We start from the raw sequence: 1,153,433 nt of genomic DNA, 5'->3' as shown, positions 1-1,153,433 counted from the left end.
GGGAAGTTAATTCTGAAGCATGGATGACTCTTCAGAAAAACTTGCCATACGGGATTATAATGTGGTCTTGATCACAGTTTTGCTTCAAACCATATGTCAAATGAACTTCTAAAACCAATCTGGCCTGACCAAATTTTCAGGAAAAAAATCATGAGTAAGTTCATTCATTAGAAGAGAAGAATATAACTCATAGCATAGAATTCTTTAACTATTCTGCCTGTATATTGAGAGACCATTATAGATTGCTAAGGAACTTTGGATATTGCTAATGAACCTGCCTTGGGAAAGTCCCAGGAAACTTCATGAATAAAAAGTTCACCTTGATAAAATTCTGAATTCTTTAGAATATGATTTAAGCAGCCTATTAATATTGGCTTGTTATATAAGAAATTATAGGATAAGGCACTGGCCCTGGATTCAGGATGACCTGAGTTCAAATCTGACCTCAGACACTTGATACTTACTAGCTGTGTGACCCTGGGCAAGTCACTTAACCCTCATTGCCCCACAAAAAAAAAAGAAAAGAAAAGAAAATATAAAGGATAAATCTCATCAATTTAGCAGCTTTCTAGAAGTTTTCAAGGCAGTTTTTGTGTAAGTATGTGGTAAAAATTATTTGTGGTATAGGCAGCTTTTGAAGGACCTCCCCTTTTGGGGGAGAAAAGATTGAATGCTACCTGAAGGGAGGTTAGAGGGCACTTCCAGAACGCTAGCTCTGGAGTCACTTCAGGAACACTAGTTCGCATTTGGTGTGGCGACTGCTGGCCTGGTGGTGCGTGGTGGTTCTTGGTCTGGCGGGCTATTCAGGTGTTTGGCGAGTTAATGATGGAAAACCCTAAATTCCTTTGAATTAGCTTAATAGAAAATGGTCTGAAGATTGCATAGGCTAAGTTTTAGAGTAAGAATATCTGTATTTCAATTTCCTATTTCCTTATCTTTTATTTTATTAGTTTCACCTTTGTTGGTTAATTAATCCCAAGGTGATACAATCTGATTCTTTTGTGAACTAAAGCTTAGAGGCTCCCTTTCTTATTGGCCTGGGAGAAATATCTATAAAGAGCAGTTCAGAGGGGAGGGTTTAAACCTAAAAGGTCCCTCATATTTCTGGGACCCCAATATTAAGACGAGTCACCCAAATAACACTCTGTGTATCAAATTTTGGCCATCACAAGTAGTTGCATGGATATTTGTAGGAAGAGAATATGAACAGGTTGCTACTTCCTGAAATTCTACTTAATAGGAAGTACTAACAAAACTTCTCTCAAACCACATTCAAGGAGTAGTTCAGTTCCCTTTGTGGTAATTTGGGGATTATAGTACTGTGTTTGATCAATAGCAGATCGATTCTTTAGGGTGTGCTGATATTTCCTGTCTTTGGGGGGCGGGGCAATATGAGGGTTAAGTGACTTGCCCAAGGTCACACAGCGTAGTAAGTGTTCAAGTGTCTGAGGCCATATTTGAACTCAGGGTCCTCTTGAATCCAAGGCCTGTCCTTTATCCACTGTGCCACCTATTTGCCTCTCCTTTTTTTTTAAATCATGGAATCACAGATTAAGTCTTGGAAAAACTCTTAGAAGTCTTCAAGTCTAACTTGCTCACTGTATAGATGAGGCACAGACGATGAACATGTTATGGCCATGGTTTCCAGTCAGCACCTGACTTCCAATTTGAGTGAATGTTTTCTGACTCCAAATCCAAGTGCCTTCTGGCCTACACCACACTGTTGCATATTAGAAGAAACATTCATCTACAAACAAGCAATTTTCCCCTCTTTGGGTACACAGATTTGGAGACCAGATCTGAAAACCTTAGCTGTACATGAGGCAGGCATGTTCTGACAGAGTTTCAAGCAAGTACAAACTCAGAGTGTTAGTCCTGCATAGCAACTTAATACTTTATTTTCATCTAGTCAGATACTCTCATTTTATATGTAAGGACGTACTCAAACTTAGGGAGCCTAAATGACTTAAAGAAACTTCATTGAAGATTCAGTGCTCTTTTTTATGGGGGGGGGAAGAGTATAATTGTGATTGATTATACACAGTATAAATGTTGCAGTTAAAGCCTCATCTGCCAAGGCGGAATTTGCTGCCACATCAAGGCGGACACTTGAAGAACTCTTTTGTTTTTGGTTTTCAAAAAAAACCAAAAAAACCAAAAAAGAACAAACAACAAGCAAACAAACAAAGTATAGTTTGGAATTTGGAGCGATGGAATCCCCTGACCATTTTCAATTACCTCATAAAATTTGGGTTCGAAAATGGCATTTGCAAGTTTTGTGAGGAAAGGTGATAGAACCTTTTGACCCCTTCTGCATCACTAGTAGAGGAGCGAAAATTACCTTTGAGAATTGCTACCAAGAAAAGTCCTTCATACATCATCAGCAGACATGCACCATCAGTTCCTGGTAGAATGTTTTTTTTTTTTTTTTCTATCATTGGGTCACATAACTTTCTAGAGAGAAAATATAGCTCCTTGAACAAATAAAAAATTTTGGCAGTAGCAGTATGAAGCATGAAAAGAACAAAGAATAAATGATAGATACTTTTGTAAAAAAGACAGTAGCACTATATAGACTTTTGTTTTTTTTGTTCCTCCTGTCCCTCTAGCAGATAACACTCATTGTAGGCCCTTTTGCTTTGAGTTTGAAGTTACAATTAGATTGCTGTCCTCTCTTTTCTTGGCTATCCCAAGTTTTCCTAACCTGTAAGGCCTTTCTCAAGTTCTAACTCTTCCATGGAATATCCTAAGAACTCAATCCCCCAAAGTTTTGATTTATTTCAAATTTTGGGTGAAGACTCTGCCTAGTTCTCACTTAAAGTGTGTCAGCAAAATCTATTAATAAGATCCTCATGAAAAAGTGACTTTTTTTCTTTACAAGTTTTTCCCCCTAAAGGGAAGTGTCTGCCTGCTAAATTAGCTTTATATCCTCAGCATAGACTGAAAATAACACTTTTTATTGAATTTACAGTAGTCACACTGATGTATTATCACTGTATCACTCCGTTTGGCGTTCCAAGAATAGTATGACTGAAGAAGGTAATTTTAACAGTTCAGTTAAAACTTAGAGGCTTCCATTTATGAGGCTCCTTAATATATCAAGACATTTATATAAATATTTGCAGTGGGGACTGGTGAGCCATTTCCCATTAACAGATTTTTTTTTACTTATTAGAATTATTGCATTAAGGGCAAATAATTTAATGAGGTTCTACTGCATTCTTATATTTCATTTTCCATAATTTCCCCCTAAACTTGATTTTAATACTCATCCTTGGATTAACAATGGGGTAGTTTATTTATCTACAAAACACTGTCAACACATTTAAAATATGATACTTTCTGGTACTTCTCTTCCCTAGTCTATAGGGTAATCTATAAGTATTCCTTAGCCATAGCAAGTACTGGCTATCATTTACAATTGATTTATCAAACTTGGCAGTAGCCAGTGTGCCAGCCTCTAACAGTAAGCACAGAAAATGCCTTAGAAGAAATTGCAGAAGAAATTTGGGGCAATAACCAAAGAATAAGTATACCGGGAACATTCAACAGTTCCTAGATATGGTCTTTGGAAGCCATGATGAAGGTAAAATGGGGGAGAGACGGACATAGTTCCAAAGCACTGAGGAAAGATCAGGTCACAACTATCAACTAATTAGCTAAGTGAGGTTCAAGAGTTATGGAAAATTCAAGGGCCAGGACAGAGACTATCATTGTGTGCGATTTACTCAAGACTATTGGGAACCAGCTGCTTTATGTGCTTAGTGTGAAGGATTGATGGATGTTAGCTGGTGCTGATAAAAGGGCTATTCGTTTGTTTCTGTTTATTTTGTTTTTTGTTTTTAACAAAATCCTCTGGGACCTGAGTTCAAATCAGGCCTCAGACACTTAACAATTACTAGCTGTGTGACCCTAGGCAAGTCACTTAACCCCAATTGCCTCACCAAAAAAAAAAAAAAAAAAATCTAATAATAATAAACAAAATCCCCTGGAATAAAGCCAACTCTTACTAATCTGAACCAATTTCTTAAAATTCTGTTAGAAGTTGAATTATTCTTATGTGTAATTTTTTTAGAATGAAAATTTCTATCTTGTCCATTCGTTATAAGCTATCTCAGTGGTATTGGATCTCTAAACACATAGCAATTACATATAGGAGTTCTTTAAGCCTAAATGTAGGAAATATTTCAACTCAGGAAAGCACATCCTTAGAAAGAAGTGATCCAAAAGAGTTTGCTCTACTCAGCATTTCTCATAAATTTTACCTATCGATTATTAGACCCTCGAATCTTACAAATTCCCAACTTGAGAATTCTCAGCTCTAGATTAGGGTTTCAATAAAGATCTCATCATTATTTTCTCCTGAATACTCCTCTTCTTCCACCTTTTCTACAGCTTAGAAGTCCAATGGTATTAATATCTTTGAAATGCAACAAATTTTGACCCCTACCCTGCCATGGTGGGGTAAGGGGAGGAGCAGGGGACAATCTTTTATTTCACTTTTATTTGCATATTAATGTCACATTTACTCCCGTGCCATAAGCTTTTGTTTCTTCAGTTTCTTTTGGGATATCTCTTTATTTTGAGCAACCTCCTCTTCTGGTTTAGGAACAATTTGTTCCTTTTCAGTCAGTATCATCTTAATATGGCAAGGGGAACTGATGTATGGGTTGATTCGACCATGAGCCCCATAAGTACACCATTTCATTTTGGGGGCCTTGTTAACCTTGATATGCTCAATGACAAGAGAATCCATATCCAAACCGTTCAGTTCAGCATTACTTTCTGCATATTTAAGCATATGCAGCAAGAACCCAGCACTCTTTTTGGACCAATGACCCTGTGTCCAACCCCTTTGCTTAGCCTGGGCATACATGCCAACTCCATCATTGTATTGACGGAAGGGAACACATTGTTTCTTCAATGTGACATCTTTCAAATACTTGGTAGCTTTTTGGATATTCATGTCCTTGATAGCTTGGGCTCTTTCATAGGTATTCTTGAAGTGGACCCAGAGATTTGAACCCCTTGACTTGCATGATTTTGTGGGGTTCTCTGGATCAAAAGAGTACCTCACCATTTTAAATGATTACTTAGGATGGCAAAAGGGAAGAGGAAGAACAATCATTTATTAAATGCCTGTTGTGTTCCAGGCACTGTGATAAATGCTTTAAAAACTTGTCTCATTAGATGAGATTCCATGGGAGGTACCATGGACTTTATGGTGTAATTGAAAGAGATCCAGCCTCAGAAGAAGAAATTATTCAATACACATTTATTATATGCATCAAGTGTTAAGTGACAGAGAGATCGAAAAAGCAAGAAGACACCTGGTGTCAAGTCCTGACTCTATCACATATTACATTTGTGACCTGGACAAATCAGTTATACCCTCTGTGGTCTGGTCAACAATCTAAATCACAGAGTCAATGCTGACTAGCATTTGCTAAAGGCAGTTATTCACTAAGACAATTACTTTCCAATGAAACCACAGGTGTATTACAAACAAATGCAAACCCACCTCTATTCTTATTCATATTTAGAATGTTATTGTAATTCATTTACTAAAGGGTTACTACTTTGTGACTTAATTGGACCCCTTCTAAAGTCAGAATAATGTATGTACAGTTCTCAAGGAGGCAACTTCATGATTAGAGCATATTTAATGAGCTCATTACTCATTCGCTCCAGGTTTTTAGGCAAGAATTTCCTTCCACATATCAACATGGTGAATGTTTCCATCTTGCTTGCCTTGTAGTCAGAAATGGCATCTTGTGCAAATGGCAGACAACAAGTGTACTGGATTGTCTCAGCTTTAAATCACTCATTGTCCAACAAGTAAGGCTCATCTCATTCTAGCTCTGCAGTGTTTCCAGGCAGACTTGTATGAACTATATGGTCCAATGATCATAATTTTGACTTTATCTTTTACTCTGTCTAATCCTTTCAATGGACAGAACTAAGGCTTTCTTCAATAGAACCATCTTGTTGCCTGGTATACAGGAATACAGACAAGTAGTATGGTATGCAGATATATAGTTATACACATAAGTCTTTCAGCCCAACTCCAGATTCGACATGTAGTCTATGTTTCATGGATGAGGGTCATTGGAGAGGTGAGATCATTTTGACATCCCTCACTGGTGTTGGTGGTGGTGGTGATTTATTTATAAAGCAGGTGTATCCCCCATGAAAGTAAGCAGCATTGGAGAGATAAAGTATTACTACTTCTATGATATTAAATAATAATCATAACAATCTTAAAGAGAAATCATAAAATTTCTCTGTAGGATCTCCTCTGGCCACCCAGCCCTGTATTGCTTTCTGTCATATCTCTGAAATTTTCTTTTTAAATCACAGAAGTAAAGAAAATTGTGTATATAGAGTCATCTGGTCAGGTATCAGATATTTGAATTATTCCCAATTCTAACTGGGTAGAAGTATCAAACCAAAAAGCTAGAAGTATAATTTCTTTGTAAAATATTACCTGCTATTATGAAGACACATTTATGACCCCACTTCTTTGCCTCACAATCAGCATGACATTTGGGGCAAAACAGACTTTCGATAATTTTTGTGTTATTAATTAAGAGATTAGAGGTAACATGGTGGTGTATACAGAGATATGAACTTAGATCTAGCAAGAAATGAGTTTAAGTCCTGCTACTGACTCATATTGACTTTGTGGTCCTAGGTAAATTGTCAGTCTCTTACTGTGCTAGGTAATACATTATAACTACAACTTGCAGATTGTCCATTGGCGGTAGGAATTTCTTTATGCATAAGTTCAAATTACAAATGATATTACAGGTCAAGCCCTATATCTATCCCTAATTACTAGATTTGCTTGCTATTTTAAATGGCTTGAGTTCTCTAATGATTTCACTTTTCACCTATTTCATCTATAATTTTCTTTCCTTCCAGTAAAGCCAGAATCAACTTGTCATAAAGTTATAGGAAGAAGCTCTTTGAAAGCTTCAGAATAGGATCTCTAACATTCAGGAGACTGATGATATAGAAAGAAGCAAAACCATCCAGCTCCTCTCACTTCTGTAATAAGGTTAGAAAAATGGCAGATGGAGTAGTGGTGAGGAAATGAAAGGAGAAACTATTTTGGGTCATCTTTCCAATCCAAAATAATAAATTTAACATGTAATCAAGAGACCAGGGCAGGCAGTATTGAACAGGAGTGGGTGTAGATCAAGGACTCAGCACCCAGAGCTTCAAACTAGGGTCAGCAGGTATAGAGATGCACAGACCAGATCTAAGATTCAGGGTATACACTCCCATCCACTCCCAGACAGCATCTCCTCAGAAGAAGAGACAACTCTAAAACTTATGTGAGAAAAGCTTCAAAGGAAAACACAGCTTAACCACAAGATCAACTGGAGTTTCTAGAAGAAATGAAACAAGATTTTAAAAGAAGTTAAAAATGATATATAAATGGAATGAATGTAATAGGTGAAAAATTAATGTTAGAGGAAATACTTGCAAAGAGAATTAATAGCTTGGTACAAAGTATAAAACCTTACCCTTGAAATATACTTCATGAAAACTAAGTTAACCTAACTCCATAAGACAATGAGAAATATTAAAACAAAGTCAAAATATTGAAAAAATTGAAGAAAATATAAAATATCTCATAGGAAAATAAATGCTCTTGAATAAAAAATGAGACGAAATAATTAAAGAATCATTGGATTTCTTGAAATTCAATACAAAAAGAAAAAGAAATTCCTAGATTTCATATTTGAAGAAACCATGAAAGAAAACTTCCCAGGTCTCTTAGAACCAGGAGTCACAATGTTCCAGAAGCAAGATAGGCTTACAATAAAAAAATAATAATAATAACTCACTCAGCAAAATGGTGCTGACTTGAAAGTCTCATGTTTAATAAAGGACTTCCAAGGATTCCTCAAGATAATCTGAACCTAAATATCAATTTTGAATTGAAACCATGAGTAAAGTAAATACATGCAAGTGATCAGGAAAGACTTTATAAGGGTGAAGATTTTTCATTTTAACAGATGTGGAGAGATAGGTATTATACTGTGATCAGGGGTCATACCAAAAGTAAAATAATGCAAAGGGTATTGGAGTAATGTTTCTTATGTTTTGATGATATTAAAAGAAGAATGGAAAGAGCAGTGGAAGAAGAAAACTGAAAAAAGGAAATGAGTTGGGAGACATTTATTATTTCACATAATAATATGACACAAACGGAAGCCTATTCAGTTAAAGAAAACCTTGTGGGGAGGCTGGTCATCACTTAAAATTTGCTTTCATCAGACCTGATCAAAGGAATATAGAACACATACAGCCACAAACTAACCCAATTACTTACACACATACGTACAGATTATGGTATAGAAATAATATTCAACATAAAATGGAAACCAGAGGAAACAGGGAGAGAAGAATAAGAGGGAAGGTACATCTAGGGTGATGTTAGTCATAAGCTTGTGTCCTCATAGATACTAGGGTGATAGAGAAGGAAGAAAAAAAGACAATATATTAGCTGCCCTAAAAGAGCTTATCATTTACTATATGCCTATTTAAGTTTGCTTCACTTTATGATTGATATCTTACAAAAATCACAGTGTAAATTAAAGCAATTTAAAATGCGATTTGTCATTATCTTAAGGAAATAAGTTAATTTTTACATAAAAGGAAAACAGTGATCTGGAAACTCAAATAATATTTGTTAAAATTTTATAAAATCAGCACTTAGGATTTTTTGAGGAAAAGACCAATGTGAATTAGTGGCATAAATGAATTTACCCACTACTTTAGTAATAGATTTTCATTTGCACATACATAAATATTTTGTCAAAGGTAAATAATTCTACTTTGAATATGTAGAACATTGAATAGTTTTAAAAATATACCATATGTGGGAGGTGTTAACTGTGTTACATTATGGGTGTTAATGTTCTTAATAAAGGTGTGTGTGTGTGTGTGTGTGTGTGTGTGTGTGTGTGTGTGTGTGAGAGAGAGTGAGATACACACATCTACTGCAGATATGAAAAAAGAGAAATGAACAAACACAAATAATATCTGGGTCTAATACATCAAAGAGGGGCAGCTAGATGGGGCAGAGGTCTCACATAGTTTACACAGTTTTTATGAAGAAGCCAAAAGTATCAATAAAATGTTAAAAGACAACTACCAGGTTCTCACTCCAAGTCCAACACATTTACCATTGTGCCATGATGCTTTAGAGTTCCTTGTACTAACTGTCCCTCCATTTGGCCCTCTTTCCATACTTTTTCATTTGGTGTGATTGTGGGACATTTTACCTCCATTTACATCCTTTTACGTTGTAATTTCTGTGAACTTGGTTTTCTCAACTAAAGGATACATTCCCTGAATAAGCCTGAAAACAGGAAGAATTATTTTCTCACCTTCAAAGCTGGCTTCAGACATTACCTCTGTGACCCTGGGCAAGTCGCTTAACCTGTTTGCCTCAATCCTTTATCTATAAAATGAACTGGAGAAGGAAATGGCAAACCATTATAGTATATTTGCCAAGAAAACCCCAAATGGGGTCACAAAGAGTTGGAAAGATTGGGACAACAACAACAAAAAAAGATAGAAAGACTTTTTGAAAGTATGACAAATACTAAATGTTAAATAACTATCTTTGCAGTAGTCACACAGTTGTCCAAGAATACTTATATTGTATGCTTTAGGGAAAAGAACATTTGATTTAGAATGGGAAAACCTGATTTCAAATCAGGCCTATACTGCTACTAATAGGTAGGTCACTCCATCTCCCAATGAATGACTGGAAAAGTATTTCTGAAAAGCTTACTATGAATTAAGCACTCTGCTGTATACTGGACATACTAATACAGAAATAAGGCAGTTCCCCAAACTAACCTTGTAGTAGTGGGAGAGGGTATATTTGGGGGTGTGGTGAAGAAGAAAGGGGGTTTTGCAGGCAAGAAAATCAATTGCCCCTCCTTTTTCAGAATCAGTAACAATGGGTTGTACTGAATACATTCCAAGATATCCTTAGTAAGCATCTGTATATGTCAGGCTTGACTTAGCGATCCAGAGCCAGGTGACTGTGGACTTCAGTTTCCTGATTTGCAAAACTGAATATTAGTTTTGATCTCTAAAAATCCTTTTAAATTTTAAATATCATGATTTTGGGGAGGGCTATAGTAGTCTTCTAGGTGCTCTGAAGAAAAAAAAATAAGAGAAAGAGCAGGCCTTAATGTTTAGGGAATGTATCCTTTAGCTGAGAATACCAAAGTAACTGAAATCACAGCTAAAGGGGATGTAAATGGAGCAGAAAATGTCAACAAGTGCACACAATGAAAAATCATGGAAAGTGAGCCAGCTGGAGGGACAGTTGGTACAACATATGGTAAAGCATCATGGCACAATAGTTTATGTGTTGGATTTGGAATAAGAGATCCTGGTATTATTAGTCTTTTAAACTTTTATTGACATTTTTGCTTTCTTCAGATAAATTGTGTAAAGCAGGTGAGAACATTTTGACAAGATTACTAAGCTTTTTTGGTTCCTTATGGACAGTTCAAGAAGACAACCACAAGGGAACGAACACCTGTATAATGCAGATAGTGTGCTGAGCCCTCTTAGGCTGACATTTCATAACTATGTTCTTTAAGCCACTGATGCTCCATCTAATGGGGACTAGGAAAATGTGAGGAAAAAATACTTTTTTTTTCCTTTTGGGCTACTGGATATGAAATTATGTATGTGTCGTCACTTTGGAGGCAACTATTAAGTACTCAGGATACTTGGGAATTTTGGGGGTGTAAGAAGAAGTTTAATTTTACTTTATTTCTTTCCAACATATCACCTGTCTTGGGGGCAGCTAGGTGGCGCAGTGGATAAAGCCACAGGACCTGAGTTTAAATCTGGACTCAGACACTTGACACTTACTAGAAGTGTGACCCTGGGTAAGTCACTTAACCCTCATTGCCCCACCAAAAAAAAAACAAAATGAAAACAACAACAACAATAACAACAACAACAACAACAACATATCACCTCTCTTTTCCCTATGGTCCTCTGAATCCTCAGATCCCAAACCAGCTATTGTAGGTCCCATTCATATAATCCAAGACCAAAAATATTCTATAGTTAAATTACTGGGAGAAATGGTGATTAAAGGACCATGAAAGAACAAAAGAGATATTGAAGACACAATCAATGTTATTGTTCTATAGCATCCTTTAGTCAAGCTTGGGAGACTAAAAAAATGCTCAGTTCTCCAATCTATAAATTGAAGAGGTTGGATTTACTGAGTGAGTTGTATGTATATATACATATGCAAACACATATACACATATCTGTATGTGTGCATGTGCATGTATGTGTGTGTGTGAGAGAGAAAGTACATCAAGGAGCAATATCAGTGTGCTAAACATTGAAGTGGGAAGAATGGCATAAGCAGTGACAGAGGTGGAAGAAGCAAGATTTGGGAGGCAAACACCATTTTTTACTTTTATCATAGACATGGCTTACCTGTCAAGAAGAGTTATTGGATTGGAATTGGGAGGACAGTCTCTTACATTCTATGTGACTTTGGGCAAGTCACTTAGTCTCTTTACTATTTTTTTTTTTATCAAATGGTAAATTTTTATCAAATTTTTCTATCAAATGGTAGATGGTCTAGAGAACATTTGGGGTACTTTCTATGTAATTCTAGATCTCTTACTGTATGAATATTAGGATGAGAAATGTGACTTGTTTGAGATCTGACATTAGATATACCTTATGGATCTCATAATTTGATCAATTTAGGAGGCTCTAGTTAGGAGAGGAAATATGAGGTGGAATAGAAGTTATTTCCTCTACCAAGTTCCCTGTTTTGGGGGTGCCACCCCCTATTTTGGAATGAAAATAATGCCATATTATATAAAATAACAATGGTTTAATAAAGAGCTTTGCATTAATCAGTTGCCAAGCATTTATTAATTACATGCAGAAAATTGTGCTAAATGCTGGGGATATTGGAAAGGCAAAAAAAAAATATCCCATAGTTTCTGTACTTAAGGAGCTTAAATAATTATCAGTTTGGGGCCTACTGTTATTGCCACGGCCTTTTGTACTTCTTAGTTATGCTACCTCTGTATACTCCCCATCTGTGACACTGTACTAAAATCTATTCAAAAGTTCAGTCTAATTTGAAATTAGGTTTTAGTTGTAGGTTGTCTACTTTTGAATATTATTTTTTTTTGTTGCTGTTCTTTTGCAGGGCAATGAGGTTTAAGTGACTTGCCCAGGATCACACAGCTAGTAAGTGTCAAGTGTCTGAGGCCAGATTTGAACTCAGGTCCTCCTGACTCCACGGCCGGTGCTTTATCCACTGAATATTATTTTAAGGAGAGAATAAAGTAAATGAACAAACTGTCTCTTGCAAATAGCATACTTCATTTTGCCATTTTTAAAATCCAAAACAAGAGATCTGAATTTAAATATTTTATGTTATCAATGGAGTCCTGAAACAGCCCTCAATTTATGTTGAAGAATGAAGAAAACAAACTATTAAGTGCCTATGAAATGCCAGATATGGTGCAAAGAGCTTTACAAACATTATCTCATTTGATCCTCACAATAATCCTGAGAACTTTATACTTGATGAAACCCAGAAAAAGGTAACGTCCATTGTCACATAGCTAGAGCCAGAGGCCAGATTTAAACTCAAGTTTCTCTGAGTTCTGGCAGCTATGTGGTGCAGCAGATAGCCTTGAGTCCTCAAGTCAGGAAGATTTATCTTCCTGAGTTCAAATCTGGCCTCAGACATTTACTAGTTCTGTGACCCCAGCAGGTCACTTAACTCCTTGCCTCCATTTCCTCATCTGTAAAATGAGCTGGAGAAGGAAATGGCACAACACTCTAGTATCTTTGCCAAGAAAACCCCAAATGGGATCATAAAGAGTCAGATACCACTGAAAAATGACTGCACAACAAAATTCCCCAAATCCATTTCGCAGCCTAGCTGTCTGATAACCACAAAGTCAACAACTTTTGCTCTGAAAGCAATTCCACACTTTTAAAATCTTCTTTGTTATCATTTTTAGGTGTCTTTGGATTTTTTGTTTTTTAGTTTCTAATTTCCTTCTTATTTGGTTAGCTATAACCTTAATTTAGTTAGTATGTGTGAACAGAAAATTCTGTCTGCGGCTAACTTTCTAATTAATTATGTAAGAAATTTACATTGGATCTGTAAATATCAAAACAATATTTATTCATTAAATGGTTCACCTGTAGGATGGTAATTTTAAACCTCTAAATTATGGGAAAACATAACTATGGCTCACTGCTACTGTGGACAAAGGGGCCATGTAATTATTGTGTCCCGGGAATAACAAATTTAGAATTCTATACTTAGAAAGAGACCCTCAGTTTCTTCAACTGCAAAGTGAGGGATTCAGAGTAGATAATCTCTAAGGTTTCTCCCAGATCTCCCAATTCCAGGCTTCGAGGACAACAGTATGATTTTTAGCAACAAACATTTATTTTATTTTCCATTTACATGTAAGGGTAGTTTTTAACATTCATTTTTATAAGATTTAGAGTTCCAAATTTTTCTCCCTCTCTCCCTCTCTTTCCTCCCCCCTCCACAAGATTGCAATCAGGTTATATATGTACAATCCACAAGTGTTCTTTTTATCAGTTCTTTCTATAGGGGTGCATAGTAAGCTTCCTTATTAGTTCCTTGGCATTGTCTTGGATCATTGCACTACTGAGAGTAGTTAAGTCATTCATAATTGCTCATTGAACAATATTGCTGTCACTATGCACAATGTTGTCCCAACTCTGCTCACTTCACTATACATCAATGTTCATTAGTCTTTCCAGGTTTTTCTGGGATCATCCTGTTTGTCATTTCCTACAGCACATGACCATTCCACTACAATCATATAACACAGCTTTTTCCATCATTCCTCAATTGATGGACATTCCCTCAATTCTCAATTCTTAGCCTCCACCAAGAGTTGCTATAAATATTTTTTGTACAATTCCTGCCCCCTTTTCTCTTTTTCATGATTACTATTGTTAACTGTTTCCCTTCTATCCTATTCCCTTCCCCATGATATTTATTCTATTATCCATCTTCTTTCATCCTATCACTCTTCAAAAGGGATTTGCTTCTGTCTGTCCCCTCCCCCATTCTGCCCTTCCTTCTTCTGCCCTGCTCTCTTTATCTCCTTCCCCTCCTATTTTCCTGCAGGGTTATAGAGATTACTCCACCCAATTGAGTGTGAACATTATTCCTTCCTTGAGCCAATTCTAATGAGATTGAGGTCTTTGAGCCAATTTTGATGAGTGTTCTGCTCATTTACTGCCCAGATTAAATAGATTATTCCACCCACTTGGATGTGTCTTTTAGTCCCTCCTTGAGGCAGCTCTGATGAGTTTAAGGTCTTTGAGCCTTTTCTGATGAGTGTAAAATTCATTTACTGCCCTGTTCCTCTCCAATCTCTTCCCCCACTCCATAAGCCTTTTCCTATTACTTTCATGTAGGATTTCACTTCTGCCCTTCCCCTCCCCCAGTGAATTCCCTTCATCCCTCAATTTAACCCTAAAGGTGTTATCATCTAGCTAAGTGACACAGTGGACAAATCATCACCCCTGAACCCAGGGGGATCCCAGCCAAAACCTGGCCTCAGACACAAGACAGTCACCCACTGTATGGCCCCAGGTATTTCCCCCAGCTCCAATTTTTTTTTTATGGTTCTCTAGGGTCTAGTATTTGAAATTCAAATTTGCCATTCAGTTCAGGTCTTTTCATCACAAATATCTGAAAGTCTTCTTTTTCATTAAAGTCCCATTTTTTCCGCTGAAAGATAATGCTGAGTTTTGCTGGGTAGGTGATTCTTGGTTGTAATCCCAATTCCTATGCCCTTTGGAATATCATATTCCATGCCCTCTAGTCCTTTAAACTGCTAGATTTTGTGCTATTCTGAATGGGGCTCCACAGTACTTGAATTCTTTCTTTTTGGCAGCTTGCAATATTTTCTCCTTGACCTGAGAGCTCTAGAATTTGGGTATAATATTCCTAGGAGTTTTCTTTTTGGGTTCTCTTTCTGGAGGTGATCGGTGGATTCTTTCAATTTCTATTTTAGCTTCTTCTAGAATTTCAGGGCAATTTTCCCTGAGAATATCTTGGAAGATGGTGTCTAAGCTCTTTCCTAGATCATGGTTTTCAGGTAGACCAATAATTTTCAAATGATCTCTCCTGGACCTATTTTCCAGGTCGGCAGTTTTTCCCAGAAGATATTTCACATTGCCCTCTATTTTTTTATTCATTTGGATTTGCTTTATTGTGTCTTGGTTTCTCATAAAGTCGCTGGCTTCCATTTGTTCAATCCTAATTCTCAGGCAATTATTTTCATCAGAGGGCTTTTGTACCTCCTTTTCCATTTGGCCAATTTGACTTTTCAAGCTGTTGAATGTTTCTCATGTCTTTCCTGCATCCTCCTCATTTCTCTTTCCATTTTTTCCTCTACCTCTCTAATTTTATCTTCAAAATCCTTTTGGAGAGTTTATTATTCCACACCTTTATGTTAATGGTTCCCATATTGACATGTTAGCCCTGGCCTTCCTCCTGAACTCTAGACTGGTTTCTCCAAATCTCTATAGGATATTTAATGGTCTTTCTGCTTGAACAACATCCCATCATAATTTTACACTTAATGTATCTTTTTTTTTTTTTTTTGCCATTTCAATGTTACAATGGTTCTTTATCCTCCATTGGATTAAATCCAAATGACCTGGCCACACAGTGACTGTCCAACCTTCTCTCTGAATATTTCCCAGTTCATCTGCTCTAGTCAGTCTGGTTTCATTATGGACCCTGTTATACCCTGTACTCATTTTTGTTTTCCTACCTCTTCTCATACCCTCTTCTACCCCAGCCCCCACATATTGGAATTCCCTTCCCTCTCTTCTTCCTCTTTCCATAGCCTAGCTAACATACTTCTTCCTCAGCATCATTTCTCCAGTTATTAATTTTGCCTAAACCCCATTTGCATTTATTTTTTATACCACAGAATTGGCATTTTATTTTGTGCTGTCTTAATTTCTAAATTTTATTCATGTCATTCTCAGCAGTTAGAATGTAAACTCTTTAGGGCAGGAACAATAGAGGTATAGAAACACAGAGACAGAAAGACAGTGAGACAGAGATAGAAATAATAAAGTGCTAGAAACTTCAGGACAGAAACTGGATCATATATATATATATATATATATATATATATATATATGTGTGTGTGTGTGTGCGCATATAAACATACACATCTAAAATGTGCATATTAAATGTATATTATAATGTGTACTAAATGTACATTATATGTGTATATGCATATATATATATGCATGTAGGCATAAGCCTGTGACACTGGTGTATGACCCTGGATAAATTAAAGACTCAAACTTCTAGGCAATTCTTTAAACATACAAGTCATAGTTGGTGCTGTCATTCAGTCATTTCAGTCATGTACAACCCTTCATGACCCCGTTTGGGGTTCTCTTGGCAAAGATGCTGGACTGATTTGCCATTTTTTCTCTGGCTCATTTACAGATAAGGTAACTGAGGCAAACAAAGTTAAGTGATGTTCCCAGGATCACAAACTAGTAAGTGTCTGAGACTAGATTGGAACTTATGAAGATAAGTCTTCCTTATTTCAGGCCCAGCACTCTATCCACTATGCCATCAAAGAAAACACTCATCCTTATTAGTTGAATTTCCTCACATAAGAGATCTCTCTACTATTTAAATCATAAGACTAGTCACAATACACACACAAGCAATGTTTTCATCGCAAGACTCATAGAAGATGCTTAGGAAACAAACTGATTGTGAATTCTATATAGGGCCAGGCCAAATAAGATCAGAAGCAAAGATAATCTTTCCACTTGGGGTGCCTAAAGTCCTCAATCTGACTGGCCATATTCTCTAGTAATTCCTCAGCACAAACAGAAAAAATGACCAATGATTTCTCTTTTGAGTTATAAAATCACTCAATACAGCAAGTCATATGCATAGCAATCTCAGACATAGACTTGTTACAGAAAAAAGCTAGATTTTTAATTAATCAATCAAGACATTGAAGTGCTAACAGTGCCTTGTTTTAAGCCCATGGCATACAAAGAAAGGCAAAATTAAACAAACAAAAGAACCTGTGTTCAAATGTTGCCTCTGCTTCTTATTACCTATATGAGCTTGGGCAAATTACATCACCTCTCTGGACCTTAGTTTCCTCTCTTGTAAAATAAAGGTTTTGGACTAGCTGACCTCAGACTTGCCTTCTAGCTCTAAATCTATGATCTTATGAACCCAACAATGTACATCAAACTTATTCTCTCAGAACAGTGTGCAAAAAGGGTGAAAATCGACATATTAATGAGGAGATGGAATTGTTAGTACTTTTGTCTCTTCAATTTAATTTCACTGCTTTTCTAATGAAAACCCAGGAAAAAAGTACCTTGCTAATTACCTAATCACTGAAGTGAAAACAATAAATATGAACAGTACGATTGAAATTTGCATTCATCCACAGAACTGCCTTATCATGAATTCTGCCCTAGAGTGGTTATAGTCAAGTCCCAGGTTTTTTTTTTTTTTACCCCTAGCAAGACAATTATCAGAATAAATCATTTGTCACCTCCCCTTCTAATCATATAATGGATACAAAATCCAACTGGAACAACTTTTGACTTATTTGCTGCTTATCTGTGAAAATATTAGGCTGGTCATTTTAGGGGATTTCATGTTGTACAGTAAAGATTCAGTAAAAATTCAACTGTCTCTAGTCAGAGTGCCTGGATCCAAATTGTGGCTCTGATACTAAGTGTATGACCTTACTTAAGTCAATTGATCTCTCTAGGTCTGTTTCTTAGTCTATAAAAGTGGGTTGGATTAAATAGCCTTGAGGTCTCTTCAAGCTCTTAGTCTAGGATCCTGTCATGTAGAGTTTCAGAGTGTTTGTACTAGACTGTAAGGAATCTGAAGGTGTCTCCCTTTCCCTAGTACTCAAAGAGAATCAAGAAAAAAACACACACACACATACATATAGACAGAGAGGGGGGAGAGAGAGAGGGGATAATGAGAAGGGAAGGCATGGGGGAGGGAGAGAGTGAGTCATGTTTAGCAGAAAGCTTAGGTTTGTCCCTGTAGTGGAGAAAGAGTCCAAAAGGCTGGAAGGCAATATCCCTTCCTGTGAGATCATTCATTATTCTTTGGTCTCATCCCCAAGATAATTTCTTAGATTCATTTGTCCAAAGACTTTCCAATCTGATAGGTGTCAGGGGTTACTTCAGAGTTGTTTTAATTTGCATTTCTCTAATCAATAGTGATTTAGAGCATTTTTTCATATGGCAATAGATAGCTTTGATTTCTTCATCAGAAAACTGCCTGTTCATATCCTTCCCACAGGGAAGAGAATACACCGACAAGTCCACACAAATTTTGTGTTATCCTTGGCAACTATATTTGTGGTCTTTATGTGACACTTTTTATCTAACTTATATATCTGTTTCACCACTGCTTCCGAAGCCTAGCTGATGGACCCAGCAATCAAAGGCAGAAGACGTATTTGCTATGGAAGCCAACTGCTAAAACCTGATCCTTATGAAGGTTATGCATTCCCATAGTAAGTAGAAAGCCTCAGTGCAACTGAGTAAAGCTCTCTGCTGTTTCTAAAACAGCAAAGCCAAAAATCTCTCTCAATAGTCAGCACAGAAGAAATAGATAATTATGTTTCCATACACAGATCTTCAATGGAAGAACTGACTTTCCTGATAAAGGAGACACCATGTTGTTAAGTAAAATTGCAATTTTTCCATTTACTCTCTAATCTGAAATTCACATTGACTGGGAGGGTGTCTCACAATTTTACTTTGGGTCAGTTACTCTCTTAGAGCTCTAGATAAATGTTTAAAACTCTATGTTGCAGAAAAGGTGCCAACCTGCACTGGTAGAAAGAGTTTTTTTCTTATAGGAAATCCTATATTAGTGATATCATAGCCCAGTCATAATCCCAGTCCTTAACACTGTTCTTAAGATGCAACAGCACTACAGAAATATCTGCTATGTACATTTTATCATAGATTAATAGGTTAGCAGTGTGACTCAGTCTTAAATCAGTCTTGAGTGTGTTTGTCTATTGTTAATCAGCTGCCCAAATGCTACTGACCCCTGAATAAATTGAATCTATCAACGTGAATAATAGGTTCTAGGCCTGTGGTAATGCCAACAAAGTGTAAGTAATTTGTGAGGGGTTGCCAGAACAATCAGCTGGCATCTTTTCCTTTGCCACATATTAAGTGAGACTATAATGATAAATACATATGCAAATACAATGGCTTTTAAAATCTGGTCAATGTTCCCCCTTCCTTAATTCCCCTTTCTCTCCTCAGAAAACAAGATAGGAGGTAAAAGAGCACATTCAAAAGAAAGATCCTAACGTATTTGTTTCTTACAGCCCCATCTACTACTCAACCTAATCAAGTCAAAATGCATTTATGAAGGTTCTACTATTACTGCTGTTCAAGTTAGATCACATGCTTTTAGGCATATTCATTCTTATTGTGATCAAAGGCTGATCCTTCCTAATTCTTCCTTCAAGTAAGAGTCATTAATTATTTTCTTCTACATTCCAAGCTTTCTAAGTTCTGATGGCCAAAGATGGTGATTATCTTTTCTGAGAGAAAAGTAAGTGTGAAATGGAGAACCTCCTGCCCTATTTTGAAAGAGAAAGCCCTCTCAATTCAATCTATATGATTCATTGAATTTGATGGAATTGAATTAATTGGGTTTTACTAAATTAACAAGCAATTCCACCCCCAATTCTTCAAAGCACTGGGAACTACTCTTTCCAATAGAAGTATTTGGAATACTCTCATATAGTCCCTGCTAGAGCACAGTGAGGGAAAGGTGTGACTATTACTCACCCCACCCCCAATTCCAAAGAGCTAGAAGGTAACTTTATGACAGCCTTCAGTAATAATATTAACAAAAATGGCTAAGCTTCACCACATGAGCTTCAGACCAAAGAAGTAATTATAAATTGCATATTCATGGTGTTCAGTCACAAAATTGAGAAAAATGGGAGTATGGCTTCTTTAGAATAGGAGAAACCCAAGCAGATTCAAAAGCTAGGGGGAAAAAACTTTAGAAAGAAGAATTGATGATTCTTAAGAAGAAAGAGGAAAAAAAAGATGATACAATGACATCTCTTTGTTTAGAAATGGAATCAATCATCATGGCAGGTATAGCAGGAACAGATCTTGGTATTGGGAAAATGGAGTTGAGAAAGTTCAACATGGTCAATATGAATTACAGATTAGAGAGTAAATGGAAAAATGGTGATTTTACCTGTTTAACAATATGTCATCTTCTTTATCATGAAAGTCATTTCTTCAGTTGAAGCAGCTTAGGGGCAGTATGGAGAAAGAAGAGAAGCAAGATCACTGAATTCTTTCTATATATTTCCTGCTATGAGGCAGGTGAGTAAACAAGGACTCTAAGTGTTGAACAGGATGAATGTAATTGCTCACTAGCTGGAGTGCAGCCCTTAATGACTAAATTTTATTTGGAGCATTTTAATAAAAATAAAAAGTAACCCATTCAATATTAATTAATTACTACTTACAGTAACAGCAGCATTTCAATGGAACATTAATGCATTAATGGAAATATATGCAGGATTCACACGAGCAGTATATTAATTCATTGATATGGGTGGTAACACCAGACAAATTCATAATGCTGCATATTTGAAATGAGTTGTTACCCAAGCATATTTTGTAAACATAAAATAATTTCCATCCTTTAAAAGTGCTTTGTTTTCACATATTAGCTGTCATACATTTAGCAAGAAAAAAATAAGATTAATGTGTTGGTTCTAAAACATTGGTCTGCTTCATAGCAAGCTACGTTATTTATTCAGAAACAGCTTAAAGTAACTTACTGTACATCAAATTGGATGATTTGCATAATGCTTATATATTACAATTCTCCCATTTCAAATATGATAAAACAGTAAAGATAAATTTATTTTTGGTCAAGTATTATACTGAACTTTTTCCACATAACTACAACGTGTTTCATACTTCATTTCTCTTGGTTCATTGCCAATTCTTTCCCACACCACTGAAGTTTTCATCTTTGCTTGGCAGGGGTTCTGACAACAAGTGAAACACAATGTAGATGATACTTTGGTATGAAAGTTTCTAGTCATTAGAAAGAAATTGAATATATGGAAAAAATAAAACTGACCAACACTATTCTTTACAAATATTTTTTATGAACAAAAATTTAGCCACAGTTAAAAATAATACAAATTATATTTAAGTTGAATATTTAGAAAGGGTTAATTTTTTAAAAAAAAAAAGAATACTAGTCAGTAATATTCCCAGCATAGTAACATACACCAAAGCCCTAGGTCACTAAATGGGTTCACTATTTTTTTTTATCCTTATCTTTATTTTTTAAAAATTTTCTGGTCCTTATCTTTATTTTTTTTAATTTGTAAAAAGGTATTTATTTATTTTAATTATTTTTCAAATTATATATAAAGATTTTTTTGAATTCCAGATTTTTCTCCCACCCTTCCTTCCCTCCCCCTTCCTGAGGACAGCAAGCAATTTGATGTAGGTTACACATTACAATCATGTTAAATGTATTTCTACATTAGTCATGTTGCAAGAGAAGAATCAGAACAAAAGGGAAAAAAAAACAAAAGAAATAATAAACATGAACAACAATAAAAATGTAACAACAAAAGTGAAAATAGTATGTTTCAATCTGCATTCAGACTCCATAATTCTTTTTCTTAATGTGGAGAGCATTTTTCACCATGTCTTTTGGCATTGTCTTGGATCATTGCATGACTGAGAAGATTAAGTCTATCACAGTTGATCACCACACAGTGTTGTTGGTACTATATATAATGTTCTCTTGGTTCTGCTCTTTTCACTCAACATCAATTCATGTAATTCCAGGTTTTTCTGAAATTCATCTGCTTAACATTTCTTACAGCACAATAGTATTCCATTACATTCATCTACCACAACTTGTTTAGCCATTCCTCAATTGATGGGCATCCCTTGAAATTCCAATTCTTTGCTATCACAGAGAAAGCAGATATAAATATTTTTTACATGTGGGTCCTTTCCCCTTTTGTATGATCTCTTTGGGATATAGACCTAGTAGTTGTTAGCATTGCTGGGTCAAAGAGTATACACAGTTTTATAGCCTTTTGGACATGGTTTTAAATTGCTCTCCAGAATGGTTGGATCAGTTCACAGCTCTAGAAGCAGTGCACTAGTGTTCCCGATTTTCCCATATCTTCTCCAACATTTATAATTTCCTTTTTTGTTATATAGCCAATTGGATAGGTGTGAGTTGGTACCTAAAGCCAGTTTTAATTTGCATTTCCCAAATCAGTAGTGGATTGAGACCATTTTTTCATATGATTGTAGAAAGTTTTAATTTTGTATCTGAAAACTTCCTGGTCATTTATTCTTATATATTTGATTCAGTTCTCTATATATTTTAGAAACGCTGTCTGCAAAAATTGTTTCCCATCTTTCTGCTTTCCTTCTAATCTTGTTTGCATTGGTTTTGTGCAAAAACTTTTAAACTAATATAGTCAAAATGATCCACTATGCATTTCAGAATATTCTCTATCTCATCTTTGGTATAAATTCTTCCCCTTTCCATAGATAATTAGACAATTAAATATCCTTCTTTTTTTAATTTGTCTATGGTATAACCCTTAAATGTTAGATATTATATCCATTTCACTTTACTTTGGTGTACTGTGTAAGATGTTTGTCTATGCATAGTTTCTGCCATATTATTTTCAAATTTTCCAGCAGTTTTTGTCAAATAGTGAGTTCTTATCCCTGGAGACTATAATCTTTGGGTTTATCGAACAGGAGATTGCTATATTATTTACTGCTGTGTTTTTGTGTGCCTAGCCCTATTCCACTGATCCTCCTCTCTATTTCTTAGTGAAGTAGCAAATAGTTTTGTTGATTACTGCTTTATAATATACTTTTTTTTTTTAAAAAGTGAGGCAATCAGGGGCGGGCTAGGTGGCGCAGGGAATAAAGCACCGGCCCTGGATCAGGAGTACCTGAGTTCAAATCGGCTCAGGACACTGACACTTACCAGCTGTGTGACCCTGGGCAAGTCATTTAACCCCCATTGCCCCGCAAAAAACAAACAAACAAACAAAAAAAAAAAAAAAAGTGAGGCAATTGGGGTTTAAGTGACTGCCCAGGGTCACACAGTTAGTAAGTGTTAAGTGTCTGAGGCCAGATTTGACTCAGGTACTCCTGACTCCAGGGCCGGTGCTCTATCCACTGAGTCACCTAGCTGCCCCCTATAATATACTTTTAAATCTGGTACAGCTAGGCTAACTTCCTTTGCATTTTTGCATTAATTCCCTGGATATTCTTGATCTTTAGTTCTTCCAGATGAATATTGTTATTATTTTTTCTACCTCTTTGAAATAATTTTTGGTAGTTTGATTGGTATGGCACTGAATAACTTAATTAATTTTGGTAGAAAATGTCATTTTTATTATATTAGCACAGCCTACCCCATGAGCAATTTATTTTTTTCCATTTGTTTTGATCTGATTTTATTTGTGTCAAAAACTGTTAGTAATTGTGTTCTGGATTTGCCTAATGGTTCTCTTTTTGCCAAAATGTATTATTGTAATTCAAAGAAAAGTGATAATCAATATAAGGGGACCATTATTTGTAGGAAGAAGTGACAATAAGTTTATCTAGTCCATCTATTAATTTTTAAGTAGGGAACACAGGTCAGTGTGTGATTAAATGTGTTACCCAACATCTCACAGTAGTCTGCAACAGTGTACTAAACCTATATTTTCCCCTTTGATGGAAAGAATGTGTATTTTGACTATGCATTTTTAAGGAATTAAGGATTACTGACCATTATGGGGCAGCTGAGTTCATAGATTGATAGAGAGCACTTGATGAAAATTATATTAGCCACCTCCTTTCCTGAATTGCTGCAGAATTTCTAAATTAGGATTATATTATTTAGTACTTGCTTACATACCACTTAGAACTTCTTCCTATTGCTTCATATATGTGTGTCATCTCTGACAAAGATGTAAGCCTCTTGATCAATGGACATGTTTCATACACTTTTTCATAGTCTCATAGATCTTTGTCCCTCTGAGCACCCAACAAGCTCTCAGTTCATACTAGTTGATTGAGTTAGAAATATCTATGAAAGTTGGAATTCATCTATACCATGACAATTGGCCTGGATCTCTCCTCCATGTAGGATGTCAGCCTGAATGTTGGAAATGAGATGATGGAAGGATTCCTGACATAGCATGTTTTCTTTGGATGAAAGGGATAAAGAATTTTCATTCATTTCTGTCCACATCCTTGAGCTATCTCTGCCTATGAACACTTCTGCTGTGTTTGTATTGAGCTTCAGACATTTCACTCTCTGCCCTAGTTCTCACTTCATCACACTCTGACAGATATGAAGCAAAGTAATCTAAGAAAGACAGGGGCCTATTGCTGCAGCACTCTGAGGCACCTTGGCTTATTGCCTCTCAGAGCCCACATCCCATGTACATTACCACGAGTAGTTATCTGAATTTCATTAGAAATCTTGCATCTAAATCATGATTCTTTTCTGTTCTGTGACTGAACAAACCACACAGTTGTGGGGGAGGGAGCTATTTGATTTGGGTTTTGGTCTAAAGCTGACAAGGAGGTTTGGAATTTCTCCTACCAGGCACATTCTAGCATTTGTTGATTGAACTAAAACTTGTGGATAATATTTGTACAAAAAGCTAGGATAAATTATGAGCTCCTTTCTCTAATTGTATTTCTTCTTTACCCCAAGGAAAAGTCATAGTTATTCAAATCAATCTTTACTCCCAAAATGGTTACTAGTGACACCCTGAAATTAGCATTGAACAGCCTCATAAATCCAAGACAACAAACAGAACTAGTGTCTTTATTGTACAATCACAAGTTAGTTTTAAATCCAAAGGGTATTTTCTTATTAATTTTCATGTATTTTTAGTTTTAAAGAAAGTCTTTTATTACCTTTGGTAAATAAGTTTATGTGACAGATTCCTATTATTAAACTCCAAGTTATACTTGGAACAGGTACAGTTTTGTATAAGCTTTAGAATAACTCATTGGCATAATTATAGAATTTTTTCAATGAATAATATCATAATATTTTCATATTTAATTTTTAGGATTTTTTGCATGGTGAGGGTCATGTTTCTTTGCATAGAAAACTTCACTGCAGAAATTTCACTATCTTAAAACTCCAACTCTTTAATACAAATATTCTCTTTGTGATATTGTAGGATATGAATTGGGAATACTATGATCCTAGAAGAATCATGATTATAGGCAAAACAAGAAGCAATGTTAGTATTTATAATTATTAAAATGAGAAACAAATCAAAGGGATGGAGAAAACTTCCCAGTAATTCAACCATTTTTCCTTCATCCCACCAAATTAGTTTACATTTATGCATTAATTTTGTATATATTATTACTATATATACATGACTGAAAGCTCCTTGATGGAAGATACTATTTCTTTCTGACAATCTTTCACTGTTTTCAAAGTGAGTTGGACACACTATTTCCTATACACTTACATATAAATATTATATATGTATATTATATACATATCATGTACATTTTAGATGATATTTTATATCCCTGGTATGTGTATGTATATATGTATGTGTACATGTCTCTCTGTGTGTATACACATGCACAATATAGGAAATAGCAAAAATGAAAGGCAGTCAATACATTCCCCAGTGGAAGGAGGACGATCAGAGCCTTACTACTTTGTTGTTACCATCAAGTGAGAAAAACAAAGCAGTTTTATTTGGTTCTGTGGTTAGCATGCCAGGGAAATTGGGTAAAGACAAAAACAAACACAGGAGAAGGGATGAGCCTGCTTGTTTTTCATTAACATTGAGGCTAATTTAACAATGGAGTTACTCATGTTGGGAGAAGAATGATAAAAGGCATCTTTTTGCCTCTACAATAAATACCTACTGGTTGATTCATTTTTTAATGCTGCTTGAAGCACCATGTGCCTTTTCATAACAGCAAAAACTTGCAGAGATAGTGGGTGGCCACTTATTGGGGAGTAGTTACATAAAATTGGTATAATAATAAAGTGGAATACTATTCTTCTTTATGAAGTGATTAATATGCAGAATTTAGGACAGCTTAGAAGGAGTACTATGGTCTCATTTAAAGTGAAATAAGAAGGAAAGGAAAACCATATACTCTATATAGTTGCAATAATTCAACAAATTAAAACCTAATGAAATAAAATTAAGAGACAGTATTGTTATAATAATCAATCTTGGCTCTGAAAATGAGATGAGGACATGCACCTGCCTCATTTAGCTGAGGAGGTGAGACATGAAGGATACAGAAAATTGCAAACATCATGTACTCTCAGATGTGGTCACTATGCCTTGTGATTTTGTTTAACAGTTCTTCCCTAGAAATACCTTCAACATCTCCCTCACCCTTCTCCCAGTGGACTACAGAATTTCTTCATTTGCTAAGAAGAGTAAAGGGTGACCCTATGTTTCCAAAGTTTCAATCATTTATCAATTTATCTTATCAGTCATTTCCCAATATGAACTTTCTACATATGCCATGTACGAGGTGGGCCAAAAGTCACAATGATTTAATTAATTTTTTAAAATTATTTTTTTACATTTTTTACCATTTACTTGATTTTACTTTTTACATGTAATGTAAAGTCATTTCCTATATATACTGTATATGATGCTATGGTATTATAAGTTAAAACAACAAAAAACGAGTTCATAAAGATTGAAGCCCCTTAATGACTTTTGGTCCACATTGGATATGCCTATCTCCATGCCTTTGCTCATATCATTTTCCCATCTTGAATTTTCTCATATATCTATTTCCTCTATAAAAACTTCTCTAACTATATTATTCCACAATGGTTTTTTTCCAGATTCTAAATCTTTATTAACTTATTACCTACATCACTGATGTGGCAATATGATATACTGCCCTTCTTATGTGTATTTATGAAACTTCTTTTAAAATAATTTTTTTATATCTTTTGTTTTTTATATCACCTACATTTCTCAATGTGTCTCTTCACTCACTTTTCCAAGAGCTATCCCATATAAAAATAATATAAGTGAAGAAAACAGTTAAGCCAAATTAACCAGAAATATTTTCTTGATTGATTTTCCCTGTACTTTTAAAAGATGACATTGTTCTTTTCAATTGACTTTAACATTCAGGAAGATGCTATGATAATTCAAGATGTTTCAAGTCACTCAATAGTATAGGGAAATAGGATTGGTTCCAGATCCATGTTCTCAAAATTGTATATGTCTATGTTTAAATTAAAAGTATTATGTAAGGCAAACAAAATGCATAGATAATCCTGGATAATGCATGAAAAATTAAAGTAAGCAATTCCTTATATTCCTATATATTTCTATGGTCACTCAGCATAAATATGGAGGCCATGGTAGAGTATCTTCTTTTTGTTGATAATCTCCAATTTACTTTGTACATGTCTCGTATGTTTCCAGTTGTTTGCATGTTGTCTTCCCCAGCAGATTATGCGCAACTTGAGAGCAAGGACTGTTGACTCTTATAGATCTCCCCAGCACTTAGGACAAACCTGGCACAAACTAGATCTTTAATAAATACTTGTAGACATTATAGTTACCTTATAGAGACTATGAAAACATCAAATTAGTTTAGTTGATAGAGAAGTTTAGCCAGAATTTAACCTTCTCCATTTATAAAATATTTTAGCTTGTCATTGATTTAAATGATAAAAAATGGTAATATATCAAGCTGTGGAAGTAATTTTGTTCATAGAGTAGTTGAACTAGAATTTAAACCTTTCTATGCACACAATATTTGAGTTTTTCAACCCATTTAAATGATAAAAAAGCTAAAAGGCTTTGGAACTAGTTTTATTGATAGAACAGTTCAAACAGAATGCAAATCTCTATACATAAACTATTTGTGTCCGCCATTGTCTTAAATGATTGAAAAAAAAAAGGTGAAATATCAGGCTTTAATTTCACTGAAAAGTGATCCTTCTTTCCCCAGTATTTCTTGGAAGAAAAGATATTCAAATTCTTATTATGGCACATAATAAGTACTTTATAAGTGCTTGTTCACTGATTTGGGATTACCTAATTTAACATGACAACAGATTTTTGTTCTCAACATCAACCTCACTTGGATGACAATGAGTCTTGATTTTTTTTTTCTTGCAGGTGGGGAGGGAGGGGGTGGATGAGGATTAAGTGACTTGCCCAAAGTCACACAGCTAGGAATTGTCAAGTGTCTGAGGTCACATTTAAACTCAGGACCTCCTGAATCCAGGGTTAGTGCTTTATCCACTGTGCCACATAGCTGCCCCCTGAATCTTGAAATTGTGCAGTTATAGTCACAGGATATATGACAAAATTCTTGCCTCTCTGCTTGGTATACTGAATTTACCTAGGATAACTTTTGACAAGGTAGGTGCCATAATTTTAAGCAGACCTCCCTTTGAAGAACCAAATGGATAGCATTACTCATGAAGTTACTTCTTTTGAAAGAGTTGAAAAATGAATCCTCCCTGGGTTGTCTTACAGAAGACTAACTATAGAGTGGGAGCTAAGAAGAATCCCCAAGAAGAAACCCCAACATCCTCATAATTACTTCTCATGTTCCTGTGCTTCCTTATTTTCTTAAGCCAAGGCATAAGAAGGGAAGATGAGCCAGGAGTTGGCAATTTGTTAAACCAGTAAGTTTTTTCCCCCTCCCAGCTATAGGATATTTGCCCTATACTCTCAAAATAAGACTCAAATTTTCTTAACTATTTCTATGTTTTATAACATGTATTATTAAATTAATTGGGACTTAAAGCAGCCAAACTCTGTGATGCAATCATTGTATGGAGTGTAAAAGTTATTTAAGGATAGTTTGGCCAATACTTAAAACAAATTATGTTATCTAAGGCTGCTTTTGACATTACATATAGAATATCCTTGGATAATTAGTTTGAATTACAAGTCAATACCCTCGATAAAAATACAGTGCTGTTAAGAACATTTTAAATAAACTTTAATAAGTACAAGTTTAAACTTTTGCTCTAATTCTCAGATTTCTAATAACAGAGTATTTGAACCTTATAAATCTTAGAAATCTAATTAGACAATGTTAAGTTCTTTCTAGTTGAAGCCACAGATGTTTCACACTGGGAAAATCAGCAAGCCCCAGGGTTTGTTTGGTCTAGAGTAGTGTCAAATTTTCATGGATAATTTAATAGCTAATAACTCTAATTCTTTCCCGTAAACCAAGAGATGATAAATAATGATTGCACTAAAACTGTAAAATTAACCCTCTAGGCTAATGAAATTTTTCAGGAACCATTGAGGAAATTAATTTCTGGTACTTAATGTTTCTTTATTGCCAATCTTCCTAGAGTTCTATTATATCTCATAATGTGACAGGAAATGTACATAAACACATTGAAATGATGCAATTCACAAATTATATGTCAAGGGAAGCTTCAAGGATTTTTTATCTGTCATGGTTACTGACTAATCTATAATGAAAAAACAAGAGGCATTCTTCAAATTAGGGCACACAGTTCTATATTTTATGATTATTCTTGATGTAGCTGCTATCAAATTATAAGGTTCCAAAAAGAAAAATTGGGCAATTTATAAATTCTGTAAAACTTGTCATTGGCAGGAAAAACATTTTTCTTATTTAGATACAATACCATCAGTTTTATGATGTATTTTAACATTGAATCAAATCATTCAGACAGAACTAATTTTTGAAGGTGCACTATATTCTGGTACCTTAAAACACACCAAGAAATGCTTATTAAATTGAATAAAATTACATTCCCCTCCCCTATTCATTATAGGCTTGCAAAAGCTCTCTCAAAGAGAGAAGGCATGTAGAAGTATCATAAAATCAAGCTTGCTTATAGACCACTGTTAGTTCTTCCTTTCAAAAATGATCAGAAAAAGATGCCCAAAGCAGGAATAGCCTGTGCCAAGTAGAAGGTGTTCAGAGGAGTGCTTTGTTCATACCTACAACATAGCATGGCCACAGATGTTTACATCCTATGGTTTAGTGTCAGTCTGACCTCAAATTGATCTTTCTGTTTCCAGCACAGAGAGACAAAAGCTATGCAATCCAAAAGGAACTAAGAAATAACAGACTTTTAAATCATGCATTAGCACTTAGCATCTGGAAATCCCTGTTGCAAACAGCAGAATTAAACTAAATCAGTACAGCATCTTTTATAGCTGAGTGCACATGAACCAAAGGGTAGATAAAGGCCCTTGGGTAAGTAGAGTATCATCCTAAGCCCCAACATTTCTCTCAATTAGCAGAGCACCTACAGCGCTCAATAGGTCTGTTTCCCACAATAAGATTTATAACTCGAAATTACCTCATTGAAAACTGGTCTGTAAATGGCAGAGAGTCTCCAGAGCCCTCACCTATTTGCCATGATCTGTAATAATTGAAGATATTTGAGAATTTCCTCTAGACACATATTTAAATTTAGTCTAGCTAAGTTCCTTTTATTGACATTTCAGGAAATTTGAGATAAAATATTTATCCATAAATTTAATATCATAGAATATCTATGTGTAGGGAGGCTAGGCTAGCTTGTAACTTGTTGGGAATGGAGAATGTTTGAGTAGTTGGACCTAATGGTTTAAATGAAGTATATTGGTAATATTTTGGAGTATGGATAAAGGAAAATGGAGTAGATGCCCTTCCTTCAGCATGTTTCCAACAGGATGGAAAAACAAAACCAGGGAATTCAGAAACACTGCCATATAAGAAACAAGTGATCAGTGGGAGATAATTTTTTAACTGAAATTAGCAATAATCACCCCCAGGAGGAAACAAGCAGACAATGAATTGATAGGAGTCTATGTATTTGTCCCTCTGGCAGAAACCAGTAGGTGTCCTCCTTTTGACTTCTTTCTTGTCAAAACAAGTTGTCTTAAAAACAAAAAACAAAAAAAAAAACATTATACTTCAGATACCTTGAGACTAATTATATTACAAAAAATATAGGCCCAAAACAGCCAATCCTTGAAGTTTCAGCTCAAGTACCATCACTTCATACAGCATTTCCCCATCTCTTCTCAAGCCCTCTAGCATATACTGATTGTGCTTCTCAGTTGGCATTTAGTGTATGTTGTTTTATATTATCTATATGGTTAAGCTCCTTCACCCACCTATAAGCCACAAAGGGTAAACATCATGTTCTTTTACTCAGATTTTCCTAGAGAAAAAAAATTAGAATAATTCTAGAATATAATTATTTCATACCAGACATATTTATATAATTATATAAAATGTATCTAATACAAGTACAATTACATTAAATTTTGCATGTAATATATATATATATATATATATATATATAAATGTATAATAAATATATGTTGTAATCACCCTACTTTATCTCCAGCTGAACCTTAAGTATAAGAACTGTGCCATTGAAGATTTGTATCCCAGATATCTAACATAATAATATAAAAAGTAGGTGTTTAACTATACGTACCCACACATATATGTTAAATAACTTTTGTATGTTTCATTGTATGCCTTAGTCATTTTTTTTAACAATCTCCTTTCTAAAAATATTGGACTAGTGTTTTTGTATCATTAGGTAACAAGTCAGGGAGGTTTAGCTCAACATAATAAGGGTCCACTTGCAATGTGCAATGTGACTACTGGTTGGAATTAAAATATAGTCAAGAGAATTTATCAGAATGTACCAAGATATTCAGGAGGATTGAGCTCAAGTAGTAGATTAAAGGAAGCCAACCATACAGACATCTGTTAGCTAGAAAGAGGTGGACAGAGAGTTTATGGAAGGCCCACTACATATCTACAAGTGAGCAGGAGGCTGGGAAAGGGTCCTGCAACAAGAATGACTGCTTGATCAGGGTTTTTCTCTAGTGAATAGAAAAGTGAAGGTAATTTCATGGGTGGTCAGATATCCAGAAATCCATCCCCCAGTGAACAGAAAGACAGAGGAGAGACAAAACTTATGATGGAAATGTTTCTTTAAATAAACAAAGAAACTTGGAAAACCACCCATTGGAGGCTAGAAGTGTACTGTCATTATAGGCTTAAAGCCAAGCATAATTCATTCCAAGAGTCAAATATTTAACACTTGCTGGCATAAAATAGAGTCCATTAAATATAAACAAGTACCTATGTGGGCTTAAATAAGTCATTTAATCTGAGTTTTATTTTCCTGATGTGTAAAATGGTAGAGGGGAGGGGAAAATGAATAATTATTCTCACTACTTGATAGAGTTTCAATAAAAATCAAACATGATATATAAAGTACTTTGTTTTTAAATATAAGTTCTTATTAAAAGGATAAATGTTTCTGAAATTTTGTAAAAGAAATACATTATTCTTGTCACTTTCTGAAGGGGATATAATTTGGTCTGAAGTATTGCTGAAATTTGAAAAGTGATATAAAACAGAATTTTTTACTATTTGTATTGAATTATATTTTCTAGAGTTCTATGCCACAAGGCATCTAGCATAATAAAATAATTAAGACATATATAAAAATAAATATTTCATCAAACAATGGAAAGATCAATGCACTTTTATTCGCATATTCATTTTTCACCTGGATGAACTATTTTGGGACTTCTTTGATTGACTTCTGCACTATGCCCCTGGAAGCTCATTGGGATAACCTCATTATCCTGTAAAATCTCATTGACCTTTGTATTCCAACTCTTCAATTCCCTATGCCTCTCTGACTGGAGAGTAGGGCTATGAACTCCAAACCTCTATTTAAGGAGGAAGCTCAAAACAGACATTTCATTTCTCACCCACCTGCACTATTTTAGGAACTTCTCTGAATGACTATTTCCTGGCTTCAAGTAGCTTGATTTCCTCCTTCTTCCCCCACTGCTTTCTATATTTCTATGTTTTATCTTCCCCCTTTAGACTGTAACCTCCTTGAGGGTAGAATCTCCCTTTCCCTTTTTTTCCGAATTTTATCCCCAGTACTTCGCCCATAGTAGGTAATTAATAAAATACTATAACATTTGCATAATGCAATTAATAGGTATAAATATTAAAATACTTATTATGTAAATACTTACATATTTTCAATATTATATTTTTAGTATTATATTTTTCAGTGGTTAATATACTATTAATTTATTTTAATATCAACAGTTGGGAATGTGACAGCGGGAAAGTATTTTACAAGTTAATATAGTCTAGGCCCCTCATTTTACAGATTCAGAAACTGATGTTTTTAAATGATGTCTTTAAGACTCACCCAAGATCAGGTCATGAATTACTGGCTAAGGTATGCCTTGAATCCCAGTTTTCTGGCTTAGGTCTAACCATTTTTTTGGTTTTTTTGTACATTCAATTATACTTGATTCCATGAGAGTATGCTTTTTTCATTCTTTGCATGTGTTTCCTCAATGCCTACATATTTTCTGGCACACAGTAGGTACTTAGGAAGTGCTCATTGACTTATTAACTAACATATTAATATTGTAAACCTTATAAATGCTAGATATATTTCTATATCTTGCTCCAGATATTTATTATTATATTATTAACATTGAGACACTTTACCAAAAAGTGTAATAAAAATTTCATTGTAAATATGAGAAATCTACACCTATGATCAATGATTAACTTTAAAGAAGAAATGAAGTATAGAGTACCATAGATAAATTGTGTGGCTCTAGGACAAGATGGTGACTGTAAAGGATGACAGGGGAGAGCCAGACTACTCAATTGATAATCAGATGACAGAATAAAGTGAGGAAGTTCTCTATACTCTGAGAGACTCCATGTATAGCATTTCAGGGGACATGAAGAACAGTGTCACAAATTAGACAGATTAGATAGATTTAAATCTGCCTCACTGGAAGGAACTCCAGTACTGATGAGATCACACATCCATTAAAGTATTCAAGGAAACCAAAAGTAAAACATTTAAAAATGCATATTCAATAGCTTAATTATGTTACATAACCACTTATCACCGCAGTGCTTAAGTCCAGAGCTAAAAGATGTCTAAGTGAAATTGTCTTCTTGCCTTTAACACAAGACTTCATATTTGTTTTTGCTTTAAACTCATCAAAGAGTAAAAACAATAGTATACATGTTTCACAAGGCACCAAAATCTTTAAGAAAATATATGGACAAACTGCAGCATTGCTAGAGAAGGGTGACTAAGGAAGCTTGAATATGTGATACATCAGAATCAGCTGAGGGAACTGGGTTTATACAGCCTAGAGAAGAGGAAAATTAGAGCCAGATATGATATTTGTATACATATCAGCACTCTGGACAGCACTGACTGGCAGGATGAGAACAATGAACCCTGTTTCAGAATATAGAGCTACCTTCTGTTGAGCTGTGCTGTGCTTGGCATTAAGAGCAAGCAAGGGACACATAATAAGAGTTACAGTGAGAAAGGAGAGCGCATCTCTTTGAGTATACTTGAGAGTCTAAGATGTAAATCTTCTAGAATTTGAAATCTTGTCATGTGTAAGAGAACTGAGACCTATTTTATTTGGTTTCAGAGAGAAGAAATAGAAATAATGGGGGCAGGGAGAGGGTTCAGAGGAGTATATTGTAGTTTTATGAGGAAAAGAAAAAAACATTTGCTAGTTATTTAAGACTTAACCAGTAATTTTTAAAAAAACAACTAATTTTAATAGAAAGTATTATATTATTATGCCTTATTAATAGTAATACAGGCACTATAATATAGATTTCTGTAAGTAAACTTTGGATGACCATCTCAGAGATGTTGTAAGGTAGCTTCTTATTTGTGTATGATTAGTATTAGGATAAACTCTGATATATTTTCTAACCATGATCTGGTTGAAATGATTTTCTGCATATTTAAATATTGGATATATCTCCAAAGGAGCTCTCAAACCTGTCCTACAACATGGTGTCCTGTAAAACACTGAAGAAATAAATGGAGTATGATGCCCAGAGAATATGATTGTGATGGGTATCAGTGACTGACCTGAACTATGATGATAGGCTTTGTTTTGTTTTTTAAGATAACTACAATTGACCTTTCAATTGCATGTGATGACACTTTCCTTGTTTTCTTTCCAGATCTTAGGCTTCCCTTTCTGTCTCCTTGAGAGGTCCCACTTCCTCCTTTTGTAACCTAAATGTGGTTGTGCACCTTATCACTTTGTCCTTGTGTTTCCCTCAGAAGTGTCTCCTTTCCTTGTAACTTTATCTATAACTTCTAAATCCCTCTTCACAGCCTTGCTGTCTCTGGAGAGGTTTAGACCCCACCTCCAACTGCTTTGTGGACATCTCAACATTATGTCATCATAAACTCTACATGTCTAAGACCATACTCATTATCTCCCTCCCCAACAGGTTCAGCCTGAAAACAATCCTAATTCTGTTACTGACCTCTAAGTCAGTGATGTTGAATTCAAATAAAAACTGGGACTATTAGACCCTATGTTAGGATTCCTGTGGGTTGGTTACACAAGACAATTTAAAAATGTAATGTTATCTCTATTGTCGTAAATTTTGATTTGTTAAGTATTCCCAATTATATTTAGTCTGGTTGTGGCCACCTTTGGAAGGGTTATAAATGCATGTATACATGAACTGTGAATTTGATTACCTCTGCTTCAAGTCATTCCTGAAATCTTAGGTATCTTCATATCTTCATCACCTTTCCTCATCCTCATTGAATCCATCTAAGATACTGTATATTTTTTTATTTTCCCTCATATCCATTGCTTATATTTTATACACATCATCCCAACTTAGTCAATCTTTTCATCTCATATTTAAGCTCTTGCAAATGTATTTTTTTGGTGGGGCAATGAGGGTTAAGTGACTTGCCCAGCGTCACACGGCTAGTAAGTGTCAAGTGTCTGAGACCAGATTTGAACTCAGGTCCTCCTGAATCCAGGGTCAGTGCTTTATCCACTGTACCACCCAGCTGCCCCTACAATTGTCTTGTCAGTTCTGCAGCCCTCCTCATTCCTTATCATATACTTTTCATCCCACACATCATTGAAAGTTTCATTTTCCTAAAATCAAACTTTCAATTTCTCACCATCATCCACAAAATAAATACTAACATTCTATATCATCTGACTTCTCACATCTCTACCATAAACTGTCACTATCTCCTTACATGAACCCTTCATTACAGTCTAAGTGATTTCCTCATTGTGCTCTCTGTATACCATGCACTCTCTGTGTGCTTTTTTTTTCAGCTATTCTTAGTTCCTATAATGCCCTTCTTGTCCCTTCTGACTATCCAAATATAACCTGTGTTCCAAGGTCCAGTTTGTGTTCCCTTCTTTATAGAACATCCCCCAACTCTTGTTGATTACTTCCTTCCTCTCATCTTTTTTTTTTAGCAAATATTGGTTGTGCTGCCAATTTAGCAGTTAATTTATCTTGTCTTCTATTATCTACATGATAGATAATACAAGCTTCTTCACCATATATAAGCCATAAAGGTCAAGAAATGCTTTTTTCTCACTCAATAGATTTCCCTAGAGAAATTTATTAGGTTATATCCAACAGGTATTATTTCATATAATATTTATCTCTATCAAGAACATGATATAACCCCTTTGCCATAACCTCAGTAAGGCTAAGAACTGTGTCATTAAAAAAAAAACACCTTTGTATTTCTGATACTTAGCACAATGATATAAAATTTTTCATTTTTATAATGGACATATGTTGAATACCTTTTGTGTCTCATTCCATCCTAAATCATCAGAATCATATGTTACACACAGTGAATCTTCAATAAAAATTGCTTTGAATAATGATTTTAATTTGATTTACATCTAGATTATTACAACTAATTTAAGGGGATACAAAGGTGAATGGCTCTTGTTCTTTAACCTGCAGGAGATTGAACTACCATACAGGAGAAAACTTTGCAGATAGTCATAATATATGAAATGTAATCATTCCATAAAGGAACTACAAGCCAATCAACAAACATTTGTTAAATGCCTCATGTCCCAGAAATTGTGCTAAAAGTTTAATAGCAGAAAGACAAAAATGTAATAGGCTTTGCCTGCAAAAATCTTACATCGAATTGTTATGCATAGGAATGAAAGATAATGCTTTTTTATGTGAGGCAATTGGGGTTAAGTAACTTGCCCAGGGTTACACAGCTAGTGAGTGTTAAGTGTCCGAGGCCAGATTTGAACTCAGGTACTCCTGACTCCAGGGCCAGTGCTCTATCCACTGCGCCACCTAGCTGCCCCCAAGATAATTTCTTACTAAAGGAAAAAGGGAAGGTTTCATGGAAAATTTTGTACTTCAATTGAATCATGAAGACTGTATAGATTTTCTGCAGGTAGAGAGGGAGTTATATGTGCTGTATGCCCAATTATGCTTTGGGTTAGAGGATTTGGGAGTAGAGGGCTTTTTTTCTTAGTGGTTGGGTACCTTGCATAAGACTTGGAAAAAAAGGCAAGCTTTTTACTTTGAGGTACACCTACTAGTGTAGATATTAATTGAATTGAAATCATCCTCATCCTCATCATCACGGTGTGGGAGCTTAAGCAGGTGTTGTAGGTATGCTTCAGTGAACCATTTAACAAGAAGATAAATGAACCCAATTGAACCATATGGGGATATTTTTGGTCTATTTCTTTACCTTCTGTGTAGACCAGGAAAATGGAGCAGGAAAAATATTTAAATCATATAACATATAGCTCAAAGTTCTTTAACATGCAGATACAGATTAAGCTATTGACCCCTTCACAGCCAAAATCTTAGGAAAAATGTCTGCACTCTTTGCCTTCTATTCTTTAAATTCTACTTACCTCTAAATATTTTGAAATTTGTTTTCAGAACCTCCTATTCTACTGAAATTGTTCTTCCAAGGACTATTTAATAATCTTCTTATTGCCAAAACTTATAGTCCTTTCTCAGTTTCTATCCTTCTTAAATCTATAGGTTTTGGCATTTAACCAGCACCCTCTACCCTGTCTCTTTTCCCTTGACCCTCAAAACTTTCTCATAAACTCTTAGATTAGGATCTTAAAATATAAAGATTAATTAGTTCAACCACCTTCATTTGCAGATCAGGAAAAAGGCACAAAGAAAGTGATTTGTCCAAAGTGTTCCTGAAACTACCATCTTCTTGTTTTCCTACGTGTATGAAAATTTCTTTTCAATCTCCTTTTTCTGGCTCATAATCCATGACACATCACCTAAATATAAGTGTCACCCAAGGTTCTTTCTCAGATCTTTGTCTTTCTCTACACTCTCCCTGTGGGTGATCTCATCAGCTCCATTAGATTCAATATTCACCTTTTTGCAGATGACTGCCAAATCTATGTCTATCTCTTATCTCTTTCCTGAGTTTCAGTTACAAATTGCCAACTTCCTGGAGAACTTGTGCTTGTTAATGCTCCATGAATGTATCAAACTCAATAGGTCTAAAATAGAAATCTTTCTCCTCCAGCCTCTCAAACTGTCCCTCCTCTGAAGTTAACCAAGTACTTATAAGGTCACTTCCTGGTTACCCAGTTTTGCCATTTCTGAATTATTTTTGACTCTTCCTCTCCATTATTCCATACTCCTTTATATACAATCCCTTACCCAGTACCAAGTCTTAATAATTTTTAATTCTACAACCAATTTTGCATCTTTTCTTCTCTTCCTTCAAAACCACTCCTCCCAGTTTAGTCCCTTAAAGCTTCTAGCCTTGACTATTAGAATAACTTTGCTTTCATTGTTTCATATCTACCATCCATCATTCACAGAGAGCTCAAAATGATCTCCCTAAAGCAAAGGTCTTACTATATGACTCCATGCTCAAGAATCTTGAGTGGCTCTTTTCTGTACAATAAAATAAAAGCTCGGGTTGGACATTTAAATCTCCAAACTAATCTTGGTTCTGGACTTATATCATACTTTTCTATCTCTTTGAAACATTCTTCATTCCACTTAAACTGTCTTAATGGATAGTTTCCAGAACCCACTGCTGTCCTTGCACACATTATCCTTCCTTCTGGGAATGGATATTTTCTCATTTTCTTTCTCTTTTACCTCACTCTGTCTCTGTCTTTTTTTCTGAATCCTCCTTACCCCTCTCTCTTTTCCCAACACTGTCTTATACCACCTCTCTGAATCCTCACCTTCTTTCTTGAGCCAGATACCTCAGGAAGTCTTGCCCAATTTTTCTTATTGATAATGCTTTCCTCTTCCTCCAGTTATGTAAAATTTATTGATTGGTTTGCATGTTGTTCCCCTCAATAGAATGTAAATTGCTTGAGGCCAGAAACTGACTTTTTGATCTTAGTATCTCAAATACCTAGTATATTTCTTTGTTAAATAGGTCTTTACAAAATAAATATAAAAGTGGTTTCTAGCAGCTAAGTGATATCACCTGAGCTAAGCCTTGACATGGCATTCAACTGACCTCTGATATTTTATTCCAGTTTTATGTCTAACCTTGTTAAAAAAAATCCATCATGATAAAAACTAATTTACTTTATCTATAACTCTCTAGGTTAAATGAAGTGGAAATTTAAGCAATTCTGTAGTACATTCAGTTTTTTTAAAAAATCCCACAACCCTGTTAATGAGAAAACAGCCTAAATATGCCATTGAGTATTTTCACTGGATAATTACTTTTCTCTTTCCTTGCCCTGGAACAAGCACATACATACTATTATTTTTTTCCATGATGGTAAGATATGGATATTATAACCTTTATATAGCTTATAGATTTTTCTCCTGTGCTATAAATATTGAGTATATATACAAACATATACTATGCATATGCATATAAATACATACATACACACATATATGACACATGTATATGACAACTTAAATTATCAGTTGATTCCTCAGAATCATAAGGTTAGAAGATGTTCTATTAAAAGATGCATTGGACTGTAAGAACTGGGAAAACAAAGGAAGTACTTTTAAAAATGCAATTGCTTTAATCAAAGAAGTCACATTCTAATGGTAGAGACATGTAAAATCTCCATACAAGATATACATTGTGAATATCTTGGTGCAGCTAAGTGGCGCAGTGGATAAAGTGAATATAGGCCTGGAGTCAGGGGGCGCTGAGTTCAAATTTGCCCTTAGAAACTTAGTACCTGTGTGACAGTGGGCAAGTCACTTAACCCCTACTCACCTCAGTTTCTTCACCTATAACATGGGTATAATAATAGCACCTACCACTCAGGGTTGTGAGGATCAAATAAGAAAATAATTATAAAGCACTTATGATAATACCTGGCTTATAATAAGTGCTAACTGTGTAAATCATAGTAGTAATTGTTGTTAGAAGTGTATATGTGTATTGCTGGGGAGGAAGAACAAAAAGAAAAGACTTCCTACGGAAGGTAGAATTTGAGATGAATCTACAAGGAAACCAGGCCCCAGGAGGTAGTGTTGAAGTAGGAGAATATTCAAAGTATGTGAGACCACTGAAAAGGTAGGGAGACAGAATGTATGCTGTTGTATGTGAGGAACAAAAAGATCAGTAGCAACAACACCTTGATATGTTCAGGGAAAACTTTAAAAAATACTGGAATAATAGGAAGGGTCAGGCCATTGAGTTAAACTGAAAACAGTATTTATATTTTATTCTGGAAATTATAGAGAGAGCCACTGGGGTTTATAAAGTAGGAAGATGATACAGTCATACAAGCATTTTAGGAAAATCACCTTGACAACTGAACGGAGGATGGATTGGAATGAGGGAGACTACAGCAGGGATATCAACCAGAAGAGAGAGCCTGCACAAAAATGACATCTGTGTGACTAGGGATATGGAAGATGTTATAAAGGTAGAAACTACAGGACTGGCCACTAGATTGGATATATGGGATGAGTAAGAGCAAAGATCCAAGAATGACACTGTGGCTTCAAGCATGGATGACTGGGAAGATGATAGTGTCCTTAGCATTAAAAGGAAAAAAAAATGTCTAGAAGGGAGGGCTGTTGGGGGAAGATAATGAGTTATTTTAGACATTACTAGTTGGAGAAATCTATGAGACAAAAGCTCGAAGATGTCCAAAAGCAGGTATTTGATTCAAAAAACTGGATCTCAGGAGAGAGGTCAGGGTTAGATAGAGCTGGAAATCATCTTCATAAGTATGATATGAAACTATGGGAATGATGATGATCACCAAATAAATAGTTCTAGACAGAGTTTTAAGGGCCCAAGACACAACTGCTGATTGTGGGTATAACTTAGATTAAGACCCAGCAGAGAAAAGAGTGTTCAGATGGAAGAGATCATTATCATGAAAATCTAGAGTAGAGAGTATCTAGGATAAAGGGTAATTGCCAGGGTCAAAGTCTTCAGAGAGGTTAAGAAAAATGTAGATTGTGAAAAGGCCATTAGTCTTGGCAATTAAGAGACCACTAAAAATTTTGTAGAGAGCAGTTTCAGCTGAATGATGAGGTCAGAAGCCACATAAGGGTTTAGAATCAAATCAGAGTAGAGGAAGTGGAGGCAATTTCTATAGATGTCTATCTCAAGGATTTTAGCCATAAACAGGAGATGAAATTTTAGACAATATTGAGTAGAAATGGTTGGGCCAAGTGAGCATTGTTGTGAAAACCTAGGGAACAGATAATATTCAGGAGAAGAATATTTATCAAGAAGTTGGGTCTTAGGATTCTAAAACAGTGTATGGTTTTAATATATGAATGACAGGGAACTAATTGCTTCTCAGGACAATATAATAAAGAATATACCTGTATTTACCACTGTACTACCTTCAGAGTGTTTAGGTAATTTAAATATACTTGGATTTTAACTTTATCATAGAGGATAATACAATTCATCTCTAATAAACACCTGGTTTAGAATTTTATTTTTCCCAAATTACACATAAACACAAATTTTGACATTGATTTTTTTTTTTTTAGTGAGGCAATTGGGGTTAAGTGACTTGCCCAGGGTCACACAGCTAGTAAGTGTCAAGTGTCTGAGGCCGGATTTGAACTCAGGTACTCCTGAATCCAGGGCCGGTGCTTTAACCACTGCGCCATCTAGCTGCCCCGACATTGATTTTTTATAAAAATTTTGTGTTCCAAATTCTCTTCTTCCCTCCACACCCCAAGAACTCAAGCAATTCAATCAAGCTACACATGAACAATCATGAACAACATCTAATAAACATTTGGACAATGACAAGAGAGAATAATAAAATCTTAGCACCATTTAAATTGTGCAAGTCTGAGAGCCTCAAACATAACTTTCACTTTGGATAACATTAGATATGATGTCATATTAGCAGACATAGGCCAGAGTTTCAACTTTGGTGCTATTGATTCAAAATAATTTAAGCTCATAAATAGTTATTATTCATGTTCTATTAATAAGTCTACATTTTAAAAATGAAAAGTAATTATCTCTTTTAAAAATTCAAAATGATCCTATATCAAAACAGAGTTCCCTGAAAGGAACAATGTGCTGACCCGGAAAATTTCTTTCCGTATAGATTTTTCAGAAGACATTCCTACAGAAGAGAATTTTAATAGATTTACTCACGTTACAAACCTAGCTCCATGTTTCAAACCTTGAAAGAATTCTATTATGTTCTCAGGAAAGATTTCATGAATTTTTTTTTTAACTGTCAGACTTAGTTGCTAGTTCTATCTTTGTCTTGATTTGTTTTTGGTCTTGCTCCTGTATGTCACATCCCATTTCTACCTGTAAATAAAATGCTCTTTTGTATCACAACTCATGCTCTTAGGAGATAATTCCCAACTCCTCATTTTGCTCTCTGTCAAATAAAAGGGCTACCCAGGTATCAGTGTCATCTTGTATTATAGAGCTATGATTTTATAATTTTTATAAATACATGAAGTATTAATAAGTACTAAAACTCTAAGCACTATAACATTCTTACTATTGACAAATCTTAAATTATCTACACAGTATTCCACATATCCCTTCAATAAAATTTTAATTATAGAAATTCATTTTCATGACAATGGGGGTAAAAGGATGATCATTTTGTTTTTGCCAAAGTTTTGTGCTTTTGCACTTGGAATTATGATATTAGCAAATAAAAATAAAGAAATTCCTTTTATGTTTTCCCAGGGTTAATCACTGAACTATCCTCTTCACATCATCAAATTAGCTTTGAGCACCAGGAAATACAGTTAGGAAAGTAATAGAAGTCTTCTTGAAAAAAATTTAAAAAATAAATAATACTGCAGATGACAGGAATGAACTAATGCCTCTATTCTTTTGAATCCATGTTAGTTTAATGATGAGATAGACAAAAATGGCTTATTAAATATTCATACAACACAATTTAGTGGAAGTTTAATGAGACACCTACAATTATTGCTAGAAATGGGCCTGGTAAAAAAATACCTTGAAATTACAAATGCATAGTTCATTTGTGGCATTATCATTTTAAAATAACATATGAATTATAAATTTGTCTAATTTATAATAATCCTTTTGAACTTCTACTGGATTGCCATGAAAGCTCTAAATCAACCATGGTTTGCACCCATTGGAACCTTTGTTTGATCCAAATGCCTGCCAACTATTACTGCTGGAGAATTCTATGAAGAGTTGGCCTATTATGAATTAATTCAGAAAATGTAAATTCAATGCTCATTCTGCCTGGTGATTTTGTTTCTATAATTGTCATTCACAAATTTTACCTTGTATTATCTCAATTCTATCTCCTTCTGTATCATAATCTCTCTGTAGATGACCGTGTTCCCTATTTTATAAAAAAGTATATGAATACTTCAAAGATTCTCACTCTATTCTTCCTTTGTCTTTCCCTCTACATTTCATTGATTTATTTTCCTTTTCTTCAGGTCTTAAGGAAAAAAGCTATCATGTCTTCTACCTCCAAAGTATACCTTTTATTGCATTATTAGTCACTTCCCTTTCTTCCTTCTAAGGGAATTTGGCAATCCTTCTACAATATTCATTTTCTGTCTCATGAGTCCCTCCTCTTTGTCATCAGTATGTAAGTTCTCCATCTTAAACAGAAAACACATGAGCCTTAATTCAATCTTTCATAACGTTGCCTCTTCTAGTTATTATTTATATTCTTTTTATGGCAGAGTCCATAGTTTAAAGTAGATAAAACCAGGAATGAAGATACAGTTTTTAGAAAAGCGAGGGCAAAGAGTTAGTGATGTCTAAAATGCATATAAAGATCATTAGCTGAGACTGCTATCATAGAACTGAAAATACATAAGTAGCAGTATTTTCCAGAGAAGAGACTATGTCCAAACCTTGAATAGAGTAGATACAGGGGATTTAGCTAAATGCAAGGCCTGGGATTCAAAACTCAAGGATATGGTGTTATGGGAATATAAGGATTGACTTCCACTTAGTTGACAGGATAACGATGAAAAGAAAGAAACTTAAAGAGTACTTATCATGTGAAAGTAAATATACTGTGTATTTCTTTAAAAACAAAAAGAATGTACTTACTGAAAGTTCACACATTCATACATAATCCTTTCTTAAATATTTAAAAATGTATTCATTTTGAACTTAAATAAAAAAAGAGGTGGGAAAAATAATATTTCCATGTATACAACAGACCATAAAGAGAAGATTCAATCTAAAGTCATTTTCCATTTCAGACTGTTTATTTTTTGAAAATACTAGATAATAAATACTACATATTACTTTCAAAACTACCCTGTTTTTCTGTGCTTCCTTCAAAGTTTTCTTTTGTTCTCTGCTGTGTACTTTTTATTTTTTTCCTTCACTCCACACATGTGTGTGTATATGTGTGTGTGCATGTGTGTGTATACACACACATTTGTAAAACCATAATGTAGATACTTCCATTTATAAGTTCTTTCTGTGGTCATGGAGAACGTCTTCCTTCATAGGTCTTTTCTAGTTAGTTTGAGTGTTTATGATACTCAAGATAAATTAGTCATTCAAAGTTGTGATTAGACCACTATTTCTGTTACTATTTACAAAATTCTCTTGGTACTGCTCATTTGATTTTTCAGTATTTAATGTCTTTACATGTTTTCCTAAAATCTACCAGCTTATCATTTCCTATAGAACAACAGTGTCCCATCACTTTCATATATCAAAACTTGCCTACCCATTCCCCAATTGAAGGGAATCTATCATTTTACCAAATCTGATAGATGTAAGATAATACCTCAAAGTTGCTTTAATTTTCATCTCTCCAAATCAATAACAATTTTAAGCATATTCATATTACTATATTTGTTTTTTATTTCCTTATCAAAAAACTGCCTTTCATATCCTTTGACCATTTATCAATATGGGAATGACTTGTATTCTTGTCTTCTATTCATTATATATCAAAATGTTTACATTTATTGATGAGAAAAAAGAAAAATCAAATTTGTCACATTCACCTCTATTTTTAGAGCAAAGTTTTGCACCCCCTGTATGAAGATCACACCTTCTGAAGAATTCAAAATGTAATGCAAAAGAAAATTTTCTTTATAGTATGAGAAAATAATTATTAATAGATTTCTGCGAGAAACCCAGGCAATAGTTTTACCTGCTCTCTCCCCCCAGAAACCAGCCTGGGATAAGCCTTTTGCTTAACAAAAGGAAGACAGATTGATCTTTCTGATTAAGTAGAGGAAGAAGCACATCTAGATGGTTGAAATTTGATCTCTAGAACACCCCTCCTCCCAAGTTATGTCAATCAATGGAGATGAATGATGCTAACCAATTAGCTTAGATCAATGTATGGTGGCCTGCCTCTACCAAAAAGAGGATAAAATGCCTGGGCACACCAGGGTTGCTCTCTTGGCTCTCTTCTTCCCTGTATTCTCTTTTATTCTCCACGTGCTCTCTCTTTGCTCTCTTGGCTCAATATACTGGGTATGTAATTGTTTAGACCTGTAAGCCTGGGACTAGTGGGGAAGTTAGGGAAATACACAGCCAATAATATGTGATATTAATTAATAATAAATGCTTACTTCCCCAAACTGGTGCAATAGCCATTGATATATAATTTAGTCATATTTTAGAAAACCAGGCCTAGCACCCCCCCCAATAATTTAAATAATTATATTGATAGAATGAAATTTCCTACTAAAGAATGAAGCAGGCAACATATCAAGACAAAGGTGATTTCCTTTTCCCTGAATAATCTCTAATAGCTTGCAATCAATGGTAGAGTCTTCCAACTGGAAGAGCCTAGATGAATTAAAAGTTATAAGAGAAAACAAGCATACTCTCATACTGGCATGCTAACATGAAATAATGCATTGATCATTATAAACAAAAACAATATATGAAAATCTCATAAGGGAGATGAGGGGAAAAAAGTCTTGTATAAAGACTCAGATGATAAAATGATTATTAATGGGAGAGGATCATAGGAGATGCCCTGCCATCAGTAGCCTTTGATTTGGGTTTTAAAGATGGACAAATAACTCAAATTAGGGTCAAGTGTGTGGAGGAGTATGTGTGAGAATTAAAGTTTATAGAGAATTGAATGAACAAAGTCATAGAAATAGAAAAACCTGGGAATTATATCAGGGATAGTAAGTAATTCAGTTTGAGTTAAGGCTAGTGTAGATGATCTTTTCTGGAGGCATGGGGTGGTAGCAATGATATAGTTTCATTGGATATAATTCAGTCATTCTAGGAGCTTGGCTGGGACAAAATTGCATTATTTCATTAAAAAAATAATACAAGAGAATTGAATGGTCATATTTATTGTTTATTTAAGTACTTTTAAATGGAAGACTCCTTTGAACTCTTTCAGATCTTGATGGAAAAATGGTACATAAAATTTAATAACTTTTTGGACATACTTACAAACTACTTTCTAAAATGACTAGATCAGTTTATGATTCTACCAATAGTGCATCAAAATGTCTGTTTTCCTAAAATCTTTCTAAATTTACCATTTTCTGTTACTGTCCATTCCCCATGCCTTCCCCCCCCCCATCTGATGGATCTGAGGTAGAATCCAAGAGTTGCTTTAATTTGTCTCTCTAATGACTAGTGATTTAGAACTATTTTAAAAAAATATGGCTATTGAAAGCTTGGATTTCTTTCTTTGACAATGGCCTGTTCATAACCTGTGACTCTTTGTCAATTGGGAAATAACTCTTATACCTATAAATTTAAATAATTTCCTTCTATGTCCTGAAAATGATATCTTATTAGAGAAAACTTCTGCAAAATTCTTCTCTCTTCAGTTAACTCGTTCCTTTCTAATCTTGGAATGGAAAGTATTTAATTGTTCAAAGTGTTCTTGAAATTTTGAGTGATCAAAATTTCTAGTTAATTTGCTATGCTTGTCTTTCTACATTTTTAAAATGAACTCTTTCCCATATATCTAAAAGGTGAAAACAAAACTACCACCATGTACAACAACAACAACAACTGGAACCCCTTAGCCAATGTGTACTTAAATGGGAATCAACAGAATATCTATCATTCTACTGGGAAGCAATAGAATCACAATTTTCATCATTATTATTATCAACAACAACCCCTACAAAAACATCTTTTTATAATCTCTTTAGAATTTTACAGGAGTTATTACATTCAGACCAGCTAATCTTTCATTTAAAAACATCCATATAAATTGTGATAGTTTACTCTCATCATTCATAGCAATAAGTTTTCTTGCATTATTGTATTAATGCACTTTAAATTTAATAAAGACATTCAATATCCTTTATAAACAATATGTCAAATACTGACAAGAATTTCTTGAGCCACTGCAAGATATTTTCAATTCTATCTTTCATATTCTTAGAGTTTAAAATGTCTAATTAATTTAAATTCCTTGCATTCAGCTGGCCTGGAACCAATCTTTAAAATAGTCGACCATAATACTGCTATATGATCAAACTGAAATTTCTCCTCAGTCTAAACAAGGTCATTAAATACATGAGTTGCTTAAATGACAAGATACGGTTTAAATTCAATCAATCACATTCTCACATTCTAAAGTTAAATTTTATCAAAGTTTTCATTAAACTATTAGGAAGTAAGGTTCAGAACTGCAACACATAAACATGTAGAATGACATGGATAAACAAAGTATTTTTTTTCCTTCCCATAAAGCTTCCTATTCTTTTCTTCTTCCCTAAAACATGCTGGTTATAAAACATCTTGACGTAGGAAGTCTATTCCTTTTTTTAAGACCACAGGTGAAATAGATAGGATGCCAGCATTGAGTTTAATCAGACATGGAAAAAGGCTAACAATGTAAAGAGGGAAATGTGACAGGAATTGTTCATATTCCGCTGTTTGTGTTTTTAAGTATACTTCTAGGGTTTTTCTTTTTGGCCTTTTTGCAAATGCTTTACATCTGGTATTTTGACTCCACTAGCTTTGTGTTCTATTCATTATTCTTCAAGAAATATTCCTTGCAAATTTCAGACTCAATTACAATTAATAAAGAATGAAAAATCCCCCCTATTATCTGAAGAAATTTCCAATCTTCATTATGTAGTACTTGAATAAATCTAAGTGTGCTAAAGAAACATTTCAACAAAGATAGACCCACTCCTTGCTTCTACTATTATTATAACTATTTTGTAAAAATGACCTATTCTTCCCTGACAACTTTTTTTTTTAATTCACTTTGTTCATTTTTTTTTCTCCCTTCACTTAGAATGACATAGTAACTTAGATATGAGTCTTATGTTTTTTACATAGAGGTTTCAGTTGATGGGAGCAGTAGACTAATTCTGTTAGCCACCAGAGACACTCTAAGTGAGTTTACTCCAGAAATGTAAATAGTATTTTCTAAGCACTTGAATAGGGTTTTACATCACAGAAAAGTTGAATGTAATCAAAGTAGCAGCATTATGATATTATCTTTGAGGCTATATACCTTATAAAGGATGGAGCCAATTCATGAAGGACTTTCTTCCAAATCTTTTTGCATTCAGTGTGTAGCAATTTTACCCTTCGGTTATCTAAATTATCACTTCTTCTTACTGCCCGACCCACCTACCTATTTTTCCCCCTCTATCAATTCTACACTCATGATCGGCCCATCTTCCCTCACCCCTTCACTGGAGTAGCTGGAAATATCTCATTCTCCCATTTTTTTTGCACTTATTGAATCTTTCATTCCTTCTGAAAAGCCTTCTCTGTATTCTTTTTGATATCTTCTTGACTAAATTATAAGCACTAAGAGGGCAGGAATTGAGGACAATCTTGTAGTAAGAAAAGAGTAAAATAGATGTACATTCCAAAAGTCAAAATAGTCCCTAAAATGTTGAAAGATCTTGAGGAAGGACCCCTCTTCTCCTTTTAAAGGAGCTGTTAGAGAATATCAACAATCTTTACACTAGAAATCATAAGTGTGTTACAATTTTCATGATTAGAAAGAAAAATCCCAAATTGGAGAGGCCATGACATTTTTGAAGTATGGAAGAAAGAAGGAATCATATCATTTTCATCTTTGTTATTCCCTTCATTACCTAGCACAATATCATCCTTAGGCTTGCACAAAATAGGCACATAACTGGAGACAATTCCTACTGTGCTACAGCAGCATTTTTAGTTATATCAAAGGTGTTTACCACCTAATACTCCACCAATAGCAATGTTCTAGGATGGTCACACTGACAATACATTACACTGTTAATCCTTCCGGTGTGTATTACCAATTCTTACTCACCCATAGAAACTGCCTTGCGCTGAACCACAGTGCTACCCTTTTGATTCAGAGCCAAATCTCTGTTGATTTTGTAAGGGGGAGGAGAAGTTGTTTTTCCCTCCATACACAGGGATATTGAATTCTGAGCTGTGCAAAGGACAATCAACTGGACCAATCCTCCTCACTCCTCAAGATATTCCTTTAGATACATTATCCAGAAATAATTTCAAACAATATAAAAAGTGTTATCAAACTGAAGGCATGAATGTGTCATTTCAACAAAGATATGTTAGTGTGATAACCACAAACCAAAAGATTAACTCTAGCATGTAGTTCACTAAAATAATTGCACAATCAATATATATGCCATAAAGAGAAGGAAAAGGAGAATGAATACCTAATAATCAATGAAATCTTTAAACTCGCTCTTAAAAACAAGGGAATAAAGAGAAAAGAAATAAAGCATAAAATATACTATTGATTCTTTCTCCTGTGGTTCTTAATTGCCATGATTTTTTAAGGTGAATAACTGAAGACAAGCTGGTCACATTCATGTATAAAATATTTTCTTTGCTCTGAATTATGACTGGACATGTGACCAAAATACGTATTGTTTTATACATGGAAGATGTCATGTTACCAGCCCCAGAGAATGTGATTTCCTAATTCAAAAGCAATTTACTGAAAATATACTAAACCATATCTGCAAATGGAAACTTTTGCAACACAAGTATCCCATTTTGTGGGGCAGAGCATATGTAGCTCTTATGTAAAACCCTCTACGTTTGCAGATCATCTGTTCATCTAAGTGGCTTAGTACAACTTTGGACAGTTACTCAGAGAATCATAGAATGCTCCCAGTTGGAAAGGACTTCAGATCACTAAGGCAACATCAACAAAATTTATTTAAAGTGGTCCCTATGTGAAGACTTCTAGTTTAATAATATAAACATTTTTAATATTTATATTTTTATCCTTTGTTTCATTTTTACTCCCATGAATTTTTTTGGATGAGTGCTACTTACTTACTCATTGTGATACAGCAATGATCTTGGGTTCTCAAAATCTGTGTCTGCAGATCGTACTCTCTGGCAGATGCTACTGAGCTGGAAAGACTCAGGGTACAGACCTAGTAAATTAGTATATTTCTACAGTCTGTGTATTATCCTTAGAGAGGTCACAAATTGTTTCAAACTACTGTATTATTTCTGAGTTTCCCATACCCCCAAAGCCAAAGATGCTCTGGCTTTATCATATCCTCTGTGTATATCATTCTAACCTATATAATTTTGTGGAAGGAAGTTGTCTCTTATAGATACATACATTCAGTTTTTTTGAGCACTGACATTTAGTGAATTGAAGCTACAGTAAATTACTTTTTCTGTCTCTGCCTTGATTATGGCTCCCTATGGGCCTACCTTCCTACCATGAAATATTAAGGAACTGGTTGAAAGACAAATAGTTCTGCTGTGTAATTTACAACTTTTGAAATGGAAAGCAGAAAATTAAAGTAAAATGCAAAATCACTTTCTGTCCATTTCCTAAAGCATCTTCAAAGACACATTTAAAATGTAATGTGGAAAAGGTAAATTTAGAATTCTGTTCTTTATGGACCATTTTGAAAAGCTCAAGGGACCAAAGGAACAGGCTGCAAGTGATTCTCATTTAAGTACCTCAGAAGGTCAAATGTATTTCCTGAAAGTGGAAAAGAAAAACAAATGACTTTAGCTTTCTTGAACAAGAGTTTTAAACATGGAACTTTGACTTAACGCTTTCTTAACTGCTACCTTTAAATAGCCTACATGTCTCCCAGAAGTTTATTAAGGCATTTCACTTATGAACTATTAATCTGTGGCTATATTAGAGTGCTTTGGAGGGACAATTGGTAGAAATGCAAAGTTAGATCCTTCAAATACAATGGAAAAGAAAAAAAAGGCTTTTAATATTATGCTTGCATTTCTTTTTCACAAAATGTATGGATTTTAAAATAATCTTACATTTGTAATAGTATTATTCATAATAGGGGCACATTTGGAGGGGGTAAACATGTTGCATGGCATATGCTGTATTGGAGTACTGCCACCACTAGAGTGGCTGTGGGGGTCTCCATCTTTGGCTTCATACTTAACACACCCAGTACATGGCGTGTTCCCAACACAACACATACACCCCATCGTGTCTACTGCTTAATTATGGCTCATATTCCCAACATATGTTACAATATTGTCAACAGAAGAAAAAAAGCATACTTAGATTTGAGCTGAATTTAGTGTCTTTAAAATATTCAAATATGTTGTTTTACAATAACATATGGTTGTGAAAAAATGTTTTCCCTTCCCCTCGCCCCCCCCCCCCAACAGTGGATCTCTTTTGGGATGAATCATGTATTCTACGAGTAAATTAAATGGACTCTCTTCTGCTGAAAAATTTAATTGTACTTTTGCTTGAAATTTTGCATCACTGCTATATATTCAAAAATCCAAATAAGCCTTTCATGAAATATAATTCTAATCTATATAACATTTAATTTTACTACATTAAGAATAGGCATCAAAGAAGAAGTTATTAATCACCTATTCTGTACCATAAACTGTGCCAGGTACTTGAACATTCAAAAATAAAAATGAGAGAGTCCAATGATTTCATAATAGAGAGGAACTGAGCCAGCCTTGATCCTTAGTACATAATGTTAAATTGCCCTATTAGACATAAGCTCTCGGATTAGAATTATTAATTGATGTGTGCTTTTAAGGCATCAGTGGAAACATAGACTTTCACTATTAATTGAAGAAAAACATACAAAAATTACAGTTATGGCCCTAATTTGCAAATCAGTACAACAAAAAATGTTAAGGGAGAACCCATTTAAATAGGAGTCCTGGCATTTGGGTCTAAGGCTTGACTTTTCCAATAATTCTTTTTCTTGACTTTGAAGAAGCCAGTCATCTTCTCTAGATTTCAAATTCCTTATTTCAATGAGATGTCCTGACATTGCTTGGTCTCATCATCTCACCCCTCAACTGTTATATTATCCTTCAGGTTGGACTCCTTGTCTCAAGTTGCTCCTCACTCCAGTCCACCTGCCATTCAGTTATTAAAGTCATCTTCCTAAAGCAGATGCATAACATGTTACCTCACTGCTCGCTAAAAATCCAATGGGTATTTTTTTACTGTTTTTTCTCACAACTAGCTAATATGGGAATTTTTCCATGACTACTCATGTATAACTTATTTTGAATTGCTTTTGTTCTTGTGAGTGGGGCATGGGAATGAAGGGAGGAAGAGAAGTTGAAACACAAACTTTTAAAAAATTGATGTTAAAATTTGTTTTTACATATATTTGGAAAAATAAAATTCTATTCAAAGCAAAAAAAAACAAAACAAAACAAAATTAAAAAAAACAAAACCAAAAAAAATCCAATGGCTACACATTACCTCCAGTATCAAATACAAAGTACTTTTTGATTTTAAAGCTTTTCATAACCTTTACCTTTTCCAAACATGCTATTATTCTTACTCATTATGTTTCTTTGCGTACTCTATGATTCAGTGAAACAGACTGCTCAAATAAGACACTCCATCTCCAAACTTGAGGCATTTCACTATCACTCCTATATTTAGAGAGATATTCCTCTTCATCTTTGCCTCCTGGTTTCTCTGACTTCCCTTATAATCTAGCTAAAATGCTACCTCCTGTAAGAAGCCTTTTCTATCTCCCTTAATATTAATGCCTTCCCTCTGACATTATCTTCAATTTATCCTGTATATATCTAGTATGTGCAGAATTGTTTGCATATTTTCTAATCTATTAGACTTTCAGGGTTTTTTGGGGTGGGCAGGGGTTATTTTTGTATATTTTGAATCCATAATACCTAATGTGGTTCCCAGCATAGAACAAGCTTAATAAATGCTTGCTAACTCACCCTGAGCCTAGATATAGATATAGATATAGATACAGATATAGATATAGATATATATTCATTTATTCATTCATTCATCTATCCCCCCTTAATAACTCAAGTAATTCAATATGTTATACATGTTCATTCATGCGAAACATAGGAGACAAAAAACTTTAGAAAAAGGAACCAACAACAACAATAAAAACAAAATATACTTCCATCTGTATTCAGATACCATCAGTTCTTTCTCTATAGATGGATTGCATTTTTATAAGTCCTTCAGAATTGTCTTGGATCATTACATTTCTGAAAATAACTGTCATTCACAGCAAATCATCTTGCTGTTATTTTGTATACAGTACATTTCACTTTGCATCAGCTCATGTAAGTCTTTCCAGGTTTTTCTGATAGCATCTGGCGCATCTTTTTTTTTTTTTTTATAGTAAACTACATTTATATAGTACTTTAAAGGGAGATTTTCTTGCAAAACGCCCATGAGGTTGATTATGGCAACAACAATTATAGTTAACATTTATATAGTAGCTTATACCTGACAAAGAATTTTCTTCACAATAGCCCAGCAGAGTAAGTACCAACATCATCCTCATCCTCATCGGACATTGTCATCCTCATCTTCCATTGATGAGCCCATATTTTTTAATTGACAAACAAACAAAAGGGATGAGAAAAATGTTAATTCAGGGTTTGGAACGGTAATCATGGGAGGGAAAAGCTGAATGAGGAAAGGATAAAGAGAATACACAAAAGAAACTATGTCACATGATTCTTGCCTTCTTGGCCCAAGAAAGCATGAGGAATACATTTCTGAAAGCATAGAAAAGACACTCTTTCTAGCCCACATGGACTTTAAATTTCATATTTCATAGTGTTTTAAATATTTTGGAAGTATTTTCATAAACATTATTTTACTTCATCCTCAACACAAATACCCTTATCCCTGACAGATAAGGACACACAAGTCAATCAAGCTGAAGTTACTTAGCCAAGGTCACGTGTTCTGTCAATCAGGTAAAGATCAATGTGCAAATTATTATCTACTGATTCTCACCTTGGTGATCCTTCTCCTGAACCATCCTGCCTTTTATTCAAACTTAGCTCTACCTACATTTCTGCCAAATATGATATTAGAAAAGTATTAGCAATGGAGTACAATAATGATTTACCCAAAGATAGATGAGGATATAAAGAAGAACATCAATTTCTAATGTACATACATTTCTTACAGACAGGTTATTTTTGTTTCAAATTTAATCCTTTGTGTTTAAATTGAACTGTCACTTTATATCACTGGAGGTAAAATCCCAGGACTGGAAAAGACCTTGTAAGGTCATCTTGTCCTTCCCCCTGCCTTCATTTCACCTGCCCTGCAAAAGATTAAGCTTGAAATGAAAATGTACATTCCCTTTCTATCTTTTTACAATCTTTGCTGCCCTGCATCCATCTCTAGTTATTTCTATTATATATCATTTTACAAAAATGATTAGCTATATCAGTTATATCCTCTATGATATCTTTGTGCCTGAGAGAGTTAAAATAGGCTTGCAGGTGCTTGACATTTATTGAATGAGGTAGACACCAGGAAGAATGGATCCTAGAAAGTTTTAATATAATTTGACAATTTTAAATACAAAATATTATGTGGGCACACATAAAATCTTCATTATTTGCTTGTTAATTTATTTGTTGAAAATGAAATTAATTACAACATTAATAAAATGAGTGGAGAACTAATTTCTAAATGTAATGTTTCTGAATGAGAGATTGATATATTTTATATAAAATGTAATTCAGACAATATTTCATCAACCTGATTATTTAAATACACATTGGCCTTTGTGTTACTAAAAAGTTGAAAAAGGGACACAATTAGCATAGCTTTACCAAGAAAATCATCATGTACCCACACAAAAAATATCCAATTTTCCATAAGCAAATACTAATATCAAGGATGCCACCTTGCTTCATAATCTTCCCCTTACTATCCAGTCCCTCTTTGATTACAAGTTGAACCTGAATGCTAGCTCTTAAGACAATCTTTTCCTTCTTACTATAATTCATTCCTCATAAGGCAATACTTTCCCTGCAAGACAGACAGCTCTACTTCATTCGGTTAACCCCATAAAAAGGCAAGTAGAAAAAAAAGTGACAGAGGAAGGCTGCAAAGAAGGAATTGCAGAATCCATTAAAGGTCTCATGTTCATTTTACAGAAAAGAATGCAGAAAAAAGAAAAGAATGCAGTAGAAGAACGGGAGGAAAATGCTGGTGCCCTTGATGCATCACATACAACAGGATATGGGCACTAATGTTGGAAAAATTATAGTGTTTGTGCATTTACAGGACATGAACAATGAATGCTTAGCCAATAATTGCCATATTTTTCAACTATTGTAGCCCTGAGGATGAACAATAGGTCGCATCATGAAGATGTTAAAACAATCCATTACCACATGGCTTCTGCTGACCCTGCTGCTTGTACTAACAGGGTAGCTTTTACATATTATACAATACATTCTATTCTAGAAGAAGTTTGAAAGGAATTAAGAGAATGTATACCGTGTTTCTGCAATATATGAAAGAGGATACAGCATAAAAGAAACAGGAATTGGTATCAGTGTATATAGTCTGGGGAAGGGGGGTCAGTAGGATTTTTGACTTCCTTAAGATCAAACCTCAGGAAATGAGACTTAAAAAATTAATTTAGCTATTTTATTTAAGTTGTTTTTTTAAAGAAAAAATGTATATGTGTATACATATATGTGCATGTATATACACAAGGTTTATATATGTACACATGTATACATACATAAGTGCATGCATATATACATGGATATATGGATATATTTAGATATCTGTATCAATATGCACATATCTAAATATATAAAAATACATGTGTATGTGTGTATATATTTGTATACATATATAAAACCCACCTCACCCCCTGGATCAGTTTCTGAATCCATTGTTATAGGGCAGTGGTGTCAAGCTCAAATAGAAATGAGGCCTCCAAACTGTACCTGAGCATCCCTAAAAGTGACGTACTGATTTGGAACACCACATATTAATATTGTCTCTATTTTATTGTATTTTTATTTACTAAATATTTCCCAATTACATTTTTATCTGGCTCTGATCATAGTTTGGAGGATATTGGATCAAATGTGGTTCACAGGCCTGTGTTTGACACTTCTGGTATAGGGAATTCCTACAAAGGAAAGTCCTTCTGCCAATAAAGCTTGGCAGCATTTGTACAATTTAAAGCTTGAGAGTGTTTTGCCTGGGGGCACAGAGAGTCTTAATATCTTTCTAAGGGTCTTCGTCATGAGTTGTTTTATGTTGTATCTCCCATTTGAGCCACCAAAGGGGTGAAATGAAGACACTAGGCAAGGAGTTAAGATCTGAGGTCAAATCTAACCTCAGACATTTCACAGCTGTGTGGTGATGTGACTGGTGTATCACTTAAGCTGTTATTTTCCTCAGTTTCCTCAACTGTAAATTCGGGAAAATCTTAGCATCTCCCTCCAGGGTTGTTGGGAAGATAATGAGATAATATTTGTAAATCACCTAACACAGTCCCTGGCACATAGTAGACCCATGCTTGTTTCTTTTCTTCCATTCAACTGTAACTTCCTTGAGAGAGGTGGCTGGGTTTTTTTGTTTGTTTGTTTTGTTTTGCCTTATTTTGGATCCCTAGCATTTAGCATAGTTCATGGTACATGTTAAATGAGGGTTGACTGACAGCCAGGACCTGTCAGAGGAAGATGAACACAGGTCTTTCTGACTCCTAGACTAGCTTTCTATCCACAAACCAAGTGATGTTTCCATTGTAAGAGGGAAAGAGATGGGGCTTATGATTTCATATACATAATTATGTGAAAATCAATTCCTCTGTTATGTTGATAGAATTCCTGCACCTTCGTTTTAGAGATTAATATGCAGCTACACTTTGTAATTACTTCTCAACAATTATTGGATTTTTAGGGCAAGAATAGTATTAGGTACTAATCATATGAGAGTGGTTACACTTTCTATACCAAAATATGTGGAAGAGGTGAATGGAATCCATTTGTACTAATTTACCAAAAAGGAAAGGCTGATGACCATGGCTGTAGGAACCTTCTTGAAATGGCTTGGAGTTTATTATGATGGTTAAATTTTCAGTGTAAATATTGACACTATGGAAAATTGGTAAATGCTATAAATCAGGGCTTGATTTATCATTTCATTTGTGATGGAGAAAATGTCAATAATGAAGTTAAACCAAAAAAAATATGTGTGACAGGTACATTTCCCTCCCCTCATTGCCAGAGAGATAGTTGTTAAAAATCTACCAGCATGCTCATGCCTTTAGTTGAAGAGTACAAATCAGTAAATCTTACACATACCTAAGAAGCCACTTTGTGTACCAGTTGAGAGGGAGGAGCTGTGAAACTCCCAACAACAGAACTGATAATGTGTTGACTGGGCCTCAGGCAGGTTGAACCAGTTGATTTCATCCTAAAAAAGTGATGATACTTACCTTAAGTAGTAATAGCTTTTGGCAGCAGTGGAAACCAGATGCAATATTGTTGCTTCAATGGATGACAGATACAGAGATAGAGGTCAGCTGTGACAGCTGAGTGCTGAGCTTCTAAGACTCCACAGGCATAGGTGTGAGGCACACCAGCAGCCTGAATGCCAAATGAATTTCTGAACCATGCCAAGAAGCTGCAGTAATCAGAGCCAAGGAGCAGAGAGCACATGCAGTTTCTAGAGACCCAAGTCTTTACGGACGAGGAAATCTCTAGCTGCAGAAAGCATTAAAATACAAAATCTCCCTTACGTTAGAGTAGGAATTCCTGGGGATTTACTCAGGGTGAAATCCAGGAATTAATTCTCTACCAGTATATGGGTCTATAGGAGATGGTATTCATTTTATTTTATTTTTTCATCCTGCCAATTTTAAATAGATTATTCTCCAGGACAAAAACTGGATTTCCAAGTAATGATAAAGTGCAATGTGGTTCATTATTCTCTCTCTGCCCACATTCAAGTATTCAAAATGCCCAGTAGTTTAAGTAATACTTATACACAGCCATTTGTAGACTTGGTTACAAATCTGAGTCCTTCAGGTTGTGGAAAGCTGTATGGAATGCTCTCTCTTTCGGTGTTTATAGCCAATCTCTTCAGTGGTGGGCCCAGAAGAAGCATGTCTGGATGTAGCTGCTCCAACACTTGGGAACCTATAAGGACTGCCTCCCGACAGGCCCCCTGCATTCTAGTACAGCTTAGTCATAATGGGCTTGCAAACATTCTTCAAACCTCTCTGCTGATAGGTCTTCTCAGCCAGCTGGCTCTTATCTGGATAGCTGACTATTTCATTACGTTTGTCAAGGATCTTTTGTTTGTCTTCATCACCATTCTTTCCTTGGAGTTTCTAATACTTTACTGTAGACTTCATGTTGAAAGAATAAGATTTAGGGGAGTTTTGGATAATACTTTCTCTCCCCATTCATCCTTTTATTTCTCAGGTTCCTGCTTAATAACTTCTTTGCTCAGATGATCTTTGTCTTTAGTGATGGTGATCTTATTTTCCTACCCTGTGCTTTAATCCACAGCAGACACATGGAAGGTGCCATTTGTATAGATGTCAGATGTTATTTCAATTTGAAAAACATCCTCCCCAGGGTGGGGATGCAGACTGAGATTCATTTGAGCGAAAATTTGTCAAACAGATTATCATCCTTCATCACTGCTCTCACCTTCATAAACCTGAATAAGAACATCAGGCTCGTTGTCTGAGTAGGTATTTTCTAGGGATGGTGGTATTGTGTTTGATCAAAAATGTTTTAACTCCACCAGAAGTTTCAGTGCCAAGCAAAAAAGGACTGAAATCTGAAAGAAGCAAGTCCTGAACATTCTCAGACTTATCTCTGGACAAGTTGGCAGCCTGGACAGCTACACCATAAATAACAGTTTCATCAAGATTAATGCCTTTGTCAGCTCCTAAGGGAGAAATCACGTAGAAGTTTCTGAATTTCAAGGATATGAGTAGAACCAAACACCAAAACAATGGGATAAATCTCTGATTTATGTAGTTAGGTAGGCATCATTAGGGTCTTTTCTACAGAGTCCATTGTATCACAAAACAAGTCTTTATTCAGCTCTTGAAAACAAGCACAGATGATAAAGGCACAGAAGTTGATATCCAATCTCAATGATGACCTGTGTAATGGAAGAAGGAGTGTGCTTTGTACATTCACAAGTGGTTTTCAGTTGTCAGCCCTCTTGTTCTCACTGATGTCCTTCTTGTGCTTTCACTTGAACAATTAAATGGTTGATCAGGCAGTTGTCAAAGTTCTCCCCACTCAAATTGGTATCCCCAGTTGTGGATTTGACTTCAAAGATGCTATCTTCAATGTAAGAATCGAGTCATTGAAAGTGCCACTTTCAAGGTAAAAAAAAAATAATACATTTCTTTTGGCACCATCCTTTTTGTCCAATGCCATAAGCAATAATAGCAGGAGTTGGCTTATTGATAATTCATAGCACACTGAGACCAATCATGGTTATAATATCTTTAGTGGTCTGGCATTGGGTATCAATGAAGTAGGTTGGTACTGTAACAACAGCATTTGTCACAGTTTTTCCTAAGTAAACTTCTGCAATTTCTCTCATCTTCATCAAGACCATAGAATATGATTCTTTTGGATAGAAACTTTTGGGATCTCCTTTGTACTTGACTTAGACTTTAGGCATGCCTACATGATTCACCACTATGAAACGCTAATGCTTTATGTCTGTTGTACAATCTCATCATCATATCTGTGACCAATCAAATGTTTGGCATCAGAGACTGTGTTGGTTGGGTTCATTCCAACCTGAATCTTTGGAGCTTTGCTAATTAAACATCAGGTGTCAATGAAGGAGAAATAGTTTGGGGTTGTCCTATTCCCTTGGCCATTACCAATGATCTCTACTTTCAAATGATATGCATTACCAATGATCTTTCACTTGGAAGACACCAGCAATGCCAATTGCAGGTCCTTTCAACATAGTTGGGAAGGGCATCTGGGTCAAGCTGAATGATATGGATTAAGAAAGTGTGAGAATTAGAATACCACCCTCTGCTGGAGAGATCCTGTAGGGAAGCCCTGCCATTACAAGAAGCCTAGTGATGACAAGTCAGGTGGTCTTCAACATTCGGAAGCTGGCATTTGTGGAGCCGCCTGTTCTGTCAATCAGGGCTGCCAGCCAATTAGCTTGGAGCTCTGTGTGTGTGGATGGCCCTGTTTCCTGTGGCAGAGGGGGCTTTTGGAAGAAAACCAGGGAGAAGAGAGTTCAGTCTGGGCTGCAAGGGAGAGGGAGAGAGAGGGATAGAGAGGCTGCACAGCTGGTTCTCTTTGAAACTGTGGATTCTGGGTGGTAGTGAGTTTGCGGGTCATATTTTTTTCCATTCCCTATTCCATTTTTCATTGTCCCAAGCTCTAATAACCTCACTTGTGTTTTAAATTTGTTCCCATTAATAAACCCTGTTTTGTTTATTGAAAAGAGGCTGTTAATCTCCTTTCTTACTCCAATATTATGGCGAGTTGCCCAATTAACACTCCCCCTACTAAATTTGACCCTTACAAAAGGTTACTCCTCTGCTGAATCATGCTACTCATTTTAATATGGGAACTGAGAATAATTCTACTGATTTTTATCTATTTACATTGCTATTGTCTCAAAGAAATACTTTTAAATATGATTTATCATCCCAATTTTCAGTTTTCCATTCCTATTTGCTAACAGGTTTATCATAAGCTGAATGTTTTACTATTATCTCATATTCAACATGATAAAAATAAGCTCATAATTTTTCCTCCTAAATCATCCCTTCTTCCTACTTCTGGCAATGGCGCCATCTGTACATTCTTTCTTCACTAATGTATCATTCTTCAGTAACTCAAATTCAAAGTCAAGCTTGAAACTCACACCATATTAAAATAGTAGGGTAATAGTGACCAGAGATTCCAATTTAACATCCCTTGTAAAGCTCAGGTATCCTAGAATAATTGTTCTAGGCAATTTTGATAGGAAATGGAAACTCTTGTTGATGTAACTAATCTCTGACACTTGAGGTCACTTCTTCAAAGCCAGTTTAACCATCCTGTCCATGTCTCTCCTCTTTAGCAATTAGTTGGCTTGCCCCAATTCCATTTTTCTATCTATTACATTTTGTTCTTTCAAACCCAGCATATTCTCTCATTGGAAAAAAAGAATATCTATCTATCTATATCTATATCTATATATCTATATCTATATATCTATATCTATCTATCTATCTATATCTATCTATCTATCTATATGTATATATGTATGTATATATATATATGTATATATATATATGTATATGTATATGTATATCTATATCTATCTATCTATCTATCTATCTATCTATCTCTATATATATATATATATATATATATTTGAGACTGGATCTTTCATATTTCTAGCTTGCCTGGCCTAGAAGTAAGCAGCCACTTGTATCTCTAATACTGATATCAGTCTGACAACTTTAACTAACCCATGTCCAAAATGGACCAGTTCAGCCCTACTGGTAAACCCTGCTTGATTTAGTGGGGACAAGTGTTCAGTTTAACCCATTCCAGCTCAAAACCCCTGAGCATAAGTCATCAATCCATCAGCCTCAGGCTCCCCAGTGGGAGGGACTACTACTGGCATGTGCATCAACATCTACCCCTCACTAACTTTCCAATCACCGTGTAATGGAAATAATTCTCCTTCATTTTACAAATAATGAAAAAGAGGTCCACATGGTTTAAATAACTTGCCTAAGGTTACATAGTTGGTAAAACACATAGTACAGTACTTTTCCATTAATATTTACACTAAAGAATCCAACAAAGAATATCCCTGAAAAGGGGAATTACACAAGCCTCAATCTGGAACATCATATTTCCCAATAATAGCAATAATATCAAATAAATTATAATACTCATTGCTTATATTGGCAAACACAGGGTCTGGTAAAAAAAAAAAGATGCAAACTTTGAAAACCTTTTTTTGTAAAACCTACTAAGTGTGAACCAGCTTAATCAAATGTTCCCCTCCAGTGCTACACATCCAGTGTAGTTGTCAAGGTTTATAAAGGCATCCTATTTGTTGTTAGTGTTTTCATGACAACAAGAAATCTGCAGGAGCACACAAATGCATGATGTGTCTGGATGAATACAAAGCCTATATTATATAAAGAAGGGCAGTCATGGTGGCATTGTAGATTTGTTCATCTGGGCATTAAGGTCCTTAGATACTTTCTTCTCCCATAACTTAATGCAGTTGGCATTTGCCTCAGAGTACAGAGAGGGGAAAGTGGTGTAGGATGGAGGCAGAATCGGGGAAAGAAGCCACCACCAGCTCCTAATCATTGAGGAGCTGATTTACTTGGGTCTGAAGAAATTGATCATTATTTCTGAATCTAATAGAAGCTGTTCTCTTCAGTGGCAAATATTAACAGACTTACAGAATTTTCCAAGAAAATGTCAATTTCTGGGCAAAATGTGCCAACACTGATATGGCAGGGGGCCTCTGGGGAAAGATAGGAAAATGTAAATTACACAGTCAAACACGTTAAATGTGGAAAGCTCAATATCTTTTTGTCAGTGTCCACCAATGTTTGCCGAAAATACTGAGTGGTCAAATAGATATTCATGTGCTTCATATTAGAGAAGGGGGGGGGCATCTGTGCCTTTGATTTGACCTGCACAAAATCAGCTAGTGGTGTAATGAACCAAATCACAGGATACCAGTTTAGCTTCCTAGAAGTCTGCTAATTCGTTAGACTGCAAATTTTCCACAAAGAGTTATTTACATCTCACTAACCACTAGGTTCACACCTGGGGTTGGCAACACCTGGCAGTATTCTTAATGAGTTCACTACTGTTTCCGTAGAAAGTGCTGACATCAATAATTGTAATGTTACATTTATTGCAAGAAAAGTACAAACATAACTGTAGTGGATTAGTAAAGGTCACTGAAATCTGTAACTCCTTTTGGTGCTAATGTTGCTTGACGACATTTGCTAGCTAGATGGGAGGGGGGGGGCAGTGATGGTGGAGGGAGGAGCATGAGCCCCTGTGATTGCTAGCTCTTTCAGGAAGTTGCCTAAACACATAAAGGCATATGCTGTGGAAACTTGAATTCAAAATGTCTCCTTTTTGACATATGGTGCTCAAGTTAGCATCACAACTTCATCGGTCTTTCACTAAACACCAATGGTCCTTCCTCTGTGGTGTTAGATCATAGAATTAAAGCTAGAGAAGACCTGTGAGGGCACTCAGTCCAATTCTCTGATTTTACTGATCAAAAACCTGAATCAATGTGAGATTAAGTGATTGGCTAATGGACACACTGCTATAAGTGTAGGAGGCAAGATTAAAATTCAATGCTAGACCCCAATTCCAGCATTCTGACCACTGTGCTGTTTGCCTCACATTTGGTTTTTCATTTCTCTAACCACAACTCTAGTCTGTAATCTAGCCATACTGAAAGGAGTGTAAAATCATTCATTCATGAATATTCATTCATTCATTCATTCATTCATTCATTCATTCATTCATTCATTCATTCATTCATTCATTCATGTCTAAGCTCCGTGGGATTAGCTATAGAACTTTGGGCAAGACATTTCACATCTTTGCACCTCAGTTTTTCCATCTCTAAAAAAGGGGATATTAATAACTGTATTTTCCTTATATATTCAGAACATCCTATGGGATTAATTATAGGAAATCCATTCGAAAACTGTGACACATACTAGAAATACAGTACCATTATCACGGTGCATAAACCATATGATGTAAAACTCATTAAAAGTATTGGTTCCCTAAAGAAGTATATGTTTTAATATTTCTAATTTACCCCAATTTCACTTCAATTTGGGCCTTAAAGTTTTGGAATCTTCATGCTATATGAGGTAAGAATTTCACAGAGAAAAGTAGGTAGTATAGTGGATCAGTCTCTTGCCAGCTATTTGACCTTGAGCAAATAATTTAACCTTTAAGGCTCTGCTGCATGAATTGCAAAATGGGTATAATAATAATACCTAACTCCCAGGGTTGCTGTGAGGATTACATGAGGTATGTATTTATTTTTTTATCATTTACTTATTTATTTATTTATTTGTTTATTTTTGCCAGGCAATGAGGTTTCAGTGATTTGCCCAGGGTTACACATCTAGTAAGTGTCAAGTGTCTGAGGCCGGATTTGAACTCAGGTCCTTCTGACTGCAGGGCTGGTGCTTTATCCACTGTTCCATCTGGCTGCTCTAGGAGGTATGCGTTTTAAAAATGCTTTTCATTTGGGGGCAGCTAGGTGGCTCAGTGGATTAAAGCACCGGCCCTGGATTCAGGAGGACCTGAGTTCGAATCCAGCCTCAGACACTTGACACTTACTAGCTGTGTGACCCTGGGCAAGTCACTTAACCCTCATTTCCCACACCAAAAAAAAAATGCTTTTCAAACCTTAAAAGTATTATATAAATAATACCTGCTGTTATTACTAGATATGTCATAAGAATTTGAACTATTTAGCAATTCAACTAGTTGCTGCCTATGTTATTGACTTCAGTGATTGAGTCATTCAGTCTTAGGCCCACCACGTACTAAGCAATCACCCCTTTCTCTCCCCCCAATCACCCCTTTTTCATTAGAGAGAATATAAACTAACAGAATCTTCTTATATCTACAGCCTGTTTCCCAGGTTAATAATCATGAGTCCATATTCACTTATCCCACAGCAAACCTTGGGTCCTACCATTTTGATTTGATTTACCACTTCCTTTACCTGAAATAATTGAAGCAGTGGGTGCAGGTGGGCTTAGGAGTATTTGACCAAATTCAAAACAAGTATTTACTGAGTACCTATTACACATAAGGCATTATATGGACCTCCCAACACCATAATTCAATTAAAAAAAATGAATAGATCACAAACAACCTGACACCTACCGAAGGACTGCCATTCAGTAATCCCCTTTCCATCAAACCTATAGCTCTTAATTTTTGTTAGACAGTTGCCCAGAATATGTATGTTCATGGCTAATGGTAGATAGCATTAACACATTTAGAAACACTTGGTTTATCGACTGCAATCAACAGTAACTATTTTATAAATTATTAAACAACTATCTTTAGTATGGAAAAGTAAAACTGTTATGGTGAATTCATTCTTTAAATCAGTGATTCCCCACCTCTGTCTCTAAAAGTGCTCCTTGGAATGGGGTGTATATACATGAATTAAAATGAATTGAAACTAATTTCAGGATACTCAAGTGGTGAATGGACAAATCAAGGAGGATCGATAATTTAGTTTATAAAACTAATGGTCAAGGGCTGTTTCTAACTGTGTTCTATACTGTGTATAGTAAATTGCTGGTACTGAATAAATATCATTAGCTATAATAATCCAACAATCCCTACAAACTACTTCAAGACTTACATATTTTGTCATAATTGGTTTACAGGATGTACATACCATCTTAATTCAGTCTTTTAATAACTTTTTTCAAACCATTATAGAATAACCATAACCACTATGCATTAATTTTTAACAAGATATCTATAGTCACCTATTTATCATTTATAACATGGATGGCAAAAGCATTATAAAACATTTATTAAGCATTTATAAATAATTTTATGCTACTACTAGCATGTGTTATAAATATATTATTAATTCTTTCTAAATTATTGATTCAAAATAGCTGAAACTGAATATGAGAGTAACTTTTATTATGTAAATGACATTTCATCACCCTTGAATTCCCCAACTGAGGCCGACCACATGTACACTAGTTGAAATCATAGACCTGCTATGGTCATATTGTGCTATGTTAGAAAAGATTTAGAGAACATCCGAGGAATTGTAGCCACCAAAAGCCTCGGTATATTTAATCTAGATTTCAGTGAAATATTTTCCCCTCTCAAAGATCGTTACTAAATAGAAATAGTTCCATTGTAATTAATTATTAAAAATAGTGTCAGAGTCACTGGGTTCAGTTCAAGCCTCTGGTCTCCTGGGGGATCCAGACAATTCTCTAAATCTACAAACTGCAAAGTAGCTGTTGATCTTCAATGTAGAGGAACTTTGTTCAGCAAAAATTCCCTATACAAATGAAATGACAGCTGTGACCTCATGTTACCAAGTGGTCAGATGATTTTGAAAATAGTCTAGTCAGATGATTAGAGTCAATCTCACTAAATGCAAACATTTCATTTAATTCAGTGAGATGTTAGAATACTCGTATGTGTATTTCATGTATGTATTTTATTTGAACCTGGGTTCTAGTCCATCAATTTATTTGACCTTGGGCAAGTTAGTTTCCCTTACTCTTTAATTCCATTAATATATACTGAAGATGTTCTAGGTCAGGGCTTCTTAAACTTGTTCCACTGGTGACCCCTTTATATCCAAGAGATTTTTGTACAACAGTGAGTATTACTATTGCCAAGTTTTTTGCAATCCCCACATTCAGTTATACAACCCTATAGGGAGTCATGACCCACAGCTTAAGAAGCTAGGTTCTAGGATATACTTACCTCAGGATGGTGCCCTAAGACGTTATATTTAATATTGGAATGAAATAAGACACTCATAGGTTACTCAACAGTTAATAAAAGGAGATTTATTTTGGCATAGTATAAGGATATTTGGTAAGGAAATACTCAGAGCCATTTCAGCTGAATGACTCTCCCTTGCCTGAGTTGCCTATTGTGGTCTACCAGCCAAGCATCTGAGAGTACCTGGAACTCCAAATGACTGCTTACTACTCAGGCAACTAGGAAATCATATTAACTGCCAGAAACTTTAGTCCACAGAACAAATCAAGTCTTGAGAATAGTTTCAACAACCTTAAAAGGAAAAAATAGCCTATCCCATATGTAGAAAGGGATTAGTCTATAGCTCTTACAACAGAGAGTTTTTTCCTATATGTCCACCATGATACATCTAAGCTATATGATCCAATTAATACAATAAAAAAATAACTTACATGTACATAGATACATTTTCTATATATGTGTATATTCATATACATATATACACCTATACACACATGCATACTATATAGAGAGTATGTATAAATGCATATCTACACATATATACATGCATATACAATATACATGCATGCAAATATACATATAGATATGTGTGCACATACATGTATATGTATATATGTGCATCGATGTATCTACATATCTATGGATCTATCTATGGATCTGTATGTTTCCATCCTCCATCTATCTATCTATCTAAAAATTTCCATTGACAGCCAGTGATTACTTTAAACACTCAAGGAATTGATTGAGTATTTCTTCAGCAAGTTGGAATAGGATAGGTCCATCAGAATCATATGGCCAAGTCTTACACCAGAAATGCTAATGACTGCAAGTTAACATCTAGTGAATGATCAGTGTTATGCAATTCCAGTTCTCCATTTTAAAATGAGAAAGCGACACAGACACCTTTAGCTGATAGTGCTGATTCCCATAGTATGCTCTGGGAGACTTTGACTTACTTGAGGTATTTTTGGGAGCACCAGCTCCTGTTATCACAAAACTGTAGATGGTTCTCCTGGGCTCTGGGTGGCAGAAGGACTCATCTCTACTCTTTGGAACAACTTATTTTTTAAAAATCAATTTAGGGGCAGCTAGGTGGCACAGTGGATAGAGCATTGGGCCTGGAGCCAAGAGGACCTGAGTTCAAATCTGGCCTCAGACACCTGACACTTACTAGCTGTGTGACCCTGGGCAAGTCACTTAACTCCAATTGCCTCACCAAAACAAAACAAAACAAAACAAAAAAACCCCAACCAAACAACCAAACAACCAAACAACCAAACAAAAAAACAACACCAAAACCCAATTTATATCACAGGAGAGAATAGTAAATATGATAGTAATTATGGTACAAGGGAGAGCCCCATGGAAGTTAGCCTTTTTTTTTTTTTGATAAAGCACGTGAACTCTTAGTTGATTCAAAGCACATATTTGAAGAAAGAACAAAAAAAGAATCTTACATGTCCTAAAAGAAAACAGTTTGTTCTGGATATATTTGTCTGTTGTAGTGTTTTTTCACCTTTTTTTCTTCAGTTTTTGATGTTTAAAGCAATACTTTATTTCATCATTCCATTGTAGAAAAGTTTTGATTTTCTACATTTTAAATTATTTTGAAATTCTTAGGAAGTGATGCTAGGGGTTATTTGAAAAAAAAATATACAGTTTTAAAAAGGTAATGTCTGAGAAAAGTCAGACATCTACTATCAAATCTAAGTAGAAGGCAAAATAGATATGTGTGCCTGTTTGTGTATCATAAAACCTGCCTCTCTTGCACACTCAGATTGTCTAATGCAGAGGCACCCCTAAAGGGGTTTACCTGTGCATGATGAGATCTTCTAAAATGGAGATCCTTGTTTTCATCTACCACATGGGTGGGTGTGGCCTCCTTTGATTGGCTGTGTAACAAGAACTGCCTATGTCTTTAAAATTGGTGAATGGGGAAAGTTGCTCTCTGTCTGTCTCTTGCTCTTTCTTGCTGCATATCCAGAGAATAAAGATCACACTTGATTCACGAACTGAACTGGTGAGGGGAGATGGCTTTCTTTTTGCTTTCCTTCTGTCTACTCCAGTTGGGAGAAATAGGTTTGGTATCTTTGCTTCTTAATTTCCCTTCTCAGTGCCAGCAATGGTTCTCATTAGAGTTAGGATTTTGAGCCATGGTGTCTTTGGAGCTAGTATATGAGGAAGTATGTTGCAATAAGCCAGTCGATTAAGGAAGCCCTGAGTAGATGTGGTGCCAAGGACTCAAGCCTAACAGGGGTTTGGATTTGGGGACTGGGGCTGTTTTTTTTAATAGAACTCAGCTAAAATATGAACCTAATCTCCTCCCCTTCTTCAGAGATTGAGGTGGTATGAAGAGCAGGGGGTGTATTATGCTTCCCATGTTTTGGGGGAGTAAATTTGTATATTCCTTTCTAAAAGCTAATTGGACTCCTAGTGACTAAATAAAAATGGAGAACAGGTGACAACCTCCTCCTTCCTCATGTTTGATGGAATACTACTTGTGGGGGCTGGAGACATTTGCAGAAAACCTCCTGACTTCCAATCCCCTTTATGGTTACAGAAGAACCTTAGGGTTCTTTTTAGTTCTTCAAGGCAGTGTGAGTCAAGGGAGTGCTACATCCACACATACATACATATTTATACAAATACATACTTATGTAAATATAAACATATGCATAAATTAACCCAATACCAAAATTCTTTGTTATAGTGCTCTCATCTCCTTTGTTTGTAGGATACAAAGATTGCAAAAAGGCCTATTTCCTTAACATGAAACTGACTTAAATAATCAAAATAAATATTAGTTAACTTATTGAATATTCCTCTATGTACAAATATGTATAGGGAATTATGGAAGATCTATGATTCGATATCAGCTTGGTAAAGGTGTTCTATTTAACTTTGTGATACTTATGATGGGCTCTAGTGGCACTGGTTGGCATCCAAAATGCCACCTTCAATCCTCTATCATTCATGCTTCAGAGCAATAATTAGAATTCATTTGTAAAACACAGGAAATAATTATGTCCTACCTTCCTAACAGTATGACTTACTGGGTGAGAGGGAAGACAAGGGAATAAGCATTTATACAATGCTTACTATGTGTCAGGCACTGTACTAAGCCCTTTAGAAATATCTCTTTTGGGGCAACTAGGTGGTGTAGTGGATAAAACACTGGCCTTGGATTCAGGAGAACCTGAGTTCAAATCCAGCCTCAAACACTTGACACTTACTAGCTGTGTGACCCTGGACAAGCCACTTAACCAACGTTGCTCACCCCACCCCCAAATGGTAGTGTAGAAATATCTCTTTTGATCCTCACAATAACCCTGTGAGGTAGGTTTTTGGTGAGTTTTCTTTTTCCCCACCGTTGAGGAAACCAAAGCAAAGTGGGGAGGTGACTTGCTGAGACACACAGCTAGTAAATTTCTGAGGGCATAATTAAATTCAGGTCTTCTTGACTCTGGGCCCAATACTCTACTTCTGCATCTAGCTGGCTTGGCTAGAAAGCACTTTGCAAATAAGTGTTATGTACTGTGGATTTCAAGTGTCAAATCCTCCTTCTGTTGTCCAAGTCTCATTGCAGTTTTAGGGAACGGTATGTACAGAAAACCATATGCAGTATGTGAGTCTGTGGAGAGAGAACATGGAGGAAACAATAGAAAGGCAGCCTCAGAATCAGGAAGACCATGGTTTAAATAATGTTTCTTCCACCTACTGATTTCATTATTTGGTCAAATCCCAACATCACAGTGGTAGAGGCAACTCTGGAAATCTAAAATTTGCAGAGAAGATGCCTAGACATTGATAGAGAAAGTTTCTCACTAGGAGCTCCAACCATAGATGAAATCACAGTTCACATCTAGAAAAAAAATATAAGTTGTTACAGAACTGCCTGATTACACAAGTAGCATTAAATAGCCTTGTAGTTCATAGATGAACTTCACAGATCATCTGGTTTACCCCATTCATCAGAGAGAAGGGGAAATTGAGGGCCATAAGCAGGTTGGCCAACATGGGGATATTCAGGCCAATGCTGGGCGATCACTTGTTAGGTATGTAAGAATGAGGATTGCTTTTTAGATTGGATTGGTGGCAGCTAAGGTAACTTCCAACTCTCCAGTTCTGCTACTCAAATTGTTAAGGCTTAACTAATAGGGTACCAGATTTAAAAGACGTGGAGTCTAGTAAAGAATCTATTAGAGTCTGCCTGTTTATTTGGGTATTTTTGTGCCTCTTATCAATTCTACATAATTCTAAACAGAGTGATGGACTTACCTTGGTAATTATTTGTTTGATGAATGAACACAAAGGATTGATATACTATTTGAAAGAATAATGCTATTTCTTAAAAAATTTATAAGTCTGCAATAGGAATTTCCTCCTTGCCATGACAAAGGAGAGAAATTGAAGCTGACAGTAAAGTGACTACTCCTTAATAGCCAATGATATGGACACAGAATGAAACTGATGGTTTTGTTGGCTCTCTTGAAAATTATTATTATTAATAATTAATAATAATAATAATAATAATAATAATGCATTCTAATTAAGAAGAGGTATACTTTCCTCCAGGTTTGGAGTTGATCAGTTTCCTTTCACCTAACCTTCTATTTCTTTCTTTGTTATTATTTCAGAATATATAAAATTTTGTTCATCATTAAGGCATGGGAAATTCTGTGGTAAATAGGGAATAAAGATGGTCTTATTATAAATAATATTTACTTCAATAGTTCGGAGGTATATAATTTAAATGATGAGATTCATCCCTTCAGGAGCTATATGATCCCAAACTCATAACAACTTTCTCTTTTGGAGTTATCAGGGCCAAAAAGACAATTCATTTACTTTGAGGTCAACTTGGATATGTGCCTTTCTCAAGGCATAATTTCTCTTTTGGGGCTATTGTCCTTGAACAACACACACACACACACACACACACACACACACATATATATACACCTATATATGTATATATAAGCACATTTTAGAATGTTACATATAGATTATCTAAATTTAAAACCATAAGATGTATATAATATATATAAACACATTTGTATATAATTACATACACAAAGGGGCATGGGCATATGCATACAATAAATATGAATATACACATAGTTATTTACATATCAATGTACATTCATATGTACATATGCACATATGACTCAGGTGATATATACTCATCTACATGTATACTTATAAATGTAGGTGTATATATACATATATGTGTATACATGTGTATATATGCTCACACATATATGTACAAGTAAATACTATCCAAATGAAGAAGTAATCCAATGTCACCTCCCCCCCAAAAAAAATCAAATAAATTATCTCTAGGTTTAAAAAAATTCTTGTTACATATTGGTCTCTCACCTCCTTCTTGGGTATCTGCATCTTCCCACTTAATTCATTCCCATCTTCCAGGGACCTTAGATATCTCTTTTGTCCTTGGCCACCCAAAGTCCCTCACCATATTCCCCAATTAGATCTTGAAATTCCTGGTAGAAAATATCCCTTATCTAAAGGTATTTGAACTACCCTTCCCCCTCAGTATAAATCTGTGGATTTTTTTTAATATACTTCCGATCCATCCACTTTTATGAATCAATGAATAACACAGTTTTAGAACCCTGCATAGGCTCCTGAGAAGTTAAATGACTTGCTCAATTTCACATATAGATTTTTGAAAAAGAGCCAACCTAGGAAGCAAACTGACCTGTTTTAAAGTCCTGTTTGTGATAAGTATTAAGTGTCTACCTCTAGGTAAATCATTTAACCCCTTAGTTTCCCAAGAAATTATCTAATACTTAGTGCCAGGAATTTTATTTAATTATAAAATCACATGTATGGACCAAAAATAATTCATATGTGTGTATATTTAATTTACTTTCATGTATGTTAGCATATTAGCCAATTTCTTTACACTTTACATTTGTTTCAAAAGTTGTTATGAAAAAAATCATAAGAGAACAACAAATTTATATTTTAGAATGTCTTCACAAAAACTGTTCACTAACCTGAGATTGTCCTTCCCAAGTCTGAAACAAACTAAGCCAGATATATTCATTTCCTTTGCATGGTCAAGACATATTATGTTTATTTCTATAGAGCCTCATCATGCCCATTTCCATAGCAAGTTTAGAGAAAATTCACCAAATTTAGTTCTGTGGCAGAAAAGAATTATAAAACCTGGAATATAGTCAGTACTTAATAAATGCATGTTTATGGACTAAGCTTGAAGGATAGTGAAGGAAATTAAAGGGGAAGTACAATAGACTATGCTGCTTCTTATAGGGTTCACCTTATGTGTGGCCTGCTTACTTTTCTTAATTCCTTACAATATTTACTGTTCTTGGCCTCTTCAAGTTAATCTTGTAATTATTTATCTTTTTCTATGTTTCTAACTTTGAGGCTTTTTTGCCATTTTTATATTTGTATTCACAGAACCTTGTTCAACCTTTTGCCAACAGCAAGTACTTAATAATTGCCTATTGAATTGAATCTAATTCAGGGAATGATATGAAAACATTTATTTCATGCTGGTCTACATTAAAGGGCAACTAGGTGCTACAGTAAATAGAGTGCTTTGCCTGCAAGTCAGGAAGACCCAAGTTCAAATGTGGCCTCAGACAGTTATTATCTGTGTGACCCTGGACAATTCACATAACCCCTCTGTTTCAATTTCCTCATCTGTAAAATGAGCTGTAGAGGGGCATAGCAAACACTCCAATATCTTTGCCAAGAAAACACCACATGGGGTCATGAAGAGTTGGATATGACTGAAACAACTCAACAATAAACAACAAAAGCCTACATTCAATTCTCATCTTGTGTGTGTGTGTGTGTGTGTGTGTGTGTGTGTGTGTGTGTGCGTGTGTGTGGTGGGGCAATGAGGGTTAAGTGACCTGCCCAGGGTCACACAGTTAGTAAGTGTCACGTGTCTGAAGCCAAATTTGAACTCAGGTTCTCCTGAATCCAGGGCTGTTGCTTTAGCCACTGTGCCACCTAGCTGCCCCAAATTCTCATCTTTAACATATTTTTTCTATCCAAACTGCTTTTACCTGATATAACTGAGTGAAAATTAATATTCTGGGTATTTTCAAGATAGTTGTATCTTACCTTGATAAAAACATATTAACATTTCTATCCCACAAAGTGAAAAATTTTTCTTATGTACTCAATCAAGGTTAACATTTATATATAATATCAAGAATAGTCCTGATGTAAGCCAAAGAGGTGAAAAAAATAAAGGCAGCACTATTCATAAATAGATGACAGGAGACCAATAATGATAATTGATTTGGGTAAGAATGCAGCCAGATTATACATACAAAAGAATTAAATCTTTTCAAGGATAACAAATAGATGGCAAAGGTCAGTCAATCAATGCAGATAAATAATGAAAGTCTTTAGAAAAAGCTAAAATGTGACAACTGAGAGGGTGGGTCTGTCATTCAATATTGGGAATTTAAATATTGAAAAGTCAATTGTTTGGACATTAAATTTGAATGACTAGAAGGATGAAATATATAGATGAAAGGAAATCTCAATAAATCTCTCTCTCTCTCTCTCTCTCTCTCTCTCTCTCTCTCTCTCTCTCTCTCTCCCCCATTCACTATCTCATGAGACAGATGTCCCCAAGATGAAAATTGATCTCCAGTGGTAATTTAGATACTTTGGTTAATGCATTTACCTTGTCATACTGCTAAAGGCCCATTTTCCAGGCCCAAATCTGGGCTGAAGAATGTGCATAAGAGTGAGAATGAATAAGAGAATCAAAGTATCCAGATGGCTCCCCACTTCAGCTACTTACCCTAACAACAGGGTAAGTTTGAGTTGCCAATACAATATGGGGTGCATGAAGTCTTGGGTCTTATTTGAATTGCTAATATTTGACAATAGAATTCTAGCACTGGAATGGGCAATAAGTACTATCTATCCTAACCAATTGATTTTACAGATGAGAAAGTGAAGTGTAGCTATGATACATGACTTAACTAAGGTTGCAGAGATAATTAAGAGAAGCATGGAAAACTCAAGCTGATTTTTATGTTCCTAGGCAAGACATTATGATTTAAACCTAAGTAAACTAAACATGAATAATAGCCTGTTTGCTATTGTTCAAATATAAGATGCTGGGACCTCTCCTTAGATTTGAAAAAGGTATTTCATTATGTAATTGGAACAGAGTTTTTCCATCGGCAAGATTTCTGGAATAGTGGATAAACCTGATGACCTCTTGCTGCTGGCGGACAGTTCTCTGAATTATTGTTCATACAATATCCCATGGATCATTATTATTGAAAGACACTCTTGATGCTCCTCTATTATTTCACTTACCTGATGCCTCATGCAGTGGTGAAATGTATTCAGATGTTTATCAACTCTTAGCTGAACTATCACTTTTTTTCAATCTACCTAAAATCTCTCCCTGATTAAAAATATTCTCCTCACAGTTGACAAAATATGTCCATGACACAGATTTGATCATTCCCCAACCTACCTCCAAAAACCGCCAATAGTTCTTTACTGTCTCTAGCAAAATGCAAACTTCTCCAAGTAGAATTAGGTTTTCACAATCTAACACCAACCCACTTTTTCGGGCTTATTTCACTTTACTCCCTTCAGACAATCTGCATTCTAGCCAAACTGTCTTTCTTACTGTTCCTCATAAGCAGTATTCTATTCCTCCTCCTGTTGCTTTTGCACAAGTTGTCCACTATGCTTGGAAATCATCATAATACCCATGTGAGAAAAGAAAAAAAAAAGGTTTGGGTGAAAGAAATGGAGCAGATGATTATTTATAATGGTTGAGGGAGAAGGGGAGTATCAGAAAGAATCTAGAGGTTATGAATCTATGTGGCTGCAATGATGGTGATACAATCGAAAAGTACAGAAAAATGCAGAGGATGGACAGGTTTTTGGTGAATAGTAATGATGTCCATTTTGGAAATAATAACCTTTAGATTCCTATTTGTTATTCAGGTAGGAATGTTCAGAAGACGTTGGGTGATATGGGTATAGAGTTTAGAATAAGGATGAGAACTAGAGCTATAGATTAGGGAGTCATTTGCTTAGAGAGATTGACCTCTACTTTGCTATATGAGGGTTTGAGCAGATGACCAAAAACAAAAAGGGTATTTAGAAAGAGGAGGACCTTGGACAGATCCTTGGGCGATACCCCGTTAGGGGGTAGGACATCCGTGATGATCCATCAAGGAATGCAAAGCATTGGGTTAGAAAAACAGAAGAAGAATCAGGACAGTGGGGTCTTATGGAAGTCAGAGGGATAGAGTTTATCTAGTTGGCAGCTGACAACAGTGCAAAAGCTTAACAACAGTGAAGAAAGGAAATGTGTAAAAGGAACACATGGGGTAGCTACGTGGTGCAGTGGATAGAGCACCGGCCCTGGAGTCAGGAGTACCTGAGTTTAAATCCGGCCTCAGACACTTAACACTTACTAGCTGTGTGACCCTGGACAAGTCATTTAATCGCAATTGCCTCACTAAAAAAAATTTTAAATTTTAAAAAAAGGAACACATACGACATGTTTTATTCACAAGTGCTAAGGCATATGTCTGCTCAAATATAGTGTGGAAAAGCAGAAAAGAGCATGTGATTCCAAGTCAAATGACCTGAGTATGAAGCCTGGCTTGGGTACAATGTGACCCTGGGAAACTAATGTACCTCTCTGGTTCTCAGTTTCTTCTGTAAAATCAGGGGGCCTAGATTATCTTTAATGTCCCTGTGACTCTGTGAAGAACACATGAAAGTCATTTTCAAGGTATATTCAAACTCTTATATGTTATATTTGGAATGCCCATTTGTCTGCCCTTATCTGACAAAAGTCTGGAACTATCCTTAAAAAATATTTTTTTTAGAAAGTTAAAAGAAAAAAAATGTCACTGAAGTATTGGGAAAACATTAGGAAAAGTTTTAAAAAGTTTCATGCGATATACAATATTTTTTTCTATATCAACCCATTTTTATCCATATCATAGCACCCAGAATCTTTACAAATCCACTGTTACCAACAAATGCCACAAAATTCCCAAACAAAACAAAAGGAAAATGAAAGCTAATTTGTACTGATCATTCAGCATATTAAAGAACACATGTTCCTGGTGTGCAGAGAAGAACAATATATAGTTTCCTACTACAGGACAGAAATTCTAACCCACTTGAGTAGTCTATGTAGCCTAATCCAGCCCCAAATCAATGATTTAGATAATAAAGCTGTATAAATATTGAATAAAAGAAAAAAGGGGGAATTATTGATTTACCATTTTAACCAATTTAATGGGCCAATATTTTAATATATTGTGTTGATACTTATTTAAAAAGCCTAAATTATATACAATAGAGTAGCATTAGGAAATTGATGGTATTTTTTCCTTCTCCTGAACTGCAGAAACAGAATTCTGCGTGTGAAGAAAGGCAATAGAGAAAACATTGAGAATAGAAGTCTGCCAAGTCTATTAGAAAAGGAATATTGTAAACATAAGTATCCAGGGAACTAGACAACTTGTTATAAAACTTGGATTTCACCAGAAAAGACAATAAAATAATCCATACAAATAATTGCAAAGTGTATCACAACCGTCAAGGAGCATAAAAATGCATGCTTCTAATAATTACTTCTGGTTACCCTAAGGAAATAAATTGTTTGAAATAAGTAATTCAATAATTAATTCAATGACATCACTGGTTATATCTCTATAGTACAATAATGAAAAATAGATTTGTCTTTTTTTACTCCTCATCAAGGAATAATAGTCAAGACCTGCTTTGTGTGATTTTAGAAGACATTCTTATCACTGCCATCTCTCACTGCCTTTAGAAGATAAGTTGTATTTCATGAAACAACTTCAGGTTGAGCATTCTGGGGTAAAAAAAAAATAAAGAACCAACATACTGTTTGAATTCCTATGTTTAAAGTTATTATTCAAACGTTTTCTTTGAAAAATAAAAGCAAAACAAGTGGAAATTTCTCAGAGTTTTGAGGTGTACAGGAAATCATTTAAGTACAGATACAGTTGTCCTTTGAATAAAGGAGACATGAAAATTAGGATGCATGCTGCACTTAGTAGCACAACATTGAAGCATGAAGCCTTCACAAAGTTAGGAAAGCAAACCAATAAATAAACCATATATGTGTGGTTACATTGCCACCTAGTGGTATGAATAATAAGCCACTTAATAAAGATGGATGACTTGCAAGGAATTCCTTTCAGTGTTATAAATAAAATAACACCTCCAAAGTTAAAAGAGTGGAAGGATTATTTTACACCAAAGGGGTGAAAAAGCCTAATAAAAAATAGTTATCTTTCTTTCCTTATGTTTTCTTTCTTCCAAAGCTGCATGAGTCCCATTGATGCAAACCTCAGGTGTTTTCAGAAAGAGTTTGTGGATTCAGCACCCCGGGCAGATATTGAGGAAAACAAGCTTGCAGGAAGAAAAAAAAAAGTCTTTGAAGAACAACAACAAAAAGTTATTTCTTGTTGCTTTAAAGCACTCTGTTTCTTGGTAGTGTAGCTAAAATTCAAATCCCTCTTTTCCTTTCCTTGTTGGAAACTGGCAAGGGGGAAATAAGCCCTTTGAGAAAGCTTCCACTTCAGCTAACTTGCCCTCAAATGCCAGCCTTCTAGAATTGAAACCCTCTGACTTGTGATCAATCCAGGATACAAACTCATGAAAGGAGTATAGTCTAATATTGACAACTCCATTACAGACAGCAATGATGTCAGATTGTTTCTAGAGATTAAGGTGCTTTTACCATGCCTAGGGAAACCATCAAATTCTTCCCTGTGAGAAGGTTAAAACAAACTATTGTGATTTTGTTGTTGTGAGCTTGCTTTTTGGAATGGTTATTATAGTAGGACCTAAACCTTTTCTGGGGGAGAAGGGATGCTGGAATAGTGGCCCAGAGGAAATTAAAAGTATAAAATGAAGAATAATCACCAGAATCCACAATATCCTATAGTAATTTTAATAGGCATGAATACATATGATTAAAGACTTTTTAAAAAGACAAAAGATAAATCTCAGTGTAGAAAAAATTATATAGATGTGAATTTTTATAAACTAGACAGATTTCTTTTTTTTTTTTTTTGCGGGGCAATGAGGGTTAAGTGAGTTGCCTAGGGTTACACAGCTACTAAGTGTCAAGTGTTTGAGGTCGGATTTGAACTCAGGTCCTCCTGAATCCAGAGCTGGTGCTTTATCCACTGTGACACCTAGCTGCCCACTAGACAGATATTTAAAAATCCAATTACATTAATGAATCAGAGAAGAGCTTTTAACATTTAGTTTATATAATGGCACATTAGTCACTTTTATCTCAAAATTATTATTTAAAAGCATTTATGACTTGGTATATATATTTTTATTGCTATGGATTTTTCATGTTCATGATGTATCTTATTTTAATAATTTGACAATTTACTATTTTATCATTAAGAGTTATGGTGGGGGGCAGCTAGGTGGCACAGTGGATAAAGCACTGGCCCTGGATTTAGGAGGACCTGCGTTCAAATCCAGTCTCAGATACTTGACACTTACTAACTGTGTGACCCTGGGATAGTCACTTAACCCTCATTGCCCTAAAAAAAAAGTTATGGTGGGAAAATAATACATCATTCTTTGGTTTTTCCAGTCCCCAAACTCTAAAATTCTGTCTGAATTTTGCTAAGGTGATCTTTAGACAATAAGCCCTATCACGAGAAGGCTTTACATCATAATATCCTTCTCCATTTATCATTTAAACGAAGAGATCTGACTGGCAGAAGCTGTAGAAGTTAATCTAGCTCCACCACCAAATTATACAGGCCCATGGTGATGCAGAGAGCTGTCAAATAGTCAGAAAGTTGGTTAGTGGAAGAATTATTTTTAGAACCCAAAGAAATGTCCTTTCCAGTCCTCTAGTACACAATATTACACCTCCAGAAAAAAAGACAATTAAACATATCACTTAGATTTAGGGGCAAATGGAATGTTTCCAGAGCCTGAAATTAAATTAGCCTATAAAATTACATTGAATTTTAAGGAAAAAAATAGGGTAGATGATTGGCATTCACTAATACAGTACACTTTTAATATGTCTCATATTAGCATGGTTTATTCACTTGAAAGTCATGACATCTACTAAACTAAAGGTTTTCACAGCAATGAGCAATTAGTTAAATATCACAAATGGAAGCAAAACCATTAGTTTGTGTGTGGCTGTCTGTTCTTTGGTGCCTTAATTACCTACATTGCAACTTGTTTCAGACCACTAAAGACAAGGCTATCTAAAAATCCCCAGGCAATTAAGGACAAAGCATGTTCAAACATGAGCAGCTCCTGAAGAAATAAATGAAATGAACAGGTTTTATCTATAATGTTATTAGGTAGATAAATCACAAGGAAGAATAAACCACTGAGAGAAAAAAAATAAAGGACAAACTGAGATTAGTCCTTTAAAACCTCCTTGGAGATTATGTGATTTTTCCCAAGAAATCAATATCCGTTCAATTGAAGATAAATTACAAGAGAAATCAGAAGAGGATACTTCATGAGCAAGTAATAATAGCATTGTTTCCTACAATATAGAAAAATCTCTATTCACAAAGCAGAGATGGGGGTGGCTCTTTTTATTTAGTAGCTATATTTCAGTTCAACTACACATGATTATTCTTTGCATAAATCCTTTTTTCATGAGGTCTTGCCGAAACCAAACACCAGCTCAATGTGTTCTTTAGGACAAGAGTGAGGCCAGCACACTTACAAAAAGAGAAATTTCACATTACAACATTTTCCTCTCCTACTTTAATTCGAATGTGTATATGTTTTTTAGTTTATATTGGACTTTTACAGGGACAAAGAAATTATGTAAGGATAAATCCAGAAGAGAAAATAAAGGCATACAGTCCTATTCCTGTTCACTAGGAACAGGAACAACAATAATAAATTAAAATTTCTGTACCTATTCACTAAAATCTGATAACAAAACTTTTAATATGAATGCAGACATCAAAATATCTGCACAATAAATTTACTATGCTCTAAAATAAATACCTTATGGACTAAATTTTAAGGGAACTAAAATCTAAGCTAAACATTTAAACTAAATTTTCTTCTGTATCTCCATTACATCAATCTTTTGTCCATAGTGGAGTGCAAGAGAAAAATTTGTGAGGAAAACAAGAGAAAGGAAACATGGGAAGATTTACTGTCAAAAGTTAACTATGTAAGTTGAAAAATTACAGACAGAAATGCCCATCAATTAGAGTTCAGTATCTTTATGTATTTGTAACTATAAAGAGGCTAGAGGTTCCTTAAAAACTAGACAGTTTAAATCTGAGATCAATGGACTTGAAATGACTGCACCACACCCAGCTAAACTATTGGTCAGGGGATAAAAAGGTGAGAACTAGGACCTCTACTCCAGTAAAAGGAAAACAAAATCCACAAGAGGCAGGAACATGGATTTTTTGGAAAATACTCTTGAAAAAGCTGCATAGCCCAAGCATGATTATATTAGAGGACAATCACACCACCACCTCTTTCTTCCCTCTGCTCCATATTGAACCAAGAGAGAGCACAAGGAAATCAAGAGGAAAAGAGCAGGGAAGGGGCCTTCTAGCTGACAAAATATGAGAGGAAATCAAAATATTAGACTCTTTTATTAATCTCTACTTGCCTAATCATGATAAATGTACTGTTCATGGGATTGAGCAAGATAAGTATCTAGAATAGTACTCAGGAGAAAGAGATGTTTTTATTATAAGAAGAATACCTAGATAAAAATGACCAAGAAAACTGAAACCAACAGAAAGAATAGCACATTCACATTTTCTATCCCAGTCTCACACATACATATACTCGTTGAGCACAATGGTAAATTGGATCATTAGCACTATTTAAATCTTTCTCTCTGCCTTGGTCTCTGTCTGTCTCTCTGTGTCTGTGTCTGTCTGTCTGTCTGTCTGTCTGACTCCGTCTGTCTGACTCTGTCTCTCTCTCTCAATGTTCATAATGAAATTGGACAAGTTAAATGTGCCTATGATGTGACTCTGCCATGCGCTTTTACTAAATGTTTATTGATTTGACTGTAACCTTTGATTCAGTGCAATTATAATAAAACAGTATTTTATCAAAGGATGACTAATGTCAATTGCAATGTAATTTCTTTCATAGGCACACCAAGATGAATTATGTTCTCCATTATAGGAAGATCAAGATATCCTAGTGAACATTTGCTTGTCTTATATAAAGATAGTAGACTAAAGTGTTCAAAGGACTGGTGCAACAATTTGTGAAGGAGCATTGGAAGCAATGGAAAGAGATAAGTTTCTCTGCCCCCACCTTCCCACATATTTTTGTTCAATTTTAAGCAACAAATATATAGTTTATGTGCGTGTGTCTATTTACGTATTCATTTTGCATTCATTTCTTACTATGCTATAAAGATGAACTCAAATGTTTTATTTCCTTGGAAACTTTCTTAGTAACATATCTCCCCTACCCCTATCCAAGACCTCAAATACTTTAATTTGAAATATTTTCATGAAATTGTCATATAACTCTTTTTATAGTTATCTCTGTGGCTTGTACTACTCACAGACCCTCTGCTCCATCAGGGTAACAAGTATGTCATCAAACCTTAGCCTCATTTCTAGTGCCTAGTCCAATGATGTAAATATAGTACAGTCTTAACTGATACTCCTTGAATGAATGAATGAAAAATAAATAGTAGTTTTGTGATCTTAATTAGACTGACAGGCACAACACATATATGAAAGCAAAAACAAAAAGAAAAGGAGTCACATGGGGAAATTGTATGGAGAAGATGAAGCAATGGTAGGAAATAATAGATATGTGAATATATTGTGCTTTTTAGATACTCAGTTTCTCATCAAGATACTCAACTATATTCTAGTAAACATAACACTTAAATAATACATATTCTTATATTTTAAATGCAAAGAAATGCAACCTTAAAGAATGATAGCAGAGAATACCGAGAATCCATATTTTGAAGAAAAAAACAAACAGCAAAACAGAAGTAGAAGGAAGAAAAGGCCATTGGAGAATAGAGGATTTTATGCAAAGAATTGGGACATATTTGTAAATACAATTTAAAAAGATGGTCTATCATAAAGAAAATTTTGAAGGGAGATTCCTAGTTTTAGGGTCTTGAAATTAATCATTAGAAGCCTGAACTTTTTTTAAAAAAACATTCAAATAGAGATACTGCATTGCTTTGGAAAATGGTACACCGCTACAACAAAAAGACTTGAAAGCACTTATTTCCAGTGTTAAAACTACAGATGCTTGAAAGGGGAAGGACTTTTTGAAGAAATTCGCAGCATCTATATCTATCCTTGTACAGATCCACAAATAGATCAATATTACTTTTCTAGATGAAATATATCATATCATGCAACTTTCTGAACTCTTCAAATGCATGTTGTTGCCATTAAGATAAATGAAATAAAAATCCACTGAAACCGTAAGTAGAATAGTAACTTTTGTCACTAGGTATTCTTTGTCAATGAATGTTAATAATGCAATCACAATCAATTGGATTTTTTTGTCACTATTAAAGGGATCACTCCTGGAAGAGAGGATGGAGGGTGTACAAGAAGGGATTGATTTCAGGAGCTTCCAAGAATTTAAGGAATTAGGAATGGACAGCTCGGAGACAAGATGATTTAGGGGAACATGATGACTGTCCTCTATCTTCAGGCTTGTTAAATGTAAGAGATTCATCTTGCTCTGTCTGACTTTTAAAAGGCAGCCACAAAAAGTGATAGAAGTTTCAGAGGGGGAATTTGGGATTAAGGGGAAAAAGCTTTCTACCAATTATAACTGTCCCAAAATGGAATATGTATTACCTTAGGCAGTAGTACATTTGTTGGAGGCTTTGGAGTGGATCCTTGAATGGCTACTTATGGGGATGTGGTCAAAGGGATGTTTGTTCTGGTGCATATTCAACCATCAATGTCCCTTCCAACTTTTATAATTGAATTTTGTTCAAAAATTCTGGAAACCACTCATCTAGAGTATGGTGATACCAGAAGCCTCCTTACAATTACTCATTATCTCATTACAATCTTCAAATCTCTAACAAAATCAAGAATCTATTCTTCTCCCTTCCTTTTTTTTTTTTATTGAGGCAATTGGGGTTAAGTGACTTGCCCAGGGTCACACAGCTAGTAAGTGTCAAGTTCTGAGGCCAGATTTGAACTCAGGTACTCCTGACTCCAGGGCCAGTGCTCTATCCACTGTGCCACCTAGTTGCCCCTAAGAATCTATTCTTAATAGTACAATCAATTCAATTCAGCAAGAATTTGTTAAATGATTACTGTGTTAGTCATTGTATTAAGAACTAGAGATAGGGGCAGCTAGATGGCGCAGTGGTAAAAGCACCGGCCCTGGATTCAGGAGTACCTGAGTTCAAATCTGGCTTCAGACACTTGACACTTACTAGCTGTGTGACCCTGGGCAAGTCACTTAACCCCAATTGCCTCACCCCCCCCCAAAAAAAGAACTAGAGATAAAAAGAAAAGCAAAACCAGCCCCTGTCCTCAACCTGCTTATAATCCACTAGAAGAAGATAAACTATAAACAAGTCTGTTCAAACAAGATACATACAGGACAAATGAGACATAATCTAAGAGGAAAGGTATTAATACTAAGGGAGGGGCATGTGAAATAAAGCATAAACTTCACTGTTAAATAACCTTAAAGAAACTCTTAAATTCTGTTTCTTATATCATGACTTGGAAATTTAATACTATTCATTAGCAGTGACAGCATATTTTTTGTAATAATGATTTGAAAACATAACCAGAATTTTCTGGCAATATTTGCTCAGTAAGAGACAAATGAATTAGTTGCTACAAAAATATTTCATGTTTTATTAAGATACTTGATAGAAGAATTGTTAGTACTATTATTAACATGAACATTATTTCTTATTCTTATATTTCACAACCTTATCATTTAATGCTACAGAATTCAACTTGTCTTCAAAGGGGCATTGTGTGAGTCAATACTGATTCAGTGATTCAGGGAACGTCATTATGTTTTCCACTCTTTAATGATAATTTAATTGTAAATAATGTTCCATTATTTAATTCCTATATTCATGTCATTCTTAATATTGATTGATTTATTTCTGTATTATCTCACCTTGTTCATTAGGGAAAATTTTCATAATTGTTAAGGTTAAGTGTAGCCTCATACATCTTGTGGTTGCTGCATTTTTTTTAACTGGAAGGAGACTAGAGTGAGAGACCTAGGAAAGAAGAAGCTATGATGTATTGTGAGGAACAATAGGACAAAGGTAACATCGTTTTCAGTCTTCTCTACCCAGCATAGTCACTGTAATTTGCCCAAACTGTACAACTAATAGTAGGAGATTAAAATTATTTCCTTACCAAAGATCACTCAACTCTACTTAAGGAAATAGAGTCCTGGGGAAATTTCTCTCAGTTAGGTGGTATTTATAAGACTTAACAACTAAAATGAGTTTCTGAACATGTTAAGTGACAATTTAACTGAAAGACTCACAAAGAGATAGTAGAAGAGAGGAGCTCAAAAGATAAGGGCAAATTGACAGGAGAGGAAAAAACAAAATAGAAGAGTTCAACAAATACATCTGATGCCATTCTTGGTATCAGTCTGGCTTACAAGATTAGATTCAGAGTCATTTTATCCTGAAAAAATAGAAGAAAGGTTCACAATAATTTAATGAAAATGCTGGCTGAACACTGTTATAGATCTCACAACCTGAAATCACTGAACCTCCAGTAACAGACTTTGGAGATAGCACTTTAACTGAGAACTATATAGGAGGCGTAGTAGGAGCCTGAAAGATCCGAATCCTTCCTTGCAGGGGGAGGCTTATTAATCACAACACTCCTGAGTAGACAGTGAAAGTAATCAAAAATATGTTGAACATATCAGCTAGAACAGAGATGGGACACCAGAAGGGAGCTACTGAGATGAAATTCCTGATTGAATTCAGTTAAAAGTAATGACTCATGTCTATCACTGAACATCACAGTATAATAAAATTATAAGAATGGAAGTTTTACAGCATTGTAGGACTAAGTTGCTCCTCATGCTTCTGTATACTTTGCTAGGATGTATGCCCTTGTCTTGGCCACAGGATCATGACATATGTATGGATGCCCCATGATTTTCATTCATGTTCATTCTTCCCATTAAAGTATGTATATGTTTCTTTGAGATGTAGACTGAACTGAAGGTTTATTAGGAACAGTCTTATTTAAAATTATCTATATCCTCTTGCTGACTTGGAAAGGTAAATTCTTAGGCATAGGTTCATGTGCTTTATATTAAAGGTATTATAAACAAATAATTACATGTAAACTGACATAACTAACAGGGTGACATAACTAATGGTGTGAGGGTGTTCATGTGTGTCTCTTGTATTATAGGTAAATTGTTACTTGCATATAGTTTTAAAATGTTTGATATTCTTTACCATGTTTCCCACTATTCTTATACCTTTGCTGTAAAGGAAGAAGGGGATCACACAGGCCTGTCAGCATTTAATTAGAAAAAAATTGGTTGTCATGAAAAAAGGGTTTGTGACTTAGTAGGCAGTCTACTCACTGTTGATAAGATTCTAGGAATTTAGCTATGTTGATTCTAAGAAAGCAGAAGCAACCTGCATGAAAATAATTATTCTATTAAAAAAACATTCAATAGGATTATTTTATATGTCTAGCAAGTAAAGTAGATGGGTGGTGGCCATTATGAAGCTATAAATGGGGGCGAGTTAAATTGGTTCTTTTCAGAAGTCTAAGAAAATTTATTATTCAACTTTAGCATATATTATTAGGATTACATGCCTCTAGAAGAAGGACTATCACATGGCTTATAAAGGTGTCTGGTCAAATGGAATCCAAAAGTCTGGGGAAGGGTGGAACTCAATCTCTCTTTTGCTATGATAAACAATATTTTATTTAGTTCCCATAGCCATGCAAAATACGGGCAAACAGTCATTGGTATAATTCACTCTTCACTATGCCTACAGAACTCTACTAGCTGCTAAAGGCAGGAAAGATGTGACTGGTTTGTGGAGAATTTAATGATGGTTTATATGTCTCCTTGAGAATAAAAAGACATGGTTCAACATCCTAAGTAAATAAAAATAATGTAATTCATACTCCAGGTTACAGGGGGGAGAATAAGATCTATTATGTACACATTAATTTATTATATGGATAAAACCTTGTGAAGAAAATTTATTTTGCTTACTCTTATGTTTTGATACTTACTTGTCTTTTCTAAATCTGAATCATTCCCATGAGTTACCATAGGTACTTTCCATTTTTCCTCTTTTTAAATTAAAGTTTCTTAATTTGTATTGGACTACTTGCTTTCTTAATTGGATTTGAGTACATAGGAATTATCCCAGTATATGCCTATCTGTATCCTTAAGTAAATAAGGCCAGTTTCACTGAACAGGGAGAAAGTTAAACGCAGTCAGGTCATATATCTTACTTTTCTTTATCCTTATCTCTAAGTGTATTCTTATCAATAAACTCTGTATTTGTTGTTAAATTGAAAGGAGGCTTTTTAATCTTGTTTCTTATCTGTCTGGGTCCAGCTATAGCTTTGCCAGTTATAGTTTTGCACCAGTTTATGAAAAGATATACCTACTTTTATAAGTATTCAACAAACATCTAAAATTTTGTCTAAAACAGTTAATTTCTTCAATTATCATGGGGGAGGTTGTGTGTATGTATATTTTTGTCTACTTTAACATATAAATTCATTTGTATAAAGAATTCCCAGTTTGGAAACTCCTTATGCCGATGTATATTAGAAAATTGTGTGTGGGAGGCAATGAGACTTGCTCCTACTTACGTGGCTAGAATAAGTCAGAAGCACCACTTAAATTCAGGTCCTCAAGACTTCAAAGCCTGCCCTCTAGTCACTCAACTCTTTCTCATTAATTGCTCTTACCAACTTATTAAATACTCCTGTTTTCAGGAAACAGAATCATTCACTTCTTCACATCCTCTCACTCTGCTTTCAGAAGAAATAGCTGAAAATCCTGGGGTCATCTCTGATTTTTTTCCTACAACTCAAATCCTTAATAAGTATGGCTTTAACATTCCTAACTATGGTTTATCCTTTCCCACAAAAATGCTGCTCAGATCCATTCCTTCCTTTTTTCATTGCTACCACATTAATTTCTTATCATCTAATATTAGATTACAGTTAGTTATCATCTCTTGGTTAGATTATCAATTATTAATGGGAGACAGCTAGGTGGCACAGTGGATAGAGCACCGGCCCTGGATTCAGGAGTACCTCAGTTCAAATCTGGCCTCAGACACTTAACACTTACTAGCTGTGTGACCTTGGGCAAGTCACTTAACCCCAATTGCCTCACCAAAAAACAAAAAAATTATTAATGGGACTCCTTGTTCCCAGTCTTTCCAACAATCCTCCATATACTGACAAATCATCTTACCATACCCTAGGACTTTGTAAGACACATCTTATTCTTCAAATTCTCCATGGTTGTGACCAGCCTATGTAGACAATCTCCTTCCTTGACACCTCTGATTAGTTTCATCTAATTATTATCTTCATATTATGCTAATATTTTCCTCTCATACTACTTTTTATCAGCCTGAATATCTGCTCATTCTCCCACTGATTCCTATTCATTCTTTAGTGGCCAATGCATGTCCCATTACCGTAAAATCTCCCTCAATTATCCTAAGCCCTCGTAATTACTCTCTTGGAGACTGAACTGATTGCTCCTCACATTCTGTTTCTCCAATTCCTAGACTGTTTTATTTCCCTGGATCCTAACCCCACAAGCCATTAACAGCTATTGTGCTGAGGATGCTAAGGGCAGACAGAGGTGTCCATGGTAGAATTTTTTTTTAATCATTTCACAGACTAATTAGATTCCAAAAACATTGACATCTACAACACCAAGTTCCTAAAGGGGTGGGATGTTTTCACATTGCTTTGAATCCCTAGTGCTTGACTCATAGTAAGAGCTTAATAAATGCTTGTTAATTGATTTACTACTCTCTCTAATTGTTCTGTGGACATTAGGCTTGTTTTCACAAATACATTGTAAACTCTTGAGAGCAAGGATTGTGTCTTAAGCTGTTCTTGTGACCCCTACCATTTTTGAGTTTAAATCTCTACTGACTTACTAAATGCTGGTAATTAAAAACTGAAACACTCTTATTGACCATTAATAATCTAAGAAAATATTCAACTGTGCAGCAATTTTCATGCATGTAATTATGATTAACAATATTGATGTTAGTTTTGATATAGGAAGATGATTTTATACTCCTAACAACATTGTGGATCACTTGGTGTAGTGTTAAGAAAACAAATCTAAGAATGCTCTACTATTTCATTGAGCAGTTGTGTGTTTTTTAAATCAAAAAATACTATAAAACGTGAGTTTATATTACTAACCCATATTCTTCGAGTCACTTTTTTCTAGTTGTGTTCATAGATTTATAGTGATCCTACATGTGCCTAAATCTCCTATTTCTCTCAACTTCCTCTTTCTGCCTCTTTGATTAACTCTTTTTCTTTCCCCAGTGTTCTTAATATGGCCCTAAAGCTATTTCTTTGTCTTTAATCTCTTTTTTATCTCTATCATCTGATTCTTTTTTCTTTTATTTCTCTCTGTTGCTGATTTCATTCACTCTCACACCTTTCATTTCTAACTTGATATGGATGAATCTCAGATTTACACATCCATAATGGACCACTACCCTAGGCTCAAGATCTATTTATTCATTAGAAGAACAACCATTCATTAAGTACTTACAAATGTGAAACACTCTGTTAGGAGAGAAGAGGGATGAATACTAGTTCACATTTTGATATAATTAATAACTGGGCATGGTGGTGGCATTCTGTAATCCGTGCTTCAAGGGGAGATTTATGTAGGCAGATCACTTGATTTTGTGAGTTCAGAGATACATTAAAGCTAAAGTCAGTCAAGTGATCACACAGTCTACCCTCAATATGCTGAGCCCTGGCGGGGGGGGGGGGGGGGGGGGGGGGAGGGAGGAGGGCACCAAGATGCCCAAAGAAGGGAAAACTAGCCCAGGTCAGAAACAGAATAGGTCAAAGTTTCTGTACTAATCAGTGGTCAGATTGGGTTCATGGGAAGCCACTGCTCTTAAAGTTTAGGTGAAATAGGGAGACATTATCTCAAATATAAATATAAACAAATAAATAAAGATATTAATGAATGAATGAATAAATAAATAAATAACATACACTATATATGTATAGTTATAAAACTATATATAAATTTTTATATATAACTATATAAAACTATACATGTATATATATATAGTTATATATATAATTATTTACTTTAAGGGAATGTACAGAGAATCAAGACCCTATCATACTAATTATTGGTTGACTTTTAAAACATTTGATTTAGTAGAGAAAATGCGAATTGTATATTCTAAAAGTACTATCCAATTAATATATTCTAGAAGTGAGAAAAAGACTAAGTAACACAATAAATCAGGTCATTTGACAAGAAATCATTGTTATTCACTCATAACCACCACCACTTAAATTTCATCCACTTCTAGAAAGATGAGACCAGGATTTCAATCCTGAGAATCTGTACTAATCCAAACAACAAAAACTAAAAACAAACAAAACAACTACAGGAAAACAAAACAAAACACCTAAAATGTTAAAACTGTACCTGCATGATCTTGGGCTTTTGAATAGTTTTCCTTTTTGACTAATGTTAAAGCATGAATTTTTCCACATATATATCCATACACACATATACATATACACATATATACAAACATATATATCCATACACACATATATATACACATATATACAAACATATATATCCATACACACACACACATACACCCTCATTGTTGTTTGTCCTTCATTTCTAAAGAAGATTATGACATTTGGGTGATGTCATGACTTGCAGTGAATTGGATTTAAGTGAGACAGGGCTGTGCAAAGTAACCAGTGGCAAGAGCTATCCAGTGGCAAGATACATATAAGGATGACTGGAGATGGCCCTGAATTTTTAAGTCAATTGGGGTTAAGTGACTTGGCTAGGGTCACACAACCAGTAACTATCTGAGGTGGCATTTGAACTCAGGTCCTCCCAACTTAAGGGCCAGTACTCAATCCACTGGGCCACCTAGCTGCTCCATACATAACCTATCTGAATATCCATGTATAAGTTAAATATGCATATTCCAAAGCTTTTCTACCTAGTTCTAACTCTTTTAATTGCTTTTTTGAATTATTATTATAATAACAAATTTGAATGTCAACAATGAACATAAACACATCCATAATCAAAGATAGAAAAGGGATCCTCTTTGACAAGACAGAACTTTGATATACAACCTGTTCTTTTTTTAAAGGATATATTAATTCTAACTTGGTAGAATTAAACTTGTCCTTGTCAGGGTCCCCTTCTGAATTCCCTTCTGCATTATTCTTTGTATTTAAAAATGATTTATTGTTATTCTTTTCTTCTTTATTTTTCATCATTATCACCATCCATTACTCTACAAATCTACCCTCACTTGAAATAATTTTCCTCCCTCATAACTAAACAGTAGTGTGAAGCAAAACAAAGTTGTTGGCTGCCCTCTTAAATACAAAGACAACCTCTACCAGTGTGCTGTATGTTGGACCATTATACCCGTTTGGATGCATTTTGCCATATCCATTCAATGATCTAAGGATTATTGCCCTCCATGCTATCTGATGTTGGGGCATTTTTACTCTACACTTTAAGACCCTACCACAGTAGAAAGCAAGCCAAATGAGCCAAAATATTTTACTAACTCCATGTGGCAGCAAGTTTCTTTGAAAATTATAGGCTGTATGGGATAGCTAAGTGGCACAATGGATAAAGCACCAGCCCTGGATTCAGGAGGCCCTGAGTTCAAATCTGTCCTCAAAAACTTGACACTTACTAGCTGTGTGACCCGCGGCAAGTCACTTAATTCTCACTGCCCCGTGGAGGAAAAATGTGTATATATGTATATATACATACACACCATATATATATATGTATATATATGTATATATACATATATATATATATACACACACACATATACACACATATATATATATATGTGTGTGTGTGTGTGTGTAGCCTGTAATTATTTTATACTTATTGAGAAAAGCAAGCTGTAGAGAACTTCAGTTTCACATACAAAATTTTTAAATAATGGGAATGTTCATTAGATTCAGGTTATTAAGTTTAGGATAAATATTTTAAATATTTTATGTTCTTTATAAAATCTAGGTTTCCTAACATATGTGAGAAATTTTCACCTTTGTCCTGAATTTTTTGTTCAAAAATCTCCTTGATCAGATTTACAAACTTCAAGTCTATCTATATCTCTGTTTAAAACTGTTTCCTGAAAATCCAAATCCAAATTTTATGTATATCTTCTTAATTATTTACTTTCCAAATCAGATTCATTTTTAAGAGTCTCCAGCTTAATGACCACAATGTTGAAAACACTCCCTGATTATTTCACTTCAATGTACATAACTTTATAATCCCTAGCAAGGCATTCAAGGTTCTCTCAGCTAATATGGCTTGTCCCTACAATAATCACTAGTGATGATTATCAGATTTGACTAGTCTTGGAAGACTCACAAGAAATATTCCCCAGGTAAAACAGCAGCCTGATTTTCTATCAATCTATCAATCTATCTATCTATCCGTTTATTCATTCATTCATTCATTTATTTGTTTTCTGTTTTTGTCTTTGCAGGGCAATGAGGATTAAGTGACTTGCCCAGGGTCACACAGCTAGTAAGTGTCAAGTGTCTGAGGCTGGATTTGAACTCAGGTGCTCCTGAATCCAGGGCCGGTGCTTTATCCACTGCACCTTATAGCTGCCCCTATTTATTTTCTCTATGCATCAAACATTTATCTTATTTTTTCCAGTTACATGTAAGGGTAGTTTTCAACATTTATTTTCATAAGATTTAGAGATCCAAATTTTTCTCCCCCGCCTCCCTCCCTTTCCTCCCCCTTCCAGAAGATCACAACCAGGTTAATATATGTACAATCCACAAGTTTTCTTTTTATCAGTTCTTTCTACAGGGGTGAATAGTAGGTATCCTCATTAGTCCCTTGGGATTGTCTTGCTGAGAATAGTTAAGTCATTCACAATTGCTCATTGAACAATACTGCTGTCACTATGCACAATGTCCTCCCAGCTCTGCTCACTTCACTATACATCAGTTCATGAGTCTTTCCAGGTTTGTCTGGGATCATCCTGTTTTTCATTTCCTATAGCAGAAGACCATTCCACCACAATCATATCATATAGCACAGCTGCTTCAGTCATTCCTCAATTGATGGACGTTCCCTTGATTCTCAATTCTTACCCACCACAAAGTTGACATATATATATATATATATATATAGATGAGGCAATTGGGGTTAAGTGAGTGATTTGGCCAGGGTCACACAGCTAGTATGTGTCAAGTGTCTGAGGCCAGATTTGAACTCAGGTCCTCCTGAAACCAGAGCCATTGCTTTATCCACTGTGCCACCTAGCTACCCCCTATAAATATTTTTTTTACAATTTCCCCCCTTTTCTCTTTTTCATGATTAGTATTGTTAACTGTTTCCCTTCCATCCTATTCTGTTCATCATGACATTTATTCTATTATCCATCTTCTTTCATCCTATTCCTCTTCAAAAGGGATTTGCTTCTGTCTGTCCCCTCCCCCACTCTGCCCTTCCTTCTTTTGCCCCTCTCTCTTTATCTGCTTCCCCTCCTATTTTCCTGCAAGGTTAGAGAGATGACTCCACCCAATTGAATGTGTACATTACTTCCTCCTTGAGCCAATTCTAATGAGATTGAGGTCTTTGAGACAATTCTGATGAGTTTTAGGCTCATTTACAGCCCAGATTAAATAGATTACTCCACCCAGTTGGGTGTGTGTGTGTGTCTTAGTCCCTCCTTGAGGCAACTCTGATGAGTTTAAGATTAATTTACTGCAGTGCTCCTCCCCCATCTCTTCCCCCACTCCATAAGGCTTTTCCTGTTTCTTTCATGTAGGATTTCACCTCTGCCCTTCCCCCTCCCCCAGTACATTCGCCTTACCCCTCAATTTAACCCTAAAGATGACATCTTGGGGCAGCTAGGTGACACAGTGGACAAAGCATCCACCCTGGACCCAGGGGGTTCCCCGCCAAACCCCCGCCTCAGAGCCAAGACAGTCACTCACTATATGACTCCAGGTATGTCCCCCAATTCCAATTTTTTATGGTTCTCTAGGGCCTTGTATTTGAAAGTCAAATTTGCCATTCAGTTCAGGCCTTTTCATCACGAATACCTGGAAGTCCTCTTTTTCATTGAAGTCCCACTTTTCCTATGAAAGATTATGATGAGTTTTGTTAGGTAGGTGATTCTTGGTTGTAATCCCAATTCCTTTGCCCTCTGGAATATCATATTCCAAGCCCTCCGGTCCTTTAATGTAGAAGCTGATAGATCTTGTGCTATCCTGAATGGGGCACCACAGTACTTGAATTCTTTCTTTTTGGCAACTTGCAATATTTTCTCCTTGACCTGTGAACTCTGGAATTTGGCTATCATTTTCCTAGGAGTTATCCTTTTGGGATCTTCTCAAGCCTACTTCCTGCTTCCCAGCATGGGTAAAAAACCCAAGTTCTTCCTCAGCACCAGCATAGACCCCCCTGCCAAGGGCTTAGCCCTCTCAGCAGACTGTGAGCTTAGTTCCAGACAACACTGGTGCTTCGGGATGATTCAGAGGCTCTGGGGGTCTTCTTCTCTAGTGAAGCCTTCCTGGGACTGGATCTGTGTCAGCATGACTGTAGGGTTGGGCTCCACTCCTGTCTCAGCACAGCAGCTCCCTCCTTCTGACATTCCAAGCTATTCTCAGTTAGAAAATGATTTAAGCACATTCTTCTGTGGGTTTTGCTGCTCCAGGCATTGTCCTATGGCATTATTTCAATGTTTTTTGGAGGCATCGTGTCATGAGTTTGTGTGCCTTTCCTCCACCATCTTGGCTCTGCCCTGGAAGTCTCTGCTGATTTACTATTAATGTCAAATCAACACATGGCCTTGGACCCTTTCAGTAGGGGGTCATCAACAACCACTAGTTAACTTATATCCTCTTCTGTTGGCTATTACTCAATAATGCCTCTACTGGTGGCACGTTCAGATCCACACACTCATCACTTATAATATTAGAAGATGATTTCTATTTCAAGGTCCTAATTTCCTCATATGTGGGAAAGAATCTCAAACCTCTTACTCTGTTCCATATCTTCAGTGATCGTTCTTATTTCTCTTCTTTATTTGTGTTACACTCTTCCACCCTCTGGCTACTTGACACAAGTTAGGAAACAAGCTGCATTGCCTCTTTACATTCTTTTTATCTTTTTTCTCCATCATTAAAATATGTCTTTGATGTTTAAAAATCCATTTCCCCTCTCTTTCATAACTTGGAGAGTATGGAGATATTCCTTCTGACTTTTTTTTTTTTTTTTTTTAGTGAGGCAATTGGGGTTAAGTGACTTGCCCATGGTCACACAGCTAGTAAGTGTTAAGTGTCTGAGGTCGGATTTGAACTCAGGTACTCCTGACTCCAGGGCTGGTGCTCTATCCACTGCGCCACCTAGCTGCCCCTCTTCTGACTTTTTGATACACTCCTAGATAGCTAGGAAATTAACCTGAAATTTGTGCATATTAATATTGTATTTCTCACAGGCAATGAGTACAAATGGAATACATGGCTCATTTGCTAGAAAATTCTTTCTCTCCTTCTTAATCAAAGAAATCAGAGGTTCAATCCCCTGGTTCTCTGCCAAGCTTGTTGGTAGGACCTGTACCCTCACTACCTTCAACATGTACTGGAGGGTCTACCATAGGATTTTCTTTTTTTTGGTGGGGCAATTGGGGTTAAGTGACTTGCCCAGGTTCACACAGCTAGTAAGTGTTAAGTGTCAGAGACTGAATTTGAACTCAGGTCCTCCCGACTCCAGGGCTGGTGCTCTATCCACTGTGCCAGCAACTGCCCCTCTATCACAGGATTTTTAAAGGGACTTCTCACTTTTTTTTTACAATATCAGCTACATTTCTTAAAACATTTCCGTGAAATCCAGTTCAAACAGAAAGAGCCCTTAGCTATCATTTGAAGGGGAGTCTCAAGTGGAAATCTAATTGGAAGTGACTTCATATGTCTTCCTACTTCCTGTTGCCTCTTCATGCTGAACTACTTAGGGTACACACAGCCCCTCAGCTTCTTACTTTCTTTGTGACAGAACCTTCTTATTTTGGCGAACATTGATACACTGGATGACAACAATTTAGTGCTTCATTTACCTATTCATTTTAATCCATTTTTCACCTTATCTGTACTCTTTACAGTTTCCTTATCTCATCATGCTTAATAAAACTTCTATTTTGGTGAAGTTTAAGTAACTAACAAGATGAATAACTTCTGTCCCTGCAAGTGCTATACCATGCCTTTTAAATATTAGCCTAACTTAATTACTTTAAGTACTATAAAATATATTGAAAGCAACCTAAATTTTTCTTCCCTAACTTCTCTAACTGAAAAATAGTGTTGTTAGCCATATGCTAAAGTAATCAACCGGGATTATTTATGAAACAAACCTATTAAAAATACCACATAGTTGGTAAATATTTACATACTATTTAACTGTTTATCATCAATGAAATATAAGGAAAATGTAATTATTAGCTATACTATAATTGAGCCTATAATGACTAATTGCTTAAAAGCTGTATTAAGTCTACTTAAGCAAATACCTCCTAAAATTATTTAAAATAATTTATTATGCTTGGTTATATGAATATGGAAACAAAAACCATAATGTACAACATTTTGAGGCTGCATTTGATTTAGAGGCATAGTTACTCTAAATCAAGGCATAAAGAAATCTCTATTTTTGTCCAGATTTTGTTTTTTATATAGTATAATTTGTTATCACTAGATTTACTGCAAAATTATGTTTTGGACCATTCTCTTCTTTGCTCTAGATGGAAGACAATATGTAAAATTTTATAAAAAAAGAAATGACCATGGTATAGGACTAAGTCCTGTCTACCTTTCACCATAACTCATCATTAGCTCCAACTAAATTGAAATTCTCTTGTGTTCACAAACTTCCATCTAGCTAGTTCACTCTTTATTTAATCCAATAAAAGAAGCCTAACTCCAGCAGTTTCCATAATTTGTTTGAAAAGGACTTTGCATAATAAATGAAAAGATTTTATTACTTGTGCTTCATTCAGTAGTGGCTGTGTTCAACTTAAATAATGCAATTAAAGGTGAGAAGAGAGTAATTTTCTGCAAACTCTCTCTGGTGACTTTCTCAATAGGAGTGTTAAACCTTTAAAAGCCTTCACAGTAGCAAATCCCAGCATTTATTGCTCACATGTTTCAAGGCAGCATTCTTTTACTTTAGTAATCATTACTACATAGGGCACACTCTTCTTGACATATAATATAGGCTTCTTGGTATTCTAAAGTTAGAAGTGATCCTGGATTTAAAATATACTTGTAAAAATAGTAAATATATTTGATATTTACCCACCAAACTTTGCTCCAATGAATACTTATATAGACTCAAGTTTGTGGAGTGGATAGAACACTAAACTTGGAAAATGGAAGAATCGGGTTGATGTCCTTTCTGATAGCTTTATCTGCTGTGTAGAAATTCACACCAACTCTCTGAGTCCCATTTTCTAATGTGAAAATTGGGATAACAAACATATTTTCTGCAAAGGACTTTATATGAAAAATAGTTTTGCAAACTTCAAAGTTGCCTATAAATGTCAACCATTCTTATCTCTAAATCAAAAGGAAGCAAGACCATGTTATATGACTAGTCAGACTCTAAGTCATCTTCATCAAAAGTACTATATAAATGCACAAAAACCATTATTGAAAATAGAGTTAAAAGTATAAGCGATACTAAATTCACAGATATACTTGTGAGTGTACCTGAAAAAAGAAATGTGATGTTTCATTCTAGTGAAACTTGTATATTTTCCAAATGGAAAGTCAATGATTCATGTGATTTATTTTAAAAAAGACAGAATGATGAATGGTAATGAAGATGCAACAGTACTAAAAAGTAGCATTCTGACTTCCTTAAGACTTTTTCTGTGATTTTATTTTCATTCATGCTCTCAGACTCATACAATGGATAAGACTCTATCAGACTACCAAATGCCATAAAATAACCATGTCTGATTAAAGGGAAATTGCTTCTAATCATATGTATGCTTATATTAACATGAACAATCTGAATAATACACAGCTTATCTTGACCAGCAGAAAAAGAAAAAGCTCCCCAGTGTATTCAGAGATGCTTTGGCAGTAGTAATTCTGGTAATTTGATGTGAAGAGAGAGAGGGAGAGAGGGAGAAGGGCGGAAGTGTCAGTCCTGAACAAATATCTCAAAACATGAAAATGCTGAAAGAATCTTTACTGTCAAGTAGGAAAGAAAATTGAGCCCATGTACCTTTCAAACAGTTGTGTCAGATCCAAGGAAAACAAAATCACAGCACTGGGAAATATAGATTATAAAGACTTTGGGAGTCTACACTTTTTGAGCCCACAGGTGATAATCCTAGGCTTCTTAAGTATATTTTTAATGAACAATACCTTGGTCTGCCAGTATTTGGCTAGTTCAGTAATACATTGTTTATAAAAAAGTGTATTAACTGATGGAAAACACAGACATGGTTTTTAAGAGTGCTTTCTTTGGAGCAGCTAAGTGGTACAGTAAATAGAGCACTGGCCCTTAAGCCTGGAGGAACTCAGTTCAATTTTGGACTCAGACACTTAATACTTACTCGCTTTGTAACCCTGGGCAAATCACTTAACCCCATTGCCTTGCAAAAACAAAAACAAAAACAAACAAAAAGAGTGCTTTGCTTGTCTCTGATTATTTAAAGAAGATATCTCCATAGCCCTTATTTCTTTCTTTCTTTTCTATTTCTCTTTAATTCAATTGTAGGAACAAGCAGTCTCAGATATCAACAGTAACATACAAATGAAAAACATATATTTGAGGTAATTGCTGAACCCATCTAATGAAAAAGCCACATTACAATCTCAATTTCATGCTAAAGAACCTTGGGTTGTGAATTATCTTCTTTATTGTACACTTTATGAATGTGAAAGTTATCTAAGCAATAGGTTAAGAAAATTAAATTGCCTTTAATTGTTTGGGTTTGAGACCTGGATGGTTGAGATAAAAGAGAGCTATTGTTTTTACACATGATTGATGATGATGATTATTTACAATAACATATTTCATTCATGTAGTTATTTGAAGATTTGAAATCATTTTATAAATATAAGCTATTTTCCAGAAGGATCGAAGCAATGTAAAACCTTGTATTATCCCTATTTTATAGATAAAGAAATCAGGGTAAACAAATATCAAGCACAAAGTGCATTTTTGGAATTAATTCCCTGCATGATTCATAGTTGTCCATCCAGCCTGAATTACTTGTATATGTCGGGTGAAAAGATTGGAGATATCTGAATTACTCAAATAATCTGAATTATTCAAATAATTTGAATTACTCAAATAATTTTCTCATATCACCACTTTACTATAAGTGCAAGACACAATGAAAATTAAACTCAGAATAAGGAAATGAGCTAAACCAACTTTTTTTTTCTATTTGGATATGTAATCAATATGAAGGAAGAATGGTTATAGTACATTTTGTGCCAGCTTCAAAATTGTACAAATCTTAGAGATATGAAAAGAAAAGGGGCTTCTCATTAGTTTCCCATTCAGTGATTAAATAACATTATGTGATTAGTAAAATTATATTATTGTAGGGTACAATGCAACTAACTAAATGTAGTAGTTTTTTGTTCCTGATTCCTATAACACCAGTGAGCCATGAGCTAATTTCCCATAATGGTGGCAGGGTGAAGGCATGCAAAACTGAGGAAAGTTGGCATTTAGATGAAGCTTCTAGCTAGCACAGGAAAATGAAGAAAAAGGAGATTTAGCCCTAAAAACTCACTAACATTACTTTGAATGTACTGAAGAATGAAGCAGAGCCAAGTTGGTGGAGAAAAGGTTGGGATTCACCTGAGCTCTCCCTAAAAAATCTTTTCAAATAACTTTGAATAATGCCTCAAAATAAATCTGGAATGGCAGATCCCAAAAAAGAATTAGGCAAAACAATTATGCAGCCTAATACAACTTAGAAAGTTGGCAGGCTAGGTCTATTGCAGTGGGGTGAAAGTGGAGCTCACTCTAGCACTGGACACACACAAGCAGTGTATCAGTAGACCTTGGGAACAATGAAATCAGTGGATATAGTGGCAGTTTCTGGACCTCTCAGCCCATAGACAGTAAAAGGGTCAGAAAATTAGGCAGAAGGAGATTACTGGTGTTCCTCTGCTGGCACTGGAAACAGGAACATAATGCATTCATTACCCATTCTCAGATCTGGATTGCAGACTTGTGTCTCAGTTCCAGGGTGAGGAGGTCTATTACCACACAAGAGTTTGTGACTTCAACAGAGCTAGGACCCTGGCCACAGTTCCAGGGCAAAAAAGAGTACTTGTGGTTACTCATAGACCAGAGTACAGGCTAGAAGAGGGATAAACATAATTATCCTTAGATCACACCACATTGGAAGAACCAAAAACTTAGAAGTCTTCAGAATTATCTCTAAAAATAGCTGCACCAAAATACATTAAGCTTAGGACATTGCCCCCCTCATTCCAGAAGCAGAGACCCACTTAAGCAAAAAGTTAAAAATTAAGGAATAGACTGGGAAAATGAGCACACAAAAGAGAAAGATCCATACTATGGAAAGGTACTATGGTGACAGGAAGATCAAAACACAGATTCTGAAGAAGACAACAAAGTAAAAATTGCTACATACAAAGTCTCAAAGAAAAATCTGAATTGGTCTTTGGAGCTCAAAAAGGATTTTTAAAAAAAATCAATAAGAGAGGTAGAGGAAAAATTTGGAAGAACAATGAGAGGGATGCAAGAAAATCATAAAAAGAGCCAATAGTTTAATAGAAGAGTCAGAAAAATACTGAAGAAAATAATATCTTAAAAAACAGAAGAGGCCAAATGGTAAAAGAGCAAAAACAAATCAATGAAGAGAATAATGCTTTGCAAAGTAGAACTGGCCATTCTGTACAGCCGTTTGGAACTTTGACCAAACAAGATTGCTACTAGGTCTGTATTCTAAAGGGATTTGAAAAAGTAAAAGGATCTGTATGTACAAACATTTATAGTAGCTTTTTTAATGGTGCCAAAGAACTGGAAATTGAGGGGATGTCCATAAATCAGGGAATTCCTGAAAAGTTGTTGCATAGAAATGATAAACAGGATACTCCCAGAAGAAAAATAATACATGGAAAGACATATGAACCTATGTTAAGTGAAATGAGCAGAACTAGGAGAACATTGTATACTTTAATAACAATACTTTATGATGATTAACTATGGATGGCTTAGCTATTCTCAGAAATATAATGATCCAAGACAATTCTGAAGGACATGATGAAAAATACTGTCCATCTACGGGGAAATGATGGAGTTTGAATGGAGATGGAAGAACACTTTTTCTTTACTTTCCTTATTTTTCTTAGGGTTTTTGTCTGTATTTTCTTTCACAAAAAGAATAATGTGGAAATATGTTTTGCATGTCTGCACACATATAACCTATATCAAATTGATTGCTGTTTCAATGAGGAGGGGAGAGGAAGGAGGGAGGGGGATATTTGTAATTCACAAATTTTAAATGTTTTCTTTCTTTGTAATTAGAGAAAACAAAATATTAAATTAAAAAAGAAAAAAGCTGGAGAAAATAATTGTCTTCTTACTATACAGTCATTAACTTGAATTAAAATAATGCATTTTTATTATTTAGTAAATAAAAGATGTTATAGATTATCTAATTCAATATATCCATTTTACAGATGAGAAAATTGAAACTTAGAAAGGAGAGCTGGTAAATGCAGCTAGTAATAGGCCTTAAATCCAAGCCTTCTTATGCTGTTTTGAGACTCTTTCCATTACACTGTGCTTTCAACATAATCTTAGTTTTATATATCAGACAGAGAGCTACCTACCATCTCAAAGGGACAGTTGGAGTAGATGCAGAGAACATATAGTATACTTCATGAAACAGATGACATAAGAGGATCAAATGTTAGTGTCTCTTTTCCATTTATCCCTACTAAACTCCCTGTTGAGAATCAATGGCCCAACACTTACCACTCCATATGTTATTCTGCCCTAGCAAAGAGACAAAAAGACAAAACATGGAAAGAGGCCCCAAATTCTAATAATTATGTATTCCCCCCCTTTCTCTTTCAGGTCCTTTTTTTTCCATTTATTCTGATCTCCTTGTTATCTACTTAGATGAATGTTGTCACCTCCATGTGAAGGCAAATTCCTCAAGGATAGGGATTATTTCTTTTTATTTGTATTCTCAGCATTTACTATAATGTATTGTATATGTTAAGTATTTAATAAATGTGCTTTGATCAATTTATTGAGTACGTATTTGCATGGCTGCAAATTAGAACATTAATTAGATTTTTAGTTGTTGCTTTTGTTGTTGTTGTTTTTCTGGGGCAATGGGGATTAAGTGACTTGCCCAGGGTCACACAGCTAGTAAGTGTCAAGTGTCTGAGGCCAGATTTGAACTCAGGTCCCCCTGAATCCAGGGCCAGTGCTTTATTATCCACTGTGCCACCTAGTGCCCTGCCACATTAATTAGATTTTTAAAAGAAGTTTGGAAAAAAAATAACACCTGGTGTTGTGGACTTGAGACAGAACATTTATATTCTCATCTGGTCAATGCAATTTGATTGCTATTTGATCCTTTTTCAAAATACATTCACTTATATGTTGGTCCATTTTTATACATAAAAATGGAGATAGTGCTAGTTTTCCTAAATCTCACTGATACTCGTTCTGGAAGTAGACTCAAGTATATGAAGCGAAACTAAAATGCTGCTTGTGCTTTCTTGAATTTCCTTCAGAAACAACATTAAATTAAGCTTTTCAACAGAATATGGAGCTGTTAAATGTGTAAAACATCCTGGAGTGAAACAATCATTTAACTTAAGATAACTTAGAAGATCTTCAGGAAAGTTTTGTTTTGTATGGGTAAAAGGGGAACACAGCTCTTTTTTTGTGCAAGACAGCAAAAGACTTAGTCACAGCACAGGTCACCAGCTAAGGACCCACGGTCCTAGCACAGCAAGCTAGTGACACTGCAGGTCAGTTGAGAGGCCTCGAACCCCAACACAGAAGGCAATCTGCAAGCTGGGGTATCAGCTATCCAACAGGCCCAACTAAGCTGGGCCACTCCAGTGCAGTAAGATGCCACAAGCTGCTGATACCTCAGAGCAGAAAGCTGGTGACTTGGCCCCTGACTCCCAGCAAAAGAAGCTCCAGACAGTGCATGCTGCTATACCCCAGAAGCAGAACTCAACTTTAGAAGGAACAAAAGAGGCTAAAATAAAAAGAAAAATATGAAGAAACAAAAAGAACCCTCACCAAAGACAGTTACTATGGATCAAATCAAGACAACAAGATAAAACTTCTACATATGAAGCCTTAAAAGGGAAGAAGAATTGGTCATGAGTCAAAAAGATCTCCTGGAAGAGCTCAGAAAAGATTTTATAAACCAAGTAAGAGAGGTAGAAGAAAAATTTGGAAAAGAAATGAGAGTTATGAAAGAGAAAGTCAATAGCTTCAAAAAAGAAAATAAATGCCTTAAAAATAAAATTAGAGGGGCAGCTAGGTAGCACAGTGGACAAAGCACTGGCCCTGGATTCAGGAGTACCTGAGTTCAAATCCAGCCTCAGACACTTGACACTTACTAGCTGTGTGACCTTAGACTAGTCACTTAACCCCCATTGCCCTGCAAAAAACAAAAACAAAAAACAAAAAAACCCAAAATAAAATAAAATAAAATTAGAAAAGTGAAAAAAGGAGAATGATTCCCTAAGAATTAGAATGAGCAGATGGAAGCTAATGACTCAATGAGACAACAGGAAGAAGTAAAGCAGAATCAAAAGAATATAAACATAGAATAAAATGTAAAATAACCCTTCAGAAAAACAACAGACATGGAAAATAGATCCAGAAGGGACAATATAAGAATAATCAGACTACCTGAGGACCATGTTAAACAAACAAGATTGGAAAGCATATTTCAAGACATTATCAAGGAGAACTGCCCCAGTGTCTTAAAACCAGAGGGAAAATTAGTCATTGAAAGAATCCACTGGTCACCTGCTAAAAGAGACCCCAAAAGGAAAATTCCAAGGAATATAGTAGCCAAATTCCAGAACTATCAAGTAAAGGAGAAAATACTGTAAGCAGCCAGAAAGAAATAATTTAAATATCAAGGAAAAACAATAGAAATTACAGAGGTCCTAAAGAATCAACTAAAAAAAAAAACTACTTGAAATAATAAACAACTTTAGTAAAGTTGAAGGATATAAAATAAACCCACATAAATAAAACATTTCTATACATGACCAACAAAATCCAGCAGCAAGAGACAGAAAGAGAAATTCTATTTAAAATGACTGTAGATAATATAAAATACTTGGGTGTCTACTTGCCAAGGAAAACCCAGGACCTACATTAACATAATTACAAAACAGTTTTAAACAGATCTAAACAAATGGAAAAATATAAATTGTTCATGAGTAGGCCATACTAATATAATAAAAATGACAATTCTACCCAAATTAATTTAGTCATTTAGTGCCATATCATTCAGACTAAATAAAATTATTTCATGGAGCTAGAAAAAACAATAACAACATTCATATGGAAGAACAAAAGATCAAGAATATCAAGGGAATTAATTTTTAAAAATGCAAAGGAAGGTGGCCTAGCTTTACCAGATCTAAAACTATATTGTAGAGCAGCAATCATCAAAACTGTTTGGTACTGGCTAAGAAATAGAGTGGCAGATCAGTGGAATAGTTTAGGCACACAAAGCACAGCAATAAGTGAATATAGCAATCTCCTGTTTGATAAACCCAAAGATTCTAGTATCCAGGAAAAGAACTCACAATTTGACAAAAACTTCTGGGAAATTTGGAAAATAGTGAGGCAAAAACTAGGCATAGGCTGACATTTTATACCATACACCAAAGTAAGGTATAAATATAAAGGGTGGTAGCATAGGCAAATCAGAAAAGGAAGGAATAATTTGTCAGATTTGTGGAGAGGGGAAAACTTTATAACCAAAGATGAGATAGAGAACATTATGTAATGCAGAGTGGATCACTGTGACTACATTAAATTTAAAAGGTTTTACACAAACAACATGAATGAAAACAAGATTAGAAGGAATTCAGAAATCTTGGGAACAATTTTACAGTGTTTCTGACAAATGCCTCATATCTAAAATATATAGAAAATTGAATCAGATATACAAGAATACAAGTCATTCCCCAATTGAGAAATCGTCAAAGGTTATGAACAGGCATTTTTCCGATGATGAAATTAAAGCTATCTATAGTCATATGAAAAAATGTTCTCAATCACTACTGATTAGAGAAATGGAAATTAAACTACTCTGGGGTACCACCTCACTCCTATCCAATTGGCTAATATGACAAAAAAGGAAAATGATAAATGTTGGAGAAAGATGTGGGAAAATTGGAACACTAATGTACTGTTGGTTTAGCTGTAAACTGATCAACATTCTGGAGAGGAATCTGGAACCAGAGCCAAAAGGCTTGACATACCCTTTGTCCCAGCAATATCACTACTAGGTCTATATCCCAAAGATATCATTAAAAAGGGGAAAGGCCACACATGTAAAAATATTTATAGCTGCTCTTTCTGTGGTTGCAAAGAATTGGAAATTCAGGGGATGCCAAATGATTTATGGTGGAAAATGCTTTCCACATTTAGAAAAAGAACTATGCAGTCTAAATGCAGACTGAAGTATACTATTTTCACTTTTGTTGCTGCTTCTTTGTTGTTGTTGTTGTTTTTACTTTCTTGTGTTTTTCCCCTTTTGTTATGATTAATGTAGAACTGCATTTAAGATGATAGTAATGAATAACCTATATCGAATTATTGATGGCCTCAGAATGGGGAGGAAAGGTAAGGTATGATAAAAATTTAGAGCTCAAAAATACCTTTACATGTAATTGAGAAAAAAATTAAAATTTAAATAAAATAAAAGCTCTTTGATTCTAAAGATGGAAAGAATTGCTTTGAAGTAATAATACTGTTTTGGAAAGTTTACTCGTTTTGTTTTTTTTTTTTATCTCTTTGCTATTCTCTGAGGCATACCTATGCCAGAGGCTGGAGGAAACGGAGAACAAAGTCCAATAAGAAATAAGAAGCTATTACCTAAAATATCATTAGACATTCCTAATTCAATTTATAATGCATTGAATGCTATGATATTGGAATATACAATGAAATGAAAATGGTCAAGGCCATCCACACTAATACAAATGCTAACAGTAAATTCTGCTAATTCTTTGGATTCCTTAGTGGTCAAAACAGAATAAGGAAAGCACAAAGGATGCTTTCTGGTGATTTATTAACCCAGGTGTTTACTTTCAAAAGGAGTAGAGTCAGCAGAAAAGAAAAAAAAAAGAGAAGGATTTTCATTCAGTTACATTAATATATACTGATTCAATAAAAAAGTTGCAAAATAATTTAAGATAACTAGGCTGCACATGCTCCTGAGGTCTGAGAACAAAAGTTAATCATGCACAGGTGTTTAGGAAGATTAACATGCATATTCATTTAAATGTATTTTTTGAACCATTTCTCCATGACAAGATAGATTTTTAAAAGTCAAGATAGCAAGTAGAGGCTAGTTTGCAGGCTTCCATTTTGAGGATCTACTGTTTTAAGGTTCTATGAGATCGATGTTTTAATTGAAAATGAAAATGAGCCTTCTTTTATGTATATATTTATATATGCATACATGTATACAAACTATGACTTCAACCTTAAAAATATAAGGCTCAGCTTTCTGTAATCCACATTTTCAAGAAGCAAAACTACTTCCTAACCTAACATCTGATGATTTTCAAAAGATTCTTAATGTCTAGAAGTTCTTTTGAGAATTACTGGAGTTAACTTTTATTTTAGATGAAACAAACACTGTTCAAGAATACTTGCAAGATAATGGATGGTTTGTAAGAAAACACTTAAATGCAACAGCGATCTCACCAATATGGTTATTCTGTCCATCAGTGTAAACCTCTGAAGTGAAACTTGTTTTCTATAAGACTAATTAATTATATAATTAAAGATATAAGGAAGAATAATATGGAGTCTGTGGTAAATACAAAATATTACAAATCATCATTTGCATAAAAGATATGTTATGTTATTCTAAATCATTCAAAAGTAACCTTTGTAAAATGCATGAAGAAAAAAAAAAAGATGAATGGAAAGCCCAAGTCTAATTAGCCTGATTAGAAAAAAATAAGTAACCCCCCTTTTTTTTTCTGGAATCAAGTAAAGGCTTGTATATCAGGGAAATGCTACAGTATCCAGTTGCAGATGAGAAATAATCATGTATATTTATGTAGAGCAAATCACTGATATTTGAGAATAAAGTAAAAAGGCTATTTCTTGGCAAAGACAAATAAGTGTGACTTCTTGTTTATAACTTAGAAGCTGTATATAATCTCAAAATAGATCATCAAATATATTCACTTTCCCCAAATAATAATAGCAACAATAACAATAGTTAATGATGTTGCCAACTTAAGGAAAATCTAAGTTTTTTTGAAACTACTTTTTTTTTTTATTTTTGGTAAGGCAATTGAGGTCAAGTGACTTGCCCAGGGTCACACAGCTAGTAAGTGTCAAGTGTCTGAGGACAGATTTGAACTCACGTCCTCCTGATTCCAGTGCCGGTGCTCTATCCACTGTGCCACCTAGCTGCCCCAAAGACTACTTTTTTGGTTGTGATGTAGAGATGTTTGGCAATTTAATTGACTCTGATTTAAGTTCTTTGGACAAACCATTCTGTGGACCAATGTATATTTACTTTTCAAAAAAATCATCCTAGCAGTTCATGGAATTTTAATATTTCTGATGGTTAAGGTAAATTTACCTCAAGTAAAGAGTTTCAGGTATTATAACTCATAAAAATTAAAATGGCTATAGTGTTTTTGAGTGGTATACTGTACAATGACACTCTAACTTGTATTTGATGTCTTATTTCCATATGAGAACTAATAGAGAATTATATGACCACTCCCTCCTCTTATGAAATACAGACCTAAACGGGATTCCTAATGAGTCAGATGTCAGTTTTTGCCTGTATTGACCAACTACTTCCATAATATGAATGGCAATAAACCTCTACTGAATTTTCATATGGAGAAAAGTTGCAGATGTTGCTGAAAGATTATAGACCTGGGGGTGATAGTGTCCTGAAATGTATTCAGCAGCATTTACTCATTTGAAAAATCTATCTAGCTATATTACAATTTTGCAGTAAAGAAGATAGATTTGGGAGGGAAAAATTCAAGATCATCAACAAAAACTAGGAGCAGGCAATTTTAATTAACTATGATTTCAAATGAATATAAATAAATAATTCAACTCTCCAACTTCTAATATGAGACAAAACCTATTCCAATCTATAAGAGAAGGAAAAATCCTTTTGTTTATCTTTATTGAACTAGACATAACATGTAACAGTTAATATAAATGACTTGGGGGTGGTAATGGACAGTTTTGTCTTCAATAGAAGAGCAGCTCTGTCTCTTGAATGAGAACAAAAACTCATATTCAAATATGTGTGAAATAATGGTAAAAATCTTCAGAATTACTCTGAATTCATCTTTGCCTGATTTTCCAGCACCCACTATACATAAAGGTCTATAACTGCACGCATGTGGGGCCTTCCCACATTATTAATTCAGATTGTGATACTTTCATAGTTTAATGGGCCTCTACTCCTTAGAGCCTTCATCTTGGCACAATAGGTGATGGTGAATTCTCAAAGCCTCTCCAAATGGAATACAAGCATATGAAGGTGTTACCAAATTGTACCATCTATACGTATAATTCAATCAATGGACTTCATATTTGTCATCTGAGGGAGGAGCAGCCTAGCTAAATGCAGAGGATCTTATCAATCAGGGGTTGGACAATAGCAAACAGTTATATTGACTATGAAAGGTCTAAGTACACCCAGAACTTAATAAGTAGATAAACCTGAGAAAGAAGTACCACAATCTTGGGCATAATGCCCACAAAAACAATAATATATGAGGCATTTAGCCATTGCATCCCTAGTTTTATATTGTTCTGTGCTCTGTGATGCTACTAACTTCTTCATGTTAGATTCCTAAAGTTATCTTTGGAACACATATGACAGTGTAGCACAAATACCTCTAAGGACAATGGCCAGTGGAAGACGTAAATGTGCCAGCAATTTTATAGGATGTGACAATTTTGATGAATAATGTACTTACCTTTGCCATCCAAATGAATTTTGTCCTTTAATGTAACCATCTGAGATATTTACATTTATTCCAGTGAAATTACCATGGTTGCAATTGTGTGTGTGTGTGTGTTCACGTATGTGAATGTGTATATGTGTGTGTGTGTGTGTGTGTGTGTGTGTGTTTAGGTGTAGTTAGTGCCTTCAAAGTTATGGCACAACAGAAAAGTGAGTCTTGTGAATTTACAAGCACACTTTATATAGTCTAATGCATATATACTTGTGGTCGCATAAAACCCGAAAACAATAATATGCCAGGACTTATCAGGAGCTTTCACTGGACAACAATGAAAATATATGAGGGACAGCTAGGTAGCACAGTGGATAAAGCACTGGTCCTGGATTCCGTAGGACCTGAGTTCAAATCCAGCCTCAGACACTTGCCACTTAATATCTGTGTGACCCTGGGCAAGTCACTTAACCCTCACTGCCCTGCAAAAAAAACAAAAAAAAACAAAAAAGGAAAGGAAGATCACTCTATCTTCGTGGTGGCACAGCTGCAGCCAAATTTCATTTCACTTCATTTAACTGGTAACAGTTAAAATGTAACACTTAAAAAAAAACTGGCAAAATGTATATGTAGAAGTTTGTGGTTAATTTAAGGATGATTTAAATTTCTAAAAAGCAGTATCACCATTTGAAATCAGAGCAATAAGTACCTTAAACGCTGGTAACTTTTCCCATCCTGTTGTAAAAATTAACAAGAATTATTTGCAGCTTCACATTCTTACCAATTGGTGGCATATATACCATATATTCCTTTAGAAAGTAACTCCTATAGATTTCAGTAACAAACAGCCCTTAGCAGCTGGAATGAGTTTTAAATTATTCTCCTCCATTCAGAAGTAGGTAAGAATTAAATTAGAAAACAGTTTTTAGTCCTGTAGGCATCCAAGTACAATATTTAATGATGTAATGTAGTTGCTATTGGCAATGTAGTTTTTAGGAGAGTCATTTGAATCTTGAGAAAACCAAAATATTTTGGCAGCAATTACATACAATAATGATAAGCTCTATTCATAAAAAGTTATGGATTTTTAAAGCCCATTTTGTATTTTCTCCTAATATAGAGCCTCTATCCCACAGCATACATATGTATATGTGTGCACATAGCCAAATATCCTACTCTGTTTAATGTTTTAGCCACAAATTGTTTTGATTCTTGATGGGGTACAATTTCCTGCATGTCATGGTAATGGTCAGCGTTCAAAGTTATTTTATGTACATAGATTGTCATTTTGTTCTCTCTGTGACTTCCATTGTTCTTAGGCAAATAGAAGCATGTATAGAACTTTTGCTTTCTGTACACTATGAAAAAGTACATCAAGCAAAACCGATCTTAAGTCTGTGGGCAAAGGCATCTAAGCAAGTTTTCTGAACATTTCTTATCCATAGCATCCCAAACTAAAGCATGGGATGTTAGTTGCCCTAGCCTAGTAGTACAGTGGTTTATTCCTTAAGTTTGGCAAACATTTCATGATCTCTTTAAATTCAGGAATATGTTTTCCTTTTAACTAACCACTCTGAGACCTTATCTTTTTCTTTTAAATTTTTAACTTTTAACTTTTGAAATAAAATAAGCATTTCCATAAAGGGAAATAATAATAAAAAGATGATTGTACAAGAAATTGCAAATCTATTATACTTAACTTGCTATTACTTTGAAATGTATTATAAAATTAACACGGAAATTTCTCCCCACCCCTTTTTTTTTCTTTCCCACCATAGAGATGGCTACCATTAGACACAAATAGGTGTATATGTAAATTTATTATATACATACTTCCATTTATTAGTTCTTTCTCTGGATGCAAATAGAGTCTTTCTTCATATGTCCTTTAAAGTTAATTTGAGTCCTTACCTTTTCAAATCTATTCAATGCTGGCTTTACCATTTTGTTCACAGAAAATTCCCTGGATATTTTAAGAATCTGATAAGACAAGAAAATCCCCAAATGACTGTGGCCCTTTGGATGTGGTTTGGAAATGTACAGGCAATAATTGGGAAATTGGCAGTTATTTTATACTGAGGAAAATGACAGATAGGCATACTGCTTCATTTCAATTGAATGTGCTTTTTATTTGTCATGTGCTCTTTCTGGGATTGCAAAGCTATTCTTAGATGCCAAGGTGCGGTATTATTAGATTGCATCTCATAGGATCATGGTGTCCATAGGGTCATTGATTTTGAGTAGGAAGAGACCTACTAGGAAAAGCATCAGATATGATACCTTCATTTTATAGATAAAAAAATCTGAGGTTCAAAAAGTAACTTTCTTAGAAGCATACAACTAGTTAGTGTCAGAATCAGAATTTGAAGCTAGGTCCTCTTGCTTCTGTGTCTAGTCCATGATCCAATCATTCTGCCTCTTAAGTAAAGAAAGTCAGTATGGTGCAGAGAAGAGCAACATAGTGGTCTTGCCTAGAGTACTATATTTGGTGGCAGGATGACCTGAGCTGATATCCTAGGTCTGGGATAGCTTGTAATGAGGCCAAAGATCTGAAGCATTCCTCCCTCATGAAGAAACACTGAAAGCTTTGTTCTTATACTACTCTTGTAGCTGCTTCTCTTTCTTTTATGGGTCTGGAGGTATTGGGTAAAAAATGCTATTTTATCTGCATAAAGAAAAATTATAAAACTAATTTTAAAATGAACATAAAAATTACAAAAAGAAATTTCTATGAAATGACCAGATGATAGATGTATATGTATTTTTTGAAACAAGTAATATTTTGTCTCTAAAATATTTAACTATCCATTGACTCAGCTTCAGACTAATCTGTTATATTTTAGTTAAACTCTTTTCCTTCACTTCCTTTCATATTTCTGGAAACTAAACGACTGTCATCATCAAGAGCATAGAACTATAAAAGTTCCATGTTATCAGCCTACTGGGCCATCTCTTGACCATTCTTAGGTATGTGAGTGTCTAGCTACAGAAAAGACAGAATAATCAGGAAAACTGTTAGTTTCAAAGAATAATGGAGGCAGCCATGAGCCTGGAGATTTTCTTGACAGGAAATGTTCATAAGTTAAGCTCTAAATGTTAGTGATTTTGTGACTCAGAATCCCTACATTACTCACTTGATCTTTAAGAGAATGGATATAGTGCTGTTTACTTGAGGCTAGAGTCTACTACAGTTAATTTAATTAATCCAAGGACATTTTATTACTTATTCTAATGTATTTTTTTAATCTCCATTGCATTCTGATGACCATCATGGCCCTATAATAAAATGATGAGAGACTGAACATAGTTTGAACATGGATGTACTTGTCGATCTTTTCCTATGGAAACTGCTATTGTAGCCACAATTCTGATGTGTGCCAATTTAAGTCAATTGTTTTGCAATCAAGTAATAGATTTTTCTAAAGTGGTGAGGCAGGAGGCCAGAGACACATAGGAATTCAGCCTGAACAGAGAGCAGGCTTATAGATTTAGATCTAGAAGGGAACTTTGGGGTCATCTAGTTGAATCCCTTCTTTTTCTAGAGGAGGAAACTGATGTTCAGGAAGGTTCAGTGACTTGCCCAAGATAACATAAATAGTAAGGGGTGGATCAGGTAATTGGACCTGGGTTCTTTCCTTTTTATCATGTTTCCTTCTAGAGAGACAGTAGGAAGAAAAATATATCTCTGGTTGGCAATTCCTTCCCCAGTGTCCTTTGTTCCTTTGATTACTATTTTCTTTTCATACCCCTGATTTCCTTTTTTTTCCCATTTATTTAGAATTTCATTTTCCCCAATTACATGTAAACACAATTTTAACATCATCTTTTAAAATGTGTTCCAAATTCTCTTCCTCCCTCCCTGCCCACCCCCTTAAGAACACAAGCAATCCAATATAATTTAAACATGTGTATTGACTAGTGGTTTCGACCACAAGGGTGGCATACTGAATAGAGCACCAGACCTGGGGTCAAGAAGAACTGAGTTTGAATCCTGACTTAAGCATTTACTAGCTTTGTCACTCTGAGCAAGTTATTAACCATTGCCTGCTTCAGTTTTTTTACCTGTAAAATGAAGATCATAATTGCACCTGTCTCCTAGGGTTGTTGTGTATATTAAATGAGATAACACAGGTACATCACTTTACAAACCTTAAAGGACTACATAAATACAAGCTTATTACTACATTACTATGACTATGACTACAACTACAACTACGACTACGGCTACCACTACCGCTACCGCTACCACTACCACTACCACTATGGTTACAGCTATGACTACCAGTACCACTACTACTAGTTTTTATTTTTTTCTCAGTCCTTTTCTAGGTTCAATCATGAAATTAACCTCATTTTTCTTGTTCTTCCTTTTCTTTTTCCTTTTAGTCCTAGCACATTAATATTTTATTAGACATGGCTGCAAGTATGTGTGTGCATATGGGCAAAAATGCTTGCCTCTGATCAATAGTGCTTTCTCTAAGGGCATTCCAAGTAACCATCAGAAGATTCCCAGTAACTGCAGGCAGCCTGGGTTTATACACTGCCAGAAGTCTCCAACAATTGAGTGGTAGAGAACAGCAAGTAGTGACGTGAAGACATCTTTTGTAGGACCTAAGCATATAGGTGTATCCCTGGGAGGATATGTACAAATGGAGCACCTTTGTAGCCTTCAGTGTTGCAAAGGATAGATGGGACAACATTGAGCACTTGCAAGGCCCCTGAGTCATGGAGCCTTTTTGCAAGAAATGCATTAGCTGCAGTCTACAGACTCAGAACTGCTGAATCAGACCATATATGTACAGTGTCCCTTTTTTACAGCCATAATAGTAATTTCTCATCCTTTAGGTCTCTTTTAGTACTGACAAATTCAAGGTCTTGCTTCCACTATATTTCTCTTTACTCTCTTCTAGATAGACTAATTTGCATTTTTCCAGTTAAAAAAGTCTGTTTCCTGGCTATTATGCTAACCTCTCTATATCTTAGCATAATTCCTCTGTCCTTGTTTTAAAACTTGAAAATCTGTCATTAGAGGATTTCATAAATGTCTGGTTTATTCTCTTTTCCATGCCATTAAGAAAGATATTAAATAAAACCTGACCCAATCCTAGTTTATTCACTCATTAGACAATCACCCTACAATTAGAATAGTGCTTATTTTCCCCTTCTGTCTTTATTACTTAGGAAATAGTTCCTTGCCCATAACAAGTGTTCATATTCAAGAAATATGAAATAACAGGAAAGTTACCAAATCACAAGTTTTTCTTTTCAAACATTTCTTTAATTCTAAAATTTCTTTAATTCTAAAATAAAGAGGAGGCATGACATAATGGATAAAGGGATGGCCTTGCACTTAAAAAATTCTTCAAGACCTGCTTGTAACAAACCACTTAAACTCAGTGGCCGGACTAAATTGTAAAGCTAAAAGCTGAAGGCAAGTCTTTAATATGTGTAGGTCGGGAAAGTTTCTACATCAGGAGGTCTGAACACTGTCAAAATTATGGGAATAGAGAAAGTTAGAAAGATGTAGAAGGAGGGTGGGGGAAAGATAGAGATGGGGAGCCCAGAGGAAGAGGAGGGAGAGGGAGGCAGAAAAGAGATGAGTGAATCAATTAACATTTGAAGCAGCATGACATAGTGGATAGGACAATAGATTTGAGAGTTGGCATCAACAAGATCTCAGTTCAAATCTTGCTTCAGACATTTACCAGGTAGGTGTGTGAGCCCAAACTCTGTGCTTTAGTATCCACATTTGTAAAATGTAAAATGACTTGATGGCCTCGGACCCGCCACCCATCAAATATTCAATTTGTGATCCCATGAAATAAATAAATGGTTATAAGATCATAGATCCAGGGGTGGAAGGAACATTGGAGGCCTTTTTCTCCTACTCCCTCATTTTACAGATCATGAAACAGAGGCAGGGTGGGTGTGACCTGCTCAAGGTCACACAGAGAAGTTACTTAAACAGATGATTATTTCTAAATGTGCTTTAGAAAACATGAAATCAGCATGATCTGAAACTTTATCTATGATCAGATGTTCTTTTTCAGCAGCCTGTGGAATGAAAGAAATTCTCTTGTTTAACCATTCTCCTCACAGGCATGAATTAGTGTACGATTGAATTTATCAATTCATTTTCTTACCATCTTCTTTATGTATATTCTTGGAGCCTGATTAAAGTACTGAAAACATTAACAGTTTTATCTTAATAATTTCTTCCATCAATTAAAAAAGTCCAATTAATTTTGTTCCTAAATCTATCCCATATCATAAAAACCCACCTTTGTAGCACAAACACAGAATTTCCCAGCTTCAGTTGGAAGTCAGATAATGTTCTCTCTTGACAAATTTTTGCAAGCTCCCTGTTAAGCTCCAGAGAACATTTTCCCCCCTAGAAGCTACCTTGTCTCTGTCTCTACATCATGCTATAAGTCAAGGGAAGCTTATCTATATATCACAAAACTCACTGAAAAGTAGCTTACTCAGGAATAAAGCCTTATCTGAATGTATTATGGTATAATTAATCACACAAAGCTCAAGAAGATAAAATAAAGGTCCCTTAGCAAATCAAAAATGTTAGATTGTCTGAGGAACTCAATAGCTTTGATAACAAAATATTGCTCAGTATGAAATTAGAGTTCCTATCATTGTCCTAAATAAAAAAGGTTTAGCCGACACCTGAAACAAATAAATACCTGATATGTATATACCACGTGACACAATGCTTTTATATAGAATTCTTCTTTTTGCTAAAATCCTGTGGGGTCTGTAAGGCGGATATTATCTCTGCTTTCCAGATGAGAAAACTGATGCTATGAGTGGTTATGTGGTTTGTCTGTGGTCAAAAAGCTATTATGATGCAAAGGCAGGATTTGGACCGATGTCCTACTTAATTCTTCATCAAAATTCTTACAATGGTGCAATGAACTTGAATCTTTCTAGGGTCTGGTAGAAAGTCAGAATGCTGTGTTTCGGTGGCCAAATGTATAGTGAAACTTGTCATTACTAGTCACTGAAAGTCACTGACATTACTGGAAAGAAAAAAACCAAATATTTCTTTCAGTGAACAAGCTCAATTTTTCTGGGGGTGTGAAGTCCAAAGCTATATTCCACTTATGAAAAAAGCATTTGCTTATGATATGGGGTGGGGAGTGGTGGTGGATAACTTTTCTCTTTTCCACTTTACCTCCCAAACCTAAGGAATGCATAATTTTTCCTAAGAAATAATAGCCATTCCTCTAAAGTAGTTTGGAAAATTGAGAATGGACAGATACCCTAGGAAGCTTTTAAAAGACCTCAATGTATGCTTCCTACTTTCCTTTATCCATGTCTCCACTCACACTGTTCCTTGGCCTGGATTGCTTGTTTCCCCTCCAACCCCACTTATCCACCAGTCTTGCAGACAGACTACTTCAAAGCTTATGTTGAAAGCAGTCTCCTCCAGTAAGTTTTTTCCCTACTCTTTCAAAACAGAAACCATTTTCCCCCTCTAGACCAAGGTAGCAATGCACCTCTTATAGCAATCCAGTCACAATCTACCTTGAATCTCAGGACTACCCTCTCTTATTCAATAAGTTCTTAATATACTATTACTTTTTTTTAAACTGAAAGCCTTCCCCACCCCCTCTTAATTCTAACATCTTCCCTCCATTAATCATTTCTTATTTGTTTTGTATATCATTTACTCTGTATATATTTGTTCACATGATGTTTCTTCCATTGGATTGTGAGCTCCTTAAAGGCAAAGACTGTCTCTTGACTCTTTCTGTATCTGCTGTATTAAGCACTGAATAAATGTTGGTTGATCGATTAGTAATTGACAAATATGTGATATTACAGATAAAAGGTTCAGAAGAAAGTAAGCCCTTTCATGAAAGAGTGTAAGCTGTATTGGAAAATACAGAACAAACAGCATTCAGAAAGAGGTAATACAAAGTGATTTCTGAAACTGGTGTATTTTTGAGCACTAACGACTGGGGGATTCAAGAAAGGCCTCAAGCAGGAAGTGGTCCTTAAGCTGAGCACTGATTGGAGTTCAGGATGCCAAGAATTAGAAGTAAGGAAGGCAATAATTCTATACTCATCATCTTTAAGTCATTTATTATGCATAAAATGTATGGGGAATGAAATAGATATAAAACAAAACAAAACAAAAAAACAAGAGAAAAACAAAAGCACAGGAGACTGATCCCCTTTTCCAATTAAATTTCTTTCTGCATTCTGATGTTGCCATTGCAATGAAACCTCAGGAAGCACTCTAATGTACCTCATGATAATGAATAACTTAATAGTGAATAAAATTGTGTATAAAAGTGAATGATTCATTAGTTAAGAAGTAAAAAACAAACAAACAAAAAAAAGCAAAGCAAAGTTAATTTGTTATGAAGTTGGAGTCAGGAGAACAGGATGCAAGTGAAAGATAATAGCTGTGTGATCCTGGAGAAGTCACTTAATTCCTCAATGTCTCTGGCAATGCTTGATTGCTAAATGAAACAGCAAATAATAATCTTATTTTATAGAAGGAGTTTCCTCTCTGGGTTTTCCATATTACTACTGAAGACACAGACTAGGACAAAACAAATAAAAATTATTATGGAGGTAATTTATGCTAATTCTTCTGATTATCTAGCAGTATTTAAGGAAGAGAAGATGGATGTGTGTCCTGCGCTTGGTAAAAATTTGATGGAATAATGAACTTACAAGATCAGGTCTATCTGGAAGAGTACTGTGAACACTGAACTTGACTCAAATATTAGAAGTACTGATCACTAGGAGCTTGCATTGTCTGGCCGCCCCTGCTGTGCCTCTGATCTGTGTTCCGATCCCAGAACACATGAACTGAGCAAGGAGCACAGTGTGCCACTGAAATAAGAGCATTGGTGTATATAGGTAGATAAGGACGGGCTCCTTTGATTTCTTCTCTGCCCACATGATTCCTGGAGAATGTGGAGATCAGAGGCACTGCATGATCACTGAATAGCAAGTATCCTACATTGAAGGGAAGTGAAAGCTTCTGAGAAGATGGATAACTGGGAAGGCAGGAAAAGAAGAGGATAGAGGCTAGGAATATCCCAAGACCAAAGTTTGTTTCATAGACGGGAAATGGGAACAGCAAAAATTTACAACTATATGACACTTGAAAATTTACAAACCATTTTACTTTTTTTTTTTTTTTTTGGTGAGGCTGTTGGAGTTAAATGACTTGCCCAGGGCCGCACAGCTAGTAAGTGTCAAGTGTCTGAGGCCGGATTTGAACTCAGGTCTTCCTGGATCCAGGGCTGGTCCTTTATCCCCTGTGCCACCTAGCTGGCCCCCGTTTTACTTATAATAATAATCATCCTGTCAGGTAGGCTGTATGTCATACCATTTTGCAGATGAGGGATCAATGAGATTAAGTGATTCATATATTTGTTTTGAGACATTTTAAAATTGACACTGTTGTAAGGAATTAATAAGAAAGCTGGAGAAGAAGGCAGAAAGAGATGGGAGTGGTGACATACATACACACCTGGCTGGCCAGTGCTGAAGTCCCCTGTGCTATTCTCCATCCCCTGGTTGTTGTCTTTATTTCACTAGTTAATCTGACGAATGAAACCATGTGGCTTCGTTGATAAAAGGGGGTTATAAAAATAAAGAGTTGAGGGAAGGAAGAAGGCTGAAATCATGGTAGAGGCAAGATGGAAGCTCTTGAAGAACAGACCCAGTGCTAAGAGAAGTTGAAAATAAAAAATGTTCCTTAACAAACATGGCAGTACCATGTACATCAAGGAATACTGCAAGAGTTCTCTCTCTACTCTTCTCTTTATTGATAAGCATTCTCTTTTCACTTTGGACATTCTCTCCCTGTTCACTTTCCCTGCCTCATCTTCTATTAAAATCCCTTCACTTATATAAAGACAAAATGCAAGTCTAACATTACGAAATAAATCCAAATATTCTCTGCCCTCATTTTTGGTCCAAGTGCTTTAATCTTTTTAATTAAGTCTACTAACATCTAGGAGTTTTACTTAATCTCACATTTGTTTATGTTTAACACAAATGAGATATGGGAGCTAAAGGCAACTCTTTGTTCATAACTGGCCACCTAGCACAATAATTTCCTCTTTTCCTAACTTTAAAAAAGAGTTATTTTCAAATGATGAAGTAAAACAACATAACTAAAATAGTTTTTTTTTTGAAGGTAGGTTAAATTTGTAACCTATTAACCTTGAGAAAAGTCCATGAAAAAGGCTGGCTGATGCCATGGTCATGAGAAAAGTTCACTTTAATTCAAGAGCAACTTTGTGATCCATTCATATTTTAAGAATCATAATACAAAACAAAGAAGGATGGGAAAAAATGAACAAACATGGTGACCTTGAATAACCTCAAATAAACTAAGAGCTATAAACTCTGATTTCTTTTTAATTTTGAGTACATTTTCTTTTTTGTTTGTTTTTAGTGAGGCAATTGGGGTTAAGTGACTTGCCCAGGGTCACACAGCTAGTAAATGTTAAGTGTCTGAGGCTGGATTTAAACTCAGGTACTCCTGACTCCAGGGCCGGTACTCTATCCACTGCGACACCTAGCTGCCCTTGAGTACATTTTCAATGTATAGGTTCTATTCTAAATAGAATACAAAAATATGCCATTATGCTTTTTAAGTGAGACTGAATCCTTCAACGAAAAAAGTTCAGTAATGTACCCAGACTAGTATTAATTACTAATTTTATTCAAAATGACATGCCAAATTAATTACTGATGAGCTATTTTAGTGGATATATTCCAAGATTCTGATTGTTTGTGGCAGAGTGGCTTGGTAATAAATATTTAACACACTGTGGGATATCCTGGTTGCACTGGTCAGTTGTTCATTTCTTTGATCCCTGGAAACTAATTTTTGTTCCAGTCAACTGTAACTGATTGCAGACAGCTTTTCTATGCAGGCTCCTAATGTACATTTCCCCACTTGATTTTCATCTGATTGAACTCATAACACAAAAAGCAGCAAAGTACAGTAAGTTCCTTTGTTTGATGCCAAGATCTGCCTGCTAATCATTTAATACATTAGATCAGAATCTGCACAATGGTTCTAAGCTTTTATTTTGTTTTGTTTTTTTAAAAGACCAGGTCTCCCTATCTTGCTCAGGCTGAATGTACAAGGGCTATTCCTGGATCTGTTCCCACTCTGATTCTTGGAGAGTGACTGGGCTCATTTTCTGACCTTGCCTTGTTTGTCTCTCCTCCCAAGGTAATGAGGTGACTCAACCACACCATTCTTGGAGTCCTGCCATATTGTTATTGAATGTGGTGAAGATAGACAACTGGCTTAGTCTACTAAATCTCAGAAAGCCTGAGCTCAAGAGACTTCTCAGCCTCAGGATCTCCAGTAGAAGGGATTACAGGTAAACTATTTAAAGAAAACTTTGCAAATCACTTTTAAACCATTTTTAAATCACTCTGGTACTATAATAATAATAATAATAATAATAATACCCAACACCTTCCCACTTGTTAAGGGCTAAAATTCTAGCTAAACTGTCTAAAATATCTAATGAGTGGTCACCAATAAACTATAAGCTTTAGCATTTATTTAGGGGAATAAGAATTTGGTGAAGAGAGAAAGAAAGGCCTACATTCATCTATTAAAGGGAGAGCGCATTTCTAGCTCTGCTCTCTGCCAGAGTCCACAGGAAAGAGAGCATGAGAGCGCCAGGCTCCCCCTTCTTCCTCCCACAAGCAAACGTCACTTCCTGATGCCAAAGAAAAGATTCATGGTCTTGCCCTCAGAGACCTTCACTTCATGGCAGAGCATTTCTACAGTAAGTCTCCAGCAGGTGGCGTCATTCAAAACATTACACACTATTAGCAACTATTGCTTAGTTCTAACATGGCATTTTATACATTCATAAGGTCCCTTTGTACTTCTTTTGTGGTCTTGGAAACTACTTTTGGGAAAACCACATGAAAGGATTGCATAGTTGTAGAGTATTCCCTACCTAAAATCTGGGATTGCTAAATAATCATTTGACCAGGATAAATTATGGATTTTAGTGTAAATCAGAGTTTATCAACATAATATACCATATTAATTATTCACAACATGCATCGTTATTTACCATTATTATTTCATCATGTTCATCATAGGCGGAATTTCTAAATAATGCAGTAAATTTAGTGAGATCATTTTTAAAATCAAATAGAAAATCACCTACGATAATTCTAAGGTTGTTTGAAGATAAGATTATGATTCTATCTTTAAAGGCATGATTATAGTATGTTTTGCTTTAAAAAGCAAATCAACAAGGTATACTTTAGATCTTATAACTTTCATTGAAAACTTTTATACAAAATACATGTGACTTCAATATTTTAGTGACTTCCTGATCTCATACATGTGGTTGCTCACACCAAGAGAGTAAATAGAAAACCACCTGTGACTTTTTTCTTTCTTTTCTTTTTTTTTGAGGGGAGGGTCCAGGGTCACACATCTAGTAAGTGTCAAGTCTCTGAAGCCAGATTTGAATTCAGGTCCTCCTGAATCCAGGGCCCATACTTTATCCACTGTGGCACACAGCATCCCCCTACTCTTTTGTTCCCCTATATATTTCTAACACATGCCTTCCCATAAATTCTCAAACAACCAATATGATTGCTAGATGTCTTCCTCTTGTTCTTGTTTTAATATTTACAAGTTAGATATTTCATTGATATCCCTTATGACCAGATCTTTCCTAATCATACATTTCCTCAACGATATCTTCCTTGGTAAAGTTTTCTCATTTGTACTATATATCTTTCCATTGTCCTTTAAGTCATATTAAATTAGGATTCTTCAGAATTCACACTTTTTCAGGATTTATAGATTTATGCCACTGTTGGGACAATATCGATGTTAATAACTTGAATTTTTTATTTCTAGAAGCAGCTTGGGATTACTGAAAATACTCCACAGATTTATTCCTAAATACAACATCTTATCCTTTGCAATTCTGGGCTCCATTCACTTTCTCAATTCAAGTTCACAATAAATGTAGATACATTAGAGACTAATACAATTGTCCACCCATTCCAATGCAATTACTGTTCTACAGAATAAGTATTTTTATCCATTTATCTTAAATTTAGGGTTTTATAACTTACAATCCCCTCATATAAAACATCTCATTTGAGCTTCTCATCAACCTTGTGACCCAGAGAATATATACATTTTATTAATGATTTCATCGAGTTTCAGCACCTTTATTTGAATCCAAGTCTCTTACTTTGCCTACTGCTCTTTTATTATACTAGGCTATTGAGTAGGGCAAGTAGATGACAAATAATCTTTATAAGCACTCCCCACATATTTATACATTAATATATGCATATTCATGTGTATAAAGACATGTTCACATACATTTGTATATATACATAGATACATATACTTATATGTATGCATGTGTATATTCACAGACACATAGACACATATATGTGCATATATACTTAGTCATATTTATATGTATAAATATCTGATTTAATTTTATTTTAAAAGTATTTTAATACTCAAATCAATATTAAATGAATGGCAACCTGATTTATAAATCTTGGAAGGATTTTTTTGCACACAGAAAACAGTTCTATCAATTTTGAATTATGTATTACAATACAAAATTTCTAGACATAGACTATGAGGTTTTTAGAGTTGTGAAATGAAGTAAACTCAAATGTTACACACACATGAAATTGAATATGCTCTAATGATGTAAGTAAGTGAAGATAATATTCTTATGAAGTAAAAAAAACCTTGCACTCATCAAAGGAATTACACTCTGACTTTGGTCTTCACCACCTTTTACATCATTATAGATTTGCTTATTTGAAGAGTCTTGATTTAAATGTCCCTTCTCCTAGACTTGTTCTTCCATTTCATTCAAGCTACACCATCACAAAAATTTAAGAAATAACAAAATGAATCAAACATTTTCCCAATATGTATGGATGTTAAACTAGCTACAATAATTGTCTTCTAATTTTTCCTAACATTTCAGCCTTGATATCTGATATCTATAGATCACCAAGTCGTATAGCATCCAAGTTTTCAGAGAATTTAAGTGAGGTACAGGAAGAAATAGACAGAAAATTCCACTAATGGGGGACCTCAAACTCCCCCTCTCAGAACCAAATAAATACAACCACAAAATAAATAAGAAGGAAGTTAAGGAGGTGAATAGAATTTTAGAAACAATAAACATGATAGGGTTCTGGAAAAAACTGAATGAGGATAGAAAGGAATATACATTTTTCAGTGGTATATGGCATCTATACAATAATTGATCATGTTTTAGGGCATAAAAACCTCACAGTAAAATGCAGAATGACAGAAATAATAAATGTATCCTTTTCATATCATGATGCAATAAAAATTATGTATAATAAAAAACCATATAAAGATAGAATAAAAATTAATTGGAAACCAAATAATCTCATCCTAAAGAATGAGTGTCAAATAACAAATCATAGAAGCAATTAATAATTTCATCAAAGAGAATGACAATAATAAGACAACCCTATTCAATCTCCAGTGACCTGATACTACCTACTATAATCTCTATATATCTCATATGTATCCAGTTTTTACTCTGTAGTCTATACTATTATAATATATGACTTTTGATTACAGTTTAAATTTTTTTCATTGAATATACAATGTTAAGCATCATGTTTCACATATAATAATCATTTAATAAATACTTATTGACTGAATAGAATCCCCTTTAAATTACACATAGGAAAAATAATAGTAAAATATTTCAGTTAAAAATGACCATTTTAAATGTATACCAATAGCAACTAAATCAAGCTGGTAAAATGTAACTTTTATTTTTGTGTTTTTCTATCTTTTGAATTAGTTTGTTTTTGGTACTGACTTGGAAAGATTAGCTTTACATGATTCCATAGTTTTTGTAGCTTCCCAATCAGTTCACTTCTAAAGCTTTGGCAAAATTAGAATGGAACATCTATTCTCCACTAAATGAGAATTATATTCAAAGGAAGGAACCTTATACTAATGCTAAAAATGGAAAATATTGGTGCTTAGCAATGTTTCCACTTAAACTATATTTTAATTAGAAGTACAATACATTTTAAAAACATAAATGTCACATTTTATTGTGGTAGCTATAAAATGGTGTCTGATTTATTGCTTATTTGACTTAGAGAAATTAAAACTGTCAACTTTATGACTTCTGCATACAAACTATGTACATTGCTATATAATATTAAAATAATTTAGTTATTCAAAGAGAATAATTTGTGTGTGAACAAATTACAGTTATACAGTATTGGAACTGACATGAGCCATGATGATGTAAACATATTTGGTGCATGTCTGCATTTAAAACTATATATGATTTATCTATAATGCAGGGGAACCAAAACAGTTTTTAGCATGTAATTGCTAGGTGTATACTATGTATCAACAAACTGTCTTTCATTGGATCAATTTGGACACTATTAAATGCTTTTTATAGTAAAAATCGTTTGTAACTATACTGTATATATTTGATATTTGATTTGACATATTTGTGTAATTATATAGTATTTACCTGTCAAGGACTTTTTGGTAACAAAAGGTTTTTATTTTCAGTATTTATAGACTTATTTACTTAATAGAATGGTATGAGTCAAAAGATCCAAGCACACATCTAGAAATCATGATTAGCTGCTATTTGGTAAAGGGGAAGGAAAGCAAATACAAAACAGCTTATGTCCTTTAGAAAGCTTGTGGCCAGAGTATTTGGTGATTATATCACCAATTTCTAGATAAAATTGAAGGTTTGTGGATCAGTGTTCTCTTCTAACTTTCTGAATAACTGTGAGCACCAGTATAATTCTTCTACACTCATTCCCTTTTTATCTGTCCAACATGGAGAGATGGGACTGATTATTCTCTAATGCCAATGGAGGTAGGAGGTAGGGGGATTAAAGGGATATATTTGCTGCCTGCATGATATATGGGGGGGGGGAGGAGACAAAGTTTGATAGTGGCATAGAGAGAGGGTCAAGAGTACTTATCTGACAAAGATCAGCAGTGAGACAGACTGCCACATTGTAGGGAACACAGGGGCTTACCTCCTCCAAAATAAGGCTATCTCGCTACTTCTCTACCTTTTCAGTTAGGTAAGCCTTGCCTATTCTCCCCACCTTGAATGATACTAAGAAAAGGGAGGAAAGAGAGAGAGGCAAGAGGAGGAGGAATTCAGGAAAGCAGGAGGACTGGGGAGAAGGAGACAAGAGGATCAGGGAAAGAGGGAAAAGATGGAGGGAGAGAAAGGAAAATTCAGAAGAGGGAGGAAAAGGAAAATTCAGAAGAGGTGGAGGAGAAAGGATAATGGGAAGAGGAGGAGTAAAGGAAAGAGGAAAAAGAAGATAAAGAGAGGTAGAAGAGAAGTGGGAAGAGGAGAAAGGGGAAAAGAAAGAATGGAAAGAAGTGTAAAATGAGAAGACAAAGGAAGAGGAGGTATTTAAATACTGAATATTGAATTCAGACATTTATACCTATTTCCTGCACAATTTCCTGGGGTAACATTAGATAGATATAGATATAGATATCGATATCGATATCGATATTGACATATTGACATCGATATCTATATAGGTATAATTCCTTCCATTATTCATATTCTATATCCTAAATGACCCTTTATGGAGATTCAAAGGAAGGTCACAGTTCTAATAATAAAAGCATTGGTGAATATAATTCATATCTTTCATAAATGTCTACATGTTGATTCTATTAGCTCTCAGACTTTCTCCAGAATTGAATTTTTAAAAATTGTTATGTACATGTATAGTAGCATTCTTTCACCCCATCCTTTCAGTCATTTTTGTTTCCCTCTATATCTTTCCCAGAGCCACTTTTTTGTTACTGCTGATGTTATTTATTTATTTTTTAAGTTGACTATGAGCAGATAAAACTATGTATGGCATAGGTATGTATATCCGACATAGGGATATATTTATAGTATTACAACATAATCACCGAGAAAAGACTGGGTCTGTTTAAAAACAATGGACATTGGTATAAAAAGCTCAATCAACTCATATAGTTTTATTTTATTGATAAAGAAGATATGTACATTATGATACATTTTTGGATTGTTTTCTTATAGTGATGTAACAATAAAACATATATGTGCTTATGTGTATACATGTATACATATACATTTGCAGGAATTACAAGTAGAGATGGGGAAGGGGGGTATTAGCATTTTATTTTAGAAACAAGGGGACAACTAGAGGAAAAAAGCATTAAGCAGCTACTTAGTCTGCTAGACTAGCCTCCAAAAGAATGTCCTGGTGTTTCTGCACAACAGATGATGTGACCCACTTTGTGTGGGTCACTTTTAGAGTGTTCTAAGTGTTATATTATAAATAGGGTCCTTCTGAATTGTGTATAATTTTATAATGCTGGGCCACCAATAGGTTCTCTTTTTTTTTTTTTTTTTTAGTGAGGCAATTGGGGTTAAGTGACCTGCCCAGGGTCACACAGCTAGTAAGTGTTAAGTGTCTGAGGCCGGATTTGAACTCAGGTCCTCCTGACTCCAGGGCCGGTGCTCTATCCACTGTGCCAGCTAGCTGCCCCTAATAGGTTCTCTTTTAAGCTCATATGGGGGGGGGGCAGCTAGGCGGCACAGTGGATAGAGCACTAGCCCTGAAGTCAGGAGAACCTGAGTTCAAATCCAACTTCAGACATTTGACACTTACTAGCTGTGTGATCTTGGGAAAGTCACTTAACCTTCATTACCCAACCAAAAAAAAAAATCATACATAGGGGTAACTATGGCATCTTAGATCTGAAAAATTAATATTGACATTAATATTAAAAGAAAAGTGGTCATCATCACTACACAGAGTTGGCAAAAAATGCCAATATTTCAATTCCTCAACAACTGTACACTATAACTTCTAAGCCAATACCTTTATTTTCTAATATCTGTTCTGAGAATGTGAAAACAGAGATGTGGACAACTTCAGCACCATAGAGAAATGTAATTTTCACTTGGCCTAATGCTTATATCCATAGCCAGCCTTGAGGAATATTAATTTTAAACTGCCAGCCTTGAAGAGTCACTGTAAGGGCTGAGAAAGGATATGCTGTATTCACTATACATTTAGAAATAATGACTCAGAGTTAAATGAAGGGAATGGTTCTGCACCTCTTTTATATTGTCAACCTTGTTGGAAGTCTGGGGAAGCCTATGGACCCTTTCTTAAACTAATGGGGTTTTGTTTGTTTGTTTTGTTTTGTTTTGTTTTGTTTTGGGGGGCAATTGGGGTTAAGTGAATTGCCCAGGGTCACACAGCTAGTAAGTGTCAAGTGTCTGAGGCTGGATTTGAACTCAGATACTCCTGAATCCAGGGCTGGTGCTTTATCCACTGTGTCACCTAGCTGCCCCAAACTAATGTTTTAAATGCATAAAAAAAATATAGAGATTGAAAGGGAAATCAGTTATGTTGAAACACAATTATCTATATATCAATTATATAAATAATATAAAAATAATTATATAATATATTATGTTTTTTATTTTAATATAATCAATATATTAATGTATCTTTATATTTCTATATTTATGGGCATACATTTGTATATAAGTATAGTTTTATATGTTTGGACAGCTAGGTAGTAGAGTGGATAAAGAACCAGGCTTGGAGTCAGGAATATCTAAATTCAAATCCAACTTAAGACACATACTAGCTGTGCGACCCTGAGCAAGTCGCTTAAGTCCTATATTTGTATTATTTCCTCATCTGTAAAATGGTGGCACAATGGAGAAGGAAAGTGCAAACTACTGCAGTATCTTTGCCAAGAAAGCCCCCTGGACAAAAGCACAAGGAGTTACATAGAGTCAGATGTGATTTAAGAACTGAATAACAACAAATATTTTGATAACTGTATTTCAATATAGTTGATTTTTTGGTAATGATATATATTTCATTTTATACATTTAAAATTATATACACATAACACTTATATATGTTTATATATATATATATATTTGGATAAATATATGTATATATACATGTGTTTGTGTGTATACATATTATATATATATATATTCATTTATTCACTCATTTATTTAATGGAACTCAGGATAAGAACATCTGATTTATGATAAAGATAAATGTCTCAATAAACTGTCTTGACTTCCATTTGATAGAAATATCTTATATTTTGTCTTGCATGACATTTAAACATAAGAATTAGTAGAGGATACTATTCCTAAGCATACAAAATGATAAATAAATTTTTAAGGAAACCACAAGTTATTGGCAAGAGTTTCTTCCAGATAAGCCAAATACCTTCTCTGAAATGTTTCATTAAAATATTTCTATAGGAGACACATCTCCATGGTACTCTCCCTGTGGTCATCAGTCTTTCAATAAAACTTGGGAAACTGAAAAATAAAATAAAATGTTTCTATAAAACCATTCTTCCACCAGAGGGAGATGAGCTCTTTCGTGTACATGTCATTATGCAGAGATTTAAACTTGTGAAGTGGGGCTCGAGATAATACCCCTACCTTTTCTTCTGCTGCTTTGGCTCTAAGGGTTCCCATAGAAAAGTAATGTTAGTGTTCTCCCATTGCAGGATGATAATAATAATTTATATTTCTTTAGGTCTTCAAAGGTTGCAAAGTGCTTTATATACATTTTCTAATTTGATCCTCCCAATAACCCTGTGAGATAATTAATAGAGATATTATTATCTCCATTTTAATGATGAGGAAAGGGAGATCGAAAGGAGTTAAGTGATTTGCCCTTGGAAATGGATTTGAATGGAGGTCTGACTAAGGGTCTAGCTTTCTTTATATTAAGTTGCTCTGACTCTAAAAAGTGGGAGGTTGAAAGCACTGCATCTGGGAGAGGTAATGAGATGTCCTGGTGAAAACCATTCAAACAAATAAAAAGGCAACATTTTCTTTTTATTGCAATATATACATATACACACACATATATTTTACACATTCAGACATAATTTAATAAGGTAGTAAAAATTTGAAATATTTTTTGAGATCTCATATATATCACATTGGGAATTTAGGGGAGGATGGATTGAAGTAAGGAGATGTATGAGGTAGAGAGAGTGATTAGGAAATTATTGCTTTAATCTAGGCAAAATGCAACTGAAGTTTTAAACTAGAATGATGGCTATGGAAGTTGAAAAGCTTGGGAATATTAGTAGATATCACAGAGATCAAAAGTAATTTTTGCAATTTATTAGATATGCAGAAGAGCTGAGGATGCATTTGAGGAAGGGTGATAAAAGAAGATGATTGTGCCCTATAGCAATGGTATCTAATTCAAGTATAATTTGGGGCACTAATTTTTGTAAGAATCTCTGCTGGGTGCATATTTACTTGAATTCAAAATGTAATTTTAACTATGTTTTATTGTATTTTTATTTCATTTTAAAAAATATTTTATAATTACATTTTAATTTATGTGTTGCATCCCAGAGTGGTTCAGGTGATTACACCTCTCTCCTTTTGTCTGCCTGATATCATACTAGTGATATCATACTAGGTAAAAAGGTAGGTTTATGGAGAAAGAGGGAAAACTACAGCTACAACAAGAGTGGGAACATGAGGGCAAGAGAGTTCTTCCATTCTTACAGATGGACTCTATAAAGTATTTCTATTCACAAGTTTAGAACTAGCTCATTTCTGACTACATTTGGAAAATTGAATAGATTCTACTTTTTAAATAACTCTCTCCTTCCTTTCAGCATACCCCCTCCCAATTTTCTGGAATATTAGGTTTGTAAAAATATTTCTTAGAGTCATGTAAATACAAGTAAATACTTTGAGAAGGAATTGGCTGACATAGGTAGACATGATTTGAGATTTACCCATTAAAACATTTGCTTCATCTTAACATATGTCTTCTTGTTGGGGGTGCAGTTTCTTTGCTATAAAAATAATCCTTATTTTCTTTCTATCAGTAAAATAACGACTGACATTTACAGAACTTTTCCATATAACATCATATATACTATATTACAACTACAAATCCGAACTATAACAATGTGCCAATCTGAATGGGCAAAGGGATTTGCCTCAATGGCTATTCTCTATTTTGATGGAAATAGAGCTGTAGTCCCCAAAACATTGCCAACATCTACATAGCACTTACTAAATACTCACAAGAACCCTGCACTCTAGTCCTATTATAATCTTAATGACTTATTCGGGGTCACCCAACTGAGTTAGGATTCAACCTCAGGCATTCCTGACTCCAAGCCTAACATTTTCTCTACTATATTAAAAATTTCCTTCTGCCTACTCATACACTCAATGCAAAGAGAAAATATAGTCAATTAATTCAGTACAGTCTGGGCACATTCATCTTGTGTTAACAAACTAAACAATAATGATGGCACATTACCCTGAATATTAAGCTAAAAAAGCAGATTTAATATTTAGTTGTTTTCAGCCTCAGTCGAACAACTGATTTGTTTTGACTGATTGGACTGCTACACATGGAAAAAGAACCTGGACATGTAAGGAAGGTTTTTTGCTTAATGCATAATGTCAGTTGGGCATATGATTCTAAGTAATTGTTGTCAGTATTCAGGATGGGGTGGGGGGGGTTGTTGATTCACCCATATTTTCTGTCTATCCAGTTCTTGCATGAGTATAGGTTTTGAATACAAAATAGAACTTAAAATCCATCCTTATCTCATTTCATTAATTTTTATCACTTCTTTCTTATTTTCTAGTCATGTGGCTACGTCAAAGCCATCACTTTTAAACAACATAAAACAAAAGGATTATCATGATACTTTATAAACATTTCCTTTCATTTGCATCAGATTACATTGGCTAAAATATGGTCATTATCATTGCAGTGAAGAAAAAAAAAACTACCTTCCTACAGAATGAAGTGACAGATTTTGTACTCAAACAATTTGAAGATAGATCTGAAAATGAAAAAAAAAAAGGAATACTAAATTTGCTTTCACCTGAGTTATTATTGTTGCTGTTCTGGTTTTGGAAATTCCAAGTTTACATTTATGTTGGAAAATAAGATATACATATGTTAAAATGTACTCTCTCTTTCTCTACATATGTATATATACAAACACACACACACACACACACATATATAGACTTTGTTTTCAATCTAATACTGTTTAAAAGTAAACCATATCTGTAATATCTCATACTGATTCCCCACTGGAAATGGTGAGGGTTTGGGGGGGGGTTACTCCTAAATTGTACATGCTTCTATCATACAAAATCAAAAGGGGGATTATAACAATCGGCAAAATTTGAAAATTTTTGCAGGAGTCAAGAGATCCTGGCTGAAAAAAATTACCCAGAGGTAGGTCCTGCGATTTTTCTGTCTCCTTTGTCCTGAAATCACTGATTATGGATACATCATAGTTAATGTATGAATCAATCATCTCATTAAGATTTCATATTGGGGAAGCTAGGTAGTGCAGTGGATAAAGCACCGGCCCTGGATTCAGGAGTACCTGAGTTCAAATCTGACCTCAGACACTTGACACTTACTAACTGTGTGACCCTGGGCAAGTCACTTAATCCCCATTGCCCCCCACACACACACAAAAAAAAAAGATTTCATATTATTCACTTAAAAAATTCATTTGTGTTGCATGGGGACAATGAATTATTTTAAGGGGAATTTTTTATTGCAACAAATAAGATAGCAAAGTGTGGGCTGTCTTTCTCATTCCTTTGCCAATAGGAATCTGACTTCAACTAAGCTCTGTTGCATATTGTCAATGCTTGGCAAAATGCATTACTGAATTGAGGGTGCAAATTCTTTAGACTCTGCTCTAGCTTGTTGCATGCTTTAGCCTCTGGCATTAGACTAGATGTATTTTTTCTCTTTTAAAATTCTTTCAATTCTTACTACCCCGAGGAACAAATAAACAAAATATTCTAATAAAACAAAGGACTTTGGGGAAAAGGGACAATGTCAAGTTAATCAGGGCCAAGTCAAGCTTTAGCTTACAAAATATGCATAATTAATATAAGAAATGAGAGGGAATTGCTTAAAATATGTGGTCATGTTAGACTTTATTGGCCAAGGACAGAATGAACTTTTACTTCACATACATTTATTTTTTTTGGTGAGGCAGTGAGGGTTAAGTGACTTGCCTGGGGTCACACAGCTAGTAAGTGTCAAGTGTCTGAGGCCGTATTTGAACTCAAGTACTCCTGAATCCAGGGCCAGTGCTTTATCCACTGTGCCACCTAGCCACCCCCCACATGCAGTTTTAATAATTATTTTTGGTGATTTAAAATATAAAATATTGGAAGGAACAAATAAAAAAACATTAGAAATATATATTATACCTCTAAAATTATTCTGGTAGACCAAAAATGGTTCAGTGACATTAGACAAATATTAAATGTGATATTAAAAATAACACTTCCATATAGTAAGGATTTCAGACAAACCAAAAATGAATTGTAATTTCATTCTATCCTAAATATATTTTATTCTAGATGAGTAGTGACTACCTCCACCTGTAGAAAATATGTCAGGATGTTGAGATAATTTTTATCAATATTTTAAAACAAAGGTAAATAAAGAAAAATGTCAATATTAATAATATATAATAATTCTTACAGTGCACATTTATCATCATGAAGGAATGTTCTTGAATTTCTACTTTTAGTTACTACTCACTTTGCAGTCAGATAACTTCTGGTTTGTCTTATCTCTGATGCTTACTATATGACATTAAGCAAGACATTCTACCCTTCAAGGTTTTGTCTTGATGTTGTATAAAATTAGTTTCCATGACCTTAGACTAGATGATCTCTGAGACTTCTACCTTTACACAGGGTGGGCCAAAAGTCATGAAGGGGTTTCAGTGTTTAATAACTCTGTTATTTTTGTTTTTAATTTATAATTCCATAGCATTATATACTATATATATATATATATAATTTACATACTTTAATTTATTAAAGTTATTATTAATGTTAATTTATAAGTAACATTTTAAGTTATTAAAAGAGGAGGTCCCTTTGTGACTTTTGGCCCACATTATATTTCTAAATATATGAAATAAAAACTCTACTAAAGCCCTTCCCAATGGAAAGAGGGGACCTTATTTCCTATCATTCCATGTTATCTCTTTGGGGCCCTGATCACAGAAAAGAAGTACCTCTCAGTTGTCAACAGCAATAAAATGGTTTTTGAGTGTCATAATAGTGATCCTGCTTAAATGGTAGGCTAAGAAGGGGAAAAAATTAACATGAAACATAGCTTCAAGCTTAGCTTGCCTTATTTTTTAGATATACTTTACTTCTGTGTCATTCATCATGCTAGGAATGAGCTTTTTTCTCCTTGTCTACCTTCCAGAAATCATCAGGACTTATGTCAGTTACAATCTTTTCCAAGAAGCCTTCCTTGATGCACCTAAGATTTAATCTTCTCTCCTCCCATCTATGTGTGTATACATGTTATATTCACCAGCAAAATGTAATTTAAAAATATATAGCTATATATCATATGTATGCAATTTCTGTAAAATTCCCTTTTTACTTAATTCTCCTCCTGCTTGCAATGCTTTTTATGTGTGTCCATCTGTGGTGGTTAATTTGTGGATTTTCTAAGGTATTTTTGAACATTTAGTGCAAGTTGTATTTGTTAGGAATCTGTTATTAAAATAGTTTTCAGAGATGTAAATTTTATATTGAGCACTACTTCATCTGTACAAAATATTCATATATATGTAAATAAATATAAATATATGTTTGCCTGTGTATTTAATATTTTTGTTTTCATTCCTTTAAAATTTCATATTGTTTCTATGCCTTATTCTTTGGTTACTTTTTCTTTTTCTTTTTTTTTTTTTTGGAGAGTAAGGTGATTGTCTTTATTTAATCCACATTTGAGTTGTCAACAAGCTGGTCGCTTCCTGGTATGCTGATTTCTTTTTAGTGTCCTAATAAGCAAAATATATTATCATTTATCTGTGAAGATAATGCACACTAGAAGTTGGGCATATGATTCTAAGTAATTTTTGCCAATATTCAGGATGGGGGGGGTTGCTGATTCAGCCATATTTTCTACCTATTCAGTTCTTGCAAGGGCATAGGTTAAGAATATAAACTACATCAAAGTTAGGATAAATTTTGTGAGAGTGAGAACTGATTGCTTTATTCTTGGTTTCAAAAGTGTTTTGCACATAATAGATGCTCAATTAATATTTGTGGAACTGAATGACTAAGAAGGTTTTTATTCCTTCTTAGTCTTTTTGCTCAACTATGAAAGGGCTATCAAAATAATTAGTTTCACAGGATCATAGAACTAGAACTGGAAGAGACTTCAAAGGTCATGTGGTCTTTTTTCCTCCATTTTACATATGAGGCATCTGGGGTCCGAGTTGTGATTTTTCAAATATCACACAAATTGTGTCAGAGGTGGGATTTGATGTTCTTTCCTAATATGATTTACACAGCCTATCCTTACTAACCACACTCTAAAGTTATTAGGAAAGTACTTTTTAAACCTCCACATCTGATGTAAAAGTGAGTTTTCATTATTCTGAATAATAAGCACAGCTACCACAACTACATCTTAATGTTCTTTTTTGGCCCAAAGGAGGCTCATCTCACAAATTAACTTGTTGGGGAGTTTATAGTTTAAAATCCCAAACTCGACATTGGAGTTAAAAAAAATTTCTACCAAAGTAAAATAAGCTAGAAACAATTTTACACAATGAAGTACATAACCTGATCCCTTAGAAAACTAACTCAAACACCTTTTCTTTTAGACTCTCAATTAATTTCTGCTAGTTTTCAATGTAAATTTTCTGTACCCTAAGTTTTGTGTCTTGTTCTCTTATTAAATTTGGTTACATTCAGTCGGTCAACTAGCATTTATTAAGCATCTATTATGTGTCGTGCATTGTGCTATAGTGTAGACATCAAACCAAAACATTAGTAGACATTTCCTAGTACTCATTAAAGTCAGAGCACACTGTAAGTCTCCCTTCACATACATAAACCCAAGTCCCTTAATTTGGAGAAAGAATATCTTTCTGCTGCAGGAGGAGATTCACTTTCCCAGTTTGTCTCTGATGACACTCCTCTGCCAATATCATTTGCTCACTACCATTCTTTGCATAATAAAAAGCATGTTGATCATAATGCTCTGATCCTTCAAGTGGAGTTAATAGCAACAACAGTGAGTAATAATTCACATCATAAGGTACTCAACAGTAGTGGCTCTGAAAAGGAGATCATCTTTGTTCTTGTTAAAATGGGAGTCTTTTCATGCAGAAATACATCAGCACTTAAAACCTGAAAAATTACTTCCTACAGTATTGCAAGAACTCTGAGAAAAGTTGCCCCGATTATTTAGTGTTTACTCAGACAAAACTACCATTGAAGTCCATGAGTGTTCTCCCTTTGTAAATATTGCAGAATTAGCTCATTTAATTTTCCTGCGATTGTTTATGGACTCATATACTAAAATAAAATACACATGCACAATAAAATTTGTTAAGAGTCAGCCAAGGGATTTGTTCTGATTTTTTTCTTTCTCCTTTGTAGAAATAAATACTTGAGGTAAAGATCTTTATTTTCTTCATATTTATTGCTATTTCATATCTTGACATAGGAACTTTTCTACAAGGGCTTTGATAAATAGAGTGAAACTAAACAACCATTCAGTTGGGCTTCAATAAATTTGCATCTGTGTCCCCCCTGACACTTCTGCATTTCCCAGCATTTCAGAATGGAAATGCCAAGTTCATTAATAGCTGGGAATTGAGGTTAGTGTGAGTCTACACAAGAGCTAGACCAATAGAAAAATGAGTTGAAAGGAAATGAAGTGATCTTTAATGAAGAAGGAACATGATTTGTCTAGCAGAGGAAGTCAATGAAGAGAAGACTGTACCAAGAAATTAAAATAAAAAAAGAATGAGGTGAAAAAGAACCTTCATTTTCTATCATTAGCACAGTGCTTGGCACATAGTTGACACTTAGAAATGTTCATTGACTGACTGACTCCAGAGTATTTTTTTTTCTCCTAATTCTGCTTAACCCAGAATTCTGAATTACACAGTTATATTTCCCCAGCTCTATCAAATCATCCTAGTCAGTTGTGGTTCTGAGAACATCCATTTCTCACCACCCAGTCACTGAGCTCCTATCCTTGTGCATCTAAGCTTGCTTCTACCTGTACTCTTTTCTTAAAACCTCAGTTTACCTTCTACTCACCAGAAAACATGGACTATATTCCAATTCTTATTCTTCTTACCCCTTTATTCCACATCTGGTAGTAGCAACTTTGTTCATCTTCTTAACCTCTCAATTTGCTCTCATTTCTTCAATATGGCTAATTGAGGCTAAATGATTCTAAGGTTCATTTCAACTTTTGATTCTAGAATTAGCCTCTTTCTGTGGGGTAAGTGGGGCTTTTCAGGGTAAAATGAGTGGAATCTGTTAAATTAGAGTTCTTGACCTGGGATCCATGAACTTGTTTTGTAAATATTATTATAACTACATTTAAATGTAACTGGTTTGGGGCAGCTAGATGGCACAGTGGATAGAGCACCAGCCCTGGAGTCAAAAGTACCTGAGTTCAAATCCACCTTCATACGCTTAACACTTACTAGCTATGTGACCCTAAGCAAGTCACTTAACCCCAATTGCCTCACTAAAAAAAAATGTAACTGGTTTTCTTTGTAATCCTATTTGTACTATGTTATGTTATGTATAAATGATTATTCTAAGAATGATTTTGTACAAAATTTAATAACCTTTGCTATGGAGCAGGGTCAGAAAAGTTGTCCAAAAAGCCAATCCAGCTCTCTAGTTCTTTTATACTTCCCATAAGTTAAGAATGGTTCCTGGCTCACCATCTGTTTTTGGGCCACCTGTGAGTTTAATTTATAGGCTGAAAAAAAAATGAACAATAAAATGAACAGGTGGTGGGTGAGATTTGGTCCACAAGATATAGTCCTGTCCCCTGCTCTAGAAATTTAACCTGATATAAAAAAAGAAAAAAAAAAACTTCTTAATTATTGGCACTTTCAAACATGGATAATCACAGAATAGACTTCCTTGTAATGTATGCAAAATGTTATACATTTATTATTCATCTAATAATAAATGTAAATGGGTTACCACATAAAGGTGTAGACAACCTTTTAATGATAGTCTTCTTTTCTTTTGGCAAGGCAATGAGGGTTAAGTGACTTGCCCAGGGTCATACAGCTAGTAAGTGTCAAGTGTCTGAGGCTGGATGGAGCCAGTGCCACTTAGCTGCCCCCAATGATAGTCTTTCAATATAAATATCCTACAGAAAGTATTCAAGATACATTGCTGCTTGCACCTGTGCTGTTCCATATAGATTATCTACAATTTCAATCTACTTTAAGAAAGGATTATTAGACAATCTGAAGATGACATAAAGCTAAGAGAGCTACCTAATATATTGGACAACTGAATTTTGATACAAATAATTTTTAAAAGTTTTGAAGATTAGGCTAAATTTGAAAGATTCAAGTCTATAGAGATGAATAAAATCCTACTTATGGGCTTGAAAAATCATTTGCAAAAGTAGAGAATGGGATAGCATGACAACATTTTGTGTGAGAAATCTGAGAATTATAGTGAACTACAATCTTAATATTTGTCAATATTATAATAATAGAGCAAATAAAAACCCTACTGTTATGTCTGATTCAATAAAGGATGCATATTACCCAACCCCATGAAGATGATACTGCAGAGACCCTCTTCTCTCATTGTGCTACATACTGAATAAGTGAACAGTGGTGTTTTGTTTTGTTTTGTTTTGTTTTCAGCTCCACTTTATTGGAATGTTAGTGTTAAATGAACTGTTTTCAAAAAGTTGACCAAGATGGCAAGAGACCTAAAAGGATTAATGGAAGTCCTTTTAGCAGGAAGAATAGAAAACTTAGGGAACATGGTCACCAACTCTACATATTTGAAAGATATATGATTTGTTCTTGACCTCAAAGAACACAAAAAGCCATAATTTTGCAGAAGTTAAAAGGAAAGAGATTTTTACCTCTACATGAGGAAAAAGTCATCCATGAGTAATATGGCTTACCTCCAGAGGTAGTAAACTCTATATCAATGAAAACTTTTTGAAAGACTGAGAAGTAATCATTTTTGAGTACTATTAGAAGAATATTTAAAGACTACCATTGAAAGGGAGTCTACTCCTTTATTTGACAACACATTTGGGATTTATATTTATTGCCTTATGTATAATAAATGCTTGAAAGCGCTAATTATTAGGAACTTTTTTCTTATATCATATCAAATTCTGTCTTTCTAGAGCAGGGATTAGAACTACATCCTGTGGGCCAAATCTATCTGACCACTTTTTTTTTTTTTTTATAGTCTCTTAACTAAAGTTTTAGGTGGTTTCTTTAAAAAGCATAATTGGGGGTCAGCTCAGTGGTGCAGTGCATAAAGCACTGGCCCTGGATTTAGGAGAACCTGAGTTCAAATCTGCTCCCAGACACTTGACACTTACTAGCTGTGTGACCCTGGGCAAGTCACCTAACCCTCATTCCCTCCCCCCCCCCCAAAAAAAGCATAATGGGCCAGACACCATTCTTTTTTTTCTTCTCAAAACATAGTAGACTTTTATTCTGGGTGAAGTAGAAGGGGGCAGAGATACATATATATCCATACACAGACTTTTTCCCTAGGGATTATAACAGCTACCTTAGGGTAAAAATACATCAGAGTTATATCTATTCACCCACTGTTCTTATAACAACAACAACAACAAAAAGTATAGTTCCTGAGAGTTGATTTTCCCAGCCTAGATAGACAGTTTCTGAAGGATCATGGCCTAGGCAAGTAGTCCTGTAAACTAGACTTCAAAAGGCTGTTTAAAGATTAAGCTTTCTATTTTTTTTTTAATTTTAGAAACCATTCTTAACTTATTAGCTGGATTTGTCCTGTTTGACTAAGATAAACCAAGGTATGGGGTATTACCCCCCCCAATTCTGTGATTCTGTCATTTTCATACCAGCTAATGGTTCTTAAATAATTATCAGTGTAAATTTAGTCAAATGCCATATTAATTTTCATAATACCTCCCATAAGAAAGTATCAAATTTAACAAAGGTATACTCATTCTTTTGGTGAAAAGTTTTGCTAATTGTGTCAGTGGTAAAAGGAAGCTCTAAATTCCAACTGTTCTAATTCCTCAGCTAAAGCTTTTTTTTCCCTCTCTCTACAAATATTTGACAAGTTTCTCATTAATTCATATCCTTATTTCTTAAAGAATTAGTTCATTCAAAGTCACAGATTCATCACCATCATGAAGTTAATCTCTTCCTTACTCCCAAATATTTATCTACATAATTGTCACCAACCTTGAAGTAAGTTTATTGACCCTTAGCCTACAAGAGCTGGATAGGAACTTGGAATTCCTCTAGTCCAAGACTCTCATGTTAAAGATAAGAAAACTGTCCCCTGAAAGGCAAAGAACATGTTCAAAGTCATTGCATCAAAACAACTGATTTGGGCAATAGAATGACATTTCATGTTTAATAGATAGGGTATATTATATGAAAGTCCTGCCAACAATACATATTTGAAATTTCCTTTAATTCTATGAATAGAATATTTTTTTTTCTGACATTGTCATTGGATCTTCAATCTTCACTTCTCTGACCACTATTTACAGGAGTTCACCACCCAGACATTGCTACTGCCAGCCACAGTGTACTCATGGGGAAGATCTTTCTGGTGAAAATTAATTTTCTAGATTTTTTTCATTCCACAAGAAGTAGGATTACAAAAGCATACATTTTCATTTGAAAGAGAAAAATATAAGAAAATATGGTATTGCAAAAATATTTTGAGTTTATTAATTCCTTCAGTGATATGAATTAATTACACACTATTGTGTTACTTAAATTATTTGTAGCCAGGATATGCTTTCTGAAATTATTTGCTACTTATACATTAATGACTATTTCATCAGTTTGGGAAGTAAGAATTTCTTATTAATATCACATATTATTAAAGTATTTACCACGTGTCTCCCTGACATCTCCACTAGCCACAAGCTTACAGGGAAGACAGAGAAAGGGAAAGGACAAGGGAGAGGGAGCAGGAGCGGGAGGAGAGGGAGAGGGAGAGGGCAAATGCAGAGTAAAAAAAGAGCCCAGTCCTGGTGTGTCCATGGGTTTTATTCCCCTTAGATAGAGGCAGGTCACAATACATTGATCTAAGCTAATTGGTTGTAGCATCATTTAGCTCCATTGATTAATATGAAATGAGGGGTGGTCATAAAGAGGGCAAATTAAAAAAGTTAAGGTGCTTCTTCTCCTAGGTAAATAAAAGAAACAATCTGCATTTCTTTTGTTCACCTGAGGGATCTCCATAAACAGAATTAAAACTTCTTCCTAAGAATTTAAATTTCTGAAGGGGTAAGGGGGGTGGAGAAAAGGGATCTGTGAATCCTCCCAAAATTCATTATTAATAATTATTTTCTGACACTATAAATATATCACACATATGCTTTACTATCTTATATTTTTGAAACTATTCTTTAGATTGTCACATGTAAGTGTGTTTATATAAGGTATGGATACATAGATAGATAGATAGATAGATAGATAGATAGATAGATAGATAGATAGATAGATAGATAGATAAAAATAGTTTCCCATTGAAACTGCAGATGCCAGGTGGTGAGTTATTAGAAAGAGGCCAGATCTTTGAGCTAGCTGAACTGGAAGCAAGTTTGGGGTTTGAGTCAGTCTTTGGTAGAGCTAGGGAGCTTATCTGTTTTTCTCTTCCCCTATTTCCTTGTCCCTGGCTTTATTAACTTCACCTTTGTTCTAAATTTTATTCCCATTAATAAAATCTGTTTTGTTTGTTTGTTTGTTTTTGGTTTTTTGTGGAAAAGAGGCTGTCAATCTCCATTCTTATTAGCCTGGGAGAAATAACTAAAAAGGCAGTTTGGAAGGGTGGAAAATTTGGACCTAGAGATCTCTTATTATTTTCTGAACCCAATATTATGGCCAGCCACCCAATTAACTCTCACCATAATAAATTTGGCCCCTACAGTTTGGGAAGCTAGCCAGGAGTTAACTAACCTGGTGAATTTCTTTACCCCACCCCCCACCCCGCTTATTTGGCCACAAGCCAACTAACCTGGTAGATCTCTTTAACCCTAACCCCACTGCCTCCCTTGCTCTTAAAAGCCTCTGAAAGCCTTAGTGTTTAACTTGCTGGTCAGAAAAAAAGCCACTCCATTTTAAACTGCACCATGATTGAATATTTTGCTTTCCCCTTGTGTATTCTCATTGGAATATTTGGGGAGAGCATAATGTCCGAAATTAAATCAACTAACTTACTCAATATTCCATCATAGCATAACTGGTTTCCTCCTCATTCACAAAGTAACAAGTTTTTGGAATAATGCATGTGAGAGCTGTCTTCCCCACTGAGCACATGTTTAATATTACTGGAAGAATTATATCTAAATTTAAACTCTACTAGGGTAGTATAATCATTGCTCAAATGACTATAAATTTTATTATTGCTATTATCTTTATTGTAATGTGGCATTTTCTCAAAAAAAAAAATGGAAAGAGAGGAAGGAGTGTGACCATAGTGGGCCACGTGTTCAGAGAGAAGCTAAGACAACTCCTTCTCCTGGGGCCCCACCTGATGGATTTAGTATTGTTTGAATTGGGTGAGAATGAGTTCAGAAACAGATCTTGACCAATCTTTAGAATCAGATCAGCAGAAACTGCTTCCCCTGTGGGATATTACAGAACATACCCATAAGGGAATAGCAGTGCAGCTTAGAAAATATACTGTTTAGCCCAAAAGATTTGAGTGCATGGAAGAAACTTATACCTAGGTTTGATCAGGATTTGAAGTCTGTAATTTTGCATTTAAGTACTATATTTAATATACATCAACCCATTTAGGCAGATGTCACTTGTCTTATGGAAATTATACTATCCCCGAGTAAGATTATAGATAATGTCACAGCAGGAAATTCCTTAGTAGCCTCAGGCAAAGCTGCAACAGAATGGCCTCACCAGGATCCAAATTGTAATTATAATGATGGACAACAATTCCAAGAATTAAAAGACACTAGAGAAACACTTCTAAAGGGGAGGGAATCTTGCTCTAAAAAATCCAAAAACTGGCAGAAAATTTTAAAAATCACTCAGGAGCCTAATGAACACACTAAAAGGTTTTATAATAGACTTTTTGAAGCTGATAGGCAATTTACAAGACTGGACCCACTAGATTCAAAGGACTCCTATACTGTGCTTAACACATTCGTCCTTCAATCCTTGCCAGAAATCTTCAAATATTTTATAACACAGTGTCCAGGCTGGAAAGATATGACTGCAGAAAAGATTAAAGAAACTGCCACCTATATCTTTGAGGCAAATGAGGAAAGTAGGGCTAAGCAGAGCATTCTGGCACCAGCGCTTTCAGGTCAGGCATTTAAAGATCAATACAAAATCCCTAAGTTATGCCAGTACTGTGAAAAATAAGGACACTCTTTGAGAGAATGTAGAATTAGAAAGCAAGAACTTAAGCAGGCAGTAACTGAGGGTCTTGAAGATTTATTCAGGGGAAATCTGTATAATTATGGAAACTTTTACCAGAGAGGAAACAACCAAGGTAATTATAGACCTTATTATAAGCAGAATCAAAATAGATATAGATCTTTTTCAGGGAGATACAGAGAGAATCAAAATAGATACTGATCTTTTAAGAGGGATACAGAAAGGTGGAGTCAAAACAGTTATAGGCCTTTTCAGAGAGATATAAAGGAGCAAAATGAGAACAGTCACAGACCCTCTCAAAGGGGTAGAGATCAGAGAGATATACAGAACTAATGGTGTAGAGAGGAGAAAGGACAGTAGGATCTGAAAACCTTAGCTTTCCAGATCCTGAGATTCATTGGAGTTGCTTGTGTGGCCTCTAGGGTTTGTGCCTATTGTTCTGTCTGTCAGTCTTACAATCAATATGCCTTCATGGCCAAAGCTTATGGAGGGCGTCCTTGAGCATCTACAAAATATCACAATGTCTATAGCGGGACATTATAAGTTTTGTCTTGTTATAGTTGATCAACTCACTGAGTGGGTGGAGGTGTTTCCCAGCCCCTGAGCCACAGCTACCTTTGTTGCCAAAACTCTCCTTAAAGAGATTGTTCTTCACTTTAGCCCACCAGTCTGCATTGATTCTGACAAAAGCACACTTGTTACTGATTCTGTTCTATCCCAAATCTACTCTTTCTTGGGAGTAACACCAAAATTTATCATGGGCACATTACTAAATTTGTCCTTGATCCAGCCACATGGTGGCAAAAAGTGTTATTGATTCCATAACTGCCTCAACTCTGTATTGCATATGGGTATAAGTATCCTCCAAAGGGGGAATGTAATATGCTGTATGTATCAAGTTTAAATTTGTTCTATATGAGTTATATTTTGAAGAACTCTCACTTTTAATTTGATCATTAACAATGCTATACCAAAGATTAGTGGAAATCTAGCAGTTAAACAGCTAAAGAAGTAAAAGTATCCAGAGACAACCAGAATCCTGAATCCAGTCTCCCTGATGGCATCTTAACACTCAATGAAGACAAGATTTCAAGGACTTTAAATGAACATTTTTGGTTTTTTTCCTTCTGTTACTATATACACCATCTTTAATTTGTATTTTCTACAGAGACCCTACCTCTGTAGACATCGTCAAAGCGTGAGTTCATGAGGGACTGCGCCTCTGGACAAAATTTTCCCTTTCTCAATTTCCTATATTGCTACTAGCATATTGTTTGTTAACATAGGTTATGGTATTCTGTTATTTTTTACTGTTTCATCAAGGAAACACCCTGTGTGTTTCTTGATGAAATAAAGAAGTGAATATGATAAAATAATGGAATTTGGCAGATGCACAGGGGCCCCACCTGATTGATTTAGTATTGTTTGAATTGGGTGAGAATGAGAAACCATCTAAGTACCTACTTGGGGATGATTAGATATAGGCCACATCTGGCCTGCCCTGAGTGACATGTTAGTGTACTACTGACATTACTAGGGGACTACTCTCACCCGAGCAACTTTAAGGACCTCCCTTTTGGGGGAGGGAGAGAAAAGTAGAAAAAGGGCATGCTTGCCCAGAGAAGCTCTTTTTCCTTTGAGTGAGCTTTGAGAGCAGACTGGAAAAGAGCTGCACAGCTGACTCCCACTGAAACTAAGAACCCCAGGTTGTGAGTTATTAGAAGGAGGCCAGCTCTTTGAGCTAGCTGAACTGGAAGAAAGTTTGGGGTTTGAGTCAGTCTTTGCTGGAGCTAGGGAGCTTATCTGTTTTTCTCTTCCCCTATTTCCTTGTTCCTGGCTTTATTAACTTCACCTTTGTTCTAAATTTTATTCCCATTAATAAAACCTGGTTTGTTTGTGGAAAAGAGGCTATCAATCTCCTTTCTTATTAGCCTGGGAGAAATAACAAAAAAGGAAGTTTGGAAGGGAGGAAACTTTGGACCTAAAGGTCTCTCATTATTTTCTGAACTGCAATATTATGGCAAGCCACCCAATTAACTCTCCCCATAATAAATTTGGCCCCTGATATATATATATATATATATATATATATATACACATATATATGTGTGTGTGTGTATGTGTATATATATATGCATATATATGTACATGTATATGTATAAATATGTATACATATGTATATGTGTGTAAATATGTGTATGGACACATACATATATCTGTACACATATGTACAGATCTATACATATGTGTGTACACACATACATTCATATATACACAAAAGTTTAACCATTAATCCAAGTTCCCACTTTAAAAGGAAGGAATTTGATCTTGACAACATTGGTATTGGGAGACTTTTTATTTTATTTTTTTAATCATAAAAGTATTTTATTATTTTCCAGTTACATTATAGTTTTCAGCATGTTTTCATAAGATTTTTAGTTCCAAATTTTTTCCCTCCCTCACTTCCCTCGCCTTTCACCAAGAAGAAAAGCAATATGATATAGGTTATATATGCACAATCATATTAAACGTATTTCTACATTAGTGATATTCTGAAAGAAGAATCAGAACAAAAGGAAGAAACCTCAAAAAAGCAAACCAAAACAAAAAAAGCAGAAAGGGTATGGTTCAATATGCATTCAGAATCCACAGTTCTTTTTTTCTGGATTTGGAGAACATCTTCCATCATAAGTTCTTTGGAACTGTCTTGGATAATTGCACTACTGAGAAAAGCTAAGTCCATCACAGTTGATTATCATACAATGTTGCTGTTAATGTTCTTCTTCTGCTTATTTCACTCAGCATCAATCCACTTAAGTCTTTCCAGGTTTTTCTGACATCTTCCTGCTCTTCATTTCTTAGAGCACAATAGTATTCCATTACATTTATATACTACAGCTTGTTCAGCCACTCCCCAATTGATGGGCATTCCCTCAATTTCCAATTATTTGCCACCACAAAGAGAGCTGCTATAAACATTTTTGTACATATGGGTCCTTTTTCCCCTTTTTAATGATCTCTTTGGGATACAGATCTAGCAGTGGTATTATTGGGGCAGAGTATGCAGCCCCATAGCCCTTTGGACATAATTCCAAATTGCTCTCCAGGATGTTTGGATCAGTATGAGAGGCTTTTAAAAAGCATAACTTGGGGGGGGTGATTTGGGGGACAACTTTATTTAACATGTTTCCAACTGTGTACCCCTTTCCTCTATTCACATTGTCTTGCACATACTAGGGGGAATATTAATAGATCTTCCTTGAAATTCAGTTACTTAATTGCTGGGAAATTATAATATAAAAACAAATATGTGAATGTAAATATATTAAAATATACTTCAATTCACTTATCAAAACAAGCTGACAGTAAAATTAACCAATATCACTAAGGATGCCTTGTAGCTACTAAAATTCTCATGTGACTCATCTATGTGATTTCACAGGTACCCAAAATAGCATACAGGTAGTAGTTGTGCCCTTTTGATTATTTTAAAAGAAAAACTCTATTGCAAAATTTATTTTTAAAATTTTAAATTATATGCATGAGAAATTAACTTGAAATTCAGTCCTTGAAATGTTTTTTTTTTTTTTTGCATTTCCTTGACAGAGTAAGTCAGATGTATGGCTTACATTTGTAACTTTACTATTTCTTCTTCTTTGCTTTCCTGAATGCACTTGGAGGTGGGTGGGGGCATGTCAACCCTTAAGTGCACTCAGAATGACTCAGTGTTGGCAAAATTCAAGAAAATCCATGAAGATGGAAAATGCCTAAACAGTGGGAGAAAGAATGAAAGGCTACCCAAATATACTGTCAGTACTGAAAATCAAGGTTATTAGGAAACAAGGACATAAACGTGAAAGTCCATTACCACCTAATCATAATGCATTGCTTTCTGCAAGTTCAACCAAGCTCCTTAAGAACAATAGTCAGATACCACAACTTCTAATACTTGCTTACCAATGACCTTAGACCAAAATGTTTTCTTTATAAAGGAAATTCACAAGCTGCACATCAATATCTCTATATTTTATGATTGAAACATACAGTTGAAGCATCATCGTGTCTTTTGAATATAGTTAATAGGTTCTATTCATAAGAAACACAATGCCAAACATCACATAAAACACTTAGGGAAAAAAAAAAGTAATATATTCTTTGTGTCTTTCTCCTGCTGGGCACACACACTCAGCCTCATCACAGTTTATGTATTTATATAGTTTATTTATTTCTATTTCCAACATTATCACATCTCTGGTGGCATTAGTAAATACATAAACATATAAATAAAATAAACTCTGCAGGGTAGGCTAGGGATACTTAAATGTGAAAACGCTGAAAACCTGAAAAGTATGTTAAATGACATTTTCCAAAAACAATCTCTCTCCTTGAGGTTTGAATTTAGAGAATGTCAAAGAGAAGGCTAAGTTGTTTATCATGATGTTAAAATGTGGTAAATGACAGTCACAAAGACAAACTTTACCTTTTTTGTGCATAATCTGTCTAATTAGTAGCGCAGATTAATATTAAAACATATGACTATCTATTTGGAAATTTGTGTATGAATTATTTAATATGAATGTACCTATCACATTTACCTTTTTCTTGATAACTAAATACATCTGGACTTGTGGAGAGGGATCTCTAATGTTCTATTCTGAGGCCCTGCCATGGGTGGAGGTGTACTTGGGTTCTCAAAACCTGTTTTGGATTAGTGTAAACTCTGGTAGGTGTTTCTAATCTGGAAATAATTCAGTGATCTTCTCAGCCCCAGATGAAATCTGCCTTCTAAGGGCATTTTTTTATCATTTTTTTTTTCTGTACGGATTGTTATTCTTGAATTCCATTTAGGTGTTACTCTTTTTTTTTTTTTAACATTTTGGGGCTTGCTTAATGAAACCAACACAATATTATCCCAAATAGGAACTTCTGGAGGAACCAATAATTAATATGAGATACCTCTTTCATTTAGACAATGTGTAAGATATTCTTTGTGGCAGTGGCAAATATCTTGATGGACATACATCTCCCTATTTGAGACCTTACTTAATGGTAATAAATGGAGTATAGCTGTGACTGCATTTATTTTGTATGACTGTAAAGCATGTCAGCAAAACTTCTTAGAAGAGAGTCTTTTTTGGGGGGGGGCAGAGGTGAGGCAATTGGGGTTAAGTGACTTGCCCAGGGTCACACAGCTAGTAAGTGTCAAGTGTCTGAGGCCACATTTGAACTCAGGTCCTCCTGAATTCAGGGCCAGTGCTCTATCCACTGCACCACCTAGCTGCCCCAGAAGAGAGTTTTTAAGACTGAGTTTTGCATGACTGAATCAGATTTTTTTTAAAGCTCTATGAATATGTTTAAATCTTGTATTCGTTTTACCTTTAACTAAATCATATGACTTCAAAAATATGATTGGCTGTTAAATGTTTTCTTTTTTTTGTCACAAACTAACTTATTCTTTTCTTACGGATTCATTAAGCATACCCTAGACAACTAGGTAAATATTTTTTCTTTTTTTTTATAAAGTCAAGAAAGTTGACTTATGGTTTGGCAATGATTAGTTTCTTGATCAAAATATCCATTTTCTCTCATTTTTCTGATATTTTCCTCTTAGATATCTTGAAAAATTACTTCTATATGCTTTGAAGATGGTTTTGGTTTCAAAACAGAATTCCTCAGTGTGTATTTCCCCTGGTGCCGTTACTCTCACCAATTTTGATTTTTTTTCCCTTGGGGGCAGGGTGGGGCAAACAGGGTTAAGTGACGTACCCTGGGTCACACAGCTAGTAAGTGTCAAGTGTCTGAGGCCGATTTTGATCTCAGGTCCTCCTGAATCCAGGGCCAGTGGTTTATCCACTGCACCGCCTAGCTGCCCCTCCCTAATTTCGTCTTCTTAAAGTGATATTTTGTCTTCTTAATAAATAGTACATTGGGGAAAATTGAGTCAAGTTCCTCATGTTGCAGTTCCTCTGTAATTAAGGGTAAAACTATACTGTTAAAGAACTGTATCACAAGATATATTGTTAATAAATGTGTTTACCTGTTTCAAGTATGAATTATTTTCGGATGACCGGTTTTATGTTTGCTTTCATACCTAATTTTTGTACATACATTTTTACTTCAACTATTTTTTTTCTGTTTTACTATGCGATGCTATGTATAAAGTTATATGTCTGCTCCATAGTATTTTACAAACGAGGTCATAATAGAAGTCAATTGACTGTGACTACAGTGGATTTGCATGCAGTGCTAAGGCTTTTCCATGAAATGGTAATTATAAAGGATAATCTAATTTAATTTCCCAGGTGTCATCTTTTCATCTTTAGTACTCAAAAAAAAAATCATCCAATTCATTTTGACCTCTGCCCTAACTAATCTGAAAATATAAACTGTTGATCTTTTTGTTGATGATTCCAGTATCATACCAGGCCAGTTATTTCCCAAATATTAAAATATCCTCTTCTTTTCTCATCTAATATGTTGTCCAGTATTTCTCATACTTTCCAATTTTCTTTTGGAAGATTTTAAAGTTCTATAGATGTGAGACTTCTCCCTCACTTTTCATTCTCAAATAGGAACCATGATTGCCAAGATGGGTTTTATATACATAATAAACTTTCTATGTCCCACTAGCACAGAAGGCACTTCATTAATTTTTTAATTCAATAACAATTAAAATATTACTTATGAATTAATGCTATTGATCCACATTCATGAGTTACTGAGAAACCTACGTGAATCATTACTGTCTGTGCTGTTTCCTTCAAATAAACAGCATAAACATTGTGACTTGACCTTCAATTGTCTGTATATTTGATTGATTTAGTTGAATTATGCAGATAAGTTATAATGACTTTAAGAATATAAAGGTGTCTCTATTCATCCTAAAGTTACTCTAATTTTCATGTCTCAAGTACTTACATGTAAGTTATAACCTGAAATACTCTGACACCTCCTAAGGAAGAGAATTAATATTACAATAACTTTTTCACTTTTATTGAATGCTTGCTTTCACACACTCCCCCCTCCCCCGCCAACTTTTGCATGTGTGTAATACCAATACCTGATTTATGCTTTTGTTCCTCTGGGGGGATCTACCCACCAGAACATATATCCTGTCTTTAATATATATTCTGTCCAAGATAAATCTTAGGGAATTACTTGAGATATAGAGAGGTTGAATGATTTGCTCAGAGCCATATATATAGCTATTAAGTATGAGGATTTATTTTAAAATGTCTCTGAAGTTCAGTATTTGATCCAATAATTCACACTAAAATTTCTACCAAATGATAGTTTTAAGCCAAATTATATCTCACAAAAACTGAGTATCACTATATGTTCTCCTTTTTTCCTTCATCAGGCTGTTGGTTTGCACCTTTTCTCACCTTCATGGATTCATATTAATAGAGGAGTTAAGTGTACTATTAAGTAAACAATTTAGCAAGCAAGGGTAATGGTCACAGACTAGCTATTTAGAACATGATAATTTACATGTCTTTTTAAATATAGAATACCATTCTTGGAGTACAGAAGTGGTGGGTTCATGTTTTACTTCTGATGCGTACTAGCATTATTGGATTTCTCTGTGTCACAGAGACTAAGTTGCAGAACTGACATCATTCTGCATCTGTGGAAACAGTTTCCACATTGATGGTTTTCCAAAACAATTAAAATCACAAATCTAGTTTAAATAAATAAATGATAAACATCCGTGAAGGAAATAATCTACTGGCCCCAGTGAATTTATAAAAAATGGAGATAAGTGTATTATCTCTGCATCTAGATACTAAAACTAAGATATCCAGTCACACATTTAAGTAGATGAAAGTAACTACAAATGTCTATCAACCCCGAATCTCTCTTTACTCTTTTTCTACAACTCCAACAATGTGCAAAGATAGCTACAGAGACTGGATATGCAATTTCACTGCTCTTGTGAATTCCCTGAGATGGAAAGCCCTTTTATCAATGCAAAGTGGCAACTTTTCTGCAACTTATTGACCCGGAGAGTTGCGTAGAGCAGTGTGTCAAACTCAAATAGAAAACCACAAATTAGCATTATCTATAGTGTACAATATTTTATTAATTTTATTTAATTTTAACTCAAAACATTTTCATCTGGTTTAAGGTCAGAACTCAGTAGTTTTGAAGCCTGCATGCAAGAAGGCAGGGAGTTTGTCACTGCTGGCACAGAGCACCAAGAAGTCAAGTGACTTGCCCAGGATCAGACAGTCAGTATATGACAAAAGCACTTCTTGAGCCCAAGTCTTCCTGCCCTTATCTAATAAGAAACACTAATTTGTAATACAACACATACACACCACAAAAAATAAGCATCTTTAAGAGAAAATTTAAATTCCAAAAATAGAATGACAAACAATGATAACATTGATCACTATGTTAATTGAATTTTATATACCCCTGTGTTATGGCTGCCAATGGATCAATAAAATCTCAAATTTGAGTACAATTTTAGTGTAATTAAAAACAAGTAAAATGCTAAATATTTGGACTCTAAAAGAATGAAAGCCCATCAGTTTCTCAATAGTAAAACATTTGCAAGTTACAGGTCAAAGAATTTAACCACTTCAACAATTTATTATTTTATGAAAATTATTGTCATTTACAGACAACATTTTGAAGTGAACAATCACAAGGTAGCAATGTTCATTGGTAGGGCTATCACTTAGCTTCTACTCAATTCACTTGCCATGAGTGATCAACAGAGAAAATGTAAAGCTTTTCAGGTGCCACTCTACTCAAGTCTCAGTAAAGGATATGAGGAATACCACTTGAGCAAATACTTGGATTTGTATGTCCAACATCTAAATATTGCAGGCAAATACCTCTGGGTGGATAAGAACATTATTCTTTAGAGTCCAAGAAGATTTTACCAGCTTTTTGTTGACGCTGCAAATCCAGAATTAACAATGGTAAGCAGAAGAATCAAATGGTCTCCTTTGGCCTCCTGACCTTTTTTAAAATGTTGCAGCACTGGAGCTGCTGATTTTAACAACAATCAGCAGGAATGTCCTATTGAAGAGACAAATAGTATTTTTCTGTCCATGATTCCTATGTCAAATTGCTTGATAATATCAAGAAAGAATGCTCGCTAAGTAATGGGCCTAAGAGGATGTATTTTTTTTCTTCCCAAATTGACCCAAATCTGAGAATCGGCTGGAAGACTGTTACTAGATGAGGTTAACATTCATCCCTCTTTTTAGCACAACAGAAGGGATAATTCAACTATTGTCCTAAAGTTATAATCAGACTAAAACAAATTAGAGTTAGAGTGAGGCAGACAGTTTGAATTCATGTGGTAGAAAGATTGCTGGATATGGTGTCTCAGAATCTGGGTTCAAATCCATTTTTCTGCTGCCTGTGTTACCTTGGCCAGGCCACAACATTTTTTAATCTCAGTTTCCCCATCTGCAAAATGAAGAGGTAGAATTATCTAGACTAATGTACTCAGAGATGGTTCTTCTAGCTCTAAAATCCATTTTTAGTTAGGATAGGAGACTCATGGATTATCCGAATATCATAATTACAGTATACCTACATTTTAGCAAAGTACTTGATTAAGTCTCATTATATCTGTGGGACAAGACTGAGAAGTATGGGTTGTAAAATAATATGGGTCAAAGAATTTGTAGTAGTTTGAATGGGCATACCCAAAGATTGTGGATCAATGATTGAGGTTAATCCAGAGAAAGCCTTCTAGTTGTATGTCACTAGAGATCAAACCTCACAACTGGAAGACACAAACAGATGGCAGTTGGAAGGGATTATTTTATTTAATTTTCATGACTGAAAAATAGGACAGTAAAGACCTGAGATGTTAAGAGACTTATCCAATGTTAGTCTACTTCAAGTAACCCATCAATAGTATCTAATAGGATTCATCTGGTCCTGAACTTGCATCCTAAGGCCCTCCATTTCTACAAGGCAATCCACGATTCATCCATTTTTTCCCAAAGAAGTTTGTTGAAATATTGTTGGGCAAATTCATGTGTCTGTTGCTCTTGAAAGGTATTTTGGTTCTGCTCTTGGATCTAAATACATTTAAACACTCCATCTGGATTTAAGCCACTTTTTTTAAAATTAAAAGACTTTTGATTATGATTGACAAGGTGCCTATCATATACATGCTATCCACCTTGACTATAGACTAGTAAAGTGATCTGTTTATTCTAAATGTATTTCTGTTAAGTTTTTCTTTTTAAACTATTTTATTATGTGCTCTAAGAATACTATCATTCCTCTTTTTCCTTTTTGTTCGGAAAGTTTTCATCTTTGTATAAATTTGATAAGGAGTTATGCCCTGTGTTTAATTTATACATAGGTACACATATATGTACATATACATATGTATATATAAGTATGTGTATATCTATAATTATATACATAAATATAGATATATAATATTAAAGAAATATGTGTACACAAGTGCATATAATATATGCAATATACATATGTATGAATGCATATATGTATATGCATATACTATACACAGTGTATATACACACATACATATACAGATATGTGTGTGTATACATATACATATATACAGTATGATCCATTTTACAATTCTAAAGTTGTACATTGATATTACTATTGTTCAGGTGTTAATTGCTTTAAATGTGGTCTTCCCATTAAGCTTTGACTTCAAAATGACAGTAAGTCATTTAAATTTTTTTTAGCCACAGGCTTCTTGACATGCTTGCCTAGAAGAGGTGGGGGTATTTATAGGTATACCCTTCATCCATTGATTCAATGAGACCACTAAAGTCAACTTAACAACCTTCAGTGTCTGTATTCCTTTGTCCTATATTAAGAATTGTATGCTTATTGAGTCCCAATACCATTTTAATACCATTGAAGAAAGATCCTTGGGAACAGCTATGTGGCACAGTTGATAAAGCAGTGGCCCTGGATTTGAGGAGGACCTGAGTTCAAATCTAGCCTCAGACACTTGACACTTACTAGTTGTGTGACCCTGGGCAAATCACTTAACCCTCATTTCCCAACAAAAAAAAAAAAAAAGAAAAAAAAAGAAAAAGATCCTATAAGACCAAGCAGTTGAATTTGTTTTTCAAAAGAAATATATAGTTCAATTTCTTCCATACACATCAAATGGTTAATAAGATGTTTTCATTTACCACTCTTAATTTAGAGGCCAGTCTCTGTTCCATTTAGAAGAGATGATAATGGATTTAAGGCAAGTAGACACTGTAATTGGCTTAAAATGTCTCCATAAAAAAACACTACTTAGTTACTATTTGTTCTTGCCAATATTTGTGTGAAATATCATAAGCATCATTTACATAAACACATAAAATTTCAAAATCTAATTTTTTTTATTAACACACTTTTCAAAATTTATAATAGCTCATAAAGCAAATGGTCAGCAAGAAGGAGGAAACAAACTATTAGTAGCATATGAATTTTATCTGTTTTTGTGAATTTTTCCATTCTATATTTAAAGGTAATTTTAAATCCACATTTGCATCTCATTTAATTTCTACATTCTTGCTACATGCCATGAACCATGGTTGAATACACTTAAGGAAAAGTAAACAAAAAATTTGGGAGGGAAGAAGGGTTATATTATCGAACACCTTAAAGCAGTATAGTTCAAATTTACACAGAGCATGAAGGATATCAATTCAGATATAAATGAAACTCTAATTAATACATTGTTAATTGTTTTCCCTGGCTGAATGGCATGATATCTGATTAGCTAAAATTAAAAAATATCCTAAGGTCCAATCAATGTAAGGTAAAGAGGCAGCCTAATGTTTATGAGAATAACCAAAATGCCAAGCTGGGATATGATTTACGATGTGTGGACATGCATAACACAGAAACACAGTGCACATCAATAGCAGAATGCAGATTAAACCACAATATATTTTGTTAAGAGGTAAATGTCTTGATGAGTGTTGCAAATGAAGGTTTGCTCAAAGCCTGGTTGCATTCTGTCATACATATACATTATCCATATGCATATATGCCCAGAACAACACATGCAAATTTGTAACATAAAATAAAGAAAGGAATATGGACCCGAAAAAAAAACAACAACATTGTCTTGTTATTTAATTATACTCGATTTGCTGTTACTCAGTTGTTTTCAGTCCTGTTTGATTCCTCATGACCTAATTTTTTGTGTGTTTTCTTGGAAAAGATACTGGAATGGTTTGCCATTTCCTTCTCCACTCATTTTACATGTCAGGAACAGAAGCAAAAAGGCTTGAGTGACTTACCTGGGGTCACACAGCTAGTCAGTATTTGAGGCCAGATTTGAACTCAGTTCTTCCCAACTCCAGGCCTTGCACTCTATCTACTTTGGCACCTAGCTTAAATTTTTCATTGATCAACCCATTTACATGGCATGCCAAAAGATCTTGGAGGACTAATGAAAACTATGGTGTCTCAGAACATGCACCTTAATTAGTTTCAAGGAGGTCCTTAAAATGATTTAAACAGGAAGAATTAGAGAAATTAGAAATTGATGGAAGTGAAAGGGGACTTCCTAACCAAGATTTTGATTGAAGCTCAGGATAGTACATCAACTAGCATAACTAAAGCACTTGTGATATATCAGGAAGTAGGATAAAATAAAGGGAAGCATATTCTCTGTTCTCAAAGTATTCACATTCTAATGAGAGAAACATGAAAATAACAGTGTAAAAACATGATGCATATAAGGAAAATTGGAGGTAACCTCAGGAATGACACAATTTAAGGTGGGAGAAAGACTGGAAAAAGCCACTTAAGCTTTCTGTCCTGGATCTAGGTAATAGGAAATGGAGTTGTCAAATGGCACCTACTCTTACTCTGAGCACTGGATCAGGGTCCCCAGTATCTCTTTCCATATAGGTATAGTCCCTCCTGTACTACCTTTGTTACCTCTGTGTTGTTCTACTGGCCAACCAATACTTCATTGTCCTCAGACATCTCTTTTTGTCTTCCTAAGCTGTGCTAGACTGGAAAAATGACTCCCTATCATTCCTTCTTAGCTTTCCCAATGAGAATTCAGTCTGGCACATTTTCTATGTTCTTGTGGAGAAGGTGTCTCAAGAACAATAGGTAAAAATGCTAAATCTCTCTTCACCATCTTGGCTCTCCTCCTTGTAGATAGAAGGATCATGGGATAGATTCATTTTTGCAGCTAATCAACACATTCATTTGTTAACACAGAGTAAAGTCCTCTTCCTATGAGGTCAAATTCAACCCAGCCAAAGACAGTGACTACATGTACTAGGGCTTTATAAATGAACCCTGCTGAGAAGCACTTAAACACTTGGGTTTTTTTCTGTTATATGTCTCCCTCTTACTGTGGCAGCTTCCTGAATGATTTTAACCTTGCTTATTGCTATTATTATATGCATACATCAACATCATAAACATAAACATCTTCATGGGCTGGAAAGAAATTAGATACAAGTATAAAATTCATCCTCCTGAAAATTAACAGAATACAATAGTATTTATTGAGCCTTCCAAGGATGCTACAAAGTCTTTTTGCAGTTTATAGAATGTAGAAAAATACAGCCCCTGACCTTAAGGACTGGCATAAATATAAAACTAAAATACTTAGCTGTGTTATGAAGCACAAAGTGGAGACAATTATCTACTTAATATGATTAATGTAGACTACTCAACTAGAAAATTTATAAACTCGTTAAGTCTGAATTTCGACCTAAGTAACTTGTTGAGGTAAATTTAAATCCCCAGCCTATAAGGCAGAAACAACAGAGGGCCATTTTTCTCCAATTACCTAGAACAAACCTATTCAGTTCCCATAGAACCATTCTAGCTATGCCACCCCCACTCACCCAACATCACTCATGCTTTCATTCTATTTACTGTCCATGTTTTTAATCATGTTTCTCTCCCTTTTCCAACTCTTTCTCATCCCTCAACATTCTTCTCCAAATCATTTCCCCATTTCTTCCTTTTTTTTTTTCCACAAATTGTCATTCTCCAGGCTATTTAAGTACAAACCTTGAAGTCACTTAGACAGTTACAGCTGGTTTACCTTTTATCTTGTGTGTCCTAATTATTGCCAGATGCAATCTAATTAAACCCACCAGGTGTCTCCCCTCAGGTTAGAGCACCTCGCAGAATCCCGGCTACAAATAAAACAAAGAACAACAGAATGCCAGATACATAATGAACTCTTCATAGAGAGGGGGTAGAGTTGGTTTGTTGGGATTTTTATGGCCATAATAGGAGGCATTGGGAGAGAATTACTGTCACACGTGTATAGATAGTGATGCTTAAAGTGACACTGACTTTCCACTCTAATATTTCTCTAAAACTGCACTTATCTAACTGAAAATTCTAATCACCAATTATGCCAAATGGAGTGGTAAAATTCAAATGGAAACTTTTTTTTGTTATAAAAATATATCACAAAACAATGACTTCTATTACTTAGGTAAATGTATTGATGATCAATAAATATAGGCAGATAAACAATAAACTGTATTAGACTTCTCCTTAAAACATTTTCCCACCCTAAAATATCATACAGTATTTACTAATGATGTTTTTTTAAATGTGTTCTTTGTTGGAAGAAAATACTTTTTAAATAATTCCAGCAATTTCATATGTTATGAAATGTTGGGAACAATAACCATTTGCATTTTGGTGAAGAGTTATATACTTGGAGAGTAGAGGGCTGGCCGTTATTGTAAGGGAAAGACAGGAATTTTGAGAATCCTTTCTTGGCAAAATGTACTCTTAAAATAATGGTATAACATGTTTCTAATGTGCAATGCTACTATTTCTGCATGTGTGGTTCAGATAATTATATTTTGTTGTAGTTTTAATAAGAAAACATAATTATAAAGAACTGAATATTGTTCAGTGTCTTATCTGTTAATTTATTTGATTAATTAAGGAGAAAATCTCATTTGAGATCACTGCTTTAGAAATGACAGCACTTATTGATATGGTTAAGGTATGATAATGCAATTCACTGTGATTTTCAAGGACTGTAAAAAAAGAGTTCTTGAGGAAGGGGGGTGTCCCCTCCCCAAGAGTTTCAAACTAATATGAATACTAAAATGAAAATAGCCCAATTTACTCTTTGGGTAATGCTGAAGTTGTGGTCAGGATGGCCTGGGTTCAAATTCTCACTGTGATATCATAGCCATGGGACCCTGCCGGAATCACTTAACTTGTCTGATCTTCAGTTTCCTGATTTGTAAGATGGAGACAAACACTAGCATCTATCTCATAGGTTTATTATGAAAATCAAATGAAAAAAGATGTATACAATGTACTTTGCAAATCTTGGACCCCTCTAGCAAGCAGAGAAGATGCTGAGGTACATTGGCATAGATGCTATGCTGAGAGTTGCCTATGCCAATGTAATCCCTCATTTCCAAGACCACTATGACAGTGTGGGAAGAAGCAGGGGCAAAACAGTAACAACTACTTGTGTACTGTGAATTTGGGGAAAACATCTTCATCCAGCCCAGGAACCTTAGAGACCAGAGAAATAAGACTTATGAGGATGTATAAAAAGAGAGACTCTAAGTCTAACGAGGACAGGGCTAGCTTGATTGATCCTGTCTTGAAAGGAAGTCTCCATCAGCTTGGAGATTTACTGCCCAAACAGGACATTCTAATAAGACTAATTCGACAGAGAAAACTTTATCTCGCAGGAACACACCTGTACTTGGGTAACTCAGACTCCAACATTAATACATTCTTCCCCAAACTGCCTAACATCATCTTGTCCTTATTAGCCAACATCCCAAAGAAGAAAAGTGGCGGAAGCCTGACAAGATTGGCTGATTGAAATTTTCTTTGCTGAGTAGTGTCTCCCTAAAATTATGTAAAACCCAGTATTTGTGTAACTTCCTTTCTTCTGTTGTTATAGATGTGACAACTGCTCATCCGCTGCTGCTAATTAACCTTTTTAAACTTCTAGCCTCCCCTCCTGATTCAGATTTACTCACTTCCAGTTAAACAAACCAGGGTGGGAGGGATTACTCTTCTGGAAGACCTATGCTTGGAAGATTTCCCTAGTAATGGGGAAACAGCTCAGGCATTTTCTCACCTCATTCCTCAGGCTTGAGCCAGCTCATTGATGATGTCGCCTTTCCTGCAGGTACCATGCTCCCTATCATCTGACACCCACGAACCTTGAATCATGATTGGATGAACTGTGTATGTTTCTGGATGGTGTGTGTCAATCAATTCTCCTAAGACCACACTTACCATCCCAGTAACTTTCTAGAACAGAGTGTCCTTCTCTGAATGCCTCTCCATTTTGTGTGTTATCTCTCCAGCAGCAAGTAAGCTCATTGAGATCAGGTACAATCTTTGCTTTTTAAAAAGTATTTGTAAGGGGGCAGCTAGGTGGCACAGTGGATAGAGCACTGGCCCTGGATTCAGGAGTACCTGAGTTCAAATCCAGCCTCAGACACTTAACACTTACTAGCTATGTGACCCTGGGCAAGTCACAACCTCAATTGCCTCACAAAAAAACCCGAAAAACGAAAAACAAAACAAAACAAAAAACCCAAAAGTATTTGTATCTCGAGCGTTTAGCCCCATGCTTGGCATACAATAGATGCTTAATGTGGTGATTAAAATGATGTGGGGTGCCCTATTTCTGTCCCAAGTTTTAGGGAAAGATAGTTGGGGTTTCTGATATATTGCTACTTAGAAATTAGAGGCTAAAGTACCAGTTTGGGGCACTAAGCATTTATTAAAACATATTAAATAATAGTAAAGATAGAGCACATGGCTCAGAAAGATCAGAAAGCCAATCTAGGATAGAGAGCTTGTAAAAGCACCTCTGCTCCCTCCAGCATTCCAGGGACAAGAGAGAGAGCCTGTGAGCATAAGCTTGCTGAGATCAGGAGAAGAACTGGAGCTTCCACACTGCTCAAAGCTAATTGGCTAGCATCATTCGAATCTATTGGTTTACTGGACTTGAGGGTGGCACAGTACATACTGAGATCAAAGTATAGACGACAGACCCTCTGAGGGAAAGGCTTTCAGGTAGATGTGGTTTTAAACTCTATTGTCTGTATTCAAAGGCCAAGGTCCAACTTTATTTACTCTGGGCTGGTCTTAAAAGTTCAGGGAAGAAGGGCAGCTAGGTGATGAAGTGGATAAAGCACTGGCCCTAGATTCAGGAGGAGCTGAGTTCAAGTCTGGCCTCAGGCACTTGACACTTACTAGCTGTGTGACCCTGGGCAAGTCACTTAACCCTCATTTCCCCACCCAAAAACAATGACAACAAAAATACTAAAAGTTCAGGGAAGGCTCTGTGGGTTAGGCCCTCAAGTGGGGGCTTCTGGAAATCCCAAAACCACATTATTTTCTCACATTAATAAATATTTTTTCACTGATTCAAATAACGGGTTTAATCCCTATCCCTTTATGAGTTCTTGTCATAATGATTATTACTGTTATTGTTTTTTGATGCAGTTTACAAATAATGCAAATTATTAGTACAAAGCAATAATAAAAATCTATGAGGAACAGAGTTAACTTAATTTTAAAATAATTTAATTTTAATATTAATTCCTAAATATGTTCATGTTGTCATCCCTTTCAGAAGGTAAAATACTTGTAGGTAGAGACTGCTTTCTCTCTTTTTAAAAAAAAAATATTTATTTGTGGGGCAATAAGGGTTAAGTGACTTGCCCAGGGTCACATAGCCAATGAGTGTCAAGTGTCTCAGACTGCATTTGAACTTGGGTCCTCCTGGATCCAGGGTCAGTGCTTTATCCACTGCACCATATAGGTGGCCCAATCTGCTTCCTCTTTGTATCCCCACTATCTGGCACAGGGCCTGACATACAGTAGGCATTTTTTTATTTTTAGTGAGGCAATTGTGGTTATGTGACTTGCCCAGGGTCACACAGCTAGTGATTGTTAAGTATCTGAGGCCAGATTTGAACTCAGGTACTCCTGACTCCAGGGCCAGTGCTCTATCCACTGAGCCATCTAGCTGCCCCCATACAGTAGGCATTTAATATTTGCTTGCTGATTGATAGCTCTATACACAATTCCATCTTAAATATGATTACTTAAATTCAATTAAATGACTATTTCTTTGATTTAAATTTGCTAGGTTTAATATAAACTATTGTAGTTTTATATCAATTATAGTGACACTAGCTTACCTTGTGTCAGTACTTGTTGACTAATCCACCACATAGTATAATAGGCATGGGGTATTAATACATTTATAGTTGAGCAAATGCTTTCCATAATTGAATTTGCTTTTAGCAAATTCTTTCATGTGTTTGGAGGTTCTCTCTTCCAAATTAAGCTTAATATAAAGCAATTTTATTTATTAGGCATGAAATTAGTTTTGTCTTTTTGTTTGTTTGTTTGGGGCAATTTTAAGTGAGTTCAAAGCTCAGCTCTCCTATTATGTGACCTTGGGAAAGTCACTTAAACTTTTCTGCCCCTTAGTTCCTTCATGTGTAAAATGAGTGATTTGGACTAAATGACACTCTACATACTCACAATACTATTTTGTTAAGTAATTAGAAAAATGTTTCCTTTTGCACTCAATTTAAGAATCCAACCAAACTCTGCCTTTCTTTAAAATAAAATAAATTAAAATGATGCAAGAACTGGCTCATACTGGATCAGGAAAGTGGATTGTTAATTTTTTAGCATGAGTATTTATATCTTAGACATCCACAAAGGCTACCAATTAGGGCTTGATTTATTGTTTTGCTGATTGTCTAGGAATAAAGTGATAGAGGGGACGTTAATAATGCACATCACAATTACAAGTATATCACATATTTTTTTTTCCAGAGAGCTAGTTGTTAAACATTTACCAGCACACTCTTGAACAGGACAAAATATTTCTCTTTTAGTTTCTATTAAATTCACATGAAAACATATCAGGAAAAGAAATATGAGTTCTGAATCAATTATTATTTCTACTGGCATCACAACTAACATTTTAAATATGATTCATTTTCTTCATGTACTTAACCTACTGGATTCTCTAAATGATGTACGATATTCTCTATATTCATATGATCAATGAGCAAAATATTCCCAGCCTGCTATTACCTTGTCAAAGTCCTATTAAAATGTGAACTCACATCATTGGTTATGTGTATATATACAAATAGGTATATACCCACATATAAGGACATATTCATGCAGATCTATATATCCATATATTTTTTCAAAATGACCTGTATGTGTTTGTGTTCCCACTTATTTTTTGGAGGGGGTGGTCTATAATGTCATTGGTTTGGGGAACTTGTGTGACATAAAACTTCCTCTACCTTCACTGATACATATCAGCAAACTTCTAATTTATTGTCTTAGACTTCTTTAGAAGAGTTGGAGTCTATGTGACTTAAGCATGGTTATAGAGGTGGCTAATATGTGTGAGAAATAAGATGTGATCCTAGGTCTTCCTAACTCTAAAGCTGCAACTAAACTATCTTGCCTCTCTGATGCTTTTGATTTTTTAATCAATTCCAACCCCGTAAAACAGATGTAAATTTTTTAAATCTTCGATTCCCTTTAACAAATATAAAAATCTACCAACATCTCCTCATCGTAAATCATGATTTTTTAAAATGGTGGCAATTTTTTAAAAAAAGGCTTTTTTTTTCTTCAGAATTCTCTGTAAATACAAAACATCTCAGTGCTCTGTCGACTAGCTATATTTACAACTAATCAAATCATCTCATTTAGATAACTCAGTTTTGATCTGGAACTATTATTTACATGACATGATGATATTTTAGGAGAAATTCTCAATCACAGAAGGCAAGATGACAAGTGATAGCTCCTCCCTGGCCCATATGACAATTCATTTTAGCTACTGATAGGTCTCTAATATAACAAATCACTGCTGTATAAATTGAACCAAATAAGGAAAATGAGTGCCTGGTTTCTGCTGTTCCTAGAAATCCTTAATGATCAGTCTCAGTCGTGCTTTTGACATTTCTACCCTCAACTTGCTAACGTGCACTTCAAGGCTGCAATAACTAGATTAAAGTAATAACACACCAAGTGTTGCTCCAGGCTCCCGTTTTCGCTGACACAAATCATCTTTCACTGGACACACTTTATAGTCTCTAACATAAAATGACTTTGCTAGAAAGCTGGTGTTTGCCAAGCTGAGGGTATATTCATAAACTCTCATAAATCTGCACAAGTTATTCAGACTTTGTGATAAGACCCAGCCAATAGTTAAAATATCTTAATTAAAATTACAAAATCACAAAGGCTTCAATCTAAGTGTCCTGAGATTAAATGTGAAGCTAATCTTATTTGTTATTCAGTCAGTGGCTGGCAGTTTGAGTCTGAAGGCCTTCTGAGTCCCATTGTTCATTGAAAGATGTCCATTTGTTATCCATGGGGGAAAAGAAGAAATAATGCACTCTTTGGAGTTCAAGAAGAAACAAACACTTAACATACCTAGTGGGGTTTATTGTTCAGCCCTGGCATAGAAACTATTAGCAACCTTAGAAATGTTTGCTGAACTGGAATGGAACTGAATCATCAGTAAAATACAAGGGAATAGTGGTGCAAAGCAAGCTAAAGGTAAGTCCTTTCCCATAAAGCTCTGTCTTTTGATTGATCTCTCCTTGGGCCCTCCATTTTACATGCAAATATAAAAAAAACAAAAACAAAACAAAACACAAACAAACAAACATTGATTTCCTTGGCAGAAGGAGCTCCTTTCATGGAAACTCCCTTTCTCAAGTAGTTTGCAAACCACCAATAACTTAAGTAAATTAAATTCTATGGAGTTTTCTGAGGCTCACATGTGTTCAAAGTCACCAACTAGCAAGTGTCAGTCAGTAGGAGAATTTGACCCCAGAACTTCCTGGCTCCATACCTTAGCACTCTGTCCATGACATGCTGGCTTCTTCACTGTATTTAATAAGCATTTCAAAACCTGAAAAGATAATGTTGCTACAGTCTACTTTACACACCTATAGAATAGCTTAGTAGTCATAGAGAAGAGATTTTTAAATTTGGGAGAGAAAATGTTATAGATCAGACATGATGGAAGTAACTGCTAATGATTTATACAGTCCTGGTTTTTGTTTTGTTGGTTCTACTAACCTTGTTTTTTTATGGAGTAATAACATCACGGATACATAATTCAGCATTAGTAAGAGACACAAATGCTAATAATGAGAGAGTTTTTTCTCTAGTTTGAAAGGGCCAGTAAGGTCAACCATGTGCAACTGAATGAGGTAAAGGTCCTACAAACACATGCAAAACACCACTGTGTTCCATTTAGTTTTCTTTGACCTATGTGCCTGAATTACTGTGCCTTTCCAAACACAAAAGAATACAATTCAATCGATTATGATTCCCAGAATTTTAGGGGACTAAAATACATTGTAATATACACTAGAAAAAAAGATTTATGTGAGGCAGTCTTATAGAATAGACACAACACTGGATTTGAAATTAGATGAATTAGTTTTACCCAATCTTTCCACTGACCAGTGATATGACGTGGTGCAGTGGATAGAGCACCAGCCCTGGAGCCAGGAGTACCTGAGTTCAAATCCGGCCTCAGACACTTAACACTTACTAGCTGAGTGACCCTGGGCAAGTCACTTAACCCCAATTGCCTCACTTTAAAAAAAAATAATTACACCCTCTTACACACAAAACCAATAGAATAAGATAGTAGTTTATTTAGGGTCTGGGGAAGGTAAACCAAGAGAGAAATCCTTGGACTTATTCTCATGGGGAGAAAGGCATGGCACAGAGCATGGCTCTGAGATACCAATCTCCTCGAGTAGGAGACAGGCAGATAATTTTACAGAGGTCTGAGGTGGTCTGATGAGGTGATCGTCTAACTTTGGAAAGTTCCCTTATTGAGGGAGGAACATCCTCCACTGGTGGTGGCTGGGGGAGTTGGGTGAGGGGTAGCTGTGAATCTCTCAAGCCATCTCTCTTCTCCCCAGGCCACAAAGACAGCAGCCACACCTAATCTTATCTCCCCAGGGGTGAGGGAGACTAGAATGAAGGGTGGATGTCCCAGGAGCTAGCTCTGCGGTGACAAATATGATAGTGAGAAATTTATCTTTAACCTATCTGTGCCACAAGGGTCTAACCAGTAAATTGAGGGGTAGGCTCCTAAGCTTCAAGCTCTCACTACAAAATCCTAAAATATTTTCTTATAGGATTGTGACAGGGATCAAATAAGATAATGAATGTAAAATAATTTGTTGTGAAGTTATATATATATATATATATATATATATATATATATATATATATATATATATATGAGAGCATTTATTAAGATATATTTTTAATTGTTTTCCCTTTTTGTGAATTTTGGGGAAGATTTCCTTGTTAATTGTTTTTTTAATGTCTTTTATAGTAGCATATAATAATCTGGGCTCACTAGAAAGAACACAAATATAATAAGACATATTAGAAACCCAATAATTTCGTATACTACACTGAGTAATATGTTCTTTTTAATTTATTTATTTATTTTTACCTAGAAATAGAGTGGACAGTTTTCCTAACAGAACCTATGTTAACAACTTAGCTACTTCTGTGTCTGATACACATTTATCTTCTATTCGTATAATCTGAATCCTTGTAGACTATCATGGTTTCTAATAGTCACAGAACTTTTGAGCTGAAAGAGATCTTGAGGACCAATTATTATTAAAAAATTTTTTAAAAGTGTTTTATTCATCTTTGTTACCCCAACTGTTATCAGTGTTCAATGACTTCTTTCCCTATCTCTAACTGAACCCTAAAGTACAATTAAGCAAAATACACCTACACACTGACCAGCAAGTTTCTATTCCTATGGATTCATTTTAAGGCTCAGGAAACTGAAGCACCAAAAAAAAAAAAATAGCACTATTATTAAGAACAAGGTCCAGAACTAGAAAACAAGCCCTTTGCTACCGTTTTCTCCAGTACACCACAGTTGCTTTTCAAGACATATTTAACATTTCCTCAAAATGAACATTTTTATTCAGTTACAATCATCTATAATGAATTATTGAACACTGGTAGCAGCCACTTCACCAAATTAAACAGCTATAGTTTTACTAGGATCTAAAGCATATAACTATTTAAATGAGTAGTTGTCATGATTCCCTGCTGGAATGGGGACATCTAGAGAAATACTTGCTTCATAAAATCATCACTGAAGCACTTAACACTTGTAAGAGATTTGCTCAGCCATCTATTACTTTGCAACTTTTCAAAACTAAGTTAATTTGAGCTTTTGGTATGTCACCAACACTAGCAGAAGAAGCATGCAAATGCAATATTTTACAATATATAATGGCAATGTTTTGATAACTCCTAATTATGTAAGGATCTGGACAGGGATTAAAGATCTTTTGGGTTTTTTTTTTCCAGAATGAGTTGAAATTTATATTTTATTTAACCAGAAAATGTTGCAAGATAGTATTTAAGGCACCTTATAAATGTAGTAGAAACTTCAGTAAGAAGCAAAAAAAATAGGATCACTAGTAATAGTTATAAATAATTTTAATAGAATCAAGTAGAAAGACTGAAAGGAATGAACGCTAAGGGAAAACTTCTCAGCAAAAAAGTGAAAGAAGGTGGTTAGCAAGGCACCATGTGTCCAGATATCTGGCTACAGTAGATTTTCGACTCAAAATTTTTCCCTTAGCCTGATGTTGAAATTGAAACACTATGGTATTTTAGTTGATCCTCAGATTTTCCTTTTTAATGAATTTGTATATGTCTAATTCATTGCAAGCTATTTAGGCTAACTACAAATTAATATAGATTATTTAACATGTGGGAGTACAGTTATAAAATTCAGGTAGCAAGGCAATTCAAACTTTGAGGCCAAGATTCCTTTAAAATGAAAGGCTACTTCTCTAGGTGCATTCAGGTTTTATTCACTTCCAGTTGATCTGCTTAGGTTCCTTCATTACCTCAATCATGTCTACTAATTTTTTTAAACTTACTTTCTATAGGTTTCTTGTATCAAATTTAAACTTTTCATTCTCATCTATCAGTTGTCTATATTCTTCTCCTCTTCCCACCCACCATGTTCCTGCTTACTTTCACCTGTTTATTTTATTCCTATATTGCAGTTCTTCCTTTTTCTAACCTATTTTTATTTGCATTTAAGGAAGAATATTTAAGTTTGCTTACTAATATCAACTTAGCAAGGTAATAAGTCAAATTTCATAAACAAGTAAAGTGATGTATCTTTCACTTAGACACTGCCTTTTTGCTTCAGATATGGGGGAAAGTACATGAATAAATAGGGATATTTGTAATCATTTTCTTAAGAAATGATATTAAAATAGTGAACTAAAATCTAAACATATTGCTTCCTGTTTGGGGAGGGGAGGAAGGGATATTTCCGTGTCATTCAAAGTCATTGATATAATGTGATGGCATTTTCCAGCTAGTAGATTTTCTAAGTTACATTTCACAAGTAAAGTAATATTGAATAACAAATACAGCAGCAATAAAATGGATTACCCAGTTATATTCCTTTTGCTTTTCCTGTACAGAAGTCTTAATCACATCATTATATAAACCCCTAAATGTCCAATAGCAAAACTGTTATTGTTTGGACATTCTCAAATGTCATCTTTCGGGCTATTCAGGACATATTGTTGTCTGCAGAAGGACAGAAATACCACCCTACCTAAAGAACCATAACTTAAAAAGTGAAAACAATGCTATCTAAATGAAGGGCAATATAACAGGATTGCAAGATTTCTAAAATTGATATCAAGTTTTATAATGCTATCTGGGTTCACAATGTAATTAAATGAAGATGAAATTGTCCAAAATGATGTACTATTTAATGATAATTTTCATGCTTTCAAGAAGATATCATGTTATAAAATCACCTACCCTTCTGCAGACTTGAGAGTTGTCTCTTTCCCACTTCCCTCTGTTAAACCAAATTCTATCTCGCCTAAAGGGGATAGTGTACTTATATGTGCAAGGGCTTCAATAATTCATATTTTTGACATCCAGACATTATATGACCCACTGAATATCCTTAATTAGTTGGGGAAGGAGGCATCTGTATGGATTCACAAATTATTTTAAACATGCTTTTAAATATTTTAAATTAGAGCTTCCAATTAAAATTGTACATGTCACATTGTCTCATTTAATTCTACTGTTCTTTTTAGGAGACACAGCCTCAGCTGAACAAGCTGCATTGATGTGAGCTGAGCTCAATTAGTTTCTGATGTTCTGCCAAATTGCCTCATTACCTGTCATACAAACACCACTGACACTTTTAAAGTCAACCTCCTTGCATCCATATTATTCTCTTTAGACCCAAAATAATTATTCTCATTAGACTAGTAAAAATAAGTAATTTGCTAATAAACAGTAAACCAATATGTTTTATAATATAAATAATATGAAAAAAGCAACAGTGGGATTTATAAATCAAGTCTGTGCACTGAATATAATTTCTGATGAATTTAAATTGCCGTGCATCCATGAAATCCTTGATGGTTGTAATGGCTATTGTTTATGTTTTTATTTGTATTAATATTATTATTTAGCATGTACCTGCCACTGGGTTTTCCAAATTGCATAAAACATTCCTTATTAGAGAAAAGAAATGTTTCCCCCCTTTTCGTACATATAAGATTTTAAAATGTAACTGATTCTGAAATTATGAAACATATGATTCAAGTATTCAGTAATATGCAAAGAGAACTCTAAATAAAAGGAAATATGTCCCATTGTAAATAGGAAGGATAAACCATAATATAAAGACATTTTTTCTAATAGATTCTTCATTAATGTTAGTTACAATTTATTAAAATATTAGAAGGAAGGAAATATACTCTTATTAAGCACCTACTATGTTCCAGGCAGTATTATCTCCTTTGATTCTCACAACCCTAGAGGTAGGTACTTTCACCACTTTACAGATAAACTTGAAATAAACAAAGGTTAAGGGATTTGCCCAGGGTCAGGGCTGGGATATGGTAGGGGCTAGATTTAAATTTGGGTCTGACTCCAGACACAGCACTTTATCTACAGTGCATCATAGCTACCAGATTGACCAATGGATAGTTATATGTTGGGTTTATAATTTTTTAAATTTTTTTGCCTTTAATGTATCTTCATTTTTTCTTTTTAAAATTGAAATAAAGTTTATATTTAAAAATTTGAGTTCTAAATTATATTCCTATCTCTTTTCCCTCTCCCTCCCACCCCGCCCTGATGCAGTAAGCAATCAGATATAGGTTATACATGTACAATTATGTAAAATGTTACCATATTAGTCATTTGTTTATTTATTTATTTATCCATCCATCTATCCATCCATTCATTCATTTATGTATTTATTCATTTATGTATTTATCTAGCTGTTCATTCATTCGTTTGTTTATTTAGGATTTTCCCCAATTTACATGTAAAAACAAATTTTAACATAGATTTTTAAAACTGTTCCAAATTTTCTTTCTCCCTCCCTCTCCACAACCTCCTTAAGAACTCAAGCAATTCAATATTAGTTATATATGTTCAGTCATGCAAAACATTTCCACAGTAGACTGTGAAAGAAAACAGACAAAAAAGAGGAAAGAAGAACAAAAATTATACTTCAATCTGTATTCAGATACAATCGGTTCTTTCTTTGTAGATGGATTACCTTTTTCATAAGTCCTTCTGATAGCATCCTGCTCATCATTTCTTACAGCACAATAGTGTTCCATCCTAATCTCATCCCACAATTTGTTCAGCCATTCCCCAGTTGATGGGCATCACCCCAGTTTTGAATTCAACTTTTTAAAAATCACTTTTAGGATACCAACCAAGTAGTGGTACTACTAGGATGAAGAGTATGCATGATTTGATAGACCTTTGGACATAGTTCCAAATTGCTCTACAGAATATTTGAATCAGTTTACAACTTTACCAAGAGTGTATTAGTGTCTCATTTCCCCTATATTCCCCACAACATTTGTAATTTTTCTCTGCTGTCCTATTATCCAATCCAAAAGGTATGAAGTAATAGCCAAAATTGTTTTGACCTGAATCTCTATAATCAATAGTGAGGCAAAGGATTTTTTTTCATATAACTATATGTGGCTTTAATTATTTCATCTGAACACTTCATGTCTTTTGATTATGTATCATTTGGGTAATGGGCTCTCTCTTTCTCCCACTTGTGGCTTGTTTTATTGATTTGGTGATGGAATTTATTTTTCCTGTCTTTTTTTTTAATGAAAAAATTACTTCAATTTGTATTCAAATAACATCAGTTCTTTTTCTGTAGATGGATTGCTTTTTTCATAAGTCCTTCTGATAGCATCCGGTTCATCACCTCTTTCTCAGTTACTATTGCTAACTGTATTACCCTCCATCCTATTCCCTTCCCTTGAGATTTACTCTATTTTCTATCTTCTTTCACCCTATCCCTCCTCAAAATTGTTTTGTTCTTTCTGCTCTCTCCCCCAATCTGCCCTCCCTTCCTTTCTCTCTAACCCTTTATCCCCTTCCTCTCCCACTTTCCCACAGGGCAAGATATATTACTGTGCCATATTGAGTGTGTATGTCATTCCCTCTGTGAACCAACTCTGATAAGAGTAAGGCTCACTCACTGCCCTGCTCCTTCCCCATCTTTCCCTCCACTCCATAAGCCTTTTCTTGCTTCTTTTATGTGAACTACTTTACACCATTCCACCTCTCCCTTTCCCTTTCCTCCAGTGCAATCCCCTCACCCCTTAATTTTATTTTAAAGATGTCATCATGGGGCAGCTAGGTGACACAGTGGACAAAGCACCAGCCCTGGACCCAGGAGGTCCTGAGCCCAAATCTGGCCCCAGACATAAACCACCCCACCCTGAATGTCCCACAAAAATGATGAAGAAAAAATAAATGCTTTAAAGATATAATCCTTTCATATTCAATGAACATCTGTGCCCTTTGTTTAAGTTGATTCCTTTCAGTTGCCCTAATACTGAGAAAGTTCTTATGAGTTAGAAGTATCATCTTCCCATGTAGTAATGTTAACAGTTTAACACTTTAACATCCCTCATGATTTCTTTTTCCTGTTTATGTTTTTATGCTTTTCTAGGTTCTTGTATTTGAAAGTCAAATTTTCTATTCAGTTCAGGTCTTTTCATCATGAATGCCTGAATGTCTTTTTCGTTGAAGTCCCATTTTTCCCCTGAAGTATTATACACAGTTTTGCTGGGTGGGTGATTCTTGGTTGTAATTCCAGTTCCTTTGCCCTCCAGAATACTATATTCCATGCCCTCCGGTCCTTTAATGTAGAAGCTGCTAGATCTTGTGTTATCCTGACTGTGGCTCCACAGTACTTGAATTGTTTCTTTCTGACAGCTTGCCACATTTCCTCCTTGACCTTGGAGCTCTGGAATTTGGCTATAATATTCCTGGGAGTGTTCATTTTGGTATTTCTTTCAGTAGGTGATTGGTTGATTCTTTCAATTTCTATTTTTAACTTCTGCTTGTAGAATATCAGGGCAATTTTTCCCCTGACTATTTCTTGGAGGATGATGTCTAAGCTCTTTTTCTGATCATGCCTTTCAGGTAGTACAATTATTTTCACATTATCTCTCCTGAATCTATTTTCTAGGTCAGTTGTTTTTTCAAGGAGATATTTCACATTGCCTTCTATTTTTTTTATTCTTTTGGTTTTGCTTTATTGTGTCTTGATTTCTCATAAAGTCATTAGCTTCCATTTGATCAATCCTAATTTTTAAGCAGTTATTTTCTTCAGAGAGCTTTTGTAACTCCTTTTTCATTTGGTGATTTTGGCTTTTCAAGCTGTTAACTTTCCCCCCCCCCCATGACTTTCCTGCATCTCTCTCATTTCTCTTTCCATTTTTCCCTCTACCTCTCTTTCTTCCTTTTCAAAGTCCTTTTGAGTGCTTCTATGGCCTGAGACCATTTGATATTTTTTTTCTAAGTTTTGGATGTAGTAGCTTTGACTTTATCTTCTTCTGAGGGTGTATTTTGATATTCCTCATCATCAAAGAAACTTTCTAGGGTCAGCATCTTTTTCTGTCTACTCATTTTACCTGCCTATTTCTTGACTTTTTACTCCTACTTAAAGTGGGGCACTGCTTCCAGGATAAACTGTCCCAAGTTTCAGGGGGTCCCAGGTGGTATGATTTAATAAGAGGTGTATTCTCCACTTCCTGTGCTCTGGTCTATAAGTAACCCCAGATCTGCTTGCTCTTTAACCGGGGAACAGAATCCTATTTCACTGTGGTTGCAAGCTTGGACATTCCTGTGTCATTCCACCACTTGTGCCACCACTCAAAACTGCAACCCAGATTTGAGCACAGGGAAAACACCAGAGTTTAACCTCAGTATCAGCAGAGACCTTTGTAATCTCCCCCTGGCCAACCACTTGATCCCATCCCAGGACCATGTGCTGAGTTTCAGTTAGCTGCTGCCACAGCTGATTTCAAAGCTCTAGAGGCCTGTTTTTCTGGGGCAGCCTGCCTAGGACTGGATCTGTGCTGGTGTATCCCAGGACAATACTCTACTCTCACCCTCATACAATGATCTTTCCTGCCAAATTTCTAAGCCATCTTTGGCTGGAAAATGATCTCACCCTGTCCTTTTGTGGGTTCTGCTCCTCCAGGAATTGTCTTATGTCATTATTTGAAGGTATTTGGAGTGATTGTGGGAAGAGCACCAGAAAGTCATTGCCTTTCCTCTACCATCTTGCCTCTGCCCCATATTAGTCATTTTGTATAAGAAGACTCAAGTAAAAGAAAAAAAAACAAAGAAAGTGAAAATAGCATGCTTCAGTCTATGTTCAATCAATATCAGTTCTTTCTTTGGAGGTGGATAGTATGCTTTATCATTAATTCTTTGGGATTGTCTTGGATCTTTGTATTACCTAGAATAGTTAAATCATTAATAGTTCTTCATAAACAATATTGTTGTCACTGTGTACAATGTTATCCTGGTTCTGCTCACTTCACTTTATCTTAGTTCATTTAAGTATTTTCAGGACTTTCTGAAATCATCCTTCTTGTCCTTTCTTTTTTTTTTTCCATTTTTGTTTTCATTTTTTATTTTGGTGAGGCAATTGGGGTTAAGTGACTTGCCCAGGGTCACACAGACTAGTAAGGGTTAAGTGTCTAATCCGGATTTGAACTCAGGTCCTCCTGACTCCAGGGCCGGTGCTCTATCCATTACACCACCTAGCTGCCCCCTTGTCCTTTCTTATAGGACATTAATATTCAATTACAATCATAGGCCACAATTTGTTTAGCCCTTTCCCAAATGATGGGCATCTCTCTGATATCCAATTCTTATTCAACACAAGAAGAACTTCTATAAATATTTTTGTACAAATGGGTCTTTTTTATCTTCTTTTGATGTCTTTTTGATATAAATTTAAGTGATATTGCTGAATCGAAGAGTATACACAGTTTTATATTCCTTTAGCCATACTTTCAACTTGCTCTACAGAATAGTTGGATCAGTTCACAACTCCAACAGTGGATCAACATCCCAGTCTTCCCTTACCTGCTCTAATATCTCACATATTCTCTCGTTTTTGTTGTTTGTTATGTTAGCTACTCTAATACATGTGAGGTGGTCCCTCAGAGTTGTTTAATTTCTATTTCTCTGATCAATAGTGATTTTGAGTATTTTTTTCATATGACTAGTGATAGGTTTGATTTATTTGTCTGAAAACTCCCTGTTCATAATCTTTGACCATTTATCAATTGGGCAACAACTTGTATTTTTATAAATTTGATTCAATTCTCTACACACTTGAGAAATGAGGCCATCAGAAATATTATTACAAAACATCTTTCCCAGTTTTCTGCTTTCCTTTTATACTTCTAAGATTTTTTTGAGTGTGTGTGAGGCAGTTGGAGTAAAGTGACTTTCCCAGAGTCACACAGCTAGTACGTGTCAAATGCCTGAGGAAATATTTGAACTAGGGTCCTCCTGAATCCAGGGCCATTGCTTTATTCACTGCCCCACCTAGCTGCCCCACCCCTGCTTTCCTTTTAATTTTGGTTGCATTGCTTTTGTCAGTGTGTAGGCTTTTTAATTTTATATAATCAAAATTATATATTGTGCATTTTGTAATGCTATCTATTTCTTTGGTCCTAAATTCTATCCCTGTCCATAAATATGAGAGAGAAACTATTCCATGCTTTCTTAATCTGCTTATGGTATCACTTTTTATGTGTAAATTTCATACCCATTTTGACCTTATTTTAGTATACAGTCTGGTATGTTGGTCTATACCTACTTTCTGCCAAGCCATTTTCTAGTTTTCATAGCAGTTTTTGTCAAATAATGATCTTTTGTTCTAGAAGCTTGAATCTTTGGGTTTATCATATACTAGATTACTACAGTCATTTATGAAAATATAATTCATACCTATTCTAGTCCATTGATGAACCAACCGCTCTATTTCTTAGTATGAGATTGTTTTGATAATTACCACTTTTTAATGCAGTTTGAGGTCTCCTATGGCCAGAGCACCTTCTTTCACTTTCTAAAAGTTGATTCCCTTGATATCATTAAGCTTTTGTTCTTCCAGAAGAATTTTGTTATTTTTTCTAGATATAAAAATAATTTTTGATAGTTTAATTGGTATTAAATAGATTAGGTATGATTGTCATTTTTACTATATTGACTCAGAATACCCACAATCAATTATATTTTTCCAATTGTTTAGATCTGACTTTATTTGTGTGAGATATGTTTTATAGTTGTGTTCATATAGTTACTTGGTTTATCTTGGCAGGTAGACTTCCAAGTATTTTATATTGTTTATAGCTATTTTAAGTGGAATTTCTCTTTCTACCTATTGCTGCTAGACTTTTTTTGGTAATATATAGAAATACTGATGATTTATGTGGGTTTATTTTGTATCCTACAACTGTGCTAAAGTTATTAATAATTTCACATAGTTTTTTCAGTTGATTCTCTAGGATTTTCTAATAACATTGTAAGGTCTAAAATTCTAGCTGTGATGTCTAAAATCTAATGAGTGGTCACCTTAAATTAGAAGCTTTAGCAATCATTTAGCCTTTTAAAAAAGTATTTATTAAAGTATATTAGAAGGTAGTGAAGAGAGTGAGAGAGAAAAACCCTAGTTTGAATCTATTCAGTATAGCCAGAGAGAAAAACTTGCCTTTCCTTAACAGCCCACATGAAGTTTTCCCTATTCTGCCTCCCCTGCCACCAAGCCAAAGTCTGGAAAGGAAAAAACCTACTTCTCAGCAGCTTCTCCCAGAAGCCCCCTCTGACACCCGAAGCCAGGCCATCCTCACATAGTTCCAAGCTAATTGGATGGTAGCACTGATTGACACAACTAACAGGCAGTAACTTCTGGACACCAGTCTGACCTTCCAGATGCTAAGTCACATGCTTTCTCCTCAGGGCAGAGCTGCCCTGGTTCCCACAATGTCTTTCTCAGCAGGGGTAGTGCTCCTATTCTTACAACAGCATATCATCTCCAAAGAGGGATAGTTTTGTTTCCCCATTGCCTATTCTAATTCCATTAATTTCTTTTCCTTATTGCTATAGCTAACATTTCTAGTACACTATTTTAAAGAAATTTTAATTAATTAATTATTTTTTTTAACATAAAAAGAGAAATTCCATTTTTTTTTTGGGGGGGGGGCAATGAAGGTTAAGTGACTTGCCCAGGGTCACATAGCTAGTAAGTGTCAAGTGTCGGAGGCTGGATTTGAACTCAGGTCCTTCTGACTCCATGGTTGGTGCTTTAACCACTGTGCCACCTAGTTGCCCCCTCTAGTTCAATATTAAATAATAGAGGTGATAATGCGCATTATTGCTTCGCTCCTGATTGTATTGGGAAGGCTTCTTGGTTATCCCCATTACAGATAATGCTTTCTGGTTCTTTTATATAAATATTACTTGTCATTTTAAGGTAAGTTCATTTATTCCTATGCTCTCTGGTGTTTTTAATAGGAAGGGGTGCTTTAAGTTATATGGCTTTTACCCATGGGTAGTTGGTTTTCTAAGTAACTTGTCTTTCTTATTTACTCTTTATACTTTTTTTTTTTAAAGAACAGGAAGGGCACATGAATATATAATTATATAATTACTTTCCAAGCTTGGTCTATATTGATTACAAGTTTTGAAGTGAAAGCAATGTTTCCCTCCCATCCTCTACCCCCAACCAAGTGGATAGCAGTGCTATCATTAATTTAAAAAACTTATATACCTTTAACATTTTCATGATTACATTAAAGAAATTAGTGATTGAAGTTAGTATTCATATTCCTGGAGTTTCAGTTGAATAGATAAATGCTAATTATGACAACCAAGAATATGTATATGACTTTTATTTGACCTATGAGTTACCATTTGGTTTAAAATAAAGTAAAAAGAATTTTACTAGGTAGCATTCTTGGTAAGCTTTAAGTACAGTATTTAAAAACCTCCATTTTATTGTTATATTGAGGTGTAATTGGAACATTGACTTAATAGCACATGACTGATTAAAACTTATTTTTTTGACACTGAGCATGCCAATAGCGCTAAGGAATTTTATTTTAGTGATTTTGTGGTGAAGATATTTTGGCATTAAAAACTTTAATAGGGGGCCAGCTAGGTAGTGCAGTAGATAAAGCACTGGCCCTAGATTCAGGAAGACCTGAGTTCAAAACCAGCCTCAGACACTTGACACTTAACTAGCTGTGTGACCCTGGGCAAGTCACTTAATCCTCATTGCCCTGGGGGGAAAAAAAACTTCAACAAAAATCACATCATCACCTTATAGGGGTCCCAATCATATTACTACAAAGCAAAGATATAGTTGATGAGTGGTTGAGAACTCTGTATACATGGAGACTGCTAGATTATTTAAATGAACCAAAGTTCTGGGATATTAGGTCAAGAAAAGTCTTATGAACTAGGAACAGGATAAGGGTCAATAGCTGGTTAGTAGAAAAGACCAGCTCCCATGGGAAAAAAAAAATTGTTTTTGTTTTTGTTTTATTTTTATTTTTTGTGGGGCAATGAGGGTTAAAGGACTTACCTAGGATCACACAGATAGTGAGTAGCAAATGTCTGATGCTGGATTTGAACTCAGGTCCTCCTGAATCCAGGGCTAGTGCTTTATCCACTGTGCTACCTAACTGCCCTGCCCATGGAAAATTTATCCAAATAATATTATCATGAAGTTGGGAGTTTTATAATCATTACCTGCCCTTCCCCAGTTTATTCCTTTATTCTTATTTTTCCAAATCTATATACTAACCTTTTTATTTTTCTTCCCTTCACACAGATTTATTAATTGCTCCTTGAACACTTTTTTGTTTGTTTGTTTGTTTGTTTCAGAGGCCTCCACTTAATCTAACTATTTAGAAGTATGTGTTTCTTAGTCAGACTCCTCTTGGATTTAGGATTAGAGGTGTAATGATTGGAATGATGCCACCTGCTGGAGAATTACTGTGGAAAAGCTCCATGATAAAGTGAAGGTCTTTGAGGGCAAGACCAGGAGTCTTTTCTTTGGCATCAGGAAGTGACATCTGCTTGTGGGAGGAAGAAGGGAAGAACCTGGTGCTCTGACTGGCTCTCTTTCCTTTGGACTCTGGTGGAAAGCGGAGCTAGAAATGTACTCTCCCTTTAAGAGACAGATGAATGTAGGCCTTTCTCTCTCTCTTTACCAAATTCTTATTCTCCTTAACAAATGCTTAAAAGCCTAACTCTTGCTAAAGCTTATAATTTATTGGTGACCACTCATTAGATATTTTAGACAGACTAGCTAGAATTTTAGCTTTATCAGAGGAATAATCATCCTCACATTTATCATCTTCATCCTTAACTCCAGCAATATCACATTGCCCATTAGAATCATCTAATTTACTGAAACCTAGTCCACAGTATCACTGATATCTTCCTAAACATTCCCTATCCTGTTCCAGCTAATACTGGGGCAACAGTTCCTGATTTAATTTCTTAATTCTTTGCCTATTTTGAATTCAGATGTTGGTCCATGGCCCCTAAAACAAGGTGGCCAGAACTTTCTGGATTCCATTTGACTTGAGAAGTTTTGTTTTATCCCATTAACCAGGCATGCTATCTCCTAATTGCTGAATTCAATATTATTTTAACCCTCTTCTTCCATTCACCCAACCTGAGAGTCATCCTTGATTATTCTATTCTCTTCAATCACCATATACAACTGATTGCCAAGTCTTGTCACTACGATTTCCATGTCATACCATTTAGCCTCACACACACCCGGACTCTACCCTTATTCAAATTTTCATCACCACTTGCTAAACTATTGTAATAGGCTCATGACTGGTGCTTTTGTTTCCATATTTGCAATTCTCTAACACAAGTTATACAGAGTAGCTAAAAAGATATTCCCAAAACACAGATCTAACCATGTTGTGGCCATGTCTGTCTCCATCTCTGCCTGTCTCCGTCTCTGCCTGTCTGACTGACTCTCTCTTTCACAGGTGTGCATGTGTGCACACACAGACACACACACACAAACACACCCTCAAATTCTTCACTATTTCCTTTTGTTTCATGGATCCCTTGACCTGTCATTTAAAGCCTTCACAATCTAAGTCTATCTTAAATAAAGGATATAATCCCTTTCCTGAATGCTGAACCTTCCATTTCAAACAATATCATAAAATATGTGTTCTCCATACATAGTATTTCCAACCTCTGTGCATTTTCTTTCTTTTTTTTTTGTTTTTTGGGTTTTGTTTTTTTGGTGAGGCAATTGGGGTTAATTGACTTGCCCAGGGTCACACAGCTAGTTAAGTGTCTGAGGCTGGATTTGAACTCAGGTACTCCTGACTCCAGGGCTAGTGCTCTATCCACTGCGCCACCTAGCTGCCCCTCTGTGCATTTTCTAAAGCAGTCATTTATGCCTGGATTGCAGTCCTCGCTCATCTACTCTTCAGAAATATTGGCTTCCTTCAAAATTCAGCAGTGGCCTACTACATGAAGTCTTTCCTAATCTTTCCAGTTGTTAGCATTCTTTCCCTCTTGAAATAACTCTACATTACTTTTCATAATGACATATATTCAGGTTTCAGCATCCTCCACCTAATTCCTAAAATGGAAAGTTCTTGGTGACCACTCATTAGTTATTTTAGACAGACTACCTAGAATTTTAGCCCCTTACACACACACACACAAACATATTTAATGTTTATATATATATATACACACACATACATATATATACATATATGTATACATACTTATCCGTATATAAAATACAAATTGAAGAAGTGATTATTTACATGTTTATGTAAAGAAATACACATGTATACTAATGTGTATGTGTATGTATATATCCACATAATGGGGATACTATGACTATAAGGGACATATATATGGACCCATATAATGTATATAATCCATGTATCTATATCCATATAATGGATATTCAATAATCCAATGATGTCCAATAATGAATATTAATATCATATATACCTCTCTGTATATATATGCCTCTCTCTATATATAATATATACCTATATCTCTATCTGTATTTATCTATATATTTATATCCATGGCAGCTAGGCTGTGCAGTGGATAGAGCACTGGCCCTGAAGTTGGGAGGAACTGAGTTAAAATCTCATCTCAGACACTTACTAGCTATGTGATCCTGGGAAAGTCACATCCAGGGTCATCTCCAGTTATTCTGATCTATGTCTTGCCACTTAACCCAGTTGGGTCTGGAGGAAAGAGTGAAGTTGGTTACTTTGCACAGCCCTCCTTCACTTAAATCCAATTTCATTGCAAGTCATGACATCATCCTTATGTCATGGCCCTCTTAAAAAACGAAGAGCAAAAACCAACAACATAAGCATACACACATATTTATACAAAGAAATAAAGAGATTGTTAGTGAAAGAGAGAGGATGTATAGTATCATATTTTCTCTCATCTAAGTTTTAAATACTTAGAATTAAAGGACAGCATCTTCCATAAATCATAAATTCTCATCAATATATAGTACGTCTCCTGATTTTTACCTAATCATCTAAAGCAGTGAATATTTACTAAAATCTTATTATATTCAAAGGACTATGTTCAGTAATCACAATATACATATTTATTTATTTTGTATATTATTAAAACAGATATCATGGTCAAATGATATGAGCAGGCAGTTTTCAGGGGGAAAATTTATTTTGTCATATTAAAATGCTTTAGATCACATGATTAGAGAAATTCAAATGAAAACAAATATGATGTATGAACTATTAGATTGGCTGATATGACAGAAAAGGAAAATGACATATGTTGGAGGGAATGTGGGAAAATTGGGACACTAATGCATTGTTAGTCTAGTTGTGAACCAATTCAACCATTTGGGAGAGCAATTTGGAACTTTTCCAAAAGGGCTATAAAACTGCATACTCTTTGACCCAGCAAAACCACTACTAGTTCTGTGTACCAGAGAGAAGAAAAAGGAAAAAATGACCAATATGTTCAGAAGTATTTAGAGCAGCTCTTTTTGTGTTGAACAATAATTGGAAATTGAGGAAATCCCATCACTGAGGAATGGCTGAACAAGTTCAGGTATTTGATTGTTTTTTGTTTTGTTTTGTTTTGTTTTGTTTCATTTTGTTTTTTGGTGAGGCAATTGGGGTTAAGAGACTTGCCCAGGGTCATACAGCTAGTAAGTGTCAAGTATCTGAGGCCAGATTTGAACTCAGGTCCTCCTGCCACCAGGGCTGGTGCTCTATCCACTGCGCCACCTAGCTGCCCCCGGTACATGATTGTTATAGAATACTACTGTGCTAAAAAAAATGATGAGGGGGCAGCTAGGTGGCACAGTGGATAAAGCACCAGCCCTGGTGGCAGGAAGACCTGAGTTCAAATCTGACCTCAAACACTTGACATGTTCTAGCTGTGTGATCCTGGGCAAGTCACTTAACCCTCATTGCACTGGACAAAACCAACAACAAAGAAATGAAAGAAATGATAAGAAAGAAATGATGAGCAGAATATTATCAGAAAAACCCAGAAAGACTTATATGAACTAATGCAAAGTGCAGCAATCACTCAGCAGTGTGTGTATTAGAGGTAGGATTTAGATCCTGGTCTTCATAACTCTCAGGTTAGCTCTCTAATAACTACTCTGAACCACTTTCCTCTTTGAGTAAAAGGAGATAGCTATACTTATACAAAGAAGAAATAATATGATTAGGAAGCAGACTATTACAGTGGAAATCTGAGTTTCTGGAATTTACTTCAGAAAATTACCATTCTTAGTACTTTGGGTGAATTACAACCTCATTGGTCCTCATTTTCCTCATTTTGAGGTTAGACCCGATGATCTGCATGGTCTCATTGAGCTCCAGCTCTTTTATCCTATAAACAGATATGAGAGTAAATTTCTTTCTGCTTACCAATGTGATAAAATAAACATTATATATGCTATCTATATAAAATACAGAAAGAACATAGATAATAATGATGTAAGGTAACATAGAGCCAAGGACCTTTGCTAACTACTTGACAATCATTATCTAATCTGCGTTCAACAACGACCCTGGTAGATAGATACTAATGTTATGCTCATTTTTAAAGATGTGGAAACTGAGTCAGGTAGATGTTAAGTGACTTCTACAGGGTGGCAAGGATTTTAACTCATGTCCTTTTTTTTTTTTAAAGCGAGGCAATTGGGGTTAAGTGACTTGCCCAGGGTCACACAGCTAGTAAGTGTTAAGTGTCTGAGGCTGGACTTGAACTCAGCTCCTCCTGAATCCAGGGCTGGTGCTCTCTCCACTGTGCCACCTAGATGCCCTGAACTCATATTCTTTTGACTCTAAGCCTATACTCTATCCACTGTGCCACCTAGTTTCCTACATAGAGTAGCTATATCTATATGTACATACATATTTATGTATATTTGTATGTGTGCATGTATATATACATACTTATAAACTTATATACATACATATGTACAAATATGTGTGCATGTGAATACTCTCCATACAAAGTACCATGAAAGTCTGTTTGCTTAACTTCTTAGAATGGGGGCCATCCAAATATGACAGAAAAATTTACATAGCTGATGTGGGGCAAAATCAATAATTTAATGACTTGGTGATACTTAATATAGGAGTAGTCAGAAAGGTGATGAAATTTAAAGTAAATTACTGCTATTATTCATTTACTAATAAATACATGGCACTTTAAAGTATTTTTTTACTCTTTTGTTCTTTGGTGTTATTAAGGCATAAAAATTCTTTTTCATTTTTATCACAAGACATTATATTTCCATTACAAGGGATCATGATAATTGCAGATTCTAAACCAACTCTCTGAGGCCCACAAAGTTTAGTGAGCTGCAAAATGTGACCCTGGTAATAAATAGCAGAGGTGAGATTTGAACCTATGTTTTTGGAACTTTAATTTATTATTTACACAACACTACTCTCCATCATCTGGGTCAGAATTGTTGGTATTAAACTCCAAGTTCTCTGAGCAAGGATACATCCAAGATGTTTACAAATCCCACTGCAATATCCTATACAAAAACAGTCAATAAATGAGATGATGATAATACATGAGTCATAATCATGAGAACTCTGATTAGTAACCATGACATACACAACAGGAGGTCAGGTGAGATTTTGATTTCCCAAATGCAAGGTATATATCTATTCAAAATGTTTGTTTAGATAGACCCTATGAATATTTCAGTTGACAAAGGGCCAGTAATAATAGAATTTCAATCTGTTTTATCATACCAATTGTCTTGAAACCATGATGTATTCTCAACATACCATAGAAGCAAAATGTGGAGAGATAAAATTAGAGACTATGTACAATTGTGGCCCATAAATAATCTGACTGGGACTAGATCAGTTACAAAATGGGTTTTACCATTTTCAATTCAGAGAACAATTATATTAAAACATAGATATTCAAATGTGGAAAGTATTCCAGAGGCCATCTATTTTCAAGTCCTTCATTTCCAAGAATAATGAATTTAAAGCCCAGAGAGTTAACTTATTAAATAGCCATGCAGCTAATTACAGAGTTGTGAGATCACAACTAATTTTTGTTATGCCACCTGAATTTCAGCATATAACAATAGATAATGGTCCCCTTACACTATCCACTAGTTCTTAAGAATGTACTATATAGTTTAGAATATATTTAAGTAAAGTAAAACAAAATTCATGGCACACATCAAAAATACAATCTGTGTCTGAAAAACTGATTCTCAGGAAACACAGGTTTTAGTACCCCGCAACAAAAACTTGTATTTACTTTTACGTGTGTGTGTGTGTGTGTGTGTGTGTGTGTGTGTGTGTGTGTGTCTGAGTGAGAGAGAGATATTTTGGGAGTAAAAACAAGGAGAGCTGCAAATGATTGCCCACAGATTAAATGTGACTTTGCAAATGCTTACTAATTCACATTCTGATGTTCTGTATTGCTACTAAAATATTCCCAAATGAAAACCATTGCTGTCTTCTCTTATTGGTATTCAAATGGGACTTAATTTTTGCTTTTTTGGGTAAGGGTGAATAATGATTAAATAATTAGAATAATGCAGTGGCTTTTGAACAAAGGCTTACATTAACATTTGAATCTTACAAGATATTTCAGTCCTTTTCTTTGGTCCCTCTCTAGCTTGTATGATCAACTTTAGAAGCTGATTATCCATTTATCAATTAACTGTGCCCATCTCCATGGTTTATCATCTTTCTATCCAAAAGTCATCTTGTTTCACATAAGCAGCATGTTCATTAGAACAAAATGGGGAAAAGTGAGAGGGTGAATCTCAGTTAAGTTAGTATTTTGATTTGAAAGAATGTCTTGTGGGATCTCATGGGATTTCACTTAGCACTCCATCTGTGGTAGCTATTCCTGTTATTCCAATAAGATCAACAATAATGCCACTTGGCCTGAAGTTTGCTTCAGCATGTTTTAGTGATACCACTCTTTCCATTTTTCCTAATATCACCTCAATTTACCATCACTGATTTTTAGATAATTTTTTACTTCCTTGCATATCAGCATAATCTTTTTAACCCTAGGGTGCTGAGCTAGCTTGATCCCAAACAGACAGCCTACCACTTACTAATGGAATTTATTCCAAGAGTTCACTAAAATTTGACACTCAGAATAAGCTTTTGTTTTCCTCCACACAAAATCTCAGGGAATATTTGTAGTGAAAAATATGAAATACCACTGTTGCAATACTAGTAATTACACAGAGGAAAAAATAAGAAGCAGCTTAGTATTTGCTTGTTATCCCTTTTCCTTGACTTCTGAAACATTGTATTATCTGTTTTTTCTCCTTCCTAATTGTTCTGTTTTCCTCTTTGTATTTCTTTAAAATACATATTCTCAAGCTTCCTTCTTGATCTGTAAAATGAAGGGGTTGTCAAAGATAGTGAGTTAAAGCAATAGGTATTTTGGATGGATTTACAACTTCCTAATAAACATGTGTATGTGTATGTGCATGTGTATATATGTGTGTACACCTATTATATATTTATATGTATTACATAAATATATACATATACATATTTATATGGATATTGGCATATATCTCTATATGAGGAAAGGAGGGAGAGATGTAGGGGGAGGGGAAGAGAGAGAGAGAGAGAGAGAGAGAGAGAGAGAGAGAGAGAGAGAGAGAGAATGAATGAATATGAGAATATGTTGGTAAATGGCTCTCTGTCTGCCTGTAGAGTTATAGTAGAGATCTTTCCTTAAATTGTTTCTCTTTATTGTGCTTTTTAATAATCAATTAAAAACCTAGAAATATTTCAGTCAAGTATTTGATCAAGTTTCTTATGCTATACTTATAAACAAGATAGGCAGTTTAAAGGAATATGATAGAACTCTTAGATGAATTGGAATGGTTTGAAGGACTATACTATAAGGGTAGAAATAACTGGGAAATTTCTAGAGTGTCAGAGACCACTGTGTGGCACTGCTGAGTTTGACATTTCAATTAGTGACTTGAATTCAAGTAGAAATGGCATTTGTTCAACTTTTACAAAAAACCAAATTGAGTAACTGATTAAGAGAATGACTGAGTCAGAATCAAGGACAGGAAAATGGGCTGAGTTTAAGATGAAAATTATTAGAAAAAATGCTCAAATAACATTCCCATCTCTGTTCCATTTTGTAGAATTCTTTGCTTCCTTTAACCCAGAAATTACACTGTCCATGGGGTGATATTTCCTCTTCTCCCCAGATCTTAGTGCTTTATACCTTTTCAAATTAACTTGTATTTGTTACATTCTTTTTCTTTTTCTTTTTTTTTCTTTTTTGGTGAGGCAATTGGGGTTAAGTGACTTGCCCAGGGTCACACAGCTAATAAGTGTTAAGTGTCTGAGGACAAATTTGAACTCGGGTCCTTCTGAATCCAGGGCCAGTGCTCTATCTACTGTGCCACCTAGCTGCCCCCCGTCTCACTCATTCTTAAAGTCTGTTTCTATATCATCAATACATTTCATAAATGAAAACCACATTTTACCTGGGGTTTTATTATTTTTCTTATTATACATCATATTTATTACTATCTTATATAACATGTATTATAATCACATTTTATCTTCTAGATAAGATTGTTACATTTATTATTTTCCTTGCCTTATTTCATCCTTGCATTCCCTTTTTAAATTCTACTTTTAACATTATAGATAATGGATAAATTTAATACTTTTGTATTTTCATGCTGATTTATAATCTCGCCATGCCCTAACATTTTATTATTACAAAGTATCATATAGTGCGAGAAACGTCATAATTTACTAAGTTCTACAACAAGCTGTTCAGATCCAAATTTTCCCTTTCATTTATCTTTCTGTTAGATTTCTATAGCTCTATAAGAGGGGAATTTGAGTCACCTATTATTGTTACTATTTATATCTTTTTATATTTGTTTCTTTTTTTATTTTATGAATCTTGATGCTCTGAATTTTAGTGCATTTCTATTTAATATACATCCTGGCTTCATGTTTATCATTCCTTTAAACATAATGCAATTCCCTATTTATTTCAATAATATTGTGACTTCATTTTTGCTTCATCTAACAGCATAACTGTATCTCTGACTTTTTTTTTATTCACCTGATAGGATGTAATTCCAACCTCTCATTTTGATTCTCTGTGTTTTTGCTTTTTAGACATACTTCTGGTACACAATTTTGCCATTATCTTTAATCTTACTTGATTATTCTGTTAAATTTAAAGTTATGAAAAGGTAGACTTTTTCATTTGATTTTTATTATACTTTATAATTGTATATTACTTTCTTTTAAGTCAGTATTTTGTCCTTGTGATTAGTTGTATTTAAATTACTTTGATGCAGTGCTATTTCCATAGGCTCTCTCTGTAAGGTCACTTTTTGGAGGCTGTACATAAATCATAAGGGTTTTCTTTTCTTTTTTTTTTCTTTATTTAAATATCTATTTCTTCCTGCCTTTTTCCTTCTCTTTCTCCCCCATTAAACTGGTAATTCAAAGTGGATCCTCATTTCCTTTTGTATTTGAGGTTTTTCTTAGAGCCAATTTCTTTGTCATTGCCTGCATAAATCTTTTGCTAGCATCATTTTTTTTTATTCCTGCTAGTTCTTAGAAACATCAATTAGTGAGATAAGCAATTCTGGACAGATAAAGGGTGACATGGTAGAAATTATCCCACGTCTCAAATCACAGGCTCTGGATCTTCCTTTTACCCTCTCCTTGATAATTTTCCTTCCAAAGCTTTCCTTCCTTTGAAATTCCCAATGAAAGTCACAAAACTCATTGTTCCTTTAGACCCAGAGTTTCCACTACATATGTGTGTGTGCGCCCTAGTAGTGGAAACTCTGGGTCTAAAGTCATACATATATGGACCTACCAGATTAAAAATGTTCATAGTTATTCCTTTTTTTTTGCAAAAAAAAATATTGAATTATTAAATATAACAATAAGTTTAATAGACTGTGGTACATGTCCGAACTGAGATATTATGTGCAAAGTTCATTGCAAACATTAAAACACTTTAAAATAAAAGCTATTTTAATTTATATGTAATATTTATTTAAAAATCATGAATATGAAACAGGAAAGAAAGCACAAAGGATTTATATTAAATTATGCCAAATTAAATTAGAAAAGCAAATATAAAAACATTGAATATAGCCATATAAACAAGTTGAAAAGAAAATTTTAAAGTTCCAAGATAGCAGAATTTCAAATGGACATGGATAGAGGAAAGCAATCTATTAATTTTTTATTGTTGCTGTTTATTCATTGCTTCACTTTAGTTCCACCTGCTCAAATGTTAAATAGTTTGTGTTTAATTGTATTTTTTTTATATTATTATTATTTATATTTGCTACTTTTAAAGAGAAAGCAATGAGCCTCTGACACTAGCTATGTGACCCTGGACAAGTCACTTAACCCCAATTGCTTCCCACACAAACAAGGCAGTGAAAAAAATGAACTGAAATTGTTCTAGCATCAATCAACTCGATAAACAATCCCCAACCAGAAGCTCAATTATTCTGTTCTCTGCACAGTTTCTATAAGTTGGGAGTAAAGAGGTAGATAAGATTCATAATTTCTTGGTCTGGGGAGACTAGGATCATAAAATAACCTCTGCATCTATCCATACCCTTAAATAAATACAGCAATGTTCTGATTAATAAAATTAAGGAATCCCTGGGAACTGGTCAAATGCATTAGAATTCAGAGAATTTTGAGTTATAAATATGCAAAACATAGTAATTGGTTGCATCAAGGGAAATAGATACTGTGAATCTGAACAATGTAAATACTTCAGGTAGAAATTCATTATTCAGTGTAACTGGAACCCACCTGTATTTAAAAAAAAAAAAGCTTTAAAAAATCTCAGTGTTTATGGTATATAATTTGCCACAGTAGGAACCCAACAAAAGCTACTTGCTACATTTGATAGAATTCAATTGCCTACAAGTTTATAAGTTTCACAAAAACTTTTAAATGTCAATTTTCAAGTTTTCTTTGGCTTTCTTTTCCCCCTTGATTTCTTTTGCATCTTTGTTTACTTGGAGGCATAACCAGCTTCTAATAAACCTCAGAAGAAAAAGGAGAACCTTCAACTTATGTCTCTAGACAATAATGACGAGTCCTCTCAACATGATTCCAGAAAGCAGTACTTACGTTGTTGCTAATGACAGATTGTAATTACCTTGTAAATTTGCCACGCAAGAATTTGAATTCATTTGTCTAAAACATAATATCTCCTACTTTGAAACTACACATTTTGGTGTTCACTTCTAACAAATCTCAAGAAGAACCTGACTTTGAAAAATGGATTGTAGATAGTAACATAATTCTTTATAAACTAGTCATTCTTCAAAAAGTAACACAATAAAATGTATGGCACAAAGAATGCTAAAAAACAAGTCTATTTAGAACCTAATTAGTTTCAAATTTCCTTGTAACCTTCAGCTAGTAACTCATGGACTGCCCTGAATTGTTTGAAAAAAAAATAACTGGAGTAAATATCCCAAATATTCTTTAATTAGTGTATACAATTCATTGACATAAGTCAGATTGATTGACTTAGAATTTAACATGCCTTTTACGAAACTTTCCATTGCTTAGGTAAAGCAGGAAAATGTTTGTAACTTAGTCTTAATGATTTTAGTAAGTTGCTTTCTTGAGCTCAGATATCTGGACCCTGAAATGCTTACCTACATGGATCACATGCAAGGAAACAAAAAACAAGTGGAAGTGCAGACAATGTTGAAATAAATAATTTATAGAGCAATGACTAGGGTCCAATTAAAAATGCCACACCCTGGGGTGGCTAGGTGGTGCAGTGAATAGAGCACTGGCCCTGGAGTCAGGAGTACCTGAGTTCAAATCCGACCTCAGACACTTAACACTTACTAGCTGTGTGACCCTGGGCAAGTCACTTAACCCCAATTGCCTCACAAAAAAACAAAAACAAAAACAAAAAAATTGCCATGCCCTACCCTGTAATTGTGAGCATTGCAAGTAAATTAATGACTCTTCTGTTATGATATATCAATCAATAAACATTAGATGCCTACTCTGTCCCAGGCACTCTATATGGCTATCTTACGGTTTGATGAGGCTAGCCAGAATTGAACATTCCAAAACCTAAACTGATTAAAATTAAATCCTCCTCAGCTCCAAAGGACATACTCTGTCTTCTGTTCACAGGTGCTGGAAGGATTCCTAGAATTTCAGCAATTAAGAGATTCAAAAAGCAGCCTCCTTCTAAAAAAATGAAACTGAAAGGTGTCATCTGAAATAAACTAAGAGGACCATTGTAGAGTTAGTCTTCCAAAAGGCAAAGGAGATCTTTACAAGCCTTGGGTGAAGACAGACTTTTAAAATGGAGATTGCAAAAGACTGTTTCCAGGTTCTTTACTGAAAATAAGAGGAATGGATAAAGTAGTAAAAGTAAGGAGCTGATTTTAAAGTAAGACTTTTAAATTAAAGAGTAAAATAAATGGGTTTAGAGTCCAAAAAAAAAAAGCTTAAGTGCCACATTAGTTATAATTTTTAGTGTGCTATAATGAGTTCTCAGGACTGAAGGTAAAGTTATCAGACATGAATGTGGATGTCAATTTGGATCATCGGTATATCATTTCCCTTTTTCTAATTCTCCTTACTCAGACAACCTTCCTTCTAATTTGTTTTAATACGTAAAATGATGGATGGAAATATCTGGGGAGAATAATTTCTCCCCACTTTTTTTCAATTATGGGCCCACCACATCTACAATGCAGCAAATCCATTCCAAGATTCTCTTATGACTAGCTTATTGTAGGATTCTTCTCATGTAACACTTCCCACCCCAGCAGCCACTTCCACAATTGGTCTCAAGGGAGACCAATTTTCTTCACAATAAAGAAATTATGGAAAGCTGTTGTCGTCAGGGCAAAAAAGTAGTCTTCAATAGTTTCATCCATTAAATAGGCTGAGGTCAAAGGAGAAACAGAAAGGAAGACAGGACCTTTTCATGTAAATTGCCATAGGAAGCCAAACTTCTGTATCCTATAGGCCCATACTCAAGTTCAGAATTGGAATTGACAAATTCAAAGTTTGAGGCATTTTTCCCAATATTAGTGAGATATTTGCCCTAATTTAGCCATACTTATCAGTCTATTATTCCTTATGTAATTTTTTCCTCTTAGTAGTGATAGATATGCATGGATTTATCCATACTGGTTTGTTCTTTCTTCTGTGTAGGCCATAACATGTGATTCTTCACAAAGACAACTGAGTTTGGATATCTGTGCACTGTCTCCATGGAAGAGAACAAATACATTTTGCTTAAAAAAAAAAAAAAGCAGAGGGAATCCAAACATATTCTTGCCAAGCTGAACTGTTCTTGCTTACAAAATGCAAAAGGGCAATTTTAGCAATGGGACAGATGAGGCTGCTTTACCCTCTACCCCTGGAGAACACATTCTCCGAGGCACAGAAGAAAGAACTGTGTGGAATTTTTAGTGTAGAATTATAAGATAAAGCACATGAAAATAATATACTTTTCAACTACACTTGAGTAAGCACTAAAGAAATGTAGTTGCATGAATATGTAAACACATTTTAGTACATATTCATTAGACTTTTTAGCATAATTCATTTCTGTGCACATTTAACATTATATTATACATGGAATAGTGCATTTAGAAAACATTTTTAAATGCCCTGTGTGTTTTCTTCCTATCATAGAGTCTTTTGAAGAACAAGAATTCATCCAGTGCCAAAGTGGGCTATTTTGCTGAAATGAAGCATCTAAGTTTAGTTTTTAAACTAAGATGGATAGGCAGAGATTCCACAAAACCCTTTAAATCATATTCAAAAAATCATGAGGGCTAAAAGAAAGGCAACTCAGCTTGAAAGTTTTACATTTGTATTGCCCATATTGGCCAGTTCTCCTTCTCCCTCTCCTTTTGAGATACTCAATATGAAATTAGCTTTAAAAAGCTTGGGTAGCTGCCAAGAAGCTATACTTCTATAGCTCCATTTGCATGCATGGATTTCCATGAAAGTAAAGTGAATCAGGATCTAAAAACTGAGTTATTTTGTTCTTAGTTAATAACCTTGGTGACCATAGAATTAGAGTACTTTGGGTTTACATGAGGTCATGCACTTCTCATGTGCTACCATGTTGGTTTTCCCTTCTCATTTAGAGAGAGCCATATCTGTCAACATAATGCATCACTCTCTACACTTAAAACAGTAGCTCACTCATATTCCCTTGTAGCTCACATGTCCATAAACTATGATTCAATAACTTTCATAGTTCATGGATATGCATGTGGCTAAAGAGCTTTTTGTGCCCAGTTTTCTATTATAATAGGAAAATTATAATTTATGTTTGTACAAACTCTCTTTTGGTCTATAGAGTATTTTTGTCCATGCTCTGGAGAATTTTCTTATTTCACTTTTACAGGTGAGAAAATTGATGAAACTTATACAAGAATGCATACATAGTAAGTGTGAGAATTATGGCCATGATGCCTTCTGTTCTGAGTAAGACCTTTCCCTCAGGGAAGGAAAAGAGATAAGAAAAAAAGAAATGGCTAGAAAGACTGTTGAGATCCGTAATACTACAGGAATTCTACCAATTCCTGTGGTTTTTATTTTCAAAAATCATGGTTTCTGTATTCAAAATTTCCAGGTCTGTCTTCTTTGGTGCATCTTTAAGATCCTTCTCTTCCCTTCTGTCCTTCTGGGTATAAAACATTACTGTTACTCATTGCTCAAGGCCACTCACATCTAAACTACATTGCTTGGAAGAGTTGGATGCATGAGTCTATTCCATGTACAGTTTCATGTTTAAAAAACTAGACCTGGGGACAGCTAGGTTTTCGCAGTGGATAGAGCACTGGCCCTGGATTCAGGAGGACCTCAAATCCAGCCTCAGACACTTGACACTTATCAGCTGTGTGACCCTGGGCAAGTCACTTAACCCTCATTGCCCCACAAAACAAAACAAAACACAAATTAAAACTAAAAAAATACTAACCAATTTCCATCTCAGTTTCCTCATTTGTATAATTTGGATAATAGTATTTATCTCACAAGCTTATTGTGAGGAACAAGGGAGAAAACATGTATACAACACTTTGCAAAACTTGAATATATAAATACTAGCTAATATTATGATCATCATTATGATGATATCAGTGCTTCAAGAATTCTTGATTTTATAAGGTTTGTTTTTTTTCTCCATATACTGAACACAACCCCCTCTCTAGGACATAACTCAGAACTGTGTTCAGACTAGAATGGAGCCTTGCCATATGTACTGAATGGTTACTATTTCAGAATTAACCTGTTATGTGATGAATTCCAAGAGTGGTAGGCTGTACCAGAGTTTGTGTCCCACTGACAAAGGCTTCAAAAACCCATGTTCTCTCCATGTCACATTAAAACATTTGAATTATTAACAGGATAGAATTGTATATCCTCCCCCCCCCCATAGCTCTAAATAAGATTGCTTGCAGCAGATGATGCTTTTGTCTCATGACTATATTTTCTTTAAAAAAGAAAGGTTTAAATGTATTAGGGTTCATTCCTGAAAGAATATCATTATTGTTTTTCTTTTTTATTCACACTAGCCTAGAGTTGCTTCACTTCTGTTCAAATATCTCCTTTTTAATTATTTTTAAACCGTCATTTATTCTAGTCAGCAGCAACAAAAGAGAAGTGTGTCTTTTTCTGATTGGCAAGTATTACTTCACTACTTTCCCTTCTGCTAACCTACCATGTGTTTTGAGATAGATGACATTAAATGTTTCTGAAAAACAACAGCAAGTTAAACCTATATATAGCACTGTGTACAGCTAAATAATTTAGTGCACCCAAATCATGAAACATGATAGCATAGCTCTGGGAATGTCTTTGTTAATCAATTATTGAAAAAAATGAAGAAAATATTCAAACTTAAATCTTAAAAATTTTAAATATTACAATATTTTTAAAGTTCTCAGAATTTTTTTTTGTTAAGATGATGAAGTATGAACTAAATATTACTTACGAATGGATTCTTTCTCAACTAGAGAGTAAGTTATCTAAAACTTTGAGTGATCACTTCATTGCTAGAGACACAATTTTGCAATTCCATACCTACAATCTTGGACTTCCATTTTAAATTCCTTCTACTATATTTGCTGTTTGACTTTATTTGTTTATTTTTCAATCCCTCTTTTAGAAATGCAAGTGATCAAAGTATTGCTAACATTGTAGAAAGGATTCCCACCTAAAATTTGAAAATAACTCAAAATGACATTCAACAAAGTCTCGGTATTGGCAGTATTTGAATCACATATCTCCATTTTCATTTCAATCTGCTGCACTCTGTTCTAAATAAATTGTATAATGTTTCCAGCATACATGGTGGAATTTCAGTCTTTAGGAAAGTCCTCAACTATTTTTGTAAGTAGTATGCAGAACATTGATGACCCAGGGATTTATAGAGTTTCCAGGTTTTATAGTGACCAGAGAATATAAGCATATTATAAGACATCGAATTTATTATTAAAAATCTTAAAGTTTGTCCTTATAATGAAGCAAAATGGAGCAATTAAAAACCAATCATTCCTGTGCTTCAAGCATCCAAAACAAAAACAACCAGAAATATTTCCAATATTTTTGACATTTCAATCCTCTATAGATGTGCATGTATGAAAGTAGATGTATTGGTTCTAAAAATTGAACACTTAAAATTAAATTTATTTAATAATATACAGATATGCAGCCAAAATTATAGCATTACCAAATTCAAATATATTTTGTTTTTATAAACTTAGAGTGCAAATAAAGATATTCTGTTCCTGATTTTTCCCCTTATCATTACTTAAGTTTTATTACTTTTGTTTGCTCAGTAGAAGCAGAGCTATAGTGTGCCCTTAGGTTTCATACAATCTAGATTTGGAAAGTGTGCCTCCCCATATCTTCTGTCCCACAAAAGAATTTGGTATATATTTAGAACAACATGTAATATGGTATGCAATTGTGCATGTGTACATTTTTCTCTGAATAGAATTTTATTTTCCAAAATATATATAAAAACAAATTTTGACATCAATTTTTAAAAACTTTGTGTTCCAACTTCTCTTCCTCCCTCCCTTCCCACCCCCACCCACAAGAACTCAAGCAATTCAAAATAAGTTTTACATGAGTTGTCATAAAAAACATTGCCACATTAGCTAGGTTGTGAGAGAAAACAGTCAAAAACAAAACTTCAAATTAAGGAATTGTCAAAAATTTTAAAAAATTAAAAATTTGTTTCCATCTGTTTTCAGATACTATCTGTTCTTTCTCTGTAGACAGATTGCAATTTTCATAAGTCCTTCAGGGTTATATTGGATCATTGACTTACTGAAAATAACCACATGCTTCCCAGCAGATCATCTTATACTATTACTGTTATTTTGTATACAGTATATTTCACTCTGCTTTGGTTCATGTAGGAATTTCCAGGTTTTTCTAATAATATCCTGTTCATCATCACCTGTATATAGTACCTTAAACTTGACAAATAATTTTCTTCATATTAGCCCAGCAAAGTAGGTACCATATGTTTTGCCATTATAATGTATGAGGTATTTTATTTTTTCCATTATGTTTTGCCATTATAATCAATCATCATAACTATTTCCCTCCATCCTATTCCTTTCCAATGATATTCTATTTTCTATCTTCCTTTAACCTATTCCTCCTCAAAAGTCTTTACTTCTGACTGTCCCCTCCCCTGCTCTGCACACCCTTTTTTCACCCTTCCCTCCTGATCTTCTTCCCCTCCTACTTTCCTGTGGGGTTAAATAGATTACTCCTTCCAATTGGGTGTGAATGATATTACCTCCTTGAACCCATTCTGATGAGATTAAGGTCTTTGAGCTAATTCTATGTTCTAAATTTTTCTTCCTCCCTCCTTCTTCAACCTTCCCTATGAAATCAAGCAATTCAATATGTCATACTTGTACAGTAATGCAGAACATCTTCAACTTAATCGAAAGTATTTTGCTTTTTACTGTTCCCTCTCCCAATCTGTCCTTCAATCCTTCTCCCCCACCCCTTATTTCCCTCTCCTCCCTCAGGGCAAAAATATATTACTATACCTACTTGAGTGTGTATGTTTTTCCCTCTTTAAGCTAATTGTGATGATATTAAGGTTCACTCAATCCCCTACTCCTTCCCCCTCTTCCCCTCCCCTCTATAAAGCTTTTTATTTGTTTCCTTCATGTGAACTACCTCTCCCCAGACTCTCTCTCCCCTTCCTCTTCCCCCAGTCTATTCCTCCTACACCTTAACCCTATTTTAAAGATGTCATTATGTTTTAGCTAGGTGGCACAGTGGACAAAGCACCAGCCCTGGACCCAGGAGGCCTTAAGTCCAAACCTGGTCCCAGACACAAGACACCCCATCCTGTTTGCCTCACAAAGAACAAAACATAAATGCTTTATAGATATCATCCCTTCATATTCAATTCAGACCTGTGTTTTCTGTAATTTCCTTACTGAGAAAGTTCTTATGAGTTAGAAGTATTATCTTCCCATGCAGGAATGTAAAGAGTTTGATCTTTTAATATCCTCCATGATTTCTTTTTCGTGTTTACCTTTTTATGCTTCTCCAGGGTCTTGTATTTGAAAGTCAAATTTTCTATTCAGTTCAGGTCTTTACATCACAAATGTCTGAAAGTCCTCTTTTTCATTGAAGTCCTACTTTTTCCTCTGAAAGAGTATAATCAGGTTTTCTGGGCACATGATTCTTGGCTGTAGGCCCAGTTCCTTTGCTCTTTGGAATATCATATTCCATGCCCTCTGGTCCTTTAATGTAGATGCTACTAGATTCTGTTTTAGCCTTATTGGAGCTCCACAGTATTTGAATTCCTTTTTTCTAGCTGCTTGCAGTATTTTCTCCTTGACCTGGGATCTCATGAATTTGGCTATGATATTCCTTGAGGTTTTCCTTTTGGGATCTCTTTCAGGAGGTGATCAGTGGATTCTTTCAATTTCTATTTTGCCTTCTTCTTCTAGAATATCAGGGCAATTTTCCCTAACAATCTCTTGGAGGATGGTTTTTAAGCTCTTATCTTTGTCATGGTTTTCAGGTAGTCCAATTATTTTCAAATTCTCTCTCATGGATCTGTTTTCCAGGTCAGCTCTTTTGCCAAGGAGATATTTCATATGGCTGTCTATGGTTTTTATTCAGTTGGAATTGCTTTACTGTATCTTGATTTCTCATAAGGTCACTAGCTTCCATTTGTTCAATCCTAATTCTTAGGCAATTATTTTCCTGAGAGAGTTTTTCTATTTCTTTTCCCATTTGGCTTTTCAAACTGTTGACTTTTTACTCATGATTCTCCTTCATTGTCCAAATTTCTCTTTCCAATCTTTCTTCCATATCTCTAAATCTTCTTTCTATCTCTCTTACTTTCTCTTAAAATTCCCTTTTGAGTGCTTCCATGGCCTGAGACCAATTCATATTTTTCTTGGAAGCTTTGAATGTTAGAGCTTTGAACCTGTTATTATCTTCTTCTTCTGAGGGTGTATTGTGGTCTACCTTTCCCCCAAAGAAGTTTTCAATGGTCTGCTGCTTTCTCTGCTTATTCATCTTGACTGGTTATTTCTTGGCTTTTAACTCCTCCTTAAAGTGTAGCACTGCTTCCAGGACACACTGCTAGAGCTACAGCATGGTCTAGGGGGTGATTGGGATTCTTCTCAGCCTGCCTGGCCTGTGTGTAACCACAGCTGCTTTCTCTTTGTCCTGGAAACAGAAGTCTGATTGAACTCTGATTCTATATGGTCAGAAGCTTGGTGTGCTTGTGCCCCTCTCCCACTGGGCCACTACCACTCAATTCATCCCACTGGTTCAGAACCAGGGTGCTTCACCCCAACTCCAGCAGAGATTGCTTCCACTTCACCCCAGCCTATCACTGAATCCCCTCACGAGTACATGATCAGAGCCTCAGAAGCTGCTGGCTCTGAAGACTCTGATGGACACGGGAAGCATTGTCTGTTCTTGGCTGTGTCCAGACTGTGTGCTGAGCTGTTCAGCCTGGTCAGTAGGTGATGACAATTGTCCTCTTTTGCAGAAAAATAGTTTCACTCTGTTCTTATGTGCATTACGCTGTTCTGGTTTGTTTGTTTGTTTACCACATTATTTGGGAGTGAGTAGACGGGTTTATCTGGAGCTTGTGGGAGTCACAGCCTCTCCTCTGCCATCTTGTATGTATGTATAATGTGTGTTTAAATGTAACTCGAGAATATTCTAGAATGGATTAGTCAACAGATGGTGAGTGAACACCCAAAACTCGAAGCCATGATTGCAAAGAAGATGACTTCATCAGGAACAAGTCAAGTCAGATTAACCTTTCTGTTTTTGAAGGATTTCTTAAGTAAAGGATGATATATTAGTCAAGTATTTTGCTAAACTAAAAGATATACTATTTATTATTTATTACATAACAAGAAAATAAATAGTATATAATAAATAAATAGTAAAACTTTTAGCTTAGCAAAGTACTTGACTACTAAATACCTTAGAATATTCTTATGCAGAGGGCGGCTAGGTGGTGCAGTAGATATAGCACCAGCCCTGGATTCAGGGGTACCTGAGTTCAAATCCGACCTCAGGCACTTGACACTTACTACCTGTGTGACCGTGGGCAAGTCACTTAACCCCCATTGCCCTACAAAAACAACAAAAAAAGAATATTCTTATGCAAATGATGGAAAATATAAGCATAATGATAAAGCAACACAACAGGAATTAAGTGGCTGAATTAATAGCATAGTTTTCAATGACAGTTATATACTATTTACTTATTACATAATAAGTAAATACTATATCTTTTAGTTTAGCAAAATGCTTGACTACTTAGTACTTTAGAATATTCTTATACAAATGATGGAAAAATATGAACATAAAGATAATGCAACACAACAGGGATTAAGTGGATGAATTAATAGCATAGTTTTAATGGTTCAATGTCATCTTTGCTGACATTCCTGATTGAGGAGCCATAAAAGTTTGTGCCAGACCCTGTACCTTTTAGCATTTTTATCAATGACTTGGAGAAAGGTATGGGCTGTCCATTCATCTAGTCAGTGGGTGACAGGAAAATGGGAGGAAAAGTTAATGCCATTTGGATTACAGAGTCAGAACCAAAAACATCTTGATCATTAGAACATAGGGCTGAATGTGAAAAATGTGAAATCCAATGGAGATAAATGCCATCTTACCTTTAAAATCATTTCTGAAATAGAAAATGTGGTAAGATGGAGAAAAAAGTTTGTTTGGTGGGGGGAAAGTTCTGGGGGTGTGAAATGGGAAGTGATGGACAGAAAAGGGAATGTAATCTTCAGTTTATGTGAAGAGAATTAGTTTCCAGAAATAGGCAAAGGACACCAATACAGTATTATGCTTATACAACATAGGCAGCATTTTGGTCACTTCAGGGTGGTAGAGGACCTGAATAACCTGGGGAGAGTCCAGAAGAGGGCAAAAAGGATGATTAAGGGACTATAACCCACAACTTATAAGGGTGAGCTGAAGAAACTGGATATTTATCCTAAAGAAGAGAATTCCTCAGAGACACATGGCAACCATCTCCAATTGTTTGAAAGTTTGTTATGAGTCATTTTCTTTAACTGCAGGGAGCAGAAACAAATGTAATAGGTGCAAACTGCAAAGAGGATCTATCTTTATATGTTTGATAGCAAGAAAAACTTCCTAACAATTAGACCAGGCCCCAAGCAGAATGGGATACTTTAGGAAGTGGAGAGACATAGTCCATGTTTGTGTAAGTATGTTAGGTAGGTGATAATGGGAATTTCTCTCCTGTATGAGTTTACGTGGTTGGGCTCTGAGGTCTTTTAAAATGTTATAATTTTATGATTCTGTATTTTCATAAGTGTGTGTAGATAATACAGATATAGAATATATGTAATCTCCATATACTATAGTTTATATTATATAATCTATGAAGTACAAAATAATATAGAAAATATAGATAATAATCGAGATAATAAATAAAGTACACTTGTAATCAACTCCAGCCTCAGATACATACTATCTATGTGAATTTAGCTTCCCTGTCTCAGTTTTCTTATTAATAAAACGGGGATAATAATAAAACCCAGATTTAAGGGTTGTTGTGAAGATCAAATCAGATAATACGTGTAAAGTATTTAGCCCAGCACCTGGCAAATAGTAGGCATTCTATACATTCTTGCTATTATGATCATGGGAAGCTAGGTGGCCCAGTGGATAAGGCACTGGGTTTGGAATGAAGAAGACCCATCTTCCTGAGTTTGAATCCATCCTCAGACACATACTGGCTGGGTGACCCTGGGCAAGTCACGTAACCCTGCTTGCCTTAGTTTCTTCTCTTTAAAAATGATTTGGAAAAGGAAATGGCAAACCACTCCTGTATCTTTCCAAGAGAACTCCAAATGGGGTCACAAAGAACTGGACATGATTGAACCACAACAACTCTTAAACAATATTCTAAGACTTTATCTAGCAAAAAAAAAATATATGTGCCAAGTAGCATTGGTGGAAAGTCTGAGACTTTCTTACATTAATAAACTCATAGGTCTAGTTCCTATCACTATTTTTGATGGTAGATCAGTAAGTCAATAGATAGAAAAACTTATATGCATAATCCCCATGACTTATACAGGAATATTTTTGTGTCACTTAATAAGGAAAAAGTGCTGATTCACTATGATTAAATCAATTCTTAATTTAAAGTTTAGCTCAACTGACATTCTTCCCAAAACTGATAAAGTTGCTCGTGCTTTCTGCCGCTTGTGGCTAAACATGGAAAATATGCATGTGTACATACCTACATACATACACACAGGACATTCTGAGTCTAAGGCAGATTTGCCACATATTTTATCTACTCACACACATACACACACTTATAAACACAGATCTGTGTTTATAGTTCAGTGAATGTTAAAGTTGAAAGTGATTCACAGTCACTGGATTTTACATATACAGGAGTTTTGGTGCCATCTTATTGGATATGAAAAGCCAATTAGCCAAGCTCAGGATATGGGGGATTCTGTTGTGATTTTCCTATAATGTTTGAGTCCATTTAAAATGAGAAGACTCAGGGGGGCAGCTAGGTGGCGCAGTGGATAGAGCACCGGCCCTGGATTCAGGAGGATCCGAGTTCAAATCCAACCATAGACATTTAACAGTTACTAGCTGTTTGACCTTGGGCAAGTCACTTAACCCCAATTGCCTCACCAGAAAAAAAAAAAATACTCTGAACTCAGAAGACTCACCTACTACTGCTGGCTCTGAAACTAACTAGCTACTTGACTGTGTGCTTGTCTTACAGTATCTCTGGACTTGAGCTTTCTCCTCAACTCTGGTGTCATCATCATAAATTGTAAATTTTCAGTATGGGAAAATGTTGCTTTATGAATTAATTCAGTATTTACAGAGGTGTACATGCGCAGAAACCAGGGAAATAGGGCTGAACATATCGGCTGAATCTATATCAAGCCTAAGACATGCCCTGGGATTTGTTTACAAATCTCTGACATGCACTTGTCCTGTTTCTTTTCCTTATGGTTGGTCTTTTTCTTAAAAGAGGAATGTAGGTTATTCTAGAATTGAAATTTCTACTGAAATTCCATTTAATAGTAGTGTTATTATATGGAAAATACCAATATGAGTTCAGGTCACAAATGGATCCCAAAATGGAATCCTCTTCTTTTTCCAAGGTTTTAAAATTTTGTTTTAATCTCTATTTTCTGCTACCCAGAACAATCAAATGTTGGTTCTTGAAGGAAATTTAGAGACCATCGAGCTAAACCAAGATAATTAAGATGAATTACCTTGATTTAGCCATTGAGCAAAATCAGAGGCACAACCACAAATAGAAGTCAGGTTTCCTGACTGTTCTCTCTGTTCTTTTTATTATACTATGTTGCACATATAATTAGTGGCAAAGTAATCCTTAGTTATAGTTAAATATGTGTTTATAAAACTATATGTATGTATATATATATATAAAAGTATATATCTGTGAAATAAAAACTATAATTATACACAAGTACTTATATATACACATATGAGTGGGTATATGTACACACAATGTACATATAAGTACATATATACATATATAAGCATATACAATCAATATCCACAATACACATACACATGGAGACAAATACATATGCACTTATATGTGTGTATACACATATATGCACATACAAACATATGACTGACCAAAAATGCAAATTCTAAAAAACTGATAAAATCTCTGGCTTTACCCACTCATTAGGGTTAAAGCATTTAATGTCCCTATTAAAATGCAGAGATGCTCTTTGGGAAGGGTAACAAAATTGTACAGTTTATAGTACATATAGGCACTAGACTTAGAATTTCATTAATACAGGTAACTTGCAGATGAGGAAATTTCACCTACCCATGTGAATTAATACTTTCATCTGCAACTTAGTCTTAGAGAGTAGCCTAGAGCACTGAGAGGTTAAGATTCATGCTGGGTCCCACAGCCAGTATGGGATAGAATCATGTCTTAAGTCCAGGTTTTCTTGACACAAAGACCACCTCTTCATTTACCATACCACACTGCCCCTCTTACCTATTAAACTTTAGCATAAATTATTTTATGCTAAGAGCAACTAGGAGACAAAATGGATAAAGCATTAGGTCTAGAATCAGGAAGACCTGAGTTAATTTCTAGTCTCAGATATTTACTAGCTGTATGACCTTGGCCAAGTCACTTAACTCTGTTCATCTCGGTTTCCTCATCTGTATACTGAGCTGGAAAACTAAATGACACACCATTCCAACATCTCTGTCAAAAAAACCCAACCCAATTGGGGTCAAAGAGTCAGATATGACTAAAAATATTGAACAACACACATGTATGTGGAGTTGTTCTGTCATTTGAGCATCCTGGTATAAAGTGATCTTAGACTTTACTGGAGCTTTATTAGGAGCTTTCAGAACAAATAAATAAAAATGCCAAACTTCAATTCTATATGTGAGAATAATAATGGGCATTAATGATGCAAGAAAAAAGAAAACTTTAAAGCATTTTGCATTTTAGTACCTACAGTTGATAGAGATAACAGAGATAGAGTTGAAAGAGATAGCTATAGGAATTAGGGATAGACTTAGGGATATATATATATATATATATATATATATATATATATATATATATATATATATATGTGTGTGTGTGTGTGTGTGTGTGTGTGTGTGTGTGTGTGTGTGTATGTATGTATGTATCTATAGATTGATAGATAAATATACAAACACAAGCCTATACACACACCACATGTGGCTACAAGTGTAGACTCATCTTCATTTCAAACCTAATCCTTTCTTCCATCTAATTTGGCTCTATTCTCAATGTGCACTATAATAATAAAGATGCTCTGAACCTCTTCAGAAAACACACAAAGTTGATTGGTCATTTAGAGAAGATAGACTAGAAAACTGTTGTAAGAAATTCCCTAGAGAACTGGTTAAAGATATTTTGGACCATGTATAACAATCGTCTTCTGTAACATTGCATTGTTTTGGTAGCTGTTAAAAAAAAAAAAAGTCTTATTTTCAGAAAGTGGAATGCTAGTTATTTCCTACTTTAATCCGCCTCCAAATACTAATGATAATTGAAGTGATAATACTTCCCCCAATAAAAGTACAAATGCTTTATCATCGATAATTAGATGACAGATCAAGGGTTTATGATAATAGTTCTAGATCTACAAACAGGTCATTTTATTAAGCTTTTTTACTTAAGTGAGGAGGAAGCTGAGGCCTAGGGAGTTTAAGTGACAAGCCAAGGTCATCACACGGAGAAATGGAATTTCAATTCACTTCCTGTGATTCCAATACCAGTGTTCTTTCTGTTTCTACTATAACATTCTGCCTTCTGAAATAAAAGTGATACATACATGCACAGATATGTACATACACAATTTGGTGGATGAAAAGCAAACAGAATTCTTAAAGGAAACCTATCTTCAAAATAGTTTACATAACAAGGATTATTAATAGATATGTATGATTAATGAGAAATGTTCAAATCTGCCCTGACACTTTCTAGCCATGTGACCCTGGACAAGGGCAATTAACCCTGTTTGCCTCAGTTTCTTCATCTGTAAAATGATCTGGAGAAGGAATTGGCAAACCCTCCAGCACCTTTGATAAGAAAACCCAAAATAGGGACATGAAGATTTAGACATGACTGAAACAAATGAACAACAAAGCATATAAACAGTTTATTCAGTTTGCAAGTAGGCTACGGTCAGAAAAAAAAATAGTATAGATCTAACTATAAGAATGGTTTCAAATTGTGAGGACATGAAAGCAATTGGGTCTTGGGTTTGTAGTAAGTTGACACAAGTTGTGCCCAATAGTTAGGTAACATTGTTATGGCCATATTCATATACAGCCCAAGTTCATAACACTACAGCACTAATTGGATATATTGGCAAACCCCTAAAGTGTAGTCATCATACCAAAGTAACTAGGAGGAGTTCTGAGGTAGTTAGCTGGTGGGTGAATAGGAGAACATTGATTTCATTAAGATGTGTGAATAATGAAGAAAACTGACTAGTACAACCACAAGGAAACTCCTAGGGACACGGAGAACAAGGGGAACTGAGAAGAGGAACTAAAGAATACACCAAAATTTATCTTTTGTTAAAATTTAAAAGGTACAAATAATGAATGGAATCCAAATTAGGAGGTGGGAGATAATAGGCACCACAGGAACCACGCAGAAAAGATAATTTTTGCCCTCAGATATGATTTTAAGAGATTTTAGAGGGTAAGTGGGTGAGGCTTGTCAAAACTGTTGGCTGAGGCTCATAAAGACAACATAAACAAAGAACTTCAAGGTTTTCTAGTTCTGACAAAGGCAACACCCAATAGATAGCAAATATGTATGTGTGATTGAATTCATCATGAAAGACAATTTTATATTGATATAAAAATCTGATTGGGGTGGCTAGGTGGCGCAGTGGATAAAGCACTGGCCCTGGATTCAAGACTACCTGCGTTCAAATCCAGCCTCAGACACTTAACACTTACTAGCTGTGTGACCCTAGGCAAGTCACTTAACCCCGATTTCCTCATCCAAAAAAAAAAAAAGTGATTTGCATCAATGTTGATGTCTCCAATATTACATAGATTTAACTTTATAGGAAATTCAAATATCACAGGCACAGACACATACATACATGCCTTAAAGATTGGACCACTGCTTCTGTCTCATTAAAAAAAGCATATGATATAGTCATTGTCAATGAGGGAGGGTCATGATGAACTAAACACAAAATGTATGGGTTGTTTGTTTTTTGTTGTTGCTTTTTTTTTTTTGGCAGAGCAATGAGGGTTAAATAACTTGCCCAGGGTCACACAGCTAGTAGGTATCAAGTGTCTGAGGCTGGATTTGAACTCAGGTCCTCCTGAATCCAGGGTCAGTGCTTTATCCACTGCACCACCTAGCTGCCCTAAAATGTATGTTTTAGGAGAAATTAGCAGACTATTTTTTTCTCTAAACAGCCACTATGTGGGTTGAGATCATTAGAACCAGAAATACAGTATAGCTCATGAGCCAATGACCACATGAATCTGTATTCATGTAATAAAAGATTTAAAAACTCAAATAAGTGGGGAATAATTACCATATTGTTAGAAGAGTACATGCACTGCATGAAAAAGATAGACAGAAGTAAAATGGATCCCTCTGAAATAATAGGAATTTACACAAATCAACCAGTTTCCTATTGCTTACTTGGAGTGAATATATGAAAATGCTTGAACATACATAAATTAGTGATGCATCCTGATTTGCCAAAATTAACCAGGGAGCATCATAACTTATACCAATAAAAATGGGGTTGGTGAATAAACATATCAAAATACATCAACATGGATTTACAATGTACTGAGATATATTTGAATAAAATATCTGGGATCATCAGAATCTTTAAAAAATGTTTTGGAAGGGACTTCCCTTCTACCCTTATTAGAAAATTTTAATGAGATTTATCTGCTCTTTAAAGAAAGGTAATATAACTGTCAACCAATTGAATTGGATTCTCCTCTTCCCAGGAAAGTTCTTTTTTTCCTGTCTCTTAAAATAAAATAATTATTATTTTGCTTATTTTCTAAACATTCCAAATTTCATATTTTCTAATATGTCAAATTTTTTTAGTGATCCATTTTGCATTCTAATGACATCAATAATTGTGCTAGTAGTCTATGCCCAGGATGATCTCAGCTGTCATTGATCTCCCATCATTTATCTTAACTGGCTTCATCTCTCAGTGACATCTTCACAGAATGGTTACCATAGAGATGGATAAAAGGTGCCAGGAGGAGGGCAAATGGTTTTCATCTCCTTGCAGTACTCTAGTAACATATCGGTGTCATTAGAAATGAATTAAATTAATTAGGCTGACCTAATAGCATATGACATTCTTTTGTCCAGTGGTAAGAGCTGATAATACATCTATGCTTATCAGTTTCCTAGAGGCTTGTGGTGATCAAGATGAAAGAAAAAAAGTCATTTTCTAAAAGCAAATGATTAAAATAGCTACTCTCTCTCTATATATTCTAAAACCTATTACCAAAAGCCACGTGATTATTGTGTAACCACTTTCCAAGTAGGTTATTCTATGGATACAATTAGTCAAACAACAATTATTTATAGAGAATATCTGTCTGGTTCATAGACCATTAAAGCTTGGGTATTAACCAGAATAAAGCTAAATATTGATTGTCCTTATCACTTCTTCTGGCTACCATTTTGATGTGCTGAAACAGTAAGCTATTAAGTGAAACCTTGCTGGCTCAGAATATTCATAGAGCTTCCAAAGTCACATATTCACTGGTAGGTTGTGGTACAACAATCACCCACTAATTCGAGACTAGTCAATTGCCCCTTAAATATGGGGAGATATGAAATGCTCCTGACTACTCTACAGAGTAGGAGTTAAGAAAGAAAAAAGTGACTCATTATAGTAGTTTTCTCTCTTGATATATATTTTGTGACAGATGTTCTAATTATTATTATTATTATGTTTTATTTTATTAACTTTTGAAAGTATTAGGAGATAGAGACTGGACCTGTGATTTCGTTGCTATATGGAACTTCATCATGAATCAGATCTCTCCACCGATATAGGTAGACACCTTCATTGCAAACAATGGATTTAGAAAGTAACTTAGAAGAGCTTAAGTGATTTGTCTAACGTCACCTAGCCACAATGTATCAGAGGGAAGACTTTAAGCCAGATCTTTTTCAGTTCTAAAGGTAATCATCTATTCCACACTGCAGGACCTTACAGTATATACAGTATATACAGTATATACAGTATATACAGTATATACGAAAGGAAGTGAAGAAAACAAAGAAAAGTCAAATCAATCATTCAACAAATAATCATTTATTGAGTATCTAGTATGGTCTAGGCACTGTGCTAAATGCTACAAATAAATAAAATTAAGCTATATGTTACAATACATGCCCTAGTTTAGGATTTCTAAAACTATAGTGAAGTCTGTGGATAGGCTTCAGGAGGTCAATTAATTTGCAAAAGAAAAATAAATGATATCTTTTTAAAAAAATATGAGTGCTATTAATACTTTGTAATCATAAGTATGTTTTGCATTGTAAAGCATTATTCTGAGGAGAGAAAAGGTTTTGCCATATTGCCAGTGGGGTTCATGACATGCAAAGCATGTTGAGATCTCTTTACTAGAATAAAATCTTTTTACAAGAAATGAACTTTTCTGTTTTCAGGAAAAATAATTTTCTTTTCATTACATCATTACATTTGTTTTGCAAGTATCATTTGGTTGTAAATATTGTAAATTACTGCTGTACAAAGTCCTAGTGTGACAATGTTTTTATGATGTGGAGGTGACCCCATGTTCTTGAAGGTTGCTTAAATGGAGCTCAAATTTTGGGAGGGCATAATTGGGTGAAATTACTTTGAATATGGTCTTGGGACTATTGTCTATGAACCATCCTTGCCAATCATTACCCAGAAGTTTGCCACTTGGCAATGAATAATTTGGCTGTGGCAATACTGGGAAATTATATTTTATCTGTGTATATAACTAATGGATTAAATTACATATGTATTAATATAGTATTTATATATTACCAATAGATTAAATAATGCAGGTATCATCAATGGATTAAGTAATAAATATTTCACCAATGGACTACATATATACACACATATTTATAGAGTCAATATACCCTTTCATTGCTTTTCTATAATAGTTAAACATTATTTATTTGAAAATCTAATTATGCTCTTATAATTCATTTCTATAATATTAATAAAATGGTATAAAATATGATGGCCATATTTTTGTAAGGCAACCATTTTTTTCTCATAATATTGGGTTGCCCACTCATAATCTGTATACTCACTGCCTTCTTTAGAATAATTCAAGGAGGGGCAGCTAGGTGGCGCAGTGGATAAGCACCGGCCCTGGATTCAGGAGTACCTGAGTTCAAATCCAGCCTCAGACACTTGACACTTACTAGCTGTGTGACCCTGGGCAAGTCACTTAATCCCCATTGCCCCGCAAAAAAAAAAAAAAAAAAAGAATAATTCAAGGACAATATGGAATATGAATCAAGTGTGAGAAGATTGAAAATAGTTGTCCTAGCATGCAGACTTTTTCAAATATCCTGTGTTCTGAATTTAATTCAATAGCCAATGTTTAAAATATGAAAAATATTATTCTTGAGCTAGAAAGATTTTTAAAGGTAGTACCTGCCCTTGAGAAGCTCATATTAGCCAGACTTTATTCTAAGCTTTATGGATATAAAGTAAAAAAAAAAAAAAGATGAGAAATATGGTCATATATTGTGATAGAGCATTTAATATGTAAATAACCACATAAATAGTATATACATTTATTACAGATATATACATAAATTTCATTTTATACATATACATATATGTGTAGATACATATATGTAGATGTTTTTTGTGTATATATATATATATATATGTATACACACACACACACACAAATGTTCTCATGAGAGTAAATTGGGAGTGTTTTTGTAGAGATCCTGGTATCTACACTAATTTTTCTGAATAGCAAGAATAGGGGATTGACTGTACAAATATGTCAGAGTAGGGAAAGTCAAGTTTGTGAAACAATGGTTCACACTGGCTGTAATGTAGACTAGGGGAAAGAGAATAGTGTGAAATAAGACAGGAAACAAAAATTAGAACCAAGTTTTAGAGGTCTTTAGATGTCAAGGGATGGGATATTTAATCTTAGAGGCAGTACAGAGTAACTTGATTTTTTTGTTTGCTTCTTCTATTAGGTGGAGTTTAACATGGTCAGACTTGCACATTAAGAAAATTATTTTGGCAGTTGCTGATAGATGGGCTGTAACTGTGAAGAATAGTTAGGAGGCCAGAAGGATGAGGGTTTGACAAGTGTTAATGGATTAGATTTCATGGGTAAGTGAGAGGGATGGGGTGAAGATAATTCTCGAAGTTGAAGACAAGATGACATGGGTGATCAACAGAAAAAAACGAAGTTTAAGAGGAGGGACATATTTAAGAATGAAGATCATGAGCACATTATTTGAACATAATAAGATCAAAGAACTCACAGGATATTCAGATAGTGACATGTCAAATGGAGTTGGCTATTTGGGAATGAAGTTCCAGAGAAAGACCAGGCCTGAAGATGTAGATTTGGAAATCATCTGAATAGAGCTGAGGTTTCACATAGAACTAGATAAAATCACTAAAAAAACAACAGGGTGTGATGAAGTAAAATATAAAAGGGTTCTAGGACTGAACCTCATACTCATGCTTAGGGAAGGATATGGTGAACCAAAGCAAAAGGGCATTCATACAAGTAGAACCAGGAGAATAATATCCATGGAGTCCAGCTTGGAGAAAATATATAGAAAGAAGAGTGGTCAATAGCACTGAATATTACAACCAAGGTCAAGGAGAATGAAAACTGGCAAAAGAGCATCTGATTCTGCAATAAAGAAATCACAGGTGATCTTTAAAAACAAATTCCTTGTCATAAACATATGCTAACAGAAAACTAAGAAGGAGGATTTCATTTTATATAAGCAATATGTAAGATAACCTATCACCATTTCTAGAAAGCTTGTATTCAAGTCAGGAAGATATGATTTCAAATCCTTTTGACATATACCAGCTGTGTGATGGTGAGTAAGTCACTTATCTTTTTAGCGCAAGGCATATTCTCTAAGACTTTATATTTTAAGTTTGTTTGGTCTATATCAATGGAAGAACTTTTTCCATTCCAATGAAATCCAAGTTGTAGCCAATGAACAATGAATTCCATATGACTGGCAAATGTAAGGGAGAGGGGCAAGGGCATAAACTGAATATGTTAGGTGATCTTTTATATGGCTATAGTCTGAAGTCACCAGTTACTCAGACATGTACATTTGGGGACAATGGTTAGAAAATGAAGCTGGTAAAGTTATTGTTATCATCCAGAGGACAGTTAACTGGATTGAGGCTGAAGGCAACAGAAGTGGGCAGCAAGACAGAATAAAAGGTAAGGGAAAGCAGATTAGATCAGTATTTAGTACAATATCTGTGGCTACTCCAAGAGGAGAAATTTTAAGAGTTCCCTCCCAAGGGCAAAGAGATGGCTTGTGGCTTTCTTTTATATCTTGACCCTGGGGATGAGTCCATCCCTCTCTTAATCAGTCCAGCCAAAAGGATGGGTTATACTTCCTCAGATCAGCCTTGCATCTTTCTCTATATATAATCCCTACACAGTCATTTCTGAGGGCAGTGCTCTATCATGTGGGCAGATGGGGGAGGGGGGAATGATATGAGGACCAGATGGAGGCTTATTTCCCTGAGTCCAATGATCCTAGCCATCCAAATTCTTCCCCTGGGGTCAGGGCTAGAATCCCAGCAGCTGGACTTTTTGCTAGGGTTGTGACAGTTAATTATTTGCTGGAATCCCCCAAAAGACATAAAAATGATATTTTTATTTACCAAATCATTTTAAAATTAAAAAAATACATACACATCAATGAAAATTTCCAGGACCCACTGTAACTGTCAGGGAATTCTTTTTCCTCCCCTCCCCAGCTAGTTAATTGTGTGTAATTATACTTTGGCCATAATAATGTCAAATTCTTTCTAGTATGTGCAAAGTAAACACTGCCAGTGATGGGGCTGCCACTTGTCACCCTAAATCACTGTGATGGAATCACCGCATTTGGCATCGATCAAATAAATACACTTTGTTTTTATTATTTGGGAGAGCAAGTTACATCTTTAAATGATGGAATGCTGTAGTTAAGGCACTAAGTTGTAGGCCTTGTCATTTACTCGAATGTTGCTTTTTGAGGGTTTTTTTAGGATTACTTGTAAATGCACGTTCGACTGATTGGATTACTTAGGAGCTACTATTGGATTAATTTAGCTGTAGAACTTAAGTCTTGTATTGATGTAAAGGTAAAATCCAGAAGATAGGTTTCTTTAATCATAAATTTTAAACTTAAAGGAAGGAAATAAATTTAAGGGATCATTAAGAGCTATAGCATAGCCTTTAGGGGACTATACTTTAAAGAAACAGGTTTGAACAATCTGAGAAATGACCATGGATGGCTGCACCTCATAGAGGGGATTGTAGCAGAAAAGCAGTTCAAAGAGGTAGTCTTTGAGAGGATATTGTTTTGGAAAGAGTGCTGAAAAACAGTCTTGGTCCCAGAAAAGATAACAGTAAATATACTTTGAGAAGGCAGAGTATAGAAGAATAAAGTTGCATGCCTGGTCCAAAGCAGTCAGTGTACTGGCTATTTTTTGTTGGGTTGGTTTTTGTTGTTCTTGTTGTTATTTTTTGATTGTTTGTTTGGGGGTGTTGTTAATTTCCTTAACTCAGTTCCCTTTTGGAAAGTTTAATGGTGTAGTGGATAGACCACAGGTTCTTTACTCAGGAAGACTTATCTTCCTGAATTCAAATCTGGCCTCAGATACTTATTAACTGCGTCACGGCAAGTCACAACCTAATTTGCCTCAGTTTCCTCATCTGTAAAATGAGCTGGAAAAGAAAATGGCAAACTGCTAGAGCCGTTTTGACAAGAAAACCCCAAAAGGGGTCTCAAAGAATCAAGTATTACTGAAATTATTAAACAATAATTTTTTCCTTTGTTTCAAGGGAGATTTCACTTCTGCTGTGGGAAAGAATGTATTTTAAAATGGATGTAATGGGGGACAAAAGAGAGATAAATACTAGAGACAGAATCAGGTAAAACCCAGGACTCATAACTCTAAGATGATTAGTGTCACCAAATCAAATTTTCAGCAAATTTATGTGAAAAATGATGATAATAATTCTTGTAAGTCCCCACCTGTCAAAGTTGTTTTAGGATTCAAATCAAATAGCATTATTATTGTCATAATGATGATGATAACAAAAAAGAATAACTTAAATATAGCTTTTAGAAATGGGGATTGACCTCTAATTTCATTAGTACATGGAAGTCTTAAAATTATCCCTAATTTTTCATTCTAATACAGAGGAAGTTAGGCCTAGATTTGTAGTAGTCTCTCAATATTTACAATCCTCATCTTTTCCAAAGATGCTGAGATGCTATATTATCTAAGCTAAATGCTTCTCTTCAGATAAACAGAACCTTTTACACTCCTCAACAAACATGCAAACATTATATATGTAAACAATTCTGGGACCAAATTAATCTCCCCACCTTTCTCAGTAGGTCCTTCTGGTCTATGGAGATGTACAACTGCTATATCATTCATTTGGCTATCTTATTTGTTGTATATGTAGAATTTAAATAAATATCCATAAGAACCAAATAGAAAGAGGACATTTATAACATTACATTATCATGGGAATGTAGGATGTATAAAAGATATTTAATTGGAAGATAAATGTAAGAGAAAGGGGACAAGTGAATACTGCTTTCATCTCTCTTCCATCCACTACTGTCTTTTTGAAGAACCATGATGAGAATGCTTTTCTCTGAAATAAAATTTCCTGGTTATAATTATATCTTGATTTTGTATGTTTAAGAAAAATATAATCATTTTTGAAAGGAAAGATGGTGACAGTATCTTTTAATATGTTCATTGTGCTAAGAAGCACTATTGGTAAAGATAAAAGACATTCAAAAAGCCACTAAAGTATCATATGGTCATGGACAGAACACCTAGGTGCAGTTAGGTGGTGCAGTGGATAAAGTACAGACCTGGATTCAGGAGGAACTGAGTTCAAATCTGGCCTCAGACACTTGACACTTACTGGCTGTGTGACCCTGGGAAAGTCACTTAATTCTCATTGCCCTGCCAAAAAAAACAAACAAAAAAACAAACAGAAGAAGAGGAAGAAGAAGAGGAAGAAGGAAGAAGAAGGAAGAAGGAAGAAGGAAGAAGAACAAAGAAAGAAAGAACACCTAAAAGTTCTTTGGATAATTCTAATATCTACTTTGGTAATAATAGTTCTTTGGGATGTTAAAGAAGCGATTCCTGTTACAGGAGAGGTGGGTTGTTGTTGTTATTGTTTTAAGTTTTAACTAGAGGGAATCAAGGAATGCAGTGGGGAGAGTGCTATATCCAGACTAAAAATATACCTGAATTCATATCCAGCCTTGGCCACATAGTAGTTGTGTGACTCTTGGCAAGTCACTTAACCTCTGTCTGCCTTATCTTTATGATTTATAAAGTGGTGATAATAGCACACTCTTTTAGAGGTTCTTGTGAGGTTTTAATGAGATTATATTTGTAAAGTGCTTTGCAAACTTTAAAGTCTTACATAAATGCGAGCCATTATTTTAATTAGGGCAGCTATGCAGCACAGTGGATAGAATGCCAAGACCGAAATCTAAAAGACATCTTCCTGAGTTCAAATCCAGCTTCAGAAACTACCTGTGTGATGCTGGCATAGTCACTTAACCATATTTACCTCAGTTTCCTTATCTGTAATAGGAGCTGGAGAAGGAAATGGCAAACCAGTCCTCTATCTTTGCCAAGAAAATCCCAAATAGGGTCATGAAGAATTGGACATGACCAAAAACCACTGACCAATAAAAAAAATGATAATTAGATAATCTCACATGTCCAGCCCATTACATATCCTATAATGATACGTCTTGTTTGGCAAGTCTCCTAGTTTTCTTGGTTGCTTTAAAACTGGGGTTCTTAATCTGGTTTCTACTAACTTGATGTTTTAAAAATAGTTTGATTGACTTTATTTCATTGTAATTGGTTTCTTTTGTAACACTATATATATATATTTTCATTTAAAATCATTATTTTGAAAAGGAGTTGATAGGCTTCTTCTGACTGTCCAAGGGATCCAGATACATTAAAAGTTTAAGAGACTCTCTTTTCGATAGTGTTCCATAAGACATATGTCTTGATTTAGGCTTCCTGATTTTCTCTAATCTCTAAATATTCTTCATTCTTATTTCTATTCTTCCTTTACTAACCTTGCAGTAGCCTGGAAGATTATAAGATGGATCATCCCAGGATGCTATGAACTAACTTTTTCTTACAGATTCAAATCCTTTATCTCTTAGTGAATTTTCAGTTATTGGCTTAAGTGTAGGGTAGAGGTGATGGAGAAATGCTGAGTTTTATGAGTGCTTTATGTGTCTGGAGGTCAAGTTATGAGCTCTAACTCCTTACGTGAGAATCTTTGAGAAGCCTCATTACTCTGATACCTAGTCTCATCTGGAAACATTTTTCTAGAATACTAATAGTTCCATTTTGTAATATCAAAATTATTTTAAGTATCTGGTAATTGCAACAGACAATCTTTGCCACTAAAAATTGCAATTTCCCCTACCATATCATCATTTCCTCCTTCCCCCCTCCCCCACAATCTCCAAGTATCCATCACTTCCAAATCTTCATACTAGTTCCTGCAAAGTGGTCAGAAACATGTCCTGGATGTTCTTTTAAAATACACATTAACTTTACTTAGCATCACAGAATTTAAGGTGGATGGTAATTTAGAAGTCATTTAATTCAACACCCTCCTTTAATGGCTGAGCAAACTAAGCCTTGGAGAGACTAGGTGAATTATTCTATATCACACAAGTCAGAAGTAGGATCTGACATCAGTTCCTCTGACCCCCCAAATCCAGTACTCTTCCCATTGGACCAGACAGCCCCCCACAGAACAAAATATTAAAAGCAGATTCAGTGTTTCACTCCATTTATCTTTGTCCTTCCCTTAAATGTATAAAATAATATTAAAAATAAAAGAAAATGAAGGGAGAAATATTTTTTTTAAAAAATGATGGCTGGCTGATTTCTTTTTCATTTTTTTAAAAAAATAGATATACAATATGAAACTAGGAGATAAGCTGTCTTGCTAGAAACAATGGGTGTTAGAAATGGAAAAGAAAAGGAAAAGGTGAACATTCAAAGATGAAAATAACTTAAATAGTACTGGAATGCAGAATAACGGGTCAGAATAGGAGTTGGGAAAGTGAAAATTCCATTAGATTGTAAAATGTCCAGTCATTTGGAAAGGAGAAAAGTTAATAAAGCAAAATCAATATGTATAAAACATCATATAAAATGGCCCACTATTCATCAAAAGTCTAAATTTTTTCACAGATCCATGATGATTCTGGAATATGGATAGTGTTGTTTTTTATTTAAATCATATAAAAACAACTTTATGAACTTATAATTATCAGCACATTTTCCTTATCGAAGGAAATTGACATTTATAGCTATTTAGTATTTGACATGTTAAGCTTGATTGAATAAATAGGTTTATATTCTCTTCCAACTACATGCCTGCCTTGTTGACAAATGAGTCCTCAAATATGTCCTGCAGATTTTTGTATCTTCCACAAATGTGTAGGAAAAAAGTCATAATTGAAATTCTCTTGTATATAATATTTATGCCTTTAGGGTAGAGAAAAATTGGCCAAGAGCCAGTTCATAAATAAATATTCATTGTTTCTCCCCTAAAGGCACTTCCATCATATTTTACTAATAAGGATGTTGCTTGGAAGCTACATCATAAAGGTCATTGACTGAAGAAATAGGACTTTTAATGTTGGATTCTCCTACAGAAAAGAAAACAAAATTAGGAATGTGCATTCATATGTCTAAATGAGTTGGTAGATTTCCCATTCATGTATAATAGCTTTATATATAAACAAATAAATAATTTTAATTAGTCTATGGTTGATTCATGAGAATGAATGTTGATGACCCCTTGGATTTTCTAGAGACAAATGTAATTATGAAGGGTAACAGTGTATTGAATCCATAATTTAACCTACGTGAAATACTTGCTTGAGATGCTGAGATCAGAGATGGTGTGGTTTTCTTTAAGATGTATATTCAAAATAATCACTAACTTTATTTTCAACTAATCTTCATTCTTATTTTTTTAACCTATGCAATATTTTGTTCTCTCCAGAGATGTGAATAAATAGATCAATCCTTTTCATTAAGTTTAAATGTAGTTCAGATGGTACATCTTCAGGGTTTCACACTTCAGGACAGGCTACCTCATATGATTCCTAAGCTTGCTGTAGTGGTAACTGGGAAGGAGGACACATTTTCCTTAGCTCCAAAAGGTAATATACAGACAACCATCAAGCTCCCCACAAAATGCCCTTTATCGCCACTATCAATGATAAAATACTAGGCTGTTTGGATAAAACATTAGACTGACCCTGTATGACATTTCTTATGTGCTTATTACAAAATGCAGAGGTTAAAGGGGGAAATCACTATTATGAAAAACTCTGTCTTTCATGGGAGAGACAGAATCATGTTATGTCAGAAAGAATGGTAAATTATATTCTGTCATCTTGCTTCTAAAAATAATTTTATTTAGATCAAAGATTATGGATTAAATAGCTAACAAAAATTTACTAGCTCCTTATTCAATGATAATAACACAACCATTGCTATTTATCTTTTTTTAAAAATGCATTTAATATGTGCAATCACATATATTTATAAATTTTATTTTTAGTGCAGAAAGACAGTTTGGTTTAGGATATAGAGAATTGGTCTCAAAGCTAGGAGGATCAGTGTTCAATTTATTGTGAAAAAATAATGGATTTGGGGATGCCCAGAGGCCCCCCACTGGAGGGGATTATATTAAGATTGATTACATTAACTTTGCTGATTGTCTCATTTGGAGTTAACTTGATTGGAACCACACCTACCTGAAGGCCTGGCACTCAGGGGGTGTTTTCTCTGAACTCTGATGACCTGCTCAAGGACCACCCTCAAGTCCAGTAAACTAATAGACTTGAATGATGCTAGCCAATGAGCTTTGAGCAGTGTGGAAGGGCCATCTCTCCTTCGGAACCCAGAGGAAGCATCCACTCTCAGGTAGGCTCTCAGCCTTGCTTGTGGAGGAGGACATGGAGAAAGAAGCAGGCCAGGCTATGCTCTAGGCTAGATAGACCATTTCTTCATTTTCTGAGTCAAGTGTTCTCTCTTTACTAATATTTGGTGTGCTTTAATAAATGCTTAATGCTCAAAACTGGTGCTAAAGCTTCTAATTTATGAGTAGCAATATATTAAAAACCCCAGCTAATGTTCCCTAAACTTGAGACAGAAATAAGGCAAACATATATAATTTTAAACACCACAATATGTAATGTCTGTGTTGTAAAGCTACTTAATGTGGATTTCAGAGAAACCTGGAAGGACTTACATGAACTGATGCTGAGTGAAGTGAGCAGAAACAGGGGAACATTGTACACAGTATCAAGAACATTATGTGCTGATCAACTGTGATGGACTTGACTCTTCTCAGCAACACAATGGTCTAAGATAGTTCCAAAGGACTCATGATGGAAAATGCTCTCCAAATCAAGAAAAGAAAGAAAAAACAAACTATGGAATCTAGATGCAGATTAAACCATACTAACTCTATTTTTTTGTTTTTCTTTTTTGAGGTTTTTCCTTTTTTGCTCTGATTCTTCTTGTACAGCATGTCTAATGCAGAAATATGTTTAATGTGATTGTACACATATAACCTATATCAGATTGCTAGCTGTCTTGGGGAGAGGGAAGGGAGGGGAGGGAGAAAAAATTGAAACTAGAAATCTTATAAAAACAAATGTTGCAAACTATCTCTACATGTAACTGGACAATAATACAATACTTTTATGGGGAAAAAGCTACTTAATATACCCAAGAAAGTCTCAAAGACTATGAATTGCAAGGAAGGTGCTAATCTTCATTAATAGAGCAAATCATTCACTGATGAAATCAGAAGTCTGGTCAGTCCATTCTGACTACTCCTTTTTGATAGATAGGAAGGTTGTTATTACTCCATTTTGCAGATTAAAAAATGACATAAAAGGATCCTAATTATATTGGCAATGGTCATGTAACTAGTTACTACAAGAGGCAAATATGTAGAATTTAGACCTCTACTGGAGAAAAAATCATAGAATAAAATAAAGAGGAGGTACTATAAGTGTTTTTTGTTTGTTTGTTTTTGGTTTGTTTTTGTTTAAGACAATGGAATATATGACAAATCCATTCAATACAGATTACCAGTTCAAAGGTTTACTCAAGGTAAACATTATACATTCAAACATTAGTTATCTGCTATGGAAACAAGAGCATGCTATGTAAAAAGGAAGTTTTTTAAAGCCCCTGATGTTGAGCAGCACAAATTCCCCCCCACCCCATTTAATTAGAAAAGAAGAATACAGATAGATGTTAACAAAGTTGGAAATGGAATAAATGCTTTTGTTAGATTTCTGTAGGGAAGGGGAAGCACTGAGCTGACCTCTCCCAACATTTCCATCCAAACAACTTCAAAATAATGCCTTAGATCAAATTCTACTATTACAGAGCTAAAAACAACATAAAAAGGTCAAAGTGAATCATTCTTCTAGCTCAAAACAAGAAGTTGAAAAGAAAGATCTGTGAGGCTGTGGCACAGGAATGGAGGTTGACACAGAGGCCTTATGGATGAAAAACCAGTGGTGGGATCAAGTGGTAGTCACAGAAGCAGCGGCTTTGGGGACTCTCAAAGTAAAAATAGTTAGGGGAACTGGCCTCTAGTCACAGATTACAGGGGGACCCTGTGCTAACACTGAGTTGTCTGACCAGATGCTGTTTGGAAAGTCCCTTCCCTAAACCTACTACTGGGGTATAGTTCAAGGGCAGAGAGGAGAACTTTTGTTCAAGAGGGAGCAAAATCCCTAAGAGTAATTGCCACTTTTGGTCACAAGGGATCAGAAATCTTGAGGAACAGTCTAATTTCTAGGCCCAAGAGATCAGGGGTCCTTCCTGGGTAAGAACCACAGGGCAGACCAGAAGTGCAGTGACTATGCCTCTCCCAAGATGATATCAACTTGGAAGCACTGAAAATTACAAACCCCAGAACTAGCTCTGAAAACAACAGTGTGAAAAAGCTGAATCTTGGGACACTACCCAACCTCCATTCCAGGAACTGAGCCTGATTTTACTGTATAGTTAAAAAAAAATTAGGCTTGGAAAAGGTGCAAAAAAACCCTCTGAAAATCTAACCATAAAAATCTTCTATGGTGTTAAGGCTAAGACAAAAACTTAGAAGACAATGAAGTCAAAACTACTAGCAGGAAAATCTCAAAGAAAAAATGTGAAGTGGACAAAAATCCAACAAGAATTACTATAAGATATTTTTTAAAAAAATGTTTTCAAAGTCAAATAAGAATGACAGAGAAAAAATTAGGCCAATGAATGAAATAAAAATGATGAAATTATAAAAAGACAACAGTTTGGTTAAAGAGGCACAAAAACAATGAAGAAATTCACATCTTCAAAACAGAATTGACTTCATTGAAAATAATAATCATTCACACCTAAATTGGTTCAAAGAGGGAATATACAGATAGATATATAAATATATATGCATGCACACATATATGTACACACAAAAATTAATTGGTAATAGAAATCTATCTTACCCAACAGGGAGGTAGGAGGTGAATAGAATAAGGAAAATGAGATGAGAAAAGGGAGGACAGGTTAAAGAAGTCAGTGGTTAGAAGCAAAATGTATGCTAGAAAAGGGACAGGATAAAAAGGTGAGAAGGAATGATAAATAGATGTAAATAAGATGGGAAGAAATGCATAGTCAGTAATCAAACAATGAACGTAAATTAGATAACATATCCATGATTTGAAACAGAAATACAGAAACAAAGTTAAAATAAAGGACACAAACAGAATGTATAATGTTTCTTCTGAAGTAAAGAAAAGCAAGGGAAGCACTCATGATCTCAAACAAAGCAAATGCAAAAATAGATGTAATTAGCAGGGATAAATAAGGGGAACTACATTTTGCTAAAAAGGACCATGTACAATGAAGTAATATCAATACTAAACCTATCAGCACCAAATGGAATAGTATCAAAATCCTAAAAGGAAATGTTAAGTGAATTACAGGAAGAAATAGACAAAAAAAAAACATACCAGTAAAAGACATCAACTTTCCCCCTCTCAGAGCTAGATATATCTAATGAAAAAAATAAACAACAAAGAATATAAGGAGATGAATACAATCTTTGAGAAATTAGAATTGATAGAGTTGTGGAGAAAAATGAATGGAAATAGAAAGGAATATACCTTTTACTGTGTAGTATATGGCACCTTCACAAAAAAGTGGTTGGTATTTAGTTATTTTCAATTGTGTCCAACATTTTGTGACTATTTTTGAGGGATTTCTTTGCATACTGGAGTGGTTTGCAATTTCCTTCTCCAGTTCATTTTACGAATGAGGAACTGTGGCAGTTTTAAGTCCCTTGCCCAGTATCACAAAGCTAATAAGTATCTGAGGTGGAATTTCAACTCATAAACACATGAAAATGATTATTTTTGATTCAAGTCCAGTGCTCTATTCACTGTGCCCCTTAGTGGGCTCTTATGAAAATTGAAAATTGTCCTAAAGCCTATAAACTTCACCATCACATGCAGAAAAGCAGAAATATTAAATGCACCCTTTCCAGATTACCCAAAGCAATAAGATAACATTTAATAAAAAGGGTCTTGTAAGCACAGATTAAAAATTAAGTGGAAATTAAATAGTCTAATTTTAAAGAATGAGTGGTTTAAATAATAAATCTTAAAAACAATCAATAATTTCATTACAGATAATGAAATAAATGGGACAATATTCCAAAATGTGTGGGATGTAGCCAAGCCAGTACTTAGGGGAAAATTATATCTCCAAACATTTACATCAATAAAACAGAGAAAGAACAAATCAATATATTGGATATACAATTTTTAAAAAACTAGAAAAAGAATACATTAAAAATCTCCAATTAAACACTAAACTCAAAATCTTGAAAATCAAAGGATTAATTAATAAAACTGAAGGATACATGCTAAACAAAACTAGGATTTGGTTTTATGAAAATATAGATTAAACCATTGTGGAATTTGATTAAAAATAGAATGAAGAAAGCCAAAATACTAGTATTAGACTTTTTTTAAAGTTAATGCACTAAAATGAAGATGAAATGAAAATATTTGTAGGAATTTTGCCCAATTATGTGCCACTAAAACTGGGAAAGTAAGTGAAATGGGTGAAGATTCACACAAAAAGTTTAAACTGTCTAGATTCACAAAGCAAATGCAATGCTAAAATGACTCTTTTTTTTTTTTTAGTGAGGCAATTGGGGTTAAGTGACTTGCCCAGGGTCACACAGCTAGTAAGTGTTAAGTGTCTGAGACCAGATTTGAACTCAGGTACTCCTGACTCCAGGGCCAGTGGTCTAGCCACTGTGCCATCTAGCTGCCCCTAAAATGACTCTTAGAAAAAGAAATTGAAGAAGCTATCAATGATTTTTCTAAGGGATACACACACACACACACACACACACACACACACACACACACACAACCAGATAGAAGCACAAGTGAATCTTACCATACATTTAAGGAAAAATTAATACAAATACTTTATAAAATATGTAAAGTTGAAAGTTGAAGAAGGAATACCACACATTTTTTTTTACAATGAATATACAAGTTTGATATTTAAACCAGGGAGATAAAAACATAAAAAGAATAATAGAGACTAATTTCCTTGATGGATATTTATGGGAAAAATAAAAAAATTACAACCAAGAAGCTGACAAGAATATATCAACTTAATTATATATTATAACCATGTTGAATTTATACAATACAGGGTTGGTTCAATAGTATGAGTACTATGAACATAATTAACTGTATCAATAACAAAAACAAGAAAAATAATATTTTAATAAATTCAGGAAAAACCTTTCAGAAGCAACACCCATTACTATTAAAAACATTAGAAAGCACAGGAATAAAGAGACCCTAATGTAAAATGATAAAACCAAGAGAAAGCATTAACTGTAACAAGGTTAAACTTGAAATCTTCCCAGTAAGATCTGGGGTTAAGCAAGTATATCCATTATCACCAACATTAAATATTGCAGTAAAAATGCTATCTAAATCAAGAAGACAAAAAAAGAGAAAGAAATTGAAGAAACAAAAATGAGCAATGAAGAAACAAAACCATACATCTTGAAAAGTACTATGATGGTATACTTAACAAGGAAATCTTTGAAAAATGAACTATTTTAAACTATTAACAACCTTAGCAATGTTGCAGGACATAAAAGAAACCCACATAAATCACCAGCATTTCTATACACTACAAACAAAACTCAGCAGCAAGAAATAGAAAGAGAACTTACATTTAAAATACGTTCAGGGGCAGCAAGGTGGTACAGTGGATGGAGCACCAGCCCTGGAGTCAGGAGGACCTGAGTTCAAATCTGGGCTCAGACACTTAACACTTACTAGCTGTGTGACCCTGAGCAAGTCACTTAACCCCAATTGCCACACACACACACACACACACACACACACACACACACACACACACACACACACACAAATAATAAATAAGTTCAGAAAATATAAAACACATGTGAGCCTACCTGCCATGACAAACCCAGGGATTATTAGAACAGAATTACCAAACACTTTTCATAGAAACAAAAATATCTGAACAATTGGAGAATTATTAATTGCTCATGGACAGGGATAATAATAATAATAATAATAATAATAATAATAATAATAATAATAATAATTCTATAGGAATTGATTTACTTATTCAGTGCCCTGTCAATCAAAATAACAATGAATTATTTGTAGAGCTAGAAAAATAAGAAAATTAATCTGGAGTAACAAAAGGTCAAGAATATCAAGGGAATCAATAAAAATGGGAAGGAAGGGGGCCTAGGGTACCAGATATAAAATTGTATTACAAAGTGGTTATCATCAAAGCAACCTTGTACTGACTATGTCTAAGGAAGAGAATTTGTTATAAAATACACAAGAATTTACCAAAGTGATCTACTGTTTGATAAACCCAAATATTTAAGCTTTCGAGGTAAGAACTCAACATGACAAACATTTTTGGGAAAACTGGAAAGCTGTTTGGCAGAAACTAGATATAGACAAATATCAAACACCATATACCAAAATAAGGTCAAAATGGGTAAATGATTTAAATATAAAAGGTGATATTGTAAGTAATTTAGGGAAGCATGGAAGAATGTACCTGCCAAATCTATAGATTAGGGAAGAGTTTATGACCAAAAAAGAGGAAGAGAGGATTATGTGAAATAAAATAGATTATTTTGCTTACGTGAAATTTAAAAAAAAAGTTTGTAGAAACAAAACTAATGCAGCCAAAATCAGAAGGAAAACAGGAAAGTGTGTGTGTGTGTGTATGTGTGTGTGTGTGTGTGTGTGTGTGTGTGTGTGTGTATGTGTGTGTGTGTGTGTGTGTGTGTGTGTGTGTGTGTGTAAACTTACTGCAAGTTTCCCTTCCCCAATATTTAGGGAACTTAGGCAAATGTATAGAAATAAATGTCATTCCCTAGTTGACAAATGGTCAAAGTTCATAAACCAGAAGTTTTCAGAATAAATCAAAATTATTGCCATACAAAAAATACTCTAAATCACTTCTGATTAGAGAAATGAAAATTACAAGTCTGAGGTACCACTTCACACCTATCAGATTGGATTATATGACAGAAAAGGAAAATGTCAAATGCTGAAGGGGATGGAAAAATGGAGACACCAATGAAATGTTGTTGGTGGAGTTGTGAACCAGTCCAACCATTCTGGAGAATAATTTGGAACTATGCTCAAAGACCTATAAAATTCTTCCTGCCCATTCACCCAGCAATACTACTATTAGTTTCCTTTCCCAAAGAGATTTTTTTTTTAAAGAAAAGAACCTATGTGTACAAAAAAGCAACTATGTATATAAGAAAAGCACTCATACATAAAAGGTCCAATGTGTACAAAAATTTATAACAGCTTTTTTTGTGGTGACAAAGTATTGGAAATCAAAGGGGATGACAATCAATTGGGAAATGATTAAACAAATTGTGGTATATGATTGTGATAGAATACTATTGTGCTATAAGAAATGATGAGTGGGATGCTTTCAGAGAAACCTGTGAAGTGACGCAAAGTAAAGTGAGCAGAACCAGAACACTGTCCACAGTAATAGTAATATAGTAACAATAATGACTATGAAAGACTTAAGTATTTTTATCAAGGCAATGATCCAAGGAACTTTTAAAGGACCTATCATTAAAGAAAATCCATCTATCTCCAGAGAGAGAGAACTACGAATTTAGAATGCAAATTGAAATACACTTTCTAAAACTTTTGTTTTTTTCCAATATTTTCTTTTGCAAAATGGTTAATATGGAAATATATTTTGCATGAGGTCATGTGTATATTCAATATTAAAATACTTTACTTCTCATGGGAGTGGGGGGAAGACTTCATGGAAGGGGAAAATTTGAAACAAAATTAAAAATAAATAATTTTACATGAAATTGAGAAATATGCAATGAAATAAATAAAGTATATTAATCATCCAAATGTAAGGTCATTACAATAGCTAACATTTATGTAGTGCTTTTGGATTTACATAGCCCTTTATAAAATTACCCAATTTAATTTTCATCACAACCCTATGAGAAAGGTACTGAAGGTATTACTATGGCCATATCACCATTGATAAAACAAGTTGATAGAAATAAAGTGATCTCATAGTTAGTAAGTGTCAGGGAAGCAGGATCTAAACTCACATCTCTTCTGATTCTAAATATAATGATATTGCCATAACAAAAACCTCCTTACAAAGTAACAAATTATTATATAATGATTGCCAAAGATATTCAGTGAAGTATAGGGAGGATTTTAATTACTTCAAAAGAAGAAACAGGGTTTTGAGAATGGCATTAATAACATCACAGATGTATGGAAACATCAATGTTCATTTGTAGGACACGAATGAAAATAACCTTGGATGAAATAAATAACTATATTGATAATTTTTGGTGGGGGCAGCTAGGTGGGACAATGGATAAAGCACCAGCCCTGGATTCAGGAAGACCTGAATTCAAATCTGGACTCAGACACTTGACACTTACTAGCTGTTTGACCCTGGGCAAGTTACTTAACCCTCATTGCCCTGCAGAAAAAGGGAAAAAAAGATAATTTTTTGGTGATAGCATTGGGAATAAAGTTTTTAAAAAGACTTGAATACTAAACAAAAACTTTGAACGTCATCACTAAGTTTTTTGTTGCTCTCTGAGAAGAAGCAATGACATGATTAAAGAAGTGTTTTAGAAAGATGTGGAATTGGGCAGCTAGGTGGCACAGTGGATAAAGCACTGGCCCTGGAGTCAGGAGTACCCGAGTTCAAATCTGGCCTCAGACACTTAACACTTACTAGCTGTGTGACCCTGGGCAAGTCACTTAACCCCAATTGCCTCACTAAAAAAAAAAAAAAAAAAAAAAAAAAAAAAAAAAAAGATGTGGAATCATGAAACCCTTGTGTAAAGTAAAAGGATCTACCTTCCATTCCCTCTAAAATCCTACCTACTATAGCCTTCTCTACTTCTGGTTTCTCTAACATCCAAAACTTCCTTTTTCGACTTTGCCTCTAATTACCACAATATTTCTGAAGTGGAAAGACTATAACAGTCTGTTCCACACATCTTCCATTATTCTCTGATATTATAGCATGTGGACATTTTAGGCAGTCAGCACCATGGATGAGGGTTAGTGGTGAAGAGCAATAAAGGAACTTGCTCAGTGCTACATTTATGAGAAATTGCTAAGCTGGCCCTGGCTAAAGTACCTTGAACTGCTGTTTATATGGCTGTATGCTTATGGTGGTAGAAGAAGAGTGTGTGTGTGTGTGTGTGTGTGTGTGTGTGTGTGTGTGTGTGTGTGTGTGTGTGCACATGCATGCAAGGGCATGCGTGCATGCACTAAGACCATATGTTGGGGGGCTTTAAGGAACTGAATGAGAGAGCTTATTGGTAAAGAATTTATTAGACTGCTTATAATTGTGGTACTTTTTGCCAAACTCATTTCTTTTACTAAGGATTCACAATCAGGTTCCCTATAGGGAAAAAAGAATGGCTACCTTGTTTGGGATTTGCAGACTTTACCAAGGTGGCTGTCCTTTTAGTGGTATGCTGGTATAATTGTAAGCAGGGAAACAATATCATGTGTCTGCAGTTTCCTTTCCCCAGAAGGCCTGCTTTAGTGAGCTGTACCTATACTTTCTACCTCCCCAGTGATTTGTGCTTAAGTTTATTAACTCTATGGTAGTTTACATAAAAGGAGAAACTGTTAGGTTTTCCTGCAATAGCTAAGGGTGCAACTAGCTTTTGGTATAATAGAGGCACTATGATCAAATGGAAAGAGTATTTATTGAATTTGAAGATGGAAGATCTGAGTACAAATGTCAGATCTATATTTACCATATGTGCAACCTTGAGGGGTTCACTTCATTTCTGTAGATATATAGTTCAACTTTTGTAAAATGAGGGGATTGGGCTATATAATGTCTAATATCCCTTCTATCACTAGACCTATGCCATGCCAGAGACTCTGACACATCAACCTTGAGTCCTATTTCAGAGCTCTAGATATAACTGGCATTTTAAGTGGAACAAAGCAGGTCAAGGGAATATATATTGACAGTATGCAAAATATAATAACAGATATAAAGGTAAGTGTCTCTAGTTGTAAAGAATATGATAGTTTAAGACTGGTTTACAATTCCAATTATATAACCCTCAGTCTTTCTACCCTCCTGTCTACTTACTTTCCTTTATCCTGGTCTTGATGATTTTAGATCCTTTCCTATGGATTTCACTATCCACCCTCCAAAATAATCTGTTTCTCTAAGCTCCAGTGTAAACTTGGGGATTAACCATGTCCTTTCCCTTAGTACAACATTCCACCACTCTCTCCTCAATTATTCTTAGGATACTATAATAGGGCCTCTTGCACATGGCTAAAAGTATTTTCTGCTCTTATTCCTCCTTGTCAAACTCTCCTGAGGAAGGACTCTTCCTTTATTTAGCCCAAAGCTATTTTTCAAGGCAAGGGAGTCTAAGATCTGAGCAAATACCCATCATTTACAGCTCCCAAAGTCAAGTTCTTCCATCAGTACCTTACCATGACTAAGGGGCCTAGGCAAAGCCTTTCCTACTTACCACATTGTAGCTTTCATCTAAATCCCCTCTCCCTAATTTCTTCTAAAACTATTTATTATTTCACATCATGATCTCTGTTATGTCTAACTTTGTCATTCTGTCTGTCTATAGGGAGAATAAAGAGAGCCCTGCCTCTCTGTCACTGTCTGAATCTATGTGCTTCTGTATCTCAGATTTATTCTATCTTTCCCCCTTCCTCCCCCTCTCCCTCTCACCCACACTCTCCTTTTTCTCCCACCACCTTTCCCCCTTCTTTCCCTTCCTACTTCCTCTATCTCTGACTCTCTCTCTCTGTCTGCCTATATATATATATGTATATATATATACATACATACATACATATATATGTGTATATATACATATGTGTGTATATGTATGTGTGTATATGTATGTGTGTGTATATATATATGTGTGTGTATATATGTGTGTGTGTATATATATATGTGTGTGTGTGTATATATATATGAGATTCCTTTTTTCGACTAGTCTGCTGAAACAAAACAGTTCAGCTCTACTAGACTCAAATTTGACTATGCATGGGACCTCAAGACAGGACAGCTGAAAAGCCAAGGACTCCTCAGGTTTGACACATGAATTGTTCTTTTCAACTTACCAATAATGAATTGGGAACAATTACGTCTATTCCTCTTTCCCCATTATTGACCGAGCTAAGCTGACATCCATGCCTTAAGACAAATAGAGACCGATTTTTTCTAATTCTCATACAGGGATCTAGTCATTCTCCACATAATGTTGAATCTCTGACCCTCCTTGGACTCTTTTCTGAAAGGATGGAAAAGTATGATCACATTTTAAAAGAATAATTTACAAACAAAATATTTATGGATATAAAGGAGCATCTACATATTCCATCTTCTCCATACAGGATCATTTAATCAAAAGTAACTAAGGTTGTCACACTGTGACAAATGAATCAAGCAGCTGGGAAGAGAGGTAAATATAGACAAGGGAGTTAAGGTTAAGAACTTTGGTTTGAGGTGCTAAGGGTCTGACCAGGTATAATAACAATGAGAATGTGAAGGTAAGGTTAAATAAAAGAACATAGTGTGGAATGGCAGAAAGAATACAAATCCTTAGGTAAGATATTTAATCTTCCAATATTCAGTTTTCTCAGATGCTTCTTATGGTCCCTTCTCCCATCATCATTATACTGATAATTCTGGGAAAAAAGGCAAATATGGAGCCTTAGAAGATAATTCACTTGAAAAAGTAAAGATAATTTGGTATTCACCATTTTCTATTTCCAAAACTATAAAGTTCTACCAAGCAATCTACCTCTGATGTCTCAGTATCTGACATGATGCTATCCTTATTTGCTCCATCTACATGACCACTTCCTGGCTAGACAATGAGAATAAATGTCCTGAATCCCTAAGTGAAAACAAATTTAGATATGGAGTAGCACCCCAAAACCTAGATTTTTTGATTGGTCAGTAGCTGCAATTTGAACTACCATGTTATAAAATCTAGACCCAGATCAGATCATGCCTCACATGAAATTCAGGTATCTACCCTGGCTATCTTGAATTCAGTGCTATAGCCAAATACATTCCCTTCCTTCCAAACTCTCCTCACTTTACTTTTTACCTCAAGCTAACCTCTGAAAAGAAATCAATATCTCCAATAAGATATTGTCATTAGTTCTAGGAAAAGCATGGGGATTGACTGTTCAATGCATCATCACTTTTACTTCCCAGAATCTGCTTTCCCTTGTTACCATCGCCATATATGTGCTGTTTTTCTGTCTATTTGAATGGAAGTCCCTAGAAAGCAGCAACTCACTCACTTTTGTATTTATGTCCACAGGACTTACCATACTTTGATAACAATATGTTTATATCTATATTTATTTATTTTATGCATGCATGTATACTTATATGCGTATATAATTGTTACTCAATATATAAAAATTACAAATTTTATATAGGATAATTTATTCACAATCAAATAGGACTTACTAAAACTGAGATTAAGGAATACTGGGAATGGGAATTCTATATTAGTAGAAAAATAAACGTGTCATTGACAGAAATAAATCAATTCAGAGGCTGAGATGTTTTGTTTTAAAAGTGACTAGTTAAGTGTTAGCTGATTTAGAGATGAGGCTAATTCATTTGGATATCTACAATGTGGAGGAAGGGTTAAGGTGGCAGAGTCAGAATTAGCAATTTTGTCTTAGGTCTTTTACCACCACCCCCACAATGACTGATGAACAATGCCAAACCAAATTCAAACAAGGAAAGTCAAGAAAAGGCTACAATGAGTCATTTTTCCAGCTAAGGTAGCTTAGGAAGACAGACAGTAGAGTCTGTAGCCACTGGAGTGGTGACTAACCAGGAGTACAATATGGTAGCAGCAGAGCCTCAAATGACAGAATTGACAGTGTGTTGTGGCAGCAGCAGTTGGTAACAGTCCAACACCTAAGGAAGGTAAGGGGACAGAATACCTGGGCAGAAAGAAATGCCAGAGGACTCCTCTACTAGCACCAGGAGCAGGAATGTATGTTATCTGATATTTCTGTTGCCTCGTACCCAGTTTCTGATCACAGCTACAGAGCAGAGACCCTACATGTGGAAAGAGCAAGGAAAAAGTCCCAGGAACACAGCTCTGTGCCCATGAACAAAGGAGGGTCTCAGTTTCAACCTTTAGTCCATCTCATGAGCCTGAAGTGGAATAAACAAGGATAGGAGACCAAAATTAAGGGTAAGACAGCAGTTCAGTCACTCTGAACCTGCAGAAACTCACAATAGGCTAGACATGAGAGCCTAAATCACTTTAGAAATACTGCAAAAGGTTTACTGGAAAAAGTTATATACTCCATAAGCTTTTCATATGGGTTGAGTTCTAGTAATTGGAAAGTTTATCAGGGTATTACTGTTGAAGGTAATGATAAGTACTTGGATATGATAAAGTCACAATTATACTATGGGAATGGAAAAAGATATCACATTCTGGCTATTTTATAGGCTTCTTTTTTGAAGTAGATGTGAAAAAAAAGTACAAAAAGGTAGTTTGAAGTATGAAAACACTACAATGAATTTACAATTCATTCTATAGAAAATAGAGAGATGCCGAAGCCCACTGGGCAGGAGACTGATGCGACCAGAGCTGTGCATTAGGAAGATGAATTTGGCAGATGTACACATATGAATTAGAAGATAGAGATTAAAAATAGGGAGAGTAATTAATAAGTGATGGAAATCATCCAGATAAGAAATAAGGAGGTCATGAACTAGAATGGTGACAGCAGAAAACTTTGAGATATATTTGAGGTAGACATGTAGAGGGGAAACATCAGGACATTAAGAACCATTAAAAATGAGGAGGAGGGGCAGCTAGGTGGTGTAGTGTGGATAGAGCACCGGCCCTGGAGTCAGGAGGACCTGAGTTCAAATCCGGTCTCAGACACTTAACACTTACTAGCTGTGTGACCCTGGGCAAGTCACTAAACCCCAATTGCCTCACTAAAAAAAAAAATGAGGAGAGCATGGCAATGGGAAAGGTTCAAGATGATGCCAAAGTTATAAGCATAGGTGTCTTACAGAATGATGTTTTCAACAGATAAAGACAAGTTTTATGGAGAAATAATTATGTCTGGATATAAAATGTTAATATATGGTATATAATTTCATATTTATTATATAATACATATTACTTTAATATTATATTTATGTTATATTTCATACATGTGCACATAATACATTCATATATATGCATGCATGTATGTTTCTATGCTTTGATATTGATATATATGTATGCAGCTGTGCATGTGTATATGCATGTATATGCATGCACATATATTAATATTAAGGGAAAGTGATGAATTTACTTTTTTAGATACATACATTTTGTGAGGTGCTAATCAAAAAGTGCATGGGGCCTTGATCACCAAGCAATTTGGAATGTGGATCTGGAGCTCACAACTACTGCCAGAATGAGAAATGAGGATTTGGGAACCTTGTAAGAAGACATAATAGGTAAAGTTTTGGAATCAAATTAGACCACCAAGGGAGGATATCTACATTAAGGGTTTAATATGAAGCTATTGAAAAAGACAGAGAAGGAATCTTCAAAGAAGTAGGAGAAATAAGATAACTCAGTGTCACAGAAGTCAAGGGAGATTTATCAATTAAAAGGCTGTAACATTAAAACTTAAATGATGTAAGGAGAAAAGGGAAGAACAAAATCCCTGCATATATAAATTAGGAGATAATGAGTGACTTTTGAGTGATTAAGTTTTAAAGAATTATGGAAATCTAAGCCAAGGAGCTACTAAACTGGTATTCATCCCAACACATTTGCTAGGAATCTATCACATGCTCACCCAGGGAGTGTCTAGCTTCTGCTAAGGAAGGGGAACCCCAAAACTCTCAAGCTATCTCAATTTAGGTCTGGACAGATGGATTTGCCTTACATCAAGTGTAAATTGGCATCTTTGAAACTTGCACCAGTTCCTTCTGGTTTGTTCTCTGGGGACAATCAAAAGAAGACAAATCACTCTATATTACAGCCTTTCAAATATCTGAAGTTGTCATATATCCTTTGATTTCATTGTTATGGGAAACTCCCAGCCAGGAAACTGCCTATACTAGTGCAGATCAGTAACTCTTTTGGAAAACCCACTTCCAAGTCTTTTCTCTAGTACATACTGGGTACACTAAGTGGTTTGAATAACTTGTCTAAGGTGAAATCCAGTATGTATTAGAAGTAAGATTTGAATGTAGGCCTTTTTGACTGAAACATGCTTATGCCATATTGCCTTTGGGAAGTTTGTTGAAAGGAAAAAAATAAATATGTAATAGCTATATGCATTGTAATCTAACATACTAGAACGTAAATGATCTATCACTTTCTATTATAATTTAGCTTCAATATAATATTTTTTTTTGAAATACTAAATACTTTGTAGAAATTATTTCTGTAAGAAAAAATACAAAATATCTTAGACTGATTTGAAAAGACTTTTCTCCTTGTTTCATACTATGATAATGAAAATATAGATTGAGATTTTTATGGTCATAAAATTAAGAAAAACAAATTAAATCAAGGGACTTTCCAAAAGAAATGAATGCAGGATTATTTCCCTAATTTGAACAGTACCTGAAACATAAGATTGTCATAAACAGGACTAAAAACCAGTTATTTATAATCTGTAATAATAATTTTAAAAATCCATCAAAAATTGAAAATGTCATCTCAATAAATATTATATATTTTCAAACATTTAATTATGATGTTGCTGGGATAACATTTAAAAGTCAGTGGAAGATTTCTTGAAGGATTATACTATAATTTCTTCCTTCTTATTTACCAGAGTTAATTGGTAATATCTGTTTGTAATGTCTAGAATGTGTCACACTTTCACATATTACGTTTTTTTGTGGGGCAATGAGGGTTAAGTGACTACACCAGGGTCATACAGCTAGTAAGTGTCATTTGTCTGAGGCCAGATTTGAACTCAGGTCCTCCAGAATCTAGGGCTGGTGCTTTATCTACTGCACCACCTAGCTGGCCCCACATATTACTTCTTACATACTACTTCTTTCAATGTCACATAAATAAGTCCCATAATTAAAAAAAAAGAGAATTCTCCGTCCTATGTAAGGGGGATACATACTTGTCATTTATCACTTACAAGTTAATACCCTCTTTCTTTTTTAAAAAAAATAAACTTCTAAAACAAACCCATATTTATTCCTCTGCTGAGAACTAAGACGACTTGTTAGAAAATAAATGGGCAGACTAAATAATAAAGTTTTGGAAATCATCTTGGCAAAAAATCAATAGATCATAAATGAGAACGGTAACAGTAAAAATGGAAGAGATTGATGTTAAAGAGTTGTTTGGGACAGCATCAACAAGACTTAAGGACTTATTAGATGTGAGGAGAACATTGCAATTGGATGAATCCGTGATGATTAGATATAGACTATAAAAATAGAACAGAGCATCATAGCTCTGGAGTGAGAAGGGGAATTAGACAGGGTATAGAGGAATATATTGAGGCTGAGGTTGAAGTGATTTTCCATAAAACTCATATAATCTTCCCAAAGTCTTATTGTTGTCTAGGCTTCTAATTTCATACCAAGTTCATACCAAGGAAACTGTCTACTGATAGCAACTGACAATTCTGAAAATTTGCAGCCTCAGAAAGAGTTTTCTGGGACACTGAGAGTTTAGGCAAGTGAGTAGACTCATTCAGCTGGTATATTTCAGAGCTAGACCTTGGCCTCTGTTCAATCCGCCTCCAATGAACACAGATTTCTATCTCTTCTAGAACAGTACCTCTCCTTTTTATTACTATGGATTTGAACATTCAAATTAATTAAGGGTAGAATAATAAAGAGGTTATATATGTAGCAATCTAGAAACAGGAGAGAAGTAGTTGATATGGTAGCATGAAAGGAAAGAGAATGTAAAGGGATAAGAATAGATTTGTAGGGATATTACTGTTCTAAATATATATATATATATATATTATTTATATATATACATATTATATATATGCGTGTATATATATATATTTATATATATATAAATATATATATAAATATATATATATATATATATATATATATATATAAAATTGGGATCAAAAAGAGTAAATGCAAACACAGTCAATCATTTTGACAGGTTTACATACCAGTTTTATATACTAACAATCAACAATAGAAATAAGCAACAGATTTTGAGAACCTATATGTACATATAGCTATAATCTAATAATTGGCTGATCTTGAATTATAGTTAGTCGATGACTAGCTATATGAAACAAAGATTATAGAACTAGAGTTGAAATAGACATCAAGGACCCCAGAAGCCCAACCTCTTATTTATCAACAGGGAAACTGAGACCCAGGCAGTTTAAGTGACTTGTCAAAGGTCATGAAGGATGTATCAGAGATGGAGTTCAAACTCAAGACTTCCGAATCTAGAGCCAGTTCTTTTTCCACTAAACCATACCACCTCCCTTAAGGTTGTGATCTAGGAGAAAACCTGGATTTCATCCAATCTAAGTCTGAATCCCAACTTTTCTGAATTGTGACCTTGGGAAATTTGCTGGTACTCTTTGGATCTCAGTGTCTTTTTGTACAAAAGAAGAGGATTGGACTAGGCCCCTTTAATTCTCTAAATGCAATGAGCTTTCAACCTTCATTTCTTTACCTATGAAATAAGGTAATAATAACACCTACCTCACAGGGATGGTATAAAGATCCAATGAATGCTAGCTATTATTATGACTGCTAATACTTTTATTTTCTCCAACTTCAACATAGGCTATTGGCTTAGATTAGGAATCTGCCCTTTACACAGCTAGGTCCTGAGTAGTGTAGTATCCCATAAAATGTCCCCATCATTCAAAATCTCACTATATATTTCCTTCAGGATGGAACTAATGAACTTTTTTATATAATTATAACTTCAAATAATATAAATTCAATTATTTGCAACTACTTTGTGGTATTAGCATTTACTTATTTTGCCTATTCAAAAAAATTAATTTAATATTTCATTAAAATGACTTATGGCATGTATAGTCATCAACCAAAGCTAAGATTGCTGAAAATATACTAAATTCTGATGTTACAACTGTTAACCAAACAAAACATACCAAAAAACCCAAAACAAAACAGTGAGCATACCATATCATCTCATCAAAGTAAACAAAGCTTAAAAGCAGTCCTGATATTTTCATCCACAGCATCATTTGATTTTTGCCATACAAGCTAATCAGTAGTTTCCCCTGAATGGATCCATGGGTGCCTTTCAGCTCCCACTCAACCCCCCTCCCCCAGGGAACAGAACATTTTATGCCAAGCGTGGAGTAAAGGACAATGACTTCATTTGTTTTACTACCTCCACAGCTCCTGTGAGCCCACCAAGCTGATAAAAGGAATTCGTAGGCTGGTCATTTCTTGGTACATAAAAGGATGCATAAAATACTTTGTTTAACCCATTGGAACACTTCAAAACCTTTTCAAAATTTCATTAGAAACAAAAATTATGCCACTGTGATGGCAATCAATGATTCAATTCATGGAAAGCATGGACACATTTAAGAAATGCAAAAAGTGTTCTAGAACAGAGGAATTACACTTTCAAGTCAGAGCATGAAGATGCAAAACATTCATCTTTCAGGTTGTCATTTTCTGAGGTTACAAAAGGCCTGCTTTTAGAATATAGGTTCATCAGGCAGCTAGGTAGCACAGTGGATAGAGCACTGGCTCTAGATTCAGAAGGATCTGAGTTCATGTCCGACCTCAGACACTTGACACTAGCTTTGTGACCCTGGGCAAGTCACTTAACACCAATTGCCACACCAAAAAACCCAAAAAAAACAAAAACCAGAATATAGGTTCACCTTCATATATTTCAAAGATCAGGGAAAAATTAGCAATACAAATTAAGAAAAAAATCATTCTTTGGAATACATTTTATTCTGAACTACCATCATCATGATCAGACAACATTGCACACTTTATATTTTACTTCTCTTCATCAGATAGTTTTGAAACCACCAAGTTAATTAGTTGTTCTCAGTCAAAAGAATAATGTGTCAGTTTGTCCTATGTATATTAATGTCAGCCCCATGAACATTAAGCTAGAACTCAAGGTAATTAAAGTGGCATATTGCTGGTTTTGAACAACAAAACTGTCAGCCTCCTTGGCTTTAACATTAATAGTCTTTTCAAAGCAATAAATCAAAAACCATGATAATTTTCAATATAATTTACTTTAAAATTTACTTACCTTGAAAAAGAATGTCACACTTCTAGCAGCAACTTGCCTGTTAAAAATAAAACAAACCATTTATGTATAATCTTTAAATAGCAAAAAAAAATTCAATATATTATGGTACTTAGTGGAATTTCAGGATATTTCTTTTCAAAAAAAACTTTTCCTAACTTTGTTAGTTTTAATGCCAAAATGAAAATAAGCTGTTTGATTGCAATAATTGAATGCTTCTCTCTTCACTGCATGTGCCTAGAAACCATGAAAGCTAATGAGTTTCATGACTGACAGCAAAAACAGATTTTCCAGGGCACCTTCACCAGGTCATGTGGACAGATGTGGGCACAATTCACTTACCCACTTGAATAAGAATCACATGGATAAAAGTTTCAGCAAGAAAATTTAAGGGTGAGGTGTCAGAGTAGATTTCTTTTCTAATGAAAAATGTAATGTCTCCAGGTGAAAGTTATTAATGTGAGATGTAGTCCATTCCAATAGAACATTATTTATAGTGCTGGTTGTATTCTTTCTCTGAACTACATTCAAGTCATCACTGAGGGCTTTTTATTTACAGTGTATCACAAATAGCACTGAGATACTATAGAGTGAAAGCATGATTTCCTATAACAGGCCCATAAATTTTAATTCCAACAAACTCTATTGCATCACTGCCATATTTTCTGCCTATCACCAACAAGGGTGATGGCATGAACAAGACTAGCTGCACAATCTCTCATGACCTCATCCACTTACAGTATCAATATAAGAAAGGTAAGTAAAAGAAAGTGACCACACATGTTTGTGATCTGAGTGGGATGATACATGTTCATTATGCAAATAACACTCATGTAGATCAGAAATGTTAACCTTCAGTTGACTGCATCTCATCAGACTTTATTGGCTCAACAACAAACCTTAGAAGATATATTACTGCACATTTGAAACAAGTGATGCTTAAGTCTGTCTTAAATGCATTGCATTTAGATATTAATCTGGAAATAGAAATGGGTCATGGTGTAAATTCACCCAAATTCATTGTGGTAATAAAATGTCAGGACTTAGAAAAATGGTAGCTTTGTATCTTGCTAACCTCCTTCATTCATTGATTCTCTTAGTTATCAACAGTTGTGGTATTGAAGGAGACATAAGGGTCAAAAGCAAGCTTTGTAAAATAATATTTTATTCCTCAAGATCTCCTCATTAATACTTTTCAACTGATGGTAATATCTTTTTTCATGATGTATTGGACTCATTTCAAAAGAACTTCCTGTACTTCTTTCTTTAGTTATTGTTCTATATTCTGGTACTTCCATAGATAGGATAATAGAATCAGACACAATGAGTTGGAGTGATTTGCCCAATGTCACACAGGGAATAAAGAACAAGGGCTGGAATTAAACCCAAATCTTCTGCCTCCACATTAAACACTCACATACCATGTTAATTTTCCTAAATGATATTAAAAACTATCTCATAAATTAATTTGTGGTAAGGCATTAATATCTCATAAAGCATTCCTATTTTATCCCCAATAGAGGTATGTATATATAGATTGGATTAATATTTCTTTGAAAATATAGATGCCTTTATTTTTTTATATCACCTTCATTTTCAAGGATAAATAATTTGTTCCTCCCTTCCCTGCCCAAAATCATACTTTGTAATGAAAGGAAGAGGAAGTAGGGTATGAGGAGAGAGGGAGACAGGAAGGGAGGAAAAGAAGGAAAGGAGAGAGAGAAGGAAGAATGAGGGAGAAAAAGAAATAAGGGATAAAAAGAAATAAGGGAGGGAAGAAGTAAGGAGTGAGAGAGAAGGAATATTTAGGAAAAAACTGTAAAAAAAGACAGGTTGAAGATTCATTGTTCTACTCTTTGAAGAAGCTATAACTTAATGAAATAAAGTGAAATCTCTAACTCAGAAATTTCATGTGCCAGTGGTCAGGGAACAACCCCTCTCCCCTCCAAAGATCTGTTCTGTCCTCCTTAAATCAAATACCATTTTATAAGTCCTAGCAAACTCAGGTGCTTTTAAATGGACACTAATTTAAGTAGTAAATGGGATATCTTTCTGAAGCTACCCTTCCAAATAGAACTAATAGTCAGTGATGAAAAGTGTTGGTCTAATTGAGTTTTGAAATGTTTTAAAGAAGCACAAGTTCAAAAAATGTAAGATATAGCCAGAGAGAGAGAAAGAGAGAGAGAGCGAGCGCCAATTCAGAGAGTGATTGGGACACTTTCTGATGGCTTGTGGGATAATTTGCATGTTTCTGGATTGAGTGGGGACAAAAAAATAAGCCCAAAAATGTCTACAAAGTGACCAGGTATCATGGACATATCCTCTATTAGTTTTTTTGCCTTTTTTTTTCCCTTCAGAATAGAGCCACACTGCTCACCTTTCATTTGATATGTATCATTTAGTGCTAGAGTCTGATTCTTCCCTTTCTTCATTTCCTATCCCAAAGATTAGTAGCTGAAATTTGAAAAGGACAAGAGAAATTAATCTTAAAAATGTGGAGACTAGGGGCAACTAGGTGGCACAGTGGATAGAGCACTGGCCCTGTATTCAGGAGGACCTGAGTTCAAATCTGGCCTCAGACCCTTGACACTTACTAGCTGTGTGACCCTGGGCAAGTCACTTAACCCCAACTGCCTCACCAAAAAAAAGTGTGGAGACTGAGGACTAATAAAGAATTATAATTTAATTCTAATTGCCAAGTATTGACTGAGGAAAAGACCCAATTTACAAAATTCATGGCAAAAAGAAATAAACTCTTTTATCCTGGCCTGATGATCTATCTCAAAAATGTAATTCTTAGTTGTTTGAGGTTTTTGTTGTTGTTGTAGTTTGTTTTTGTTTTTGTTTCACTTTGTGTTTTTAGGTAAAACATTTGGGAAAACTGAACTTGTCTTTGAATAATGGATTTTGTTCAAATTGTTCCATGAGATGCTCATAAAACCAGAGATTTAGAGCTGTAAGGAATGGTAGAGGTCATCTAGTGCAGAACCATCTCTTTTAGGTGAGGAAACAGGTTCAGAAAGCAAAAGTGATTTGCCCAAATCATATTGGTGATAAATGGCAGAGTTAAGAATTGGAAATCAAAGGATGCCCATCATTTGGGGAATGGCTACATAAACTGTGGCGTATGATTGTAATGGAATTTATTGTGCTGTAAGAAATGACAAATAAGAGAATTTCAGAAAAGCTTGGAAAGACTTATGTGAACTGATATTAGTGAAGAGAGCAGAACCAGGAAAATGTTGTGCACAGTAACAGCAATATTGTTTAATGAAGAACTATGAATAACTTAACTATTCTCAGCAATATAACGATCTAAGATATTCCCAAAGGACTAATGATAAAGCATACTATCCACCTCCGAAGAAAGAACTGATATTTAATGACTGCACCATGCCATTTTTCACTTTCTTTAATTTATTTTTATTCAAGTTTTCTTATATAAAATGACTAACATGGTAATGTTTTACATAATTGCACATGTATAACCTATATCTGATTGCTCCCTGTCTCATGGAGGGCAGAGAGGAAGGAAAATTTGGAACTCACAACTTTAAATAAAACTATTATTATTTAAAATTATAGAAGTTAATAATAAAAGACTCAGAAAAAAATGAAATAAATGGCAGACCAAAGATGTGAACTTAGGTTTCCTGGTTATAAATCTAGGGATCTTTGTACTGTATAAAGGACATTTAGGCATTTTTGATTTTTGGCTAGAAATGTTTCAACTGTGTTTTTTTTTTTACTTCTATGATTACTGTCTATATTTAGGAGTGACCATATTTGTGCACATTAACCCATGCATGAATTTTCTACCTTTATGAATAATTAAAACATCACATATTTAATAGATAGCACCTTACAGGCTATTTAGTCCAACCTCTTTATATTGGAGCTCGAGAAACTAAGGCCCAGAAAGGTTTGGTGACTTTTTCCGATGTCCCCGCAGTAGTAAGTAGCAAAGATAGAATTTGAATTTAGATCCTCTGTCTCACAATCCCTCGTTCTTCTGGATTGATCTATGACATCCAATTACTTAATTTTAAAACATCTCTATTTCCTCACATCTGCAAAATCATCTCATCACCCAACTTATATACTATCAAAATCAGATTTTATCAATAGTGTGTCTTTCAAACACCAAAGCCCTTCTAATACCAAGAAGTTCAGGTTTGTCATTGGAATAGGAGTAGCTTAGAAAATATCTCATCCACTCACCGCATTTAATTTATGATTAAACTGAGGTCTTGAGAAATGAAATGTTCTGTCCAAGGTCCAATGGCTAGTAAATGGCAGAAATGGCCCAGAGCACAGGGTTCCTGTTTCCCAGTATGCTATTCTATCTATTATACCATCTTGGCCTCTAATTATATTAAAACAACTGTCTTGTTGCATGGTATTATCAGGAAGGGCCTGTGCTTCTATCCCAATATTCTATATTGATTCCACTTAATTTGAGGATGAAAAACCATGTCTACTTCTACTGTGGTAGATGACACTGGATATGGAGCATGAACAGAGAACAGATGGCTCTTAAAGTGTAGTGGGTTACACAGTGAAACATTTGAAGCTGAATTGTTTTTTCATCTCTTTTGGTTCCAGTCAGGCCTCTAATGTTCTTTTAATGTAAATTTTTATTTGTGCATTTCATGGCAGTTATGTGAATCCATTGATACTGAATATATTGAATCTAAAGCCTTTGTTGAAAATTAACAAGGTTCTTTGAAGATCTAAATAACAAAACACATTTATTTTGATAAAAAGGGGAATATAAAGCTTTGCTTTCATGATTTCTATACCCTTAAATTGTGTACACTCTGTATTTGGATTGTTAATCACCACCAAAATTTAAAAGATTATCTGAGTTGAGAGCATGTCATATAATGTCGATTTTGCTCTTTCCTGGAAATGGGCCATGATTCTGCCAAAATAAATTGTTAGTGTAATTTATTTTCTAGGTTTCTATCTTTCCCCACTCTAGTATGTAGAGACATGTTAGTTTATTCATTTGAATGCTTGAATTTTAACAAGGGATGGAAATTAATTCATCATGCATCACAGAGAACAGAAACATTACTTATCAGTACATTTGGTGAAGGGAAGAGACATGTTTAATTGTGTATTGCATAAAACAATAAGTCGACTTACAGATTTTTTGTAAAGTTTCATTTAGATGGAAAAAGGTCACATTAATTTGTATATAGAAAAATCTTATAAAATTAATCAAGTATTTATTAAGTACATTTGGCCATGGAATTTATTCATCTCAGAGAAATGCTTTCCCTGTTTAATGATTTAATGATTATTAAATAATAAAAATTGTACTAATTTATGCGGATGGTAAGTACTGTAATATAGTTACACCTCACCAATATGGAACTCAGGTTATCTGGAAAATAGCTTTACCTATTCAGAAATTACATGAGAACAAGGAAATAAGCAAAACATGTCCCTGAGCTGCCAAAATGGCTGAGATTTTATCATAAACATAAATAGCATATTTGTCCTTTTACCTCTAAGCTGTCAACAGCAGATATTCTTAAACTCCTGGAGAAGGGGGGTTGTGACACCCTTGTAGACTTCATGAGGTCTCTACAGTACTTTTCTCATAAAGTTAACATTGGTTGAATGAATGAATCAATCAATATGTATGCTTCTATGTATGCTTCTATGCCAATCCTCACAAATTGAAACTAAGTAACAAAAGCAAAAACATAACAAAATCAACTTATAAAATATATGTTTCAAAGACTGTGTAATTTTTTCAAGGGAAATAGTGTCACCCTCAGGCTCAATGCATTAGAATTCTGTGTCAAATTAAGCAGGATAACTATAGTCTTAATGAAAGTGACAGGAATATTGGTAGCACCTGGTTACAAATATATAACAGATATATGGAAGTAGTAACAAGCAAGATTGCCTTAGCTAGGATACTTCTTATATTGTTTTCTGTTCAAGATAGTATTTGCTTCCCAAGAAGTCAGTCTAGGTCACACAGTTATATTTAAGGTGAGGGGTGGTCATTTTGAGCTGGACTGATTTGGAGGAGATGGTACTTTTTAGACATTGAATGAAGGGATGATTTTCTAGAGGTAAAGATGAGTTAAATGCTCATTCTAGTCATGGGGGGAAACATGAACAAATAGATAAGGGCAATAGAATGCCATATAAAATCAGAAAACAACTGTTAATACCATTTGGTTACAACTGGTCTTGGTATAGTCATTTTGAGTTCTGAAAAACACTTTTTAATATAATGTTGTGTGATCCTCACAATTGTGAAGTGTGGATGCTATTATCAATACATTCTTCAGATAAGAAAATTGGTACAGGGAGGCTATCATTTGACCATGGACACAGAAAACGGGAAGTGACAGATGCAGAATTTGAACCTGAGATTCCAATTCCAGCACCCTAGCTACTTCACCATGTTGTATTTCCTATGTAGGGGAAAAATAAAAAGAACAAAATGAAACAAACAACAACAATAACAACAACAACAACAACAAAACATGGAACATTAGATTGGAAGACTGATTATGGAAGACAATGAATGTCAAACTAAGGAGCTCACTGCTTGTCCCCCATAAGCCATGGAAACAACAACATATATATATTTTTAAATGGTAGTGAAATTGTCAGATCTACACATTAGCAAGAATATCTATCTATCTAGATACAGACATATATATATATATATACACACACACACACACATACATATATACCTATATATTATACATATATAGGCATATATACATACAGATATAGGCATATACATGTATATATCTATCTCCATCTATTTCTGTAAAAGTCATTGATGCAGTTTTGTTTGTACAAAACTTTTCTTTATACAAAGAGAGGCACTGGTCTGTGGTGTAATAAAAAACAACAACAATACTGTGGTAAAGCAGCTTTTGAAGGACCGCCCCTTTTGGGGAGGAGATCGTGACAAACAGCCATGTGCCTGCTGCTGCCCGGGAGAGCGTGGCCAAGCACATGATACTTCCGGATAAATTATAGTAAGCCTTTCACTCTCTTTGTGCATGAACAAAGAGGGGTGGCTTCTGGAGTTCTGACTCAATCACTGGGGCCTAACCAATGCCCCATATCCTACTATTCAACCCAACTGGACCCTGTAGCATCTGGGGCACCACCTTGCCTTAGGGCAGTGGCAGCCACAGCCCTTTTAGTAGAAAAAGCCTCTGATTTGGTCCTAGATAACCCTCTAACTGTACAATGCCCTCACGAAGTAGAGGCTCTCTTACTACATCACAGGACACAAGCCTTTTCAGATCAAAGGCTGGCTAAGTATGAAGTAACCCTGTTAGGCACTGAGAATATCACTCTAAAACGCTGCACAGTCCTTAACCCAGCAACACAACTCCCTAACTTACCACTCTCGGAGGAGCTATTACATGACTGTGCTTCTTTAGTTGAATTAGCTAGCATAGGATATTATTTTTGGCTATTTCATTGAGCAAACTCATTCCTTTTTCAAATGAAACAAAGGGGGGAATGTGTTAAAGCAGCTTTTGAAGGACTGCCCCTTTTGGGGAGGAGACTGTGATGAACAGCCTTGCGCCTGTTGCTGCCCCGGAGAGCGTGGCCAAGCACGTGATACTTCCGATAAATTATAGTAAGCCTTTCACTCTCTTTGTGCATGAACAAAAGGAGGTGGCTTCTGGAGTTTTGACTCAATCACTGGGGCCTAACCAATGCCCCATATCCTACTATTCAACCCAACTGGACCCTGTAGCATCTGGGGTGCTACCTTGCCTTAGGGCAGTGGTGGCCACAGCCCTTTTGGTAGAAAAAGCCTCTGATTTGGTCCTAGATAACCCTCTAACTGTTCAATGCCCTCACGAAGTAGAGGCTCTCTTACTATGTCACAGGACAAAAGCTTTTTCAGATCAAAGGCTGGCTAAGTATGAAGTAACCCTGTTAGGCAATGAGAATATCACTCTAAATCACCTGTTTGAGTCCCAAACAACAAAAGCTAATCCCTCTCTGATTAAAGCTCAGAGGCTTTTTTTCTTACTGGTCTGGGAGATATATAGGGGAAAAAATTAAAGGGGAAGTTTAATGCTCTTATATCCAATTTTAAATTTCACAACACTGAATTAAAAACAAGAGATGAAATGGCTCTAATTTGAAGTTGTAAAATATAAATGTAAAAGTAAGATATATCTATATAGATATAGATATAGATATAGATATAGATATAGATAGAAATCAAGCAGTATCTTCTTGGAGTCTTAGGGATTTTTTAATTTATAAAATGGCAATAACACTTGATTAACCATATTAAAATTTGTTTTGAGAATAAAAATATATAAAGCACTTTGGTAAAATTAGCTATTGTTCTAATTTGTTTTTTTTTTCCATTAAGTGAATTTTTAGTATTGTTAAAATGTACTGAAAAAACAAAATTGTAAAATGATAGGTTGTCTTGATACTGAGATTCCTACAAATTGGGGGCAGCTAGGTGGCACAGTGGATAAAACACCAGCCCTAGACACTTGACACTTACTAGCTGTGTGACCATGGGCACATTGCCCCGCCAAAAAAAAGGGGGGGGGGGTGATTCCTATAAATTAGTTAATTCTTTTTTTTTTTTTTTAGTGAGGGTTAAATGACTTGCCCAGGGTCACACAGCTAGTAAGTGTTAAGTGTCTGAGACCGGATTTGAACCCAGGTACTCCTGACTCCAGGGCCGGTGCTCTATCCACTGTGCCACCTAGCTGCTCCTCAATTAGTTAATTCTATGGACTACAATTAAAATATGAATTGTCTAAAAGTCCAGGGGAAATTAGTAGTATCTCCTAAAGTATGAGTGGGAACATGAAATGGAACAAGTTAAAAAAGATGGGACCTGAAAAATATATGTCTGGATGGGCACATAATCAAAGCTTAATCATCATAGACTTTGTGGGGGGAGTACATAATTCTGTCACATTCAGTTAACTTGTACGTAAAATGAAAAGGTTGGAGTATATCAGGGAGGAGTTCTCGATGATCAAGGAAGCCTATAGGACTATGAAATTTTTGCTAAACTTTCATCTTATTAAATAGCTCAACTATATGGCACAGTGGATAGAATGTTGGAGTCAGGAAGACCTGAGTTCAAATACTGACTAAGACATGGAAGGAATGGGAAGTGAAATAGGGAAAAAAGCAAACTTACCTTTGTGACACTGGGCAAGTCATTGGATATTTATTTGCCTCCATTTTCTTATATGTAAAATAGAGATTATAATAACACCCCCCCATGGTAATTTGCCAGGAAGGGGTATGATGAAAATACAAGAAAATGATGTATGAAATGCTTTGGAAAACTCAAAATGATATTTAAATATGATTGTTGTTGGTACTAAAAAATCTAAAGAAGCAAACCTTCAGTAGACTAAATATAATATGTCAGATGTATGTCTTTAAGGCTTAGAGTAGATGCAACATCCTGCATAATGCCTTTACAGAGTCCCCTAGTTCTCAATATCTCCCTCTCCCTCTCTCCCCCCCCCACCACACACACACACACACACACACACACACACACACACACTCACACCCCAAGGCTCATCCACATAAATGCTCTTCTCTTGTTCCCCTTCCTTAAACCCTCACTAAGAAGTAGGCTGTAAGGGTCCTTGAAAACAGGGACAGTTTCATTTTTAACTCATAATACCTAGAACCTTCCAATGACCTTAGCACTGAGAGGTATGAGATAGGGGATGCACCTTTGGTTTCATTATTATTGGCAAATAACAGGTAAGGAAACTCCCTCTAATAATCCATATCAGTACCTTCTCTCCAATTTATAATCTTAGAGTATTGTTAAATGTATCTAAGAGGTTCAGTGACTTTCCTGAGGCACAGGCTTTATGTATCTGAGTCAGGATTTAAATCCACATCTTAGCAGTCACATCTCTATCTACCAAATGTTACTGCTCCTTCACCACATAGAAGATATTTAACATATTTGTTTAATAAATGAATATGTGGTAAAAATTATTTGTGGGAAAGATTAATATCACAAGTTTTAGCTGAATTATTTGGGAGGGGCCACACCTGGCCCACCCTGAGATTGTATATGCTATTGAGGTCAGAAGGAGAACTCTCCATGGGCAGCTTTAGAAGGACCTCCCCTTTTGGGGGAAGAGAGACTGAAGGCAAGAAGGCACTTCCAGTAAGCTAAGCTCTTAGGGCACTTCCAGAATGTTGAATGCTCTCTCTCTGGAGGTTGACTGAGGTAGTGGTGGCCTGTGAGCAACTTTAGACTGGTGGGCTGTTCAGGTTGGTGAGTAACCTACTGAAAACCCTAAATTCCTTTGAACCAGCTTAGGCTAAATTTAGAGTTAAGAGCTTCTATCTGTATTTCTATTTTCCCATTTCCTTATCTTTGATTTTTATTAGTTTCACCTTTGTTGTTTAATCAATTCCTGAGTAATAAAATCTGATCCTTTTGTGAACTAAAGCTTAGAGGCTCCTTTCATATTGGCCTGGGAGAAATATCTAAAAAGAATAGTTCAGAGGGGAGATTAAACCAAAAAAGGTCCCTCATATTTCTGGGACCCCAATATTAAGGCGAGTCACCCAAATAACACTCAGTATATCTAATTTTGGCCCTCACAAATAGACATTAATTATTTTAAACAGGAGCAGATATCATTATGGTTAATGAAATGTAATTCATTAAGCTACTATTTGGGATTTCATTTTTTGATTAATGTTAAAAAGGTTTCCTTGTTCTCAAAAATATTGGGAAACCCTGAGATAGATGACTCTGAATTTTTCTTCTAGTTTCCTCTCCCATTATCCTATAATGAATACAACCTTATTCAACAAATTTCAATGTAGTAGGATAGCTGCTTCTATCCCCTCACCTCTGTTTAATAACTAGGCTTAGTAAACATAAGACAAATAAGGGAATATACATATAAATTTAAGACAAGTACACAAGAGGTAACATTGACAGGAAAAATAAAATGGAAATGGATTCACAGAAGGTTTTGATAAATTTATTAATTCCACAGCCAGAACACCAAATAGTACCCTCCAATGATATATTCAATGGGGTCTCTATTGGCAATAGAAAACTGTGATAGATAAATAATGTACCTGACCTGGGATGCCCATTTTTTGCCAGCATTTGCCTGGGAAAAGAATCTAATTTTTAATTTTCATTTTAATAGGTTCATGGGTATTTCAAAACCCACACTATGAGAACCATTTATTAAGTTGTTATTGCTGAAGGTATTTGAATGTGAAGGTTGTCTCGTCCACTTAGCATTGTGCCATCATAAAAAAGACTGAAAGAAATGCTTAGATCCTGATTTGTTTTTTCTTTGTTTTTTTTTTTGCAAAATTTCATAAATCTTGCTCAAATTTTGAATTGGATGGGCCTAATTGACAAGGAGTCAGTAGTAGCAATATGGAGAACTATTATCACTGCTATTTGTATTGTGTTCTGCATCTACACAATGATAATACTATTGTGTAGCTTTCTTCTTAGCTAGATGAATAAATTAAGTGGAATTGTGCAGCAAAATGAAAACCTAACCCTTTATGAGTAGCATCTGCTAGGGAGGCGGGCCAGAAGGGGGAATCATATAATTAAAATAGTGTTTTTACTCTCTTAGCATTATATTAATCTAAATTTAACAGAGATACAACCTTTTTAGAGGAAAAATAGTCAACTGTAAGCTTCACATTCTTGCACAGTCTGTGTGCTGTAACTTTTGTAGACCAACTTTTCAATATTTATTTGACTAAGACAAGTTGGCACCCAAAATATTTGGCAAGTGAGGAAATGCAAGGCTTTTAATATAAAAATCTCATTCTTTTCCCACTGTGAAACAGAAAAGGAATAAGAAGAATCTTAGTAAATAGGGAGAATTTTAGACTCAATCTGCCAAATTCTTGTAATTTATTTTAAAGGGGGTGGAAAAATGATTGGTAACTAATATAGCTAATGCATGATTGCCAAAAATCTCCTGCACTGACATGAGTGGTTCAGTGTCCATTTAATTAAAAGAGACATGCTGATAAAATGTAAATGATAGAAAATTCCACACTTTTGTTTTTCTCAATCCTTTGTTCTATATACAGCTTTCAATTATAATGGGTACTTTCATTGTTTGGCATACCTTTTAAGAGGTAGATTTATGAACTTCCTATTAAACTTAGGATTACTATCTCAGAAACTGAATTAAATGCTTTTACAAATAGCATTCCCAATGAATAATGCTGAAATCAGACATTTCTCTCTCTCTCTATTTCTTTTTCTTCATTAGTGTTTCAAGTATTTGGCTCCTTTCCCATCAGCTACTTTGTAACTGTGAATATGACAACATGATGAAGATTCACAGATGCCAAAAATAGGACAAATCTAGCAAATCTGTGTTCTAGACATAAGGGGAGGAAGAAATGATACTCTAGGCCTCAGGTGATTTCCATGAAAACACCTATGTCAATTGAAGCTCACTATCTATGCTGTGTAGCAATCAATCACAGTATCTTACCTGAGAGGAAGCAAATTTAGGTAAAAAAAAAATTAATAATGAACTTCCCAAGACTTTATTAGTCATATTTTAATCAGATTTTAAGTGATATGCTTTTCTCTTTTTTCTTTGTTTTTTGAGAGGCAATGGGGTTTACGTGACTTGCCCAGAGTCACACAGCTAGTAAGTGTTAAGTGTCTGAGGCCGGCTTTGAACTTGGGTCCTCCTGAATCCAGGGCCAGTGCTTTATCCACTGTGCCACCACCTAGTTGCCCTTGTGATATGCTTTTAAAAACAGAAGCTTCAAATATAGGAAAATATCTTTCTTTTGGACTGAATGCATATACTGATACCCTAGCTTTCTTCACTGGCCTAAACCATTGATAGCCTCAATCATTTAAAAAACTGGATCTAAAACAAAACTATTTTAATAATTGCCTCAACTATGGTATTTTGGACTATGATATCAGAATCAATATGACAGTATACAGTCAGATGGTCTTGAAGTCAAGAAAACTTTGCTTCAAATCCTTCTTATCACACATACTGGTAGTGTGACCCAGGAAAAGTTGCTTAAGTTCCTAGGGACCCAAGCAATTCTAAGATTACAAGTTGTATAATTGGCACCAATCTGCATTAATAGAGGAATTTTTTCAATGAGAGCTTCCTTCAACAATTAAATCACATGGGGCAGCTAGGTGGCACAGTGGATAGAGCACCAGCCCTGGAGTCAGGAGTACCTGAGTTCAAATCTGGCCTCAGACACTTAACACTTACTAGCTGTATGACCCTGGGCAAATCACTTAACCCCAATTACCTCACTAAAAAAAAAATCAAATCACAGATCCAATTTGGGAAGAAAAAAAAAAAGACCTTGTACCATGGTAAATGAATGTGTGCTCATTAAGAGTAACATTCTGTCTTTGCAAAAGATGATCAGTTGAGAATAGAGAAGTGATAGACAAAGTACAACCTTGGATAAGCCTATTGCTACCAATGAACCAAAGTATTCCTATTAAAGAACCATGGCATTCCTACAATCAAAGAAAGTGGTATTCTCTATTTGCAAAACAGAATCACAGTAGCACAAAGGAAATATGAGATGTACAAATCTAGAGACATCTCCATTCCAAATGTTCAAATGGACAATGCGTGCCTAAACTGTAGTAAAGTCTTCTGAGCTCATATTGGACTGATCAGGCATAGCTGAACAGTTTGACCCCAACATTTTGATATCATTTGGTCTTCTTTTAGTATAAAAAGATGAACAACAGCAATGAAATAACCACATCTTTCACTATGATATTTGTTTCTAGTTCAACAGGATCCATTAATGCATATTAATATCAACTCTGCAAGTCTTATAAGGAATTTTACTTTTGTAAATTGAGACCAAAAGTTAGACTTCTCCTGGCAAACCAAGGCCATATTTGTAAATCGTAGAGTATTACAGGAGAATAGTGTCATTGTTTTTATCAGGACAGTGTAAAACAAGTAATTTCTATTTGCTTAGTCCAAATAACTTCAAAATTACGGTTATAAATTGAAAGAAACAACAGTTTCTTATTTCTTATGACTTTGCTGTGTACACAGGATCAAAGAGTTGGAGCTAAAAAATACACTAGAGCTCATCTAGCCCAACTCTTTCACTTTACAGATAAAGCAACTAAGACCAACAGAAATAAGTGACTATCCTAAGGACACAGAGCTATTAAGTGGCAGAACAGAGATTCAGATGAATATCCTGTGACACCAAATCCAGAATTATTTTCAACATATCCCACTACACATAACACATTAATAACTATTCATATTCATGGCAACATTCTTCTAATAGAATGAAATATTTAAAATAATGAAGGCAGAGAATAAAAGGTCCACATCCTACTGTAAAAACAACAATAAGTTATATCATTTTTATGTTTACAAATCACCTTAAGATATTACTCATTTTAAACACATGGTAAGTCTGTGATTTAGGAAATAACCACCTTATCCTTTTAGAAAGAGGGAACTGACAGAAAGAGAAATGAGGTGGGTTCTAAGGATCACTCAGCCAGTAATTTAAAGTGCTGGTTTTAAGCACAAGTCTGACCCCACATGCAGTACCATATCCCTATGCAATGCATGCTGATGTAAGGCTCATGTGAACACAGATGCTTCCTACAGAAGTCAACCCTGCCTATAAAGCTGAATTGATGCTGCCTTCTATTAAAAGACCTCAAGTGTATCAATAGTAAGCTATCTACTTTATATGTTAAGAATAAAAGTGATCAAATAAATGCTCAAACAAGCTAAGGGACATCGTTTGAAATATTTATGGTTATTGTGATCTGTTTTGTCTCATAAATAAATGAACTCCTTAATATTAATATAACATTTTAATACTTTAATATTGTAAGGGGACATAATTTTTAAATAAGTCAACCCATTCATATTTAATATCCTAACGTGTTATTAAACCAAAGGGGCCCAAAGGAAAAATAAAAAGAGTTCAATTGTGGAATGAAGTGGAGAACTAGAAGGCCATTTATTTATTTATTTATTTTTGCGGGGCAAAAATGTAACATTAATTAGCAATGTGAAGAAATAAGAGATGTACAGTTAAAATGCTGCATGAAGATAGAGCAAGATGACTTAGACTTGCTCATGGTTACACAGCTAGTAAGTGTCAAGTGTCTGAGGCTGGATTTGAACTCAGGTCCTCCTGAATCCAGGGCCAGTGCTTTATCTACTGTGCCACCTAAATACCCAGAAGGCAATTTTTCAAAAGCATCTCTCATCTTATTTTCCTTTCAGGATTGTTACTTATTTAGCAAAGGGAAAAGGAAGCACATGATCACTTTTCCATGTCTAAGATATTTGGCCTAATATAGCTATTTAACAGAAACAGAATTTTAAGCAAATTTTAACTATAGGGTAAAGAGGAAGAAACATTTTCTAACATGAGGTAACAGATCAATAAAGTCTTAAGATTTTGAGCCAAAAAAAAAAACAAAACAAAACAAACAAAACCTTAGACATTACTTAGGCTAATCCCCTCAAATTATAGGAGTTTGAGAGAGCAAAAATGACTTGCCTAAAGTTGCAAATGTGCTTAGTCCATAGAATCCTAGAATAGTAACATATTATAGTTACTTATGGTGGATTTGCTTGTCATTTTTTTCTTTTGACATATCTACTATGTGAATTCTAGAATCTAAGTGTTGGGATGGATTCTGATTTCCCACAACACTGAGATCCTTGCTTCAAAATCTGATAAATGGACCTGTGATATTTGCTTGAATAATTACACTGTTTATGAGCTCACAATATCATGTGAAAACCTTCAACTATTGGCTTTCAGTTTATTTTCATATACTGCTAGAGTGTTATTTCTTAGCATTGAGCCGTAATGGAACTGATTTTAACCTATATAACCTTTGTAACCTAAGTATTAGACATAACTGTACCTTCTGGTGCAATAGGAACACATCTATTCCTTCTCACATAGAATAGCCCTCCAAATATATGAAGATTACCATTATGGACCCTACCACCAGTCATTTTTTTTCCTTATGCTAAATATCTCTAGATACATGTGACATACATGGCCTACTTCCAAAATCCATCATTCACTTTCCCGTCACCATATGTTTTAACAAATTAGTACATAAAATTGCAAACAATACTTCAGAATATGTCTGATCATTTTCAAGCATATTTAGATAGAGTGGTATATTTTATTAACGTTTTCATAATAAACATTTGACGCCTGTGGTTTCTGAACCTGACTCTTCTGATCAGCCCCCTGCTGTTGCTATTTTGTTTAATGATCTCCTTGGAAAAGAGATTAAAAACAATCTGTTCTTGTCATTTCTTTTTAAAATTTTCTGTTGACATTTAATTTAAGAAGTTTACAATCTAAATATTGGGAGGGATATTTTTTAACCTTAATTCATTATCTTGCTCGAAGAAAATGAGTCCAGAGAGCCACACAGCATTTCAACATCCAGGATAAATATAACAAATGTATGCCTTTTGATGGCATACTAAAGATGTAACACCAATAAACAGTCAAAACATTTTTTATGTTCTGCAATTTAAACAAATCATTTGCTCATTCCTGATCACCCCTTTGATTATCACATCAGGTTTTTAGGAAAAAGTGGATATATGGTTTTCCTACTTTACATTTGCATAAACTGGGACTGGGTTAAGTGAGCTGCCCAAGATCACAGAACTAGGAAAAACCAAGCTAAGACTTAAACCTAGCTATTTTGCCCATGAATCCATTGTTGTTTTTTTTCCAATACTCTGTGCTATCCCAAAATAAGATAAATAAAAATAATTCTCCATTAATATCGAAAAACTAATGTCATAAGTGTTTAAACTTAAATTTCCCTTATCTCCTCACAATTCACGTTTTTGCTTGGACCCTACATGATACTTAGATAATTTTCAAATCATATTTAACCTAATTGTTTCTTATTTTATCCATATGTTTAGAATTTTTTACATATTACATCATATTTCACACCAGTTTCTCATTCTTTTTTTTTTCCCTTAAGTCAGATGTGTCCCGATTTCTCTTTGTCAGACAGATTATCTGAAATTAAATGGAGTTTTTATTTGCCCAAGTAACAGTAATTAGTCATGTGAAGAAATAAGAGGTGTACAGTTAGAATGCTTCATGAAGATACAGAAAGATGTTCCATAAAGGAATTATGGAAGGACATAGTTAAGAATTTTCTGGGATAAGCATTGTGAGTTGCACTACAAAAGACGGACTAAAAACAGGAATTCACTGCTCTATTGAAGTGCAGAAATTACAAATTTTATCTTCTTTATCTCAGCCCCTTCTTAGAGGTTATAGAGTTGATTTTGAATCTTGAACCTATTGTTTGTCCTATTAACTTTCCCTTTCAGTACCACTGTCTTAAGCATGTCTTCTTTAACATTGATTTAAAAAAAATAATCTGAACAAAACAGACCAAGGACAACAGCATGAGACTCCAACAAAGATGTCTTTCTATGTTTATAGCAATGTAGTACTTATTGGGTATATTTAAGCATCTACAAATACTTCTAAATACATTATAACCACAGTTTACTACTGTATTGCTATTATGAATTAGCTGCACAGTATATTAATTGTTTATTTGGCTTAAAAAAAGTAGAAGAGCTCCAATGAGGCTCTCTGAAAATAACGTATCTGGGAAAGTAATATAAATTACATGTATGTTGTCAAATTAGGCACTATAATTATCATTCTACTTAATTATTTCAAGTTTTTTTTTTAACCTCAAAATGACTCATATGCTCTTTAAGGTCAGGGACCATGATATTTTTCATCTTTGTCTACATACTATGCAGCTCAATATATATCCTGTATGGATTTAATGAATGTTTGTTGAATTTTTGAAAGAAAAAATTGCTTGTCACATAAATATCTCTTTCAAAAGCAAGGGGCACATGGCCTTTTGAATTAAATTTGAGGTCTTAAGAGACATTTCAGTTTTTGCTTGTTTAAAACCAAAATGCATCCTAAAGGTGAGAACATATTGGAAAGAGATTGTCAGAATTCAGTGAAAACTTGCCCACTGAATTGAAAAATTAACCTCCGGTGAATTGCCTTCAGGCAGGTTGCATTTTCAGAAATTATATTCTGCCTTTGGTCATTTTTTACAAGAAGATATTTATCCCTTCCACTACCCTCCCCTTCCCTGGTAAATTTAAGTTCTAGGCAATTCTCAGACTTAAAAACTGATCAAGATATTCTCCAAGTAAAGTAACTAAGGAAAAGAAAAAAAAATGTTTTCACAAAAACAAAATTAACACCGCCCACTTCTTTAAACATTGATGCCAAGTTTTTAAACACTGACTAGTTCTTCAGGGTTCAAGATAAATGTGCTATAGACTAAGTTCATCATTATTCTTAGAAGATTTCTCCACATGTGTTGTTATGCCCATTATCTGACATCACTACCACCAAAAGCTGTTATTCTAACTGCCTCTATCAGCAGGAAAATGTAACAAAACCCAGGATTTATAAAACGCTTTAATCTTGGCAAAGTATTCTAAATACCTTATATACATTGTTTGAGCCCTACATCCCCTCCAGGTAAGGATTATAAGTATTACTAATTCTCTTTAATACATACAGATGTTGAAGCTCAGATAGTTTAATAAGCAGGCTAAAACAACTAATGTTAAAGGTGGGATTTACTTCTAAATCCACCCCATTATCCATTACAACAGAGTGATGAATAGAGTGCAATATTTCTGTAAATCGTTTCAATTTCTAGCTGCCTGACACATCCTAGACACTCAATAAGAGTTTGGTGATACCAAACCAAGGCAGTATAGAATTCAGGAAATATAGGTTTTAGTTTTTACAAATTCACTTAGGCTTATTGTGTTACTTAGTCCAATATGTCTGAGAGGGACAAAATTAAAGTATATTGTCCTGGCATGTATGACTGGCATTACCATTCCACTACACTATGTGATCATCCTTCAAAGCTCTGTCCCCTAAACTTTATTCTTCTCCAAACTCCCCTCTACACCAAAGAAATTATCAACCTTCATCATTAACCTTAGTATTATTTGGAAATTTGATAGATATTCCAGTTCTGTCTTCATCTAAGTTATTGACAAAATGTTGATAAAGAACAAGCCTCTGAAAGCTGCCCCAGAGATGTTCTTTTCTTCTAATATAGATAATTTACATGTATACATAAATTTAACATTTTAAAATTATATATACTCATGTGTGTATATGTACATGTATGCACATGCATGTACATAAACATACATGTGTATACATATCAATCAATAAACATTAATTAAGCTTCTACTATGTGCCAGACACTATGCTAAGCACAGGTAATACAAAACCAGAAAAAAAAGAGTCCCTTCCCTCAAGGAGCTTACAATCTAATGGGATAGACAACATGAAAAGAAATAGATACAAAGCAAGCTGTATGAAGGGTAAACAGGGAATAAGTCATAGGGTTGGCACTAGAATTAAGAAGGGTTGGAAAACTTTTCCTGTTCACAGTGACATTTTGGGGTAGACTTAAAGGAAGGTAGGCATGCCAGTGTGGAGATGAGGAGGGACAATCAATTTCATTTGACTGAAAATTGATTGACCTTGCATCAGTACTGAGTTAACTTTCATTTTCCCAATTTTACAGTTAGAAAAATGAACACAGAAAGAGTTTATGTAACTGGTTGAGGGTAAGGCATGTAATAGGTTTGTCAAGTAGGATTAGAATCTGGTCTTTCGGGGGCAGCTAGGTGGCACAATGGATAGAGCATGGGCCCTGGATTCAGGAGGACCTGAGTTCAAATCCAGCCTCAGACACTTGACACTTACTAGCTGTATGATCCTGGGAAAGTCATTTAACCCCAACTGCCTCACCAAAAAAAAAAAAAAAAAAAAACAGAGAGAGAAAGAAAGAATCTGGTCTTTCCTAAAACTGATTCCCTTGATCAAATAACTCAACTACTTACAAATCTCCTTAATTACAAGTATATAGCTTGCATTTCCTCATCTTATTCAGGTGAATTATTTGACAGGAATTTTCTTGCAAAAATTACTAAGGGAAAAATATTATTTTTGAAAATGACATTTTTAAACTCTGATTACAAGTTTTCAAACAATGTGTTACACATCAAACTAATCAATTTATAGTTTGGAAAATCCATCTTCAAACTTTTAGTTATCAGGATATTATCCTCACCTACTCACTAGAATTTTGGAAAGGTGAAGAGTAGCAGCAAAACAATACATCTCCTAATTCTTTTGTTGTGCTATTATAAAGTTCATCTAAACATAGTGGCATATTCTTTAAAGGCCATTCGGTGCTCATTTATCTTAGGTTTAAATCCCCTATTATCTATCTTAATTTATATTTTCCCATCTAAAATTCATTTTTTCAGTAGATAACAACCTCATCTGATACTGTGTGAATACTGATCATGGTTATGATGATTTGATGCATATATGAACTCCATGAGTGTATAAACAAAATGTATAATTAATAGATCTATAAAGCAGAAGAAAAAGAGTGCATGTCACAAATTAGAAATTACTTTATTGTAGACAACTGGAAATAAGATAGGATAGTGACTTAATGACTAGACTAATGTAAAGATCACAAAGTCTAAAGAGTAGTATTTCATAAATCGTAAATTTTTACATGGAATATCATATTTTGTTCTGTTTAATAATATTATTTTTATATTTATAAGATGGATCTTTGGTTACATTTATTTTGAAGATTATAGTTGAAAAAAGAGCAGATGGAAAATTCCCTAAGGAATTTATAAGCTTGTTTTAACTTTGGGGGATCTTAATTATTAAATGAAGAACCCTCGTCGGACTTTACCGTATTTAACTGTATCTGTTTTTTAGAACAATAGGAAACAAGCCACTTAATAAAGCTGGATTACACACACACACACACACACACACACACACACACACACACACACACACACACACATACACTCTGCCTTCCCATAAAAAAAGGAAGGATATAGCTTTCCATTCTTACAGTCTTTGGACTATGGATTTGGGTAAAAAGTACTTAAAATTCAATCAGTACCATCCTATAATTACACAGATAAGGAATTGAAGTCTAGAAAGGTTTTGTAGTAACCCAAGATCACCTGGATTTTAAATGACATAGGATTTGAATCCAAATCTTCTCCCTTTAAATCTAACATTCATTCTAGTACAACTGCATCCCCTCATAATAAAAACATTTATCCGCTTATATTAAGGAACTTAAGCTGATAAGTTTCTAACCTAGTTTTCCAAATAAATGAAGTGAAATAATTGTGTTTAATATCACCAGGTAGATAGTAGAAACACTATTTTTCACCATGATAATTTGCATTTATTGTCTTATTTTTTTTCATTTTTATCAGCTTACATTTTGGCAGTTATGTATTGTATTTTTTTTTCAGTTTAACTGCATCAGTTCATGCAAGTTGTATGACCATTCTGTTACTATTTCCTTTTCTAAATGCTTACAAACTTTCCCCTTTATATTATATTTGCCATGAGTTGGATCAACGTGTTCATGACAGAGCCTTAAGAATATGCTTAGGGGCAGTTGTCAGGATTATCAAACAATCTTCCCTAAATGAAGACATTAAAAAGCAATTATTGCTCACTGTTTTGACTCTGTCATCCATTCTGCTCTCTTGCCCCTATTTCTGTAATGGAAGTGAGACTTAAGAATTGTGACACTCTAGTATTTGTTATCAAGTTTTCCTTAAAGATATTCCAAAATAAGACAAACTCATTTGGGGCTGCTTTCAGATAGCATTTTAATAGGAGCTAGAAAATCAGTTAGCATGCAGTGCCATATGAAACATTTTTTTCCAGAGAAAAATATTCATACAGTTTGGTATCAGGTTCCACAATTGTGCTCATTAAGTATAATAACTACTAAGGAAGCAGTGTGGTATATAGCACAGGGGTCAGAGAACTTCTTGGGTCAAATCCACCCTGCCACCTGTTTTTGTATGGACTGTGATCTAAGGATTTTTTTTTAAAGTTTTCCATTTCCATTTGAAAACAAATCAAAAGAAGACTACTTCACAAAATATGACAATTATAAGAAAGTCAAATTTCAATGTCCAATCATGCTCATTCTTTTACAGACTCTCTGTCACTACAATAGCAAAATTGGGCAGGTGCAATAGAGACCACATATAATATTCTCAATGCTTTGTGGTGATGCTTGTTGCGCTATAAATCACAGGGACAGTTATAACTTGAAAGTGTTTTGACTGTCATGTGTAGTGCCATACCACAATTTTTCCCCTAGTGCACACCCATCATATTGAAACAAGTAGAGAAAAGTTCACTGCTGCCAGTATTTAACAGCACTTATCAGTAGGAATGCACATTTCCAAAGATGAAATAAATGAAATTTAATTACAGATCAGCCCTATCAGATAAACATTTGGAATCAATTTTGATGATGGGCCCACTTTAATGTTAAAGCTCAACTAAGTAAAATGATGCCCTCCCCAAATAATGCTATTATTCTCACTAGTGTATTTGTGTAACAAGTAATTATGCTTTATTATCATTATTCTACATATTCTATATTATACTATTTATTATTTTTATTGTCATTCAGTCATTTTCAGTCATGTCTGATTGTTTGTGACCCCAGGATTTTCTTGGAAAAAATACTGGAAGGTTTTGCCATTTTCTTTTCCATATTATTATTTAGGTTAGTATTGTTAGAATTTAGGGGCAGCTAGGTGGCACAGTGGATAGAGCACCAGCCCTGGAATCAGGAGTACCTGAGTTCAAATCTGGCCTCAGACACTTAACACTTTCTAGCTGTGTGACTCTGGGCAAGTCACTTAATCCCAATTGCCTCACCAAAAAAAAAAGTATTGTTAGAATTTTAATTCTAACAATAAAACATTTTTAGAAATTTGTTTTCTCTCTTTTTCTGTAACTAGCCACACAATATCCTTGTTTTTGCCTCTTGCATCACAATACCTTCAATATTAACTCTCTGGCCCTTTAAAGAAAAAAAAAAATAAAAAAAGTTACTCATCTCCTGGTACACCTTGGCCATAGGATCAGGAAAACACCAGTTCAGTTCTCTTTCTACCATATGCTGTGTAATCATTTGCAAGTTAACTAATACTTCAGTGTTCTAAGAAATATGTTCAGATGACAATTTGCAAACATGTGAGAGGTTAGAGGGTTTATAATCATGGTATATCTTACATCGATGAAATCAATTCTTTTTTTTTTTTTCCTTTTTTTTGTGAGGCAATTGCCCAGGGTCACACAGCTAGTAAGTGTCAAGCATCTGAGGTCAGGTTTGAACTCAGGTCCTCCTGACTCCAAGACTGGTGCTCTACCCACTGCCACACCTAGCTGCTGCAATGAAAGCAATTCTTAATCAAAAATAAAAATATCTACTAATGAATCAATGCTATCTAAGAGGAATATTTGAACAATTTATTTCCATGGCACTAGGCCATGGATCTTACCTGATTTTCCTACAGGAAAAAAAAATGTATGTGTGTGTGTGTATATATATATATATATATATATATATATATATATATATATACACACACACACATACTCTCTAGTTCAAGTAAATTTAAAGTTTCTGTCCAGCTTTAAGATTCTATGACTTTATTTCTTATTGCCTTTCATGGTACTTTATAAGTCTTCTTTTAATCGGCTGCCACAATTCAGGTGAGGAGATTGTGCCAAAGCTACTAATTATCATTAATTCATTGCACTTTACCCTAAAAACAGAGGCTCAAATTGGTGAGAAGAAAATGAGATTTACATTCCTACACAGCCTTCCTTTGCAGTACATTGAGAGATATGTCATGATACTAAGCATGAAACAAAATGGAAAATGCATCCATACAGTAAGGAAGGTTTGGCTGTTTCAGTGACAGCCTCTTAAATCATTTAGTGATAAAATGTTAAATGAATTAAAATCAAACCTACTGAAAATAAAAGAAATCATTCCAAAAAATCATTAAAAGATAAGAGTTTTAAATGATGGAGAAATCAAGAGATAAAAGCTGAACTGTCTGCAGGAGAACATTTCAGATGAAGAAAAAAAAAAAAAAGGAAAGTATGGCCTGCCTCTTTTAACTCAGCCTATAGTAAAAAATGTAACCTAATTGTGAGTATTTTCTCTATATACTTCTAAGTAAACTTTTAACCTATAAGCAAACAGGTGATTTGTATTCCTACCACAAGGACCAAGATGAAGTTTTAATTAAAAATAAGAAAATATTTTTAAAAAGGAATCATCCTGAGGATAGGCTGGACAGTTGATAATAATCTCAGAATAAAAGTCAAAAGACAGCATTTTATTTCTCATAAAGTAGCTCTGTATATATGAAGAAAATGGACAATGATATTTAGAGAGCTCATTTTTTTGTGATTCACATTCATTGTTTATATGACTCAAAAATAATAAAAAAGTAACAAAAAGAGTTTTATACTCATACTTGCTTCCATCATAAGAATGTGTCCAAGGAGGGTGATAAAGAGCAATATCACATAAGGTCAGAATTTTTCTTCAGAATTTAGTCAGACTGAGAGATCAAGAAAGTCAGAGATTTAAGCATGTGTTTTATTTACTATCACATGTCTTCCCTTTATATTCTACTCTTAATCATTTTGTTAATACTCAACAGAAATTTTAATTATAGAAACATTATCACAAGATTACAGATTGAATGCTAGAAGGGACCTTAGATGTCATCTAGTCCAACCCCTTGATTTTATTTTTATTTTTTCACTGAGGCAATTGGGGTTAAATGACTTGCCCAGGGTCACACAGCTAGTAAGTGTCAAGTGTCTAAGGCCGGATTTGAACTCAGGTCCTCCTGAATCCAGGGCTGGTGCTTTATCCACTGTGCCATCTAGCTTCCCCCAACACCTTGATTTTAAAAGAAAAACTAAACAAAACAGAGTACCTAAACATTTAAGTGAATTGCCCAAGATCAGACAGCTAGTAAATAGAAGAGTTGGAATTTGAAATCTAGTCCTCTCTCTCCAAGTCCTGCCTTCCAATTGTTCGGATGGCTTCCTCTACCAGATAGATCACAATACATCTGTACTGTCCCATTCTAGGTGATTCTCGCTCTAATCATACCATAGATTAACCAACACTGTGAAGGAATTTACTTGTACTTTAAATCTTTATATCTACTAATAGTTAATTATATAATTTTAGTTTCCATATAAACCTAATAATAGATATGTTAATGTAAGAATTTGTTGATTTGATTTTTCACATTAAAAAATGTATTTTTGTATACAATCAGTCCATAACAAGGGGTTAAAAGATATAAATAATTGATATCTGTATACTCCTTTAAGTTTGCCTATCCCCTTATTATGTACATTTTCACTTTTGATCTTCACAACATAGTCAGGTATTATCATTCTAATTCTATTCATGGGGGAAAAAAAAAAAAAAAGAAGTAACACTCCAAATAATTAAAAGAATTTACTCATGGCCATAGAGCTAGTAAGCACTAGAGCTAGGATTTGAACACATTTTGAACTCAGTTCAGGGTTATCTTCACTAAATAATGCTGCATTTCCAGAGAAGCATGAGAACATAAAATGGTGACAAATTCTCAAACTAAAGAATTTTAGAGTCAGATGAACATAGGTGACATGCTGATTAAATGAACTACTTGTTTTTTGTCAATGTTCTTTTCCTTTTATTCAACATACTTAAGGATCCACTTAGATCATCCATTTGTTTATTTTTATGTATTGTGATATGTCCCACCCATTGCTTCCACAAGTGAGCAAATAATAATGATTAATAATATACTTTAAAACCCCATTATAAATAATCAATATCAGCAAAGATCAATATCCACTTTGACCATGTCCTAAATCATTTATTTTTTAAAAAATAAATGTTGACATGACTAAAAATAGATTCATACTTAAAAAATATTTTTCAAGATTATAATAATTAGAAAATAACTTAAACGTGTATTTAAATGCCCAACTATTTGAACTACTGTATTTGGCATGGTTACCCCTTCAGTACTAATACTACCTTATTCATCACCTGTGTGCAACTGACAGACCCTCTCTATTGCATTACCAGCTGTCACTTCAGAGGCACTGGATTATTTTAGAGCATCTGGCTCTTCAAAACCAGCTGGTCCACCTCATAAACATTACCTCCTGTTGTCCAAGACTTCCAAAGTCAGCACGATGCTTGTAGAGAATTCAAGAAGATAGAGTTGGCACAAAATAAGCCATAGTTCACTATTCTACAGGGGTCCCAGTCATTGCTTTAATCAGGATAATCAATTTTCTTCTGTCACCATCAAAAAGTTGTAACAGCTACTGCCTAAACTATTTTCCTCAGACATAATGAAACATTTCCCTTTTCTTGGTTGAACCAGAGGTATCCCCAAAAGAAGAGAAAGTCTTCCTAAAGAAGAAGGAACATGATTCTTTTGATGAGATTCATTGCACTGAGAATATAATCTAAAGTAGTTATGCAATGTGGCTAAAATTCAGAACAGGTTGTTGACAAGAAATGCAAGTTAATTTTCCCATAAAACAAAAGAGTTGGAATCAGAGAGAAAGACAGAGAATGAACAAACATGTGTGATAGGACCAATATTTAGCCATGTTGCCCTGATGTAGCTTTTTTCACCCTATTCACAACATAGGGAGGCCCAGGGCCATGCTCTTTATTTAGTTAATCCTTATGGTTTAGCTTTCACTAAAAGGAGAGAAAGAGATCCCAATAACCTGATTTGCCCTGGCTTCCCCAAAACAGTGTAATGGTTTTCTAAAGGCATAAAACATCCCAGCAATAGGCAGTTGGAGACTTTTGGACATGGGTATTTCTGAAGATCATTCATTCTTCACCATATCCTGACCTGATAACCATATGTATTTCCATATGGAGAGGGGGAGAAGGGGCTACACACAGAAAAGCTAGATGCCATGGTATCCTTATTGTGTATCCTTGCTGTGTTAGAGCAAAATTAACATTGTTTTGTTAAGTATTCAATGACATTAGAGTACTTTATTTTGTCTGAATTACCTGAGCTGAAAGAATGCTGACCTTAAACAACATGAAGGGATACTGGCAATGGTCAGGATGAAAAGTGGGCTACTTCCGTGAAAGCTTTAAATAGGTAAGACCTGGAGAGAGGTAGAAAGTCTGTCAGTTACAGTCAATATTAGGGGGAGGAGGGTTCTTCCCTACCCAAACCGTCAATGTTGCTTTGAAACAGAGGTACCTTGGGGACCTAAACGCTTCCCTCTCAAAACTAGAAAAAAACTAATGACAAATAAACAAGAAAAAGTTTAGGAAGTAAATGGAATTTTAGAAAAGTTAAATATGACAGATCTCTGGAAAAAAATGAATGGCGATAGAAAGGAATATACCTTTTATTCAGTGGAACATGGAACCTACTAAAAAAACCCCATATATTCAAGGATAAAAAACACAAAATGAAATGTAGAAAGACAAAAATATTAAATATCTCCTTTTCAGATCATGATGCAATAAAATCATATTTAATAAAAGGCCATAGAAAGATAAATTAAATTAATTAGAAACTAAATAATCTAATTCTAAAGAATTAGTGGGTCAAAGAACAAATCATAGAAATGATCAATAATTTCATTAAAGAAAATGACAATAATAAGACAATATACCAAAATTTATAGGGTACAGCCAAAGCAGTAGAAGAAAATTTATATCTCTAAATGCTTACATTGATAAAATAGAGAAAGAGCAGATAAATGAATTTGTCATACAACTAAAATGCTAGGAATGGAGCAAATTAAAATTCCCCAATTAAACACCAAATTACAAATCCTAAAAACCAGAAAAAGAAATTGAAAAAGCCATCAATGAACTCCCTAAGAAAAAATCTTAGATGGGTTTACAAGTGAATTGTACAAAATATTTAAAGGGCAATTAATTCCAATCCTATACAAACTATTTGGAAACATAGATGAATAAGGAGTTTTACCAAATTCATTTTATGACACAAATATGGTGTTGATACCTAAACTAGGCAGTGGCAAAACTGAGAAAGAAAATTACAGACCAATTTCCCTAATGAATATCAATGCAAAAATCTTAAATAAGATATTAGCAAGCAGAATTACAGCAAGTGATCACCAGGATAATACACTATGACCAGGTGGGATTTATACCAGGAATACAGGCTGGTTCAACATTAGGAAAACTGTCAACATAATCAACCACATGAATAAGAAAACTAACCAAAAACATATGTTTCTCTCAATAGACACAAAGAAAGAATTTGACAAAATGTGACACTCAATCCTATTAAAACACTAAATAGTATAGAAATAGGTGGAGCTTTCCTTAAAATAATAAGCAGCATCTACCTAAAACCATTAGCAAACATTATATGTAACTGGGATAAGTTAGAAGCATTCCCAGTAAGGTAAGGGATGAAACAGGGATGTCCATTATCACCTCTATTATTTAATATTGTACTAGAAATGTTAGCTTTAGCAATATGAGAGAAAAAAAGGAATTAAAGGAATTAGAATTGTCAAGGAAGAAAGAAAACTCACTCTTTGCAGATGATATGATCGTATACTTAGAGAATTAACTAAAGAACTACTTGAAACAATTAACAACTTTAGCAAAGTGGCAGGATATAAAATAAATCCACATAAATCATCAGCTTTTCTATTCATGACCAACAAAACTAAACAGCAAGAGATAAAAAGAGAAATTCCATTTAAAGTAACTGTAGACAATATAAAATACTTGTAAGTCTACTTGCTAAGACAAACCCAGGAAGTCTATGATGACAATTACAAAACACTTTTCACACAAATAAAATCAGTTCTATATAATTGGAAAAATATCAATTGCTCTTGGATAGGCTGGGTAAATATAATATAAATGACAATTCTACCTAAATTAATTTACTTATTCGGTGTCATACAAATCAGACTACCTAAAATAATTTATAGACTTAGAAAAATTAATAACAAAAATCATCTGGAAGAGCAAAGAGTCAAGAATATCAAGGGAACTAATGAAAAATAATGCACAGGAAGGTGGGCAAGCTGTACCACATTTGAACCTACATTATAAAGTGGCAGTAATCAACACTATTTGGTACTGGCTAAGACAGAGAGTGGTGGATCAATGGAATACGTTAGGCACAGGAGACACAATAATAAATGACTAGAGTAACCTACTGTTTGATAAACCCAAAGACTCCAGCTTCTGGTATAGGAACTCAATATTTGACAAAAACTGCTGCGAAAACTGGAAAATAGTGTAGCAAAAACTAGGCATAAAAATCCCGAAAACCAAAGAAGAGATTAATAAAATGGAGAGTAAGAAAATCATTGAACTAATAAGTAAGACTAAATGCTAGTTTTATGAAAAAGAATAATAAAATAGATAAATATTTGGTAATTTTATTTGAAAAAAGAAAGAAGAAAGAAGAAAACCAAATTACCTTTATTAAAAATGAAAAGGAAATTAAAGCAATACCTAGGAGTTGTGTTTTTGTTGTTGTTGAATTGTATGCCAATAAATCTGACAAAGTGAAATGGATGACTGTCTATATCTATATCCATATCTATGTATATTTGTATATATGTATCTGTGTATAAATGCTTATGTATGTATGTATAACATAAATCCCAAATTATGGAAGAGGAAATAGAATACTTAAATAATTCAATCTTATTTATTTATGTTTTTATTTTATTTAAATTTTTTCCCATTACATGTAAAAATTTTTTTTGAGTACCAAATGTTTCTCTTTCCCTTCTCTACCCCCTCATGAGGCCAGCAAACAACCTGATATAGGTTATACATTACAATCCTGTTGTACATATTTCCACATTAGTCATGATGTAAGAGAAGAATCAGAACAAAAAGAAAAAAAATGTAAAAGAATAATAGACAAGAACAATAACAAAAAAGCAACAACAAAAGTGAAAATAGTATGCTTCAATCTGCATTGAGATTCTACAATGCTTTTTCTGGATATGAAAATAACTCTATTTTAGAAAAAGAAAACAAATAAACCTTCAATGAACTATCTAAGAAAAAATTCCAAGAACCAGACAGAATTAGAAGTGAAATCTACCAAACATTTAAAAAATAATTAATTCCAATAATATATAAGCTTTTTTGGGGAAAACGGAAACCTAAATATAACACTGATACATAAACCAGGAAAAATGTGTAAAGAAAGAAAACTATAGAGCCATTTTCATAATGAACATTGATGCAAATATTTTAAATAAAATATTAGCAAAGCCATTACAGCACAGATCACAAAGATAATACTCTATGACCAGGTGGGATTTATTCCAGTAATGCAGGCCTAGTTCAATACTAGGAAAACTATCAGCATAATTGACCACACCAATGAGAAAACCAACATAAGCCATACAGTTATTTCACAAGATGCACAAAAAGCATTTGACAAAATGCAGCTGAAAATCTGGAAAACAGTATGGCAGGAACTAGATATAGACCAGCATCTTATACTATATACCAATTTAAGATCAAAATGGGTACATGATTTATATATAAAGGCACATACAATAAGCAAATCAAGATATCAAGGAATAGTTTACCTGTCATGTTTATGGAGAAGGGAAGCATTTATGAACAAGCAAGAAGAGAGCATAATGAGATATAAATGGATAATTTTGATTATGTTAAATTAAATTAAAATGGTTTAATACAAAAAAAATGCAACCAATATTAGAAGGAATGCAGATAGCTAGGAAACAAATTTCATAACAAACATCCCTGATAAAAGCCTCATTTCTCAATGATATAGAGAACTGAGTCAAATTTATGTAAATACAAGGCAGAGGAATACAAAAATGCAATGGTTAAAGGATAGGGACAGGCAGTTTTAAAATTATGAAATTAAAGCTATCTATGGTCATATGAAAAAAATGCTCTATGTCACTATTGATTAAAGAAAAGTAAATTAAAGCAATTCTGAGATACCACCTCACACCAATTAGACCGGTTATTATGTGGGGCAGTGCCAAGATATTGGAGAAAAGGTAGTGATTTGCATGAGTTCTCCCTAAAACCCCTCCAAATACCTTCAAATAATGCCATAAGACAATTCCTGGAGCAGCAGAACCCACAAAAGGACAGGCCAAAATGATTTTCCAGCCAAAGATAGCTTAGAAGGTGAGCAGAAAAGGTCTGCTGTACCAGGGTGAGAGTGGATTATAGGCAGCAGCTGTGCCAGCACTGACCCGGTCCCAGCTGCATTGATCAAGACCTCTGGAGCCTTTGAATCAGCAGGTGATAGCAACTGCTTCTGGAACTCAGCCCACATATTGTAAGGGGTTGCACAGTTTGCCAGAAGGTGATTATAGGGGTCTCTTTGCCAGCACTGGAACAGGGCTCTGTTATTTTGCCCATACTTGGATTCAGGTCACAGTCTTGGGTGGCAGTCCAGGCAGGGGAGGAGCACAAGCACACATGAGCTTGCAGCCATAGTGGAGGAAGCCTCATAGCTCCAAGGCAGAAGAGTAGCTCTTTGAATCATAACACCTTGGAAGAACTAAGGACTTAAAAATTCCTAGAAGTATCTCAGATAACCGCTGCACAATCCCCCTGAAGCTCGGAACAATATGACCTCCACCCTGGAAACAGGGCCTGACTTTAACAAAGAGTTAAAAGTCAAGAAATAGGCTGGGAAAATGAGCAAACTGAAAACAATGATGACCGTAGAAAGTTTCTATGGTGACTAGGTGATCAAAATGCACCCTCAGAAGAAGATAACAAAGTCAAAGCTCCTATATCCAAATCTTCAAAGAAAAATATAAATTGGTTTCAGGCCACATAAGGAACTCAAAAAGGACTTTGAAAATAAAATAATACAGGTAGAGGAAAAAAAATGGAAAGAGAAATGAGAGTTATACAAGAAAATCTTCAAAAAAAGTTAACAGCTTGAAAAGCTGAATTGGCCAAATGGAAAAGGAGATACCAAGGCACTCTGAGAAAAATAACTCCTTAAAAATTAGGATTGAGCAAATGGAAGCTAATGACTTTATGAGGAATCAAGACACAATAAAGCAAATCCAAAAGAATGAAAAATAGAAGGCAATTTGAAATATCTCTTTGGAAAAAAAAAACTGATTTGGAAAATAAATCCAGGAAAGATAATTTGAAAATTACTGAACTACCTGAAAGCCATGATCAAAAAAGAGTACCAAATGTTTCTCTTTCCCTTCTCTACATCATCTTCCAAGAAATTGTCAGGGAAAATGACCTGTATTCTAGAAGCAGAAAGCAAAATAAAAATTGAAAGAATCCACCAAACACCTCCTGAAAGAGATTCTAAAATGAAAACTTCCAGGAATATTATAGCCAAATTCCAGAGCTCACAGGTCAAGGAAAAAATATTGCAAACAACCAGAAAGAATTCAAGTATTGTAGAGCCACAGTCAGGATAATACAAGATCTAGCAGCTTCAAATTTTTAAGGAATTGGAGGGCTTGTAATATGATATTCTGGAGGGTAAAGTAACTGGGATTGCAACCAAGAATCACCTACCCAGCAAAACTGTGTATAATTCCTCAGGGGGAACAAATGGGAATTCAATGAAAGAAAGAAGGCTTTCAGGCATTTGTGATGAAAAGACCTGAGCTGAATCAAAAATTTGACTTTCAAATACATGACCCTAGAGAAGGATAAAAAAGGTAAATAGGAAAAAGAAATTAAAAGGGGTATTAAAACGTTAAACTGTTTATATTCCTACATGGGAGGATGATACTTATAACTCATAAGAACTTTCTCATTATTAGGGCAGCTGGATGGAGTATATTTAGACAGAGGGCACAGGTGTGAGTTGAATTTGAAGCAATGATATCTTTTTTTTTTTTTGTGAGATAATTGGGGTTTAGTGACTTGCCCGGGGTCACACAGGATGACATCTTTAAAAAAAATTAAATAAAATTAAGGGGTGAGAGGAATGGACTGGGAAAAAGGGAGAGGTGGAATGGGGTGAAATATGTCATATAAAGAAAAGACTTACATGAGCCAATGCAAAATGAAATGTACTGTATACAAAATAACAGCAATATTGTAAGATGATCAGCTACAAATAGCTTAGCTGTATTCAGCAATAGAATGACAACTCTGAGGGACTTATAAAAAATGCAGTTCATCTCCAGAGAAAGATCTGATGGTATCTGAATAGTGATTAATGCAAAATTTTTTAAGTTCCTTTTTCTTAATTTTTTTTGTCTGCTTTCTTTCAAAAGCTAATGTAAAAATGTTTTGCATGACTACATATGTATAACTTAGGTTGAATTCCTTACAATCTTAACAGGGGTGTGGAGGGAGGGAGGAAGATAATTTGGAACAGAAAATTCTAAAAATTGATGTTGAAATTGTTTTTATATGTTATTTGGGGAAATAATTTTCTAAATAAAATTAGGACACAAAAAATTTTTAAAAAGAAAAAATTCGGATAAGGTGTGGGAAAATTGGGACACATGCATGATTGGTTGAATTGTGCACTGAATCAACCATGCTGGAAAGCAATTTGTGACTATGCCCAGAAGGTTATCAAACGTTGATCCAGCAATACCACTACTAGGTCTCTATCCCCAAAAGATCCTTAAAAGGGAAAATGATAAGTACAAAAATATTTATAACAACTCTTTTGGGGTGGCAAAGAACTGGAAATTGGGGAGATAGATGCCTATTAATTGGGGAATGGCTGAATAAGTTGTATATTAATGTAATGAAGCAGTATTGTGTTATAAGAAATGACAGGCAGATTAAAACACACACACACACACACACACACACACACACACACAACCTGGAAAGGCTTAAATGAACAGATGCAAAGTGAGCAGAACAAGGTGAATATTTTACAAAGTAATGAAAATATTGTAAGATTATCAACTGTGAAAGATCTCTCTCTTTCCAGCAATACAATGATCCAAGAAAATTAAAACAAACAAACAAAAACTCATGATGGAAAATGCTATCCACATCCAGAGAAAGAACTGATGGAGTCTGAATTCAGGTTGAAGCACACTATTTTAACTTTCTTTAGTTTTTTTTTCTTTTTAGTCTGTTTCTTCTTGCAAAAAGTGACTAATATGGAAATAACTTTTACACAGTAGAATATATGGAACCTATATTGCTTACCACATCTTAGGGAGGAAGTAGGAGAAAAGAGGGTGAAAACTTGGAATTAAAAATTTATTTAAAAAAAAATTAATGTTGAAGTAGAGTTACTCACTTAGTAGGAGAAGCCCCATAGAGCTAGTGAGCATCAGTCACTCAAAAGGAAAGCCTAGGCTGAAAAGTCATAAGAATGACTGGGAAGTTACAAATCTCAGAGCTGGAGCCTTAAGGGACAAAAACCAGGGAAGCTTTGACCAGTCCTGGCAACCTAAGTCATTGTCCTGTTCTCTATGTATTTTCTCCTCCTCTTGAAAGATTACAGGAATACACCAACTAAGAATTGCATCTGAGCTTCGAGCTAGAGGCTCTGTAAATTATCAGCCATGGGTAAGCCCAATTGATCTAGTAGAATGATCCAACAAGCAGAAATGTCATACCCTGTTAGGATTAAGCACATCCTTGTGATGGAAGAATCTTTCTGGCACCAACATTATACCATACTCAAAGAAATTCAGGAGTTTAAAGACCTAGAAGCCATACAGTAACAGATGTGTGAGTTGCATTGGCCAAAAGTATCACTTATGAGTCTATCTCACTAACAATATATTATAAATTTGCATGTCATCTTCCCATGGAATGTAGGTACATTTTGAGGAAGAGTGTGCCTCAACTTTTATGGGAGTACACTTTATTGATACTGTTCCTACCATTCCATTGCTTTCAACTAATTATGTCAACTGACTGATAACCATACCCCTAGGATACTTTGAGGTATCATTTTTGGATTGGCTACCCACAATGTACCCCCTATATTTCATGCTAGTAGATATCATCTGAGGATCAGAGGATGGCCTACTTTTTATATGTTTTATATTTAATTATAAACATAGTATTTCCTCTGGAATGCTGGACACTCCAGCAGATTTGGCAGGGGGAGTACATTGAGAAGACAATAATGGATATAGGTGGAGGGAATGGATCAGGAAAGGCCTCATGCAGAAAGTGACACTTGAGCTGAATTATGAATTGAGCTGAAGAATCTACAAAGGATATCTACAGGGAGTAGATCATAAAAATGGAGGATGCCTTGTGCAAATGTATGGCTACAGAAAACAAAAGAACGTTAAGAATGACAACCCGACCAGTTTCTCTGGATCACAGATGACATAAAGAGCAAAAATATCTGTGATGAATGTGGAAAGGTAGGCTGACACCAGATTGGGAAGGGTTTTAATCTTGGCACTTGCTAAATTTCATATTTTATTTGCATGCATAATTGTTGAAAAGAAGAAGAAAAATTTGAGCACCATATTCTAGAGTGACTGCCTTTTCTCTTCAGTATTTTATAGTATTTCCTCCCTAAAGGAGAGGAAACCTTAAATGACATTTGAGTGTGATTTTAACAATTCCAGGCATGGATGCCAGAGATATTTATAGATGTAACATTTTGTGTAAATCTCTCCTTTGCATTATATTTATCTACATAAATGTTATATGCTATGTCCCACCCCTATAGAAAAAAAAGTTCCTTGAAGGCAAGGAATTTAGATTTTTGACTAAAATCATGCTTTACATATAATAAATGATGTAAAATATATTTTTAATTAAATTGATTTGTAAGAAAACAAGGGTGCCTAGAGTTAGTCAAACTTATTTGCTTGGTATTTAAAGTCACTGTGAAGATCAGGATCACAGAAACAGGTAGATGAGATACACTGCCCTAGTTAAATGGAAATCTTCCAAGGAATAGGAGGGGGGGAGGAAATATTTTAAGAACAATGAGGTCTGTGCAATCTTTGAAGAGTAAGGGAATAGCCAGCTTTATTACACTAAAAGGCATATGCTCAATGAAGATGATGATGTAAGATAAATTATAACATTTAGAAAAATGCATTTCTAGAAGTTAGGTGTAAAAGGTGTAGTCAATCTATAATATATTTAACAAATATTAATTTATCCTTTTTGCCAAGATTCTTGGTGACAGTAAGAGACTGACAATAGAAAAGAATTTATGTGGGATCACATAGAAAATGGCATGATGGATGTCCCTGAGTCTTAATAGGTATTTATCCATGTAGTGCCAAGAAGTGCAAATATAAGCAATTCCTTAACTCTAGAGCAGATAAGTGATTTGACCAATTGTTTTGCTTGGTTAATCACTTTTCACTGTTTTCAATCAAAAGGAATTAGTATGAATTAATTCTTTTTTATAGGCATTAAATGGAGTTTCATTTTATTTCACAGAATTTGAATTATAAAACAGCTATCTGGTTCCATTTACATGTGTAGACTCTGATTCTTCAGATTAAACACAGGATTATAGATTGAAATCTGGAAAATGCCCTTGTCTTTGCTTTTGTTGCCGAGTTGTTTCAGTTGTGTCCAGCTCTTCATGACACCATATGGGTTTTGGGGGTTTGTTTGCTTTTTGTTTTTTATTTTTTCCAGAAAAATACTGGAGTGGCTTGCCATTTACTTCTGTGCATTTTACAGATAAGGAACTTAGGGAAGCAGAGTTAAATGACTTCCTTGGGGTGATAAAGATAGTAACTGAGTTCAGATTTTTGTGATTCCTAGCCCAAGGCTCTATGCACTGTGCTACCTGGTTGCCCTGGGGGAAAGACCTTAGAAGTTATTCATCCTCCAGCTGATCTTTTTTCTTTGTTTGTTTTAATTTATTTTTATTTAGTATTTTATTTCCACCAAATTACATGTAAAAACAAATTTTAACATCCATTTTTAAAACTGTGAGTTCCAAATTATCTCCCTCTCCCCCTTCCCCCCACCCCCAGTCTGAGAAGGCAAGCAATTCAATATTGGTTATATATGTGTAGTCATGTATAACGTTTCCATATTAGTCATGTTGTGAAAGGAAACAGACAAAAAACCTCAAGGAAAATAAAGTAAAAAACAATATGCTGGGGCGACTAGGTGGCGCAGTGGATAAAGCACCGGCCCTGGATTCAGGAGTACCTGAGTTCAAATCCGGCCTCAGACACTTAACACTTACTAGCTGTGTGACCCTGGGCAAGTCACTTAACCCCAATTGCCTCACTAAAAAAAAAAATTAAAAAAAAAAAAACAATATGCTTCAATCTGTACTCAGATACCATCAGTTCTTTCTCTGTGATTAGATAACATGTTTCATCATTAAGTCCTTCAGAGTTATCTAGGACCATTGTATTGCTGAGAATTATTAAGTCATTCACAGTTGATCATCTTACAATATTGCTGTTTCTTTGTACACAGTACATTTCACTTTTCATCAGCTCATATAAGTCTTTCCTGGCTTTTCTGAGAATATCCTGCTCATCATTTCTTGTAGCACAATAGTATTTTGTCATAATCACATAGCACAATTTTTTCAAACATTCCCCAATTGATGGGCATCCTCAATTTCTAATGCTTTGCCACCAGAAAAGAACTGCTATAAATATTTTTGTATCTATGGGTCCTTTTCCTTATTTTTTTAGTCTCTTTTTTGGATACACACCTATTTCCAAATTGCTGTTCAAAATGGTCAAGTCAGTTCACAACTCCAGCAACAGTACATTGTCTCATTTTTCCCACAACCCCTCCAATATTTATCATTTTCCTCTTTTGTTCTGTTAGCCAATCTAATAGGTATGAGGTAGTACCCCAGAATTGTTTTGATTTTCAGCTCTCCAATTAAGAGTAAGAGCAATTTTTCCCCAAATAGCTGTAGATAGATTTGATTACTTCATGTGAAAATGTTCATATCCTTTGACCATTAAAATTTTTCTTGGAGTCTTTTAAAGTAGGAGCTTTCACTTTGTTATCTTCTTCTGAGGTTATTTTTTGATCTTCCTTGTAACCATAGTAACTTTCTATGGTCAGATTTTTTTTCTATCATTTTCTCATTTTCCCAGCCTATTTCTTGACTTTTAACTCTCTGTTAAAGTAGGGCTCTGCTTCTAGGGTCAAGGGTGAAGTATCCTAAGTTCCAGGGGTTTTCTGAAGCTGTTTTCAGAAACACTTTAGGGACATGTAACTTTTTTAGTTCTTCCAAGATGGTATGATCTAAGGAGAGGTGTATTTGCTATTCTCCTGGCCTGTGCTATGGTCTGTGAGCAACCACAGTCTCTCTTTTCTGACTTGGAACTAAGACATTGGTCCCTGCTCCACTGTGGACTCTGCAAGCAGATTTTTCCTACTAATTGTCTTTGACTGGAAAATTATTTCACCCTGTCCTTTTGGGTTTTGCTGCTCCATGAATTGTCTTATGGTATTCTTCAAAGGGATTTGGGGGGAGAAGTCAGGTGAGTCACTGCTTTCCCTCTACCATGTTGGCTCTGCCCCCTGGGTTTTGACCCAATTGATCTTTTTTATAGAATTTTTTCCATTCCTCCCATTATTCTGGACATTGTTTATATACATACACACACACACTCATATATATATATACACACACACACACACACACATATATATGTGGGGGTATGTTGGGGTGTGGGTGTGGGTATGTGTGGGTGTGTGTGAGTATGTGGGTGTGTACACACACACTCACATTCCAGATTAACAAGTGCTTCCACAATTTGGCACTCAGAAGTAAACACCTGTCTGACATGGTCTGATCAGGGCAGTGTACAAGTGGGCTCCCCTAGTTTTTTGGTGAAGGAAGGGGTTACTCTATCCTTTCCAATTGCATTAGAATTTTGGGTTACCATGTCACCCTGTTGATTCCTATGGAACTGATAGTCATATTGCTAGGTGCTACAGTGGGTATAGCAATGCACCTGGAATCAGGAACACTTGCATTCAGCTTAAACCACAGACATAAATGTATGATGCATGTGACACTGAACAGTTAATTGCCTCAGTTTCCTCATCTATAAATATGAATAATAACCACATCTACTTCTGAGTGTCTCAAAAATGACACTTTCAAATTATGGTGCTAGAAGAGACTTGAGAGTCCCTTGGAAAGCAAGGAGATCAAATCAGTTAATTAAAGAAATTGAGATTACTCATTGAAGGACAAATAGCGTAGCCAAAATTAAATACTATGGCCACATAATAAGAAGATGGTATACATTAGAAAACATTCTGATATTGGGGAAGATTGAAGACAAAAAGAAAGAGAGGTCAAAGGATAAGGTAAATAAATAGTATCATGAAAGCAATGAACATGAGCTTCGACAGACTTTGGGAAACAGTGAAGGATAAAAGGGCATGGCATACTATGGTTCATGAGGTCATGAAGAGTTGGACAGGACTGAACAAATAAATAATGATAAAACAATTCCCAGACTTGTTTTGAGAATCAAAGGAGATATTTGTGAACCAACTGGAAAAACAAAGTGCTAAATAAGTGTTTAATAATAATAATAATAATAATATTTCTTACCCACAGATCTTCACAATAATTATTGCTTACCTATACCTAATACATTCTATAATTGTGAAGGTGATTATTTCTTATGTAATATATTAAATAGACAACCTTAAGAACGAGAATGCATTAGAGGCACTGAGAATAGATTGTTAAGCATATGATAGAGATATATAACAAAATAAAATAATTTGAAGGATGGCACTGATTCAACTATATATTTTTATACAGTTATACAATCTTCCTGATATTCATTTATAATGGAAAGAATGAGCTTTTCTTTTGAAATTATGTTTGTTGGAAAGAAAATCACAGAAGCAGAGAAGTGAGAAGGATATTTAAAAGTCTTTAAAACCAACTCTTCTCTTTTTTAGAGCTTGGAAAGTAAGGATCAGCATAATAAAGGAGCTTCCCCAAAGTCAAACACCTAGATAGTAGTAAATTCAGCAATAGATCTTGACTTCCAGCCCTAGATAGCATCTGTAGGGCTGAGCCTAGAACCAGGAATACCTGAGTTCAAATATGACCTTAGACATTTACCAATTGTGTGACCTCAGGCAAGTCTTGCCTTAGTTTCCTCATCAATAAATGTGGATAATATGGCTACTTTTGTTGTGAGACCTAATTGAAATAATTTTGTAAATAATTTAGTACTGTGTCTATCCCTTAATAAATGCCTTTTTCCTCCCTTCCCCCTCCCTCTTTTCATTGAAGCTTTTCTTTTTTCCTCCCACTGAATGGCATTAAAGGGAGAAATACCATCCTCCTGTTATTTTCTTTGAGGTTTATGGTTTTGAACTGTCTTTCTGGAACTTCCAATGAAGAGAGAAGAGAATATTTCTCTTCTCTGCCTCATTGCATCAATTAAGGCTATTTCATTGGCAGAAATTAAGTATAGATCAACAACTCATACTACATACCAAGATAAAGTCAAAATGGGTTTACAATTTAGACTCAAAGGGTGATACTATAAGCAAATTAGGGGAGCACTGGAGAGTTTGCTTGCCAGATCTATGACAAGAAGAATTTATGACCAAACAAGAGATAGAGATAATTATGGGATTTTAAATTTATAATTTTGACTACATTAAATTTAAAGGTTTTGCACAAACAAAAGCAATGCAACCAATAATAGAAGGTAAAAAGAAAGCTAAAGCGGGTATATATATATATATATATATATATATATATATATATATATATATATATATATATATATATATATATATATATATATATATATATATATATATATATGTGTGTGTGTGTGTGTGTGTATTTTTAGCGAGGCAATAAGGGTTAAGTGACTTGCCCAGGGTCACACAGCTAGTAAGTGTCAAGTGTCTGAGGCCAAATTTGAACTGAGGTCCTCCTGAATCCAGGGCCAGTGCTTTATCCACTGCACCACCTAGCTGCCCTTCTAAAGGGAATTTTTACAGCAAATGTCTCTGAAAAAGGCCTCTTCACTCAAGTATAGAAAACTGATTCCAATTTCTAAGAACTCAAGTCATTTTCCATTTGATAAATGGTAAAAAGGACATGAACAGTTTTCAGATGAAGAAAATGAAGCTATCTAAAGTCATATAAACAGATCTAAATCACTATTGATCAGAGAAATTAAAATTAAAATTAATCTCAAGCACCACCTCACACTTATGAGAGTGGCTAATATGGCAGAAAAGGAAAATGAAAAAATGTTGGAGGGAAAAATTAGGACACTCATGTATTATTGGTGGAGTTGTGAACTGAGCCAACCATTTTGGAAAGCAGCTTGCTTATGCCCCAATGGCTATAAAACTGTGCATATCCTTTGAGCCAGTAATAACACTACTAGGTCTGTTTCCCAAAGAGATTTTTTAAAAAGCAAAAATAATGTACATGTACAAAAGTATTTATAGCAACTCTTTTTGTGGTGGCAAAGGACTGGAAATTGAGGGGATGTCCTTCAATTGGGGAATGGCTGAACAAGTTGCTGTATATGATTGTGATAGAATACAATTGTGCTATTAGAAATAATGATGAGCAGTATAATTTCAGAAAAACCTGGAAAAGACTTGTCTGAACTGATGCAAAGTGAAGTGAACAGAACCAGGAGAATTCTGTCAACAGTAATTGCAATACTGTATGATGATCAACTGTGAATGACTTAGTTATTTTTAGCAATATGATTTGAATGATTTGAGCTGATTCTGAAGGACTCATGATGAAAAATGTATACACATTCCAAGAAAAAACCAATGGAGTCTGAATGCAGATTGAAGTAGACATGTTAGCTTTTTTATTATTCTTGTTTTTTGCCTGTTTTTTTCCTTCCACAAGGTGACTAATATTGAAATGTGTTTTGCATGACTGTTCATGTATAATGTATCTTATATTGCTTGCCTTCTTAGTGTGGAGGGATGGGAGAGAGAGAAAGAAGGAGTGAATTTGGAACTGAACATTTTAGAAAATTCATTTTTTTAGGTAATTGGAAAAAATAAAATGTTTAAAGTAGAAAAATTAAGACTACTGCTTTTACATGACAACAAGCGTATATGATCCTTAGGTAAGCCTTTGTCTGAGTCCTGAATCCTGGATTTCTCTTTTGCTTTATGCTTTGTTTCCTAAGCACAGATTTTTGAAAAGCAATCTTGAAATGATACTTTGTATTTGGGGATCTGATCTCCTGAACTGAAGAATCCAGGAGCTCTTAGACACTTCAGTCAATGCTGGTTGTGCTGTGGCCCCGTGCTTTGCAACAATTGCATTTCCCTTGAGTACATGACCAACAGAGGGGTGAGTTCAAACCCTCACCTATCTGGCTTTAAGACTTAGAACTGAGGGGCAGCTAGGTGGCAGAGTAGATAGAGCACAGGCCCTGGATTCAGTAGGACCTGAGTTCAAATGTGACCTCAGATACTTGACTGTTACTGTGTGACTCTGGACAAGTCACTTAACCCTCATTGCCCTGCCCCGCCCCCCCAAAAAAAAGAAAAAGAAAAAGAAAGAAAAGAAAGACTTAGAACTTTGGGAAGCTGTTCAAATTATCTATATCTAAGGGGGGATGTGTGAAAGACCTATTCAACAGTCCCAGAAATGTCCAATGACTGTCTTTATATTTTAAGGAGCAACCAAATGGGAATGTAATAGAAGTCAGCATATCATGCTATTAATATGTGTTTTTGAGCCTTTTGTGCAGTCCTTTGTTGTTTAGGAAATAAGTAACTCTACTATCCTTGATCTACATTTTACACTGAAAGCCTATCTTCTCCTCTTGGGAAGACTATAAATATTGTCAGAAATAAGCTATAAGTGATGGTTCCCAGTAAGGGGTTGGTGGGAGAGACTAGCTGAAGGGAGAAAGCATAAAAAAAAGAAGCCATGGGAAAAGTAACCTAAACACTATTTTTAGAGGCTGGGCTCCCACAGGTATGAATTTAGTCCATTCTATGGGCCTCTTAGTGGTTCATGGTAAGTGCTGTACATGGTTTGGGAGAAGCTAGTTTCTTGCTGCATCAAAATGAAGATGTACAGGGGCAACTAGGTTGCATAGTAGATAGAGCACCGACCCTGGAGTCAGGAGTACCTGAGTTCAAATCCGGCCTCAGACACTTGACACTTACTAGCTGTGTGACCCTGGGCAAGTCACTTAACCACAATTGCCTCACTAAAAATAAATAAATAAATAAAATAAAATAAAATAAAATAAAATAAAAATGAAGATATAGGTGCTCAACAGGAGCCAAATAGTTAGTGTATAAGGACAAGGTCTGGTGGCTCCTTGTCAAATCCAGCTCTTCTGACCAGACACTTCTGACCAGGCCTTTCTGAAATCTCAAATTTCTCTGCAAAATGTAGAATGTCACTATGCATCATAAAATAATATGATGCTTATTGTTTCTTCCAAGGGACTTTAGAGGAATGTTAAACCCACTATATCCCCCTATGGCTAGTGTACTTAATCCTTGTGTTGTTTATGTATTGATGGCAGAACAGATCTCATTGTATTATTTTAGATGAATTTGATTATAAATATAATGGTAATTAGCCAAATATTTATTGAGAAAAAAATCTTTCACTTAACCATGGATTTAACAGATACTGAAGATGTGCCTGTGACTTCATTGAAAGAACATAGCATTAAGTCAATAAGGCTTGGGTTAAGACCAAATGCAAAAATGTATAAAGTGTTTTACAAATCTTTTGTTTGTTTGTTTGTTTTTTTAGTTTTTTTAGTGAGGCAATTGGGGTTGTGACTTGCCCAGTGTCACACAGCTAGTAAGTGTTAAGTGTCTGAGGCTGGATTTGAACTCAGGTACTCCTGACTCCAGGGCCAGTGCTGTATCCACTGCGCCACCTAGCTGCCCCTGTTTTACAAATCTTAAAGATATATGTCCATAAGTGTGTATACGTGTGCATGTTATAATTATCTACTAGGTGCCAAGTGTGAGAAAATAATTATTAATATTGGATTTTGGGGAGACACCACCCCACCCCACCCAACCCCCACCACTGTAAGGTTTAGCTCCGGAATTTAACAGGTCTCTTTATGAGCCAGCCTAAAGGTACAATAGAAATCATACTAGCTCAGTCAAGTAGAGATTAAAACCACACCTATCTGAAAGTGCCTTTGCCCTCAGAGCGTCTGACTTTGCCCTGCCCTGCCATCCTCACAGAAGAGCTCATTTTAATATGGGCTATCCTGGGGTCACATCAACCAATGGAATTGAATAATTCTAGTCAATTAGCTTTGATCAGTGTGTAAGAGTTGCCTCTATTGAAGGAGGAAGGGGACTGAACCACAGGAGGCTTGCTCTCTTGCTCCTGGGATTCTCTTGAACTAGCCTCACACCCTCTCCTCTCCATTTTGGCAAAACGTGCTGTGTATGTAATTGTTTTAGACCTGTAATCCTGTGACTAGTGAAGACATTAGGAAAATGCTGCACAGTAAATGCTTTATTGAAATGAGATCATAATTAATAATAAATGCTTACTGCCCAAAATGGGTATAACAATTTATAAGTAGCAATATTTTAGAAACCGCAGTCTTGTTCCCCAATAATTTAGACAGAAACAGCATAGTCGCACAAAATTTTAAATAACACAGAAGTACCATACTAGACACAGTAGGGACAAGAAACAAGTATAAATGCCCTTGCCCTACCAAAGGTCCCAAGGTAATTAAAGAGACAAGGCATAAAAAAGAAGAACATTTTAATAAAAAATAATTATTTGTTCAATCCAAGGGATGTCACAAGATAAATGTAATTCATTTGGAAACCAAACATCTAAGAAGAGAATTTCTTTATGAGTTCAGAGAAGGGATTGATAAGGTCATTGGGAAGGCTTTATGTAGGATTTGGGCTTGAATTTGGTGTTAAGGAACAATACAGGATAAAGGTTCTGTTATTGTAGTGAAAACTGTCTTTTACTCTATGCATATAAAAATTCTGACATTATAAAACTGAAGTAAGAGGATTCTGGGAAATGTACTTTCTTGAGGAAAGAAGGAAGTGCATTTTAGTAATGTGATACAAGAGGACTTCAAAGAATAGATGGAGCTTGTAACCTAAGGGGAAAGGAACATGGCTTTGAAACAGGAAGAAAAAATAAATATATTGGAAGTCTTGTCACATAGGAATCAGTCAAAAAATATGGTACCTGCCACAGAGTTGCATGGGCAACTAGGAAATGAGCTAGTCCAATAGTAGCTTGTAGCAAGAGATAGAAAAGACAAATTTAACCTAAAGGGCAAAAACAACTTTCATAACTGCAATAGATTTGTTTTAGACAAACTTGTCAAGATAGAAGAACCAAAGACAAGACTTCCCCCTTAGAAAACAGAACTAATGAGATGTTCAATAAGGTCAAGAAACCTGCTAAAGTGTCAGTTCCTGAAACCCAGGGTCAAAATCATTAGGAGTCATATGGCAGGGGGCAGCTAGGTGGCGCAGTGGATAAAGCACCGGCCCTGGAATCAGGACCTGAGTTCAAATCCAGCCTCAGACACTTGACATTTACTAGCTGTGTGACCCTGGGCAAGTCACTTAACCCCCATTGCCCCACAAAACAAAACAAAGAAACAAAACAGAAGTCATATGGCAAAAATATTTGTGTCCAGTATGACCAGGTGAAAGGCAAAATTCCACTTGTCCTTAAGGTGCCAAGACCTTCAATAATAATAAAAACTCCTGGGGCAGGTAGGTGGCGCAGTGGATAAAGCACCAGCCCAGGATTCAGGATAAATTATTGTTTTATGTCTTTCTATTGCCAGCATAGAACTCACACATGGTAGGAACTTAATATTTACTGTGCTGAAATGAATGATGAGATTTTTCTGTGAGATTCTTGAATGATAGATCAAAAGCCTGCATAGAATTCTCTAGGGGGAAGGTATAAGACTTCCATCTACAAGCTAAGATCCCCACATGTCTCCAGTAAAGATTGACAAAAAGGTTCTACCAAAAAAAAAAAAAGTTTTAGTAGCTAAAACATAGTTGCTTTGCCTCAAGCCTAATACTTTGGCCAAACTGTACATACTCAAGAGCCTAGGAGCTTGGCCTAGCCTCCACCCCAGTTATTAGCTCTGCTTTATCTCCTAGTTCAGGCTGTGGCACAAATAACATGACCTGAAGATATAACTATCACCCAGGTTAGTTTGCACTTGGACCCAGAAAATGTAAATTAATGTTTCGATACAGCCTTCTTGAAAATCTCAAGCTCCTCTCCTAGATAGCATAGTTCTCTCTCATTTGTAATTATCCCAAAATCATGCAGTAAACTTACAGAATGTTCAGAAATGTTACAGAACATTCTTTGGACAACACAATATGCCCAAATAGGGGTGGCCTCTATTAGTATCCTAAATATATCTACAATGTTGAGCAAAGGCTAGCAATTCATTATTTAAGAGGTATAGAACATTTTTTATTTTGAATCTATTATTCCCAGGGAGGATGGAATGGGCAGTAGGGCACAGTAGCAATAAGGGTCACAGCAGAGAAAAGGTAAAGGAAATTATGAATCACTAATAACTACTGATGAATTTATTGGTCATACAAAATGAAACCTGAATGAGAAAGAGATTTTTTCACTACCAAAAATTAGAAAAAGTCAGGAAAAGAGGTCATTTCAAAAGGAAGCACCAGCCAAAAGTTATGTAGAAGTAATATTCTGAATATTGATCACTGTATGGTGAATTTCCTTCTAAATAGTGTACAGTGAAATATAAGCATTTCCACTGAAAAATCTCAAAATTAACATTTGTTTCAACAATCCTACCAGGTTCACATACCTATGTTTTCTGGACATATTCTCTGGCTCTAGAATGTCTAGTGTCTTGGCTCAAATCCCACCTATGGTATAGTTTAATCTGTGGGACTTTGGATATGTCACTTTGCTTGTGTGACATATGTTTCCTCACTTATAGAATGAGGGGAATTGGACTACATGGTTAAGTTCCTCTATATCCTCATTGCATATATTTGATATTCTAGAGCTAAGTAAGCCTCTTTTTGTTAACTACTGAATGACTTGCAAGTGCCTCATTTCATTTCCAAATCAGATCTCAATAAACAGATACATGACTGCCCTTAAAAGCAGGCAATTGTGGGTCAATGGTTCTGCCCATGGTGATGGCCCATTTCCAGTAGAGTTTATTAGGGGTGGGGGATTTTTCAAGGACATTTTTGGGATATATATGTGTAGAATGGGTATTATTATTATCATTATCCTCACATATGGTTGGGGTTCACTGAAATCCACATGGAACTCTAATAAAATAAAATGATTATCCTTCAAAGACATTCAGTGGACATAAAAATAATATCTTATGAATATTTGGTCTGCATTTATTTGTCAGTTCAAAAGAATACATTAGACCTAAAATGACTAATGAGGTTCTCAGTGTAAGAAATGAGGCTGTTTTTAAAGTTCACATCAAATATTCCTTTCCACCTGTTTATGAGAATGCCATTCTCCTCCTTTTCCCCAAGGGAAGAAAAAAAAAAAGAAATCAGGGCTCCATTTGCCTATCTAGTAAAATTGCCAGGTAAAGAACTAGTGATTAAATCAAGTTCAAGTGGTCCACTTTATTAAATTTGAAAATTTTCCAAGCATAAGCATGACCCAATAAAGAACAGCTTATTACATAAGGACTCAACTATTCCATTTTTCAGTAGCATTTGGACTAAGCAAAGCATTCAACTTTCTCATCCCTATTAACAACCCTCCAAACTTCATGTGAAACAAGATATTGAACTTGAAATAAGACTAACGGTCCAAAACAAAAGTTAAAAAGAGTTCTTGGCATCATTTAAATATTGCTCAGTCTATTTTTCATAATTGCCCAATCTCACATTTGGAAGGGACCTCAGCTGGCATTTACCATGATTCATACCTGAACAACATTCCGCCTTCATCATGTGCCCAACAAGTGATCAACCAGTGTTTGATTGAAGAATTCCAATTGAAGAGCATCTACTGAATCTAGAAGCAGCCTGGTTTTTTGTTTGTTCGTTTGTTTGTTTGCTTGTTTTTTGGACAGTTATTTCCTCACTTTTAAACTGGAGCTAAATGGGGCAGCTAGGTGGCACAGTGGATAGAGCACCGGCCCTGGAATCAGGAGTACCTGAGTTCAAATTCGGCCTCAGACACTTAACACTTACTAGCTGTGTGACCCTGGGCAAGTCGCTTAACCCCAATTGCCTCACTAAAAATAAAATAAAATAAAATAAAATAAAATAAAATAAAATAAAATAAAATAAAATAAAATAAAATAAACTGGAGCTAAATTTAGAAATATGTAAAGTCCTATCTTCCTGAGAAAAAGAGTGAAGAATTTTTGCAGTTGTAATAATTTAAAGTACCTTGCTGATTTCCATCAGCTGAGATGAACACAATTGTCAAATCCTCATTTTCCTTTTAATGCAGATGTCAGCATTGAGTTTTTTGCTCACACAGGACTTCTAATGGGACGAATTTTTGTCTTCTAGTTGTAAAATAACACATTAACACTTTTATATAAAATACAAGCTACATGAGTGTGTTCCCTATATGATTTTCCCTAGTAAAATTATTCAATCAAGCTCTGGTTTAATATGCTGTGGCAGACACAAAGACAGTTTTACACATAGTATCTATATTCAAAGCACTTATATTCATCAAGAGAGAACAATCCTTACCTGTATGGAAACTTAACAGTATAATTTAAAGAATAACAAAAGACAATACTATGAAATGCCACAAAACAAGAACAGTAGGAATTTACTAAGAATGGCAGTTTTGAGCTCAAAAACAGTCCTAATAGTTCTATTCAACAAATATATAATTAAGTAAATATTTAGCTACTTGTAATCCAGGCAGGGGAGGCAACTTTTGCAAAAGCTCATAGATAGGAAATCACTGAAAAGTTAGAAGAATAAATAATAGGTTGGCTTGGTTAGAATGGGGTGGGGTCCATAAAGGGAAGCTATAGGAATAAACCTGGGGTCCTAAGTGATTCCTATAGGATGCTGGGTTCTGGTTGCTTCATGAAATTGGAATTACGATAGAGTTGTAGATGAGGAAAATGGCCAAGGAAGATAATTATTGACTTAAGGTCAGCCAACTACAACAGTAAATGACTGGAACACAAAACCTAGGACCTGTAATGTCAAATGCTCTACTTTCTCCATTACATCATACTACAATGGTATCAGACAATTATAACACAATCTCAATCTCAATCTTTCTACCCTCCAAAAAGAATTTGTTATAAAAATGTGGATCATATATGTATGTATATACACACACAAATATGCATACAGACATGTACACATGTATGCATTCACATATATACATGTACAAGTATGTGTGTGTGTATATATATACATACCCACAGTGTTTTCTTATACAAACAAATAAGAGATTGTATCTCCAGTCAAATGCATAATTGACCTAAAGTTGTGCCTTGGAGAAAATACAAATTTTATGTATACATATACACTGCTACTTTTAGATCATTCACAAGTTGAAATGTATTTAGTTGTTCCTTAGAATTTTTATCAAAAGATAATTTTAGGACAAGTATTAAAAAGTTTAACTGGAGAATAAAAGCTTGATGAAGATAAAGTTTAAGATGTTCTTATAAAACATTGGATTTTTTTAAATATAAGCCCTGGGGGCAGCTAGGTGGCACAGTGGATAAAGCACTGGCCCTGGATTCAGGAAGACCTGAGTTCAAATCCAGCCTCAGACACTTGACACTTAACTAGCTGTGTGACCCTGGGCAAGTCACTTAACCCTCATTGCCCTGCAAAAAAAAAATCTAAGCCCTCTGCCCTTATACTTAATCCAATTTTACTTCTTTACCTCTGTGGTGATGTAAGTAAACAGAACTGTTTCAACAACCTTTGCCAGGTAAAGTCAGATATATCTGCCTTTCATTGAACATGCCATTTCCTTGGGACTCAACTGAATATTAAGGCTAATGTCCAATGAGGTCATATTATATTATTTTGAGCCCTACAACAGACTCGCTATTTAGATATTATATATATATATATATATACATATATATATATATATATATATACACACACATATATATATATATTGCAGGGCAGTGAGGGTTAAGTGATTTGCCCAGGGTCACACAGCTAATAAGAGTCAAGTGTCTGAGGCCGGATTTAAACACAGGTCCTCCTGAATCCAGGGCCAGTGCTTTATCTACTGCACCACCTAGCTGCCCTGGTTCTTTATATTTTTATTATAAATTCTACTTCACAGTTAAACTAAAGCATCACAAATGTAGTATTTCAAAGAAATTATGGTGATTTTAGATTAGTCACAGTCTTTCATCTTCCTGTATGGTCTACCTAGACAATGCAATCACAGAACAATGGTCACTGAGATTCGCTCCAAAATATAAAATTCTGCAGAATTCCTTGTAGATTACCTTTCTGCTATGCATTCCAAACACATCTCACACTTGCCCTTGGTTGTCCCTATTTGGATGTCCCATTTTCACCTCAGATTCAATGTCTGAAATCGATTGATCTTTCACAGGAAAACAGCTCCTCATTCCATGAAATGTATTCTGTTAATATTTATTATCACTCTGCTTTGTTCACTGTGTCACCTAGCTAGGTGATGACATCTTTAGGGTTAAATTGAGGGGTGAAGGGAATGCACTGGGGGAGGGGGAAGGGCAGAGGTGAAATCCTACATAAAAGTAACAGGAAAAGGCTTATGGAGTGGGGGAAGAGATGGGAGAGGAGCAGGGCAGTAAACGAATTTTACACTCATCAGAAAAGGCTCAAAGACCTTAAACTCATCAGAGCTGACTCAAGGAGGGACTAACAGACACACCCAACTGGGTGGAGTAATCTATTTAATCTGGGCAGTAAATAAGCCTAACACTCATCAAAATTGGCTCAAAGACCTCAATCTCATTAGAATTGGCTCAAGGAGGGAATAATGTACACACTCAATTGGGTGGAGTAATCTCTCTAAACCTGCAGGAAAATAGGAGGGGAAGGGGATAAAGAGAGAGGGGAAAAAGAAGGAAGGGCAGAGTGGGGGAGGGGACAGACAGAAGCAAATCCCTTTTGAAGGGTGTTAGGATGAAAGAAGATGGATAATAGAATAAATATCATGGGGAAGGGAATAGGATTGAAGGGAAACAGTTAACAATAGTAATCATGAAAATGAGAAAAGGGGGAAAATTTGTACAAAAAATATTTATAGCAACTCTTGGTGGAGGCTAAGAATTGGGAATCGAGGGAATGTCCATCAATTGAGGAATGATGGACAAAGCTGTGTTATATGATTGTAGTGGAATGGTCTTGTGCTACAGGAAATGACAAACAGGATGATCCCCAAAAAACCTTGAAAGACTAATAAACATCGATGTATAGTGAAGTGAGCAGAGCTGGGAGGACATTGTGTATAGTGACAGCAGTATTGTTCAACGAGCAATTGTGAATGACTTAACTACTCTCAGCAGTGCAATGATCCAAGACAATCCCAAGGAACTAATGAGGAAGCTTACTATGCACCCCCACAGAAAGAGCTGATAAAAAGAACACTTGTGGACTGTACATATATAACCTGGTTGCGATCTTGTGGAGGGGGGAGGAAAGGGAAGGAGGGAGGGAGAAAAATTTGGAACTCTAAGTCTTATGAAAATGAATGTTGAAATCTACCCTTACATGTAACTAGAAAAAATAAAATAAATGAAAAAAAAAATTATTATCACTCTCCCAGAAATCTTGGCTGGAAACCTGAAAGCACTACATACTTTCATTCTCATTGTGATCTTGTAGAAGCATAAGCATCTATATTTTACAGATCACAGTATGTGAATTTAGAGCAATAAGGGATATTGTTACTCTACTATCAGGATCAAAGTGATGATGAGGATGGCAGCCACTACTATTACTTCTACTACAATGTCTGTTGCTGCTGCTGCTGCTACACCTAATCCTACTGAATAGCATTTATGTAGCACTTTAATGTTTACAAAATGCTTTACAGGTTATTAGTGTTTCTAAACAAATAGAAATGGGAGCCATGAAACTATGCATAAGGATTATTGCAGGCTGACATTGACTTGAAAATCATATATTAACATTGTTTTACTATTTTTTTATTTTATATATTATATTATTTTATTATATATTTTCCAATTACATTTTAATCTGGTCCAATGGCACTTGGGAGTGTTTTTGGCCATTTGTGGACCTAGATACATGTTTGATAGTTCTAGTCTACCTTATTAAATCATTAACTGATAGGAGTTATTGAGTACAATCTTCTATATTAGAGATCAAAGAAATGAGATCCACATCAGTGAAGTATTCTGTCCAATAATAAAGACAGCAGAAATCCGAATTTGAAGCAAAGTCCTCAGACTCCACCATCAGTATTCTTTCCATTATGTCATGCTTTCTTCTGGATAAAATGGAATTTAATATTGAACCTCAGAGAGTTTAAATGAACATTTTTTTCTGAAAAATTCAGCAAGAAAATAATAAAAACTTTAACAAATCAAATTCTGAAAGAACAGAATCAATAAAAGGTCAGTACAAGATATTTTTTTAAAAAATTTATCCCAAGACAACTTAGTAGGTCAGCAACAGAGGTCTATAACTCATAAGGGACAGGTCAAAAGCAAATCCTGCAGTAGTACCAAAAGCAGGTCTTTTAGGTGCTTGTGAACGTGATTGCAGCTGCTTCTGAAACTCTCAAACCAGAGAGGGTAAGGAGGTCAGACAAGTGATCAGAAAGAGATCACAGGGAACCCTGACTTGGCACTGGGTACAGGACTCAGTTGCATTGCCCATAATACATTCCGGGTCACAGTCTCAGGATGGACAGGAACATGACTGTAGGGCTCTTGTAACAGATCCAGGGCTAGAGAAATGCTGACATTTCTGAGTGCATGGAATCAAGGGCACTTCATGGGTAAAGACTTAAATACAGAGCAGGAAAGCAGCAATCACACCTCTTCTTACTTTTCCCAACTCCTAAACACTGAACACTTACAAATCCCCAGAACTAGCTCACTGTGTGTGTATATATATAATATTTATATATGTATGTATGTTTGCATACACACGCAAACACATGCGAACACACATATGTATATGTGTGTTCATATATAAATATTTTATGAAATATCTATCAATATATCCATATATCATTTCACAAAATATAGAGTGAAGTTTGGGAGAGTTCCCTCCTCAAAAAAATCCAACTTTAATACAGTTAAAAAGTTAAAAGTCAAGGAATAGAATGTAAGAAATAAGCAAACATGGGGGAAAAAAGAACTAAAAAAGATACTTAAAGAAGAATATGAAGTCCAAATGGCTACAAGCAAAGTCCAAAGTAAAAATGTGAATTGGACACAAACCAAACAAGAATTCATGGAAGAATTTTTTTAAACTCTAAATTGAGTGGGAAAGGAAAAAAAATCATAAATAAATTTGAGGGAAGAAAATTATGAAAAGACAATTGGTTTGGGAAAAGAGGCACAAAAATACTGAATAAAATTAAAAATAAAATAAAATAACTGAATTGGCTAAGTAGTAAAAGAGGTAAAAAAAAGCTTACTAAAATTTCTTTAAAAAATATGATTGGGTAAGTAGAAGTTTATGACTCCATGTTATATCAATAAACAAAAAAAAATAAAGTCAAAAGAATAAAAAAACTGAATAAAGTGTGAAATATCTTATTGGAAAAGCAACTAACCTAAAATATAGATTGAGTAGAGATTATTTAAGAATTATTACAATATCCAAAAGCCATAATCAAAAGAAAAATATAGACCTAATATTTCAAGAAATTATAAAGGAAAACTGCCCCACTACCATAGAACCAGGGGGTTAAATAGAAATCTAAATAATTCACCAATCACCACCTGAAAGATCTCAAAATGAACACTCTTAAGAGTACTATGGTTAAATTCAAGAGCTCTTAGGTCAACAAGAAAATACTTTAAGCAGTCAAAAAGAAACAATTTAAATATTCTAACAATCATTCATTCATTAATTTATTCATTCACGTATTTATTTGAAAGTTCAAATGACTGGGAATTTGACACCTCTAATAGTAACCCATTTCACTTTGAACAGGCCCAATTATCTTTCTTTCCTTTATTTTTTTAAAAATTTGTTTGATTTTTTTTTGTTCGTTTTGGTGGGGCAATGAAGGTTAAGTGACTTCCCCAGGGTCAGACAGCTAGTAAGTGTCAAGTGTCTGAGATTGGATTTCAACTCAGGTCCTCCTGAATCCAGGGCCAGTGCTTTATCCACTGTGCCACCTAGCAGCCCCTCCCCCCATTCAAATATTTTAGAGCCACAGCCAAGCTGAATAAGATTTAGTAGCTACCACCTTAAATGTGTGAAGGGCGTAGACAATGATATCCTGGAAGGCATTAGAGCTAGGATTACAAATGAAAATAACTTATCCAGCTTTCCTGATGAATAGACAAGAGCTGAACAGGAAATTTGACATTCCAATGCAAGACTCAAGCACAAAAATGTAAACATGAAAGTGAAATCATAAGGGACTCAATAAAATTAAATTACTTGCATTTCTATATGGGAATATGATGCATATAACTTCTAATAACTTTATCATAATTGTGGCAATTAAGTGATTCTATACAAAGTTCAAGAAAGGGAACTGATTATTTTAGGATGATGAAAAAATGAAGGAGTGAGGAAAAGAAAAAGAAAGATTCCCTGGGAGGATGGGAAAAGAAAAGGCAGAATGAGAAAAATTACCTTACATAAAAGAGGTACATTAGAAAAAAGTTTTTATAGTGGAAGGGGAAAGGGGGAAAATAGCAAGTAATGATTAAACTTCACTCACCTTAAAATTGATTCAAAGGGGGAAGAATATATATGCATATATATTTTGTTTATATATGTGTATGCCTATATAGATAAGTATATATAACACATTCAGTTGGGCATATAATTTATCTTACCTAACAATGAAGAAGGATGAGAAGGGGATAAATTGGAAAGGGGTGATCAATGGGACTTAGTGGGTGAGAGCAAAAAAAAAAAAAAAGACTTTTGATGAAGAACAGGGTAAAAAAAGTAAAAGAGAAAGATAAATAAAAAAAATAGGATGAAGAGAAATACTTAGTAATCATAACTGTGAATGTTAATGGGATAAACTCATTGATAACATGGGAAGAACTAGCATAAAGGAATAGAAATTAGAATCCAGTGAAGTCGTTTATAAGAGATATACTTGAAAAAGGAAAGAAAAACAAACCAAAAAAGAGATGCCATCTGAATGGAGACTAAAAAGTTCTCGTTCTCTCTCTCTCTCTCTCTCTCTCTCTCTCTCTCTCTCTCTCTCTCTCTCTCTCTCTCTGCCCACCCCACAAAATAACTAATATCAAAATATGTTTTATATAAATGTACAGGTAAAACATGTAAGATTACTTACAGTCTCCTGGAGGAGAGGGAGAGAGAAATAAAATTTGGAACTCAAAACTTAAAAGTAAACAAATGTTTATTTTTTTTTCTACATGGAATTGGGGAAAATAAATTCTTATTTAAAAAGAAAGAAACAGAAAGACAAAGTCAGTAAAAATAAGGGCCTGGAGCACAACCTTTTATACATCTGCTGAAGTTTAAAAAAAAACCCCAAAACACAAATGTAATAATCATAATCTCAGACAAATCAAAACAAAACCAGACTTGATTAAAAGGGAAAATTAGGGAAGTTATATTTTGCTAAGATGGTATCATATAAAATGGAGTATTGTCAATATTAAACATATGTAGCAAATGGGAAAACATCCAAATTCTTCATTGAAAAATTAACTGAGTTATAGGAGGACATACACAGCAAAACTACAATAGTGGAGGATCTTAACTTCCCTCTCGAATAACTATATAAATCTAAACATAAATTAAATAAGAAAGTAAAGAAATGAAGAATTTTTTTTTTACATTTAGTTATGATAGACCTCTGGAGAAAATAGAATTGGAATAAAAGTTAATATACCTTTTTTTCAGCTCTATATAGAAACATTACCAAAACAAACAAACAATAAATCAGGGCATAACACCACAAAAACAAATAGAGAAAAGCAGAAATATCAAATGTACCCCTTTTTCTATAATGTAAGAAAAAATTTCATTAAATAAGGGGTCTTTGAAGTATAGATTAAAATTTCATTAGAAACTAAATAATCTAATTCTAAAAATGAGTGGTCCAAAGAACAAATCCCAGAAGCAATAATTTCACTGAAAAGGAGGACAATAGGGGCAGTGATTAAAGCATTGGCCCTGGATTCAGGAAGACCTGAGTTCAAATCTGATCTCAAACACTTGACACTAGCTATGTGAATCTGGGCAAATCACTTAAGCGTCATTGCCCTGCAAAAAGAAAAAAAAAAAAAGAAAGAAAGGAAAAAAAAAGGAAAAAAGAGCAAAGAATGACGAGACAATATTACAAAATATATGGGATGCAGGCAAAGTAATAATTAGAGGAAAAGTTTCAATATCTATATGCTACATCAATAGCATAGAAAAGGGCATATCAATGAATCAGTCAAGAAATTAAAAAAATAATAATAAAAATCCCTAATTAAACATTAAATTGGAAATTCTCAAACTCAACTCAAAGGAGAGAGAAATAAATTTAAATTTTTTTAAAAATCACATTTAACCAATAAATAAAAATCAAAACTGGTTTTATAAAAAACAATAAAACAAATGAACAATTGGTTGATTTTATTTTATTTTTTTGGTGGGGCAATAAGGGTTAAGTGACTTGCCCAGGGTCACACAGCTAGTAATGTCAAGTGTTTGAAGCCGTATTTGAACTCAGGTACTCCTGAATCCAGGGCCAGTGCTTTATACACTGTGCCACCTAGCTGCCCCCGTTGATTTGATTTTTAAAAGAAAGAAAATTAAATTACTAGTATCAAAAATAAAAAGGTTAAATTCATCAACAATGAAGAAATTAATTATTAGAAACTATTTTGCCCAGTTTTATGCCAATAAATTTTGCAATCTAAATGAAATAGAAAGATATTTACAAAGATATAAATTGCCCAGATTAACAAAAGAAGAAATAGAATGCTTAAATAATCCTGTCTTAGAAAAGAAAATTGAACAACTTATCAATGAGCTCCCTAAGAAAAAAATCCCCCAGACCAGATGCATTTATAAATGAATTGTTCCAAACATTTCAAGAGCAATTAATTCCAATACTATATGACCTATTTGGAAGAATAGGCAAAGAAGGAATCCTACAAAACTTCATTTATGACATAAATATTGTTTTGATATCTAAACCAAGAAGAACAAAAACAGAGAAAGAAATGTATAGGCCAATTTCATTGATGAATAATGATGCAGAAATTTAAATAAAAGATTAGTAAAGAGATTACAGCAATATATCACAAAGATCATACACTATGTTTCAATAGGATTTATGCCAGGAATGCAGAGCTGGTTTGATATTAGAAAAACTATATGCATAATTGCCTCTCTATATATAACCAAAACAACAAAAATCACATAATTATCTCAACAGATGCAGAAAAAAGCTTTGACAATATACAACACTCATTTCTATGAAAAACAGTAGAAAGCATATGAATAAATGGGAACTTTCCTTAAAATGATAAGTAGTGTTTATATAAAAAAGAGCAAGCATTATCTGTAATGAGTATAAACTACAAGCATTCCCAGTAACAACAAGAGTGAAACAAGGATCTCCATAATCCCCCCGATTATTTTTTTAAATTAAATTAAATTACATTTTATTTTTCATAAAAGTATTTTATTATTTTCCAGTTACATATAGAGATAGTTTTCAACAATTATTTTTATAAGCTTTCTAATTTCAAATTTTTCACTCCCCCCCCCCAAGACAGTAGGTAATCTGATAAAGGTTATGTATGTACAATAACATTAAACATATTTTTGCATTAGTCATGCTATAAGAGAAGAATCAGAGCAAAAAGGATAAATCTCAAAAAAGAAAAACAACAGCACCAAAAACAAAAGAAATAGTATGATCCAATCAGTATCCATATTCCACAGTTTTGTTGTTGTTTTGTTGTTGTTGTTTTTTTTCTGGATTTGGAGAACCTTTTCCATCATGAGTCCTTTGGAATGTTCTTTTACCATTGGATTGGTGAAAAGAATCTAATCTATCAAAGCTGATCAACACATAATGTTGATACTGTGTATAATGTTCTTCTGGTTCTGCTCATCTCACTTATCATCAGTTCATGCAAGTCCTTCCAGGTTTCTCTGAACTACTGCTAATCGTTTCTTACAGGACAATAGAATTCCATTACATTCATATACCACAATTTGTTCAGCCATTCCCCAGTGGATCGTCAACCCCTCAATTTCCAATTCCTTGCCACCCCCAAAAAAGCAGCTATAAATATTTTTGTAAATGTTGGTCCTTTTCCCTTTTTTATGATTTCTTTGGGGAAAAGACCCAAAAGTGGTATTGCTGGGTCAAAGGGTATGCACAGCTTTATAGCCCTTTGGGCATAGTTCCAAACTGCTCTCCAGAATGGTTGGATCACTTCACAGCTCCACCAACAATGCCTTAGTGTTTCACTTTTTTCCACAGCTTCTCCAACATTTATTATTTTCCTTTTTTGTCATATTAAACAGTCTGATAGGTGTCAGGTGTTACCTCAGAGTTGTTTTAATTTGCATCTCTCTAACCAATAGTGATTTAGAGCATTTTTTCATATGGCAATAGAGAGCTTTGATTTCTTCATCAGAAAACTGCCTGTTCATATCCTTTGACCATTTCTCAATTGGGGAATGATTTGAATTCTTATAAATTTGATATAGTTCCCAATATATTTTAAAATGAGGCCTTTATCAGAAGTACTGGCCATAAAAATTGTTTCTCAGCTTTCTGCCTCCCTTCTAATTTTGCATGCAATGCTTCTGTTTGTACAAAAACCTTTTAATTTAATCTAATCAAAATCATCCATTTTGCATTTCATAATATTCTCTATCTCTTGTTTGGTCATAAACTCTTCTCCTTTCCAAAGATCTGAAAGGTAAACTATTCCTTCCTCTCCTAATTTACCTATGGTATCACCTTTTATGTCTAAATCATGTACCCATTTTGACCTTATTTTAGTATAAGGTATAAGATGTTGGTCTGTGCCTAATTTCTGCCATACTATCTTCCAGTTTTCCCAGCATTTTTTGTCAAATACTGAGTTCCTATCCCAGAAGCTGGAGTTTCTCGGTTTATAAAACAGTATGTTACTAAAGTCATTTACTACTGTGTCTCCTGTGCCTAGCCTATTCCATTGATCCTCCACTCTTATTTCTTAGCCAGTACCAACTAGTTTTGATGACTGCTGCTTTATAGAAGAGCTTGAAATTTGGTATAGCTAACTCACCTTCCTGTGCATTTTTTTTATTATTTCCCTTGATATTCTTCGCCTTTTGTTTTTCCAGGTGAATTTTGTTATTATTTTTTCTAGCTCTATAAAATAATTTTTAGGTAGTATGATTTGTATGGCACTAAATAAGTAAATAAATTTAGGTAGAATTGTCATTTTTATTATATTAGATCGGCCTATCCATGAGCAATTGATATTTTTCAAATTATTTAGATCTGATTTGATTTGTTTGAAGAGTGTTTTGGAATTGTGTTCATAGAGTTCTTGGGTTTATCTTGAATCCCGACTCTTACTAAATATTGTATTAGAAATGTTAGAGCATTAAGACATGAAAAAGAAATTGAAGGGATAAGAATAGGCTATGTAGGGAAAAAACCAAACAAACCCTACAATCTTTGAAGATGATATGATAGCATATCATAGTTAAAGAACCCTACAGAATCAACAAAAACAACCTAGTTGAAATAAAAACTTTAACAAAGTTTCATGATATACAATAAACCCAGATAAAACATATAAATCTTTATATTACAAACAAATTCCATCAGGAAGATACAGAAAATTAAATTCCATTTAAAAACACTGGAGACAATGTAAAATACTTGAGAGGTTTCTACGGAGAAAAACCCAGGAACTATATACGCACAATTATAGATACCTTTTTACATAAATTAAGAAAGATTTTAATAGAGAAATTGTCACTGCCCATTACTACATTAATCTAGCCAATTTAATAAAAAAATGCCAATTCTACCTAAATTTATTAATTAATTAAGTGCCATACCGCTCAAATTACCAAAGAATTATTTTATGGAGCTAAAAAAATAATAAAAAATTAATTTGGAATAACAAAAATTTAAAATATCAAAAGAATTATTGAAAGTGTCTGTGAAGGAAGGCATCCTAGCAGGACCAGATATCAAATTATATTATAACATAGCAATCATGAAAAATAATCTGGTTCCGGTTACAAACTAGAGTGGTGGTTAAGTGGAAAAGATTAGATACAAGAGGGCAAGAACTCACTGTTTGATAAAAGTTCTGGGGAACACTAGAAATCTTGGCAGAAATTAGTTATAGACAAACATCTCACACTACTTTCAAAGATAAGATCAAAATCAGTATATGATTTTTGGTGATATCACAAGTAAATTTGAGGAGCATGAAAAAAATGTACCTGCCCCATCTATGGATAAGGGAAGAATTTATGACCAAACAAGACATAAAGAGGATAATGGGGAGTAACATGGATAGTTTTGATTACAGTTAATTAAAATAAAATTCCCAGAAACAGCAGCAATACAGCCTCGATTAGATGGAAAGCAGGAAATGAGGGGGAAATTATGGTAATTTTCTCTATAGCCTCATTTTTCAAAATCTATGTCAAATCTGTAAAACTATGAGCTGTTCCTCAATTGACAAATGGTCAAAGAATATGAACAAGTAGTTCCAGAAGAAGAAATCAAAACTACCTATACTCATGAAAAATGCTCTGTCAGTATTGATTGAAGAAATGAGAATTATCACCTCACCACTGTCAGATCAGCTACCATGATAGAAAAGAAAAATTATAAATACTGGAAGGGATGTGAAAAAATTGGGATACTAATGAACTGTTGCTGGAGTTCTGAAGTAATCCAGTTGATCAAGTGGTCAAGTAATCCAACCACTTTGGAAAGCAATTTGGACCTATGTCCAAAGACCTATCTATAAAGCCACATACCTTTTGATCTTGTAATAAGACTATTAGATCTATATCCCAAAGAAATCAGACAAAAAGGAAAAGGGCATTTTGGTATCAAAATACTTATAGCAGCTCTTTCTTTGCTGTCAAGGAGTTGGAAATCAAGGGGATGCCAATCAATTGGGGAAAGTTTACATATATTTTCATGTATGTGTGTGTGTGTGTGTGTGTGTGTGTATATGTGTATATATATATATATATATATATACACACACACACACACACAAATATATATACCTACAAATCTATGTATATATACATATATAATTTTTACTTTGTTTTTCTTGGTTTTTGGCAACATGGCTAATATAGAAATAGATTTTTCATGATTTCACATGTAAAATTGCTATTATATTGCTTGCCTTCTCAATGGATGGGGGTGAAATTAAAAGGAGAAAATTTAGAAATCATAATTTTTAAAATTAGTGTTAAAATTTACAAATACATATAAATTTATTTAAGAAAGAAGATTATTTTGCAAAACCAATATTCTCTCCAATAAATCACACTGCCTCTCTTTGACCCAGAGAGATAAGCATCTTTCCCCAAAGCTTTCCTTAGAGAGAGCTACATTAAGTTATGTTTAAGAACATTTCTCTCTTTTTTTTAAAGTGACTTGCCCAGGGTCATACAGCTAGTAAGTGTCAAGTGTCTGATGTTGGATTTGAACTCAGGTCCTCCTGAATCCAGGGCCCATGTTTTATCCACTGCACCACCTAGCTGCCTCAAGAACATTTCTCTTAATAATGATCTATCCTTTAAATAATTGTGTAAAGTTTTAAGTATGTTTACATCCTAAAAGAGTAAGGATCGAGAATTACACTAGTCACTTATAAGTAAACCTTTTTTGCATTGTTCAAAATCATTACTAATACATTGGAGTACACAACCAGGGTATAGAAGTTAAGGTGTCACTCATCTATTCAAGAAGACGCAGCAAGTTGTCACTATGGATGGAGTCTTTACCTTGTGTCATGAAAAGCAGCATTTACAACAGGTCCTCAGACACTTATTAGCTGCCTTACCCAGAGCAAGTCCCTTAACTTCGATCTCTTTCAGTTTTCTCATCTATTAAAAAAAAGGTAATAATATTACCTACCTTTCAAGGTTATGGTGAGGATAAAATAGTATAATATTTATAAAAGGTTTTACAAAATGAAATGCTATATGTGTGCATATAATTGTGCAGGCACCCATGTTTGTTTGTACACACAAATGTGTGCACACAATCACTAGTAATTATATTGTTTGTTTGTTTGTTTTTGTTTTTTTGGTGGGGCAATTGGGATTAAGTGACTCACCCAGGGTCACACAGCTAGTAAGTGTCAACTGTCTGAGACCGCACTAGTAATTATATTAAGGAGGAAAACCTTCAAAAATGGATTGGGTGTATGTGTGATAATGAATTCTATTGTCTTAAGAAAGGATTCATGATTTAGATTTTGAAAGAGTTAAATGATCTCTAAGCACCATATCAAACAAGGGAGACTGTTTTTATTTAGTATAATTGGAAAGCCTCTCTCATCAATCTCTTGAAAATAAATTAGAATGATTTGTTTTTAAAACAACACATCTAGATGTAATGGCCAAAAATGCTGAATCCCAGAAGAAATATCACGTGAAATAATGTCTAAGATGAAAATAAAATTTTGAAAAGTCTAACACTTCCTGTGTATATTAAAAAACACAACAACATTCTGATGAGAACTGGCAAAATTCAGCCTGTCATCCAGATATCTGAGTCATTGTAATATATCCAAATAAACAGATGTTTCCCAAAATCATGTAGACACAAAATCCAATTGAGGGATTAAATCTTTCCATTTTCATTCAGATGGTTGTCATTGTGTGGGCAGTCCAAATCCTCAACAGTTTTTCTAATGACTTGCCTTTCAAAAGAAAAGAAAGAAAACTTTGTTGGATGAGAGTCATCTTTTGAAGTTTGGAGGGCCAGTCAGGAATCTTCAAATGCCAAAAGTGGGTTGTTTTGCTTTTTGCTTGAGAGAAATGAGTAAGAGGCTGATACAGAACAATCCGTTATCCCAGTCTGTCTATTTATATGCCTTTACAGATCTTGGCAGAATGGGAGTTTGAGAGATACTGTACAGCAATTCTAAGAACACAGATCAAATCACATTCTTCCCCACTCAAAAGTCATTTCTAGCCTAACCATTCCAAGCTGTCTTTCCAGGCTGTCCAGGCTGGCATTAATATTTAGTATAAAAAAGTGTCATACCTCCAAGACCATATCCCCACTTTTTCATCCATATCAGACATTTCAAGAAAGCCATCAGCCCAAAGACAAATTTGACAAAAAATATTGTAAGGTACTTTAAAATCAACAATAATGAGGGTGCCAATTCCATGGAAAAAATTAAAAAATATATTTTCCTAGAAGCCTGTAAAACTAGAATATACTCATCTTCACTTGATTTAAATTTTGGTCTACTTAAAGTGGAGGTTGTACTAGGTGGAACTCTTAATATCCTTTTGCAGACCTCTGATTTTAATGTGAAATCAAAGTACTTGGAGAACAGGAGTGGGGCAAGATGCTAGGGTGTGTTTCTTTAAGAGAACACTGGGATATTATTTAAGCTGGCATTTTATGGACAGATTGGAGAATTGAGTAAGTGAAGGGGTTATGAATCAAATTTGCTTCAAATAGATTGGTGTCTGTTCATCTGCTATGCTGTCAACTCACTAGAAATTTTCTTTTATCAATCTTCACTAATGCTTATGCAGCCTTTATAGAAGTTGACCCAGAAATAGGAGCCTTGAATTCTCTTTTTAAGTTTATCTACTCACTTAAAAATGTGTCCTTAAAATGTCACTTGACCCACAAAATGGAAATATAGTATAGAATGGATTAAAAATAATAATCTGGAAATACATTGTTTTCAAGAAATACATTTAAAAATGAGAGATATACAGAGAATTAAAATAGAGGGCAAGTGTAGAATTTCAGCTGAAGTAAAAAAATAAACCATCATGATCTCAAAGTTAAAGCTAAAATAGATTTAATTAAAAAAATAAGAAACAAAACTACATTATGATAAAAAGTTACCATAGAAAATGAAGCAATATCAGTACTAAACCTATATGCACCAAATGTTATAGCATCTAAAATTTTTTAAAGAAAAAGTTAAATAAATTACAGGTTGAAATAGATGGTAATACTATAATAGTGGAAGACATTAATCTTCCCCTATCAGAATTAGATAAATCTAACAAGACAATAAATAAGAAAGAAGCTAAGGAAGTAAAGAGAATCTTAGATGAACTAGATATGATAGATATCTTTGGAGAATTGAATGTGAATGAAAAGGAATACACTATTTTCTTAGTGTTACATGGTATCTTTACAAATACCGACCATATATTAGGGCTTAAAAAAACAAAAGAAAATATTTGGAGAAAAAAATTTATAGACAGTTTCTCAGGTAAAGGTCTCATCTCAAATACATAAAGACATTTATCGAATGTATAAGAAAATGAGTCATTCTCCAATTGAAAAATGGTCAAAGGATATGCACAGGCAGTTTTTTAATGAATATATATATATATATACATATATACACACATATATATGCATTATATATATATACACACAGACATATACACATATGGAAAAATGTTCTAAATCACTATTGATTAGGAAAACGTCATTTAAAATAACTTATATATCCTCTTATACCTATCAGTTGGTTAAAATGACAGAAAGGGAAAGTGACAAGTGTTGGATGCGATATAAAAAATTTGGGACACTAATTAACTGTTGGTGGAATTGTGAACTGATCCAACCATTTTGGAGAGAAATCTGGAATTATGCCCAAAGAGTTAAAAAAACTGGGTATACCTTGTGACCCAACAATGGCGCTATTAGGTTTATTTTCCAAGATGATTTAGGGGAATTGAAAAAAAAAGATCTTATATGTTCTAAAATATGTATAGCAGCTCCCTTTGTAGTGACAAAGAACTGGAAATTGAGGGGATACCCATTATTTGTGGAATGGCTATACAAGTTGCGGTATATATTTGTGAATGAAATACTACTATGCTATAAGAAATGATGAGCTGGTTGATTTTAGAAAAACATGGAAAGGCTTAAATGAAATATTGAAGAGTGAAAGGAACAGAACCAAGAGAATGTTGTACACAGTAATAGCAATATTATTCTAAGAAAAACTTTGTATGACTGAGTTACTTTGAGTATTATAAATACTCAAATTCATTACAAAGGACCTATGAAGAAAGATGCCTTACAAATCCAGAGAGAGGACTGATAAATAGAAGTATGTAGAATATGGTTTTACATATACACATATATGTATCTAATGGTAGCCTTCTCTAGGGCAGGGTGGGGAGGGATGGAGGAAACAGGGTTAAGTGACCTGATAAGTATCACACAACTAGGAAGCATCTGAAGCTACATATGAACTCATGATGAGTCCCATTGACTCCAGGTCTAACACTGTCCACTGTAAGAACCTTACATAGCCTTCATCAACCCTGAGTTGGATACTATAAATATCTGCTGCTGAGACTCAGAGAGATTAAGTGGACTGCTGTAGCCACAAAGTTATTAAGAATTGGAGTTGAGGGGGCAGCTAGGTGGCACAGTGGATAGAGCACTGGCCCTGGAGTCAGGAGGACCTGAGTTCAAATCCGGCATCAGACGCTTAATACTTACTAGCTGTGTGACCCTGGGCAAGTCACTTAACCCCAATTGCCTAAAAAAAAAAAAAAGAATTGGAGATGAGATTTGAACCCCAGTTTTCTGACTCCTAATGTAATGCTCTTTCACAGTGCTATTATGATCTTCATACATTTACTAGACTAATTGAAGATATTACGGCACAAGTCTCGCACAAAATAACAGTATGAGAAATGCAGCGAAAGCCATAAGATGTAGCTTAATAGTCAAACCATTTTAGTGTAACACTTTTTAAGGTGAATATAGTGCCTCTTATGAAACTACATAGTCTAAAATATTAATAACGATTATTGGAAGTGCTTCACACATATAAAGTGCCATACAAACATATAATCATTGTGCAATTATAACTACAAAAGCTGTAGTTTGGAGAGCAATCATTTTTGCATACCACTTGAACACCAAGACCCTATGTCAGAAGAAATTTCAAATGCAAAGTTTGTGAAGTAGATTGCCATAATTACTAGTTGATTATTCACCTCTACCTGGCCACTGGCAAAGCAACAGAAGTCAAGATTGCCTACTGGTATACACAGAACATAGAACTTACCTAACACCATTTAGGATCTGAAAAAAAAAAAGCAAATCTAATTTTTTAATTACAGTCATTTCAAGAGCTATGAACCTTTATGCCAATTTTCAGAATGGAATGCATTTTCAGAGATAGCTGTAAACTTTGAAATCAAATTTAATGAAAGCCATACAGCTTTCCTTACTATAAAATATCCATTACCACAATTTGCTTAAAGAAGCAGTTTATAAAATGGAACTTTTTTCAATTTTGTATTTGTTTTTTTTTTTTTTTACTTTTTGGAGAATTATAGAACATTATAGCAGTTAGTGCTAATCGTTAACTCTGAGCCTGAAGCCCTTCACAGCACCTTATGGAGAGTAGATGCCCAATATGTGAGGCAAAAATAAATGAATAAGAAAGCTATTTCTAGGTTACATGACCTTGGGAAGGACACTTTATTTCCTAGGCCACATTTACCTTATTTATAAATGGAATAAAAATAGAATGAAATAGAATATTTATAAGTATAATATAATTTTATATTATAATATAGTATATAATAATAATAATAATAATAATAATAAATAGAATAGAATAAAAATCATTTATTAAATGCTGGCTTTTTATTAACCCCTCCTCTAAATGCTCAGTATACAAATATAAAATTTCAGAAAATCCTTGCCCTGAAGAAGCTTACCTTCTAATAGTGAGGCAATATATAGAGTGTTGTCTGGTAAGAAGATATTTTGCTTTTTAAAGTACAGAGTGGTAGATGGAGCCATACAAGAGTTTTCTAAAACCTTTTTAGGAAATGATGCCATTATTTTGATAATAGATTGAGAACTAGAAATAGGGTGAATAAGAAAACTAATAGACCAAAATGAGAGGTATGTCAAATGAGGCATGGCTGTATTAGAAAGTTGGGTTTTTCCAGGGATAGAATTATTAAGTTCCCCAGATCATAGTTTCTGTGTTAGCAAAAAAGTAGCTTTCAAGAAAATGGTCAGTGATAGAATTTAGCTGGCCAGGATGTAGCTAGGAAGAAAGAGATGGTCTCAGAGAAGGAATCTGTAATAGAATAGTTAAATGACTTGCCAAAGGTCATTCAGCTAATGAGGGACAAAACTAGACCTTGAACACAGGCCTCCTGATGTCAAGTCTGATATTTTCATTATGCTAAAAAATCAATTGAATGATAAGTACTTATTGAGAATCAGATATATGTCCATTATTATCTCAGGTTATAAAGTAAAAGAGATAATACATCCCTCTCCTGAAAGGAACCCATATAATTGAGGAGAAATAAAATATACTACTGAAAAATTGAACACAGTAATATGTTGTATCCATATTAGCTTCATATACTTTATCTTTTTTGATATTAGTACATATTAAATTTTTTTTAAAGCCCAATTTTGTTTTGGTCATAAGATTCCCATACTGATGACAAAAGTGAAATATAGCATATAATTCACATCAAATGCCAAGATAAGCTCCTAGTGTCCCAATTTTTTTTCAGTTTACTAAGACTGTCTAATTGTAAGAAAAAAAACTATTTTAACATATAGTACTTAGATAAAATTATTTGCATTTTGAAAATGTTAACCACTGATTAATTTCAAGTTACCTGTGGAATATTTTTTTTCAGATTTGATAACCTGTTCAGAAATTTTGATCTGAGCTTAATTATTATTTTTGCTGATAGATTATGTATAAAAATCAATTATTTTCTGTTTGACATAAAATTACCTTTTCAGCCTAAAGAATTAAACATATATATATATATATATATATATATATATATATATATATATATATATCTGCAGAGATAAAATGGTGGGCATTCTTATCTATCGATTAATCTATTAAGTGACTATATGTTGCCTGGACCAGTGCTAAAGATACAAATATATTTGACACTGACTTGGTTCCTAGGTAATATATAATCTATTATAGAAGGAAGGATGAGAAAAACACAAAAGATTATTACAGACAAAGCACTAGGAGAAATCTAATGAAAGAAAGTTGACTTTCACAAAGGGTTTGAGAAGGAAAGCTTTTGAAGGATCATGGAAGAAGTATCTCCTAAATTGGACCATGAAAGAGGGGAAGTGTAGAAATAGAGGAAGTTGGTAAGGGAAAAGGAAGGGGAATCCATTCCCACCATGGGAAATAGCTTTAACCAAGTCATAGGGGAAAAAAAAAAAGGGTAAACACCAGGGAGTTAAACTGAGATTCAATGGGATAAACTTGAGTCAGAAGGAATGGATTTGAATGCAGCCTCAGACACTAGTTGAATGATCATGGGTTTTAGTTATGCCTTTCAGTTTGTCATCTGTAAAATAGTGGTAATGATGTTTATAACTTGTCTAAAAGTATCATTGTAACAAAAGTTCTTTGAAAATTACTACATTCTACACACATGTGAGTTATAACACAAAATTTAGTACTATGTTTAAAGGGATTAAGGAACAAAGGGACAGAGAGCAAATGAAACAGTTTTGATGTTTTAAGATGGATATTGAAAGAAAGAGGGATAATGTGGTGGCTCAATAGGATGGACTTATGCACTAGCTATGTTTTCTAAAACTGGGGGCTCGGACTGTGTTTAAATGCAGAGGGGATGATTAGGAAGAGTGTAAAAGATTCTAGTTCTGTATTATTTTGTTTTCTGGACATTGGTCTTTCCTGATTCAGTTTTGGGTCTGGTTGGGCCTTTTTTTTTTGCTGAAAAATATCATCATGCTGTGTCCTTATGGGGTAAATCTCAACACTCTTAGACTCTTTGTTACCTCTCTTCCTCAGGTTCAACTATGACTTCCATTGAAATGACACCAACATATACGTATCAAACTAATTCAACTCTCCTGAACTTCAAGCATGTTTTCAAATTTCAGACATTTTCACCTTAATGTCACCATAACATCCCAAATCCAATGTACAAAATGAACTTCACTGTCTTTCCTTCTAAAGCCACTGTTCCTCCTGATGTGTGTGTATGGGTTTATTTCCCCATTTTGGGAAGTATGTATATATAGTATAAATCATTACCATATTATACATATTCCTTTTAATATCAATCTTAAGTCACTGAAATTGTATCTTTCTTTTAGTCCCTATCTACTCACTATTAAATTCCTTGCTATAGATTGCATTATTCTCTGTTATAATTAATATTTGCCTAGTGATTTTTCAACACACACAAATATAAGTTATACACACACATATATATATATGCATATATGTATATATTTGTGTGCACACATATTTATTTGGGCATATCTGTTTTCACATTTGTCTTTGCATCTATAATTTCTAGAAAAGTGCCTGACATATAGTCCTAAAATGTTTGTTGATTCATTGAAACACAAGAGAGAAAAGTAGTCATTGATTTATTTTAGTCTTGTAGGGCAAAAGAAGGAAATGGATCAGACCCACAGGTATTGAGGTTAAGTCTTTGGCAGAAAAAGAACCATACATATTTCCTTCAGAGAAAGGAAGGAAAGGGGAGAGAACAGTTAAAACCATGAGGGACTTTTTTAATTGAAGAGGTTCCCATTAGATGGAATTTATCTCACAAAATTAGGCCGTGAGAGCATAGACAATGGGGTTTCAAAAGGGAGGTTTGAAGAGGAAGATTCAGTGAAGAATTTGTTATCACTTAACATCAAAAACATCTGCAGACATTTGCAGAGTATGGATGCTAACAAATTACTCTGTTATCATAATGATAAGTATCATTATAATTAGTAACTGCTATAGTAAGAGTTGAATAAAAGAGTGTTAAGAAAAAAAAATTCCTAAATAATGTGAAGGAATAGCAGTGTTGAGACAATAGTAAACAAAACAACGTAGCTATTTATTCACAGCAAATGGGGACATTATATGGAATGCTGTGATCAGACATCTCTTTTCTCCTTGAGAACAAAACCATGGATGGGGGTCATGAATCAAAGTAGCAGAACTACATATAGTAGAGACAAATAGGCATGGTGTTTGGTTGCCGATCCATGGCATGCTATCTACCTGGAGAGACAAAACTAGTGTGGCTAATATGACCTCGCTCCTAGTCAAAAGGAAATTATAGATGAGGGGTGGGTTTGGGCAAAACTTGTTATATAAAGCAACCTGATTCTACTGTGACTGAGGGCCATGTGCTCCTGTTTGTCTCTTGCTTTCCAGCTTTTAGCCCTTCTCATCTTATCATTGATCTGTGCTGATTTGGGTTGCTTCTCATTAAGATTTGGCTCTAAGCTTTGGTATTTGGTTTCCACCTCTGAGTGCTCTCTTGGTTTTGAAATTTCTTGTCTCCTCCTATCACTGCATGTCACTCTTAGCTGGTTGTTCCTGGACTTATGCCCCGCCCCCTCCCCTCAAGACCCACTTTCTCTTTTGTCAAATGGGGATAGTAATAGCACCTGCTTGTCAGGATTATTTCATGATCAGATGAGATAATATATGTAGAGCATTCTGAAAATCTTAAAAGCACTATGAGTACTAGTTATATCTTCTACCACTAAGAGAGTAGGTCCTAACATCATGGACACTCTAACCATCAAGAAATGACAGCCATTGATTTACCACCTGGAAGAGCAGAGGGGTTTACATAGATTGCTCCTACAAAGAAAAAGTAGTTAAAATTGCCAGCATGTGGTCCTGGCAAAAAGTGTGTGAGTAACAGAATTGTCAACCACATTTTTATAGTTAGTAATGAACCTTGTCATCTCTGGCACCTTCAAATAAAAGGGAATACACACACATTGTCACATTTCATAAATACAACTCCCCAAAAATATTTCCAGAATTGTAAAAAAAGGAATGAATTACAAAATTATTTTCAGAATTTTAAAAAATGGATTATTTCCAGTGTGACCAGTCAAATCATTAACACTCTACCCCCACCCCAAGCTACAATGTCTATAGCTTTCAATTGAGTAGTTTTGAATAAATAGCTTCCAAAATCACTTCATGATCCTATAAAACTATGTGTGATTTACTTATAAAGCCAAAGAGATTTCTTTGCAGTTGAATAGCCCTCTAAGCCTTTATAATGCCATTGGATTTGATTTTCTTTGTTTTGTTTTGGTTTTGTTTTGTTGGGGCAATGAGGGTTAAGTGACTTGCCCAGGGTCACACGGCTAGGAAGTGTCAAGTGTCTGAGGCTGGATTTGAACTCAGGTACTCCTGAATCCAAGGTCAGTGCTTTATCCACTGCACCACCTAGCTGCCCTCTAGGCCTAGATTATCCATCATCTTTAATTCAAGGCTTTCCCCCAGGGGATGATATTCTGGGTTAGTTTATTAGCGAACTTTGGTCTGAACCCGATTACCAATATTTGACCTTGCTGGTCATATTTGCTGCTAGGTGAGGCTGGGGTTGGTCTAAAGGACTGGTCGAGTAGTCAAGTAGGGGCGAGGGGGAAAAATAATGAGTAGTACAGAGAAAGAGTAGGTTAGGAATGTCTTTCACTTCTGGACAATGGTCTTTCCGAAGCAAATATCACAAACATCACAGGGATGAGGTAAAATGTGCCAAGGGAGATGCTGCCTGTGAACATCAAATAAGTATCCAAAAGGGGAGATTTCGGTAATTTGGTAGAGTCAGGAAAACCCAAATAATTTATATGGAACTTGCATATTGACAGTTTGCTTGTTTGCTAGTGTACAGTTGGAAACTATTTGCTTTTCAAGTCCCCCTTTTTATGTATGTAGAGCTGATCCTGACAATGATAAGTTCTACTGACAATGACAATTTATGCTGTTTCTTCTATGACCAGTTTACTTGTTATTTGTGATTGTTTATTCATTTCATTCATTTATGACACTTCATGACCCTATATGACATTTCTTTGGCAAAAATGCTGGAGCGGTTTGCCATTTCCTTCTTCGGATCATTTTACAGATGACGAAACTGAGGCAAAGAGAATTAAATGACTCCCTTAGGGTCACAGAGATATATTAGGTCAAATTTGAACTCAGGTCTTCCTGACTCCAGGCCTCATGCTTTATCCTCTGTGCCACAAAGCTGTCCAGGCCTTACATTCCCTCTCAACCATAATGAGCTAAGGGTTGATATGATCTTACTCCCCTTACCTCAAAGCAGAAGTACAGTTAATTTGGCAGCTATTATAGCTATAACAGTGAATTTAGACTCAGGGAGACTTCAACTTGAATCATGTCTCAGACATGTAGTAGCTATGTTATACTGTGCAATACCTTAAGTGCTCTCAACCTTAGTTTTCCCATTTTTAAAATGGGCATAATAATAGTTCTTAATTCACTAGGTTGTTGTGGGGGCCAAATGAATTAATGTAGGAAAAGTACATTGCATACTTTAAAATGCCATATTAAATATCAGCAATTATGTATTAAAATACTTGTCAAATGTAATAAATAGCCATTATTGATATCCTAACTTTGTTTCTGGTCAAACACACACATACACATACACACACAAACACACAATGTTATGGAAAGAAGGCTGGATTTGAAGCTATAAGATGTGGATTTAAATGCTAGAAAAAAGACCATTTGAAAACTTCAGTACAGTGTTCTTATCCTCTTTACAATTAAAAAAATGAGAGATAATTACAATGTCATGAACAAGTGTCTTAAAATAAAAAAATACAAATAAGAGATAATTGCAATGTCATGAATGTGTCTTTCTCTTCTACTATGTATATGCAAATGACAATTCTATGTGTTGTTTATTAAGTTCAGAATAAAATAATAATAACAACAACTCTTTCCTATATGATAGAACCAACTTTGGAGCTTATGTAAATATTTTGGGGACAGGATAAAGCTTGAATTTTTAATGTCTTCAATGTTCATTTCATTAATTGTTTCAAAAAACAAAGCAAAACTACTGTTTACTAGTTATGTGACCCTGGATAACTCATTAATTTCTCAAAAGGATGGATAGATGGCCTGGTCCCCTCCAGTGTTAAACCTATAACCCTTTGAAATCAGATGGTTTCGGGTAAAACAGTCCCAATTACACCCCTGCCCTCATATTGACAAAAAAAGAGTTTTCATTTCCCCCTCTACCTATATCTAAATATTTACCAAATTTTCCACCTCAATGTTTTTTTTCTTCTTTTTATACTTCTACCGTTGACCCAACTCTGTGTGCTTCCATGTCCCTCCCACTGTAGAACTTAGGACTAATGTAGGTATGGAGCCATGTTATTGTTGAATGTCCCCACTGTTAGTACAAAAGATGAAGAAGAGACTTTATGATAAGCTCATGGACTTATTGAAGGAGCAAAGGCAGTGTTTGCAAAATAATGCATGAGATAGTAGTGAAATATATCACCAATATGTTGTGACACATACACAAAATATGTTTTCTAGTGTAACAATTGGAATAACGCCACCTGCTGGAGACTTACTGTAGAAGAGTTCCACCCATGAAGTGAAGGTCTTTGAGGGCAAGACCAGGAGTCTTTTCTTTGGCGTCAGGAAGTGACGCGGCTGGCTAGTGGGAGGAGGAAGGAAGAGACTGACTCTCGCTCTGAGGCTCTTTCCTTTGGACTCTGGTGGAGAGCGGAGCTAGAAATGTGCTCTCCCTTTAATAGATAGGAATCTAGGCCTTTCTCTCTCTCTTTACCAAATTCTTATTCTCCTTAATAAATGCTTAAAAGTCTAATTCTTGCTAAAGCTTATAATTTATTGGCGACCACTCATTAGATATTTTAGACAGTTTAGCTAGAATTTTAGCCCTTAACACTAGGACAAAAGAACTGTTAATCATCATCAGAGACTAGGGATGGGTTTGCAGAATAACACAGGTGAGATCATCCCTGAAGTAGTGGCTTCTCACATGCCATTATCTGTTAGTGTATGGGCTTAAACTGATATTTCTAAAAACTCCATAAACATTAATAATTTATTAGCCTGCCCAGCATAGACAGGTGATAAATGCTATTACGCCTATTTGATAAATAGTGCAAAGCAAGAAAAGATTAAATAGCTTGACCAGCGTGGCAAAATCAGGAATAGCTTTCATGTTTCAAGAGATACCATTCAGCACTCTGGCCTCTGGATCTCACAGGTTGCGCTTTAAAGCTTCCTCTGTCATGGAACAGAAAGAGAAGCCAAGATAACTTAGCCATATGTTTGATGAAATTACAGTAGACACAGGATGCTTGAGGGCAAGAAACTTGTGTTCTACTTTCCTTAAAGCTTCAGCAACGATGTAGTTTACACTGGACCTGTGCAATACTGCTAACTGATAAGAGAATATAGAAGTAACATGGTTTGAAGAGCCTTGGCTTTGGATTCATACAACAATGGGTTCCTATTCTCAGCTTTGTAACACTTGACAAATGAACTATATGCAAAATCTAATTGATGGACTGCTTGTAAGGAGAAAATCAATAAGTAAATACATAAATAAATAAATTTAGGTTCAGTGTTTTATCATTGATGTATATATTTATTATTAATGACAATAGAGAGTGGTGTTGTATCTAAAGAATGGTTCTTGGAGTTGGGGAAAAAGCTGGGTCTTAGTGCTGCTACTGACATATACTAAACTAGCTGTGTGACCCAGGGAAAATTGATCTAAAAGAATTTATTTGGTGCTCACTATATAATTGGAGGGCTGGTAAGGAGCTAGGCAGACTGATGCACTGTTACAAGGAATATTACTTGCTAGAACTATTCAGGAAATATTTTTGAATTGTGTTAAAAAAGGTACTAATCGGGGGGCAGCTAGGTGGCACAGTGGATAAAGCACCGGCCCTGAATTCAGGAGTTCCTGAGTTCAAATCGGGCCTCAGACACTTGACACTTACTGACTGTGTGACCTTGGGCAAGTCACTTAACCCCCATTGCCCCGCAAAAAAAAAAAAAGGTACTAATCATACCCATTAATATATATTTTATACATGCACAGACACACACACACATATATATATATATATATATATACACATATACCTTATATATACATATCTATGCACATGTGTATATGCATGTATATAGAGATATGTGTGTATGCATGTATATAGAGATATGTGTGCTATGCATATATACAGATCAATACCAAAGTGATCAAAGACAGAAAGAAAGTTTGCAATCGTATCAAATTGTTGACAGTTAAACAGAGAGAACTTACTATGTGCTAAAGAGTGTGCTAAGATATGCACAGGAAGGTGAAATGATTCCTTTTTGTTGCACCGAATTCAAAAGTTAAGGACTAGTTAGATGGATGTGATAAAATTTTATGCTACAAAAAGTGACAAGTGAGGAAAACAGAAAACTACAGGAAGACTTCAAGGAACTGATGCAAAGTGAAGAAAGCCAAACCAAGAAACTAATATGCCTAATGACTATAACACCATAAGTATAATCACTTATAATGAAGCTTCTTGTTGTCCAGTCATGTGAGATTCTTTGTGACCCCATTTGGTGTTTTCTTTACAAACATACTAAAGTATTTTAAAAAGATATTTAAGATTTATTTCTATTTCTTACTCCACATCATTTTATAGATGAAGAAACTGAGGAAAACAGGATTAAGTGACTTGCCCACGGTGACACAGGTAACAAATTACTGAGGCTAGATTTGAACTCAGGTTTTCCTGATTCCAGGCTCAGGGATTTATCCACTGAGCCAACGATATACCCCTCAAAAAATGAGGCGGGGTGGAATTTACTCCCATTAAATGCAGAGCTTCCCTATGCCAAAACAAACTTCTCTCCCTTTAGTAGAGACAAAGAGGAGCTTCGATATAGAATGGCACATTTATGGGAAGAAATAGGCATGAAGTAGGATAGTTTTCATAAATTATTTCTTTCTTATAAGAAAGAATTCAAGTTGGTGTGAGGAGAGGGAAGAGAAAGCAAAAAGTGACTATGAGGTTAACATGTCAATATCATGTATCTGTTTATTTACTTTGGGTCTGAAATGTTCATTTGAGAATAAGCAAGCATAGAATCGCTACACATAACATGCCTCATGAGAAATTTACTGTCCTGTTTGAGTCAGGGCAGAAGAAATTGATAGCAAGAAGCAATGGTTACGTTTAAGTAGGAGAAGTAGAATAGAAATGCACATTAATATTTAATTTATACCTCTGACCATTTACCTAATTATTCTGTTTGTTCTAATGAAGTGAATGCAATCTTGTTTCTACCTCCCATTCATTACAAGCATTACCCTTTCAAAACCCAATGGAATTCTACTGTCTTCTGTTCATAATGTTCCCATTGATAAATTTTATGGCTAAATTGAGGAATCAATAAACAACTTTTATGAAGGTCTATTTTAAACTTTCTGGGTATAGAAGAATAATTGCCCTCTAGTCTAAAAAAGGAGATTTTTTTTTAAATCACATTTTTCTAGTATTTTAATTTTTTTTCCTTACAAGACAGTATAAAGTAGAAGAGCAATCACACCAACAAGCATTTATTAACTGCTTACTATGTTGGAGCCACTGTACAAAGTGCAGGGGATATGAGATTTTTGCCTTCAAGAAGCTCAGATTTTAATAGCTTGGCAAATAACTATATGCATGCAAGACATTTACATTGTAAACAGAAAGTAATCTCAGAAGGAAGGCACTAACACTGAGGAGAATGGAGAGAAAGACAGAGAAAAAGTCTCCTGAAAAAGGTAGGGTTTGAATTGAGTCTTGAAGGAAGCCAGAAAGCCATGCTGAGAAGTTAACAGAAAACTACTTATGTGACATAATCCCATATAAACTATGGGGATTTGATTTTGAAAAATGAAACTATACTCAATGAAGTGTATATATGAATGTTGTTAATTGGCTACCCTGAAAAGACATTAGGTGAAACAAAATTTTAAGGGTCAGGGAATTCTAAAACAACAACAGTCATTGGGGATACAAAATCAGGACATTAAAATAAATTAACAAAATAAAACTTTAAAATGGTCCCTTCAAAGATAAAAATTTAATAGAGTATCCTACATAGTAGCTTTGCTGAGCTAGGCCAAGGAAGAAGGATAAGCCTGCTTATAGACACTCAATTCAAATCAACACTTACTTATTAAATGCCTATGATTTGTAAGACTTTGTGCTAAATACTAAGCATACAAAGTCAGAAAGGGAAACAATGTGTGCTCTCAATGAGACAAACCTGGGACCAGAACCCCTGAGACTTGAAATCCAGCTATCATCAGTGCGACTGCTAATATTTGGCTCTGATAGGCAGTCAGGCATAAAGCAAGAAGGTCGGGGTTAACATGTGTATTCACAGGAGGGCTGAGAGAAAAGACTAGAAACAAAAACACTTAAATGATGTGGAGATTCAGCACACCAAGGAGTTGGCTTCTCACGGCTTATCAAGGCCTTTGAAGAGAGTGCTTAAGGACGTGAAAGAATCTATCAACATCCTACAAGAAAGGGAGTGAGTGGGTAGAAGGGAGGTTAACTCTTTCTTCCTTTGGCATATCCCAATCTCTAAAAGAATCTTGAAAAGATACCATCAGATGAGTACATATCATTCAAAACAAACTTTGTTCAAAACTGTGAAACCTGTAAGCCTTATTCCAAAGGAAAAGAAAAATAAGGCAATTGCTGAGTTCCTGTGCTTGTGTGACTGTCAGTATGATTTTGCTGATGTCATCATGCTCATTTTGGGGATATGCAGTTGATTAAATGTAGAGTCCAAGATTTAGGAGCCTTTCTTCTCAAAAGACCACAGGAATAGGATAATTATCAAACTCATTTATTTTCTGCTTTTATTCCAGAAATTGTCTCACAGTGATTTCATATTTGCTTTAAATATCATGGTATATTGGAAAGAGTTGGACATGGATGCAAATCCTCTCTCTGATTTGTACTAATTACAAAACCCTGAGAAAATCAATTCACTTCCCAGGGCCCAATTGCTAAATGACTGGGTTAAAGTAGGTCTCTGATATTTGTTCCAATTTTAGATCTATGACACAGTGATCAGAATGACTTCATTCACAAGAAAAGAGGGAAAAACTATACATGTCATGCTAAATGTAGACCCTTGATTTTCCCCGATCTCTCTCTGAGTAATTTATTTTTTAATTTAGCATTCCTTTTGAAAGGTCTGTGTTTAATGATTTCACTATATTAGGACCGGTCCCACCAATGTATCAAATACTGCTACTAATAAATGCCAAGCTTCTCAATGAATGGTTTTTAAAATGGTTCTTCTGGGAATTCCTTACTACAATGCTTTGTTTCTGGAAGTATGATCAGGGTTTGTTTTTTTTAATTTGAAATTAATATTTCAGGATTCTTCTGAGATTGTTGTTGGCAAAATGTAAGCAGACTCTCCCAAAGTGAATTTGGAAGTATATCAAGATTCTTAATCGTAGCAAGTAAAATATAGACATTGGGCCCTAGTTATCCTGCCAGGATGTTTTATTCTTAACCCTGCCCCTAAAGATGAAGGAAGGATGTTAGTGTTAAGCTTAACTTGAGAGAAGGGGACAGAAGAAATTCACCTGCAGGCTGCAGAATAGGAAGATCATTAGGAACAGGAGTGATTAGGAAAGACTGTATGAGGAAGTAATACTTGAATTGGGCTCTAAAAGATATTTAAGATTTTTTTTTTGCTTTTTTGGGGTTTTTTTTTTTTGGTGGGGTAATTGGGGTTAAGTGACTTGCCCAGTATCACACAGCTAGTAAGTGTTAAGTGTCTGAGTCCGGATTTGAACTCAGGTCCTCCTGAATCCAGGGCCGGTGCTCTATCCACTGCGCCACCTAGCTGCCCCAATATTTAAGATTTAACAGGTAAGGAGAAGGAAATAGGATATACCATCAGAGGTGGAAGAACAAAGGGTATCATTAAGGAAAAGATAACAGCTTTTTTTTTTTTTTAAATAGAATAGACCAGGGAAATTACTCAAGTTGAAGCAATGTTACATAGATCAAATGCTAAAAAGATGGTTTTCCCCTGCTTCCTGGATCCTCATACCAGTATTTGAAGATGGGACCATGTAAACCCTTTCAAAGGGAGAGAGCTGAGCATGAGTCAATTCTCCAGATAAGTTGCAGCTGAAAAAGAAGCTCCTTCTCTCTACAGTGAGTCTGCAAAGACTACTAGGAATAAGGAAAATTGGGAGTTAATCTTCTAGCATCCAATACAGACAATATCTACCAAATTCCAACTAATCAAGAATCACAGGTTTTTGTCTTGTTCTAGTAGCCCCAGAACTGGGGTTTGGGGAATGAGCAGTTGGGGGGAGGGTGTAGGGGAGGGGAGTAGATTGCTTTAGCAAAGACATATTTACTATGTACCATAGTTATATTTGTTTGATAATTTCCCACACCTAATAGGATTATAAGTTCTATTAGTGCAAAACTGTTAAATGTTTCTATGTAATAGAATTTAAAATAACATGAAATGTTCTTTCAGGAATTCAGAAAATAATATCACACACTAAAGCAATTTAAAATCTTCATCTTATTCTAACACTTGCATCATATGTTATTTTTTTAAAGTAAACTCTTTCTTTAATAGTAATTATACAGTAATTCTAATATTGATATTTGTTTTCAATCAGGGGTTTCATACCAATTATATATATATTTATGTGTGTGTATATATATACATATATACACACATAATATAACAGTAAATATATAATTATAATAATAAAGTGTAAATTATATATAATATGTGTGTGCATGTGGGAGGGGGAGGGAGAGAGAAAGAGAGAGAGAGGGAGGGAGGGAGAGAGAGGGGGGAAGGGAGAGAGAGTGGGGGGAGGGAGAGAGTGGGGGGAGGGAGAGAGTGGGGGGAGGGGGAGAGAGAGAGAGAGAGAGAGAGAGAGAGAGAGCGCGAGAGCGAGAGCGAGCCCACTAGCACAAGAGCGCTCTCTTTTACAATTTAGTAGTCTAACTAGAAATATCTAGAAGCAAGTTATTTTCTTGCTTAGGGCATACAACCAATATGTGTTAGAGGTAGGATTGGAATTCAGGTCTTTTTTTGTCTTTGAAACTGGCTTTCTCTCAATGCTGGACTATTATCTTTTTATTAGTAAACAGTATTACTAAATTGAGAGAAGAATCATTCAGTTGCTACAGTAACAGTTGGCATAGGGTTATAAACTCAAAAGTTTGCAGAACTTAAAAATCCTTGTAACAGATGATAAGGAATTCTTAAATATTCAATCTGTTTTAGGCCTGTGCCCTCAGCCTTGTAGTCAGTTTTGACAATCACAAGGATTTATTGTTTATATCGTCTGCTTATTCTATTGGGGATCATATAATTCTGTTGTTTAGTTTTTATTAGTTGCATCTGACTTTTTATGACCCCAGTTGGGGTTTTCTTGGCAAGGATACGAGTAATTTGCCATTTCCTTCTCCAGCTCATTGTACAGATAAGGAAACTGAGGCAGAGTTAGGTGACTTGTCCAGGGTCACTCAGCATTTAAGTGTCTGAGGCTAGATTTGAAATCAGGAAGATGAGTCTTCCTGACACCAGTTCCAGCACTTTGTACCCTGTACCACATAGTGCCTATATTGTTCTTTTTATAAATCAAGATCTAGTGTTGATATTCAGAACTAAAATTTTCCTACTCTCATCAAGGTTATGATATTATAGTTTCACTTGCAATTTGGAGAGTTTAGAGAATGACACAACTTTTATATGATAGAAAATGGAACACCATCCCTCTTCAGTGTGATCACTTCTTTTAATCTGCTAGCTACTACTTATTTTATGGATATTAAATTTCTAGTGTCTATCTTCCAATAATTCCATTAAATCATTCCTGCCCTCTCAAGTTTTCTTGTCACTTTTTCAATCTGCAGTTCCTTGACCTCTTCCAAATGGTCTCTATCTATGTGCATGAAATAAAGAAGAGATGGAGACAGGCGAGAGCAAGGGTTTTTTTTGTTTATTTGTTTTAGTTTGTTTTTTTTACCATCCCCTTTCATATCATTGCTTTTATGATATTTGTGTTGGATCATCTAGTAGCTGTCACTGCACAGTCAGTTTTACAAAGATAGACAAGTATTTGTATTATAAATTCACTCAAACTATCATACTAGTATTATTTGCATACAAGGCTGTTTCAAAAACTAGTGTTCAGAAAGGAATTCTGGGTTATTTCATCAATTTCTAACAAACCTACATGCTCAAGTTCCACATATATAGATGGCAAAATGGCCTGAGAAGCACTAGATATCCTGTTTGTATGGATATGTATAGGAGTTAGATCCTTACTGTTATAACTGTTAGGTAGCTCTCTAAAGCTACTTGCACAAACCAGTGCATCTTGTTTCACTGCTTGAACCTATGTATTTTCTGTAAGCACCAAGTCATTTTGGCATCTTAATCAGGGTCAGCAAGCAACTTATCTTCATGTGGTTTCCACTGACTTCAAAGGGACCCTAGACCAGATCCACAGGGTGGGATGAAAGATGAGAAATGGGACCTCACTGATTATATAGACACACAGCTATTCTATACCTATGAAGAATGTCAACTTTACCTAGAAATTCTAAAATTAGACTTTTATTGTTAGCTGTGTTCTCTGAGGCATTATCTAGTCATAGGAGCATAGATAGACATCTGGAAGAGACCTCAAATGGCATCGAGTCCAACCCCCTTACATACAGATGAAGGAACTGAGATGCCTGGTCTTTAAGCAATGTGTCTAAGATCACACAAGAAATAAACATGGACAGAACTTGATACCTGATCCTCTGATCCCAGAACCAGGGTCCTGATATTTCTATCATTTGCCACTACTAAATAGATTGTTTTAAGAAATTTATGCTTTTCTAAATTAACTCAGTTCCCAAATATGAAATATGTGTGTGTGATCCACTAAGCAATTAAGCCAAAAACAAAGTGGTTCTCTTTTCCTAAATTAAATTTAACATACTATCTTTATTTTTAAAGTTTCATAAAATACATTCATGCACAGAAAATTTAATACATCAACCTTATGACCAAATTAACACATATGAATTTCACTGATGGGAAAAAAATGAAGTGAAGCTGTAAAAAAAAAATCTCACAACCTTTCAGTGCCAGAACTGGAACTCTTTCCTCTGCAAATACCAGGCAAGTTTATTGACTGAGTACCAACAATGGTGCTATTGAATATTCCATGGGGACTCATGTGAGGTTGACATCATAGACATGAATCAAGGAATGAAGGGAACATTAAAAAAAAAGCTTATGAAGAGAAAAAGCAAAAAAACCCAATATGACACTAATTCCTTGTATAACCAATGCATGATTGTTTATTACATGATACTATGAACAATGCATCATAGTGATTTCTGGAGGATATCTAAAAAGATCTCAACTCTAGGATGACTTCAGCCAATTCATAGCTGTATGACCTTAGGCAAGTGATTTTCCCTCCATGGTATTTGTTCCTTAAGTGTAAATGAGGACGCTGGATTAGATAAATTTTAAGATCCCTTTTAGCTCTCAAAATCCATGAACTATCATTAAATAGAAGTTATAATATATGTATATATATAAATATAATACAAATTAGATATGGTTAATGAATGAGTAGCACAAAGTTCTAAGCTATTAAATGAGGATGAGCCAACTATTAGCTACCCATTAGCTTTAGGCACTTTTCATTGCTTCTTACTTAGGCCACCAATGGCCTGCTACTGCTTTCTACTTCAGGAGTTGCCTTAAACAGCACATAACACTAAGTAAGGGCTATATCCCTGCCTTATCTTCCCTTCACTACCCCTCCCTCAATAATTTTATTCAGGTGAAAGCAGGCTAAGATAGCCTTGAAGAGAAGTATTTAAGTACAAAGAAGTCACCAAAACTGTTTCAGCACATGTGTGTTTAGGGTTGATGGGTAATTAATTTTTAAAAAAAATTTGCATTTATGGTAGGTGTGTATATTTTATAGGTAGATAATTGCTTGCATATTCTTTCCCACATTAGAATGTAAGCTCCTTGAAAGGCATTTGTATTCCCAAGGGTTAAACACAGTGCGTGTCATGTACAAAGACCATATTTTTTTTTTTAATCTGACAGGGGGGAAAGCATGAAATGACCCTGGGACCTTTTTAACGCAAACTTTCCCAAATTCCTCTCCTTCAACTGTGACCTCAAAGCAAAGGGATTGGAATAATGATCCTAATTTACCCTAAGCTAAGGGATTGATACCCTTAGCCCCCAAAAGGGTGTGAATCCTTCCCAATCGAGGGAAGCTTTAGTTCTATGTCAGCCTTTGACCCTCCTCTGTTTGAGGCTGGCCTCTCTGGGGATACTGGCCATCAGGAAGCAACTCAGATTTAAAGATATTGGTGGACCTGGGGCTTTTAAATATTGCGAATCTGTCATAAGCTTGGATGTAGGTTGTCTTATAGGAAAGGAATAGACTCAGTGATGTATAGTGATTCACACTGACATGCTATTGAGCATCTGTTTTCTTTTTTCCCGTTTTTTTAAATACATTTGTCAAAGACTGCATTTTTGGTTTTTTTTTACATTTTAGAAGTTACATAAAGATGATTTGTGCCAGTTAATGAGAATGACAGAAAGGCAACAATAAATCTTCTCCTCAGTAATAAAGGTTGTAAAATATGTCAGTAGATTTAATATGTTCAAATAGCAAATTATGTCTCCACATTTCATAATAATGCTGTATTTAGATCTATCTTTATCAAGGATCACTGACAGATCATGGAACATATATTTCCAAATTACTTATCTAAATTAGAAATGAAAAACCTTTGATTCTCACTGAGAAATAAATGACTAAGCATCCTTTATAACATATGTTGATGAGACAACTGATTATATTCTAGCACAGGCAATATGAATTGTTGAAATTGAACTCCTTGGAAGGTTTCAAGCACTTCATTAATGAGCCCATTGAATATATGCTGGGTAAAATCAAATTCAGGTAAATAAATCTCTGAATCAAGAGAAAATGAGAATTATTATCATCATCATCAATTACTTCTATTTTCATCAATTACTTTTGAGCATACAAAAAGTATACCACACTCCTTATAGCTCACACTTAAAATTATTGATCACTTGGGAGCTCTGCACTTATGAACCTCTCCCTTTCCCCCACCTCATCCCCATTTTATCCTAAAAAATAAGTCAAACTAAAATTTAGTTATTAGCTTAGCTGAGTAGACCATGATACTTTATTCACATGAAGAACATAAGATATATTCCAGAAACAGTTGCAGCTAAGTGTTTGATCTTTTATTTTTCCAATATATTCAAGTATCCTATTACCACCACCACCCCTCTCCCATTATAGTCATGGTCTTTCCATTTAAACTATCTTGTAAGGGAAGTTTGGTGGTGCAGCGGATAAAGCACTGACTTGGGATTCAGGAGGGCCCAAGTTCAAATTTGGCCTCAGACACTTGACACTTATAAGCTGTGTGATCCTGGGCAAGTCACTTAAACAAACAAACAAAAACTACCTTTTAAACTTTATTGTCATACAAAGGGGGGGAAAAACCCTAACAAACAACTAATGTATCAATAGCTGTTATCTATTTTTAATAATCAATGATGATGATGATGAATAAACTTCGTGCACATTTGATCTAATGTTTAGATTAAATGTTGTTCCCTTTTAAACTTTTTAAAAGTATTACTTTATCTAATTTCTACTTGATAAACCTTTAGTATGTCAGAAAGGTAGCATATTCAAGCTCTAAGTATTTAAAGAATTCTTATAGCAGTAAGATGTTCCTTAAAAGGGAAATTCTGCTGTCATTTTAATAAAGTCATTAGGAATACATCCAAATTCATCATTATTGGTAGCTAATGTCTAACAATTTCCTAATAGTATTGTACTCTGTTAAATTAGAAGGTACACTGCATTCTTATTACTCATCACATAATTGAAGTACTATCTGTATTTTAAAAACAAAACTAGCCATAACTTTAATTAAAATATCTGATTTATGTATGTACACTGTGATGTAACTTTCTTGTATTTTCCTGAAGGTGTAGATAAAATCCCCAAATCATAGGCAACTAGGTGGTGCAGTGAATAGAGCACTGGCCCTAGAGTCAGAAAGACCTGAGTTCAAATATAGCCTCAGGCACTTGACACTTACTAGCTATGTGATCCTGGGAAAGTCTCTTAACCCCACTTGCCTCACAATAGCAATAAGAATCCCAAAATCACACCTCTGTTTTTTAATCCAATCAGTACCAACAATTTGGCAGTTATTATTTTGAGAGGGGAAGAGAAGAAAGACAACAGAAAGAGGTTGTATATTCTTTAAATTAAGTCAGGAGAGGATAGCTAGGTGGCACAGTGGGTAGAACACTGGCCCTGGATTCAGGAGGACCTGAGTTCATATCTGGCCTCAGACACTTAACACTTACTAGCTGTGTGACCCTGGGCAAGTCACTTCATCCTCACTGCCCTGCCAAAAAAAAAAAAAAACTTAAGCCAGGAAGATGAACTTCCAATCTATATATGATTTCTAAGAAGAAATTCCCCTTATCTTTTTATTTGAATGGCTTTAATATTCACAATGAACTTCTGTCATCCTTCTACCATCAGTGGTAAGACAATGATATCTGTTCAAATCTCAGGCAAACCATTCAACATCACGGTAATCAAAGCCCATGTTCCAATCACAGATGCTGAAGTGGTCAAAGTTGATTAGTTCTATGAAAACCTACAGCATCTTCTAGAAATACCACACACAAAAAATATGTCATATTTATCATAGAGGGTTGAAATGCTAAAGTAGGGAATAAAAGATAATTAGAATAGCAGACAAGTTTGGCCTTGAAGTTGAAAAAGGAGAATAATGATACCAATAGAGTTTTGTCAAGATCACTTGCTAGTCATTGCAAAAACTCTTTTTCAACAACCTAAAGGGCAACTCAATACATGGACATCACCAGATGGTCAATGTGGAAACCAGATTGATTACATACTTTGCAGCCAAGGGTGGAGAAGCTCTATACTGTCACGTAAAATAAGAACTGGAGCTGACTATGGCTGAGATCATGAAATTCTTACTGCAAAATTAAAACTTAAATTGTAGAAAGCATTGAAAACAATCAAACCACAAAGGTCTGATAACCTATAAGGCACAACCTAAATAATATCCCTTATGAATATAAAGTGGAAGTGATGAGTTGATTTAAGCGATTAAATATGGTAGATAGAGTGCTTGAAGAACTATGGAGAGAAGTTTGCAATATTGTAAAGAAGTCAGCAACAAAAAATTCCAAATAAAAAGAAGAACAAGAAAGCAAAATGGCTGTCTGATGAGGCTTTACAAATAGCTGAGGAAAGAAAAAAAGTGGGAGGTAAAGTAGAAAGGGAGAGATATATCCAAATTACTGCAGAATTCCAGAAAATAGCAATGAGAGTTAGGTTTTCTTAAATGAGCAATGCAAAGAAGAAAACAATAGAATGAGAAAGGCAAGAGGTCTCTTCAAGAAAATTAGAGATATCAAGGAAACACTTCATGCAAAAATGGGCATGATAAAATACAAAGACAGTAGGAGCTTAAGAGAAACATAAGAGATTAAGAAGAGCTGGCAGGAATATGCAACAGCATTATGTAAGAAAGCTCTTAGCATCATCATTATCCATGGTGGTGTGTTTACTGATCTTGAGCCAGACATTCTAGAGAATTTGGTCAAGTGGGCCTTCGGAATCATCGCTAACAATAAATCCAGTGGAGGTGATGGAATTCCAGCTAAGCTATTTAAAACCTTATAAAGATGATGTTGTTAAAGTACTGCATTTGGGGCAGCTAGGTGGCTCAGTGGATAGAGCACTGGCCCTGGATTCATGAGGACCTGAGTTCAAATCCAGCCTCAGACACTTGACACTTACTAGCTGGGTGACCCTGGGCAAATCACTTAACCCCAATTGCCTCACACAGAAAAAAAAAAAAAAGTACTGCATTCAATCAGCCAGAAACTTTGGAAAAGTCAACAGTGGCACCTGAACCAGAAAAGATCACTTTATGTCCCAATCCTTAAGAAGGACAATGCCAAGGTATGTTCAAATTACTGAACAATTGTGTTCATTTCACACACCAGGAAGATCATGCTTAAGATGCTACATGCTAGGCTTCAGCAATATGTGAACCAAGAATTACCAGAAGAACAGGATGGATTTTGAAGAGGCAGAGGAAATAGAGACCAAATTTCCAATATTCACTGGATTATAGACAAAGCAAGGCAATTTCAGGAACAACAAACAAACCAGGAACACACACCTACTTCTGTCTCATTGACTACACTAAAGCCTTTGACTCTGTGGATCACAGGAAAATGTGGCAATTCCTCAATAAAATGGGAGTACTTTGTCATTTTACTTATCTCCTGTGGAACCTAACTCAGGCCAAGAAGCAATATTAAGAACTAAACATGGAACTGATTTGTTCAAGTTTCAAAAAGGAGTATGACAAGGCTGTATATTATCATTTCTTTAACTTACATGTAGGGTGCAATGTAAATGACAGCCTGGATGAATGTAAAGCTTGAATTAGGGTTGCCAGGAGAAATAACAACAATCTCAGATATTCAGACAATACCACTCTCATGGCAGAAAATGAAGAAGAATTAAGAAACCGTTCGATCAGTGTGAAAGAGAAGAATATAAATGTGTGCATATATAAATATATATATACACATATATATACACATATATACACACATATATACAATGTGTGTACATATATACATATATACAATGTGTGTACATGTATACATATATACAATGTATGTATGTATACATATATACAATGTGTATATATACATATATAAATATACATACATATCTATATATATTTAAACCAACAAAAATAAAAAGAACAAAAACACTAAAATCTTGGCAACTGGTATCATCCCTTCCTGTCAAGCATAGGGAGAAGAAATGGAAGCTGTCTCAGACTTTATATTCATGGGCTCATGGATCACTGCAGACAGGAACTATAGACAAAGAAGTAAAGGATGCTAGCTCCTTAGAAAGAAAGCTATGGTTATCCTGGAAAGTATACTACAAAGCAGAGACACCACCTTGCCAACCAAGGTCTATAGAGCCAAAGCTTTGGTTTTTGCAGTAATAATGAATGCCTGGGAGAGTTGAACTATTAGAAAATCTGAGTCCTGCAGAATAGGCACTTTTGAATTGTGGTTCTGGAGAAGATTTCTGAGAGTCTGTTGCACAGCAAGATCAAATCAGTCAATAATTAAAGAAATTAATTTTGGAAGGTCAAATACTGAAGCTGAAGCTAAAATGCTGTGGCCACATGATGAGTAGATGGTGCTCATTGGAAAAGACCCAGATGTTGGGAAAGACTGAAGGCAAAAGGAAAAGAGGATGGCAGAGGATAAGATGGATAGTGTCACAGAAACAATGAATATGAACCTGGACAGATTTCAAGAGATAGTGGAGAATAGAAAGGCTTGGCATGCTATATTATACTATACTATATTGAGACACGAAGAAGAGTCAGACACAAGTGAAAAACAGCAGCTACCATAAAGGGGAATTAAGAATATTGTTTTTGTTTTTGTGGGGGAAGGTTTAAGAGAAGTCAAAAGAACTCAAAGATATTTTACTTGAGAAAGGGATAAATATAATTTTAATGAAAATTACCGAGAATTTGGAGAGTTTGGGTTCTTTTTTAAATTAAATTTCAAGGGGGCAGCTAGGTGGTACAGTGGATAAAGCACCGACCCTAGATTCAGGAGGAACTGAGTTCAAATCCAACCTCAGGTACTTGATACTATGTGACCCTGGGCAAGTCAACCCACATTGGCCCCCCACAATAATAATAATGATGATGATAACAATAACAATAATAATAATAACATTAAATAACAATAACATTAGGGAGCCCCTGGAAGTTTGGGGGCAGTTAGGTGGCAGAGTAGATAAGGCACCAACTCTGGATTCAGGAAGACCAGAGTTCAAATCTGGCCTCAGACACTGTGGGACCCTGGGCAAGTCACTTAAACCTCATTGCCCTGGCCCACCCCCCCAACCCCCCAAAAATAAAATTCAACTAACCTCATCAGCAGAGTTAGAGTGGATTTTGTAAAAGAGGGTTAGCATGATTCTGTGATTCTCCAGGATACTACAAAGAGTTTTGGCACAGAAGTCAAGAAAATTTTATCCTATTCTTTGCTTTCCCATTAACTAGCTATGTGGTCTTAGCTTGTCTCTACAAAGAACTAGAAAAGAAACATTGAAAAATCTATATTCTCACACTCTACTTTCGATTAACATTCTTCTTAAATTTACCCATTTCCTTACTTCTTACCTTAACCTATTAGGAAAAGTCATTATTTTTTTCCCTGCACACCTAACCACTGATAATTTGGAAATAAATCCTAAATTCTTATCCATCCAAACCCCATGAAATCATGAACCCTAAAAGGCAGTCATATTCATAGTTCCTAAGGCAAAACAATAAATTAGAATATAAAATATTGAACAATTAAAGCAAGTATTTTTTTTTTTGTTCTTTTAGATAAAAATAAAGACTTAAAGCTAGAAAGTATCACAGAGGACATAGATTCTTACTTTATCTTATAGATGAGGATTCTTGAAACCCACGGAGGTCAACTGATTTGACCAAACTCACAACAGCACATAAACAACAAAGGAAGTATTTGAACACAGGTCATCTGACTTCAGAATAAGGGATCATTCCAAAGAAGAAAATCAAATAAGGCATTGTTGTTGTTTTTGTCATATTGGTTGTGTCCAACTCTTCACTACCCCTTTTGGGGTTTTCTTGGCAAAGATACTAGAGTGGTTGGCCATATATATAGAGAAGATTAGGCTTATGTGGAACATGGCACAAGAACATTCCACCACCTTCCTCAATTCCCTTCCACAAGTTATAAAGATGGAGAAAGTCCCTAAACTGTAGAATCTCAAAGCCAGAGGAGATGACAGAAGTAACATAGTACATCTTATACCTGGAGACAAATCCCCCTTGACACCTGACAGGAGGTCATTCACCCCTTACTGGGAGCTCTCCAATGAGAGAGAGTTCAATCTCTCCTGACGTAGCCCATTTCAATTTTGAACACCTCTAACTGTTAGGATATTTTTCCTGACACACAGCCAGGGTCTGTCTCTTTTGAAATACCACTGACTGTTCTAGGCTTCCCTCTGAAGCCAAGCAAACAACAGCCAAACCCTTTTCCTGAGCTTTAATGTGCTGGGTCTACCACTCATTACCCATGTGGACTGAGGTAAGTATTTAACCTGTTTTCCTCAATTATAAAATAAACACATAAGCCTAATTAATCTTTAAGTGACTCAAGTACAACAATTGGAACTGGCATCTAAGATTTGTCTTTTCTCAAGTAATAGCAAAAAAATTTTACAACAGTATATGCATATTTATCTTCATTCAAATACAGAAGGAGCTTTTGCAGGAGATAATATACAGAGACATTTGGTTTTACAATGTTGAAGCTAAAAAATTAACTCCGTCCTAGTGGAGGGGGAAGCTAGTAAGTATTTAAATACCTTCTCTCTGGGAAAAAGAAAAAGTGCCCTGTTGGATATACTTTTAAATTTAATCTTTATTATTACATTAGTATTAAATATATATATATATATATGTATACTATATATATTCATAATATATAAAATGTATATACTTGTTAATACATTGCTAACCTTAAATAATCAATAAAACAATAAATCAAGACCTGATTTATAGCATTCTCCGATTTCTGGGGTCTAACCTTATCAAAGACTTTGCTCTTTGGAGTTGGTTCCAGCTTGCACATGCTTGAACTACTGTCCCTCAACAATCTGTTCCAGTCAGTTGTTGCTACAATGTATTTTCCATTTCCATTTATTTTCCATCTCCGTGTATCGGTGTGGGGATCACCTGTGCCAAGAACAAACTACTTTCCAGCTTAGTTTCCACGTACTATGTGAAGCTTTCCTGTTCCCTCCCCTTCACTGTCTCCTTCCCCATATTTAAGAGAACACTTTGTCTCAATTCCCACTTTGCCTATTCAACGTTCAATAAAATTAGGAAAAATTCAGCAAAGATTCATTAGACATCCATTGCGCACAAAGCACTGTGCCAGACAATGGGGTAGATCAAACAAAGATGAAACATGTTTCTTGCCTTCACAAAATATATTACTTAATATAGGGATAAGCCTATATTCAGATAACTATAATATATGAGATCAAGTGCAGTGAGGTAAGTTAGTTCCTTAGGGGCATATCAGGGAGGGTTTCACGGAAAAAGTAGCATTTGATTCCTTTTCTAATAAGGTATGGTTTAGGTACAAATTGAGACACACTAGTACAATGGAAAGAATACTGGCTCTGCAATCAGAAGACCTGGTGATAATCTCACTTCTGACACTTCTGGGATTTGGGACAAACCATTGAAGCTCCCAGTCTTAAGTGCCTCATCTATCGAATGAGTTTGTTGGTTGAACTAGATAGCCTTTCAGATTTCTTTTAACTGAAGTTGATGATCCCATAATTTCCAAAGTGAAACCCCCCCTCCCCCTCCTTCCCCCTTTCCCTCTTCCTCCCTCTCTCCTCCCCCCCCCCCCTTTATGGCGGGATAATAAGGGTTAAGTGAGTTGCCCAGGGTCACACAGCTTGTAAGTGTTAGGTGTCTGAGGCTGGATTTGAACTCAGGTCCACCTGACTCCAGGGCCAGTGCTCTATCCACTGTGCCACCTAGCTGCCCCCCCTCTTTTTAATGTCATTTTCTAATCCCCTCCTTTACCCTTAGTACATTGTTTCATACTTATTTCTGTCTGACCTATCTTCATCCCACCCCATATTTGATTGTATATTCTTATAGGTCAGACTCTTTCATTTCACCTTTAACATTCCCATCTTCCCCTCTGCAATATTGCTGCTATTGTGTACATGTTTTCTTCTGCTTCTGCTAACATCACTGCATCAGTTCATACAGGTCTTCTCAGGTTTCTCTGCAATTATTATTTAAATCATTTCTTATAGCACAACAGTATAACATCACAATTACATACCATAATTTGTTCAGCCAAACCCCAAATGATGAAGAACTACTCAGTTTGAAGTTTTGCCACCTCAGAGAAAGCTGCTATAAATACTTTTGTACATATGAGTCCATCTCCACTATTTTATTTGCTCCTTTTTTAGCGTACAGACCTAATAATGCTATCCTTGGGTGAAAGGGATACACAGTTTAGTAATTTTAGGGGCAGATTCCCAATTGCCTTAGAGAGTAGATAGATCAGATCAAATTTCCATCAACAGTTCATTAATTTATGTCTTCCCAAAGCCTATCCAGCATTTATCATTTTCTTTCTTTCTTTCTTTGACAAATATTACAATCTCTTAGTTATAAGATAACTTGGCATTGATTAAATTTATATTTATCTAACTATTAATGATGCAAAGCATAGGATTTTTCTCTTATGGTTACTGATAACTTGGAGGAAAAGGAAAGTATATGGTATATTTCCTCTATAGAACTCAGAGATCATATATGTAAAGTATTACATAACACTTTATTATGATTTAGAATTTTCATAGAGATTAGTTATAGAAGAAATAACCATAAGATTAAGACTCCCGGATTTTACAACTAAAGAATGAAGACAAATGTTATTTGTTTAAAGTATATTTTTGATAGAAGGATATGCAGATAGAAAATGTAACTCCTCCTTAAAAAGAAAGGGAAACAATATGGGTCACTTGTTTTGGCGGGGGTGGGGGGGAGGCAATGGGGCTTAAGTGACTTGCCCAGGGTCACACAGCTAGTAAGTGTCAAGTGTCCAAGGTCAGATTTGAACTCAGGTCCTCCTGAATCCAGGGCCTGTACTTTATCCACTGTGCCACCTAGCTGCCCCAATATGGGTCACTTCTTATACTAAAGCTTGTGATCTTTAAAACCTAAGATATAAGACAAGAAAATAAGCTTGAAAGTAGTTTGTTATTAGTTGTAACTAATGTTCATCAAATCTCTGCCAGATAGATGCATAATAAGGCAAGCCCTTAACAGATGTTGAGGAAGTGAAGGAAGACTTTAAAAAAAGGAGCATATCCTATCACCTACATTTATTGATATTTTTTGAAAGGAAGTTTTTCTGAGAGCATTTTTCATTCCATTAAGCAAATCAAATTGGTTATGAAAAACATATCAATATCCTTCTTCTCTCCTGCCAAGCTCTATTTTCCATGTATATAAAACTAAAAAGAATGTGCAATTTATTCTCATTCTCACCTACATCTATTTTTCTTATTCAACCAATTATTAACATATTTAAGCTAGGTGATGGGGACACAACTGCAAAAATGAAATGATCCAAAAAATTAAACTCAAAGGAGTTCATGAGTCACTTGATATCTCCCTTTCTTTCTAAAATAACAAACATTTTTATTTAAAGTTTTGAGTTCCAAATTCTATCCCTCTTTCCCTCTCTCTTTTCTCCCCTGCCTGAGACCATAAACAATCAGATACAGGTTATACATGTGCAATTATGTAAAACATTACTATATTAATCATTTTTATAAGAAAATTTGAATACAATTTAAAAATGAAAGAAATAAAGTGAAAAATAGTTTGCTTTAGTCTGTGTTCAATCAACATCAGTTCTATCTTTGGAGGTGGAGAGAATGCTTCATCATTAGTCCTTTGGGATTACCTTGGATCATTGTATTGCTGAGAATAGTTGTAATTCACAGTTCTTCCTCTAACAATATTGCTGTCTCTGTGCACAACATTCTCTTGACTCTGCTCACTTCACTATACATCAATGCATAAAAGTCTTTCCAGGCCTTTCTGAAATTCGTCTGCTTCTCATTTCTTATAACACAATAATAATCATTCACCATCATATACCACAGCTTCTTTAGCCATTCTCCAACTGATGGGCATTACTTTTATGTCCAGTTCTTAGCTGTCACAAAAAGAGCTGCTGTAAATATTTTTATACAAATAGGTCTTTTTGTCTTTTGGGGGATATCTTTGGGATATAAACCCAGCAGTGGTATTAATGAATCAAAGGGTATGCACAGTTCTATAGCCCTTTGGGCATAGTTCCAAATTGCTCTCCAGAATAGTTGGATCAGTTCACAACTCCACCAACAGTGGATTAGCATGCCAACTTTCCCACATCCCCTCCAACATCCAATATTTTCATTTTTTGTTATATTTGCCACTTTATCTCTTTCTTTCTTAAAAAAGCATTTTGCTCATGCTATACTTAATATTTGCTTACCCCAAATTGCAGTTTATTCTCATGTCCTATAGTAGTACAGAATAAGCTAAAAGTAGAATCAGTGACATTTATATTCAGGTCTTATTTATACTGACACATCTACACATAAATTATATTAGTCAAGATATTTAGCAAATGAATTTAAGCAACCTTTTCTTTGAAGTTACATGAAGATTTGGGAATAAATTAGTTTGGGATTAGGATAGTTCATTTGATTTGCAGTAAAATGGATTACATTCCCTACTGATTTTCCTCGGTTTGAAAGCTCCAAACCAGCATTCTATCAACATGATATGCCTTTTGCTCATGACTGCTAAAGATAACTGTTTAAAAATTATGGAACATGTGTGCAGCCTATGATTTTTTTATAGTTCTGAGACACTAGGATGAAGGAATACTCTCCAATCTGTTACTATTTATGTGTTTAAATTAGCAAGTTGAAAATTACCCAACCCGTACTAACACCATTTAACAGAGGCTAAACTTCTGATTGCTAATAACATATAAAAACCCACTATCTGTAATTATTTTCTGGAAAGCAGTAATTTTGACAGAAACTTATGTACTCTCCCTTTTTCCTATTTAAGGAAGGAAACATTGGAGATTAGGGACTAAGAATAACCATAATTTAAAACAATAGTAACGGGGTAGTCTGGACATTTAGTTGAAACAATACCATGGGTTGTTAACTTTTGAAACTGCTCCAAGCCCAAATGTTCTTCTCTGTTCCAAGGCAGTGCCAGCTTCCTCTTTATAGTATTTTCATTCACCTGACATTTTCTTAGTTTCATATGATGTCTCATGCAAGATCTAAAGTGCAAGTATCAATTTTTAATGTCCAATGACCACACACACATGAATTTTCCCAAGATGAACTCGAGAAAACACTGCCAAAATATGATTGAATTCTGTTGCTAATTGTTTCTGTGCCGGTACCATGCCATTCTTAGTCCAGACAGTTTTGACAGAAGAGGTGTTATAACCATAATCAAGTTTGGCATGAAGAATGCTATGTCAGTAGGTGATGTGGACAACTATGGACCAGACACTTCATCCATAATGGATTATAAGAGGAATGCATTATTCCAAGATCCACATTTCTAGTCGCAGACCTTCCTATTAAACTGTTTTCTTGTTACTTTTTTTTATATCTTACCCATGAATGTCATAAATCAGCATTTTAAACAAACAAACAGAACCCCAAGATTTCCACAAAGAAATGAAATGGGAAAACATCTAGATGCTCTGGAGATATTTTTTTTTGGTACCATCAAATGTCATGAGAGTACATGAAAATTATCAATATTTTACTTTAGAATTTCTAGCATTCAGCAGATGATCCAAAATTCTCATATTATTTAACAGGAATTTTTTTGTCCTAACAAATCCATTTTCTCAAAAAAAAAAAAAAGAATACAAATAGATTTGCTTCCAAATACTATTAGTTCAGTAGGCTTAGCAGCATTTGAATTGTGAGAAATGTCAAATTGTTAAAAGAACATCCCTGATATAATTAGATAATATATGTAAAAGCACTTTACAAAAAAGACCATGCTCTGCAAATGTTAGTTAGCATCATCATTATCATCATCTGTATCATTACATTCTAGTAATAATTTATGTACTGCAGGGCACAAAGCAACATAGTCCTTGCTCTTCCAATTTAAGTAGTTGTTATAACATGGAAACAAGTTTGAGAGGTAAAATGTGATGGGGGCGAATGAGGGGAAATCAACACAGTTTTCTAGTAAAATTAGAAGAGAAAGAAATGACTTTTGAGAGAAGCTAACTTCAAGGTTGTGATAACTGAGCTGGCCTTGAGGGATTTCAACAGGAAAAATCACAGAATGTCAGCACCGGAAAAGATGTTAGCAATCCTCTAGTCTAACCCAAATTCCAAAAATAACCCCTTTTAGTAGAAATCTAACAAATGGCTATTTGGTCTTTCCTTGAGCATTTCTGCTGGGGGTAAGTAAGGTCCTATATCTTACAGTTACTCCAATTTTGGGTAGCTTGATGTAAGGAATTTTTTCCTTACATCAACACAAGTGAATTTTTTCAGAACTTTCCCCCCAGTGCTTCTAGTTATGCCCTCTGGGGAAAAATGTAAATCAAATTCCTCTTCAATATGATTATCATTATCTCCCCCTGCCCCCTCCTCACATATCTTCTGTTCCTTAGCCTAAGTATGCCCAGTTTCTTCCACCTAACTTAATATGACATAAAATCCAATCTCTTCAACCATAATGGTGGCTATCCTCTAGAGATCAACTAATATCAATACATCAGTGCTCTTCCTAAAATGTGGTTCCCTGAATTTAACACAATAATCCCAATGAGTTCACCTCCTTGTTTTGAAATGCAGTGATTCTCCTAACACAGTCTAAGTTCTGATCAGGGTTTTTATTTGGTTGTTTGTTTTTGGCTGCCAAATCACACAATCGATCCATATTGAACATGCATTCTACCCCAAAACGCAACGTTAAAAGAACAAACTCCTATCTAACCACCTTTCCCAATCTTATACTTGTAAAAGTGGTTAGAGTTTTTTTGAGTTAAGAAGATCTTTGCATTCATCTTCAATAAACTTTATTGTTGGGTATTCAGTCCAATTTCTGGCTTGTCAAGATTTTGATTTTGACCACTTTGGTATTACCCATTCAGTGTTAACTGTTCTTCCAAGCATGGTGCAAAGACATGAAAACTGTGCATATCCTTTGATCCAGCAATACCACTGCATGATCTATATCCCAAAGACATTTTTAAAGAGGAACGAACTCATGATGAAGCATACTATCTACCTCCAGAGAAAAGACTGATACTGTTTGAATACATACTGATGCACACTATTTTCTACTTTCTTTTTTCCATTCTTTTTCTTTTACTCATGTTTTCTTATACAAAATGATTAATATGTAAATGTTTTACATGACCGGACATTGATAACTTATATCTAATTGCTTTACATCTTGGAGAAGGTGAGAGAAGGGAAGGATGGAGGGATAGAATTTGGAACTCAAAACTTTAAAAAATATTGAAAAACATTTTAATGTAATTGAGAAAAATGAAATATTATATATATATAAATATATAAATAGTTCATTCTAGAAATGTGGACTGAGCTATGATGACTCAATGTGATAGAAAGATATAAGATGAGATTGGGAACATGTGGCATTGAAAAGCTGGATTGTAATGTGTGAAGGAGCATAGAATGAAAGGATCAATGACTGGATGTAGACTGAGATGGACTTTAAACACTAGGTTGAGGATTTTGCCTTTTAGCCTTTAGCCAACAAGAAGCACCATAGGTTTTTGCACAGTGGAGTGACATGCTTGGACTTGTGCATGAAGAATGCTAGTTTGGTAGCTGTGGGTTGTATCAAGGTGGGCATGGAGGCAGTGATAAATTTTCTTAGTCAAAGAAACTTAAGCAAGACAGTATTATAGTGCACAAAGGGCTTATGATCTGCATGGGCATACAAATTTCCTATATATATGGAGAGTTGGAGGTGTAATGGTAGCAGAGCCAACCTTGAAGTGAGGAATAGCTAGTATTTACTTAGAGCATTTTAAGTTTTACAAAGCTCTTTATATTTTATGTGATCTTCATGAAAATTATTTCCATTTTACAGATGAGAAAAGTGAAGATGAGAGAGGTTAAGTGACTTTACAATTATCCCATTATTAGTAAGTGTCTGAAGGGAAGACTTCCTGCCTAAAGAGACAACATGCTATGCGCTGGCTTGCATAGCTAACTAAGAAGACATGAATTCAAATTTTGCCTCCGACTCATACTGGCTGTGTGAGTCAAGGCAAGTCACTTAATGTCTCAGTGCCAAAGGCAATAGTTTAAGACAAATACATTTCAGAGAAAGTATCTATCTTCACCATCTTTATTAATCTAGGTCCTGCCTACCTTATATTTCATTACATAAAACCCTTAATCTCAGCAATGCTAATTTGATTCTCACTGTCCTATATAGGACAGTTATGTGGCACAGTGGATAGAGTGCAGGGCCTGGAGTCAGGAAGACCTGAGTTCAAATCCATTCTCTAGCTGTGTGACCCATAGCAAGTCACTTAACCCTGTTTGCCTCAGTTTCCTCACGAGTTTGCAAAGGAAGTGGCAAACTACTTTAGTATCTACAACAAGAAAACACCAAATGGGGTCATAAAGAGTCAGACTCAATTAAACAACAACAAGTTCCCTGACTCTTATTCTATTTCCAGCCCCTTGTCTTTGCTCATGCTATTCCTCCCAACTAGATATTGTCTTCTACACTTGACAATAAACTTCCCAAACTTGTTTCACCCACTTCGTGTTCTGCCTCTTTCCAGAAAGCCAATATTTGTGCAAATTATTCCATTAACAATGTCCTTCTCAAAAAAGCCCATATTTGCCCTAGGCTAAACCCAAGAACTCAATTCGACATTTAAGGCCCTTCACAATCTAACAGTAGCCTACACCCCACTTCATGCACCTGGTAGTCCAGGCAAATTGGCCTACTTGTGCAATACATATGAATGAATGAAGTTTGTCCAGTGACCTGCAGAGTATCCAGCCTTTTTGCATTTTTTTTATAAGAGGAGGTAGCATTACTGTGCTGCCATAGAAAATTCTACCTATAAACCTATGCACACAAAAGTTTCCTTAAACCATTTTCCTAGAGGTTTGTTTTGTACAAATCAGGGTTTTTCATAATCAATGACTCACCTTCTTCCTACCTTCATTGTCTCTTTTGCAAGGCTTAAAAAATAAATTGTTTTTCTAACAAAGGTATATTAAGGACCTTTATTTAAACAACACTATTGGACATCATGGAGAGTAGACTCATTACACTGGACTAAAACTTCATGGCCCTGAATGTTCTCTTCTGAGAAAGTGGAAATGCCATGAAAGAAAACAGAGACTGGAAAGGCCAGTTAGTTAAATCAAGTACACAGAGAAGAAATGTGTTAGAAGCAACACAATCCTCAGGGTGTTGAAAGACTTCTCAAAGAAACTGAAAGAAGGGAAGATGCCAATAGCACGGGGGAAAAAATTCAGAATCATGAGCCTAATTTCCTCATCTTTATAAAACAATTATGAGAATAACACATCCATGTATCAAAAATATCCTTGATGGAGGGCAGCTAGATGGCACAGTGGATAGAGCAGTAGCCCTGGAGTCAGGAGGACCTGAGTTCAAATCCGGCCTCAGACATTTAACACTCAATAGCTGTGTGACCCTGGGCAAGTCACTTAACCCCAATTGCCCCACCAAGAAAAAAAAAAAGAAAGAAAAAAAATATCTTTGATGAAAGACAGGCTTTCACCAACCATCCTCCAAAGTTGAACAACTCTTTACAATCACCAAGCAAACAGAAACCTGTATTACATAAAATATTGTACCATGCTATCCTCATTATATTAACAATAAAAGTAATGTGAATACAAAACAAGGGCTTTATGATTTCACTCCAATATGGTACTTTGCAAATGTATATCAGAATAGCAAAAGTTTTCTAAGATAAGAGAATAAAGATGATTGTTTCTTTTTTTTTCTTTTTTTTTTTTGGTGAGACAATTGAGGTTAAGTGACTTGCCCAAGGTCACACAGCTAGTAAGTGTCAAGTGTCTGAGGCTGGATCTGAACTCAGGTCCTCCTGAATCCTGGGCTGGTGCTTTATCCACTGCACCACCTATCTGCCCCCAGATGACTGTTTCTTAATCGTATGGTTATTTATATCAATTGAAGCAGAAAACATAGATGAGATACGCTTGCCAAAAATGCTACCATAATTATGGTCAATATCAGGCTCACAGTTCAAATGGAAAAGGGATTCCCTATAGGTGGTGAGATCCTCTAGAAGATGCTCTTGTTTACATATGACACTGTGCTTACTGCATCAATCCCAAGAATGCTGCCAAACCTTCTAGATAAGATTTCTAATCACTGGAAATGTTTCAGTGGCTCTGACAGCTAATGCAGAGAAAAGAGTGTAGAACCTGAGTTGAAATCCAGCTTGAGACAATTACTAGCTGTGTGACCTTGGGCAAGTCACTTAACTTCTGGTCACCTCTGTTTCCTCAACTGTAAAATGGGGGAGATAATAGCACCTACTTCACAGACCTTTCCTGAAGATCAAATGAGATTTGTAAATCATTTAGTAAAGTGCTGAAACATAGAAGGTAATATATAAATGCTTATTTCCTTCCTCTCCCTTATGTAAATGATAACTTTTATTATTGTTGTTGTCATTGTTATCTAACCCAGGAAACAAAAGTAGACAAAGAATATCTATTATCCAGACTGAACTATGCAAAAGTATGTACAACCTATAAAACTTGTACCTTTATTGCACCTATCTTGAATAAAGACTGCAAATGATCAGTCAATCTTCTGGAATTAAACAAAAGGAACAATTCAGCTAAGATTGTCTTTGGTAAATTAAGTGTCTATTTTCGAGAACATTGAGTTTCTCCCTGAAGCAAAGGCTTATCTTTGGAATACTGACACTCATCCAGTTGCTTTGAGTCTCAGAAAATTAATTTCCATGGATTTAAAATGGAGGTTCACCTAAAGTGAATGGTGAACAGAAATGGTATGTACTCTATTAAAGAACTAGAAATCATATGGCAGAAATGGTGTAATAGCTATGACCAAAAACAAAAATATGGCAGGAGAAAAAGGAACAATAGGTTGGATGTATTTCAAGCAAAAGGTATGAATCATGTACAACATGCAATATCCATCTGTAAACATTCAATATGAAAAACATGCAATGAATTTCTTCCCCTCTCCCTGAAGCATAGGAAAATGAAAAATAGGAATTCAGGGGCCAGAGGGTGGGCAAGCATGAAAATTTGGAGACCACTATCATGGGAGGAAATGCACTTATGGATGATATCCCCAATCAAAAGGATAGAGTATCAGAGGTATGGGTAGAAAGATCCCTTAAAGGGCAGCCATTCTCAATTGTGTTTTTTAACAGGATTTTGTGAAAAAGAAAGATAAACATAATTTTAAAAGCAACTAAAGAAATCAATTAATCAACCATGAAGTTGGAAGATATATGAAATTGTACACAATTTAAGTAACTTTCTTTGCAACTTTAAAAAAGTTGTGTGGGTTTCTTGCAATCTTTATTACTACTACTACTTTAATGTGTATAGATATTGCCTCCCCTCTCATCACCATTGTAATCTTTTATACTACTGCCATGAGGGGGCATGTAAGTGCATTTATTTATTAATATAAACGTGGAAAAGGTAAAAGTTGCCTGGGGGGAAACAGACCAGTAAGGTGTTCTACTCTAACTAGGTGGAGCAGGAATGAGTCAAGGAGACAGAGGAAGAGTGGGCAGAAAAAATCTAAAGCTGTAAATTATGAACAATTAATTCATAATTGAGAACAAAGAAAAGTCGCAGAACAGTACTCTGGGGACCTTGATCTAAATGGGCCATATAAGAGAGAAGCCATATCTCTAGAAGAATGATAAGTCAAGTTGTAGAGATAAAAGCAGGAAACAGTTGCCTTGAGGGCATTTAAAGATTAGTTGCTAGCTGGTGAATTGGAAAGAGGACACTTACTGTGTGACACTGGGCAAGTCACTTAACCCTGTTTGTCTCAGTTTCCTCATCTGTCAAATGATCTGGAGAAGGAAATGGCAAACTACTCCAGTATCTTTGCCAAGAATACCCCAAATGGGGTCACAAAGAGTCAGACATGACTGAAAAATCATTGAACAATAACAACTGAGTTAAGACACGAGTTAGCTGGATTATCAGTCACAAGAGAGCTATTGTAGGTTCTCAAGCTAGCTAGTTTCCTTTTTACCATACCTTTATAGTTCCCTATCTGTAAACAGACATATTGTTTCCTATGCATTTAAATATATATATATATATATATTATGTCTATAGATTTTATAGATATATACAAATATTGTATATACATATATACAATATACATATACTATACAAAGACATATATAGAGCTATACATTTAATTATATCTATATACTTCATTTTTATTTTAACATTTTTAAAGTTTTGAGTTCCAAATTGTATCCCTCCTTCCTTCCCTCCCTAAGCAAATATAGGTTCTACATGTACAATCACGTAAAATATTTCTATATTTAGTAATTTCGTACAAAAAGACTAAAAGAAAAGAAAAGAAAGAAAGTGAAAAATAGTGTGCTTCACTGTGTGTTCAATCAATATTAGTTCTTTCTTTGGAGGTGGATAGTATGCTTCATCATTAGTCCTTTGAGATTATCTTGGATTATTGTATTGCTCAGAATAGTTAAGTCATTTACAGTTCTACATTAAACAATATTGCTGTCACTGTGCACAATGTTCTCCTGGTTCTGCTCACTTCACTATACATTAGTTCATAGAAGTCTTTCCAGGGCTTTCTGAAATCTGCCTGCTTATCATTTCTCATATCACAATACTATTCCATCACTATCATGTACCAATTCTTTGCCATCACAAAAGGAGCTGCTATAAATATTTTTATACAAATAGGTTCTTTTGCCCTTTTTAGGATTATTTCAGGATATAGACATAGCGTGGTATTGCTCAATCAAAGGTTATGCACAGTTTTATGGCCTTTGGGACATAGTTCCAAATTGCTTTCCAGAATGGTTGGATCAATTCATAACTCCACCAATAGTGCATTAGTGTCTTGGCTTTCCCGAATCTCCTCCAACATCCAACATTTTCCTTTTTTGTTATATTAGTCAAACTGATAAGTGTGAGGTAACGCCTCAATGTTTTTTTTTTTAATTCTGTTTCTCTAATAGTGATCTAGAGCATTTTTTTCATAATAATATACATAGCTTTGATTTCTTTGTCTGAAAACTGCCTATTAAAATCCTTTGGCTTTTTATCAATTGGGGAATGACTTGGATTTTTATAAAATTGACTAAGTTCTCTATGTATTTGAGAAATGTCTACATACTTTAAATGAAATCACATTTGAATATGAAAAAGAAATCTCTACAGGTTAGTAAGGACATAGCCAAGACTGAGCCTTCAGGCACACAAGTAGAACAGTCCATCTATTAATCCACACGTGTTTAGTACATTATCAAACCATTTTTGAAATCTTTTATCTAATAATACCATTCAGTCTTAAATTCCCTGCCTTATCCATAAAGATAGCATGAAAAATATTGTTAACTGCTTTGCTAAAATCTTGATAGGCCAGAATTATTACACTTTACTGATCTAGCAGAACTATTGAAAAACATTGATTTGTCTCAGATTGAGAGTCAGAGACCATCACCTAGCATTTAGCTTATACCAGACTATATACAATATTCCCAAGAAAACTACTAGAAAGAAGGTGTTAATGGGGATTAATTCATGAAGAGATCTTTCAAAAAGATTTTCACTAGTACTTTAGAAATTGTATCTGCCCCAAAATTAACACTTCCAATACTGTGAAATTATTATCACAATGCAGACAGAAAAATGATAAAAATGGCATCCATATACAATCTTATATTTCTAAAGCTTAGAAACCTATCATAAATATTGCTTTTTAAATTACTTATTCTGTATTTCACTAAATATCAAATCATTTCTACTTTACAGATGAACGCATCTTTTTATAAACTGATTCAACTATTTTAGTTTGCTCAACTAAATTTTTTTTTCAGAAAATAATTTGTTAACATCCAATGACTATCTCATTCTTTTCTAAAGAGTGAGCAATCAATCCCAGATAGGTTTACAAGCCTACCATTTTATATCCTTAGCACATTGGAAAATAGCAATGTTTATAATGACAATCTATACTCATTTGTGATAGCACAAATAACTACTAGGGGTCCTTTCTTCCTCAGGGATGAGTTTTCCCTAAAAGGTGACTAAGCATTCTGAGAAACTTATTAGACCTTCTTTAGGGTGTTGTGAGGCTAAAATGAGATAATTCACTTAAAAGGATTTGGGCAATCTTAAAATGTTACATAACTACCACTGCTGATGGCGATGGGGATGCTGCTATGAACCTTGATGAGGATTAAGTCACCAGGCCTCCAGGATAGTGATGACTTCATTTCTCGAACATTCTACTTTACTGCTGCTGAGTTCAGGCATCGTTTATAGAGTCATACCAGGATGTGTTGGTACATATTTAAAAATTGAGATTTCCCGGAAAAAAAAAATATGCATACACATTTTTAAAGTTGAATATGTATCATTAACCTTTTATTAAGTCTAAATAATCAACACATTAAATCAAGCTCTGATTTTAGCAATTGCTGATTTCTAGATTGTAAATGCTCCCACTGAAAAATTAATAAAGGATTCTCAAAAGCAGGTTAGCACTATCTTTAGCACATGCTTGCACTTGCCTCCCATGATGCAGTTCATAGTTTCCTAAGGACATTAAAAAGTCCCATCTATGTGGAATCAGAGAATGCTTAAATTTAGAGGATGTCTGAAGACCAAATGAGTCATCATACCCTGTCTGGTTGACTAGAAAGTTTTCCATATAGAAAATTAGGTGGGGAAAGGGACTTTTTTGTAAAACCTATGTGCGACTATCCTTCCTGTATCTCAGAAACCTCTTTTTGTTAGTGATTCAGTGATTTCATTCTAAAACAGAAGCTGAACTAGTGTCAAACTCAGGCCCTTTTCTCTATCTTAGCTTTAGTTCTAAATTTAAAGTATGTTCTTTTAGCATATATACTTGAACAGTAGCGCCATAGTCAAATAGAAATGGTGCCTTTAATCTGTCCATAAGGATCCCTGCAGGTTGCCTACTGACTTAGGAAAACAAATATTAACATTAATTATTTTCTATTGTATTTTTATTTTTTTGTTAAATATTTTCCCAATAACATGTTTTTTGCAACAAACATTTGCTTTATTTTTTCCAGTTACATGTAAGAGTAGTTTTCAACATTCATTTTCATAAAATTTAGACTTCCAAATTTTCTCCCTCCCTCTCTTTCCTCCCCCCACAAGACAGCAACAAGGTTATATATGTACAATCCAAAACAGTTCTTTCTATGGAGGTAGACAGTATGCTTCAGCATCAGTTCATTGGGATTGTCTTGAATCATTGTATTGCTGAGAGTAGTTAAGTCATTCACAATTGCTCATAGAACAATACTGCTGTCACTATGCACAATGTACTCCCAGTTCTGCTCACTTCACTATACAACAGTTCATGAGTCTTTCCGGGTTTTTCTGGGATCGTTCTGTTTGTCATTTCCTATAGCATGATACCATTCCACTACAATCATATACCACAGCTTCTTCAGTCATTCCTCAATTTATGGACATTCCCTTGATTCTCAATTCTTAGCCACCATAAAGAGTTGCTATAAATATTTTTTGTATACTTTTCCTCCCTTTTCTCATTTTCATGATTACTATTGTTAAATGTTTCCCTTCCATCCTATTCCCTTCCCCATAATATTTATTCCATTATCCATCTTCTTTCATCCTATCCCTCTTCAAAAGGGATTTGCTTCTGTTTGTCCCCTCCCCCAATCTGCCCTTTCTTCTTTTGCCCCTCTCTCTTTATCCCCTTCCCCTCCTATTTTCCTACAGGGTTAGAAAGATTACTCCACCCAATTGAGTGTACATGTTATTCCCTCCTTGAGCCAATCCTGATAAGATTGAGGTCTTTGAGCCTTTTCTGATGAGTGTAAAATTTATTTACTGCCCTGCTCCTCCCCCATCTCTTCATCATGAATACCCGAAAGTCCTCTTTTTATTAAAGTTCCATTTTTTCTTCTGAAAAATTATGTTCAGTTTTGCTGGGTGATTCTTGGTTGTAATCCCAATTCCTTTGCCCTCTGGAATATCATATTCCATGCCCTCTGGTCCTTTAATGTAGAAGCTGATAGATCTTGTGCTATCCTGACTGGGACTCCACAGTACTTGAATTCTTTCTTTTTGGCAGCTTGCAATATTTTCTCCTTGACCTGAGAGCTTTGGAATTTGGCTATAATATTCTCAGGAGTTTTCTTTTGGGGATCTCTTTCTGGAGGTGATTCTTTCAATTTCTAGTTTACCTTCTGCTTCTAGAATATCAGGGCAATTTTCCCTGACAATTTCTTGGAAGATGATGTCTATGCTCTTTCCTTGGTCATGTTTTTCATGTAAACCAATAACTTTCAAATTATCTCTCCTGGACCTATTTTCCATGTCAGAAGTTTTTCCAAGAAAGTATTTCATATTGCCCTCTATTTTTTTTATTCATTTGAATTTGCTTTATCGTGTCTTAGTTTCTCATAAAGTCACTAACTTCCATTTGTTCAATACTAATTCTTAGGCAATTATTTTTATCAAAGAGCTTTTGACCTCCTTTTCCATTTGGCCAATTTGACTTTTCAAGCTGTTGACTTTTTTCTCATGTCTTTCCTGCATCACCTCATTTCTTTTTCCATGTTTTGCTCTACCTCTCTAACTTTATCTTCAAAGTCCTTTTTGAGTGTCTCTATGGCCTGAGACCAATTCATATTTTTCTTGGAAGCTTTAGATATAGGGACCCTGATGTTGACATCTTCCTCTGAAGGTGCACCTCGATCTTCCTTGTCACTGAAGAACCTTTCTATCATCATCACCTCTTTCTTCCTGCTCATCTTGCCTTTCTTTTACTTGACTTTTAGGTCCTTAAAGTGGGGCACTGTTCCCAGGCTGCAGTATCCCAAGCTTCAGAAGTCCAGGTGGTATGATTTAAGGAGGATTAGGTTCTTCACTCACCTAATTCCTGTTCCCTGGTTCTGTTTCCTGGTCTATAGATGACCCCAGACCAACTTGCTAATTAACCAGCTTTGTGTGTTGTGGTTGTCAGCGCTGACAAGCTTGTGCCCCTCCCCCACCTGGGCTGCTGCTACTCAAGCCTACCTCCTGGTTCTCAGCAGGGCTGAAAAACCCAAGTTCTGCCTCAGCACCAGCATAGACCCCTGTAGTCTCTCCACTGTCAAGGGCTCATTCCTCTCACCAGACTGTGAGCTTAGTTCCAGACAACACTGGCACTTCAGCTGATTCAGAGGATCTGGGGGTCTCCTTCTCTGGTGAGGCCTTTCTGGGACTGGATCTGTGTCTGGGTGAATGTAGGGTTGGGCTCTACTCCTGTCTCAGCACAGCAGCTCCCTCCTTCCCACCTTCCAAGCTGTTCTTGGTTAGAAGATGATTTTAGCACAGTCTTCTGTGGGTTTTACTGCTCAAGGCCTTGTCCTATGGCATTATTTGTATGTTTTTTGGAGCAATCATGTCATGAGTTTGAGAGCTCACTGCCTTTTCCCAATTACATTTTAATCTAGTTCAGGCTTGTGTACCTGATACATGTGCACTAAAGAAGCCATAAGCAATAAAAGCAAACAATTTTTCCAAATATTTTGAAAATCTGATTATCCTGCTAATTTCTATTTACGATCTTCCACTTAAACATCCAATAGGTATATTATTTCTTAAGTTTTTTTCCTCTCATGTGCCTATTAAGTAGTTTTAAAATTACATTACATTAGTCAGGTCTTATTTTTTTTTTCCAACAGAAATCAGGTTACCTTCGTTCCTCACTGTCCTTTAATTTTTTTTTTCTTAGTCTACTTTATACACACACACACACACACACACACACACACACAAGCACAAAATCTTTCATTACCAGGGTCTATTTAACCTGATTTTAATGTAGATAGCTGTTGGAGGTAAACTAATAAGTTCTGGATACCTTATTATAGTTATTGCAATATAAATTGATTAAATAATATTATTTATTAGACAGTGTGACAGGGTCATAATGGATAAAAAGCTAGCCTTGGAGTCAGAAAGACCTGGCTCCAAGGATTTCTTTGAACACCTAATAACAAATTGTGTGACCCTGGGAAAGTCACTTAAACTTTCAGTGTTCTATTCAATATTACATGATATTGTATTATTTATGCTCTACTATAAAAAGATGAAAAGGTTCAAGGGCAAGTCATACAAGAGATGAGAGGGAGGTCTTAATTCTCTGATATTTCCCTAAAGGTGACTATACAATGATACATCTATTCTTGGAAAAGCTAGAATTAAAGCCAGAATAAAAAGAAATGATCAATGCCATTTTTTCTGATTATTATTACTATCTTGGATAACTGTATAATGTTTTTCCCCTGAAATTAGAATAGAGGTATGAAAAAATTGAGTATTTTAGGATTAGTCAGGCACTATGTTACAATGGAAAGAATACCTGCTATGTAATCTGAGGACCTTAGTTCAGTTTCTAGCTATGACTTTTCCCACCAGTGTGGTGGAACAAGCAGAAAAGTCACACACTCCCTGGGCCTCAGTTTCTTTATCTGTAAAATAAAACAACTGGACTAGATACCCATGACAAGCATAGACTCAATTTTACATAAGCAACAGGAAGAGTTGACTAGACCTGGGAAGTTCTAATCAGACTTGATCAAGGAAAATACTGTTTATTATAAGAATGTTTAATATAAGAAAATAAGTTTATTAAAGAGCCCTTGTCTGTATTTTTATGCTATTAACGGAGTTTTATGGTAAGGAGCTATTGCATTAAATTATTTATGGACAAGGTAAAGTTTTACAAATTTAAGATAAAAGCATTCTGTTTTCCTCAGTACAACTGAATCAATTAATCTAGGACGTGTGTGCACGCGCATGCATGTGTGAGTGTGTGTGTGTGTGTGTGAGTGTGTGTGTGTGTGTGTGTGTGATGTTTGCGTTGGCATGTAATATATAAACAAATATTGGAAGAAGATTTTTTTCTGTGCAGTAATGTGAATTTTTACTAAATTGAAAAGTGCTGCATGATTTATGATGTGATAGACTGACTATCACGCCCTGCCCTGGGACTTGTTTTTTGTTTTTTTTCCCCCTTTGATTGATGTTGGCAAGCCGATTTTAAAAACCCAGACCACACAAAGGGAAGATCTTCGAGCATCTCTAAAGACCTAATGATGAGGTTCACTAGCAAAGTGCCTCAGTGTTGTGAATATCAATTCAAATCCCATAGACAGGCAGTGTTAGTGATGGAGATATCTGTGGAGTCAAGAAGACCTTGGTGCGAGCCTTGTATGGAAAATCTGGGCGATGTGATTAAGGTAAATCACTTAATCTCTTCACTTTCACTTCCTACCCCTCTGTAAATCTCTAAGACTAAGTCTCAGAGAGGGAAATGATCTGCATTGGGAGAGAGACTTTCCTCATCTGGAAGTACCAGATGCCAAATAAATTGCAGGTCCATTAACTCTCCTTATGCTGTATTAAGTACTCATGACCACAGCAATTCCATAGGTGTTAGAGGAGGGAATAAGCTTTTCTCTTGAGTAGAATTGGTAGCTAGAAGGCACAGTGGATCGTGTACTAGTTGAATCAAGAAGACCCAAGTTCAAATCCTTCCTCAGATGATTACTATCAGTGTGACTTTAGGAAAATCAGGGAAACTTATCTATAAAGCATTTTTGCTGTTTTGGTATTCTTTATTGGTATCATATCCCTGACTGCTATTATACATATGGAGCACCAAAATCAAGTAAAACATTTGAAAACATGAATGTTAAGGCACTATTGGTATTGGAACCAATACCAATTGGTATTGGCACAGTCTCTACTGTGGCCTATGGCACCATTTGGTAACACATTTATGGGATGCAGCAGAAGCCATACTAAGATATTCAAATGAAGTCATAGATTGTCAGAGCCAGAAGGATTCTTAGATATCATTTAATTCAAATGCCTAATTTAAAGATGAAGAAAATAACGTCAAATAGATGAAATGATACACAGCTAGTTTATAGAAGGACTGAGATTTGAATGCAGAGCCCCTGATTGCTAATGCTATTTTCAAATGCTGAGACTACTTGAAGTGGTATAGAATAAACAAAGGGATAGATTTATAGAGGCAACATGGAATTGTGATCAGAAAGCTAGCATTGGAAATAGGAAGCCCTGGATTTACGTCCCACCTCTGACAAATACTGATTGTGTAACTTTGGGGCATCTTAGTGCTCTCAGTGGTACCAAACTCAAATGGAAACAGATTGCTACAGGCACCATATTGACTGAGAAAATCTCAAATTAGCATTGTCTCTATTTTATTGTATTTTTATTTCTTTTATTAAGATTTTTCCAATTCCATTTTAGTCTATTTCACTCACTGGGGAGTTTTATGGGCCTCCAGTTTGATGCCTATGCTGTAAGCAGCTCTTTAAAACTATAAATTACATAGAAAGTGTTGGCCTGCATTAAAAAAAGGAAATTTGCTCAATCCAAATTTCCCCATACTAGTGAAAACAGCGAAACCACAGGTACTTTCCCTTTCTCTGTTAATAAATATTTTATACAACTATACAGCACTTACATATTTACACTTTTGTTTCCTTGTATATAAAACCTTAAGTAAAGTCCTACTCTTGGCCTCCTAGTGATATAGAGGTGATACTGGAATTTTATAGGCAGTGCCTAGAGGCTTTATGAAGCTTGAGAGGATTTGGTATGGGACTATTAAATGATTGCCTGTCAAATGAATCCAAGCCTCACTAAATGCTAGGAGATTAATATTTTCGGCTATAACAGTTGTTGAAGACATTCTACTAGGATTTTAGATGATAGGATCAAAGGTCTAGGGATAGAAGGGATCTTAGAGGTTATCTCATCCAATTCTCTCCCCTTAAGGATGAAGAAATTGAGGCCCAGGAAGGGATATCACTTGCCTCAAACTCTGTTAGACTGTGAGCTCCTTGAAGGCAGGGACTTTTCAAAACAAAAATATACAATTGTCCATCCTCAGCGCTTCTCACAGTGCCTGGCACATAGCTAGCTCATCTTGAATGCTTATTAGTGAATCGGTGAAATGCTATACATTAACAGATGAAATAGAGGAAGTAAATGGCAGATCCTAGATTTGAATTCAAGTCCTGTGGCTCCCTGCTCAGTATTCTTTGTAGAAGGATTATTATAACTATTTGGTAGAAGTGGCATATTGAAAATGAATCATTGCAATATTTTAAAACTGTGAATTTTATCATTATTTCTACCAATAATAATGCATTCATAGAGTGATTTAGTAAGTATAAAGTGGTTTACATGTATTATTTCAGTTGATCCTTATAACAAACATCTGAAATAGATGCAGATCAGGAAACTGAGGCTGAAATGTCACACAGCCAACATCTGAGGAAAGATTACAACTCATTTCATCCTCACTCAGTGACCAGAGTCCTATCTACTACTCAGCCTTGCTCAACTTTCTCAAAACCAAATACCCCTATTTCCATGACATAGGAAAGGAAGAAGGCTTCAAGTTCATTGCTGCCCCCTGCCCTTTCTTCTTTAAAAATTCAAGCCCCCCCCAGTCAAAGGTCTGCCTTGACACAAGCTAGGGAAGAGAGACCCAGCACTAGATGTAAAGTTTTATTTCTTCTGAGTTTTTCTCCTCTCATTTTGATGGGTTATTATCAATGTCACTGTTCATGTCACTGTTTCCAAAGCAGATTGTAGAAGTTTCCTGTCACTTTGTCCACACATAGGAAGTTTAGATAGAGAACCAATTCTGAGGCGCTATCCCACAGCATGATATTTGTCTAATCTTCCAAAGTAGTTATAGGTTATCTAGCACAAACAAACCAACTTTGGATGTGGTCTGACGTGAGCTATTTGAAAGGCAGTTTTAGTTTCCCCCCCCTCTTCCCAATGGACTTCCTAAATATGAATGCAGAGAAGAACAGCATCAGATTAAAAGAATCAAGTACTCAGACTGGAAATGTATTTGTCCACAGTAGACTGATAAGGTCAGAATTACATAGCTTCTCTTATTTATGACTATCAGTCTGTGGCCTCCAGGCACTTCCTAATGAAACTACTTGCAATTGGTAACCATTTTCAAGCTGTCAAAATGTGCCACTAAAAGAGGAATAAACTACAAGTATATTTAATGTACAGGCAAGACAGATGCGGTTCCAAATGTTATCAACATTTGCTATTTTTTTAAGGGGGGAAAGCTGAGAATATTAACTTATCTTTTAATGGTCTTCATTCAGTTTTAAGTAGAAACTAATTTCTGTTATTTCCTAAAAAGAGGGGCTTAAATTGTGTAGACTCATACACACTATATCTCTCAACCTGCAGAAGTCTGAAGGCTCCTACTGGGTCCAAAAAGTTCAGGATTCCTCACACCTTGTTATTTGCCTGTTTTCATGATATTTTCTAGGCAGTATTTTCTTAATACCTGGAGAAGAAGTTTCAAAAGCTTGCATGGTGAAAGCAAAGAAGCTAATCTAAATATGAGGGTAAATATTCTTTTGCTCAGTTTTCAGCTTTGCTATTGTTCACAGATGAATTTTGCATGAGGGTTCTTGCTCTAAATGTATAAACAAAGTAATGACCTCAAAGAAGTGTTTAAAAAGGGATTCAGTGACATTGACTCTTCTCTAAGTGATTCCACCAACAAAGTTAACATGTAAAAGCAATTTTTAGGTGAAATAATTTTATGCCACCAGAAACAGTATTTGCAATGAGGGCAAATGTTAAATTAACTCTATCAAATTAGTGCATGCCCATGAGATATTACCAAAATAATTGAAACAATATCAATGCAAATCCAAGGGGTATTGAGACCTATCCAAGATAGGATTAGGATAAAAATAGCCCTGGGGGCTTGGTATCTTGATCAGAAATAAACCTGATGCTATCCAGGAGAAATATGCAAGTCTCTGAAGGACATATATCCTAAGAGGAGGTAGCTAGTGAGATATTTCAACCATTTGAAAGGATTGCTATTTTTAGAACAATTCCTCAATGGAAGAATCCATGGTAAACTCTCACAGATTACTGGTCCATCAGTAGGGTAGTGGAAATATAACATTGCACTTAAACCATGTATACCAGAAAAGAAGGAATACAGAGTTTTTGTAGATAACAAAATTTGTTATCTCCCTTTCCATTCTTAAGAGTTGATAAAAAGTGGCCGAGTAAGTAGAGAATCAAGGAAAAGTAGAGCCACGGACCAGTGCTCAAAAATGGCATAGAATTATGTAACTATCAGTTGTAAGGGCAATCTTTTTTTTTTTTCAGTAGATTCAAGGAGGATAAAGAGTGAGAAAAGGACAATGATTCTCTTTAATCAAAATTTTAGTAAAGCATTCACGAATGCTTAAAGAACTAAAAGAGTTAATAAGTTTTAGGAAATGGAGGAAATGTCTTTTTTTCCCCAAAGATCATAGGATTTTAAAGTTGATAGGGTACTCAGAACTCAGATCATGCCCAAATTTAACCAGCTCAACTATACACTTTTATTTGCCCTTGAATTCTTTGTCTTATTGTCATATGGCCATTCATGTCCCACAAATTTGTAACCCTAAGTCATCCTCACTGTGACTTCTTTACACCTATGCTATAAAATGTTGCTGGAGGAAGTTGTGTTACCTTACCAACTGAGTCTCCTACAAATTTCTATTCTCTACTGGGCTCTCACTGCAGTACTTTTATTCCTCCCTTTTTGATCATCATCTTGGCAGCAGCTGCTGTTTCAAATGTTTTCTCTCTCTTATTCAAGACTCCAGTGTAATACCAACCTCCTCTCTCTCAGCATATGGGATGAACCTGTCTATGTTACTTACTAAATTGAGGATATTTATCACAAATTTCTTCATTGCCCCTATTCTCTATGTCAAAATTCCTCAAGATTAACTTGTCCTTTCTTGTTTTGCTCCATCCTAAAAGAAACAAGGCTCAGCCTCATAATTATGCTCTATCCCAGGGGTTCTTAAACGTTTTCCACTTGTAACTCCTTTTCACCCAAGAAATGTTTATGCAACCATGAGTATATAGGTATCTAAAGTAGGTATACATAATCTTTTACTGTTGTCAAAATTTTGGCAACCCCCAATTCAGTTACATGTCCCCATATGGGTTCATGACCCACAGTTTAAGAAGCTAGGCTCCATTCCATCTCCTGTCTTATTGGGAAGCTTGCCACACTGATTATCCTTCCTTCACTCACCCATCATGTCCTCAATGTCTACTTTCATGGTTCAATGGAAGGAAAAAAAAAATGACTCTGGAGTATAAAGACCTGGGTTCCAGCTCTAATATTCAATACCAGTGTCATCTTAAGAAAGTCATTTAACCTCCCCTAGTGTAAGTGGCCTCTTCTGTTAAATAGGGAGGTTGAACTATTGGTCTCCAACTAAATGATTCTAGTCCTCTCTCTCTAATCATATCATCTGTTCTTCCTATAAAGTTTTCCAGTTTTCCTCCTTATGGGGGAAAAAAAGTCCTTCACCTCATCTTTCTTAAGCTATCATTCTTTATCTCTCCTGCCCTCCACTGCCAACTATCTAGAGACATATATACTTTGCTTTTCTTCCTCACCACCCTCTTGCTTTGCCAACCATTATAATATCCCTTCTGACTCCTTCAAACTTCTTTCTGAATTTCAACTGTCAAATTTAATGATCTTTTTTCCAGTCCCCATCCTTGGATTCTCTCTGCAACCTTTGGCATCAATACCCATTCACTACTACTCCTTCCAGCTGTATATCTTTTCCTTCTCTGATTCCTTTGCTGGATTATGATCAATTTACTATCACCTAAATTATCCCTTATGATTCTGTCTTGAGCCCCTTTCTTTTCTTTACACTATATCCTTTGATAGTCTCTGCAACAGTCATGAGTTCAATTATCATCCCAAGCAGATGACTCAAAAATCTATATATTCACTCTTACAGCTGTACCTGTACACTGGAATCCTCTACCCATGTGTCATAACAATGTCAAATTCAAAATATCCCCCCAGAAATGTAGCTCATTAACTCCACCCCACTCCAGCGAAATCTACCTCTTCTCCAAATTTTTCTTTTTAAAATTTCTGCTGTGGATAGCCTCATTCTCTCAGGCACCAAAGACCACAATCCCTTTTATTTTCTCCAATCATATGTCTACACTGCCATTTTTTTACTCAACTTTCACCATGACTTGCTAAGTTCTTCCCTCAACTCGTAAAGTTACTCTCTTAGTTTAGATCCTCAATATTTCTGTGTTTTTAGAATTAAATGTTAATGACTTTTCTTTTCCCATCAATTTTGTTTCCTAATATATCCTTCTTCTTCTCCCAGAACCCCCTATTTTAATAAAAAGGGGAGAAAGCCAGACACACTAACCAACATGTTGAAAAATGTTGACACTGTATTTGTTACAAATATGACTCCCATTTCTAGCCTCAGAATTAGTTCATATAATCTTCATTTGCTGGATATAAGATTACAGCTCAGAGTTGTTTTGGTTTGCCTCACTTTTAGTATTAGAGAGTTGGAATATTTTTTATATGGTTGTTAGTAGTCTAATAATTTTGAGAAATGTTTATTCATTGGTCGTGATCTCTTATCTATTTGGAGAATGGCATTTGGTGTCATATATTTCTCATAGTTTTCTATATATCTTGGATATCAGAACCTTATCAGAGACAGTAGACATAAATATTTTTACAGTTGGCCACTCTCCTTATCTCAATTAGATTACTTTTGATCACTTAAATGCAACTTTTAAATATTATATAAATTTAAATTATATTTATCTCTAATTAACTACCATTGTTTAAGAATTCACCAATGCTATAACAAATCAAGTTTTATTTGTCTTCTAGTTTTATATGATCTTTAATATATAAATAACATCCATTTTGGATTTATTGTGATATATGGTATAAAATGTAGGTTAAAACCTAATTTTGGTACCCCACCATGAAATTCTTCTTCTTGTATGTAGTCTTTCCTATCTTTAATCAGTCCCCCATATACCTGGAAAGATTACCTTAATGTACAGGTCTGATTTTATCCCTTCCCTGGTCAAAAACCATAAATGGTTTCCTATTGTCTATCAAATGAAGCACCTCACATTCAAAGCGATCCAAGATTTATCATTATTCTGTATTACTCTATTTTAAGCATTCTATGTTCCAGCCAAACTATTTCCTGAATTTGCTAACTCACTGAATTCTTTGCCTTAAGTTTTACTGAGAAAGCTATGATGGACATCCCAACTTTCAAACCATCTCCTGACATGAATGAATTAGAAGTAATAGATCAAATACTAGCCAAGACTCCATACACACTAAAGTGAACTGATGAAAACCACATGTCATCCGCCTGATAATTTAGAAGGCACTCAGGGATGAAATTGGAAAAGTGTTTGCTAAAATATGTAACCTAATGTTAAAGCTGGCTACCATGACAAGGACTGGCAGATTACAAATGTGACTCCTAAACATAGGAAGGGGTCCAGAGGAGAGCACTGTAAATGTAAACTGATGAGTCCCACGTTTGTACTAGGGAAACTAATGGAGTTTTTTATAAAGGGTATAATCACTGAATGCTTAAACAAAAAAAATATTGGGGTATATTAAAGCAATGTGGTTTCCTCTAAAGTCATGCCTGATTCACTCCACAAACATTTATCAAGACTCTATGTGTCAGACAATGAAAATAAAAGGTCAATAATGTAATAGTCCCTTATCTCAAGGAACTTACCAAAGTAGATGACATGTACACATAAGTATATACAAAATAAATACAAGGTAATTTTGGGACAGGGGAGGAACGCCAAAAACATAGGAGGCAATATGTCAACTGAGCTTTGAAGGACAACAGAGGTTCTAAGACACAGTCCTAAAGAGGGAATACATTCCAGACATAAAAATAGACTACACAAAGATATAAAGATAGGCCCTGTGTATGAACAGCAACAAGACTAATATGGACAGGTCACAGTGTATGTGAAGGGGAGTAACAAATAATGAGGCTGAAAAGGTGGGGAAGAGGATTGAATAATCACAATTTGTTCCTACTCAAACTCCAGGGCACTCTATTACCTTTCAGATCAAAATCTAAACTTCTCTATTTGACAATGAAAGGCCTTCACCTGGTCATAACCTCCCTTTCTAGGTCTCTTAAACATTTCACCCATGCTGTAGTGCAACCAAACTGGCCTTGCTCATAGATATTGCTGCACCTTGTTTTTCTTTGTATTGACTGTCTTCCCGCCCCCCCCCCCCCCCCCGCCACCCCAGCTTCATCCCCATCCCTGGCCTAGAATCCACTGATTCCTTCTCTCCACCTCTTGGTATCCCAGGCTTCTCTTAATACTTGATTTAAATACAACTTTCTTTTTTTTTTTCTTTTTTTTCTTTTTCTTTTTCTTTTTTTTTTTTATGGGGCAATGGGGGTTAAGTGACTTGCCCAAGGTCACACAGCTAGTAAGTGTCAAGTGTCTGAGGCCGGATTTGAACTCAGGTACTCCTGAATCCAGGGCCGGTGCTTTATCCACTGCGCCACCTAGCTGCCCCCCTAAATACAACTTTCAACAGTCATTTTTTTTCTTTCTTTTTTTTTAGTGAGGTAATTGGGGTTAAGTGACTTGCGCAGGGTCACACAGCTAGTAAGTGTTAAGTGTCTGAGGCCGGATTTGAACTCAGGTACTCCTGACTCCAGGGCCAGTGGTCTATTCACTGCGCCATCTAGCTGCCCCCTCAACAATCATTTTTGATCCTTGACAGCTACTATTGCTTTTCTCCCCAAATTGCCTTGTATTTATTTCAATTGTCTGTACATAGCTGCATAGGCACATATTGCCTCATCCATTAGAATGTGAGCTCCTTGAGGCAGAGATTAATTTTCACTTTTGCCTTTGTATCCCATTGTTAATAGTATTAAACTTGGATGACTCCCAAGGCTCTGTCCTGGGCTCTCTCCTTTTTTTCTTCTTTGATCCTACTTGGTTTCAATTTGTATCATTATTGCAATGATTCCGTGGTCTGTAAATCTATCTCTTGTCTCTATAATGAACTATAATTCTGCATCACCAATAGTATTTTAACATCTCAAAAGGAATATTTAGTATTTTGCACAGTGCCTGGCACATAGTAGGAACTAAAATACTTTTCAACCAACTGATGGATGTCCCACCAGCATCTCAATTCAATGTGACCAGCACAAAATTTTGAAATGATTTCCATCCTCACCTCTACCTCTTAGAATCTGTAATATCCTTCCAAGGACAGCTTAGGGATAGCCTTCTATAAGGATCTCTCCAGATCCTCAGTACCCTCCTGATAACCATCTCTTGTCTCAAATTTATTTTATAACTGCATAGATTTGGTAATTACTTAGTTATGTACCTATCTTTATCTTCCCTGCCACCCAGGAAAATATGAGAACCATGAAGGAAATCATGTACTATTTCCCCTTTCTCTTTTGTCTTTCCATCTTCAGTACCAATCACAATGGCTTCCACTTACTAGGCTCTCAATAAATGTAGAATTTCTGTATTGAGTGTGATTTGTCACACTCAATTTTCATTTTCCTGCCCTGAGACGGTTGACTTAAGGCACTCACTATAGTAAGCATGTGAATAAATTTGGCTTAGTTTAGTTTCAGCTGCATTGTATCACTTTATGAACCCGGCATCTGTTCCAGCTGTTAAAAAATGCTTGGTTCATTTCTGTCTGCTAACACGAGAATAATAAAATTGAATATCCAAATAATACTGCTAGGAGTGAAGCAAGGATTTCCTACTGATTTTTTTATGTACTGATATCATTCTTTTTTGTTTACAGTAGAAAACTTAAAATATGGGCTGTGTTCACATTAAGAAACTGTCATAATATAAACTCAAATAGAAGCAGGGAATAGATTAATATTTGGGGCATTATTTGAAACTTCATCAAATCATAATGCTGTAAAAACCTGACATTTCTCATATCTCTGAGTACAGATCCTCAATCTCTTAACAAGCATCCATGCAGAATGCAACCAGTGTAAAACAGGCTGGATCAGTAGGGTTGCTAGAAAATTATGCCCATGCTTGCTGGTTTAGGGAAGGAGCAGGACTATATATATAGGCAAGATCCCTGCTTTGAAGACTTATAAAATATGTGTAAATAATTACCCACTTTATAAGTCTTATGAGGGGAAAATAAAGAACCCAAGTAGGGGCTACCTGCTAGAATGGAAATCACTTTGATCCTGAAAATGCAAGACTTAAGTTGACACTCAATGGCAGAGACCCACACAGTTGAATCCAGGTCTGAAAAACTTGATTTTTTTAATGTTTATTTCTCCAACCTGGTTCAAGGTTTTTAAAAATGCTAGAATTTAAGAGATGTTCTTATTGGATTTCTCTATTTTACAGATGAGAAAAGTGAGACCCAGATAGGTTGAGTGATTTGCTTATGTTCATGTAGCTGGTAAGTCAGAAGTAAGCACTGGAACTCAAAGCTTCTTTCTACCACCTATCCAGGAAAGCACTGTTCTCTGGCAATGAAGTTGGCTTCCCCCTTTCACCCTTTTTCATGCTTGTGATTTCTGCCTCCTTCCTTGTGTAATTGGCCTTTTGGCCTGCTTTCCCTTGCCTCACATGCTTCAATCCTCCCAGTTCTTTTAGACAGTCCTTGTTTCTTCCCTGCACCTTGAATGTTGCTGATACCACGAAAGCCTTCTTCCCTAATTCAATATTCCATCTCCCCCCACCATGACTTTGCACAAATTTTCCTCCATCCCTAGCTAGAATCAACTTCCTACTCCTCTCCAACATTCAGAATCCCTAGCTTCTTTTCAGAATCAGCCTATGTGCCACCTAATATAAGAATTCCTGATTTGCTCTGGTTTAGTGATCTTTCTTCCTCCTCAAAGTAACTCCACTTACTTATTTGTTTATTTGCTGGTAACATCCAGAAGAATGTTTTTCACTTCTCTCTTTGTGTCCCTCCTGGCTAGCACAGTGTCTTGTACAGAAGACGCAAATGTTTGTTGAAATGATTTAAATGGAACTCAATATGTTGTCACCTCAAATGTACTAACTTTTCAAGAATTTCAGCATCCCCTTTCTGACCATGTTCCATTGATTTTTCATCTCTCCCTGTCTTCTTTCATAAGACCCCATTCTTTCTCCACAACATGATCTCCAAACCCTTGACTCCTCAATTTTTCCCCAAGCCAGCTTCTCCATTCTAGCCAATCTCCCTTCTTTTCCCTATCTTGTCCCTATAGTGAATTGATTCAACTCTATGGTGTCCTCTCTTGAAACCCAAGCCCTATTATATTGACAATTATGCACAGCCAAACCTCAGCCTTGGATCACTCCCACCATTTGCCACCTTTGCTCCTATACATGTGATGCTGAACAAAGATGAAAGAAATCTTGCAATGGTTCTGAGTGAATGCACTATAAATTTACGTTACACAACCTCAACACTGTCCTCAACACTGCTAGGAAATCCTACTAAGAGCTCCCTTAACTCATTATTCCACTTTCCAAAGCTTTTTCATCCCTTCTCTATCTGTTCACGGCACCCTATCCTGTAACTCTCTTAGATAAGAACCCTGCCTTATATTTTACAGGGCAAAAAAAAAAAAATTGAGACTACTCACTGTGACTGCCCTTTCTTCTGTCTTCTTCATTTCCTACCACTCAGATGCTTTCTACCACTCATCTCTTCCTCTCTCTCATATCACAGAATGGAGTAGCCTTACTCCTTACAAAAACTATGACCACTCTATTTGTTCAATTGATTCCATTCCAACTTGCCTCCTCCTTCAGATTACTCCCTCTGTTATCCCCATTCTTTCTCTTCTGGTTCATCCCCTACTGCCTACAAACATACGTATATCTTTCCCATTCTGAAAATATCTTCATTTCATTTTATATCTCCTGTTTCCTTTGTAGGTAAATTCCTAAAAGGCAACTTATACTAGGTACTTCCACTTTTTCTCCTCTGATTATCTTTGTTTAAATATATATATCCTCTTTTTCCTCCATCTTGGAGCGTCGGAGGCCTCCTGGAAACAGGACTTCTAGAACAGCAAAATGTCTGGAAGACTGTGGTCCAAGGCCATTTTTGCTGGCTACAAGCGAGGCCTGCGCAACCAGAGGGAACATACAGCTCTTTTGAAAATTGAAGGAGTCTATGCTTGGGATGAAACTGAATTCTATTTGGGCAAGAGATGCGCTTATGTATACAAGGCAAAAAATAACACAGTGACTCCTGGTGGGAAACCCAACAGAACAAGAGTGATCTGGGGGAAAGTTACTCGGGCTCATGGTAATAGTGGAATGGTTCGGGCCAAGTTCAGAAGCAATCTTCCTGCCAAGGCCATTGGACACAGGATCCGAGTGATGCTGTATCCCTCAAGGATATAGAATATGAAAACTGATTGAATAAAATTACACATTTTTTGCAAATGTATATGTTTTGAATGCCTTTTCCCTATTCAAGATCTATTTGTTGGTGGTTTTTTAAAATAAATTTTACTTCTCTCTTGCTTCCCCCCCCCCCAAAAAAAAATATATATATATATATCCTTACTCTCTTAAAAATCCAGATTTTGTCCTTATTATTCCACAAAAACTGCTCTCTCCAAAGCTGTTAATGATCTTAGTCACAAAATCCAATGGCTTTTTCTCAATCTTCATTCTCCTTGACCCATCTGCAGCCTTTGACATTGATCATCATTCTTTCTTAATACACTTTTCTCAAATCCCAACCCCCCCATCTCCTACCCATCTGGCAACTCCTCTGTTTCCTTTGCTGGATCTCCTTCCAAATCACACTAAAGCTGTTCCTGAGGTTTAGTCCCCTTATTGTCTCCCTTCACACTACTTCACTTGATGACTTTATGAATTCAGATGGATTTAATGACCATATCTGTGCTGATACTTCTCAAATCTCCCCATCTTGTTACAAACTGTCTGCTGAACTCCAATTGTGGATCTCTACCTGCCTTTCAGATAACTCAAAATGGATGTTCAGTATATATTTTCAACTCAACATGTCCAAAACAGAACTCATTTCTCCCACCTTCCCTATTGCTATAGAGGGCAACCTCACCCTCTCAATCCCTTAGGCTTGTTACTATCTCAGCTGGTTACTATCTCTCATCACCCATATCCAATCTGTTGGCAACATCTGTAAATTTCACCTTTGCAACATATCTTGATTTTCTATCTCCTCTCCTGCAGCATTGCCACCACTCTAGTGTAGACCCTCATCATCTCACACCTTGATTATTAGTGGATCTGTCTGCCTCAACTCTCTCCTTACTCCAATCCATCCTCCATTTGGCCACCATAGTGATATCCCTGGAACACAGTTCTGATCATGTCATCTCCCTACTTGATAAACTCAAGGGGCCCCCTATTATATACAGGATCAAATACATAATGTTTTGTTTGGGTTTGAGGTGGAGACAAGATGGAAGAGAGTGACCAGGAAATTGCCTGAGCTCTCTCTAGGATCCATTAAAAACAACATTAAATCAAGACTCTAAATGGATTCTAGTGTAACAGAACCCACAAAAAGGTGGTGTGAAACAATTTTCCAGGTCACAATAACTCTGGAGGAACTTCAAGAAAGGTCTGTCTCACTTGTGAGGAAGGGGAACACAGCCCAGCATAAGGAGTACATGGCCTAACTTATCCAGGGCACTTAGCCACAATGCAGATGAACAACTGAGACTGCTTTGCCCTGCCTCATCAGGATAGTGGCACAGCAAGCCAGGTGGAAGTCCTCCAGCCACAGCAGAGAAGGCAAATTGCCAGCCCAGGAACCAGGCTGGTATAGCATCCAAAATTTTAAAGAAGAAATTAAGTGAGATACAGGAAGAACAGTTGGTGGTGCAGTGAATAAAAAAATCAGCCCTGGATTTAGGAGAAACTGAGTTCAGACACTAGAAACTTACTAGCTGTGTGATCCCGAGTGATTCATTTAACCCTCATTGTACCACCAAAAAAATAAATAAAGTAAAAACAAACAAAAACCACCAAAAAATTATACTACTGAGGGACCACAACATTCCCCTTTCAGAACCAGATAAATATAAAATATTTATAAAAATAAATAGGGGGGCAGCTAGGTGGCGCAGTGGATAGAGCACCGGCCCTGGAGTCAGGAGTACCCGAGTTCAAATCTGGCCTCAGACATTTAACAATTACTAGCTGTGTGACCCTGGACAAGTCACTTAACCCCAATTACCTCACGAAAAATAAATAAATAAACAAACAAATAAATAAATAAATAAATAGGAAAGATTTAAGGAGGTGAATGGAATTTTAGAAAAATTAAGTATGATATACCCCGGGGGGGGGAAACCTGAATGGGAATAGAAAGGAATATACCTTTTGCTCAGTGGCACGTGGCACCTACACAAAAATTGACCATATATTAGGGCACAAAATACCCACAGTCAAAAGCAGAAAGGCAAAAATAGTAAATATGTCCTTTTCAGATCATGATACAATAAAAAACTACATGGGCCATGGAAAGATAAGTTAAAGTTAATTAAAATTAAATAATCTAATTCTCAAGAATGAGTAGGTCAAACAATAAATCATGGAAAAAATAAGTTATTTCATCAAAGAGGATGACAATGATGACACAACATACCAAAATATATAGGATGCAGCCAAAGCAGTACTTAGTGGAAATTTCATATCTCTAAGTGCTTATATAAATAAAATAAAGAAAGAACAGATCAATGAATCGGACATGTAATTTTAAAAAGTTAGAAAAGAACAAGTTAAAAATTCCCAATTAAAAACAGATCAGAAAAATATGAAAAGCAAAGGAGAGATTAATAAAAATGAAAATAAGAAAACTATTCAAATAATAAATAAAACTAAGAGCTGATTTTATGAAAAAAACACAATAAAATAGATAAACTTTTGTTTAATTTGATTTCAAAAAAGAAATAACAAAACACAATTACCAGTATCAAAAATTCACCACCAATGAAGAGGAAATTAAAGTTATAATCAGGAGCTATTTTGCCCTACTGTTTGCCAATAAATTTGATAATCTAAATGAAATGAATATTTATAAAAATGTAAACTGCCCAGATTAAGAGAAGAGGAAAAATATATACTCAAATAATCCCATTTAAAAATCTATATTGAAAAAATTATTAATGAACTGCCTACGAAAAAATCTCCAGGGCCAGATGAATTTAAAAGTGAATTCTACCAAACATTTAAAGAACAATTAGTTCCAATACTATATATTTAGGAAAAAAGTTGAATTAATCCTACCAAATTCCTTTTTTTTTTTAAAGTGAGGCAGTTGGGGTTAAGTGACTAGCCCAGGGTCACACAGCTAGTAAGTGTTAAGTGTTTGAGGTCAGATTTGAACTCAGATGCTCCTGACTCCAGGGCTAGTGCTCTATGAACTGAGCCACCTAGCTGCCCCCAAATTCCTTTTATGAGACAAATATGGTGCTGATACCTAAACCAGGCAGAGCTAAAAAAGATAAAGATCATTACAGACCAATTTCATTAATGAATATTTATGCAAAAAAATTTAAAGAAAATATTAGCAAAGAGATTACAGTGATTTGTCACCATGATAATATACTATGACCAGTTGAGATTTATACTAGGAATGCAGGGCTGGTTCAATATGCTAATAATATTCCTAATAGTGGATAAAGTACCAGCCCTGGATTCAGGAGGACCTGAGTTCAAATCCAGCCTTAGACACTTGATGCTTACTAGCTGTGTGACCCTGGGCAAGTCACTTAACTCTCATTGACCTGCAAAAATTTTTTTTTAATTTAAAAAATAATAATATTCCTAATAATTTACCACATGAACAACAAAACTAACAGAATTCATATGATTATCTCAATAGATGCAGAGGAATATTTTGACAAAATTAAGCACCCATTCCTATTAAAAACACTAGAGAATATAAGAATAAATGGAATTTTTCTTAAAATGATAAGTAGTTTTATCAAAAGACTATCAGCTAGTATTATATGCAATGGGGATAAGCTGGAAGCTTTCCTAATGACATCAGGGGTGAAACAGGGATGTATATTATCACTACTATTATTCAATAGTGGACTAAAAATGTTACCTTTAGCAATAAGAAAAAATAAATTTAAGTAATTAGATAGGCAATGAAGAAACAAAACTATCACTCTCTGCTGAGTTATGATGGTATACTTAGACAACCCTAGGAGAATACACTAAAAACTACTTGTTTTCACTACTTTAGCAAAGTTACAGGATATAAAACCACATAAATCATCAGCATTATTGTATATTTCCAACAAAGCCCAGCAGCAAAAAATAGAAAAAAAGAAATTCCATTTAAAATAAATGTAAACCATATAAAATATTGGGGCGTCTACCTGCCAAGACAAACCCAGGAATTATATGAATACAATTACAAAAAATCACACAAATAATATCAGATCTAAACAAATGGTAAAATTTCAATTGCTCATAGGTAGCCCAAGCTAATATAATAAAAATTATAATTCTACCTAAATAAATTTACTTATTCAGTGCCATAGCACACTAGCAAAAAGTTATTTTATAGAGATATAAAAAAAATATAACACAATTCATCTGGAAGAGCAAAAGTTCAAGAATATCAAGGGAATTAATGAAAAAAATGCACAGGAAGGTGGCCTAGCCATAACAGATCTGACACTCTATTATAAAACAGCAATCATCAAAAATATTTGGTACTGGCTAAGAAAGAGAGGTAGATCAGTGGAATAGGTTAGGTACAGAAGATAGTAGTAAATGACTATAGCAATCTACTTTTGATAAACCAAAAGACTCCACTTTCTGGAATAAGAACTCACTCACTGACAAAAACTGCTGGAGAAACTGGAAAATAGTATGGCAGAAACTAGGCATAGACCAATATTTCACACAGTGTACAAAGATAAGGTCAAAATGGGTACATGATTTAGACATAAAGGGTAAAACCATAATCAAATTAGGAGAGCATGGAATAGTTTACCAATCAGACCTATAGAGAAGGAAGATTTTCTGACCAAAGAAGAGATAGAGAACATTATGAAATGAGAAATGGATAATTTTGATTATATTAAATTAAGAAATTTTTTGCACAGCCAAAACCTATGCAACCAAGATTAGAAAGGAAATCAGAGGGGCAGCTAGGTGGTGCAGTGGATCAAGCACCAGCCCTTAAATCAGGAGTACCTGAGTTCAAATCCAGCCTCAGACACTTGACACTTATTAGCTGTATGACCTGGGCAAGTCACTTTAACCCCAATTGCCTCAAAAAAAAAAGAAAAAGAAAGAAAGAAAGAAAGAAAGAAAGAAAGAAAGAAAGAAAGAAAGAAAGAAAGAAAGAAAAGGAAAAGAAAGAAAAGAAAGGAAAGCAGAATGCTGGGAAACAATTTTACAGCCAGTATTTCTGATAAAGGCATAATTTCTCAGATACATAGAAAATAGATTCAAATTTATAAGAATACAAGTCATTCCCTGAAAATTAAGCTATCCATTGTCACATGAAAGAATGCTCTTAATCACTATTAAAGAAACGAAAATCAAAACAGCTCTGAGGTATCACTTCACACGTATTAGAGTGGCTAACATGACAGAAAAGGAAAGTGATAAACATTGCAGAACATGTGAAAATTGGAACACTAATACATTGTTGGAGGGGTTGTAAAATTACCCAACCATTCTGGGGAGTGATTTTGAATTATACCCAAAAGGCTATAAAACTGTACATACCCTTTGTCCCAACAATACTATTACTAGGTCTATATCAACCCCCCAACAAAAATAACATAAAAAAGGGAAAAGGACCCAAATGTGAAAAATTTTGATAGCAGCTCTTTTTGTTGTAGCAAAGAATTGGAAATTGAGTGGATGCCTATCAATTGGGGAATGACTGAACAAGTTGTGTATATGAATGTAATGGAATACTATCTTATTGTAAGAAATGATGTGCAGGCGGATTTCAGAAAAACCTGTGAAGACTTATATGAACTGATGCCGAGTGAATTGAGCAGAACAAGAAGAAAATGGTACAAAATAACAGAAATACTGTACAATGATAAACTTTGAGGCAGTTAGCTCTTCTCAACAATTTAATGATCCAAGACAATTCCAAAAGACTCGTGATGGAAAATGTTCTCTACATCCAGGAAAAGAACTATGGATTCTAAATACAGATCAAAACATACTATTTTTCCCCTTTTTTCCAACTTTCTTTTGTTTTGTTCCCTTTTGTTCTGATTCTTCTTTCACAACATGACTAATGGGGAAATATGTTTAACAAGATTGTCCTGTATAACCTATGTTCATTTACTTATTTGTCTTAGGAAGGGAGGGAAAAAGTTGGAATTCAAAATCTTACAAAAATCAATGTTGAAATCTATATGTATGTGTAATTGGAAAAAAAATAGGACCAATTTGTGGGAAAAAAAAACCAAAATCCTTTAACATTCAAAACTCTAAAACCTAATCTCTCCAATCTTCTTACATTTTACTCCCTACATGTAATCCTTGATCCAGTAATTTCTTGATATTCCTAGAACAAGAGACACCATCTCTCAGCTCTAACATTTTTTTTTCTGACTGTGCACCATTCCTGGAATGCTCTTTCACCTCTACTTTACCTATTCTGTAACTTCCTTTAAGTCCCAACTAAGATACAAACCTTGCCAATAAGCCTCCCCCAGCTCCCCTTAATTCTAGTTCCTTAACCATTAACCATTTCTTATTTATCCTGTATACAGCTTATTTTCTCTGTGTTTATGTCTGTTTGCATGCTGTCTCCCCCATTAGAATGTAAACTCCTTGAGGGCAAGGACCATTATTTGCTTCTGTTTGTATCCTCAGTACACAATGCCTGACAATTAAGTAGGCAGTTAATACATGTTTATTGATTGATCTTCAATTCATGTCTGTAGAAGAGAACACTTCCTAACTTCAGACCTACTTATCTAGCCTGAATCTCAAATTCTGGCATATCCTTATGGCTCCTCTTCTCTGTTGCTCATGCTGTCCTTGTGTTCTGTTATGATAAATGTACTGATAACCTTTTAAAACTTGTCAACATATCCATGATAAACCCATTTACTGCCTTAGGACAAACTTTATGAAAAAACATGGGAAATTACACTGGCTGATGCTCCATAGATCTATAAATTTAATTTCTTGCCCCATCTCCCTAAAACATTTCTCTATGTTCATTTATTATGATGTAATTTTCTCAGATATGGTGCTTTATCCAATTACCATGATCATTGCTCAAACAGTTGCCCCTGGTTGCTCTGTCAAAAATTGCAAAGATTAAATACCAAAATACTTATGAGGCCAGAATTTAAAGTAAATCACTCTCCCAAATTCTGCTCTTCCCTTTTCACTTTTCTGGGTCTCTCACTACCTTCAAAGCTAACAGAAATTACGTTTTCTCTAAGAGACCTCTCTCCAGTTCTCCTTTTTTAGTATTCTGATCAGCATATTTAAAAAATGTACTTTTGTATAGGCACTTATCTGTATCCATGTTGTATTCTTCAAGTACAATGTAAGTTACTTGAGGACAAGGACTATTTTATTTTATTTTATATCTTTGTACCCTCAGTTACTAATAGTGTCACTGAGAGTACTACTCATAGCAGTTATTTAATGTAGATTTAATTGAATTGACATACCAGATGAGACCTCACTTTTTCACTTACAGGGAAAAAATCCATTTGAATATGGACCAGTTTAAAATAAGGTGACTTAAGGGACTGTATTTTCAAGTTGTATAGAAATCATTTCTATTTTTTGATTAATGGTCCTGATATGACAGTGCTTAATTCTCTGTGCATCAATGGATTTGATTACATAATCACTCAGAATGTGTGCTTTCAAAAATGTTAATAAATATCATAGTTAATCTCCTTAAGAAAAAATAACTTCTTGTTACAAACTTCTGTTCTAGCTTACAAGTGTTTTTAGTGTATTTCTACATTGTGTGCCAGAGGAAGAGAAGTGTTGTTATGAGAGTGGTAGCGATGAAAACGTATGGCAAGTACATTTTAAACAAGTAAGTTTAGGACAAAGTAAAAGAACTACAAGTTTACACAACAGATAATAAATTTCTGGAACACATTAAGATGGAAAAAGGGTACTACTGTCAAATACAAAAGTATCATTTGACCTACAATGTCATCTTCTAATTGTAGCCTGTCTTTCCAGACAAAATAGTTGAAAGTTCATTGTATTTGGTGTAAGAGGAATAGTTTGTTTAAATCTGACTCTTCTGTTTATTCCCTGTGTACTACCTGCTACTTACTAACTCTGACATTTGGATCATTATTAAGTCTCTCTGGGCCTCAATTCTATTACCTCTCACCCTCTTGATTTGAGTGAACCTGGCCTAATTGCTGTTCCCCATACAAGACCTCACATCTTGTCTATGCACCTTTCTTTGCATCATCTATGCCCCCCCCACTGACTTAGAATATTTTCCTTGATTAGATCTGCCTCTTAAAATTCTTAGCTCTTTTCAAGTTTCAACTCAAGATCAGTTCTTAAATAAAACCTTTTCTAACATGTCTGGGTATTATTTTTTTCATCCACCCAACAAATATAATGACAAAATATATATATATATATATATATATATATGTATATTTGTTATATATAGTATTATATTTACTTATATATTATATATTCTTTTCTGTATACATATTTCCCTTCATTAGGATATAATATCCTTGAAGGGAGATTATGTTTCATATTTATTTTCAAGTCCCCCAGGGCCAACCAATATAGTGGCTGGCAAAATAAAGCACTTAATACCTGTTCAATTGAACTAATTCAAATAATTTTATTATACATTTATAAATATCAGAGCCTAAAGGGACTCTAAAAACAAGCTAGACTATATCTCACTTTTATATTTTGTATCACAGAACTATAGACAAAGTTAGAAGGGCCAATCCATTATTTCATCAGGAAATTCATTCTACGGTGTCAATCAATGGAAATATATTAAACAAATACTATATCTTAGATTTTGTACTAAGTGTTCGAAGTGTGAAGCCCAGAAGAGAAAACAGTCATTAATCTCAAGAACTATCACTCTCCATATGAAGACTTACACATAAGGTGAACCCACCACCTTCCTGGGCCAGCCACTTCACCTGGGGAAAGCTCTCATAACTGCATTGTTTTCTATTTAAATTGTTATGATTGTAAAGCCACTTTTCAGTCATGCCCAACTCTTTGTGACACCATTTGGGGGTTTTATTGGCAAAGATACTGGAGAGGTTTGCCATTTCCTTCTCCAGTTCATTTTACAGATGAGGAAATAAGGTAAACAGGGTTGTGACTTGCCCAAGGTCACACAGCTAGTAAATGCCTGAGGCTGGATTTGAACTCATGTAGATGAATCTTCCTGGTTCTAAGTTCAGTGCTCTATCCACTGCTTCTATTCCTTGTCTCTCATTAATTTCTGTTCACTGCTTCTAGTCCTACCCTCTGTAGTCAAGAAGAGCTTGTCAAACCCCTCTTCCATATGACAAACCTTCATTTAGTTTAAAATGACTATCTACTTTACCCAAACATCTTTTCTTCAAGATAAAATATCCTTTCCCAACTCATCATTATATGGCATGATTCCTAGTTCTTTGCCGTACTAGTTACTATCTTGTGGATGAGATCCTATTTGATAATGCACTTCCTAAAATGTGGTATTTAGAAATGAACATAATAATATGCTAGATGTGGCAAGAACAGGGTGTGACTATCATCCCCCTCATCATGGATGATTAATCATCTCCCTTAATAAAGCTGAAGATCCCATCATTTTGTTTTGTTTTGTTTTGCTTTTGCCTGTCACATCACACTGTTGACTCACACTGAGCTTACAGTTCATTAAAAACCCCTGCTGTAAAACTTAGAGGAGGGAAATACTGAGTTCAAAAGCAATTTAAGATCATTAGAATATAGATACAATGCAATGGAGCACATTGCTTTTATCACAAATAACCTCATTTGCTTGACATGTTTTTCCTTTTACCTCATTCAAGCAATTTCTCATATTACATAATCAATTGAATTCTCCAAATGAGCTCTACTGTATATTGTCCTACTTTCCCACAAATACATGGTAAATATGGCAAACTTACCACACAACTAAATAAGCTCCATTAGCAGATATCAATTTGGTAGTTAATAAGGCTTAATACCCACCATTAGAAGTGTTGATCTGTGCTACAGGAATCCCACAGTACTTCAGATGTACTTCATTAGATTTTAATGAACCCCCACCACACTACTTGGAAGGAGTTACAATCACCTGGTCCTTGATCTAATATTTCCTTAGATGAGACTCAGAGCATAGAAAAATTATTTCCAGCCATATATAAATGATAAAGGCAGGAATGCTGGGTAGAAGAGTAGAAAACAAACACTTTTCTCTCTTAGGTTGACTTTTTAAATTTCATTAAAAGTGAGGGATTCAGAGAATTTTAGGGGATGAGGGAGAATTTTGCTGTTTCAGATTCTCATATTCCCCTTGGTATTTCTTAGTATGCACTACCCTGAAATAGCCTGATTGGGAATGAAAGTGTATATTACAATCTGACTAGTTAAATTTGACCTCCTGACCCTAAATCAAATAGTGGATTTTGTTAGCGCCAGCAGGAGAAAGTGAAATTTCCCATTTACACTATTAAAAAAAACCCCAACGACAACAAAAAATTACTTCATTAAATTCCGCAAACTACTTATATCTTTTGACTCATTAGTAAAAGGAAAACCTTTGGTGCTATTTAGGTATGGTTTTGTATTGAAGTCCCAAAACTAGGGTAGCTAGCTGACTTGCAACATCTCCTCTAACATCAGCAGCCCCCAGAAAAGTCATCCCACCTTCAAAATATGTTAGAGGTACTTCTTATTCTAAACGAATTAAACAGACAAGAGTCCATTAACAAACTGTTACTAAACCAATCCTGTACTAATTAATAATAGTGATGAAAGGCTTCTGATAATCTGACTTTTGACAAAGATCAGTAGGTGGCCAATGAAGTTCCCTAAGGGTTTGTTATTCAGTGTATGAAGTGCATATTAGTGTTATTTATTCAATACCTATATTGATGCTCTGGACTTGGAAGACCCCCTAGGAGTTCTTAATTTTGTGTTCATGAATCACACACAATCACCACCACCACCTCTTTCAAGGATTCATTAATTTAGATAAGAAAAAAAATTATTATTTCCATTGGTTTCCTTCATTTTTTCAAATTGTACTTTATGTGCACTTAAAAATTATTCTGAGGAGTCCATAAATTTTACAGAGTGCCAGCCAGACCCCTGAAGACAATATCTGGGAGAATAACTTTTGTGCGGATTGGACCTGTCAACTGCCTCTGCAGATACCACAGTTCTTACCTTCCCATGCAGTCCAAGATACTGAAAAACCAGAAAACAAAGTTATCACCAAAGTCTTTTCCAAATGCCTCAATATTAGAAAACATATGAGTTTTAATGATGGAAACTTCACTAAATAAAACACTTTACTATCTGCTTTGCCCCTTCATACTAATGATCACAGATTTTTGTTTCCATCTCGTGGATTAAAATCTATACCATCTCTTCCTACTAGAATGACAAGCAACTTGAGGACTGTCTTGCTTTTTCTATTTTTACTCTCATCATTCAGCACAGAATTTGGCAACTAGTAAGTGTTAAATAAATGATTTTTTCATCCATTCATTATTTATAATTATCAATATGCCTGTAGGAAAAGTAATAACCTATCATTCTTAAGTGCTGTCCCATTTAACTTATCTATTGTTGGGACCTCTTCCCAGTTGGGAAATCAGCTAGTGTCTATCAGCTGCGCTCCCTTCCCATTTTGCATACTCCAGCTGAGGCAAAGGAAACTCTCACATCAGGTTCTCAGAGATGTACACAACATCATCATGGATAACTCTCCAAAGCCATCTTTTTGGTCTAGGGGGACAACTCCCTTCATCCCCACAGGCACAAGGACAAGTGGATATTCCCTCAATTTTACTCTTTCCTAAACTATAAGTCTCACTTAGTACCAAATCCCCAGAGGAGAAAATCGAAGAAGTCACATCAAAGTTACAAGGGAATGGAATAAAACAAAGTATAAATGAAAGCATTCTCTCACCTTTTTAATCCTCAAATGTTAATGGTATCTACAAGAGTTCTGACCCGCTAGAACATAAAACTGATCTTCACCTAATCACTTGCAAATGTAAATTGCAAGGCAGTTTGGCAGTCCCTCGTGGAGGAGAGCTGTTTGTCACGGGCTGATTTGGATGGACTACCTTCACCTGTGCTCTGCAGTTCCATGGCTAAATCCCCATAGCTGTAGGAGGTGTCTGCCTTCGGAGCAAAGAGTCTATTTGTTTATGCTCAGTCACTAATTTCCTTAGCAGGTGAAATGCCAGGCTTTGTTTGCTTATGTTTGCTTCCCTAATCCCCTTTAACAAGGTCCTCTTAACAGCTCTGGGAGTCTCCTGCAAACAGGCTTTGCTTTACTTTGTAACTGCTGTTCACATTCTCCGTTGCCTCTGTAAAACGAGGGACCTAGATTAGATAATCCCTAAAGCCCCTTCTAGATATAAATGCTATGACTCAAGAACTAGATGATTTCTAAGAATTTTTGCAATTCCAAAAAGTTGGCCTTTCTAGGTTCAGTATTTTACATTTTGTTTATATCAGAGAAAAATATGGTGATCTGAAAACTAGGTGAATTCTAAGAATGCTTAAATTCAAAAAGTCTGTAGTTCTCAGGATATTCTCTTACACTTAGTCACTTACATATTATTAGTACCTTGGTGTTGGATTATCATCTAATAAATATTGTCATTCTGGTTTGTTTCCTAACTCACAGAGTCTCCCATGCCATCAGTTGGAATGGTCAAAGCAATAGTGAATGCCCTTGCATACAATCATTCAGACCCTTACCTCACTAAGGACTGTGGAGGGTCAGAGGGACTACTGAGCAGGCTCTGTTCATTAAGGTGCAAACACTTGGCTAAGAGTTTTCCAGAGACCAAATGCATGCATTAAACATAGACTGTGAATACAGACCATAATTAGCTTCAGGCAGGGACTGTCAGTCTTAATAATTACCTAAACAACTAACATCTATATTAGTATTTTATATCTGTAGCAAGAAAGAGAATGACAAGGCACATATATTTCATATAGAATTTCCACTGCTTATTTATTTATAGTTTACTATATACATATGTGAAGTCCTAGGCTATATTCCACTTAACATTTTTGGGTGTGTTGGACGACAAAGAAAGTTAATTTGGAAAATTGAGCTATTGTTTTTTAACATTGGCATCTGTTCCACATAGTTGTTTTTGTGTCGTTTTCAGTCATGTCCATCTCTTTGTGACCAATTTTGGTTGTTTTTGTTTTGTTTTTTTTTGACAAAGATACTGGAGTAGTTTGCCATTTCCTTCTCCAGCTCATTTTACAGATGAGGAAACTGAGGCAAACAAGGTTAACTGACTTGGCCAAGGTCACACAGCTAGTATGTATCAGAGGCTGAGTTCATGTTCATGTGCTTGTGACATACTTTTGAGTGAGGTCTTAATAAGATTAAAATGTAATTTGGAAATATTTGACAAAATTAAAATTTAAGATACAAGAGAATAGATGATGTTACCTTTTAATACTAAGTCAATATGCAACTGTCAAGGATCCTTATGTATGGTATTAGAATTTGGCATCACTAGTAGAGTGGAAGGTAATAGGCAGGTCTAGGTTGAAACTTTGGAGTCAGAAAGACTTATTACTTGTTATATAATAACTTTTTGCACCTCTACATCACAGCCTCTCAGTTCCCAAGTTAATTCTCCATTCTCCAGAACTAATAGTGGCAGGTGGCATGTGGGCATTTGGACATAGTGTCCTCATTATGATCATTGTTCACCATTTAAATTATAGGATTAATATAAATAGATAATATTTTATTTGTTTTTAAATTTTATTTTGTTAAATATTTCCCAATGACATTTTAAACTGGTTTGGACCTCATTTGGAGTGAGGGACCTCACTCAGTGGGCACTTCCTGAAATTATTTATGCCCAAAAGACATCACCCATACCATTTTACTATCCTAAACTAATGGAATCAGTTATAGATCCTGTCTGCCTGCATATACATACATATAAACACACGTTTTTATGTATACACGTATGTGCATGTATATGCATATATATACCATATGTACATGTGTATAGGCACACATTCATATATGTGCAAAAGTATATTCGTGTGTTGGTATATAACCTTGTATATATAGGTATTTATATACCTACTACATATACATAGCCTTTAGCAATATGCATTGGTAGCTTCTGTATAACTTATAGACTTAGAGAATTGTTTAAACCATAGCAAGTTTAAGTGAATTACTTAAGGTCACACAGTGTGTATCAGAGATGGGATTTGAACCCATGTTTTCTTGACTTCAACAACAGATATCAATATATTAAAACATTTTACCTATGCCATCTCCACTGACTAATTTAGAAACAACAACAAAACCAATATAAAACAAAAAAAAGAACAGCATTAACCATGGCAGATTTTTCAATAAATTCCTTTTACTGATTCTCAAGAGAATCAACTGAATTATCTGTTTATAATATAGCAAGAGGGAACATAAAAATATACAAATACTATCTAGTTGTCCTCAAATGTGAAACAAAAACAAATTTGAGACTATTATTTTATCAGTCAATAGGAACTAATCAACTCCTTCTACAAAGAATCCCATAACATGTCATCACATAAAATGAGGGCATATAGGTACCAATCACAAATGAAAACAGAGATAGCAGTTAAGTGCAATTTAGAGAAAAGGACATAGCTAGAACAATAACTCCTAGAGGTTATAGGTAGCATGGAATAAAGAGTAAAAAAGTATAAAATTTAAATGTTATTATCCAATTTGACAACAAAATCGTAACATTTCTCCCCCCCCCCACCAGGGGCAATGAGGGTTAAGTGACTTGCCCAGGGTCACACAGCTAGTAAGTGTCAAGTGTCTGAGGCCGGATTTGAACTCAGGTCCTCCTGAATCCAGGGCTGGTACTTTATCCATTGTGCCACCCTGGAATTATAACATTTCTAAAATGAAAGTGAGAAATTTTATAATTTAAAATTATTTAAAATTTTAACTCAGTGTCAGTTTCTACATTTAGTTTGCACATGACAATGATTTTTTTTTCATTTTTATAAAACAATTAGAATTTTGCTATTCAGAGAAACATGTAATTCCATGTGTCTTTTTTACCAGCACTGAAAATATATTGCAATCTCATTATATTCTGATCATGTTTATAAGACTGAAATTAAAGGACCACAAAGCGGAGAGGGATATAAGAGAGGGAGACCCAAATTATTTCTCCAATTCTGTCATTAACATGCTGAGGGACCTTGGATCAGTCCTTTCCTTTTCTCTACAACTCAGTCTATTTGTCTATATAATGAAGAGATCGGACCAAATGAGCTCCAAATTCCCATACTGCCCTAAAGTTGTATAACTACAGTTAATGGAGAATTTCTTCTATTTCATATAAAGCCTCAGTATTGTTTATTTAACTTTTTTGTAATTGTCAGATCATATATCACATTTCATCATAATCATATAGAATTTCACCAAGAGTAACCTCATGTACGAACAAAATGTAGCAGGCCTAAGCTTTAGGAGTTGGTAGTCATTTCTATGGTAGGGCTATGGGGAGGGAAGAAAAAAGGAAAAAAAAACATTTCTGATAAATTTATTATATATTTAAAATGACTAGCATACATAATAGCACATCATAGATTTTCAGCTTTATGTACAATCACCTTTTTATTATACAAAGTTATGGAAATGTTTGCTTTATTATATATATATATATATATATATGTAAAGTAACGGGCAGTTTTTTACATAAAGTGATTTCAGGTTGTGAAGATGTCAGGATAGACAACAATTTGTTTTCCATATTGTCTTTAATTTCATATGGATTTATTGGGGTCAAAATTCAAGAATTCATTGGCACTAATCCCACAGAATACTATTTTCCTTACAGGTACCTGGCTGTTATTTGTTACATTAATGGAATAGAATTGTTTATTGGTGGAAAGAAATGGAAAAGGATGGATGAGGAGTGATTTTTATGTCATATGACACTTGAAATGAAGGTATATTGGTTTGGGTTACCATAGTGTTCTGCTTTGGGAAACACAGAACATTATGAGGAACCTTGGGGAGAGAGAAGAATGGTTTGCAAAAGATAAAATATATAATGTGATATAGGAGAAAGTTCTAGACTTGCAATCATAAGATTTGTTGTTGAAGTCATGACTCTGCTACTTTCTAAGAAGCCAATTATTTTGGGGCAACTACATGGTGCAGTGGATAAAACACTGGCCCTGGATTCAGGAGGACCTGAGTTCAAATCCGGCCTCAGACACTTGTCACTTACTAACTGTGTGACACTGGGCAAGTCACTTAATCTTCATTGCCCTGCCCCCCCCCCAAAAAAGTCAATTATTTTGTTGTTGTTTTTCTCATTCCTAAACTGGGGGAGATGATATTTGTGCTACCAACTTCATAAAGTTGTTATGGGGAAAGTTCTAGGTAAGATCTAAAATGTAAATGTGAGGTTTTAGTAAAGTATGCAGAAACGAGAAGGGAAAGCAAGATACAACTTCACTTGCAAGGGAATTTTGCCTCTGAGCATTCTCTTACAATAGCACGTCCAAAAAGGGTTTAAATGGAAAACAGAAAAAAAAAAAAAAGCATTTCACTGTCTCCATGTTAAACAAATGCAAGTCTGAAATGTTACTTTCAATGCCTACCCTGTATCTCAAGATATTTGATTGGTTTTTTGATCTCCACTCACTTTTCCCCATTCTCCAGTTGGCTAGTTTTTCTTCCTTTACTTTGCAGAGCATTGAAGTCATAAATTTAATTCAGAAAGAAAACGTGGTGGAAAGGGGATGATTATCTAAATGATGCCAAAGAGCTTCTAATGCTTGAACATATGAATAATACTTCCACTAGGTTTTACCTTTACAGACATTTTACACCATGTCTAATGGCCGAAGAGATCCAAGATAATAATGGAGTGTCATAAAATTGACTAGGATTGTTTATATTTATTTAAGACATAAATAACCGTGACATGTTAATAATATATTATTTTTTTCTAAATGCTGGTACAGAGTTTGTATAAGACAAGAGTAATCATCTGTAATTCCTTAAGGGAAGACTTATTATCAAAGAAGCTAGATCTCTAGTTCATTATATGTGCCTGGTATACAATGAACTTAGAGGTAACATAGCCTGAGCCCATTACTTTATAATTCTGTTACATTAGGTAAATTGTTACAACTCTAAACCTCTGTTTCCTTATCTACAACATGGTGCTAATAACCCTTTCACTGCTTATGTTATCTAGTTGTTATGAACACTAAATTATATGTGAATGGATTTGTATTTTGTAAATAAAGAGTGCTATATTATTGTAGGTTATTATTATTATTGATGCAAATTAAAGTATATTTCATGTAAGTGATGGATGAATTCTATTCATCCTTTCAGATCCTTGTCATTTTCTCAAAATTATAAAATTTCCACTGAATATTTTCCAAGTTTAGAAAATAATATCTTCTTTATTGTCTACTCTGTATGCTCTTCATTATCCTGAATAATTCAGAAGTCACGATAATTCAGAAGGTAGAATAATATGCAATCAAAAATATTCATATTTAAAAATATAGAAGAGAGATGATTCAATAGGGCATCAAGAAATAAGAACTGCAATTAAGACCATGATTCAAGTTTTGAAAGGGAAGTTACACGGTGGGAATGGTTTAACAATTCTAGCCAAATTTTGACTAGCCTCCTACGTCGGTGTAATATATATGACACCCCAAGAGACAAAAATGTTCTCTAAGTTTGTGAATTCAGGACCCATATGGGTTTCTAAGTTAAAAAAATAAATAACTAAAATGAATTTGGATTACTTTTCCTTCTTTTTTTTAATATTTTTAGTATCTGCAATGTCATTGGTATAACTGTTCTTTCTACTAGTGCAGTTCATAGAAATCAACGATCTGTCTTTAGACACTATGTCTTTTGTCACTATGAAGTTCATCCCTCAAAGCAGGGAAATCTAGCTATGGATCCTTCAGTACTAAGACAGGCTAGATACATGATTTCTCCTATTACTCTATAAAAAACTACTCCAGATGGTAGAACCTGCCAAATCTGGTGAGCTGAAGCATAGCTTTCTACATCCTTGGGGCCTTCTCCCAAGATGTCTCAAATAAGTTGTTTCTAAGCTCAGCTTCCTTTTATTACCTTTAAATGTGAAAACGTGTCAAATAAAGTAAACGCACACACATATAACAAAAGAGGTGAAAAAGAAGAGATCATAAAAAGAAAATGTCCACAGAAAACTATTAGATAGACTGAAAAAAAATAAACTTTAAAAAATCTTTATATCACAAAGAAAAATAATGAGGGAATAATCATGCAAGGAGAAATCAGCACAAGTACGGAACATTATTCAATATCTGCACCCATAGGCTACCATAACACTCCACAAAGAATGGAAGAATATTGTTATTTACAACTAAGTTCCTTTAAAAGACAATGTTAAACAATGTTAAAGACAATTTAAAACAATGTTAAAAACTCAATAGTGGATGAACACTTTAATATAAACAATTAAAGGAAGTAAGATAAAGAAAGACAGTTGCGTTCTTAAAGAATTTGACAAAAATACAGAACAGTAGGAAGAGTTCAAACCCTAACTGCCAAGACCAAGATAAAAAACACTTTATTTTATTGCCCTCATGGGCAGAATAATAATTTATTATCACCAGTTTAGCTTTCTCCTACCAAAATTGGTTACACAAAAAGCCTTCATGAAAAGGCTATGTGTACTTGGTCAAACTTCCTCATCCGTTAAATAAAGGTGCTAAAATGCACAATTTGAAAGGCTCCTTCTTGCTCTACATCGTTGCACTGACTGCCCTTCTTGCTTCTCCCCATGTCTGGAGTATGCTCTTTCAACAACTTTTGCTTAAAATCCCTCGGTTTCTTTAAATCTTGTTTAAAGTACCAAAAATACTGAATGGAAGGTATTTTTAATTAATCCATTTACCTAGGGTCCCTTCTTGCTAAATTGCCTTGTATTTATTTATATGTACACATACTTTCTCCCTTCAAAGAATAAATTCTCCTTAAGGACTACATTCCTCCCTGTGAGTATGGAGTTCCTAGCATATTTCCTGTCCTATAATTTAGGGATTCAGTTATGACTTATTGACTGACAGGTATACCATGAGAGTATCATCATCATTTTACAGGCAAGGGAACTAAAGTTCAGAGATATCAAATGACTTGACACAGATAGTTAGTTACTGGGAAGTTTTATTGTTAAGCAGTAGGGATTATTTGAACTATGAAAACGATAATATGACAGAAATGGAGAATGTTTTTCAAGCATTCCAATGATTAGATCAATGAAACATTATCTCCTAAGTATCCATAAACCGGATAAAAACAAATATGAGTGACTGCTCTTGTATAATGCCTGTACCCATGGGAGTTGGACAGTGTTTCCTGTGGGACAGTAATGTGACACTGCATGCATTATCAGAGACAGACATCACTTCTGATTTTCTGAGAGAATGATGTTTTTTTGAGGCTATATACCTATGTAGAGAGAGAAGGTACTTCTTCAGATGGCTGGATGAGTTTGAGAAAAGCAGGCCCAAGAGAGAAGAACAAACTTTCAAATTGCTACTAGGATCCCTCAGAGCCCCATATATATGGGAGTCTGGTTCCCAGTATATCATTGGATTGGTGGCACATACAACCCTAGATAATGTTAACAGGTGACTTGCCCTCAATGAGACTGTTCTGTGTACTCCTTTGAGATGAAATGTTTTATCAACCCCAGGTGAAGTCAATTCAATCATGTATTTTTTCATCTATTCTAATCTGTTTAATTTACCTGATTTTTTATGTATCATTTGATTTGCTGAAGAGCTTCACTACCTTTTCATGAAGGCTTTTTGTGTAACCAGTTTTGGTAGGAGAAAGCTAAACTGGTGATAATAAATTATTATTCTGCCCATGAGGGCAATAAAATAAAGTGTTTTTTATCTTGGTCTTATAATACCACTCTGCTCCATTCCTGATACACATGCAAGGAAAACAAATTCATCTTGGTTCATGAGAGTTTCTGACATTCTCTTCATCTATTTAGTTATATACCCATTCCATTGCTAAGCATCTACAGAATGAAATGTGTACATCAACTGAGCCTTGAAATACTCTATTAGAACAAAATGATGTGCAATAACAGATGACTAAAACGTGAATTTCTATATTCTACTTATATAGGATCATAGTTTTAGCACATAGGTTAGCACAGGTCATCAAGGTCTCTTAAATAAAAGTCAATCCCTTCATTTAACCAAACCAAACCAAACAACCAAAAAAACCCCCCACACATACAAAACCCAATAAAAAACACAAAAAAGGAAACTGAAGGTCAGAGAGATAAGTCATTTGCCAAGGGTAATAAAATGAATGTCTGACCTAGGTCTTACTGACTCCAAGCATAGCACTGAGTTTGCTATGATTTCTAGCTGTCTGATACATTTTTCCATTTCCTGAATCTTCTACACCAGGTTTCCTTATCTATTTCTGACAATTACAGGGATTTCAATTTTATTCAACAAACTTTTCTTAAGGGCTTACTATTTGAAAGGAATTGCATTATGCAGTCCTTTTTTCTCATGAACCTTGCTTTCAGCAAATTTACAAAATATAAACAGAAAAATAAAAACAGATTATTTGAGTAAGGAGAGAGTACCAACAACCAGGATGATTGGGAAAAGTCCTAATGTAGAAGGTGGCAACAGAATGAGCTTTGAAGGAATCAAATTATGTGTAATGATAGTTAAGGAGGGAATGTTTCCTAGGAATTGGGTACAACAAAATGTTTACTACCTAAGGCACAAGGAGACTAATACTCAGTGTACTTTAGTTGCACATAGATAAATATGCACCTTTTCACTGAATTAAAAAAACAAAAACTACCATCAAGTCCAGAAGTTAACCTTTTTGTGTAATGGACCCCTCTGGAACCCGATGAAGTTTAGCCATACCTTCTCAGATTAATAGTTTTAAAAGCAAACACATAGGCCTATGAAGGAAAAGAACATAAATATTTCTCTTCTATTCAAGTACAAGGTCCCTCTGAAATCTGCACAGGGGTCCCAAGTTAAGAAAGTCTGCTCTAAACAAACAAATGAGGGCTAGTCAGAGGAGTAATGACTTCCTGCAGGGCAAGGAAAATCAGGACATTTGGGGAAACATATGAATAGTTCTGAAAGTATGGAAAGTATATGCTTTCAAATGACTTTTAAAAATTTTTCTCTTTGACCTAATCCAAGTAATGAACAAATCGAAGCATTCTGATATATCATCATCATCAAAATAGCTCTGAAAATAAGGAAAACATATGCTTTCTAATAAATTTTTTCATCCACTTTCTCACTCTCTGAACTTATCCTAGTACTGACCTAAGCATTCTGGTATGTTATCATCATCACCACCACCACCACCACCACCACCATCAATAAGTAACATTGTACTTTAGTGTTTTCAAAGCATTTTACTCATATCATCTCTCACTCAGGCTGAGAAAAAGAAAGACACTATTCTCAGATTAGTTCATTCAAGCAACCTTCTTCCCTGTGGGCTGAGAGAAATGGAGTGGATCCCTGGAGGGAAAAATATACTGGTGTACCTATTTAAAAGCTTATGTTATGGGCAGTTTAAGTTGAAAATCGTTTCAACTTTCTAGGTCTTTTAATGGAAATGAACAACAAGTTCAGAAGCAGGTGGAGAAATTGTAAAATGCAAATGTCTGAATATAGAGAAAAGTAGAATAGTGTAATTGGTATCATGGCAATAGGAGAAAACTCAATTTCTCATCAGGAAAACAAAGGCATGGGGTTTCTTTAAGAAAGCAGGGAGGAAACAGCTGTCACTTTGCTCTATCTATTCTGTCCTGATTTAGAAAAAGGAAACACTGAGGGATAGGGAGAGACACTGAAAGTGAGACAGCTGTCCCTGGGCTTTGCTGGACTGAAGCAGGAGTCAATTCCCTATTGGAGTGGTAGCTAAGATATTAGGGTAAGTAACTGAAAAGAGAGCATGTCTTGAAGGTGCAGACAATAATGCAGGGCATCTCCCCCAAGTTGTGACAAGAACGGAATTGCAGGCTCAACCAAAGGTGTACTTAAAAATGTGATGAACCTAACTAACAAAGAATTGCACCATTTTCATCTTTTTTTTTTCTTATATTATGAGGATAGGATCAATGTAGTTGAAAGTGATTTGAAAACTAAAAATATGGTATAAATGGAGTAACTAATACAGGCATTATATTTTTAATGTTAACTTAACTTGGAGTTTTATCTTTTATACTATTTCTCCAAAGAATACTTCATTGATAGTTATCTTGGTATTTTATCAGTGTTCTGTTTATCAAAGCCAGAATTAGATGTGGAGTGGCTATCTTAAAATTTGTTAGCAATTAAGTAGTTGTAAGAATTTTTCATGGCAGTTACACTATCAAATAGGAAAGAGTGTAATCTCCTCAAAATACATTTTACTTACTTATCTGTTCTTCCAACTGTCAGTTTAGAGCTGGTTGGTGTCATCTAATCCAACTCTTATTTTTCAAATGGGAAAACTGAACCTAGAGAAGTGAAGAGTCCAAGGTCACACAAATTAGCAAGGGTACAAAAGAGCATGAAACTCAGGTCCTTGACTTCTAAACCTAATGCTCCCTGTGACGATTGGAATGATGCCACCTGCTGGAGACTTACTGTAGAAAAGCTCCGCCATGAAGTGAAGGTCTTTGAGGGCAAGACCAGGAGTCTTTTCTTTGGCATCAGGAAGTGACGTCTGCTTGTGGGAGGAAGAAGGGGAGAGCCTGGCACTCTGATTGGGGCTTTTTCCTGAGGACTCTGGTGGAGAAGGGAGCTAGAAATGTGCTCTCCCTTTAATAGATAGATGAATGTAGGCCATTCTCTCTCTCTTTACCAAATTCTTATTCTCCTTAATAAATGCTTAAAAGCCTAACTCTTGATAAAGCTTATAATTAATTGGTGACCACTCATTAGATATTTTAGACAGACTAGCTAGAATTTTAACCTTTAACATCCCACAAGCCACTGGAGGCCAACTATTGTCTCATTTTCACCTTTGTATACTCAAGGACCTGCACATAATAAATTGTATGTTATATTGAATTGAATCGGACTTTCTCGGTTCAAAATATCCTATCAGTTTAAAATGAGGAGCACCCTCTAAAAACCTCAAATCTGGGGAAGTGATTGACTCCTAGGGTGCTGAAATGTTGTTTACAACCTTTGGAGGTAGCTGATAGAGGTAGATATATAGGTATAGATAAGAGGTAGGATATAAAGAGTCTACCAGGAAGGAACATAATTGGATGTCACCCTACTGGGCTGAAGTCATGAGAAAGATATGAGATGAATACGCAAAGGACTTCTTTTCTCTGTTTCATCCTTTTCCTTTTTCTGGTCTGATGGGCAGAAAAACACACAAATGAAGGTCTTCATCTTCTACATGGGTCCAGTCCAGAGGCCAATATTCCTCCCTCCCTCCCTCCCTCCTTCCCTTCCTTCCTTCCTTCCTTCCTTCCTTCCTTCCTTCCTTCCTTCCTTCCTTCCTTCCTTCCTTCCTTCCTTCCTTCCTTTCTTCTCTCTCTCTCTTTCTGTGTCTCTGTTTCTCGCTCTGTCTCTATCTGTCTGTCTGTCTGTTTCTCTCAACTGGTTTTTGTTTATTTTGTTTTGTCCTGGTTGGCAAGGTATCACCTAGTACAAGGAGAGGGAACCTAATTTCATCCTGTATATGAAGCAATTCTTATTTTGTCTGTACCATTAGCTAGGACTATTGTTAAGAATTATATCTTTATTCTCTAGAAGGTATTTCTTTTGTGTATACATTATTTTATTGAACTAAAAGTTCACATATTTCGATTTTTTTCCTTTTGTGTCATGCTTGTGATTTAATTAGCATTGGATCTCCAGGTAAAGAAACTCTGAACAGATCTGAATGTGATAGTTGTAAAAGTGGTGGATTGTAGGTAAAGTTTTACAGAATTGTCTCTGTACACTGAAGAATCTAGGATCTCATACCCTGTATCTGTTTGGTCAGAACTTGAAACTGCCTTCTTAATTCTATGAATGTCCCTATCTAGTGTTCTATGTTGCTTTTTTCATACTTCTATATCTTCAATATCAGCTAGGTGTCACAGTAGATAAAGCACTGGCCCTGGATTCTGGAGGCCCTGAGTTAAAATCTGGCCTCAGGTACTTAACACTTACTAGAAGTATGACCTTGGACAAGTCCTTTAACCCTCATTGCCCTGCCTCCCCAAAAAGTTCTATTTCCTCTCAAATAGTGTTCAAAGTATAAGTTTGTACCTTTATTGAGAGAAATTCAGACCAATCTATCAATGGCCATTTGCTGAAATATCCCTTGAGTCACCAACTGGGGCAAGGAGTCAGTTGTGCCCATAAATCCCTTCCCAGAACTTCATTCTACCAGGAAGTTTGTTTATGTGTTTCAACAACAAATTTTCAAAGCCAGCTGATTCTTCTTTTTTTCTTTAGATAAACATAGATATTGTTTATTACTTTATACTACTTTACAAACTGTTTATGACAGATGTCTAAAAGAGGAGTAGATCTATCAATTGGCCAGATAAGGCCATGATTGTCCCAAAGAGCTTCCTGTCTTCTGTGTATAGCATACTTATGGTATCTTTATACATACTATTATAAAATGGAAAATATATACATTGAATTAGTATAAAAAAAAGGACAAGACACCCAAATATAGAAGATCCTTCCACTGCACTATGGTAATTTGACACATTTTCCATATTAAAATACAATAGCTATATTCTAATTTCAGGAGAGAATAATTGAGACTGAAAACTGGTTCCTTATTTCCAATGCACAGCACAACAGAACTCAAGAAATGTGCTGCTGCCTAGTTACAGGGCTCCATGTGCTTTAGGAAACAAAGTGATCTTCCCCACGTTGCTATAGCTACAGTTGTGTACCTTTAAATGTACTGCAAAAATGAACACCATTATATTGGAGAACAAAACACAAGAGACATTTGACTTGACAGCGAATTTTAACTATACATTCTCGAAGAATATGTGTAGCATTTAGTCATTTTGCAGGTGATGACCTATTATTGTATTTACCTTATTTATTATACCTGCACAGTTGACAGATTGTGGCTATTTGCATAGTGAAGAAAGGAAAATATTTATGCCCTGTACAAATAATGAGATGCCCATTTTTTTATGTTGTTGAATTTAGGGTAAAGACATTTATTCTTAATAGACAAATTTTTGTAATATGATGTATATAGCATTCCTATAATTATATATATATGTCTATATAAATTATGGATATGTATGTATCTGTGTGTGCATATTCACACACAAGTGTATATATATGTGTATTATGTAAGTATGTATATATGCATATATACATAGATAAATGATAGATGATGGTAGGTAGGTAGATAGATAGATAGATAGATAGATAGATAGATAGATAGATAGATAGATAGTTTGTTCTGCAGAATCAGTATAGAAAACAGCAAAGCAAAATTCTACCTTCTACATGTCAATTGTATTCTTAGATTTGAGAGTCATTAGGCACATGGTTTAAAGTGATAGGATACCTTTGAAAATTTTTACTTTAGTGGAAACAACTCAGGTTATTGGAAATAATCATGTTGGAAATAAAAAAAAACACTAAATTTTTTAATTATAATGAAAGGGGCAAAGGGTTAATGCGGAGTCCCCTGTTCAATTTGATAAATTTCCCAGGCTAGTTGTCTTAGTGTGGGACTTTTAGGATAATCAATCACAGGGATTCTCCCGCTCAACAAATGGAGTTTACAGGACTTTGAAAACCTCTCCCTATAGAAAAGGTGTTTTCTACCTTTCTCATATCATTGGTTCTGCAAAACAATAGACAATATACATATATTGAGTATGAGAGTACGATGTTCCGGTATTTTAGGATTTTACTCATATAGAAATTTAAAGGAACAAGAATTTAGCTCATTATAAGAAGGACCATTTTAACAATTAGATGGTCATATCTATATATTCTCTCTCTCTCTCTCTCTCTCTCTCTCTCTCTCTCTCTTTCTCTCTCTCTCTCTCTCTCCATATATATAGACATACACATGAATGTATGTATATCAACACATTTTTCACAAGTTAGAGCGCTTCCCATTACTGGAATTTTTCATGAGAGTTGGTCAGTGACATTATAAAAGAGATTCTCCTGTTAGATGAGCACTTGAGTAAGGTGACCTCCAGGATCTCTTGCACTTCTAAGATACTATAATGTAATCTGTTCCCTAGGAGACTATGAAGATACAATTCATTACCTGAAAAACAAGCTACATTTTCTAGGTGAGGGAAAAGAGAATCAATATGATCAATTTAGATGAAAGGTTTGTACTCCTCCTTGAAGAATGTTGAATACTTAGGATTATTTGTGACTGACCAGAATTTGCTACTCTTTTGGCACTTTATCCTTCAGTTGACTATTTTCTCCCAGAAGGTAATAGTAGAAGGAAAAATCAGAGTCATATTTGCCTCTATTTTATTATACTCTTTAAATAGTTGGTGTAATATAGGGTTTCCAGGAGAACTAACACCAGTTATTTTTTTAAAAAATGTCAAGTAGGGGACACAAATAAAGAAAAATTAAAAGAAAAAAATCACCATTGTTTAAATATTTACTTTGCATCATGTTACTAGAGAGCCAATGGTTTACATCGCACTGTAAATTATGAGTGGAGATACCCATGAGTCTGGAAAGAGCTGCTAGAGCATGTAGGGGTTCTTGGATTTTATGCTTGTTCAGGTGTGAAGGGATGCAGTTATCTACCCATAGGGGTTAGAGTTGTCAGCCCAAGCTGGGGAGGGAGAAAATTGAAAATATTACTGTTTGATAATGATGGGAGAGAATTGTCAAAGACTATCATCCTATAGGTTGATGGGGGGAAATGTTATGCTGAGAGGATCCTATATGATAACATTTTTATTTGTTCTGTAAGAATTTAGTTTTCAAAATAAATTTATCATCTGTTAAGGCCTGCTATATGTTAAGAATAGTGATAGATGGGGAAGCTAGGTGGCACAATGGATAGAGCACTGGCCCTGTGGTCAGGAGGACCTGAGTTCAAATTCAACCTCAGACACTTAACACTTCCTACCTGTGTGACCCTGGGCAAGTCACTTGACAACAATTGCCTCACCCCCCCCCCAAAAAAAAAAGAAAAAGTAGTGCTAGATGGAAGGAACACAGATACAAAAAAAGTTAAACAATTCCTGCCCTTAATGAGCTTACATTCTGCTGTGGGACACAACATGTGTATGTATGCATGTACATATTTATATTGAATGAATACAAATTAAGAACGAGGTAGTTAAATACAAGTGACCTAGGGAGGGATCAAGCAATAGGTGGGAAACTAATATTTTATTGGCCTTTCCCTGAATTCCAACTCTATTAATTATTAATTATACAGAATGTACAGATTATTTAGAATATTTTGTACATGTCTAATTTAGCTTAATTGTAGGTTCCTTTACATTTCTATATGAGTAAAATTCTAAAATACTGGCAGACAGTACTCCTTTACCACATTTCTCTATTCTTTTGCAGAACCAATAGAGTTCTATAGGAAATTTCTTGAGATTATTATATTGCTTGCTTATTTATTTTTACATATTTAAGCATTACATAGAAATAGTTTTTTGTTTGTTTGTTTTTTTGTTTTTTAGTGAGGCAATATCGGGTTAAGTGACTTGCCAAGGGTCACACAGCTAGTAAGCGTTAAGTGTCTGAGGCCAGATTTGAACTCAGGTACTCCTGACTCCAGGGCCGGTGCTCTATCCACTGCGCCACCTAGCTGCCCCAGAAATAGGTTTTATTCAATTATAAATTGGCTTTTCAAGGTTGTACCATGAAACACACAATTCAAGCTTCAGTTAGTACAAAATAATGACAAACTAGCAAATTTGGGTAGGTATTCTTTCCAGTATTTTTCATAAATTACAATATACCCTGACAGACTTGAAAATACTTGAATGTAATTCCTGCTAGAAATTATTCTATTAAGAGACTTATGGGGGGGTCAGCTAGGTGGCACAGTGGATAAAGCATTGGCCCTGGATTCAGGAGGATCTGAGTTCAAATCCGGCCTCAGACACTTGACATTTACTATCTGTGTGATTCTGGGCAAGTCACTTAACCCCCATTGCACCCCCCCCAAAAAAAAAGGGGGGAAAAGAGACTTATGTTAAGGTTCTAAATCCACTTCTAATTTGTATCCAAGAAGTTCCAAAACAACCAATTAAAAACTTAAGTTTACCATTGCATTGGTGCCTTGGTGTTAAAGAGGGAAAGAAAAAAAAGCAATTTATGGAAATTAGCTTTTACAAACTGAATGACCCTTAATTTACTTCAAATGGTTTTTATACATCCAGCCATATAACAAGTATCAAGTGAGAAGAGAATAGCCTGTCAGAATCAATGATGTAAAGTCACCTACTTTGGTCAAAATTTGAAAAACAAAATGGTTCTTTTGGCCATTTTTTCCACATTTCCTGTTTATTTTTCACTTCACTAATCTAAGATTAAGTATATAGGAGGAATGCAATGAAATAGAAAGTCAATTATCCAATTTGGTTCAAGGAAAAACAAAAGCAAATTTTAAAACCCATAAAATAGTTAAACTCCCTCCAATCAAGAAGCTATATACATTAACTGAATTTCCTTTATTTCAATTTTTATGTGGCTTTAAATTTTATATCAGTTATAATATTTTTATTTGCAAGAAGAAACCAAACCAGAGAGAGTAGAAGGCTCCTGAACTCTTGCCCTCAGAAATATATTAAATAATTTATTCTTATTGTTGAAAGTAATGTCAACAACATACTCTAATTATAGAATTTATATTGGCATAATTTATATTTAATATTTATATTTGTAATTTATATTTTTAAAAATACATTAAGAGCATGATCCCTAAATTTGAGGCGTTCACTCTTAATTAATGGGTGTAATCTTTTATTTTCTTTTGAAATTTAGGAATACAGTTATATGCATCTATGCTTATGTCTATGTATGCACATATCAAATGCTCAAAGTTAGCTTTGTTTTAATTTTCCATCATAATGTATTTTTGCCAACTCAAATTTTTTCCTTTCATAATGAGTTCAGAAGTTTCAGTTTCCATATAATATAGCTTAGATAACATTAGATAACTGAAAAACCTACATTAAAGAAATTTAAGTTCTACCATCTGGAATATATCCTTTTGTTTGTTTGTTTGTTTTTTGTTTTGTTTTTGCAGGCAATGGGGGTTAAGTGACTTGCCCAGGGTCACACAGCTAGTAAGCATTAAGTGTCTGAGGCTGGATTTGAACTCAGGTACTCCTGAATCCAGGGCCGGTGCTTTAACCACTGTGCCATCTAGCTGCCCCTGGAATATATCCTTTTGAATTTAAGGTGCAATAAAGGTGCTAAAACTCAACTGTGTGATGCTTTGTTATCTAGTCAAAACATAGAGTTAGGTCTGTTTATTGTATTTTATTTTTCAGTAAATATGCATTACCATAAAATACTTCTCACATTAGCTTTTTTTCTTCATTTCATTACCCCCTTTATTTAGGTATAATTTATCATTTCCTTTAGGGTCAGTAAATTATGGCTAATGCATTATTAAAATATGAATTTATAATTTAGTTTTTCACAACAACATTATAGTGAAAATGTTGAAATATTACTCTCCAAACTATTGGCTTCATACTGATAGAATATATAATGATTAGAAAGCCAGTAGTGAGTATTTCAGAATATTTTTGTTTACTCTAGATATTCCTTAAGTTTAATGTTTGTGTTTGTTTAGATCTGGACCTGTGGTTTAATTGGTATAATAAACTCCTCTTAAAGAAACTTCCTCTACTATTACAGACTGGCATTTTTTCCAATTTATTGTCTTCAAGAGTTACATAAAGGGGCAGCTAGGTAGAACATTGGATAGAACACCAGCCCTGGATTCAGGAAGATCTGAGTTCAAATCCAGCATCAGACACTTGACACTTACTAGCTGTGTGAACCTGGGCAAATCACTTAACCCCAATTGCCTCACCAAAAAAAAAAAAAAAAAAAAAAAAGAGTTACATGGAGACATGGAGACATGGAGTAACTTCTTCACAGTCACCCAGACAGTGTCTTATAGAGGCAGCACTTAAAGAAAGGTATTTTTTATTGCAAAGTTACTTCTCAATCCACTGTACCCCATTTCTTCTTAAATTTAATTTTAGAGGATTAAAAAATAATATTCAATTTGTCTGCAGGTACAGGAAACATAACTTTAAATAATAATTTATATTTATGATGTTTGGGTAGTATTTAGATTATGCAGTAATATAGCCTGAATTAAATTACATGTTCTTTTCATTTTTAATGCTGATTTTTCAACATTTCTGTCCTGACAACTTTAGGAAGGCTAAAACATAAGCTAACACTTGATATGACAACAGAGAAAATAAACTCAAAACATTTGGCTCAGAGCTGTAGTGAGTGTATCTGATTAAGCCTAAACTGCAATGGTGTAACATTATCTAGTGATGTTAACAGTAAGGAACTGCTATTAGGATCCAAATTTACCTTGCTGATATAAAAAGGGGAAAAAAAAGTTAAGAGATATTACTAAAATGTGAAGCTCCAGCAGTTTCGATAGGAGGCAAGCATGCTCAAGTCTTATGTGTAATTTGCCTCAAGATGTCTTTTTCAGTAATGATCACCTTCAAGGTTCATGATGAAATTTAATGAGGCTAAACACATGGTTCAGTTGGTGCCAACAATGAGGAGTTTAAAAACCCCACCTTTAAACCAAAGTCTTTGCATCCTCTCCAACTGCTACTATTTTATTTCCATTGCACGATATTATACAATAAGAGGAAAAAGGACTAAAACCAAACAATGTAATTGTATTAAGGAACAAAGTGATGATGACCTATATCTTATGAAGAAAAAAATGAGTCAGGAGTAGTGGGTAAAGAGACAGCATTGAATCCTTGAAAACCATTAATCATTTTTCAGTCATGTCACACTCATCATGATCCCATTTGGGGTTTTCTTGGCAAAGGTACTGGAGTGGTTGATCATTTCCTTCTCTGGTTCATTTCATAGATGAAGAACCAAAGCAAACGGGGATTACTAACTTACCCAAGGTCACACCACTGCTAAGTATCTGAGGTGGATTTGAACTCAGAAAGAGGAGTCTTCCTGACTCTAGGCATGGCACTCTATCCACTGTGAAACCAGGAAAACCTAGTTTCAATTCCTACCCTTTGTTACATTTTGGTTGTAGGACCCTCAACAAGTCATTTAGTCTCTGTGCACTAAGCAATTGTCTAAGAATCTTAAGATGAATAGAAAGTCCTTACCTGCATTGATAGTAAGTTTGCTCACATGTTTCCTGAGATAAAAACATATCTTATCATATTTTAACAAACCATTGTTCATTGCCTACATAAGTTATCTTTGGTACTTGAATAGAAGGAACCTCTTTTCTGGAATGAGCTCTAGACTAGCCATCAAGAGCCCTTGGCTCTAGTACAATGTGACACGAATAAATTATTTCACTCCATAATCCCCAGTCTCCTCTTCAACATGTTAGGAATGTGTCTTCATCTTTCACTTAAGAAATGAAACTGGGCAGCCAGGTGGCACAGTGGATAAGGCACCAGCCCTGGATTCAGGAGGATATGAGTTCAAATCCAGCCTCAGACACTTAACACTTACTAGCTGTGTGACCCTGGGCAAGTCACTTAACCCTCACTGACCCGCAAAAAAAAACCCAAAAACAACCAAAGAAAACCTAGTATTTAGATTTGAGAAATGAAAAGAGGATATTCTCATATACAGTTATTATGCTTACATTGCATAAATTACAAGCAATAAACAGTATCAATTTACTTCCAGTGAAAAGAATAATGTGGAATTTTCCTGAATGTGTTTATTCAGTTCTATTTTAAAGAATAGAAGATTAATTAACCGGGTTCATCCCTAATACATGTGCTTTCCTCGTAAAGAATCTCTACTTTTTTCAAATTATAGTTAGAGCTGGAAACCAAAACTAATTTGATGAACATTTAGTTTATCTACTGGTTTGCTAACTTACTTGGTTTTATTAAAGAAAAATGTTGAATTTCATGTTTCCACAAGCTTCCAGGAAACATTTTATTGCAACTGTTTTATAATGCTCTTGGGATTCAAAATCATTCCCATTTCACTTTTCCCATGGTACACTTCCCATAAAGTAAGAACTTGAAATTGTCATTACAGACAAATTAGATTTGACTTCTTAGTCTGATGATGGCTTGGTTTCCATTTGAATTTGGTGAATTATTTTCAAAAGTTTTTGGTATCTCCATTGCTTGGAAAAATTAAATCTGTAAGTAAGACATCTCATGAAACCACAGGGAAATCAGACAGTTATTAAATCATTAATCAAAGTTGTTTTGATTTTTGTTTCAAAGAAGGTAAGATGTAAATATTGATAATAGTTAATTTCATGCAGAATATTTACTTTCCAAGTTTTTGTGGAGTTAGTTGCTAGCTCAACAAATTGTTAACTTCAATAGTTGCTCAGGATGAGAGGGCATGGATAACTTCCGTTCTCCTTCACTGGAAAAACTATCCAAGGAGATCACAGATGGTTTGAAATATCAAAGTATTTTCTGGGTATTTAAATTGTGCTTAGGGTTGTGGGAGGTTATCAAAAAAAGGGTTTTCTTTTTAATTATTCCATACACTAATAGAGTTATAATTCAGACCAATATGCGAGGATCATTTACATAAAAGACACGTTTCAATCTATTATCAAGAAATCAAACAAATATATATAAAGCTTTCAAAATAGCTGAGGAAATAATAGTAACAGCACCTTACACAGATTAAAAAAAAGGCTACTTGAAATCTCAGAGAGGTCACAGTAGTAGAATTTGAATTGGGTTTTAAAAGATAGGTACACATTCAAAAAACTGAAGAGGGAGAGAGAAGACATAAATATAGGGAATGCTATGAGAAAAAATATGGAGGTGGGAAAAGTGCATGGCAAAGTAATATAGAGTAGATTCAAAATAGAAAAGTAGTTCAGGGAATAAAGGATTGGGATTAAAAAGCTAGGAAAGATTTCATAGAAGAGGTAAACGTTAAGGTTGGAGCTTGAAGAATAAATAAGTAAGTTTGGGGAAGCAAAGGGAGAAAGAAAACAAAGAAGAGGGAAAAAAAGACATTTTAGACCAGCAGGGCAGCCAGAAGTAGGAATTATCATAGCATATGTGAGAGTTAATGTAAAGAAACCTGTGAGTAATACAGGGTTTCTGCTGGAGAAGAATAAGAAAAGAACTGAGAAAAGATTAAGTAGTCAGGAATATTAAGTAATCATGAATATTAATTTAGATTCCACCAGTTTTCAAGTGGCAATCTATTATATTTTCCTGAGCATCATAATTACATAAAGAGATTAATGTTTTAATATAATTAAATTGCTACTGTGGTGTGACCCCTCTGCACCATGCCAAAAAACAAACTTGAAGGATTCCCAGATAAATTTCATTTCATCGACATCTTGTCTTCTTTGTTCTCTTTCTCTTCTTCAAAATGCCTTACATGTTTTGTTAGACTTTGACAAATGGTATAAGGGGACATTTTAAAAAGTAGAAAGGAAAACATGTTTAAGTACAGAAAATGGAGGTTTTCAGCTCTCAGATTCTCACTAGCTTGATCACTGGATAGAGGTTCCAAAGCAGGGGAAGTCAGAGCAGAGCAGGAGATTATACCACCTACAGGAGATACATATGAGAAAGTATGTTCCTCATGGCCATTAGGAAGAAGTCCTTGAGTAGGTATGTCCATAACTTTCCCTCTCCTTACTTCACGCTCATGAACTGTCCTGTTGGCAAGATTTGATGGAGTCAGGAAATCAGGATCTAGGATATGAGTGGAATCAAGTTCATGATGGGCCAGGAATAATAGAAGCTAATTTTTGATTGATGATGGGGTTCTGAGCACTGATATAGAAATAGGATGCACAAGCAGATGCTACCCCATAATTCACCAACTTGGTAATGTCTTTTTGAAGGCGGTTTTGGTAGGCTCTGGGTAAACAAAGCTAGAAGAATTATATTACATGGGAAAAGCATTACTCCAAGAACTAAACAGCATCTCATTCTTAGTCTCTCCTGCCTTCCTCCCTCGGACCTCTGATGGACTAGATCAAGTCACTGGCACTTGGAACCATCGAGATGCTTGATGCAAGTCCAACTCTTTTTGGTTTTCCTTAATTGGTCACAGGAAAAAAAGAGAAAAAAGGAAACACAGAGTCTTATCCCTCAGTTATAGCTAAAATGATCAGTATTTGTTTATAGTATTTTCTTTTGAACTGAAGACCTCCCATCCAGATAGGTAGTTTGGTGGATAGAACAATGGGACTAAACCCAGAAGGTCTGAATTCAAATTTAACCTCAAACATGTACTACTTTTGTGAGCTTGGGAAATTCACATAATTTCTGCCTCCTTCAGTTTCTTCAGCTATGAAATGGGGGATAAAAATGGCACTTCCCTTAAAGGGTTGCTGTGAAATTCAAAGGAGATAATATTTTTAAGTGCTTAGCACAATGCCTGCCATAAATTCGACTTAATAAATATTTGTTCCTTCCTCCCATCTCTCCACCCCTTGCATTGTCAAGTATGTCCAATATCTCATTATTAACAAAGAAATTCAGTGTCTGTTAAATTGTCTTATGTGATTAATGCCAGCATAGGTAGGACATTGGGAAGAGGTGTTGATAACTCTTTAGATAAAGGAGACACCACCCTGATCCAGTTCAGGCTGAGGTACAAGGTGAACAGTTGAAACTGATATCTTTTCGATTTCTCATAAGGCAAGACAGGCATACTATTACTGTACCAACAAATAAGAGCAAGAATCCACAAAAAGGAGACACTTTAAACAAATGAGTATAATTTTACAGATATATGCATAAGTATATATGTGTGTGTGTATATATATATATATACATGTATGTATGCATGCATGTAGGTATGTGTATGCAGCTAGGTGGCACAGTAGATAGAGAGCTGGGCCTGGAGTCAGGAACACTCATCTCCATTAGTTCAAATCTGGCCTCAGACACTAGCTTTGTGACCCTGAGCCAGTCACTTAACCCTATTTGCCTCAGTTTCCTTATCTGTAAATGGCAAACCACTCCAGTACCTTTGCCAAGAAAACCCCAAATAGGGTCACAAAGTCAGATATCAATGAACAACAACTATATATGTGTGTGTGTATACAATGTATGTGTGTATATAATATATATATGTAAGGACGTATGCGTGTGTGTTTGTATACACACATATATTCACTAGATCTGATGGAGTTCATACCTCCAAGGCTAGGCAAAACTAGACAGATTTCAAAATTGCCTTGGTCATGGGGAGGGGGGGAGAGGTTATACAATTTATTGGTGATTATGGACTACACCCACTGACTGGGAAAAATATATATAGTTTATTAATAGTTGGAGACCTTGCTTCTGTGGTGCTTAAGAAGTGGGAAGATTCTCTTCAGGTGGATGCCCTAGTTTTAAAAGCTTTTTTTCCCATTACTTTTCCTATAGTAACATCTATGGCAACAGACTACATGGGGTCTGCCATTTTTAAATGAAGAAGCCATTTTACTCTAATGTGAGAAAATCTCAGGACACAGACTATATCTAGAGAAAGTGTACAGGTGCACAGTTGCATAATATTTACCTTCTGAATGGGTTCACTTTATTGGGACTTAGTTTAATGAACTGTTCGGTATCTTCTAGGGACTCCCTATTTCAATCACTTCAGGCAGTCCTCACCTTTGGGGTAACTCTTTCCTGCCTTGTTTCTTTGCCCATAGTTTCACCACAGTCCAAAAGCTGAGCAGTTTCTTTTATCTCCTTTGGTCATTGGAGAAGCAAGATGCTTTTTGGTCTGGGTCCCAGAACTACTTCTTGGTTCCAGATCAAAAATGCTCTTCATGAAGCTACCGGAACTGTCTCAGTAACATCTCTGGCTTCTGCCCATAGAAATTCCCTGAGCAGCTCTTTTCTTTGTTCTCTGTATACATTCTCCTTCATGACTGTGGCCTTTAAACCATGTTTATCTATTTGTGCTTTTCATGCTCTCCTAGCAGGATAACAAGCAAGGCACATCATAGAAACTCAGCATATCCTTTTGGGGAGAAAATGTCCTGGACATAAATGACTATGTTCAATATTTACACTTTATCTTTTTTGAAATAGTAGACTCTTTAATCTCAAATAGGCAATCCGCCTAAGTCTTCTTTTTCCTTCTTTGAAAGCTCAACATTTATTTTTAAAAGTCTATCCTTGGACCAGCATATTTATCTATATTTAATTATAAATATGAAAAAGTCAAGTAAATTAGATGTTTCTTATTATCTGCTATTTTGGATTATCCTTATCACTTCTGTCCTCCCAATTTGTTAATAATTAAGTGCTTCATATTTTGGGATTTTATTTAAGTATAAATTTTGAGACTTTTTAATCACTTGTGAACTTTTAAAAGCATCTTTATCTGTCATTTTTCTAGTATATAAATTCCGGAATGTGCACAAAGAATGAAATTATTATTTGTTGACTCCACTGGAGAATTCATCTTGAAATTCATAGGATAACATGTTAAATAGGTAGTCAAAATAAGTAGCTCTATCTTGGAAAGCATGTAAAAGCATATAAACATATGAGTGTGACAGAGGGAAAGAAGGGCAGGAGCAAAAAGGGAAGGAATCCTCTTTTATTTTTTCCTTCTAAGTATATCAATAGTCACAACTGAAATATATTGTAATTAAACTTAATGTGTGTATTCATTATTTAACAGACACACAAATGTCTGTTAAAATGTCTTTGACTTGGGGGCAGCTAGGTGACACAGTGGATAAAGCACCAACCCCGGATTCAGGAAGACCTGAGTTCAAATCAGTCTCAGACACTTGACACTTACTAGCTGTGTGACCCTGGGCAAGTCACTTAACCCTCATTGCCCTGCAAAAAAAAAAAAAATGTCTTCGACTCATGAGAAAACCATTCTATTCTGTGGAAAAAAAAAACATATGTAAATAAAGAGGACTGAAATTGGGATTTGAAAAATAATTTAAATTGTATATGCTTTCCAAATCTCTATTTCTAGTCTCTCTGTTCATTAACCATTAATTATTGCAGTGCCCATGGTTATAAACACTTAAAATGTCATATCATATGTCACTATCTTACTTTCCATGTTTAAACATTTATTGGAATTTCTACTTCACAGTTTGCCTTTGTCTGTTTAATCGTGAACAAATAATGAACTGTTTTGCAAACTGAAAGGAAAACTCCACTCTGGAGTAAAAATACTTAGGAGTCCAAAGGAAAAAATATTCTAAAAATATCAGAGCTCTTAAAAGGCTAGAACGTGGAAAAAACAGTTGAATGTGGAAATTTTCAATTTAATTTAGAGGTAGTAGAAAATAAGATAAAAACTGTAGCAAAGATTTAACTTTGTTATTTGTTAACTTTAAAAACACTATTTTAAGGCCTACGGACTTGAAATACTACTAAGTTCTTGAACGTGCACAAAAAAATGAGATTATCATCTGTTGTGACTCCACTGGAGAATTCATCTTGACATTCACAGGAGAAGAATCTGCTTCATATTGTTTCGATCAAAATGCAACTGTATATACATCTGCAACTGCATCCATACCTCCAGGGCAGGTCTATTTGAGGAAAAATAAGTGTTTGAAAATACTTCTTATAGTTCTATAACATTTATTCTTGCTCTGGGCAAGTCTATATGGGAAAGACATTTTAAATGGTTTTAAAAACCTATTCCAGATTCTATATTGTCACACACACATTATCTGAAAAGAATGAAAAATGTCTTTTAAAATCCTGCTCAAGGGGTAAACTACAAGTTTGCTTTTCCCTGACATGATTCACTTCCCTTTCTAAATATACCCACATGCAATCCATAAAACAAACCAGATACTATCAAAATCCAGGAAAAACCACTCCAATACTATTTGCAATGTGAGTGTGCCAACATGTTTTCTGTTTATATCTTTCCCCTAGGCAGTAAACTTATGTGGATGTTCTGAAACACAACAACCTATTTAGTTGAAACACAAATCATAAACTTGTTTTCAGTCTATGATAAAAATAAGTAGTTAATTTAATACAATTCAAAAAAATTATTAAGCACCTAGACAATATGCTATGGACTCTGCACAGGTTATTAAAAAACAAAAACAAAAAAACAAAGTTCCATGAGCTGAAAGAAGTTATATTTTACTAGGGAGGGAACTTCTAAATAGATGTGTATATTTAAAAATGTATATGTGGTAAATGTAAAAGGTAATGAAAAAAGTCAGGAGAATCTCCCTGATCTGCTTTTCGGGGGGTGGGTTCCCACTAAGTTCCATTTATATGTGTGCTTCCTAAACGATGCAGTTTAATTAATAAATACCATATGTAGAAAAATATAGTAAGCATATTGATATAACAAATGTCTATTTCTTTACAAATGAATATTCAATATTAACTTATATTGAAATACAAATCTTAGGAATTTTGATAGGCATACACAAACTTCCATGCTATAAAAATAAACTCATGATACATTCTGATTGTGTGAGATGTAACTGGCCAATTATTTGTTTTGGTGCCAAGACCAATATTTCATTTTATTTTTCTCTGAGTGATGAACTCCCTCCATAGACCAAATTCCATGGATTACATGAAGTAAGCCCGTCAAAGTCTGATGTTGAATTCCATGTAATTTGATTTCCTTGTTTTCCTACTTAGTATTAAGGGATCAATTCTACTTTTTGATGTACTGTTTTATTATTCCATAAAATCAAATCCATATACAAGTAATAGGCACCTAGGGTGTTTAGAAACCCATGCTAGGAAGTGGAGCACTGTTTTAAATGCTGAAAACATTAATTCATTTGATGATGATGTAAAGTCTTTTTTTATATCATCAGAAGTATAAACAAACATTTTCTAAATATATAATTTATGCTTATCATGGTGAGGAAATAAAAAAGATGAGACAAAGTTCTTATCTTCTAGGATCTCACAATCTAATAAGACATTTATAATGTAAGATGACAACAAAACAAGGTAGGAAGAAAGGAAGAAATGGGCACTAGATAAGTCGAGTGCGGTCAAAAGCAGTGTGTGTAGGGTAGAGTCTTACCTCCTCAAAAAACTGAATAGCAATTTCAGAGTTGGAAGTTTATAATCCATGCCTCAGGTTATTGGAGAATAAAATTGATTGTGGCTAATTATGATAGACTGATCTTGATCCAATTGTGTTTTCTGATGGAAGTGACACAAAAGTGAAAACAAAGCTTATTCATAAGCAATCGATATTTGATATGTCCATATTTTAAAATTTGGAGGATTCAACTTTCTTATCACTGTGTTTTTTCCCTCCAGTGGTAATGCTCACAATTCCTTGCTTTGTTATACTCTTAGTTGAAGGGTGCTCCTGGAAGGCTCCCTGATCTAAAATTCTCAAGTTAGTCAACTATTTATATGTACCAAGTATTTATATGCATTTATATGTACCAAGTATTATCCTAAATATTGAGGTTACAATGAAATGTAAAAATACAATCCTTGCCTGCAAGGTGTCACATTCCCAGCACAAATATAACATGCAAATTATGTATTTGTTCATGTCTCCCTACATACTTGATCTATCCATCATGCCTTTCACTATCAATTTAAAAAAATATAAGCCATGAAAAGTTTGTTAAGAAAAAAATATCAGAAATTCGAGGTTTAGCATTTGAAAGCTCAAGTCAAAAGATAAATGTTTACATGGAGTCAAAGCAACTCAAAGAAGAAAATCAACAATTCAATACAAATTCAAATTTTTACTACATAGACTTGAGAAAGAAAGAATACATAAGTCAAATCAACAATTATTTATTAAATACCTACTATGTGTCAGGCACTGTGTTAAGCACTAGACATACAAACAAAGGTGTGGGGGGGCATCCATGCCTTTGAGGAGTTCACAATCTAAGGGAAGAAAAAACATGCAAAAAACTACATTTGTACACATACATATCTATGTATATGGATACATAGATATATATCTATATATATAGATATAGATATATATGGAGAGAGAGACAGAGAGACAGAGACAGAGAGACAGAGACAGGGAGACAGGGAGAGGATAAATTAGAGATAATCTCAGAGGAAGAGCACCATAATTACAGAGAATAAAGAAAGACTTCTTGCAAAAGGTAGGATTTAAGATGGGGTCAAAATGAAGCCAAGAGATAGAAATGAGGAGGAAGATAATTCCAAGCATGAAAATAAAAGTCTGTCAAAAATGTGTGCATTCAGGAGATGGAATGAATATCACAGGCAGTCGACTGTCAAGAGGCCAATATCACTGAAGTGTTAGTATGTAGAAGAGAGAAAGATATCAGAAGATAGGAAATATAGGAAGGGTTCAGGTTATGAAGGGATTTAAAAGCCAAATGACTCCTAAATATTTTGATCTTGGCATTAATAGGAAGTCACTGGTGTTTAGTGAAAGAGAGAAGATATATGTGCTTTGATTAGAGGTAAGAAAGAACTCCAGGATAAAGAGAATGTGGAAAATCACTGGTCCTCTATATGGGTGCAGGAAGTCCAACACAAGTTGGAAAAAATAAGAAAAAAGAATATTTGAACAGTATAGATAAAGTGAACAACCGAAAACTTGACCATGAAGGGAGATAATCCAAACCTTGGCTTCTTTAAACAAGTGGGAGGAAAGAGGTCTGAAGAGATGAAAAATTATTTGTTCAAACTATCCTTACCACTTAGCACAGATCCTGGACCATAAAAACTACTTTAAAATTAAAAAAGGATTTATCTATATTCTCAGAAGGTGATTCAAAATAGTTATGAGTTATAACATTATTTTTCTAACAATTATTATATCACTAACAACTAATATATCAGAATATATTATATTATATATTATAACAATTATATTATATCTAACAAATGTTATATCACTGAATTTTATATAGCTAATAACAGGTTCCTTAATATAACTGAAAATGGTTTATCCCCAAATGGTGGCTATGAAATGGCTAAGATCCAGAACTAGAATCAAAAGGCCCTTCAGAAGGGAAAGAAATCCACATTACCAGCCCTGGATTCAAGAGGACCTAAGTTCAAATATGGCCTTAGATACTTGACACTTACTACCTGTGTGACCCTGGGCAAGTCAATTAACCCTCATTCAGCCAAAAAAAAAAAAGGCTGAGTTCTGCAGATTTGTTTGTTTGTTTGTAATAACAGAAGCATGGTAATGGCAAATATAGAAAGGTCATTATACCCCCAAATTAGTGACTTTTTATTCCTCAAAGAGTACATAATTATCAATTAATATTTCTTCTTCAAGAAAATATTAGAAACTGTGCATCATATCACTGAAAGCTATAAAAAAAAATTAGCATCTACCAACTAACCAGCATGGAAAAAAACATGTTCTATGGTACTAATCATGGAAAACCATGTTTTCCGTTTCTTAGTATCCATAGTACTTGAATGTTGTTTTGTTTTTTTTTTCCCTGGGGCAATGAGGGTTAAGTGACTTGCCCAGGTCACACAGCTAGTAAGTGTCAAGTGTTTGAGGCTGTATTTGAACTCAAGATCTCCTGAATCCAGGGCCAGTGGTTTATCCACTGCGCCACCTAGCTGCCCCCTAGATCCACTCTTAATGAAGAAATATACCTCCTTCTGCATGGCAGAGAGGCAAAAGACTATTATGGCCTGGTGTTACATGTACTATTTTTTTGTTTGTTTGTTTTTGTTTGGTTTGGTTTTTGTGAGGCAACTGGGGTTAAGTGACTTGCCCAAGGTCACACAGCTAGTAAATGTTAAGTGTCTGAGGTCAAATTTGAACTCAGGTTCTCCTGACTCCAGGGCTAGTGCTCTATGCACTGCGCCACCTAGCGGCCCCTTTACATATACTGTCATAGAAAATACAAGTTTTTGTTTTGTTTTATTTGTTTTCCTTAATTGCTTTTCTTTGTTACAAGGAAGAATTCAATTAGTATAAAAGGAAGAGACTCCATAAAAGTCTGTATAAATGAAGATAAATTCTTTAGTAATATTTTCGTTTGATTTCTTCTCATGTCTTATCATACCCTTGATTTATATATAGCCCAATTTCCTAAAGACTTTTTAGTAAATAAAGTGCCAGTCAGTACTAGACCTGGGGTCTCCTGATTTGTCCAGTGTTCTAATCTATGACTACATTGTGTATACTCTAAAATCTTTTGGCTATAATTTCTTCAAGTTTGTATCCACAAAGGGTGGATTCATCTTTTTTTTTTTTTTTAAGTGAGGCAATTGGGGTTAAGTGACTTGCCCAGTGTCACACAGCTAGTAAGTGTTAAGTGTCTGAGGCCGTATTTGAACTCAGGTCCTCCTGACTCCAGGGCCGGTGCTCTATCCACTGCGCCACCTAGCTGCCCCAGATTCATCTTTTACGCTGAAATATATAGTAATTACATGAAAAAGATCCTAAATATTTTGTTCATTTGTTGAACCTGATCTTCGTGGAAGCTGTTCCTTAAACATTCCCTTTACCTGCTCATGCAGAAGTTATGACATTATGCAGATGAGAAGCAAAAACAACACTTTGGTATCCATGTCCTTCTCTCTCCCATATTCCTGATGACTATAGCACTCAGAAAGTCACTGCTGGTGTCTGACATGGTGGCATGAGTTTTCTCGAAGCACAAAAACCAAATTTATTTCCCAAATCTATGAACTTCTATTTTAAGGACCGTGTTGTGAATCTCAAATACAAACAGGAGTCATTAACCCATACATAAGGATCCCTTTGGACTTTAAATTGAGTTTTAAAAATCTGTTTTATTTTACTTTTATTTACTTTGATAAGTATTCCCAAATTTTATTTTGATCTGGTTCAGGCTGCCCTCTGTTGTGCTATGGGCTATATCCTAGAACTGGATATTCTTTTATCTCTACTCTGACAGAAATAATACCACTGTCCAGACTGTAATCTGGTACAGTATTTGGATTTTTCACGGTCATAGCAATTCAATATTTCCACTGCTCATTTTGATATATGATGACATCATAGAATCAGTTGATATGTCTAAAGGTCAAAATTACCTGACTGTGATTCTTTTTTAATCAATGATAGCAAAGATATTTTATAAGCACTTGGGATTTGGGAAAGAAACCTAAATATTCAGAAGGAATTGCAGGAAAACAGTATAATCAGTGTATATTTGAGAACCACATCTTCCCCTTATTATCATTTCATCCTCGTTGACCTCAATTTCCTCATCTGTTAAAAAAAAAAAGGTGTTTGGCCTTTAAGGACCTTTCTAGCTTTAGACCTATGATCATCTCTATCAACTATTCCAGGCTGCCTCTCACTTAGAGCATAGCAGGTGTTAAATGAATACTTCTCTTTTAATTGCTTGATTAAAGAAAATGCAACATTTTTATCCCATGTAACTTACTGAATAAATGTATTATAAAACATGCATGAGGAATGAGAGAAGACAAAAACTCTCAGACTACATAAGACCTTCTTGCTTTCATATCATTAATATTTTCTTTGCTCATATCTGAGTTTGGCAAGCAACAAATACCTCAAAAATGAAAATTATATTTATGAAATACATTGTTTTTTCCTACTATGAACTTAAAGACCCCAAAAGGAGAATTTCCATGAACACAGCAAAAAACAAAAGACAAACTTTATTTGAAACCATAAATCTCTATTTCATACTGGGGGGAAAAAAAAGAGGGCCCCTAGGAAATTGAGTAGATGACCGTGGCAAACTTACTTGAAGATATGATCCAATTGCATAGAATAAGTGGGCATGGATTTGTTCTAGTGTTCATCATTGGAAGAAGCAGCCATATAGTAGAGGTCACATTTGAGTAACTGAGTGAAGCTGAGAATTTCCCCCTGTGGCATCATAACAGACTTCCATACTTCAATAACTTTGTGATCTTACTCGGGTGGAAATGCTCCCAGTAAAATGATTTACAAATCATCCATATCTTCTTATCCAAGCAGGAAGTTATGTGGGTGAAAAGAAGCAACAAGAAATAGTTTAAGTACAGAGAGAGAAGTTGTGAGACTTCCTGGAATACAATGGGCAAAAGGGTTTGTGGTTGTTGTTGTTGTTTTTTTGGGGGGGTAAGGGGAGGGAGAGTGAATACTAAGGAGTCCTACTTGCTTCTCAGCTATTTATATTAGCTAGGAAGATAACTCAGAAGATTAGAGTGGATTCTAATGGCTATAATAATCCATAAGAGAAGTCTCATCAAACTGTATAACATTTTACGTGTTAAAATAAACATTTTAATTGGACCTAGGACTGTAGAAAGGGAACTCAGGTGTGATGTATGCCATATGACAAATACTTAGAAGCAGATGGGTTTAACTAACAAAAGTTTCTTTCTGAAATGAACAAGGAGCTACAACGAAACAACACAATCTGTGTTGATGTTTTATGATTTATAGCACGAAAAGGCATACTATCCTTGTGGAAGTAAATTTTGGGGGGAGATATATTTAAATAATTAAAATATTATTAAACTGCTTTAGGTTTTTCAATCATTTTATATTAACTTCCCAATTTTATGGCTTCTTTAGTACTCCTAGGAGGTGTTAAGAGAAGTAAATTTTATAACCACAAGGGCAGAAGAAGTTGGATATAAGTAATATGCTTTGTCTGCATGAATGGTTAACTGGAGGTCACTGTGTGGTGTAAAATTTATTAATTCAAATATATTAACATGCAGGTCTAGCAGACTAATCATTAATAACTGTGAAGATCTCAGGAACAGACTTGGCAATATATTTTGGGAAAAGAAGCTGCTGCAAGAAGGCTCAGATTTGGCATATTCACCTAAGTGTACACACATAAAAATGTTAGATCACTTGCCCTCAAATATACCTTATGATCACTATGCAAGGTCCATTAACAGCCATAGAGGGAATTAGGATGAAACTAAAAGTAATGTCATCTGTTTTACATTTTTTTTTTACCCGTCATACCAGTGAGAACAGAACAGGTAAGTACAGGAATTTAAATGAAAACTTTTGCCATTCCCCTGACTTCTCAAATCTTTCAATAGAAATACTGGAAATATGTATACAACAAATGATTCTCCCTGTGTACAACTAATTTTTTTAAAGATGGTATATATTATTGTATTGTTCCTAGCTTCTTAAACTCTGGGAGGAGACCCAATATGGGGTCATGAAAAGGAATGTAGGGGTCACAAAAAATTTGGCAACAGTAAAAGGTTATGTATATCTATTTTATATACCTCTATACCCAATGTCACATAAAAATTTCTTGGGTGAAAAGGGGTTGTGAGTGAAAAAAGTTTAAGAAGATTTCATATTGGTATAAAGAACTAGAGAAGCACCTCCTTCTACAAATGAAAGTTGATCCTCTTTCTAAAACTCATATTCTTATCAAGTTGCCTGGAGGCTTAGTACAGTGTCTTGTGCTTAGTGCAATGCCTAGCACATAGCAGGCACTTAACAAATATTTGATGACTGATTGATTGAGGAATGCACACCCAGTACCTGTAAAATGTTGAACTTAAACCCTGGTCTTTAAGAGAGCAAATCAAGTTTTCCAATTCAAGGACAAGTCACCCTAGAAGCCATGGGGCACTATGAAGGAAACACAGGAAGCAACACACTATGGGAGTCAACCACTACCTTGACCACCATCTCTACTCAGACTCTGATGGAAACAGTCAATGACCTTGAATGCAAGAGCCTGGAGAATAGCAATATTCCCCAAGATATTGGACCTGAAAAGCAGATATGTTACTCAGATGCCCAGGAAAATAGGCTCCAAAGGCTCTGAAACTTCCACCCTAGGATCCCCATGTTCTATTTTGTATAGGTCTCATATCGTCCACAATAGTAGGCTGGCTCTATCCCTACTTCTCATTCTTCCTTCCTTCCTTCCTTCCTTCCTTCCTTCCTTCCTTCCTTCCTTCCTTCCTTCCTTCCTTCCTTCCTTCCTTCCTTCCTTCCTTCCTTCTTTCCTTCCTTCCTTCCTTTCTTCTTTCCTTCCTTCCTTCCTTCCTTCCTTCCTTCCTTCCTTCCCTCCTTCCCTCCCTTCTCTTCCTCACTTTCTTTCTATTTATTTTATTCTGAAATCAATTTTAGTTATTTTTATTCTATTTATGTTATTCTGAACTTAAGAAATAAAACAAGTATTTCTATACCATAGTAGAATAGAAAAAGATGATTGTACACAAAACTGCAAATATAATATATTATGTACTACTTGCTATTCCTTCTAGATATACAATGTTATCAAGTAACTTCCCCCCCCTTTTTTTCTTCCCTTCCTCTCCCCTCCCTTAGTTATCTTTCTACCAGTCAACCTACCTCTCCATTTGTATTACTTCTTCCCCATCACTTCTGTTTTCCAGCACAGGAACAATAACTCCAAACTGCCGCTGCTCAAAATAGACAGTTACTCTTCTTCCTTATTGCTTTATTGCCTATCCCTGTTACTTTCCAAACAGAAAAAAAAGTCTTTCCAGGCCACCACTCACCAATTTGTATCACCACCACTCAGAATGTCAAGCTCCTTGAAGAGTTCTTACTTTGGTTTCAGAGTTGCAGCCAAACATTTAGCACATTACTTGGCACGTAATAAGCCTTTAGCAAGTGATTTAAAAAAAAAAAACATTCTGTCAATAATTTGATAATGAAGATATGATCTCACTGTTCTTACTGTTTCTTGATTATGAAAAAAATTTAATTGAACAAAACTCCTTTATAGTTCATTTTAGAAAAGAAAAAAAAGATGCTTCTCAATCATACATCAAAATTGTTTAAGAATCCTTGGGAGATAGAACAGAAATAATCTTATTTAATGAGTCTCTTAAAATAAACATCAGTTGAGGAGAGGGATGCTCACTAAAGATATCGATGTACTGTTAAAGGATATCCAGACCAGTGTCCTGATTAAAAATGGATTTCATATTGATGGTAAGATATTCCAGATGCTTCTCTTTTTGGAGAATGTTGTGCTAATTTCATAAATCATATGCATATAGATATATATACACATATATATGCATATACATCTACATGTTTGTGTATTTTATTATAAATACGTGAATGTATGTATGCATATGTATGTGTATATGTATGCACACATACATATATACATACACATGTATATATGTACGTATGTGTGTGGTCTTGGAAGAATATAATAATCACTTAAAGGAGCTTGTACATTCTGTTCACACAGGAAAAAAACAAGTGGGTAAAGATTGTCTTTTGTCTATATATTTCACCATGCATTTATATGGAGACCATAAAGACCTTGTCCATCAATATCTGGGACTGTAAGTAGATATGGATAATGAGTTAAGCCCAGAGTTAAACAGGAGTGAGAGAGTATGTTATGTTTCTTTTGCAAACTTGTCTTTGCCCACATTTTGCATTTTAAAATAAGAAAATAATTTTGCTCAAAGACTAGATATTTTTTTCTTTTAATACACTAAAATGATTCCTCTTATTAACTTTTCTTAATAGTTATGCTCTCTCAACCTAAAATCTTATTATACTTGATAAACTTCATTCATTTAAAAAAAACTATTCTAAGTAAAACTGCACACTAGAGAAAATAACACATGCCAGGGATTAGAAAAATTAAGTTCTTCAAAAGTTTCTTCTCCCTTATTGGAAAACTTATTTCATTAAAATAACAGCTGCCTCCAATTTCCAATTAAATTGTAATATAATACCAATGTCAAAGAAGTGACAGAATAAAGAGCCCAAAGATTTTCAAAGTGTAAAAGCATAGCTAATAAATAATAGTGACAATTCTGCTACACTTTTAGGCTGGGGATGCTGAGGTTCTTTCCTTGCACACATGTTCTTAAATATGTAGGAAACTGAACAGGATACTATGCTAAAACAACTTTACATGTCATCCCTGCTAAGTATTATTTTAATTTGTTATTAATTGGATAATTTCCATTCAAAGCTACTTTCAATGTCATTATGTTGGGGATGACTCAAAAGTCAAAGGCTAAATACACACAACCTCCAGACAGTCCTACCAAGTTGGAAAAATCTTTATATATGTCACTATTTTGCTAAACAAGTTTTTTGTTTTTATTTGGGGAGAGGGCTGAGACATGGAGAAGTTATGAAAATGAAGGAGTAACTCTGATGTAAAACAGTGCATCAATAAAGCATTAAAAAAGACTTTAAGAATGAGTGAGACAGAATGGTAGTATTGGGGGAGGGTGAATAATGCACTGTCTCCTTTCAGTGGTTGCTACTGTTCATTTGTTTCAGTTGTGGTCTACTCTTCATTTTGAAGTTTTCTTGACCAACATACAGTAGTGGTTTGCCTATTCTTTCTCCATCTCATTTTATGAGTAACTGAGGCAAACACGGCTAAGTGAGTTGGGTAGGGTCTCATAGCTAGTAAATATCTGAGGCCATATTTTAAGATGAGTCTTCCTGATCCCAAGTTCAGTGCTTTATCCATTTTGCCACCTGGATGCCACTTTGTCCCACTTAGCTACCCAGGCGGTGAACCATGATTAAATAAAAACACTGTCAATTTCTACCCATGTGACATTGTGCAAGGCATTTAACTTCTGTCAACTTCCAGTTTCATTAAGCAAAATGAGGGTGTTAGACTAGATGACCTCGGAAGTCCTTTTCAGGTCTAGATCTACAATCTTAAACTAGCCTCACTGAGTCACAGGAAGCCATCATTAGGTATTTAGCTTCAATATTTTCAATTTTATGCATAGCAATTCACAGAAATTTATCTATTAAAGTGTAAAAAGTTTATGAGTTGCTCCAGTGAAGATTTGTTCCCAGACTGATGAATTCTTGAAATATTTAAGTATTTTTTTCATAGATTTTCTTAGAAATCAAAAACTATATTCTGATTTTTGCAGCCATAATGAAATGTTACTTTATTTAAAAAGTAAAATAAAAACTCCCTGTGAAATGTTTTCTTGAAGTCCACTAATTGACTTGATCAATGAATTATGCAGTATAGTTTCTTTGCTTTCCATACAATGACACTGGCAGCTAGTACCTTCCAACACAATGGAGCAGGGAGACTCTACTAGATAAATGTATTTCTCTCTAGACCATATATCAAACTGAATGGATAATTTGAATATAGGAAAATAAACTACAAAAGATAAGGAAAGTGAGATACATGTGAATCAGTTGCGGAAGGGATAAAATCTTAGGGGCTATGCCTTTGAATAAGCATTATCTTCAAACAACTGTATTTAGAACAAAGAGAGAAATGCAGAAGAATTGCTCTATAACCTATGGTAGGGACTTCTAGGCACATGATTATAGAACCTCAATAATGGTAGAAGCAAAACCCAGAAAAGTGCTTTTTAATTGAGGGGTATCCAGTTAGATTGTCTGGCATGTGTATTTGACTCATCTGATAAGTAAATACATCTACTCCTTATCCATGTAGAATTCTCTTTTTATTTATCCTTAGTCATAGAATTTCAAATTGTACCCCAGGGTCTCAGCATTCTCATTTCTAAAACATGCTTCATTCTCAACTTTAATACCATGGATTAGATCCTGAATAATTGTCATCCCTCAAGCTACTGTTTGGAATGTTTGTTTGTTTGGGGAAACATTCTTGGAAGATTTAGACTTAAAAAAATCATTTTTGTCCTTCAATATAGAAAACTTCAGAAATAAAAGAATACTCCAGTTCTCCATCTTTGACTTCATGGTTGTTTTCATACCCAGAATTCTGATCATTGCATGCATCTTTCTGCATGGATTTTGTGTTTGTGATACTGTCACTTCTTTAATTGTTTCTGGGATTAAAGCTTTCACTAAAGCCACAGCAATTGGCCCTTGGACTGTACCCACCAAACTTTTCCCTCCCTCTCTCCTTAAAGACAGGGACATTTGTATGCCCCATTTTTCAGCCATGAAGAAACCACAGAAAATGGACCTTTGCCCTTTTCTCCCCTAAAATAAGAGAGGGGGGATGTTATGGGAATGAAGTGAGACCCCAAGAAACCTAAAAATCCCAACCTCCCAAGGAATCCTTGGACTCTCCCAGGGGAGGGGCAGCTCTGCCTCCCACCTCAGGAATGGGTGTTGTAAAGCAGTACCTTGGTACAATGATATACAACATACGGATGGGTGCTGCATATCATACTGATGCCCCATTATTCCAAAATACCCTCCCAGTTCTTTGTAACACCTTTCCCTCCCTTTTGTCTGGTAAAAATATAAAAGACCAGTGTTCTCTTACTCCAAAGGGACAGCAGTCACCAAGGTGATCTGTTTGTTCCCCAGCCATATTCTTCTATCCTAATAAATTTCTTTTTATTTAAAAAAAAGAAATGAAAGAATAAAACATACTATTACATGCTTTAAAGGACACTAAACATTAGGTTGAAATAAATTAGCAACTTTCTTGGAACTCAAAAATCTGAATAAAGTAGTTTAGCAATATAACTTTTAATTAAAATGTTTGTAAGAAAAGAAAGAGAGAAGAAAACATGTAATGAAACATCTGAATTAATGCGGTGATGATTTAAAAACATCACAGTAGGAAATCCAGCAAAAGCACTTAAAAAGTGACCTGTGAAGTATGCAAATCACTGTAATATGAATAAGTTTAATAAATACAGAACACTCTTTTTCCATTCATAGTATTATTAACCTCTTGAATTTCCTTTCCAATGAATGCTATATACACAATACACACATGCATACATATATGCGCATATGTATAAACATATGTGTAAACACACAAACACATATCTGTGTGCATGAAAATATGTACATGTATACATATACATTTAATTTATATATACATTCATATATATACACATATGCACATATACATACACACATAGAAAGATGATAGACAGAAAGACAGACAGAATGAAAAATACAACTTGATGTAACTGTTACACAAACATCCTTTCGAAGAAAACTCTTCCTATGTCTTAGGCAGAAAATCACATGACCAAATTAGTCAACAAGAAGTGTGAAACCAGAGGGAAACCACCCACACACTCAAGTGCTTTCTACGCATGCCATACATTTCACTGTCATTGTCAGTGCATTCAAGTGGCTGACCAGCTGGGAGAGATGGACCCCAGATCAATACAATATCATATACTCTAGGGAGACTTTGCAATTACTGGCTTAGAAAGCACTCTAGCAAAACTTCAATATTAAGTGAATGCTCTAAATGTCTCTATTTTGATCCATGTTATACCAGCTAAAATGCGGAAGGATATTTTAAGCAGCTCTGAAGACAGGTTAATGTATATGTACAGAGCTTGCTACAATAAAAGATGTAAAAACTGAGGAAGTCAGGCAGCCACTTCTAAAGCTATTTTCCATGAAGCAATATTTATAGCATTAAAGGAAAATGATGTAAAGTATTTTAAATGCAACAGAGTGCTCATATGAACCCCTCTCCATTTCATTCTGTTGCAAAAGAAGTGGAGATGCACTGATTATTATGGCCACTTTGATTTCAATGAAAACTGAAAGAGATGGCTATGAATATTTACAATCACATATAGGAAAATAAACTCTCTATATGTTTATGTATATGTATGTATAATTTTTGTATGCGACTGTAAAACATCATATGTATAAATGTGTGTATGTGTTTATATATTTATACACATTGTATATATTTATATAGATTGTGTAAATATATATTCATGTATACACATACATAGAAAGAGTGTCTGTGTATGTGTGTGTGTGTGTGTGTGTATCAAAGATAAAGTTAGGACATTTACTTACCTGCGCTCCCTATTTTTACTAGTCAAATTCTAACAAAATTTAATCTAGTGGAGGACATTTATTGTAATTAACTCACAGACTCTTGTGTAGCTGTCTTTATCACTACCTTCTAAGCCATTACAATGTGGTTAATTCTCTTTTGAAATAAAATATACAGGTGCAATAAGGCTTCATGTGTACTCATCACAAAAATGCTGAAATACGTTATAGAAAGTTTTATTTTCAGTAAAAATGTCACCTGCATTCTAATGAATATTATGTGTAATACATTCTGCTCTATAACAGATGACTTTTCACAAGATTTGGGTGAAAATGGAGACAAATCAAGCCAAATTTTAATCCCAATACTAACAAAAGCAAAAAAAAAAAGGTATGTTACAAGTTTTCATTTCAGATTCAGAATGTACCCACCATTTTTCTATTGGTACAAAATCCCAGAATTAGCTTATTATGAGTGATTTAATGTATTTAAGAAACAGATTTTGATCCATTAATTATTATATTAGAAACACAAAAAAGAGAAACAAAAGTATTTTCCAGTGGTTTCCTGATAAACATAATTTTCAAACCTGTTCCAGAGCCCAGAATACACAGGGAGGGAGTACTACTTTTAATCAAAGGACCTATTTCTCTTTCTCTCACTCTTTTTTCTCTCTTCACAAATATGTGTATATATGTGTGTGTGTATATATATATATATGTATACACACACACACATACTCACATATATACATATATACATACTGTATGTATGTATATATATATACACACACATTCCAATCAAGGTATGGTGGAAAGAGTCTGAATTTGTAGATAGAGGAACTGGGTTTGAATCCTGACCTTTCCTCTCTTACATTACATAAGTTGTTTTACCTATTTGGGCCTCAATTTCCTCATCTGTAAGAGAAGGTCAATAGACTAGGCGATTAATATGGTTCCTTCAAACTGTAAGTCTGATGAACCTTTTAAAAAAGCACCTATTTGTGTATTTTGGAAAGTCAGGAAGATGATTGTGCTGACCCTTATCATTCTTCAACATTAAAATAATTTTGAGTGACATGTAAAATCCCTGAATTTCAGAGTTCAGAGGCCATTTCGTACAAGTCGTATGTGAGCAGCAATACAATGTACAAATCCCACAAAAAGCACTATCAATTTTCTGGTTGTAGATATATGAAAATGTATTTACCATTTCTTAAGGCAGCCCATCCTTACTTCTAGACACTTAAAATTGTTGCAAAGTTTTCATTTATATTAAGCATAAAAAATGTTAATTGAGTCAATTCCTTCCACCTACATTTTTAAAATTTATGTTTTATTTGCACTCAAACACTAAGCAAAACGCTTGAAAAGCTATCAAATATATGTAAACAGCTACTATGCCCTATATATGAATCCTTCTTTTTAGGTTTAACTTGCTCAGCTCTTTCAACTAATACCTGCCTTCTAATTCCTTCATCTTCCTGGTTGGCTTTGCCTATACACACTCCTGAAGGTTGATATACTTTTAAAAATATTGCCAGCAGCAGCTAGGTGAACCAGTGGATAAAGCACTAGCCCTGAATTCAGGAGGACCTGAGTTTAAATCTGGCTCAGACACTTGACACTTACTACCTGTATGACCCTGGACAAGTCACTTAACCCTCATTGCCCAGCAAACACAAAACCAAACCAAACCAAAAAACCCCAAAAAACCAAAACCAAACACATAAAAATATTGACAGAACTGATCACAATATTCTGTGATTTACCACATTTAATTTATATATACACATATGGACACATACATACACACATAGATAGACAGAAAGATAGACAGAATAAAAAATGCAGAATGGAAGAATATCAGCAAACTCCTTCCTCTCTCTACTTGGTTGAGGCACTTTCTATCAATGTAATATTAGAAAGAGAGCATTAACTTTTCATCTATGTCTTCCTTTTAATTCCTATTATTCTAGTAGTCCAATCTACCTCTCTACTCACCTCCTAGATATATTTATCTCTATGCAGATGACTGCCAAATCTGTAGTTTTATCTCCAGTCCTCAATTTCCAACTATCACATCCAATCTCATGGTGTACTAGGACCTCAGACATGTTTCTGAAACTCATGTTCCCTGTCCATTCCAAGATGCTCCTCCTCTTATGTTCTCCATTTTTGAGACTAGCTTCTAGAATAGTCTATCACTCCAGATTCAAATTCTGAAATCATCTTTTTCCTCCTCCCTCTTTTTCATCCCCCATAAAAGCCTTGAGTCTTTAGCTCTCACAGTCTCTCACCCATCTTTCCACTACTCTCTATACCCACCGCCTCCACCTTAGATAAAGTCAATACTACTTCTCAGACTATCACAATAGCCTATTGATCAATCTTTTTACATGAAATGCAATTATAGTCTACAGAGAGATAAAGTAGAAACTAGACCTCAGATTCCATTGGCATAGACTCCTAGGTGAGGAAACTCCTTCATCCAATGAAAGTAAGTGATCATGTTTTCTGTAACTTAGAACTACCTAGAGAACCACAACATTACATGGTTTATTCAGTATCATGTAGCTGGCAGATTTTAGAAACAGGATTTGAAACAAGTTTTTCCTATCTTTGAGGCTAGTTTTCTACCACATTTCCTTGCATCATTCCACATACACTAAGAATTGTGTGATTTTTTTTCCTTCCTGAGGAAAACAATGAGACCTAGAAATGTGGACTTGTGCTTCAAATTTCCAAAAATGGTAGTCAAAGGGTAGGACTGTGAATAAAATGGAACTTTAGAGAACCTAGGAATTCAGAAAGAAGGAAGAGGTTGGATAGCAGGGTGATAATAGACTTATCCCTCAAGTTTGCCTCAAGAAAGGACAAAATTTGAAATTATATAATCTCACCTGGCCCCTCCATTTTACATAGCATTCTTTTATTATTCTCTGATAGAGTCTCTATAATGCTTCTGATAAAGGTACCTCCAAAATTATTTTTTTTTGTCTCTGCAAGTATCTTCTTTATAACCTATCTCCCAACTTCTTTTTAGCTGAAAACCTCACTGCTTACCTTATTGGAAAAATAGCTTCTAAGCTTTCTCTTCTCTCCTAACTCAGATGTCAAATCCCTCAAATTTAAATCCCATTTGCTCCAGTCCTTGACACAGGGTTGGTCTTTCTCTTCAACAAGGCAAGTCCATCGTATCCTAGGATAATCATATTTATACTTTTCATCTCATTCCTCCCTCCTTCCCTTTCTTTTTTCTTCCTTCCTTCCTTCTTTCCTACTTTTCTCCATATTTACTGGTTCTTTCCTGCTAAACACTCAGCTTTCAAGACCTACTCACTTTTTTTCTCATGGTTTAAAAACAAAAGAAAACCAAAGTTTAAAGTGAATATCCTATTTTTTCTTTTAAAAGCCAAACTCTTGAAAAAAGATATCTGTATTCCATGCCTCCATTTTCTCTCTACCCACTTATTTCTAACTGCCTACTTCCCTTGTTCCTAAGTTCCTGACCTATGATCCAACTGAAATTAAGTTATCTAAGTTTACCAATCATTTAGTTGCTAATCTTGATAATTTTTGCTTATTCTCCATTTTTTGGACTCTCTGCAACATTCAATCCTTTTGACACCCCACTCTTCTTAGATATACTTTTCTCCCAGGGTTGTCATGACACTGCTCTCTCCTGCTTCTAATCCTACCATGCTAATCATTTCTTTTCTGCATCTGTTGTTGTATCATTATCCAAGACCCTGCCCCAAACCTGTATGTCTCTCAGAATTTTATTAAAGACCCTCTCCTATTCAGTGTTTACCTTTTTATTCTGGGTGTCTTCATTTGCTCTAATGAATTGATTAAATTATCATTCCTTTGCAGAATTTGTACAGTATTCTATATAACTAACCAAAATCTCTCTACTGAACTCCTGTCCTACATGACAAACTATGTCTTAGACATTTCTAAATGAACATCATTAAGCAATCTCAAACTCATGTCCAACATAGAATTTGTTATGTTTTCTTTTAGGCCTACAAGTGTATCTATTTTTATTGAGAGCAAAGCAATCTTTCTATCCTGGATTTCCCAAGCTAAAAATATTGTGAGTGGTTAAGAAACCAGCTTGGATGGAGTCCTAGGAGTTGAGGATGAAAATGGCTAGCATTTGGAAGGCCATGAATAGCACATTAAAGCATTTAGTGAGATAAGATGGTACAATGGGGAAAATACCAGTTTTAGATTCAGAAAACCAGCCTCTACTACTTTTCCCCAAGTGTGACTTTGGGCAAACCATTTAATCATACAAAGCTTATTTTCTCATCTCAACAATGATTGGATTAGATTAGATGACTTTCCATATCCCTTTTATTTCTAAATCAGTGTTCCTATGAGGTGTTTAAGGTGTTGAATATTCTATGCTAAATTCTGTCCTCTCCTACTGCTCCTCTTCTTGGCTTGCCCATTTTTGAGACTAGTTCTTAGGATAGCTCAGGATTAAAATAAAAGGATAAATAAAAATGGGGACAAAATATCTTTTAAAAAGTAGTCCCTGCCTCAAAAAATCAAAATCTCTATTCTTTGGTTGGTTACTATCAACATAATATTTAGAGCTGATATAGAAATAACAGAAAATAAGAGTACAGTGAATAGATAAAGATCAGGAAAGTAGAGTCAAGTTTACCATTACAATAGGAGAAAAGTATATATATACACACACATACACAATACACATATACATATATGTATAAAACCATATATGAACTTATGCATAAACATATATACACACATGTGTCTGTGGTATATGCACACACATGCATATATACACATACACATATATGAGAACTTTAATATTAATTGAATAAGTCTTTAGGTTTGTTATACTTTTTTCTTTTTTTTTCTTTTTAATTAGCCAATTATTACTTGTGGCTTCCTATTTGGTTTCATAATTTTATTTTATTAATGTGGTTATATAAGTATATCAAATGAATGCAGATGAGGGAATTTTTAAAAAATGGTATGAGGTGAGTAAATATAAGAATGAATACTGTGTGTAACTTGGAGTCAATCCATTTTCATAGCATTTGTAACTCAAAATTTTAATTTCCTCCTTTGTTGTTCAATATTTACCATGTAACAAGAGATGAAATTGCTAAATAGAAAATAATGAGATGAGCAAACAAATAAACTATGTATTCATTATTAGCCAGAATCTGTTTTAATAAAATGTTATAGTATAGTAACCCCCCAAGTTGGAATATATTCCATTTATATTATTTTATACAAATGACTATAGCATTCTTGCATTACCACCAAATTGAAAAAGTTACCTACCTTGTTTAAACAAAAAGCACAAAATTTCTTTTATATTATTTTAATAAAGAGTATTATTTTAGCAAATACAGTACTAATTGGATTTAACCACACTACCCATGTCAGCATTAAAATAGTTTTAAAGGTGATCTGGTTGTCTAAAGAATGACATCATCAGAGCACTAATCACCAATATGAGAAAGATAGACTAATTTCCTGTCCCTAGATAATCATAATGACTGATATCTTGGTTATTTAAAATGCTGATTTGTGATCCTTTTCAAACTAATGGATATTTGATAAAATCAGATTAATAATCTGAAGCTCTATGTATTAGACATGATATCATTAAGATGAAAATCATCCTTCAGAGTTTTAATGTATTTGAAATTTCATTAACAAAGGGGTTGAAGTGCTTGTGATATAACCAAAGTGTATTACTGACAATCTTTTCTGGCATCCAAATCCTCTCTTAAGAGACCATCACTTTTGTTCCCTTATTATTTTTGTTAAGCTGGAATAACATTGTAATATGTTATCAAAAGTACTTGATGTTACATGCACTAATTAACAAAGGTAAGCATTTTATTATTTTTAACATAAAAAAAATAAATCATTTCAACATCCTGATATAGTCATAGGGAGATTTTAGGTGCATCTCCTATTTAGTATAAATACTAAGTTAAATCATATCACTATATTATCTTAAAACTACTGTAAGGAAAAATGCATTAAGAAAAGACTAAAGATGATACTGAAGAGAATCACTAGCTCTACAAAATGAGAGAACTGCTAACAAATAAGGGAGTCTGGAATAGTTTACAGAGAATAATTATTATTTTCTTACATAATATTTTAATTTGTTAAAGTTTTTCTGGGTTGCGTGATAATTCAGGGTTTTTTACATGATATAAAAGCAATACATTCAGGAATTACTGTCTATGAAAGAAAATGCAGGATATTATTGAACTTTTTTTAAAAAATCATTATTTAGAAGCAATTATAGCACAGCATTACATGGCACTTGAAGGTTTAAAAAGTATTTTCCTCTCTATCCTGAGGTATGTAAATGTACCCAGATGATACAGGGAGTAAGAACCTGGGACTAGAGACATGAGGACCTGTGTTGACATCCAGCATCAGACACTTAGTATCTGGGTGATCCTATACACTTCACATAAGCTGTATCAACTACCCATCATTTAACCTGTCTTAGTTTCTTCATATGTAAAAGACATGCTAAGAGCACCTATTTCCCAGCATTCTTGTAAGGATAAAATAAGAAATATTTGTAGAGGGTTTTTTGTTGTTGTTATTGTTTTGTTGTTTTGGAAATCTTAAAGTATTAAATAAATGCTAGTTATTTCACCATTTTTATAGTTGTTGTTATTATTATTATTATTATTGTTATTATTAGAGATGATATTACTGACCACAGTTTATAAATATGAAGTGAATTTTCCCTGTTCATACAGCTACTAAGTACATACCCATAGAAGGAAGGAAGGAAGGAGGGAAGGAAGGAAGGAAGGAAGGAAGGAAGGAAGGAAGGAAGGAAGGAAGGAAGGAAGGAAGGAAGGAAGGAAGGAAGGAAGGAAGGAAGGAAGGAAGGAAGGAAGGAAAGACAATAAACATTGGTTATACAAACATGAAAGCAGGAAAGTCTTTGCTCTCAATGTGCAGAGAATACATGTAGAAGAATTCCACTATAAACTAAGTTGATAGCTCATGTATTCCTTAGGAAGAGTAAGCAGTGGGATGATAAATTTTCCTGATTTTATGGGAAATAATGCAGTCTAATTAGTGTTTAGAGGGGATATTAGTTGATGTACAAATATGCTTTGTCTTTAGCTTCGTTAGAACTGATAAACTGGGGGCAGCTAGGTGGTGCAGTAGATAAAACATCAACCTTGGATTCAGGAGGACCTGAGTTTAAATCCAGCCTCAGATACTTGACGCCTACTAGCTGTGTGACTCTAGGCAAGTCACTTAACTCTCACTGCCCCACCAAAAAAAAAAAGTTTCTGAAAACATCGAGTTCTTAAAAGCTATCAAAAGTCTTTTGTAGGTCATGAAAAAGCTTTGAAATCCAATGAAGATCCAGTGAAGAGTTATAAGTCCACCATCTTAGCTAAATTTGAAGAGTTTCATTATGAAATTTGGCACAAGTTAATCAATTTTATATTCATAGTAACTTTCCAAGAAATTCCATTAAACCAAAATAGAATTATGATCAACAATGTTACAGGAAGTACTCACTGATTCAATGACCAGTTGAGGAAATATTAAAATAAAAAAAAATCACAACAGATTCAAAATTGTAGGTTGATGGAAAGACTTATGGAAATAAGTAGACTACAGCATAGTAATTTCAATGATCTGTATCTGAGCAGTGATATAATAGTCCTTACAGACAAAAACTGAGTTGGCCCAGTTAAAATAATAAGTAACAGAAAGCCTAAATGATAGACTGCTATTTCTAAAATACTAAAAAACAATTAGAAGAATGCCAGCAATTCCCTGGATAGAAAACCATTGAGCATTTGTTGAAAGGTATGGAAGAAAATCAAAAAAAATGAGAACACCAAGGGACCAGCTGTAGTCAGCACCCATTAAGGCAGCAACACCTCATCTGTTCTGATTTTTCAAGCATCTATCAAATTTATTACAAGGACCATCAATGACTGAAAAGTGCCCAAAGCATCAGTTCTGCTGATCTTGCTCTTAATCTTTAAACTATGTGACCATGAACATATCCCTTTAACTCTGTGAGTTTATTTTCTAATCAGTTAAATGAGAGATGACAAAACTAATATTCTCTATTCCTCAGTGTTATGTGCAAGGCACTTTCTAAACTATACATTAACATGCAATTGTGCGTTATTCTTATCATTAGTAAACATTTACCTGATTTATTTATAACTATATTTGATTATGAGAATAATGATACATATTAATTTTCTCAGGACAAAATATAAAAGGTGGGAACACTGGACAAGACCTGACAAATACAATTGATTGCTGTTTCAAAGACTTAATTCTTTTTTTTTTTAATTTAAAATTTTTTTTTTTTTAGTGAGGCAATTGGGGTTAAGTGACTTGCCCAGGGTCACACAGCTAGTAAGTGTTAAGTGTCTGAGGCCGGATTTGAACGCAGGTACTCCTGACTCCAGGGCCGGTGCTTTATCCACTGCACCACCTAGCCGCCCCTAGACTTAATTCGTAAAGGACAGAGTATTCTAGTTATCATCATGCACTTTATTGATATAAATGTTTGAATATAGAATGGGCTGTAGTTCTATAATTAAAAAGTAGCCTGGTTGCCAAAGGACTTATTCAGTCATCTGTTTCTTAGAAAACGTTTTCTTCTATTCTATAGAAAAAAATATATATTTATATAAATGTATATTAAAAAGTAAGCATGGCTTCCAGTGTTATAATAAGGAATTTAAAAATATGTCTTTTGTAATCTATTTAAAAATTACTAATACTCTATTTCTAAAGGTTAGAAAAATAATGAAATATAGACAATTCTGCACTCATATTTATCACTCTTTTAAGTTCACAGTATATGAATAAATAAAATTATTTTATAATGTCAGTATTAGTCAGTATCTATGCTATTTTTTTGGTGAGGCAATTGGGGTTAAGTGACTTTCCCAGGGTCACACAGTTAGGAAGTGTCAAGTGTCTGAGTTCGGATTTGAACTCAGGTCCTCCTGACTACAGGGCTGGTGCTCTATCCACTGTACCACCTAGCTGCCCCTATCTATGCTATTTCTATTTTAGCATGTGCAGATTCTTTTTTCAAATATGTTCTTCCCATTGTTCCTACTTGTCAGTTTCTTCTGTGAAATTGAGTATATTTTGATCAGGAAAAGAAGAAAAGTATAACTGTTTACTCCTTTATATCCAAATAAAGGTTTGCCTAGGAAAGTGGTTCTGACAAAATGCTTTGGTTAAATGCAAACATATACACTTAGGGGGAAAAGAAACTAAGTATATAAAGGTAACTCTATGTATTTCATTTTGTTTCCATAGAGGGCATCATCAGAATGAAGTAGGCTGTTAGCAGTTAATATGCTCCCATGAGCAACATGTAATATTCAGAAGCATCATTGAATCCTACCAGCCTAGTCAACATCAATGAATTCAGGACTTTCTTAATTATTCTCTTAATTTTTTTTCAATTTGTGGTATTTTTCCTCTCCTACAACTAGACTATAAGTTCAGAGACAGTAGGAGCAATACCTAATAACCATCTATTATCTCCCAGAATCTAACTAACTGTGTTGTCCATAGAAATATTGCTCAATAAATGTGGTTTGGTTGGTTGACTCTATATACTCATTTCCACTTTAAGGGTAGCAAATTCTCATGAATTTCTGGAGCAAACATTTGCTTTCTTCATTGGAAATGGGTAATGTCAGGCAATGTGTGATTTTCCCAAATAAAAACTGTTGAGAATATAGTACTTTCTAGACATTTAAGATGAATTTGCAAACGAGAAGAAAAATATGACTACAGTTTTATAAATAATAATTAATCCTGGAAATAAGAAATAGTACATTTCTGAAGTTTGTTAATGCATATATTTTGCTTTTCTTTTCTCCTATCACCCCTCTTCCAAATTATTCACTTTACTCTAGCATTGTAGTTGTAAAAGCTTAAGAGTTATTAAGCACTAGAACTGATTACCAAGGGAGACTATGAAATCTCCTTCCCTGGGAACTGTAAAAAGTATCTATGGCCAACCATCTGTCAGGAATAGTTTGAGGGAAGCCAGCCAAAGGCAGGGAGACTGGACAGCATTAATTTCCATTTCTCCCTTGCTCAATATTTCCACATTTCAAATACTTCCACATTTTTCTCCTAGAAGCTTTCACATAATCTTGTTGTTTATATTTCATTTGCCAAAGATAGAATTATCCCCAAATTTTTATGAGATTTCCACTTCCTCTCCCAAAACTATCTTTACCATAGTATAAAAAAACAGATTTGTAGTTAAACGGCCTGCCTTTGAATCCAAATTCTGCTAATTACTATTTGAGTGACCTTGTTCAATAACTCCTCTGGGTCTCAGTTTCCTCAGATGTAGAATTAGGCATTTGGACTAAATACAATTCAGATTAACAAGCCTCATTGTCTGTGTATGCAAGGACACTGATGACCTCTATGGTCCCATACAGCCCGAAGTTTTATGATCTTAAATCAAAGCCTAGGATGTATATTTAATTTCTATGATTTCGATAACATTCAGTATTCATTCAGAAAATATTTACAGAGTAACTACTATAGTGCTATGCAGGAAGCAAACATGAATAAAAAGTGCCTCTGCCTTCTAAAAACTTATCTACAATAGAAGCTAGCACATGGGAGGTATTCAATCAGTCAACTAAGGTTTATTCAATGAATCCTTGCCAGGCACTGTGGTAAGCCCTGGAAATTAAAAAAAAAAAAGGAAATGGAGAAGGAAACACATAAACAACTATGTAGAGGTTTGTTGTTGTTTAGTTGTTTTCAATTATGTCTAATTCTTTGTGACCCTATTTGTGGTTTTATTGGCAAAGATAATGGAGTGCTTTGTCATTTCCTTCTCTAGCTCATTTTACATGTGAGGAAACTGAGGCAGACAGGATTATGTGACTTGTCCAGGGTCACATAATTACTCCAGGTCAACATTCTGTCTTCTGTGCCACCTGGATATTCATAAATAAGCTCAGTACATGATAAATTGGAACCTTTTAACATAGGGAAGGCACTAGGATTTAGGGGAAAGGAAAGGAAAGGAAAGGGAAGGAAAGGCCTGGGAAAAGTTTCATGTAAAAAGTAGTATTTTTGCTGGTACTTGAAGGGAGGCAGAAGATATATATGTCAATGGAGATGGAGAACCATCCAAGCCGGGGGTGGGGGGGTGGCATCCAGGGACGATGCTAAGAAATGAGAGGTTGTGTTTCTCGTTTGAGGAAAAGGAAGACGTCCAGTGGTAATGGATTGCAGAATACTTGGGTGGGGTGGGGGGTAGATCAGATTGGGGAGAGGAGAACTAGGAGAAGGTATAAGACTAGAAGAAAAAGAGGTTGAATTTAGAATTCAGTAATGGGACTCTGGCACTTACTACCAAAGTGATCATGGGAAAATCAATTCACTTCTCTAGATCTCGATTTCTTCATATGTTAAATGAAGAGATTGGATAGATGGCTTCTGAGGCCCTCCCAATTCTAGATCTAGGATCTTATGATACAGGTGACTGAAAACTAAATAACGAAAGGTACTAGGAGAGAAAGCTGGAATGATCAGGGAAGTATCCAAAGGTGTTAGTATTTAAACTGGTTCTCAAAGATTGGAGAAGTTTTTTGACTGTTCATTATTGGGGTAAAGGGTATTCAAGGGTAGGGAAGTGAGATTAACATGGAAGGAACAATAGCATAAAATGAGATGAAGAATTACAGGAACTCTTAATTATAAAGGACTTTTTGTGGTAACCTAATCTGAAAACCCAGGAGGAGCACAGTGGATAGAGTGCTCAGCCTAAAGTCAGGAAGACTCATCTTCCTGAGTTCAAATCCGGCCTCAGACACTCACTATCTGTGTGGCTCTGGGCAAGTAATTTGGTTTCCTAGTCTGTAAAATGAACTGGAAAAGGAAATGGCAAACCATTATAGGATCTTTGCAAAGAAAGCCCCAAAGAGGGTCATGAAGAGTTGGACATGACTCAAATGTCTCAACAAAAATTCCAACACCCTATGCAAGAGAAAAATACATTTGAAACTATCTCTAGCAGGTGGCCAATTCTCTCTCTCTCTCTCTCTCTCTCTCTCTCTCTCTCTCTCTCTCTCTCTCTCTCTCACACACACACACACACACACACACACACACACCATTGCACATTCCACTCCTCATTTCCATGCTTTTGTTCTGGCTGTATACATGGCCTGGAATGCCTTCCCTCTTTACAGTTGTATCTTGTAATCCCTGATTTTCTTCAACACTCAGTTTAAATAGAATCTTCTAAATGAAGCCTTTCCTGGTCTCTCCACCTACTAGTGCACCCCCTCTCCCAAATTCAGTTTGTATTCATCACATACACACATACACCTATACATGCATACATACATATTTACATATACACATGCACACACACATATAAACATGCACGCAAATGCATGCATATACACACATATGCAGCCCATGTATATAATGTATATACACATATGTATATGCATATATGTATGCATGTGTGCATACACATATATCCATGCATACAAACATGCAGCCGGTACATTTTCCATGCTTTCTTTCATATTAGACAAAAACAAAAAACTCAGGGTTGAGGACCAATTTATCTTTTTATTTCTACTAATTTAAGTATTTAATAATAAGCTAGCTAACTCAGTGGAAAGACTCTGGACCTAGAGTTAGGAAAGATGAGTTTAAATTCAACCTCAGTTGTTTGCTGAGTTGTTATTGCATGACTCTGGACAAGTTGCTTAACCTCTGTCTTCCTCAAGTGCAAAATAAGGATAATAATAGCACCTACCCTCCTAGGGTTACTGCGAGGATCAAATGAGATGATATGTATAAAGTGCCTGTCACATAGTAGACTAGATGTTTAACAGATGTTTGCCTATGTTCCCTTGCTTAGCACAGTGGCCAGCACATAGTAGTCACTTGATACTTGTTAATTGGTAGACTGAGCCAGCTTCTGTTTGAACGCTTTCAGTGATCCCAAGCTCATTTGTAACTATGCCAGTTCTATTTTTGTATATTTCTGATTGACAGAAGTTCTTTAATTATGGACCTGAAAGATATCTCCGTGTAAATTATATCAAGTATACTGGTTCTTTTGTCTGGAGCTACAAAACTAATCTCTTCATTTCTACCATTCTTGTCCTTCCTCCCTCCCCTTTCCTTTGTTCACATTATCCCTCATTCCCAGAATGGACTCCTCCACTCCCTCACATTTTCTTCTACTAAATTCCCTCTTTTTCTTCAATATTCAGCTGTAGTAGAGGTCACTAAATCTCTCTGTGCCACGTTTATCAGTATAGTAAGAGAGCTGAATAAATGATCTCTAAGTTTCCTAACAGCTCCAATTCTTAGGTTACCAAGAAATTCTTAAAATCAGTGGTAATGTGACACTAAACTTTTTATAATCTAAGGCATTTTTTTCCTGATTCCTTCAAACTTTTCCTTGGAATTAATGAGATAATTACTAGAGTAGATAACTCTGGGATAGTAGGTAAGTGAAGTCAAGGATGCACTGATGACCTACTTGTGTTGGGGAGGGCTGAAATATCATAAGTCCTGATGAGGGTGAAGAACATGATAAAAAGTGGATAAGGAAAGACAGAGAAAGATTAAAGTGTTCACTGTCTTTTCAGTAAAAGTAATGGTATCAAAATGGTTGAGAGTGAGGGATAGAGAGAAAGAATGAATATAAGGCTCAAAATTTTGAAGGTGGGACAACCCAGATGATAAAATGAAAAGCATGGTCTCCTGGGAGTTATTGAAGCATAAAGCAATATAGTTAAAGAATCCAAAGCACTACAAATATTGTCTCATCTGATCCTCAACAACACTCTTCAAATAGGTATTATTATTATTAATTATTACTTTGGTTAAAGAAATGGAGGCACAGAGAAGTTAGCTGTTTTGCTTAAGGTAACAGAACTACTAGATATGGAAGGTAGTATTAAAATCCAGAAGAGTCCTTCCTGACTCTAAGTCAAGATGAAGATTTTAAGAACTAAAGAGATTGCTGAAAATTTAGGCTAAATATTGTTGAAGCAGTTATCAATGCCAATGTTGCAGTAGCCAAGGATAATGGCAGGTGCTACATTGTTAAAAACAACAACAAAAACCAAAACCATAAGCCAAGTGGATAAGTCATAGAATAAATTCTGTGAAGGTCCTTTAGGTCAGTAATTTGCATAAACATATGGTGTGAACCTCAAAAGCAGTGACTTGGTTGAGTACTGGTGACAAATTAATGGTCTGGAATTAGAACTGGCAAGAAAAAAGCCACACCTTTCTCTTTTTTTTTTCTCTTTTTTTTAAATCATAAAAGTATTTTATTTTCCAGTTACATGTAAAGATAGTTTTCACCATTAGCTTTCATAAGATTTTTAGTTCCAAATTTTTCTCCTTCCCTCCCTTCCCTCTCTCCTCCCCAAGACAGAAAGCAATCAGATCTATGTTATATATGTACAATCATATTAAACATATTTCTGCAGTAGTCATGTTGTGAAAGAAGAATCAGAACAAAAGGGAAAAACTTCAAAAAATAACAAAAACAAAAGCAAAAGTAGAAACAATATGTCTCAATCTGCATTCAGAATCCACAGGTTTTTTGTGGATTTTTGTTTTTGTTTTTGTTTTTTTCCTGGATGTAGAGAACATTTTCCATCCTGAATTCTTTGGAACTGTCTTGGATCATTTTATTGCTGAGAAAAGCTAAGTCTATCACAGTTGATCATCACACAATGTTGCTGTTACTGTGTACAATGAAGAAGCCACACTTTTAAAATGTTTTTTTTAGTGCATTTTTTCAACCTCTCATAAAGATGAGTGCTCCGCATTAGAGAAGATGTTAGGCTTTAAGTGTCTATTATTATTATTAATTATTTTTATAATTATACAATTGTTATTAATTATTATTAAGTGATTAATATCATTTATTAATAACTTGCTCAATCAGCAAACATTTATTAGGCAACAATAAGGTGTCAAAGATACAAAGTCTGCCCCTGACTTCAAACAGGTCAGTCTAACTAGGGTAGATAATATGCATACATAAGGCATATACAAAATAGACAGAAGGTGATTTTTGTGGGGGGAAATGCAAATATTTTAGGGAATCAGGAAAGAGTTCACGTATAAGCTGTTGCTTATTCTGAGGCTTAAAGGAAAAATTTTGAGAACCAGAGATAAGGATGGAGTGAATTCTAGGAATGTCCTAAAGGTAATACAAAGTCATAGAAACTGAGGGTCATTTGGGGTCCAGTAGTATATGAGAATCAGAATAATATAGTCCCCTTCAATTAATTACCAGTGTTGTTTTCTCTCTCCTCTAATACTCATTCATATATACTTCTCTCTCTCTCTCTCTCTCTCTCTCTCTCTCTCTCTCTCTCTCTCTCTCTCTCTCTCTCTCTCGCCCCCCTTCTCTCTCTCCCTCTCCCTCTATCCCATTTTTCTCTGGTAGAATGCATATTCTTTAAGGGAAGTACCTCTCCTTTTTTATTTTGTATGTATCCAGAGTGCCCCAATGGGGTCAGGTACACAATAAATGCATAACCAAATTGTGCTAGGTTGGATTAATCTAGAAGAACCAATCTTTGAAAAAGGTAAGAAAATTAATGAAATATTTTTTGATAAGGTTCCAGCTGGGCTGGTTTTGGCAAAAGAAGTGAAACTCTAAGAAGCAACTTAGTCTTTTATTTTGCCCATTGAACATAATAGCCCTAATAGATTCAATAAATGGCAATTATTGAATTTAAATATTAAATATAATTATGCATGCCCCCTTCTAGAAAAGACCACAGTTACATTTTTATTTAAGTCCAATGATAGTGTAACTTTTGGCAGTGAAATCTTAGAATATGGACAGAGACAAGACTAATCACTGAATTATTGAATTGTAGATTTCAATTCAGATAGGAATTTAAATATCATGTAGTTGCAGTGGATAAAGAACCGGTCCTGGATTCAGGAGGACCTGAGTTCAAATCTGGCCTCAGATACTTGACACTTACTAGCTGTGTGACCCTGGGCAAGTCACTTAACCCTCATTGCCCTGCTAAATAAATCAATAAATCAATGAATCAATAAATAAAGATCATGTAGGACAAACACCTCATTTTTCAGGCAGAAAAATCAACCTTAATCCTAAATAGGTTAACCAACTGACCTCAGGACACACAAGTATCAGAATTTGGATTTGAATGCAGGTTCTCTGGTTCCAGTGGGGCAGCTAAGTGATAAAGTTGATAGAAGCCAAGAGGTAGTAAGACTTGAATTCAAATATGCCCTCAGACACTTGATAGCTGTGTGTCATTGGACACATCACTTAACCCTGTCTGCCTCATTTTCCTCATCTGTAAAATGAGCTGGATTAGGAAATGGCAAACTGCTCCAGTATCTTCATCAAGAAAACCCCAAATGGGATCAGAGAGAGTCAGGTGTGCCTGAAGACTGAACAACAACCTCTGACTCCAACTCCAGTTGTCTTTTCATAGTACTATTATGCCTCCTAAAACAACTTAATTCAAATGATATTCAGTATATCTTTTCTGGAATTAAAAAAAAATGAACTAGTTTTAAGCCTGCAATTCAATAGATATTTTGGACTTTAAAAGGACAGATTATCTTTTCTCATTTATTTCTATCAATTAATGTAACTGTAAACCTAGAATGTCATATATCCTATCAGTTTATTTTTTAACCTCCTCAAAATTTTTTCCTATAAGTAACATATAGAATAATAGATAATTTTATTTGTTTGTTTTGGGTTTTTTTGAAGGGCAATGAGGGTTAGGTGACTTGCCCAGGGTCACACAGCTAGTAAGTGTCAGGTGTCTGAGGTCGGTTTTGAACTCAGGTCCTCCTGAATCCAGGGCTGGTGCTTTATCCACTGCACCACCTAGCTGCCCCCTCCCTAACAGATAATTTTAAAAGACATATGGTTACAGAAAGGTTTGTAATTTGCAAATATCTGAAAATAATTTAAAGGACTTGATTTGTAATTATAATGATCATTTTAACTCCTACATAAATCAGCATCTCTCTATGCATTTATAGCTTCTTAAGTGCCATGTTAAATGTAGTTTGTTAAATACACTAAAATGGATGCAATTATATGGAGGCTATATATTCTCATGTACCGAAGTAAAACAATTTAGTGCATTTCCAGCATGGAAATATGACTTAATTAAATTTTAATTCTCATATTATGCTTTCTGAAACATTTTATTTAAATTGCTTCAATTGTGCTATTTTTTGTAATGGAGAATTTGCTGTGCTCAGGTGTAGAGCACAGAAGTGACTGTCAGAATGACATTCCTGAGGCACTAAAGCCATCGATAGAAAATCCCCCAGGGAACACAAAGGTGCACAACATGCTTCCATCCAATGAAACTCTAAGATTTAACCTTTAAAATGTATTCTGAAAGTGCTATTCTCAAATTGCCAAAGGCAAATTTCAACACAAAATCTAATGTTAAAAGTGAATTATAATCAACTTTAGATGCATTATTTTCCCTGCATTTCAATCATGAAGCACATTTCTTGTATCACAAATGATGGAAATGATGAGTTCCTTGGGACACAGTGACTTGAGTGAGGAGAAAATTTTGTCAGAAACATGAACTTCACAAAAACCCATCAAATGAAATCTTGGATTAAGCTAAAGTATTTCAACTTAAGGGGAAAACGGCAAGAAAATTAATAGGATTTGTTGCTTTGCAAAATCAGTTTTTAATTAGATGTTAGCCTAAATGGTTTCTATGCAGTGAAAGATTTATTATCTTATAAATCTATCCTCTCATGTGACCATGATATAAATAACTACATCTTTCATGTTAATTACATCTTTCCACCTTACACTGTTATATGCACTTAATCAACATGTGACTTGTTATATACCAAAGACCAGTATAGGCTGTGTCTGTATGTATTTTTAAATTTCTAGAAGAAATGAGAAGCAAATAATAAAGTTTTGGAATAAAGTTTTGGCAAACTAATATATCAGGTATGCTAAGCACTGAACAATTTAATATAGATATATATTGGTCAAGGTAGCACTTTGAAATTAAATAAAGCTTTTAAGAATAATTGATAAATATATCAATAATTTTATGTAACAAAAATATCAAATTTCCAATTTCCAAACTGAAATCTTTGGGGGGCTTTGCTTTTTCAACAGAAATAAATAAATTACTAAATGTGGCATTCACTCTGTCCCCTCGTCATCCTGTCATGACAGTGTACTGAAGCATGGAATGTACGTGTGAGATCACCCACTGTTCTGAGATCTCAGTTCTCTACCAAGGTGCAAGACTTTGAGAAGTGACAGCTTCAACTTAAGAAAGTATTTCCTAGACTTTTCTGGGTTTTTTTTTAAAGTTTGGCCTTCACATGATTCTAAGTAGCTTTCTTTTTTTCTAACTTCCTTAACTTTTAATAAAGGCTGTCTCATCAAGCACAAGTAAAACAGATCAATTATTTCATTCTACCAGATCTCTAATCATATCTTTTTCTGAAATCTCCAAAAGTGCTATTACTCACACTTTTACAGGAAATGAGGGCACATCTAGAGAGAACTCACTACCCTATTTCCTATTGTCTTGATTTAATAATATTGGTATCACAAGGGCATTAGTTACAGAAATTATAAATGGAATGTTCCTGCAAGACAGTCAGTCTAGTTCCCAATCATTTCAGGTATGTAAGTCACTAGATAAAATAAGGGTGTTAAGAGATAGAAATTAAAATACTAATGTGATACCAATTTTTCCATCTGAGAATGATTTTAGGTTCATATATCATTTTATAATTATTATATTCCCCATTTCCTGATCTTAATAAAGCTTTACATGTTTTTTAAAGAGGATATTGAAGACAAATTGGTGGTGTAGATACAAAAAAGGTAATTATTGAGAAAAAGCAAAAGTATTTGGATCTTATTGTCATTCTTTCGATGATCAATAATTTATTTGAAGACCTTCCCTCTTACCAATTTCCAGATTTATAAGCTTAGGTTACTAGACTTTTTTCTCATAAAATATCATGAGACTAGAACATGAAGGCAAAGAGTTAATTTTTAGGCACTACAGAAAATAAAAGATGGGGTTAGTAGACCTAAGAGAAGCTATGTGGTATCTGAGGCCAGAAGAATGTAACCCAAAGAAAGGAATCGATTTCAGATTTATGATCATGCTGGTGGGATGCTGAATCCTTAATTAAGGCCATAATTTTCTAAGTTTTAAGAGGTATATAAACACTGAGCTAAATTTGAGTTTGTAACATTGGCCACAAGTGAAAAGGTTTCTAGTATTACCAGAAGATCAAAACAAGTTTGAAAATTACATTGGATACTTTTCTCTATGGGATTGGAGGGAGCATGAAAACTATTCTCCTTTTACCGAAAACATTATTTAAATTTTAGAGACATAAAATACCATATTGGAAAGGACCTCCAAAATTCTCTAGTCCATTTTTTTTTTACCTTAGCATAAGTAACATACCAGAACAATGATCACCTCTGTGCCTCTGTAACAGGAAGTCATCTAATCTTTATTTGAAAGTTCAAGTGACTGGGGATTTGCCACTTCTAATAGTAACCCATTTTACTTTGAACAGACCCAATTATCTTTCTTTTCTTTATTATTTTTTAAATTTTTTGTTTGTTTTTGTTTTTGGTGGGGCAATGAGGGTTAAGTGACTTGCCCAGGGTCACACAGCTAGTAAGTATCAAGTGTTCGAGGCTGGATCTGAACTCAGGTCTTCCTGAATCCAGGGCCAGTGCTTTATCCAATGTATATCTTCCCTTAATTTCTACCTACCAAATATTCCTCATGTTATGTCTATTACTACTGTATGTGTCCAGATTTTTTTCTTTCTTCAGTTCATTAATGATAATTGGATAGGGCTTCATACAATATACATTAAAATCACAGTGGAACTAGAAGGTATCACTGTGGAAAACAGAGTTTGGCTACGAGGACTTCTAGAAAGGATAGGGATTGATTCATTCCAGACCATGCCTGTCTCTTCCCATAAAGCTCACTTCGGTGTATTACTTTCCACCTGGTCTCTTCCCAACAAGTCTCAGTGGAAACAAAATGATATTTGGAGATTTCTGGAAAGAAGGATAAGGATAGTTTAATTTTTCAGATGAGGTCACTTATACCCTCAGTAGCAGCTAACTGTAGGCATTGCATTTTCAGGATAGGGAAGAGTAAAGTTAACAGAAACTCTCTCTCTCAAATATGTGTGTATATGATTTTTACATATATATGTATATATATGTGTGTGTGTGTGTGTATAATGTATATATGTGTGTGGTGCAATTATATATTTGTAGATATGTATGTATATATAACTACGTATATGTGTGTGTGTATATATATGATATTTCAGTCAAGGATTGTTTTTAAAATGTTTTCTACTGGAATGTTATGTATCCCTCCACAAAATTCAAAATCATTTTTGAAGTAGAAGGATACGCTAGGTTATCTCTTTACTTATTTATTTTGGTGAGGCAATGAGGGTTAAGTGACTTGCCCAGGGTCACACAGCTAGTAAGTGTTAAGTGTCTGAGTCTGGATTTGAACTCAGGTCCTACTGAATCCAGGGCTGGTGCTCTATCCACTGTGCCACCTAGCTGCACCACTAAATTATCTCTTTAAATTCATTCCAGGCTTTCAATTACAAATTTAAAGATTATCCAATGCACAAATAAGAAACTTTTTTATTCACATTCTAAAAAGATCTACAGGGTTTTCCATACTTCTAGGATTGAAACCCTGAAAAATTGAGAGCTATTATGAAAATATTGCTTAGAAAATACAAATGAAGAATATATACATATATATGTATGTATGTACATATATACATATATACAGACACAAATTTGAATATGTATTTCCATGTTTATGATTAGAATTAATCTGAAATTAAAGAATGAAAAGCCCTTCCAAGGGTCAGCCAAAGCAAGAGGGAACCTTAGCAAGATTTTGAAGTACTTAAAGCTTACTGTCAATACAGTATTGTGCTTCCTTTTCTGCTTTTTTCTTATTTTCTATAAATGTTAAATGCCACCAACATCTGTATGCCAGTAATACAGTGTGGCATAGTATAAAGACTGTGGGTCAAAAGCTATGAATTTTAATCATATTTCTTCCAATATTTAAGGGTTTGAACTTGCTAAAACATCTAATCTTCCTGGTTTTCAGCTTATTCTTTTATAAAATGAAATAAAAATTCCTCCCTTGGTCAATGATGGGAGTTCATGAACTACATTTTTCAGAAGCTAGAATTTTTATGCTCTATATGAACATTTAAAAGTGTGTTTTTATGTTAAAAATACACATCCATCAACCTTTTATTCATTGTTAAGGATTTTAGGACTTGGTCATGACACAGAAAATATCTTTTCCAATATTCTCTGGTAACATCTAAAAGGTGATTATTTCTGTCTCCTAATGATAGCACTGACACAGTGATGTAGTTTTTTTTTTTCCTCTGAAGATGGAGGAATTGATTTCAAGAAAAAATAAAATAATGAGATTGAGCTATACAATTCCATAATCTCTCTTAGACTTCATACACTGATATATTTACTTAGAATAACAAAGTAGAAATTAGGATTATGTATCATAGATCCAGAGCTGGAGAGGATGGAAATAACCATCTGGCTCAACCCTTTCTTTTTTGCACATAACGAAAAGGAGGTCCAGAGGGCATAAGGGACTTGTCAAAGACAAACTAAATGGCAAAGCTAGTATTCAAATCCAGGTCTATTGATTATAAAATCAACACTCAATTAACTGTACCATGTTATTTAAAAACAAACAAACAAAACCCCCTCTAATACCACCTGGACCAAAGCTTCTTAAAGCAGGAATCACAAAGAACTTGACAACAGTAGAAGGTTACGTATCCCTTTTAAAAGGGATTCCTTTTTCCACAAGAAATTTTTTTGTGATACCAGGTATATAGGCATGGACAATAGGTTGTCAAGTCTTTTGTGACCTCCAAATTAGGTTATGTTATCCCATATGCAATAGCAACCTACGGTTTAAGAAGCTTTAACCTAGACAAGTCCAATAGAGAAAGCAAAAGCTAAGTACAAAGGATATGGGACACCACTCAATTTAATGGCTATAAAATGTACCTGAGCTTTATTTAATCATTTTCTTTGTTTTGTTACCTACAGGCTGCCCAAGGCCATTTTCTTGGTTTTGTCTCTGCTATTCTCAAATCTTATTCTAAATTCCACATTAATATTTCCTTACAAGAAGAAATAATGTCTCATCTACTTTCCAGGTTCTTCATTCCTAATTTTCTTCTATCTACCAGCACAGTCAGCCTCTGGAATTTTTTAAATTTTGAATCATTCTTTCCTATGCTTCTCATAGTCTTCCTTTAAAGGCTAATGCAAATGCCACTTCTCACATGATTCCTTTCCTCCAGTCTCCCAGTTTGGAATGACTTCTCTCATAGACCTTAAACAATAAGGCATGCATTATATAATGTTAAGTTTTATGTTTGCCTCTCATTTGAACCTTATCCTCTTTCAAGAGTACAAATTCAATAAGGACTAGGACTTTGTCATAGCTATACCCTGTCCTTACTCCAGTTAGTAATGTCATGCTCTGTGCAAAGAGAATACTTGATAAATATTGAATGAATAAATAACACAAATGGAATACATTTTTTATTTAAATAAAAGGAAAATTCCTACTCAGTCTGATTAGGTTTTCCATTCCATATTGGCCAGCTACTCCTGAATTCATCTGTTCTAAAAATCTATTTTACTATCCATTTTCAATATGTTTTTCTCAATATAAATTTGAAATATCCTTTTAGCATTGCATTTCCTATACATATGGATAAGTGGGCTTAGAGATGGAAATAATCTTATGGTTAATCTAATCCAAATCATTTTTTGAGTTAGGACATTGAGAACCAAAATGGTTAACTAGTCCATGGTCACACTTGCAGTAAATACCATACCCAGCACTGAAGGACTAATTGTCTAACTCTTTCCATAATAATAGTATAGTGTAGTGTAGAAAATACTGGCTCTGGAGTTGGCAAGAAGCTGAGAATTTAAATCCTGCTTCATATACCTACTCCCTCTAGGGTTGTCACAATTTCCCTGGCATATACTTTCTTTATCTGTAAAATAAGATAGCTAATATTTATATAGTGCTTTAAGGTGTGCAAAGAATTTTGCACATATTATTTTATTGTATCTACATAACAGTCTCAGGAGGTAAGTATTATCAGCTCCATTTCACAGACAAGGAAACAGGCAAACAGAGTTTAAATCATTTGCCCATAGTCATTTATCTAATCGGGGTCTGAGGTGAGATTTGAACTAAGGTCTTCCAGATTTCAGCTCCAGGGATCTATTCATTATAACACCTAGTTGTCCTGTGATGTCTCTTTCTGCTCCAGAGCTTTTAGATCCTTGAGTCATCTGGTGATGTGTGACTCTGAATTAAAATTATTTACATCTGATTATATAGAATTTTACCATTATTTCAAACCAAGCATAGCCACTTCCACAAGCGGGAGCTTAATGGAAATTTGTTGACTGAATTATTTAATTTCATGTTCATCAAAGTTAATTCTGAGGCTCTGTTAGTATATTGACCTAATTGTTACTTTCCATTTTCCATCAAAGCTCTGCTTAGCTTCCACTCCACCAAACATCATGCCTCCCCAGGATGAGCTGATCACCTGAAATATCACTGTGCACATTGACTCTGCTTTTGATACTCAACACCTTCTCAACTTCCTCTGTTCCCTCCCTCTTCTGATTAGAGGGCTGGAGAGTATAGCACTAAACTCCTCCAACTTGGATATAGAGGTATCAGAACTTTCCAGGAAACTCTTGATTTTCCAGCAAAGATTCTATCTGGTTTCAGCTTCACAGAATATCATGCTCCTGCAAGGAGTATTTCAGTTACTCCCCAAACAAAATTTCCTTTTTTGTGTATTGTATCCCCCTCATTGGACTATAAGTTCCCTGAAAGCAGAGAATGTCTTTCTTTTTTTTATTCATATTCTCAGCACTTAGCACAGTGCCTGCAACATAGTAGGCATTTAATAACTATTAATTGAATTGAATTGAAGTACTTTGAAAACAAAGACTACCTAAGTAGAATGGAAAAGTAAAAATCGAGTTATTTTAAGGCAAAAGAGTTTAGAAACAAGGAATAGGAAATCATGTTAGTAGATATTAAAAAATACATTTGGGACATCTGAGATATAACTTTAAATAATTTTAGACAAGAAGAAACAAAGCAAATTCCCTATTATTTTTGAGGGCACAGTCATCCTTGCAAATCACCCAGGTCTGAAACCTAATTATCATCCATTCACTCTCTCACAATCCCATAGCTAAATTTTTGCCAATTCCCATCAATTCTACCTTTGCTTCATCTCTCACACATGCCACTCCCTGCCCTCCTCTGACAGTGTTCAAACTTCCTTACATCATTGATGAGAATGGAACAGGTAGAAAGAAAGTCCTGAATAGCAGTTAAGGAAAAGGAAATGTTAGGAATAACCCAGAATGATGAGTCACCCATTCAACAAAGACATCTTGATAGTTGTTTTTCTATCTCTTTTCACCATTTTCTCAGTTTTGTTGCTTGAGTAATAAGAAGTATAAGACCCTTTTATGGAGCTGTTCACCATTTGGGAATTTATTAAAACTAGTAGGCATTTTAGCCTTTACTGAGGAAGTTTAGGGTTTATTTATGATCTACCATTGAATCTGTTTTAATTTGGTGGCAGGTTGAGTTAAATAAGAATGGAAGATTAACTATTGTTTTTACTTGCCATGGCAGCCTTGGATCTGAGTGGTTGGAGGAGACATGCATATGAATGCATCAATATTTTCTCTTCCACATCATGGGCTAGTGAATTGAGTTAATAAGTTCCATTTGAACTTCCTATGCAAACTATGTTCCTGTGCAACTTCCCTTCCATTTTCTTTCCTTTGGAGATATCATTTGCCATTTTCATTCTCATGGTGTCCAAAGACAATCTTTTATTTGAATGCTACATGTAAAATAAAACCATAAAACATATTTCCAAGAGATTAATGAGAATTTGAAATATATTTAACAGTTTTATATCAGAATATAATATAAAATTAAATATTAGAATTAAATAGAAAATGAGGGAATTCTTCCTAATTCCAGTGTGTGTGTGTGTGTGTGTGTGTGTGTGTGTGTGTGTGTATGGATTTTTCTCAAAAAAAAAATCTGTTAATCTTCCAAAAGATTATAAATTACAATTTTACTGGATATGAAGGATTACTTCTTCTATATTATGAGCAATGGTTAACTTTTTGTCATAGATTCAAAGGTAGGTGGTTAAAGCCACAGTCGAACACTAGAGATGACTTTGGAGCATCCACCCCACACCTGGTTCAGGAAAGAGTAAGTATTTAATCTAGTTTTTCATTTCATTATATGCTGGTGCAGTAGCATCATATTGGATTTTTTGGTGTGTGATGTGCCAGGTGCAGAGTATTGCAAAGTGTTGAGGTGAATGCCTAGACAAGACTCCAGGAAGCTTAGAATAGTTTAGTGTGGCTGTGATGATGTGTTATTTCCCTCATGTTTCTTATCGGGACTGGGGAGAAGACTAGCTGATATGTCTCTGAGAAAAGGACTTAGGAATTAATGAGTAGTATCTATGTTCCCTATAGTGTCTGCACACTGTCCAGGGCTGGTCTATGATCTGCTCCATTACCAGGACATAACAAAGAGGAGATGAGGGGGGAAGGGAGGAGTCATATCCTACATACCCTCTAGTATTTTACTACTGAGCTCTGTGCCATGGCGATGGCCCCATGGGAAAGAACTACCCACAGGTGGGCATTTGACATGGTGCCAATAGAAGATCATAGCTGAATAAATATTAATGATTAAAATATAATAAAAATTATATTAAAATATTAAAGATGTTCACAAATTTCATTATATTCACATTACTTTGTCACAAATCTTTAAACAACAATCTGCCTTGAATGAGCCTAGAGAGACTTTCAGTGTTTTTATTTACAGAGCTGATTTAAGAGGTTTTCTAGGAATGGTAGCCTTTTGCTACAGCTGAGTTGACAACCTAACCTCATATAGACATTTAGTGGGCAAAGCATTCTGAGCCTTAACAAGCCCCTAATGCAAACATAAAAAAGACTGATGTCTCAGCAATAACAATATGGCACCATTTTGTTCTCTTAACACATTTGCAGTGCATTATATTGACAGATAAGAGTTTTAAGTCTTTGGAGCACTATTCCTTGAATTCATATTTTTCAGACTAAAATCCCCATAGAGATGTCACCTCTTCTTCAAGGATATATTAGACATTGTGGTAATAAGGACAGACTTTTGTTTACCACCTCTGTATCACAAACCTTTCAAAAAACAGTATGTAATTTGCTCCTCAATAGTATGTCAGAATAGATTGTGTAGCTCAATATGTCTCAAAATGAACAGAAGTAGTCTGTCAACAATATGACAAAGACTGCAGAAATCGTTTTGTGTTATATCTGATATGCATATAAGCTCTACGTACATGCCTGTGTACATTGCAGAACTGTCACTCATTTTCTTTAAGAAATATCTTGTTTTAGTATTGCAGAGAAGAGGATTTCCCAGTGACACAGTAGGGTGTGAGCAAAATACAGTCAATCACCTTTCACATCTGTAAATGAAGTAGCTGGATTTAATGAGTCAGGCCACAAGTGAGGAGGTAGATATAATCCTCGGTCATGCACACAAACAAAACCAGGTAATTTAGCAAAATTGACAGGATCTTCTAAAAATACCAAGGGGACAGAGGAGAACAAATTAAAGGTTAATCTCAGGAGAATATTGTGAAACTTTTCTCAGCACCTGCTGACCATGGATGATATTTCATAGGTCCCTCTTAGCTACTTGATTTCATTTTTTAAAAATCTAATAAATCTTTTCATTTCTCACATACCTATACAGGTAAGGGAAGGAAGCAGAGAATGGCAAGTTCCACTGCCAAAAGGTTTTCTTTTTTGAATTTAGGAAATTTATACTGAAAAGGGAAAATAAATCAATTTTCAATATTGTTTTTCATATCAACGATTTATTTTATTAAATAAGAAATTTCACAATATGATTAATGAGGAAATAGATGTGTGGTATCTCTAAGTGAGGTCTTTCAGGTATGCCTCAAGAAAAACAATACCAGGGGATAATTGTATATTACTTTAAGTAATAAAAAGTGGTTGACTCAATCCTCAAATTCTGTGAGGTAGATGCTTTTAAAAAAGGGTCACAAGCCCAATCTATACAGATACTCCCCAGAGGGGACTTATTAACTGTCTGGGCTCACACAATAAGTGTCATAGTCAACATGTGAACTCATTTTCTCCTACCTTTAAAATGTACTTCTTTCCATTGTGCAATGATGTTGTTCAGTCGTTTCAGGCATGCCTGACTCTTTGCAACCCCATCTGGGGTTTTCTTGGCAAAGATACTGGAGTGGTTTGCCATTTCCTTCTTGAGCTCATTATACAGATGAGGAAACTGAAGCAAACAGGATTGAGTGACACAACCAGCTAATGTCTGAGGCCGGATTTGAACTCAAGTCTTACTGACTCCTGGGCTGGTACTTACCCTCTGTGCCACCTAGCTACCCATGTGCAATGCTATCTTTCCCTTAAGGGAAAGAGACAGAGAGAGACACAGAGAGACAGAGACAAAGACAGAGACAGAGAGGTTTCCTTGTAGGATAATAGGTCTCTATTTTGCCATTCATAAATTCAAATGGCATACTCCAAAGGGAAGCACCCTGGGGTAGTAGATGGTCCAATCCAAAGTCTATCACCACCTGTGTAACTGAAGGCAAGATACAATATCTCTCTGGATCTGTTTGTTTTTTGTTTTTTGTTTTTTCAGAGAAATAGAACATTTATATGCATCAGGCAATTCTCTAAAATTTAACTCCTAAATCAGAAACTGATTGTGATCTTGATTGGCACAGTAGTGTTCCCAACATCCACTTCCCACAATTCCCATTCCAATAGCTGTAGGCAAGGCAATCATAAATACTTTAGAAACACAAGTGAAATAGAAAAACATAAAAGTAGACTTCTGGTCAAGTGACCATGAGGTCTAGCCCTTAGCATTCTAGGGTTTAATAACTGGAAGTTACCTTATATATTACCTAGATGATCTGCCCTCCCCTCCAGATCTCTCGGTTTAGAAAAGAATACAAAAAAAATGACAGACAAAGAAGTGATTCATTTAAGGACCACTGGGTAGTATGTAGCATAGTCCTTATTAAATACACCCTATTCTTTCCCATGTTACTTGCTGCTACATCCCTTAAACTCTATAAGCCTCAGTTTCTTCATCAATAAAATAGGTATAATGATATGACCTAGTTCACAGTCTTTCTGAGAAAAATCACATCATAATTTAAAAAGCAATATAGCAATCAATCAACTAGCAAGCATTTATTTAGCTTCTACTATGAGCTGGGTATTATTTGTTAACCATTGGAAATATAAATAAAAAACACTATACTTGTCATTATAGAGTTATATTATATAAGAAGTAAATGTAGATATACACATGTGAGCTCTCCTATTACATATAAGGCTTCCAAATCATTGTTCATGAACATCTAAGGAACTGAATAATAACAGATGTCATTTTCCATATGAGTTTTTAAAAATTGACTTAGAAATAGATAGTAGTTATTTTAAATAAAGGAAAATATATTTAAAAGCTCTATTTTATTTTTCCTTGGGAATTATTGAATATTATGATATTTGAGGGATCTGAATGAACTACAATATACAGACCTACATTAAAAAATTACAATATCTCAGAACTGGAGGGAAATTCAGAGAACACCTAGTCTAATCCATCCATAACTGAACAGGAATCTCTTCTACAAGATTCACCCAAATAGTCATCTAGCATCAGCTTAAAGACCTTCTAGGAAGTATCCATTTATCACCTCTAGAATGAAGCCCATTCTTTATTATACAGCTCTAATTCATCTAATTCAGGCCTTAGTTACCTCTTGCATAACCTATTTTAATAGCATCTTACTAGGTCTCCCTGCCTCATTTCTCCCCATCCTCCTATACATCCATCACATAGCCAACTGTGAGCAAGGAAATTAAGGGATTCTGGAGAACCTATTATCATTCAGATTCAGGTCCTTCAGATGTTACATAACCATTGGTTGACTCTCAGTGTGCCACTTTATTTGATGCTCCACTTTATTCTCTTAGAGCCATCCTAGAATTTGGATCATGTGCTCTCTTCCCTCATCCCAATCCGCTATTATCCTCTTGCTTCAGAATATAAATGCCTTCAACATTCACTCCATCCAATCATTTGCCAATTGTGTTTGTTTCTACAGTCACTACATCTTCTGCTTATTTCCCCCTTATCTCTACTCACACTAGCCACCTTAGTTGAGGCCCTAATTATCTCTCAACTATACTATTGCAGTAATTTCCTAAATGTTCTCATTGCCTCAATTCTTTCCCTCCTTCAATACATGCTCCACAAAGTTACCTGAGTGATTTTCCTAAGCTAGATGTCTGATTTGTAACTTTCTTCCCTACCCTATAATCTACCATGGCTTCCTATTACCTTCAGGATCAAATATAGCTTCTGTGTTTTTTGTTTGTTTGCCTAAAATATAGGCTACAAAATATTAAAAATTAAAAAGCAATTTTTTTAAAAAATGAACAAAAATAATGGAAGCTACTTGATGATGGTGGCTGGTTTTGGCTTTTATTAAATGCCCAAGGTTTATTGCAGTTCCTGGAACACATAAAAAGTTAGTGCTTAATAAATTCTTGATGAGTGATTAATTGATAGTTTATGCCTTCTTCCTTTGGGATTCTTAGTCCTGGGAGAAAGAATACACCTATTCCCTCTGTTCACCTTTCCCTCTCTCTTTGAAATAAGCACACTTAAAAAAAATCTTATTTAGGTTTTCTAAATTCCATTTTTTGTGGTGGGGGGGTATTTTGGAAAGCAGATATAAGGCAATTGAATAGTACGACATAATGGAAAGAAGACTATTTTTAGAGTCAGGAAGCCCTAATTTCAAATCCTGAGTATTATTTGGGTAGTAATAGGTAAATTACATGACCTCTCAGTGCATCGAGGCCACAGTTTTGAGACTATTTATCTGATGGAAGGAGTTCATACCTAAGGGTTTTCCTACACAGAAGTCCCATGATCTGAAATCCTCCCCCCTCCAAAAATGAAGTTTTTTTCTTTCTTTCTTTCTTTCTTTCTTTCTTTCTTTTTTTTTACAGATAGAAACTACAGAAAAAGATAGATTGAAAATATAATAGGACACATAATGATGATGGTGGTGGTGATGGTATGTATTGTTATATAATTTCCATCTCTACAATGCTTTAAGATTTTCAAGGTTCTTTACAAACGCAGCTCATTTGGCCTTTACAATCCTGTGATGTAGTTGTTGACTATCACAGAGTGAGCACTGACTTTGGAATCAGAAAGAACAATCCCAGATCTGAGATTTAAAACTTCTGGCAATTTGGATAACCTCTACAGGGCCTGATTACCTTATCTGTAAAATGAAGTGAGCCCCACTCCCTTTCAGATGCTTTGGAACTCTGTTGGACTTTGCGGATTATCAGTTACACTGAAGCTGTCCTAGGAAGAACTCAGGCCTCTCTCACAGAAGAGTAGGGCTGGCCAGTGAGGCCCAACCAAGACATTTTTGAGTGGTGGTGTTTTTTCTTTTGTTGTTTCTTTTGTTTTGTTTCTTAAACTCAAATAATGGAAGGTTTTTTTCTGCTTAAAGGGAAACGCAGGGTGAGAGCGCATGGGGATATAGCAAGGGCAAAGTTGTAACAAAAGGAGATGCTGGACCTCGGACATTGTGGTCTTCAGACTAGAGTAGGATAAACAAGAGGGCTGATGACCTTTCAGAAGTTTATCTTCCAAACATTGTACACCCCAAGCTACTACAGACTTTTCTCACTCTTAGTTCAACACCGGAACAACTGGGTTCTATCTTTCACTCAATGGGACAGGAAAAATTAGCAATTTGAACAAAGCCTGAGAGTAGGGACTGACCAGGTCATAGGAAGTCATTGTCTGTTCTTTCTTCTGGAAGAGGACTATGACATTGGGGTGACGTTATGGCTTTCGGTGAATTGGATTTAAGTAAGGAAGGGTTGTGCAAGGTTACCAACCTCTCTCTCTCCTCCAGAGCCATCTCGGTCCAGCAGCCACTGGAAATGGCCCTAGATGTTGAAAGTAATTGAGATTAAATGACTTGCCCAGGGTCACACAACTGGTAAGTATCTGAAGTGAGATTTGAACTTGGGTCCTCCCAAATTCAGGGCCAGGACTCTATTTACCGTACCACCTAGCTAGCCCACTTAGGAAGCTATATCATCTTTCACTGTCACAAGCATCTGCAATACAGGAAATGGCAAGAAGGACTACTTGGAAATGCTACAATAAGTTGGAAGGTCGCAGCATAGAAGATTCTAGTATGGTAAATTCTAGATTTGGGAGAATGAGTAGGAAAGGAGCACAAAAGGGTGAGATCAGTGGTCGTAGGCAGGAGGGCAAGAGTTCAAGCAGATACAACCTCTGGCACATAAGCCTTATGAAACTTAGAGAGAAGGTCCCCCAAAATGTGTTTTTGGGGGGCTGCCACAAGAAGGATAAACTAGATTTTTTTCCTGAGGTCTCCACTAGTTTAGTACTACTTGCTGAAGGCTAAGTGCATTGCCACAGAAAGGAAATTGTTCTTGAAGTTAGAAGACCTAGGTTTTAATCTTTAACCCATATCTTACTGTTTCAACTCTCTGAGCCTAAATTCTGTTCATCCACAAAGTGGGAAATTTATAACATTTGTACAAACTCTCTCATGGGTTTTTTTTTTTCAGGGAAAGTCTTTGTGAAACTTACTTTTCCATAGAGATGTAAGTTATTACTACTAGAAATGTTGGATGTTTACAGAAGAAGGCAGCCCAGAATTTTATTGAAATATCATTTAGCTATTTTGCCTGATGTTTAACTATTCATTGGCCCATTTCTTACCTAGAGGATGAATCCCATCCAAGATTTCTATACTTTCATTATCAAACTAGAGTTCTAAGGCTTTAATTTTCCCTCTCCACCCTCCCCCACCTCAACTCTTTCTTTGATAATGAAACTCAAAGAAATCTTTCCATACTACTTTCATCTTTGAGTCTTATAGTATGTGGAATGAATCAAGGGAAGGGCTTAAGTATCAAAAAGTTCCTACTATGTTCCAGGCACAGAGCTAATTTACTTTTATGAATATTATCTCCCTTGATCTTCACAACAACCCTGGGAGATAGGTGCTATTATCATCTTCTTTATACAGATGAGGAAACTGAGGCAGGTATAGGTCAAGTGACTTGCTAAGGGCTACACAGCTAGTCAGTACCAGAAGTCAAATTTGTTCTCAGGTGTTCCTGATTCCAGGTCCAGTACCTTATCCACTGTACCACCTAGCTGCCTCTAGCATTAAGCCATAGTCTAGTGGGTCTGTGTGGTCAAGATGATAGCTAGACAGACAGACACATACAGATATACATAGACACATACAGATATACACACATATACATACACACATACACATATACATACATACGTACATGTGGCAGATAAATAAGTAGAACTCTCTCTCTCTCTCTCTCTCTCTCTCTCTCTCTCACACACACACACACACACACACACACACACACACACTTTATAGAGATGATTATCTCCAAAGATAATTACCCATATTGGTGTGTTCTTCTAAAAGTATCCCCAACAAGGAAAGTCAAAGTCCCATTCTTTTTTTTTTTTCCAGTGAGGCAATTGGGGTTAAGTGACTTGCCCAGGGTCACACAGCTAGTAAGTGTTAAGTATCTGAGGCTGGATTTGAACTCAGGTCCCCCTGACTCCAGGGCAGGTGCTTTATCCACTGTGCCACCTAGCTACCCCAAACTCCCATTCTTGATAGCAATGGAGAGTAGTTTAGAATTTGACTTAATTTAGCCTAGTAGGGCTTTATCGTTGAGTTCCTAGACAGATACATGCAGACATACACAGACACATACATATATACATATATACACACACATATACACATACATACACATATACATTTACATATACATATACATATGGCAGATAAATAAATAGAACACTCTCTCACACACATACTTTATAGAGACAATTATCTCCAAAGATAATTATCCATACTGTTGTGTTGTTCTGAAAGTATTCCCAACAAGAAATGTCAAAGGTCTGTTCTTGATAGCAATGGATAGTAGTTTAGAATTCGATATAATTTAGCCTAGTGTGTCTGTATGGTTGAGTTGATAGACAGCCACATACAGAAATACATAGACACATACAGACATACATATATACATATATATATGGCAGATAAATAAGTAGAAACCCCCATCTTGATTTATGGAGATAATTATCACCAAAGATAATTCTCTATACTGGTGCATTGTTCTAAAAGTATTCCCAACAAGAACAGTCAAATGTTCGTTCTTGATAGCAATGGATAATAATTTAGAATTTGGCTCGATTTATATTAGAATTTAGATGTAGCATGAGCTAGTGGAGAGAGAGCTAGCCTCCGAGACATTAAGTCTTGGGTTGACATCCCACTTCTGTCACATGCTGACTGTGTAATCTGGGGAAAATTACTTAATCTCCCATGCCCCTAGGTAGCTCTCCAAAGAAATAAAATTTGATGCTGAGCTACATTGGTAGAGGAAGTTTACACAACTGGGCATTCCCAATACTAGTGAAATCATGTCTAGTTTCTATCCGTTTATTAGAATTAAGAACAAATCTTATGTCCTTAGGTGCCATTTCAAAATAGGATTAGTAATAACCATCCAACTTGATATCATTGCTGTACAAATTCCAATAGCCATGTTATCAATAGTATCTCTTTACTCTTGTTCTTCTCTTGTTCTTATGGTTTCTGGCCCAATCCCTATCCCCAGAGGTGTATTGATTTGTTCTGCATAAAAGTGAATTCTGTCTGAACCTTGTATCATGTTGTGCACAGCATTGCATTACCTGAGGGCTGAATGAAGCACTTTCATATCTACTAAGAATTTAAAATGTGGAAATTTTGTAATAACAAATAAACAAATAAAACGAGCAGCCCAAAATCTTAACTGTAGAAATGAAAATAGGTAACCTGGAAATCCTAATACTTTTATGTACTCTCTCTCTTCTTGAGGCCGCCTTTGGTCCCTGAATCTAAACCTCTGATTTTCTCCATTAGCTCAGGCACTGATGCCAGTAAAATGTGGCATTGAGTCTCCAGGAAGACAGTGCCTTGGATGATGTAAAGTAATAATGGTCCAATAAGTTCCTGAATAAATGGCTACAAATAATGATTCATAAAAGGGTAATCAACACTTCAGGTAAATAAATGAAGTGTACAGTAGGAGCAAAAAATATGTGATATAAAGTCCCATAGAAAAATACATGAAAAGTTTAGGAAGAAAGATGAAAATTAAGGTTAGGTTAGAATTGGGAGAAGGATGTATTTGAATGAATTTTCATTTACTGTTCTTGCTGCTGCTATTACTACTACTAGTAGTACTACTTATATTGTCTCTGCTTCTCCTTTTCCTTCTATGACTACAACTACTACTACTACTACTACTACTCCTCTGAGTAGAACTACTACTACTACTACTCCTCCTCTGAGTAGAACTACTACTACTACTACTACTGCTACCACCACCACCACCACCATCACCACCACCACTACAAGAAAAATAAAATCATTTATCTTCTGTAACATGGAGGAATTAGATAGGATAGTACAATGAATCAAAGGATATGAGTTCAAATGTTTTCTCTATATTATGTGGCCTTGGGAAAGTCAAAATCTGCTACAGTATAAAATTGACTTGCTTCAACTGGGCCAGTGGTTTCTTCCAGCTCAAAATCCTTTACTCCAGAATTTTTTTCTTTTCTTTCTTTCTTGGGTTAAGTGTCTTTCCCCCGTCACACAACTGATAAGTATCAAGTGCTTAAGTCCGGATTTGAACTCAAGTCTGCCTGAATCCAAGGCCAGTGCTTTATCCACTGCACCATCTAGCTGCCCCTTGTACTCTGGAATTTTAAAGACAAAGAAACTGCGACCAGAAAGACTAACTAATTTGCCCAAGGTCATTCGGGTAATAGGGAGGGCAAACAGGAGTTTTCTATTTCAGTTTGAACCTCAGGAAACTGCATTGTTATTGAGAGACAGCTGTCCAAAGGAGAGGGCTATCCTGCCTGTCTCATATGAAAGGGAATAGTCTTTTTTGGCCCAGAGCTAGGAAACTAAATGTGAAACTGATTTATCTAGGTTCTAAATTGATCTAGATTAATTAACCCTGGAGAGCATCCAAAATGTTGCTCTGACTCCAAGTTCACTAAAGCAACCATTTATTCTTAATTAGATTTTTCAGGTAGCTTTATCCTACTAGAAAGGGAGTGACTTACTGAGTAATATGATGTGCCAGGCTTTATTGCTACAAAGGAATTATAAAATGTGTTTCCTAATCTTAAAAAGCTTACAATGTTCTTGGGAAGACAATGTTTCAAGCACCAGAGAACAAGGCAGTAAAGTAAGGTGAGGCTGCCTGATGTGATGGAATGAAGTAGAAAATCTGTATTCAAGTCTTGCTTTTATCATTCACTAATGTGTAAATTTGGAAAATCATTTTACTTTTCTCAGACAACTAGGTTTGGGCAGTGGATAGAGTTCTGGGCCTAGAGCCTGAAAGACCTAAGTTCAAATCCAGCCTCTGACACCCACAAGCCCTGTGACCCTGGGCAAGTCACTTTTCCTTAATCTATCCCAGTTTCCTTAACTATAAAATGAGCATAATAGTACCAATCTCACAGACTTATTATGAAGATCATTCAAGATAATATGTGTAATACATCTGGGATATAGTAGAAACTTAATAAATGTTTAATTCTGTCCTCTCTGAGGAGATTCAAAGAATCACAAAATTGGAGTGCTGGAATGAAAATCAATGGCTATCTAGTCTTACCCATGCACAAGAAGATCCCGCTCTATAACATGCCCAACAAATAATTGTTCAGCCTCCTCTCAAAAACTTCCAAAGACAGAGAGGCCACCACCTCTCAAGTCAACCCTTTCTACTTTTCTGCAACCCTCCCAGGAATAATTGTCTGATACAAGTCTACATTGGCCCCTTTTTACTGTATAGTCATTATTCCTAAGTCGGTCCTCCGGAGCTCAAAAATAAATAAAAGAATAAAAACAAATCTAAGCCCTTGGATACATATGGGTCCTTCAAATACTTGAAAAGAGTTATTGTGGCCTCCCTGTATCTTCTCTTGTCCACACTGAACACCCCCAGTATCTATAACCAGTTCTTATGTGGGCTTATCACTCTTCACCATTCTTTTTTATTCTCCCATGGATGCTCTACAGATCATCAATATCCCTCTTAAACTGTTTTGTAGCGGACTAAAGGCAATATCCAAAGTAGGTCTGATGAGAACAGCGTGTATTCTGTGATTATCACCTCCCCATTCCAGGAAGCTATGTTAATGTTGTCTAAGATGGCAGTTGCTTCAGAAAACTGAAACTCTAAGATCTGTTTCAGAAAAACAGTTGTTTAATCAATGCCATCCCCAAAATTGATTTTTTTTGTACCCAAGGGCAAGAATTTACCACTTATTCCTACTTAATTTCACTTTATTCCATTCAGACCTGACCATCTAGTCGGGCAAAGTCCCTTTGGATACTAACTCTATCATTCATTGTTTTTAACTACACTTTTTAGCTTTGTGTCATTAGCAGACATGATGAACATACTGTGATATACCATATTTAATTTCATCCAGGTTACTTATAAAAAGCTTAAATATGCCAAGAGAATATCCAGTTCTTGGGGGAAATGCCATGGAGATTTCCTGCCATATTGGCATTGAACAAGTAGGAACTCTTCTCTGAATCTGGCCACCCAGTAAGATCTGAATCCATCTAACTGAATTATTATCCAATCCAGAGTTGTCAGACTCAGGTCAGGACACATATACCAGCAAAAACTCCTAAGTATACCCTGAACCAGTTTCAAATGTAATTGTGAAATGTTTAACAAAATAAATAAAAATAGAACACAAATAATGTGCTTTTTTAAGTCTTGGTTTGGCCACAGAGATCTTTTTTTTTTTTTTTTTTGAGAATGATACCACTGAATCCATCTCCCCATTTTACTCCAAAGGTATAGCATGTAATAATTCTTTATCCATTTTTTTTACTAAAATCTAGATAAACTATATCTATGTAGCATTCTCTTCATGAACTAATTTGTTAAACCTGTCCGAAAGTGAAGTTAGTATGACATGACCTATTCTCAGTGAATACATCTTGACTCTTTGTAATCACTGATTCCCTTTTCTACATGTTTGCCAACAATCTTTTTTTTTTTTTGAGGGGGGGTGGGCAGGGCAGGGCAATGAGGGTCAAGTGATTTGCCCAGGGTCACACAGCTAAGCCAACCATCTTTTTAATGATCCTTGGTTTCCTTATCTGTAGAATGAGAATAATAATCCATATATAAAATACTTAGTGGAAATTAGGCTTAGTGGATAGAAAGCTAGCCAACTTTGAAGAAGACTTGAGGTTTTTTTGGGTTTTTTTTTTGTTTTTTTGGGTGTGGGTCAATGAGGGTTAAGTGACTTGCCCAGGGTCACACAGCTAGTCAATGTCAAATGTCTGAGGGCAGATGTGAACTCAGGTCCTCCTGTCCTGAATTCAGGGCTGGTGCTTTATCCACTGTGCCACCTAGATGCCCCAGGACTTGAGTTTTAAACCACCCTCTGACATAAACTGATTATGACCTTGGGAATATCACTCTACCTCTCAATGGCTGCAAGAGTAAAAGTTGCTGAATGTTTGTTGATCTTCATTCATAGGAGAGGTTTCTTTACCAGTTTTATTTGTTGTCTTTGTTATTCAATCCCACTCTTTGTGACCCCATTTGGGGTCTTTTTGGAAAATATACTAGAGTAGTTTGCCATTTCCTTTTCCATCACATTTATCAAATGAGAAAACTGAGACAAACAGGGTTAAATGACTAGCCAAGGGTCACACAAATAGGAAATGTCTGAACCGATATTTGAACTCAGGTCTTCCTGACTACAAACCTAGTACTCAATCCACTGTGCCACCTAGCTGCCCTTGTTTTTTACTCAGATGAAATCACAGGACTAGTTTTTTAAAAGGGGAACAAAATATGCTTTGCAAAGTGAAAAGTACCCATGAGGGGCGGCTAGGTGGCGCAGTGGATAAAGTACCGGCCCTGGAGTCAGGAGTACCTGAGTTCAAATCCGGCCTCAGACACTTAACACTCACTAGCTGTGTGACCCTGGGCAAGTCACTTAACCCCAATTGCCTCACTAAAAAAAAAAAAAAAAGTACCCATGAATTCAATTGTTTAATAGAAGGCTTAATTCTATAGTTGAGACACTGAGAATAAGAGTTCAAAGTACAGAAAAAAATGTGAAGTAGATTTGTAGTCTTTGGAAATTAGTTGCTGCCATAATGCATAATCCAGGCCCTTTTAAGAAAACTAGTTTGCCCTAACAAAGGTAAATCAAAACATCTATCTTATTGTAAATAATACTTGGGTATTTTAATGACCAAATTAGCCCTTTTATATCATACTTAAAGAATCTCTTAGGCCCACAGGAAAAAGGATTGCAAGATGTAATTTACTGTATTCCTCTATAGCAAATATTCAGATAATGGTTCTACATTTGTTTGTTTTTTGTTTTTTGATTTTTGTTTTCCCCTGAGAAACACCTTTTTTTTTTCCTAAAGGTAAAGAGATATCAGTGGGAAAAAAAATTGTGAAAGAAATTCAATAGCCTCTGGTTAAAGGGTTGTAGCACATCTAAAGATTCTTCTATCTAACCAGCTAGCTGTTGGACCTCAGGTTCCTCTTCTATAAAATGAAGAAGTCAGGATAATCACAGTTCCTTTCCAGCTCTTACATTCTACAAATCTATGTGACAGGTGGATTTTTTTGGTGGGGGAAGGGGGGGAATATGTGAACAGAACAGAAAAGAAAAAAGACAAATAGCCCACAAAAGAGATCTGGGTCACAAAACTACTGTGAGCTAGTTACTTATTTGTTTGACTATACAATCCTGACAACATTCCTGTATATCTTGGAATTTTTTTCTCAGCCTTCATTAAAGGCCTACTATGTGTTAAGCCCTGAAAATACAAAAAGAGGCAAAAGACAGTCTCTGCCCTTATGGAACTGACAATATAAAATAAAAATTGTTTTCTTTCTTTTTTTTGGCAGGGTAATTGGAGTTAAGTGACTTACCCAGGGTCACACAGCTAGTAAGTGTCAAGTGTCTGAGGCCAGATTTGAACTCAGGTTCTCCTGAATCCAGGGTCAGTGCTTTAATCCACTGTGCCACCTAGGTGCCCCAAATTGTTTTCTAATGAGCAGGTTATTAAATTTTCAGTGTAAGCATTTATACCTGGGGAATTAGGAGATATTATAAATCAGGGCATAATATCTTATTTTGTTTGGTTGCTTAAACTTAAGGAAGTGATGGAGAAAATATTAATTATGCAGATTCAACTTAAAATTGTTTCCTGGGTACATGTTTTCACTTTTGAAAGCTAGTTGTTAAACATTTAGGGGGGCAGCTAGGTGGAACAGTAGATAGAGCACTGGCCCTGGATTCAGGAGGACCTGAGTTCAAATCCAGCCTCAGACACTTACTAGCTGTGTGACCTTGTGCAATTCACTTAACCCTCATTGCCCTACCCCCCAAAAAAAACAACCCCCCCAAAAAAAATTTACATGCATACCTCTGACATTCCTTAGTAATATAGCTAGCATTTAGATACAATTGTCTGGAACACAGTGCTTAATAATTACTGAGTAGTCGATTAATTATTTTATAGATGCCAAAACTCTTTGACCCTACCCTACAATCAATGCAGATACTAAAGTTAGCTATACTGAATATATGTTCAATTTCTAAGTTTTTGTTTTTACAATTAACTTTTTTTTTCAGAAATTATTTTCCCAAGAGGCAGAGCAACTTTTATTTTTCTTCTATCACATCCTTCTGATTTCAGAAGACCTCACATATCAGAGCTGATGTGACTCACTCTTTGCCTCTTGGGAGCTGTAAGAACTAGCAGAGGCCCCACGGAACACGGAGAGCTCCCAATATAAAAAAAAACAAACAAACCCCCAAAACAAACAATAATGAGGCCCAATCTTCCTTAGACTGATACTATTAACATAACTCTTGAGAATTGGAGATGGATGCAATCAAGACAAGATGCCCCAGGAATTGATAGATCAAGAAAAAAACCACAAGTTAAAAAAAAAATCTAGACTCTCAAAGCATCCCTTCCAAAAATGCAAATGGTGAAGCATCCACTATTTTCTGTAAGCCAACCATCTGCAGGGGCTCAAGTAAAATCTGTGAGTAAAGAGAGTTGTTTAACAACTCACTGGGGGAATATCATCTGAGTTAAAGTACTAACAACTCCAAAGACAAGCTATAGTACTTTTCTATATAAACACCTTGTCAAAAATCTATTCTTTCACAGAAACTACAGTGGGCAAATATATTTAGATCTTACTCAATCCTGGTTGACAATGATTAAAATAATGAAGCTGTTTATAGATTATAAAATTCTGGCAAAATATGCTTCCCCCATATGGATTCTGTAAACTACAGTCAGCATCCTGAGGACAGAATTGGGTGGGAATGAAATAAAAGTTAACAAAAGATCAGTAGGGAATTAGTGATAAAATCAGCAGGAAATTAGTAGTACTCCAAACAATAGTCCAACCAGCCCCTGCTGATAACCAAAGAAGCCAAATGCTGAGATAAAGAGCTGCAGGCAAATGGGAAATAGCAGCAGGAAACAATGGAAGCTGCCAGGAGGGGGCACTGCAAAGTTAATTGAAGCAACCAGCTGAGAGCCACTAGCCAGAGAGAGGAAACAGGGAAGATGGAGAAGAAGGGACTAAGTCACCAAGGACCAAATCAATGCATAAAGTAGTATCAGGCAATGAAGAAATAATAGACAGAACCAATAACAGGTCCAGTCCTAGCCTTTGTGGCACATTGTTTGGGTATTGAGGGTTTGGGAAATGAGTGTAAATAGCAATTTGTTTCAGTTCTGGCCCCAAACTCAAAGGGTCTTTCCTGCACACATTGTTATTTTGGGGATGGTAAATTGGGCCATCTTTAGTCTCAATTCTTACCTTAGTTATTAAATGGGTACGGCCTCAGACAAAATGAGACCTGGGAAAGGCCTTACTTCATATAAAAAGTCTAAGGTGACCCAATGCATTCTGGGCTATCACTCATCATCTTGAAGGTCTTTTCACTGGACTTTGATGACTCTGGAGGAGAGATAGAGACTGACAACTTTGCCCAGTTCTGCCTCACTCAAATCCAAAACATTAGGTTCATGATGTGATGTCACTTGATGGTCCGAGAATGAAGGACAAACAACAACAACAACAACAACATCCCCTCTCTTACTCTTGCCCAGTCATGTCAGGAATAGACTCTCTTTTCACCTCACCCCATTCACTTCCAGCTCCCTTCAAAGCTCCAGCCATGCACCATGTTCTCTGTTCTCTATTCATTGCTATTCCCTTCAGTTGCTGGTATCAATCTACTCCATTTACTTTGTTTTTATATAGTATAATTCTTTTTATATTTATATGATATCCCCATAATTAATGTAAGATAAATGTACAGTAGAAAGTAAGCTCAATGAGTGTGGGGAATTTTACTTTCGTTTTTAAATCCCCAGAGTTTAGCACAGTGCTTGTTCCTTAGTAATACATTTTAAAAGGTTTGCTGGAGGGCCAGCTAGGTGGCACAGTGGATAGAGCACGGGCCCTGGAGTCAGGAGTACCTGAGTTCAAATCTGGCCTCAGACACTTAACACTTACTAGCTGTGTGACCCTGGGAAAATCACTTAACCCCAATTGCCTCACTGAAAAAAACTGTTTGCTGGATGATGCATTGATTGAGAATAGTATACAACTACATTTTATATAAAGTCTGATATTAGATCTAAAGCTTAGCTATTTGAAATTGGGCAAGTCAGTTTAGTTCTCTGAGATTCAGTTTTCTCACATGTAAACTTGGGATAATAGTTGTATTACTCTCATCAAAGTGATCCTCAAAGATGTGTGAAATGATATAATGCATGTAATTAATCTAGCAAGATTTTTCTTAAACACATACTTACTATCAGGCACTGTTCTAGGCACTAGGGATAATTGGGACATGTTTCAACCTGTGCTCCTTGAGAGCCCAAAGAGAATCTCACTGAGGTCAAATGAAATGAGTAGCCAAATTAAAAGGAAAAGAAATGCACTAGAAATATTTATTAGAGAAATTATTTATTCCCTAGTAGCAAATGTGGTTTCCTATGGTACAGATTTGGCTTAAATAAAGAAAATTGGCTTGAATAAAGCCAGTTGAATAAAGATTGAATAAATTGATTTCAATAAAGAAAATTGGTTTGAAAAAGAAATTTATTAGAGAAATTATTATTTACTCCCTAGTAGCTAATTTGTTTTCCTATGGTACACATTTGGCTTGAATAGATTTTCAGGCATCCTTAGAATACAGAGTCAATCAACAACATCCTTCTCCATTTGTATGGGCTTGTGAGATATAGTCTGTCCCTACAGTCTCAGCTTCTGCATTGGGGACAACATGTGTGAGTCCTAGTATAGCTAAAGAGTGCTATAAAGTTTTGTGTATTCAGGCTAAGGCATGGAGGCAATTATTATCCAGTCCAAAGCAATGGGAAGATGGGTGTAATTCCATCTGATTTTGTCAGAAGGGTGGAGTATGATCCAGTCAAACTCTACATTATGAAAGCAATGTGTTTGCTCTTTACTTGCTCCTCTTTCACCACCACCCCACCCCCAAGGGACACAAAAACAAGAGTGAAAAGATGCTTGCCCTCTGGGTGCTTATATTCCAATGGAGGGAGATATGTCAATGAATAAACAATAATTCCTGGAGTTATGTGGAGGTCAGAAGAGGTTTCTAGTAGAAGGTGAAACGTAAGATGAAGGACAAAAAGGAGAGAAGAGGACATATGCATTCTAGTCATAAGGGATAGCCAATCGGGAAGGTAGGGAGAAAAGTAATTGAATGTCCTATGGAAAATAGGAAAGAGGCCTTTGGCTAGATCTTAGAACATTTTATAAAATAAAAAAGCACTAAACAAACATAAACTATGGTTCTTATTGTTATTTAATTATTATATGAATTACATTTGGAAACAAGTTTATAGTGAGTTTTTTACATTTAATTTGATGCTAAACATCAGGTACATTATTAAGCAAGAGGTAACATGTCCTAGTAGAAAGAGTGTAGGTGGACTAAGTCACAAATCTCAAATTCAACTCTGATATTTACTAGTTGTGTGGCCAAGCACAAGTCACTTTACCACTCTGAGCAACTTTCCTAAGATTTATCCACGAAGTTAAGGCCACCTACACTCAGTGAGGGGCGTACGACACTACCAAAATCACAAGTCCTTCCCATAATGATATACCTCATTAAAAGCAATAAGATAATCTTATTTTGTGAGAAACTGGCAGAGTGATTATTTTATGGCCCATCTAAATAGCAGTGAAACTTTTCTTTCTCCCCTCAAATTTTGGATCTCAGGACAGAAGAGTGAGAACATCCTCCTTAATCATTTTCTAGGTTCTTGGAAGTGGCTGAATTTGTCCTCCTGCTGCTACTACTACTAAAAATAGCAACTGACATTTATATAAGGATTTTACAATTTACAGGACATTATGAGAAGCAGCATGGTATCAATGGCCAAGAATCGGACTCTGAGTCAGGAAATCATGGGTTCAAGTCCCACTTGTAACAGAGTAACTCTGGGTAAATCAGTGCCTCCAACAATTCTCTAATGTTTTATGTTGCAAAATAGATTCTTATCTCCCTTGGTAAAAGGAAATTTCTTCATCTTGCATTCACTAAATCAATGACATCACAGGTCTGTTTTTTTAAAGTTGTATTTGTATTATCTCCCATCCTCAAAGCAAAGCAACATCGGAGGTCAGCTATTGCAGGTACCATTATTTCATTTTACTAATGCAAAATCTGACATTTGAAGAAATTAGGTTGACCATAGTCACACAACTAAGAAATGTTCTATGTGGGATCTGAAATAAGGTCTTCCTAACTTCACATCTCTCATGAAACCCACCCTCTCCTATTCTGCTTTAGTACCTGTACCTACAGCAAGTCCATCCTAAGAATTGATAATCACAGGGGGCAACTAGGTGGCGCAGTAGATAAAGCATTGGCCCTGTATTCAGGAGGACCTGAGTTCAGATCCAGCCTCAGACACTTGACACTTACTAGCTGTGTGACACTGGGCAAGTCACTTAACCTTCATTGCCCCACCAAAAAAAAAAAAAAAGAATTGATAATCACTGCATGGAAAAACGAACTCAGGGGTTGTTGCAACCCCTGGAAATGCTGGAATTGGTCTGACTCAACTCTGAGCTCCCCCCCAACTCTCACCCCTCTTCATGGCTTTATACTAGATTATGTACTGCTCACTAAAGCAAGAGAGGATAGAATATCTAGGAGTGTTCAGACCCAAAGAAAATCATTATACCCCTAAAAGGAAGTAGGGGAGAGAGGAGAAGGCAGACTGCAGCTCCAAATATGGACCCCAGTAGGTCATTTGCCAGCTGGGTAGGGCATTGGGCCAGCTTCTTAGGTAACATGGTATAAAGGAAGACAGGAATGGATTAAGAGATAAGAGACCTGGACTCAAGTCTTGAATCAGCTACAAAAGTCAGCTAGCCTACGCAGGTTTGATTTACTCCATTTCTAATTCAGGGACTGGGACAAGATGTCAGCAGTCTACTTTTCCAGTCTTATCTCGTATTGCTACCTTATATTAAATCAACCTACACTTTGTTTAAGGTCCAGGGGTTCTCAATCCTGGGAAAAAGAGCTTATTTTTAAAAATATTTTAAAAATATGTTTAATACGTTAATAAAACATATGATTTGTTTCCTTTTAATGATAGATAAGATAGATAGATGAGATAGATAGATAGATAGATAGATAGATAGATAGATAGATAGATAGATAGATAGATAGATAGATGATAGATAGATGGAGAGCATTTAAATACCTTATTTTAAGGAGTCCATAGTCTTCATCAGACTTCCAATGTGTCCTGCACACACACACATTTAGAACCCCTGGACTAAACCATACTATTATCTAGCCCACTCAATACCTCCTTTATGAAGCCTGCCAGTTAGTAATAAGCTTCTCATATTCTCCTCCTTTTAGCTTTACAGAGCTTTAATGAATGTATTTAATATCATGTACTCTAGTTATGCACATTGGTGTCTATTGCTAGATGATCAGGCTATTAGCTTTCATGTTTTTTCTAAAATTTGCATCCTTTTCCATGACATCCAGAAGATTATTCTGTACACACCAGGCATTTAGGCACTTAATACAATTTTATTGAGTGAATGAAACTCTAAGGTTCTTCTGTCTCTAATATCCTGGCACTATAGGTCCAAATGTTGCATTAGAAAGGGGAAACAGGCTAATTATCAGCATTTCTAAAGAATGGAAAAGAAATTTACATACTACTCTTACTTAGAAAGAAGCTCAAGGAATTAGTCTTGTTGTTAACCTAATTAATTAAGTCTGAAAAGAACTGCATTTTCAAATACCACCTGAATGCTAGTATGTTCATTTTAACAGATGATCACTTTAACACCTACATATGTCTATATGTTACTTTGATTTTCAAATGCCATAGTCGCATTTTAACTGTTATAAAATAATCAACTTCTAAGGTTTTTCTGAAATTGTGATGCTCATCTTCTACCTCCTCAATCCTCATCCTCTCAAAAACACCCAGAAAAGACTAAGAAAGTGTGAACGACTATTCTTTCCCTTTCCTCTAGAAAATTAAATCACCAGAGGCCGATTCACTGAATTGTGAGACTTTATGTATGTAGGCATATGTGCATTTATATATGTTATACATAATCTACAAGGGATCTGTATCTTAATCTACATTTAAATTAAATAGATTTGAAAGAAAATCAAAGAAGACTAAGTAAAAGGTTAGAAAGAAAACTGCCTCAGAATTTCAAAGGCTTCTCCACTGTGAGTCATTTCATGAGACATTTGGAAGAAAAAAACTGTCCCCTTCTTCTTTGTATCAGTTTCTTGCTACAGAAGTCCCCAAAACCAGATCTGGCCTTCATGTGTAAGTACTAAAGTGTTTGTAATCTAATAGCCTTTGCACATGCAAGAAAGTGTAATGACCCCCACAGTGAATTAAGATAACATTTTTGACCAGTGCTACAGTTGCTTTTATTTGTTTTTTGGGTTTTTTTTGTTTTTTTTTTGGTGAGGCAATTGGGGTTAAGTGACTTTCCCAGGGTCACACAGCTAGTGTCAAGTGTCTGAGGTCTGATTTGAACTCACATCCTCCTGAATCCAGGGCTGATGCTCTATCCACTATGCCACCTAGCTGCCCCTACAGTTGCTTTTAAATAAACATCTGAAGAAATCCTTAGTGGAATAAACTATAACTTTTTTTTTTAAGGCAATTGGGGTTAAGTGACTTGCCCAGGATCACACAGCTAGTAAGTGTTAAGTGTCTGAGGCCGGATTTGAACTCAGATCCTCCTGACTCCAGGGCCGGTCCTCTATCCACTGCGCCACCTAGCTGCCCCTAAACTATAACTTCTATACATATATTCAAAGTACAGGAAAAATAAATGAATGCATCATAGATACTTTCAATACTTAAGTTGTGGGGATACTTTATTAGTATTTCAAATATTGACCTACAGATCAATAGGATTAAAAAGAATAGAATTGTCCCATTAACCTCTCTTTGTTGAATTCTTGTGGCTTCTGTTTGTTGTTTTTATTTTCTTTGTTATTTCCTTTGTTATTTTTCCCATTCTAGACAGTGATTTTCAACATTTTTGCCAATGTAACTCAACAACTGCTCCATCATTTAGCATAATACCTGTGACACAGAAGACATTTAATACATGCTTTTTAACATGAGTTTGATTGAATTTAGACTTGACAAGTTGCTTAGTTTTTCCTTAAAGTCTTTATTTTTTTACTTCTGTTTCAATTATGTACCAGAATGCTCAACACAAAATAATCCACATGATAAAAGAAATACACTTGGATTTGAATGTTTTAAGATTTTAAGATAACATTAAAATTATAAAAACTTCATATGAATTTTGTTAAATAGGAGACATGAATTAGGCATCATGAATTGGGTAAACTATGTGATTAGCATATAAAGGGGAAAAATAATATATACTATTCACTTGACCTTCTAAATGGAATCTAATTTTCTTTTACTAGACAATAGCCATCATCAGTTAGAAATGAATATTTGCAAAAATATTTGTGAAATCAAAAAAAATATGAATCCATTTTCACTTTTAAATGTAAAGATTTGATTCATTTATTCATCCATTCATTCACTTATTCATTCAGTAGGTTTCTTCTATGGCTAGATACTGTTCTAGGTGCTGCATATTATTTTAAAGTCTCTTTTTTTATTCAATACTCATGTAAAATGCAATCTTGTGAAAGACTCTCCCCAAAAATATTAGTTATTCATGTACAAGTTAAAACTACTTGAGAAAATAATCCTATTTCCTACTTTAAAGGTTTAAAAAAAGGCAATGAGTTCTAACATGAAAATTTCTGGTCACAGTAAATTTTTAGGATATACTTAAGGATATCTTAATAAAACATTTAAAGGCCTAATGGCTTAAATAGAAGATAGCTTGGCAGGCCTCATTTCTCAAACACATAGAGAACAGAATCAAATTTGTTCAAATAAGAACCATTCTCCAATTGATAGGTGATCAAAAGATAAAAATTTTCAAATTAAATAATCAAAGCTACCTATAGCCATACCAAAAAACAAAACAAAACAAAACAAAACAAAACAAAACAAAAAACGCTCTAACTCACTATCTATTGGAGATATGCAGGTCAAAACAATTCTGGAGTACTACCTCATACCTATTAGATTGGATAATAGGGCAGCAGAGGAAAATGACAAATTTTGTGGGGGATATGGGGAAAATGAGACATTAATAGACTCTTGATAAAGTTGTAAACTGATTCCAATATTGCGTAGAGTAATGTGGAACTATGGCCAATGGGCTATAAAATTATTTATATCCTTTGACCTTGTAATACCACTACTAGGTCAGTATCCAAAAAGAGATTTAAAAAAGGTTGAATTAGAAATTGAGGAGATGCCCATCATTTGGGGAATGGCTAAAGAAATTGTGGGATGAGATTATAATGGAACACTATTATACTATAAGAAATAATGACCGGGATGCTATCAGAAAAACCTGGAAAGACTTACAGGAGCTGATGCAAAGTGAAATGTATTGTATACAAAGTAACAGCAATATTGAAAGATGATCAACTGTGAGTGATTTAGCTATTTTCAGCAATACAGTGGTCCAAGGCAACTTTGAAGGTCTTATGAAAAATGCAGTCCATCTCCAGAGAAAATAACTTATAGTATTTGAATACAGACTGAAGCATATTTTTTTCAGTTCTTTTCTCTTAAGTTTTTTTTTTCTGATTTTTTTTCCACAACCTATCTAATGTAGAAATGTTTTGCATGGCTACATATGTACATCTAATATTGAATTACTTGTATTCTTTAGGGGCGGTGGGGAGGAAGGAAGGAAGAGAATTTCGATTGCAAAGTTTTTTTTTTTAATCAACATTAAAATTGTTTTTAGACATAATTTGGGAAAAAAGAAAAGAAAAAATGATTTAAAAAATAAATAAATAACAGAATATAGCTTGATGAAGAGGAAAGAACACCAGATCTAGGTTCAAATTCCAACCACATTCTGTGTAAGCTTGGGCAAGTCAGTTGTAATATCTAAATGACAGCAGGTGCCTTTTTTAGGTCTAAAATCCTATTATCCTTTATAGTGACCTCATTTCTCTTCAATTTTTAATGAGAATCTTCTTGAAAAAAGAGTCACCATTCATTCACTCTCCTAGTCCTTAACCTCTTGCATTTTGAGTCACATATCCGCCTCTTTGTAACTTATCTTGCATTCCTCAAAGTAAAAATTATTGTGAATTTCTGTTATCTAATGACCTTTGCTCAGTTTGTGTGCCTCTTACTGAAGTATTTTGACAATGTCACTTGGTTATTCTTTAGTCATTTCTGACTCATCACACCATTTAGGGTTTTCTTGGTAAAAATACTGGAATGGTTTACCATGTCCTTCTCTAGCTCATTTCAAAGATGAGGGGAAAGTGAGGCAAATGGGGTTAAGTGACTTGCCCAGGGTCACATACCTAGTAAGTGTCTGAGGCCAGATTTGAACTCAGAAAAATGAATCTTCCTGACTCAGGCCCAGCACTCTCTCCACTGTGCAACCTACCTGCCCATTTGACAGTGATGACCCCCAAATTCTTGATACTCTCCTCCTTCACTTCCAGGATACTCTAAAATCTTAGTTTGCTTTCGACTTCTCTGATTCCCCCTTCTTTCTACCCACAAAATGTAGCTTATTCTTCAAAACCGGTATTAGCTCTCATCTCTTCTTTCTCCACTCTAGCCCTTTGTGATCTTATATCTACACTTAGCTTCAGTATTGCTTCTAGACAGATAACTTCCATGGAAAGACTACTGACACTGTAGTCAGAGGACTTGAGTTCAAATTTTACTGCTGTTACCATCTGTAATAATGATATGAGCAAGTCACTCATACCTCCATGGGCTTAATTTTCCTCAGCTCTTCAACTGATGTTGATGGACATGTATAATAGTTGGCCTCTGAGGTGCCTTCCAGCTTTAGATCTCTAGTCTTGTTTCATAAATGGGTGCATTTTTATGTCCAGCCTTAATCTTTTGGATCCAGTATAAACTAGCTTCAAGACCTCCTCCTGATACATACAAGCTGTGGAACCTGAGTTCCTGAGGCAATAATACAATCGTTTTTCATCTTTGTATTTTCATTAGGACCTATCCATTTCTATGTAGGAGGTACTTAATGAAAATATTGTGAATTTGTCATATTAAGCCAACAACATTTAAAATGGGGATCATAGAGCCCTTATTTGAAGCGACGTATTAGGTTTTTGTTTTGTTTTGTTTTTTGGAAAAAACTACTACAATTAGCGAATATTTATTCTATTATTTGCTACTTTAAGATCAACAAATTTTCCTAATTTCTTGACTGGGAAATCATCCACTTTTATTTTCCTGCAATTATTTTATGTACTTTTATATAAAATTTATAATAATTTATAAAACATTTTGTATTTATATGGTTTTATATTTTATATAGTTTATATAGTCAACCTCTGTTGAACGAGCATTTTCATCTGGTAGCAGGATTGAAACAAGATAAAAACCATCTATTCAGATTCCTCAAAGGAGAAATAGCTTGAAAAATATCTAATATCCAGGTGCCTATACAGAAGGAGTTGGGCAGAACAAAAAAAGTTTTAGAAAAACAATGTTTCATCAGAATTCCGAAACCAGATTTTACTAGTTGTAAAGACTTTTAACCCTGAAAAGTTCTAATTTATAAAAACTGGAAAAGTGATTAAACAGGGAGATTCTTTTAGGACTTACTGTTTTTGCTCCCTGTATCTGCTCTATTCTTTTCAGATGGCCAAAGGCATAAAGTAGGCAATTTAGTTATTTTAGCCCTGAGGTAGGGTATGTCTGCTTGGAAGTTCATAAGTAGAAGTAGAAGCATTAGAATAACTACTCTGAGGGCCAGGTCAAGTTGATTCTTTGTCTTTTTATCCCTGTATTCCTTCTTAAAACAAGGGGAATTTTGAACATCAATAGTCTCCTCCATGCTATACTGGTCAGAAGAAGCATAGGATATCTCATTCTCCAAAATATTCAAATTCCAGGTCCCTCTAAATGAAGCCAGTCTTGCTGGCTATAAGTAGGCAACAATATATCACCAAGGATGATTGGTACAGAATTAGAGAAAATATAATTATTGAAGAAATGTATGATTAAGAAAGGAGGTAGGCTAGTTGTATTGGAAGAGCATGGGATAACAATGTAGGTGCTCCAGTGGTATCCATACAAAATAGCAAGCTGAGTCTACCTCTGGGAAGGATTCACAGGAGGATATGGACAAGAACTGAGCAACATGATAAGATATGGATGGGTTGTCATCTTCCTTGTTGGAGGGCATAAATATATGAGAGTATAAAAGCAGAGTAACTACAAAAATAACAACAATGACAACAACAACAAAACAGTATGCAGGTATGCTTAGGATCTTAGCATAAGGCCTTTTGTTGTTGTTTGTGCTTTTTTTCTTGAAGAGGACCATGATATTGGGGTGATGTCATGACTTGCAATGAGTTGGATTTAAGTAAAGGAGGGCTGTGTAAGGTCACCAATTTTACTTTCTCATTCACAGCCATCTAGGTCCAGTTGTAACATATGTATCAGGATGACTAGAGATAACCCTGAAAGTTTAAGGCAATTGGGGTTAAATGACTTGCCTAGGGTCACATAGCTTGTACATGTCTGAGGTGAGATTTGAACTCAAGTCCTCCCAAATTCAGGGCCCTCCCTCGTGATCATGATGTTGCAACACATGATGATACTGATGACAAAGCATCTTTATGAAACAAAAAGAAGTCTCTAATGTTTGGGTGTTATGTTATTAAAAGCAATCCACTAATTTGAGTGACTTTCTTGGGTCCTATGGCAAATATAAGCTCATTCATTTTACTTCATTAAAAAGCATTAGGTCTTTGTCTCTGTTTTCTCCATTGACCAAAGGTGTAATCCCTTGAGATAATTTAGTGAAGTAGCTCAGAGGCAAATTATTTTGGGAAAGGGTTTAGGAAAAACAGAAGGCTAGTGACTTCATCCTAGTCACCTCAATCATTAGATGAAAAGGGCAGGCAGGGAACATGGCAGACAGAATTATTGTTTTTACTATGCAGATGTTATAATTGCATAAATTTTATATTTATACAATCACAGTCTGATAAATATGTCTTATCATGAATTCAAATATAAAATACTTAGATGTGTATTTACAGTTTCTTTCTAGATATTTGTATATGCATAAATTCACCACCCTTTCCCATGTATTTATATGTAAATTTAAAACCTATAAAAATTTACACCTAAAATAAAAGTTCTGAAAGCTTCTACCCTTATTCCTATATAGAGTTAGTAAAATATGAAAATGAAGTATTTTTTTAAAAAATATGGTAATGATTAGTTCTAAAGTTCACAGATAAAAAATACTATTACATCTAATTTTCCCAATCTGTGTATTTTCCAGACCTATATTTAGGAGATTTTATTAAATAACATCCATAATTGATGGCTATAAATATGGTTTCATAACACCTTTATAACATTTTCACAATTAAAAAACTGTTTAATGCATTCTTGTTGTGAATTTTTTGCATGTTGTAACAAGTTAGGTTCAGAAACTGATTATAAATGGGAGATATTCTATATATGATGGAGATATGAATCATTTACCTTGATAAACATAGAAAATAAAGAATATGCACATATATATGTACATTCATGTATACATAGACATCTATGTGTATATGACTTCATATGCACATCATAAATAAAAAAGTATTATTACATCTATGTCCTCAAACTGTTATGAATATAAAATGAAATATTTTTAAAAGACCCCACAAACATCAAAGTATTTTATAAATAAATGCTAGCTATCATTATTATTGGTATTCTACACACACACACACACACACACACACACACACACATATTTGTAATGTGACTTCATCCACATACATGAAATTCACCTAACAAATAACTATGCTATATAAATAGAATCCCCATTAACAGTGTACTTTAATGAAGAGCATAAGAGCAAGAGGGTAGGAACAGTCCTACTATTTTTATTACACTTGGTGGTTGTTTAGTCATTTTTCATTTGTGTCCAACCATTCATGACCCTATTTGGTGTTTGCTTGGCAAAGATAGTGGACTGATTTGCCATTTCCTTCTCCAGCTCATTTTAAAGATGAGGAAACTGAGGCAAAAAAGTGACCAACCCAGGGTCACACAGAGAGTGTCTCAGGACAGATTTGAACTCAGGAAGATGAGTCTTCCTGACTCCTGGTCTAGTAATCTATGCACTGTTCCAGCTACCATCCCCTTTTGTTTGTTAAATTAATCTTTGTTAAACTCAAGCCACAGGTTAATTACTGAGCAAAGGACTCACACAAACACACACACACACACACACACAAAAAAAAAAAACAACTAAAAACATACAAACAAAAAAACAAAAAAAAACACCCAACAACAACAACAAAAACCCCCAAAACATAACTGGTGTATTCTTGGTTCATACAAAAGGATTTCTCCCATACTGTACATGCCATATGATTACTGCACTTGAATGTAATACTTTAATGAAGATTAGTTTAATTAAATTAAATTTCTCCCTTGTGGTAACTCAATCAAAATGCATTGTATACTCATTATAATATTATCTGTAGGAGATCAACATCCTAAGTGCTATGAGGAGAGTTTATTTTAATGCGGGTGGCCATAATAAACTGTACTTTAGTCAAGTTGAACACAGCATTATTGAAAAGGAGAGTTTTATATTAAGATCACAGCATATGCATTTTAGTCCCTAATTAGTCTGGTCTATTCCTGTGGCTTTATTAGAAGGGTAATGCCATTCAAATGATAATCTTTTGTTTGACTAATATTTATGACAATCATCTACTTAAACTGATATAATGAATACAAGTTGGCATAATTAAATTTACATAAATAATCAAACACAATTTCTGCTTCATCTCAGCAGTTATCACAGTCGTTGTCAGCCATCATGTTTAAGTGTTATTTGTTTTCATTTCATGAGTCTTGGACTAACTGCATGGTGAGTTAAAGAGTTCTCAGCTATAGGATTTGAAGATCAACTTGGGTTCAGGAAAAACATGTTTTAGGGGATCTTAGTAAGTGAATATATGAAAGCTAAGCACTGTCTTTCGTAAAAAAATATAATAAAAAAAGATTAGTAGATGTTTACATAATAAGTGCCTCTTCAAGGCACATAGTTTTATCCATTACTTTAAAATACGCTTTATTATTGCTGTTATTCTGTCTTTTCAGTATGTCCAACTCATTGTGACATCATTTGAGGTGTTCTTGGCAAAGATACTGGAGTAGTTTGTTATTTTCTTCTCCAGCTCATTCTACAAATGAAGAAACTGAGGCAAACAGGGTAAAGTGGTTTGCCCAGGGTCACACAGCTACTAAGAGTCTGAGGCTGGATTTGAACTTAGGAAGATAAATCTTTCTGACTCCAGGCCCAGCACTCAATACACTGTGTCACCTACATGCCAGTTAGGTGTGCTCCAAAGAACAAAACCTATGAAACAATATTTCAAAAATATTATTCTTGCAAATGATGGAAAATTATCATTAAAATGTGGACTACTTCATATTCTATGTAAATTTCAATAAAACAATAAAGGAAGAATGATGAGAGTAAAGTTTCATTTCATTCTTCTTTATGAACTGATACTAAACTGAAAGTGTCCTGAGACTCTTCTTTCTTCAAAAGGAGAGAAACATTTTATTTTTAAAAATATTTCTAATCAGGGGAGCAACTATTAACTTTATTGCCTAAAGTAAGAGGCACAAAATGGTCCAGAAAAAAAAAGTGGCATGAATGTTGCCTCAAATTTAGTGAAGTCCTAAAGTTCAGTTAAAGAGGAGGGAAGACTGGAATTGGAAGGAACTACAGGTGTTTGTTGACTTAGTGGGAGAGAAAGGCAGAAATAGGGCAACACCAGGATAGTTCATCTGAGGCAAACTCTTTGGAGAGTTAGGAGTAGTAGTGTTGGCATGATGTTTTATTTCTTATGAACTACAGACCCAATTCAATTATTTCTAAGTCCCATTTTCTCTGACCTGGTTTTAACTGATAGTGGAGCTTTAGGGTGAGTTGTGACATTTCACATGTGTGGGGGGGCTGCCTCCCCCTAAAGTGTACTAAGCCTGGAGCAATATGGGGGATTTTCTAGGGGGCTGGTTGACCAAAGACCACTAAGGCTACGTATGATGCCTCAAACTTTCTCCCTCAAGGTCTTCTGTATAACTCTTATGTGTAGGGGATCCACCTTGACTATTAGCCACTGTAGTTCCTGAGTTTCTGCCAGTGGGCTTCTCATTTATACAAAGCAGTCAAGAGACATCAATAATTCTTTCTTTTTCTTTTTTTTTTTGTGGGACAATGAAGGTTAAGTGACTTGCCCAGGGTCACACAGCTAGTAAGTGAGGCCGGATTTGAACTCAGGTTCTCCTGAATCCAAAGCTGGTGCTTTATCCACTGCTCCACCTAGCTGCTCCTCCCCCCAATAATTTCTTAAACATGAAAAATCTTTATAGCAGAAAGCAAAAGCAAGAATATTCAAAATATTAAAGTTCATTCATAAATCTGGGACATGATATCCCACAGTGTCAGTATTGTTTTTGTTTTTTTGGTGAGACAATTGGGGTTAAGTGACTTGCCCAGGGTCACATAGCTAGTAAGTGTCAAGTGTTTGAGGCTGGATTTGAAGTCAGGACCTCCTGAATCCAGGGCTGGTGCTCTATTCACTGTACCACCTAGCTGCCCCTATAGTGTCAGTATTTATAGAAATCCAGTAATGAGCCATATGAGCAAGGAAGCCCCTGTACCCAGGACCACTCATGATTCTATACCCCAGGCCCAAGTGCCAATGTTCTTTTAGAGAATGATCTGAACCAAGTAGTATATCCTTGTCTTCTGAGCTATTTTCTTGATGTATGAAGATCTTTTTTCTAATACTCCAGGGCTGCTCAGGAAGCATTAATCCCCTTTTATTAAAGCATCAACATTATATTCTCACTGTAAAACAGTAGTTCCCTTAAGTCTGGGGTCTGTCAAGCTAATCAAGTCTCTTCCCTATTGGTTTTATGGGGTTTTATTGTTTGTTTTTTTGCAGGGCAATGAGGGTTAAGTGACTTGCCCAGGGTCACATAGCTAGTTAGGTGTCAAGTGTCTGAGGCCAGATTTGAACTCAGGTCCTCCTGACTCCAGGGCCAGTGCTTTATTCACTGTACCACCTAGCAGCTCCCCACATTGGATTTAAAGAAGGGTTTCCCTTTCTCAAGTCATGAAGGGAAGAAAGGGGCAACACAGACAAATCTCTGAGATGGAGTTCTTTTTTTTTTTTTTGGATGAGGCAATGGGGGTTAAGTGACTTGCCCAGGGTCACACAGCTAGTACTTGTTAAGTGTCTGAGGCCGGATTTGAACTTAGGCCCTTCTGAATCTAGGGCTGGTGCTCTATCCACTGCGCCACCTAGCTGCCCCGATGGAGTTCTTAACATGCTTCATGCCATGGATCTTTTTAACAGCCTGGTCAAGCCTTTATATCCCTTCTCATGATAATGTTTATAAATAATGGAAGGAAATGCTCATTTTCAGTTAGAGGGTAGTGAAAATAAAAATGTGATACTCCTTCCCCCATCCAGATCCATAGATCATGGACCTCAGATTAAGAATTGCAGCCAGGAGAGATGTCACCTATCTCAGCATATAGATGACTAAAACCCCTGCCAGAACTTCACACAGAAGGAGGATTCACCTTTCCTCTAATCACTTTCCAATAGCTACAATAGAAAACAGCTGCAGAAGGGCCTATCAGTAGTTAGCTTAGGTGGGTAAAAAGTACCAGGACTGGAATCAGGAATACTTAACTTCATGAGTTCAAATTTGGCCTCAGACACTTACCAGCTATGTGATGCTGGGTAAGTGATGCTGTGTAAGTCACTTAATCTGTTTGCCTTGCTTTTCTCATCTGTAAAATGTGGATAATAACAGTAAATACTTTTGCAGGGTTGTTGTGAGGATCGAATGAGGAGTTAATAATTAGAGATGGCTTTACCCAATTCCTGGAACATCGTAAATGTTAGCTATGATAATGATGATAGTTATTATTATTATTATTATTATCATTATTATTATTATTGTCATTGACTTTCTCACCTGATTCCCCCTGAAGGAGCTACTCTCTTCATATGACTCTCTACCTCTTTCAAGAAGCAGGAGGTAGCAGCTTTTCATGCCACCCTTATGTCTTCATGTCTTTTCATGTTTTATATTCCCCTATAATTATTATTCATTTTTGCGGGTAATAAGGGTGTAGCGGCCAAATTTAATATGGGGAGAGTTAATTGGGTGACTTGCCATAATATTGAGGTTCAGAAAATATTGAGGGACCTCTATGTGAAAAGTTTCCTCCCCTCTGAACTGCCTTCTTTATTTATTTTCTCCCAGGCCAATAAGAAAGGAGCTTAACAGCCTCTTTTCCACAAACAAATCAGGTTTTATTTAATGGGAATAAAATACACAGCAAAGGTGAAATTAATAAAGTCAAGGACAAGGGAACAGAGAAAAAGAAAAATGGATAATCTCCCTGGCTCTTCTAGCAAGGGCTGTCTCAAACCCAAATTTGCTTTCAGCTCAGCTAATTCAAAGGGCTGGATTTAACTCACCACCAGGGGTCCATAATTTCTATGGCAGCCAGTCTGCTCCAAAGCTCCTGCAAGCCCAGAGAGCAAGTGAGAGTATGTGCTACTTCCCGTTGGGGTCCACTTTTCTACCTTTTTCTCCCTCCCCCAAAGGGGAGGTCCTTCAAGTAGTGTGGCTAAGACTGGTTCCCTGTTGATGACACAGGCCACAGCCTCTGAGGACACTCCTCAGGGTTAGCCAAGTTTAAACTAGGTGGCTAACAAGGCAGGTCAGGTGTGGCTAAAATCTAATCACTTTTAAGTGGGTACATAGTAGTTTCTCATTCACACTCAATTCAAATACTTCTAAATCAATCAAGTCAGTCTGCCAAACTCCATTATTTTACCACAAGGGTTAAGTGACTTGTCCAGGGTCACACAGCTAGTAAGTGTCAAGTGTCTGAGGCTGGATTTGAACCAAGGTCCTCCTGAATCCAGGGCCAGTGCTTTATCCACTATGCCACCTAGTTGCCCCCTCTCCTGTAATTTTTAATCCCCTCAATTCAGAGTCTCCTTGTGAGTGATCCATTTACTTTCTTACTTTCTTTCTTTTTTTGTGCAGGGCAATGAGGGTTAAGTGACTTGCCCAGGGTCACATAGCTCGTAAGTGTCAAGTGTCTGAGGCCATATTTGAACTCAGGCCCTCCTGAATCCAGGGTCAGTGCCTTATCCATTGTGCCACCTAGCTGCTCCTTGAGGCATCCATTTCTAACTCAGGATCAAAACTCCCATGTCCATAATTCAGTCAGGTATAATAATAATACTAATAATGATGATGATGATGACAATAAAATTACAATAATAATCACATAGTTATCAAAAATGTTTTGGTTTATTATTTCTCAGTTATATTTAAAAACCTGGAAATGAGCTCCTGGATAACAATGCCTTACAGCCCATCCCCACCTTCAGTCATTACATGCCCTCTGAAGAGCATGCTTTCATTCAGGTCCACTCACATTTACTGTGTCTCATATCAGGCATTTGTATATGGGGAAATATAATTGTATTCAAGTTGCTTTTATGGGTGATAATCACAAATTTCCTTTCTGCCCATTCCTATCCATAAATAAAATGTCCATATTTCTAAAAAATATAGTAGCTTAGAGATGTGTTATAATATACTTTCATGCTTTATTAAACAGAGTGAACTGAACTTGACTTAACCTTATCTTAACAATTCAAGATCATTATTTTGAACTTCAGTTTTTGAACTGCACAGAGCTGTGTAAGGCTATTTGCCTTACCCTAAAATGTCCCGGATATTTTTTAAAGTCTTCTGTTTAATTTTTATAGGTTTTTTTTGTCTTCCCTAACATGGTTAGCTATTATTTTTTCTAATATTGACATTTCTGAATTTTTTACATGCTCTTCCCTGAACCTGCTTCTCACTGACATCCTCCTGAAACCTAGAAAGAAATCAGAACAACCAAAAAAATTTTTTTTTAAATCCTTCATCTCTCAGTGAAGTCTTGGAGGTGATGCCACATCTTTCCTATATAAAGCAGATGGTAGGGAACAGCAATCATTTTGGTCCCCAATCAGCAGTTGGTTTTACATTTCCTTACAATTTGGGCTATGTTCCAATGATTAAAGTTGCCAAATGCCAGACAAATGAATAGTAAGGCAGCAAGGTACACTAGACTAGAATGTAAATACCCCAATACCTAGTGCCAACTTGCCATGTTATATTTAACCTTTTTTGAATTATTCCTCCTATAAAGACTGATAAATTGGCTTTGGTATCTCTAAGGTCTCTTCTATCACTAAAAATACCTGATTATGATTCTTTATGTGTAATATGGAATAATAATATAGAAGAGAAGGGGCTGTTTTCAAAATCATGAAGACCTCCTTTTAAGTTTTGCCTCTGCCACATTCTTACTTGGGTAATTCTGGGTAACCCACTTGCCCTTTATATGGGCCAGTCTTCTGTTTCAGGGTTTTATTTCCAGAGAAGAGGTTGATCTATATTTATAGAACATCTATAGTGACAGTCTTTCTAAATTTATGAAACCACTTTTGTTGTTGTTATTCAGTCATTTTCAGTCTTGTTTGACTCTGTGAACCCATTTGGGGTTTTCTTGGCAAAGATACTAGAGTGGTTTGGCATTTCCAGCTCCAGTTAAATTTATAGATGAGGAAACTGAAGCAAACAGGGTTAAGTGACTTACCCAGGGTCATACAGCTAGTAAGTAGGTGAGGCCAAATTAGAAGGCAGGAAGATGTCTTTTTACCACCTAGCAGTCCCAAAACCTTAGGTCTGGTGTAAAAAATGTAGAGCATTATTTATACAAGGAAGCAATACTATGTAGCATGTCTCCAACTTTGTGTTTTCTGATCATTTAATTATTTATTAATATTCAATCTGGGGGTGGCAGCTAGGCGGTGCAGTGGATAAAGCACTGACCTTGGATTCAGGAGCTCCTGAGTTCAAATCCAGCCTCAGACACTTGACGCTAGCTACGTGACCCTGGGCAAGTCACTTAACCCTTACTGCCCCATCAAAAAAAATTCAATGTGGTCTGGTACATGTATATTTTGATATTATTCCTTCAATGGCTTGTTAGGCTTCCCTGTATTCTGGAGTAGTAGAATTGTTTTGCCTTCTGCAAAGAGAATATAACAGAGACAAGTCTTTTTTTTTTTCTTGATAAGTGGTAAATACATATTCTGGTAGTCCCCTGGGGTAAAAGAAAACATTTTCAATGACATTTCAAGAAATAAGAAATCGAAGTGATCAATGAAGAACCAATGAGGAAAATTTAATACTTGTGTTGTCTCTTTTTAGCTTTATCTTGAAGTCAGATGCCTTATACCATCCTTCCAAGTGAGGATGAAATGAAATCTTTCATAAATCAATTGCACATTGAAGGTATATCTTTGTAAATAGAACTAGAGCGTTCACTGCAAAATACAACCTACATACTTTCTTCAGGTCATTACTGATGTAAGTAAAATTGGAGCAAATTATATGATAAACATGATTCTAGAAGAATACTTAAAGTGAGTCTGTGACAACTTGTCATAGACTTTTCAATGTCCTTATACCTACTCTATCTCACTTCTTGAAATGTCATTGAAAACATCTGGTAGGTAGATGTCTGAGGCTGGATTTTCACACAAGTCATTCTAACTCCACATCCATCTGTCCTCTGTACCATCTAGCTGCCGTTACGTCTCTGTTTAGGTAAGCTATGGTCACTATATTAGATTATATATACTAGCGTGAAGGACATATGGAGGGAAGAAAGCGGAAGGATATGATTCCTCTCTTTATTATTGGTGGAAATTTGAAGCATGGGATTTCCTCCAAATGTGAGAATTCCTAACAGCTTAACCCATGCAGGTAAGAATTGAATCCATGTCCTCTGGATTCGTAGTCTAGCACTATAATCTGCTATGTCATGGTGTTCATTATTAAAGAAGAAAAAAAAAAGGTATTTGACTTAGCACTTGTCCCATAATTGTCATGAAGTTTACCTCCATTATGATGACTATGATGACAACTAGCAACTTTCATTAATTTTCTCCTCTTTAATAAACAATACTCCCATGCCTCCTCCCTCAGGATAGTTTTGAAGTTTATATTTTTCCATCCTCTTGGAAAGATAATGGCTAACCTCTTCTTTGCAAAGTATTTGAAAAAGTTTACAACCAACTGTCTCTAAAGTGTTAATAAGTCTTCTGCAACACCTTTTTTCCTCTTTCTCCTAACCAAATATTCAAACATATAAAATAGTTTGAAAAGTTCAATTTTTTACAAATTTAAAAGAGCTCTCCCCTAAAGGAGCATATAATCTATTTAAAAAAAAACCTCACAATCTAATATAGGCAAACTTTCTAACATTGTATTCCATCATGTAAGCATCCTCTACAAGCAGCAAACATTGATAGGTCTATCTTTAGTGCTCAGTTTATAAAGAATATATTGACTGCTGATGCCATTGCTGCTTGGCATATTTCATTTTTAGGCTCAATTTCCAAATCTCATAATTCATCAGTTTCAAACCATTGGCTTTTGAAGTTTTCTTCCTAGTTAGTAGAGTTCTTATAATTTCAATATATTCATTGCTTTTTATTCAATGATTTGTCACTTTTCTTTCCACTGATCATTCCTTTCAATTTCTATGATAAAGAATGATGCTGTCTCATATTTTTGTATTAACTTGAATTTCAATAAGCTTTCCAAAGAATAACAAGAACAAAAACAATTATAATAAAATAAGGAGTTTAAAACAAATAATAAATTCTATGCAGAAGTATTTTGTAGACATTTGGTTTTATGCTTATGGCTGGCTTTGGCCAGTCTATGTAATTTAAACTACTTATTCATTAAAATGTTATTATCCAGGATATTATTCATATATATATATAATAGCAGTGCCCCCCAAAACTACCTGACATTTTTCTTTTTGGTGAGGCATTTGGGGTTAAGTGACTTGCCCAGGGTCACACAGCTAGTATGTGTCAAGTGCCTGAGGCCGGATTTCAACTCAGGTCCTCCTGAATCCGGGGCTGGTGCTTTATCCACTGCACCACCTAACTGCCCCCACCTGACTTACTTTTAACCCAGCTCCCATAGTCATCAAATTACCATGATAAAGGGTCCCATCTTTCTCATCAGTATTAACAACAACTGCTGGTCAATGCCTACCAGTAGTTAGATTGGCAAAAGAGTCTTGAGAGCAGCAAAGCCCTACTCCCAGTCCACCCATTGGTCTTTCTTCCAGACCAGATCTCACATGAATCTGCTGGTCAAGCAAATCCTGTGGAGCAGGGTCCAGTCATCCCCAGGAATTGCCAGTGAAATGTCACTCACAGGACAGACAAACTAGCCTAATTCAAACAGCATTACACCTTCAGGAAGGTATGGCAGGCAAAATGTGCCAGGCATATCTAAACTATGACCTAGACCATCATCTCCACCTGTACCTTAATGAAGACAGCCCAAAGTTCTGAATGCCAAATCCTTGGAATAATAGTGTCCCCCAGAACACCATACCTACTTCCAACCCAAGTCTTTATAAACATCATTGAAGACAATTTCTGTAAAGAAGATGCCCACCTTCATCACCACCCAATAGCTTTTGGAAACCAGTACTTCCTAGCCTGCTATACACAACTATGATCCAGCAAAGCAACCTCTGTGAAAATTTTGCTTGGCCCCTGCTTCTACAAGTACTTCAGTCATGTTTTACTGAAGATTCAGGAAAAAAAAGTTCTTGCCACTGTAGTGCCTGGAACTGTCAAATAGCTCAATATAAGAAACTGATAGGATTTTATCAGTGGAAACGATATTAAGGAAGATACATTATCTAAAGCTTTGCTACTGTGCCCTAAGGACCATGAGACCTTGCCAACTGATTTATGGTTGAAACTTCCCATGTCTCGCCCATTAGAATGTGATCTCCTTGAAAGCAGAGACTGTCTGACTTTCCTCTTTGTATCCCCAGCACTTGCTAGAGTGCTTGGCCATAGTAGCCATTTATTAAATGCTTCCTTCCTTCCCCCCTCCCTCCCTCCCTCCCTCCTTCCTTCCTTCCTTCCTTCCTTCCTTCCTTCCTTCCTTCCTTCCTTCCTTCCTTCCTTCCTTCCTTCCTTCCTTCCTTCCTTCCTTCCTTCCTTCCTTCCTTTCTTCCTTCCTTCCTTCCTATGATCTGAGTCATCAAAAGGTAATTATATAAAAAAAGAATGAAATGAAATTTCTATTCAAACTTCTATGTATCTATTAATTTGTTATTTCTATGATGACTTTGCAAGGAAGCAAATTTTTTAACCCTCCAAAAACTTTTATAGCATCAGAAGCACCATAAGAGCACAGAATGTGTACAATAGGTGTGAAGGAGAGAAATTTCTGAGTTGGGAAGAGAAGGAATTCTTGGATAAAGTGACAAAGGGGCCCATTGTGAATACCTCAATAGGAAACCCTGCTCCAATACCTCTGGCAAATGGTTATTCATCTTCCTTTTGATCATTTCCAGTGATAAGAAACCTATTATCTTCTAAGAAAATTCAATTCAAACTTTGAATTAAGGATCAGTAGCATCTCAATATATGGTGGGAAGTATGATAGAAAATGGACATTTCAGGTAGAGGGAAAAATGAGAATCAGGACAGAGATGTGGGGAAGTGCATTTAAAGGTAAACATGGGCTAAAGGACACACATAGGAGTTAACTGGTAGCCAAGGTGAAATAGGCAGAATTGGACCTATTATAAAGGATATTTGAATTTTATTCTATAGACGATGGGGCACCACTAAAAGGTTTTTGAGAGAACAGGTGACACTATCAAAACCATGCTTTAAGGGAAAAATAATAATCTAGAAATAGTTAAGAGGGATGAATAAAGGAGAAAAGAGATGAGTTATGAAAACAAGCTGTGATATTATTGTCATAGTCTAGCTATGAGAGTAAAGGCATCAACTAAGATGCTGATTATAGAAACAAAAAGCAAGAGAATTTGGGTTTTTGATCTTTTTGACGATACTGAGGGAATTACTCAACAAATATTTATTAAGTGCTTACTTAATAAATTCCCAAGCAATGAGGGAAGGTGTAGGGATACAAAGAAATGCAAATACTGTTCTGGTCCTCAAGGAGTTCAAATTCTAATGGGGGAGATAAAATGTAAATAACTATATACTAGCCAGAAATTATATATTATATATATATATATATATATATATGTTGATACACACATTTATACATGCATATGCATACACACAGAGAAGAGGTAGAATGTATTGGTATTTCTATATCTACCTACCTACCCATGTATATTCATGGATACATATATATATATATATATATATATAGTAGGTAGAAGGTATTAGGGAAAAGATAGGGACAAGTTTTCTGAAGATGAAATTTGGGGCAGCTAGGTGGCGCAGTGGATAGAGCACTGGCCCTGGAATCAGGAGGACCTGAGTTCAAATCTGAACTTAGACACTTAACACTTACTGGCTGTGTGACCCTGGGCAAGTCACTTAACCCCAATTACCTCACCAAAAAAACCAAAACAAAACAAAAATTATGAAATTTGAGCTGAGGTTTAAGGGATTCAGGAATCTAAGAGGCAGAGGTGAAAACATAAAGAATTCCAAGCATGGTGGACAGAAATTACAAAGTTCATAGGTGGGAGATGAAGTATCCTGTGCAAGGAACTATAAGTAGGCCAATATAAGTAGATCACACAATAACCATGAAGGAGTCAGATATGAGAAGATTTCAAAGGCTGGAAGGGCCCAGCTTAGGAAAACCTTTACATGACAAACAGAGGACTTTTTATTTTGTCATGGAGTATGAGTTCACAGAATTACTAATTTTATCAGTATTGCCAAGAAATTATTAATGTCTATATATTAAATATGCACATTTTCTCACTTAATCTCTATAAACATAGTTGCTGAAAATGACCTTACATCAAAAAGACAAATCAATACCTAGATTTAGAGAGAATAAACACAATAATGGTTGGAGACTATTGTGTACTTAGCCACTACATTAATAAAGGGACCTCATTAAGAGATCTTTACAAAAAGGCTTGCCCTATGGCATGAAACTCAAGTATAGTACTAAACTCTTTTCATATGATTTTAAAACATATTGGAATAGCTATTTTTAAATGTGACCATTAACCTTTTGCACTGTATTAAAATTGTTTTAAAAATTGTCTTTAAAAAATTCTCTAACATTCTAAAAAAGGAAATAATGCAAAAATACATGTGTAATACAAATATAAATACTGAAAGTCAAGGACACAGAGTTAGGTAGGATGGTGGACTGGAAAGAACACTGGCCTTAAGAGCAGACAAGAAGTGCATAAATCCTGGTCATATCACTTAACTGATTCACTATGGGAATTGTTTTCTCTTGATGAGACAGATTTTTCCTTATCTACAAACAGGAGAAAAGAGTAGAAATATTTGCCTCCTAGGGCCATGCTGAGGAAGACACTTTGTAACGTGGAAAATCACTCAGAAAATGTGAGCTCTTGATGATAAAAGAAAACAATGAGGGGCAGCTAGGTGGCGCAGTGGATAAAGCACTGGCCCTGGATTCAGGAGGACTTGAGTTCAAATCCAGCCTCAGACACTTGACACTTACTAGCTCTGTGGCCCTGGGCAAGTCACTTAACCCCCATTGGCCCACAAAAAACAAACAAACAAGCATAAAACAATGGGAGTAAAGCAGCAATCCCATTGCTATGAACAAAAACACTGCAAATATCAGTGGTTAATATTAATGATGTTAATGACAACTTACCTAGAGAATTCCCAAAAACATCACCGATTCACATTGGACAAAATGACCAAGCCTCATACTCCTCATATACCCAACCCTCTAGTGTAGAGGGTTTTTTTTGTGAATTTCAATTACATGAGTTTAGGCAAGGATCACTCCTTATCCAAATGTGTATTTTTTTTTTATCAGATAAAACTCTCTTTGCTTCCACTTGCCACATACATTTTTTATGGACTCAGCTCCATTTTATACTGAATGTCATTGTTCGTTCCCTCCAATTTTTAGGTTAACAAAATGGCTTGCCTACAAAAAAGGAAAGGGGACAGGCCAATATTATCAATTTCATTCTGACTTTTCATATTTCTTTCAACTGAAATCCATATAAAACAATAAAAAAAACTTGCTGTCACTCTTAGAAATATACAAATTGCATACATAGAAATTGTTTTCGCTATGCCCTGTCAGAATGGTGAATGGTCAGAATATATTCATTTGTTATGAATAGAGTTTTGTTTTTCTATTTTTCATTTTTAAAATGAATTTATGATCATTTATATTTATTGTACTTTTCTTTAAGTTAGCATACTATGTGTGATTTTTTTCCAGGTATATTTTTGTCAAGAAAATAAAATGTGAGCTCTTTGAGGGCAGGGGATTTTTCATTTTTTAAAGTCCAGCATCTAGCACAATGTCTGACATATAGGGATAGTGAATGAACCAGTGATTTCACTATTATAAGGATTTCTCAGACATGGAAACTCCTACCACTATAGGCTCTCACTTTCTCTGAAATGTATAGTCTTAGACAGTTGCCTACAGACCTGAGAGTTTGGATAACCTTGCCCAGGTCACCAACCAGTATGTGTCAGATACAGCACTGGGACCTAGGGTTTTTAGCCTCTGATGCTATGTACTCTGCCAAACTAACTGCCCCAATTCTGGCTCTTAATTAACAAATGCTTTTAAAAAAATGTATTGGCTGATAGATTTGCAGCAATCTTTGAAATCCATAATAGTAATCAACAACACTACAAATGCTCTATAATATGTATACTTGGGATTTGTGTCCTATAATGTCCTTCAAGATACAATCTCAAATTGAATTCTTTTGCATTCACCAAATTGTCTTGAATGGTGTCCAATGCAGAATGATTAATGTCTATTTTATAGTGACAAGTGTCATAAAAAAGCACATTAGACTCAAGTCCATTCCAGAGTGAACACTGGTAAAGTTTTGGGACATTATCAAATGCTAATATGTCTATAGATGAGGCACATGAATGACAAGGGTTTATCGCAAGTTGTTACAAAATAAAATATAAATATCCTTGCTCTTGTTACTATAAGTTATAAAAGATATGAAAAAAATTATGGGATATCTGATATAATTAATAAATCATCAAGTAAGCACAGAGCTCATGATTTCTATGCCAATGGATTCACCGTGATAGGAAAGATCATATTCTTTACTCCAGTTGTGTTTCATTTCTTTATTTTATTCAAAAGATGTAAGGCTAGGTGGATCTTACTAGCAAGATATCTAGTTTCACTAATGTTGGTTGGATTGAAGGCTCCAGGGACTTGCCCCCTTTCTCTTAGCCCTATTCTTGGCATAAACATTCTATTTCTTTTTTTCATTTGTGCTGGGTTTTTTTTATGTTGTTAGAGTATCAAAATGTACCCCATTTTACAAAGTAAAACTAATGTGACTACTGCAACACCACTGACTCTAGTAAAGATGAAATTGGAAATTGAATGAGCAGACTTTGTTCATTGTTTTGTGGTCTACAGCAGAGCATCAAACATGTCCCCACAACAGTGTCCCTAAACAAAATAAAATGTAACTGAAATATTTCATAAAAGAAATAAAAATACAATGAAACATAACATTAGATTTCAAAACTAAATCAATATGTAGCCCAAAGGGATCTTTATGTATGTGTTAGTGGACCCCATTTCTATCTGTGTTTGGCACCATTGAGATATTCTGCTTACATCTGATTTTATAAATTCAATTCTATTCTTGCACTAACTAGCATTTTAATGTGAGGTGTTTTATCTTAATTTCAGTTTATCTTCATTTGCCAGTGATTTTAACAGTTTGGATTGAGCTTTACATTACTCTGCCTATATTATAAGTGTTTATACATGCTAAAAGTGATTGACTATTAAAGAAACCCTTTTGGAAAAGTAGAAGATTATTTTGTACTATAAATAAAATGTCCAAAAAACGGAATTTAACACTCCACATTTCTTTGCTTGAAGTCATTATATAATTGTACATATTTATAAGGACTGATGCTTGAAGAGGCAGTTCAGTGGCAGAGTTTCCCTGCCAGGGCTGTATTGATGAATGTTTAACAACCAGCTCTCCAGAAAATAGAATTTTATATAAGAGACATTTTAAAGTTTAATCTGTATTGTTAATATTTTCCCATGACTTTCATAAATCTAGGCAATTAAGAAAACAACACATTAACTTCAGATACATTATGTTTGCTAATTTCTTATGTAAGAATGATCACAATGAAAATTTAACAATCAACTTTCACTTATGTTCAAGGTTGGTCCAGCTCACTTTTGATATTTTTCCTCTCCAGATAATCTTCGTATATTTTCTAGTACTCAGAGACAAAGACTAATTCTATAATTAAGATTAAAATAGCAGGATAAAACTTAGATTAGGTGTTATAATTCCTTTAAATAGAACAAGAGTAATCTAAACTAGAGCAAGCCTTTAGAGAATATTTTTTCCCCTAAAACTGTGTCAAGAAGGCAGAAGGAAGTACCACTCCTTTCTAAAAATGTCAAAGAAACTCCTATCCCTGTCTAGTAACCACTGGAATTCCATCTTCAGGGAAAGTAGAGTTGTTCTATAGGGCCTCAGTTTCTCTGAAAAGATCAATTTCTTAATATTTCCAAAGGAGGGAATATGCTTAGAAATTATTGCTTATAAATAAATACCTACTCATACTTCTTTTTTCTTTAATTTTAAAATTTTAAAAATTAGGGTTGTGTGCATGAGTGTATGTTTGTGTGTGTATGTGTACTTGTATGTATGTTGCTTAGGAGTTGTGTTTAAATGGAAGGTACAAATTTATAGTTTAAAATTCAAAACTAGGGGGCAGCTAGATGGTGCAATGGATAAAGCACCAGCCCTGGATTCAGGAGGACTTGAGTTCAAATTCGACCTCAGACACTTGACACTTACTAGCTGTGTGACCCTGGGCAAGTCACTTGCCCTCCAAAAATCAAATAAATAAATAAAATTTTTAAAAAAAAATTCTAAACTAGAGATCCTAAAAATCAACCAATCATTAATAAATATTTATTATGTAGCTACTATGTGCAACTCACTAATATAAAACACACCCACACACTGAAAACCATTCTTCTACCTTTGTTTTATATTTGATTTTAAGCATATTGAAAGGAGGCTGCCTATTTCCTGTAACATAGTGCCATGTGCAGCCTCTAGCTCACTCTTCTTTGGCATGCTTAGAATACAGAGATCCCCAGACGTGGCTTCAGAAGATTTTTGTTCAAGTTCAGGGTCCATAAATGATTAGTTATATGTTCGTTTGCTTGGTTTTTTTGTGGGGGGTTGGTTTTTTTGGGGGGTTTTGTGGGGCAGTGGGGGTTAAGTGACTTGCCCAGGGTCACACAGCTGGTAAGTGTCAAGTGTCTGAGGCTGGATTTGAACTCAGGTACTCCTGAATCCAGGGCCGGTGCTTTATCCCCTGTGCCACCTGGCTGCCCCCATGATTAGCTATATTATATGGCCAAGGACAAGTTATCTTGTTCTTCTAGGTCTCATTTCCAGTGAAAATGGTTCCTGGCAAGGGGGAAGGGACCCACATGTACAAAAATATTTATAGCTGCTCTTTATGTGGTGGCAAGGAATTGGAAGTTGAGGGGATGGCCATCAATTGGGGAATGGCTAGACAAGTTGTGGTATATGAATACAATGGAATACTATTGTGCTGTGAGAAAAGATGAGCAGGAGGAGTTGAGAGAAACCTGGAGGGTCTTGCGTAGGCTGATGATGAGTGAGAGGAGCAGAACCAGAAGAACATTGTACACAGTATCATCAACATTGAGTTTTGATCTACTGTGATGGACTATATTCTTCTCATCAATGCAATGGTACAGAAGAGTTCCAGGGAACTCATGATAGAAGAGGATCTCCAAATCCAAAAAAAAAAAAAAAAAAAGAACTATGGAGTATAGATGCTGAATGAACTATACTATTTGCTTTCTGTATTTTTGTTTGCATGTTGTCTTCCACATTAAATTGTAAGCTCCATGTGTATAGGGAATGTATTTTGACTTTTTTTTTGTATCCCCATACCTTTATCTTAGTCCTGACATATAAGAAGTGCTTAACAATAAATGTTGATTTTTTATTTCATTGGCATCATACTTTTTTAATCACTCAGAACTATACATGACATATACTATGTATGTAAGAAATGTTTGTGGATTGATTAAATTGATCTTTAAAATAGGGAGAGCAGTGGTTATACCGCTAGAGAGTGCATTCATTACCTTGGATATTCTCTTGTATATTTTCATATTCTACCCTCCTATATTGCACACCTCTATTTTTTACTTCTCATGTCTTTTCTTATTTTAACCAGTATGTTACTTATTTAATCTCTGAGCCTAGCAGAACAGAATGAACACAGAAGAGATTTAATGGAAAAATTTTTGGATGATCAAATGAATGAATGAAATCAATAAATATCAATTGAATGCATGAAATTACAAATTTAGATTCTTGTTCAGGGTGGTGATGCAGTCATTTATTTTATTCATAAATGTAATGGTAAATTCCTCTACCTCCAAAAATGCATCTAAATCTCCTTAAAAAAAAAAAAGCCCACTAAATAAATAAATAAATGAAAGTTCCTTATGTATTTCATTATAGTCTTCAGTGTTTCTAAGAAAATTGTTGTCCCCATTATTTCTCCAAATATAGTAAAGGACATCAAGAAGTTAAGAAAAAGAGAAATGTTTTCAACAATGAATTTAAGCAGGGTAGCTTAGTGGCACAGTGGATAAAGCACTGACACTGGATTCAAGAGGACCTGAGTTCAAATCCAGCCTCAGACACTTGATAAATTCTAGCTGTGTGACTCTGGGCAAGTCACTTAACCCTCATTGCCCTGCCCGCCACTCAAAAAAAAAGAACAATGAATTTAAGCAAACTCAAAATCTTGATGTCTGAGTGCTTAAATTAGTATTGAGACTTGCATGAGGTGAAAGTTTTGTATACAAAAAAAAGAAATTGGAAAGAAGAAAGGGAGGGAGGAGTGCAATAGGATATGGGAACATATGGACAATTATTTTTAAGTGGATGTTTGGAACTTATGTAGAAAATATAGAGAAATACAATTGGTCCAGAAATATTAGTGATTCAGAGAATAAAAGTATAATCAAGGAGGCAAAGAAAAAATGGAAATTAAGAGAATAGCTAGGTAGCATTATAAAGGAAGCTCACAAAATGGTTTCTGCTTTCTTATACTTTCCTACACCAGTGAAAAAATTATCATCTATTCAAACTAATATATATATATATATATATATATATATATATATATATACATACATAGTTTGAACAGAATGCCTGGGAGCATGGCACTCTGATCTTGGTTGGACATTTTTAAATTTCAAAGTGCCAAAAGGAGAAAAAAGAGCAAAATTTAATAACAGTAAGTATAGCATTTATATAGTACCCACTATGTGATAGGTCCTCTGCTAAGCATTTACCAAATATCTCTTTTGATCCTCAGAACAACCCTGGGATTCAGTGGCTATTATTACCCTCATCTTATAGTTGAAGAAACTGAGGGAGATGGAAGTTAAATGACTTACTTGTGATTTACTTGGTCATATAAGTAGTAAAGGTCTGAGGCTAGATATGAACTCAAAGTTTCCTGACTCCAGGCCCAGCTCCCCATCCATAGGACTACTTCACTGTCAAATATCTATAAAAGTAAATCTATGTTTAAAAAAAAAATTCTAGTTCCACCTCAGTGCTCCAACAACCAAATTTCTAAAATGAGAGCATATTTTATTCAAAGTAAACAAAAAAAATTTGAAACAATTTGTAAAGGGCAACAATTTTTAAATATAATACAGCTTGCTATGCAAAAGCCCAAAGTCAGGGAAAAACACTAATAACTAAATTCTAGAGATGTTCAACAAGAAAATGTACTACTGAAAAATAATTTATAAATATGTATATATATGTATATGTATATGTATATGTACACACATATGTGTGTATATGTCTATATATACAAAACACAATATATAGATATACATTTATATGTATACATATATACATGTATATATAAGTATGCGTATATATATATTTTTTTAATTTAATTTAATTTTTTATTTAGTGAGGCAATTGGGGTTAAGTGACTTGCCCAGGGTCACATAGCTAGTAAGTGTTAAGTGTCTGAGGCCGGATTTGAACCCAGGTACTCCTGACTCCAGGGCCGGTGCTCTATCCACTGTGCTACCTAGCTGCCCCTGTGTATATATTTTCAAAATTAATATGGATATACAAGGAGCCATGAAAGAAAAACAATGGAAATAGAGAGAATATAAATCAAAAGAAATAATGCTAGCAAACACAAGTGATATCAAACAAAAGTGAAAATAATAGGAGAAAACAGTAAAAAATGCCAAGATTGAAGTTGATATGTATATTGCTTGAGATGTGAGAACTACTAAGTAGATCAATAACACAGATCACATTTCAATACTGAGTTCTTTGAGAGGCAGTTAAAGGAAGCAGTGACAAAAGACGTGGATATTTTATTAGTTGAATGACTATTTCACTACAGTCTTCAATGTAGTGGGAAAATAAGAATACCTTTCACAATGCATATACAGATAAGATTTAGAAAGTGAATCCTAAAATATTGCTATAAAACTAAAGAAGGAAACCATATGGTAATCATTTCATTCAAGGATTTGGATAACAGATGATGGAAGAGTAAAATATGTAAAGTAGATCTGAGGTCTTTGCTAGAATCATAAAAAATAAAGAGCAGAAGTGAACTATTGCCATATTTTTGTTGAGATCATATAGAATACTCTTATTTGTGATTTAGAACTAAAAATGAAGGGAAAAGTAGTAGTGACCTCAAATAGAAAGATAAATGGCCTAGAGTCAGAAAACCTGGGTTCAAGACTTGACTCAAATATTTACTTGACTTCTAACTATGTATAAATAATTTTTACTTCTTGGAAGTTTATTTTTCTCCCCTTTAAAATTGGAATAGTACATTATGTGGTTGTGATGGAATTATTTTCTTTTTTTTTTTTTTTAGACAATGGGGGTTAAGTGACTTGCCCATTGTCACACAGCTAGTAAGTGTCAAGTGTCAGAGGCCGGATTTGAACTCAGGTACTCCTGAATCCAGGGCCGGTGCTTTAACCACTGCGCCATCTAGCTGCCCCCTGGAATTATTTTCTAAGCTTTAAATCACTATAGATACAAAAATATTAATTAAAATTATTTTCCTAATGGAGAAGACATCAACAAATAGAGAATAGAGGAGATTATGGAAAATAAAATGGAAAACTTTGATTATGTACTTGTTTATAAAAATCGACAAATGAAATTAATATAGCTAAATTTAAAAGGGAAGCAGGCAACTAGGAAAAACTCTTGCAACATATTTCTTTAATAATATTTCCAAAAACTATAGGGACTAATTTAAATCTATAAAACTAAGAGCCCTTTTCTAAATGATAAATGGTCCAAGAATATTAATAGGCAGTCTTGTAAGGAATAAATTCCAACTATTCATAGTTATATTAAAAAAATACAAATCACAACTAATTAGAGAAACAAATTAAAGCAATATTGAGGTCTCACCTTACATCTATCAGATTGTTGGTAAAATTAATAATAATAATTTATGGAGTGTGTGTGGAAAACAAGTGGATTAATGAACTGTTTTTGAAGCTGTAGAATAATCTATCTATTGCAGAAAGTGATTTTGAACCATGACCCAAAAGTTATTAAACTTTTCATACCATTTAACCTATTATTACTCTTCTAAGTTACTCTTCTGAAAAAATAAAAGAAAAAGCAACATGATCAATATGTAGAAAATATTTATAGCAGCTCTTTTTGTCGTGACAAAAATAGAAATAATAAGGGGGCAATTCTAAGTGGAATGGCTAAATAAATTATGTTATAAGAAAGTCACAAAATGTTGTTGAGCTGTAAGAAATGTTAAAAACGTAGATATCAGAGAAAGTAAGATTCATATTGAAGTGAGTCGAATCAGGAGAACAATATATACAATTACAACAAAACTGTACAGACAAATAGCATCAAAAGAATCAAGAAGTATGACCAATTCAATGGCTGACCACGATTTTTGACGACTCATGATGAGACACCAATCCTGACAGAGAAATGATCGATAGAAATCATGTATGTATATACATGTAAATATTAAAAATAAATCAATAGACATATATTTGCATATATATACATAGATGTAGATAGACTTTATGTGTAATACATAATATTTAGATATATAGTTATGTATCTATAACTATAGATATTTGTTATGTATTTACACATAGATATTGAACATATCCAATGGAAGGATTTGTTTTGTTTGATTATACATGTTTGCTTTGAGGGTTTTGTTCTTCTTTATTTTTAATTTGGGGAGGGGAGGGAGAGAAAATAGATTTTTGTTCATCGAAAAACCAAAAGAAAATTAAAAACATTTTCTTTAAGATAATTGTGGGCAACAGGCAGCCTCTATTGGTGGTATGACAAAGGCGAACCTACAATAATACCCAATGGACTACATTCCCCATGAGACCCCAGGGCTCAATTGTTGGTCCTAAAACCAGCTGATCTAGGTCTATGTAATACATATAAGACAGTATGTCAATAGTCCAGAGCAGACAGGTCAAATATGGGTTACAACATTCCCAGTACATTCTAAATCAGATTAAAATGTAATTGGGAAATATTTAACAAAATAAATTTTTAAAACACAATAAAGGATAGATAACAATAAAATTTAAAACTAAGTCAACATTATAATGGACAGGGATCTAAAAGGAGAGGAAGAGCAGGCTTCTAGCTGAGCTATGAGGAGTATGGGGATTACAGAGGCGGGGAACTTTAAAGATTCTGCCTAGCATGGAGTGGCTACTGAAAGCAGCAACTGGGGGACAGAGTAGTAACTAGGAGCTACAAAAAACAGGGGTGAGAGAGCAAGTAAGAGCCAATGATCAACTAAGTCCTGATTCATGGGCTATGCAGGGAGGCTCTGTGCTTACACTAGATTATAAAAATTTATCCTGTTTGCATGTGGAAACCTGGAAGGGAGAAGCTTCCCCCTTGGACTCTTCTGGGAAAGAAGAGAGTGAGAAAGTCCTAGTTGGAGGAACACATGCTAAGAATGTTGCAGCAGTTTCATGCTTTCTTTTTTTTTTTTTTTTTGTGGGCAATGAGGGTTAAGTGACTTGGCCAGGGTCACACAACTAATAAGTATCAAGTGTCTGAGGCTGGATTTGAACTCAAGTCCTCCTGAATCCAGGGCTGGTGCTTTATCTACTGTGCCACCTAGCTGCCCCCATGTTTTCTCATTGTAAAATTCAGGGACTGGGAATAGATGATATCTAGGTTTTTAAATTTATGATCCAATGATTCTGATTTGTTCTTTAATAATTATGCTAATTTGTTCTATTATCTTTATCTTCTAGTTTTCTAATTAGCAAAATACCAAATATAATAATAACTAAAAAGGCAGTATTACATTGTGAATACAGAACTGGCTTTGGAATAAGGCTGGGTTCTAGTCCTACTTTTGATACAGACCTTGAGCAGGTCACTTAACTTAGTGCTGCAAACAAACATTCTCTGTGACTACAAGTTACTAAGAAGGTGGGAGTCTTCACTGGTAGAAGTTCCTCATCAAGAGCTCCCTATGATTCACAGGTCAAGTCAAAAATAACAAAAATTATTTTAAAAACCAATATTTATATATAAGTTTAAAGTTTGTGCAGTACTTTAAATTTACCTCCCTTGACCCTCACAATTGTCCTGTGAAGGTGATACTGCATATAGGCTTATCTTCATTTTACAAATAAGTTTTTAAGTAGAGAGAAATTAATAAATTACTTCTATAGAGGCGTTAAATTTGACACAATTTCACAATCCATTCAATAAAACTGTTTCTGTTATTGTTGAAAATACTTCTACAAAATACACTATTAACACATCACTTTCTTGTCCATACTAGCCAATGTGCTTTGTAGAAAATGAAGGTCTTCAAATTAACTATTTTAGTTTATCTTTTCAAATCCTCTTCAATGATATCAATTCAGAATTCTCCCCACTTAGATGCATGATTATGTACCACATATTACTCAGAACTGTAATTATTTGTGTTCGTTTATATCCAGTTCTCATTTTATACTCAAATTTAATTATCTGTCTTAGATGTTTTACATTACAACTTTCCAAAGAAATCTCTTGTGTTTTTGCTTCTAATAGTTTGTCATTCTCTGGAAATGCATATAGTTACAGAATGAAACAATTTCATAATTTTCTTCTTTTATTTCTATGTTTATAGGACAACTTCCCTTGATTTTCCTTAACCTCCTTTTTGCAAGATTATGGAAAACTGCCTAATAATTGTTGTTAAAATGTTTTCCATATGATTTTAAAAGTGATAGGTATAAGCCTCAGTTAATATTTAAATTAACAGCATAAACCAGAGATTTGTATTTTTTTTGAAGATTACTAATTCATTTCCTATTTACTAGAAATTAATTATAAAAATAAGCAGAATTTTGTCTAACATTTTAAATTCTGATCCTAATAGCTAAAATAATAGCAATGAACTAATTACTCATTGATGATGCATAGATATTGGACATGGCCAATGGAAGGATTTGTTTTGTTTGATGATATGTATTTGTTACAAAGATTTTGTTTTTCTTACTTTTTTGTTGGGGGTGGGGAGGGAGGGAAAAAAGATTTTTCTTAATTGAAAAAATAAAAATAAAAAAATTCAATATAAAATAAATAAACATATCTATAAGCAACAAGCCTCTGTTGGGGGTATGACAAGGGGAACCATACAATGCCTGATGGACTGCATGGCAATAAATAGTTCATATTGTGCTGATGAACTGTGAATGACTCAGATCTTCTAAGCAACACAATGATTTAAAACTACAAGGCCTGGTTATGGCATTGGGTGATCCCAGGTTCTAGAAAATCAGGATTAGTTTAAACACATTCTATCTAGGGGAAGAAGCATGGGAATGGACGGAAATTCAGGTTTATTGACTGACTGTGATTATTGAGTTCCACACTACTTATGACTGTTGATTTTCATTACTACCAATGTACAGGATTTTAGGTAAGAAGCACAACAACTCATTAATAATTGTCTACAAAGGTATAATAAAGTAATAATCTTTATAGACACAAAGAGAACTCATAAGAATTTAATGATAAATAATAGGAAGTATTAAAACCAGTTAAAAATAAACCCATTTCTAACATGTCACAAGTAGTAACCATCCATTAATTAAAATTAGCATAGAGAAATGATCCTCCCATATTATCAGTGGTAACAAGGTTGGTCCTGGTTCATGGGTTATAGCTTTGCCTATGAGCCATTCATGAGCTTTCTTCTGAGAGGGAGGAAGAAGGGAGTAGTCCAAACATTGATTTTTGATGTGCCCATGAATATTACCATAGGATTATAAGCAGGAACATGTCATTTTCCAAAGCCCTTCCTAAGAAGATGGGGCCAAAGCTAAACTTGTGACTTGTATTAGGAGAAATGACTTCCCTACCTGAGCACTAAAAAAAGGTGTCCAAATGCTACTTCCTCTTGCGTATTTCTCTTATTTTAACTCAACTAAAACTGGGGAGCTAGAGGCAGACCCATAGAAGGATAAAAGATACTGGTTCCTAAACTAGAGAAAAGGAAGGGAGATAGTGAGAGGTGGACTCAAATAATAGCATTAGACTGGATTTAACTCAATGTCTTAAGAATTTAAAATGTACATATTCCTGAGTCACTTCCATTAATTGTTTTGTCTTCTCCTTGAGAAAGAAGGAAGTTTTTTCTTGTTTCTCTTCTTTACTTAGACAGGAAAAGTTTCTTGGCTTCTCTGTCTTGCTTCTCTTATGATTTTGAGGACAAAACAATAGGGCACAGTGTAGAACCATGTGCTTGGTGGCCAATTTGTGGGTAGAAGGCTGTTTACTCTTCAAAAGCACAAAACAGTGATCAGCATTGATTTTCTCTCATTTTCTCTTTCTCAGTTAGAGGTCAGGAAGTCTCAGTGATAATATCTCCACACAGATAAAGTAGGCCATGAAGAGGCAGCTGTTTCATTATTCTTATAGAAACATTGGTATATCACTTATATTAAGGGATATGAATTAAATATATATAGTACATTATATATCACCTTTAAAATAACTAATTATTAGAAATCTAAAGGATGCCCATCAATTGGCAGTGGCTGAACAAGCTGTGGTATATGATTATAATGGAATATTATTGTGCTATAAGAAAAAACAAACAGGATGATTTCAGAAAAAAATGGAAAGACATGAACTGATACAAAGCGAAGTGAGGAGAGCCAGAACTATGTACACAATAACAGCAATATTGAACAGTGAATTGTGAATGACTTAGCTACTCTCAGCAATACAATGCTCCAAGACAATCCCAAAAGAATAATGAGGAAGCAAACTATCTGTCTGCAGAGAAAGAACTGATATTGTTTAATACAAACTGAAGCATGCTATTTTCACTTTCGTGTATTCTTTTTCTTTTATTTGAGTTTTATTGTATAAAATGATTAATATGGAATTTTTTTACATGATTGCACATGTACAACCTATATCTCATTGCTTACCATCTTGGGGCAAGAGGGAAGGGAGAGAGGAAGGGATATAATTTTTAATAGCACTTTATTTTTTTCCTCAATTACAGGTTAAGAAAATTTTTAACATTCATTTTTACAAAATTTTGAGTTGCAAATTGTTCTCCTTCCCTCCCTTCCTTCCTTCACCTCCCCTTTTCCTAAAATGATAGACAATTTAATATAAATTATACATATAATATCATATAAAACATATTTCCATATCACAGTTGTGAAAGAAGAAACTGATCAAAAGGAAAAAAAAAACAAGAAAAAGAATAAAGTAATTGAAAAAGTTATGCTTTTATTTGCATTCAGAGTCCACAAGTTCTTTATCTAGATGTGGATAGCATTTTTCTTTGTGAGTCCTTTGTACTTTTCTTGGATCATTGTTTTACTAAGAGCTGAGCCATTCATATTTCATCATCCCACAATATTTTTGTTCCTGTGTACTATGTTTTCTTGGTTCTGCTCACTTCATTTTGCATCAGTTCATACAAATCTTTCCAGATTTTTCTGAAATCTGCCAGCTCATCATTTCTTACAACACAATAGCATCCCATTACATTCATATAACACAACTTGTTCAGCAAATCTCCAATTGATTGGTCATCCCCTCAATTTTCAACTCTTTTCCAACACAAAAAGAGCTACTATAAATATTTTTGTACATATGTTTCCTTTTCCCTTTTTAATGATCTCTTTGGGATATTGAACTAGTAGTGGTATTTCTGAATAAAAGAATATGCACAGTTTGGTTGCCCCTTGGGCATAGTTCCATTGTTTTCCAGAATGACTGTATCAGTTCACAACTCCAACAAGAGTAGTCCATTAGTGTCCGATTTCCCTACCTCCTCTCCAACATTTATCATTTTGCTTTTTTTGTCATATGTCATATTAGTAAATCTAATGGGTATGAGGTGATACCTCAGAGATTTTTTAAAATTTGCATTTCTCTAATCAAAAGGATTTAGAGCACTTCTTCATATGCCTATAGATAGCTTTGATTTCTTCATCCGAAAACTGCCTATACGTATCCTTTGATCATTTGTCAATTGGAGAAGGAGGGATAGAATTTGGACCTCAAAACTTTTTTAAAAATGTTTAAAATTGTTTTAATATATAATTGTGGAAAAACAAAGCATACACACACACATACACACACACACACATATATATATATATATATATATTTAAATAGCTAATTATAATAGCCTTTATATAGTGCTTTCCTGTATATAAAGTGTTTTATAAATATTCTAATCTTATTCTCACAACAACTTTGAGAGATGAGTGCTATCATTATCTGGATTTTGTCATTGAGAAAATTGAGGCATGCAGTAGTTAGGTGATTTGACAAGGACCATATAGATAGTATCTGAGGCCAGATTTGTTCTCAGGCCTTCCTGACTCCATACCTAGTACTCTATATATTGTGCTATCAGCCCTTAAACCTTATAAAATTCTTTCATAACACATCTGTATAAGTATAATGAGTTGCTGATAGTTCATATACTTAATGGATCTCTTATTATCACATACTCCCTTTAGTATATGTACATAATAATTATCATTATACATACTGATATTTGAAGCTAATGGTTTATTTTTATTTAGAAAGGACTAGCCTGCCAAAACCTAGTAGAAGATGATTGTGGACGATTGGCAAATGTGGAGTTGGGGATGGGTATAATATATTTGGTAACAATAGATTCAAAACTAGAAATAAGTTGGGGGGGCAGCTAGGTGGTGCAGTGGACAAAGCACTGGCCCTGAATTCAGGAGGATCTGAGTTCAAATCCGACCTCAGATATTTGACACTTACTAGCTGTGTGACCCTGGGCAAGTCACAACCCTTGTTGCCCCACCAAAAAAAAAAAAAAAAGTTGGCCTGGTATAAGGAGTCAAAAATGACAATAATAGATGGGAAAAGACCCTGGAGAGGGTTGGGTCTCCTTGCCTAGGGATTGCCCAGTATAGATAGGAGAGGTGACTGTGCATCAAGAACGGACATTTTATCTAGGTACTATTCAAAAAAAGCAGTGATAATGAAGCTAATGAGCTTCCAGTGGGGCCATCTTATTGGGATATGCTAGGGCTTGGGAAGGGGAAGTTGCAAATAAACCTGACTTCAGAGAAAGACATTTGATGACACAAGTTCTAGTTAACTTGCTACCAAAGAGAGCATTCCTATTCTCAGGTGCATGTGGGGTTTTTGGTTTTGTTTTTTTGTTGTTGTTGTTTGTTTTGTTTTGGTTTGGTTTTTGCGGGGCAATTGGGGTTAAGTGACTTGCCCAGGGTCACACAGCTAGTAAGTGTCAAGTGTCTGAGGCCGGATTTGAACTCAGGTACTCTTGAATCCAGGGCCGGTGCTTTATCCACTGCGCCACCTAGCCGCCCCATGGTGCATGTGTTTTGAAGCTTGTGAAGTGATGTTAAAAAGCAAATTTGACAACCCAATGTAGCTGATCTCATGACTCAGTAAAACTATCAGCTTAAACATAATTTAAAGGAAAAAAAAATCCTTTCATTTGAAGAACAGGAATTTACAGTCATTTAGGACAGGGTTATGCTGGAATCAGCTCATATGGATGGGGGTGGTGGTGATGGTAGAGGGATTGTTAAATTTTCAGCATCAGCATTTCTACCTCGGAAACTGGAAAACTCTATAAACTGTTTAATTTTGAGGATTGTTTCGACTTAAGATAGAGAAAATACAAAGAATGCAGATTTAACTGAAAAATGTGTACTATGCTTGTGGGGAGCTGGTTCTTAGACATGTTACAGCACATCCCTAATCTGATTTCTGCTGGTCTAAAAATAATCTGGTGGTTTGGCAATTCTGCATCTTCTGGAAAGGGTACTTACTTATTTTCTTACTGATTAAAATAGCTGAAGATGCCGACACGTGGAAGGAAAAGCAGCAAAACCATCCAATGAAAAACTTTTATAAATTAAATGTTGATATAAAGATGTACATTATATAAAAAGTTAGCCCTCTCCTAAAACATAGTCTTAATAAAGGCATGTAAAATGATGAGTCATTCCTCTGAAGACTGCTGAAAGGAAACATTAAGCTTTGATATATAAAAGCATCATAATTCTTTAAAACTCCATCCAGTCGCAAGACTAGTTATTGAATTCTTTTTACTCAATGAGAAAATTTGAATGTATTAAATATGCATTAAATTATTAACACCAATAATGATTATTATTTAATTAATTAGTTAAATTATTAATACCAATAATAATTAACTAAATAATTAAGTCACTGGTATCAATAATAATTAATATTTAATTAAATTATATCAACAATTGATGTTTAATTGATTAAATTATTAATATAAATAACAATTACCATTAAATTAAACACTTAAGCATTAAATGATTAAATAACACATAATAAGCTTATATTTAAATAAACATTTATTAAATGTCTTCTGTGCATATGGGGAACTATGGTAGGCATTTTGGGAGGAACAGATTGTTCCTTCTCTTGTGGAACTTATAGTCTAGTTAAGGATATCTGAAACATACACAGAGATAATAGATAACACATAAAATAATATACAATATGTAATATGATACATAATTCTTTGTCAGTTTTAGGGGTAAGAATTGGGGAAAACTTTCTCGGAGACTTAATGATTTACTTTGTCTTTGTTTAAATAACCAAATGACCAACCAACAGACTAGATTTTAATGAGTGCTTACTATTTTCCAGGCACAATTCTGGGGATGCATTGACACAAATGAAATAATCTGTAATTTGGAGAAGCTTCCATTCATAGCGGGTAAGGAGAAGGAAGGAATTGATGGTAGCATCTGTGGAGAATTTATTGGAGAAAGAATGAATATAAATTGTCTTTACCTTGAAATTTGGGACTAATCATTGGTATCTGCTATTAAACATTGGTGAAAATAATCAGCAAGTTTTCTGAGGAATTCAGAGAGTTTTACTTTTTTCTTCCAAACAGGTTGGAAAAAAAGACCAATATCATATCAGACAGTTGCTAATAAACACCCAATTATTTCTCAATTTAGCTAAAGAGTAGGGCAATTACATTATTCCATAATCTCACATAATTTTGAAATAACAGAATTGCCCATTCAACCTATAATTGCTTTTATTCACTCATTTTACATAGTACTATATTTTGCAAAAATGTACAATTGCAGTTTTATTGGATCAGCACAATAGGGTTCTAATATACAACTTAATTTAAGCTATAAAATGTGTAACAGGAGATTTTTTTTAATCTTATATTTTCTTAAATGTAGCAGTAAATATAGAAGAAATGTTCTTTCCCGGTAACCCAGTTTGCAGAGAATAATGACAATGAGCAAAGTACTAACTTGTTTTATAGGGTGAAATATTTAGTTAAATACAGTACATGATTGCCTAAGTCCAATATTATATAGGAAATCTTTAAATCACATAGTTGTGAAGCAGTATGTAACTATATTAAATGACCTTTTTGTTTTTCAGGGCAATGAGGGTTAAGTGATTTGCCCAGGGTCACATAGGTAGTAAGTGTGTCAAGAGTCTGAGGTCAAATTTGAACTCAGGTCCTCCTGAATCCAGGGCTGGTGCTTTATCCACTGCACCACCTAGCTACCCCTGGTAAATAACCTTTTAAATGATCTATTATTTAGCACATTTGTATTCTTCTTCCACTGAAACATGTGAGGAATAGTTAGCAAAATGAATTCAGGAGATCTATCTATCTATAGATATAAATATAGCAACACAATAGATAGCCTAGAACAGTGAAATCTTTTATATAGATATAGATGTATATTTATTTGTATACATACATATATAAATATATTTGCGTGTACATATATATCCAATGTCCATTTAGCTAGCTACTCCTCATTTATGTGTATATATGTACATACACACATATATGTGCATCTTCATATATTTAAAGGAAATATGTTAAGAAATCAAAATCTAATCAAAATCAAATCTAAGTTGACTACCACCATAGAAAGGTGGAATAGAGAGTGGTTTTAAGTTAAATCTACAAATATTTAGGTAAGATATGGACAATATTTGCTTGAACCTAAGGTTACTTAAATTACCACCACCACCCCCCAAAATATCCCCAATGTTTAAGAGTGTATATTCAGAAAATTTGGCTGAAACTAAGTCAACCCTTGGGGCAGCTAGGTGGCACAGTGGATGGAGTACTGGCCCTGGATTCAGTAAGACCTGAATTCAAATCTGACATCAGAGACTTGACACTTACTAGCTGTGTGACTCTGGGTAAATCACTTAACCCAATTGCCTCACCCCCCCCCCAAAAAAAAAAAAAGAAAAAGAAAAAAAAAGAAAAGAAAAGAAAGAAACTAAGTCAAGACTTAATGAAAGCAAAAGGTATAAAACATATGCATAACATTGAAACTCATTTTATAATCCAGTACAAACATAGCATTTTAGGGATGAGAAAACTTTACCCCAAAAAGCCAATCTGGTTTACTCAGTCACAAAGTTAGATAGTGACAAAATTAGACAAAGATCTAGGTAGGTCTTCTGCTCTCTATCCCTGTTTCAAGATACCACACTATCAGGACAAAATAACTCTTATATTGTGGTTTTAATTAGCTGATAATTTGTAACTATTTGCATACTTTCAATGGTTAAAATATAGATATAGATAGATGATAGATTGATGGATATTTAGATAGATAGATAGATAGATAGATAGATAGATAGATAGATAGATAGATAGATAGATAGATAGGTAGGTAGGTAGATAGATAGATTGATAGACAGATAGATGGATGGATAGGCAGACAATAAAGATACATAGATGATAAATTGATAAATAGAAATATATGTGTGGGGGGCAGCTAGGTGTTGCAGTGGATAAAGCACTGGCCCTGGATTCAGGAGGACCTGAGTTCAGATCTGATCTTGGACACTTGACATTTACTTGCTGTGTGACCCTGGGCAAGTCACTTAACCCTCATTGCCCTGCAAAAACAAACAAACAAACAAAAAAAAAACAAATGAAACAAAAAAGAACAAAAACAAAAAAAAAACAAAAAAGGAACTATGTGTGTATGTACTTATACATGCACACTGCATATACTGACTGGGTGACAATGGTTGAAAGCTATTATTGCTTATTGCTGCTTTGCTCCAAGATGTTACCTGGTTGCAGGCATATAACTTGTTTTCTACTGAATCTGTGATTTCAACGGTAGAGTGAGCTCTATGTAAAGAAATTTCTCAATTAATATAGATGAGCACCTTTGGTGCAACTGAAAGTCTCAGCAAAAATTCTAGAACACAGAAAGTTTTAAGTAACTTGGCCCAGTCTATATACATATGTGTTTATGTATATGTCAAAGGTTGGATTTGAACACAGATATTATAAACTACAAGGCCAGTTTTCTTTCTATTGTGCCATGCAACTTCTTTGCCCCATAACATAAAGACAAACATTGCATCTAGGCAAGGGAGAAAGGTGGCAAAATTATTGAATTTGAAATTATACTGTAGTGTTTTGAAGTCATTCTCTATCTGTAAAGTTAGGCTATACCCACCTGCATGTTCATGGTAGAACAAATTTTTGACATGAAAAAAGGGATCCTGGAGGAATAGAGAGTCTTATATTCAGCAAGGTGTCAAGGCAAATAAATAATCCCATGAAATGACTATATTACTTCAGTTCATACTTTATATTTCCATTAGGGCTGAAATAAATCATCATATTTTTGTATAATTATAACTTCAAATAGATGGATTCAAATATATTCAATCACTTCAGGGGATTTGTTATTTTCACTAATTGGGACCAAGCTAGAATTGGAGCCCTATAAAGACTGAGAGGTCATCTTGTCCAATACCAATGAAGGAGGCAAATTAGATAAAGAAGAGGAGCTGGAAAATAGACAATACTAGTCAAATAGGAAGAAAAAACCAGGAGAGTTCAGGAAGTCAGATTTCAAAGGAGGAGAGAGTTTCAAGAAGGAGTGAGTTGTCAAAATGCTCAATTAGAACAAAGAAGCCAAAAAGAATGAGAGATGAGAAAAGGCCAATAGATTTGATAATGAGTTCATCAAAGACTTTTGGAAAAGATTCATTAGATTTAAGAAAGTTAGATCTCAAGGGAGTAAAGTAAATTAAGGCTGTTCTTTCTACAAGTTGAGTAGGAAATAGGAAAGATAAGAACACCGGTTAGAGGAAAGACATCATCATCATACAAAACTCAAGGCCCATGGCTCCACCTACTGTATACATCTACCTCCTTATCCTGTGATTACATCTCATTTTTCCTCCATCAGCCATATTCAAGATACATACAAGCCAATTTGTATCCAAATTATTTTTTAAATTGCAATTAATAGGATACTATGGAGAAATTTTCATATATATGTTTAAACATGCTTTGAAATATTAAAACATTTAAATAAAACTATTATGGTTAGAAGCAAAATTCATCTCACATCATTATTTGACTTGGTTTTTATTCATATTGTAAAAATATGAAATTTTGAATTAAACAACCACTTCTGGATAACCTCAGAATCTAAGCAACACATTTTTTTTCTTATATGGGAAAAAAAAAGGTTTTTAAATTTTAACCCAGACCCATTTAAATAATCAGGCATATGTTCATTCCTCATTCATGACCAAGTCATTTTTCTTTTTTCCATATATTATTTTGTCTAGTTTTTAAAAAATTATCTTTTTTCAAAAACGTCACCATTCATAAATCCGGGTGTTTAACTCTTTAAAGGTTGGTCAAGGCCTATTATTACATATTGAGGATATTTTCAATTGTATCAGTCCCTTGCACTCTGTTTGTATTTTTCCTCGGGAATGGGGTCAGATTAGTCTAAGTTTAATTTATGCTTATTACAATATGTACAGAGAACCAAATATTCTTTCTTAGGTAGAATTTTTTTAGATAACATCTTTGTAATCTATTAAGAGATGTGAAATGTTTGCATACAGGTGTTTATTCTGATCATTTGAATTTAGAGTTGATTATAATAACATTCCTTTTTGGGGACATTAAGAACTTTTTATCAGAAAAAAAGCTTATTCAAACAGTTAACTTATTCTTACGTGCTACTTCAGTTATGAGTCATCTTTATTACTGTTACTACTATGATGAAAATATGGTCCTATAAACTAAGTTTTATTGTAGTTTTTTTACCTCATGCATTATCAACATTCTAGCTTTTAATCATCATTCTAGAAGTACCATAAAAATAAAGTTTCATATTTGTTTATTAAAATTCTATTGAATATTTTCTAAATTATAAAACAAATTTTAATTTCTGGAGCAATGATCTTACTAAGTATATTAGATTTTGAAAATAAAAGAAAATGAGCAAGAATTTTGTTAAATTTGCCATCATTTTTTCTTGTAATATTTGAACGTATTTATTTTAACAGATATGCAGCATTTTTCATAGCTAGCTAACCGCTCATTTTTCCACCATATCCCAACCTATTATTAGTTGTCCTAACAGAATTTGCCTTTCTTCAGTGCAAGTGTCACCCTATATAACCAAAGATCTTTAATTGAATAAGGAATTTGGAAGAGAATAATTTTATAACTTGATAATTTGAAATTTGGGGACTAATATTACCAAAATTTCTGGCAAATAACAATGATTTATACAATTCAATCTCCTTGATTATAACATTTTGAGAAAAAATAAACTTCTGATAAAATGGTTTAGCTATGTTTACATATTAGTTAAATAAACCTTTGTAAGAAATGACTTTTTTCTTCAAAATAATATGTGACAACTCAAATACATGAATTATTCATTAAATTAGAGAAAGAAATTAATTACTTTTAAGATTCTCCCCAGACTTTCTATTAGTCAATACTTTCAACACCAAAACTTTCTTTTTCCTGTTCTTAACAAAGAATACATCAATTTGATTTGAGTTTCTGATCTTCATCTTGATCTTGTGCATTGTTTGGTGGAAATTCTGAATAATAATGCTTTTATAGTTTTTTTTCTAATTTCATGTAAAGATTGTTTTCAACATTCATTTTTGTAAAATTTTGAGTTCCAAATTTTTCTGCCTCCCGCTATTCCCTCCCTCCTCCCTGAGAAGGCAAGCAATCTGATATAGATTAAACATTACAATAATGTTAAATGTATTTTCACATTAGTCATGTTGGGAGAGAAGAATCAGAACAAAAGGAAAAAAAAACATGAGAAAGAAGAATCAAACAAAAACAACAACAACAAAAAAGTGAAAATAGTATGCTTCAATCTGTATTCAGACACCATAGTTCTTTTTCTGGGTGTGGAGAGCATTTTCCATCATGAGTCTTTTGGAAATGTCTTGGATCATTGTATTGATGAGAAAAGCTAAGTCTATCACAGTTTAGCATCACACGATATTCCTGTTACTGTGTACAATTTTCTTTTGGTTCTGCTCATTTCACTAAGCACAAGTTCATGTAAGATTTTCAATTTTTTCTCTGAAATCTGCCAGTGCATCATTTCTTACAGCATAATACCATTCTATGACATTCATATTCCATAACTTGTTCAGTCTTTCCCCAATTGATAGGCATCCCTTCAGTTTCCATTTCTTGGCCACCACAAAAAGAAATGTTATAAATATTTTAGTACATGTGGGTCACTTTCCCATTTTTTATGATCTCTTTGAGATATAGACCTATTAGCAGTACTGCTGGGTCAAAGTGTATGCACAGTTTGATGGCCTTTTGGTCATAGTTCCAAATTGCTCTCCAGAATGGTTGGATCAATTTACAACTCCACCAACAATGCATTAGTGTTCAAATTTTCCCATATATTCTCCAACATTTACCATTTTCCTTTTTGTCATATATTAATACTTTTATACTTCAACATATCTTTAATTTTTTCAATGTGGATACTCTGTCCAGTAAGACATAACTACAAACCTCCCCAAGACTTATAACAGGAAAACTTAATTTTCTTTCATGCATGTTAGAGTATACTGAGCCTAAGGACTTTTTCAAAGAAGAATATTATTAAATAATATAATCAAAATGCTAAATTTCAGTTAGAGATTTGTTGATATAAAGATCACCTGCCCCATATCTGGTATAAAATTCACTCTCTAATGTATACTGTTTTACCTCATGCTTCTGTGTCAGCACACTAAAATCAAATTCTTCCCCTCATCTTAATGTATACTTCCTTTAGAATAGGTATTAAAACTCATTTTGAAAAATACATTCTCTAGTATGAGCATGATGGAAGACCCATGGAAGACCCTATAAACAGTGACTCAAACTTAAGCTCTCCCAATTGCAATATAGGATTCTATTTTATTTTTTCCTTGTCCTTACTGGGGAGGTATGCCCAATTTTTCCTAATCAATCACATGACATTACATGTGTGAACTTATATGCTTTCATCCAGTATCTCAGTCACTTGTCCTTTGATACTTTGTTTATACCTAGTCAGTACACACCTCTGACTAATTCAGTGACTATGTACAGGTCTTGTTAACAATACAATTGATTACTTGATTCAGGGTAGACATCTTATGCTTCTGTAATCATTGAGATAGAGTTCTCAAAGCTCCTCTTATACTCCACACTCCCAATACACATACACACACAGACAAAGAAACACAAATACACACAGAGTTCAAAATTTGCCATGTTCAGAAAATTATTGTATTACTTTGGGAAATACATATAGTTAAAATAGGTAAAATAAAATATTATTCAAAATTTAAAAAAGAAAAAATAATATGAAAATATGTTTTGCATGATGGCACATGTATAATCTATATTAAATTCACCCACTCAGGGAGAGGGGAAAGGAGGGAAAGAGAGAATTTCTAACTTAATTTCTAAAAAATGAATGTTAAAATTGTTTTATATGTAATTTGCAAAAAACATATTATTCCAAAGCCTAAAAAAAAAAATAAGGAAACACCCATAGTCCCAAATCTTAGCTAGTTTTCTAATGACCTGAGGATGTTCCTTATTGAGTGAATGCTCCAGTATTTTTTACTAATTAGTCTCTGGATAAGTCTATTCCCCACATTCTGTAATTAAATCCCAGAATTGAACATATTTTCCATGCATGTGTCTATTTCTTCAGGGATGAGACACATAGGGTCTATTAGAAACAACCCCATCACCTTTTAGATTGAGAAACCAAACTAATTCACTTTGGTATTGGTGGAGCCATGTTGATCTACTTGAATTGCTTTTGAATTCTCCTTTAAATGACTATAAAAAAGCTTTAGGAATTCAGCCTTTTTTATTTGATAGAAAATAGGGAGGCCCTGACGCCGGTGGCGATATAGAAACATTAATCCAGCAGCAGAATCCAAAATAATTCACCCAAACGAGGACCCCCTTTATGTGTATTCCATACTTGGTCAAAAATGTGAGTATTTCATACTTAGCCAAAATACTTTATGCCTAAGATACTTCCCCTCCTCAAGTTGAAACAAACAAACAAACAAGAATAGTAGACATCTTTTTATTTTTTTTTTTGTTTTGGCAGGGCAATGAGGGTTAAGTGGCTTGCCTAGGTCACACAGCTAGTAAGTGTCAAGTGTCGAATTTGAACTCAGGTCCTCCTGAATCCAGGGCCGTGATTTATCCACTGCACCACCTAGCTGCCCCCGTGATATCTTTTAAAAGGGAAATCAATGAAAATTACAAACATAGGGGGTAGCTGGGTGGTACAGTGAATAAATCACCCACCCTGGATTCAGGAGGACCTGAGTTCAAATTCGACACTTGACACTTACTAGCTGTGTGACCCTAGGCAAGCCACTTAACCCTCATTGCCTTGCCAAAACAAAAACCAAAAAGATATTGCAAACATAATCACAGTAATTGAAAAAAAAAGAAATATAAAAGTACATTCAAAGTCATAAAAAAACACACCTGATTTTTCATTTAGAATTCCATTCCAGCTCTTGTTAATTTTCCTGTAGTATCTTTAAAACTATGCTTATGTTTTAAGGGGTTCTTCCACAACTACATTGCCGCCCCTGAGCAGAGAACTAAAATAAAAGACACATCATAAAAGGTTTCCTAGTAATGGAAAGTAGACCTATAACCTGTATATATTTCACTGAAAAGAAATAAATGTTAGAAACCACCCAGACAGACCTTTCACTTCACAAATGAGGCCCTATGAGGACACTCAAGTTCATACAGCTTAGTCAGTCTTATGAATCTGTTATTCTTAATTAGGCTTGAAGATTAGAGACTTCACAAAAGGAATTAAAATAATAATTAAAAGGTTTACTATCATGCCCAGAGATCTGAAGTGAAGCTAGGACACTGCTGGCATTCAGAAGCATTTGACTAAAGTAGATTTCAAAAAAAAAAGAAAAAGAAAAGAAAGTCAAGTGATTCTCAGTGTAACTTTCCTTTCCCACTCATACCCATCAAGTTACATAAAACATGTTATTTTCAAGCCAATAGGTTACTAGCCTTATTCTGACTATGTTTTATGTGAAAATCCATTAGAAAAGGGTGCATTTCATGGAGCACTATACAGATCATTAGACTTGAGACCAAGAAGACCCAATTCAAATACTCCCTCAAACACTGAGTAGTGTGATCTCAGGAAAGCCTCTGACTTAGTTTCCTCATCAGACAAGCAGCAGGTTGGAAGTTGATAGTCTGTAGTCTTTCTAGCTGTGAATTTGTCTTGTGAACACCCTCTTTTTGGGCCAAGAGATTGAATCCAACAAAATGTTTATATCCCATGGCTATCCCCTAGCCTAACACTCTTTAAGAAAAACAATAAAAAATGAACTGTACCGTGCAAGTGAGCTCCTTACTGTCCACACCATGGTAAGAAAACACTTCTATTGGCAAGGGTCTTCATGGCACCGCTAGAATCAAGTCATCCAGGAACTGAGTAGATTTGAGTTATAATTTCTCTAAGACCCTAGAACGAGTCAAGTCTTACCTCTATGACCTCAGTTTCCTCATCTGTAAAAAAGAGGGAGCTAGGTTTTCAAGAGAACCAGTGGCCATCAAGTTTCTGTTTCTAACCTTCCTCAGACTGTGAGACTCTGCGGTGCCGCAGGGGAACCAGCAGAGGCCAATCATCTCTCCTATTGAGGCCTGAGGACACAAGGGGCCAGAGAAGAAATTAGGAGGTTGGGGACATCACCACTAAATAAGAGGCACCTAGGGTGTGAGACAAGAAAAAGCCCAGGGTAACAGAAAAACCTGAGTTCAGGGAGCCCCATTCACCGATGCCAGATGGCACATAACAAGGGGAATTACTGTGCAAAAAAAAAAAGGAAAAAAAAAAGCTGTGTTGATTATTGAGAACATTTTGGCTCTAATCTCATGCATGATGCTCTTACATCTTTGGTAAAATCTATTGGAGGTGATGCTCCTGATGGCTGAACCTCTGAGAAGCTTAGATCTCCCTTATGCCACAAAGAGGCACATGGAGTAAGAGTAAAAAGTACCAACCAAGTGTGGTTAATGTGCTCAGTGCCTTCACCATGTCTATACTTTTTTCTTTCCCCTCCTATCATGTTCTTTACTTCTAGACATCAAAATCATGCCTCTACTATTGTTCATTCATCTTGGAACTTCCCTAGGTGCCTGTGTCATCCTTGTACTGAAACATCCCAATAATCCATGTGGTCTTCTCAATCTGAATACCCTGAAAAGCCCCACTCCCTTCTCTCCTGCCATGTTCTTTGACCTTGCATCTTCAAAATCCTACCTTCATCTCGAACCCTCCCTCCATTATTCTGAGGTTCCTTTGTGGGTTGTAGTCTCCCTTTTTACAGGTACACTTCTTGAAGGCAAAGCTTATATTTGGGGCTTGTATTTGTATCCTAGTAGTTAGAGCAGTGCTTGGCACTTAGGCACTTAATAATTATTTCCTTCCTCCCTTCTTATCAATGACTCTATGAAGCCAAATCATCCAAAATAATCATGTACTTCAACTTCTCATATTCTCTAAACAAATTAAATAAGTACTAACCAAATACTCTATTCGAACCAAAAACCATGTTTGAAACAATAGGCTGTCCTTTGGAAAATGTAAATAAGATCATTAGAAGTTTTTCCCCCCAGAAGAATATTTCCTTCTATCACAATATTTCACTCCTGTCATTTTATTTTGAGAATATATTATCTTTATAAATTTTTAACGCATCTTTCCAAATATGACCTTTTTGTCTTTTTTTTTTCCACTTTTTGAAAACTAATCATAGCTGGCCAAAGGAGACCACTCAGTAGCTTCTGATATGCATGCTAGATTTTCCAGGGCAGATAAGAAAGGAGAATTTAGTTGCTTGTCTCAGCCTGAAGTCAAGGCAAAGGGAAAGAGAGCAGACTTGCACTACTCTAGCCCATTTATTCATTCCTTACCCCTTTTTCTGCTATCTTTTTATTTCCATTTCCCTGTGCAAAGGTTAGAGTACTACTTGATTAATGTTAGTCAATTGTTATTAAATAGACTCAGCTTAACATCCATCATTAATAAAAGCTGCTATGGTGTCTGGGTTGCTTCAATTTACATCTACATGGTTCCTTCTTCCCCTAGGTCAAATATTAAGCCTAAATCTGAAATCTTTAAATACAACCTTTAAATTACTTAATTACTCTCTCTCTCCATACACATATTTATACAGTATATACATGCATATATGGGTATACATCATGGACATGTAAACAGATGTTTATATTATATGCATACATGTGTTATATTTCTATAATGTATATACATGTGTGGTATATGTATATATGTATGCAAATAAGTGTGTGTATATATATATATGTATGTATTATTGGTGGAAAGTGTATTTTGATTTTGGGGACCCTACCTTTAGGCAGGAGATTATAAAGCCTTAGGCCCTCAGGGTCTCTTCTGTGTGGGAGTACTAGTGCCCCTCCTCCTCAGCTTCAGCTAAGTCAAATAGCCCTGTGGGCTGTACAAGATGCCAGGTTGACAGCTGGGGGGAAAAAAGCCCCCAGCTCCTCCGCCTGAGCGGAGGTATCTGAGAGATGCTGGTCTCTGGAGTAGCCTGTGCTGAGACAGGTGAAGCTGGAGCACCGCCCCCCCCCCACCTCCCCCCACCACCACAGCTCTGGCTGCGATTAGCTTGGTGTTTGGGCGCAGGAAGTCCCGAAATTTGAGTGGACAGAAGAAAAGGTATATATAGACCAGGGAGTTAGACAGCAAGGAGTTCGGTTCGGAAAAGGGAGACGGGCGCAAGAAGGAAAGGGGGCTGCTGACGAGGGCAGAGAAGAGGTCAAGAGGCGGGCTGGTGAGATTAGAAAGGGTGTAGCGTGGCAGACTAGAGATGGGGCTACAAGGACTCAGGAGAAGATGAGAAGGGACTAGGAGCAGGAAAAAGAGAGGCCGAAGGGTAGACTGACGGAACAGACAGACAGAAGTCGGTGGGGAGAGAAACACAGGGGTTCAGCGTGGCAGTATGGAGAAGAGAAAAGTTAGAAGCTGGGATTACAAAGGGAAAGGGGCTTGGAGTTAGAATAAAGGACCTGAGTGCCCTGAGGCGGGGTGCAGCTAAGGCCTTTATTGTATTAAAAAAGGATACAGGCCTTATTACAAACCAGGGAATACTGTAACATGCCTGAGGGCCGGAGGCAGCTAAGGCCCTTATTGTATTCAATTAAGTTGGAACCTCAGGCAGGTGGGAAAGAGACCCAGTGGAAAGAGACCTCAGGAAAGCAGTCAGTTTGTACATTTTTATTTCCCTGTAGTCTTAATTTTCAATAGTATCTCATAAATAAACTCTGATTGAATATTTACTTAAGAGCCTTCTTAATCTTTAGTTTGTCAGTTTGGGAGCATATGGTGAACTTTTATAGACGGCCCATATTAAATGAAACGCAGTCAGCCAAACAGTCAATCAGTCCCAAATTAGTACCCCAGTCAGATTAGCCCCTCAAATTAGGCCAGTTAATTTAAAATATTTCCACAGTATATATACAAACATATACATTATATGTTTTAGATTATATCACAATTCTTTCTTAAGAGATGGAATTTTCCAGGTAAAAATATTTTCAGAAACTAAATAATCTTTTTACATGTAATTTCTTTTAGAGAAAGTATAAGAAAAACAGAAGTGTTAAAGGCATATTTTCAGATCTGTCTCTCATATATAAATCTATCTATCCCATTTGGCTACTACTCATTGCTATGAAACAGTGACTCATAAGGTAGTTATTAAGGTTAAGAATATGTCAGCTTAATGAAGATTTCTAAGGCTGGATGCTGTTTGATTCTCTTCTGCTAGACTCTAATTTTAGATAAACATATGGTGAAAGAGAAAAATGGGAGAAATTATCAGAGTAGATTTGAACAACTTGTACTTACAAGAAAAACAATCAAACCAAAAACCCTAATATAAGACTCTCAATCAACTTTTAGGATCAGAGTCAAACACAGGTTTTCATGAAATAAATTTAGTATAATTCGCCAAATTGTCATCCCAACAGTGATTCTCTTTAATCAAAGTAAGACTTCTATGTCTTCAAAAACCATTTAGTTTAAAAATGCCTTTAAATTGCCAATGCACATAATAATGCTTCTGATTTCAGTTAGTAAAACATCCCATTGTGAATTTTTCATAGACACTTGAGTGAATACCCTATTAAGATTACAACTCAGTTGACTTCAATATTATTTATAATCTTAATGCCTTTTGGAATGCAATGAAATGGTAATAATTTGATTCTTTTTTAAACTGAGTAGTCCTGAAATAACTGAAGGACATTGCATGGAAGAGACAGTCCTATTTTTTCTTTGCCTATGCCATTTATTACACAGATTAGATTTCATTAGTTTATTTCAGAAATGATTTCTGTTACACCAATTTGGCCTGATCTTACATTCCCTAACCTCCTGTTTTTATTTAATTCATTTATACCTATTCAATACTTCCCCTTCTTACTTATGCTTATTGTTTCTTATAAGGAATGTCACACTAGTACTGTAATGATTGGAATGATGCCACCTACTGGAGACTTGCTGTGGAAAGCTCCGCCATGAGGAAAATGCCCTCAGAGGCATTGTGGCTTTTCCTTGCGTCAGGAAATGACGTTTGCTCATGGGTGCTGTCTATCAAGGCTACCAGCCAATCAACTTGAGGAGCCTCCTATTTTCTAGGAGAAGACAGGAAGGAGGAAAGGGAGCCTGCGTGGAGAGCGCTGCAGCTTTTTGGGTTCCTGACTTGGTGGTGGCAGAGGATGTCACAGGAAATTTGAGGAAAGATAGGAATGCCAGGCTGTTGGAATTCTGTTTCTCAATCTTTTTCTTTCTATTTTCCAATAAACCCTTAAAAACCTAAACTCGTTTTATCAGTGATTTTAGTCAGTTTCCCCCAAAACTGGGGGAACAGATTAGAATCCACATTTAGAATCTTAAATTACACAGTTCCATTCTCTTTATTGGTATTGCGATGGCCTGAAAAGTACTTCCCTAAGTATCTCATTGATTGATGATTTTACATGACATCCCTAGATCAAATTATCTGTGAAGAGACAACAATATTATTTTATAAAGTCTCTTGATGGGGGCAGCTAGGTGGTTACAGTGGATAAAGCACTGGCCCTGGATTCAGGAGGACCTGAGTTCAATCCAGCCTCAAACACTTGACACTTAATAGCTGTGTGACCCTGGGCAAGGTCATTTAATACCCTATTGGCCACAAAACCATAAAACAAAAACAAAAACAAAAACAAAACAAAACAAAACACAAAAAAAGTTTCTTGATAAAGCTCTGCTTGTTGTAGAGGTAAGTGATCTCATTGGAAGTGATCCAGGGGAAAAAAAAAATTGAATCACAGAATCTCTGAGGCGTTCTAGGTTAAAACCCTATCTGAAGAAATAAATTTGTTCTATATAACAGTCAACTGTATGGTCATTCATTCTCTATTTGTAGTTCTCCAAAGAGGGAGACCTCATCATTTCTCAAGTCAGCCTATTCCATTTTCCCCCAAAGCTCTACTTGTTAGGAAGTTGTCTCAATAATCTATCAAAACTTACTCTCTTTCCCTGCAAGTACCCTTTTAAAAAGCAGTCTAATCTCTCTTCCACTTGAACACTTTCAAATACTTTAAGACAGCTATAGTGATATAGCAACTTGGACCTGTTTATTTCTCCAAATAGTATATGGTTAATAAATACTTTGAAAATTGGTACTACTTGTCAGGTATTCAATTAATAATGTCCCGTCGAAATCTCAGGTTCTATAATTCTGTGATTGAATGATACCATTACATGATCTCTGGGACTTGAGTCAAGAACATGCAAGAGCAATGCTGTAATCAGGTTCTAACTATTAGCAGTTTGACCCTGGGTAAATTGCTTAACTTCCTCAAATATCTCATCTGTAAAACAGGGTTGATACTGTCATTCGTAATGAGCTTGTCTTGATGATCACAATGGATAATTTTTAAGTGCTGGAATAGTGCTCAGCACATATTCAACATTGATAAATACATGTTTCCTCTTTCCCTTTTGTAGTAGCACTCACCATCTTCATAGAGTACAAAATTTTAATGTCTTTCCTAAAATAGAGAAATGAGAATGAACATAGAGTTGGGCAGGGGGTAAGGGCAGTATATAATACTTTCTCCAGGACTTTGCCATGACACAAATATAAGCCTAAATGTCATTAGCTTTAATGGAAGTTGTTCCATAGTGTTTACTTTTTTAAGTTTGCAGTCAACTAAAATCTCCTAGATTATTTTCACATAAGCAGTAGTCTCTGTCTCCTACCCTATTCGTATAAACTAAACATTTTTAAACCCAAAGACCCTTTATTCATCAGTTAAATTCTTTCCTTCCTTCCTTTCTTCCTTCCTTCCTTCATTCATCTGTTTGTCTATTTATTCATTCATAAATTCCATTTAATTGTTTGTCTGTTTTAACTAAATTGGGCCCATTGTTCTAGTCCCTTAAGATACCTTAGTGTGTAAGCTTCTTGGGGGCAGGTACTGTCTTTTCTTCTGCTTATATTTTTATTCTCAATGCTTAGGATGGGGCTGGCACACAGTATTGTTTATTGACTTGACATTTAGATTGTGATTTGTTTGTGCACATATTTGCTATATTTTTTACCTTCATATAAATTTGGTAAGTTTCAACTATGTATTTATTAAATGGCAAGATGAATTATTGTTTCATTAAATGATGACTGAACAGGGGCTATGGATAAGTCCCAGTAGTACTCCATCAAGGAGTTGTCCCTTTGGTGGTATTGTGACTCCACTAATCATCATTCTTTCAGGGCATCAGGAAGTGGAATATTTAAATACTCATAAGGGGTGCAGAGGGCAATAAGGCAGAAAAGGTAGTTTGGAGCCAGACTCTACAGTGACTAGAGTGTTGTGGTTAACAAGATAGAGATTCAGCTTGTAGGAAATATAGTCCATTAAAAGTCGTACTAGGGGGCAGCTAGGTGGTGCAGTGGATAGAGCACCGGCCCCTGGAGTCTGGAGGGACCAGAGTTCAAATCCGGCCTCAGACACTTAACACCTTACTAGCTGTGTGACTTGGGCAAGTCACTTAACCCTAATTGCCCAGCCCCCCCCCCCCAAAAAGTCTCATTTTCAGGAAGGGACATGCAGAAAGTGTTTGTTCAGGAAAAAGATTAATAAACTGTAATGCAAGATAATATCCCATAAAGTATTTAATAACAATGAACACATTAATAATAATGTTACGGTTTTTAAAAGCAGCATGTGACCCTGAAAGTCATAGATATCTTATTCTTTGACTATTTTTTCACGACATGTTCTCTATTTTATTCCTATTCTTTGTACCTAAAAATAATCTAGGTATATGTCAAGAGCTTTCTTCTTGTAAAATTAGAAAAAATAAGTAGCTAAGGTGTACTCAAGATGTCACAGGACATAGATTTAAGGATATGTAGACACTATTTCTTCTCCTTATCCAAATGAGAAAACAGACCAAGTAAGGTTAAGTAACTTGATAAAAGTCCTTTATTTTGTAAGTACATAGCAAGAATTTGAACTTTTTGTCTCCAAAGCCCAGTCTTTATCCTATTGTACCATATTGGTTGGACTTCTTAGTTCAAGTCATACATAAACAGTAATATCACTTTACAGGTTTTCTTTAAATTGAATACATCTGCTCTTATATATCTCTATTTTACTAGATATTCATATATATGTATGTATAATTTTTCATTATTCCTGATTTTAAAAATAATTGACCAAAGTCAAACACTAAGAAAAAAAAAATGGACTCCAAGGATTGTATTTTAGTATTATCTGCTACCAATCTTTAAACTATTTTTTTTTTGGACTGTCTTTCCCCTTCTTCTGAAATAGATTTTATAGTACTTGAATTTTCTAATTTCTTCTCTTTGTAACATGAAACTATTTCCTGTATTTATCAGCATTTTTACATCTTTTTATATGATGAGTTTTAAAATTATCCTGCAATTATCAATTTATCACAAGAATAAGAAAAAAATATAGAGACTTGTTACTATCTGTGATATCTATGATATTATGTGTATATGTGTATATATATGCACACCCTCATATATCTAGTCACTAATTGCAGTTTCTTTTTTTGCTACTCATGTTATTTTTTAAAAGTTTAAATATTTAATATTTACAGTTCACTAGGAAGGGACTGAAGAAACTCTATAAGACACATGAGCAAGTGTTTAGTCCATCTATGAAGGTCTTGCTACCCCCTTTTAGTGTCAAATTCTCCTCTTTTAACAATCCCTACTTAAAATATGTATTCCACATTCTCCAGGCTAATAAAAAACAAGGGCATTATCCTTTCTTCAAAGGCCTTGAAATTTGAAGAAGTTGTCTAGTTTTTCCAATTAGCAATTTGGAAATATGGCAAGAAAATGAATTATAATGACGTTAGTGTGACTTTAGGGGAAAAACAAATGGGATATTTTCTATGCAATCCTTTGATACAGAGAAGTCATTACTGACATAAACTACAAAGATTCAAAGACAGGAAGAGATCCCACTTATATAAAAATATTCACAGAATTTTTTGGGTGGTAATAAAGACCTAGAAATAAAGTACATATTTATTGTTTATGGAATGGCTAAGTGATATGAAAGTAATTTAAAATATAGTGATTTGGGGAAACAACAAATATAAGGAAATTTAAAGAAACATAGGAAGATATATAAACTGATACAAAATAAAATTATCAAAATTGGGAAAACTAAGCATGCAATAATTACAACATCATAAGGAAAAGGGAATGAGAATGAAGAATGGGAAACTATAACATAGAATCAAATGCTTGTATGGTTATGCCTGGCCCCAATCACGTCTACTTACAGGGTTCTGTATCCTATTGTTTTGTAAGATCATATATTTTAGAAATGTTATAGCTTGATATTATGGTTCTAAAACAAAAGAACATAGAAAGGAACTCCCGATTTTGTCACTGTTTGTTCAATATATTTTTAAAGTTTTATTGATGCATTTTATTGTGACACTCATTTCTGAATATTCCCCATCTGGTCCACTTCCTAGAGCTTCTTTCCATATTTTTTTGTTTTGAATCATAATATCTAGCTAGAACATTTCTAAAATTTATGATTTTACAAAACAATAGGATACAGAACCCTGTAAATAGACATGATTGGTATAATAATATTCAATTCATTGACATTAACACTTCAACTACATAAATGAATAACAGGTAGACAATTTTGTGGCCTCCACAGCTATAAATATCAAGATAATATTTTCTTCAGAGTTAATAACTAAAATGATTTAGTGCCCTAATGAATAGTGAAATTCGTCATATTTATTTTTGTTTTATGCAACTTGAATTTATAAGGTTCTCTAAATTTTTTCTTCCTTTGTTCCTATACTATACTATAGCAATATGCAATTAAAAATTGTCGCAGGCAACACTTGCATATTTTATTATAAACAATAAATATTATCTTGAGGAGTTCCACTAAAATGCAGATATTATTAGTTACAGATAACTTTATTCATTTCAAATTTACCTAATGAAGTCCTATGAGAGGGTAATAACTTTAGAACTGATAGTAATTTCTGATATTTACATGCTTTGTAGAAATTATGACAGTAAAACACTCATTATAAATAAAACCAATTTTTTTAACCCATGTATTGCCAAAAAAACAAAAAAAAAATGGGTAAAATTTCTGTAAAGCTATGCATAATAGAAAGCCTTGCTGAAGTAGTAAAGGGGGAAGGGATTAAAGGAAAAAAGCTAGAATTATCGTTTTTAATACTCATCTGTTTCAAACTTCCCTCAATCACACTGAAAACTAAAAGCCAGTTGCACTTATGTTTGAAGGTCGGTTGATCATAAAATGAATGAATAAATGAATGTGTGAATAAAAATTCATTTATTAATTACTTTCAATGGTCAAAGCACTGAGGAAGTACATAGAAAAAAGTTTATCCTAATTATATTAGAGGGAGAGAATAAAGATGGGCTTTCCAATTTCATAATCAGATGTGGATAATTTGCATGACACATTTCTCAGATTTCTCCAAGAAGAACTCAAACATGCTAAAAAGAATGTGTCCTAAAGATGGTATCCATGAACTCTTCAACATGTTAGCAAATCTCCTGTATCTTTCATTGAGTGTAATCAGGAAGGTTTCATATGTTAGACAGAACAACGGATGTTGACTTGACACGGCTGGAGAAGTCCTAGATCATGGTGAAGGGTAAGAGACTCACTCGATCTGCCCAGAATCTTCCTCACCATCTTTAAATAGTGTCTCTTTCCATTAAGCCACATTTGGTGAGGTTTCTATTGACTGTCAACTAAGGGAGCACTACCTTGTTTAATATAGTTTATTAAACTAAGTTAATTGAGTCTGAAAAAGCTGCAGGAGAGTATCATGGGTGTTTGGTTGGTCTGCCTCCATTTAACTAAGAATTTTTGAAAGGCCCATTTTCAAGTTCTCATTTGATTTTCCTGATTCCAATATAGAACCTTAAGTGTTTTTTTTCTAAATTCAGGCAGAAACATTTAGAAAGATTTTTAAAAAATAGCAAGAACAACAACAAAATAGACTTCTTTGAGAAAAATTGTTCAGCAGACAAAATGGTGAATTTAAATACTTCTTTTCAAATAATCAGTTTTGAATTGAAATCAGTCCTTGTTGAAACATAAAAGGCAATCACTAGGTGAGTATAAATTCCTTTCTGATTTGGGTATTTTCCTAATATCTCCCTTTCTTCCAAATGCCAATGACATAGAAAGGGGGGAAAAAGATATAAATGATTGCTGTTTCCATGGAGCAAAAAATTCTCTTGTGCAGAAATCACAGTCCCCACCCACCCAGTGTAGTTGTACACCTTCTAGGACATGATCCTTGAGAATTGGTAAATGAATTCAAGATGCTATTTTTAACTACAAGTGAATTTGACTTATTGTTAATGGGCCATAGAAAGAAAAATCAAGAGTTTAATTGAAGAAGAGATCAGAGATAAATACTCACCAAAGGCCAAGTTTATGTTTAACAGAAAAACCTTGATGTGAGGATAACCCCAAGTGTGATGATGCCTTGAATACATACATGGGCACATATGTGAATGCATATAATATACTCACCACATAAAATGATTCTCAAAGTGAGTATCTGAAACTTTTGACTGAAACCCTCTGTTCCCCCTGCTTCTTTTTGGCAATCTGTGTGTTAGCAGTCTAATCACTTTAGGACATAGCTGGCAGAAATAGGCGAATGAATTCTTCATGGCCTGGACCAGGTACTATGAAAAAAATCCTTTAAGATATGGATTTGGAGCTTGTTCTTCACTAGAGCAGAACTAGGACTGATGGGTGGATGCTAATTTTAATCATCATTAGTAAGACCTTCCTAATATCTAGGACTATCAAAAAAATGGAAGGAGCACTCTGGGCACCATCTGTCATTGAAGGTCTTCGTGGAGAAGCTGATGACTGCTTATCTGGTACAATGTAGAGAGGCTTCAGGAAAGGATGAGAATCTTAAAAGACTATGCAATCCCAGAATTTATGACCTCTGGTCCACTAGCCAACAACAATCAACATTTTGGAATTGTGCAACTTTATATAACTCACTCTTTTTTTTTTTCTTTTGGCGGGGCAATGGGGGTTAAGTGACTTGCCCAGGGTCACACAGCTAGTAAGTGTCAAGTGTCCTGAGGCCGATTTGAACTCAGGCACTCCTGAATCCAGGGCCAGCGCTTTAGCCACTGCGCCATCTAGCTGCCCCCTAAAACTCACTCTTAAAAATGGGCATGAGCATTATACAACCACACATTCAATTAATCTCCTTCTTAAATACCATAATTTATGTCATTACTAGATTTAAAATACTTCAAAATGCTACCTGATGAATGACAGCTTTAAAGTCTAAATGCAAAGACATCATAGCTGCCGCATGAATTATCTTGTCTTCCTCCCTTCTCCCTTCTTCTTCATCACTAGTATGTATCTACCTCTTTATGGGTTACAAAGTGCATTATAAATATTGATTCGTTTGATTCTCAAGACAACCCTGTGTGGTAGAAATTATTGTTCCTATTTTATATATGAAAAAAAATACTGAGGCAATCAGAGGTGAAATTGACTTCCCCAGAATCACACAAATTATACTTCTTTGAAGCCAGATTTGTACTCAGGTTATCCTAACTCTAGGGACAGCTCTCTATCTAACCATGGCCACTGCATGCTTCACTGTTATTTCAACTGGCCTCAGAAGTTCCTACAATTAAATGTTTGACTATCATATTTGCATATTTGAAAGAGCACCATAGTTCTGGCTTCAGATTTATTTCCTTTTAAAAATTATTATTAATATTATTTTTATTATTTTAGATAGGGCCTTCAGTGAAGAAAGAACAGGTATCAAGCAAATGTCGGGTTTATAAAAAGGATCGTTTTGCTCTGGGGAGAAAAAAAAGGCTGACGTTGAAATGAAATGATTTGAGTATAAGGGCTCATCAGAAAAAATAAAGTTGGTTTAGCCTAGAGAAGTGATAACTCAATGGAGGCAAAATAGCTGTGTTCAACTATTTTAAAGGATGTGATTTCCAAGGATTAGATTTATTTTGTTTTGCTCCAGTGGTCAGAATAAGGCACAAGAAATGGAGGTTACATAGGGCAAATTAAGGATTAATATTGGGTACAATTTCCTAAAAATTAAAAATGTCAAAATTTGAATTACATGTCTTGTTAGGTATTGGATTCTCCTTCACTCAGTGGCAGAGACTGGATAATCACTGTTATGTTTATTTTTTAAATTGCTATTCAGTCATTTCAGTCATGTGTGACTCTCCATGACCCCATTTGAGGTTTTCTTGGCAAAGATATTGTAGAGGCTTGCCTTTTCCTTCTTCAGCTCATTTTACAGATGAGGAAACTGGGGCAACAGGGTTAAGGATGACAGAATTAGTAAGTGTCTGTGGGTGGATTTGAACTCAGGAAAATGAGGCTTCCTCATTCCAAGCCTGGCACTGTATCTACTGTACCACCTAGCTGTTCCCAGATATGTTATATAGGGGATTCTTCTTCATGTGCAGGTTTAACTAGATGCCCTTTTCAAGTCTAGAGATCAGTGATAGTGATTCTGAGATGAAACAATGATTTAAATAGAATAGATTGTATCATATGAACATGTGTTAAAAAATGCTGAAAATTGGGGCAGCTAGGTGGCGCAGTGGATAGAGCACTGGCCCTGGAGTCAGGAGTACCTGAGTTCAAATCCGGCCTCAGACACTTAACACTTACTAGCTGTGTGACCCTGGGCAAGTCACTTAAACCCAATTGCCTCACTAAAAAAAAAAATGCTGAAAATTCACAATAGGATCATGCTGCTTCTTTAGACTGGTATTACATTATTTGCTTTTATTTTCACAGTATATTTTTCCTTACAGTCTTGAATGTAGAATAATATATTGATTGATGAATTAAAAAAAAAATGAAGGGCCCTTCATCAAACAAAAATAGTGAAATAACCCATACCCGTGGGGAACATAAGATAGGAAATCCAGTAAACTTCCTTTCTAACTGAAAAAATAAAACATGAGATCTTCAAAACTAAAATCTCATGAGTTCTTTTTTATTGATTTTGACAGAAGTTCATTACAATCTTCAGAATTATACAGCACCTAATGAATTAAAGTAACTTCAGAACTATTCTCACAAGACAAAATTTTGTAATTAAAATGGAATCTAAGAATTATCCAAATACAAGCTTTATACTTGAAAAAAATTGCATGGTTGTCTCCAAGAATGTTCTTTCTTTAAAATTATCAGTTTTTATATTTGTCCTGACTGACATTTTCAAAACCCATTTTTAGCTTTTGGTCCTCAAGAACTCTTAGTGTAGAAATTAACTTGTTAAATTATTTTCCCCACATGAATCTGAAAGTCCTTTTAAGAAAATGTACTTCCTTGTTGGAGATGATTATCTCAAGATAGACAACCAAATTTTAGTAGGCATTTATGGACATAATTAATTAATGAGTCTGGATTAAAATGTAATTGATGCTAGTTTCCATTTTTGTTCATGCAAAGAAGAACACACTACATCCTTCTTTTATTTCTTTTGCTTTTATTTCATCTTTTCCCTTTATAGGAAGTAAACAGAACAAAATTCATTTGGAGTCATTTCCAGACATCCCTACAATGTATGGGTCCATGATGGAACTGCAGATTTAGAAATAAAATGGATTTTTATGATCATTTAGAATACCAATCCCTTTTCATTTTACAGATGTAAAAAACTGGGGCAAACAATGAGTATGTGTCAGAATTGTGATTTTAATCCAAGTTCCCTGACTCAAGACCTAGTGATCTTTCCAAAGTACTACATGTTAAAATACATTTCCAAAACAAGTATTTATGCATTATCCATACAAATCTGGCATAGTTAATTTGTGTTAATTTTTTAATCAAGGAAATGAAGAAAAAACTAATATTTTTTCTATAATTATGGATGGAATCGTGTTTATATAAAGGTTCCCTAAAATTCTAAGGAAGGAGAAAATGCATGACAATTGTTTGATGGGTCAGCTAAAAAAGGAACATGGATAAAACTTGGAGGAAGAACACACAGGAATTGTTTTTTCAAAAAATGAAAGAAATTTCTAACAGTAATATCAAATGGCCTAAAAGCCAAAGTAAACTGTGAGTTTCAAAATATCCTGATGACAAAAAGGGTGGTTTTAGTTATAATTAGGACAAAAATAACGAGGATTCCTGATTAGGGAAGCTGTCTCAGAGTATTGGAACGACTAGTGGATTTAGAGTAAGACAGCTCCACAAATTGAATCCAGCAGAACAATTAAGATGGAATTGAAGCCCCAAATGGGAGAAAAACTAGTAAGAATGGCCTTAGACACTTTAAATAAGCTGTTTCAAGACAAAAGTACTTTCTAACATATAAAATGAACTTATGGATTTGATTGTGGAACTCCAGTCAATTATCTTTATAGAATCAAATCATCGAGAACAGAAGTTGCAGAACATGGGAGACAGCCAAATGATACATTCTATAATGTAAATCTGATATTGATAATTTCTAAAATCATAGAATTATTAAACAGATGGATGCTTAACAAATATGGGGAAAAGGTAATGCCTAAGGGTCACAATAAGTTCACAAACAATGACAATGGTGATGATGATGAAAATAATGATAACTAAAATTTAAAAGAAATATGAAGATTTGCACAAGAATTATAATACATGTTAATATCTACTTCTCCACCTTAAAATAAACCTAAGGATTATTTATTTGCATGCGTTCTTCTTATTGTTCTAGTTGTTCTTTTTGATATCACTGTCATCGTCATTGTTGTCATCATCATTATCAAACCTCTTCTGGCTCTGAGTTAGCATTTACTTTTTCCTAAGGACTAAAAGCTATCTCCTTAGTAACATTCTACAATTTTGTCAGTGAATGAAATCTAGCTTCATCATTAGTGGTTCAAAGAACATAATTAGGTACAATTGTATATACACATGTATGTGTGTGTATGAAGAAGGAAGGAGAAAAGGAAGAAAGAAAGAAAGCAAGAAAGGAAGGAAGGAAGGAAGGAAGGAAGGAAGGAAGGAAGGAAGGAAGGAAGAAAGAAAGAAAGAAAGAAAGAAAGAAAGAAAGAAAGAAAGAAAGAAAGAAAGAAAGAAAGAAAGAAAGAAAGAAAGAAAAACGATTGGAATAACGCCACCTGCTGGAGACTTACTGTAGAAAAGCTCCGTCACGAGGTGAAGGTCTCTGAGGGCAAGACCATGGGTCTTTTCTTTGGTGTCAGGAAGTGACATTTGCTTGTGGGAAGAAGGGGAAAGCTGGCACTCTGACTCTCTTTCCTGAGGACTCTGGTGGAGAAGGGAGCTAGAAATGCACTCTCCCTTTAATAGATAGATGAATCTAGGCCTTTCTCTCTTTACGAAATTCTTATTCTACTTAATAAATGCTTCAAAGTCTAACTCTTGCTAAAGATTATAATTTATTGGCGACCACTCATTAGATTTTAGATAGTTTAGCTACAATTTTAGCTCTGTACAGATGGCTGACCACGAAGAGGAAAGCTGAACCTCAGTCTTCTGATCTTCTGGTTGGGTAAGAAATTTCCCCTACCCTGTCCCTTTAAACTGCTAAGTACCAGCTGTTTTTTTCCCTTTAAAATTTCTAATGGGTTTTTTCAACTCCCTAAATACCCTATTTTTTATTTTAGTCTGTTTAACCAGACAAATGGGAGATAAGATCATGTTAATGCTTTTTAGGTGGACTTTCTATTTTTATTTTTATTTTTGTTAGAAGAGCCAGCAAGGTGCTCACACAAGGGAATATAAATATCCCCCTCTCTCCCAACCATGCTTTTTCAGAGAAACCTCTGATTCCTGCAACTTTTCCAAGTTCTAACACTAATTGTTGCTCTAATTTTACATGCCTGGAGGCGAAGACCCAACCTCTAGAAGCTTTTAATCCCCTACTAGTGGGGGAAGGGGAAACCAGGCCTGAGTTCAAAATCAAGTCTGGTTCAAATTACCCTGGTCCCTCCCCTCCTCTCCAGACCACACCTTCTACCCCTCCCTTGGACAAGCCCTTTGATTCCCCTGCCAGGGAAGTCCAGAGATCTAATGCGCATGTGCAGCTTTCTCTACCAGCATTTGCAGCTTCTACATTTGCAATTTCAGGCTCAGCCCTTCCCCAGCCTGGCTGTGCTTCTGACTCAACCTTAGAAAACCCTTTAAATTCCAGATATGCTCGTTTTGTTCATAATTTTGCTAATCTGCATTTGTCTTTAATTAGTAACCTTATAAAGCATTTGTATTATGAAAAGACCGACAGACAATATAGAGGGGTTATAGAAGAAAAACTTAAGCTGAATAAGAATGACAATCATCAACATAATTCAAGACTCCTCTTCTTTTGCCATGGAAGGGTACATATTTTACAGAAATGTAGAAGTAAGCAGCAAGGTATTGATATGAGTATTAGGGATTTTAGATACCAGAATCAAAAGTGTTCTAAATTCACTCAGAGTAATAGTATCAGTTTAGAGGTTACATAGGACTTCTATGCTATTACATCTACATTTTGAAATTAATGGTATGGGTCTATTTTCATAGAGATTTTCATGCTTTTGACATTGTTTTATACTTAATTTTTTTTAAAGAATATTTGCAAAAGCTTTTTATAGTCAAGTGATCAAGTTTATATTTTATAATACTCTTATTAATATTAAGTATATATTCATTTAGATTTCCCTAGTTTGAATTTCATTTTCTTTTATTATTCCATTTGTATTTTCTTCTATTCATTCATGTATCTAATTTTGAAACATTACAAAATGGTTTTGATTTCATAATACAATGTTAATTCTAGGAGTAATGTGCTCCCATATTCTGAGTTCTTTGTTTTTGTTATTTTTTTCTCTCAACTGATTATTTGATAAAACTCTTTTTTTTTTTTTGCAGGGCAATGGGGGTTAAGTGACTTGCCCAGGGTCACTCAGCTAGTGTCAAGTGTCTAAGACTGGATTTGAACTCAGGTACTCCTGAATCCAGGCCCAGTGCTTTATCCACTGTGCCACCTAGCTGCCCCAATCAAACTCTTTAAAGCATTTCCCTGGCAAATTGGTTGCCATGGCAAGTGTAAATTGATTCTAGAAGTATTATTTTTGAGAAGCATATTCCAAAAAAAAAATGAGGGGAACATTTGTAAAAGTTTTCTTTTTTCAAAAAAAAAAAAAGTTTTCTTTGAGATTGTGTTGTGCTTCAACTTGTATTTAAATGTGTTCCAATTTTCCACAAAAGTAATTGTATACTTAGTTTAAAAAGGGGTATTATTTGAAATTATTGTGTAATTATATATTATATTCTGAGTCAAGATGTATTCAACCCCTGAAAAGACTTCCATTCCATGACTACACCTAGAGGACATCTTAGAAAAGACTTTCAGAGACTTTAAATGAATAGTTTTGTTTTGTTGTTTTTTTTTTCTTTTCTCTTTCTGTTATAATATATACCATCTGTTACATGTACTCTCTGCAGAGGCCCTCCCTTTGCAAGACCAATGTCAAAGCGCCGGTTCATGAGGACAAAAAAAACACCCCTCTGGACAAAACTTCCTCTCTCCCTTTTCTATATTGTTATTAACATATTGTTAGTTAGCATAGGATATTATATTCTGTTATTTGTGACTGTTTCATCAAGGAAACACCCCATTTCTTGAAGAAACAACGGGGGAACTGTAATGATTGGAATAATGCCAACTGCTGGAGACTTACTGTAGAAAAGCTCCGTCATGAGGTGAAGGTCTCTGAGGGTAAGACTATGCGTCTTTTCTTTGGCGTCAGGAAATGACATTTGCTTGTAAGAGGAAGAAGGGGGTGCCTGGCGCTCTGACTCTCTCTCTTTCCTGAGGACTCCGGTGGAGAAGGGAGCTAGAAATGCACTCTCCCTTTAATAGATAGATGAATCTAGGCCTTTCTCTCTCTCTTTACCAAATGCTTATTATCCTTAATAAATGCTTAAAAGTATAACTCTTGCTAAAGCTTATAATTTATTGGCGACTACTCATTGGATATTTTAGACAGCTAGAATTTTAGCCTTAATGAAAGAAAGAAAGAAAGAAAGAAAGAAAGAAAGAAAGAAAGAAAGAAAGAAAGAAAGAAAGAAAGAAAGAAAGAAAGAAAGAAAGAAAGGAGGGAGAAAAGCAAGCAAGAAAGAAAGGAAGAAAAAGATGTAAGTTGAGGGAAGGAGGAAAGAAGAAAAAGGGAGGGAAAGAAGAGAGAGGGAGGGAAAGGGGGGAGAGAGAGAGAGAGAGAGAGAGAGAGAGAGAGAGAGAGAGAGAGAGAGAGAGAAAGAGACTTTGAAATCAGAAAGAACTCTATATCCTGATTTTGAAAAAATGAATTGCGTGCCTATGGGGAAGTAACTTTATACTGATATGTTTGACCCTATATATGTAGTAATTTTAGTAGAGTTGTTTCAGTTGTGTCTGACTCTTCATGACCCCAGTTGGGGTTTTCTTGGCAAAGATACTAGAGTGATTTCCATTTCCTTCTCCAGTCCATTTTATAGATGAAGAAACTGAGGCAAATTGGTTAATATGCCTAGGCCAGTAACATAGCTAGTAAGTGTCTGAGAATGGATTTGAATTCAGGTCTTCCTGACTCCAGGTCCAGCACTCTATCCATTGTACCACTTAAATGTCCAGTTGTGTTCATCTCTTCATGTCTCTGTGGACCATATGGTCCATAAGATTTTCTTGAGAAAGGTACGGAGGCATTTTACAATTTCTCCTCCAGTGGATTAAGTTAAACAGATATTAAGTGACTTGCTGAGAGTGACACAACTAGCAAGTGTTTGAGGCTGAATTTGAACTCAGGTCTTCATGATTCTAGGCCCAGCAATTTATCCACTGAGACACATAGATATGGAGTAAACCTATGCCAAATTTATGAAAGAATACAATACAGAAATACTTCTATACTATTGAATTCATCCAATATTTGTATTCCTATTTATTTTATTTTAATTTATTGAAAAATTTCAATTCTACTTTTGAAATATGATATACTAAATCACATTCAAAATATCATTTTACATGTTAACATTTTTTCCCCTAAAATTGTGGCATGTCTTTGTAAGACCTGCAATCCAAGAAATGTGTGTATTTTGGTCCACTGAACCACTAAATCTTTCTACCTTAGAGTATTTACCTCTCCTAAAACAAAGACACAATAAAGTGATAAAGGCTTCTTTGATTTCTCTATCAGTAAATGAACCATTAAAACAAACTAGTCTTTTTCCCCCTAAATTTGTAGTATATTTCTACAATAGTATTACATGTTATAGTAAATGAAAATTCAAGTTTTCTTTGAGATTCAAATTCTATTGGTTTTTCAATAAATTATCATTATTGTGTGTATGTATGTGTGTGTGTGTGTGTATGAATGAGATAATGTAAAGGGCAAAAAAATGGAATATGGATATAGACACATAGAACAAACAAAGAAAAATGCATGACAAAGAACTAAAAAAGGAAAAGACTTTTGGTTCTCAGCCCTGTATAAACCTCAGGGATTTCCTCAATAATATTTGCCTAATTATTATATGTGATTTAGTCTATTACCTATCACTTTATATGTAGTCTTGCACCTCGGCTTCTTCCACTGTGAAATGAGGGTGTTGGACTCTGACTTCTAAGGTACCTTCTAACTCTAACTTTATGACTGTAGGATGGAATGTCAATAATCAAAAGGCACACAAATGTGAATATTTCTAGTGGACTTATTAAAAGGCAGTCCACACAAATAAGATGCAGACAGAAATATGAATGTATAAATAAATAAAATGTTGCATTTCCACCAAGGATATTAGTGTCAATTTATTTGAACTACAGAAAGTTGAGACACACTAGCTTTGTGTATATGTGGAACCCTTGCTATGTAAAGTTCTGCAATGAGGGAAGCACTCACTTTGCTTAGAACAATCTATGAAACAGAAATTTCACCCATTACAGCATGCATGATTATTTCTTTTGAATTCTTTTGCTTAAGTTTAAAAAGTATTTCCTTGTATCCTATAAATTTATAAATTTGTTTTAAAAAATCTCAAAACCTATTGAAAGTTATTTTGAGAAGAAAATGGATGAATTAAGAAAAAAACTTTCCTTCCAGTTTGTTAGTTTTTCAGAATGATCTGGTGGCTATCATTAGTTGATGATTTTTAAAAGGTCTTAGGATTTTTAAATTTCTATTCCATTTAAACCATGTATTTTACCGGAATATATTTCAATATCCTTATTTTGTAGTAATTTTGGAAGGAAGGTAGGATTCTTCTGTCAACCAATTCCATTTATATCATAGTGAATTAGTTGACATCAGACTCTGAATAGTCATTGCCCTATCCTCACAAAAGGATTTTCATCTTGAATTCTGTGCCTTTCAAATTTGTGTCCTCATCCTTTTGGTATTCATTTTCTTCACATATATTGACAAATATATGTGGAAAAGCTCATGAATTACATTTTAGGATATAATTCAATGCAAAGCTGTATTTCATCCATTGCTACATATATTGCCCACATCAAATCTGTCACTACTCCATTAATATTCATAAATTCAGCTATCATTTGATTATTTTTATTATAATGTCATATATAGTACTTGGGTTTTTCAAATGACCACTTGTGTAGCCATTTCTTTTTTGATGGTAAATTGTCCTCTTGTTTATGGTACTGTGATTCATGGGCTACCAATAAACATGGTTATCTGGGAGGAAAAGAAGTATATTTTTTTCTTTCCATCTAATTATAAATTTGAAAAATCTTGAACTACTTACTAATTCAACTAAAATTTTAAAGAACATGTTTAAATTTTAAAAGATATTTGTGCTGCCTTGAGGAGTAAGGTTTTAACTAAAACAAGCATTCAGACACCATTTGGTACTTTTCTCCCTGATGCTTAATTGTTACTAAGAAATTTTTAATATAACCTTTCTTTATTCCTAGGTTAAGAAGAAGTCTTCTATATGACCTTAATTTATTATATTTTTCAGGTAGCACTTAAAACATGTATGTGCATATACACACAAACACACATATATACATATACACATGCATTTATGCACCCATATATGTATATGTGAAATTAAGTTAAGGTGAAAAGAGGAAGACAACATACTTCTGGCCCATTGCTTGAAGCATTTTCTTTCTTTCCGTCAATGAATATGCAGAAAGAAAATGATTAGCTCTATAACATTGCGTTCTATCCTTGTAGAACCCCATAATTTTTGTGTCTTCAATCAGACATGGTTCTTTTTGGGTTATTTTTCAAGTGCTTTCCTTCCTTTCTGATTAATACTTCAGCGAGTTTTAGTATGTAATGAAATTTACATTTCAGCTGTCACCATGGCAATCAGTTCTAACTCAGAAATTTAGATACAAACTACTTTCTTATAAAGATTGCTTTCTGAAAGCGCTTAGAGTAATATCCTAATTTGTACTATAATTTTTTTAAATCAATTCTTATGAGTATTTTAGCTGGAAATACAACAAAAAAAATCTTACCACATACCTATACTAGTCTCTTCATTACAGGAATGACTATAAAATCTATGACAAAATATACTTTTTTCTCAGCCAACCTACAGAATCACACCATGTTTTCAGTTAGATGTCACACTGAATTATCTTTTTTTCTGAAAAATAGGCCCACAATTTTACTTACCTACTTTTTGCATATTTATTAGATATTCAGGCTCAAAACATCTGTGCCTTCTCTTGTTGTTTGTATCTCCTCACCCTAGATCCAATTACTCACCATTTCCTGTTTATTTTTTCTTACTGTCAACAATGTTGCCATACTCATTTTGGCATTTCTACCCTCGTACCTTGATTACTGTGTCCCTTAAGGAGTTTAGGGGATTTGTGTCATTGAACCTTGGAGCCTTGGTGACTAGAATAACATAATTGAAAAGAAGTTAGGAGGAGAAAGATTTTGGGACAGAGTGAAGAGTGAAACTAGAACACTTGTAAGTAGTTCTAAAAAAAAATCTTTTCTGTTCTGATTCCATTTTTCATGGATTCATTGAATCAGAAATGAACGGAAGTGATTTTTTCATATGTATTTATATAGGTATATGTGTGTATGTATATGATATATTATATATGCTATGCTATATATATAGTATACAGGATGTATGTGTATATGTATATATAGATGGATGAGTGGAAGGATGGATGGATGGATGATCTCTCTTGTCTATCCCATGAATTTTTTTTCCTTTTTTTTTTTTTGTGGGGCAATGGGGGTCACACAGCTAGTAATTGTCAAGTGTCTGAGGCCGGATTTGAACTCAGGTACTCCTGAATCCAGGGCTGATACTTTATCCACTGCACCACCTAGCTGCCCTATCTCATGAATTTTTAACATGCATCAACTACTGTACACTACTACACATCTCAGAGATATAGAAACTCAACATGTCTAACACAGAACCCATTATCTTTTTTTTTGTTTTTGTTTTTTTGTTTTGTTTTGTTTTTTTGCGGGGCAATGGGGGTTAAGTGACGTGCCCAGGGTCACACAGCTAGTAAGTGTCAAGTGTCTGAGGCCGGATTTGAACTCCGGTACTCCTGAATCCAGGGCCGGTGCTTTATCCACTGCGCCACCTAGCCACCCCCTATCTTTTGCTTCAAACATATGCTTGTTCTGAATTTCTGAATTTCTACCATTTTTCCACTTTCCCAGATAGCAACCTTGGTATTTTCCTTCACTATCCATATTCAATTAGTTGGCAAAGCTTATAATTTTCATCTTCATAGTAAATCTTCTCTCTCCTCTTCTCACTAGTAGCACAGATGCCAACTTAGTTCAAGCACCAATCTACAAGAGTTTTGCAGTAGCCTCCTAATTGGTCTCCTTACCTCAAGTTTTTCTCAAGTGATATTTAAGTACAGATCTGAACATGCCACTTTCCTACTCAGTAGATACCAGTGGGCCCTGGTGGGTGGACCCTGGTGGTATGAAATAGAGTATTTCTAAGATATTAATATAGCCAACTCCTCTGACTAAAAAAATCCTTCACAACCTAGCTCTAAGCTACATTTTTACTGTCATTAACCATTATTCCCCCTTCTTTACTCCACAGTACAGCAAAATCTCCATTCTCACATACAACACTCCACCTTTCATCTCCATTCTTTGGTAATTAATACTCTCATTCTCTCACCTCCACCTCACTTATTCCCCTTCAAGATTCAAGAAATCCCTCAAAAGTAACAAGATATAGTCAAGAAATCCAGTATGTCCCTCCAATTTCCTTATTTCCTTTAAGACTTAGCTCAAAGGCCTGTTTCTACAAGGAGCCTTTCATGATTTTTCAGGCTACTTGTGCTCTTCTTTCCAAAATAACCCTAAACTTATGTTGTATTCATTGTTTATTTATTTTTATACCTACATGTTATCTCCCAAGATTGGAATATAAGCCTTTGTGAGGAAGCAGCTGAGTCATTCCTGTGTATCCCAGTGCCTGACTTACAGAAGATGCTAAATATGTTCTGGTTATTGATTAACTAATTGAATGTTTATTAATTTGAATGCTTCAAAGTGTCTGTAAATTTATGACTAAGGATAATAATCTCTACCAATGCATATCACATATTTTTCATGACTTAATAGTTGGTTTATTGAGTTGTTAGGGCAAAGTAACAATGGCAACAAGTACTACAAAAAGAAGAAGGGCAATTTTACTCATGAATGACCTCCTGAATTAAATGAGCATACTGTCTTGTGGAGTACAATATACCTTTTGGATCTTGGTAGAACCTGAGAGAGTTTGTATACAGGTTCAGGAAATGCAAGATGCCTGTGTTTTGAAAAGCACCAGAGTAGGACTTTAGTGACAATGATTTATATATATCATATCAAGAAATTTACTTTCATTAATATTCTATTCATAAGAATTGGGGATAAGTTATACTAACAGTAATAAATTAAAGTGTGTACAAATGACTTAGCATTTCAACATTTTATATCCAATAGACTATAGAATCAAGTTGGGAAATTTTAGTTATTTAATTCCTAGTCAAATATAAGTACATTTTAAACCAAACATTAGACCTCTTTCCTTTTCCCATAGTTAAAAAAAACCCTGAGTACCATAAATTTAAAACTATTTATAACTTTTAAATTTAAATTTGTAATTTAAAAAATATTAGGGATGCAGCATCTCAAATATACTAATTTGTGGGACACAAGATTCATTAATAATTTATACACGTGAAATGATAAAAATATTTTATAGATATAGAAAGATTATAAATATTTATAAAGGGACACAGTCATATTCTAGCCTATTCTGAACATTGGATTTATCTCCATCTAAATGTTACAGTTTAAACTGAAAGCATACAATAAACTTTTTAACATAATAGGCCACATCTTCATGAGGCAAATATTTCTAACCTGACTATATTTTTTGTTATAAAATGTTTGTCCTCAATCTTATTGCTTGTCTCCATGCATTAAACAGAAGAAAAGGTATTAATCTGTTCTAATATAGAAGCTCAAAAACAAATAAGGGTTTCTAGGTTCTGACCCCCTATTATGCTTTTAAAACCTTAACCAAACACACATTTTCAGAGAAACAAGGATATTTAAAAGAATATTTTTTAAATTAAAAATATTTTTAAAAAAGAACAATATGTTATTTCAAATAAACAGAAGAACATTTTAAAACTATATTATTGTTGTTTGTCTTTCATTCTCAAAGAGGACCATGGCATCCCAGTAGTGCCATGACTTGCACTGAATTGGATTTAAGTGAGGGAGGGCTATTCAAGGTCACCAACCTTACTCTCTCCTCCAGAGCCATCTGGGCCAGTGACAAGATATACATCAGGATGACTAGAGATGGCCCCTGATGTTTTTAAGGCAATTAAGGTTAAGTGACTTGCTCAGGATCACACAGCTAGTAAGTATCTGAGGTCAGATTTGAACTCAGGTAGTCTGGACTCCAGGGCCAGTACTCTATCTACTACCACCTAACTGCCATATTCTTGTTATTGTACTGATAATATACTAATATTCAAGGATCCTTTAGAAACAATGTGATTTACCAGAAAATCTATCTTTAAAACATTTTGGTCAGGGACACAGAACCACAATGATAGAGAAAAGGCAGGGATTTGCCTGAGTTTTCACAAATTCCCCTCTAAACAACATTAACATAATGCCTCAAAATGAATTCTGAGTGGCAAAACTCACAAAAAAAAAATGGAGTGAAACAAATTTCCAGCCCAAGACAACTGAGAATGTAAACAGGAATAGTCTGTAACACCTTGTAAGAGTGGAATACAGCCCAGCACAGACAACCCCCAGGATCAAACAAGCATCAGACCCTGTCCCAGCAAGCCAGTACAGATAGACCTTACAGCCAATTGAATAGACAACAGCAGCTTCCTGAACACTCACGCCACAAACCGTAAGTGGATCTGACAACTGGTCAGAAGGAACTTACAGAGTTCCCTTTGCAGGCATTGGTTGCAGAACTTTTAGATTGTCCATATATAGATACAGGTTGTTGTCCTGAGCTGCAATCCCAAGGTGAGAAGGAGCACTGCCACAACAGAGTTTGATGCAGCAGAGGAGCATAAGTGCCAGGGTATAAAAGAATCCTTGTAGTCACTGACAGACTAGAGCACAGGCCAGGAAAGTAGTAAACACATCTACCCTTAGATCACACCACCTTGAAAGAATTAAAAACTTACAGTCCCCTAGAACTAGGTCTGAAAATAGCTACACAAAAAACCTGACTAGAGCCCAACTTTAATATCAAGTTAAAAGTAAATAAATAGGTTGAAAAAATGAGGAAACAACAAATAAGGAACAAGACTATAAAAAGTTACTATGGAGACAGGGAAGATCAAAATACAAATATCATGGAGTGATATCTAAAAAAATAAAATAAAATTATGGGGTAAGAAAGAAAAATACACTGAGAGAACCGGAAAGGGGGAGGTAGAATGGGCTAAACTATCTCACAGAGAAGAGGTACCAAAAAGCTTTTACAATGGAGGAGAAGATGGAATGGATTGGGGTAGGGGAAGAACTTGAACCTTATTCTCATCAAAATTGGCTCAAAGAGGGAATAACTTGCACATTCAGTTGGGTAAAGAAATCTATCTTATCCTACAGGAAGGTAGGAGGAAAAGGGGATAAGAGAAAAGAGAAAGGCTGGCAAGGAGGACAGACTGGGAGAGGTGGTGGTCAAAAGCGAAACTTTTTTGTCAATGGACAGGGTGAAAGGAAAGTGTGAGAGAAGCCTAAATAGGGGAGAAATAGGGTGGCAGGAAATATACAGTAATATTTTTTATTACAGTAAATTTCTCTGATAAAATATTTTTCAAATATATATGGAGCTGAGTGAAATTTATAAGAATACAAGTCATTTCCAAATAGATAAGTTGTCAAAGGATATGAACAAGCAGTTTTCAGATGAATTCATCAAAGCTATCTACAGTCATGTGATAAACTGCTCTTAATCACTTTTGATTAAAGAAATGCAAATTAAATCAACTCTGATATATACTTCCAAACCTTTCAGGTTGGCTAACATTACAGAAAAAGAAAATGACAATGCTGGAGGAAATGTGGAAAATTAAGACATTAATGCACTGTTGGTGGAATTATGCATTAATTCTACCATTCTGGAGAGTCATTTGGAATTATGTCCAAAGAATTTTAAAACTGTGCATATGTTTTGACCGAGCAATACCACCACTAGGTCTGAACCCAAAGAGAAAAAACACGAAAAGGAAAAGAACCTATATATATATTATATATATGTATATGTATATATATATATATATACACACATACACATACATACATACATATATATATACATACACATACACATACATATACATATATATACAAAAATGTATATTGTTGCTCTTTTTTGTGGTGGCAAAAAACTGGAAATTGAGAAGATTACCATCAGTTGGGGAATGGCTGAACAAATTATGGTATATGACTATGATGGTATACTCTTGAGCTCTAAGAAATAATGAGCAGTATGCTCTTAAAAACCTAAGGAGAATTCATGAACTGATGCAAAGTGAATGAGCAAAACCAGGAGAATATTGTAGACAGTATAGTAACAGTGTACAATGATCAACTGTGAAGGAATTAGCTATTCTCAGCAATACTAATCCAAGATAATTACAGAGCACTTATGATGAAAAATGCTATCCATCTTCATAGAAAGATCAGATGGAGTCTGAATGCAGATTAATGCACAACTTTTAAAATTTCTATATTTTTCTTTTTTCTTTTCATTGTTAATATATTCTCTTTCATAACATGACTACTATGAAAATATGTTTTACATGATTGCACATGTATAACCTATATCAAATCACTTGCCTTCTCAAGGTTAGGGGGAGGGAAAGAATATGGGACTCAAATTTTAAATTTTTTTTCATGTAATTGAAAAAAATAAAATATTAAAAAGACATACACACCCATACTAATAAAATATTAGTTCCATTGATATTAGCATATTCATTTTTAATATACTTTTGAATTAATAGATATGCTTTTAGGTTTTCTCTGCAATTTTCTTTGTGTATACATTTGGTTTCTATAGACAATTAGCAAATTCTCATTTGCATTTCATTTTTAATTTTATATTTTATTTCCCCTGAATCACATGTAAAACAAATTTCCCTTTCCTCCCTCTCTCCTCTCCCCTCTCAAGCAATTTGATGTTATGCATGTAAAATCATGCATAATATTTTTCATGTTAGTCATTTTGTGAAAAAAAAACCACAAAAAATACCAAGAAAAATAAAGAAAAATTATCTTCAATCTGTATTCAGACTCCATCAGTTCTTTCTCTGAAGTTGGATACAAGTTTTCATCATAAGTCCTTAGATCCATGTGATCCATGATCCAGTGATCCATGGATAACTGTATTACTGAGAATAGCTAAGTCATTCACACTTATTTATTATAAAATGTTGCTGTTACTGTAACAGTGTTCTACTGGTTCTGTTAATTTCTCTTTGCATCACTTCATATAAATCTTTCCAGTTTTTTTTTATAGCATCCTGTTCATCTTATAGCATGACAGTATTTCATCACAATCCAAAAGCCATTCCCGAATTGATGGACATCCCTTTAATTTCCAATTCTTTGCCATCACCAAAAGAGCTTATACACACACACACACACACACACACACACACACACACACACACACACACACACACAGATGAACATATAGGTCATTTTCTTTTGTTTGTTTTTTATCTCTTGGATATAGACCTAGGAGTGGTATTTATATTGCATTTCAAATAATGTAGGCACTCATTAAAATCCTGATAGTTAAAGGAACATTTTCATTTCTAGGACAGGGCTGGTTACTAGATTCATTCAAATAAGATGGTTTGATTGGGAAAATAACAACTGGATTTCACGAATTTTATGTTCTTTGAAGTGAGTAGAGTGATATTTGATTCAAACATTAGTCATAAAAATGCTGAATTACTATACCAATTTAGAAGACATTAATATTCAGTAGTTCTTAACTTATTTGTTACTATATGATCCCAGGCTTTGTGTTATTATCAAATTATGAATTAATTTAGAGAAATGTATGTCTCTAGTGAAATGCTGAAAAAGTAAATGCCCTTCTTCCTTCTAATTTTAATGGATTGTAGCACAATGATGAAGCAAAGTGTTTAGGAACAGACAAAAATGTTCATGTAATTTTAGGTTATATTTATAGAAGCATTGTGTCCATAAAAAGAGAAATTATAGTCCCATTAAACTCTGTTCTGGTATAACAATACCTAGAATATTGATTTTTCTTATAGTAGTTTGGAGAGACATTTTGAGAAGAAGATTAACAAACTGGAATATGTACTTGAGATGGTAATCAACATGATAAGGGGAGGAAAATCAAAGATACAAGAGAATATACTAATGAGTATTTAGGAGAAAAAAATTAAGAGGAAAAATGATCGCTATCCTTAAGTATTTGAAGTGCTCTCAAATTAAAAAAAAAAAAACGGTTAATTTTCCTTACTCCCAGAGCATAGAAATAATGAATGAAAGTTATAAAGAGATATATATATATTTTAACTTTATGTGAGTAAAAGCTAACACTCAAAACCATTCAAAGGTAGAATGGTCCTTCTCCTGACATAGTAAGTTCTCTATCACTGGAAGTCTCATGAATGAAAACTTGTATGACCACTTGTCAGTGGTGTTAGACAAGACATTATACTTCAGTTAATGTTTGGACTGGATAACATCTGGTATAACATTAAATTACAAGGTTTTTAATGCCTTTAGAAACCTTTAGGGTTGACCTCTATCCATATCAGAACACTAAATTCTAAATCCTAATTTTTTTTTAGCATTATAAGCAGGTCTACCATGCATATTTACTAGCTATGCGATTGTCAGTATCTATTTTTCTACATATAAAATGTGGTTAATGATACCTATTTCTTAGCATTATTGAGAGGACCATATAATAATATATTTATATATACATATACTCTGTCAATCATAAAGTGCTATATAAACCATGATGATGATGAAACGCTATGTTACTGTTGTTTAATTGTCTTTATTTCAAAGTTTCAAAAAAAAACTCCACAGAACTAAATGTGGAAAATGTATATTTGTATATAGTACCAACAAAAATATGTATTAAAAGTTGGCCTTATGAATCTTGATATTTTTCTAAAACGATTCAGGAAAACTTTGATATTATTTCATATTTAGACTCAGTATGCCATGTTGTTTATATAATATAATACTCTACTCTTTCAAGATGACATAAAACTTAGATGTGTGTTGTAATGACGAAAAAATATAGACCGTCAGCTAAAGTATAATTAGAGTAAGGAACAATCTTCCATTCTAAATCTTATTTTACTTATGTTGTAGTAAGTTTTGGAAACTGGAGAGTTTAAATTTCTTTCATTCTCAATAATATAGTATGCACACTATTATATTTTTTGCATTGTTATTATCTGACAACTAGCACTGGTATGACTTAACCTTATTTGCCTCTAGATTATTGGTGATTTATGTAACACAATATATTTTGGGAGGGCAATTTGATAAAGTTGAAAGAGTAAAATATTGGAAGGAACTTGGAATCTATTTTTCCTATTATGATAAATAAATAAAAGGAATAATTGAATCAGATTATACTCAAACTAATGATTAGATTGTTACAATTTCTATAATAATTCAATCTGAATTGGACTTTTATAGTTTCAAATATTATAAAACAGTAACAAAACCAAGAATCATATTAGTGTTCATGGTCCGGATGAGCAATAAATCTTAACTGGCCTTAGTACCTAACTACAATGAATCATTGGATGATTCTACTCCCCAGTCAGGACATTGTGGAAATAGTTAGGAATTAAAGAAATGCAATCCAATCAACAAATATTTGTTAAACAACTTCTGCATTCAAAAGAACAAGAATGAGGTATGGGCTTCTCTCAAGGATTTTACATTCTGTTGTGGGCTTAGGATATGGACCTAAGATGTTAGCTGTGTGACCTTGCCCAAGTCATAATCTATTCTTGCCTCAGTTTCTTCATCTGTAATAGGTGAATACTAATAGCACCTACCTCATGGTGTTGTTGTGAGAAACAAATGAGATAATAATTGGAAAATTCTTAGCATGGTGCCTGGTACATGAGTGTTATATGAATGAGCTATTATGTATGTTGATAATCAAATATTAAGTAAAAAAGAAACTTGTAAGAAGTCCAAACAAAGAGGGAAATAAATGAGTGAGAGAAAGAGAGAGAAAACAAAGAAAGAAAGCAAAGAGAGAAAAAGAGAAAGCAAAGAAAGGAGAGAGAAAGAGAAAGAGAGAGAGAGAGAGAGAGAGAGAGAGAGAGAGAGAGAGAGAGAGAGAGAGAGAGGAAGACAAAGAGAGTCATCATAAGATCTTACAATTGGGGGTGGGGGTGAGAATAGAATGAGGAAAGGACTCTGGTAAAATATATTATCTGAGAGGTGAGAATATTACCTTTCTTAGAAAATCTACCTTCTCATTCATCAGGCAATTACTAGAGTCAGGTAAATGGTGACAGAATCTAAACCATGTTGTTAACATCTCAGCCCACTCAAGTGGGTCAAAGGGTATATATGAAATGTGTATTATAATGAATGTCTAGAAGGCCAAAGGCCTACTTTTTAATAGCATGTTCTTATGTAGAGCAGCAATCTTCAGATTTCCACCATTTTCCACCCTAGTAGTTTAGAATTAGAAATCGACTCTCTTTATGCATTCCCCAAACTGTTTCTAAAAAAAACAGAACCCGACTTATCCACCCCTATCCATTGTCTTTCCTATGGAATCTGAAGAACCTACATTATAAAGATAACTAGCAGATTCTTGGGGGGACAGGGAGGAGGAGGAGGAACAGGAAAGGAGGAAGAGAAAGAAAAAGAAGAGGAAGACTGGGAGACTGAAGAAGAAGAGGTGGAGAAGAAATAAATAGAAAAGAAATTTTCTTCTATTTACCCATCTGGTGTGGTATACTGAATATTTAGCTTCATCCCTATATTCATTATTATTTTAAGAAATTAGAAAACTCTTATTTTGTATTTCATAAGTAAAAAATGCAACAAAATAAAATGGATTTTTAAATCTTGCACTGACTTAATTCAAGAGAAAAAAATCAACAAGTATGTTAATCTTTCATTTAATTTTGTGCTAATTGTAGTTTGTATATTAGATACATATACAAATTAGATTTACTTTGAGGGAATATTACTACAATAAATAATCAATATTCAGATTTATTCAAAGGGGAGGAAAGGGAACTTAAGCCACTAGGAAAATCCTGTTGTTGTTGTTGTTGTTTTTAATTGATAACAAATTTTGAGTCAAATTTTTTTTATAATATTCTCCATTTAAATATCCTTCTAAAGAAATTAGAGTATCTTAGTGGTTTCTCATAAGGTGATATAAGAAATAGATATGATGTTCTTATCTTTGTACACCCAGTACCAATTAAAGTGCCTCATACATTGTAGGTACTTAATAAATACTTTATATTAATTGATTAATTCTGTGTCAAGTGTTTATCAATATAATGTGGTTATAAGCCAGTCCTCTGATTTATTTTCTTCAGTGTTAACTTTAATGCAGTCTTGCTTGTTCAAACTCAAAATGTTTTACATCTCAAACTAATGATTGGATTGTTACAATTTCTATTTTTCTATACTTGACAAGCTAATCCTACTTTAAACTTACAAATGTGACAGCAAGGTTAGACTCTAAGAAGGAATACAGTAAATTTCAATTCCATATTGGCTACATCAGTATTGCATTCATTAATCACTGGTAATTTCCACTAATATAAATGCATTGATCTTGCTCCTCAGGCTCTCTCTTGTGAGTAATTTGATCCTTTAGCAGACATTATGAGATACATTAAACAGTGGCATTGCAACAAATGAGTCTGGCTTAACTGCGGGAGAAACAACCGATTAATAACCAAATATAAAGTGATTTGTATAATTTTTCATATTATAGCACTGACTATTATTGCAATGTTCAAAGAAATTGCATGCGTAACCCTTCAAGAATGAATTCACAGAAACACAAAGGTCTAATACTAGAGCACTGATTAAATCAATTAAGATGATTGTAATCACATTTCTCATGTAGTATTTTTAATGTACTTTGACTTAAAGGATTCTTGCTTTGATGATACTTGGAAAGTATTTCTTAACAGATCAAAGATTTAAGTAATGATATGCCGACAGGATTTTATATTTTTGATTTTGAGTGTATTGATTTTTCTTTGCCTTTATTTCTTTAGAATCACCATTGCTTGGTTACTAAAAGTATATCCATTTAAAAAAGCAAAAAAAAAAATCTTCTGTCACAATAATATACCTGCTTCTCAGTTCTTGAGTTAATATAATATTTAATTTTAAAACAACCTAAGTAATTTATCACAGGGTTGTTTCTCTGTAATCCCATAATATAGCTTCTTTGAAGAAAAGGCAGCCAAGAATTGTAGAACATTCTCCATCTTTATGTATGCCTCCTGAGAAGAATGACCTTTCAACCACTACATAATTTTTTATACATCACAATTAAGTGAAGTACAGCTCAGATGACAGGGGAATTGAATTTTAAATGAATATTTAAATCCCTGATGATATATGATGTTTTTTAATAAAAGTTCAGAATTCCAAAGATTATACAAGGCCTTTAGGCATTTCATTAACTAGTTTTATGTTTTAAAAGATGCAGACATGCATTGTAAAGTCATCAATGACTTATTCTCCACTATTTCTACAATTTAGAGTGGATTACTATTTGCTGTGTGATATTGCACAAATGACTTAAATTCCTTGAATCTCAATTTTTTCTTCTTAAAAATGAGGGAGTGGGGGCAGCTAGGTGGCGCAGTGGATGGAGCACCGGCCCTGGAGTCAGGAGTACCTGAGTTCAAATCCGGCCTCAGACACTTAACACACACTTACTAGCTGTGTGACCCTGGGCAAGTCACTTAACCCCAATTGCCTCACCAAAAAAAAAAAAAAAAAAGAAAAAGAAAAAAAAAAATGAGGGAGTGGTAGAAGATAATCTCTAAGGCTTCCTTCAGTTCTAAAATACTACAATTCTCCTCATCTGAAGTTATTGTAAGTTACAAAGGCCTCTTTAAGAATAGGCATATAAAAATGTCATCTCTATGGGGTCTTCAGGTTGCAAATCAAAGCTTCAATGAAAAGATATAGATATATGGATAGATGATAGATATGTAATATATCTAGAAATATAATTAAAGGTTTTGAATATATATGTGTGTGACCATGTATGTGTGTGGTTTTTATTTTGTTTTCTTTATTATTGTTTTGTTTTGCTCTGAGCAGAATGTTACCATGGTGAGATCTCTACCTTTGGAAGATTATTTTGACAGTTTTGTGAAAGATGCATTGGAGAGGAGGAAAAATTGAGCGCAGAGACCAATTAGGAGGCTATTAAAATATTTTTCAAGGGGAGGGTATAATGATGATATAATAGCATTTATAGAGTGGTATAGACACGTAATAGACTATTTCAGGAGTAGTATCTGTTACATACTAGCTTTGTGATCCTAGACAAATCATTTAAACTCTTAGAAATCTAGACAAACGTCTACAATCATAAACTGCAAAGATCCCAATTGTCATTGGTAGCTAGGTGGCACAGTGGATAGAGCACTTGCCCTGAAGTTGTGGGAGGACCTGAGTTCAAATCTCACTTCAGATACTTACTAGCTGTGTGACCCTGGGCAAGTCACTTAACCCTGATTGCCTTAAATATCCAGGGACATCTCCAGCCATCCTGAAATATATGTTGCCACTGGACCTAGATGAATCTGGAGGAGAGAGTAAGGTTGGTGACCTTTCACAACTCTCCCTCACTTAAATTCAATTCACTGCAAGTCATGACATCACCACGTGTCATGATCTTCTTTGAGAAAGAAGGACAAACAACAACAACAAGAATTTTCTTTACTTGGTAGATACCTATACCATTGAAATCACAGAGCCAATAGTTATATACTTAAAATGTATTTTGAATCTCTCTCTTTCTCTCATCTCTCTATCCATAAATACTTATTCATTACATAATGAACAATAATTTATATATTCAAGATTATTCTCTTGAAACCTTATGAAACCACGAGAAAAAAGTATCCTGGCATCATGATCAAGTTTTGTTGACCATCAGTTAAGTACGAATAGATTCATTTAACAGAAGAATAAAAATTCAGGGACAAAATAAATAGATTGGCAGGACTTGGCACCCCCCAGGAATAAGATACAAGTTAATCCACTGAGAAAAATAAAGTGACATATATATATATATATATATATATATATATATATATATATATATATGTGTGTGTGTGTGTGTGTGTGTGTGTGTATGTGTGTGTTTGGAGGGAAAGAAAAGTGATTGAGATATAATGTGATTGAGAATCATAACATCAATGAATCTAAGCTTATATGTGCCAGAGCATTAAGTTCTTACCCATTTAAGGTTAATTAGCTCTCCCAGGCATCCTAGTAGCACTTAGTAGCATTTGCTAACATCATACCCTTCTTAACCAGGATGAATCAATTCATTTCACAAGGGTGAGTTCTTTTCTCTAGAAAATAGTTTGGTGACTATGAGATCCTCTTAATTCATGGCCCATAGTAATAGACTAGGCAGATTCCAAAGCCTGCAGCAAATTTTAGAAAAGCTATTGTGGACTTGAGCATATGTTCTTTTCTATCAGGTCTTGCTTTCTATTCAATCCTGGGAAAGAATCTCAAACTTTGGGGAAATTAATTAGTGAAGAGATAAATGACTGAAGGGCTAAAAGGATCAAGAAAGTTATTAAAATGCATGTATAATATAGAAAGCCAATTTAGAAGCCAATCATATACTTCTGCCATTTCTGATGATTTTGTTGTTCAGTCTTGTCCTTTCTTCATGACCAAATTTGTGGTTTGCTTGGCAGAGACTCTGGAGTGTTATGACATTTCCTTCTCCAACCCATTTTACAGATGAGGGAACCAAGGCAAACAGGATTAATTGATTTGCCCAAGGTCACACAGATAGCAAATGTCTGAGGCCAGATTTGAATTCAGAAAGATGAGTCTTCCTGACTCCAGGCCCAGCATGCTCTCCACTGCTTCACCTAAGTACCCTCTTTGCTGTTTCTATGTGACTTCTAAAGGAGCCTCAATTAAAAGAGAGATAAGAGAAAAAACTCTTGGGTTGAAATGAGGAGCTAGTTTGAAAATAGAGGACAAAAAAAAGAAGCAAAAAGGATTTGGCCAGAATTGGGGATTTCAGTGAAATGAGCGTTCCTATTTCAAGGCTCATTTTTTTTTTAAGTTATAAAGAATATATTGTAAAAGAATGTTCCAACCAGCCAGGTTATAAAATAGCTTATCCATCTATTAAATTTCTGAGGATTCTTAGCTAGACTGCTCTTTTTTTAAATCATCTCTGATGATATTATCTGCAGGTACAATGATTCCATTGTCTAATTGTCCTCAATGACAGATACATTTTTCATTATATTTAACTTCAATTTGATCTTTTTAAGCTTCTGGTCATTACTCCTTGTTCTAACTCCTCAGTTGCCTATAAAAATTCCTCCTCCTCTTTTGTGTTATGTTCTCTCAAGTATTTATAGGCAGTTATCATATTCACCATTTGTCATCTTTTCTCTAAGCTATACATATTAAATATCCTTAATCTTTCTTCATAGCCTCTTGTCCCTTTATCATTTTGTCCCCTTTCTTTAGATTTATTCTAATTATTCAATGTCTTTTTATATGAAATGGGATGTATGGGAGAGAAGGTAAAATCAGATGAGAAGAACCATTGAAAAATACATCATTTCAAAAAACGTGTCATTACATGATTTCATTGTTACTCAGTGATTCAACCATTTGATTTTAATAAAGAGTAAGATGATTTTCTTAATAAAGAAAATACCACTTTCATTGAGCTGGTTTGAGACATGCCTTAACATGGGTATACAACTATCTACAAATATACATCTATGATATATCTATAGATATCTATAAATTTCATCAAATGTCTGCATACATATTCATCTATATATACATATAGATATCTATGTTTATATGCAAGTTATATATAGATATATATGTGTGTGTATAAATACCAATGAACTACATTCACGTAACTTTGCAAAAAATATATTCCTATGATAATAGGATGAGACTAGAATTCTATTTCTCAAACTATTTATAGGTAGCGATGAAAACTATTTAAGTTTTATATGCCTTGATTTCAATACAATACAGTTAAAAGAGTCTAGGTTTAATTTTCTCTCAGCTAATTATTACCTTGTGACTTTGGGCAAATCACTTAAACTTTAGTCTTGATTTCCTTCTCTACATATTGGAGGTGGTTATGGGATTAAATAATCTGTAAATTCCCATGCAATTTAAATCCATGATATGTTGGCATACTTTACCAATGTGGGTAAATTATGCCATTATACCATTTTGTAGAATCAAATGATATGAGACAGGAAATCAGTTGGAAAATGAAAGCTCTTATATCATGGGTGTATGTATATATATAATTTTTTTTTGGTCAGGCAATTGGGGTTAAGTGACTTGCCCAGGGTCACAGAGTTACTAAGTATCAAGTGTCTGAGGCAAGATTTGAACTCAAGTCCACCTGAATCCAGGGCTAGTGCTCTATTCACTGCACCACCTAGCTGCTCCAGTATAATTTATTTTGAACCAAGAATTTTGATATGATCTGAATACTAGAATTTGTGATTTCAGTAGTGACCCTTTGATTTCTAAAACAAATTAACTTCACCATGAAAAGCAAATCAGAACTTGGAACTCTGAGAATGGTTATTACTCTTACCAGATTTTAAACCAGAGCAATATCCTTAAGGAGTAAATAGAAATTATGATTAAAGGGTGAAAGTAGTATAGGTTCCATTAACTCAACAACATTCTGGGAAAGAAGGACTCTCAAAGGTATATTTACAGAATAATTTTTCTTTATAAGAAATTTCACTTTTGGGGTGAGTTGATTACAATTATGGGAAATATATATATATAATGTAAAATATTATATTTTAAAATGTAAGCTGTCCAGAAATTGCAAATTATTTTTTGCCACTTTTTCTATCTAACTGGCACTAGTATTGCTTAAATGAAGCAACAAATGAGATATCAAATGATAAAATTTGTGCAACTTTAAAAAATGTTTTTCTTTATTATTTATGACTTTGGCTTTTAAATCTCATTCGTTTTCTTTCTTTCTTTTTTTTTTTAGGTGAGGCAATTGGGGTAAAGTGACTTGCCCAGGGTCACACAGCTAGTAAGTGTTAAGTGTCTGATTCCGGATTTGAACTCAGGTCTTCCTGAATCCAGGGCTGTGCCACCTAGCTGCCCCTCATTCATTTTTTAAGATATTCCTATTTATGCCTCTGACCAGTTTAATTAAACTAAGTCAGTGCATTTACAAAAGCTGCAGTGTCTCACACCCCATAGACCTTCATTATGAGATGAAGAAAAGGGAACAGATTTCCTAAACTCTTCTTAAGGGCCAAGGTTGTCCATTTTGATTACATAGCATTTGGTCTCATTATATTGTTCTCTCCTATCATAAGGTTATTATCATGTTGTATATTCATTTCCCTGGTTCTGCTTATTTCTTTCTACATCATGGGATCTTGGGGTCATTAATTATAGTAAAAAGGGACCATAAAAGTCATCAAATCTAACCCCCTTATTATGTAGCAGAGGAAATTTGAGGCCTAGAGAGGTTGAGCGATTGGTTCAGCTATCAAATGTCCAATTTGTACTTATGTCTTCAGGACTCTTAGCCCATTATTGTATATACTATCTCCCACGCTGTGAGTTCATGTAAGTTTTTCCATGTTTTTTTCCTTAATTCCTCATATTTTTTTTTTGCTTTTAATTGTGCAATAAAATTCCACATCCATGTGCCCCCACTTTTTAGCCCTTTCCAAATCAATGTGTACTGACTTTTTTTCTAGTTATCTGGAACAACAGTAAAAATCCTGAATTGGTGATGGTGGGGGGATGCCCTTCACTTTCATTTGAGTCCACTAACCTGAGGGACCATATTCCCCCAGTTTAGAGGAATGCTTTGTGTTTCAATCATTTTTATATATTCTCAATAAATATTATTTTGTAAAACAACAAATATTGAGTGTATGGGACCTTCCCTTTTTAGCTTAGACTTGCTTAGACTATATATTTAGCAGTGAGATCATGGGGTCAAAGATTATGAAAGTAATTTGTATTTCTGCGTGTGTGTGTTGCAATGAGTGTTAAGTGCCTTGCCCAGGGTCACACAGCTAGTAAGTATCAAGTGTCTGAGGCCAGATTTGAACTCAGATCCTCCTGAATCCAGGGCCATGCTCTATCCTCTGTGCCACCTAGCTGCCCCCCTCTGTAGTCATTTTTAAAGCATTATTCCAAATGCTTCTCCCCTTCCCCAAATGGTTGTACTGATTCATAGGTCCTGAAGACACTTAAAAAAGAGATTTTTGTTTGTCCTTATATAAGTGCTTTTCTATATTTCTGTGTCAAAAAAAAATAATACATTGTATTCAGAATAAGGGGATCTAAGATTGAATTTTGGGTCTGCTGTTTACTATTTGTACAACCCTACATAAGCTCCTTCATTATTTTGGGCCTCAGTTTCCCCATATGTAAAATGAAAAGATGGGACTAGAAGATTTGTAAGGGTCTTGATAGTTCTAAAGCTATGATCTGTAAAATCCTGGTGTTAAAAGATAAGTTCTGGGAAACTAGGTGGTACAGTAGATAAAGCACTGGCCCTGGATTCAGGAGGACCTGAGTTCAAATAGGGCTTCAGACACTTCACACTTATTAGCTGTGTTACCCTGGGCAAGTCACATAATCCTGATTGTCCTGCAAAAAAAAAAAAAAAGATAAGATCTAAGATATTTTTGCTTTGAGAAGCAAATGAGATAATACACATGAAAACACTAAGAAAAGCTAAAAACACTTTGGAAATAGAAGGACGAATTATGAAAAATCTTGAAAATTCATCTATGTTTATTATTAGCACCGGCCCTATAGTCAGGAGTACCTGAGTTCAAATCCGGCCTCAAACACTTAACACTTACTGGCTGTGTGACCCTGAGCAAGTCACTTAACCCCAATTGCCTCACAAAAAAAAAAGAAAAGAAAAGAAAAAAGTTAAAAAAACAAACACATAGGTACATGGCCAGTACAATGAGGCAGCTAACAGGGAGATTCAAGGAAGACATTATTAAAGGTTTTGATCGAGGTACTATGGACAAAAGTACATTTATCACCAAAAATTGTTATGAAAGCATCATGCATAAGAGAAAAGCAAGTGCCCTGCACATTTCAAAATAGTAAACCTGACTGTAGTTATTTGTGGCATGATGTGATTATTTTAATGGTCATTCAAATTTGGTGAGGAGTTAAAACATGAGTCAGGGTATCTAATTTCATTTTCAGGTAAGAAAATGACCATGTTTATTCTATATATACAAATATACCATATTTAAGAAGTACTCACTAAAAATAGTAAATTAGCTTCTTTAGACATGTAAAAAAATCTTCATTTAAAGAAGCAGCATGACATAGTGGGTGGAACACTGGTCTTAGAGAACAGTGATATTTGGGTTTTAAGCTCACCTTGAAAATAAACTTGGTTAAATGCTACAATATTAAGGTATAAAATAACTGGCCTGCCAGAAATTAACTGGCATACTATTAAGTATGAAATAGCCTAAGCATTTCAGTATTATGAATAACATAAGTATGCCAAGGAATAACAGAAATATTAAGTATTTCATATTATTAAGGTATGAAAAAACAGTATCATTTCTTAATTTAAAATGTATTTGATGTAAAATTAAAAATTCTAATTGAAAATTTAAAAAAAATGTATTTTGCAATTCTGCGCTGCTGAAGTTAGCCAACAATCATTCTCATTATCCCTCCATTTGTGGTGCTACTCCAATGACCCTGGGTGAAATGAAAATGATTTTGGGGGGGGGTCCAGAGCTATGCCAGTGGAATGCAATTTCTGACAATCCTCCAAGTCAAAAAAGTTTTGATTTTGGGACTAGGGAAAGATAGACTGTCTACTTTAAGAAGTTACAAACCTAAGAGAGGATAGGATTATATGTCTCTCTCTCTCTCTCGATCTCTCTCCCTCTCTCTCTCTTTCTAGATCACACGAATATGAGAGCTTGCACAGACACACACACAATATATGATGCAGATATTCACACACATTATTTGCACTCACACAGAAATTCACTTGCCTTAAAATATGGGAAATTATTGTTTTACACATAGCAGTCACTTCAGAATCAGGTATCTATATGCAAGAAAATCATTGACTGCCTAGAGCTAGGTCAAGATAGAAGAAAGGGAAAAAATCAGAATACACTGCCCTGAATTATAGCACCTCATATCTGAACTTGTTTTACGAGCTATTGGCTCTCAAGAATAGATAGACAAAAATTTTTGTTTTGTATTTTTAACTGGTTATAAATCTATTTCTTAGAAAACTTTAACAAATGCAAGCTTCCACAAAATATAGACCAAAAAAGAAAGAAAAAATAATTGTCTTAGCCAGCAATAGATATTTGATCTACATACCCACAAGAGAGTTCATATTTGTGTGTACATACATAAGTGTTTATACATATATAAATATGTGCATATATATGTGTATATATTAGAGTATTAACTCATTTCCAAAATATAACAAGTCAGGAATGATGCAAGATTACATGTGGTTTTATCTCACAAAAGAGTGAAAGTCATTTGAAGAGAAAATGAAAAAGCTATGCAGAAGTGGGGCAGAGCCAAGATGGCAGAGAGAAGCCAACAAGTTGCCTGAACTCTCCTCCAGTTGCCTCAAAAAGAACATTAAATCAAGCCTCTGGAGGGATTCTGAAACTACAGAACCTGCAAAAAGACAGAGAGACACAGTCTTCCAACCTGAGATCATTTAGAAGACTTCAGGAAAGCTAGTTCTCACTCAGGCAAAAGGGAGGTGAAGCATACCACAACACAGAGCAGTGTGGAGGGGGTCAGGGGAAGTCAGCAGGAAGCTATATGCCACAGCCAAGAAACTGAGGCTCCTAGATCCTGGATCAACAAGCTGGTGGCACAGCAGGCCAGTGGTGAGACCTACCAGCACCAGCTGAGAGGGCAGGCTGCCAGCTAGAGGGCTACCAACAGGACAGCTGTGACCAGGACTGGCCATCCCAGCACACCTAGAGCAAGTGCAGGGAGTAAGCCCAGGGTGGTGAGAAATCCACAAGCCATAGAAGCCTCAGTGTAGAAAGCCAGTGACACAACCCTTATACCCCAGCACAAGAAACTTGAAACAGAGTAGACTGCAAGTTTAAAAAAAAACAAAAAGCTGCAATATGAGTAAGAAACAAAAAAAGAGCTCTTACCATTAAGAGCTTCTGTATTCAACAGGGAAGAGGCAAACAAACTCAGATGAGGACAATATTCTCAAATTGCCTACATGTGAAGCCTCAAGAGGGAAGATGAATTGGTCTCAAGAACAAAAAGCCTTCTTGGAAGAGCTCAAAAAGGATTTTCAAAATCAATTGAGAGAGGTAGAAGAAAAAATGGGGAGAGAAATGAAAGCAACACTAGAAAATTATGGAAAAAAGAGTCAGTAGCTTGGAAAAGGAAGCACAAAGATTGAAGAAAACAACTCCTTAAAAAATTCATTTTGCCAAATGTAAAAAAAAGGAGCATAATCTCACTGAAGAAAACAAGGCCTTTAAAATTAAAATTGGACAGTTGAAAGACAATGACTCCATGAGACAGCAGGAATCAGTCAAACAGAATCAAAAGAATGAAAAAATAGAAGAAAATGTGAAATATCTTACTGGAAAGACAACTGACCTGGAAAACAGATCCAGGAGAGACAATTTGAGAATTATTGGACTGCCTGAAACCCATGATCAGAAAAAGAGTCTAGACCCCATATTCCAGGAAATTATCAAGGAGAACTGCCCTGATATTATAGAAACAGAGGATAAAATCATCATTGAAAGAATCCACCAATCACCTCCTGAAAGGGACCCCAAAAGGAACACTTCAAGGAATATTGTAGCCAAACTCCAGAATTATCAGGTGAAGGAGAAAATACCCCAAGCAGCCAAAAAGAAACCATTTAAATAAAATGGAGCCACAGTCAGGATTGCACAGGACTTGGCAGCTTCAACATTAAAGGACTGCAGGTATTAGAATATGATATTCCAGAATGCAAAGGAGCTTGGTTTACAACCCATGATCAACTACCCAGTGAAACTAATTATTCTCTTTCAGAGGAAAAGATGGACATTCAATGAATTATGGAACTTCCAAGGCTTCCTGAGAAAAAGACCAGAACGGAACAGAAAGTTTGATCTCCAAATACCAGACTCTAGAGAAACATAAAGAGGTAAACAATTTGGGGGGGGGGGCGCGGGTAAGGTTGTTCAATGATGTTAAACTGCTTGCATCCCTATGAGGGACAATAATACTTCTAACTCTTGGGATCCTTTTCGCTGTTAAGGTATTGTCATTAAATTGACTTTTATGTGCTGATATAAAGAAATTTGAGGGGCAGAATAAAAGAAGACTAGGGGGAGGAGTAGAAGGGGGAGGCAGAATGGAGATAATTATATCATATGAAGAGGCACAAAAAGAACCCATTACAAAAGAGGGAAAGAAGGGAGGGGTGAGCATTGTTGCAACCTTACTCTCATTTGATTTGGTTCAGGGAGGGAATAAAACACACTCCCATTTGTAGAAAGGAATTAATCTTACTCTTTAAGGAAACAAAAGGGGAAGGGGAAAAGAGTGGTATTGATAGAAGGGAAGGCAGAAGCAGGGGAAAAAACAAAAATGATCAAGAAAAAGAAGGGCAGCTGATAAAAGGGAGGGCAGATTGAGGGAGCCAGTGGTCAGAAGCAAATCACTGTTCAAGAGAAAAAGGGTGAAAGAAGGGAAAAAAGAGTACAAACAAAAGGGAAAAGAGGATGGAGGGAAATAAACAGTTAATAATCTTAACTGTGAAGGTGAATGGGATGAACTCTCCCATAAAAGGGAAGTGAATAGCAGAGTGGATTAAAAATCAGAATCTTACAATATGTTGTTTACAAGAAACACATTCAAGGCAGAGAGATGCACATAGAGTAAAGGTAAAAGGTTGGATCAAAATATATTATTCTTCAGCTGATGTCAAAAAAGCAGGGGTAGCCATCCTTATCTCAGACAAAGCAAAAGCAAAAATAGATTTAATTAAAACAGATAAGGAAGGAAACTATATATTGCTAAAAGATATGATAGATAATGAAGTACTATCAATACTAAACATGTGTGCACCAAATGGTATAGCTTCCAAATTCTTAGGAGAAAAGTTAAAATGAATTACAAGAAGAAACACACAGCAAAACTATACTAGTGAGAGACATGAACCTTTCCCTCTCAGAAATAGATAAATCTAACCACAAAAGAAATAAGAAAGAAGTTAAAGAGGTGAATAGAATATTAGAAAATTTAGATATGATAGATATCTGGAAAAAACTGAATGATTATACAGTACATTTTGATCATGTATTACGGGACAAAAACATCATAGTCAAATGTAGAAAGGAAGAAATAATAATTGCATCCTTCTCAGATCATGATGCAATAAAAATTACATGTAATAAAGAACCATGGAAAGGTAGACTAAAAATTAATTGGAAACTAAAAAATTTCATCCTAAAGAATGAGTGGGTCAGGGGCAGCTAGATGGCATAATGAATAGAGCACCGGCCCTGGAGTCAGGAGTACCTGAGTTCAAATCTGGCCTCAGACACTTAACACTTACTAGCTATGTGACCCTGGGCAACTCACTTAACACCAATTGCCTCACTAAAAAAAATTTTAAAATAAAAAAAAAAAGAATGAGTGGGTCAAACAACAAACCACAGAAACAATCAATAACTTCATCCAAGAGAATGACAATAACGAGACAACATACCAAAACCTATGGGATGCAGCCAAAGCAGTGCTTAGGGGAAACTTTATATCTCTAAATGCTTACATCAATAAAAAAGAGAAAGAGGAGATCAATGAATTGGGCATGCAACTAAAAAAGCCAAAAAAAGAAGAAATTAAAAATCCCCAACTAAATACTAAATTAGAAATCCTGAAAATCAAAGGAGAAATTATTAAAATTGAAAGCAAGAAAACTATAGAATTAACCAATAAAACTAAGAGCTGGTTTTATGAAAAAAAATAGATAAACCTCTGGTTAATTTGATTTTAAAAAAGAAAGAAGAAAACCAAATTACCAATATCAAAAATGAAAGGGATGATTTCATCAACAATGAAGTGGAAATTAAAACAATAATCAGGACCTATTTTGCCCAACTGTATGCCAATAAATTTGCCAATCTAAAAGAAATGGATGAATATCTACAAAAATACAAATTGCCCGGGTTAACTGAAGAGGAAATAAAATCCTTAAATAGGTCCATTTTAGAAAAAGATATTGAATAAGCCATTAATGAATTGCCTAAGTAAAAATCTCCAGGGCCACATGACTTTACAAGTGAATTCTACCAAACATTTAAAGAACAATTAATTCCAATACTATACAAACTATCTGGAAAAATAGGTGAAGAAGGAGTTCTACCAAATTCCTTTTATGACACAAATATGGTGTTGATACCTAAACCAGGCAGAGCCAAAACGAGAAAGAAAATTACAGACTGATTTCCCTAATGAATATCGATGCAAAAATCTTAAAATAAAGCATTAGCAAGGAAATTACAGCAAGTGATCACCAAGATAATACTCTATGACCAGGTGGGATTTATATCAGGAATGAAAAGCTGGTTTAACATTAGAACAACTATTAATATAATCAACTACATCAAAAATAAAACTAACCAAAATCATATGATTATCTCAATAGATGCAGAGAAAGCATTTGACAAAATACAACACTCATTCCTATTAAAAACACTAGAGAGCATAGGAATAGGTGGGGCTTTCCTTTAAATAATAAGCAGTATCTGCCTAAAACCATCAGCAAATATTATATGTAATGGGGATAAGTTAGAGGCCTTCCCAATAAGATAAGGGCTGAAACAAGGATGTCCATTATCACCTCTATTATTTAATATTGTACTAGAAATATTAGCTATAGCAATAAAAGAAGAAAAAGGAATTAAAGGAATTAGAATAGGCAAGGAGGAAACAAAACTTTCGCTCTTGCCAATGATATTATGGTATACTTAGTGAATCCTAAAGAATCAACTAAAAAACTGCTTGAAATAGTTAACATCTGTAGCAAAGTTGGAGGATATAAAATAAACCCACATAAATCATCAGCATTTCTATACATGACCAACAAAGTTCAACAGCAAGAGATAGAAAGAGAAATTCCATTTAAAGTAATGGTAGACATATAAAATTTACCTGTCAATAGAAACCCAGGAACTCTAAGAACACAATTACAAAACACTTTTCACACAAATAAAATTCAATCTATGTAATTGGAAAAACATCAATTGTTCATGGATAGGCTGAGCTAATATTTAGCTATTCAGTGCCATAGCAATCAGACTACCAAATTTTTTTAAAGAATTAGAAAAAATAATAACAAAATTCATCTGGAAAAAGTCAAGAATATCAAGGGAACTAATGAAAAAAAATGCACAGAAAGGTGGGCTAGCCATAGCAAATTTGAAGCTATACTATAAAGCAGAAGTCATCAAAACTATTTGGTACTGGGTAAGAAATAGAGTGATAAGGGGCAGGTAGGTGGTTCAGTGGATAGAGCACTGGCCCTGGAGTCAAGAGGACCTGAGCTCAAATCTGGCCTCTGACACTTAACACTTGCTAGCTGTGTGACCCTAGGCAAGTCACTTAATCCCAATTGCCTCACGAAAGAAAGAAAGAAAGAAAGAAAGAAAGAAAGAAAGAAAGAAAGAAAGAAAGAAAGAAAGAAAGAAGGAAGGAAGGAAGGGAAGGAAGGAAGGAAGGAAGGAAGGAAGGAAGGAAGGAAGGAAGGAAGGAAGGAAGGAAGGAAGGAAGGAAGGAAGGAAGGAAGGAAGGAAGGAAGGAAGGAAGGATGGAAGGAAGGAAGGAAGGAAGGAAGAAATAGAGTGGTGGATCAATGGAATAGGTTTAGTCCCAGGAGACAGTAGTAAATTACCATAATAATCTACTGTTTGATAAACACAGACTCCAGCTTCTGGAATAGGAACTCATTATTTGAGAAAAACTGCTGGGAATACTGGAAGATAGTATGGCATAAACTAGGCATAGACCAACATCTTACACCTTATACCAAAATAAGTTCAAAATGATTTCAAGATTTAGACATAAAGGGTGATACCATAGATAAATCAGGAAAGGAAGGAATAGTTTACCTCTCAGATCTATAGAGAGGAAAACAATTTATGTCCAAACAAGAGATAGAGAATATTATGAAATGCAAGATGGAAGACTTTGATTACGCTAAATTAAAGAGGTTTTGTACAAACAGAAGCAATGCAGCCAAAATTAGAAGGAAGGTAGAAAACTGGGAAAATAACTTTTACAGCCATAATTTCTGATAAAGGCCTCATTTCTAAAATATATTGAGAACTAAATCAAATTTATAAGAATCCAAGTCATTCCTCAATTGAGAAGTGGTCAAAGGATATGAACAGGCAGTTTTCTGATGAAGAAGTCAAAGCTATCTATTGCCATATGAAAAAATGCTCTAAATCACCATTAATCAGAGAAATGCAAATTAAAACAACTCTGAGGTACCACCTCACCCCTATCAGATTGGCTAATATGACAAAAAAGTAAAATCATAAATTTCAGAGAAGCTCTGGAAAAATTGGGACACTAATGCATTGTTGGTGCAGCTGTGAACTGATCCAACCATTCTGGAGAGTACTACTGCTAGGTCTATCCCAAAGAGACCATAGAAAAGGGAAAAGGACCCACATATACAAAAATATTTATAGTAGCTCTCTTTGTGGTGGCAAAGATTTGGAAATCAAGGGAATGCCCATCAATAGGGAAATGGCTAAACAAGTTGTGGCATATGAATGTAATGGAATACTATTTTGCTTTAAGAAACGATGAGCAGGAGGAGTTCAGAGAGAACTGGAAGGATTTGCATGAACTGATGATGAGTGAGATGAGCAGAACCAGAAGAACATTGTACACAGTAACAGCAACATTGTGTGATGAACAGTGGGGATAGACTTGGCTCTTCTCAGCAGTGCAACAATCCAAAACAGTTTCAAAGAATTCATGATAGAAGATTTTCTCAACATCCAGAAAAAAGGACTGTGAATTGTGAATGCAGATTGAACCATATTGTTTCTACTTTTGTACTGTTTTTTTCCTTCTTTTTTGAGGTTCTGCTCTTGTGTTCTAATCCTTCTTTCACAAGATGACTAATGAAGAAATATGCTTAATGTGAATGTACATATACAACCTATATCAGACTGCTTTCTGTCTTGGGGAGGAGGGAGGGAAGGGAGGGTGGGAGAAAAAATTTTGGAACTAAAAATCCTGTGAAAACAAATATTGAAAACTATCCTTATATGTAACTGGAAAATAATAAAATACTTAAAAAATAAAAAAACTAATAAAAGGCAAGTAAAGATATAAGCTTTATCACCCATGACCACAAATTTTTGATCATGACACTCTGCTGAAACGTCTTATGTGGCTCTCTCTGTCCTTGCAAAAAAAGTTCACATTTCTCATTCTGGTATACAAGGGCCTTTATAAATTGGTGCTACACTACCTTTCCAGACTCTTTTTTATATTATTTTCTGCCATGCACTTCATACTTCAGTCAACTTGGACAATTCTTTGTCCCCAAAAGACACTCTATTTTCCCATATCATTGCTTACAGGATTCTCTATACATGAGTTTGATACCACTGTTCTAACATACTTTGAGAGTATCATTGACATTATCTCATAAAGAACAGACTACAGAGATTTCAAACATTTTCACATAGAAACGTGCATTTTCACTCATGCTACTGATTAAGTAGTGTAGAGATTATAAAATATTTTTCTCTATTGTTTGTGGATTTCAAATAAACATTTTTAAAAATAAAACATAGAAGTCTGCTGAAAGGAAGTATCTCTCATTCATACGTTAAAATAATGCTATTCACTGACTGAACAATGATGATAACTTTAAAGTGATTTAACATCAGATGATTCATGCAAGAAGTCAGTATACTCACCTATAGGGTCAGAATGTTATATAGGAAGTCCTTTGCAGAATCTAAAGGAAACAATAATTACCTATCCAATGCTAATGTTCTCTGAATATTCTTATTGACAGATATATGGTAACAGCTGTTTTTAGCTTAGCAACACATCAGAGTCTCTTCACTAAAATCCATTATTATTTGAAATGAAGAATGTTGGGTTTGTATTCAGAAGACCTGGGCTTGATTGAACGATGTGGCAAGTGTTCCCTGAGTGATCTTTGACAAATCACTAAAACTTCAAGCTCTCAGTTTCCTGATGTATAAAATGAAGGGTTTTTATTGGATGACATCTAAGGTCTCTTCTAGCTCAAAATTCATGTTCTATCTATGAAAAATATTGTTGAAAAGACATAGGGTAAAAATGGATATTTTCCTACTTGGTGACATTTGGACAATCCTGATGTGTTTGTCAGGTTGGTTGCTGCTGCAACCAATGCACAATGCTTTACTACTAGCATTCTTCTGCTGGTTATATATTGACTAATGAATCATTATAATGTCAGAAGAATCAAAATTGAAAGTGATCTGGGAGAATCACATGGTAAATGTGAGAGAGCCATATGGCACTGCAAGTAAAAGACATTATTTAGAATGATCTAGGCTTGTCATATCTGGCACATAGTAGGTACTTAATTTTTTTTGTTGAATTTGATAAAGTTTTAAGAATTTTTAATGAATGCATTAATTAACTCATTTATTATTTATTATTACTGTGGGCTGGACATTGGCAGTGTTGGCAATGCCCTGATTAATGCAAAAGAAGTCTTATTCGTGAACTTATAACACATTTGGATCTTTTCCTTTTAAACATTCAGTCAATAAACATTTGTTTAGTAGCTTCTCTCTACAAGGCACCATGTTAGGAGAGAAAGAAAACAAATAGAATGTTCTTGCTTTCCAATAGCTTATGATCCAGTATACCAGATAAGAATTAAGCAATGCAGTATAATGGAAAATTTCACAAAATAAATATCGCAGAGCTTAACCTACAGAAGATACAAGAAGTCTTCTAGTAAAAACCTCTCCTTTTACAGAGAAAGAAACTGAGGCACTGGCTCATAGGTCATACAGCTAGCAATCATCTGAGTTATAATTAAAATCTAAGTCCTCTGAGTCAAAAGTCAAACACATACTACCTTTCTGTACTATTAAAAAGAAAGTCCACTTTTATTATCTAAATAAAATGTTAGGGGTCAGCTACGTGGCATAGTGGATAAAGCACCGACCCTGGATTCAGGAGGACCTGAGTTCAAATCTGGATTCAGACATTTGACACTTATTAGCTGCGTTACCCTGGACAAGCCACTTAACCCTCATTGTCCTGCCCCCCCCAAAAGATAAATATGTATGTGTGTTTGTGTATGTATGTATATTTATACATTAATTAATTAATTAATTAACTATGTTAAAGAGTCATCTTACCTTCCTTATTACATTCTGTGTATGCCCTTCCTACTTGAGGTTGGATCAAAAAGAAAAAAAAAAACAAATACTACAAATAATATAGGCATCACCTATCTGTAAGCTTATTAAACCATAATATCACAAATGACATTTGTTGTCAGTTTTGTCATGTTTGACTTGGTTTCTTAGATTTCAAAATTTCAAAATGAAAACTCTTTTTTGCTTTTTTCAAATAATATAGGTTAATTAATTTAACTCAGACTTGTACTGGATGCAATTTTGTTCAGTTAAAGAACTCTCCTGCTTTCCAATTCCTTTGGGAAAAGCAAACCCTAAGGCAGATTTCTGAAGTGTTGAAACAAGCTTGAAATCAATGTACATTGTATTATATACAGTTTTATTTAATAACTAGGTGGCCAACAAACTATTTATTAGAATCTCAATATAATTATTACATAATCATATACATTTTAATAAATGTCAAAAAAAGTCTCTACCTTGCAAAGCTAGAAAACAACAAAAGCTTGCTTTTGAAATAAAACTAAAGTCTCTGGATAACTTTGAAGTAGATATACTTTATAGTAAATAAATAGAGTAAATAAATTAATGAACTTACTTTTCCAAAGTAACCCAATCTCTGCATTTACTACTGACTTCGCTTCTGAAATTATCTCCCATCTTCATTATATACCTTGTATCTAACTATTTACATGTTGTTTCCCCACTTAGAATGTAAGCTCTTTGAGGGAAGGAAATTATTTTTGTCTTTTTTTGTATCCACAATTCTTAGAGCATTGCCTGGCTCCTAGGAAGCATCTCATAAATGCTTTTTTGCCTGTCTTGTGTCTAAAGCAATATAAATAAAATTTAGGTCATCATAATAATTGGGCTTTGTTGGATTAGAGAATGTGAGAATTGTAAAAAAGTATTTTTCTGTGATCAGTTCTTTGATGAGAATTCTATTAATAGTAAGAAGAAAGGAAGAGAGGGAGGCAGGGAGGGAAGAGGGAAGGAGGTGTGGGAGGGAGGGAAGGAAGGAAGAGAGGAAGGAAGGAAGGAAGGAAGGAAGGAAGGAAGGAAGGAAGGAAGGAAGGAAGGAAGGAAGGAAGGAAGGAAGGAAGGAAGGAAGGAAGCATTTGTTAAGTGCTACTGTCATTATGTCAGGCACTATGATAAAAATGTTAAATATTATCCCATTTATTCCTAACAACAGCTTGCAAGGTAGATACTATTATTATCCCCGTTTACAATTGAGGAAACTGAGACAGCCACCAATGAAGTAACTTGTCCAGGATCAAATAGCTACTGAGAGTCTGAGGCTAGATATTATCCACTGCATCACCTAGCTGCAATAGGATAAATAGCTGTGGGGGAAAAACAAAAAAACAAAAAAAACAAAAACAAACAAACAAACAAAAAAAAACCTTTTAATGGACCATAGAGATCAAAGGGTCTGTAAGAAGGTCTTCAAATCAAGTATTTCTATTTAAACCCTATAAATTGGGGATACTAAATCATATTTGTTAAGTCCATGGCCAAAATTAAGAAAGCAATGTTAAATACGTGAAATAGAGTTATATATAATAAAAAGTCCCTAAATATCTACCATGTGTATTGTGTTCTTAAGGTGATATAGGAGTAAAAATGACATAGTTCTTTCTTTCCATTAAGACATTTACAGTATAGAAGTGGGGGGTGGGGTTGGGCAGCTAGGTGGCACAGTGGATAGAGCACCAACCCTGGATTCAGGAGGACCTGAGTTCAAATTCGGCCTCATACACTTAACATTACTAGCTGTGTGACCCTGGGCAAGTCAATTAACCCCAACTGCCTCACCAAAACCAAAACCAAAACAAACCAAACCAAAACAAAACAAAAAAACAATATAGAAGCAGGACATAATAAATGTTCATAGTTAAGTGAAGACAAATTAGACTACAAGCATTTAAGGACAGTGCTATGAAATAAGATTTGGGAGAAGTTATTAGGGACAGGTTCACAGAAAAGTGTCATATTTGATTTACAATTTAAAGAATGGTTAGAAAGTTAATAAGAAGAAAAGTTCATAGAGGACAATATTAGCAGAGGTCTAAAGTATAGACCCATTTTCTAAGGTAGAAAAATCATCCATTTTAGCTGAAGGGCAGATTACACAAGAGTGCACTTAGGTACACTAAGCCTGGGAGTAGAGCCAGGGAAATGCTTAGATCAAGATTTTAGAAGGCCTTAAATGTTGGCTACTATTTATTGATTAATTTATTGATTGTTGATTTAATTAATTTAATAAATTAATTGATTTATTGATTAAGCAACAGGAAATCATTGACATTTTTAAGCAGGGGAGCAACCAACACATGCCAAAATGACCAATGGGGAAGTAATAAGGGCAATGAATTGGAGAGGACAGTGATAAGACATGGGTGGGTCTAATAGGGAGCTATTGAAATAGTATAAGGGAGAAGTCATGAGGGATTGAATCAATTGTAGTAGATTTGGCATAAGAATCCTACCTTGAAACATCTACTATTGATGAAATACAAGGCAGAAATGTGTATGGGAGATCATGGAATGGTCCAAAACCTAGTTAGGATGCATTTGTATGCACTTTGTGATACATTCTTCATCTGTCTACAAAATCATGTCCATTCATAATGGAGGAAGCATCTGAATTGGTGAGAATTTATGCATATATATATATATGTAATTATCATATATCAACATATCATAGAATTATAGTTAGGATATATAATAGAATTTAGACACACACACACACACACACACACATATATATATATATATATTTCAGTTTACTAATTTCAAGCATATAATAAGACTAAGCTAAAAGGAATTTAGTGAGGTATGTATTTGGTGATGCCTTAATATGGTTCTATTCCAAATAGTTGGAAGTATATAAAGTAGCAATCAACAACTAAATCTATAATCATTTTACTTTCATGACAACTTTTTTGTGTGTAAGAGATTTGGTAATAGGGGTTAAGGTTCAAAGAGTTACTTAACAAATTTATAAATACATGGAGAATACTGAACATATCAGGAAAGTAAACTGAGTAGATAGTTGTATGCCTCATCACAGCCTGAAGGGGAAGAAATAGGAATATCCATTTCTATCATATCTACTACATGCCAGGCGCTGTGTTAAGTGCTTGAAAAACATTTCTCATTCAATCCTAATAACAAACCTGTCACTTAGAATGATCAACAACCTCAGTCATTAGATTCCTTTTTTTAGTTAAAAAAAAATCACTATGAATTAAATGTAAGATTTCCATAAGATATGTTGATGACAGTTGTTGAGTGATCAAAAGATACAAATAACACACTGAACAAGAATTAAACGAATAATTTATGTATTTTAAGTATGCTTTTTACTTCTAAAATGTACTTAATTTCCATGTAAGTTAGCTTTATGTCCCTCTGTCATCTACTCCAATTTCAAGTGAAATCTTCCTCTTTCCTTAGGGTTTACAACCTCTGCAATCCTAGAATTCTAGACCAGGAATTAGAAAGAAGTTGTAATTCTGCCAGTAATTTTCTATTTGACTTGTTAATTGATGTCTTTGGATTTAGATTTCTTAATAGAAAGAAGGAGGGGACAGCTAGGTGGCACAATGGATAAAGCAACAGTCCTGGATTAATGAGGACCTGAGTTAAAATCCAGTCTCAGACACTTGACTAGATGTGTGACCCTGGCCAAGTCACTTAACCCTCATTGCCCTACAAAAAACAAAAAACAAAAAAAAATAGGAGGAAGGGGATGAGTATCTAGAGTAAATAGATTATTTCCAAGTCCTTTAATACTCAAACTATTATATGACCCCATGTTTAAGCTCTCCTTAACTCCATTTTATTCCTTCGTCTTGGATGGTCACTTCAAATTACCTGATTCTTACTGTGATGCTTGAGAATAAGAATTGAAGTCTATCAACTTACTTTTTAGTTCCTTCTCTAAATAATGGTTGATGTTAACAGAGATTTTAATAGTACAGATTATGTTTTGGATGTACAATCTCATCTTATTTCATTTTTGAAACTGAATAAAACTCAAAGTCATCCTCAGCCTAATACTTTCTGACAGCATTTTGGCCAAATCAAGAAGTATCAAACATGTAATGGAAGTGCAGGTCCCTATGGCTCTTACGGTTTGTTTACCACATGTGCCCTACATGTGACTCTTTATGTAAACAGAAGCCATTCTATCCTGGTGCTTTTTGTAAAGAACACAGTAGGGACTTTTCATCCTTCTCAACTTCTGGTACAACAACTGATTGACAGTTAAATTGCCTGCTTTGAACAATTGATAATTGAAATCACAGGAGTGGAAGAAATCACTAAGGGAGAGAATGTAAAAGGCAAACAGACACAATACTACACTCTTGGAGGACACTCATATTTAAGGGTGAAGAAAAAGATAAGGACCCATATTTAACACTTAAATAGACAGTGAAGATTAAATGAAAAAGAAAAAAAAACTCAGGGAAATGAGAGAATGATCAAAGAAATAAGAAGATAAACCATGAATGTGCAGTATCAGTGAAGGAAGAGGTTACAGAATGAAAGACTTGTCGGTAGTGACAAGAAAATTTTAAGGAGATTTTTGGTAGAAGAAAGCTTTTGTATTTGCTAATAAATAGGTCATTAGTGGGGCAACTAGGTGGCACAGTGGATAGAGCACCGGCCCTGGAGTCAGGAGTACCTGAGTTCAAATCTGGCCTTAGACACTTAACACTTACTAGTTGTGTGACCCTGGGCAAGTCACTTAACCCCAATTGCCTCACTAAAAAAAAATAAAAATAAAAATAAAAATAAAAAAATAGGTCATTAATGATATTGGCACAATGATAGGGAAAAAAAGCAGATCAAAGGAAACTAGATTTAGTTGGAAGGGAAATTAGATGTTATCTAGTTCAACCCTTTTACTATACAGATGAGAAAACTGAGGCTCACAGAGGATCATATATCTATAAAAGCATAGATTTTGAGCTGGAAATGATCCCAGAGACTATTAAGTCCACTCCCTCTTCGTTTACACACAAGGAAATTGAGGCCCAGAAATTAAATAACTTACCCAGAATTGCACAGCTAATCATCATAACTGAAAGAGTTTGAACTCAAGACTTCTTGACTCCAAATCCAGTTCTCTAGCTATTATAACATAATGCTTTTCAACAGAGAAAGTGATTGATTTACAGTGGGGTAACTTAAGGAAGCAGCAGGTTTAAGGGGTGGGTACATTTAGGACAAGTGAAACACCAGCATTTTGTAGGTTAATGGGAAGGGGCCACTAGAGAAAGGGAGGTTTTTATATCAAGGGAAAAGGATCACAGAGTCATACTTTCAAAGCTGAAAGGCACTTTAAAATCCATCAAATCCAATACCCCTCCTTTTACAGATAAGGTAGTTGAGGCCCCTAGAGGTGTTATGGCTTACCTAAGGGCACACCAAATAAATATATGCAGCAGTATGTGAGCTTAGATCCTCTACCCTCCAAGGCCACTTCCTCTCCTGAAGGTACTAAAGGGGAAGGAAATGGTACCATAGGTATCTCTGAAAATGGATGAAAAGGAGAAATAATGAGTGAAGAGATAAAGAGGTTTCACAATGTGGATCAGGTGAATTGATAGGGTAGAAATTTAATGAAGATGGCTTTCGCGCCAGTAAATTATCAATAGTGTCACTGGTGGTAACAAAGTGTTGGTAGGAACTTAGTGACTTATAGAATATAAACTTTAAAACAGCCAGTCTTGGGGCAGCTAGGTGGCGCAGTGGATAGAGCACTGGCCCTGGAGTCAGGAGGACCTGAGTTCAAATCTGACCTCAGACACTTAACACTTACTAGCTGTGTGACTCTGGGCAAGTCACTTAACCCCAATTGCCTCACCAAAATTAATTAATTAATTAATGAAAACAGCCAGTCTTCAGAATGGAACAAAATATCAGTAAGAGAGGAAAAGAAGTATTTCCATATTACTTGTGAGTGGCTAATTTAAGGATAGATAGCCCAAATGTCCAGGGAAACCAATTAACATGATTTGGAGAGTAGTAGCTGAGAATAACAATGAGGAAGACCACCCAGGCTGTAAATTAGGTAGCCTGTATGACATCATGCCATGAGAACATGGAAATCAAGGGTAAAGGAGATTACATCTTTGAATGGCCATCAGCAGGCTCAAGGCTTACCACAGAAGACTGTGAAACCAGTATGAATCTGATGGACTGGAATAGCAGGGAGTACCTGAAGTACTAAAGAGTGCAATGAGAACAAGTATTGAGTTTAATAGGATGGAGCAGCTAGGTTGCACAGTGGATAGAGAAGTGGTCCTGGCTTACTATTTCTTGGCTTTTAGCTCCTTCTTAAAGTGTAGCAGAGAAAGCAGAAGACCATAGAAAACTTCTTTGGGAGAAAGGTAGACCACAATACAACCTCAGAAGAAGAAGATAATAACATAGAAGTGGTCCTGGAGTCAGGAAGACCTAAATTGAAATCCAGCCTCAGTCACTTACAAGCTGTGTGACTGGGTTTGTTTGTTTGTTTGTTTGTTTGTTTGTTTTGGTTTTTTAGTGAGGCAATTGGGGTTAAGTGACTTTGCCCAGGGTCACACAGCTAGTAAGTGTTAAGTGTCTGAGGCCAGATTTGCACTCAGGTCCTCCTGACTCCAGGGCCGGTGCTCTATCCACTGCACCACCTAGCCTGTGTGACTGTAATTTACATTAACACCTGTCAAAAGGAGTTTGATAGGATAGAGGGAATGGGGGAAGTAGGAGAACAGGCAATTCTATTCAAAGGGCAGCTTGTCCTTATGCACTTCTTTGAACTCATATGAAGTAGAATTCAAAAAGGCTGAGGGAAGAATCCACACCTTTTTCCAGCTCTGTCTTATGATGAACCAATGAAATATTTTTTTTTCTACAAACCTTTATAGGTTTGGGGGTTTGTTCCCTACAGACAATTTTCAAATGATTATGGAGTCTTTCTTTTTCAAGTCTAACATTATATATGCAATTTGTCTCTTCTAAGACCTCTTTCCCTTTTTCCCCTCCCTCCCTCCCTTCCTTCTTCCCTCTCTTTCTTCCTCCCTTCCTCCCTTCCTCCCTTCCTTCCTTCCTTCCTTCCTTCCTTCCTTTCTTCCTTCCTTCCTTCCTTCCTTCCTTCCTTCCTTCCTTCCTTCCTTCCTTCCTTCCTTCCTTCCTTCCTTCCTTCCTTCCTTCATTTGATATATTAATGCTGGCTGTCAGAGTCATTACAAGTCTTTTGTATTCTTGTTTGTTGATATTCTGTGCTCTGCAAACAGCTAAAATGGATAAGTGCCCTTTATGCTATATTGAAACAGGTGGTGAGTGGTATAAATTACTCTGAAGGATGAAATTGAATCTCAATACTTTCTAATATTTCTCCCTTGTAAATCATAGGAAGCACCACACTTTGTGGACTAGGAATTGGTAATTTTAAATTGCATTTTCCCTTGGGGATTGATTAAGATAAAAATCATTTGTCATGTTGTCTGTCTAATTTACACAAAGTAAAGTTACTTCTTCTTCTTGTTTTTGTGTAGTCTTTCAGTTGCGCCCATGATGCTGTGGACCACACAGTCCATGGGTTGTTGTTTTTTTGACAAAGATACTGAAGTAGTTTGCCACTTCCTTCTCCAGCGGATGAAGGCAAGCAAAGGTTAAATTATTTGTTGAGGGTCACACAGCTAAAATGCATCTGAGTCTAAATTTGAACTCAGGTCTTCCTGACTCCAGTCCCAATGCTCTATCCACTGAACCACCTAGCTGCCACAAAGATATTTACCTCAATGGAAGAAAATTAATACAATTTGTATAACCACTGCTCAATTCAATGATTTTTAAAAAGCTTCCCTCATTCTCATCTCACATAATGCCATATGTTTTCTGCCACTATCTCCTCCTTTACTCCAACTCAAATGAAGATGTGGCCCTTTCTCTTTGACTAGATAAACTCCTCTACATAGACAAGTGATCTGACCTCATTTCCTCCAATAGAATGTTCCCCTCTATCATTCCCATTCTTATTTATTGCCAATCGCTCCCTGTTTAATGGTTGTTTCCCTAGTGCTTTCCAAACACATCCATGAATCTCTTACATGTGAGCATGCACACATACACATAAATGCACACTAAAATACAACAAAAACTCTTGATCTTTTCATTCCTATTATCCTATTCCATTCATCTCTTTTTGTGGCCAAACTCTTTGAGAAGTTCATCAGCAAGTATTGTCTTCACTTCCTTCCCTCTAACTCTCTTCCTAACTCTTCATTCTGGCTTTTGACCTGAAATACCTCTCTGCAAAACAAACTCTCAGTGGTCTTTTAATTGCCAAATCAAATGGTCTTTTTTCAATTCTCATATTTCTTGACTTCTTTGCAGCTTTTGACTCTGTGGAATCACCCTTTTCTCTTTAATAATTTCTACCCAGTAAGTTTTCATTTCACATCTCTTCCCTAGCTCTCCCTCTACCTAACTTCTACTTATCACTCTTCTTTACTTTTTTACCTAATGCATCTACTTTACTTCTTTACTTTTCGTTTAGGTCATACTGGGTAATAATGGCTGCTCTACAAGTTTTCTGTTCTTTCTCTTCTTCCTCTTTACTGTTTTTTTTTTCTTGGTGATATCATCAGCTCCCAAGGATTTATCATCTCTGTGCATGTAATTTTCAGATCTACTTCAATCTTAACCTCTTTCCTCACCTCCAGTCTCATAACTACAGTCACCTATTGGATATCTCAAACTAGATATGTACTTAATACATTCCTGTTGACTTGGGGAAAATGTAATAGATGCTTAAAGTATTTTAGGGGATTAGTTATATAACTATTATTGCTCAAAAGTTTGAATAGTATTATGTATATAAGCATCATATTGGTGAAACAGAAAGAAGAAAGGACAAAGGAAATAGAAAATACATATTAAGTTTAGTTTGTGGAAATGAGTTTCCTAGATACTATATCTGTCTGAATTCTCTAAATTTGCAAAACTTTCACGGATGTTATGTTACATATATTATATTAGCTTCACTATTAACACACATACTTTATAATGTGGCAGTTCTATGAGTTATCTGTTCAATTCCATATCACAGACTGTACCAAAAACACAAGGGAGAGGTTCATGGTAATCATCTATTACATGGGAAGAGTAGCACTAAAAATATAATTATAAACATGTGTGACATGAAAAGATGCACAAAATGTTTAGCTAGGACATAGGAAGAACAGTGACATTATCTCTTGGTAATGTCAGCTAGAATTTCCTAAATACTTACTATGGTGGTGGGCAAGTACTGCAGGTACAAAAAAAAAAGGCAAAAACATAAACAAAACAGTCCCTGATCTCAGGAAGTTCATATATATGAGGGAATCTAACATATTGGCCAGACCCTCTGTGAAAGATTAAAAATAGTATATGGACATGATTCACAGAGAAGGAAAATTCATAAAAAGGGTTTGGATCTTCAATCAACAAATCAAGAAACATTTATTAAATGCCTACTATGTTCCAAACACTAGTAATATAAAAAGAGGCTCCCCCCAAAAAATCCTTGATCACATAAAAACTCAGCCAATTGGAGAAGTGCCAATATGAAGGAGCCCAGCACTTTGGCTGGACCCCTGCAAAAGATTTAAAGCAATAAAAGGAATAAGTTTCACACAAGATGAGAAGAAATTAATAGATTTTAATCTTTAAACAATAAGTCAATGAACATGTATTAAAAGTCAGACACTATGCAGATTGTCAGGGATACAAAATGTAGCAAATGTTGAGCTTGTCCTCAAAAAACTCACAATATAATGGAAGAGACAACATGCACATATGTACAAAGCAACATATATATAAGATGGATAGGGAATAATTAAGAGAGGGAAAGCTCCAGAATTAAGAGGGGTTGGGAAAGGCTTTAGGTAAAAGATGGAAAGGAAGCCAAGGAATAAAGTAAATGAGGATCAGGAAGGAGATCATTTGAGACATGGGAGAGAGCCAGAAAAAATAGCTGGAGCTGGGAGCTAGAGTCTCTTCTTGGTGGAACAGTCCAAAGGCCATTGTCATTGATTTTTTTGTTTGTTTTTTTGTTTTTTGTTTTTAGTGAGGCAATTGGGGTTAAGTGACTTGCCTAGGGTCACACAGCTAGTAAGTGTTAAGTGTCTGAGGCTGGATTTGAACTCAGGTACTCCTGAATCCAGGGCTGGTGCTCTATCCACTGTGCCACCTAGCTGCCCCAGGCCAGTGTCATTGTAGCAGCAAATAAGGTGTGAGAAGCATGGAAAGGTAGAAGGGGGCTAGGTTATATAAATCTCTGAATGCCAAAGAAGGATCCTAGAGGCAAGAAGGAGTCATTGTAGTGTATGTGTGAGTGTGTGTTTTACATGGTTGAACCTCTATTTTAGGAAAATCATTTTAGTAGCTGAATAGAGGACAAATTGAAGTGGGCAGAGACTTGAGGTAGACAGATCTACCAGGAGACTCTCAGAATAGGGCAGTGAAGCAATGAAGGCCTCCATTAGAGTGATGGCAATGTCAGAGGAAAGAAGTACATATATTCAAGAGATGTTGCAAAGGTAAAATTGACAAGCCTAGGCATCAAATTAGATATGTGAGATGATGAGAGGTAGTGAATAGTCAAAAATAATTCTTAGGTTGCAAGTTTTAAGGACTTTAAGTTACCTTCTACAATAGTATGAAAGGGAGGAGAGGGGGAATCTTTAGGGACACAGATAATAAGTTCTCTTTTAGACATATGTGGTTTAAGACATCTGTTGGAATCCAGTTTGAGATGTCTGAAAGGCAGTTGTAGATGTGAGACTGGAAGTCAACACAGATGGTGAGGTAGGATAAGTTGGTTTGAGAATCATCAGCACAGAGATGACAATTAAACCCATGGAGGCTGATGAGATAACCAAGTGAAGTAGTCCAGAGGGAGAAGAGAAAAGAGCCTGGGATAGAACCTTAAAGACAACTATCACTGGAGAGTGTTATCTGGATAAGGCTACAGCAGTGGTAAGTTAGTGAACAAGAAAACCAGGAGAGAATGGCTTCCCCAAACACTAGAAAGAAGAGAGGATCAAGGTGTAGACGTTGATCATCAGTGTCAGAGACTGGAGAGGGCTCTGGGTGGGGATTGAGAAAAAGGCCATTTCCATTTAGCAACTTTGGATAAATCTTCTTCTGTAAAACAGAAGAAGCCTTAGGCTGATTACCTTCAACAACAGATGTTGTATCCACATCAGCAAGATTATGGTTCCATCAAAGTATCAACTGTTTGACAGCTCTGTATTTGATTCTACCTATTTTGTAACTATCTATGAAATAGCAACAACTGAAAAAAATTTATGAGAATATATGTATATATGTACCCATATATAAATATGTGCACACTTATGAGCCTCCATATGTTTATATGACCATACATGTATACATATGTATACGTACCTGCATACACATGTGTGTCTGTATATGCACAATATAAATATGTACACATGTATGGTTTCATATGTATATATGTACATACATGCACCTATACATTGTATAGGTATATGTATATGTGTGTCAACACACAAAATATAAATACATGCAGACTTGTGTGCCTTCATATACACATGTGTATGAACATACATATATGCATATACATGAATACCAGAATATATGTATATGTGTGACTTCTAGATAGACATGTACATATATGCATGCAAAAGTGGCTCTGTGTATATGTACACACATGTATACATATACACACATACAAACATATACATACACACGTGTGTGTGTGTGTGTGTGTGTGAGTATACACATCGGATTAATCCAAAAATAGAATTGTCATAGAATTATTGCTACTCCTTCTGGAACTATTGACTTTCAAGCCCCTTTGACAAAATAGTGATAGTTTAGTGGAGCTGCACATCACTTAGAACTCAAAAATAATCCTTTTGAAAAGAAAACAGATAACAGAGCATTGTTTTGTGACAGTCTTCTGGCATAATGGATTCTCTCCCCAGAGGACTTAGGCCTTCCCTGTTGATCCTTGCTTTCTATAATTGGGCTCCCAGTGGCACACTCCCTCAGTATATGTTCAACTACCAACAGGTTAAGTAAGTTCTTGTCCTACTATCTACTTTATGTTTAAAAAAAGGCCAGTCAGCCAGCCAGAGACTTTGGGGATAACAACCCCTTAATGAGTTCAGATGCTGAGAATAACATGTAAAGCAATGGGAGTTAGTTCAGTGAAAAGCTTTACTGGCAAGGAATGGAGAAGAGGGGAAAGGAAGATGGAGACTCAATATACAACTGAGATACACACTAGCACAATGTATAATTCACTGCATTGGAGAACATACAGATGCAGGTCCATTCAGGTGAAAAGCCATAATCCAAAGTGCTCTTTTGAGGGTGGGATGCTTACAACCTGATCTGTTCGGCACCTGGAGCTAGCCACTTCGCATGTCAGGGTTTGGGACACATAGAAGACATGGGGTACATAGGTTGGAAGCTACATAGGTAGAGGGAAAACAAGCTAGCTGTTGGAAAGATATTATTTGTGGATATATGATTTCACTAAACTTAAAAATTACTATTGCCAGTGTTTCCATAAATATATTCAAGTTATAGCCTCCCTGAAGAGGAAATTGTCACAGTGATCTGAAGGCAACCAGGCCTACTCTTATAACAAGCATATTATCAGATCCACAGAGACTTCTACAAAGCCTTTTCCAACTAGATAGCAAAACTATGTCTTGTTATCACTTTTCCTCTTAGATAATTTTTGAATCAGCATCATAATATAGAGGTTTTTCTACTGAAAAAATGGGGTGAGGGAGGAGGAGAGAAAGAGGAGGAAGAGGAAGAAGAGGAGGACAAGGAGGAGGAGGAAGAGAAAGAAGACAAAGATGGAGATGAAGAAGAGGAGGGAGAAGAGGAAGAAGAGAAAGAAAGAAAAAGATCTTTAGTGAGCAATGCTTGGTAAAGATGGAAAAATTGAGGAAGAATAGACAGGAGTCATAAATCATATCCTATTTTGGCATACATATTTGTACTTCAAACATTTGACTTGCTATAGTATGTTTTGGCACAAATATATGTGTTTGCATGTATATGTGTGTATATATACATGTGTATACATAAATATATGTTATATATAAACTTATGAATAAATAATTTATTGTATGTAAAAATACAAATAAATATTGTGTTTTATGTATATATACATATGTACACACATCTAAACATGTGCATATATATACACACACACATCCAAATTTGTATGTGTATACACACACACACACACACACATATAAAATACTTTGACCTTAGAAATTTCAGTACCACTTAGCTTGAAGTTAAATTGCATTGAGACTATTTATACATACAGTTTGATTTGGCAGTCTAAACCTTGATATGCTTCTCTTAAAAGAACAAGTTCTACATTTACTCATGTATTTACAGAACAGTCTCTTTAAATAATGGAAATGTAAAAAATCCTTGGGATGTTTGTAGGTGATTATATAAACTTCCATGGATGAAATTCCCATTATTGATGAGTATGTACTATGAAAAGATATGTAGTATAGTGGGCAAAACAAAGGGTTGGAGTTAGAAAAACTGTTTGAATCTCCTTCATGCAAAATCTCAAATATGTAAACATTGGTAAACCACAAATTGTATGAGGTTCAATTTCCTCACATGTAAAAGGGGTGCAAATATGTATTCACTATGTAAGGTGACTCTCACAGTAATGATTAGGGCAGCCTAAACATACAATGGAAATGAGAACATCTGTTTTAAATTTGTAGGGTAGTTGTGTGTGTGTGTGTGTGTGTGTGTGTGTGTGTGTGTGTGAGCATGCTCATGTGCACTTGAGAAGGGGCTATAGGATCAGTAAAGCATACTAGGTCCACAGAGAGAACTGAGATTTGCCACAAGTCTTGTTAGAACTATGCAGTTGTAGAAATCTTGTTCCACACTAACCCTCCATTGCTATTTCTTCTGCCATATTCCACATTAATCTTCTACATAGGCCAGGGTCACTCCTAGAACTCTGTCCCCAATCCCCTCATCCTTGAAATTCAAAGCCAAATTACTGACACAAAGGATAATAGAGAAGACAGAGACAGAACCAACAAGCCCTCGTGTTTGCCTCTGACTGCAAGATATATAGACATATCTATATATTTCTGAATGGTCTTCCTAACTACACCTCAAGAGAATGCAAAACCTTAAATACTGCCTAGCACATTAATGCATGTAGTTTAACTTGTCCTAGGAAACTAAGTGCTTTCATGAGTTTTCTAGTGTTGAATTCAGCTTTCATATATTCTAAAGCCTTTCAATTTGCAAATAAAGAAACAGGCCAGGAGAGATGAAGTGGTTTCTCTAAGATCACACTGCTGCTTAGTATTAGAGCTTGTCTCCAACCCAGGGATTCTCACTGTATGCCACTGAATTGTATAGGGATAACCATACAGATTGAAGAAAACAATCAATGGGTATGTATGGAGGATACTGTGCCAGGGGCCAGAAAGTATGAATCTGCCCGTGTCACTCACACACACACACACACACACACACACACACATATCTATACACACCCACACACAATGTTGTGTCCCCCATTAGAATGTAAACTGATTGAGAGCAGGGATTGCTGTTTGCTTTTCTTTGTGTATCCAGTACTTAATGCAGTTCCTGGCACAGATAGGAGGAGGCAAGTCATAAATCTTAGCTGCATGGCTTGATTGGGAATACAAAGGGAAAAAAAAAAATCCTTGTGTTAAACCAATCAACAGTTTATATATAACTAAAACATTAGCTGATTCATATTATTTGGCATAAAGTTTCTTATGATTCATGTATAATTGAATTGAATCCTCTACCAGCAGAGAAGGAAAATTTTTTCACCTATGAATTTTGAGCCATTTATATGTCTTACTTTAAAAACTCCTTTCCCTTTTATTCTTTCCCCCGTTAAAATGGGAACTTTAAAAATATTTAAAAGGCCCAGGATATTTATTTATTCCTTCTGTAAAATCAATTTTCTATTCTAGCCCACATAAATTGGTTATTCATCATTCATTTTGTCCAACACTGAGAGGCGCAAGGCAGTGGAACGAGCCATGGCAATTACAGACGGGAGCCTTGAATATTCAGTTCAGCTCAGGAAGGAAAGAAGAGGATCAAATGCTATTGAATTCACAGATATATTTCAGAGGTGGAGAATACAGTTTGCTAAATTAAAACTAAATCAGTATTTCTCTAGTCAAAGTTAAAGAGCCTTTCAAACAGTGCCAGATATTCAATTCATGAGTTTTAAATAATTTTTTTTTAACAATACCTCTGAAGGGACCCTGTCGATACATGTCCTTTCCTCTTTAATTCTGTATAGATTGAGTCATAACTGCAAAGGGCAGGTTCTGTGCTTATTTCTAGGAGTGCTCTTATTCTATTTCCTAGCTGCATCGCTTTGAATATGGGACAGAAGTAATTGATACATGGAAGGCAAAGCAGTGTATAATATGTATGTATGTATGTATGTGTATACATATACATATATATATACATACACACACATATATACATACATACATACATATATATACATACATACATATATATATATCTCCTATGGGTGGACTATCCTTACTAACTCCTTAGAAAAATCATTTCAGAAATTCACACTAATGAAGAAGTCTCTGTGAGTGAGTTTTACTAAGAGTGTGACATTGAATTATTGACTAAAAAAAATAAAAACAAAAATATCTTCACAAACCTTTCATACATCATAATTTTACATTTTAAAATGAGGCATTCTGTTGCATGATAAAGTATGAATGAAAAAAACAGATATAGCATGTGTTCATCAGGGATTATATACATTCTAGCATTCTAGACCTGGGGCTGGAGAGAAAGATACAGGGAGAAAGACAGAGATGAGAGAGAGACAGAGAGAGAGAGAGAGAGAGAGAGAGAGAGAGAGACAGAGAGAGAGAGAGAGAGAGAGAGAAGGATGGGGGAGAGACAGAGAGAGACAGAGATACAGAGAGAGGGTGACAGAGAAAGAGACAGAGAGACAGAAAAAGAGTGGATAACTGAAGGTATATCTAGAGGGATATTCAAGAGGAGAAATATTGTAAGGAGGAAAGATAACACAATAACATTCACTGGCAATGAATAAGCCACAAGGAGACCTTAGACTTCCAGATAATTATATAGGTAAACCAGAAAGCAGTTTGGAATACAGGTCTGTAAGTCCTAGACAGTGACAGAACAGTGAACAGAAAAGCAGTAGCATAGGAAGCTAGCCATGTTCCTACATTCCTTGATTGACTGGACTTTGGCCCATTAGCAAGCCAAGAGTAGAAAATTAGATTGATGGAAGATTTTTGTTAAATTCTTGTAGGAGACATTGAATCTAAAATCATATACCATTTATAGGAATTCCTGAGTGGGGACTTTTCCTATATATTGGTTAATGGCTACCAATGTCTGGAAAGAGCCATGTGAATACAATATATGATGAATGTTTAAGTGATTTAATTCCTTTTCCTCCCATGATGAAAAAAAGCACTTTATAAAGTCAAACTGAGATTTTGATGTTGGTGTCATTATGCTCTGCTCAGATGAGAAAGGCCCACCAAAACACAGCAAAGAGGAAGAAGGATTTTTATAAATAGGTTGGTGGCTCAGCACAGAGTCTATTTTTTTAAAAAACTTTACAACAAAGGAGACAAGCACTACTACCCACAAAAAAAGTGAGGAATGGGGGGGGGGCAGAGCAGATGAAGCGACTATCTACATAAAAGTATTTTATGTTTTCAAGGTTCCTTTTGGTAATGTGTGAAGTGCATATTGTGAGAAAATAATGAGCTTTGACAGATACTCAATGGCCCACCTGGAGATTAATCTAAACTGATCGAATTAAGTGAGAGTGATTGACTTTGCTTATTAGCCTACTTAAAGTTAATTAGATTGTAACCACACCTGGCCAGCCCTTAAGAAGTATAATTTCCATGGAAATATGCAGTTCATTACAATAAAGCCCTGATATAAAGTTTTAGGAAACCGTTTTTATTGTTGTTGTTCAGTCTTTTCAGTCTTGTCTGATTCTTCATGACTCTATCTGGAGGCTTTCTTGGCAGAGATACTGGAGTGGTTTATCATTTCCTTCTCCAGCTCACTTTACAGATGAGAAAACTGAGGCCAAAAGGGTTTAGTGATTTGTCCAGAGTCACTGAGCTAGTAGTATCTGAGGCCAGATTTGAACATAGAAAGATGAGTCTTCCTGATTCTAGGCTTAGCACTCTATCCACTGCACTACTTAGCTGCCTACTGGAATACTACCCACTGTAAGTTGATGGTGATCAAGAAAGAAATTTCAATAAATAAAGGTGGATGTTTCTCTTTTCCAATTGAATATAACACAATACAGTAGAAAGAATTCTAAATGTGATCAAAGGACTTGAGTTCAGATTCCAGCTCTACCACCTGTATGAATCTGAGCAAGACACTTTTCCTGTAATTTATTTTTTTCCATTTAAATTAGATGACTAGGGCAGCTAGGTGGCGCAGTGGATAGAGCACTGGCCCTGGATTCAGGAGGACCTGTGTGACCCTGGGCAAGTCACTTAACCCCAATTGCCTCACCAAAAAAAAATTAATAAAATAAAAAAAAAATTAGATGACTAGACTTCACAGGTTCTTAATTTGGTGACCATGTCCTTTTAAATATGTCAATAACTGCATTTTAATATCATTTGTTTTTATTTTAATATGTAATTTACTTTACATATTAAAAAACTATATCCCATGGGGCAGCTAGGTGGTGCAGTGGATAGAGCACCGGCCCTGGAGTCAGTAGTACCTGAGTTCAAATCTGGCATCAGACACTTAACACTTACTAGCTGTGTGACCCTGGGCAAGTCACTTAACCCCAACTGCCTCACCAAACAAACAAACAAACAAACAAACAAACAAACAAACAAACAAACTCTATCCCAAGACAGGGTCTATAGGCTTCTCGACACTATTAATGTTGTTCATGATTTGAAAATGTTAAGAACTCTTAGACTAGAAAAGGACCCTTGGACTAGAAACAGGATATGGTAGCAAGTATGGAGAACAGGTACATGTTCCTATTACTGTTGCTAAAAATCAAAGATTTCATGGAAAAATGTTGAGATTATGCAACTTGGTAGAATCTCATAGTAGCTTGAGAAAACCAAGCAGCCCTATTACTCTGAAATAGCCAGAATAACTAATTCAATAGAATTCATTGCACATTGTCAACTAAAACTAGGCTCCATATCAGCAAGATTTCACAAGAGCTCTTTCTGACATAGGAGAAATATGAACAAGATATTACAAAATAAAGGAACATACAGACTAAGATGACAGGTTGAGGCTTTGATGGAATTTATAAAAGTGTGACTGCAAAGTTGACTTTATCTTGAAAAATCACAGGTTGGGAGTGAGTAGTCCCATTTCTACTACTGATCTTGGCTCAACATTCTTCACTTCATGTTCTTCATCTATAATATATGGGGATTAGATCAGATGATCAGGGCAATGGGCCCTTCCTAGATTTTCTAGTTCCCATATAGTCCTTCTAAATTCCATGGGTAGACAATTCAGTCTTCTGGTTTGTACAAGCTGGCTTTCTCAATGAATGAGTATAGAAGATCAATATGAATAAAAGCTGCATGAAGGATTATGTATTTTATATGATTTATTGCCACTGATAACTTTCAATCAGAATCCAACATACCCAGTGGGCAATTAGGCTATTACCCAGGTGCCTTTGGGGAAAAAAAAGAGACAAAAGGGAGACAATAGAATAACAGTAGCACAGAGTTGCTGGGAACTCTCTAGTGCCTTGGCATCATCATAGGCCTACCCAGGCTGCTTTGTGGAACTAGACGCTTTTCCTTAAAAAGCTGATTCTCTACAACATAGTATATTTCATATTCTAACAGGTATAGGCTGAAAATTGTGATACACTAGTCTGATCTTACTTCCAGTGAACCCTTTAGCAGAAATGTTAACTATCTCCCTTAACAGGATACGGGTCAGAAAATAAAAATATCAGAACAATGTAACTTTCACCTATAGCTGCTAAGAGCAAGAAGAGCTATGTCAGAAGTGAATCTTGTTTACCAAAAAAAGAAGAAGAAGAAGAAGAAGAAGAAGAAGAAGAAGAAGAAGAAGAAGAAGAAGAAGAAGAAGAAGAAGAAGAAGAAGAAGAAGGAGGAAACAAAAACAAATCTCCCAAACCCCTCAGCCAGACTCCTGGTACAAACTCCCTTCATTAGAAAATGCATCTTAAAAGCAACAAATGTAGCCAGTCACCAGAAGCTACACTTGCTTCCTCTAACAGAAGAAAAAACAAAAGGAGGTAAGGCTATAAACCTTAGTAGAAAGTATAGAATTTACTTATTTAAGTAATTCCACAGGAGGAAATATTTCTTTCTGTACCAGAGACATGATATCTACATTACCCCCATTCATGACACAACTAGCTTAATTTTCACTTATATGTACATATCCACAGGACTCATTTTCATTTTGCCTTTGTCTGTTTGCAGTTTGCCAATGTGCAAATTAACAGGATTCTCCAGCACTGAATTTCTCATCCCCTCAAACTACATTTTGGTCTCTTCTCATCAATATTTACCAGATGAATATCCACAAAAAAGAGAATGCTTTTATTCCTTTTGAACAAACCACTTTCAATGGATCATTTTATAGGAAAAAATCATAGTTCCAATCCCTAAATGGCCAGGTTAGCCTAGACCACTGGGCTGCTTGTTCAAATTGGTTTTTACTACTAGCCCCCTCATTCTTCCTTTTCTCTATTTCCTGTTAAACCTGGGTTAAAAGCTATAGTTAGTTTGGGTAGTTTAAATAACTTTTTGTATCTCCTAAAGTTCTATGATGAACAGAAGTAGAATAATTCCTTTGTGTATGTAGTCTCTGTGTTAGGTATTGCCCCTGATTTCTTATGATGCAGATATAATTGGGACATCCCTCCTGCAAGAAGACACCTCCTTGATTCTAAAATCCTTGATTTTAGAGTTATAAGGGACCTTAGAGGTTAATGAATACAACCCTTTAATCTTGGAAAATGAGGCCATCCATCCATAGTTTAAAACCACTCGTTCAAAGTCATATGTGTAGATGGTGTCAATGGTAGAATCAATACTTGAATTCAAGTCTTCAGACTTCAAATTCAGTATCCTGTTCACTGGGCCATAATGCCAGGGATATGGTGAAAGTCTAGGCCTCTGGGACCTTCTATAATTTTGAGCAGAATAACTTCTCCCATGTTTCATGGAATAATAGAATCTTGGAGCTCGGAGGGTTTTTTGAGATTATCATCCAAACTCCTCATAAGTAACATAAAGAAAAAGAAATAATGGGACAATCCCAAATTATTTAGTGAGAGAACTATGACTAAAACATAGGTTCATTGATTCTCAACCAAGTACTTTTCTCATTACATTATGTTATCTAACTTATTTCACACTATCCCCCTTCTCTCAGAATCCATTTTCCTCCACCATCCATCAAATTCTTCCATTCAGTTTGTAATATAAGGGAAGATCAGGAAAGGATATAGGTGTCAGGGGTTTCATACAGCTTGTTCAGGGCTTATTCAAGTGCCAACAGAAGAAAGCAACAGACCTATACCCTGCCCTAGCTGAGCAGCCTAGGGATGGAGCAACTGAGACAGCCTAGAGCATGCTATCAATGTTTTATTAGAACTTCTGCCATTTCAACGATGCATAGCTTATTGCTCTCAGAGTATTCCCCTTAACACTTTTTTATAATTAAGTAGCCCATCAATGTTTGAAGTTCTGTGCAAAGAGGTCAGTCAATAGTTTGGATACCAAATTTGTGTGTTTAGTACTTAGTAGCACAAACACTAAATCCATGGTCATAATAGCACAAGTTATGCCCTATTATCAATCAGCACATAATGCTCCTTCCCATTAAAGATTTTTCAGGGATGTGTATTTCAGAGCTAAAAAAAAGAAACTCCAACTAACCACAAATCATATTGAATTTGGTTATGGTTCATGTACACACATGCATCATATGTGTTATAATTCTCATTATTATGTATGGTCTTTGAAAAGAATTTTATTTCTTCCCAAAAGCAATTACAAAGGACAAAAGGACAAATACCTTGCAATATCTACCTCTTATTCCTTAAAACAAAGTAGAACCAAGAAATGTCTAAGAATTAGATACAGGCATGGCATCAATCACTGTACTTAATTGTCTGTTTTCCAGTCCTACAGAAAGTAGCCCATTCTAAAACATGCCGCTGGAGGTGACCTGATGATGTAGTGGTTGTATTGTGCTCACTGCTGGGCAAATCGATTTAAAAAAAAGACACTAATAATCTGGAGAACATTCAGAGTAGGGCAAATGGGATGGTGAACTTCAACTTGGTGAAGATCTTTTTTTTAAGAAACTAGGGCAGTTTAGTTTGGAGAAGACTCAACAAAGACATGATGGTTCTCTTTAAGGATGCTAAAGTTCATCATGTGGAAGAAGGAACAGACTCTGATTGACTTTAGGAGTGCTGAGCAAAAGTTCAAAAAAGGCCAATTTTGAGCTTGATATAAAGAAAAAATTTCAAACAAGTACAGCTATGATAAAGTAGAATGGACTGCCTGTTACAGGACTTAAATCTGGGTTTTAGATAGGTTTCCAATCCCCTATGGCATGGGGCCTCCATCAATGCAGCATCTCCAATGGATACATGACATAAAAGTCTTATAAGAAGAAAATGTGGAAAGAGGAAGATGATATATGTTCACATAAACCACTATAGCTAAGGGGAGAATCATTGCCCCAATAAGGGATAGAGGTAATCATAAAAAATTTTAAAAGGACAATTTAATTATAAAAAATTGGAAAGCTTTTTCACAATCAAAATCAATGCAGTTGGAATACTATCTAGTATTTATATAGTTTTTTTAAATTAGCAAAATATTTTTCATATGGTATCTCATTTGCCCCTCACAACAACCTTATGATGTAGCTACTATTAATACCCTCTATTTACAGATGAAGAAATTGTATTGGAAGAGGTTTAAATGGATTGCTCAAGTTCACACTACCAATGTCTATGGAATGATTTAAATACAAGTAGTCCTATCTCCACGTCCAGTACTCTATCCATTGAGCCACTTAGTTGGGGAAAAGTGAAATGAGAAAAAATCTTGTCCAAAATTTCCCTGAAAAAAATGTTGAAGTTACATAAGGAATCAATACCAATATATAAAAGTTTATACCAATAATATAAAATATAAATAATATAAAAGTATTATGGAGGGAGATATCACTGTATAAAAACAAGAGGCATTACACAATAGATAAATCATCAAAATACATGACTAGCCACTTCTCAAAAGAAAAAATTCATGTTCACAGCAATATATTTTTAAAAATAACAGAATGTAATGGAAAAGTTGCTGCCTAGGTTTAAAGTTGGAAGACCTAAGTCTCTGGTCCCAGTACTTATGCCAACTATGAGTAGAACCCCTGAGTGATTGACAGTCTCCCTGATCTTCATCTTCCTTCTGTGTAAAATAAGTGACCTAGAACAGATAATCGCTTAAGGTCTTCTGACTGTAGAAATCTATAAGTCAAAGTTGGTTTGAAATTATAATAGCCAATGAGGCCAAGTTATATATCATAATGTCACCCAGGCTTATATAATAAGCAGTTCAGGTTTTATTTACTTTACATATTACTTGATGTTTGTCAAAATACGCCACTTCAATGGAAAACTGACTTTGTAGAAGCTATTGTTGTTGCTATTTTCCTCTCCTCCATATTGAGTTATCATTTATATCAGGACTTATTGGAACCTTAATAACAATGTTCTGGATAACAACTGGGTCAAGTTTCAGAGGAATACAAAATAACATAAAACATGCTCAGTGTGACAAGTCTCTGCTGCTGGCCTTGTCCACCTTTATATTATAGTTCATTGCTTTTGTTCAGCATTCACTTCCTATCAAAATCATTTAACCCCTATAATTTTATGTTTCAGTATGTATAAATGACCCGCCATTGAATAATTATTTGCGAACAACTCTGAGTTTTAAAAAAAGCTATATAAATAGCATAAGACATGCCAGGACTTTGCATAAAAGAAAAAAAATAAAAACAACTCTATTTCCTCTATGCAGAACGAACATGTCCCTAAAAGATGAATTTACTGTTGCCTATTTCCCACTGTCTTTTACAAATTGTTTAAATAAAAGAAGGGTTTTAAGATCTGTAAGATAATTTCCAGTTTAGACTTACTGAGATTGAATTTCTATGGTGAAGGATTAAACAAAATAGATTGCTAACTTTATACAAAAGAAACCATGCAGCTATTGTTTCTTTTTTTTAATCCAGTTGACTTTTTAATTTCAGTATTGAGATTCTTTCTAACAGAAGCTCCTGGAGTGGATTCATCTTAATTTACGAAGTGATAAAGAAGTTCAGAAGACAACAGAGGAGTTGAAATCAATTATAACCACAATATAATTGCCACTGCTCAGAAATGTAAATTTGCATGACTTAAGTATATGTTTATAAAAATCTATAAATGTTTTGGATGTAGAAAAGGTAATTCGAGAGTCTATAATTCAATATGAAAAGGGAGAGTAAAATAGTGAAAACTAAAGGTATTTTTTTGTTTTGTTTTGCACTCTATCCAAAATAAGATATCTTATTATTGGAATGCTTGTAAGCTATTCCTTCTTAAACTTGCTGAATGAAAAGCTGGAATGAGGCAATGTAAACTAGGAAGGGATGTTTCCAAAAAGTGGCAAAGTATGTTTTGGAGGAATGAGATATTACCATTGACTAGATTATGGGAATAATTTCATTTACTGGTTTCCCAGCTCTACCTATTCCACATGGATGGATGGATGGATGGATGGATGGATGGATGGATGGATGGATGGATGGATGGATGGATGCAGGGGTGGATGGATGGATGCATGCATGGATGGATGGATGGATGGATGGATGGATGGATGGATGAATGGATGGATGCAGGGGTGGATGGATGGATGCATGCATGGATGGATGGATGGATGCAGTGGTGGATGGATGGATGCATGCATGGATGGATGGATGGATGCAGTGGTGGATGGATGGATGCATGCATGGATGGATGGATGGATCGAAGTGTGTTTGGATCTGGAAATGAATGCTAGATTATTTCTTTCCATTTGAAACTTCACTTCTATCATGTCATTCTACTTGGAAATCTTCATTGGCCCCTGGAGAGGAAAATTCTCTCTGCTTTAAAACTGTTCTTTTTTGACTCTGCATACTCTTTGATCCAGCAATACTATTGCTATAGCTATATTCCAAACACACGAAAAGGAAAAGGATCTATTTGTACAAAAATATTTATAGCGGCTCTTTTTATGATGGCTAAGAACTGGAAATCAAAGGAATGCCCCTCAATTGGGGAATGGCTAAACAAGCTGTGGTAAAAGATTGTGATGGAATATTATTGTGCTATAAGAAATTATAAGTAGGATGATTTCAGAAAGGCCTGACAAGACTTAAATGAACTGATGTATAGGGAAGTGTGAAGAACCAGAAAAAAAAACATTCTGTACAATCACAACAATTTTTTGATGAATCTTTTTTGATGAATAACTGATTCAACTATTCTCAGCAATACAATGATCCAATGGACCAGAGATGAAACATACTATCCACCTCTAGAGAAAGAACTGATATTGTCAGAATACAGACAGAAGTGTGTTATTTTTCACTTTCTTTCATTCTTTTTTTTTCTTGTACAAATTACTAATATGGAAATGTATTACATGATTACACATGCATAACTTAGATTCTTTATCATCTTGGGAGGGGGAACAAAGGAGGGAGGGAATGATGAATAGAATTTGAAATTAAAAAAATTTTAAAGCCACAAATATTAATAAGTATTTTAACATCTAATTGGGGTAAAATAAATTTTATATACATATATACCTACACACATTTATAATATACGTTTGCATACACATATGAACAGGCACATACAGAGAGAAATACATACATACATACATATACATACATACACACACACACACACCCGTCTTTTGGTCCAGGATATTTAAAACAAACAAAAATTCTTAGCCACTTTTAGTGAAATCTCCCCTAAAATTGTGCTATAAAAGCAAAGTTACTTGAGGATATATACCATGACCACCCTTTTTGCTTGTCTCCAAATCTGAAGAGATAAGGGGGAAGCAAAGGTTTGGACCCTTCATATACTCAAAGCAGAGACCTCAATTCCCCCAGATTGGGAAAAAACATGTAGTAAAAGAAAGAGCAGACAAAAGCCTCATTAGCTTTATCTCCTCCTTCCAGTAAACTGGATTCTACCCTGGGTCCCTGGAATCTGAAGTCAGCTTTGGATTTACGTTGCTGGGGCTAGGTCTCCATACCACTTCCCAACCAGCTCCACAGTGTGACTTGTTGGGAAGCACAGCCATCCTTCCATCCAATCCCTTCACAGCATCCCTTTATGCATTGTTTTCCCCATTAGAATGTATGCCCTTCAAGGGGTAGGACTGTCTTGCTTGCCTGCTTATATCATACTCTCAGAATTTAGTATAGTATCTTTCACCTACTAAGAATTTGTTAAATGATCTAGTTAGCTTGTTCTATCATTCAATTTTGATCATCATCTATCTATGTATCTTCTATGTATCATCTATCATCTATTTGTCTCTGTCTCTCTTACTGTTTCTCTTTGTTTCTCTCTGTCTCTGTCTCTCTGTCTCTCTTCCTATCTATATCTATCCAAGATCCCCTCCTTGTTTATGATGTACATCTCTGAAGATAGGACAGTTAGGTGGCACAGTAGATAGAATACCAGGCCTGGAGTCAGGAAGACTCATCTTCCTAAGTTCAAATCTGGACTCAGACACTTGCTAGCCATGTGATCCTGAGGTAGTTAGTTAGCTTTGTTTGCCTCAGTTTTATCATTTGTGAAATGATCTGGAGAGGGAAATGGCAAGAAATGGGGTTACAAAGAATCATACAGGACTGAAGATAGATGAATCAAAAGCTTTCAACATCCAAGAAAATATGGAAACTTGGGAATGTTACATATCAATAAAAGAGGCAACATTGTAAAATGGAGAGAGGACCTTGAAGCCAGGAATACCAACTTCTAGTCTTGTCTCTGACACATACTGAGTGTTTGAACTTGGGAAGTTACTTAACTTTTTAGTTATCTAAGCAAGTCCTAGGCAAGTCCTTAGAATTATGAAATGCAGAGGAGGTGCCAACTTCCATTGATAGAAGGGGTTCCCTTTACCATTGAAACCACTGAAATTACAGGCCAAGTCTCTATTCCTATCCCTATGAATAATAACACTTAACTATAAAGGGAGCAGGAAAAGCCTAAGCAGGGAAAAATATCAGCTATATGCCTACATTTTCTTCTGAAAGGTCTCTTTTTTCAATGTTCTTTTAATTTTGATTGCATCAGGAAGAGAATTGACCTGGTACTAATCTCTCTGAAATGTAGTTCACACTTGAAAAAATGATTTTTAATATCATATTGCAGAATAGGTAGTTCAAGTTTAAGAAATTACTAAATTTTATGCGAAATATGACTAAATGTAGAATGTCATATGTCTTTAAGGAAAAAAAATCAGAGTTATTGAATGAGATTGTTTCCAGTGACCAAACCATAAGTATTAACCCCTTCAGACCATTTCAAAATGTAAGTGAAATACTGGGGGAATATAGCACATGAAATGATTCTATATTCAAATTTTATAATAGCCTCATTATGCTATATAACATACACTAGTGAGTGGATTCAATATTAGGAAAAATAACTTTTTTATCTATAAACAATAGGTCCCAGTGTTTGCATTTGAAAAGCAGAACTATGAAGATATTAGGAGAATATCTGGGAAATGAACTTATTCTAACAAAGGAAGATAAAACTGTTAATTATTTTAGAACCCATTTTTAATTTGTAAGACCACTTAGAAAAACATTTTTTCTTCCTTTCTCTAACCCATATGTGCTTAAGAACCTGTTACTGAATGGGGGAAGGGTTACATGATTTTTTACATTTTCTAACAATAATCAAGTTGGTGAAGGTTAAGATGGGAAAAGTAAATAGCATTTCTTCTTTTTTCTGTTGTTACGCTTTCATTTCTACAACAAAGACTTTGTTTTTATTCATTCTGGACAGCACAAAAAGCATTACAAGAAGTTCCTCCACATCCCATCCCATTAGGTGACAAATCTCCAAGTGGCAAAAACCTACCCTGCCTTCCAAAGCAAAATGAATGCTCATTTTGGGCTATAGAAAATGAATAGTATCAAGTCTTTTGTAAGGAAAGAGTAAGCTTTAGTATATCAGTAACCCTATGTGTTGGAGTCTTCAATAATGTGGCCTTTGAAGGAAAGTAACACAGCACTGGGAGCAACTAGATGGTGCAGTGGATACAGCACTGGGCCTGGAGTCAGGAATAGCTGAGTTCCAATCCACGGCAAGTGAAAGATGAAATGAATGAGGAAACAAAGGTTCAATCTTCTGAGCATATCGATTTATTTAGTAAAGCATGGGACCAGGCTGTTTCCTCAGCTTGGGGATGGACCCTAAATACAGGGAGAACAGAATTTTTTTACATTAAAAACAGTTAATTAAATAAGACCAATTAATTTAAAAAATAAGCAATCTTATTTCTAATTGGATGAAAGATTAGAGACTGAAGTTGGGAGGGGGAGAATGAATAGATGCAATTCCCTGAATTGAGAAAAAAAGAGGTGCCCCACTCTTCCCAAGTGTCTGTAAACAATCAAAGTAACATGGAAACAAGAACTGATTGCTCAGTATGGGACCAGTTCTCAGATAACAGATATGGGTTGCTTGAGATGTATAATTGTGAGAAAACTCCTTGCACCAATCTTTGAATCTGACATGATTTCTGGTCAACATAATCTAGGTCATTAGTTAAGGGTCTCTAAGCAACAGGAAGAGGTCCAGCTTATTAGCTATGCAGAGCTAGGTTTAAACAATACAATAAGGTTTTCTCTCACTGCCCACAATTGAATAAAGTGTTCTCACAGGACAGAAATTAGTCTAGACCCATGATGGAGTAGAAACAGAACTGAGCTAGCTCCAGAATTGAGTCACAAAATGGAGTCGTCGTGGTTCAGTCAATCTCCACCATTAACCATGCTATTCTAATCCCCTCAGTTTACTCAAATCTGGTCTCAGACACTTATTAGCTGTGACAATTTCCATAAAGTCATGTAGAATCAGAAACAAATGAAGAACTACAACAAAACACATCATTGTGTTATACAAAATCTGGTGTGATTGCTAATTAGGGAAGTATACAAGCATTACAACTAAATATGGATAAATATCATGTCCTCCCCTATAAGCTTCTAAGCTCCCTGAAAGGAGGGAATGTGGATTGTGTATCTTTTTATCTCCCTCAGAATTAAACAGTGTATGCTGCACATAGTAGGTACTCAAGAAATAACCATAAAAATGTTTGGTCCCATGCTAAATATCCCTAAAAAGCTATACTTTGATGTCCTGGATCTGATTTTTGTAGTTTTAATTTCTCCATTGTGCATGTTTACCAGTGAATCAAGTAATGGAATGAACAAATCATTTATCAAATGAGTACTATGTGAGAAGCACTGTGCAAAGCACTGAAGCTGCAAAAAGAAAAATACAATAATCTCTGTTGTCATGGATCTCATATTTTAATAGGAAGAGACAACATACTTAGGAGCCTGAAAGTACTTCTAATTTCCTATTTCTAATCTGTCATGACTTTCAAGTTATGGTAACCAAATTTTTATTCAAAATGTTATTGAATAACTACAAAGGGAAAGACCCTTTCTCATGCCCTCTATGCATATAAAAATGAACACCTGGTGCCTGACCTTGAACCAATTACATTTTACTAGAGGAGTTTGTGGTAGCGTGGAGGAGTATTCAATAGTCAATAATAGTTACTCAACATTTAGACAGTGACTACTATGTTTCACTGGGGATACACAATCCCTAACCTCAAGGAGCCTACAATCTAATGGGGGTTAGATAATTAATAAATAAAAGGCAGCTGAAAGGGGTGGAAGGTCCTGATTCAGGGACACAGTAGAAAAGTCTGAGAGACAAGTCCCAAAATAATACAACCAGGTGAAAAATTAAAACAAGTTAAAATAATTAGAACATGTCTCTCCTTTAATGGAGGTTTGGGGTTCATGGCCCCACCCTCCAATTAGAGAGTTAGAGGGTAGGGATGAGGTGGATTGCCAAAGCTGATGAGATCTTACAGGATGATGAGTTTCCTGAGGCAGAGTGGAGAATTCAGAAAAGCCTCCAAGTAGTGCAGTCAGGTAAGATGTGCATAGAGGGTATTAGAGACATAGGGAATGGGAGGTGGTAAGACACAGGGGTGGGAAAAATAAGTTATATTTTGTGAATTGCAAAGTCAAGCATAGGAGAGTATCATGGAGTGTCATGAGTGAGAAACAGATAGAAGGACAATTTGGTTTGGTTGCAGAATGCAGGAACATGAATGATGTTCCTTAAGGCTAGAAAGATAAAGTGAGTTCTGGTTGTAAAAGGGGTTTTTTTGGTTTTGGTTTTGTTTTTGTTTTTGTTTTTTTAGTGAGGCCATTGGGGTTAAGTGACTTGCCCAGGGTCACACAGCTAGTAAGTGTTAAGTGTCTGAGGCCAGATTTGAACTCAGGTCCTCCTGACTCCAGGGCCAGTGCTCTATCCACTATGCCACCTAGCTGCCCGTGTGAAAGGTTTTTAAAGCTAACCTGAGGAGGTTTGTTCCATCTCTAGACCTTTGCTTTGGCTTTTTCCTGCAAATGAAATGAACTTATCTCTCTCACTGAGTCCCTATAAAAATGTTTAGATGCTCTTAAACACATGCCACTACAAAGAACTTCATCAGTGAAGTGAATAAATTCCTGGATGAATAGTATTCTCTTTAATATCCATTATCTAAGTGAAACTCTCTTTTAATCCAAGCTAATCCATACTCTGCTAGACTTTTTTTTTTACTTTAGCTTGAATACAACTCTGCTGAAAAGCAGATCCTATGTCCTTTAGACTTAATTTTGATTTTTGCTATCTTTGCTTCATGCTCAAGAAAAACAATTATTTGACTCATGGTACTTTGGCTTAGCTTGGTGAAGACTCAATGTGTGCACTCCATAATTTTCATAAATAACAAAATGACATTTTAATTCTTGAGCACCTGAAAATGAACTTTAAAGGTTGAACTGACTTTAATGACATTTATGAATTTCTCATCTTAATTCTCCACTCGATTGATAGCAGGGAACAACCCAATCCAATTTCCCAGATCACCTAGGAGAGTATAGTACTATGCACATGATAAATATTCAAACAAAATAGCTGTTAAATGAATGAAGTGGGATTTTGAAGTAGAGCCCTCTAAAAAAGACTCATGTTTAACAAATTCAATTCATGTTATTTTTCTTGAATGTTTAAAGAAAGTTGAAATAAGGGAAACATTATCCTGATTGTTCTGCTACACTTTTCTAGGAAAGATTGTACAATTATCTCTTGGTGATGTTTAAAAGCCATAAAAAGCAGATAAAGTTTCAAATTAGAGAAGTCTGATGACATCTGAGGTAGCAGAAAGCAGTTTTATCTAGGCTATGCTTATTGAATGCCTACTATGTGCCTGTATCTGGTCACAGAGATAAATTAGATATGGCTCCACCATCCTTCCTTCCTCCAGCCTCCAGAATCTTTCAAGCTGGGAAGTCATGGGAATGAATATCCATAGTTGGCCCCCTAAAGATATGCTTGAGCTTTCCCTCTTTTTATTTTCATTTTTATTTTATTTATTTATTTGCTTACTTATTTGTTTGTTATCTATTTTTTTATCTATCTATCTATTTATTTGTTTGTTTGTTTTGGTGGGGCAATGAGGGTTAAGTGACTTGCCCAGGGATACACAGCTAGTAAGTGTCAGGTGTCTGAGGCCACATTTGTACTCAAGTCCTCCTGTATCCAGAGCCAGTGCTTTATCCACTGAGCCCCCTAGTGTCCCCTTTTACTCTTTCACAAAATAATAATACGCAGTGGATAAAGCACCACTCTTGGATTCCTTTAGGATTGTCTTGGCTCATTATATTGCTGAGAATAGTTATCAAACAATATTGCTTTCACTGTGCACAGAGTTCTTCTGGTTCTGCTTACTTCACTATTCATCAGTTCATATAAGTCTTTCCAGGCCTTTCTGAAATCATCCTGTTTGCCTTTTCACAATCATATACCACAGCTTGGTTAGCCATTCCTCAATTAATGGGCATTATTTTGATTTCCGATTCTTAGCCACCACAAAATGAACTGCTAAAAATATTTCTGTACAAATAGGTCTTTTTCTCTTTTTTGTGATGTCTTTGGCGTATAAACCTAGCAGTGATAATCTTGGATCAAAGGGTATGCACAGTTTTATGGTCCTTTGGGCATAATTCCAAATTACTATTTAGAAGGTTAGATCCATTCACAACTCCTCCAACAGTGGATAAGATTACAACTCCACAATCAGTAGATTAGCATCCCAGTTTTCTCACATCCTTTCCAACATACAAAATTTTCCTTTTTTGTTATATTTACTACTCTGACATGTATGTTAATACTTCAGAGTTGTTTTAATTTGCATTTCTCTGATAAATAGTGATTTAGAGCAGTTTTATATGACTATAGATGGCTTTGATTTCTTTGCCTGAAAACTGCTTATTCATATCCTTTGACCATTTAACCATTGGGAAATGGCAATTTTTTTTTCTACAAATCTGACTCAGTTCTCTATATATTTGAGAAATGATGACTTTATCAGAGATATTTGTTTAAAAGAGTCCTTCCCAGTTTTCTGCTTTCCTTATAATCGTAGTTACATTACTTTTGTTTTACATTACTTTTTTTTTCAAAAACTTTTTAATTTTATATAATCAAAATTATCTGTTTTACATTTTGTATTCCTCTCTATATCTTCTTTGGTCATAAATTCTTCCTCAGTCCACAAATCTGACAGATGAACTATTCCATGCTTTCTTAATTTTGTTATGGAATCACCCTTTATGTTTAAATCATGTATCCATTTTGACCTTATTTTAGTATACAGTGTGAGCTGTTGGTGTATACCTAGTTTCTGCCATATTGTATTCCAGTTTTCCCAGCAAATAGTGAGTTTTTGTTCCAAAAGTTTGGATCTTTGGGTTTATCCCATACTAGATTACTATAGTAATTTATAGTAATTTGTACCTATTCTATTCCACTGATCCACCTTTCTATTTCTTAGCCAGTGCCAGATTGTTTGAATAATTACTGCTTTATAATACTTTTCAAAATCTGGTACTGCTAGACTACCTTCTTTCTCATCTTTTCATTGATTCCCTTGATATCCTTGCAGCTTTTACTCTTGATGATTGTACTTAGCATATAATCTACAGTGCAGATTGTAGTGTTTTCACATTCTTACCAACTTAATTAAGCAGAGCAAGGCTAAGCCCTGTGTTAACCACATTTGCAATTCTGTGTCACATAGCCTGGAATGCAGTAAGACCACTTTAAAAAATATTTAATTGCCCCCTTTGATCTATAAATGTAGAAAGTCTAAGAAGTTTATTTTTGCCATTCTTTATTGTTTGCATCAATGTCTTTCTCATCCATGGAATTATTATTGGGAACGATTCTGGTATAAGAGGCCGGTTGGGGAAACTGCAATCATCCAGTACTTCACTGTTTCCTGGGAAGTATTATGAATTTCCAGAGTATAGACACACACATATAAGTACAAAGGCACATTACAAAGTCAAATGTAAATTCACTTTGGATTGTTCTTAAACCATTATTTTGTGTCAAGGCTTGTGATTTCATCACCGTAGTGAATACCTAGTGGGGAAATGACTTCTACCAATGCCAGTGGGGAAATCATCCATAACTTATAGTCTTAGAGAATTGTCTGATGTACTGAGACAGGAAATGACTTGTCCATGATTGCACAGCTAATAGATTACAGAGGCAGCACAGGACACCAGGTGTGCCTGAATCCAAGGTTGCCCCTCTATACATTATACCCTGCTGCCTCCCCCATACTGCATAAGAATATGGACTCATTAAGATTTCAATATTCTTAGGAACATGGAATCATAGATCATTAAATTTGAAAAGACCCTAACTTAGCAGTCATCTAATTCTCATTGTACAGATATAGTTATCCAGTGCCTATAATATGACATGGACTATGCTGGGTGCTGGAGATACAATGATCAAAAAACAATGAAACAGTTGTTCCAGCCCTTCAAGATACTATATTCTTTGTTGTGACCAAAGGACTAGATGGTGGCAGAGCTTGGTAGCGTCCAAAGTCTCTGGGTGTTTAGGTTATTGTACTTTACACAATGTCATCTTTATAAGAAAAAAATTTTGTTTAGACTATCAAAAATGTGAAGCTTAGTAGTATCCTTATAGAATACAAAAACCTATCCTATGTCCTTTATACTTAATTTTGATTTCTGCTATCTTTCTTTTATGCTAAGAAACCATTATTAAAGACTGTTTTAATTTAGAATATGTGTTCATCATAGGGTAATAATGATTTTTATATAAAATGAAGATCACAATAAGCAGTTTTTCTTAATGATTATTATTTCAGAAAATTGCTGTACTACATATTTGTTTCAATCTAATTAGTTATGTAGAACGATGGCAGGTTTTGGGCTTTTTTCTTTTTACTTTTTGGTTTAGTATTTTGTTTTGCTTTAAAAAAACAGGAATAAAAAAGGAATGATAGTCTGATTCTAACTAATCATATGGGTCCATTCCTGAGAACTAAATGAACTCCAAATTAATTTTCTTCCTTGTAAAAAAGTGAGCTAAAAAGAGCAAATACTTTCTCAACAGTAATTTAAATCAGTGCTATAGTGTGCCTTAGCTATGACTTCTTACTTAAACAAAATATTTAAGCTACAAAACTCATTTTGTCTTTTCTTCCATATTCATTGCATCTCATTTGGTGCTTCCTGAAAAGAAAAAAAGCCAATGAGTTTTGATGTCTTGAAAACTTACTTTTACAATGAAATCTATTCTAAATGGAAAATGCAATGTTCTATTAACAAGCTACTAAAAAAAAAAATCCCATAAGGGTTAGAAATAGTTACCAAACCTGACTTAATTGGATAGTCTACAAATGGCATATTTGAGTAAGCAGAATAAAATGATTACATCTATTAGAAAAATTTTAAATGTTATTAGACTTGCATAAAATGATGGGGATTCTCTCCATAGTTAGTCTTCTTTCTACTGCTTATCCACAATTACCAAATCCATAGTACATTACTGAATATTTCCAGAATTCATTGTCTAATCCATTATCCAAAGTCAAAGCTACACTTTCCATTTTGGGGTGATACCTGCTATTTAGAAGAGTAGAATTAAGAAGATGAAATAGCACCAGGCATTGGGATTCCAACATTCTAAACCACTAATTTAAAGGTTAAATGCAATACAGTCATTTTTATATCTCATTTAAAAAGCAGTCTGTTTCTATCTTTAATCTTCTAATTTCAGAGAATTAGATGTAAAACACTCTTCATTCATTGTAGGTACAGAATGATCAAAAGAATAGAAATTTCGATCACAAAGCTAATTGTGTTGTCAAATGACCTCATACATAATGAATCATTTTAAATGATCTACTTTATAATAACTGTACTTTGCTAAAGGTTAAAATAGCTTTACTTTATGAGAAAGAATTGTACAAATGAAATAAAAACTTGCTTTATTTTAGCTATAGCAAGAAAAGAATTGCTGGCATATTTAGAGTTTATGTTGAGATATTTAGAGTTTATATCCTATATCTATTCATTTAGCTTAAGAGCTGGGAAACAAAACTACTATAACATAAAAATTTTAAGGTAATACAAAAACTGATTTTCAGGATGTAAGAACTTAGATTTCAGTACCTCTATTCCCACTATTTCAATTCTCATTTATAGATAGAGAAAAGATATATCCATCTATACCTCTAAGCCTGACATCTTGCCTAATATTTAGATACAAACGCCTTACCTGCTGGACATCTTTCTTAATTCACTCCATCATTCATCATTATACATGTATTTTTTTTACAAAACAATGGGTCTAATACAAAGTTTAGAGAAGACATAATTGTTTTCATTGTGGCACTGTCATTTAGAATAGAGGTTCTTAACTTTTTTTGTTTGTTTATTTCATGAATCCCTTATAGTCTTGTAAAAGCAATGGGCCCCCACATGCAATTATATTTTTAAATCACTGAAAGAAATGCTAAATTGCAGTGAGAAGCTAGTCAAAATAAAGATGATTTTCCCCCCAAACAAGTATATGGGCACAAATAAATCTACTCAGGGACCTCACATTTCTATGAAGCCCCAGTCTGGTCTACAATGAGGAAAGCATAAATACATATTGGCAATACTCTAAAATGCTAATAATAAATACATTGACAAGGTATAAAACTAAGTGCTGAAGCCCTCATGGCAAGATTATAACAAAAGTTGGATCAAGTAAGGTTTTGGAAGAAATAGAATGTTAGTTGAGCTAAAAGTATGTTAAAATACAGGAGGAAAAATGAAAGAGAGAAGTCATGTGTGATACTGGAGACATCATGAATATACACATGAGGTAGAAAAGCTCAGTATATATAAGAAAGACATTACTTGGATATTTTTTCAGGAATTACAAGCCCACTGCCTTTTCTCCAAACTTGCCCCTCCCTTCCTTACTTAAAACAGTTTTTTATTTTTGAGATGAACTCCTCCCAGTTACCTACCCTGTATTCAAAACTAAATTATCAACATGGCAAGAACTATATGAACTGATGTAAAGTGAAGTGAGAACTGGAAGTTCATTGTGCACAGTAATGGCAATATAATGATGATCAACTGTGAAAGACTTGGTTACTCTTGTCAATAGAGAGATCCAAGATGATTCCAAAGAGCTCATGATGAAGAAACGCTACCTCCAGAGATAGAACTGATAAACTCTTAGAGCAAATTGAAGCATCATTTCTCATTTTTTAAACTTTTTGCTTTTTTTCAAGATATGGCTAATATGGAAATATGCTTTGTATAATTTCACATTTATAATTGATATTGTTTTCCTTCTCAGTGGGTGGGAGGGAGAGATTCTGGAATTTCAAACTTATGTAGAAAAGATTGTTAAAAATAAATATTTTTTTTAAAAAAATCTGTTATCAGGGGCAGCTAGGTGGTGCAGTGGATAAAGCACTGGCCCTGGATTCAGGAGTACCTGAGTTCAAATCCAGCCTCAGACACTTGACACTTACTAGCTGTGTGACCCTGGGCAAGTCACTTAACCCCCATTGCCCCGCAAAAAGAAAACAAAACAAACAAAAAAAAAACTGTTATCTTTAACTCCTTTCTTCTTTACATCCCTAACAACCAATCATTTGCCAAGTTCCTTCTACCCATAAAATTTTATGTTCGTTATCTATTCTTTTTAATGCCCACTCTCCTAGTGCTGATGTCAAAACACCTTAATCTAGTATTCAAGGCCTTTCAAAACTGTTCTAACCGTTATGTCTAATCTTCTCTTATAACATTCTGGTTTATATCGTCTTTTCGTCAAACTCAAGTCCCTCAAATTCATGGTTTTCTAGCTTTTCTATATGTCTGTGACTATATCATTTCTATGTGATGCCTAAAGTATATTCCCTTATTATTTCCTTGTGTTTAAATCTTTTTGTCCTTGAAGATCCAGCTGAGGTACCATTTGCTCCATGATGCCTCTCCTAATACTCCCTATTTGGGAATATTTCTACTTCAAGGATTTTCAAACTATTTTTTGTGTAATAACACTCAAGGAATTTGGTGAAGTCTAAAAATCCCTTCTCAAAATGTTTTTAAATGTTCAAGAAATAAGATAAAATGCAGAGGATTGAAAAGAAAAATAATTAGATTCAAATAGTTGCCTATCTCTTCATCTAAATATATACATGTATGCATATATTTACATATATAAATATACATCTTATTTAAAGTTTTCAGAATTCGAGTTAAGAACATTTGAGCCAATTTGTATTTTTCCTATTCCTTTTTAAAATACTTCTTTTAGGGGCAGTTAGGTGACACAGTGGATAAAGCACCAGCACTGGATTCAGGAGGACCTGAGTTCAAATGTAGCCTCAGACACTTGACACTTACTAGTTGTATGACCCTGGCCAAGTGACTTAACCTTAATTATCCTGCAAAAAAAAAATAAAATACTTCTTTTAAACAGTTAGGTGGCTCAGTGTATAGATTCCTAGGACTGTAGTCCAAATTCTTCCTTAGACACTAAGTTGTGTGGCCATGGGCAACTAACTTAATCTCTACTTCAGTTTCTTCATCCCTAAAATGGGTATAATAAGAACATTTACCTCCTAGTGATTTTTGTATAAAGAGATTTAAACCTGAAAGTCACTTATAAAGATTAGCTGTCATCATCACCAACATTTCACATTATACTTATACTTTTGCATTAGACATTGCAAATACATTTGCATTATAATTTGTGTAGCTATTTCATCTCTTAAACCAAGACTCTAAACTCCTTGAGGTCAGGGTAGGTACTATGTCTTATTTTGCCTTTTAATACACCTAGTTCAGTGTTGCAAAATTGTCAGTTAATAAATTTTTGATTGCTAAATCTATAATTCACACCAGAGTATAATACATTTTTACTTCACCCTAAGGAATATTTCTTCAAGAGGACTTGAATTCCCAAAGACTTTAGTTCTTCCTGTGAAGACTGATTCACTATTCTCAAGGATGATAAGTTTTAGAACTGGAGGGGACATAAAATGTAGGCTGCTATAATAAAAAGGGAATTGACAAAGTCATAAAGGATCTTTTAATCTGGGTCTAAAATTTACTATTTACTAGTTAAGTGATTTTGAGCAAGGTTTGTGATTTTTGAAACTCTCTCTCTCTCTCTCTCTCTCTCTCTCTCTCTCTCTCTCTCTCTCCCACTCTCAATGCCAATCCAACCCAATCAATTGCCAATTCTTATTAATTCTACCTAACATCTCACATATCTATTGCCTTCTATCCAATTCTACCACACCCACCCTAATTCAGGTTCAATTCAATTCATCATCATCCTTTCTTCCAAAATGATCATCCTCCTATTTGCTTGATTCCTTCTTGTTTCCACTCTTTCCCTGATGCAGTCTTACAATGATAGAGCTAACAAAACGATTTTCTTAAATAACAGGTCTGGCCATGTCAATCTCCTTAAAAATTTTCAGTGACTACCATTGGCTTATAAGGCAAAATACAAAATCCTCAGTCTGGCATGAATAATGCTAAGCAATGTGGACCCCAACTCCTCTTCTTATTCACATCATTCAACTTTATGTATATTTTTCTCTCTTCAAACTTGCCTGGTAGCAATTTCCTATACATAAAATCCCATTTACTAATACCGTATCCTTGCACAGGTACACTCCCTTATCTACAATATTAACCCCTCCCTAGCTCCTTTACAGACTCAACTTATGTAGCATATCTTGAAATTTTCTTGATCCTCTAAGTTGTTAGTGCTTTCTTGAAATGAGTGTATATTTTCAATATACACTGAATTTACTTATTTGCATACATAAGTTATATGTTATATCACCCCAGGAGAAAGAAATTGCCTTGAGAACAAGATCTTTTCTTCATTTCTATTTCAACACCTAGCTAGCTAGCACCTGCTACACAGTAGATACATGAAATAATTTTTGATTGAATTACATGAATAAGAAGCCTTTCTAACCCTCATCTCTAAAATGTGGATTAATAACACCTCTTCACAAAACACTTGTGAAGAAAATGCTTTGATTAACATGTAAGGTGTTGCTGTTGATAACTTGGAATGCATAAGAAACAAGCATTCCACGATGATAAGGGGATTTTAGATCAGACATTTTAGATGTCCTCAAAGATTACATGTTCATGAATTCATAAACACATATATATTGAAATAGATAATATGTTTATGACATATGTATGAACAATTATCTAGGACATATATGTGTTGGTATAAAAATATGTGCCTGCATATACACATAGTTGTGGCATGCATATAATATGCTTAGGATACATATAAGCATGCATGGATGTATGTACATATGTGTGCATTGTGCATATGATTACATACACGTCCTACAAGAAGATAACTGCTGTATCAGAAAGTGCTTTGTCATTAGAGAACCCAAATACCTGTGACCAAGACAATTCATTTAAACTCTCAAGGCCTCAGTTTCCTCAATATCAAAGAGAGGGATAAGATACATTACCCCTACATTCTCCTCAATATCTAAAATTAAGATCCCAATTCCTATCTCATGTTTATATAAAAAGGAGAATGGTCAAATCCATACAATAGGCACTATGTAGTGTCAGATTGTGCCCAGCCCTCTTGCTGATGATGCTTAAGGATGACTGAGTTAGATACCTATTTCAAAGTGGCTCCAAAGCATACTAGGACATAATAAGTTACTCAAAGGGAACACTTGCCAATTCTAGCAATGCTATAATATCTCAAGGAGGAGGTCTGTAACTATTACTCCATTACCTCTAACACATACTAGTGAAATGAATATTATTTTTAAATTGTTCTTGTAAGTTACTTCTCAATTTATTCACAAAAAACTGTCAGGAAATGCTAATATTATCTATAAACTGATGGTCAGTACTTTACAATACTTTTTTGAAATGCTTTAAAAATGATAAATACGTGAAGGAATATGCCTTATAAAATATGGTTTATTTTTTATAATGGAACCAAAGCCTACTAAATATATTTTCTGCTGCAGTCAGTTCAGAAGTCTGTGTTCTGGGTATTAACATTTATAGCAATTAAAATTATAATTAAAATTTATAGCAATTAAAATCCTACTATTAACAGATAATACTTGTTTTATGTATTGTTTCCAACATTAATTAAAATTCAATATTTTTTCACTTCTAAATAAGAGGGGCAATGTGGTAGAGGGGAAAAAAAGACTATTATAGGAATAAGGAAGATCATCAATGTTAAGGGTTAAAATTCTAGCTAAACTGTCTAAAATATCTAATGAGTGGTCGCCAATAAATTATAAGCTTTAGCAAGAGTTAGACTTTTAAGCATTTATTAAGGAGAATAAGAATTTGGTAAAGAGAGAGAGAAAGGCCTAGATTCCTATCTATTAAAGGGAGAGCACATTTCTAGCTCCCTTCTCCGCCAGAGTCCAGAGGAAAGAGAGCGAGACTGAGCGCCAGTCTCTTCCTTCCTCCTCCCACTAGCCCGCGTCACTTCCTGACTCCTGGTCTTGCCCTCAAAGACCTTCCCTTCATGGGCAGAACTCTTCTACAGTAAGTATCCAGCAGGTGGCGTTATTCCAATCGTTACATCAACTTATCTCAGACTCATAGCGGATAAATATCTGTGACCAAGTCATGCAACATCCCCGTGTGCCCACCCAACTGTCTGAGACAATTTCAGAGGAAATCCTTCTCTTATTGGTAGGTGGATATTTCTCACTGAAAATTCCCCAAACCAAATCAAAATAAGATGTCAAAATTGCTTCCCCAACATGTTGCTTTTCAACTATTCCATCAGGGCAGACACTTATGTGATCAACACAAAATGGGAAGAAAGGACTCATTGGAAAAGGTCTTACTATTGTGAAAGACTGAGGCAAAAGGTAAAGGACACGGCAGAAGATAAGATGGATAGATAGTGTCATGGAAGCAAAAGACAAGATCTTGAATAGTCTTTGGGAGACAGTGCATTATAGAAGGGCCTGGCATGCAATCATACATGGAGGTCAAAAAGAGTTAGACACCATTGAGCAACTGAACAAAAACAAAATAACAGGTGGAAGCTGTGGTACCTCAATAAAAACCTTTAATAATGAGGTCAACTGTCAATGGTTACAGAAAAGGCATAAATGTACCCTTTCAAAAGACAAAAAATAAAATAAAAGAGGCAGGTGACTAGGGGATAGTGAATCATTTCTTACTCATGAATCCAGCAAAGCCCAGCAAGGGCTAAGACTCTTAACTGGTGATCTGATCTAGATGCTTGGCTTTGCTCTAAGCAAGTAATGTAAACTCTTAGGGCTGGGAATTTTGAGGGTTGTTTTCTTTTTTCTTCTCTTTTTGTAATATCTGTCAACTACCTTGTACATGATAGATAACTGATCATTTTTTAGTTGAAGAAATGTGTCATTTTCTTTCAGAAATATTGTGAGTTTTTAATAAAGAATGCTTATATATGTACATATATGTGTATATATGTATGCAAATTTATATGCGTGTTGATAAACTGTATGTATATATATAAAAATTATAAGCCTTAAAGTGCTATGTAAATGCTAGCTATTGTTATCATTATTAATAGGTTTGGGCTTTTCCTAGACTGGCTAGGTAAGTTGGTCTAGTAGGCAGTCATGGAAGCTGGCAGGCAGGTTGCAAGGTAGCCTAGTGTTACAAAATGAGCAACGATCAATGATTCAGAGCTGCCATGTAGACTCTGAGATTGTTTAGCTTTGTTGCTATGCTATGCTAAGTCACCTAAATTTTTTGAGCCTGTTTCTCTATCTATATAATAGGAATGATGATAGTGGCATTACTTAACTCTAAGGGTTATTATGGAGAAATCACTTGGTCAACCTTAATTATGCTATATAACTGTTATAATAATGGATTGATAGTATATGTAATCATAGTCATATAAATCAAAGAGTATATAAGATCTTTATGTAATATACATTATATAGAGGGAACTATTGAAAGTAAACTCGCTAAATACAAAGAGCTAGAAATCAAACATTAAATACAAATTAATACTAAGAAAATGAAGAGGGGACCACTAAAAATGGAATAATCTTCTTATCAATCACAAAGTTAGAACTAGGTAGGGACAGTTTGTAACTGCTTGATCTGGAAGAATCCACATGGTATACTCTTGTTCTTTTCCCTCTCTTTTTTTCTGACATTTTTGTTTACTAATAAAATGTGGATTAAATTCACAAAACATTTTTGGCTTCAGAAAACGTGAAGAGATGGAAATCCACCTAAATATTGATGCATATGCTCATGTTAGAAAATTCAAATAAATGAGACAGTATTTTTAGAAATATTCACTTAATTCAGGAGACAAAAAATAAAGTATTCTTCAAAAATTATACATTTGAATAACTGGAGATGGTGAACTATGTCAATGGAAATTAGTTTTAATAAAGTCAACATCTATTCTTAAGCTCTTAGTTTCAATTAATCAAAAGAATATGAATCGGGGCAGCTAGGTGGCGCAGTGGATAGAGCACCAGCCCTGGAGTCAGGAGTACCTGAGTTCAAATCCGGCCTCAGACACTTAACACTTGCTAGCTGTGTGACTCTGGGCAAGTCACTTAACCCCAATTGCCTCACTAAAAAAAAAAAAAAAAAAGAATATGAATCAGCAACAGGGAAAGTATTTAAATTTCCCTAAGATTTCTACATTTGTGAAAGTCATACAGTTGACTTTTAAAATTACTAGTCACAGTAAGAAATCTGGCCACATCTCTTTAATAGGGTTAAACCATGATGTTAAAACAAGTATCTTCAAATTTGTCCAAATTTGGCTTTGCCTGAGGAAAATGTTGTCATTTTGCCTGCTGAGATCACAGCAGGAATCTGCTCAGAATAAGTTGTGAATCTAGATTTCCCCAATTATGTATCCAGGCTTATCCTTATTTCCGAATTCATGTATTTGTTCATGTTCAACCCCCACACCAAACCAACTTCTTAACCTCTAATCCCTTTCTGACTTTCCTCCATCCATATATTACATTTTATCTTTTTTTATATCTACGTAGATCTCTGTGTATACAAGCGCATATATGTGTGTGTGAGTGTGTGTGTGTTGACATTTGCATTTGTAGGATAGGATCCTATATCTAAAACTAAAGGGAACCTGTAATTGAACACCTTCATTTTCCTGAGGCTATGGGCAGATTATTTGTTATTTGTTCAATGTCCCCTAGTGTTAGAAGCAAGATTCAAATCTATATCCTTTGTTTCCAGGGCCATTGGTTTTTCCACTGTACTGGATATAGAAATGAATAATGGAAGCAAAAAAAATGCAAATTATTGATAATAAAAATAACTACTTCTCTTGAATAGTAGTAACATTAGTTAATTGTGGTTAATGGAAGAAGGTAGTAGAAGATGGGAGAGTTAAATGAGGACTGCAAAAGATATAGAAAGGAAAGGAACACATTAGTTATGTACCTATGTATCATTAATTATGCTAAAAACTTTACAGATATTACTTAATTTGATCCTCACAACAAATATGAAAGCTAGAGGTTATTATTTCCCCCATCTTAATGTTGAGAAAACTAAGACAGAGAAAGGTTACATTACTTGTATTATGGTCAAACAGCTCATTAGTAGGTGTCTGAGGCCCTGTTTAAACTCTGTTTCTTCCTGATGACAGGTCTAGTAACTCTATCCATTGAGTCACCTTGGAGTTATAGCTGATTGGAAGTCTCTTGCATTTATTTGGATGTTGAGAACTGCTCCCTCCAATCTTTCCTGTTATAATGTCATAAGGCACACTATACCCAGTGGTTACAAAATTAACACTCTTCAGAAAGCAAAATTAATTTCTTCATTCTGACTAGAGAGAGGGAGCCTTTGGGTAATTGAGCTATTTTGTCAGAGATGTGTATTAATGAGGAATTAATAAATTTGAGGTTGGTATAAAGCAGGAGTAGGGCTAAAAGAAAAAAGAAATGGGCTTATAATTATCTGGGGTGGGGGTGTGTGACAGGGAATGGCTTGTGTAAAATAGAGGGTGTTCCAAAGTCTTAGTGGAGTTTTAGTTTTACTATTATAAGCTGTCTAGCCAAGTCAATTAATAAACTAGCAGCATTTCACTAGCATATTCTAAGGGCAAGGCATTCCCCATATCATTTTACAGCATTAATTTATTCTTATGAAGCTTTCCTGTAAAGCAAATTAATTCATATAAAATTGTATTTTCCCAATGACTTTCATTATAAAATAGAATATGCATTTCCCTGTTTTAAAAAAAATTGCCCATGTTTAATGAAATGTAATGAATTTCTATGAGAATCGCAAGTACTTTTTTGGGGGACAGTTTATTACAATGGAAAGAAAAAAGTGTAACTTTAACAGAACATGCTCATACTGAATACTGTGAACTCTATTTTCCTGCCATACTAAGAAACCACACAATCCTTCTTTTGCAGAACCTCTAATACCTTATAGAACCTACTAGTTTCAGAAACTACAATAATGATTTGGATGAAACAGTATATCTGGACTGAAGGGATAAATAGCTGTGACACAGTGGAAGGGAGAGAGGAAGAGGGGAAGAAAGAAAAAAGGAAAGGAGGGAGAGAGGAAGGGAGGGAGGGACAGAGGGAGGAAGGAAGGAAGGAAGGAAGGAAGGAAGGAAGGAAGGAAGGAAGGAAGGAAGGAAGGAAGGAAGGAAGGAAGGAAGGAAGGAAGGAAGGAAGGAAGGAAGGAAGGAAGGAAGGAAGGAAGGAAGGAGGAAGGGAGGGAAGGAGGAGGGAAGGAACAAGGATTTATTCTTTGCCTACTCTGTACCAGGCACTGTGCTAAGCTCTTTACAACTACTATCTCACTTAATCTGCACAACAACGCTGGGAGGTAGGTGGCATTATTAATTCCATTTTATAGTTGGGGTAACTTAGACAGACAGAGCTTAAGTGACTTGCCCATGGTCACACAGCAAGTATGATTTTTTAACTCAGGTCTTCCTAAATCCAAGTCCAGTGCTGTAGCCATTGCACAGCCTTGTGGGATTTGGCATCATAAGACTTGAGTTCACATCTTCAAAAATTGATTAGAATTAGCAACATAGTCATAGTAAGTTAGCTGTCTTAAACAATTTAGTAGTAGTAAGTAGCTAGAGAAATTATTAGAGGTGTTAACTTTGGGTAAATCACTTTCACATTTGTAGAATCATATTCCTTATCTGCAATTTGGGATAATAGTACTTAAACTACCTCCTTCACAGGATTGTTTGTGAGAATCAAGTGAGGGCATACATACAAGGTATAAAAAGACCAAGTGCTTTGTAAATTTAAGAAAAGAAAGCAATAGAGATTCCTGCTCCTCTGTACTTCAATGCCATGCCTGGCTGCCTGTGGGTTGCACATACTCCCCCCACCCACCCACCCACCCACCCACCTTGCACATAGCCCTGTATAAATCCTTGTTCGCTTGTTCTGACTGGAGAAACAAAGTAGAACCAATGTCACAGTCAGTAGACAAATGGACCTTTGGCTGAAAGTCAGTCCTGGAAGATATAAGCCTAGATACAAATAGTTCTCGAATGTTTCCTCAATGGCATGGTGATGACCCTGGGTTATTGTAGGTTATTTCAGTAGGATTTGGGATCTAGAATATCTGGTCAACTGAGAAAATTTTTGAGTATGCACGAGTCAACTGAGCTAAGCTCCAAGAGTCTTACCATGAGAAGGCTGGTCACTAGGCAATGAATGTTTGAGCCACAGCAATCCATGAAATCATACACTCAAATGGGAAAGGGGTACCTATAGCAATGAAATCAGAGATGCCTGAAGTATTGTAGTCTGTAGAACTAATTGGACAGAAAGATAGATAGAGTTAGGCATGGATAGATGAAGAGATAAGGTTGATACATGATAGGTAGGTAATTATATATGCTGTATCATTTCCTGATTTAAATGCAAAACTACCCAATTATAAACAAATCTACTATATAAAAATCTTGATTTATATAACAGGTAAGGCAAATAATTCAGTACTTTTTAAAAGGCAAACAAAGGGGAAACTACCTGTTGCGTGATTATTCAGCTTTTCCAAGGATTTCAAACATAAACTAAAATAGCAAGTATATCTATTGCATTTAAAGCATAGTTTGGTTAATGTACAATTTTCCATGCACAAAACCATTTTGTAAATTAGGTCATATCAAAAAGCAGAAATAAACCTTTTGCATCCACTGCTAAGGTGCATTTTGTACTTACAGTTGAAGAGTATCAGCAATAAAATCTGTTCTATTCCATCAGGTTTTTGGTTACTCATGAGTCAGATACAAAAAAAGGTAATGAAATCAATCAACAAATATTTATTGAATACCTGTGATGTACAAGGAACTAGTCTCTGAGGAGCATGTGAAGGATCATAATGCTATATTTTCTCCTAAGAGGCTATGAAGTCATTTTTTTATTAGCCCAAATCAATGAGTCCACTATTTTCTGCCACTTATATAATAATTAATTCAAATATGTAAAATGTTTAAGTAATTTTTGGATGTATCTTCTGTTAACATGTGGGGAATATGTTAGTGTAAAGCAAATCCTACATCTGCTTTTCTAAGACAGGAATGTAGATCACCGAATGGGGTCCAATCGTAAAGGTGCCTATTATGTCTTTCTTCTCTAAGTGCACCATATATACAATGAGCTACAATCCATTTTGACAATAACAATGGAAACCATTTTGGACCTTTAAATAGGACCCAAGGGGCAGCTAGATGGTGTAGTGGATAAAGCACCAGCCCTAGATTCAGGGGGACCTGAATTCAAATACTTGACACTTACTAGCTGTGTGACCCTGGGCAAGTCACTTAACCCTCATTGCCCTGCCCAAAAACAAACAAAAAACCCAAACAAACATAAATAGGGCCTGGGAAGGTTTACTCCAGATACTAGCCACATTAAAGGATTCCCAAATGTTATATTTCTTACAGAGGAAAAAAAAATCATTAACCATTTTAAAGACAGAACAAAATTGAATCATTGTTAATTCCACCGGATGATTCAGGTACAAAGTAAAGTTATATATATATATATATATATATATATATATATATATATATATATATATATATATGTGCGTGTGTGTGTGCATGTGTATATATATGTGTGTGTGTGTGTATATATATGTATATATGTGTGTGTGTATGTATATATATATGTGTGTGTGTATATATATATGTGTATATATATATATATATAAATATATATATAACCTATTTTGTGCAAAATCTAAATTGAGAGCACTATAAAAGAATGTTGTCACTTACCCAGCATTCCTGGTGGAATTATTTGCTACAAGAAAACGTCCTTTAATGGAAAGAAAACTGACTGCAACTGATCCTAAAGACTCAGATGGAGGTTATCATGGTCCTTTAAAACCTAAATTTAAATTCCAAAGAATGGTGGTTTGACAATGGGATTGAATATAGCGCCAGGCAGATCTTTCAGGAAATAAAGTGATCACTATATGAAACTAAACCTAAATAATTAGAAAATTCCTTTTCACATTCATACTTTGATTACTTGAGATGTAGCATGTCATCCAAAAACTCTTTTTATGTTTTCTTTCCTTAAAATTTGCAGTAAAAATTCCTGTGAGTCTCAACTAAACAATGGACCATGGGATTCTCTCTCTCTCTCTCTCTCTCTCTCTCTCTCTCTCTCTCTCTCTCACAGACACATAGATGCAGACACAAACACACGTGAACATACACACACACACACACACACACACACCCCTACTTTTTTCCCCTTAAATGACTCTTTCTCAAATTTTTGCTTTTACTCCTTAAGATATAACATTTTGGACACACTTCATTAGTGACAGCTTCATGAGGCTTCTAAGGACCTTGACCATAAAAAGGTAACCGAGCCAATTTCCAATTCCAGGTGAACTACAATCAAGAGAGTGTTTTTTGTTGAAAATACTTTGTTAAAAATAAAAACTAAATAGAAAGGTAAACATCTTGTCAAGCTCTTCATACAAACTTAAGAAACCAACGTTCTAAAAGTAAAATGATTTGCCTAAGTCTAGGTGTCATCATCGTCAAACATTTATATATCACTTTACATATATTATTTCTTATGAATCCACTGAGGTATTATTATTATTATCCCTACTTAAAAATGAGGAAACTGAATCTGAAAGAAGTTAATTGATTTTCCCAGGATAATATAGTTAGAAAGTCAGAGACAACATTTGAACTCAAGACTACATGACTCCAAGTCTGTCACTCTATCCACTATGACATTACCTGACAACTAGCGAGTAGCATAACAAGTATACTAAACCAGACTATCTCACTCGAATTTAAATCACTTTTCCACCTAACTGAGGAGATGCAAAGAGAAAAGAGAAAGCCCTTGCCCTTAGAGATGATTATTTATGCATGTAGGTATAGCTAGGCTATTACACTGGAGTTCTGGCATAACTTCCTTTTCTTGGTTTACCTCCTAAGATTTGTACCCCAGAATATGGGAAAGAGAAGGGAATGGTACTAGATTGTGGGGAAGGAGAAGGGAGCAAAAATTTGGAAGGATCCTGAGGAACAAAGTAGCCTTCAAGGTGAAGCTTGACCTACTCTGGATGATAGAGTCAAACTCTAAGTGATCATTGCCCCAACACCACCCTGCACCTCATGTTTATGCTAACTCTATTGCTGAGACAGATAGAACCCAAGAAAGTTTTGTACTCTAAAGAGAAGCAGTGCTTGAAGCCCTACACCAGAATCCTGCTATGCTGTTTGCACCTGTGATCAAGAGAGCACACCAGCCATGTGTGTCTAGTATATATGCAGGGCTTACTTTTTTTGGATCTCAAGATATGAATGACTTCCTAAAATGTTATGGCTTAACCTTCTGCTGGGAGTAGAGAAATGAATAATAAGCAGATCATATTTCTTTCCATTAGATGGTTGAAAATGATATTGATAGAAATTTACAGTTTGTGCTAACAATCAATAAATCAATGGATGAGTGTTTGTTAAGCAGTTATCTGTGTGCAAAACACTAGGGAAACAAACAAAAAACAAAACAAAACAAAACCAAAAAACCAAGGGAAACATTCCCTCAAGGAGGTTTCATTGTAATGTAGGAGACAACATGTACATACATGAGTATATATGGAATAAATATAAAATGAATGCAGGTTTGAGGAGAAAGGGCATTAACAACTTTTGCTAGGGAGAGAGGAATCAGGAAAGACTACAGTAGAAGGTTGTAGTTAAGCTGAATCTTGAAGGAAATCTGTGATTACAAGAGATAGAGATGAGGAAAGAATAGGGGAAGAGCCAGGCAGCACAAATTGAAAAAGACAGGGGATAGAGTATTGTGGGTGCAGAACACTGAGAAGGATAGAACATAAATTACATGAAGAGGAGTAACAAGACTGGAAATATAAGAAGGGGCTGGATTATCAAGAGCATTAAATACGTGCAAGTGCGGTGATCCTAGAAATTATAGAAAACCACTGAAATTCATTGAGTAGGAAGGTTATATAATCAGAACCTAAGATTTATCAAAATTACTTCTGTGTAGATTAAGGAGGATTTCAATGAACAGAAGCTTAAGATAGGAAGACCAAATAATCTATTTCAATAGTTTTGATGAGACAAGAAGGTTTGAGCTAGGGTGATGTCTACATGAAAGTAGAGAAGAAGACATATAGGAGAGATGTTATGGAGTCTGATATATCAAAAATCATCAGCTGAATAGCTATGTGGGTGGAAAGAGAGGGAGAGAAATAACAATGAGGTTTTTGAACCTAGAAGGTGACCTCCACAATATGGGAGGAGGGGGAGTTCAGAAGATGGTATTGGGGGTGGGGTAGGGTGGGGAATAATGGGTTGTATATTGGATATGCTGGGTTTGATATGCCTAGAAGATATACAGTCCAAAATTTCCTTTAGACAGGGCTTGAAATATGAGACTGTAACTCAGGAGAAAGAGTAGGTCTAGATATATAGCTCTTGGAGTGGTCTGTTGTACATGAAGAGAAGACTAGAGCTCACTTGGGAGCTAAGGAAGCACAAATAAGCTTAGAAAAGGTAATCTGAAGCCACCTTGTGAAGGGCTTTACTTGCCAACCTGAGGAGTCTATATTTTATTACAGAAACAAGAATATATCGTTGAAGTTTATGGAGCAGGGTGGAGGCATGTTCAGATGTAGGCTCTCAGCCTCCATTTCTTCATCTATAAAATATGGATAATAATACCTGTAGCAAAATACTAGACCTACAGGATTGTTGTGAGTTTCAAATAAGATCAAGTACATAAATTACATTGGAAACTTTCAAGGAACATATGAATGCCAGCTACTCTCATTACTATTTTTAAGGAAGGAACTGCAATGACAAGATGTGTGAACTACATCCTTAAGGATGCCCCCTAAGCAATACATTTAGGTTTATCTGTGCCCTTCTCTTGCTGCCCCCTAACCATCATTGTACCTGGGGATCCCAATGACCTAATTCCACTTCTTAATACAGGCTAAGACCACACAGATCAGACACTATTAGATTTCAGTGCAGATATAAACAGGAAGCTGAAAGTTAAAAACACAAAGAGACTGGAGTGAGAAATAAACAATGGATTGGGTGGAAGGATGTTGCATTAAATGGACAAGGATATTTTTGAGGAATTGTGAGAAGTCAAAACACACATTTACATAATCCTGATTTTAACTACTCTAATGGGATTAATCTAATAAAAGAAAGTCTAGTCTTCAAATTATTGTCTAAAAGTATTAATTTTATTATTGACTAATCCAGATGCCAAGAGCATGTCTGAAATGTTCATGAGTGATACTTAATCTAGAAAATATATATGTATATATAACATGCATATATGATATGCATATGTGTATAAACACATACATATTTATATGTACATGTGTATATACATGTGTGTTGCATGTGTATGTGTATATGTGTATTTCATTAAAGGGTATATGTGCCAGAATGCTCTATTCTTGGGCTTGCCCCCCCTTTCTATATATATATATATATATATATATATATATATATACATACACACACACAATACACACATATGTATATATGGGTATGTATGAATACATAGATACACACATACATAGATACACACATATGTATGTGTATTATATGTATACATACATATCTATATAAATGACTGAAAGTAAGATGAAGCCTTATTTATCTAATGTGCTGATCACCCTAAAACCACAGGGCAAGAAGGATGTGTGACCTTGGCAAAGTTTCCTTTGTGTTCTCTGTCAGTGTATTATTAATAATCAATATCTTGGAGACCCAGAGATCTCACCTTCTTTCTCAGCCATTTCTCCCTCTTCTACCCAAGGTTTAAGTTCTACTTGAAAGTAAGATTCATCTGGTTCAAAGCAGATCCAGTCACACAAAGGAGTCTTGGGTGGAGACATATCCTTTTGTCTAGATAGCCCAAGGAGTTACTGATGAGATTAAACCACATGCAGATGAAAGGATTTTGTCCTGATCAACTTGAGTGGGATTCTTACCTTCTTTGTCTGATGTCAACCCTTGACTTCATTTTAATATAACCCACCTTCAATCATGTCATGTCATGAATGATGTTAACCAATTAGATTTGCTTGCTATGTGATGGAGCTCCTACATTTCAAAGGCAAACCTTTCTATTTAAAATATTTTTTTAATTAAGATAAATCTATTTTTTTCCTTTCCACACCATTAAATAAGAAGAAAACCCACTCAACAAATTCCTTGTAATATATATATATATATAGTCAAACAAAACAAATTCCCTGATTGGCTGTATGCAAAAATAGAGTATTTCAAAAGACTTAGTGCATTTTTAAGCTTCAATATTTTAAAAATGTACTGACTTTTAAAATGCCATTTATGTCTCATTCTGCCCCCTCAAGCTATGACTCAAGAGGTAGCAGGATTATTTCCTCATCAGTAGTAGTCTGGAATTTTGGAGAGTCACTGTAAAGTTTTCATAGTTTTGTGGTGTTTTCCCCCCTTTTTCTTAGAAGTGCTATTATAGTTGGATGACAAAAATGATGATTCAGAAAATAATTGTTTGTTGTTGAGTCATGTCTAACTCTTTGTGAACCCATTTGGGATTTTCTTGGCAAAGATACTAGAGTAGTTTGCCATTTCCTTTTCCAGCTCTTTTCAGAAAGGAGGAACTGTAAGTGTGTTAAGTAACATTGATATAGAAGGCAAAAAAAAAGGGGTTAACAGAAAAACCTAAGATCCAAGCTCTAAATCAGATATGAGCTCTAAAAGGGATTCAGATACCAGTTAATGGATAACTTAAGACTTGGGAAACAAGTTAGGGCCTGTGTTCTCTTACCCACATAAATCAGTACTCATAACAAAAACATCCAGGGGCAGGTCAAAAAGACTGTAACAATAACAATGATATACTTACAGGCTATAGAAACTTGAAGCAGAAATAAATGAAAAATGAGGATGTTTTAAAACTAAGCATGGGAATCAGAAAGAGACATGCAGAGGGGCAGCTAGGTGGTCCAGTGGATAGAGCACCAGCCCTGGAGTCAGGAGGACCTGAGTTCAAATTTGACCTCAGACACTTAACACTTACTAGCTGTGTGACCCTGGGCAAGTCACTTAACCCCAATTGCCTCACTAAAAAACAAAAACAACCAAAACAAAACAAATAAAAGAGACGTGCAGAAAAGGCCAAATTTGTTCCCAGATTCACCTTATGATGTGAAAACCCCCAAAACATATCTCCACAGAAAAAGGTACCCACCTCGGGGGTTGGCTTAGTACCACGTCAACTCTAAATTAGGATAAACCCTCCCCTGTACCTCCCTAAGATGGAGATTATTGTAATGATCAATTTATCCATACTATAAATATAACTTTCTATCTTTCCTCATTTGAGAGATACCTTTCCACTTGTCTGGTTCTCTCCCTGTGTTCACTCACAGTATTGCAGTAAAATTTGGGAAACTGAGTCACTGGGTTTTGTAATTCTTTTGGGACTACTCACAATCAATTTGACCCTAATTCCATCCCACATCAACATGTCCCAGGTCACACAGCTAGTAAGTGTCTGAAGCCAGATTTGAACTCTTAATGATGAGTCTTCCTGACTATTGGCACTACGCCAGTTTGGAGATAATCTCTTCACTTTATGCTTAAGATAACTAAGTTCTAAATAGTTAAAAGAAAAAGTATTTGCCCAGGGTCATGGATAGAAAATAGCAAGACTGAAATGTAAATCCTGGTTTGCTGCCTGCAATTCCCATGATCTTTTTACTATGTTGTATTGCCTATTAGGAAGATGAAATTCAACAAGGATAAATGTAAAGTCCTGCATTTAGGTAGAAAACAAATCAACTGACAGGATAAAGGATGGAGAAGACCTGCCTTTTAGTAGTTCTTGCTCCCCACAAAATCTTATAAAAACTTCTTCCTCTCCAATTTCCTCTGACTCCATAGAGATATATTATGGGGCACTGCAGGAATTTAATACAATAGGGATGTTTTCAATGAACAGTGATCCCTTAGCCTGACTTCTTCAGGGAAAGACTTTTATTCTCCCCAAAACTGACTCCAATTTATTCTTCATTTTTGTATTTCTTTTTTTAGCTTTGACACATTTCTTATTTAAATAGTGTTATACTTACCCTATTGCCATAAGCTAATCATCATTTTTTAATATAATGTCACAGAGGAAAACTGCCATCCATATCAAAAACTAGTTTCTAGACAAAAGAAATGTGGGTATTTTAAAGAATCAAGGAAACCTCACATATAACTGAACTAAAATAGCTTTTTTTCTATACTCCTGAAAGGGAATTAAAGTAATCCTCTACTTTAAAAGATACACATTTCAAATAACTATAAGAAAATCCTACTCTTGCAGCCAAAGTCCATATGATTTATTAGGGAGATTACAGATATTTAACTTCAAATAACCAAAGCATAACCAAAATAATGGTATTGGAAAATTCACCTTCAAAGGTTAAGAAATACATTTACAATCTCTTCATGACACTTCTCTGAATCTCTTAAACATATGGTAAAGAAAATCTAAAAGGTGTTATTTTCTAAGCTGGTACCTACATAAAGCAGATTTTTATGTTTTAAGGATCAGGAAATATTTATTTGTTAATGGAAAGTCTCTGAAACTGGAAAAGGAAAGGAGCTTTGCTTATGATTGTAACATGATCACAAATGTTGCATAGAACGGAGGAATGACATGTGGTATAGCATATTTGTTCCAGGGTATGGAATTTCAGGTAAAATATAATCTTTTTTTTCCTCCCTACCCTGCCTTTTTTTTTTCAGGAGACAAGAAAAACAAATTCATAATATAGGCTTTCAAAAGAAACTGGAATAATTTGAGGGACGTTGGAAAAAAGACCCATCTATTTCCAAATTTATCTTTCCTGCAATTAAAATGCTCTGTATTGGGTCACCCAGATCTACTTTGTTGTTTGGTTGTTTTTCAGTTGTGTCCAACTAACTTTTCATGACCCCACTTGGGGTTTTCTTGGAAAGATACTGGAGTCATTTGCCATGTCCTTCTCCAGCTCAGTTTATAGATGAGGAACTAAAGAAAAGAGATTTAAGTGACCTGTCCAGGGTCACACAACTAATAAATGTCTGAGGCTGGATTTGAAAGCAGGAAGATGAATTTTCCAGACTCCAGGCCTGGAAGTCTATCTATTAAGTCACCTAGCTGCCTAGCCCCCCCCCTACTCTTGGGTAAAAGCTTTCAAGGTCCTTCCACTAAAATGTTATAATTTCATTTTGATGACTGATGCGAGACAGTTAATTTAATTTAATTTAAATTTTAGGGGGCAGTTAAGTGGTGCAGTGGATAGAGCACCGGCTCTGGATTCAGGGGGACCTGAGTTCAAATCCAACCCCAGACACTTAACACTTACTAGCTGTGTGACCCTGGGCAAGTCACTTGACCTCAATTGCCTCACCCCCCCAAAAAAAAATTTAATGAAATTGGGGGTATGGGTATGGTCCACAATATAGGTGGTGTTAGGCAAAATTGATAAGGAGGCAAAATGTATCTTCTGTATCCACCTATTTCCATTCCCTTTGAAATCAACTTCCTTTTCTAGTGGTTTCACCCCACTCCAACACTGATACCCAAGTAGGATAGGATGCATGGAGGAAAACGGGTGAAGAAGCCCTAATAGCTGGTATGATCAGGAGAGGTTTCATGTAGAAAGTAATATTGGAGCTGAACTTTGAGGGACTCTAGGGATTGTATGAGTCAGAGATAAAGAAGCAAGGGATTATAGGCATAGACTACAGCCAATTCAAAGGTATACAGATGGGAAACAGAATGTTGTGTGTGAAGAACAACAATAATCCCATTTAAGTGCATCAAGAGAGCAGAAATGTTTAAGAACCCTGAAGGGCAGGGAGGTTAGAAAGGCAGGTTGTAAAGGGATTTCAATGCCAAACAGAAAAGTTCATTAAACAGGAGCATGAAATGATCAGATTTATGCTTTAGAGAAGAGTTGTGTGGGATTTTTTTTTTTTTTTTGCTGACTTGCAACAGAAATGAATCAACGGTCATTTAAATCTGTCCGCATATCTCCTTTTAGCCTCACACATTATCCTCTTCCTTCATTTATAAAATGGATAGTGACTGGATCTCTGATTTCATTAGTATACAACAGCAGTTCTCAAACCTTCTGGTCTCAGAAACCCTTTACATTATTAAAAAATGACCAAGAACACCGCAAAGAGATTGTATTCCTGTATGTTACAACTATTGATTTTTAATATATTAATTTTCATTTTTAAAACCTAGATTATGTAATTTTTGTTCATCTTATGGATCCCTTCAAAGGGTCTCAGTGATCTCCCAAATTCACCGTATCATACTTCCAGCAGTATTTTTATATGGAAATTTTGGATGAGGATGTCTCCTCTACAAATTCAAATGTGCACATTCTCGGCAACATAGTATTAGAAAGCTTCCTTGAACACAACAATTTACGTTACCTTTCTAGAGTCACAAAGCCAATGTGTAGTGGAAATACAACTTGAAGCAGGAGGAAACAATGGTTTTTTGGTTTTGATACTAGCTCTCTACCCATTACACTCTACTGCCACTTTTTTGAAGAAAGCTTGTCTTAATATTATCAATATTATAATTATCAGAGAAAATAAAAGTAGTAATAGTAGTAGTAGTAGTAGCAGTAGAAGTAGCAGTGATAGAGGTGGTGGTGGTGGTGGTAGTGATGTGGGCTAGAATTTGGGGTCAAATTGATTGTGAGTTGTGCCAAAAGAATTACAAGACTCAGTGACTCAGTTTCCTAAGTTTTATTGCAATACTGTGGGTGACTATAGGGAGATAACCAGAATATTGGAAAGATATCTCTCAAATAGTGAAAGAAAAGACAGTTATATTTATAGTATAGATAAATTGATTATCAGTTTCATTATAATAATCTCCACCTTTGGGGAGGTACAAGGGAGGGCCTGTCCTCCTCCTTATAATATTCTCCACCTAGGGGTGTTACAGAGGAGGGCTTATCCTAATTTGGAGTTCCTGGGGTCCTAAGCCAACCCCCGAGGTGGCTACTTTTTTCAGTGGAGGTATTTTTGGGATTTACACCTCATAAAGTGAATCTGGGGACAAATTTGGCCCTTTCTGCACATGTCTCTTTCTGATTCCCATGGCTAGTTTCAAAATATAATAATTTTTCATTAAAATTTCTATAGGTTGTCTTTTTCCTTTATTGTTATTTTGACCTGACCCGTTATCATCCGTTATGGATGTTGATCACTATGGATATGAGAACCTAACTTAAGTTATCCATTAACTGGGATCTGACTCCCTTTTAGAGCTAATATCTGTATTACAGCTTGGGTTTTAGTTTTTTCTATTAACCACTTTTTGCCTCCTACATCAGTAGTAGTAGTAGTAGTAGTAGTAGTAGTAGTAGTACTGATAGTAGTGGTGGTAGTGGTGGTAGTGGTAGTAGTGGTAATAGTAGAAGCAGTAGTAGTAGTAGTAGTAGTAGTAGTAGTAGCAGTAGTAATAGTAGTATGATGTTTAACTTCTAGCTTTTTCAAAGAAGTTTATATATCTAGTATCTCCTTTGCACCTTATTACTAATTCATGAAATAGGCAAATATTGTAACCATATTAGAGTAAATGAAATTGATATATAGATGTATAAGGGCTCCCATAATTTGGGACAGCAAGTTATTTTTAGAGTGAAAGCTGGACTTTTGGCCTCAACACTTTCTGCATAGTGCTTTTTTTCCATTTCACTAAGAAAACTGGAGAACTAGCCTGAGAATTAATGTTCTCATATGGTTCACTCCCTGATTAAATTTTAATTTCCATTTTTTAAAGAAGTAAATCCCAGATAAACAGAAGGACAATGATTAGGGAAATTGCCAATATCTGGAACTTGTCTGTTATTTTTAGGGTAAAAAGAGTTGACTTAATTAAGATGTGATAATAAATGAGATTTATTATCTTCAACTTCACTAATCACTTGTCTAATTTATAAATAACAAGAATAGGTCTTTCAAAGGGGCCTTCAGTTCATATGATTTCTATTGTGAGATGTGTTCTCTGTTGACAAAATCATAAAGTCCTCCTGGAAATAATAAAACTATTTATCAAATAAATAGAAAGTTTAGTTAATTTGATGCACATGTACTATATCCATTCAGACACAAACATAATGCTAACAGTAGAAGTTTTCCATTTGGCTATTCTTTAGAAAATATGTTTCTTTATTCATAAGAAAGAACAACCCCTCCCCTTTCCACCACACATAGAAACAGAGATGGAACTTTAATTTCAATGTTAATAATAGCTTCACATTTATATAGTGCTTACTATGTTCCTCACGCAATGATCAGTGCTTTACAGATATTTTATCATTTGCTCTTCATAATAACTCTTTGAGTTAGGTGCTATTATTATCCCAGGGTCACATAGTTGGTAAGTGTCTAAGGCTGGATTTGAACTAAGGTTTTCCTGACTCCAGACACCATGCTATATACACTGCCATGTAGCAGACCCAATAAAGGAAGAAGGGGAATAGACTCAAGATTCCCATTTGTCATAATTATCATGAAAAAACCTGATGGATTAAGCTAAATTTGGGATTATCCCACAATAATGGGCTTCAGTTTCTTTATCTGTAAAATAATAATAATAATAATAAATAGAGGTGAAGGATCTAGGTCTAATAGCCTATATTACTATGAAAATAGCCCCACTACTTGGAAAACTAAAATTCAGAAGTTTGTCTAGTTATCTGGACATATCAATAAGCCAGGGGAGCTTTGAGATTTATACTCATTTTGGTAAGTACTGCCAACCCCAGATATTGAGCTTTAAAAATGGTGGGTGGAGACAATATATCCACAAGTGATAAGAACCCCTATGTATTCAGTGAATTATCATATAAACATTGTTGGTGGGTAGAATGTCTCTGGACCCTCTGGAAAAGAAAATGTTTAATTTTAAAATAGATACTGTGGTTCTACAAATTTTAATTTACATTTAAAAACATTTCTGGTTCCAATTGTATATTTAACAAGGGACTTAAGCCAATCAACATTTTCTTTGTATACATGGTAATGGATGGCGATTTAAGGTAATATTAGGATTGCTGTCTTAACATAGCTATCTCACTACACACTTACTATATGCCTTTTTCTGGAGATGAGATTGTTTTTCAGTTACTTCAGTCCTGTCAGACTTTTCACGACCCCATTTGGGGTTTTCCTGGCAAAGATACTGGAGCAGTTTGCCATTTCCTTCTCCAGCTCATTTTACAGATGAGGAACTGAGGTAAACAGGGTTAAGTGACTTGCCCAGGGTCACACAACAACTAAGTGCCAGAGGCAGACTTGATCAATGGAAGATAAGTGTTCCTCACTTCAGGCCTGGTTCTTGATCCACAGTACCACCTAGCTGCCCCTCCCTAAGATTATCTCCCATTTACTTAGTATTTTGTCTGTACATAGTTTGCAAGCTGTCTATCCCATTAGAATGTGAGGTCATTGGGGGAGAGCAGGGGACATATTTTTGCCTTTATTTGCATTCCCAATGCTTAGCACAGTGGTTTCTGGCACACATTAAAAACTTAATAAAGGCTTCCTGACTGACTTACTATACCATAGGTCTTACCACTGGACTCTGGACTTCTAAGCATATTACCCCTTACCACCCCCACCCCCACCCCCATGGAAAAAAAGGCAGTAATGGTGAAGGTTCTTAATGAATTTTTCTCCCTCATTTAAAAATGAAAGAAATTCCTAAGTATGATAACAACAATAGGTAGTGCTCATTTTGTTGTTTAGATATTTCAGTCCTGTCTGACTTGTGATTCCTTTAAGGGCAGAGATGCTGGAGAATTTTACCATTTCCTTCTTCTCCATCTCATTTTACAGATGAGGAACTCAGGCAAACTGGGTGGAGTGACTTGCCCAGAGTCACACATCAAGTAAGTGTAAGAGTCCAGATCTGAACTCAACATGTATCTTCCTGATTTCAGGACCAGCACTGTGCCACTGAGCTGCCCCTATATAGCACTTATTTATCAGGTACTGTGCTAGGTATTTAACAAATATTATCTAATATGATACTCACAACAACCCTGCAAGGTAACTGCAGTTGAGGAAATTGAGGGAACAGAGAAAGGTTAAGTGATTCACCCAGGGTAACACAAGTAAAGCAAAATTGGAATTCACTTCTTGACTCAAGGTCTGGTGCACCTCTTATGAGAGGAGGCATTTTATTTTGGGGTAAGAAAAAACTCACTCTAGAAGTCCAGAACCTTCCTTTTAAAAATAAAGATTTTTTTTTTCAAAATAGTCATTTGTGGGAAAATGATGGAAGAACAATTAGAGACCAATAGCTGCATTTTTGCTATTGTTTTGTTTAATTTTAAATGTTGTTAATTCTGTCTGCTAAATTACTAAACATATTTGCTGAAAATAACATATTGGAATGATTCCATTCAGAAAAAAAAAGTTGTTGCAATATTAGAAAACTCACAAAATTAAAATAAAAATCTCTTGAGCTCAAACACTTAAAAATCAATTGTGACAATTAAAAAGAAATGTTCTGATGCTCAGGAGGTAAACAGTACAAAGAAAGATAGTTGCAAACAATTCAATTTCTTAATTCTGGATTACACATAGACAAAAAAGAGATGGTACCTCAGAGTTTTGGTATACTATTCTCTGATTTTTGTCACAATTAATATTTAATTAGTATTTTACAAAGACTACATTCTTTTTTGAACTGAAGTTTTAGAAATTTGATTCAGTTATTAAACATAGTCATTTATTTATGCACAAATGTGTATAAGGGATTTCAAAATAATAGGGTATGAACTTTTTCCATTGTAAACTTTTAAGCAGAAAATTAGCTAATTCCTTACATTTTTATAAACGTATTTCTGGCTTAGATATATCCATACTCTATCCATATCTATGAATATCCATAATATGTCACAAACTAATGATTACCTTATAAACTTGTAGGAGATGAATCATGTCCTTTCTATATGTTTCCTATGTATATCTGACCCCTACTCCCACTTTTCCCCCCTAGTAATTCTGAATACATTTAAAGTCTAAAATAATTTATAAGATACTGGAGTAGAAATTTATGATATTTTTATTCTAGCTATAAATAGTCTTTCAATATCAACCACGCTTACGATGAGGCCTTGAAACAGATAAAGGAGCATGATCTATTTATTTTTATAGTTAACAAAACATTAAAAAAGCTTAATGAATTTTTGCTTTGGGACCTATATATCATATAAATGGCTCTGAATGTAGTCTAAACTAACTAAATTACCTAGATCAGCTGATGACCCTCTTGAAAATTAATGTGAAATTATCTACATATGTACAGTAGAAAGAGTGCTGGATATGGGATCAGAGGATGTGAGTTCAAATCCCATCTCTCTTCTCAGTTGGTGATCTAGACCAAGTTAATCACACTTTCTGGACTTCAATTTCTCCATCTATAAAATAAACAGGTGGGCCCAGAGGACATATAAGGTTCCTTCCAGTATTAAATCTGTGATTATATATACCAATGCCTCTACCTATACGTGTGTGTATGTGTATATATATACACACACACACACACACACATATATATATATATATATACACATATGTATAAAGATATGTTTGTGTGTGTGTTGTAACTACTACAACTAGAAGGTGGGGATAGGGAGTATTGGATTCTTCCCTAAGATTTTATGTTTCTGAATGACAGAAATCTTACTTTTTTATTATACTTTATCATTTTCAAAACACTTGTAATTGAATTTAATGCAAACTAGCATTTATTAATATACTAATTAAGGATAAGATATTATGTTATGCCTTAAAGATATGCCCCTACCCTCAAGAAGCTTACATATTTGCTCTTTTAGAGTAGATCTAAGAAGTAGATAGGGCATGTATTATTATCATCCCCAGTGAATAAACTGAATAAAAGGTCATATTCAGAGGTCAAGGGTGGAGCTGGCATTCAAATCTAGATTTTCCCGTGACTAGTCCAGAAGAATTTTTACTAGACCATCCTACCTCCCAGAAATTTCCTAGTAAGGTCCTCGGAGTTTGAGTAAAATGGATTTAAAATGGCTCTAAAATGTGATTTATGTAAACTTAAAGAAAAAAAAATCCCTTGTATGGGAAGTCATGCCCACCCTAGTTCTAATTTACTTACTTAGAGGCTCAGTGATCTAGAACTGGAAAAGACGTAAGTTGTCATGTCAAAGTTCTCATTTTAAAAATAAGGTAACTAAGACCCAGGCTAAGTGACTCACCCAAAGTCTCAGAGGTAGCAGGTAGCTGGTAGCAGAGGTAGGATTTGAACTGAGGCCCACTGCACTACACTATGCATCCTGGAATGCTATTGTTTTGGTGGTAATCTCTTAATATAGAATAAGCCTATCTACCTTTTCATAAATCTTAGCACCACACTGAACAAAATAATTTCTTTTCTCCAGGGAACATCATTTAACCTTATTGAATTCTTCCTAGGGCAGTCTCTCCTCGCCAAAGTCCTCCGGCTGAGTGCCAAGAATGCCGTGGTGTCCTCCAACCCCCAATGGGGATAAAACGATATTAAAGATTCCTCCTGGCCTTTAATGTTCCTCAAAGGAAAAATAATTAGGGTACAGAGCCATTGCCCAGGGACAGAGCTCAGGCCTCCTAGTGATTGACAAATTGCTACAGTGTCAATTACCTTTGAGCTAGTTTATCTTTGATATGCTATTTCATAAAGCAACCTCATCAACTTGATTTAGTTATGGTTGCTCACAAAGTAGACCCACCACAATTTATAGATTGACAACAGCTATATGCAGAATGCCTTTGACCTTCAGTTTTTCCTGAGGCACATCCATCTGGAGTAGGTCTTCAGATGTTAGAAATGTTCAGGTCATGCTGTCAGATGAAGACATCTGCTCACCCTCTCTTCTATAATATTTTTCTTGTTTCACGTTCTTTCTTTCATCAAAGTATGTCTCATTCAGTTTGTATAGAAAACTTTACCTGAATAATCTTCCAATTCATATATCTATCCAATTAGGATGCTTAGTAGATTTATTTTTCATAGATTGATTCAGTTTCGTTGTTCAGTCATTTTAGTCGTGTCTGACTCTTTGTGACCTGAATTGGGGTTTTGTTGGCAAAGACACTGGAGTGATTTGCCATTTCCTTCACCAGCTTATTTTACAGATGAGAAAACTGAGGTAAATAGGGTTAAGTGACTTGCCCAAAGTCACACAGCTAGTAAGTGCTGAGGAAGGCTTTGAACTCAGGTTTTCCTGCTCTCTTTCCACTGAACAACCTAGCTGCTCTATCTATTCAATGGGATAATCAATTTGGATCCCCAAATGTCTTTAGAATCACATATCCCTTCCTCTGCCCCACAATTTTTGTGGTGACTAGTAAGCTGAAGCTGAGATAAGTTAAGTGACTTTGTCAAATGTCATAGGCATTCTTTTTGAAATTTTCTGTACTCGTGTCCCAACTATATTATATTCTGAGAGGCAAATCTGTCCCTTATAGTCATGATAGTGCCATAAATCTGGAGCCAGAAGGTATCTTAGGGGCTATCCAGTCCAACTCCTTATTTGATAGATAAGGAAAAAGAGCCAAGGAAGGTTCTATATCTTGACCAAGGCCAAAGAAATAGCAAGCTTCAGAGGTAGCTTTTGACCCAGGTCCTCTGTCTCCTTTGCCACTTTTCACACTCTTCAAGGGGCACAGACCACTTTCAGTTTATTTTCTACTCCACATTAAGCTTACTATACTGACCTGCAACTAATAGTCTCAGGTAACCAAGGAAGGAATTCAATACCTAGAAAAGAAAGTGTCTCCAAATGTTCTTGCAACAGATTGGAGCCACTCCCTTATCCAGCCTTCTGGAATGGCTCATTTACTGACCACCACACACCTGGGCACTTAACTTGGCCTCGGTGATAGATAATTCAGGAGACTGCTCCCTTCACATAACAAGCAGCTGTCTACCACTTAGAGGGCATGAAGGATCTCTTCCATAATACCCAAAGGCTGCTCCTTGACATCTGGCAGCAGTCTCTCTATCCGTGTTTTTGGCTCCGAAGGTGACAGCTGAGAGAATATGTTTGACAACAGTGCAGCCTTCCACTCTTAGATCTAAAATGTTCTTTGGATGGAGGGATCAGAATGTACATGAAATTTGAATGGGAAATATGATGTAATGTAATGTAAATTACATCCTCATAATTAACATTATAAAAATCAATATTCAAAAAGTGCTTTGAAGAAGTTGGGATTTCATAACATGGAAATCAGGGAATGTTAGAAGTGGTACTTATTATTGAATTAAGAGATTATAGATAATTTCTAAAACTGCAAAAAATTATTTGTCTTATTTCATAATCTCCACTTGGTATAATGGAGAGAGTATGGGATTTGAAGTCAGAAGATACTACTTCCTCTTCCAGTCTCAGACATATATACTTGTTATATGGCCCTGGGCATATTGAAATGCCTTTACTCCCCAGTTACAACTGAAGTCAGTAAGTATTTATTAAATATTTACTCAGAGCCAGGCACTATCCTAAACTCTGGTGATGTAAAGCAAAGTAAAAACAATCCTTGTCCAGAGGGAGCTCACATTCAGATGGATGTAAATTCATCTATAAAATGAGGATGGTAATGTCACCTCTGCAAAACATGATGTGCTTGGGCAGTTAGGTGGCATAGTGTATAAAGTGCCGACCCTGGATTCAGGAGGACCTGAATTCAAATCTGGCCTCAGACACTTGACACTCACTAGCTGTGTGACCCTGGGCAAGTCACTTAGCCCTCATTGCCCTGTTTTAAAACAACAACAACAACAATAAAAAATAAAACAAAGCAAAACAAAACCCATAACGTGCCCTAGAAATGTGTGGTATTATTACTTTTCTCTATAATCCAAGTTGACATTCTATTTACTAGAAACATTTTACCTCCCTTTAGCCCAACATTAATTTTGCTTCCTTTGCAGAATGTCTTGGTTTCAATGAGCTGTATTGCAAATAATAGTATTTTGTGTTTGCCAGCAGGATACTGCCTGGATAGAGTAATAAGATTTCATAAGTTTCAGATATGAAATCTTCTCATGACACTCAAATATTTGCTAAATTATCAGCAGAAACATGTGGTCTATCCTATGCACCTTCTTCAGGGGAATGAATAGAACATTTTTTTTGTTTGTTTGGTCGGATACCTTTTACCGTAAATAGTATCTTAACATTTGAAAATATTTGAATAAGAATTTAACATAAAATCCATTAACTGTAACACCCCCTCCACAACCTCCCTCCTTACCCTCTCCCACCAACAGCTTAATATGTACTGTAAATAGTGTGCACGGATAAATCTATAATTTTGTCTAGTCTGTGCTTTTCATGTACTGGGTTGACTTTTGGCGCTATCCCATGCCATCCACTTTCTCTCTGTCAGTGACCCTTGGCACTCACAAACTACTCAAGCTGCAAACAGACTGAAACCAATTTGTTTTCCTTATGTTTTTAGAGCCACTAGCCTGGTATGCTAATTAGAAATAAATCGCTTGACCCATAAAAGAAACGGCAGGAAACCTGAAATGAAGGCATTATCCAACACTTCATGCTCCTTAGTGATGCCATTTTAAATATTTCAGACAGCCTATAAATAATTAAAACCTCACCACAGCAAATTATGTCCTATTATGCAAATAAATAGCCTCCTCCCCGGTTTCATTAAAGATTCTAAATGACAAGCAGAGCAGTTTAAACATGGCAAGGTACTGCACTGAGGCGAGAAATCTTTCCATTTTTTTTAATTGTTAGTGCCAAGTTTCATGTGGATTTTTACTCTAACGCTTTAATTTGCATGAGCAAATAAACCTTTAATAAACCTTTTGTAAGTGGAGGAAATGCATCATTTAATTAAATTTGATTTGTTGTGAAACTATTGTGCTTCATGAATATTTAAGAATCACAAACTCTCCTCTGCTGAAAGTAGTGGCACTTCTCTGTTTTACAAAAGATATATATATATATATATATATATATATATGTATATATATATATGTATATATATATATGTATATATATGTATATGTATGTATGTATGTATGTATGTATATATATACACACATATCCCATGTATTATATATAATATTACTGTACATATTATATATAAAGCTAATATTAAATAAAGAAAACATTAATATTAAATTATTAATATTATAGTTCATATTAGATAGAGAAATGTTTTTGAGTCTGATGACTCCATGATTTCTATTTGTTTTCATAATAAGCCACAATAATGTGGTCAAGATGAACAGCTTCAAATTTATACTCATGCTTTTTAAACTGATAGGCTGAAGGGCATAGGTTGCTGATCAATTACTACACATACACTCTGAATGTGAAACTCTTCTTTTTTTATAGCTCTCTATATCCTAAAAAAAATTTTAAAGTAGCATTATTAGGTGGTTGTTTACTTTTTTAGGGTCTCAACAATGTAGTCATGATCTATTAGAGGGTCAGAGAAATAACACTGATGATAATAATAATAACTAGCGTTTTTATAGCATACAATATATGCCAGGTACTGTGCTAAGCGCTATACAAATAGCATCTCATTTGATCCTCATAATAACCATGGGAAGTCAGTACAAGGACTGGAAGGAATTTCAGTGGTGATCTATTCTAATTGATTCCTTTTACAGAGGAGAAAACCAATTTCAGGGGAGGTTAAATGTCTCGGCTAAGATCATACAAGTATAGAAGAACAGAGCCAGTATTCTAACTCAGGTGCTCTGGTATTCAAACAACTCTCCTACCACTACACTATATACTGTTCCATAATCTCTGTCTTTCTTTCTCTGTCTCTGTCTCTCTTTTTCTCTCTTTCCATCTCCCTCTCTTCCCTTCCCTCCCTCCATCTTTCTATCTATCCTCTATCAATTGTCTCCACACATAATATACAAATGTATCACATCCCGTATGTTAATTTTTAAATGTTTCCTTAAAATGTTGAACCATATTTTTTCTAGCTCAAAGTTCATTTCACTCACACACACACACACACACACACACACACACAGAGTCTTGATGAAATGCCATAGATATAAAAAGTAAATTGAGATGAATATAACCACAGGAATGTCATTGTCCTTTAAAATCTCCACACTTTCAATTTCTTTGATTCCCAGTCTTACATTTGACTTCATTTATGACATTGTAAACATCAAAGGTAATTCTTCAGTAATTATTTTCCTGGTAATTAATCGTTCAAGGAATGTCTATAACTTTGTAATGTGCCTTTTGAGCACTGCTCAAAACTGTAATTACACTTAATAGTAAATGTGACTTTTCTATCCTCAGAGAAATAGAGAACTTTAAAAATCTGTGACATATAAGTAGATTAATATATAATCAAATCTGGGGGGAATTGGGAAGAATTTGGAAAAATACTAGATGTAATATTGGATGCTTTTATAAAATCCAAACCTAAAATCTCTAAATATATCTGACTACCCAGAAATAAGGGATTAACAGAAAATACTAGCATTATGTTTATTATTAATAGTATGAAAAAAATAGAGGCTTTTGCAAGGCAAAGAATGTGGGGTTGGAGTCAGAGATCGAGTTTAAATCCTGCCTCTGACATATGTAGGAACCTATTTTCATCACTTAATCTCTCTGGGCCTCAGTTTCCTTCTCTGTAAAATGAAGGGAAATGATTAGATAGCCTCAATAATTTCTTATATCCTGTGATATATCTATGATCCTGTGCCCAAAAAACTTTTAAAACTTTATTAAACTTTCCATGTCAAATGTGATTTATAAAGATTTTTATTTGGAAATAGATCCAAGACTTTTCTGAAAACAACTTCTGGCAGAAGCTAATATTTCTGCAATTTCAAATTAGGTAGCAGAATTTTCTATCTCATACTCTGATATGATTTGTATCTAAAGGAATGTGTGTATTCTAATTACTAGCTCAAATAAAATGCAGATAAGAATGGATAAGACATGACATAGAAGTTCAGGGTACTTGCACTTAAATAAAAACAATATAAAACACAAAAAACCCCAACCAGGTAAATATGAAAAAAAATGGAGAGGTATCTACTAGGATTAGTAATAAGTTGTTGGGAGTCTTATTTTACCTATGAAGACGTTTTTATGACTTAGCTTCTTGGTTTCTGTCAGTGGGGACATGGAGGGAGAAAAAAAAGATATAAAAGAAAATAATTGGAAAAATCAATGAACCAGGATTTGGGTGGCCCTGGGAAAAAATGGTGATAAAAGAGGTCCTTTTAAAATATCACTTTTTTATAATGATCATATTTTTAATGTCACGAAATTCTATTTTTCATGATATTTATTTTGTGATAAATTGGGCTGTTGTACTTAACACTCAGTCTCTGCTTGATAGTCACACAGAGAGGACACAATGATCAAGCCCCACAAGGAGAACAGACTATTCAAACCTCTTGTCCTGGGGTACAAAAATGCCTCTGCCTCATCCCTGGCCCTGTACCACAGCATCATGCTTAACATCACTAGCTAAGTAAGATAATTCACATGATGCAAAGCATTCCTGGTATGTAATTCCAAGCTAGCAGTTTTCAAAAGCTGCCACTTCTTGAAAGCAATTATAAATGTAGGATTTTAAACTAGAATTAACTTGAAGCTTATTACTTGAAGGCAAAGTTCTGGAATGGGTTTAAGACCAAGGTTAGGGTTGGGGTAAGTTGGTCAAATGCTTTCAAGTCTGGGACAAAGCCCAGATAGAGCCTCTTTTGAATATATATATATATATTTTTTTTTTCACATGAATATGTCCAGAATTAAGTCTTACTCTAAATGACAATAATCTTTAAAATACAATGTATCTTAAGTTAATTCTTAGCTTAATTGGCATAGTGGATAGAGATATGAACTTGAAGCCAGGAAAATGCAGTTTATTGTCCTACTTCTGACATACACTGACTGTGTGATCCTGGCTAATCACTTAACCTCTCAGTGCTCTTGGTAGATGCCTATGACTATAAGTTTCAAGGAAGGTACCAACCTTCAATGGAAGGGGGAGTTTTCTCACCCAGGAGTCCTGATATGAATTAAAGCACCTTTTCCCTAATCTATACTCCAGAAATCACAAATTAGAGCTAGACAGACCAAAGGCCCATATATCTAGACCTTGGAGGGCTCTCAAAAATAATATAATCTAGGGGTTCTTAATGTGGGGTTTATAGATATATTTCATAGGGTCTGTGATCTTGGATGAGAAAAAAGGCATTGTTGTTTACACTGAATTTTACCTTAAATTTAGTATTTCTATCAATTATTTAAGAACACAGTTTTGAGAATGTGTCTAGACTTTGACAGACTGGAAAAGAAGCCCATAGCACAAAATAGGGTAAGAACCTCTGATTTAAACTGCTAGCACTCTGAGGGCACAAAGGTACATCATGTCCAGTTGGGTACAGAGTTCGAGAAGGCTGCAACAAAAACTAAATGTCTGTCACATGGGTACATTATATACACATGCACTAACTTTTCCTTCTGTTGCATCACTGTTGTCCGAAGTTGGGGCTAGGTTCTAAAACTAAGTCAATACATTGGAGACTCAGCAGGTTTTAAAAATCTAGGAAATTTTTCAATGCCACTGACCAATTGCATTGTGTGTTGACCAAAATCCAGCCTGTCTATGACTGGAGAAGCTCACCATCAGGTTGACTTTAAAGTAATTAAAATTTGCATATAGAAACCATTACACTTATTGTCTAGTACTTGGATCACTGAATGGGGAAATGAATAATGAAATGATCTGATGAAATAACAGGCCATTTAAGTAGAGATACCATGATCCTAGAGCCAGAGGTGAACTTAAAGATAACCTAGTCAAAATCCTTTATTGTTAAGATAAATATGAAATGACTCACTCAAGGTCACAGAAATGGTAAGTGGAAGAGCTAGAATGGGAACCCAGGTGCTCCAATTTTGGGTTCAGGATACTTCACATTATATCTCATAGTCTCTGTAGATTATAATATCCTTAAACAACAAATAATAAATAGTAATGAAAGATAAAAGTAATTAAAACCACTTAGAGTAAATTACTTATAAAATATTATTACTATTCATCATTATCAGAGTAAATTCCTAAGTGTTAATATGCTGTTAATTATCAAGACATTGTATCACATACACAGAGGGTATAAATATAAATTGTCTTTTATCTGATGATATAAAGAAATTTAAAGGGTTAAAAAGGAATTTATGGGGAGAAGCAGAAAGGGGAGGTGGAATGGGATGAATTACATCATATGAAGAGGTGCAAAAAACCTATTACAATAGAGGGAAAGAAGGGAGGGGTGAACATTGTTTTAACCTTTACTCTCACTAGATTTGATTCAGAGAGGGAATAACATCATATGTTCATATGGATAAAGAAACTTAGCTCATTCTTTTTAAATTTTTTTTAAATTTTTAAATTTGTTTTTGTAGCTTAACTTATTCTTTAGGGAAATAAAAGGGTAAGGGGAAAAGTGGGAACTGATAGAAGGGAGGAGAGACACGGTTAAGAAAAGGGTAAAGAAAAGGGAGGGGGCTGATAAAAGGGAGGGCAGATTAGGGGAGGCAGGGGTAAGAAGCAAATAGTTATTGAGGAGGAATAGGGTGAAAGGGGGGAAAGTACAAAGGGGGTAAATAGAATAGAGGGAAATAGACAATTAGTAATAATAATTGTGAATGTGAATGGGATGAACTCTGCCATAAAATGGAAGCAAATAGCAGAATGTATTAAAAACCAGAATCCTACAATATGCTGTTTACAAGAAACACATTTGAAGCAGAGAGATACACACACAGTAAAGGTAAAAGGTTGGAGCAGAATATATTATGCTTCAGCTGAAGTCAAAAAAGCTGGGGTAGCAATCCTTATCTCAGACAAAGCAAAGGCAAAAATAGATCTAATTAAAAGAGATAAGGAAGGAAACTATATCTTGCTAAAAGGCACTATAGATAATAAGTAATATTAATACTAAACATGTATGCACCAAGTGGTATAGCATCCAAATTCTTAGAGAAGTTAGATGAGCTACAAGAGGAAATAGACAACAAAACTATATTAGTGGGGGATCTGAATCTTCCCCTTTAAGAATTAGATAAATCTAGCCACAAAATAAATAAGAAAGAAGTTAAAGAGGTTAATAGAATGTTAGAAAAGTCCAATATGATAGATGTCTGGAGAAAATTGAATGGGGATAGACAGGAATATAGCTTTTTCTCAATAGTACATGGTACATATTAAAAAACTGACCATGTATTAGGGCACAAAAATCTCATAGTCAAATGTAGAAGGACAGAAATATTAAATGCATCCTTCTTAGATCACAATGCAATAAAAGTTACATGTAATAAAGAACCATGGAAACATAGACTGAAAATTAATTGGAAACTAAATAATTTCATTCTAAAGAATGAGTGGGTCATCCAAAATTAGAAGGGAGACAGAAAACTGGGAAACAATTTTTATAGCCAGTACTTCTGATAAAGGCATTGTTTCTAAGATACATTGAGAACTAAATCAAATTTATAGGACTCCAAGTCATTCCCCAATTGAGAAATGGTCAAAGGATATGAACAGGCAGTTTTCTTATGAAGAAATCAAAGCCATCTATTGCCATATGAAAAAAATGCTTTGAATCACTATTAATTAGAGATACGCAAATTAAAAGAACTCTGAGGTACCGCTTCACACATATCAGATTGGCTAATATGACAAAAAAGGAAAATAATAAATGTTGGAGAAACTGTGGAAAAATTGGAACACTAATGCATTGTTGATGGAGCTATAAGCTTATCTAACCATTCTGAAGAACAGTTTGGAACTATGCCCAAAGTGCTATAAAGCTGTGCATACCCTTTGACCCAGCTATTAGGTCTTTTTCACAAAGAGATCATAAAAAAGGGAAAAGGACCCACATGTACAAAAATATTTATAGCTGCTCTGTTTCTGGTGGCAAGGAATTGGAAATTGAGGAGTTGCCCATCAGTTGGGGAATGGATGAACAAGTTGTGGTATATGAATGTAATGAAATACTATTGTGCAGGAGGAGTTCAGAGACAACTAGAAGGACTTGTATGGACTCATGATGAGTGAGATGAGCAGAACCAGGAAAACATTGTACACATTAAAAGCAACATTTTGTGATGAACAATGGGGATAGACTTGCCTCTTCTCAGCAGTGCAACAATCCAAAAGAGTTTCAAAGAATTCATGACAGAAAATGCTCTCCAAATCCAGGAAAAAAAAAAAAGAAAAAGCTGTTGAATCTGGATGATGATCAAACCATACTATTTCTTTTGTGTTTGTTGTTGTTGTTTTTCTTTTTTGTGGTTTTTCCTTTATGCTCTGATTCTTCTCTCATTACATGACTAATGCAGAAATATATTTAATGTGATTGTACATATATAACCTATATCAGATTACTTGCTGTCTTGGGGAGGGGGGTGGGAAGGGAGGGATGGAGAAAAATTTGTAACTAGAAATGTTATAAAAACAAATGATGAAAATTATCTCTAAATGTAACTGGAAAACAATGAAATATTTATATGGGAAAAATAAAATATAATCACTTCTGCTTAAAAAAAAAAGAATGGGTGGGTCAAAAAACAAATCATAGAAACAATAACTTCATCCAAGACAATGACAATAATGAGACAACATAGCAAAATCTATGGGATGCAGCCAAAGCAGTGCTTAGGGGACATTTTATATCTCTAAATGCTTACATCAATAAAAAAGAGAAAGAGGAGATCAATGAATTGGGCATGCAACTTAAAAAGCTAGAAAAAGGACAAATTAAAAATCCCCAATTAAACACTAAATTAGAAATCCTGAAAATTAAAGGAGAAATTAATAAAATTGAAAGCAAGAAAACTATAGAATTAATCAATAAAACTAAGAGCTGGTTTTATGAAAAAATAAAATAGATAAATCATTGGTTAATTTGATTTAAAAAATGAAAGAAAAGTAAATTACCAGTATCAAAAATGAAAGGGGTGATTTAACCACCAATGAAGTGGAAATTGAAGGGATAATTAGGAAGTATTTTGCCCAACTGTATGTCAATAATTTTGACAATCTAAATTAAATGGATAAATATTTACAAAAATACAAACTTCCCAGGTTAACTGAAGAGGAAATAACATCCTTAAATAAGCCCATATTAGAAAAAGAAATTGAACAAGCCATTAATGAACTCCCTAAGAAAAAATCTCCAGGGCCAGATGGGTTTACAAGTGAATTCTACCAAACATTTAAAGAACAATTAATTCCAATATTATACAAATTATTTGGAAAAATGGGTGAAGAAGGAGTGCTACCAAATTCCTTTGATGACACAGATATGGTGTTGATACCAAAACCAGGCAGAGTCAAAACGGAGAAAGAAAATTATAGACCAATTTCCCTAATGAATATTGATGCAAAAATCTTAAATAAGATATTAGCAAGGAGATTACAGCAAGTGATCACCAGGATAACACACTATGACCAGGTAGGATTTATATCAGTAATGCAGCTCTGGTTCAACATTAGGAAAACTTTTTTTGTTTTGTTTTTTGGGCAGGGCAATGAGGGTTAAGTGACTTGCCCAAGGTCACACAGCTAGTAAGTGTCAAGTGTCTGAGGCCAGATTTGAACTGAGGTCCTCCTGAATCCAGGGCCAGTGCTCTATCTACTGTGCTACCTAGCTGCCCCCTAGGAAAACTATTAACATAATCAACCATATCAATAAGAAAACTAATCAAAATCATATGATTATCTCAATAGACACAGAGAAAGCTTTTGACAAAATACAGCACCGATTCCTAATAAAAAAAAAGAAAAACACTGAAAAGCTTAGGAATAGGTGGAGCTTTCCTTAAAATAATAAGTAGTATCTACCTAAAACTATCAGCAAGCATTATATGTATTGGAGATAAGTTAAAGGCCTTCCCAATAAGAACAGTGGTGAAACAGGGACGTCCATTATGATCTCTATTATTTAATGTTGTACTAGAAATATTAGCTTTAGTAATCAGAAAAGAAAAAGGAATTAAAGGAATTAGAATAGACAAGGAGGAAACAAAACTATCACTCTTTACAGATGATATGATGGTATACTTAGAGAATCCTATAGAATCAACTAAAAAATTACTTGAAACAGTTAACAACTTTAGCAAAGTTGCAGGATATAAAATAAATCCATATAAATCATCAGCATTTCTATACATGACCAACAAAGTCCAGCAGCAAGAGATAAAGAAATTCCATTTAAAGTAACAGTAGACAATATAAAATATTTGGGAGTCTACTTGCCAAGACAAACCCAAGAACTCAAACAAATCAAATCAGATCTAAATAACTGTAAAATTATCAATTGCTCATGGATAGACTGAGCTAATATAATAACAATGACAATTCTACCTAAATTAATTTTCCTATTTAGTGCTACCTAAAAATTATTTTATAGAGCTAGAAAAAATAACAACAAAATTAATCTGGAAAAACAAAAAGTCAATGATATCAAGGGAACTAATGAACAAAAATGCACAGGAAGATGGGCTAGCTGTACCAAATCTGACACTATACTATAAAGCGGCAGTCATGAAAACGATTTGGTACTGGCTAATAAATAGAGTGGAGGATCAATGGAATAGGTTAGGCACAGGAGACACAGTAGTAAGTGACTTTAGTAATGTACTGTTTGATAAACCCAAGGACTCCAGCTTCTGGGATAGGAACTTAGTATTTGACAAAAACCTGCTGGGAAAACTGGAAGATAGTATGGCAGAAACTAGGCATAGACCAACATCTTACACTTTATACTAAAAGGTCAAAATGGGTACATGAATTAGACATAAAAGGTGATGCCATAGGTAAAATAAGAGGGGAAGAAATGGTTTACCTCTCAGATTTGTGAAAAGGAGAATAGTTTATGACCAAACAAGAGGTAGAGAGTATTATGAAATGCAAAATGGATGATTTTGATTACATTAAATTAAAAAGGTTTTGTATAAACAGAAGCAATGCATCCAAAATTAGAAGGGAAACAGAAAGCTGGGAAATAATTTTTATAGCCAGTACTTATGATAAAGGCCTCATTTCTAAAATATATTGAGAACTAAATCAAATTTATAAGATTCCATGTCATTCCCCAATTGATATATGGTCAAAAGATATGAATAGGCAGTTTTCTGATGAAGAAATCAAAGCCATCTATTACCATATGAAAAAATGCTCTAAATGACTATTAATCAGAGAAATCCAAATTAAAACAAATCTGAGATACCACTTCATACCTATCAGATTGTCTAATATGACAAAAAAGGAAAATAACAAATGTTGGAGAAGCTGTGGAAAAATTGGAACACTAATACATTGTTGGTGGTGCTGTGAACTGATCCAACCATTCTGGAGAGCAGTTTGGAACTATGCCCAAAGTGCTATGAAGTTGTGCATACCTTTTGACCTAGCAATACCACTATTAGGTCTTTTTCCCAAAGAGATCATAAAAAAGGGAAGAGGACCCACATGTACAAAAATATTTATAGCTGCTCGTTTTGTGGTGGCAAGGAATTGGAAATTGAGGGGTTGCCCATCAATTGGGAAATAGTGAAACAAGTTGTTGTATTTGAATATAGTGGAATACTATTGTGCTGTAAGAAACGATGAGCAGGAGGAGTTCAGAGAAACCTGTAAGGACTTGCATGAACTGATGACGAGTGAGATGAGCAGAACTAGGAGAACATTGTACACAGTATCAATAACATTATGTGTTGATCAACTGTGATAAAACTGATTCTTCTCAGCAAGACAATGGTCCAAGATAGTTCCAAAGGACACTTGATGGAAAATGCTCTCCAAACAACTGTGGAATCTAGATGCAGATCAAACTATGCTATTTGCTCTGATTCTTCTTTCATGACATGACTAATTCATAAATATGTTTAATGTGATTGTACATATATAACCTATATCATATTACTTTCTGTCCTGGGGAGCTGGGAAGGAGGGGAGGGAGGGAGAAAAATTTGAAACCAGAAATCTTATGAAAACAAATGTTGAAAAGTATCTCTAAATGTAATTGGAAAATAATAAAATGTTTATGTGGGAAAAAAAGACATTGTATCACAGAAAGATGATAGGCTGGCCACTTGAGAGTAAGGGATGACAGGATGCTGACCTGAGAGTGCTCTCAGGGTACTTTTATGATGGCCTGAGAAAGTGAGAAAATTCTCCCAATGAGATAATCTTTGTAAAATGCTTAGGGAAATATCTGGCATGTCATAGGCATTATATCAAAAGTTATTCCTGGTACCACCTCACACCTATCAGATTAGCTATTATGACAAAAAAGGAAAATAATAAATGTTGGAGAAGCTGTGGAAAAATTGGAATTGTTGGTGGAGCTGTGAAGTGATCCAACCATTCTAGAGAGCAATTTGGAACTATGCCTCAAAGGGTATGGGACTGTTCATACCCTTTGACCCAGTGGTACCACTGCTAGGTCTGTATCCCACAGAGACTATAGAAAAGGGAAAAGGACCCACATGTACAAAAATATTTATAGCAGCTCTCTTTGTGGAGGCAAAGAATTGGAAATCAAGGGAATACCCATCAATAGGGGAATGACTAAATAAATTGTGGTATATGAATGTAATGGAATACTATTGTGCTGTAAGAAACTATGAGCAGGTGGATTTTAGAGAAACCTGGAAGGACTTGCATGATCTGATGATGAGTGAGATGAGCAAAACCAGGAGAACATTGTACACATTAACAGCAGCATTGTGTGATGAACAATGGGGATAGACTTGCCTCTTCTCAGCAGTGCACCAATCCAAAACAGTTTCAAAGAACTCATGATAGAAAATATTCTCAACATCCAGAAAAAAGAACTGTGAATTATGAATGCAGATCGAATCATACTGTTTCTATGTTTGGACTGTTTTTTTTTTGTTTGAGGTTTTTCCTTTGTGCTCTGATTGTTCTTTCACAATATGACTAATGTAGAAATATGTTTGATATGACTGTATATATACAACCTTTATCAGGCTGCTTTCCATCTTGGGGAGGAGGGAGGGAAGGGAGGGGGGGAGAAAAGAAAAATTTGGAACTAAAAATCCAGTATGAACAAATGTTGAAAACTATCCTTATGTGTAATATGTAACTGGAAAATAATAAAATTAAATTTAAAAAAAAATTTAAAATAAAAAAAAGTTATTCCTTTCTCTCCTTTACCTCCAGAAAATTGAGTGGAACCACAGTGGCAAACTTTTGGTAGGACATAGACAAAAGTTAAATAGGATGGGTATGAATGGATGGGATGTAATTTGTTTGTTCAGGTAACTCCTGAATCGATGAGATCACAGATGCATTTAAAGTGTTTGAGAGTAATGTAGAGAGAGAAAAAAATGAATCATGATTCCCACAATCCCTTCCAATCTCATTCTTCTTCCCAAAAAAACGAAAGTACTTAAAAGAAAAGAAAATCAAGACAAAATCAGTTTCCTTTCAAAATATGACCCAATGTAAATTCAGAGGCTCACCATTACCACTATTACCAACACTACCACTACTGCTTCTACCTCTACTAAATTAACAAAGAGGACAAAGATGAATTGTCAGGAATTGATGAGCTACACCTAATAAGTTAGTTCTTTGCAGAGTTTCATTAAGTAAACTTTTCAGACCTTTCATTTATAATACAATAGAGAGCACTGAAGAAATCATATTATAATCAAAGAATCATATAATTTGAGTGGCGATCTACTTAAGTCATGTAAGAAAAAAATTACATACTTTCCCAATAAAAATGATCTCATGTGTTTTTGATAAATTCTGAAAACACTGGAAAAATATCTGAAATTGACAAGGCTTTTCTTCCTGGATTGTTCTAAGGAAAGTATAAAAGGTCTTGGTGATGTCAACAAAAAGGAAGAGGAAGTCATGATAGGAACCTTACCAAAGAGAAAAGGGGTATGTGAGACAAGGAGAAAGTTTTTCACCTGCGTTTAAACATTTGTTTATATTGGATTTTTAGTTTCAAATTTTTCTTTTCTCTCTCCCTCCCTTCCCTCCCTCCTCCCCTAGATGGAAAGCAACCTGATAAAGGTTGTATATGTACAGTCATATCAAACATATTTCTACATTAGTCATCTTGTGAAAGAACAATCAGAGCACAAAGGAAAAATCTCAAACAAAACACATTCTACTGTGCTGTGCTTTCTGATTCCATATGTAAATTTTCCTCTTAGTCCTCTGTTTGTAGGCTATTACTCATTTATATATTTTTCTTCTCTTAAATCTCATCAACTTTATGTACATATCTTTACCAAAAGTATATTCCTCTCCTTTGTCCCATTTAGTAATTATAAGATATACATGTGTGTATATGTATATATATGATTCATAGTAATTATAACATATATGTATGTATACATATTTGTATATATGTATATGTATGCATATATAATAGAAAACTTTATATTTTCAACTTTTCAAAATATTTTAACATTTTAAAATGTGACCTCAAAACACTTTCATAAGTGATCATGATCTTATCTTCTTTCCTTCTTAACTTCCTCCCTCTCTTGCTCCTGAAAACCCATGGTTCTAGGAATTTTTCACAAATTGACTGTTAGGTGATTAATGCTTTGCCTAGAGATAACATTATACCATTAAAATAATTTGCTAAGCTATTCATTAGAGACTGATAGAACTGAGATTAGAACTAATGTACTAGATTGTTGTTCTCCTCCCCAAACTACCAAGCATCTACCTTAACAAAATGGACATATCCCCAACTGTAATAATATTGGCAAATTTTTTAAAAATATGATTGCAATGCTTGCATAAAAGCATAGTTTTTAACATAGTCTTTGTTTCTAGTTTTACCTGCGCAAAATAATATTTATACTTGTGTTGACCATATAAATTCTCTTCAATCTTTTTATTGGACTTAATGTGTTTGAAGCTGCATGATTGTTGTTATTCATCTTAATTCTATGAACATTCAAAAATTCTACATTTTCAGTGCTTCCTGTATGCTCATTGATGTCCTTTGCTCTTTACATTCAAGTCTGAAATATTAATTTCTTTGAAAAACAGTCTCCAAGAATAATGGCAGGGGAAGAATCTAGAGACTGCCTCCAATATCACCTCTTTGAAAAACTATTTTACCCTCTAAAAGGGAGAACTCTGTCTGGGATGTCATTTATAGCAATGTTAACTTTTAAAAATTAAATGCCACTTTGTATTATTGTATTAAATAACTAGCTTTATGAATCAGAATTTTACAATCTTCATTCCCTCACTTTTCTGCATTCCAACTTAGACCTTAATTTTGAACTACGTTTTTTTCTATTAAGCATATTCTAAATTGCATTCTCTACTCCTTGATTATATCTTTCAAGTGTCCAACATCAGGACTAATGGGAAATATTCAAATTAAAATGGCTACACAGATGATTCTCCTTTCCATTTTTTTTCTCAAAACAAAAAAGGCTTAATAATAATGGGAAACTATTAGTGACACAGGTGATATTTAAATATTTAACAGCCTGTTTATTGTCATAAACTCGGCTAAAAAGGACTCCTTACTTCTAAGACTTGTACTGCATATATTATAATTGGACTCCTTCAAAACTGAAAATGCACTTATCTAATTTTGAAATTTGAGTTTTATGTTCATATGTGAACAAAGGCATAGGTTTATTCACAAACAGTATGTTTTCACATACCTATCTAGAACTTTATATTCTTCTAAGCCACTTAAAGTTGTATATAGTCTTTATATTATGAATCCTAATGAATAACTGTACAAGTAGAATTATTTCTCTAATTTGTAAATGAATAAAACTGAAGAGATACTGGATCAAAAAACTGAAATGCTTTTTCTTGCTCATTAATCCTATTCTTCCTTTCATTTATTATATAGTTAAAACTTTTCTTTCAACACATTGGGAGAGATTCAAGTTTAATTTGTTGAATTTCATCTGTTTTTCTATTATTTTTACTGTGGGGTGTTCGTTTTTTTTTTATTTTGACAATAAAATGAATTTCAAAAATGTATCATAGAATCATAGCTTTAGAGTTGAATCAAGGTTTGTAGTCATCTGGTCCAACAACCTCATTTTACAATAATCATAGCTAAGGTGAAAACTAGTGATATGCCTTTCCCAAAATCATGAAGATAATAAATGATTTTTTATTCCTTTTTAAAGTTTCTTAAAGAATGCTAGTTCATACCATTTAGATAAATGATTTATGTATTTAAAGTGTCCTTCTAATGATGACAATGATGGCAGATGATGGGAACGAGAATGAGAATGATGATAATGAGGTTATGTTATGTCTCTGAGTAGACCATACATTCTTGAGAACATGGATTCTTTTTTTTTTCCTTTTAGCTTTGAATCCTCTGTACCAAGCATAGTGAATTGAATACGGTATGTCATTAACAATCCATTTTGGGGTTGTATAAGATTCAACTGAATTAGATAATACTGAGACGACATTTCATAAGGTGCTTTAAGGCTTGCAAAGCACTCATGATGCATTACATTATTATGCCTCAGCTAAAGTAAAAAAGGCAGGGGTAGCAATCCTTATATCAGACAAAGTACAGACTAAAATAGATCTCATTAAAAGAGATAAGGAAGGAAATTACATCTTACTTAAAGGTACTATAGATAATGAAGTAATATCAATATTAAATATGTATGTGCCACGTGGTATAGCATCCAAGTTCTTAGAGGAGAAGTTAAATGAGTTACAAGAGGAATTAGACAGTATTACTATACTAGTGGGGGATCTGAATCTCCCCCTCTCAGAATTAGATAAATCTAGCCAAAAAATAAATAAGAAAGAAGTGAAAGAGGTGAATAGATTACTAGAAAAGTTAGAAATGATAGATGTCTGGAGAAAATTGAATGGGGATAGAAAGGAATATACCTTTTTCTCAGCAGTACATGGCACATTTTCAAAAATTGACCAGTAGGGCACAAAAACATCATAGTCAAATGTAGAAAGGCAGAAATAGTAAATGCATCCTTCTCAGATCATGATGCAATAAAAATTACATGTAAGAAAGAGCCAGGGAAAAGTAGAATGAAAATCAATTGGAAACTAAATAATTTCATTCTAAAGAATGAATGGGCCAAACAAGAAATCATAGAAACAATCAATAACTTTATCCAAGAGAATGACAATAATGAGACAACATACCAAAATCTATGGGATGCAGCCAAAGCAGTGCTTAGGGGAAAATTTATAGCTCTAAATGCTTACATGAATAAGAAAGAGAAAGAGGAGATTAATGAATTGGGCATGCAACTTAAAAAGCTAGAAAAAGAACAAATTAGAAATCCCCAATTAGACACTAAATTAGAGATCCTGAAAATTAAAGGAGAAATTAATAAGATTGAAAGCAAAAAAACTATAGAATTAATCAATAAAACTAAGAGCTGGTTTTATGAAAAAACCAATAAAATAGATAAAATATTGGTTAATTTGATTAAAAAAAGAAAGAAGAAAACCAAATTACCAGTATCAAAAATGAAAAGGGTGATGTTACCACCAATGAAGTGGAAATTAAAGCAACAATTAGGAAATATTTTGCCCAACTGTATGCCAATAAATTTGACAATCTAAATGAAATGGATGAATATTTACAAAAATACAAACTGCCCAGGTTAACTGAAGAGGAAATAAAATCCTTAAATAAACCCATATTAGAAAAAGAAATTGAACAAGCTATTAATGAACTCCCTAAGAAAAAATCCCCAGGGCCAGATGGGTTTATGGGTGAATTTTACCAAAGATTTAAAGAACAATTAATTCCAATATTATACAAATTATTTGGAAAAATAGGTGAAGAAGGAGTTCTACAAATTCGTTTTATGACACAAATATGGTGGTGATACCAAAACCAGGCAAAGCAAAAACAGAGAAAGAAAATTATAGACCAATTTCCCTAATGAATATTGATGATAAAATCTTAAATAAGGTATTAGCAAGGAGATTACAGCAAGTGATCACCAGGATAATACACTATGACCAGGTGGGATTTATACCAGGAATGCAGGGCTGGTTCAACATTAGGAAAACTATTAACATAATCAACCACATCAATAAGAAAACCAACCAAAATCATATGATTATCTCAATAGATGCTGAGAAAGCTTTTGACAAAAGTACAGCACCCATTCCTAATAAAAACACTAGAGAGTTTAGGAATAGGGGGAGCTTTCCTTAGAATAATAAACAGTATCTACCTAAAGCCATCAGCAAGTATTATATGCAATGAAGATTAATTAGAGGCCTTCCCAGTAAGATCAGGGGTGAAACAGGGATTTCCATTATCACCCCTATTATTTAATATTGTCCTAGAAATGTTAGCTTTAGCAATCAGAGAAGAGAAAGGAATTAAAGGAATTAGAATAGGCAAGGAGGAAACAAAACTATCACTCTTTGCAGATGATATGATGGTATACTTAAGGAATCCTCGAGAATCAAGTCAAAAATTACTTGAAATAATTAACAACTTTAGCAAAGTAGCAGGATATAAAATAAATCCACATAAATCATCAGCATTTCTATACATGACCAACAAAGTCGAGCAGCAAGAGATAGAAAGAGAAATTCCATTTAAAGTGACGGTAGATAAATAATAAATAATAAATAATAAAATACTTGGGAGTCTACTTGCCAAGACAAACCCAGGAACTCTATGAACACAACTACCAAACACTCTTCACACAAATCAAATCAGATCTAAATAATTGGAAAGATATCAATTGCTCATGGATAGGCAGAGCTAATATAGTAAAAAGGACAATACTGCCTAAATTAATTTACTTATTCAGTGCCATACCAATCAGACTACCTAAAAATTATTTTATACAGCTAGAAAAAATAATAACAAAATTCATCTGGAAAAACAAAAAATCAAGAATATCCAGGGAAATAATGAAAAAAAAATTCACAGGAAGGTGGGTTAGCGGTACCAAACCTGGAGCTTTACTATAAAGCGGCAGTCATCAAAACTATCTGGTACTGGCTAAAAAATGGAGTGGTAGATCAATGGAATAGGCTAGGCTCAGGAAATGCAGTACTAAATGACACTAGTAATGTAGTGTTTGATAAACCCAAAGACTCCAGCTTCTGGGATAGGAACTCAGTATTTGACAAAAACTGCTGGGAAAACTGGAAGATAGTATGGCAGAAATTAGGCATAGACCAACATCTTACATCTTATACTAAAATAAGGTCAAAATGGATACATGATTTAGACATAAGAGGTGATACCATAGGTAAATTAGGAGAGAAAGGAATAGTGTACCTATCAGATCTTTGGAAAGGAGAATAGTTTTTGACCAAACAAGAGATAGAGTATATTATAAAATGCAAAATGGATGATTTTGATTATATTAAATTAAAAATGTTTTGTACAAACAGAAGCAATGCATCCAAAATTGGAAGGGGGGCAAAAAACTGGGAAACAATTTTTGAGGCCAGTGCTTCTGATAAAGGCGTCATCTCTAAAATATTAAATTAAATCAAATTTATAAGAATCCAAGTCATTCCCCAATTGAGAAATGGTCAAAGGATATGAACAGGCAGTTTTCTGATGAAGAAACCAAAGCTATCTATTCCCATATGAAAAAATGCTCTAAATCTCTAATGATTAGAGAGATGCAAATTAAAAGAACTCTGAGGTACCACCTGACACCTATCAGATTGGCTAAAATGACAAAAAAGGATGATAATAAATGTTGGAGAGGCTGTGGGAAAATTGGAACACTAATGCATTGTTTGTGGAGCTGTGAGCTGATCCAACCATTCTGGAGAGCAATTTGGAATTATGCCCAAAGGGCAATAAAGCTGTGCATACCCTTTGACCCAGCAATTCCACTTTTAGGTCTTTTGCCCACAGAAATCATGGAAATATTTTTGTACCCACATGTACAAAAATATTTATAGCTGCTCTCTACGTGGTAGCAAGGAATTGGAAGTTGAGGGGGTGCCCATCAATTGGGGGATGGCTGGACAAGTTGTGGTATATGAATACAATTGAATACTATTGTGCTGTAAGAAATAATGAGCAGGAAGACTTCAGAGAAACCTGGAGGGTCTTATGTGAGCTGATGATGAGTGAGATGAGCAGAACCAGAAGAACATTGTACACAGTATCATCAACATTGAGTGTTGACCTACTGTGATGGACTATATTCTTCTCACCAATGCAATGGTACAGAAGAGTTCCAAGGAACTCATGATAGAAGAGGATCTCCAAATCCAAGAAACAAAAAGAAAGAAAGAACTGTATACTATAGATGCTGATTGAACCATATTATTTCTTTTGTTTTGGGTGCTGTTGTTTTTTTTTTTCTATTTTGAGGTTTTGCATCACTGCTCTGATTTTTTCTCTTGTAACAGGATTAATGCAGAAATAGGATTAATGTTATTATGTGTATATATATGTGTGTATATATCTATATCTATATGTATATTGTAACGATTGGAATGAGGCCACCTGCTGGAGACTTACTGTAGAAGAGTTCCACCCATGAAGCGAAGGTCTTTGAGGGCAAGACCAGGAGTCTCTTCTTTGGCGTCAGGAAGTGACGCAGGCAAGTGGGAGGAGGAAGGAAGAGACTGGCGCTTGGGCTCAGGCTCTTTCCTTTGGACTCTGGTGGAGAGTGGAGCTAGAAATGTGCTCTCCCTTTAATAGATAGGAATCTAGGCTTTTCTCTCTCTTTACCAAATTCTTATTCTCCTTAATAAATGCTTAAAAGTCTAATTCTTACTAAAGCTTATAATTTATTGGCGACCACTCATTGGATATTTTAGACAGACTAGCTAGAATTTTAACCCTTAACAATATGTATAGAGATATATAGATATAACCTATATCAGATTACCTGCTGTCTAGGGGAGGGGGGAGGGAGGGGAGGGAGGGAGAAAAATCTGAAATTGCAAAGCTTGTATAAACAAAAGTTGAGTACTATCTTTACATGTAATGGAAAAAATAAAATACCTTATATATTACAAAAAAAAAAGAATTAAAGAGCAGATCCTGGGCAAGTCACTTAAACCTCATTGCCCTACAGGAGAAAAAAAAAGAAAGAAAGAAAAGAATTAAATAACAACTTAAATAGTTAGAGAAATATTCAGCTCTTATGGCTAGACCATGCCAATATAATAAAAATGACAATATTACCATGAAAAAAAATAGTGGTTTGGCTGGAAACATCTAGACATAAAGGTAAGGAAAGAAAGATTATGTCATTTTCTTATCTGCCCAGGTAATTAACAACAACAAACATTTATATATTAGTTACTACATGCCATGTATTATGCTAAGCACTCTACAATTTTTTTCTCATTTCATTCTCACAACAACATTTTGAGTTAAGTATAATTATTATTCCAATTTTATAAATAAGGAAACTGAGGCAAACAGAGGTTAAGTAACTTGCCCAAACTCACATACCTAGTAAATGTATGAGACTGGATTTGAACAGCTCAAGTCTTCCTTATTCTAGTCCCTGTGCTCTATCCACAATATTGCCTAGCTAAATTTAGAGAGGACCATAAGGGTTCTTTGTCAAATGATTGATATGGAGAGTTCTATGATCTGTTATGAATCATGGGTATACTTACACATGAAATCATGGATCTTTCAAATACAGAAGTATACAAAAATGGGCATCTTGTTGAATTCTGTTTTCATTAAAGCAAATTCTTTCCTTATGTACATGTGTATGTGCCTAATTTAAGGAGGACTGAACCATCAGTGTAGCTGCAGGGATAAGGTACAAAGACTGCTAGGTCGACCCCACCATAGGACTGTTTATTGAAGCTGCAGTGTAATTTGAATGACCCTAGAATGATGTATCAAGGTCACAATGGTAATTCTTCAAAATTGTTCATCCCAACCTAAATATAAAGTGGGGCTAGGGAAGTATCCAAAAGGTAAGAGAAATCTTTAAAAAAAAAAAAAGACTGGCATAAAGACCCTTTGTCATTGTGGCTGACCATGGCCTTGTTCATGACAGAAGAGAAAGACAGAGAGAGGGAGGGAGGGAAGGAGAGAGAGAGAGAGAGAGAGAGAGAGAGAGAGAGAGAGAGAGAGAGAGAGAGAGAGAGAGAGAGAAAGAGAGAGAGAGAGAAGGGGGGGTGGAGAGAAATGCTTTGATATATTGATTACATCTAAGGCAGCTTTGGGGAAGGACAGTCTCACCAAGAGTGTGAGGAAGAAGACCAGCAGGTGGCAGCAGCTCAGTGGAAAATAGGGAAAGAAGCTGAGAACCAGTGGGTTGTTCAATGAGTGAGCCAGTCGTCTATGGGAAGAGATTTAGCTGAGAGAGTATGAATTCATCCCTTGAACTGTGGGTGAATTATAAAGGGAAATGTTTTCCAACTTCTGACAATGAATGGCATGGGGAATCCATGGGGCAAATCTTTGTTTATAGTATAAGGGTCCCTTTTTGTTTCCCTTGATTTTGTTTTAATTAAATGGCTTTTGTTATGATTTCTTGTGTCATCTGGCTTGTTCTGACAAAGTTTCTTAGTAGGGACTCAGAGGTCTGGCTTTAAAGAAATGCAGTGGACCCTGAATAGCACATCAAACCTAGGAAAGACAAAGGGGGTTCCAAGAGCTGGGAAGTAGATACCCAAACAGCATTCTGCATACCCCTCCTAAGAGGTAGTTACTGGGGTGGCTAAGTTCAGGAGGACCTGAGTTCAAATCCGACCTCAGACACTTGACACTTACTAGCTGTGTGACCCTGGACAAGTCACTTAGCCCTCATTGACCCACAAAAACCAAAACGAAACAAACAAAAAGAAAACAAAACAAAAAAAAAAGAGGTAGTTACTTATCAGGTATTTCTGTTCATTATTAAGTACAGTATTATTTGACCCTGAAACAGTATTTATTAAATTAGGGCCTCTCTGAAAGGCTTTATATAGCTCTCAGAAGTGTCTAATGGAAGAGAGAATTATCTTAGGAAGGGCCATAATCTTAGAACTGGAAGAGACTTTTGAGATTATTCTGTTGAAATCTCTTTATTTTATAGATGTGGAAAGTGAGGTGTGGTAATAATTAATGTCTTGTTCATATAACATAGGAAAATTTCCTGGGATGTCTGTTTTTCCAGATTTCCTGATGGAAAAAAATAACCCATTAAAACAAAATCTGTAGAACAAAAGTCCCATTATTCTTTTTTCCCCCCATAAGAAAGCAGCCTTGAGATCAGGGTAGTTGGAAAAGGAGGGGAATGGTAGAAAGAAAAGGATGGGAGGAAGACCAGAAGCTAAATCAATGATGGTGGATACAAAGAAGCCTGAGGACTGAGTCATGCAGCAAGGAGAGTATTTCTCTGGCCAGGGTCAAGGGATGCAAAATAAGATCATTAGGCATCTAGGTTCCATTTGGAAAGAGAGAGTGTTAATATGATGGGTTAAAGACTGAAGGGTCTGCTAGCAGTTTGGATTTTAGCTTACAAGGTGTGAACCACCAGAAACTTGGGTTATATAGAAACAAGATAATATATGTAAGTCATTATGCAATCTTTAAAGTGCTATTTATAAAAGCTAGCCATTATAAACTATTATATACAGTGGAATGTAGGGGTCATGAGGGCTGTAACTGTTATTTTTATCTTTTTCTTCCCTTGCATATGTATACTTTGCACAGAGGGACTTTAGTAAATGTTTGTTGAATTAAATAATTGAATTCATTCCCAACTGAAATGTGAGAAAGAATTTATTTTCTTCTTCACCTCCCTCAAACCTCCCTTTCCATCATCCTCCCTCTGGGGAAAACACACACGCACACACACACACACACACACACACACACACCCTCCACACCCTATTTTTCTATTTAGTTGTCAATCCACTCTGTAGGGCCTGAACATCTCTCCTCCCTCATCATGAATGGGCTGAGCTAAAATACGGGTACTTTAGCCTAACTTATTCCCAAATATGACTTTCTCTACAGGGAGATTGTAGCCTAATATTCTGTTTGATACAAACATTTGTATGGCAGTTCCTCCCTTCTATTTTCAAGAGCTATGTAATGGAAATCCGTTCTCTAAAATGTCTGCCCCGTGCTCCTGCCATCCGTCTTGTAACAGTGAAATGCATGCAGCTGGTACAAAATAACAAAGATGCCTCAATATGTTTTCCATAAATATATTGGTTCACGTTCTTAACAGAGAGAAAAAAAATGTGAAAAACTCTACCTTCCTCCTGTTGGAACTATAATTGGACTGGGCCTGAGCCAACCCCGAGTCATGTCTTTGGCTCTGCTGATACTGGGGTATTCTCATGTGATTTGCATTTGGTATGTCGGGGATATTTAAATGTAAAACTTGTTGATTTGAGAGAAGCTGTTCAAAATACAAATAGAGTAGCAAACTCTAGGGATTTTAGGCCCTATCTCCATTATACTTCAAATCCACCTTGGGGTTTTAAGAAATCACTTCTCATTATTGTTCAGTCTTCACTGGCAAGCCAGATTTAAACTTGTGTGTAGTCACATCCAATGATTTTTTTTCTTTTTTCTTTTCTTTTTTTTTTTTTTTTTTTGTAAAAATGCATTTGGAAGCAGGCAGGATGAGGAACCAAATAAATCTAATCCTTTTAGAGCAGGTTGGTATAATCGAATTCAAGGCTTAATCTGAAATGACCACAGATAGAGTGTAAAAGAGCTATAGTCTGCTACTATGGAAAGAAATCTGATATATAATGAATAGGATGTAATAAAGCAAGCACTAGGCTTGTTCCTGTGTTGGGAAAGGGCTTAGAAGTCAGCTCTACCAGTAGTGACAATCCCCTGAAACAGAATTCTAAATGAACAATGCAATTTTGGTGTAATGTAGACTGGGTCTTCAGAGCGGACTCTAACTTGACCTGCCTTGAAGAGTCCCCGTTGTGATGGTTTGATCTGATGCTTGTAGGGATCTTGGACTCCTGGCAGAGCGCCAGCAGAAGTCTATTGGGAAAGCTGCTGGAAGCCAAGAGAAGGGCATAAAAGCTAACATCACTTTGCCTAGTAAAAGGATAACTCAATCAAAGAGAAGGGAAGAACATGGATTTTTTTTTTTCAGTAGTCCAAAGCTAGCAGTATAGGTAGATAGGGAAAAAAGATGTAATCGCATAAAGTAACAAATGAGAATTGTACTAAAATCTCTGAGAGAATTGTGAAGAAATGGGAATTTTTTTATATCCATCTGCAAGCATTTATTAGCTGCTTGCTATAAGTTAGGCATGGTGCTAAGATCTGAAGATATTTCAAAAAGCCAATCAAAATTCATGAAGAGATGATTATGTTCCAGGCACTGAGCTTAGCGCTAAGGATATAAAGGTGGGCAAAAAGTCATTTCCCTAAGGAGGCTTACATTCTAATAATAGAGATTGAGCAAGTAACTAGGCACAAAAACGATATGCAGTATAGGTGGAGAAAATGTAATTGTGGAAGGTAGTAGCACCTAGGGGTGAATGGTCCCCTATAGAATATGGAATGTGAGCTGAATTTTGAAGCAAGCTAGGAAAACTAAGTAGGGGTTGGGGGGGATCAAGGGAGCACATTTGAGGTATTTGGCATAGCCATTTAAAAGAAAGTCTCTGAGGACACAATATTGTACATGAAGAATAGCAAGTAAGGTAGGTTGACACAAGTGTAGAGGGGATGGAAGGGAATATTGTATAAGAAGACTTGAAAATGAGAAGGGGTCATGCTATGATGAAGAAACTTTGATGCCCAACAGACACCTTAATTTTTGATCCAGAAGGAAATTCCTAAAGAGCCACTTGCATTAACAAGTATGGGGAAACTGCATTTTAGGAAAATCACTTAGAGCTGAGTGGAGGCTGGATTAGAATGGGAAGAGAATTGAGGCAGGAAGCCAAAAAAAAAAAAAGCTATCACAATATTCTAAGCAGAAGGTGATTAGGACCTATATTAGGTTTGGGGCTGCCCAAGTAAAGGGAAAAGGACAGATTTGAGAGATGTAATGCTAGAAATGATAAGATTTGGGAACAGGTTGGATTTGTGAAATAAGGAATTCATAATGCTAAGGTTGTGAGCCTGGCTGACTGGGAAAAATAGTGGTGCCCTGGAAAATAATAGGAAAGTTGGAAAGAAAAGAGAGGTTTTTTTGGGGAAATTATTAAATGACTATTGTTAATGAGTTCTTTCTGGGACATGATGAAATACCTATAAGGAAATCACAAATATCGATGTATTTTGGAGGAGAATTAAAATGGTGAAAAATTGCTGTCCAAAACCAAATCTTATGGAAAGACAATAATGAGAATGATCAGGTAAATTCAAAAAATCAGTTTCCTTGAAGAGTGACTGTCATTCTATTTATACCTGAAAAGCATATCTCTTGAGAGGTTTATTATCTATGAATTTCTTCTTTGCCTAAGTAATTCCATGTTTTTCTTCAAACATAGTAAACTACTATATATGAACAGAAATAACCCCCAAAATTTAGTATTTTTAAATGCCCATACATGCGCTTGTGATAATGATTAAAGGACTTTTGATTTAAAGGTGCTAACTTTTGACTTAGTGGTGATCATTTGCACTTTTGCTAATCACATTCTTCTGTTTATGACCAATGGGGACCATCTATGAGTTCCAGAACAGAACTATTTTCTCTCAATAAAACTAAATGACCATAAAATACCAAAATAAGACCTCATTAGCTCAAAGTTCTAATAAATTTAATGTTCTGATAAGTTAACTAAGTGGTCTAGACTAATTAAATTTTAATAATAAGTAAATTTATAATCAATCTTCAAAATAACCCTGAGGCAAGTACTCTTATATTCTCAATTTTACAGATGAGGAAAAAAACTTGTGTAGGGATACAAAACTAGTGTTCAAGTCAGGCTTTCTTTGAACCTAGCTCTCCCATATTCTATTTACTAAGTAACATGACTAATACATACACACACACACACACACACACACACATATATATATATATATATATATATATATATATATATATATATATATATATATATATATATATATAAATGACATAAGGAGAAATGTAGTTATATGTGCTAAACAACTTATAGGGGCAGCTAGGTGGCACAGTGGATAGAGCACCAGCCCTGGATTCAGGAGGACCTGAGTTCAAACCCGGCTTCAGACACTTAAAGTCTACTACCTCTGTGACCCCGGTCAAGTCACTTAACCCCAATTGCCTCACCAAAATAAACAAAAACAAAAAACTTAAAGATATGTATACACAAAAACAATATTTGGCAAGCCTCTGTAGATTTTCTACATTGCATTTTCTGACTATTATATACAATCCCTCTACAATTCCAACTCTGATGTCTTATCATGACATAGAAATGATGCTGAATTCTCAAGGGATATACCAGCAAAATATTAATTCTGCTAGGTTTTTCCATGCTGTTTGTCATAGGTTTGTAATAGGTTCTGAAGTAAGTTGTTGAGGATCAGCGTAGGTAAATATGAAGTGTGTTCATCCATAGATTGGGCAGTTGGTGATTAATTCTTCATTTAGGGTAGTTAAGCAAACAGCATTTATTTGGGGTCTCCTATGTGTCAATCACTGTACTAGATTTTGAGGACACAAAGGAAAGATTTCCTTCCATTAAGGAAGTTACAACAAAAAGGGGATACTACCAGGACATATAAAATCAATCAGAAAACATACCTAAATTTATTCTGGGGATGAGTAGAAATAGGTGACGAAATCAGGAAAGGTATCAAGCACAGGTATTGTTTAGGTCAAGCTGTGAAGCATTTTTAGAGGTAGCAGTGAGGAAGAAATGCATTCCAGACACAGAAGGAAAAGACACAGCAATGGAAGATAGAGCTTTATGTGTGAGGAACAATAACAAAAATTACACAAGAATCAAAGGAAAATACAAAATATCCTTCAGTCCTGTCTTCTGTGATGGTGGATGAGACATAGAAAAGAATCATCGACTTTTTATATTCTACATAAATGTCAATTTGGTCATTGGTACCCTAAATATAACGTGTGTAAAATGAACAATGAAAGATATACTACCTGAGGAAGTAGATTGGAGTGTATACATCTTTAGGTGCTCACTTAAAATAAATACATCATATATGTGTATATATGTGTATATGAATATAGATGCACATATACATGTACATACATGTATACACACATATAATATGTGTGTATAATAGAAACCAAATGGAATAATGGTTCACAATTATTATTGTTATTTAACCCATGGAGAAGCAAACATAGGAATTAGCAAAAGCACTTTCATTATTTGTCCAGTCGTAACAAAAAAAAACATTCCATAGGGCAATTGGTCAAATGCTTTATTGTACTGCTGATTAGAAGTATTTTTAAAATGTCATTAAAATAATTGGCTTATTCACTCTCCTATTTTCCAAAGCATGAAGGGGTTAAGAAATTCTACAAAGCACTCAATAACACTCTCCAAATTACATCAACACATACATCAACTAAGTGACTTCAGTGCAATGATGGGAATAGATGAGAATGACAAGAAATATATTAGAAAATATGAATCAGGAATAAAAAATGAAAGATACTAATTTTTTTTAACAAAAGAACCCTGCTTATTATAAATACTTTCTTTGATAAAATAATAGGACTGCACTGGACATGGCAGACACTGAATAACATCAAGAAAATAAAATTTATTATATATTATATATGAATAATCAGGAAGTGACTCATATCTGATGTAGGAGTTTTTCCTGAAGCAGCTGTCTGTGTACAGTCAGAGCTTTAATTTGTTAGAACAAAAATCAAAATTAGTATAAAGCTTGAAGAAACGATAAAAGTTATAAAAAGTTGACGTAACCTATTCTCACTTATTCAAAGGAGCTTCTGATAATGAAATTTAGATGAACAAAAGCTAATTAATGGAAGGACATAGATTATAATATTACACAGAAGTTTAACCAATACATAGCAGTTGTGATAACAAGAACAAAAGGATTAAAACAAGGAAAACTTTGGTGAACAAGCAAGCACTTATCTTAGGACCATAGTTTAGTTAGGACAGGGATTTTCAATGTTTATCCACTCACAATCCCTTTTCACCCAAGAACTCTTTTATATGACACGGGGTATATAGGTACATTTATGTACACACACACACACACACACACACACAAACACAAACCTTTTACTGTTGCCAATTTTTTAATCAACCTTCACATTCAATTACATGACCCCATATTGGGTTATGACCCACAGTTTAAGAAACTTTAAGTTAGAGTATGGGGAGGGACGGAACAATCAAGCTGCAATATTAGGTTAGGGCTAAGCATGTGGAAGACTTTGTATGCCAAACAAGAGGGTAAACAATTTGTTGAACAGACAGTAAAGGAACCATTGAAGGATTTTTAGCCACAGATATCATGATCAAATTAGTACAGCTAATTTTAGTTTCCAAAATGAGTACTTAAAGTACAAGTTTAAAGGGAAAATGGGATCCTTCATTAAGAAATCTGATGATTTATTCTTTGCAACAAGCAGAAGATGAGCTTTGGTCTTTATAGGATACAAACTGACTTCCATCTTACTGGTATCTATATTATTTTTATAAAGAATGTATCTCTGAAGTTATTTTTCTCTGATGAAGTTTTCACTTTAGATGGCAAATGCTGGTAATTTTCTCTTCCATTATTTTTATATAAGTAATAATAAAAATGAATGGCATGGATAGAAAAAAGTATGAAATGAGATTCCAGTTCTTGGCATAATTATCCTTGGGACAATGTGCTTCCATTAAAATTAGGATCATCAAATCAAAGAATTGAGAAGAATGTTAAGTATAATTTTCTCTAATCTTTTTGTTTTCCAGATGAGAAAACTAAGACTCAAGAACCTAAAAGAGGCAGCAATATAAAAGAAAGAGACACAATATTAGAGCCAGGAAATCTGTGTTTTCATTCTCTGGTATTCACTAGCTGTTTGGTCCTAGATGTGTCAAAACTCTCAGGGCTTCAGTGGCCTCATCTTTGAAATGGGAATAGTAATCAATACCTGTATCATAATGCTTTCAAAGGAAATATATTTATAAAATTTAAATAACTATATAGATTGGAGCTTTAATTTCATTCATAGAGGGAAATCCCAGTAAGTCAAATCCATCTGCCAATGCATTTATATACCTGCTCTTCACAGAGTCCTAGAGAGTAGGTTGAGAGGTGAATTTCCCTATGTCAAACAGCTACTGTGTGTCATATGTGGTTTGGGTCCAAGGCCATCTTTCTATCCATATATATAGTAAGCACTTGATATACTTTTTTCCCCATCTTTTCTACCTTCCTTCCTTCTCTATTTCTTTCCTTTTTTTTTTCTTTTGGTCTTTTTCTTTCCTTCCTTCCTTCCTTCCCTCCCTCCCTCCTTTCTTTTTTCTTTCTTTCTTTTTTCTTTCTTTTTTCTTTCTTTCTTTCTTTCTTTCTTTCTTTCTTTCTTTCTTTCTTTCTTTCTTTCTTTCTTTCTTTCTTTCTTTCTTTCTTTCTTTCTTTCTTTCTTTCTTTCTTTCTTTCTTTCCTTCTTTCTTTCTTCTTCCTTTTTCTGTTCCACATTGTTCCTCACAATAACCGTTAGGTATACTATTATAAACCCATTGTTACACAGTTATTATAAGTGCCCATATTAGAATCCAGGTTTTCTGACTTATGACATGTTAAAGAAACAAGCTATTTCTGCCCCAAGATGTTAAAATAAATAATGATAGGGGCAGCTAGATGGCACAGTGGATAGAGCACCGGCCCTGGATTCAGGAGTACCTGAGTTCAAATCTGGCCTCAGACACTTAACACTTACTAGCTGTGTGACCCTGGGCAAGTCACTTAACCCCAATTGCCTCACTAAAAAAAAAACCAAAACAACAAAAAATGAATAAATAATGATACTCTGGAATGGGCAATGTATACAGTGGCCACAAAACATTCCAGAGAACAATCTATTTTCTATGTAGCAAAAATTGCCAAAGTTACATATGCATTTATGATTTCTGTTCTTCTATCCCTTCTCTTCACTTTGTGTAGAACTACAAAAATAACAAACTACCAACATCACAGGGTTGTTTTGAGAACTAAAGTAAAAGAATAACTTCAAAGCACTGTGCAAAATTAAAAGTGCTATATGAATATGAACTATAATTACTACTGTGCTTTTAGAGCTTTCAGTGACAACTGATCTTCTATGGCTCACTGGGGATATAAGGAGGTAGAGTGTTGGGGAAAGTCTGTGCTTTTATCTACTTTAGTATCTTCTTCTTTTATTTAAAATAGTACTACACAAGGAAATTACGGTTTTCCTTAAAGATGTTTTTAAAATTTCGCACAATTCTTAAGTGTGATTTTCTTTTGTCTTGGGGCCAAATATTTTCCCTTGAGCAATATGTTCCTAATTCTGCGGCAGAAGTGGACTGAAATAAGCTTTGACATTTTGCTTTATATAATATTTATATTTATTTTCCCCATCCCATTACTATGTCTTAATAAGTAACAGCTACATTTTTTTTTGAAAACTGACTTAATTGTTGTTCTCAATGGTAGTTTCTCAGAAGACAGAGAATATAAATTTAATTATTAGTATGCTTTTAAACTAATAGATTGTTATCTAGATACTAAATTCTCTTTTTGCTCTCTTCTTCCTCTTTCATTTCAATCAATAACTTCCATCCTGCTTCTAGAAATAAATGGAGATTTTAAGAATGAGGAACAGGAAGGTTAGAAAGCTGTTGATTGCACTTTTCCTAAAATGATTTACATTTACAACATGATTTTTTTTCTCTTCAGGGAGAGCCATCAATATTTTTTCAGATGATACCATAACTATGAAATCTCCCCCCAAAATAAATTCTTAAAGAATATTAAACATAAGTTACAAGAAAATTTTACTGCTTGGTTATGTAAAGTAAAAAAATGGAAAAACAACACTATTTCTGCAGTCCGAGAATCTAGGTTGAACTAGTTCTACTAGTTCTACTAGTTCGTAATCTGGTTCTACTAGTTAGTCATCAATTAATGCTGATCTTCTGTTTGGGCATTGGACTATATGAGCTGCCAACTTTAAATCTACCATCCTATAAACCACTTGAAGGCATAGAGCAGGAATAGACTTATGTGAAAGTATATGAAAATACAGGGAATTAAAAATATGTTGAGAAAATATTTTTAATTTAATGCAATTTGTATTTAAAGTAGTTTCAAGGAAACTAGTACAAATGGATCCAGGTTTTACCCCCAAAGCTTCCCAGTACAGTACAGTGTCTGATACCTTAGGTAATGTGATTTGTTCAATGCCCTCTCTTTAATCTCTTTTAAGCCCATGTTTCTTTATTCTGTGTACAATAAAAGGATTATGCACATCATACCTCTTAACTTTCTCTGGAGGATAACAGATTTAATTACTGTTCTTCCTTGCATTTAAACATTCAAGTCAGAATGTTTTGTCTAGCAGTTTTTAGTAAAAAAAAAAAATGCATCTAAATCTGCATTTGGATGATTTGTCCACATCACAACATTTAATTGGAAGGTAATGGCCAATTCTCTCTTTCCAATTTAAGAAAAACGGTGGTGAGTTTGACTTTTAATTAAATTTTAGATTTCCACATATCTTACAGCTGAATGATTATTTTCCTCCCTATGGGAGACATGTTAGTAAAATAAATCAATTTCATTACTGCTACCTTCAGTGGACATTTGACAATGGTGGACATTACTGTCTTCTAGGAGTCTAAATGTTAATATCTCATTTGTTGAAGATGGGATTCTTATTGTCTGCCTCATCCATTTGTTTTTAGGAAGTAAAGGTTTAAACAGAGTGAAATGCCCTTCTGTCCCAAATCATAGCATCATACCTTTACTGGGTGCATCCAATTAGACTTAAGGATCCAGACAATACACTAATAGAATCCCACAAATGACAATATGAAAGACAAGGTACACATTAATCAGGGAATTATGGCTTAAGGAAAACTGAAGAATCCCATCATTATTGTGAAGTAGCTTTTGTATAAGTAAATAACATATGAATATCTCCCATGAAGGCAGATCAAAACATTTAAGGTTAGGTGTCTTCATGGAGAGAAAAGAGTGTCAATTTTATGACAAATATTAATTCATGGCCCACAAAGTATCTTTTCAATTCCTTAAAAAACTTAGCCCATTAATGGGAGCCTGGACTCTGAAGTCCAGTGAAATAAATTCTTGTTGTACACAAATTAGACTCATGCCTGGCAATGATAATCTTTGGACCTGACATGCAGAGGTAGGGTCTACAACATTTAATGTCTAATCCCATAGAAGAAAGCTCTTTGTTGCAGAAGAACCAAAACAAAGGCAAGGTAAATCGGATATTATCATCACTACGATATTTCAACAATTGAATTAAAGCTGTATTGCCACCATTTCGTGATTCTTAAAGTAATATTTAAAAGTCCAGTTTTAGTCAGTTGTACCACTGTTTGACTGAGATTGGATTTCCATAAAATGAGATTCGACCACAAATATCATTTGGGGAAGAAAAATCCAAATGAATTTATAGTTAATTGCAAAAAGCTACCAGATTGGCATGCTAACTGCAGATCATTAAAACCTAACTTAAGTTGATTATAAACAAAAATAAACGAATGACATAGTACACACTCATCATTTCCATCCTTCTCCTGAGTGCTGAATTTCCCAGTAAAGGTTAATGATCCTAAACATGAATGCTATGGGATTGCTATTAAGTTCAGGAAGAAAAGTGAGAGTGGGGAGAAGAAAGAAAAAAACTGCAAAGAAATAAGCTTTCTTGCCTACATGAAACATAATATAAGAAATTAATAAGGGAAGTATATTCATGAGGACCACTCATAGATTTAACCAATTTGAAGCCTTAACCTTAAATGTTATCCCTTTCTTAAGGGTGATAACTATTTTTCGTACAGTTTAATTCAAAAATCTTTTCTTTGTATAGAACTGCTGTCATTTAGTTGTTTTTCAGTCATATCCAACTCACTGTGATCCTTTTTGGGGTTTTCTTGGCAAAGATACTGGAGTCATTTGCCATTTCCATCTCCAGTTCATTTTACAGATGAGGAAACTGAAGAAAAAGGTTAAGTGACTTGCTTAAGGTCATTCACTTAGTGTCTTAGGCCAGATTTGAACTTAAATTCTCCACACCCCAGGCCACATCCTCTATCCACCACAAAACCTAGCTACCTCTGTATGGTATTTTACTCATGTTCAAATACCAATCAAACAGATACCATGCATAGATCACTATACTGAGGACTATGGATAAGAACAATATTGAACAATCTGTGATCTACTTCTTTCAGAAAATTATTTTTAAAATTATATATACTAGGGGACAGCTAAGTGGCACAGTGAATAGAACACTGGCCCTGGAGTCAGGAGTACCTGGGTTCAAATCCGGTCTCAGACACTTAACATTTACTAGATGTGTGACCCTAGGCAAGTCACTTAACCCCAATTGCCTCACTAAAAAAAAATTATATATACTATCCTCCTTTAATAATAAAGGAATACTGGATTTGGAGTGTGAAGACATGAGTTCAAACCCCAGCTCTACTCTGCTATCTTCCACATGTGTGACCTTAGTCGAATAGATTAACATCAAGAGGTCAGTTTCCTCCTTTGCAAAATGAAGGCATTGGATAAGATAAGCTTTAAGGTCATTTATCACTCTACATAATATATTCCTATCATACATAAAATCATTTTCCTCTTAGATCATTTTAACCGAGTTATATAATTACTGAAAAGAGGAGTAAAAGGCATCATGATGTAAACCTATGATGGAAAAAAGTGGCCAAGTCAAGTGACAAGCCAAGTACTTCACTGGCATCCTCCCAGTACAAACAGAGAGAAGGCAAGAAATGATTCCAGCATGATGGGGAGGTCCCCACAGAGGAACATATGGAAGGCCATAGAGAAGAAGATGGGCAGGAATGCTTGGGCGAGTCATTATCTCCATCATTAGAGGGAATATTGAAATGAGATCAGAGATCCATGTGACTGCTTGTTTATTTGTACTCACTGGGTGAAGGTTCCAGAAGTCTAAGGGAAAGGGAAGGCTTTATTAAGGTCTTGTTCTCTTGGAGCTTAGAGTTGAATCATTAAAGATAGAAAGTGGACAGGTTCTCAGAGATGATGTTCCAGCAAAGAGTTTGGAAGTTACTGAATTGACAGTATTATGTATCAATGTAAGGAAGGTAAATTAACTTCAACTTTCCAGAATGTTTTGAGGGGATTGAAAGCACCAATATCTCTTAATGAGGCATTTGGAATTAGTTTATTGATGCCACCCCACCTTATAATTCCATACCACTTGGTAATTTTCCCCACCACTCTTAGTTCTTTATCACGTAATAGATTTGGAGATTTAAATACTTACACATGGGCTATGTGGAAAAATAATAGAAACAATATATTTTTTCTTCCTTGACCTCAAGTAGATGAAATTTTGTCAATAAAGTGAAAAGGGAATAGTAGTGAGTGGACACCAAGATTCACCATCTTCCTTTGCCCAAACCCTTCAATCTCATTTCCTAGTGATATTGAAAGGAATGTTACTATAACCCTGGAGGTGCCACCAGAAAAAATTCTACTCCTGGAAATTTTCTCATGCATTGTTATAATAAGGGTTTGTCTACTTCATAGTAGAGGCAACCCAATTCTGGCTTCATTCAAGACAAAATATCAGACTTTGAAAGAATGGGTTAGGATTTTTGTTTCTATAACCACATGTAAATTTTAGCTAACCATTCAAGTATCAGGGAATCTAGCCATCCATGGTGGTTCATTTACCTGCTATAAATAATCAGAAGGACTTTTTAATTGCACTTTATTTTCCAACATGAAATCCAAAGGGTAGTTTGCTAAAATGTTGAAAAATGAAGTTCTTTAAAGGTTTATGTGGGACAACATTCCTAAAAGGGGTGATAAATGGGGGCTGTTCTCTGTGCAGATTCGGAAGATACATTGCTTTTCTCTGTGAAGCTGGAACTGGAGAAACATATTGATGTATTTATGCCTTAAAGAAGGTAGCAAAAGATGAAGCAGCTATATAGAATGGGGGAGTACTTAAACTTAAGTGAATATCATTGAAGATGGAGGGGTATAGCAAGACATTTTGGGAATGGGGGGACAACAAGATTCTGACTTACTGGCAATATTTAGGATTATGGTTTTGCATTTAAACAATACCCTATTTTAAACATACATGCAACATACAGAAAATAAATATGAAATTAATCTAGTAATGCATGATGAAATTGATATAACTATCTGAAAATAATGCTTGAAGCTAACACCTGTAACTTTAGGGTTTACAAAATGATACGCACACACAAATATTTTTCTGTTTAAATGTCTAATAAAATTTCAAAAACAAAAGGATTGTATTTTGCTTCTAAAATAAAAATTATATTCATTGTACCTTATTATCAAAGCACTTTACATGCATATTTAATTACCTATTTTTTCTTGTCAGTAAATTTCCCTGTCCCACATTTTAGAAAAAATGTGCTATTTAAGATATTCTATATAATGGTGCTATATATGTGGATTTTTTTTTCATTCCTGACTTGATATTTCTTTTCCAGGTGATTATAACTGGATATTAAGTCACTCCCAACCCAATGGTGTGTATGTGTGTGTGATATGTGATATCGCATGTATGTGTAATTATAGATTACATGTGCAAAGCAATCATTTAATATTTTAGTCCAGCTCCTATTTCCACAGCTTCTAGTAGGTGTAGTACAAAGTGTATAACCCAAGTAAAATGCTTTTAGAAGAAAAAAATCCCTGGAATTTACTTTGTAAATATGAGGACCATATAAAGATCTGAAAATAAGTCAGATTTTACACATACATATATACTTAGTATATATTCATATGTGTATATACAAACATCTATGTGTGTGTGTATGCATAAACACACAATACACACATATATACACACACACATACGCACACATTGTGGTTGCTGTCATGTCTGATTCTTCTTGATTGCCATGCCAATACTGTCTATGGGGTTTTTCTTGGGAAAGATACTAGAATTGGTTGCCATTTCCTTCTTCAGTAGATTATGGCAAACAGAAGTCAAGTGACTTGCCCAGTATCACATAGCTAGTAAGTGGTTCAGTCTGGATTCAAAATTAGGTCTTCCTAACTCTAGGCTCAGCACTCTATCTAGTGAGTCACCTAGCAAATACATGTACACACATACATATGCATGTATGCACACACACACATAAATACTCCCTACATGTATGTGTGTATATCTACATATCTATGTCTACATAAGTTCCTTCTGTAATCACTTTTCCTAAGCCCATAGATATGATTGGTGGAGATAAAATGTCCTGCCCTATATGAGGGGTGGAGCGTACTTACTGGGAGGGAGGTAATTCAGCTCAACCAACAGAGCTACTCCTAGGTCTTAGCCAAAGGGAAAGTCCCCAGAGTAGTGTAGCAACCTGGGTTAGGGATATGATGGAGACTACTACCTCCTTTTATGTCTTTCCAGAGTCTTTTCCATCAACAATCTGAAGTGGGGTTGGTATCTTGCAGGTTCTCTCTCAAAGCTTGATGTCAGAAACCCAGAAGAGAATGCAGAACCCCAATGACTAGAAGACCATTTAGACCTCAAGTGACCTGAGCTCTCCTGCTTTCACCAACTCGGCCCTGTCCTTCACACAGGGTAGGATATTCATCTCTACCAATAAGGAGAGATTCTGATATCACTTGGCTTTGTGACAGGGATTACAATTCTATACTATTTTAGTCTTTAAAAATAATATGAAAATATTCAGGCAAGTAACTAGAATCAACACCTTCTTCTTTGGATGTGGAATATGGACACAGAAATATTTGCAAAGCTATTCTTGGTTTTATAACATAAGACAGTTATGTATGAATCATATATAATGGAATACTTTTATCTTAATATTCAAAATTACAAAACAAAAACTAATCTTTATTTTATGTGGCTAGATTAGAAGATATGCATTCAAATCTTGCCTTGTTCATTCTAGCCCAGTACCCATGGCAATTCATTTGTTTTCAGTATCCCATGACAAATCTCTAAGACCCTAAGAATTCTAATCTGTTTTTGTCCAGGAATATTATGCTAAAATCTCTATAAATTGATTAAATCAAAGTGACTGACCAAAGTGGTAGAGGTTTTTGCTTGTTTGTTTTGGTAGAGAGAGGAAAAGTACTAAAAATAGTTAAATGACATAATGTTTTAAAAATATTAATTTTCCATCAAATAAACATCTGAGAGAAATGATGGAAAACTATTTGAGAGTGATAGTGTTCACAGTGAAAAACACATTTTAAACAAATATTACACATTTGCGGCAAGTTCACATTATGCTATTTTGTTGTTTATATTGATTTTATTGGAAAATATGCTATATACAGATAAAAAGATAAACATAAGCAGATCATAGATGACCTCAACTAAATTCAAGGCAGTATTTCAGTCAGAGGATTTTGCTGATGTTATGATATGAAACATATAAGTGCAATCCAAGCAGTTAGTGAAGGTCAATTCAACTGGGAGTTAAAAATGCTAATGGACTATGAATCTAATGCTAGAATGCATCTAGCAATCGCAATGCACATTAGATACTCCGGAAATATATCAATGAACATGAAAAGATATTTTGTTCTAATCATAGTCAATAAATACCAACATTTGCATGCTACCAATAATGCCGTATTATGTACCATATTTTGACTGACACACTAAAAATGTTGTTACATTTTATTGTTCCATCTTTTACCATGGCACTCATTTATGACTTAATTTTGTCAAATAAGCAAGATAAACTTAAGGAATACTTTTCCATTGTGTTTTAAGTTCAATTTTTGTAATGGGCAAGTAAAGAGGAAATAAATGATGCTAAACAATTTCACTGGAAAGGAAATTTCATAGAGAAAAGCTTTCATAATAGGAAAAAAGTACTTTAATAGAGTTAAATTTAAATTATTCTAGAGACTTTTCTATTTCGTGGTTTCTTTTTAAGAAAGACCAGAGTCAAATACATTTGAGCAAATGTCCACCCCCTAACAAGCAGTACCTCCTGTAATTTGATCCTGCAGGGAAATTTTAACACTGTATTTGGGACCTCACAATCACCTCTGTAATAATAGGCCAAATTGTCATAACCATGGGTTGAAGAGAAAAGGGAATTTGAGCTTCTAGAAAAGGAGCAATTTGTTCAAAACACATCTTTTGAATCAACAAAGAAAATAAAATTTTCTTTTTAATGTTGGTTCTTTAAACGTTTTCAATTAGCACAGCCATGAAGGCTTCATTCTTCAATCACATCAGGTTAATTATTAATATGAATAGTTTACATTTTATTTCTTTGTATTACTGTTTCAAAGGAACAGTTAGTTCTCCAGGTAAAGAATAAAATCTTTCCCTCTCCATAAAGCATACTATCTAAATATCAAACACTGGCACATGACAAATACAAGAAAAATTTAATATGCCATACTAATTATTGAAAGCAGTGGTATGGTTACTAAAGGACAGCAGGTTTTCTTTTAAATCAATTACATGTTACTCATGAGCATATTTATCATTACTCAATTTAATATTAATTCTATTTTATATTCTCATATCACACATGGGATTATGGATGACCAGAAATAATAAAGAATTATGCCAACTAGCAGGAGAAAAAAAAGTAGAGAGTAAGATTTCTATTTAACTAATTCCCCAAGAGCATAAAAGATATGAGGGGTTAAAATAGTTTCAGAGTTATCAATGGAAATAATGCTCAAAAATGGATATAATATGAATTTAATTATGAAATTATATTTCAAGCTGGTGGAAGAGGAGCCCTTGAATCTGTAGCTCCATGGCACCCTTCATGAACACCTTAATTATGTCATTAAATATAATGGACAAATTATCAATATTGTCTAATTCCTAGATTTGCATGTGATACATGGAGAAATGAAACCAACAATTATTTCTCTTTACCCTATAATTAAAATTTTCTTAAAATAGAACATATATGCTAATCTTGCCTGTATGCTCTCAGGAATCATTTCTAAGCAAACACATTAAGAACTTTCAAAACAAAAGGAGCATTTGAAAGTCTTCTTATGAAAAGTAAAATAAAAAATAAAGTGTTGATGAAACTGTTTTTCCTAAATTAGAAAAAAGATTCCATTACTTAGTGGCAGGGCTCCATGTCTGATCTCTACAGTATATGTATTCCTGTGTATGTGTGTATATACACACACACACATTTTAGAGACCTCACATGATATATAGGAGCAATTTCATAAAGCATATTTCATTTTAAGGAATAGGGAAATCAGCCAATTTGTATAGATTAAGTTCTCAAAGGTCTTCTGACGTATAGAATATATGATATGTGGAATTGTGAAAATCTCCTGGGAGGAGTCTAAAGGAAGGTTGTGCATAGATTAATTTGTAAATGATCAATTATATCATGTTGATGGTCAATATTTCAAATGTGGCAAAGAGCTAAGAAGTTGGCCTGGTGTTCCTAATTCTCTCTCTTTTTCTCTCTAAAATAAGACACATACCACTCCCCATAAGGTATAGTTAGGAAAACCAAGGTATTGGTAGCCTGAGAATATTTTGCAGATATCACATTAATTTTGTGAAAAATTTGTATATTTGAATTATTAAATTATGGCACATGAAATGGGTGTTTATATATAAATACACTGGCTTTGTAGATTCTAGAAGAAAGTATGGATTTAAATAGTAAATCATATAAGCAATATCAGTTAGTCAATTAGTCATTAAGCAATTATGAAGTACCTCCTATTCACCTCAACTAGGGGATTTTAAAAAATGAATAAAAGACAATCATTTCTCTTAGGGACCTCACAGTCTAATGGGGGAGAAAATAGGAAAATAGCTATGTATAATTCATATATATATACAAAATAAACTTAAAGCAATCAATGCAGGGAAGGGATTAGCTTTTTAAGAGATCAGGAAAGGTTTCTTTTAAAAGATGTAATTTTAGTCGTGACATGCATGAAGCCAGAGAAGTCAAGAGGCAGGGGTGAGCTAGCTATATGACTCAATGGATAAAGCACTAGATCTGGAGTAAAGATCTGAATTCAAATCAAGATTCAGATTCTTATTAGCTCCATGACATAGGACAAGCCATTTTATTTGGTTCTGCCTCAATTTCCTCATCTATAAAAGAATGATGACAGTGGCCTCTATCTTCCAAGGTTGTTATAAAATGAGTTAATATTTGTAGAACCCCCTATAAATTTTTTGTGGGGTGGGGCAATGACGGTTAAGTGACTTGCCCAGGGTCACACAGCTAGTAAGTGTCAAGTGTCTGAGGGTGCATTTGAACTCAGGTCGTCCTGAATCCAGGGCCGGTGCTTTATCTACTGCACCACGTAGCTGCCCCCAAATCCCCTGTAAATCTTAAAGCATTATGTAATGGCCAGTTATTATATTGTCTTTGTTGTTATTATTATTTTTATAGTTACCTGAGATAGATAGATAATAGACAGGTATAGACAGATAGATCTATCTATCTATCTATCTATCTATCTATCTATCTATCTATCTATCTATCTATCTATCTACTAAGTTGTCCAGTGAATAGAGTTCTGAGTCTGGAGTCAGAAACACCTGAGTTCAAATTTGGACTCACTTTTACTAGATGTGTGACTCTGGGAAAGTCCCTTAACTCTTTTTGCCTCAGTTTCCTCATCTATAAAATGAGCTAGAGAAGGATATGGCAAACTACTCTAGTATCTGCCAATAAAATCCCAAAAGTTGGGTCACAAAAATTTGGGCTTGAGTGAAAATCTTTCAAGTATAACTATAACTACAACTATAACAACTATAACTATAACAACTATAAAATTATAACTATAATCCATTATAAACCATAATAACTATATGTATGTGCATATAGATGTGTGTATATATGTATATAAATATACACATATATATAATGCATATACACATGCATATATCTGTGCATTCATACATATATATTTATATATGATAAACAACTAGAGCAAAGTAAATACTTAGCTAGCCTTGAGTCCAAAAGACCTGACTTCAAGTACCTTTTACCCATAATGGAAGTGTGACCCTGGGAAAATCACAACTCATCAGTGTTTTAGGCAACTCTCGTAGGCCTATAAATTGCAGAGAAAGCACCAACCTGCACAGATAAGTTTCTTCATATACTAATTCCTGTGGAAATTTATTTTGATTTGGGGACCCTACCTTTAGGCTGAGATTAGAAAGCCTTAGGCCCTCAGGGTCTCTTCTGTGTGGGAGGTGCTGGTGCCCCTCCGCCTCTGCTTCAGCTGAGCCAAAAAGCCCCATGGGCTGTACAAGACGCCAGGTCAGACAGCTGGGGGGAAAAAAGCCCCCAGCTCCCTCCGACCTGAGCAGAGCTATCCGAAAGATCCTAGATAGCCTGTGCTGAGGTACGGGATGCTTGAGCATCCCCCCCCAGCCCCAGCCGCAGCCCTGGCTGGCGAATTGGCTTGGTGTGTGGGTGCAAAAAGCCCCGAGATTTGAGTGGAAAAAAAATATATATATATAGACATGGGGGTTAGACTCAGGGGGTCAGACAAGGAGACAGGGGCCTGAGAAGATTACTGGAGGCTGGCTGACAAGACGGCAAAGGTTGGAGAAGACAGACAGGGCGCTACAAGGATGAATGAAAAGACAAGAAGGACTAGGAGCAGAGAAAAGAGAGGCCGAAGGGCAGACTGACAGAACAGACAAACAGAAGGTAGGTGAGAGAGAAACACAGGGGTTCAGTGGTGGCAGTAAGGAGAGGAAAGTTAGAAGCAAGGGGATTTACAAAGTGAAAGGGGCTCGGAGTTAGAATAAAGGACCTGAGTGCCCTAAGGCAAGCTGCGGCTAAGGTCCTTATTGTATTAAAGAAGGTCCAGGCCCAGCAGGTGGGAAAGAGACGCAGTGGAAAGAGACGCACCACAATGCAGTCAGGTTGTACATTTTATTTCCCTGTATTCCTAATTTTAAATAGTATCTCATAAATAAACTCTGCTTTGATTATTTAGTTAAGAGGCTTCTTAATATTTTGCTTATCAATTTGGGAGTGGAGCAGTGTGGTGGAACTTTATAAATGGCCCACATTAAAGTAACAGCAGTCAGATAGTCAAACAGTCAAAAGTCCCAGATTAAGTACTCCAGTCAGATTAGCCCCCAAATTAGGCTAGTCATCAAAAATATTCCACATTTTAATGGCGACCAAGAAGGGACTTATGGCCCACTTACAATTTCTCTAGGCTTATAATTTTTCATATAATCATAATTTTTTATAAGTACAGTTATTATAATTTTCCAGGTTAGTTATAGCTAATTAATTTTTGCACATAATCTATATCAAAGAAACCACAAATCCTGTCCCTATCCCCTATCTTCTACTGAAAAGACATAATTTATAGCAAGAGTTTTTACTCACAAATGGTAGCAATTTCTCCATTCAAAGACAAATAACATGAATATGTCACTTAAAAATTATTATGGAACAAAATGCACACTATTAAGTGAATTATGAAATGTGTAGGCTTAAGTGCTGTGCTTCTTTCTATATAATGCCATTGAAATTGGCCGTAGATTAACAATTTTCTGGGCAATTAGAATCCAAAAATATTTAATAGTTACAGTAAATGTAACATTTTAAAATCCCAGGTCCTATAAACAATGTTAACTTATTACTTAAAATGAGGAGAGACCACTTGAACAAACCATGCAGTGATTTTCAACACCATAAACTGAAGAATGATTTCTCTGTAGCAGCCCAGTTCTCTCCTTGCAGTCATACTTATAACTCACAAATGGCCTTCCCAACAGCACAGAAATAGTACATTTCACAAGTGTGTTTCTCTGTGTTTGTGTATGTGTGTTACACATTCATTGGGGGAAATTAAAATTACTTTTTAATGAAATGCCTCAGAAGTTGCATCACCCAGTATTTGAAATGATCACTTTTCTCTCATAAATGGCCATGCTGCTTTGGAGTGGTTTCAGCTCATTCCTTAATCCTTTATTTAAACAAAATATATTCTATAATAGCATGAATGAAAACCTGAAGAAAACAATTATCCACATCTGAAGCATATTAGCTTTATATCACTTTATCTGAGCCCCTGGTTAGTTCTTTAACTCCTTCTGTTTTTGTGTGTGTGGTTTGTTTGTTTGTTTGTTTTTTGGGTTTTCTTGGTGGGGCAATGAGGGTTAAGTGACTTGCCCAGGGTCATACAGCTAGTAAGCATCAAGTGTCTGAGGCCAGATTTGAACTCGGGTACTCCTGAATCCAGGGCCTGTGCTTTATCCACTACACCACCTAGCTGCCCCCCCCAACTCCTTTTGAATTATAAATTTTCATTGAAATAATCATAAAATAAATGTGATTAACTATTAATAGCTAGATGATTCCAAATAGCATCCACCATCAACATCTTTCCTTAAGTTAAAAAAGCCAATAATTGTGAAACAGTTTTATCTCTGTGTGTATATATCATCTCTTTTTCTAGTAGTATATTTTTATAGTTAATAATGCACATATAACTATGATAATAGAATAGATATGGTCATTTAATGTGGTTTTTTTTGGGGGGGGGGGCAATGAGTGTTAAGTGACTTGCCCAGGGTCACAAGGCTACTGTCAAGTGTCTGAGGCCGGATTTGAACTCAGGTCCTCCTGAATCCAGGACCAGTGCTTTATACACTGTGCCACCTAACTGCCCTAGTGATTTAAAATTTGCAAAGCACTTTATATGTTTTACATAGTTTGATCTTTACAATAATCCAAAGAGGTAGGCATTTATTATTATTATTATTCCTATTTTACGTATGAGGAAACTGAAGGAGACAAAGGTCAAGCAATTTGTTTAGAGATGTAAAGCTAGGAAATAACTGAGGAAGGATTTGAACTTTGGTCTTCTTGACTCCAACTTCTGTACTCTATCCACTGCCCTAGCTTGTTATTGTACAGAGCGCTGGCCTTGGAATTATGAGGACTTCAATTCTGGTTCTACCTCTCACACATAGTAGTCATTTGCCCATGGAGAAGTCACTTAAAATCTTGGCACTAACTGAAATAATTCTGTCTGAATATATTAATATGTATGTGCATTTATATATATGTACATATACCTACTTTGGCATGCACATTTATTCCATAATAAATATATTTTAACTTTATGGGGGAGTTTCATCTTTAAATTAAATATCATCCAAAATGATTTTTGTTGATACTGTGCCGGATTATGGCAAAAAAATGGATGAAAACTGCTTAGAATGAGGAGGGAGTCATAACAGGATTACAATGCCATTTATTTAGTCCTTTAAAACTATAGGTTATGGACAACCAAGCTTAATTGGTGAAGGTACTTTTCACACAGGAAGTTCCCTACAGTGGTGAAAAACACAGCTCTGGACTAATTATGCAAATACACACACAAACTCTAGCACATTTTAAATTCAGTATGATGTAACTACTTCTTGGGCCTAATACAAGAATATGCATTTGCTAGAATCTCAGAAAAGGAACTCATTATACCCTGGACATATGGACATAGGGTATAGTATATATAAATACCATAGTTTCCAACAGTAAGAACAAAGTGTGAAATTCAACAGTAAGCTGTATGAAAATACAGTTAAATATTTAAAAGCATTTAGTTCTCACCTTAGTTAAATCATTTAACCTCCCTGGGCCTCAATTTCTTTATCTGTACAATGAAGCATTCAGACTAGATGGTCTTTGAGGTCTTGTACAGCAATAGCTTTATGATCCCAAGATTAAGGAAATAGGACTTACCCATGAGACATTATTTAACAACAACAACAACAACAACAACAATGATACTGACAGTTCAATAATGTGAAGAGTTTGCATTCTGGTTAGAACAGTAATTCTTGTTGGCCTTAATTTAGAATTAAGACTTTTTTCATTCCCTGAACAATCTCAATGATCCAATTATAAATAGAAAGGCCAGATGTGTTTCAGGAAAGACAGCATCCTGACTACATACTTGCCTCCCTCACAGACACACATATTTATAGAAAAGGAAATATACTACTCAATTCAAGATATATTAATTAACAAGGAAGGTCTAAAACCATAGATGAAAGAAGGAAGTATGCAAAAATTTGTTATTTGGAAAGTTTGATGATTTCATTGGAAAGGGTTACTCTTTCTGTGAATTCATTTTATTTTTTTTCCATGGCTACTTTCTCATTTTGTGGAATTCAACCCACACTTTCCCATATATTCTAACAATCTCTGTAACTTATTTTTTACAGTATTTAATACAAAAAGAAACATTAAGATGAAGTTAAAAATATTCCAAGTTCACATATATACATATATGTAAATATACACACATACCCACATATAAATGTATGTCACAAAGAATTAGGGCATATTATAAAATTGGACTTTTTGCATGTACCATTCCTACATTGCAATAATTATGTCTCACATGAATTGGAATTAAATTGGATTAAAATGGCTTTGATATAAGCGATCAAATATAACCATACATTAGGGATACTTTTGGCAACTTTAAGGAGAAAGTGATATGTATTCTCTCCTCAAGTTTACATGAATTCACAAAGGACCCTTCTTGTTTCATAACATGTAACAAATATTAGAGTTACATTAAAATTTTTAAAAGAAACATTTACTTCTTTGCTATAAATACATAAAAAAGGTAGTAGGAGGTCTTTGGTTTCATTCTGTATTCTCCATAGTCAATATAATGAAATCCAAGTTATTAATAAGCATCATGTATGTAGTACTTTACAGTTTCAAAGCTTACAACTATGAAACATACTATTATTGTTCCCATTTTACAAATAAGGGACAGACCTATAAAGGTTAAACGATGTGCCATAGTTCACACAGCTAGGAAATATCAGAACCCCCGGAGTCCAGTTAAGGCCTTTTGCTTCCACACTCTCATGCCTCTCTAAGAATTGTTGTTCATTTGTTTCAGTTGTAGTGCAGCTCTTCATGACTCAATTTGGGTATGCTTAGCAAAGATACTGGACTGGTTTGCCATTTCCTTCTCTAGTTCATTTTAAAGTTGAAAAAAAATGGAGGCAAATAGATTTAAGTGACTCACCCAGAGTCACACAACTAGTAAGTGTCTGAGGCAGATTTGAACTCAGGTCTTTTTGACTCCAGGCCCAGTTCTCTATCCATTGCACCAAAAATAGACATAGTCAAAAGCAAAAAACAAAAACAAAAACAAAACAAAACAAAACAAAACAAAAGCTTTTGTCAAATTAAAGACATTTCTTAAATATTTGCTTTTCTTAACCACTTTATGACTTTTCTAAAATTATTATCATTTATTTAAAATTTGTTTTTGGTGAGGCAATTGGGGTTAAGTGACTTGCCCAGGGTCATACAGCTAGCAATTGTTAAGTGTTTGAGGCTGATTTGAACTCAGGTCCTCCTGAATCCAGGGCCGGTGCTCTATCCAATGTGCCACCTACCTGAAAATTATTTTAAAACCTATTTCTTCCTTTGATCTTCTCATTCTTAATTTTATTCAGATAGTTGAAATGTCTATTTTTCATTAGGAGACTTGTAAGTCACAATACATACCATAAACTCTGTGGTCACTCAGCTATGATTCTGCTAACAGGATTGGACTTATATATTGAATTCACTATGTTTATCCTTTTAAACCAATAATGAGCATTGACTGCTTCCCTGGGGTCTTGTTTCCAGATCCACTGAGAAGCCTTTCTATCTCCACTTAAGGGCAAATGCTCTTAACCTATAATGCAAAACACTAGTCTGTTCTTTGTAGTTATTCCTGCCCCCCAGCAAGTTATCCTTCCCAATTCCATCCACTTGTGTTCTGATTGTGTTGCCTCTGTCCAATATCCTAACTGTTCCCTAGATTTCTCTTGATAAGAGACACAGATCTCTTACATCTTGTCCTTCTTCCAGACACCCCCCTTTCCCCTACTCCCCCCCCCCCAGTTTTCTGCCTGCTTGGATATAATTTCCTAGTCTGTTGTCCATTCTCTAGGAAAACCCTGGTCTTCACATCATGCTCACTTTGTCAATCTTGCAAAATCATGGTAGCATTCTGTTCCCTACTTTCTTCTATCTTGGGCTGTCAAATATTGTTGTGGTAAGTCACACAACTAGAATGATGATTACTTCTAGAGAATATAGGTGATTCAGTCAATTATAGGTCTTATTGCTTGTAGGTAAATGATACTTGATGGATCAAATTGAGATTTGAATTAGAAAATCTTAGACTAGATTTAAAAAAATGAAAATGAAACAGCACTCCATATCAAGATAGAACACTACTTTGTTGACACAGATGAACCACAGGGGAGATATATGTTATAGAACAGCTGTGTGATGATCAAAAAAGGGAGAATGATTGATAGTGTGGTGTGGATATAGTACTGATCACCTAAATAGGAGGGAAAATTGAATGTTGAATTTCAGAAAATGATAAAAAAAAGTTTATAAAAAAGCATTTCATACTAATACTAGAAATTATTCAGATATTTTCTGGGGATCTATCTCAGCTAAATGCTGAGCAGCTCAGAAATTCTTGACTTGCATTATAGATGATTTCATCAATTCAATTCAATTTAATAGCCAATCGCCTGGACTTAAGTATTGCCACTGGATTTCAATCACTGGAGAAGAGAGTGAGGCTGCTGACTTTGGGCAACTTTGCTTCATTTGAAACCAACCCATGGGCATGTCAAGACATCATCCCACGATATCATTGGTTCTCTTCAAGAACAAAGGACAAACAACAATTATAAACTAATAGGAGAATTTTGATTCTGGAATATATTCTAAATGGCTGCCAACGTAAGAATGATGGAACTCAGAAATGTTGTGCATATATCATTTTAGAGTTCAGGATCAATAAGGAAAGGAATCTGAGGAACAGTCTTATGTAAATTCTACAAGTTGAGAGAATATATTATATGAGAACTTCAGAAAAAAGAAAAAATAGTGGCACAAGCTTGTACAAAGCATATTAGTTAAAATGGTGTAGACTGGCAATAGAATCGTGTGGCCATGTAGTGAAGGAGAAGCATAATTAAACCCAATCTTATCTTTAAATAACATACATAAAATATAAAATTAAGGGTAGGTAACACAGAAGTCACGTAAGCAGAATGTCTCAGTGAAATCTGGAATTATTCAGGTTTACAATAAAAAAAACAGTTTTGAACTTGTGTGTGTTCTTATGCTGTATTGAAGGGATAAGGAAGATCAAAAATGGAAAAAAAAATACCGCTTGGTTCAGATGGAGGAAGAGGATGAATGAAAGAAAGGAAGCCGAATTTTTTAACTATAATTTTGATTATATTACTAAGAAATGTGATACACAAATTGGTAGCTAGAGGGAGAAAATTGTTTTTACCAGAGAATGGAAACTTAAAATTAGTTAGGAAATATTAATAGGATATCAAGCTATCCTTTGATTTCAAGTCACCATAAGAGGACTTTGGATTTTTCATTTGTTTGTTTGTTTTGTTTTGTTTTGTTTTGTTTTTACAATGAGGGTATGTTTACTTAGCTCCTTTTAGTGATTTTGAATTGAAGAGGGAAATATGTGTATTGTCCTGATTATTAAAATGAATGTCTTCTTCAAACTATAGCTCAGGGAGCTTGATTTTGTTTTTGAGCAAAATTCAAGAACTCTTTTTTTTTTTTTTTGCAGGGCAGTGGGGGTTAAGTGACTTGCCCAGGGTCACACAGCTAGTAAGTGTCAAGTGTCAGAGGTCGGATTTGAACTCAGGTACTCCTGAATCCAGGGCCGGTGCTTTATCCACTGCGCCACCTAGCTGCCCCCAAGAACATATTATTAAAGGACTGCTTTGTGATCATTTAGACATGAATGGATGATAACCATAAACCGAGATGTCTTCATCAATTAAAAAAAGAAAAATAACCCCAAACTAGTCTGTTTCAGGAGAATGTCAGACATATGGTGTAAATGGCTTTTCATTTGAAAATGTCTCTCCTAATACAGATAAAAAATGGAGATATATATGTTTGATGCATCCCTTCTCTCAACCTTTTTTTCTTCTTCTCCTAGATCCCCCAAATTCCTCAATACCCTTTTTGGTTCATCCACTTCCTCCTTTTTTAAGAAGTATACTTTCTTTTCAGATCTAATGGCTGTATCTGAACTCTTTATGTAATCTCCTCCACCCATCCCCATATGTTTCTACACCACCTCACTTTCTTGCATCTCTAATATCTCCTCTATTAGCATTTTTTTCTTACCTATACACCAAAGTATCCCCTCTTCTGAAAAGATATTTGCTCAATCCTTTCTACTTTTTCCTACCATTCACTTCTCTGAAAAATTTATTAAAAGATAACCTTATGGGACGGCTAGGTGGCGCAGTGGTTAAAACACTGGCCCTGGATTCAGGAGTGCCTGAGTTCAAATCCAGCCTTAGACACTTGACATTTACTAGCTGTGTGACCCTGGGCAAGTCACTTAACCCCCATTGCCCCACCAAAAAAACCCCAAACCCCAAAACAAAACAAAACAAAAAGATTACCTTATACATCCAGTGTTAATTTGTAGTCAGGATTCTATCTAAATTGCTGAAGTAAAATTTATCAGCCTAAGGTAACCAATCACTTCCTAATCACCAAATCCAAATGTCCTTTACCAGGGCAACATTGTTATTGTTTTATTGTTGTTTGTCCTTCATTCCCAAAGAGGACCATGACATCAGGGTGATATCATGATTTGCAGTGAATTGGATTTAAGTGAGCGAGGACAAGGTCACTGACATCACTCTCTTCTCCAGAGCCTTTTGGTCCAGTGGTTATCTCTCTCTCTCTCTCTCTCTCTCTCTCTCTCTCTCTCTCTCTCTCTCTCTCTCTCTTTCTCTCTCTCTCCATATCTCTCTCTCTGTCTCTCTCTCTCTCCATATCTCTCTCTCTGTCTCTCTCTCTCTCCATCTCTCTCTCTCTCCAACTCTCTCTCTCTCTCTATTGATCTATCGATCTATGTCTATATCTCTATCTATGCATCTAGATATCTAGATAAAGATCTAGATCTAGATATATCAGGATGCCTGGAGATAGCTCAAATGTTTAAGGCAATTGGACTTAAGTGACTGGCCCAGGGTCACACAGCTAGTAAGTGTCTAATGTGAAATTTGAACTAAGACATTAGTGACTCCTAAAACTTCAACTATCAGTTTCTTTTCTTCCACAGATGACATATTATTAGGGTCTATAATGGATAACATGATAGAATTAGAGACAGGGAGACATAGTTTTTAGACAATCAGTAAATCATTTTAAAGACCATATCTGATTTTCCAAATGCTTGTGTTGTCTCTGTCTATGTATGTATGTATGCATGTGTGTATGTATGTACACACATTTTTAGAAAACCAGATCATTATTTTGAGTGTTCGATCTTTGTAAATGAGGTCATTATATTCATATTCATGCAAGATTAAAATTACAGCATTGTATAAAGGGATAAAGTGCTGAACTTGGAATAAGGTAGAGCTGAATTCAAATCATTCCTCACTCACTTTTTTACTTCGTGACACTGGACAAATTGTAATCTATATGAACCTCAGTTTCATCAACTAAAAATTATTATACTATAACCATAAGTATCAGCTGTGATAATTTATGTGAAGTACCTTGTAAACCTTAAAGTTCCATTCAAACAAAATATTATTAACGTGACCATCACTCATACCCCGACACACAAGCAATACATTTTCAAGACAAATTGATCTATATTATTGTACCTTTGAAATAACTCCCCCATCTCTCTCTTTCCTGCCATTCTCATTGTCACTACACTAATTTAGGCCTGTAATATGTTGTTCTTAGATGACTATTTTCATGCCTTAATTATTTATACTACCATCAGTCCTTTCCATTCTAATTTATCTTTCAAAATGTTCCTAGAGTACTGCCTAAATCTCTACTTCCATTACCCAGAAACCTTCAATGATTACCCACTAACCATTCAATGTCTTATTTGGACATCAGAAAACCTTCCATTATCTCTTTCCTTCTAGTCATATTGCACTACATCATTTCATGTAGTCTCAGTTTCATGCATCTACCAAAATGGACTCCCTGTCTCCTGACTAAATCATCCCCAAGTTCCCCCAGCTCTGTTTTTATTCACACTGGACTATTTCATTTCTTCTTGTTGAAATTATAGAACAAAGATGTAAAGCCAAAAGGCTCATAAAGATCATCTCTTTCCATTCGCTTCTTTTTACAACCAAGAAAATAATTCCAGAAATGCTAAGTGTCTTGCCTCAGATTACCTAGACAAGTGACAGGATCAGTATTTGAACCTAGTATCTTTGACTCAGTTCACTTTAAAAAGCATAAGTATATTTTACATGTTTCTATTACTTGAAAACTTTTTTTTAAAAAAAAATAGGAAAAACAAAACTTTTGTAACAAATATTCCTAGAAAGCAATAATGCCATCTTCACCAAATTATGTATATGAATATATATTTGTGTATATATGCATGTATGTATACACATGTATACACACATACACACACCTGTGTGTGTATGCGTAATTGTGCACCCTCAGTCCATCACTGTTCTGTCAGGAGTGGGTAAAGTACTTCATCATCAGTCCTCTGAAAGAGTAGTTGGTCTTTAGATTGCTCAGAATTCTTGTCTTTCAAATATTTGTGTCTTTATATTATTTTTATAGTGTAATTTCTCCCCCTAATTTTGCTTACTTTCTGCATCAGTTCATGCAAGTGTTCCTGGTTTTGCTGAAAGTGTACTTTTTGTGATTTCCTGTGGAGCAATTCTACTCCATTATATTCATATACCATAATTTACTCAGCCATTCCCCAGCTGATTGGTCTCCTATCAGTTTACAATCCTTTGCTACTAATGAAAGAGATGACATAGATATATGTGTACAGATGAGTCGTTTTCTCCTTCCTTTGATCTCTATGGGCTTCAGTTTTCTTTTATGTATAGCCTTCCTCCATTAGATTGTAAGGTCCTTGAGGACAGAGATTGTCTTTCTGTTTCATATTTGTATTCCCATTGCTAAGTATGGTGTCTGGCATAGATTAGGCACTTAATAAATGTTTATTGACTATAGATCTAATGGTGTTGTTGCTGATTCAAATGGTATACACAGAATAGTCAAGTTGGGGTGATATTTGAGTTTTTTTTTAATAGAATATCTATTCACAAGGATCTATCTACTGCTGTATATACATACATATATTCCTGTCATTTTTTATATGAGAAAAATGGCAGGCAGAGTCATAAGTATTCCCTATCTGTTAAAAAAAATTGCCCTTTCAGTGCAAAGAATTTTGGCTATTTTATGCTGCACTGGTAAAAAATTGAGAACAATAACCTCAAGGAAAAAAAAAGAAGATACAAGAGGAATATTTTATTGTGACCTGTTATTCATCTAAAATATACTCAGAACTTATGAGGATTAGGGTCTGTGTTAGTATTTTTACAATGCTATTATTTTAATGAGTATTGCTGTCACTTTCAAACAAACAAAAAGCATGCCATACTTGAAGTTAGAATTTGGAGGTGTTGATTAGACAAAAAGGAACAGACCCTTGTTAGTAGAAGGTTGGAGTTGAAATAGCTGACGAACGACAATTCTATTTCCAGGCCTGCTGGCAGCAAACAAAGACCAATTCAGAATTCAGAAAGACATTTACTTTTGGTATTTGATAGTCTTGTACTAGATTTAGGAGGAAAATCCCCTGCTACTCTAAAAATAAATTTCATATTAAATCACCAATATTCATTACATTGAAGGCTATATTTATTCCTGACAGCTCAATTATGTTTAAAACTATAATATTTATTACTTTGCACAATATATATTTTAATTAAAGTACACTATACATTTTTTAATGAATAACTTCATTTAACATTAAAGAGAACCCTGATGACCAAGCATGTTCTGTGCTTTTTGAACAAAAGCCAACGATAGAGACACGGTACCCATTGGGAAGTAAGTGATTCCCATTTCAGTTACATCCTTATTGGGCAACATAGCATTATTTTCTCCCTTCACAAATTTTCAAAGGAAGGGAAAACATGTAAGTCTTCAATCAACATCCATCCACCCATCTATCTATCTGTCTGTCTATCTATCTATCTATCTATCTATCTATCTATCTATCTATCATCTATTATATCTCTCTCCCTCCCTCTACCACCCATCCATCCATCCACTTATCTATCCATCCACCATCCATCCAACAACCTGTCCATCCATCTAACTATCTATCATCTATCCACACACATGTACTATACACATACACACATATATTAGATATAATACATGCATATGCATGTTATATGCACACATATGATATAAACATTGGTACTGACATATCAACATTTGGGGCTAGGCAAGAGTGATAGCTTTTCTATTTCCTGATTACCAGACTTATCTGATTCATGTCCCCGTAGATCCACATATTAAGGGTAAAGTTAAAGGGAAGGAACAGAGGTCTATTAGGAATGAGTTTGCTGATATTTTTCAACCATTCTCTATTCTCCCTCACTCTCTATACTCTCTGTGATGACATCCATGTAGATATTCTCTAAAATGATGCAGAGGACATAGATCTATGAGTGTCCATCCTCCATGGTTTGGTTCACTCTCCCCTACTGTTTTCTCCTTCACCCACCATTTCATTAACCTTTTCATATTCAAACATTCTGCCCCTCTTAGCATGCCTCTTCTTTTCATTCTCCAGACTCAAGCCAAATCCGTAGTTACTAGCAACTGTGTGAACGAGTCTAGAGAATGAAAAGAAGAGGCATGCTAAGAGGGGCAGAATGTTTGGGTGAAGGAGAAAACAGTAGGGGAGAGTGAACCAAGTTGTGGTATATGATTGTGATGGAATATTATGCCATTAGAAATAATGAGCTAGGGGCAGCTAGGTGTGGCACAGTGGATAAAACACCAGCCCTGGATTCAGGAGGACCTGAATTCAAAACCGACCTCAGACACTTGAAACTTACTAGCTTGTGACTCTGGGCAAGTCACTTAACCCCAACTGCCTCACCAAAAAAAAAAAGAAAGAAAGAAAGAAAGAAAGGAAGGAAGGAAGGAAGGAAGGAAGGAAGGAAGGAAGGAAGGAAGGAAGGAAAAGAAAAGAAAAGAAAAGAAAAGAAAAGAAAAGAAAAGAAAAGAAAAGAAAAGAAAAGAAAAGAAAAGAAAAGAAAAGAAAAGAAAAGAAAAGAAAAGAAAAGAAAAGAAAAGAAAAGAAAAGAAAGAAAAGAAATGATGAGCTTGAAGATATTAGAAAAAAATGGATTTACTTGCATGAAATAATAAAGAGCAAAATGAGCAGAACCAAGAGAATATTGCATATAGTAACAGCAATATTGTTTTAAGAATGAATTTGAGCAAATATTTGATTTTGACTATTATAGATAGCCAAATTAACTACAAAGGAAATATGAAGGAATATATTATCTAAATCCAGAGAAATAACTGATACATAGAAAGATGTGTGTGTACATATACATATATACACACGTGTGGGTGTGTGCTTGCATATGTATACACATATAACACACGCATACACATATACATGCATACACATATACATATGGATGTGCATATACATACACATACACACATATCTATTTATCTCTATATCTATATCTCTATATTTATGTTTAATGGTAGCCATTTCTAGGGGGAGAAGGGAATAAAAAAATTTTACATGACAACTGTCATATAATTAAAAAGAATACCAAGTTGTACATAATATATTTTCAATTTCATATTCCCAGATCTTTATCACACTAGTAATGTAAATCCTTTTTATTCCATAAATTCAAAATAAAATAAATGAATTATAAAATGGTAATTGGAAGATTATAAAACATTTTTATGTTTTATAAAAATTATAAAAATATTATCAACAAAAATTCATATTTACTATACAGATTAATATCCTAGTTACTGGAAGATATAGAGCATTTTGGATAAAACACAAGTCCTTTAAATTTCAGTAGAAGAGATAAGACTCTGAAATATCTATAATAGCCAATATTACATGATAAATGCCCCAGAGATTCACAAAACAAAGTGACAGATGGTCACAGGACCACATATGTAGAGTTAGAAGGGCCTTTCAGGGTCATCTATTCCACTTCCTTTATTAATCTCTGAGACATTACGTGACTTGAAACAATGTGGAAAAACTGGAATTATAACTCAAATGCTCTGACTCCAATCCAGAGCTCTTTCCACTGAACTGGAATGAGCAGAAAGATCATTACTGAACTGGAGTATCAGGTAAAAATAAGAAAAAGAGAGAAGTGGATAGTAATTCGGTGTTATGAATGTGCATGTTAAGGTAGGAGAATGTATGTGCCAAAGAGAATTATGTAATAGATAAAAGGTCCTGCCTAAGGATCTGCAGATGAGGGACATCAGGGTGATGAAAACATGTGTACCTGTGCTAGATTTGTGAAGAACAAATGTTTAGCTATGCAAAAATAGGTCCCTGATACAAGAACCTAATCACCTTCTTCTCTATCTCCCAACAGATCACAGTCAATATACTACAGGTGCTGAATGGATATTGATTTCTAAGTAGCTAATCATAACACAACAAGGTGAACACTTCAAATTTTATTCATTTATCTTGACCACCTGAGGACAGAGTCATTGCAAGAAGAGCAAGTCAAGTTTGTGAGACTGCACATCAGTTTAATGTTTTAATGTTCTCCCTGGTCAGATTAGATGACAATCATCATTCAATGTCCTTTTGATTCTGACAGTGGAAAAGGAGAAGGAATTAATAGATAAATATCACTGAAATTAGACTTAAAATTGCCACCTATTCCTGGGAAGAAGAATAAATCTTTTATTTGCCTACAGAGAGAAAGTGGCAGATAGGTATATAGTAGAACTTAGGTGGCTGAAAATCTCAAAATACAAGTAAATGAAAGGAATTATGGGATTTCAAATTATTAATATCATGATCTAATTTTTGGTCTTTTCTTCCAACATGTTTACACAATTCCCAAGGTTTCAGCCGCCTACTTCTACTGATGCTATTTATTTATTCCTGAATATAATTCTTATTTTTTTTACAATTCTTTCATTGACAAAATTATATGAATGGACTAGGAAAGCCTACAGTATCTCTGTAACTATGTAGTTAAAAAACAATCTGGGATTCAATACATAATATGAATATTTGGCTACTCTCTCCCAGATGAATGAGCCAGCCTTGCAAAGATATCATTAATAGTTAGCATTATCTCCTTTCTATTTCCCAGGGGGAATATTTTTATGCTTCTCTTCAATCACCAGTAGAGAGATTATCTGATATAACATGAACACTGAAGATGATTGGCTCTGCATGTCAATGGCAATACTGCTATAATAACCTTGTATCCATGTTTAGCGTCTCTCGAAATGCTATGAAAAACAGAACCTTTATATTTTCCCTGGGAAATGAAGAGGTGATTGGTACCTATATACCATTTTACTCTATAAGACACTAAAGTATAGAGTTAAAATGATTTTTCCAAATCTACAAATTTCAGAGTTAAAATGCAATAAGGAACATAAACTCCATGTTCATTCCAGAGTTCCAATGTAGCATGCTATTCATTACACAACCCTGGATCTGAGGGCACAGAATCATCGCAATCACTGTATATTACAAAAAAGGAATGCAAGTCACTGATCCCACCTGCAGTTTTACTCTGTCCCCCTGTGGTCTTACCCTCAAGGATACTGTGTATGTCAGAGATTGATATGAACCCTGGCCTCAGTGAACTTAGTCTAAGAGAAAAATAGCTGTATTACATTAGGATAGTGGGAATGGGAAAAAATCTAAATTTAAGGGAGAAAACAGAACACAGCAGTATGGTACTGTGGAAGATGTAAATGCACATGAGTCCAGAGTGCTACTTTTTAGAGTAATCAGTTATGCTACTTTGTATAAGTCAATTCCTTTCCTCCCTATTCTACCTCTCCAGCCCAACCCTCAGTTTCCTTATTTATAAGATCAAAGGATTGAGGTAGATGATCTGAAAGATCTCTTCTACATGTGTAAGATATTTTTGATACATTTTCTTTCCCTGATTTTTCAACATTATTTCTCTCTCTCACTATTTTAATTCTTATTCGGAATAAATTCAGAAGAGGAAAGTTAAAGAGAAAAAAATCACAAAATAAAAGTAATAAATTCCTTGCAAATACAATGTACCATATGACAACTGTTGAGAAACTACAGGCAGAAGGCAACAGTAAGGAGATTTCTGGATGCTCTTTCTAATATGATCATATGCCAGGAAAAATAGGCTTAGACACAAATACATTTTCTGTAAAGAAACAATGTAAGATCAATTTTTTAAAAATACCATTTCAATGTAATGTACTTTGTTTCAAAAAAAGTGATGGAAAAAGTTATTTTGAAACATGCCTTCAGGGGTTTACATTGAAATATTATTTATTCTAATTCATTTATAAAATGTGATACAAAATAATATTTGCATGTCTTCTTTCTAATTACTATTAATATAGGTATTCTTCATTTGCAAATGTTTATTTGAAAACTCTAATTACATCTTTTCTCCCACCTCATTTCTTCTCATCTCCTAGTTCCTAGTTCCTTTGATAAATTCCCAGATGCATGTGTGACTATTCTATAGACTTCCCCTTTTGGAGAAGAAACTTACAACTTAAACATGGTGCTCAGATTTGAACACAATTGTCCAAATTTGGCCTCATAAGGGCAGAATACAACAGTGTTATTGTCTCTTTTGTAGATCTTATGTAGAATATTTTGACTACTGGGTCACATGTTTACCTGAGTGACACTATTTTTTCCTTCACATGAACATCATATAACCACAGCTTTACAATTACATTCAACTGAAGTCAATTCACATTTATTAATTGCTTACTATCTGTAAGGTATCATACGGTGCAGTGGAGATAAAAGTTGTTCAGTCATTCACTTATTCACTCTTTGTGATCCCATGGACCATACTGTCCATGGGGTTTTCTCAGCAAAAATACAAGAGTGGTTTGCCATTTCTTTCCTCAGTGGATTATGACAAACAGAGGTTAAGTGACCTATTAAGACAAACAGAGGTTAAGTGACATGCCCAGGATCACACAGCTATTATATCTGAAACAAGATTTGAACTCAAATCTTCCTAATTCAAGGCCCAGAACTCTATCCAATGAGTCACCTACCTGCCTTCTAGGCAAACAGTTGTTAAATGACTTGCCCCAAATCAGCAAATTAGAGTCTGAGCACAGATTTGAACCCAGGTCTTCCTGACTCCAGGCCCAGTACTCTATCCACTGAGCCATTTAGCTGCCCCCTGAAGAAAAAATGACAAAAACAAAACAATCCCTTCCTTTGAGAAACTGGAAAAAAAAATTACCCATTCAACATCAATTGAAAGGACATTTGAGTCAGAATTCTGAGACAGACTCAAATAGAAAGGAGAGTTGCAGAGATATCAAGGGCAAAGTTCATAGAGGGGACTAATGAGTTATGTGACAGAGATGTAAGGAAGGGATTGAGGGCCTGCAGTGCTCAGCTGTAAGTACTTGTTAGTACCTTCTTCTTCATTTACCCTTGAAAGGTCATCTTTATTTCCTTTAGAATTCAAATTTGAGTTTCAAACATCTAAACTATGCTTAATGGATTCAACATGCAGTCCTATTTCCAACACTTGGTTTTTGTTGTTTTTTTTTTTTTATATGAACTGGAGGACTCCAGTTGAACCACTCTGCATTTGATGTATAAGGGTATAATGTCAATCTGTGGTAAAAACCTATTAATACCACAACTTACTTACACATTTAATCATTTAACAAAGGGACAAGCAAGTTAAAGATAAGTATTCAGTAGTATGACATAGGTAAAACAGGCTTATTTAGAGTTAAAGGAGCAATGCTCTCTGTTATGAATGACTTCATATGTATGTATTATTTTTCCCATAAAAAAGAAGAATTTGGAACTACATAATCTGTTGCAGTCATGGTTACAAGCACTTTCACCTTAAAAAAGCACTATATTCAGGATTCAAATATCTGTGAATATTTCCAAACAGATTTGGCTCATCTTTATTCTTAATCCAATGTTGTTTGTTTTAGGGGACTTGTCTTAAACAGAAGTATCTTTCCTACATAGTTAGATTAATCAGGATGTTATTTTGTATTGCCTAAAGCAGTGTGCTTAGTAATTGGATAATTTGTCTTCCCCATCACAATAAGAGTAGATGGAATCAGTATACTTGCCACAAAGAAGTTTGTTTCTGCTGGAGCTTGGGGAAAATTTGACTAGTTCTATCAGATTAACATCCATTTAAAAATAAATTATTCCTGTAATCATCAACAAAGCCCCAGAGCCTGCTGGGCCTTGCTGGAGGGAACAATATTGCAGTGGGAAGAGAGAACATTAAGAGGAGAAAGGATGAATTGAAAATGAAAGGTGGCTTATGCCCCCAATCCTATCCAGGAGAGTAGGTAACTACTATACTCCATCCTACACTACATGGCTCTTGACATATGACTCATGTTTCATCTTTATCACTTGTCAAATTCAGATCATACTATTACAAATGATAATCAGATCCATAGCTAGTGGAGCAAAAAAACAAAAAAAAAAAACAAAAAAAAACATGCCAGGTTGGTTTTAGGAGTTCTAGTGATTTTATGGGGTTGTTTTTACTGAAATGCAAATAAATTCAATGCTCATCTTAAGGGAATAAGAGATTTGAACCTAAGGATAGCTTTCCAACACCATGAATATCAGGTAGAAAAACCGTGGGAACATGGTAGGAAAGCTTGATGTTTTACTGTCTCCTTTTTTTTTTTTTTCCAGGATATAGAGTTAGGCTACTTATGGGTATATAGTACACCTGCAGAGTATCACATGTCACTGAAGCTCTGCCAGGGAGGCCCTTTACCCTTTACTCTTATTGGATATAACATAAATTTCCCTGTGGTGTTTGCCTTAAGAATTTAGGGTTACAAAGTTCTGTACAGAAGATGGTATTTCTTTCTATCTAGGTACTTTATCTGAATTCAAATGATTTACTATAAGATAGCATTTATGACTACGTCATCATTCCTTTCCTTTTTTTTCAGAACTGAAAGAAAACATAAATATAAGCTAGTGTAACTTGTAAAGTAGTCACAGAGAGGTCGGATTTGGAATCAGTGAATCTGTATTCAAGACCCGACTATACTTACCACTTCTCTGCCTATGTGACCTCAGTGGCACATTTCTTCTCCCTGGGCCTTAGTTTCATCTAAAGAGAGAGGATTCAATGATATATTTAAGGTCTATTCTGGCTAAATCTGGAAAATCATATGAACTCCATTTTACAGATGAGAGAACTGCAGCAGCAAAGCTCAAGCATTAAGTTTGTTCGTTTCTTTTTTTCCTTAAGATGGATACCAACATACCTATTCCTTTCTTTTGCTCTTTTTGAAAATATATAATATGGTTATTAATACAATTGCACTTTAGGGGCAGCTAGGTGACACAGTGGATAAAGAACCAGCCCTCAATTCAGGAGGGCCTGAGTTCAAATCTGTCTTCAGACACATGACACTAACTAGCTGTGTGACCCTGGGCAACTTACTTAACCCTCATTGCCCCACAAAACCAAAACCAAAACCAAATTGCACTTTAACAATAAATAGTAGGCAGGTGAGTTATAAAATAAAAAGAAATGCCTAAGTATAAATTAATAATGTTTCCACTAATAAATAATGGTTATGCTTAATAATTCTAAATTTTTTTTCATGACAATTAAAAACAAACAAACTCTGATACCCTTAGCTCTTCATTTACCTATTTGGTTCAGTATCCAAATATCTGGAGTTATTATAGGTCCCAAGATCTATGGTTTTACTCAGAATAACATGTGAGCTTTTTCCTGGACAGCTGTGGGTTATATTTTCTATCTTGCTTTTATCCTATTCTAATTATAATAAAGAATTCATAGATTCATAGCTGAAAGGAGCAGGAGAAATAACCTAGGCTAGCCAAACCAGTCATTTTCAGATAAGTACAAAAATGAGGCCCACAGAGGGCAATCCATCCAAGATTATGCAGGTTATAAACAGTATAAACAGTGCATGTCAGTGACAGTACTAGGGTCTCGGAATACAAAGAAAAAAGTAAAACAGTTCTTGCTTTCAAAGAGCTTATAATCTAAAGGTTGAAGGTGTAACATGAACACATATAAGTAACTAGAGAACAAATACAAAGTGAATGGAAAGTATAGTACTAGGAGTTGTGGGTACAAGATGCAGTTTGCTTTAATTCTATGCTAAGATTCCTTCTTCAGTTAGAAATTTCCACCCCACTTAATCTTCTTTGGAAAAGATTTTTTTTAAGGAAAGAAATAGAATGAATTGATTCCTCCTTCCTGCAATTTTTACTCTTCACACTACCTCTTCCCTTTTAGATCAGATGTTAATTTTCTGATTGATAAATACAATGCCACAAAGTGCAATTCTTCTTGGGGACATTTAAAACCCATGGTAGACAGACTAGTCTTCAAAGGTATGACATCTTATAACTCAGACTCATACTTTCATTTGTCCTTTCCATTCTTAATGATAACATTTTTTTCCCCCTTAAGCAGGTGAGGAATAGTTACCTTTGGAATTTTGTGTTTCAGAGTTTCTCGTTCCAAATTCATGATACCAGAATGTAATGCCAGAATGTAACCTTTTAAAACAACATTTAACAGGTTTTTAACAGAGTTAAAATAGTTTCAAGATAGGCATTTCCAAAGAGGCAACATGGCGTAATGGATTGAGGGCCAGCCTTGGAGTCAAGAATTCCTGGGTGGAAGTCTTACTTTAGCATATAAGAGCTGTGTGATGAGTTAAGTAGGCAACCTCTTGGTGGCTCAGGCAACTCTCTAATACTATCAGTTAACTAGCTATATATTGGTAGAGAGAATTGTAGAGCTTCCTTTATTGATGTAACTATGGGGTCTCTGTCCCTCCCTACCAAAAAACTCAAAGACCTTCTCTAAAGGATTTGATATTTCCAGAATTAATTTCTTCTTTATGATTTTGCCTTAAAATGTCCACCAGCAAACGCTTCTGTACTACTCTTGAACAGTAGCAAAATACCACTATTTTCTTGACTAGTCGATCATTCTCCTATGCTACAGTACAGTTCAGAAAAGATTCATTTCCTCAGGAAAAAGGAAGAAAAGGTATAAGGGAGGGAGCATAACTCAGCATCCACAAGGGTGATTTCTGGATACTTTCCCATAGTTGTTTATTTGTGGGGTTTTTTGTGGGGTTTTTTTGTTGTTGTTTTTTATTTCTCTGAACCAGACCAACATTGAAACCCAGAAGGTGGTAAAGTGGAGGGAATATAGGGATCATTACAATCTGGATTGTGATCTTAAATTTATGACTCCAAATGCTGTGTTCCTTCCCTCTTCACAGCCTCCAAAAAAATCTTAGCTCTATTCTCAAATTTCTCAGAACACTCTTCATATCCTGCTTTATTTATTGCTGTAAATATCACCTCCTCTGCTAGATTATTAGCTCCTAGAAGGGAAGGAGTACACACACACACACACACACACACATACACACACACACACATACACACACACACACACACACACACACATATATATATATATATATATGTATGTATGTATGTATGTATTGTTTGTTTTTGTTTTTTTTGTGAGGCAAATGGGGTTAAGTGACTTGCCCAGGGTCACACAGCTAGTAAGTGTCAAGTGTCTGAGGCCAGGTTTGAACTCAGGTCTTCCTGGCTCCAGGGCCAGTGCTCAATCCACTGTGGCACCTAGCCACCCCAAGCATATATATTTTTGAATCCTCTTGTGTCTTATTGAAGCATGTAGAAGAGGTCCCTATGTAATTGAAGGTAGCCAGTAAATAAATGAATGATGAAATTGGACTTTGTTCACTAAATGCAGTAATGGAATGCTAACAGATCCATTTTCTAAGGTTAAAATGAACAATAACTGCTAGTTTGTAATTAGTTGTACTTCCCCAATTTTCTTAATTTTTTCAGAAACTGTGATTCACATATACACATCACAGATTGTATATCAATTTTGTTTTTCTTGGTGAATGGTAAGTCCTTAATTTATAAACCCCAAATGATAATAAATTTCAGCTCTGAAAGTCCTGGATCCATTATAACCAAGTGAAATAAAACAATAACATCAACAAAAAGAACAACACATACAACAATGAAATCTCACAAAACCCCAAATGTTCTCAGAAATCATAAACTGATGTAATGGAATTGAAGTGAGAGTTTTCAAGGAAAAAAAAACCCAAAGGTGGAGTATATGTAGTATTTACAGTTAAATTAAAATAATTAATGAATTAATCATTTAAATTACATTATTAAAAAAATTCTATCACCGAAAATGTTTCCTGAAATGGAATGTAGTTTATAATTTACAAACAACATTTGAAATTGCCTGAAGGTATAATCATAATCAATATTAAAATGCCACTTGACTTAATATTTGTTTTCATTCAATCAAATCAAATCTCAGGTAATAATACAAAGAATGTAATTAATGTGTTTGTGTCCTTACCTTCTTATTCTGTAACTGCCCAACACTATAACACTTCCTCTCCACCAAAAATACAGACATATCTCAAACTTTCATTGTTCTAAATGCATCACTCAAAAAGCATTCATTAAGCACCTACTAAATACAAAGTGATAAATAGTAAGAATATGGGGGTGGGGAAGGAAGTACTCATTTATTAATTACCTATTTGATTGACAGTCACTATGCTAAGCACTTCACAAATAATGTTAGATTTGATCCTCACAACAACTCAGTGAGGTAGGTGGTATTATGATCCTTGTGCTAAAGATGGATAATTTAAGCTGAGTGTGCTTAAATGACTTGACCTGCATCACACAAGTAGTATATGACTGAGACTGGAATTGCAATCAAGTCCATGACTCTAGTCCCCATGTACTATTCTTTGGACTATCTAGTTTCTATCTTCTAGGGTCTCGTTAATGCTCTCTTCCAAAACCATAATTGCATCAAAACATTTTTACAAATCATTCATTTGCTGAAAAGTTAACACTGTATATAAATTTCATTCCAGGAGTATTTGCAGCCTGTTATCTAAACCTTAATAAATGTTATACTCTCTCACTGTTCTTTAAATTAGCATATACAATAGAAGGTTAATAAATGCTTATTTCATTAAAGGTAGAGGAAGACAGTTCTGATGAGAGAAGTATAGGTATCATTTGAATGTAATAAGTGATTTGGATGGCCAAGGGGGGGCCATTCTGAACTTCTGAAATCATTCATAGGACATCAACCTTTGTGCTAGAATAGAAAGAACATTGGTCTGTTCTTCAGGAAATGAGGGCAATTTTCAGTTTTGCCATTAATGATCTTTAAGACCATTGGCAAAGATAGCTGCCTCACTTTTCCAGACCTCCATTAAAGTCTCCATTAGAAGAGAGAGCTGGACTAAACGATTCTAAGGTTTTTTTTTCCTCTAAGTCTCATATTTTTTTACTTGTAATACAAGAAAATGAGAGAAACTCAATACATTGGAACATAATTTTGGAAAGCCAAGTAACTACTTTCTCACAACAGCTTCTTGAAATAAATACATAAATAAAGCTATTTCCAATGACTCATTTGTTCTTTCACATTTCTCTGGGTTGTTATTTGTATGACGTCTTATACGTTGGAAAATGGGCTTCTTGCTTGTAAAAGCATGACTGTAAACACTGAGTCAGTGTTTTTCACAATGCAAAGGATTCAGGTCCCATCTGGAGGAGTGTTTACTTCCTGGCCTTTAGTCCTCCCCCTTTCAGAAAATTCTAACACATTAGTACCTGTCAACACCAACCATGCCAATAAAATAAGATCATAGATCTGTAACTGGAAGAGACCTCCGAAATTATATCCATAGGGGTTCTTACCCTCAGGTAACGAACTGTTTTGTTTGTTTGTTTGTTTTGTGTTTTGGTAATTGTACTTCATTATACTTGTTTTCTTTGTAATTCTATATATTTTATTTTATTCGTTTAAATACTGACCTGAGATAGGATCCATAGGTTTCTATAGGCTATCAGAGTCCTATGCTATACATACACAAAATAATACTTAATATGATCCAAACACACTTCCTCATTTATTTGGAATAAATTCAGAAAAGTAAAGTCAAATACATACATATGCATATATATACATACATGTATTTATATACATGCATACATATTTCTCTGTCTGCCAAGAGACATAGTTCTTCCCATGTACCATATGTGTAATTTGGTCCTCACAACCACCCAGTGGGTTTGTTATATATTATCCCCATTTTACAGATGAAGAAACTGAGGCAGGGAGAGGTTAAATGACTTGCCAAATGATTTGCTCAAGGATCAAACAGTTAGTGGGTGTCTGAGGCTAGCTTTGAACATAGGTCTTCTGCCTCCTGGCCCAGGACTCTTCTGGACCACTTATGACTTTACCCAATGCATATAGAGTTTAATCCCAAATCCTCTCTATGTAAGATCCACTTCTATTTCTATTGTACCATTGTCGATTCCATTTGCAAGCAGATAGTTCACAAAACTAAAGAAGGAAAGTTAAATTGAAAATTCAATACAAAATAAAATTCAAACTAGATTTCTTAGAGAAAAGATAACCTCAAATAAGCAGTCTTCTATTGAAGATAAGTGTTGAATTCCTGTCACTGGATCATTTTAGTAGGTATAACCAGGTGTGACTTCTTTTACATTTCAGTATTTATTTGATGATGGTGATGGCAATGGTGGTGATGATGATGAGAGCAGCATTTATATGATGCTTTAAGGTTTGTGAAGCCTTTTACAAATATATCTCAACTGATTCTCACAACAGCCCTGGGAGGCAGCTAGTATTAGTACCCCCATTTCACAGATGAGAAAACTCAAATAGAGAGAGATGAAATGAGTTCCCTACGGTGACACAGATAGTAAATGTCTGAGGCTGAATTTGTACCTGAAACTTCATGGCTCCAGGTTCAATGAGGTTCCTACATTGTATTATTCTCCTGTAACCAGCTGTTGGTCTCAGTTATGTCTCCTAGTGATTTTAGACAGGTGCCTTAATGTTTGGCTATCTAGATCAGGGCTTCTTAAACTTTTTCCATTCACAACTCCTTTTCACCCAAGAATTCTTTACACAACCCTGTGTATATAGGTATATAAAATAGATATAAATAACCTGTTACCAAATTTTTCGTTACACGAAAATTTTTGTTACACGACCGCATAGTTTAAGAAGCTTTTACCTAGATTACATAGTGAGTAGAGTGGTAGGTTTAGAATCAGGAAGAATTCAATCCAAACATTTCCTGAGATGTTTACTAGCTGTGGGACACTGGGCAAACTACTTACCATCTCAGCTTTTTTTCCTCATCTACAAAAAAAGGGTTATAATAACACATATCACATAATGTTGTTGTGTGGATTGAATGAAGTACAATATGTAAAAGTGGTCTCCAAGTCTGAAAGTGCTATATAATCTTAATCATCATCATTATCATCATTCCATTTATCACCCGATTCTCTTCATCAGCTCTCCCTCTACTTTCTAGAGAGCAGAACTAGGTGTACTGCATTCAATTAGGCAAGGCCAAAACCTCTATATAAGGACCAGTGTTTCTCTCATATTGGTTGTAGTCTCATCTGGCACAAGCTATGTCTGCCAAGAGACATAGCTCTTCCCAGGTCACACCTGATGCAACACAGTCTTCTTAATGATCTTAGTCCTCTTTGCTGCTAGCCTCAAAAAAGTTTGTTTTTTGTTCTTGATTTTGTTTTCTATTTTCTTTTCTTTTTTTGCTTTTTTCCTCTGAGAGCAAGGCGATCTTCCAGAAAGTCCCTGACCAGCTACATGTTTGGATGAAATGGTTACAAATTTTGATGTCCTTTCTCCCTCTGACACCTGAGGGGAGAAAGACAGAGGGTCCCCTACCAAAAAGAGCACTTCTCATTTTGCTCAGGAGCCAAGAAAGCACTCCAATCTCGCTAAATATGTATCCTAATTACTGAAGTATTTCTCATAGGCAACTGGATCGAGTTATTTAAATCACCAGCTGCACCTGAGACAGAATGAAGAGTGGGATAAAATGAGATAACGTATGTAAAATGGTTTGCAAATCTCAAAGTGCTATATAAGGTGTTGTTGTTATTATTAACATCAATAGAAAAAATAGCTACAATTTATGTAGTGCTTTAAAGTTTGCAAAGAATTTAAAAAATATTTCATTTTATCTTTATAATAATCCTGAAAAGTGTATTATACCCATTTTATAGATCAGGAAAATCATCAACATGGTCATCTTTATTGTTACAATTATTGTTATTATTATTATCCTCTTTCTTTAATCCCCAGAAAGCCTATTTTCAAAGGACAGCATCCCTTTGAATGAGGGAAAATTCTCCATATAAATTATAAGACCTTCTTTAATATTGTCAATTACACACACACACACACACACAGCCTCCAATTGCCCTCAGAGGGACAGTAGAACTTCTAGGTTACTACTTTATAATTTTGTTAAAAAAAAAATCTCTGCTCCTCCAGGCTTTAGATGCTGTTTTGTTTCACTTTGCACTATTTTACAGACAGAAAAGAATGGAAATGAATGGACAGGGAATCCTGAGTAAGGCTCAGAATGAGGGGCTCAAGAAAGGTTATGACATTTCATGCACTGAAATTAGTTTATCGAAATACACACTTACAAAATACAACTTACGAAATACAACTTACTGTTGACCTTAGTGGTTTGTACTTATGCTTGGTGTAATGTTTTAAAAAAATTTTTTTTTAAGTTTCTGCCACTACTTATATTTTCTACTGACTTACTGAGTATCCACAAATAGACAAATGAGAACCCAACTTTTATTCTTTTAAAAATAATAGGCAGGGGCAGCTATGTGGTGCAATGGATAGAGCACCGGCCCTGGAGTCAGGAGTAGCTGAGTTCAAATCCGGCCTCAGATACTTAACACTTACTAGTTGTGTGACCTTGGGCAAGTCACTTAACCCAATTGCCTCACTAAAAAAAAAAATAATAATAGGCAGCAAGTCACTGGATCTTTAATATGGTAAAGGAATTTAGATAAATAATGAAATTTGGGGTGAGTCAGGCAGAAGAACTTAAGAGGAATGAGTAAGAAATAGTTATATTTAGAAATTCAGAGTCTGATAGATACATTCATGAACTATAAAAACAAAAAGCCACTCAATTCAATTCAATGAGTAATAATTGCCTACAGTATTCTCTGCATTGTGCTATGTATGAGTGATGGGTGGAGACACAATTTCCTAGGACTAAAACCAAAACAAGTCCTGCCCTCAAGGTGCTGAGATTCTACTAGGAGAATGTGTGGTAAATATGATAAAAATATGCAAAATAGGTAAAAACCCAGAATTTTTATTATTTATTTATTTGGTGTTTATTTATTTAAGTGTCAATGAGGGTTAAGTGACTTGCCCAGGGTCACACAGCTAGTAATTTTCAAGTGTCTAACCCCAGATTTGAACTCAGGTCCTCCTGAATCCAGGGCTGGTGATTTATCCACTGTGCCACCTAGCTGCACCCCAAAACAGATTTTTTTAAAAAATAGATTAGGAGAAAAGAAGCATTAACAATTGAGAGTATCCAGAAAGTTCTCTTGTAGGAGGAAACAGCAGAGTTGTTCCTTGTGAAAAGGAGTCAGTATTACATGACACTTATAATTAAGATATAAATTTATCTATCTGCCTTGCCTTTCTTTAAAGTTGAACAACATAGGGTTTTAGAATCAAATCAGGAAGCTGTGTTAGAATAGCAAGAAGATGTCAAGTTAGGAGAATTGCATGCTAACTCTGGCTGCTAGGCCTTCACAAGGCCCACGATTTCTATGATCTTCAGTTTTCTCAGATAAAAAATGAAGGAATTATACCACATGATCTTTAAGGTCACTCCTAACTCCAAAACTATAATTCGATGGATCTATTCATATACATTTTACACTATATTAAGGATTGTTGCATTGAATTTAATCTGAAAAAAAAGGAAATGGTGTTCTTGTATGAATACCATTTGTGGAGAGAGCTATCTAAATGATTCTTTTTCTTGAAGTTTTTTTTTTTTTTAACTTGCCAAAGATAGGGCCGTAAGATTAACTATTAATGTAGTTTTGTCTATTTACATTTTCTTTTCATATATATTTCTTACTAATTTCAGTTTCATGAACAGTTATGTGACGTTTAAAAATCTGTGATGTCGAAAACTCTAATGTGTGTCACCCTAAATTAGAAACTTATAGCATTAGTCTTTGGGGCATTAAGGATTTATTCAAGTATTTAGAAGTTAGCAAAAGAGAGAGGAAGAACACGTGTAGTTCAGAGGAAAGAGCCTAGCTCCCTGCATCTGCTGCTCTTCCCATGACCTCCAACCAAAAGAGAGATCCCCAGTGTTCCTCAAGGGAAGCTCCCTGCAGGACGGCGCAGTCCCCACACACAGCTCCAAGCTAATTGGCTGGTAGCATTGATTGACATGACTTACAGGCAGTTCTATGAAAAGATGTAAGGGAGTTCTATGAATAGATGTAACTTCTGGATGCTAGTCACATGCTTTCTCCTCAGGGTGGCACTGCCTTGCTTCTCACAGTGTCTTTTACAGCAGGGGGGTGGCACTCTGATTCTCACACTTATCAATAACTTAGGTAACCCAAAAGGCAATACCTCTAATAATCCTAATATTTAAGATGACTAATACGTGGATAGATAATATCTTTCTATTGGATCAGCATAGTTTGCTTTCAGAAATAAAAATTGTTCCCTGCCTTTCCTTCTGATTTGAGAGAGGTTGTTAAAAGGCTACTTAACTGAGGAAATGAAACATTACTTTTCAATGGGAGAAACTTAAAGCCAAAATTTCCCTCCAGCTATTTCTCCTAGTCCAGTACTTTAAGGGTAAATTTATTTCTGTGACAGAAAGACAATAAGATAAATGCTTTTGGTAAATCAAGTAAATGAAGATTTAAAAAATCTTAATTCACATTTGAGAGAAATTTACTTCCTAATGGGTCTTATATATTCATGAAACAGAACTACCTCAGGAGCATCTAGCTTACACTTGTGGTTTAATTGATTCCTAGGCTAATGAAAAGGGCAAAGTAATTAAATAGGTGTTGTTATTTTTGCCTCTTTCTTTAAAAAAAAAAAGTAATTTATTTTTTTTATTAAGCTTTTCCCTCAATGTTTAGATTTTTTTCTTCTTCTGGTAAAGAAAGTCCTGTCTGAAAATCCTGTTATAGTGTCTAATCATGGCAGGGCAGTGACAGGATTTTCAAAAGCTATGCTAAAAGAGTTTTTTTGTTTATTTTTGGGTTTGTTTTGTGGTGTTTTGTTTGTTTTTGTTGTTGTTGTTGTCCCCTTGCTGGAATATTCGTGAGTTACAATAGTATATTCTCTAAATCACAGAATCTTAAAGAGTGAAATAACTATGCAGGCCCTCTAGTCTCACCCTCTCCTGCTGTCCCCAAGTATAAAAAACTAGAGAACTGAAGGATCCTACTATGATTGCAGGATTCATTAACTTTCCTTTGGAATTAAGTAATCTGTAGGATACCTTAATGATGGTACTGCTTTGGGTTTTTGCCTCCACTTAATATAACTCAAAAGTTCTCCAACATTCAGTTTTGGGATTATCTCTCCCATATACATATTCTTACTATATCTTTCTGTTCAGCTCCTCATTCCCCCTTTTACATCATATGTTGCAGAGAATTAATGTTCTAGATTCTCTTTCTTTTCACATGCTGGCCATAATCTAGCTAAACTTTTAACTGGGGCAGCATTTACAAAAAATATTCTTGTCACTAAATTTCCAAATAGAATTGCCCCCCCCCCAAACACACACACACACACACACACACACACACACACACCCCTTTTAAAACAAAATTAAGACTTAACTAATCATACAAGCAATTCATTTTACACTCATACTCTACAACATGAATGACAGATGTATAATTTTGTGGTGAGATTATTTTTCTTACTTAGATATGTAATAGCACATCCCCTAAAATTACCAGATGGTGGCTTCTACTGCTTATGCTACAAGATGAAAAATTAGAATTTAATCTAGTTTAGATTTCCCACTTTCAGCCTCCTCCTTTAAGAGTGTTTACCCTAGTCAGAAATCTCCCCCCCCCCCCCACAAACTCCCGCCCTCCCCCCCCCCAATCCAAGCAAATGCTTGCACAAAAGGCTTTGGGCAGCTTTTGTTCACACCTAGTGAAATCTGTTCATGCTTTGATTTAAAGGAAGTATAAGTAGTCAGATCGCACACTGAAGGAGCACTCTCCATAAGAAGAAATATGGTTTTGTTAAGGAGAGTGTTTAAACTCCCTTATTATCCACAAACTTCCTAATTACATTCCCTCCCACATAACACAATGTCGACTATGAACTATACATGCTGAAGGAGAACTGCAGATGGAGAAAATGAAAACTTGTATCTTAATTAAACAGGTTGACTTTCTCCCTCAGGTACCCACGCCAATGCTGGCTCCAAATAGTGACAAACTAGAATATTTTGAGCAAAGAAATATGGAGAGCCTACACCAATGAGACATGGCATACATCCCACACGCTTATTTTCTTTTTCATTCTCTAATATGCCTTATTGATCCTGATATGGTTAATTGTCTTTGCACTAAACTTCTCTAATTTTAGATAGTACAGGCATCTGGACTACAGGGCTCCAGTTCATAGAAAATGAGGAAAAACATAGGATTTAGTCGGAATGGACGTGAGAGTTCATCTAAACGTTCAATCCAGCAACATGACCCACTCTTTAAGCATTTAAACTACTTTTTACGGACACACAGTCTCAGGTCCACAATTTGTTTAAGAAGCCCCCTAGACATTACTGAGCACCTGGGTTTACCTTGAGGGAACAAAGAACATGGGCTAAATGGGGACTAGCTGGAAGTCATTTTACTGCATTAAACACTGACCTGGAAATCGGAATGGATTGAATTTTTAAAATAATAACCCATGGCACTTCCATAACAATCAAATAAGGTATAAATGGGTTTGGGGCTGCATTAGTGGAGAGAGGACCCATACTTAAAATCACCCATTGCCCCTAGTAGAAAGCGGAGCCCAAAAGGAAAGAAAAATAGAGATAGATTTTATTACGAAGAGAAGAGTGCCACGCAAACGTTGGGGAAGACAGGAAGCTTTGTAGCCTGGTCATAAAGGTCCTGGGAGTCTATAGTTGACTAGTAATGATATTAGGCCAAATGAAAGACCACCTGGCCTTTAGAAATATGGAAGTCAAAGGGTGTAAGAATTTCAGGGTGGGGGAGGAGAAGGAGGTCAGTCGAGAGCAGACATAAAAGTCTTAGACAGACGGCGAAAGGAAAATGTATTATTTCCAAGTTTTGCTTAAATTCTTCCCCATGTCTAAGGAATAGGAGTGTTTGACCAAAATGTCCTAATTGATATGCATGTATTTGCAAGGAAGTAGAGTGGATTGCATAGAGCATTTGATGAAGCACCAGGAAGACCTAGGTTCAAGACTAGGCTCTGACATGCATCATCTATAATATTGTTGAGCAAGATAATTGTCATCTCAGTGTTCTAGTAAATTATAAAAATGTCATAGAGAAAGGCTTAATATACCTTGGTAAATAGTTCTGTCACCTGAAGTTCCAAATACCAGTTAAAACAGAAGTCCAGGCCCTTATCCAATCCCTACTTGGTTAAACCACATAGCTAGCAATGTCCAGTAAATATGCCAGATATTGATCTTAAGTAAGAGATTTTTTTTCCTTCAACCCTGCTACATATATACCATAAAAGTGAAAAGAAATATTACTGTAAGCTTTTATCATTTCATTTTTATGTATGTTTTCCCTCTTATCCAGCCATTCATTTTTTGCAGGCCTTTTTTTTTGGGGGGGGGTGAGGCAATTGGGGTTAAGTGACTTGCCCAGGATCACACAGCTAGTAAGTGTCAAGTGTCTGAGGCCATATTTGAACTCAGGTCTTCCTGAATCCAGGGTGGGTGATCTATCCACTGTGCCACCTAGCTGCCTCAAGACATTCATTTTTAATATTCATTTACAAAACTGTTGGAGAGTTTTTTCTTTAATTTTTTCCCTTTCTTTTCTCCTCCTCATCCTGCTCTTCTTTTCTTCTTTTCTTCTTTTTTCTTCTTCTGTGATTAACATGAATTAGAAGCACTTTGCTTCTAAGGAATATAATACTAAATTCTGAACAGTCTTGACCAAAGTGCCTAGGACTAGCAGCTACCTCTTACAATTCATAGTGACCTTCATCTTCTCTTTCGTGTGCACAGATAGGGCAATCTCAATTCTCTTTGTCTCTGACTACAGCTAAAACCTGAGTAAAAGAGAAGAAAAAAACAATTGACTATCTAGCTAGATATTGTGAAAAGAAGGTTCAGAGACATGAGGGAATTATCCTGAGGAAAAAATAATCACCTTCTTTGTAAGGAAGAGTCTTTCCACTGGATTTTTAAGCTTTTGGATTTTAAAAATTTCATAAAGCAAAATATTATCCATTTTACACAATTAACTTTCTAGTGAATGAAAACAGGTTAACCCAGTGAACTTAAAAGTAAATAATGCCAGTGATATGGGTTTAATCCATGAAAGAGTCTGTTCAACTTCTATGGTTGCTACATTCATTGTTATTTTAATGTAGAGGGATGGATGCCTTTCTATCCTAGTGGTTTAATTGTTAAAATTTTACTTGATCGGGGCAGCTGGGTGGCACAGTGGATAAAGCATCGGCCCTGAATTCAGAAGGACCTGAGTTCAAATTTGACCTTAGACACTTGACACTTACTAGTTGTGTGACCTTGGACAAGTCACTTAACCCTCATTGCCAAAAGAAATTATTTGATCATGGTAAAATTTCCTTTAGACTTGGCCTTTTTTAGTCTTATGTCTGTGAGTATTGGGTAATTTGCATGGCTATAATATATCAAAAAAACAAAGTTCACTCTATAGTACCTTTTAAAGGATAATGCACATTTTCCTCCCTAAAATATCTCCACTGATTTTAAAAGTGCTTGTGTAATACATGGATTAGTGAGAGAAATAACAGTCAATGCATTAGTGGATGTAATTGCTTGAGATAAAGATGTTTACAAATATTTCTGTGACTGACAGTTTATTGAATGGAAGGCCACTTTATGTTGTTAAGTGTGATTTAAAATCTCTTGCCAACTTCTTAAGTACAAAGGAGTGAAAAGCAGAAATCTCTCAGAAAATCCTATATCATCTGGAGATGCCTCAAAATACATAATTGACTTTCTTCAATAAAGTCAGTTAGAAAACAGAATGCCTTAAAAATCTGAATTATTTTGTTTTGGATTTTAATCTGATTTGCTAGATTTTAGGTGATAAAATTTCTAGGTGATTAATAGAATTTTTAAAATATATTTTTGTTGCTGAGTCATTTCAATTATGTTTGACCCTTTCTGACCCCATTTGTGGTTTTCTTGGGGAAAATACTACACTGGTTTGCTATTTCTTTCTCTAGCTCATTTCACAGCTCAGGAAATTGAGACAAACAGGTTAAGTGACTTGTCCAGGGTCACAAAACTAAGTGTCTAAGAACAGATTTGAACTTAGATCTTGACATTAGGCCCTGAATTATATCCACTAAACCATCTGGTTACCCTATCCATTTAGAATGTTATTTTTCCAAATTATATATAAAATACAAATTTTTACATCAATTATTTTTAAAAACTTGGTTGTCTTATATGTATGTGTGCACATATACATTGCATATATTTGTAAATGCCTGGTTTGTATAATAGTAATTATTTATAATGAAACAAATAGAAGTAGCAAAATAGAACCTTCTACTTTAAACTAGAATTTGAAGGTAACTCATATAATAGTGTCATCCATTCCACAAATTAAGGTAGGTTTTGGATAAGAATGCCTTTAAAAATTAATAATCTCAATTATCACTACTAATAAATAGCAAAAGAATAATTTTAAAATGGAGAAAGCATGGTATCATAATTTTAATTGCAAATTTAATTACTCAACATGTAATAGATATTAGGATTGGTAAGATCTATGGGATAAAACAGACCATGTAATTCCTTTGTTGGCTAATAAGGAAGATGAACTATCTAGAGATTGAATGCTTTTCCTAAAATAATACAGAAATCAAAGTTCCAAATTACAAATTCTTCTGATTTGTATTCTTCATGCAGACTCTGTCTCTCAGTCCTTTTGTTTCTGCCTGAGTTGGACCTGTGATTTCCCTGGCCTTGAGAACTCTCAGTAAGGAAATTTTCTCACCTATTCAAGTCTACACATTGAAAGCTAACAGGGTTGCCAGAGAAACTTAAGGGTCACTCAGTCTGTAGGTTTCAGAGTCAGTCCTTGAACCCCAGTCTTCCTGACTTCCAAGCAGGCCCTTTACTTTTTCTACCATACTTTGATGTCTCTCTTTAATTCTTATTCTTTAAGAATAAACCATTCAAAACAAGCAGAAGTATCCAATAGCAAATCATTTAAAAGCATTTTCTAAAAGGAATACAACACTAGATTTCAAGATGCCCATATTAAGGACATATCACTTTATTAATATGAATACTCCCTCTGCTGATGGCAAAGATAAAAAACCTTTTATATCAAGAGGGGGGTGTGTGTGTGTGTGATGGACTTCTTGGTCAGTCTCATGAAGTCTATGGAATTTTTCTTAGAATAATGTTAAATGTATACAAGGAAATTCATAAGATTATAAAGGAAATCAATTGTATTGAAATATAATTATCAAAATATTTTGTTTAAAGTTCATAGAGCCCAGGTTAAGAACCCCTGCTTTAAAATAGCTTAATAGAATTTCAAGATTTTCAAGGTCCAAAAAACATTTAGCAACCTAAAGCTGACCTCACGATGAGCCAGGACTCATATGACATGTATACAGGCCTCCACCAGGCTCACACTTGAAGACTTTCCAGCAAGTTAGGCCCGCCAGAGGTTAGTGGCATAGACTTTGGGAATCCAGGGTCAAATATGTAGCACAATGAAACACTGAATTAAGACTTGGTATTAATTTTTAATATATTTACTTAAAGATAAAGTTTGAAAAAAAAAGCAGAGGATGGGGCAGGTAGGTGGCACAGTAGATAGAGCACCAGCCCTGGATTCAGAAGGACCTGAGTTCAAATCCGACCTCAGACACTTAACATACTTACTAGCTGTGTGACCCTGGAAAAGTCACTTAACCCCAGTTGCCTCGCCAAAAAAAAAAAAAAACCATAAAGTTTGGTATCCCATTTACTTTGGTTATACCAAATAAGTGATAATCAGTATATTAGACTTACGGGGTAAATCACTTTGGTTAGTAATCTGTCTCAAGTCTCCTACCACTCCACTTTATCCTTCAGACAGATGCCTGAGTGATTTTTCTGAAAGCATCATTCTGTGCTTGTCACTCCTTTATTCAATAAAGTCCAATATCACCCCATTGACTCTAGGATCAGTGATAAACTTGTCTATTTAGCAATGAAACCTTTTCCAACCTGGCATCACCCTACTTTCCAGGCTTATTGTATGTTATTCTCCTGTATGTACTCTTTAGCCAAATAGGTGTTCTTACTATCATCTTGCCAACTTTCCTCATGGGCAACATGCTATCTCCTGTCTCTGGGCCTTTAATTCACTCGCTCTTCAACTCTACCTCTTGGAATCCCTTCTTTTCTTGAAGATTTAACTCTAAGCACTATGTTTAACATGAAGTGTTTCCTGATTCACCACTTCCCCTATGCCCTTCCTCCCCGCCCCATACCTGGCATCCCTTTCTCAAAGCTGCCTTTATATAGATCTGCAACCTGGTGCAATAGAGAGAGAGCTAGCCTAGGAGTGAAACCAACCTGACTTCAAGTCCTCCCTCAGACTCATCCTGGCTATGCAACCCTGGGCAAAAATCTTTTAAAATTTCATTTTTCTAGACAACTGCGTGCATTGGTAATAATAGCGATAATAGTTAACATTTATTTAACTCTTAGTATGTGCCAGGCATTTTGTGCTAAGTGAGTTACAGATATTAACTCATTGGACTTTTACCACAACCATGGGAATTAGGGGCTAAGATTATCCATTGAATAATTGAGGAAACTGAGGCAAACAGAGGGTAAGTGATGTTCCTATTGTCATAGATCTAGAAAGCACCTGAAGCCAGATTTAAACTCAGGACTTCCTGACTCCAGGTTATGCACTCTATCCATTGTGCTACTTAGGAACTCCCTGTAGCAATAAAATTTTCAAGTCCAGATCATACTTTGGACTTCTTACATGTATATATTTATTAATGTTTTCCTTGATAGACTGTGATCTTGTGAGGAGGAATGGTTTTATTTTGTCTCTTATTCCTAAGCATGTAGTAAAGGGTGTGGCAAAGAATATGGGCTTAATAAATGCTGAATGATTGGGTGATTGTTTCCAAGGGTACTAAATTGTCTGGATTAGTCCCTCCAAGCCTAAGAGAATTCATCATCTGCTGTTAAGATTTTTTTTTTTTGGGGGGGTTACCCAATTCTAAGAACTCCAGCTCTAGAAATAACCTCAAACCTGTGTGGTCCTTGGAAATGAAAAGGTGGAAATTGAAAGGAGAATGCTATTCTCTTTTGCTCCTTTTTCTATCAAATTCAATGAGGATGTTAACTCATGTTAACTCAGTCTGTAGATGTAATATTTAATATTGAGAAGAATGTTCAGTACTTAAAATATGTACCTCGGGATTAAATATTGAAAGAAAGGAAATGCTGTTAGTCTGGCTTGACTTGTTCTTCATGAAACTGTGCTGAATTACAGAGATTGCTACCTACTTTTCTAAGTGCTCAAAAGATATCCCTAGAATTTTGCCTGGAATTTAAGCCAAGGGCATTTGCTTATAATTTGAAGAATATAACTTGTTCCTAGGGGGCAGCTAGGTGGCACAGTGGATAAAGCACCAGTCCTGGATTCAGGAGGACCTGAGCTCAAACCTGGCCTCAGACACTTAACACTTACTAGCTGTGTGACCCTGGGCAACTCACTTAACCCTCATTGCCCTGGGAAAAAGAAGAAAAGAAAAGAAAGAAAACAATTTGTTCCTACTTTAAAAAAAAAGTACATTTGCCCATCAGAATTTCTAGGCTGTGCTATTCTCAACTATCCATTTCTGTCTCTGAGTCTCTGCACCTGTCTCTGTATTTGTGACTCTCTAAAGAGAGATATATTATATCTCGGGATACATTATATGTATACATAAGTATATATCTAAATAATTTTCTACCTGTTTGTGTGTGTATATATGCACACAAATATGTATACATATGTGTATAAAACTATGGATAAATATATATTTATAAAAAGTAATTTGATTGATTTTCATAACTATTTTCCATAACGTAGGTTCACTGTTTTTGTCATATATATTATACAAAGATAATTACAAAATATAATGTGTTTTAGTATAATCCAATTCTGATCAACAAATAAAAACTAAACAATCCCATGTTAAAGGCACTGGAGATAGAAAGATGACAAACACAACCTCTGTCCTCAGGAAGAATCTAAAAGAGTAATATACATGGATTGGATGCATTGTGCATCCCTGGAGAAATTGTCCATGTTGAAACTTTAGTTCCATTAGAGAATTGAAGTGCTGTAGCCTATGGGAAGATCTTTTTCATTCTCTTTATATTCTATTTTATACTATTTGGGTATCCTTATCCTTAATCCATTTATCAAAATTTGTTATAATATCATATGTAGAGTCCAATCTTTCTTTTAGTTAGAAAACTAATAATGATTTAAGAAACCACCACATAATTCAAGAATTATATGGATTTCTTCCAAACATGTTTTATCAGAGTTACACAGAGTTGCTATCAAATTTAAGCAGATAATCAGAATATTTAAAAGATGTTATCTATTAATGAAGACATTCATCAATGTGTTCTTTTAAAAAATGTCAGGGCATCTAGGTGGCACAGTGGATAAAGTACTGGCCCTGGATTCAGGAGGACCTGAGTTCAAATCCAGCCTCAGATACTTGACACTTACTAGCTGCGTGACCCTGGGTAGGTCACTTAACCCTCATTGCCCCCCCCCCGGAAAAAAAAAAGTCAACCTTCACTCATTTGTATACTAACTACTCATTTGAGTAAATACGAAGTACTTCTATATCAAATATCTTTCAGTACTTAAATATCTTAAAAACAACAAATTTTTTAAAGAGAAGAATGACAGCCTGGGAAACTGTCTAATCTACCACACTGAAAACAAACATAACTATATTAAGCGCTTACTTTACACTGTGCTAATTGCTGGGGTATAAAAAAAGGCAAAAGACAGGCTCTGATCTCTAGGATTTCATAGTTTTATGGGGAAGACAACATGCAAACAATTATATACAAAAAAGATATATGTGTGTATTTATATATATATATTTCTGTGATAAATTGTAGATAATTAAAAGATAGAAGTGATTAGCATTAAAGGAAATAAGAAAAAGCTTCTAGTGGAAGGTGCGAGTTTAGCTGGGATTTTAAGGAAGCCAGAGAAATGTGTCAATGACATAAATTAAACTTAATCCTTCCTGACTATGAGACTCTTCACAGTCTATGTCCCAAACCTAGCTCCCTGAGGTATCATGTATTTTTTATATAGCCACACACACACACACACACACACACACACACACACACACACACATATATATATATATACACATATATACATATATACATACATACACATATATATATACACACACATATATACACACACACGCATATATGCATACATACATACTCAGGAAGAGAAAACAGAGACAGAAAGACAGAAAGTGAATGTGACAGAGACAGAGAGACAAAGATGAGCTGCATATTTCTATTTCTCAATCCTGACTGAAATTATTTTCAATAACTAAAAATTCTTATAAAACTTTTGAAATGGTAAGGTGTGTGGAAAGGACCTGAAAAAACATTTATTCCAAACACCTTATTTTGGAGATGTTAAAAAAACAAACAAACGAGGCACACTGAACAATAGCCATATTTCTTAGAAGTGAAATGACTTGCTCGAAATCCTCAGTTAAAATATGATAAGCTGCATAGATCTATTTCTCAATCCTGACTAAAGTTATGTTCAGAAGGCCTCTTGTGACTGATCCTCGGGACATATTTTTCACAAATTTATCTAAAGAAATAGAGATTGGGATTCAGGCTTTTACACCATTGGATTCATAATTCCATAGTTTCTACTCTGATGGGAATGTATTGGAGCCACTCTTGGCCGTCTTTTTTTTCATCTCCAAAATATATTACTATACTCACTTGAGTGTGTATGTTATTCCCTCAAGTCTCTCTGTCTCTCTCTCTTTTCCTGTTTTTGTCTTTCTCTGTCTCTCTGTTTCTGTCTCTGTCTCTCTGTCTCTGCCTATCTCTCTCTCACTGTCTCTGTCTCTCTGTCTTTCTCTGTCTCTCTCTCTGTCTCCCTATCTCTGCCTCAACCGTAAATAGAGTGCTGAGCTTGGAGTCAGGAAAATCTGAGTTCAAATCCAGCTTAAAATTTTTAGCTTTGTCAAACAAGGCAAACTACTTAACCTCTCTCTGCCTCAAATGTAAATGTTTATTGAAATGTAAAATGGGAATAATTATAGCACTTACTTTTCAGAATTATTTAAATGAGTTAATATTTATAAAGTGTTTAGCACAGCATATAGCACATGGTATGTACTAAATAAATCATTATTGTCTTTCTTATTTTCTTCCTATCTACTTAGTAAATAAAAATAAAAATTCTCTGTTTGTAGTACGTATCTGATTTTTCTGGTGTATATATTTTCAGTGTTTCTCATTAAGACTCATTGTCTGTATTTTAAAATTTTATTATTGCTAGTCACATGGTAATTAACGATTTAAGGCTAGAAGTTATATTAATGGCCACCCATTACTACCCCTCATTTTATAAGTGAGGGTCTGAGGTCCTGAGACCTTACTAGGCCTTACTGATCTTGTCTGACTTGTCCAAAGTCAGAAAGGTTGTAAGTGATAAAGACCAGTTTAAAGGTAGATCCTTTAACTCCAAATCCAGTGATTGAGTATACCATGAAGCTTCTCCAATATAATAATTAAGTTCTAATTGTTTGAAAAATTGAGTGAAAATTCATTTTGTGAAGGTAGGGAAAAGAAAAATGAGAGGCGAGAATTCTGAATTCCATAAATTATTCACTTTTCTATTAAGTGAAAGTCTTCTGGATGCAGTGGATAGAACCCACTTTGGAGTCAGAGGACCTAGACACAGGTCATGCTCTGAAATATATTGATTTTTATGATCCTAACCAAGTTACTTCCATTGCTCTGGGCAACTCTTAAAGATGAAAAATTGAAGAACAATTGGAGGATTTCCTAATTGGCATTTCCCTACTCCAATTAAATGGTAGGTTTAGGTGCTTGGGGTATCTAGGTAGCACAGTGGATAGAGTGCTGGGCCTGGAGAAGGGAAAACATATTTGTGAATTCAAATCTGGCCTCAGACATTTACAAGGTTTGAAACCCTGGGCAAGTCACTTAATCCTGTTTGCCTCAATTTCCTCTTCTGTAAAATGAGGGAGAAAAGGAAATGGCAAACCATTCTAATATCTTTGCCAAGAAAACCAAATAGGGCCATGAAGAGTTAGACACAATGGAAAAGATCCAACAACAATAACAAAAACAGAGACATCTTCCCTCTCTACCCATCCCCCCCCAAAACAAATTCCACCCATGCTCATCTCTGAAATGCCATAAAAATATAAAAGTCCTGTGCCCTTGATCATTTCCTTTTGTTGAACATCAGCTTCATCTTTAAAATAAGGATAATGGTACTTGGACTATCCAGCTACATGGTCGCTATTAGGATCAAATACAATAATATAAACAAAGGACTATGAAATTTCCCCTGCTTACATTATTATCTGTCATTTCTTTCCTTGTGCTTCTTGGGCTTCCTGTACCTAGCTAGCCTCGGAAAGAATGTCAATTTTTCCGGCTCTTTTTCTCCTCACTCTCTAAAAGCAGCACATCACTAGTTTTAGGTACTTTAAAAAGTAATTGACTTGAAAATTTCTGCAGATAACTCATACAATGTTTGGAAGGGGCATGAAAATAACTGGCACAAATTCATGAGAGCAGAAGTACCTATTAGTCTTACACGCCAAACTTTCAGAACTATGAGTAAAGTATAATCTGCTTAAACTCCAATCTTAACCTTGATATATTATCTCAGTTCTTATACCCTTCCCATAAACCTGGTTAGCCAGTCTATTTCACTTCATCTTCTCCATTCCCCAATAATAGTCATGATGGTTTAGGGCCCAGGAACCCTCTCTCCCCACTCTCCTACTCTACTCCCTTCCCCCCCATCCCCATTCAGGTCTTCATCTTGTATCATAACTCTTTCTGCCCAATCTTTTTCTTCCATATATAAAGACTCGAATGTTCATGTTCCAAATTATTTTGCAACACTTCTGTTATGCTCAGAACAGGGCAAAGCATAGAGGGATTAATGTCTTCTTATTCCTGAAAACTACCTCTCTCAAAGCTGTCCAAGATCTCATTCACTTTTTTAGCACTCAAATCACACTGCTGACTGATGCAGAGCTTGTGGTTCTCTAAAATATATAGGATTTTTTGTTTGTTTTGTAGATAAAATGTTGTCTAGCCATACCTTTCCCATCTTTGACATTTGAACTTAATTTCTGATCCCATGCAAAACTTACATTTATCTCTATTGAATGTCATTTTGTTAGATTCAGTCCAATCCTCCACCATGACAACATATTCTTCTGGATCCTTGTATGGAACCCATCTCATCCAGTTTTCTGTCATCAGCATATTTAATGAGCATTCCATCTATGACTTTTCCAAGTCACTGATAAAAATGTTAAGCAGCAATAGACCAAGAATAGATCCCTGGGACATTCCCTTCCAAGCTGATACTAAACTATCAATGACTATGTTTTTAATTTAACTATTCAATTGTTTACAAATTCATATAGCTATATTTTCATCTAATCTACACCTCTTGATCTTTCCCACAAAAATAGCAGGATGTATTTTATCAAACATTTTATTTCAATCTAATTAAACTATATCTATAGCTAACCCAATAGTTTAGTAACTCCCAATCTCTTTCTGTCTTTCTGTTTCTATAACTCTCTGTGTCTCTTTCTCTCTAAATCTTTCACTATCTGTGTCTCTGTCTGTCTTTGTCTCTGTGTCTGTCTCTGCCTGTGTCTGCTTCTTTATGTCTTTATCTCTCAGTCTCTCAGTCTCTCAGTCTCTCTCTCTCTCTCTCTCTCTCTCTCTCTCTCTCTCTCTCTCTCTCACACACACACACACACACACACACACACACAGAGTTATTCTGGCATTACCTTATTTTGCTGACCCCTTTCTCTTTGTTATCACTTACTTCTTTTCTACCTGTTCACTAATATTCTCTTCAATAAGATGATCTAGAATTTTTCCAGAACTTGAAGCCAAGTTTAATGACCAGGAGTCTGCTGACTATAACCTCCCCCTTTTTGTCTCTCCTGTTCCATTCTAGTAGTACCTTTTTCCATTTTCCTAAATCTTTTAAAAGTTACTGATAATAGCTTAACAACTACATGTACCATTTCTGTCAGTACCTGAGAATGTGGTTCATCTAATCAAAGTGTGTGAATTCATCTGCATCTCAAGATCTTGCTTACCATTCATGACCTATAATGCATATTCAATCTTACCCTTTCCTTTCTATCATTCCTCAGGCATATTTGTTTCCCTATAGACAGCTAGATATTATAGTGCAGTGCTGTCAAACCCAAATAGGAAAAGATCCCTGTAGGTCAGAATTTGACTTAGAAAACCACAAATCAACATTATCTATGTTCTATCACATTTTCCTTTATTTTGTTAAATATTTCCAAATTAGATTGTTATCTGCTTCCAGCATGCTAAGAAATTTGTTGCCTCTGTGAAGTGGATACAATAAAGGCCATGAAGTCTGAGTTTAAATTTTGTGTCAGACACTTAGTAGCTATTTAATTCTGAGTAAGTCACTTAAACACTCAGTACCTCAGTTTACTTAACTTTAAAAAGGGGGGAAAACATTCTGGAGAGCAATTTGGAACTATGCTCAAAGATTTATAAAACTGTGCATACAATTTGATCCAGCAATACCACTTCTAGGGTTATATCCCAAAGACACTCCCCAAAAAAGAAAAGGCCCTATTTGTACATATCTCTATTTCTATGTCTATCTCTATTTCTGTCTCTATCTAAAAACTCTTTTTGTGAGGGCTAAGAATGGGAAATCAAAGGAATGCCCATCAATTAGGGAATGGCTAAATAATCTATGGTATATGATGGTGATGGAATATTATTGTGCTATAAGAAATGACAAGCAGGATGATTTCAGAAAGTCCCGGAAAGACTTGTATGAACTGATGTATAGTGACGTGAGCAGAACCAAAAGAACACTGTGCATAGTGACAGCAGTATTGTTCAATGAACTTTGAATGACTTAACTATTCTCAGCAATACAATGAACCAAGGCAATCCCAAAGGACTAATGATGAAGCATACTATCCACCTCCAAAGAAAGAACTGATACTGACTGAACACATACTGAAGCATGGTATTTTTCACTTTTTTTCATTTTTTTTACTTTTATTCAAGTTTTCTGATACAAAATGACTAATACAGTAATGTTTTAGATAATTTCACATGTATAACTTGTGTCTGATTGTTTACTGCCTCAAAAAGAGGGAATGGGAGGGTGAGAAGGGAGGGTTAGAATTTGGAACTCAAAACTTAAAATTAAAATATTATTATTCAAAAGGAAATAAAATAAAATGGGGGTGAAAATAATAGTACCTGCCTCACTGGGTTGTTGCTTATATGAGTTAACAAGAACAAAATAGAACCCTCCTTTGATCCTTCTCTTCAAATTGTTATCCCCCTCAAACTCAATCTCTGTCTCTGTCTCTCTGTGTCTCTGTCTGTCTCCCTGTGTTTCTGTCTCCATCTCCCTCTCCCACTTTACTGTCAGATTTCTGGTAGAGAAAGTCTATAATCAGCACTTCTACTTTCTCTCCACTCATTTACTTCTCAACCAATTTCAACCAGGATTCAATCCCCACTGTGTTTTCCACAGTCACAAATGTCCTTAATTACAGAATTATTTTCAGTTCTCATTTTCCTTGATTTTTTTTCTATTGTTTTGTATTGTCTCCTATTTCCTGATTCTCTCACCTTCCCTTATCTTTTATGAAACTGTAGTTTATTGCTCTCCATCAGCCTGTACAATGTCTTCATCTTTTTTTTTTTTAAATGCCCTTCATGGGAGTGTTCCAGCTCTCTGTTCAATTATCTTTAATGATGCAATGGCTTAAAATTTCAAATCTCTACATATGGCAACCCAATATGTATGTGTGTGTTTGTTTATGTGTTTCTATAAGTGTGGTATACTTAATAGAGTGCAGCATCTTGTAGTGCAATCATTTGCATTCAAGTATTGATTCTAACATCTACTGACTGTGGCAGACAATTCTCTAAGATACACAGTGGAAAAGTCTTAGAGATTCCAATGAAATCATGTTTGGATATGTGTGTATGTGTGTATGTATGCATGTACGTATGTATATATGTGTGTGTATGTATGCATGTATGTATGTGTGTATATATGTATACAGAGAGAGAGAGAGAGTCTTCTATAGGTCAAAATTCCTAATTCCCCAATTATGAGAATTTCCATCAGGATGAACTAAGGGAACATGTCTATTAATAAATCCTAAATGCCTTAATCATCTTCTTCCCCAAATCTATAATTCTCTAATTCTGTTGATGTCTCCAATAGCCGTCAGTCACTGATGCTCAAAACCTTGTAACTAACTTTGACTCTTCTGTTCTTTCAACCCCTATATCTAATAAGTGGTATGGTAGTTAATAGATATTTAATAAATGCTTGTTAAATCATTCACAATGATGTCCAAATAATCCTCCTAATATCATTTCACTCAAAAATGTTTACTGCCTTACTTTTGTCTATTTAAGGACAAATAGACTGCATTTAAGACTCTCCATAATATGAGTCTAACTAGGGGCAGCTAGGTGGCGCAGTGGATAGAGCACCAACCCTGCATTCAGGAGGACCTGAGTTCAAATCCAGCCTCAGACACTTACTAGCCATGTGACCCTGGGCAAGTCACTTAACCCCTCTTGCCCTGAAAATCTATATATGAGTCTAACTTTTCTTTGCAGATGTCCCTCACTATTTCCATTCACATAATCTATCTTTCAATCAAACTAGGCTTATTCATGGTTCCCTGTCCCAATTTGCCTGGTCCTATCTTTGTGCCTTTGCTCACAAGGCCATCCTTGCCTCTAATACATCCCCTCCACAATCTGTTGAATTTCTATTCCTTCAAGGCTTCTTCTCCATCCCTACTCTGATTCCTGATCCACTCCTTTGCCTTTCAAGCCGGGAGTGATGTCATCCACCTCAATTTATTAATAACACATTTCTAACCTTTCCTTTGCACTTGCAAATTCTATATTCTAACAGTTATTTGTTTACATGTGACATCTTCCCATTTGTGAATAAACTTCTTAAAGGTATAGACTATATCTTATTTCATCTTTATATTTCCAGATTCTGGGGGCAGCTGGGTGCCACAATGGATAGAGCACTGGTCTTGGAGTCAGGAGGATGTGAATTCAAATGTGACCTTGGACACTTTACACTAGCTGTGTAACCCTGCTCAAGTCACTTAACCACAATTGCCTCAAGCATCATGGGCTATCTCCAGTCATCATTGGACCCAGATGACCCTGGAGGAGAGAGTGAGACTGGTGACTTTACACAGCCCTCCCTCCCTTAAATCCAATTCACCACAAGTCATGACATCACCTCCCTATGTCATGGTCCTCTTCAAAAATGAATGACACACACGCAAATTTTTTCTTAAAATGAAGGACAAACAACAACAAAATTGCCAGACTCTAGCATAGTGGCTATAACAGTAGATCATTAGTAAAAAGGGTGGTTTATTGATTTAAATTGAATAATTTCCCATGAGTTGTGCCTTAGTATTATGTAGATATAATGTTTGGATCCTAGTTATACCTTATACAAGGGGTACCTTTTGGTGTTAAACTTAATGAACTTTTCCTGCATCCCAATACTCAGATCAACAATAAACATTTCAAAACTGCCCAGCAACAGGGCTCATTCTTGCTTTTGACATTGAAATAACTGTAAGATATGCAGGTTTGCATGTACATGTATGTATATACACACATGTGTACATTCATAGGAATATGTGTGTGTATATATATATATATATATATATATAAATGTGTATATCTATATCTATCTCTCTATAACACTCCACAAGGAACTGTGAATTATTAAACCCTGTCCTGTATTTTATAATATAATAAGGGAGACATGGAAAAAAGTAGGAAATTTATGTAGATATGTGTGTGTATACAGGGTGGCCAAATAACTTTTTGAAAATTATTTTTTTCTTTATTTTTCTCCACTTATGAAATTTGATTTTTCATATATAATTTAAATTCATTTCCTATATATAATGTATTTGTTGCTATGGTATTGTAAATTAAAAACAAAAAGTAAAGGAATTATTCATTGAAAATCCTTCATGACTTCTTGCCTACCCCATATGTAGGTATTTATGTATACATACATGTATGCATGCATGTGTTTCTCTATTGTGTATTTTGTTGTGTATGTACACATATACATATATACATACATATTGACAAACATATAATTGAGCGCAAGCTAATAATTTTTAATTACATAAAGTTTAAGAAAATAAGGATTTTAGTAATTGACAGTTAAAGGTTTTCAAGCCATTCATTTGGATTCAAAAGCAAAGGTTTCCAAGCAATTCAATTGGGTCCAAACCCTTATACAATGTGGGTCAAAAGTCAGAAAGGGGTTTCAACAATAATTAACTCCTTTATTTACAATCCAATTGCATCATATACAGTATGTGTGTGTATATGTGTAAATATATGTGAATTTAAATTGTGTGTGAAAAATCAAATCTTTTAAATGAAGAAAATAAAGAAAAATAATTTTCAAAAGGTTTTTAAAACAAAGTGACTTTTGACCCATCTTTTATTATATCTTTGATGGATCAGTGTCTCTTATAATGCTGATGAGTGGTTTTGTTCGCAATTTTTGTTATGGTTGATGTTAAGCCCAATTCTCTGTTTCTGTATTTAAACAAAGAATTTAGCATAATTAAATAGATACTTATATATTTTTAAAACTAATTATCACTAAATAGGATAATATTTCTTCAGAGTGAGTATGTCACAACATCTCACATTTAAGAGACATTTACTTCACAACCTGGTTTTTTAAATTGCTTACATGTCTAGCACTAAACTAAGACAAAATTCATAATGCATTTTCTTATCACAAGCTGTGATGGATGAATATCTATGACTAACATGTAAGCCTTTTAAGACTTATCAAAGTTTAAACCACATGATCAATAAAATTTGAAAGTTTCTGCTTTCATCCATTCAGAAGTTCCCAGCAAATTGTTTTGACATCTCTTGACTATATTTTATGAACTGTCTACAAAAATTTTATTGTTCTTCGATGATTCATTTGATGAACCAAGGTAGTATCACTTAATTTAACCTAAATAACTCTCATTTTAAAGCTATTAAACTATTTGAAGTGAACAGGACTCAAAGAGATGTATATATTTCTTCCTGAAGCTATACTAGATTAAAATCCTTTTGGTGTATTATAGTATTTAACTCACATTAAATATTATAGTGCATGGTACCTAATAAAAGTTCTATAAATAATCTAACATGCTAATATGAAAATAATTTAAATTTTAAAATGAGGGGCAAAATGTAAAAAGAACAATTTAAAATAAAGAATTAAGACAAGCATATTCATCAATTATCATTGGGTACAGTGGAAAAACTGGCCTGAGGGATATTCAATTTAAAATGTTCCATAGGTACTATTAGACCCCTGAAGCAAAATATAATAAGGGCTTGGTGTCCCAATTAAAGTATTGGAAATGTCAGCAAACTGAAGGGGGATGGCTTCATATGCTTTTAGACACAAGTGTGCTGCTAAGGCAGTTGTGGCATCAATTACTTGGAAAGTTATCAAGAATAATCAAATAGTGTTTTTTCTCATTTTCACACCTCTTTTTTGGCTTTTTTTCAATTCCCTAAAGAGAACTGTACTTGGACTATACTTGTCCAGTGCCCCTAAGGATTTAGTTTGAAATGAGAGTGGACCACATCATGTAGAAATTACACTGAATCTTAAAGCTCTTAGAAGGCTGATATGGTTAGGTAACCCCTTCAGCAATTTCATACCTTGATTTAGTCTTTAAAGAGAGAAGAAATCAATCATGTCTTAGTAGAAACATGAAGGTGTAGTCTAACACTCTTCATACTCTTTCATGCTGTTTATATTAAAGGTTCATCTCTAAATAAAATAAAACACCATTTTCCATGATTTCTTCTTAAGAATAGAGGTGAAGGAGCTGGTAGGTGGCACAGTGGATAGAGCACCGGCCCTGCATTCAGGAAGACCTGAGTTCAAATTCGGCCTCAGACACTTAACACTTACTAGCTGTATGACCCTGGGAAAGTCACTTAACCCCAATTGCCTCACCAAAAAAATAAATAAATAAAAGAGGGGAAACTATGCATCATCTGTCTAGAAATTAACTTAACAATTTTTTTAATGACCATTATCATCAGATTCCTGATCTTCTGAGAATTTGATTTGTGTTCATTAAAGTAACAGACTCATGCTAGCAGTTTATGCTATAAGAGAAATAAACCAAAATAATGCCAAAAATATGTGGACTCCCTAACTTTGCTCAGGGTGGAGAAAAGATGAGAGGAGAAAGAAGAGGAGAACTGGGATGATAAAAAAGTTGAGGCATAGTTTCTGGGTAATATAATCATTTTTTTAATAATACCAGCTAATTATTAATAAAAGGATGGCCATTGACCAACTCTCTCTGACTAAAGAGCCCCATGGTGGTAGGGCACAGAGCTTATATACCCTTGAAACAGTAGGTAATCAATGGGGCCAAGAATTGACCCCCTCACAGAGAGATTATCTACAGCCTTGGGTTATCAGTTCAAAGAATGTCTTCTTCAAAGTTTTTTTTGGGGGGGTGACCCTTACACTGGACTGAGAAGCCTTCTTATACAGACAAAGGGCTCTGTATCCACCCAAGTTTGAGCAGAACACAATAAGTTTCTCCATCTCAATTTCTTTGAAAGTTTGGTATGGGTTTGACCAAGATGAAGAGATTCAATGCAATCTTATTTTCAAGGAAAACTAGACCTCTAAAATTCAGGGCCTTGGAAGAAGGGGGAAGCACTGAATATTCCCAAGTTATAGGTTACAAATAATGATGCTTTACAGAAGAACAAAGATCTAAGAGGCACTTAGTAAGTACTTATTAAGTATTTGCCCAACTTTGTGTTAGACACTGGAGATAGAATGGTGAATAAGGCACATCCCTAACAGAGCTTGCAACCTAATAAAGGAAACAAGAGAGTAATAGAAATTATTTTAATAAAATTATATTAAAATAAAACACAACTGTTTGACTCAATCTTTGCCTGTTGTCAAACCATTAGAATGTAGATTCCTTTGAGGGCAGGGACTTTCTTCTTCCTGTATTTGTACACCCAACACTTATCACAGTGCTTGGCACATAATAAGTACTTAATAAATGCTTGTTTTGCCTTTCAAAGGGAAACAAAAAGGGACAAACTGAAGGAAGTAGTAATCCAGTTTGGCTAGAGTTTAGAGAACCTTTTATTCCTTCAATAAAGAAAAAAATAAATCGCCAAAAAGCATTTAGGAATTATGTTCAGTTAAATATAGAAGACAATAATTAAACATAGAATCACTTTATGGATTTTACAAGTTTTAGTCTTCCTATTTTTCTTAATCCATTTAATTGAATTGTCAAAATTAAATCTAATCTTAATAAGGCTGTCATTACTTGCATTCATTCAATAGTTGTTTATTGAATAAAGGACACTATTAAATCTCATGCAGAAGAAAAAAAAGAGTGGACATAGAATACCTATTAGATCTTCAATTATGGCATATGTTTATATTGGTAACAATTTAGCACAGTATTATATTTATCTTGGACTGATACTGGTCATGGATAATAAATTTGATTTAGGTTAGGGTAACTTGCATTTCATAAATTGTGTTGTTGATTGAAAGAGTCATAGAGGGGCAGCTAGATGGCGCAGTGGTAAAGCACCGGCCCTGGATTCAGGAGTACCTGAGTTCAAATCCGGCCTCAGACACTTGACACTTACCAGCTGTGTGACCCTGGGCAAGTCACTTAACCCTCATTGCCCTGCAAAAAAAAAAAAAAAAAAAAAAAAAAAAAGAAAGAGTCATAGAGACACAAGGTGAACCTCAAGAAACTCTAAGCCTGTAAATGCAAGAGTAAGATGTCACACAGCAAATATATAAGGAGAAAAGGGAATTGTTGTTGTTCAGTAGTTTCAGTCATATCTGACACTTCATTGTTGTTCAGTAGTTTCAGTCATATCTGGCACTTCATAACCTTAATTGGGGTTTTCTTGGCAAAGGTACCAGAGTGGTTTGTCATTTCCTTCTCCAATTTATTTTACAGATGAGGAAACTGAGGCAAACCAAGTTAAGTGACTCAAACAGGGTCACACAGTTGAGGCCAAATGAAAAGGAAACTGGTTGGTCATGTAATGACAGTAAGGATAGAATCTGACTACTGCATTGTACTCCCACAGAATAATAAAAGTTGTAGTAGAAAGAGTCAGGATTGAAGGAGAAGAGCCAATAGTGGAATCAAATGGCCATCTTTGAATAATATCCTATATACCAACAATATATCAAAAAAAAAGCATCAAAAAAACTGGTTGAGTGATGAAGATGTGTTGACAGAATATAGGAGTTTATGAGAGTAATTTATAACCTGGTCATTGCCATCATATATTAACAGAAAAATATTCTTAAGGAACTCAAAATTAGCAATCAATGCAAATTATGGAAGGCAATAGTTGCACAAATTTAGCATGAAATTACCAACAACAAACATAATCACATTTCCAGAAACACATAGCAGAAGCTCACTATCCTTCATCAACTAAGAACAAATCCCTGCATTACAAACACAGACCCTAAAATATACACAATTCAACAAATGAATTGTACTGGGATCATAGCATTATTACAGAGCAAAAGGAAACTTTTGAGTATAATAGTCCATATATAACACTTTTCTGGATTTTTTGTGGTTTTTGTTTGTTTGGTTGGTTTTGGTGTGGCAATTGGGGTTAAGTGACTTGCCCAGGGTCACACAGCTAGTTAAGTGTCAAGTGTCTGAAGTCGGATTTGAACTCAGGTACTCCTGAATTCAGGGCCAATGCTCTATCCACTGTGCCACCTAGCTGCTGCCCTGGCTTTCTTAAAAAGAACTTTTACTTTTTTCATCAAATATTTCCCATCAACTTATAAAAATTAACAATTTTTTAAAAATATTGAGTTTTAATTCATCTACCTCTCAACCTCCACCCCCTCCTTACAAAAGGAAACAATTTGCTTTTGATTATACATATGATGTCAAGCAAAATATTTCCATATTAGTCATTTCACAAAAGAAAACAAACAAAATAAATAAATAATGAAAAATAATCTTTAAAAAAGGTATGCTTCAATATGTATTTAGAGTTCAACAGTTTTCTCTCTGGGGGTGGATTGCTTTGTTCATCATGGGTCTTTTGGAATTGTCTTGGATTACTAGTGTAATCAAAGTACCCAAGTCTTTCATAGTTGATCATAACACAACTCTGTTGTTACTATGTACAATGTTCTCCTGGTTCTGCTCACTTCACTTTGCATCAGTTCATATAAGTCTTCCCAAGCTGTCTTTCTGAAACCATCATGTTCATCATTTCTCATAGCAAAATAGTATTCCATCACAATTTCCAATTGATGAACATTCTTTCAATTTTTAGTTCTTTGTCAACACAAAAAAAGACCTGCTATAAATATTTCCATATAAATAGATCCATTTATCTTTCTTTGATTTCTTTGTGATAAATTGGTATTACTTGGTTGAAGTATATACACAGTTTTATAGAACTTTGGGTGTAATACCAAATTATTTTCCAGAAGGGGTGAACTAGTTAAAAAATCTACCAACAATGCTTTAGTGTCCTAATTTTTTCTACATTCCCTCTAGCATTTGCTATTTTCCTTTTCCATTGTGCTAACCAATCTTATATTTGTGAGGTATCTCAAAATTTTCTTCATTTGCATTCCTCTAATTACTAGTTATTTAGAGATTTTTTATCTATTGATAGATTTATTTTCTCCTGAAACCTGCCTGTTCATATCATTTAACCACTTTAGCAATTGGGGAATTGTTTTTATTTTTGCAAATTTGGCTCAGTTCCTATATATTTTAGAAATGACACTTTTACCAAAGAAATCTGCTACAATTTTTTTCCTATTTCCCATTTTCCTTCTAATTTTGGCTGCATTAATTTTGTTTTTGTAAAAGCTTCTTTTTATTTAAAATTTCATGTAAGCAAAAGTATTTATTTACTTCCTGTAATCCCTTCTATCTCTTGTTTGCTCATAAACCATTCCCTTATCCACAGGTCTGACAGGCACATTTTTCCATGCTCTCCATGTTTAAATTATTTATCAATTTTGACCTTATTTTGGTATACTCTGTGAGATTTTAGTTATACTTCTTTTTTGCCAAAATGCTTTCCAATGTTCCAAACAATTTTTTTCAAAAGTTGAGTTATTGTCCTCAAAACTTTGATCTTTAGGTTTATCAAACACTAGATTATTGTGGTCATTTACTAGTGTGTTGTGTACCTAATCTATCCACTGATCTACCACTCTGTTTCTTAGCTAATATCAGATCATTTTGATAACTACAACTTTGTAATATAATTTGAAATCTGGAACTGATAGTTCACTTCCTTTCCATTGAACTGGGTTCCATTGAACCCAGAAGTAGCTATAGGCAATGGAGTTTCCAAACAGTGTCTGGCTCTGCATCCAGTGCTAGTGCAGGGTGCTATAATCTCTTTCTGCCTGATCGTCAGTTTCCTAACCTTCTCTTGCTTGAGTACTCCTGAAGCAGTTTCTGCTTCTGTTGCCACCACCTAGTACTACCACTGGTCATTCATCCTCATGGGCTCTGGGCTAGCCTCCACCCCTGTGTCACAAATCTTTCTTTCTGACCTCCTAAATTGTCTTGGGTTAGAAGAAAATATCATCCTTACTTTCTGTCATCTCTGCCGCTTGAGAATTCTACTTGAGCCATTATTTTAAAGTCGTTAGGAGAGCTCAGGTCAGTGCTTCTTTAGTCTGCCATCTTGGTTCCACACCTAGAAGGCCCCCTTTCCCCATATATAACACTGATACATTTAAGAAGTTTTAACAGATGGGGCAGCTAGGTGGCACAGTGTAACCAACCTCAGACACTTGACACTTACTAGCTGTTTGACTCTGGGCAAGTCACTTAACCCCAATTGCCTCACCAAAAAAAAAAAAAAGAAAAAGAAAAAGAAAAGAAAAAAAAAAGAAGTTTTAACAGATGCCTCCATAATAATAATAATAATAATAATAATAATAATAAAAAACAACTCCAAACTACATGGGATAAAAAGATTTTAAAAGATTCAGACCAGGGTAACTAGATGGCGTACTAGATAGAGCACAGGTCCTGGAGTCAGGAGGACCTGAGTTTAAATCCAGTCTTAGACACTTGACACTTACTAGCTGTGTTACTGTGTGACCCTGGGCAAGTCGTTAACCCCAATTGCCTCACTGAAAAAAAAAAAAAAGATTCAGACCAGTAGAAGAAAAGAAATGATGTTTTGCCAAAGATGTTTTCAGGGAGCTTATATTCTAATGCATTAACTGAATGACAAAAAACAATCATCTTGTCTGCTTTCCTAATAGATCACATAACACAAATGAGTAAAGTAGAGTGACAACTTTTCACAAGAAAATTTTGGTTTGAACTTCATGGAAAATAGGAGGATAAGATGATAACAAGAACAGAAACAATGCTATTAGCATTTAAGAGCTTTAACATTTCCAAAGCCTTTTACATAATACTATCTGGGTGATTCTTCTTGTCCATGGGTGCCTTTTTGGTCAATGCATACACTACCTTCTATATATTTTAAATACCAAACCCAAATCAAATTATGCCTTTTTCCTATTCTTGTCAGGTTTTGCCAAAATGCTCTGTCTTTAGTCTTCATTCAAATGCTGTGATCCCCAAGTAATCATTTCTTAAAAAAAAAAAAATTATAGTACCCAGTTTTGATCATATCCTGGTGACTGTCACTTAAATGCAGACTTTATTTACCTAACCTCTCTTGTAACTGAAGGCTATAATTACACTGTAGGTTGTTATTAAAATTTTGTCAAGAAACTTTTCGCACGTGCTTTAAAATACTGTGACTGCAAAAATGTTCCAATAAATTCGGATCCATCCCTTAGTCTTATTGTCCTTAGAACTATAAGGAAAGTGGCAGGAGATGCAAAAAGGAATGTGGTAAAAAGATGCAAAGAAAGGGAAAGTGTGTATAAAGAAATTTCCTTTCCAAAAAAATTCACATCCTATAAAACGATTAAATGTGTAAAGTAAGAATTAATAAAGATAATCCAGATGTAGAAGCAGGGTGTTAATATGAGGTACCTTACCTAGGAAAAGCTCAAGGCATTTAACAAACATTAGCATTTGAATAAGTATTAATTCACACAACATCTGTTTCTTTGCATTCCTATTTCTATCACCTTATTTTAGGACTTTATCACCCAGATTAAGGCAATAATATCCTACCTAGCCTTCCTACCTCCCCAAATCCTTATATCCATTCTCTACATTGCCTCCAAATTAATCTTCCTAAAATGCCTGCTTTGATTATACTAAACACAAATACTGCAAAACATTCCATGACAACCTGTTACCTACTTCATAAATCTCAAAAGCCTGTGACCTTAAAGACCCTTGAACATTTCATCAACAATTATATATTCAGAGTTGTTTGTTTTTCATTTGGGTTTTGGGGGATCATAAAGGTCTGGATCTCTGATTTCATAAGCTTGGAAAATTCCCTGGGTGGAAACTTCCTCCACCAACTCCCATAAGTAATTTGCTCATAACATAATCTTAGAGAGTTGTTTAGAATACTGAGAGTTTAAGCATCATGCCAACGGTAACACAGCCAGTGTGTGTCATGTGCCAGAAGTAGAACTTGAACCCAGATCTTCCTACCTTAAAGGATGGCCTTCAGTCATCCACAATATATTGCACCTTATCCAGCTTTATCTCCCACTATGCCACAGTGTGCCCTCTAAATCTGCCCAACATAGACTGCTCATATTACTTGGACATGCTTCCATGCTTTTAATCATGTCATATTATCTACTTCCTTTTTTGTTTTATTTGTTTCTTTGTTTTGTTTTGTTTTTGTGGGGCAATGAGGGTTAAGTGACTTGCCCAGGGTCACATAACTAGTAAGTGTTAAGTGTCTAGGGTGGGATTTGAACTCAGGTCCTACTGAATCCAGGGCTGGTGCTTTATCCACTGTGCCACCTAGCTGCCCCCAATATTATCTACTTGTAATAGAGACTATTCCTCTATTACTATTACTCTAACCTAAAGTAAGAATCAGTATATTATAGTCACAAAGGACATAAGACTGTGCAGTTCACTAGAAAATGGGATGTACTTGGAATCAAAGGAACAGGGTTCAATCTAATTTATGTTGCTTACTACTAACATGATTTTAGGCACTTCACTGTACCTCCCTTTAGCTTCCTCAGACATAAAATGAGGAGGGGCTGGAGTAGATGACTTCTAAGGTCCCTTCTAGTTCTTTTTTTTTTTTTGGTGAGGCAATTGGGGTTAAGTGACTTGCCTGGGGTCACACAGCTAGTAAGTGTTAAGTGTCTAAGGCAGGATTTGAACTCAGGTCCTCCTGAATCCAGGGCCGGTGCTCTATCCACTGCGCCACCAAGCTGCCCCCGGTCCCTTCTAGTTCTAAATCTATAATATAGTGATTCATTCACCTCATTTGACAGAAAAGAAAACTAGGGCATGTGGAGCTTAATTTATTTGCTAAAGTTTCTGTAGAGGTGTAGTAGTGGACCTAGCATGAGAGACAAGGTGTTCTGACTCATGCTCCAGTGTTTTATCCATTAGACTTAGTATATAAAAGATGCTTAAAAATATTTATTGGCTCATCAATGACACCATTCCATTCAGTTTGAGAGCATCTGAGAAGAACCCAATGTGATATGAGAATGGAGAAAAACTGTATGAACTCAAAGGAATTAGAGAAGCCTTTTAGCAAGAAAGATCCACAGCCAAAACCAAACCACTGAGATTGAGATTGTGACTCCTGGAGATTTTCAGCAGATGGTCCTGTGGACTTCTAGCTTATTCCAGAGGAATAATAATCCAAGGATCTGATTACTTACTATATCTACATATACAGCCCTCATTTTTTCAGTCAGTTTCTTTTATTAAGTGTCCAGGTTACCATGCTATGTTTGGGGTATATAAAGAAAAGCAGAGACAGATCTCTTCACTCGTGAAATTTACACTTTAACAAAGGAGATAACATTCAAGACACAAGATATATCCATAGTAGAGGGAGGATAATCTGGGAAGAGAAGGTACCTGCCTCTTGTGTGTACTAGAGTCCCTTGGAAATGGCTTATGAAAGACGATTGTTAAATTTTCAGGCTAAGCACTTATACCTCGGAAATTGGAAAATGCTACACATCATGACTGGATTTATTCTGTTGATTGTCTTGACTTAAGAAAGTGTTGGGTTCAAAAGTATGCATTGTGTACACTCTTTTGTGATGAAGTTCTTAAAGAAACATTTACTATCATACCTCTAAGTTGAGATATGAGGGGAGAAAGTAAAAGGCTTCCTTCAAAAGGTAGAATTTAAGCTGAATCTTGAAGGAAGCCAGAAAAATTAAAAGGTGGAAGTGAAGGAGCAGAGCATTCCAGGCATAAAGGACAGACTTTGGAAAAGCAGAGGTGGAAGATCGAGTGACTCTATTATGAGGAACAATCAACTAGTCCAGTATAGCTGGATCACAGATTGGGTATAGGTGAATAAAGCAAGAGGCTTCCAAGAGAGGAAGAGGGCATACTGCTACCAAGAGAGGAAGATATATTTGATCCTGGAGGGAAAAGGGAAGCATTTGATCTTTTTTTCCAAAATTACAATCTCAGGCCACCAGTTCCACCAAGATGAACCAGAGGCATTCCAAACTCAAGATATCTGGACAGAACTCATCATTCTTTCAAAATCCAACCCTCCTCCTATCTTCTCTGTTTTTATCAAACATATCAGCCAGGTTCATAGGCTCTGAGTCATCTTCATTTCTCTCTCTCTCTCTCTCTCTCTCTCTCTCTCTCTCTCTCTCTCTCTCTCTCTCTCTCTCTCTCTCTCTCTCCCTCTCTCTCTCTCCCTCCTCCCTCCCTCCCCCAATCAGTAGCTGAGTCTTGTCAATTCTACCTTGACACCATATCATTCATGCATCTGATATCCATTTCCCATATCTGTCCTTTTCTTTTCACTCTAATGTATATCAACCTTGTATAAACTTTTTTGCCTATACCATTGCAATACCTTATTGTTTTTCCTGCCTCTAATCTCTTTTCCAGTATTTTTTCTTTGCACCCTCCATACTGATGTGTCTAAAGCATGATTTTAACTATGCTAATCCCTTGCTCAAGAAGCTTCAGCAGCTCCCTATTGTCCCTATCATAAAATATAAACAATATTATATCTCCTGACACAGGGCCTTTATAGAAACGATCACATAAGTGGGAAATGATCTGCTTCCTCATCTCTGCCTCCCAGAATTTCTGGTTTTCTTCAAAGTTCCACTTATGTGCTACCCACAATAAGGACATTGATGATTACCCATTTTTTGTTTTCCCTCCTCAAAGTATGGAATTTATTTTTTACAGAACTTGCATTTTTAAAAATTGAAGTATAGGCTATTTATCCTTAATACAGTATTATTTTCTTGGGGCAAATACTTTATCTTATGTATTTGGTTATTTTATTTATGTATTTCTTCATTTATCCCTTTACTTTTACATCTGATCATTTGTTTGTTTCCAATGACAGTAAACAAAGTGATATAGAGAAAAAAAGTGTAGAGAAAATTATGAGTTCTTTTTCTTTACACAGAACAGGTATTGCTATTATCTGGAGGGTTCCATATTTACAATCAATCTCAATAAATTAACATTTGAGGATATTTTTAGGAGAGATTTAATTTTATTTTTGATTAAAAGTGTCATTACTGATACTCTTTGCATGATTGTTCCATGCTGGCCTATTTATTCTAATGGATGGAAGAAACAGCTTGCTACCATAAGGCTATGACTCAAATGTACAATAGACCACATTGTACATTTTTTAAATATATTACAAAACAGAAGCAAAACAAGCATGAAGCTAATGTGTCTGGACAAAGGCATGTTATGATCATAGCAAATTATATTTTCCATCATTATTAATTAACTACATGGACATTTATTCTCTCTACTACTACTACTGTTATCATTATTCCCATTAGTTAGTGCAATAGATAAAGTGCTAAACTTGGAGTGAGGAAGAACCAACTTCAAATATACCCTCAGACATTTACTAAATGTATGATCCTGGGTAAGTCACTTAACCACTATCTCCATCAGTTTCCTCATTTATTAAATGAAGATAATAATCAGTTACCTCCCAGGATTAATATGAGGATAAAATGAGATGGTATTCATAAAACATTTTTTTAAACTTTAAAGTGTTATAAAGATGCTAGGTATATTATCACCATCACCATCACCACCACCATCATCATCTCTATTACATTAATCATTATAGTCCATTCCAGTGATCTCATTTATGTGTGGAATAACCTCTGTGGATGTTTCCTCACATATGCAGATCAACAAATGTGTTTAAAATAATAATCTTAAAGAGTTTTCTGGCTTTCATTGTCAAAGCTGGTAAGGTAACATGCCAGAGGCACCATTTGAATTCAGGTCTTCCTTAGTCCATGGCCAATCCTCTAATTAATAATAACCTCATGTAATGTTCCACAACTTGAAAAAATCATTTTTATATCAACTTTGTGAGCTATGCTGTGCAGATACCCTCATCGCTGGTTAATAAAAGACAAAATTGAAGCTCAAAGAAATGTAATCATTTGCCTATGGTTATACCAATTTTCAGTGACAGAGCTGGGACTCAAAACATAGGCTTTCTGACTGTTCTTTCCATTCCAATACACTGTCTCTAATTGAGCCAATGTCACCATTGTAAGGCATATGAAAATGTAATATAATTTAGATGAGTATTTCTCCTGATTTCCCATTTTTCCTCCTACTTATGAATACCACTTAGACTTAGGAGTAAAACTGTTAAGGAAAAAAAATAAACTATAAATATCTGTCAGTGTATGCAATGGATATATCATTCTGAAATATTGGGCAAATTGCCCATTTCCAGGCAACACTTTAAGTAGGTGAGAGATTGCTTGTGTAGGATATCTTTGTGTACATATAAGATACATTCTTCCTTTGTAGGTAAGTATGAATTATATATTAACTGACCTTCCATACTAAGCTATTTTTTTTTACTATGATAGACACCAAACAAATTTAGGGTGTTAGATGAATACTATCAAAATTAATTTTGTTGCCATCATGTTTTTTTTCTTGATTTACAAATGTTTACCACTTCAAAATGCTAAATATTTATAAAGCTATTACTATCTGTGGCATGCACTGTATGTCAGAGAGTTTTAAATTATGGAGTACTTTTCCAGGACTCTGTGAAAACATTTTTGTTTTGTATTTTTAAAGGATATTTAATATTTATAGTGATTATGATTTAATTCTATAATTTAAAAGTGTGATCATTTAATATTTGTATTTAAATGTAATTGATATAATTATAATTAATCATAGTAATTATAATATATAGTAAGAATAATAAACTTTTTCTGGAAGTATTAAATGATGGGCAGAAAAGTAGAAAACTTTAGGTTGTGTTTTAAGCACTTTTGCTCATAATTAAACATATTCAATAAATTTTATCCAATTTCATTAATATCATATTTTCAAGGTAGTATCTGAAACATATAGTAGTCTTTTCCTAATGTTTTCATCATTCTATAAGTACTGACAGGAATGAAGTTATTGTGGCATTAAAAGTAAGAATAATCTTGAATCATACCAACAATGTAAGAGTGAATGCCTGTTTAGGAACATCACAGGATACAAGCCTTTTATTCTTCACTCTGAACATCTTTAATTGGCTTAGATCAGTTCCCTTTGGGAATCTTTAAGACAAATGACTTTGCAGAGAAAACACCAAGAGAGTCTGCTGAGACCAACTGACAGTGTGGTAAGAGGGAAACCCCATGAGGGTCATTCAAATGGTTCTGTGGGTAGAAACTCGAAGGCAGGAAGGTGGCTGGAAGCTATTCCCCTCAATGCTCTTAGATGAAACATCTTGTTTATAGGCATGACTGTGCATAGAGAGTCGTACCAGCTGCAGAAAATTCACACCATCTGACGGAACATAGTCCTATCCCTTAGAGTGTAAATAAACTCACTCAAGATTGCTAGCAAATCTGGACCTTCCAGATGGCCCCAGCAGATTTTTAAATGATAATATGAGGAACCTACTGTTATTTAGGGTATTTTAATTTCATCTCTGGGCCATATTTTCACTTGTGCACATAATTTATATGCTACCTAGTCAGTGTTTTTAAGTTTATGATGTTGCCCATTCACATGGTGCAGAAGTGCAAAAGTGCATTGAGCCTGATTGCTTCCTAGGAGTAGGTTATACTATTTTCTGAGTTGACATTAGTTCTTTATGGTCACAAAGTCACTGAGATTTGGGGGTATAAACAAAGGTATATACCCTTAGTATATACCTTGTCATAGAAATGTTTTTTCTCATTCAGCATTGCCCAGACTTGTTACAAAATGAAGAAATAATGAAGATTGACTATAATTTAAAATTTTAGCAAAATATATAATAAAGAGGGAAAAGAACCATTATCTTTGGACTATAATGCTTTTTGTCTTTATTAAGGGTTTTGCTTTATTTTCTGTAGCAGAAATGGGTTTCTACTATAAATTGTATTACCATAAAGAATATATAATACGAGCGATTGAACTATACTTTTTTTTTTCACATCTGTGTACTAATTTGCAAAACTTGTCAAAACAGGGATGCCTTGTAGAGCTACTAAATGCAATTCTATTATGATTACAGACTGGTATGATGTAAAAACTCCTGCCTTTGGAGTGAAAGGATGTGCATTCAGATTATTTATCTGATGATTATTACTTGTGTACCAACCTTCCTAAATCTCAGTTTCTTTAACGGTAAAATGGGTGGGTAGAAGAGTAAAGAGTTGTACTAAGATTGCTCCATGTCTGTTGAAATAATTCATGTTGGCCAACTTTACATTTTTTTCCTAGAAAATGTGTATTCTCACTGATAGTTTTCTCTAAAAAAGATATTTCAGTTTTTATAATGTATGATTTCTTTTTTACATACATATAAACATATATACACATATAGGTATATGTGTTATATATACGCATGTGGGAGTAAATTTCAGAGTGTGCGAACAAGACTCAAGCTTTTGGAGGTATGAATGAGGGGAAGTGAGAGGCTATATACTTAGAGAAAATTTGATTAAAAATGAAATGAACTTCATATTCCTCCACAAAGAAACAGGTTGCATGCATTCACATAGACACCAAAGGAAATTGTGTGAGGCAGTAAGAAGTTGATATGCATTTCAAGAGGAAGTTCTTCATGGGGAACTTACTATGTAGATGGAATCTCAGGTTCAGTTTAACCAACAGAGCTTTAAGATTCACAAAGAAATGGTCACTAAAGAAGACCCCACAATATCTGCTGGTCCTTAATACCCTATTCAAGAGCAATTAAATGTATTTCCTATTTCTTCAGTGAAATTTTCAGCTAACATATAGAATAAGAAATATAAAAAAAATCATTCCTTTTAAATTTTACTGAGTTTAGTGTAATTAAATGCAGTTATTTTTTTCCATTATTATAATCATAAATATCTTTTTGATTGGATAGAAAAAACATTTCCACTGTATATGTCATTAAAAAGAAATATTTATAAACAGATTTTGAGTAGTAAGAATTTTTAGAGAAAAATTTCTGAGTTTCAATATTGACAAAATCTTTTCTCAGCTATGGCTTGACAGATGCCTAAATTCATTTAGAAAACTTTATGTCATTGTTTCCTAGAATATTATTTGAGTTGCAGAAGGAGGAAAACAAAAGATTCTGAGAGACAATTTGACCATTTTCTAATTTGGGGTGATGGTTCTGATGTGAATGTTACTGCCATTCTGCATATTTTCTTTTCTTGTAGCCTTGTTGTACATTTTAATTCGGTATATGATATTTTTTTTTTCAAATTTAAAGAAGCCTGACTAGAATTATCAAACAATGACTATTCTTATACTGTTGAAAAGGGGGTTTGACTGACTTATCTGTTCAACTCATGCCTGGATCTCAAAACATCATATGATACTTAATTCTTATGATGAAACAGAAAGTAATTATTATAAGGAGTGAAAATAAGAATCAGAAATAGATTAATAGACCTAGGATTCTCCTACTTCATTAATATGCACTTGATTCCATAATATATCTGGAGAATATATACATACATACATTCTCTGTCTTTCTCTATGTGTTTATATATATATATATATATATATATATATATATATATATATACACACACATACATACATATAATTTCCTAACCTCTAATTTTAAAATCTGGTTCATATATGCTTATTTTGCTTTGAAGGGTGTATACTTGCTCATCTGAACTGTCCTACAATTGCTTGGCATAGTTGATTCTGATACTGCTTAGGAGACATCCTTAATAAAGAATGAATTGAACTCCATACTTTTTTGAAATCATTGAAAAGGTTTCAAAATTGACCTCGTTTCATATATGTGTATGTATATGTATACATGTGTGTATAGATATATATAGAGAGCATGTTTTTGAACACATTTTAATTCCACATTTTGAAATCAAATCCTTTTTAAACTCCAATGATGACTGGATGATCAAAAGGTTGATTGGAGATGACACTGGATGCAGTGGCAGAACTTGGCCTTTTTAAACTAAGATCTTTCCCAAATCTCAGTGTTTATATGTAAACAGCATTTGTTTATAAAATACTCCTATCTATTTAAAATACATTTCTACTTGTATGTGTATATGTGTGTGTGTTTGGGTACATATACATGTATGTGTACAGATATGAGTGTGTATGTATATATGAAAATACATGAATATATGGTGTGCATATATACACTCATATACACATATATCTATATCTACATATCTCTATCTATCTATCTATCTATCTATCTATCTATCTATCTATATCTATCTATCTATCTATCTATCTATCTATCTATCTATCTATCTATCTATCTATCTATTTATCTACCTTTCTGTATAAACTGAAATAACACATAGCAATAGTTCAGATGGAAAAGTTGACATGAGAATCTAGTTGTCTTCTATTAAGTCAGACATAAAAGAAATTTGCCCCCAAATATAAAATACCAGCACCCTTCTTACTAATTTTTTGTTGTTTTGGAAAATATAGTTATTTTCATAAAATATATTCACATATGCTGGGTATAATATTGCTATTTAAATGAATTAATATATATTTTAAAATTTAACAGTTTTATTTTCTAATATGGTAAATCTAGATTGATATAACCAATGATAAAATAAAATTCATTTGGTGTCCTTGATAATTTTTAAGAATGTAAAAGCTCTGACAAAAATTATAACAAAATTAATTTAGAAAAACAAAGGATCCAGAATATGATGTGAAATCATGGGAAAGAAGTAGAGATGAAGGAGAATTAGTACTTCTGGATCTCAGATTGCATTATAAATCAGAAGTAATCTAGTACTGGTAGAAAAAAAAAACAGAATAGACTAGACAAGGAAGAATTAGAAATAATGGAATTCAATGATCCAGTGTTTGATAAGGCAGAAAACATAAATTACTTAGGAAAATTCTCCTTATTTGATAAAACTGCTGGGAAAACTGGAAAGCAGTCAGGCAAAAATTAGACTTAGATCAATGCCTTATATTATAATCCATAATCCATTTTAAATGGCTATGGTAAATTTATATTGAAGATTATACTATAAAATAATTTAGAAACACATTACATGCTTCTTGCAGCTATGGGCATAAGATGTGTATGTGTGTGTGCATACACACACACACATACACATATACCTTTTTTTTTTTTTTTGGCAGGGCAATGAGGGTTAAGTGACTTGCCCAGAGTTGCACAGCTAGTATCAAGTGTCTGAGGCTGGATTTGAACTCAGGACCTCCTGAATCCAGGGCTGGTGCTTTATCCACTGTGCCACCCACCTAGCTGCCCCCCAGGAGGTGTATTCTTAACCAAACAAGAGATAGATTCAATTTCAAAAGATTAAACAAATAATTTTAATTACACAAAACTTTATAGCTTCTGAACAGAACATTAATGTATATAGAATAAGAAGGAATTTGGTCAAATGAGGGGAAAATATTCATATGAAATTTATCTGATAAGTACTTGGTATCCAAACAATATAAACAATAAATATTTAGATGATTAATAGCCATTCCCCCAGTAAAGTGGTTAAATGATAGGAACAAGGAGTTCTCAATAGAGGAATTGCAAATCTTTTAAGAAAAAAATGTTTCAAATTACTAATAATTTCAAAAAATGTAAATCAAAACAGCCCTCACATCTTGTAAATTGTTAAAGATGATGGAAATGGAAATTGTTAATGTTGTTGGGATGATAGGCACACTGATGGTGGAGTTAAATTGTAAGACCATTTTGGAAAGCAAATTGTAACTATGTAAATAAATTGAATAAAGTGTCCATACAATTAAACCATAGACTCCATTGCTGGGTTTAAATATATTTTTAAATGTTATCTTTTTTATTCTGAATTTATACCCCAAGGAAGCCATCATTAAAGGCACAAACCCTCATATACACCAAAATATTTATACTAGCACTTCTTATGATAGCAAAGCATTAGAAACAAAATAGATATCCATCATTTGGGGAATGGCTGAAGTACATGAATATTCTGGAATATTATTATCCATATGCATACATATATATGATAAATACAGAGAAGCATGGAAGGATCTACTTGAACTGACTGATACAGAATGAAATAAGCAGAGCCAAGAAAATAATATACAAAATAATGACAATAATGTTATTGGAAAAAAACAACCACACACACACACAAATCAAAAGTGAATGTAATAAAATCATGGAGATCAAACAGTAATTGAATGAAGAGATCTGGAATAATACTCCCACATCACCTCTTTGGAGGTCGGAGTCCCATAGGTGATTTTTTTTGCAAGTTTTTTTAGATGTTTTTAATGTATTGATCAGTTGTAGTGATTTTTTTTCTTTTTAAAAATATTACTTGTTATCTGGGATGACTCTCTGGGAGTGGAATAACTGATAATGTAAAAACAGAAGATATCAATAAAATACTTTTTAAAAAATTAAAAAAAACTATAATGTATCCTGAGACTAAAAATGTCTAACATCTGATAGACTAGTTATGTTAGATCCTCTACATATATAAATACATATCATCTATTAACTGAGATATAAAGGAAAATGGGATTCTGTTAATTTTAACAAAGTCTTAAAAACTCTCCTTTAATGTAGCATTTCCCATGCCTATCTTAAAATCCTAAAGAACCTTCTTTGATAGACACAACAACAGAGTCAACTTTAACAATCCTTCAATTTTCCATATCAAGTAAGACACAAAATGAGGTGGCAGATGCTCACCATATGTATTCTCCAGCATAATGGAATAAGTCCTGAGTAAAGTGAAAATAAATGAAGAATCTGCTATCCATGGTGAGGAGTCTCTAGAATCCTGTTTGTGGATGATATGCTATGGACTGCATCACCTCTTTTTTTTTTTTTTTTTTAGTGAGGCAATTGGGGTTAAGTGACTTGCCCAGGGTCACACAGCTAGTAAGTGTTAAGTGTCTGAGGCCGGATTTGAACTCAGGTCCTCCTGAATCCAGGGCCGGTGCTCTATCCACTGTGCCACCTAGCTGCCCCCCTGCATCAACTCTTACACCTTATAAAGCCACCTAAATGAGAGCCAGGGCTATTTACAGACAACACAATAGCAATCCACAGAGGAAAACCTGAGTTAAGAAATACTGCATATTGCCCAGATCAGGATATGCAGGTACATGTGTAATCTACGGAGTTTGTGAAATGTCTCTTAAGGGCTCATGGAGGGCAGAAAAGTCGTAGCATAATGTCATCAAATTCATAAGCACAACAAGGGAATTATCATTTTAATATTTGTTTAGCTCCAACAAAATGACTTACTATGACAGATCTCAAACATACCTTTTGTAGACTGAATATTGTTTTTTATAATAGATATTATTGTAATACAGTCAATGAACCTTTTCTAACAGACATTCAATTATTTTCAACTCTATTAGTTATTATTGTTAAAAATTTTCCTAATGGCTTTAATAATATCACAAAAATTGTCATTTTTTTCTAAATCAATATCTATCACGGCATATGCTTTGGTCTATTAAGTTTCTGGAGGTCCACAAATAAGTGTTCATGACCAAAAACACTGGGAACCACTGATTTAATTCCTTCACTACAGTTTTAATAGGCATTGCGATATAATAGGAAAAAAAAACTATATATGGAGTCAAAGGACTTAAAATACTGGCTTAAAGCATACCGTCTGTAGGTTTGGAACAATTCATTTCACTGTTCTAGACATAAGTTCCTCGTCTGTAATTTGATGGGGTTGTACCAAATGAACTCTATAGTTTCTTTTACCTCAAAGTCTGTGATTCTATTATTCTGTTATGGAGAGAGAGAAAACTGACAAAGATGAATCTGATTCCTCTTTGAGAAAACTTACATCATTTTAAGTGATTCCAGAGTGATCCCCAACACAAAAGATCTCGTCAACATCAGAATTCTTAAAATGAGGAACTGCAAATACTGGAACAGCATTTTTTTTTTTAAAGAATCAAATCGTAGGAGATCCAAAGAGCAATGGAGAGATTTATGAAGAGGCAACTAGGTCAACATAGGCCTTGGCTAGGACTCAGGGAGATATCTCCCTAACTCACTGATGGATTTGAGGCCTGTCAGTTACCCTTCACCTGGTTTGGCACATCCTCCAAGATGGTTTTCCAGGGTGTGGTTGCTGCATATGCTATGGCTTCTTGAAGTCACAGGTGAGAGTTGAGTGTCAGATGGACACGGAAGGTAGATGAACAGCCCTGAAAAGGACTCACGGCAGAGGTGGTAGTCTTCCCTGAGCCCTATACATGGGTTATTGTTGTGTCACTGGGTCAAATGTTATGCAGCTGAGTAACTTTTGGAATATCGTTTCAAATTTATTTGCAGAATTTTTGGACCCATTCTTAGTGCTATATTGTGCCTCTTTTCCCACAGCTGCTCCAACATTTGTAATTTTCCATTTAAAAAAAAAAATTATCAGGGCAGCTAGGTGGCACAGTGGATTAGAGCACAGGATCTGGAGTCAGGAGGACCTGAGTTCGAATCCAGCCTCAGACACTTGATACTAGCTGTGTGACTCTGGGCAAGTCACTTAACCCTCATTTCCCCACAGAAAAACAAAACAAAACAAACAAACAACAAAAATAAAAACCACAAAAACAAAAACAAAAAATTATCAATTCCAGGAAACTCTAGAAGGGTTTGCAATCTGACCAGACACACAGTACACACATAGTGAGATTACCAATTTTTTTTGAAGTGCAAAAGTAGCAAAAATAATATTCTTAAGGCATAATAAGATTAGTTGAATGGCCAAGATACTTTCTGCTAGAGTGCTTTGTCATCATTGAGACCACTTCAGCCAGTCAATCACAACAGTCTGGCTAAATAACCCCCTTCTACTTTTTATCCACTCTATCAACAGGGAAAATGTGTAGGCAAAACAACCTCCTCCCTATTTTATCTAGATAGTTCCTTCAATTGAAGGCTGCATCTATAATAATTAGTCAGACATCAGTCTCTGTCTACTTACATTTTATTCAAATAATAACTTGCTCATGATATGGAGACACAAAATTAACTTTAAAATAATATTACATTCAGTAAGTTTTACCCTTCTGCTTATTAGAATGCTTTATCATGAATCCATATGTGTATTACCATAAAATATCCTATTTTTGAAACTTATATTGAGTCCACTTAATTCAAGGCCACTTAATATTTAACTGGAGGGTGACTGAATGAAATATAACACCTTGTGGCCAGTAATATACATGAAGCTTTATAAAATATGAATGTCCCTTTCTCACAATTCACACATTATTCTTAGTAAATAGGAGTTGTTTCTTTCTTTCTTTTTTTTTTCCTTTCCACCACTGTTGCTACCAGATGGTGACTCTCCATCAGATTTACTAAACTAGAGTTTTAAATACATGCACTCTGGCATAATATTCCCAAGGTATTCTCTTCTTCATCTTTTCATTTTCTAATTTCCATCCCTTTCAGGTGGAAATCACTTCAGTAAAAGGGATAATTGCTTGTGCTTTGCAGTGTTGAAGTGTTTGCCTCAGGTTATGACAGTCTCTAAAATTAAGACAGACAAAATAAAAATACCCAAACTTTCCTCTCCTCCTGTTTTTAAAGCATTCTTTCATGATATTTCTAATGTTATCATCTTTAGTGAAACCCAAAGTTTCCTTTTCTCTGAAGATTATTTTAATTTATTTTTTCTTATATTTCTTTAATTCTTTTTTTTTTCCTATTGCTTTAACATTAACCTCCTCCCCAAGGAAAACCCTGCAGCCTGGCGTTCAAAATTTAGAACTACAACAAATATAGCAAGGCACAAATTATTTTTAAGCATCTTTATAAGCACATCTTTTAAATCCATTCTTCCTAATTTTACAAGTTCCTCTCATTTTTTTTTCATTCAATTTGACAAAAATATTTCTTGACCACCTATGACATGTGAGGTACAATAGAAGGCATGAAGAAGGTATAATCCCTACCTTCATGAAGATTGCAAACAATCATGGCAATTATCATACACAATAACTATGAGAATCAGTTGACAAAGCATTTGTTTTTGGTCACTTTGTGTGAGAAATTTTGAAAAGGAATAGGCTTACGAAGAAAGCCCAAAAGAATTTCTGTCCTACTGTGTCATTTAAAAGTTTATGGGGGCGGGGGCAGCTAGGTGGCGCAGTGGATAGAGCACCGGCCCTGGAGTCAGGAGTACCTGAGTTCAAATCCAGCCTCAGACACTTAACACTTACTAGTTGTGTGACCCTGGGCAAGTCACTTAACCCCAATTGCCTCACTAAAAAAAAAAAAGTTTATGGGGGTGGGGCAGCTAGGTGGCTCAGTGGATAAAGCACAGGCTGTGGATTCAGGAGGACCTGAGTTCAAATAAGGCCTCAGACACTTGACAAGTACTAGCTGTGTGACCCTGGGCAAGTCACTTAACCCCAATTGCCTCACCAAAAAAAAAAAATTTATGGGGGTACTTATCTCTGTCCCAAGTTTTAGGGAACTTAGTTGAGGTTTCTAATATATTGCTACTCATAAATTAGAGGCTACAGCACCAGTTTGGGGCATTAAGCATTTATTAAAGCATATTAAATATTAGTAAAGAGAGAACACGTGGCTATAAAAGTTCAAAAGCCCTACATACCTAGGATAGAAAAGAGAGAGAGAGTAAGGCTCAGCCACCTCCTCCTAGTCTCAGGCCAAGAAAGCACTTGTGAGCAGAAGCTTCCTGTGGTCTGTAGGAGAGGTGGCCCTTCCACACTGCTCAAAGCTAATTGGCTAGCATCATTCACATCTATTGCTTTACTGGACTTGAGGTTGGTCCATGAAGCATAACATACTGAGGTCAGAGCCCAGAGGACAAACCCTCTGAGGGGCAAGGCTTTTAGGTAGATGTGGTTTTGACCTATAATGTCTGTATTCACAGTCCAAGGTCCAACTTCACTGACTCTGGGCCAGTCTTAAAAGTTCAGGCAAGGCTCTCTTAGTTAAGCCCTCGAGTGTGTGGGGGGGGGGGCAGGGGGGGCCTCTGGGTCCCCCAGAACCCCATTATTTTCTCACACTACAATTCCAAAGGATTCATGATGGAAAATGCTTTCCATATGCAGATAAAGAACAATGGCATCTGAATGAACCATACTATTTTGACTTTTTTTTCTTTCTTGAGGTGTTTCCCTTATGCTCTGATTCTTCATTCACAATATGACTAATGTGGAAATATATTTAACATGACTGTGCATATATAACATATATCAGATTGGCTGCTGTCTCGTGGAGGGGGAAGAGAGGTAAGGGAGGGAGAAAAATTTAGAACTCAAAATCTTAAAAAACGAATGCTGAAAACTATATTTGCATGTAACTAGAAAAAAATAAAATACTATTAAGATTGAAAAAAAGTAAATAAAAAATAATTTCCATCCTGAAACAGTTCACATCCCAATGGTATCTTATATTACTAGGTATGTTGTGAAATGATAAGAAGAGATGTAGAATGAGTAAGTAGAATTAACCCCCATCTGGGGCTCAGTATCAATATAATGCTTCTTAGAAGAAAAAAAGAATTTGAGATATAATTTGTTATTTAGGAATCAGGATAGTTTCCTATGTTGTTATTATTGAGTTATGTCAGATTCTTCATGACCCCATTTGGGGTTTTACTTGCAAAGATAATGAGTGGTTTGCCAATTTATTCTCAAGTTCATTTTACGAATGAGGAAACTGAGGCAAACAGAGTTAAGTGACTTGCTTAGGGTCATACCACTAGTAAGTGTCTGAGGCCAGATTCAAAATCAGGTTCCCCCAGACTCCAGGCCCAGCTCTATCCCTGTGCCATCTAGCTGTCTCAGTAGTTTCCTAGCCCTGATCAAAACCCAGTGTTGCTGCTCTGATCTTGTCACACTCTTCTTACTACATTGTTTGTTTGTTTTTTCATTTGTCATGGTGACATGGGCTTAGGATAACTCTGAAGAAGTTTCTCCTGTGAGAAGCAAAACCAAAGGTGACAGATAATAGGATAGAGAGGAATTAAGGGTTTATTAAGGTTTATCTTGGCCAAGTAGATATTAGGACAGATACACCTAAGAAGTAAGGGGAGATAAAATTCTATAGGTGGAAAGGCAGTTAGGTGTGGCTACTACCTGGACTAGGAGACAGAGATAACTCCAGAAATCAGAACTATCATTCAAAAAAAACCCCAAAAAACCCCTGACTCTCAGGAATCTTTTTCCACCCCACCCTCAAAAGGAACTTTCCATTTTCAGGTGTTCACCCCATCTATCCTCTGTAAAAGCTTTGACCTTCTTTCTTGTCCTGGGAGGAAGATGTTCCTAAGCCATCTCCTCTCCTTGAGGCTAAGACTTTGGCTTCCCTTTCAGTCAGTCACTTTCTCTAGCACCAAAAAGACCATTTTATTGCTAATTGGACTGTATTTGGGATTGTAATTCTTTACAGAGGAATGCCTAATGACCCCTACCACCTATTTCCCTGTTCCAATGGGCTTCTACTGTTTTAAATGTTGGGTCTGAATTCTCTCTCCAATACTTCCTAATTTTATGATGATATATACATCACTTAACCTCCCATATATGTTTAGATGATCCAAAACTCTCCTAAATAGTTACATTCATAATATAGCCCAGTAATGACCAAAAAGGAACTGTTCTTTTTCTACACTATTAAAAATTGGCTAGCTTACTACCCCCATTTCCATACTTTTTTTTGGGGGGGTGGGGCAGGGCAATGAGGGTCATGTGACTTGCCCAGGGTCACACAGCTAGTGTCAAGCATCTGAGACTGGATTTGAACTCAGGTCCTCTGAATCCAGGGCTGGTATTTTATCCACTGCACCACCCAGCTACCCCCACCCCTACCCCCCACTCCTCCATTTAAATACTTCTCAGAGGCTGGATCAGTATGACTTGGGAATGATCTGTTGGTAGGTGAGGGGTGGGGTGGAGATATGGGAGTGAGAAGGATAAAAAATGATTCCCAAGGTATTAGGTTGCATGAGAAAATAGCTGGCACCACAGAAATGAAGAAGAAGGGTAGCAGGTCTGGAGGTAGAAGGGGACATGATTTCAACCTAGGAAAGACTAATATTATTGCTAATCATAATAAAAATTCACATTTATTTAGCTCATCAAAGTTTATATAATGTTTTTCTTCTAACAACCCTGTGAATTGACTTAGCATTATTCCTATTTTAAATAAAATGAGGAAATCAAGGCTTGAGTCACTTGCCCATAACCACTAATTTTTTAATATACTAATATTTTAATATACTTGTACCTAGACCAAGATCCTCTCATTCTATTGTTCCTATCACTACATTATTTGTGAGTGACTGGGACTTGTTTTATATATATATATATTTCCAATTAATAATTTAAATAGTCAGAAAATATGGTCCACATTTCTGAGTTCTTACATCCTGTATATCCATTCTGGGTTTACAAAGCTGAAACACATTTTATCAGCAACAATAGCTTAGGACTTAAAAGTCCACTTACAGTAGGACATAAATAAATCTCCATGCCTACAAAACACTCCTTCACTTTTGTCTCTTCGAATTCCTGGCTTCCATATGGATCAGGGTTCTTTTTCTGCTTGGATCCCTTTTTGCAGTCTGGAGAGATATGATTTTTTTTTTGGGAATAAAATTTTTATTTTTTTTTTATTTTATTTTATTTTTTACATATAAGGCATTTTATTTTTTCCGTTACATGTAAAGATAGTTATAAAATTTTTAAATACATGAAATAAAATACAATGTTACAAAGGAAACCAATTAATTTGAAATAGTTATCAAAATATATATCTTAAATTATATATATGTATATATACATATATATGCATATGCACACATATATAAAATATATCTTATAAAACAACCCTTGCAATTAATTATTTTGTATACATTTTCTAAAAATATTTATTGATGGGTTTTGAGGTTTTATCACATGCATTATCCAACATCACTTCCTTTTCCAATTTCCAGAGGGCCATCAATTATAAAAAAGAATAAGAAAGAGGGGGAAACACTGTTAAGAATCCCTGTTCTAACACTTATTAGCTGTGTGATGTTGGACAAGTCACTTAACCCTCATTGCCCTTCCCCCCCCCAAAAAAGATTCCCTATTCGAGATTCTGCTCTATATGAGGTCTTGCTTAGTCCCCCCCCAGATGCTAGTACCTGCCTTGGCCACTCATTGTGGCTGGCATTTTATTTTATTTTATTTTATTTTTTTTAGTGAGGCAATTGGGGTTAAGTGACTTGCCCAGGGTCACACAGCTAGTAAGTGTTAAGTGTCTGAGGCCGGATTTGAACTCAGGTACTCCTGAATCCTGGGCCGGTGCTCTATCCACTGTGCCACCTAGCTGCCCGACATTTTATTTTTAAAAAGTAATATAGTTCCTGAAATATGCTTAGTACTTTAAATAATGCCTAATAGCTATGACTATGGAATGTGGTATGTATCATTAGATGTGTTTGATTCCTTGCTTAACTTGGCTTAAATGCTTTTCTTTATTAGGAAGAAAGGTTCATTGGTGACATTTGGGTAGGGAGGAGAGAAGCAGTACAAGGCAATGACTGTAAGAGAAAAATAGACGGTAATATTAAAATACTATAACTGTGGCTCAATAGGCTAGAAATAGCACCTAAATGCCAACATGCATTTTGAAACTTAATTTTTTTTTAAAACTAACATCTCCAATTCACCTATTGTAATTTCTGAAATGTATTATAATTACAACTGAGGTAAATGTCCCCCCCCCAATTATATTTACATACTATAAAAGTGACTTTAGATAGGTACAGTAATATCTATTGGTGGAGATCCAAGCCTGAATTGGTCCAACAACCCTGAAAAGCAATTTGTATTATGGAAAAGAAGTGACTAAAAAGTTCACAACCTTTGACTGACATTCTACTGGTTAGACAAATACTCAAATGAGGTTAATGACAAAACAGAAATGCCCCATCTACACCAAAATTTTTATAGTAGGTTTGATGACCAGCATTTGGAGAGAAATGATAAACAAATTATGATACATTAATGTAATGGATTACTGAGATATTAAAAATGATTGGAAGATGTACATGAAATAATGTAAATAAAGTTAGCAGAATCAGAAATACAGTATACCAATTAAACTGAAAGAACCTATTTTATTTTATTTTATTTTATTAATTATTTTGTGTGTGTGGGGGGCAATGGGGGTTAAGTGACTTGCCCAGGGTCACACAACTAGTAAGTGTCAAGTGTCTGAGGCCGGATTTGAACTCAGGTACTCCTGAATCCAGGGCCTCTGCTTCATCCACTGTGCCACCTAGCTGCCCCCTGAAAGAACCAATTTTAAACTTAATACCTTGACATTACAATAACCAAGTTAAACCCAAAGAAGTGATCGAAGAACGTATTTCCCTCTCTCATATGTAGAAATAGCAGACTATGTAAATGTAACATTATAATTCTGTCAAACTTTTTGGACAATATTTCCCCCTCTTCCTTATTCTTTGTAATAAATGACGGCTCTCTAGAAGTTGGAAAAATGAGTGGTATTGAGAAATATAGGTAATAATACCACAAAATCCACCAATAATTTTTAAAGGAAATTTATACAAAGTAATTCATTACAAGGATAGTTTTATAAGACACATAAGTAAATTCATATGCAATTTGTACTTAATAAAACAATTTACAAATGTAAGTTCATACTTAGGATTGTGATAGTTAAAATAATTATGAGAGACATCAGTTTAGGGCAAGCTTGTTATCAATTTATCAATCTCTACAGGTAAGACATTGACAAAGCAATTCCCTAGCCTCTTGTGGTCCAGAAAGGCCACATGACTACTTTTCCAGGTTTTATACATTTTTAATTTTTTTTTCTTTTTGTGGGGCAATGAGGGTTAAGTGCCCAGGGTCACACAGCTAGTAAGTGTCAAGTGCCTGAGGCCAGATTTGAACTCAGGTCCTCCTGACTCCAGGGCCAGTGCTTTATCCACTGCACTACCTAGCTGCCCCCAGTTTTACTCATTTTTGATAAGAGGTGGGTTATTGTAGATCAATCAAATCTAATTGGTTCATGTAATTAAAGGTGGATTACATCAGGTCAGAAGGCCCTGTCCCCTTGATCTGGGACAATATGTCTATATTTGGCAATCAATCCAAAGAATTTGGACCCCACCCAGACTGAGTCAGCATGGCTGCTCCTACCTGCTTAGTGTCTTGAGGGGGGCAGAGAGTCTAGTTGACAGCATTTAACATAATGGGGGATCCGAAGTTCTTCATAACATTGGTCATAAATAACTATTTCTCTCAGGATTAATGATGACATCAATCAAAATCACTTTATAGAAAGGCAGCTATCCTTCACATAGTGATCTAACATATCTCTGTCATAAATTTCCTAAATTTTCTAGATCCTCTTTGAAGACTAAACAATAAGGGTAGCAATCTGGTTATACAAAAATATTCAGGCTACAGAGGAAGAAAAAATATATAATTTTCACCCTGTCTACTATCTGCCATGTATTAAATAGACTTCAGCATTAACATTATCCAGTTATACTGTCCTTGTTCATCTCCCTGTTCACCAAAATACGCATACTAAGGAGATTTCACTATTATGGAATCATCATTGGGCTTTCCATTACACATCATTTTCTTGTTCTCATTTATTTTTTTCTTTGAAGCAATATGAATTAGCATACATCTTCCTATTTTTCCTTACTTATCATTGCTCATTTCTATCAGGTATAAGATAATATGGAATCCACTTTCAACATCAAACTCATTGTTCCTTTTTTTTAAGCAAAGATCTTTTAGCCTAAATTTTATCTAGCTAAAGGAAATGATTTGTGAAGTGAATGTAGAGTTCTTAATGAAAATATAATCTCAGTACATATATATTTCAATGGCCAGCCTACAACCCAAAAAATAGGAATACTAGTCTCCATATAAAAGAAGACTTTAACTCAATTTCCTGAAACTATTTGCATAGATTAAGAGCTCAGTAAAAATAATGGGAAATTTCCAGTGGGTTAAAAATAAAAAAAATTCTCATGCAAATAAAGAAATTAATAAGAAATTAAGACTTATTTTCCTTTGCAGGATGTTAAATATTTGGCTTAATCAGAATTGTAGCCTACTCACTGACTTACGCATTTGGGAATAGAAAGAACAAGGTAGAACTGAGCCAGTACATATTGATTCTGGTGCTATCTCTGCCATTAATTAAGCCATGTGATCATAGGTAAATCCCTTGAACTATGTGAGACTCAGCTTTCTCGTCCCTAAAACGGGTATAATCAAACTTGCTCTCTCCCAAAGGTTTTTATGAGAATCAGAAGAAATAATCTTATGTGAAAACACTTTTGAAAATGCAACTCTTGTAAAAATGTAACTCTTATATATTCAAGGTTTATATTTTTCCATGTCATGCAAGATTAATGCTATCTTAAATTTTTTGAATATAGGCTACCAGAAATAAATCCTGTAACCCTTAAGTGAGATCTTTTGGAAATTCTCTTCAATTTTATTCAAAATGTATTTATTTAAATGCAGGATTGAATTACCAACTGACCTTAATATGTTAGTTATATAAATGGATTCACAACCCAAGTAACAACTTTATTTCTGAATAAAAGATGTAGCTTTTAGGAAGCATTAAGAAATCAGCTAAACAAAGCTACTGAAGGTGTGGTATTTGTTATATTTGTTTGATGACATATTGGAGGAGCAGATGTGTTTATATTTAATCCAGCCATGCAAATTGGCATCTGCCATGTGCTTAAATCTCAAAAGCAAGTACACCTAAAATATATTTAAGAAACCCTGACTCTGTCACTTAAGATTTTGACTAAGTTTCGGTTATATTGGGAATTACCTTTCCTCATAAACTCTGAGCAAGTCTAGCTTCAGGCATTTAGACTCATATGGAATTTTTCCCTACACGTCCTCATGCTATTTCTGTTTGGTTCATTGCTTTCATTTCAGAGGCGGAGGAGGTCTTGAAGGTTACCTAAGCCAAGCTTCTCATTCCACAGATTAGGAAAATGAGGCACACAAGGTAAAGTGAATTGGCAAAGGATTATATCCTACTGCCTCTTGAATACAATATAGGCACTATGTTGCAGTGGAAAGAATACAGGAGATAGAAGAATTGGATTCAAATTCTAAGTGTGTTACTTAGGACCCACCTCACCTTGGAATTCCTTCACTAGATGAAAAACTAGTTTCTGAAATGATTTCATTACTTGTCTTTATTGTGAAAGTACTGCTGCCAATATTGAAGGCTGCCACCTGCAATTGACAAACAGCTCCCCCTCTTTTTCCTTTTGGTATCTTCCTTCAGTATCTTATTCCTTTATAATGTAGAACGGTTCAATAGTTAATACGCTTTTGTTTCTCTAATAGGAATTTTTCTTTCCTTTTCTATAAAATGAGGCAGTCAGACTAGATAACTTCCCAGGCCCTTCTAGTACTACAGGTTGGGTTCTTTGATGCTCTGGCAATGAGGATACTTATATTTGCAGTGTCCTTATGACTCACAAAACTATAAATACTTAAGAGTTAGAATAGACCTCCAAGTTTATCCTGTCTCTTCTATAGCAGAGCAGGTTTTTCCTCCAAAACATGTTTGACAAAGGGCCATGCAGTGTCTGGCATGAAGGTTAGGGCATCAGATGGCAGCTTAACAACTACACTTTTGCACAATTCTATTTTTTAAGGAGTTTCTCCTAAATAATTAGTTAAGTCTGTATGATTTAGTGGGATAGAACACCGAATTCAGTGTCAAGAGACCTCGGTTTGAATTAACATTTCATTTATGTGACACCATGGAAAAACTCCCCAGGTTCTGAGCCTCAGTTTCTTTCTCTCTTAAATGGGGATAGTAACATTGACAAATTCAAAGGGTTTTGTGGGGATAACATTTTTTAAACTTCAAAATACTTTCTAAATGTGAACTACTATTGTATGTCCTTACATAAAACTGAAATTTCCTTCTCTCTAACTTATGACTAGTGTGCCTAGTCCCATGTGGGACCATGCCAAATAAGTTCAATACGTCTTCCATGTACTTGAAGGCTTCACTCACTAAGAGGTTCCTTCACTTTACTAAGCATTTCCATTTCCTTCAATTAAACAATGCTACAGTATTTTTTATTACTTTCATTATCCTTTTTACCCTCCTCTGAAAATACCTTGGCTTGTCAACATTCTTCCTACAATGCAAAGCCCAGAAATGAAGAGGGGGCTTTTGATGGTGCCTAAGCATAGCAATGACTTTAACTTTCCAGGTTTTAGAGATTATGTATAAATGGATAATCTTCATCTTAAGGGATGCTATACTTTTAGAACAGCCACATGTAACTGTGATTCAATAAGACAACATGATTGTTTTTTATGCAAACCATTCCTTAGCCATATCTTTCTTATCCTGTACTAATGTAATTGATTTTTGGAAGCTAAATAGAGGATTTAGCATTTATTTTATTAAATTTCAATGTTTTGGTAGATATGGGTTGTTTTTTTAAATCTTTTTCCTTTTTGTTTTTTATATCTTGACCCTCTCATCTAATTATTCCATCCTCCTATCCCCAGGATAAGTATGCCAAGCAGAGCTAATTCAAGGTCTCCCAAAAGTCTTAGTGTAGTTTCAAGCTATCATGAGATTTAGAGCTCTACCAATCTGTTGAGAAAGATATTGCAGGGAAGCTTTGCCATGAGGAGAAAGCATGTGATTTGGAAACCATGTGACTTTAGCGTGTGGAAGTGACATTTTCTGGGGTTTCAAAGGTCAGTTCAGCATCAGGAAGTGATGTTTGCTCATGGGTCCTGTCAATCAGAGGGACCAGCCAATTCGCTTGGAGCTGTGCATGTGGACGGCCCTGTTTCCGGTTTCACAGAGGTTTCTGAGGAAGCCAAGGAGGGAGCAAGCTTTTTGGGTTCCTGACCATGGCTTTGGTGTGTGTGATGTGGGGCTCTCTTAGATATAGTTAGATGAAGTTTGATTTTTACCTCTCTCTCTCTTCTCACCAACTTCTGATGCACTTTAATAAATACTTAAAAGTCTAAACTCTTGCTAAAGCTTCTAATTTAAGGCAACCACTCATTAGATTTTAGACATCATAGCTAGAATTTTAGGCCCTTACACTATGAAAACTTAAAAATGTTCATCACCCTTTTTATGGTTTTAAGCTATGGAAGCTTTTTTTGGTTTGTTTTGTTTCTTATTCCTATTTTTATTTTAGCCTCTTTTGTGCCTTTTAAGGTTGAGTTCGGCTGCTGGAGTACAGCATGCACTGTCTGGAGCTTCTTTTGCTGGGGGCCAAGTCACCAGCTTTCTGTTCTGATGCATCACTGTATTGGAGTGGCAGAGCTTATTAGGCTTGTTGGGTAGCCAATACCCCAGCTGGCAGAGTAACTCACAACTGGCCTGCTGTGCCCCTAGCTTTCTGTGCTTGGGCTGTGGGTCCTCAGCTGCTGATCTATCTATGCTCTAAGGACCTTTTGCTGGCTTGTCCAGACACCCTCATTGCTGAGTTGCGTTTCCCTTTGCCCCAGATGAAACGAACCTTTCCTGAAGATCTAGACTATCTTAAGGCACAAGATTGTTTCACTCCAGTTTTTTGTTTGTTTTTGGTTTTGTTTTTGCAGGTTTTACAACTCCAAAATCTCTTGAGAGGTTTAATTTAACATGGTTTCTGAGGGAAGGAGAGTTCAGACAGCTTCCTGGTTTCACTCTGCCAACTTGGCTCCTCCCCCGGAGCTCCCTCTATGAAAGCTTTGGATTTTGTTTTGTTTCATTTTGGTTTTGTTTGTTTTTCTTTTTTGAATTACATTAAAACTTTTGGGATATCCTGTCTTGTGTGAATCTTTAAAATCTGAATTGTTTGATAAGTTCCCCTTGTAGCCACATCAATCTCTTGAGGGTACTCTATCTTCTCAATCACTGGAAGCATTTGTTTGTATCAGCAAAAGCGCATGCTATGTTCCCCCGAAGACCAGGATTCTTGAGGGCAAGGATTCATTTGATTTTTCTTTGTATATCTAAAATATAACATAAGTCCTCACATGCAAAGTAGGATTTTAATTAATGTTTGTTGAGTTTGGTGGAGGTCCAGTTTTACAACAGTTACACACACATACACAAGCACACACACATATGTACTTGTATCACCTTGTGGACCATGATATAGGAAAATTTGGATGATGAGAAGGTAAACATATTAGGACTAGCATCTACAGGATCAAGTCAATGTCCAGGTTCTCCATGAATTCTAGAACTAATGAAATATAAAAATAACCAGATAGATAGATAGATAGATAAATAGATAGATAGATAGATAGATAGATAGATAGATAGATAGATAGATAGATAGATAGATGGATGGATAGATGATAGATGGATAGAAGGATAGAGAGAAATATAGTAATACATATATTCAATTATATTTTGTGATACTTGGAATTCAATCTCAGTTTTCAGGTTTATACTACAATTATTCTTTGCTACTAGATAACATAGCAATCTATAGCAATGGAGTCTCCTTGGAATATAATCTATAGCCAATTGTTTGGGTTTTTTTTGTTTTTTGGGTTATTTTTTTTTTGTAATTTATCATGCTAACATAATTCCTTTCCTCCATCTATGAAGAAATGCATGAATGCATAAAATATTCATTTATGAAGGACTCATTCTGTCTAGAGTTTTATAGTAAACTGAAGATACAGAGAACAATAAGATATAGTTATATACCTGGAGGAGTATATAATTTTGATTAATAGGACAGATAGATAAAAAGATAGCCCACACCCACACTAAGAGGTAGTATGTGGTACATGCCAATGTTAATAGATAATTAGTAATGCAGTAATCCAAAGAAGGGGTAGCTCATTTAATATTGGAAAGACTTCAACAAAGAGGTTAGGGAGACCGATTATAAATGGCTTTTGAAGACTTTCTTATAGGCATCTGGGAATCATGAAAGGTTTTAAGAAAGTGAGGTTGTCAATGATCTAGAGGATGAATTAGAAGGAAACAATATTAGAAATAAGATAGCAGTTGGGAGAAGCCAGTAAATTGGAGATGATGAGTATCTAGAGTATGCAGTGGGATGGAGGAAAGGTGGGAAAAATTGTGGGAAATGAGAATATAAAGGACAGAATGAATGCAAAATACTTTCAAATGAAGAGTCTATAGGCTATGATTTCTGACTGAATATCGAAAGAGGAAAGGAAGAAGTCAAGGATCACTCCCAGGATCTGCACAAAGGTGCCTAGAACAATGACTGCAAAGAGAAATAAAGAGTCTGAATGGGTATATTGAGTTTTGAGCAAGTTAGTCAGATAGCAAGTTGGATAAAAACTTAAATGACAGGTCAGGGCTAGAAATGTAGATTTCCAAGTTATCTCATACATGAAGCCATGAGTCTGAAAAAAGATCTGTGAATGAGATTTCAGCTTAATGAAAATAAAAGTTGCTATTTGATATGGTTGCCTTCAAGATAAGTAGTAAAGCTCTGAAGAGCAGTCAAGGCTAGTAAAAGATATATCCAGCCAAGCAATGCCCATTGGCTTCTGACCAATAAAAATAGTTTTGTTGTGAATTGCCCCTATATCCGAGGAAAATCAGAAAGCTTTACAGAATCTCACAATCTTGGTTGGAAGGAAACTCAATAAAAATCAAATCTGAACTCTATCTGAACAGGAATCTCTCCTATAATATCACAGCCTCTGGGTGAAGGGGGATCCCCTGCCTTCCTGTATAACATATTTCTCTTTTTTTTGACAGTTCTGATTATTAGTATGTTTCCCCCCCCTTTAATGGAGTATAACCCATACAAATTTATACTTCAATTTATCATTGTGGTGTGGCAGTGACTCATACCATATTATATCACAAGTTCCAGAAGGTTCCATCATATTGGAAGGGATGCACATGCCCCCAGCAAGAGACAGAGTCTACTTAGAGAGACCAGCCTAGTCAAGCACAGAGAAGCTGATATGCAGGATATACCTGGTCATGAATCTACAAGCTATGGCAAGCCATGAAACAAATAAAATACAATATATCATTTTGTCCCCTTTCCTTCTGCAGTAACAGGAACAGAGGGGCAGAAAGAGGGAAGAGAATACTGAGTAACATAGTTTTTTTTTGATGTCTATTAACATTAACTTAAGTTGTTGGTATTTAAAATGAAGTATCATTATATAATAATAGCAATAACAGGAGCAGCTGGGGGGCACAGTGGATAAAGCACTAGCCCTGGATTCATAAGGACCTGAGTTCAAATCCTGCCTCAGACATTTGGCACTTACTAGTTGTGTGAGCCTGGGCAAGTCACTTAACCCTCATTGCCCCACAAAAAAATAATTATAGCAATAATGGTAATAATTATAATAACAGCTAATAATTATGTAGCTTTTCCTATGTGCCTGGTACTGTGCTAAGTGCTTTACAATTGACTAATGAATAAATGAGGTGGGAGGCAACTAGGTTGCAGAGTAGATAGAATTCCAGGCCTGGAATCAAGAAAACTCAACTTAATGAGTTCAAATCTGGTCTCAGATATGTGACTCTGGGCAAGTCATTTTACCCTGTTTAGCTCAGTTTCCTCATTGGTACAATGAGCTGGAGAAGGAAATGGAAAACCATTTCATTATGTTTGCCAACAAAATCCCAAGAGGAGTCACAAAGATTCAGACATCAGAGAAAACAGAAAACAAAAACTATAATGTACAAATGGACATATTACTGAAAGAAGTGAATTATATTGATCACAACATTATGGAAAGATGGGTCATATATATATATTTCTTGGAGTTGCAAATAAAGGAGTTGATGGGAGTTGGTCTTATCTACCCAAAGTAAAAAAACAAAAACAAAAACAAGCAAACAAATACAACAACAACATAATTCCTTGGGAAAATTCAATCATCTCATATTGAAATTCACATGGATATATATATATATATATATAAATAAATGTCATCCAGGAAATAATTACATCTTAAATACTAACAACTGTTGCAGTAGATGAAGAAGAAAATAAATTATATAATGGAATGAGAAAGACCTTCTAAATTAAAATAGTTACAAATTTTGATTATTGGTGACTAATGCAAAGGTAGGAATAGGCAAAGAAAGCAAGAAATATTTAGGAAATTATGGATCAGAATTAAGGACTGTAAGAGGCTAAAAAATATGTCAATCTTACAGAAACCTCGCACTTAAATAATGTATACTTTTTTGCCTCTCATGAAGAGGGGATCCTGGAGAAGGAGAGCTCTGGATAACATTACACCCACATTAAAACATAAGTGATCATGTTTTATATATAAGAAATGTCATGATACTGAGGTAGGAGTCACACCTGAACCAGCTGTCCATTTACATTCAAACAAATAAATGTTTAGAGCACAGCCCAAAATTAGTACAAAGAAAGAAGAAAGAAAAGTCAAAATGAACAATGGCAGACAGTCAAAACTTTAGCTGATTTATTTAAGCAAGTATCATGGATGGAAAAGGGGATGTGGATATAGAAAAAGATATAAAGAATACAATAATTTTTATAGAATTGTAATCAATGTGCTCTAAATGTCATAAAAAACAAGGGAAAAAAAAACACTAAAGCAACTTATTCAATAAACCCATGACAATACACCAAGTGGAAAAACATGGCAACCAAAGGCAACACTGGTTTAGGACAAAAATGCATTTGCAAAAACAGAGAATTGTGCAGAAGGATAATTCACTGTACTTCCTCACAAAGAAAATGTGGAGGGGAAAAAACAGTTTTTTTAAAAAAACTTGGTGAGAGATTTAACTAAGTAAAGTCAAACTGATTGCATACCTGATGACATGAGGGCAACAAATAATAGAAAGATAGAAAAAAATCTGGCAAAATTTTAATGTTGTTCACCTTTAGTAAGAGGAAAGCCTACTATGCTTGGTCTCTAGCATCTCTAAAATCATGGTCCTGGATGTAATTGTATAGAAGACAAACATAGTTGAATTATGCTAAATGTATAGAAAGGTGATCGATGCTTGAGGCTTATGAAGGCCCATTCCCCAGAAAGTCCAGTTAATATTTCTAATGCATACCTATGATATTTGCCTGCTAAAACCCTGCAAGAAGACCCAAGAGCATGGAGCAGTAGTTGGTGTTGTGTCTGTGCAAATATATGTCTGCACAAACCTAGAGAAGGGTGTTATAGTGATGTGACCCTGGGGGTGGCAGTTGTAGGCTTGGTAAGGGATTTGAAGATATCACTGCAAAATGTAGTGATGGCAGACTGGATTATTATTACAGGGAGAAAGCATACATTCTGAATGTCAGCTCTTTGGCATACAATCTCAATCATTCTTCCCTGCTTAAAGTCCTGTCTACATGCATGCTCCCATTTGTCAATGAGCTTGTTAATATATGATGCCCCAACTAGGCACGACATTCTAGCTGCAATACGAGCACAGCAAAGTTCAGAGGGATTGACATTCCTTTGCTCTTGACACCATGACCCTTTCAGTGTTACCTAAGATTGAATTAGCTTTTTGAGCTGCCTTTTCACAACAGGCACTCATATTGAGTTGGGAGTAAATGTTAGAAATGTAGTTATTTCTGTTTTTAAAGGAAAGAGGTCTCAGAGGTCATCTTGTCCAACCCTTTCATTTTACAGATGAGGAAGCTGAGGTGCAAAGACTTTAAGCAATTTGTCCAAGGTTATAAGTGGTAGAGAAATGATTTTAAACCCAAGTCCTCTAAACCAAGTCCAACACTCATTCCACTGTACCACAAGTTCTTACATTTCTTTGAAAAATCTTGCTCTGAATAACAGCTACATTCTGGCATATATTAAGGACTAGTTATGCATACTATAAAGTTATATTTTGCCAATAAAGAGTTTAATTTGTTTTATATGGGAGATTATATCCTTCCGTTCATCAGAATCTCATTCCCCAGAAGAGCAGTGTTTCCTATTTCAACAACCAAGGCCCCATTTAATGTTTGCTCCTGTGAATTTCAGAAATGTGACTCATAACTCATAGAAGCACGGAAAGAGGGTGCAGGATAGAACTAGAGAGTCCCCATATCTTTAGCAGTCATAGCTACAGAAACAGCAATATAGAAAATTCTTTCCACCAAAGTCCTTGTCAGTGTCAAATGTCAAATCAGAAACATTTATATATACACAACATATATGTATGTATATATGTGTATGATATATACACATACACACAAATATATACAAAACACACATGTATGCATATACATACATATGTATATGAATGGCAATTACACTAATGAGATATATTACAATTTATTTTGTATCTTAAAAACTACAAAGCTTTTCACTCAGTTAATAAGCACTTAACTCAGAAAAAAATGGTTAAAACATGGTCATTCACCACAAGGAGTTCATGTTCTAGTAGAGCAGACAATGTATTAACAAATACCTATACACGTGCATATATGCAAATATATACATATACATATATGTATACATACATGTGTGTGCATATTATACATTGTGTATTGTGTAATTTAAGATTCTAAATGTGGATTCTAATCTGTTCCCCCAGTTTTAGGGGAAACTGACTAAAATCACTGAGAAAACGAGTTTAGGTTTTTAAGGGGTTATTGAAAAATAGAAAGAAAAAGATTGAGAACAGAATTCCAACAGCCTGGCATTCCTATCTTTCCTCAAATTTCCTGTGACATCCTCTGCTGCCACCACCACCATCAAGTCAGGAACTCAAAAGCGTGAGAACTCTCTGCGCAGGCTCCCTTTCCTCCTTCCTGTCTCCTCTCAGAAAATAGGAGGCTCCTCAAGTTGATTGGCTGGTAGCCTTGATAGACAGCACCCATGAGCAAATGTCATTTCCTGATGCCAAGGAAAAGCCACAATGCCTCTGAGGCATTTTCCTCATGGAGGAGCTTTCCCGCAGCAAGTCTCCAATAGGTGGCATCATTCCAATCATTACAGTATAAACAGAGAGAGAGGTGGGGGGGGGTGCTTGATCTTGGAAGGGATTAATAGTGGGGTTAGGGAGGGCTGAGAAATGGTCCTGTATAACATGGTATTTAAGCTGAGTATTGACAGGTATCCAGGGAATCTAGTAGGCAGAGCTGACAGGGGTGAATATTTCAGGCATGGAAGGCAGCTGGTGAAGAAATAAGAAGTCTGGAGATGGAGTATTGTATGTGAAAAACAGCAAAATGCTGGTGTTGCTGGATTGTAGAATATATAAATTGAGTCAAGTTTAAGAAGAATGGAAAGGTGGGAAGAAGCCAGGTTCTGAAGAACTATAGTTGCTAAAAAGATGGTTTTATCTGTGATCCAAGAGGTAGTAGGGAGTCTTTGGAGTCTACAGGTTAGGAAAACCTCTTTGTCAGCTGAGCGGAGGATGGATTCAGGTGGGGAGAGACAAGGAAGGAACAGCAATCAGAAGGCTATTACAAAAGTTCAGGAATGATGCAATGAGGGCCTGTGCCAAAACAGTTACTGAGTGAGTGGATAAAAGGGAGGTACACCAAAGATGTTGTGAAGATAGAAACAAGTCTTTGCAAGTGTGGATATCTGGAATGAGAGGGAGAGGAATTGAGAATGACACCTACATGAAACTTCTAATATATGTTGTATCCTTATTACATTGTGAGCTCCTTGAGAGCATGGATTATCTGGCTTTTCTATTTGTGTCCCCAGAACTTGGCAGAGAACTTTGCATATATCAAATATTTAATATATAAGGTTTTTCTATTCATATATTCATTCATTCATTCGTTAACATGATCCAATTTCCCAATCTTAAAGATGAGGGAAGTGTGTTAAATGATGTGTCCAAAGAGCAGCAGTAAGTGGGAACTTTGGGACTAGAATCCTGGTGCCTGGCCACACAATTTATGGCTCTTTCCATTATAACATATAGTCCTACTGTTAAAACTCCAACATATAATAGTAGCTAACAAATGTTTACAAATCAATTGAAAGACAACATGATATCCAGAAGTTCTCTAAAACAAAATTTCAAATTCTCAATAATGTGTCAAAATTTAAAATAGATTTACCTAAGCTGTACCTATCACACAACTTGGGTTTCCTTCATTGCCTCCAGGAATTGGTTGGACCTAGTATCAATAACACTTGCATAAATGATCATACTATGATGGAGTGTACAGTGAAAAATGGAATCATAATGCTAATTTGCAACCTTAAGAAGGAGTCTGTCTACAGTCAGGCAATCATTATTAAGAAGAATGTAATTTAAATGCTTATCTTCATTTAACCCATGTAAAATGAATTAAACAGTCATGTACCCAACACCATAATAACGATTCACCAAGAAAATAAGGATATAGAAACATATAGATGAATATTGAAAGTCTTATTGATGTATTAAAATTTTCTAATCTCTAATTATCAATTTAAATGAAACAAATGATCCCTAAGGTGTCTTCCTGTTCTGAAATTGTATGAATTCATTCATCTATGAACTGTACTTTTCACAACTGGAACTCTGAATGTGAAATGTTCAAATATGTGCTCTCTATTTTGTTATTTTCCTGGGATCATAGTTTTCTATGTGGAGAGAAATTCAGAAATCAACTGGGACTATTCCATCATTTTACAGATGAAGGAACTTGAGCCCCACAATATAAAATCATGCCTAAGTCTCACAGTTAGGGAATGGCAGACTAAGGAATTGAATTCAGGTCTTCTGACTCCAAATATGAATCATGTTATCTCTCAAGATTTTGGACTCGTTCACACAAGAGTCCTTATTTTCTGATTTCTATGTCTATTATCTGTTATTGTTATTATTATTATTATTATTATTATTATTATTATTATTATTATTATTATTATTATTATTTCAACCTCCCCATCTTTGGACCAATTCCTACTCTGAACTGAGCTGAATTCTCATAGGGTAACTGAGTACTAATACTTAGAGTTAAAGGAAAAACTGAGGGAATAGGTTAATAATATCATACATGAGCTCTCAATAACATACTTCCCAATGATAATTAGGTAGTAGACAACTACCTTTTAGCAAAGGTACTTACTAAGGTATTATAACAACAATAATTGGTATGAATCATCCCCGAAAAGTCAGCTGCATATAAATATATATGAAATTCTCAGGCAGAGTAGGCACAGACTACACTCTACTTTATTCCTAGTTACTGGAAGTGCTTTCTTGAGTACTTAGTTGCACTCTTCTCTGGTACTAGGATCATTTTCATTAAAGCTGCTTCCTCTCAGATGTGGCTATCGTTCTACATCCATTTTTGTCTGGTTCTGCTCTCTAAGAATCTCTATTCCTGTCCATAGCTATCTCTTTTCTTCCATGATAATCTGTTTGCCCTTGTTATATGGCTTTACTGTTGGTTGGATGCCTTATCTCCTACTGGTCCTTTCTCACTAGTGAAATTGTCAACAGAGGGACAGATAGGAGGAGAAAGGAGATGTAATACATTCTCTTCTCAAGAATAGTATCCTCTCAGGAGCTTGCCTCAAATTGAAATGTTCAACTACTCAAATCAAATGTTTATCCAGTGGTCTATCAATTTCAAATAGAAATATTTCTCTTATGGCTTCATATTCACTAATAAAACTACAAATTAATATTATCTATCTTATATTGTCTTTTATTTACTTTAATAAACATTTCCCAAATACATTTAAATCAGGTTTGGATGGCACTTGGAGGTTTTGTGGGCTACTCTCTGGTTCACATGTTTGCTACTTCTGAAGACCAATATGGACTAACACTAAAGTTCTTCTGCAATTTAAAACCTCCAGATGTACTGTTTGTCTGGTTGCCTACCTATGTTACCTAAGTATTTTTGCTTCTTTCTATAATTAAGGAAGTCCATACCTTATGATATAAACAATCTTATTTATGGGTATTGATTGATTTCTGTAATTCAATCAAAAGGATATTCTCATTTTATAAGAGTATCAGGTATACTGTTGTTAAGTCATTTCAGTCGCATCTGACTCTTTGTGACCCAATTTGGTTTTTCTTAGCAATGATCTTGGAGTACTTTGCCATTTACTTCTCCAATCAGGTATAGAGCATCTATAGATGTGTGTCCATGTATGTATAATTAAGGTGGGAGAGAGAAATGTATGTATGCATGTATATATATTCTACTCTTCCACCTTAATTATACATTTTATATGTGTGTATCAATGTATGTATAATTAAGGTGGGGGAGTAGAATATATGCAAACACATATATACATATATACATGCATATGGATATATAGATGTGTGCGGCTAGGTGGCACAGTGGATAAAGAAGTGGCCCTGGATTCAGGAGGACCTGAATTCATGTCCAGCCTCAGCCACCTGACACTTACTAGCTGTGTGACCCAGGACAAGTCACTTAACCCTCATTGCCCTGCCACTCCCCAAAAAAGATATAATGGATTGAAAGTAAGCCTCTGAATTGGGTTCAAATCTTTCATCTGACATACTGTGTGATAATGCATGTATGTTTAAAAACAGTTTAGTGCTCCAGGTAACTCTATCTTCATTTACAGATGAATTATTGATCTGCATTGGTAGAATGAGTTTCCTCCACTAATAAAAAAACAGGTCTATATTGTCACTTTCCAAAATAAATGGAAAAAAAATTAATTTCTTTTCTTCAAATAACTTGCAGCCCTTTAGCTTAAAGTATAGAGAACTCTGATGAAAATTCAGCAAACGAGTACTGACAACTTCATTAAAATACAGCTAGGATATTTCCTTTCCAAAGTTCAAATGAGTTTTCCCCCAAAATGATGAGATTAAATAAAACTGAACATGTCTACTTCACAACTCAGCTCCTTTATAGCAAGCATCATCTTAATCAATATTTCTTTTATATCCTAAGCAGGACCTAGAACAGCCTTGGTGGAGGAGAAGGCACTCAATGAATACTTATTTGATTAATTGATGCCAGATAATGTATTTAAGTCAGGAAAATTCAATGAATAACATATTTGCGGTTCCGAGTCTTGAAGAAAAATGTCTTCCTCACATGTTGTTACCATAAAAGTCTATTACATCTATTTGGAATCCATTTTTCTTTCTGAATGAGAGCCTTTACCATATAACAAATCTTTAAGTAGGGAGATAATTTTAATATTCTGATTAGAAATACATGTTTTAATATGTGCATAAATAGATAATCTATGCACTGTGCATATATATGGATACACTATCCATATATACATGCAGGTATGTATATTTGCACATGCTTATCTCCTTAGCTCTTTCTCTTGTAACCTTCCACTTAAATATTTTTTGAGAGGAAGACTTTTGCATTCCTACTTCACCCACTCTGCCCTTGTCCTTTCTTCTCCACAATTATATATCCCCTTACTTGTTTGTGAAGCATTTATTAAATATCAATTATCTATAAGGGGCAATGGTAAGCACTGAGGGAATACAAAAAGAAATAAGACATAGTTCTTGCTCACAAATGAACTGGAGGGGATGTTGTTAAATGCACAAATGAATATGAAATATACTAGAGCATACAAAGTGTTTGAAAAAGTTTGCCTGATGGCAAGCTCTGCACACAATTTACATCATGAAAATTGAAATAATTCATGTTGCATAGCCCTACTTCAAAGTGTTAGCTACAACCACCAAAGAAAGAAAACAGTGGCAACAAAGATGTACAAAAAGTGAACAAAACTTGAAATCAAGAGATCTATATTAAAATTCTGGTTTTAAGACTTATCAGTCATGTGGAAAGAATAGTAAATTGTATTTTAACCCTTTCTCCAGTGCTCATTAGCTGTGAGACCATGGGCAAATTACTGAACCTCTCTTAAGCACCTTTTTTATTTCAAAAATTAGAATTTTTCCTCTACCACCTACTTCATAAGATCATTACAAGGATCAAATAAGACAATTTCCATAAAGTGCTCTGTAAACAATAAATGCTAGCATTGTGTGTATGTGTATATATAGTGTATATACACATATATACATATAATGTATCTATAGTGTGTATATATTGTGTATATATAGCATATATGTATGTGTATGTCTTGTATATGCATGTGTATGTTTGTATATATTATATATGAAACGTCAGTATTACTATTTTTGTTTTCATTAATATCATTTTGTGTTCAATGTAATCACTATCCTAATAGTGACCTATATTTAATGTTCAGAGGACTATTGTTGTTGTGTTATTGCTAACCTGGTTATTGTGGTACAACAAAAATTGAACTTAGAAGATATGAATTTGAATTCTATAAGCTGTGAGACAATGGGTAAATCTTAGTCCTTTTGTGAACTTCAGTTTCCTTATACTCTGATCAAAAACCTTCAGTGCCTACCCTGACCCTCTATAGGTTCCAAGTAAATCATGTGACTAGATGTTCCTTGAGAATTTCTTGTAGTCCATAGCATGTCTTTCTGAGTTCACATAAACCAGCACTCATGGATGGTGTGTATTCTCTCTTCTGATCTGCTTCTAAGAATCCTTTTCCTCTTTAAAGGCCATGTGTCATTTCCTCCCTGGAGAGTTCCCTGGTACTGACATGCTGCTAGTGTTCGTTCCCTCTTTGATTTCAATTCTACTATGCTTTTTTTTGTATATAATATATTCCCCCATTCAGATTTAAGCTCCTTGAGGACAGAATCTTATTTTGCTGTATCCTTAGCAGCTAGCATAGAGAACTGTAACCTAGGAGGTACTTGAATAATTATTGAATTAATTTATCTTCCACAGTTTCTTAATTTACTGATGGTGTCAAAAGTGTCCCTTTTTTTTTGTCTTAATCATTTATTCTGGCCCATTGCTCTTATCTTTCTGCTTATCCAGATAATTTTCTACTTCAATCCTTTTTCCTTGATGATATCTCTTTCTCTGACCTGTCTTTCCTCTATATTCAAGTTTTCATGAACCAAATCCATCCATCAAAAGATAAACTCTCACTTTAATATCAAAAGCTTTGGTGACCTCTTCCTTTACATTTTCTTGGCAATCAGTTTAAGCAAACAAAGCAGAACTACTTTCTTCATTTTGTAATTTTCCTTTCTAAATCCAGATTCCATCTGATTTTTGACCTCTTTAATGAATCTACTTTGTCAATAAAATACTTTTTTAAAAAACCACTTTGGCATAAATCCAAAAGCTCATTTTGCAAGTCAGTGATATTAATTTTTCCTCTGACACTATTTGTTAGCCTCACATAAGTTGACAGGAGTTTTGTTATTCTGGTATTTCCTAGGATTCTTTCTGCTTTCTGATTTCTTCCAATAGCTCTCCTTTCCATCTCTTCACTTCCTTTTTATCTTCTCCCTGAAATTAGCCAAAATTATATCATCTAAAATGTTCTTGTGGAGTCAAAGAGTAGAGAAAGAGTAATTCCAGTTGATCACCTATCCATTCTTTTAGTCTATTAGAATTCTTCAAATGAAACATTAAATTGTTAGGAAAATAATTTTCCATTTTAAGGTGATAGGTATGTTTTCTAAATTAATGAATAATCCTAAAACATAAAAAGTAATATCTAATAGTAGTATATAAAGAAAACATGAGAAATTATAAAGTGAAAAGAATGCTGGGCTTGAAATTGGAAGTCTTAGGTTTGAGTTCAAGCTTCATAGTTGACTACCTGCATATCCCAGAGCAATCTCTTAGTATGCCTGACTCACTTTCCTGATTTATGAAATGTGGGCTATACTTTTCACACTATTAGCCTTTTTAGTTTGTTGTGAGAAAAAAATAGATTGTATATAATAAAGTGTTTGATAAACATAGAATACTATACAAACATCAGTATTTTTTCTCTAGTCCAAACATTAAATAAGAAACTTTGATCTTCAAGAACAATAATAACTAACCATTTCTTGAATGCAGACAAAGTTTTTGTTCTTGGATTTTAGTGATAATATAAATCAATGAATCTAAGAAACAACTATGTTGATGTTTATTTTAAAAAAGTTTTTGTGTTCTAAAACCTGTTTAATAATAAAAATAACAACAATAATAACAATAATAACAACAAATACACAAATGAATGAATGAATGGATGGATGGATGGATGGATGGATGGATGGATGGATGGATGGATGGATGGATGGATAGATGGATGAATGAATAAGTAAATAAATGATTGAATAAATAGGTAAATAAGTGAATGAATGAATAGATAAATAAATAAATAGCTAACATTTATATAGCACCCCCAATATACCAGGCAGTGTGCAAAGCACTTTACAAATATTATTTTAATTGATCTTTACAACAGTTCTGGAAAGTGGGTGCTATTACTATCCCAACTTTACAGAAGAGGAAACAGAGGCAAACAAGTGAAATGACTTGCCCAGGGTTACACAACTAGCAAGTATCTGATGCCAAATTTGAACTAAGGCTGTACCACCTAGAACCTACCACCTCACTTCTCCAATCCATCATCATTATTAAACTGAAATCTGTATTTCAGCAGGGTAAAGGGTGTTCTTCTAATGCTAATATTTTCCATTAAAATACATGACAATGGCATGATATATTGAACAGGATGTATAAAGGGAGAGACCAATGGTAATCATCCAGGGTGTGTTGACAATGTAAGCACACTGCACATCCACAACTGTATATCCTCCTACAGTCAAATACTCCTCAAGTCATTGTTTGTGAATAAATAAAATAAGAATACTCAAAGGGGGAAAAAAGGGAATGGCACTGAAGTTTAGTGATTAGAGTAGAGGACTTGGGAAGACCTCAGTTCCAATTCTGCCTTTCTGGATATGTGGGGCTGGACATATGACTTAACTGATCTAAACCTTGATTTTCTTATCTGTAAGATATGTATAATAGGGCAGCTAGATGGTGCAGTGGATAGAGCACTGGCCCTGGAGTCAGGAGTACCTGAGTTCAAATCCGGCCTCAGACACTTACGATTTTACTAGCTGTGTGGCCCTGGGCAAGTCACTTAACCCCAATTGCCTCACTAAAAAAAAAAAAAAAAAAGAGAGAGAGAGAGAGACGTATAATGAAAGAGGTTGCCTCACAAAGTCATTGTAAGGGTCAAATGGGACAAGATATGTAAAGCACTTTGCAAAGTCTCAGGTATTATACTGATGTTGTTGTTTATCATCATCAACATTATCACAAATTGCTCAGTCTTTCTGTACATTCCCAAACTTAACCATTAATTAATCGTCAGTTCTTATAAAAACTGTATAAAAACCTGTCCTACTAAGTATACTCTAAATAAATTTCCATTTGGAATAACTATTTTAAAAGTTAAATGGTGCCATGTATGATTTTTTTTCTAGGTCTAAAAATAGTTTTTCGAGACAAAGGAATTTTGATTCAAAATAGCTCATAAAACTTCTCATCTTAGTAATCAAGTTAAAACTAGAGGAAACGACTTGCCATCGTCAGCAGGATACCATTTTATTAAATTCAATCAAATGTACTATTTACACACTTCAATCCTCAATAAAATCTAGTTTTATTATTCCAAACCTATAATCTTCAGTGAAATGGAATAAGTGTATTTCACCAAAGCTGGAGTGCTCTGTTATGTTAATCAGTGAGACAAAGCTGGGGAAATAGGGTGGGGGAGTGAGTTCAATTTTTGCTTGAATTTATATTTCAAGTTCACTTTGTGATATTAATAAATTTCTCTATTTTATGTCTAATAATCTTGATTCTGTAAACATCATTCAGCAAAAGGATTTTTTAAAAAATTAAGCCAATACTTATAATCTTCATAAATAAGGCAAATTTAGAAATATTCACAAAATACTCCAAATTGATAAGAATCAGTCTGAGTGGGGAGAAAATCATCTACCTAAAAAACTTCTGGTGGAAAAAAAAAAAGATAGTAAGTCCAAATGTTGGAATATAAGGGGATTGGAGGGAGACTTCAAAAGGAAGCTACTGAAATGAAAAGGCAAAACAAAATAAGTAAACCCTTAAGCTAATTAAGTAACATATGCCAGGGTATCTAATATACTTTGGCATCAACACAGAGTCTATAGAAGATATTGATAAAATAGGGTAATATTAAAAGGTAGGGACAGGTTATTTAGCACAACACCATCTTTTTAGAGAGAAGGAAGCTAAGGGTCAAAAAGAAATGACGATTTACCCTAGGTTACTCAGGTAGGTACCAGTAGTTTGGGTACGAGAACTCAGGTTGCCATATTGTTATTGTCAAAGTTTTATTTATAGACAAAATGGTAATAAACATGAAGGAAGAGAAAGTACAGGCACAACAAAAAGTAGCTACATGTTTTCCAGTGCTAATAACTGGTAGTAGATCCCTAAACAATCTCCGGTGCCTAAATAAGTTGACTGTTGTGCATGAGTATGGACTTGTGCAAAATAGTTCAAAGCCTAATAACATTGCTAGATGTTAATGGTTGCCAGTGATACTTTCTGGAGGAATTAACTCATTCCAGTTCAAGAATTACATTGAATTGCATGAGGAATTTTATAATTACCAAGCATTTTTGAAATTTATCTCATTTGATCCTTACAGCAAGCCCATGAGGTAGGTAGTACAAGAATTATTACATTTTTCAGAGGAGTAAACTGAGGCAGGGAGTAAAGTGATGTTCAATATTACCTAATAAGTAGTAAAAAGCCACGACCAGGACTGAATCCAGAACTTTAGATTGTAAATCCAATGTTTTTGTTTACCCCCCCACCCCCGCCCAGTACAATGCTGTCTCATAACAAGAAGCTATATTATAATTTTCATAAGAAATTGATTGTTATTGGCAGATAATGCCAATCTGAAATTATTTTTATAATTGACATTAAATAATACTTCAAATGGTAGAAACTCAGTCTTGTACTAATTCCTCTCCAATATCCTTTCATCTCACTATTACTTCAAGCTCACTAGTGTGTGTATATATATTTGTATATACATCTATGCACATATGTATATATACATATATTTTAAGTGGATATATATCTATGTATCTTTAATGCAATAGAGAGATATGCTGATATTTCTGAATATATCTATATAATTCAAAATTATAGCTAAATCTATCTCTCTATTAATATCTATCTGTCAATCTACCTAGCTATTTTTATCTCTGTCTCCATATCTCTATCTCTAACATCTATTTTTCTATCTATCTATCATATCATATCTATCTATCTATCTATCTATCTATATAAATAGCTCATGAGGTGAAATCTAATGATAAACAGATTATCTACATATGTGTGTTGTGGTAAAAAAAAAATGAAAGTCTTTTAATAGTCGGTTAGGATAACTGAAGGACCACCCTTTCAGGGAGGAGACCAACAGCATGAGCTATGGCAGGCCAGTCTGCCTGCTGCGCACCTCAGACTGCCTGCTACGCACTCGACTTCCGGGGTGTGAGCTTAAAAGGCAAGGAGAGAACGGAAGTGGAAGCTTTTTCCTGCTCTGCTGGTCTCCTGACTGTGCTGCACAGACTGATGCTGATGGGAGTTCAACTTGGCCCGGCTCGCAGTTAGCAGCAGCACGCACTTGACACAGTCTCTCTCTCTCCCCAAAGGTGATCTTGGGCTTTTGGTGAGTTTTATACGGAATATAGACTAAGCTTAGACTTAAGACGATTTGTATTGTATTTCTACTTTCCTATCCTTTTAATCAACATCACCTTGTGACTACCATACAATAAAAGCTCTAACTAGAAAACCAGAAGCTTCTTCCATTTACTAGTCTAGGAGATAAATTAAGGGAAAGGTTAAAGAGGGGAGATTTATGATCTAATATCCAATTTTAAATCTCACAGTGTATTATACATATTTATATGCAAATGCTATTGATAGATATTGATATATATAGGTGATAAATATCTATGATACTAGTATACATGTAAATGTGGAGATATACACACATATGTGTGTGTGTGTGTGTCCATATATAAACAGAGAGGGAGGGAGAGACAGAGAGAATCAGAGCCGGAGATGAGATAGAGAGAATTGGACTACAGGACTATTGGGTTTTTATACCTTCTCATCAGACATTTTTCTCTAATGTTGAATAGTGCAAACAGAAAGTCTCATGGATCATCTGACTTCATGATTTCTTTTAACTTTATTTTCCTTCTATTACATTTGGAGGTAATTAGAAAACACAAAATAAATCCCTGTTCAATATATCCTGGAGGACCAAAAGGTGTTCAGCAGTAACAGGACAGTTACATTCCTTCAGCACATGTGCAGTATTTTTTCCTTACTAATCTGAGTGGCATGGCAAGTCACATGTGCACAAACAGAACAACAACAATGAAAACAACAACATTAACGTTAATTAGTGTAAGAGAAAGAACATTGGATCAGTATAATGTAAAAGACTTTAATTAGAATACTTTATTGCTTAAAAAATGCTAACCATCATCTAAGCCATCAGAGAGTCATAATCTTTCATTTTTTTTTTGAGTCATAATATTTTTGCTAGTGGAGAGTCTTCTCTTGATGTTGATAACTTCTTTCTATTCAGGGTGGTGGTGACCAAAAGTTGGAGTAGTTGTGGACATTTATTAAAATAACACAATGGGGATGTTTGCCACACTGAATGACTCTTCCTTTCATGTGATCAGTTAGAAAACATCATAACGTTATTAATTAGCCTAATGTTAATATTGTTATATCTCAAGGTATAGTGAGGCCCCAGGAGAGGAAGAGAATTGGGGAAATGGCCAGTCCTTCAGTGGAGCAGTCAGAACAAATTTAACATTTGTCGATTGAGTTCAGTCTAATACAAGCAAGCTTCATGGTGCCCCCCCCAAAATTAGAATAGCAATATCAAAGATCACTGATCACAGATCACTATAATGCATGTAATAATAATGAAAAAATTTTAAATATTGCCAAAATGTGACAAAGAGACACTATGCGAGCAAATGCTGCTGGAAAAATGGTGCCAATATATTTGTTCAATGCAGGGTTGCCACAAAACTTCAGTTTTTAAAAATTGTAATATCTGCAAAGTACAATAAAGCAAATCATAATAAAATGAGGTATATCTGTACATGCATATACTAATGTATATTGTTATGTACATGGATGAGCCATATAAGAAAGGTAGAGCATAGTAGAGAATTAGCCTTGGAAAGTTAAGAAGAACTGAGTACAAATTCCATCTCTACCACATGACAGATACTGGCTGTGTGGCATTGGGCAGGTGACTGGACCGTTTAGGGCCCCAGGTAATGCTCTAAGAGTGTAAGTTTTGGCAGAATGCTGCTTTTCATCTGTGGGGGAATTTCTTCAATAGGAATTACCATTATAAATAAAACCATAGATCTCATCCAAAAATACTACACACGCAATATTCATGATGACAATGATAATAGAGAAGAGAAAAGAGAGAAGAAAAAGAAGAAACTGTTGGAGGCAAGACCCAAAAGAAGTTGGCTCTGGGGCCAACAATATGGGGATACATTGTTCTCTCTTTTCAGCCACACTATTTAAAAAAGAAAAACATAACAAAGGTCAAGAAACCACTCCAAACATCTCTAACTGACTGGGGTCAATTCCCTTGGGGGGAACATAATGGAAGAAACTACTGAGAGACATAAGTACTGTTCAGAAAGGGAACATTCATGGATTCCCACTATATCTGAAAATGCAATAAAGAGAACAGTAAATAGAGATTCATCTTTAGTAATTGCTTGAGTGTCCTTGGCTAACTTAAAGGGAGTAGTCAGAGAAAGTGACTAGGTCAAAATTGGCAGCATCAAAGCTGGTGAGATGTTATTTTCGCTTTCATGGGGACGACAGGGAAAGTTTGCTTATTTTCTATCAATAAAACTTGGACAGGTATTGCAAAAAAACAATGAGTCGGGGCCTGAGTTGAGGAAGAAAAGATTTGGAGAATCAATTTTGAGAAACTGGGTGGAGCTCTCAATAATATGGACCTGCTCGCTGACAAGAAAGCCCATTTCTTAAACACCAATATTCTCCCAGTGACATTATGTGCTTTTAAATCATGAATTATTATGATCTCAGAGGAATAAAAATTTCAGGTGATTCAAAGGTCAGTGGAAAGCTGTATATGGAAGATGGAAGCAGGCTGGAACATATAACCAAAAATGATGTGAATATGAAAACTGGCATAAAACCATCAAGAATGTATAAAATAACAAGAAGTGTGTGTTAAGGTTTGCAAAGCACATTATGTATGCTATTTCATTTGGTTATCACAACAACACTATAAAAGTTACAACTTGGGCCCCGACTCATTGTTTTTTGCAATACCTGTCCAAGTTTTATTGATAGAAAATAAGCAAACTTTCCCTGTCATCCCCATGAAAGCGAAAATAACATCTCACCAGCTTTGATGCTGCCAATTTTGACCCAGTCACTTTCTCTGACTACTCCCTTTAAGTTAGCCAAGGACACTTTTATAGGTACAATTATCCTCATTTTAGAGATAAAGAAATTGAAACCAAGTAAAGTTAAGTGACTTGACCAGGGTATCCCAGGTAGTAAGGGTCTAAAAGAGATTTTTAACTCAGGTCTTCCCAACTCCAAGTCCAGTGATCTTTCCAATATGTTACCTAACAGTTCTTATGGGAAAGTAAGTGGTAATAGTGTGGTACAGCATAAAGGGCACTTGTTTGGAGTCAAAGGGCCTGGGTTCAAATCCCCATTCTAACAACTTTGTGACAGGGTAAGTTACTACATGTATGTGAGGCCTTGGCTTCCTCACTTCTAAATGAGGAATGTGACTATTGGAAATCTGGGTTTCCTTGCAGTTGCAAATCTGTAATCATTTGATAAGGAATGGAAGAAGAAGAAGAAGAAGAAGAAGAAGAAGAAGAAGAAGAAGAAGAAGAAGAAGAAGAAGAAGAAGAAGAAGAAGAAGAAGAAGAAGAATAGGAGAAGAAGAAGAATCATCTAGGTTATATGCCTACTTAGATTTTGAAAAAACTTTGCAAAATTATCTCATTTGATCCTCACAATAACCCTGTCCTAAGATATTAAAAGACTCAAAGGAAGAAGACCATTCTGAAGGACAGTTAATCCCTGAGGGGCTTATAGAGATTTTAGACAAGAATCATGTGTGACTGGATGGTCAGGAGATACCACACTTTGTCCAGGTGGATAGTGTATCTTCTCTAGAAAGATAATTCACCTATGCAAGTGCGTAAGACAGCAAGTGGGATTAATACTAGCTCTCATTACAAACAGAAAACCGGGTGTCCTCTTCCACATCTTTCCATATTCCTATTATGGATTCTGGAAGTTTACTCTAGAATTTCCAAACAAAATTTGCCATTTTTCATATTTCATTAAGTGCCTGTGGCACCAAGAATGCCTGAGGTGTGATAATGAGGCTGATTTTCATGTGTGACTAGGGGATTCAATTCCATTACTTTATCTCCTACTGCCTATCAAAAAGAATGTGCTAAATACAGACTTGCCTTTAAATGGGAATTGTTTATTATAAGAACTCCTGCTATATTAGAGTTAAACAATACCAAGTTGACAACAGGTATAGGAAAGATGTTTGGGAATTTAATTGTCATCATAGGATACTATTGCCTAGAAATTTTTCTAGAAAAATTTCGTTATAGCTAAGATATACTTATAAAGGATTATAACTATTGAATATTAATCCAATATATTAAATTGGCTCCCACTGAAGTCTTCAAATGCCTGATATTGTTGGGTGGGTAGCATCCAACATAGGTACCCGTCTTCTAAAGCTGGCCATTATCTCATTATCCTTATCTCATTTGAACTGCACAATAACCTTCTGAGCAGGTACCACTATTATTCCTATTTTAAAAAGGAGAAAGCTGTAACAGAGAAACAGAGAGCAGTTAAGTGACTTGCTTTGGATCCCACATCTAGTTAAGATCTGAGGTAGAATTTGAACTTAGATCTTCCTGATTCCAGGCCCATAGTTTTATACAATGTATTGCTGAACTCCTTCCTCAAATGACTTCATATTCACATTTTATTTTATATGTTGTATCTTCTAAGGAAAACCCATCTGGAACAGGCATGGCATTTTTTTCTCTTTTAATTTTGTGCATCTCACATAACCTTAAACGTAGGGGAAAGGAAGGAGGAAGGAAGTGTGCATTTATTAAGCACCTAATATGTGAATGATACTGTGCTAAGTGCTTCAGAAATATTATCTCATTACTTCATAAAGAGGTCCTTAATATATCTGGCCCAGGGATCCTGATTCTACTACCAGCTTAAATAAGATTAGATAGGCTCACTGACAGATGATTGACCATAAGCTATTAGATGAGTTCTTTTACCGAGAGAAGCTCATAAAAACTATCTCAAGTAAGGTGTTAAAAGGCTACAATATATACTGAAGCAGGAAGTAGTTATACTAACAAAATTAGACTGAAAAATGGAAGAAGTTTCTAATCAGAAAGTGAGAGAAGATATAGGGAATCAGCATTTAACATTTATGTTCAATCATTTAAGAGACAAAGTAGTTGAGTGGATGGAGAAGCAGTTTCTGAGTCAGGAAGACCTGAATTCAAATTCTGCTTCACATATATCCAGGCTGTTTAACCCTCAACAAATCCCTTAATGTCTCAGTGTCTTCAGACAACTCTTTAAGACTCTACATTAAGGTGCTGGTTGATCTCTACTGATAAAGGGAATTCCTTATCAGAAATTGAAGGTCTGGTCCAAAATAAATATACAAGCAAATAAATATTTTCAAATGCTGGGTTTCAGGGATTAGAGAGGATAGAGTTACTGAAGCTGGCTAAAGAAAATATTCAGTTGTTTCAGTTATGTTCAACTTTTTGTGACCTCATTTGAGATTCACTTGGCAGAGATACTGGTGGGGTTTGTCATTTCCTTCCCCAGCTCATTTTACAGATTAGGAAACTGAGGCAAACAAGGTTAAGTGACTTGTCCAGGATAACACAGCTGGTAATTGTCTGAGGCCAGATTTCAATTCAGGAAGATGAATCTTCCTGACTCTATCCACTGAGCCACCTCGAATACCAGGCCTGCAATTAGGAGGACCTAAGTTCAAATCTGGCCTTAGACACTTACTAGCTGTGTGGCCCTGAAAAAGTAACTTAACTCTGCTTCAGTCCCCTCATTTGTATAATGAACTGGGGAAGGAAATAGCAAACTATTTCAGTACATCTGCCAAGAAAATCCCAAATGGGGTCAAAAGGAGTTAGACACAACTGAACCAACTGAAAAACAAAAGAGAAAATGTTACCCAAAATAGTGCTTTTGGGATCAAAACAAATATACTTGTCAAAAATGTTAAGGATATGCACTTGTACATTCTAGGATCCATACAGGCCACAGTGAGCCAGAATTTGGCAGATAATAAGTATGAATCTATAACACCTTTTGATTTGCCTTTCCATTAATAACAGTGTGTGAGCGTAGAAAGAAAAGACAAATGAATTTGGAGAGAGGAGACATTAGTTTGACTCCTGCCCTTTATGACTTGTGTGATTTTGGGCAAATCACTTCACCTAACATGGACTCAATTTCTTTATCTGTAAACTGATGAAATTGGGGTAGAAAACTTCTTAGGGATATTCCAACTCCAAACCCTGTGAGTTGCCACTTTGCAAAAATGTAGTGAGTACTGGGTATTAAATGACATTGTTCATTTGTCCTTTTGTGTTCTGATGAAACTCTAGCCTTCCTTAAATTTCCTCCTACTTATTCTTTGAAATTCACATGCTCTGCCCTGAGGGAAGTCTGAGGTAAAGTCACAAGCATTTGGCATCTGCATCCACAGGGACAGAACATAAATTATAGATCTCAATAAAATGGCTTTAAAAAAGTACACATGATGCAAGGGAATTGTATATTACTGTGGAATTCATGATTTTAAGGATAAAATATTGATAAATTGCTGGATTAAGACAGGCAATATGAGAAACAATGGCTCTTGTTTCTGATTGTCAAATGTCTTTTAAAGTTCAGAAAATAAATGACATAATAACAAAACTCAGCATCAAATATAAAGTTGAATAACTCCACTGAAATTCTGCGTGTTATCTCAAAGATCATGTAAACATTAGATATATTGAAACTAATAGGTCAACTATTCTCTACAATTTGTGTCCAAGAGTTGAAATTATTTTTAATAATAATCATGTGCATGTTTAGTATTGGGCTTGGAACCAGGAAAATTCATCTTCGTGAATGCAAATCCAGCATCAGACATTTACTAGCTGTGTGACCCTGGGCAAGTCAACTAACCTTGTTTGCCTCAGTTTCTTATCTGTAAATTGAGCAGCAGAAGGAAAAGGCAAACCACGCCAGTATCTTTGCCAAGAAAAGCCCCAAATTGGTAAAGAATAGGAAGACATGACTGAAACAACTCAGAAGCCACATAAAACACTGAAAAACATGTAACTCACTGTTATCCCAATAGTTTGTTATGACAGTATATGCATATATAATTATTTCCATTTTACTGATGAGGTCACTAAATCTCTGAGACATTGTGAATTACCTCTCATCAAAAAGCCAGATATAGTCAAAGGAAAGATTTGAATTCATGGCTCTTGATTAGAAGTAGAACACTAAATCCACTTTGACCATAAGCATGCAAAGAGCATCTTTCAAAGGAAGTTTAAGGGTAATTCCTCTCCCACGTTGTACCAGAACACCTAGAGCAAGGAATTATGATGAGGGCTTGCTGCCTCTAAGAACATAATCTCTAAAGAAATTGTTTCACACCTAAACCATAATCTCAACTATTCAGGAAAATCTTCTTCATCTCTATAGGTATAAATACCTCCAAACCCTCACAATAATTTAATTAATAAAATCTGAAGCAGTAAATACAGAGAGGAGCAGACTCTTGACCCAATATATTCATGATTGTTTTGTTGTCATTGCTTTTGTTGGTATTCCGTTCTAGTACTAAACCCAGCAATTTATCATTTGAAAATAGAATACCACCTTCAGGCATGCAATTTGAAACCTTTTCTCAGTCACCCAAAACCATAACAACAAAAAAAAGAGAAAGAGAAAGAGGGGAGAGAGACAGAGAGAGAATTTAACAATGCAATTGTTTTGGCAATATTTCCATACCCATAGAAATTTGTTGCATTATTCATGGACTTATTACCTCTAGTGGTACAGATAGCACACTATGCATGCCTCCCTATCCTCTGTGACTGTTGTCCATGTCCTTGAGCATGTTCACCAATGTGGGCTCCTTGAGTCTTCCCAAGAGCCCAAAGATGAAAATATTAGAAAATGAAGTAATACCCATAGAAGCAAGGTCTAAATTTCCACATTGCCTGTAGTCCACTTGGGTTATTCAATTTCTTATGTAAGATATCTTTCATGACACACCATACAATCTCAAAATATGAAACTTGATCAAAAAAACCTATCCAAAGAGATGCCTTACCTAATTTGTGTAGTGTGGCATTTCTGAATTTTCACTAGGTGACACAGTGGACCTGAAGTGAAGAGAACCTGAGTTCAAATATTATTTCAGACACTAAGTAGCTGTGGGACCCTGGGAAAGTCAATTAATATTTGACCTCAGTTTTCTTAATTTTAAAAATAGGAATAACAATATCACCTAACTCCCAGGGCTGTTGTGATTATAAGATGAGATAATATTTGTAAAGGTTTCATTAAAAAATGTTTTCAAAGATTAAGCAATATAAGAATGACTATTATTAGTATTATTATTACTATTACTATTATTATTATTACACATTATCTTATTGACTTACTCATAGAAACCTCAATACAAAAACTGTCAGGTAAGCAGATGATGTATAGTAATCTCCACCTGGCAGATAAGGAAACTGAATTGCTATTTAAGATCTCAAGCCAAATGAATAAAACATATAAGAATGTAATAAAAATATCTCAAATTTATAAAGTGGTTTAGCTACAACTGTTCTTGATATATGTTATTTCAAAAGATAGTATTGTTCAGTAGAAAGAGCATCAGATTTAGAGACAGAAGATGGGAGTTAAGATCAGTCTCTGCTCCTTACTACCTATATATTTTTTTGTTTTTGTGTTTTGTTTTTGTTTGTTTGTTTTGTTTTGTTTTGCAGGGCAATGAGGGTTAAGTGACTTGCCCAGGGTCACATAGCTACTAAGTGTCAAGTGTCTTAAGCCAGATTTGAACTCAGGTTGTCCTGAACTCAGGTCCTCATGAATCCAGGACCAGTGCTTTATCCACTGCACCACCTAGCTGCTCCTGACTTACTACCTATATGAATCTAGGCAAGTTGTTTCACCTCTGTATTTCCCAGTTTTCTCTGTGGAAAAAAAAATTAGCGAATTGGACTCATCAATCCCCTAACATCACTTCCATCTGTAAATCTATACTTCTATCAACCTCACACAACTCAATGAAATAAACAGTGCAATCATTATCCCTATTTTATACACGAGGACACTGAGGTTGAGGGAAGCTCTGTTGTTTGGTCTCGATTACACAGATTAACAAGTGGCAGGACTGGTGTTAGACTCAAATTTCTCTTGTTTCTACTTCAATCACACTTTGATTCTACTACACTAATTTATTGGATGTGTCCCAGGGATTCCCATTCCCAACCTAATCATTTTAAACAGAATAAGATTTAATTGGAGGTCCTAATTCAGCTAGGAAAAACCAAAAACAGTAATGTACATATTTGTCATAATAATGCTGAGTTGTCTTTATATGGTCTAGCCATCTTATAAGGCATATATGACCTATTATATCTAATTAGAGCTAAGGTTCCATTAATAGTTCACAAACTTTCTTTTTGTCATAGTTAAACATTCTTCACTAAACATCGAGATAGACTTTTTTGTGTGTGTGAGACAATTGGGATTAAGTGACTTGCCCAGGATCACACAGCTAGTAAGTATGTGTCTGAGGTCAGATTTGAATTCAGGTCCTTCTGAATCCAGGGCAGGTATTCTATCCACTGTGCCACCTAGCGCCGCCCCCCCCCATAGACTTTTTAGAAACAGAATTGACTAATAATGGGCATTGCCTGCATTGTCTTTGTTGGATACATTTAAAGAACAATAAGATAAAATGAAAAATAAATAACCTGCTGAAGGCATCCAATATGATGGTTGGATTTCCTGGGGTTGGGTAGATGTATTCAAGGATAAAGATGAAAATGTTTATGTAATAATGGAAAATCATAGAGATGATATAGCCTATGAGAGCAGAGACAGCATCTACAATGGGAAAATTACAAAGCCACCTAAGTATATAAATAAATCAAAACCAAGAGAATGGCAAAATGGTCAGTCCTAAATAACTGAGAATTGAATATAACAAGCAACTTAAAGATAGAAAAGAGAGGCTGGAATTTTTCATGAGAACAGGCTCTTTTTAATATTGCTAGATCCACAGTCCAAGGATGTGGGTTAAAATCCTGAAGTTACCCTCCAGCTCCAGCTCCATAATCTTACATTACTTTGCCTCTTTGAGACTGTTACCTTGTCTGCAAAATGAGGATGGACTATTTGACCTCTAACTAGAGTTCAGTCCAGCCCTAATCTTATAATAATCCTGCAGCTGTACATCTGTTTATACATTTACCAGTCTTTAAACCTAATTAGATTTGTTCAGTTTCACAAATATCTAGATCCTGCCATCAGGGATCAGTCACCTGAGCTCTGCATTCTATTTAACTATGGAAAAATCCCCAAGCAAATGCTAAGAAAATAGTTCACCATTACAAAATATTTTGTAAATGTATATGTATATGTATATGTATATGTATTTGTATATGTATATATGTATACATGGTGGTTTTTGAAATAACCATTTTTTCTCAAAACAGTTTCCTTCTGTCAAGAATATGGCCTTTGTCAATAAAAGAAGTCTTGGAATGCAATAACACACCTTCTAGAACAAATTCATTGAAAATGGTGTTATCTGCTATTTGTCTTATTCTATATTGCCATTTTCTGCTAAGTGCTAATAAGTGTTCGCTGTTGAAGAAGTTTACATTTAACATCTGTCACTTGCATCCAGTAACAGCACCTACAGGGAACTGTCAGAGAGACTGTTATTCTCCTCTGAAACACTAGCAAATCTGTCTCACATCATTTACATACAGATTGTTATAGGCATTCATCATTTCATTATGCTGACTACTTCACTATTCTGATATGTAATGTCTCTTTAATGAGCCTCAAAAAATACAATATTCTTTGATTTATGCCTGCTTAACTGAAAAATTATACAAATTGACAAAAAAGTCTCATGCATTTTCATTTTTTTCCTCTACCTTACACTTATTTTTAATAGTGACTCAGGAGTAAAGACCATGCTTCTTTGACAAAAGAAATTATCTACTTTTGACTTGCCACATTTTAGTATTTCTATAGTTTTACGTGCATATTTTAAAGTCTCATCGTAAAACTGTGCCACCATTAAAAGGTAAGAAATTAAAATTGATCCCTTTTCCTTCCTCTGGGATAGATACATATTAGACAACCTCTTTCAATATTACTATAAGTATGACAAGACTTCCTTAGCTCCAATGAAGACTGTTGCTATACTATTCATGCACTAGTAATTCATTAAAGAGACAGTTTCCATGTTCAAGTAAACCACATCTTGCTTTATATTCTGTAAGCACTGGTGATGTCACACTTAGGGTTTTCAATAACAAACTGCATTTTCCAATAATGAATTAAAACTGATGTGGTAGGTACCTGAAAAGGCAAGGAATTCAACAGGTATGGTTCCTTCTAATTTGTTTTTTCTTACTGTGCAAAAATATTATCTCCATTTAAGTCATTATGTAATAGAATTATAGCTGGAAGGAACTTCAGGGGTCAGTGGATAGAGTGCTGGCCTGGGGTCAAAAGTGTTCAAATCTGGCCTCAGACCCTTAGTAGCTGTTTGACCATGGGCAAGTTACTAAACCCTATTTGCCTCAGTTTCCTCATCTGTAAAATGAGCTGGAGAAGAAAACAGCAAACCACTCTAGTATCTTTTCCAAGAAAACCCCAATGGGTCACAGATGGGGGGAACATGACCGAAATGACTGAACTACAGGAGTCCAAAACACATTACAAATGAGGAAACTGAGAACTAAGGTAGATGAGTGACTTTTCCTAGAGTCACACAGGTAGTACATGGGAGAGCCACAGTACAAACTCTAGTCCAGAGACTCCACATTCAGCATTTTTTCCAACCATACCACAACTCTCTAACCATACATCCTGATGAAATAGTGTCTCTATGTCCCGAAAAACTATGTCCCTAGAGTCTAATTTGGCAAGTTCAACCAAGCTTGTGAGGGAAATTAAGATTATACTATTGTATTAATAATCGATTTTGATTTTGTGATCCATCCTTTTTCTCCTATTTTTTTCAAGACCTCAGTTTTGAAAGGGCCAGGTAGTGACTGAAAGGGTGACTATGATCATTCCTAGCCCCCAAGGCATCTGCTTATTAACTAGTTTGGACTTGGTCCACCCAAATGAGACCCTGCCTTTTATTTACTCAATAAACAGGAACAAGTGTGAATTAGATCGTCTTCCAAGGAGTATGAAATTTGTCCTTACTCCCTTCATTAAAGTCTGGAGCACACTACAAAGAGGTGAACAGGCTAGCAAAAATTTGATTGAGATTATGTTTTTCTGGTTAAGACTGCTAGCAGTTCCCATTCCTAGAAGTCAGAGAGGGGCATGATTGACCACGTCTGAAGGCCAGCCCACTGTCCTCCTCCCCCAATATAAGGAGGAGCTATGAACTCTTAGCTTACCTCCTCATTAAAATGCCCACCAATAAGGATTGCCTGGGGAGGTCCCAACTATGTACAGTGAGGCCAATCAGAAGGAAGACACACCTAGGTATAAAAGACCCTGTAAGTTCTCACTCTTCTATTTGATTCAAATGGGTGCCCATCATTGATCTGTCCTTTATTAACAGATTCTTTGTCCCTATTAATTAATGATATGTTCAGAGAAATGGCCTTATTTAATTTATTGGTGACATTTTCCCTGCAACACTGGAAAGATTTGAAGTACAGGGTCAGTGATGGACAATATGTCTGTCACCTCAAGGCAATTTGGAGAGGGTTGGGGGCCTTAGGTTAGCTGGCATTTATATAGTGCTTTAATTTTTAAGAAGAACCCTGTATATGGCTTCTTAAACCCTAAAGCATTATGTAAATACTAGCAATTGTTGTTATTGTGAGAAGGTGGAGATCTGAGTATGTTGTATTCACTTGGAGCAAAGTTACAGTTCAATGAAATTGTTAATCACAATGGGCTTTCAAAATCTGGTTAACCACTATCTACAAAACAAAAGACTCAAGCCAAAAATGAAGGAGAATCATTAAAGACTAGGAAAAGAGATTTGCCTCTGAAGAGATGAGGATGGAAGAAGAAGGTACCTTCCTCTTCTTTCCCAGATTCCCAGATTTCCCTTTCCTTCCTGAATCATTTTGAACTTTGCACCCCAACTAAACATACTAGAGGTATTAAGAATGTTCACTGGATCTGTAAAAACACTATAACGGGAAGATAATGTAGTATCTTTGTTAATTAAAAGTACTTTTTCCTTTAAGGAGCTTGCTGCAGTGAAAAACAGAAACACACACACAAGAGGGGGCAGCTAGGTGGCAGAGTGGATAGAGCACTGGTCCTGGATTCAGGAGTAACTGAGTTCAAATCTGGCCACAGACACTTGACACTTACTAGCTATGTGACCCTGGACAAGTTACTTAACCCCCATTGCCCCACAAAAAAAAAAAAGAAAGAAAGAAAGAAAAAAGAAAAAAAGAAAATTGTTTGGCAAGTTTTTGACGGCAGTTCTTTTTAATATATATTGTAAATCACATTAGACAGAAAAGTATGTATAATTAAGGTCACTGTCTGATCTTAATTCACAGACTAACTCACAAATCAACTGAATTAAGGCATATAAAGACAGAAATAAATTAAGACTTGGATTCCATAATTTGAAATAAGATCACCATAAGTTTAGCCTTCAGTAATTAATACAAAATCATATGTAGTTTTCATCTGTTGAAAACAAGAACAGAACACACCATGTCACACTATACTATTGTGATCAACAACAACAACAAAATCCTGGGTTTCAAGTGAAATGAAAGTATGCTTATGCCTCAGTAAAAAGAGATTTGCAAATAGCAATAGGCTCTGCTGAGAGAAATTACAGTTTAGGGTTTTTTTTTTAAATCCAGATATACACTGTGAAACTGAACCATTTTGAATTTCAACTCGTTCTAAAAACAAAAACAAAACATTTGCTAAGTTTCTGTTATGTTCATGGGCACTATACAGGCCACTTTATAGGCTTCCCCAATCTCTTCCAATCAGAGAAGGCAACATATAGAAATCCACAGGTATATTGGCACAATCCACAAATATTCTTTGGACACTGAAATTCAGTGTTCTGCAGAGATCATTGAAAATCTGCTCTAGCATAATCAAACTATATCTCTAGTCTCTCTAAATTAAATTTCAGGTGATAATGGTAGAGATAAAATTTCATGCTTTATGGTTTTAAACAAACAATGACCAGAGTTCCTGCCCTCAAGGAACTTAACACCTGTGTATGGTTTGCTGAGGAAAGGGAGAAGAGGAGAATATAAAATGTAAATAGATAATTTTATGTAAAATATATTCAAAATAATACAAAGTGATTTCAATGTGTAGAGAGCATTAATAATTCAGAGGATCAGGAGAATTCTCCTGGAGCTTTAAAGGAGGCTAAGGAATGTAGGAAGCCAAGGTGACAGAGGAATGCATTCCAGGTTGGAAAGATAGGGAGATGGGAGTATTTAAAGTTAATTAAAAGGAACAGAGAGCAGGCTGTAGTGACTGGACCAAAGATTTGTGAAGAGAATAAGATGAAATAAGGATAGACAAGTAGGTGGGAGCCAGACTGTGAAGAACTTAACCAGATGAAGGATTTTGCATAGTATCCTAGAGACAATAAGTAGAAACAAGATTTTTGAGTAGGGGAGTGCTATAGCCAGATAAAACAACAGGGGGAAAAAAGCATGAAATATGAAGTAGAAAGACCTGAACTTTATTGAGTTTCAAGTGTGTACAGAAATAATTACTATTGCGTCCAATAGTCATAGAGCCACAACTAGAACCCATGACTTCCAGTTCCAAATTGGGTCCTTCTCCAGCACAGCCCGCCACTGTCCAAACCTATATCAGTGTCTAGGATGAAGACACCAATGGCATGTAGTCAAAGTATCAGATGATATAAAGTATGAGACCATGTCAGATGACAGAGTCAGTTTTCAAAGCCATCTCATGTGACTGAAAACATAAGCCAAATATAATGAGATGGCATCGAATAGGAATGTTTTATTTGAAATGGGATAATTTAAAAGGATTTAATAAGCTTTATAGCACTGTATAAATACAATTATTATTATTAAAATTATTTTTTCAAATGCAGAATAGAATAGGTATGCATGGAAGACAACTCAAAAGAAAAAAAATTGGTTTTAGTGGGCTGAAGTTGTCTTATGAGTTAACCATGTGACATGTCAGCCAATAAAAAGTTTGTGATTTCCTAGATGGTATTCAGATGATAAGATCATGGATCTAGAAATGGAAGAGATATTATTAATCATCTAGTCCAGTGGTTTCAGACTCAGAGGCAAATGGATTCCTGTGGACCATATATTGACTTAGAAAACCACAAATTTACAATATTTGCATGGTATTGTATTTGTATTTATTTTGTTAAACATTTCCCAATTATAATATAATCTGGTTTTAGTTGCACTCAGGAGTTTTTCAGCTCCTTGCATGCTGTGAATCTGATACCTCTGATTAGTCCATCACCAAGAGGGATGTTCTGGAGTCTGTTCAAACTGGCTCACAGAGACACTTTTAAAATTTTCAGTGTGATAATTTACACCTTGGAATTCAGCAAACACAATGGGCAAATCAGGGTTTGATTTATTATTGTTTCTGATTGCCTAGACTTCAGAAATGATGGTTAAAAAAGGTTAACAATTCCGATTAAACTTAAAGGTATGCATGGACACTTTTTTTTTTTCCCAGACAGATAGATGGTAAACATTTATCAATACTCCCTGATGACTACCCTTTGAACAGATGAGGAAACTGAAAGGGGTAGTATCCAGAGTGAAGAAAGTGATAGTTCAGCTGTTTGCTGTCCTTGTCAAACCATGTATATGGAATGATGTTTAAATGGGGGCATTAGGAAGGACATTGACAAGTATCCAGAAGAAATCAGGAGATCTAGTGAGAAAAGTAGACTTTAGTTTCTATGAGGATCCCTTAGAAGCAAGGGGATATTTATAGAAAACAAGAAGATTTGGGGGCTGGCACTATAACTATTTTCATGTATCTAGTAGTTATTATGTTGAAGAGATTAGATTTGTTTAGCTTTATTTCAGTGGGCAAAACTAGGAGCAGTGTGTGGAAGGTGAAAATTGGCAAATGTAAGCTCAGTTTTAAGGAAAATCTTCCTAACAATTAGTGCTGATAAAAAGTGAAAAGAATTGGTACATTTCCAAATCACTGGGAATTTTCAAGAGTTCCTGGAAATCCATGCAATTGAAATGTTACATAAAAGGGATTTTGATCAGTGACAGATTAGACTAAGATGAGATGTGACATTCCTTCTAACTTGGAAACTCAGATGCATTGGATCCTTTCTCTAAGAGTTCCAGCCAAGTGGTGATGGGGAGTGAAGAAAAGGAAAGTAAACAGTTTCACTCCTTCTGTATCTGGTGTTTTTTGTTTTTTGGGTTTTTTTCCAGCTGGTGCCTCTATTTCTACCTCTTTATTTCTCAGGTTCTTAGCTATGCCTCAACTGAAGATACTTAATATTTCCTTGAGAGAAACCATTAAAATGACATTAGCATTGACTTTGAAATTGCTCTGCAAGACCTGAAAGAATAGAAGAATAATTTTAACAGCAACAGCAGCAGCTGTCTGGACATATGCTGGTATAGGACACCACATCTGAGTGCATGGCATGTAGAAACAATCAAACTTTTAAATGGTCAAGGTAAACCCCCACCCCCCTCCCCACTCTCCCCACTGCTTTCCTATTGACTGACTATGTGGTCACCTCATCGAAAAAAAACAAAAAACAAACAAACAAAAAACCCCCACTCACACTCAGAGTGAGATACAAACTTCAAAACTGGTGGTCTCTGATTTTACTTTTGTGTATTAGAATCAATAATTTAAGTAAAAATACTTTCTAATTTTACAAATAGCAATGCAACTCCTACTTCTATAAAATAGATCCTCTTCCCCCAGACACACCCTGCCTACAGAATACCCTGAAACAATGATTAAGTAAGTACTGTTTTGAGCTCAAGACAATAAATGCAGCAACACAGAGTATCCTATAGAAGCCAGCTGTATATACATGAACTGTTCCATTCCAAATTTCATTTTATTTTTAGTTTGTGAAGTATTCTGTGGAAGGCATTTTTTTTCTTCTTTAGAAAAGTCATAAGAAACGGTCTGCAAATGCAAAGACAAATAGTGTGAATAGACATTTGAATAAAGCTACAAAATCTGTAAATTTCGAACAGCTGCACCTCGGAAATACAAACAAAACCTCTTCTTCATTATGACATTTATTTTGGTCTGATTCCTGGGACTCTTGTTGAATACTATGACCACTAGAGGGCTTCCACATTTTGCCTTAAGAATTAAACATTATTCTTACATTGGGTTACCTCTCTGTGCTAATGAACAGTACTGACTCCATGTTTTGATGATAGTTATTAATCTCCCAGCTACCTACATTTACAGATGAAATATAATAGGACCTAATAAAGCAGTGACATGAAAGGACAATGTTATGGATTCACTTCATTCTCTTAGCTTTTACAATTCCCAGAATAACTCCCAGATTCTGTGCCTTTACTCATTAGGCCTTATTCTGCACTGAAAATCATTTCTGTGAATTTGTTACTATCCATATGGTCCTGCAGAATGGCCTGGGCCATTTTTAGGAGAAGTTGAATTAGATCAAAGCATGTTTCCCATTCCATCCAAAAAGTTGCTTTGGTATACAAACTCATCAACATTTGTTTCATGATGGAAAAAAAGTCTCAAAATCATTACTACTGTAGATAGCAGGTTTTACCTGCATCAAAACTTGCCAATACTCCTTATGCAATTTAAGAAATTATATTAGTGTGATGAGATATATTGAGAATCATTTTAATGCCTTTTTATAGTAAGGGGGAAATCCCATCTGTTTTTATTATTAAGCTTGATTTTGTGACTCTTGAGTGCTAATTTGGCTTTGAATCAATTCCATGATTAAAATCTTCAGGGAATGTACAATTAATTGGTTATCTAACAAAAGGGAGGGGGGAAGGCAAAAGACACTTAAAATAAAACAGTCACCATGGAATTTCTACTGACCACTTTAAAATAAAAATCAAATACTTTTATATTGAATTATTGTTAAACATGTAATAATATTAAAAAAAAGATAGGAAAACATTATGATTTCTCTGAACTTAGGGATTTCTAAACTATGCCTAAGTTACAATTTCAGGACATTTTGCTTCATTTCATACATTCTGTTGGAGTATTCCATCAAATAAAGGGGAGGGTGAATATATTTTATCACCTACAAAGCTTTTTAGGTTATAAAAAAAAGAGAAACAAAGGGATACATTTGACCCATTCTATGTAGATGTCCAAACCTAAATAGATCTGAATTCTTTTGAAGTCTTTTGGTATCAAATTTCAGACTCTCAGAGAGTCCTTTTGTCCGGAAGGCTGAAGGTTCCAGATCCTATCTCCTAGGTTACAAAGTCTTTGGTTGGATCAGAATGAATTAATAAAATAAAATAAAATAGCCTCTGAAGGAAATTCAAACTGTTCACTCTTCATGACAGTAAAACAAGTACAACCAAAGGAAAAGTTAAATTTTAGAACCTATTTTGCAATATCGAAAACCACTTTTATTATATTCTTCAATCAAATGATTTGTTACAGTGAAGACATGAAATTTCCAACATCAGGTCACTAACTGAAATAGAATTTTCCACCATTATGATGGTCTTGTATAAGCAAACATATGAGTGGTTCAGTTCTTAATCTTTTCAGAGTAGAAAGTACTCTTAAAGTTCTCAAGCAACTTCAGTCTGAGTCAGACACTCATTCTTAACTTGGTACTCAAATAATCAGCATTATTGTAGATTTTAAAACACCAGAGATGAATTAAATTCAAGCTTTTTGTCACATAGGAGTCTCTCAGTCACTTATATTTTTGATCATAGTGGATGGAGTACTTTGATTAGGTATAGAAAATCTGTCAGTATTTGCATGATATTCAAATTATTTTTGATTTTATATTAGAAGGTTGCCATGCATCTCAGCAAAAATAATTCATTTTGTAATGAATCATTGTGGCAAGTGATGTCACTCATCCCAAGTTTATCCTAAACATCTTCTTTATACCTAATATTTTTCATTTGACAGGAAACTTAAGGGGATATGTCCCCAAAAAGGCAGTTTTAAGCTTTAAGAGCTTACATAAAACTAATAAGCTTTATTGCCTTGAAATACACTAGGACTTTTGGGACACCCTTTACAGTAGGAAAAACCCATTAGCTTGTAAATAACTTCTTCAAGTATCTTTTCTACCTGCAATCTATGACTCAGAAATCTTCAAGTACCTCCTATCTCCTACCATTGTTGTTGCTTTTATTTTCAAGTGCCACAAAAGGGGACTCTGTCTTAAACCATCAAGCATCAGAGCAATATATAAATTATTTCTTATTTCACTGAAAGTACTTACAGTGAGCTGCTTCTCCAAGTTGCCTTAGTGTTTCAGCAGGAACATTCTTCAGGTCCAAAAGAAAATGCAGAGGGTAATTGTTCAATTATTCTTTCCTCTCTCCACGATGTGTTCTCACTGAATATAATTCTATAAAGAATAAAAAAAAATAAAAAATAATTCTCAGTTTAACAGTGAACAAAATAAAGTCACCCCAGAATTTCTTGTATGACGTAAGATACCACTTGTTATAACTGGTATAGTTACTGCTCTAAACTGAAATCAAAAAACAGTGATCACTGAAGAAACCAGCAGATTTTCTCAGGCAGAATGAGTTTAACCCTGAATACATATGCCATGAGGTAGTTTAAAAATAGATTTCATTGAATGTCATTCAAATATTTGTCAGAAATCATTAAGCCCACCAAAATTATATTTGATTAATAAAATGTGTATTGTCCAAATGAAATCCAACAGTGAAAATTTATTAATTGCCTACTATGTGTCAGAGAATGTAAGTAAGGACTGGGGATAGCCAGAGGGCCAAAAGATAGTCCCTGCTGCCAAGGAGTTTACAATCAAATGGGGAAGACAATATATAACATTTTATACATGTGTATATTTGCACACATGCATACATACCTATGTGTATATATACACGTATACATACAGATAGATACACACACAAATGCATACAAAATAAGCTATATACAGGATAAATTGAAAATAATAAACAGAGAAGGCAGTAGAATGAAGAGATGGAGAAGGCTTCCCATAAAAGGTATGATTTTAGTTGGAATTTATAGGAAGCCAGAGAGGTCAGTGGGTAGAATGGCTGGGGGACAGCATTCCATGAATGGAAACTATCCAGGAAAATGCCCAAGGCTCTAAATGTAACAACCAAGAGGCCAAAGTCACTGAATTGAAGATTACATATTGAAAAGAAAAGGGTAAGAAGACTTAAAAGGTAACAGGGGGTTAGGTTTTGAAGAACTTTGAATACTAAACAGAGCATTTTGTATTTGATCCTGGAGGCAATAGGGAACTCCTGAAGTTTATTGAATAGGGTGATAATCTGATTGGAGAGGGGATAGATTAGAGATGGGCAGACCCACCAGCAGGCTACTATGATGCTCTAGGTATGAGGTGATGAAGGCCTGCACCAGAATGGTGGCAGTGTCAGATAAGAAGCAGGGGCATACTTGAGAGATCTTAAAAATATGAAGTCAACAGGACTTGGCAACAGATTGGATAAGAGGGTGAAGGATAGTGAGGAGGTGAAGAGGACTCTTTGGAATGCATAGAATAAATCTTTGCGCTTGTCTGTTTCAGAAGGCCAAGTGTTAAGGGTTAAAATTCTAGCTAAACTGTCTAAAATATCTAATGAGTGGTCGCCAATCAATTACAAGCTTTAGCAAGAGTTAGACTTTTAAGCATTTATTAAGGAGAATAAGAATTTGGTAAAGAGAGAGAGAAAGGCCTAGATTCCTATCTATTAAAGGGAGAGCACATTTCTAGCTCCGCTCTCCACCAGAGTCCAAAGGAAAGAGCCCCAGAGTCCGCGCCAGTCTCTTCCTTCCTCCTCCCACTAGCCCGCGTCACTTCCTGACTCCTGAAGAAAAGACTCCTGGTCTTGCCCTCAAAGACCTTCCCTTCATGGGCAGAACTCTTCTACAGTAAGTATCCAGCAGGTGGCGTTATTCCAATCATTACACAAGAAAGGTCAAGAAAAACATTGATATAGCTATATCATATGTCATCTCTAACTTTACCTGTATCTCTACCTCTATGTATATTGTTAATGGATAAAATTCTAGCTAGTCTGTCTAAAATCTCTAATGAGTGGTCACCAATGAATTATAAGCTTTAGCAAGAGTTAGACTTTTAAGTATTTATTAAGGAGAATAAGAATTTGGTAAAGAGAGAGAGAAAGGCCTACATGCATCTATCTATTAAAGGGAGAGCACATTTCTAGCTCTGCTCTCCACCAGAGTCCAGAGGAAAGAGCCCCATTCAGAGTGCCAGGCTCCCCCTTCTTCCTCCCACAAGCAAACGTCATTTCCTGACGACAAAGAAAAGACACATGGTCTTGCCCTCAAAGACCTTCACCTCATGGACAGAGCTCTTCTACAGTAAGTCTCTGGCAGGTGGTGTCATTCCAACCATTACAATATCTATAACCATATCTTTCTATAGCCATACCTATACCTATATGTATATCTAAACCTACATCTATCTCTAACTTTTGTCTATTGTTCTATCATCTTTCTATCTCTCTATCTCTCTATCTGTCTGTCTATCTATCTACACAGGCTGTTGCAAAAGCCTTAGAACACTTTTAAACTATTAAAGCTTAATTTAAACAGTGCATGTACATTGATTGAAATATTATGTTGCACATGTGCATATGTGTACATATTTTTATATATGTATATGTGTGTACATGTATGTATGGGCAGCTTTGTGTCACAGTGGATATAGTGCCAGGCCTAAAGTCAGGAAGACTCTTCCTCTTTAGTTTAAACATGGCCTCAGACACTTACTAGCTGTGTGTCTCTGGTCAAATAATTTAACCCTATCTGTCTCAGTTTCCTCATCTATAAAATGAGCTAGAGAAAGAAATGGCAAATTCCTCCAGTATCTTTCCAAAACAAAACAAAACAAAAACCAAAAGATTTCACAAAGATTCAGACATCAGTGAAAAAATGACTAACATATATGTATATACATATGCACACACACATGTATATATACATAATATGTGCATATTATTGGTAATGCAAATTTGTGTGTGTGCATATATATATATATATATTCAGAAGTTGGGTGCTGAGGACAGTTGTTTCATGGTTATTTTTGCTCTGAGAGCAATTCTGAGGCTTGCCTGTCTTAGCTTATCAATAGGCATCAGGGAAGAATAAAAAGTTTCAGAGTTCAAGCGAGGAGAGAGAAGCCAGGTGGATTACTTTTATGAGGTAAACTCAACACATGAATTTGTTGTATTTTAAACAAGTTAAAATTTTAATGTATTTTGATTTTTAAGAGAAAATTGCTATGTAAGCAAACCATTATGAATGCATATATGCATCCATAATTCAAATATGCATTTATAATGGTTTGGTTTCACAACTTTTGCATTATAAGAGTAAGTTGTTGTGTAAACTAACCATTCATTGTACATATGTTAGCGTGTGTGTAGAGCTATTTAGTTATAAATATATAATAAAAGAGTTGACCCAGCTAACTATCTAAGATAAAAAGTATGATACAAGTGCCAATCTCCATTGGAACTGAAATCTTCCTCACCTGGAGCTCCTAAAGCTAATACAATTATCAGCCCATTCCCACATTCCATAGAGCAGCTTATCTTTCACAATTTGACATTTAATATTTTGGCCTAAGCAGTTATTAGCTTTTCTTACTTTTCTTACCCTACTGAAGCAGTAAAACTGTTGGGAGAGTAGAAGGAATAGTTAGAGATGTAACACAATGTGACTTTTCTTTAATTGGACTCAGAGTATACATTAGTTTTTAATCAGGAGTACATCTAAAATAATAGATGGGGGCAGAGCCAAGATGACAGATTAGAGGCAGCAAACCAACTAAAATCTTTCAACAACTTTAAAACAAACAACTTTAAAATAACACCTCACATCAAATTTTGGAGCAGCAGAGCAAACAAAATGTCAGAGTGAGACATTTTAGGAGCTTGGCTGGAAAAGACTGTGGCACGGGGATAGAGTCCTATTCAAAATGAATACATACTAGACAACAGCAGCAATAACAACCTCAGGACCTCTTGGCCCTTGGGAGGAATAGTGAAGTTTGTGAGAGAGGAAGGTTTTGGGGAAAAGATGATGCGTTCAGCTTGGGACATAGTGTGTTGAAGACGCCTACAGGATATATAATTCAAAGGGCCTAATGGTTGATGCAAGACTGAAACTCAGGAGAATGATTAGGGATATAAATATAGATCTCAATAGGATCTGCATTGGAGAGGCTATTTGAATCTATGTAAGATGATGGGGTCACTAATTAAGAGTATAGAGAGAAGAGAGAAAACTGTTCAGAATAGTTAATAGACATCAGAGAAGATGATTGACCTTAAACGACTAAGGAGTTTTCAGATAGATTAGAACTAGGAGAAAAAAAAAGTTTTACCAAAAATATATATGAATATATAAAACAGGGCAAATTATAAGGGAAAAGTCCAAAAATAAGTGTCATGAGAAGTTTAAGGAAGAACCCATCACTTGCAGCCAATGGAATTGGGAAAGGTTTCATAGGGGAGGTGGGATGAAAAGTTGAATTTGTTATTTGAGAATAAAGAAAGACTCAGTGAGTCTTGGGGCACACTCACCTTTAACTAGCAGGATGAAGACAATGGGTGCAAGAGGGAATAACGAAAGATATGTAGGGGGATAATAATAGAATTCAACATACCAGAAGAGAAGGGAAAAAAAATATTTAGAAGACTCTAATCTACAGTGTTGAAGGTTGCAGAGGGGATAATCCTATGATGACTTTAGAAAGACTCATTTCAGGAAAATAACAAATTACAATGAGGGAGTAAGCAAATGAATGGAGCTATCTGTGGTATCAACTCATCCTAGAAGCTTACAGGTGAGGGATAGAATGATATCTTGAAAGAAAGTACAGTGAAGGAAACTGACGGATTTTGTTGGTGGTGTTTGCTGACTTGTTTTTAAGCATAGGGAAGATGAGAATGTTTTTATGGGCCAAATACAGAGAGGGATAAAGAGAGGTAGTAAAGGGGGGAGTCTAGAGAGAGAGAAAGAGAGACAGACAGAAAGATAGAGACAGAGAGACAAAGACTGGAGGAAAGAGAGAGGAAAAGAAAGACAGAAAGAGGGTGAAAAAAGAGAATGAGTGAGAGGGAGACACAGTGAGAGATATTGACAGAGACAGGGACAGGGAAAGGAAGAGATTGTTGTATAAATGTCAGTTAGCACTATTATCGTGTCTAGACAAAGTGTTCCCTGACCACAGGGATATGGACTTTTTAGTCTTTGTATTTTGCCAGCTCCTTTGCTGAGATAACAGATATGTGAGCAAGAAAGTATGGAAAGGAGGAGGGAAAGCAGAGGGAGAGACAAAGAAAGAAGTTGGGCGAAAGATGGAGGAAAAGAGGGAGACAGAAACAGAGAAAGGGAAAAGGAAAAGGAAAAAGATTTAAGATATCTGAGAAAGAGAGGACTGATAGGAAATTAAAGCCATAGAATGCCTGGATTAGCTGCAGTGTTATGTATAGTCATCTAATGTGCCATACACGGACTTCGATATAGAAGTACAGGATATTAGAATGGGGAAAAACCTTAGAGATCATCCATTCTGACCCATCTCTTTTACCTTTATAGCCCAGTGAGGTTAAATGTCTTGCCCAAGATTCAACTTTCTTCTTTTTTTTTTTTTTTTTTTTTTTTTAGTGAGGCAATTGGGTTTAAGTGACTTGCCCAGGGTCACACAGCCACACAGCTAGTAAGTGTTAAGTGTCTGAGGCCAGATTTGAACTCAGGTACTCCTGACTCCAGGGCCAGTGGTCTATCCACTGCGCCACCTAGCTGCCCCCAAGATTCAATTTTCAAAGTTATAAATAGCCTCCTACACTCAAAGATCTTTCTTTCTTTCTTTCTTTCTTTCTTTCTTTCTTTCTTTCTTTCTTTCTTTCTTTCTTTCTTTCTTTCTTTCTTTCTTTCCTACTGCTAAGTGTTTACTGATTAATTTAAATACAGTGGTCTCCTTAGCAACAACATTTAACCCAGAAACATATATAAACTTTTAAATATTTGAAGAGAATTTAAGATAAAAAAATAACACAATACAGGGGTTTCACCATGAGAGCATCTATTGAATTCTGAAATAGTAAAGTTACTGATGATAAGGAAAGTTGAGAGCAGAGATCTTGTTGTCAAGGTCCAAGATCAGTGCTGACACTGACTAAAGGTGAGGTAAGAATACCTACTAAAAGAGAGATGTCATTCTCTACCATATGTTAAAGATTGCTGCTCTTTTGGGACTGATGGTAAGAGTGCTAGGGGCTGTAGGAGAAACATAAGACCATTGAATCATTGGATGTTGGCCACAGTGGGGAAGTGAAAAGTTCAAGGTCAGAGAGTTTTTAAGTAGCATACCCAGGATTTTAATCGAGGTCTTTTGATTCCCATTCCTGTGTTCTGAGCAGACCCCCTAATGGTAGCAGTTCCCTGGCCTGCCCTAAAGAACTCAAATTCAAGCAGAGAATCATTGACATTCACACAGTGACAAAGAACACAAAATCATGTCTTTGTTTCTCACACATAATGTAGAGTGAAGGCAGCAATCAGACACTTGCCTAGAAGGAGAAGATCCAGACACAGGTGTTTTATGGGAAGGCAGACAGAGCAAGAGTGGCACACCAGCTTCATCAACATTCAGTTGGGTCTAGGATCATAAAATCTCATTGAAATAGAAGGGACCTCATAATATGTCTACTTCAATGCTCTCATTTTACAGATGAGGAAACTTTGGCCTGCAGTGTTTAAGTGACTTGCTCAAGTTCACAAAAATAATAGGCAGCAGGGCTAGGATTAGAGCCCAGGTCTCCCAGGCTGCAAATCTGCACTGAATCTCCTTCCCCTTCCCCAAATGATAAAAAGCAATAACAACTGTAACTCATTCAATAATAATAATAATGGGGGGCAGCTAGGTGGCACAGTGGATAAAGCACCGGCCCTGGATTCAGGAGTACCTGAGTTCAAATCCGGCCTCAGACACTTGACACTTACTAGCTGTGTGACCCTGGGCAAGTCACTTAACCCCCATTGCCCTGCAAAAACAAACAAAAAATAATAATAATAATAATGTCTGAAAGTTGTATAGCATTTTAACTAAAGTGGAGGGGGAGCTGGTATTTGACTATGTTCACAGATAATTGTGCACTCAATGCAGCCTCTGAGGCAACAGAATATAGATCTATTCTCTTCCACTTGTGCTAATTTTGTCCTGACAATTAACAGAGAAGAAAACAGCCAGTCCACCAGCCAGCAACACACCATCCATATGTGGAACCATCGGTTAATGCAAAGGGAGAAATTTTGAATGCTGTGATTAAATTAATTTACTTTGACAAAATGTTTTCTAGGGATGTACACAGAGATGAGGAAGATGATACCCACAGCGCAAGAGCTAGTTCAGTTTTTGGGAGGCTCCAAAGGAAAGTGGGAGAAAAGAGGTATTAATCTGCCTACCAAATTAAGGTCTACAGAGATGTCGTGCTGACCACATCATTGTATGGCTTTGTGACCTATACCAGAGCTATGATAAGAAATTGAATTGTTTCCATTTGGATTGTCTTAGGAAGATTCTGAAGGTTATCTGGAAAGATAAGGTACTGGACACTGAGGTCTTTTCTTGAGCTAATCTGCTAAGCATTCAAATTGCTGTAGAGAGTGCCACTCCAATGGGGGGCTGTCCATGTTGTTCAAATGCCAAAAGTATGTTTGCATAAAAGACTATTTGCAGAAAACTCACCCAAAGCAAGCACTCACACAGATTTCAGAAGATGTGATACAAGGACATTATAATCTCTCAGGAGAACTTTGGTATCAATTGTGAGATGTGGCAAAAGACTATCTAGCATGAAGTGCCTGCATCAAAAAATACATTGCGCTCTATGAGCAATGCAAAATTTCAGTATCTCAACAGAAACATGAGGTGCACAAATTTAGAGACCTTTACATCCCAAATGTTCATAAAGACTATTTGTGCCCAACCGGTTGTAGAGCCTTCTGAGCTCATATTGGTCTGATCAGCCACAGTTGGACACACTGTACCTTCACCCTAACGCAGTGATGTCATTTTTATCCTCGTTAACTTATGGACAACAACCAATCAGCATTTTATTATATGCATAGTACTTTGTATACATTACTTAATTTGATACTCACAAGAATAACTGTGAAACAACTTTTTTACACATACCCTTTTTACACACGGGGAAACTGAGGCTCAGAGAAGTTAAGTGTGATTTGCACATGATCATATAACTAATAAGTATCAAAGTCCAATTCTAAGTTGATAATCTAGTCCCACTAGATAGTAAGTTCCTTGAGGATAAGGACTTTCTTTTTCTTCTTTGTGTCCATAGCCCTTAGTGGTGTCTGGTTCACAGTAAGTACTTAATTCATATTTACTGAATTGAATTAAATTGAATTGAACTTGAGTTTTTCTCAAGTCTAAAATTTTCTCCACTCTCCCTCCCTGGTTCTATTCTTCTGACTTGCTCATCTTTTTCCTGATATTGATGATCATGTTATTGTGGAAAGAGGCATGGTGGTTTCCATGTTAGAAGTATGAATAGTATTAGCAATTTAAGAACTATGTGCCTAGGAAACTAGTGCATTCATATGAGATAAAAATGTTGTTATACAAACTACCCACTCAGGTTTCTAGCTCAGGAATAATCTTATTTTGCTATTTCCCTATATATTGATTGGAACTCTTACCTGAAGACTTATTATTTTGTGCCTAAAAGCATGAATAGAACTAAAGAGCTAGACTAAGTCCATTTAGGAACAGAGAGTTGCATGATTTCCACTTTTCAAAAAATAACAGCTTTAAGGGCATATGTTATCTTAACTACATAGCACCACGAATGAGAAAAAGGCTCTACCCACAACTAAAGATATTTTTGAATAATTGTCTCCCAGTTAAGGTACAGAGACAGCCTCACACTTAACTCCTGATATGGTTGGTACACACTGGTCAAGTACATGCATAGAACATTTGTGCATTAAATATTTGTAAGCTAGAGAGTGTCTGCCCATGTCCCATAAACACTATCTTCCTACTGGGTGACATTACCTCTCAAAATCAATTTCAAAGAGAAAAGTTTTCTTTTTTAAAAAATGGAATATTTGCTATTTTCATTGACCATGTCTCACATGCCAAGTTGTGATCTTTAAAAAAAAAAGTTCAAAGCCAGAAATCATGGGTATGATGAAATGACAAATGAACTATTCAAGCAAGAGCAAGAAATAATGCCCAAACATCTGAATAAGCTCTCTGATGATATATGAAGTGTTAAACAAATGCCTGAATTTTTAAAAGACCATATGATCATTATCATATACAAGAGAAGAAGCGCAAAATGCTGTATAAATTCACTCTACTTCATTAAGAGAAAAGTACTGGTGAAATTTGGCAGGAGGAGGTACTCTGCAATGATGTTGGTACAGTAACATGTGAAAATGTGGCTTTTATATGACAACACGCTAAGTAGATACAATTTTCAAGCTCCTGAAATGTAAAAGTACATGGTCAAAAGAATTGATATCTTTACATAATTTTAATCACTCATTCGACAATCATTTATTAAGTGTCTATTATATGCAGGGTACCATACAGAGAGAAGGGGGGGAATTTAAAACAAACAAACAAAAACATGTATACAAACAATCCCAGTAGTGGAGTGAGTCACAAACAAAGAAAACTATAAGGAATGATATTGTGTAAGGAGAGTTCCAAAACCAAGTGCTATATGAGAATAAAGGTAATGCAGGATACTGACATTTATTCTTCAAAAAAGTCATCTACATTCAGTGTTCTACTCTCTTTTCTTAATCTTTGTCAGTCTGGTTTTTACATCTTCATTCAGTTGAAATTGTTCTCTTCAATGATTTCCTAACTGCTAAATCTAGTGATATATGTTTAATCCTTATTTTTCTACAATTCTCTGTAATGATAGTAATTGACATTACTGACTCCTTCTACTAGTTCTTATCTATCTGAAAATGTTTTTCTCCTAGTTGTAATCTATCTACAAACTTTTTCCCCTCCTTGTTCTAATCTATCTAAAAATTCCTCAGTCTTTCAAGATCAATCATCTTCTATGCCATTTGTACCAACTATCCTGGACAATTTTCTCTCTTCTCTTTATATCCTAACTTGGTGACTTTATCATCTTTCATGCATTCAAATGTCATCTCTATACATACTGATATATATATATATACATATATATATACACACACACACACACACACACACACACACATATATATACATACTGATATATATATATACATATATACATACACACATATATACACTATATATATATTCTCCTAAGTTTCAGTCTTGCATGAAGCCCTTTGAATTATATGTCCTATAGGCATCTTCACCACATTATGTCCCAAACAGAATTCATCATCTTTCCCCAAAATCTTTCCTCTCTCACAAACTTCACTATTACTCTCAAGGGAACAAATGTTCTTCTCATCATCTAAGATCACAACCTCAGTGACATTCTTGCTACCTCATATAGTTAGTCAAGAAAATTTTACTAATTGTCTATTATCTTCCAGGCACCCTGCTAAGGATAAAAAAAGGAGGGGAAAAATCACTGCCCTCTAATTTTCATAACCTAGTGAACTGGTTGACAAATACTACTGTTTATATCTCCACATTCATCTCTTACATTCCTTTCATTCTGTTCCCACAGGCCACATCCCAGTTCAGGTTCTCATTATTTCTCACCTGAACAATTGCACTACCTGCTCTTCCCACTTCAACCAAATCTCTTTTTTCTACTTAATGACCTTCAGTGGCTTCTTGTCACATTTCTGATAAAATGCAAATTTATGTTTGATATTTAAAACTTTAGATAAGCTGTTCTCTTCTAATTTTTCCAGGCTTACTCATGTCTCCCCTCCAATCATTATAAAATCTGCTTATACTGACTGGTCTGGCTGTTTCACACATTCAAAGCTCAGTCTTTGTAATGGCTACTCCCTACCTCATGACCAAAGTGTACTTCCCCCAAACTTCTGTCTCTTAGAATCCTTGGTTTCCATCAAGACTCAGCTCAATCAGAACTTTCCAGATTGCTTTCCCCCCCCCCCCATGCTGTTAGTGGAAAGTGCTTTCTATAAAACTAGCTCATAATTATTTTGCATAGCTTGTGTATATATTTAAAGTACAATCTACCCCCTCCCATTAAAATGTTAGTTTCTTGGAGGAAAAAAAAAAGACTGCTACCTCTCCCCCCTTTTGTTCTGTATTTCCAACATGTAACTTGCTTAGCTCAGAGCTTATAATATAGTAGGCATTTAGAAAATGCTTGTTGATTGATTGAATAGGAGATCAAGAAAGTCTTTGAAGAAGAGGTAGTATTTCAGTTGTGCTTTAAAGGATAAGGAAAGGATAAGGAATTCATTAAGCAAAGAAAAGGAAGAAGGAGATCATCCTATACAAACAGAACAGTGCCAGTAAAGGTCTAAAGCTGCAATCAGGGTAGGTTTTAGGGACAGTTTAGTTTTGCTAGTTTAAAGTAATTCAAAGAGGATACTATGACTTAGAGCTGGAAAAGTAGTACATTCAACACCAGGCTAAGGAACTTAAACTTTACTAGGTGGCAGCATTGGAAATTTGAGAGGGTATGATTGTGATCACTTTTGCAGAGGAAAAAGCAGGATTTTGTAACTAATTACATATGAAAGTGAGGTAGAGGTAAGAGAAAGAGATAACTTGTAAACATAGAAGGTTGTGAACATAGAATACAAGATAGTGGCATAGAATGACAAAATGAATGAGAATGAGTCAACTTTATCAAAAGAATAAGGAATTTTAGAAAGGTTTAGGAGAAAGACAATAAGTTCCACTTTGGACACAGGTAGGGAGTTAGAGATATAGATCTAGAAAGTGAAAGATTGGTTATGGATAAAGATGGATATTTTGAAGCCCTATGTATGGAAGTAGTATTTCAAGCCCAGTAAAGTACAAGTGTGGAGACAGATGGCAGGAGGAGAGAGTGAGAGCAAGAATGAGAGTGAGAGAGAGAGAAGGGAAGAGGGTGTAGAAATAGAGAAAAGAAAAGAGGAAAGAGAGAGATTTTTTGGGAAATATCAACATTCAGGTTTAAGAAAAAAGAAGAAAAGATAGATGAGAAACTAGCATAGAAGAAAAAACAGGAGGGATAAGAGTAGGAAAACTTGAAGAGTAAAGTATTATAGAGTCCAAAGCATAACTGATGATTGAGTATTCCCTGACGTTAGAAGGATCCCACAAATATAAGGGACCCAGGTCCACTAGAGGGTTGTTTCCTCTCCCCGCCCCGTTTTATTTGGCAGTTAAGAATATGAACTAATGCCCTTGGTCATGTCAAATAATACCCCCAAAATGGTCATTTACAGAGTAAGTTGATTTATTAACTCAAAATTTATTCTTAGAAAGGAATACCTCTGATTATTACCATAATCTAAGAAATCTCTTTTCCCTTATGGAAATTCCTTATAATTAGGCAAACCTGAATAAAGGGAAAAAAGAAGAAAATTTTTGTGGAACAATGATTCCTAAATTCCTAAACATTGTTATAAACGTTACTATCCTCTATCTTTGTCCAATAAATCAAATATTTATTCAACAAACTTGTATTAAGTGTCTATTGTGTGCATGGGATTAACTACATATTAGGTATACAAAAACAAACATTAGAGTCCCTTCCAGTCTTCCACATTAAAGGAAAGCATGATGTATTGCTATTTTAAAAAACATAGGTGAATTCAATCTTGGGAGGGCATTGTTGAACAATTTTATGATGTCCTTTAAACTCCTTGGAGAAGTTCCTGGGTCTGAAACAACAATAGCAGGAGCAGCAGCAACAATAACACCATCAACAACAATTCAAGAGTGTCAATCACGTATGTCAAACAAATACTGCATATCAAGCTATTAAAACTATGAGACAGATATATTTATTCCCACAATGCCAAATTAAAATAGCAGATTCCCAAAGTTAAAGAATTCCTGAAAATAAACTTAGATTTTCTTAATAAAAAAATTAATATTAATTTTGAGACATTTTATTTTGCAGGAATTTTTTCCTAATTGGTAGTTTGACTAAGTTTATGCCTATTTTTTTCATATAAAATATGGTTGAGGTCTCCAAGCCAAAAAAAAAAAAGGCATTTTATATGTAATGGAAAAAATAAAATACCTCATACATTAAAAAAAAAAAGGCATTTCAGTAGCAGTAACAAAAATAATGCAAATGGAGTTTGGTTACAAATTTATAGTATCACTAAGCTTCTCCTTTCAAAACACCTCTTTTTTATTTTCATAGAATCATACTGAGAAAGAGGTAACATGGATAGATTTAGGGAATATGAGAGTATGTCAAAACAAAAAAATTTGTTTCAACATGAGAACATTTTCTATATCTTTTCAGAAGCTAAAATAGTATGAAATTGATCTATTAGTAGAAAATGAGAAGTTGGAAATAAAATGACCAAATGCATGAAACACAATTCCAATATTTTAGTAGAATGTAGAAAAACCAATTTATTATATTATCTATGATAGTCCTTTTCATTTTTAAAAATTTGTGCATATTTAATGGTAGCTATGTCAACTATGGAGTATTATGGAATTTATTCAAATATGCATGTTCATTTTATCACTTCCAACATGAACAGTTTGCAAAATATTGAAGACACAGTTTATAATTACTGTTATTAAAACTCTACAATTTTCTAAGTTGTATGTGCCCCAGTAATTATAGTGGTACCAAATGGACAGGTCCTTGCTAGCAAAGATATGCTATATTACTCTATGACTACTTTCAAAATATGAAGAATTGATTTGCAATATGAAATTATATATGAGGAGTAATAATTAACTTGTGCTAACCATAAAAATAAAGCATTTCTATCAAAGGATACTTATTAAGCAAAATTATATATAATATGCATTCATTAGTAGAACTATAGTCTTCTTATTATAAACATCTTGATTTGAAATAACTTGTTTTTAGTTATAAATAAAAGTCCACTGGATATGTAAGTAAAATCATATTCTGCTACTGATAAAAAATGCTAGATGATGTTGGGGATAATAAATCCAGCTAACATAATAAAACAGAAAAGATTAACTTTTAAACTAGCCACAATATTTATTGAATATTCATTATTGTTATATGTATAAACCAATCCTCATTCACCTCGTGTCTCCAGAAAGCTACTTCAGGTTCTAGAATTCTTTCCAAATCATAACCCATGACCTCTCAGAAACATACTTACTTTCCTTATCCAAGTCAGCAAAAGGACACATGCTTATTTCTTTTTTCCCTTTTCCCCATTCTTTTTAAAAATTTAGTATTTTTTCCTCCCAATTACACCTAAAAACAATATTCAATATATATTTTTATAATTGGGTTTCAAATTCTCATCTTCCCTTCCCACTCTTCTCATTGGGAATGCAAGCAATTTAATGCAAAACATATTTTCATATTAGTCATATAAAAGAAAACAGACTAAAATAAAAACTCAAGAAAAACAAAATGTTTCTTTAAAAAAAAAACTATGCTTTGGGGGGCGGCTAGATGGCACAGTGGACAAAGTACTGGCCCTGGATTCAGGAGGACCTGAGTTCAAATCCGGCCTCAGACACTTGACACTTACTAGCTGTGTGGCCCTGGGCAAGTCACTTAAACCTCATTGCTCCACAAAAACAAACAAACAAACAAAAACATAAACCCCAAAACTATGCTTTGATCTATCTTCAGATTCCATCAGTTCTTTCTTTAGGGATGGGAATGAAGAGCATTTTACATCATAAGTTCTTCAGAGTTTTTTTGGATAATCATATTGCTGAGAATAGCTAACTCATTTATAATTGATAAGCTTACATTATTGCTGTTGCTCTGTACATTGTTCTCCTGGTTCTGCCCATTTCACTATATATCAGTTCATGTAAGCCTTTGCAGAATTTTTTTTTCCTGAGAGAATTTAGCTCATAATTTCTTAAAGGTACAATAGTATTCCTGTACAATCATATAGCACAACCTGTTCAGCCATTCCTCAATTAATCGGCATCACCTCAATTTCCAGTTCTTTGCCACCAGAAAAGAGCTGCTATAAATATTTTGTACATGTAGGTGATTTTCCTTGTGTTTTATTTTGGGGGATACAAACCTAGTTATGGTATTGCTAGGTCTTGAGCACAGTTCCAAATTGTTCTATACAATGGCTGCATGAGTTTACAACTCTACTAACAATGTATTAGTGCCTCAATTTTCTGACATCCCCTCCAACATTTGTCATTTTCCTTTTCTGTCCTATTAGCCAATCTAATAGGTGTGAGGTAGTACCTCAGAATTGTTTTAATTTGTCTTTCTCCAATCAATAATTATATATATATATATATATATATATATATAATTTTTTTCATATACCTATGGAAAGTCTTGATCACTTCTTCTGAAAACTGTTCATTTTAAAAAATCATTTAGCAACTGAGGAATATCTCTTATTTTCATAAATTTGACTCATTTCTCTCTATATATTTCAGAGATAAGGTCTTTTTCAGACAAGATTGCGTCAAAAGTTTTTTTCACAGTTATAATTGCTAACTGCATTACCAAACATCCTATTTCTCTCCTGCTCTTTCCATTCGCTGTCTCTCTTTTCACCCTGTCAATCCTCAAGTATTTTGCTTCTAACTACCACTTCCCCTGATCTGCCCTCCCTTCTGTGAGCATCTCCCCCTTTTATCTCCTTCAACACCTACTTTCCTATATGATAAAATAGATTTCTATACTCATCTGTGTATGTTATTGTCTCTGTGAGCCAATTCTGATGAGAGTAAATTTCAAGCACTCCCTGCCAGATCTCCCATCTTTCCCTCCACTGTAAAAGTTTTTTACCTCTTTTATGTGAGAAAATTTACCCCTTTATACCCCCTTCCCTTTGTTACTAGTTCATTCTTCTTTGTAAATCTTAATTTTTTAGATATCTTATCATATTCAACTCACACCTGTGCTCTCTCTCTGTATGCATGTGTATGTATGTGTACACACACACATACACACAGACACACAGACACACACCCCTTCATAACTGCCCTGAGAATGAGAAAGTTCTTAGGAGTATCATCTTCCCATGTAAGAATGTGAAGAGTTTAAACTTATTAAGAAAGTCCCTTATGTTTTCCCTTTCCTGTTCATCATTTTCTGCTTCTCTTGAGCCTTGTATTTGACAGTTAATTTTTCTATTCAGCTGTGGTATTTTCATCAGGAATGATAGAAAATTTTCTATTTCATTGAATATCCATTTTTCCCTGAAGGATTATAATCAGTTTTGCTAGATAGGCAATTCTTGGTCATAGTCTTAGCTTTGCCCTCCTGAAAACCATAGTCCAAGCCCTCTGAACTTTTTCATTTAAAGCTGCTAAATGATGCGTTATTTTGACTGTGGCTCCATGATATTTGAAATGTTTCTTTCTGACTGCTTTGAATTTTCTCCTTGACATGGGGGCTCTGGAATTTGGCTATAATATTCCACAGTTTTTATTTGGGGATCTCTTTCAGGAGGTGAGCTGTGGATTCTTTCGATTTCTATTTTACCTTCTGGTTCTAGAATATCAGGGAAGTTTTCCTTAACAACTTCTTCTTGAAAGATGATGTCTAAGCTCTTTTTTGATCACGGATTTCTAGAAGTCCAATAATTTTAAAAGTATTTCTCTTAAATATATTTTCCAGCTCAGATGGTTTTTTCCCCAAATGAGTTTTTTCCCCTTTTCTTCTATTTTTTCTATTCTTTTGGTTTTGTTTTAGAGTTTCTTGATGTCTTATCGAGTCATTAATTTCTGCTTGCTCATATCTAAATTTTAAGGAATTATTTACTTCTGTGAGGTTTTATACCCCCTTTTCCACTTGGCCAATTCACTTTTTAAGGAGTTCTTCAATGATTTTTTAATATCTTTTAAATTTTTATTATTTGACCAATTCTGCTTTTTCTTTTTTTAAGCACAATGAGGGTTAAATGACTTGCCCAGGGTCAAACAGCTAGTAAGTATCAAGTGTCTGTGGCCAGATTTGAACTCAGGTACTCCTGAATCCAGGGTTGGTGCTTTATCCACTGTGCCACCTAGCTGCCCCCTGACAATTCTGCTTATAAAGGCATTCTTCTCTTCATTGGATTTTTATACCTCCTTTACCATTTGGCCTATTCCGTTCCCAAGGCATTATTTTCTTCAGTATTTTTTGTGCCTCCTTTTTTATGATTTTTGTGATTTTTATGATTTTGTGACTCTTTTGATGTTTTTTTTTACTTCACTCTCATTTCTCTTCCCAATTTCTCCTCTCTCTTTCTTGATTTTTAAAATTTTTGTGAGCTCTTCCATGGCCTGAGATCGATTCATACTTTTACTTTGAGGCTTAGGTTGTTGAAGTTTTGACTTTGTTGTCTTCTGAGTGTGTATTTTGATCTTTCTTGTTACCAAAGTAACTTTCTCTAGTCAGATTTTTTTCTGTTCTTTGTTCATTTTTCCAGCCTATTTCTTGACTTAACCCTTTGCTAAAGTAGGGCTCTGCTTCCAGGGTAGAGAGCTCACTGTCCAAACTTCAGGAGTTTTGTGTATCTGTTTACAGAATTACTTCTAGGGAATCATGTTTTCAGTTCTTTCAAGCTGGTAGGGTGTAAGTAGTTGTGTGTTTACTATGCTCCTAGCCTGTGCTCTAGTCTGTGAGTGACCACAAACACTCTTTTTCTGTCCTGAAAGTGTGACTAGTGTCCCTACTACATTGTGGCCTCAAGCTGTGGTGTGCTACTGTTCCTTCTTACCCTGGGATTGCCATCTAGGACTGTGGCCCAAATATGAGACTGGGCCAAAACGATAGAATCCTTCCCCCAGTGCCAGCAAAGGGACCCTTGTAATCTCCTTCTGACCAGTTATCCATTGTCTGTGGGCAGAGAGTTCAGGAGGTACCTGTTGTTACTGCTGCTGCTGCTCATTCAATGACTCCCAACACCTTCTCCTGCTTTGTTGAAGCCTGGTTATGCTGGCTTGGCCTGGACCATGCTCCATTCCTACATGTGACAGACCTTTCCTATAAACCTTCCAAGTTCCCTGTGGCTAGAATATTATTTCACTTCATCCTTTTGTGAGTTCTGCCACTCCAGAATTTGTTTTAGGGCACTATTTAAAAGTATTCAGAGGGATTCTGGGAAGAACTCAAGTGAAGTCCCTGCCTTTTCTCTGCCATCTTGACTCTGCACCTCATATGCTTATTTCAAAATAAAAAATAAAACAAAAACATAGCATAATATTAAAAGTAACAAGATTGTTCTCATAAATCTGAAATTTATTCTCACAAATAGACCCTCCCTTTGAAGAATGGACATGTAAAGTGATCACATATGGGAAACATCCATGAGAGGTTAGAAAAGTGCACAGGGATCATACATGGAGCACATATGTAGGCCACATATGAGGCAAGAGTAGAAGCCAGTGTTAGACGAAGTTATTTCTGCAACATTGAAGAAATGGCTATATGAGCTGGCAATGTCATCATGCTGATCTTTGATGGACCAGATCCTATTATCTTATTTCACACATTCCACTTCTGTCTCTGTTACTCCCAGAAGCTCTGTCTTTCTCCCTCCATTGCTAGTCATCACTCTGCTCCAGCAGGTGTTTAACTATATATACACCTTTTTCAGGATCACTTAATCCTCTTAGATAGGAAGGATTTTTCTGTGATCAAGTCTCTCTGAGGGAGGGCTATAATACTTTCTCTGAAAATGTTCAACATATGGCTGTGAGCCAATTACAGATTTAGAGTTTGAAGGAAGCTTAACGTTCATCAAGTTGAAATTCTTCATTTTATAAATGAAGAGACAGGCCTAAAATGTGAGAGAAAAACAGGCATAGGCAAGTGATGTAGAAAATCCAAATTAAAATCCAGTTTTGGGGACTCTAAATCTAATTTCCTTTCCATTGCATGCTGTTGCTTTCTTCTTAACCCCATATATAATATTTCAATTAATTTCTCTTCTACTGTTTTATCTGACCCTATTTGAGTTCTTAGTTCTTGTTCTTACATCTGCTGTGGGACAAAGGCTCCATTTCTTTTTAAGAAAAGGAACACAACCTTGGTGAAAATGTGGTAAAGACATGTTTTTTCATCTTCTCCTCTCATATTCCTCTGTTGAATGCAAATCACAAAATTTGGTGTGGTTAGAGAGATGGAAATGCATGGTGTCTTGTTCCATATCCTTCAAGTAACAAATCATAGCCTGGTCTCTCTTTAAAAATATCTATTTTTTTGAGTGAGACAATTGGGGTTAAGTGACTTGCCCAGGGTCACACAGCTAGTAAGTGTTAAGTGTCTGAGGTCGGATTTGAATTCAGGTACTCCTGACTCCAAGGTTGGTGCTCTATCCACTACGCCATCTAGCTGCCCCTAAAAATCTATTTTTAAAAATCTGGTCTCTCTATTTAAAAAATCTCTAATATTATCATATATAGTGAGGGGATTGAGCAGTTGAGCAGAGGGAGATTGCAGGGCTCTCTGCTGGCACTGAGGCAGAATTCTATTGTGTTGCCTGTGCTCAGAACCAGGAAGAAGTCTTGAGTGGCTGCCCAGGTTGGGTAGAGGAATAGACATACCTGAGCTTGCAACCACAGTGAAACAGAAATCTGTTCCTGGGTTAAAGAACAAGCAGACCTGTGGTTACTTACAGACCAGAGCAAAGGCCAGGGAAGTGCAGAACATGCCTCTCCTTAAATAGTACCACATGGGATCCCCTGAAGCTTGAGACAGTACTCCCTGGAAGCAGTGCCCCACTTTAAGAAGGAGTTAAAAGTCAAGAAATAGGATGGCAAAATGAGCAGACAGAAAAATATTCTGACACTAGAAAGTTTCTTAGGTGACAAGGAAGATCAAAATTCACCCTAAGAAGAAGATAAGAAAGTCAAAGCTACTACATCCAAAGCTTCCAAGAAAAATATTAATTGGTCTCATTCCATAGAAGTGTTCAAAAAGGACTTGGAAGATAAGGTAAAATAGGTAGAGGAAAAGTTGAAAGAGAAATGAGAGTGATTCAGGAAAGTCACAAAAAAATCAACAGCTTGAAAAGATACAAAAGCTCTCTGAAGAAAATAATTGCTTAAAAGTTATGATTGAACAAATGGAAGCTAATGCCTTTATGAGAAATCAAGAAACAATAAATCTAATCCAAATGAATGAAAAAATAGAGGGCAATGTGAAGTATCTTCTTAGAAAACAGCTGATCTGGAAAATAGATCCAGAGAGATAATTTGAATATTATTGGACTACCTGAAAGCCATGATAAAAAAAAAAAGAGCTTAGCCACCATCTTCCCATAAATTTTCAGGGAAAATTACACTGATATTCTAGAAACAGAAGGTAAAATATAAAAGGAAAGAATCCACTGATAACCTCTTGAAAGAGATCCCCAAATAAAACTCTAAAGGAATGCTATAACCAAATTCCAGAGCTCCCAGGTCAAGGAAAAAATATTGCAAGCAGCCAGAAAGAAACAATTCAAGTACTGTGGAGCCACAGTCAGGATAACACAAGATCAAGCAGCTTCTACATTAAAAGATCAAAGGGCTTGGAATATGATATTCTGGAGGGCAAAGGAATTGCGATTACAGCCAAGAATCACCTATGCAGCAAAATTTTGTATAATCCTTCAGGGAAAAAAATGGTAATTCAATGAAAGAGAGGACATTCAGGCATTCTTTTTGTTTTATTTTGTTTTGTTGCTGGGCAATGAGGATTAAGTGACTTGCCCAGGGTCACACAGCTAGTAAGTGTCAAGCATCTGAGGCCAGATGTGAACTCACGTCCTCCTGAATCCAGGGCTGGTACTTTATCCACTGAGCTACCTAGCTGCCCCACGTTCAGGCATTCTTGATGAAAAAACCTGAACTGAATAGAAAATTTGACTTTCAAATACAAGACCCTATAGAAACATAAAAAGGCAAACAGTAAAAATAAATCATGAAGGATATAAAAAGGTTAAAATGCATACATTCCTACATAAGAATTTTTTAATTATTAGGGCAGGTGGATGGAGTATAGACAGAAGGCACAGGTATGAGTTGAATATGAAGGTCTGATATCTTTAAAGCATTTTTTCCCATTTCTTTTGCTGGGTTTCTGAGGCCAGATTTTTTGGTCCTCCTGGGTCTAGGGCTTCTGCTTTGTCCACTGTACCATCTAACTTCCCCTTGTTGTTATCTTTTTAAAAATACAATTATGGAGGGAGAGGAATGCACTGAGAAAAAGAGAAAGGGAGAGGTGGAATGGGGTAAAGTATTTCACATAAAAGAAGCAAGAAAAAGCTTATGGAGTGGAGAGGAAGATGGGGGAGGCACAGGGGAGTGACTCAACACTCTCAACAGAATTGGCCCATAGAGAGAAACCTACCCCTGAGCCTCCAAATCAACTGCAGTGCTGGTATCTTCTGGAACTAAGCTCATGGTCTGGTGAGAGGGCTGATCGGCTGGCAGGAAGGGAGTCTACAGGTGTGTATGCAGAAGCTAAGGGGGGATTTGGATGTCCTATCCCAGCAAGGAACCAAGAAGAAACCTTGAGTGGTTGTGGTCCAGGTTGGGGAGGGGTGCAGGCTCATTGGAGCTAGCAACTACAGCACATATGCTGCCTGGTTGATTGACAAGTTGGCCTGGAGTTATCTACAGAAAAAAGAACAGGTGAATGAAGAAACTGCCCCTCATTACATTAACACCTGGGACCCCCTGAAGCTTGGAACAGTATATCCTGGAAGCAGGACTCCACACTAAGAAGGAGTTAAAAGTTTATGAAAGACAGGTAAGAGGAGCAGACAGAGAAAATTGCAAACCATAGAAAGGTTCTTTAGTGACAAGGAAAACTGAGGTGCATCCTCAGAAGAGTATAGCAACGTCAGGGTCCCTACATCTAAAGCTTCCAAGAGAAATATGAATTGGTCTCAGACCATAGAGGTGCCCAAAAAGGACTTTGAAGATAAAGTCAGAGAGGTAGAGGAAAAAATGGAAAGAGAAATTAGAGTGATGCAGGAAAGACATGAGAAAAAAGTCAATAGCTTGAAAAGTCAAATGGAAAAGCTCTCTGATGAAAATAATTGCCTATTAATTAGAATCGAACAAATGGAGGGTAGTAACTTTGTGAGAAACCAAGACACAATAAAGCAAATCTAAATCAATAAAAAAAAAATAGAGGGCAATGTGAAATATCTTCTTAAAAACTGCTTAAAAACAGCAGTTTTTAGATCCAGGAGAGATAATTGGAAAATGATTGGAATACCTGAAAGCCATGATCAAAAAAAGATCCCAGATAACATCTTCTGAGAAATTGTCAGGGAAAATTGCCCTGATATTCTAGAAGCAGAAGGTAAAATAGAAATTGAAAGACTCCACCAGGGGGCAGTTAGGTGGTTCAGTGGATAAAGTACAGGCCTCAGATTCAGGAGGACCTGAGTTCATATATGATCTCAGACACTTGACACGTATTAGCTGTGTGTCACTGAGCAAGTCACTTAACCTTCATTGCCCAGCAAAAAATGATAAAAATGATCATCATCATAATAATAATAAAAGAAAAATTAAAAAAATAAAGCATCCACTGAGCACCTCCTGAAAGAAATCCCAAAAAGAAAATTTCCAGGAATATTATAGCCAAATTCCAGTGCTCCCAGGTCAAGGAGAAAATATTGCAAGCAGCCAGAAAGAAGAAATTTAAATACTGTAAAGCCACAGTAAGGATAGCACAGGATCTAGCAGCTTTTACATTAAAGGATCGGACGGGATGGAATATGATATTCTGGAGGGCAAAGGAATTGGGTTTACAACCAAAAATCACCTACACAGCAAAACTGAGTACAATCTTTCAGGGGGAAAATGGGACTTCAATGAAAAAGAGGACTTTCAGACACTTGTGATGAAAAGGCTTGAACTGAATAGAAAATTTGACTTTCAAATGCAAGACCCTAGAGAAGCATAAAAAGATAAACAGGAAAAAAGAAACCATGAGGGATATTAAAAGATTAAACTGTTTACCTTCCTTTATGGGAAGAAGATATGTCTAAATCATAAGAGCCTTCTGAGTATTAGGGCAGATGCTAGGAAGAAATTTAGACAGAGGGCACATGTGGGAATTGATTATGAAGGAATGATACATGTAAAGCATCTATTGTTTTGTTTCTCTTTTTTTGGGGGGGGGGTGGTTGGAGTTAATGAGTGTCTTACGTCCAAGGCCGAATTTGGGCATAGGTCCTCCTGGGTCCAGCATGGGTGTTTTGTCCACTGTGTTACCTAGCTGCCTCATGATGACATCTTTGGGGTAAAATTAAGGGGAGAGAGGAATACACTGGGGGAGGGGATAGGAGAGTGGTGGAATGGGGTGATATCTCACCTGAAAGAAATAGGAAAGGGTATTTGGAGTTGGGGGAGAGATGGGGGAGGCTTGGGAAAGTGAAGGAGTCTTATACACATCAGAATTAGCTCAAAGACCTTAATCTCATCAGAGTTGCCTCAAGGATGGAATAACATACACACCCAATTGTGTGGAATAATAATATATCATTTTTGTTTTTGTTTTTGTTTTAGTGAGGTAATTGGGGTTAAGTGACTTGCCCAGGGTCACACAGCTAGTAAGAGTTAAGTGTCTAAGGCTGGATTTGAACTCAGGTACTCCTGACTCTAGGGCCTGTGCTCTATCCACTGCGCCAACTAGCTGCCCCAATAATAATATATCTAACCCTGCAGGAAAGTAGTGTGGGAAGGGGATAAGAAGGGAAGGGTGAAAGAAGAGAGAGCAGAGAAGGGAAGGGGAAGTCAGAAGCAAAACACGTTTGAGGAGGAATAGCATAAAAGAAGATAAAAAATAGACTAAATATCATGGGAAGGGAATAGAATGGAGGAAAACGGTTATGATGATTGACTATAATGTCAAAAAGTATGGTACCTACTTTGCTGGGCTATTGTGAAGAAAATTCTTTGTCAGGTTTAAGGCAGTATATAAAAGTTCTGATGAACAGGATGCTCTTAGAAAAACCTGGAAAGACCTATATGAACTGAAGCAGATTGAAATGTACTGTACACAAAATAACAGCAATAGTGTAAGATGATCTGCTATGAAGGATGTGGTTATTTTCAGAAATGCAATGATCTAATATGTCTGAAGGACTTATAAAAATTGCCCTCCATCTATAGAGAAAGAACTGATTGTATCTGAAAACAGATTGAAGCATATTTTTATTTTGATAGTTCCTTAATCTGAAATTTTGTTTTTGTCTCTTTTCTTTCACAACCTGGCTAATGTGGAGATGTTTCACATGACTACTCATGTATAACTTATATTGAATTGCTTGAGTTCTTGGGCAGGGGTGGGGGGGGCACAGAGGGAGGAAGAGAAGTTGGAACACAGAGTTTTAAAAGCTTGATGTCAAAATTTGTTTTTACATGTAATTTGGAAAGTAAAATTCTAAGCATATAAAAAAATCAAACTTTGCAACTGACCAGGCATTCAAGTGGTTATGATTATTATCATAATTATCATAATCCTCAGGCAATGTCTTTGATCCTCTTTGAAAATGAAAGATAGCGGCAGCTAGGTGGCGTAGTGGATAAAGCACCGGCTCTGGAGTGAGGAGAACCTGAGTTCAAATTCAGCCTCAGACACTTAACACTTACTAGCTGTGTGACCCTGGCCAAGTCACTTAACCCCAATTGCCTCACCAAAGAAAAAAAAAGAAAAAAAAGAAAATGAAAGATAAACAACACCACCAACTTCCACCTACCACCTTTCCCCTGAAATGTCCTATATTTATAAATGAAAGTGAAGTGGGTAACTGAAAATCTGAAGTTGCAGGACCCAATACTTATTTTATTTTATTAAAATTTTATTAATTTTATTTTGAAATTATGAAATAAAACAAGTATTTCCATAAAATAGAATAAAAAGATGATTATACATGAAACTACAAATCTATTATGTATAACTTGCTATTCCTTTTAAATAGATAATAATAATGTAAAAAAAATTGGCTCAAAGAGGGAATAATCTACACACTCATTTGGGTATAGTAATATATCTTGCCCTACAGGAAAGTAGGAGGGGAAGGGGATAAAGGGGGAGGGGTAAAGGAAGAAAGGAAGGGAGGGTAGACTGGGAAAGGGGCAGTCAGAAGCAAAACACTTTTGAGGAGGTATAAGGTGAAAGAAGAGGGCAATACAGTTAGCAAAATAACAGAAAAACCCCAAAACTTGAAGCAAGTTTGTCTGAGAGTCCTCAGTTCTCAAATACATAGAGAACCAAGTCAAATTTGTTAAAATGTGATCTATTCCTCAATTGACAGATAATCAAAAGACATGAAGTTTTCAGATGAAATAATCAAAGCCACCTATAGGCATATGAGAAAAAAAAAGCTCTAACTCCCTATTGATTGGAAAGATTCAGGTAAAAAAAATAGTTACTGCCTCATACCTATTGGATTGGATAAAAAGACAGCAGAGGAAAATGACAAATGTGGGGGATATGGGGGAAATGAGACATTAATGCACTGTTGGTGGAGTTGCAAACTGGATACAAGCATTCTGTAGAGCAGTTTGGAACTATGGCCAAGGGGCTATAAAACCATGCATACTCTTCAACCTAGCAATACCACTACTAGGTTGATATCCTAAAAGAGATTTAAAAAACAAGTTGAATTCAAAATGTTGATGCCTATCACTTGGGGAAAAGATGAACAAATTATGGGATGAGATAAGGGTATAACACTATTGTGCTGTAAAAAATGATGAACAGGAGGTCAGGTAGGTAGTGCAGTGGATAAAGCAGTGGCCCTGGATATAGGAGGACCTGAATTCAAATCCAGCCTTAGACACTTGACACTTCTTTGCTGTGTGACCCTGGGCAAGTCACTTAATCCTCATTGCCCTAAAAAAAAGAAAAAGGAAAAAAATAGAAGTGATGAGCAGATGCTATCAAGAGGACTTATGAAAAAATGCATTCCATGTAAAGAGAAAGAACTAATGGTAGCTGAATACAAATTAAAGTATAATTTTTTTGTTAGTTCCTCTTTCTAAAATTTTTTTTGACTGTTTTCTTTCACAACTTAACTAATGGGGAAATGTTTTGCATGAATGCATATGTATAACATATTGAATTGCTTGAATTCTTAAGGAAGATGGAGAGGGAGGGAGGAAAAGAATTTGGAATACAAAGTTTTAAAAATTGAAGTGACAATTTCTTTATACCTGTAAGAGGGAAAATTCTAAATCAATCAATCAATAAGAAACAAAAAAAAAAAAAGGAAAAAAAAGTGCAAAAAATGAAGGAAAGGAAATCTCTCTGCCCAGAAATATACCTAAAATCCCTGAGCGGAGATGCCCCTCCCCTTCCTCTTCAGCCAAGTTGAGAAGCTCCATGGGCCTTAGAGAAAGTCAGCAGCTGGAGAAAGCCCCAGCTCCCTCTGCCCTGGAGATCCCAGGCTTGTTCTGCCAGGCCCTAGGCACAGCCCGTGGGGAGGTCCCAGGCACAAAGCAAGGGGCATGGGCCCCTCCAGCCCTGGGTGTGGTGCTCATGGGTCACTTGAGCCCCCTGGCTGCAGCGCTAGCATGGCCAACAAATTAGCTTGGCGTGCGTAGGTGGTCAGCCTGAGTTTCAGGTGAGGAGAGGGCTTTTTATATACCTGTGAGTTAGACAGTGAGGGAGGACTAAGAGAATGAAAGGAGGTTGGTGAGAGAAAAAAACTCTTGGGGGTTCAACTCGGCAATACAAAAAGGGAAGTTAGACAGTAAGGGGGGGTCGACAAAGTGAAAGGGGCTTAAAGGTAGAAGAAAGGAGCTGAGCAGTGAAAGCAAAGCAGGGGAGCTGGAGTGAAGGCAAAAAAGAATGAAAGTTGGAGAGTACTGAAGGCAAAGTTGTACAGGCAGCAGTAGCCAGCATATAGATAGGAGAGAGGTGGCAGAAAGTTTTAAAAAACTGACAGGTTGTATTTTAATTTTGTTATCCTTATTTCTACATTTAACTCTAAGTTTATTCACCTAAATAAACCCCATATTTGCTTTAATTAAAAGCGGGATTTTAATCCTTTTTTCCTTATCAGTCTGAGAGGCATTGTGGGAAGGAACGGCCCATATTATATGAATAGCAGTCAGATAGCCAGCCAAGTCAAACATCCACAGATTAGGCTCCCAGTTATATTAGGGCCCAAGTAAGTAGTAAAAATATTCATACAATATCTAAGGCCAGGGTATGTGGGAAGGTAATGGGATTTGGTGCCCCACAAGAATAATGTATTTTTCTTGTCTCTAAAACTTCTTAGATGGGATCTCTAACAAAACTTTGCTAAAATCAAGGTAAACTCTGACTTCAATATTTCTGACAAGCATCAATTTAGTAATCCTGACACAAAGGAAATAACTTTGGTTTAGCATGAACCTCTCTTGCTGAAATCATGATGGCTCTTTGGAATCACCACTTTCTTTTACAGATATTCATTAACCATCTCATCTAAATTTTTCCAGAAATAAATCTATCTTTCAAATATCACTTAGAGGGGCTCAGCATTCACATCTGCTTGTTTATTCAGGTATGTTGGAAAAGGACTTAGAGCTTAACCCTAACCCCACAAATTGGCATGGCCCTGTCACTAGAGGAAAAAGTCCTGGTGAAACTTGAAGGGAATTTTCTCAGTTCAAGGCAAATAATAAGACATAATGTAGTCAGAAAGTTTATCTCAGGGACAAGAAGACCTGGGTTCAAGACTTATTTTTGATAAATAATGACTGTGAAGCCTCTTAGGGCTCCATGCAATCCTTTAAGACCCCTATAAGGCTTTCTTCACCAGAAATTCTTTTAATTGATGAAACCACAAGTCTTGACAAAAAATAAAAGCAAGAACAACTCACAAATAGCAGCCAGGACTTGGCATGTACTCACTGTGGCAAAAGCAAAGTAATTGTTCAGAAGATACAACTAGCCTAGAGGATATTTTTTGGTTGTCTGGTCTTGCTTATTCAACAAATAGGACAGATGCACAAAAAGAGATATAAAAACTTCAATACTGGGAAGAGGTTGCATAACAACTTTAATTTAGCAGAAAACCAAGAGATGAGAGGGCAACAGGGAAAAATAAATCAAAAAACAACAAAAAATGATTATAACATTTGTTTTTCAATCCACAAAGAAATGAGATCTTAGCCTAGTAGAGAAAGTAGCCCAGCAGATGATGTCAGTAACAGATTCAAAGTTAGAAAGGGGTTCCCACTGAGATGCAACCCTAGGAGCTTAAGTTGCTCTGGTAACCTGGAAAACTATCGAAAAGTATGATTTTCTATGTATGGGAGAATTGTCCTCATTATCTGCAGGGTATTTTCTGTTCAGTTAAATGCCTTTTATTTTGAATTAATGTGTATTATGATATATTATAGCAAAAGAGAAACATTGGTGGATAGTTTATGAGATCTTGCTTCAGATAAATATTGATTCACAGCATGCCTTGAAACATATAGCTTCCAAAGGCTCATGATCAATGGGAATCTGGAGTACAGTAATATCATAAAGTTGGAAAGGACATTAAAGGTCATCAAAAGCCCAAGGCAAAAAAGTTATTAAGTGATAGAGACAGGATTTGAACCAAAGTCTTCTAAAACTTTATCTAAGGGCAGCTAGGTGGCACAGTGGATAGAGCACTGGCCCTGGAGTCAGGAGTACCTGAGTTCAAATCCGGCCTCAGACACTTAACACTTACTAGATGTGTGACCCTGGGCAAGTCACTTAACCCCAATTGCCTCACAAAAAAAAAAAAAAAAACTTTGTCTAGTACCTTTAGCTTGGGATCTAAAATACTAGGAAGGCACCTGGGTTTACAAAATTATACATACATGAAAATGAAATTAGTACCAGGGGATCTTGGTTCTCAATCCTGTGGCCTATCCTTTATATATATGTGTATGTATATAACATAATATGACATGATGTAATGTAACATAATGCAATATGATATGATGTAACATTGGAATAGAATAGAATATATAAGATATGATGTAATATGACATGATGTAATTTATATTTTTATATATTTTGTTATGTTATATCGTGTAAATATATTTTATTATATTGTATATGCTGTATTATATATGGAATATAATTATATATTATATAATATATAATAATATATATTATATATTATTACATTTTAATAGCTTACTATGTATTTAACAATTCAAAATAAAAGTTGATTTTCAAAAATGTTTGTAGAACTAACAAAGCCAATATAACAGAAGACATTTAATATGTAATTCTTTCCTTTGTTATTCTTTTTGTTTCTTCACAATAATTTACTTTAATGCTGCAGGTTTCTTATGTCTCCATCTTTAGACCCATGCTAGTCTACTTTTTAAAAATTCTCCCTTGGAGAATTGGTCTACTCCACAGTATTCTCTAATTCTCTTTTTTATTTTTACCTCATGAACAAACATGGACATCTAAACAGAAATAGTTTAAAATGAGCATTTTTCAAATGGTCTGTTCTGGGGGCAGGGGGTGTGATCTTTCTTTTCTAGGAAGATTGGTTGTTTAAACAAATTAACCAATTCTCTCTATTGTTTTTGTTTTGTTTGGTTTTGGTTTTTTTGATGAGGCAACTGGGGTTAAGTGACTTGCCCAGGGTCACACAGCTAGTAAGTGGCAAGTATCTGAGCTGGATTTGAACTCAGGTCCCCCTAAATCCAGGGCCAGTGTTCTATCCACTGAGCCACCTAGCTATCTCTTTCTCTATTGTTTTTATATTCAATTCCTTCACAGTTATATTAAAAAAATGTGAAAGCAGTATCAGTGAAGAACAATTTCAGGTAGGCAGTACCACATTATAAAGGCTTCAAGTAGGGTCATAGCAACAGATTGTGTCTCTTTCCAAAGGACCAGAGAATGTTAGGAATCAAACCATTTTCAACCATTTAAAAAAGTAACTGATGTTGATACTCCAAATATGAGATCCTTGCCTTATGAGCAACAAATGATTTACTACAGGAGCAATTTACTTGTACCAATCCTGACATTCTTATTATAAATGAAACGTGTAGAAAAAAAGGAAGTTGCAGCTAAATGAAATAGACTCACAGGTTCTCCTTGAAAAGACAAATAGAGGAATTGGAGGGAGTGCTTTTTATTGTGAATTAAGAAACAACAATAATAATATGTCATGGGACATTTGGACATCTCATATTGCAGTACTCAAGATAAGTATTTGCAAAAAGACTGCCATGAAATGAGTTGCAGTTTATGTATCAACATCTGTTGCAGAGAATGAAAAAGTAGTAAATTTCTATGAAAAAAATCAATAAATTCTCCATTAATTCCATTTTTATTTTGATATGAGATGAATTCATTGCATAGGTGGGCCTAGGGTAGGGAGGTTAAAAGAAGTTGGAAAAATATTATTGCTCTAAGGCATATCCATTTAACAACAATATTCTTAAGGAACACAATGCAATGGTGATTTATCTATACAGCGTCCACACAAAATTAAATTGAGTATCTCCAAAGGATAGTAGAAAGGTGCATGGTAAACCTAGACAGACTGTGACTCTTCAAAAAATGAGGAATGGCATAAAAGGATTGTCATAAAGCATGTCTTCAAGGAAATGTATGCCTAGAATAAATATTCACTACTAACACATAGCTAGAGGCTGGCATAGTCAACAGAGAAAGTGTGGGGAGAGGGAACAAAAATTTATATAGCCTTTTTTTACATGCCAGTTACTATACAAAATAGTTTACAAATATCTCATTTGATATCAGATGTACTATATGCCCCATTAGTGGGCATATAATATCAAGGAAAAATGAGCGGAATCCCAGTACATTGCATGTTTCCCCTGGGGCAAATTGATGGAGAAGAGTTGCATGTGATGGGCAAGACTGGATGAATTTAGATCTTCAGTGGTTGAGGAAGAAGCCACATAAGTAAAAGCTCAGATTCTCTGTTGTATTTCTAGCATATAGCCTTAATGAAACCTCCATAGATGTTTGCTCAATTGAACTGAACTAAATTGAATTTTCATACTGACAAACAAAACGGTTGTTCTGCCATTCTAGAAAACATTTGAGTTCATTTCTGTAGGAGAAATGATGGAAACCTTTGGAGTGAAAATATCATCCCATTTGAGAATCTGTGGTAAAGAAGGAAAATGGGCAAGTTTTCTGAAGTGAATCCAGGATTTTTGGAGAACAGATTTCAAAGGGATGACAGGAGGGAAAACTGGTATTTGGTGAACTGATTTTGTACAGCAGAATTCAGTTCAGGAGGGATAAGAAATGCTCAGGAATGAAACCCTGAAGGCACAAAAAGAAATGATTTGCATAAGACAGAAAATGATATGTTGAGTAATATAAATAAATAGTGTAGATACACAAAGAATCATCCACCAATTTAGATTTAAAAAAATAACGAATGTGAAATTCGGAGCAAGCAACAGAGCCATATGTCATGACTCCCTAATAGTTTAAGGAGTGCTGAAAGTAAAAAAAAAAAAAAGTTTTCTTACATCTGCATTAGGCAAAAGAGGACAAGACTATGACTCCTGTTGGTTGTAATGATAATAATGAACAGTTGAGAGAAGGTTTCTATATCCTCAACAAAGGACTATAATCTTTGGATGAGATAAGGGAGATCTGAAAAAAAATCGGTAATAGAGAATTTAAATGCAAACTAAAAGAGGGAGCTGGTAACGTTAGTTTAGTATAAACTGCATCTGAGAATACATAAAGAACTGACAGAAATGATTTCTACACTACTGCAAGTGATCTTTGAAGATTGGAGAGCATAGGACAAGCATTTGTACATAGGAAAAGGATAAATACTCTAATTTTTAAGATGGAAAGATAATGGACTCTGTAAACCACAGGCAGTGAACCTGACCTCAGTTTGAGACAAAACTCTAGATTTCTTTATTTAAAAAAAAAAGTTTACTGAACATTTTGAATGGAATAATTAGTGAACATCTAGAGAAAAAAATTATTGATCACAGAGAATTAGCATGATCTTATCAAAAAGAGGAGAAAATAGACTATTTAAATTATTCTCATGTCCTTTCGGGGGGCAAAGTTATTTGAATGAGAGAGGAGGGCTCAGAGTTAGGAAGACTTGGTTTCAAGTAGCACATCTGACAAGGATTAGCTGTCTAACCATGGACAATTCATTTAATCCCTGAGTGCCCAAGGGCTTTCTAAAACCATAAGTTATAGTGAATTTTAAAAATGATGAAATTCCAAGTCTGAATAAAGAACATAATAACGAACAATAACAACAAAAACAAAAAAGAGGCCAATATATTGGGGGGGGGTAATTTAATAGACATATTTTACCTAGTTTTTAGCACAATACTTGGCAAAATTCCTACTGCTATTTTGGCAGACATAGATATCAGTTAGACAACTGTATAATTAGGGTCAGTTAGAAATTGATTAAATGGACAAAACCAAAGGATAGCTGCAATGTTTCAATATGAACTAGGAATGAGTTCTCTAAGAATTTCTATTTGGCTTTTTATTATTTAGCAATTTTATTCATGAGTATGATAACTACACAAATAGCATGCTTATTACATGTGCAGATGACATAAATCTGAGAGTTACAGTTAATGCAATATATGAGTCCAGTTTCATAAAGGATTTCAACAGGCTAGAGCAGTGAGTCAAATTAGAAAAGATTAAGCTTAATAGGTATATATAAGGGTGTTGTTGTTGTTGAAATCTCCTTCGTAAGCAGAAAAAGAACTAATCATCAGTCCATCCAAAAGCAAGCTGGGAATTTATTTTAGTTGAATGTAAGGGCAATTCAGGTCAAAATATGACACAGACGTTTTAAAAGCTTACTAGGGGGGTGGGGGGGAGGCAACTCAATGGCACAGTGGATAAAGCATCCAGCCTTGTATTCAGGAGGACCTGAGTTCAAATCTGGCCTCAGACACTTGACCCTTACTATCTCTGTGACCCTGGACAAGTCACTTAGCACTCATTCCCCCCCCCTGCCAAAAAAAAAAAAGCTTATTGTGATTTCAGACTGTATTAAGAGAGGAATAGTATCCAGGAATAAATGAAGCATCTAGGTGGTATTATGGATAGAGCACTGGATCTGGGTCCACTCATGAAGATCTAAGTTCCAGTCTGTCCTCAGACATTTAATTTAATAGCTGCAGGACTAGCCATATCACTTAAGCACTGTCTGCCTTGCTATCTTCATCTACTATTATCCTCATACCTCCTAACTATGATTACCAGAAATGGAATGTATTTCCTCAAGAGGTAGTAGATTCCTAGTGACTAGAGGTCTTCAAGTAAAGGCTAAATGACCCATTTTGAGGAATGATATAGAGGCTCCATTGCCACAAGGACTAAATAGATTCTAATGTCTCTTGGAGTTTTAACTCTGAGTTTGATTTCTGAGGAATGTATTCTTGTTTTGGAGACAGTCCTCTTTGTGCAGTATGGACAGGTCACTATAGTCAGCAGAGATAATGAATATTTTACATAACAATAAAATCCATTATGAATTTCCTTAACTTGTAAATGAATCTTCATTGTTCTCCTGATATGGTATTGATGATGCAATATAATATTTTATAGGAAAAAGCTAGAGCATATTTGTAAAACATTTTAATAATTTAATTGATAAAATTTCACCATTATGTTCAGTTATTTGTACCATGATGTCATATCATACCTACACTATTGTGGTGATGGTGGCATAGTGAGAGAAGAGTTGGAACAGATAGTAGGGATTGTGGGGACCAATTTTTACAGAATTCCTGCTAGGTAGAGAATTTGGGCTGAATTTTAAATTATTCATAGGAATCCTATCTATTGTCATGAGAAATGGAGAAGTCACTTATCTGAACATACTAATTGACACCATGGGATTAAATGAGAATATTCAAGAATGAGGTTTATAGAGAAAAGAAAAGAGGGACCAATGAAAAAGTTTTGGGTCATACCCACAATTAGGGGATAAGAAGAAGACCAAAAAATGAAAGTAGCCAGAGAGAAAGACACATCCCAATTAAGGGCAGTGAAAATTTTAGAGAAGTGTTTTTTTTTTCCTGCTCTATATATCCCACATAAAAAAAGTCCTACATCCTTTCAAAAACTAAATAGTTTGCTCAGTGTGAAATGATCAAAATAATTACCCTTCAAAGTAAATATCTTCCATACAAAACATTTTAATAACTCAGTGAGTTTTACAAAGCAAACAAGCTTTAAAGACAGAAGGCTAAAAAAGATGGCAAAGGGCTATATCTGAAAGTCTGACTCCTTACCAGATCTAAAAAATAAAAACTCACATTTCATAGTTTTAATGGTTATGTTGTACAGTCATTTAAGAAACATTTCTTAAGTGGTATATTCATGAAGAACATTGCACCAGGATTTAGGGAAAAAATTTTTTTAATAAGACATGTTTCCTGCCCTGTGTGTAGATAGTTGCCTAGGATAAGATAGTCTAGAATAAAGTTGACACAAATATAAACAACAATGATTTGCAGAATGACAATAATAATTCTATTGAAGATTTTTCTATGCAAACTATTATGTAAAGTCCAATGAAAGCTAGGAGAACCAGCCAATATTTCATGGAGGAGTTTGCATATGAGTCAATCTTTAAAGGGCAGAATTCAGCGGGTAAAAGAGGAAGGAAGGACACTGGGAATAGCATAGACAAAGTATTTAAAGCATGTTCAAGATTAGAAAGTTTTTCAGGATGTGGAGCAAGTGGAAATAAGCCTAGTATTATAGAGTGATACCAGATTGAAGGATGGATTAAGGTAATGTGTGATGGTAGATGAGGGGCAGTTCCAGGAAGATGTCAAAGAAAGTGACAATAATAGTTCAAATGAGAAATCAGAACCTATTTTGGAGGAGTAACCACAGAGGCATACTAAAATATTTTTAAAAATTTAAAAGACAAATGTGTAAAATATAAGTAAGCCACATGTACCCTTTTTAGATAAGGCATGATGCTCGGGTGCTATAAGAGTAGAGGACCACATTGGTTTGTGTGCTAAATCCCTTAAGCCTACAAGAAAACAGAGTGTTACTTTATTAATAATGAGGCCATGGAGTATAATCCTTGATTTCTTCACACACACACACAAAATCAAATGGCAGCATATTCAAGTCACCAAACAAATGATTTCATCAGTCATTCATCCACATGTGAAAGCATTCTCTCTAGTATGCTGATAGAAGTCTTCTGTTTTTCTAAGCCGAATGGCTTCATATGCGTGGCAAGTAAAACTTCCATGATAACTAGGTTCTCAATTTAGAATAAGAAATATGAAAATATAACTTTGAGTTCAGGGCAAATTATTTAAAGAGCTGTGATTCAAACCTTACCCATATCTGTAATTTTTGTTCTCAATTAATAATATCCATGTACTGTTGGAATGTGATCAGTCATTTTACTGAGGTCATATGCTTGACTCTCTGTAGCAAAAATTGAATGAAAACTATTAGACACTATATATGAGTACTCCCTGCTCAAATGTCTTCTACATTCTTCTTTCTACTTTTCATCCAAAATTTTCCTTTTAGGATGCCAGAAAGACAGAATGGAAGCAATCAAACACATTCCCTACCAACCTCCACAGTTCATGGGAGATCTCAAGGGAAAAGAGGTTTTGGGTATTGTTGTTGTGGTGGTTTTGGTTTTAGATCTGGGACACTCTCTAGAATGGGCACTATAAACACAAGAAAACAGAGGTCCTACTTTATTTGTATCCAGGATCCTCCTGACCTCTCATCCCCCATTTCCCATGAATGAAGATTTTAGACATTGGTAAGTGAAAGCAAAGGGATCAGGGTACATGGGACATTGTTCCCTATCCCTGACTCACTAACTACAGAATTCTCAACAGTCCTGGTCCAGTTTTGCCTATCATCTTCTCTGAGCCTAGGCTATTCTGCTGTGATCCATGTCATTGGTTCCAGGTTTCTTCTAGCTTCCCCAACCTGGTTCTATGCCCGGACTCAGTCAATATCACTTGTTTGGTTTTTTTGGGTTTTTTTGTTTGTTTGTTTCCTTTTTTCTTCCATTGAAGCCAGTGACAGTAGAGAGACATGTGAATTAAAGTCAGCGGCGAAATAGGAATATAAACCCAAAGGCTACTGCCATCTAGCTGCATGTCAGGCAGTGAGCCTGAGTCCCACTATTGGGCATCTATCCAGTTCTTGAATCCCAAGAATGGCTAACAGAAAGTAGCACTCAAGGGCAATGGAAGAAGACAAAGAAAACTCAAGAAACCTACCATACTGTACCCTGCTACTACCATCCTTCATGTTACATAAATCTGTTTTCCCTTGCTTTCAACTTATAGCCCCAAGCTCCCTCCAATCCTAATGCTTCAAATAATACTGTAGAAATACCTGCTATAAATGTAAGAATTACATATTATTCATGAAAACTATCTATATCGGTCTATATCTATATCTAGTTTTTTTTTCTATCTATCATCTATTATCTATCTATCTATCTATCTATCTATCTATCTATCTATCTATCTATCTATCTATCTATCAATCTATGACCAGGCAAATTATTTCATCAGTAACTCTGATGCATATGTGTAAGCATTCTCTCTGGTATGCTTATAGAAGCCCTCCATTTTCCTAAGCTGAATGGGATATGTATGTATATATAAGAGTGTACAAGAAATTGTTAGCAGTGCCCATTTGTTTACAGAGATTAACTTAAAAGGTAACAGAAAAATTATTATGTTCTCTTAAAAAACGGGTATTTGAAAAAAATATACATATTACTGCTAGGTGTGATGACACACATCTGTAGTCCCTGCTGCTAGAGAGGCTAAGACAGGATGGCTACTTAAGTTCTGTATAATTTAAGATTCTAAATGTGGATTCTAATCTGTTCCCCCAGTTTTGGGGGAAACTGACTGAAATCACTGATAAAAACGAGTTTAGGTTTTTAAGGGTTTATTAGAAAATAAAAAGAAAAAGATTGAGAACAGAATTCCAACAGCCTAGCATTCCTATCTTTCCTCAAATTTCCTGTGAAGTCCACTGCCGCCACCACCACCAAGTCAGGAACCCAAAAAGCTCAAGAGCTCTCCACAAAGGCTCGCTTTCCTCCTTCCTGTCTCCTCCCAGAAAATAGGAGGCTCCTCAAGTTGATTGGCTGGTAGCCTTGATAGACAGCACCCATGAGCAAATGTCATTTCCTGATGCCAAGGAAAAGCCACAATGCCTCTGAGGCATTTTCCTCATGGTGGAGCTTTCCCACAGCAAGTCTCCAGTAGGTGGCATCATTCCAATCATTACAGTTCTGAGATATATAGTAGGGCTGAAGTCATTTGGGTGTATGCACTAAATCCAACCCTAATATGGTGAAAATCTGAAGTAGCAAGAGGCAACCAGGCTGCCCCAGAAGGGAAAAACTGGTTCATGTCAGAAGCAGGGTAGGTCAAAGCTAATATGTCCCAATCAGTAGTGGGTTCAGACCCATGATAAATGACTTTTTTTAAAACCTGGGCAAGATAGGGAGACCTGTCTCTTAAAACAAAGTAAAGAGCTGCTATAAAAATTTTAAAAAAGAAAAAATCACAACTTCCTTATATTTTTCTTGCTCCATTTTACAAATAAAAAGTAGTTACACAATTAAAAAAAAAACACTGCCAATATAAACAAACAAATAAATAAGCAAAATAATAAATTAATAAGTAAAAAATAAATATAAATAAACAAATAAATGAATGAATAAAGGACAAGTAGATTAATAAATAATAGCTAAAATCTATAGTAAAAAATATAACCAAACCTTAATTCATTGAATGATAATCAATGGATGATAGTCTGACAATCACTTTCTGTGAAACTTTGGGTTTAAAATCTAAAAGTCATTTAAAATCTCCAGATTTTATTCAACTGTAAAGTGAAGAGTTTGGACAAAATTATCTCTAAGATCCTGGCAGTCCTAACATTCTACAGTCAATAATGTATGAATTCATTTATAATAGAAATACACTACTAGCCATATTGTATATGTTTTTAATATTTGTTTCTTAACACAGAGAGATTTAATACACTATGCATTATAAGTCTGGGTCACTGATTTAAAATATATAAGGGTCAAGTTCAGTGCATCACAATGTCTTTATAATATGTACTATACATTCTGTAAGTTATTTTAATAAATTATTAGTTTTGATCATAACTCTTATTCAATGTCATATTTATTCTATAATATATTTATTTTATTAGAAGCACATGAGTGGTTTAATCAAAGCCACATAGGTCTTTCAGGATCTCAATCATGACATATTTGTAATGTGCAAAATCATCACCTAGAATCCCAGAAACAGAACTTCACAGAAAGAACAGACCTGAGAAAACATCTGACTTTTATCTTCTTAGATCCCAAAGCAAAACAAAACAAAGAAAACAAAAACCAAAACCCCACACAAGTGATATGATAAACTTTTTAATACCCATAACATATAAATATTAAATGATGAATTTTAAAGGACATCATCAGCTCCTCTCACGTGGTCCATTACTGTCAAGAATTACACAGCAGTTGTGCTGAGGCCACTCACAGGAATGACCCAGTGTCTTCAAATTCAGAGAAAAATTTTTGTTTTCCCATTCTTGTATGCAAACCTGGAGTTTTGGTTATTGGCTGCAAGGAAACATTAGCATGTTCAGTTGCTGGCAAAACAATGCTTGCAGCACTAGAGAGAACCTCAGCATGTCACACTTGGAAATAAAAAGATAAGATTTTCAGATCCTACATTATGTCAGCTAAATTATGTTTTTTTTCTTTTTCATAAGTTTGAACATTTTCTGGAAGATTTGTACTATTCTAACCATTCTAAGAACTATTCTAACAATGTATTTTAAAAGAAAAAAGGACATGGGGCTGGTCATTTTCAGCAGAATTCATACTGGCTACACATGGATTATTCAGTGGGAAATAGATGATACAATATGAATCTTCTTGACATAAGTGTTGTAAAGTGGAAGCCACAGTAAAGTTAAAATAAAATTACAACTCAATGCTGAATACTAGAGCCATAGTACTACCAGAAATATGGAAAATATTGAAAACTTAAAATGGAGGACAAAGGACAGGAGCTAGAGTATGTAAAGAAAAAGGAAATAAGTATTCACAAAACTCAATCAAGCAGTTCCCTATCCTTCTGTTATGGGTACTGTTACTGTAATACTTTTCAATCAATAATTCTTTGTTATATCCAAGGTATGATGGAGATACTACCTGGAAAATATGCTTCATGCTCTCAAGTAGTTTACCACCAACTTTGGAGTGAGGGTGGGGAAACTTTAGGAGATATACACATCAGTAAATAAAAGGTAGCATACAATAAGTCCCATATAAATAGGAATTCTGAGGAAATGATAAAATGTGTGATATTCTGACTTATCTACTAAGTGAATATTACAGTTGATTTCTTATCCACTACAATCATGTGGAATCAGCCAAATTAAAAACTTCAAAGAATAACCCACTAAACGCTTCCTTTTGAATCTATGAATCAATCATGTGTTTCTCATTTGTTCCCCAAACCAAGTCTACCTCACCCTCTTCTCAGAATATGATGAATCTTGTACTTCATTTTCTCTCCTTGAAATTCACTGAGCTTCTAGAATACTTTCTTGATGAAATCAAAGGTAATTTTCTTCTGTTCCTACCCCATCTAAAACATTTAATAGCTATGATTCTTATTTAAATTAACAGCGGATGAACTACATGAAATGTACATGCCCCTTTTGCTTTTATTTAATGATGACTATATCTAATTTATGTCCTGTTTCTGAACTGCCCCATGAAAAGGTTGACCTAGATTGCATACTAACCAGAAGGGCCTGTGTCTTGGTTTATTGTTACAGAGAATGTTTTGACAATTTTTCAGATCCTTTAAATTCCGTGAGCAGCCAGTTGTGGGTAATCAGGATAACATCTAAATTCTCTTCCTCATACAGTCATTAGTAACACATTACAAAATGACTTAGTTCACGCATTTGTGTGTGAATGTGTGTACATGACTGTGTGTGCTGGTGGGCATTAAAATCATGAAGAGGACAGTATAATTTAGTGGAAAGAGTATTCAATTGGGAGGTAAAATATCTAGGTTCACATTTAATTTCTGCATGAGTGACCTAGAACAAGTTATTGACCTTTCTGGACTTTTGTTTTCCTAAATGAATAATAAAGGGGGTGGGGAAGTTTCCACTCTAAATCTAAGATCTTATGATACTGAAACATTCATTATTAGAAATGAGCAATGACGAAAGCTTGTTATTTCCATGATTAAAACAAGGAAAATCAGGGGGCAGCTAGGTCATGCAGTGGATAAAGCACAGGCCCTGAATTCAGGAGGACCTGAGTTCAAATCCGGCTGCAGCCACTTGACACTTACTAGCTTTGTGACCTTAACCCTTGTTGCCCCACAAAAAAAAAAAAAAAAAGGAAAATCAAAGTTCAACATGAAGAAGTTATGTGTGTATTTTGCCTGAAAAGGAAAAACAGACCCACAGTAAATCTTTATAATTATTGTTGATTATAATGTATCACACTATACTATTATTTCACAAGTATAGAACTGCTGATTTGGAAATGCTCCCAAATGATACAGATTTGGGATTCCCAGCCAATTGTAGCACTGACTTGCCTATTCTCACACTAAAGGCCATATGCCAGGGAAAACAACTGAAGGCACATCTTCCTGACTTCAAGAGTAGTCTTCTATACCCTATACCATATTGTTGCTATGTAATATCATAGTGATAGAGAGTGGACCTGTGATTTTATTGGCATGGTTAATTCTAAGATGAGGAAACTCTCTCTAACAATGCAATTTGGTATCTTCTCTGCAACTTAGTCTTAGAAAATTGCCTAGAATATTGGAAGTTTAACTAATTTCTCTGAGATAACACAGACATTATACACCTGAAACAAGATTTTAAGCCAATTCTTCCTGACCAGCCAGCTCTTTATATCCTATGCTATGGCTACCTCTCATGCAATATATTAAAAGAACAAAAGGGGGCAGCTAGGTGGCACAGTGGATAGAGCACCGGCCCTGGAGTCAGGAGTACCTGAGTTCAAATCCAGCCTCAGACACTTAACACTTACTAGCTGTGTGACTCTGGGCAAGTCACGTAACCCCAATTGCCTCACTAAAAAAAAAAAAAAAGAACAAAAGATGTTGTAAATTTGGAGTATTTTGTTTCCTCTAAAAGTTAATATTGTTGCTCTAACAAAAGACCCATAAATGGACTCCCCTGGAAAAGAAGGAGTTGTCTGTGATAGTGGCATCTCCATACAGTGTAACCAATGGGCGGTATGTGGCAGCAACTGGATGAAAGCATTTCAAATGTGAGGATGCTCCTCATCTGCCGGTTCCTTTTGACTACATCTGGAGTAAGTCTACAGATATACCTAACTCAGAGCACACTAGGGAGGTCCTTGTTCCTGAGGCATGTGGAGAGCAGCAGGGGTGATGACGACCTGTAAAACACTTGCTCTAGCTCAAACTGCGTCCATCTGGGATGGAGATTTATTTCCTGACAGATGACAGACTATCATGCAATGTCAGCCAGTCCCTAAGATCCTTTGGTGCAGCACAGGGTGGCCATATCAGTAGTCCCAGGATGAAGTTCTCAAAACCCTCTGAAGTGGTGAGAGTAATTTTTTTTTAACTTTAAAATGACTTCATTGCTTTGAAAGATCTAAGTGGCTTATTCTCATCTATTGGAATTTCAAACCACTCCTCATCACCTTTAAGCTTACTGAACTTTCATCACAGCTTTCTGCCTTTCTGTTTCTAACCTGCTGTTTTCTTTGATACCAGAATCTATTCCAGTGAAATAATGTTAAACATGCATCTCAGACCACCCTAGAGAAGTCCGGAATCTTGAGATGAGCTTCAGTCTACCCTGGATGCCCAGGCCTTTTTTGAACCTTAAGGGATACTCATATACTGCTATGAACTTGAATCATTCCCATCACTCCTTAATATTCTCTGAATGGCATCCATCTACAGCATCTACTGGACATTGCTAATCCATTTCACATCAGGGTATTCTGCCTGAGGCAAAAGACTTATCCAATCCATAAACAAAAATTAATTTATTAGTTGCCTATGTGTCAAATCTTATATATCTACATCTATATAAACATATGTGTTTATATATACATACATATACATAGATATATACATAGATACACATAGATACATGATATCATATCTTCCCATGTGTTCATTGTTACCCCACCAACCTTTTATAATACATATTAAACTCACAATGTGATTATATATGTGTGTATGTGCACAAACATCACAAATATATAAAAAGTAATTTTTGTTTTAGGGAGTTCAGGTACTAGAACCTTGAAGGAATCAGGAAATACTTCATGTAGAAAGCACTTGATTTAGACTTTGAAGGAAATTAGAGTTTTTATTTGCGCAATGGTGAAGAAGAAGAATGCTGTAGGCATGGGGTTGGGGGTGAAGTGAACCTGTGGAAAAAGTCAAAGATGAAAGATGGAATGTTGTGTATAATGGAAATAAAAACTCCAGATTGATTGTCCTATAGAATGAAGAGGAATAATGTATAATAAGGCTAGAAAGGTAAGGTGGCGCCAGATTATGAGGGACTTTTAATACCATACATAATTATATTTCATCCTGGAAGTAATGGGGAGCCACTGGAGTTTATTGAGTAGGAGAGTGATGTGATCAGAACTGTGCTTTAAGGAAAATCACTTTGGCAGCAATGTGGTAGATAGAGGATTGATTGTAGAAGGAAAATTTGAGGCAGAACAAACAATTAGGCTGCTACTGAAATGGTCCACTTTAGAGATGCTGAAAGCCAGAAATCATACTTAATTCATTGGAATGAAAACGTATTGATTAGAAACCCATATTATTTAGTTCCTTCTTTTCCAGGAAGGACTACAATCAAACCATCCCAGTAATATCCATTAATTCATTCACCAAACATTTATTAAATCCATACTACCATAATATGTGCTAGAGAATGTATGTGTTTGTGTGTATATTTGTGTGTGTGTGTGTGTGTGTGTGTGTGTGAGAGAGAGAGAGAGAGAGAGAGAGAGAGAGAGAGAGAGAGAGAGAGAGAGAGAGGAGTCATGAGAGAGACAGTTGTATATAGGGAAATAGTTACAAATATGGCTACTCCCCTCAAGTAGTTTGGGATCTAAGATGGCACATAAGTTATCTATACAAGTTAGACTACGTTCTATTTTTATATATCTCTGGAGAAGGCAATTTCTGGAATAACACATTTTAAAATGTAACAATACTTAACTGTCAGAAAACTCTTCTCCATATCTGCCCTAAATTAATTTTGCTGTAGATTAAATCTATTTCTATTTGTTTTAGCTTTAGTGGAGATGAATAACAGTTGAGCTTACTATCTCCTACTTAAGAATTCTTCAAGTAGAATACTTGAACACTTTTATTATATCATTCTTCTCTCTTCCTGGAACAAAAATAATACAGGAGTTTAAAAAATTCTTTATAGGTCTTATTTATAACCTTTTTTTATCATCTTTGTGACTATTCTCATCCCTCTGCAAGCTCTTCATATCTTTACTTATTTGGGAAATATATGCTGTGGAATCATAGAATAATCTAGATTTTTTATCTTAATAGCTGAGGGATAATCAATCATCCACTTTCATATTTTTCTGAGGTTGAATGAGGAAATTGAGCAGGGGATGTGCTGGTAAATGTTTAACAACCAACTCTGAAATTGCATGACATATTTTATAGTTTAAATTGAATTGTTAACATTTTCTTAAATCTATACAATCGATAGAACATTAAATCAACTTGATTTGTCACATTGGCTGATTCCCAATGTGTGTGTGTGTGTGTGTGTGTTTGTGTGTGTGTGTGTGTGTGTGTGTGTATTGGAAATTTAACAATTGCCTCTCATGAGTTCGTCGGAGCTCTGAGACTCAGGAAGATTCAGTCACTGTTCATGATTATCAACTAGTTAGTGCAAGAATTTTAGACTTTAATTGAGCTCTCCTGAATTCCAGTGCATCACAAAACATGCTTTTAACATGTTCCTTTGGACATGAGACTCATATCAATGATGCTAAGCATGGAGGCTATACCTTTAAAAGTATTTGTGGAATGTTGGATATGATTAAACCCTTTATGTTATAATAGCATTTGTTTATTCCAGTATTGTGCTTGCTCTTAAATAAAACTACTGCACAAGCCTACGTCGCTCATTCATAGGAGAATGAGTGTTCATTATGAACCCTGAATCTTTATCTGATAGATGTGAACAAAGTTAACACTTTTCTATCTTGAGACAAACCAGTATTTGTTCATACTGAACTATCTCTTTGATTCTAACCACAATTTACAGAATTTGCTTTGATAAACCTGTCTTCCCACCTGCTCACCATCATCCCACCAACCTTTTTTTTTTCTGACATATTAATCTAACAAGCAAAATCTCCATTCAAGTTATTGATGAAAATGGTGAGTGACCCAGGACTTCCCTCTATGGAACACTGATTTTTTTTTTTTCTGTTCCTCTTCTCTCCAAAGTTGATTCATTGATAGTCTCTCTGACTGTGACTGCCCAGTCAATAATGTATGTAAGACACAGTGTGATGGTTCAGAATGTATTACTCTGGCTTTTTGAGGAGTAGACAATAGAATTTCAAGATAGTTATTACAGAGGGTATATTAAGGATTGTGAGGATATGGTTTATTCAGGCACTTATGGAAAGTAAATGGAGGGGCAGCTAAGTGGCGCAGTGGATAGAGCACCGGCCCTGGAGTCAGGAGTACCTGAGTTCAAATCCAGCCTCAGACACTTGACACTTACTAGCTGTGTGACCCTGGGCAAGTCACTTAACCCCAATTGCCTCACTAAAAAAAAAAGCAAAAAAAGAAAGTAAATGGAAGGTAGAGATTCAGTTGAAAAGTCAGGGAGAGCCATGAAGCTTCCTGGTACATTCTAATAACAAGGTATCACAAACAAGATGTATATACATGATGGTGTCCCCATGTTTGTATTCTTCTCCTAGGCTTACTTAAAATTAGAATCCCTCTACTTACTAGCCTGCTACTCTCCACAGTCTCAGATTTTATAATCTATCCATCATTATCATCATCATCATCACCACCACCATATTGTTTATCCTTTAAAAAAATAAGATTTTAGTATCCCTGAGAGGACTAGGCTAAGAGTCCATCTTTTCTGATACTGAACTTTCCATGGTCCAGTCTTTTCAAGGTATTTCCAAATCAATTTTCTAATTATTATTCCTTTCTCATTTCCATTTTTTTACATGTACAGAAGTCTTCCAATCATTTTTTGGGGGGGCAGGGCAATACGGGTTAAGTGACTTGCCCAGGGTCACACAGCTGGTAAGTGTCAAGTATGTGAGGCCAGATTTGAACACAGGTCCTCCTGAATCCAGGGCCAGCACTTTATCCACTGTGCCACCTAGCTGCCCCCTGCAGTCATTTTTAAAATGAAGCTACTTACGCACACACACACATATGTTTGACTATTTTGAATGAATAGCTGGCTACAACCTAATTATTAAATTGATTTCACCAGTCAAGTTGTTAAAAACTGCCAGGCTGCCATACGGATGGAGAAATAACTTTTAAATTATAAGTCCTATAAAGATAAATGACATATGCTGCATGGCATAGTAGTAAAAGAAGAATTCTGTCATGTATGTAAGGATAACCATCTCTGTGATCTTAGGAAAGTCCTCTAACAACTCTGCCAGTTTCCTAATCTGGAAATTAAGAGGATTATAATAGAGATCTCTAAGGCCTAGCCAACTTTAAATTCTTTATGATCAAAGATATACATGGCCCTGCAGGGAAGACTGCACCACATAAAAATCAGTAGTTATTTCTACAGTAATATCATGATAGTCCATTTTTGATATAGGTAAACAATACCCTTCAATGAGTAAACTGTGAGTATCAGTGGAAATAATTTGATGGCTCAGTGGGTAGAGCACAGGTCCTGGAGTCATTAATACCTGAGTTGAAATTTTACCTCACATGTTTACTACATGTGGGACTGTAAACAAGTCACTTAACTTTTTTTGACTTCATTTCTTTAATTGTAAGGTGGAATTGCAATAACAGCTTCTACCTCTCAGAATTTCTGTGTAGAAAAAAAGGCAGGGAATCTATTGAGCTCTCCCAAATTATCCTCCAGAAAACTTTAAATAATAACTCAAAATTATTCCTGGAGCAGTAGTACAAAAGGATAGGGTGAAACAATTTTCCAGCTCAAGACAACTTAGAAGGTCAACAGTAATGGGCTGTTGTACCAGGGTGAGAGTCCAGCCAGCTCAGAACCCACCCAAGCAAACCAGCAGTTTGTCTGGGGAGTGAATGAATCTGCAATCTACAAGCAGTAAGGGGGTTGGGCAATTTATCAGGAGGAGATGGCACTGGGTGCAGGACTCTACTGCATTGCCCATTCATACATAGGTAGCAGTCCTATGTCATAGTTCCACGGCAAAAAGGACCACTAGCCCACTGGACCTAGTGAATACTAGGAAGCTGGGACCCTAGTCATAATTCCATAATGGAAAAGAGTTGTGGTGGTTTTGCATAGACAAGAGCACAGGCCAGGAGAGAAGTAAACACACTTCTCCTTAGATCATGCCACCTTGGTAGAACTGAAAACTAACAATCCCAGAACTAGCCCTGAAAACAGCTGGGAAAAATAGAACAAAAACAAAAACTAAAGCTTTGGAAATATCCCTTTTCACCTCAAGAGCAGACCCAACTTTAATATCAAGTTAAAAGTCAATAAATAAGATGTGAAAATGAGCAAACAACAATAAAAACAAAAACAACAGAAGAATCTGACCATGAAACTTTATAATGATAGGGATGAAAAAAAACCACAAAATCAGAAGACAACAAATTCAAAACTGCTATATCCAAAGGCTCAAAGGAGAAAAAAAATTAATTTCAGGTCCCAATAGAATTTCTGGAATAGCTCATTAAGTAATTTAAAAATAAAATCAAAGATGAAGAAAAAATTGGAAAAGAAATGAGAATGACACAAGAACATCGTGAAAAAAGTGTCAATAACTTGGTAAAAATAACTTGGTAAAATACTGGAAAAAAATGTTCAAAAACAGAATAAGCCAAATGGTAAAAGAGACACAAAAATCCACTGAAGAGAATAGCTTTAAAAAAGTAGAATTGGTCAAATGGAAAAAATACAAAAGCTCATTGAAAAAAATAATTCCTTAAAAATTAACATTGTCTAATTGGAAGCTAATGACTTCCTGAGGCATCAAGAAACAAAACAAAATCAAAAGAATGGAAAAAAAATAGAAGATAATGTGAAAGAGCTCACTGGGCAAAAACAACAATCTGGAAAATAGATAAAGGAGTGATAATTTAAGAATTATCTAAAATCCATGATCATAAAAAGAGCTTAGACATTACCTTTCAAGAAATTATCAAGGAGAATTGTCCTGTTATTGTAGAACCAGAGGGTAAAATGGAAATTGAAAGAACCATTGATCACTTCCTGAAAGGGATTCCAAAATGAAATCTCCCTGGAATATTACAGCCACATTCCATAACTCACAGGTAAAGGAGATAAATTATGTGCAGTCAGAAAAAAAAAATTCAAATAACATGGAGTCACAGTCAGGATAACATAAGATTTAGCAGCTTCTACCTTAAAGGACAAGAGAACTTGGCAGAGATATTCAGGAGGGCAAAAGAGCTAGAATTACAACCAAGAATCAAATACTCAGGAAAACCGAATATAATCCAGCAGGGGGAAAATGGATATTCAATGAAATAGAGAACTTTCAAGCATCCTTGATGAAAAGACCAGGGTTGAATAGAAATTTTAACTTAAAAATACAAGACTCAAGAGAAACATTAAAAAAAGGTAAATAGCAAAGAGAAATCCTAAGGGATTCTAAAGGGTTAAACTATTTACATTCCTACATGGAAAGATGATACTTGTAATTCCTAAGAACTTTCTCATTATTAGTGCAGTTAAAATAAGTATACATAGAAAGAGGGCATGGGTACAAATTGGATATGAGAAGATATCTAAAATAATAAAATTAAGGGGTAAGAAAGGAATGCACTGGGAGAAGGGTAAAGGGAGAGGTAGAATGTGGAATTATTTGACATAAAAGAGGTATAAATGAAGTTTTACAATAGAAAATATGAGGAAGGTGGGAGGGGAGTACTTGAACCTTACTCTCATTGGAAATGACTCAATGATGGTATAACATACACACTAAGTTGGATATAGAAATCTATCTTAGTCTTTAGAAAGGTAGGAGGGGAAGGGAATAAGAGGTGAGGAAGGGAGGGAGGATTGGGAGAGGCAGTAGTCAAAAGCAAAATAATTTTGAGGATAGACAGGGTAAAAGGGGAGACAGAGAGAGTAGGATAAGTGGAGGAAAAATAGAATGGAGGCAAAAAACACAGTAATCATTTCTGTGGAAAAAAAAAGTTTTACAGCAAGTTCCTCTTATAAAGACCTCATTTTTCAAATATATAGAGAACTGGGTCAAATTTATTTAAAAAAGAAGTGAAAGCCATTTTCTAATTGATAAATGGTCAAATGATATGAATAGGCAATTTTCAGATCAAGTAATCAAAGCCATCTCTACTCACTATTGATTAGGGAAACGTAAATCAAAACAACTCTGAGGTACCATCCAACACCTATCAGATGGGCTAACATTAGAAGAAAGGAAAATAACAAATGTTGCACGGGATATAGGAAATTGAGACATCAATGCATTGTTGGTGACGTTGTTAATGTATTCACTCATTCTGGATAACAATTTGGAACTATGTCCAAAAGTCTATAAAATCATGAATAAAGGGGATGTATAGAACCTTTTACCCAGGAATACCACTATTATTATGTCTGTATTATGTTCATATTCCAGAGAGTTAAAAAACAAAAAGGAGAAACACCTCTATGTACAAAACTATTTATAGCAACTCTTTAAGTTGTAACAAAGTATTGGAAATAGAGGGTTTGCCCATCTCTTAAGGAATGGCTGAACAAGTTGTGCCATATAATTGTGATGAAATACTATCGTCCTGTAAGAAATGATGAACCGGATTCTGTCAGAAAAAAAAACCTAGAAAGATTTATAAAAACTGATGCAAAGTGATGTGAGTAGTACCATAAGAACATTGTACACAGTAATAGCAAAATTGTATGGTGATCAGTTGTGAGTGACTCAGCTATTCTCTACACCATGATATAAGATGACTCGTTTTTGTAATAAATATTATATTTTATTTTTGAATGAATTTTATTTATTTTTTCCTGATATTTTCTTATAATAAACATTTTTTTAAAGTTTTGAGTTCTGAATTTTATTCCTCCTTCCCTACCTCTCCTAACCCCCTCCCCCTAAGGCAATAAGCAATCAGATATAGCTTATACATGTGCAATGATGCAAAACATTATCATATTATTCATTTTGTATAAGAAAGCTAGAAGAAAATAAAGAAAAAATAAGAGAAAGAACGTGAAAGTAGCATGCTTCAGTTTTTATTCAGTCAATATCAGTTCTTTCAAGGTGGATAATATGCTTCATCATTAATCCTTTAGGATTGTCCTGGATTGCTGAGAATAGTTAAGTCATTTACAATTCTTCATCAAACAATATTGCTGTCACTGTGTACCATGTTCTCCCAGTTCTGCTCACTTCACTATACATCAGTTCATATAAATCTTTCCAGGCTTTTATGAAATCATCCTGCTTGTCATTTCTTAAAACAAGCTTGCTTAGCCATTCCCCAAATTAAGGTCATTCCTTTGATTTATGAATCTTAGTCATCACGAAAAGATCTGCTATAATTATGTTTGCACAAATAGGTCTTTTCTCCTTTTTAGGGATGTTTTTAGGAAACATATGAAAACTTAGAGGGTAAAGGCAATGCAGTATTTAGAAGAAATTGTGTTTCTAAATGTTTACATTATTAAAATAGAGAAAGGGCAGATAAATGAATTGGACATGCAAGTAAAAAAAAAAAAGAGAGAAAAGAACAAATTAAAAACCCCAATTAAACACCAAATTGGAAGTCCTGAAAATCAAGAGATTAATAAAATTGAAAGTAAGAAATCATTGAGCTAATAAATAAAACTAAAATGTGGTTTTATGAAATAAAAAAACATAAAAATGAATGATACACCATTGTTTAGTTTGATTAATAAAAAAAGTACAGAGGAAAATCAATTTACCACTATCAAAAATGAAAATGCTAAACTCAACACAAATAAATATTAAATCAAAGCAACTTTAGGAGCTATTTTATCCAATTATATGCCAATAAGTCTGATAATATAAGTGAAATAGATGAATATTTACAAAAAATATAAATTACCTAAATTAACTGAAGAGGAAATAGGATATTTAAGTAACCTTATCTTAGAAAAGTCAAATGAAAAAGCCATAAATAATCTACCTAAGAAAAAAAGTCCCCAGGATAGATGGATTCACAAATGAATTGTACCAAACAATTAAAAAACAATTCATTATAATTTGACATAAATGATTAGGAAAAAAGGCAAAAAAGCAGTCTCACCAAGTACAAATATTGTGCTGACAACTAAACCAGGAAGAGTAAAAATTTACAGAGAAAGAATAATACAGACTCAATTTCTCTAATAAATATTGATGTCACTTTTTAAGATAAAATACTAGCATGCAGATTACAGCAATAAATCACAAAGGTCATACATTATGAGCAGGTAGGATTTATACCAGGACTGCAGACATAGTTTAATATTAGGAAAATTATCAGAATAATTGACCATATTAATAACAAAACCAACAAAAATCATAAGATTTTCCCAATAGATAAAAAAAGAGCTTTTGACAAAACACAATACTATTTCTTATTAAGAAACACTGGAAAACAGGAATAAATGGAGCTTTTATTAAAATGATAAGTAGTAGCTAACTAAAAGCATCAGTCAGCAAGCAATATCTCTAATGGGGATAAGCTTGAAGACTTCATAGTACGATCGAGGATGAAGTAAAGATATCCATTATTGCTGCTATTATTAAATGTCTGTACTGAAAATATTAACTTTTGCAATAAGAAAAGAAAAAAATAAATTAAGGAATTAGAATAGCCAACATGAAAACAAAGCTATTACTGTTTGCAAATGATTTTATGGTATACTTATAGAATCCTAAAGAACCAAACTAGTTGAAATAAGTAGTACCTTCAGCAAAGTTGCAGGGTATAAAATAAATCCACATAAATCATTAGCATTTAGATATTACCAACAAAGCCCAGCAGCAAGAGATAGAAAGAGAAATTCAAATTTAGATAACTGCAGGCAATATAAAATACTTGGGAGTCTACCTGGCAAGATAAATTCAGGAACTCTATGAACACAATTTCAAAACAGTTTTTCACACAAATAACATCTAAGCAATTAGAGAAATATTAACTACTCATAGGTTTAAAAAAAAGCCAGTATAATAAAAATCAAAATTCCATATAAATTAATTTATTTCTACAGTGTCATGACAAACCAACTACCAAAATATTTCATTAGACTAGAAAAAATTTTAAATTCATCTGGGAAAACAAAAGGTCGCCTACTGATAGAATTAATGAGGGGAAAATGTTAAGGAAGGTGCCCTAGTTGTACCAGATCTCAAACTATATTACAAAACAGAAATGATCAAAAAAATCTGATACTGTCTAAACAATAGACATTGACCAGTGTAATAGATTAGGTGTACAAATGATCATGGTAATCTGGTATTTGATAAATGCAAATATCCAACCTTGAAGGGGCAAGAAGTCACTATTTAACAAAAATTGCTGGAAAAACTGCAAAGCGGTTTGGCAGAAACTAGTTATAGAACAACATGTCATAATGTATAACAAGATAAGGTCATAATGGGTACATTATTTGGACATAAAGAGTAATATCATAAGCAAATTAAGGAAACGTAGAATATCTTACCTGTCAATGGTAAGAGAAGAATTTATGAGAAATGAGATTAAAAAGCATTACAGGAAGTAAAATGCATAATTTTGATTACATTAAATTCAAAAGATTTTCCACAAACAATTCCAATGCAGCAAAGATGAGAAGGAAAGCAAAAAGCTGGGGGTGGGGGAATATTACAGCAGATTTTTCTGATAAAACCTAATTTCTGAAAGTATGTAGATAACGGAGTCAAATCTATAAGAATATGAGTCATTCCCTAGTTGATAATTGGTCTAGGGATATAATCAGGCAGTTTTCAAAAGAAAAATCAATACTATCGATATTCATATGAAAATAAATGCTCCTGGGGGCAGCTAGGTGGTGCAGTGGATAAAGCACCAGCCCTGGATTCAGGAGGACCTGAGTTCAGATCTGACCTCAGACACTTGACACTTACTAGCTGTGTGACCCTGGGCAAGTCACTTAAACCCTCATTGCCCTGCAAAAAAAAAAATAAAAATTTCTTAAAAATGCTCCAAATCACTAAATTTATTTGATTAGAGAAATATAAATTAAAACAACTGTGAGCTACCACTTCACACCTATCAGATTAGCTAATATTACAAAGAATGAATATGATAAATGTTGGAGAAGATGTGGAAAAATGGGAACACATACACTATTGCTAGAGTTGTGAACTGATCCAATCATTTTTGAGAGCAATTTGGAACTGTGCCCAAAGGGCCATAAAATTGTGAATACCCTTTGACCCAGCAATACTACTACTAGATCTGTATCCCTAAGAGATAGAAAAGAAAAAGAAAAAGGACCTATATGTTAAAAATATTTAGAACAAATCTTCTTGTGGGGCCAAGAATTGGAATTTGAAGGGATTCCCATCAATAGGGGAATGGCTGAACAAGTTGAGGTATATGAATGTGATGGAATACTACTGTGGTTTAAGAATGACAAGCAGGATGGTGTAAAATAAACCTGAAAAGACTTATATGAACTAATGCAAAGTAAAGTGAGCAGAACTAGGAGAACATTGTTCATAGTAACAGCAATATTATATCATGATCAACTGTGAGTGACTTGCAATGATCTAAGACAATTCTGAAGGACTTGTGATGAAAAATATCACCCACATCCAGAGAAAGAACTTATGAAGCTTGAATGCAAACTGAAGCATTTGTATTTTTTTTAATGGGGGAGGGGGTGACCTGTGTTTTCTTTCTCAACATGGCTAATACAGACATTTGATTTTTCTTGAATGCACATGTATAATATTTGTCAAATTGTTTGCCTTATCAAGTACAGGGGTGAGGAAAGAGTGAAAGAGATAATTTGGAACTCAATTTTTAAAATGTTAGAAATTGTTTTTTACATGTAATTAGAATATATATATGTGTGTACAAACATGTATGTATATATGTGTGTATATGTGCATATGTGTGTATGTAGGTATATGCATATGCATATGTATATGTATGTATGAATTCAGACTAAGTTCTACCATCTGGCACTGATCACTTACTACTGCAAAGCCCTGTGCTATGACTAGGACAGATAAGAAGATAAATGGCACTTCAGATCTAGGAGGGGACACATAGAACACAATGTACATAAAATGGAATAAGTACCAGTAGTACAACACACAAAGAGGTCCAAGGCAGGAAAGATCATTTCTTTCTATTGGGGTCACAGAAGGCTTTATGTACTTGACAGTATCTGAGGTGATCCTTCACAGGAGAGTTTCAAAAGGCAGACATATTTTGTGGTGGAAAGGAAAGGTGTTCAGTAAAGTAGGTTTTCAAGCACAGGGAATGATGTGGACAAAAGTACAGAACTGAATAAGTGAATAAGTGTCTCTAGGGCCAGAACATTTGGGCTCAAATCCCATACTTGAAATTATTTCTAGAACAGTAGCAAGTCACTTAAGGAACCTGATCCCTCAGTTTCCTTCCCTATAAAGATGAATCCTTAGGTGCTTTTCAACTCTTTGTATGGTTTTTGTTGTTTTTTAAGTGTCTGACTCTTCATGACCCCATCTGTTTTTCTTTTTTTGTTTGTTTTCTTTTCTTTCGGCAAAACCCTTAGAGTGGCTTGCCCACTTCCTTCTCCAGCTCATTCCACTGATGCGGAAACTGAGGCAAACAGTGTTCAGTGACTTGCCCAGGGTCACACAGCTAGGAAGTGTCTGAGTCCAGATTTGAACTCAGGAAGATTCATCTTTCTGACTCCAGGTCCACTGCTCTATGCACTATGGTAAGACACCTAGTTACCCTAGATGAAGCTCTAGATCCATGATTTTCTATTTTTGTAACACAAGAGTCAGATAAACTCCTAAGTGGGAGCTGGCAGAAAAGGAAAATTGAAAGCAGACTGAACTTCATGTCTGAAGTTAAGAATTCAATTTCTAGATCCACAATTTCCTAGTTGTCTGACTTCTAGTAAATTAATTGACTTCTTGAATTTCACCTGGAAAATGGGTATAACAAAGTTTTCATGACCTTCCTCATGGACTAACTGTGAATAAAACATTTAGCAATCTCAAAACACTTCAAATAAATATAAGCTTCGGTGATGATGGTGGGGGCAGCTAGGTGGCAGAGTGGATAGGGTACCTGGACTGGAGTTAGGAAGACTAATTTCCTGAGTTCAAATGTGGCCTCAGACACTTACTAGCTATGTGGCCCTGACCAAGGTACTTAACTCTATTTTCCTCAGTATCCTCATCTGTAAAATGAGCTGGAGAAAGACATGGCAAACTACTCCAGTATCTTCATCAAGAAAACCCCAAAAAGGGTCACGAAGAGTTGGACATGGCTGAAATAACTGAACTAAAAGGATGATGGAGATGATGTGATAGGAAGCCTTTGAAGGATCTAAAGTAGAAGAATGATATAATAAGAAATGTGAATTTTGTTTAAAGGGATGTTGATAAAAATACAAATCTGAAAATTTTCTCTGGAATAATCATTGAGTGTTGATAAAATCTATTTTTTTTCTCTCAAATCAAACCTGTAGGGTTTTTGTTTGTTTGTTTGTTTGTTTGTTTGTTTTAATTTTGTTGGGAAGAGGACATTTCAGAAGTTCTTGGAAAATGATAGATAAATATGTTAAAATTCAGAGAGGCCAGGCTTGCAGTCATGAATATCTGAGTTCACATCTTGTTTCTGACACATTATATGCATGCCTCTGAGAGAGTCATTTAGCCCTGCCCCTCCTCCCCCAGTGCCCAAGGCAACCAAATCTAATCAACACTAGCAAGGAGAGGTAGAGAGATTTTCCACATCATGAAATTTGCCACATTGATTAAACCACAGATACAGAAAAATCAAAATCAAAATAGATGCTAGTAACTCTTGCATAATGTCACCTTCAAAACTGAAGATATATTATAGGTATTTTCCTTTATTCAATTAATGTTTTTAAATAATATACAAACATCACATTATGATTCATATCAGAATTTTCTTTCTGAATAAATAGGTAGGAATAATAAAAAATGATAGGAAAACAAAGGAAAAGAAAATTCTTAAAATCATAGATCTAAAATTGTAAGGGACCAGGGGGCAGCTGGGTGGTGCAGTGGAAAAAGCACTGGCCCTGGATTCAGGAAGACCTGAGTTCAAAGCTGGCCTCAGACAATTAACACTTACTAGTTGTGTGACCCTGGGCAAGTCACTTAACCCCCATCGCCTCTCAAAAAAAAATTGTAAGGGATCTTAGGGATAATTTAGTACAACTCACATATATTGTGAATAGATGTTAAAGCACTTGGCCAGGGACATAAAGGTAGTGAGTAGAAAAGCCAATATTTTATTTGGGTCCCTCAGAACTCAGATTAAGACATTTTTTGGATGTCAGCGATCTTATTTGTTTTGTTTGACTATATGTGTGGTTTTTTTTTGGGGGGGGGGCAATGAGGGTTAAATGACTTGCCCAGGGTCACACAGCTAATAAGTGTCTAGTGTCTGAAGCCGAATTTGAACTCAGGTCTTCTTGAATCCAGGGCTGGTGCTCTACACAGTGTGCCACCTAGCTGCCCCATATAATACTTTATAGCTTATAAAATTAAAAAGTTGAGGAATTTTAGAGATCATTTAGTGCATTAATAAACATTTACTAAGCACCTACTCTGCACTAGGAACTGTGTTAACAGTATTCAAAAGAAAGGTAAAAAAAAAACAAAAAACAAAAAACATCTCTGCACTCAGGAAGTTTACAGTTTAATGTGGTAGACAATATGTAAACATCTATGTACACAAACGCTATAGACAGAATAAGTGGTAATAATAAGTGGGGGAAGACATTAGAATTAAGAATGATCAGAAGGGGCAGCTAGGTGGCGCAGTGGATAAAGCACCGGCCCTGTATTCAGGAGTACCTGAGTTCAAATCCGGTCTCAGACACTTGACACTTACTAGCTGTGTGACCCTGGGCAAGTCACTTTACCCCCATTGCCCCGCAAAAAAAAAAAAAAAAGAATGATCAGAAAAGTCTTCTTGTAGAGGTGAGATTTTAGGTAGGACTTGAAGGAAGCAAAGGAGACCAAAACGGGGAGACAGGCTGGAGAGCATTCACGAGTAGCAGCCAGTGAAAATGCCAAGAGTTAGGGGGTAGGAGGCAGAGTGTCTTATTATCTGAATAGCAAAGGCCAATGTACTGGGGCTCAGAGAACTTGGAAGCAGGGATGGGGTAATGTATGCTAAGACTGCAAAGAGTGAGGTGGGGGAAGGTTATGAAGGACTTTGAATGTCAGATAATATTTTATTTGATTCTCGTGGTAATATGGAACCACTGGTGTTTAGTGTGTAGTGGCACTGAGACATGGTGAGCTTTTGGAAGAAAACTCTGACGACTGACTGGAGGATGGACAGGTGAGGGGAGAGAACAATCAGCAAGCTATTACAATCATCCAGGCATGAGGTGCTCAGGGCCTGAACCAGCATGGTGGAAGAGTCATAGGCAAGAAGTCCAAATCCCATCTTTTTACCGATGAGAGAATTGAGGCCCAAGGAGTAAGTGAGGTAGCGAGAATTTGAACTCAGCTTTCCTGGTGGTAAATGCAGTGTTTTCCATCATGCTAGTACTTTATTCTCAACAACCTTCACATTATAAAATATAATAATTACTGCTCAATTTTATGATGAAGAAGCTGAAGCTAAGTGGATAATTGATTTACCTAAGGTCACCCAGTGAAAAAGAATTGAATCTGGGCTTTGAACTCCAGGCTTATGATTCTAATTCTAGTTCTTGTTAATTCATGGTGCCTTTATCCAAATGCAGAGTGCAGAAAATAAATATAGAATTTATAAATCTAGGTTTAACATCTATATGAGTTTTGAAGAGTAATCATTCATTAGCTTAAGCATGGTGGATTATTTGATTTGCTGAAAGTATTTTACTTAGGTTATACCCCCACTGTAATAGGCAAGATGTGATTCAAATGTGCTGGCAGAAATTGAAACATATCATTTACTCATAGGAAGTAATAAGTTTAATGATAGCAAGATATCTTATTTAAAACACTCATTAGCCCAGACAATTCAGGTTGCAAAAGGGCACTGATTGATGAAGAAACTTCCTGCCTATTGCATGCTGCTAACACTATCCAGGCTTAAGCCATGGCATATATGTTAACTGAATTTCAGGTCTTCTTTATCATGTCTTTTAGATATCACAAAGTATTGTAATGTTTTTATATGGAATAAAATATTAAAGGAAATTAAATGAAGCCTCATTCATTTGTACTGCATGAAGTCAAAGTCTAGCAATTTGACTCTGGCCTGAAGTTTTTAGCATTTGTTAGGAGCTTAGGATGCAAATAAATAACTTCTATAAATTCTGTAGAAAGGATACTTAACCTAAGTTAGGGAAGAGGAGACCATACCACATTATTGCATGCAAATTTGCACAAACACTGACAAGCTGGAATAATAAGCACAGGTTTAAGAGGACTACAAAACATGACATGCATAATAGTATAAGATGAGGGGACTGTGGTTAACCTGAAAAATGGAAGACTTAGGGGGCTATGATAGCTATCTTCAATTATAAGAGGCTCTTTCTATAGAAAGAAGAATTAGATTGGTTTTGTTTGGTCTTAGACGGAAGAACTAGGATCAGTGGGAGGAATTTAAAGAGAAGTTTTTAATTCAATATTGGGAAAAATATAATTAAAATAGAGACAGCTTGGAAGCATAATGACTACAGCATTGGACCTTCATTCAGGAAAATCGGAGTTCAAATTCAAACTCAGATACTTACTATGTGACCCTAAGCAAATCATTTACTTGACCTATTTGTCTCAATACCCCTCTCCCAGGGTTGTTGTGATGGAAAAATGAGGTACCATTTGTAAAGCACTTGTGCATAACTTAAAGTGGTATATAAATTCTAGCTATCATTAGACCTCAAAAGTGGAATGATCTGCTTTGAGAAGTGAATTTCTCATTCCTGGAGTTCTTCAAACAAAGGCTGCATAACACAGTTATCACACTGGGAGAGAGAGAGAGGTTTGAATATTTTGAATTAGAATGTCTCTAAAGTCCCTTCCAACACTGAGATAAAACGATTAGATGAAACAAATGCAGATCCAGAAGGACATTTACCTGAAAATATTTTTATTACAACAACAACAACAAAAAAAAAATATATATATATATATATATAAGTAACTACTGTGAGTAAGGCACTGTGAAACAATATATCTACAAACAATTAAGTAAATATGCAGGTAGAGAAATGAGCAAGCAACTAAATAAATGAATGAATAAATAAAAGATAGTAAATAAGTACAAAATGATGGGAATGGGGGAGCTGAGAAGGAGGATCAGGAAAGCCCATATATGAGAGAAGCTGAGCTTTGAAAGAAGCCCAGAGTCTAAAGGGACAGTGACAAGAGAGGACGGAGGATACTCTAGGCATGGGGGACAGCTTGTTCAAAGGCACAGTCTGGATGAGATGTATTCTATGTGAACAGAAAGTAGGCTAGTTTGGCTGAAATGGACAATGCAATAAATCCAGTTAGCTGGAGTGATGGCAAGCATCTAAAAACAATCAAACTGGAATTCTTTCCAAATGTTCTATTCAGCCTTTTCCCTCATTCAGAACAAACCAACCTCCAATTCATCCAAATTAGTGAGTTTTGGCAAAACAGGACTCCTGTGGTTGTTCTGTTTCCTCGTATGTTATAACATACAAGAAGAACAGACAAATCACTGAACCTGTATCATGAAGGAGGTGGGAACAAGGTGGTCTGTAATGTCCCTTCAGGCTCTACAATTCTATGAATCTGTAACCTAAACATTAACAATGAAATTAGATAACTTCATGCACTGTCTCTGTGTGTGTCTCTCTCTAGCTGTTTGTCTCTCTCTCTGTCTGTCTCTGTCTCTGTTTCTTTCTCTGTCTCTGCCTGTCTCTATGTCTCTGTTTCTGTCTGTCTCCATCTATCTGTCTCTGTCTATTTGTATCTTTCTCTGTCTGTCTGTCTCTGTCTGTCTTTCTCTCCCTCTCTCTCTGTGTTTCTCTCTCACCTCTACTAAAATGATGTTCTCAGGGCTATCACATGGAGGAAACACTGAGTCCTTGAAGACTTTGCCAAAGCAGCAAAAGCTCTGGCAGATACCACCAAGCTGGAAAGGTTTTGAGGTGCTGGCTTGGTGCTGGACACTGGGTTTGTCATCCAAGGACCAGTCTACCTAATTTTGGAGAGACTCATAAGCAGAAGGTTGGCTACTGGGTGATAAATACTTTTGGCCACAAGAACTCATGAAATTGTTTAGTGAGACAAGGAGCAGCTGCTATTTACATTAGAGTAGGAAGTACCAACACCAATAAAATCACTTTTTCTTTCTAAATTGAAGTCAGTGGCTGAGAGGGTAAAAAAATGCAAGGAAGAAAACAACTTGTTTCAAAATAGTCAACATTTCACTGGAGCCAGGAAGCATATGAAACAGTTTTTTTTGTTTTGTTTTGTTTTGCTTTAACTCTATTACACATTATAGTCTGAATTTGCAATATAGTTTTAGGATAAGAAAGGATCCAGGTAACTAAAGAGAGTTCAGCTTTATGTTGGTGGTAAATAAATAGAGAGCCAGTATGATAGTCAGGAAGATCTTGTTTCAAGTTCTGCTTCTGATATATACTACCTGCGTCACCTTGAGTGAAGGCCATTTAATCTTTCCATGTCACATGCTGCTCTCCAAGACTCTCAATTGCAGAGAAGGTAATGAATCACATGCATAGAGGGAATGACCTCACCAGGAATTCCCTATCCTAATGCCATCATGAGTCAAGTTTTTCCCAAACCACTTTTCCCTGTGCCGTGCCCTGCCCCCCCAAAAGCATGTTGTTTTTGAAATTGGTCCAGTTCTTTATAGATATAAGAACCAGTCTTGTGATTTTATTATCAAGAATTCCCAAGTAAGGAAACTCCCTGCCTCTGTGCAGATCAGCACCTTTTTCTTCAACTTATAGTATTAGAGAGCTGCCCAGAATTTAAAGCCAGTAAGTAATGCACCGAGGATTGCACAGCCAGTATTTATCAAGAGCAAGACTAGAAGTCAAGGTCTCCTGACTCTGAGGCTTTCACTCTACTTGTTACATCAAATTGCCTCTTTATACATTCATAAAAGTTTTTTAATTAAAAAAAAACATTTTATAAGCCATTAATATAGAAGATCCCTTGAGAAAGTACATAAAAAGTCTTCATTTCAGGACTAATTAATAAAAGTGAGTTGAGTTTCAATAATTTACATATTAAGACATGTAAGATATATTCAAAAGTGAATTCAGCATGTGTGATTTTTAGATTTTACTAGATATTTGATAGCTTAAACTATTTTATTTTTCCCCATTTATTTGAAATTTCATTTTCCCCCAAATTACATGTAAAAACAATTTTAATGACTTTGTGTTCCAAATTCTCTTCCTCCCTCCTAACTGCCCCTTAAGAACACAAGCAATTCAATATGTTATACATGTATGGTCACACAAAACATTTCCACATTAGTCAGGTTGTGAAAGAAAAAAGAAAAAAAACTTACAAAAAAGGAAATTAAAAAATTATGCTTCAATCTGTATCCCAACACTATCAGTTCTTTCTCTGGAGATGGATTGCATTTTTCGTAAGTCCTTCAGAGTTGTCTTGGATCACTGTATTGCTTAAAATAGCTAAGTCATTCACAGATGATCATCTTACAATATTGCTGTTACTTTGTATACAGTACATTTCACTTTGCATCAGCTAATGTAAGTGTTTTCAGGTTTTTCTGATAGCACCCTGCTTATCATTTCTTATAACACAAGTGTTCCATCATAATCTCATCCCACAATTTGTTCAGCCATTTCCCCAATTGATGGGCATCTTCTCAATTTCAAATTCAACTTTTTTGTTTTTTATTTCTTTTTGGATACTGACCTAGTAGTGATATTACTAGGTTTTATAGCCTTTTGGCTATAGTTCCAAATAATTGCTCTACACAATGTTTTTATCAGTTTACAAATCCACCAACTGTGCATTAATGTCTCATTTTCCCCATATCCTCTACAACATTTGTCATTTTCCTCTGCTGTCCCATTATCCAATCTAATAGGTATGAGTTAGGATCCCAGAATTTTTTTGACCTGCATCTCTCCAATCAATATGGCTATAGGTGACTTTGCTTATTTCATCTGAAAACTTCATGTCTTCTGATCAACTATCATTTGGGGAATGGCTCTTATTTTAATAAATTTGATTCAGATATCTATGTGTTTGAGAAATGAGACCTGTCAGACAAACTTGCTTACATTTTTTCACATTTACTATTTCTAACTGTATTTCCCTCCATCATATTCCCTCCCCATGACATTTATTCTGATTTCTATTTTCTTTCACCCTGTCCCTCCTCAAAAGTGTTTTGCTTCTGACATCCCCCTCCCCCAATCTGTCCTCCCTTCTATACCCCCTTCATCCCCTTCTCCTCCTCCTTCCCTACAGGATAAAATAGATTAGCATACCCAATTGAATGTGTATGTTATTCCCTCTTTGAGCCAATTCTGATGAGAATAAGGTTCACTCACTCCCCAGGACCTGCTCCACCTTCCCCTCCACTGTATAAGCGTTTTCTTGTTCCTTTATTTGAAATACTTTATCCCATTCCAAATCTCCCTTTCCCTTTCTCCCAGTGCATCCCTCTCACCCTTTAATTGTATTTTTTAAAGATATCATCCCTTCATATTCAACTCACACCTGTGCCCTCTGTCTAAATATACTCCATCCAGCTGTTCTAATAATGAGAAGGTTTTTATGAGTTACAAGTATCATCTTCCCAGGTAGGAATGTAAACAGTTTAACCTTTTAATATCCCTTATGATTTTTTCCTGTTTATGCTTTTATGTTTTTCTAGGGTCTTATATATTAAAGTCAAAATTTCTATTTAGCTCAGGTCTTTTTATCAAGAATGCCTGAAAGTCAGTTTTCAGATGAAGAAATCAAAGCTATTTATTACCATATGAAAAAAATGCTCTAAATCACTATTGATTAGAGAAATGCAAATTAAAACAACCCTGAGGTACCACCTGACACCTATCAGATCGGCTAATATGTCAAAAAAGGAAAATAATAAATGTTGAAGAAGTTGAGGAAAAATTGGAACATTAATGCATTGTTGGTGGAGTTGTGTACTGATCCAACCATTCTGGTGAGCAATTTGGAACTATGCCCAAAGGGCTATGGGAATGTGCATACCCATTGACCCAGTAATGCCACTACTAGGTATGTATCCCAAAGAGATCACAGAAAAGGGAAAAGAAACCACATGTAAAAAAATATTTATAGCAGGTCTGTTGTGGCAAAGAATTGGAAATCAAGGGAATGTCCATCAATTGGGGAATGGCTGAACAAGTTGTGGTATATGAAAGTAATGGAATACTATTGTGCTTTAAGAAATAATAAACAAGCAGATTTCATAAAAACATGGAAAGTCTTAAGTGGACTGATGCTGAGTGAAGTGAGCAGAACCAGGAAAACATTGTACACAGTAACAGCAACATTATATGATGATCAACTGTGCTAGACTTGGCTCTTCTCAGTGCTGCAATGGTTCAAGACAATTCCAAAGAACGCATGATGGAAAATGTTCTCCACATTAAAAAAAAAAAAAAAAAAAAAAACGCAAACAAAAAAACAACCTACTGTGGATTCTGAATGTAGACTGTACCATACTCTTTGTTTATTTTTTTCTTTATTGAGGTTTTTCCATTGCGTTTTGATTCTTCTTTCATAACATGACTAACAGAGAAATATGTTTAATGTGATGGTTTATGTATATAGATATAGACATAGATGTAGATGTAGATATATAGATATAGATATAGAAAACCTATATTAGATTGCTTTCTGTATAGGGGAGGGGGGAATGAAGGGAGGGAAAAAATTTGGAACTAAAAATCTCATGGAAACAAATGTTGAAAACTATCTTTACATGTAAGTGGAAAATAATAAAATACTTTTATGATAAAGAATTTTTTTAAAAGGAATGAAAGTCCTCTCTTTCATTGAATTCACATTATTTACCCCTGCAAGATTATATTCAGTTTTGTTGGGTAGGTAATTCTTGTTTGTAATCCCAGTTTTTTTGTCCTCCAGAATACCATATTCTAAGGCCTCTGATCCTTTAATGTAGAAGCTGCTAGATATTGTGTTATCCTGATTGTGGCTCCACAATTCTTGAATTGTTTCTGGTTGCTTGCGATACTTCCTCCTTGACCTGAGAGCTCTGGAGTTTGGTTATACTATTCCTGGAAGTTTTCATTTTGAGACCTCTTTCAGGCGGTGATCTGTGGATTCTTTCAATTTCTATTTGACCTTCTGGTTCTAGAATACCATGACAATTTCTTGGAAAATTATGTCTAGGCTCTTTTTTTTTTTAAATCATGGCTATCAGGCAGTCCAATAAGTTTTTTAAAAATTATCTCTCCTATTTTTCAAGTCAGTTGTTTTTCCAAGGAGATAATTCACATTGCTTTCTACTTCTTCATTCTTTTGGTTTTGCTCTATTGTTTCTTGATTTCTCATAAAGTCATTAGCTTCCATTTGCTCAATCCTAATTTTTAAGAAATTATTTTCTTCAGAGAGTTTTTGTACCTCCTTTTCCAACTGGTCAATTCAGCTTTTCAAGGCATTGTTTTCCCCATTGCCTTTGTGTACCTCTTTTTTTACCATCTGGCCCAATCTGTGTTTTTGTTTGTTTGTTTGTTTGTTTTTGGAGAGGCAATTGAGGTTAAGTGACTTGCCCAGGGCCACACAGCTAGTAAGTGTTAAGTGTCTGAGGCTGGATTTGAACTTAAGTCCTCCTGAATCTAGGGCCAATAGTTTATGCACTGCGCCATCTAGCTGCCCCCCAATCTGGTTTTTAAGGAGTTATTTTCTTCATTTTTTTTATGTCTCCTTTACTAAGATGTTGAATTTCTTTCTTGATTTTCTTGCATCACTCATTTCTTTTTCCATTTTTTCCTCTACCTCTCTTCCTTTATTTTCAAAGTCCTTTTTGAGCCCTTCTATGGCCAAAAATCAATTCATATTTTTCTTGGAAAGTTTGGATGTGTACGAACTTTGACTTTTTTATCTCCTTCAGAAGGTATATTTTGATCTTCCTTGTCACCATAGAAACTTTCTATGGTCAGCATTTTTTCTATTTGCTCATTTTTCCAGTCTATATCTTGACTTTTAACTCTTTGATAAAGTGGGGCACTGCTTCCAGGGTGAAGGGTACACTGTCCCAAGCTTCAGGGGGTTTGTGTGGCTCATTTTAGAGATATTTCCAGGAATTTGTTAGTCCTTAGTTCTTCCAAGGTGTTATGATTTAAGGAGAAGTATGTTTACTACTCTCCTGGCCTGTTTTCTGGTCTGCAAACAACCACAAGCCTGCTTTTCTGCCCTGGAGCTATGAACAAGAGAACTGCTCCACTGTGGCTGCAAGCTCTTGCGTTCCTTTCCCTCCCTGCCTGGGACTGCCAGCCAAGACTGTGACCTGGATCCAAGTATGGACAAAACAACAGAATCCTGCCTCAGTGCTAGCAAACAGACCCCCTTCTGGAGTTGTTCAACCCCCTTACCATCTGTGGGTTGAATCCCATCACTGATTCAGAGGCTCCTGAGGCCTGCTTCTAGTTCACTGGGGCTGGGTCTGTGCTGGCCCGGCTTGAGCTGAGCTATGCTCTACTCTTACCCTCGTTCATCAGAGCTTTCCTGCCAATGTTCTAAGTTGTCTTTGGCTGGAAAATTATTTCACTGTGTCCTTTTGTGGATTCTGATGCTCCAGGAACTGTTATAGCATTATTTGAAGGTATTTGGAGGGGTACTGGGGAGAGCTCAGGCAAGTCACTGCCTTTCCTCTGCCATCTTGGCTCTGCCCTCTATTTTAAATCAGAACTAGAAAGATTAGATCTTCTTTAGAAAAGTCTTTCAATCTCTAATCAATGAACATAATGAAAGAATTGGTCTAACCGTTAACTCCTCATCCATCTTAAATACAATTTATGGACCTTTGTTAACAAACTAAAATGAATTACTTCCTTTCTGTGACATCACTTATTTCAATAATTCATGTAGCCATGATTTTATCAGTGTGGAATTTTCTCCATCAATATTGATCACAACCTCACTATGCTTTAGTACAAATCTTCTAAAACTGGTTTGGGAATCCATATGGGATTGTGAATATGGGGTATCTGAATGTGGGGCTGTGAAAAATTTGGTAACAGTATAAGGTTATGTATAGCTCTTTTATATACCTATATAACCAGGGTCATGTAAACATTTCTTAGGTGTAAAGGGGCCATGGTGGAGAAAGTTTTAGAAGCCCTGCTTTAGTAGAGTTTTTTTATGAGTCACTGAGGCTAAAAAAAAAAAATTCATCACTTAGTGGGGATGAATGAATATCATATGAATATCCTAACCCCTGCCCCATATCTGCTAGGTTAGGTTTGTTGTTACTGCTGCTGCTGCTGCTGCTGCTGTTGTTGTTGTTTTAATTAAAATATACTAAGACTATTGCCAAGACTTCCAGGTGAGGAGCTCCAGAATATTGTGGAAAAGTCAGATGAGGAAGCTTCACTCATCTGAAATAATTCAGGGTATCCCCAAAGCATATCATTGTTGGATATCTTTCTACTTCTTTGATTAGTTAAACCTCCTTTTATTAAGTGTTGAATTTCCTCTAAGCATCTCATTTTGTTCCAAATTTAAACTTAAACTAAGAGGGGGCATGATATGAGACTAAAACCAATCTGTACTGAATTACATAGGTCCTCTGATGACAGACAGTCTATTATGAGGCTGATGGTCAAAAGTCTTTTGATTTTGTAGCACCTGCAAGATTCTATGTTCCTCTTACATGGTATTTTGAAAACTTTCTCACCCCATTGTTATAACGTGTAAGTGCTAAAATTAGCATTGGGTGCCCTAAATGGGCCGCCCCTCCCCCAGCCTAACTGCTCCAGGGGATACAGCCCCAGGCACATAAACTTTGAGAGCCCAGGCCCCTCCCCAGGCATCCTCTGCCCAGCCCACAGCTCCAGGCATGTACTACCGGAAGGCTTAGTGTCCCTGCCAGCCTTGGACACCTGCCCTGGGAGCAGCCAGCAAATTAGCTTGACATGGGTGCGGCCTGGGCCAAGGGTCTGGTGAGAAAGAAGGGTTTATACTCAGGAGCCGGGATAGTGAAGGGGCTTCTGCCAGTGAAAGGGGAGCAAGTAGGGAAGACATAATGAGAGATGCTAGAGACTCTGGGGGGTTGCAATGGTATGGAAAGAAAGCAGGTCCCTGTGGTGAAGCGGGTGTGGCTACAGAGATAGAAGTTAGATGGTCAGGGGGACACTACAAGGATGCTACAGAGACAGAGAAAGGACTGGAGCAGTGAAAGCAAGAGGATGCTACAGAGACATTATGGAAAAAGGAGATGGAGGGAGATGCTATGAAAGTTGCAGGTGAGGCTGACAGTGAAAGGGCCAGCCCGGGGAAGGAATTTATGGTGGCAGGAAAGAGATGTGCAGGGGGATAGGCAGCAGCAGAGTTCATTGGCCAAAGTTTCTTGCTTTCCTGTATCCTTATTTCTGATGTGGTTCTCATAAATAAACCCTTGTGCTTTAATTGAAAAAAGAGGTGTTTGCTTATCAATTTGGGAGAAGCAGTTATGGGAATTTATAAGTGGCCCATATTAAATTAAAAGCAGTCAGATAGCCAGACAGGAGTTCAAAGATTAGGCTATAATTAAAATAATTTTAACACTGAATGGCGACAATGAAGGGATTTACAGCCCAGATACAATTTTTCAGTTACTTATAATTTTTCAGATGCTAACACAGTTATAGTTTTTCAGATTATGTAGTTATAGTTATTTTTTTTTTACAAATGGAGTGCTTGAGTATGAATAAATGAAGTGTCAATAAGCATTTATTAAGCACCTACTATGAACCAGACAATGTGCTAAGTGTGCATGTGGGGGGGGGGGCAAGTGTGGAGGGGGATGGGGATATAAAGAAAATCAAAAGATAACCCCTAGGGGCAGCTAGGTGGTACAGTGGATAAAGCATTGGCCCTGGATTCAGGAGGACCTGAGTTCAAATCCAGCCTCAGACACTTGACATTTACTATTTACTGCCTGTGTGACCCTGGGCAAGTCACTTACCCCTCATTGCCCTGCCAAAAAAATCAATAACACCTTCCCCTGAGGAATTTACAATCTAACAAGGATCTCACATCTTAAAAATGTGTTGAAGATTGAACCATACTGTTTCTACTTTTTTGTTTTTGTTTTTTGTTTTTTGAGGTTTATCGCTTTTGTTCTGATTCTTCTTTTACAATATGACTAATGCAGAAATATGTTTAATGTGGTCGTATATATATATAAACCTATATCAGATTGCTTTCTGTCTTGGGGAAGGGAGAGAGCAGGGAGAGAGGGAGAAAAATTTGGAACTAGAAATCTTATAAAAATAAATGCTGAAAACAATTTCTACATGTAACTAGAAAAATAATAAAATACTTTTATGTTTTTTTAAAAAAGTAAAAAAGGGGCAGCTAGGTGGTGCAGTGAATAGAGCACCGGCCCTGGAGTCAAGAGTACCTGAGTTCAAATCCGGCCTCAGACACTTAACACTTACTAGCTGCGTGACCCTGGGCAAGTCAATTAACCACAATTGCCTCAAAAAAAAAAAAAAAGAGAGAAAGAGAGAAAAAAAAATTTTTAAAAAGTGCTGATTGGTTCTAAAATACCTATTCTAGCTTTAAAAAGTCAATGCTGATTTGTTCTATGTTGACTATAATATTACTTAAAGTTACTAAACCAAACAGTGTACTTGCTGATGGATTGAGTATATTAAAATGGTGTTATTTAGCATATTCCCTATATCACACATCATTCCCACTAAAAGGGTATATTTAATTTAATAAGGATCTATAGTCCATCATGTGGACACCCATCCTATGCTTAATGCTGCATTATAAAAATGAAATAGCATTTGGATATTGACATTTAAAAATATTGATATGCTGCTGCTCAGTCATTTTTCATTCATGTCTGACTCTTCATGACCCCATTTGGGGATTTCTTGGCAAGATACTAGAATAATATACCATCTCCTTTTTCAGTTCATTTACAGATGAGGAAACTGAGTCAGAGTTAAGTAACTTGCCCAGGGTCCCACAACTAGTTTCTGAGGCCTGATTTGAAGATTAGTCTTTCTGACTCCAGGTACTCTGTCCACTATGCCACCTAGCTGAGAGAGAGAGAGAGAGAGAGAGAGAGAGAGAGAGAGAAACTGAGACAGAGCTCTGTAATTTATACTACTCTGTTATATGTCTTTTTTTTTTCTTTTGTGAGGCAATTGGGGTTAAGTGACTTGCCCAGGGTCACACAGCTAGTAAGTGTCAAGTGTCTGAGGCCAGATTTAACTCAGGTCCTCCTGAATCCAGGGCCTGTGCTTTATCCACTGCGCTACCTTGCTGCCCCTATATAAGTCTTTAATACCGGTCAGTTTATAGTGGTTCATTTTCAAAAGTATGTAGAAGTTGCTGAGTTTTTGAGCATTTTACTTTTTATTTTCTGACTTCATCATCTTCATTATAAAAATGCATAAATGAATATAAACATCCTCAAAATGTTACTTACTCAAAACCTCATAAGATTCCAGTGATATAACTTAAACACTGACATGTCCTTGTGAGAAGGGAAGAGACATTATATTTTATGAATGGGAAAAGAGGATACTATAGTATTTAAGCACTAGGACTGGCTTTGGTACTGTTTCTATTTAGAAGATATTGCATCATAGCCTAGTTTCACCTTGGGTTACTCTTTCTTCCTTTCTTTTTTGGGGGGGTTACTCTTTGTGAGAAAATAATGCGTTCTGGGATGTCCAGAGGACCCTGCTCCAGAGGATAATATTGGGACTAATTCAATTGACTTTGCTGATTAACTCACTTAAAGTTGACTTGATTGAAATCACACCTACCTGAGAGCCTGGCCCTCAGGGGGTGGGTTCTCTGAACTCTGACCTCCACACATTCTGCTCAAGGACTGCCCTCAAGTCCAGTGAATCAATGGATTTGGGTGATGCTGGCCAATTAGCTTGAAGCAGTGTGTAAGGACCGCCTCTCCTCAGGATCCAGCAGAAGCTTCCACATGCAGTGCTCATGGAGGAGGAATTGGAGGAAGAGGTAGGCCAGTATGAGCTTTTCTCTCTCCTCTAGGGTAGAGAGGCTTCTAAACTTTCTGAGCCAAGTGTTCTCTCTTTACTAATATTTGGGATGCTTTAATAAATGCTTAATGCCCCAAACTGGTGCTAAAGCTTCTAATTTATAAGTAACAAATATATTAGAAACCCCAGCTAATTTTCCCCAAACTTGGGACAGAAATAAGGTGACCACATATAGTTTTACTCACAATATCTTTCTCTCATACTCCCTGACAAAGTAAGTCAACAGAAGCAATTGGTATACTGCTGCCATTTCTAGGCCCTCCCTTGCTCAGCATTATACTGCAACTTTTTTCCTGTGAGTTTCATTACATCCATCTATTTTATCTCATCACAATTCTTGTTATGACCTACCTGCATCCAGGTCACTAAATATTCATTTCTCATGGGGTCCAATGTCTGTTTCAAGGGCTTTATCCATAATCTCTCCCCTTCCCCACATCTTGAGATAAATATTCTTCATACATACAACTAACAACTTAATTCAGGCCTTCATCATATCTCACTAAGATTATTGTAACATTTAATGTGATTGGTCTCCTTGCTTCAAGCCTTCCCCAGTGTATTCCATGTTACATACTGTTGCCAGTATATTCTGTCACCTTTCAGTTAAAATATATATTCCTCTGTTTAGATTTATACATTTATAGCTTTATACAGCCTAGTCTTAACTTATCTTTACGAATTAATTGACTATTAGTTCCCCTTCTACACTCTGTGACCCAGAAAAAATGGTCTCCTCTGTTCCTCACATAAAGCACTCCATCTCCTTTGGAAGGGCTAAGCCCCCATATCAAAATGAGTTTCTCTAAGGAGGAACATCATAGATTCTCTTTCTTCCTTTAAAATGCAACTCATGCATCCTTTTCTATGTGAAGCCTTTCATCAATCCCCCAACCCCTGGTGCTCACCCTTACCAACTACCTTATATTTCATTATGTTGTAAGTTTGTGCATAAGCTTCATATTTATTCTGTATATATTCCATATGAACTAGTTTTCTCCATTATGGGAACATAAGATCATTGCCAGTAGGAATTGTTTCACTCTTCATACCTGAATCCCTAGGGCCCAATCCAGTGCCTGGCACATAAAAAGAGCAGAATTGATGATTGATTGACATTGATGTCCTCTCAGACTCCCCAGCCTCTCAACAATCTCTTCAACTGCCATGACCTAAAGCTTTATTCTACCTCATCCACTTGAAGGGGTGGTCATAGCCTTCATCTCGCCATCAGTCCATCATTGTGTTCCAAGCAATTTGGATCTCAGAAACTCTGATCCAAGTCTCTTTTTTTTCCACTTCTTTCCCTCTGCTTCACACCTCCTAAACTCATTCATCCTCACCATTACCATTACTCTAGTTCCTCCATGCCTCTCTGTTGCTCTAGTCTATCACCAGAGTTCTCGCCTCACCTTCTCCTCTTTACAATTGACCAGGTGAACTGTACTCCGTCCTGTGTTCATGACTCACCACTTTGTCCTACTATGGTGGTTCCCCACTTACTAATCTTTATCCTAAATCATTCCCAGAGATAGCATTTTATTGCATCCAGGGCCTGTGCTTTTATCCACTGCACTACCTAGCTGCCGCTATATAAGTCCCTGAACATCCTTTGAGGCTGACATTACAGTGCTGACTGGGAGCACTATAAATGCATGTGATTTGATTTCACCTGTGCCTTAACTGCTAAATGCTCAAAGTGTCTAATCCCTCTGCCAGTTCCAAACTCAGGAGATATGCTCATGTACTAATTTATTGTGAAAACCAAGGCCATACATTATAAGCTTCCTCTCCTCTCCCATTTGATACACCAAAATATTTCTATATTTTCATATATTTTCTCTTCTGTGAAGATTTCCTTATCTTCTGAGTTCTCAATACTCACTCCTTTTTCTGCCTTCTCTCTCTTTCTCTTTCTCCAACACCTTCCACCATATACTATACTACAAAATGTACTATATCAGTGTATATGATGTTTCCTTGCTCTAAAAGGTACAATCTATAGAGAGCTAGTTTTGGAATTCATAAAATTTAAGTTCAAATTTGGTCTCAGATACTAGGTGTATGACCTGGGCTAGTATTTCTGCTCTGAACATTATACTTGGTCAATGTCCTCAATAAAATGTGACATACAAAACTAACCCTAACACTTAAAGTAAGACATGGAACTTGGGCTTGATCTTGATGGATAAGAATCAGAAGAGAGTATCACAAAAGCAGGGAACAGAAAGATCCCAGAAAATAAAATGAAAATAAACACAGTAAACTGCTGGGGCAATGAGGGAACAGATCGGACTACATTGTAACCTATAACAGTGGATCACTGAATTACCCAATAGGAGAGTTGGAAGAGATCTCAGCAATTCAACACATACACAAAGGAATATTCACCTGATAAGCCACAAATTGAAAACTTCCCAGCAACAGTAGCCCTCCATCTTTCGAAGCAGACCATTCAACTTTGGCACATATCTAATTCTTAGGAAGATTCTCCCTAATATAATGCCTAAATTTGCCCCTTTGCCACTCAATCCTTCATTCCTGGTTCTGCCCCCTGGGGCCATACAGAACAAGTCTAATTACTTATTCTCATGTGTCAAAGTCTCAAGGTCTTTCATGACAGTAGTTGACCTTTTTCTCTTCTCCTTTGACTCTCTTTCCTTCTCTTTTTTCTTTCTCCTCTCCCCCACCCCGTATTTCTGTAATTTGCTTCCTCTAATGTATTGCATGAGAAATAGTGTAATGTAATAAAGAGAGAGTCTTCCCTTTAATCAGGAAGGCCTGGATTCATGTTGTTAAGGGCTAAAATTCTAGCTAGTCTGTCTATAATATTTAATGAGTGGTCGCCAATAAATTATAAGCTTTAGCAAGAGTTAGACTTTTAAGCATTTATTAAGGAGAATAAGAATTTGGTAAAGAGAGAGAAAGGCCTAGATTCCTATCTATTAAAGGGAGAGCACATTTCTAGCTCCGCTCTCCACCCGAGTCCAGAGGAAAGAGAACGAGAGTGAGCGCCAGTCTCTTCCTTCCTCCTCCCACTAGTCCGCGTCACTTCCTGATGCCAAAGAAAAGACTCCTGGTCTTGCCCTCAAAGACCTTCGCTTCATGGGCAGAACTCTTCTACAGTAAGTCTCCAGCAGGTGGCGTTATTCCAATCGTTACAGTCCCCCCTGTTGTTCCTCAAGAAACAAAATGTTTCCTTGACGGAACAATGTTCTATCTCTGGTATATACTGTTTGTGTGCCCTTGGGTAAGTCACATAACAGTTTGTTGCCCCTGGGAAACTCTCAAAGGCCTAAAGTTAAGAATAGATATACACATTGGTAAGGGGAGTTTCTTTACTGTTAGGTGACTATAATGATGCAATCACTGTTTGGGAGAGAGAGAAAGAAAGAAAGAAAGAAAGAAAGAAAGAAAGAAAGAAAGAAAGAAAGAAAGAAAGGAAGGAAGGAAGGAAGGAAGGAAGGAAGGAAGGAAGGAAGGAAGGAAGGAAGGAAGGAAGGAAGGAAGGAAGGAAGGAAGGAAGGAAGGAAGGAAGGAAGGAAGGAAAGAAAGAAGGAATTTTTCTGAAACGTCAATTGGTCAACATATCTTTAGTGCTTTCCAAAAATAAGGTTCTATAACTAAGGTCTTCTGCAATGTTCTAAGCAAACCATTTTTCTTTTTCCCAAAGGTGATACAAAAAGTAAACCTCAGTCAACCCTTGAGACAGATTTTCACAGATTCTGAAACAATGCCATTCAAATTAATCGGATTTTATTGTATTTGCTTAAATGAGTTTTAGCACAGCAGTTGAGTTATCTGCATTATTCCTGTCTCTCCTCACCATATATTGTGGAAATTGGCTATTTGGTAAAATGAGACCACCCTGAAGATATGAAGTGTCTAGCTAGTTTACAAATGTATCATGAGCTGCTTTTTTTTTTTTCACACCAATGATGTATTTAACACAAATAGCTGGGGTGCTTTCTTCTAGTCTTTAAAGGTGTAAAGTAAACAATTACAAACAAAAAAAAGAAATAGAAAACCATTGCCTACATAAAAGTTGATATATTTCTGTTATATACCTTATCTTTTTGCTATTTATGTGTCTCCTGCTGTTTCCAAGAAATTGACTATTCATTAAATAGGGTTTTACTGAATCTTAAAGAGGAAAAGTATCTTTTAAAACTCTTTTGACTTGGTCTTCCTTTAAAGACTCAGGAAGGCATCAGAAGCTGCAAACTTGAAAAAAAGGGGATGGGAAAAAAAGAAAGAAAAAACCCTCTATTAGTCTCTAGTTAGCCAGAGTATAGGTTTGGAGAAATCACTTTTTCCCCCCTCTAGAGTGAATCTCCTTCCAATCTAGCCACAATCTTATTTCATTTCACACTACTATTGCCATACCTCCCAGGGAAATTTCCATTGATTTGTTTTTGCCAGGGAAATGATAGTTTTCTCAAAGTAACAGTATATTCCCCTGGATTCTGGGAGTTCCCTGAAGCATTTTCTCTTCCCACTATATCAGTTTGTTTTCTGCTATCCTTCAAAACACTTTAAAATGATTTTAAGATATTATTTCATTGTTCATAAACCACATCAACTATAAACAGAATTTAATGAAAGGGTTGCACTATAACACTCCTGCATATAATTGTTTAAACTATTAATTAAATAAGATCAACTATTTATCAAGTTTGGCAATTTTCAAGTGTGTGTGTGTGTGTGTGTGTGTGTGTGTGTTTGTGTATGCATGTGTTTAATAGCACTCTTCTAAAAAGATATTTTACCATGAAGTCAGTCACAGAGAGCAGGTTCTGAATTAACAAGAAAAAAAAATATCTCAAATAGGAGTAAATAATTTTTAAGAAACAGCGTTTACTCAAATGTAAACAACTGGCAAATACCAATAGGATTTAATAAACTTTCAAAGATGTTGTTCCAAGAAGTTATTAAAGTTCATTAATCATCCAGATTAAAAACATTAAGGTAAAATGTTTTGTTCTTAGAAAGGATAAAAGTCATGTGGACACCTGAAATAATCATTCCTTTCCACTCTGAATTTTACCTACTTAAAAAAAAAAAAACTTCCTCTATAACCAAACATTTGTCCTCTGATCCATATCATACCAGAAACACAGTACAACTTGTTCAAAAAGGTAAAGTCTTAATTGCTACTTAAACAAAGTGGCACTTTCGGACTTTCATCATCTAATTCATCTAATTCAGTAATTATGAAGCAATGATAAAAATGCAATCCATCTCCCTGGCTGAGCTCATAACAAGGTACATAACAAAAGAAAGAGGGGTGGGGGGAGGGGGCAGAGAGATGCCTGAAGGAGTTTGCAGTCTGATTGGAAAGACAGAATAAGAAAGTTCGTGGATGCATTTTTTTTTTTGGGGGGGGGAAGGCGGTGTTTCTTTGCAGGGCAAAGAAGTTTAAGTGACTTGCCCAGGGTCACACAGCTAGTAAGTGTCAAGTGTCTGAGGCCGGATTTAAACTCAGGCCCTCCTGAATCCAGGGCCTGTGCTTTATCCACTGCACCACCTAGCTGCCCTGTGCATGTATTTTTTTAAAAATTGAAATTATCAAATCGAAGATGGAGGGACTGGAATTGTGTTTTCAGTTGTGGAATAGGTGAAGTTAACCAGGTAAGAGGAATAAAGGGATGTGAAATAAAAGGAGAAGTAAGGTGTAATACTCCAATGTGATCAAGATTATAGAAGAGGAAGAACTGAGCAGAAGGGGAGGCAAGAAGACAAGCTCAGCTGCCACAGAGAAATAATCTTTTCTCCCAGTGGAAAAATACTTTTTCATATCTATTCTGAGATAAAGTACACCATGCATGCTAGTTACTAATATGTTTCTGCTCTAAGATCCCCCCCCTTCTTTTTTCTTTTCTTGATCTTGGATTCCCACACAAGTAGTTAAATAGTCCACCCCTGATTATCTCCAAACATCTAACATGATGATAGCCTGAGGTGGTATCAGGAAGTTGTTTCAATGATATTTAACTCACAGAAAGAATAGGCAGATAATTTATTATTATTTGAGATCAGTTTTTGCCTGAAGGTTGTATGATGTTGCTAATCTTATTGCAGCTTTTTAAAGAAGCATTTTCCTTCACTTCAATTAGAAAAATTTTAATTGGGGTTTTTAAATTTTAAAGGTCTTTAATAATAAATTCCCCACAGCATGTCTATTGCCAACCACAGCTGCCATCTCACCCAGTGCTGTTTTTAAAGTACTTTATAATTAATCACAAAATTAACTGATTTTGAAAAAAAAATTATTTCCCAGCCCACCCCTCTATTGCAGCTTCTAAATTTATATATAGTATTTGTGAAAGACATGATATCAAAACGTATAACTTTTAAAAAAGCAAATATGGCTCTGGAAGGTATTAATCTAAATGCAGTAAGAACTATGAGCTAATCTTAAAAGCATATACTGGTAGGCTATATTCAATCAAGGCCTCACCACTTTTTCCATCTATTTATATCCTATTCACCTTTCGGAGCACAGATCAAATCTCATCTCCTTGGTGAAGGCCCACTGATTTTACAGAGAATCTACCATTCCCTGCGCAGCATAATTTAAAGTGTGGTGGAAAGCTATTTTGACCCCCTTCCCATTCTGTCCCCACAAAAAAAAAAAATCTTCCCAACACCATCTGAAATCTTTATTTTTTTTCAGCTTCCTGAAATGTCACCAATTAGCCATTCATTTAAGTTAATCAGTAGTCCTTTTTAAAAATGCAAATATCCTGCTGAGGGACAAGTGAAACCATTGATCATTCACATCATAGTATGAATTAATTTGATCTGGTACTTTTCTCTTAAAGGCTAGGTGGTTTAGAAGAACTGTCCTTGGGAATAAGAAGTTTTTGAGGGGAGGAGGAGAGTTACTGATTAGCTTGGTTTCTCAAAGACTTAAACATCTCATAACTGTGACCATTTATACAAATATGTACCTTTAAGTCAGCTCCAGGATCTGAAACTAAATCTACCCTTAAGCACATGGAAATATATAAGGATCCACGAATACACAATAGTGCATGTGGACTAGCATCAAGCAAATCCTACTGATGTGGGATAGAATTTGGGGTCAGATTGATTGTGAGTCTTCCCAAAAGAATTACAAGACTCAGTGACTCAGTTTCCCAAGTTTTATTGCAATACTATGGGTGACCACAGGAAGAAAACCAGAATAGTGGAAAGGTATCTCTCAAATAGTGAAAGAAAGTTACATTTATAATAAGGATAAATTGATTATCAGTCTCATTATAATAATTTCCACCTTATGGAGGTACAGGGGAGGGCCTATCCTAATTTGAAGTTCCTGGGGTCCTAAGCCAACCCCTGAGGCGGGTACCTTTTTCAGTGGAAGTGTGTTTTGAGGGTTTACAAGTCACAAGGTGAATCTGGGGACAAATTTGGCCTTTTCTGCACATGCCTCTTTCTGATTCCCATGGGTAGTTTCAAAATATAATCATTTTTCTTTAGAATTTCTACAGCCTTGTCATTTCCTTTATTGTTATTTTAACCTGACCCATTTTGGTCTGTTATGGATACTGATCACTGTGGGTAAGAGAAGCTAGTATAAGTTATCCATTAACTTTTAGAGCTAATATCTGAATTAAAGGTTGGGTCTTAGGTTTTTCTATTAACCCATTTTTGCCTCCTACATCACTACCATTGGGTCCTCTATCCCTTTTAAAATCTTTTTTTTCTTTTCTTTCTGTTGATGTTAATAATGGGGTTCCTACCCTTTTTTGTGGGGCAACGGGGGTTGAGTGACTTGCCCAGGGTCACACAGATAGTAGGTGTCAAATGTCTGAAGCTGGATTTGAACTCAGGTCTTCCTGAATCCAGGGTTGGTGCTTTATGCACTGTGCCACTTAGCTGCCCTGGGTCCTACCTTTTTCTTTGTGATCAACTTCTTTTTGTATTGTTAAATCTTGTAAAGGGACCTTTGTTTTGCAGGTCCCAGGACCTATGTCTCCTTCTCTACCTCAGGACCCCGCCTGATATTTTTATCTGATAGCTTAGTTATTCTGGAACTGATGGTTTGCTTATTTTTTTTCAGTAATCCAACCTGAACGTCTACTTCAATTTTGAGTTCCTCCCTATCTGTTGCCAGATATCAGAAATGCCTGTTACTTGCTACCATAATTCCCCATCTTTGTTTCAACTGCACACTAGGGAACTTGCTGGATGCCAGACCTTCCTGAGAATGTTGACTCAGACTTCTCTTGCCAATGGTCTGCCTATATGGAACTTTGGCAAATATTTACTGCTAAGCTTCCTTGATATTCTGTTTACATCCTCATATAAATCTTGGTTGGGTTTGGATTCGAATTGGATCACTGATTTAACCCTAAACCAGCCTGTTCTGGTGCTAACTGGGCTCCACTCTTGATGGAAATGTTAAGGATGATGAGGTAAGGTAGCCAATTTTGAAAGGTGGGGAAGAATGGGGAAGGGAAAATAACAACAGGTTGAAAACTCTAGAATAGGATAATGTGAGGGTCAAGATGGAGAGGAAGCTAGTAGGTGGGAAAGGTTATATAGAAGAGAAGTTAGGAAGATAAATAAAAAGTCCCTGCCATAATCCTTCTCATTTCTAATTCTTTTTTTGTTTTGGTACTCATAATTTATGACTGTCTCATCATTTACTACTTTTTGTTTTTCTCACTGCTTCTAATGTGGATCTTACTACCTTATCTAGAATGCAATCATCTTGTGGTCAGGGAATGTCTTTTCTAACCCTCAAATATCTAATATAGTACAAAACAGATTGTCTGTACTTTAGGATCAGATGTGAAATCAAACTACAATGACCAAATATGGCTTTGAAGTGGAAAAGAGATCACAGGTGGAAAATTAAATTCAATAAACTTTTAGTATTAAGAGAGGTAGCCTGCTAAAAGTTGATAGTTTGCCTCTTTATTGGAAAGACCTGGAATAAATGCCCTTTTCCACAAAATGCTAAATTTAGGACCCCAGTAAAAAATAACAGTTATTAAGCACCTAGGATGTGCTAAACACTGGGGATATTCTTTTTTAAAGGCAGTGTTAGTCTTAAAAGAGGCAAAAATACACAAAAGGATGGAGAAAGTTGAAGAGGGAGACCAGAAAGTATCTTGTTCTTTGGAGTTGAAAGCAGGCAGAAAAGTAGATATTAAGTAGAATGAGCTGAAAATTCATTATCTGCCTTCTACAAAGGAAGGCAATTGGGAGGAGTTTGGTACTCTACACCCTCTAGCCCTCCAATCAGATAGCAGAAGAGATTGAGAAGCCTGGTGTCAATCAGAGCTTGAGACAGAAGCTGGGTTATAAGCTTAGAAATAATGAGCTCATCCTGGATGGGGCATCTTTTGTGGAGTTGAAACTAGGCAGATGCAAAGTACCCCAGGAAATCCTTAAAGATTCTAAATTACAGAGTAAGTGTTGATCTCCATTCATAGAAGTTTCTTTAATAAGAGCTACTTAAGTCAATGAAATCACAGGTCTAGTTCTCCCACCCAAAACACACACACACACACACACACACACACATTTAAAAAAAATAAAAAAAAACTTAACTAAATGTTAGAGATTTTACTGGATACTAGACAAAGTCAAAAAAGGAAACAGTCCCTGTCCCCAAGAAATTTGTGGTCAAAGATATGTTTGGGATGATATAAACATGTTCAAAAACAAACCAAATAAAAGGTAGAGGTAGGGCAGTGAGCTGGCACAGTGAATAGAAAGCCAGATCTGGAGTCAGTAAGATCTAAGTTCAAATCTAGCTGCTTACTAGCTGTATGACCCTAGATTAGCCACTTAACCTCTTTTTGTCTCAGTTTCCTAGTATATAAAATGGGGATAAAATTAGTACCTGCCTCTCAGGACTGTTATGGGGATCAAATGAGATAACAATTGAAAAGGACTTAAAACAGTACTTGGCATATAGTAAGCACTATATAAATCTTAATTATTTTTATTGAAAGTCAATGAAGGGGGACAGCTAGGTGGTGCAGTGGATAAAGCACTGGCCCTGAATTCAGGAGGACTCCAGTTCAAATCTGGCCTCAGACACTTGACACTTACTAGCTGTGTGACCCCAGGCAAGTCACTTAATCCCCATTGCCCTGCAAAAAACAAACAAACAAAAAATTTCTAGTGCCTTCCCTCTCAATTATTTCCTTTTTATCCTGCATATAACTTGTTTAAAAGTCAATGAAGGGAGCAAAGTAGAGATCAGACAAGGTATAATTGTAAAGTCTGAGACAGTAGGAACTGATAACTGGGGCAATGAAGAGATTCCATAGAATAAGTGACACAGAAGCTAACCTCGAAAGGACATAAGCGGGGCAGCTAGGTGGCACAGTGGATAGAGCACTGGCCCTGGATTCAGGAGGACCTGAGTTCAAATCTGGCATCAGACACTTGACACTTATTAGCTGTGTGACCCTAGGCAAGTCACTTAACCCCAATTGCCTCACAAAAAAAAAAAAGAAAAAGAAAAAAGAAAAGACATAAGGATTTTGAAAGGGGATAGTAAGCATGGGTGGGCACCAAGGTGGCAAAGTGGATAGAACACTGGGCCTGAAGTCCTGAAAACTCATATTCAGGAATTCAAATCTGACCTCAAACACTTACTGGCTGTATGACCCTGAGCAAGTCACTTAACCCTGTTTGCCTCAGTTTCCTCATCTGTAAAACGAGCTAGAGAAGGAAATGGCAAATGACTCACGTATCTTGGCCAAGAAAACCCCAAATGGGGTCACGAAGTCAGGCACAACTTAAACAATTGAACAAGAAAGAAGAACAGTGAGCATGGAGGTCATTCAAGTCATAGATGGTCAAGTGACAGAAGTTGAAAGCAGAGGATAGCCTAATACTGGTATGAATGGGGAAGCTCCCAATGATCTGAAACTGCCAAGGGTAAGTAAGCAAAACAGGAACTTGTTTCAGTTATATTGGGAGAAAAAGGCGGCTCAAGTAATGGATAAGACATTTGCTTGAGAAGAAAAGAGTGATAGCAACTGACAACACAATGAAGCCAGAACTGCTCAAATCTTATTTTATTCTTATTTTTCTGTGCAAAGGAGAATGAGTTTTTACACAGGAAATGATAGAACCAAAATGACTATCAGGAAGCTGATAGCCAAAATAAGCAGAGAGACAGTAAAAGAGCAGTACAGTTATCCTTGATGAACTCAAGTCACCTAGCACAGATTCACTTCATCCTGGAAGATGTGATTTTTGTTCTGCTGTCAGTGAAATATGGAAAGATGCCAAAACATTGGAGACATGTAAATGTTACCCTGAATTAAAAAAAAAAAAGGAAGGAAGCCCAGAAGGAAACAACCATTTATTTATTAAATATGCACTGTTCAACAGTTATTTTGATAGGGTCTGGAGATAGCAAAGATAGCCCCTGCCCTCAAAAAACTTACATTTTAATCTGTTGTTTTGTATTTTCAGGTCTGTTGGACTCTTCATGACCCCATTTGGGGGTTTTCTTGGGAAAGATACTGGAATATTCTTCAATTTCCTTCTCCAGTTCATTTTCTTTTTTTTTTTGGTGAAGCAATTGGGGCTAAGTGACTTGCCCAGGGTCACACAGCTAGTAAGTGTTAAGTGTCCGAGGCCTGAGTTGAACTCAGGGACTCCTGAATCCAGGGACTGTGCTCTATCCACTGTGCCACCTAACTGCCCCTCTCCAGTTCATTTTACAAATGAGGACACTGAGGTAAACAGTGTTACATGACTTGTCCAGGTCCCATAGCTAGTAAGTGTCTGAAGCCACATTTGAACTCATGAAGATGAGTCTTGCTGATTCCAAGCCTAATTAGCTATCTACTATACCATCTAGTTACTCTACATTTTAGGAGGGAAGGCAATATACAAAAAAGTTAAAAATTGAAGGGTTAACCAATGAAGGTAGGCACTTGGGCAGGGATGTAGTCTTAAAGTTCAGAAAAACAGAAATAGGGCCAGGAAGAGAAAGGGAAGGAAAAGGGCCATTTGTAAACCATGACTCAGTGAGCATGACAATTATCCTTGGGAAAATTCTAGAAAGGATAATGAAAAAGATGAATGGCAAATATCTAGAAATGTAAGCATTAATTACAAAGAGCCAGCATGACATCATCAAGAAGAGATCATTCCAAACTAACCTCGTTTACTTTTTTGATAGGATTAATAAACACGTAGGGAAATGCCTTTCTTTGACATGATTTTCCCAGATCCTACCAAAGTTATTGATAATGTAGATCATACTCTTTTATGGGGCTAAGTGAGGGAGATATGGAGCAAATGATAAATTAATCAGAGTGATTCAAATGTTATTGGATGGCCAGACTCAAAGAGTGGTTGTTAATGATTCACCATCAATATGGCTGAAGATCTCCAGTAAAGTATCCCAGGGAACCATGTCCCTGTAATATTTTATATATATATATATATATATATATATATTTAGTGAGGCAATTGGGGTTAAGTGACTTGCCCAGGGTCACACAGCTAGTGAGTGTCAAGTGTCTGAGGCCAGATTTGAACTCAGGTCCTCCTGAGTCCAGGGCCGGTGCTCTATCCACTGCGCCACCTAGCTGCCCCAATGTTTAATATTTTTAATAGTTTATGTAAAGGTATAGGAGACATGCTTATCAACATTTCAGATGATGCAAATCTGGGAGGGATGCCTAACACATTGGATTCTGAGTAAGGATCCAGAAGGATCTTGACAGGCTAAAGTATTGAATGTAATAAGATGAAATTCATCGATAAATATTTAACATATATAAAGTCACCTAGTTATCTTACTCACCTTATACTTTTAAGTGTCACTGCCCTGCACTAAGGATTTGGGATCAGGAGTGATAACTTTAACTTGATAGTGGTTTCACACTAAAACTTTTTATGATTAAGACCCCAAACTGAAACTTAACCTGTAAAGGTTTCTCTAAACACCAGAAATACTTTTTTTTAAAAGAAATCTGAGAAGCAGCATCTGTTCACCTCAGCCCCGAAGCATCTCATATGATGGATAGAATTTTAAATAGTGAATAAATAAATGCTCATGGTGAATTGGACTGTGCCTTGGCCTATAAATAGGCACTATCATTGTCCTTAAGAAAGAAATGTGCCCTAAGCAATCAATTTTCTTCTAGGTTGGCAATCGTCCCAAAAGTACCAGATACTACCTTGTCTTATCTTATTTCCCTTCCCCACCCTGCACCCCCCCCCCCCCGCCACCAAACTCAGATTTGGCAGGAAATGAACTGTGTTTAATAGACAGAATGTTTTTAAAAAGGTAGAGGGAGAGTTAGATTCCATAGAGAAGGAGTGTGGCCAAATAGTGCTCACACAGACAGCTTCTTCTGTGATCCAGATGACCATCCTCAGCTTGAACCGGGGTAGTGGGGAGAAGAGAAAGGAGCATGAGCAGAATGGGTAGCTATGAAACAAAATAATAGATAACTTCCAGTCAGGGAGAAGAGCTTTAAAATAACTAGGTGCTTTGCCTTTTTCTCCTCTATTTCCCCAAAGTTCTCACTAGTCTTTTAATTGTGAATAAAATGACCATTAGACCATGAAGTAAGATTATGTCAGTGGTTTGGAGAATAATAGGCAAAAATACTTTGGAGGTGGAGGCCTTTTAGTGGTAATTTAAAGAAATGGATTTGGAATAGCAGGCAGGTAATGAGAGGGCATTCTCAATATTTCCATGCAGCTTAGGCAAAGACTCAAAGGCAAAAAAGGAAAGAGAACTGAATACAAGGGCAAGAAATGTCAAGAAATTCAGGCTTTTATGAACAAATATTAGATGAAATCTTCAGTATTTTAAAAGGTATTCTTTCATTGGTTTTCTAATTATAGTACTTCAGCTAACAGCTACACTGAAGTTGGACAAAGTATATGAAAAGTTGCTATATGGACCAAACTCTGAAGTGCACACATTTTATAGATTGTCAAGTCTGATTAAGCCATAAAATTTGCTTTTGTAAAGATTTTATAAAAGCTATATAATATGTACTTAACAGATCATAAGAGGTCTTTTGCACTAGCCTAATTTACAAAGGTTCTTTGGGAGTTCAGGCTTAACACTTCACATGTAGATTGTGGGAATGGCCCCCCTCATTGGTCAGTTTGCCAGTATAGATAACATGCTATGACAATTTAATGTAAAAATCACAGAAATAAATTTATAATGAATCAATTAGATTAAATTCCAAAAATATTTGTTAAATTCCTATATGTGCGGGGCAGTTAGGTGGCAAAGTGGATAAAACACAGTCCCTGGATTCAGGGAGACCTGAGTTCAAATCTGGCATCAGAAACTTGACACTTACTAGCTGTGTGACCTTGGGCAAGTCACTTAACCCTCATTGCCCTGCCCCACCCCCAAATAAATCCTATATGTGAGAGACACTCTGCTAGGCTTTGTTTACTACTACAGCTACTGCTACTACTACATTATATGCAAAGGGGAAATTTACATTATACTGAAAGAATGGGTTTTGGAAGGGAAACGCAGAATCACTATTTAAATTATTTTTTTCAAATCAGAACAACTATGTGTATATGTATAGATCTGTACTTATGCTTGTATGTACAAATAAGTACATGGGGTACAATAGAGTATCACATATATATACCCACATATTTTTTGAATGATTGATTTTCAGTAAGAAGTATGTGTTCAGAATTTTTTTTGATTCAGAAATCAAAGATTTCTTATCTAATAAATTATTCTATGTAGTATTAATCATTATGTATGTATTATTTGCCTGACATTGCTGGTACTGGGACACAAAGGTAGAAACAATCCATATCTTCACACAGTTAAGAGTCTAATTTGTGTGTGGGGAGCTACAAGATGACTATTTTACATATATATGTGTGTGTGTGTGTGTGTGTATTTCAATTTATACATACACTCATATATACACATGCACATGTGTGTGAATAAATGCAAAAGGAATTAGTACAAACAAACACAAGCTAAAGATAAAAGGAAGTTTGGGTAGAAGGACACTAGCAGTTGTGGGGTCCCAGGAAAGCATTCATGTAGAAATCTGTGCATGAGTTTGGCCTTGAAGGACTCTGTGAAGCAGAGGTGATGAGGGGGACTTTGCAGGCATGCTGGGACAGCCAATGCAAAGGTCTCAAGATGGGAGATGGAGAATGCTATGTGAAGAAGACAGGGAATGTCAGTTTGGATGGATTACAAAATACAGGAGGAACACTAATATCTAATGACTCTGGAAAGACGGAGCTGAGCTAGGTTGTGAAGGGCTGTTCAAGTCAACAGGGGTTGTCATATTTCATCCAATAGGCAATAAGGGGTGAACGGAGACTATCAAGTAGAGGATGGGCATGATCAGATCTTTTTGTAAGGAATTTTGGTTGGGAAGCTATGTGGAAGACAGGCAGGAGTGGGAAGAAACAATTGACAGTGAACAATTAGAAGGCAAGAGGTGATAAGGTCTTGAAATAAGTGGGTGGCTCTTTGAGTAAAGAGAATGGATTGAAAATAAAAGGAATGTGGAGGTAGAAATGTTAAGATTTGGCAACTGATTGGATAAGTGGAGCATAAGGAAAACTAGCAAGAAAATGGTACCCCAGGGACAGCTAGGTGGCATAGTAGATAAAACACCAGCCCTGGATTCAGGAGGACCTGAGTTCAAATCTGACCTCAGACACTTGACACTTACTAGCTGTGTGACCTTCTTTTTTAAAAGAAAGAAAAAGAAAAGGGTGCCCTTTGGTCCTAGTATGAGGGTAGCATGTCATCATTTTTCCTTTTTACTATTTTAACCCAAAGAATAGGACTAGGAAAAATTATTAAAATGACAAACTTGAATGGCACTTTAGTCATAAAAGACTAACAGATGGTGAAGAGCAGGAACAGAGGTTATTTTGTATTGTAAATGAATCAACAATTATTCACTGAGTAGCTATTACAATATGAGTCCACATTTACATAACATTTTAGGGTTTAGAAAGCACTTTACATATATTATCTCATTTGATCCACAGAGTACAGAGGAAAGAGAGCTGGATTTGAAGTCAAAGGGCCTGGGTTCAAATGGAGCTCAACTAAACCATGTTTGTGAGCTTAGAAACGTCACTTAGCCACTTGGGGCTCATCTGTAAAATGAGGGGATTGGGCTAAATGACCTCTATATTCTCTTCCATGCCATAAATCTGTGATACTGACAACCCACTGAGGCCGACTGTTAAAGTATTACTTAAGTTGACAAATGAAACTGAGATTGAAAGATGAAAAGTAACTCAACTAAAGTAACAGGGCTAGTAACTGGTGAAACTAAGCGCCTCAGATTCCAAATCCAGGGGTCTTCCTATTATACCATAGTACCATATGTCCTGGGCTATACTAAACGCTTAGAGGTGATGATGGTGATGATTGGTGGTGGTGGTCATGACGGTGGTGGTGCTGCTGGTGATGATATAAAACGCTATCTCTGCCTTAAGGTGTTCAGTCAGGTCAGCAAGCATCCATTACGTGATGGCTATGTGCCAGGCACTATGTCAGATGCTAGGAATACAAATATAATCAAAAAGAAAAATAGTCTCTGTCCTCGAGGATCTTGCATTCTACAGATGGACAATACATAAAAAGAAGCTAAAAAGAGGCAGGGTATGGTGGAGGCAGTGTTTAGAATCTAGTTTAGGATGCAAGAGCTACCAAGTAAAAGAAGCTAAAATGTAATTTAAGAGAGTAAACAGTCAAGAGTTAAATGATGTAACTTATCAAATAAACTCTAAGTATAACTAAACTTTTATTTTGTTATTTTTTAAGTATATGATCTATGAACATTTTACTAGATTCATAGTATCAGGGTACAAGTGGTAGAAGCCGCTATGATCCTCCACAGAAGATAAATGTCTTTCCTTAGGCTGAAACATTTGTATCCAGGTCCCTAATTGCTTTTAATGTCCTAATCATTTTTCTCTTTACCCTGATGTTCTACTCTGGAATCAGGATCAGCTCCCACAGGACCCTCTATCATTATGAAGGCTCTCACATTCTTTGGAGGAAATATTCTTCCCAGAACCCCAATTTTTCATTAACTGTTGATTTCCTTTCATATATCTTTAGCACACATTTCCTAAATATATAGACTATATTACTATTTACCACTCATTATGTGTTGTAAAAGGTGCATTGTTCAGTTAATGTCAGTGTTCCTGGAAGATACAACTGTCCTGACTTTATTTACCACCTGCATGAAGGTGACTTCCAATTTTCCAACCTGTTCTTCTCCTATGACTCAAACTCAAATCTCTCATTCCCTTAGATGGTTCTATTTCGGACTTACTTTTTTACTATCACATTGAACAGGTTTTACAAACCAAAGGCAGCATTTCTGCCCTTGGACTGGATTCTCCTCACAACCTTTCTCTATTCATTAATATGACTGGTACCAGCTAGATATGATGAGTGAGCTCTCACCAATCAAGTAAGCATGGCTTCACATTGGCAAAACACAGCAGAAAAAAAATGATGGGACAGCATGCGAGGAAGGTTTGAAAACACAATTTTATACTTGTTATTTCCTATATAACCACCATCCATTCATTTCTACAAACCTGATAATCTATTGACACTAACTTCCAAATAATTAGTACATCTGTAATACCTTTGACTTCCTCTGTGAAAAGACTACACTTTACAAGTCACTTTATTTTTTTTGCAAGTCACTTTATAAAATTCCAAACATAACTAAATATTACCAATACCAAAAGGAGACTACAATTATCCAGACATCCAGCTCTCCCAATGCCAAACAAACCAATAATTTCATCCTCTAAAAGGTAGAAACACCAACAAGGTTTATCTGGATTTGACTCTCACTAATAGGGTGGAACCAGATACTGGAGTGAAAATGATAGAAATCTTGGAACTAAGTGACTATTCCTACCTAGAATTCATGATCACATTAGGAAAGGCAGGCATAGTCAGATATGCATCCTAGATTTAGGAAAATTACATTTCAAAGGGTTTAGAGCAAGGGTGGGTAGAATTCCATGAATGAGAATTTTTCAGGAAAGTTAGCCCAGGAAGCATGGGAAATTCTAAAGGTGTAATTAGAAATGTTTTCTCTAAATAGGAAAAATGGAACTTGTCTATATGCAGAAAATGATTCAGGTAGACAAGGACTCATTGATGATTGATAAATGGCTAGGTAGATATGTAATATATATATATATTTACAAACACTATATATATGTATATATATACATAAATATATATATACTACATGTATACATATATTTGTATGTGCATGAACATATAAATAAAATTTATAAATATGTATATATACATATGTGTATGTATATACATCTATGGACAATGGAAAGAAGAGCAGATAGCAAAGGATGAATATAAGATTGTGGAATAATTATGTAAAATTGGTATCAGGAGGACTAAATCTTAAAATGAGGCGAGGATAGCAAGAAAATGAAGGGCAATTAAAAAAGGGTTTAAAAGCAATATGTGGAGAAAGGAAGATTAAAGAAGGAAAAGGACCACTAGCCACTGTGAGTTATACATAAATGATCTCAGCAAATAGGAAAACTGCTAAAGGACAAGCAAAGGGCAAATATTCCAGTTTTCAAAAAGCAAAGAGATTTAAGTCTATAAATTATAGGCCAGTGAACTTGACTTCAATCTCTGGGAAACTTCTTGTTGTTGTTTTTCTTCTTCTTCTTCTTCTTCTTCTTCTTCTTCTTCTTCTTCTTCTTCTTCTTCTTCTTCTTCTTTTGAGGGCAAAGAGGGTTAAGTGACTTGCCCAGGGTCATACAGCTAGTAACTGTCAAGTATCTGAGGTCACATTTGAACTCAGGTCCTCCTGAATCCAGGGCTGTTGCTTTATCTACTATGCCACCTGGCTAACCCCATCTGGGAAACTTCTAAATCATTATTGAACAGAGTGTGTGTGATCATCTAGAAAAGCTGATAGATGTTTTTTAAGGAGGCTCAAATGTAACAAACTTGAGGGGATCTGGCACTTAGTGAATGTATGAATTTGGAGTATTTATTATGGACTTGTTGCCAATTTGGAATTCATCTTGTGGAGAGCCAGAATATTTGACTCTGTTCTGTTCCATAAGTTTATGAATGAAATCTTAGTATACCTAACACTGAATAAGGGAGTAAGGGCCTCAAAAGATTTCAACAGGATTGAATATTATGGTAAATTTAATAAGATAAAAGTACATAAGAGTTATTATAAAAACTTAAACTTGAGAGTTAAAAAAAGTCAACTTCAATAGTATAACAGGGGAGGTAGAAATCATAGGATAGCAGATGTTATGTAAAAGACTGTGGAGTGGGGCAGCTAGTTGGCACGGTGGATAAAGCACCAGCCCTGGATTCAGGAGGACCTGGGTTCAAATCTGGCCTCAAACACTTGACACTTATGACCTGTGTGACCCTCCATAACAGTTCTTCCCAATGCCAAGTCCTCTGAAGATATTTGCTTATTTTCTGAGTATGAATGAAGATGTTTCCCAAGAAGCCCCCCCCCTTTTGGGCTATTTTTTTCCCTTTGCCTTTTGGTGTGACTGATCCTATTTCAGTGTGGTGAATGATTGTGAAAATTCCTGACAGCCATTGAAATATTTCTAACAGTCAATGAAGGGTGGTACTCTTCAAGAGCTACAACATTTGCATGTTTACTAAAGTAATATCCATTCTGAAAAACCATGGATTTCAAAACAAGAGAGACCAATGAAAAACATGCAGATGGCACAAAATTCAGTATTCAATACTCAGAAAACAATGCAAAGGTGAGGAGCCTGATTAATCGAGTTTTACCTGGTCAGGGTCAGCTGGTCCCAAGTCATCCTAGTATGTCAACTGAAATGCACACACATGATCATTAATTTCACAAAAAGAATTCAAAATTACTCCTTGTTCCAAGTGAACCACATTCATAATTGCTTCATAAATATATGTTTCTTTCATTCATTCATCCATTAATTCAATAATTTATATGTTTCTGAAGGGTAAATTTCCTTTAGTTGTGTTCTCAAAATACATTCTGAGTTTTCTGACAGGAAGATTCATCACAACTTCTTATGTATTTCTAGAGTAAATAAAACGAACACAAATGAATGCTTTTATTTTGCTTACTTGATTTTTTCAGTACTTTTGAACCTCTCTACCTTATGATAACAAGTCCTATCCTATTATTAATTGTAAGAAATATAATAACAGGTGCAAGATGAAGTATATATGTATCTACATTCTTGTTGGGGAGTTTTCTCAGTGACTAATGAAGGAGCTATCATATGCAGTATCCCACAAGATCAGAAAAATTCTGATTTTTTCATTTAAAAATTTCACTATGGGGGCAGCTAGGTGGTGCAGTGGATAGAGAACTGGCCCTGGATTCAGGAGGACCTGAGTACAAATCCAGCCTCAGACACTTAACACTTACTAGCTGTGTGATCCTGGGCAAGTCACTTAACCCCAATTGCCTTACCCCACCCCCCTGGCAAAAAAAATCACTATATACAGTTATACACACTTACATAAGGAAGAATATAGGCATCATTCATGAGCTTCCAAAACAAGTTATTTTAACATAAGCATGCATTAAAGAGCATCTAAGCTACTTTAAAAAAATAATTACACTACCTATTTCCCCCAAATTCATCCTTTAAAAATATTACTAAAATGAATCTCCCCCATAACTTTATAAAAGAATTCACCTTTGGGTAGAGAATCAGCATACTAAATAATATAGCCTTAAGCTAAATTATAAGCACCTCAATAGAAAGAAACCTTAATTATTATGAATACCTTTATTACTGCTATAAATAATGAAACAGGTTTATCTCTATTGAAAGCCATTAAATTTTATATCCTTGAAATTGCATATTTCATAATATCAAAGAGATTCTTTTTAATGACATCAGTACAAATATTACATTTAGGAAATATTTTCAAATGCTTTCCCCCACTGTGTTCTGGCAGATGTTGGAATCTTAGAGTGTGTAAAAAATGAATTATCAGACTCTGTTCTGTCACAAGCACATAGTCAATAATTTCCACTAAATTCCTCTTGTGACTAGTATAACAAACTATTAATGCCTGCAGTTGGTGTTTTCCTCTCTGTGCTGAGGCAGTTAAAAAGTATAAATGATTAAAAGGCTAATCAATACAATCTGCATAATCAATAGGATTCTAGGATACCACATGGGAAAGGGTAAGCCTTACTATTTGCAGTCCATATTTAAAGAGGAGAAAAGAGAGATTGCACAAAAGCCTTGACCTCTGGTTGAAAAAGCTGCAAATCATATGAATAGAAAATGACATTTGATCTGCTTTCAGCCCTAGGTGTGTTAGTTCTCTCACTCTCACTCTACTCTACTCTAAATAGACAGTGATCTGGGTAAGACTGGAGTATGGGGTTTTTAGAGGGTGGAAAGTATAAAGTCTTTCAGGAAGAAAAAACTTCAGAGGCCATTTAGTGCAGCCTTGGAGATAGCTACATGAAGGAATGCTAGAGTCAGTAACAATTTGTGGTTCCAGTAACAGTGAGCAATGATTTTATTTTACTATCTGGGTACTATGCTGATCTAAGCAACCCAGAAAGATGAGCTGTAATCCAATTCTTCATCTGCAAAAAATATATATACTTGATAAATAATTGTGGGTTTGGACTGAACTGATATGGCCAATAAGGCAATACAAAGAATTAAGAATTGTGAAATAATAACAATGATAGCTGGCATTAATGTAGCATTTTAAGGTTTTAAAGTGCTTTACAACTGTTATCTCATTTTATCCTCATAACAATCCTGGGGCATAGATGGCATTAATATCCACATTTTAAAGACGAAGAAACTGAGGCAGGCAGAGGATAATTGACTTGTAAGTGTCAAACAGCTAATAAGTACCTGAGGCTGGATTTGTACGCAGGTCTCAATCACTCCCCTCACCATTTATGCCTATTGAAATCCTACCATGATCCAAGAAGCCATAAATTTATTACAATTCCTCTAAGCTCACAAAGGACTTTGTACTTGTCTTATTGGATGCAATTCTATTTCGGAATTATCGTATGGTTTTGGGGCAGTGTTGTACATTTGTGGATCTCAAATTTCTTTTCTTCTAATTTTCATTTTCCATGAATGAAAGAACCACAACTTGCCATTTTATCTTCTGTGTCTATTTCTAGGTTTTGACTGATTGAGGATGATGATTATAACTGATGTTTATATAGAAGTTTAGAGTTTCCAAAGTACCCTACAAACATGATTTCATTTGAACCTCACAAAACTCTTTATGTGGATACCACAGATTCATTCATATAACTCAGTAAATCTGATTTCATCAGTGTTGCCATCATTTATACCTATCCAGTTAAATGTGACTCTAATCCAAGTTATCCTATAAGAAGACCAAGACTGGGAACTATACTCATACTCCCTTGACATCATGACAAAACCAATGGAACATGAAAGCTATCTAATCATTAGCGCTCATTCTTATTGTATGATTAACCTATTTTCTTTTTCAGGCATACCTTCCTTAATGACATATTTTCCAGAATTTCTCAGGAAAATTCTTTCCTTATAAAGTACTGCAGCCCACTTATAACTTATAACTTCTCTATCCACTTTACAAGTCTTCAGTTTTAATTCTTTTTTATAATATAGATCACATTGAATACCTTTTGATTAGACATTTGCTTTTTTTTCTTCCTCATTTATATTCCCCTCCCTGGCCTCCTTCTCTTCCTCCTCTTCCTCATTCTCAGCAGTTATCAAGGTCTTGTCTCAAAGCGAATACTCATGATGTATATGTGCAGTTGAGGCTTCTGTCAAGTCTACAATTCTTTAGATTCTCTCAAGCCTTATACCTGAACCACATTTTCCTCTGCCCTTAAGTATGCTGTCCTTTGAAATGAAGATGCTCAGTGTCAAAGTATGCTTTGTTTTGTTTTCTTTTAAATTTGAAGTGCCTTATTGAGTCCTTCATATAATTTTTCTACCTCATCATCTTCTGCAACAGATAGTCACACATATATTGAAATTATTTTCAGGTCTTTAGAAAATATTCATAATGAACAATGCAATAATAGACAATCAAATGTCCCATGAAATTATGTTTTGTTTGGGGTTTTTTGTTCCTTTGGATATGTGATCAAACCAACTCTGCCAACTTCTTTATTTTTCTCTCCAAAGGGAATATGCGAGCGATCCTATCACTTAAATGTAACTTGCTTTTGTCTTAGAACACATCTGGTAAAGAAACAAAATGAAGGGCTTTATGCAAGAAAGAGGGCTTCATAAGACACTGAAAGAATACTAAAGGGGGAAATGAGAGCTGAAAACCAATTTTCCTTCCTTTGAAATTTTTATCTAGGGCAAACTATGCTTCCCAGTACTTAACTTAGGGTTAACACACATCTGAACTGACAGTTCTATGTTACAAAAATAAAGTTAACTAATTTCTGGGAAGTAGAGTTTTAAGTAAATGTTTAATATATGATGAATATTAAAATTTAGTTTAATTTTTCTAAATATAGTTATTTGAAATACATTAACAATATATATAATACAATACAATAAGAAGGATTATTGTTGCTAATATTACTACTAATAATAATTATTGTTGTTTTTACATTATTACATAAGTTAACTGGTGGTAGTAGTTGTATGTATCATCTTCACTGCCATTGTCATTGTTGTCTTCATCATGGTTGTATTATTATTAAGAGCATGGTTAGTTTTTTTTTTTTGTTTTTTGTTGTTTTTTTTTGGCAGGGCAATGAGGGTTAAGTGACTTGCCCAGGGTCACATAAAAGTGTCAAGTGTCTGAGGTGAGATTTGAACTTAGGTCCTCCTGAATCCAGGGCCGGTTCTTTATCCACTGTGCCAACTAGTTGCCCCCATGGTTAGTTTTTATACAGCACTTCAAATTTTTTCAAAGCAATTAACATCTTATCTCATGTGGTCTTCTTGGCCACCTTCTGAGGAAGGTTCTAATTAATATGCACATTTTACAAATAAAGAAATTAAGGGTGAGAGCTTGAATAACTTACTCAGGTTCTAGCAACAAGTAAACTGTGACATAGAATTTGAAATGTCTTTTTTCTTAAGCTACCACACTTTCTACTATCTCAGCCTAGAAGGGGGAAGAGAAAGAGACAGAGAGACAGCTGCAGAAAGAGACAGAGAGAAACAGAGGCAGAGACATAAAGACAGAGAGGGAGTGAGTTTTTGCTTGACTCTTTTTTCTTTGTTACTAGGGGAGATTTGATTGGAAAGCAGTGTAAGACTAAAGCATTTCCTAAAATAGGTGAAGTAAAAAAAAAAAAAAAGAAATCTGGACAATTTAACTTTTTAAAAGGGAAAATACATATGTTAGTTCCCTTGCATATAATTACAAAATTTAACACAGGAAGTTATCACTGAGATTATTAAATACAAGTTCTTCGATTTACAAGTGAGGAATATGATACAAAAAGGAAGTGAAGTCTAAGCTTCGGCTGTTAGTGACAAGATCATAAGCCACCTGAGTTCCAGTAAAAAGAGTTCCACTACCCATCCTTTATTTCTTTTATGTTTTCTTCTATTTACAATTTCTGACAATGTACCAAACTAATGTTTATAAAAGTCACACAAATCATCAGCGTGATAGGTGGTTCTATTTTCCTGTAACTCAATTTTGACATTTACTTCATTCTTCTTGGATTTTTCTATAGATATTCTTTTTTTGTTTTGTTTTGTTTTGTTTTGTGGGGCAATGGGGGTTAAGTGACTTGCCCAGGGTCACACAGCTAATAAATGTCAAGTGTCTGAGGCCGGATTTGAACTCAGGTACTCCTGAATCCAGGGCCCGTGCTTTATCCACTGCTCCACCTAGCTGCCCCTCTATAGATATTCTTTTTTGTTTGTTTGTTTTTTGTTTTTTTGTTTTGGTTTGGTTTGGTTTTTTTAGTGAGGCAATTGGGGTCAAGTGACTTGCCCAGGGTCACACAGCTAGTAAGTGTTAAGTGTCTGAGGCCGGATCCGAACCCAGGTACTCCTGACTCCAGGGCCGGTGCTTTATCCACAGCGCCACCTAGCTGCCCCTCTATAGATATTCTTAAAGCCCTAACACTTAATAGAATATATATTTCAATAGTTATAGGTATTACCAGATTTATCAAATAACAGAATATTATGTATATAAGGACACACTTTTCATAGGGTTTTCTTTTCCTTTGTAAAATGTTAGGGTTCTATCTACATTTTTTGTGTGTATATACTAGCTCCTTTTATCAGTCAGGGTATCCTACTAAAAATAATGTTTTTAAATACATAAAATAAAATGCGTGTGAGGGCAGCTAGGTGGCGCAGTGGATAGAGCACTGGTCCTGGAGTCAGGAGGACCTGAGTTCAAATTCAGACTCAGACACTTAACACTTACTAGCTGTGTGACCCTGGGCAAGTCACTTAACCCCAATTGCCTCACACAAAAAGAATACTCGCTCTCTGTGTGATGAACTCATCCTTTCTGCAGAAAAACAAAAACAAAATAAAATGCATGTGAATACAAAACAAACCAATTTTATTGAAGTAAAGTTATCTAATTTATCTATCATCTATTTATCTATCTATCTATCTATCTATCTATCTATCTATCTATCTATCTATCTATCCATCCACACATATTTTTACATTTCCATGAATCCTTAGATACAGGCTCCATAGGGCTACAATTGTCATTATTCACCAACTTAACATTTGTTGTTCAATCATTTTTCAGTTGTGTCCCACTCTTTGTGACCCCACTTCGGGTTTTCTTGGGAAAGATACTTCACTGTTTTGCCATTTCCTTCTCTAGCTCATTTTGCAGATAAGAAAACTGAGGCAAATGTTATTAAGTGATTCTCCCAGGGTCACACAGATAGTAAGTGTCTGAGTTCACATTTTAACTCAGGAAAATGTGTCTTCCTGATTCCAGGCCCATTGCTCTATCCTCTGTACCATCTAGCTTAACATTACTCATGTAAAATAACTATTCTTAAATAATTTTAAACCATCATTCTATCTAAAGATTATTTTTTTCCTCCATGGCATATGATATTGATTAAAATACTCAATTGTTCTAGTCTTAGTTTAAAATCTCACATAATATGGACACTTAAAAAACAACTGATCACTTCTGAGCCAATATGTCAGCCTGAGTTCTCCTTGAGTAAGCTTAATAGATTTAAAGGATAAAACTAAAAAAAAATTGTATATGAATCTAACAACTTCAAAAGTTACTGTGAGTCTTTATTGCACATTAAATCACAAGCAAGCAACTTTTCCCTCTTCATGGTGGATTTACTCCCAAAGACACAGAACAAAGTTCCAAATGAGTGAATCATGATATAACACCTTGGCAAAGTCTGCAACTACAAAGTTAAATGGGATTCCAATTTGTTTTCCTCTAATATGTGATATGATGTCTATCGGAAAATTTTTCTTTTGGTTTTTTCTCTTTCTTGCTTTTTTTGTTTTTGTTCTTTTGCAGGGCAATGAGGGTTAAGTGACTCACCCAGGGTCACACAGCTAGTAAGGGTCAAGTGTCTGAAGCTAGATTTGAACTCAGGTCCTCCTGAATCCAGGGCCAGTGTTTTATCCACTGCACCACCTAGCTGCCCCCATCAGAAAATTTTTCAACAAAAAGTGGACTAGAGTAAACCAAAGGGTTGGGGGAATTCTATTACTCTGAGGCCAGTCTATACAATTTAGAAGACTGGTAATCCAAATCAGAAATCCCACATCTTTGATAGTAACATTTGGGACAGTCTGGTGATATTTTGGCCAGAATTTAGTAACACACTTGAAATGGAAACCTGCCACTTGGGGCATGTCTTCTGCTTTAAAGAAATTAGTACAACAAATTAAAGAGAGATCCTAGGAGCTTTACATGCTGAAATGATCAGACGATTTGGGGAACTGTTTACTTGTCTCATTAAACCCATGAGGTTTAGTACAGAAGAGGTTTCTTTCAGTGTAGTACAGGGGAAAGATTAGTGAATAGAAGTCATGAGAGAATGTCTTGGTTCTGCAACTTTTTCTCTATCTGACCTTGAACAAATCACATCCACTCCCTTAGCCTCAATTTCCTCATGCATATGAGAAGCTCAGACTTCATGCTACCTGAAATCCTTTCAGAGTAATATTCTTTGATCTAGTTTGTGTTCTTAGGTAACTAATTAACAATAAAAGAATGAGTGTTTGCTAGTTAAAAATGGTTCAGAGAGATGACAGAAATAACTTCTTATATTTATATAGAATTTTGTGGTAGGAGGCACAGTGGATAAAGCATTGGCCCTGGAGTCAGGAGGATCTGAGTTCAAATCTGACCTCAAACACTTACTAGATGTGTGATGCTGTGCAAGTCACTTCACAGTAATTGCCTTAAACATGCAAGGCCCTGTACAGTTGTCCTGATCTATATCTAGCCACTGGACACAGATGGCTCTGGAGGAGAGAATGAGGTTGGTGACCTTGCACAGCCCTCCCTCGCTGAAATCCAATTCAGTGCATGTCATGACATCACCCTGATGTCATGGTCCTTTTTGAGAATGAAGGACAAACAAACAACAATAAAATTTTGCAGCAAAACATCTTTTTCATAAAATAAAGGTTGAAATATGCCCTGTCCCCATAACTTTCCTTTTTGAGTAACTAGGGAAAATAAAGTAAACCATTTCTTTTTTCTTAAAGGATATTCATGGTAATCGCTGAGGCAATTAACCTAGAGTCCTTAGAAAAGTAGAAGACTGGAGAAACAAGAGAAGAAACCAAGAAGGAAGAAAAGAACTAAAGATTTGTTTTATAATTATTCTGCATCAGAAAGATAGAAACCAAGGATCAGAAGACTCTGGAGAGAATCACTTTTGATTATTTTGAAAAAAAAATACTTTGTTGGGGACAGAGGGAAAGTTGGCATACTGTGGAGGCAGGAAAAGTGTACGGGAGAAGAAGAGGGTGGAGAGGCAGGGATAAAGAGAAGGGGAATTAAAGAAAGGTATAAGGATTGGAGTGATGCCACCTGCTGGAGAGTTACTGTAAGAAAGCTCCACCATGAGGAGAAGGCATCTGAGGGCAAGCCAGGTGGTCAGTTCCTCAGACTCAGGAAGTGACTTTTGCTTGTGGGTACTGTCTATCAAAGCTACCAGCCAATTAGTTTGGAGCTGTGCGTGTGTGGATGGGATGTTCCCAGTTTCAGAGGAGGCTTCTGGGAGGAAGAAGGAAGCATTGAGTCCTTTTTTGTTCCTGACCTCACCATGGCAGGTTGGATGATGGGGTCTCTTAGAAACAGATGGATTTTTACCTTTCTGCTGATCTTAATGCTCTTTAATATCTTGCTAAAGTTTATAATTTATTGGAGACCACTCATTAGATATTTTAGACAGTATAGCTAGAATTTTAGCAACTTTACAAAAAAAGGGGAAAAGAAGAGAGAGGGAAGAAAGAATAAAGAATTGAAGATTAGCAATCAGGGCTGATTTTAGGGAAAATCTGCCAAAGAAGAAAAAACAAAGATAAGATGATGTAGGACTAAGGGTTCACAGAAAGGTATGACTTTGGTGAGGAATAGGACCATCTTATCATGACAGACTTAAGAAAAGGGTTTGAGGATAGAAAGTAATTCTAGAGGGCACTAAAGAGTAGGGGGGTAAGTGTGTTCAAAATGAAATGAATCTATTTTTAGTTTTCTATGAAGTAAAGGGGTCCCGTGGAAGGCTTCATAAGAGAAGAGAAGGTTTGGAACACTGTAGGATGTAGTGCTATATAGAATCAATTAAAGATAACCCTGCTACCCTGTGTGCCTATTTGAGATTATCTAATCTAAATTATTTGTGGCTTCAGTCAGTAATGATTCATGACTTCCTCCAGCCCCAATAAGCAGCATATAACTAGGACTGGAGGAAGTGGATGCTGAGAAAGCTGGCTTTGACATGTAATGATTGGAATGACGCCACCTGCTGGAGAGCTACTGTAGGAAAGCTCTGTCGTGAGGAGAAGGCGTCTAAGGGCAAGACGTGTGGTCAGTTCCTTGGCATCAGGAAGTGAAATTTGCTTGTGGGTACTGTCTTTCAAAGCTACCAGCCAATTAACTTGAGGAGCCTCCCATTTTCTGGGAGGAGGACACGAAGTAGGAAGCGGACCCTGGCAGAGGGGTTCTTCCTCTTTTTGTTCCAGACCTCGCCATGGTGGGTCACATGATGAGGTCTCTTAGAAATAGTTAAATTTTTTACTTTCTCTCTGATCCTAATGCTCTTTAACAAATACTTAAACACTTAAATACTCTTGCTAAAGTTTATAATTTATTGGCAACCATTCATTAGATTTTAGACAGTACAGCTAGAATTTTAGCCCCTTACAGGCAAGAGGTGAGTAGTGTTAAGATAAAGGAGGACAGCGTTAACATGAACTGCACAAATTGAAAGTTAAGAATGGGAAAGAAGTGAAACCAGAGTAGAGGGAATGGCCTAAGAAAGTGCATGTAATGGGTGGAAGTTTTGAGGACACAGTAAGGATGAAGAATGCTCATATAGAAGTGACAGCACATGGAACTAGGAGGTTACAGTTAGATAACTGGGTATCCCTTCTCCATCACTTTATTTTTTGGGGGGAGTGAGGCAATTGGGGTTAAGTGACTTGCCCAGGGTCACACAGCTAGTAAGTGTTAACTGTCTGAGGTTGTATTTGAACTCAGGTCCTCCTGAGTCCAGGGCCGGTGCTCTATCCACTGCGCCACCTAGCTGCCCTCCATCACTTTAAAGGAACCAGAAATCAAATCCCTCCTCACAAGTTTTACTTTGGCACCCCTAATGAGATCACTTTTCTTGATGTAAAGTGTCTGTTCATTCTATCAACAGTTTTTGTGCTATCTTCAATTTTGCTTCTCTTCTCATTATATAAACTCTCTGCTGGCAATCTTATCTACTTCCATAGCATCTATGATCACTTCTACACAAGTGTCTTTCAAATCTACAACTCTAGTCTCATAATATCCCTGTAGCTTTAGCTTTGTATTTTTAAAATATCTATTTTATGGACATCTACATGAAGATGCCCCATCATACTTCAAACTCAACATGGCCAAATCTAAATTCCTTATCTTACCAAAACTAAATCCCCATCCTTTTTCCTAAGTACCTGTGCTCAAAACCTCAGCATTATATTGGACTCTATTCTTTCCTTTAAAACACATCCAATTAGTTCCCACATTCTGTCATATCTGTCTGCCCCTTTTCATTTTCATTCTAATTTACTTAATGTAGGCCTTGCTTATGTCTCACTTCAACAGTTTTCAGATCGTACTAACTGGTCTCTTTGCCTCCCATTTTTCTCCTTTCCAACTTATTCTTCATAATTCTTCAGAAGTAATCTTCCAAAAGCACAGCTCCGATCAGGCAATTTTTCTTCTCATAAGCCTTCAGGGTTCTCCATCATCCAACAAAGAATAATCATTAATAACTCACTGTCAACTTATAAGGGAGTATTAGAGGATATGTCCCAGAAATCTGGGTTTGACTCTTTTCTGTTTAAAGTTTCCCCTTTTTTCCTCCATTTTAATCAGTGACTTGGATTAAGACATGGATATCTATTCAAACTTAAAAGGTGTCAAAACTTACAGAGACAGCTACTATTTTGGATGACAGGATTCCCAAAAGATCTTGAGAATCTAAAGCATTGGTCCAAATTCAATAAGGATATGTGTATGTATGTATGTATGTATGTATGTATGTATGTATATTTGTGTATATATGTCTATATAATGTGTGTATGAATATGTGTGTATGTATGTATGTATATATATTTGTGTATATATGTCCATATAATGTGTGTATGTATATGTGTGTGTATGTATGTATGTTTAATTTTGTTAGGCATCATAATTCCCAAGTATGTTTCAAATTTCTCCTTTCTTGGTGTTGTTCTAGTTTGGGTTTTTTTAACCCTAGTTTACAGTCCTTCCTCACTTAAATCCAATTAATTAAAAGACATGACATCTGTCATGTTCCTCTTTGAGAACAAAAGACAAACAACAATAACAACTCTAGTTTAATATTTGATACTTATCCCTGACATATTTCACATACATAGAATATATGTATTTATGGTAAGTATATATATATATGCATAGTATAGTGCAAAATATATGCAATATGTTTTCAATATTTATATTTATGTATCATTACATTATGCATCCATAATACAAATATCTATAGAGAGATATTCAACTTACATTGAAAACTAAATCTATATAAATAGTAACTGTTTACTAATTAATAAATCATTTCTTACTATTAAGAATTATTAAGAATTTCATTATATGTAATAATTATTATTTAAAATAAATTGAGAGAGATAATGGATGCATGTCAAATCTTAGACTTGAGTTAAAAAATGTAGTCCAAACACAAGAAAGAAGAGACTTGAAACATATCTGAGAATACTGATGCACAACAAAATGATAATGCATCAGTAATTTAATATAACAGCAAAATAAGGTGATGGGGTGGCAAAATTCATTCTTAAGTTTCATTAAGAGAAACATAGTATTCAGAAGAATTGAAATGATACTGCTTCTGGAAGGTGCAGTGGATAAAGTGCTGGACCCAGAGTCAGGAAAACCTGAACCCAGCCTCAGACACTTACAAGTTGAATTGTTCAAGTTAAGTCATTTAACTTCTCTCTTCCTCAGTTTTATCATGATACCTCCTAAACAGGAACTCCTAGAGCCATTTCTACAGTGCCCTGCACACCTTGAAATACTGTAAAAATGACTGTGGTGATGACAGTGGTTGTGGTGGTGATGATGAATGCAACTTATTTTATACAATATCTGGAGTAATATGTTAATTTCTGAACATTTTAAGAGGAATGCAGACAAACTGGTAGGATTCTATTTAAAGTTAACCAGGATGTCAAACGGTCTCAACAATGTGCCATATTGAAGAAGGGAAAAAGTAACTGATAATTTTTAGCCTCTCTAAGAAAATGTCTTTGGGGCTGAGAAATAGATGACAACTATTTTCAATATTTGAAGATCTTTCATAAAGTAGAGGAATCAGGGGCAGGTAGGAAGCACAGTGGCTAGAGCATCAGTCCTGTAGTTAGGAAAACATGAGCTCAAATCTGGTCTCAGACACTTAAGTAACTATGTGACCTTGGGTAAGTCACTCAACACTGATTGTTTCCAAAAATATCTATAATAATACATTTTAAAAAGAGAAAGAAAGAAGAGGAATACAAGACAATTTCCTAAGCACCAGGAGGAAGAACTAAGATCAGTGGATGGAAGTAGTGTGTAGGTAAAATATTGTCTTTGATGTAAGAAAAAAAATCTTCCTAATAATTAGATATCTAGAAATGAAATGGGATGTTTTGGAAAGTTAATGGGTTCACCTTCATTGAAGAACATCAAACAAAGGTAAAATAACAACTTGTTTGGTACAGAGCATAGGGAAATCTTGTTAGGTGTGGTTTAGACTAGACTACTACTCTGAAGACCCTTCCAACCCTGAGCTATGAAATAAAATATAAACTATTTAGCTTAGCATCCAAGGCTCTTCACAATCTAGCTCTAATTTTCTTGAAGCTGTATTTCCTGCTACTATACTTAACACCTCTGGGCCTTATTTTCCACATTTTCAAAATGAAAAGCCTATGCAAATGATATCCAAATGATATTCTTTGTCAAACTTACTGAATTAACAACAACAACATCTATTGAATATATACTGTTTGCAAAGCAGTGTTAGTTTTATGGAAGGGAGGTAGAGAAATGAAAAGTTAATTACCACCAACTAATCTGGAATTGAGAGGTCTAAAAAGTAGAAATTCTCATTCAAGATGACTTGTGTTCAAGCCCTACCTCTGAAAACTCTCTGAACCTCCAGAAATACTGTAGTGCTCACAATGAACCACAGAACAATTGCTAACTACATGACAGAGTGGTGATCCCCATAGAGAAAAACCTAATGACCAGTGAAATCACAGGTATGGACTAAATATAATTTGGAATGGTAAAATTTGGAAGGATAAAATTTCCATCACTAAATGAAATAAAGTTTTATTTCATCCTTTAATTAATTACTGCTGAGACCAAAAATATTGTTTTGAATTGAATGATGTCATTATCATCATAGACATTTACTAACTCCCTCTTAAACACATAACATATGCACAAGGACTGAGCTTGGGAAAGATGGAGCTTTTTGTTGCTGTTACTGTTCTGGAGCTGCTTTCTTAAGTGTAGGAAGGCCTAAGTATAGAAGCTCTCTCCACTAATTTGTTGTTTGATCGTTTCAGTCATGTTTGAGTCTTTGTGACCCCATTTGGGGTTTCCTTGACAAAGATAATGGAATCATTTATCATTTCCATCTCCAGCTCATTTTGCAGATAAGGCAACTGAGGTAATCACAGTTGAGTGATTTAGACCAGGTCACACAGCTAGTAAGTGTCTGAAGCCAGATTTGAACTTAAGAAAATCAGTCTTACTGACTTCAGGCCCAACACTCTAACCAATGCAACACCTAGCTGCCCTATCCATTCAGATCAACAAATCTGTAATTTATAGTCTTAGAGGTAACATAGTTGGAGGGCAGCTAGTTGGTGTAGTGGATAAAGCACCAGCCCTGGATTCAGAAAGACCTGAGTTCAAATCCAGCCTCAGACACTTGACACTAGCTGAATGACCCTCATTGACCCTTAACCCTCATTGCCCTGCAAACAAACAAAAAACAAACAAGAGGTAACATCATAGGTAGATATCAGAAGCAAGAAATGAATCTGGATCTCTCTGGCTCAGTGCATTTGCCCTACTCAACTATCCTATTTCTTTGTATAAAATGACTAATATTGATAGTAGGAATAGTAATAATTCTATAAAAAACAAGTTTCAAATAAAAACCTGGGTCATTTTATAATAACAAGCGATACATTTGAGTATCTAGGATTTAATTTTAGTTGATATGTCATCCACAAATATATTTGTGCTTCTTCTTAAAGATCTTATCAAACTTTTTTGATTGCTACAAATGGGTGAGTTATTAATTTACTAGAAATTTGAAATGAAAGGGCAATGCAAAAATATCACAAAAATTACAAATGACTTTTAACTAAAATGACATATCAGGAATTTTTTATCGTTTTAGAGCAAGTTAGTTTTAATAACAGTGATATTCTTGATGTAACACAGGCTCCCAGAAGCCTTATGGAAGGCAAAGGAAGGGAATAACAACAACAAGGACCTATATATTATGTTTACTATGTGCCAGGCACTGTACTCAATATATACAAGTTAATGTCATTCGATCTTCAGAGCAACCTTAGGAGGTAGGGTTATTATCATCCCTGTTTTATAATTTAGGACACTGTGGTAAACAGAGCTCAAGTGACTTGTCCAGGGTAATACATATAGGAAGTATCCAAGGCCAGATTTGAACATAGGTCTTCCTTACTCCAGGCCCAGTGTTCTATCCATTATGCTACCAGATGCCTTTACAGAAAATGAAAGAAAACTGGCAACAAATCTGTTGCTTCCTATCCAACGAGTGTCTTTAGCCACAACTGTCACATTTCCAAATTCTACTCCAGCTTAAAAGTATTGATACATCCTGACCAGATAACCTATATGCAGCCTCAACTGCAGTAAGTCTTATGAGATTTTGAGAGTCTTGAGATACCAGATGTTTTTAAACAAAATGATCAATAAAAACAAAAAAAAATTCTAAAAGAGTCATAGATATAGAAATGGAAGAGATATCATGGCCGATCTAGTCCAAATTTTTCATTTTAAAAATGAAGAAACTGGATAATAGAGAAGGTAAACCCCAAATGGGGTCATAAAGAGTTGGACCAACTGAAAATGACTGAACAACAAGATTTAAATTGTGTGTGGAGGAGTGAGGGGGTCAGCTAGGTGGCACAGTGGATAAAGTGTTGGACCTGAACTCAGAAAGATTCATCTTCCTGAGTTCAAATCTGGTCTAAGACACCTACTAGCTGTATAACCCTGGATAAGTAACTTAACCTGCTTTGCTTCGTCTATTAAAATGAGATGGAGAAGAAAATATCCAAACACTGCAATATCTTTCCCAAGAAAATATCAAATGGGGTCATCAGGAGTTGAACATAACTGAAACAAATGAACAACAACAAATTTAAAGATATGTTGATTTTGCCAGGTCAAACAAGCATACTGAATACAGGTTTAAATAGAGATTCAAAATCTGCTAATATTTTTGCTGTGATTAGGTCAATTAAGACCAAGTTGAAGAATGGATATATTTTCTCCCCATTTGGTATTCACTCCTATCAGTTATGGTAATAAGAGTAGCTTTAATCTATCGTATGCATGTATGAGTATATTACTTTGCAGATGAGAAGAGCTTTTACTTACATCATGGAAAGTGAAAACAGGACTGGGTTTGGAATCCAAAGATCTATCTTGTATGTACATACATTTGTGCATTCTGTCTCCTCCTTGAGAATGTGAGTTTTTGACAATAAGGAAAGTTTTGGATTTATTTCTTTATCCCTCATGACTAACACATAGTAGGTGCTTGATAAATGCTTGTTCAATTCAATTAAAATACTAATTTGCTAAATTTGACCATTCAAAATTTGATAAATTGTGATATCATATTATGAATTGTTTCTATACATGATAAATCCATAGTGAGAATCAGCTACATAACCCAATAAGTCTACCTCCAAACTTTTGCTTTTCCCTGTTCTCATAGTCTCTGTCTAATCTAAATCTTAGCCATCTCTCAATGTCCAGCTCAAATAACATCCCTTTGATGAAGCTGATTACTTCAGCTCATGAGAGTTGATATGTCATCGTTAATTAGCACTTGATGATACATTGTCTTGTGAAATATCTTATTGTGTTTTCCTGAATTCTTATTTAACCCCATGTTTCCTTATCTACTAAACTCCTTGAGAGCAAAAATTATAAATGGTATATAATAGCCAGTCAGTAAATAATGAATGCTTTATCATTTTTCACAAAAGTTCTAAAGGAAAGAATAAGAATTCATAAAGATCTGAATTGAAAATGTAATTTAAGAATATAATTTTGGCCCCTGTAAGTTTAATAAACAGAAATATATGCTATAATAGATTATGACTTTTAAATATTTTAGCTGCCACATTTGAAAAAAAAATCATTCTAGGTCATGTATAATCCTTACTTCTTATTTTTTTTTTTTAGTGAGGCAATTGGGGTTAAGTGACTTGCCCAGGGGGTCACACAGCTAGTAAGTATTAAGTGCCTGAGGCCGGATTTGAACCCAGGTACTCCTGACTCCAGGGCCAGTGCTCTATCCACTGCACCACCTAGCTGCCCCTAATCCTTACTTCTTAAGACTACTTTCTGTATGGTACAAAAAAAATGATTTCATTACTTAAAATATTCCCAGATAAAATACTTTGACTTAAGAATGAACTTTATTTGATTAGCTCTTGTTGATTTCTCTTGATTAATATACTGTAAGAGGCAGCATCAAAGTTCATAATTTCCTACCACAAAATGCCTATGGGCTATATTTTTAAAATGTGACTTCAGGGACAGCTAGGTGGCGCAGTGGATAGAACACCAGCCCTGGAGTCAGGAGTACCTGAGCTCAAATCTGACCTCAGACACTTAACACTTACTAGCTGTGTGACCCTGGGCAAGTCACTTAACCCCAATTGCCCCACTTAAAAAAAAATGTGACTTCAATCACAATTTATGGCTTGTTTTTACTACAGAGTTCCTGACTTCTCTATTACCTTTCTATGCATAGGCAACTCATGATGATGGAATTGCTGATTAATTTTTTTTTAAATACAGTGCTAACCACAGGCTTAAATGTCCACTGAATGTCCTCCACTTCCTAAAATTATCCTAAACATAATTGAAGAACATGTTTTTACTACTTTATCAGTTTATCTAAATGATTTGGGGGGGGGCAGGGCAATGAGGGTTAAGTGACTTGCCCAGGGTCACACAGCTAGTGTCAAGTGTCTGAGGTCAAATTTGAACTCAGGTCCTCCTGAATCCAGGGTCGGTGCTTTATCCACTGTGCCACCTAGCTGCCCCCTTATCTAAGTGATTTATCTTAGATGCCTATGGAAAATAAAACTCTATAATGGGCTACAGAAAAATCAATATTTTAATAACACAAAACTTTCTATATCTCAATAGGAAATTTGTTGAAAATACATACATATGTAATGTAAGCATAGAGAATTCTTTAAATTAAACTAAACATTTATTCCTGAATTATTTCTTTAGACATTGTATTACCAATTCTAGGCAGTTTTTTTTTTAGCTTTTATAGGATTATTAATAGAAGAGTCAAGAGGAAATAAAGATAATTTGATTATTCATCCTACCAAAACAACTGCACAATATTCTCATCTCTAAAACTAAAGGTACATTAAAAATAGAGCCATAATATGAAACTAAATAATAAGAAAATATGTGTGTATTCACTGGGGGATAGGGATCTGGGAGTGCAGTTAAAACACAAAAAGACAGCTAAACAATTGAAATAAAGGGGGGAGGTAAGAGTCAGCAACAAAAGAACCAAATTACAGCTAAGAAAAAGCACTGTATATACTAGGGAATAAAGCAAGTAATAAAAATAAGCAGGGAATAACGAATTTTTTAATGTTCTGTGTAATAAAAACAGAACTATGCGTATCATCTGTTGTACTTGTAAGAAGTAAAAAAGAACTGGAAAAAAAGATGAAGAGATAGAAAAAGAGTGGGATATCTGAAAGGATAAAATAACAGAAATATTTTATTTTTCTTCTTTTATTGAGTATATCCTTCTCTATTTGAGTACCAAGTGAACCTGAATGACAACTTTTAAATCTTGAAAACAGACAGAAGAAACATTAGGATTTAATCGATGAGCAAGAGTACAGAATGTCAGAATTGAATTTAATGATTTCTGTTAGATTATTTCACCGATCCAATCCTTTAGGTAGAAATCAAGTCCACTGCTAATTTCATATATATGTATATATGTGTATATATGCACACATGCATATATACATACATATGCATATATGTGTGTATAATATATGTGTGTGCATATATATATACACACATACACAAACTAATATAAACTCTATTAAGAATGTCTTCTAATGCTTTTTCATCGAGTGGGCATCATCCTACGATATAAAGGACTATCCCAGGAGAGCACAAGCTCTGGCAGTTTCTACCAAACAAAGGCTTTGAATACTGGACCAGTGACAAACAGTGCCATTTGTCATCTAAGGATGAGCTTGGGGACATATGCAGTGACTCATCACCTGGTTGGCTATAAGATGATAATTCTTTTTCCATGGCAACTGTCATCTACTAAGATGTAAAAAAGGGTATTATATGCATTGATTGGGGGAAAGCATCCATATTTATACAATCAGAGATTTAAAATTACTGGAGATAGATGATAGATAGATAGATAGATAGATAGATAGATAGATAGATAGATAGATAGATAGATAGATAGAATGACAATTGAGATATATAGAAATGATGACAGTAAAGTGATAGACTAATGGATGATAAACAAATGCTAGGTAGTCAGATGTTGAGACACAGGCAGGCAGATAAGTATATAGACAGGGAATAGATAGTTGGACAGATAATAGATATATAAATGATGGTAGGTAGATGATAAGTGAATATTAGAAAGAAAAGAAGATATAAATGATAGAGGGAAAACTACATATCAATACATGTGGATTTTTTCTACTTTTCATAGTCATATTTTGAATTATATCATTTGAATTATTTTGGAGTTACTTGGAATTATCTTTACAACTTACTTTTTGAGTTAATGTGCTTACTGAGGCAAAAGTATATGTTTATATTTATACCTTTTGTTTTCCCTTCAGTAACCCTGCTGGTTTACCTCACCCACCTATCAGTAGCAGCCCTTTAAAGCATCATTATTCTACAATAAAATAATTTTAAGCTATTCCTACTTTTCATCACAATGTATACCCAGAAATTTTTTATACAAAGCAGATCATGTTTTTCCATAGGAACAATGTTAAAAATTGGCAATGTACTCCTTGTCTTATGCACAACAAACAGAAAAGTCCTATAATAATGTAAATGGTGATATCATATGTCTGAGATGATTAAATGGGCACAAACGTATTATATACATACATACATACATATAATATATATGTGTGTGTGTGCATGTACATATATATGTATATATTGGTTATATCAGAAGCTCTAATAAAATATAAATATAGCACAGAAAATCATAGATCCACTGTTTCATCATTCTGTTTTAATAAACAATAATCAAATAGTTAATTAACAATAATTGTTATTGTCTTCTAAGAATTTAGGGAAGAAAAAAAAAACCTTTGGCAGGATTGACTTGATTGTTCCATATCACTTAATCTGGCTAGGGACATTTGAACTGATACCAACTTTTTCTCAATAAATTTCTCAGTAGAGCTAAACAGGAAGTTGGGATCATTCTTTTTAAAGATGGTCATTTCAGCATTAAAAAATGTGAAGGCCTAATTAGCTATCTTAGTTATAATTTTCTAGTGAGTTATAGTCTGGAATTTTGGTCTCCTTTCCTGCTCATTTCCTTTCATCTCAACCACATTAAGATCATCCATATGTCCTGTTCTGGTGTATCATATGTGGGTCAGGAGGAGCCAAGATGAAAGGAAAATCTGAAAATCTGATAGGTGCCTGTGAAAGACAGAGACCAGAAGATAGCTTGGTTAAAGGAGGAGGAAATGTCTCAGAAAATAAAAGCTATTAATGGGATAACTTCATGTTCTTCATCATATCAGTAGAACTACTTGGTGGCAGACCATTTCTTCTGATTTTTGATTCATCACCAGATGCCAGCAACATTTGCCCCTTGTGGAAAATACTGAATGAGGCATTGAAGTGAATAAGACATGAACAAAAAGTATTTATGAGGCAGAATCAAAAAATGTATCTGAGAAATTTTCTGCCCCAAAACACAAAGAGATGTCAATTAGGGACTCTTTGTTATTTGTCATAACCATGTAGTATTCTATAACTTAATAATTGCAAATTGCAGGACGAATGGCAATGTTAGACAGTGAGAGCAGGTCTTGGATTTAGAAACCTTTGTTTTTTGAAATTGTCATTTACAGAGCAGGCACCCATCTGCATTGGGAGTGGAAGACGGTCCACAACTTCCTACCTCAGTGAAATCACAGGTCTTCTCAAGAGGTATTACATGATAAAATTCCTTAAAAGGAAACAGAAACATACAATCTTGTCCAAAAAGCAAGACAATTTTAGTTCACTTCAATATCTTAAATATTAATATTTGATTGTTACAAATACTTCCTCCACAAACATGAAGGGAAAATGATCCTTCTATTATTTTGCAGATTGTATTAAAGAGTTGATATGCCAAAAAGAAAAAAAAAAAAAGTTTGAGTTAAAAAGAGAGGGGAAGTATTCCAAGGCATTATTTCACAAAATAGTGTTGAGATAATGTGCAAGGTATTTTCTATAAGTTGGTCAATTATCAGATATTTATGAAAACCAATCAATGTCATTTGATCAGAAAATTAAAGATTTAGAGCTTCGGGCGGTTAGGTGGCGCAGTGGATAAAGCACCGGCCCTGGATTCAGGAGTACCTGAGTTCCAATCTGGCCTCAGACACTTGACACTTACTAGCTGTGTGACCCTAGGCAAGTCACTTAACCCTAATTGCCTCACCAAAAAAAAAAAAAATTTAAAAAAAGAATTAGAGTTTCAAGAGACTTTCATTTTGAAAACTACTTTATTTCAGATCTTGGTCCAAAGAAGATGTTATTTGATGATCTATTTTAACACAGATTTGTATAAATTAAAACAAAACAAACAAAAAAAGCTGTGGCCTAGTGAAGGTAAATGACTGGTGCACCAAATAGCACCAAATAATTTGAAATAATTTGTAACCATAGGTGAAACTGACTTCAAGCATGGCTTTTGTTTTATATAAAAAGTTATTGATGTTCATTGTTGGGGGTATTTTATTTATTTTTTTGAACAAAGAAAGATTGAAATAGTTTTTTTTTAAATCTTAAGAAAAATATGAAGCTAGATATTGATTAAAAACATTGTTTCAAAAGAAACAATTCATAATTCACATGATCATTAAAAGCTTACCTTGGGGGCAGCTATGAACAGTTTTGTTTTGTTAGTTTTTGTTATCTCCTTCTGTTATCATATACCATCTGTAACATATACTCTCTGCAGAGGCCCTCCCTCTGCAAGACCAATGTCAAAGCGTCATGTTCATGAGGGACTGCCCCTCTGAACAAAACTTTTCTCTCTCCCTTTTTCTATATGGATATTAACATATTATTAGCTAGCATAGGGTATTATTTTTGGCTGTTTCATTGAGCAAACCCATTTGTTTTTCAAATGAAACAAAGGGGGGAATGTGGTAAAAGATGGAAGTTTTAGCTGAATCATTTGAGAGTTGAGTGCATGCTACTGAAGTGGCTTTTGAAGGACCTCCCTTTTGGGGTGGAGTCCGCGATGAACTTATGAACTTCCGGTATGCCAGCTTAAAACTGAGGGTGGAACGGAAGTTCGGTCTCTCTGGCTTTTCAGCTTAGCCGTGGAGGCACACGCGTTTGGTGTTCAGTGCTGGTTCTCGGCCTGGCAGGCAGTTTGGGATTCAGTGAGTTTTATAAAGGAATATAGACTAAGCTTAGATCTAAGATTATTCATTTGTATTTCTACTTTCCTCTTTCCCTAATTGGTATCACCTTTTGTTGTCTAATTAATTCCCAAACAATAAAAACTAATCCCTCACTGATTAAAGCTCAGAGGCTTCTTTTTCTTAGTGGTCTGGGAGATATATAAGGGAAAAGTTAAAAGGGGGAGTTTAATGCTCGTATATCCAATTTTAAATCTCACACAGGAGTTCTTTTCTGGCAGCAAATACTGGAAATTGAGTGGATAGCTACAAATTGGGAAACAGCTGAACAAGTTGCAGCATATGATTGTGATGGAATACTAATGTGCTATAAGAAATCATGGGGGTGGGCAGAGCCAAGATGACAGAGGAAAGGCAGTGACTTCCCTGAGCTCTCCCCAAGACTCCTCCAAATAACTTCAAATAGTGCCATGCGATAATTCCTGGAGCAGCAGAATCCACAAAAGGACAGGGAAAAATCATTTTTCCAGCCAAAGGCAGTTTATGTTTAGTTTAGAAAGGTCTGTTATACTGGGGTGAGAGTGGAGCATAGCCCAGCTCAGGCCATGCCAACAGAGAACCAAACCCAGACGAGGCAGTGCCAGTGAAACAGGCCTCATGAGCTTCTGAATGGCCCGCAGCAACAGCTGATTCTGGAACTCAGCCCATAGACAGTGAGGGGATTGAGCAGTTGGCCAGGGGGAGATTACAGGGGTCTCTTTGCTGGTGCTAAGGCGGGAATCTGCTATTTTACCTCTGCTCAGATCCGAGTCACAGTCTTAGTGGTGGTCCCAGTTGGGGGAGAAACATGGGCATGCCCAGAACTTGCAGTCACAATGGAGTAGGGCTCTGTTCTGGCTTCCAGATTAGAGAAGCAGGCCTGTGGTTGCTTACAGACCAGAGCACAGGGCAGGAGAGTGGTGAAAATACCTTTCCTTAAATCATAGCACCTTGGAAAAACTAAAGACTTACAAATTCCAAGAAGTATCTTAGAGAACAGCTGCTCAAACCCTCTGAAGCTTGGGACAGTGCACTCTCCTCCATGGTAACAGTGCTCCATTTTAACAAAGAGTTAAAAGTCAAGAAAGAGGCTGGGAAAATGAGCAAAAAAAATGCTGACCCTAGAATGTTTCTATGGAGACAAGGAAGATCAAAATACACCCTCAGAAGAAGATAACAAAGTCAAAACTGCTACATCCAAAGCTTCCAAGAAAAATATGAATTGTTCTCAGGCCATAGAAACACTCAACACTTTGAAAATAAATAAGGGGAAAGAAAAGAGAAAGTAAAGTAAAAGAGGTAGAGGAAAAGAAGGAAAGAGAAATTAGAGTGATGCAAGAAAATCATGAAAAAAAAGTCAACGGCTTGAAAAGCCAAATTGGCCAAATGGAAAAGGAGGTATAAAAACTCCTTGAAGAAAATAATTCCTTAAAAATTACTATTGAGCAAATGGAAGCTAATGACTTTATGAGAAATCAAGAAACAATAAAGCAAAACCAAAATAATGGAAAAAAAGACAATGTGAAATATCTCCTTGGAAAAACAACTGACCTGGAAAATAGATCCAGGAGAGATAATTAGAAAATTATTGGACCACCTGAAAGCCATGATCCAAAAAAGAGCCTAGACATCATCTCAGAGATAGTCAGGGAAAATTATCCTGATATTCTAGAAGGAGAAGGTAAAATAGAAATTGAAAGAATCCTCCGATCACCTCCTGAAACAGATACCAAAATGAAAACTTCCAGGAATATTGTAGCCAAATAACAGAACTCACAGGTCAAGGAGAAAATATTGAAAGCATTCAGAAATAAACAATTCAAGTATTTTGAATCCACAGTCAGAATAACACAAGATCTTGCAGCTTCTATATTAAAGGATTAGAGGGTTTGGGATTTGATATTCTGGAGAGCAAAGGAACTGGGATTACAACCAAGAATCACCTACCCAACAAAACTAAATATAATCCTTCAGGGAAAAAATGGTAATTCGATGAAATAGAGGACTTTCAGGTATTCTTGGTAAAAAGAGCTGAGCAAAATAGAACAACTGACTTTCAAATACAAGGCCCTATAGAAGCATAACAAGATAAATAAGAAAAATAAATCATAAGGGATATTAAAAGGTTAGACTGTTCCTATATGAGAAGATGATACTTGTAACTCATAAGAACTTTTTTCATTATGAAGGAAGGTGGATGGAGTATAGTTAGACAGAGGGCACAAGTTTGAGTTGAATATTAAGGGATGATATCTTTTATTTTTTTAATTTTTATTTTTAGTGAGGCAATTGGGGTTAAGTGACTTGCCCAGGGTCACACAGCTAGTAAGTGTTAAGTGTCTGAAGCCAGATTTGAACTCAGGTACTCCTGACTCAGGGGCCGGTGCTCTATCCACTGTGCCACCTAGCTGCCCCTGGGATGGTATCTTTTTAAAAAGAAAATTAAGGGGGTCAGCTAGGTGGCACAGTGGATAAAGCACTGGCTTTGGATTCAGGAGTACCTGAGGTGAAATCTGGCCTCAGACGCTTGACACTTACTAGCAGTGTGACTCTGGGCAAGTCACTTAACCCCCACTGCCCTGCAAAAAAAAAAAAAAAGAAAAAAGAAAAAAGAAAATTAAGGGGTGAGTGGATTGTACTGGGAGAAAAGGAAAGGGAGAGGTAGAATGGGGCAAAGTATCTCACCTAAAAGAAGCAAGAAAAAGCTTATGGAGTGGAGGGGAAGATGAGGGAGGTACAGGGGAGTTAGTTAGCCTTACTCTTATCAGAAATGGCTCAAAGAGGTATATTAATCAATTGGGTATATTAATCTATCTTACCCTGCAGGAAAGTAGGAGGGTAAGGGAATACAGGGGGAGAAAGAAGGGAGGCTAGATTGAGGGAGGGAGCAGTCAGAAGCAAAACACTTTTGAGGAGGGATAGGGTGAAAGAAGATAGAAAATAGAGTAAATGTCATAGGGAGGGAATAGGATGGAGGGAAATACAGTTACAAATAGTAAATGTGAAAAAAAATTGAAGCAAGTTTTTTTGATAGGCCTCAGTTCTCAAATATATAGAGAACTAAGTCAAATTTGTTAAAATAAGACCCATTGCCCAATTGATAGAAGATCAAAAGTTTTCAGATGAATACTCAAAGCTACCCATAGCCATATGAAAAAAAAATGCTCTAACTCACTATTTATTGGAGAGATTCAGGTTATACGTATTGGATTGGATAATAGGACAGCAGAGGAAAATGACAAATATTGTAGGGGAAATGAGGAAAATTAGACACTAATACAATCTTGGTAAAGTTGTAAACTGATTCAAACATTCTGTAGAGCAGTTTGGAACTATGAACTAGTAATACCACTACTAGGTTGGTATCCAAAAAGAGATAAAAGAAAACAACAGAAAGTTGAATTCAAAATTGGGGAAATGTGTATCAATTGGGGAATGGCGAAAAGATTAGGGTGGAACACTATTGTACAATAAGAAATGATGAGCAGGATGCTATCAGAAAAACCTGGAAAAATTAACATGAGCTGATGCAAAGTGAAATGTACTGTATACAAACTAACAGCAATATTGTAAGATAATGTGCTATGAATGACTTAGTTATTTTCAGCAATACAAGGATCCAAGATAACTCTGAAGGACTTATAATAAATGTAATCAATCTACAGAGAAAGTACTGATTGAAAAATAACTTTTTTTTATTAGTTCCTTTTTTGTGTGAGGCAATTGGGGTTAAGTGACTTGCCCAGGGTCTCACAGCTAGTAAGTGTTAAGTGTCTAAGGCTGGATTTGAACTCAGGTCCTCCTGACTACAGGGCTGGTGCTCTATCCACTTTGCCACCTAGCTGCCCCTAGTTCCTATTTTGGTATGTTTTCTTTCACAACCTGACTAATGTGGTAATGTTTTGCATGACTACACATGTATAACTTATATTGAATTTCTTGCATTCATAAGGGGGCAAGGGGAGGGACGAAGAGAATTTGGAACACAGTTTTAAAAATTCATGTTGAAATTTCTTTTTACATGTAATTTGGGAAAAATAAAATTCTAAATAAATGGGGAGAAAAAGAAATCATGAGCAGGATGCTGTCAAAAAGCAACAACAACAACAGTTAGAAAGACCCTTATGAACTGATCCAAAATAAAATGAAAAGAACCAGGAGAATGTTGTACCCAGTGATAGCAATAATGTAAGATGATCAAATGTGAATGACTTAGCTATTCTCAGCAATACAATAATCCAAGGCAACTCTGAAGGACATATGATGAAAAATGCTTTCCATGATCAGAGAAAGAACTGATGGAATATGAATACATATTGAAGCATACTTTTTTATTTTTGCAGGGCAATCAGGGTTAAGTGACTTGCCCAGGGTCACACAGCTAGTAAGTAAGTGTTAAGTGTCTGAGGCCAGATTTGAACTCAGGTCCTCCTAAATCCAGAGCCGGTGCTCTATCCACTGTGCCACCTAGCTGCCCCTGAAGCATGCATTTAAAAAACTTTATTTGGAGGGCGGGGTCTATGTTTTCTTTTCCAACATGACTAATATGAACATATGTTTTACATGACAACATGTGAGTAACCTATATCAAATCGATTCCATTCCCAGGGATTGAAGAGAGAGTGAAGAGGGAGTTAGAGAATTTGGAACTCAAAGTTTTAAAAACAACTGCAAAAACTGTTTTTACATGTAGTTGGAGAAAATAATATACTGATTTTTTTTTTGGTGGGGCAATGAGAGTTAAGTGACTTGCCTAGGGTCACACAGCTAGTGTCAAATATCTGAAGCCGGATTTTAACTCAGGTACTACTGAATCCAGGGCCAGTGCTTTATCCACTGCACCACCTAGCTACCCCCACTATACTGATTTTTAAGAAGCTTACTTTATTCATCAATTGATGTTTTGCAGCTACTCTGATGGTTTCAAAAAATAATAGATAAAAACAAGTTTGAGACCTGTTTATGTGAAAGCATTTTGCAATTGTATTTGAGCAAACACATTACTCTTAGGTTTTCACAAAAAAGTATACATTTTAAAGAGAATGACACTAAATCTAAGAGCATGAACAATGTTAATTTTGAGATAGTAGAGAGGGAGAGAGACAGAGAGAGAACAACAGAGAAAGACAGAGACAGAAATGGACAGAGACAGAGAGACAGAGACAGAGTGAAAGAGAGAAACAGAGACAGTGACTGAGAGAGACACAGAAAGAAAAACATAAAGAATGGGATGCACCAGTGAAGTTGGAGGTATATCTGAGGAGTTTCTTGCATAAGTATATAATGGATTTTTTTAAAAGTCTAGTCATTTTAGTAGGTACCACTATGAAAAACTAAGAAACTTAGCAGTTCTATAATACACAATTTTATCACTTTACTGTTAAATTAATGTAACTAATTGCTTGAGATAATTGGTTTGCTAGAATTTCTGCTTTATGTGTACTTTAAACTATGTTTATTTCCAGAACGAATAGTACCAATTCGATTTATAGAGTTCAGATTAAGATAAGGAAAGAGAAAGAAACAAATTGATGTGACGCAAACATGCTTTCTTTCAAACCTTGATCCAAACAAAATACTTGATTTGATGATCTACTTAAATATTTATTATTTTAACATGGTTTTGTATAAATAATAAATATTTTATCTCATACGATTACTTATGTTTTGATGTTTTTCTCTTTCCACCGAAACATGCAACCCATTCTATCTTTAAATAATTTATTCTCTATTAATCAGATAGGAATCAAGATAACCTCACAAACACTTTGTACTAAAAGATAAATGCTACTTGATACACACTTTGAAATATTCTTAATCAGTTGCAAGCAGTAAATAGCTCAGGAAAAACATAAATAATTTTTTTAATGTTATGCTTATTATGCAGTCAGATGGTTTTCATCACAAAGGTTTGAAATGCTTTCATCTTTGCAGAAAAAAAAAATAAAATGTCCTTTGAAATCAAAAAGACCTTCCAAAGACATCAGTCAGTCCATTGTGAAAATATTACAGCTTTGTCACTTTCACCCAAGAGATTCCTGTCAGTCTCCAATCTGGTGTCACTATAGAATTACAGCCTACAGTACACTATCAATGCCTGCTGTGTCCTTTGGGAAACAAAGCTTTGCTGGTTGAACTTTATGATTTAGTCCCAAAGGCAGAAGAACAAAGCTTTGAAAAGCAGATAGGACACACTCTTCTTCTAAAATTATAAAGAGACAAGATGAAATTTATTTAGAATTTTGGAGTGTATTATAAATTGAATATTAAATAAATTCCTTTTGCCCATAATTAGTGACAGTTGTCTTTTTATGTTTGCTTCAACAAAAGTACATTGTTTCCCAATTTTCAAAAGTAGATTTTCATTTTGTATGTGTTCTTTGTCTTTTTAATCAATGACTACTTTAACAATAAACAATTGTACATAAATGGAGCACCAAGAAATAAAACATTTCACCTAAAAGTGAGTTTTCAAGAGAGAATGTGTGTGGGGGGGGGTTGGGGGGGAGGGTAAAGCTAATAGTTGTATTTCCATTTATATGAAAAACATTAAAATGAATTCAATTGCTTGAAATCTCTTTTCTTGCCCTTCTATTTCCAATTCCCAATATTTCATGGATAATGGAATTTGAGGGATAGATATCTGGATAGTGACAATAGCTAATATATTTATAACACAACAAAAATAAAGATAATCAAAAACATTTGTAGCATGTAGAAGTTTTTGTCTTATTTTAAATATAGATGCCTAGGAATGTACTTATTTCACAGGGCCAGAGCCTTTCCTGATTTTTGTCAGATAAAATACACCCTTTGTATCGAAACATAAATTTGATTGCCTTTATCATCTTTGTATTACAATATAAATTTTAAATAGTTACTTTAAAATTGTCTCTAATATTTGACTTGATGACCTTCTAAAGCAAAGATGTGACTCAATGACTACATGCTATTTACAGTGCAAAAGGAAATTAGAATTCTTATCTATAAATTGGCTTTCTGTATATTAACTACATCACATGCAGGGAAGTAGACCAGTCAGCATGCAATTACTTTGTTGCTACTATACTATGATCCTCTTAAATTTACCTTAAAGTTCTGAAAATAAAGAAGAAACTAAAATCCTTAAGAATAAAAAAGGGATTGAGGGGAGAATAGAAGCAGTAAGGAAAACTCCTTTTTTTCCTGGTGGATAGAAACAATCATGAAACTAATTTATGTATAGTTTTCCACTTTAATTATTACAAATTGCCCATGTAGGTTCTCACTTGAGATATACAAGTAAAACATAGACCATGATCACTGGTGAAAGATTAAAGAGGAACCAAAATAAGTTCAAATTTGTGAAAACTCATTTAACAAAGACACTTGGCAAATCTCACATATTTCCATGATATTAAAGCTTTTGTACACAAACTTCTACTTTTTTTTTTTTTTTAGGTCAGGCAATTGGGTTTAAGTGACCCGCCCAGCGTCACACAGCCAGTAAGTGTCAAGTGTCTGAGGCTGGATTTGAACCCAGGTACTCCTGACTCCAGGGCTGGTGCTTATCCCCTGTGCCACCTAGCTGCCCCCCACAAACTTCTAATAAGGCCTGGTAAAGTAAAAAGGTTATTACATACCTAACCTGGCCATGTTTTCTGATCAAACATGAATAGCCCTTTGATTTTAGAGATTCAGAAGCTAAAAAGGCCTAAGAGATCAGAATGATCTTATTTCAATATGGTATACAAGCATGTTTACCTTTGTTCATTACAAATATGATGAAAAAAATTAGGGGTAATATTCATAAGAACTATTTATTTATGACTGGAAAACATGCTGAATATTGGTAGAGCAAGGTCCCTATAAAGTATCTCTGTGATGATTAAGTGGAAAAACAAAATGTTGAGCAAACTTATGTTTATATGTACCCAATGATATTAAAGGCTTCTAAGGTGTAATAAAATTGAGCCTTTATAATCTTGATATTTTATCTAAAGTCTTCAAACTTTCAAAAGATGGCCCCTTATTGAGAATTAACTTAGTCACTTTGATGAGCATCAATTACATGGCTTGAACCTACCAGACAAAAGCACAAATCTCCTTTTTTCTATCTCTATATGAAAAAATAATCTTTGAAGCATCTCTGCATTATGGAGGCGAGTAGGGCTAGAAATGTATTCCTTTGCAATGACCTATTTACTTAAATGCTAATTCTTCTGTTAAGGTTCTGAAGGTTGTTACATATCTGATGTCCTATCATAGTATGATTTGATGACCAATCAAAAAGTTCCCAGTGGCCAGAAAATCCCACTATTAGAGTTCCTTTATGGTGTTAAGGTATTATCACATGAAGACCTCCTTTAACAATGCTCATTACATGGGAGTGGCTTTAATGGCCTGAAACCATATCCAAGGTAGACTCAAAGTAGTGCAGAGAGTACTTTGGTCTATACCTGACTTCTAGCACCATTTTTAGGTTCACTGAAGTATTATCTATGTCATGAGACAGACTTGCTACTTGTGTTCTTTTCCCAAAGTAATGAGGCTTTGTTTTTCATTTTTAGCTAAAAAACAGAAGATATAGGCTTCTTTGGAATAATATGCCCCTGCTAAAACAGGTGGCTTTATGAATTGTTTTTTTTTTCTTGATTTATTTAGCATTCTAGGTTCCCTAATTCCTTTCAAATAACTTTAAATATTTTTTTCTTGTAAAGGATAATCCTTAGGAGAGTTTTACATCTTTTAAAATACCATAATTCCTACTGGTTGTTTTAAAACTCATATGGAATCAGGTTATGATGGTTCAGGTGATGATTTTTACTTTTTGAATGATTTATATCATATACTGTTTTGCTTTTGGAAAGACTTTGGATTACGTTATTCAAAATTCACTCTACTTGACAGATCTTTAGTCTTTCTGCTATAAAATAGATATTAAAGGGATGGAATTCTAATTAGCTGATCATATGATCGTGCCTATATGAAAAAATTAGAGGTCATTTAATAAAAAAATATTGATTAAAAGAGGGCTTATGTGTCTGTCTGACCTCTCCCCAAGGTGATGAGTACCAATTCCTCTAACTCCAAATCTATCACTTTGGGGGGGGGGGTTGTTATCTTTTGAGTTATTTAAAAAGAAAAAAAAAACCTAAACTAAATAAACTAAGGAAAGGGAAATGGTAATGCCTTATCACCCAAAGAATTATTTCTACTTGATGAAGGTTTTTAGTTATAAAATCTCACAAAACTATTCATTAAATATTTTCACACTGACTGAAATGAGACATTTAGATTATGTGTTTCCTTTTTCCACAGGTTAAAAATAGTGGCTATTTAATTTATGTAACTAAAAATTACTTTTAGATACTGGGAAAGCTTTGAATATAACAAACTTTAAAAATGCATTGTGGGGGCGGCTAGGTGGCACAGTGGATAAAGCACCGGCCCTGGATTCAGGAGTTCCTGAGTTCAAATCTAGCCTCAGACACTTGACACTTACTAGCTGTGTGATCCTGGGCAAGTCACTTAACCCCCATTGCCCTGCAAAAAAAAAAATGCATTGTAGTAGAAAAAATATGGTGTGCCATAACTAATTTCATGAAGTAATTAATATTTTATCATTAATATTTTAATAGTGTATCACTGAATAAAAATTAGCTGTTTTCAAAATTCCACAGCCTTTGAAGAACACAGTGATACAGTTATGTTTTCTTAGAAAACTAACAGAATCATGAAGACAAAGTAATTAATGTTGCTAGAAACATTATGACATAAACATAATAAATTAGTTTGATAAAAATATTAAATTTTTTTCATTGGAAAGATGAAAATTGGGTCATTGGGTTGTTAGCTATAGGTCATTCAATTTCAAAAGGATAAGGTATCTAAAGAAATATATTTGAATGTTTGAAATGCCATTTAGTCTAAGGAATGACATGAGACAATGGGCCATGCTCGTTGCATAAAAGTATTTTCAGAAATGCAGAATTTTTGCTGTGTGCACAGGGACGTTCTTGGAGATTAATTTTTTCCCATATAAATTTTTTACTATTTTCCAGTTACATTTAGAGATAATTTTCAACATTTGTTTTTATAAGATTTCTAGTTTCAAATTTTTCTCCATTCCTCTCCTCCCTCTCCCCTCCCCAAGGCAGCAAGTAATTGGATATAGGTTATATATGTGCAATCACATTAAACAAATTTCTACATTAGTCATGTAATAAGAGAAGAATCAGAGCAAAAAGGAAATATCTCAGAAAAGAAAAACAACAACAACAACAAAAACAAAAGAAAGAGTATGGTTTGATCTGCATCCAGATTCAACAGTTTTTTTGTTTTGTTTTGTTTTGTTTTCAGGATTTGGAGAGCATTTTACATCATGAGTCCTTTGGAACTATCTTGGACCAAAGTATTGCTGGGAAGAATCAAGTCTATAACAGTTGATCAACACACAATGTTGTTGATACTGTGTACAATGTTCTCCTGGTTCTGCTCATCTCACTCATCATCAGTTCATGTAAGTCCTTCCAGGTTTCTCTGAAATCTGCCCGCTCATCATTTCTTACAGCACAACAGTATCCCATTATATTCATATAACACATCTTGTTCAGCCATTCCCCAATTGATGAGCATCCCCTCAATTTCCAATTCCTTGCCACCACAAAAAAAGCAGCTATAAATATTTTTGTACATATGGGTCCTTTTCCCATTTTTTATGATCTCTTTGGGTAAAGTCCTAATAGTGGTATTGCTGGGTCAAAGGGTATGCACAGCTTTATAGCCCTTTGGGCATAGTTCTGTAAAGAATGAATTGTGATTTGAGGTTTCTATGACCCCATCTATGCCTAAAATTAGAAACAACATGCACCCTGACCCCAGCACACACTGTGTGCCTGCATGGATCTGGCCAAATTATACTGAGGGCAGCCCCTCCATGACTGGAAGCAGGGTGAGGGCAGTCATGTGACCTCTGGCATCCAGAAGCTGAAGGGGGGCTGGCAGTTGTAGAGTAGCTTGTTAATTCTGTCATTCAGGGCTTGTGTCCAATTAGCTTGGGGCTGTGTGTCTGTCCACCCCAGGGGTTGCTGGTAAGGAGAAGGGAGGAGTTTCGCCATTCTGCCTTGGAGCCAGAAAGAGACAGGACACAGCCATGTGTTCTGCTGACCCCTGGACAGTGGTGTGATTCAGGTTGTATTGTTTTCCTTCCCCCATTCCTTTTTTTTTTCTTTCCCTTAATTCTACTTATCTTACTTGTTTTTTTAAGTTCATTCTTATTAATAAACCCTGTTCTGTTTTTGAAAGAGGCTGTTAATCTCCTTCCTTGCCCCAATATTGTGGTGAGCTGCCTAACTAACACTCCCCAATTAAAATTTGGCCCCTACAGTTGCAAACTACTCTCGAGAATGGTTGGATCAGTTCACAGCTCCACCAACAATGCATTAGTGTTCCAATTTTTCCACAGCTTCTCCAACATTTATTATTTTCCTTTTTTGTCATATTAGGCAATCTGATAGGTGTCAGGTGGTATCTCAGAGTTGTTTTAATGTGCATCTCTATAATCAATAGTGATTTAGAGCATTTTTTCGTATGGCAATAGATAGCTTTGATTTCTTCATGAGAAAACTGCCTGTTCATATGCTTTGATAATTTCTCAATTGGGGAATGACTTAGATTCTTATAAATTTGATTTAGTTCCTGATATATTTTATAAATGAGGCCTTTATCAGAAGTACTGGCTAAAAAAATTATTTCCCAGCTTTTGGCATTGCTTCTGTTTCTACAAAACCTTTTTAATTTAATGTAATCTAAATCATCCACTTTGCATTTCATAATATTCTCTCTCTCTTGTTTGGTCATAAACTGTTCTCCTTTCTAAAGATCTGAGAGGTAAACTCTTCCTTCCTCTCCTAGTTTACCTATGGTATCACCTTTTATGTCTAAATCATGTACCCATTTTGACCTTACTTTAGTATAAGGTATAAGATGTTGGTTTATGCCTAGTTTCTACCACACTCTTTCCAGTTTTCCCAGCAATTTTTGTCAAATACTGAATTCCTATCCCAGAAGCTGGAGTCTTTGGGTTTATCAAACAGTATATTATTAAAGTCATTTACTACTGTGTCTTCTGGGCCTAACTTATTCCATTGATCATCCACTCTATTTCTTAGCCAGTACCAGATAGTTTTGATGACTGCTGCTTTATAGAAAAGCTTCAGATTTGGTACAGCTAGCCCACCTTCCTGTGTATTTTTTTCATTATTTCCCTTGCTATTCTAGATGTTTTGTTTTTCCAGATGAATTTTATTATTTTTTCTAGCTCTATAAAATAAATTTTAGGTAATTTGATTGGTATGGCACTGAATAAATAAATTAATTTAGGCAGAATTGTTATTTTATTATATTAGCTCAGCCTATCCATGAACAATTGATATTTTTCCAATTATTTAGATCTGATTTTATTTGTGTGAAAAGTATTTTTAATTGTGTTCCTAGAGCTCCTGGTTTTCTCTTGGCAAGTAGATTCCCAAGTATTTTATATTGTTTACCATTACTTTAAATGGAATTTCTCTTTCTATCTCTTACTGCTGGACTTTGTTGGTTATGTATAGAAATGCTGATGATTTATGTGGATTTATTTTATATCCTGCTACTTTGCTAAAGTTGCTAATTGTTTCAAGTAATTTTTGACTTGATTCTCTAAGTATACCATCATACCATCTGCAAAGAGTGATAGTTTTGTTTTCTCCTTGCCTATTCTAATTCCTTTAATTCCTTTTTCTTCTCTGATTGCTAAAGCTAACATTTCTAGTACAATATTAAATAATAGAGGTAATAATGGATATCCCTGTTTCACCCCTGATCTTATTCGGAAGGCCTCTAATTTATCTCCATTGCATATAATGCTCTCTGATGGTTTTAGGTAGATACTGCTTATTATTTTTAAGAAAGCCCCACCTATTCCTAAACTCTCTAGTGTTTTTATTAGGAATGGGTGCTGTATTTTGTCAAAAGCTTTCTATTGAGATAATCATATGATTTTGGTTAGTTTTCTTATTGATGTGGTTGATTATGTTCATAGTTTTTCTAATGTTGAAACTGCCATGCATTCTTGATATAAATGCTACCTGCTCATAATGTGTTATCCTGGTGATCACTTGCTGTAATCTCCTTGCAAGATTAATTTTTAATGACCAAAATGTTTATATGTTCATTGTGGCTTATAGGAAATACAAAAAAAAACCCAACAATAACAAACCTGTAATACATAGCTTTTGTTGTTGTTGTTCTTTTTGCAGGGCAATGAAGGTTAAGTGACTTGCCCAAGGTCACACAGCTAGTAAGTGTCAAGTGTCTGAGACTGGATTTGAACTCAGGTCTTTCTGAATCCAGGGCCAGTGCTTTATCCACAGTGCCACCTAGCTGCCCCCAATACATAGCTTTTAAAGGACAGTATCATTACATACAGGGGCAACTTGGTTGCACAGTAGATAAAATGTCAGCCCTTGGGTCAGGAAGACTTCCTGAGTTCAAATATGGCTTCAGACATTTGCTATCTGTGTGACCCTAGGCAAGTCACTTAATCCTTTTTGCCTTAGTTCTTCATCTATAAAATGAAATGTGTAAGGAAAACTACAACAGTATCTTTGTCTAGAAATGGGGTCACAAAGAGTCAGACATGACTGCAGTAACTGAACAACAGCAACTATACATGCAAAAATACCTTTGGCAGAAGTTGCTCTTCAAATCCAAAGACACTTTTTTTTTTCTGAAAAAGTTGAAAGGCTGAGTGCATGCTCAGATATTCTGGAGTTTTTGTTGGGTTTACACTTAATGAACCTCTAGACTTCTATATGATTCTAATTAGATAAATCGATCAATCATTACATGCCTTCTACAGTGCCAGGCTCAGTGCTACATACTGTGGAAACAAGTACAAAGACAGATAGAAAATCTCTTTTCACAAGTAGCTTATATTCCAATTGGGGAGACAATAAGTACATTCTTTAATTTCCACTTAGTATTTGTGACAATTCCATTGGCCTCCTTGTCCATGGTGCTTTGCTCAGTGTCCCACTTCATATCTGTACAATATTTATTCTACTTTTTTTCTGTTTCCCTTATTTCTCAAAGGCCAGTTTCTTTTTGTTTCCCCTCTATCCCATTATGCCATCATTCCCCAAGCCACCTCTGAAGCTTCTATCAAAGGGTTCCCTAAAAAATCAGATATGTACTTCTTGCCCCAGCTTATTAAGTTCTAGTCTCCTTATTCACAAATTGCTAGGATCCTAATTGGTCCAGGAAGCACATCTTTACATCTTAAATCCCCTTCCTCTCTCCATCCTTGTCTCTCTTCCCATCTCTCCCTCTCTCTCTCTCTCTCTCTCTCTCTCTCTCTCTCTCTCTCTCTCGCTCTCTTTCCCTCCCTCCCTCTCTCTCCCTGTCTCTCCCTTTCTTTTACCTCCCTCCCCTTTTATGTGGGAAAGGGGATAGGGCAGGTTCAGGCCTGGTAATTGAATCAATGCTATGATTCCTAAAAAGGTCATGCATTGCCCTGTCCTTACCATCACCATTCCTTCTGACTTTCTTATGCATTATTATATATATTATTATTATAACTTTCTTCCCTGATCACCATTTCCTTGTATGTGCTGGCTTCCCCTGTTAGAATGTTCGCATCTGGAAGGTAGAGATTATCTTCTTGTTTATACTTTTACCCATAATACTTACTTAGCATGGTACTTGACACATAGTAAGCCTTTAATAAAGACTTTTTCATTCATTTACTCATAGGCGTAGGGAGCTCTGACTGAGAAACCTCCTTTGGCAAAGACAGCTCTCCTCATATTTCAATGAAAAAAAAAAACATTCAGTGTATTTGTCAAGAGTTCCCTCTGTGCCACTCCTCTTTCATCACATGACTTATACTCTCCTCCTTCATTGTTGTCTGACATAGAAAGGTGACCTTTCTCTTTTCCAAGGCAAAACTCTATACATACAACTAATCCCATTTCATCTTATCTTTTCCAGAAGATTTTTCCTTCATCACCCCCTACTTTATCACTAAGCTTCAAGTTTTCTCAGTCTACTGCCTTCTTCCTTATTGCCTACAAACATGTTTACATCTTGCTTAACTTAAAAACAAGCAAACAACCACCACAACCAAAGCAAACAACCTTATTTCATTGATCCCCAAGTGCCAATGTCTAAGATCTCTATTTTGTGGCTAAACTCCTTGGAAAAGCCATTCACAATCACTGCCTCCATTTCTTTACCTTTCATTATTTTAACTCTCTCAAATCTGGCTTCCAGGGGCAGCTAGGTGGCACAATGAATAAAATAGTGACCCTGAAATCAGGAAGCACTGAATTCAAATCTCACTTCAGACATTTACTAGCTGTGTGACCCTGGGTAAGTCACTTAACTCCAATTTCCTTAAAACATCCAAGGCCATTTCCAGTCATCCCACTGAAAGAGTCACCCAAAGATTGATTATATTGCCTTTTTATCTTCTCATTTTATATTCACTGTTGTGATCCCATTAGCTCCTACGGAATCAATCATCACCTCAATGCAAATGGTTCCCAATTTATTTTTCTAGGCCTAACTTCTCCCCTGACCACCAGTCTTGTATTACTACCTGCTTGAAGGATGGGATTATTTTCTCCTTTCGTTGCATCTCCAGTGTTTTTCCTAATTCTTGACACAGAGCACTTAATAAAATACATGTAAATTGCATATTAATCCTCTAACAGAATTGAAGGGGTCGATTGTGGTTGTAGGATATTGACAGTTTAAGTGATTTACCATTAATTTTCCACAGCCAGTAAATATCAGAAGCAAGATTGGAATTCAGATCACCCTTACATTAGAAATAGCCCTTTACCTTCTATGCCAGGTTGAGTCCCACTTATATCATCTTAGAACCAATTAAGTTTTACAAAGTACTCTATTCACAATCACAATGGGAAATATATAATTGTCCCCATTTTCCAAGTAAGGAAACTGAGACGGAAGATGTGAAAAAAAAGGTTTGTGCCCTTACAAGTAGTAATTATCAGGTTGATGATTCTTGTGCAGTTCTCCAGACTCCATCCAAATCTAGTACTCTTTCCACTATATCTCATTGCTTTCATAAAAATTTTAAATAAAGCAGTGTTTTTGTTTCTTTACTCAAACCCGGATTTCTGACTTCTCAATGGTTCCGGACACTTCTGAAAGATACTAATATATCAGTGGCTCAAAATAAAAGCATGTCTAACAGGATCATTTCCCTTTAATTCACCAGGCCTATTCCTCATCCTATTTTGCATGCCAGAAATTATTTTGGACTGTAGAATTGGTGAATTATGCACGTACAATTATTACAGATGGAATATAGGAGTGGGATTAGTTTTGTAAGCTCCATTCCATGGTTTATGAGAAGAGGGAAGGATTCAGAAAAAGAATGGGTAGGGTACAGAGGAGAATCCGGGGGTGGGGTTGGGGCAAAGAGATCAATCTGAAAGTAATAAATATCCTATAAATAATATTTAAATATACTTACTGGATGATTTGAAATCAACTTCTAGATAATCAAAAGAAATAGTTTAGAACCAGACACAATGAAATGCTAGAAAAGGGATAAAAAATCTGAACATTGAGTTAGGGTAAGCCAGTACATCTGGAATTATGCCAATAAGATGCAGCAAATACAATTATATGTCAAATAACAGAATACTGAGGTTTCTTCTAATATATTTAATATGTCCACAAAGTAAGATACCTATTACCTAAGTGAATAGAGCATCTTAGGTTGGTGATGTTGTTATTATGCACATGAGAAAAAATACTAATAATAAATGAATATGTTGAAATATCAAAGTCTAAGAAATGTAAACCTCAAAATTCCTTACCCTGTAGACTGCATGCATGCATGTGTATATGTAGGCATATGTGTGTATGCATGGTTTATGTGTATATACACATGTATATGTATGTATGTATGTATGTATGTATGTATTTTTAAAGTACACAGTAAATATGTGCTTCATTCCAATGTAGGAATTCAACCAAACAGATGAGTCCGCTGAAGAGAACTCCCCACAGTCAAGTCCATTTATAAAATAATTAAACTACTGGGTAATATATATGACTTGGATGTAAAGTGAATATTTACTATGAGAAATCTTCAATTTAGTAAAAATTAATTGGTTACAAGAGCCTTCCGGAGCCAATGACTTAGGTTATGTTTAAGTTCTATAAGCATATAGTAAGAAAGTGGAAATGATGCCTATAGCAGGATGCTATATAGACTAAGAAAAAAACTGAAATTGTGGTGGTAATATTTTGTCAGCTAAACATCCTTTAAAATACTAGGTCAAGAAAAACATAACCACCACCACCACCACCACCACCACAACAACAACAAAGCAATGATTAACTCATGTGGAAATTCACAAGTATTATTATCTGTCTTCTTATCTTATAGCTTTTATTTAATATTTAAATAGGAAAAAGAAAGAGAAACAAGAGGTTGCAAGGAAAATATAAATATTTTTATTAAGATTTCTTTTTAAATAGTGAAGCCAATTGTGAGAAAGTGAAACAAAATAAGAGAATTAACACCGTGTGATGATAGGCAAGGGATTTAACTCACTGTCTGCCAGGCAACATTGTATGACCAAAATCCCCAAAGGAGTTGCAAGTATACATTGGTAGAAGGGAATCATATCAAAGAAATCGTAGGACTAGGCCAAAAAACAAACTAACTAAGAGATCCAGGAAAACAAACAAATAAAATCTTCCTAAAGTTCTTGAATTCCATTAGGAATAACAGCTGTTTAAATAGAAATACATATTTTATTATAAAATACCTAATTAAAACCTCAAATGAATACAACATATAACAAAGACTTTAAAATTGACCTTTACATAACCTCTCATGCACAAATTGGACAAAGATAATCTCATTTTCAATAAAACTTTGAAAGCGATATTAGAGAGCTCATGTGTACTATATATTGAATTTCTCATGGAAAAAAAAAAGTTTCATGCAAATGAGTTCAGAATGTATTCCTCAAAGAAAAGATGGTTTAATTTAAAATTATCTTGAAATTTTACATTCTAAGGAATTGGGGGTTGGTTGTATCAGTCATCTTTTCAATGCAAACTTTAATTCTGGACAACTCAGGGACTAACAACTCTTTCCTCAATTGCACTATCATTAATCTTAACTTCTGCCTTCTATTGTGTAAAAGCTACACTTAAGTAGAAATCACATCTGTATGACCAGAAGTGAAGAATGAAATTATTCTTTCTTCATATTATTCAAGCTTTTGGAAACTTTTCATAACAGAGAGCACTTCTCTGAAATTTAGTTCTAGGTTATGTAACACTAGCCTGGTTTGACCTGAAATAGGCCTCAGTTTCTTTTTTGACCTCTACAATACCTTGCAGATTTACTATTTTTTGATTCTACAGTGTATTTTTATTACCTTTTTTCATGGTTAGCTTATTTTGTAAAATGTTATTGATAGCTTTTGTTTTGTGTCACCTAGATTTGAGCCTATAAGACTCTCTCCCGCCTTCCCAGAGTGAGCTTCCAATAAAGATTAAAAAACATAAATAAATAAAGGATAGTAAGAAAAATAAGTAAATTTAGCAACAATGAATCTACACATTGGGAAAAAATATGACATTCTACAACCATGTACCCCTATCTCTGCCTATGAATGGGAGGGAATATTTGTTCATATCTCTTCCAGGCCAAGTTTGTACTATTTAATTTCCCAACATTCAGCTTGGATTGTTTGATGGTTATTATTCTTTCCATTTACAGTGCTCCATATATTACCCACTTGTTTTTCTAGCTCTGCTTATGTTACTTAGTCTCAGTTCATATAGGCCTTTCCCTACTTCTCTGTATTTACCATATTCATAATTTTTAACCATAAAGAAAAAATATATTATATTACATTCTTGTACCACAATTTTTTCTTACCCATCTTCCTGTTTAATGAACATCTACTCATTTTTATCCAATTCTTTCCTATCACAAAAAAGACTACTATACATTTTGACAAATAGGGAGCCTTTCTTTTTATTAGTATTCTCCTTGAATTATGTACCCAACAAAGGAATCTCTGGGTCAGAGGGTATCAGTTTTTCAGTAACATTATTTTCATAATTCCAAATAGCTTTCCAAAACATTGTACCAATCCATAGCTCCAGCAGAAGTCCACTGCTATGTCTACCTTTTCCATAACTACTCCAAACATTGCCATTAAAAGCACTCCAACATTGACTATTATGATCTTAAGCCATTTTTATCAATTTGTTGAATGTAAGGTAAAACCATCGGGTTGCTTTGATTTGTATTTCTTTTATTATTAGTAATTTGGGCCATTCTTTCATATAGTTCTTAATTGTTTGCCATGCTTTTGAGAAGTATTTGTTAATAGATGTGTTGATCACATATCTATTGGCAGGGCCATATTTGTCCATATATTTCTTTTACTTTTTTTTTATAACTTATATTCCAAACTTTTGTCAAGGACTTTGATCGAAAGTTTCTCCCAACAACTGCTTCCCTTATCTTCTTATCCTATTGTATTAATTTTGTTTCTGCAAACGATTTTTTATTTCATTTAATTAACATTTTATATTTTATCTCATAACTGTGTCTATGTCTGTTTTAGTTAAGAATTATCCAATACCCATCATTTTGAAAGGTAAATTATCTGTTTCTCTTATAATGTTTATGGCATGATCTTTTATAGGGACGTCATATATTCATAAAGAATTTATTGTGAAATATAGTATAAATATTTGCCAAAGCCTAATTTCTGCTTGACTACTTCCCATTTTGCCCAACAGTTTTTGTTTTTCTTTTTGTTTCTTTGTTTTTCAAATAGACAGTTCTTTACTAAATATGCTACATTTTCAGGTCTATTGAATACAATGTCTCTTTAAGAAGATGTCATTCAAATTATCTTCATGGATTGTGGGTGTTATCAAGGATTTGACACATACTCTCCTGTTTTCCTCTGATATAAATTCAATTGAAACAATGAAAAGTGCTTTTTAAACTTTAACAACAATATCATAGGAACAATGAGTTAACTTTTTATAGAACTTAAATATACACAAAGTAAATCCATCCATTCTTAATAACTCTGTTAGGGAAAAGTTAGTTATCATTATATCCATTTATTGAATGAAGAAATGGGTTCATAAATTTTGAGGGACTTGCCTTTGGATACAATGCTAGTGTCAGTGGCAGAATTTAAACCAGTCTTCCCGATTCCAAGTCCAGCATGCCCTTTACTATCCTATATTGCATATACTAAGAATGTAGGACTCATTATTTATGTATATTTAACTACCATCAATATCCCATTGATTAATCAACAAGTATACATTATTTAATATGTGGCAAGCATCATGATAAATCCTGGAGATTCAAGTACAAGGAATCAAACAATCATCATTTGCGATGAGCTTAGAATATAAAGTGAATAAATATATATGCACATTATACACACATATTAGTGAATGCAGGGTGATATGTATGGGAGGAGGGCACTAGCAGTTTGTGTTCAGGAGAGGCTTCATGCAGATGATGGTGACTAAGCTGCATATTAAAGATAAAGAGATTCTAAGAAGAAGAGGGGGGCAGCTAGGTGGTACAGTGAATAGAGTGTTGTGCCTGGAGTCACAAAGACTCATCTTTTTGAGTTCAAACATGGACTCAGACACTTACTAGTTTTATGATCCTGGGAATGTCACTTAACCTTGTTTGCCTCAGTTTTCTCATCTGTAAAATGAGCTAGAGAAGAAAGTGGCAAGCAACTTTAGTATCTTTATCAAGAAAACCTCAAGAGGCAGCTAGGTGGCACAGTGGATAAAGTACTAGCCCTGCATTCAGGGGTACCTGAGTTCAAATCTAGCCTCAGACACTTCACTTACTAGCTATGTGTCCCTAGGCAAGTCACTTAATCCCTATTGCCCCACAAAAACAAAACAAAACAAAACAAAAAAACACCTCCGATGGGGTGACTAAGGGTCAGACATGACAGAAGAAGAAGAAGAAGAAGAAGAAGAAGAAGAAGAAGAAGAAGAAGAAGAAGAAGAAGAAGAAGAAGAAGAAGAAAAAGGGAACATTCAGGTGACTTAAAGCCTATCAAATCATCCCTTCTCTTCCAGGTATTCATAGAATTCATTAAAACAAAGAGCACTCAATGTCAATCACCCATTTTCCATACCTCAGGAAATCTATTCTGCTTTGTCCTTTAATCTTCTATTCATAAGAACTAATTTACCCTAAGGCTTTCATAATAAATAATGGTTTAAAGGCTTTTCCTGTTACCTGTCCCAAGGATATTTTAAAACAGCAGAAATACTAAAATCTAAATGAAAGAATTGCAAATTGTAGGATTCCAGAACCCACCATAAATAGGACTGTGGAAGAGATTTTTCTAAAGTGGTAAATTCTTAGGCATCATTTGCATTACAATTTGTAGCTACATAATCTTTCTAACCAAGTTCGGTCATCCTTCTCTGGGTCTCTTGCTACCCATTCCTGACAGCCCTTTTCACATCACACCCTCTAATCGATCCTGCTTTTGAGCATCTATTCCTATTAAAAATACACAGAGCTGTCTTGATGTTCAATGCTAAGCTTTTAATAAAAAAATTAAAACACACATGGGGAACAATTAAAATAAATCAATGCAGGTTAGACAACAAAGATAAAATTCTTAAAAGGAGGATTAAATGCATTTGTTGATTAAGAATATATCCAAGAAATTTCAGGCCAAGGAAAAGTTTTGAGTAAACCTTTTTCAAATAAATTTTAAGTTTCAAAAAGTATTATTTTGAAAAAAACCTTAGGTACAATACATAGCTATTTCTACATCTAGACATCATGAGTTTAATTCCCAATGGCCCTGATGGTATTTCTACCTGCAGAATCACTCAAGAAATCAATAGAAGTCCATAACAAACACTATCATGGGAAGAAAAAACTTTACAGTTATAGCCTTGATTATTTGTTTTTTTTTTAAAGCCAAACACTTTAAAGTCATCCTTCCATTTAGATTTAACTTCCTTATAAATTTTAGTTTCATTTACAACAAAAATGTCAAGAATGCCAATATTGATATGATTCAATTCTTCTACCACTTGCCATCTTATTGGTCACTGGACAAGTATTTCACATTTAGAGTACTAACAATTATGTTAATGTTTATAGACTGTCTAAAAATGGTATGATTTCTAGCTCTATACTCCTTTTCACTACTCTGCCAATATAACTGCAGTTGTGAAAGGCTGAGTTCGCTTAGGACTAAAGCATATTTTACATCTGCTTTTGCAATGAGCTGCAATGCCTCAAGAAGTAATCACCTTTGGCCATTCCAGTGGTGATAGTGCTCTTTATATATATATATATATATATATATATATATATATATATATATATAGTGTGTGTGTGTGTGTGTGTACTGTCATAAAATAATGGAATTTGTCAGATGCCCAGGGGCCCCACCTGATTGATTTAGTATTCTTTGAATTGGTTGAATTGGATGGAGGCCACACCTGGCCAGCTCTGGGTGACTCACTGGTGTATTAATGATGTCAGCAAGAAACCACTCTCAACCAACCAGCTTGAAGGACCTTCCCTTTTGGGGAGGGAAAGAGGAAATAGGAAGTGGACAGTTGCACATGGAAGTGTTCACTCTTTTTAGTGAGGAGGAATGAGCGACACAGCAGAGGAGAACAGAAGGGTTCCTCTTAGTCGTTTGGACACTGGCTTGGTGAGAGATTTCACATGGACTGTGAGGAAAGGGAATTGCTTTCTTTCTCTCTGGCTATACCAAACTAGATCTGAGCTAGGATTTCCATGCTATAAGGAATCTGTTCTCAATCTCTCTTCACTAACATAATATATGTTTTAATAAATCTTTAAAAGCTAAACTATTGCTGAATTTATCAATGATTCAAGACTGGGGGGGCAGATTAGAACCCACAATTTATATTTTAAACAACATAATACTATGTCCCAAAGATTATATTTGAAGACTTTCCCATATGGTAGGTTTTTCCAGTGCTTGTACTCTGTTAGTACAGCTTCCATAAATAGAAAGTCATCTTCAAACTGTGATACAGAATTGGAATAGTACTTTTTGGAAAACAAAGATGAAGGATTAGACTTCTGATTTGATTTATTTTTTGGTATTCCTGGATGAAAAGCCTCTCTTTTTCAATAGAGTTCAGCATTTCCTTTGTAACTTATAGTCTATAGCATAGAGAGAGAGACTTTGCCAAGACCACTCAGTTTGTGTCAAATTCGTGACTTCAACTTATTTGTCAACAATGCCATTTTGTCTCACTCAGGAACATAATAGAAAACTTGAAATTGGAATGTTTAGGGTCCAGTTTAAGAACTTCTAAGTTTATCTATTTAAACAAATAATGTGAAGTAAGAAATGGATGAAGGAATAGGTATTTAGATGGAATATACATATATATATATATATATGTATATATATATGTGTGTGTGTGTATATATATATATATATATATATATATATATTCCTATATAAGTTTAACAGATTGACATCCATGGGTTCCCACAGAGTAGATGGGTCTCTTCATCAAGTAGAAAGCAATAGCTTCCAAAGGCAACTGTTTTAGGATATAAATATCAACTTAAATTCTTACTGAGGAGGATAGAGGATACTCATGAGTAGTGTTAATGAAAATAAACATGCTGGGGCAGCTAGGAAGCACAGTGGATAAAGGACCAGTCCTAGATTCAGGAGGACCTCAGTTAAAAATCTGGACTCAGACACTTAACACTTACTAGCTGTGTGACCTTGGGAAAGTTACTTAACCCTCATTGCCCCATTCTCCCCCCACCAAAAAAAAAAAAGAAAGAAAATGAGCATGCAGAAAGTTTGACTTGCTACACAATTAATTCATCCCAATATCATTTAAGATTTAAATAGGAAAGTGGACACAAAAAGGATATGAAAATGGAAGATTTCTGTAACAATCCATTTTCACCATTATTTAGAAAGGTGCCACCCCATTTAAATTCTATAGTTTCAATCCCCAGCAGGATACCCAAAAAGGATAGAAACAGAACCAAATAAAGTAAAGATGGGACTAGGGGAAGCTGGATCTGACCAGATTTACACAAAGAAAATACAGAATGGAGATTATGTGATTTTTAACAAGGTATTAAGAGAGTAATTCTTCAGATATTTGAAAGAGAGGAGATACTAAATATGGAGGGGGCAAGTAAATCATTGATATATTTCTCAAAAAAAAGTTACCAAAAGGAAATCATCAATCACTATCTCCTATTCCTACTTTTTAATTTCTAGGAGATTATTAAAAATAATTTACATATATGTAATATGACTCTACAGACTTTTGTAAGAAATATTCCATAGCAGACTATTTCATTACAGTCACAGTTGACTGAAAGATTTAGAAAAAACAAGTCCCTGCTATGTTTACTGTCATTAGAATATTACAAATAGCATTTGACATGGTTGAGGAAAATATAGTCTTAAAATCTTTCCTCTAAGAAAATATATCCTCTTTTTGTAAGATCATAAATTATTCTTTGAAAGAGTCAACAATTGTGAAAACATGGTTATGTGCCTGATCATCTGATTATTAATATCAAGCAAGTCACAAAATGGAGAGATGTATGCTTACCACGACATTTGCCATAATTCTGCCAAAGAGGTTTTCTCCAACAGAGGCCGAGTAGAACAAAGATTCTGTAGAGGTGTTGAGGTGTTTCAGATTCTCCCCTTTGTAAGTGACATCATTTTCATGTTAAGTTCTCCAGAACATTGCAGAGACTACTAAATGAGATTCACACCAAAAACAAAACAAAACAAAACAAAACAAAAAAAAACTGGCCTAATGATTTTCATTAGAAAAATCAAATGGATAAAAGAGATCTATTGTCCAGGCTATGAAGTTGAACTGAACCAGCTCTGGAGCAGGTTTATCAGCATGTATTTCTGTAATAGATTCAGGAGACAGTAAGCTAGGCCCCAAATTGAACAGGAATAAGAGAATGGACAGGAATTACATTTTGTAAAACGTCAAGTAAAATGAATAATCAAATACTTCTCCTTGAAATAAAAACCTAATTTTATTTTACTTTTTTGGCAGGGCAATAAAGGTTAAATGACTTTCCCAGGGTCACACAGCTAGTAAGTATCAAGTCTCTGAGACCGTATTTGAACTCAGGTCCTCCTGACTCAGGCCGGTGCTTTATCCACTGTGCCTCCTAGCTGCCCCCCTAACTTTTTATTTTAAAAGTTTTTGTTTCTTTTTTATTTATGCCATAAGAAAACTTAAAATTTCAGCAAAGCCAATCAACATGACTGCATCTGACAGACTGTGCAACCTTTGAACCTATAGTATCTCACCTCTCAATTTACAGGTGGCATTTCAAATAAAAAGTAAACTTTTTTTTAGTAAGGCAATTGGGGTTAAGTGACTTGCCCAGGGTCACACAGCTAGTAAGTGTCAAGTGTCTGAGACCAGATTTGAACTCAGGTCCTCCTGACTCCATGTCTGGTACTCTATCCACTGTACCACCTAGTTGCCCCTAAAAAGTAAACTTCTTGAGAGAAGTTATTGTCACATATTTGGCTTTATGACCCCATTGCCTCACAGAGCCCTTGATATATATTTGGAATAATTTATTAAATGGTGTCAAATTGAAGTGCGTTTCCTCTTTTCTCCTCTGAAACAAATATTGACTTTTGTGTTTAAGCTGAGTTCAGATGCTTCCTAATGTTACAAAAATCCTGCATGTTGAATACCAATATGTTACTGATGAAGCTAAATGACTGTTAATTAGGGAATAGTAGCATTGCTGAAGAATCAAAATGGTAAATTACTCAAAGAACAATGAAAAGGTTCAGGGTGAAAATAGGTTATAGCATACTACACACTACAAAATATGGTACAAAGATATCACCAATGGTGTGTGTGTGTGTAACAATATTGGGCAATCCCAGCATTTATCAAACAGTATGGAAAATGCATGGAAAGCACAGTGCCTACATATTATTAAGATATGTAAAGGAAGTCCTTTAACACATTGCATGATCTCCTGTAGAGACTTCATAAGAAGACATGGGGGACAGTCAGAAAGGATGAGAAAGGATGAATAGTAGTGATCTGCCCCATATTAAGACTGTCTACATTGACAAGATCAGAAATACACCAGAAGTGGCAAGGTCAGGTTCTCAATGAAATCCTACAAAATTATGGCACAATTATGTTCAAGCCTCTGTTTCAAAGCTCATCACAAATAAAAATATAGAATTATATGCCTTCTGAGAATGATGAAAGACAGGAATTTAGGGGCTACTTCATTACTAGCAGCATTATATTAACTAAATATCATTAAGGTTTTTACAATTCATGTCAGATCAAAGGTTCATAGCAGATGAGTGAAAACAAAACAAAACAAAATAAAACAAACAAGACATGACCTATAGGAGCTGGGGAAATTTGTGATTCCCAAAAGATCAGTAAAAAGCATTTGAATCTCTTCCTGCTCCTAAGAGAACATTGATGATTACAAATTGTGATTTTAAAAAGTTAATAGTTGAAATTCATTAGGAAAAATAAAAAAGAAAATCTTCCACTTTAGTTCAAATAATAAACTTCATAGTTACAAGACAGTAAAACTTAGGAAGCAATTATTTCTGAAGAAAATCTGTGGGTTTAAGTGAATTGTTAGTTCAATTATATTCATCAATGTGATAAACAGTAGCTGTTAAAGCAAAAACAATCTGGCAATCTTGGAATAAATTACAAGAACTCAAAGGAACAACAAACCCATAGCCTTATTGTGGCCTGCTTTGGTCAGATCATATCTGCAGGATTGTGGTCAGTTTTAGGTTCAAGAAGGATATTGATAAAATGGACTACTCTAAGTAGTGTATAAAAGATGCTAAAGAGTCTTGAGTTCATGTCCTGTCATTTGAAGAAATTGGATATATTGAGTTTGAGAAAGAGGAGGCTTGGCAGGGTTGGGATGGTTGTTTTCAAAAATTTAAAGAGCTGCTTTATGGAGAAGGGATTAGCCTTGTTCTTACTGGATACATAATATAGAAAAAGCAACAAAAGTTGGATGCTGCAAAGGGACAACTTTAGGTTGATGTCAGAAGAAAAAAAAAGGCCTTCCTAAGTGGAAAGAAACTGCCTTAAAATTTAATGGAAGGATTTCCCTCAAAAAACACATGAAATCAAACCTCTAAACAGATTCTGGAACTACAGAACCTACAAAAAGAGAGACACAATCCTGCTACTTGAGATAATTTGGAAGACTTCAGAAAATGTCTGTCTCACCTGGGTGAAAGGGAAGGGCAGCTCAGCACTACTAGTCTCAGCTGGCTGCTCACCTCAGCAAAACTCAGTTCAGTGGGCAGCTCACACTGCTGCAATTCTACTCAGCTGAGAGTGGGGCAGCTGAGAGCAGTAAGAAGCTTGCAACAGTGAAACCTGTGCCCCACAAGCAGACTTCAACTTTATAAGTTTAAAAATAGCCTACAACATGAGCAAGAAGCAAAAAAGGACCCTTACCATTGACAACTTATATGGTGAAAGGGAAGACCAAAACTCTAATTCAGATGAGTTGGTCAAAACACCTACAAATGAAGAATCAAGTGAGAAGATGATCTTGTCTCAAAACCAAAAGCCTTCTTTGAAGAGCTCAAAAAGGCTTTTAAAAACCAAATAAGAGGGGGGCATCTAGGTCACGCAGTGGATAAAGCACCAGCCCTGTATTCAGAAGCACCTGAGTTCAAATCCTGCCTCAGAGATTTGACACTCACTAGCTGCATGACCCTGGGCAAGTCACTTAACCCCCCATTGCCCTGCCCAAAAAATAAATAAATAAAATAAAATAATTTTAAAAAAACAAATAAGAGAGGTAGAAGAAAAATGGAAAAAGAAATAAGAGTTACACTGCAAAAAGATGCACAAAAATTGACTGAGGAAAACAATTCCTTAAAAAATACAATGGGCCAAATGAGAGAAAAAATTAGCCAAATGGGAGAAAAAATTGGCCAAATGGAAAAAAGAGGTACAAAAGCTTACTGAGGAAAAGAAGGCCTTAAAAATTAAAATTGAGCAGATGGAAGCTGATAACTCCATGAGACACCAAGAATCTGTTGAGCAGAATAAAAAAAAAACTGGAAAAAATAGAAGAAAATGTGAAATACCTCATTGGAAAAACAACTGACCTGGAAATAGATCCAGGAAAGATAATCTGAGAAGCATTCGACTACCTGCAAACCATGATCAAGAAAAGAGTCTAGACACCATATTCCAGGAAATTATGAAGGAGAACTGCCCTGAAATTGTAAAATCAGAGGATAAAATCATCATTGAAAGAATCCACTGAACACCTCCTGAAAGAGACTCCAAAAGGAATACTTCAAAGAATATTGTAGCCAAACTCCAGAATTATCAGGTGAAGGAGAAACTACTCCAAGCAGCCAGAAAGAAACCATTTATATATCATGGAGTCACAGTCAGGATTGCACAGGAACTGGCAGTTCCAACATTAAAGGACTGCAAGGCTTGGAATATGATATTCAGGAAGGCAAAGGAGTTTGGATTACAGCCCATGATCAACTACCCAGCAAATCTGAGCATTCTCTTTCAGAAGAAAAGATGGACATTCAATAAATTAAGGGAATTCCAAGGCTTCCTGAGAAAAAGACCAGAACTGAACAGAAAATTTTATCTCCAAGTACAAGACTCTAGAGAAATATAAAGAGGTAAACAAGGGAGTTGGGGGGGGGAAGGTTGTTCAATGATGTTAAACTGTTTGTGTTCCTATGAGAGAGCATAATACTTTTAACTCTTGGGATCTGTATCTCTGTTAAGGTATTGTTATTAAATCAACTGTGATGTGACAATTTAAAGAAACTTAAGGGGCAGAATAAAAGAAGACTAGGGGGAGGAGAGGAAGGGGGAGTTGGAATGGGCTTAATTACATCATATGAAGAGGCACAAAAAGAACCCATTACAATAGAGGGAAAGAAGCAGGGGTAGGCATTGTTGCAACCTTACTCTCATCAGATTTGGTTCAGGGAGGGAATAAAATACACTCCCATTTGTATAAAGAAAAAAATGTAATGGAGGGAAGAAAAAAGGGAAAAAAGAAATTTCCATGATAACTTTGTTGTATATTTGGAAGGAATAGCAAGTTGTACATGATAACCATCTTTGTTTATTTTACTCTTATTGAAATGCATGTTTTTTTCTGTGAATTTAAAATAAAATAAATTTGTAGTAACAAAAATGATAGTGGATTCTTAATCCTGGGAGGCCAGATTCCCACAGGTGATATATGTGATAATGGGTATTTCTTTTGAGTATGGGTTGTACTACAGGCCACTGAGGTTACTTCTAAGTCCAATATTATATGATGCTATGGAAGTAAAGCCCACAATTATTAAAAGGCATCATGAATTATAAGGTTAGTCCATATGGAAATCTGAGTGGCTTCCAATGCTCTTTGGGGTCAATAATTTTAAATAGAAAATGTTTGAGTTTTAACGATTAAGGTGCATAGACACAAACTTCATTCCTAATTGTGAAAGAAACAGTTGAGGTCAGGCAAATTCATTCAATTGAATCTTATTTGGCAAAATAAAAACTTGAGTTGCACTTATATTACCTTTCTTAAATAATATGATCATTTTTTAAAAGTTAAATTTTCCTTATCTATGAGTCAGCCCCTTCAAAGAATTATTAAGGAAAGTTCAATTAGAATGCTTTCTAGTGAGGGGCTGGAGTGATTGTAGGAAGGGCATTTTGAGTACTAGGTCTGTAGCTGCAGGCTTAAACATTAATAAAAGAGCAAAAAGAAGTGTCATTTTATATTTTTTTGCTGTGGGGCAATGAGGGTTAAGTGACTTGCCCAGGGTCACACAGCCAGTAAGTGTCAAGTGTCTGAGACTAGATTTGAACTCAGGTCTTCCTGAATCCAGGGCTAGTGCTTTATCCACTGCGCCACCTAGCTGCCCCGTATCATATTTTAAAGTACATCAAAACATAGTACTCTTAAATGCAGTAAGAATGAAAGCAAATAGGGGAAGGAGCATAGAACAATAAAAAAAAAAGTTTGGATTTGGAATCTAGTTCAGCCAGAAGTAAACATGACCTTCAAATAACAACATATACATCTATATCAGACAGTAGCCATGTGACCCTGGGCAAGTCACTTTACTCTGTTTGTTTCAGTTTCCTCATCTGTAAAATGAGCTAGAGAAGGCAATGGCAAGCCATTTTTGTATCTTTGCCAAGAAAACCACAAATGTGGTCACAATGAGTGGGACAAGACTGAAGCTCCTAAACAATAATATGCATAGGTATATATACAAATTGTGTTTCTGCATCAATGTGTATATGTGCTTAGTCTAATGAATGACAAAAAGAGGTGATTGTTCAAGGGCAGAACAACAAAAATTTTAATATATGAGGGCACCATTCCCATGTCTGATGTTAATTTTATTAACTTATTAATTCAAATCATCCTTGTCTGCTTTAATGAAATTATTTCAACAAACACCTATAAACAGACTACTCTGTGTGTGTGTGTGTGTGTGTGTGTGTGTGTGTGTGTGTGTGTGTAGCACTGTCTTAGCTCTTTGGCACTATTTTAAATCATTCCTATGTCTTGTATTTCTTAGGGCGGGGATCAGTCTTAATCAATGTTTTTATCTATTAATGTTTATAATCAAGGCATAGAGACATAAGTAAACTAAAAGTTAATTATCTTTAATAATAGAACAACCTACAGAACCTAATTAGTGAGTGTGCTCATTTTCTTTCCCTATTTCTTACTTTGGCCTAAGTTTATTCTTTAGATGAGGCAAATATATTATAATCCTTTTATAGGGGATGAAACTCCTTCTACGAAGGGTCTGCAGCCTTTCAAAAGGGGCCTGTTAAATATCCGAACATCACAGAATGGGGGTTCTTTATTGAGTATGTGCATCATGAAATCCTCTGGCAGTGTGGTAAAAACTAGGGAACCTTTCTCAGAATGCTTTCAAATGTATAAATGACATAGTATTACAAAGGAAATCAATTCTGCTGAAATACAAATATTAAACATACCTCCACACACTCATACACCCATAGGTATATGTGTATGTATGTATGTGTGTATGTGTGTATGTATGCATGTATATGTCCATATATACTCACACACATAAATACATACATATATACCCCAGGTTAAAAACCAATGCTATAGAACATACAACATTTACAGTCAGAAAAACTTGACTAGATTCTTTTGGTCTGTGACCTTGGTTAAACATTTCACCTCTTTGGGCATCAGTTTCCCACACAAGACACTTTCCTCTGGCCATGCACTTTCCATCTCTTGCAGTCTGCATCCCCTGAGGGCATCCTCCTAGAAGCCAGCTGATCATCTTCCATCTGTACCAGTGCAAGACACCTACCACCTCCTGTTATTACCCTGGTTTGATGTGGAGGACAACTCTGCAAAGAGGAGCAACCTTCCCTTTAATCTCAATCCTTCCTTTCTCCCGCTGCAACTGTCCTTTGATGGAAGAGGAAGAAAAAAGTGGGCATGATGTTGGACTTCCATATCCTGTTGTGTGATTTGCTCCATAATTTCTTACCTTTGGAAAGAAGAGGATTAGTGAAACAGGGCCTCTCAACTGACTATATGAATTCTATTTCATGTTGAGATTTTCTCCAGCCCCATGTCCAGCTTCCTATGAGAAAAGCAGCGGTTCCTTATATTCCTTGATGGACATTCTCACACCTATTCACATCCTACATATCCTAGCAATTCTAAACCACTGCAAGGGGTGTGTGTGTCATGATTCAAACATCCTTCCCTATTGCACACCACCTTATTCTGTGCCCATACCATTCAATGCCCACACTCCAATTTTCTAACTAAACACAATACACCATTTTCTCCATGTCCTCTGGAATGCCTCTTCAATCAACAACTTTCCCTTCATACCATATCTTTTTCTTCCTCACTCTTCTCATCTTTTACTTATTACCGAAATCTGTATCTTTTTCTAATGAAACAGCCTCCCTAGCTACCTTTTTCAGTTATGACTATCTCTACTCATTCCCCTCATCTCACTAGTTGAGTCCGTGGAGTTGGAATACACTTTGTTCCCTATGGCCACTTCCAGTTCTTCCCACACCTCTATCACTCAGTACCCTCTCCTCCTTTGAGGTTCATGCAATTCCAATATACTACCCATACAAAATCCTGATACTCATTGTCTAGAAAGGTCTGGGTAACTCCTCTTTCTTCGTCAATTTGTCCAATCCCTGGGTCATAATTTTTTCTCTTGCCTAATTTTTGTCCTTCCACAAACTCTCCCTGAAACACCACAACCACTTAATTACACAAAAGCTATTACTCCACCCAACTTCAGCTATACATAAGGATGTCTATACCCTTGATTTTTCCATCACTGACAAATGTGTTATATCCATATTTTCAAATTCTGAAATCCCCTTTTCTGACTATAATCTTGGTTTTCTACCTCTCCCTCTGCTTTCCCTTACCAAACCCACTATTCTTGCAAACCATGACTTCCAATCCCTCCACCTGTCAGTTCTCTCCCAGGCCATCACCCCTACACTTGCCAGTCTCACTTCTTTGCCCCAATTTGAACTCTTAGAGAACAAATTTGACTATACTGTCTCCTTCTTAAGTCCCAGGTCTCCTTATAACTATACTGACTGGAACTTGCCAAGTTTCAGCCTTGTTTCACTCTCATCATCTATTGCCTTAGTTCCTTCATATGTTCTGAGGCCTTTAGGTGGTGCAGTGGAGAAGTTGGTAGGATCTAAGTTCAAATGTGACCTCAGGCACTTAATATCTATGTGACCCTGGGCAAGTTACTTAACCCCAATTGCCTTAAAATATCTGGGGCCATCTCTAGTTGTCCTGATATGTATCTTGCCACTGGATCCAGATGGCTCTGGAGGAGAAAGTGAGGGTGGTGACTTTGCATAGCTCTCCCTCATTTAAATCCAATTCACTGCAAATCATGACATCCTGGTCCTCTATGAGAATGAAGGACAAACAAGAACAAATCTTATGTGATGCTGAACAGAGTTGGAGAAAATCATTCAACTACTCTGAATTCAATACAAATTTGTATTACCCAACCTCAACAGGCCCTCACTGCTGCTAGGAAATCTTTCTATACATCCCTTATCAACTCACGGTCCCACTCTCCACAGTGGCTCTGCTAAACTTTTCATCCCTACTCAAACCTCACAGAGTTTTCCCTCACCTCTTCTCAGCTGAGAATCTTGCTTTTATATTTCACAGGAAAAAAATAAGGCCATTTAATGTAAGATCCCTCTTCTCATATTTTCCTGATCTCATACTACATGGGTTCTTCCTTCCATTCACTATCTACTTCTTTACCTCATCTTACATGAGGCTAACCCTCTTCTTGCACAAGCTATTCCATTCTATCCTATCTCCTCCAACAAATTGTGGCCTCTGTCATTCCCACTATATCACTCATTTTCAATCTCTTCCTATCTACTACCTCCTTCCATACTGCCTACAAACATGTTTGTGTCTCTACCATACTGAAAAAGCCCCAACTTAATTCTTCAGTCCCCACTATCATCCTATATATCTTCTGCCCTTTGTACCTAAACTCCTTGCAAATGACATCTATGATAGGTGCCCCTGCTTTCTTTCTGTTCACTGTCTTTTTAACCCCTTAGATTCTGGCTTCTGATCTCATCAATTCAGTGAAATTGTTCCTTCCAAGGTCACTAATGATCTCTTCATTGTTAAATCCAGAGGCTTTTTCTCTATCCTCATTCTTCTCTAACTCTTTGCAGCCTTTTACAATGTTGATCACATGCTCTATACTTTATTTTTTTTTAAGTTTTCAGGGGACCACTTTTTCCTTGTGCTCTATCTATGTGACCACTCCTCAGGCTTTTTTTTACTGGATTCTCATCCATATCATAATTGCTAATGTGGGTGTCCCACATACCCATTTGAGTGTCTCATGTTCCATCTTCTCTTCTATACTATTTCACTTGGAGAGCTCATCCCCTTCCACAGATTTAATTATCTCTATGCTAATAATTCTCCAAAGTATCTATCCTACCCCAACCTTTCTGCTAATCTGTAACCCTCAATTCCTTATTATTTATCACTTTCCCTATCCAATCTTTTGCCAAAATCTGTCAATTTCACCTTTGCAACAGAACTCAAATATTCCCCTCTTCTGTCCTCTGATACTGCCACCACTCTTTTCTTGCCTCAAGTCTCTCCACACTCCAATCAGTTTTCCATTCAGTCACCAAAGTATTTTTCCAAAAATGCCAATCCAAACAGGGCATCTTTCCTGGTCTCCCAATTTGATTAACTCCAATGGCTAACCCTATTGCCTTCAGGAGCAAATGCAAAATGATCTGTTTGGCATTTAAAGTCTTTCCTACACTAGCTCCCTTCTATCTTTCTAGCCTTCATATACCTTCCTCCTTGCCATGGACTCTGACCCAGTGACACTAATCTTCTTAATGTCCCATGAACAAGAGACTCCATCTATCAGCTCTTGGCAATTTCTCTGGCTGTGCTGCACATGTGGAATTCTCTCTTTACTCATCTTTACCTACTGGCTTCCTTTAATTACTAACTAAAATCCCATCTTCTGAAAGAAGCCTTTTCCAATTCCTTTTAATTTTATTTCCTCCCTTCTTTTAATTATATCCCATTTATACCATCTATGGCTTACTGATATATATCTGTTTGCCTATTATCTCCTCCACTAGATTATGAGCACCTTGAGGGCAAGAACTGTCTTTTGCCTCTTTTTATATCCCTGCTTCTTTAGCAGGGTGTCTGGTACATCATAGGTACTTAATAAATATTTGATAACTGAGTGCCCTGAGTAAAGTGAGGTTCAACTAGATTACATTCAATTTAACAAACATTTATTATGCATATCCTCTGATTAAGCGTAAGCTCTGATGTGTACTGGGGCGGGGGGGGGGGGGAAGCTACATATCTCCTGACTTCAAATACTTTTTTCCTTTTTCTTAAAAGGCACATTCTTGATACCTTTTTTTCTTTACCTCATAATCATTACAAAACCCCCCGAAGATTATACTATATTTTGTGATAGAAGAAAACAATTAAGAAGATATATATATATATATATGTATAAGACTATTTGTTATAGATTAGACATTAAATACAATAGTATTTTCTTATATTTTTTGAAAAATAGATATAAAGTATTAGATATATTTTTCAAAATATAAACAGTATTCTGACCTAGTTTTCATCCATCTCTCCTTCAAGAGCGGGGAGCAAGATCCAATTCTACCTCAGATACTTACTATCTGTGTGGCCTTGGCCAAGTCACTTAACTCCTTTCTGCCTCTGTGTCCTCACTTGTAAAATGAGGCTAATATTGGCACCTACCTCCCAGGATTGTTGTGAGGATAAAGTGCTTTGTAAACCTCAAAGTGCCATGTAGTTGCTAATGACCATCATCATCTACATCATTAATTAAGAAATTTATATTCTCTTAGGGAAATATAAAAGTTACCAGTAAGTTAAAGTAATATAATTTGAGGAGGAAGAAATCACTACCCATTATGGCATTATGGTAGCTGAGGTTTACAATAGGGTGGTCCTGAGATGAACAGTCAAGGAGTCCCAGAGGCAGAGGTGAAGAGGGGAAACATTACAGATGTGGTGTTATTTTTTGTCCTTCATTCTTGAAGAGGACCAATGACATCAGCAAGGTGATGACTTGACTGACAAATGAATTGGAATTAAATGAGGCAGGACTGTATAAAGCCACCGGCTTCACTCTTTCTCTAGAGGCATCTTGGTCCAGTGGCAAGACATGGGTCAAGATGAGTGGAGATGGCCCCAGATGCCATTTTAAGCTAAGGCCTTTTGCAGCTCTCAGTTTGTCTAAGGTAACACCCAATCAGAGATTAAGGCTAGGTAAGAAATAAGGCAAAAAAATGACCGTTTTTATCTACTGAAAAAAAAAAAAACTACATCTGGGAGGGGAAGACCCTCAGGGCTTCTGGACATACCAGAAACAACATTTATTTATACTCACTCTGAGCCATTAAAACCCAAACAATGACCAAGTGAGGCTTGGACTGGAACCTATTGCTGGTTCAACAGTGAGTCAGAGTGATTTGGGTTTAAGGCATGGTCCAGTAGCTCCATTTGGATCCCAGTGGGCTTTATCAAAGCCTGTTATTTCCACAGTGCTGTTTTTCAGGAAATCATGGTAGTCAGTCTATCAAGGATACAGGATATGTAATGCTAGTTTTAGGAAACATAAGCACGCCATTTGGGTTGGAACATAGATTATGTAGAGAGTAATGGGCAAGAAAGATGGCCCAATTTCTAAAGTTTCTTTCATCTCTAAGTCTATTTTCTGATGATCACTGGAATCTGCCAAGTATGTCTTAGAGATTGAGGGAGTGGGATGACCTACTGCAAAGTGGAATGAGACAACTTGGGAGGTAATAGTTTTCTATACTTTTGAAATTTTCACATGAAGACTTAGTGATTATTAGAAATATGGGTGTTGTTGTTGTTGAGTCATGTCTCACTTTCTGTGACCCTATTCAGGGTTTTCTTGGCAGAGATAATGGCAAAGGTTTGCAATGTCCTTCTCCAGCTCATTTTACAGATGAGGAAACTGAAGCAGAGTTCAGTGACTTGCCCAGGGTCCCACAGCTAGTAAGCATCTGAGGCCAGATTTGAATATGAGTCTTCCTTACTCCAGGCCTGACACTCTATCCACTGAACCTCCTTGCTTCCCTATTGATATGGAAGAGGTTGTTCTAAATCTCTTCTGAGGTCCCTTCCAACTATGAGATCCTGTAAGTCTGCCAAATGCAAACCTATAGGATGAAAGGCATTATGGTATTCCTTTTCTGCTTCTGGTAAAGGGAAGGCCATGTAAACCTGTCAGCTCACTCCATGTTTAATAGAAGCACTTACACAAGAACTTGGAAAGGGAGAGTAGGATGTTGGTGACCAGCCAGTGCTAATAAAAATTGTCTCTTTTGCGAGCGTAGAATTGCATGCAGGTTCCAGCTGAAACCCAGATGATCATTCATTAGAAAATTTAAAATACTGTTTCAAGGAATTCCTTATGAGAAAGGAGTGAAAAGTTGAAAGCCATCATTCTCTATAGTTTTATGGTGCTATATCCATCAGGAAGTCAAGCTGCCTGACCTCCAGGGATTATATTCCATCTAGGTTTCCAAGAAGTCACCAGTGTTTTCTGCTTGTGTTAAGAATCATATTAAGAGAATTACTGCTCCCAAAAAGACTGCTATCATAATAATTTTCATTTGACTGAATTCAACAATCAAATTTTATTAAGCACATAGTATGAGTGCAGCCATGTGCTAGAAGCTAAGTCTGAAAAAGACAAAACACCAAACATTTCTTCCTTTCTCTAAGTTCACATTCTACAGTGGGGGATATACAATGTACACAGACAAGTAAATACAAGATGCTTTGGAGAAGAAAAATAACCAATAATTGATGGAATCTCTGAAGTGACAAGATCCATTTGGAAAGAAGGTACAGGTTTTTAAAAAAACACTGTCATTAGAAGGGAGCACATTTCATACATGGGGGTGCAGAGGAGAGAGTGTGCAAAATCATGGAAACAAAATATGCAATGACAAGCTCAATCCATAGCCAATGGTAAAGTTTTATTGCAATATAAAATGAATTAAGGGAAACAGCAGTAGACAAGGCTACAAAAGGAGATGTTAGCCTAACAGGACGGTCTTGAATGCTAAGGCAAGTTGTATCTATTTTATTTTAGAGGAAACAGAGCCATGGATGTAATAATGTTTGATGTGTGTGTGTGTTTTTTTGTGTGTAAGTGTGTGTGAGTGTGTGTGAGTGTGTGTGTGTGTGTGTGTGTGTGTGTGTGTATGATTTTCAAACCCCTGACTTGGCAAGAAAAATTTGTCAAATATGTGATGAATAGATTGGAAAAGTGGAAACTGGAAATCAGGAAAGCAGAGATACCATTTGTTGGTCTTTTGCAATAGGTCAGGTAAGAAATGATGGTCACTTAAATTAGTGTGATAACTGAGCAAATAGAGAAAAAGTGATGTCTGGAGGTAATTTGATAATACTCAACTTCTTACTGATTATGGTGGGTAGAAGGAAGAGAAAAAAACATTTTGAATTTAGAGTTATGAACTGAGATGACAAGGAAGATTGTAGTAGTCTGGTCAGGAATAGAAAAGTTTGGATAAGTGGCACATTTTCAGGCGGGAGTTCATTAGATCTTTTTTGCATAGGTTGCTCTTAAGGCAAGATATACATATAGATAAGTCCAACAGGCAACTGGTAATATAGGACTGAACTTTGGAGTTCAATTGAATGACTTGGGAACACCTATCAGATAGAAATTAAATCCTTAAAAGACAGTAAGATCTCTGAAAGAGAAATTATAATATGAGAACAGAAGAGCAACCAGGAGAACAGCTTGCCAAATAGTGAGGCTAAAGACATGAGCAGTAAATAAGAAACTGATAAAGGAGACCAGAAAAGAGGGATCAGAAAGGTATGAAAAGAACTAAAAGAGTAACTGCAATTATTTTAAAAATAACAATGAAGGAAATTTGTTGTTGTTGTTGATAAACCATTTCAGTTGTTTCTGACTCTTTGTGACCACATATGCTGTTTTCTTGGCAAAGATTCTAGAGTTGTTTGCCATTTCCTTCTCTAACTCATTTTACAGATAAGGAACTGAGGCAAACAGGGTTAAATGACTTGCACAGGGCCACACAGCTATTAATGAGTCTTCCTAATTCCAAGCCCTATCCCCTTCACCACCTAGCTGCCCTCAATCAATGGATGGATAGTGGTTAATCAACATTCTTTCATCTGTGATCTATATAGCGACATGGTAAAATTATGACTATTCCAAATTTAGCAAAAATTCAGTTTAGATAAATTGACATCTATAATACCACATGCCAATTTACAAATCAGTTGTGATTTGTGCAGTCAACACACTCATTAAATTTATTAAATACCTACTACGTATATAACTAGGTGATGATAAAGATACAAAAGAAGTATAAAAAATAAGCATTTTCAGGAATTTGTGATCTAATTGAAAACAATATTTAAGAGACAAGTAAAAGAATCAGATATGACAAGCAGCAATATTAATACTAAATTTCTAGGTGTTCTCACTTCCTTAGTGTCAGAGTCACTGATATTTGGTGAAGAGACTCCTGGGAGAAACAAAGAATCATGGTTAAAGTTGAATTACTCCAAACATAGTGAAGGGATGGAATGTCTAATAACTGAATCAACAAAGCAAGGCATCTGAGAAGGCTTTTTGAACATGAGACACTACGAGGGGACCAAAGTGAAATGAGCTGCTGCAAAATAGTAATCTCTAAAAAATATAAGAAATGATGATAGACTGTTCAGCAAATACGTGATTGTCAATTTAGGGATTTAGTGGATCTGTGCTCTCATCTTCTCAAACAACAATGGAGACAAATGGAATGGATTGAATATATTTACACTGTTTTTGAATGATCTACATTAGAGTCTGGATGTGAAAGTAGTCTTAATGCCTTGGGATAAAAATTTTGTAAATTAATTTATAAGTGTATGTATGCATGCATGAAAATCGAATGGAACAGCCTAAGTCAGTAATCATACTGGTGCATCATTCTTCATGTGTGTATCTGCCAAATAAAAATGCAATGAAGTATGAAATTATGAACTAGGATAATATTGAAAGAATGGCAAACTGAAAAGCTTTCAGTAGGATTTAAGCAGAAAAAAAGGCTTTACTAACAAATGACTCAAATATTTCATTGGACTAAGAGCATCATAGAACCTAAAACCTACTATGGAGAAGGGTAGGGGCATAGACCTGAAAATTCCTGCTACCTGGCTGGATGGGGCTAAGTTGATCAAGCACCCACAGTAAGTCTACTGCCCATATGATGAAGCCACGGCTTTCAGACAGCCACTAGGCTGCCTAGAAAGGGAGCAAAACAATGCAGATAGGAAATGAAGTAGGTCAAAGCTCCTGTTCTGATCAGAAATGTGATCAGGTCCATGAGTAGTGATTGCAGTTCCAGACTGTATATTAAAGGGAAGCCCAGTTTCAAAAACAAAAGCCAAAAATATACCTGGAAGATAAAAAATATAAATAAATAAAACCAGGAAGAAAACAGAACAAAACAGAACAAAACAAAACGACAGATTTGTTTTGATTCCCCAATACCCTTATTACCTAATTTTTATTTTAATAACCAGAGGGTAGATAAGTGAATTGATCCTTTTGGACGAGGATTCTCAAAATGAGGTCTGTGAATTTCTAAAGGCTGTTCAAAAATTCTTAATGATGTTCTAAACATTAATTGCTCAAAATGGCCCTAAGACTTTGGGGATACCCATTATTTTTAAATATGTTGATAACTCTATTCCAATATTATTGTTTTCTTTGTAATTTGATGAAACTTACTTATTTGAAAACTTTATTTATTTGGCTTCACCAAACTGACAAAGGTTTCTGAGTTAAAAATTCAGCTCTACAAAAACCTAGCCAAAGATAATTGCCAGGGTTATACATTATAAGCCATTGTTGAAGGTTTATGATTTCATAAATATCAGAGATACGTAAAAGTTTTGTCATATACATGGTGTCCCAAAAATTTTAATGAAGTTTTGAACCTTAAAAGTTCACTGAGACTGTTGGAACACTTTGTATACTCATTCCTTCTCATGTGAAGACACTGTACTAAGATCCTGTGTTATGAATCCTAGAATTTAAGGGATGGAAAAGAACTTTCTGTTTTACATTTAAGGAAAGAGAAGCCCAGATACTTATGCAAGGTCAGAAATTAAGGTAGTAGCAAAGCCCATTTCTCAAGTCATAAATATTTTCAGTATATCAGAGTATTGCAATAATTTACTCTTTCATGATACTAATAAACTTAAGTAATAATGCATAATTAAAACTAAGATTTAAATATTCAACAAAACACTTCAACAATAATATTGCCTTATATTATATTTAAAAATAAATACTATATGTGGTTTTGGTTCAAGCTGTAAACTTTGACCAATGTCAACTGTTCATCAGATTGCACAGACATATCATGGTGCGATCTCTACGATCATAATCCTTCAAGTGCACACTCAACAGATATGTCAAGCAGCTCTAGCACAGAACCCAGTGTTGTCGATAGCATAATTTCTGAATACTAAAGATAAAAACTTTTTTAAGCTATATATGTAATGGTTTACCATCGTGTTATCTTCAGAGAATGCTTTAAAATTAAATACTACTTGGTAATGTTTTAAAATTTTATTTTATTTAGATTAATTTGCCTCACTACTGTAATTTAATATACATGTGCAAACTGTTTATAATTGTTTTCATTTTCTGGTCAAACTAAATACTTTCAATTATTTTAAGAGTCTAAATTTTTAAACAGTACCATATGCTTCACTGACGTATTGCCAATTATAAAAACTGTTAGTTTTTTATACGAATTTAAAATAGATTATTAATATAATGGGTAAATGATTAATCTATAAATATCAACAAATTAATCAGCTTTTAACTGGTTGCTTGATCCTCAGCTATTGACATAAAAAAGAAGAAACCTTTGGCTAATTACAAGATCTCAGAATTATACGCAATAATCTTTAAATAAAATGCCTTTATAGAATGTGTTAATAAACTACATTAAAATATCCAACTATTTATTGAGCTAAAGTGAATCTCAAAAAATCCCCTCAATGGTTAGTCTCTCTCTCTCATATATACATACATGCATATAAATAATAAGTAAAGCCATCTTTTCATGTAAAAACACATATTGAATACGATGCTACACAACTAAAGTTTTTTTACACTACACTACATAATCAAAATTTAAGTGATAATGTTAGCATATGTGTCTTAATTTGTACACATACATGCATATATGTGTCATAGAGGTGTAGGTACAAATATATAGAATCATATGGATAGTAATTATTTACCCATATATGTTGAACTAATTCATTCTAGCTGACTTGAATTTCATATTTAACTTGATCATGAAATAAAACTAATTTTAAACACTCAAAATGTCACAAAATTTTAAAAATATATATTTAATTAAATAAAGAGAAAATAAGAAATATGTACCATCCTCATGCATTTAATGATTACTGTTAAATATCTTCTAAAATTTTAGGAAAATTTAAATGTGCCATATTGATGATAATCCAATAGGACTTCATGTAATAAACATATTTTTTAAAATTTGCTTCTATTTGTTCTTTTGAATGTGTTTTTGCGTGCTTCCCCTTATAAAATATAATTGATTAAGTTTATATTTTAAGAAGAAGAATTCCATTTTTCTATTTTGGGGATCCCGAAAGTAACATATGGACTTTACCACATTTATTTTCTAGTAACAGTTTTGCTTAACATTAAACAGGATATCATCCTGTTACATTATTTTACTGGTAGTATATATTAATTACCATTGAACTATTTAAAAATCTTAAGAAACCATGCTCAAGAGCCCTAAGTTTCAAAGAAACTCAAGTACAGATTGTTTTTGGTGGGTGTAAGTACACCCACAGCTTACATCTAGAAATGTGATCTTTTAATTAATGAAGTTGACATTCATCAACAACTTGTTCACATTTCTTAATGGATAAATGTTGAGAGCTAATCCATGTTCCACTTGCAATATAACAGCTATAATTAAAATACTTTCCACATTTTAAAAGGATACAATAAATACTAATGAATCTTTACTAATTCATTATGACTTTGTGAATCCATTGATTTGGCTACAAAGTAGAAAATATTATAGTAAAAACTGTGTAATTTGTTAATGAATTAACAATAATGAACACTATAATATTACTAAATAAATGCCTGAAAAACAAAAGCACATCAAAATCAACCCAAATTTCCAACTGACAGCAAAAACCCACAAAACAAAGTTTCATGGCTAGGATTTTGGGTCAGATAAAAGAATATAAGGGAATGTGAAGTGTTCATGCCACTCGGTCATCCATACCAAAAAAAACCTTTTTTAAGAACTATAAATTGATATTTTTTCTCACCTACTGAGTATGGTAAACAGCTAATTGGATACTAATTGTTTTACATAAAATATGATTATTTATAAATAGGTAGATATATAAAATAAGTATATAGATAGATATAAATATATATACCATAGTAGTAATAGAAAAGGTCACTAGAGGAATTCAAAAAGGAGCAATGGGTTCATGCTTGTATATGCAACTGATGTTTGATTGAATGTATGTTATTTATTACTAGAATTTTTTAAGTAAACTATAGAGCATTAGACTCTGATATAGGAGATACTATCAACTTCTATAATTTAGGCAAACTAAAAAGGGATATAAATAAGGCAGATGTTATTTTTCCATCTTCTAATTTGTCAATACCAATAGAACTGGCTTAAGATTGAAAGTGCAATTTTGCTGTTTGCTTGTTTCTCATTTCTTATAGAAGTTGATCAATGACATTTCTATATTCCTTGAATTTTTAATAAATTTGAGAAAATTGTACACAGATGAAATGGTGAAAGCATTATATATACATATGTGTATACACATATGTGTATGTAATATACATATAATTTGAACACATAAAATATGTGCAAATGATACAATTATTAAAGACATGTTCTCCTTGATCATTCTTAGAATTCATTTCTTTCAAGTTCAAATAACTAATTCCTCTTTCCAAAATGTAAACTCAAAAGACAGGTGGGATTATTGTATTTGGAACTTAATTTTTAAATCCATGCTGTAGCAAAAAATAAAAATAGTCATTTAATACAAATCCTATTTCATTTTATACCCCCTTTCAATGAACACTTTTTAAATGTACAAAATTTAAAATTGTTTCTGATATGTACAGAGAAAACTTTAAATCTCACTAGACTGTTCTAATTCTAAATTAACACTATAGAAAATCCTTATACCACCTCCCCTTTCGGGATTTCCCCTTGATTATCAGATAGTGGTGATAACTTCCCAAATCAACTTTAAAAAAGAAAAAAGGAGAAAAAAGTTTCATACAAACAATACAGATCTACTAAAGCGAATGAAATGAAAGATAAGCCACTTAAAGGAACCAATTATTTTAAAATAATTATAGAAAATCAGTAATGTTGCATTTTAAGGGAAATATTTCCCCAAATTACTTCATGGGAAAAGTATATTAGAGATGCACACCTAATGGTACGCTATAAATAGAGTTTTCATATCACATTTCTTGTTAAAATTGAATAGTTCAGTAAAAGCTAACATAACCAGCACAATTTTGAGTGCAGTTGTGTCAAATGAACTAGAGAAAAAGTTGAAGCATATTTCACCATCATATAATCATTAGAATAGATAGTACTCAGATTCTTTAATGTTGATGTTAGGCCATAGGATATGGGTTGAAAACTTCACTACCTTAGTATGAACTTGTATCATATATTTATTCAAAGAATGCTATACATACATTGTCTGCCGAGAATAGGATTTACTTTTAAATAAAAATTAATTCCTTATTCAAATATTTATTTTTCTTGTCCCTAATTAAGAAACTCAAACAATCTTCAACTTAATTTTAAAAAGCTCTTTTTATAAATCATAGGTAAAAGTCATGTTCTGCCCCATAACATTGCATAGCATATCAAAAAGGGGTAATGGCAAGATAGAAATTTGAAGAACAGCTCTCTTTATATTTTAAAACTGATTTTTAACTTTTTAATAACAAACTGAACATATTTATGACTAGAAGTGAAAGAGAGATGGAAAAAAAGGACCCAAGATTTTCTTCTTCTGGTCTTTTTTACACTTTTAGAGGGTTTTTCAAAATTAATTTGGGAAATACTTAGGTCTAAATCCAACAACTATGATTTTAATTGTTAAAAGAACAGAAAACAGGTATCTTATAATATATAATAAAGTCCAGAGGGAGGGAGATTGGGTGTCAAAAAAAACATTGAAAGGGGATTTCAAAAAGAACACTAATCAAATTGAAAATTTGGTAATCTCTAATCTTCAATTATTATTACCGTGGTTCAAGTTAATATAAGCTCTATTAAATAGATCCTATTAGAGAAGCCATTTCTAATAAGGTCATTTTCTCTCTAAGAGTAAACACTGATGTTTTCTAGAGAGATATTATGATTATCACAAGCAGATCATCAATACATACCTTATCTACTAACCATCATTACCAACAGGCCCTTCTGGATATATGTTCTCTGAATTCCTTGCAATCTTAGATCTACATTAGATGCTTTGGATATGACACTGCATTTAAAATAAGCTTTAGGGAAGAAACTCAACTTAGTATGAGAAGACAGACACAAAAGCTGATAGCAGAGACAGACAGACATACAAACAGAGAAGTCAACAGAAACAGAGGCAGAGTGAGACACACACACACACACATACACACACACAGATCCATAGTGTATTAGAAAGTCTATTTTACATAACTGTCATTTCATATTCTTTGAGTTTACCTTTCATTGAGTAGTTTTTTCAAAGAAAACCTATATATGCCTGGTTGTATTTTATCTAAAAACATAGCAAGAGCATGACCAAAGTTGTATAGCTTATTATTACATTCTCTTTATTGTATCGTACCAAACTTTTAAACTAATTTTAATCATTGTATTTAATTTTAGAGTTACAGGTTGATTTTTAAATTATAATTAACAGCTAAAACCTTCCAATATTGAGCCGTGTGTGGTGAGTATAGAAATCAAGAAATATATTTGGACTTTCTATTTTTGAGTCATTTTAGGATGATATGAAACATTTCACATTATTCAAAGCAATTACACTTTTGTGCATAGAGGATTGAGTGTTGGGGCTAGAGGAGTCATTAAAAGTTATCTAGTCCACCTCTCTTCCTGTTCTGAGAACTAAGATAAGAGAAAAAAAAGAGGTTCGATCATTTTGTTTTAGGAATCTCAAAGGAAGGCAAATATAAAACTTTCTTTGGAATAAGTAAAAATAAATGAACTAACTTTTAAACAATTACTACATGAACATATATTGTAAATGCATGGGTACTGTGCTTCTCTTATTTAAAAAAATCACTAGCAATTTAAAATATACTTCATTATTAAGCATTTGGATTTTAGTATAAAGAATTTGTAATTTGGGGAAATGTGTTTATTTTAATTTTCCTAGGTAGCATAGTGTGCTAACTCTAAGGACAATGAAATAAATGCTTAGTACATTTGGTAAATCTATATGTACTAAATATATTGGTAATGAACAATGAAATTTTTGTGTTGGCTTTTCCCCCCTGCTATGACTAAATATGAAGATGACTCCCGGGCCATTGTCTTACCTACTGCAAAACCCAGGGGAAAGAGCCAGGGAATAGCAGTGTCATGTTAAGTACCTGCTCTCTTCCTGGGCAGCTGTATATTAAGCCACATTAAGCCCCTTAAGCCTCAGTACATTCATCTCTAGAATGGGTACAATACTATTTGCCTCTGCCAACTTGAAGAGCATTCTGTGAAGATAAATCAGAGAAAGTATATGAATTGTTTCAAGTTACTAAATGAACCACATTGCATATATTAAAGGAATGACTGCTACCTTAGTGTTCATATTGGCAAAGGCATATTAAAAAAGGAATAAAATAAATATTTTCAGTATCCTTTGTCTATGTATTAGAACTTGTGACTGCCATGATTTCTGTTGCCACATAAGTTACATAATTAATGTAATTCTTGGAGGAAGGACCTCCAATATAACAAAATTACTGAAAAGCTTGTATCAATTTCTCAGTTTCTATTCCAACTGTAACAGCAGATTCTTTTAAAGATATAAAGTATGTTGTTTCAAAGCAGGACGTACAAAATCTGTTGCACCTAAGTTGCCAAACAATTTGCAATTAGGCAATTAATTCTTTTTAGGCTTAATAATTCAGATTCTATATAGCCTTAAAAAAGTCCAGCCAAAATGAAGTTACTTTCATCTAAGCAATGGAAATTATTTTCAGCTACACTGTGAGCCACTTTTAAAATGAGAAGGGAGTAAAGGTAATTAGAAATATGGTAAAGAAAACATGACAGAATACAGAGTAAGTGTATGTATAGTTTATATACAGATGTAATATGTATGCTATACATGTATTACTATAACTGTTAAAATACTTTATTGCACTTGCAAACTGAATTTGCAATTTCATATAAGTAACAAAGTACTTTTTTCTGAAATGTTTGTATATATATATATGTATATATATATATATATATATATAAACACATATACATACAAAATTTTTTTGCTCTTCCTCTGATTAAACAGGGAAAAATATTTTTATTCCTAGTTCTAATAGTTTTCCACTGCTCCATCTGCTGGATGTCCCTACATTTCCAGCACTAACTGATAACCCCTAAAAAGTAACACGAACTAATTCAGCAGGTGGCTTCAACAATCTCGAGCCTTAACCATGTAGCTGTGAAAGTTAAGAAGACTTTTTTTTAAGTTAAGAGATGCTACTTTCCCATATACAGATAAACAACATCCAAAATAGTCACAAAAATGCCCAATTCTCACAATTAATGATTTGCTACAGACAAGGCAAACTACAAAGCTAGGCGGACACATCTTAGGTTTTAAAAATACCCTTAAATGATGCTGATTTTGAGAACAATAATAAGGGGGGGGGCGTCGTTTTGGTTTTGTTTTTTTGTTTTTCTTATTGCTCTGTTTCAGATTCTTCCTTTTTTAAATTTTTTTTAAAGAACGGAATTCCAAGGACAAAAGTTTCAAAGGACTATTTAGACTGCCTGAAAGCAAAGCACACAAATCTCTTAAACCAACATTAGGTTTTCCCCATCCAAGAATTACCAAAAGATCAAGTAGCCCTCAGTCCGCGGGTCCTCAATGCAGGTTGCACGGGAGTCACGTTCAGACAGCAAGGCTGATGCACTTTCCTCCCATCTCCATCTGTTGTCACAGACGGGACAATGTGCTGCCGGCCACCGGTCACCGCTCTGATGCTTAGGCTGCCGCCGCCGCCCGCGCCTCCAAATTGGGGCTGCTGTGAAGAAAGGGTTACTCCTCTCTGGGAGTCGAGTGGCGGCAATCAAACTTCACCTGCTTTAAGCTCTCCCTCGGCTTCATTGAAACTTACACGCCTCTGGGTGTAGGAGTACCAGGAAGCACCGTTATCTACATACACGGGGGATCGCGGGGGCAGGGGGAGGCTCTCCTAATGAAGGGCACCCCAAACAGAGCAGACGGCCGAGTTAGAGAGAAGCCTCCTTGGCAGGGATGGGATGCACCGCGTCTCCGGCCCATCCTGCCCACCCCCTCCCCTTCTCCCGTCCACAAATGATAACCCAGGTTACCCAGGGAAGGTGGCTGCCCCTGGCGGAGGAAGGAGGTGGATGGAGGCAAAGTTTGACAAACGATGACCGCTTCTGGAAGGGAAAGAAGCCCGGCAGCCCCAAATACACACTGCGTAGTAGGAGTCGTGCACAAATAGACATAATTTTTAAAAGTGCTACGTACCTTTCTGCCCTCGCCAGGCACCGCCCGGGGGGGAAGTGGCTTGAAGGTGGTCGTCAGGTGCAGGTGTAAGTGGTGGGGTTGGCAAGGGAGCCCCCTTGCAAGCCAGCCTCCCTCGCGCTCCAAGGTGTGCTGGGAGGAGGAGGCGGCCGTCTACGCCGCCGCTGCCGCTGCCGCTGCCGGCCGGAGGGGCGGGCAGCAGCAGCCGCCGCCACCGCAGCAGCAGCAGCACCACGGGAGGCGCCGGGCAAGGCACACAGTCACTTGGGCAAGTGAAGTTGGGGCGGCCTCAGCCCCAGCCCCGGCAAGCGGAGAGAGCAACACGTCTGGTGTGAACTTTACAGTTTCAGTCGGGGCGAATACACACACGCACGCACACACATGCATACATACACACACGCACACACACCCACACACACGCGCCGCGCCGCGCGCCAAAGGAGCACCTCTCACAGCCGAGCGAACAGGAGCCGGTGTCTCTCTCTGTCCTTCGCTTTCTCTCTCCCTCGCTCTTATTGGCGCGGAGGTTATTGTTTTATTTATTTATTTCCTCCCCCTCTCCCGAACTCCCCCCCTCCCCTCTCCTCTCTCCTCTCCCCGCTCCTCCTCCTCCTCCTCCTCCCCAAGGCTGGGAGTCAGTCCCAGGCACTCGGGTCTGCAGCTCAGCGAAGCTGCTCCGCAGCCGACCACAGCTCCAATTTGCCTGGGCTGCTGGTGTGTTTGTGCGCGCGGCTGGGGTGGAGTGGCGATGCTAGGGGAAGGCGGGGCTGGGGGGGGGGGGGGACCAGGAGAGGGTAGAGGGGAAAGGACAAGGAGAAAAGGGAAAGGACCAGGGCGGGGGCCAAGAGGTTGGGGGAGTTCTGTGCCCCTGCTACTGCGGGCACATAAGGTGATGCTCAAGGAGGAGCCCCCGAGTTCTGAGCGATGGAGGAGAGGAAAAAGGAGCCCCCTGCTTAGTGCTTGAAGAACTGGAGGCTGCTGCGTGCAGCCGGCGGCTGGAGGCAAGGAGATGTGAGCCGAATACTGACGCTGGCCGCGACCTCTCAGCTACTGCTGAGAAGCTGCGCTGAGCTGTGCAGACCTGAGCTGAGCTGAGCGTGCGGCGGCTACCACCACTGCGCCAACCACACCATCATCACCGGGGCTCTCTTCTTCTTCTTCTTCCTCCTCCTCCTCCTCCTCCTCCTCCTCCTCCTCCCCCTCTTCCTCCTCCTCCTCCTCCTCCTCCTCCCCCTCTTCCTCCTCCCCCTCCTCCTCCTCCTCCTCCCCCTCCTCTTCCTCCTCCCTCCTCCTCCTCCTCCCTCCCTCCCTCTCTATTTCGTCCTCCCTCCTCCTCCTCCTTCTCCTCCTCCCCTCTCCCTCCCTATTTCGTCCTCCCTCTTCCGTCTTCCTCCTCCTCCTCCTCCTCCTCCTCCTCCTCCTCCTCCTCCTCCTCCTCCTCCTCCTCCTCCTCCCTGACCACCAGGAAGGTTTCAGCCTTTGCCGCCCCCTCCTTTCCTTTCCTTAGCTCTCTAATGCTTTCATTAACCCCTCAGGAACACTCTGATGAGCATCACCATTTAGCCAGGGAAGATGCGAGTTTGCATTTGTTAATGGTGGTTTAAGTGCTACACCATCCATCTTCCTTCATTCCACCCCCCCCCATCTCCGACTCGATTCCCACCCTTTTGCTCTCCCCAAACTCTTCATAAAGGTGCAGCTTATCCCCAAGGGCTTTTGTTTGCATGCCCGATGTTCATTGAACCCTTAGAAGAAATGGGCGCTGCTGGTTATCCTTAGACCACAGAAACTAGAGCTTCTCAGACCTAAACGATGCTCCAAAGGCACCCCAGATATTGGAATTGGCACCGGTAGTGGCGGCAGTGGCAGCAGCGGCAGCGGGCTTGGACTGCCTCTGCTGTTTGCCACAAAGACTGAGACAGAGCAGGTTACCGATTCCTGTGCTCCCAGAGTCCTTCAAACGTTTGCAAAGTATCACTCCCTAACGTCTTCCTCGAGTCAGTTTGGACTCATTGATGGGTGACCTTAGAGCAGAAGCCTAGCCTTTCGAGTCTCACGCACTGTCTCAAGCGGTGTTGAGGGTGGATCTGAGATAACCAAGCCCTGACTTGGGAAATTCTTCTCTCCACCTCCATGATCCTGACCCCGCTGCCTGACCAGCTTTTCTCATGCAGCTTCCTTTTTCACACTGGTTGACCCTAAGTAAGCATTTTCTTAAAGGCTCTAAGAATATCATCAAGGAGGAATAAAGGGTCACAAAGAAAGTAAGATTCATAAGGGGGGGGGGGGGCAGTGTGTAATCATCTCACCTGATAACCAAACCTATCCCAGCCTAAATGCTAGGTTCCAGATAAAGCAACATGTGGCTGGTGCCACTGACACCATTGACCATGCTATCTCAACACTCCTTCTAGTAGTACACACCTTTGCTTTCCCTATGTTCTTTCACTCAGTCCTTTTCCTCTTTCCTTATTACTCTTTTGTCCTCCTGCTTGGGTGGACAATGTCATTGAATTAATCAACATCCTTTCTATTTTGATTATTCCTTAAGTTTTCCTATGTTTTTTGTGGTTTTTGTTTTTGGTTTGATTTTTTTGCTAGGCTCAACTAGTAGTCTACCAAAAGGAAACTAGTATCCTGTTCCCCAAGCATAAAATGCAGGAGATCCTGATTCCAGCATAGAAGGATGGAGACAGCAAAAGCCCAAAGACTGTAGCTGAGAAGGGATCGCTAAAGCAATTAAGGCAGAAATGGGAACCAAAACAATAGTGGAAAGAGCACTGAGTGGGGAAAAAACAAGCAACAGAAACAAACAAAAAAAAAACCCAAGACCCCACACCCCCCCCAAGAAAAACAACACCATGATTAACTTGGAAATTAGGAAGTACCTGTGGTATAAATTCTATGGGATGGATTTATTTTCTGGGTGATAAAACACATACTCTAAAATTTGCTTGCTATATTCTCTATCTTAGGTGCCATTTCTCCACCTTGGCCTTCAGGTTTTCCATCCATAAATTAAGGAGGTTGGATTTAGGTTTCTTTCAACTGCAGCATTCTCTGAGCCTGACTCACTTTTGATGATATCTAGAAAATCAAATTTATGTTCAATGAGTGGATTGAGCTATCTGACCTCCCTTCTAACTATAACATCATGTAATTCTGCTCAAAGTCTGCCCAGTCTTTTTTCATCTTTTTGCTCAAGTTTTGTCATTTTCAGGTTCAATACTTGAAACCTTGTGCTAAATATTGTGTGTCCTTGATTTCTCCCCTCTCTTTTTTCTCTCCCTATTGACTTGAAGAATCTGATCACTGAAAGTAGGATGAGGAAGTTATCTTTGTTCGTTCAATTTACCTCTACTTATGTCCTATACATCCATATTGTGATCATTGAGAAAGTGGGAAAAAAGAAAGAAATGGGGAGAGGAAGAAGGAGTCCAAATATGAGAGTTAGATGTGGAGGGGGTGCAGAGGGAGAGTACTCTACTGTTAAGGGCTAAAATTCTAGCTAAACTGTCTAAAATATCTAATGAGTGGTCGCCAATAAATTATAAGCTTTAGCAAGAGTTAGACTTTTAAGCATTTATTAAGGAGAATAAGAATTTGGTAAAGAGAGAGAGAAAGGCCTAGATTCCTATCTATTAAAGGGAGAGCACATTTTTAGCTCCCTTCTCCGCCAGCGTCCTCAGGAAAGAGCCCCAGAGTCAGCGCCAATCTCTTCCTTCCTCCTCCCACTAGTCCGCGTCACTTCCTCCCGCCAAAGAAAAGACTCTTGGTCTTGCCCTCAAAGACCTTCACTTCATGGGCAGAACTCTTCTACAGTAAGTATCCAGCAGGTGGCGTCATTCCAATCGTTATACTACCCTTAATATTGATATATGATTCAATGGGATTTCCACTGGAAACCTCCAGTGGGTAATATACCAATCTTGAGGGGGAAAAAACACAACTCTGTAAATCTCAGCTAGCTTTACTCTTTTACACACTTACCATCAACAAATAATAGGGGATGGAAGGAAAAGTAACAACCATATACACAGAGTTGAAAAGAAAAAAAAAATAGCTCAAAAAGGAGAGGAGAACACCAAAAGGTGAGAGGCATCTTAGAAAAGGAGTGGAAGGATGCTGATGACAAATTGAATGCTTCCTAATTTTTATCAAGAATGGACCTGCTTGCAGCATTTTTGTAAGAATCAATGAGATACTTATTTGCAAAGTGCTCTTCAGCAAGAGCATAATTTGTTATCTCATTCAAGGATGGACTTATTGGCAAGAACCATACTACAGTCAAAGAAGAAGTTCATATTTAAGAAGTTTTGTTATATTAAATTAAAATTTAAAAAACACCACACAGATAAAATCACAGCCTTTATGACATTCTTGTAGAAATCAATCTTTATTCTAGGTCATGGTGAGATTTAATCTCTCTGTTTGCTGCTTATCTTTTCCTCATTGATAATCAATCAATAAAAAATTTACAACTATTTATTGAGCACATTTCTGTTTTGCCCAGGAGTAGGCGAATAGAAACAAGCAAAGGGAGAAAAAAAAGAGGCCTAAGATGTGTCCTGTGTCCTTGAGGAGTTTTTAATATAGTTAGAAGATACAACTCCCAGTAACAGAGGATTCTAAAAGACAGTGTCCAAACAGATCTTACTTTTTGTGGGAGAAAGTATAAAGTAAAGGAATAAATCATTGTGGGCCATTATGATAAGGAGGCTTCATGAAGGAGATGGAGCTTGATTTGGATCCTTGAAATTGGATAGAATCAAGCAATCACCCAATTAATTATTTTGTGCCTGCTATGTAGTAAATACTGTGCCAGATACTGAAGATATCAATACAAGAGGGAAACACGTATGACTTTCAAGCATCTTTAATTTTAGCCAAGGTAGAAAACACATACATATGCACACATAGATAGATAATAGAGATAATAGACAGATATAATAAAGATAGAGATAGATGATAGAGATAGATGTGTGTACAGCTGTGCACCTATATGTGTGCATGTATGCAGCTATACACACATCTACATAATTTATCATATTGCTATATCTATTATATTTCTATCATCTCCAACATTTCTCTCTATCTCTATTTATCTGTCATCTTTATACAAAATAGATATGTTAGATATAGGCAATTTGGGCCAGGGGTGGGGGGGAAGTTATAAGGTGACCTTTGAACTGAGACTTTATGGAAATTGGAACTTCAATGGGCAGAGGTCAGTGATGAAATTTAAGGTTGGGCAAATAGTATGAGCAAAGGCACAGTAATACTTACTTCGGCAGATAAGGGGGACTGGGAGCAATTTTGTCTAACTAGAACTGAGAGTTCTTGTTTTTAGACACAGCCTGAGCCTTGTTTACCTTATCCTTAATTTAGAATGAGATGGTGTGTGAATGTCACAGTTAGATTCAATTGACATTAAACATTACAGGCCTGAAATATCTTTGACTCTGAACTCAATATTCTTGTAGAAACCTATGTACAGATGCTCCCAACTTTAAGAAATCCCCCCTATATTATCCCAGATTTCATAACAGAAAAAACCCCACAAAGTTATTATCCCCATAATTAGTCTAAATTAAAAGGGTATTCATTTGTTTACAAAAGGATCTCTGGTGGGTTATTTTAATTTTGGGGTAGGGTCAGACCTATAATTTCATTTGTGTTGAATTTTCTTTCTTTATCTGTAGATTTATACCTGCTCTGCACCTTATCATCTTTGAAAGAGAAAGTATGGGGAAGTTAAATGACTTACTCCAAATCATACAACCATTATGTGTCAGAGATAGAATTTGAAACCAATTCTTCCTGAATCGTCAGCTATTTTTGCACTTTTTTCTATATTTGCAAATATTTGGAGATTTGCACTATTTTTTTCATATCTGTCTGCTTCAAATTGTTCTTTTAAAGAGAGTACAATTCAATTCAACAAATATATAATAAAGAACTACTGGATTTCATTGGTTGTTGCTCTAATGGAGCTTATAGTCTCATGAATGATATGCTATACATGCCCCAAACTATAGTACAAAATAATACACAATAATTGTATAAGAGGAGAAGCATTTTTGTAAAATGAAGGCTGAGGGGAAAGGGGCTATTAACCAGTAAATCAGATGCAGCACATGTTCTATATCTATTATTCCACCACCAACCCCTGCCACTGACACTAGTAGGTTGGGTTCCCAGAAGTTAGCTACTACATCATCATTCAGAGGTCTGGGGGTATTCCAGAGGCATTAGGGGTGTTTTTTTTCTAGGATTATAGATCACAAGGCCCACCAGTGTGCATTGATTGTTAATTGATATTAATTAGTCAGACTTAATTAGCTTTTAGAAATGAGTATTTCGTAAAGTATTGCTGTAAGAACAAATAGTACAACATGCTGCTCTTCCCTATACCAGAAAAAAAAATCTGTGACACATTCTCCTACCAGTGCATAATATAATATCCTGGGCTGTAGTTAAAATGGAATTAAAATGTAGGGAACACATATTGCAAAGTGGTACCACCCAATTCCTAGGTTCTACAAGTTCTTTTCCTCTTTCATGGCACTATCATAATATTCCCCTTGGGTATTGTATAGATTTCTGCTGGAATCCTTGCATCTTTAACCTGCCTTCCCTAATGTATTGAGTTTGTCTTCAGCTCCCAATACAGCCAGTGATAAACTACTGTCCTGAGGATGCTGGTGGGATGTTAATGAGAAGTCCACATTTTTAGACCTCTTAAGTTACGGCATCTTTTTCTGGTCAGGTCATATGAGTGGGAGGAGACAAAGTCTCTGCCCCTTACCTTCCAAGAGATTCCAGGAATTTAGCTGGAATTTCTCTCTCATGAATATTGGAATGTGACTTGTCTTGCAATTTTATGCAAAAGTCATTAAGGTCGATGGGGTTTCTTCAACCAATACCAATGTGCTTCCTGTCACAACTAGTTGTAATAACTTTGATTGATTGGTTCATTGACAATATCTAGTGTCTAATAGGTCCAACCGATTTATTTGATTAAGTAGATATATTCTTATCCCCTAAAGATATCAGTGTCATATATTATTAAGGCATGTAGAGATTAGTTAATTGATTCATTTGACCTCTACGCTTACACAGAAAACAAATCATACAGGGTGTGTATTATTTTTTGGGGGGTGGCGCAATGAGGGTTAATTGACTTGCCCAGGGTCACACAGCTAGTAAGTGTCAAGTGTCTGAGGTCAGATTTGAACCCAGGTCCTTCTGAATCCAGGGTTGGTGCTTTATCCACTGTGCCACCTAGCTGCTAGTATTTTATTATAATTGGGCTTTAAGTAGTGGCAAATAATTCCATAGGCTGAAAGTAAGTGTTAAGCACATAGAGCAGGATGAGAAAAGTCATGGAGGTTGGCAAGTGTGAGTGTGGTAAATGGTTATGTTCCAAGTCTATGTAGCACATGGAGAGCCATTGTACTTGATCAGTCTGGAAACATAGTATAATATAAGTATAATAAGGACCAAGGTCAAGACCAGTATCACACTTATGCTTTAAATGGCACAATTAGTATAATTATGCCCACTATGGCTCCTACTGCCAGAAGACCAGAAATGTTGCATTTTACCTCTCTCAGTACCCTTAAAGTACTTAGGTTCTTTGTAAATAGTTTCTGCTTTCACAAATGGCATTTTCCAAATGTAAGGGTAGGTCTCCTTCCTGCCATCTTTAATTAACTAATAAAAGTTATATCAGATTTCATAAAGTAACATTTAGGTATAAAGCAAATATATAAACATACTCTACAACAAATAGGATACACAGTCATCCTCCTTTTTTTGTACAACATCAGCTTCTTGGGAGAGAAAGGGAATTAGATTCATAGTCTTAGCTTAGCTCCTATAGAGCCAACAGTCCCTGGTTCAAGTAAACCACATCCCCGTGGACTCAAGCCCCCGGGCTTGAGTCCGAAGTGTGCTGGCTTTTAAAGGCTTCCTTATCATTCTGGCTTGCTGACTGCCTCATCCTCTCTGAAATCCTGGTTCCAAGGTCACCATATCTAGGACTACTTATCCCATAGAGATCACCACATAGAGATCAGCCAATGCTCCTAAAACTAAAAAGAACAAACAAAATAGAACACAATCACCCCCAGGCCCATTTCTCCAATCTTGGAATAGCAGGAGAAGGAAGTCCTTCCCTTCTCAGTGGTTAAATTCATGACACCTTCACTGTAATCTTCCCACTTTGTTCAGAAGTATGCAGGAAATAGCACATAGGAAGAAAACATGAGCAGAAAGAGAGGCAGAGAAATGGCTACCTTCTAAGTCTCACCAGTTTTAAAGATTCACCTTGCTCTGGTCAGTCAATCAAAGGAGGCTACGCACAGCTATACGGTAAAGGGACAGGAATGCTTCCATTTTAGGTGATTTAAGCATGATCCAAAGGCTATATTACACAGTAATTTAAATTTTATTTAGCAGAAACAAAATAGCCACTGAAGATTTGAACAGAGGCTTAGTTTGTCCAATTTTGTACATAAGAAAGATTGATCTGACATTGATGCAAATAACAGATTGAAGTAGGGAGGCTGTGAAGGGAGAAAGGTCCATTAGAAGGCTACTGTAATAGTCCAGGTGTATATTAATGAAGACCCGTAAGTGGTTGGCCAAATTCAATCAATCAAAACATACATTAAACACCTACTACGTGTAAGTACTGTGTTAAGTTCTGGGGTTACAAAAAAAAGGCAAAAGCTAATTCTTGCCCTCAAGGAGTTTACAATCTAATGAAAACAGAGAAAGTTCCTTAAATATATTTGAGAGACAGAATCAATATGACTTCATAACTAATTGGATATTTGAAAGGATGGGGCAGGGAGACTCTATTGGAACATTTGGAATAGGATTTTGTTTACAAAAAACTATTTGCAAGATATTTCTTTCAGTTGTCATCTCACTCTTTGGGACCCCACTTGGAGTTTTCTTGGCAAAGATACTGGAGGGGTTTGCCATTTCCTTCTCCAGCTCATTTTGCAGATAAGGAAATTGAAGCAAAGAGTGTAAAGTGACTTTCCCAGGGTCACATAGCTAGTAAGTGTCTGAGGCCAGATTTGAACTTGGGAAAAGGAATCTTCCTGAGTCCAGGCTTAGCAATTCTCCACTGTGCCATCAAACTTCTTTAGCATTCATATGATATATAGCATGACTTACAAATTAATTTCTTGGAGATAGAAACAATTCTAGGAGACTGCAGATGACTAAATATTCTGTTTCTCAAATAACTAGGTGTCATTTGCTACAGGTGCAGACAGAGTCCTTTTCAAATTCTTAAACTGGACCCTTTGAGAGACAGCTTCTATTATTTTACTTTTCAAAATTAATGTTGGCCAGCTTACTTTCTCTTTTTTAAGATTTAGATTTAGCCATCACAAGATGGATAAAAAGATCAATTTCACGGGGGAAATGGTATTTTGGGATGTTGCAAATGATCTCAACTACAAGTTGCTTAGGGCCCAGTACATAGATTTCAATTTTTAATTGCAATGAAATGCAATACCTTCTTCAAAAAAATCACATAAATAAAAGAATCAAGGAGGGAGTGAGTAGGCAAAATAGGTAGGAAAAATGAATGAACTACAGCACACGGAACAAATAAACCAGTCATGCATTGTATGAATTTTGTGTTCCATTCATTCTGAAACATAAGCAGTGCTACCCCTGTGTCCTTAATGCCAAAAACACTTTTGACATTATCACAAGTAGACAAAGCACATTGGAAAGATCTTTCAGGTGAGGCACTCCATTTTGTAATAGATGAGACTTGCTGAATGCACTCTCACACTTTTTCTTTATTCAGGCTTCCTGTATTTTCAGAAAAGGATAGAAACAAAATTCAGTTCTACACTTCTTGTTTTTTTCCTGTGTAAATGTGATTGCTCTTGTTAGATAGAAAATTGACTTATTCCTTAATCGAAACCAGAACTGAAAACAGGAGCCCCTGTGGGAGTAGTTTGGAGAGCTCAGATAGCAAGATTAGTAAAACCCTATTGTGTGAATTATGGTATGCTTAGAATTTTTTTTTCTAAAAAGAAGAATTTCCCCCTTCTTCTCTAATAAAATATGACATGGAAAAGCAGTACATCTTCCAAAAATGCATAGAAAATTTGAGTTAATATAAATTTAACACAGGACTAAGCCTAAATTATTTCTTGTCATCCTACTAGTTGACAAAATATGTGGTACAAATATTGCTTTCATCTGAACCACCAATAAATATGTGAAGGTTTAACTTCTTAAATAGAAAATACACATCTTTGATTATTCTACAGATCCATAAATTCACATTTGTCAAATGAAAACAATAAACTAGATGAATGTATATTTTCTTCTTTAGAGTGCATTTCTTTAGAATAAACACAGAGACCTTCTTTCTCGAAGAGTTGGATCAATGGTTGGCTTTGTTTTGATCTACTTATTTAATGAGGTATTTAAAAACCATGAAGTTCATTCTTTTAACATCCTTAGAAATCCCTCCTCAAAGGCCATTACAGTACTTGTCAATCCAGCAGACACTGCCAGGTAACAAAAAAAAAAAAAACCATGAAAGTGTTCTGTAAACAACTCCCTCTGATTTTGAACAGGTTACTTTCTTAGTAGATGAGGACAATAAGTGATATTGGGTTTTTTAATTAAAAAAAGAGGAAATTAATTTTAAAAAGCCATCTGAATGGTTTGCACTGGTTTCTTTTAGCAGTCAGTGAAACCTGTAAATCTCATTAAATTTCAAGGTCAATGAGAAGAAAGTGGTGAGCATATTCACATTTGGAAAGAATATTGCTGTGTTTAAAAGTTTTGTTTCTATTTGGCAAATAGATCTTAATACATACAATTGATCCATTCTTTTAATTTTATTATACTTTTATTATTACCTCATTTCTAGTACTTATGTATTCAGTAAGGCCAAGGGCAAAATAACTCACTATCCTCCTCCTTCATTGCCTCAGTAATGTATTTTATGTACACTCAGAAATATTTGGGTGTCTCCCTTAGATAAAGGATGCCTACAAATATGTCTAGATAAGAGAATGGACCAAAATTAAATTCATATTTAGATTTTTTTCTTTTACTAAGGACATGTTTTTTATATACCCAGTGAAAACCTGCCTACATAATCATTTCAACAAACTCTAAACAAACTTGTATTTGGATTTAATTAGACCTAATTGAACAAGATTTTCAAATTTTTCTTGAAAGGGAAACCAAAAAGTACAACCCAACTAGACTTCTGGGAGGAAAACAAACAACAAAAACAAGTTCTATTAAACTTTAGAAATATTTAATTTAGGGGGTGACTAGGTGGTGCAGTGGATAAAGCACTGGACCTGGATTCAAGAGTTCCTGAGTTCAAATCCGGCCTCAGACACTTGACACTTACTGGCTGTGTGACCCTGGGCAAGTCACTTAACCCCCATTGCCCCACAAAAAAAAAAAAAGAAATATTTAATTTACAAATACTCCCAATCTGTGTATACTACCTGACAAATTTGAGAAAATGCAAATAAGACAGATTCTCTTAAGAGTTCTCATTTGAACTATAAGCATTTGTTAAGAACCTAAATATTCAACCTTGATTTTGGGTAGTAGTAAGTGAAAATATTGACTGCTAGCCTGTCCCAGTTGGAAGATATAAACATAAAGTTCTAAAAATACTTGTGGAATTCAAGCAGATAAAGATTTACTAATGACCATTAATGACCACTACAAAAGGAGAATAGTTTCCTTCAAACAAACTATTAGACTTGACAACAGATGTATAGAACTCTAATGAATATACGAATTACTGTTATGTACAAAAGACTATGACTGTTTTATTCACTTGAGGATACGTTAGGTTATAGTATCATAGATTTAGCCACGAAAGATATCTTAGTGCAAAGCTTCTTAAATTGTAGGTAGTGATGCTATTAGGGTCATGTAAATAAATGTGGGGGGTCATGAAAAATTTGAGTAAATGTTGGATTTGTATACCTATTTTGTATACCTCTATACCTGGGGTCACATGAAAATCTATTGGGTGAAAAGGGGTTGTAAATGGAGAAAGTTTAAGAAGCCCTGTTTTGAAGGCATCTCTGCTCATCTCTTAGTTGATATCTGAGAATAAGTCAAGAGAGCTTAAGCTCACAACACTTAGGGGACTTGCCCAGAGTTAAAACTTGAATTCAGGTCTTCTAGATCCAACTCTAGCATTCTTTATGTTACCCTGTGAAATTTAGCTCTGAGAGAACTGTGTGGGGAAACAACAACATTTAGAGAAACAACTTTGTATTGATATTATGTGTAATGCACAAGAATAACATGGATTTTTGCTGATGGCATTTTGTTGAAAAATATATTATCTACATCAAAATCTCAGGTAAGTAGAATACTCTAACAAAATTTATTATTATAAATTTACTCTCTTGTTGCCATTCTTGTGAGGGAATTTTGTAAAATATTTTTTCCCTGTCAGTGTATACACACACACACACACACACACACACACACGCACGCACACACACGCACATGCACATTGATATACATACACAAAATATATTTGTAATATATAATCCATTTTGGTATAATTATAACACAATATATATTTATAAATACCTTTGATTCTTCATTATGAATACTGATTCTCATTCTACACTATTTCAAATAATGTCAAATATCAATATCTATATATAATTATACAAATTATACAATAGAAATGCCTTAGATTCATCATTATGAATATTGATTCTCATTCTACACTATTTCAGAGACTGTAGAATATGTATATATAATTTATATATAATTATAATACAACAAATCATAATTATATATTATATATAATATAAATACCTTAGAATCATCATTATGAACACATTCTTATTCTATAGTATTGCAGATAGAGATCTGTAGATTAGATTGAATGCTTAATGATACTATTTATACCTTTAGACTGTAGTAACTTTATCAAACAAATGCCTTATATGATCTTGTTTTCTTGTGATTTCTCTTTTTACATTAGAGTTAAAAACACCCTTAATATAAGGAAGCCTATGTCAAAAAGAGGAATTGCAACTTGATCCCTTGACTTCTGAGTTTCTTTCAATTAGTGGATCAGAAGACCTGTTACATTTATCCTTCTTAGCATCATGTTCTATATATACATAGTAACATTCAGTATATATCTGCTGAATTATGTGAACATAGCCATATACATAAACATTTCATATATCTCAGTTACACTTCACTTCTTTCCTCATGCTGGCCAGGTAGGTGGAACAGTAGCTAAAGCTCTGGTCTTAGAATGAGGAAGACCTGAGTTCAAATCCAGCCTCAAACAATTACCAGCAGTATGAACCTTTGCGAGTTGTTTAACCTGTCTACCTCAGTTTCCTCCTGTGTAAAATAACACCCATGTCTAAAGAGTTTTTGTAACAAATAAGAGGATATTTGCAAAATACTTTGCAAACCTTAAATGGTTACATATTTCTGTTGTCATCATCATCAATCTGTAAATGAAAGGAATTGATTCAAGAATCTTTAAATTCCCTTTGTTTTTATATATTCTATGTCTCCCTCTCCATCTTCTAGTTTCTTAGAGTCCCATGTATTCATGTTTTACCTCAGATGGCTGTTCAATAACAATTGCTTTGAATTGTATAATGTGGCATCTTGATTGAACAGAAAGATTCATAAGGTTTTACTATTATAGAAACAGCACCATCTCTTTTTTTAAACATATGTCATTACTATTTTAAGCCATAACTTTTAAATAGGCTTGCTTCATTATAGAAGTAACGGAAAAGGGGTAGATAGAAAATAGAGAGAAAGATATGAGCTAACAACAATATCAATGTTTAGGAATTATAGTTTCAAAAGTGATAAGGAAGAGAATTCATGGAACAAAGAGAATTCTGGTCCTTGGACCTGAGTCTTGGCCCAGAATCAGAATTGCCTCCATACCATACTGCAGTGAAATAACAAAACTCACATTTAAATAGCACTTTAAAGTTTTATAGAATATTTTATAATGTAGATAAAGAACATTTTAAACTTGAGGAAATTGAGACTTAAGATATTAATAACTTGGGGCAGCTAGGTGGTGCAGTGGATAGAGCACTGGCCCTGGATTCAGGAGGACCTGAATTCAAATCCTGCCTCAGACACTTGACACTTACTAGCTGTGTGACCCTGGGCAAGTCATTTAAGCCCAATTGCCTCACCAAGAAAAAAAAACCCAGAAATTAACCACTTGCTAAAAATTATCAAGCCAGATTTGAACCCTCATTTTTATTCCAACACCAGGACCCTTTTCCTTTATTCACACCACCTCTTGAAAGTTAGCATTATTTTCTGAGAGTGATTTCAGCAAGGATTTGTGCTTTAGCATAAGCTAAAGGAACTCTGCTTTCTCCCAGATGTAAGGTGTAGTATTGCTGTCACTATCACATCCATTTTCTAGAATTTTCTTCAGTGTTTCCTCTAGTCACTTAAAACATCAGGAAAAAAAAAAGATCCTGAAATTCAGCATCCTTATAGTGAACTGTGGATATTCTATTAACCTAGACATGTAGTATAGAGAAGTTTGAAGCATAAAAGCACAAGTATGTTGGGAAACAGAAACACTCTAAAGACACATAGGCAGAAGAGCTGCATAAGTAGCAATGTATTTCTAGGAAGTACTAGACACCTTAACTTCAAATATGATGCTCAAAGCATGCCAGATGTCTCATTTGAAGTTAAGATAACTAAAAGTCCTTACACAGGTCCTCAAATGACAGCTAAAGGGCCAGGAAGAATTGCCTTCAGTCTCAAAAGTCTATTGTAGCATACAACATTGTACATAACATCTAGCCAACATGTATAGAAAGATGATGATGATTCCTTGGGAAGAGAGGGGACATTAAAGAGAAGGATAATTATTATATGGGTAGCATACAGGATTCTTTACTCTATAATTCTCTTCTAGAGTTTGCTCATCATTTTGAGAATTGAGTTTAAAATGACCCAGACCATCTCCCAAACAGAATCTCAGCATGATCTTTCTGCTTCTGTTGATTACTGGCTGTCAAAGCTGATGTCACAGTGCTTTCCAAAACAGCTCAGTATATCTTTGAAATGAATCAATGACACAATTTTCTTTATACCTTATTTCCTTTTTGCTTATATCTTTCCAGGGAAGAATCACAAGCAATGAAATAGGAATTCCTTAATGAATGTCTCAAGAATGTTGCTATATACTTCAGATTCTTCAATGGAAAAGCATCCCAGAAGGCTAAAAGGATAGTTGATTCTTTCATTATCAATTTTGACTGAATAAAACAGGCTAAAACAGTGGTTCTCAAACTTTTTGGTCTCAGGATCCCCTTGCACTCTAAAAATTATTTAGAACATACCCTCCCCTTGCAAGATATATATATATATATATATATATGTAAAATCATGTCATAAATGAAAGTGCCTTATCGTTATTATGAAAACACTTTTGACCTTACAGGCACCTGAGAAACCACACTTGGCTGGTTCTGAGTGGGGTGCTGTTCTCAGAAGTTGAACCTACTTAAGGTTGATTAAATCAAGACCACACCTGGCTGGCCCTGAGAGGCATGTTGTTCTCAGAGTCTGTGGACTATGACATCAACAGGAGAACACACTCAACCAATCAGCTTGAAGACCCTCCCCTTTTGGGGGAGGGAAACAGGAAGCAGGAAGCTGAGGCTCATTCCCTGGATTTTTCTCTTTTTCATTCAGGAACCAGTATGTGGCAGCAGAAGCAGAACAAAGTAGAAAGATCTACTCCATGTGTTCTCTATAGAAGCATGGATAATTAAATAAAGGCAGTTTTCTCAAATTCTCTCTCTTCACTAACTTCTAATACACTTTAATAAATACTTAAAAGCCTAAACTCTTATTGAAATGATCAGTAAACCTTAGCTAGTTCCCCCCAAAAAAAACAATTGGGGGGGGCAGGTTAGGACCTACATTAGATTTTATACATCACAGATAAGGAAACTGTGTAATTTAAGATTTTAAATGTGGATTCTAATCTGTTCCCCCAGTTTTGGGGGGAAACTGACTAAAATCACTGATAAAACAAGTTTAGGTTTTTAAGGGTTTATTGGAAAATAGAAAGAAAAAGATTGAGAAACAGAATTCCAACAGCCTGGCATTCCTATCTTTCCTCAAATTTCCTGTGAAGTCCCCTGCCGCCACCACCACCAAGTCAGGAACCCCAAAAGCCCCAGTGCTCTCCGCGCAGGCTCCCTCTCCTCCTTCCTGTCTTCTCCCACAAAATAGGAGGCTCGTCAAGTTGATTGGCTGGTAGCCTTGATAGATAGCACCCATGAGCAAACGTCATTTCCTGGCGCCAAGGAAAAGCCACAATGCCTCTGAGGCATTTTCCTCATGGTGGAGCTTTCCCACAGCAAGTCTCCAGTAGGTGGCATCATTCCAATCATTACAAAACAGAAGATGCCCATTACTGATTGACTGTCTGATTAATAATCTTGTTCAAGAAAAACATACTAGTTTTGAGCTCCTGCATTATAATTGCCATGTGAAGCTGAGAAAGTCCATTAACCTCTGTTTGCCTCAGTTTCCTCAACTGTAAAATGGGAAAAATAGCAACTCATTTTATAGGGTTGTTGCAAGGATCAAATGAGATAATATTTATAAATTTCTTAGTTCAGTGCTTGCCCCATAGTAGGTCTTACGAAGCCTATTTCCTTTCATTTCCACTAATACCTAGCAATAGTCAGAATTTCAATAGATTGTCCCTGTGTTGACAGTTATTTATCTGAGGGTTGCTGTCCATAAACATCAGTAGATTATACTTGTACTAACATACCATGAACCTCATAGTTCTTCAAAATATAACAATGTAGCATATCATGAGGCCTTTGTTAATGGTCAATACTGCTTAGGTTTAATTGAGAGAAAAAATATATATGCATATATATATGCATATATGTATACACAAATGTAGATATGTGCATATGTTTAATTTTGCCATAAGCAATAACCTCTGTTTTGGTATAATATCTACCACAATCATGGTTGCTATGGAAGTTAATGAGGACAGCAGCAGTGTCAGGAGCTCTCCAGCTGAAAGGAATTCAGGGGAAACATGATCAGGCTTAAAAATTGAAATGAGCCCATGATACAAACAAAAATTGTCCCTTTTTTCTCATCTAGCAAAAGGCCTTATTGCTCATCTGATACTGAATCTGTTCCTTCTGAACCTCGGATAGCCTCACACTAGCCACCCTAGAATTGAATATACTTTTGATTTTGATCTGAATTTATCTTTGGAGAATACTATTGTTTTGTGGCCCAATAAATTCCAAAGTGGACAGTCTCAGATAGTGACCATAGCTTTTGCTTCAGACTTCACCACCAACTGTCCAGCAACCTCTCCCTCCTACTATGAATCTGCCCCCACCCTAACTCTCTGGCTTGAACTGGAATGTCTTAGCTGAAACCTGACCCCAGATCACACCATTATAACAAGGCAGGAGTTGGAGCTATGATTAAGCTAAGTTACCTCTGTAAAATCATATGCCTACACTCTCTAATAGATCAATTATAGGCACTAATATGAAAAGAGATTTGGGGTTAAAACTGATCTCAAGTCTTCCAAGCCATCGTCCAGATACCTATCTCTTACTCAATATTTAATAGAATGTGCGATGCACTGAAAACCACAGAATAGAAATAATTGTATGTGAGTTTGTCTTTCTATGTGTATATGTATGTACATATGTATGTATATACATAGTATATATGTATGTGGGGATGTAAGAATGTATGGGTGTGTGGATGGATGGATGTATAGATGGATGGATGGATGGTTGAATGGATGGATGGATGAATAAATGAATGGATGGATGTTAGTGTGGACAACAAGAAGAAAGGAATGGAAAGGAAGGAAGGAAGGAAGGAAGGAAGGAAGGAAGGAAGGAAAGAAGGAAGGAAGGAAGGAAGGAAGGAAGGAAGGAAGGAAGGAAGGAAGGAAGGAAGGAAGGAAGGAAGGGAGGGAGGGAGGGAGGGAGGGAGGAGAAAAATGTTAAATAAAAAAGAGAGGAATAAAATAAAAAAATAGAATAAGAAAAAAGAAAGTAAAAGAAAGATATAAAGCAGGAAAAAGGAATAAATAAAATAAGAAAGGGAGAGAGAGAAAGAGGGGGAAGATTTCAGAAAATTAAAGATCACATAGATTTTGGGGGCAAAATATAGAACTCAGTTAAAAGCTCAGTTAAAAAATTGCAGATCCATCAAAACAGACTTCTATAAATTAACAATATAATCCTTAACAACAGCCCAAAAAGAAACACACATTCTTGCAAATAGAATAAAAGGGGACTCAGACAATTTAGTCCAACTATTTCCTGACCAAAAGCACCTTCTAAAATATCCCCAGGAAATGTGCATTATGCTTCTGCTTAGAGACCTCCAATGAATGGAAATCCACTACTTATGGGCCAGTCAAGTGCTTCCTTGAATAGAACAAATGACTGGGAAGTTTTTCCCTCATATCGGATGTAATCTGACTTCCAGAAACTTCTGTATTTTGCTTTTAGCCCTATCCTCTGTGGCCAAATAAAAGAATTCAATTCTCTTTCATATAACAGTCCTTCAAATACTTGAAAACAGGAATCATGTCAGATCTTTTCTTCTCTAGGCTAAACATGCCTGGTTCATTCAATCATTTATCAGATAACATGATCTCTGGTCCTTTCACTTTTCTGTTCACCCTCTTATGGATAAATTCCATTTCTGAATATCTCATAAAATGTGGTGGCTATATGACACAGTGGATAGAGTTCTGGGAAAAGAGTAAGGAAAACCTGAGTTCAAATCTGACATCAGACACATCTTAATTGCGTGACCCTGGGCAAGTCACTTCACCTTTCATTTCCTTAGCTAATTCAGTTTTAATAATGGTTTCATAATATCATCTACCTCACATGGTAGTTATAAGAATCAAATGCAATACTTTTAGACCCTTAGAACCATGCCTGGAACACAATGGACACTAAATAAATTATTTTCCTCTTTCCTCTTGAAATGTATGAAGAACTGTATATATTATTTGAGTTGTAACTTAATCAAGGTCTGGACATAACACCCCTCAATTCAGCTTTAGATAACTTTAATTTTGAAAGTTGCTGTGTCATATTACGGACTTAAATTGAGCTTATAGTCCATTAAACCCCCATATCTTTTTAACAGGAACTATTTATCTAGCCAAACTTGCCTCATCCTTTTTGAAGAAATGATTTATGAAACCTAAGGAAACATTCAAACATATCCCTATTGAATATCATGGACTATGATTCTAGATTATCAACATTCTTTTGTATATGGAATCAAATCTGTTAGTTATCATCTTCAAGCTTTACTAAATCTATATTTTTTGTCTTTTTGGTGGGGCGATGAGGGTTGAATGACTTGCCCAGGGTCACACAGCTAGTAAGTGTCAAGTGTCTGAGGCCAGATGTGAACACAGTTCCTCCTGAATCCAGGGCTGGTGCTTTATCCATGGTACCACCTAGGTATCCCCTTCATCTACATTTTTAAGAAGCACAGGTGGATGATTTTTCCCCAAACCATGAATAAAAGGGAAAAAAAGGAAAATTCATGGATCCTGGAATATTATGATAAAGCACTTGCCTCCAACTCGACCTCTACCCACCAATAACTTTTTTGTTTGTTCAACAGCATCCAAGGCTACCTTACTGTGCAATCAAAAACCCTTTAATATGCACTTATGTGCTAGCTTATAACAGTAGAGAAGATTACTCAATGGGGACTTAGTAAATTGATAAAATAATAGATCCAGTGCTCCCCAGTAAAGATAAAATAACAGATTAAAAACAATAACATCATCACCACCATCACAATCAATAATAATACCACCACCACCTAACCATTATTTTTATAAAGATAAAAACAAAAAAGGTGCTTACATTCTCCTCTTATTTTCCCATGTTATTCATAAACATAGCAAGAGAGATTATGTCAAATGCTTTTCTGAAGTCTATGCCTTCCATATCCTGGAGGTTTTGGGTGCAGCACCCCTAAAATCTAGAAAATCCATGTAAAGTTTTTGCTGCTCCTTTCATACCAGAGAGGAAGTCTGATTTTTTCCTTTTCCTTTTATGGAGTGTTTATAGCACTTTCTTGTAAAAATTTCAGTTGATATATAATGCTATACATACATTTTATGCACTTCTGAGTTTTAAAACCTTTTCTGTGTCATCTTCTCTCTTTCACGTGTCATCTCTGGCTTCTGCAAAATTCCCAAAATATTTCCATTTAATATTTGACGCTTCCCTGTGATATATTGAAACTGTGATATATCAAAACCGCAATGGGTAAAGTAGTGATCTGTAGCATTCTCTTATCAGCCTAGTTACCCTCTTCAAAAAAAAAAAGGAATGAGCTTATATTACTATGACCTGATCTGTATGAATCTGTGCTGCCTTTTTATTCATCACTGATTTCCTTTCTAAATGCTTCCAGATTATGCCTTTATACCTTTAATAACATGTCATAGAATTTCTCCAGGAATATTCAATCTCATTTGTCTTCAATTAGCTGATTCTACATTCCCCCTTTATGTAAATTGAAGGTAGAAAGCAAGGAAATAAGCATACATTACAGGCATACTGTGTGCCAGGTATTGTGCTAAATGCTAGGGATTAAAAAAAAAGCAAAAAAGAAAGATTAACTCATGCCCTCATGGAACTTACATTCTAATGGGGAAAGACCATACAAAAGGAAGCTTAAAAGGGAGAATGTAATTAATTTACAAGATTGGAGGTGAGGAATGGGGGTGGGATGTGGGTGGGTTCCAAGCTTCAAGGATCAGGGACAGGAGAAAAATAAAAGTTAGATTGGACTTTTCCATAGAAGATAGGCCCAATAAGGAACTCACCAATAACATAAGGAGTAATGTTTGCAGATGGATGCCCCATGGGGGGAAATTAGTAGTTATAGTTGGATATTCCAGAGCAAGGAAACTTCTATTAAGTGGCAAGTTGCAGCTGCAGAAACTTGATTTTGAAATGTGGCAAGACAAAATTTATATTTCTCCAGTACTTTGATAACTAGAAGGAACTTTAGAAGTCATCAAGTAAGGTAATCAAGTGGAGAACAGGGTTTAGCAGAGAAGATGCTGCATTAAGTTTTGATAATGTAGAGTTTGAGACATGAGCAACTCACAAGTTTTTCTTTTCTTTTCTTTTCCCCCAATATGTCACATATCGACATGTTTTCACCTGGGTTGGAATATTTTAAGATTTCAAATGGAATCCCTTGATTATAAGCATTTCCTACTTTTCAGTGATAAAATAAGAGCTGGTACTACAATCATATAGGGGTCTTCATAATAACTTTACAATATAGTTTAGTTCTTTCTCAAAACAAACAAACATGCTAGCAAGCAAACCTAATTCTTGGATTTAACCCATGGACAAAACATATATGCAGTGCTTCTGGTCTTACCTGAATTGTGATGTCATCTTCGGCTCCACAACATCCCTCCTACCATCAAACTTTCATGTTACTCCTGTGTGGTAATATTCTGCATACCTCCATTCATTTGTTAATTCAAAAAAATTGAAATTCTCTTACGTGCAAGGGAAAGTAGGCACAACTACCACCTTCAGGGAGTTTGGAATTTAGTAGAAAAGACAGAAAATAAAGTAACCACTTAAAAAAAATTCAATTCAACACTCACTGCTGTGTATTGCACTACATTGTATTTAAACTTATATATTCCTTTTATATTCATACTGCTTATACTTATTTATGTCCCTATTGTCTCTTCCATTAGAATGGAAAATACTTATGAGGAGGGATTTTCACTTGTCAGTAGGGGTTATTTCTCTTTGTACTTTTATCTTTAATACCTAGTAGGTTGACTGGCAAATACTAGGCACTTAATAGATGCCTGTTAATTGATTGCTGTATCCAGCAGTATGCTAGGCACTAAAAAGAAAAATTTAAATGTTGCTAAAAAAATAATAAAAAGTCCCTTCCCTCAAAGAGTGTATATTCTACTGAAACATACCTTACACTCTCCCAGAATGGAACTAAACCACATGTGATGCTTTGGAAAAAATGACATGATTAAATAAACTGCTATTTAATCCTTAGGTCAGCATACCTCTAATTGGAGTTCACTAATAATAATTTGAAGATGCTGTTGAATTCTAGCTTTAGTGCCACAGGTGGGGCTGTGGGACTGCTGTTTCTCCTGCATACCAGAGTTAGCTGATTCCGTAAGTTCCAAATGAGGGAATAGGAAACAGTCAAGATGACCTGTTTCATATCCCTTTGAAAGCTCTTACATGCTCTGTACCCTAGAAAAGGCTAGTGTTTCACCCTGAATGTCATTTCATAAAGACTAGTTAAAAGAATTAATAGGGCCAGTGGAATCTTTTCCATATTAAATGTTTATAAATAATCCCCAATGATTTGTAGAGATTACTGAATGTCGTACCTACAAGGGACCTGAGAGTTTAAAGTGAAAACCTCTCCTATATGAGAACACACAAGAGCTCACTGGGACCTAAGGAAAAGAAATAGCTTGACTGAATTTCCATACCTACTAAGTGCAGTATCTTCTGATTTTAAGTGCAATACACTTTTCACTAGCCTATGTTTGCTGATTTGCAAAGCTTAGCTATGCCTCTGTTTCATGAACTATGTGAGCCTTTTTGGGTAAAAGACACTATTTGGTCTCTTTGCTACAATTAGCACAATGCTGGGCACTACAATAAAGCGATACAGGTATTTTTTTCTCACTTGATATATTATTTCCCCTTAATATAATTCTCTCTCTCTCTCTCTCTCTCTCTCTCTCTCTCTCTCTCTCTCTCTCTCTCTCTCTCTCTCTCCTTTCTCCTCTCTCCTCTCTCCTCTCTCTGTCTTTGTCTCTCTCTGTCTCTCTGTTTATGTCTCTGTCTCTCTGTCTCTCTCTGTCATTCTCTCTGTCTCTCCCCCTCTGTTTCACTCTTTGTGTGTGTCTCTTTGTCTCTATCTGTCTTTGTATTTTTCTGCCAGTTTCTCCTTTCTTTCTCTTTTTCTTTGTCTCTCTGACTCTCTGAATGTCTCCCTCTCTGTGTCTCTATATGTTTCTATCTGTCTCTGTCTCTCTCACTCTGTCTGTCTGTTGGTCTATCTGTCTATCTGTCTGTCTATCTTTGTTTCTAATGCTCTGTCTCTATCTATCTTTGTACCTGTCTATCTGTCTCTCTCATTTGGCTTCAGTAACTTTTAGTTATGTGACATACTTCCAATATTCTCTATTGGGTTAAAGCATTAGGAAACAAACAAAAAAGTGAGGCAAATCGGAAATAAAGGGACATGTAAAGAAGACAGCGATTATTACAATTTTTAAAAAATGTAAGCACACCACCCCATATTGGGCATTAAAAAAATAACTGGCAAATGAAAACAGTCCTGTCAAGCATTCAAGTAAAGAGATCTGCAAGGCAATTTGTGGATGTAGAATTATTTGAGAGTCTTTTTTTTTTCTTCATTATCATTTTATTGGCATTTAAAAAAAAATTTAGGGCATATGAAGCATTAGGATATATGTCTTTTGAATGGATATACAAAATGACCTGGGAGGTAGAAACTACTATAATTATTCTCATTTTAACATATGAGGAAACTGAGGCTTGGAGAATTTAAGTGGCTTGTCAATTCTCGCACAGGCAGTAAATGTCAGGGCTGTCTTATCTGCTCCTAATTCCATAACCAAAGCTACTATCATTATTTTTTCTCTTCCTCTTTGAATTTAATGGAGTTCAGAAAGAAATTATCCTAGGATGTCACAATCCTATTATTTGTCATTTTTGTAATATTCAACAAACTATTGTGCAGTTGTATAAAATAATAATAATTGTTATTATCTTATTCTCATCTTTTGAATCAGGTTCAGAAAGAAGCAGTCCTGGACTCAATTGCAATACTGCTATTATGCTTTTTATAATTAATTTTCTACATGCTATTGAACAGGTGGATAAAATAGCTGCTTTGTGAAATTGAATAAAAATATTATGATATAAGCTCATTCTCTGAAGGCTCTGTTTATGCATCATCATTACAAAGTTAGCAGCAGATAGGAAAAACCAAAGGGATGATATGTACCACATTCCATTCCTACATTTAAAAAAAAAATTCTCTTTGACTAGGTCCCTCTAATTTAAATATTTTATACAAAACTGGTTTTTATCATTTATCAGTCAATATCATATAACAGAATTTCACTTTGTTGCTTATGAAACATGTTAGATTTGTATAAGAATATATAATTACATTTGATTATGTATGATACTTTTAATAAATTTATATTTTAGTGAGGAAAAGATGCAAACAATCAAGAAAGCTTATTTGGCAGACTATAAAATAACTTATTTAATTCACTGAAATATCCATTACAAATTTATAAGAATTGAGTGTAATGTATTAGAGGACCAAGCTCAATAATTTATCACAAAAATGAGATTATCAAACTCAGAGGGACATTTAAAACTCTCATAGCATAGCCAGAATTTCTTAGTTTTTCCTTGTCTCACCATTTTTTTTATTTGTATAAAATAATGAATCATCTTACACTGGATGACAGGGGAAAGAAAAGAATGTATTAGGTTTTAAATAACTACTTTTATTGTAAAACTCCTAATTAAAGGCTTGGGGCCCATAATCTTAGCTATAACACCCTTGGTTTTGGCTGCCTTAGGTGGTTAGACTCAGGAGGTTTGAGGTCAGTAGTTTTAGTAGCCTTGAAATCACTGGGCTTTCTGACCTTAGAATCAAACTTGGTAACCTTGGTGTCATATTGGGGGCCCTGGGGTCAGGTTTGCTGACTTTGGTTTTGGACTTGGTTGTCTTGGGATCATACTTGGTGACATTGGTGTAAGACTTGGTAAACTTGTGGTCAGTGGGCTTGGCAGCTTTAGGGTCAATGGTTCCCCAAAACTTACAGTCACTTTTTGATTCTGTGGTCTGTGCACTTAATGACAACCCTGGGGCCTTAGAGCTTGGTAGATATTTTTCAGCCAATGCATTTGGGTATTTTGGATCTGACCAACTTGGCCTTGGGCTCCTTGGTATTCAGGGGCTTGGTGGACTTTGCTTGGGGCTTGATGATGTTGGTGTTATTATCTTTATCTTCTTCAGCACCTTTTTATTATGTTTCTTGGCAAAGTGAATGTTTCTCCAAAACTAGGAGTAATCTCCTTTCAGAAACTTGTATCTTTGTGACCTAGGTTTATTGGCACAATTTTGATATTTTTTTATTAATTGGTTTTGGGTGGTATGCTTCTTAGACTTAGGATATCTTTACACAACTAACAATGCTAACAGACTCTCTATAGATCAGAAGAAACTGAAAGCAAGAGAGAGAAAGCCTAGAATTTCTTTATAAAAGAAATAGCATGAATTTTACAGCCTTTGCCTCTTTAAAAAAAAATGAGAGTAGTATAATATATATCTATTAGGAATTAGACATGGCTCATGTTTTGATTAGAGAAAGTTATTTTTATAATTATCATAATTTTGCCAAATCCTATAAAGAAATTATTTTCTAGGCAATGTTCTATTAATGTTGCATTAGATGTATATATCATTATCTTAAAATATTTTTGATAATAGCTTATTCCAATAGATGTGCCATATCCATAAGATGGCAACTTATTAATAGAAAGTGTCATTGATAAGTTTAAAAAGAAAAGCCTTTCTTATGAACACATTATTCAAAAGCATCTCAAGTACCCTTTTTCAGTAAAAAGAAATATGTGAATGGATGAACCAAAATATGAAGACTATCCTATTAAGAATATGAAACCTACAAAGCTATGTTGGTTAAACATGCAGTAGGGGGCACAGTAAATATGGAGAAAAATGAAAAAAAAAAACAAAAAGAAAATTAAAAGACAAAATCAAGTTCTCAAGAAAGCAGAAGTACACCATATCTAGTAGTGACTGGGAAATTCAAGAAAAAGGAAAACAGTGATGAGATTTTTTTTTTAATTTTCTAGCCCAAGTTAGCACAGTGAGACTGAGACAGACAAGGAGGTCTGAAGATATTCGGGACATGATACATCAGAATTGGAGAAGAAGCACCAACTGATAGCTCCATTACTTATTAACCAGATTTCAGTCAGAATCCTGATTATAGATCCCCATGAGTCAGTAAGTCTGATCCCAAGGCCAGCAAATTGGAAACTAAAATTAACAAATTTGATTCTAAGATCACAAAGCCCAGTGATTTCAAGGTTGCTGAACTGCCTGATCTCCAAGCCTCCCGAGTCCACACACCATAAGGCAGCCATACCCAAAGATGCAAGGTCTAAGACTAATAGTCCCAAACCTTCAAAATAAATGCTTTGCAATAGAAGGATTTGTTTAAAGCCTAAACCACTGCTTTTTTCCTCATCTAGGGTGAGATTATTCACTGTTTTTTAGAAACAAAAGGTAAAGAGCAGTCACAGGCCTTAACTTGTGGCAGAGCTAGCAAGAAATTAAAAAGCAAATAGTACACAGGTAGCTCTGACCCTATTAGCATAGCCAGGTCTCAGGTCCAGCCTCCAGCCCAATCTGAACATTGAATTGCAATAATCAGGGCATGAATACCACAACAAAGTGGATCCTCTAGTCTTGATACTTTGAAAAGGCAGAACTTTTCATTTGGCCGATAGTAACTAGGTGTCCCAATAGTTTGCTAGTAATTTTAACATGGGGCAAGGAATCAGCAATTATTCAGGTTCAAACCAAAGTCATGAAATGGCAGAGTTTAGAACAGGAAGTCAATGATTAGAATTTGCCCTGAATCAGATCACTTTGGGAGTACTGAAAGATTTCAGGTTCTCAGTCTAAGTTGCCCTTTAGATTTTGCGATAACAGATTGAATACTCTAAGAAAACAACAGAATATCCCAAGAGAATAAAAGCTCAATTTAAACATTGCTCTCAGAAGTGCATGGAAATCATCCCTAAAAGAAAGTTTGCTATAGGAAAATTAGGTAGAAAGGATGAGCAAATGAAACAAGAATTCCCTCAGAAAGAGCTATCATGTTAACAGGGATGCTAAAGTCAAAAACAGAAAAAAGAAAATAACTTTAAACATCTTCAAACAAAGCCTCAAAAAGAAACTGAGCTTGGGTACAAATCCAATTAGAATCCCTGGAAGAGTTGAAGTAAGAAATCAGAAAAAGAGTTAAAAATAATTTTAAAAAGCAAATGAGAGCTCTCCAAAGAAAAATGGGAAAATAAATGAGAATTATGGAAGAGGGGCAGCTAGGTGGCACAGTGGATAGAGCACAGGCCCTGGAGTCAGGAGTTCCTGAGTTCATATCCGGCTTCAGACACTTAACACTCACTAGCTGTGTGACCCTGGGCAAGTCACTTAACCCCAATTGCCTCACTAAAACAAAAATAAAAATAAAAAGAGAATTATGGGAGAAATTTGAAAAGAGAATAAACAGCTTTCAACAAGAGTTATAGAACCTTAAAAATGTAAAATAGGATTAATCAAATAGAGTATAAAAGACAGGAAATATTCAAAACCAAAAGAATAAGAAAACTTAAGAAAATGTAAGGTATGAGAGCAAAACCAAAGCAAAACAGAAACAAAATAAAACAACCCCAACCCTCCACCAAAACCCAACTGATCTGAAAAACAGATATAGGAAAATTAATTTTAGAATCATTGGTCTAACCAAAAGCCATAAGAAAGTAAAAGTCTGGACACCATAATTTCAAGAAATCATGAAAGAAAACTGACCAGTTTTCTTAATTGAAGGGCAAAGCGGAAATTGGGAAAAAAAAAGTTGGTATGGAAAAAGAGAGAGAAGATAGCAAGACACATTATCATTGGATTTTCATTTTATTATTATTAAAAAAAACATTAAATAAAAATAAAAATACTGGATCTTAAATTTTCTTCTAGTTAGTCTTGGAACACCATGATTCTATGACCTGGGATGTGGGCAAGATGTGGGCAAGATATTTTGAAATTTAAAAGAGCAACCTAAACTGAGTAGATTTAGTGATATCTATAGTCACTATAAGTTATTCTTTCTATTACCCTTGGAAAGTTATTTAATCTCTCTGAGCTTCGGTTTTTTCACCTGTAAAAATGGATGAAGTGTTGGACTAGATGTCTACCCAAGTTCTTTTTAACTCTAAATCTATAATCCTATGATTCTAGCAAAAGGGGGCATTTTGTCCCCCAACTTAATAATTCAATCCTTCAATCACTTATGCACTAAGTGTGATCAAAGCCTAGAAATCTCTATCAATATGTCAATTCCCACAGGAATTACTATCTAGACATGCCACTTCGATTCTATATTTATGAAGTTGATATTTTAAACCCAAGTATAGAACTTTATATTTTTTCCTCTACTCATGTTGATCTTATTATACTCAACCCACTGATTGTCAAAGTCTAGTTACATTGTCTAAAAAGACAATGATCTCCAGGTTCTAGTAAGAAAAGGAAAGATAACTTCATCTCATCATGTGCTATCCATCTCCTGCTGTGCATTGCTGGAGGGAATGTGGCAAAGGGCCAGAATGGGTTGACTTTCATAAGCCACAAAACAACTTCCATTTCTGCCAGCACAAAGCACCTTCTACTTTGGTTTTTTACACAACTCTAGTAGTCTCTTGCTAGATTGATCAGCTGCCTGCAATGTGGCGATCCTCCAGTGAAAAGAGGAGCAACCTTCTTTCTGACCTCAGACTTTCTGTGTCCTGCTGTACTTTACCCTAAAGAGAAGAAGAGGAAATTCAGTGGAGAGTGAGCCTTACAATTTTTCCTGAATATATACAATATCTATATCATGCTGTGTCATTTTCTGCCTAATCTCCAGCCTTTAGAGGGAAAAGTTGTAAACTGGTGCCTCCCATCTGTCCAGTTGGCCATGTGCCTTCCATTTTCTGATGCTCATTTCCAACCTTATCTCCAGTGTTGTCTGGGTAGAGGAGGATGCACTTTCCATTTAATGATGAATATTCTCACACCAGCCCATGTCCTACACATCTTGTAAGTCATCATCTAAACCTCATTCCCTTTTCTGTGCCACCCAATTTCTTATTCTCATCTACCACAAAGTTCCAACCACATGCTTTCAACTGTAACGATTGGAATAACGCCACCTGCTGGATACTAACTGTAGAAGAGTTCTGCCCATGAAGCGAAGGTCTTTGAGGGCAAGACCAGGAGTCTTTTCTTTGGCGTCACTTCCTGACGCGGGCTAGTGGGAGGAGGAAGGAAGAGACTAGCGCTCAGTCTCACTCTCTCTTTCCTGAGGACGCTGGCGGAGAAGGGAGCTAGAAATGTGCTCTCCCTTTAATAGATAGGAATCTAGGCCTTTCTCTCTCTCTTTACCAAATTCTTATTCTCCTTAATAAATGCTTAAAAGTCTAACTCTTGCTAAAGCTTATAATTTATTGGCGACCACTCATTAGATATTTTAGACAGTTTAGCTAGAATTTTAACCCTTAACAGATGGCTGACCACGAAGAGGAAAGCTGAACCTCACTTCTGATCTTCTGGTTAGGTAAGAAATTTCCCCTCCCTCTCCCTTTAACTGCTAAGTACTGGTGTACTGGCTGTGTTTTCCTTTAAATTTTTTCGAATGGACCTTTTAAACTCCCTAATTACCCTATTTTTTATTTTAGTCTGTTTAACCAGACAAATGGGAGATAAGATCATGTTAATGCTTTGTTTTTGTGGATTTTCTATTTTTCTTTTTATTTTTGTTAAAAGAGCCAGCAACTTACTCACACAAGGAAATATCTCTCCCTCTCCCAACCATGCTTTTTCAGAGAAACCTGAAGAGATTCCTGCAGCTTTTCCCAGTTCTAACACTAATTGTTGCTTTAATTTTGCATGCCTGGAGGCAATGACCCACCCTCTAGAAGCTTTTAATCCCCTAGCACCTGGAGGCAAAGTGGGGGAAGAGGAATCCAGGCCTGAGTTCAAAATCAAGTGTGATTCAAATTGTGCTGGTCCCTCCCCTCCTCTCCAGACCCCACCCTCTACTCCTCCCATGGCCAAGCCCATTGCTTCCCCTGCCTGGGAAGTCCAGAGATCTGATGCGCATGCTCAACTTTCTCTAACTACATTTGCAGCTTCAGGCTCAGCCCTTCCCCAGCCTGGCTGTGCTTCTGAGACAACCTTAGAAAACCCTTTAAATTCCAGATATGCTCGATTTGTTCATAATTTTGCTAACCTGCTTTTGTCTTTAATTAGTAATCTTATAAAGCATTTGTATGGTGAAAAGACTGACAGACAATATAGAGGGGTTAAAGAAGAAAAACTTAAGCTGAATAAGAATGACAATCATCACCATAGTTCAAGACTCCGCTTCTTTTGCCATGGAAGGGTACATATTTTACAGAAATGTAGAAGTAAGCAGCAAGGTATTGATATGAGTATTGGGGATTTTAGATATCGGAATCAAAAGTGTTCTGAATTCACTCAGAGTAATAGTATCAGTTCAGAGGTTACATAGGATTTCTATGCTATTACATATGCATTTTGAAATTAATGGTATAGGTTTATTTTCATAGAGATTTTAATGCTTTTGAGATTGTGTCTTATACTTAGTTTCTAAAACAAGGAGAATATTTGTAAAAGCTTTTTATAGTCATGTGATCAAGTTTATATTTTATAATACTCTTATTAATATTAAGTTCACATTCATTTAGATTTCCTTAGTTTGAATTTCACTGTTTTTTTATTGTTCCATGTGTATTTTCTTCTATTCATTTATCTAATTAAAAAAAATTGAGAGATGGTTTTGATTTCATAATACAATGTTAATTCTAGGAGTATTGTGCTCCCATATTCTGAGTTGTTTGTTTTTGTTATTTTTTCTCAACTGATTATTTGATCAAACTCTTTAAAGCATTTCCCTGGCAAATTGGTTGCCATGGCAAGTGTAAATTGATTCTAGAAGTATTATTTTTGATAAGCATATTCCAAAAAAAAAAAAAAAGAGGGGAACATTTGTAAAAGTTTTCTTTTTTCAAAAAAAAAGTTTTCTTTGAGATTCTGTTGTGCTTTAACTTGTATTTAAATATGTTCAGATTTTTCAAAAAAGTAATTGTATACTAAGTTAAAAAAGGGGTATTATTTGAAATTGTTGCATAATTATATATTATATTCTGAGTCAAGATGTATTCACATTTTTTGCAATCATTTATTATCCTCAATTTTTAAATCCATATGAGACTTGGATTATGGGAACTTATCATTTAAGACATTAATTGCCTTTATTCTGAGTTATCAGATGCCAGTTGGCCAAGATGCCATCCAATCACAAGAGGAATACATGCAAGAGCAGACACTGAACTGTCACATGAGGGGAGACTCGCATGAAGTCAAGGTATGGCCGAGGGAACGGCTTTTGACTAATGTTGAGGTTGGATTCTCTTGGTTTAATATTTTATTTTATTTTTCCCCACAATATTGTACAGATGGCTGGAAGTATTCATCCCACCCATCTCACTCCTACACCTGGCTTCTATGCTCCCTCCTATATGCCTGATGCCATGGACATCTCAATCCCATGCATCTGATTAAGTCTGACTCAGTTTCTTCCAATATGTTCGGTGGCATGGACATATATTCCATCCACCTATTTTAAGCCTGAGATACTGTATGGGCAGTACATATTGCTCAAGTGTGGGAATGCTCATATCCCATCATTTCTCTGTTCTTTTATGGTAACCCCCATAATTATCTCAGGTGTCATGATAAATACAGTGTTGAATTTGGCCTTGACACCTGTTACCAATTATATTAGATTTTTTAATTTCTCATAATGGCATGAGGATAATTAGGCAGATGATGCAAAAAGTGATAAAACAAAGATAAAAATTATTTTTAAAAAATTAATATCGCAGCAATTGTCTTCTCAATTACTCTCCATAAGGGGGGGACTATAATAATAATATAATTTTAAAGAATGTTTCAATTTTTGTTTTATTATATGTTTCATGTGTAACAACTAAGATTCTGTATTCCCTTAGACATGTTTTTGAGAACTTTCATTGTTTGATTTTATTATTGACAAAGCTATTTTAAAGTTGTGTTAAGCTCAATTTTGTAGGAAATTTCCTGGCTGATTACCAGCATCCATACCTCAACCCCTGAAAAGACTTCCATTCCACGACTACACCTAGAGGACATCTGAGAAAAGACTTTCAGAGACTTTAAATGAACAGTTTTGATTTGTTTTTGTTGTTTTTTTTTTCTCTTTTTGTTATAATATACACCATCTGTAACATGTATTCTCTGCAGAGGCCCTCCCTTTGCAAGACTAATGTCAAAGCGTCGGTTCATGAGGACAAAAAATCGCCCCTCTGGACAAAACTTTCCTCTCTTCCTTTTCTATATTGTTGTTCACATATTATTAGTTAGCAATAGTTATTATATTCTTTTTACTGTTCCGTCAAGGAAACATTTTGTTTCTTGAGGAACAACAGAGGGGACTGTAACGATTGGAATAACGCCACCTGCTGGATACTAACTGTAGAAGAGTTCTGCCCATGAAGCGAAGGTCTTTAAGGGCAAGACCAGGAGTCTTTTCTTTGGCGTCACTTCCTGACGCGGGCTAGTGGGAGGAGGAAGGAAGAGACTAGCGCTCAGTCTCACTCTCTCTTTCCTGAGGACGCTGGCGGAGAAGGGAGCTAGAAATGTGCTCTCCCTTTAATAGATAGGAATCTAGGCCTTTCTCTCTCTCTTTACCAAATTCTTATTCTCCTTAATAAATGCTTAAAAGTCTAACTCTTGCTAAAGCTTATAATTTATTGGCGACCACTCATTAGATATTTTAGACAGTTTAGCTAGAATTTTAACCCTTAACACAACACTTTGTAATTTGCCTATTTTATAGGCAAGAAACTCCCCTTCCTTATGAATCTTTTCCTTTACCACTCCTTTGTTCTTCTAACTGTCATTGGTATCTGGCTTTCTCTTATTTGCACTTTACCTTCTCACAACACAGCTATCCTGGCTACCCTTTATATTAGCAACAAGCCTTTTGCTTTTTGTTCAGCTCACTAGTAAAGGTAAAGGATTTAAAATATTCCTTGCTTCCCATTGCCACTTCTAGGGTCTCTCTTTTCTTCCCTCATTCAGCAACATCTCCTCCATTACTCATAATCAAAAATACTATCTAACTCCAGAGAGAAAACTGATAAACTCTGAGTGTAGATTCAAACATATGTTTTCCCTCTTTTTTTCCTTGATTTTTTTGTAACATGGATAATAGAGAAATATTTTTTCATGACTTCACATGTATAATGTATATCATATTGCTTTTCTTTTTAATGGCTGAAGAAGAGGCTTAAGGGAAAGAAAATTTGGAACTAAAATTTTTTAAATGAATGTAAAAAGAATAAAAACAAGTAATTTTAAAAAAATTAGATAATAAATCTAATACATTTGTTTCAAAAAATCTCTTCTGGGGGCAGCTAGGTGGCGTAGTGGATAAAGCACCGGCTCTGGATTCAGGAGGACCTGAGTTCAAATGCGACCTCAGACAGTTGACACTTACTAGCTGTGTGACCCTGGGCAAGTCACTTAACCCCCATTGCCCTGCAAAACAAAACAAAACAAAATCTCTTCTTTTGAGGTTTGTGCAATTGATATCTCCAACAAAATCAAAATCTTAGTAGCTGTTGTCTAACACAGGTCTCTTCCCTTTCTTCCTAAATGAGTTCCACACCTGGCTCACATTTTCCCCTCTTCTCCAACTCATATTCTTATACTTGGAGACCTCAATATACATGCTGACCTTCTCTCAATCATCCTAACCATTCAGTACCTCAAATCACTAACTTCCCATATCCTACACATATGTGAATATGTGTAGAGAGTTAACATGTATAAATAAATACAGATTTTTGTTTTTGTTTTTCAGTTATTTTCAGGTATGTCTGACTCTTTGTGACCCCAATTGGGGTTTTCTTGGCAAAGGTACTAGAATGTTTTATCATTTGCTACTCCAGTTCCTTTTTATAGATGAGAAAATGGAAGCAAACAAGATTAAGTGATTTGATCAGAGTCACACAGCTAGTAAATATGTGAAGCCAGATTTGAACTTAGGAAGAGGAGTTTTCCTGACTACAGGCCCTGCACTTTATATACAGTGCCTGATAGATATGAAGAGCTTTTATATGTATATTTTATGCATGATATATATGTATATACATAGAATCATATGCATATACATATATACATATATGTTTGAACATTCTCATCACATATATCAACAGCACACAGATATACATATGAACAAAAGATTACATGTATAGATGAACATATATATATATATAACATGTGTGTATTATATGTATGCATGACTATCATAATCAAGCTCTAATTACTAAAAAAAAACCCTTTCTGGCACAATATGCCTTCCTAAAGGAATTTGGAGTTAGAAAATCTTAGAATAAGTTAGAAAATAATTTAAAATATATTTTCCTATTTCATTATTGCATAAGCTCCTTTAATAGAGTAGTCTTACTGAGCATTTAAAACATAGCTTTAAATGCTAAACTTAAAAAGTAGATGCAAACAAACAATTTTTATCTGTTCCTGTTAGTAAAAAGAGCACTAAACTTGCTTTAAAGTTGAGCAAATTAATGTTAAATGTAGTGCTTTTCCTTCTTTACAATATGTGCCCTTTAGTTAAACAAAGTTTATATAACATTTGTATTCAGTTTTACCAAAAAGTCTGAAAATGATTTTTTATTTAATATATATTTTGTGATAACACTTTTAATTGCCCAAACCAGATGCAAATCAAATTAATTAAATGACATTTTAGTCTAGAATTTTTTTAAATTTTGTGGACCCTCTTTTACTGCAATAGAAGATTTGAAATATTTTGTGTTTCTGAAAACTAATATTATTATTTTAAAATTTTATTGAAATGCAATCTTTCTTAGAATCCAATTTTTATGATTCATATAAAATGACTGACTGCAATCATTATCTGAAGAATTAGATTCAATGATAATGCAAAACTCTTGGTAATTTTATTTTAGGGATATTGACATGTGACTTTATTAAAATTAAAGCCTTGCTAATGATTTCCCATCCAGATTCTGTACAATTATATTGTACGTCTGTGAAAAATTCTGATTCATTAGCTTTTGGACACTGAATTATATTAGTATTTGACCTTGAACACTTCAGACAAATTGTAATTTGTAAGTGGTACCTGATCCACTGTTATTCAGAACTATTGAAAATCCTATTTTGATTAATTGATTTTAAGGGTCACAATTTCAGTGCTGAGTGTAATAGATGTGCCATGGAAAAGGATCAGTGAACTTGTTGCATTCTCAGAACATCCAATGTGTGCATATAAATTGGCTAGTTGCAAATGCAACTACAGATGTAGGTAGTGATTGAGTTTTTTCAGGTAAATAAATAGATTTTTTCAGGTTCAACAACTCTAATTTGTCCCTAAAGATTCAGCTCTAGCATATGTATTGAAACATCAAAGCCAAGTTACAGCTTTGAAATTATATTTAAAATGTTTAGCATCTATTTTGCTAACAAATAATTAGAAATGCTAAATTGAAATCTATTTTAAAATCAATTTTTCTCTTGCCAATTTGTCTTTCACCACTATAATCACAGGGCTCATCCATTTATTTAACACATTTCAAATTGTTCTTATAGACTTTATTATATAGTGCCTTATTTCATGTTTTAATTCAATTAATTTCAATAACCATTATCAAGTACCTATAATATGAAAAAAAAAACCCAAAACAAACAAACAAAAAAACCCAACAACTCTGTTCTGGGTACCCACATTGCAAAACAAAATAGCATAATCACTTAAGCATTGGAACAATTTTATAACCTACAGTTTGTGATGAGATTAAAAAAAAAAGATATTCAAACTATTGTATACAAAGCTGAAGCAACATCATTTTTTTATGAGGAGATTTAAGCAGGCTTTACTAAAATGGGGGAAATGGGCTGGGAGAATACTATGTCAGCAGGTATAGAGGAGTAGAAAGTATTTCCCAGAATTGGTGATAGCTTATATGAATCCATTAACATGGAGGAATAGAAGATAAGATTGGTACTTTCTACTTAACATTGGCTAGTGGATATTCAGTTGACATGAATATAGAGTTCATGAAGAGGATTAGTATGAGACAAGGTTGGATCCATTTTCTGAAAGGACTTAAAGAGAGGAAAAAAGGGAGGGAGGAGGGGAGGAAGAAAGAAAAGATGGGGGAGGTAGGTGGGAAGGGGAAAGTATATATTAAGCATTTACTATATGCCAATAACTTCTAGTCACTTTGGTAATCACTAGAGATGTGAATACAAAGCAAAAACTATCTATGATCTAAAGGGGCCTATATTCTGAAAGGAAGGCACAGCATATGTAGTGAAATAATGTCTAGGAAGAGGCATTTTGTTTTGAAAAACTGCAAGAATAGCATTTGGAGTGTTTCCAGATGCAATGGGAAATTTTATTTGATTTTTTTGTTCTGAAATTGTGGGGAAAAATGTGTTTTAGGGAAGACAGTGTACCTCACGGTAACTGGAGAAAAACAGTCCAAGGAGTAAAGTCAAACTTTCTGGAGCAAGAATGTAGTGGGGAATTGAAGCAACCACTGGTTGGGACATTGAGGCTCCAGGGCAAGAGTTCTGGGCCAGAAAGGGTTAGGTATTCTTGGATTTATTTGTATGAATAGGTAGTGTGGTGTCTGCTTTTTTTCCCATTTTTAGATATCAAATAGTATTGTTTTTCTTTCCTTTTTATATCAGGATCTTTTGTTTCAACAAAATTAATTTCTCTATAAACATCTCTCTCACAATACCGTAATAATATTAATAACTCTCCCATTTTCAATGCTATGTTCTTTAAATTTAATAATTTTGAACTGACTGTTCATTATTTTGGACCTTGATTTTGTTGACTTTCAATATTTAACTTGTAATATTTATGTTGTCATTGTCATTTTGTATATTATTCTGTTAACTATTTTTTTCATTCTCCTTCAGTCAAATAGTATTTGCACATTTCTCTGAAGTTATTCTATTTTTTTTTCTTTTTGGACTGGATTAGTAAAGACTGTCATTTGTACAGGAAAATCCTGTTAAGAAAATAAGAAAATTCCCTCTGTTACTGTAGATCAACACATGCTCTAGAACTTTTAGACTTAGTTCCTGGGGTACTTGAAGTGATTTTTCCAGGGTCACAAGACAGTGACAGAAGTGGGACATGAAGTCAGATCTTTTTACTCTGAGGAGAGCTCTTTCTATCCAATATACCACACTTCTCCTATATTCTTTGTCATGCAATAATCATCCATCATGTTCTTTTTGTTCAGTTATTTCATAATTATTGGACAAATAATTTGTTTTCCTCCTTTTAGTATCACACCGAGTGTTGCTCTGAATAATTTGGTACATATGAGACCATTATTTAATTGATCTCCTTGAGGTACAAACTTCAAAGCAAGATTCTAAGATCAAACTATAGAGATAATTTATTAAGTTTTCTTCTACGATTCCAAATTATTTCCACAATGGTTAGACCAATTCACAAATTCATCCTCAGTACTTTACTGAGCACTGCTTTCTTCTCACCACCCCTCCAACAATGATTTTTATTTTTTCTATCATTTCCATCATTGTCAATTTAAAGGGTATAAGGTAACATTTGGAAATGTTTTAGTTTACTTTTATATGATTACACAGTTGTCATTTCTTTCTTTGAAAATTGCTCATGTCATTTGACTCCCTGCTACTGGAGTCAATTACATAGTTTAGATATCAAATTTTTACTAGAGATATTTGATCCAAAGATTTATCAAAATATAGCTAGCTTATCTTCTCATTCCAGTTGCATTAATTTTGTGTAAACATTTTTATAATTCACATGTATTTTCCCTTTCTATAAATTTAGACTACATGCACATTTAGATTTATTATAGTATTTGATGTGAAATGCTTATATAAAACTTTTCTGACAAAAAATGCTTTCCAATTTTTATGCAAAAATTCTATCCAAGAAATTAATTTTGTTGTAGGTAGGAGGTGGGGAGAATTGATCCTCTATGCAAATCTTTGTAGGTCAAAACCAAGATATGTTATTTATCTTCAAATGAAGTTAAAAGGAGATCCTCTTTCTCTTTTCCTCCTGTACCAAAATGCTGATTATTTTTTGGATGTATTTTGTGTGTTTCCATTTTATGAATTGTCTCAATTACATACCCTCCCCCACAATTTGATTCTTTACAATTCCATCATATCCCCATAAACAAAAACACATGTGGATCAACAATCTCATTAATTTGGACATTCTGTCTCATAATCTATTCAGGCTTGCCCATTCAATATCATTCTTGTCTATTTACTCTCATTGGGTCTCCAAACAGGGTCTACCCATTATGTTGCAGGTCTTTTGGATCTAATAGTTGCAGACAATTTTCTCTCATGATTTCTATTCATTTGTTTCAGAAATTCTACTTAACCTTGTACCAAGGTTATATCTGAAGATGGTTCTAGAGAATGCTACTTACTATTTATTTCCATCTTCTTCATCCCATCAATGTCAATATCAATATTTATCTTGTTGTTGCCAAGATTGTGACATAAGCACATACTGGTCCACCTCATATGCCCTGCAGTGTTTACTAATTGTCAACCTTTAACCCATGATATTAATGAATACATAAATAGTTCCAGCCAGGACTAACCCATGCAGAATGGATTTAAATTTTAATCCACACCAGACTCAAGTAGAAAAATCCTTAACTTAGTTTGATAACCATGAAAGAGAAAGAATGAATGATGGACAATTTGAAATTGAATGAATTTCCCTGTTTCTCCAAATGAATTTCATCTTCTATCATCTTGTCCTTCCCAAGATTTTTTCTTTGAAATGACTTAAAATATATTAAAAAATAATGCCAATAATACTCATTGTATAATTTATCATGATAATATAATACATAAGCATATAAAACATAAAATATAGAAGAATAATGACTGGATCGTGACATGTTTTTACATTGTTCTATCTGAACTCTATCAAAACATAAGAAGAAAAAATTGTAATAATGCTAATAATTAAACCCCCAGATTACTTTAATATTTTATCTGCTTTAAGATTTCATTTACATATCCAATTCCTTCACTTCTTTCAAGGCCTAGCTCAAGTGCTAAGTCTTACAGAAAGAGTATCCTTATATCTCCATCTGAAAAGGCCTGGCAACATAAATTACCTTAGAAAATTTTACCTAGATCTCCCCTGTGCATCTATCACATTCCATCTTGCATTATTCCTGTTGGTGTAAATGTCACAGCCCTCTTTTTAAATGGAAACTTCTCTGAGGGGCATTCCTTTATTTCAAGTCTTTGTATTTCCAGTGCCTAGGATAGTATTTCTACTCATAGTGGATATTTAATAAATGAATAGTGAAATGAGTAAACATTGCACTTTTATTCCTATGGTTATCCCTTCTACCAAAGCCAATTTCATCCATTACACACCTTTTCAATCTAATTATTTTCTATATTCCCCTGAAATATTCCTTAGGGCAAAGATTAGTGAACTTGTTCCCATCTTCAACTCTTTTGACAGCCAGGTGAAGCCTTTGACCCCTTCTTATAATGATGCTTTTTTATGCATTGTGAGGAGATGGGTGGTGTTAGACTGGTATATGCTCTTGTTTGTCCTGCGGTTAGAAGAGGCCCAATGACAACAGGAGGATGATATCTTGACTTGTAAGTGAATTGGATTTAAGTGAAACAGAGCAGTGTAACGTCATCAGCCCCACTCTCTCCTCCAGAGTCATCTGAGTCTAGTGTCAAGACATACTTCGGGAAGACTAGTAATGACCCTAGATGCAGCTAGAATGTTGTCATTTCTAAGCTAAGGTATTTTCTAGGTCATTGTCAGAGGCAATACCCATTCATTCAGTTTTTAAAGGCCAGGTATGAAGTGAGCTAAAAGATAGCCTACTTTGCCTTCACAAAAGAATCAGTCAGGGAAGTCAGGACTCTTAAAGTTTCTGGCTCCAAGAGCAATAGCTATTTATATTCACTCTGAATCATCAAAATAAAAACAATGAACAAGTGATGCTTTGGGAGGGAACCTATTATTGGTCAATCAATGAGATCCAGAGTGATTTGGGTTAAAAAGCATAGTGAATTAACTCCATTTGAATTCCAATGGACTTTATCAAAACCTAGTTTTTTCAGAGTTTTTTTCAAGAAATCATAAATAAAAACTACATGAGATAAAAGAATTAATTGTCCCAGTTTAAAAAAAATCAATGATAAAGTAAATAAGTAGGGAAGAAAAAAATCTAGCTGCCAAACCTAAAGATATCTTGCAAAATATAAGTGATAAAAAATAATTTTCCTTTGTACAGAGCACACACAGGTAAGGATATGATGCCCCATGTGGACAGAAGAAGAGGAAGAAGAGGAGGAAGAGGATATACATTCACCTCCTGGTGTATGTACAGATTATCTAGACTGGTATCATATATATGTCATCCATATGGAAGATTCTAGAAATGCTTTTAGAAAGGGTAGATTATACATACATATGTGAATTGGCCTACCTTGTATTTTGGAGTGGACTTTATCCATTGGTTACATATCCAGGACAGACATCATCTTTAAAACAACCCAACTCAGCAACTATGGGGCTTTTGGGACATTGTCATATGAAGGAAGAGGTGCATCCTTAATTTACACTATGCACTAAGGAGAGGAGCACTTTGATAGATTATTTAGAAGGCCATCTCTGCCCTATGTCATATAATCCCTAAGAAATAGTTTCATGTTTGCCATCCAGAATCACTGGGAGAATATGGATATTTTAAATAGTCTTTTATTTTTAATTTATTTTTTTTAGAATTTTTATTTTCCCAAATTACATGTAAAAACAAATTATGACATCAATTTTTAAAACTTTGTGTTCCAGCTTCTCTTCCTCCCTCCCCCCAAGAACTCAAGCAAATCAATATAAGTTATACATCATGCAAAACATTTCCATATTAAATAAAACTTCAGATTAAGGAACTATCAAAAATTATGCTTTAATCTGTTTTCAGATACCATCAGTTCTTTCTCTGTAGATGGATTGCAATTTTCAAAAGTCCTTCAAACTTATCTTTGATCATTGCATTGCTGAAAATAACCAAGTCATTCACAGCAGATCATCTTGCACTATTGCTATTATTTTATATACAGTACTTTTCTCTCTGAATCAGTTCATGTAGGTCTTTCCATGTTTCTGATAGCATCCTGCTAATTATTTTGTTTGTTTCTGATAAAGTAATAACAAAAAATATTTCAATCTGTATTCAAATACCATCAGTTCACTCTCTGTAGATGGATTACATTTTTCATAAGATCTTCAGAGTTGCTGAAAATAACCAAGTCATATATAGCAGCTCATCTCACAATATTACTGTTATTTTGTCTACAGTAGATTTCACTTTGCATCAGCTAGAATAGGTTCTTCAATTAAAACTGATCTAGTCAACAAGCTTGTAAGTTTACTAAAAGAAACGAATGACAGGCTCATGACAATGTGATTATTACTTGCAGGAAAGCCTCATGAACATTGTGTATGCTCCCAACACGTTGAACCCTGGTGAGGTAAAAAACAAAAATATATGAAGACCTGGAGACCTTAATCATCAGTGTTCTGAAAGAGGAGGTCTCTCTGAAGAACTTTGGAATTGATTGTGTGACATGGGAGATGTCGCAAAGGATAACGTAACATGGTATGCCCATATAAAGGGAGATGCTATTCTTTATGAGCAAAGCAGAATTTCAATAGCTCAAAAGAAGGGTGAGATGTGCAAATTTAGAGACATCTCCATTCCAAATATTCATGTGGACTATTAGTGCCTAACTTGTGGTATAAAGTTTCAAGCTCATATTGGTCTGATCAACCACTGTGATTCCAACATTTGGTCCTCATCAAGAATGAAGGATAATACCCTAGGCAAATCTATGTATCATCAATCAGTGTCCCCCATGCCCCCTGGGGCAATGAGGGTTAAGTGACTTGACCAGGGTCACACAGCTAGTAATTGTCAAGTGTCTGAAGCCATATTTGAACTCAGATCCTGCTGAATCCAGGGCCCATGGTCCTTTATCCACTGTACTACCTAGCTGCCCCCAATTTAGTGTTTCTTTGACTGCTAATGTAGATGAGGCATCAGGTAATACCCTTGTGGGAAGATAATACATCCAATATTATCCATGCCTGAGTGCAACAAGGCTAACAAAAATGAAGGCCAGTTCAAAATTTCTTCCTCAGGTCAAAGAAAAGGAGTGGATATCTAGGTCAAAGCCAAAACCAAGACTTCTCCTTCTTCATTTACCCTCCCCCAACCACCCAACCCCATGGTTCATACCCTAGAATGCCAGACTTACTACAAATTCCTCAAAAATTGTTTTTATTCTAGCCTGATCCTTTAGAGAAGATGATCTGAATATGATCAAGCTTTCTTTACCTATGTGAATACTATATAAGATTCCTTCAGTTACATAGATTTTTCACTATAGGCTATGCTTGAATAGAATTAAAATCAGGGTCCACCTCAAGGAGGGAATTCCTTGTGTCTTAGATCAGTGGTGACAAAATCAAATAACATTGGATCCCTGGAGGCAGCATATTGACTTAGAAAACACTATCTGTGCTCTATTAAAATTTTAAAATTGATTTTGTTTAACATTTCACAATCGCCTTTTAATGTAGTTCAGGATATTCTGAGGAGTCTTGCTGGGCCCCATGAAGCCCAGTCATTGAGTCTGACATCTTTATCTTAGAATATTCTCTTAGCAAGTTGTCTTCTCCACAGAAAAAGTCAGCCAAAACCAAGAGTTTGGCTAGGTGGTTGTGGCCATGAGCTCTAGGAGTTTAGAGTCCTCATCCTTTTCCTTTTTCTGTTCTCTGATATCAGTCCAGCACCAAATTTCATAGAAAATCGGTTACTATATCCAAGAGAGATTGGGTACATTGTCCTCTCCCTTTTCCACTAAAGGGGTATCGATGTTATATTATTGATGATTGACTAACTTTAAGAGAAGAAAAATAAAATCTGACTTTCCAGCACAGAAAGGAAAGCTTAGCCCTTAAAAAGTTTACTAAAACATAGACATCACCTTGCAGGGATTTAGAACCTGAAGTCAGCTGGAAGTTATCTTATTAGCCTCAAGTGAAAAACTATCCTGGGTAAAATATATTCCATTATTCTTTCAGTGTATAAGGTCAGTCAATTGGGTTATAGACAGAATTTTCTAGGTGTTTCTTTGTATACCAAACTTTCTCTAGATGTCCCTATGCCATTGTTGTAGTTTGTCCTTTGTTCTTGTAGAGGACCATGACAAAAGGGTGATATCATGACTTGTAATGAATTGGATTTAAGTGAGGGAAGGCTGTGCAAGGTCACCAACCTCACTTTCTCCAGAGCTATATGGGTCCGGTGGCAAGATATGTCTATATCTATATCTATATCTCTATATCAGAATGATTAGAGATGGCTCCAGATGTTTAAGACAATTGGAGCTAAGTGACTTGCTTATGGTGTGTGAGGTGAAATTTGAACACAGGTACTCTTAATTTGAGGGCCAGTGCTCTATCAACTATACCACCTGGCTGCCCCTCCCTGTGCCATAGTTAATTTTTGAAGCCCACGTGAATTTCCACTCTGTCTCTATTCCAAAAAGTACCTTAAATTCCTTCCAGTGAAACCATTACACTACAGAAACATTTGTACTTAAAAAAACCCACCAATTACACTACAAGTAAGTTCAGTTATAGGTAAAGAAAACAAGATCTAATAATCCCTGATAAACTAAAAGCACTTAGGGTTGATTACTTAGGGCTAATAGATACACAGAAAACTTTGTTTTATGAACCTAAAGTCCTAAATGATTTTACAATGAGGCAAGTAGTCTAATTCTATTTAAAGGAACACATACATGCACAGAAACAAAAAAGAATATCATTTAGGAAGTATCATTTTAATAATACAAAGCCCATACTTCTTGTATTAACCTCAATATCAAGAACTGAGTAAAGAATGCACCCATTTGTATAGAATTCATCAATGCAGTTAACAGGTATATCAAAATAAACTGGTGTATCTTGTAAAGAAAAAAATGTGCCAGAAAAAATGACAGCTATGTGTTTTCAAGTTAGAGAGGGACAGGGAGAGTAAGTGTGAAAAAGAAACATGAGAGAGAGAAAGAGAGATTCCATTTTTCTAGAAAACTAGGGGTACAGACCAATTAAAGTCTTTGATACTTAATCTCTCTAAAGGGAACTCCAAATTTTGAAGGAAGGACCCAACTTTTTCTCTTTATAAACCCCAACATGCAACCTACATAAATGCAAAAGGCTCCTTAATCCTAACTCTACACACACACACACACACACACACACACACACAGAAGTGTCTTAGGTTTTGAAACAAACATCTCTTCCTCAGGTTTCTAGGGCTATGGGATACTTTGAATGATCTTTTTGTCTGCTAAAAGCCTTCACAACCTTGCTCCCAATTTATCTTTCCAACTTCCTTATAGATTCCTTATAGTCTTTCTTATAGATTATTCTTCCTTCCACATCTTATCTCCATGCCTTTCTCCTGACCAACCCCCATGTGTAGAACATATTTTCTATACCTTTGCTTCAGAAAATCTTTTTCACTTATGACCTAGCTAAAATACCCATTTTTTCAAGAATTATGCTGTTGCTTATTCCTTCAACCTTTAATCACCTTTCAAGCCACTTATATTTAAATATTTCACATGTATTTTTCATATTTATAGTATACAGGTACATGTATGTAGATATATACACATGAATATATTTATATGATTATTTATTGTATCCTTTGAAGATAGGTATTATTTTATTGATTGTTTAATATCCCTAGTGCCTGGTACAGTTCTTAGCACATAATTAACACAATAAATTCTTGCTGAATTCTGGAGAGTTTTTAAGGCTATATTTTGTTCCACTCAATCAAGAACATTTGCAAAAAAAAAAAACCCAAAATACAAAAAACCCTCAACATATACTAAACACAGTGGAATCTTCTAGTCTCTGCACCTCTTAGTTATATGAGTGTGAGAAAATGACATGCACTAAAAATCATTAACAACAACAACACACATCAATATGTGGAAGCATGCTTATTCCTTTCTCTCATTTTATGTGAGAATAAGAAGAAATCAAATTAAGAGACTGTTGCAATAATTCACATGAGAGGTAATAAGGGCCTGAACTAAGGTAATAGCAGTGTGAGTGGAGAAAAGAGGTCAAAAATGATACATGTTGGGGGCGGCTAGGTGGCGCAGTGGATAGAGCACCGGCCCTGGATTCAGGAGTACCTGAGTTCAAATCCGGCCTCAGACACTTGACACTTAACTAGCTGTGTGACCCTAGGCAAGTCACTTAACCCCCATTGCCCCGCAAAAAAAAAAAATGATACATGTTGCTGAAGTAGAAAAAGTAAGATTTTACAATTGATTGGATATGTGGGATGAGGGATAGTGAGAAGTTGAAGTTATTACTGAGTTTATGAACCTGAGAGACTGGAAATGTAGTAGTGACTTCAATAGAAATAAGAAGGTTTAAAGAGGAAAAAGATAAGGGGAGGGGGGGGCAATTCAGTTCAGGGCTTGTCTCCAAAATGCCAAATTTGAAATGTTCCAGCACCTATCATAGTGCCCGGCACATAGTAGGTGCTTAAAATATGGTGGGTTTTTTGGTTTATTATTTAAATGATTAAAATATATACCTGATATATGCATAGAATATTATGAAACTGATTTTATAAAGTGGAGAAAGTAGGAATAAAGATAAGTTTTGGAGATAACATCTTATTTAGCTTTTATTTAGTAAAACAAAATTACTTTTATAACTTTTTATACTTGGGGTTTGGAAATAGTAGAATATTTTCCTCTTTAAATTGATATTTTTTCTGAAAAATAGAAAATTTTATATATTTTTAATCATGAATAAGATACAGAAAAAGAAAGCAGGCTTTGACCCCCAAAATCTTACTACATGGATAGCTGATGAAATAAGCTGAAAACACACAACTATGGAATGTTTTTCTTCTTTTTCATTTTTGTTTTTTGAAATTTTAATTGTTTTCAAAATTAACAAGCATTTCTTTTCTCATCCTTTCACTCTTCCTTCATTAATTAAATAAGAAAGATAAACAAAAGAAAATATCTTCATAACAAATAGACATAATCAAATAAAATAAAGTTTCTTATTGTCCAAGTCCACCCACACATTTATTTTTCATTTTGAGTGCATTATCTCTGTTAGTATGCCTCATATTCCTGTGCAATTTTGGTGTGTCATTTAATTGATTAGAGATCTAATATTTTTCAAAGACATGTTTTCTTTAAAATGTACTTGTCATTATAAAAAAATATTCTGATTGTGCATACTTTACCCTGCATCAGAACATAGAGGTCTTTACCATTTTCTCTGAAACTATTACCTCATTTATTATGGTGCAATAATATCTTGATGCATTCATTTATTCATCTACCAAAGGATGGGTATAACTTTTGTTTCCATTTTTTTCTTTCCTACTACAAAAAAGACCTGCTATTAATAGGTTTTGTACTTATGGTTGTTTTTTTTTCCTCTTTCTTTTAGCTTTTTGAGGTATAGGTCTAATGTAAGGTTTGCTGGGTAAAAGGGTAAAAGGTAAAAGTTATTGTTTAGTGACTTTGGGGGCATAGTGCTGAATGGATTCAAAATAGCTTAACCATTCAATAGCTCCACCCCCAGTTTGCTAGAATGTCTGTTTCCTTGCAGTCTTTACAAAATTTTGCAGCATTTTTCCTTTTGTCAGCTTTGTCAACCTGAAGCATGTGAGGTGGAACCTCAAAAATGTCTTTTCATTTCTGTAATTAGTGACAATTTAGAGAATTTTAAATATTATTTAATGTTATTTAATTTGTATTTCTTCTTTGAAAAAAATTGTTCATATCTTTTGCCTATATATCGATTTAGGAATGTCTTTTATTCTTATACATTTGAATCACATCTTTATATATTTGAATATGAAGACTTTATTAGATAAACTTGTTATGTTTGATCCTCAATTACCCATTTACTTTCTAATTTTACCTGTACTGGTCCTGTTTGTGCAAAATTCCTTAAATTTTGCAGACTCAAAATTGTTCATTTTATGGTGTGTGATTCTACCCCTTGTTTGGTCATGACCCCACTCTTTCCCTATCCACAGATCTCAAAGGTAGCTTCTTCCTTACTCCTTTAATTTCCTTAAAATGTCACTTCCAACAAAATGTCACCTCCACAGTTTAATGAATCATTGGAGTAAGACTTTTGGTCAGATGATTCAAGAAGGCTTAAAATTTGAGCATAGTTTAGAATTCCCAGGAAAAAAATGAGAAGTACATTGATTTCTAACTGCTTCATGAATTGATATGATTGTGTGTTCTTTTCATCAGGTTTCTTTTTCTTTCTTTTTTTCATTGTTCTTATTTCATTAAATCACAAATGTTTAGATTTGAAGTCGACTATCAGAAAACAGGTAAAGAAACTAAATTGTGGCTTTTATTCTGAAACCAACAATGTAACACAAAAGCAGTAAAGAAGAAATAAGGTAACAACCTGCTTCTCAGCTAGGATAGCCTTTACAAAGTCTCTTGGAGACCAGCTAATCATGGGAGGAAAACTTACTTTTCTAGGGACATGGATGGAAGTATAAAAGAGAAATTCAACTCTCGAAACAGTTATCCTTTTCTCAACTATTAGAACCTTAAAATGCCTCCTAAAATCTGTGAGTAATGGAGGATTACATCCTGTTAAACTATTGGAGAAATGCTAGAATGAATATTTGTTGAATGAATAATGAACTATAAGATCTTATGTCATATTTTCTATTTTATCTTATATTAAAAATTCAAGATTCCATTATATTTAATTATTTTTTCTGTTTAAAACATTAATTTAAAAGTAACTGAAGGAAAATGTTGTTTGTTTTTACTTTATTTTTGCTTTGGTTGCTCTCATATACATATATGAAAACCGTCAGCTAAAGATTAATATCCTTTGAGAATATTATCTTTTGCGCTTAGTAGACATTCAATAAACATTTCTTAATTGCCATTTGGTTTATTGACAAATACATCATATTTAGATATATTATTGAAACTCACGCAGAATTACCAACAGTTTCTACCAAACTGGGCTGAATAATACGCTATATTTGTATTTCTAAATTGATCTAGGCAGTATTGGTAAGCTTGTAGTTTGGCATTTAACATAATTCAGGAAAAGGAAACGAATATGATAATAGAGCATAATAACTTTAGGCTGAATTTTAAACTACCTCCTCCTCTTTGGTCTTAGTAGATATTCTGAATGATTATTTTATTCAAAATGGCAAATCTTCAGCTGAAACATCCTTCTTCATTCTACTTTTGACAATGTACTTTCCATATTGTCAAATTATAAAGAAAATAATTGTCACATAAATTCAGAACAAGATGATAGTGATACTAAAACTTCAAAATTCCAACTTTGTGGAAATGTGCATATAGCTTATTAAAATGAATTACTGTGACATATATATACATTTATACAATAGCATAATTAAAGATTTCCAGATACCGTAATGATATAAATGGACTTTATATAAAATATTAATGTGCTACCTAAATATAGAAAGTGAAAAGAGAATTTCAGATTGATGGTATCATAATTATATGGATTTTATATTGTTTCCTTCAAACACAAGCACATTTTGAATATCCTCAAACCTAAGTTTATAATAGATCATCTTCAGAAGCTCAAATAATGTAGTCCACCTGGAAAAAAAAAATGGTCTAATGCAAATGAAGCTATTGGTGACCTCACCTCATGGTCTGTCTCTATCATTCATTATTTTTATTAAGCACTTTCAAGTTGTAGCTTACATTTCTATGAGAGTTGAATTTCTCTGTTGTTTCATTACTTGAATGTTTCAAGCATCTGTGTTTTCATCAGTGTGGGTACTATTTTCACTAATGAAAATTATTGCTTCAATTCCTCATCATGATATGGGGATATCACTGGGTTCTCAAAGGGCATGCCACTAGAGCATAATTTCTGGCAGGTCCCACCAAGTCAGAAGGGATCAGAACATAATGCAAGGTAGGTAGATAGGTGGTGCAGTGGATAAAGCACCAGCCCTGGATTCAGGAAGACCTGAGTTCAAAGCTGGCCTCAGACATTTGACAATTACTAGCTGTGTGACTCTGGGCAAATTACTTAATGCTCATTGTCCCACAAAAACAAAACAAAACCTAATTCAAGAAATGAATTGCTTCTGTCACCAAAGGCTAGATTTACTCAGTTCTGTGAAGCTCTTCATCAGGGATGATTCTTTGCAGCCATATCAACTCATGGAGACTCCAAGCAAGGGTAAGGGATCAATGATCTATATCAGTGAAGAGAGTACCCCCCACTGTGGAAATCATAGATGCCCGAAGGGTAGAGGTAAATAAAGTATCAGAGAAAATAAATGTTCATAGGGATGTAAGTTATACGTTGAAACTGCTTTATAACAGCAATTTGTTCAGAGATGTGATTTGCTTGGTGCAGAGGAACTGAGGAGGAAAGTCCTTCTCTCACTGCAGATTGGCAACTACTCTGCCATTCAACATCTTAGGGAGCTGAATGGGAGTACTGAGATATTAAATGACTTGCTTAGTGTCACACAAACAGTATATTTCAGAGGACGAACTTAAACCTATATCATCCTTACACCATGGCCTACCCAATGCCGCTTCTTGTTGTTTGTATATGAGCCAGCATATCTCTCTCTCCATCCAACTCTATCAATTTTCTATCTCTTTTATCTGTTACTTTTTAGTTATCTATCTAATATCCACCTACTTATTACTATGATCTAGGTTTTATCAATCTTCATTATCTATCTTTTATCTATTTATCTCCACATATGTGTATGCATTTCTATTTGAAAGCTTAATGTCTTTTTTTTTTCAATTGATTCCAATGAACTCACCCACTGATACCATCTGGTAGTAATAGAATCTAAAATGTTGAATCTTCCTTGTGCACTATGGAACAACGATTTGTGATTTCAGAAAGGGTTTCTAACTTTCAGTACAGAGTAAGCAGAAAGACTAAGAAAGCACACTAGAATATATAAGCAGATTTTCTTATCTGGAGAATGGTGGAAAATAGCACTGAAGCATATAAATCATAGCATGACAGAACTGGATCATCTGGTTTAACTCCTACCATTAGTGGATGAGACAACCAGGACATAGAGAGGTTGAGGGATATGTGCAAGGTCACATAAAATTTAGTGATAGAATTGGATGAAAACCCAGATCTTCTGCCTTATACCTGTTCTACTTTGTAAGGAACATACAAAGGGCATCCAGAGCCCTAGAATTTATCTTCTATATTTGCACAAAATCCTGGGATTGTTGTCATCTTACTCCAGTCATTTTTAAACTCTTCATGACCCCATTTAGGCTTTTCTTGGTGAAGATATTAGAGTGGTTTGCCATTTCCTTCTCCAACTCATTTTATAAATGAGAAAACTGAGACAAACAGGGTTAAGTGACTTGCCCAGGGTCACACACCTAATGAGTATCTGAGGCCAGATTTGAACTCAGGAAGAGGAATCTTCCTGACTGTAGACCCAGCACTGTAGCTACTGTGGTACCTAGCTGCCATTATACTCTTAACTCTCTAAATGACCAGAAAGAGTTATTATTTTTAAATATATTATGAAAACACTTTAAAAAATCAAATTTCTTTTCCCAGTCCTCTTTTGTCTATTTATTGAATATAAAAATAATTTATTAATCTAGCACCAATTCCATTAAAATTTAGTGGTATTGAAGCTTAGAAACAATTACAACTTATATTTATATTGTATTTTATTGTTTAAAATGATTGCATATGAATTATCTTGTGAGTCAAAAAGGACATATATTATCCCAATACTATAAATAAGGAAATGAGGGAGCAATAAAATTAAAGTGACTTTTAAAACATAATACGCGTAGAAAGCAAAAACACATCTGGAACTAAATTCCAGCTCCCCAACTTTCTAGTTGTATTACTTTGTGTAAGTTATTTACCTCATCCAAACCTTAGTTTCATCACCTACCAAGTGAATGGGGTTGAATTAAATGAACTCTGAGTTCCCTCCCAACTCTACTTTTGTGATCCTATGTTGACCTCCCGTGCTTTGATCCCAGCTCAAGAATTCCCATAACTAATTCATACTGCCAAGTTATGGGAAACTATTTCAACTATTCAACATATCAAATTTTCAGTTAGGTTTAAAACTGTTCAAAAGGAGTTCCTTTAAAATGCAATTGATGGGATCATACACTTAGAACTGGAAGGAATCTCAGAGGTCAAATTCAATTCCCTTATTTTATAGATGAGAAAATACACCTGTGGAGCAGTCACACATCACGCATGATGGCTACACTTTCACAAAGTGAAGGATAGCGGGATGGAACACATGTAATAAAGATCTGAGCTAATGGCAGAGGAAAGAGACTCCTCCAATTCGTATTGTGGGAAGTAACGTATAACAGGCTGGGTGCTCATAGATTTGCTACTAGCTAAGGAAGGACATTAAACATCTGAACGTGTTCACAGGTAAGTGATTATGTCATGATATAGGAGGGGCAATTGAAATATTCAGAGATATGGTCGGGACACGATTCAAGTATTTAAAGTGTTATTTGATTTTTTTAAAAAGCAATGAGATTCACATAAAAGGAGGATTAGGAGAGTAAAGGCAACCTGGATTTGAATTCATATCTATTGGAAATATCAGAATGGAAGAATCTTGATATTCTGGGACACAGCTGTATATAATTATATACTATATATTACTAAATACTAAATATTATTTAGTATAGTATATAATTATATACTATATATACACATAGATATAATTTATATTTATAAGTTGTATATAATTATACATATAACATATAGATTTATATATGTATACATATCTGTGTATATACATATGTATGTATATATGTATGTGTATATATATATAAAATTTAAAAATACTTACTTCCTGTTTTTGATGGTTTTAAATTGCTTCTTTCTGAATAAATACTAACTTGCTACAATGCTTATTTTACTACTCTCCTTCCTATCCTGGTCTTTCTATTCTCTTTTGCTTTCATTTCTTATCCCCATGTTTTGTCCTTTTATTATATCCTTTCTTCCATATCATAGCTTGAAGTATTGTTTGCGATTTGGATGAACAAGGAGAAACAAAGGTGGGGAGCAAAGGGGAAGGTGCCTATTTCAATGTTCTTTTTTCTTTAAGCATTAGCCACCCATGCCACACATCTCTCCAGTTCTTTCTGAAATCCACACTTTGATTGAGGTTTGTATATAACAAGTAAAGACCTTATGTTGTCTTCTAATCCATTTAATCCTTTTGACTTTAGTCCTGTGTTAAACCTAATTACCTTTCTTTCCCCTGGTTCCCTTGACCTTAAGGGAGGTTAAGTAGCAAAGAATAGTTTTCCCTGGCTTCAATATGTCAAAAAGACTTGATTACCCTATTAAGAAAATTGAGGAGAGATCACAGGAAGGGAAAACACCTCGGAGAGAAATCCAGATTTTAAAAAATAATTAGATTTAAGTACTTTTTTTGGCAACTTATAGAAATGCCATATTCTCTTTCATATTTTACCCTTGCAATATTTTCCTTTTCAACAGATTTTAAATGAAAATCAAGGCAAATGTTTTCTTCTCTAAACCCCAATTGCCAATTTTAAAGACATGCATTCTAACTAAAGCTATTGCTGTCAACTGAGAATTTCCTAAGTAAAATGTTTTTGGTTTTCATATCCTCTTTTTCCCTCTTTTCCAAAGGGTAGGCAGAGCATTAAAATGAAATGGAAACCAGGGACTCCTTTCAAGCTTTTCAGGTTTCAAATTCTGTTGCAGAAATAGTATAGTTCATTAAGCTGAGTTATTTACATAAGGAAATGTGGTATAGAGAAAACTGTTGAAATTGTCAAGACCTGGATTTGACTCCTGGTTCTGAAATTTACTAGAATTGTACATATCAGTCATCTACTCTAGGCCTTAGTTTTCTCATCTGTAAGATAGGGTACAGATTTATTGTAAGGAAAATACTCTTATAATATTAGGGAACTAATTAAATGTGAATTATTATAATATTTTTTTGCAAATTGGGATGGATCTTATTGATTATGTGTTCCTCAATTTACAGATAAGGAAACTGAAGCCCAGGAATGGTAAATGATTTTCTTATGGTCACACAGCTAATCAGTGATGAAGTTGGAATCATTTCTTTTTGTGTGTTTGTTTTTTGCAGGGCAATGCAGCTTAAGTGACTTGTCCAGGGTCACACAGCTAGTAAGTGTCAAGTGTCTGAGGCCTGATTTGACCTCAGGTCCTCCTGAATCCAGGGCTGGTGCTTTATCCATTATGCCATCCAGCTGAGCTGCCCTATCATTTATTTGTGTGTGTGTGTGTGTGTGTGTGTTTTTAGTGAGGCAATTGGGGTTAAGTGACTTGTCCAGGGTCACACAGCTAGTAAGTGTCAAGTGTCTGAGGCCTGATTTGAACTCAGGTTCTCCTGAATCCAGGGCTGGTGCTTTATCCATTGTGCCATCCAGCTGCCCTATCATTTATTTGTGTGTGTGTGTGTGTGTGTGTTTTTAGTGAGGCAATTGGGGTTAAGTGACTTGCCCAGGGTCACACAGCCAGTAAGTGTTAAGTGTCTGAGGCCAGATTTGAACTCAGGTACTCCTGACTCCAGGGCCGGTGCTCTATCCACTGCGCCACCTAGCTGCCCCCTATCATTTATTTTTAAAGGAAAAAGCACACAGTATTTACAATTTGTATCACATAGGAGGCATTTACCCACACTGGTGAAAGAGCAGATCCTTGAATAATTGCTGTATAATAATAAATGACATTTGCATAGCACTTTAAATTTTACAAAGTGCATTATGTTAATAAATCTTGGGTGCAATTTTAGAGATGGGAAGGAGTTTGGACAATCTTTAGTTCAACACTTTTATTTTACATGCATGTAAGGAAAGGGAAGGAAAGAGAGGGGATAATTTTAATTACTCCAGGATCACAGGTGGTGATATAGTTTAGGTGAGAAGTTGCTTCTTCTAAGTGACAATCCAGGGCTCTTTCCACTAGAAGATCCTGAAGAGAACTGCAGGTATCTAGGAAATTTAACTAAGGATTGGATCTATTCTTACCACTGAGTAAACCATTGGTGAAGTGAAATATACCCTAGATCCATCAATTGAACAATAAATATTTAGCAGCTTCTCTAGACAAAATAGTGTTAGGCCTACTGAGATACAAAGGGTACTTGCCCTCTTGAAACTTATAATTTCATTGGGAAAATAAGATACCCATGTAAATGATTACCTAATAAACCAGGCAATAGGCCATTGAGTATTGGAGGGAAAGGCAATGCAATGGAAATGAGATTAGTATGGGGAAGTTTTCCGGTTGAAAGTAGGATTTGAGGGCTTATTGTAATATATCACTGAAAGTAACATTCCTTTCCCCTCTCACATCATTTGCCACATTTAGATGCTATTTTCTAAGACCAGGATAAAACAGTCAATGAGAGTGTCCCTTCCTTTCCCCCACAGCACCCCATCTCCATCTAACTTTTCCATCGAGGACTCAGATCCTTTGCAGCAAGAGCAGGTATGACTTTGTTGCCAAAGCTCCCATCTTTTCTTCCTGTCTTGGGAGGATGTTAACCACCTCCACCAGCCTCACCCTAAAGTTCCCACTTCACTCTTAACCACAAGAATCACTCTTTCCTTCCTAATGCCGGCAGCTGCTATTATTTACTCCCCCCACCCACACCCCTGGCTCTTGTCTCCTAGGTAGACATGGCTACTGAACCTGATTTGATGAGCAACAATAATCCTTCTAGTAAGATGGAGGAGCAGCAGGTCTTTATATACTTCACATAGTTATTGTGAGGATCAAGTGACATAACATTTGTAAAGGACTTAGCATATTAGCGCATGGTAGACACTTCATAGATGTTTAGTTCCTTTACTTATGACCTACCCTAGCTGTCAGTCAACCCTAAAGACCTTTGGATTTTGCCAACTGTCCTGCAGGTACAACAGAAGGATAACTGGGCTCTTCTATCCAACTTCCTACTGAACCACTTTATATATGTTATCCCCCCTATTTGGAATAGGAGTTACTTGAAAGCAAGAATTATCTTATTTTAATATTTTTATTCCCAGTGCTAAGCATAGTATTTGGCACATAGTAAACAATATAAACATACAAACTAATGAATGAATGAACAAATAAATAAATAGACAAATGAATGAATGAATATATGGATGCATTATATATGTTTATATATGTATACACATAGAGAGGTATAAAGATAGGGAGATAGAGAGATAGATATAGATGGAGCTATACATTTTTCTTTTTCATTTGATCATTCATATTTGTAAGTCTGGGCCTGACTCAGGCCAGTTAGATCAAGTTTGATATTAGGAAAAAATGGAGTACTCCAGCTTCAAACAACATCGAATAAAAATATGTTGGGGCAGCTAGGTAGCACAGTGGATAGAGCACCAGCCCTGGATTCAGGAGTACCTGAGTTCAAATCCTGCCTCAGACACTTAACACTTACTAGCTGTGTAACCGTGGGCAAGTCACTTAACCCCAACTGCCTCACCAAAAAAGAAAAGAAAAGAAAATGTTGACTTATCCATAGTATAGAAAGGATATTCAACAAGGATAATCAAATACTTTGCTCAGATAAATACTTCCTTCTCCTCAACTCTTGTAGCACTCAGTATGCCAGCAAATTTAGAAAACCTAGCCAATGGATTAGTTCAAAAGTCAGTTTATGTTGCAATCCTCAAGAAGGGCAATGCCAAAGAATGGTCAAATTAATGAACAATTGTGGTAATTTCATATCTAAGGAAGATTATGCTTAAGAGTCTGCAAGCTAGGTTTCATTAATATGTGACCTCAGAATTTCCAGAAGAGAAGGCTGGTTTTCAAATAAGCAGAGAACGAGGGGCAAAATTGCCAACATTCACTAGATTATGGAGAAAGCAAGGAAATTCCATGAAAAAAAATCTACTTCTGCTTCATTGACTACACTTAAAGCCTTTGACTATGTGGATCACAGCAAAATGTGGCAAGACCTCAGTGAGATAGGAGCACCAGATCATCTTATCTGTCTCCCGAGGAAACTTTATGTGGACCAGTAAGCAACAGTTAGAACTAAACATGGAACAACTGATTGATTTTAAGATTGGAAAAGGAGCATGGCGAGGTTGTATATTATCACCTTATTTATTTAACCAATATGCAGAGTAAATCACATGAAATGCCAGCCAGGATGAATCAAAAACAAGAATTAAGGTTGTCAAGAGAAAGCTCAACAATCTTAGGTATGCAGATCATAACATGGAATAAAGTAAAAAATTAAGAAGCTTCTTAATGATGATGAAAGAAGAGAAAGTGAAAGATGGCTTAAATTTTAACATTAAAAAAAAAAAAACAAACTTGGGGCAGCTAGGTGGCACAGTGGATAGAGCACTGGCCTTGGAGTCAGGAGTCCCTGAGTTCAAATCCGGCCTCAGACACTTAACACTTACTAGCTGTGTGACCCTGGGCAAGTCACTTAACCCCAATTGCCTCACTTAAAAAACAAACAAACAAAGAAAAAAACAAACTTAAGATTTTGACAAGAGGTCCTATTATTTCCTGGGAAATAGAGGAATAAGAAAGGGGAGAAGTGTCAGATTTTATATTTTTGAGCTCAAAATCATTGCAGAGAGTCACCACAGTCATGAAATTAAAAGGTTCTTGTTCCTTGGGAGGAAAGCTATGGTAAATCTGGACAGAATACTAAAAAGCAGAGACATCACCTTGCTGAAAACATCTGTATAATCAAAGCTATTTTTCTCAGTAGCAATGAATGGCTGTGAAAGTTAGACTATAAAGAAAGCTGAGCACTGCATAATTGATACTTTTGAATTGTGCTTCGGAAGAAAAAGTTTTAGAATCCCCAGGACAGCAAAGAGGTCAAATTAGTCAACAGTGAAAAACATTCAGACTTCCCTGGAAAATCAAATACTAAAGCTGAAACTTAAATACTTTGAACACATAATGAGAATAAAGGACTCATTGAAAAAGACCCTGATGTTGAGAAAGATTGACGACAAAAGGAAAAAGGGATGGTAGAGAATGAGAGGATAGGGAGTGTCATGGAAGTAATGAACATGAGTTCAGAGAGAAATTGGGAGATAGTGGAGGATAGAAAGGCCTAATGTGCTAAAGTCCTCAAAGTCAGGAAGAACATGACTGAATGACTGAACAATAACAACCTCACTTTTTTTTTCCCATATGGAAATGGATCTGGTCAGCAGGACAATGTGTAGTGAATTGCCTCAGGACATCTGCCAACTCTGACCATTGACGGTGACCCTTTTTTTTTTTTTTTTTTTTTTTTTTTTAGTGAGGCAGTTGGGGTTAAGTGACTTGCCCAGGGTCACACAGCTAGTAAGTATTAAGTGTCTGAGACCAGATTTGAACTCAGGTACTCCTGACTCCAGGGCTGGTGCTCTATCCACTGCGCCATCTAGCTGCCCCCTGGTGACCCTTTTTATGACCTTAGGTAATCACATTAAATCACATTAACAAGGTAAGATGTTACTAAGCATCAAAGGACAGAGTTTTAGCCTTGGCCCTTTTGGCTAAACATGTCCTAGGTATAGCTTTATCTCCTTTCAGGAAAAAGATAGCTTTTTTTTTTTTTTAAGGAGAGGAATCCTGGTAGAAATTGATCCTGTCACACATAGATAGTCCTCTCATCAATGCAGATCACAGACAATGTGTGTCTGGTAGCCGATCTTCTGAAGAAAAGCTTCTTTTAATTATGTCTGGTTAGGCTGGTCTTCAGAAGATAGACATACAATCTGTCACCATGTTTATACTTGGCATTTTTCAGTGATAGACGATCTGTCAGATCTGCCTTGTAGATCTAGCCTCAGAGAATCCAGGTCCACCTTCAAACTATAATGTGACACCAAAGACTTTGTAATTAAGGGTTATTTTGTGAGATTATGTACTATTATGATTCCCAAAATGGTGAGATCATTGTAGACTTCAGCAAGTTAGGTAGATATGGAGGAGCTTACACTTGGGGAGGGTGGGACTCAAAAAGCTAAAATTGCCCTAAGGAAAAGAGAACAGAGATAATTCTAGGAAGGGGGTATAAAAATATAGGAATTGTACCTGAGATTTTATGAGTATCAAATAAAATGTAATATAAAAAAGATGACAAATATTTGAAAAAACAACCACCATTAAAGGAATAGGAACTGCATCTCTGATTTCTTTGATATAGGGAAAAATACAAGATGAGGAAATTCACTCTGCTAATGCAGACTGGAACCTTCTACAAAACTTCTAGTCTTGGAGAATTGCATAAGATCATTGAGATTTAAATGCCTTGTACAGGGTCACAGACCCAATTCATATTATAGGAGTGACTTGAACTAAGGTGGTTCTGGCTTCAAGGCCTGCTCTCTATCCATTATACTAGAACATTTAACCTTTTGTCTGTTTCATCTTCTTAACCTCTGACAATTTGGTCAAGACTATGGACTCCTCCGAATAACATTTTAAAATTCATAAAATAAAATACATAGGTTTACTATGGAGATAAGTTATACTGAAATGTACTTAGCAGAATGTTTTTAAAAATAAGCTTATGGCCCCATGGTTAGGAAGCCTTGTATTATACAATGCAGCCTGACAAATCTTTTAACTCAAAACTGTCTTGAATTTCTGAAAATCCAGAGTATTTATAACAACCATGGTTTGAGGCTCACTGTGACTTTATAAAGGAGACCAATAAAGGGTCTATTTTTGACAACAGTTAAACAAGAGTGGTTTTCTATTAGAATAGTATTTCTGATTTCAGGTTTGGTGTATAAGTACCCTTGGTCTGGAACAGAAGGAGCAATATAATTGCTTCAGACCCATCTCATTGCTATACTATATGAACAAATAAATAAATAAACAAATAAGAGAATGAACAGATAAATGGATTTATGAATGGATGAATAGCTGAATAAATAAATAAATAAAGGATGAGTAAATAAATAAATGGATATATATGTGTATATGTGTGTGTCTCTCTCTATACATATATACCATATATACTTTGGGGTAGTATATTGAAGATAAGATGATTTTGAATCTCCAATCTGAAGGTGCTAAGAAAGAAAAAAAGGGAAAAAATGGGTCAAGAGGTAAGAGTTGAAGAATACTGCATTTCCTTCTCAGATGGATCTGAAGAAGAGAGTAAGGTTGGTGACTTTGCACAGCCTTCCCTCACTTAAATCCAATTCACTGCAAATCATGACATCACCCTGATGTCATGGTTCTTTTCAAGAATGAAGGAAAGATAACAACTATATGACAAACACTGTGCTACAAGCTTGAGATACAAAAGAGGCAAAAGACAGTCTCTTTCCTCAAGGAATTTATAATCTAACAGGGATTACAACTTGCAAAAAAATGTATACAAAGCAAGCTATACAAGATAAATAGGAAATAATTAGCAGAGCACTAGAATTAAGTGAGTTTAGGAAAAGTTTCCAAAAAAAAGAAGTAATTTTAGGAGTTAAAAGAAGAGTCTTGGAGGTCACTAGGTGGGGCAGAGAAGGGAGATAATTTCAAGAATGAGGGGTAGTCAGAGAAAATGCCTGGAACTGAGATGGAGGGAATTGTTCTTAGAAGCCTCAGCAAGCCAGTGTCACTGGATGGACAAATACTGTATGTGTTGGGTAGTGACGTGTAAGAAGACTGGAAAGACATGAGCAGGGAAGATCAGTTGGTTTCTGTGTAGTCACAAGATTTAATGCAAGATTTGGTCTATCAGGGAAGCTATTTGTAGCTTCTATCTAAGGAAGCAGGAAAGGTTTTCATTTGCCTAGGAAAGTTCTGGTTCATTATCCAATGGTGGTGGGGACAACTGGATAAGATAACCTCTTTAGATGACTTCATGTCCAATAAATCTGCCCGATTTTATGACAAGTACTCCTATGCAAAACACCACCTGCTAACTCCACCCCCTTCCTAAGTGAGAAAAAAAGACAATCGACACCACTCTGGGAGGAAGTTTGCCTTTTGCAGACTGTCCAATGTTTTCTTACTTTACAGTCCTTGGCACAAAGCAATTAAAGGCTTTGTTTGAATGTGAGACTGTGTTGTGTATAAGTTGATATTTTAATCAAAGCCATTTCATGTAGAAACCCATGAAATGAAAGCAGCAGTAGCTATGTCCTTCAAGTAGAGGAAGTTTTAACTATAGCAAGGCTATTTGAACTGGAAAAGAGAATGAATGAAATTCAGTGCCACCACCATTCCCTTGCCTTGCACATACACATGCATGGAAGTACACACACACACACACACACACACACACAGAATTTGAACAGAAAACCAATTTTCTCGAATAGGGTAGGAAATTGATCAGATAACCTCTTATGTCCCTTCTAATTATATGACTTTGTGATTATTGTTATTTAATAGCAATATACAAATCATCTTAAAAGCCTGATATCTGTATTGTTACAGTATAATTTCTTTTTAATAAAAAGTTCATTTAAGATGGGAATACATACATACATATACACATGCATACATACATACATACACACATGTATGTATATATCTATATCTATCAAATATTTTTCTTCACCAAAATTCACTTCAATCTAGGTCCAGGAAAATTTAGGGTCATTTACAACAGGGCGACAGTAAAGCCTACATCTATGAGGCATACGCTAGGATATTAGTTGGATGTGCCAAATTGGAACACAGCTCACAACATAATGGTCTCATGCCTTCTTTAAAAGGAAATCGGTTTCCATGTCAAATTATAGCTACAGCTGTGAAGAAATTTTGATTGTTTCCCCACTGACCTAACTGAAATTTCTGGTAGTGAATTGAAAAGCTCTGTTGTGTACTAACTATGTGTCAGGCATTGTGATAACTATTGGGGATTTAAGGGCAAAAACAATGTTTATCTTCCCAGACTTAACATTTTAGTGAGCGAGGCAAGAGATAAATATATAGGTGTATATAAGATGTGCACAAAGTATATGGAAGAAGAATTTAGAGGGGAACACTATGGAAGTTGAGGGGCCAGAAAAGACCTCTTGCTGAAGAGGTAGTTTGAGAAAATTTTGGAAAGCAGTTATGGATTCTAAGAAGTCGAAGTTAAAAGGTATCACATGCTAAGAAAAGTGAAGTCAGTGCCAACTCATGAGGGCCGGGTTTGGAGAATTACGTGCAAGGAACAGCAATTAAGCCAGTGTAGCTACATCAGAGTGATAGACAAAGAAATTTGGAAGAGAAAGGGAAACAAGGAAAAAATGAATTTGAACAGAATTTATTAGTTTTGTATATTGCTCTACCATAGACCACTTGTTTTACCTATAAAATTGTTTTATTTCCCTTAAATAGGAAAACACCTGGAAGGTACCCATATTAGGCACCTTTAACTACAGCTACTTTAAAGAGGTTTCTTTAACATATCACTTCTTTATTGAGTATATGGAGGGGAAAACATTATTTGGATCATTATCTGGATTCAATTCAATTAAACAATAATAATGATAATAATAAGTATCATTTGGAGGCAGCTAGGTGGCACAATGGATAGAGTACCAGCTCTGGATTCAGGAGGACCTGAGTTCAAATCTGGCCTCAGACATTTGACACTTACTAGCTGTGTGACCCTGGGCAAATCACGTAACCCTCATTGCCCTGCAAAACAAACAAAACCCCCAAAATCATAAGTATCATTTGATATAGGGCTTTAAATCTAGCAAAGTGCATTATATATGGTCTCCAATTTAAGTTTCACAACAAACCATTGAAGTCAACATTCCATTTTAAGTACTATTTATTATCCCTTAAAAACTTAAAGTTTGGTGACTTCCTGTGGTCACATAGATACTAATTTTCAGGGGTAATATTTGATCTCTTTTTTGTTTTGTTTTGTTTTCTGACTCTCACTGATTGAGGCTTTTTTTTTCTAACTCAAAATCCAGAATTCTTATTAATAAGTCAATTTGTTTATAGAGCACCCACTGTGTGCAAAGCATGTCTCAACCTTTTTATTTCCCCAGTCATTTTTCAGTCATTTCTCACTCTGTGACCCTATCTGAGGTTTTCTTGTCAAAGATATTGGAGTGGTTTGCCATTTTCTTCTCCAGCTCATTTTACAGATAAGGAAACTGAGGGAAATGGGGTTAAGTCTCTTGCTCAGGGTCACACAGCTAGTAAGTTCTGAAGCCAAATTTGAACTCAGAAAGAGGAGTCTTCCTGATTCCAGGCCCAGTACTCCATTGACTACACCACTTAGCTGTCCCTCAACTATTATTATAGGATATAAGATAAAGAAGCATTTTATCCCTTTCCAGGTAAATTGTTTGCATGGTACACATTGAGGAAGCAATTTCTAAATTTTATATTTTATATTACCTGTATAGATAAGAGAACACCAATATGCACATATTTGATACATATATTATGTTTACATGGTACATATTTAGTACATGGATATTAACTACACATGTATGATTCTATATGTACACATATATCTATAGATACTTTTCTACATATGCATACACATGTGTATATAAATTCCATCTGATATGTTCATGTACATACATATACACACATGCAGACCCATACATATATATGTATATGCATGTGTACATGTGTGCATGAATATGTATGTGAATAATCTGTCAACCTGCCATTTGGCAAACAAAAGTTAGAGACAACTAGATCTGAGTTAGCAAAACTCTAGTTTATTTGTGTCCCCAAACATTCCTCTATTGTTAATTTGATATTAAGATTAAATCAATTTTTGTTTGTTTTTTGTTTTGTTTTGTTTTGTGAGATAGTGAGGGTTAAGTGACTTGCCCAGGGTCACACAGCTAGTAAGTGTCAAATGTCTGAGACCAGATTTGAACTCAGGTCTTCCTGAATCCAGGGCTAGTGCTCTATCCACTGTGCCACCTAGCTGCCCCAGATTAAATCAATTGTAAAAAAGATTGAATAAAGTTGGCCATTTGCCGACTATACTAAAGAATGTTTTGTTGTTTTAAAAAAATGGGGCAGCTAAGTGGCACAGTGTATAGAGCACCAGGCCTGGAGTCAGGAAGAACCAAATTCAAATCTAGCCATAGACACTTGATAGTTATGTGACCCTGGACAAGTCACTTAATCCCATTTGCCTCAGTTTCCTCATCTATTAAATAAGCTGGAGAAGGAAATGGTAAACAGCTCCAGTATTTCTGCCAAGGAAACCCCAGATGGGGTCATAAAGAGTTGGCCACAACTGAATTGACTGAACAACATTAAAAAACAAACAAACCCCCTGCAATCTGGCACATTTGTATATAAACTGGAGAGAATGTGTAGATAAATTTGAAATGCCTGGCATTTATTTTGTTTCCCCCCTTTTATCCCCAGAGAAGTTTTTGATATCTGGGTCTAACTTTAGACCATCTTGGAACTGATTACATCCCAAATTAATCTGAAAAATGATAAACCGGAAACAACACTCGGTTTTCAAGTACTCACATTGAGCTAAACACTGGATGCTAGTTCCCCAACCCATTTTGTTCAATGAAAACAAGAACCTAACCCTAACATCTCCCCTTTACAATGAAAATGAGTGTTGTTGCAGGGGAGGGGGCAGGGGGAGTAAAGCACTTGCCAAGTAGAAACCAGCCACTTTTTTCACCCTGTAAGAATTTTTTTTTCTAATTTCTTCCCTTGAGGATAAAATAATTCAGTCTTTGAAATCAGAAATGATTCCTTTCCTTTGCCCTTCTCCAGCTCTTTGACCCTCTACAATCCAGTACTCTATAGTTAATACTGAGCAGCCGAAGCACAATTGCACACACAAGTCCCTGAGTGGATATGAAAATTGCCAGATTTCTAGTGAATAATATTTATCTCACTAGATGTGGTACTTTTAAGGAAATCATAAAACAGGCATGCCTCACCTATCTTTTGAAAAGAGTCTCCTGAGATTTGTCAGTAGAGTACTGTTATCTTATTGTTATTGAACAGGAATTCTCCTCTGTGCTTTTTAGAGGAAAGTTTTACCCTGTCAGCCATTAGCTGGTGAACTGGTGTGACAGCTTACAGAACATAAGGTGACTTTTGGATCTTCTTTACGCTATCTTTCCCCCCTAGCTTAAAACAAATATTACTGAGAAACCATATGGCATTTAAGAGAGAACAAGCTATTTTCCACCTTTTTTTAGTGCTACAGTACTAAGTAGTTTAGCTAAGATTATAGATGTTAGAATGCTTCATAGATGTTCCTTTGAAATAGAAGGTGTCTAAAGGGTCATGTAGTCTATTGTACTCATTTTAGATAAGTAAACTGAGACTTAAGGAGGTTAAGTGCTCTGCCCAAGGATAGAGGGCAGGATTTGAACCCAGATTATTGTTGATTAAGGGAATACATTAACATTTTGAAAATATATCATGGGAGTATTTAAAAGTAATGAAACACATACATATATGTATTAATATATATGTCTATATAGAGATATAATATGAAGATAGATTAAATATAGATAGATAGGTGGATGCATGGATAGATAGATAGATAGATAGATAGATAGATAGATAGATAGATAGATAAGCAACTCCTAAATTTTATTATCTACAAGTATGGATTTTTGTGTTTTAAACTATGTAAAATAATAACTAATAAGAAAATATTTTATATGATTATATATCTATTACCTATATCAGATTGATTACCATCTTGCGGGGAGGGAAGGAGAGAGGGATAGAATTTGGAACTCAAAACTTTAAAAATGAATGTTAAAAATGTTTTCCATGTACTTGGGGAAAATAGAATATTATTATTGTTTTGTTTGTTTTTTTTTCTTTTGTTTTGTTTTTTGGTGGGGCATTTAGGGTTAAGTGACTTGCCCAGGGTCACACAGCTAGTAAGTGGCAAGTGTCTGAGGCTGGATTTGAACTCAGGTCCTCCTGACTCCAGGCCCAGTGCTCTATCTACTATGCCAAATAGCTTCCCCTAGAATATTATTCTTAAAAAATAATGCTCTATGTCCTGCCCTTATACCATTAGTGTCAAAAATTATTCTCTCCCTGTGTCTTTTTTTTTTTTTTTTTGCCTCACTGCTATCTAAATTTTAAAAATCACAGCTAGGTGGTGCAGTGGACAGAGCAGTGACCCAGAGGCCAAGAAAACTTGAATTCAAATCTAGCCTCAGATATTTACTGGCTTTGTGAGCCTATGCAAGTCACTTCATCTATAATAATAGCATGGATTTTTCAGGATTATCATGAGGATCAAATGCAAAGAACTTTACAAAACTTAAAGTGCTATGTAAATGCTAGTATTATGTAAATGATTGATGATGAAGAAAAATTCTTGGCAAAAAAGTCTGAGGATAAAAAATATAGTGTTGTAAATGTAGTTGTAAATAAGCAATTTCATCATAAACTAAGAAACGAACGCCCTAGTGTGTAAATTAATGAGTGTTTTCCAACCATTTACAGATTATAAGAAGACAACACAGGAGAAGATGCAGTTGAGTATAGTGAATAAATAGAGTAATGGGCTTGGGGGCAAGAAAACTTGGATTTAAGCAACAAATTACTTAACTTCTTGTTGCCTCAATTTTACCATCTGTAAAATGAGGTTAGACATGATGGTCTTTAAAGTCACTTCTATCTCTCAGTTTATGATTATATGATTTTGCTTGCTAGCTCTTCAGAGACAAATCTCAAAGATATTCTCTTATAATATAATTTTAAAACAAATCATATTTAGTCAAATCATATTTAGCAACATCTACCTTTGTCATTACAGTCTTGATTTATGTCACCTTCATTTGTTGGGAAACCACACTTTTCATTTTTTATACTGATCGTTTTATTTTCTTCTTTCTTTTAAAAATGAAATTAGTCAATTATTTATCTATTTTTGTTTTTAATACAACCTAGTTTTATTTATTAGTTTAAAGGTTTTGTTTTGTGTTTACTTTTGATTCTATTAATCTTTCCTATTATATTTTGAGATTTCTATTATAGAGTTTAATTAACGGTTTTAGTTTTTTTCTTTTTCTGTATCATTTCTTAAATTTTTGCTCAATTATTTGATCTGTTTTTTTAAATGATGTAAGCATTTACAAACATAACTTTTCCACTTAATACAATTTGACAACCTATCTCAATTGTTTCTATGATTTGTTCTTTCACGTACTCATTATTTTGAATTAGCTTAATTATTCACCAGTTAATTTTTAATCTATGCTTCAAAGACCCTTTAGTGAATGTTATTTTATTTCATTATTGTCAGAAAACAATGCATTTAATATTTCTGCTTTTCTTCTTTAAAGCTCTTCTACATGGTCAATTTTTGTGTTTGTGTCATTTTCTGGGTTGGCAAGGGGGATTCTTTTCTATTCCAATATAATTTTCTCCTGAGGTCTATCATATTTAACTTTTCTAAAATGTATCCATGTCTGAAAGATTTAAATGGAGATCCCCCTACTATTATAGTTTTTCTATTTCCTCTTTAACTCATTTAACTTTTTCTTTAAGCATTTAGAGGCTATAACATTATACATACATCATTCACATATGTATATCTGTGTGGTACCTTATGTAAATATTTGTATATGTGTATGTGTATTCATATGTGTGTATTTTTCCATTGTTTAGATGTCTTTATTTGTGTAAAAATGTTTAGTAAATGTATACCATGAATCAAAATGTAGTTTCACTGATTATCTCTTTAATTAGATCATTCTTTGCTCTTGCTTTATTTGAAATTATGATTGCTACCCCTGAATTTTTTGTCATGATAGATTCTTCTCTGGCCCCTTATTTTTAACTGTTTCTTTCTATTTCAAGCATATTTGTTGTAAACAACATATTGCTAGATTCTGATTTCTTATGTATTCTACAATCTTCTTCCTTTTTTGGGGTGAGTTCATCCATTCACATTTACATTTATTTCTTTTTTTAAAAATTTTTGTCTCTTTTTATCATGACCCCCTCCTTAAGTCTGGTTTGCTTCTGACCACTACGTTGCTTAATTTACTCTCCCTTTAATCTTCTCCCTTGCCTCTTAATGACTTTCTTTCTTACTCCCCTGTTTTGTAAGATGAATTTCTGTACCTAGATGTGTGTAAGTATATTCTTCCCTCCTTGAACATGTTCAAATGAGAGTGAAATCAAAGCATTGCTCTTTTCCCTCCTTATACTCCTCCCTATATTGAAAAACTCTACGTTTGTATGCCAATTATTTGATATAATTTTCTCCAGTCTTCCTTGTCCTTCCTCAGTCTTCCAGAATATCCCTAATTCTAATCATTCCATTATTCTTTTGAGGTTATCCCCCCAAAAATAGAATCATACTTTTGCCCTCTGTCAAAGCAGACTCCCTCTAACAGGACTAGTTATTACAAAATTCCAGAAGGGGGTGTTACATGTATCATCTTCCCATACAGAGATATACACAGTTCAACCTTGTTTATTCCTCTGTGATTTATCACTCATATTTGCCTTTTTATAATTCTCTTGAGTCTTGCTTCTGAATGTAAAATTTTCTACTCAGTTCTCTTCTTTTCATTAGGAATACTTAAAAATCTTCTCTTTTATTTAATATATATTTTCACTCTATAGCATTATTCTCAGTTCTTCTGTGTAAGTTGTTCTTAGTTATAATTCTAGCTCCTGGGGGCAGAGCCAAGATAGCAGAAGAAAGGCAGTGACGTTCCTGATCTCTCCCCAAAACCCCTCCAAATACCTTCAAATAATGCCATAGGATAATCGTTGGAGCAACATAACCCCCCCAAAAGACAAGGTGCAATAATTTTCCAGCCAAAGACAACTTAGAGGGTTGGAAGGAAAGATCTGTTATACCAGGGTGAGAGTGGAGCCCACTGAGTGGCCCAAGACTCTGCCCCAGAGAACCTGGCCTTGGGAACCTCTGACTCAACTATGGCAGCAGCTGCTTCTGGAACTCATCCCCCAGATGGAGAGAGGCATGCATTGTGGACCCAGCCTGGAACAGACAGCACTTCCAGGGCCTCAGAGTCTTCAGCACCAGCAGCTTCTTCTGAGGCTGGGCTCTCAGACTGATGGGGGGTATGGTGGTAGGCTAGGGCAAAGTGGCTGTTGCCTCTGCTGGAATTGGGGTAAAATGCCCAGGTTCTGATCCAGTGGGCAGACTCTAGTAGTGGTGGTCCAGTGGGGGAAGGGCACAGGCATGCCAAGTTTCCAACCATAGAGAATCAGATTTCAATTAGACATCTGCTTCCAGATTGAGATCAGTAGGCAAAGAAAGCAGTGGACTATAGAAAGCTTTTTTGGGGGAAACATAGACCAGAATACACCCACAGAAGAAGATAATAACAAAGTCAAAATTCCAACATCCAAAACTTCCAAGAAAAATTGAATTGGTCTCAGGCCATGGAAACATTCAAAAGGGACTTTGAAGAGAAAGTAGGAGAGATAGAAGGAAGATTTAGAGAGATGGAGGAAAGACTGGAAAGAGACATGAAAGCAATGCAGGAGAGTCATGAGAAAAAAGTCAACAGCTTAAAAAGCCAAATGGGAAAGGAGATACAAAAGCTGTCTGAAGAAAATAATTGCCTAAGAATTAGGATTGAACAAATGGAAGCTAGTGACTTTAAGAAGAATCAAGACACAATAAAGCAAATCCAAATCAATGAAAAAATAGAGGGCAATGTAAAATATCTCCTTGGAAAAACAATTAACCTGGAACATAGATCCAGGAGAGATAATGTGAAAATCATTGGACTACCTGAAAACCATGAACAAAATAAAAGTTTAGACTGCATCTTCCAAGAAATTGTCAGAGAATATTGCCCTGATATTCTAGAAGCAGAAGGTAAGATAGAAATCGAAAGAATTCACTGATCACCTTCAGAAAGAGATCCCAAAAGGAAAACTTTGGGGAATATTATAGATGAATTCCAGAGATACCAGGCCTGGGAGAAAATATTGCAAGCAGATAGAAAAAAGGAATTCAAATACTATGGAGTTACAGTCAGAATAACACAAGATCTAGCAGCATCTACATAAAAGGACCAGAGGGCATGGAATATGATATTCCAGAGGGCAAAGGAACTGGGACTACAGCCAAGAATCACCTAGCCATTAAAACTGAGTATAAGAAAAAATGGAGGGGGCAGCCAAGTGGAGTGGTGGATAAAGCACCGGCCCTGGATTCAGGAGTACCTGAGTTCAAATCTGGCCTCGGACACTTGACACTTACTAGCTGTGTGACCCTGGACAAGTCACTTAACTCTCATTGCCCCATGCAAAAAACCAAAGAAACAAAAAACAAAAAATGGGACTTCAATGAAAAAGATTTTTCAGACATTTGTGATGAAAAGACCTGAACTGAATAGAAAATTTGACTTTCAAATACAAGACTCTAGAGAAGCATAAAAAGGTAAACAGGAAAAAGAAATCATGAGTGATATTAAAAGATTAAACTATTTATATTCCTACATGGGAAGATAATACTCCTAACTCATAAGAACTTTCTCAGTATTAGGCAGCTGAAAGGAATATACTTAGAAAGAGGGCATAGGTATGAAATGAATGTGAAGGAATTATATCTGTAAAGCATTTTTTTTGTTTATCCTTATTTTTTGTGGAACAGGCAGGGTGGAGTGGCTTATGTCTGGGGCTGGATGTGGGCTCAGTGCCTCCTGGGTCCAGGGCTGGTGCTTTGTGCACTGTGTCCCCTAGGTGACCCATGATGACATCATTAAAATAAAGTTAAAAGGGGTAAGAGGAATGCACTGGAAGAAAGGGAAAGGGAGAGGTGGAAAGGGGTAAAGTAGCTCACATAAAAGAAATAAGAAAAAGCTTATGGAGTGGAGGGGGAAATGGGGAAGGAGTGGGAGAGTGAGTGAACCTAATTCTCATCAGAATTGGCTCAAAGAGAGAATAATGTACATATGCAAGTGGTTATGGTAATATATCTTGCCCTGAGGGAAAGTGTGAGGGGAACAAGATAAGGAGAGGGGAGGCAAGGCAGAGAGGGCATATTGGGGGAGGGGGCAGTGAAAAGCAGAACACTTTCAAGGAGAGATAGGGTGTAGGAAGATAGAAAATAGGGTAAATATTAAGGGGACGGAATAAGATGGAGGGTAATACAGTTAGCAATAGTAACTGTGAAAGAAATGATGTGCAAGATGATATCAGAAGGATGTATGAAAAATGCAAACCATCAACAGAGGAAGAAGTGATGGTATCTGAATACAGATTGAAGTATAGTTTTATTTGTTAGTTCATCTTTCTAAAGTTAATTTGTCTATTTTCTTTCACAACCTTACTAATGTGAAGATGTTTTTCATGTATTTAATTGCTTGATTTCATAGGGAGGGAGGAATAAAATTTAGAACACAAAGTTTTAAAAAATCAATGTGAAAAAATTGTTTTAAATTTTTTTTTACATGTAACTTAGGGAAAATTCTAATTAAAATTAAAAAAAAATCCTAGATCCTTTGCCTACCAAAATATCACATTTTAAGCCCTCCATTACCTTATGATGCTAGGTGCTAAATTTTATGATATCCAGACTGGGAATCCAACTTATTTAAAATTGTTCTTTCTGGCTCCTTGAAGTATTATCTCTTCAAAATGCTGGGTATAGATTTTTGTTTATAAAATTCTTGGGAATTCCTGCTTTATTACTTTTTCAGGTGACTAGTGTAGTGACTAGTGTAGTTCTACCTTGCCCTCCAGTGCTAAGATATATGGGCTTTTTTTCCTTTCAATTGGTTGAAATATAATATTAATCATCCTTGTTCAATCTATTTTCCAGGAATATTTTTTTTCTATTAGATAGTTCACATTTTCTTCTTTTACCCCAAGTCTTGAATTCATTTTATTGTTTCTTGATGTCTCATGGAATCATTAGCTTCAACTTGGACAATTCTAAAAGGAGTTATAGTATTCACTGAAGTTTTGTTCCCCTTTTACCATTTATTCAATTATGATTATTGAGCTATTTTCTTCATCATCTTTTATCAAGCTTTTAATTCTCTCTTTAAAAGAAGCTTATTTTAATATTTTAAGTTTCCAAATTCTCTCTGTCACTCTGGTCCCTTCTCCACCAATGAGAAATGAAGCAATATGATATCAACATATTTCTACATTAGCCGTATCACAAAACAAGTAAGAAAAATAAAGTGAAAATATTATATTTCAATCTGTACTCAGAGGTCATCAGTTCTCTCTCTGGTGTTGGATTGCATTTTTTTTTAAACATAGGTCTTGGGCAGCTAGGTGGTGCAGTGGATAGAGCACCAGCCCTGGAGTCAGGAGTACTTGAGTTCAAATCTGGCCTCAGACACTTAACACTTACTAGCTGTGTGACCCTGGACAAGTCACTTAACCCCAATTGCCTCACTAAAAAAATAAAAACAAAAACATAGGTCTTTCTGAAGAGTCCTACATCATTTCCTTAATCAGAATATCTGTCTTTTATGGTTAATCATCAATATTGTTGTTTCTCTGTATAATATTATCTTAGTTCTGCTCACTTCACTTTGTGTGAGTTCTTCTAAGTCTTCCCAGGCTTCTTTATTAATTTATGAAATGAAACAAGCATTTCCATAACATTGTACAATAAAAAAGGATGTTAGCTTATGAAACCGTAAATATCCTTTATAAAACTTGCTATTCCTTTCATATATACAACAAATTTATCATATAATGGTGCTTTTTTTCTTCCCACCTCACCCTAGAGATGGCTACCATTAGACACAAATAGGTATATTTATATATGTATTACGTATATATACACACATATGTAAATATGTACACGTATATGTAAAATCATTCTATACATACTTCTATTTATCAATCTCTGGGGGAAGATAGTATCTTTCTTCATATGTCCTTTATAGATAATTTGGGTATTTACAATAGTGAAAATAGCTTATTTGCTCAAAATCTTTCTTAATACACTATTGCTATTTTTTTTCTTTTTTTTTTCAGTGAGGCAATTGGGGTTAAGTGACTTGCCCAGGGTCACACAGCTAGTAAGTGTTAAGTGTCTGAGGCTGGATTTGAACTCAGGTACTCCTGACTCCAGGGCCGGTGCTCTATCTACTGTGCCATCTAGCTGTCCCTATTGCTATTACTGTATAGAAATTTCTTTTGGTTTTGCTCATTTCACTCTTTTATTGCATGCAAGTCTTTCCCAGGTTTTTCTAAAATCACTGAGGTTGTCATTTTTTATAGCTCAGCAGTATTCCATCACAATCATAAACTACAACTTATTCAGTCATTCCACAATTAATGAACATCACCTCAATTTCCTCTTCCTTATCAACACAAAGATCAGCTATAAATATTTTAGGACATATAGGTTCTTTTTCTTTTCCCCTCATTATCTACAGAGATAGACCAAGTAGTGGTATTGCTTGGTCACAGGGTATAGGTAGCTCAATAATTCTTTAGACATAATTAAAAATTGCTCTCTAAATTGGTTGAATCAGTTCACAATTCCATCAACAATGAATTAGTGTCCCAATTGTTCCACATCCCTCCCAACTTGTGTCACTTTCCCCTTCTATCATTTTAGGCAGTAAAACCACAAACCCACTTTTTTTTTTTTAAATAATCTCCCTAGTCATTTTTTTTTGGTGAAGCAATTGGGGTTAAGTGACTTGCCCAGGGTCACACAGCTAGTAAGTGTCTGAGGCCGGATTTGAACTCAGGTACTCCTGAATCCAGGGCCAGTGCTTATCCACTGTGCCATCTAGCTGCCCCCTCCCTAGTCATTTCTTACAGCACAATACTAGTATTTCATCCCAACCATAACTTGTTCAACCATTTCCAAATTGATGGACATTCCTTTAATTTCCAAATATTTGCCACGAAAAAAAAAGTTTCTATAACTATTATATACATATAGATCCTTCTCTCTCTCTCTCTCTCTCTCTCTCTCTCTCTCTCTCTCTCTCTCTCCCCCTTCCTTCTCTTTCTTTCTCTCTTTCTTTCATTTCTCTTTGATACAGACCTAATAGTGACATTGTTCATCAATGTTCATTTCATGCACAGGTTTATGGTTGTTTGGGTATAGTTATAAATCAGTCTTTAGAATACTCAAACTGGGGGCAGCTAGGTGGTAAAGTGTATAAAGCACCAACCCTGGATTCAGGAGGTCCAGAGTTCAAATCTGGCCTCAGACACTTGACATTTACTAGCTGTGTGACCCTGGGCAAGTCATTTAGCTCTCATTGCCCTGGAGAAAAAAAAGAATACTTGAACCAGTTCACTACAGGACATTAGTGTTGTTGGGTTTTTTTCCAAATCCCCTCTAACATTTGTCATTTTTATTTTCTATCATGTTAGCCAGTCTGATAGTTTTAAGGTGGTTCATAATAATAGTAATAATTTGAATTTTTCTAATTTAGAGCATTTTTATGTGACTATGGCTAGATGTGATTTTTTCTTCAGAAAACTACTGGTTTATGTCTTTAGCAAGTTATCAACCAAGGAATGACTCATTTTTTATTTATTTATAAAATTGACTCAGTTCCCCACATGTCTGAGAGATGATCAGAGAAATTTGCTACAAAATGAAATCCTAGTTTATATTTTCCTTCTAAACTTGGCTGCATTGGTTTGGTTTGTACAAAATTTCTGTAATTTAATGTAATCATAATTATACTTTTGTTTACCCATTATCCTAATTCTCATATGGTAAAAAAAAAAATCCCCTTATTCATTGATATGACATGCTCTCCTAATTTTCTTATATAATCCTCTTTGGCAAAAACCATGTATCTACTTTGACCTTATTGTGGTGCAGAGTTTGAGATGTTGCTCTATACATAATTTCTGCCAAACTACTCTCCAGTTTTCCTAGCAATTTTTATCAAACAGTAAATTTTTGTCCCTCAAACTTGGATATTTTGATTTATTAAACATGAGATTACCATGGTCATTTATGACTATGAATTGTGTACCTAATCCATTCCACTGATCTTCCATTCTATTTCTTAGCAAGCATCAGATCGTTTTGATAATTATCACTTAGTAACATAACTTGAAATCTAGTATTGATAAGCCACCTTTCTTCATCTTTTTTTCATTAATTTTCTTAATATTCTTGACTTTTTTTCCATATGAAGCTATTTGTTTGGTTTTGATTTTTCTAGCTCCATAAAAAATTCTTTCGGACTTTTATTAGTTTTGCACTAAATAAGTGAAATTGTTACTTTTATTGTATTGGGTCAGCCTACCCATGAATATTTTATATTTCTCAAGTACTTTAGATCTTTGTATAAAAATATTTTGTAAATGTGTACATATAGTTGCTGGGCTTTTCTTAACAGGTAGATTCCTAAGTATTTTATATTGTCTTTAATTATTTTAAATGAAATTTCTTGTTCTATCTCTTGCAGCTGGACTTTGTTGGTAACATATATCAATGTTGATGTTTTATGCATACTGACTTTGTATCATGGAACTTTGCTAAAGTTATTAGTTGTTTCAAATATCTGAGTAGATTCTTTAATATGCTACAAGTGTATACCATTATATCTTCTTCAGTGTGATAGTTTTGTTTCTTTATTGCTTATTCTAATTCCTTTATATTTTTTTCTTCTCATTGTTATTGTTAGCATTTCTAGTCAAATATTGAATGATAGTGGTGATAATGTACATTCTTGCTTCTCCCCTTATCTTATTGAGAAGGCTTCTAGTTTATTGCAATTAAAGATAATGATTGCTCTTGGCTTTAGATAGATACTACTTATCATTTTAAGGAAAGCTCTAGTGATTTCTGTACTTTCCACTTTTTTAATGGGAATTAGTATAGTATTTTATAAAAAGAAAATACAACTTTTGCATTCATTGCCATAATCATTTTTTTTGTTGTTTTTGTTATTTATATGGTCAATTATGCTTATAGTTTTCCTAGTATTGAACCAGCACTGCATTCTAGGTATAAATAGCACCTTCTTACAGCATATGATCTTTGTGATATATTGCTATAATATCCTTGCTATTTTATTTAAAATTTTTGCATCCAACTCTGTAATCAATCATAACTTGTTCCCAATCTACAAATCCCTGTTCTTTGTTTTATACTCTCCCCAAACTATAAAAGCAAGAAAAACCTCTTCTTCTAGATCTTTGGTTTAAACTGAAGCAGCTATCAACCCACTTTATTGGCAGGTTAATGCCTTGCTAATAAAATGTCATCTTAATTAGGGAATATGTCCCTCAGTTTACCTTTATTGAATTTCACTTGTACCAAGGACAATTCTGGTGTTTTTTTTTTTTTTTAGTGAGGCAATTGGGGTTAAGTGACTTGCCCAGGGTCAGACAGCTAGTAAGTGTTAAGTGTCTGAGGTCGGATTTGAACCCAGGTACTCCTGACTCCAGGGCTGGTGCTCTATTCACTGTGCCACCTAGCTGCCCCTGATAATTCTGTTTTTAAGGTGTTATATCCTTGAGCATTTTCGTGACTCTTTCCCCAACATATTAATTCTCTGTTCATATTTTTCTTGCATCACTTTCATTTATTTTCCCATTTTTCTCTTTCCTCAGCTCTTCCAGGCATTCTTGTTGAGCTAGTGTTCAATTTGCAAGGGATTTTTGATTTGACATTTTGTTTGTAACTGTTGTCACAATGTTGTCTTCTGAGTTTGTGTCTTAGTCTTTCTTGTCTCCATGTTAGCTTTTTATTGTCAGATCCTTTTTTATTATTTCCTCATTTTCCCAACATATTTTTTGCCTTTTCACTTCATGTTATGCTCACCTAAGGGTGGGGAATAACTTTCCCATGCTTCAGGCTTTCTTGCAATGCTGATTTTAGAGTTAGTTCTGGAGGTCGGCTTCAAAGGTGGTGTTATCTGACAAGAAGTATGGTCACTGGTCTCTTGCTATGTGCTCTGTTCTTTACTTAGGAAGGATGCCTCCTCTCCTGTAACACCAAGTACTAGAGGTTCTTTGAACCCTGGAACTGTGCCTAGGGCCCTTTCTCCCTTGTGGCCATGAGCACAATTGCTCCTCTTTGCTCTGTAACTGTTAACCAGAACTGTCTATCAACAATGCACCAAGGTCCTGTACCTAGAGCCAGCTCAGGGTTTCTGATAATCTTTTTTTCTGACCAGTTGTCTAACCCCATCTCTGCGGTGAGAGCACTCCAAAATGTTGCAGCCTCCTCCAAAGCCCACTTATGGTGCTGTAGCTGTGTGTTTTCCAGGTGTTCCCTTCCCTAGTGTCATAGATTTCTCCTACTGACTTCCTGAGTTGTCTTGGCCTAGAAAAATATTTTGCTCTGACCCTTGTTGGCTCTTTTTTTAACAGAATTCTTTACTTTAAAGTTGTTTGGAAGGGGATTTTGGGAGAGTTTGATTGAGTTGCTGCCATTTCTGTTTCTCCACTGTGCTCCTTAGCTAGCATGGACCCCAGGGTCCACAGGCCTTTATGTCAATTTCCCTAAGATTCCCTAGGTTGGAAAAATGACTTATTGCAACTTGATTTTCCTGATCAGAATTTTGTCTGCCTTGCTTTATAGGTACTTGTCTAGTATGTTGCAAAATCATAATCTCTCATTCCACCACCTTGATTCTGCCTTAGAAGCCTGATATAAAACTTCCTTCTCTCTCTCTCTCTCTCCCTCTCTCCTCTGTCTCTCTCTCACATACACACAGACATCTAAGTTATTTTCTTCTGAAATAGATTCAGTTAATTGAGCACATCAAAAATTATTGAAGTATGTATAAGGTTCACAAGATCAGAGAGTTGGAAGGGCCTTAGAAGTGATTTAGCTCAACTTACTCATTTTATAGTGGAAGAAAAAGAAGTTTAGAGAGGTTAAGTTTCTTGCTTATATGTAGTACTTTATATACCTATATTTTAATTTTTTAAATTTCATTTTTAATGTATGGAATAAAAGAAGCATTTCTATAATATAGAATAACAAAAAGACACTTTTATATGAAAGTGCAAATATACTATGAACAACTGTTATTCCTATCAAATATACAGTGAAATTATTATGTAAACTTTCTTTTCTATCTTCTCCCCCACCCTAGAGGTGGTTACCATTAAATACAAATAGGCATATATATGTTAAATTATTCTATACCTATTTCCATTTATCTGTTCTTTCTCTGGATGCAGATAGCCTCTTTCTTCATATGTCCTTTATGTTAATTTGTATATTTATAATAAACAAAATAGCTTATTTGCTCAAAGTCTTTCTTAATAGAATATTGCTATTACTATATATATAATGTTCTCTTGGTTCTGCTCATTTCATTCTTCATTATTTCATGCAAGTTTTTCCATGTTTTTCTAAAATCATTGTGCTCATCATTTCTTACACAGTAATATTCCATTGCAATCATTTATCACAACATATTCATCCATTACCTAACTGATGGATATCCCCTCAATTTCCAGTTGTTCACCACCACAAAGAGAGCTGCCATAAACATTTTAGAGCATATAAGTTCTTTTCCTTTTCCCCTAATCATCTTTGGAAATGGAAGTGGTATTACTGGGTCAAAGGGTACAGATATTTTAATAACTCTTTGGGCAGAATTTCAGACTGCTCTTTAAAATGGTGGGTAATTTTACAACACCACAAACAATAAATTAGTGTCCCCTGTGAGATTTAAAATTGGATATACGAGCATTAAGCTCCCCCTTTTAACTTTTCCCTTATATATCTCCCAGACCACTAAGAAAAAGAAGCCTCTGAGCTTTAATCAGTCAGGGATTAGTTTTTATTGTTTGGGAATTAATTAAACAAAAAAAGGTGATAACAATTAAGGAAATAGGAAAGTAGAAATACAAATGAATAATCTTAGATCTAAGCTTAGTCTATATTCCTTTATAAAACTCACCGAATCCCAAACTGTCTGCCAGGCAAAGAACCAGCACCGAACACCAAATGCATGTGCCTCCATGGCTAAGCTGAAAAGCCAGAGAGACCGAACTTCCGTTCCACCCTCATTTTTAAGCTGGCATGCTGGAAATTTGTCACGGACTCCACCCCAAAAGGGAGGTCCTTCAAAAGCCACTTCAGTAGCATACGCTCAACTCTCAAATGATTCAGCTAAAGTGTCCGTTTTTTTACCACATTCCTCATATCTGCATATTAAAAAAAAAAAACAACAATAACTAGTAAATTATAGAAGCCACATTTATAATCAAATCATTTGGCTACAAATCTAGTGCTCTGTCTACTGCACAACAGAGCTTCTTAAATAGTATGGCTATTATAGTTGTTTAGTCATTTCAGTCATGTCCAACTCTTCATGAGCCCATTTTATTTATTTATTTTTTTTTGACAAAGATACTACAATGTTTTGCCTTTTCCTTCTCCAACTCATTTTACAGATAAGTAAATAAAATTAACTAACTAACTAAATAAATAAATAAAGCAAGCCAGGCTGAGTGACATGATTCGGGTCACACAGTTAGTGAGTATATGAGGTCAGATTTGAATTCAGGTCCTCCTGACTCCCACTGCATCACCTAGGTGCTTATTTAGCATTAGGCTTACAAAACCCCAAGGGAAATTGCAAATATATAATTGTCTAAACACAACTTTCAAAAATGTCTTGTTTAAAGTAAATAACTGAGTTTTTCCAGGACAGAGCCAAGATGACAAAGAAAGGCAGTAAACTCTCAGAACTCATATTCCAGAGGGCAAAAGAATTGAGATTATAACTGAGAATCACCTATGCAGCAAAAGTTTGTATAATCTTTCAAGGGAAAAAATGGGAATTCAATGAAAAAGAGGACTTTCAAGTATTAGTTATGGAGAACCTGAACTGAATAGAAAATTTGACTTTCAAGTGCAAGACTCTGGAGTAGCATGAAAAGATAAACAGGAACAAGAACTTGAGGGATGTTAAAAGGTTAAGCTGTTTACATTTCTATATGGGAAAATGATGCATCTAACTCATAAGAACTTTCTCAGTATTAAGGAAGATGATAGAAATAAATTTAGACAGAAAGCACAGCTGGGAATTGATTATGAAGGGATAATATCTGTAAAGTATTTATTTTTTGTTTATCTTGTTTTTTGAGGTGGTTAGAGCTGGGTGACAAGCCTGGGGTCATGCAGTGGATGAGTGTCTTGTGTCTGAGGCTGGAATTGGTCAAGGGTCCACTGTGTCACCTAGCTGCCCCATGATGACATATTTAGGGTAAAATTGAAGGGTTAGAGGAATTCACTGGTGAAGGGGGAAGGAGAAAGGGTTGAAATCCCACATGAAAGAAACAGGAAAGGGCTTATAGAGTTGGGGGAGAGATGGGGGAGCAGCAGAGGGATTAACATACACAGCCCATTGGGTGGTGTAATCTATCTAAGATGGGCAGTGAATGAGACTTACACTCATCAGAATTGGATCAAAGACTTTAATCTTATCAGTGTCAGCTCAGGGAGGGAATAACATACACACTCAATTGGGTGGAGTAATCTACCTAACCCTACAGGAAAGTAGGAGGGGAAGGGGATAAGGGGAGAGGGGTAAAAGAAAGGAGGGCAGAAAGAAGGAGGGGGAAGTAAAAAGCAAATCTTTTTTGAGGAGGGATAGGGTGAAAGAAGATAGAAAATAGAGTAAATATCATGGGGAAGGGAATAAGATGGAGAGAAACAGTTAACAATAGTAACTGTGAAAAAGAGAAAAGGCAGGGGCAGCTAGGTGGCACCCTGGATAAAGCACTGGCCTTGGATTCAGGAGGACCTGAGTTCAAATCTGGACTCAGACACTTGACACCTACTAGCTGTGTGACCCTGGGCAAGTCACTTAACCCTCATTTCCTGGCAAAAAACATAATTGCACATGTATAACCTATATAGACTGCTTACAACCTTGGTGGGGCGGGGTGGGGAGGGAGGGAATGAGAGAGGTATAGAATTTGGAACTCAAATCTTTAAGTAAATAGGATAGCATTAACCAGTCAAAAAAAGTAAAATGATTAACCATATTATTTATTCACATAGGATGGTACATCACAAAATTGGAAGAAAATCAACTATATGATGAACGATTTCTATTCCTTTTCTAAAGAACAAAAGGTAATGGATGAGAAAAAAATGAATTTCCCTAATTGGTCATCTTTTCTCTACATGTAACAAGTAGTGTATTTTCTTCTTTCTTTGAAAATTTGAGTATTCAAAAAAGCAGTAAAATTTTTCTTGGAAGAAGATATTCTAGGTTTCATCTTTTACTTTTCAATAATGTATATTATATAGGTGTATACATACATCCATACACACATATGTGTATGTGTGTGTGTATATATATGTGTGTGTGTGTATGTGTATGTATTTTTATATATGTAGATAGATGATAGATAGATAGATAGATAGATAGATAGATAGATAGATAGATAGATAGATAGATGGATAGAGAAACAGAGCCAGAGACAGAGAGAGAGTAGAGAGACTATATAGGTACTATTTGGGATAATTATTAAAACTTCTGGACATACTCACAGGCACCAGTTAAGTATATAAGTCACTCTCATAATAGTATCAATATTGTGCTACTCATTTAATTGAAAGTAATTGTTTCATGGGTAGAAACATTGTCTGTTTTTGTTTTTTTAATTTTTTTGTTTTTGTTTTTTTGAAGGGCAATGAGGGTTAAGTGACTTGCCCAGGGTCACATAGCTAGTAAGTTTCAAATGTCTGAGGCCAGATTTGGGGTGCAAACATTGTCAATCAAACAGCCAATTAATATTTATTAAGCACCTTCTGTGCTAACCTATGTGGATACAAAAGGATGCAAAGAAACAGAAGCCAATCTCTGCCCTCAAGGAGTATACTCACAATTTAATAGAGTTAAGGATAAGTAAATAAATATGTAAAAACAATCTACATATATACTAAATAGGAATTGATTAACAGAAAGGAAGCATTATAATGAATAGGAATTGGGAAAGCCTTTCTATAGGAGTTGGGATTAAATTTGGGAGTTGAAGGAAACCTGGGAATCTACTACGTAGAGAAGTAGAGGTAGAACATTCCAGGCATGGAGGACAGTCAGAAAAACTGCCTGAAGCTTGGAGTCAGAGTGCCTTTGAAACATCAAGGAGGTCTCAATAACTGGATCAAGAAGTACTTGGCGGGGGGTAGCTAGGTGGCACAGTGGATAAAGCACCGGCCCTGGATTCAGGAGTACCTGAGTTCAAATCTGGTCTCAGACACTTGACACTTACTAGCTGTGTGACCCTGAACAAGTCACTTAACCCTCATTGCCCCACAAAAAAAAATACTTGTCAAGGAGAAAATGGTAAGAATATTAGAAAGGCTAGGGTTGGGGGTGGTCTAGGAATGGTTTTAAATGTCAGTAAGAAGGCTTTGTATATGATCTTGGAGATTATACAGAATTAATGTTGCTTATCCAGTAGGGGGTGTTATATGGTCTGCATTTTAGGAAAATCACTTTAGAGGAAGAATTGAATGCTGGATGAATTGGAGTAAGGAAAGGTTTAAAGTAGCCCCACCAGTATTCTATTTAAATAGTAACCAAGGCCTGCCTCAGGGTGGTTGCAGTATCAGAGTTGAGAAGGGGGGCTAATGGATATCTTTCAATAGATGGAATTAACAGGTATTGCAAAGGACTTGTATATGGGGATGAAGCGTAGTGAGGAGTTAAAATGGCATCTAGATTTTGAATCTGAGAGGCTGTAATGATGGTGATCATCTCAACAGTAAGAAGAAAGTCTGGTGAGGGCAAGCTTTTTAGGGGGAAGATGTTGAGTTCACTTTTGGAAATGGTGGATTTTAAATCTGTACTGGATATGTAATGTGAGATATGTAAAAACAAGTAAAGATTCAGGACTGAGGATAAGAAAAGAAGGTAGAATAGTATAGGTGAATTAAATCCAGGGGAGCTGATGAAATCATCAAGTTAAATGATATAGAGGAAGAAGAGAAGAGGACCCAATATAGAACTCTAAGGGATGTTTAACACTGGACCAGTGATATGGATGATGATATAGCAAAGGAGACTGTGAAGTGATCTGATAGGTAAGAGGAGAACCATGAAGGAGTGGTACCCCAACAACCTAGAGAATAGAGAATATAAAGGAGAAGAGAGATAAACCATTTAAAAGACTATAAAGAAGTAAGAAGAATGAAGAATGAGCAAAGCCCTTTGGATACAGCAATTAAAGGATCATTAATAACATTGGGTAGAGCAGTCTCATTGGAATGATGTCAAAAACTAGATTGCAAAGAGTCAAGATGAGAGAAAATGAAGGAAAGTGAAGGCACCTATTATATATACTTTCTCAAATGTTTAGTCACAAAGGGCAGAAAAAGTATAAAGCCATAGTTAGTGGGGATGGATGGATCAAGAAAGTAGTTTTGGAGGATGTGCTAGGTAAGGGCATGTTTTTTAGGTAGGAGAAAAGCAGCAAATAGACATAGAGAACTTAAAGATAAGTGATAGAAGGGAGATGACAGAGAAGACAATCTGTTGGAAGAGATAAAGAATGAGATTGTTTATGTAGGTAGGAGAGTTGGCAGTTGTAAGGAGTAAGTCTTCATATGAGGCAGGGATGAAAAAGGAGATAGTGCCAGAAGCCACCTGGGTGATATGAAATGAAGAAGATGAAAGACAAAGAAACTCATAAATAATGGCCTCAATTTTTTTCCTGTAAAATATGAGACAAGTTTCTCAGCTAAGTGGATAGGGAGAAGAAACCACGAATGATCTGAAGAAGGATAAATAGTTTTTGTAGAGATGTTATGGAGGGTAGAATAATGAATTGATATGGGAGGTGTAGAAAGTTTGTCTAAGAGCACTGAGGACCCAGTTGAGTTTGTTAAATATAAATTTCATAGTGAATCCTGTCAGAACAGTTGCATGATTTTCTCCAACTTTATTAAGGAGCAAAGGGTAAGATGGTGGGAGTGCTCCAGTGCTGAGCTCTAACAGAAAATTAATTGGTAATATTATAAAGGGGTCACAGACTCAAAACATGGGAACAGTGTAAAGCTGAAGTTGTTCACCAAGGAGGCAACATGGGGAAAAGATAAGAGGGTGGCTAGTGTAGGGGTAGTAATGGCCTGGGAAAGAACTAAAAGTTCTGTTAAGGAAATCTCTCTTTAATGTACTATATAAATATAGTTTACTATAAAATATGATGAATAGGATGCTATCAGAAAAACCTGGAAAGGCCCACATAAGCTAATTCAATGTGAAATGTACTGTATACAAAATAACAGCAATGTTATAAGATGATCTGCTATGAATGACTTGGTTATTTTCAGCAATGCAATGATCCAAGCCAACTCTGAAGGACTTATGAAAAATGCAATGCATCTACAGAGAAAGAACTAATGGTATCTGAATACAGATTAAAGCATTTTTTGTTAGTTCCTTTATACAAAATTTTGTTTTTGTCTGTTTTCTTTCATGACCTGGCTAATGTGTAAATGTTTTGCATGAATACTCATGTATAACTTTTTTTGAATTGCTCAAGTTCTTGGAGGGGAGGGAGGGAAGAAGAGAATTAGGAACACAAAGTTTTAAAAAATTTATATCAAAATGTATTTCTAAATCAATAAAAAAGAAAAAAGAACTAAAAGTTCTGGGGTTTAGCAATCACAGTGTGGACAAAACGTAGAGTGTGTTAAGGGAAAGCAGACAGAGAGGTAGAAAACCAACAGATTATGGTCAGATAAGGGATTTCCAAAGTCTTAAATGTTTAGGTCATTCATAAGTGTTCTATGACAAAATCAAGGATAAAACCATTTCTATGTGGCTTAGATTATATGGGGGAGTAGGTTTTGGGAGGGAAGCAGGTTAATTAACTGAACAATTAAGGTGTATGAGGGAGAACCAATATGTATTTTGAAGTATGAGGGCAGTAGTTAAGGAGGAGGGAAGAAAAAATTGTGAGCCAAGCCACTGAGGAAGGAAGAAGATTACCCGGGAGGTCTGTAGACAACAGCTATTAGGATTTTGCTTGGGTGATAGATCTGGAATACATGAATCTCAAAGGAGGAGAGGTTACTACATGATGAAAATGAAGGGAATAATGTGGAAGTGGCAAGTAGGAGCAAGGACGATTCTAACTCCTTGCCTCAACCAGTGAGCCCAAGGGATTGAATGAAGATGAAGCCAATAATGGAAAGAGTTGCCAGGTATACTGTGTCATCAGAGGTGGAGGGGTGGATATGTGAGGAAACCAGGTTTTGGCTATTAATAGAAGATGGTAAGAGTGAGAGAGAAAAATATTTAGGATGAAGATAAGTTTTTATCCTATGGGAAATGTATTCCAGAATGGAAGAGGTGAGTAATGTTTGGTTGGGATTTTAGAGTGGGAAATTTTAGGGGCATAGGAATTAGGAGTTATTTGGAGGAGCAATGGAATGGGATTTGGATGATAACCAACAAGTATTTAGAATTGCTGTTATGTATAGGTTAGTGGTGTCAAATTCAAACAGAAATAGGGGCCACTAACCATTCATAGGGATCCTTGCAAGCACCTACTGACTTACAAAACCACCTACTGATTTTAACTGTGTTCTTATCTATTTTGTTAAATATTTCAAATTACATTTAAGCTAGTTGTGCCCACACTTGGAAATGTTGTAGCCTGTGTTCGTACAGTGGGACATGCATTTGACACCTCTTTAGTCTAAGGTATGAACAGGTATGAGTATGTTCACCTTTAACTGCAAACAGTCATTCCTCTTTCCCAGAGAGTGCTGCATATCAGACAGGAGACAAATGCAGCATGAAATGGTAGGCAACACAAATGAGAGGCCACCTTTCACTTCACTTCTTCCCTCTGATGACTGAAGATTAGGAAGGTGATTTGAACATGCAAAGCAGGAGTGGCTCGGGCAACTTCAAATATTCCAAGGGGACTTTAGAAGGGAGTAGACGTGGACCTTATTTTTGTTTAAATATACATCAGCATTTTATCATTCTTACTTGGAAAGGACTGCCTAGACTTCACATTTCTACCACTGTCAGCTGTTCAATACTTCAGGGATTTATGCTTTCATTGGGAAAAGTATTCTTTCTACCAGTAAGGGCTTGTTGTGGCCAAAATAGTCATCACTCTATGGACAGCCTGGTAATGTACATCACTGAACTGAGCTGGGCTTGATCCCAGCTTCATTTATGAGGTAAAACGTATAATTCATCACCAGAATTTACATATACATATTGTACAAATAATATAGTAATAATTACATAGAAATCTGTCCCTATATATTCATAAGTATGCTTTTATCATCTATACATGCATATGTCTAAAGTGAAGGCTGTTGGCATATTTGTCCTCCAGGGACAAACTTAGCTTAGTTCAAAAATATTCAACCCTAGGTTATCTAGAGGGTGTTGAAATCTGTTATTCTATTCTCTATGTTATGCTGTCCACTATACACACATACATATATGCATATATATACACACACACATACATATATACACATATATGTATATACATACAATTTATTTTTGTTTTATATACATATATTTATATAATATATGCATTCATTTTACAATATGTATACAATTTAACACTTGCATCGATGATTATTTTACATCTGTTTATATTCCTCATATGCATGTGTATGTGAAATCATTATATATATATATGCATATATATATATATACATACACACACATATAGATATGCATTCATGAATGTATTTAGGTATATTATGACAGCATGACATAGAGGACCAAAAAACCAACCTTGTATACAAATCCTTTTCTTTTTTCCTGACACATACTGTTAGCTGTGTGACTCTGGGAAAGTAACCTCTCATTGCCTCCAGGAAAATATAAGATAACAATTACAGATGAATGGTATATCTGTACTTGCAGACGTGTTTCTACATGGTGAGTTTCTTTATATGGTATTATGCTCAAGAATTTTGCCCCCAAAAGAAAATATTTATATAGTATAACTCTATATACATTGTATTTTCATGAGAGATGCAGATTCCATCACCAGGAAACATCATGGTGCTAATCCCCAAAGAATCTGAGATTTCTCTAGCATGGGATTTTGTGCAGTTCCCAACTCAGCTAAGATTTAGTAGATAAGTCCTAGTGAATTACATAATGCACATAACTGTTAAGTATTTTCCCCACTATTACATAGCAAGGAAGTATCTGAGGTAGGATTTGAAACTGGATTATAAGAGGAGACGTACAAGGTTGAAAGGAACACAAGAAATAATTTTTCATCTCATTTACCATCTAGTGTAACCTTCTCATTTTACAAATGAGGAAATTGACTTTCAGTGAAGAGAGACTTGCCCAGGACCAAAAAGTAGGCAATGTCTGAGGGAGGATCTAAATTCCCCTTTTGACTTCAGAATCAGTGTTCTTCCCAGTGTGTATTCTGGCCTTCCTTATTCCAAGCCTAGTTTTCTAGACATTCTGTCATATTTCCTCTCAGAAACAGAGATGCAGCAAAGATTTACCTTTCCTCATAAATTCAGGAGCAAATCTGCTTCAGACCATTATCTTTGCCAAGTTCCCTGTGGGGAAAGATATAGACTATTTTAGAACTGGTGGAGAAGGGAATTCCAAAAGTGAATTAAAGTATTTCTCTATGGGAATATCGCACTTGCAGTTTGGTGGTGGAAAAGCTGTCTATGGTTCATGTTCCCTGCATGTAAATGAGTGCTCAAGAAATAAACCATCTCTCCTTTCTCTTCAGCTTTAACAGTGAGATGGATATCTGTGCAATGGCAAATGTTAAACATTTTCACCTACTGTTTACCAATACAATGATAAGCTCTCATGTTCAATTCTATATTTAGTAAGCATTTACAACTTGCAAACCACTGCATTAAACACTGGGGATATACAGGCAGAAATAAAGTAATGTCCCTTGTGAAGTTTTCTTCCTACCTCTCTAAACTTGTTCATAGGAATACTTGTCATTTCCCACTCACTCAAAGCTTTCCACTCTTCCTGACTTCCTAATTTTTGTGAAGGGTGCTAACCCCTTTTTATTCACCCATTTTCAGTCTTTACGTTATCCTTGGCACTTATCTGTCACATGCCCCACATGACTAATCAGTTGTCAAGTGTTGTTTGTTCTCTTTTCCTCTTACATCTGTCTCTTCTTGACTTCCAAAGCCATCACCCAAGTTCAGGTCCTCATCACTTCTTACAAGGTCTATTACATTCCTTCATTTGCTAATGTGAATGTTCAAGCACATGACCACCATACTTGTAAAACCCAATGGCTTCCTATCACCTCTAGGATAAAATATATATATATATATATATATATATATATATATATATATATATATATATATATATATATATATATAATTCAAATTCCTTTTTAACCTAACTCCACACATTTTAGTCTTCTTATACTTTACAACACTCTGTATAATTTCTGATCCAGTTACACCAACCTCCTTGACCTTTCAAAAACAATACACTCCATCTCTTGGCTCTTCACATTTTTCTGGTAGTTTCTCATATCTGAAATGCTATTCCTCCTTATCGCTACCTGGGTTTCTTGACTTCTTTCAAGTCCCATACTTCCTTCATAGGGAAACTTTCCCAGTTCCTTTTAATTCTATTACCTTTACTATCTTATTTATTTTCTATATATTCTGTATATAGCATGTTTTTAAACATCTTCTACTTGTCTCCCTCATTAGATGGTAAACTGTGAGAGTAGAAACAATCATTTTGCCTTTTTTATTGTTAGCACTTAGCTCAGTGCCTGGCACATAGTAAGCCCATAAGAAGTGCTATTTTTTCTGACCTATAATACTTCAGGAATTATCTTTTTTGCATAATTTTTAGTTTTATTTAGAATAATTCCCAAATTCCATGTAAACATAATTATAACATCCATTTTTAAAACTTTTGTTCCAAATGCTCTTCTTCCTTCCCCCCCTTAAGAACTCAAGAAATTCAAAAGAAATTATACATATGTAGTCATGCAAAACATTTCCACATAAGTCAGGCTGTGAAAGAGGCAAAAAAAATCTTAAGAAAAGAAACTAAAATGAATTATGCTTCAATCTGTATTCAGACACCATCAGTTCTTTATCTGGAGATGGAACGCAATTTTTCTCAAGTCCTTAAGAGTCGTTTTGGGTCATTGTATTGCTGAGAATAGCTAAGTCATTAACAGTTGATCATCTTACAATATTGCTATTACTTTGTATACAGTACATTTCACTTTGCAGGAGATCATGTAAGTCTTTCTATGTTTTTCTGAAAACATAGAAACATCATTTCTTTTAGCACAATAGTGTTTCATTATAATTTCATCCCATAATTTGTTCAGTCATTCCCCAATTGATGGACAACTCCTCAATTTCAAATTCTTTGAATCATATTTTTGTACATAGAGGTCCTACATTTTTTTAATTTTTTAATCTCTGTTTGTATACTGACCTAGTAGTGGTATTACTAGGTCAAAGAGTATACATGGTTTTATAGCCCTTTGACCATAATTCCAAACTGCTCTACGGCATGTTTGTATCAGTTTACAACTCCACCAACAGTGCATTAATGTCTCATTTTCCCCATATTCCATACAACATTTATCATTTTCCTTTGCTGTTCTATTATCCAATCCAATAGGTATGAGGTAGTACCCCAGAATTGTCTTTACTTGCATCTTTCAAATCAATAGTGAATTAGAGCATGTTTTAATATGGCTATTCATAGCTTTGATTATTTCTTCTGAAAACACATCATATCTTTTGATCACTTAGCAATTGGGGAATGGCTCTTATCTTAATAAATTTGACTCAGTTCACTATGTATTTGAGAAATGAGGCCTTTGTCAGACAAACTTCTAAATTTTTTCAGTTACTATTGCTAACTGTATTTCCTTCCATCCTATTCTTTTCCAATGCCATTTACTCCATCCTCTATTTACTTTCACCCTGTCCCTCCTCAAAGGTGTTTTTGCTTTTAAAGCCACCTCCCAAATCTACCCTCCCTTCTATCATCCCCTCCTTATCCATTTCCCCTCCTACTTTCCTTCAGGGTAAGATTGATTATTATACCCAAGTGAATGTGTATGTTATTTCCTCTTTGAGCCAAGTCTGATGAGAGTAAGGGTCACTCATGCCCTAACACCTCCCTCATATTTCCCTCCACTGTATAAGCTTTTTCTTGCTTCTTTTATGGGATACTTCAGCCCCATTCCACCTCTCCCTTTCCCTTTCTCCTAGAGGATTCTTCTCTCACCCCTTAATTTTAGTTTTTGAAACATATCAACCCTTCATATTCAACTCAAACTTGTGCCCTCTGTCTAAATATACTCCATCCATCTACCCTAACAATGAGAAAATTCTTATGAGTTACAAGTATCATCTTCCCATGTAGGAATGTAAACAGTTTACCCTTTTAATATCCTTTATGATTTCTTTTTCCTATTTACTTTTTTATGCTTCTCTAGATTCTTGTATTTGAAAGTCAAATTTTCTATTCACCTCAGGTCTTTTTATCAAGAATGCCTGAAAGTCCTTTCTTTCATTGATTTCAATTCTCCCCCTCCCCCAAAGGATTATACTCAGTTTTGCTGGGTAGGTGATTCTTGGTTGTAACCCCAATTTCTTTGCCCTCTAGAATATCATATTCCATGCCCTCCAATCCTTTCATGTAGAAGCTGCTAAATCTTGTGTTATCCTGACTGTTATCCACAGTACTTGAATTGTTTCGTTCTGGCTGCTTGCAATAATTTCTCCTTGAGCTGGGAGCTCTGGAAGTTGGCTATTATATTCCTGGGATTTTTCATTTGGGGATCTCTTTCAGGAGATTTTTGGTGGGTTTTTTCAATTTCTATTTTATCTTGTTTCTAGAATATAAGGGCAATTTCCCCTGACAATTTCTTGGAAGATGATTCCTAGGCTCTTTTTCTTTTGGTCATGGCTTTTAGGTAGTGCAATTATTTTCAAATTATCTCTTCTGCATCTATTTTCCAATTCATCTGGGTGTTTTTTTAAGGAGATATTTCACATTGCCTTCTATTTTTTCATTCTTTTTGCTTAATTGTTTCTTGGTTTCTCATAAAGTCATTAGCTTCCATTTGTTCAAGGAGTTATTTTCTTCGGAGAGCTGTTGTACCTCCTATTTCAATTGGCCAGTTTGACATTTCAAGGCCTTCTTCACTGGCTTTTTGTATGTCTTTAACCATTTGTACTGGTCTATTTTTTAAGGTGTTATTTTTTCAGTATTTTTTGTTTCTCTTTTACCAAGCTGTTGATTTTTTCTTCATGATTTTATTACATCACTATCATTTCTCTTTCCAGGTTTTCCTCTACCTCTCTTTATTTTCAAAGTCCTTTTTGAGTGCTTCTATGGCCTGAGACAAATTCATATTTTTCTTGGAAGCTTTTGATGTAGGAGTTTTGACTTTATTATCTTCTGAGGGTGCATTTTGATCTCCCTTGTCCTCATAGAAATTTTCTAGCATGAGCATCTTTTTCTGTCTGATTATTTTCCAGGACTGTTTCTTGACTTTAAACTCTTTGTTAAAGTGGAGGGCACATTGTCCCAAGCTTCAGGGGGTTTGTGAATCTTTGTTCAGAGATACTTATAGAAATTTGTTAGTTTTTAGATCTTACAAGGTGATATGATTTAAAGAGAAGTATGTTTATTACTCTCCTGGCCTGTGCTCTTGTCTTCAAGCAACCACAATCCTACTTTTTCTGCCATGGAAATATGAACAGAGTCCTTTCCTACTGTGGCTGCAAGCTCAGGTGTGCTTGTGCTCCTCCCCCTGACTGGAAATGTCACCCAAGTCTGTGACCTGGATCAGAGTATGGGCAAAACAACAGAGTCCTGCCTCATTGTTAGCAAAGAGACCCCTGTAACCTCTTTCTGGCCAATTGTTCCACCCCCTTAATGTCTGTGGGCTAAGTTCCAGAAGTAGTTGCTATTGCTGCTGATTCAGAAGCTCCCAAGGCCTATTCCTTGTTTGTTGGGGCTAGGATTATGATGGAATGGCCTGCACTGGACCATGCTCCATTCTCATCCCACTATAACAGACCTTTCCTTCTAAGTTGTCTTTGGCTGGAAAATTATTTCACGCTGTCTTTTTGTGGGTTCTGCTGCTTCAGTAATTTTCTTATGCCACTAATTGAAGGTAATTCCGAGTGGTCTTGGGGAAAGCTCAGGCAAGTCACTGCCTTTCCTCTGCCATCTTCACACTGCCTGCCTCCCAAATTTTTCTATGAATTATAGGTGAGATGCTGACCTTTACCAGAAGATGGAATTTCCATGTGAGAAGTTCCTATATCCATAGGATCAAATATCCGCACTAAAACATATATTGTTTACAATTCTAATAATAGACATATGTTTCTCTCTTCTAATTATTTGTTGCTCTTTTGTCTCTCACTCTTGAAGTGCACCAATGACATCAGGAGGGTATATTTAAAATATTATTGTGGGACTAGCTGCTTCTGGCTAAATTATTTGGAAATTTAGCTGGGGTTTCTAAAATATTGCTACTTATATATTAATGGCTATTTCACCAGTTTGGCAGTAAGTATTTATTATTAATTAATTTCACATATCAATAAAGTATTGACTGCATAGAATTTCTCTAACTTCTTCACTAGTCACAGCATTACAGGTCTAAAACAATTATATACCCAGCACATTTGGAAAAGCGGGAGAGGATAGGTTTTGTGTTGATGTGGAGTGTCCTAGGAAAAAGAGAGTAAGATCCTCGTGGTCCAGGCCCCTTCGTTTGATAGAGGCAGCTCCCCACCCACTGAACAAAGCCAACTGGTCAGTGTCACTCAATTACATTGACTGACATGACTTGAGGGTGGTCCACATTAAAATGATCTCTAGAGTGGTGACATCATAGTCTAGTGGGAGAAACCCTGTGAGGGCAAAGGAACATTCAGATAGATGTGGTTTCTATCTCCATACTTCACTGAGCTAGTCAGTCTCATTTCTATTTTACCTTTGGCCTGGCTCTGAAAGAGACCAGCTAAAGTTCCTGAGCTAAACTTTCAAGTATGGGGGGGTCCCCCCAAAACCTATTATTAATAATTATTTTCTTACAAGAGTGATATATTTAATCAAAGTAAATTGGATTTCAGTGAGGCAGGGATATACAAAGTCATCAGCCTCACTCTCTACTCCAGAGACATCAGAGTCCAATGTCAAAACACAGGTCAGGACAACGAACAAAGACCTCAGATACAATGGGAGACCCTGACCTTTTTAAGCTAAGGTCTTTCAAAAGTCTCAGTTTGTCTGAGGCAACACCCATTCAGTGATTAAAGGCTAGTAACAGCAGAGGCAAAAGATGGTCTAGATCTTCCCAAAAGAATCAATCTCAGAATTTCTAGCTACAACAGAAACAATTGGTATTACTTTCACTTTGTGCCATCAAAACCCAAACAATGATCAAGTGAGGCTTGGGATGGGGTATATTATTGACCAATCAGTGAGAATTAGAGCTATTTGGGTCGAAAGGCATAGTGAAGTAGCTCCATTTGAATCCCTCTGAGCTCTGTCAATGCCTGGTTTTCCAGTGCTATATTTCAAGAAATCATCAATAAACCACATGAGATGAAAGAGTTAATTGTCCCAGTTTTTGCGGGAAAACACCCCAAAGTTAGGATAGATGGATGGATGGATGGATGGATGGATGGATGGATGGATGGATGGATGGATAGATAAATGGATGGATAGATAGATAGATGGGAGGATCTAGCACCCAGACCCTAAGATGTAGAGAGAGGAAGAGGAAGAGGAGGAAGGAAATAGCATTATTGCTCAAATGGAACTGATCAGTTGCCTCACCTGTGGAGGCAGCTACTACTATTCACATATTGTTGTTTGTCCTTCATTCTAAAGAGGATGAATGACATTAAGAGGCTAATAAATTGCCTTGCAAGTGGATTGGATTTAAGAGGGGCAGGGCTATGTGAAGTCATCAGCTTCACTCTCTCCTTCAGAGTCATCAGAGTTCAGTGGCAAGACATAAGTGTGGAAGACTGGTGATGGCCTCTCTTCCATTTAGTACCTGGATGAATGGTAACATGTCAATAACTTTCTCTGGGCTTCATCTAGCTCCCTGTCTGTAAAATGTGTGGGTTGTATTGGATGTTTCCCAACTTTAAATCTATCTTTCTATGATATTATTTTTTCAGAAAACTCTTATTTATGGCAGCAGAGATATTTACAGTCATTTTGTGTGTGTGTGTATGTGTGTGTGTGTGTGTGTTTTCAGGGCAAAGATGGTTAAGTGACTTGCCCGGTGTCACGCACACAGCTAGTTAAGTGACAAGTGTCTGAGGCTGGATTTGAACTCAGGTACTCCTGAATCCAAGGCTGGTGCTTTATCTACTGTGCCACCTAGCTGCCCCTACAGACATTATTAAAAGCATAGAATAATTGGGGGCAGCTAGGTGGCACAGTGGATAAAGCACCGGCCTTGGATTCAGGAGTACCTGAGTTCAAATCCAGCCTCAGACACTTGACACTTACTAGCTGTGTGACCCTGGGCAAGTCATTTAACCCCCATTGCCCCGCCAAAAAAAAAATACCTATAATGTCCAATATTTTCAAAAACCTCAATCAATCAATTGAAGACATTTATTATGCTCCAGGCAATGAGCTAAACAATGGTAAATATGAAGAAAGTTAACAGTTCATGCCTCAAGGATATTCCAATGAAGGAAACAATATGTAATAAAATTAGGCACCTACAAAGATATATAACAAGTTGGTTGGAGGTAATCCTGGAGGGGAAGTTTTTGAGGATATTGGGACAGGCCTTCAATAGAAGGTGGATTCGGAACTGAGACTTGAAATAAGACACAAAGACTGAGAAACAGGTGAGAGGGAAGAACTTTTCAGGCATGGGGAACAGATAATACAAAGGCACTGAGATGGGAAATAACAAGTTGGCCAGCATAGTCAGTAAACTATATGGTGTCAAGAAAAGTATAAGAAGACTAGAAAGGTAGAAATGATCAAAGTTGTAAAGTCCATTAAATGCCAAGAAAAAAACTTTATATTTGATCCCAATTTGGAGGCAGGGGGAGAAAAAAATAACATGGTAAGAATTATATGTTAATATAATGCCTTTGGAAACTGAATGGAGGAGAGATTGGAGTAAGAAGATACTTGAGTTAGGGAGATCAACTTGAAAACTATTGCAGGAGTCCAGAAGAGAAGTGATCAGGCTATGAAATAAGGTGACAAAAAACATTGATAGCAAAGAGTATCCAGAAGAAAAGGGTGATCAAAAAAGTCAAATGCTACAGGGAAGTTAAGGATGATGAAACCTAAAAAAAATCCATTAGGTATAGTAATTAAGTGATCATTGCTTAATTTGGAAAGATCACTTATAATTGAATTATGAGATTAGAAGTCAGATTTCAAAGAGTTTCAAAGATGAGTATAAGTGGAGGCATTAAGTGTACTTGCATTTCTTAAGTACTTTAGCTAATAAGGTAGGAAGGAGGCAAAAGTGAATAAAAGGATAGTAAATTTTTTGAAATTTTTTTTTTAAGATGACATGGATATAGGCATGTTTGTGGGCAGCAAGGAAAGAACTAGGAGTCTGACACACAATAGGCGCTTAATAAATGTGTATTGATTGATAGGTGAATGAAAGGTTAAAAGTGGTGAAAGATATATCTATATATCTATATATAGATATATAATCTACTGGAGAAGATGGAATTGTATGGGAACAAGAGGTCATGTAAAGAAAATCTGACTCTAACACACTTTTCCATTATTTTCATATAACTATCCCATATTCTTCCACCCAAATAACACAATTACCACATTTCCTTTAACAAGATATTGCAATGTCTCATCTCTTGCATGCATACAAGCTGTCTCCAGTGCCTGGAATGTATTCCTTCAACTCTGTCTCTTAGACACCTTGGTTTTTAAAGATATTACTCAATTGTTACCAACTTCCTGAAGTTTTCTTAGTTCCCCTTATTACTAGCACTCTTTTCTTCTTCAATTTACTTTTTATTTACATTTTATATATAATTTACTCACCATACTGGAATGTAACTTCTTTGAGGTCAAGAACTGTCTGTTTTTTTAAATGAAATTTGTACCTGAAGAATTTTTCAGAATGCCTTGCACATATTGATCACTTATCATGGAAATCATGTTATTAAAAATAATAGCTAATAGCATTTTGAAGTTTGCAAAACACCTTACACGTATTATTTTATTTGATCCTTATGATAACCCTAGGAGGGAGATTCTATCATTATTCCCATCTTATATATCAGGAAACTGGAGCAGAGAAAGGTTAACTAATTTGCCCAGGGTTGTACAGTTATTAAGTGTCAGAGGCAGAATTTATATTTAGGTCTTCCTGATTTCAAGGCTAGGGCCCTATTCATCATACAACTTTGTGACCAGAAGAAGTAACTGCTATTCCTAAAGAGGTTATTTGTTCATTCAGACATGAATTTAGCCATCGGTATAATGGCTCTTTGTTGCCTCTAGGTAAAATACAAAATCTTCTGCCTGAAATTTAGAGCACTTCATAATCTGGTCACCTCTTTGTAGACATTTCATATTACTCTCCTTCATAATGCTGTATTCCTGCTTTAAAAAATTGCTATTCCCTGAGCCTGACATTCCATCTGCCATTTCTCTGTCTTTACATAGTCTGGCTCCCGGGTTTGGAATATACTTTTTGCTCATCTCCATCTCTTAGGATCCATAGCTTACTATTTCAAGGCCACATCCTATGGAAGATAATTCTGATCTCTCAGTTTTTAATGACTTATTTTTATTTTAATTTTATCTTGTATTCCTTATCTATAAATATGCTATTATCACCCTTGTTCCCAAGTTAAAAAATACTTGAAGCCAGTGTAAGAATTGATTGTGATTTGGGACCCCATCTTTGGCTAAAATTAGAAAGCCTCAGGCATGCCCCACAATGGCTCCCTCTGCCCAGCAGGGGTATGCACAGAAAACCCTGTGCCCCAGCTGGCCTTGGGTGCAGCCCCTAGGGGTGCCAACAATTTAGCTTGGGGTGTGGTGGGTGGTCAGCCCAGGTTTCCTGTGAGAGAAAGTTTGATTTTTTTTTTATTCTGGGGGGTACAGAAGAGGGAGGTGGAGATGAGGATAAGAAGGAGTTGGAGATGAGACAAGAAGAAGAGAGAGAAGAGTTCACAGCGGCAGGCAAGAGAGTAGAACACAGACGTGCAGGGGGATAGAGTGTTAGATGCAAAGCAATTGAGTCTGGTGGGTAAGTTTACAGGTCATATTTCCTACTTTTCGTTGTCCTTATTTCTAAATTGATTCTTTTAATCTTGTTTCTTATCAGTTTGGGAGAAACAGTTGTGGAGGGGGCAGTCCCTTACAGATTGGTAGCCCATACACAGGGCTTAGCAAACCTGGGAGATCTTTTAAAAACCCCTCTTACACCATGAACTTTAAAAATGTTTAACTTTTTTAATCCTTAGCACCTAGGACAGAGTTTGGCACATAGTCAATACTTAATATATGTTTTCTGCATTACATTGTTGAGTCAAAAATTCTGGATTTTGCTGCATAACATCAACATTAAAATGTTACAGATGGAAAAAAATGTTAAGGATGGTTCCCCTAATATGAATCATCCATTATGAGCTGCCTAACTCTGAATTTATAGAAGAATTTCCCAAACCTCTATTATGTTAAACACGCAATTGAAGTTAAACAAAACAAAACAAAACTACATATGCTTCCTACTTTATACAGAACTTGCAATGAACTATTATGGAACATCTAAAGTATATTTTAATGAATTATTAGTGAAAAAATAGCCTTGGATAATAAAGAACTACTAAAATTTATATTTTGAGGCTTAGGAACATTAATGCTTTCCTCAAAATAATATCATGTATTCTTTGACTAAAGCCAATTCTGGAAATTTCCAATAAAGGAAGACAAGTCTTAAATGATTAATTAATTGGTTGATTGATTTAGAATTTTTCCCCATCTTACATGTTAAAACAAATTGTAACATCAATTTTTAAAACGTTGTGTTCCCAGGGCAGCTAGGTGGCACAGTGGGGAGAGCACTGGCCCTGGAGTCAGGAGTACCTGAATTCAAATCTGGACTCAGACACTTAACACTTACTAGCTGTATGACCCTGGGCAAGTCACTTAAACCCAATTGCCTCACTAAAAAACAAAAAACAAAAAAACTTCGTGTTTCCAATTCTTCTCCTTCCTCCCTATCTCCCCCTTAAGAACTCAAGTAATTCAATATAAGTTATACATGTACAGTCATACAAAATACAGCAGGCAAAAAAAACTTTAGAAAAAGGAACTAACCACAACAATAGCAAAATATACTTCCACCTGAATTCAGGTTCCATCAGTTCTTTCTCTGTAAATGGATTACATTTTTATAGGTCCTTCAGAGTTGTCTTGGATCATTGCATTGCTGAAAATAACTAAGTTCTTCTCAGCAGATCATCTTAAAATATTGTGTTATTTTGTATACAGTACATTTCACTTTGCATCAGCTCATGTAAGTTTTTCCAGGTTTTTCTGATAGCATCCTGCCCATATTTTTTTTTAAATAGTAAATTACATTTCTACAGTACTTTAAAGAGAGATTTCCATACAAACAGCCATGAGGTTGATTATTGCAACAATAGTAGCTAACATTTAGATAGTACCTTATACCTGACAAAGAATTTTCTTAACAGTATTCCATCAGCATCATTACCATCATCATCCTTATCCTCCTCCCCCTCATCATCATTCTCATTGTCATCATGCTCAGCCTCAGCCTCTTACATTGCTCTCATCTCTGCTTCAATTCTTTTCCGCAGTAACTATTGCTAACTATTTCCCTTCGTCCTATTCCCTCTCACCAGACTGTTAGCTGAATTCCAAAAGAAGTTGCTGCTCCAGATGATGCAGAGTCCCTGAAGATTTCTTTCTCTGCCATGGCTTGCCTAGGGCTGGATCTGTGTCAGCATGGCTGTGGGGCTGAGCTATACTCCCACCCTGGTACAACAGACCTTTCCTGCCAACCCTCTAAGCCATCTTTGGTTGGAAAATGATCTCACCCATTCCTTTTGTGGGTCCTGCTGCTCCAGGAATTGTCTTATGGCATTATTTGGAGGTTTTTGTTGTGATAATATATGGCGCTCCCAGAGTTTACTGCCTTTCCTCCACCATCTTGGCTCTGCCCCCTAGAGTCAGAAAGACACCACTTAAAACCAGTTTGCTTAATTGATGAAGAATGAAATTGGCAGAATTAGGAAAACAATTTATACATTGGCAAAAATATTATAAAAACACATATTTTCAAACCTTATACAATTATTTAAATGGCTGAGAAGAAAGGCAAGATCAAATCAAAATGTCTTACTCTCTTTTACACATATTTTCAGATAAGCAGTAAAACTGTAGATATCCCTTATATGAAAGAAGAATGTCACACACAAAAACAACTTGTATCAGCACTGTATTATTTTTAGAATAATCTACCTTTATCATTCTCTTTTAATAAAAAACAAAAATAACAACAATAAGTACAAATACATTTAACAACTTAAGTTCTTATTGAGATAGGGACCAGACCTATGAGTTCTTCTAGATTGAACTACTGGGTAAGAAAATCCCTTTCACCACAACTGTTTGGTACCTCCTCTAGAACATATAGTTTATTTATTTGTTTGTTTGTTTGTTTGTTTGGTGGGGCAATGAGGGTTAAGTGATTTGCCCAGGGTCACACAGCTAGTAAGTGTCCAGTGTCTGAGGCCAGATTTGAACTCAGGTCCTCCTGAATCCAGGGCCAGTGCTTTATCCACTGCGCCACCTAGCTGCTCCCTAGAAGAACATATAGTTTAAAAAGGTTAAGGGATTTGTCCAGCCAGGGTCTCACACAGTAAGTATGTCTCAGAGGTGAATATTTGAATTCAAGTTTTACTGGCTTCAAAGCCAGTTTGCTATCCATTGTCTCTCAATATTCTGTATTATGAAATAAAAAAATGAAAATAATCATACTTACATTTCCCTTGTTACCATTTTGAATTCCTTTTAGGTTACAGTCAAGAAAATCTGGGGGTAGCTAGGTGGCAAATTGGATAAAGCACTGGTCCTGGATATAGGCAGGCCTGAGTTCAAATCTGGTCTTACATACTTGGCACGTACTAGCTGTGTGACCCTGGGCAAGTCACTTAACCATCATTTCCCAACCAAAATAAAAAATCTAACAGAACTATTAAAATATCAATTTATGTTCTATCAGTTAACAATCTATTAATGGGTTACAATAGGATATAAGAAAACCCTTTAAATACATTAACTCAGAAATTTCCACTCATTGAACAGCTTAGTGAAGTTCTCTCTAGGAAATAAACATCATGAGTTTTTATATCTGTCTGTGTTATTTAATATGCTACACCTTACTCTGGATTAGTTGCCATTCCAATACAAAATAAAACAAAAATACTACTGGGATATTCTGAAACTTCTCTCTGCCAAATATTATTTTGCCCTGGTCATATTTAGGGCATTATCATTAGTGTTTTGCTGTAGTTGTATTTTACATTTTTTTTTACCTTTGTTATGACCTTGGGCCTGAATAAGCTCATTAAAAATTAAATTGGTTATTATACTCTGGCATCACTTTCCACTTTGATCAGAAAGCACAATAGGTTCCTTAAGTGGATTTACCTATAAAATATTCTAGTAATGAGAACAGAAAAGGCAAGTTTAATAACCCTAATGCTGAAACAAGAGCTCCAGAAACACCACCAAGGGGGCAGTTGCAAACATCTTATAGAAAAAAGATCCAGTATTTCCCTGTGATATTAAAATTTTCTTTTTCAGCTTTTAAACAAAAAATTACTTGGAACTTGAATATCCAAATGTTTTCTATTTCATGCTTACACTACTATGTTTTGCCATCTGCCCCCCACCCCCACCATCACCTTCTTGCTGCTATAAGCAAAGCTTGAACAATTTTACTCAAAGAAATTGTTTTCTTAATGTTTAGTATAAAAAATAACTTTTAAATTACAAATTTCAAATAAGCTGAAAGCTTTATTCTTCTTTCTTACATTCCTAGGCTGTTATTTCACACTTGTCATAGTGCTATAAACAACTTACGTTGGTGGCGCTCACTTCCTAGAATATTAGTGTAATTTATTGTTTCCTAACTTTCCAGCATATGGGTATAGTAAGAAAGGATAAAGAGAATGTATTGTTGGAAAGTTTTACAACAAGTGAGTGTGTGTGTGTGTGTGTGTGTTTATACTCTGGAATATTTTGAACACTTTTAGAAGTCCTCTCCTATTTACAATAAGCACTCATTTGCATTTGAATCTTAAAGCCTTTGCATTTGGGATTCCTTTGTAACAATGAATAAAGAAACAATTGGCAACAAAACAAATTATGCTTAATGTCTACTTTCTGTCTTTCAAAGTAGTTATACCAACATAGGGAGAAAAAGCTTTTAAAATTATGTGTCTCCCCTCTCCTCATGTTTGAAAAAAATATATACCAGTTAGAATGGATAATCCCAAATTATTCTCATTAAATATGTGTAATACTTTTCAAACTAATTTAAATTGTGATAATACATTTTTAAAGATCACAAATATGTCACCATTGTTATTATGATTCCACTGATATTAACTTGTCCATAAGTCTCATTAAGTCAATTAAGAACACGTATTTCTTTAATACCTACTGTGTACTCAGTTCTTTATCCAGGATTCTGCTATCAAATGTTAATAAGTTTAAATCTACAGATCTATGAAGATGTATGTATGTATGTATACATATATATATGTATGTGTACATATATACAGAAAGATTAGTTAATTCTATTTTCTTCATTGTTTTCAAAGATACTAGGAAAATCCAAGATAAAATATAAAACCTGTCTTTGCCAAATTCTACCAATATGAACTTGGGCAAGTCACTTCACTTGCTTAGCATTAGTATCCTTTTCAATAAAATGGAACTGTCTATGTTATGGGTGTGTTTTTGAGGGGAGAAAAAAATATTGTAAGCTAAATACTGCATAAAGTCAATTATTATGATATTATAGTAACTTCAGACTAATCAGTAGAGTTGAATAATGAACCTTATATATGAAGTAAAATAGCTATTTAGAATAACAACATTTTAATACAATGAGCTATACCGCATTGTTGTATAGTGGTAAGGGATCTAGCCTCAGAGTCAGAAATAATGATGATCACATCCTGCCTCTTACCAATACCAGTTTTGTGGCCATAAGCAAATCACCCATATACCCCACCCACCCATTCAATACTTAAAGACTATTAAATTATAGAAAAGTTGGTGATCTGGGCTAGTATAGAGGATTTTCATACTTGGTATTACAGATGTTGATGAAATCACAGATCTAGGTCAAAAAAGAAATGAAGAACTAAAGAGAAACACTTAAAGGGATATGTCTGCATATTATTTTTTTAAAAGATGCAATTGAAAATAAACAATTATCATTCTATTATTTACAGTTATAAAAATGCTAGTCATTACAAAAACAAAATTAAAAGTTTAAACATTAGCCAAACGAAGACAAAAATATCTTATTTCTAGATGACAAGATGGTTACAAATCCAAGGTAATTAGAAACAAAACCAAAAACCCTAAGTAAGTTGATCAATTGCATCTATAAGTCATTGAAAATATATATATATATATATGCATACATATATATATATATATATATACACACAAAGTATATGGTAGTAACAAAATCCAGAAAGATATGATAAGAGAAATGCTTTGCAAAGTAACTACTAAATTCTCAAAATATCTGAGAACTAACCTATCAAAATACAAACACACATATACACTCACACACACAAACATACATAAGATTTTTATAAATACAGCTCCAGACCACTCTCTAAAAACAAAGGAAAAATTAAATCATCAGTGATATTCATTGCTCATGGTTGAGTTGTACCAGTATAATAAAATACTGATATTACATTAATTTTTAGATTCAGGTTTATCAAATCTATCATACTGACATTGCTATACCACTTAATTTACCAAAGGCATACTTTATTTAGCTAGACAAAAATAAACTACATTTTTTTTTTTGCAGGCAATGGGGGTTAAGTGACTTGCCCAGAGTCACACAGCTAGTAAGTGTCAAGTGTCTGAGGGTGGATTTGAACTCAGGTACTCCTGAATTCAGGGCCGGCGCTTTAACCACTGCGCCATCTAGCTGCCCCTTAAACTACATTTTCAATGACAAAAAATCCCAAAATTTCAAGGAAAAATGAAGAAAAGGTCAGGTATATGTATTTGTCTCTTAGTCAGTCCTAGCCAATTGGACTGCACAGCCACACTGTGGCCTGTGGCTTTTCAAGGAGCTGATCCATGGTCTTCCAAGACTGGTGGAAGCCTACTACTACTAGTCAGTCCTAGTCAATAAACATTTATTAGATGCCTATTATTTGCTAAGAACTGAGGATACAAAGAAATTCACAATAACGAGTTTACAATTAAATGGAAGAGAAAACATGCATAAGGAGGCATTACCCACAGAGAGAACAAGCATAACTCAAGAGACAGTGTTTCTTTTGATAATGCGGGAATCAGAGAGGCAAAAAAACAAAACAAAACACCACTCCATTATAATAACCCACACACTTCAGATTTGTCTGCTGCCTTGACAGACTGTTTGACTGGGGAGTCTTAACTTGAGATCTGTGGACTTGTTGAATTTTATAAAAACCAGAATTTTAATCATCTATTATTAAAAATAAATTTAATTATCTATATGTGTATAATGTATGTGTGTGTGTAATTTTAGTCATTAAAATATTATTCTGAGAATGGACCCATAGGCTTCACCAGACTGCCAAACGGGTCCATCACACACTAAAAATGCTTAGAACCCCTGCTTTAGCAAGGGTCTTGGTTTTTAAAGATCAGCATGGATGTGAATGATGTAATGGCTAGTTGACCTATAATTCTATTCAGCTGGATCAAAACCTTCTGCCTTAACACCATCATACCTTCTAAAAGTATAAGGAAGTATAAAGAGTTCTTTACTTTTCCTATAATACCATAACATTTCTTTGTTTCTGGTACTTAAGAGTTCATGTTATAATTTCACCAAGAGGTCTAGGGGGTTAAAAATCTATCAGAATTCTCCTATATATTCCCTCCCCCAATATTATAATGATATAGATATCTAAACCATTTGTTTCTATGAAAAAAATACAAATGTATTTTTGTGGAGTAGACTATATAAGCAAAAGGCAAACCAAACAAAAAGAGTAGTTCAATGTTAGATAAACACAAGAACATAAATTTCTGGGGCAAGGATTCCCTAGTTAATAAGAATGGGTAGGAAAACTGGAAAGCAATTTGTCAGAAATTAGGGTAAGAAAAACAATTTATCTCATTTGCCACAACATGCACAAAAAGGATACATGACCTGTATAAAAATGGTTATGTTATTTTTTAAAAGAAAAAGGAAAAATAGAAAGAATAGGTATCTTTCATAATTCTGTTTAAATGCATAATTTTTAACTGAACAAGGGATAGAGAAATCACAAAAGATAACAAAATAGAGACAATTCTGGCTACTGATTTTGTGTTTTTCAAGAAAAGTGTCTAAAATAGCCATACCCTTTTATCTAGAAATCCCACTATTAGGCACATTAACCCTAGAAAGCTAAAGATATCAAAACAGGTTCAATATATATCCAATTGTCCATAGTAGTTTGTTTTTTATTCATTCATTTATTTATTTATTCATTCATTCATTCATTCATTTATTTGTTTATTTAATTATTCATTCATTCATTTATGTATTAATTAATTAATTTAATTATTCATTCATTCATCCATGTATTTATTTGTTTGTTTATTTATTTGTTTAGTTTATTTTTTGTCCTAGGAAGAAAGGAAAGAAACATTAAAAACCTACTACATGTCAGGCACTATGCTAAGCATTTTACAAATATAACATAATTTGGTCCTCTGGACAACTCTGGAAGATAGGGGCCATTATGATCCCCATTTTACAGTTGAAGAAACTGAGGCAGACAGCTGTTAAGTAACTTGCCCAGGGTCACCCTACTAGTAATTATTTATTGTAGAATTCAGATCCAGGTCTCCCTGAATCCAGGCTTAGTGCTCTATCTACTGTGGCACTTAGAGGTATAATTCCTTAGTGTATAACTGAAAACAAAAGGAGTATCTATTGATGACTGAAAAAAAAGTTTGTTATGTGACCTAAGAAATGTTGAATATGAAATATTAATAGAAGTATTAAGTACTAAGAGATTTCTATGATGTGAGGTAGAACAAAATAAGCAGAAACCAAAGAACAATGTACACAAAGACTACAGCAATTTAAAAGAAAAGAAAAAAATCACTAAAAGGAGACTGAATACTCTCTCCTTAAGGAAGAAGAGGTGTGTGTGTGTGTGTGTGTGTGTGTGTGTGTGGTGTGGTATGGTGTGGTATGTGCATGTGTTCTATGAAGGCAGAATGTTGCATTATTATTGGATATGGTAATTATTATCTGGTGGTTTTGCTAAATTGTTATGCTTTGTACAAGGGAAGTTTCAATCTCAGGGCATCTAAGAGCATCTTTTTTTTTTAATAAGTAACATCTGTAGGATGATCAAGAAACCAGAGCAGTAGCCAATGGTGAGCTTAGGGGCAGAAGTATTCCAGGGCAGCAAGTTAATAGCAATTTTGTACTACAGAGACTATTGGATCATCACTAATGCTAGATTCCACAGTTCCTTTTTCTGCATTTGGAGAGCATTTTCCATCATGAGTCCTTTGGAACTATCTTGGACCATTGTATTGCTGATAAGAGTCAAGTCTATCACAGTTGATCAACACACAATATTGTTGATGCTGAGTACAAGTTCTTCTGGCCCTGCTCATCTCACTCAGGATCAGTTCATGTAAGTGTTCCAGGTTTCTCTGAAATCTACCTGCTTATTGTTTCTTATAGCACAATAGTATTCCATTACATTCATATACCACAACTAGTTCAGCCATTCCCCAATTGACGTGTATCCCCTCAATTTCCAATTCCTTGCCACCACAAAAAGAGCAGCTATAAATATTTTTATACATGTGGGTTCTTTTCCCTTTTTATGATCTCTTTGGGGAAAAGACCTAATAGTGGTATTGCTGGGTCAAAGGGTATGCACAGCTTTATAGCCATTCGGGCATAGTTCCTAATTGCTCCCCAGAATGGTTGGATCAGTTCATAGCTCCACCAACAAAGCATTAATGGTGCAATTTTTCCACAGCTTCTTCAACATTTATTATTTTCCTTTTTTGTAATTTTAGCCAATCTTATAGGTGTCAGAGTTATTTTAATTTCCATTTCTCTAATCAATAGTGATTTAGAGATTTTTTTTCATATGGCAATAGATACCTTTGATTTCTTCATCAGAAAAATGCCTGTTCATATCCTTTGACCATTTCTCAATTGGGGAATGATTGGATTCTTATAAATTTTATTTAGTTCACTATATATTTTAGAAATGAGGACTTTATCAGAAATACTGGCTATAAAAACTGTTTCCCAGCTTTCTGCATTGCTTCTGTTTGTACAAAAACTTTTAAATTGAATGTAATCAAAATCATCCATTTTGCATTTCAAAATATTCTCTATCTCTTGTTTGGTCATAAACTGTTTTTCTTTCCATAAATCTGAGAGGTAAACTATTCCTTCTTATCCTAATTTACCTATGGTATCACCTTTTATGTCTAAATTATATACCCATTTTGACCTTATTATAGTATAAGGTATTAGATGTTGGTCTATACCTAGTTTCTGCCATACTTTCTTTGAGTTTTCCCAGTAGTTTTTGTTAAATACTGAGTTCCTATCCCAGAAGCTGGAGTCTCTAGGTTTATCAAACATTACATTACTAAAGTAATTTACTATTGTGTCTCCTGTGCCTAACCTATTCCATTGATATGCCACACTATTTCTTAGCCAGTACCAAATAGTTTTGATGACTGCTGCTTTATAGTAAATCTTTAGATTTGGTACAGCTAGCCCACCTTCCTGTGTATTTTTTAATAGTTCCCTTGATATTCTTGACCTTTTGTTTTTCCAGGTGAATTTTGTTATTACTTTTTTTAGCTCTGTAAAATATTTTAGGTAGTCTGATTGGTATGGCACTGAATACATAAATTAATTTAGGTAGAATTATTATTTTTATTATATTAGCTTGGCCTATCCATGAGCAACTGATATTTTTCCAGTTATTTAGATGTATTTTATTTGTGTGAAAAGTTTTATGTAATTGTTTTCTTATAATTCCTGGGTTTCTCTTGGAAAATAGAATCCCAAGTATTTTATATTGCCTACCATTACTTTAAATGGAATTTCTCCTTCGATCTTCTGCTGCTGGACTTTGTCGGTCATGTATAGAAATGCTGATGACTTATTTGGGTTTATTTTATATCTTGCAACTTTGTTAAAGTTGTTAATTTTTTCACGTAGTTTTTTAGTTGATTATCTAGGATTCTGTAAGAATACCATCATATCATCTGCAAAGAGTGATAGTTTTGTTTCCTCCTTGCCTGTTCTAATTCCTTTAATTCCCTTTTCTTCTCTGATTGCTAAAGCTAACATTTCTAGTACAATCTTAAATCATAGAGGTGATAATGGACATCCCAGTTTCACCCCCAATCTTATTGGGAATGCCTCTAACATCCCCATTACATATAATGTTTGCTGATCATTTTATGTAGATAGTGCTTATTATTTTAAGGAAAGCTCTACCTACTCCTATGCTCGCTAGTGTTTTTATTAGTAATGAATGTTTTATTTTGTCAAAAGCTTTTTTCTGAATTTATTGACATAATCATAAGATTTGGGTTAGTTTTCGTATTGATGTGATGATTATGTTGATGATGGTTTTCCTGATTTTGAACCAGCCCTGCATTCCTGGTATAAATCCTACCTGGTCATAGTGTATTATCCTGGTGATCACTTGCTGTAATCTCCTTGCTAATATCTTATTTAAGATTTTAGGCTCCCTCAACTTTACCCTAAAGATGTCACCACTGAGCTAGGTGACACAGTGGACAAAGCATCCTTCCTGGACCCACCTGGATCCCAGCCAAAACCTGGCCTCAGACACAAGACAGTTGCACACTATACAAACCCAGTTGTAAGATGGCAAAGATGGAACCCACTGCAGACTATCACTTATGAAAGCTGCTTGTTCTCTATTAACACCTTTATGGAAAATGCCTTCTGCATGTGTATATGACTTATACAGTAGGTTGCTGGGTGGTGCCATGGAGAGAGCATAGGACCTAGAGGCAAGAAGACCTGTGTTCAAATCCAGCCTCACATATTTTTCAGGTTTGTTTCCCAAAATTTAAAAAGTAATGTTTCGGGCCAAGATGGCGGAGAGGAAGCAGTAAGCTGCCTGAGCTCTCCTTCTGTTCCCTCAAAAAAAACCATTAAATCAAGCCTCTGGAAAGATTCTGAAACTACAGAACCTGCAAAGAGACAGAGAGACACAGTCTTCCAACCAGAAATAATTTAGAAGACTTCAGGAAAAGGTTGGTCGGATGCGGACAAAAGGGAGGCCCAGTGCAGGGCAGCAGCCCAGCACCGAGGGGGTCGGGGCAAGTCAGCAGGAGCTGTGGGCCATAGCTGAACAACTGAGGCCACTGGAACCTGGCTCAAAAATCTGGTGGCCAAGAAAGACAGTGGAAAAACCTATCTGCACCAACCGGGAGGGCAGGTTGCCAGCCGTAGGGCCACGAATGGGACAGACGGGATCAGGGGTCTGGCTGAACACACTCAGACAGGAAGTGCAGGGGGGTGAACTGCACACACTATAAAGGCCTCAGAGTAAAAGGCCGGTCACACAGCACCTATGCCTCTGCACAAGAAGCCCCAAAAAGGGACCCTGGTACCCCCAGAGTAGACCTCAACTTAAAAAATAAATAAATAAGCTGCAATAATGAGTAAGAAGCAAAAAAGAGTCCTCTCCATTGAGAGCTTCTGTATCAATAGGGAAGAAGCCAACACAAACTCAGGTAAGGACAATATCCTCAAATTGCCTACAACTGAAGCCTCATGAGGGAAGGTGAATTGAACTCAAGAACAAAAAGCCTTCCTGAAAGAGCTCAAAAAAGATTTTAAAAATCAATTGAGATAGGTAGAAGAAAAAATGGGGAGAGAAATGAAAGCAAAACAAGAAAACTAGGAAAAAAGAATCAGCAGCTTGGAAAAGGAAGCACAAAGATTGACGGGCCAAATAGAAAAAAAAAGCACATAATTTCACTGAAGAAAACAATGCCTTAAAAAATTCATTTGGCCAAATGGAAAAAAAAAAGGTGCATAATCTCACTGAAGAAAACAATAACTTAAAAATTAAAATTGGACAGTTGGAAGATAAGGAATCAATGAGACACCAGGAATCAGTCAAGCAGATTCAAAAGAATGAAAAAATAGAAGAAAATGTGAAATACCTCACTGGAAAGACAACTGATCTGGAAAACAGATCCAGGAGAGACAATTTGAGAATCACTGGACTGCCTGAAAGCCATGACCAGAAAAAGAATCTAGACACCATATTCCAGGAAATTATTAAGGAGAACTGCCCTGATATCATAGAATCAGAGGATAAAATCATCATTGAAAGAATCCACCGATCACCTCCTGAAAGAGACCCCAAAAGGAAAACTCCAAGAATTATTGTAGCCAAACTCCAGAATTATCAGGTGAAGGAGAAAATACTCCAAGCAGCCAGAAAGAAGCAATTTAAATATCATGGAGCCACAGTCAGGATTGCTCAGGACCTGGCAGCTTCAACATTAAAGGATCGCAAGGCTTAGAATATGATATTCCGGGAGGCAAAGGAGCTTGGATTGCAGCCAAGAAACTATTACCCAGCAAAAATGTGCATTGTCTTTCAGGGGAAAAGATGGACATTTAATGACATTGGGGACTTTCAATCTTTCCTGATGAAAAGACCAGAACTGAATAGAAAATTCGATCTTAACATACAAGACTCAAGAGAAGTTTAAAAAGGTAAACAGAGGGAAAAAAAGGTTACTCAATAAGGTTAAACTGTTTATATCCCTACACGGGAAGATAATACTCATTACTCTTAAGAACTGTAAATGTATTTGGGCAGAGAGAAGGACTTTACACAGAGGGTATAAATATAAATTGTCTTTGATGTGATGATACAAAAAAAAAAATTAAGGGGTTAAAAAGGGAGGCTATGGGGAGGAGAGGAAAGGGGAGGTGGAATGGAATGAATTATATCATATGAAGAGGTGAAAAAAACTATTACTACAGAGGGAAAGAAAGGAGGGGTAAACATTGTTTCAATCCTACTCTCATTAGATTTGATTCAAAGAGGGAATAACATACGTTCACTGGGATAAAGAAACACAGCTCCTTCTTTAGGGAAGCAAAAGGGGAAGGGAAAGGGGGGACGGATAGAAGGGAGGACAAAAGCAAGGGAGAAAAGGGTAAAGAAAAGAGAGGGGGTAATAAAAAGGGAGGGCAGATTGGGGGAGGCAGGGGTAAGAAGTAAAACGTCGGTGAGGAGGAATAGGGTGAAAGAAGGGGGGAAAATACAAAGGGGATAAATAGTATGGAGGGGAATAGACAGGCAGTAATAATAGCTGTGAATGTGAATGGGATGAACTCTGCTATAAAACGGAAGTGAATTGCAGAGTGAACTAAAAACCAGAATCCTACAATATGCTGTTTACAAGAAACACATTTGAAGCAGAGAGATACACACAGAGTAAAGGAAAAGGCTGGAGCAGAATATATTATGCCTCAGCTAAAGTAAAAAAGGCAGGGGTAGCAATCCTTATCTCAGACAAAGTGCAGGCAAAAATAGATCTCATTAAAAGAGATAAGGAAGGAAATTACATCTTGCTAAAAGGTACTATAGATAATGAAGTAATATCAATATTAAATATATATGTGCCAAGTGGTATAGTATCCAAGTTCTTAGAGGAGAAGTTAAATGAGTTACAAGAGGAATTAGAAAGTAATACTATACTAGTGGGGGATCTGAATCTCCCCCTCTCAGAATTAGATAAATCTAGCTGAAAAATAAATAAGAAAAAAGTGAAAGAGGTGAATAGATTACTAGAAAAGATAGACATGATAGATGTCTGGAGAAAATTGAATGGGAATACAAAGGAATATACCTATTTCTCAGCAGTACATGGCACCTTTTCAAAAATTGACCATGTATTAGGGCACAAAACCATCATAGTCAAATGTAGAAAGGCAGAAATAGCAAATGCATCCTTCTCAGATCATGATGCAATAAAAATTACATGTAAGAAAGAGTCAGGGAAATGTAGAATGAAAATCAATTGGAAACTAAATAATATCATTCTAAAGAATGAATGGGCCAAACAACAAATCATAGAAACAATCAATAACTATATCCAAGAGAATGACAATAATGAGACAACATATCAAAATCTATGGGAGGCAGCCAAAGCAGTGCTTAGGGGAAAATTTATAGCTCTAAATGCTTACATGAATACAAAAGAGAAAGAGGAGATTAATGTATTGGGCATGCAACTTAAAAAGCTAGAAAAAGAACAAATTAGAAATCCCCAATTAGATACTAAACTAGAGATCCTGCAAATTAAAGGAGAAATTAATAAGATTGAAAGCAAAAAAAAAAACTATAGAATTAATCAATAAAACTAAGAGCTGGTTTTATGAAAAAACCAATAAAATAGATAAAATATTGGTTAATTTGACAAAAAAAAGAAAGAAGAAAACCAAATGACCAGAATCAAAAATGAAAAGGGTGATGTTACCACCAATGAAGTGGAAATTACATCAATAATTAGGAATTATTTTGCCCAACTGTATGCCAATAAATTTGACAATCTAAATGAAATGGATGAATATTTACAAAACTACAAACTGCCCAGGTTAACTGAAGAAGAAATAAAATCCTTAAATAAACACATATTAGAAAAAGAAATTGAACAAGCCATTAATGAACTCCCTAAGAAAAAATCCCCAGGGCCAGATGGGTTCATGGGTGAATTTTACCAAACATTTAAAGAACAATTAATTCCAATATTATACAAATTATTTGGAAAAATAGGTGAAGAAAGAGTTCTACCAAATTCGTCTTATGACACAAATGTGGTGGCCATATCAAAACCAGGCAAAGCAAAAACAGAGAAAGAAAATTGTAGACCAATTTCCCTAATGAATATTGATGCTAAAATCTTAAATAAGATATTAGCAAGGAGATTACATCAAGTGATCAGCAGGATAATGCACTATGACCAGGTGGGATTTATACCAGGAATGCAGGGCTGGTTAAACATTAGGAAAACTATTAACATAATTAACCATATCAATAAGAAAATCAACCAAAATCATATGGTTATCTCAATAGATGCAGAGAAAGCTTTTGACAAAGTACAGCACCCATTCCTGATAAAAACACTAGAGAGTTTAGGAATAGGTGGAGCTTTCCTTAAAATAATAAACAGTATCTACCTAAAACCACCAGCAAGTATTATATGCAATGGAGATTAATTAGAGACCTTCCCAGTAAGATCAGGGGTGAAACAGGGATTTCCATTATAACCCCTATTATTTAATATTGTACTAGAAATGTTAGCTTTAGCAATCAGAGAAGAGAAAGGAATTAAAGGAATTAGAATAGGGGGGGAGGAAACAAAACTATCACTCTTTGCAAATGATATGATGGTATACTTAAAGAATCCTAGAGAATCAACTGAAAAATAACTTGAAACAATTCACAACTTTAGCAAAGTATCAGGGTATAAAAGAAATCCACATAAATCATCAGCATTTCTATACATGACCAACAAAGTCCAGCAGCAAGAGATAGAAAGAGAAATTCCATTTAAAGTAACGGTAGATAATAGAAAATACTTGGGAGTCTACTTGCCAAGACAAAACCAGGAACTCTGTGAACACAACTACCAAACACTCTTCACACATATCAAATCAGATCTAAATAATTGGACAGATATCAATTGCTCATGTATAGGCAGAGCAAATATAGTAAAAATGACAATACTGCCTAAATTAATTTACTTATTCAGTGCCATACCAATCAGACTACCTAAAAATTATTTTATAGAGCTAGAAAAGATAATAACAAAATTCATCTGGAAAAACAAAAAATCAAGAATATCCAGGGAAATAATGAAAAAAAAATTCACAGGAAGGTGGGTTACCGGTACCAAACCTTGAGCTTTACTTTAAAGCGGCAGTCATCAAAACTATCTGGTACTGGCTAAGAAATAGAGTGGAGGATCAATGAAATAGGCTAGGCACAGGAAATGCAGTACTAAATGACACTAGTAATGTAGCATTTGATAAACCCAAAGACTTCTGGGATAGGAACTCAGTATTGGACAAAAACGGCTGGGAAAACTGGAAGATAGTAGGGCAGAAATTAGGCATAGACCAACATTTTACACCTTATACTAAAATAAGGTCAAAATGGATACATGATTTAGACATGAGGTGATACCATAGGTAAATTAGGAGAGAAAGGAATAGTATACCTTTCAGATCTTTGGAAAGGAAAACAGTTTATGACCAAACAAGAGATAGAGTATATTATAAAATGTAAAATGGATGATTTTGATTACATTAAATTAAAAGTATTTTGTACAAACAGAAACAATGCATCCAAAATTAGAAGGGAGGAAGAAAGCTGGGAAACAATTTTTATGGCCAGTACTTCTGATAAAGGCTTCATTTCTAAAATATATAGGGAACTAAATCAAATTTATAAGAATCCAAGTCATTCCCCAATTGAGAAATGGTTAAAGGATATAAACAGGCACTTTTCTGATGAAGAAACCAAAGCTCTCTATTCCCATATGAAAAAATGCTCTAAATCTCTAATGATTAGAGAGATGCAAATTGAAACAACTCTGAGGTACCACCTGGAACCTATCAGATTGGCTAAAATTACAAAAAAGGAAAATAATAAATGTTGGAGAAGGTGTGGAAAAATTGGAACACTAATTCATTGTTAGTGGAGCTGTGAACTGATCCAACCATTCTGGAGAGCAGTTTGAAACTATGCCCAAAGGCCGATAAAGCTATGCATACCCTTTGACCCAGCAATACCACTTTTGTGTCTTTTGCCCAAAGAAATCATGGAAAGGGGAAAGGGACCCACATGTACAAAAATATTTATAGCTGCTCTTTATGTGGTGGCAAGGAATTGGAAGTTGAGGGGATGCCCATCAATTGGGGAATGCCTGGACAAGTTTTGGTATATGAATACAATGGAATACTATTGTGCTGTAAGAAATGATGAGCAGGAAGAGTTCAGAGAAACCTGGAGGGTCCTACGTGGGCTGATGATGAGTGAGATGAGCAGAACCAGAGGAACATTGTACACAGTATCATCAACATTTAGTGTTTATCTACTGTGATGGACTATATTCTTCTCACCAATGAAATGGTAGAGAAGAGTTCCAAGGAACTCATGATAGAAGAGAATCTCCAAATCCAGGAAAAAAAAAAAAAGAACGGTGGAGTAGATGCTGAATGAACTATACTATTTCTTTTGTTTTTGGTGCTGATGTTTTTTCTATTTTGAGGTTTTTCATCATTGCTCTAATTTTTCTCTTATAACATGACTAATGCAGAAATATGTTTAATGTTTCTATGTGTATATATATATATGTGTGTGTGTATATATATATATATATGTGTGTGTATATATATATGTGTATATATGTATGTGTATATATATATGTGTGTGTATATATATATATATATATAAAACCTATATCAGATTACCTGCTGTCTAAGGGAGGGGGGAGGGAGGGGAGGGAGCAAGAAAAATCTGAAATTGGAAAGCTTGTATAAACAAAAGTTGAGAACTATCTTTACATGTAATGGGAAAAAATAAAATATTTTATTGATAAAAAAGATTTTAGCATCAATATTCATTAGGAAAATTGGTCTATAATTTTCTTTCTCTGTTTTTGCTCTGCCTGCTTTTGGTATCAAAACCAAATTTGAGTCATAAAAGGAATTTGATAGAACTTCGCCATTTTTTCCAAATAAATTGTGTAGTTTTGGAATTAATTGCTCTTTAAAAGTTTGGTAGAATTCACTTGTAAACCCATTTGGCCCTGGAGATTTTTCTTAGGGAGTTCATTAATGGCTTGTTCAATATCTTTTTGTAATATGGGTTTATTTAAGGGTTTTATTTCCCCTTCAGTTAATATTCAGTAAATATTTATCCATTTAATTTAGATTGTGAAATTTATTGGCATACAGTTGGGCAAAATAGTTCCTAATTATTGCTTTAATTTCCACTTCATTTATGGTGAAATCAACCCTTTTATTTTTGATACTCATAATTTATTTTTCTTCTTTCTTTTATTTAATCAAATTAACCAAAGGTTTATCTGTTTTATTGTTTTTTCATAAAATCAGATCTTAGTTTTATTGATGAGTTCTAAAGTTTTATTGCTTTCAATTTTGTTAAATTTTGCTTTGAGTTTCAGGATTTCTCATTTAATATTTATTTGGAGATTTTAAATTTGTTCTTTTTCTACCCTTTTTAGTTGCATGCCCAATTCATTGATCTCCTCTCTCTCTCTTTTTTATTCATGTAAGCAGTTAGAGACAAAAAAAATTTCCCCAAAGCACTGCTTTGGCTGCACCCAATAAGTTTTGGTATGTTGTCTCTGTTGTCATTCTCTTGGATGAAGTTATTGATTTTTTCTATGATTTGTTGTTTGACTCACTCATTCTTTAGAATATTATTTAGTTTCCAGTAAGTTTTCAGTCTACCTTTCCATGGCTATTTATTACATGTAATTTTTATTGCATCATGATCTGAGAAGGATGTATTTACTATTTCTACCTTTCTACATTTGACTATGAGATTTTGTACCCTAATACATGAAGTAATTTTTGAAAAAGTGCCACATAATGCTGAGAAAAATCTATATTCCTTTCTATCCCCATTCAATTTCTCCAGACATCTTTGATATCTAACTTTTCTAACATTCTATTTACCTCTTTAACTTCTTTCTTATTTTTTTTGTGGCTAGATTTATCTAATTCTGAGAGGGGAAGATTTAGATCCCCCACTAGTATAGTTTTGCTGTCCATATCCTCTTGTACCTCATTTAACTTCTCTAAGAATTTGGTTGCTATACCACTTGGCACATACAAGTTTGGTATTGATATTACTTCATTCTCTATAGTACCTTTCAGCAAAATGTAGTTTCCTTCCTTTTCTCTTTTAATTAGATCTATTTTTGCCTTTGCTTTGTCTAAGATATGGATTGCTAACCCTGCTTTTTTTTTTTTTACTTCAGCTGAAGCATAATATATTCTGCTCTAACCTCTTCCCTATACTCTGTGTGTATCTCTCTGTTTCAAATGTGTTTCTTGTAAATGGCATATTGTAGGATTTTGGTTTTGAATTGAACTGGCTATTCCCTTCCATTTTGTGGCACAGTCCATCCCATTCACATTCACATTTATTGTTACTGGCTGTTTCCCTCCATCCCTTTGTACTTTTTCCCCCTTCTTTCACCCTCTTCCTCCTCACCAACATTTTGCTTCTGACCCCTCTCTCCCCCAATCTGCCCTCCCTTTTATCAGCCTACCTCCCTGTTCTTTACCCTTTTCATGCCTGCTTATGCCCTTCCTTCTATCAGTGCCCCCCTTTTCCCCCTACACTTTTATTTCCCTAAAAAAATAAGTTAAATTTCTTTATCCAAATGAGAGTATATGTTATGCATTCTTTGAACCAAATCTGATGATAGTAAGGTTGAAACAAAACTCCCCCCTCCCTTCTTTTCCTCTATTGTAATTCCTCTTTATATGATGTATTTAACCCCATTCCACCTCCCCCTTCCTCTTCTCTCCATATACTCCTTTTTCATGCCTAAATTTTCTTTATATTATCACATCAAAGACAATTTATATTTATACCCTATAAGTATACTCCTTCTGTCTGCCCAAATAGAGATACAGTTCTCAATAGTTATAAATATTATCTTCCCATGTAGGGATGTGAACTGTTTAACCTTATTGAATATTTTCCCCCTGTTTACCTTTTTAAACTTCTCTTCAGTCTTATATGTTAAGATCAAATTTTCTATTCAGTTCTGGTCTTTTCATCAGGAAACCTTGAAAGTCCCCTATTTCATTGAATGTCCACCTTTTCCCTGGAAAGAGAATGATCAGTTTTGCTGGGTAGTTGATTCTTGGTTGCAATCCAAGTTCCTTTGCCTTCTGGAATATCATATTGCAAGCCTTGTGATCCTTTAATGTTTAAGCTGCCAGGTCCAATACAATCCTGACTGTAGCTCCATCATATTTAAATTGCTTCTTTCTGACTGCTTGGAATATTTTCTCCTTCACCTGATAATTCTGGAGTTTGGCTACAATAATTCTTTGAGTTTTCCTTTTGGGGTCTCTTTAAAGAGGTGTTCAGTGGATTCTTTCAATAATGATTTTATGCTCTGATTCTACAACTTCAGAGCAGTTCTCCCAGGATAATTTCCTGGAATATTGTGTCTAGAGTCTTTTTCTGATCATGGCTTTCAGGCAGTCCAATTATTCTCAAATTGTCTCTCCTAGATCTATTTTCCAGGTCAGTCACCTTTCCAATGAGTTATTTCACACATTCTTCTTTTTTTTCATTCTTTTGATTATGTTTGACTGATTCCTGTTTTCTCATGGAGTCATTAGCTTCCATCTGTCCAATTCAGATTTTTAAGGCATTGTTTTCTTCAGTAAGCTTTTTCACCTCCTTTTTCATTTGGCCAAATACATTTTTTAAGGAATTGCTTTCTTCAGTCAATCTTTGTGCTTTCTTTTCCAAGCTGTTGATTCTTCTTTCATAATTTTTTTGTGTTGCTTTCATTTCTCTCCCCATTTCTCTCAATTGATTTTAAAAATCCTTTTTGAGCCCTTCCAACAAGGCATTTTGTTCTTGAGACCAATTCATCTTCCCTCTTGTGTCTTCGCATGTAGGCAATTTGAAAGTATTTTCCTCAACAACATTTGCATTTAGCTCTTCCCTGTTGAAACCAAAGCTCTCAATGGTAAGAGCCCTCATCTGTTTCATACTCATATTGTAGCTTATTTTTTTAAAGTTGAAGTCTGTTCCTGGGGCACAAGGATCGATGAGAATGGTCATTATTTCAAGCTTCTTGTGCTGGGGGATAGGGGCTATGTCACTGGCTTTGTACTCTGAGGCCTCTATGGTTTGTGGATTTCTCACTGCCCTGGGCTTGCTCCCTGTGCTTGCTCCAGGCTCTGAGATGGCCTGGCCCAGCCACACCTATCCTAGGGGGACCCTCCACATGTCAGCCTACCCTCTCAACTGGTGCTGGCAGATCTCACAACTGGCCTGCTGCAACGCCAGCATGCTGAGCCAGGAGACAAGATATTTATGCTGACTTACCTAGACACCCTCTGTGTTATGCTGCACTGAGGTGCACTGGGCTCCCCTTTGCCCTGAGTGAGACTGAACTTTCCTGGCTTAGAAGGTCAGTAGGAAGGGTCTGTTGTACTGTAGTGAGAGTGGAACCCAGACCCAGCCTGCACTGACACAGATCCAGAACCAGCCAGGCCTTGCCAGAGAAACAAGCTTCCAGAGCCTCTGATTCATACCATGTGGGACCCCCTGAAGCTTGGGACAGTGTGCCCTGGAAACAGTGCCCAACTTTAAGCAGGAGTTAAAAGTTAAGAAATAGGCTGGAAAAATGAGCAGACAGAAAAAAAAAAAAGTTGACCCTAGAAAATTTCTTTGGTGACAAGGAAGGTCAAAATACACCCTCAGAGAAAGATAATAAAGTCAAAGCTACATCCAAAGCTTCCAAGAACAATATTAATTTGTCTCAGGCCACAGAAGTGCTCAAAAAGGATTTGGAAGTCAAGTTAAGAGAGATAGAGGGAAAAAAAGGAAAGAGAAATGAGAGTGATCCAGGAAAGTCATGAAAAAAAAATGTCAAGAGTTTGAAAAGTCAAATGGAAAAGAAGATACAAAAGCTCTCTGAAGACAATAATTGGTTAATGATTAGGATTGAGCAAATGGAAGCTAATGACTTTATGAGAAATCAAGACACAATAAAGCAAGTCCATATGAATAAAAAATAGAAGGCAATGTGAAATATCTCCTTGGAAAAATAGCTGATCTAAAAAATAGATCCAGGAGAGATAATTTGAAAATTATTGGACAACCTGAAAGCCATAATCTTTCAAGAAATTATCAGGGAACATTAACCTGATATTCTAGAAACAGAAGATAAAATAGAAATTGAAAGAATCCACTGATCACCTCCTGAAAGAGATCCCAAAATGAAAACTTCCAAGAATGTTATATCCAAAGGTAATTTAACCTATCCATGCCTCACTTCATTATCTGTAAAATGGGAATGACATCGGCTCTGCATGGCTCTTTCCCTGGATTCATCTCTTTAAATATAAAAATATGATTGAAAAGCAAAAATTTGCCTTATAGTACTGATATGTAAATAAAGTACCCAGTTTTCCTCTACTCTGTCATTTTTATTTTCTTCCTCAGTTCATCTCTGAGCATTGAATTCTTACTCTTTTTTCCTTTCTTTCTATCCCTCTTCTGGCTATTATTTCTGCTGTTTGATCTTTTACTTATTGTGATTCCCTTATGTATCCAGCTCTCCATGTAACTCCTGCCTTCCCCTCCTTCTATTCCCCCCCCCCATTTGTCTTTGTGTACATGTGTATGTCTGTGCCTAAATGTGTCCAACCTTCCTTTGTCTGGTTCAGATGAGAGTGAGCTTCCTAGCATGCCCCTTCCCTTGATACTTTCCTCCATGTATGAATGTTTTTCAACTGCTGAACCTTTAGTATGTGAAATAGTGAGTTCTCTTCTTTTTGTTTTCAACCTCATTTTCTCAATGGTAGAGTTCCCTATATCTTGTACATCTATCTTTTTCCTAAGATCATAAAAACGTGGAAAAAACAACACTCCAGGCCCTATTCCTGTCTAATTTAACTTTCTCTATGAGTCTAGAAAGATATTAAGGTTATGAGAAGCATTTGTTTCTACTTCCCCAATAGTGTGTAGTATTTCATCACCACATAATTCCTTTCGATTAATCATGTGTATACATCATTCCATGTTTTTCTTGGTTTCTCTGTTTCCATTTGAAATTGTTTACTCAATTTTCTCTTTTTAATCAGAAAAGAGCGCTTCAAAATCCTCTATTTTATTAAATGTCAGTTTTAACCTATAGGATTATGCTCAGTTTTGCTGATAGGTAATCTTCAAATATAAACCTTTATCTTTCACCTTTCATAATATTGAATTTCAAGCTCTCCTCTTCTTTATACTTGCAGCTTATGTAAAATTGACGGCTGCTCATTGGTACTTCAATTCTTTACTTTCAAATGCTTGCTGTATTTGTTTTTGTCTTTGTCCCATGATTTAAGTTCTCTCCTTGATCTATATTCTAGGTTGGTTGTTTTTGATATTTTGTTTCTTATGTTTTCTCTCCTTTTTTTAATCTTTTGATTTTCTTTTATTATTGTCTCATCAACACATTCTTTTCTATTTTGCCTAGTCTAATTTTTTGGACCTTCACTTCATGGATAAGGTTTACCATTATCTATTTTAAGGTACTGTTTTACTTGTTGTTCTTTCCCCCCTGGTATACTATCTTGAATCTCTTGTTTCATTTCTTTTAGGTATCTTTATAATACTTATGGCCAGGGTATGTATTGGCTCTTTTCCCCAGGGTTCTACTTTTTTTTGTTGAGAATTATTATTTTATACTATTTAATTTTGCTTATATCCCTCAAGACAAAATATTCAGATTTCGCTGTTTGGTGTTTCCTTTATTTATTGTTGTCTCCAGCCTAAGTTGCTGAGTTAGGGGTTTGTGCTTGAATAAAAATTCATTTTCATATTCCTGGATTGTGGGGGCCAGACTCTGCTTGATCCCTATATCTAAGGATAGTCTCCACTTCCTATAGCAGTTCTTTAATTCTGTATTCTCTAGTTCAGACCTTGTTGCCTGGATGTGAGTTTAAATGGGGCTACCAGGATGTTGTATTGAGAACAGCCTGCCTAGATGTTTCTCCAAGATTGCATACTGCTGTGGTGTGGGCCCCAGCGCTAACCTGTGCTGAGCTTTGCTCAGGGCCTTTTTCCTGCTGGGCCTGCCCTGTGCTGTCACTATTCAACAATTCTATCCTGTTAGGCCTCTAAGGCAGGAATCAGGATAATACCAGGCTTTGTTAAACTTTGCCTTCTGCCTGCCATAGCTGGTCAGTTTAGTGATTTGACAGGATTCTAGCAGTTGTTTGGGCATTGCAGTATTGAATGGAGGGAATTATAGCTAATTGTCATGGCTTTTCTTTTTTTCTTTTTTATGGCTTTTCTTTATTATGTTTCATTCTGGCGCAGCTTTCGAGTTCTGCCTTGGTGTTTGTGCGGTTCTGGACTCTGCTCCGTCCAAACATATGGCTATCTTCCTACAATGGTCTCTCTCTCTCTCTCTTGTAAATGCTTAGAAATGTGATTTCTGAACTTGTCATTTAACTGGAACTGACTTTTCTAAGGTTACCAATGACATTTTAATCACTAAATCTAATGACTCTTTGCCAAATCTGCTTATTAGCCACTCAGAAGCTTTTGACATTGTTGTGCACCTTCTTTTCCTAGATCAATGATTCTCAAAGTGTAAAAGGGATCCCCAGGGTGGTGGGAGGAGGATTTCTGAATGGTTGGTTAGGACAAAACTATTTTCAGAATGATGCAAGAATATGATGTCTGTTAAAATACTACCTCCTTTTCCAAATACATATCAGTGTGAGGCTAGATTTCTTGATATGCCAAAGTAGTACAGAATGCATATAGAAGCAGATAGGAGAGTCTAGCTTTTCTTCAATTAAGTTAATTTCAATTTCAATTAATTTATTCAATTAAAGAGATTTGTGAAACGATGTAAAACAATACCAGTCTTGTCATTATTTTCTGGGAAGAAATTCAGGATTTTTTAAATAAAAAATAATTTTTAACATCTGAGTTCATTGTTATTTTCAAATGCATTATTTTAAAATTAATCTATTTTAATTTTTTAAATTATAAACATTGCTAGATATAATTCACATTTCAAAAATTATAGTATTTGGGAGCAGCTAGGTGGCACAGTGGATAGAGAACCGGCCCTGGAGTCAGGAGGACCTGAGTTCAAATCTGAGCTCAGACACTTAACACTTACTAGTTGTGTGACCCTGGGCAAGTGACTTACCCCCAATTGCCTAAAAAAAAAAAAGTTATAAAGTGATCGTGATGGCAAAAAGTTTGAGTACTTCTGTCTTAGGTATTTTCATCTCCATCTTTACTTTTCCTTTCTGTCCTTTCTTTTCTCTTTTCTTTTTTCCATTTCTGTTTTCCCCTTTCTTTTCCTTTCACTGTTCTCATCTGATCCACGTATACTCAGTATCCTTTTCTGGATCTTTATCATGTTAATTAACTGTGGGTATCCCCAAGATTCTGTCCTGGGAACTTTTCCCTTCTTACCCCATGCCATCTCAATAGATGATATTATCACTTCCCATCGGTTCAATTGTCTCTGTGTAGATGATTCTCACATTTGTATGCATGTGTATGTATGTATATTTTTAAAAAGATTTATACAGTCTCATTCTAGCTTAATCCTGCATCTCCAACACCCTAACAGACATAGCAAATGGGATGTCTCATAGGAATATACTCAAAATGTCAAAAACAAAAGTAATATATTTTTTTCTCCTTAAACAATATCTTCCCTCCCCCCCAACTTTCCTAGTACTGTTATGGGAATTATCATTATACCAATCAATCAGGGTCAGAACTACAGTGTCCTAATAGACTCTTCCCTTTTACTTATTTCACATTTAAAGTCTATTGTCATATTTTGTCATTTCTATTGTCGCAATATCTCTTGTATCTATCCCTTTTTCTCCACTCACCTAACCACTTCTCTCAGGCAGAACCTCATTTTAGACAAATGCAATATAGCATTCTGGTTGATATGTCCCCACTCCAATGTATCCTTTATTCAGGTGTCATCGCTCCAATCAATAATTTCTCCTGGTTCCATGTTAGGTATAAGATCAAATAGAGACTCCTCTGTTTGGTATTTAAAGGCCTTCACATCCTGGCCCATTCCTATTTTTTTGAGTTTTTTAAATGTGTTTTGTTTATTTACTTGTTTTTTTTCTCTGTAGTCTGAAAAGCTGAAAAGCTTTGAATATCCCAATTTAAGGCCTACTAGCTCCTCCTATTTGTGAATTGCTCAAGTGATATCAATTAGGGCGAGGCCCAGGTTCACCTTCATTTCTCTAACATCCAAACTTGAAATTCTCTCCTTCCCCATTTCTGCCTTCTAACTTCACTATTTTCTTTTTAGCTCAAATTTCAAATTTGCCCCCTCTATTCTTTCTCCATTTATATCTTCAATTTTCACTGAATGTATAGTATTTACATGTATCTGCATAATGTTTCCCCTATTGAAATGTATGTTCATTCTTTTGGAGCCTTCCTTTCTTGGGTATATTTTGAAATATCAATCCCTGAATGCCTTTTTAAATGTATTGCTCTGAAAATCGATTTCCTTTGTATACATCTGGTCAGATCAAGTACTAATTCTTAATTTTCTCGAATATCATTTCCACTTCATCATATAAAACACAGAATATTGTGGGGGGCCTTAAGCCCAGATAGCTGCACAGAAACTGACGTGCCTGTTCTGTTTCACATCTATTTGTTATCCTAATTTTAGTTTCATTATGAAATACTTTCAGTAAGATCTGACTTAGATGGGTATCATGCTTATATTTCTGCAGGCCTATTTTTTCTCCATCATTTCTAACTTATTTGTGAAGAAATATTTTTAAATCATTTCCATCATTATACTTCGCTGACATATATTTTCCTACTAGAAAATGTGATTATATTTAGTAAAGAAAAATTAGGACTGCTGCTTGGGATCAATAGAAGGATAAAGGACAACAGACAAGGCAGAGGTGCTAAGTTGATTTTGGATTCCTTCAGTCTCCTCTTTTTACTGATTGTTTTGTCAGTTAAGATTTTCTCAGTAATGGTGATAAGCCCAGTAAATATCATTGTACTTATCATTTTTCCATTTTTAAGAATGTAATGTGATTATGTACATTATGTTGGAGATATTATAATTGCAAACACTGTATTTTCCAGCTTATCCTTCTAATTTGCTGTTAGTTTTGATGTAAGCTGGAACCAGGTAATGATCTGACAGCACACAGACAGCTAGTTCACGTTTGGAGTCATTCTGTGAATTCTGCAGACATGTAATTGCCCTTTTTTTCAACATTTCAGGGAATTTTTTTTCCAATTTTCTGAAATATAGTGGTTGAGTTCCTTTTCCCCCTCATTTTCAGAAAAGCTCAATAATTCTTGCAATTTCTTTCTTCTCTTCATTCTCAAGATGTGTCATTTCTTTTTTTCCTGTATAGATACCCAATCTTTTGGAGGTTTTATAAATTTCTGCACTCATTTTCATGTTTTCTCTACTTTCGTTATCATTCTGACTACTAGTGATAAAAAAAAAAAACCTTGGTTTTCATTGACTTTTTGGGTTTGTATTTTCTAGAATTTTAAACCCTTCTGAGTTTCATAGACAATTTGTCCTAAGATTTCTTATTCATATACATTTCCTTCTTTATTTCTTCTTGCAATAGAAATAGGATAGTGACCTGTAATTTCATTGTCATAGGGAACTCCTCAGTGAAGAAAACTTTTGTTAATAAAGGTCAGTATTTTTTCTGCAACTCTTAAATTTTAGAGAATTGTCTAGAATAGAAGCACAAGGGCTGTGACACTCTGATGTGTGACCTGAACACAAGTAAAATGTACTTCCTTTTTGATTTTAATGTGTTGGTGTATTAATAAAGAAATATATAAATGTGTGGTTTTCTAAGTCAATTGGAGGCCTGTAGAAATCCTTATATATAGTTTAATGACCCCTATTTTATTTGAGTTTGATTCCGCTGGCCTATTACACAAAGAGTTTAAGTGGCTTGCCCAGGTTCCAGTATGTAAGTGTCAAGTGTCTGAGGTTGGATTTGAACTCAGGTACTCCTAAATCCCGGGCCAATGCCTTATCCACTGTGCCACCTAGCTGCCCCCCCATCTACCGATTTTTTAAAAATTTACTTCTTTTGGGCTTTAAAAAAATTTAAATGTTTTTATTATGGTATTATTGTCTCCATTTTATCCTTCAGTTAGATTTTTTTCTGAAATTTTATTGTATGGTTTCTTTCCTCTGAACAGAATGTTCTTTTGAGAGTTACTATTAGTTCTTAATTGTGTGTGTGTGTGTGTGTGTGTGTGTGTATGTGTTTCTTTCTTTTTCCTCAGAGGATACACCCTTCATTCCTTTATTTTTCTGAATTTTTTTCTATGCAACTAGCAGAAAATATTAAAGAAAAGATCCATGCTATACAAACATGAATCTTCTTAATAATCTGAGAATCTTTACTTTACTTAATTTTAAAATAATGATAACAATATTATTGCTTTTTCTTTGTTTTTTAATTCTGAGGGGCAGCTAGGTGGCACAGTGGACAGAGCACAGTTTGGAATCAAGAGAAACTGAGTTCAAATCTCAACTCTGACCCTGGGCAGGTTACTTAACCCCAATTCCCCCCTACTACTGGGGCCATCTCCAGTCGTTCTGATATATACTTTTCCACTGGACTCAGATGGCTCTGGAAGAGAGAGTGAGGTTGGTGACCTTGCAGAGCCCAACCTCACTTAAATCCAATTTACTGCAAGTCACGACATCACTCCAAAGTCATGGTCTTCTTCAGAAATGAAGGGCAAGGCGGCAACTAGGTGGTGCAGTGGATAAAGTATAGGCGCTGGATTCAGGAGGACGTGAGTTCAGGTCTGACCTCAGACACTTGACACTTACTAGCTGTGTGACCCTGGGAAAGTCACTTAACCCTCATTGCCCCGCAAAAAAAAAAATTAAGGGAAAACAACAATTTTTAATGTTATCCCCATGCAGAACTTCACATTGAATTCACTGTCTGCTGGTGTGCTTGAGAGGATTGTACAAGTGTTTTTGAGAGTTTTTCTCCTTGTTTATCTGTTGTAACAGATACTGCTGTAACAGATGTAAATATCTTTATGATGGTCCTTTTATCCTGTATTTAACATGATGTTGCATCTAGACCTTTTCATTCTGCATGTATACTTTGTTTGATGTCTTTTCTCTTCCAATTAGAGTGTGGGCACCTAATAATAATAATAATAGCAACTAGCATTTGTATAGTTCTTTAAGACTGAAAAAAACATTTTATGGATTTTATCTCATTTTATCTTCATAAAACTGAGATTCTACTACTCCCCCCTTACTAGAAATGAGTAAGCTGAGGCAGCAAAAAATTAAGCTACTTGCCCTAGTCATGAAAAGAGGTAAGGTTAGAATTCATGTTTTCCTGATTCCGTCAACACTCTTTTCACTCACTATACCTGCTTAAGGGCCTCTTGCTACTTGCCTAGAGAACTGGGATTCTTTTTCTTTTTCTCTTGTAAGTTCCTCATTAGATTTTTTTTGGGGGGTGAGGCAATTGGGGTTAAGTGACTTGCCCAGGGTCACACAGCTAGTAAGTGTCAAGTGCTTGAGACAAGATTTGAACTCAGGTTCTCCTGACTCCAGGGCCGGTGCTCTACCCACTGTGCCACCTAGCTGCCCTTCTCATTAGATCTTTAAACATCTTGAGGGCAGATACTATCTTTTGAATCCCTAGAACTTGGCCATCTCTAATGGTCCTGACCTATATCTTGCCACTGGACTCTAATGACTCTGGAGGAGAGAATGAGGCTGATGATTTTGCACAATCTGTCTCACATATATCCAATTCACTTATAAGTCAAGCCATTACCCTTCTGATTTCATTAGTCCACTTTGAGAATGATGGATGGACAACAATAAAAAAAAAGAATCCCTAGAATTATCACAGTGTCATGCAGTAGTAGGCACTTAACCAATGCTTATTGACTGACTATGCCTCCCATGTTTAGCATAGTGTTTGACACAAAGTAAATACTTAAAATCCTTCCTTCCTTCCTTCCTTCCTTCTGTTCTTCCTTCTTCTTTCCTTCATTCCTGTTCCATAGATGAAGAAGAACATGGGGTAATGTTTTGACGCACTTGGTATTCAGCAACTCAAAGTAAAAATTTATTTTGAACAAGCTGCTAACCTTAAATTTAGTGGGCTCAATAACATTTCTATGGGCTAATTAATGTGAATATTGAACATCTGCCTTCACACTAATCCACTCTGTATTTTGCCCCTGTTTGTTCACTATGCCCATTTCCCTCTGTTTCTATTATTAATTATCTCTTTAATTTACTCTTTTTTCTAGTCTATTTCCATTATTAGCATACTAGATAGTCATAAAGTCAAATGATATTATTTAATTCTTAAACCAGAAGACATATAGGCTGCAGTGACTATATTTTATTTTTAATTGTTGTAAAACTATAAGAGAGGCAGTATTCCATAATGACTAGTGAGCTGGTCATGAAACCCCTGCAAATTGGCTTCATCATGCCTTTAACATATATTAACTGTATGACACTGGGCAAATCATTTAACCTTTCAATCCACTAAGCAACTCTCTAAAACAATAAGTAGTAGAGGAGACTCCCATTGACTGCTCATGATGACCCACACCTATAATACTGGCTACTGGAAGGCAGAGGCAGGCAGTTACTTATAGTTCAAGAGTATTGAACGGCATCAATATAATGATTCCTTGGAAGTGGGGGAGGCATATTATGATTTAATATTGTAGATTTCATACTTATGCAGTTCAGTTGTTTCAGCTGTGTTTGACTCTTTGGGATGCCCTTTGGGGGTTTACTTTGCAGAGACACTGGACTCATTTTATAGATGAGGAATTGAGGCAAACAGGATCACACACTTAGTAAGTGTTTGAGAACAGATTTGAATGCAGGAAGATAAGCCTTCCTGAGTCCAGGCTGGGCACTCTACTCACTGTGTCACCTAGTCAGCTAATTTATGCAATGTCAGCATCATTACTGAGCATCATTTTTGTCTCCCACACAATATTTAAATTGAAGTTTTGGAGGGCAGCTAGATGGCACAGTGGATAGAGCACCGGCCCTGGATTCTGGAGGACCTGAGCTCAAAAGTGGCCTCAGACACTTAACACATACTAGCTGTGTGACCCTGAGCAAGTCACTTAGCCACAATTGCCTCACAAAAAAAAATAATACATTGAAGTTTTGGGGTTTTGTCATGATACTTAGAATGATTTCATCACTGTGCTAGGGCTATATGATGTTAGTTAATTTTCAACTCGATTATATGAATTCACTAAGTATGTGCAAATGAATTATAGTCTCGGAAAGACAAAGAAAAATGAAACTGTTAGTAATCTTAAGGAGATTATATTGGCGGGATGAGGTTATAATATGTACAAAGGTACGTACATAAACATCAGTTGGGTAAGGGAAGCAATAAAGGCTTCTTCTAGGAAGTGTCTTCTGAGATGAGGCTTGAAAAAATAAGAGGATATTGAGAGGTGAAGGGGTAGAGGAAGTATAGTACTGGCCTGGGAGCTAGATTGAACAAATGTGCAGAGGTGGGAAATGGAGCAACATGTTTGGCAAGCTGCTATTTGTCCAGTTTGTTTGTACTACAGAAGTCACAATGGGGAATAAAATAAAACAAATCCCCCAAAACAGATTATAGAAGACCTTAAATGCCAGGTTGAGGGGTTTTCATTTTTTCCCCATAGAGACAATACAGAGGAAAATTTGAAAAATTTTGAGCAGGAGATTTACTGTGATGTGATTGCTTGAATTACTAGTCAGTATTTCTCTTGCTCAACTCTAATTCCCCAAAACATCTATTCCAAACCTTACAATATTCTATAATTCCCCAACTGGTCCCCTATAGCTTTATTTGTTCAAACTAACCTTGTCTCTTTAATTGAAAAGAGTGAGGATTTTCAACATGTGCGGCTTTAACTTTTCTGTCACAGAATTTTTCTATATCTTTATCTTTCCTCACCTTCTCTCTTATGATAGAAGTGCTCCTCTTCCTGACCAAGCCTGCTGTTTTTGCTTGTATACTCAATTCCACCTGAATCTCATTCCACAACTTATCATGACTAAATATTATATTTTAAATTTTTCCTTATTTTCTACTTTTTACTTCTCTGCCAACAGACATGCTCTATATTAGCACTCGTCTAAGACAATCTTACCCAAATCTTCCCTCCCCACCCATAAACGACCATCTTTCCTTCCCTACTTTCTTTTATGGCTAAATTTTGTATAGAGGTATTCTATACTTTCTCCACACCCCCATTAAAAAAATAAAGGCAATCTCAGTACATTTATTTACATAATTAGAATAGATGATAATAAATGTAGAAAATGGTAAAAAATATATCAAAGAAATGTTTGGGGGAAATTGAACAAGCACTCTTTCTGATCATTTATTTCATAATCGACAAGTTATTTTCTGTTTTCTCAACACTCATTTAAAATGCAAAATAAAAACAAAACCATTATAAAATATGCATATCCAGGAAAAATTAACTCCCATATACATTGGCCATATCCAAAAATGTATGTCTAATGGATATATCACCTCTGTTAGATGGTGGGTAGTGTGGAGTATTATCAGTCCTACAGAATGCTGGTTGATGTTTTTATTCATCAGTCTTTCAAAATTCATTGTCTTTACAATGTCTTTATTATATAAAGTGCTTGATTGTTGGGGGTTTTTTTGTTTGTTTTTTGTATTTTTTTCACATCTCTCTGTAGCAGTTCATACTAACCTTCCCAAGTTTCTCTTAACCCATTATCCCCTTTGTCATTTTTTTTTGGTGTACCTCAAACCCCACCAAACTCATTATCTCTTATATGCCTAACTTGTTTCTTCTCATGATATGCAATGCAATAAGAACTCAAAGGGGATTTGCCTTTTTCTTGGTTTCACACTAGAATTGGATCAATGGATTTAAGTTGCAAAAAAGTAGATTTAATCTTAAGTCCAGTAAAAAAAAAATCCTAACTAGTAGAGGTGTCTAAAAGTAGAATGGGCTGCCTTCAGAAATAGGAGTTCTTCTCTTGAGTTTTTCAAGTGAAGGATGACTAACCCTTTGTTAAGAATACTGTAGAGGACAGTCTTGTTTAATTCTGGGTTGGGCTATAATGATGCCTGGTGTTTTTTCCAACTCTAATATGCTGTTATTTTGAAGGAAAGACTTGGAAACTTTGAATACACCCATCCTTGAACCCCTCATATGAAATGAAATCCTTTCTCCTATAAAGTAAATTGTATCACAAGTTAAAATGGAGGTGAGTACACATTCTTAAAAAGTCATTTCTCATGTCATCTTTAAACTTTAAGCCTCTCAAATAAAACATGATTTCCCATTTTTTTTTCTTGGAAGAAATTTCTGTAATATCATGCCAATCTTTATAGTTATTTTTCCTCTTCATGTTCAGTGGTATAAAATGATTAAATGTTCCCTTTTCAAATTGATTAAATTTCCCTATAGTTACTAATTTAGTATCTTCCATAGGGTCATAGGACCATCTGCTTATGGGAACATATAATTTACATTGAGAAGGTACCTTAGAGAACATGCAGGTATTAAGCTAGGGTCTGTGTACTTTATAAGATTTTGATGATTGTATTTCAATACAATTGTTTTTCTGTTTGATTTACATTCAGAAGAGAATCTATATATCAGGGGCTCTTAACCTGAGGTCCATGGGTATATATCAGAAATATCATTAATTTGAATGAAAAGGGGAAACATGCATACAGAAACCCTATTCTGAGAATAAGTTCATAGTCACAAAAGAAGGGTCTGACAGAAAAATAAATTTGAGGAACCCCTGATATATAATGATTCAAAGGAATGATAAAAATCAAAACTTATATCAGCAACTCCATAATACCTTTATAATGCTTGGTTTCAGGTAGGACTGGGGGAGGTAGCTTGTCATATGGAGTTTGTCAGCATTAGTGTATTCATCAATTCACCACTAGCTACTTGAGATCTGATAGTAAAATAGCCAGCCTCACCTCCTGAACTACACAAAGTCCCTTTCATGGTCTCCCTGTCACATCATAGAAAGCAGAGGTGAAAGATTAAGTGTTGGGGCAGTTAGGTGGTGCAGCAGATAAACCACCAGCCCTGGATTCAGGAGGAACTGAGTTCAAATCCAATCTCAGACACTTGACACTTACTAGCTGTGCGACCCTGGGCAAGTCAGTTAACCCCCATTGCCTCACAAAAAAAAGAAAAGAAAGAAAAAGAAAGATTAAGTGTCTCACTCACAGTAACCTAGTGTGAAATAAAGACTAGAATGAATGATCTTTTTTCCACATTGTCTCTGAGACAGCTTATCTACTGGGAAGAAAATCAAGGAAAAGGAAAAAAAAAACTAGTCTACTTATGACTCAAAAATTAAAACATTGCATTGACTCCTCTTTCAAAAATATATTTTCCATTTTACCTTCAAGGAAAATATTTTAAAAAGAAAAGAAATGTGTGAGGCTCAAGTCTTGATGGGAATATTAGCACTTTGAGTTTCTATCAGGCAGCATGGATACCTTGTTCTTTACACAGTATTCAAGTCTAAGTGTTCAAGTCTAAGAATGGAGAATCAAATTCTTCAATGTGTTCCAAGAGGACAAAGGGTCCAGTCTCTGAACTACCCAAAGCATTTCCCACACATATAGAAAATTAATCTTCCTAAAGCAGAAATCTGACAATTCCACTCACAAATCTTCAGTGGTTCACTATTGCCCCCACGGTGAAAGTTTGGCACTAAAAGCCCTTCCCAATCTGTCTCTAGTATAACTTTCCAGACTTATTTCACATTATGCCTCTTTCCCATAACTGAGGGGTTGCTGTCCTGAGGCAGGTAAAGACCTGACCTTGGTGTTGAGAAGGCCTGAGATAAATCCCACTTCTGACAAATATAGTCTGAATGATTCTGGATAAATTGTTGATCTTTTTGGTACTCCCAGGCAACTTTTTAAAAAAGACCATGAATTGTTTTACTATGATAGTGGCAGTTTCTCATTGGAGTTCCTCATACCAAGGAAATCACAGGAACATTTTAAACCTCAGCTTTCCCCATCTTCTCCCTCCCCTCAAAAAACCTTCCCAACCTATGAAAAAAACAAAAACACCCAACCCTCTCTTCCATGCACTCTATATTATGTCCAAATTGATCTCTTTGTTGCTCTCCAAATTTAACATTCCCTTCCTTACCTCCTTTTGATGTCTTTGAGTGAGTTGTCCAATAAGGCCATAATGAACTCCATGAATTAGAATCCTTCATTTCCTCCAAACCTCAGGTTAAATGTAATAGAAGCCTTTCTTGGATGTCCTTAGTAGTTAGTCTTCTCTCTCTCCCTCCTCACATATTCTTGGATTTACTTTTCTGTTTACATGTGCTATCCTCTCCCATCCCTTGCAAGAGACTATAAACTCCTTGAGGGCAAGGGTTGGTTCTCATTTTGTCTCCATATTGATGTGATGTGACTTACCACAATGCCCTACACACAGTAGGCACTTAGGAAATTAGTTTTGAGTTAAAATGACTTGAATTCTCTAAAGCACACAAGACCCAACTCAAAGTACCCAGGAATTTGGAGTTTAAATGGATATTAGAAAATAGAATATTCATAGATGACAAATTAAGAAGAAAAGAGATTGAGCCTAATATCATTTGATCTTGAATAATGGAAGTACTCCCCTTGTGTTTTGAACCAACATAACACACTTCACAAAAAAGGAATATCATTCAATACTCTGTTTCTCTTAGCTGAATAAGTTAGGGGCACCCTCAGAAAACTGCTGTTTAAGGAAGAAGGAATTTTAGTCATTTACTCTTAGCACTTAAAATAGAGAAATGTTTCTAACAAGTTCCATCAAAGAGGAAGAAAATCCCAAAATTCCCCTGCCCCTCCAGAAAAGGTGCCTATGGTGCATTTCCTTATTGGAGCACTCAGTAACAATTAATGATCACCCTAAGATGTGATTTAGAAAAGGGAACATTTGTAATTCCTTTACTTCCCCTCAGGCTTTTAATTTTGTTTTTATTAATAAAATACATTTTTGTTATGGTATTGGATAAACAATTATATCAGTACACAACTATATCAGTACATTTCAAAGTTTCTTTAAGCTTCCTATTGTAAACAATGTGGATTCGTTTTCTTGATACTGATGACAAATTTTCTAGAATTTTGAAAGAATCTTACTAATGAATAGTCTGGTGTCCTTCCCTTAAGTCAGGATAACTTGGTTTCTAGGTAAACAATGTTTCTTTGATTAGTGTTAGCATTTTTTAATAAAAAAATTCTCTGTACTTGAAAAGATCTTTTTATAATTCAATAACTTTTGTTTTTACACTATTCATTAAAAAAATCATTTCAGTTGTCTCATGAAACACTTAAATTACATGAGCTAATGCATTTGATTTCTAATCCTTTGTGTTTAATTTTCAATTTTAATATACTTTTACTTTTTTAACCTTTTTATGTTATGAGTTCAGTCTTTTGACAATCACTTATTTTGCAGAACTTTTCTCAGCCAAAATGGTTCAATTCTCCCTTAAGTCCCATGAAACATTCATAAACAGGGAAAGAAATACAGTGATCCATGCTCTTTTGGCCTATGGCTTTGTACTAAGCAGCTTGTGAATTCCTAACCTGGTAGTGGTTGTGCCACTGTTTATATCATTGGCCTTAGACTTAACCTCATTGCTTCCCAATTTGTCATCTGCAACGTGGAGATAACGGTACTTACCTGTTTCCCAAAGGTAGTGTGTAAATGAACCATGCTAGTTTTCTTAAAATGTTCAAAAGAAGTGTTCTGTATTAACACTATTAAGTCAAGGAAATTCTACATATCACAGAACTCTCTACCCACACACTCACTTGGAACCTCAGATTCTAATGTGATCCTCTAAATCCACACAAGGATGTTGAAAGAAAGATTATGTATCTTATTTAAAATATGGGGCCTCTGCACATGTCATCTGTCTGCCATATGTCAAAAGAAGATGAACTAGTACATTTCCAGGGAGGGATTAACCTGTATGCATTTTTCAGGTTTTAAACTGAACAATGTATATGAGCTAAGCACTATGTATAACTTTAGCTTTTTAATCAAGAAGTCACATGAAGTCAAGAAAAGTATATTTTTGGTAAAACTCAATATTTCTGAACATACTCTGACAGATTAAAGTCACAATATATTTTACAGACATACATGTATACACATATATACATATGCATATATGTGCATCTGTGTATGTATATACATATACATTCACATATATACATAACCACAAACACACATACATGTGTATGTATAGACATACATGCCTATGTATATACATATACATATATGTGCATAGGTATTTGAACTGAAAGTTTATTTCTGTAAATTTTACTAAAAATTGCTAACAAAGCACCTTAAATTTTACTCTTATCTAATAATTTCACAATAGTATGTAAGCATTTTAGCCAGGACTGAAAATTTCTTCTGTTTAGGAAGCCTCTGGTGGTAAAAAAAAAAAAAAAATCCCTCAAAGAACACAGTTTAGTAATTTAGCAATAGCATCAAAGAGATTAGCTTTGGGGCACCAAGATGTTAAGTGAGTTCCCTCTGGTCACACAAATGGTATGAGGATGGACCTGAACCCAGGTTTCTCTGACATTAAGTTTCGCCTTCTATTCAGCATATCAGGAGATGCATACTATATGGAAAAAATATAATTTGCACACTCAAACTAACATAAAATACATAATGATATGTTTTATTTATACAAGCGAGTAACGAATATAAGAATTGCATTCTCTTTTTATTCTACAAATGCCAGAAAATAGTTCTGTTGATTGATACCAAGAACTAATTGTAATAGCTGCTCTTTCTATAACTGCAGCCTCTCTGAGTGCTTTATGCCAAACACCTCTCCATTGCCCTTATCTGTTTAACCTTATGCTACTCCCTTTCTGAATTATAGGCAAGACTATCATCTACTTCCACACAATCTGATCTTTTGATGAAACTAACATCTTAGTGCCCTCACCATAGATATCTCCATTTCTTCTGAGATCCTTCAAGGACAGTGATTAAACCCGACACAAATCCCTGGTGGGTTTCTCACAACTCTACTCTGTATAATGGCAATAAAAATCAAGATTAAAAAGATATAGCACATATTTACAGCTGTACTTAAAACATTCTGTCAAGAGCATCTTGACATTGAGCATTAGCAGCAAATTACCCAGGGGTTGAACAAAGTACATCATGTGCAATAGATCCCTAACACTGCTACCCTAAAGCACTTTGTGCCATCTCCATCCATGCAATCTCTGGTCAGAAGGGCATCTTTTTTAATTCATATGCTCATGAAAGCTGACTTTAGTATGCAGTTTTTAAATGAGATTCTGCTTAGTTTCTTGCCTGGTTTTATACTTGGCCATATGAAGTCCAACTTCTGCAACACAGCAAAAGAAGAGATCAGCTGGGATTTGAACCAAGAAATCCAGCATGCCCTGGTACTCAACCTTTTCTTTTAACCATCCAGATCACACTAGCCTATTCATTTAAATTCTGCGACCTAGTTTAAGGATAGGTGAAAAGAAAAGTTTAGCTCAAGGGGACCGGCTTAGTTTAGCTGAGTTTTACTTACAGTTCATGCTCGCTTTGAGAAATGGATGCAGCAATAATCATTTTGTTATCACAAATATTATATGCAGCTCAACAAAATACTTCAAAGACAAGTATTCTCAAGGTAATATCTATCGAAATGCAGCAATGATAGTCTTTCTCTTGGTATTTTTTTAGGTGGAAGAATAGGGAGGTTTAACTAAAAATATACCTGGTAAGGCAATTTTTTTCCAGTTTGAAAAATGTACTTAATTATCTTTAGGATATTTCTTTTCATATGTGCTCCCTGAGGTTCATCTGCTCATGCTGTACTTGTCACAGAAAGGCCATGTCTCCCCCGTGTTTGTAGACACAGAATAGAAGGAAAATGGCAATTTTACTTCTTTAAAAAATTAAAGTAACTCCTGTCATCTCTTCTTCACCACCCAAAATAAATTAGCTACAAAATAGAAAAAAACAATTCTCAGCTTTCTTCATTTTCTGTATTATAGAAGTATGAACTTATAGTCATTGAGATGAACAAAAAGTATTTTCCAAACTCAGGCAAATGAAATCAGGAGTAATTGTGAGGGACTGAGAGAACTTAAGAATAGCAGACTGTGCTATGAGAAACAGATGTCAGATGCTTTCATTTTGAAAAAGTTACTGGAATGAAAGTGCAAAAAAAAAAGTAAACATAATATTCTATAAAAATCTATTTGGGGTCCATGTTAGAGTATCAAAGCATGGGCTATCTCAGAGGTGAAACAAGAGTACACTGGACTAATCACTATATATTGTGTAGAAGTAATTTGTGAAATATTAGAATACATTGTGGAATCCCGATATGAAACTAAATGACTCATTGTATAACACTGAGTTTGATAGAACAAATTTACTTTAGGCCCCTAAGCAGATTATAACTGCAGTTGCCACCAAAAGAATATAGTGGATATAAGGTAAAGTATTTGTTACATTGATAAATGTAGAGTAGTAAAATGGTAGATTTGGCATAGCTCCTGCCTTCTCAGCCAATGTGGGTGCTGATTTATTAAAAAAATTGACATGTAGGTGCAGCTAGGTAGCACGGTGGATAGAGTGCCAGACCTAGAGTCAGGAAGACCTGAGTTCAAAACTAGCCTCAGAAACTTTGTAGCTATGTGACCTTAGGAAAGTCACTGTAGGGGTATTTGCCTTGGTTTCCTCATTTCTCAAATGAGTTAGAGAAGGAAATGACAATCCTCCACAGTATCTTTGCCAAGAAAACTGTAAATGGGTTTAGGAATAGTTGGGCATTACTGAAATGTTTTAACAACAAAGTTAAAACAAACAAACAAACAAAAGAATGAATGATCACATAAATAGGTAAATAAGGAAATGAATGAATGAATAGATAGATAGATAGATAGATAGATAGATAGATAGATAGATAGATAGATAGATAGATAAATTGTTGATTGCTTGTTGCTTGACTTTTAATTTCATTGCCTGAAAAGGCTTCCTGAAACTGGTTGAACGTCTGGATTTAAAGAGAAACTAAGTCACATGAGTTTATATGAGGTCTCCACAATTGTATTCAGCTTTTAGATTTTGCCTCTATTCTCCAGTGCTTCTGAGTGAAGGAAATGTCAATTAAAAATGCCTCTTAATTAAAAAAAGCACATGCAGCTTCACAACCACTAGTTGACAGAAGTCCCTGATTTGTTCCATTCACTCTCCTCTTTTTCCTGTAAGTTTTGGAGAAATCAGGTAACTAAAAGAGTTTGTTAAAAATGACTTCCAGCCAAGTTAAGAACCCATTCATATCATGAAACCAAGTGAAATATTACATCCAGTTTTGAGTGACTCATTACTGGAATAGCATTAAATTTGTGCAAACATCTTCTCTCCTTTTCCAACCTAAGTCACCATCCTGAACTGCCAATAAAGCTATATTATTTTCTTTGCCTTCCTGATGCTTTACAAAACTGCCTAAAAGTCAGTTCAGAGTCCTTGCTTTCCACATAATCATGAAAATAATATAAGAGTTTCACAGCTCTTAGCTTCTTGTACTGATTTTAGTTCATCTGTAATTGTCATCTCTATCACAAAATATCTTGAGTGCAATGTTAAATGTTCCAAGAGCTGGTTTCATCATTCAATGGAATCAAAATACCCTTTGAAAATAATACCCCCACACAACCCTTGTATGTGATTTTGTACTGGATAGATTAGAATTTCTACAAGAGCAATACCTTTTAACACTGTAGAAATGGGTGGGGGGAGCATCTATAGCTGAATTGCTGGAGAACACATTCAACTTCAAATAAAAAGCTATTGACTTAGTTACCCTCTAAAGGACAATTATTTTTCTAATGACCTGTAAGGGGGGCATGGGGAATCATTACAGAGATGTCAGATTTTAAGGACGAAAAAAACCCCCACAAACTTTCATCCTCCAATCTCAAATCCCATCAGAATGTAAAAGTCTAATAGACATTTTTATACAATAACAAAATCAGATGCACTGTAGATTAAAACAAACTATTTCTCAGTTTAATATTCATTTCTTACAAGATCAGTACCTGTTTCACTCAACTTCAAGGGAGCCAAATGACCCTAGTCCTACATGCCTTTAGGTCACACTTTAAGTATGATAGATAATTATTATGACTAGATATGTTTTAAAGAAAATTAGTCAGTATGTGAGATATTGCCTATAGGCAGAGAAGGCAGAAACCATTACCTTTTATTATTGTTTAAATCATTATTAAAGATAATAGAAAGTTGTTTTCATTTCACAAGATAAACACGTGTTATATAGAAAGAAAATAGCTCTTCAACAAGTCTAGAAATGCATCTCTTATACAGTAACTTTGCTTGTAATCATTGGTCTGTTGACATATTGTGTATTTTCCCCAACCCAACATGTTAAGAACCAAGATATTTATTTCTATATTTAGATATTCCAGAGAGGAAGAGAGATAATATAGATACACATATATATCTACCTAATATAGTAAGATATCTATATCTATTTTAGAAAAAATGTACATGTGCATATGTGTGCATGTGAGCAGCTTGTGATGCTCTATCATTTGTAAAATTTAGATTCAGTTTGAGTCAGCTGCTTGATGCTAACAGACAGAGAAGTAGTCACACCTGTTATCCTGAGCCCCCATTCTTGTCTGAATATGCATCCCAAATCTCCTTCTTTGGGGGTTACTGTTATTAGAATCCAGAGCATTTTCAACCTAGTTGGACCATTATACACACTTATGAATTAAGTTGTGATTGTAGCTGCTACATGCTAAGTACAAGTGAAACATTGCAAAAACTACAGGAATTATGGGAGGCCTATATGTTAATTAGTTACTTCATTGAATACTGACTAACTATGTAATTTATTGATCTTTAGTAAATAGGGTGAGGATCTCAAAGATTAACTTAGGTTAGCATATTACTAAGACTTGCTTAGTAAAATTATATATTGACCTATTTTAGATGAATATTAATTTACTCATTCATTCATCCCAAAATCCAATAAATACTTATTGAATGGTAGACTAATGGATTTGGATCTTGTGGGCAATGAAGAGTCATTAGAGATTTTACTTTTTTAGTAAGGCCTGTTTGATGAAATTGATCTTTTGCAATTAGTTTGGCAGTTCCCTGATAAGTGAAATAGAGGCTGGGGACCCAAATAGGAAATTGCCATTTAAAGTAGTCTAAGCCTGTAGTCATGGCAATAAAGAGGGATAGACATGGAATGACATGAAAGAAAAGCCCATTATGAATAACCATGTAACTTCTTGACCAATTTAGAATTTTCAAAGGTATATATATGTATGTATATGTATATATATATATATATATACACATATATACATATACACATACACATACACACACACACACACATATATATAAGATAGCCATAAGAATAGGGGATGAATATGAAAATTTGGGGCATTACTTTAGGACAGTAGAAGTATTGCAGGTATGCAGATAGAGTTTTGTCTGGTAAGGAATGTCTTAGCATAATGAAAGTCAATTTTAAAGTTACATAGAGAAAAGAAGATTAAAGAAGTATGATTACTGCTTGGGTCCAAGGAATGATGATGACTGCCAGTGGTAGAGATGAATGAACTACTCAATTTTTGTTACCTGAATTTGATCTGTAAGTAAGGATAATCTTTAGTCTGGAAAGAACAGCTTCGAGGAGCCAATGCCTCTCCCCCACCTGGGCCTCCCCCAGCTCAGGATTTCTTCCTGGTTCCCTACTGGGGTGGGATCGCTGAATTCCTCCCTAGGTCCTGCTGACACCCCTGCACTTCCCTGCACCCCACCCCCTCCCAGCCAGCTATTCAGTCCTCTCACGTGAACGCTAGCTCAGTTCCAGGAGACACTGGTGCTACAGCTGATTCAGAGCTCTGGGGGTAAGTTCCTTCAGTGATGCGTGCCTGATTGCAGGTTGGACTTTACTCACAGCCCAGTACAGCCCCCTTTAATCTGTCTATGGCTGGTAAATAATCTCAGCCCATCTTTTTATGGGTTGCTCTGCTCCAGGGGTTCTTTTATTGTGGTTTTTGGAGTAATTGTATCAGGAGCCCTGTGTGTTTAATGTCTTTCCTCTGCCAAATGGCAGAGGAACCACTCTATTTCTGCACTCTTTTTCTTAGCCAGTGCCAGATTGTTTTCATAATTACTACTTTGTAATACAGTTTATGATCTGGTATGGTTAGGCCACTTCCCTTCATGCCCCCCCCCACTTTAATTCCCTTTACATTCTTGATCTTTTCTTCTTCCAGATGAAGTTTGCTTTTATTTTTTTCTAGCCTTATTTTGGGGGGGGGCTAATTTTAATGATATAGGACTGAATGTGTACATTAATTTAGGGAAAATTGTCATTTTATAGCCTCAAGCTACCCATGAACAGTTAATATTTTTTCTGACTATTTATATCTGACTTTATGTGTGTGAAGTGTTTTGTAGTTGTTTTTGCATTGTTTCTGTTTTTTCTTGGCAGGCAGATAAACAATTATTTTAGATTATCTGAAGTTATTTCAAATGGTATTTTTCCTTCTATCTCTTCCTGTTGGGATTTGTTGTTAATATATAGAAATGCTGATTTCATTTTATTATCTGGGTTTCTTTTATATCCTGAAACTTTGCTAACATTGTCAATTATTCTAACTCCTTTTTAGTTGGTTCATTATGATTCCCCAAGTACATCATATCATCTGCAAAGAGTGATAGTTTTATTTCCCTATTGCTTAATTCCTTCGATTTATTTTTCTTCTATTTTTGTTGTAGCTAGCATTTTGTAGTACAATATTGAATTATAGTGGTGATAATGGACATCCTTGCTTCACTCCTGAGCTTATTGGGAAGGCTTCTATCTTATCCCCATTACCGATAATGCTTGCTCTTGGTTTTAGATAGATACAATTTATCATTTTAAGGAAAGTTTCTTAAATATAGAAACAAATATTCCTATGCTTTTTAGTATTTTTAATCAGAAGGGGTATTGTATTTTGTCAAAAGCCTTTTCTGTATCTTTTGAGATAATAATATGTTTTTGTTGTTTTTGTCATTTATATGGCTAATTATGCTGATAATTTATCTAACTTTGGAAAAGAAAAACAACCCTGCCTTTCTAGTATAAATACCACTTGGTCATAGTTTGTTATCTTTGTGATATATTGCTTTAATCTCCTTGCTAGTATTTTATTTAACTTTTTGGATCATTATTCATTAGAGAAATTGGTCTCATTTTCTTGTTCTTTCTGGTTTAGATGTAAAAAAATCCATTTGCATCACAAAGGGAATGTAGCAGGTCTCCATTTTTGCTCATTTTCCCAAATAGTTTATATAAAACTAAAATTAATTGTTCTTTCAATGTGTGGCAGAATTCAATTATTGAATCCATTGTGTCATAAAGATTTTTTCTTAGAGATCTGATTTGTTGTTTGTTCAAAGTCTTTGCTAAGATGGGGTAATTTAGGTATTCTATAGGTATTCTATTCTATTAGGTATTCTATTTTTCCATTAAACTGGCCAATTCATATTTTCATATATATCTATCCATTTCACTTACATTATTATATTGTTAAAATAAATAGGCAAAATAGTGGCTAATAATTGCTTTAATTATCTCTTCCTTGGTGCTGAATTCCAATAACTGTGCCTATTTTACAGTTAAGGAAACTGAGACAAAAAGACATTAAATAACCTTCCCAGAGTCATAGGGCTTAGGAATTGTCTGACTTTAGAATCAGACCTGAGACTTTCTGACTACATCACCAGCATTACCTCCACCATTGCATTTTATCTTGTATTTTTTATTCTGTCCTAACAAGGAGATAGCTTTCTACAAATATTTAAAGGGCTATCATATTAAAAAAAAAAAAACAATCATTTTGTGCTTGAAACCACATAGCAAAATCTCAGATATAGTGTGGGGAAAATTTTCACCTACAATTAATGATAACTTTTTTTGTTTGTTTGTTTTTTAGTGAGGCAATTGGGCTTAAGTGACTTGCCCAGGGTCACACAGCTAGTAAGTGTTAAGTTTCTGAGGCTGGATTTGAACTCAGGTACTCCTGACTCCAGGGCTGGTGCTCTATTCATTGCACCACCTAGCTGCCCCTAATGATAACATTTTGATAGAGTTACATTGTCTTAATTTGGAGCTAGTGTGTTCCTCATCTTTGGTGTTCTTTAAAAGAATGGCTCAGCATTTGATCAATATGTAGTTTATATCCTCTACCATTTTAATCTCATCTGCACCTTTACTAGTTTTTTTGTTCCTTGAATTTTTGAGCTATTTTCCCCCTTTGCCTTTGTCTCCTGAACACCTAGGATAGTATTTTACATTTTATTGGAAATTAATATTAATATATCTTGACATTATTTGAGTTGAATGTTATTAGAAGAGATTTTGGACAAGTTCAAATTAGGTAGTAAGAGAAATCCCTTCTAACTTTAAGATTTGAAACCTACATTTAACAAGTTCTCACCATTTTTTGGGGGGGAGGAGCACATGGAGGAGTGATGGAAGTGAGCGGAAGCAAGCAACTGAACATCTACCATCCTTTTGTGCTGCAGAAATACTTATAGTCAATTCTATTGGAGTGGAAAGGAAGCTGGTGTTTATAAATTATTCAGAACCACACATTGTCTTAAGACACCTATAAGTTATCTTTTTAAAAGCTAACCTTTAACTGAGCTACATGTTGGAACATAGTTAACTCTTCAGTTATAGTTGATATGACTTCATTGGCATGGTCAGGTGGCCTTGAGGAAAAACTCACACTTGTTATCATGTCATTGTGATCTGTGATGTCATAAACAGGTAATCATCCTGCTGAGATGCCAGTTACTATTAGATAAGTAAACTGTATATTTCATCTCTTAGCACATAGCAGTTTTTCATCTCTAATGATCTCCTTTAAATTTAGTTATTTGACATAATGGAACCTAAGCCACCTCACGGCATATCTAAATCAAATCAAATTTCTGAAAGCCAAACTTCAATTTGTCCTAAAATTCGACTATGAAATCTCCAATTAACTCCTTTATTTGACCTCTACCTCCAGAGATGCAAGCAGAAAAGCCTTCCAGGCAATAGTTAATTGGATATGCTCTTTCCAAGTTAGAAAGATTGCAAAGGAGAAAGTTTACATCAGGTTCTTTAGAGGTAGATTTCTATATTTAACTAAGGATTCTGGGTTAATTTCTGAGTTATTCTGAACAGATGACCCTCTTTATGACTTTCTCTTTCAGAAGACTGATTTCTTGAAATCATATAGTTTCAATTAAAATTATTCTCATTAATTTTTATGAAGCACATATGCTATGGACCCATGGAAACCTCAAAAATGTCAACTTGATAGCAGATGACTATCTGGATTTTTCTTTCTGAAAAAGTATACTCATTATGTTGCATGGGGAATGATCTGTGCCAGTGTTGGTTTCAGTACTAAGACAATTAGCCTGATTTTAACCTTCAAAATACTAGTAAATGTGATCAACTGGATTTAAATGATAACTTATTAATATTAAAGGGTTGACATGCTACTTGGATAACCATATTAACTTAAAAATTTTACATTATTGCTCTAGAAAGTAGTATTAAGTTTCAGAGGAAATGAATTTATGTTCGTACAAATTTGGTTCCACATTAAGATGGAAAACTTTTCTTTGCAACAAGCATAAACATATCAGACACATGATTTCATTATAACTTCCTTTCCTTTATAAAATTAATAGGTATTCAGTCATGTTGTAGAAAATATGTTTCACTCTGCTCTTATAAAAACTGGTTTTCTTTAATATTACGAGTGCAAAATGCATGTAAAAGAAGAATATTGTTTTTTTTTTTCCAGTGCAACAATTATTTGAGTAAATTTCATTTGGCATTTTCTTCTTTGGTTAGAAAATTCCTATTCCATATTCTCATTTTTTTCTTTATGAAAAATATTTTCTTTAACTTACAGGAAAATTAATTTCCAATTAGCAAACTTAAACTTAAATTTTTTGAATGTCATAGAAATTTCTGAATTTATATATCAAGTTAAACGTATATAAATATGAGCTATTGGTTAACACTTGGCTAGCTTTTTTTCTTCTAAATAAGACATTTGTCTATATTATAAATTGCAATGTCTCCATTCTCTACATGAAGGGAAAAGAACAATAATCAGAAAAAAATATTTATTTTATATTTTGAAATTTGGAAACATTTTGTTGTTAGAACATTACTGAATATATTTTCTTACTTTTGTAAAAAGAAGCTTCTACCATAGTCAGAATAAGGGTCATTCCACAGTTTTTCCAATTCTATTTTTGTACTACTAAATTATCTTCATATATGGTAGATTCACAGACACATTTTAGTTTTTGTATTACATATTTCTTCACTTTAGCACTTTTTTCTATATATAAGATTCTAAGTGAATAAAAAGAAACATACCAAAAAAACCTCCTTTGTTTTATTCTGTTTCACATGACGTAGGAAGGAAAATAATTAATATAATGTTGAAATCTATATTTTGCTAAGAGATAATTATAACTTCCCTGGTTGATGATAGAAATTTGAAGCAATTCTGCCTATACTTTGGGGGAAAGTATATTTTAAAAATTTCCAGTTCTGTTAAAGTAGTTTTATAGTTTTATAAAAAATCTATTTTTAACCTTGATAATTCAGAGAAAAATAGAATATTAAGAGGTAGTATAATGTGAGGATAGTGGGCCACAGTAATTATTATGAAAACAGATTGATTTGAGTTTAAGCCTTACCATTCTAATCAAAGGCAATTCAGTCAACCTTTCAGTGCTCTGAGTAATTCTCTAAAACTGCTATTTGCAGAAGAGTTATTGATTTGCATTAATGGAAGGGATTTTACACACATGAAGTTTCTTAAACTGATGAAATATCAGGACTGGACTAAGAATAACAATAATAAACAGCATTGTAAGGAGTTGTAGATGTTATTTACCCAACTGCTTACCCAATGTGGGAATTTCTTCAGTAACTTCCTCTATGTTTTCCAAACTTGAAGTTGAAGGCAATTATCCAATCATTTCAATTCAATAATTTCAGTGACATAGATCTCTCTACTATATAAAGCAACATATTCTATTTGGAGAATTTTAGACAACTTTTCTTTTGAGTGGCCTACTTTTATTTCCTTTGAAGATTCCATTCTATCTCCCATCTTTGTGCCTTTGTTTTGACTTGTCTCCAGGCAGAGAATGTTCTGTCCCTCATTTATGCTTCTTTTTTTCCCCCTGATTTTCTTCAAGACCCAAATCCCACCTTCTGTAGGGGACCTTTCCCTTTTCCTCTCAGGTGATAATACCTTCTCTTATCAAAGTCCCTTTAGTTTTTCTATATGTCTATGTCATATGTACCTAATTATTGGCATATTGTCTCCCAGATTAGAATATACACTCTGATCTTAGAAAGGCATAGAAAGACTTTCATGAAGCAAGCAAAGTGAGCAGAACCAAGAGAATATTTCATGTAGTAACAACAATATTGTTTTAAGAATGACTTTGAGTGACAGTCATTTTGATCATTTTAAATTTTACTTATATATGTTTTGTTTAGTTGTTTTAGTCATATACAACCTTTCATGATACCATTTGGCATTTTCTTGGCAAAGATACTAGTGTGGTTTGCCATTTTCTTCTCCTTTTCATTTTATAGAGGTGAAAAATGAGGGAATCAGAGTTAAGTGACTTACCCAGGGTCACACAGCTAATAAGTGTGTGAGGCAATATTTGAAATCACAAAGATGAGAGCTCCTGACTCTAGGTACAGAATTTTAAAAACTGTACCTCCTAGCTGATCATACTATATAAGTAAGAAAGGCAAAGAAAGAACAGTTCCTTCCTTTAAAGAGTAGATATTCTTTATTTATTTATTCATTTATAGATGTATCTGCATATTTATTTATTCATTCATGCATTTATTTATTTATTTGGCCATTCATCTATTTATGTGTTTGTTTGTCTGTTTATTTATTTATTTGTTTGTCTATTTATTTATTTTGGGGTCATTGAACCAAAGAGACATTTGCATAACGCAGTATAATATCTATATCTAGATAGTCTTCCTTCTTTAAAGAAATTCTGATGAGAGTAAGGTTCAAGCATTTCCTATCATCCACCCATTTGCCCCTCCACTTTAAAACCTCTTCCTTATAAGTTAATTTTATATCAGATAATTTACCCCATTCTACCTCTCCTTTCCCCCTTCTCCCAGAGCATTCCCTTTTCTCACATTTTCAATTTTTTGCAATCATTCCAACAAAATTGACTCACACACATACCTTCTGTCTCTGTAGATGGCTTCAAACTGCCCTACTAATGATAAAGTTCTTAGGAATTTATGTAAACATACATACACACATATATATACACATATACATATATATACACACATATGCATATACACACATACATGTATGTATACATAGTATATATGTGTATATACTTATGTATATGTATATAATCATCCCATAAAATATATATAATATTTAACTTTATTGGGTCCCTTATGATTTCTTTTTCATGTCTACCTTTTTCATTTTTAAATTTCTCTTGAATCTTGTGTTTGAAAGTAATTTTCTATTCAACTCTGTTCTTTTCATCAGTAATGCCTGAAAGTCCTCTATTTTATGAAATAACCTTTTTTCCCCATAGAGAATTTTACATAGTTTTTCTGGGCAGTTTACTCTTGGTTGTAATGCTAACTCCTTTGCCACCTAGAATATCATATTCTAAGCCCTCTGATCCTTTTGTGTGGTACTTGCTAAAGTTTATATTATCCTGACTGTGGCTCCATTTTATTTGAATTGTTTCTTTCTGGCTATTTACGATATTTTTTTTCTTTTTCATGGGAGTTCTGGAATTTGACTATGATATTCCTGGGAGTTTTCATTTTGGAATTTCTTTCAGGAAGCAATCAGTGGATTCTTTCAAATTCTATCTGATCCTCTGAATCTAAGGTATTGATGAAGGTTTCCTTTAAAATTTTAAAAAATATGATGCTTAGGCTTTTAAAAAATCTTATATTCTGTAGTTTAATAATTCTTATATCATTTCTAATTGATCTATTTTCCATGTCAGTTACATTTCCAGTGAAATATTTCATCTTTTCTTCTTTTTTCATTCTTTTTATTTCGTTTTATTCTTTTGTGATATCTCCTGGAGTCATTAGCTTCCAGGTGCCTGTTCTAATTTTTAGAGAATTATTTTCTTCACTGAAAATTTGTGCCTCTTTTTCCATTTGGACAGTTATTTTTAAAGAGATCTTTTCTACAGTGAATTTTTGTACCCCCTCTTGTATTTGGCCTATTCTGCTTTATAAACAGTTATTTTGTGTGATTTTCTTTTCTTTTTTTACCATTTGGCCAATTCTGCTTTTTAAGGCATTTTCTTCAGTATTTTTTGTTTCTCTTTTACCAAGCTATTAATTCTCTTTTCATAAATTTCTCTCATCATTGTCATTTATTTCTCAATTTTCCCTCTATCATTCTTTTCACTTTCTTTAATGTTATCAGGAATTCTTGTACTCAATTAGCATTTTGCAATGAGGCTTTGGTTGAATATATTTTCACCCTATTGGCTTATTCTGAGTTTTTTTCTTTCCCTTTCCTGCCATAATAATGGCTTTTTTTTGTGTGGGGCAATGAGGGTTAAGTGACTTGCCCAGGGTCACACAGCTAGTAAGTGTCAAGTGTCTGAGGCCAGATGTGAACTCAGGTTCTCCTGAATGCAGGGCCTGTGCTTTATCCACTGAGCCACCTAGCTGCCTCCCATAATAGCTTTTTATAGTCAAGGGTTTTGTTTGTTTTTAATTTGATCATTTTCCTGCCCTGTTTCTTGACTTAGAATTTTATTAAGTTGAGCTCTGTTCTTCTGTGCATGAAAAGGCATGTCTCAAGCTTTAAGCTTTTAAATGTTGCTATTTTTAGAGTTGGTTCTGGGGGACTGCAATTTTTCAAAGCTTCTATGGTGGAGTGATATTGGGAGAGGTGTGGTCACTACTCTTGTGGTCTGTACTCTTGACTTTATCCAGGAAAGTTTTGTTAAGGGCTAAAATTCTAGCTAGTCTGTCTAAAATATCTAATGAGTGGTCGCCAATAAATTATAAACTTTAGCAAGAGTTAGACTTTTAAGCATTTATTAAGGAGAATAAGAATTTGATAAAGAGAGAGAGAAAGGCCTAGATTCCTATCTATTAAAGGGAGAGCACATTTTTAGCTCCCTTCTCCGCCAGAGTCCAGAGGAAAGAGCCCTCCGTCTGAGCGCCAGTCTCTTCCTTCCTCCTCCCACTAGCCCGCGTCACTTCCTGACTCCTGGTCTTGCCCTCAAAGACCTTCGCTTCATGGGCAGAATTCTTCTACAGTAAGTCTCCAGCAGGTGGCGTCATTCCAATCGTTACAGTCCCCCCTGTTGTTCCTCAAGAAACAAAATGTTTCCTTGACGGAACAGTAAAACCAATATAATAACTATTGCTAACTAATAATATGTGAACAACAGTATAGAAAAGGAAGAGAGGAAAGTTTTGTCCAGAGGGGCGATTTTTTTTTTTTTGTCCTCATGAACCGACGCTTTGACATTAGTCTTGCAAAGGGAGGGCCTCTGCAGAGAATACATGTTACAGATGGTGTATATTATAACAGAAAGAGAAAAAAACAACAAAAACAACAAATCAAAACTGTTCATTTAAAGTCTCTGAAAGTCTTTTCTCAGATGGCCTCTAGGTGTAGTCGTGGAATGGAAGTCTTTTCAGGGGTTGATGTGTGGATGCTGGTAATCAGCCAGGAAAATTTCCTACAAAATTGAGCTTAACACTACTTTAAAATAGCTTTGTCAATAATCAAATCAAACAATGAAAGTTCTCAAAAACATTTCTAAGGGAATTCAGAATCTTAGTTGTTACACATGAAACATATAATAAAACAAAAATTGAACCATTCTTTAAAATTATAATATTACTATAGTCCCCCCTTATGGAGAGTAATTGAGAAGACAATTGCTGTGATATTAATTTTTAAAAATAATTTTTATCTTTGTTTCATCACTTTTTGCATCATCTGCCTAATTATCCTCATGCCATTATGAGAAATTAGAAAATCTAATATAATTGGTAACAGGTGTCAAGGCCAAATTCAACACTGTTATTTATCATGACACCTGAGATAATTATGGGGGTTACCATAAAAGAACAGAGAAATGATGGGATATGAGCATTCCCACACTTGAGCAATATGTACTGTCCATGCAGTATGCCAGGCTTAAAATAGGTGGATGGAATATATGTCCATGCCACCGAACATATTGGAGGAAACTGAGTCAGACTTAATCAGATGTGTGGGATTGAGATGTCCATGGCATCAGGCATATAGGAGGGAGCATAGAAGCCAGGTGTAGAAGTGAGATGGGTGGGATGAATACTTCCAGCCATCTGTACAATATTGTGGGGAAAAATAAAATAAAATATTAAACCAAGAGAATCCAACCTCAACATTTGTCAAAAGCCGTTCCCTCGGCCATACCTTGACTTCATGCATGTCTCCCCTCATGTGACAGTTCAGTGTCTGCTCTTGCATGTATTCCTCTTGTGATTGGATGGCATCTTGGCCAACTGGCATCTGATAACTCAGAATAAAGGCAATTAATGTCTTAAATGATAAGTTCCCATAATCCAAGTCTCATATGGATTTAAAATTGAGGATAATAAATGATTGCAAAAAATGTGAGTACATCTTGACTCAAAATATAATATATAATTATGCAACAATTTCAAATAATACCCTTTTTTTTACTTAGTATACAATTACTTTTGTGAAAAATCAGAACATACTTAAATACAAGTTAAAGCACAACAGAATCTCAAAGAACTTTTTTTTTTTTGAAAAAAGAAAACTTTTACAAATGTTCCCCTCTTTTTTTTTTTTTTTTTGGGAATATGCTTATCAAAAATAATACTTCTAGAATCAATTTACACTTGCCATGGCAACCAATTTGCCAGGGAAATGCTTTAAAGAGTTTGATCAAATAATCAGTTGAGGAAAAAAAAATAACAAAAACAAACAACTCAGAATATGGGAGCACAATACTCCTAGAATTAACATTGTATTATGAAATCAAAACCATGTTTCAAAATTAGATAGATGAATGAATAGAAGAAAATACACGTGGAATAATAAAAGACAATGAAATTCAAACTAGGGAAATCTAAATGAATATGAATTTAATATTAATAAGAGTACTATAAAATATAAACTTGATCACATGACTATAAAAAGCTTTTACAAATATTCTCCTTGTTTTAAAAACTAAGTATAAGACACAATCTCAAAAGCATGAAAATCTCTATGAAAATAAACCCATACCATTAATTTCAAAATGTATATATAATAGCATAGAAATCCTATGTAACCTCTGAACTGACATTAATACTCTGAGTGAATTCAGAACACTTTTGATTCCGATATCTAAAATCCCCAACACTCATATCAATACCTTGCTGCTTACTTCTACATTTCTCTAAAATATATACCCTTCCATGGCAAAAGAAGCAGAGTCTTGAACTATGTTGATGGTTGTCATTCTTATTCAGCTTAAGTTTTTCTTCTTTAACCCCTTTATATTGTCTGTCAGTCTTTTCACCATACAAATGCTTTATAAGATTACTAATTAAAGACAAAAGCAGGTTAGCAAAATTATGAACAAATCGAGCATATCTGGAATTTAAAGAGTTTTCTAAGATTGTCTCAAAAGCACAGCCAGGCCGGGGAAGGGCTGAGCCTGAAGCTCCAAATGCAGGTAGAAAAAGTTGAGCATGCGCATCAGATCTCTGGACTTCCCAGGCAGGGGAAGCTATGGGCTTGGCCATAGGAGGAGTAGAGGGTGGGGTCTGGGGAGGAGGGGAGGGACCAGCGCAATTTGAATCTGACTTGATTTTGAACTCAGGCCTGGATTCCTCTTCCCCCACTTTGCCTCCAGGTGCTAGGGGATTAAAAGCTTCTAGAGGGTGGGTCATTGCCTCCAGGCATGCAAAATTAGAGCAACAATTAGTGTTGGAACTGGGAAAAGCAGCAGGAATCTCTTCAGGTTTCTCTGAAAAAGCATGGTTGGGAGAGGGAGAGATATTTCCTTGTGTGAGTAAGTTGCTGGCTCTTTTAACAAAAATAAAAAGAAAAATAGAAAATCCACAAAAACAAAGCATTAACATGATCTTATCTCCCATTTGTCTGGTTAAACAGACTAAAATCAAAAATAGGGTAATTAGGGAGTTTAAAAGGTCCATTCGAAAAAATTTAAAGGGAAAACACAGCCAGTGCGCCAGTACTCAGCAGTTAAAGGGAGAGGGAGGGGAAATTTCTTACCCAACCAGAAGATCAGAAGAAGACTGAGGTTCAGCTTTCCTCTTCGTGGTCAGCCATCTGTTAAGGTCTAAAATTCTAGCTAGTCTGTCTAAAATATCTAATGAGTGGTCGCCAATAAATTATAAACTTTAGCAAGAGTTAGACTTTTAAGCATTTATTAAGGAGAATAAGAATTTGATAAAGAGAGAGAGAAAGGCCTAGATTCCTATCTATTAAAGGGAGAGCACATTTTTAGCTCCCTTCTCCGCCAGAGTCCAGAGGAAAGAGCCCTCCGTCTGAGCGCCAGTCTCTTCCTTCCTCCTCCCACTAGCCCGCGTCACTTCCTGACTCCTGGTCTTGCCCTCAAAGACCTTCGCTTCATGGGCAGAACTCTTCTACAGTAAGTCTCCAGCAGGTGGCGTCATTCCAATCGTTACAGTTTACAGGTCTTCTGCAGATGCAGGTTCTAAGGCTCTTCTTGGCCTTGAAATTGTGACCAGGTTCCCTGCTCTCCCACAGTTAAAAGTGCTAGTTAAAGTGTTTTGAAACTGTGACCAGGACACCAGCTCCCCTGTGACTGAGCACAAGCATACACCTCTGTCTTGAAATTGCCGGCAAAAGGTCCTCTATAATCTCTTTTTTACCAGGTGTTTATCCACTTTACCATCTCTGGGCTGAGAACTACTGAAGTGGCTGCTATTGCTATCAGTCACCTCCAAGACCTGAAGTTGATGTTGCCACTGCAGCATGTGCTCTGGGCCAGGCCCCACCATGGTATCACAGACCTCTCCTGCCAACTTCATAAGTAGTCTTGGGATGAGAGAAATATGTATCACCTTGATTTTTATTGACTCTGCTACTCCCCAATTCAATTTGTTGAACTATTTTAAGGATGTTTGGAAGAGAATGTTTAGGAGAGTTTGGCTGGGTTGTTGCCTCTAATCCACAATTTTGGCTATGCCCTTCTTTGGCATGATATTCTTAATGAGCAGAAGCTAGCTATTAAAGACTACTCCATTCTTTTCTATTTGCTGTAGTTCTGAATATTCAAAAATGGTTTATTTAACATTATGTTTTGTAATTATGTTGAGACAAAGGTCAAGCTCACTGATTAGCCATCTATTGAAATCGATGCTGCTTCCTACCCTTCACCCTCATTTAGAAACCAATATTCTTTACATTTTTCTTTCAGGAAGATTAGCCTAGAAGTAGTCTGTAGTACACAAAAATGCAGGTGGGGAGAGAATAGCAGCCAGGATATAAGCTTCTATAGAAGGCTTTTGAAGCAATTGAAACATGCAATAAATGGGCTTGGGTTACAGAGGTAGGAAAAGGAAGGGAAAAGAAGATTAGTCCAAACAATAATTACAATAACAATTATTTAGCAGATATTTTGGAATTGCAAGCATCTTTTTAAATTATAAACTTCTTGAGGGATGAGGTAACATGGCTAAACTTTGTATCTAGACTCAAACCACACATTTCAAAGTAAGAAATGAATAAAAATTGTAAAAGTAATATATTATATGAAAGAAAGGGAGGGGCCAAGAATGTAATTCATATTGAATTATTTTTAAATAAAATATCAATGTCTTATTTAAAATGTCAGGAAAATATAGTGTCATTAGCTATTTTAAACCAAATACTCAAGTAATTAAGGACTCCTTCAATATGTCTTCCACATTTGTGTCAAGCAAATAATATTACAAATTACCATTAAATATCACAAAATTCACACATCAATTAATTTGATTTAAATGAAAGTCATTTTATAGTTTTAAACTGGTCAGGGCACATTAAATACCAATAATAAATAATATCATTTGTAGAAATTTAGCATGGTTTTCTAAACCTGTAAACTCTTCATTATGCAGGTATATCACATTTCATGTCATGAAAATTGAAGCGTAAAAAAGACAAGATGGAATTCATCTTAACCAGAGGGGGGAAAAATAGGTCCAATAAAATACCTGTTTTGTAAATATTTTCAAGATGATGATTAAGGCTATGTGGGATTTAAAAGTAATATCAAATGGATCTCTTTGAATGAGTGTTCTATGGAAAACTGTAAATGAAATAACAGATGCCATAATAACAAAAACATATTCAGTAATCCCTATAAAGGACATCTTCTCTTTCCTTTGTATATTATTATGGGAAAAAAAGATAGATTTCTGTATGGTTTGCCCTATATCTAGATTCTTTCATCCTATGGTATTTTACAAACACATTATTCTTTCTTTCATAAATTTTACTGCTGTGTCTTTTATAGTCTCATGTAAGACTCTCCCCAAAGAGAAATATATCGAAAGGGAAATACATCATAAGGAAGCAGCAGAGTAGTTTGGGAAAAACACTGCACTTGAAGTTGACATGGGTTCTGGTCCTTCTTTGGCTACTAATTTGGTTGGAATAATTTCTTCACTTCCATTTTTGTTTCTACATCTTTAAAATGAACAAGTTGTTTTAGTTTATTCCACATTACATTAGATCATTCAAATTAGCATGCATTTATTAAATGATTATTGTGTGCTAGGAAGTCCACAAGATGCTAAGGATACACATTTTTGTTGTTATCATTCTGTTGTTTCAGTCAACTCCAACTGTGACCCCATTTGGAATTTTCTTGGCTAAGATACTGGAGTGCTTTGCCATTTCCTTCTCCAGCTCATTTTACAGATGGGAAAACTGAGGCAAACAGGGTTAAGTAAGTTGGCCAGGGTCACACAGCCAGTAAGTGTCTGTGACCAGATTTGAACTTGGGAAGATGTATCTTCCTGACTTCAGACCTGGCACTCTATCCACTATGCCACCAACCTGCCCAAGGATACAAATACAAAACCAATAATAGATCCTGTTCACAAGTTCCACTGGAAGATAGGGAGAACATGTAGGGATGCAATAATTCATATGAATTCTTCCTTATAGAGTTGTAGATTTGTATCAGGAAGAGACATTTCTTGTAATCAAGTACAAGTTCCTAATTTTACAGACGTTGGAAACTGAGTTCCAAGGAGGTTAAAAAACTTGCCCACAAATAATAGTTACATCTCTCTCTCTCTCTCTCTCTCTCTCTCTCTCTCTCTCTCTCTCTCTCTCTCTTTCTCTCTCTCTCTCTCTCCATATATATATATACATATATATATACACATACACACATATATACATATACATATATATGTATACACACATATGTATATGTATGTATGTGTATGTATGTATATTAGAATATATAAATATTCACACATATATACTTGTACATGCATGTATATGTACATGCATAGTATACATAGTTGTATCAAGGTTGCTCCATGCTTAGATTCCTTGACCTGCAGTTAAGGTGACCTGAATTTAAATTCAGGCTTGGACACTAACCATATGACTCTGAGCATGTCACTTTACCTCTTCCTGCCTCAGTTTTCACATTTATAAAAAGGGAATAATAGGAAATGTATAATGACCAAGAAATAAACTGTTCACTCTTTCCCAAAGGAAAAAACAGAAGTAGGTAAGTGCATAGAAACCCCTGATAAATTAGCTTGGATTTGCCAGAACTATTCATAGCATTTTTCATATTCTGATTTATGTCATCTTGGCTTTTGATCATTTCTCTTTTCTTCCACTTCAGCTCTATAGTAGAGATGATGCAGAGGAGTCAGAAAATATAAAAGAAAGTATAAATCCAAACTTCTGAATTGATCCAAATGCTGTGAGGACATTTTTTGGTATTTTCTTTTTGTTTGTTTGTTTTTGTTTTTGTGAGGCAATGAGGGTTAAGTGACTTGCGCAGGGCCACACAGCTAGTAAGAGTCAAGTGCCTGAGGCTGGATTTGAACTCAGGTCCTCCTGGTGCTTTTATCTACTATGCCACCTAGCTGCCCCTGGTATATTCTTAAATTATTTCTAATATGCAAAATATATTAAATAGTCTCTGTATAGATATAATACATTTGGAGTGGATGACAGACTCTCCAAATTTTGTCACCAGGATGGCTTGAAATCCCAGAATAATATTACAGCCCCAGAGTTATGGTCCCAAGATAATTTTAAAGGTATGTTAGAAAGAAACATTCTAAACAAAGTCTGATGATAACTTCGTAGAAAAGAATAGCAGTATTTCTGTCAACACAGGTATTGCAGGACAGTCAACAATTAGCCAGGGCAATGGGAATCGGATCTTGATGCTTCCAAGGTGACAGGGTCAATAACAAGGCATGGACTTTGGACTACTTTGAAAATAAGCTGCTGGTCTTGCCACTGTGATTAGTAAGGAGAGAATTGGAAGTGATTTCCCATGCAAGAAAGTTGATGCATTTATAGGAGTCCATGACACTGGTTTCTCTTACTTCTGGAAACCCTAGAGTTTTATAAATGTGAGTATTACTACTATGAAGAGGTGGTTGTAGTATAGGAGACAGAGAGATAACCTTAAAGCCAAGAGGATCAGGGTTTAAATCCTGCCTTTAGAACATGCTTCTCTGCACAAGACAATTAACCTTCTAGTCTACTAGGAAATTTTCTATGATTAAGCTACAGAAAAGGTGTTTTCCTGCTTTAGTAGAGGGTGTTTCTTTCACCTGAGGGTTCTTAATTCCATGCTTCAAGTCTCTATCCCTACTACTTTTAGTGTAAGTTCTGCATGCCTCGATGCAGCTTCTCATGACCTGAGAATGATGTTCAGAGACTTATTCCGTTTGTATAATGGAAGGACTACTCTTGATATGTATCTGGGGTTATGGAGAGAAGGAAGATAGGTATTAATTCAAATAGACATTAAGAGGGGGTAGCTAGGTGGTGCAGTGGATAAAGCACTGGCCTTGGATTCAGGAGAACCTGAGTTCAAATCTGGCCTCAGACACTTGACACTTACTAGCTGTGTGACCCTGGGCAAGTCACTTAACCCTCATTGCCCTGCAAAAAGAAAACATTAAGAGGTTTCAGTAATTGATAAATACATGGGTGAAGAGTAAACTATGAGCAACATGTCTGCAGTTTTATACTAACCATTCTTATACATTGAAATTATGCTTGTTTTAGAGGCCTAAGGTTCTATGTCATGACATGTAAGTCCAAAGAATACTATAAGGAGTTAAAAAGGTAAGAATAGATGAATCTTTATTCATACCATTTATACCATTATTTATACCATTTTACCTTAGCATTTATTATATTTGTCAGATTTTTATTAATTATCCTTTTTTGCTTCAGTCTTGACCTGTAATATCTTTGATTATGGAAATCCCAGTAACAAAACATGTATTAGGAGGTTGTCTAGGATAGTGAGAGGTTGAATGACTTGCTTATAGTCAAACAATTAGTATTGGTCAAGGCTTGGGCTTGAACCCAGTTCTCCCTGAATCTGAGACCAGTTTTCTATGTTAAGTATATATTTGGAAATATTCTTTTTATTTCAATAAATAGTATTTTATTTGTTAAAAAGAAATTCCATGTTTATCTTAATCTCAAAAAACACCCCTATATTCTGCATATATCAGAACCAACAGAGTTTAAGTAACTATCTGTCACTATATAGCCCCATATTCTAACTGCAAAAAAATCTGAAAAGAGAAGAAAATATCTTTTTTTCTGAACCGTTAACTTAAAATGTGTCAAAATTAAAATATTTTTTTATTTCTGTTCTACACTTAGAAGCTTTTCTCAGTGTTTTGACATTATAACTTGTCTATGTATATTTAAAATTAGAACAAAATAGCTTTCATTCAAATACACTTTGCATTTTATCATGGTTTGCCTAATAACCCTGTGATATAAATAATGTATCATTGTCCTAATTTAAAAATGAAGAAACTGAGGTTGAACAATTCGTTTACAGTCACAAAGCTAACATCTGAGATAAGACTCAAACTCAAGTGTTCTGATTTTAAGAATTATGCTCTTTTGTTAATTGTCATTGCTTACAATCACAATAAATGAAGTTGTAGAGACATACCTCATTTTAATTTACATATTATCATTGGGGGAATTTAGTAATGGAGTCAGAGTATTTATTTTGAAGGAGCAATTCAAAGCTAACATTTTTCCCCCTAAGGATAAAGGTATTTCCAAATAAATGCTTCAAGTTTACATATGCCTCCCTCCTCATTTTCCATGTCAAAGTTGCGAAAACATTTCATAACATCTAATTTTGTTTTTGTTATTGTAGTTTAGTTGTTTTCAGTCATGTCTGACCCTTTTATAACCCCCTTTGGTGTTTACTTGGCAAAGATGCTGGAGTAGCTTGTCATTTTCTTCTCCAACTTATTTTACAATGGAGAAACTGAGGCAAACAGGGTTAAGTGGCTTACCCAGGTTCACACAGCTAGTGTCTGAGGTAAGATTTGAACTCAGGAAGATGAGTCTTCTTTATGCCAATCCCAGCAGTCTACCTACTGTGCCATCTAGCTGTGCTGTCTAGTTTAGTTTCCTCCATTAAAAACGAAACAAAAACAAAACACATATCCTCAATATTACCATTGTATTGCTTCTCCTGACTTGTATAGAAATGACATATTATCTAAGGTCACCAATTAAGAAAAAGCAAAAACACTGATATTAACATGTGCTCCCTTGTCTAAACAATGTTTTCTGTGACTTCTGAGGGCAGTAATGCTGCAAATTGGATATTAGAAATAACTTTACCAAAAACAAAATTCAGTACATCTGTACAGATATCATGATCCTCATTTTGCAGATGTGGAAATTGAGGATCAAATAGGAAAAGACCCATGTTATTATTCAGAAAATGTAAGAGCCAGGACTCAAACCCAGAATTCTTGGGACTCCAGATTTATTATTCTTTCCACCATATTAGGTTGTTCCTATCTTTACATATTTGTATACCTCATAATTTTAAAGACAATACCTTTGTAGGATCACAACATAGTGGTTTTGAGATATCACCTGTAACTTCTATTCCTGCCACCAGAATTAGATTTTCTTTTTCTTAGGGCTCAAGATGAAATTACTCCTGTGCCTGCATGCTGACACCAGAATAAGACTTGCCTTAGCTATTAGTGTTCTTTTAAGTTTTTCTATTCTTGGGAGGATCAAATGAAATAAGAATTTTGAGTTACTTAGCACAGTGCCAGTCACATATTATATCAATATTACATTGTATATAATAACACAAATATTATTATGATTATGCTTACTACTAAAAGTAACATTCTCTATGACTCAGTTTTCATACCTACCTAATGGAACCAAAACAATCTTCTTTATATTACCTTACAGAGCTCTCACAAGCAAAATGAGATAATACCTGTGGAAATGCTTTAACCATATAAATATAACATGAATGTAAAAATGTTATTCATTATTCTCAAATTGCAGCTGACTTGATGGGTGATCAAATGGCAAATGGTGGGTCTAAATAGGCTGCCACATATTGCCAACAATGACTTTTTGGCTTCTTTTACTTTTTTTTTTAATCTCATGCTTTATATAACTTTAATGTCCAAATATGTCTCCCAGATCCACTAATGAGAAATCTATTGTTTCTAAAAACCCATTCATGAAAATTGCTAACTTGTTTTCCCTTAAGCTTTCTTTTCTCTAGGATAAGTCATCTAAGTTCCTTCAATCTAATATCATATAATATAGACTCAAGGTCCTTCATTAGCATGATGATCTTCCTCTTGACCCTCTCCAACTTATTAGTGTCCTTGCTAAACTAAGGCACCAAGAATTGAACAGCTATATGAATGTGGTCTAACCAAGGCAGATTAAAACACAATGATCACTCCTGGAAGCTATTCCTCTGTAAATGTAGCTTAAGATCCCATTACTTTAAACTGATATTACTTTATTTCTGACTACCATGTCACATTGACATACCATTGACATATTGAGAAATAAACCGACAAAAACCCCCAGATTATTTTCAGAAGATCTCTGACATTGCTCTTTTTTGAATCTAGAGACATTGCAAAGTAGAGTGTAGGACTTAGAGTCAGAAAGACCTAGATTCAAATTCCATGTCTGAAACTGAAGACCTGTTGTGACTCCCAAGTAAGTAATTTAATCTAAGTATCTGTTTCTTCACCAAGAAAAAAGAAGGGATTACATTGGATGTCCTCCAATGCCCCTTCTAACAATTAATCTATGATTCTAATATTTGATATTTTTCTTGATGGAACTTCAACTTTACCTTCAGCACAATGTTCTGATCTGTGAAGATAAATCGTGAATCCTTGCCATTATCCAGTATTTTAGCTGATGTTCTCAGCTTAGTGTTTTCTACAAATGTGACCAGCATGCCATCTCTGCTTTATATGAGTCATTGATAAAAATGTTAAATAACATATTACCAAGAACAGATTCCTGGGTCACTGCATTGGATACCTCTAGCAAAGATGACATTTGGTCAGTAGCTGTCTGGATGTCTGAACAGCTCCAAATATGTTTAATTGTCCCATTGTCTGGCTCTCATATCTCTCTTTTCCATGAGAATAATGAGATACTTTATCAAAGCTTTATCATATCTTCTACATTCTCCTGATCTAGCAATTTAGCACCCCTACTAAAAAAAAAAAAAAAAGAAAAGAAAGTCAATTTTACATTTTTTTTCATCATTTAATTCCTGGCAATCATAACTTCCATTCACTAGGGATTTAAGTCAAACTCATTGGCTTAATATTTATAGACTCTCCTCCCCTCTTCTTCTTTTTCAATGTCAGGCCATATTCCCTTCTCTCAAGTTATGTGTTAGCTCTCCTATTTCCTATGGCCTTTGAAACATCATGGACAGTAGTAGCTCACAAACAAATCTATACTTCTATGCTTATAACAGAATGTAGCTCAATTCAGTCAGATGATGAATTCATCAGAGACAGCTTGATGTGATATTTTCTTGGATATCAACTCTATGTTCTCCGTTTTTGCACTGTCCTTCCTCATCCAGAGGTCATTTTTCCTTGGCAGAGAAAACAGAAACACAATAATATTCGAGCAGATCTGCCTTCTCTCTGGGGCTAGTTATCATCACCTCATCGTCCCTGAGCAGCAGTCTATCCATTCCTTGATATATCTCTTTCCAACATTAAAGTTTTAAAAACCAAAACTAACAAATCCTCTCTGTTTTCCTTAACTTTTCTCAACCTGTTCAGATAATTATAAACTTTAGCACCCGGCAGTATTCTTGTACAATATTCATGCTTTCGTATTCATCAGCTCCTTCCATCTTTTATTTCACTCTTATGTAATCTTATCTAAAAATTAAATCCAACATAGTGAATGTCTTTTGTGTAGCCACATCAGTATCTTCAGATAACTTCTTTTTCTTCTCCTTAATGGTGTTACTTCCATTTGTGTAAATCCATATGTAAGAATCTCTTTTCTTTCCTGGGTTTACTCTTTTTTTTTTTCAGGGCAATGGGGATTAAGTGACTTGGCCAGGCTCACACAGCTAGGAAGTGTCAAGTGTCTGAGGCCAGATTTGAACTCAGGTCTTACTGAATCCAAGGCTGGTACTTTATCCACTGCACCACCTAGCTGCCCCCTCTGGACTTGTTCTTGATGTTAAAGGAGTCTAGTCTGATTTAATTAGAATGGAGTGTGCAGGAAGCATAGAGCTATGACTATATGGAAACAACTCTGTCTACTCAGATCAATTTTTTTTTTTACCCATCACAGGGGTATTAATGTATTAGCTTGAAGAGGCACTCTGCTCTGCTGAAACTGTTGTTGTCTATTATGTCCACTGAGAAGCAAAACTAATATCCTAAGAATTTACCCATCAAATAATGACAGGTATTATATAAGTTCTTACCATTATGGATTCCTAGTAATTAATGATGATAGTTTTAAAAATGTTTTGATCAATATTTTCTGAATCTTTAGGACTTATCTATAAAATAATTCAAGGAGTTGCTTCTATTAGAACCTCCTGGCAATATTTACTTACTTAAGGTGTTAAATGGAAAACTATTTGTGATAATGCTGATATTACATAGGCAGAAGAAAAAAATACTGGAAAAGTCCCAAAAGAGCTATTTCTATTTTCTTCTTGCTGCTCCTCTCTGCTTATAGCAATGAAAAAATTCTAAATGTTGTCTAGATATATTTTCATATGTTTTTAGGTCTTATTAATGTCTTCTGTTTTTATCTTAGTCATTTCAATCTTCTAATGCCACTTGCTGCATTTTTTAAAGAAAAAAACTAGCATGTGGATTGTTTGTAACATTGTATTCAACATTCTGATGGGCAGTTAGGTAGTATGGTAGACTTCTCAGCTTAGAGTCAGGAAGACTCATGTTTCTGAGTTCAAATTTGTACTGAGACACTTACTAGCTGTGTGACACTGGGCAAATAACTGCTTGTCTCAATTTCCCCATCTGTAAAATGAGATGGAGAAGGAAATAGAAAACCACTCCCATATCTTTGCCAAAAAACTCCAAAAAAGGAACACTAACGCATTGTTGGTGGAGCTGTGAACTGATCCAACCATTTTGGAGAGCAATTTGGAACTATGCCCAAAGGGCTATAAAGTTGTGCATACCGTTTGATCCAGCAATAACACTATTAGGTATTTTTCCCAAAGATGTCATAGAAAAGGGAAAAGGACCCACATGTACAACAATATTTATAGATGCTCTTTTTGTGGTGGAAAGGAATTGGAAATTGAGGGGATACCTATCAATTGGAAAATGGCTGAACAAGTTGTGGCATATGAATGTAATGGAATTCTATTGTGCTGTAAGAAATGATGAGCAGGTGGATTTCAGAGAAACTTGGAAGGACTTATATGAACTGATGCTGAATGAGATGAGCAGAACCAAGAGAACATTATCAATAACATTGTGTGTTGATCAACTGTGATAAACTAGATTCTTCTCAGCAATACAATGGTCCAAGATATTTCCAAAGGACTCATGATTGAAAATGCTCTCCAAATCCAGCAAAAAAAAAAAAAAAGAACTGTGGAATCTAGAAGAAGATTGAACCATACTATTTCTTTTTTTGTATTTCTTTTTTGAGGTTTTCTCTTTTGCTCTGATTCTTCTTTCACGGCATGACTAAGGCAGAAATGTGTTTAATATGATTTTACATATATAACCTATATCAGATTGCTTGCTGTCGTGGGGAGGGGGAAGGGAAAAACATTGAAAATAAAAATCTTATAAAAACATATGTTGAAAACTATCTCTACATGTAACTTGAAAATATTTTTATGATAAAATCAACAAAAAACTCCCAAAAATCCACATAAAAATGGGGTCATGAAGAGTCAGAAAAAACTGAATAACAAAATTCAAAATCTTACATATCTAATATACCATACCAAGCCAACAGAGGGACATTTTATCTCTCTGTCCAAAATTTGTCCTATTAATTAATTAGAGATTGTCTCAGTTTCAGTGTAATTTTCCATTTACATTAAGTAATTTTGTATATTGCATTATGGTTCTATTTTACTCTGTATAATTTGATAAAGGTTATGGTAAGCGCCTTTCAGCTTTTCATACTTTTCCTTTCTCATGGTACAATAAGGTCCCACTGGATTTATAAACCATAAATTGTTTAGCTGTCTCCCAATTAATGGGGAACTATTTTGTTTCTACTTTTTTGTTACCATATAATATCATGCTATGAAAACTTTTTTGAGGGTGGGGGGGGTAGAGCCAAGATAGAGTAAGAAAGACTGTGACTCTCTGAGCTTCCTACAAATGCATCCACATACCTCCAAAAAAACCCACCATAAGACAACTCCTGGAGAAGCAAAAACCACAAAATAACAGTGTGAGATTATTTTCCAGCCAAAGACTGTTTAAATAGGCTTCAGGGATAGTATGCTGTATTGGGTGAGAAAGGAGCTCAGAACTTGGCACAGTTCTAGTCCCAGGTAGACCACACTTCCAGAGCCTTGTAATCTTCAGAGTCAGCTGCTTCTTCTGAAACTTGGCTCCAGACCAGTGAGGAGATTAGGCAATTGCCTGGGGGGAAATAATGGGATCTCTGCAGGAGCAGAGCTAGAGTATGATGCCCAGGAAGCAGACATGAGTGGCAGAGGCAAGTGGGGGAGGGGCACAGGCATGCCAAGCTTTTGATCATAGAGAATCAGATTCCAACCAGATTTCTGTTTCCCAGTTAAAGAGAAAGCAGGCCTAGGGTTATTTACAGGCCAGGCAGCCTGAGAACAAGCCTAAATCCTACTATCTGGGAGCCCCTGTAGCTTGAGATTGTGCATCATGGAAGCCGTTCTACACATTAAGAAGGAATTAAAAACCAAGTAATAGGCAGACAAGATGAGAAGGCAGAGAAAGCAGAAGACCATCAAAAGTTTCTTTGGGGGAAAGGTAGATCAAAATACACCCTCAGAAGAAGATAACAATGTCAAGGATCCTACATCCAAAGCTTCCAAAAAAAATATGAATTGGTCTCAGGACATGAAAACACTCAAAAAGGACTATGAATATAAATTAAGAGCAGTAGAAGAAAAAGTAAGAGAGGCAGAAGAAGAAATGGAAAGACAAATGAGTGATGAAGGAGGGGCATGAAAAAAAAAGTCACCAACTTGAAAAGCCAAATTGGCCAGATGGAAAAGGAGGTGCAAAAGCTCTCTGAAGAAAATCATTGCTTAAGATTAGGATAGAGCAAATAGAAGCTAATGATTTTTGACAAATCAAGACACAATAAAGCAAATCCAAATGAATAAAAAATAGAGGGTAGTATGAAATATATCCTTGGAAAAACAGCTGACCTAGGAAATAGATTCAGGAGAGATAATTTGAAAATCATTTGACTACTTGAAAATCATGATAAAAAAAAAAAGCTTGGGCATCATCTTCTAAGAAATTGTCTGGGAAAACTCTCCTGATATTCTAGAAATAGAAGGTAAAATAGAAATTGAAATAATCCATCAATCACCTCCAGAAAGAGATCCCAAAAGGAAAACTTCCAGGAATATTATAGCTCAATTTGAGAGATCTCAGGTCAAGGAGAAAATATTGCAAGCAGCTAGAAAAAAAGGAATCAAAATACTGTGGAGTTAAAGTCAGGATAACACCAGATATATCTTCTTCTACATTCAAGGACCAGAGGGCATGGAATATCATATTATGGAGGGCAAAGAAACTGGGATTACAACCAAAAATCACCTACCCAGAAAAATTGTGTATAATCTTTCAAGGGAAAAAATGGGACTCCAATGAAAAAAAGGACTTTCAAGTATTCATGAAGAAAAGACCTGAACTGAATAGAAAACTTGACTTTCAAATGCAAGACTCTAGCGAAGTATAAAAAGGCAAACAGGAAAACAGAAATCATGAGGGATATTAAAAGGCTAAATGGTTTATATTCCTATATAGAAAGATAATGCTTCTAACTCATAAGAACTTTCTCAGTATTCGGGCAGCTGAAAGGAATATACATAGATAGAGGGCAGAGGTATGAATTGAATATGAAGGGATGATATCTATAAAGCAATTACTTTTTGCTTATCCTTTTTATTTTGGGCCAGGAAGGGTGGGGTGGCTTATGTCTGGGGCCAGATTTGGGCTTGGGGCCTCCTGTGTCCAGGTCTGGTGCTTTGTCCACTGTGTCACTCAGCTGACACATGATGACATCTTTAAAATAAAGTTAAGGGGTAAGAGGAATGCACTGGAAGAAAGAGAAAGAGAGAGGTGGAATGGGGTAAAGTAGCTCACATAAAAGAAACAATAAAAAGCTTATGGAGTGGAGGAGAAGATAGGGAAGGAGCAGGGTAGTGAGTAAGCCTTATTCTCATCAAAATTGACTCAAAGAGGGAACAACAAGCACACTCAAGTGGGAATATATTTTGCCCTGAGGGAAAGTGGGAGGGGAAGGGGATAAGGAGGGAGAGGCAAAGGAAAGTAGGACAGATTGGGGGAGGGGGCAGTAAAAAGTAAAACACTTTTGAGGAGGGATAGTGTGAAAGAAGATAGAAAATAGAGTAGATATTGTAAGGAACTAAAATTCTAGCTAGTCTGTCTAAAATATCTAATGAGTGGTTGCCAGTAAATTAGAAGCTTTAGCAAGAATTTAGACTTTTAAGCATTTATTAAGGAGAATAAGAATTTGGTGAAGAGAGAGAGAAAGAGGCCTAGATTCATCTATCTATCAAAGGGAGAGCACATTTTAGCTTCACTCTCCATGAAAGTCCAGATGAAAGAGAGCAAGAGAACCAGCCTCGCCCCCTCTTTCTCCAAAAAGCAAACATCATTTCCTGATGCCAAAGAAAAGCTGCATGTCTTGCCCTCAGATGCCTTCTCCTCATGGCAGAACTTTCCTAGAGTAATTCTCCAGCAGGTAGCGTCATTCCAATTGTTACAGTATCAATGGGAGGGAATAGGATGGAGGGTAATACAGTTAGCAATAGTAATTGTGAAAGTAATGATGAGCAGAATTCTATGAGAAGGACTATGAAAAATGCAAATCTTCAACAGAGAAAGAACTGATGGTATCTGAATACAAATTCAGATATAATTTTATTTGTTAGTTCCTCTTTCTAAAGTTATTTTGTATGTTCTCTTTTACAACCTGACTAATATGAAAATATTTTGTATGACTGCACATATGTAACTTATATTGAATTGCTTGCTTTCTTAGGTAGGGGTGAAGAGGGAGGGAGGACGAAATTTTGGAACACAAAGTTTTAAAAAATCAATGTGAGGGGGGCGGCTAGGTGGCGCAGTAGATAAAGCACCGGCCCTGGATTCAGGAGTACCTGAGTTCAAATCCAGCCTCAGACACTTGACACTTACTAGCTGTGTGACCCTGGGCAAGTCACTTAACCCTCATTGCCCTGCAAAAAAAAAAAATCAGTGTGAAAAAATTTGTGTTTTTTTACATGTAACTGAAAATTTTAAATAAATAAATATATTTAAATTTAAAAATATAAACACAAAACAAAATTTGGTATATGCATGCTCTTCCTTTTCTTCTTTGACCTCCTTGTTTTTACTTCCTTTATTTGTATCATAAAGTTAAAGGTTATGACACATTTAGTGACTTTTTTGGCATAATTCCAAATTATTTTCCAGAGTGTTGAGACCAGATTATTTTTGTTTTCATTTTTGTTTTTTTGGTTTTTGTTTTTGCTGGACAATGACTTGCCCAGGGTCACACAGCTAGTAAGTATCAAGTATCTGACACTGGATTTGAACTCAGGTCCTCCTGAATCCAGGGTTGGTGCTTTATCCACTGTGCCACCTAGCTGTCCTCAGATCATTACATCTTTACTAGCATATTATTGTACCTATCTTCCCACAGCCACTCCAACACTGACTTTTCCACTTTTATTATTTTTACTAATCTTACAGCTATGAGGTAAAACTTGGAGTTTGTTTTTTTTTGGTTTTTGGTTTTGTTTTGCATTTCTCATTAATTGTGAATGGGATCAATTTTTATATGTTTTATATTTAGTTTGCAATTATTTCAAAAATTGAATAATTTCACCTCATAGGGATTGGGGAATTGCTATTTTTCTTAAGTATTTGTGTGCATTTCCTATGTATTTTGGAAATTAACCTTTATCCCCTACTCCGTGTGTGTGTGTGTGTGTGTGTGTGTGTGTGTGTGTGTGTGTGTGTGTGTGGAGAGACATACTGACAGAGATAAAGAAAGACAGAAAAATGTCTGGTCACATACAAATACCAGGTCAACTTATAGTATTTGCAAAGTCCATGTTTCAGTTTTTGTGTTTTGGAGGATTTTTTTTTTTAGAATAACTAGTGTGAAAGAAATAGAAAAAAATTTTGATGTGCTAGAAATTTTTCTTTTCACTTAGATATAGACAAATGCAAAAGCAGTTTGGCTTACTATAAGCAGTCTTACAGCCCTTACAGACCTCACTTCACTGCTAAGGTTGCATAGGTGATTTATCTATGAAATAAAGAACTAATAGGAATTCAATTCCAATTTACATTGCTGCACTAGCATATTTTAAAATCTAAAATATAGTTAATATTATGGATTTAAATATCTTTAAATTCTCTCCTTTCAATAAAATATTCCTTGTTTCAGCTCTTTTGAGGATGTCAAGGGCAAAAAGTCAGGAGAAATCAAGGTACCACTACCTTCCAGCTCCAAAACTAGTTGATTTAGTCTTTTTCCTCTCTTTTGGAGGAAGTAGAAAAACAGGGTCTTTATTTCTAATCTCCATATTAATAAGCAAATGCCATAACTAGTGTCTACTCTATTGAGTTGAAGTTCATTAGGAAATTCAGGGGCATTTCTAAAGCTAGATAAACAGTCAAAAAGAGCAAGTCTATGAGCAAAGCAGGTATCACACGTATTACAGTTACCATTGTATGAGGAAACATCATAAATGTTCCTTTCAGTCTTGAATTGAACCACTTGTTCTGAGTTTATAGGAATTTCAAAAAGTTTGACGCTATATGCAGTCACATAAATATCTTCATATTGATGCAATATGCATCAATGTGTGAAGGCTATGACGTGAATACCTTATTTTAACTTTTTTTATTTATCAGAAAATTATTAGTTTTCCCAGGAAACTTAAGTACTTTTATTTTTGACAGATAGGTTTCAGTTTTCCCACTTGGTTTTCCCAGGTCAATTACAGGATGAGAAAACTAATTATTGTTTTCCAGTAACCTGGAAAAAAATAGTTGCATTTCTTTAATGGCTTAGATGCTGGATAGAATACTGCCTGTTTTTTTGGCTTTCATATATCTGTCAAAAGTACTAAAATTGACTTGGGAGGAGCTAAGTTGGCCGAGTAGTAGCTGGGACTTGCCTAAACTCTCCCAAATCCTCCTGTAGAAAACATTAAAACAATACCAAAAAACAAATTCTGGAGTTGGAGGGGGAAATAAGATGGGTGAAACAAATTTCTAGACGAGGACATCTTTAAAAAGTTGGAAGAAAAGCTCTATCTCCCTGGGATGAGATGGGAGCACAGGCCAAAAGAACAGTGACCACAACTCTCCTTAAATCATACCACCCTGGAACAACTGAAAATGGATGCACAAAATGCTGAAGCTTGGGACTTTGCCCCCATACCCTGGGAGCAGAACTTTAATGGGAAGTCCTGTTGTGTAGTTCTTGTTGCTCTTGTTATTATTATAATCTTCTGGAATACTGAGGTAGTAATCATACTATAGTACTATAGTACAGTACTATACTGTAATAACGGAATAAGTTTCCAACTGGACTTCTTACCTCCACTCCATCACTATCCAATTCTTCATTCAGAGTGATACTCAGGGGTTTTTTGTCTTTTCCCTGATCATGCCACTCCTTTCTCTACTCAAAAAGTCTTTAGTGATTCATCATGTCATACAAAAGCTTTTATAATCTGGGTATAAGGCTCATTTCCAACTTTATTGCCTAGACAATCTCTGGAGAGGGAGAAGACTTCTTTGCTAGTTCTAGCCATGGCTTTAAGAAGCTTCATGGTCTAGTTACTTCACCTGTATAGACTTCAGTTTTCTTATCTATAAAATGAGTCCACCAATTTGTTTTTGAGGTGTATAAGGCCTTTATGACCCCTTCTAATTTAACCAATTTATATTATTGTTAAGAAATGGTAGGACCCAAACAAGCACAGCATACTCTGGGCAGAACTCAGTCTGCTGTGGTTTGCATCATTCTACTATGGTTTGGAGGAATACTGATATAAAGGAAGGAGGAGACCCATCTGTGTCTTTGAGGATAAACATTGCAATTGTTGCCCTCTGTGCTTCAGGTATTTTCTCCTTCCAATCCATTGGCACACAACTGGCTGAATATCTTCTTAAAGTGTTTTGTTGCTCCTAAAAATATTGAATTTCTCCACAGTAAAGTAGAGTAGTAAGATTGATAGATTGTGATGGTTGTGATGGCATTTCACATGTAGAAAATAGTACATAGAAAGGTGAGAAAATGTTCAGTTATGTTTTGTTAATGATAAGTATTTCAGTTTGTCTTGAATGTAAGAAAATGAGACATAGGGCTAGAAAGGAAACTCGGTATTACATTATGATGATCCAGGAACTCAACAAGTTTTGACTTGTGTGATAGACCGTGGGCATGACACCACATAGGACTTATTGATATAGAGAACTCCTGATGAAAAAACAAACAAAACACCCTCTAACAATTCAGATTGGCACTTGCTCTACAACTTATAAGTATAGTAAAAAAATATTCTAGGATATTGTGAGGTTAAGTGATTTCTCCAGTATGTATAAGAGGGAGGACTTGAACATCTTCCTGACTTACTGTCCTGGTTGGTGACTGCCTTCCTGGAGGACTATTTCAGGAAAGGTTTGGTATAGTCATTCTTACACTTTTTACACATTCTTACACTTTCTAACCACACTCCTTGTCCCCTTTGTTCCCTTTTCCCTTCCCTCACCACACTTTTCAAACTATTCTTTACATGTTTTCTCCTCCCTGTCCCCCCAATTAATAAACTCTTTAAGGGTAGGAACTGCCTTATTTGTTTGTATTTCGATATTTGTATCCCTACTACTAAGCTCAGTGCCTGTTAACACAAATTAAACGTTTTCCCTTCTCCTTCTTCAGTCCTTTCTTCCATCTCCCCTTTCTTTTCTCTTTCCCTCCCTTGGTCTCTCCCTCTGACTATGTCTCTGTCTCTAGATCTGTCTGTCTATATGTCTGTCTGTCTGCCTGTCTGTCTGCCTATCTGTCTCTGTTTTTCTCTGCATCTGTTTCTCTCTTTCCCTCTCTCTCTGTGTTTCTTTCTTTCCCACTCCCTCCTCTACTCCCCTCCTCCTCTCCTTCTCTCCTTCCCTCTTTCTCTCTCACTCCCCTCCCACCAGAGCTATCTATCCCACTACTCCACAACTTTCCTTATATCAGTGATTTCATTTATATAGGGAGCACCAAGGAATAATACTACCTATACCAATATTTAGAGTTTTACATAATAATTAGTACAAAATATTTAATCAAACTCATTAAATGGAAATTATTAGACGGATGAAAAGTTTATAGTCATAAAATCCTTTTTGGGGGGACAAATACCAGATCATATCAACATATCTTAGATAGGGAGTGATTGATTCTGAAAGCCTATGTAAAAGTGAAAACTTTAGTCTATTCTTTTCTCCTGGACTTTTGACCCTACACATTATCTATTTCAACATCTTTCTCTCACCTTGTGGTAGGATTTTTTTTCATATTCATAAATTATTACCAAAAATATTTCAGAGGAAATGAAAAGGTTACCCAGAGCACAATTATAATTAAAAGATAGCACTCTCTGAAAAGGTCACTTGAGCTGTGCCTTTCTCTTCTGTTTGTACCTTTTGCATCCCAAAGAAACAATAATCTTCTGTGAGTCACATATGGCTTTGCTTGAAGGAATAACTTCTCCTTGGCCATGGTATATTTTACTGTAATAATCATAAAGAAGATGTAAGCATGATAAAATTATAAACTTAATAAAAAAGTTTAAAAATAGAAATAGATTTAAAATGGTTTAGTTTAAAAGAAAATGCCTCTAATTAGGCTAACTCATACTCTACTAAATCTCTATTCAAAAATAAGTATAATGTACCTCAGGTGGATTACATTAACTTGAGAAATTCACAAGAAAGATAAAACACAATCATAAACAATTAATTCCCTTGGTCCTAAACTTTTTTTTTAGTCTTAATCAAGTTCTTCTGTTTTATCTTTCTCCCACCCCGCCCTAACCCCACACTCCCACCAAAAGGCATTATGAATAGATTCCCATCCATGGAGAATTTTTGCTATTATCATTACAGATAACTTTGCTGAGTTAAAGGGGTCCTAGATCTCTGTTAGTTTTAGGGGCATTTTAGAAAACCCATGCTTTTGTTTTTGTTTTTCCTGAATAACCATTTCCTCCCCAAGCCCTTTAAAGTACAAATTTCTTTTTATCCTTATTTTATGCCTTTGCATAAGTTGCTGACAATGCTTGGGATGTACACACCGAACTCTGCTTTTCCCATAGATTTATTAGCTTCCTTAAATGTTTAGCTTAACCTTTCCCTTAAATACTTAGGTACCATATTCTTTTGGGAAGCCATTGCTCATCCTCCTAAAAGTATAATGATCATAAATGTGCCTTTCCATTTTTTCCACTGTTATCCCTCTAGCACAATAGAATATATTTACTGATCTATCCTCATTCCAAATCACAGTATATTTATTTCTCTGTATGAATACTCTCTTTCCTGTAGATAAATTCCATAGGGTCAAATACTGTTTTTTATCTGTTTGCTTGTTTTTATATAACTCACACTTAACAAATATATCACCGGGAATATAGTAGGTGCTTAACAAATGTTTATTAAATTGAATGGAGTCCCATTACTATTTCTCATCATAGGCCTAATTTAGTTAAACTTTATCCAATAACTACTAAAATGTTTCTAGAACTTTAAGATATATTTATTATATCATTTAATCCTTCCAAAAACCCTATGAATTAGCCAGTCAAGAATTCTTTTCATTTTAGAATGAAGAAAAGATCAAAGAGGGAAAGGGAAGACTTGCTCTTTATCATTATCATTATTATTGTTGTTATTATTATTATTAATCATTATCATTATTATTTAGCTACCAAATTATAGAAGCAAAATTTAAAGATATGTCTTCTAACCCTATGTTGGCAATAACTATTTATCTAGTACATTATATGCCATTCTCCTAAGATTAAAACTGCTAATAATGCTAATAATATAATATATTCAAATATTATTCCTACAGAAGCTGATAAAAATAATTGTCATTATTTCTTTCTTAAAGTTCACAAAGTACCTTGCATATATTATCTTGGTTGATCCTGACAACAACTCTATAATATAAGTTCTACACATATTATTATTCCCATTCTTACACATGAAATCTGGAAGGTCAGACTGGAAAAGTGACTTGTTCCTTGCTCTCAAAGGCAATAAGACAAGGAAGGAGGAGGTAGTTAAGCCAGAGGTTAGGTCTTCCTATCTCAATCCAGTACTCTATACACAAAGTATTATTAGAAATGTATAATAATTCAACTATATTGAAATATTTATAGCAGGTTTTTGGTGACAAAGAAGTAGAAATTAAATGGGTAACCATAAATTGGGGAAATTGTAGTGTATGAATAAAATGGAATAATATTGTGCATCTAATGATAAAGTATACAGTTTCAGAGAAAGCTAAGACTTGTATGAACTAATCCAGAATGGAATGAACATAAATAGGTGAACAATAGAGGCAATAATGGAAACATTCAGAAGAGTAACAATTAAAACAAACAAACAATATATAAATGCAATGTCAAACCATGTTCCCAGAGTATCCATAATGAAGCAACCTACTAAACACCTCCTAACTATGTATTTTTTTAAAAAGGAAATTAGGGTAAATTCTATTGTTTTGTACATGTTTATTTAAAAGGATTTTTTGAGGGGGAGGGAGAGAAAAATAAACTTCTGTTAATTGAAAAAGAAAAAAATTAAAATTAAAATTAGATATGTTTTATCAATATAAAACCTCAAATTGTACTATAATACAACAATCACTAAAATTATTTAGTACAAATTTTTAAAATGAGAGGTGGGTACTTGGAATATATTAAAAAATACAAAGAGGCAAACAAACACAGTAGCATACTATTTGGTAAACTCAAAGACCTCAGATAACTAGGGGAAGAACTATTTGGCAAAAAAAAAAAAATGTTGGGAAAACAGTACAACACTCTTGTGGAAATTTGGTTGAGACCATCATCACATACTATACATCAAGATCAACTCCAAAATACAAAATATCACATTTTAAACAAATTAGAAGAGAAAGAAAGACGTTACATTTTACATTTATGTATCAGAAAAAGGTTATGACTAAACAGGTAATAGCATCACAAAAATAAATATTTTATATTATTAAATTATAAATATTTTTAAAAGTCTTTCACAAAAAAATCTAATGTAAGAATGAGAAGGGAAACAAAGTAGCAGAGGGGTATCTTAATACAGTCTCTGATCAAGGTTTCAGTTCTGAAATTTATGAAGAATGGGTTCAAATTTATAAGATTAACATCCATCCCCCAATATATAAATGATCAAAAGATAGGAATAGGAAGTTTTCAAAGGAAGAAATCCAAGCAATCAATGTTATATTTTAAAAATGCTTGAAATCACTAATGGTTATAGAAAACAAATTAAAACAACTTTCAAGATCTACTTCATGTTGCTTGTCAAAAAATATCAAATATTAATCAAATATCAAATATTAATATGATATGATATGGTATAATATAATAATATGTGTGTATATATGCATTTGTCTGCATATATATGTATTGTATGAATGTGTATATCTCTATCTCTATCTCTATCTCTGTCTCTGTCTCTATCTCTATCTCTATCTCTATCTCTATCTCTATCTCTATCTCTATCTCTATCTCTATCTCTATCTCTATCTCTATATAATGAATTGAGGGACAACAGGTATACTAGTGAACCATTGTGGACCTCTGAAGTAGTATATCTATTCTTGAAAGCAATTTATGAAACTGTACATCCCATTTGACCCAGCTACCTTCAATAAATCAAGGATAAAGGAAAAGGTTCTAAAAGTTAGATAGATAGATGGATAGATATACAGAGACAGAAAGAAAATTTCTTTGTATAGTGGTATAATGATTGGAATGACGCCACCTGCTGGAGACTTACTATAGGAAAGCTCCACCATGAGGAGAAGGCCTCTGAGGGCAAGGCCATGTGGCTTTTCCTTGGCATCAGGAAGTGAAGTTTGCTCATGGGTACTGTCTATCAAGGCTACCAGCCAATCAGCTTGAGGAACCTCCCATTTCTGGGAGGAACACACTAAGTAGGAAGCAGATGCTGGGGGCGGAGCTCTGTCTCTTTAGGTTGCTGACTTCACTGTGGTGGAGGAGAGAGACTCCAGAGGACTTCACAGGGGAATTGAGGAAAGATAGGATTGCCAGGCTGTAGGAATTCTGTTCTCAATCTTTCTCTTTCTATCTTTCAATAAACCCTTAAAAACCTAAACTTGTTTTATCAGTGATTTTAGTCAGTTTCACCCAAAACTGGGGGAACAGATTAGAACCCACATTTAGAATTTTAAATTACACAGTTTGTAAAAATCTTGGAAATGAGGGAGTTTTCACAAAGAGGTACAAAAAGGGGGAAAACATCCTATTTGTAAAAAAATATTTAAAGCAGCTCTTTTTGTGGTGGCTAAAAATTTAAAATTGAGGAATAATTTCAGAAGAACCTAGGAAAACTTATATGAACAGATAGAGAGTGAAATGAGCATAAACAGGAGAACATTATACAATGTAACAGAAGTATCGCATGATAAATTACTTAGCTATTTTCAGCAATACAATGATCTAAGACAATCCCAAAGGATCCATATTGAAACATGCCATCCACCCCCAAAGAAAGACTTGATGATACCTGAATTCAGATTGAAGGATCATATTTTTCTTCCTTCCTTCATTCCTTCTTTCTTTCCTCCACAAAATGAGTAATATGAAAATGTTTTACATAATTGCACATGTATAATCTATATCAGATTGCTTACCATCCATAGTGAAGGAGGAAGAAAAGGACAGATAGAATTTAAAATTCAAGACTAAAAAATCCACAACAAATGTTACAATTTTTTATGTGTAATTGAGTAAAAAATAAGATCTTATTTTAAAAAAGCTATTTTTCTTCTACTTTTCTGTTCACATATTTTGTCTCTTTAATATTCTATACTTCCTTCTCATGGCCTCTAATTGTTACCATTTTCCCTATGACTCTATTTATTTTTCCTTTGATTTCCATAGCAAAACACTCCCTTCTGGAAAGGGCATGTAATATACTGTCTTCTCCATTAGAATACAAGCTCCATTAGCTTTGGAAATTCTCTCTGTCTCTGTGTATCTGTCCTTTTCTCTCAGTCACTCTTTTTGTCTCTCTTTGTCTGTCTCTCTCCCTCCCCAGCACCTAGCTATTCATTCATTTGTTCATTCATTCATGCATTCTTTTTCTTCCTTCCTTCCTTCCATCCTTTCTTTCTTCCTTCCTTCCTTCCTTCCATTCATTCATTCTTGATTCTCTTTTCATAACAATCTCTCAGAGTGCATTCACATTTATAACTCTAGCAATGTTCTTTTTTCTAATTACTTTCATGGTTGTATCTTTTGCTCTATTTTAGTCAACACCACTTCTGTATCCATGGTTGTCAGCGAAATATTTCCACTTGGATGTTCAGCTGTCAATTTAAATCCAAGGTTCTTGCTTTCCAAGATCTCTTTCAGTTCTAAAACTCTGATTTTGTGTCTAAAAGCATCAACATATTCTCTGCAAAACCAGGTGCCCCCAATGACTTCGCTGTTTCAGTCTGTCATTCTTAGAGTCACTCTTCTAAGTTATCCTTGACTTCTCTCTTTATCCCTCCTTGTATCCAGTGGTTGATCCAATCCTGTTGATTCTTCTTTTGTAATGTCTCAAATTCTTCCTCAATTTCTATTCCCCACTTTCTTCAAGCAATCGAGAATGTTACCAGACTCATGACTTTATAGCAGTACTTTTCTGATTAGTTTCTCTGCCTTTTATCCTCTCTCCATTTTAATTATTTTTGAAGACTACTACAAAATTATACTTTCTAGAGCATTACTTTCTCATGTCATTCCTCTTTCTACATAGCCTTTCAGAAAAAGTTCTTGGCCTGGAAATGCAAAACCTCTATAGTCTGGCATTTAAGTGAGACCTCTCAACACTCCATACCTTGATACCATTTTCCAACCAAATTTCTTTATTGCTTGTCATTGGATGAATAACTTGTACCTTTCTGTATATATCTTTTCCTGGGACATTCCTTTTGTTTTATTTCATAATCTTTATATCAGTAAACACTTGAGCACCATGACTTGAGGGAGATGGATTTTAAAATATCATTTAAAGTGAAAAGGAAGTCATCTTTAAGCAGATGTTGAGTTCAGTCATCTTAATAGAGCTCCCCAATTCATTATTTCTGTTACACACCCTTGTATCTAGTCAAAAGGTTTCATGTTATTCTGACATTCTCATTTCTCAACTGGCTGTGCTATTTGGGACTTCTATGACTTTTCCAATATGTTCCATCAAGCTCAATAATGGGATAACCACATCATTTTGCAGGATCCCATCAGCCTTGGTTCTTCACCTAATCACCACCTTTTGCCCCTCTGATTGGTGGGAAGAGACATGAATTCTAATATCTGCACGTAAGAAGGAAGCTCAGGTCAGAATATCCCATTTCTCACATGGTTGCACTACTTTGGGATATTGACATTTTCACCATCACCCCTCCAGATTTTCACTTTCCTTTTTATGTGTTATACATCCATGTTAGATTGCAAGCTCCTTAAGGGCAAGAATTGTCTTTGTATTTGTATCCTTAGCAAAATTCCTGGCACATTGTGGGTACTTAATAAATGTTTATTGATAAATACATGATTGATTCCTGGACTTTCCCCAGTGAATAAAGTTCCCTTGCCTTAGCATTAGTAATGTCAAAGTGAGGAAGAAGTTGTTCTCTTAAGATCAGGCTTATATGTCCTTATTTTAATTTATTTTTGTATTTTGAATCCATGAAGTCTAGGTCTCTAAGAAAAAAAGAATTAGCTAGGGCCTGGGGACGGCCAGAAAGTTTCCAACATAAGTCAAGCTTCATGGAGGCTTGTCAGGAAACACAGCATGCAGAGATTAGAATGAAGCAATTGGTCTTCATTTAATAGTCAAGAAAGACATAAATAATATCAACAATATGTCTTGGTGCATCTAAACTAAGCCAAGCCATACATATTAATCTAATATATATATATATATATATTAGTCAGGCAATTGGGGTTAAGTGACTTGCCCAGGGTCACACAGCTAGTAAGTGTTAAGTGTCTGAGGCCGGATTTGAACTCAGGTACTCCTGACTCCAGGGCCAGTGCTTATCCACTGCGCCACCCAGCTGCCCCATATTAATCTAATATTAACTGCAACAAAGGAAGTTTGCATTTTTTTTTTCAGGGCAATGAAGGCTAAGTGACTTGTCCAAGGTCACACAGGCAGTAAGTGTCAAGTGTCTGAGGACAGATTTGAACTCAGGTCCTCCTGAATCCAGGGCTGGTGCTTTATCTACTGTGCTACCTAGCTTCCCAGTTTTTTGTTTGTTTGTTTTGGGGGTTTTTTGCAGGTAAAGTTTGCATTTTCTAACATGAAAAGTAAAGTAATATTACTTAAATACTTTCAGCATTACATCATTATGTAGATTTATTAGGGATTGCATGAGATTCTGCTGATTAGAATTATTTTCATGACAAGGAAATTTATATGAATGCAAAAAGTATCTCTTAAGTGTTTAATATTTTTCCAGGAATTATGTTAAGCACAGGAGATACAAAGAAAAGAAAAATGCATTTCTTTCCCTTATGTAACTTGCATTCTTATGAGGAATATGATATCAAATCAATTCTGTACATAGAAGTATATATTGCCAAAAGTGGAAGTGATCTCAGGGAGAAGGATCTAGCATTGAAAGGGCCCAGGAATGTCTTACTATATACAGAAACTGAAATTTTAGCTGAGACTTGAAAGATGCTGGGAGGTGGAAACAAGGAATGATAAAATTCTAGGAATGGGGGACAGCCAGTGAAAAGATAGAAGATTGACTATAATAAAGATGGAGTGTCATGTGTGAAGAAAATCAAGGGAACCAATGACCCTGGAAAGTATAGTATGTGGAGGGAAGGAACATTTAAGAAGACTTTAATGGCAGGATTAGGCCAAAAGGCTAGGGGCTGTAAAAGTCAAGGGGATGATTTAGGTTTAATTCTGAAGTTAATAGGTGGCCACTGGAATTTATTAAATAAGAGAAGGGTGGTAACACAGATCTGCTGTACAGGAATATTACTTTTGCAGTTAAGTGGTTATATGGCAATGGGAAAATGCTTGAGTAGGGGAGAAAGACTAGAAAGCTATTGTATTAATTTTAGAATATGGTGAAAGTCTACATAAGGTTCTGGCAGTATCAGCAGAGAGAAATGAGTGTAAATTAAAGATATTGTGTAGGTAGAATGGATAGGACTAGGGAATGTATTAGATATGTAGGGTGAGAATCAGGAAACTAGAAAGGCCTAGGGTGGCAGACTGAGAGTCTGGCAGGATGGTTGCACCCTTAACAGAAACAGAAGGGTTTGGAAGAGGAGAGGGTTTTGGGAACAAAGATAAATGTGGTTTGGACATATTGAGCTTCAAATATCTATAGGTCAACCAGTTCAATTTATCCAATGGGCAGTTGAAGATTTTATCCTGGAGGTTGAGAGGTTAGGGTTAATCAAACAGATGTAAGAGCCATCTACATAGAAATGACAATTAGATTTATAGGTATTGGTGATATCACCAAGTGATATATTATATAAAGAGAAGTATAGAGAACTCTGGAAACTCAGAATTAAAAGATATGAACTGTATGAAGATCTAGTAGACAATGAAAGACCAATCAGACAGGTAGGAGGAAAGTCTGGTGAGCACAGTGTCACAAAAACTCAGAGACAAAAATATATCAAGGAGAAGGAAGTGATTTATTGTGTGAAAGGCTACAAGGATGAAGATGAAGAAAGAAGCCATTAAACTTGGCAATTAGAAAATCATAACAGTTTCAATTGAATGATGGGATCAGATTCCACACTGCAGCTAGTTTAGAAAAAAATGACAAGGGAGGAAGCAGAGGTATTGAATATGAATATCTATCTCAAAGACTTTACTCATGAAAAAGAAGAGTGAGGCAGAACAATTATTAGTGAGTATTATGAATCAAATGAGTATTTTTTTATGAACAACAGAGACATGGTTATGTTTATAGGCAGTATAGAAGCAGATAAATAAACAGAAGTTAAAGATCAGTGAAAGCATGGGAATAATGGAGTGGGCAATCTGCTGGAAAAGATAGAATGGAATAGAATCAATGATGCAAGCATTAGCCTTGGAAAAGAGAAAGGCAACCTTTTTATGTAATACAGCGTTGAAGTAGTACACAATACAGGGATACATTTTGATGTACAAATATGAGGATGAGAGAAGAGGGAGTTCTTGACTAATGGACTCTTTTTTGTCAATTAAGAGGCACAGTTTTCTACTGAAAGGGAATTGGGAAGAGGATGATATGGGAGTTTTGAGGAGAGATAAGAAAGATTTGGACAATCTACTGTAGTGATAAGGAGATAGTGAAGGTTACTGAGTGTGGGATGGGAGGAGGGGAGTAAGGTGGTACGTGAATGCTTGGATCTGGACAGTGAATCCAGCAGTGGACACAATCAGCAGAGTTTCATTATTTTCTTCAGCTCTGATTAGTAGCATATGAATAGAATCAAAGGCAGAAGGTGGTAAGATTAGTTCCCACCCATAAGATTTGGACTTTGCAAGACAAGATAATAAATAAAATAAGAGGGAAAGGGATTTGATTGAGTGTAGAAGAGAGTATAAAGTTGATCTGGTCCGCCAATGGGTCAGATAGGGAAGGAAGGAGAGTATAGTCAATATAAAGGGTAAAGGAATTGGAGCTTGTGGTAAGGACAAAGAATGGTGTTAAATAAATATAAGGCAGAACAAAAGATGGAATGATGCTATATTATTAGAAAAATGAATAACATTTCACAAACATGAAAGTGAAATATTTGTAGCTGAAGGCCAGATCAAGGGTATGCCTACCTCTATACATAGCTGAAGTGGAGTGGAGGAACTCAGCAAAATGAATAAAATAAGGAACCAAAATATTATGGTATTCAGGAGTGTATCAAATTGTATATTGAATTGGGGAAGAGAGAAAGACCATGAAACAGATACTGAAAAATGATAAGAGGAAGGAGAGTGTTTTAGGGATCAGTAGATAGGAGCTAACAGTATCTTGATTTAGTGATAAATATGGATTAAGTGAACTTCAAAGGAGGGTTTACTGAGTGATCATGGTAGAATGAGTTTGGCAGTAACAATGAAAAGTAAGAAATATTCTGACAACCCAACCTGGATCAGTGAGTTGGGATTATGAGAGAAAGCACAACTAGAAGTGGAAATAATGGCCTGACCTCTCATGTCATAGGGAAGGAACTGGGTCTTCAATGAATTCCAGAAGACAGAAAGAATGCAAAAGGAAAGGATTTAAGATGAAAGTAAGTTTGTTAACGATGAAACAGGCCTACCAGAGTGCAGGGAGTGAAGAATGGATACATTTAGATTGAGAATGTGATTGTGATATAGGTGGTAGGGACCAGGGGATAGAGAATATATTTGTTTGTTTTTGTTTGTTTGAAGTTTGTTTTTTGGGTTTTTTTTGGTGAGGCAATTGGGGTTAAGTGACTTGCCCAGGGTCACACAGCTAGTAAGTGTCTGAAGCTGGATTTTGAACTCAGGTACTGCTGAATCCAGGGCCAGTGCTTATCCACTGCACCATCTAGCTGCCCCTTGTCTGTTTGTTTTTTACAATGACAATTGGGGATTCAGAATCACTGGGTGGGAGAAATTGTGAGAGGGGTGGGATAATGCTAAGCAGTTAGTCAATAAACATTTATTAATCACTTACTCTGTGCCAAGCACTATGCTAAGTTCTGAATATACCAAAAAAAAATAAAAAGAAAAAAAAAGGTCCCTGCCTTCAAAGAGCTCACAATCCAACTGGGGACACTGCAAGGAAGTGGATATGTACAAACAAGCTATATACGGACTATGTAGGAGATAATTGAGAGAGGCAAGCCACCAGAATTGAGAGGCCTCAGGAAAAATCTGCCTGCAGAAGATGGGATTTTAATTAGGATTTAAAGAAGCTTGGAAAAGCAATGGCAGAGATAAGGAGAAAAAGTGTTCTGGGCATGGGGGAAGCCATCAAGAGATGAAGTGTTTTGCAAGGAGAGCAGTTTTACTGGCTAGAAGAGTATAGTGGTGAAGGGTAAAGGGAATACTTAAAAAAAAAAAAAAAACCTGAAGAGCTGTGTAAGATGGGTGGGTTGATTTTGAAGGACTTTGAATGCTAAAAAGATGGTTTTGTATTTGATGCTGGAGGTGATAGGGAGATAGTGAAAGTTACTGAGTGTAGGATGGGAGGAGAACAAGGTGGTATGTGAATGCTTGGATATGGAAAATTGCTTTTAGTCACAGAATTAGAGTGGGAAGAGATTTGAGGCAGGCCAACTTCCCTACTATAATAGATACAGGTCTGCCCCAAGATGGTGGTAGCATCAGAGGAGAAAAGGAGGTGTATTCAAGAGATCTTGTGAAAGTAAAATGAACAGATTTTTGTCAGCAGACTGGATGCAAGTGTGAAAGATAGTGAGGAGTCAAGAATGACTGCTAGATTTTGAGGCTGGGAAACAGAGGATGGAGTTGCCCTCTATAGGAATAAGGAAGGTGTTAATGGGGGGGGGGAGGTCCATAGTTCATCTAGAAATGAGGTCAAGTAGATTATCAGTTATTAGAGAGGCACATTGAGTGAGAGAGATGATTAAAGGCCTTTCCTCTATGCCTACACTTTTGCCAGGTGGTGACACTGAGTCTTGTGAGGCCCATCTTACAGTAGTCAGAAGCAGGAACAAATCCAGGAGGCTGGAATTGCCATTTTTGAAGTGAGTCTGGTCTGTGAACAGCCTCTGTAGCTCTGGAAACGAGAACTGGAACAAAAACAGAGGCCAGTGCCTAATGGTTTAGTTCTGAGACCAACACAGGGGACCCTAGAAAGATCTGAGAATGTAGAGGACGAAGGCAAATGGGCTGGAGAAGAGTTGCACAGGAAGTCCTTGGGGGAAAGGGAAAGGCTACAGGAAAGCTAGGCAGCTAGGAGGTGGAGCAGATAGAGTTCTAGGCCCCAACTCAGAAAGACTCATCTTCCTGAGTTAAAATCTGGCCTCAGACACTTAGTAGCTGTGTGACACTGGACAAGTCATTTAACCCTGTTTGCCTCAGTTACTCATTTGTAGAATGAGCTGAAGAAAGAAATGGAAAATCAATCTAGTATTTGTGACAAGAAAACCCTAAATGGGCTCATAAAGAATCAGACAAGACTGAAATGAGTGAACATCAACAGCCAGGTTGACTCGGTTTGGGTCAGAACAGAGATGCCCAGGTCTAAGAACAGAAGACAAAACAGCAGGTCTGGGTCTTGTGATGGAGCCCAGAGGATTGGAATTGGAGTAAAACCACTATTACCTATTCAATCTCCCTGGAAAAGTTTGAAAAACTTCTGCAGAAAGTATTTTTTGTATTATATTAAGAATTCGGTTTGGAACACATATGAGTACCCTTAATTTCAATGATTTAGGTGGCATATTTTTCCTTAAATTCAAGACTAGGTTAAATATGTGCTCCTTCCTCTTTTTTCATGTGTCAATAGAAGAAATTCATACTGAAAAAATGTTTGTTATGGAGAGATATTGTTTGATCTCATCTTGTGAATAAACAAACCACTCATGTTCAATCTAACCCTCTTCAAAATCAACAATCACAAGATGAAAAAAGAAAAGAAAACGAGAAGGAAAAAAAAAATGAGTCACTACAGAATCTGGCCAATCGTCAAAGAATGGGAAGGAGGAAAAAATTGAAAAGTCATAAATGTGACCCTGGCCTCCAAATTCCAATTATGTTAGATGAGAGGTTTGCTAAAGTCCTTTGCCAGTAGCTCTTTGTCATAGAGGCCTATATATATTCTGAGCAGAAGGGGCAAGAAAGCATTGATTTCCTCAATAAAAGGTCCTTAATGAGACATTGATTCAGAAAGGTGCAGAGTAGGTGTGTTTACATTCCTCTGTTAGTGTTTATAGGTTCAGGGGTAATAGACTCAAGGGGAAAAATAAAATAAAAGAAGCTCTTTTTCCCACTTAAAAAAAACTCACCTGAATCACAATCCATATGCACTTATGTTAACAAAATCCAATATTCTGATATTCTAAAAATGGTTTTCATAAAGCCATTTTCTATTATTTTACTCTTTTCTGTGGAGACTGTACATGTTCATTTCCTTTGGGCTTGCCTTAATTTGGTCTGTGAAATTCTACAAAATGAAATAAAATACATTTTTCATTCTGAGGGCTTACTTTTAAGCATTTGCTTTTTTGCCTAATTGAGATATGTCTCTTCACCAGAAATCCTTTAATCCCTTGTAGGCACACTTACTCATTGTCTTTTGTTTTTTAATCTTCAACCTTAGTTCAGAAAGTTCCTAAATGACAGGTAGGTCATGTTCTAAAAGGCGGGAATTTGGAATTTGAAAAATTTGGAAACAAGGTGGTGATTTGGTACCACAAAATCCAATATGACACATCATCATAGCAAAAAAAAAACAAAAAACCTCAAAGAACAATAAAAAACAAACAAAAAAATCACATGGAAATACCATGTTAAACAAGAAATCATTGAAATTGAAGAAAAAATAAATAAATTTAAAGGTTATTCAATGATTTTTTTAAATAGAAGATAATATGGAGGTAGATGCAAAACTTGCAGAGATTATTAAGGGGAATGCCTTATTCTTTCAAAGGCTTAAGGGTTGATAAAATTGACTCCCTTCTAATTTCATTCAAAACACTAAGATTTCCTTTTCCTTTATGTAAGTACATCACTAATGCTGCTTGTATATTTATTCATCATTATTGAACAGGATTTATAGCTAGAAGGCACTTCAGAGATCAATTAGTACAACATAGTGTCTCATGAAACATACCATATACACATACACATATATGTATGTATCTACATCACCAGATATATTAAAATGTCATATATTTTAAAAGATTATATATTTTTAAGTTCTCAGACCCTACATTAAAATAGAAAAATAAATTATAACGTATTATAATAATTGTGTTTTCTTTGAAATCCTGTGTTGTTGTTTTTTAAATTTTACCAATTAAAAACATTTTAAGACGGATTGATCCATAGTCTTAATTAGACAAAGGACTCCAAAACATATTGTTTAACAATATCTGGTCTACCTTGATGAAAAATGATGTCCGCTTTCAGAGAGAGAACTGATGACCTCTGAATGTAGATTGAAACATACTTTTTTTTTCCATTTCCTTTATTTTTATTGTTTTTTGACAGGAACAGGAGTAATATAAAAATGTTTTCTGTGACCTCACATGGATAATTTATATCATCTTACTTGCTTTATCAATGGGTGGGGGAAGGGCAGAACAAAGGAATACAATTTGGAATTCAAAATGAAAAATAAAAAGAATTATTATTTTTTTCAATCCAATTAAGGGAAAAAAAGACTACCTGGTCTACTACAAGTCACTTAACTTACAGATAAAGAAATGGAAGCTTTAGAGAGCCGGGGGCAATCCCATCTTCTTATAGAAGAGAAATGTATTTTTTTTTTGTGGGGCAATGGGGGTTAAGTGACTTACCCAGAGTCACACAGCTAGTAAGTGTCAAGTGTCTGAGGCCAGATCTGAACCCGGTTACTCCTGAATCCAAGGCCCGCGCTCTATCTACTGCGCCACCCAGCTGCCCCCAGAAATGTATTTTTATAGATAACATTTTAAATTTTATCTTAGGATCATGATGTCATTGACATTCCTATCAATATAATTCCAACCTCTAAGGTCAGATTCATGGTTAATATAATTTAAAACTCATGATGCTTCTGGGCTCCATATTTTTGGAAGGACCTATAGACTGTCCAAAATATGATAAAGAAAGTGGTAGAATTTGTTGGGATTATGCCTTAAGAAGATGAGCATTGAAAGAGGATTTAGGGACAGCTAGGTGGTTCAGTGGATAAAGCACCACTGGGCCTGAATTCAAATCTGACCTCAGACACTTGACACTTACTAGCTGTGTGACTCTGGGCAAGTCACTTAATCCTCACTGCCCCACCAAAAAAAAAAATTAATAATTAATTAAATTTTTAAAAAAGGAAAAAGAAAAGAAAGAAAAAAAGAGGATTTAGTAGGTATAGGAAAATGATACACATATTCTAGTATGTGGAAGATTATTAGGTGAAAGATTTTCTGCTTGGTGTCAGATGTCAGAACTAGCAGCAATAGGTAGACATTGCAAACTTTAGGTTTAATGGTCTAACAACTAAATTATCCTTGAATGGAATGATCTGTTTAAGAGGGAGTTGGGTTCCTTTTATTAGAGGTCTTAAAAATGTGTTTGGCCTGTTGTATGGGGGGATTCCTGTTTAACTAGGGTGTGGGTTAGAAAGATAGTGAGAGAGACAGAGACACAAAGACAAGGGAATCAGAGGCACAAAGAAAAATAGAGACAGAGAGACAGCAATAGAGAGGTGCACAGAGAGGGATGGAAAGAGACAAAAAGACAGAGATACAGAAAGAGACAGATAGAGAAAGAAAGGACAAGGAGGACACAGAGACAGACACAAAAGCCAAAACAAAGAGATAGAGACAGACAGAAAGAGATAAATAGACATGAAGAGAGACAGAAAGAAAATAGGCCAAGAATAAAAAAGAATATAAGCACATCTGTATATATGTATGTATGTATACACACACATACAAGTGCTTATATTCTTTCATATATATGTGTGTGTGTGTATATGTATGTATATAGAGTATACATATATATATATATATATATAGAGAGAGAGAGAGAGAGAGAGTATATATGCAGTATACACACAGAAACACACACACATATATACACACATACACACTGGGGAAGAGTTTGAAGAGAAAGAAGACGAAAATGGTTTAAATGGGTGAGTACCTCCATATGAGTAAGCTTTCAACTTCTAATTATTCTGCCAAATGTTGATTTTGCTGTAAAAATAATAGCTAGGATTTATACAATGTTGTTTAATAATAATTATCATTCTGTCATTTTTTCACTAGTATCTGACACTTCGTGACCCCATTTGGGATTTTCTTGAAAAAGATCCTGGAGTGGTTTGTCATTTCCCTTTCTAACTCATTTTATAAATGTAGAACTGAGGCAAATAATGTTAAATGACTTACAAAGGGTCACAAAGTTAGTAAGTGTTTGAGGAGCGATTTGAACTCAGGAAGATGAGTCTTCCTGACTTTAAAACCAACAATCTATCCCCTCTACCAATTAGTTACCATCGATAATATTAGGTAGTGTTTATTAGCATTTACTATATGCCAGAAACTGTGCTAAGTAAAACACTTTCCAATTATTATCTCATTTGATTCTTACAATAACCCTGGGAGGTAGGTAAGATTATTATTCCTATTTTACAAATGATGAAACTGAGGTTAAATAACCTCTCATGAGTCACACACCTTGTTGAGTGTCCGAGGCCACATTTGAACTCCAGGTATGGTGATTATGCACTGCACTACTTTGCTGCCTAGAAAAAAAAATAGGTCTTTTTAAAAAATGTCAGGTTACTTTAGTCACAACTGAATTATGTTGAATAATTTCCTAATTATGTTAATGCAAATCACAATTAAAGACCAAGTGATACCACATGCCTTCAGTTCAAAGAGACAGCCTCTAAGTTCAAATCCTGAAAAAGGAGAGAAGGATTCATCTGAGAGGGACTTCCTGCTTAAGACAAGTGACTCCCTCTTCAGAGAATAAAATGAGCTGGGATGAGTGAAGTTGAGATATTCTATTAAGAGACTCTCAGATGACAATAAGTAATGTTAATGTGATACTAAATGTGGGGCCTATTTCACAGCTAAGAACAAGCTGATAGTAAGGGCTAAAGTCATCAAAAGGGCTCAGGCAACCTGTAGATAGGATTACAATTCACAACACAAATGACTGGAAGTGAAGCTTTATCACAGATAAGAAGGGACAAAATGAATATTTTATATTTAACTTTTTGTAGTTATTTTTGTCTTTTTGTTCTTTGTTCCATTTAATATAAAGGATTAAATTTCTAAAAAAAAAAGTTTTAGGAGCATTTGCTTTCTTTTACTGAATTCATACCCATATTTCTTTGAGAAACATTGAAGGCAGGTAGAAATGGTATAGATATGCTTTCCTTAGGTGTTTTGTTTTGCTTTTTAATTTCCAAACCTAACTGCTATATTACTCTAAAGAAATATCATGTAGGCGTTGTGATCAAAATACTAGGAAGAATTAAATGTCCCCTAGGACATTCCACACAAATCTCAAACATTATCAGAGATAAATCATAGGATTAAGAGGAGGAAGGGAACTTTGAGTTCATCTATTACAATTCTAGCCCTTCCCCAGTTTAGAGATGAAGAAATAGATGAAGAAATTGATGACCAGAAAGGATAACTTATTTGTCACAGGTTACAAATCTGGGAAAAAATAGAAACTAGGTGTGGACCCAGGTTCTTTGATTCCAGTGCTCTTTCCCCTTTATTTTCTCCAGGGGTTGCTGTTAACACCATTAGACACTGGAAAAGTACAGATGATAGTTCTTTAATACTACAAAAAAAGCTACAATTTTTAAAAAATTATATGTGATAGAAAGATAGGAAGAAAAGGGAAGAAAAGGAAAAATGGAAAGAGAAGGGATGGGAGGAAGGAAATGAAAAATGCATTTATTGAAGGCCAACTATGTGCCAGGCACTGTGTTGAGTGCTTCCCAATCATATTTTTCACTTCATTCTTCTAACAACCCTAGGAAGTATATGTTATTGTTATCCCCATTTTACAGATGAGAAAACTGAGGCAAAGATTAAGTGACTTGCCAGAAGTCACCCAGCTACTAAGTGTCTGAAGCTTCATTTAAATTAAGTTTCTTTCTTTTTTAATAGTAAAAGTATTTTATTTTCCAGTTACATGTAAAGTGAGTTTTCAACATTTGTTTTCATAAAATTTTTAGTTCCAAATTTTTCCCCTTCCCTACCTTCCCTCCCCCTGCCCCAAGACAGAAAGCAATCTGATATAGGTTATATATGTACAATCACCTTAAATATATTTCTGCATTAGGCATGTTATCAATAATCAGAACAAAAGGGAAAATCCTCAAAAACAGTAAAAACAAAAACAAAAGTAGAAACAATATGGTTCAATATGCATTCAGAATCCACAGTTCTTTTTTTCTGGGTGTGGAGAACATTTTCTATCATGAGTCCTTTGGAACTGTCTTGGATCATTGCACTGCTAAGAAGAGCTAAGTCTATCACAGCTGATCATCACACAATGGTGCTGTTACTGTGTACAATGTTCTCCTGAGGACTTCTTAACTTCAGGCCCAGTGCTCTATCTACTATAACACCTGCCCCTAGAAATTGGGTATTGAAGAGCAAGAGAAATAGCATGAAAGCTAGAAGGAATAGCAGGGTCAGAGGATGAGCCTGGGAAGAATCTATACAGAAGGAAATAGGTAATATAGGAAGCAGAAGAATGTTTAAGTGTGATCACCGAAGAAATGGAATCAAGATACCCGGACCAGTGAGCTAGTCCCATTTTCAAAAGTACTAAGGAAGCTGGAGATGTGATTGCTGTGACAGTCTTACTGATATAGGAAATATGCGAATGCAGTGACATTGACTGAAGAAAGGCAAATGTCCCAGTTTTTAAAAATAGCCAACTAGCTGTTATATAGCACGGCAAGATTTGTAAAATACAAAGTGCTTTACATATATTTTTTTATTTATGTCTCATAATAACCCTCTGAAGTAGCTACTAGCATCATCAACATTTAATAGATAAGGAAATAGAGTTTGAGAGAAAATGAGTGACTTGAACACAACCACACAGCTTAAGTTTTTATCAGGCATTCAGTTCTTCCCATCTCCAAGTCCAACATTCTATCCACTGTGCCAAGGAGAAAAAAAATAGTCTTATTTCAGTGTGTTTAACTCCAGTTGCTGCATATATGCTAGAATATACTATGGAAAAGATTGGTTAATGGACATCTAGAAAATGACATCATGAGTATAAATTGGCAGGGTAATTTCACCCTTTTTCACAGGATCAGTAAACGGGTATGTCAGAGGAATGTCATAGCTCTAGTTCAGCTAGATACTAGTAGAACATTTGCTAATGTATATCAAACTACTCACTTGGAAAAAATAGCAGATATACATTAGATTAACACAATGGGATGGATTGACAACTGGTTGAAAGGCCAAATTCAAAGAATATTTAGTCATTAATAGTTCAACATAAGCTTCAAAGAAGATCTCCATTTCAGTTGTATCTGTGCTTGACCAGGGGCTCTTTAACATTTTTATCATTTACTTGGATAAAGACACATGTCATGCTCAACACATTTGCAGCTGACTCAAAAGTTGGTATAATGATAAAGGGTGACAGTAAGGATTCAAAAAGATATTTACAGACTAGAGTTGTGTTGAATCTAATGAGATAAAATCCAAGAGGTCTAAATCTCTTACCCTTGGATAGGAAGGAAAGAAGGAAAGAAGAAAGGGAGGAGGGAAGGAAGAGAAAGGAAGGAAGGAAGGGAAGAAGAGAGGAAGGAAGGGAAGAAGAGAGGAAGGAAGGAAGGAAGGCAAGAAGAATGGAAGAAAGAAAGAAAATTAGCCTCACAAAAACAAAATGGGTGAGAAATGTTAAGAAAACAGTTTTCTTGAAAAAGACCTGGTGATTTTAGAAGAGAACATGCTAAATATGAAAAGGCAGTTATGCAGCATTCAGAAAAGGTTATACCATTTTGGATGCTTTGAGAAAGGCATACTTTCCATAATAAACATACTTTCCATGATAAAAAGATAATAATTTTCTTATATTTTATCTTTGTCAGTTCTCACATGAATTATTATGTATAGTTCTATATGCCACATTTTAGGAAGGGCATAGCTAATAAGTTAACAAGTGTGTTCAGACGAAGGTAACTAGGTTAGTAAGGATGCTTGAGCCCACATCATATAAGAGAGATTGGGGAAATGGGAATGTTTAAACTAGAGAAAAGAAGACTCATCTTTAACTATTTGAAGTGCTACCTTGGGAAGGAAGGATTATGCTTGTTCTGTGAAAAATAGGTAAAAGTAACAAAGAGACAAATTTAGGCTTGATTTAAGGGAGAGAAAAAGTATTTAACAATTTAATCCATCCAAAAGTAGAGTGGGCTGCTTCAAAGGAGAGGCTACATGATCACTTATTTTATTAGTTTCCATAAAAAGGGTAACGAAATAGAATCTGAAAACTATAAGCCAACGTGTTTGACTTCAATTCCAGGAAAATTCTAGAATGTATTATAAGGGAGTGGTGATTTTTTTTCTAGTGAGTTACTGAATACTTTTATTCTGCACATAGAAGCCACTAAGGATCCGGCCTATGGGCTTATCAGGGCTGCATCACAAGTATAAGGCTCCACACATCAACACAGGGGGTGGGGGTAAGAATAGGTCACTGGAGCCAGTCACAAGATGATAGGCTATTTCCAACAGAGCTCCAGATGATCAGGTACAGTCTCTGATAAGACACTTCTAATGAAGCAGTGAGAACATCACAGAGGGAGTGGTGATTCTTATGTGGAATGGCCTTGATGGCTAATCTTCAATCTCAACCTATTTATTGGCCCTTTCGCTGATGCCAATAAATTCCCATATCTTTTTTTACTACAAAAAGAAGAAACTACAACACAATCTCACCTTATCTTTTTGTGGTTTTTTTTTTTTGGTAGTCATGCAACACTAGCTGTGTGACCCTGGCCAAGTTACTTAACCCTCATTGCCTTGCAAAAAAAAAAAAAAAAACCCTTCAAGAATTTTTTTTTTAAAATATGCTTCAATCTGTATTCCAGTATCATTAGCTAGGCCAAATGGTATATATGTATTACACTAGAGAATATTTGAATCAATTCACAACTCCAAAAAAAAAAGCATTAATGTCTAATTTTTCCCATATTCTCTGCAATATTTGTTATATTCCTCTTCTGTCCTATTAGCCAATTTAATAGGTATGAGGTAATATTTCAGAATTATTTTCATTCGCATCTCTCCAATCACTAGTGAGTTAGAGCTTATTTTTATCTAATATAGCTATAGATACCTTTGATTACTTTATTCGAAAACTGCTCTTATCTTTTGATCTTTTATCAATTGGGGAATGGCTCTTTTTTAAAAATAAATTTGATTCAGATCTCTATATGTTTGAGAAATGAGGCCTTTATTAGAGAAATTTGCTGTAAATTTTTTTCACAGCTACCATTTCTAACTGTATTTCCCTCCATCCCATCCACCCATTTATTCCATTCACTCTCCTTTCAACATGTCCTACCTAAAAAGTCTTTTTCTTCTCAATACCCCCATCCCCAATCTACCCTCCCTTCTATCCTACCCCTTCTCTTAGCCCCTTCACCTCCTACTTTCCTGCAGAGTAAGATAGATTTCTATACTGAGTTGAATGTGTATATTATTCCCTCTTTGAGCCAATTCTGATGAAAGTTTACTCACTGCCCCTCACCTCCCCCACTTCCCTCTCCCTGTAAAAGCTTTTTCTTGCCTCTTTTATATGAGATAATTTATCCTAATCTAAATTTCTCCCTTTCTTCCAGTGTATTCCTCTCTAGCCCCTTAATTTTAATTTTTAAATATCTTCTCTTTCATAGTCCTTTCTACTTCCCCCATTCAAGGTCTTTGAAAGTAAAATTCATCTGGGTCATAATAGACCCAAGCTAACAATGGACTCTTAGGTGGAGACATATCCTTTTGTCTAGATAGCCCAAAGGCCTTTACTGATGAGATTAAACTACACCCAATGGAAAATAGCTTGCCTGGGGGTCTTATATTCTTTCTATGATGTCATCTTCTCCAAGAGATGAGTGACCTGAGTCAGATCTCCACACACATCATTTTAAGATAAACCACCTCTGTCTATAGGTGTCAACCAATCTAATGTCAACCAATTAGATTTGATTGCTGTGTGATGGACCTCCTACAGCTGGAAGGGTATATGAACTGAGACTAAATGTGAACAAGGGATCTTTGTCTGAGAGAAATAGCCATAGGCTTCATTTTACTAATAACCTGCTGGCATGTGTGTGTGTGTGTGTGTGTGTGTGTGTGTGCGCGCGCACCTGTGTGTGTGTGTGTGTGTGTCCTTTACCAAGCTGTTGACTATTTTCCCCATTATTTTTTTTGCATTGTTCCCATTTCTCTTCCCAATTTTTCTCTCTACTTCTCTTATTGTATTTTCTTTCTTTTCTTTTCTTTTTTTTTTTGCAGGGCAATGGGGGTTAAGTGACTTGCCCAGGGTCACACAGCTAGTAAGTGTCAAGTGTCTGAGGCCGGATTTGAAAGCAGGTACTCCTGAATCCAGGTCCAGTGCTTTATCCACTGTGCCACCTGGCCGCCCCTCTTATTGTATTTTCAAAGTCCTTTTTGAGCCCTTCCATAGCCTGAGGCCAATTAATAATTTTCTTGGAGGCTTTGGATGTAGGAACTTTGATTTTGCTATCTTGTTCTGAGTACATGTTTTAATTTGCCTTGTCACCATAGTGACTTTCTATGGTCAGAAATTGTTTTCTGTTGTTTTCTCATTTTCTTAGATTATTTCTTGTTTTTTAATTCTTTGCTAAAGTGGGGCTCTGCTTCCAGAGTGGATAGTGCATTGTCCCAAGCTTTAGGCATTTATTTAGGGCAGCTGTTTTCAGAGATACTTCTAAGGACTCATACATTTTCAGTTTTTCCAAAGTGGTAAGGTCTAAGCAGAGGTGCCTTCACTATCCCCCTGCCCTGTGTTGTGGTTGGTGATCAACCATAAGCACCCTTTTTTTTCCCTATAACAGTGAGGATAGTCCCTGGTCCACTGTGGCTGCAATATCTGCTGTGCTATTGCTCCTTCTGGCCCTGGGACTAATGCCCAGAACTGTAACCTGGATCTGAATATAGACAAAGGAACAGAGTCCTGCCTCAGTCTTAGCAAAGAGAACCCTGTGATTTCCTTCTGATCAGTTGCTCTACCCCCTTATCTGTGGACTGAGAGCTTCAAGGGCATTCAATATGGCTGCTGTTTCAGTGGCTTCCAAGACCTGCTCCTGGTGTGCTGGGTATGGGTCTCTGCTGTGACAATCTGCAACTGGACTGTGATCCAGTCTCACCCTGGTGCAATAGACCTTTCCTGCAAACCTTCTAGTTTGTATTTGGCTGGAAAATTAGCTCATCATTAGTATAGTAGTTAGTATCCCCAACTGTCATGTAGGAGACTGGGGTTCAATTCCCCAATGGAGAGAGTGGAAGCTTCTTTTGGGGCATCTAGGTGGCACAGTGAATAGAGCACTGAACCTGGAGTCAGAAGGACCCAGGTTTAAATCCATCCTTGGATACTTGACACTACTAGCTATGTGACCCTTGGCAAGTCACAACTCTAATTGCCTCAAACATTGGGATTCATCTCTAGTTGTCCTGATTTGTATCTTCCCACTGGACCATGATGGCTCTGAAGTAAAGAGTGAGGCTGGTGGCTTTGCACAACCCTTCCCTACTTAAATCTAATTCATTGAAAGTCATGACATCACCTCCTAACGTCATGGTTTTCTTCAAGGACAATAGAACAACAGCTACAGCAGCATTATCACATTCATGACCACAACTATCACCACTTCTTTTATGGGTTCTGCTGATCCAGAAATTGTTTTATGCCATAATTTAAAAGTCTCTGGAGGGATTTGGCAGAGAGCTCAGGTAAATAGCTGTCTTTCCTTTGCCATCTTGGCTCCGCTCCCCTCAATTTTTCCAAATATCTCTAATAGCTATCTTCCTATATCTCTCTTCCTCTTTACAGTTAAATTTCAGAAAGCCATCTACATTTAGTTCATCTACTTCCCCTCCTCTAATCCCTTTGCAGTAGGTTCTGAACTTTTCAATAAACTGAAACCAATCTTTCCAAAATTACCAATTATCTCTTACCAAACCTAATGACTTATTCTCAATCCTCATCTTTCTTGAACTCATTTCATTTGACATTATTGATCACCTCTTTCTGGTGAGTATTCTCTGGGTTTTCCTGAAACTAATTTCTCCAGGTTGTCCTATTTGTCTAAAAATTATTTGATCTCTTTTGCTAGTTTTATATCCACGGCATTCCCTCTAACCACTGTTGCCCCCAAAGACTGATCCCTGGGCCTTCTCATTTTATCTTATACTTTTTTGTTTATGATCTCATTAGCTATCATGAGTTCAATGGTCTCTAAACAGATGATTCCCACATATATATATATATATCCATTCATAATCTCCTGAGGTATGATCACTTATCACCAACTGCCTTTTGTATATCTTTAACTGATAATCTCATAGAAGTATAAAAGTCAACATATCTAAAACAGATTTTATCTTCCCTTTCTTACCCCCAATAAAAATCCAACAAACAAAACAAAAAACAAAAAACTTCCTTGCTTTCCAACTCTGCTATCACTATCAAGGTTGCCCAAGTTTGCAACCATGATGTCATACTCAACTGCTCATTTTTACTCAGAACCCATATCAAATTTGCTACAAAATCTTGTGATTTCTCTATTCATGACATAATTTGTATATATCCCCTTCTCTCTACTCACATAGCCACTAACCTTGATCAGGTCCTCATTAATTGTTGCCAAGACTTTACAATACCCTTTTGCATAACCTCACAGCCTCAAGTTTCTTCTCACTCTAGAAAAACTCACTTTATGAGCTGAAGTAATGAACTGAAGTATGGTTTCACTATGTCACCCCTCCCCCAAATCCCAAAGAGTTTATATAGATAGATAGATATACACTTATATACACATATATATGTATGCATGTGTGTATGTGTATTGTATATGTATATATGTGTATATACATGTATATATACATACACGCATATGTATACATATGTATATATTCTCTTTGGGATTTTATATATGTGTGTATATGTATGTGTACATATGTCTATACACACTCACGTATATGTATATATGCATATATGGTAAATGCCTATTCTATTCAGAATCAAATATTATCTCCTCAGTTTGGCATTGAATTTTTAAAAAAATACTACTTTTCATGCAACTGTGAGCCAGCTACATTGGCCTACTTGCTGTTCCTCACATATGACACTATTTATCATTTCTGTAACTTTACAATGCCTGTCTCCCATGACTGGAATGTTCTCTTTCTCTTTACATCTTTGCTTGCCTAGCTTACTTCAAAACTCAGTTTAAATCCTTCCTTCTGAAAAAACCCTTTCTTTGTCTCTCAGCTACTAGTGAGGATAAACACACACATACACACTTGTATATATATATATATACATATATATATACATATATATATATGCACACACGTGTGTATGCAAATGTATGTTTGTGCATATATGTAAATATGTAGGTTTTGAATATATGTATATACAGGTCTAAATGTATAGGTGTGTATGTATATGTATATTGGTAGATAAACAGAGCTTAATTGTTTAGAGGTTGTTTCAGCTCCATAAGGCCAGGAACTGCTATTTTTATACCTTTGTATCACCATAAGTTAGCATATTCTGGCACATAGTAAGTGCATAATAAATGTTTATTGACTCACTGACTGCCAAGTTCCTTTTCAACTCTCAAATTCTGTCATATTTTCCTTCCCTTTGTTGACCTCCTCCTTCCCCTTCCAACTGTGTGAGTTTTGGTACATTGCCCAGGGTTAGAGGCTAAGGCTATTTTGTTCTTGGCAAGGCTCTTTTTTCATACATTTTTGAAGATCTGGGTCTTCTGCTGGGGGCCATGTCACTCTAAATGAACTGATGGGGCTAGGTTGTCATCACTTGGGACCCTCACATAAGCTGCCAGGTTGACAGTATGCAATGAGGTCTGCCTCTTCCGTGTGGTTGACATTAAAAGGAAATAAGACTCTGCATTTATTTGACGATAAGCAGGACTAGATGGAGCAAGCCAAGTGATAGCAGCACCCAGACTAAACAGCCGTGTATGCTTCCTAATATTATTACCACTATGATTCAATAATGCCAATGTTTCTAGAGTATTTCCTCTCAAGCAAATTACTTCTTTAAGTGCCAGAAAACCAACAGGTCAGAAACTGGGCTCATTCATGGGTGACAGAGTTTCACTTTATTGCTGGATACATGAGGTCATACAAATTTGTATGCTATTTACTGATGGCCTATCACAAACCAAACATACATTTCTTCTTCTTCTTCTTCTTCTTCTTCTTCTTCTTCTTCTTCTTCTTCTTCTTCTTCTTCTTCTTCTTCTTCTTCTTCTTCTTCTTCTTCTTCTTCTTCTTCTTCTTCTTCTTCTTCTTCTTCTTCTTCTTCTTCTTCTTCTTCTTCTTCTTCTTCTTCTTCTTCTTCTTCTTCTTCTTCTTCTTCTTCTTTTGGGTGAGGCAATTGGGGTCAAGTGACTTGCTCAGGGTCACACAGCTAGCAAGTATCAAGTGTCTGAGGCCAGATCTGAACTCAGGTCCTCCTGACTCCAGGGCTGGTGCTCTATCCACTGTGCCACCTAGCTGGTCTCATACATACCTTCTTATGCTCTATACTTTGTTTCCATGCTTTTTTATAAAAGTTCCATAGTCAAGTTACTTGAAACACCAAAGTCCTTGCTTTTATTGTTTTAAAAATTTGCACATACTCAGTGCAAAACTTAGGATATCTTAGGAGATAATGATCTCTTTGGTACTCTCAGGGTAATTGGCAGGAGCAAACAGGATTATAGAGTAATAGCTTTAGAACCAAAAAGGACTCTATAGGTCATGAGTGAACTGAGGCCAAGATATGCTAGGTGACTTGATAATGATAGCTAGCATTTACATAGTCCCTACTATGTGCCAGGCACTGTACTGAGTGCTTTTCAAATATTACCTCATTTTATCATTCCCAAAATCACATTTTACAGTTGAGGAAACTGAAGTAAAGAAAGGTTAAATACTTACACAAGGTCATACAAATAGGAAGTGCCTGAAACCAGATTTTAACTCAGGTTTTTGTTTGTTTGTTTGTTTGTTTTTTCTGAATCCAGGTCCAGTGATCTAGATAATATGCTACCTAGCTGCCAAGTGACTTGGTCAAGGTCACACAGCAAATAAGGGGCAAAGATAGGGTTTGACCTCATGTCCTTTGATTCCAAAGGGGGAAAAAACATACTCTTTCTAATCTATCACCCATAATTCTATCAATCTGTAATGCTTTGTTCTCTCTGATTATAACACCTCTTTTTCTTTTGTGTCCTTGATAATATCTTTTATCACACTCCTAGCATTCAAATTCTCATTGGGGCTATGCTTCAGCCTAATTAAAATCACAATTCATCTTTCCTATATCTTTTTATTGGCCTGAAATTATTTTGTAACTGGAACTTTGTTTTGCTTTGCTTTCTGCATGCCCAAATAACCTAAGATGAAAGCACTCCCCCTTCTGAGATAAAATATTGTGTTGCTTTCCACTTTGGTGGGACTAGTTTCTTTGTGTTGGTTTATAGATGGAAAAAGGCTCCATCTTTTTTTTTTTAATTTTTTTAAAGTGAGGCAATTGAGGTTAAGTGACTTGCCCAGGGTCACACAGCTAGTAAGTGTTAAGTGTCTGAGGTCGGATTTGAACTCAGGTACTCCTGACTCCAGGGCTGGTGCTCTATCCACTGTGCCACCTAACTGCCCCAAAAGGCTCCATCTTTAAAAACTACCAGACTGGGACATTTGCTTACTTTTCTTTCTTTCCTCCTTCCTTCCTTCCTTCCTTCCTTTTTTTTTTTTAGGGCAATGATGGTTAATTGACTTGCCCAGGGTCACACAGCTAGTAAGTGTCAAGTGTCTGGGACTGGATTTGAATTCAGGTCCTCCTGAATCCAGAACCACTGCTTTATCCACTGTGCCACCTAGCTGCCCCCAACTTGCTTACTTTTCCCCTCATCATCCAGAAAGGGTGATTGATGGTCAAGTTCATTCATAATATGGGCACTGGCATCTGAACTAAAGAAGATAAAAGGGCTATCTTCTTCCTCTCTCCTATTTTTATCTTCTGGCCCTAAGAAATGGGCTTATGTTTTGGTTATTTTTGTTTCCTCTTTTTGCATAAGGTGGAAGTGGTGGAATCTTCACCCAGAAGTGAACCATCAACCGACATTCTAGACCAGATGTGTAACCCATCAGGGAAGCACTAAGAAGCTTAGTGCTTGAGATTGGAGCCCCAGGGAGAAGCCAGACTTCGAACTTGATCACATTGTGCTATATAAGAACTGAATTGAACTGTGAATATAGTTCCCTTCATCTCCCTAGAGACCAAGGTAGTATAAGTGGGCTTGATGCTTCCCAGGTATTGGGGAAAATTATTGTTTTTATTTTTTTACATTTTTGTACTACCTTTGAAGTAAAGATGCCTTTATCAAAGGTAATTCTACTGTTATGTGGTTAAATGAAAGGGGCTGCAGAGTACTCCTGTAATTTAGGAACACGATCAGAGAAGTCAGGAGCCAATGGAAAAGATACTAGATACACCTAACTCCAATGAGGGTACACAAGAACCCTGAAAGAAACAGCAGAATGTAATATATTTGATTCTTTCAGGCAGTGGTGGCTAGTGTAGTTACTGCTACTAACATACATATACAGAAACACATAAATGTAGATATGTGTGTTTTTGTGTTTGTATGTGTATGTGTATGTGTATGCGTGTGTATCCTGATAAAGCAGGGTGATTATTCATATAGTAACTATTAAAGACTATTAGTTTTATTTGTTTTTTGGTTTTTAGTGAGGCAATTGGGGTTAAGTGACTTGCCCAGGGTCACACAGTTAGTAAGTGTTAAGTGTCTGAGGCTGGATTTGAACTCAGGTACTCCTGACTCCAGGGCTGGTGCTCTATCCACTGCCCCACCTAGCTGCCCCTAAAGACTATTAGTTTTAAAAGATGAGAATTTGTGGTGGGCACAAATTTGGATCACTGAAAAATCTACTCAGTTTCAGGAAAGTGATCAAACTCAGCATCCTTTTCATATTTAGTTCCAGATTTAGTTCATAGTCTATATGTATTACCTGATCAAGCTGTACATATTTCTGAACTAATTCAATGGGCTGTCTTGTCTAACTATATAATAAAATTGCCTTGATATTGGATTTTTTTCATCCACTTTGTTTTTCTGTTTTGGTTAACTAGTTTCTTTAGAATGACTAATGTTCTCATTTTGGAGAGCTTGTAGGTTTCTGTGGCTATTTGTCATCAGTAATAATAATGACAGCAATAATATCTTGCATTTATGTAGTGTTTTAAAGTGCTTTACACATATCGTTAATGTTATCCTAAATGCAATTAGAGGTAAATTCAATTAGAATCCTTATTTTACAAAAGAGCAAAGTCAAGCAAATAGATGTTAAATGACTTGCCTACGGATGTAATACAAACACACCCACCAACTATAGCATTAGGAGAACTCTACCACCAAAAGAGCTTTTTTTTTTTTACACTTGGATTAAGTATACCATATTTTCTATGAAATTGTTCTGAATATGTTTCATTCTCTTATTCCTGGCTTAGTGTTGACACATAGTAGATTGCTAAACAAGTTATCTCTAGAGCTGCAGCTATCACAGTCTACTATGATTTAAACATATGCATGAGATATACTTTGTTTTGAAAAGAGCTTTTAAGGATATATTTTGTTTTCCCAAATAACATTCTATATTTTCAATAATATATCAGCTTATGGTCTTATGACCACTATATCTCTTAGATCATTATGTGACTGTGTAGATATATAACATATGATATATGTAATACACATTACACATATATGTAACCGTGCAGAGAAAGTTTTGTTCAAAAGCTTCCTTATGTATTACCTTTTCCTTGATATTGTCCATATATGTGTTGCATAAATATACAAATACTTTCTATTGAAGTAGAATCATTAATATGAGGTATTATTTACTGATAATTTCCTATTTTCTTCTCCTTTCTGGAATTTTTGTAATAATAGTACTAGGTTGCATTGGAACTGCTTTAATTGGATTCAGTCCCTTCTCATCATTACCTTTTCTCTTAATTTGCTACTTTTGCATTAACCAGTCAATATATCTTATTAGACAGCAGGTTTTAAAATAACTATGATATTAAATAACTTTTCCTTACACATGGATATAGGGCGATTTTTTTATAGGTGACATTGTTGAGTGTTAGAAGGAAGGCTCAAGGCCTTATAAATTTTTTCTCTTGAAGAATGTGTTGAGGATATACAGACCTAACATTTTTGAAATAGCTCTTACATTTCAAAAAATTTTCTTTAATTTCCTCATCATGAACCACGCTTTCTAAAATACTCCCCTCCTACAGATTGGATTCACAAACATCATGGTTTATTTTGACTTAATTTGGAGGGTACTGGAAATATTTTCATACTATTTCTGTGCTTCTTTATCCTTTGCAACAAATATAGTCACATACTCAAAGAGATCTGTGATCTCAATATTTTTATATTCCTTCCTCTGTAGAAGATTGCAATACATTCATTCCTACCCATTCTTTGCAACTTGTATTCCCATCCAATAAGTTCAAAACAGGTAGTCCACCTAATGTATTGTGGGGCTTCCTCACTTATTTACTTGTCTGTCTATCTATCATTTATCTATATATTTGTGTATTTATTTGTTTGGTAAATTTATAGGAAGATCACTGTCTATCTATCAGTTGTCCTACCTCCTTGCCATGTGACCAATTTATTTTTGGGGGTACATTTCTTTTTTTTGCATTAGTTTTCCTTCAGAGTTCTGAGATTATAATATGTTGTAGTTTGCTTTCAATTGTCATGTGGCTCTCTTTTTCCCTGAGTATGATAGACACTCTTTAATTCTTAAGAAACTATAATTTTCTATGAAATGTAGTCATACAACAACATTGATAGAAGATTCATATGAAAAAAGTGGGCCTTAGTTTAAAGGAGAAACTTGGAGTCGTTAAAAAAAATGTAGTTTCTTGAAGAAAATACATTTTAATTCTCCTCTTGTTTAATCCTGGAACCAGGAATAAATTTCTGTTAACTTCTGTCCATTTATAATATATAACATAATGCAACATAACTAAGTTTCCAACACAATCATACTTCTGATAGCCATTGGAATTAGAAAACCAATTTCTATAGCTCCCTTCTTGGTCTCTGAGAAAAAATTTGGAAGCAGTTCCTTTATTTAGCTATAGTTTCTTTATGCTTTCTGCCTTCATTTATTCATTTATTTATTTGTTCATTTATTCATTTGTTTATTAATCCATCTATCCATATTTATTTATATATTCTTTTATTTAATTATTCATTCATTCATTTATTTTTATTTAGCTATTTATTTGTTCATTTACTTATTTACTTTGTTTTATTTATGTATTTATGTTTTATTAATGTATGCTTTTATTTGTTTATTTGTTTATATATTTAATTTTGTTTTTTGGCAGGACAATGAGGGTTAAGTGACTTACCCAGGGTCATACAGCTAGTAAGTGTCAAGTGTCTGAGGCTGTATTTGAACTAAGGTCCTCCTGAATCCAAGGTCACTGCTTTATCCACTGTGCCACCTAGCTGGCCCCTTCTGCCTTTATTTGTAGTGAGAAGGTCAATATGGATGTGATGCTTTTCATCCAATGGTTTGTTGCCTCACTGGATATGGGAAATAAATATACATGGACTAAAGATGAATTAATTCTTGTAGCTGTTCTAAGCACCTCGTGTTTCTTAGTACCCTTTGATTCCCTTTCTATTTCTATCATTACAGAAGTAGAAATAGGCTCCACAAAAATGAAGACTTTTTTTTTCACATTTTAAAATCTTTTTAATGGTTTATATCATCTCTCAAAGCTTTCTACTCCTGCCCCCAATAGTTGTCTTCTGGTGTTGAACCGCCCTATACTTAGGCTAGCAACCAAATTGCAAATACCCTTTTTCAAAGGTAATGTGCTTTGAGCTTTTCGAGACTTGGAAGAACATGGCAGATATTGTACCATATTATCATATCTTTGGAGAATCCAGGGACAACTTTACTCCCTGATGAGGCAAAAGAGTTGGTCTCTTGTTAAAAGTGATACCATATGAAGCTCTTGAACTTTTAAAATGGTTGTAAAATTCAGTGTATTTGTAACATTCCTTTTTCTTACTTTCATAATGTCATTTTCTTTCTCTTCTAGTGCTGTTCCTGCCTGGAAATTTGAAACACAAAAGAACCTAACCTTTACATATCCTTAACTCTTTGACTATTATTTTTAAAGAGTAACAGTCATAGATCATTAGCAATAGAAGTGATTTTAGAAGCATGGAGTTATATAATAATAGTAGCTGAAACCTTTAAACTACTTTAAAGTTTTCAAGCACTGTACAAATATCTTGTTATTTCAGTACTGCAACAACACTCTGAGATAGGTTCTATAGATATTCTGATTCCCCTTTTGTAGATGAGGAAACTGACACACAGAAACATTAACGTACTAGCTATGTGACTCTGGGCAAAAATCTTAATTTGTGTTGTCTCAATGTTTTCTTTTATAAAATGAGCTGAAGGAGAAAATGCCAAGCCATTCCCAATATCTTTGCCAAGAAAACCTCAAAAGAGATCCCAGAGGGGGCAGCTAGGTGGCGCAGTGGATAGAGCACTGGCCCTGGATTCAGGAGGACCTGAGTTCAAATCCGGCCTCAGACACTTAATATTTACTAGCTGTGTGACCCTGAGCAAGTCACTTAACCCCAATTGCCACATAAAAAAAAAAAGACAAAATGAAAAAAAAAAAGAGTTCCCAGAGAGTCAGACATAAGTGAAACAACTCAACAACAATAAGAAGTCCTAGAGCTAGTAGGTTTGTTTATTTTTAAAGATGGGATTTAAATCCAGGTCTTCCTAAATCCATATCCAATATGCTATAGACTATACACAATGTACAATAGAAAAAGCACTGGCTTTCAAAAAAGGACACTCAAGTTAAAGTCCCATTTGTTTTTTCTTGATTGATCATTTGTCCTCAACAAAGCAGTTAGCCTCAGTTTCCCCACATGTAAAGATAATATTAATTATTTTATTTACCTCACATGGTTGTTGTGAAGATTTTATTAGAATATGCACAAAGCAATTTGAAAAGTGCTATGAAAATAGCATTATTACATAGTAGTAAATGAGACCAAGAGAGTTGAAGTGACTCATTCAAAATCATCCATAAATTTTCCAAAAGAGCCAAGACCCAAGACTGCCCAAGTTTGCCACCTGTGTGTATTTCTTAAGTCTTCTCTTTTCCACACTGTTCTTTCCCATATCCAGTCTTTCAGTATGTCTTGAAAGATTCTAGCTACCATGTTGCTTACACCTAGGGGTATGCTGGTGAAAGATTAACAAATAGAACTCCCCAAAAATCCAAACAAAATGTACATATAACAAACATTTACATTCAATCTGTATATTAACATTTTATATACCTAGCATTATTTCACCTAATTTAAAAGCTCTAATTTCCAGCCTTAATGGCTTATGTGCTTTTCTCTGAATTCAACATTTATTCTTGTGCCTCTTTACCTTTTCAGACTTGTCTCTTCATGGCTAAAATGCATTTCCCCACTCTTACAGTAAGTGGCTTTCTACAGAGACTCATCTCCTATGCTGTTTCCTTTGGAAAAAAAACTTTTATTGTACTTTTAGTTGGTATTTCTTTCTTCTCTATTAAACAATTGCATAAATAGCTAGCTCTTTAGATTATAATTTTAATAGCTAACATTTATTTGGCACTTACTATGTTTCAGGCATTGCACTAAGTGCTTTATAATTATCTCATTTTATCCTCTTAACAATCCTTGGAAGTAGGTGCTATAATTATTCCCACTTAATAGTTAAGGTAACTGAGACAAAAGAGGTTAAATTATTTGCCCAAGGTCATGCAACTACTAAGTGTCTGAAAGCCAGATTTGAATTCACCTCTTCCTGATTCCAGGCCCAAGCACTTTATTCACTGTGCCATCTAGTAGGCCCATATAGATTATATGCCATAAGAATAGTATAAACTCATTGACTGCAATGTTTGATTTGTTTTGAAATCACCAGTTTCTATTACATTACATTGAACAGCCAGGTATCTGCAGCTTTATTTTGTGCATTTCTATTTGTGAACTCCAGTGTGATTTGAAACACAGCTTACCTAAAAGTGAACTCATTTCAAAAAGATCACTGTGAAATGCAAACTGGATAACTTGATGTTTTTTTGCACAAAAAAAGCCAATGCAACCAGGATTAGAAAGAAAACAGAAAGCCTGGAAACATTTTTACAGCCAGTGCTTCTGATCTAGGCCTCCCTTTTCAAGTGTGTAGAGAACTGAGTCAAATTTATAGGGATACAATTCATTCTTCAATGATAACTGGTCAAAGGATATGAACAGGCCGTTTTCAGATGAAGAAATCAAAGCTATCTATGGTTAAATAAAAATACTCTAAATCACTTTTAGAGAAATGCAAATCAAAATGATTTTGAGGTCCCACCCCACACCTATCATATTATCTAATATAACAGAAAAGGAAAATGATAAATGTTGGAAAAGATGTAGGAAAATTGGGATGCATGCATTGTTGGTGGAGTTGTGACTGATCCAACCATTCTGGAGAACAATGTGGAACTATGCCCAAAGGGTAATCAAACTGATTTTGATCCAGTGATACCACTCCTGGGTCTGTAGCCCAATAAATTAAATTAAATTAGATCATTTAAAAAAAGAGAAAAGGACCCACACATTAAAAACATATATAGCAGCTCTTTTTGTGGTAGGTATTTCCTCAATTTCCTTTTCTTTACTATCAGTTGGAGAATGGCTGAACAAGTTGTAATATAGGAATATTATTGAGCACTATTTAACTATAAGAAATGATGAGCAGGCAGATTTGAGAAAAATGTGGAAAGACATGCTGAGTGAAGTAAGCAGAACTAGGAGAACATTGCATAAAGTAACAGCAACATTGTGTGACGATCAACTATGATAAATTTAACTCTTCTCACATTACAATGATCCAAGACAATTCCAAAAGATTCATGATGGGAAATGCTATTTATATCAAGAGAAAGCACTATGGAGTTTGAAAATAGATAAAAACATATACTTTTCACTTTTTATGTGGTTTTCCCCTTTTGTTCTGTTCATTCTTTAATAACATGACTAATGTGGCAATATGTTTAACACAATTGCACATGTATAATCCACATCAGATCTCTTGTCTGCTCAGAGAGTGGGGAGGTGGGGGAGGGAAGGACATGGGGAGGGAGAAAAAATCAAAATTCAAAATCTTATAAAAATAGATATGGGGGCAGCTAGGTAATACAATGGATAGAGGATGGCCTGGAGTCAGGAGGACCTGAGTTCAAATCTGACCTCAGATGTTTGATACTTATTATCTATGTGACCCAATGGGAAGTCACTTTACCCTGATTGCCTTGCCAAAGGAAAAATGAATGTGGAATACTATCTTTATCTGTAATTGGGAAAAATAAAATACTATTAAATTAAATAATTTCATAAAACCACAAAAAACTATATTCATTTGCTTTTTGCTCCATTATCTCCCTCACCACACACATACATAGACATATACATGTACATTTAGTTTCCATTTGACCAAAATTCCTATTCATCCTCACAGTAGTCCAGCCTGAAAACTTTTAAACCACCTTTGAATTGCTTCCTATACTCACTTTCCCATTTCCAACCAATCACTAGATTCTGTTGATACTTTCCTGCTAATGCTTCTTACATCTGACTCTTCCTTCCCATGCTTTCTATAATCACCCAATTCTAGATCCTTATCATTTAATGACTGAATTATTTCAGTAATTTACCATAGATGTAGAGCTGATTGGGACCCAAGAGAGCAGCAAGAACTATCTCCTCATTTTACCAATAGAGAGTGTATGTCTTTCTCAAGGTCATATAGATAGAAAACATCAGAGTCAGGATTTGAACCCAGTTCCTCTAAGTCCTAATTCAATATTTTTTTCGTTATACCATACTGCCTCTCTAACTGCTTTCCCTGATTTCAGTCTCTTCCTCTATAATATCTACCCTATACACTTCTGCCATATTCATCTTTTTTAAACATCTCATTATTTTACTCCCTTGATAAAATATCTTAAACAACTACTTATTACTTATAGAATAAACATCAAACTACTTAGTATTACACTCAATTTGGCTCCATTCTACCTTTCCAACCTTTACTCCTATAGCATTATTTTACCATAGTTTCGACTTCACCTTCCTCATTACATTTGCTTATAATATGATTTCTCCTCATTTCGAAAAATTATCTTCTTCCCCCTTGCCTCAATACAAAACTTAACCTTCCTTCTCATTTATTCCTTCTATCTTCCTTCTAGGAATTCCCATCTCATCCATGAAACCGTTCCTGGCTATGTTAAGCCCATAAAATATTTATTAAACTTCTATAAAAAACAATAAATGCTACAACACTAGGATTAATGTTATACTGCCTGGTAATATTTGTGCTTTTATTTCTTGATGGTTTTACTCATGTATGTTTGAATTAACTCTTTCTGTATTCTATCTCTTTTGTGTGATTATAAAATCCTTCAGGGCAAAGATCCTGTGACATACATCTATAATGTTCATAAACCCTAAGATATAGTAGGTGCTTAGGAGTTGTTGTTTTTTTTAATTAACAAATGCTAAGTTAGTCTTAGGTGTGTTATAAAATAAGTGAAATGTGATTTTTCTTCTTCTAGTCCCTTCCACAGATTTCCAAGACCTTCTGATTCCCTAGAATTCTCAATCTAGTGCCTCCATTTTTGTAGCCAGTTTGCTCTTCTACAAAATATTTTGATTTTCTTTCTCAAATATGATCAAAATTCCTATTTCCTAAACATGCCCATTCTTAGGTGCAAAATACCTGAATACTTCTAACAATCTAAATAAACAAAGCATTTACTATTAAGCACCTATTACCTTCAATGTATGATGGACAGTGATCTTGGCTTGGATGCAGGGAAATGAGTTCAAAGCCTTCCTCTACTATCTCTACAAAGCTTGTCTCTTTAATTACTTAAAATTACTCATGTTACTCTTAGCAAATTACTTAATCTCTCTTTACTCTATCAACTCTTTATGATTCTAAATTGAAGCCCTTACCTTTACACAGGCAAACTCTATATCAATGAAATCACAGGGCTCCCACTCCTGATCCCTATCCCTATACCTATCCCTATCCCTATCCCTATCCCAATCCCAATCCCGCTACTTCAACCATGGCTAAACTTGCCAAGCATGTCTGGGCAAACAGTAAACTGACAAGACGAACCAAATTTGCTGTCTATAGAGCATGCGTCCTGAGTACCTTACTATATGGCAGCAAAATATGGACTATGTATACTAGACAAGAGAAGAAGCTTAATAGCTTCCACATGTACTACCTTGGGTGCATCCTTGGCATATCTTGGTCAGATAGGATCACCAACACAGAAGTGCTCCAATGCATGCAACTTCTGAGCATCTACACACTACTGAAACAAAGATGAGTCCACTGGCTCAGTTATGTGCACCGCATGCAAGACGGGCGCATTCCTAAAAACCTACGAGTTAGGCGAGTTAGCCTCAGGCCAAAGACCTGCTGGATGCCCCCAACTTCGATACAGAGATATATGCAAGCAAGATTGAGGGCTCTGGGAATAGACACCGGCAGCTGGGAAGTGATGGCCAAGGACCGCACCCGATGGAGTTCAGTACTCAGGAGCAGCTTGCGTGCAGCTGAGATGGGCCTCCAAACTCTGGAGTAAGAAAAACAAATGAGACACAGGAACTGACAGGCAACAGAGAGCGCAGTTTTCCAATGTCCTTGTTACGGCAGGGGCTGCAGCTCCCCTATCGGACTGCACAGCCACACTGTGGCCTGTGGCTCTTTAAGGCGCTGATCCATGGTGGTCTGGGACTGGTGGAAGCCTACTACTACTACTACTACTACTACTACTACTACTACTACTACTACTACTACTACTACTACTAGCACAATCCCAATCCCATCTGGGGCAAAGTGCTGTGCTAATTTATATTGAGGTTGAGTGATATCTGATCTAATGAGTTGATAATCAGATAAAATATTTAAATTAGGTTGGTGCTTATTAACAATGAGGAATTATACTCTATTAATTACATTTTAGAAGAGACATTTGTGGTAGAGATATTCTAGTCAGACATTGTATTGTACTATGTAATTAGTTAACTACTCAGTGGTTAGCTATGGTGGTATTGGAAACAGAGAAGACTGGGGGTATTATGGCGGTATAGAGATGAAAAGAAAAAGAAAATAAAGGGCTGGAGGAGTTGAAGAAATGACAGTATTTAATGTTTGAAATATGAGGAAATGGGAATGAAACAAAGTATTCTTAAGATTTAGTTTTGCTTGATTATTGCACTTTAAATCTTTCTGAAGAATTGCTTAAAATTAGCTGGAAAACTGAAGTGGGTAAAGTATGGAACTTTGAATCAGGAAAACTTGAGTTCAAATACTACCTCAGTCACTTACTATCTGTGTTACTCTTGGAAGATTACTTAAGTTCTCTGTGCCTCAGTTTCCTTTTCTATAAAATGAAGTGAATGGGCTTTGTGGGTTCTAAGGTCTCTTTTCTCTCCATATGTGTGATCCTATGAGTACTTTTGATTGGGTTTTATTTTTAAATCTTAAAATACCATTGGTATCTATTGGAGACAGACAAACATACACACACTGTAAAGTAGATTCATACTTTGTCAAGACCTTTAATCCTGTGTATATTTGGGGAAAAAGATGGGAACAAGTAGAGTTTTTTTTAAAGCAAGGATAATTTATTTTCCATTGCTCAGAGTCTTTGACTTTTGTGGAAAGATGTAAAGCACTAAATATGACAAATTGTCCTTATGGAAACTTGTGAACATTTAGAAATTAAATATGAAAGATAATCCTGGTTCTATAGAAAATTGCCTGCTGGATCTATTCAAAATCTGATAGAAGAGGATTGTGATTATCCCAATGTGTCATTCATTGGATGCATCCGGAAAGGTTGATTGCAGCTGGATTTGAGAGTCATTCTCATTGTCCCTGATTCAAATAGTCACGGTCTAGAAAAATAGAAATTTACAAAAGAAATTCAATAGTTTGAAACAAAATATTCATTAGCATATTCTGCCAAAGAGTTTGATGAAGGCTTAGGGATTAATTCAACTTTCACTTACTAAAGCAAATTTTGTTTTTGAATATAACATTTGTAGAGGACTGTCCTGGGCTGATTGCTACACAAGGACCCTTTAGCATACAACTCCGATTAAAATTAGTTAAGCTAATTTTTTTCTCCCAAAGCTTGTCCATGGCCAGCAAAATATAAATATGGCAAAGTGTTAATCAATAACTATTTAATGCATTCTCTTTTTATTTAATGCATTCTTATAAAGTATGAAAAGGTTGGATGGAAAACATGTAAACAGATAAGTTCAAACAAGGTATATAGAGAGGAGATGGAAGGTAGCATCAAGTTACCTCAAAGCAAGCTAAGAAATGCATCTTTGGAAATGAGTTGGGTAGTTGCCATAAACAACAACAGTAGCAACATCAGCAGCAGTAGCAGCTAATATATGACATTTACAATATACCAAGAAGTGTGCTAAGGGCTTTACAATTATTATATCATTTGATGCTCACAACAACCCTGGGAGCTATGTTTTATTATTATTCTCATTTTGCAGTTCAGGAAACTAAGGCAAGTTAAATGACTTGCTCAGGTTCACACAGCAACATTTTGCAAGAATCTGAGGCTGGATTTGAACTACAGTTTTCCCAACTCCAGGCCCAGGATTCTATCCATTTCACCCACTAGCTCTGCACAGAGGGATTTAAGGCATGTATTTGAGAATTTTTGAGGGGAGAGATTGGCTTGTTAAGAAGACAGAGCCATTTTATCTGCTTGGTGAGATGATGGTGGTGGTGGTGGTGATAGTGATGGTAATGATGGTAATGAGAAAAAACAATATAGAGAACTCTGGTTGTGGAAAATTCCCTCCAAATTTCATTTTCATTAGAAATTTTTGTAGAACTTTAACAGCTGCAAAGTAATCTATAGATTTGTACTTGCTCTGAAACTCATATTTGTAGACAGTTGCTAAGGAACTAAGAAGTTAAATAACTTATCTGTGTTTCATAATTTCAAAGCCAGAACTTAAACAATTATGTCAGAATGTCCTAAAATTTCTAAATTAATTGGGAAGCATCCTAGAACAATGGAAAGAGGAAGACACAGGTAGCAAGACCTGCTTTTAAGTTTTGCCTCAGGGGGTGGAGCCAAGATGGCAGAGAGAAGCCAGGAAGTTGCCTGAGTTTTCCTTACTTCCCCTTGGAAATCAGGTTATTCAAGACTCCAAACAGATTCTGAAGCTACAGAACCTATGAAAAGATTGAGTGCAACAGCTTTTGAGCTTAGGTTAACTTAAAGGATTTTAGAAATGGTCTATCTCACTTGGGAAAAAGGATCGATCTTTGGTTGATTTGATAAAAAATGAAAAAAAAAAACCAACAACAAATTATCAATACCAAAACTGGAAAGGGTGAATTTGTCACCAATGAGGAGCATTAATAATAGAAAATAATAAAAGCAATAATAAGGGGCTATTTTGCCCAACTTTATGCCAGTAAATTCTGACAAAGTGAAATGGATGAATATTTACAAAAATATAAATTGCCCATATTAACAAAAGAAATAAAATACTTTAATAACACCATTTTAGAAAAATAAATTGAATAAGCCATCAATTAAATGCCTAAGAAAAAATTCTGCAGGGTCAGATAGATTTACAAGTGAATTCTACCAAACATTTTAAAAATGATTAATTCTAATACAATATAAAGCATTTGGGAAAAATAGATAAAGAAGGAGTCCTACCAAATTCCTTTTATGAGAAATATATGGTGCTGATACTTAAACCAGCAAGAGCTAAAACAGAGAAAATTATATAATATTAATGCAAAAATTTAAAACAAAATATTACCAAAGAGATTATAACAATTTACCATGAAGATAATATACTATGACCAGGTAAAATTCATACCAGGAATTCAGGACTGGTTCAATATTAGGAAAATTATCAACATAATTGACCATCATATAATTATCTCAATAGATACAGAGAAAGCTTTTGACAATATACAGAACCCATTCCCATAAAAAACACTGGAGATCATTGGAATAAATGGAGTTTTCATTACAATTATAAGTCATATCTATCTAAAGTCATAAGCAAGCATTACATGTAATGGGGATAAATTAGAAGTATTCCCCATAAGATCAGGGATGAAACAAAAATGCCCATCATCACCACTTATTTAATATTGTACTAGAAATGTTAGCTTTAGCCATAAAAGAAGAAAATTAAATGGAAGGAGCTAGAATAGGCAAGGAAGAAACAAACTATCACTATTTGCCGATGATATGATGATATCCTTAGAGCATCTACTAAAAAACTACTTGAAATAATAAAAAACTTTAGCAAAGTTGCTGGATATAAAATAATAGATCATAAATCCTATAAATCATATGCATTTCTATACATCACAAATCATTAGCATTTATATATATTATCAACAAAGTCCAGCAACAAGAGATAGAATGAGAAGTTCCATTTAAAATTACAATAGACAATAAAAAATATTTTTTTGGGGGGGCAGCTAGGTGGTGCAGTGGATAAAGCACAGGCGCTGGATTCAGGAGGACCTGAGTTCAAATCCAGCCTCAGACATTTGATGCTTACCACTTACTAGCTGTGTGACCCTGGGCAAGCCACTTAACCCTCATTGCCCTGCAATACACACACACACACACACACACATATATATATATATATATGGGAATCTACCTATCAAGACAAACCCAGGAAGTATATAAACAAAATTCCAAAACACTTTTCACACAAGTAGTCAGATCATAATTGGGAAAAATATCATTTTTTCATGGTTAGGCTGAGCCAATATAATAAAAAAGACAGTTATACCTTAAATAATTTACTTATTAATTACTATATTAATCAAACTACCAAAAATTATTTGATAGAACTAGAAAAAATAATAACAAAATTTATCTAGAGGACAAAAAGGTGAAGGATATCAAGAGAATTAATGGAAAAGAAATGTAAAGAAAGGTGGCCTAGCTATACTAGACCTAAAACTATATTATAAGATGCCAAATATCAAGATCATTTGGTACTGGCTAAGAAATAGTATGGTGGTTCAGTGGAATAGATCAGGTACATAAGACAGTACTAAAGTACTATAGTTATCTTTTGTTTGATTAACCCATAACTCAAGCTTCAGGGATAAGAACTCACTATTTGACAAAAAAAAACAAACAAACCAAAATTCTGGGAAAACTAGAGAATAATGTGGCAGAAACTAGGCATAGCCAACATCTTACATAGTATACCAAAATAAGGTCAACGTGCATACATGATTTAAATATAAATGTTGATGCCATAAACAAATTAAGAGAGTAAGACATGTCAAATCCATGGAGAAGGGAAGACTTTATGACCAAACAGGATAACATCCTATGAAATACAAAATGAATCATTTTGATTGTATTAAATTAAAAAGGGTTTGTCCAAACAAAACCAATGCAACCATGCTTAGAAGGAAAACAGAAAGCAGGGAAACAATTTTCGTAACCAAGTCATTTTTCAAATATATAGAGAAATGAGCCAAAAATATCAGAATATAAGTCATTCACAAATTGAAAAATGATCAGAAGATTTGAACAGTTTTCAGATAAAGAAATTAAAGTTATCTACAGTAATATTTTTAAAATGCTCTAAATCACTATTAATTAGAGAAATACAAATCAAAACAATTCTGAGATACCACCTCACATCTATCATGTTAGATAATATGACAAAAAAAGAAAATGATAAATTTTGGAGGAGATGTGGGAAAATTGGAACACTAATTTATTGTTGGTGGACTTGTGAACTGATCCAACTATTTTGGAGAGCAATTTGGAACTATACCCAAAGTCTATAACACAGTACCACTACTAGGTCTGTATCATCAAGAGATCATAGAAAAGGGAAAAGGACACATGTACAAAAATATTTATAGCACCATTTTTGTTTTTGTTTTATTTTGTTTTGTTTATTGGTGTCAAAGAATTTGAAGTTGAAGGAATGCCCATCAATTGGGGAATAACTGAACAAGTTGTGTTATATTAATTTAATTGAATACTATTGTCACATATATAACACATACATGCATGCATATATATACACATATACATATATACATACACATATACATATAAATACATACACACGCACACACATATATATGTTTATATATGTATATATATGTATATATATGTATATATATATAAAGGATGAGCAGGCAAATTTCAGAAAATCATGGAAAGACTTACACGAATTGATACTGAGTGAAGTGAGCAGAACCAGGAGAATATTTTGTATAGTAAAAGCAATATTTTGCAATGATAAACTGTGATAGATTAAGCTCTTCTCAGCATTCCATTGACACAAGAGAATTCCTAGACTTGATGGAAAATGCTATCTACATGCAAAGAAAACACTATGAAACTATATTCATGCATGCTGTTCTCACTTTTATTCCCTTTCTTGTGTTTTTCCTTTTTGTTCTGATTTTTCTTTCACAAAATGATTAATGTGAAAACTTGTTTAACATGACTGAATGTGTAAACACATTTCAGATTGCTTGCTGTCTTAATGAGGGGTGAATGGAAGGAAAGAAGGAGAAAAATTTGGAACTCAAAATCTTATAAAATGAATTTTGAAAGCTGTCTTTACATCTAATTGCAAAGAAATGCTATTAGATAATAAAAAAGAAAAGATAAAAGGGAAAAAAGTTATTCCTCAGATTTAGATTGTCTGAGCAACCTTGGAAAAATCAGTTAACTTTTTTGTTTGTTTGTTTTGGGTTTTTTTTCTGGCTTTCAGGCAATTCACAAAAACTGCATTCCAGAGCAGAGTCTCTACCTACTTCTGGGGGTTAATGCCTTACCTGTAATTTCCCACATGGATGGAATTACAACTCTAGATACAATAAAATGCAAAGTTAATATAGTGATTTATTCTTAAGAACATTCAGTATTTAATATAATCTCCAGTTTCTTATAGCAAAAATGTTTAAAGTATTTGTCTTCATTTTACTCACCTCTTTCTAACTACATTGCCTAAGCTATGATGGGCTCTTGATTCTTTCAGAAAAGGATAATGGTGTACGTTATAAATTTTCTTACCACTGAGGTCATTTCCTAAAAGCATTATTGCTTAACTCACTTAAAATTGGACTGGACAAAACACTGAAGAATAAGTTGGACCAGATGGCAATCCTGGAGTGGTGAGTTGACCTAATTGGCCTTCTTCATTTCTAATTTCTCTAATTTTACAAAGTCCCTACACTGTATCAAAAGCCTGGAAGGCAATGTGATGATGAATCAATACAAGCACACTATTATGGAAATGGAGAGTGTTTTCTTCATCACATATTTAAAAGAAATTCTTTCTGAGGCCCTTGTGTTAAGGGTATTTAAGGTTATTTAATCTAGTTAATGCTTTCCCTTCCTTATGGTAAACCCTTTAGAAGCACAACCTTTATTTTCCCCCTACAGATATTAATTGGCTTTCTGGATGATGCCCAGAAATTCTGCACATTTTGCAGAGGTTATTTAATACAGCTCTTGAAGTTAATGGTTTGCAATTTTGAGGTCAAAATTGTATGCGTTTTAAACCATGCTTCTCTCATTTACAAATCAGCATAAGATGAACAGGGCAGAGAGATGTTCCCTCCCTTCCTTAGGCATTGTAGCAAGAATGAAACTCATTGATGAATAACAGTGTCTTGATTTAAACAAGGCAAATAGATGGCACAGTGGATGGAGTGCTGGACCTGCAATCAGATCCCAATGATCCCAATTCAAATATGGCCTTAGACACTTACAAACTATGAGACCCCTGTCAAATATCTTCATGTCTCACTACCTCAGTTTTTTCATCTCTTAAAGGGGAATAATAATAGCACCTATTCCCCACTGCTATTGTATCATTATTATAAAAACTATGACATATTAAAGACATGGCAAATGTTCTAGCTGGTTTTACCAACATGTTTCACCTATTATTTAAAAGCCTAGTTTTGGATCAGTAACATTGATTAAAAAATAAGCAACCATTTTCCTAAGATTTATATAATGAAAATAAATAAAAGCCTTGTGTGGAAAGTAAAACTAGACTCATCTTATTTTTATAACATGCAAATTAAAATGGCCTTATAACAAAGTGGAAAATAATCATGACTCACTGCATTAAGTGCATCAATTGCTCTTGGCTATTTAGTCTACCTAGCCACTGAATAAATTAATGAATGAATAGATAGATCAATGAATGGATAAATAGGTAGAGAGAAAAATACATAAATGACACAACAGAACTCTGCCCTTAGTATGGGGAATATTTTATTACCTAGACAAATCAGTAGTAATCAAGTATGAATGATATGAGGATACATTGATTTATAGATATAAATAAGTTTTATTTTTAATACTGATTTTTCAATAATATAATTTCTTTCTGTAAAGGATAGCTTCAAAAGGCAATATATTCTAGAAGAATTAAGGTTTGCTGTAGTAGTCTAATGAATAATCATTTCAATACAATCAGATTATAAAAATGTATACTTCAGTATATTTTGATTTTTGTGCAATGTCTGCAAAATGCCTTTTATTTCATTCCAAATTTAAAGAGTATTGTCTATTTTAAAAATTGAGGAAGCTCAAAAATATGCTTCTGACAAAAGTGTGGTTACCATAAAACTCTATTGATTAGATTGTAGGGCCACATAGAAAAGAGATTTAGGAAGTTGTCTGGTCTAAACTCCTCTTTTTTTTGATGAAGAAAAAGAGACGCAGAGGCTGAGCCAATTGCCTCTATTTCAACAAGTAGTCATTGACAGATTTGCGATTCAAACCCAATTCCTATGATCATAAACCTCACAATGTGATATTTATTTTATAGAATAGCTTCTAATTTTTTTTCTTTCCATATCATTTACTAAAATTCCTGGTTAAGATTTTATTGCATGCATTTGGGCCTTTCTGGGTTACATGTTCCTCACCAGAATTGTATTAGATATCCCTTAAGTTTCTTCTAGCTTCAGTTCTATGATTCTCTTATGTCTTTTCAAACTGCATTGAAACTGTTCAAACAAAATAAATGTCAAAGATCTGTAGTGCCATGAGTTAACCTCCTGAGTTTAGAGGTAAAATATTAGTAATTCTATTTATCTCCAGATATATTATATAAAATGGGCTTTTAAAGTGACAGTATATGGAAGGTGCCTGAGTCATTACAAAATTCTCAGTATTTCTCAATATTTCTTAAAATTTGATATGAAATCTTATTAATATTTTTTAAACTAAGAAATAATTGTGTGTTGTTATAGGGAGAACACAGACACATCATGTCTGTCTTGGCAACTAGGATAGGAGGGTGCTTGGCCTGGAGTCAGTCTTGAGTTCAAATCTGGCCTCAGACATTTATTAGTGTGTGAGCCTGGTAAGTCATTCAACATATCTGCCTCAGTTTCCTCATTTATAAAATAAGAATAATAACCCCCTCCCCAGAGGTTTTACGAGGACAAAATGATTTATTTGCAAAGTGCTTAGGCATATAATAGGATTGTAATCAATGTTTGTTTCCTTCCTTCCTACTAGAATAAAAACAGGCATACCCAATGTTTCCCTGACCACATTGGCTCACCTTCATTTCTGAACTCTATTGATATTTATTGTCAATATCTACTATTCATTTGGTAATTAACTATATATTTTTCTCATATCATTCACATTCTCACCTAAGTAAGGTGATTCCTTCACTATGCATTGTTAGATGTGATCTGACAAGGTGAGAGTTCAATGGCACTAGAAGGAAGGCCAAAAGGAATCACAAACAGGTTATGTTTAAAGGTTAGAAGTAAAATTAGTTTCATATTTTAAAAGAAAAACAAGATTTTCCTTATATTAATGTTTAGTTCTGTGTATATTATTCAAGTACCTCCTACTGTATAATATATGTGGATGTGTTTACTTTGTTAGGTGATTTTTAAGTTCAAAATAAAAATAAACAGAAAAAGACAAAAAGAAAATGGGAAAGACATTTTTAATAACTTTTATTTATTCATATCTCCTTGTTTTCTCCATAAAAAATAAAATCTATCTTTTTTTTAAAAAATACCATGAAGAAATGAACAGCAATACCTTATGGAGAATACAAGTCTTCCCATATGTTAAGGAGAATTATCAGACAATTGAACTGGGACTTGGTAAGTGCAAAGGCAACAGCTTTCTCATTGCTGTCCATCTTCTGAATAGGCAGCTTTATTTACAAATCTCAGTGTTCTTTGGAGAAAATTTAATTAGTCCTAAGTAGGTTTCTGAAGTTCAAAGACATCAGTAAAGAAGAGGCCTGATAAAGATGTTTTAATTGACCAAAAGGATGTTGATCAGGATTACAATGTCAATAATGAGTTACTTGAAGAACTTATTGAAATGGATGTTAATGAAACTCTCAAGGCTAGTAAAAGTGAAGCAAAAGATAGTCTCATTAAAAAAAAGTTACATTATAATAACATTTTGGGAAACATATTATATAATCAAATAGTGCCATTTAGATTGCATTTTGTAAAGCCTAAAATTCTAGCTGTGATGTTTAAAATCTAATGTGTTCATCTGAACTTACCCCACTGTGGGGGAGAAAGTAGCTAAGATTTACTGATCAATTCAGCAAGAGTTTATGCTTTTAAGTATTTATTAAATTGTATTAGAAGTTAGTGAAGAGAGAGATATTGAGAACAGATTTCTTACAGCATGGAAAATACTACCTTGGAACCCTTGCTTTTCCTAGCAGTCCATGTGAAGTTCTGCCACCATGCCAAAATCCTGGTTGAAAAGAGGGCTTCCCCACAGCTTCTCCCAGAAGCCTCCTGTGAAACAGGAAGCAGGGCCGTCCACACACACAGCTCCAAGCTAATTGGCTGGTAACACTGATTGATGTGACCCAAAGGTGGTAGGTACAGCATCCAGATGCCAATCTGACCTTCAAAACCCCAGAAAGATCACCTCATGCTTTCTCTTCAGGGCAGAGCTTCCCTGTAATGTCTTTCTCAGGAGGGTGGTGGGGCTCCAATTCTCAAAATTGTTTAGTATAGAAAGAATTTATTCATTACATGTGGCCCATCATGAAAAAAAAATATTTTGGCTATTTACTGCCACCACTTTAAAAAAAAAGAGGAGTCCTAGGCTCAAGTAGGGACCGGTTTAGGATCCCAACTCTACAAATCCCCTTTCCAACTGCCATTTGTAGATTTGACATCTATTTTATAATATCTGCAAATGTTAAAATTAATTAAAATTAAATTCAACAAAATGTTATAAGGATGATGTGGTTTCTATCCTTAAAATGGGTGGACATTAGTGAGTGCTATAAGATAGTCATTTACTGATGTCACATATCACCTCTTACATGGATTGTGTCAGATACCTATTAAATCTCTGGGTTGATATAATTGCTTCAACTTGCCCTAAACTTGTGAGGTCAAGTTCATTAGAGATAGATAATTACCGCACAGCAACACTCAAACTCCTTCACAATTCTAAGGGGTAACCGTAAGAAAATGAAATTTTCCCTATTTACCCTACTACCTCTTGGGCCCCTACCAATGTGTTTCCCTTTTGCACATCTAGTCATTTACACAAGCATGCATCTACTCTTGGTGATGATGATGATAAATATAATCTAGCAATAAGGCAAAAGAATAATAATCATACTGATACCCAGATTAAATCATGTACAAAAATAATAATATTCACCAAAATCTACACATAAACCTGGGCTACTCAATGTATGTGTTAGAAGAGTGGAAACACAGGAACTTCTGAAAGAAGGATGTTTGGGAACAAAACATGGTTAGGACATCACAAACTGGACTGCAAGCCCATTAATTACTTTTTTTTCCCTCCAGGAATGTCTGCCCCACATAAAACTACTTCCTTGCTCATTACTAGTATGTAGTTTCTTTTTGCTCTGTCACTGGGAAAATATTTTTATTATATGCAGAAAGGTAGTATTTACAAGGTCTTTCAACTTGCAATCACTTTCAAAAGGTTGTTTAGAAAGTGATGCCTTTTAATATGAATAATACTTGTCTTTAAGTCAGAGAATTGCAAGTTCCCATCAGACCAGTTCCTTGTGAGCTTTACAGACTATCCTATTAATTAATTCACAAACCTGGATGCTATTCCAATTAGAACAAAATTATTTGCAACACTTCTTAGGTTATCTTTTAGGGACAAACAAATAGACAAAAGCAGCTAGAAAGCCTTTTCTGCTTTTCCATAATAAACCAGAGATGGCATCAGAGAGAAAGAGGTTTGAATGAGAAGGTTCACTGGTCTTCAACTTTAGGTAAAAACAAAGGAAAATAGGTTTGATTCAAAGTCTTGACCAATTAAATCAATGATCTTTCCTGCCAGAAAGGGATCACTAAGTCACAGTTCATTCCTCTTTCCTAAATTGCTCACATTCCATTTAAAAGTTTATTTCATCATATGCATATTAATTCATAAATTAAAACTTCTACAATGCTTATTTATTTTAGGGTATCAAATTCTTCATTTTGAAATGCAGCAATATCTTAAATACTTTGACCGATGACATAATTCCATTCACGTAAAAATTCCACTGTCCCCTTTTAACACTAAATTGACACAATGAATGCTAACAACTGAGAGGACTGGGAAAAGTCTTAGATATAAGGGCACACCTAAACTTTGCTTTAAATAGAGATATCGATTTTAAGCAGATACCCTTCCACATATGAAATTTCACCTGAACCAAGAAAAGAGATTAGCAGTGGGAACTGAGTATGAAGCACAACTATCAAGCTAGTTCTATTGAAACAGAACAGGATTAAATGAGAATAATTTCACATAAAATTGGGAAGGTTGCTATGGCTCAGACTGTGGAAGAACTTAGTCATCCACTGGGAAGATATTGTATTTTATCCTTAAAGGTACTATAAAAGTATTCACAATTTTTATTTTTAGTAGTGGGTAAGAGGGTGAAAACTATATTTTGGAATTAATTTGATAGGTCTGTGGAGGATGGATTGGAGAATCAAGAAACTGAAAGTAGGAAAACTGGTGAGCAATCTATTGTATTAGTTTAATTGAGAGGTGATGAGGATGTGGCATATTTTAGGTCAGAACTGAGGATGAGCAAGTAGAAATACATAGAAAAATGTGAGCTATTATAAAGTAAAATCAACAGGTCTTGACAAGTGATTATATATTGAGAGTGAGGAAAGTGATAAATAAGGGAAAGAAGAGTCCAGCATGACTCAAAGGTTGTCACCCGGAGCGATGGTGGTAAACCCAACTCAGAAATAAGTATTATGGCAAAGGAATGGGTTTGATGGGAAGAAGTCTGGGAAATGAACAGTTTTGTACATTATAAATTTGACATGACATTAGTATATTGGGGGGA

General features: G+C 35.2%; 2 protein-coding genes and 1 long non-coding RNA gene across 3 annotated transcripts; 1 reads left to right on the top strand and 2 right to left on the bottom strand.

The window, feature by feature from the left end:
* Positions 1-4,525: 4,525 nt before the first annotated feature.
* Positions 4,526-5,080, bottom strand: LOC122730768 (60S ribosomal protein L17-like). The gene has a single exon (XM_043970122.1). The coding sequence runs from the start codon at positions 5,078-5,080 to the stop codon at positions 4,526-4,528; it is 555 nt and encodes a 184-aa protein (XP_043826057.1).
* Positions 5,081-235,671: 230,591 nt separating this feature from the next.
* On the bottom strand, positions 235,672-933,703 carry LOC122730770. Its single transcript, XR_006353545.1, has 3 exons — positions 933,248-933,703; positions 773,298-773,426; positions 235,672-235,712 (listed from the first exon to the last, which is right to left on the bottom strand). It is a non-coding gene; the product is annotated as an uncharacterized LOC122730770 (long non-coding RNA).
* Positions 357,035-357,544, top strand: LOC122730769 (60S ribosomal protein L35a-like). Its single transcript, XM_043970123.1, has one exon. The coding sequence runs from the start codon at positions 357,090-357,092 to the stop codon at positions 357,420-357,422; it is 333 nt and encodes a 110-aa protein (XP_043826058.1). The 5' UTR covers positions 357,035-357,089; the 3' UTR covers positions 357,423-357,544.
* Positions 933,704-1,153,433: the final 219,730 nt, after the last annotated feature.

The sequence above is a fragment of the Dromiciops gliroides genome, chromosome 6 (assembly GCF_019393635.1).
Source record: "Dromiciops gliroides isolate mDroGli1 chromosome 6, mDroGli1.pri, whole genome shotgun sequence".
Lineage (NCBI taxonomy): Eukaryota > Metazoa > Chordata > Mammalia > Microbiotheria > Microbiotheriidae > Dromiciops > Dromiciops gliroides.
Note: the sequence above shows the minus strand (reverse complement) of the source record. Positions and strands in the feature narration are given on the sequence as shown.

Coding starts and splice junctions, on each gene's coding strand:
- LOC122730768 (XM_043970122.1), bottom strand. CDS start 5,080: ATGGTGAGGTACTCTTTTGATCCAGAGAACCCCACAAAATCATGCAAG.
- LOC122730769 (XM_043970123.1), top strand. CDS start 357,090: ATGTCTGGAAGACTGTGGTCCAAGGCCATTTTTGCTGGCTACAAGCGA.